Source organism: Neocloeon triangulifer, unplaced genomic scaffold (genome assembly GCF_031216515.1).
Source record: "Neocloeon triangulifer isolate White Clay Creek 2 clone unplaced genomic scaffold, ASM3121651v1 ptg000014l, whole genome shotgun sequence".
NCBI classification, from domain to species: Eukaryota; Metazoa; Arthropoda; class Insecta; order Ephemeroptera; family Baetidae; genus Neocloeon; species Neocloeon triangulifer.
The window spans coordinates 15,451,418-16,397,168 of record NW_026775556.1 but is presented as its reverse complement, the minus strand read 5'-3'; the positions used below and the strand labels follow the sequence as shown (position 1 = coordinate 16,397,168).

At 37.9% G+C, this 945,751-nt stretch overlaps 98 protein-coding genes and 3 long non-coding RNA genes across 175 annotated transcripts; 60 read left to right on the top strand and 41 right to left on the bottom strand.

The window, feature by feature from the left end:
* Positions 1–1,439: 1,439 nt before the first annotated feature.
* LOC132201796 (paired mesoderm homeobox protein 2) lies at positions 1,440–10,393 on the bottom strand. The gene is made up of 7 exons (XM_059628270.1): positions 10,304–10,393; positions 9,362–9,854; positions 7,229–7,398; positions 6,942–7,049; positions 6,455–6,640; positions 6,262–6,367; positions 1,440–2,240 (listed from the first exon to the last, which is right to left on the bottom strand). The coding sequence occupies exons 1-7, from the start codon at positions 10,391–10,393 to the stop codon at positions 2,134–2,136; spliced, it is 1,260 nt and encodes a 419-aa protein (XP_059484253.1). The 3' UTR covers positions 1,440–2,133.
* A 6,347-nt stretch (positions 10,394–16,740) lies between these two features.
* On the bottom strand, positions 16,741–19,874 carry LOC132199886 (ribosomal oxygenase 1). The gene is made up of 11 exons (XM_059624973.1): positions 19,670–19,874; positions 19,448–19,607; positions 18,992–19,202; positions 18,836–18,935; positions 18,488–18,708; positions 18,320–18,427; positions 18,048–18,261; positions 17,743–17,989; positions 17,541–17,658; positions 17,282–17,468; positions 16,741–16,961 (listed from the first exon to the last, which is right to left on the bottom strand). Exons 1-11 carry the CDS (start codon positions 19,748–19,750, stop codon positions 16,902–16,904), a joined length of 1,707 nt encoding a protein of 568 aa, XP_059480956.1. The 5' UTR covers positions 19,751–19,874; the 3' UTR covers positions 16,741–16,901.
* Positions 19,875–20,139: 265 nt separating this feature from the next.
* Positions 20,140–21,444, bottom strand: LOC132199972 (small ribosomal subunit protein uS8A). The gene is made up of 4 exons (XM_059625106.1): positions 21,343–21,444; positions 20,909–21,048; positions 20,683–20,848; positions 20,140–20,258 (listed from the first exon to the last, which is right to left on the bottom strand). The coding sequence occupies exons 2-4, from the start codon at positions 21,039–21,041 to the stop codon at positions 20,165–20,167; spliced, it is 393 nt and encodes a 130-aa protein (XP_059481089.1). The 5' UTR covers positions 21,042–21,048; positions 21,343–21,444; the 3' UTR covers positions 20,140–20,164.
* A 277-nt stretch (positions 21,445–21,721) lies between these two features.
* On the top strand, positions 21,722–26,168 carry LOC132199969 (protein PAT1 homolog 1). Of its 4 annotated transcripts, none has more exons than XM_059625098.1 (13): positions 21,722–21,832; positions 22,238–22,349; positions 22,473–22,545; positions 22,602–22,699; positions 22,754–22,989; positions 23,054–23,177; positions 23,233–23,395; positions 23,556–23,854; positions 23,908–24,234; positions 24,317–24,442; positions 24,496–24,666; positions 24,725–25,000; positions 25,055–26,168. In XM_059625098.1, the coding sequence occupies exons 2-13, from the start codon at positions 22,311–22,313 to the stop codon at positions 25,316–25,318; spliced, it is 2,196 nt and encodes a 731-aa protein (XP_059481081.1). In that variant the 5' UTR covers positions 21,722–21,832; positions 22,238–22,310; the 3' UTR covers positions 25,319–26,168. The 4 variants fall into 4 exon arrangements, with proteins under 4 accessions (XP_059481081.1, XP_059481082.1, XP_059481083.1 ...); XM_059625099.1 differs by lacking the exon at positions 21,722–21,832 and adding an exon at positions 21,929–22,086; XM_059625100.1 differs by lacking the exon at positions 21,722–21,832 and adding an exon at positions 22,020–22,178.
* On the bottom strand, positions 25,902–31,659 carry LOC132199971 (RING finger protein B-like). 3 transcript variants are annotated; one of them, XM_059625103.1, is made up of 7 exons: positions 31,205–31,659; positions 29,648–29,802; positions 29,286–29,600; positions 29,013–29,236; positions 28,115–28,658; positions 27,632–27,903; positions 25,902–27,571 (listed from the first exon to the last, which is right to left on the bottom strand). In XM_059625103.1, the coding sequence occupies exons 1-7, from the start codon at positions 31,348–31,350 to the stop codon at positions 27,308–27,310; spliced, it is 1,920 nt and encodes a 639-aa protein (XP_059481086.1). In that variant the 5' UTR covers positions 31,351–31,659; the 3' UTR covers positions 25,902–27,307. The 3 variants fall into 3 exon arrangements, with proteins under 3 accessions (XP_059481086.1, XP_059481087.1, XP_059481085.1); XM_059625104.1 differs by lacking the exon at positions 31,205–31,659 and adding an exon at positions 30,960–31,048 and having other exon boundaries at positions 27,632–27,921; XM_059625102.1 differs by having other exon boundaries at positions 25,903–27,571; positions 27,632–27,921; positions 31,205–31,658.
* Positions 31,660–33,459: 1,800 nt separating this feature from the next.
* On the top strand, positions 33,460–42,755 carry LOC132199656 (phosphatidate phosphatase LPIN3). 5 transcript variants are annotated; one of them, XR_009442119.1, is made up of 16 exons: positions 33,460–33,846; positions 35,843–36,149; positions 36,203–36,584; positions 36,643–36,852; positions 36,942–37,034; positions 37,246–37,472; positions 37,799–38,041; positions 38,273–38,408; positions 38,460–38,896; positions 38,984–39,225; positions 39,284–39,432; positions 39,493–39,847; positions 39,905–40,008; positions 40,121–40,189; positions 40,720–40,985; positions 41,821–42,755. XR_009442119.1 is itself a non-coding variant. In XM_059624547.1 (15 exons), exons 1-15 carry the CDS (start codon positions 33,667–33,669, stop codon positions 40,919–40,921), a joined length of 3,336 nt encoding a protein of 1,111 aa, XP_059480530.1. In that variant the 5' UTR covers positions 33,460–33,666; the 3' UTR covers positions 40,922–42,755. The 5 variants fall into 5 exon arrangements, 4 of the variants coding, with proteins under 4 accessions (XP_059480530.1, XP_059480533.1, XP_059480531.1 ...); XM_059624547.1 differs by having other exon boundaries at positions 40,720–42,755; XM_059624550.1 differs by lacking the exon at positions 37,799–38,041 and having other exon boundaries at positions 40,720–42,755.
* A 495-nt stretch (positions 42,756–43,250) lies between these two features.
* Positions 43,251–44,511, bottom strand: LOC132201795 (calaxin-like). Its single transcript, XM_059628268.1, has 5 exons — positions 44,391–44,511; positions 43,974–44,186; positions 43,829–43,923; positions 43,640–43,771; positions 43,251–43,584 (listed from the first exon to the last, which is right to left on the bottom strand). The coding sequence occupies exons 1-5, from the start codon at positions 44,509–44,511 to the stop codon at positions 43,297–43,299; spliced, it is 849 nt and encodes a 282-aa protein (XP_059484251.1). The 3' UTR covers positions 43,251–43,296.
* A 2,111-nt stretch (positions 44,512–46,622) lies between these two features.
* On the bottom strand, positions 46,623–53,089 carry LOC132200950 (alpha-(1,6)-fucosyltransferase). Of its 3 annotated transcripts, none has more exons than XM_059626763.1 (11): positions 52,760–53,089; positions 49,273–49,501; positions 49,112–49,218; positions 48,880–49,060; positions 48,659–48,824; positions 48,417–48,603; positions 48,126–48,363; positions 47,887–48,063; positions 47,681–47,831; positions 47,413–47,625; positions 46,623–47,354 (listed from the first exon to the last, which is right to left on the bottom strand). In XM_059626763.1, exons 2-11 carry the CDS (start codon positions 49,479–49,481, stop codon positions 47,211–47,213), a joined length of 1,773 nt encoding a protein of 590 aa, XP_059482746.1. In that variant the 5' UTR covers positions 49,482–49,501; positions 52,760–53,089; the 3' UTR covers positions 46,623–47,210. The 3 variants fall into 3 exon arrangements, with proteins under 3 accessions (XP_059482746.1, XP_059482747.1, XP_059482745.1); XM_059626764.1 differs by lacking the exon at positions 52,760–53,089 and adding an exon at positions 50,424–50,568; XM_059626762.1 differs by lacking the exon at positions 52,760–53,089 and adding an exon at positions 50,400–50,554.
* Positions 53,090–53,358: 269 nt separating this feature from the next.
* LOC132200956 (DNA replication complex GINS protein PSF2) lies at positions 53,359–54,397 on the top strand. The gene is made up of 4 exons (XM_059626781.1): positions 53,359–53,647; positions 53,702–53,810; positions 53,865–54,029; positions 54,087–54,397. The coding sequence occupies exons 1-4, from the start codon at positions 53,403–53,405 to the stop codon at positions 54,150–54,152; spliced, it is 585 nt and encodes a 194-aa protein (XP_059482764.1). The 5' UTR covers positions 53,359–53,402; the 3' UTR covers positions 54,153–54,397.
* LOC132200954 (sesquipedalian-1-like) lies at positions 54,352–56,854 on the bottom strand. 2 transcript variants are annotated; one of them, XM_059626780.1, is made up of 4 exons: positions 56,734–56,849; positions 55,373–55,621; positions 55,127–55,315; positions 54,352–54,841 (listed from the first exon to the last, which is right to left on the bottom strand). In XM_059626780.1, the coding sequence occupies exons 2-4, from the start codon at positions 55,575–55,577 to the stop codon at positions 54,564–54,566; spliced, it is 672 nt and encodes a 223-aa protein (XP_059482763.1). In that variant the 5' UTR covers positions 55,578–55,621; positions 56,734–56,849; the 3' UTR covers positions 54,352–54,563. The 2 variants fall into 2 exon arrangements, with proteins under 2 accessions (XP_059482763.1, XP_059482761.1); XM_059626778.1 differs by having other exon boundaries at positions 55,373–56,854.
* On the top strand, positions 56,437–61,560 carry LOC132200951 (protein kinase shaggy-like). 4 transcript variants are annotated; one of them, XM_059626766.1, is made up of 9 exons: positions 56,437–56,666; positions 58,206–58,396; positions 58,455–58,538; positions 58,704–58,777; positions 58,942–59,216; positions 59,271–59,464; positions 59,689–59,745; positions 60,457–60,643; positions 60,751–61,560. In XM_059626766.1, the coding sequence occupies exons 1-9, from the start codon at positions 56,627–56,629 to the stop codon at positions 60,921–60,923; spliced, it is 1,275 nt and encodes a 424-aa protein (XP_059482749.1). In that variant the 5' UTR covers positions 56,437–56,626; the 3' UTR covers positions 60,924–61,560. The 4 variants fall into 4 exon arrangements, with proteins under 4 accessions (XP_059482749.1, XP_059482748.1, XP_059482750.1 ...); XM_059626765.1 differs by having other exon boundaries at positions 56,437–56,714; XM_059626768.1 differs by lacking the exon at positions 56,437–56,666 and adding an exon at positions 57,112–58,090.
* Positions 61,543–64,498, bottom strand: LOC132200952 (leucine-rich repeat-containing protein 58). 3 transcript variants are annotated; one of them, XM_059626772.1, is made up of 6 exons: positions 64,340–64,498; positions 63,169–63,548; positions 63,047–63,109; positions 62,779–62,995; positions 62,132–62,315; positions 61,543–62,071 (listed from the first exon to the last, which is right to left on the bottom strand). In XM_059626772.1, the coding sequence occupies exons 2-6, from the start codon at positions 63,540–63,542 to the stop codon at positions 61,902–61,904; spliced, it is 1,008 nt and encodes a 335-aa protein (XP_059482755.1). In that variant the 5' UTR covers positions 63,543–63,548; positions 64,340–64,498; the 3' UTR covers positions 61,543–61,901. The 3 variants fall into 3 exon arrangements, with proteins under 3 accessions (XP_059482755.1, XP_059482753.1, XP_059482754.1); XM_059626770.1 differs by having other exon boundaries at positions 61,543–62,315; XM_059626771.1 differs by having other exon boundaries at positions 61,543–62,315; positions 64,295–64,482.
* A 723-nt stretch (positions 64,499–65,221) lies between these two features.
* LOC132200953 (guanylate kinase) lies at positions 65,222–68,703 on the bottom strand. 5 transcript variants are annotated; one of them, XM_059626776.1, is made up of 5 exons: positions 68,666–68,703; positions 68,354–68,515; positions 66,792–67,057; positions 65,619–65,953; positions 65,222–65,432 (listed from the first exon to the last, which is right to left on the bottom strand). In XM_059626776.1, exons 3-5 carry the CDS (start codon positions 67,040–67,042, stop codon positions 65,263–65,265), a joined length of 756 nt encoding a protein of 251 aa, XP_059482759.1. In that variant the 5' UTR covers positions 67,043–67,057; positions 68,354–68,515; positions 68,666–68,703; the 3' UTR covers positions 65,222–65,262. The 5 variants fall into 5 exon arrangements, with proteins under 5 accessions (XP_059482759.1, XP_059482758.1, XP_059482756.1 ...); XM_059626775.1 differs by having other exon boundaries at positions 66,792–67,080; positions 68,666–68,702; XM_059626773.1 differs by having other exon boundaries at positions 66,792–67,067; positions 68,666–68,697.
* On the top strand, positions 67,101–72,600 carry LOC132200948 (CCR4-NOT transcription complex subunit 3). 8 transcript variants are annotated; one of them, XM_059626754.1, is made up of 10 exons: positions 67,101–67,119; positions 68,861–68,960; positions 69,044–69,432; positions 69,489–69,668; positions 69,724–69,870; positions 70,318–70,687; positions 70,755–70,942; positions 71,379–71,795; positions 71,841–72,068; positions 72,131–72,600. In XM_059626754.1, exons 2-10 carry the CDS (start codon positions 68,936–68,938, stop codon positions 72,227–72,229), a joined length of 2,043 nt encoding a protein of 680 aa, XP_059482737.1. In that variant the 5' UTR covers positions 67,101–67,119; positions 68,861–68,935; the 3' UTR covers positions 72,230–72,600. The 8 variants fall into 8 exon arrangements, with proteins under 8 accessions (XP_059482737.1, XP_059482736.1, XP_059482741.1 ...); XM_059626753.1 differs by lacking the exon at positions 67,101–67,119 and adding an exon at positions 68,117–68,171; XM_059626758.1 differs by lacking the exon at positions 67,101–67,119 and having other exon boundaries at positions 68,773–68,960; positions 69,724–69,855; positions 70,321–70,687.
* A 395-nt stretch (positions 72,601–72,995) lies between these two features.
* LOC132199724 (lysosome-associated membrane glycoprotein 5) lies at positions 72,996–76,388 on the top strand. The gene is made up of 8 exons (XM_059624660.1): positions 72,996–73,141; positions 73,211–73,278; positions 73,615–73,675; positions 73,756–73,901; positions 73,958–74,074; positions 74,138–74,225; positions 74,336–74,521; positions 74,578–76,388. The coding sequence occupies exons 1-8, from the start codon at positions 73,096–73,098 to the stop codon at positions 74,733–74,735; spliced, it is 870 nt and encodes a 289-aa protein (XP_059480643.1). The 5' UTR covers positions 72,996–73,095; the 3' UTR covers positions 74,736–76,388.
* Positions 76,389–76,517: 129 nt separating this feature from the next.
* LOC132200458 (homeobox protein six1a) lies at positions 76,518–81,432 on the bottom strand. The gene is made up of 4 exons (XM_059625928.1): positions 81,209–81,432; positions 79,915–80,166; positions 78,480–78,769; positions 76,518–76,928 (listed from the first exon to the last, which is right to left on the bottom strand). Exons 1-4 carry the CDS (start codon positions 81,335–81,337, stop codon positions 76,739–76,741), a joined length of 861 nt encoding a protein of 286 aa, XP_059481911.1. The 5' UTR covers positions 81,338–81,432; the 3' UTR covers positions 76,518–76,738.
* A 3,284-nt stretch (positions 81,433–84,716) lies between these two features.
* LOC132199878 (mediator of RNA polymerase II transcription subunit 25-like) lies at positions 84,717–90,656 on the bottom strand. 2 transcript variants are annotated; one of them, XM_059624950.1, is made up of 14 exons: positions 89,947–90,656; positions 89,734–89,876; positions 89,627–89,672; positions 89,443–89,567; positions 89,168–89,387; positions 88,554–89,112; positions 87,804–88,251; positions 87,589–87,751; positions 86,868–87,374; positions 86,618–86,806; positions 86,440–86,562; positions 86,199–86,387; positions 85,978–86,131; positions 84,717–85,095 (listed from the first exon to the last, which is right to left on the bottom strand). In XM_059624950.1, exons 2-13 carry the CDS (start codon positions 89,856–89,858, stop codon positions 85,991–85,993), a joined length of 2,835 nt encoding a protein of 944 aa, XP_059480933.1. In that variant the 5' UTR covers positions 89,859–89,876; positions 89,947–90,656; the 3' UTR covers positions 84,717–85,095; positions 85,978–85,990. The 2 variants fall into 2 exon arrangements, with proteins under 2 accessions (XP_059480933.1, XP_059480934.1); XM_059624951.1 differs by having other exon boundaries at positions 86,440–86,553; positions 89,947–90,655.
* LOC132199879 (inositol-tetrakisphosphate 1-kinase-like) lies at positions 90,292–94,619 on the top strand. 2 transcript variants are annotated; one of them, XM_059624952.1, is made up of 10 exons: positions 90,292–90,809; positions 91,744–91,872; positions 92,229–92,253; positions 92,338–92,436; positions 92,495–92,639; positions 92,696–92,788; positions 92,848–92,891; positions 93,089–93,260; positions 93,317–93,553; positions 93,613–94,619. In XM_059624952.1, the coding sequence occupies exons 2-10, from the start codon at positions 91,772–91,774 to the stop codon at positions 93,843–93,845; spliced, it is 1,149 nt and encodes a 382-aa protein (XP_059480935.1). In that variant the 5' UTR covers positions 90,292–90,809; positions 91,744–91,771; the 3' UTR covers positions 93,846–94,619. The 2 variants fall into 2 exon arrangements, with proteins under 2 accessions (XP_059480935.1, XP_059480936.1); XM_059624953.1 differs by having other exon boundaries at positions 90,304–90,809; positions 93,101–93,260.
* Positions 94,620–95,121: 502 nt separating this feature from the next.
* On the top strand, positions 95,122–101,195 carry LOC132199568 (mitochondrial Rho GTPase). Of its 2 annotated transcripts, XM_059624388.1 has the most exons (13): positions 95,122–95,283; positions 96,166–96,362; positions 96,431–96,687; positions 96,778–96,879; positions 96,940–97,147; positions 97,208–97,328; positions 97,414–97,606; positions 97,665–97,800; positions 98,118–98,248; positions 98,528–98,740; positions 98,800–98,999; positions 99,060–99,098; positions 100,680–101,195. In XM_059624388.1, the coding sequence occupies exons 2-13, from the start codon at positions 96,170–96,172 to the stop codon at positions 100,804–100,806; spliced, it is 1,920 nt and encodes a 639-aa protein (XP_059480371.1). In that variant the 5' UTR covers positions 95,122–95,283; positions 96,166–96,169; the 3' UTR covers positions 100,807–101,195. The 2 variants fall into 2 exon arrangements, with proteins under 2 accessions (XP_059480371.1, XP_059480372.1); XM_059624389.1 differs by lacking the exon at positions 99,060–99,098.
* A 235-nt stretch (positions 101,196–101,430) lies between these two features.
* On the top strand, positions 101,431–129,162 carry LOC132201176 (dopamine D2-like receptor). Of its 4 annotated transcripts, none has more exons than XM_059627131.1 (9): positions 101,431–101,508; positions 108,448–108,835; positions 118,487–118,596; positions 119,459–119,711; positions 122,495–122,626; positions 123,962–124,089; positions 125,030–125,156; positions 125,649–125,937; positions 126,799–129,162. In XM_059627131.1, the coding sequence occupies exons 2-9, from the start codon at positions 108,494–108,496 to the stop codon at positions 127,011–127,013; spliced, it is 1,596 nt and encodes a 531-aa protein (XP_059483114.1). In that variant the 5' UTR covers positions 101,431–101,508; positions 108,448–108,493; the 3' UTR covers positions 127,014–129,162. The 4 variants fall into 4 exon arrangements, with proteins under 4 accessions (XP_059483114.1, XP_059483111.1, XP_059483113.1 ...); XM_059627128.1 differs by having other exon boundaries at positions 122,495–122,710; XM_059627130.1 differs by lacking the exon at positions 101,431–101,508 and adding an exon at positions 102,477–102,582 and having other exon boundaries at positions 122,495–122,710.
* An 823-nt stretch (positions 129,163–129,985) lies between these two features.
* On the bottom strand, positions 129,986–141,484 carry LOC132201177 (ras-related protein Rab-32B-like). 4 transcript variants are annotated; one of them, XM_059627132.1, is made up of 7 exons: positions 141,195–141,480; positions 138,340–138,372; positions 136,303–136,399; positions 135,498–135,554; positions 130,827–130,887; positions 130,460–130,643; positions 129,986–130,262 (listed from the first exon to the last, which is right to left on the bottom strand). In XM_059627132.1, exons 1-7 carry the CDS (start codon positions 141,328–141,330, stop codon positions 130,111–130,113), a joined length of 720 nt encoding a protein of 239 aa, XP_059483115.1. In that variant the 5' UTR covers positions 141,331–141,480; the 3' UTR covers positions 129,986–130,110. The 4 variants fall into 4 exon arrangements, with proteins under 4 accessions (XP_059483115.1, XP_059483117.1, XP_059483116.1 ...); XM_059627134.1 differs by lacking the exon at positions 141,195–141,480 and adding an exon at positions 139,583–139,748; XM_059627133.1 differs by lacking the exon at positions 138,340–138,372 and having other exon boundaries at positions 141,195–141,484.
* Positions 141,485–141,733: 249 nt separating this feature from the next.
* LOC132199544 (U4/U6 small nuclear ribonucleoprotein Prp31) lies at positions 141,734–144,119 on the bottom strand. The gene is made up of 9 exons (XM_059624349.1): positions 143,967–144,119; positions 143,566–143,761; positions 143,306–143,509; positions 143,048–143,252; positions 142,666–142,993; positions 142,472–142,612; positions 142,268–142,417; positions 141,985–142,209; positions 141,734–141,905 (listed from the first exon to the last, which is right to left on the bottom strand). The coding sequence occupies exons 2-9, from the start codon at positions 143,723–143,725 to the stop codon at positions 141,798–141,800; spliced, it is 1,521 nt and encodes a 506-aa protein (XP_059480332.1). The 5' UTR covers positions 143,726–143,761; positions 143,967–144,119; the 3' UTR covers positions 141,734–141,797.
* A 90-nt stretch (positions 144,120–144,209) lies between these two features.
* On the top strand, positions 144,210–145,231 carry LOC132199545 (PHD finger-like domain-containing protein 5A). Its single transcript, XM_059624350.1, has 3 exons — positions 144,210–144,440; positions 144,764–144,954; positions 145,016–145,231. Exons 1-3 carry the CDS (start codon positions 144,389–144,391, stop codon positions 145,103–145,105), a joined length of 333 nt encoding a protein of 110 aa, XP_059480333.1. The 5' UTR covers positions 144,210–144,388; the 3' UTR covers positions 145,106–145,231.
* Positions 145,232–145,680: 449 nt separating this feature from the next.
* Positions 145,681–157,939, bottom strand: LOC132199543 (myosin phosphatase Rho-interacting protein). Of its 2 annotated transcripts, XM_059624347.1 has the most exons (24): positions 157,488–157,939; positions 153,499–153,579; positions 152,907–152,972; positions 152,550–152,738; positions 152,036–152,261; positions 151,720–151,869; positions 151,444–151,664; positions 151,238–151,390; positions 151,017–151,178; positions 150,509–150,957; positions 150,170–150,425; positions 149,916–150,112; positions 149,542–149,862; positions 149,293–149,485; positions 148,860–149,237; positions 148,312–148,796; positions 148,165–148,255; positions 147,920–148,114; positions 147,718–147,865; positions 147,540–147,663; positions 147,330–147,482; positions 147,170–147,266; positions 146,792–146,891; positions 145,681–146,633 (listed from the first exon to the last, which is right to left on the bottom strand). In XM_059624347.1, exons 1-24 carry the CDS (start codon positions 157,602–157,604, stop codon positions 146,545–146,547), a joined length of 4,641 nt encoding a protein of 1,546 aa, XP_059480330.1. In that variant the 5' UTR covers positions 157,605–157,939; the 3' UTR covers positions 145,681–146,544. The 2 variants fall into 2 exon arrangements, with proteins under 2 accessions (XP_059480330.1, XP_059480331.1); XM_059624348.1 differs by lacking the exon at positions 146,792–146,891.
* Positions 157,940–158,513: 574 nt separating this feature from the next.
* LOC132199777 (dynein heavy chain-like protein 2) lies at positions 158,514–160,364 on the top strand. The gene is made up of 6 exons (XM_059624757.1): positions 158,514–158,731; positions 158,789–158,983; positions 159,040–159,119; positions 159,191–159,486; positions 159,546–159,717; positions 159,774–160,364. The coding sequence occupies exons 2-6, from the start codon at positions 158,855–158,857 to the stop codon at positions 160,105–160,107; spliced, it is 1,011 nt and encodes a 336-aa protein (XP_059480740.1). The 5' UTR covers positions 158,514–158,731; positions 158,789–158,854; the 3' UTR covers positions 160,108–160,364.
* Positions 160,365–160,659: 295 nt separating this feature from the next.
* On the top strand, positions 160,660–162,694 carry LOC132199778 (mediator of RNA polymerase II transcription subunit 15-like). Its single transcript, XM_059624758.1, has 7 exons — positions 160,660–160,814; positions 160,877–160,964; positions 161,029–161,082; positions 161,187–161,286; positions 161,532–161,633; positions 162,050–162,276; positions 162,416–162,694. The coding sequence occupies exons 1-6, from the start codon at positions 160,699–160,701 to the stop codon at positions 162,229–162,231; spliced, it is 642 nt and encodes a 213-aa protein (XP_059480741.1). The 5' UTR covers positions 160,660–160,698; the 3' UTR covers positions 162,232–162,276; positions 162,416–162,694.
* A 268-nt stretch (positions 162,695–162,962) lies between these two features.
* Positions 162,963–165,487, top strand: LOC132200284 (crossover junction endonuclease EME1-like). The gene is made up of 10 exons (XM_059625638.1): positions 162,963–163,240; positions 163,562–163,796; positions 163,890–163,941; positions 164,005–164,118; positions 164,172–164,327; positions 164,386–164,564; positions 164,636–164,794; positions 164,847–165,027; positions 165,084–165,140; positions 165,190–165,487. Exons 1-10 carry the CDS (start codon positions 163,171–163,173, stop codon positions 165,307–165,309), a joined length of 1,323 nt encoding a protein of 440 aa, XP_059481621.1. The 5' UTR covers positions 162,963–163,170; the 3' UTR covers positions 165,310–165,487.
* Positions 165,488–167,981: 2,494 nt separating this feature from the next.
* LOC132202000 (sex determination protein fruitless-like) lies at positions 167,982–204,950 on the bottom strand. Of its 5 annotated transcripts, none has more exons than XM_059628592.1 (6): positions 204,903–204,950; positions 171,719–172,090; positions 170,972–171,511; positions 170,638–170,718; positions 170,497–170,554; positions 167,982–170,271 (listed from the first exon to the last, which is right to left on the bottom strand). In XM_059628592.1, exons 1-6 carry the CDS (start codon positions 204,939–204,941, stop codon positions 169,583–169,585), a joined length of 1,779 nt encoding a protein of 592 aa, XP_059484575.1. In that variant the 5' UTR covers positions 204,942–204,950; the 3' UTR covers positions 167,982–169,582. The 5 variants fall into 5 exon arrangements, with proteins under 5 accessions (XP_059484575.1, XP_059484576.1, XP_059484578.1 ...); XM_059628593.1 differs by lacking the exon at positions 204,903–204,950 and adding an exon at positions 184,993–185,523; XM_059628595.1 differs by lacking the exon at positions 204,903–204,950 and adding an exon at positions 180,919–181,378.
* Positions 204,951–216,465: 11,515 nt separating this feature from the next.
* On the top strand, positions 216,466–217,665 carry LOC132200373 (large ribosomal subunit protein eL31). Its single transcript, XM_059625798.1, has 3 exons — positions 216,466–216,564; positions 217,193–217,420; positions 217,478–217,665. The coding sequence occupies exons 2-3, from the start codon at positions 217,200–217,202 to the stop codon at positions 217,626–217,628; spliced, it is 372 nt and encodes a 123-aa protein (XP_059481781.1). The 5' UTR covers positions 216,466–216,564; positions 217,193–217,199; the 3' UTR covers positions 217,629–217,665.
* Positions 217,666–218,043: 378 nt separating this feature from the next.
* On the top strand, positions 218,044–221,135 carry LOC132201944 (inosine triphosphate pyrophosphatase). Its single transcript, XM_059628517.1, has 4 exons — positions 218,044–218,280; positions 218,390–218,540; positions 218,601–218,737; positions 218,995–221,135. Exons 1-4 carry the CDS (start codon positions 218,191–218,193, stop codon positions 219,199–219,201), a joined length of 585 nt encoding a protein of 194 aa, XP_059484500.1. The 5' UTR covers positions 218,044–218,190; the 3' UTR covers positions 219,202–221,135.
* On the bottom strand, positions 219,364–232,339 carry LOC132201945 (protein stoned-B-like). The gene is given in 14 exon segments (XM_059628518.1): positions 219,364–222,684; positions 222,999–223,150; positions 223,256–223,422; positions 223,479–223,593; positions 223,646–223,814; positions 223,871–224,105; positions 224,165–224,391; positions 224,467–224,600; positions 225,207–225,390; positions 225,608–225,780; positions 225,935–227,682; positions 227,685–228,029; positions 228,425–230,433; positions 232,126–232,339. Coding segments are annotated over 13 exon segments (5,976 nt in total). The 5' UTR covers positions 230,414–230,433; positions 232,126–232,339; the 3' UTR covers positions 219,364–222,346.
* A 1,235-nt stretch (positions 232,340–233,574) lies between these two features.
* Positions 233,575–234,530, top strand: LOC132200408 (large ribosomal subunit protein mL41). The gene is made up of 3 exons (XM_059625851.1): positions 233,575–233,925; positions 233,989–234,086; positions 234,204–234,530. Exons 1-3 carry the CDS (start codon positions 233,733–233,735, stop codon positions 234,459–234,461), a joined length of 549 nt encoding a protein of 182 aa, XP_059481834.1. The 5' UTR covers positions 233,575–233,732; the 3' UTR covers positions 234,462–234,530.
* A 771-nt stretch (positions 234,531–235,301) lies between these two features.
* LOC132201943 (protein singed wings 2) lies at positions 235,302–244,484 on the top strand. The gene is made up of 8 exons (XM_059628516.1): positions 235,302–235,610; positions 239,249–239,484; positions 240,631–240,840; positions 241,662–241,999; positions 242,311–242,469; positions 242,665–242,775; positions 243,596–243,685; positions 243,984–244,484. Exons 1-8 carry the CDS (start codon positions 235,552–235,554, stop codon positions 244,161–244,163), a joined length of 1,383 nt encoding a protein of 460 aa, XP_059484499.1. The 5' UTR covers positions 235,302–235,551; the 3' UTR covers positions 244,164–244,484.
* Positions 244,485–246,348: 1,864 nt separating this feature from the next.
* On the top strand, positions 246,349–259,030 carry LOC132201076 (uncharacterized). Its single transcript, XM_059626967.1, has 8 exons — positions 246,349–246,479; positions 250,825–251,050; positions 251,226–251,362; positions 251,973–252,173; positions 253,469–253,968; positions 254,601–254,781; positions 255,163–255,546; positions 256,125–259,030. Exons 2-8 carry the CDS (start codon positions 250,831–250,833, stop codon positions 257,907–257,909), a joined length of 3,408 nt encoding a protein of 1,135 aa, XP_059482950.1. The 5' UTR covers positions 246,349–246,479; positions 250,825–250,830; the 3' UTR covers positions 257,910–259,030.
* Positions 259,031–259,685: 655 nt separating this feature from the next.
* LOC132199550 (NEDD4 family-interacting protein 2) lies at positions 259,686–262,362 on the top strand. 2 transcript variants are annotated; one of them, XM_059624359.1, is made up of 6 exons: positions 259,686–259,844; positions 260,349–260,471; positions 260,540–260,662; positions 260,906–261,038; positions 261,096–261,281; positions 261,551–262,362. In XM_059624359.1, the coding sequence occupies exons 1-6, from the start codon at positions 259,818–259,820 to the stop codon at positions 261,652–261,654; spliced, it is 696 nt and encodes a 231-aa protein (XP_059480342.1). In that variant the 5' UTR covers positions 259,686–259,817; the 3' UTR covers positions 261,655–262,362. The 2 variants fall into 2 exon arrangements, with proteins under 2 accessions (XP_059480342.1, XP_059480341.1); XM_059624358.1 differs by having other exon boundaries at positions 260,540–260,677.
* Positions 262,363–262,412: 50 nt separating this feature from the next.
* LOC132199549 (forkhead box protein N3-like) lies at positions 262,413–274,945 on the bottom strand. The gene is made up of 10 exons (XM_059624357.1): positions 274,919–274,945; positions 268,722–268,823; positions 268,163–268,274; positions 267,760–268,043; positions 267,406–267,618; positions 267,043–267,197; positions 266,742–266,983; positions 266,628–266,683; positions 266,246–266,376; positions 262,413–266,184 (listed from the first exon to the last, which is right to left on the bottom strand). Exons 2-10 carry the CDS (start codon positions 268,818–268,820, stop codon positions 265,932–265,934), a joined length of 1,545 nt encoding a protein of 514 aa, XP_059480340.1. The 5' UTR covers positions 268,821–268,823; positions 274,919–274,945; the 3' UTR covers positions 262,413–265,931.
* Positions 274,946–277,831: 2,886 nt separating this feature from the next.
* On the bottom strand, positions 277,832–290,118 carry LOC132201564 (mediator of RNA polymerase II transcription subunit 13-like). Of its 3 annotated transcripts, XM_059627800.1 has the most exons (24): positions 289,908–290,118; positions 287,116–287,530; positions 286,928–287,012; positions 286,774–286,857; positions 286,572–286,717; positions 286,050–286,376; positions 285,683–286,001; positions 284,793–284,996; positions 284,197–284,378; positions 283,725–284,112; positions 283,515–283,674; positions 283,253–283,408; positions 282,914–283,198; positions 282,297–282,859; positions 281,190–282,001; positions 280,856–281,079; positions 280,639–280,803; positions 280,337–280,529; positions 279,868–280,283; positions 279,587–279,807; positions 279,393–279,535; positions 278,794–279,338; positions 278,458–278,735; positions 277,832–278,401 (listed from the first exon to the last, which is right to left on the bottom strand). In XM_059627800.1, exons 1-24 carry the CDS (start codon positions 289,974–289,976, stop codon positions 278,269–278,271), a joined length of 6,513 nt encoding a protein of 2,170 aa, XP_059483783.1. In that variant the 5' UTR covers positions 289,977–290,118; the 3' UTR covers positions 277,832–278,268. The 3 variants fall into 3 exon arrangements, with proteins under 3 accessions (XP_059483783.1, XP_059483782.1, XP_059483784.1); XM_059627799.1 differs by having other exon boundaries at positions 285,683–286,376; XM_059627801.1 differs by lacking the exon at positions 284,793–284,996 and having other exon boundaries at positions 285,683–286,376.
* Positions 290,119–291,612: 1,494 nt separating this feature from the next.
* LOC132201566 (uncharacterized) lies at positions 291,613–292,695 on the top strand. The gene is made up of 4 exons (XM_059627805.1): positions 291,613–291,771; positions 291,933–292,269; positions 292,326–292,445; positions 292,505–292,695. Exons 1-4 carry the CDS (start codon positions 291,703–291,705, stop codon positions 292,612–292,614), a joined length of 636 nt encoding a protein of 211 aa, XP_059483788.1. The 5' UTR covers positions 291,613–291,702; the 3' UTR covers positions 292,615–292,695.
* LOC132201565 (fibronectin type-III domain-containing protein 3a) lies at positions 292,510–300,349 on the bottom strand. Of its 2 annotated transcripts, none has more exons than XM_059627803.1 (10): positions 300,196–300,349; positions 298,316–298,482; positions 297,240–297,423; positions 296,438–296,708; positions 295,456–296,282; positions 294,480–295,090; positions 294,086–294,417; positions 293,839–294,033; positions 293,504–293,783; positions 292,510–293,338 (listed from the first exon to the last, which is right to left on the bottom strand). In XM_059627803.1, exons 1-10 carry the CDS (start codon positions 300,332–300,334, stop codon positions 293,027–293,029), a joined length of 3,318 nt encoding a protein of 1,105 aa, XP_059483786.1. In that variant the 5' UTR covers positions 300,335–300,349; the 3' UTR covers positions 292,510–293,026. The 2 variants fall into 2 exon arrangements, with proteins under 2 accessions (XP_059483786.1, XP_059483787.1); XM_059627804.1 differs by lacking the exon at positions 300,196–300,349 and adding an exon at positions 298,581–298,740 and having other exon boundaries at positions 292,511–293,338.
* A 1,866-nt stretch (positions 300,350–302,215) lies between these two features.
* Positions 302,216–304,808, top strand: LOC132201749 (tubulin beta-1 chain). The gene is made up of 3 exons (XM_059628190.1): positions 302,216–302,377; positions 303,091–303,555; positions 303,666–304,808. The coding sequence occupies exons 1-3, from the start codon at positions 302,321–302,323 to the stop codon at positions 304,479–304,481; spliced, it is 1,338 nt and encodes a 445-aa protein (XP_059484173.1). The 5' UTR covers positions 302,216–302,320; the 3' UTR covers positions 304,482–304,808.
* A 1,293-nt stretch (positions 304,809–306,101) lies between these two features.
* LOC132201747 (RNA-binding protein 25-like) lies at positions 306,102–311,290 on the bottom strand. Of its 3 annotated transcripts, none has more exons than XM_059628187.1 (17): positions 310,989–311,290; positions 310,796–310,927; positions 310,600–310,628; positions 310,285–310,543; positions 310,092–310,229; positions 309,843–310,037; positions 309,679–309,785; positions 309,543–309,623; positions 308,084–308,394; positions 307,880–308,027; positions 307,657–307,823; positions 307,444–307,597; positions 307,122–307,385; positions 306,817–307,069; positions 306,597–306,760; positions 306,396–306,542; positions 306,102–306,340 (listed from the first exon to the last, which is right to left on the bottom strand). In XM_059628187.1, the coding sequence occupies exons 2-17, from the start codon at positions 310,881–310,883 to the stop codon at positions 306,248–306,250; spliced, it is 2,598 nt and encodes an 865-aa protein (XP_059484170.1). In that variant the 5' UTR covers positions 310,884–310,927; positions 310,989–311,290; the 3' UTR covers positions 306,102–306,247. The 3 variants fall into 3 exon arrangements, with proteins under 3 accessions (XP_059484170.1, XP_059484168.1, XP_059484169.1); XM_059628185.1 differs by having other exon boundaries at positions 308,084–308,397; positions 310,989–311,289; XM_059628186.1 differs by having other exon boundaries at positions 308,084–308,397; positions 310,796–310,908; positions 311,160–311,257.
* Positions 311,092–315,345, top strand: LOC132201748 (uncharacterized). Its single transcript, XM_059628188.1, has 6 exons — positions 311,092–311,580; positions 312,146–312,208; positions 312,446–312,608; positions 312,792–314,259; positions 314,695–314,827; positions 314,931–315,345. The coding sequence occupies exons 1-6, from the start codon at positions 311,504–311,506 to the stop codon at positions 315,124–315,126; spliced, it is 2,100 nt and encodes a 699-aa protein (XP_059484171.1). The 5' UTR covers positions 311,092–311,503; the 3' UTR covers positions 315,127–315,345.
* Positions 315,346–315,791: 446 nt separating this feature from the next.
* LOC132201691 (SAFB-like transcription modulator) lies at positions 315,792–321,743 on the top strand. Of its 2 annotated transcripts, none has more exons than XM_059628053.1 (17): positions 315,792–315,956; positions 316,252–316,372; positions 316,703–316,899; positions 316,961–317,059; positions 317,119–317,146; positions 317,593–317,914; positions 318,579–318,616; positions 318,676–318,776; positions 318,831–319,001; positions 319,053–319,445; positions 319,496–319,620; positions 319,672–319,812; positions 319,866–320,174; positions 320,232–320,471; positions 320,523–320,680; positions 320,791–320,893; positions 321,116–321,743. In XM_059628053.1, exons 1-17 carry the CDS (start codon positions 315,834–315,836, stop codon positions 321,294–321,296), a joined length of 2,850 nt encoding a protein of 949 aa, XP_059484036.1. In that variant the 5' UTR covers positions 315,792–315,833; the 3' UTR covers positions 321,297–321,743. The 2 variants fall into 2 exon arrangements, with proteins under 2 accessions (XP_059484036.1, XP_059484035.1); XM_059628052.1 differs by having other exon boundaries at positions 315,793–315,956; positions 320,523–320,689; positions 321,116–321,742.
* A 311-nt stretch (positions 321,744–322,054) lies between these two features.
* Positions 322,055–334,134, top strand: LOC132201692 (alpha-actinin, sarcomeric). 3 transcript variants are annotated; one of them, XM_059628056.1, is made up of 18 exons: positions 322,055–322,187; positions 322,240–322,398; positions 329,866–330,100; positions 330,161–330,335; positions 330,393–330,471; positions 330,534–330,615; positions 330,802–330,887; positions 331,306–331,398; positions 331,457–331,687; positions 331,796–332,094; positions 332,147–332,318; positions 332,376–332,612; positions 332,672–332,756; positions 332,813–333,044; positions 333,097–333,220; positions 333,279–333,404; positions 333,464–333,622; positions 333,682–334,134. In XM_059628056.1, the coding sequence occupies exons 2-18, from the start codon at positions 322,291–322,293 to the stop codon at positions 333,838–333,840; spliced, it is 2,682 nt and encodes an 893-aa protein (XP_059484039.1). In that variant the 5' UTR covers positions 322,055–322,187; positions 322,240–322,290; the 3' UTR covers positions 333,841–334,134. The 3 variants fall into 3 exon arrangements, with proteins under 3 accessions (XP_059484039.1, XP_059484038.1, XP_059484037.1); XM_059628055.1 differs by lacking the exon at positions 330,802–330,887 and adding an exon at positions 331,161–331,246 and having other exon boundaries at positions 322,127–322,398; XM_059628054.1 differs by having other exon boundaries at positions 322,127–322,398.
* Positions 334,135–334,299: 165 nt separating this feature from the next.
* Positions 334,300–340,711, bottom strand: LOC132201696 (aquaporin-10-like). Of its 5 annotated transcripts, XM_059628062.1 has the most exons (7): positions 338,519–338,722; positions 336,411–336,499; positions 335,868–336,132; positions 335,430–335,548; positions 335,137–335,354; positions 334,638–334,765; positions 334,300–334,492 (listed from the first exon to the last, which is right to left on the bottom strand). In XM_059628062.1, the coding sequence occupies exons 1-7, from the start codon at positions 338,574–338,576 to the stop codon at positions 334,479–334,481; spliced, it is 891 nt and encodes a 296-aa protein (XP_059484045.1). In that variant the 5' UTR covers positions 338,577–338,722; the 3' UTR covers positions 334,300–334,478. The 5 variants fall into 5 exon arrangements, with proteins under 5 accessions (XP_059484045.1, XP_059484047.1, XP_059484044.1 ...); XM_059628064.1 differs by lacking the exon at positions 338,519–338,722 and adding an exon at positions 340,409–340,711 and having other exon boundaries at positions 334,300–334,765; XM_059628061.1 differs by having other exon boundaries at positions 334,300–334,765.
* Positions 340,712–342,217: 1,506 nt separating this feature from the next.
* Positions 342,218–343,236, top strand: LOC132201697 (uncharacterized). The gene is made up of 2 exons (XM_059628067.1): positions 342,218–342,346; positions 342,693–343,236. The coding sequence occupies exons 1-2, from the start codon at positions 342,265–342,267 to the stop codon at positions 343,025–343,027; spliced, it is 417 nt and encodes a 138-aa protein (XP_059484050.1). The 5' UTR covers positions 342,218–342,264; the 3' UTR covers positions 343,028–343,236.
* A 962-nt stretch (positions 343,237–344,198) lies between these two features.
* On the top strand, positions 344,199–354,392 carry LOC132201690 (lutropin-choriogonadotropic hormone receptor-like). The gene is made up of 18 exons (XM_059628051.1): positions 344,199–344,271; positions 344,505–344,589; positions 344,750–345,327; positions 347,428–347,499; positions 347,567–347,638; positions 347,715–347,783; positions 347,839–347,982; positions 348,040–348,180; positions 348,232–348,297; positions 348,363–348,506; positions 348,564–348,635; positions 348,690–348,997; positions 349,056–349,217; positions 349,272–349,466; positions 349,523–349,959; positions 350,020–350,517; positions 350,632–350,868; positions 351,006–354,392. Exons 3-18 carry the CDS (start codon positions 345,116–345,118, stop codon positions 351,441–351,443), a joined length of 3,267 nt encoding a protein of 1,088 aa, XP_059484034.1. The 5' UTR covers positions 344,199–344,271; positions 344,505–344,589; positions 344,750–345,115; the 3' UTR covers positions 351,444–354,392.
* Positions 354,393–354,788: 396 nt separating this feature from the next.
* On the top strand, positions 354,789–363,511 carry LOC132201698 (uncharacterized). The gene is made up of 3 exons (XR_009442296.1): positions 354,789–354,884; positions 361,953–362,109; positions 363,369–363,511. It is a non-coding gene; the product is annotated as an uncharacterized LOC132201698 (long non-coding RNA).
* A 401-nt stretch (positions 363,512–363,912) lies between these two features.
* LOC132201695 (uncharacterized) lies at positions 363,913–378,823 on the top strand. Its single transcript, XM_059628060.1, has 14 exons — positions 363,913–364,075; positions 364,133–364,268; positions 364,526–364,726; positions 365,080–365,169; positions 365,334–365,372; positions 366,361–366,390; positions 366,596–366,823; positions 369,799–369,849; positions 369,988–370,032; positions 370,683–370,856; positions 371,531–371,664; positions 371,721–371,918; positions 373,069–373,383; positions 373,455–378,823. The coding sequence occupies exons 3-12, from the start codon at positions 364,553–364,555 to the stop codon at positions 371,911–371,913; spliced, it is 1,158 nt and encodes a 385-aa protein (XP_059484043.1). The 5' UTR covers positions 363,913–364,075; positions 364,133–364,268; positions 364,526–364,552; the 3' UTR covers positions 371,914–371,918; positions 373,069–373,383; positions 373,455–378,823.
* LOC132201693 (neutral and basic amino acid transport protein rBAT) lies at positions 375,110–378,544 on the bottom strand. The gene is made up of 10 exons (XM_059628058.1): positions 378,383–378,544; positions 377,799–378,225; positions 377,579–377,743; positions 377,374–377,522; positions 377,191–377,319; positions 376,819–377,060; positions 376,477–376,763; positions 376,317–376,425; positions 375,330–375,473; positions 375,110–375,275 (listed from the first exon to the last, which is right to left on the bottom strand). Exons 2-10 carry the CDS (start codon positions 378,199–378,201, stop codon positions 375,200–375,202), a joined length of 1,704 nt encoding a protein of 567 aa, XP_059484041.1. The 5' UTR covers positions 378,202–378,225; positions 378,383–378,544; the 3' UTR covers positions 375,110–375,199.
* Positions 378,638–387,375, top strand: LOC132201694 (nonsense-mediated mRNA decay factor SMG9-like). 2 transcript variants are annotated; one of them, XR_009442295.1, is made up of 10 exons: positions 378,638–378,823; positions 378,910–379,094; positions 379,186–379,292; positions 379,344–379,524; positions 379,580–379,876; positions 379,930–380,210; positions 380,263–380,377; positions 380,433–380,514; positions 386,540–386,619; positions 387,314–387,375. XR_009442295.1 is itself a non-coding variant. In XM_059628059.1 (9 exons), the coding sequence occupies exons 1-8, from the start codon at positions 378,773–378,775 to the stop codon at positions 380,509–380,511; spliced, it is 1,296 nt and encodes a 431-aa protein (XP_059484042.1). In that variant the 5' UTR covers positions 378,638–378,772; the 3' UTR covers positions 380,512–380,514; positions 386,540–386,864. The 2 variants fall into 2 exon arrangements, 1 of the variants encoding a protein (XP_059484042.1); XM_059628059.1 differs by lacking the exon at positions 387,314–387,375 and having other exon boundaries at positions 386,540–386,864.
* On the bottom strand, positions 380,851–383,954 carry LOC132201794 (putative uncharacterized protein ENSP00000383309). The gene is made up of 4 exons (XM_059628267.1): positions 383,813–383,954; positions 382,559–382,775; positions 382,181–382,500; positions 380,851–381,909 (listed from the first exon to the last, which is right to left on the bottom strand). The coding sequence occupies exons 1-4, from the start codon at positions 383,837–383,839 to the stop codon at positions 381,160–381,162; spliced, it is 1,314 nt and encodes a 437-aa protein (XP_059484250.1). The 5' UTR covers positions 383,840–383,954; the 3' UTR covers positions 380,851–381,159.
* Positions 387,376–388,612: 1,237 nt separating the features above from the next.
* Positions 388,613–390,669, bottom strand: LOC132199535 (intraflagellar transport protein 57 homolog). The gene is made up of 9 exons (XM_059624333.1): positions 390,530–390,669; positions 390,180–390,354; positions 389,968–390,130; positions 389,777–389,895; positions 389,562–389,724; positions 389,378–389,498; positions 389,131–389,327; positions 388,930–389,074; positions 388,613–388,870 (listed from the first exon to the last, which is right to left on the bottom strand). Exons 2-9 carry the CDS (start codon positions 390,338–390,340, stop codon positions 388,707–388,709), a joined length of 1,233 nt encoding a protein of 410 aa, XP_059480316.1. The 5' UTR covers positions 390,341–390,354; positions 390,530–390,669; the 3' UTR covers positions 388,613–388,706.
* Positions 390,670–390,700: 31 nt separating this feature from the next.
* LOC132199537 (uncharacterized) lies at positions 390,701–391,517 on the top strand. The gene is made up of 2 exons (XM_059624336.1): positions 390,701–390,851; positions 390,986–391,517. Exon 2 carries the CDS (start codon positions 391,045–391,047, stop codon positions 391,480–391,482), a length of 438 nt encoding a protein of 145 aa, XP_059480319.1. The 5' UTR covers positions 390,701–390,851; positions 390,986–391,044; the 3' UTR covers positions 391,483–391,517.
* A 78-nt stretch (positions 391,518–391,595) lies between these two features.
* On the bottom strand, positions 391,596–392,689 carry LOC132199536 (large ribosomal subunit protein bL17m). Its single transcript, XM_059624335.1, has 4 exons — positions 392,411–392,689; positions 392,210–392,325; positions 391,931–392,150; positions 391,596–391,871 (listed from the first exon to the last, which is right to left on the bottom strand). The coding sequence occupies exons 1-4, from the start codon at positions 392,490–392,492 to the stop codon at positions 391,678–391,680; spliced, it is 612 nt and encodes a 203-aa protein (XP_059480318.1). The 5' UTR covers positions 392,493–392,689; the 3' UTR covers positions 391,596–391,677.
* A 218-nt stretch (positions 392,690–392,907) lies between these two features.
* On the top strand, positions 392,908–397,134 carry LOC132200900 (nonsense-mediated mRNA decay factor SMG7-like). Its single transcript, XM_059626674.1, has 15 exons — positions 392,908–393,057; positions 393,477–393,525; positions 393,584–393,800; positions 393,864–393,985; positions 394,129–394,287; positions 394,348–394,530; positions 394,614–394,797; positions 394,853–395,009; positions 395,069–395,224; positions 395,281–395,356; positions 395,415–395,632; positions 395,682–395,797; positions 395,855–396,262; positions 396,323–396,463; positions 396,559–397,134. The coding sequence occupies exons 2-15, from the start codon at positions 393,494–393,496 to the stop codon at positions 396,631–396,633; spliced, it is 2,244 nt and encodes a 747-aa protein (XP_059482657.1). The 5' UTR covers positions 392,908–393,057; positions 393,477–393,493; the 3' UTR covers positions 396,634–397,134.
* Positions 396,740–398,390, bottom strand: LOC132200901 (uncharacterized). The gene is made up of 3 exons (XM_059626675.1): positions 397,966–398,390; positions 397,675–397,863; positions 396,740–397,581 (listed from the first exon to the last, which is right to left on the bottom strand). The coding sequence occupies exons 1-3, from the start codon at positions 398,122–398,124 to the stop codon at positions 397,153–397,155; spliced, it is 777 nt and encodes a 258-aa protein (XP_059482658.1). The 5' UTR covers positions 398,125–398,390; the 3' UTR covers positions 396,740–397,152.
* Positions 398,391–398,838: 448 nt separating this feature from the next.
* Positions 398,839–407,788, bottom strand: LOC132200470 (huntingtin-interacting protein 1). 4 transcript variants are annotated; one of them, XM_059625953.1, is made up of 19 exons: positions 407,566–407,698; positions 407,191–407,233; positions 404,149–404,212; positions 403,594–403,793; positions 403,373–403,530; positions 403,258–403,319; positions 402,929–403,203; positions 402,643–402,872; positions 402,444–402,582; positions 402,311–402,395; positions 401,951–402,246; positions 401,717–401,897; positions 401,367–401,654; positions 401,007–401,254; positions 400,688–400,941; positions 400,404–400,633; positions 400,151–400,323; positions 400,044–400,079; positions 398,839–399,825 (listed from the first exon to the last, which is right to left on the bottom strand). In XM_059625953.1, exons 2-19 carry the CDS (start codon positions 407,209–407,211, stop codon positions 399,811–399,813), a joined length of 2,955 nt encoding a protein of 984 aa, XP_059481936.1. In that variant the 5' UTR covers positions 407,212–407,233; positions 407,566–407,698; the 3' UTR covers positions 398,839–399,810. The 4 variants fall into 4 exon arrangements, with proteins under 4 accessions (XP_059481936.1, XP_059481933.1, XP_059481935.1 ...); XM_059625950.1 differs by lacking the exon at positions 407,191–407,233 and having other exon boundaries at positions 407,566–407,788; XM_059625952.1 differs by lacking the exons at positions 407,191–407,233; positions 407,566–407,698 and adding an exon at positions 405,485–405,988.
* Positions 407,789–408,250: 462 nt separating this feature from the next.
* On the bottom strand, positions 408,251–576,706 carry LOC132201320 (neuroligin-2-like). 4 transcript variants are annotated; one of them, XM_059627398.1, is made up of 16 exons: positions 576,581–576,706; positions 562,729–562,814; positions 520,586–520,627; positions 487,094–487,392; positions 470,282–470,607; positions 438,841–438,993; positions 418,991–419,179; positions 418,427–418,681; positions 417,921–418,033; positions 417,205–417,459; positions 413,767–413,924; positions 413,332–413,459; positions 412,922–413,068; positions 412,571–412,760; positions 410,080–410,226; positions 408,251–409,493 (listed from the first exon to the last, which is right to left on the bottom strand). In XM_059627398.1, exons 4-16 carry the CDS (start codon positions 487,189–487,191, stop codon positions 409,184–409,186), a joined length of 2,469 nt encoding a protein of 822 aa, XP_059483381.1. In that variant the 5' UTR covers positions 487,192–487,392; positions 520,586–520,627; positions 562,729–562,814; positions 576,581–576,706; the 3' UTR covers positions 408,251–409,183. The 4 variants fall into 4 exon arrangements, with proteins under 4 accessions (XP_059483381.1, XP_059483379.1, XP_059483380.1 ...); XM_059627396.1 differs by lacking the exons at positions 562,729–562,814; positions 576,581–576,706 and adding an exon at positions 551,728–551,908; XM_059627397.1 differs by lacking the exons at positions 562,729–562,814; positions 576,581–576,706 and adding an exon at positions 549,098–549,162.
* On the top strand, positions 571,522–575,174 carry LOC132199500 (phenoloxidase 1-like). Of its 2 annotated transcripts, XM_059624286.1 has the most exons (12): positions 571,522–571,666; positions 571,725–571,855; positions 571,913–572,111; positions 572,172–572,407; positions 572,469–572,822; positions 572,901–573,002; positions 573,066–573,359; positions 573,424–573,612; positions 573,667–573,802; positions 574,109–574,350; positions 574,420–574,696; positions 574,751–575,174. In XM_059624286.1, exons 1-12 carry the CDS (start codon positions 571,585–571,587, stop codon positions 575,029–575,031), a joined length of 2,523 nt encoding a protein of 840 aa, XP_059480269.1. In that variant the 5' UTR covers positions 571,522–571,584; the 3' UTR covers positions 575,032–575,174. The 2 variants fall into 2 exon arrangements, with proteins under 2 accessions (XP_059480269.1, XP_059480268.1); XM_059624285.1 differs by having other exon boundaries at positions 574,420–575,174.
* Positions 576,707–585,657: 8,951 nt separating the features above from the next.
* On the top strand, positions 585,658–587,248 carry LOC132201212 (uncharacterized). The gene is made up of 3 exons (XM_059627197.1): positions 585,658–585,764; positions 586,400–586,514; positions 586,613–587,248. The coding sequence occupies exons 2-3, from the start codon at positions 586,433–586,435 to the stop codon at positions 587,122–587,124; spliced, it is 594 nt and encodes a 197-aa protein (XP_059483180.1). The 5' UTR covers positions 585,658–585,764; positions 586,400–586,432; the 3' UTR covers positions 587,125–587,248.
* Positions 587,249–587,776: 528 nt separating this feature from the next.
* On the top strand, positions 587,777–589,968 carry LOC132200480 (inactive hydroxysteroid dehydrogenase-like protein 1). The gene is made up of 6 exons (XM_059625966.1): positions 587,777–588,044; positions 588,231–588,353; positions 588,411–588,521; positions 588,582–588,802; positions 589,320–589,547; positions 589,639–589,968. Exons 1-6 carry the CDS (start codon positions 587,825–587,827, stop codon positions 589,729–589,731), a joined length of 996 nt encoding a protein of 331 aa, XP_059481949.1. The 5' UTR covers positions 587,777–587,824; the 3' UTR covers positions 589,732–589,968.
* A 237-nt stretch (positions 589,969–590,205) lies between these two features.
* Positions 590,206–592,510, top strand: LOC132200287 (inactive hydroxysteroid dehydrogenase-like protein 1). The gene is made up of 6 exons (XM_059625643.1): positions 590,206–590,468; positions 591,135–591,257; positions 591,321–591,431; positions 591,518–591,738; positions 591,824–592,054; positions 592,115–592,510. The coding sequence occupies exons 1-6, from the start codon at positions 590,294–590,296 to the stop codon at positions 592,265–592,267; spliced, it is 1,014 nt and encodes a 337-aa protein (XP_059481626.1). The 5' UTR covers positions 590,206–590,293; the 3' UTR covers positions 592,268–592,510.
* A 398-nt stretch (positions 592,511–592,908) lies between these two features.
* Positions 592,909–596,138, top strand: LOC132199779 (protein deltex). Its single transcript, XM_059624760.1, has 11 exons — positions 592,909–593,065; positions 593,127–593,174; positions 593,228–593,476; positions 593,537–593,682; positions 593,746–593,923; positions 594,123–594,325; positions 594,391–594,760; positions 594,908–595,101; positions 595,154–595,299; positions 595,351–595,459; positions 595,521–596,138. The coding sequence occupies exons 3-11, from the start codon at positions 593,275–593,277 to the stop codon at positions 595,734–595,736; spliced, it is 1,764 nt and encodes a 587-aa protein (XP_059480743.1). The 5' UTR covers positions 592,909–593,065; positions 593,127–593,174; positions 593,228–593,274; the 3' UTR covers positions 595,737–596,138.
* Positions 596,139–596,523: 385 nt separating this feature from the next.
* Positions 596,524–598,997, top strand: LOC132201793 (gustatory receptor for bitter taste 66a-like). Its single transcript, XM_059628266.1, has 9 exons — positions 596,524–596,605; positions 596,663–596,854; positions 596,919–597,156; positions 597,210–597,574; positions 597,625–597,877; positions 597,940–598,158; positions 598,211–598,279; positions 598,327–598,416; positions 598,469–598,997. Exons 1-9 carry the CDS (start codon positions 596,535–596,537, stop codon positions 598,595–598,597), a joined length of 1,626 nt encoding a protein of 541 aa, XP_059484249.1. The 5' UTR covers positions 596,524–596,534; the 3' UTR covers positions 598,598–598,997.
* On the top strand, positions 598,759–601,724 carry LOC132199463 (beta-glucuronidase-like). 2 transcript variants are annotated; one of them, XM_059624185.1, is made up of 13 exons: positions 598,765–599,050; positions 599,103–599,279; positions 599,334–599,515; positions 599,565–599,719; positions 599,776–599,987; positions 600,040–600,198; positions 600,254–600,426; positions 600,477–600,620; positions 600,672–600,756; positions 600,817–600,993; positions 601,045–601,183; positions 601,239–601,367; positions 601,419–601,724. In XM_059624185.1, exons 1-13 carry the CDS (start codon positions 598,829–598,831, stop codon positions 601,487–601,489), a joined length of 2,025 nt encoding a protein of 674 aa, XP_059480168.1. In that variant the 5' UTR covers positions 598,765–598,828; the 3' UTR covers positions 601,490–601,724. The 2 variants fall into 2 exon arrangements, with proteins under 2 accessions (XP_059480169.1, XP_059480168.1); XM_059624186.1 differs by lacking the exon at positions 600,817–600,993 and having other exon boundaries at positions 598,759–599,050.
* LOC132199465 (alpha-ketoglutarate-dependent dioxygenase alkB homolog 7, mitochondrial) lies at positions 600,764–602,537 on the bottom strand. The gene is made up of 4 exons (XM_059624189.1): positions 602,126–602,537; positions 601,889–602,062; positions 601,708–601,832; positions 600,764–601,649 (listed from the first exon to the last, which is right to left on the bottom strand). The coding sequence occupies exons 1-4, from the start codon at positions 602,414–602,416 to the stop codon at positions 601,514–601,516; spliced, it is 726 nt and encodes a 241-aa protein (XP_059480172.1). The 5' UTR covers positions 602,417–602,537; the 3' UTR covers positions 600,764–601,513.
* A 131-nt stretch (positions 602,538–602,668) lies between these two features.
* LOC132199462 (sodium- and chloride-dependent GABA transporter ine) lies at positions 602,669–617,919 on the top strand. Its single transcript, XM_059624184.1, has 12 exons — positions 602,669–603,229; positions 609,341–609,534; positions 609,599–609,733; positions 609,825–610,044; positions 615,767–615,899; positions 615,953–616,087; positions 616,142–616,370; positions 616,426–616,538; positions 616,595–616,735; positions 616,797–616,997; positions 617,062–617,238; positions 617,316–617,919. Exons 1-12 carry the CDS (start codon positions 602,826–602,828, stop codon positions 617,490–617,492), a joined length of 2,259 nt encoding a protein of 752 aa, XP_059480167.1. The 5' UTR covers positions 602,669–602,825; the 3' UTR covers positions 617,493–617,919.
* Positions 617,920–618,213: 294 nt separating this feature from the next.
* Positions 618,214–621,170, top strand: LOC132199464 (transcriptional repressor CTCF-like). The gene is made up of 6 exons (XM_059624188.1): positions 618,214–618,309; positions 618,740–618,873; positions 618,928–619,354; positions 619,663–619,796; positions 619,850–620,035; positions 620,085–621,170. The coding sequence occupies exons 2-6, from the start codon at positions 618,752–618,754 to the stop codon at positions 620,632–620,634; spliced, it is 1,419 nt and encodes a 472-aa protein (XP_059480171.1). The 5' UTR covers positions 618,214–618,309; positions 618,740–618,751; the 3' UTR covers positions 620,635–621,170.
* Positions 621,171–622,006: 836 nt separating this feature from the next.
* Positions 622,007–624,588, top strand: LOC132199857 (F-box only protein 5-like). The gene is made up of 3 exons (XM_059624911.1): positions 622,007–622,143; positions 622,721–623,188; positions 623,532–624,588. The coding sequence occupies exons 1-3, from the start codon at positions 622,129–622,131 to the stop codon at positions 623,949–623,951; spliced, it is 903 nt and encodes a 300-aa protein (XP_059480894.1). The 5' UTR covers positions 622,007–622,128; the 3' UTR covers positions 623,952–624,588.
* A 470-nt stretch (positions 624,589–625,058) lies between these two features.
* LOC132199975 (protein FAM8A1) lies at positions 625,059–626,381 on the top strand. Its single transcript, XM_059625109.1, has 6 exons — positions 625,059–625,097; positions 625,158–625,456; positions 625,520–625,640; positions 625,704–625,842; positions 625,901–626,009; positions 626,061–626,381. Exons 2-6 carry the CDS (start codon positions 625,162–625,164, stop codon positions 626,270–626,272), a joined length of 876 nt encoding a protein of 291 aa, XP_059481092.1. The 5' UTR covers positions 625,059–625,097; positions 625,158–625,161; the 3' UTR covers positions 626,273–626,381.
* On the bottom strand, positions 626,378–628,093 carry LOC132199974 (proteasome inhibitor PI31 subunit). The gene is made up of 6 exons (XM_059625108.1): positions 627,742–628,093; positions 627,176–627,319; positions 627,004–627,119; positions 626,800–626,943; positions 626,598–626,750; positions 626,378–626,546 (listed from the first exon to the last, which is right to left on the bottom strand). The coding sequence occupies exons 1-6, from the start codon at positions 627,937–627,939 to the stop codon at positions 626,420–626,422; spliced, it is 882 nt and encodes a 293-aa protein (XP_059481091.1). The 5' UTR covers positions 627,940–628,093; the 3' UTR covers positions 626,378–626,419.
* A 486-nt stretch (positions 628,094–628,579) lies between these two features.
* LOC132199759 (transmembrane protein 214-B) lies at positions 628,580–632,688 on the top strand. Its single transcript, XM_059624716.1, has 12 exons — positions 628,580–628,837; positions 628,902–629,423; positions 629,531–629,719; positions 629,780–629,997; positions 630,051–630,152; positions 630,205–630,334; positions 630,387–630,547; positions 631,681–631,825; positions 631,890–631,986; positions 632,041–632,200; positions 632,255–632,394; positions 632,452–632,688. Exons 1-12 carry the CDS (start codon positions 628,708–628,710, stop codon positions 632,597–632,599), a joined length of 2,142 nt encoding a protein of 713 aa, XP_059480699.1. The 5' UTR covers positions 628,580–628,707; the 3' UTR covers positions 632,600–632,688.
* Positions 632,689–632,879: 191 nt separating this feature from the next.
* On the bottom strand, positions 632,880–633,764 carry LOC132199760 (eukaryotic translation elongation factor 1 epsilon-1). The gene is made up of 4 exons (XM_059624717.1): positions 633,513–633,764; positions 633,271–633,459; positions 633,118–633,213; positions 632,880–633,067 (listed from the first exon to the last, which is right to left on the bottom strand). Exons 1-4 carry the CDS (start codon positions 633,600–633,602, stop codon positions 632,915–632,917), a joined length of 528 nt encoding a protein of 175 aa, XP_059480700.1. The 5' UTR covers positions 633,603–633,764; the 3' UTR covers positions 632,880–632,914.
* Positions 633,765–634,150: 386 nt separating this feature from the next.
* Positions 634,151–713,483, top strand: LOC132199757 (zinc finger protein 423). Of its 2 annotated transcripts, XM_059624714.1 has the most exons (9): positions 634,151–634,423; positions 638,992–639,087; positions 640,913–641,077; positions 648,425–648,514; positions 687,124–687,416; positions 707,178–707,320; positions 707,901–708,237; positions 709,098–709,290; positions 710,594–713,483. In XM_059624714.1, the coding sequence occupies exons 1-9, from the start codon at positions 634,384–634,386 to the stop codon at positions 712,723–712,725; spliced, it is 3,489 nt and encodes a 1,162-aa protein (XP_059480697.1). In that variant the 5' UTR covers positions 634,151–634,383; the 3' UTR covers positions 712,726–713,483. The 2 variants fall into 2 exon arrangements, with proteins under 2 accessions (XP_059480697.1, XP_059480698.1); XM_059624715.1 differs by lacking the exons at positions 634,151–634,423; positions 638,992–639,087; positions 640,913–641,077; positions 648,425–648,514 and adding an exon at positions 682,051–682,369.
* Positions 713,484–713,736: 253 nt separating this feature from the next.
* Positions 713,737–715,748, bottom strand: LOC132201621 (golgin-45). The gene is made up of 5 exons (XM_059627922.1): positions 715,588–715,748; positions 714,626–715,394; positions 714,444–714,572; positions 714,118–714,361; positions 713,737–714,054 (listed from the first exon to the last, which is right to left on the bottom strand). The coding sequence occupies exons 2-5, from the start codon at positions 715,357–715,359 to the stop codon at positions 713,890–713,892; spliced, it is 1,272 nt and encodes a 423-aa protein (XP_059483905.1). The 5' UTR covers positions 715,360–715,394; positions 715,588–715,748; the 3' UTR covers positions 713,737–713,889.
* A 19-nt stretch (positions 715,749–715,767) lies between these two features.
* Positions 715,768–722,825, top strand: LOC132201620 (zinc finger protein DPF3-like). Of its 2 annotated transcripts, XM_059627920.1 has the most exons (9): positions 715,768–715,921; positions 716,487–716,596; positions 716,661–716,914; positions 717,013–717,156; positions 717,215–717,305; positions 717,671–717,943; positions 718,611–718,871; positions 720,753–720,865; positions 721,094–722,825. In XM_059627920.1, the coding sequence occupies exons 1-9, from the start codon at positions 715,827–715,829 to the stop codon at positions 721,220–721,222; spliced, it is 1,470 nt and encodes a 489-aa protein (XP_059483903.1). In that variant the 5' UTR covers positions 715,768–715,826; the 3' UTR covers positions 721,223–722,825. The 2 variants fall into 2 exon arrangements, with proteins under 2 accessions (XP_059483903.1, XP_059483904.1); XM_059627921.1 differs by lacking the exon at positions 717,671–717,943.
* Positions 722,826–723,888: 1,063 nt separating this feature from the next.
* On the top strand, positions 723,889–726,866 carry LOC132201619 (cholinesterase 1-like). Its single transcript, XM_059627918.1, has 12 exons — positions 723,889–724,050; positions 724,106–724,281; positions 724,338–724,526; positions 724,916–725,060; positions 725,121–725,306; positions 725,366–725,556; positions 725,611–725,788; positions 725,845–725,937; positions 725,995–726,098; positions 726,154–726,304; positions 726,370–726,490; positions 726,573–726,866. The coding sequence occupies exons 1-12, from the start codon at positions 724,011–724,013 to the stop codon at positions 726,745–726,747; spliced, it is 1,749 nt and encodes a 582-aa protein (XP_059483901.1). The 5' UTR covers positions 723,889–724,010; the 3' UTR covers positions 726,748–726,866.
* A 101-nt stretch (positions 726,867–726,967) lies between these two features.
* LOC132201785 (uncharacterized) lies at positions 726,968–732,631 on the top strand. Its single transcript, XM_059628255.1, has 23 exons — positions 726,968–727,086; positions 727,177–727,358; positions 727,416–727,592; positions 727,643–727,787; positions 727,845–728,030; positions 728,087–728,277; positions 728,329–728,506; positions 728,566–728,661; positions 728,724–728,827; positions 728,883–729,033; positions 729,119–729,239; positions 729,306–729,457; positions 730,241–730,428; positions 730,481–730,678; positions 730,736–730,880; positions 730,936–731,121; positions 731,174–731,364; positions 731,418–731,595; positions 731,653–731,745; positions 731,802–731,905; positions 731,969–732,119; positions 732,172–732,292; positions 732,406–732,631. Exons 1-23 carry the CDS (start codon positions 727,071–727,073, stop codon positions 732,575–732,577), a joined length of 3,426 nt encoding a protein of 1,141 aa, XP_059484238.1. The 5' UTR covers positions 726,968–727,070; the 3' UTR covers positions 732,578–732,631.
* LOC132201622 (YEATS domain-containing protein 4) lies at positions 732,617–733,596 on the bottom strand. Its single transcript, XM_059627923.1, has 3 exons — positions 733,480–733,596; positions 732,976–733,426; positions 732,617–732,924 (listed from the first exon to the last, which is right to left on the bottom strand). The coding sequence occupies exons 2-3, from the start codon at positions 733,417–733,419 to the stop codon at positions 732,670–732,672; spliced, it is 699 nt and encodes a 232-aa protein (XP_059483906.1). The 5' UTR covers positions 733,420–733,426; positions 733,480–733,596; the 3' UTR covers positions 732,617–732,669.
* Positions 733,597–733,782: 186 nt separating this feature from the next.
* LOC132201011 (replication protein A 32 kDa subunit-like) lies at positions 733,783–736,026 on the top strand. Its single transcript, XM_059626868.1, has 7 exons — positions 733,783–733,940; positions 734,262–734,332; positions 734,394–734,492; positions 734,595–734,702; positions 734,758–735,063; positions 735,121–735,206; positions 735,267–736,026. The coding sequence occupies exons 1-7, from the start codon at positions 733,925–733,927 to the stop codon at positions 735,343–735,345; spliced, it is 765 nt and encodes a 254-aa protein (XP_059482851.1). The 5' UTR covers positions 733,783–733,924; the 3' UTR covers positions 735,346–736,026.
* LOC132201012 (G-box-binding factor-like) lies at positions 735,518–738,153 on the bottom strand. Of its 2 annotated transcripts, none has more exons than XM_059626870.1 (4): positions 737,858–738,153; positions 737,383–737,684; positions 736,917–737,065; positions 735,518–735,850 (listed from the first exon to the last, which is right to left on the bottom strand). In XM_059626870.1, exons 1-4 carry the CDS (start codon positions 737,960–737,962, stop codon positions 735,696–735,698), a joined length of 711 nt encoding a protein of 236 aa, XP_059482853.1. In that variant the 5' UTR covers positions 737,963–738,153; the 3' UTR covers positions 735,518–735,695. The 2 variants fall into 2 exon arrangements, with proteins under 2 accessions (XP_059482853.1, XP_059482852.1); XM_059626869.1 differs by having other exon boundaries at positions 735,709–736,468; positions 737,858–738,152.
* Positions 738,154–739,379: 1,226 nt separating this feature from the next.
* Positions 739,380–745,301, top strand: LOC132200241 (cullin-associated NEDD8-dissociated protein 1). Of its 2 annotated transcripts, XM_059625566.1 has the most exons (17): positions 739,382–739,570; positions 739,679–739,848; positions 739,902–740,115; positions 740,178–740,326; positions 740,382–740,525; positions 740,582–740,744; positions 740,956–741,223; positions 741,305–741,444; positions 741,494–741,654; positions 741,745–742,180; positions 742,362–742,856; positions 742,914–743,074; positions 743,279–743,735; positions 744,024–744,212; positions 744,271–744,514; positions 744,575–744,721; positions 744,775–745,301. In XM_059625566.1, the coding sequence occupies exons 1-17, from the start codon at positions 739,529–739,531 to the stop codon at positions 744,912–744,914; spliced, it is 3,720 nt and encodes a 1,239-aa protein (XP_059481549.1). In that variant the 5' UTR covers positions 739,382–739,528; the 3' UTR covers positions 744,915–745,301. The 2 variants fall into 2 exon arrangements, with proteins under 2 accessions (XP_059481550.1, XP_059481549.1); XM_059625567.1 differs by lacking the exons at positions 744,575–744,721; positions 744,775–745,301 and having other exon boundaries at positions 739,380–739,570; positions 744,024–744,216; positions 744,275–744,411.
* Positions 745,129–747,637, bottom strand: LOC132200243 (transmembrane protein 205). Its single transcript, XM_059625568.1, has 4 exons — positions 747,282–747,637; positions 746,323–746,504; positions 746,096–746,259; positions 745,129–745,796 (listed from the first exon to the last, which is right to left on the bottom strand). The coding sequence occupies exons 1-4, from the start codon at positions 747,551–747,553 to the stop codon at positions 745,503–745,505; spliced, it is 912 nt and encodes a 303-aa protein (XP_059481551.1). The 5' UTR covers positions 747,554–747,637; the 3' UTR covers positions 745,129–745,502.
* A 6,534-nt stretch (positions 747,638–754,171) lies between these two features.
* Positions 754,172–756,484, top strand: LOC132200032 (activator of basal transcription 1-like). Its single transcript, XM_059625197.1, has 4 exons — positions 754,172–754,352; positions 754,502–754,762; positions 754,832–754,994; positions 755,170–756,484. Exons 2-4 carry the CDS (start codon positions 754,528–754,530, stop codon positions 755,456–755,458), a joined length of 687 nt encoding a protein of 228 aa, XP_059481180.1. The 5' UTR covers positions 754,172–754,352; positions 754,502–754,527; the 3' UTR covers positions 755,459–756,484.
* Positions 756,485–756,920: 436 nt separating this feature from the next.
* On the top strand, positions 756,921–774,226 carry LOC132199981 (chitin synthase chs-2-like). Its single transcript, XM_059625117.1, has 22 exons — positions 756,921–757,136; positions 759,407–759,508; positions 759,559–759,803; positions 760,665–760,958; positions 761,316–761,522; positions 761,620–761,819; positions 762,645–762,971; positions 763,418–763,606; positions 763,868–764,141; positions 764,576–764,844; positions 765,917–766,328; positions 767,043–767,269; positions 767,720–767,887; positions 769,696–769,863; positions 769,918–770,055; positions 770,625–770,866; positions 771,504–771,661; positions 771,717–771,877; positions 771,940–772,116; positions 772,299–772,466; positions 773,278–773,503; positions 773,894–774,226. Exons 2-22 carry the CDS (start codon positions 759,414–759,416, stop codon positions 774,088–774,090), a joined length of 4,542 nt encoding a protein of 1,513 aa, XP_059481100.1. The 5' UTR covers positions 756,921–757,136; positions 759,407–759,413; the 3' UTR covers positions 774,091–774,226.
* A 1,852-nt stretch (positions 774,227–776,078) lies between these two features.
* Positions 776,079–804,839, top strand: LOC132199817 (tyrosine-protein kinase receptor-like). Its single transcript, XM_059624848.1, has 27 exons — positions 776,079–776,664; positions 789,790–789,915; positions 793,759–793,923; positions 795,812–796,028; positions 796,165–796,295; positions 796,353–796,481; positions 796,601–796,756; positions 796,823–796,953; positions 797,375–797,544; positions 797,701–797,795; positions 798,008–798,061; positions 798,869–798,916; positions 798,971–799,130; positions 799,189–799,339; positions 799,391–799,537; positions 799,596–799,758; positions 799,816–799,992; positions 800,337–800,585; positions 800,652–800,756; positions 800,819–801,014; positions 801,255–801,345; positions 801,409–801,603; positions 801,662–801,852; positions 801,914–802,015; positions 802,074–802,299; positions 802,352–802,553; positions 802,966–804,839. Exons 1-27 carry the CDS (start codon positions 776,145–776,147, stop codon positions 803,517–803,519), a joined length of 4,851 nt encoding a protein of 1,616 aa, XP_059480831.1. The 5' UTR covers positions 776,079–776,144; the 3' UTR covers positions 803,520–804,839.
* LOC132200376 (uncharacterized) lies at positions 782,005–784,280 on the top strand. The gene is made up of 3 exons (XR_009442155.1): positions 782,005–782,721; positions 782,789–782,972; positions 783,029–784,280. It is a non-coding gene; the product is annotated as an uncharacterized LOC132200376 (long non-coding RNA).
* Positions 804,840–809,383: 4,544 nt separating the features above from the next.
* On the top strand, positions 809,384–821,968 carry LOC132201711 (sprouty-related, EVH1 domain-containing protein 2). 2 transcript variants are annotated; one of them, XM_059628089.1, is made up of 6 exons: positions 809,384–809,823; positions 814,229–814,445; positions 817,333–817,501; positions 818,042–818,109; positions 818,401–818,922; positions 819,115–821,968. In XM_059628089.1, the coding sequence occupies exons 1-6, from the start codon at positions 809,750–809,752 to the stop codon at positions 819,436–819,438; spliced, it is 1,374 nt and encodes a 457-aa protein (XP_059484072.1). In that variant the 5' UTR covers positions 809,384–809,749; the 3' UTR covers positions 819,439–821,968. The 2 variants fall into 2 exon arrangements, with proteins under 2 accessions (XP_059484072.1, XP_059484074.1); XM_059628091.1 differs by lacking the exon at positions 809,384–809,823 and adding an exon at positions 813,458–813,619.
* On the bottom strand, positions 821,544–824,976 carry LOC132201709 (replication protein A 70 kDa DNA-binding subunit). The gene is made up of 6 exons (XM_059628086.1): positions 824,608–824,976; positions 824,003–824,466; positions 823,386–823,865; positions 823,221–823,332; positions 822,930–823,090; positions 821,544–822,872 (listed from the first exon to the last, which is right to left on the bottom strand). The coding sequence occupies exons 1-6, from the start codon at positions 824,876–824,878 to the stop codon at positions 822,480–822,482; spliced, it is 1,881 nt and encodes a 626-aa protein (XP_059484069.1). The 5' UTR covers positions 824,879–824,976; the 3' UTR covers positions 821,544–822,479.
* Positions 824,977–825,692: 716 nt separating this feature from the next.
* On the bottom strand, positions 825,693–828,702 carry LOC132201708 (wee1-like protein kinase 2). Its single transcript, XM_059628085.1, has 7 exons — positions 827,999–828,702; positions 827,755–827,908; positions 827,546–827,673; positions 826,946–827,352; positions 826,762–826,887; positions 826,579–826,706; positions 825,693–826,467 (listed from the first exon to the last, which is right to left on the bottom strand). The coding sequence occupies exons 1-7, from the start codon at positions 828,634–828,636 to the stop codon at positions 826,102–826,104; spliced, it is 1,947 nt and encodes a 648-aa protein (XP_059484068.1). The 5' UTR covers positions 828,637–828,702; the 3' UTR covers positions 825,693–826,101.
* A 474-nt stretch (positions 828,703–829,176) lies between these two features.
* On the top strand, positions 829,177–832,490 carry LOC132201710 (zinc finger protein 1 homolog). 2 transcript variants are annotated; one of them, XM_059628088.1, is made up of 6 exons: positions 829,177–829,248; positions 829,421–829,708; positions 829,770–829,853; positions 829,911–830,024; positions 830,114–830,479; positions 830,729–832,490. In XM_059628088.1, the coding sequence occupies exons 2-6, from the start codon at positions 829,475–829,477 to the stop codon at positions 831,653–831,655; spliced, it is 1,725 nt and encodes a 574-aa protein (XP_059484071.1). In that variant the 5' UTR covers positions 829,177–829,248; positions 829,421–829,474; the 3' UTR covers positions 831,656–832,490. The 2 variants fall into 2 exon arrangements, with proteins under 2 accessions (XP_059484071.1, XP_059484070.1); XM_059628087.1 differs by having other exon boundaries at positions 829,230–829,362.
* LOC132201707 (mucin-2-like) lies at positions 832,490–835,791 on the bottom strand. Of its 2 annotated transcripts, XM_059628084.1 has the most exons (4): positions 835,216–835,791; positions 834,612–834,712; positions 834,315–834,500; positions 832,490–834,196 (listed from the first exon to the last, which is right to left on the bottom strand). In XM_059628084.1, the coding sequence occupies exons 1-4, from the start codon at positions 835,233–835,235 to the stop codon at positions 832,539–832,541; spliced, it is 1,965 nt and encodes a 654-aa protein (XP_059484067.1). In that variant the 5' UTR covers positions 835,236–835,791; the 3' UTR covers positions 832,490–832,538. The 2 variants fall into 2 exon arrangements, with proteins under 2 accessions (XP_059484067.1, XP_059484066.1); XM_059628083.1 differs by lacking the exon at positions 835,216–835,791 and having other exon boundaries at positions 834,612–834,931.
* Positions 835,792–837,790: 1,999 nt separating this feature from the next.
* On the top strand, positions 837,791–863,222 carry LOC132199397 (protein yippee-like 2). 2 transcript variants are annotated; one of them, XM_059624069.1, is made up of 6 exons: positions 837,791–837,988; positions 851,292–851,349; positions 851,656–851,924; positions 860,060–860,103; positions 860,294–860,402; positions 860,538–863,222. In XM_059624069.1, the coding sequence occupies exons 3-6, from the start codon at positions 851,820–851,822 to the stop codon at positions 860,625–860,627; spliced, it is 348 nt and encodes a 115-aa protein (XP_059480052.1). In that variant the 5' UTR covers positions 837,791–837,988; positions 851,292–851,349; positions 851,656–851,819; the 3' UTR covers positions 860,628–863,222. The 2 variants fall into 2 exon arrangements, with proteins under 2 accessions (XP_059480052.1, XP_059480053.1); XM_059624070.1 differs by lacking the exon at positions 837,791–837,988 and adding an exon at positions 839,924–839,980.
* LOC132199396 (uncharacterized) lies at positions 849,070–850,568 on the bottom strand. Its single transcript, XM_059624068.1, has 2 exons — positions 849,993–850,568; positions 849,070–849,690 (listed from the first exon to the last, which is right to left on the bottom strand). The coding sequence occupies exons 1-2, from the start codon at positions 850,140–850,142 to the stop codon at positions 849,268–849,270; spliced, it is 573 nt and encodes a 190-aa protein (XP_059480051.1). The 5' UTR covers positions 850,143–850,568; the 3' UTR covers positions 849,070–849,267.
* A 1,404-nt stretch (positions 863,223–864,626) lies between the features above and the next one.
* On the top strand, positions 864,627–876,136 carry LOC132199650 (solute carrier organic anion transporter family member 4A1). Its single transcript, XM_059624539.1, has 14 exons — positions 864,627–864,808; positions 865,279–865,426; positions 866,847–866,982; positions 872,484–872,688; positions 873,079–873,189; positions 873,254–873,441; positions 873,498–873,600; positions 873,661–873,782; positions 874,082–874,330; positions 874,384–874,582; positions 874,679–874,829; positions 874,891–875,066; positions 875,157–875,345; positions 875,508–876,136. Exons 2-14 carry the CDS (start codon positions 865,352–865,354, stop codon positions 875,725–875,727), a joined length of 2,124 nt encoding a protein of 707 aa, XP_059480522.1. The 5' UTR covers positions 864,627–864,808; positions 865,279–865,351; the 3' UTR covers positions 875,728–876,136.
* Positions 873,024–875,339, bottom strand: LOC132199652 (uncharacterized). Its single transcript, XR_009442118.1, has 3 exons — positions 874,369–875,339; positions 873,648–873,788; positions 873,024–873,593 (listed from the first exon to the last, which is right to left on the bottom strand). It is a non-coding gene; the product is annotated as an uncharacterized LOC132199652 (long non-coding RNA).
* A 1,694-nt stretch (positions 876,137–877,830) lies between the features above and the next one.
* On the top strand, positions 877,831–899,171 carry LOC132199649 (solute carrier organic anion transporter family member 3A1). The gene is made up of 14 exons (XM_059624538.1): positions 877,831–878,115; positions 893,517–893,724; positions 894,417–894,549; positions 895,377–895,593; positions 895,659–895,823; positions 896,083–896,400; positions 896,460–896,753; positions 896,960–897,124; positions 897,195–897,393; positions 897,507–897,679; positions 897,815–898,007; positions 898,310–898,498; positions 898,557–898,708; positions 898,769–899,171. The coding sequence occupies exons 2-14, from the start codon at positions 893,534–893,536 to the stop codon at positions 898,894–898,896; spliced, it is 2,517 nt and encodes an 838-aa protein (XP_059480521.1). The 5' UTR covers positions 877,831–878,115; positions 893,517–893,533; the 3' UTR covers positions 898,897–899,171.
* Positions 899,172–900,359: 1,188 nt separating this feature from the next.
* LOC132199651 (ATP synthase mitochondrial F1 complex assembly factor 1) lies at positions 900,360–901,957 on the bottom strand. 2 transcript variants are annotated; one of them, XM_059624542.1, is made up of 8 exons: positions 901,798–901,957; positions 901,531–901,710; positions 901,280–901,433; positions 901,160–901,222; positions 900,978–901,076; positions 900,815–900,916; positions 900,657–900,764; positions 900,360–900,601 (listed from the first exon to the last, which is right to left on the bottom strand). In XM_059624542.1, exons 2-8 carry the CDS (start codon positions 901,704–901,706, stop codon positions 900,440–900,442), a joined length of 864 nt encoding a protein of 287 aa, XP_059480525.1. In that variant the 5' UTR covers positions 901,707–901,710; positions 901,798–901,957; the 3' UTR covers positions 900,360–900,439. The 2 variants fall into 2 exon arrangements, with proteins under 2 accessions (XP_059480525.1, XP_059480524.1); XM_059624541.1 differs by having other exon boundaries at positions 900,821–900,916; positions 901,160–901,433.
* A 10,637-nt stretch (positions 901,958–912,594) lies between these two features.
* LOC132200685 (pro-resilin-like) lies at positions 912,595–915,313 on the top strand. The gene is made up of 3 exons (XM_059626344.1): positions 912,595–912,655; positions 913,288–913,953; positions 914,920–915,313. The coding sequence occupies exons 1-3, from the start codon at positions 912,650–912,652 to the stop codon at positions 915,133–915,135; spliced, it is 888 nt and encodes a 295-aa protein (XP_059482327.1). The 5' UTR covers positions 912,595–912,649; the 3' UTR covers positions 915,136–915,313.
* An 11,449-nt stretch (positions 915,314–926,762) lies between these two features.
* Positions 926,763–929,907, top strand: LOC132201345 (pro-resilin-like). 2 transcript variants are annotated; one of them, XM_059627446.1, is made up of 5 exons: positions 926,763–926,811; positions 927,500–927,729; positions 927,829–928,666; positions 929,137–929,313; positions 929,602–929,907. In XM_059627446.1, the coding sequence occupies exons 1-5, from the start codon at positions 926,806–926,808 to the stop codon at positions 929,638–929,640; spliced, it is 1,290 nt and encodes a 429-aa protein (XP_059483429.1). In that variant the 5' UTR covers positions 926,763–926,805; the 3' UTR covers positions 929,641–929,907. The 2 variants fall into 2 exon arrangements, with proteins under 2 accessions (XP_059483429.1, XP_059483428.1); XM_059627445.1 differs by having other exon boundaries at positions 927,500–928,666.
* The last annotated feature ends 15,844 nt before the right edge of the window (positions 929,908–945,751 follow it).

Here is a 945,751-nt window from a genome sequence, read left to right as displayed (position 1 = left end):
TTTATACCATCATTCAAAGAAGCTTCCACCTCGTTGATAGTGCAAAAGTTTTTAACTGCCTTAAAATGAAGCATATTTAAGGCAATTTTGCTCTTTCAAAATTGTGTTGCTGAGTCAGAGATGCCTGTTTGCTCCAGCATGTGGGCCTCTGCTCTGTGACAATAGCCCTGCATTACATATTTAACGGCTCTGTATTCCTTTTCAAATGTTGGGTTGACACGGAAAATTTGATAGAGCATTCATTCGGCGCTCCTTTGAGCCCGCAGCTATTTTTTAACAAGAGTTGTTTTAGATACACACAACGCCAGCATGGCAAGGTATACGTCAAATAATCTTCCACGATTTGCGCATAGACATTCACGGTTCCCCAATTTTTGGTGATAAATAAATCGCATTCTATTGAAAATCTGTTGGATCAGAATTTGAAATTATAATTGGAAAGCAAAGCAGGTTGCGCTTGTGTACGTGACACTGGAATTAATTGCAAAATACCTGCTGCTAATTTTCAGTTTGTAATCAACTTCCTGCTGTAATACTCACAAATACACAACCATACACCCTCTCTTTATTTATGGCTATTCCGCAACTTCGGCACCTTGTAATAATTAAACAGTGTGAAATTCTGTAACATGTTTTCTTCAAAATAATAAATTTGGATGTTAAATAAGAAGAAAAAATTTGTTTGATAACTGCAAAAATTCCTAAAAAAAAAAAAATATATATATAGATTGAAATAACAAAATAAAAGTGTTTTAAATCACTTCATGTTTTTTTTTATATATAATTTATATGAAATAAAAATAATTAATTTCCTGAATTCATTGATGTTGCTGTACTTGATACAAAGCTTGATGAACTCCCCAAAGTATATTAGTTGCCAGTTTGAAAGGGTTGGGAAGATTCGAAGGGCAGATAAATTTTTATCGCTTTTGATCAAGTTTTTCAATTGAAACGCATACCCGTGATAAGATCACGATCAAAGTTTTTGGATCAACGGAGCATCATTCGGCAAGCCACTGTGCGAGTGGCAGATGTTTTGGGCCTGGAGCAATAGATTATAATACGAAATAGCAGCAAGACCGCAGCTCCAATGAATTCTAAATTAGCGGCCGGAGGGGTGGGCAGGGGGTGACATATGGGCTTACAAGTATGCACTTCTTTCGACACCTAATGATACACAAATCGCTTTATGCGTCGTGCAAATGTTATGAATAGACCTCCCCCCGGGCTGGCTGGCCCGGGGCAGATTCGAGAGCGCTGTCGTGTAATTGAAATGGGAATATATCAATCGGCAGCAAATTAAGAGGAATATTGTCCGACTGGGGACCACTAGAGTAAAAGCCTCACATTTTCTGATATTTTTCACAGTGTATTTAATTGAAATCGTTATCATTGTCAAATTTGCACATTCATATTTTATTGAAACGACAAGTACCGTACATACTGCACAAATGCTTTAGACAAACACTCCAAATGCGCTGAAAGTAAAATGTTTAGAATTTTACAATGACTTGGGGGTTCAGGTTTTTCAAGGACATACCGATTGGAACAGGCATTTTCAAAAACAAAAATGACTAGAAATGAAATGACTAATTATTAAAAAAAATCAATAGCACATATTAATTAAAACCTTAATACGCTAAAAAAAATATTTTAATAGAATCATGACTAATATTTCGCAGTCTCTCCACTCCATCTTAAAATTTTCATAAAAAAAGTTGAAGAAGTGCTTGATCCAAAAAAAAGTTGTAATTATAAAGAATTACAATTAAAATTAAATTATAAATCTGATGAAAATAATTCTACTTTTCCTCTTCATCCTTCTCTTCCTCCTGAAGTGCGTGAACAAAATTACCGAGATATGATGCAAGCCCAATTATTAGACACAGATATGAAGAGTTTTCAAAATTGTCACCATCGTCAGGTTAATAGCAATAAGTGAATTTACACGTGCTTGTTAGTCACGGCCGAGTGCTTGCACGGTTGGTCCAACCATCTCAAGCGGATATTATTATCATACAAAATAATGTTTGTTCGTTGCTGCTTTATTTACAAGGGACTCTTGGATTCATCCTGCCTTCGCTTCACTTCTTAGCTCTCGATCGTTTCACTCAAATGCAGCGCCTCCGGCGTCTACGTCTGGTATTGCAGGATGGGTGTCGATAAATTGGGGTGGTGTGAGCTGTTCATCCGCAGCGCAGAAAGACTCTTGTTATACCACTCGTCCTCGCCGCTAATGCCTGAAATCAAATAGTTCTCTTTTTAAATTTACAGGGGCAAGTGCAATGAAGGCCGGATTTAAAAAAGGAAAATGATAACAAGCCGCCGATAAAACTAAAAATAAATTAACTAAATTTTTCATAAATAAATTTTATTCACACAGTTGCGTTAAATTTGAGATTTGAGATACTAAATTTTCAACTTTCCTTTTTAATTTGTCATTTAAAAGAACACAATAATAGTGATTAAAATTTTGGTATATATTTTTACGCTCTTTAGAGTTTTTGATAATCCATGAAAAGCCCTGAAAAATTAATTTTAATTGGGAACTTTAATATGTCAACCAAAACATCTGCTATAATATTTCACTAGTGAATTATATAGATAATTTTAAATTTAACTGTGCAGCCACACAGCTAAAATACATAAATGGAGTTGATTTTTTCCGGAATAAAAGCAGCTTTGCTGAAGCTTAAGTTTTCGCTTTAAATAGGACTCAGGATAGCTATAGATACGGTTACAAATAAATTTTTAGGTGTCTTAAAACACGATCAACACTAACTGAAAATTAGTTGCCCGTTATTTTGCTACGTTCTGTTGCAAAAATTCTTGGAAATGCAGCAGAAAAATGAGAATACGCCCGGGGGACGCCACGTATGCAACTCGCACGGAATACGCGACGCGCGGGCTGCATACTTCCGAGAGCTGCAGGCGCGTCGGAGCGAGTGGCAGCGAAACGTGCACGCGAGCAAGCGAGAGGGGAGGACTGCGGAAGTTTTTGCCTCGGTTCCATTGTTGATGTCACTCTGCAGAGAGTACTAGTCATGATGCAGAATAATGCATTTAGCATGGGAGGCAAAAGTAATCGAGTTTATAATTATACTTGAAAATTACACAGGTAAAGAGAATTCGAGGATTCATCTATATAAAAATTTCTTGTATCAATGAATATTATTTGAGTTATTGGTTTAAAAATATTTGATTAATTCATTCTAACTCAATTATCACTAACAACGAACTTCAAAGTAATCATGCATTTATAAAGATTTTCTTGATTTTTAGTTTTACAATATGATGTTTTAGGTAATAAATTGAATTATTTTTAAACTCAATTATTATGTATTTATTTGTATACGAAAAAATGCAGTAAAAATGACAATGAGCGAAGATTTTGGCCAATCATTGAAGTGCATTGCCTATTTTATTTTTAGTATCTTATGACAAAAAATTATAGATAGGAATGGAAAAATAATCGGAGTTCATTTCTCATTACTTTCCATCGCAAATCAATTCTGGTCAACTTCCTCAATTCACAGCAAAAAAATCAATCAATCAATTTTTCCCGAATGACAAAAGAATCACTTTTTATGAGTTGCGCCATAGCAAATAATTTTAAAAATAAATTGAGAAGCTGAACAAAAACTGAAAATTAGCAAAATGAATTTACAAAACTTTATAATAATTTAACTTCATCATATAATTTATGCACTCTAAATGGTAGTGTTTTGTGAAAATACAATTTAATGCGAATTTATCCCTTTTAAAGACCACATTATATTCCGGTGTGGCTCTTAAAGAAAAATTCACTTTTGCAACTTTTACTTCAAAGTAGTGCTTTTTTATTTACAACTCTGCCGCATAAACTATTCATTATCTTAAAAATCTGCTCTTTACAGGTTCAATGAACGCGTTAAATCGCACATTCCTGGACACAGTTGGTATAGGGAAACGCAATTTTCACGCACAACGCCCGTCGCTAATTCGGCTCGGAATCACGAGAGCCTGTGGGGCGATTTTTGTAACGAGGGCCACGCGCGTCATTGTGAAAGATGATAGGGGCAATCTAGTCGTTGGGCGATCAATGATTGCAGCAGCAGCAGCAACGGCGGCGGCGGCGGCGGCGGCTAGGGTAAAAGAGGACAGGGATGATGGGCTGGGCCGGAATGGCAAATTGAATTGTCGAATGCGTGCAGGCGAGAGCGAGCGAGCGAGCGAGATGCGTCTAAATAAGGATCGTCCTCCAAATAATGGCCTCACATTAATCGATAGCGTATACATTTTGAAGCCATAATAATTTGTACACAGAGTATCAAAAGTTGCGGCCCAGAATAAGCTGCAGTGAGCCGGGCGGGTCGCTCACTCGCTCGCTGCTGCTGCTGCTTTTTTCAATCCCCCATCTAGTTTATCGACTACCCTAACTCTTGACGTTGCCATGGCAACTCATTTGCAAGCTGCCTGGCTTGGGCGGGCGCTGCGAACAGACCAACCTGTGAGCCGCCGCCGCCGACACGACCGCCATCATGAAAAGCGCCGAGCCGAGCTCTCTGCCTGCCGAGCTCGCACACGCAGAGACACAAAAAAGTGCTTTTTGTCCTGCTGCCTGCTCTGGCGCTGCAACGAGCTGCGGAAATTCGCAAATTGCCCCTTTTGCCAGTTCCTTCGCCGTGATTAAGCACGCTCTTATTAAATGAATGAATGGAATCCTCGTGTCCTGACGCGCCATGGCCAACTTTAAACGAGTTTCAGTTCGTCGCCCGCCGCCCCTGAAACAAAACCGTTCCATCTCCACGAATTTCCGTCCAAATCATTGTCACTTAATTGTTGTCAATCGTCGTTTTGTTAGTGCCAAAACCAAACAATTAAAGTAAACTCTTTCAAAACGATTAAAATAATTTCAAAGTAAATTTGTTAAGACCATTAATCAAACATAATTATAATCTGATGTTAACAATAACTTGATTTTATTCTAGTAATTAACTCGCATTGAAGCATACACAAGTTAATTAATAATTATTATATGTTATTATATTGAAAAGAGGTTACAGTGAAATAGAAGATAACTTTTAAGAAGCACACAACATGTGCTTTAGTTTGCAATTTTATGGCTACATATTTTAAAAGTTTCTATATTAATTGTTTCTGAAGAAAAAAAAACTGAAAAAAATGCAATTCCGTTGAAAAAATTTATGAATGTATGATGGACGATGGTGTTTGATAAACTTTTACAGAAAATTAAATAGCTCGGTATTAAACTCAAACATCCACATAAAAATTATTCTATAGGCGTATTTCGTATGCATTTAGATTTTTCTGTGATTTTCAGGAAAGTGACGCCTAATCTTAATTGACAAAAATGTGGGTAGTTAAAGGGAGTTAAAGCTTATAAAGTAGTGCACAATTACGTTAGCTGTAATAATGAATTAACTTCATAAGGTACTGTTACGAATGGTTATGAATGAATTTTAATGGGATAAAGTTTTATAAGATTGTTTTACATAAAAATAATGAATGTTTAATGAATAACAGATTCAATATATTTTTTATACTTATTAATTTATGAACATTTTATCTTCATTTTTTCTGTTTTTGTTTTGGTCATCTTTTAATAGAAAGTCTCCAACGTTTAAGAATAAAACTTCATTTATTTTTTCATTGCACTTGTCATCAATGGCGTTAGAGATATTGAATAAGAAAATGAGAACGATGAAAAAAAAACATTTCGTAATATTTATTAAAAAATTAATACAAAAAGTAAAGCCATTATAGCATCTAAAAATATGTTCCACCCCAAATATTTAAGGTTCAGCAATAATTGCCAGTTTTTTTTTAAACTATTAACATTGTTTTGAAAAATTATAGTATCTTAAATTATGTTTTAATGGTTATTTTTAATATTACTAAATCCTACTGTTGTTCAAAACGATGTTAATTATTTAATAAATTTTCAAGTGGTTGCAAAAGAGAAAGTTACTTTAGAAAGCTCAGTATGAATCAATTTGCAATGAAGATTAGAGTTCCCTTTTACACTTTAAAACTTCTGCGGTATAGAAGTTTGAAATGCAATTTTCGTTCCCGTAGTAACAGTCTATGAGATCTACAAGAGCGCAAAATAAACCGCGCCGAGGACGCATAGTATTGCTGTGATATAACTTTGCGGCCAACTGCGGAACAGTGATGGGAAATTCAACCACGGAGCTTGCGACTTGTCCGCGCGCCTGACTGAATGGACGCACGCGAGAAGTAAGTGAATTAGTGACTCACCCATTGCATCCTGACGCATCCCGGCAGACATGGCGCTCATGTTGGCCGCCGAGTGCGACATCGAGAAGGGTTGCCCCATCGATGGGTATGAAGAGGACGAACTCATCTGTACAGAGAAGGGAAGAAAAGAAAAATTTATTATTGATCGCAAGATTTTTTTTGTCTTTTTTTAATATGGATTTTTTTTATTTACCTGCGAAAACCGGCTGTTCATACTGTTGATGGAGTTGGGATGTGGATAGGGCTGGTAAGCTCTGGTGGCCGTGGGGTAGATGTTTCTCATCATACCGTTGCAAGACGGTATCACTGATGGGGCCAGGGCTTTTTGCAGCTGCTTTTCCTGCTTTCGATATTTCGCCCGTCTATTTTGGAACCACACCTTTTGACGAAAGTTCAAAATCAAAAATAAATAAAAGCTTGTTTTCTTCTTTCTAATATTTGTATCTTTTTTAAATAATTGCATTGATGCATCTTGATTTGGACAGAGATTACACACTAATTTTTATTTTCAACAAAAAACATGATGTGATATTTTGAGAAGAATTGTTTTGTTTTTGGGAACGGGACTTTTTGGCTTCATAATTTATAAAAAAGTGATTATACATTGGCTTTAATCCGAAATATTTTCCCATAAAACTCCAAACTTCTACGTATAAATCTGAAAAATAAACTTTACATACCTGAATGCGAGCCTCGTTCAGTTTGGTGGTTCTAGCTAGTTCCTCTCTACAATAAATATCTGGATAATGTGACTTTGCAAATGCTGCTTCTAATTCTGCTAATTGCTCCTGAAACAATGTGAGAAACGTCTATGCAATAATGACCAAGGAAAATGTTTAATAAAATTCAGGATGCTTGTTAAACATAAAATGTATGGACAATTGAGTTAGGTAGGCAGGATTATAGACTATCCAGACGAAAAAAAAATGAATTTCAAATTTAAATTAAATGAAACAGCCTCACTCACCTGAGTAAAAGTTGTCCGATGTCTTCTCCTGGCCGGCGTTGGACAGGAGGATGTGGTTGGCGTGTGTCCAGCATGAATCGCGCTAAGAGATCCACCTCCAAGGCTGGCACCAGGATCCGGTTTCAGTTTTTTAAATGCCCCTTCGACGCCTTCAAGAAAAGTAAGGTTTCCTGCGTTATTCAACATTAAATTTTCCTTACATTATAACCTTATCAAGAATTTCATAGAAAGTTTTATTGTCACAAATTTAGGCGCATCAAAATTTAAAACAAAATTATTTAGCCAGAAAAATGAAAATTAAATACCTACGTCAGTGCCCAAACAAGGCAAACCCTTTCCAAGACTTCATAATGTATAATGAGGTTAGTACGTGGTTATAATATTTTTCCGTCAAATTCCATTGATAATAATTGAGTAGAGAAGATGAACGGCATAAAATGGAAAAAGTTATGCAAATAATTGGCAAATCTTAAATAAATGTAAAAATGAATTTTTTTACTTTATTTCCAGTCAACAGTGGGGCTGAAGGTTTGTTTCTTTCTTGTATTTGCTTTTAAATATCTAAATTTTGCAGCAGCAGTCAGATTACATAATAGTTTTCAGTTTGAAGAAGACAAGTTTTAAGAATAAGCAACAACTTTTATGCTATTGGCTTTCGCGCTGTTGATAAGGTTTAAAAAAATGTAAATTTAAAACGAAAGTCAAGTTTTCCAGCCAGTAAGAACAATTCAGGGACGACTTTAAAATTGTGCAGTAAAAAAATTTGAAAAATTCCAGTAAATTAATAAAAATATCAGGAGCATTGTTCTTAAACTAAGTTCAAAATCGGAACAATCAGTTTCGAGTTGATGATCGGAACGTACGTGGTGAGAGAAAAAAGTCTGTGTGGCGCGCGCCCATCCGCTTATCTTGGCAAGCGGTGTGCGGGAGCGAGCGAGAGGTGTTGTGGGCAAGGGAGCCGTGCGCCGACTGCTGCTGTGCGCGCGTGGCGCTGGCATTTGCATGGCGGGCATTTTCATCACCGATGCAAACGCAATTATGCAAATGATTTGTTTGCTTATCACGAGCAGGCGTGGAGCCAGCGAGTCTTGATTGGACTGCCCTAGGGCAAGATTAATTAGTTAAAAATGCATATCTCGTGCCAACAGCACAGTGCCCGCGCGCGTGGCTACATTTTTCGTTTACGCTTATTGCTTATATGGTTTTTGCTGCATGAAATTGGAATTGATTTTTTTTGTTATTTATTTTTACTTTCTTTGCCTCAATTGTACTTGCTGTAAAAAAATAAAGAGTATAATATAATATTTTTTTAAATTTTTCTTAAAAACGTGGCCATTATTGCATTACAATCGAGAGCTATTTGAAAATCATTCTAAAATTATACATGCAATAAAACCAATCTTGAGTCATGATTTTAAGGTTTAATGCTTTGCAAAGTTTTTAGTTATATTATAAAATAAAAAAAGGGAAAAAATTTAATAATTGAATTACTTTATTTTTTGAATTGATGTACCATTTAAATTTAAAACTACTCTTCAATCTCTATGTTAAGCTTGATAACAAATTTAGTTTATTAATTAAAAAATTAAATAAACGAGTTTTTAGAAATATATTCCATCGATCCTATACTTGGTGCTATTTCTGCATCCCCAAATATGAATTTATGGTTTTATCAATGAATGTTCCCTATAATGAGTTCAAATTCAAAGTAATTTTTATAACTCTAGTAAAGGAAGCCTGATTTATAATATGCACTTTGGCAACTAATTTGAAGAAATATTACAAAATTTTCAGCCTCTTGAGACAACATTTATTTTACCTACAATTCTATAAAATATTGACAGAAATTTAAAAAAAAACATTCATTATTAATTCTAAAATGACGAAAACCGAAATAATAATAAAAAATCAAATACGACAGTCAAGAATTGAGAGGGTTTTGTTCTTAGCAATCGCAAGAATTTTAATTTTGCAGAGTGTAAAAATTATGCGCCCCCTTAAAATAAAAATTCATCAGAGTATGTGTGTCTAGTGACGTCATAGGTCAAACAGGGATGCTTTGATAAATAAAATCTGACCGGAAAAGTGCTGAGATAGAATTGAAAAAGAAATCCAGGGTACGCGGAGACTTACCAACAGGGTCAGCGATGGCACGTGCGAGGGCGCCAGGTGGGGTGGCCGCCGAGATGGGCGTCTGCGAGCCAGAGCTGGGCAGGTCGTGCTGGTGCTGCTGGTGGAGGGCGTAGAGGGCCGAGAAGTCGTCGGCGCTGCACTTGGCACGCTTCAGGTCACCGCGCTCGTCCAGCGTCTGTCCGACGTCGACCAGCGAGGCGCCGCGCAGCTCGTCCAGCTTCTGCGACGACGTGAAGTTGAGCTGCCGCGAAAAGATGGCAGGGAAGATGTTGAACTGCGGCGGCGAGTGGTGCGGGTGGCCCGACGAGACGGCGGCGGCCGCCGCGGCGGCCGCCGCCGACACGGCCGACACCGTGACCTGGTGCGGCGCCGCCGCGGGCGCCGACGTGCTGCCCGGCGAGCTGCTGGTGTCGCCGCCGGCGCCGTCCAGCAGGCTGCCCGTGCCGCCCGAGTAGCAGGGACTGTTGTTCTGCTTGAACTCCAGCTTGGAAGACTCTCAGGCACCCAACTGATCGCGGCTGATGCACCTAACGAGGTTACCGACCATGTATACACAATTTGCCAAGTCGTTTTCTCGCAGCCTGTGCATGCAACTGCCGCCTCCGCCGCCGCTCTCGCGCGGCCCGCGCCGCCGACCCCGGCGCGCAGGTGCCCCTGCCCACGGCCAATGGGGGTGCGCCGTCGCCATTGTGGCCGTTGCCGCCAGCCGATTGGCCTCGGCGCCAGCCCCAGCCCTCCGCACACATCCATCCATCTTTTGTGTGTGTGACGCTCTCTCTCTTCTCTTCCTAGAGGAAAATACGCCGAATTTTCTTCCTCCGGCCAAGATGAAAGCCTACATGAAAGAGAAAGAGCAAAAATTAGATAATCGTACTTAGTCCTCCAACACTCACTTTAACCCAAGAGTTAAACGCGCTGGAGCTTACAAATGTGTATTATTACCTCTGCTATATTTACAGACGGACACGCAGCCTTGACCGTTTTTGCGCGATACTGCAGGTCAAACTGGCTCCTAACTAGGTTTGCTCTCATTACCAAGTTGGGAATCGCTGGAATTGTCGCGCCAAGCGAAACATTTGTGGATTTGCAAAATGAGATAGGGGTCGGTGGCAAAAGTTTCGCAAGAGGGGATCAATAGAGTGAACCAGCAAAACGAGTTACGGCGATGCTGTGGCACGCTCCGCACCAATGACATTATTTGTCGATTGAAAACTTCGCCAGTCTTTCCTCGACTGGCTTAACAGAATTCAATTTTTACTTTCACATCCGATGTAATTTGTCATAGTCCTACTTGATTCAAATTGTGCAACAATGTGCCAAAGTAAGTAAATATATTTCACATTATTTTTTTTCAGGAAATAATAATTTTCAGATTGTAAAATTTAATTACTTCATTCCATCAAAACTTGGGGTTACGGAAAAAGATTAAAATATGTAAAATACTATTAAAATCATTAAGTTCAAATATATTATGATACGTGATTGTTTAATAATAAAATTATAAAAGTGAATTGTTAAGTAATTCTGTAGTAGAATTTCAAGATCAACGGTTGATTCATGGTGATTTGAATTAAAGTCGGCTTTTCCTTAATGGATTTTGTGAAAGGTACCGCACAAACACACACTTTTTACTATTTGAAACAAAATTATTTTAAAAATTTGTTAATTTAATAGAAATTTTCAGATTAAATTGTCAAATTTTGTGAGAAAATATTACTTTCAATAATTTTTCACAAAAAATGGTAAATTAGAAAGAAAATATTAGTTTTAAAAATATTGATTTTTGTACTAATTCTAGTCAAAATGATTTCACAGCAGAATATTGTTTTTCCTTCTTAAACAATAAAAACAACTCGCAAAACCCATTGAGGCCAAACTGACTTTAAATTCAAATCACCTTGTTAGTAATTAATTTTTTTTTACGGAAATGTGTAAATCATTAAGGCTTTTATCGCGGAGAAATAACTTCCGACTCGCCATTTAACTTTTTGACGATTTTATTTATAAAGAGCGGTTGGTTCCATCAAACATTTCTCCCGAGAAACACTTACACACTTACACCTTCACTCTCGGCAAAGCACTGTCAAAGATAATTAAAAATTGCGGTGCCATTGCGCCCGGGGCGGTCGCCACCCCTGTCTCTTTTCTCCCTGTACCGACTTGAGAGTTGAATTTTGAGCAAGACATGCTCTCTGCTGCACTGCACTTCCAAACTTTTAAAACAATTTTTACATTTTTCTGTATAGAATGAGAAATAAATCAAACAAAGAATTAAAAAAAGAGGGAAAATGTATTATTTATGCTTAATTTGAAAATTATCGAAATTTTAAAAGTATATTTATAATCAAAGGCATATATTATATAATTAATTTTGTTCAAGAATTTCATCGCAGAGTTGAAGGATGATTTGAATAAATGAATTCATTAGGACCCAACGTATCCTCAACAGCTTGCAGGGGAAATTACACAAAACAATTTCCCGAATACAATCAGCTTTGTGGCAATCGATCAAGGAAATTAAATCCATCTATTTGAATTAAGCACATTTTCCCAATATTTGTTTGTAAAACAGGCTTTCAATATTCCATATTTTTTTCCTTTCAACAATTAAAAAAAAATAATTCATTGTTTATTTAAATACAAAATTGGGTTGCTGTATATTTTATAGTCAACCAAACTGAATTAATTAATCAAACTATGCAATTGAATTTTTATCTATTCAATTAATTGCTTCACAGCTATTAAGCTATATTAGATGATAAAATATACTTTAAGTCTAAAGTGCGCAGCGAATAAGTTTAGCGTTTAGTGTTAAAATGATTGCTTTAAATGGAAAATCGGTAATTTTGGTAAAACGCGGTTCAGACAAGCACGATGAATAGAAAAACTTTCACTTCCACCAGCAGTGGTCGCGGGACACCTGCGGGGCGCCAAACAATGCGGTGACAATCTGGCCCGTAAAAATAGCAGCGGCGCATAATGAGCGGGAGAGAGTGAGAGAAAATCGCGGATTAGTGCGCTGATCCGCTCGTGGACAAGTGAGGGCAGCTGCACAAAAAAGCAAAACAGATGCAGCCTGGCAACTTGTCATTCAATTCAAAGCGAATTTGTCACCTTGCACCGCACATATAAGAATTAAAGGGCTGCTCCGGACCGGCGGCAGATGCAGCCAGCGCCGAGCCAGCGGCGGCTCTTATTTCAAAAGCAGGGCACAGCCCTCCTTCTGTCGCCTTCTCTAAGTGCATGCCATTAGTAATACACGCCCCCTCGCCCCCCACTGATCCCTCTCTGCATGAAATGTTACATCACCGTCAATAAAATTCACTGAACAGCTAGATTGCACGCAGATATGCGCCCGGAGGGCCGCGGACGGGTGGGCGCGCAACGCACTCTTCCTCTCTCTCTGGCCGCCCCATCTGCGGACACGAATTCTTTTGAAGTGCTGTTTGCCGTTGAATAAAAAAAATTATAAAAGACGAGAGTTGTGGACCTTTTTTGCATGCCATTGTTTCCCAAAGAGAGCAGTGCATATGTTGCTACGCTCAATTTTTTTTCTATTCTTATTATAAAGAGATGAGTACAGTTTAAACTATTTAAAATTTACAGCGCTTTTCACAATCTAAAGATTATTTTAACACTTCTGAACTTTTTAACAAAAAGTAAATCTTTTGACAAAATCGAATGCTCTTCAAAATCAGTGAAATATTCGGAAATATTATTTTCATGTAATTTTTTTAATTACCCAATATAATGCAATAATTCAATTCTCTTCAATAAAATTATGAAATATTATGCAAATTTCTCAAAGCTGCTTCTGCTCCTCTTCCTCCAAATTTTGAAAGGATCTTAAATTATGCAACTGCTCTGTAAGTCGTGCCGTGCAGGTTGCCTACCTGAAAAAGTTGCAGGCGTTGGATGAACGTGTTTTTCAGTCACTTTTAATGGTTGCGGGAAATAATTTGCTCAGGACACAAGTTACAAGCCCTGGCGTGTAACTTGTGCCCTTTCTTACGGTAAGATGTGTCTGCGGAAACTTACTTCTGTATCACACTTTTAGCCCCTTAAATTATAAATAATTATTTTGCAGGTTAATAAAGGAATAATTATTTTCAGGTTGCTCATTTGAAAATATTTGCAGATTCAACTGCAACTTATTTTTTTTTTGGATTTTGAGAAAATAAAAAATAAACAAACAAAACTGCAAAAAACAAATGCTTTTTAGTTTTGTTGTCTTTTGATGAAAGGAGAAGATGAATTAAAAAAAGCCACATTAAATCACATAGAATTAAATAGTAGTAAAAAAACACTTCTTTCTCAAGCAGCGCTCTCTCATTCTATAATCCAATCAAGTGCCTATTTATTACACCACATCAATATTTGACTTGCATTGAAAAGTGCACGCGTCGGGTTTGCAGTTGGGAAAAGTATTAACTCCCCCTGTCACACACTCTCTGTTATTATGCTCTTTATCTAACACTCTTGATCCTGGCGCAGCAAAATGTCAAGTGGAACATTGGCGGCTCCGAACTGCAGTAGCGTGTCCGGGGGAGGCGCGGGGCGGCACGCTCAATCAATTAGGCCCGTTTTGTTTGGCGCGACTTGAATGAATGAGAAGTAAATGTAAATAGTGGCCTTGCTTGCGTTACAACAAACACACGCAGTATAAGCGCAATTTGCACAGCATTTGAGCAAACAATGGGGTGGCACGCGCCCACTCTAATAGTCCGCTGAAATTCCAAAGAGCGAGTTCAGCGAGGACAAAGCAATTAATTTTGCCGCTGATGGGATTCTTTTGTCAACTGGCAATGCCAGTAGCGTGCTTTATCTGACCACCGCTTTTGAACCAAATGACAAATTTTGAAGAAAAAAAGAAAAATATGCCAAACAATCAGAAATAGTTAAAAAAATTAAAGCGCAGAAGTGCACACGAATATTTGTTTCGCCGTTTTTCTCAATGCATTAAAATTTAAAATTTCATTCTTAAATTTTTAATAACTGCCATATAGTTTTATAAGATTTATTTATAATATAAAGCAATCGAGAGTACAAAGTTAATTGCAATTCCATGAATTTTATAACTTTTATAATTCACATTGGAAATAAAGGAGCAAAGGGCGGATTGCAGCTTTTAAAATTAGTTAAATATCGAATGCGAAGAAATTCTCCCAATGATGCTACACTTTTTAAGAGATAATGCGATGTCAATGTTTCCTTCGCTTGCCAAACAAATTTCTTTACTACTTTTTATCCTCAGAAGAAAACACTCCCGAGCTCACTCTCTCAAACTGACGAAACGAAGTTTAAGCTGCGTGTGTACGGTTTTGATACCAACGAAAGTTGGCTGAAGTTGTCATTCAAGCGCCAAATAGATTTACATTGAAGCATACACACATCCAATATGCAGCAGCAGAGAGCTCTCGTGTGTTGTGCCAAATTGAATACAAATGGGGTAAAATAAGACAGTTGTAATGATGTATCTTTGACAGAAGGGAAAACTCCTTTTTCGCTCCCCCCATGTATGTACGTACATCACTATAAAGAGAGTGAGTGTTCTGCGCTGCCAGAGAGAGACCCTGTGTGCTGGCGTAGTGTCTTTTAATGTGGCAGGTGCGCCTGTGATTACAACGAAAAGAAGACAAATTGCGCCCCCTCTCTCTGGCGAAACGCCACGCCCCCACCCCATGGGGTGGCTCCTAGCACATGTGTCTTTTCTACCCTTCAATTATCATCCCTTTCTTGATGGTGCATTGATAATGATGTTACCACAGTACTTTTGTCATTCTGCCCTGCAGACATGGTGAGACTGCTGGTATGGCTTTATGGCTCTCCTCTCGCTCTCTCTGCAACCTCCCTCGCTCGCTCCCTCGCCTCTCATGCACGGCATTGATTCATCTCTCTTGCTCGCTCGAAATTTATACATGCTGCGATGAGAGCATGCTGATTAATAGGGGGCTCTACATTTTGACTTTTTTTATCGCAGTGCTGAGTTGCACACAGCAAATCAGCATAAATTTCACAACCGTCTCAAACTGATCCACCCCCAATGAAATAAAAAGTATTGCAAAAATAAATTTAATTGTTATTTAATCATGCAAGCTATGGATCCGAAATTTGCATGCAATATATCATCAACACAAATAAATCATGCACGGAAAATAATTTGATAAATTGAATAAATTTTTAACTAGGGTATATAAAAATACATTTGAGGAGCGCGTGAAGCAATAAAAATGTACAATATATTTGCACAGAAAGAGCAGTTTTGAATATTTAAATTTTTACCAGTAGCTAGTAAGCTTTATTCAAACTAATAATAATAATTTTAAGGACGTTTTTAAACAGAAAAATTGATCAAAAGCATTTAGGATTTTCCATTGAAAAAATAAAAAGTAATTTTAACTGATTTTAATTAACAATTAAATTAAGGCAATGATGAATTAATATTAAATATGTAGTATAATACAGTGTGCTTGCGTTATGGCGGCTGCTTAATTTTTATGTCAGGCGTTTAGGCAGATTTCTGTTACTTGAGTTAATCTTTTTCTCACAGTTTAGCGATTTCAAAAGTACTTTTCCGGCTTGAGACAAATAAAGAAGAATTAAACAATAAAATGCATAAAAATATACATACAAAAAGGATATGGGAAAAAAAGACTAATTTTAATTTTTACACTGTCTTTCCCTGCAAGAAAAGTTGTAAGCTTTAAGACGACATAAGTAAAAATTTGATTTCTAATTTCCTGCTGATGTGTATTTCAACAGGAAAAAATGGCTGGAGCACCGAAAGCGCAGTGTTGGGGGTTTGATCGTCTGATGTGCACATTTTTTAAACGCCGCGGGAGCTATGGCAACGACGAGACAGGAAAAGCTTTTTAGCGAGAGTCAATATTCTGGATGAGAGGAAAAAGTAAGAATTGAGGCCTAAAAGCAAATAGGAAAATTTTAAGAACTTTTGCTGGAAACAGCTACAAAAAAGAATTTTCAACCGTAAGGAAAATGAATTTAAATTAATATTAATTTTCGAGTTGCATTTCAGGTCATAAAGTTATTTTTCAATATTTTTAAAGCTAATTGATACCGCCTTCTCTGTAAAGATAAAGCTTAGCAATGATGTAAACTTTAAAGCTTTAAAGGTGCATTTTAACAAGTTGTCGCAAATTATAATATTAATTACCGTCATAGCTAAATTTAGGATACTTCTGCTTTCCACATAACCCTTATTCTAATGTTTTTCTTTGTATTATTTGTTTTAAATTTAAATTTTTGAATAGAGCAGACATTTAGTCTTGTACTTTAAACTATAAATCGCTATATAAATTTAATTTACTATTTATCGCCAAAGCATGCAAGTAAAAATTTTGAATAAAAAGTCCATGATGTGAGATTTTTAAAATAAATTTTTTAATTGTTTGTAATAAGTTCATCAAATGATAAAAAAAATTAAATTTTTTTTTACAAATTTGCAATATATGATGCGGAACAAGTTGCCGTTTGAACATATGATTTTATATGATTTGGGTGCTTCTTTTGAGAAATTTCCTTACAGAGGCTTGTCTGCCATGACAAGTCCTTTCCTCCACAAGATATTTGCTAGACGCAACTGCAACGAAACAGGCATATAAGAGGGGACGAAATTTATTTGCAGGGAGGGTTTGGTTCCTGTTTGAAAGGCGTGTCAGAAAAATTGTGCAGTAAAGCTGCGCAGCATAATACATGGAAGACAAGAGAAGAATAATTTGAGAATAAATCTTGGAAATTCCATTAAAACTGCTTTGATAAAATATACGTAATATGTCAAAGAGGCAAATGATACTTTACGGTAATTTAAAAAGATTTTAATTTTTTAATTTAGAATTTAAAAGACTATTTCTCAAACTTGATACCACATGCAACCAAATTAACTAAAATATTCTGACTCACCTTCTCTGCATCGGTATCCAAAGGAAGGTCAGCTATGGCTGTGTAGGAAGGGTACTCATGCAAGAGGGTCTCAATGCCACCAGCTTCTTCGGCACTCACTTCAAAAAATTTTGATCCTTCTGCGTGGTACTCTAGCGAGTTTTCAGCCGCATGATAAACACGGACAGTTTCTTCTTCAGAAACAAGCCTATAAAGTATATTTATTTTTTAATTGTTAAAAAAGGAAGAAAATATGTAAAATAATAGGGTTTGGACTTACCTTACTATGTTTGCCCTGAGGTATTTGATTTTTGTTTTAACAGTTAAAAGCTTGGCTGGGATCAAAATACCATCTTCCATACGAACCGACGCATTGACAGACATTCTTTGAATTTCATCTACAAGATTATTACAAATTATTATGAAGTGCTTTTATTTTGCAAGCCATGGATTTCGAAAAAATTTTGGAATGTATGCAATACCTTCTCTAAGGTTAGGAGGCAGAATGTCAAGAAGGTAATCTTTTCCCATTTGGTCTGCGGCCGCATCAACTGGGGCGTAACTGAACAGTTTTTCAGTAAGCATCTTCAGTTTTGAGATAAACTCGGTTCTTTTGGAAGACTCCTGCTCGCAATGCGCAATTCCCATGTATTGCAGGTAGTCCAGGGGGAGGCCTCGGCGAAATTCTACATTCTCCTCAAGAGCCATTTCTAATGCAGCAGGAATCAACTGAAATTTTTTTATTGATGAATTTCTGCAAAATAATAGTCAAAATGCTCATTATTACCTTCAACAGAAAATCTCCCCACGAATTTTTCTGATAGCACGAGACTGTGATGTGGAAGGAGTGAGAGTCTGGCAAGGCATTGGCTTGGTGAATTGTGCCCCTTGGGAAATAAAGCATGTCTCCCGCTTCTAGCACCACATCCATAATTGGTTTGCCTATCTCTTTGTCCTTCAAGTTTGAACTTGAAAAGCGTGGCAACTCCTCGCTTGCATCTCTGAAGAACATTAATCAATTGCATTTCTAGAACAGTTAACAAAATATCTATAACAAACCTGGGTGTATAAAGACGCCAGTGCTTTTTTCCTTCCAGCTGGATCACAAACGCTTCAATGTCATCGTAATGTGGAGCAAATCCTTGAGTGCCAGGAGGAGTTAAATATCTGGCAGAAAATTTATGAGTCGAATAGGTTTGAATATTTATCTAAAAATTAAAAACTTACAAATTAGCTCCCACCATGGTTCCGAAGAATTCTTGAAGAACAACGTTTAGAGCAAAAACATGCTTGTTAAAGGTCTGTGGGTTCAACATGCGAATGCTGCACCCATTTTTGTAAGCCTCCCAAACTTGTGCGGGAAGTGCCCTTCCATCAGGATTGTGAGTTTCTCTTTTGCCATTTTTATAGCTTGTCACATCCAGGTTTTTGGTGAACTGTATGTTGTGCTGAGAGAGGAAAAGAATTTAATTATAAATAAAAATAATAGGGGAAATCCTATTCAGTAGTCTTCTGCAGATAACAAGATTGAAATCGATGATGTCTCAGGGGAGGGAACTTAAATTTAATACATACTTTTCTGAGCATGGTATCAAATTTTGACGTTGAGATGAGAGCTGAGTAATATGACGGATTTTCTCGGCCAATGTGTAGGGGTCTTTTCTCCCAAGACATACTAAAATAAATTGTGATTGCAGCGCCTTTCAATAGAGTGCATGAAGGAATTCTAACCTGAAGAACTCATCTATAGGGACAGGGTGTATAATCCATGCAAACGTTTCTCTGCCTTCCTCAATGCTGCTCTTTTCTTCTTGAGGAGAAGCTGGTTTCCCATTAAGAGGACTCCACTTTGACCCGGAAATGTCGTTTTTCTTACTTGAGAGAACTGTTTTCACCGTCGCCTGTAATTTTTTCTGATTCTTTTTTAGCTTCTTGACACGACCTGTAAAAAAAAAATAAGAAATTGTTTTAGCCAATAATACACATTGTAAGCAAATGTTATTGGCACATACAAAACTTGAGAAAAATAATAAGCTCTTTACAAAAATTTAAATAATTTGTGATTATTTCAATATATACATGTTTTATTAAATTGATACTAAAACTAAAAATATTTCCCAAATATAACATAATGTAAAGAAAAAGTTTAATTTTTACAAATAAAATAGCACTATTATTTTATTTTACCATTATTAGTTCTTGAAGAGATGGTTGTTGACGAGGCTGTGCTCGCAGACTCATCTTCAGAATTAACAAATGGCCCTGGGACGAAAGCGTTTTTCGCGTTTAAACCGGGCTCTTTCTTGATATTTGCCGGATGAATCAAAGGCATCATTACCGGAGGAGCCTGGAATTAAAAGCTCCTGATTCAACAACAAACCAGATACATAACCATTTAAGTCAAGCAACCTTAGATTGGTTTTGCTGGGAAATACTAAAACTGCCCTTCCTGGGAGAATTCTTAAAATAGTTTCTGTTTCCATGATCCATTTCTATTCAACGTGGAATCACCTAGACGGTGCCCTACTCTTTTAATTAATTGAAAACTTTTTGGACTGTTTCTTTGTTGTTTACAGAAGACGCACGAGCACAAACCGGCACATGTGACGAGACGGCATGCTCAGATTGACGCTTGTGCGCATGCGCCAGCTCCCATAAGCTTATCCACACAACGCTTGTGTAAATAGCAGTGCGAGGACCACTTTTTGAAATGCAAAATTTATAAAAATAAAATTATTTTAAAATCTATTTTTTATCTTTGAAATTTTATAATAAGTTGTAAAAAGACCTTAAACGCTTGCAACCATTTTGGTGCAGGCATTCATTTTTAATAATTTAGTGATATTAAAAAAAAAAATGGTAAATGAAGAAAACAAATCGATTTATATTCAGTAACTTTAATGCTTAGAAAAAGAAGCCAAGAATTTTTCCACCGAGGTGTTTCCTTCTCGCTTCTTCGTGGTCCATGATTCCTCCACTGGTGGTGAGAACAACATAACTGAAACAAGAATGATCAATGAAGAAAATCTTGCGCACACATTAAAATCCATGTATTTATAAAAACGTTTCTAGAATCTATTATAACTTCAAATTTAATTTTGAACAAGAATTACATGATCGTTGAAGAGTAGGCTAAAAATCAATACATAAAAATTTATCGAATCCAGAAAATATAAACATTTTTGATACTCAAATGAATGGAAACCTTTTATTCAGCAGTAAATTTTAAGTAACTCTGCAGTAACAGACGTAAAAAAGTAGTGTCATTCGTAGATGGAATAATAAATTGCTTCCTTGTTAACTGGAAACTTTTCTCACTAGTACGTAATTTGAATTATTCAGGCAACTTGATACTTTTTCACTTCAGGGTTAAATCACTTGCTCAAGACTTGCAAGGAATTTGAGAAACATCAGATAATTACCCAAACTGTCTGGAAGGGAGCAAGTTGTTTGTCCACGTTTCAATCTGCGTGATTGGAACGTCAAATCGTGGAGAAATGACGCCGCACTTGTTGAGGCGACCAGTCAGGTTGACAACGATCTTTCCTGCTCTGTGGTCATCGACAATCTCGAACTCACCGATGTAACCTGAAGAAGTCGGAATTTTATTTTTATTGTTGAAAATTGAATCAAGTTGACTATATTTACCGTGCTTCATCATCACTGTGAGGAATTTGACAATAACCTTAGACGAGGGCCTGATGAGGACCTGTCTTTTACCCCTCTTCTCAGCATTGTTGATGGATTTGAGAGCATCACTCAAAACATTCATTCGGACCATGTTGAGGCTGAAAATAAATTTTGCAATCAGCGAAATATTCACAAAGGAATATTTATATAATTTATGTTTTTTAATTTTCATAGTCATAGTTTGAATTTCGGGGCGTATAGTGTCAACAAATTATTTTCTGCCGACCTTTTAAGTCACAGTCAGATATAAACAAAGCATGAATTCGGCGCAAGAAATTTCTGCTAATGCGCCATCGGGATAATAAACTATGGTGCAAAACGTAAGAATGAAATATCTGATCTCGCAGTGGCAAGATTTATTCAATAAAAGGTCAGAATTTGGCAAGGATTACCTGTGATTTGAAACGAATCACTCTCAAAACCACGTTTCACACAATAGACGACATATGCAAGGCATTCGTAAAGGGTGGGAATTCGATTTTCTTTCCTTGAAACTACAAATACCGGTTAATTTTAATAACCGGTTAAACCAAGTTCTTTTGTATAATTTTTGCCAATACAGTAGAAATATTTAATTAAAAAAGAAACGAACCTGATTATTTTTAGTGGAAATTTCAATAAAAAGCATCTATATTAAATTTCATCAAAAATTTGAAGATAAAAAAATTGACTTCAAAACTGTATTTTAAACATAAAACACCGGAAAAAATTTGAGTAGCCAATTAGAGCTAAGCATTTCACGGTTCCAATCGCTGATTGGCGCGCTATCTGTTATCCCAAGGAGCTTTCATTCGTTTTGACATTCGCAAAATAACCGATTCAGAACACAAATTTTACAACATCATTTTAGAATTTCCCTCAAAATTACAGTGCTTTCGAAAGGTTTGTAAAGTATTTTTATATTAAATTTATGGATTCTTTTGCATCGTTAAAACGGGACGTATGTGCATAAGCTACATTCCAATGCACTATGCAGTGTGACCTCCACGATTCCGCACACGGGTCCACCTTGGACTCGATTTCTCGATAAAAGCAAAGCGGGCACTGCTGTTTTGCAGTCAGAGTTTGTTATTTTGCGACATTAGTGGATTTTCTCGCTATTACGCAGACTTAGCCCAATTCATTTTCCAAACAATGTAAGACTTTCTAGCTTCGGGGATTTGCTGGAATATAGAATAAGCAATGCTACTCTTTTTGTGCGCAACTTTCGCACTTTCCATCAACAGCAGTTAGTTGTTGTGTGTCAACCTCTTGTCCATCCCTGTATTAAATTTTTTTTTCTTGTAGCTGAGCAACCTTGAAGCGCCCAGACTGAGATCTGTCTCACCCTTTTCATGCTGGCGTTTAATGGAAATTCAGGATGACCGACTCATTTTTCGATTTTGACGCATCCTTGCCGGTATGTTATTTTTTTATCATTGGTTCTCAAATAGAAAACTCAACAAATTTACCTTTATAAAAATAAGATTTATCCATGCAAAATACATAAATCACATTTTAAAACTTTCTTCTCTTCTGTCAGCCTGAAGATGGACCAGGTATGGAAGAGGACGAGTATGATGCTCTCAACGACGAAACTTTTGGTGCTGATACAGGTCAGGAACTATTTGATGTTGGTGCTAAAATTTTATAACTTTGATTTAATTCTTAGAATGGCGTGAGGACGAGTGGGAAAAAAGCCACGAGCAACTTGCAGTGGAGACTGAAACAGCAAGGATAAAACAGACGAGGGCTCACCACCCAGTAGAAGTAACAGCATTATTTCATATTTGAGCACCTTAATTAATAAATTATTATTTCTAGGATGATGACGAGGATGGTCTTGTCTCTGGTTCTGCTGCAGCGCAACTCGAAGCGCGGCTTACAGAAATTATTTTGGATGAAGTTGAATCTCCAGTCAAGCAGAAACCTATGCTTTCTATACCTCCTGGATTTTGGCCGCCTATCCCTAGTTTACAACAACGCGCCCCACCAAAGCCAGGGGGCAGTTTTGAAAACACCCAACATCCTAGCATGCCCGTATTTAATCAGCTTGCTGCGTAAGTTATTCTATATTTTATAATGAAATACAATACTGGAGTTGTAATTTGTTGGTGCATGCAGGTTAGGTCATGGTCAGCCTCCACCACAGCAGGTGCCCAAACCTCCTAATATGGTAATGGTTAGAACAGTAGAGGACCTCGAAAGAGACCTTCGTGCAAAATCTCAAGCTCAAGTCCAACGAGCTGTAAGATATCCTCCGTGGAATTCAGGGGAACCATTTAAAAAATATTTTCTTGCAGCAAGCTCAGCCTGAAGGCAGTAATTTTGGAAGTCCAGTGAGGGAGGGATCAAAGCCAGGTGGTCCTGTGGACTCGAACCAGTTGCTAGAAATGCTCAGAGCAATGGGCTCAATGCCGGAACACAGACCTCAAGGACACCCTCCTTCGTCGCAGCCTGATATAGGTATAAATATTTTTTATAACTATCACTGTTTCATTGTGGTTAAATGATTTAAAAAAGGGTATAAAGATAAATAAGTTAACTTATCTCCTGTTGTATAATTTTAAAATTTCATCCGATGATGTTGGACGGTCAGAATTAATTTTAGGCAATTTATTTGCAGTTCTAAGACTGGCCCAGAACCAAGGAAAGCCATTCATGCACCAGCCCCCACCGCCACCCCATAACGGTGGAATCATGATGCCCCCAGGCCCTATGAGACATCCTCCGCCACCCGGAATGCATCGAATGCCCCCAAATATGTTTCCTCCCAACTTCCATCACATGCGCATGCGAGGTGAAATGCCATTCCCCTGGATGAACCAGCCGATGCCAGTGCCCATGATGCATAATCAGATGCATCCACCTGGAATGCATCATCCCCATCCTGCTCAAATGATGAACCAACAGCACCAAATGATGGTAAGCTAAGAAAATACCAATTTTTAATAACTACTAATAATAAAAAAAAATAGCTTCACCACCAGCAGCAGCAGCAGCAACAACAACAACAACACCAAATGCAGCAGCAGCAGTTGAGGCAAAATGGTTCTCATGACCCGTATGCAGGACTCATGACCCAGAAGGACAAGCAGTGGTTGATAAACATACAGATTCTCCAACTCAACACGCAAAAGCCTTATGTGGATGATTTTTACTACACCGCATTCCAATACAAGCTGCAGCGGGCCAGAGAACTGGCTGGGGAGCGTGGAGTGCGAGTGCAAAAAAGAGAGCAACGAACGCTGGAGCCGAGGACTTATACGCCTGCACAATTTGAAGGATCGTTAGGAAAGCTGCAGGTGTGTGATCCTATTGATCCCATATTTCTTAATTTTTTTCTTCAAAACTACCATTTTACTAAAAAGACTGCTTCAAATTTAGGTCGTCAGTGTGACGGCACCCAGGAAAATTATTGATATGGAAATCATGAATGCAGAGGGTCAGGACGCTCAGACTCCTGCAAGGGATACAAGAAAAGTGAAGCAAGCACTTCTCGAACTTGAAAGGGTAACTTTGCATCATTTTTTTTTTATAATACACTAATATACATTTTTTTACAGCTGTACATCCTGGTATTGCAATTAGAAGATTTAGAGCACCCCCTTTTAGAAGCCAAACAGTCAGTGCCCGAGAGTAAGGAAGAAATAGTGTGGAAAGTCTTGAATACCATCATACCTGCGCCTAATGCCGAAGACAAGTTACCCTTGCTCCTGTCTGTTCGGAAAGGCAAAGTATGTGACACTAACAAAATTATTTGTATAGATAATTACTTAAAATGCCTTTTTGCAGATTCTTCTTCAACGACTTTTCCCGCACTTGACCTATTCTCAGCAAACCCCAATCTGGCGCTCTCTGCTTCAAAACTTTTGGAGTATATCACGCAAGGATGCGCAAGAGCAAGTGCTGTGTGAACTGTTCCCTGCTTTCCGTGATTGGAGCGCCCAGGCAGTCCTGCCTAACATAGTTGAAGTGATCTCAGCGATGCTTCCACAAATATCCGAGCGTAACTCGTCTCCTAGCAATATCACTACACGATCGCCACTGCCGGCAGCCCTTTCTAACAAAGTGAGATTTGAATATTCGTTTGTAGATATTTTTTAAAATACGTCAAATTTACAGTTTGGCGTATCCATCATCACCTCGATCATTAACCGAGCTGGTGAGTTAGACGACAACAGCTGCCCTCCAAAAACGCACCCTGACTGGCAGGCTTGGTCTACTTTTGTTAGCACGATATCTGAAGTTTCATGTGAGCTTTCAATCGAGCCAACCACTCCGTTAGACCCATTGGCTAAACCAAACTCTTTGACAAGATTTGTAGACAACAAACAAAGTCAAACGCTTCAAAGGCTGCTGCAAATTGATAACAAGCATGCAGAGTAAGAAATTTAATTTAAATATCTTAAGATCAACAGAGCAGATTTACAATTGAATTGCTTCAAATAGCAATGTGAAGTTAAAGGAGATAAATTATGGCTCCTTCCAAATTGCCGGGAAACTTAATTGAAATTTATATAAAAAAGGCATATGAGCACTATCATGAGTTACAAGAATTTTTTATAATCTGATGTAAAAGTGTTAATCAAGCCATTTATTTTGTTCTTCATGACATCAGGATTGAAAGGTCCAGGCCGTTTTCAACAATTTGTTGATTAGTTTGTATAATACAAGTCATCCAGCGCTTGGAAATTTTTATCGAAATAACACTGACATGCGAAATGTCCTACTTTTATGTATAGGATGACATTTGTTTAAAATCCTATACAAAACTCGTGATCGTCTCCCAGATTTTGTCATTTTTAAACTTTTTAAAATTCTGCATACTTGACGTTCATCCATTGGGAGTTGTCGCCGCGCACTACAATAATTTATGTAAAAGAACCCAAACAGAAGAGACCTCAGCCTGTGGTGAATTAATTGTCGGAGCTGCTTGTTGCCATAACGAGATCTTGATTAAGCTGTCCAACTCAAAAATGGAAATTAATTAAACCAGCATAATATTGCGCTTATAAAGCAATATTCTTAAATACAAAAGCCTTTTCTGTATTGCCTCTGCAAAATTTCAAACAAGATTGAGCTTGTGTAGCACAAAACTAGAGCTGTATGAGCCAGGCAATGTAAAAAATCCTTAATGTGCAGTTGAGGTGACGATCCTGCCGTTGGAGACACAGCAGTTGGGGCCTCAATTTCTTGTTTTAGTTTAAATAAAATCAATTAATTAACGACCAAGCAATTTTGAATTTCAATTGTGGCATACTTTAAGGAGTTTTTGCGTATGTGAGAATTACGTTTCATCATATTTTTATTCAATTTATTGGCAAACACGTTTGGACACTAGGACTGGTCAATAACAAGTGACACGCAGACACAGGAAGCTTCACTCCTTGATTACTCACTCTACGAAGGTATCACAGTAACCAAAACGGATCTGGATTCCTTTTTCCACGTGAATCCACGCTCTAACCATCAACACAATTTTTTTTCTTAACATCACTTAATAAGCCACAGTAAACAAGTCAACTAAATTATCCGTATGAGGACTAACAACCGAATTTTTGGCAATAGTTAATAAGCAACAAAAGCTATAACTAAATTGTATCCATAATATTGTCTGCCTAAACAATAGGTTTATCTCTCGCCTGGCAGACTGACTAACACAATCAGTGTCAAATTGGTGCACATCCAATAAAATGAACACTGGAACATTAATTTTGTTGCAATGGATTCACAAAATGTCTGGTTCATGATGCTTTGCTTGCATTCAAAGTACTTTCATCTCTGTTGCTCTACTAAATGGTTTTATGCAAATATAATTCTTAAAAAGCGCTATAATATTTTGTTAAAACACGCAGACGCAGTTTTAATGAGAAAGCCGGACGGAAAATTCTATTTAGTCGTGTTTGATTTCTTCGAGTGAAATTTTTCACGCCTATTTACATATTATGTGTTGTGTTTATTATTCCAGATAAAAAATCTTTAAAAAAAAACTGCTTGCAGAGATGAAGTATTTTGTGGCAGGGTAGACAATTCGTACAAAGTGGACGCAGGTTGATTCATACATTATGCATAAATATCAATTTTTATCACAACAGATGTTTCCATGACTAAGGACACAAATAACTTTGGCAATTTTAAACCAGTTCTCCCTTTTTTCCAGAATGTATTCAAATAAACCATTTTTACATAAAACATGCAGCAATATCCGTCTTTTGGTGTATTCGGTTGAAAAGGATTATTCTTTTCAAGTAACGAGTTTTCTTTGTTAGACAAATATAGTTCGTGTCTCACTCAGCATATGGACGAAAGGTATAAAGACGCGATAATTGCTAAAAGAGAGGAGAGATCAGCGCGATTTTAAAATATTTGTACCACCTATCGACGAGTGAAAATGCTCGGGTGTAGACAGAGGCGCCACATGGAAATGGATCGCTTAAAAAGTACCACCTGACCCTTTTCCTTGCCACCAACCACGTACATGAAGAGCGGCGGTGTCTGCTCTTTTCGACGTTCAGCTCGGCCGGCGCTGAGAGCTCGGGCAAGGCGATGTTGACGTTCGCCGTTTCCTAAGGGCAGACTGGTTGGCGGCGCTTTTCGGCGCGGCGTGGGAGATGCTAATTGCTTCATCTCAATTTGATCCTGTGGAATGAAATTTATAGTACTCAGCTAACTTCTAAATTGTTAATTAAGTTAGCTGACCTGCGAGTGAAAACGGCCTGTTGGGTCCTGCAGGAGCGAGTCCGGGGGACTGTTGAGCAGTTGGCCAATTTCAGGGCCTAGATAGTTTGGATTGCTAAAGCTGAGGGGACCATCGTGGGGCGTTGTGCTGGCCACACTGGCGTAGTCTGAGTCAGGCTCTTCCAGGTTAAACCTGACTGAAGCCGACTTAGCGATTCGCCTGGTTGGTTGAAAGCGTTGGTGGAGGGATGGGAAGTCAAGCACACCGTCTGTCTCAGGCGTTGTAAAGCAATCTGGAGTCGAGTCAAGTTCTTGAGAAATATCAAAAATATATAAACTTCCGCACCAAAAGAATTATAAAAAAGACCCAGTAATTATAAAAAATCACCCTCAGAGCCAAAAAATATTAGATTTAATTATAACAATTAAAAAAATTATATAAATATATATATATTTTTTTTAATTTTAATCTTTTGAATTTTGTATAACATTGTTAGAACTAACCTGTCTCAGCCTCATCATCACTGCTGTCCACAAAGACCAGTCTTGCAGCTTCGACTGGCGTTAGAGGCGCTGAAGCAAAATTTGGCACAGAGACTCTATCTCGAGGGAGCCGGCGTTGGTGCTGCAGTAGTTGCACCGCAGCAACACCAGTATGCATGCTGGCCGACTTGCAGATAGACGTTGCCGATTCGGCGTCCGACTCTGCACTGTCGTTGCTCAGTACACTGTAGCTGCAGCGGGAAAGACGGGCGGTCAGGTTCACGGTCGAAAGACGATTGAAGAGCGAGGACGGCGCCTCGTTGCCCAGCGTTGACGTTGAGCGCTGCACGCGACGTTCGACGGAACGGGGACGCGGCGCCACCACTGGCGAGGAGGTCGGCGCCTCCGTTACAACCAGAACGGCGCTCTCTGCACGCGCTGATGGCTTCATGCCAAGGGGGGTTATTCGCTCCCAGCTCTCGGTGGCGAAATGGAAGCGCCAAAGGTCGGCACTCACGTTTCCATCGCCGCGCTCACCGCCAAATACAAGCATCGACGCCGCCACCTAAGAAAATTAAAATTTTAAAATATTTATTATGTAAATGGAAAACTCTGAAACAAATTCAATGAGAAATTTTATCTATTTTTAAAGCTTAACTTATTTTTAATAAATATTAATCTTTAAAAATAAACTGCAGAGAAACCAGTTATTATTGTCAAAATTATTAACAGCCCATTTCTGAGAAAAACAAGAATAAACCAGCCCGCTACTTATTCGAGCCACCCGTCAATTATTGACTGCCCTCCACCCTCACGCAACGTGTTTGAACCAAAAATCAAGTCCCCTTTTATTTTATTAAGGCTAGCGAGCTGGACAAAATCACGCAATTACAAAAGTTAATGATCATAATCTAATTACCTTGCATGCAGCGTGGCCATTCAATGGACCAGGCCCATGCTTGGCGCGAATGCTCGTCCAGATTTTTGTAAGGGCGTCCCAGCGCCAAAGGTCACAGCGCGTTTGTAGGTCGGTCATTCCTCCGTAGACCCACATCGCGCCGTCGTGCATCACTGCCGAGTGCTTGTGGCGCGCAGGAGGCTCGTCCCGACCTCTGCCCGATAAGAGATGCCACGACTCTGTGTCTAATTGTGGCGTGATATAAAATTTTTTTATTGAAATTTATAATCTTACTAAAGTCAAAGGCCCACAGCTCACTTGTGGAGCCCCTCAAGTCTTGGTATCCGCCGTAGATGATCATGGCGCCCTGGTAAATGAGGGCACTGTGACCTCTGCGTCCTCGAGGCACCTGCACTCCTTTCGGGGTTCGGACCTTTCGCCACGAATTTGACCGCACATGATAAACCCACAGGGGTGTCTCAGTGGCCGAGCTGAAACCCACCTCGCCACCGAACACAAACAAGCAGTCTTTGTAGGCGACGGCCGTGTGCTCTTGCAGACACGGAGGCGTTTCACCTCCAGGACGTAACTGCTCCCATTTCGTCTCACCTGAGAATTTCATTAATAAATAGCACCCTTTTTTTTATTTTTCATACTGATGTTGTAGCGCCAGAAGTCTTTGAGACCCACGTTGCCATTTCTGCCTCCTAAAAGGTACAAGTGGCCTCCGAGAAGGGTAGCACTGTGCTTAGTTCGGGATGAAGGGGCAGCCGCGTCCAACGGCTGTGGAGTCACTGCGTTCCACATAACTCTGAAATTATTATTATTATTTTTTAGTTTTAAAAAATTAGAGCATAAAATATTATGTTTTAAACACGCAATGCCTTTGGGAATGGTGGCGGCGGCGCCGAAGCCGCTGGAGCCTCGACATTTTTCCATTGAATGACGGGGAGGGCTTGCGAATATCGACAAGTTTAGGTGCTATATATGTGCGGGGTCTTTGTTAGTCGCATATGTGCTTCACCCACCTTTAATAAGAAATAAACAAAAGCGAACAGTATAGTGCCTGTCTAATCAGCTTATATAGACAAGAGGGAGGCCAAATAATTTCAAACGTGTGCCTTCTCGTGTCCATTCCTTTTTGGCACCACGGCAGAATTTATAAATCGTAAAAAAAAAATGGTTTGTAAGGGCAATGACCATGAAAAATATTTACACGTCTTTTAATCTGAGTTGGATGAATCTAAAGAATCATAAAGAAATATTATTGATTCGCTTTTTTATTTGTTATTATAATCAGATCGATATTGGATTGCTTTTCGTGCGTGCTTAGAACTACACGCTGCTTTCAATTCAATCAGCGATCAAATTCTAGAAGCAATAAAGAGTAAAATCGAGATCTATTTTTAGCTCTGTAAAGTGAGAGTGTTTTCACGCAAAGCTAGATCATGTTTTACTGTCGGTAAATTAATCCCTCTCCCGGTACTTCTTAAGTTAAGCGAAAAAAATTAAAATTTCATTTCCATAATAATAAAAAAATATTTCAAACCTATAATAAAATAATTGACAAGTGAGTGAACTTATTGGAACGCAATAAAATTATATATATTCTTGTTAAATGTTTAATAGTGAAAATATATGTTTTTTTTATCTTATCTTAAATTTTGTTCTTAATGCACTTATAAAAAATAGATTTTTAGTCTTTAGAATTTTACTTCTTATAATGCACTTCAAAATTTTCCTTTTGAATAATTCATATTAGGAAACATAAATCAAACTTGTTTAAAATTTCCTTTTTAAAGAAAAATTAAATGTGTCATAGCAAATAAATCTTGATGAATAATTATGAGATTTGTAAATTTGGATTTGATTAAATTTTTTATATTGGGTAGAGGCAATTATTTTACACCCTAATAATTTTGTGTTACCTTTTACTCGATTTCTTTTGCATAAATTATTAAATCTTACTTCATCGCGTGAAGCACGTGGAGAGCGCTGCGTGTGATCAATAGCAAGAAAACTGCTATTTATGCTGCACGAGATTTATCACTTATTTATAATGCAGTAATTGCTCCATCAATTTTTACGCAGCAATCGCGAAAATTACAGCAATCATAAGTTAATTCTGGGCGGGTTCGATTTTTATGTGAACGGAAGTAACAAGTTGGTGGCAAAATCCACCTCAGGATGACGTGAACCACAGGTCAACTTACCTTAGACCAGAGTTGACAGCAGGTAAACATGATCCGGACGCGACTGGCGGTGCAGTTTCTTCGGGACTCCTGCGGTCGGCGGTAACCGGTTTCCAAAAGTCAAAGACTGGCACTGAAATGACAGCAGGCGAAATTTTCACTGCCATTTTCACTTGATTTTCTTTTCAGTATTGATCAACAGATTTTTGGCCGGGGTCCTTCTAGTCCAACTCTTTCGCAGACAAAAGTGGCCAGAGCATGTTTTTCTCCAACCGGTAAGGAGAAAATGCAGACGACGAAACAAGATTAGCAACCGGCCGGCGCGAAGGGGGTGCCGCGAAGGGCGCAAGCCCTGTGGTATTGATCGCGGCCACCCCTGCTGCATGCTCTGAAGATGCTCACTTGGGTTTATGTATTATTGTAACAGGCGCCGAGCACCCCTCTCCAAATCACATGACCGGCATTGCCAGAGAACGTTGCGAACATTGGCGCTCTATGCACGTTCCAGACGACGACGGCTACAGCCCATAAAGATAGAGGACCTTGTGCAAAGTCTGAATTTAATATTTACTGCGTCATCTTGGGCAAACATCCACAAGAAAGATTTTTACGAACAAAATAACTATATCTAAAGAAATTTATTTTTATAAAAATTTTGATAATTTACCTGTTTTTCTTAATTACTCTATGAAATAATAGAGTTCAAAATATTTACAATTAATTATAATTATTTGTATGAAAATAAATTATTTAAATATAAGTTCATCGTTTATATAAATTTGTCTAAAAGAACAACTTTTTGTAAAATCATGATTTCGGCAGCAGAGACTGTATTAATTTTTTCCACAAACCCCTGCGCGCCTGCAGAATTGCGACGTATGCAGCCCGCGTGTCCCCTTCGCACAGCGGGTGTTGTGAATCTAAACGAGTTTGAACTTGCCTTTGAAACGCCTGCAGGGTTGATTGTTTTGGCAACCCGCTTGGCCGTCACGTCGAGCAAAAAGCCTACATCGCAAATCAGCAGGGGTTGAGTTTGACAAGGTTGCATAGCGGCAAATGAAAAGAAAATCGTCATCACACCATGGGTTTTATAGGTTTTATTTGAAAATAAATAAGATGTAATAAATTGAACACTTAATACAGACAATTATATATTAAATTATTTTATAGTTTTTAAATTTATAATTTTTTTTTCTAATTTGGAAATGTTGAAAATATTAATAATTAAAACCCAATTGAAATGATATACATTAATAATTAAAAGTGTGGGAAAATAACCAGCTACCACCACCAAGGTTTCTATGGTAGTTTAAAGTGTAGTGTGAACTTGAAATTATGTTGGTTTTTTTCCAATCGGTATTTTGTGTGGTGTGAGAGCAGGATATTTTCTTCCTGAAATACAGACGAAAAATACGCTCAAAACCCCCAGGGAAGTCCGGGTTCTAAATTACATACAAATAAGTGTAAGGATTTTAATAATGTTAATAATATAAACAAAAAATTACACAAAAAAAATATTTTAAATTTCATTAGTAATTTTTTTGCTCTAGCGCAAAATATGATTTTTTAAATAAATATCTTAATTTATTTAAAATTAATATTTTGGAAATCATAAACAAATAATTTAAGCATCATTTAATTTAATTCAAGTCTTTAACGTTATTCAGTTGACTTATAATGAATTGATATCTCTTTTAAAACCATGAACCAAATCACGCCACCATGCAGGAAGTGGGGATTGCTTTTCTTGATCGGCCTAGATTTTTCTTAAACAATAACAACTTAATATTCAGCTTTTTTTCTCTAAATAGGTATGTTTTGATTTTTATTTCCGCATAGAGGTCATTGATAGCAAAAAAAATCATCTCGAGGAAGTGAATTTTTACGGAAAGCAAACGACCTCCGCTTTAACCTCCAAACTGTGGGGGCTCGGCTCGCAGAAGGTTGCAAAACATCAAATTAGCCTAAAACATTTTTTATTTTTATAAAAGAAGTAAAAAAATTCCACTGCCGTTCTTTGCACAACAAATAAGTGGCGGCTGCCTCCTGAATCTGGTTAGAATGTACTTTTACCGACACAGTTTTGCGTTTTGCGTAATGCCTAACATATACACAGAAGAGAGCATGCAGCTCTAAGCTGACTCTAACTGTATTGGAACGAGATCCGTCACATCACGCCTCGCGACGGCGGCTCGCGATTGGTGGTCGCGATCTCGTGTTGCTCGCGACACCTGCGGGGGCAGAGCGCGTGCGCACGCCTCAGCTGGCGCAGTCCGACGAGACGAGACGGAGAAGCGAAAAGAAAGATTATTTCAAGGATAAACCATGGTGTGATCGGAAGGTGTCTGTCTGCTCGGTCAACCTACAGTTTCGAACAAGAGCCTTTTTATCGCAGTTTCGAAGAGTAAACAAAGCACTCGAGTGCGAGGGAGTCCAGCCGCACGTCCGCAGGTGTACAGCCCCCTCGGACGCAGCCATAGAAGATGAACTACATCGGCAAGGTGCTGAGCAACGTGCGCGAATTCTACAATGACATCAACACGGCCACCCTCACCGGCGCCATCGACGTCGTCGTCGTCGAGCACCCGGACGGCACCTTCACCTGCTCACCCTTCCACGTGCGCTTCGGCAAAATGGGTGTTCTCCGCAGCAGGGAAAAAGTGGTCAGTATAAATTTTCTTTTTGCGAAAATTCTTCCGCTTCCCCCTAATTGATTTTCAGGGTCGGTTGAAGGCCACTCGCGAACTATCTGCGCTTAATTTTAGCAAACGCTAGTCATTGATAGAAAAAGAGGGGGGTGTTTTGTATCGTTCGAGGTCACCCAGAGAGGCTCGTCGTTCGCCAATTTGCGTCTTTCCGGTCCTCGCGAATTTCGGCGACAACGCCCTTGGTCGCGGGCCACCCCCGACCGCCACCCCGTAACACTGCAGCAGCTAGAATATTTAATATATTTTGCTGAGATGAAATAAATTGCAAGCGAAGGCCGAACGATTGTACAATTTTGAATTCTAATTTTGGTTTCCGAGCTTGGCGCGGTTACGATTATGTAATCTGACAGAGCGTTGGTGTTAATTTGCGAAATCTAATTTGCTCACGACAATTATTCACTGGCCGGAGCCATATAAGGAATTTTACAATGCGCCCACTTCTTGAATGCCTTCCGCTGACTGTTCTATTGATTTATTCATTGTCGACTGCAGTAAGGATTCCCCACATTACTTTTTTATTGACATACTTTACTAGCAAGGCATCAACTTCTGCATATTAACATTCTAGATAATTATAATATTGAAATATGCTCAAATAAAAGTTTTATTTTTAATATGAAAAAATCATTTCAAAATTTTTTTCAGGAATTGATTAGATTTTTAGATTTTATTATTATTCACGTTAATTGAAAAAAAATATTTATAATGTTATTACATTTTTGAATGTAGGTGAATCCAGAAATGTACTTCATCTCAGTAATTTATTGACATTCTTTTTTCCTTTTATGGTAGTCGTGTGTGATAAAAAGACCAGTTTTCCAACAAGCATGACTCATTCATTGCAGTACTTGGCCAGGTTATTTCAGTTTCATGCTGAACGGCCGCGCTGGCTCAACGCGTTTTTTATTATAATATGCCGTTTCATTGCATTGCGTTAGCGGGTGCGAGTTCAAATGGGTTCATCTCAAGTAATTGTATTACGTTCATGTGATATTGTGACTAATGCGGATCATGCGGATGTTTGGCGCCCGCGCCATGGAAATTTCGCCATGGCGGCAGAAAAATATGTGATCGTCAGCTGACCGCGCGTGCAAATTTCGCGATAAAACTCGTTTTGCAACCTCCTCCTGCTTCCAATTAAATAACTTTTATTGTTTTTTTTTTAAATAACATCCTAATCTTGAACTTCGAGAAGCGGAAATTTTGATGAAAAATAAAATCATAAGATTAAATCAATTAATTGAAATTTAATTTTTAATAAAACTTTCAAAAATAATCACTTAGGCAGTACATTGCTTTAAATCCAAAATAAAGATATTTTGGTATTTTTTAATGTAAGAACTGTTTTGATATAATCTGGCTATAATTTTTTTTTAAAGCTTGATATGAAATAACGGAAATAACATCTGTTTTCACACTGGAATTTTAATTTACAGGCTTAATTATCATTTCTATTTATTATGAACTTGAATAACCAAATAAATTTATTTGTTCTATTACGACAATCCTACTTTAAGAAATAATGATTTCTGATTCCAAAGCTCAATTGTATTATATTATTCTCGGAATTTGTGATAAAGCAAGGCCGACCCCGATAACTGATTAGCATGATGTGGCCGTGCATGGTTTTTCTTGGATTACCCAACGAGTCTCATTGTCGCCAGCGATTTTCTCCTATTATTAAAAACAAGTTGCTTCAAACAGTTACACTGATGATGGTTATCTCAAAGAAAAAATAATAATACAATTAGACGCACTTGTGTGCTTTTTTGTTTTTAAATCATCCTTTAATAACAACTTAATGCGCACACGTGTTTTATAATCAATAGCCTTTCACGTCTCGTTTCGTAATCGCAATCGGCCGAGCTTGTTAAAGGAAACGACCATGCCCCTTCACTTCCTTTTATAATTTTATTTATTTTTATAGCTTTTGTTTCGCTTTTGATTTCAGGTGGACATTGAAGTTAATGGGGAACCGCTCGATATCCACATGAAGCTCGGAGAGTCGGGCGAGGCGTTTTTCGTCGAAGAACTGTCCAGCTCGGAGCTCGAGTCATTTCCTTCGTACCTGGCCTGCTCGCCCATTCCTCTTGAAGGCGAGCAGCTGATGATTGAGAATTTCCACAACAAGAGTCCGAAGCCAATATCACCCTTGGCAATTACTTTGCCGCCGTCTGCAGAGTTGAAAGATCGGTCCCCTGAGAGAAAATCCCTCATTCCTCCTCTGTCGCCACTGCACGAAGCCCATGAGGCAGCAGGTAGAAAAATTATATTTTAAATCTCGGCTTTATTAAAAATAAATCCAAAATAGGTGGTAATGCAGCATCATCAGGCCCAAAAACATTCCACGCTGAAAAAGTTGGAGACGAGAACTCGAAGGCTGGAACCGCCGAGTTCAGGCCGATCCACAAGCTCGGCGAGTCCGCTAGTCAGGAAGAGGAGCAGACGGCTAACGAGCCGAGCAATGGCCAGTCCAACGGTGGCAGCAAAAATTCGAGGCGAAAGAGAAGACGCAAGTCTCTTCTGAAGAAGAAGCAACAGCAGAACATGACAAGCACTGCATCAAATCAAGACGAAGGCGAGGTGGACGGCAGTCAGCTGAACCACAGCACCTTGGCACCCACATCTGCAGCCGAGCAGGCTGAGGATACGCAGTTTGAGCTTGAGGATGTCAACCTGCCGACTGAATCAGAGTAATTTTCTTCTTATTTTGTTAATTTGCATTTTTCATGTTTCTCATTTTGTCTCTAGACCTACAGTTTGCACGCAGCATCTGGGAGGTGTGATGCTTTCGGGATATGGCAACTCGGCCGAAGTGACCTACAGCTTGGAATGCAGCAAATGCGCTGAAACGTGCTCAAAACTTGCCGACAGTTCTCTATCCACAGATATTGCGGACGAGAAGCGAAAACCAGCCGATCTTCACTTCTTCAGTGATACAGAAGCCACTCCCTGTTGCAGGTAAAATAATTTACTAGCACCATAACCAAATCATTATATCACTTGCCAACCATGTGAAACGTGTGAAATTTTTGTGCGCTTTTGTGCAGTTTTACTCCAGCGGATCTAGCTGCTCTTCAGGGCTTAAATCTCATCTGCCAGCCTTTCTGGTCAGCTCACATCGGTCAAACTTCCCCTCAGATGTAACTAATTAACATCACTCTCTGTCACATTAACAATTTATTTGCTCAATTTAATTAGCATGCGCATATTTTTTTGTGAACCCTTCTTTTCATTACTAATTTAATTTTCAGTTTTTCAGATTCATTATTATAAAAGTTTATAATTTTTTCCATTAAATGCATGCACAAGTTGCTAAGAAAATAATATAAAAAATCCAAATTTTGTTTCCAGCAATCATGGGTCTAGAGCCGGATCACCTACGCCTCAGTCAGATTCAGAGCTGGAACTGCGACGTCAGTCGAGTGCCACAGAACCGACGCAGCTTGAAGCTGAACTCCAAGCTGAGCTTGGCGTAGGCGGCAAACAGAGCTGGAAGTGGGGTGAGCTGCCATCACCACCACTCCAACCACCGCGCATGCAGTTTGATGGATCTTCGGAAAGTCAGGAGTCCAGCCCAGGTAAAAAGCTTGACTGAAATTAGGTGGTTGCTTCTAACAGGTTTTGGGCTAGAGCTGATAGTTGAATGCACAAAATATAAAAACCTATATTCTAAGTCTTTGTCCTCCCTGCTAAATCGGGTTGTTTCGTTGAGTTGGGCTATTTTTAAATTGGTATTTCGGTTCCCGAAACACAACTCTGAAATCGTGGATAAATATTGTTCAAAACGGCCACTTATTTTTATAAGCAAATTAGCGAAGCCGTAGAATTCTCTGCTTTGTAGTTAGCTAGAAATCCGCGCACACTTTGAACATGATTATCAGAGAGGTTATGTGGTTTATAACAGTTGAGGAGCAAGGGACAGCCTTAGACAAAGAAAATCAGAGGCGCTCCTCAATGCTGAGTGGTGTGTGGAGTCTGATGAAGAACCAGAGTCGAAGGGCTTCGCAACAGCAGCAGGCCGATGGAATGTACCTTGAGCAGTTTGATGTCAACATGGATCCAGAAGTGGCAGCCCTTTACTTCCCAGCATCTTACAGACCTGCAGGGAGTGACGACGTCTCGTTGCCAAGTAGGCCTTCCTTGACAGGTACTTTATGCGGCCGAAATCAAAATCAACATTTAAAAAAAATCAACACAACTATTAATCTTTATCAGGCGCTTTGCATGCTCACCCCTATCTTAAAATTTATGCATTTAATACAAAAATAAAATGCTTCGCCCTTGACTTTAACCGCTTCAGCTTGGACTTGGATAACTACCATTATATCACATTTAATACTAATTTTTATTTCATTATTCATCTGTGGTGTGTTTTTAGAAGCCACCGTCAAAGAGGAGGACACTGAGTCGGGTAAGGGCCCATCAATTCCTCAGTCACCTCACAGCGTGGAAGGTGCCATTGGCGAGCCAAAGTTTTTGGATAGTGATCTAGAAGATGGAAAAAGTTCCGATAAGTGAGTAATTACCATTATGAAGAGAGAAAAAATTAAAAATTGCTTGTTAAGGCTATTTACTGATCTCGCCCTGTCGCTGTGCGGCCCCCTTGACCTGAGTAACCCACCAAGTGAAGAAGTGTTCTCCAAAGCAATCGTTAGTCACGAGGAATTCAAGCAAAACCCAGCCCTGCTAGAAAACCCTGCCCTTGTAGTTCGGTTGAACAACAAGCTGCAGACGTGGCGCGAGGCAGCTCCGGAAGTTATGTCCCTGCTGCTATTCCAGCAACCACTGGTCCCTAAGAAGGAGCAGACTCCAGATATTCCAGAAATGTTAGGACCTCTGTCCGTCGGTGATCAAGCAGAGACCTCCCCTATCGAAAGCAACTCTCAGTCGACTGCTGACCCAATTGTTGAAGAGACCCCACGGTATTCGTGGTTTTCTTGGAGACGCAGCGGAAGTGTGTCTAAGAAAAGTGACATCAGTCCTCAGCTTCACGATGTAGCCGGTAATTAATTTATTTTTCTTAAAATTGCGCATACAGTTGTGTTTGTTTTGCTGTTTCTGACGCTTTTGGTTGTTATTGTGGTTGCAGCTGGCCGGTTGCCAAGTTATCGTAGTTCAGACGAAGAAGAGCTAAATGAGATTGCCGCCAAGTCCGCGTTGAAAGAAGACACAATAACAAAAGAGGGTGAAGGTTACAGTGGCTCTAATTCTTCGGATGAGTCAGACGGCGCTTCGTCGGCCAACAGAATTGCTATTCCTGGTGCTAGGCTACGGCTAGACAAAGAAAACAAAGTTTATAGAAAAACGCTTCGTCTCTCATCAGATCAAATTGTATTAAATTGCAAATCGGAATAAAGAGCTGATTTCTAATACTTTGTGTTATATGCAGGCTAGTTTGCAGTTAAACGAAGGTGCTAACGAGGTGGTATTCAGTGTGACCACTGCCTACCAGGGCACAACCAGATGCAAGTGCCACGTCTACCGCTGGAGGTGGGACGACAAGATTGTAATCAGTGACATTGACGGAACAATCACAAAGTAAATAATTCAAAATAGTAAACTTATTTATTAAAGAACTTAATGTATTTGCTTTTACAGATCTGATGTTTTGGGTCACATTTTGCCCGTGTTGGGCAAAGACTGGGCGCAGTCTGGAGTTGCACAACTTTTCACCAAGATTAAAAACAACGGCTACAGGCTACTCTATCTGTCAGCAAGAGCCATCGGACAAGCCAGAACAACCAGGGACTACCTGAAGTCCATCAAGCAAGGAGATCTTTCTCTACCAGAGGGGCCCCTCCTACTCAACCCAACAAGCTTGATTAGCGCCCTGCATAGGGAGGTCATTGAGAAGAAGCCAGAGGAATTCAAAATTTCCTGTCTCAGGGATGTGCAGGCCTTGTTTCCCTATGACTGCAAGCCGTTTTACGCTGGATACGGAAACAAAATTAACGTGAGATTATCCCCACAAAAGAAAAATACGTCTATTAACTGTTAATTTTATTCCCAGGATGTATGGGCTTACCGTGCGGTCGGGATTCCCATATTCAGGATATTCACCATCAACCACAGAGGAGAGCTGAAGCACGAACTCACTCAGACTTTCCAAACTTCGTATGTTATTATTTTTCATTTTTCTTCTGTAGAGCAGCTTTATTCAAGAATATTATGTATTTTAGTTCTGTAGCTTATAAATTTTTGTTTTGTTTTGTTCTTCCACTTTCAGTTACATGGGCCAAAGTGATGCAGTAGATGATATTTTCCCTATTATTACTCACAAAGAACCAAGTTCTGAGTAAGCACTGCTTGCTTTGAAAATGCCTGCTCTCAGCACTTAAAATCTCACCCTCTCTAATTTTAATCTACAATTTAAGATGTCAATTTGAAAAAAAAAAAATACTTCACTAACACTTTCCAGACAAAAAATACTAAAAACAAAATAGAACAGGTTTTTGCTTGATTTTTTTTTAACTAAAACATTTGTTTGATAAGTTTGTTTTAAAACAAATTTATAACTAGTTATTTAAATTTATACTAAACAAATTTCATATTCTTTTGCTATTGTTTGCTCAGATTACCTTTTTTTGTGTTATTAAAAACATTTCTTTTTCAAATTTTTTGTTTTTAAAATAATTTGTTTTTCAAATCGGAGATGGCATGCACATTTATTGACTGAGGCTACATCATAAATTCTTTTATGAAAATCTTCCGATTCAGAAAAATAATAATCGGTCTTATGATATTTACTTGTGATTTTCAACTAAATAAATTATGACAGACAATACAAAAAAATAATAACATTTTGCAATTGTTTTATAATTGCAGGTACTCTAACATGAGCTACATTGTGGACCAAATGTTCCCGCCACCAGCGGAAAGTAAGTCGGCCACCGAGGACTTCAACAGCTTTAACTTCTGGCGCGACCCCATTCCTGAACTTGACCCGAGCATGATTCCTGAAACGCCAGTCTCTCCCAAGGGCAGCAAGACCCCTGTCAAGGAGTCCAAATCTGTTTTGACCAAATGAGCCAGGATGTTGTTTGTGCACTGTTGAATCTGCTGCATATTCTCACCCCTTTCGCTCCTTTTGTGTAAGTTGCAGTCATTTTTTTTTTATTTATCTTGCTCTTTAACCGCGTACACCTCTAACTGAGATGGCAATAATGTTGTGGCATCTTTTAACTGATTTAAAATGCATGGAATTATTAATTTGATCTGCAAAATGTGCAGCAAATGCCTTGGCAGTATTTCCTTAATTGCTACAATACATATTCATAAAAAAGGATTTCCCCACAGTAGCTCCGCTTATTTAAATTCTGAACTCAAAACTTGGATGTTTTCATTTCGATTTTGCTAAGCAAGCGTTGCTTGATGGGTTGCGTGAGTTGTAAATTAATTACGCTCATAAGCGCTCCGACCCTCCTGTTGTTATCCCAGAAAATATATATTCAAAGTTTCAGCTTGTTAATTTCACTGACACACAGAGAAACGCACGCTAGACAATTAAGGGTGCGATGTCACGTTGATCGATTTACCATCAAGGCTCTCAAGTTCTGCCTTGCATTATTTTCAAGTTGGTAAAAGTCAATTTCCTTTTATGGTAATTTTGTCAACTTGAGGCGGGTTTCTCTGTTTTATTGCATTTGTACTTTGCTCATAAAAAGTTAACGCGTTCATATTTTCCCGACGCCATAAAGCTGCCAAGAATAGTTGGAACGCGAATTTCACGAAAGCTGGTTGAAAAAAGAAGAGCTTCCCACCGAGGTTCTATCTTTGGCGTAATAGCGTTTTTAACCGCCGTTGAAAATTCGTGATTTACGTTTGCCAAGGTTGAGTCGGATTGTGAAATTTGCGGCATTTGCTGACATATTTCAGACATTTTTGTAAAATTCGCAGTTGCTAATTGTAATATTTATATTTTGGCAGGCAGTGACAGTCCTGTATCTGAGATAGAATATTGCCATCCAATGCTTGAGTAGGGTTGTAGCAGAGCAAGTCACACTAATGAAATATTGGCTTCCGTTAGTCATTTATTTTGCTTCCGATTTATTTTTGAGCCCACATTACGGTGGCTCTCACTTTTTTTGTCTTGAAATTTTATTTTTTTATCTTGTTCTCCTTTATAATGATTTATTATTTTCCTCTTTACAAAAGCCGCAATGTGAACAAGAAAATATTTTGGAAAGTTTCCATTTCAATTGTTTTTTTTTCAATAAGAAAATATTATATGTTGGAATGAGCTTAAGTTGGATCTCGATTGTTTGTCTTGTCTTGTAAGAAGGTCAGTCTTTTCATACTAATTGTAAGTAAGACTTGTGACCAACTCACTAACCAAGTTAGTTCCTGAATGCTCCGTGTTTGGGATCACCTAAAGCAACATGCCAATACAAAGTTCATTTACACTACTTAGTATTTATTATTTACTCTCAATAATTCATTAAAAAAAATGTGGCAAAAAGTTTCTTGAAACTTCTCGTGTGAAGTTAAAAGTTACGCAAAGACTATTGAGACTCCGTTATAATTAATTAAAACTTTATAGGGTTGTAAAATATTTTGCTCATTAAGTTCATATCCTTTATATCTATAATTAATTTTGTGAATTACTTGTTGTTGTTAGATTACGTTAAAAGTTAAAAAGGTTTAATTCCCTGTGATTTTTCTATCATAACTCGCGGCTTCAGCCCATTAGATGTGAAATTAAATATACCCTCAAATCACACAATAGTTATTAAACGCAAAGTTAGCACTAACTTGTGTGTATTCTATATACATAATTAAACGCTGCAGACGGCAGATGTATAAAAAGACTAACTATTTGTTCCCAAACTTGAATCGGTAAAAATGCGTGAAACAAAAAATTTTGAATTTGAAATAAAAAAAAAAAATAAAAAAACACCCAAAACCGATTCTGCCGACTGCAACACTGTATAACACAATGATGCTAAGTAAATAAGAAGTACGCACGCATATTAAATTGTATTCAAGCGGCGGCGAAAGCGCCAGAACTGTGAATTTATATTGCCTTAGGTTAATTTTATGGATTGAATGAAAGAATGGTCAGTATCAAAGAGGAATTGTGAGAAAGATTTTGATGTGAACGGAGTCGCAGAGAGAGCATGTTTTGACCGAGTTGGCAATTCGTTCCGGCAACTATTTGTCTCCTCTGTCAATGATTTGTGTATTGGATGTATCTGTTAAGTCTCAAAGTTTGGCTCCTTCTTACGAAGCTTTCTTCCGATACACACGCCTCGTCTTTTTTAAAACAATGGATTATTCTGCCTGTGATGTGTTGATTTTGCAAATATTGTAGCAGTAATGAAAAATACACCATTGCTTCATATACAACAAACTGATTTTTTATTTAACAATTTCTCCTCTCATTCATTAAACTATTTTGAATAATTAAGCCCTTAACAATGTGGCGAGGAAAGACTCGCAGGTCTGTTCCGAAGGCAAGCAAGGCCCGAACGCTTCTAAAAGCAGAGGCTCCTGCTTGTTTGCTTCAACATAGTCATTGAAAGACAATTTTCCGTCTCGGTCAACGTCCATTTTCCGAAGGGCGACGTCAGTCAGGTCTCGAACCCCCTCTTCCGGGTCTTCGTCCCCAGTCGCTGGGGTCGCCAAGCAGCCGGACAGGAGATGCAGAATTTCCTCTTTGCTGATGAATCCATCTCCATTCAAATCATAAACCTTTACATGCATAGAAAAAAATCTGTTAAAAAATAGTTGTTATTAATTTACTTACGTTGAAACAGTAGCTCTGCTTTTCGGCAAGTGATCCTTTAAGCAGGACTGACATCCCTAAAACCCAGCGCTCGCCGTCAATAACACCTTCACTGCGTTTGTCAAACGCGTGGAAAATACGCTCCATCAACTTCTGCTCAAAATATTTATTAATTTAATAAGATAAATTAAATTTTTGCTTTGTGTCAACCTCTTCAGTCAGATCTAGAGAATTGTGCAGAAGCTCTCGGAAACACTCTCGGTCCAAAACCGCTCGACCACCTTCTGATCCGGAGCCCATATTTGCTATTTTATATGTATTAATATTGATAAATTTTTTAAAACAAGTGTAAGACCTGGTTTAGGTCCCCTGGGCATTTGCCTCTTTTGAGCATTTGCAGCCAAAGACCGGTGCAGCTTGAGTAAAGCTTCAATCTCTCGTTTGTTGAAGTGCGTTCTTTTCTTCAACGACTCAATTAACTGGGCTGAGGAGCATTTTCCTTTCGTGTTGGACGCCGGCTGCATTTTCTTGTGAAAAGTTGTCTTTTTTTCTTGCAAAGTTCCACGACCTGGAAGCCAAAAAATTATCTCTATATTATAGAGAATTATATCAATAATGTTTAAGAAAGACCGAATAAAATAAATGTAATGATGGATGAAGACAGAAAATTTGCTCATGCGACCAAATCGATGGGCATTGTTATTTTTATTGATGGATATCGCCGAATTCTCCCATCCGAACAGGCTATAAAAAAGATGTTTCCTATACTCACGCTGGACCTGGTGGATCTGGTCGGCGGAGGCGGACGACTTGAGCTTGTTGGACTCGGTGGTACGACTGGCTCGGCGGCCCCGCACCAGGAACATAGACACGCTCCTCATGAACGCAGCCATCGTGTGTCCTGCGCATTTCCAAAGGAACAAAACGCAACTTTTTGTATATTTATACCAAAAGCATTTGCAGCACGAATGCCTCGACACGTGAAATTAAGTAATCTAATTTTTCTTCTTGCGCTCTCGGTCAAAATTACCGAAATTTCCTGCCCAACGTGTGCCAGCTAGGTGTGTAATGTAATGTCTGGTGATCATGAGATAAAAGAGCTGACAGACAAGCAGTTAAAAAAGGTGCTCCAATGATAAATTGTCCTCATCACGCTCGACCTCTGCAGAAAAAAAATTGGAGAGTGGTGCAAACTCTTGACGCCAGTTAAAATTTAATAGATTTTTCACTAAAACACTGCTGGCTCATTTTTATTACATCTGCAAATTTTTTTCATAATTATCATCAATTAAAAATGAAAACAAAAATAAAATAAATATTTTTTGTAAATAGTATACTGTAAAAAATTAAAAAAAAATGCGTTCACATCATCCCTTTGTATTGCAAATAAAAATACCAAATAATATCTGCTTAAATTTTGTGTTGGGAATGTTTCGGAATGTTTAGTGAAAAATTATACTTTTAACTTTTTCTTGTTTAATTATTTACTGGTTATGGTTATATTCGGGTTATACTAATAGCATGTGAACACTACACTGGGTGTGCTTCTTTTAATCTTTTTTTTACAATATAAATACAATTTTAAACCCTCGTGTTTCTCTTTAATAAACATCACAATGTGCTCTTTCCAAGTTTTACTAAAAAATTTGTTGGGAAAAAGTTTTAATTTATCTTAAGCCTAAAATTGAGTTTATGTGGATGGTTGTTTCAATACTTTAATATCACAGACTTTTTATTATCTCAGACTATTAGTCTATGTGATAATTATATCTTCACCGCGCTTTGATCGATTCACAATGAAATGACTAGAAATATTAATTAATAAATTATTGATTAATTTTAGTCTGCTTTTAGCATAATCTTGCGCCCCTATAAATGCGCACGGCAGTGCAAAGTAGTAGATGGCACGAAATGATACAACGCTCGGCTCATTAAGTAATTGTTTGTACGGCGAACAATTAAACCATGTCTCGCAGCTCCGACGACAAGCCGCTGTTCGTGTGCGCTGGGATCAAGTGAGAATTATTCTGTGTGGCTTACCTACGCTGGCCGATTTTTAGGGTTCCTGCTGCGTGACTTTCGATGGTGCTCAACTGCGTCACGTGGGTATTTTGCTAAACAAGAAGACGTTGCCTTGGGAACAATTCGAATGTATCTGTGCTCATCATTCGATTGGAACTATAATTAGATCGGATATACCAGGAAAATGTATACATTATCTTTTATCTTCTATATTGTAATGTAATAATATATAAATTAACTATGCATTTACGTGTAAAGCGCATTATAAGTTCATGAAAAGTTTGATATACGTATTTAACAGATGTCAATTAAATTATATTGACGAGTTATTCAAATTATAAAATGAAAATTTTTATCAATTTTATTTTGAAATAAATCTTGTGCGTTCTTTATATAAATATAAAAAATAGCAAATTTTAATGAAAGCGACGTCACCATGTTTTTATTTTTTCATTTTCAACTATCTATATATAAAAAGCAAATTTTGCTGCTGTGGTGCCGGTTTTTCCTGACACGCACTTGTAACAAAATAGTTTTCAACTAGCAAATTATGCAAGTTTGATCCCTCTACTTCAATCAACTTGAAGTTGGAACACAACCCCTTCTATCTAATACACAATGCCTTTGAATCGACAGTCCTCGCCTGACGATAGCAATCAAGAGCCGTTCATTATCCCTGTTTCCAAGGTGAGAAACTAATTTCTAAAACAAGTTTGAGACAGTTTATCCACTCGTCCATTCCAAATCAATATCATAGAGAAAATATTATTTAAATTACTAAGGAGAACTATTTTAATGCAATGAGACCAAATTTGCGAGTTGCAGTGACGTACAAAAAAACTATATTTCTGCAGTGAGCTCAAGAAATCATGCATACACAATTAACATACTCAAATTAGTCACAAGTTTAACATCTATTACTTGAGGTTTGCCTGAAGTAAACAGGTGCTTCCGACATAAATCCCAATCTTGATAACAACAATTTGCGCTCTCACACTATTTAATAAAAGATAACTTTTACATTGCACTCTTTGTCACAAAAAATCAAACAAAAATAATCTGTTGGCATAACAAACAAGGCAGGTAAACTTTGGAATAATCTTGCTAAAGACAAGAGAAGTTCCAAAATTAAATAAAAACTGCCGCTCCTTGATGAATGTGCTATTATTATGAATTGGTGTCGAATAAAATTCATTACTTAAATTTTTGGGGGTAAAATTTAGTAACTTATAGTCAGTGTGCACAAAGTTAATAACAAAATATAGTTTATGGATTATATCCAAATTTAGACTTACGTAAATTGTACATTCTAATTAAAAATAGTATTAAAATATTGTATTCATCAAGGAGGGATATTGACTTAATTCGGTAAGAAATTTCACAGGAGGTAAATAAAGTCAACAAATTGTATAAAATGATTAATTAAAGTTAAATATCATTTGAGCTTTAGAACGGAAATAGAAAAAGGCGTATTTTTTAAATCTGATAATACATCACAACCAAATTGAAACTATATCATCGTAGACCTAAAAAAGCGAATGTTGGGAAGTGAGTGAGTTTGAAGTTGCAGTTACACTTCATTAACTTGCGGAATATCATTTTCACTGGCTAGTTTATCTAGTTCTTTGTATGTTGGAAAGTCTACTAGCTCCAGTCTTTCAATCACTTTGTGGGATGGGTAAAGGCCAACTCGTCCTGTTCTGGTGTTCTTACCCTACAATTTGAAGAATTTTCATTTGGTTTTCTTTGCGATGTTTAATACTTGATATTACCTTTGAATACCCATCCCAGTGGTTGCCAGCCACACCAATGATGTCACCAACTTGAAGATCAATTTCTTCAGGTCGTGTTGCTTTGTGCTCCATGATTGCTTCTCTATTGTGTGACCCTTGACCTCCATAATAATATATGTCGTCTAGTGATCTAAAGCGATCTGCTGCGTCTGGATGCAAATTTTGCATGATTTCATATGCAATTCGGCACACCTACCAAACAAAAATGAATTTAATTTTTTTTTCGGCAAGCAAAAAATTCAATTACCTGTGATGAGAATGTGCAGACTAGGTAGTCAGATATGGCAAGGAAGTGAATGTCTATGATAATTCCGTTTAGAGAGTTGTCCGAGTAGCGAGTGGCAACAGCAGCAGTCTTTGCAATGTCTGCATCACCAAAGAATTTATATTTGGGGTATCTAGAGATTTAAAAATAAATTTAACTAATTTCAAAAAGAAAAACAAATGTTCTACTTTTCTTTGGCATCTTTGATTACTGTAGGGTCATCGGAGGCAAGGTACACTCGACGAACATCCACTGGCTTGCTCAATTCAATCTGTTTGAAATATTCTTCTACATGGGTCATGTACTCTTCTAAGGGGTGGAATGCAGCCTCAGTGCCAACTTTGTCTGTTCTTCTAATGTGAACACTGTTTGATTGAATTTTTGATTAATATCTTTGATTCCGATTCATAGCAATGTCGTTACGAACCCAACTACAGGTCTCTGGAAGCCCAATTTCTGTGAAGTTTCCTCAAGCATTTTGTAGGTGTTGCTCTGAGGACGTAAAAGATAACGCATAAACTGGCTGACCCACCAAACAACTGGGTCGCCGTGCAAACGGGAAAGGCGCGGGGCGAGGTCGCGAGGCACAGCCAGAGGAAGCCAAGGGGGTCGTGGGGAGAGCGAGTCCACTATTGGTAAATCTACCACTTGTGTGCCAGATTTTCCTATAAATTTGTAATTTTCATGAAAATGCATAATTATTTTATTCATATCATACCTGGCCAGTGACTGTGAGTGGCACCATCAGGGGAGGTGCATGTCTCACTGACGGGCATAAAGATTTCTTCAAAGCCACCTTTGTGGTACCTCCAACCTTTTGATTTCAAAATCATAGTCCTCTTGGAGCCGTAGGCCACTATGAAGCAGTAAACAGCGTGGTGGATTTGACATCCGTAACCACACCCCTGAAAAAAGGGTTATTTTTTTAATTGAACCAGGTTAAAATAAATAAAAACAAACTTTGTTTAAATTGCAGACTAGTTTTCGTGCATTAGCGCAGTCCGGAGGATTCTGCAATGCATGTAATCGCTTTTGAACCAAGTCGCTCAAATCTTGCGACTCCTTGATTCTCCAGTCAGCAAACCCGTCCTCTTCAGCCAGCTGATTTGCAGCATGGAGCATAGATCTAAAAAAAAATTTATTTGTATTATAATTTATTCTTGAAAAACAAAATCTTTCACCTTTTGTGCTCAATCCCTGCTTCTAAAATGTGGCTGATTTTTGTCAACATTGCAGGATTGTTTTGAGCCAACTTTTGCAGCTTTTTCATTTCGGCACTGAAAAAGTACCACATTTCCTTGGTGCCATCAATAATTCTCCTCCTCAGTAGCTCATACTCCAAACTTGGCTCTCCATTTGCGGCTGTTTTTTTTAATTAATCATATCAAAAAATTATTTGAACAAAAAAATTACTTATGGCCGTATCATATTCCTGGTGATTAAGGTCAGGGGCTGGCTGTAAGACGTCTTTGGCCCTAATAAGACGTTCCTGCAAGTCATTGGAAGATTCTTTCTTCAACCTGAACAAGCAAAGTCTTGAGAACACATCCAATTAAAAACAGCCCTTAACTTACTGGATATCAGTGAAAAGGTTTCTGAGCTCTGCGTTCTGCTTTTTGAGCAAGTCGAGGTCTCGGAAGGCATGCGCGAGTCTTTTGCTCAGGACCTTCTCCTCGGAAAGGTTTGAGGATGGCGTGGGCGACTGGAAGAAGGAGCAAGCAACCAGAATGAAGAGCAGCGCTAGCCACGCCGCCAGCAGCAACAGCAACAGCCGCATCCGCATCGCGCACCACGCTTTACATGCTGAAACATTTTATCAGGGGCGAATAGAAAAATGATCAAAAAAATTATGTTCTATTCGGTTGTACTAATACTGAACTTCAATTATATTCTCTGAAGCCCCTTAATAAACTTAATCAATTATAGTTATTTTACTTAGTTGAAAATAAATTGCTATAAGTTTTTAAATTTTTTATAATTATTCTTTGGTTGATAAAAAAATAAGGTATTGGTCATGGGGTTATGAAAATAAGGCTTATTTTCTATTGTCCAACTGAAAATTGCTGTAATTTTTTTTAGCTAGACGAAACTTTTTTAGTGTTTTGTTAAAAAATGCAATTTTATACTGCAAATTTATTAAATCTATGAACTCATTTTTGTCAAATACTTAACACAGCTCAAGAATAATTATGTCTGAAGTCGGAACAGGAAATTTTTCGCAGAGGGCAAAAGATAATAATAAAAAACAACTCACAAATTAAATTAAGGAAAAGTTCAACTTATCAAGTAAAAAATATCGCATTTGAATCTAAGTTGAATCAAATATAAATAAAATGAATGTTTTTTTTTTTTTAATTATTCCATGTCATAAAAACACAGATACAAGTTAATTTATTACAATGGGCGTTGAGACTCACTGAGAGATAAGCTGTAAAAAAAATATAGTTTTTATGGTTTGTTTGTTGGGAGTAGCAAAATTACCAAATTGCCTGCTCACTTAAATGTAAATAATGGTGCTCACGCATTTTTCAGACGGCCACAAACGTGAAAAAAATTGCTAGTGCAACACTTTCATATAATAATGACTCAGATTACTAACCAAAAGTGTCAAAATGAAAAACTACTGCTCTTCGTAATGACCTGGAGCAAAATCCAATAGTTCTATTTTTGCTCTAATATCAGTGCAATTATAAAGACATACCTGCACTCATGCGATTAAACATACTTAAAAAAGGGCATGCAGCCCTAAAATATTCGTAGTTTTATCGGCCGGTCATGGCAATATTGAACTACTCGTCGCGGCGATGGAACCGAGCGAGCGCGCTGGGCGGCAGTTGAGAGGGGCGACTTAAAAAGACGTGATTTTGGTGACAACTCATTCGTTCAAACAGCTGACTGAGTGGAAAGGGCCACATCCACAGCAGGCACTAATTTGTGTGTGTCTGATAACGAAAGAGCTTTGCGTTTTATTGCCCTGTGAATTAGGAGTGCACGCACGACTCATATACGGGCCGAGTTGTTGAGTGGAGCAATGTGAAAAATTAAAACTGCATAATTAGCTTGAAACTGCCATTGTCTGACAAATGAATGTATGTGTATGTGAAAACTGCCTTTCATTAAAGTGACAAAATTCAAGAGAGTAATAATAAGAAGGAGTAAAATTAGTCATAATTTGGAATATTAAAGTGTTTAATTATGTTTAAAATTATTGTTTAACGATTTTCAATTGTTAACGTTGAAAAATAAATGAAATGAATTGGGAATTCCCAGTATTCATTTACTTAAATTAAATTGTTTAAACTATTAAGTTTCATGCCATATTTAAATTGAAAATATATATTATTCAACATTTTGTTCATTAGACCGCATAACATTTGAAATTTTCAATGAGCAACTTTTTTTCTTGGTAAAGGAAGCTAATTTAAGCCAAACCACTTTCATCATTAGAACAATGAACTGAAAGAATGTGTTGCCTCTGTGAAGATATTTTGGCGATTGCTATTTTTGCTCTCTAAAAACGGCTTATTTAGTCTTCGGCCTCTTGGCGGGTTTCTTTTTGGCACGTTGATAAGTGTTGAGGGACAACGGACAAGAATTTCTCCAACGCCCGAACAGACTTTTCCTCTCGTTACACACTGTCTGTCTCGAAATAACTTTCTGAAACTTCATTCATCACCCCTTTGGTGATCGCCAACCAAAAATACACTCGCATTGTGCACAACGAACCTTGGTAGTAATGCGAGAGGAGACCGCGCAATTGAAGCGGTTGAAAAATATGAATAATGCTCTGGACATGAATTAATGCAGAGCATCTGCTGGGAAATAGCCATTTAAATAAAATTGAGACGTTTGCATTATTAAATGACGCACAGTACTAACAAGTACATTATATTTTAAGTACCAATGCTAAAATTTTGTCTGTGAAAGATTGTTTAATTTATTTTTTTTTTATAATTTATTTCAACTTTACTCAGTCTCCTCGACGATTTGACGATTTTCTAAATATTAACAAAATTTTAATAAAAATAAAAATTTTAGCTCACAAAATATTCTGCAACGAAATAATGTAGGGAAATGGTTATTTTTACTTAACTTGGATCACTTATTTGCAATGGTTTTTGATTAGATTAGGAAAAAATAAACAAGTTCATAGTTTAATAATTCCATTTGACCTGATTTTGAGCAAAGACAAAAAATAATAATAATTAAGTATGGCTTAATGTTTTTTTTTTGCTGTGGCAGAGCAAAATTTAAACCTGGTATTTTGTAACTTAAAAAAAATTAAAAATTATGACCCCAAAAGAAAGTTCTTGTGTTTGCTGTGCTGCCCATGCGAAATATAAGGGGAGGAATAATTTGGAAAAATCAATTAATAGCATTGAATTAGGATACACTAGATTTTTAAAGCACTAATAGACCAGTCGCCTTTCTGGGTCAGTTCGCCTTTACTTTTTTTTCACTTAATTCAACGAGCTAGCCCAGTTTCTATTTTTCATGAAATCCACTTCAAGTGGTAGCTTTAAATGATATAAATTATTTTTGTATGTGCAGTTAAAATTCTGAAATGTGATATTATTCATCAAAATTTGACATTTAATGTTTGCTTTCTTTGAAGTTTTTTTTTTTTTAAATAAGTTTAAGTAAAAAAAATATATATATATTTTCGCTTGTCTAGTATTAACCCTTTCATTTTTAATACTTAAAATACTTTAAGACTTCGTCCTCTCCCTGTAGAAACTTAACTCATGAAAATATTCCCAAAAGCCAATAGACAAAAGCTTTCAAAGAAGTGAGAAAATTGTAAAAAAAAAATAATAAAACAAATTATTTAAAAAATACATGAATACATTAAAATTTAAAACTAATATTGAATTTATAAAATTCTTCAGTACATAATGATCGACAGAATGCTTTAAACGCGAGTAATAATTCCAGGAACAATTTTCAAAGGTATGCGGGGGCTGTGGGCGGGCGAGAGATAATACCAAACAGATTTTTTTTTTTATAATTTTCCCGATTTGTATGAAAAAATATGTATGTACGTTACACAAATGAAATTACCTCATTGTCAGGTCACCGTTGTTTATCACCACCCATTGCACATTATTTGGTGATCGACCGCCGACGACGGATTCAATTTTGCTGCAGAGGATCAATTTCTTGCAGTCAGTTGGACATTTTCGATTGCCGATCTCTCCTTAGCCGATCAACGACCAACAAGACTGTGAATTGAACGCTTTTCACTCAAAAGATTTGCTTAAAACTGACCCTGGAACCGGAACTAATTTCAAAAAGTTCATATTGCGAATAAATCGCTATTTGTATTGTTATCAGTTTCACGTACACCAATGACGAAAAACAGTAAAGTCGATGGAACGGGGAAGTTCCGATGTGTACAATCGTGATTGCTATTTGCACGTTAGTAAAGTGGGGGCGGTGCAGGTGCACAATTATTATTTTATATTCACGACAAATCTGCGTGCTTAAAAATTTTTTATAAGAAAGTGTTGTTTAAATTTTCCAACTATACATAATCAAAAGTAAAATTTTGCAATTGAAAAGAATATTTTGACGTTTAAAATTTTTTTGCGAACGTGCAAATAGCAGTATTTGTTTCACTTCCTCGACTCCGGCGTTTGGAGACCTCCTTGCCCTCCTTGGACAAACTTGTGGCGCTAAAATCAGTGAGAAAAAATAAACAAACATGGAAACGTGTGAAGTAGAATTTCTCGCTGAGCGAGAATTAATCAGTATCACGCCGAATTTTGACCTCGGTGTCCTTCACCTGATCTCAGGTGACTTCGGCCCGTTTAAAGCAGGTCTTCCTGCTGAAGTTCCTTTATGGTTAGCCATCAATCTTCGACAAAGACGCAAGTGCCGGATTATGCCCCCCGAATGGCTCAATGTAAAGACTTTGGAACTTATCAAGGAACGAGAAACTCAGGAAAAGTAATGAGATATTTTGTTTTGGTTTAAATATAAATTAATTTGTTCTTATTCTAGGCTTTTTACCAAAATGCCGAGTGAGCATTTCATGGAAGTAGCACAACTAATATTATCAGCGGCCTCAGATGATGTACCAAAGGCTGGAGAATTGCGAGTTATTTTAAAAGTAGTTCTTAAAATGAAATTTAAAAAAGATCAATAAAACTTTCTTAAATTATAGGACATTTGGGATACAAGACATGCAAAATCAAGAGCCTCGTGCTCACTGTTGCTGCAAGAAGGAGGCAAACATGCTAGAGTTGACAACCTCACCCTTATGGAAATTAACAGCGTTCGTCCACTTTTACCGCACTCTATGGATATGATCCGTCGACTTCAGCAACTGGTGAGCTCAAATAATTTTATGTTGCAAACAAGTTATTATTTAATTTTTTTAATTCAGAGCAACTCTTTGGATACCCAAACAAGCCAGACACAGGGCAGCTCTTTTGCGTCTCCATCACAGTGATTCACTTGTCATCGGAACATAATTCACGTAAGCAACAGAACTCCTCTAGTGAAGTGCGTGAATTCCTCAAAGAATTTTAAGTGGTCGGCAAGCTCAAATAGAAAAATTAAGTAAGCAGTGGGTCGCAATAAGAAAAAATCAACCTCAAGAAATTGGGCTTGGATTGTCTATATTTTTGTATTTTTTACCATCGTGTAAATGTCAAGAGGTTTGCAGAATATAATTAATTATTTTTTCTAATACAATTTTAACTTTTAATGACAATGACAGGGGCAGCATCAGAGTGAACAAGTAGGTAAACTAGAATCTCTTTAGCAACAGGGTGATGATTTGAATCACAAAGAATTGATATTAATTCTGATCACATTAGAAAATAAATAATAGAAAGTAGAAACGATAACATTAAATAAATTAAACATCAACAAGAAGATCAGGCTCCTTTGTGGCTGGTTGAATTGGGCACAAGTCCAGGATAAGTTTTCCATATGTAACATGGAGCTCATTAAATGTGGAACTTCTCTGTCGAAACAGGTCTTCTGGCCTGTAACTGGAGCGAAGGTTTTGCGACCTTTGGTGGGCAAGAGAGACGGTCATGGCTGCTCCTTGCGGAGTTGCGTCTTCTTTTCTGTTAAAGGGGTTGTGCCGTTGCCGTGGTGGTGCATTAGGAAAATTATTACTGCTAGCACATTCTGAAAACACAACATTCATGGGCAAATTAATTTGCGGTGAAGCAGGAGCCAAAAAATTTAAATAAAAAATTGAAATACCGTACCATAATATTTAGTGCAAATTTTCAAAATTATTCAAACTTAAAAGCTAAGTTAGTAGATAACAATTTTCAGTTTTGATATCTTCCTTCTTGGCATCCTTTGCTATTAATTAAATAAACTTTCATTATCTACATGTAATCTTAAAATGATTGTATAATATTTTTCAATTCAGACAGGATTAAATAAAAAAGCAAACAATTGTACCATCAATATCATCCAGCTGTTTCTGCAACTCGGCAACCATTAGTTTCATAAAGTCGTAGCTGGCGCAAGAAAGAACTTTCATCCACCCTTCCATTGATTCTTGTGACTCAGCTGCGAGGTAGTAACTTCGATTCCCGGGTCCATGGAAAACGACTTTAAAACCAAAATTCTCCTCATCATCAGAGAGTTCTGCAATGTAAAAAATAATTTTCAAGGTATTCAACGAAGTAAAATCAAAGAACTTGCCTATTGTACAGCCCTCCAAAATAATAATTCCCACAGGTTCTCTATCAGTCTTCTTTTCAAAGTAGAAAAGCAGATTGCCTTTGAGGACGAACCATCGCTTCTGGTATCCCTTATTGGTCTCTCCTCTCTTGAGCAAGAAGCCATCGCGGTCGACTGGTGTCGAAGAAGTCGCAAAGGCGGCCAAATTTTTCTCGTTTATCTTCATAGTTGACTATCTTTGCCGTTTGTTTCTTGCCATCCAGTTGCCATCTGTCAAATAAAAAGGGCGGAGTAGCCGTACGCGCACGGAATCTCCGTGAAAGCTTCGGCAGCGCGAGTTTAGACCCACGGATCGCCTTTTTCGGCTCATGCGCAACATTTTATATTAATCGAGCCCTCGCGGTTCGTTCGTCCGCCGTGAGCAAACAGCTGCAACCGGCTTGCAGATAATTTTTATTGAATACGTTAATTAAATCAATTAATACTCTTTTTAACAACATTTATTGTTGAGGGATGTGAGGAAAATGTTTAGCCCAATTTGATTCAATTTCAATAAAATTTAGGGGCGGGGTATGCAACCTGCAGGATGGACTTGACAAGTGGGTTGCATAACTTGCATAAAGCAACTTATTTTTATTTTTTTTTGTTCGTGAACTTAATTATTATGACTATATTTTCAATGGAAAATCCAGGAAAAGTTACTACACCGTTGGAAAGCTCATGTCAATCTCGAATTAATCCCCTATAATAGTTTCAGGAAGTTCGCGCGTTCGTATTGCGGCGCTGCTAGATGTGACCAATCAGAAACCGTGATCTCAATGACGTGAGCGGCCGGTCTGGCGGGGAGGGGGTTGTGTGACGTCAAAAGCGGTTTAATCGTATCGCACTATTATCGATGCCAATTGAATTTAAATTATTGTCACAAAATTTGTGTATGAAATATTATTTATGCAAATTTTAAATTTCAAGGGGAGTTTAGCAACTTTTCCGTGCAGCAGTTACGGCGGACTGTGAATTAAAAATAAAAAATCCGTGTCAAATTGCAAGAGTCGTCTTCGAGCATCGGGCGATTCATGGTCTAGGTGGGGGTGTGACGTCACAATCGGGCGAGATCGGGCCGACGGCCATGTTGATCGGCGTTGAGGCGACCCAAGTAAGAGTGAAGTGTTTTCTGGTCGAATTCGGGCCGAATCCAATAAGTGTGGGGCCTTCGGTGGCGAAGCTGTGGAGTCGCGGACGATGTGACGTCACCCACGGCCTCTAGACAGCCGAGCAATGAGCGGCGGACGCCCCCGAACCACCTCCTTTGCTGAGGGTAACGCCAAACCTCCAAACCCTGCCCCCGGAGGCATGAAAATAAGTAGTAAGTGCCCCCGCTGTACCTTTGGCCCGTCGGCCCCTCTTCGTGGCCCAGAGCCCAGCAGCCTTCTGTCCGGATCGCACCCCTTCCGGGGGGCGCCGCCCCCGGGCCTCCACTCGCCCTTGGCGAAGCGTTCGCTCCAAGAAATGGGCCCTTGGTCGCTATCTATCGAGCTGCCTCGCTCGCAATTTTATGTCAGCCCGCAGATCAGCTGATTTTGACGCAGCAGCCGAATTCGGCCTGCAGTTCGGCCGACCCCTGTGAGAGCCACCCTCAGGTGCAACCCCCCGTTAGACCACCCTCGCCTCTGAGGCCCCTACTTCGACTCCGGAAGACGGGACTTTCCGTTCCGAGCACCTCCTCCTCTCCAGAACCCTTTTCGATTTTTTAATTTCTCTCCGATCCGATTGTCTTCCGCCTCGCACCCTCTCCATCCCCTCGTAAGACGGTTAGGGCACCGGGGTGGCATTATTTTTTCATCTTTTTTTTATTCGCACCTCCGCCCTTTTTCGTTGGATTGACTCAAGACTGACAATGGTTCTGTTCCACCGCGCCTCTCCACACCACTCGGTGCTGGTGGACGAACTTGACCTAGTTCAAATCAGAAAAGTGGATTGTGTGTGTAATACACTTATATTCCAAGACGAAAGCTGTTGCTCCGACTGACTCGAGTGAGCACTAAAAAATTATTCCGATTTCGCGCTGCCGCCAATTAATAGCTCGTCGCTAATTCCTTGTCAAATTTGCCCAAGAAATTGGCTTTTCGGTGCAATTTTTGGCGACCGATTGCCGAAAAAATCTTTACCAATTTACTTGTTAATCAATTCTACCGACATGCATAAATATTTCCTTTCTTTTATATTTTTTATTTTCTTTGTCTTCCCGCCTTATTAAATGTGCGTTTTCTTCATCCTTTCACTACTTTGCTTATCGAGCAAACTGCGCATTACTTGTTCTCGCGAACGCACGTTTCTCAGATATTTTATCCTTTAGTCAGAATTCTTCCCCATTTTATCACTATAACGCAATTAATTTTTTTTCTGCTAGAAGATTTTCCACTTTTTTAAGAGCTGTTGTTTTTCTCAGTTGAGCACGTGCTTTGAGGAGGAATTTAATTTGCTGCACAGCTGATCCATAATCTCAAATTTACACTGGCCCAACCTGCTGCACTCCCGATCGATCTAAATCACTTTCACAGTTTTTCGAACTTCACGTAGAATTTTCTGTTTCTTTTTACTTTCAACTCCGTTTCCTCTGCTGGCGCATCTGGGCTCGTCGAGGGGCTGGTTTTTTTAATATTTTAAGTCTAATTTTAAAGTCCCCTAAATCTCGAACCCTGATAGGTTTATTTGAATCTGGAATGACTGATTCGACAAAAGGTATGAATGACTTTTTCAAAATTCCGTCTTACCTAAAAAAAAAAAATAAGTGGCACATTTAGTAGATCTTTAAGTGACATCAGGCCATCTTTGCAAATAATTTTTTCCTTCTTAGGTAAGGACGGCAGCAAAGTGACGACGGTGGTGGCGACTCCTGGGCAGGGCCCTGACCGACCTCAGGAGGTGTCCTACACGGACACCAAAGTCATAGGCAATGGTAGCTTTGGCGTTGTGTATCAAGCAAAGCTCTGCGACTCAGGCGAGATGGTCGCCATTAAAAAAGTACTCCAGGACAAGAGATTTAAAGTGAGTGACCGATTATTTTGAAAAGCAAACTATTAATCATGCGCAAATTTGCCCACAGAATCGAGAACTGCAAATAATGCGACGGCTCGAGCACTGCAACATAGTCAAACTCAAATATTTCTTCTACTCAAGTGGAGATAAGGTAACGATTTTCACCCACATTTCTGTTATACTCTTTTTCATTAAAAATGCATTAAATTGCTGTGTCGTGCCCACACTGGGCCGATTGTGTCGTATTGACTTCAGAGGTAGAATTCGATTCTTAATTTATTCTGGTGTTAACATGCGACTCCATTCACTGTTCCAGAAAGATGAAGTGTACTTGAACCTGGTGCTTGAGTACATTCCTGAAACGGTCTACAAAGTGGCGCGCCACTACAGGTATGTCGAAGATTCATTTTTCTTACTCATTAAACCGGCTGAATCCAAATTTTCTGAAAATAATAAATATAAATAGTATAATAGGCAGATAACCAAATTACTTTTTTATGTGTCAAAAATTTATTAAAATGCATTTTTTTTAAATGTATTTTTATTATTTGCAGTAAATCGAAGCAGACGATCCCAATCAGCTTTATAAAGCTGTACATGTACCAGTTGTTCCGTAGCCTGGCATATATCCACTCACTTGGAATCTGCCACCGGGACATTAAACCACAGAACCTTCTTCTTGACCCTGAAACAGGGGTGCTCAAGCTCTGCGACTTTGGCTCAGCAAAGCACCTGGTCAAGGCCGAGCCCAATGTCTCCTACATCTGCTCCAGATACTACCGTGCCCCAGAGCTCATCTTTGGTGCTATCGATTACACCACCAAAATAGGTACGCAATATTTTTTCTTTTGAAATGCAAATAATTTCAACCTGAAATTCTAAGACGTGTGGAGCGCTGGGTGCGTGCTTGCGGAACTTCTATTGGGTCAGCCCATCTTCCCAGGCGACTCGGGGGTTGACCAGCTGGTGGAAATCATCAAGGTGCTGGGCACCCCGACCCGAGAGCAGATCCGAGAGATGAATCCCAACTACACTGAGTTTAAGTTCCCCCAGATAAAATCGCATCCCTGGCAGAAGGTGAGCAGCACATTAAATAGTAAAGACAAGAGCTGTGCACACTTAGTTGCTAAACACAGAGGTCAATCTTCTTCTTACAATAGTAGAACTTTCAATTGGGTTCGTGAGCTTGAACTTTTTGCTTTCCTCCGTGCATTGCTCTCAATTGTCATGAAAGCAAAGGGCGACAATCTGGGTTGTAGAAAGGGAAAGAGACACAACTGACCGTGTCTTTGGCCTTGCAGTTGATGCTCGAAAGAATGTCCATGCCTAAAAGTACCACCGAGCACCAGCGCATCAGAGTGAGTATCCACAATCAAGCACAGTCAAAAGTCTTTTTCTCCCTCAGTGCATCCAAGGTTTTTCTCAAACCTCGGACAGCCTTTTTACTTTCTGTAATTCTTGAATGGATTTCTTGTGAAGAGTCCTGCTTATTTGAGTGGCAACCGGTGACAATTGTGTGCCACCGGTCGATCACGTTTTTTTTTAATTTTTTTCTTTTTGGTAACAAAAGTACTTTTGATTTAAATCCTGACTCTTTGCTCAGAGATTAACCCCATTTTTTCTAATAACCGTTGTTGTCATGTGCTTGTTTGTGCTTCAACTTGCTCTGATGCACTTTCACTCGTGATTTTTTTAAGTTGTAACAGTCGGCTATCTGCTGGCCAAATTTGCACGGTGCGTGTGGCCTTACGGCCGTCAACTACTGTGGTGTTTGTGAATTCATGTGCGACAAACTTTTAATTATTTCCACAAAACCACGCCTATTCACAGTGTAGTGGATAAATAAATAACTAGCTCCTAGGCAGTTGGACGGTTTGTTTTGTACAAGTACAACTCATCCTAGCGTGGGGTAGGTAATTAGAAAATTTGCGTTGCACTCTCATAGGGAACCCAGCAGGGAATCCTTTTATAATAAAGCGGAGCGCAAATTAATTGTTGCTCATTTATGACGTATGGTTGTAATTGGCTTCCTATATTCATTTGAAGACACTTGTAAAATTTGTCTGCAGGTGTTTCGAACGCGGACACCACCAGAAGCAATTGACCTAGTGTCTCGGCTGCTGGAGTACACGCCTGGCTCTCGGATCTCGCCACTTCAGGCGTGCGCCCACAACTTTTTCAATGAGCTCAGGGAGCCTAATACACGTCTGCCCAACGGCAGGGAACTACCCCCTCTCTTTAATTTCACCGAACAGGGTAAGTTTTATTTTATTTATTATATCATAATGTTCCATATTTTGTGTCTAATTTAAGATTTTTTATCCTGTAGAAGTGCTAAATGTTTGTCTTTTTTATTCCTACAGAACTGGCAATCCAGCCTCAGCTTAATTCAGAGCTGATCCCCAACTACCAACAGGAGCGCACCGGAGGGGCTGCAGGACCAAGCGTTGCCCCTGTGGAAGCAGGCTCGTCGGTTGCGGCAGACGCAGTGCCCACGGGTGGCGAAGCCAGCCCAGCTGGTGGGGGCGTAGCCTAGCTCCCAGGCTGCGTGAGCCACCCCCGGCAGCCAGACCAGTGTATGCATTAATCTTCAGTGTCGCAACCTGTATTTGAAAAGAAAAGAAACTAGAGCAAAGTAGCCTCCTCCTCAATGACTTTCCTTGGAGGAATTAAAAAATGCGCGCACTCTTTCTCTTCGTAGGCGGTAGTGGAGGCAGCCTTTGAGGGTTCCCCAAATCCACGGGGGCCCGTGGGGGCTTTTTGATATACATAAATCTATATTATCTTGTTAGGGAGGCTGTCCGTTCTTGTTGATTGGTTGTTGAGTTGTTGAGCTGCTGCTGATCTTAACTTTCAGTTTCTCTTCTGATTTCAATATAATGCCCGTGCGTTGTCGTGTGTTTTAAATTGGTCGCTGTAAATAATGCTGCCCCCGATTCCCTTCCAACCCGGCCCCCCTCCAAGTTGTTTTTAGTCGCAAACAGCCACCCCTCCCTAAAAGCAAAAAAAAATCGCAAAAAACCTTCATACCTTCCCCTAAGAGCAAAAGATGTATCTAATCTGTTTCTGACGAAGCACCCTCACACGTTTAAAATTACAATTGCATTAATCAATTACGATTGACAGGTAATAAATATTACAAATAAAGATACCAATACATTGCTGTACAGAAATTCTGTTTTATTAATTTATCAGCACAAATTTGGCATTCTTTCCTTTTGATAGTAAACATAATATTATAATCTTGCACTGAAAAAATAAATGAAATTAGAGCGGAAATTGGCAGCTTTCGAGAGACTTGCTGTCGAAAAAATCAGTTGGGGTTATTCGCAGAGACGCCGCCCTTGTAAATAAGATTCTGCCCTGCTCAGTTTATTTGGCACACGAGTTAATATCATTTGTAAGTGCGTCGCAGTTGAGGAGATGTGCACCGTTTATATGTAACAAGATTTGCGTCTGTTAGTTGCGGGAGATAAATCAAGCAAAAGAGAAGAGAACGAAACGCAAGCCAGCTTCAACCAAGAAGAACCTTGCGCAGGAGGCGTTGGCCCGCCTCCGGAGGCAGGTCAGCGTCCGGACCGTCGGCGCATCGTTGTGAACACAAGTAGTGCAACAGAGGCACGCGGTACTTGCCGCAGAAGTCGACGAACTTGACGTGCTCCACGCGGCTGTCGAAGAAGACGCCTGCCAAGTACATGCAAGAGGATAAAAATAGAAATGCGCGGTTCAAATTCGATTTCTCACCCTGGCAGAGCGGGTTGACGCAGTGGTGGGCTGTGTCCAGGTACTTCTTCAGGGTCACGGGCAGCGTCGAGTATGAGAGGTGGTGCGTCGAGACGACGCGCGCAGCCAGCTCGAGCAGGGAGGGCACCTGCTGGGCCATGTCACGGACAAAACGCACCACAAGCGGGTTGTCACGTAGGCTCAACTGTGGGGAAAAAAGTGCACCGGTGTGAATGTTAAATTCGTGAGGCAAATAATACACCACGATCTGGCTAATGCGACTCTGATTTTGTGTAAACGTAGAGATAAAATAAAGTGAATTTATTAACCCAAAATACAGAATTTTTCCGTATGTCATTTACAAATCAAAATTCCCCCTTATGATTTGCATGGCAACGAGCCAGACTGAATGACTTTACAAAAGCTTATCAATGATATTCAAAATTGGATTTTTCTATAATATGAAACATGGCTGACAAATAACAATGAATACTTGAGATTTCCAATGAATTAAGCTAAGATAAAATTGTTGGATACTTAAAATTTTAAATTAAAATTCTTATCAAATAATATATGTCGTGAATTTCTTAAGTGAAAGCAGAATGAATAAGGTACTTCATGTGACACCAGACAGTAAGTCTATAAACTGTTAGATAAAAAAAATGCACCTCTCTGAGACCCCTGAGCCCAACGATCTCCTGGGGCAGTGTTCGAAGTTGATTTTTGTGTAGCAGGAGAGAGCGGAGGTTCTCAAGTTGAGCAATGGATGGGGGCAGCGCGCGGAGTTGGTTGTCGCACAAAACCAGGGCGGTCAGCGTGAGCATATTTCCTAAACTGGACGGTACCTCTGTCAATCTATTACCACCAAGGTACAAAATCTGCAAACTGCAAAAAAAATTTAATTATTTAGAATTTACATGATTCTCCTTAAAATACCTTTCCAATTTTTCTATGGCCGAAGGGAGTGATTCAAGACCATTGCTTCCCATATACAAGTATCTGTATGTGCAAAAATAATTTAAAACTTTTTGAATGTAAATTTTTTCATGTAAATCTACTTCAGATTTTTTAACTCCAGAACCGCCATGGGAAACTGTGCCAAAGAGTTGCCAGAGAGATTCAGTTGGCGCAGGTTTTGCAGACTGGTCAACCACTTTGGTAGCTCGGCCAGTCGGTTCGACCTGAGACTGAGTTTCTCGAGCCGGGCGCAGTGTCGAAGGGCGCCAGGCAATTCTGTCAACGTATTGCAACTAAGGTTGAGCGAGTGGAGGCGCCGAAAGCGGCCGACAGTTTTGGCGCTCTCGTTGTCTCCGTTGGCGGCCAGCACCAAACGCTCCAGAGCACCCGCCACAGCCTCCGCGTCGCCCATTTGAGATGCGTCAAGAACCCCTTCGGATCCGCTGTCGTCTGACCCCGATGATGACCACTCCATTTTTTACTGAAAATAAGATATATTATATTTGAGCTGTCCCCAAGGAGTGATATATGCGTTTAATTTTTAAATTAATTATTTCATATTTTTCTTAATTAAAGAATTAATTGGATGTAAATCTACTGCGCTTCAAAAGGCTCTTGCAAATAAAGCAATACAATTTTTTGCAAATCTCAGCAAATCATCAATATTGAGAAAATAAAATTATATTTGATTCGCTGATATATTGTAGTTCTTAGTAGGTCTCTGACGTAACTATAAATTGTAAGACAAAACCGGATTGATCGAATCTGACAATCTCGAATGTTTTTCGATTTTTGGTGGATTTATACATGGAATTGTGTAGAGTGCCCTCAGAGATGGGGCACTGGCCGATAAAAGAATCATTTTATATATAGGCGCGTGTTTGACTAACAGCGTGAAACTGTCCTTGAAAAGTGATCCAGCGGCGCGATGCAAATCTCGCGTCCTCAAATATCTAACAAATAAAATACACCTTTCATATATATACTAATGAAAAATTGATAGAAATTTACGAGCTAACCTTTCAGAATTTTCATTTGCATAATTGACATGCTAAGTAAAGAGAAGTTAAACTAGCCTGTGAACCCTTTCACAAAGAGGCGCTCCTTTCTGAATAGCAGAAAAAGAAAGGTTTTAGCATTCACCAAAGCAAGACGTAAAATGCCACATTATAATTTGTTAGCGCGGGCACCAATTTGCAGTTCAAGGGAAATGACACCAGAACCTACTGTAGAGATCGGTTGAATGCGAATAAGTAACACGGGGACGTATACCTTGAGTGGCGACTGCTGCAAACGAACTGGAATGAAATGCTGCCGTAAAGCTGTTGTTATCTGGCGAGGTTCTCCATTCCTTTTATTATTGCCCCAATCGGTTGCTACATTAAATGGCCGCTCTCCGAAGAGGGGACCAGAGTGGGGGCACCATCCACTGGACGCATGCTGACCTTTGTCACTTCCAAAACTCATTTATACTTTTGCAGCGCCTATTATATTATTATGTATTCTAGTGTTTCTCGTAGAGCGCAAAATGAACTTTTGTGAGGAAGAGTAAAAATCAGACGATAATTTGGGTTAAATTTGATTATATATCTCTTATCAGAACATGCCTAAAATATTTTTGAACATATATAGTTTCTAGAATTATCGGTGTCATTGCCATATTTTGAGATAAAATTAATTAATTGCAAAGGGTTGTAAGCTTAAAATTTGATAATAATTTTTAATGAAAATAATATGATGACATTTTTTAAATAGTTTCTGAAGAAATCAATTACTAGATTTTATTATTATTATTATTTATCTTTTCGGTCAGTACAAATATTTTAAATTGGGAAGAAAAGAGAAGAAAGGGTTTACAAAACGCCTGATATCAAAAGAGACTCGGCCGCCGCGGTAAGCCGACACTATCGTAAAGAAAGACAATTACTTATAAATGTACTCAAATAATAAATCAAACTAGCAAGATAACCTAAAAAATTCCTAGAATGGCACAAGCTTTATTATTTTTGTTCAAAGGGTTGGTTGATATAATATAGGAAAAGCAGAGTTTATTTTTGTCCAGTTTAGCAGCACACTCTATTTCCATTTATTGAAGAGTGACATGGTAACAAAGAAACACTGCATATATAAATAATACTTGCATCACTATTTCAGAAAAAAAAAATGAGTGAAAAGCAGCCAATTGAGAAAAATAATTACAACATTTTCTCGTCGAAGATGAAGTTGAACAGCATGAAAATGAGTACGTTCGAAATGCAACACAGCGAGGCGAAACTCAGCAGTCCTAGACATCCAGAGGGGGGCACATAGAAGCGGCGGACGCCCTGCTTCTTCATCAACGTCTCCAGGGTGGCCAGCAGCCCTTCTGTGAATCAACACTGGCTTGAGGCCCGCGGGCAAAGATGTGCACTCACTCAGAGAGGTATTTCATCGGCAGGCAGTGTTAGTATAACCAGCATTTGCTATTTTGTTTAGTCGAGGTCTAAAGGTTGTTGGATGGTTGGGGAACGAAGAAGGGTGCACACAGTAGCAGGCTATTTCTTGGCCTCACCTGATTGCAGGGCCTTCACGTGCGGCAGCAGGAAGGTGCGCAGCTTTTCGTACGACTTGTCCAGGTTGTCGTTGACCATGACCAGGTCAAAGTTACCTGTCGTCTCGCCGAAGACGAGTTCAGCCCTTGCGGCCTTCAACCGTCGGGCGAGACTTTCATCCGTCTCTGTGTTGCGGCCGCGCAGACGGGCTTCCAGCGCCTCCAGCGACGGCGGCTTCACAAAGACGTACAGGGCCCGGAAGTCGGGAACCTGTTTTATTTGCCGCACCCCCTGCACATCGATGTCCAGAATGCAGATTCGACCTCGCCTGATCACGTCTTCAACTGACCTCTTGCTGCAACAACAACAAAAAATAGCCAAACTTTACTAAAAGTGAAGAAAACTGGATTTGTCCTCGATAAAAAAAATTTTCTTTATTAGAACACAAACAGCGCTACCAGTTTCGGTCACGGTCTCTGATGGAAACTTTTAGAGCCGTTCGTTTTTTAGTAAAAAAATTATTCAATGAGGGCAAAACCGTTTTTTCTTCACTTCAATAATCGTCTCCTTGAGTTTCAATTTCTTCATTTAAGTAAAACTCCTAAAAAATATGGCTCCTTAAAAGGACAAAATTTATATAATAAACGCGAAGAAAATTGTGGCGGAGGAAAAATGCTCTTTTCTTGACTCTCTGAATGTTGCAAAATGTATAAATAGGCTATAGACTATACAGATGAATATTAAAAATGAATCAAAGTTAACAGAGAGATTCAATAGCCTAACCCGGTTGGAGCTATTGCCCTATGAAGGCTACGTTGACCCCTCAAGCCACAAATTATCTTATTTTATAAAAAAAGTTTGACCTTTATTCCATATTGTTGGAGAGCAGGAAGTAAAATCAAAGTTTAAATCGGTTTAAATATTAAATCTGATATTATTAAAGACAAAACGGAAGTTTTTAAATAATTTTAAATGCAAAATTTTTAGCTGTTGTTACAAACAATCTTGAATCTAGGTTAAGATTATGTTTTGGCCTTAATGATAATAGATGTGGAAAAGATAAAAAAATTCTATTATTTTCTTACTTTCTAGATAATTATGATTAATTATGTTAATAAAATAATAAATTTGTGCACTTTGAATAATTTGTTGTGATAAATTTAATTACTCTTCTTTTTTCTTCAAATACAGACCTTGTGCCATACATGTTGCCGGAAAAGGTGGCAGACTCGAGGAACTCGCCACGCTGGACGGCGGCCTGCATTTCCTCCAGGGAGACATAGTGGTAGTGCACGCCGTCCTTTTCGCCAGGTCTCGGCTTGCGTGTCGTGTGCGAAACGCTGAAACCAAACGCCTCGGTGAACTCGGACATGAGGCGGGTGACGAGCGTCGACTTGCCGGCGCCGGACGGGCCGCAGATTACCAGGACTCGGAAGCTACTCATGCTTTCTTACTGTGTCTGCAACAAACTGACGACTCTCGCTAGGAATTGAGATTGACGAGCGGCGCGGGATGAGAATGGTATTTATCATTTTTCCCGATTTTTTTCCTGCGCCGGTCAATTTTGAGATTTCTCTAGGGGGCATGACTGCGTGTCTGGAATTGGTAAAAATGATGCACTTTGGGGATTAGTTTTTTATTAATTTATGTAATATGTGAAGCAATTTTTATTGAAAATCAAGGAACTCATAAAAACTGTTGCGTAAAATATGTTGTTATTTAATACAAAACAGTTGTGCAATTATTTTTTATTTTCGTTACTTTGAACCCAATGTGTTTATTTACGTGTAGCTCAGAGATGAGACGTTTTTAAAAACAAAAATATTTGTAAAACATTTCAAAGGTAAGGAAATAAAAAAGCAGATATAGAGACCTAAATTATTATATTTTTTTCAAGATAAAATCAATCATTGACTATGATGATCAGGAGTGGCGATTGGCAACTTCAAGGAGATCAGTTTTTTTTCTGTGACAACAAACTTATTATTTTATTAAAATTATTTTGTCACTCCAAATTGACCCAAAATGAATTATTTAATCTTTTCCCGTTTTTGGCTGTCAAACAGTTTTATCTTTTGTACGTCAGTTTAAAAACTAAATATTTAGTCTCAACCGTAATTTTATCTTGGAATTTGTTTTGTTAAAAAATATTTATCAAGTGTATCAAAGTGTATAAATATAAATTAAGTTGTTAAATTATTTGGTAATATTTGGGCTTTCTTGATGTGTACGACGAATTGGACGAAAAGAGGACACGCGATGTCTCTATTGCAAACGTGCGCACCCGTGTGTGTCACCCCTATGAATGTGAAGCGTAATAAATTTAAATCACCAGATCCTTCTTCCGTCTTCGTCTGTACGAATCTAGAAGAAGCTGCCACGCACACGACTGCTGACAGTTGCAAATATCGAAAAATCGGTGCACTGACTCTGTTTTCCGTCCAATGAACTTTAGTCGAAAAACGTGCCGAGCACACGTACTGTCTGAAAAAACGTGCTCGTCTCGCGGACGAGTGCGAATTTGCCCACTGCTAAAATCGATCGCTTAACTCAATTAACGCGACAAATTTGTTGTAAGTGGATTTTCCCTGGTGTGACACTGCTTGCCTAACTCGAGGGCATTTAGAGAGGCAGAGAGGGCTGCAGCAGGGGCGGAAAGGAAATTGTCCCGTGGTTTTGTTGAGAAATAGGAAAAAACCGGCTGCGTGCAAAACACGAACGGCGAAATATTTGGAACTATCGATAAAATACTAACCAAAAGTTTCAGCGCGGCCTCTGGTGCGAAAACCGTGCCAAGTCCTTTTCGTGCCGACACTTTAATTAATGCCGTCCGATAGAAGGGTTTGTTGACAGTCGACGGCCACCATCCCACCATGTGGAATACGTCATTCCCAGCTTGCGAATTGCAGCCGACCTGCTATTTGCACGGAAAACTCGATTTTTTAATTTTTCTCAAAATTAAGATTTGGGATTTTCTAAATTATGAGTTTAAAAATGCTTTCTAGGAGAAATTCAGTTTGATAAAAATCAATCGATAAAAATAAATGAATATTAAAAATATTAGCACCTTTTTGCAAATCAGTGCAAATAAGTTTTCCCCTCATTCACCCTCTTTTTTACGCCGCTTGTAGGACGGTGCTGCCACCCGGCGGTGTAGTAAAGCGACATCTGCTCTAACCCCCATCGCCCTCCAACATCGCCATAATAATAGCGACTATTGAGTTGTCCCTTATCACTGTTTGGATGTTTCTGTGATTTTTAGCGCATTGTTTTGAGTTTGAGCTTGGGTCGAAATTAGCGAATCTGTTGAGACTATGCACAACCGGAAGGCGTAGCGATGGCGGCCACCAGAAAGCTACAAGGTGAGTCCGCGTGAGAGCAGTCCGCGGTGCTGTCTGGTTCCGGCCGAGAGTTTGACGTTGACCTCTATTGTTGTTATTCGCAGGGGAAATTGAACGCTGCCTGAAGAAGGTGTCCGAGGGGGTGGAGACGTTCGAAGACACCTGGCAGAAGGTGCACAATGCGACCAACAGCAACCAGAAGGAAAAGTATGAGGCTGACCTCAAGAAAGAGATCAAAAAGCTGCAACGGCTGCGCGACCAGATCAAGTCATGGATCGCCTCCGGAGAGATTAAGGACAAGACGGCCCTTCTCGAGCACCGGAAACTCATCGAGACGCAGATGGAGCGCTTCAAGGTGGTTGAGCGAGAGACCAAGACTAAGGCCTACTCTAAGGAGGGTCTGGGCGCAGCCCAGAAACTTGACCCTGCCCAGAAGGAGCGTGAAGAAATGTCTGTTTGGCTCGCCTCGGCCATCGACACTCTCAATCTCCAGGTTCGAGTCAATTTTAACCCCACAAAATTTTTCTCATCTTTCCTTCCTTTCCTCAGTTGGACACATTCGAGTCTGAAATTGAGTCAATGCAAGCGGGGAAAAAGAAAAGGCTGGACAAAGAGAAGCAAGATCGAATTGATGAATTAAAGTTCCGGTTAGACAAGCATCGAAATCATATTAGAAAGCTTGAGACGTTACTCAGAATGCTTGATAATATGTCTTTAGAAGGAGGACAGGTAGATCAAGCTATAGAGAGAAATTATTTAATCGTAATGTTTATTTTTTTCACAGCCTTTGCAGAATTCATTGGTTAGCCAGATCAAGAAGATCAAAGATGACATAGAGTATTACATCGATTCTGCGTCGGATCCTGACTTTGAGGACAACGAGTTCATTTACGATGATATCACTGGACTGGATGAGGTGGAGCTCTCGGGGGTCAGTCCCAAACAGGCTTTTTATCTTTTTTCCTTGCCTGTTTGTGCCCTTCCTCTTATCTTTGGGTTCTTCTTTCTTTACGGACTGAAATTCATTAGAGTCTCTTAGAGAGCATTTTTAAATGCTTGGTAGAAGCGAAACAAATCAATTGGTAGGAAATTATGGCAATTTAAGTTTTTGATATTAATATAGCATTTAAATTTTAATGTTATTTAAAAAAAAAAATAAGACCAAAAATTTTCAAATCTTTATTATGTTGATATCAAGAGAGTCGTATTTGTATTCAAAACTAAAATTTCGTATGATATCGGAAATATCAAAAATTTAAAAACCATAGTTTTCTGCCGAGGGGTGTGTTTAACGGCACAGCCTAATTGCTTTGTAGTCTATCAATGCCACAATATGAAGTCAGGCAGGACGTGGTTGTAACGACAAATTTTCGTTAAGCAGATTAACTTGCCTGGGACTGACAGCAATGACGGCGCCTCGCCCACCAGTATGGTCAGTGGAAGTTCGCCAGTGCCGCCTCCGGGATCGCCGCCCCCGCTCAGTGGGCGACCAGCTTCCAACTCGAACCATTCCAGCAGCGAGTCTGACGAGGGGCGCAAGAGGGTTCCTTCGGGGGGTGCTCCCAAGGTGGAGCCCCTCCGACCTACTGCCGTTCGCGCAGCCTCAGCTGCCACAACCAAACCGACCCCGAAGCCTCCTGCGCCTGGCGTTCTCCTCAATCACCTCAGTGCCGTCAGCAACTTTGCTGCCGTCGCAGGCGGTGGCCCGCCAGCGTCCACTACGCCCCAACCACCAAAGCAACCTGCTGGTATTAAATTTTTTTAAGCTTGCCTGCGTTGGTTTTAATTTTTGTTTGTTTCAATTGCCTTCCGAAGAAGAAACAAATTTTGTAGGGGCAGTTACGGAGAATGCGAGCAATCCAATGTGGAGTGTGCAGAGCAATGGTCCCTCGAACCCACCTTCTGCGCCTCCAGTTGCGCCTGTGGCTGTGCCTCTCCCTGCTGCACTAGTGGCTGTTCCCTCGCCTGTTGCTATTCCCCACCCTCCAGTTCCCACAAATACAGTAAGTTCAAAATGCACTATAAATTAATTTTTAAGTAAATGCACATAATTTTTTTTATTTTACTATATGACAACTGCGTTGTTTTTGTGCCCTATTATATACCAATATGATTTTGATATATTTAAATAATACAAATAATTCTACACATGCTAGTGGTCATTAAAGCATGGTTTATTTGAGTTAAAAATTCCAGACCTAGTGAGACTTTTTTGGTTAATTTCATGAGTATTTATTTAATTTCTTTATTTTAAATTTAACATATTATACAATTTTTTTCAATGTTTTAGAATAATTTTTTTTATTGGCACACGACACACGACACAATAAATTCAATCACTCGGATTAAATTTTTGATTATATAAATAATTACGAAAATAAATCTAATATCTAATTTTGTCAAATTATAATATTAAATTATTTTCCTTGAATTTTGCAGATGGTTTCGGGCAGCATTTCCACTGGCTCTGTGACGCCAGTGAGTTCGTCGCCCTTGCCTCCTCCTCCGTCAGGACCAGTGAGAGAAATTGGAGTCAGCAAAGCAGCCACCAATGGTCCCACGATTAAAGAGGCAGCGTCCTTGAAAAACATGGCACAACAAGCAGTGGCAGCACTAGAGGTGGCGCCCACGTTCGAGACAGGAATTGAAAGTCCGGCGCCGGCACCTTCGGAAGCACACATCCCTCCATTGCTCGGAGTAGCGCCGTTGGGTCCAGCGCCCCTTCAGCGCGAGCACCAGTTCCAGCTGCAAATGCTTGAGGCTGCCTACTTCCACCTGCCACATCCGTCGGACTCGGAAAAGCTTCGATCCTACCTCCCTAGGAACCCCTGTCCGCTTCCTCTTTATTATCCCCAGGCAAGTACTCTCACGTTTTCGATGTTAGATAAAATAAAAAAATAGGTGAAATTTCTTCAGCAGACTTTGCTGCTGCATTCGGACACCGTTGAGTTTTTCCAGCGGCTGGCCACCGAGTCTTTGTTCTTTGTGTTTTACTACATGGAAGGCACGAAAGCGCAATACCTGGCAGCTAAAGCGCTCAAGAAGCAGAGTTGGCGATTCCACACAAAGTACATGATGTGGTTCCAGCGCCACGAGGAGCCGAAGATCATCAATGAAGAGTACGAGCAGGTAATTGGATTTTTTATTCAATGTGAGGGTCAAATTAATGATAAAATCTCTTTGGTTCTCAGGGCACGTACATCTATTTTGACTATGAGAAGTGGGGTCAGCGAAAAAAGGAGGGCTTCACATTTGAGTACAAGTACTTAGAGGACAGGGAGCTCAACTGATCTCAAGTGCAGCTGACTGACTCATTCTGCCAGGGACCTCTCAAATGCGCCCTTTGGCGACCCGAACGCTAAATAGACGCGATCAGAAACGCATTGTCATATTTTCCGCTTCCGAGAGGCATCGGTCCAGCAACTCAATAAAATTTCAACAAATTTGAAATTTGTGGCTTCATCTTTTTCCAATGTAGTGCTTAGAAACTCTCAGTTTGTTAATTTTTTTACTTGCGCAAATTACAATTTAAGAAGCGTAGAGAAGTGGCCAAATTTTACTCTCAATTGTCTGTGCAACTTTTGGAACTCTTCACCCTAGCCGAATTGCAAGTTTTGATCAACAAATGTATATTTGTACAGAATACACCAGATTATATGAAAGAAAATAGATTTCTTTTCCTTTTCAACTCTTATTCATCCATTGTAGGGAAACGGATTTATTTTGATTCCTTTGGGCTACGTAAATGAAATTAAAAAATATAAATATAAACACTAATTGATATAGGCTTCAAGCGCTTTGGTCGTAACGATGCTGGAGAAAAAAAATTGCATAAAAAAGGTCAAGCACACCTTCGTCATTTCAAAGTAGGCTCTTGGGAATTTAATATTCTGCAGTAGCCACGTTAACTTTAGTGGAAAGTTGAAAGGTAGATTGAGAGGGTGGGTGTATTTAATTCCACTTTGACCTTTCCTCACTGCTGCGGTTTACGTAACACGACATATGCATCTGTCTGCAGCGCATTTGTGCGGGCGAATAAACGGTGCGCTGCCTCCACCCCCGCTCGGTCCACTTTAGTCAGGCGCGCGTGGGTTTGTCTGGAAAATCGATTTTCTCTTTCTGCCATTGACGACTCTTTCCCAGTCAGCAGCATAAGATGGAGCACACCGCGGCATGTTCGCTCCTGCTCCTGCTCGCCATAGGTAAGATTTGAGCCTCTTGAACCCCTTTTTTCTCTACGAGTATCGCCTGAACCTTGCTGACTATTGCAGGAGTCGCTGTGGCGCAACAGAAAGTCGCCCCGAGTCCGGCAGAACCAGTCACCACTGACAAACAACAGGTACAACCTACTTTAAAAAATATTAATTCCTTTTAATTGCAGCCTCTTATTTTGATTATATAAATTTTTAACAGCCAAAGTTGCAAATTTTTGCTCCAGTGTCAGAGATTTTTTGTTTTCTTGTAAATTTTATTGAGAGCAAGAATACTTTCAAGCACAACACATATGTTTCAAGCGCCTCATTTTATTGATCGCCCTTTAAATTACAATACAGATGAGCGTATACTCTTCTGTTTTATATATTTTCATTTAATTGTATACATTGAAAAAAAGAGGATTTATATAAATTATGAGGGTAAAATTACCAAAACTAATTTTTTACTCTTTCTTTTATAGTCTTCTGGGAGCGATAAGGTATCATTCTTCAGATCCCAAAACCAGAACCTCAAGACCTCAGGTAATTTTCTGAAAATAAACTACTAACATTTTAACATCACTTCAAAATTAATTGTTCTCATATATACTAATTATCTTCAGCCGTCACTGGCTCCACGCCGACTGCCGTGCCTGAGGGCGGCACAGCCATATACAGGCAGTATGCCAAAGACGGCACTGTATGCACCCTAATTAGAACTGACGGACTTCTCACCTTTACTTATGTTGATAAAATAAAAGAGAAAACGGTAATTTGGCAGTCTTTCTGCTGAAGTTCATAGATTTTTAATTGACCAACATTCAGGAAACTGACGTTTATCTTCCGAATGAAGTGACTGTGTCTGGGCATTGCCATTTAGAGGACTCATCCCTGCTCACCATGAGATGGAAGTCTTACATTCTGAATTGGTTCTTCATGAAGGTGATTATATTTATACAAATTACATGTATTTATTTAAAGTAAAAATATCATCAATTTCTATAGACACCTGGAGGTGAGAGATGGTATTTGGACAGGCTGGAAGTGAAGTTCAACACCTCTGAAAAGAAATTCGAGCATTACCCTAAGCCAGGTAAGGTTCATTCTTGCAATTTAGAATTAAAATATTGTATTGGCATAATTTATTTTACGTGCACCACTTTCAATTTTCTAACGACACTAATTATAAAATTATTCATTTAGGCCGAGCTGTGAGGTTGTCAACTCCGGCCAAGGTAGGACTTTTCCCAACCCCAGTTGGGAAGGCGTACGAGTGCAATGAGGAAGAGACCATCCAACTCGAGGGTGGCAAAGATATCTCCGCCTCGATTCTGCTGAGAGATCTGAAAATCCAGCCCTTCATTTTCAAAGGCGATGATTTTGGGCCAGGTATACATAATACATTCAGAATATATAAACGGGAAAAATATGAATTAAAATTTCAGAATTCATCTGTCAACCTGGTGCAAAATCATATCGAGACGAGCGGGCCCCTTTGGCGGTGGGTACAACCCTGGCAGTGGTGACCCTGCTGACGGTAGCAGGGTATGGTGTGTACCGCTATATTAAAATCAAGAAGGTTCAGTATGACAATGTTGAGTAAAAAAACACCACAAAGAGCTGTGTTTGCAATTTTCCATTTTTAAGCCTTTGCAGCAGAGCGGCCAATTTTAATTTAAACAATTTCTTTAACGTCCTTCTGCTGCTTTTGGGTAAGAACGAGGTTGAATTTCCAAAGAGGAGCTTGCTAATTAATATTTGATATGAGTGAGATTTATAGATTGTTAAATTTAATTAAAAAGCAAACAGCCAACCACCATTTAGCAAGTTCCTTGATTTGAGTGAGAAATTTAAGTGGTGCACGCAAGATTTTTTTAACGCGGATGATTTTTTCATATTAGAATCAGTGGAAGTGTGCACTATTTTATGTATATGTCGATCGTTTCTTTGCTAGATACAGCTTAGAGATTTGAGTTGCATTTTGAAGAGCGATGAGCAATACAGTCTATGCAGAAACGGCGGACTTAAAGAAAAGACGTTCGTGATTTAATAAGCGCCAGACTTGTGTACCAATCATGTGCGCTTTTGCCGAAAATAGTGCACTTGAGCGTCTTGAGAATGCCACAATGTTGACAATGTAATGTAATTTTTCTGTTGATCTCTAACAGCATTTTGAATTTTTTCAATCGTCAGAGTGTCGACTCTGTTCAATTACGATCCATATACAACTATAGGTACAATTAAATATAATTACTGTGAAAACATGATCGCGGAGCATCATAAGAATGCCGAGCAAAAAAAGTGTAAATAATAAAATGAAATTCCGTATTATATCACGAGTTATTGCTATACTCTTAAATCAATCGTCGATGTATAATACATACACTATTCCGTGCGATGTTGCAAAAACTTTTTTAACAAAGTTCCATCTCTATCACATTCCACACCGGCAAAAATAAAATTCGCACTTTTCGTCAGCACACTTGCTCTAACTTCGCGCACCATTTTTCTGGAGATTAAAATTCTCTATTAAAAATTATAAAATCAATGTACGAAGAAGTCTAACCAAAAGTGAATTGTGGTGCTTTTACTCCAAATCGGCGAGTTATGTGGCGTGCTCTGAAAAAAAGAGGAAATGGTACGCGGCGACAGATTATTCACCGTGCCAGGGAAACATTTAGGGAAAATGCTAGTCAACTTATATCTCGTGTTGTGTATTCGCTAGAAAAAAAACGCGTTTTGCGGTTCCAAAATGCGCAGCTCCGTGTTTGGTTCAACAAAACAGGTGGTTTCAAAGTCTTCCAAAGTATAGTTACATTTACGACGTGTTGACATGCATATAAATATATTTAACTGCGTGTATATTTACTCTGATTATATAAATAAACATTATCAATGAATACGATTGTTTCCGTAACTTTGCTGCTCCTTCATACGCACTCCTCGTTATTGAATAACGACTTTATGCATATCTGTTGGCAAAAATATGCCGTAATCCTGCAGCACATATGTACTTAATAAAAAAGGAATGAAATACAAATGCTGTTAAAAGAGGAAAAATTTTTCCAGATAAAATACGTTATGAAAGGATGCCGTTTTTCATCTCAGTGTGACTTCATAAATGTATTTCGGCACCATATGATTTGTTTTAAAATTTCTTTACTGTGAACGTGGCTAAATTGTATCCTTCTAAATCAGAGTTGAAATTGATGTAGTGTAAAAACGTTATGACACGAATAAAAACCAAAATATCGACTCCAACAAAACTCTTGAATCTTTAAATTAAAAGCTACAAACACAAATATTTCTAAAATAATTTTGTTTTTAATGTGCGATTTGATTTCTTTGTGTTTTCTTTAAGTAAATAAAAAGTTAATTTTTCTCTAAACAAGATAATCATTAAATTTATTTTGCAATATTAATCTCACAAATGATTACTTCAAAGATTGACGACAAATTTGAGAGCAATCAGAAGATAATTCCATTTTTCTTTTCATAATTTTCGTAGACATAATATTAAGTATAATAAATGCTGATATTTGAACCTATGCACTTTTTGCTGACTGTTGTGATTCCAAAGAGATTCAAGAAAAACTACTCACAGGGTCAGAGCGGCAGGTCGAAGTGGTGCGGAGGAAAGTGGGAAAGTGGAAAAGGCAAGTCAGGTTCGTTTTTCACTTCACTTTTCATGCGTTCGTACTCGTGGTGAAGGAAGTCGGCGGCGACGGCGGCCATCGTCGCCGCGACGCTTGAGTGCTGAACTAGGTGCGGCAAACCTTCACCAGGAAGAATATCACTGCAACATTCAAATTGGAAGTAAAGGTCAACTTGCGCCGCATAATGGAGATTCATTTTCAAAGTTAAATAAAGTACACATTCTTTTATTATAATATATCATTGAAAATGGAAATTAAGGTTTTTTTTTTCAAAAATTTTAAATTATTATCCAGCAGATTTAAAAAATTTAGAATTGAAGTTCACAATGATGAATTGTAAGATTTTGTTCATTTTGTCACTGTACTTGTGTGTATATCTAGTAATTTCTTTGTGCCATGATAAATTGAACGTGGTTTTAATTGAAAATGCGGGAAAAACTTTGATTTAAATGTGTTATAATATAAATTATTGCTTACAAAATTTAAAAATTTACATCCAAAGTGAAACTTCAAAAACGTATAAAATTTATTAAGTACATAATACATAAGTACTAAAGTTCATTCTTGAAAAGTATCTAAGAAATCGTGTGAAATTTTATCTACAAAAAAAACGAGCGTTTTTAAACACGAATATGCAAGAATGTATTATTGTTTACATTTTATAAGCATTTATTTTTATAAATAAATAAATTTTTACTGTAATTCTCAATGGTGAAAAATTAACGCCTGCAGAAACGATGATAAAAACACACGAGTGTTCTCGGAACATCTGCGCAGCTCGGAAAAAAAACTATGTGCTCATGTCGTCTTCTTACGATTTTCCTTTTCATATTTCACACTCAGCAAGTTTTTTTTAGAATTTGATAACTGCTGGGAGATGACGTATTTTCTGATTTGCTGGCGTGATTGTCAGAGGATGTCATAGTTGCTAAGCAACAACCTTTTTTATTATCCCCTCTACTCAACTTGATATCTTGTAACCCGACCCTGCAAAATGGCACCCCTCGCCTCCCTGGTTTTCTGCACCAACACGGAGCACAATCGGATGCGGCTATGCTCGTTTAATTCATTTGCACGCTTTTACAGCATTCGACGCGGTAAAATAATTAGCTTAAATAAGCACATTGCTGCCTGGTAATATTTTGATGAAAAAATGCAGTATTTTTATTTTTAATTCCAAATTTTTTTAAATATTGATTTAATTACGCTATGCGTAATTTTAATTTTGTCACGCATTTGAACTAATATCAAAAATAGTTTGCACTAAACTGAAATAGAAAAGAAATCGCCTGCAAAATTAAAGATAGGCAAAATATACTACATTCGTGTCGAGATTGTTGCATAACTTCATAGTTATATTCCACAATTGAGGCGCCCAATGAATATAAATAAATTTTGTAGTAGAAGTTCACGATCGAGGGTTGATTCATGGTGGATTGAATTTAAATTCGGCTTTCCTCGATGGGTTTTTTTGAGTTTTTATTGTTTAAGAAAAGAGCAGGATATTGTTTTTCTTAAACAATAAAAACTCAAAAAAACCCATCGAGGAAAGCCGAATTTAAATTCAATCCACCATAAATATAAATAAACTATAGTTTGAAGGAAATCATTAAATTAGTATATTTTTTTTAGTAATAACAAAAATAAATAATCTATCAAATCTATGGCAAGGTAAACATTATTTTCCTCACCCTCTGGAAGCAGGATGGTGGGACGGCGGCGTTTGGGGCGTCCGGTCGCGCTGCCGCCTGTTCTTAAACCAGTTGCTGACCTGCGTCAGGGTGAGTCCAGTCCTTCTGGCCAGGGCTCTCTTCTCGTCAGGTGTGGGGTACCTGTTCCCCATGTAACACTCCTTCAGGGCAGTCCTTGACCGTTCTTTGAAGCAGTAAACCGTTTCTTCACCATCCCAAATCGTCTTAGGAAGAGGGAATTTTTTACGCAGCCGATACTTGTCCACAGCACCGAGAGGCCGCCCTCGGATCTGGCAACAAACAAAGAACAATGTTTTTTATGTGTTTGATTGACAGTTAAAATAATAATGATTAGCAAAAAAATGTTTAATTTCTTATACAAGCTTGCAGCTTGCGTAAGAATTCCGACTTAATATTATTTAAAAAAGTATATATTACGTTTGCTAATAATGCATAGTAGAAAAAAGAAATCAAAAGTTTTAATATTTATAGAATAATTACATAAAAAAATTATAAATAGCAAATTTTGTATTCACATTGATGACTGGGTTTGAGCTGCTTAACCATTATCAATGGGGAAAAATGATTTTTTGCGGAATTTTGTATTTAGAAAATTTTCAATTCTTTGATCATAAAAGAACATAAAAAAATTAATTCTATTATTTTAATTTGTTAATGTTTCAGAATTTTTATCTAAGGAATAATATGCAGGAAGTTTTAACTTAAACTTTTCCCATAAAATCCAAATGTTTAAGGTTAAGTACCGTATGATTTTTAATTGTTGAGCGCTTTTATGTCTTGTGTTATTTTTTTAATGAAAGGTAAATTATTTATTTGGAATATTTAGCAAATCCGGCAAAATCGCAAGTTTAATGGAGTTATAGGTCTGCGCGAGCAAGGAACCCTAATTCTAACATAAAATTTTACATGGGAATTTATATACATAAATTTTTTACTCCTGCATTTTTGGCATTTTTTGTATATTTGTACTTTTTTATGTCGATGCATGATTCGCTTTTTATGTACAGTGTACTTTTTTTGCGTTGTATGTACCATGAATGGAGAATAAATAAATAAATAAATAGGTTATAAAATAGTGATTTATGAAAAAAATTAACTCTTTGCCCCGCGTATTTCGAGTAAAAAAATAAGTGTATATTTTTAGATAGTTTCCAAAAGGCGTAGATTCAATTTTTAATGTTATGAATATATTCTTCTTTTCAGAAATAAAATTCTTGTATGTATTCATATGTGGAATCTGACAATGTCCATATATTAAAAGGTAAATTCCAGATTTTTAGCCAACAAGATTTTTCAATTAATCAAATAATATTTATCTAAGTAAACCAACTGCATCAAAAATTAAATAATATTGCAAAGAACCGCAAATAGAAATAATGTATTTTACAAAATAAAAATCAAAATTTGGTCTTACCTTTTCCGCTTCTCTGTAGTGCGCCCTGAACCACAACTGCTGCAGCTCGCCATGGTATCTGGTGCTGAAGGAGAATGATTCAAGCACCGCGTAGAGCTCCTGGAAAGCCTCCCTGTGGAAGGCGACGCACGCCCTGGCTCGGAGCACTGCCTCGTGGCCGCGGAGGAGCTCGGTTGGAGGAAGTGACCACAGGAAACTGGTCAGTTTGCTTGTGTCGCCAGCTTGCTGAAGAGCCTCGCAAATACACGCGATCTGTTTTAGTACAAAAAAGACGTTTGTTATCATTTAGGAAAAAGCAATTTTTCAGAAATGATTCGGAATAGTAATTTGTTTCAAAATGTTAAGGATTTGATTTAATTCTGACCTTCAAACAGTCAGTTTTTGGAAAATCTTATGATGATTTTTAATTGCTTTGAAAAACGAATTAAATTTAATTTTGGTAACATAATGCAAAAGTATAAGATGAAGACGAAGCGCGTTCAAATTTAGCAATTTCTCCAAAATGGTTATAAAAACAAAGGAGAAAAATAGAGTTGGCTTCCGTTTGAATTGTTTTGGTACTTGAAAACAAAATATAAAATTACATTTAAAGCTTTATTTTCAATTAAAAAAATAAAAGAAAATTTGGCGGCAGTTTTGCTATCAAAAATCAATTTATATATAATTTTTAGTACAAAAACGAATTATCACTTGATTTGAAGTTGTGTGACGTTTGACTCAAAATTATTGCATGATTTTAATGCTTGCTGATGCTTGCAAAATACAATAATTATTTTAAGCTCGCGCATAAAAAAAAATTGAAAAGCTTTTATCCACGTCCCTGATTGTTTAAAAATATTGAGAAATCTAAATAAAGATTTAATTGAAGGTATAGGTTTGTAATTGATTTCTCTCAAAAAGGCATCCAACTGTAAATTCTAGTAATTTCTCGGTTTATCATCAAAAATTTTAAATCAGCACTTTCCTCGTTTGAGAAAAGTTTTGCACTTCTTACAGTATAACAAAAAATTTCGTTGTCAGCATTTTGCTCCTGCTCCTAGGAAATATTATAATCTCATATTTTGAGTGCCCTTTTACCAACGCAGCATAATAAAATTATACTTTGAGAAACAATCGACCGCAAGCACTAAAATTTTAAATCCGCATTCAGTAGAATTTGTGTAAAGTTTGTAAACAAAATATGTTATAAGTATGTCAACGTGTATAAAATTATTTCTTCCAGTTGTGCGTATTAAAAATCCAATAACATTGGAATTTAAGGAATTTCCTTATTATTTCAATAATTTTATTTTACCTGATCAGAAGAAAACTGGAGTTGGCTGTTGACGGTGAGGGCTATGGGCGATTTGGCCTCCCTTTTCGAGACCCTGCCGCCCTGGTAAGGGTCGGAGGGCGACGGGTCGTTCCTCAGTTCCAAATCCATGAGCCGCTGAAGAAAGACTGCCTTTTCCCTGCCAGCGCCGGTCGCGTGTTGGGGAGAAGAGCGACGGGCGCGCAGTGGAGCGCGATCTGATTGGCCGGCGCCGCCAAGAGGAGCATCTGAGCATCCCTCGCCACCGCGACCGTTTTGTACATAAATGAACTTGTATGACCGCAATTATATTTTGATTTTCTCAAAACTTGCGTGCAATTAAATTTTTGCTATACACGCTAAACTCTTAAAATTCTACTTTTATTTTTAAATTTTTTCCCAATATGATTTCAAGGGAGTTTTTTTTTACTATTTTGAACAAAATTTCCTTTTATCAATTAAATTTTAAAACAAGTGAAGAAATTAAAGATTCAATTATATAGCTTAATAAAGAATTAATTTTCAATTGAGTCAATGCTAGTATTATTTAATTTCAAATATTTCCACTGACTGAGAATAATAAATAGTCATATTATTAATCTAAACAAATAATTTATCTTGAAAATCTATGAATTTGAATACCCAAAGACATTATCCATAAATTCAATAACAAATTTGATTAATTAAAATAAATCAATAGGAACATAACAAAAAACAATCTTGAAATTTACATAAAATATACTTTTGAATTTTTATGGAATATTGAGGAATAGAAATAAAGTAGCACAGAAATAAATGATTAGTCTTGAGATATTGTCTTACTTCCTAAATGTATTTCTTTTGTTTATTTAAAATTTTACTTTCGCTTAACATTTATTTTAAAATTGTGTGCATGCATCCGTTTGGTGATTATTATAAATAAGACGAAGGGTGTGCCGCAAATATAAATCAAAATTTAAAGAAAAAAATCTCGGTTGACATTTACAAAGAGCAGAGAGGAACGTTCTTGCACGTGCATATCCTTTGCAAGACGAAAATCCGTCCCCCGCGCGACAACTGCAGTGTGTCGCGAACGTCAAGAGGCGCCTAAGTAGACAAAATAAATGCTCTGGAGGACCACAAATTTTGAAGTATCACTTTCCGTTGGTGCGGCTTTTTCATTTTTCATAACTGTATCTGATTACGAGCAAGCAGTGCAGTGCACACATTAGCCCACGGAGGTCGCAAATGAGACGAATCGGGGGGTGCACTATGCAGAGGGTGGCTCTCGGGGCGCCTTAATTGAGAGAAAATGCTAACAACGCAGATGGCACGCAGGCAGACCGCAAGTTAATTGCATCCTCGGATAAAATATAAAACCAGAGACAAGCTTGCGGGTAATAATAATTGGAAAATGCAATCAAGGTAATTGGCGTATGAAACCAAATCCTACATACTTGTTGCGACTCTGGCCGAGGATGGTGAAACATTGCAGAAGATATAGCAAATTACGGTGGTTTAAGCAAAAATATTGCTTAAAATTCAATGTGCAGCAAATAATAATATGGATCAGCTGTAGAAATAACAAATAAGAGAGAAATTTTGAATATATTTAGTTAAAAAGCAAATGAATGAATATTGTGAACTTTAATAGTAAAATAAATGCATTTTTAAATTAATAAATGAGTAAAAATAAATATTGTGCAGCCGCAAATAATGTTGTTAGAGGGATGATTTAATTAATATTTGAATTTCATTAATTTTACGTTGCTTCAACTCCAAGCTATTATTTTTGTTTCCAAAACAGATATAAAAAAAAAATCAAACACCGTTCGCTTTTGTTTTTGAAAAATAGCCAATTATTTATTTACAAATTTCTTTCAGGTATAGTCTTTGAAAAACTTTGAAAAATACCACAACTTTAGATGATTCTATATTGAATATAGTGTGAATTTGCTAGCAGAGTTTATGAACGCACCATCGGGGGTTCAACTTTATTCCTACATATTGTAACAACTCCTGTGCGCCCTCCTGTAATTACCTGTATTATTTCCGCACACGTGTAGTTGTTTTATTAATTACGGATAATTGGAGATCAGCCACTTGTTCCGCCAGGGGGGTGCGCCTTGTTAGCCGGGGCATTGTGCACGTGTTTTTATAATTTGGCGTGACTTGCCGCTGTCTAGATGCGATCTCGATAGGGGCTCTCGTAATTAATCGCTGTACATGCAAGTCCATAATACGGTGCAAGGGTTGAAGTAAATGAGCGTCATGCTGCGAAGCGACAAAACCAAATTTTGATTCATGAGTCATCTTCTTTTATTTTTTTTTTTTTTAAATTTTTCTGCGTAATTTCACAATGAAACCTATAAAACCATAAACAATAAGAAAATTGTAATTTAATAATATAACTTTCATGATTAAATAGGAATTTTGATAAAATTGCTGATGAAATACAAGTCAACAAAATCATTGATTCATTCGGTTTGAAGACTAAAATTTAGCTTGCAAAAATTTCCAAATTAGGGCATAATTATGTAGCGCCCCTAATCAACATTTCTATTATATAATTATAGGAAAATTCAAGGTATATTTGAAGATAATCATCAGCATGTGGAGGAACCGAAAGAACATCAATCTGCAAAACAAAGGCGGAGCTTGGCGTGCGTAACCAACCCCGGCCGAGCCGACAAAGGCCTCAGTAACCATGGTTACTTTTTGATGTTGCAGGGTGCTTCAGGAGTCAAATGTCAAACTCTGCGAGCCCGCCTCGAACCGAAATTTGACACTGATTCACCAGGGTGGCAAAACTGTTTCAGCATTTTAGCGCACACTCGGCTAAGCAAATTTGATAAAATGATACCGGACAAGACAAATTTTAAGATAAAATGCAAAGAAATCTATAAATGTTCTTTGTTATTTTTTAATTTGAAAATAAATTTGAATTTAATGAAAGAATGAAGAAGTCTTTGATTTTTTTTCTTACAAATTGATTTGCATTCATGCAGTTTTTGATGAACCATATTATGTGCCACCGCAGTTCAGTGATTAGCCCTGTGCAAACATGTCCAGTGAAGTATACAAGATGCTCCTTTTAGGGTGAAATCCGTTTTGAACGTATTTGAGGTAGGCAAGCAAGAGAAACCCTCTTTGCGTTAAGCCTCGGTGAGAAGGTGCGATCCCTTTTCACAGGTCAACAACTCCAGTGTTGACGGTGGGCCTGAAGCAGCCAAGGTAAACATGTTGTCGAAGTGACATAATGAGCAGGGTCTGTCGGGAGGACCAGATTACAATCTGTGTTGCGCGCATTGTGCTCGCCAAATAAAAATAACAATGCGCTTTGGTTGCGCTTTTCACGCCGAACTGGCGCATTTTGTGTCGCCGCGTTTTACATTATTTTGTCGCCTGCACCTTTCATGCCGGTCTTTCAGCTTGTATGTCTTTTGTACAATTGAGTGGGAAACATAATAAAATCGCCGGACAATTTATGGATTTTATGATTGTGAGTCTGAATAAATAGCAAACAAAACTATTAAATTATTTTATTATAATTTTATTTTTACGCATATATCAAATTTTTACATTATATTGGGGGCTTAAAAGAATTAAATTAAAAAAATTGAGACTTAATGGATCCTCATTTTTGAGCTTGGCCTTCATTTTTTCAAATCACTTTTGGTCTTGCATTACGATAAGTCAACAAATAAAATTTGGAGAAAAAATATCATTCAATTTGTCTGAGAAAATATTTTCAGTCATGCGGCGTAAACTACAAGAAGAAAATGTACATTTTCATTTTGAAAGCCGAGGCTAATTTTGAATGCAATACAAGAACGAGCTCCAGCAAATGTGTTTCAGATGACGATGGACCCAGACGGTTGAACTCGCAACTCGCAAGCGTTCTGTGGGATCTGCAATTCAGCGAATAAATTTGAGACTGCTATGCGCGCGCAATGAATCGCGACATTCGCGACATCAACAACTATTTTGTTATTTTCTGCTTTATGATGCAAAGAAAATACATGCAGTAAAAATTCAAAATAAACAAAACATAATTTAATGCGCAATGCAGAATACACATATTTTTCAAGTAAAGGAAGTTGGAGTAAAAAAAATCAGAGGACGAGGGAAACACGTTTTTGGGTTTTTATAACAATATTTCAAGACCTGGGACAAAAGAATGGGGCGCATGTGAGAGAAACGTGGTTGGATGTGCTGTAATAATGTGTGCCAGCCACGATTTACTTTTCTACGCTTGTTATTCTGAAGTGTGCATTATGAATTTGCTGGAATAGGTACTGCGCAGGCAGGGCTGGGGGATGCGTTTGGGAGATGTGCACGCAAGGGGAGGAATTAAAGCGGCTCGGATTACACTCTTGACTGGCTGCGTAGGGGTGACATAATCACCTTGCAACACCTCGCGCCGTGCAGCTCAGCGCCCTTAAATTCAACGCCCCGGGGACAATTCCAATAATAAAATAATAAAACATGCAATCTCTGTGTGAATACGAAGCTCAAAATAGGGTGGCGCATCAAGATTTATCATGGCCTTTTATTGCTTTTCAGAACCGCGATGGTTTGCTCGATGCTCAATCAAAAGTTTTAGCATGATTAATTGAATCATGTTTTGTAACAACTGATTTTTTTGTTAGTTCGAAATTAACTAGTAAAGCAGAGGGCTATTTTTTGAATTAAAAAAAAAAAAATAATAACAATACAAAAACTACAGGTTCCGTTTTAAAGCTCACAGTTATAATTTACAAAATCATTAATGAACAAATATTAGTACTCACATTAAGGTATCCCTTAGCCTAGAAAGTCGTAAGCATCCTCTGGAAATTGCTGGTTTGGTTGTTGCTGTTGTTGCTGCTGCTGAGGATTTATTTGCCGAGGCACTCCCATCGGGTTCATTCCCATGCCTTGTTGCTGTTGTCGGTATTGTGGTTGCTAAAAGTGCGCAACAAAAATATCCAATGAATGGATGAAACTCCTATCGACGGTGGATTTAAATTACCTGTTGGAGCAAGTGTCTCAGTCCAGGGTTGCTTGTCATTGCAGGAGTTCCGGGTCGAATCATCCTTTGCTGTTGTGGCTGCTGTGGCATGCCCTGGGGTTGCATGGGTTGGCCTTGGGTCATATTGATCTGTCTCTGTTGCATTTGCTGCAGTTGGGCTCGTAACTGCTTTTGCTGCTCCTCTTGTTGCTTTTGAGATCAAAATTAAATCTCAAGATACGCGGGAGTCAAATAAACTTACCTCCATCATCATTTGGCGGCTGTATTGCTGCTCTTGTTGCTGCGCTTGCTCCAGGGTGTGCCGCAATTGCTGAATCTTCCGTAAATTTTGCTGCCGAGCCTCTTCCAATTGTTGCTGATTATTCTTACGGGAATCATAAGATAAAATATGCAAAGTAAATAATAAAATTCATGTTTACAGCCTGCTGCGCTTGTTGCTGAAGCTGGGGTCTAATTTGCTGCTGCTGCGGACCAAGCATTCCTCTGATTTGCCCTTGGCCAGGTTGTGGCATTCCTTCGGCAACCATTCCGGGCTGCTGGCCCGGTTGACCCATCATACCCTGAGATCTAATCATTCCAGGTTGTTGACCTGCACCCATTTCACCGCCCTTCGAAATAAATTTCAATTCATGTTAAAATAATTATTTTAAGTAAAAAAATCCTATTTACCTCAAAACCTGGTTGGACACCCATCTGTGGTCTCTGCTGACCCATGGCAGCCATCTGTGGTTGCACCTGTCCAACCTGACCAGGAACATTATTCTGTGTCAGTTGGACACCTCCCATAACCATGGGATTGGTTTGCGAAGTCATCATCATGCCCTGCTGCTGCTGTTGTTGTTGCTGCTGCTGTTGTTGTTGTTGTTGTTGTTGCTGCTGCTGTTGTTGTTGTTGTTGCTGCTGCTGTTGCTGGACTGGATTCTGCATTTGTCCCATTCCTGGTCCTAGTCCTGGTGTTGGTCCAACTGGGCCAAGACCAGGCACTCCTTGACCCTGTCGGATGGCTTGTGTCGACTTTTGATGTTGTATCACTTTACGAAGACGATCTACAAATGCCGTTTGGTCGTTCGGAATGAAACCTAGGTATGCTCGTTTCTCAGCAGTATAGAGGAGAATGAGGACTTTGATATCACAGGCACTTGGAGTTGGAAGGCTTGTGAAATGTACGCAGCCTGCCTGTAAAATAAAAACATGCAATCTTTAGAATAAAAAATGATTGTTTTAAAAATTTAAGAGAAGGAATAAATTGAATCAGAAATGATTTTATTTCCATTAGTTAGCAAGGTGATCAACCAGCTAAAAACCGGGACCTCAAACCCACTTCAAATATCCGTTCAAACTCATCATTCGCAAAAATAAAATTATATCTCAGGATATAGGTTGTACTTACAAATCCAGAACTCATAACCCTAGTTAGAGCCTCTAGAGCGTCACAGGGCTGAGGGTGGAACAGCACGGACTTTGAGTTTTTCAAGTAAGTCCCTCCAATACTGCCAATAAGTTGCTTTGGCATTAACTGCATGAGCAGTTTTTGAGGCCAGCCGTCAGCTCGCCTAGACAAAAACTGTGAAGAAAATTTGTAGTAAAAATTTTACTCAAGCTTACAACTCTGGCTCTCCATCCTTGGTGTTGGCCGAGACTTGGCATGGTACGTTTCGTGTCATTTTCTGAGCGTCCGAATTTCTCGCCTTCTCTATCCACTCCAAAATTCCTGTCCAAATAGTTTGCCTTTCCCTTCCGCCGCCGGCTTGCTGCTGCATTCCTGGGGGCAGCACTTGCCCTGGCGCCTGCTGTCCAGGCATCTGCTGACCCTGCATAGTTTGCACGACTGCCATCTGTGGCTGTTGCTGGGCCATTTGTGGTGGCATGTTCTGGCCTTGAACCATAGGCTGGTTGGACATGCCAGGCATCTGTGGGGCCTGCTGATTTGGAGGTGCTTGTTGAGGTGGAATTTGGGCCACATTTTGCTGGGCTGCAACTACTGGGTTGTTGGGCATGCGGATGCCCTGGGCCTGAGCCATTTGTTGCTGCATGGGATTCATCATATTGCCACCTGTCAAAATTAAATAGGATAAAACAAAGAATTAATGACATGGTTACTGACAATGAGAGAGAAGAAATGTTGCAAGAAGAGAGAAGAGTCAACAAAAATTAAAAAAAAAAAATCGTTGAAAAATTATATTTTAAACATTTCTTTGAGTAAGATTTTAAAATAATCAAATTCATGAAAAAAATAGTAATTTTTATTGTTATTTTAAATTATAAAAAATATGATATTATCACGGGCCCTTCTGACCCTGCAATACTCTCCTCGGGTTGAGGGCCAGAGTGTACTAAAAATGTATTATTTCAAACCTTGTTGGAATTGTTGGTTCATTCCTTGCTGGCCCATCACATTTACCCCCGCAGGTGGCTGCTGGAGCTGGGCAATCAGAGTGCTGGCCTGGTTTGCTTGTTGTGGTTGATGAGGTTGCTGGGGAGGCATCGCTGGACGCATGGCCTGCGCCTGCATCATGTTGGGCTGTGGTTGGGGCCACCTACCACCCATTCCCGGTCTCATCTGTTGCTGTTCCATTCGGAACTGGGGCTGCTGTTGGTTTTGTGGGAAATTCATGGGGGGCCTATTGGGCATGGCTGGTCTAAAGGCGGGTTGAACATTAGCCTGAGGAGGATGGGGCGGCTGTGGAGCTGGACTTCCGATGTTAGCCGTTGGCATTACAGGTGCTTGAGGCTGAGTGGCAACAGGACTGACCGGTCTCTCCTTTAGGCTGAATCCTTTCAATAGAACAAGGTGGCGAGGATCCTTGGCGTAGTTTTTTGTTTGGGAAGCGGCCAGGTCTCCGCCACCCTTTTCAAAAAGCTTAAACAAGGCTGGGATTTTTCTAGGTGAGATGATTGATAAATTGACACCACTCTGTAAAAAGTTTGTTGAAAAATTAATCACATAATAGAAAATTGAAACGATTTACTTCTTGAAATAGCAAAGCTAGCTGCTCGGCAGTTTGTCCGGAATAATTGAGAGATTCGACAGTCGGAACACTGTAGGCTGGAGCATTGCTTATTAAAAGGCAGTGTTTTTGCGGAGAGGCATTGATATCTCTCTTCAACTGCAAATCATCAAAACATTGCATGGCCGTAGCCAGTCCTTCAGCAACGTGGGCATGCGATTCACCTCTTCCTCCAACCAATCTGAAATTTTATGCTATGAATATTTTTGAAATTATTTTCAAGTTCACGCTGTTACTCCAAAGACTCCAACATAGATATGAATTTGTGAGGTGTTGAAAAAGGTCCATAACATTCTGTACTCAAGTACGGAACACAGTCCGAGGCATAGAAAACAACCAGGGCATACAGGGTGCTTGAACTCTAGAAATGTAATCAAATTTTAATTATTTCTTTTGCTAGTATTTCATTTAAATTTTTACCTCTGGGATGTAATCTTTGTCCTCTATGGTGCCTTGATTGAAATACCTGAAGGAATATTTTTTAGCAAATAAAAGTTTTAAGATATATAAATAATATAATGACATACTCTAAAGTAGGAAGAATGTAATTCACTTTAAGGTCATTTATGTAAGCCCCATTGGAAGCTGTTCCCTCGATTACGAAGACAACGTCTGCCAGACCTTGTCCGAGTTCTGCATTGCCGACAACCATGTTTACAACTGATTAATCCTGGAAAGAAATTAAATGTTACTTCAAAGGTCCTGCCATCCTGCGAGCTCAAAAATAAAATTTAACGTGCCTTATAGAGTTAAAACGAATTTCCATCAAAATGTAAGCTAATGTTTAAATTAGTTACATTGGGAAAATCACTCTCGAAGTCTCCGCGGCAGGACCGCTTGTGTTGTTTTTGGTTGCGGTGATGCTTATTTTCACGTAAGACCCTGCTCGACCTTGTTTCCGTGTAAATAAAGTAATGTTACACTAAATGCACCAATTATTTTGCGCGCCTGATTTGAAAGTAAAAGTAATATTTTTGCTGGATGTTGCATTCTCGGACCAGAGAGTTCTCTTTGCTCATATGGTTATTACACAATTAAAAAAATTAATGCAATTCCGCTTTCTAAAAAAAGTCAACGACACCCAAACATGATAAGACGTAATTATTAGAGACTGGCGCGCGATTGCAAAACACATCGCCAAGGTGAGCATGCGAGCTAGACTGCGAGAGCGGAAATTCGAAAATGTAAACAAGTGGAGGGGGTAGAAGGGAGGCGAAGAAATCCTTTTCTTGTTCGCCGCTACACCAGAAGCTCGCACCAGTAGCCTGCTGAAAGAAAACAACAAAGGAGAATTCTACGGAATCACTGCCATGGTATGAGCGAAGTGTCAATTTAACTCGTTCAAAGACACAGGACTTCTCGGAATTCGCGACAGATACTCGTCGAGACGCACTCATCGAGGCTTGTCACCGAAGTTAAGCTTTGTTGACACACATATAATACACACCTCACTCACCTTACATACTGCGACGAATAAATGGCTTGACAATCTTGTCGTCACGAAAGAGATAATAACATTCGGCGGCCAGCAAGAGAAACTCCATGTTCGTATTATCTTGAGGACAGCCGCTGCCTTCAAAGCTGCGATTTTCCGGAATCTAAGGTAATATGAGCTGATCAAATTGAGGCATGTACTTTTTATCAAGATGAGCAATTCAGAATTTGGATTTTACTTGATTCCAAAATAATTCTCGTCTTATATAATTAGGCCTTTGTGTTATTTAGAAATATTGTGATTTTGGTTCCGTGTAAATTTTTATAAATTAATATCGCAATCAAATTATGCTGAGATGCTGATAGAAGCACAATTTAAATAACTTAAGCCTATACTGTCATTATGTTTTTACCTGTTACAAGTTACAATGCATACATAATTTATGACTAAAGATATATTTATCCCCATTTATCATAATTGTGGTGTACGGAGATTTTTTTTGTCAATTTGTGAAGCCTTAATTAATTTATCGCAAAAGCTTCAATTCTCATCGTTTATTTTTTTCAATCATTTTGTATTAATATCTTATTGCTTTATTTTTTATTCTTGAATTAATTAAAAATTTACTTACAGTGAAGAAAAAATATAGTACTTAAACAAGTTTAGTGTAAAAAAAAACGTTTGCATTAATATGTTGATTAAATAGCCAGTAATTTTTATTCAATTCACATTTAATTTAATTCTAAATAAATTTAAAAGAAATAGGGGTTTTTAATCTAGATTTTTTACCATTAAACCCCATTAAAATCGACCTCAAAATGTTTTTTTTTTATTATCTGGTTTTTATCGTCATCAGGTTTCCTGCACACTTAATTGCTGACATCATTCTCTGCACCCTTTTTTAATCTCTGGCACATAGTTATCTCCTTTTGCGTCCCTGCTTAAAATCGTGCGGTGTAGGGTCTATATTTTGTTACGCTCCTTTATCAAAAACTTTGCGCAGCAATATCTCTTATTGCACTCCATAAAAGCGTCACTTTATTATAAATGATCCAAATGCGATAGTTTTAAAATCGAATCATATTGCGGTGTTGTGTTTCAGTGTTAAAGGAGAAAAGAAGAGGTTTGCAATGCTGTCGACTAAAGAGCCGAGTCGGCAGGTCATCGGATACTGGATGTCTGAGAAAAAGAGCCAGAAACTCAACTGGAGCGAGTTCGCAAGTGTTTGCAAGTGAGTTTTGAAAATTTAAATTAAACGGTAACAATTTTTGGCAAATTACTGCGGCTGCGCCCTTTTGATTTGCTAAACCTGATCACGCTTCAAACGACACTTGTTGATTAAATTCTTTATCTAACTTCTACTTTTTTTGATCCATGAAAAACACGTGAATAACACGCAAGGTTAATTGTTTGATCCGATTTAATCTCGGACCTTGCGGCTCCTAGGGAATTTGTATATGTTGTCTCATTTTTTTTAAGTTTCTGATGAGGAAAAATTCTAAAAAAGTATACTAGAATCACATAAATAAATTTTCTTTCACATGAAATATAAAAATTTTTAGTAAAAAAATATCTTTCCTGTTGCAGAGAAAATGGACTTGAGCTTGTAAAGGTAAAAATAATTTTTATTTTTTAAATTTGCATTGTTATTGGAAAGTTGAGGATATAATTCTTATTATTAATTTCTTTATATAAGCTGGACCTGAACGAGCCTTTGGAAATGCAAGGCCCCTTCACCGCCATTCTCCACAAGCTGACGGATATAATTGCTTTGGCAATGCAGGGTGACGCCAAGGCAAGAAATAATAAATTTTGCCTTAGAAATTTAGCTAGCAATTTTTATTTTGCCACAGGCGACGCGGATGATGGAAAACATCGAGAGTTTTTTGGACGCCCACCCAGAAGTTGCAGTCATCGATCCTCTACCCAATGTGCGTCAGCTTCTTGACAGATCTCTTTCCTATTCGGTGATCCACTCCAGTGACTTAGGCACAATTGGTACCATTTGCGACTTCTAAAATTTTTATTCCTCTATACGGTTTCAAAATTTTCAGATGTGTTCACTCCCACCTATGTCGAATTGACATCCAGTGATGTGCAGGAGAATATTGCTACTCTCTCATCAGCTGGAGTCAAGTTCCCGTTCGGTAAATTAGTTTTTGGTAAAGTTTTGGTTGAAATTAACAGGTTCTTTTTACTATTGCAGTATGCAAACCTTTGGTGGCCCATGGCTCAAGCAATGCTCACAAGGTGATACTTATTATCTTTTTTGGTAGATTAACAGTGGCCCCTCTGTGCAAGCTCACTTGACGGGTATTTTACGACATTTTGTTATCAAGTTGGGAAATTTGGCACAGTAAATTTTTCGCAAAATAATATTGCCTAATAATTTGTTTTTCGCAATTTTTAAGCCCAGTCAAGGGGAGAGAAAATTTGTTAATTGTCAGTTTTGTTATCAGATGTCAATAATTTTCAACGAGGAAGGCGTTTCAGACTGCAAACCACCCTGTGTTGCCCAAACCTTCATCAACCACAACGCCGTACTATACAAAATATTTTCCGTTGGTGATGATCACTACGTTGTCGAAAGACCCTCATTGAAGAATTTCTACTCTTGTGGTAATGCCAAAAGTTCTTGAAATGATTCAAAAAATAAAATTATATTGTGTTTGTAGACCAAGAAACTATTCACTTTGACAGTCACGATGTTTCGAAGGCAGATTCAACTTCAGCACTGAGCATTTTGGATCCGGAAGATTCGATTGGCGACATCAACATGCCTGATCCAGAGAAATTTGCAAGGATAGCGGAGATTTTGAATAAGGAGCTAGGAATGGCCTTGTTGGGCATAGACGTTGTCCTCGAAAATGGAACAAATCGCTATGCCATTATCGATATCAATGCCTATCCAGGTTAAGAGAATTTTTATCTAATATTTTGGCGACAGCAAATTTAATTTAAATTTTGACAGGCTATGATGGCTACCCGAACTTTTTTGGAAGTCTATTGAGCTGTATACAAAAGACCATAGCAGATCACAGCTCTCACTTGGCGGAAGTGAGTCAAGAGGGAAACCCCGACGACTCTGGCTTTGACACAGGATATTCGAGTGACGAAAAGAAGAAAAACCTCTTACGTGGGCGTGTTCACAAGAAAACTATGTTGTATGGGCCAGGGAACACAAATTGCACCTCCGGTAGCTAGTCACGCTTTGCCGCAGAATATCACATGAGATGCCTTTTCGGTATTTTGCTGTCATAATTTCCAGTACAAAAGGAACTGTGGGACCGTTTTCTTCCATTACTTTTTCCACCTTTCTACATTTTATATAATTCTATTTAAAAAAAATTATGGATTAAATTGTTTGCCGACGGTGGCGTTAAAAAGTTGACTGGTCTTTTCCATTAATTGTAATGAAATATAATTATTATGCCAATCAAGTTTTTGTCGATTATAAAGATCGAGGCCTGTTAAATTTTTATAGATGAATTTAATGAAAGTGTCTGTTTGGGCTCATTCCATTTAATTTAGAACTATAATATTGTAGTTTCATAATATGTTTGCACCGTGCTGTACTGTCTGCCTGTTATAGTTCTGTAATGCAATATGTGCTTATTGTTAATTTAGTTGCAGATTTGCAAGGGAATATAAATTTATGCCGTCGACCGGTGCAAAAAGCTATGTGCTTAGATAGTGGAATATCAAGATATTTTACTCTGGGATTAATAATTATAAAATATGCAGTCCTATTCCAGTGATGACCTGTGAACTTTGGCGGCCAAGGAGATAGGGCATAAAATAAGCAAAATATAATGTTACTAATGATCAAAGAAGAACACAGTATGATATATGCAGGTCCATTAATGTATGGCAAAAATATATATTTTTATCGGCCATGCAGTGTTATTTGAGAAAATTTTTATCAGGAAAGGAATAAAAATTATATAAGACAATGTTGAATTATCATGATGCATTGTATTATACTTTTGCATAATCTGGTCTTAATATACCTGAGATAATCTTTTGATACTGAAAATTAACTGCATAAAATTAAAAGAAATTATAATAATTGAACAATATTCTCTTTGATCCAAATAAAATTATATCCTGTAACGGACCAACGCAGCAGGTATTTCAATAAACAAAATATTTATTTGAACAAGAGAAATTTAATTTATTATATTTATGGGATTACGAATTTTTTTTAAAATATATTTTTATAATTTCATTTTTCATTTGAACCTTTTTCTACTCACATATTTATGTTTTAATATGAAAAAAAAATTAATATTTATGATCTAATTCCATATATTGGAAAATCAATTACACAATAATAAATAAAATTTAATACTGCACTGAAATCATAAATAACGCGCGGTTTTTATATTGTCAATGGGGGATGAAAAGACTTTCGGGGGGTGGGAGGAGAAGGAAAGGTTTCGTTCTAAATGCACAAAATGTCCGTGAAACCGTGTCATTGTGTATTTAGCAGTAACCTTATTTTCTGCATGTTTATGTAAAAACTGATCTTGAACCAAATTGAAGAAGAAATGATGTGAAAAAGCAGCTAGTTTCACTAGTTAGGAGTCAAATAATTGGCAGTCCTTCATGAGATAGCAACGATTTAATCAAACAAGGACAGGTATGCATGAAAATTCAGTCTCACTTGAAAGTTTTTCATTAAGAGTTAATTAAATCTTGGATTTTGGCCTTTGTTGTGGTATGACCGTGATCTCTTTTCAATACTGAAAAAGTGTTCTCTCTTAACTCTTTGAAGCTCCAAACTAAATTATTATTTTTGACTGTAAATGAAGCAGTGTTTTCTGGTGTTTTTTTACTCGTATTTTGTGTGACAATATCTCAAAAATCAATATCAAAAGTGAAAGTGTAACCACACTGTTTTTGAAGCACCACTGCCCTCAAACTTTTAATGAACCTATTCAAATATTTAATCAACTCTCAAATCGTTTAAGATTTTTCCAAATCCCGATTACATATACGAGCTATGCTTGCTGCAAATATTCTGTGAATTTTTGAAAGTTCTTAACAATATCACAATAATGATCAAACCACACGAATTGCAAAAGTTCCATCTGGGGGGTCATCAGCCTTTCGTGTGAAAATTCTTGGTTAAAGTTTCTTGAAGAGGGGCTTACATAGCTAGGTTTGTGAACTGTAAATTACACACACATCATAATTTTTTTAGATGACTTGATAGAATTTTGAACATGTACTTAAATTGAATAATTTTTTAGTTCTCAATTTGTGTTTATTTTGCTTTAAATTTTTCCTTTTTTCAATTATTTTTTTTAACTGATAAAATTAAAAGTTTTCCTTCTCTCAAAGTCTCTTACGTAACAACACAGCCTTTTTACTATCTCAATTTTCAGAGACCTATTTTATATTTTTATATTACTATAAAACTACTATATTACTATATAAAAACCCTTTCTTCTCTTTTTTCCAATTTAAAATTTTTGTATTGACCGAGAAGAATAAATAATAATAATTCTTTTGTTTTCAGTACAATGGAAAAATATGGGCAGCGGCAGAATGTGCGAATATTGTTGTTAGGCGACCGTGGTGTTGGGAAAACCTCGCTAATTTTGTCGCTGGTCAGCGAAGAATTTGCTGAAGATGTGCCATACAAGGCGGAGGAGATCACCATTCCGCCTGACGTCACTCCAGAGCATATTCCCACAAACATTGTTGATTACTCAGGTATGAAACTGTTTACTCATTGCAAAATTGATTATTGATTTGCTCACTGCAACTTTCCCACTTGACAGCGGCCGAGCAGTCTGAGGAGCAACTGATCGAGGAGGTCAACAAGGCTGATGTGATTTGCGTCGTCTACTCGGTTGAAGATGACGAATCTCTGGAGCAGGTCAGGGTGCACTGGCTGCCGCTGCTTCGTCACTGCCAACCTAGAACAACCAGACCTGTCATCCTTGTTGGGAACAAAGCGGACCTGATTGAATACTCAACTCTGCAGACCTCCAGCCCGTTCATGGAGGATTTCCCTGAAATTGAGGCTTGGCTAGAGGTAATTTATAATGAGTATTAATAATTATTTATGATTTTATTTCTTTTAATAGTAAATCAAATAAAAATTAAATTTTTTTAATCTTTTCAGTGTTCCGCAAGGAGTTTATTCAACATTTCCGAAATGTTCTATCATGCTCAGAAAGCCGTACTTCATCCCGTAGGGCCCCTGTACTCGTTAGAGGACCAAGAGGTTTGTATCGGAACCAGATAATATATCAGATCATAGACTGATTTCAATTTGTAATTTCAGTTGACGTTTGCGTGTGAGGAGGCACTCATCAGAATATTCAAAATCTGTGACTTGGATAATGATGACCTTCTGAGTGATCGAGAGTTTAATGCATTCCAAATGCATTGCTTTAATGAACCCTTAGATCCCAACACCATAAATGGTCTGAAGTCTATTATTGACAGCTCCATTTCCAATGGACTGAAATATAATAGCATTACAAAATCAGGTTCGCATAGAAAGCTCAATAAATTGTAAATCATTAGTATTTTAACATTCTTGCTTGAAGGATTTCTTTTTTTGCACTGCACATTCATCAGACGAGGTCGTAGTGAAACGACATGGACAGTTTTGAGGAAATTTGGCTACGATGACTCGCTGGAGCTCAGTGACAACTATTTATTTCCAAAGTATGAATGCAAAATATTCATTTATCAGTTCTCCCTTATTATTTGTGCGTAACCAGATTATTAAATTGAATTACGGTATGTTTAGGATACGGATTTCAACAGGAGCATCAACAGAGCTCTCATTGAGAGGCCAGCATTTCCTTAGCACACTTTTCGTCAAGCACGACAAAGACCACGATGGTGCACTGAATCCTGATGAGCTACAAGATTTGTTTAGCACCTGCCCGCGGCAAGCATGGGATGGACTAGCTCAGCAGGGGGTCAAAAATACTCCTCAAGTAAGCAGTTGAACAAAAAATAAATTAAATCCCACTTCACAGTGATTCTAATTTTTAGGGGTGGATAACAATGCAAGGGTTTATGAGTCAGTGGGCACTAATCACCCTCCTCTCTGTGAACACCACCCTGGAATATTTGGCCTACTTTGGGTATCCTTACTTGGAGCAGGAGAGCCAGTCAAATGCAATTTCAGGTAAAAATTTGGTGTGTCTGACCCAGAGAAACTTTCTCTGAAAAAACTCATCCTTCACCCTCGCATGATGATATATCTCAATTTTTCCTTTTATGAGACTGCACCACCGTAGCAAGAGTAAAATGAAATATGTAGGCCCATAAAAGTAATCCTTTTTAATCCCTTGTTAATTACTGGATTAAGTATTTAACATGTGAAATCGTGCCCAGAAGCACAAAAACCACCAAGAGTAATAATTTTCTTTGACCAGGCTGTTTGACCTGCGCGTGTTGTGAATGAGAACGTTTCTCACTCTACGTGTTATTTTTTTTTTGCAGTCACAAGGGAGCGGCAGTTGGATTGGTTGAAAAAACAGTCTAGCAGAACGGTGTACGAGTGTGCAGTGATTGGACCCAAAGGCTGTGGAAAAACCGCGTTTTGTCGTTCAATGCTTGGTCATTCACTCTCGGTGAGTAAAGAATAAAGAATGAGTTAAAGTTTTCGCTTATTTTAAATTAAGTTCATTCATAATGGGAAAATTAAATTCCGTGTGCTCACTCATTATACAAAAGTTTTGCTCAAAGCAAGTTAATATAATGAGTTTGGGAAAAGAACAAAGTTAACGTTCACCTGCCAATTAATTAGTTCTTGCAAGTGTCGTAAAGACCGTCACCGACTGGGTGTCTGCTTCTTCAGTCTCGGCTGAGGTTGTTTGATTAAAGAAGATGAAAACTAATTACCATTTTAGGACACGAACCACCCGCCTTGTCTCTCAACTCCAAGTTGGTATGCATGCACACTTCAAGTGTACGGCCAAGACAAAGTGTTGGTGTTGAGAGACGTTGACCTCGAGAGCACTTCAACTCCTTTGACTGCCACAGATTTAAGAGGGGACGTTACTTGCTTAACGTACAACCACTCAGATCCATCCTCGTTTGAATATGTCGCTCGCATTTTCCTGGTAATTAATAAGCAAATGAGCTCGCCCAGAAGTTCATAAACCGGCTTTTCCATTTCTAGAAATATTTTGTTGACTGCAAGGAGCCAGTATTGATCGTGGCTTGTAAAAGCGACCTACCGAGGGCCAAACAGGACTACCTGCTGCAACCAGCTGCTTTCTGCCAAAAACACCGTCTCCCACCTCCACACCTCTTCACTGCCATGGACCACGATGTGGAAAAGGAGATCTACCTCAAGCTCGCAACGATGGCCGCTTTCCCGTAAGTATTCTTAATGTTGCCTGATTGATTTTAAGCTCATCAAAAATTTCATCTTTAAAGCCGGTTTCAAGCAGCTTGGGTACTTTTCTACAAAACCAGGTTAGAATCTCACAAGGTTGACTTTTTTGGTGTAGTCAGAGCACATAATTTTTGAATTTTTCACTTTTGTGGGGATTCATGATGGCTGCAAAACCATTTGCGTAATTTATAGTTTAGATTAGATCAGTTCAATTTGTGGTCGTACGCAAATAAAAGTTGGGATTGCCGCATTGGCAAATTGATAGGATCGGGATTGAATTTACGACCCGATCCGTTGGGAAAGTTTATTTGGCTACTCTTCAAATTGAAAAAGCATTAAGCCTGATGACGCTAGCAACAGGTCATGACTGCGGAACCGTAAAAGTAATATGCGGAGTTACAATAAATTTGCGCGAATTATTTCTATGGCACAATAGAGTGCGACTCACACAATGCGTTGGCGCAAACACGTAGATTTGTGGATTGCTATAAATAAGCCTGTTTGCCAGGCGTAATTAATGGCCACCATGGTCACGAAGTAGCGCACAGGGACAAGGAAAATTGTAAATTCAAGAAGCGTCCGCGTGCAAAATTTTCTATTAAATGCAGAATACTAAATAGGAGAGGAACTTGTATTTCTAGAACTAAAATAAAGATATAAATTCATAAACTTTCTTTGTTCTCCATTAATAAATCTATAAAATTTCATATACTATATGTATAAAAAGCTTTTCAAAAATTCTTTTAATTTTAACTTTCGTTAATACAAAAAAAATTATCAATTTACATTAAAATGTCTAGCTGAATATAAATAGTTTAAAGTTAACGTGATTAGTGCCAACGTGGAGAATTCCTAGAGGACTTAGCCAGGCTTAAATTTGACAGACATAGTGCTCCTCTTCACTGGAACTGACAGCACGCTTCAGTGAGTTCCTGAGGCGTGCTCTGAAACTTGCATGAAATTTTCCTTCCAACATTTTGCAGTCATCATGTGATTTTTGGTTTGTAACCTTACACGGCAGCATGCTCACAATGGTGGCGTTTATTGCACGACACGCAAGATTTATTATTACCTGTATATATTTTACCAACGTTTTACATTATTTGAAAAGAAATCCTCTTTATAACCTGCGCTATAAATAATGTTCACCAAATTCGCGCGGTGCGTGGAATAGCGCGCATATTTGCTAAGATGTTAACCAGGAGATAATGTATGCTATGAAGGGACGGAAATTGAGCATGACAGCACTTTGAAATAAATCAATAGAGATAGCTTCTCGTGTATTAGGTTTCCAACCAACGCATCTGACAAAACCATTTTGGTCTCGTGTATTCTCCGCACAAAGAGATCGTAATCTCTTTGGTGCCACCGCAGACTACTCATGGTGGTGATACCGAATCTTGCATTTTCCACGCTATTTAATTGTACAAAAAACAACATCACAGAGCTAATTACGCTTTTTAATTAGGCCAGCTTTGTGATGATTAATAAAGCGTGAAGCGCGGAATCTTCATTCGGAATCTGCCTTTTGCTACATCTTAATGATGGTGTTTGACACTGCAGTGTAGTCTGCAGACTAAAATAGTTTTGGCTGCGTTGGAAACAAACCTCGCGCGTATACAAACGTTAAATTTCAAAACACACATGTATGTTGATTTCAGGCATTTACGAGATCTGAAGTTACTTCGAGAAATTACAGCTTCGTGGTGGAAAACGAGCATCACACTCGCAATAGCTGCAGCTCTGGGTCTGTTTCTGATGCGATGTTTAAAACCTCACAACGGATAATGATGTCATTATTTGCCGGTTGGCATGAAAATGTTCTATTTTTTAATACCATTCTTTAGTCGTCAAGCATTTTGAATTCCAGATTGTGAAATTTTCCTTTTTTAACGTGGATCATAAATGATCTGCTTAATTTTGTTGTACACTGGACTACCAATTTCAAATGTTATTAAGCAATCGTCACTAGCATGTTTCCTTTTCAGTCCTAGTCAACTAAACTCCTAATTAGCTGGATTTGAATATGTATATTTTTGGCCCTCGACTCCATACATACAAAAAAGTTTTAAATGAAAAGTTTTTCCCATAACTGGGAACTTCAAAAAATTATTGAAAGGAGCGTATTTAATCAATTGTAACTCAGAATGAAAATATAAATGAACATATAAATATGACATGTTGCATTTTTAGCCATTTACTCCGTCCATATTTTGTGAATTGATGAATGAATTTGAGGGCGCCCAGACTTTTAATCGAAGCAGAGTTGACGAGCAGGAATTTCCGGCCCATCTGCACACGCTCGCTTCGACGAAATATTCATGAACTCTCATTTATGTTAATATCTGTCGGTTGAAGAAAACTTGAAATTTCTGAGAGTGGTGCACACTTCAGATACAGCCTGGCCGCAGAGGAAAGTTGACTGTATACATTTTGAAGTTTGTTCGACGCACTTTAGATGCAGATGAGACGTAAACGACCGTTGTAAAAGTTAGTTTGGAAACCACTCAAGACTGTCACCCGCTCCAGTCGCAAAGTTAAACTCTTTTTCCAGCTGCCTTTCGGTATGCATGTGGCTCATGGTTAGCGAGAGAAGCGGCGCCGAGTTGCGAAAAGCGGGGCGAATTTCACAGAATCGGTGGCGCCACTGATGGCCGCGCTTCGAGTCGGTCGCATCCATTGATTAAAGCCTCACAGGGTGTGGCGATAGCATTGTAGTGTATAAAATTTGCATGCCTTTGCGTTAAATTTTCTCTGTTCAAAGTTCAAACACAAATACGTAAAATCGAACAAAGCTTGGTTGCTTTCCCCCCATAACCTGTCATTCAATTGCAGGACAGGGAACTTCAACTGAATTAACTTTGCAAACTTTCCAACAATTAAATTTGTCTCTAATTAAATCGTGAACTAGCTGTGACCGAGTTTCTCGACCATTTGAATTTCAGATTTAGCGGTTAAGTTGTGTCATGTTGTGAATCTGAGCATGGTATGCACACTCTGAGCGATAAATACTGATTAGAGGCGGTTAAAACTTGAGCTCCAAGTTGCGGGATTTTATTTCACGTGAAGCCACAGTTGCCGTTAAAGCTGCTGCTATAAACAAGCGATAAAAAATTGAGACGGCAGTTAAGCATCTCTTGAAAAACTAACAGGATAAATATAAAAAAATCAAACTAATTTGAATGTTTTGTTTATGGATTAAATTAATCTGAAAATGGTAATTTATTTGAACGCAGCTCGTTAGCTGCCATTAGCGAAGCGCGACAAATTTACACCGGCCCTTTTGTTCCCTCGACAACATTCAGTATTTCACTGTTAATTGTCGGCGGTGGCGCGCGTGTGGCCCACACTTAACCGCCCCAACGAGCTATAAGATCCGACAAAAGGAATGCTTTAAAGTTAGAACAGGGCGGGTTAGCGATTCGCAGCTATATATGTGCTAAACGTATGTGTTCTCAAGGTATACGTTGCGGATTAAAGGCACTTGGCCGCGTCGCCGCCGCTCGCTCTCTAGGCTCTCACGCGCCGTAATAATCCTTCAATTATGCGCTCCAGACGTGCTAAGTATGTGCCTTTGAATCTTGTTAATGAAGCAGTTTCGACATGTACGCATTTTTCCAAAGCATTGGGAAGTGACTCGGCGTTACTGATTTATTCATAGCACAAAAAGATATGAAAGTGCTTGAGCTTTTTCGGTTGAAAAGAAGCGGTGGTTGCGGAAGAGGAATTCGAGTCAAAAGCGCGGTTTTGAAATAATCCGGCAGATTTTCCGGCAGATATGTGTGCCTGATTCCACCTCGAATGTATGACATTTGCTCATCCGTATCGAGAGCGCCCGATGACTCTGAACGCTTTGTGATGCGCCGCTGATGCGCATTGATTTCCTATTAGATGTACAGTACGTAATATCTGAATGGAAGACTGGCCGTATAAATAGATTTTATCTGCGCGGATCGACAATCAGTCAGAATCCTTTCGTTCGATAATAGATAGATGTTTTTCCAGTTTACAGAAAGAAGCTTATTTGACGGTGCATTGAAAAGAAAAAAAAGGGGGAAAGTATATTGGAAATCTTCCCTTGACAAAAGAACTCATTTCCGACTTTCGATCCAAGAGAGAGAGAGAGAGAAAAGCAAATTGTGGAAAATTTTGCATAATTCCGTGCTGGAAGATTAAATTTTATATTTTTATCTTCTTTTCCTCTCTCCTGCGGTTTCAGTTCCTCGCGAGAATCAAACTGCTCTGCGGCCGAGCAGCGAAATAAAATTCTATTCACTTCCAGGCAATTCGCAGCACGTTGACTGTCTGAGTGAGGGAATTGGAGCAAGAACGATGCGGGTTGCATATAGTCGCTGCGTGCCGAGAACAATATTTACTCACGTACGCGCGTGGATCTGTGCGAAGTCGCAAATTGAAAGGGCGAAAAGAGAAAAAAGAGAAAATTGGATATGCGCTCGCATTATTTTTCACGTTAGCCGCGGAATACCGAAGAAGGAGGAGAAACGTGAGCTGGAGACATTTGAAACTTTTCTTTACAAATTTGCAGGTCGAGTCCGGTGTCAGCGTTATAGAATTTTGCCGCCGTCAACGTCGATTGGGGAAATTGCGGAATCTACTTTGGAAATTAAAATATCCGGCTCGGCTTTCGTTGCCGTTCAAATGCGATTCGTTGATAAGCAAATTTCCTTTCTGCGATTATATAGAGGGAGCGACGCATCAGCAGGAAAATCGCAGGCGAAATCGATTAATAAGGAAAGTCGGTGGCTAATCAGACGGACGTGAGCACGCAAGATGTGGGCTTCAGATTTCGCGCACTGAAGCAAAAAAGGCCGCAATCAAATAATGGTCAAAAGAGCTAAGGATTCGATTAGTAGGGTTTTGGTTCGGTCGGGGCGTGTGCTCGCCTGTTTCATTGCGCCGCCAGGGGTAGTTTGGATTGGTCGGTGGCGCCGGCGCCCTTAATTTCTGCGAACGGAGGCTCCCGTAGATGCCACACTGTTGCGTTCCGACCGTCGGTCGATCCAGTTGCACGCTCACCTTCCCGAGCCGCATCTCTCTCTCTCTCTCTTCTCTCTTACTCTTCCTTGACACAACTCTGACTGCCTCTCCGGAGACCTCTGGGGATCTTTTTAATTCCTCTCTGCTAGGTAAGATTGATTTATTTATTTCTCTGCACGATACACCTCTTTGCACTGCTGCACTTCATTCCGCCTGTCTCGCGGGAACTTTGCTTTCCGCCGGAAGGCTTATTTTTAACGCTCTTTGCATGAATTTTTAATACACGCGAGATGGGAGTGCAGGTGGATGAAATTTAATTAAAATGTGATGGATTGCGCTTGGATTAAATTTGTAAAATGTCTCTGCTCTGCACAAAGTTATACATCGCCCTAATTGATTTTTAATCGCAATGTGGAGCGTGCATTCTCTCTATGAAAGGCCTGCGAGCCGGAACTTTGAAAGAGCCCTCTTGCTTTGCAGAGATGAAAGTTTATTTTTTTTAGAAGTGTGAAAGGCTGCGCATATAAAACTCGCTGAAAGTGCGAAATCATCAGGACGTCACTTGAAATGTATGAGAATTCAAATTATCAGCAGGAAGTGCCGCAGGAATTTGCATGAGAAGATCAGTAATTTTCTCAGCTGCCGCGCGTGCTAGAAAAATGCTGGCTGGAACATCAGCTGCCAATTGTATAAACACGTACAAAATTGAGATACTCTACGCGGTCGTAAAACTTGCAAACGGTGGTAAACAAACGCACGAACGAGGGTAGATGGGAGAAAGCGAGAGAAGTTCATTTCGACAGGGCGGCCTCTTAAACGGAGAAATAAAATCGCATCTCGGCGCGGGTGCGATTAATATTTAATGACGCCGCTCCCGAGAATGGCTCATACAATTTCAATGAATTGGACTAAAACACGGCTGTTAATAATAAACACAAAATAAACACACCGTCTCTCGGCTCCGTCGCCTCGACGAATGTTGAGGTTGGCGATAAAAAGAAGTGTCGACTTGGGAACAAGAGTCGAAATTATTGCTACCGTATTACACCCAGGGGCATTTGCTCAGAGGAATTTCCTCCTGCTCGACTGGATATTTTATACATTTGCGGATACGGTACTTTTCATGCACTCGCGACTGCCTATCTGCTCTCGCTGCGCACCCCTTTCCTTTATTTCCGTTAGAATTTCTCCTGTTTACCGAGGAGCAGTCGCTTTTTCCTCGTGTATGCTGAAATCGAGCTTTTCCGGCAGCAATAGTCCTCTCGGGGCACGTCGATCCACCTGTCGGGAGGCCCTCGCCCGCGGCTACCGTGCCATCAGATAGGTTTTAGGTGATTTGTTCCGGCGGGGAGTTGTTCCGAAGAAAAACGGTGAGTTGTTCCAGGCGGGAATAATTATATATGCATGCCAATAAGTAAAAGAACCTGGGCATATTGTACCGGTTCTTCCGGCTTCATCAAAACAAGGACATTTTGCAAAATAATAATTTCATGTAACGAGCACCATGAATAAAGTTGAACTTTTTCATGAAATAACTTTATGATGTAAAACGAACAACAATTTAACCATGAAATTCTAAAAATTCTTAAAAATCAACGTAGTTAGGAAATTGTAGTAAAAAATTTCGCTTTTTTAAAAAGGTAAATTACGAAAAAAATTGAAAAAAAACAATTCTGATCAAATTTAATCTACTGTATAGTAAATAGTAAACCTCGTACAAAAACTTGAAACGCTAAAATAATAATTATTTAACATTGTAGCTGCTCTAATATTTCATGAAATTAGAGACTGCAGTCAAAACGTTACAGAGATTATTATTTTTTTTTTATAATATATTGTACATGATATTAAATTATTTAAATGCTTTTTAAATTTTTTAATGGCTGCTGTTCAAACATTTTTATTACAACTAATTTTACAAAGTTTGAGAATTTTCATATTTATTTATTGATGTTTGATGTTTTTCTTTTATTACTTTAGATTTCCAAATCCATATTTTTTAATCACGTGACTTTTAAGACTCACGATCATCTCAGAGTTAAAAAAATAACTTTAATTAATTAATTAAATTAGATATTAATTGTATCAAAAATTTACCTGCAACGCCTAAATATAGCTTTGGAACAACTACTTTCTTTTGTGATTGGCTGGAATAACTCTCCGTTTTATATGGAACAACTCCCCGCTGGAACAACTCACCGTATACCGATATGGGGCGTCCGTTTCGGAAAAAGGGGATGTAAAAATTGTGGCCATAAATCGAAAGAGTTTGAGGCGCGCCTGCAATTTGGAATGCAAACCGCGTCCGTGTTGTGTTTGTGTTGACTCTTTCGAATCCGCAAGTGGTTCGTAATGTTGACGAAGGAAGGAAGAGCTGTGGACAAACGAACACGTCCGCTGCGAGGGTTGCAGCTGCGTCTCGGCTCGCCCACGATCAAAGTTGACTTTTGACTCGGCACTTTTGGTTAGCGCGCGCGGTGCAGATCAGGGGGACAGTAGCTGTCTGATTCGCTCCCCCGCGGCGAACGGGCTCATTCATAAAGTTTTTGACACGTTCCCGAGGGAAACAGGTGACGCGCCGAAACAATGCACCTGCGAAAATGAATGGGGGAAGGACACGGCGGATCAGCCCAAGTGTCACGCGATCCGAGAACCGTGGTCGATTGCGGAAAGTTTCGGGGCGGACGCGCGAGTAGAGAGATGCGATGGGCAAAAACTTGTATATCTCTCGCTTTCGGACGCACTAATAAATCACAGCTCGGCATTGTCAGTTTTCATTCGAACTGATCCTTTCAAGATGATGGAATTCCACGTCTGCCGGTTAAGTGTGCCGTTGTTGATTGACCTCACAAAGGAGGGCGAACGAGAGTAAAAAAGGGGCCGCCCGTCGGGCTTTCTTTCCTTTCTCGCAGCTGCCGCGAAATGCGTGTGGATTTGCGGCTCATACAAGATTCGCTCTCGGTGGATTTCAACTCAAATGCAACGATCGTCATTTTCAGTCTCGTCTCGCAAACACGGGCGCGAGTTGCTGAGACAAAGGAGCAACGCAAACTCACCTCAAAACGCAAAATGTGGTTGTGATTCAAGGCTTTTGGGCAGGTTCAAAAGAGACTTTTGAAGATTTCCTTGGGGCACAACGGGGGTCTTTCAAGTCGGCTTTACGCGCAATCTTTTCAGCTGGAAGCCTTATGCCAAAGGTCAACGCCGAAATTTTCATTAAAACTTACCTTGGCGAGTGCGTGCGCTCTTCAAGGGTGCGTTTGAAGCCGCTCACAGAAAGGCTATTTTGTAAATGTTATCTCAGAGTGTAGAATATTAAATTAATTATCCTCAAAAACCAAACACCAGGAAAAGGCGTGCAGCTATTAAAGTAAGATAGATTGAAACTCTTGGGCTTTAAAAGGATATTTGTTTTAAAATAAGTAGTGAGGGAAAAGATTCATAAAAAAAATTACTAGAAAATTCAAATAGCTTAAATCTTAGAAACTAAAAATAATCCGTTTAAAAAGGTTTGATTTTGAATCTCAGTATTTTCAATTAAAAAAAAATCATCATGGAAAACATTAGAAAAATGCAGAGGTGGGAGAAGACCAGCAATGAAAATCTAAAAGGTCCCTAAACACAAATGCCTTTTTTCTGATGAAAATTTCAAAACGTAAAGTTAAGTTAAATGATTTTAATATAAAAAACAAGTCAAAGCTAGAAAGATTAAAATCATTATTGTTGTTTATTTGTCCACATTGTGACAAATACATTGTTTACATTAAATTGTTGGAAGTAATTTATTTTAAAAAAAAGGAATTATTGGTTACATGGCACCACCACTAGCAAGAATTTTGCTAAAACTTCCGAGATCAAAAAGACCCCATCCGCCGCAGCGAGCCTCAGTTGACTAAGTTTTTGTTCTTATCACTTATCACAAATTTTGCAACAGGGAAACTGTTACCATTCAATAATATTGGGAAAAAATACAAAATTCTTTTACATGATTAAAGATTGCAAATTTATCTATTTTTTTCTTTTTCTTTTTCATTATTTGGTTGAAGTTAATTAAAGCTTAAACAGCTAATTTTCAGCAAGTTCATACTTTGTATTTTAAGTTTAGGCAGAGATATTTTTAAATTTTAATCCTTACCTTTTTATTATTGTTGTTTATTTTTTCACATTGTTACAAATACATAATACATTGAATTGCTGAAAACAATTTTTTAAAAAAAAGTATTGTTGGGCAAAACGGCACCACCACTAGCAAGAATTTTGCTAAAACTTCTAAGATAAAAAAGACTCCGTCCGCCGCAGTGAGCCTCGGTTGACTTGGTTTATCATTTAAAAATTCCAAATTTCAACTATATTTAATGCATGGTTATGCACAAAGCTAAATTAATAAAAATCACAATTCTTTCATCATTTCCCAAACCTCATTTTTTCCAGATTTGGAGACAAGATGTAATTGCGCGGCGAGTTCCGCCGCCTGGAAATGACCAACAACATCATGGCCGTGGGCCTGTGGACATCGAACGCGACCCAGCAGCTGTGGCTGAACGAGACCGACTGCACCAACGGGACGCTCGGGAACGCGACGCTGGGCAATGCGTCGGACACGGGGCTCTCGATGGGCGGCGTCCCTCCGGAGAAAAACTACTGGGCGTTGCTGCTGGTGCTGTTCCCCGTGTTCACGCTGTTTGGCAACGTGCTCGTGATCTTGGCCGTGCGGCGGGAACGCACCTTGCAGACCGTGACCAACTACTTCATTGTCAGCCTGGCGCTCGCCGACTTGCTGGTGGCCGTCGTGGTCATGCCTTTCGCCGTCTACGTCCTGGTGAGTTGCTCCCTTAAGCATATCGCTTTTCGCCCTCCGCCCAGTTAGTTCTTTATCTCTGAATGAAAAAGGAGAAGCCACAGAAGAATATAATATTGTCTTCTTCTGTCTCTTTTACCCGAGGGGATTGATCCGAGTACTTCAAAAAGAGCCGCACGATTGGGCTAGTTTGTTCTCGAGACTGTTGCTGGAAGATCCGGGAAGATCATTAAAAACGCTTTTGGCGGAGGGAAATTTTATTTTTTTCTCCCGTCGCCTTTTCCTTATTTCGCTTTGAGTCAATCAAATGTTAAGAACTACTGCTGGGCTTCTTCAGCGATAATAATACAAAGAAATAAATATAGTTGACGCTGAAGAGAGAGGCGTAGTTTGCCATAAGAAAAGGAGACGGAGATGAATAAGAAAGGGTTATTGTTAATAAAAATACATTTCGCTCGGCTGCATCAAAAGAGCTCAACAAAGACTAACAAGGGAAGCTCTGAAAGTTGCTACGGCCAAGTGTTTGCGGATTAAGCTGTCCGGCCCTGGAATGACAAACAAAATTTCGCCATTGGGAAAATGATAGACGCTGATTAATCTGAATCTCTTGGTGTCATATTTAGAGAATTTTGCTCGGCAGTTTTTAGTGCTTTTTGTTTGTGTTTATTAAGAAAACAAACGAAATAAGAGGATGCAATGTGTATCTTTAGCCTCCTATTTTTGTCTTATGTCAACAAGGATACAATATTGACAATGAACTAATTTCTCTTTATTTAATTATTACTATTATTTATTGTTCTCAGTTGATACAAAAAATTTGTAATTTGTTTATTTAAGTTTCGAATGAAGCCTACTCATCAATAAAGTGATGAGAAAAAGTTACAAAACTTTTAAAAGCATATAAAATAAATTGCTGAAAAAAGTGGACAATACACTAATTAATTAAATAATAACAAAAATAATTAGCAATTTAATATTTAAAATAATTTGAATATGAACTAATATAGTCTTGCTGCAGATTATTACTTAAGATTTTCATTCTTATATGCTAATTGGTGCTGTTCTTTTAAGCATATTTCCAAACTTTCCACCCAAAAGCTCAAAATTACAACACCGTTTTCTTCGATCGCGTGCGACGAAAAACGTAATTAAATGTCTGCCACAGAGAATATTTGAGCAAAGGGAAATTTCCCAAGACTTCACGCTAATAATTAAATTGCGAAACATGATCTTAGATTTCGAAACCGGCACGCAAGCGTCAAGGAAATCCCACAAAATTCATCTCCACATTCTCCGAACGTGCACGCAAATCCTAAGAAAACGACGGTCCGGCGCAGGAGAAGAGCAAGGATGGCTTCTTTGGAAACTTATTACCCGCCAAATTAGTCCCGGACGATCTTGGGAAGTGCCCCGTCGGGGCCCTAAATCAAGGGCGAGCGAGGCGTTGCTGAATGTCTCACACAGCTGAAGGGAATCACACTGGCTTGGCGCCAAGGTCGCAGGTTCCGATAACCTCAACGTCTGCTGTGTCGTCGTCTTTGGCAAGCGTAAGCTTTTCTGCCTTATCCGAGCGGCCGAAATCCAATTTCGGCGCGTATAGCACCAGCATGATCCTCCTGTTAAGCCCGCATAAGTGGAGCAGCAGCGAGCTGAATGCGACCGACACTTCTCAATCTGTACAAACGGCGCTCACTGAATGATCCGATTGAAAGTTTGCAAAGAGGCCTTTTCAGTGGCAACACACGGACAATTGGTGTTAAAACTCCCCAGCCATTGAGTGGCAACCTGTCGCCCGTTTGATCTGGCCGCGGCGGAACTTCGACGATCTTGTTTGAATTTCTCACCCCAGAGAGTATTCATGCACACAGGGCCTCTTTCTCTCTCTCTTCATTGGAATTGGCAGGCTCGCATCAACTGCGAGAACACTCGCTCGACGCGCACTCACTTTGCTCGGCGGTGTTATAACAAAAGTTTCGCAGCCGATCGGTGTCATTTGAGGCCCTGAAATGCCTTTTGACGTTCCCCTCAGAAGTCCACCCGCTAGACAGCATGAAAGCGGCAACCATCAACGCACTCGCATGGGATTTTCAAAGTTATGCAACACTCGCAACACGCGTGACGAGATGTTTGCCTAACTTGGCTTTGCCCGCTGCATGATGCTTTAAGCTGTTGCTTCGTTTCATGCTCAGCGAGCGGGAGATGACTTTGCAGACAATATAATGCGAGCTTGCAAATTTTAAACTTTGAAGTGGGGGATGCATCGTTGTTTCGGAAATTCAGACCGTTAGCTCCAAGATTTTATTAAACGAAGCACGCACAGCTTTTACACACTAATAAATTTAATTACCCCACAGTCTACAGCGGGGAAACGTTTAAACCTTACTCGAAGAGGAAAGATTAAGTTTTGTTTGCTCACTTAAAAGACGAGAACAATTGTAAATACGTTTTCCGAATACTTTATAATTTGATTATTTGTAGAGAAGAAAAGTCAGACAAAAGCCGAGATAATTTGAAAGTGTGGTTTTTCCTTTGGTTTCAGAAGGAATCTGTTACAAAATTTTGTGTACTTTTCAAACTTTTCCCATTTTCGTCTTTTTATCGTTGCTTTTTATGTTTAAAAACACCCTAAAGTTTGACTGGGTAACCCATAATAATTACACAAATGCCTGCCGGGCCAAAACAACTTTTAAGCGCTTTCTAGGAAGCTTCTCAAAACAAATTACAATTACAGTTTTAGCCCAAAAGCTCGATGCTGCAGGGAATAAAGCGGGTAAGCGACCGGCCCTGCTCGCCCTCGCCTCGGCACGTAGTAAACGAATTCCCCGAAACGACCACTATTGAAAAAACGCGAAAGGTGCGTGACATCGGACACTGTTGCCCACTTAAGCAAACCGAAAAGGCCCCTCGACACCTTTTGAGGCGAGTGGCCGGTCGGTTTACTCTCTCTGATGCCCAGTGAGAAGAACTCACGCTATATTTTTTAAGCGCCGCCTGCCGCCGCAATCACGCGTGCTTCGCCGACCGGCACGGGCGGCTTCCTCAATGGTCACGCAACGACCAACATTGGCACATTCACAACTCACAGCGGGGTGGAAGAGAACGTGGGGAATGCGGATTAAATCACAGCTATAGAGGGAGAGCACAAACCAACCGAGGCGTCCCAATACAAACACATAACACACTTGAAAGCAACAATCGAGCCAACTTTGCGGACGGCCTTATCGAAATCCCCCAATCGACGCAGGCAGCACCTTTCTCTTCATGTCCCGATAGAGAGCAGCTGCAAACCTCTAACCCTTTTCGAGAATCGCCTCGCTTCAAAGGCTTCGCCGAGAGCAAGGCTTTTTCTGACCACCACCGTCGGCAAAGGGGCAGAGGTCAAGGCTGCTGGGCGCATTATATTGATTGCTGGAGAGTTTAAATTTTAAATTAGATCGCGCTCACGACCCTCCTGGTCCAAAAAAAAAATGAAGAAAATTTTTCGCCTCTCGTAAAAGTAAAGCGTATCATTTCGTGGCTGTCGGGCGTCGAGAATTTATGCGATGTAATTTTCGGAAAGGCATACATAATTTTTCATATCCGCCGAGCAAATTGGGGGTGAAAATAATGCCCGTTCATGGATAGCTCGGAAACTGCGGCAAGCAGCTCTTTAAATATTCTGTATCCGAACGAGTTATTATCTGCGCTCGCGAGAGAGAATATTACTGGCCGCTTCAACTGCTCTGCACGCCCGCCCCACTAGCGCGCCGCGTCGTAATGGATTCATGATGATAACAAAACCACCCCTGTTATTTTATGAAATTTAATCTGCGAATAAATGCGCCGCTGAAAACAACCGTCCTCTTATAATCTGCATCCGAAGGAGGAACGCGCTAATTAAGTCGAATCGTTTTTAATCAGAGAGTGAGCGATAAAACGATTCGCCCTCATTCCGCGTCTCTCTGTGTGTACCGCGAGTACATAACTATTTTAAAACGGCGGCGCTGTTTAAATATTGACTCGCGAGTGTGAAAAGCCGAAAAAAGCGTTAGTTGGCACAAGAAAGAATGTGTGGGAAATAAAAAGAAAGCTCGGCTGCTTTGAGTCGGTTGTTGCAGACGCTGGTTTTTATTGCAATGGACCATCTTTGATCTTCCCTGCGAGCACAGAGCGAGCGAGAGGGCGAGGGAGAGCACGGCGGCGGCACACAGCGGAGCACGGCGCGCCCGCCGCCGCCACTCTGCTCGCTCGCGCTCACAATTACCTGATGTCGCATTAGGGGAAAACTCAAACATCTGCATAATATATGTGCTTCAGAGGTGGCGTGTGAAAGAGAAATATGAATAATCACGCCAGAGCCGGCGGAGAGCTGCGAAAAGTAAATTTATTTTTCATGAGCGCTTTTTCACATGCAAAATTTCATTTGGTCGCGCACAAAAGTAGAAACGGGCTGAAGGAAACTTTGGCGCAATTTAAAAATTCGGTGCGTGTGGCCGTCGGCAAAGGAATGCTGCCTCAAAGTAGTCATCACAGTCATAAATGCAGTGCTGCTCTCACGTTGACACAGACATAAAAAGGAGGAAAAACAGAAAAAAATAAAGTTAGAGCTCAGGCGTGAGTTATCTAAAATTGAAAGTGGGCCCCGTATGTATGTGTGTGTGTGGTGCTCACGCGCGCGCACTGAATACTCGATCACGTGCCCTTTCGCGGGTCGATATGCCAGATGCACATAGCACTATATACGCGCGGGCAACAATTGGCACTGGCGGAGGAGGCGAGAGAGGAGCCGCCGACCGGTACGCACACCCAAGGCATTATACTGTCTAATCATATTTTACGACTATTGTTTCGCACGAGTGAATTAAACTCCGGCGGGCCGCGCGCGTGCTTCCTGCCAGATATACACGAGTGTAGCATGAAAAGAGCTCGCCTGAGATTTGGAAATATGGTCATCCGAGAAGAGAAAATAATGAAAGCCGGCTGCGCTTCCCGTTCTCTCTCTCTTTTCTGCCAGAGCAAGCTGCCTTTTTATTACGTATATTTAATCTGTGCTTTACGAGCGACGTTAACAGAAAAAAAAGTATTAAATAGCTGTGGTTGGCTGCCGCCGTTTTCACGAGAAGAGCGCAGTAACAGCGAGATAATCAAAAAATACCTGACAGTCCGTACTTAAAGTGGATCCGAGCTGAAAAGAACAAGGAGGGGTCTAACCTCGCCGCTTTCGGGAACAAGAGAGATATTAGGATTTACGATTTCCCCCTGCGGTTTCTTTCTTCATACATATATACATTTTTTTTGTATTATTTTGGATTACAAATTGAGTATAATATTTTTCTTATAAAGATGAAAGTCCTTCTAAGAGATGGAGCTGTTAATTTAATTGTTCCATCAGCTGGCAGCCGACCGGGCGATTCTCACAGTATACCGAGATAAAAGGGCTTCTTGAACAAAAATAAACAGAGAGATAGGTGAGCTGTATAACATGTGGCGAGGTAGAAATTATTGATATAGCTGCTGACAAAGCCGTCAGTCGTGTGTAGCATGAAAGTCAAAGTAATTTTTGTTGGAATGTTTCTTTGAACAGTAATGGGACGAAACAGCAAGGTAATAACTAAATAAACATACAATTTTATTGTACAATTGTTCCAATTTAAATTTTTGTATTGACCGAGAAGAATAAATAATAATAATACACGTTTCCAAAGAAAATTATTACCATGTGAAACGGAAAACACAGCAAGTGGTAAAAGCTAAAAATAACACCTTATGGGAGTTGATCTGTTGTGTATCGCGGTTCGAAATTCAGACAAAACACAAGTCCATTAATTAATTAAAGGAACATTTCAGAAAAATTATCTAATTCTGATAAATAAATTTTATGGTCGGTTGAATAGAATAAACAAATTAGCTTTTAATACAGTACATGATATCAAAGTTGTGTTTAATCTTAACATTTAAAATACTCTTTAAATGTGTATTTTTGCCTGAAAAATGTAAAAAAAAATAATGAGTCTGCTTACAAAATACTTATTTTTAATTTCATTTTTTTTTTTTTTGCTAACCATCTTGAGTAGAATAATCAAAAGTAATAATAGAATAATTTTAATGATCATGAAATAGAAATTAAAAAAAATTACAAATAATAAGCTGAAATTAATTTCCAAATTTGTCAGCGAAAAGGCGGAGATTTCAGAAATTTTCAAGCTGGTTAATCCCTTTGTCTGGTCAGTAGCTTTGTTCGCATCCGCTTTAAGGGTGCGTTTTCGCTCTGCGGCGCTAATGTCGTAAGTCAGAAGTCACCAAGTATAATAAAGGGTGGCTTCCTGCCGGTCTCAATTGTCCCAAATTTAATCAGAGGAAAGAAGTAGAGGCCGAAAAGTCCGCTAATGTGGCCGAGCTGCGGCTCACCAGCGCACAGCAGGGCCCGGCCTGCACGTTCGCCGGTCGCAAATCCCAAAGTCCCCACTGCATCTTCAACCCGACGGTTGCATCCCTGAAGACACCTTTATGAGATTCGACACCCACTTCCATATTATCAGACCCGTGGAAATTCGGCCTTATCCGCAGCGGCGGATGGGCATTCAAGGCAAATATTGTTGTTTAAACTTTGATGCTCGTCTGGGGTGTTCAAACTTGCTAATTGCTATATATATTTCACTGTCTGATACGCGAGCGCCAATTGGCTAAACGTTGAAATCCTAATTGGACGAGTTGCCTAAACGACTACTTAGAGAAATACGCAGCAATTTTTAATGAGTCTGCGCGACGCTCTCTCGCGCGCACTCGAAGCGCGTTTGTCGCCCTCCACTCTCATTTACAAAGAGAACACACACACTTTCCCGCTGGAATTCTTAATTTGAAAATACGCTGGAGTGGAACAACGACCCGTTTCCTTGCTACTTTTAGTTTTATTCAGAGAAGGAAATTAGATCCCTAAATTTCAGCCGCCTCGGACTTTCAAATGTCTGTCGAGCTAAAAGAGATGGGGCAAGTTTGCAGAATTGAGATTTTATTAGCGTGCAAGGACTGCAAGGGCAACTTTGTTTGGAGATGATGGCTTCATTGCAATTTATATTCTGGCTCAGAGCATTTATTTTATTTCGAGTAAAAAAGAAAATGAAATTGAGCTCGCCTAAAATTAATTTATAAAACACCTCAAATAAAAAAAAGGTAAAAATTTCATTTCTTTATTGATTAAAATCTTTATAATTCAATTTACTTAGTGACATTTTTCCTTTGCAATTATCTTGAGCTTTATGGTAATTTTACTTAAATATATTAAAAGAAGCTTGTGGCAGACTTATCGTGCATGCATATAACACGCACGCTTAAAATTAAAGTTTGCCTTTCACGAGTTTAAAAAACCCATGCATAAATTATTATTATTACTACTTTACACAAGCGTTCATCAGTGGCCACTTATAATGACTAAATTAAATTAGCAACTCCGGTCGTAAAGTCTTAACAGCCCCATCTTAATCAACCACTCAATCTTTCAATCACGTTGAAGCGAGAGAGAGAAGCAAAAGAGAAAAGTGGCTCCAGCTTTTACACCTTTAACTGCGCCTGCCCATTAATTATTCAAACGAGCGTCGGCAAACTTTTTCCGCTGAAATCCACCTTGGCGACGTTTTGAGAGTGTATCACGGCCCAGAGGCCGTAAATTCGGTTATGAACGAGTCCATTAATAGCGGCAGTCGGCAAATCAAGTCGCAGGCCCGCGCCAAGAGCAGCAGTTTTTCCGCCCAACGACCCTCGCTGTGCGTTTCTTGAAAAGTTGCCCACTCAATACAGGCCGGGTCGGACCGACCGACACCTCGAGTGGAGCACATTCATCGTCGTTAAGTTCGGCTCACGGGCGGTGTGGTCGGTGATGCGGAGAAAAGTGCAGCAGCTGCGACGTCAGGGCCCGAGTAGGACATCTCGAATCGGCGAGGGGGCGCGCACCACCCACCCACTCGCCCCCGGCGAAGAGGGCCGCACCCTGTGTGCCGGCTGTGCGCATCTCGGAGCAATTGACGTCGTGCAACAAGAGATCTCATGAAAATTTTTGCGAGCGAGCGAGAGAGAGCAGCATTTGTGCTCGCTGCTTTTATGTCGTGCGTCACCTCGAATTTCCACCGGGCAGAGACAGACGGATGCGCAGTGTAAAATTTTACGAGAGGAAATTCAACCTTTTTGCTCGCGGCGGCCTATGCTTGTTAGTATGACTTAAAATTAGCGTCCCGCTGCCTCGTTTATACAAAAATGAAATTATTCTGGCAGCGCACTCTTTTTTTTATTCATTTTCTCCGGGTCGCTTTATGATGAGCTGCCCGAGTCTCCGCGGAATTAAAATTGTGCGTCACCGCACGATGCAGGTCTTTTTTGGCCGATTTAAAAAAATTAAGAGTTTGTTTGCGTGCCACTTTGCAGGTAAGCGAGAGATTTGTGGTCTTGTTTTTGCAGCCTTTGTCCATTTGCGAGGTAGGCAAATTTAATAACGCACGCACCACTGGCTTAACAAAAATGTGAAAATTGTGAATGCCGTGAATGGAGTGAACTCTCATTAAAAAGAATTTTATTTTTAATTTTATTTTTCATTATTTCTTTTCAAAGGATAAACTTCTCTTTGAGCGCTACGTCAACGTTAACAGAGTTATATTCAACCCTTGATATCATTTCTGCGTTAAACTCTAGCGCAACAAACATAAATGTATGTATTTTGAAAAACAAAAAAACACTGTCAAAAACTTTTAAAAATTTATCAGTTTATTTCAAGAATTGTAAATTGAAGCTTAAATGTAGGGAGAAAAAAAATTAATTATTAATGCATATCTTGAACACATTTATGTAAGTTATATGTAAAAAAAATTAGCCCTTCAAACAAAATAAACGCAATTTACATTGCCAAACAAACTGTAATGTAAGAAAAAGTATTTCTTTTCATAATTCTTTCCAATTAAAGCATAAATTTCTCTTAGAGTGCTACATCAACGGTGAAAGAATTAGAATTCTCTTGATATTTTTTTGCGTTTAAATCTAGCAGCAAACAGAATTAAGTAATTTGAATAAATTTTTGTTAACACAAAAACATTTTTATTGACCAAGAGGAATAAATCATAATCATAATAATAATTCAGATACTTGTGAGCCTTTCCCAGCGTATTTCGAGACTTGTAAATTGATTTTCTAATATAAGGAGTACTATAAACGGCTAAAAACAATTAATTAATTACTGTTTATTTAAAACCTATGTGAAAATAAAAAATATTCACCCTTGTTAACAAGAGATTTACATTGTCACACAAACTTTATTAAAACAATTAGCAGCTCTTTTTTTCTGCTCGAGAACCGCTGACGAACAGCAAAAAGCGGGACCCCATTTAAAAAAACTGGCTCCACAGAAAAATACTCGCAACCGTGCAAAAAATGAAAAGCGACTATATACCCTCGCTTTATTTACGCGGCGCATTTGTATCGTGTATAACGAACGAAGATTTGTCCCGCGCGCGTTTTGTCCGTGTTTTTTCAAGCGTGCCGCGGCGCTCGCGCTCCTTTTTTTTCTGGTAAAAGGCAAATGAAAAACGCTTACAAGCAACAATTTTTCACGCTGACCACGTCGGCTGACGTTTTTAAATGGTCCTCTTTCCCTACCCGCTCTCTCCCTTTCTTCCTTTCTTTTGTGCTGAAATCGCATTTTTGTGTTGACAGGTGAATGGGACTTGGGGCCTGCCTACGTTCGTGTGCGACTTGTACATCGCAATGGACGTCACGTGCAGCACTTCGTCCATTTTCAACTTGGTGTCCATTAGCATAGACAGGTACGTACCTACACGCACAAGTTTTGCTTTCATCCCGGCAACAACAACATAGAACGGGGTGGACACAAAGATTAATTTGATACACACTTCCGACGAGTTCGTCTTTTGTGTCGGGTAATGTGCTCGGAACTGTGTGCGTTTACCAACAACATTGCATTACACACACGCGCGCGTGGAACGACACAATAAACGTCATAATTAGTATTCAAACATTTGCGCCGCGTGTGCATGTGTGCGCGATGTAAACGCGTTTGAATGGCCCAACCCTCCGCAGAATTTCCTTCTTCAATCGCGCGGATTTGGTTCTCTCGGCAGAAAAGGTATTTGCCTCTTTCTCTTCTTTCTCTCCACAGCATGAAAAAGTTCTAGATGGGACAGGGGATTTGAGAGATACACACACACGCGGCACGCAAAAAATGGATTGACGTAAAAGCCTCGTTTCTCTCCCTGGCATCCGTTTGATAAAAGCAGAAAACTTTCGGGCAGCCCAGCCGACCGTGGAGGTAGGTGCGCGTCGCAGGGCCACTTTGGCGCGCGCAAAAAATCTCTGCGTAATTCATCCCCACACTTTTAATAAAACGCGGCATTTTTTCAATAAAGACCACACATCCTCACAAAGGACCCGTCCGACTTATTAAATTTCGCAATTAATGTGTACTAACGTCAGAGAAGCTTTCCCCCTGTCCCAGTTCTCTTTCTCTCTTTCGCTCGGGCTTTTATTAAAAAATTCACGATCCAATCTTTGCCACCCGGTCGCTCGTACATATATACGGTGCGAAACTTTGTGCGTTTGTTAGTAGCCGCTAACTTTCGGAAGCTCTGCGTTGAAAGATTAATTTGAGTTGGCGTGTCGCTTTTGCAGGTACATAGCAGTCACTCAGCCGATCAAATACGCCAAACACAAGAACGAGCGACGCGTGTGGCTGACCATCGGGCTGGTGTGGGTGATTTCAGCGGCCATTGGGTCGCCCATCGTGCTCGGACTGAACAACACGCCCGACCGACTGCCGGACCTGTGCGTCTTCTACAACAGCGACTTCATCATATACTCGTCGCTCAGCTCCTTCTACATCCCGTGCATCATAATGGTCTTCCTATACTACAACATTTTTAAGGTAGGGACAAAAACGGGCGAGAGCTAACCACTCTGCTGGTGAGTGTGACCACATATGTCAACGTCCGCGCCAGCCCAGAGTGAGATATTAAGCGAATTTGCGGGCGGGAGGGTGCGAAGATCTGGCCGCTCTCTCCACACGTTCGATTTAACCACGCGCACAGCTAGTGTGGAACAAACAAACGCTTTTGTCATTTCTAGCTGCAGAGAGAGCGGTGAAGGCCGGCAAAAGCTCGCTCGGTTTAATTGAGAGCAGATAGAGTGAGCGAGGGGACGTTCATCGCCGCCCACCAGCCGTCCACTTGTCCCTTGTAGGCTCGATATTTTGCGGATCCGCGATATTTATTGGCACTAAAATTGCCAGCTCGACGCAATAAAATCAATCTCAGCCACTCCACTTTCTTCCACTCTTTTTATTTTCGCTTCTTTGCTGCTCGTTCTTATGAAGTATCGCGGCAAAAGACTCGTAAAATGTACCCTTTGTTTGCTACAATATATGATCGCTCGCTTTGCTCGCTTGGCTGCGCTTTTCAGTACCCCCTGAACCCTTTCGAAGCTCCGCTCTCTGTGCCACAGCAGCACCGGCATGATCAAAAACAAAGCCGACAAAGATGGGTCGGCATTGATCGTTCGAAACAGCCCCCTCTCTTCTCGCTAGCACGCTCTCGCTGAAAAGCAATAAAATGAGCGAACTCAATCACCCGTGCATAGTAAATACGCATGCTGTGGAGAATTATGAGCTCCACATGCAGGCAGACAGACAGAGAGACTAGCTTTCATTCGCAATCTTTTTTTGCCTGCTGCGAACGTCAAATCAAATCAGGCCCTCGCTCTTTTTCCCCGGCCGTCCGATAAAAGGGTCACAAAAATCATATAAAAGTCTCAGCGAAAAATGTGGCGAAATATATATATCAGCACGTGAGCGCGGAGCAAAAAGCCCCGGCACACATATGCGACCTCTATGATTGCGCAAGCACTTCATGGGATTCGAAAGAGATCAAATAAAGCATCCGAGTTATTATGTACTTTGAAGCGGCGTTCGCCCCCAATCTGCACTGCAGCATTAGTCGTAGGTTGGACGGGGGTTTTTTCTCCATATATATACGCAGTGTGTCGGCGGGGTTAGCCGCGGTGCGGCCACAGCCTTCACGAGTCGCCAGCTTATTAGCCAACGTAGCAGTACCTTTTTTGTTGGGCGCGCAAATTGGGTGTAGCGAGCAGATGGTCCGGTCCGATTTTTGCATCGCTCTCTGTTCGAAACAAGGAGCAAGGGTCCGTCGGCCGTTCGTTTGAAGTGGCTGATCACCACTAAGCACACCAGACGGCTGGTGGTTAATTACCGTGCTGACCGTGTTAACTAGTTTTTGCAGCCATTATGCAAATGCCGTCTAAGTGTTGATGTTTGCACGCTAAACAGGAATTGAATGAAACGAGACGAAACACAACACACGCCAGAGCGAAATTCAGTTACACATCCATAGTACATGAAGTTGTCCGTCAAAAATAAACCGTGGGCGAAATTAATCGGATCAATCTGAAATATGATTATATGCACGGGACGTGGTGCGGTTGATTCAGCCCTATATTTCATTATGTCAGTTTTACCGTCAAGGCTATATCGGATTGAATTGAATAGAGCCCGTGTATCATTATAATGTACACGTATAAGGGCCTTTCATTTCCAACACACCATTAAGTAAGTCACGGAAGAACTTTTCCCACTATTAGTGAAATCCATCCATCTTAATTTTACATGGCGTTCTGCTTGTTACGAGTTTCCTTCCGTAGTACGAACGTGGATGTGATTTGCTTGAATGGCACGAAGAGAGAGGGCTGCATGTTGAGAGAAAAAGCAGTGCTCGCCGCTAACAAGTCAATTAGCAAATTAAACAAACACTTGTCTAGAATCGAGTTCGCCACGGCAAACATATTCAAAGATAATATTATGGTGTTTTCATCGCTCACGGTGCTCCACGAATGAATTTGACAATTAATTATTGAGTATTCGTTGTAATATCTCCAGGCTCTTTTGTATTAAAAAACTTATGCTTTTTTTATTAAAAGCTTTTAAAAATCTGGGACTTTTTGTAAAGATAAAGAGATAACTTTTGGTGACTTTCAGTTTTCAAGGCTAATTTAAACTGATTAAAACAAGTATGAGTGTATTTTTGTTCAAAATAAGACACATTTAAGATAATTAAATACTGATGGTTTTTTGTTTATTTAAAAGAGGTTAATTTATCAATCAAAGTTAGAAGTTCATAAATTATAATCTCCACAGCATAGTTATAACCTTCAATATAATAAAAATAAAAAAAATTCATCGTATTTTAAGTATTTCAAACCAGGTTAGTTGGAGCGCACATCAATCTAAAGAAATTTTTATTAAATTTTATAATATCAAAGCTAGATAAATTATCATATATTCTTTTACGGAACATCAAAGATATTTCATTTGAACCTAAAACATGCAAATAAATGTCAAAACACATATAATAATATTTAATACGGGCATATTGCACGGTATTGTTTTATGATTGCAAATAAACAGACAGATCAATACTTCGTAAGCTGCGGTTAAGCCAGCAACTGCGTTCCGAATCCACCAAATATCTGAATTAATTTCCAGTCGACTGGCCTTTGACATTTCAACTGAAAAGTTGAATGCACGCCATACCCCCTGCGGACAAAACTTTATCCGCGGGCAGTCGGCGCGGAATGAGCGAAATGAGTTGCCGCCGCCGCAAAAATAAAACATGCAAAAACAATCTGTGTGTGTTGCAGGCGTTGCGGAAGAGGGCCCAGAAGCAGCGAGCTGCCCGCAGGTCCAACCTGGCCGACAGCATGCCCGGCGCCGTGATCGAGAACTTGGCCCAGACGCGCCGACTGGCTGAGACGGCCCTCGTCGGCGCAGGGGTAAGTGCGGCCTTGCCGCTGCCCTCGACCACCTCACTCACCCTAGACGAGGACAAGCCGACAAACACCGGCAGCGGATCTCAGGTGCACTTCACCTCGCTCTAGCTGTGTCTTCACATCTCCGTGCACTCCTCTTTCTCTTCAGATAACTAAATAATGAACGAAATTGACAAGAAGGGATTAAAACGCTGCTGTCGTTTGCACCTGCCGCTGTGCATGCAATCCTCGTCTACTATAAAAATAATTTCATCACTCCTGTCCCTTTCCTCCAATAACATACTTCTATGTCTTAGACACATATTAATAAAACTTCAATTTTTAATTTCTCACTTTGCCTCGAATTTCATCCTAAAAAAAATAGCTAGTTTAAGAATTATAAAATAAAATACAATATTGAATTGTTAAAGTTTTACCATATTTAGGCCCTTCCTGCAAATCAGATAAACAATATTTTACCCACATCATAAATAAATTGGATAAATAATATCTCGTTAAAATAGTTTAAAATTTTGAAAAACGAGAATATAATTTGGTCAACAGAATTTCAAGAATTTTGTTTGAAGAAATTGACACTTGAGAAGATGATCATACGAGTGATGAACTTGGACTTTTTTCTCGCTGTAAAAAACTGTTTTTATTCAAAAACAAGAGTGCTCTACCAGTTTGCGACCCTATTTCACGCGATTTCATGAGCAAGAAAAATACAAAAAATAAAAGCAAATTGAAAAATCACATTTTTTAACAAAAATATTCAGTATCTTAAAACTATTAATCAATCTCTCTTTAGCTAGCTCATTCTTATAGTCAGAGAGCAGGGCATTTGCTTATGAAATAGGTCAAAATAGGTTGTATAATTGAATTTGTTAGTTTTAAGATTCTGAATTTGTTAAAAAAATCTGGTTTTTCAATTTGCTGATTAATTTTTTATTTTTCTTGCTCTTGAAATAGGGTTTCCGACCGAGAGTCGTCTTGTTTTTAAAGAAAAGAAAAAACAATTTTTCACAACGACGAAAAAGCCCCAGTTCTTCACTTTCATGGCCAACAGAACTTTAAATTTCTTCTTCTGGAAACTAATCAATTTATGTGGGAAAAAAAACTGTTGCAGATAAGAACTTTTTTTGTTAAAAAGTAAACGCAAATTTTCTCCATCTCAAAATCGATGAATGTTATTTTTACACTTTCTTCGTTTCCGTTTTCTTATTAAAAATTTTAAAAATTGAAGTTTTTCTTGATGTTCTATCGTCAGCTAAAGTAAAAAAATCTGTTTAGTCTAATAATTTGTCCTTAGTCGATCTGTTGTTTTGTCTTGTGCTCAATTTTCCGTGTAATTGTCAGGACGAGGACGAGGACGAGAAGGACGACGAGCAGGAGAACGAGCAGTCGATCGACGACTGCCACGTCATCGCCAACGACAAATCCATTGAATTCATCCTGGCCACTGTGGTCGAGGAGGAAGCGGCCAGGTACGTGTGTGTGCATTCATATTTTTGCCTGCGTATATCATTTCTATTATGCAGAGTGTGTATATGTTGCCGGGGTAATCCGTGTTCCGAGACGAAACTTGTTTCCCATGTCCTAAAAGCTTTCTGGCGCGCTGCCTTATGTAAATGGATTCTGATACCCGCACACACACCCTCCTTGCAAGGGTGTTTTGTGTTTGGTATTCTGCGCACACAGCTATCACTACACCACTCCACAAATGTCCACGGGAGGCAAAATAGATCGACTCACGTTTTTTTGCTAAGCTTGTGTCAAAAACACTTGAGTTTTTGCGCACAATAAGCTTCGTTTTTACAAGAAAAAGCTGCTGATAAAAAGAAAATACCGCGCCTTTTTGTGCGTGGCCGAGGTCGAGTTACTGCACTTTTTACGACACTCGGCTGTATCTAATTTGATTCTGTAACGACACAAACAAACACAAGGACCATTAACTTTGGCCAGAGGTGATCGGGAAATCGATACTTGTAATCAAAACTTTGTGCCTAACATACCAACAAGAGGTTCCCTTATTTCCGAGGGGGGATGGCATGGATGCATGGGGCTCCAATTTTCTGCTTGAACACCGAGTATACAGCAGCTTATTTGAATCAAATTAAAATTTTCTGTTTGCTTAACTTCACGAAAAGGGGGAACATCTTTAAATGAGTTTTTGCGGATATACCCTATTTATGATAAATTTTATACCCTTTTTGGTAAAGTTGTCATAATTATCTTTTTTTTAAACTGAAATTGAAATGATTTCAAAAGATCTACAACTAGCTGAACTAGCACAATTTTTATTAAAATTAATTTATCGCTTCAGGCACCATTTTAGTCTACTTCAATAAAAATTTGACGAAATTTCATTATACATATATTCTTGGTTTGCTCTAATTCTAGGACAAAATGCAATAATTTTCGCAGGAACCCTTTGCCAGCAAAACTGCGCGATGCCAACGGCAACAACGATTCCGGGTACGCGGCGTCCCACATCGAGGAGCCTGCCTGCGTCCAGCCAGCGGGCAGTCCGGCGGGCAGTCCGCGCGCAAAAGTAAGTACACTGCATTGCACTCTCTTTCAACAGCACTGTTGACTGACGGGGAGTACAAGAAAATTAAATAACAATTACGTCTGTTGGGGCTCGTTCATAATTGACGCGCCGGTAAAGCTCGGGTTGTCGCTTTCAAATTTAATACAAAGCGAAACCCTAAATTATTAAACGGCCAGACTTGTTGAATATTTCATTTTGGGCCTAATTAGAGTCTAGCGCGCAGCAATCGAATGACTATTTCAGGCGCCGCTTCCTTGCAATTTGTTGAATGATTCAGTCCGTAATTTGCATCATGAGATGCGTCATAAGCTAGGTGTCTATTTAACAGTTTATTCGACGTAACAACAAGAATTTGAGAAGAAAAAAAATATATAATGAGCTAAAAATTCAGTCAAATTTGTATTAATTTGAATTTTTATGTTAAAATAATTTCCAATTCAAATTATTTTTATTAGAAATGGTGCCAATGCTTGTGTTTTGTGAAATTTTTAGGGTTCGCGGAGAAACGGCAGCTTCAAATCGACGGCGGGTCACTCGCGCAGTATGGCAATGCCAGTGCCAACCCCAGGGCCGTGCGCTACGTCTGGGTTGGCGGTGATAACGGTGGGCACGGTGGCCGCCGTGTCAGCTGCCACCGTGGGCGCCGACACCAAGAAGGATCGCAAGTCCACCGGCAGCAGGTTCACCATTTACAAGGTCAACAAGGCCAGTAAAAAGAAACGCGAAAAGTCAACCGCTAAAAAGGAGCGCAAAGCCACGAAAACTCTCGCCATCGTGTTAGGTGAGCCGCTTTTTTTAACATCTCTTTTTTCTTCTCTCTAAAAATAAACTTATTAAACATGGATTGCTTGTGTATACGTGGGAATGAAATTTTAGTCGCTGCCGCACGTTGTTCCATGTCAGTCTGTCATGAACTGAGCTGGAAGGAATTGAATTACGTGATGAATTGAACTGAGAAAATGTATTTTATCGATTTTAGTCGGAGAGTGGATTAAGATGTACAGTACGAGGCAATCTCCAATAAGCAGTTTCCTTTTAAAACATTTTCTTTATCCAAAAGTAAAATATTTTATAGAATTTGTAAAACTTTTGGGGCAAACTTTGAATTCCATATTGCCGCTTCCTTAATTGACTTTCAGCAAAGTTTCCCAGAGCTTTTCTCTCATTATTCCTGTGGGATTTCTTATTCGATTACTTAAAATAAAATTATCGAAAAAAATTCTCGACAACTTTGGGCCTGAAGTAAATGGAATTTAATTTCATGAAAGTTATCAGCCCCTGGATCGAAAGTAAATTTACCGAAAAACTTCTTTAGCAAACCCAATTTAGCAGGAAACCAACGCACGTCCAGTTTGTTGCTGTTCGCATTTAATCAAGCAAAACTCGATAAAAAGCTTTTCAGCGGCTGTTCGTGGCCAATTTCCTTTAACTCGAGATTTGATCTTTGGAAGCCGGCGGTCTTTCTATCTGAGAGGGAACTTTACGACTGCCACCATTATTAAGGCGTGCTTGCGCTCTCTCTCCGCAGCAGTCCCACAGCACCCGAGCTCTCTAATTTAGGTCACGAACTTCAAAAACTGGCCCCTAATTAGTTTACAACCTCATTTTTACTGCTCCATAAAGAAATGGCCTGTGTTCGCAGGGGTGTTCCTGGTGTGCTGGGTGCCGTTTTTCACGTGCAACATCATGGACGCCATGTGCACCAAGCTGGGCGCCACCTGCCAGCCGGGGGTGGCCGCCTTCATCGTCACCACCTGGCTCGGCTACATGAACTCGTTCGTCAACCCGGTCATCTACACCATCTTCAATCCCGAGTTCCGAAAAGCGTTCAAAAAACTGTGCATCAGCGGCACTTAATGACGCGCTCAACCCTTACTGAGTCTTCGTACCTTGGAGTGAAAGGAGGAAAAAATCAAGAAAAAGAAGGTTTTGGGCCAACTTTTCAACCGCCCTGCTGAACATGTAAAAAAACGTGATATACGAGCTTCTGCGAGAGAATGACGGAAATGACACTCTTCTGTTGGACGCGCAAAATATGTTTCAAAGGCAAATATTTTCTTACACCAGCTCTAAAGTTTAAAGAAAAAATCGTTCGTCGCAAAGTACGGAGTGGCCCGGCCACCTAACTACGCTCTTTTTCTGCGTGGAATCGACGTAACCGCCTAAAATAGCCGTCGTCGATTCTGCCCGAAATCGACTTTCGGTGGCCGGGCTGTTGTCAAGCAAGGCGAAGGGTCGACTTTATTTAAAATAGACCTATCAAAACAATGTGAGAGTGCATTGGGCTCGGCCCTTCCGCCTTAATGTGCTTCATACGTGTGCAGGGAACAGTGTATAGCGCAGCTCTTTCAGAATACATGTAGCCTCTCTGCCACAAAACGGCAGGTACGGTTGTCAAAGATATTATGCGCATAATTTTCCTCTTTGTGATGTGTTTTTTAAGTAAGTAGCTGCGCGCCGAGCAAACGGAGCGGCAGATTTGTTTGGGGTGGTCGGCTCCGATCGATTACACACACATATACTTAATCATCCCCTCTGTGAGGCAACTCAAAAAAATTAGGACTACATTGTATGGAAAAAAACAATCACTGATTGTAAGAGAGAGTTTCTAATAGCAAACAAAACGCTCAATTTTTTCTTCTACTTTTTTGGAATTTTTTCATTAATAAGAGTCTCGTTTTACATTCGTTTTTGATCTGCAAAAATAATAATTTTCTTTCACTGGCGCTTCGCCGTGTGATCCATTCATAAAGCATATATAAATGGGCCGAAAGGACCAGAGAGAGCGGCTGGGGTCGTTAATTCAGGGTATTTGCTGGAAATGCATTGAAAACTCATACATATATTCATATTGATCCGCCGACGTTTTTCAGCTCTCTCATTTCACTACTCTACAAGGAAAGTGTGCTCAAAATTTCCAGCTTCCGCAACCCGACGCACTCGATCGGCCTTTGCCCACATTAAATGTCTCATTGAATCATGTATGATGAAACAGCTTACTTGATATATTGATATAATATAAAAAGCGGCCAAAACTTTTAGACGAGAGAAAAACATACACTTTGATGTTACTCGCATCTCCTAATTTTTTGTAATAATTAACTAGCAATTAGTATACATTCGTGTTGAAAGTGACTCGTAGAGTTGTGAGGGACGAAAATGTGAACGACGTCCTCTGATTGGTGCGCAAAATATCAGTCAGAGGAGGCCTCACGGAAAACCTGACCAAAGATATTGAAATTATATTGATAAATTTTGGAGAAGAGCGGAGAACCAGGGAGACGCAAGACAAATATGTATCCAGTTTTTGAATCTGTGCGTCGGCGTAGGTATAGAGTAAAAACTTGTGCAGTTTCAGCGTAATTGCCCAGCAAGCAATCTCAAACGTCCTCGGGCAAATTGCTCTCGCGCCTTGAGTACAGCAAAAGCAGATGCCAGGAGAGAAAAAAAGTAAGCGTCCCTTGGCTCCATTCTTCTCGTACGTTGGAGGTAGCGAAGCGAGATAATTGAATAAAATGGGCGAAAATAAGAAAATTGTTATGATTAGAGAAAAAAAAACTCTTCTTTTGAGTTGCCGGTGTTGCAAAAAAGATAAAGAAAAATATATCGTCGCAATAATAAAGCACACCAACTCGGTTTGTGCGCAAACTGAAGTGGTGTTGGGTCCATAAGTGTACTATTTGCCGTGTGCATATGATATGAGGTACTTGTTACAATATATTGTTGTAGACGGAGGCCGGTCAGCCTGCGTGGGTGTCGCGGGCTCGGCGGAGGGTGAGCGGCTCGGAGCTGAAACAGACTGTCCTGCAGCCCCATTCTGATTCAGCGACGGCACACCGGCTCCGCTAGCTGGGCACCCACGCACCCAAGGGCGACAGGCACCCGCTAATACTTACAATATGGAAGGGGAGAATGCTCTATATACATATTGTATGAATTTCCTCTTGTTCTGTTTGTGAAGACGAAGAAATTTTAAACACACAAATAAAGTTTATTTATTGCTTTATTGCTTCCGCGTGTTTTCATTCTCTTTTTTTGCCATAAAAATATAAAATAAGATTTTCATTTATTTTTTATTTTAATAATCAAGAAAGATTAAATAAACATCAATGCTGATAGACCTAAAAATTTTTATTTTACTGCTTCCAGTTTTGCTATAAACCTGCTTTTATAGCTTACATAGCTGACGTTGCACCTTTTAGCCGAAACTTTTTGCCACTGATTTCCCCTCTCATGACTTCTTTATTAGATTTTTTTTGTAGTCAATGAAGATAAATAGAGGCAGCCCTGTTTGGGCTGTAGAGAAAAATTTTCCCGGTTCACCTGTCTGTCACTCAAGAGCACCGTCAAGAAGGAGCAGAGAGGTAGCCGCATACATATTTACAGGTCTTTTCATAGGCGAATTTATGCCCAAAGGATTTGCATTTGCCAACGTGTCGATCGATATCAGCCATTTTTTACAGCTTATAAAGCTGCAAATGCGTTTACGAGAGAGCAGCCTCCTTTGCAGAGTGCTACAAACAGTGTGCAAAATATCGGAAAGCAGTTAAAGCGCGTAAAATAGCGACCGGGACGTTACATGCGCCGTTGCGAAAACTTCCGACTTGGAGCATAGCCGAGCTTGTAACCATTAGATTACCACAGCCTATCATCATTGTTGTGCTAAGCGGGGCTCTCCATCATTTATGGAACATAGTTGTTGCGCCAAGTTCTTGTTCAAGTAGAAGAAGAACATTATATAAATTTTAATTAATCTGGAGAGTTTGATGATCAGGGCTTGACCACTAGACGTAGGAAAATTAATTGAAATAATAGCAAAAAAGTTTTAACAAGAAAATATTTTAATTCACTTAAGTGGAGTTACAAATAAAATTATTCGTGTAATGAAAAAACAAAATTTTAATAATTATAATTAGACATATTTTTTTTTTATAATTTTCAAAATCAATTGCTTTTATCCGCAACCGCACGAAGATTTTTCACTGAGCATAAATTTGTTGAGGGATTTTGGGTCCAGAGCTGGATCCTGCAGCACAATCGAGTCTTTTGTTGCTTCGACTGCTTTCATCTCCAGCACCTGCTCCACCAAATAACCCATCGCCTCATCTGTAAAACCACGTTCGTGGAAACATCACGATTTTTAGTTTATTTTGCTTTACACAAATCCCCGCGGCACAGTATTCAATCCGTCCCCTGATATTTGTTTAGTAAAACATATAAAGTCCCATCTCATTTTCCTCTTTTTTAAATAAAAAAAAAAATGTAAATGCGTTTCGCAATCATTTCGAGCATCAATAACTCACCAATGTTTACGTTGTCCTTGGCAGACGTGATGAACCACGCACCGATGGCGTATTCCCTGCAATACCTGCTGATTACGTCAGTCTGGATTATCCCTTCGGTGAGATCACTTTTATTGGCCAGGAGCACTATGGGGATCGGTGAGCCGTCCGGCATGGTCACTTTTTCTCTGATGTCCTGTATCCACTGCAATGAATCAACGTGTGAGAAACTTGGTGGGAGCTTTGCGGTCCTAATCTGTTTACATTGTGCAAGTGGAATACATTTCACCGAAGCGCATTCAAAGGAATCCAATTTGAGGAATCGATTTATTTCGCGCTCGTTGGTGAAATGCGATAAACTGCAGAGATATATACAGAGAGAGCTCACCTTGTGCGCTAATTGAAATGTCTCCATTCTGGAAACATCAAAGACAACTGCCGCAGCGACTCTGGAATCATAAAATTAATGGGGGTTTGAATTAACCTTCACGTTCAGAGATGATAAGCCGCTCTTTCATGAGAACACAATACGAGCCAGGATAGTTGGTTTATTACTAAAATAATACTCCAATAATTACACTTCATCAGATATTATTAATATGGTTTATTTAAGGATTAAGGAATGCTGCCTGGGAACTCGATTAAATGAGGTTATTCAGGAATTTGATGGTCCTTACGCGACTTTAATTTGAATAATATTTGCTCAGCGTCGCCTTGGTAACCAAATTCACGTAAAATTTTCAGTTTCAAATTTTATATTTGACCTCACAATCAGTAGCTTAACTTTTTTAAGGGATTTTTTTTTTAAATTTAAAAGTGCATTTTCTGTCACTTGAAAATCTGTAACTATTACGATCTAAGTAAATTTTTTCAAAAATTGATTTCATTCCTATTCCTAGTGGAATTGAGACCTTCGGCTATTGAAAGGCTAGTTGGTTATTTTTTATAAATTAATTATTATTAAATTAAAATATTAAATATTTTTTTTTTAATAAATAAATAATAATAATTTATGCTAATTATAATAATAGAACGGTGAAAGCAAAGATCCCTAACTCTTCATGAGCAGGTACATTTTGATGATTAATATTGCCAAAATGCCAAAAAACCTTGCATTGCCAAAAGAAATATAATCCTTGCTATTCATTAATTGGCAAATAACAACTAAATGACGAAAAAATATCATATTTTTCTTATATTTATATAGAGCCATTTTCTTTACCATTCCCTTTTTTATGAATGACAAAAGAAATGAATTCCTTTCACTTTTTTAATTTGAAAAAATGAAACGTCTAAATGGGTAAATTTTCTTATTGTTGTTGAAACCTTTTGTCAGGAGGCGAGAGTGGTTTCCCCGTGTACGTGTGACTCAAGGGGTGTGATTATGAATGAAAATTGTTTGAACAAGCTCCTGTTGCGATATGCCCCGGCCACATTTTGCTCAAAAGCCTCTCCACGGCAGAATAATATTCTTTTGTTGATGCAATTCCGCCGGCACGTCGTTTATTTTTGCTCTCCTCCACCTTTGTACAATATTTATAAAAAGTATAAATTTACATTTGTGCGTAAATTAAGTGCTTCACGTGTTTTAAATGAATATCGCGCGCGTGTGTTTGCGTTGCTGTCAGTCAGAGGGAAGGTACACTCGTAACAAGCCGTCAGTCTGGCTGTGCGCTCAGATCGGCCCTCACGCGTCGTATGTGTCGTTTGCTGGAGAGGCTCCCGCCGCCGCATTGGGAAGAGTGCTTTCAAGCATAAGCGTCATAAACCTTTTTCTCCGCCTGACACTCGAGTGCCATTTCCAATCTCTAAAATCTGGAGCGCACTTCTTCTTTCTGGGACCGCGGAAGTGATTGTTCTTCTTTATAAACTTCAACTTTTCTCCGGCGGTGAATTATTCATCGCCGAGAGAGATGCAAAATTTCGACGATCCTCTTTGCCAGACCGTGTGGTGTGCGAGCGACGATTCCGAAAGAAAAGAGAATTCTTTATGTTCCTCGCCAGGCATATGTGTTTCCGTTTCGTCCCAAAAGACGATAAATTTCAACGCCGGGGATCAAAAACGCGTTAGTCTGAGAAGCGGAATAGTTTTTGAGGACTAGGAAAATGAAATTTTGTGTCTGCTGGAATATATTTCGAGCTAATTTCCAAGTCCGCGGAGAGATAAATCGTGGAAAGTTTCTCACAGAATCTTGAGAAGTCAGAAAAGAGAAATGCCTGTTAGTGAAGAAGGAAAAAGAAGGGGGAGAAAGTAGGGCCGGTTTGGAGAATTCCAAATTAGCGGCCTTTTGGCTCAAGCGGACAACAAAAAGCGGCCTTAATGTGTCAGCAATTTCGAGGAAAAAAACAAGGCGTAAATCTCATCCCCTTCAATTTCTCAGTTTTATCTGCCATAAACCGGGGGAACTTGTTTACGCCTCCCACAGCGGTCGCGCCCTAACCCCTGCACGTGATGAAAATAGGCAACCGGCACAACTCCCACGACAAACAAAAAGCCTAAATTTAATCTCAAGGAGTGAAAATAGTCTTGCACTGGGCATATAATATTTCGCAAGGCGAGCAGTTGACACTCGAGGCGCCGCCGCCGCCGCTTCTTCATAACGAGAGGAAATGAAATCCGGGCCTTATCTCGACGGGAAAAAACTGTTTTTACAACGGGGAGCAGCGGGGTGAGGCCCGGATTTCACTTTCATCACAATATATCTTGCTCGCTCTCTCTCTCTCGTTGGCGGAGGCGCTCTAGCTGCGCGATGGGACGTGTTTTAGGCAAACTGCTTCCGTGACAAAACCGCCCTCGTCACCCGGCCCATCTCTTCAAAGGGAGACAAAAAGGACGTGCGCAATTATCGCCCTATCACCGGCACATCATTAGTGGGCGAAACTACTATCTATATCGAGCCGGCTTTGTGACACAAGCGCAAAAATAAAACGGCAAAAGTTTTTCGATGGCAAAGAGCTGGGCCATGACTTTCGCCGGTTGGAATTATCGCGCCAATAAAGAGAGGAAGCGAAAAAAGCAAGCGGCTTAAATTTTCGGCCGTTTTGGCTTTGCGTCATCGCTTTGGTGGCATCACCCAGGGGTAAAGAGGGTCAGTGGGGTGTACGTGACATTGCCTTTGCTGTGCCACGGTCTGATTACACTGCAAATGAGTGTGAATGACTAAAAATATGCGAGTGTGTAAATAAACACACCGTTTGCATCGCGCTATCGTCCCACTGGGTGCAATTCGAGCGTCCAAATCAAAATTATTAGCATGATAAAAAATGAACACATACAACATCCATCTGCGGTGGACGTGCACGCCAAACAACTTTTTCCTCACTAAATGATACACATGCATTTCCCGGAAATACGGTGGAAAATTTCCAGATAATTAATTAATTAGTGCGCAATGGTTTATTCATTAGACGTGAGTTAATAATTTGTTGAAAGTTGAAATTGTGGAATAATAAAAAGTTACCTTTATTGCAGATTTTACTACCATGGAGCCCTTTTCCCCCGTCGATTTAACCGTGATTTTTTATTAACGTTCTAATTGTTTGATTGTTTGGAATTTATTGAATATTTTTTGTGGTTATCATAAGTTGGATTTTATTTTATTTCGTTAAAATTTTTAATTCATCAAGATGAATCTTGAAGTTTCAGACTAAAACCAAAAAGTAGCGTAAATTTAGTAATAAAAAGAAAAGAAATAGTGACTTATGTAATTTTTTTTTAAAGAAATTAGCCTGGTATTTACTTAAATTGTGCAATTCTTCCAACATTAAATATCACGACTTTTACCTTCATTTAAAAAAACCCTATTTAATCAATTTTTTAAATTAATATACCTTTTTTGTTTATACAAACATAAATTGATACTATGACGCCAGAATTTGAGACATCAAGGCCAGTTTTAGTAGACATAAAATTAAAATTGTAAGAAAATGTTAAAATCCATGTTCCAAAACATGAATTTTGTTTCACTCTGCTGAGTGAAAACTAATCAAATTTATTTTATTTTGAAACTTTATACTTTGACTAAACCAGCACTTAGGGATCAATTTACGCTAACTATGATCTTTTGAGAAGTTTTACTTCGCGCCATAAAGACTTAACAAGAGTAAGACTTTGTCGAGCTTCTGACGTGAAGAAGAAGAAGCCCGTATAAGGAAATCTATATTCCGCACGAACCTTGAAATCAATTTAAACCAATTCCGAGTTCTTTGGGGGATTGAACACGAAGTTCTGTTAAATCGATCCGGCGATAAATCAAGTTTAACCGGATCATTCTAATTATATAAAGAGACAAACAGCGCGACGAGAAAAGACTTGCCGAAGAGACGTGTTTGAAAAGAGCTTTCCTTCGGTTATAGTTTGCCCTCCTAAATCATCGACGGTGATTTGCAGCGCCAACCGAAAAAGCTGACAGGGCTGGCAAACTTTCGCCCACGGTTGAAATTGAATGTCCCGCCCGCGCATGGATAATTTATCCTGCTTCTTCTTTTCGCGGCTCCTTGAGATTGATTCGGCGCGAAATGAAGGAATAGAGCAGCGAACTTGGCGCTAACCCCTTCCTTCATCCGGCCGACAAGCACCATCAAACTTCATTAAAACACTCTGCCGGCAACCGTTTATTTTCACTAAGCCACCGCTGCCGGGGAGCGTTAGCCGTCGACGCGGAAAATCGTGCGGCTTTAGGGTTCGAGAGTCGCCGGCTGGGTCTATCGGTGCCAGTTTTTGGGTACACACTCGTACAAAGGGTGCCAGAGGGGGCGGGCGCGTGATTGTGCAACAGTTGATGTTTGTTTGGTGCGAGAATTTCCTGCGTTGCTTGTTTTGGAAATGTCCATTATTTTGAGGCAAAAACTGCGTCTGCATTGCGGGCCAAACGCTGGCATTTTCGGTGAGTGCGCAGGCAAGTTAATGAAATAGGCAAGTTTTGTTGGCGCGGGGATCGAAAATGGCTTTTGTGACTAGCTGTCCCCACACACACCGGTGACAAAATTCGAAAGGCTCATCTACTAAATGGTTCGGAGCCGAAATTAGAAAAAAGGAAAACGAGAGAGGGACACTCACGCGTATTTGTAGTAAACCCTCGTCATGTAGCCGTACCTCTCGTGACCGGCGATGTCCCTGGAAAATAAAACAAAAGAAATTCACCCCAGCTTTACTCTTTGCTCTGCGTGCTTTAAAAACAAGGAAATTAATCAAGCTGAAAAGGGGAGATACATGAGATCAGATTTTTGTTTGTTTTTCTACAATCAGATTAACCAGCTTTTAAAGGGTTTTCTTAAAATTAAAAGAAATTAAACAATTATTTCTTCAATTTGAAATCCGAAGGTTCATTTTTTATTTAAAAAAATATTATTGAACCTTTTCAAAAAGAACAAAAAAAAAAATTAAATATCCCAATAACTTTTTTTGAGAATTATATGTTTAAAAAAATAATCAATCATCAATTATTTCTTTAAATTAGTATTATTTTCCGTAAAATTACCGCTTTTGAACAAAGTATGGAAAAACAATGAAAGAAATGGGTTGAATTGAAAAAATTGATTATTCATTAATTCCGTTTAATTACTTTTGGTAGTAAATATCTGTTTCTGGCACTATTTAAATATGATATTCAATAAACACCAAGATTATTAATTTTCACTTAAAAAAGCAGGAAAAACGAAAAAAATTAAGACTAGTCTCGTAGAGCTATTTTGAGTTGCCTTTGAGGGGCAAGATCATTTAAACAGAAAGGAATTCAAGCGCAAGCAGAAGAAAAAAATTCAAAGCAAACTGCGTTTCCAGGCGTCAAATTAGCTTTCAGCAGAATACGAAGAAAGAGAATTTTGGAGAGTTCATTGAGTTGGACAGAGACAATCGCATTTACCATAACTGTAAGTTAATTTTGGTCGTTCTGTTCCACCTGAGCTGCTTCAAAGAGAAATCCGCGCCGATTGTGATTTTGTACGTCGGCGAAAACCTTCCTGCAACAAAACGATATAATATGTATTCAAACGTTTGAGCGGAAGGAAGGAAGCAAGGAAGGAACACGGCTGCTGTAAAATTCATGAAACAATAAATTTTGCATGTGATGTATGTGTGTGTATCGCTGGCTGACAGCAGCCATGCAGAGGAAGAAAGAAAATGCCAAGAATGGAAACGGTGCGAATGTGTCAAAAACAGCTGCGGCCGACGTGTCGTTTGACAAATTTCCCCCTCAGAGAGACCGCATCGGGCATTAGAGGCTCTCCGCTGGGAAAAATTTCTTCTTAATATACATTAAGCGCGTTTAATGTGACGTCACCGGTCGGCGAAAAAGAGCCTGGTGTAAACTGATCTTGATGAAGAAAAAGTGGGGCCCCGAGAGCGGCGACGAGTTTTTCATGTATACGCGCGGCGCGACTTAAGGCTGCTTAAAGAAAACAGTCTCCGTATCAAATTAAAGTGTCTTCGAGTGAAGGGAGCGCGCCGCAGTTTTCTTATCTCGCACAACACATACACGGCGGGATTGATTTATTGAGCAAATAATAAACTACAACGGCTCCTTTTCGGTAGGCGCACGGCAGAACAAGCGTACAAAATTTCGCAAAATATAATAAGGTACCAAAATATATTAGCTGACTTAGAGAGGCCAAAATTTGTTCTACGCAAAAGTTTTGTTTTAATAAAGTTGTGCATTTAAATTCTGTACAATTTTTAATACCTGAATCAAAACAGAAAAAATATATTCACTGAGGAATGAGTAAACATTTATTTGTCAAATACATAATGCTCTTTTAGGAAAATTAAATCTTATTGGGTGATTTTTCTTAAATTTTGAGTCAAAACTAGGATTTTTAGTTCGATTAGCTGCAAAATATAAATTTCTAATTTGCGATTGTTTTAAAAATATATCAGCAATTTTATTGAGGAAAAATTTCAAGTACACATTACATCATTAAATGCACGATGATTAATAAAAATGCACTCGACACGATTAGTCCTTACTCAATAGTCATTAGTGCTGATGCTAAGTTTTCTGCACTCAGCCAGGGTACATTTGTCAGTTCTCTCCACATAGCAAAAAATAATTAATCATTCTCATCTTCAAAAGTATGAAATATTTTTTTTTTTAAAAAAACAACCCAATTTTTACTCGCCAATATGATTTATTAATTCCAGAGATTGACACCGGAATAAAAAATAATAAATTCTGTACAGAAATTCAGGATCAGGAAGATTTTAATTACATGATAAATTCCACGATAAATTAAATTTCAGAATTAATTTATAAAGATGATAAATTTATCGAAAAATATTGGATATTAGCAGAAATTTTTTACTCACCATTAAATTTTTATTTTTTGCTAAACCATCTGCTATTTTTGCAAGCTTCTAATTAAACGCCTGTCGTTTTAAAGTCTGTTTCGCGCATTAGCGGCGAGTTTGCAGATCAAACCTTACGGGTTGAGATTGCGCTGAATTTGCATATCACCGCACATTTTGAGCACGGCACGAAGGCTTCCAACGTTACTTTCGCATGCTCCCGTTTTGTTGGAATTAAATTGCGTGCGAGTGATTTTCCAGCAGCTTCGTCTCGCCGCTAAGACGCGTCTTTGGTGGCTTAACTGCGCGCGGTAAAAGTAATTAACTCTGATTGCTATCGGGGTTGAGAGAGCAACTTGTCGAACGGAAGGGTTGTGCGACCCACTTTTTCTCTCCAAGCTTTTTCTCATCCTTTTTTTTTTATCATCAATTTAAGGTCAGTGGTGCTTGGCTAATTGAAAGTCGCGTCTGCCTTGCGACAGCCGCGCCGCGGCTGTAATTGCACGCGCCGTTTCACGTCTGCTCTCGTCTCGTAGGTAAAAAAGAAAAGTTGGAAATGAAAGTTCTTTTTTTTTGTATTTTTTTTATGAAACATAAATTAGCAAACAAATTAACTCACCCTCGGTGTATCTTTTCACAATGGCCGTTTTCCCTGCAAATTCACAAAACACCAGTCAGTTCTTTTATAAATTTTTTGCACAAATATATACGACTCTGCATTATCAGAGTGTCAGCTGGAAAATCCTCTCAATAAATCTCCTGCGCGCCGCGGATTATGTGTATAAAGTTGTGTGGTTTGCATTTTTATGCGGCCGGCATCAGATTGCTGACGGTTCAACTTTTTTATTTAAACTAATCAGGAGTAAATCACTGAATGAAAGCGAAACCAATTTGCGGCTCTGGATCGCGCAAAATTGCCAATCATCACTTCTGTCAGTTGTGTTGCAAAAAAAAAAAATAATAATAAAAATGCAAACGAGGGCAGGATTGCAAATGAGATTCGTGCAGAAAAAGCGACTCATGTGACACATGAATAAATCAAGTGTTGGTTTAAATGTTTTGATTATGCGCAGCCAATCGATTTGTTTTATTTGTGTGCCGCGCGCGCGACGTGCAGAGCGCGCAACACAATGTGTTTTGATGACTGCGGCATTATCTCCGCTGTCGCGCTTTCGGTTCAAAGAGAAGCCACAATAATAAAATTGCGCTCAATGGCATTAAATTATTTTGATCGTTTCACCTCCCCTCGGGCTTTTGTGCTTCAACAGTTGTTGAAATGAAGCGACCCGATGTACATATTTCGCGCAAGATAATTAACATAAAAGTCACCAGCAAAATGCACCGAGGAGCTACATTTTCATTTTACTTCTGCAATTTACACGGGCCATTATTTTTGATGCTCATTTTAACCCTGAAAAATCGGCGTTTTATGCAAATGTTATGGGGCCTTGTACGGCGCCAACCGCTTTTTGTCCCGCTTCAAAAAGCATCACGTGAAAAAACGGCTCTGCGGTTTGCTCTGCGTGAAAACAGGCCTTTTTGTCGGTTTTTGACGACTCTTGAAATAATATCATTTTCAACCTCAAAAGCTGCGATGCTCCGACTATTTTGAATGAAAACATACGCGCGGTAATTATTTCCAGAAAGAAAATTTATTCCCCTGGCTCTTTTATTTTGTAGGCCGCGCTGCGAGTTTGTGTTTGTCACAGTCGAATGAACGCTACTCACGTAATTGAGCTTGTCAGCCTGATTAAAACCTGTAATTTCGGGTTTGCGTCACCGTCGTCGAAATGCCTATCAGGTGAGTGCGCGACTTGCTGGCATCAAGATATATTCGCAAAAGTGAATAAATGGATTCAGACCTCCGCAAAGTGACCCTATCGATCTCTGTCCCATTTATATATTGATGGCAAAAGGCCAATGTTGTTTCTTTCACTTTTTTTCTCTGCCAAATGAATAATGACTTTTAAGTTTCATTTATCATCGATTAAGTCATTAAGCCTCACACTGAGATAAAGTCAATTTGCTTAATGATCCAAAAATAGAATTATCTCCAGCAGTCCATTTCAAGAGGGTGCAAATTAATGAAATAACACACACACACTGCTTGTAATTAATTATCCGTCTATTCAATTGGTGCAAAAATATTGGCAAAATTAGCATTTTTTTTTCACTTTCATAATTGGAAAAAAGCGATTCGCAAAAATTTATTGCCAAATTCTAGCATGATTATTTACCCGCCTTGGGCGCAGTGAAACTTGAGAATATTTTCACCCCTTAGAAACGGAAAGTTTTGTCATCAATTAGCTGGTTGTGGTGAAGCGAAGTAGAGCAGACCCATAGAGTATTAATTAATTGAGCCGAATTATAGCCGCGGGCACCCTCGGTCTATCTAACGCAATATAACCTCCAAGTATAATAATCTCTTCAACACTCGCTGATACGTGAGATCGTGTTTCCCCGTCCGTGGCTCAATGTGGAATACGAGGTGCAGAATTTTCGTTTCCGTGTCGAACACGGCTTTTCATGTTTTTAACGGGAGAAAAGTTTTATCCCGTTTCAGGCCGTCGCGTAATCGCGGAAAAAGCTGAGTGTGCAAGAGACTTTTGCTATAAAATTTCCATGCATAAAACGTTTTTCAGTCCGAACCACTCTGGAATCACGCCATTGACAAGGCCGCGATTTATTCATACCAGCCTCAGCAGCACGTGCACTTGTATTGAATGCAATGCATGGCGAGGGCATTGCTCCAATTCCGCGTTTGTTGTTGGCGCGCGAGGAGATAAAAGAGGTGCAAGGAAGTTACGGCTTCACCCCAGCTTGAATTAATTATCACTTAATAATCCAACAAAATTGTTTATCGTGTTGTTCTATCTTTTGCATGGTTGTAATAATTGTTTAACTTAATTGATAATCATAATACTTGTTTGATGTGCAATTATTTTATGACATTATTTATAACATTTTTACTTTTCAATTTTTATTCTTGAGAACTATAATTGGCCAATTTTCTAAATTTTGAGAAATTAAAAAAATAAGAATTTTAAATGGTTTTATCAACAAATTTGTAATCTAGTTATAACTAAAATTCAGAAATAAAGTCTTTTTTAATGTTATAATTTTAGTCAGAATTTTGGAGCATTAAGAATTGAGAAAATTATATTAAGATACGTGATAAAAGTATTTTGAATTATCAAATTTATTAATCGTTTTTTGTTTGTCATAGATTTTCTTTAGGTCTGGAAGTTTATATAGAGGGACCGGAAGATTATTTTTGTCACAAATTCAAGATAATTGAGCGCTATAGTTGGCAAAAGTCCACAAGATTACTGCATCCTTAATACATTTTTCTTATACAAAAAAAAAAAAATAATAATAATGCTTGGCTTCCGCTTGCCAGAAAGAATTATGCATTTTGCAGAATTAACGACTTAAAAATAGTAAACAAAGTAATGGAAATTATAAGAGTCGTACCAACGCCAAACTCGCCTACGATGAGGAATTTGAAGAGCAGCTCCCGACACAAAAGCGGGGGCGACTCGCAGCGTGTGAACTGCCAGCAAAGCTCGTCGCCAGGGTCCCCAAGGGGCCCGTCGAAAGACGTGTCCATGAGCGCCGCAATCCTTTCAGAAACAAGCAGCTCTGCTCATACAAAATTGCGGCGAGGGAAAATGAAATATGATATTGCATGTTGGAGTTCTCCTGCCTCTCTTATACAACTCCCACCGCCACTTGCCATCAATATGGGACGGCGTCTCTTCACTCACTTAACATTTATGATTGATTTTTTTCCTCCAATATTGTATTTTTCAATAATTTCTAATAAATAGCGTAATTCCAATACAAACAATGTTAATTGATATAGTTTGCCACTGGTTAATAAATAAAAAATAAAAAATTAGCCCATCTCAATGGGAATTAATACTAAAATGAATCTTCAATTTCCAAAAAAATTTGTCCTATTTTGGACATAAACATTATAAAAAATTTAAAGAAAAAAATTGTTTTGATTTTTTTTTTAAATCCCAAATGAAGTTTGTTTTGTTTATTATAGACAGTTTTTATTACAGAAGTACCTTAAGGTTTCTTGGGCGCTTGGTGGAATCCTGATGTGCTGGAGAAGTATTTTGCATTCTCCTCACCTCCAGTCCTTTCTGCAGCTTGTGGATTGACAATTTCAAGACCCTGGAGAGCAAAAAAATTAATAATTTATGAATACAATAAAAAATTAACCTGGGTAAAATTGATATAAAAATTTACCAACCTGCATGGGTGTGAAGGCGACACTGGACGCCGTTCCTGATACCTGTTTCCGTACTGTGGTGCTTCCACCCCATTGCTGCTGCTTTTGGAGGTTCTTTTGCAAAGTTTTAGAAATTCGCACTTTGGTCTTCTCGTCGACTTGGGGCATCCTGATGCGGCCTGTACTTGATTTACCAATTGTGCCTCTTGTGTAGCCAAGATCGTTTTGATAAGCGTCATCTTCGATCTGAAGAAGGCAAAAAGTGATTAATTATTTGTAAATACAAACAATTTGAAAAACCCACATCGCCAAAGTTCATTCTGTTCTGCTGCTTTCTCATTTCGGTAACAGCGTATCGCTCCTTCATTTTTCTCACCCGCTTGCCTCCTCGTCTCTTTTTTGTCGGGTCCACTGGCTTTGGAAGGGGTTTGATGAATTTGACAGGGGCAGGTTCCTGTGGATTAGACAATCAGTTAATCTGTTCATGTTTAAAATAAAACCGCTGTACTTGAAGCTTGTCCAGCTTTTTCTCAATTTCGTCTCTGAAATTCATTCCGATCGTTCCATCCTTGCTTTCTTGACCTGCATCGACTCTCGCCGCTAGAGCTGATTTTGCAGCCACCAGTCTCGCAGCTTTGATCCGCAAGTCCTAAAAATTCCACATGAATTTGCAAATAATTGTTAAGAATTATTCAAACTGACCGGTGCAGTGTCTTGTACAAGTTCGCAGTAGTAAACAAATCCTGTGTGTGGGAGTGCAGCAACCCTCGAGAAGCCGGAAAGGGTCTTCTTCTGGGCTCCAAGGACCTGAATGTTGCAAGAAGGCATGTTTGCCAGCCTCGTCAGACCACCAGCCAGACCCATCATTTTGGCGGCTGTCGAAGCTCCAACGATTGCTGACAAGTTGGGTGCAATGAAGGCCATCCTCGCTTCTACATATTCCAGAATTTTCTGCTTGAAGTTGTTGACTTCGATTGCCATGTCACACGCCTCTTGAATCGCATCCAACTCTGGCTCACTCAAATAATGGCTACAAAGAAAGAAGTTATTTTACTAGTAATATAAAAATTTCAACTGATTATACCCTTGGGTGGTTGACGCGGTGACAGATACAACCATGATTGTAGCTTGTGTGAGAACCTGAAGGAGAGCCTCGTTGTTCTTCACATTTTCCAGCTCGTTTCCTAACTCACGAACAGTCTTGATAAATTCCAGTGGTTGCACCACCAGCGAATCTAACTCTGGAAACCGTCTTGAGTAGCGCTCCTTCACAAACTGATAAATGGTTCCTGAGAAATTTTTTTTTTGAAAAAAATTAATTATTTTGTGAATATTATCATACCTATTTCATTCTCAATATCCACAGCAAGGTTATTAGCCTCCACAATGAGTTGGTACTCAGGGTCTGCCTCGCCTGCACCTGTCGACCTCATCTCGGCCAAAGTCCTTGGCTTTTTAGAAAAGCGTTCAATTTGCTCCATGATGCTGTTCAGTCTCTTTGAGTCCCTCAGTTTTGCTAACTGCCGGATAGAATCTGTTTTCAGAGCTGAAAATTTTTGAAGTCAAATTATGTGTGTTATAAAACCTTTGAAAGAACTTTACATATTTTTTGCTGATTTGTGGAGCTAAGATCTTCCATGAAAGAATCTCGATCGACTTCAGATTTGACTGCTGAGGCTGAAATCATATCCTTCAATTCCTCGTCCTCTTTCATATCCTGGTCCTCCTCCAGGTCAGCCAAAAGTTCTTCCGCCAAAGACATGTTTGCCTTATTTTATGCAAACGCTGAATTTTAAGCCTGCAGTACAACATAATCAATATTCCACGAAGTTTTTATGATATTATTTTATATTTCTGAGAGTTTAATTAAATTGAAAAAAAATTAGTGAATATTTTATCCATATTATGAAGCGATTACATATTATTGCGTGTGTGTGTGGTATACATATATGTATGATAATTGATAATACTAAACAAAAATACACGTTCCAAAATAAAATTACCTGAGTGTGAACTATTGCTGAGAATTTGATTGAAGTAAAATTTGAATCAACTTTCCGGCGTAGTTAATGTATAATAACTCGACAAGCACACCGCTTCTCCTTAGAATCAAAACACTGCTAAATACACGTCTTCGTGCTTTTTACGTGGCTTTAGCAGCTCCTATATGCACGATAAAAGCCGTAAAATCCGGTAAAATCCGTTCGTCCAATGGCCGCTCGGTATTTCGTCCACTGACGACCAATCACAGCAAAGAAAGTATTATTGTTGTTGTCTCCAAATTTTTGCCGGTCCACATGGTAAACAAAGAGCACAAAGTGCAAGAATATTTGTAATTTTACGTGAAACGAGGAGCAATTCGAACCAGACGTGCGGCACAGGCAGAGGATTTTGATCCTTCGCACGTGTTTTTTGCTAAAACACCATGGCTAAGCACCACCCTGATTTGATTTTCTGCCGCAAACAACCCGGCGTAGGTTAGTACACAGAGCCTTCCATAATTTTAACACATTCTTTTTAATCTCTGTTGACGTGTTGAAGTCTCATTAAATAATTTTGATGAAAATAAATTTTAGAAATAACAATAACCAGCTTTGTAAGAAATTCGTTGTTTTTTTTTTATGTTATTTTTGTGTGCAAAAGCACCTAAATATGTATGTACACTGTATACACAAATTAAAATCTGGTGTCTCTGCGGCAGAGTCTCTGCGAACTCTGTGTCTGCATTCCTTTTATTCTCAAATTATCCATTACTATATATAATGAATAATGTCTTAATAATTATATTAATCCGTTTTAGCTATCGGACGACTTTGTGAAAAATGCGACGGCAAATGCGTCATCTGCGACTCTTATGTGCGCCCCTGCACATTGGTGAGAATTTGCGATGAGTGCAACTACGGATCCTATCAAGGGCGTTGCGTTATTTGCGGAGGACCAGGTGTTTCAGACGCTTATTACTGCAAAGAGTGCACAATCCAGGAGAAAGATGTAATTATTTTTATTTAAAAACTCAACAAGGTTATAATAATGAATTAAAATCATATTTTAGAGAGATGGTTGTCCGAAAATTGTGAACTTGGGAAGTTCAAAGACAGATCTCTTCTACGAGCGGAAGAAGTATGGATTCAAGCGGAGATAGACTTTCAACTGTGCACTAATTTTAAGAGACATTTTGATTTTTGTAAGTACACTCCCGATTGATAACTTATAGTTTAAAGCAAAATTTATGATGGATCAATAAATTAAGCTCTATCTAAGTGTAAAATTAAGTGGTTTATTACAATTTCCATTGACCAGGTTGATTTTTTACAGCGCTTAGCAGCGTCGCAAGGCCTTTTAGAAAGTGATTAGCGAGCAGAAACGGAGCAGCACTATAATTACATTTTAAAGGATTTGACAAAATTAATTAATTTTTGTAAAAATTTCAAATTAAATTCAACAACAAAATTTGGAATCCGTGCGAAATGTGGAACATGCCAATCTTCTTTGAGGCCCTTGCATTCCTCCACGGCCCTAGACTGTCCGTGCGTCAATCACTTTCAGAGGCTGCGCAACGCTACTAATTGTAAGCGCTGTAAATCAACCTGGCCGCCTCACTCAGCCATCAAAGATTTCCAGCGATTTTCAAGCGTAGAAAAATATCTGTTCTCCTCTGTACATCATAAAACACTGACCATAAATTAAAGTAGGTGAATCTTAATTAAAACTTGGAAGTTCTCAACAAATATTAATTTTTATTTTTCATAGTACCACCGTTTATAATTTTAATGGTTAAAATTGGTCGAATATTAAGTAAGTGATAGCCATAGAATAAATTTACCTATGAAAATATGGGTCTAAAGTTTCAACAATAATTTTTCCAATTTCCTTTTTGAAACCTTTTTGCCTAGAGGAATTTTTTACCTCATAATTGTAATAAAAAGCAATGTATTTTTGGAATAAGCATTGCAAAAATCACCTGGTAACCCTATAGATCTTTGATTCTGTGCTTAAATGTTCGGATCAAGTCTCACAATCATATGTAGTTGACAAAATTTTGATACAATAATTTTGCACATTACTTACAATGAGCAGTTTTCTACACTTTGTTTCAACAATATAATTCTTACAAGTTCTATTTATTACTGTGCCTCTCTTAATTATTATATACCCGTTTGGGCACGACAAGAATGGTTAATGAACCCGATTACAGTATTATCTTAATGTTGATTAATATTTAATTGATATACTGTGTAATTGCTACTTGTAATTTATATATTTTTCTAATGTTACAAAATGTGAGCAAGTCCTTAAATTATAAAATCGATTAACAATCAATGAGCAATTTTTATTTAAAAAAAATGTGCTGTTATACGCTATAATATTTTAATTAAAATGTTGACTTGATAAATTAGGTGGGCTCCAAGCTGTTCAGGATAACATTTAGCAGTGCACAATAAACAAGTGCCGAATAAGAACTACTAAAAAAATTAACACTGTAAATGATCATGTTCAAAGCTTAATTTTAAAACAAAAAATACTGCAGTGGACGGTGAGGACCGGCGGAAAACCCATTACCAGGGTAAAGAATTAAGTCGTTCAGTTTTCAAACAGCTTCTTTCGTTGAGCAACCATGCCCTGTAATGATGCTTCCCTCAAAAAATGCTTGTCAAGGGCTCGGTTCAAAGCTAAAAAAGGTAATTTTTCAAATTAGAATAAATAAATTGAAAGTAAAAATGTCAAATCTGATGAATCATTAGAGGATGCAAAGCAAGAATGGGTGGGAAAACACACAATTAAAATGTGGGGTGTAAAAATAACCATCACCAAGCGTCACTCAACTTACTGTGTTGTGGATGGGGGGTTTTGGAGGCATGCATGCTCAGGGTGACCCCCGAGTCCCCCGACACGGGTGCTCCTTTCTTCACAGGACTACTAAGTGCTCGCTAAAAATCAAAATGCATCGGACATGCAAGTGAATAAATAAATTGTGCCGGGTGTGTGATTGGTTATTTATATTAAGATGAACTTGTGCTAAGCGTGAATCAAAATTACACTCGTCTTTTCTCAAAACTCCCTCAAACTGCCACCCCTGAGATCTAGTCACAAAATCTACAACTAATATAGAGAAGGATTCTAATCGACTGGTAAACAAACTCGAGCAAGGTCTATCATTCCGTTACATTGAAAAGTGAGAGGAAAGGCAAGAGCGCTAAATACTTACAGACTGGAGGAGATTCGAATCTGACACTGTGCTGCATGGGGTTTCTGCAGCCAAATCTTGAGATTCGGATAAAAACGCATGCCGTAGTTGCTTGTTTCTAAGATAAAAAAACCGTTTAGCACATTTTGTTGCAACAGGTTAGCGAAACATTAAAACTGACCTGTTTTCGGCGTAGGTAGTAATATGATGGCCATCTTGATAATGCCTCGAATTTACAGTCGTTTGGCCTTCTGGTCGAACAGTCTCTTTGTAAATTACCGTTGATGAAGACCTTTCCTGATACGGGTCACTCTGCTTTAACTTCACCTCCGGCCTAAATCAATTTTTAAAATAGATCTAAATATTTTGTAATTTAATTTTAAGCGCCTACTCATTTTCTTTCATAAGGAGTCTGACGTCTATGAATGATTTCATATTTTCCATGTACTGGGTCTTGAATTTTTCATTCTCCTTTCGAACTTCGGCTTCATGCGCTTTTCTCATTGCTTCGAGAGCTACAATTAAAGTTAATCAATCAAATATTTAAAAACTGGCAATGAGAAACAAACCTGTAAGCGTGGCGCGAGTTTCTTCAGCCAGAGCTTGCTCCTTTTCCTGCTTCAAAGTGAGAATCTTCTGTTCGTGCTGTTCTCTGAGCTCTGCAATGATCACATTATGGGATTTTTCCATTGCAACCAAGCCCTTCACACAGAGCTCCTGAAAAGTTGAACAATTTATAATTATACTATAAGCAAAGTTTTGATTTCCTACTAAAAGCTGTTGGACTTGTTTATGGTGCCTCTGATCTCCGTTCGCACCATCTTTGGCGCCTTCCTCCAAACCATGCTGATATGAGGCACGTAGACTGGCCATGTGCTGGGAATATTCACCAACGATTCCTAAACGTTCTTCGAGTCTGACAAGTACCTCCTGCAGCTGCCTTTCTTTTGCATTATGTTGAGAATCCTGATTGAATTTGGTCATTAAAATAGACATACACAGGCTAATTAACTTACAATGAATTGCCACTCATTCAGAAAAGCATCCTTTGCCTTTTCCAACTTCTCTTTCAGTTCAACAACATCGGATATTTGAACATCATTGATCCTAAATGATGTGAAATTTTCAATGATTTTAAAAAACTGACCAAGAGAATATTATACCTCAAATTCTTGAAAATATTAATCATTTTCTCGCTGCTATTCTCAGCTTCAGTCATCAAGCGTTGCCGAAGCAAAGACGTGAACGCTCCAATAGTGGCCATTTGCATAATCTCGCTTGGCTGGCTGGGCAACTGAAGTTTCTGATCCAGCAAATGATTAACCTCCATATCTTCAAGTCCCTCGACCCCCTCCAAAGTCACATTCAGTTCTGGACGCTTTGCAATGATGTCCCAGAACTGATTCACCAATTTCTGAGACGCCAGCATTGATTCCTTGGAAATATTTTCGGTGCTCTGGGAAGTAGACGCCGTGGAAGACGATGGTGTTTGGCTTCCATCCAAGTCAAACAGTTCCGGCACCACCATGTGGAGACCTTCGAGTTGAGGATTTTCTTCTAAGTGGGGAAACTTTGGTCCGATCATTTTTAACCTGAGTAGCAGTTCAAGACACGCGTTGTCTAATGATTTCCGTCGATGAGCTCTGGTCTAAAATAATTTTTTGTTCAGTTAGAATAATTCATTAAATAATAATAATGGCTAAATACATACCTTTTGAGGAGGTGGCGACTGTGGTAGATTATTGTGTAATAAAGGCCCCAAGTCTGATTTACGTCGTGAGCTTTTACGTGGTAACCGTGGGCTCATTTTGTTCTCCAGACACAGAGCTTCTAACTTCTTAGCATATCGAGAACCCTCCCCGATACCAGCTGTTGATATTTGGTCCGTCGAAGCAGATCTCTGCTGCATCAGACTAGCTTTGTCCTGGTCGGAGAACTTTTCCCTCATAGAGTCTCGACCTTTCAGAGAGAGCGAGCGCCTTTTTTCGGAAACTCGAGAAAACTTTGAGAGCTGAGGAGATCCAATGCTTGGTGGCAGCTGCCTTAGCTGGCGTTCAGCAGCCGAAAGTTTCATGGTCAAATCATCAACCTAACATATCAGAAGGAATTCAAATAATGACGAGTACATTATTTACGAAAATTACCCTTCTTGCAAGCAACGTTGCCCTGCATTGACCGTCATCAGTTTGTTGTTGAGCTGCTTGTCGAATCGCAACACATTGTATTTCCAATTTATCACACTCAGCCTGTGAATTTCTAAGCTCCTTTCTGGCTGCATGGATCTCATTCATAGCAAGCTGCAGCTTCCGTAATGTTTCCGAGTATTCTTCTTGCAGCCTTTTGGAATGCATAGAAAATCAGCATCAAATATTATACCAAAATTATGTGCCTACCTGTCTCTGTCCCACAATTCCATCTCTCCCAAGTCTGTCAAACTGGTACTGCATGCAAGGTCACTGATTGAGTTGACCTTTCTGAGAGACCTTTGGCTAAAACACCTACGCATGGGCGGTGTTGAAGTCGGACTGGCCTTGACTTCTCTCATTTTTGCATTCAGTCCGTTCTCTTCAATCTCTCTCTGGAGTTTGAGCTTGACGCACTCAAGCTCTTCCCTTAGAGATGAGATTTCTGCTTTCAGTCTTTTAACCTTTTTGTTGCTCTCCATTTCAAGCTTCTCCAGAGCCAACTGATGCTCCAGCCTTTCAGACACCAGGCTAAAGAAGAATATAGCAATTATAAAATCATACTCATAATCCAGGTAGCTCACCTGGCTTGTGATTGCTGGCAATTGTGGCGCCAACGCTCTTCTGAAACCTTTCTTTCTCTCCACTCTTTGCACAAAGACTGGTGCTCTTGTCGCAGCTTCTGGTATTTCTGAGAAATGTGCTGCAAGTCGTTAAGCTCAATGGTCTTCTGTCTCAATTCGTTTTCCTTGGTGTCAAGCAAAGTCATGGTGTCTTTGAGCTAAAGAGAGAAATATGAATGCCCACTTATTTACAAAAAAAGTGATTGATTTTATACCTGACTCTCAAGAGCCTTTAATCTGGTTTCAAAAATATTGTCATTTTGGTGAGATTTTGATTTGTAGCTGGAAAAACTAGGTGAAATGGGAGAAATTGGACTCATCAAAGACGGAGAATCTGACATTGGAGCGTTTGGTGAGAGGTCACGGTTATCATAAATATTAGATGACTCGAGGGGAAGAGTTCTCCTTCGTAGTTGTACTCTGGATCCCAGCAGTGGGGGTGAGGTTCTTGAGCGTCGTGCCACTCGGTTCCTTGATTTCAATGTATTTATTACACATGATATAAAAAGAATAGCACCAAATCATAAAAAAAAATTGTTCAAATAGGGGCGTACCTTGCTCTTTCTTTAACCTTGGATATTGGTGTTCTGTTAAGAGGAGGTGACGAAGATGGAAAGGGAATGGCTACATTTTCGTCTTCAGGGTCAGCCCACAAACTGATTACTTCAGCAGAAGTCTCTGAAGACGCAGTTCTGTACTCCTCGTCGGAGGACAGCAAACTCGACTCTGAGAGACGCGATTTTGGCACTGGGCATAACAAGATGGAACTGCTTGACGATTCCAGCTGCCGTTCAAGATTTGATCCAAGAACAACTCTTGGATTTGGCTGCTGCAGCAGTGTTGGTGGTTCCTCTCCAGTTGGTGTTCTGAATTCAGAATTGGTTGGACTTAGAATGGAAGCGTTTGATAAAGGAAGCCCAGCAGCTCGTCGAAGAGCTTGGAGCCAGTTGGCGCGTATATTGGCCGTCAGTGCAGAGAGAACAACTTCTTTATCATCCCAAAGCTGTATTAAAGATGCAAAAATCAGCATTTGAAATTGGCATAAAAACAAGAGAATCATACAACTATTTTGAAGCCATAATTTCTTGCTTCCTGAACTTCAGTCACACTTCGAACCATGCCCAGGTCAATAACTCCATCGAGTATGCCATTGTCTTCGGTACTGGGATCTCGGTAGTACATTAAAGCAGATCCTCGAAGAACAAACCAGTGCTTCCCCCAACCCTAAAAATAATTAAAAGTTACAAACAATTCAGTCAACATTTTTAAGTTTGAAAACATACTTTGTCGGGTCCTTGTTGCATGAGCCAGCCTTTCTTGAGGTGCAACAAATCTTCCGCAGGCAGCTCCACCCGTAATTCTGCAGACGAGTTTGCAGAATTTGGTGATGCATAGCTGCTCACTGAGTAGTCTAGCCCGTCCGGCTCACTGCGAACCTGTAATGAAAATTTTTGAAAACATGTCCAACAAGAATTTCACAAAATCCTACCGCAGTATCTGATGCGAAAGAAGTGTTGAGGATGCCCAGGTTCTCTTTGGTAACCATGTTATGATTGTCTCTAGTCGGTTCTATCACACTGGTCTTGGGCGTGATCTGCAAACTGGTTGGCCTTCTCGGCCATGTGATGCAGTCTGCGATGTCTTTCAGCTTCTCACCTCGTCTCGTTTCATCGTCCAGCAACAGGTGTCTTGCTGTGTGAGCGGCGGGTGCTGCAAGGTTATTTCTAAGCTATTTTTATGTTTCATAGAAAATTTGATCTCTTACAATCGTCTTCCTTGAGCGATGACTTGGCAAGCTCAGTCTTCCAAGCCCGCTTTTCTCTGGCCATAGCTCGACGGTAGCGTGTTTTACACTCTGTTTGCAACTTATCTCTAGTTGGAGGACTATCAGAAGACGCAGGCTGATCCTCGTAATCTAGGAACACAAAAAGTTATATCGATGATAAAACTAAGGTCTTGTAGATTCTATTGTGTTAAAAATTGGAACAAATCACATGTATTTTTATCAAATTGCTAGAAGGACAAATTTTTTTTTTATGAAATTTTAAAGAAAAAAAATACGAAAAGATGCAAGTGCAAACCTGGAGTGAGCAAAGTAGGTTGTGGTGTGAAGACTTCGGAGTTGAATGAAGGTATTGAGGTTTCAGCGCTCTCAGACACTCGGCATCCGATATCTGTATGGCAGCTATTGAAGCGAGGTCTGGCGGCCATGCGAGACTTCTCCGTGACGGACACAATGCGCGGTGGCTGGTGGATCATTGTGGTCGACTTGCCACAGGGGAAAGTGGCGTTCCTCTTGTGACGGGGCTGCAGACGGATGGCACCAGATTAAAAAAGTTTAAAAAGAAAATAGGTAATGGAAGAACTATCAAAAGGGAAAAGTAAGAATAAATTGCTCTCGTTTGTAGTCATCATGACTCACCAGTTGTTGCTTTCAATTTCTCTAAATTTAATTTTAAATACTGACAGAAAATTTAGCTGTATTTTTGTCACCAATTTTTTTTTAATTATTAGCACCAAAGTTTTGGAATAAATTATCATAAAAAAATATTTATATTTTGGCGTCAAATTAAAATGAAAACTTTGTTAATGTACCTTTGACCGGATGAAGACGGAAAGGACATCGCACCACAAACGCGACTCCTCCCGACCCATCCCTTTGACAAAGTGGACACCCTCTGGCGTTGTGAGGGCGATACTGTGTGGGTGCCCCGTGATGTCCTCGGCCGGGGTGACCTCCAGAACGCAATTCATGTCGATGATACATTGCGGGACCGTTTCCGGCTGCGAAATTATCATTAATCATTTGGCTGAATTGGAAAATTGCGGCCTTCAATTAAAAAGCTATAATTTTCCCAACTAGGCCATTATCTTATAGAGACGATGTTCTCAAATTTTAATTGTTATGAAGTAATAGGGTTGTTAACTAAGTGCATAAAATAAAATACATACATGTTCGTCCACAGAATAAGTAAACTCGCCGTCGTTGTAGAGGACAAACCACCTGCGCTGCCACCTCTGAGGACACATTTTCATCAAGTTACAAAAATACAATAAGTAAACAAATAAAATTGGGAGACCTAATTTTTATATTTTGAAAACATTTTTTAGGCAAAAATTTAAAATATGGGCCATTTTGACATGTTAATTAAGACCTTTAACTAGGCGAAACGAAAAGGCTGACAAATTTCCACTTCTTTTCAAGGAACTTATAAAATATTTTTGATCCAAGAAACTTAATTTATTTTAGATTTGCATTATAATTTGATTATAATTGTACTTTGAAGGTGCTCCGCTTGCAAATGAGTCAGTCGCCAAATTCATGCAAATTAAAAGCGCGCCGCCCAGAAGAAAGAAGCCTTGAATGGCAAGGCAGACTGCGAAGTTGGTTGCGCAACTAAATAACGAGCAGCACGTGTGCATCAATCAAGTCGGAATGACATGAAGAGGTGACGACTAATCCGCAAATCGCGACATCACCTTATCGCGCGGTGGATTGAATCAGAGGAGTATCACAAGAAGGGTAATAAATACACATTCTCACCTTGGTTCTGTTGATCGGGTCGGAGAAATCCCATCCAGGCGCCACAAACAAATAACCGCACTTGGAAACTTTCCTGCTCGCCTGCAACAAGCAACGTCGAAAAATTAAATCACATACTTCCGAAAGGCGGTCACGACAAAAATGCCGACAGGTGCCAAATAATATAATGTCCGCACACACAGGGCACGCTTGAAATGCTGCAAGTGCCTGCCAGATTAATAGTCCAACTATTTAATTGCCGCCGTGCCAAAGTGGAATGCGATATGAATGAAAATTTTGAGAAAAACGGTTTCAAATTCTCGGAAGCGACGCGAATCGCGAATGAAGCGAGACAAGTGAGAAACTCTGTGCTGTTTATTTTTTGCCTAACAGGCAATTAAAAGGTTAGAAAGGAATTCCTTGGCGGGAGAACAGAGTTTTTTTTATTGCAATTTAAGATGGCCATTTAACGTTGATGTGGTTAATTAATTAATTCTGCCAATTAATTTATGCCTGGAAAGGAGCAAAAGTTGATTTTATTAATTCGTATAAGTCCGGAGCTATTAAGTTTAAATTTTGCTATGTAAATAACGAGCTGATAAATCTTGCAGCCAATAACCATAAAATTTGAATACTTTCTGTAAATTTTCAAATTAGTGAGCCACCAACCAAAATAGCCATAATCTTATCTTATTTATTACGCAAATATTTCATGCACTTAAAATGCTTCCAGAACAACATTTTGCACTTTGCGATCGAAATGCTTCATATTGATATCTGTGATGTGAACATATTAGCTGAAGAGAAATCTCATTCACAACGGATATCATTTTGACACACTATAAAGAAAAGTGAAGTAAAAAAGCTTAATATTTTTTTATTCTTCAAATACAAATACATCAATATTCAATTATGCGCCAAAATAAAAAAGATATTTTGTCAACGATCATTCCAAGATATTGCCGATTCGCAAAATCTTCCTTCCGTTATAAGAATTTTATCCAATATTTTTTTCACCCAAAACTATTTTTAATTGCAATTTAAAAAAAATTTAGTCAAAACCTGAAACGAGAAAACAAGAAGAACTACAAATTCTGCTCTAATTTAACAAGAAAGAAAAACAAAATTGCATGCGCTTCCGAAATAAATGAAGAATTTGTTCTGAGGTCCATTTTCTTTTCATTTAAAATATTTCATTTCACCATAAGTCATCACAGCCTATTTTTCATCGTCTAATCATTACTTCAAAATTCTTTCATCACGATTAATGTTTATCTGCCCTGATTTCGGATTTACACAATTTTCTACGATAAAATATATCTCGATTCCTATGGTCTTTTGAGCAATAATAAATATTGAACAAGATTAATTTCTTTTGCGTTTTAAATTAATTATTAGTCTTAATAAAACAATAAAATAATTTTGTAATAAAATTAATCCGAGTCTCGACACACTTGCTTATTGTAAGAAATTATTGATGTGCACAGATTCGCGACGAAGCAAGGAGCGAAAACACGTTTTCCTTGGCTAGCTGTCATTGTGAGACGCACTAATCTAATCTAATTCCGTTTGAAACGGAGCCTCAAGTGCAATAATATTAACCAACAATAAAGGCACTTAATTGAATTATAACTGCTGGTCGGACGACAAAGAGCAGCCAGAGCGTTTCTTTCCTTTCCACTCGCTAACCGCCTTCTTCTATGGTTTCACAGATGTAAGGATTCTGTGCGGCTGCACTCGGTTTTCTATTACGCCTGCTTTTCCCTCACGCAGCCCGCTGCTTTTTATTGAATGCAGGCATAAAATTGCACATTTTTTTCCTTCTTTCAATTCTTATTTTTTTATTTTTCGAATGAACGTCACCTCCCTATAAATATAACCGAGCAAATTGACCCGGCCGAGAACGCGTTTAGAAAAAACGGCGTCTCTGTTCGCCAATTAGCAGTTGGAAATTTAACTCGGAGATAAGTTTGGCGAGAAATTTGCCCGCCCAGCTCGCGGTTCGGCCCATTTGCACGCCGGCTCCGTTATTTGCAATTTGAATTATGGCCCTTTCGGCAAACAGACTGTCCGAGTGTGCGAGCGAGTCTTACGCACGGCCGAGTGTGTTGCAACCTGCAAACGATCGCTTTTATTTCTTTGAACGCGGCCTTGGTTCGATTTTTTCATCTGCTAGGATTTCTTCGCCAAATTCAATTTGAATATTTTTCTGTTCGATCAGAAACGCGAGTTTTAAATGGCGCGGTGGCTCCTTTGTGTGCTGCACTTGAATGGGGTATTCAATGAAGAGCTTTTACTCAATGAATAAGTGAAAAGTAATCTGATTTCCATTGAAACCTGTTCGTCATTGGCAATAGTCAACAAAGAGGGACTTTCGAAAAACGCGCTAATTAAAATTCTCCACTCTCGCGAAGACTTTTTAATTTTAAACAGTGCAGCAGTGCACGATTTTCGATCACAATCGCGTGAGATTTTTGCATATGCAATTAAGGATGGATGAATTTTTTTAATTCATACAGCAGAAATAATAATTGAAAATTTAAAAAATTCACGATACGTGGGAAAAACTTATAACTACATCAAGTTTGAATAATTTTTTAGATTCATCTTCAGTATCTTGAAAAATATTGTTTGAAAAATCTACTCGAGAATCGAGAACCTTTCAAAGTAAGCAAAAGGATGTGTTCTACAAAAATTCATGTCAATTGAAAATTCTAAAAAAATTTCTAATTTTCTATCTGGGATTAGCAAGAATTGTAATCCAGAAGTAAAATTTGGATAACTTTTTTTTTTTTAAATCAAATTTCATCGATTATTTCCTTAAAATATAACTGTAATGAGAAAAAATTGCTGCATTCAAATAATTCTCTTTTCTATCAACAAAATTAACGCAAACAAAAACAACCTTTATAAGAACAACGAAAAATTTCCAGTTAGTTCTAAATCAATTTTAATGTCTGTTAACCCGCAAATTTAATTTTAAATTCATGAACTAAAATGTGGGAATTTTTTTGGAGGGAATTTAGTTTTGAATTATTTAAAAATAAATGAAAATTCCATTTTTTTTTTTTAAATTAAATTTCCCCTTTCATGATTAACCTTACCTATCACATGATAATTGTTTTTTTTTTCAATTTAACATTTCACAAAATTCAATTATCATTGCTGTTTATTCTACTCAACACAAACAATTATATACCAAAAGCTCTAAAAATTATTTACAACTGCAAACTTTTTACTAATTATAAAACGTTATGTAATTAATAATAAATGTCGAAAATTTCTATTTAGACGAGTGAAAAAAAAACTGCAGAAATGTTTTTCCCATCATTAGGTGCCTAGAAAATTTGATCGTAATCAAAAGGGGGGAAACTGCCAGCAGCGGTAGGCAATTCAAAACTTCTCCGAAATAATATAATTATCCAAAAATATTTGTAACCGCGGGTGACGTCACACAACTATGTGTGTGTGATCCCAAAATATCAATACAGGCGATGCCTTTCGCCTCTCGACCGAGCAAGCATACAAAGAATACAAATAAATTTCTTTCCACGACGGTCGTTCAACTCTCCACAATTTCTCCGATGAGAGCGAGAAAAACAAAACAAATTTATAAAAAAAAAAAAATCAAGACACGTATCCAATTTAAATGTACTTTCATCACTGTAAAAAAAAACGAAATAATTCTCGTCATTGTTTTCAGATTTAAATAGACACGACGAGAGCGATAACCTAATTAATCGGGCAGGGCCTCTTGAAAAAATTATTTATGTTTCTTTTCGTACACGTCTCTGTGGGGAAGAGCAAAAGTTTTTCTTCCTACTTGCGGCTCCCGAGAGCGATTCTCGGCAGCCCACGACAATTACGCGAGGTCGAGCGAATGAATGGTAATTGCCGATGGATCGGCACGCAACGGCCGTGTAGCCAGCCCAATGCTATGTTATTGCATTATGATGTGTGTGTTTCGGAATTATGAGGTCGCGTCCTACGTGTGCCTCTGCTTTGCTCACCCTGTTCGACTCCAAGGCTTCGGCGCTGTGCTCCTCGCGCTGCTTGAAGCAATTCGCGCACTTGCTCTTGTTGAAGATGTTCGGCGAGAACTTTCTGCACTCGGACGACCTGTACATCTTCTCGACAGGTGGATGGACACCTCCTCCTTCTTCGCTAGTCCGGACGCATGACACACACCTGTCTATCTCGTCCTGCCCTCGCGCTCCGTGTCCGTCTCTAGTTACCGATCCGCGTCGGCGCCGATTCGGAGTCGGCGGCCGATCACCATTTCGGCAGTCTCAGGCCCGCCGCCGACCGAATATTATTATTTCCGTCTTTCTACTCGCGCGCAGCTCTGCTCTCTCGCGACGAACGCAACTCTTTCTCTCTTGCTTGCTTGTTGGCACTGGAAGGCTAAAAAACGGGAGAGCAATGCAGGCAGCCGCAGAGAGCGCCCTCCCCTCTCGAGAGACGGCGGCTGCACGCGTTGGGTTCTTTTCTTTCGTTCGCCGCGAGACCAGTTTTTTTTTTAACTCCGCGGCCTCAAATGTGCCTCGTGAGAGTGCCGCTTGGCACCGCCATGGGCCGACGGGCGAACGTCATTAGTTGGTCATTAGGGCTAAAAATGTAAAATCCCACAATTAGTTCAAATGAAATATTATTTTAATTTTGAATTGAATAACCAAAAAGGTTTCAAAAAAGGATAACGAAATTAAAATTAACCTTAATTCTAAGATCAATTTTAAGTAACAATTTTTGTTTATTCGGTGAATGTGGAAAATTTTTTTTTTATAATTTTTAACGTTTACTTTTTTTTCAATAATTCTATAATTATTAAAAGATTATAAATTGTATTCATCTTTCTTTTTGCGTTGTTAATCGTTTATCATTTATGTACCTGTGCCCCTGTGCGCCTGTTGCGTTTACCTCACAGGGCGCAACCAACGGCGCATCAGATTTTTTGCTCGCTCTGCCATCTATCAGGCATAAAATAAACGAGAATTTAATCACGTGATCACAACCAACCAATAAGAATTGCATTTGCAGTTGATGTTTACCAAATCAAATACCAAATTCCTTCATCAGAGATCAGATCAGAGACATCAGAGTTAAAACAAAAAATAACGAAAAACATTTCTCGAGTCTTGACTTAGCATTTTGTATATTGCACACACACATTCGCCTGGTTTGGTTCTTTCCTCTTTCACATAATTCCGTTTGATTCCGTTTTGAGAAGTTTTGTCACTTTTGACACAGTCGACCGGTACCACTTTTATAGAGCCTTTTATTTTTTTCACTTTTAAGTTGGTTTCCTTTTTAGATCTCCACTCAGAATCCCATAAATTGAGACAAGATCCAGGCGAAGACTCATCTGTCACGTCACGAGATGATGCAGATGGAAGACTCGGCTGGTGATGAGAAAGTGGAGCCAGTCGAGGAGAAGCAGTCGATTCCATTCAAACGTGGACACATTGTTTTTGCCAGGCTGAAGGGGTTCCCTCCGTGGCCCTCGAGGGTAATAAAACGTGTGGAAATTGCTGCTAACGTTTTTGACCATTTCATATTTTTAAGGTGGAGGAAATAATTGAAGGCAAGAATGGACAATCTTCCAGCAGGCAGTACTCGGTGCTCTTCTTCGAAACACATGATACGTTAGTATAATTTGTTTGTGTGAAGTTTGAAATTACAATGCTTTGTTTGTATTTAAAAAAAAACATTGCAGGGCGAAACTAAAAGAACGCGACTTGAAAGATTTTTTATCTGAAAGAGAAACCTTCATTTCCAAATACCACAAATCCAAGAAACTGATGTCTGCGATTGAAGAGGCTGATAGATATATAAATATTCCTTTCGTGAAGACGGAGGTTGCTAAAAGTGAGGATGAACAAAGTGAAGATGAAAAAAGTGAAGATGAACAAAATGAAGATGAACAAAATGAAGATGAAAAAAGTGAAGATGAAAAAAGTGAAGATGAACAACATGAAGATGAAGAAAGTGAGGAAGAAGAGGAAGTACATGGTAAGATTAATAAAAATTGAAGTTTGCTTTAACTTGAAAAAATATTATATTTCAACTAGACTACACAGCGGATGAGTGGTGGGTTCCTTTTGGTTCCCTTTTTGGAGAGAACCTTGAAAGCTACGAAGATTTAGTGGAGACAGTTTTAACGTCCGAAGGTCAACGCCATCTGCAGCGTATGAAGAAGATGCATGAACAACCAGTATTCCATTCTGAGTACAATCCTCATCCGTAATGTTATCATTGTTAAAAAATCGAATTTTTCTAATCAATTTTCCCAACCACAGACAGAGAGGTGAGAAACGCCGGCTCGATTTTTTCGAAGGAGTCCGTCCCAAGGTCTCAAATTTACTCGAAAACGTCATGTTTTACGTTGACCTTGTGCGCAACTCGTGCGACAAAAAAGAACTCCAGCAAGAGCTTCGTAAAATCTGTTCTACCATTTCTGAGACTGTCATTGAAGCTGATATCAAGGACTGGACTGACAAAGACACTATGCAATTGCTGGAGATGACTGTGAAGTGCAAAAGGAAAAAGAGACATGATTTTCTTGAAACTGTTGGAAAAGACCTTGAAGGAGGGTTAGGGGGCAAAGAATTTGACCTTTCAAACTACGAGTAAAATTTTTCAAAAATGATTTGCTATCAAAAAAATTTCTTAACATGCTTATTTTTGTTGAAGCAAATGTTAAATTTAGGATATTTCAGAAATATATCTTGAACAATCCAAAACTTTATATTGTAATGATTTATGTGTTTAGTTTGCTGCGTTTGCTACTTCTTTTTGTTAAGCATGTTCCTTGCTCTTAAGCTCATATTTCAATTTCGAAATAATATATTTGACTAAAAAATAAAAATAAATTCATATTTTTGCTTAAATGCTAGCTTAATATAGTCCTTGTTGGTACAGGTAGGCAGCGATTTTGTTATAATCTACAATGGAAATGAAAAATGCTGGAAGTGTCCATCCTGTCCATTGTTGAACTCCTACCCTGAAGGTACAAAATCACAGAGTTGTATTATATACAGAGAGAGAGCATCCATGCTAAATCGCCCTTGTACCAGTTTAACATTGTGGGTTCTGTTAATTCAACTCTGTGGGTTACCTGTATGGAAATGAAAAAAATTTGATGGGCATGAGAAAGGAATGTAGTCAGTGTGCGCACGTGCAATGCGACGCCCACTTCTTTTCATAAATAATCAGCAGGTGGCAATGGCAGGTGGCGAAGTATTATTTATTAAATTTACAAAGCAAATTGGGGAAATGGCTGCAAACGAAGACAACTCGTGGAAAACTCCTGTTTTCCGGCAGATCGTTGTCACCAAAATGTACAAAAATCTGCAATATTATGTTTCAATTTTATGAAGACCTAATTTCTTGTAAATTGCAGTCAGACAGAAGTTCAAAACTGTGGAATGCCGATGAGTAGGTCCAGCATGGAGGTTGAGAGTCACATTTTCCAAAAAGCCAAAACTAAAGTGTGTGACAAAAAGCATTTCAAACATGAACGTTTTTCTAGCTACATTATGTACTAATTTGCAGGATGAATACCTGGGGTTTATTGCTCGATTGTTTCTTCATTTACGCAAGAACTACGTGAGTAAATTAGTTTTTTTAATCCGATTTGTTTACTGAAACGGATTTATTTCATTACATAATTATATGTCTATTATATGTCTTATCTTGCTTCCTTTAAACAGAGAAAAAAAGGGACTGGCACTGGTGGTGCTACCATCGGCCAGGGTGTGCGGCAACATATTGCAGACCAAATTAATGCTTTGCAGACTTTCGCTCGGCAGGGTGAGTACTAAAACACTCACCTCTGATATCTGCTTAACAAAACCCCTTCTTTTGCCCACCACGCATATCAATCAACCAGATAAAAGGAAGGTTAAATTTCAACGTGCGCCCAATCCAAATTTTTTATCTACCTCTCACAATCAGTAATTTTTGAGATGTAAAGTTTTTTATGTTTCCAGAGAGATGTTTCCTCTTTTTATTAAGTTCCACCTGGCAGTAAAATAATCTTGTTTTGGAAATTTCAGGAGCAAATCCAGACATGGTGGCTGGAATGTCTGCTGGCCCCGCAGCTCAGATGCAGAAAATGCAAGGTCAGGTTGTTCAGCAAGGACAGCAAATTCCTCCTGGTATGATGATGGGATGGGCCAAATCTTTTAAATATCCCGTACATTAGAGTCCTTCGCTTTGCTTTTCGGATCAAAGTCTGGAAATGCATCTTTTCCTACATAAAATTTCTTTTTACCTAAAATTTCAATTGCCAGGTAAAATTTATTTTGAATTTTTAACGGCTACTGTGACTCACATTTGGCCTAAAAACACTTGGCCCTTAGCAAACTCTTAGTAAATTGTACCTTTTTTAATAGACAACAAAAATCCAAGAAATACATGGGTTGGCTATAAGGGTGCCTAGCAGCGCCTTTGTAAATTTGATTTCATTTTTTTTAATGATTATGAATATCCTTTCATGAGTATTGATGACTTAGGTTTTTATTTTGTTTAAAAGAAGATTCCTTTCAAATTTATGTGTGTTTTTTTATTTCAGAAAAGTGTGAACCTGGCAGCTCAACTCCAAACAGTCCAAGAAAACAATATTCTGATGATGATGATAGTGATAGCAGTGATGACTGTTTGAAGGACTTGTGGGATGAAGCATTGAGAGAAGCTCGTCTTGCTTCAAATTTGTCGGATGATCTCTCAAAAAGTCAAGAATTCTCACAACGCTAAAAGACTCCGTCCACTCCCAGACAGTGATGTTGATGACTATCCAAAGTATGGTTCTTTTTATACTATTTCCTCCACCAATATTACCGATATTTTCCAATTTTTTATTATCAATTAATTAAATCAGAACTTTAAAATAAATTTTATATGATTATATTTTAACTGATTCGAATGTCAAATTTTTCAGGCTAGCCTTAGCTTGGTCTACTGCTGCATCGCAAGCCAATACAAAATCTCAATGTGCCTCTTGAGAGTACCGCTTGGGCAAAAAATCCAACAATCATGTGATCCATGTCATTCATGTGAAGTGAAATATTTATTTTTGTAGCGTATATGGTATACAAGGAAAAATAAATATATAATTAAAATCAACCATGTTAAAAAAAAAATATGTTTACAGCAGAATTTTGGAAAATTCAATTTACTTTTATTTTTTCCTTCAATAAATAGACTAGATATATTTTAATATTATTGTTTTTTATTGTTGATTTTATTCTTGCTTTAATTCGAATGAAATAAAATTTGTAAAAATTCGAAAGAAATCAATTGTGTATTTCTCTTTGCCAAGAATGCTGTGCGCCTGTCTGTTTGTTAACTGTGCATACATTTTGATGGAATATGAAAGGACTATAGTAAAATAATTATAATATAATATGTATTTTTTGTTGTTTGCGCACGTAAAATGCCACGCCCACTAACTTTTAATCCAATCAGCCATCAGCAGCAAGAAGTATCAGGCTATCAGCAGGTGGAAAACCGGCGCAGCAGCCAGCGGATCGCGGATCAACAAAGCACAACAACAAAAGCAGCGGAATGTTTTCGTTACATAAGAATAAGAATTCCTAGAAAGTTTTGACCCAAACCACGCGATTGTGGATCATTGCAGCTAAAGCGCGTTGAGCGCCAACTTTCGTGCCAAAATCAGCAACAATCTCATTCAGAATGATTGAAGAAGAAGATGATGTTGTTATTCTTTCCGACGACGACGACGCTCCTGGACCTTCTGGTGAAGGTAATGATATGATTGAAATTGATCAACCAAAGCCGATGTCATTGTTACTGTGTTTTTAATAGTCTCTATCTCTACTCTCTTCAAAATGATCTTTGGCGGAATTATGCAGACTTTGTAAATTGTCCCTTTTTTAATTGATAACAAATTTCCAAGAAAAACGTGGATTGGCTATAGCGCCCAAGTAAATTCGGTTTAATTTTTTTATTTAACAATCCGTGATTACTCTCATGACTTAAGTTTATATTTTTCTGATTTTTTCTAAAAGAAAACCAAGTTTTAATTCATATTAATTGTACAATTATGTGTGTATTTTTATTTCAGAAAACGGTAAACCTATCAGCTCGTCCCCAAACAGTCTAAGAAAACAGCATTCTGATGAAGATGAGGATGCTAGTGATAGCAGTGATGACTGTTTGAAAGACTTGTGGGAAGAAGCGTTGAGAGAAGCTGATGGTGCTTCAAATTTGTCGGATGATCTCTCAAAAAGTCAAGATATCTCACAAAACGCTAAAAAATTCCATCCACTCTCAGACAGTGATGATGATGATGACCCAAAGTATGATTATTTTTTTACTATTTTACATTTTACTCCAAAATTTAAAAAAAAAAATTATAAATATATAATATATTTTAATGTCAAATTTCCCAGGCCATCCTCGTCTCAGTCTACTGCTGCTACACAAGCCACCAAGAAACCTCAGGTGCCACATTGCTGTTTTTGTTTTATATTCAATTATGTATTCAATGCATCTAATTGATTTTAGAAACGAAGAGGAAAATACACTGATGAAGAAAAGGCTGCCATTGAAGCTGAAAAGAAAGCTAAGAAAAGGGAAAAAGAAGAACTGAGAAGGAAGAGGCCTGCGAATTGTTTAAAGGTGATTTTTTTTCTGTTTTTTATTGGTAATAATTAAATTCTTTTTATTTTTAGTTCATCATTCTGGAGGTTGATAAGGATTTGGTGGAAATCCCAACACTTAAAGATGTGTTGATCTACACTCCACTTGACCAAATTCGTAGTGAAGTGAAAAGTCGCAGCGTCCCGTTTTCAATATGCTGGCATAGAGAATTGATGCCTGATAAAAATGTAAAAATTTATTTAAAAAAAATAATGTTACAAATTTCATTTTCCTTCTTTATGTCAGGATCATTGTGCCCGAGAACCAACACCTTACATGCTTCAGTTGCTTGAGATGACCATGATGGAGACTCTTGTCCGGGACGGAGAACTCCTTAATCACCTGAAAAATATCCTCCGAACTAACAAGAGCATTGAAAGATTCAACGTGATTGTATATGGAAAAAAGCAGTATTTTGCAATACAGTGAGTATATTTTTGTTCATAATTATTAATAACTTCAATTTCAAAATATTTACTATTTTTTTATGCTGCAGGAAAAAAGGTGGTGGTCGAATCACAAAAACACAGCTGGAGGAAGCTACTGCAGAATGCCACCTTGAATTGGGAGTTTCTTTTACTCACGCAGAGACAGCGCAGGAAGTTAGCGAATGGATTTACAGATACACCAAAGCAGTTGCTAATGAACCTTTCAAGTAAAATCTATTTAAATGCGTCCCTAGCCAAACATAAACCAATTGTTTTTAGGAAAATCAAAAACAGCTGGCAGAACAACTTTCGGTTCCATTTGGCGTCTGAAAAGAGCAATGGAATTAGAGACGACTTCCCTAATATTTGGCTAAAGTCACTGAAAAAGTTTAAAAGAATGCCCTTGGAGACTTGCCAGGCTATTGCTGCTATCTATCCTACTCCAGCAGCTTTAATTGAAGTATAATAAGAAATTGAAATGAATTTTTTTTCTCATTTATGCATTAATATTATTAGGCCTATGAGCAGTGTGCTGATGGTACTGATCCAAAACTTCTTCTTGAAGATATCATGGTTAGTTCATTTTATTTGAATTGAATGCATTAAATAAACAAATTTGTAGGTGCGTAAAGGCGTTGGTCCAGTAGAGACAGAAAGAAGAGTTGGTCCCGCTCTGAGCCGCAGAATCCATGCAGTTTTGACTTCTTCTGATCCAGACCTGTTGATGAATGATGTAGACTGAATTTACTTATCCAGAAAGATTTTGAAATGATGCGTCAGAAAGCTACCTGTGCCTTATAAAGTTAATACAGAATATGTTGCCAAATTATTTCCTATGTGCAGTCGGAGACTGATTATTTAACAGCAACTATATAGTATTATGAAATGTATATTTCAAAATAATAAATATAATGCTCAAAATTTACAGTAACAGCTGTAGAATTTATTCTTCCCCAATGTAATTATTAAATCTAGGTAAGAAGATTTTAATTTTAAATAACTATGGCGCACTCAATTATTTTAGTTCTTGCGCTGGATGGAATAGAGATTTTATAATTACTTATTTACAAATTATTTCCCCAAATTCCCAAATCCATTGAGGAGCTGAAGTGCTGTTTTCCGTAATTCAAATTCCACCCTTAAGATAGGGCCCCATGAGGTCGGTGCACATTTTCTCAGCGCCAAGGAAGAAGCTCATTTTGTAGCCCCCATTTCCCTGATTGGTGCATCCTTTGAAATTTACTTTTAAATTCATTTTCTCATCTTCATTAATTTCTTCTTTTAACTCAATTTCAATGAGATTTTCTTGCAATTAGTCCAATAAGTTATAAATTTTTAACCTTTTTTCTTTTCTGGGATTCTGGGTTATAAGAAGTTTATTTGTTTGATAATGAAGGGTTGGCCAAGAGAAAGAAGAAACTTTTACTAAAGTAGCACATTTTCTTTATTTTACACTTTTTGATAATATAAAGCGCGCGCGCACAAATCTATTGACAATAAAAATAACATATGTCGTGAATGTGTTTATGTCAAGAGTGTTCGTTCGTGTATCTAGATGTGTGTGAGTGTGTACATCTACAGGATTGTTGGGAGTGACGATTGAACAATTTTCAAAGTTGTAATTTTAGTTTTAATTAAGCTATTATCGATTGGTCAAAATAAGGCATTGTTTCTCTCTGATTTTATACATGCCCTGCGGTAGTACACAATGTAATGATTTATTTCCAACGCAGTTTGTCTAAATTAATTAATGAGGTAGATCAACAATCACTTGAAGTTAAACATTTCAATATTTTCCACCTACATGAATGAAACAGAGTTGATATATATAAAAATATATAAAAGGAAAACAGATCACTACATGACACAATTTCCCCGATGACTTTGCCAAAATCAAAAGTTACTTAACGTACATATTATCTGTGTGTATAAATATCGTCTATGGCATGCGGCGCTTCGTATTGTGATCTCGTTAAGGCATCTGGAGTCGAAGCGCCACACAGGGTTGAATTAATGCCAATCAAACAAGAAAATACAAATATCAGAGGGAGAAAAATAATATGTTAAATATATTCCAATTAAATACATAATAATTATAGAGTTTATATCTATTTCCTATTGGGTTTGATTTTCCGGTTTTGATTGATAACAGTTCAGCTATTGTTACGGATGGAGTTGTCCAAGTTTGATTAGAGGAGTCTGCACGGTATAATATATATAATATTCTTGGTTGTTAGTTTCCAGAGTGTGAGTGTCTTCTTTGTGAAAAAGCAGCAGTTCTTTCGATACATTTAAAAATTGTTGTGTACACACTTCATGTGTCTCAGTCTTTGGAAAATAACTTAACACCTTCTTGAAAACTAATAATGAAGCCATGCGTCTTCTTCCGAAGTCTATCGTATTGCACAGAGTTGTTCAAATTTTAATTTGATAATTTTCAATATAATAGCATATGTAAAAAAAACAAGTAGTAATTTCGCCTGGTGCAACGTCAAGAAAGCATCAAACATGAGTGGTGCACACTTTTTTAATTTTATGTAATAGACTTAAGTCATAATTGTCTCACAATTAATTCAACTCCCCGGTGAGAATCTTTTACTTTTTTTGCTTGACGAGCTAATTTTTGCAGACGGTGGACGTTCGAACGCACTTCGGGATTGAAACCCTTTGGCGAACAAACTCATAGCAAAACGCGTGAATGTGGATAAGTTCTCATGCTCGTCCCGGCATTTCTTCAAGGCACAGTAAAAACCTACAGCACAACAAAGTAGTTTTTTTTTTGCCAATTCAATTTAACAAAACCTTTTACAATGGCATATAACACTAACACAGTCCAATTTTCTTTTTCGTCGTTTTTTTTACTTGGATTTTTCTTCCCCAACAAAAGCAAGGTATATCGAATTTGCTCCCTTGTCTAATCATGTGTGGTTTACATTATTTTATGATGCTCGCCTCATTTAACTGAGTTCCCCTTCCTTTAAACACGAAGCTATGCCATTCACCCAATCACAGGCGCACCAAATCTGTGCCCTTGGGGCACTGCTTGCTTACATATCGGTTTGTCAGCAATTAGCACATCTGAGAGGTTATCATTAGTACATATATAGTGATTATTGTAAATTTATCAAATTTTATCTCATCCACCATTAGCAAACTGTGCCTGTAATTTAATTAATTTAAAATTAACTCTCATTTCTGCTCCATCAAATATATAATGCGTGTGGTTCGTCTAAGGCATATTCTTTTCAAAAATTTACAATTTTAACAATTGTTGCTGTTGTAACCCTCGCTTAACACCACTAGATGTAGTTCAGTCTTTAGATCTAAATATAATCATATATGTATGTATACTTAAGAGCAAAAATATTTCTATACAACTGGTGCACTCCAAATTGGATGTTGAACGCAACAACGTGTCATTGTCAAGTTTTATTTTACTCATCTCTTGTCCAACAAAGCAACATGTGTGTGTATGATTGATTTTTCTTTCTTTCCCATTTGCTTGTATAATAAAGTAGAAAAAAGATTGGATTTTCCAGTTTCCCATTCAAGAAAAGCGCTACTTAAATATCAACATGAACACATTCTCATAGACAATTGTTAACGTGAAAAGCAAGCCCATGATAGAGTAGTAAGTGTCTCTTTTACAAAATCGTGAGTTGATCTCTGGCAGTGATAATTACTTGATATAATAAGCTTTCATTGACTAGCGCGTGTACACTCGAGGCGGCGCTGTTTTGATTCAAATTTCAGTCACCAGCGGCCGCCGTCCCTTCACGTGTGGTACACACTTTGTGAACTGAATCAGTCAATAAAAAGCAGCAAACTCGCTTATTTCGTTTTAAAATAAACAGAAAAAAATTGCAACTGAGCGATTGCAAAACATGGCGGATAAACTGTAAAATCCAACTTTTGAATCCAGTAATAATTATATGCTACAATTATGTGTTAAAAAAAACCTTCAAAAACGTTAGTTCAAAGAACTTCAAGATTAAATAATGTTTGATATACAATCTAAAATTATTAACGATTACAAGCCCCCCGAAATATTGTGTGTTACATATCAATGCAGTTCATGTGCAGTCAAAATATTAATTTTTGCTTTCATCGCCAACGCACTTGCTTGTCCAGCTCTATTGCAGAGCTCTCTACCTATATACATTTCCGTCTTAATTACTTCAAACTGTCCATTCAAATCTCCGTACCGGGCCAAACGTTGCATTTTTGTGTCTCAAGTGTGTATGTGTGTGTGTGTGATTTCTCAGTCTATTTAAGTTTAAGCTCCCAAAACAACAGTGTGTGAATTAGAAATTGAAGGATAAGATTAGCAATGTTATAATGAAAGTGATTCTCAGTCTTATGGTTGTTTGTGCCTCCCGTTCGGGAGGAAAAAAATAAGGAAATCATAGCAATGCATATTTTAAAGTCTTTTTCAATCACTGATGGAGCTTCTAAGTTCACTTCGATAAACTGGTCCCCGTGAATAGACAACTTGCAAAATTGCAAACAAGATAAGTGTGATTGTTGCCAAAGTTTAAAGTGTTTGCGTAATAACTTTTCTACCCAAAAATTGTTACTTGAATTTGCCCATTTTGCAAATTGTCCATGACCAAGGCAAAACTCTGGTGTGTCAGTTGTTGTTTTTGTGAACGAAATTAAACAATGCAGCAGAGACCTGGCGTGAGAGACGTTAAAAATATACCATATTACTCAGACCACCCGCGAAAACGTAACGATTAAATATTCATATAGTGTGTATCTCAACAATAATGACGCGCATTGTTTAAAAACTTGGTCTGTGTGAAATTCCACGAATGACATTGAGAGGCAGAGTGGTCCGTTCTTAATCAAAAGTGTGTCTGTGTGTTACATTTCAGCAAAATATCGATCAATAATATTTCTCGATCAATCAACGAACCAAACGACTGTGTAAATAATCAGTGGAAAATCATCTGGCAAGCAGTCTTAGGCAGCAAGGAGGAGAGGAGGAGGGAATGGTAGTCAACTAACAAGTTTCAGTCGTGCTCGGCGTCGCCTCCACCACCGACCGTCGTTGTCCGCACGGCCGATGAGTCGTCGATTGTGCTCTCTTTGAGGGACACTATGTGCGGGTGCAAGGGCGTGATGGGCACGGCGACCTGCGTCACCGCAGGTGGCAGTGGCGAAGATTTGCGTCCTCCAGACACAGACAGGTCCTCAACCTCGTCGTGGCTGTGGCCGCTGCTGGCCGTTGGGCTCGGACTACTGCTGGCCCGGAAGTGGCCGGAGGCCCCGCTCATGAAGTGGCCCTGAAGTCCCGGGGGGCTCGGACTTCGACACGGACTCGCCCTGATGAGGACGCTGGCGGCTGTCGCTTCATCCCGGCCGTCATCAGACTTGCCCATGATGTTGTCGGACGAAACTTGTTCCTCGGCGTCTGATTGGCTGCAGAAGTTTCCGCCAGAGTGGTTCAGGTTTTCCTGGCTGGCGCTGAGGCCGCCTCCAAACTGGAAGCTACCCCGCTTGAAAGGCCGGCTCGTGGTGATGCCCAGTTTCTTGACCTTGTCATACAGCGTGCGTGAAGGGACCCCAAATTTGCGCGCAGCCTGCAAGGCACTCATCCCGTTGCGGACGGCATCGATGGCGGACATGATGTCATTGCGTGTGTACTGCTTGTATCGTTTCCATTCAGGCTTCTGTGCTGGCACGTATGGCGCAATTCCTCCTGATAAAAACAAATATTTTTGCAAAATGAGAAATGTGTCTAGAGAGATTTATTAAAATTATCTTTAACTTTTTTTAATTCCTTTAAAGAAAATGTATTTTTACTAGTAAAAATTGAATACTAAAATAAGCATAAAATTAAAATGCAACGGAAGTATATGAAATATTTTACAATAAATACCGATTACAGACAAAAATTACTACGCTAAAATAGAATATTTCTTACCTTTCATGTCCCCAGAGTAAGTCGGGTGCGTTGATCCAGGCAACATCATTTTTCCCACCTGAAACAAATTAGCTTTCATAAGAACCTGTTTTTATGAGAAAAAATAATATTTTTGAATATTTAAAATAAGACAATACTTACAGACTCATTCATCTCTTCATCCACGTTTATGTCCGAGTACGAATGCTGGTCGTCATCCATTGAAGGCTCTCCTTTGTAACTCTGCAAAAATATTACAAACCCATTAGGAATTTGTATGCCCGAAGGTCAAATGCAAGCAAAACAGTTCTTTGGCACCAAACAGTTAACAGTTCCGAGAATAAATAGCATGTTTACCAATGACTAGGTCAACATGAATTAGTTTGTGCCTCAAGTGTGCAGAAATAATTTCAGCCAAGCCATAACAAAAACATAACTATATTTTCCTAATATCAATTGTCTTTTTTTTTTTAATAAAATTATTTGAAAAAATTACCCTGCTGTGAGCAGATCCATTAGACTGGGCTCGTTCGGGATGGCACACTAAAGAGACGGGTTGCTGAGAGGAGTCGGCGGCCGGGGACTGACTGCTGCCAGGTGGCGACGCCGAGGCAGAGCTGCCAGTGGCCGGCTGCTGCAGACTTTGTCCAAGGACGGTGCGCAGGATGGGCGTGTCCCTGTTGTTGAGGAGACTCTGCAGCTTCTTGCGTTTCAGCGGCGAGTCGTAGCTGCTGCTGAGAGAGTGGCTGGCCAGCGGGGGCATGCCCGGTGGAAGGCCCGGCATTGCCCACATGGGCAACGACCCCAGACGCGCCCTTTCAGCAGCCGCGGCCGCCGCCGCGCCTCCCAGTATTGACTTGCTGTACATGTAGTTCTTAGAGAACGGGTTCAGCAGGCCGGCTGAGTGCGGTGGCGACAGGTTCGGCGGCAGCGAGCTGATGTTCGCCGAAGTGCTGATTGTGGGTGGGGATGATGGGGCGGCAGGCTCTCCATTACTTGCTAAATTCTGGCTGTTGTCTTCAACCAAACCTTTCACCTGAAAATTTTTAATATTGCATGAAACAATCAGAAATATTTTTTAGTATAGTAAAAAAAGTAATACTGTTAAATTTAAATTAAATTTTATTTCAAAGTTTCCTCTAAAGAATATCATTTGAACTAACTTGTCTTTAAAAAGAAATAATTAATGTTAATTTTTTTCTTTTATTTCCCAATTAAATAATAAAAATGAATTATTGCAAACCTTGAGGGCTTCGGCAACCTTGAGAAGGCTGGCGAGCTGGTCCTGCGCAACGTTGACCTCGCCTCGGTACATGTACTCAAGGATGGCCTTCATGTCGGTGTATCGAATGTCCTTAAGGACAACGACCGGGTGCGAGCAGGCCACCTCGAGGAACAGCATCTGGAAATAGGTGGAGCAGGCGGCCAGCACCATCTTGTGGCACTTGATGGTCGCACCCTCACAGGCCAGGGTGCAGTCGGTGAAGGCCTCACTCTGCAGCAGCTGGTCGAAGACCGTCAGCAGGTTGGTGCGGTGGTTGTTCCAGCGCAGGCAGTATTGCTGCGACGCACTCCCCATCTCGCCGCCACCTCCTTCCTCGCCGCACAATCGAATCTGACAAACAAATAAAGACAAAATTATAGGGACCGTTCATGAATGATTTAAGATGAATTGGACAGATTTTTTTTGTTACGAGCACCACTCTGATTTTTAGATATGTTGTTAGGGTTGATGAGAAACTACTTTGACCAAATTTTGAGTCAAAAATTTTTAATACTTTTTGAAATATTCGGGTTTTTTGAAAAACTAAAAAATGCTTATATCTTTGCTCGTATTAATTTTGAAGTCATGAATTTTCACTCTAGTAGGTAACTTTTTGTTCTGAACAACTTTGCTGTTGACCAAAATGTCGTAGGTCAAAGGTCAAGGTCACTAAAATGCATTTTGAGTTTTTAAGGCCCATTTTCTCAAAAAAGTATATTTTTGATATTTTTTGTGTAAATGCAAAAAATGTAGGACGTTAAATTCTACATCTGGTCAGCAAAATTCGCGATGGCGTTATTTTTAGTTTTTAAGATATTTTCATGTAAAATTAAAAAGATGCGTTTTGCCGATATGCCGTATTTTGATATTTTTCTGTTTTTTCATTTCTAGGAGGACTAGAGCAATGCGGTTTTCACTGTTATACCCAATTTTTAATTTTGAACAACTTTTCTGTTGAATAAAAATACCTAGGTCAAAGGTTAAGGTCAGTAAAATGTATTTTTATTTTTCAAGGCCATTTTTCTTAAAGAAGAATACCTCGGATTTTTTCCGTGGTATAGGAAAAAATGTAGCCCATTAAATTCTACATCTGGTAAGTAAAATTCAGAATGGCGTTATTTTTAGTTCAAAAGATATTTCAATAAGTATTTAAAAAGTTCGTTTCCGTACATATTTTCCATAGTAAATTCTAACTTTTTTTTGCTCTTTTGAAAACTTATTAAAATATCTTTTGAACTAAAAATAACGCCATTCTAAATTTTACCTACCAGATGTAGAATTTAATGGGCTACATTTTTTCCTATACCACGGAAAAAATCCGAGGTATGCTTCTTTAAGAAAAATGGCCTTGAAAAATAAAAATACATTTTACTGACCTTAACCTTTGACCTAGGTATTCTTATTCAACAGAAAAGTTGTTCAGAATTAAAAATTGGGTATAACAGTGAAAACCGCATTGCTCTAGTCCTCCTAGAAATGAAAAAAACAGAAAAATATCAAAATACGGCATATCGGCAAAACGCATCTTTTTAATTTTACATGAAAATATCTTAAAAACTAAAAATAACGCCATCGCGAATTTTGCTGACCAGATGTAGAATTTAACGGCCTACATTTTTTGCATTTACACAAAAAATATCAAAAATATACTTTTTTGAGAAAATGGGCCTTAAAAACTCAAAATGCATTTTAGTGACCTTGACCTTTGACCTACGACATTTTGGTCAACAGCAAAGTTGTTCAGAACAAAAAGTTACCTACTAGAGTGAAAATTCATGACTTCAAAATTAATACGAGCAAAGATATAAGCATTTTTTAGTTTTTCAAAAAACCCGAATATTTCAAAAAGTATTAAAAATTTTTGTCCCAAAATTTGGTCAAAGTAGTTTCTCATCAACCCTAACAACATATCTAAAAATCAGAGTGGTGCTCGTAACAAAAAAAATCTGTCCAATTCATCTTAAATCATTCATGAACGGTCCCTATAAATGATTTTCTTCCAAAAAATAAATCAATTTTAGTCAGTAGAGTCGCAAAAATGAAAAGAGAGGGTGAAGAATTACGCGATAGGCCGGCCGGGTTCGAACCCACGACCTAGGTTATCAAGAGGGAGGAGCTCCATGCTGGCGAATTTTTTGCACTGCGGAGCCACGTGAGAGTGGCGTGTGCAGATTGTTGCGAAATTTTCCACATTTCGCGCACGAGATAAGAACAAAACACGTGGCAATAAGAAAATGCAAGAGAAGTTGGAATGGATTATTTTGTTAATTTCCTATTGGTTCGCTTACAATTTTTATTTGTTTACAGATTTATTCAACGTTGATCATTTTTTTCAAAAATTACACCAAGGGAATTTTTGCTTTTATAACAAACTAACTGCTGAGAGTTTGTAGAAAACATGCTAGAGAAAAATTTAAAATAATCAGATTTCGAGCCCTCGTTAAAAAAAGCAACTTAAAAACAACGGAAGTAGAGGTGCAGTAGGAAAAGCAGAGATAAAAAGTAAAAACGTTGGAAATTATAAGGTTGAAATGAATTTTGTGAGCGCGTGTTTGCCTTCCAAAATTCTGCGTCTTCTTTCGAGTGTTACAAACGTGTTTGTTTACTTGATGTGCGAATGTTTATTGACATTTAAATGCCCCGAGTGGCAAAATTTGTCAGAAAAACAAGCGTTTTTTAGGGCGACTTCTCGGTTGTTTGATAAAATTTATCAAAAATCGCTTTGGTTCTCGAGCGAGTTTTGTGCGTCGTTCGGAAGTGGCGAGTGCGGAAATGCGATTTTCGCACAGGGCGCATCGGCGGCGACGCAGAGCCACTTCTCGCGAGTCCGAACTTCTTGCTCTACGATTTTATTGATTTTTATTTTCGCGAAGTCGGCGGCGAGCATTTGGCGTTGCACGCACCGTTGGCCATGCTGGATGCACCCGCCCGACCGAGAATGGGGAGAGTGCATCGCCAAAATGGGCGGCCATGTTTGCAGCGAATGCGACCGGCGGAAAAATGCATCAAAATAAAATTCGAACCTCTTCCCTGGCCCGGTAGAAAAGCACTTTTGGCGAGCCGTCGTAGCTTTTGTAGTGCATCGCGCATCGCTGCAAGTTGTCCTGCTCGTCTTCCATCTTGGAATTAGTCACCCCCGTCCGCGAATGCACTTTTGGGCCGAAATTCAGAATTCGCCACCCGCACCCGATGCAGCCTCGCTTTCTCTCTCACCTCACAACATCCCTGCCTTGCCAACCGCACTCCCCGTGCCCAGCGAATTGATCAACATTTTGCCCAAGAGAGGCGCTGCCGATCGATACGAAGTGCATTCAAGGTCACGAGGGGTGTGTGCATTGCCAGGGCCATCTTTTGACAGGCCTCGCGGGCCGCGACGCGATCAAGGCGGGGTGCGTTCGCGACTTCCACGTCAAGGCGGCCCCGACTGCACTTTTTAAAAGCGCTCGCTCGAATTAAATTGTGAAAAGGAAGAGTTTTTTAATCTTTTAAAAGTGCATCACAATTATTATTTTGGATTATAAAATTTAGCTTTTAGCAAGAAATGGCCGATAAGAGAGGAGTATGAGTTTGACAATAAATTAAAAAATAAATTCATGTAAAAAAATTAAATATAAAAAAAGGGTTAATTTTTTCGTAAAATGCAGTTAAAATGAAAAATCAATATACTGTGGTTATTAGAATCTATTTAAAAGAGGATAATTATTCAGATCAGAACTAATTTAAGTTTTTTCTTTCATTAATTCTCTATTTTCAGACAAAACGTTTTGTGATTATTTTCTGTATTTAATAATAAGTAGATAATAAGCTTTTCTTTTGTTGCGCTTTTAGATTTCTAAAAATAGTAGTAAGTAATCAGTGAGATTTATTAAATAAAAAAAAAACTATGCTTACTTATTTTTTCAAATTATTATTATTATTTTATAAGTAAATTTCACGATCGAGGGTTGATTCATGGTGATTTGAATTTAAAGTCGGCTTTTCATGGGTGGGTTTTGTGAGTTGCTTATTGTTTAAGAAAAACAGTATCCCGCAAATTAATTTTTATAATAATTTTGGTCAGAATATTGAGACGAGGATTTTGAGCGTACCTTTCTTGGCAGTGGTCAAGAGAAGACTAAATTATTTTTCGGATTCCTATTTTTCACGGAAAATTGTTATACTTTGAAAGAAAAATATTTAATTAAAAACGATCGATTTTTGTACAAATTTTGTCAAAATGATTTCACAACTCATGAATTATGGCTGCAGACCGCAGCCGAAACATGTAGAACAGCCAGAACAGGATATTGTTTTTCTTAAACAATTTACAAAACCCATTGAGGAATAGCCGAATTTAAATTCAAATCACCATAGTTAATTTTTGTTAAATTCAGAGATTTCTATAGCAGCTTCAAAGTTGTTTGCAAATAAATAAATTTTTATCGAGCCACACCTATAAGTAGGATATAGAAATTACCAGCATCGTGTTTTTTTAAGCATAATAATAAAAATTTAACTACAGAAATAAATCAATTTCAAAACAAAACGAAGAATTATTTATTTAAAGAATAAATTATTCTAGTAAAATATCTAGTTCCTCACGGAAGTTACAAAGAATCTAGACGTCTTAAGTCTATATTTTTGATAAGTTTTATTTCAAAGTATAACTTTTAAAATTCAATCATGATCAAAAATTATAATTATGTACTATAATTATACGAATTGCATGAAGAGTCACTTTCACAAAGCAATAAAGAGAAGGCGCAAGGAAATCATTTTGAAAGTAATAAATTCGCCGCCTCTGAATACTTATTTTGCTCTTCATTTTCCTATAGACGGAACCGCGTGAAGGGAACCCCCAGTGACGCAAATTTTTTGTTCAATGATTCACACAAGCACGCTTTGGCAAGGCGAACATTGTTTAAAAATATCTGCTACTTTTGTGTCCTAAATATAAAAGTGCATTTCCGCCGTGTGCAATATTTTGGTGCGGAGGTCGAAAGTGAAATTGCACCTATCGGACGGAGAGAAATATATATAAAGGCACCGCCCAAAATCAGTCCGAGCTTGTGCGTCGCGGAAAAGCGGCGGAAAATGAATTGCGAAAGCCAGTGCGGAACGAGGGTTCTGGAATTGCACTTGAGGCAACGCCAGCAGTCCGCCAGCCAGACACTCCGAGGCACCAACCCACACACTTTATATACATATATATATATGCATTATCGACACGCGGGGCACTGAATTTTCCCCCGAAATTCGGTTGCCAAAATAAATTGCGGAGCGCGAGAAAGTTGTTTCGGGGGCGGCAGAAGTCGATGGACTCACCTTGCCTTCTTTCCACCGACGATTTTCCCGGAAAAGCTGGCGGCGGCGGTAGCCGAATTTTCACCACTGTTTTATATATACCAAGCGACGTCCTCCGCTTAGTTAGTCTCACTTATAACTGCGTGTGTGTCTGGCGCAGTTTTTTTGGCCCTCGGTTACCAAACCCCCCTCCGCCGCGCCGCGACCCGCGAGTGCATTTCGTTCGCACTGCGTGAGTGTGCTGCCCTCCCGAATTTCGGATGGACCTGCGTAGTGCATGCAATGCACTCGCACCACGCCAGCCAGCCAGCTCGGCCTGCCTTTCCGCCAAAGACAAAAGGGCTCCGACTGCTATTTGGATTTTGTATACACAGACCGACCGACGGATGCGTGGAGGAATAAAAAATATTAGAGAGGGCTCCGCTTGCATCGCACCCGCTCGCTCATTCGCTCGCCAAAAGTGGCAGAAAAAACGCACAGGGGAAGAAATAAGGGGTTGAAATGAGCTCTCCACCCTGTTCCGCCGACGGCTGGCTTGTGATTAATTTAGAAAAATGCATTGTTCGATTTTTTGATTGGGAATTCGAGTATATATGCAATGCAAGGAGTGCACTGCTTTCCCCTGGGCCTTTGTGTGTAATCTGCATTTTTTCTGCTGCTGCGTTTTGTGTGATTTCAATTTCCTGCTCTCCACCAATATACCAAAGTGATAGAGCTGCTCGCTGCTGATAAATCGGGGTTTGGCGATTGTATTTAAAAAAAATTGGCCACGTTTTCTTAAGAAAATTAAGGAATAAGGAAATAGAAATAGAACATTGTAAATTGTACTGAACGCTAACCAATTAACACATTAACAAAGAATTAATAACAATTTGGATAAATTATTCTTCACAAAATACTATATGTTATAAGTTAAAACCACAAAATAAAACGGACGGAGTATTAAAGATAAATTTAAAATTAGAAATAACCACAGTAAAATTAATTGAATTATAACCATGGCTATTGCAAATATTTAAATAAACAACATTACTGTGCACAATCATTATTAATATTTTGTTTTTAATTTAACTTGTTTTCAGTGTTTTAAAATTAAAAAACAAAAAAAAAATACCAGCTTATACTTATCTATGAATAAAACTTCTTCTAATTAAACCCCAAATTTTCTACGAATAATGCGTGAAAGCATAAAAAATGATAATGATAGGGAGCAATTATGGTAATTACCCCAATTGATATTCGCGAGCCAGCTTTAATTTAAATGCAAATTTCTTTTCCACGAAAGCATGTGTGCTGATTTCCGTTCGGCCGAGAGCCAATGCCGTTTTTTTTCGCTGGCCGCGCCGAGTGCCTCTGCGTGCATGAGAGTCGTCGCTTTTTTCGCAAACCGCACCTCTGCCGCATTACACACGCTCGCCTGTGCCCCGAAAAAAGTGTCGGTGCTGCGAAAAAAATCGCGTTCCAACGGAGCCAACTCTATCGTGGCTAGAAGGAAATGGTCGTTGCGAATTCTCGGTCGAAAATTCAGCTCGAGCGGCCGTTTTTCCTGGAACGGCTGGAAATAACGCGGCGCTGTAGCGAAAAGCAGGGGCAAGGTTGACGCACGGAGGGCCCTAATTCGTATGTATACGAAAAGAAAGATTCGCAGATCGTGATTCACGCGAGGAAAACGCCACTAAAATTGCACAAGTCACGCTCGGCCGGCGAGGATGCCGATTGGGTGTTGCAATAATATATATCTACACACATTTCGCTACACATTTATTATTTCGCCGGGCTGCTGGTGGTGCCGCCGCCACCACTACGCTGCCGACGACATTCCTACTTAATGTGTGTATGAATAATCAAGAATTTGAACTTAGCACGAGGCGGTTTCTCCGAATTTTTCGCCCCGAACATGCAATTTCAGTTCGCGGAGTTGCGTGAAATTCGATCTGCCGTGCGCTGGTTATAATAGCGCGGCTATTTCCATGCCACGAGTGGAATAATTTTCCGCAGCGGACTCATTTCGCAAATTGATATTGCGTGGAAATTCGTAATGATTCAGCTCGGGGAACTTCGATCGGTTTCACCCCTTCTTGGAGTTCAAATGTGCGACCAAAAGAGGAAATCAAAATGATAACTTTCAATGAAAATAAAAAAAAAAAATAATAAAATAATGACAAAATTAAAAAACAAACCAGAATTCACACATACTTTTTCTATAAAAATTAAAGCATATAAATAAGGACACAAAGCAGCAAATATTTATAGTTTGCTGGGTTTTTTGCTAATTATTTATAACTGATAAGTTTTTCTTAATTTCCTCAATAATTTTTTTTTGCAATTCCCTTCAGCTTCAAAATAATTTTTTTTAATCCTCACCAAAAAATAATTCATAACGACCATTTCCGGCAGCACATGGTTCGGCTTCATTTTCGCACGTGCGGCTTTTGACGACCGTGCCAAATACAATTTAATACTCGCGAGTTTATCCGGCACGCCATCCGACGCCGGGGTCACAGTTGTGCGTCTCGCGCTGCGGTATATATAAAATTAATATATACGTAATACAGCGAAATTTGCGGCAAATTTTTCCTCATCCTTTTCTTCTAACCGGCTAATAGCGCGACGAGCCCGCTCGCGAACCTCTGGGTAAAGTTTCCTGTCTGGCCCACATGCCAATTTCGCAGGCAGATAATTGCACACTCGGCGGGCAAGAGTCCCTAAGCCAGGCAGCAGGTTCGCCGCGTAGCGCGAAATGAGCTCTCTCGTGCCCAATATGAGAGACATTTCCTGTCGGTCTAAGTGCTCGTCGCAGCGAGGGTTAAAGGAAGAATCGACGTTAAATTTTTCGGCGGCGCGACGTGCCAGCGCATAAATGGTTTCAAACGGCTCGCGAATTTTATGCTGATTGCACGTGTGTGACTCGCTTGTGTGCCATCTGACTGGGTTGACTCACCGAATTCGTAATTTACGGCGCCGGCGATATGTGCGGCATTTAGATTAAGTTGCTGGCACTCAATATTTCTATAAAAGAAGTTGCCGATTAATTTTAGTTTATTAACCCCGTTTGTTTTTCAATATGTCTTAAAAAACAAAAAAATAAAATAGAATCCAACATTTTTATTAGTAATTTGCAAACTTTTTTAAAAACTGATATATGCAAGAGAAATTTCCTTTGTTTCCCATGTTGCAAATAATAAATTGTGGTATAAGAATTGTATGCTTTTCATTTTCTTAGAAGGTCGGCAGATATACATTTTTTTAATTAAACAACGAAGTTTTTAACTTTCCGTCACGCAAGTTTCGTTTTTGCACGTCATTGCTGGCCGCCAACCAGAAAAGGAAAAACGCACGTTGGAGGGAGCCGAAGAATATCACAAGTGCGTGCGTGGCCCTCTTCGGTCGACCGACCCGCCGCCTCTGACCGGCCAACCACTATCAAACAACAAATAATTTTCCGCGCCGTCATCCGCTAGGGCAAAATCGCTTTGCCATCCCTATTCGACTTCATCAAAACCGGTTGGTTAAACAAGTCCTACATTTCCTCTTGATTGCAAACAAACCCAATTACTTTTTACATCGACTAAAATATCAGAAGGTGGCGAAAATAAGGGTATGTAATTAACTCTCATAATTGTACATTTAAAATTCATCCACTTAAAAAAATGCTAGAACTCTCAGTTGTGTCATAAAAATGCATGATAAGAAATTTAAAAAATTTCAGTTTTATCTTATTTCGTTATAAAAGAAAATTTTAAAAATAAAAAAAAAATAATAATAGAAAAAACTCCTTTATAAAGATTGCAAATTATTTCCAGATTTGAAATAAACAAATAATGGTCACGCAAAATTTTGCATAATAAAGTTTTGCATAGAAATTGAAAGTGTGCAAATTCTGCAATGTTACTCACTGGCTGAATTCGGGAGCAAATTTTGGATAGTGTTTCTTTGCAGCTTGCTTGGTCGTCGGCACTTCTCCTTGTGGGTCAGTCCTGTCAAAAACACTGGCACTCCGACCGAACCAATCTGTGTCATGCGCACTTAATGTGCACAATAATTTCACGCACCGCCACAAGTTCCACCTCTCAACTCGCCATTCGTCGTCCGCCCGCGCGCTTAACTAATTTTCTGGAAGCGGCCAAAACTTTTCCGATACACGTCACCCGCCGGTCAGGCCATTTTCCGCGAGGAAAAGAGGTTTGCTTGCCTGCCAGATCAATTAATATTTACTGCCTTGGTCGATTTTCAGACATGCCGCCACAGTATAGTGTTTTCCAGAAAACAGTCACGTGGTTCGACGGCGGTGGTCACTTTATGAAGCACTGCTTGCCGCTGATAAACATTAAAGAAAGACGAGCTTTGAGACCATCCATTGTTATGACGTTATTTATATTTTTATTTATTTATTTTTTTTTTATTTTGCAAATAAATTGACAGGATTTTATTTTATTCCATAAAATTTATTAATTGTAAGCTTTTTAATATATAAATTTTTCAATTCAAATTAAACTTATTATTTTATCTTTGCAAACGAGAAAGTCATGTTTTTTTTTCAATTCGCACGCAAATTTAGGTGTGTAGTGTAATAGCGAGGGTGCAACACAATCAGCTTGTGTAGCGACAGCCGACGATTTCCTCTTCAATTGGAATGAGCAAAAGTAAACAGGCTGCGGATTTTGCTCTTATTGACCGACAGCGACAAATTGCACAATGTATTGGTGTCGATTTATATGATGACTTTTCAGACACCTTATTTGCCCCAGGCGCAAAGTCCTCCTACGCAGTCGCTGCGCGATAATATGCTGTTGTCCTCTCAGCAAACTTGCATCTAACGTTTTCTATTTTCTCATTTAATTGTGAAATGCATGAAAAATAATGGTTCTTTACGTGCAATTAAGACCGCAGCGGAATCTAATATTGCCGTGGAAATTTCCAAATTTTAACAACAATAAATTTGGAATAAAAATATAATTATTTTGTGTGTCTTTTATGAAGATAATACTATTATTTTCTTTTTTTTTAATATTGATCCTGGACTTTAAATCATTTTCAGTTATTTTTATAAATTTTATAATATTTCAGAACATAAAACTAAATTCGCACTAGGTAATCTTTTTCAAAACAAAAATAAAAAAAGCAAGTTTGAAGTAAAAATATAAGGTTAATTTTCCCAATGTTTTATAATCATCACATCACACATATATAAAAAAATCAATCTCCTTGGACTTAGATGCGTTCTCTTGATGAGGATTGCTTACTTTAATATGAACTAAATAAACTCTCTTTGAAGAAAATAATGGTATGGCTATAAATGAATTATATACTTTGAAACCATCTGGTTAGACTAGCAAACATCACACATTTGGTAAGCGGTGGAGTTCGTGGGTCCTTGTAGACTTTTTGCGGCTTCGGTTTAGGGGGTGGCTCTGTGGCTATCGTTTTTTGGATGTTAACATATGGCAAGTTTTTTCATTATTGCGAGTCTCAATGTACTATCACGCCTTTTGGAAATGCAAACTTTTATTTTCATATAAATTATTGTTATTAAAAAAAAAACGAAAGATTGGAAAAAAAAATTCTGTCCACTTTGGAAATTAATTAGCAATCAACCCCCGTGAAGAATGACACATTTTTAGCATATGCGTGCAAATGTGCAATGCATAAGCCAAATCATGCAAATACACGATCATTTATTCTCTCATATTTTAAAATACGGGAGCGCGATATGCATGTTAGCGAAGAAAGAGTGGTTAATTCAAGAGAATAAAAAGGTCAGTCGTCGCGAGAAGGGAGGAGATTGTGTCTCCGAACCGTATTCTTCCGTGACCGCTCAAAAAGTGGCAATGCTTACTCATTGAGTATTCCGCAGTGCCAAGTCGACGTCCACAGCGATAATTTAAAGCACCTCGTTATCTCTCCAAACGTTTAAGAACACCCGAATGATAATGAGCACCGGCGCGGCCGTTTTGCATTTTCAGGAATAGTAATTTTGGTATAAATCAGCATTTTCAGGGGACGAAATGAGACGAAGAAATAGCACTGAATTTATGCCGCACAAATTTGCATAACAATCTGATAACACCAAAGCGTATTTTTATAAAAATTGTCCATCAAAATTTTCTTTTGCACGTAGAACTTTAATATACTGTTCTCCCAAGGCTATAAATCTTTTTCCATTACTTTTAATTAAATTGCTTCTTATCTCCTGCAGAACAATTATGAAATTAATTATCTAGATTAATGAAGTTTTGGTATATCAACTCAAGATGCAAATTGGAGAAGTAGATCATCACCGTCATTGTGAAAATTTGGCTTTCTGTGTCATTAAATTAGATATGCGGTGAGCAGCTTCGAAATTCCTCAATCGATCTTGCATCGTTAACACGCGGTCGACGTTTTTTGGCAGGGTGTGCCGAACTGATAAAGGGGTTTGAAATGTCACGACGACGGGGGTCGTAATAGTTGCAAAGCCGCACGCGATGTGTCGACTTCCAATTTAATATTTATATTATTAAAAATGTCTCATGCGGCGCTAGAGTGAGATAACAGGGAATTATAATTCAGCACGGACTCAAGATTTATTCCAAAGTGGGTAATGGTATACGAAAAGAAACGGACCGGAAGAGAAAATGTGAATGATCGCGCAAATTGGTAGGATGGAATAAAATATTAAAGTTTATGGAAAGAAGTTTTGAGAGCTTATTTGCCTTCAAAAATAGCAATAAAATTTGGGTCAAGAACTTGTTGTTTTCGAAAAAATTAACGCAGCTTCTGCTTACAAAAAGCGCCGAAAATTTCCTTGCGTGGAAGCGCTGATAAAAAGCAGGCAATGTTTATTCATTGATAAAAATTATAAAACGCCTTCTAATGCGGTCGCTTTTGTTTATAACGCGCTATCAAGGCATTGCTCGATAGAAATTCTGCAATGACAACTTTCTAATTGCTTGTTTCTTTTTCAGACAGACTCATATAAGGTTTCAATTCAATTTGAAAGATTTTAGAATAATCGTTTTAGCTAATTTTAGTAATTTACAATTTTTTTTTGCAAAATACTTGAAAAGTTATGCGATTTTAAATTTTGCCTTTTTTTAAGTGTTAAAATTATCGGAATCTCACTGTCACACTTTTTTCAGTACGCATGAGACACTTGAAAAAATTCACGCTGGAAGCGAGCAAAGTGCAAAGTCGCAGGACAAGTTGGCGAAATAAAAAATGAGATCGCATTGCATTTCAATGCACGTATGTACAGACACATTATCTCGAATTGAGCACGAAGCGAAAAGCGTGATGTGTGCGACGGTGCTGCACTCGCGCAAAAAGGATGTGTTAAATCAGCCAACTAGTAGGTTCAGTGCATTTATCGCAGCAGGTCGTTGGCATAAATTTTAATTGCATCTTGCAGCCAGAGTATTGTGAAAGCAGAACACAGTGGCGGCAACTGTTATAGGCTCGCGGTGGAAGGGGTTTGCTCGATTCTTGACCTACGCCACCAGCAGTTGCAGTGTCTGATTTTACACGAGCAAAAACCGTGCGCACGAGAACATGATATTCGCCGCGCCGACGACTGGGCGAAAAATGCACTAGACAGGCAGGTCGTTATTCGATGCCTCCGCCGAGTTTATGAACTTTAAACTCCACCTTCAGTGTTAATAAAACGGACAAAATGCCAAGAATGAATATATATTACATACTCCATTAATTGTTTGCAAAATTTAATCAAAACGAAAACATCGCTAGAAGAATGAAACCTTTCTCAAAAAATTTGCAAAATAAAGAAAAACTCGGCTGATAAAAATAACAGCAGAACGAGTAAAAGAAGGCATTTTCGCTCCACTCTTATTGAACCCTCAAATTGACTACTTAATTTTTGCAAATTTGTGTTCGTGTGGTTAGAAAAGCATAGTTTGAAAGCAATTTCTTTGCGTACCGAAGTGGCAAATTAATGGCTAGTGCTAAGGAGGATTTAAACTTTTTAGGAGACTCACCAGAGAAAGATCACTCATGATGCAGATTTGCGAAGGGTTGCGAATTGTCCAGCAGACAGCGGTCGGTCGGGGGCGAGAGACAGACAACTACATGCGTTCGAGGGTCCCGAAGGTGGACGCACAGCGGTCGGTCACCGGAGGTGCGAATCGCCGCGAGTTGCAGACAGCAGACGGAAAGGTTGCACACGGCGGCTGCGGCGGCTCAGAGCGAATTATGTAAAGTCGCGTTGGCAAATAATCGGCGCGCGATTAAACAAGAGAGAGAGAGAAAGAGCAGCCGTTGCTCCCACTTTACCCCCTTGCACCCCACCCCAGCCAATTGAAAGGCAGTTCGCCAAAACGTCCTTGAGTACGAAAAGAAAAACTGCTAATGGCTGCTGCAGCTCTCGACGGCGGCGGCGGCGGTGGCGGAGAAAGAAGGGCCGTCGTGCAGTTATATTCGCTATGCCTTACTTACTTGAAAGCAGCCAGCACCGACCTACGATAACGAAGCGCCGGTTGTGAACACGGAGGAAGGGGCTCCCCGCTTTAGCAAGCGTCATGCTGAAATGACGTCACGTTGCAAGAGCACAAATCTGCCAACCAACGGCGGCGGCCGAGGATCTTTTTCTCGCGCGGCTCTGCTCAAAACGCTGACCTTGGCGCACTCGACTGTACCCGCAGCTGAATTCGCAATCCGCGCTCCCCGCGGTGGAGCCTCTCCCAAAGATATGCATCTCCGTCGCTGCTTCCCCTCCGAGAGAGACTTGGCAGACTTCCTGATGGACACCTTGTCATCTTGCCAGCTGCCCACCGGTCCTCTATCAACTGCTTTTTATCCCTTTTTCCTAATTTTAATAGAGGGTGTTGCGCCTCCGCTCGCCAACAGGTTTTGCGCAGTTTCTTGTTTTTTTTTCATCTTATAAAAAAGTATGCGAATTTAATTCGAAAGACCTTGAGTGCAGTTTAAAGAGATTTATTGCGGACCCGACGAGCTCTCGGCCTTATCGACACGCACAACGTGACTAGCGGCGCCGTCGCAATGTCCGACGAGTGTAGAAAGGTCTTGCAGCGATGCTTATTCGCAGCATTTTGCACGGTCGTTGACTGCATAACCAACCTTTGACCGATCGAGAGCAAAAAAGAGATATAAAACGTCTCTCATGCAGTTTTATAATTACATTTCAGGGGCACGCAAATATTGTCAGATTAAAGCTTTTTTTATTAATTTTTATAATATATATAAATGGGTGCTTAACAGGATTTTGCTGTGGTTTTTATTTCAAAGTTTTTGTTTTGCATTGGATCTGTGACCACAGTTTCCCGGACGAGAGGGTTTTTCGTGGTGTTTCAAAAGAACCAATGCTTTTCGGCAGGTCAGTGTGTCGAATTTTGCTGTTCAAACTTGGATTGTTTTCAAAGAAACTTTTACGCACACAGAGGAATGACGGTTTCAGCAGCTGCTGTTTCTAAATTTTGCACACTGCCTAAACAACGCTAGATTGTTTTTGTAAATAGCCACGCGCAATGTGCAAAAATATATGGTAACACGTGACTTCTTGCAAATACCAGAGCAATTATTTACCGCACCCACTAAAAGATTGTTGAACTATTTTTAGGAAAACAAAAACCAGAAATTGCAATGTTTTAATTTAGTTATAACTTTCAAAGGTAAATTTAAACTTTAATACAATTAATTGCGTTCCATCAATAAATTTAATACAGCGGAAAAATGTTTTTAGCAAAGTCCTCCAAGTGCACCAATATAGTTTTGCTTGAGCTGAGTATGGTTGTGTCACTTTATTTTGCAATGCAATGATAACGACAAACAAGGCCAGTACCAGATTTGAATAAATAATATGGCGAATTATGTTTATTCGATTCGGAAAGAGGCGGTGCGCGAGACAAGGGGAGGCCACGACGAGTAAAGAGAGATACCGACGGACCGCTTGAATAAATAATTAGCTATTTTTAAAGAGCGATCTGCTTTATCAGTGAGTATATTATATACCACACCGTTGTTCGTAATCAGTTCTTGCAATATTTACAGCAGGCACGGACCGGCGTAGCGATCCAAAAACACAAACGCTAAAAATAGAGTTTGCACAAAACAACCGAAAAGGTTAAAAAATATGTGCCTAAACTACCTTTGCAATTTTGAAAGTGGAGGGGGGTAGCACAGTCGCGTGCCAAAAATAAACGTTTGATTAATGGTACATTATAATATTATTTTTGTTTGATGAAAATGGAATTATTATAATTATTGTAACAAATATTTTTGAATAATTCAAAAGAAGGTCAGTCCGGTGCTGTTGCTTGTGCTGCGCAAAATTGACTTTTTGCATTTGTACTTTGCAACTTGGCATTATCGTCTGGCTCATATCGTGTCCTCGCCGCGTGATTTGATTTTTTCAGCATCATGTGATTTGTGTGCCCTTCATGAAATTATTTATGAATTGCATTTTATTTTCCTCCTTTACTGCTTTTCCTTTCGCTTTCGATGTGGCAAAAAACTATTACATAGAACAGTGCACGGTGGGGAAAATAATCGCCTGCTGTGCTGTGGAGAAAAACAGAGCCAGAGACCTATCTCTTATCTCAAACGCCTATATTTGCGGTAAGGGGAGATACTGGCCAAGCGCATTTAGACTGCACTTTTTGTGGAAAGTGTGGTATTGATAATTTGTTTGCTTTTCAACTCTACAATTTTTTTTATTTTTTTAAGAATATAACTTCACAATTAAAAAATATTGTAATTACACGAAATGTTTTTTAATGCCGAATATTAAATTTATATTTTTATGAAAAAATTTCTGTTCATTTAATGGCAGATTCCTCATTAAAGTGGCTTCAATATTAAAAAAAAAAAAACAGAATTTTTAGATAAAGAGAGAAACAACATCCTTTAGAAAACATTCAAGCATCTTTTCAGTGTGAGCTATAGTTATAAAAGAACTTGATTCCATTGTTGATTGTAAAAAATGCATTTTCTTCTCCATCCTTTTCGCCGGTAGCAAATCCATGTGCCGTTCATAAAGGGCGAACGCCTTCACACGAAATCTGTTTTACTTTTCAGGAAATTTATGGCGATGACTCAAAAATCTCCGAGAGTTATTAGGGGTAGTTTTATTGAAAAGGAAGCTGAGCAAGTCATATAATGCCCGCAGTTCTGTTCTGCCGCATTCTCAGACGCGAAAGGGTGCAGCTCGGGGCGAAATTTTGACCGCGCGGCAGCGCTTCAGAGGTGCAATTTCGTGTCGGGCACAAAAGAGAGCACATTATTTTTGTCAAGTGAAAAGGGGCGGCACAAAGGGCAAAACGCACCCGCAATAACCATCTGCCGGGTGCTGTTAAGTGCAGTCACCCTTTTGGGTCACTAACCTCTGCAGCGTATGACAACAAAAAACGAATAACCTGAGGTGGTTCATGCAACAACGTGCAAGGCATGCTTGGGATCAGGGCTGAGCGAGTTAAGTCAGAAACAACCCCGGAGACATATTTTTTTCATGATTTACAACCCGCAGAAAAATGCGGTATTTTCTTTCGTAAGGGTTTTTACAAGTATGCAAGTTTAGAAATCATAGAACGAACCTTGAAATTTAATAATAAGGAAATTATTTCAAGAAGTCAAATATTTTGTTGGCTGTATTAGAAAAACTCGCATTTTAAAAGCAATATTTTAGCTCTCAGAAACTTGGCAAATATTAAGTCCTATTAATTTATAGATATTAATTGTTTTTCATCTATCCACATTGCTATAAATACATTATTACAGATTAATTTTTATTTTGTGTAATGATATAAAATTCTGCGCAGAGTTGAGAAAATTATAACGTTTTAGTGAAAACATTTTAAAAAGGATTCTCCCCGCTTTAATGCTCATTTGGTAGAAGCGCAATCTTTGTTATTTAGACTACGTGATTTTTAGCACAACTCGTTGCTGAAGTGAACAGCAAAGGCTGCTGCTGTTTGGCGCCCACAATTTTTATCGCGTCGCCTCGCGCTAATTGGCTACTTCCGCACGGAAAACCTGGGAAACGCGCGATTCGCGGCTTTTGCAAGCGTGAATTTGTCCGCAAGTCGCAGGAAACCAACCGATTTTTGCTCAACTGACGGAAATGGGTAAATCAGATAAATAGTTCTCGCATTCAGTTTTTGCGGGCAGTGTGGTCGCAGATTACAAGAGCGGGGAATTTTGTGTGTTGATATGGAGGAAAAACGGCAAGATTGAGGAAAATCAGCGTTAACCTAATCTAAAATTGTAACTTTGCATATGCGACAAAACGCGACTTTAGCCACTTAAACTCGGTTAAAACAGATTTTTAACAACAACAACAAAATCTTTATTAAAATTTGCAGCAATTCATTATTTATTAATTTAATTTGTTTCATTATCAATATTAGTTTTTCATAACTTTCCACAAAATGTTTTGTGTGAAATCTCAAATCCGCAAACTTTGTTCAAAAATTTTAATTTAAACAGGACTATTTCAATTTTCCAAAGCGTTTTTTTTTTATTACAATGTCAATTTTTAGAATTTATAATTATATATTTAAGTTCTATGTATACGTCTATTTTAATTTCATAATAAAATATTTGTTTAAACCTACAAAACATGTCTTTAATTTACTATTTTTTAATTTAAAAAATACATTTTGTAGTAATTATTTTATTAACCTTGCAAAATTTTGGTTTTAATTATTTAAAATTAATTAACTTCTATCTTGGTTTTTTTATTTGCAAAAATTTGTTTAAAACAAAATTTTCGTCATGCTTTTCATAAATCTATAGTCAAATTTTAAATAAATTTGTCGGTATTATATGGATATTTTATATATAATTATTTAATTGAAAATTCCACATGCATTGCAAGTACAATACATATTTATCATGATTCATGATTGAATTTAATCAAATTTAACTAACGTTTCTTCATTTTTATTTTACTAATAATCTAAGTTTGTTGCAGGTCCAACGTTAAAAAGATGTAAGGTTTAACTCTCTGTTTATTGAGCACGGGATGTACAACTCAGCCGCAGCCGTCTTCTCCTCTATTATATACAGCCGAAAAAACCTCGCCGAAAGATAATTCCAAAGGGTTCGCCTTTATGGCGGCTAGTTTTATAGGCGTGGCCAGAGTCAAATCTCACGACCGCTAGCGACTGGAAAGAGGGACAAATTTGACGCCTGGCAAAGGGGTCAACCAGCCCACTCGTTTCTCCTCTATTTTTTTGCCCAGCGCTGCATACAAACCAGAAACCGAGCTGCATATGATGTATCAATTTCATCGCCTCTCCGATTATCTTTCTATAATTTCATTATACTGAAAGCAAACATTGGCGAAGTTTGCGAAAATTTTGCCGAGTGCGGAGGCAGAGACGGCTGGCGCGCGAGCAAAACTCATTGGAAAGGAAGTCGTGATTTTATATTGCGCCGGAAGTGCAGCTCTCTCATGCACCGCCTTCGTCTCTTGCATGGTTTTTCGAATTGACAACAAGCTGCAGCCCGATAGATAAAAAGCAAAAATCGGCGGCGGCGGCGGCGGAGGCAAGACGAGATGCGTCCACAATCACGTGACAATTTTGAAGGCAAAGCCAATAGGCATTCGGTTGATGTGTTCTTGGTGCGCGCGCGAGAGCGAGCGCTCTTCGCGAGGTTCATTGACCCAGTATGCACGCGGTCGAATGAAGGAGACTGGCTGCATCTACTAGAGTGTTGAGCAACACCAAAAAAAGCATCGAATGCAACTGCACTCTGGAGCAGTCGCTTGCACTAGGCGTAGGGACCCTCGAAAGCAGCCTCTCCATGCACGCACTCTAATGGCCGAAAGAATGCGTGTTGAGCTCCGTCCAATCGGTTAATTTAATCCCGCACTATATACAACATTCAAATAGTCGTGCGTTTCTCGGGTGCGTGCGTTTTCTCTATCCGCTTTCCTATTTTTGGCCGAAATGCATCTCGGGCGGTGGCCATGAGCACGAAATGGGCACTCTGCGCAGGAGCGAATGCACTTTCTAAGAGGACATCCGCTTTTTGACTACATCAAACTTGAGATTTTCATAATGAGATTCAGATTAAAAGCAAAAGATTTTAATTAGCGAATGTCATTAATTTTGATGGAAGTAGCAGTTTTTGGTGCTGAAAAATGGTTAATTTTTTTTTTTTTAAATTGGTATTGAAAAGCTCATTGAGCTCAAAACAAAAATGTGATTTTGAATTTGAGTTTTTTTCTTAATCTATTTTCTTTGCAAATACAATAATTTTAGGAAGGCGTAATATTAAGGTTTCAGTAATCTCTTGGCCTCGCGTGCTTCTGCATGCAATAATGTTCTCCAATATGTAATCAATCATAACACGTGAAAATTGCAACAGCTGCAGAACTGCAATCTTTTCCAGATTACATATCTTATGTATACCATAACGCAGTGATTTAAAATAAACTCGGCATTTTTGAAGTATAGAAACCGCAGAATTTTTCTGCTCTCTCGGTTTAAGCGTCTCATTGTAGGGGGAAAACGAGCTCTTGTATGTAGAATGCAAAAAGTGCACTTTATATTTAGACGCGGGCACTGCGCTATTTTTGTCGGCGGCTGGCGCGCGTTGACGCGAGCCGCAAAATTTCCCTTTGGTATATCGGTTCATTAGAATAAAATTTTTAATTAAACTCAAATAATATACGTACTTCTGAAAATGAAAGAATTAAATCATGGATTCTGGGAGCCTTAATTGAAATCATTAGATAATATAAATAAATGCCTCTAGGGAAATAAATGTGTGTAGAACATACGCAAATTCCTTCAAGAATAAAAAAGTTGATCTATATTTCTAATATTTGTATGCCAATATCAATATGCAAATTAGGAAACAGGAAACCATGGAATGATTATAAATAAATAGCGATGCGTCCTTAGCTTATAAAAATAAAAAATAAAAAGATCTTATCCGCAGCACATATCTGGCTGACATATCCAAATCAGCCACTTCCTCGAGCACGGAAGTCGTCAACCCTGCCTGCGATTGGCTTGTGCAGAAACCCCATGAAAATTCAAAGCAGCTAAAAGCCGTAGATTTGATCGGGAGAACGAAACGAAGAGACACTTTGATGAAGAGACGATACGTATAAAGAATTAATGGTGCATTTTGTCAGCCGGAACGCAAGGTGTATATATGTCCCCTTGAACAAAAACTGCCGGCCGCACGCGCAAAAGGGCAGAGGGAAAAATCAAAAGGCGAACGGGCACGCTCGACGTGCTGGGCAAAGTAAGCTGTTTTGCATAATTTATTTATGGCCGAATGAATAGTAGATTGGACGTAAAGACATGCAATGTGCAAATATAACGTGATTACGCGCGCCCCCGAGGTCACACTTCTTTAGGACTGGCGGCCGCACCCGCGAGCGATGTCCATTATTTTGTCCATCCCGAATCTCATTTTCATAAAATGTCGATAGCGCAGCTGGCCACCGAAATCTGGTGAAATATATTTGGCTTTTTATTCCAAGAATGACAATATCGCTTGTCACGAAACGCCGCCGCGCTTTGCAAGAGGGGCCGCGAACGCGGACACTCGCTTTATATGATAAAGGAATATATACCATTTTTTTAATGTTATGAAATTGCCATCCCAAGCCATCCTACGAGAATATGAGAGTCACGCGGGCTCAACGAGCAGATAGCCCGCACGAAATTTGAAAATTCTGTCGCGTTTTTCTGATTGACCGCTACCCCCGCTCTAGCGATCGTCTTTTCCCGTGTGCTGTATTTTTTCTGCCGGATTTCTTCACGGTAAGAAAGTGCCTTTTACACATAAATTGAATAACCTCGAAACGTAAAAATGTTTTTAGTGGAATATTCAAATAATAACTGTTAAATATCATGATTTATTATTACCTATTCCCGCCTCCAATCCAATAATTTTTATACTATCATTTCCTAGAAAAGAAAAATTGGATTAATTACATGGCAACGTCTTATAAAAAAAGTTGTTCTTTTCTCATTATATAACAATCTAGACCAGTGTCCAATATTATGTGCAATTTGAAGAGAACTAAAAACTTGTTGTAAAAAATGAGGCTAAATAAAACATAATTATATAGATTATGAACTATTTCAAAATTATTGCAAAAAAAATTTTAAATTTAATGGTAACATTTTTTTCTTTGCAACGAGATTCACCCGGTTTCAATTTTGCAAAAAAATCTTTATGTTATATATTTCAGCAAAGCAAAATTGAAGCGGAGAAGAAATTACAGTTCCATTTTGTCTTTTTATGTGGAACCAACCGTAAAAATTTTTGCGACGAATAAGGAGCAGCGCTGCGAGCAGAGTTTTGCAAGTTAGGCAACACGTCCACAGAGGTACCGCTCTGGTTGCATAAATTTTGAATTCGCACCAAATAGTGGGCTATGGTGTTTTCAGCGTCAAAAGATTTGTTTGTTTTGCTTTATAATTCTGCTATTGGTTACAAAAATAAATAAATTTAATATATGTTACCATTAATAAATTTATTTTTGAACTTTACTATAAGCACAATGAATTAAAAAAATTACATTTTCTTTAAATTAGCAAATTTTTGGGGCTATTTCAATGCACTTTTTTATATTTTAAAACGTAGTTTATTCAAATTATCACATTAGTTAGTAAATTCAGTGAATCATTTTTGCATTTTAAGTATATTTGCATCAGACCTTAACCCAAAAAAGCGTTTCCATTAGCCAACGATCAACAAGTTGCATCTGCGGAATCTGGAACGCAATTTTTAAATCAACAATGCAAGTTTTTTTACATCAAATTTTCATTTGCATCTAGGTCGATGGCTGTTTGTGTTTTTTAGAAACTTTTCACTGGTGCAGCGGAGATGCATCTCTTTTCTATCTGGCGAGGATGAATTTAGGCCGCGCGCTTGAGATTTGCTCAACTGAATGCAAACCGGCCAGAAATGAGACGCAATCGACGACCGCTGGGCGTGCAGTTGTCATGCAAGTCGGTGCAGCTTTCGAATTGCAAGCCAGAAATGCACATTTGTGCGCGCGATTTAGCCGTCGGCGGGATAGCAAGCGCGGTGCCGTTAGTCCGGCGAACTAAGCAACGACGAAATCTAGGTTAGGCTGCAGCGCAGAAGGAATTAAAGAACGGCGCGGCCGGGGAACAAACGTGGAGCACATGCATTCAATAATAACGCGCGGTGCATGTAACGATGGTATAATTAGGTGCAGCAATGAGTTTGCGCGTCTTGCGAAGTGCTGACCCGCTCAATGAGGCCGAGGTTGATGCATGAGATGCTGACTTGGAGTGCAGCTCAGGTTATCCGCCTGCCTTTATTGCAAAGCAGCAACTTTCGAATGCAATGCACTTGGTTTGGCTCGCCGCCGCCGACCTCAATGCAACTCGTAGTATCCGTGCCTGCTGCGCTGCCTCGCAATATGCACTCGCGCGGCGCGGTCACTGCGCTTTCCCACCAACGTGCATTCACTGCATTGTTCAAGGCTGCAGATTTCCCTTCAGCTTTCGACTTGTCAACTGCCAGCATGCACACACACGACCACGGTGAAATAAATCGACTTTTCGATTTTGAGACTCTTTTGCAACTCACTCCATTTGAATAATAATGCACCTACATCTATGTCGAAACAACCTGCAACTAGCTGCATTGCAAATAGAATCGAGCGTACGATGGTGAGAGATTCAAATTTAAAAAAAAAAAAAAATTGATTCCCTAAAATTTTGAAATTTTGCAGAAGTAATAAAAAAAAACGTAAAAATAATTTAACTTCAATTTTAGATTTTGTGTGAGTAAAATAAAAATTTTCTATGCCAGTTTTAGCAAAACAAAATTTTAGGGCTGAAGGAATTCAAAACTTATTGAAAAAACCTGCATTATAGCATCTCCAATAAGTTTTTGAAACTAGAATTTACAATGTTCGTATAATTACAATTCTAAAACAATAAATATGTTAAATTTGCATCCTCACTGAAATGCCTGCTGGTAATGATTATTTTTATAATTTAGAACCCGCGATGCAGTTAATGTTTCTGCGTTTCTTTAATGTTGTTGTTTTTTTATTACTTCAAGAGCATGATGATTTTTTTGTTCAGATTTCAATTATATACCTTTATTGCGACTCGTATAACAAAACAATACCCATACTTTTTTATAGCGTCTCAGTCAGTTGCGCGAATCCCGCAGCAAAGTTATAGAAAAAAACCTGGCAATCGCAATTCCAGCAGCGGTGCAGTTTCCCACGACTTTTCAAGGAAACGAATAAGGGACCATCTAATTATTATCTTGGAGCGGGGCTCTGCGCCACTTTATTCCGATCCACCCCTCAACCAGCCGGCGAATTTCGCCTACATATGCATTTACAGCCGACAGCTGCCGCGAAATCCGTCTGGCCGCGGGTTTAGCTAATCGCCGCCGCGTCGAACCCTCTTTAAAGGGAGGGAAGCAGGAAAAGGTGGTGGAAGGGACCAAAACCTTCGGGCTAGGAAGACACACGGCCGTCCAAATTCATTAATTATACCGCGGAATATTTTTATTTGCAGTGGCCCGTTTTTTCTATTGTAAAAAATTTATTGATTTTATTATTGTACAATATATCGACTGATTTGCAAAAATGTATTTATATTTTAAAGTAAAATAAAAAATTAAATTTACAAGAAATAATGTTGGTATTATTATCAGATTTACAGTAAAACTCAATTTATAAATCATTGAAGAAAACAATTTCAGTTGAATAACTTTTTGTAAAAAAAAATAAATTTTGAAATGCAAAAATTTAAGTTAATAAATCAGTAATTTGTTCAGCTTTTTATAACTCTCCATTATTTTTTACCCCTCTGATTAAAAATCGATTTTTGGAAATCGCGAGTGCATCGTCGGCCGTCATTGCTGATGCGTAAAATGCACAAGGGAGCGCACGCAGCTCGCCGCTTGATTGGTCGTAATTATGCGAGTCGCTTTCGTGCAGGTGTATTCGGTTCATTTTTTATTCCAGGTCTGCGTTTTCGACGCGGGCAGATGCTTCTGTGAAGATTGAAAAAAGCGAGGGTTGGCCATCGCTGCATTGCCGCCGCACTCTGAATGCATTATGCAATCCTGTACAGGTGCGACCATAAAAGATCGAAATTCTCTCCTTCAACAACACAATAACATCGCAACGCGAAGTGGGAAAGGAAAGGGTTCGGCCGCGTGCATTGTGCCTTAAAAAAATTCCACACGTCTTTATGTACACGCCGATGCGTTATTTTAAATTATGGAAATGGCGGCTGTGCGGACAGAAAAATGCATAATGATCCAGCAGAGACCTTTCGACCAATGCATGCATTCAAATTTAAATATACGCTCAGAAAAAAAATACCTAACTTTTGGTTAGAAAAATAAAAGTGGTTTTTTGTGTGAAATGTTCATTTTGCGTAATATTTTTTCCCTTCCCGTTGCCTGAGAAATTTTTCTTATCGGGGGTTGTGATCTTTTGTGTCGATCCACCTGCATTCTACGCGTAAAAAGGTCCGCGACGCGCCGAATGCATCTGCGTCTGTCTGGGGCCATTCTGGCTGTTCCGTCTGGGTTCCTTATCGCCAGCATTATTTTTGCCGGCGCGATGAACACAATGGTGGGCCTTTTATGGTAGTAGGTTTCGGCGGGGGTTGGAAATGTCCACCTTGAAATATTATCCCTGCCACTTAGCCTCGCCGACACCGTACGAAAAATGATAAAATCATGTTGCAGATCTTATAGAATGATGAGACTTCTTTTTTTTTCAATAATATATAATTATGGAATTAAAATTGCTTTCAATTTTCAAAGCTTTGGTTCCGTGCATATTAAATTGAATAAAATTGTTTGCTGGAATTATGAATAGTTACTAGGCAAGTGTAAATAATAAAACTGTTTAAACTTAATGCAACCGGACGAACCGTTGCTTTATCCAGTTTCAAGTTGATATTTCATCATTCGCAAACCACTCGGATCAAAGCGGTTTGGTAGGAGTAAAAGTTGCTGAAAACAAGTATTTTTCACTCCAAACACGCAATTGCATAAGACATGTGTGCGTTCATGCGTTGAAAGTTCCACCGGGGACCTTCTAAGTAGGCACAAACACCTTTTGTAAAAATGCATCTCGCATTTCAGCATCTAATTAATTTTGTTATACAGAGTTTCTAATAATAGATTTAAAAGACAAAATTTTTATTTGATTTTTTTCTATTGTTAAAAAAATGTAAATCGACTTTGTCGGATCCGCCGCTCTTTTTGCTCTCCGGAGACCATTTTCCAGGCGAGTGACGCAATCTGAGCGGAGCATCTTTGTGTTGAACCTTTTGAAAAGTGTAGCTGGCGGCTGTAAAGGGATATATCTTGCGCTGGAAAGCTTGGCAACAAAGTGAAAATTTATAAAGCTGGTGGGGAGGGTTGATAGACGCAGCCCAAGCTAGTCCGAAAGACAATCGAAAGCTAGAGAGGAAATTCGCCTGGGCGTTCAGAGCCTAAAAGCACACTCGGTGCATGCAGCACTGCAACAGGCGCGCCACATAAAAAGCCCACGCCTTCTGGCGAATGCAGTTGTTGCCACATGCACATTTTAATTTAGCATTCAGCGCGACCGCCTGCACGCATAGCTTCTGAGAAAAGTGGGCCACGTTTTGTAAAGTGCAATTTAGAACAACTTTGGCAACAACGTTCTAAATTAAATAATTTAATTTTAAAAAAAAAACTAGATCTTGCCTGCTTTTTAAAACTCGACAAAAATCCAATCTTTATTTTTTAAACTACTTTTTATTCAGTGTAAGACTTATTATTTTCATAAAATTTATTTATAAAATTATTTTTTAAATAAAATAAATTTGGTTCAGGTCATGGTGTCTCACATATCTTTTTACCCTAAAATATCGAGTTTTCTCTTCATGGTGCGTGGATATAGAATCGCCATAGCCCATCTCACGTTCCCACAGACACCCCCTTTGTGCCCGAATCACGCACAAAATTGCCTTATTCATCTGGGAGAAAATGAGCCAAGCCGTGGCAAATGAGCAGCAGTCGGCGAGCAGACAACAGTTGGATACATCAATAGGCACCCCTTTGAGCTCGGCTGGCGACTGAATCGCGGCGTCAGGCAAAAAACGCCTTTTCTCACCCCGCGTCTTGAGAGATGTCGCGCGAAAGAAAAAGGAAAAATGCATAGCGGTGGCGTAACAAGGACAAAAGGACCCTTTCACACTTTGCACGCCGATGGGGAAAGTTTCATACACGGCTTTTTCCAAGAAGCTCAGAAAGTCTCGCCGATGGGTTAAATTTGTTCAACTAACCCACATATTTTTTTTAGGTGCCTAAAAAATCCACGAAAAAAAATTACACATAAAGTAATTGGAATATTATATTTTGGGTTTAAAAATTGTATGCAAGTGTTGGATATTGAAAATGGCTTTCATTAAAAATTGTTTTTCACAATTTTATCCACAATTAATACAAATAAGTTCTTTAAAAGGTTATTTATGTTGTGAAATAATTCACGTTGACAGCAGAAAGTGGTGTGCATTTTATTTTGTAAATAAAAATATCATCTTTAAAGCTGTCCTGCTGTCTTTTGTTGCTTTTGGACAAAAACTTTTTGCATCACCAGCAGACATGTTAACTCCATCAAGTAGCTCTTTCTTTTCTTTCCGCAGCGAAAAATGCTCAAACGTGCAAGGGCAAAAGATTTAACAATAGCCAAAATCACCCCCATTATCTTCGGCAAGAGTTTGGGTGGCGTGAGGGGTGCAGCGCATAATGAAGGGTAACAATTAGGACATCTCAGAGCCAGGCTCCTGCACAACCGGGGGTTCACTGTTATGCTCGCAACACAAACATTGTGCGTGGAAAAGGAGTTCACGCACGGCCACTTGCTGCAAGCTGCGCTCAATGTCACCTTCTTTTATAATAATGGGAAAGAAAGAGGTTTATCCTTGAGCCGCAATTTTCAGGGAAGAAAAGGGACGTACGAAATTTGTGTATGCATACAAAGGCAAAGGCTTGCAGCACATGGAAAGCAGATGCACGCCAAAAAACGAAAAGAGAAATTCGTCGGCGATGAGAGAAAAAAAGCGACAAATTTCCAGACGAGATCTCAATGTGGGAGTCGGGGAGTGGTATGTAACAGGGCAAAAATTACACCAACAGGGGGACATATTGTGTGTGTGCGAGAGTGCAAGAAAACGTACGTATAAAAATAGATGCGCTTCGATGCAGCGCGGCGTCGCCAACCAACCGCGGGTACCACACTCCAGAAATAGTGAATGCGATGAACTTCGGCGCCGCATTTTCGTGAGCTCCCCTTTTTCACCACATCAATTTGGATGCGAAACCATTTTTAGAATTTGGAAACGATACCGGATCTAATAAAAACTAAAACATTTTTGGAGAAGAAAATATCCATTTAAAATTGAGAAAAAAATTAATAAAAATTTCAATCTTCAGCATGAAGTGTCCACTGGTAATAAAAAATTCTATTAATTGATTAAAATAATTTGAAATTCAGCATTTTACTCTATATTTTTTAAATAAGAAGTGTGGCAATTAATATTATTTTTTTCTATAAATCTGCGTGAAAATGGTCTAAGCCCATTAAGGGTCCATGACGCAGCAGCTGCGGCTCAGTTGTGGTTGCAACTTTGTAAAGCCGTGTCGCACATGTTTGCAAATTTGGCAGAGGCAGTACGAATTATTTGTTACCAGACGGCGTGCACACTTTCAAAACGCGCTAGTGTGAAATTAAATCCGACTGCAAACAACGCGCGCGTCCTGCGATTTATACAACGAAAGACCGGCTGCTCTCGCCTATGGTTTTTATTTTTCTCCCGGAGAGAAACTATCGAGGTGCATGCCCATTTTTATGCAAACGTGCATAACAAGTTTTTCAGCGGCGAGCAAAGCGGGCGAACCGTTAGATTATGCACTTCTGCGTGCGTGCAATTGTGCAAGGGGTTGCACATAAGTGCATACAATGTGCACAAAACGGGAGAGAGGGGGAGGGGGTATAGTTTTTGTCGCGGCTTTCGCATGCAGCCGGGCGACCCCCTTGAGTGCATCGGGGGTTAAATGCGTGCGAACGCGGATGCATAAATAAATTTCGTGGTGCATTGTGAAATGCATAATGTGAATCGCTGGCTGAGCAAAACTGGTTCGCACAAACACGCACGTCTCTTCTTTTCTCTTCGCGCGGCCGGCGCATCTCACTCATGAGAAAAGAAGGGTTTCGGATTATTTTTATGCATGTGGATCTGCGCGCTCAACTCGCCAAGCGTGTTTGTATGAAAACTTGCCAAAGATGCTGCCGCGATTCGGGTGGTTAATTTATGCGTCATTTCACGCGTGGACCGCACATACAAAAAAGAAACAAAAAACTTTGAATTTTATATCAATCGAATAGAAACACGTTAGTTTTTTTAAGATTTGAATTGATATCGTTTCATTTGATTGAAACCGCTTTTAATTTTGATCGGTAAATGAAAATTATATAGAATGAATGATTTATTTGTTGTATTTAAGGGTGTTTCTACGATAATGCGGCGCAGAAGAATTGTAAATATTTTTATTTTTTCTGAAAATATTATTATCGCGCCACACAACGTCGGTGATTTTAGGCCGGTTTTCTGAATAGTTAATTAAATACCGGTATGTAAAATATTTTTGAAAAATGCTTATAATTTTGGACTGAGGAGTGGTATTATTATAAATATCGTATTTTTCCATCATAAACTAATGCACAAACCTAAATTTATACAATATACATGTTTTTCGTCGCAAAAAGTCCAAATTTTGGTGAAATTAGAACTTGCATACCGGTTTTTATTACACAATAACCGGTATATCTCAATATCTGTCAGAAGAAACCGAATTTTTTTCATACCAACGTGAAGTTAGCCACTATAGCTTTCGAATGAGACCATAAAAACGATATGTTTCTTGCCTTTTTAAATTTTGGCTAATGGATATAAAACGGTTTTGTTAGTTTTCCTGCTTCCGAGATAGGGCTATTTTTGAAAATCGGCTGTAACTTTTTTTTGGGCAGATGAAATTTTCTGAAAATTTAGACACGTATTAAGGATGTGATAACGAATCGGCCAATGTGCCATATGACCACACTTTCTTGGCTTTCCCGCATTTTCCAACCCTATTTGACCCTTTTTGGGAAATTTTGGATTTTCTCAAAAATGGAAAATGCAAAAATAATTTCCTTTGGGGAAGTTTGTGCCTATGAGTGACGTCAAATTTTGGCTATCTCAGATTTAATTTTCCGGTTGCATACCTTCGGGGGCAGGCATTGAAGTATTTTTACCCTGATTTCAGGGTACTTAACCCTTTCATAGAAAATAATTGTTAATGTAAAAAATATTGGAAATTTTATCAGCATTCAGAATATATGCTTGTTTTTAACGTAGGACTTATACTTAATGAGATACAAGCGGAAAAGCAAACCCCTTTATAACTCAGCCATTTTCCGGAAAAGTCGGAAAATTTTTTCATAAAAGCTCTTATAATGGGCAAATAAAAGAGAAAAATTTGTTGTAAATATTTTGCAGTCATTTTTTCAAAATATTTGCAAATTCAGTGGGCGTACCCTACGATGATCGCCGAAACAGCCTTAACAGCCAACTATAGTGTATAGCACTGAAATTATCCTCAATTTTCTTAATAATTAGATTTTTCGTTGACACATTAGAGTAGAAATTTTTACTTTACAGAAGAGGGAGCAAAAACCAAGTACAGTAGTTAATTTATAATCTATATTTTTATCTGGAAATATTTCCGTCCAGATTAAATACTGTTTTATGAGTTCCATTTTTTAATCAAGTCAAAATACTTTCATTATATTTTCAAAATTTCCTCTAATTTTCACGATATATTTTTCTTTTGTTATAATTTTGAGCATGTTTTGAAAAAAAAAATCATATTTCTACCTGAATTCATTTGATAATCATTAATCTAAAAAACATTCTGAAAATATTGAAGAACGCATTCTAAAATAAGGGCATGTTATTTCATTAAATTATTTGTTTATAACTTGTTAAATTAATTGCAGTCGAATAAAATATTTATCATCAACAAGCAGCGTCTGGGTCGACTCTGGAAAGTTTAGTGAAACACACATTGTGCGTGCATAATTATATTGCAATAGAGCGAGTGGACAATTAATTCCGTTAAACGCGCCGTCACTCTATATACCTTTCTAATCGTCGAACAAAAATAACGCGGTATTTTCTACGAAATTGGCGCTTCAAAACAATTACATACAAAAATATCACACACATATTTATGCAACCCGCGCGCAAATGCGAGAGGCTGTTTTGATGGTGGGGCGCGCCGCGTGCACGCATAAGCGATCGGGAGCATAACAAGTCCAAATTCTAATTGGCATCACCCGCGCGCCCGCGATGACAAAACAAAGTCCGAAATGCAGCCGAACTCACGAAATACACTAATTACCGCGCGCTCGCCCGCAGCGGTGTTTTCAAAAGATGAAAATCGCGTCGCCGCATAATACGCGCGCAAGAGAGAGAAAGACGAGATTAAAAAGGGCCATTATTGCCTCACCAGCGCGACAACCCATTTTCATTTTCCCTCCTTTGCTGACTAATACTCCTTGAAATGTGTTTTGCCAGACGAAGTGTCCTCTGGGTATCATTGAAATTTGGAGATAACTCTTGTAAAACTGCGCAACAAAAGGAAAGAAAGGCCCGAGTAATTATATCCGTGTATAATGTGGTGGTTTGAGATAAAAAGAATTAAGCTAGGTGCCACATTTGGTATGTAATTGTTCGGTAAGGAATTTGGTTCCTCACTAATTGTAAATTAAAAGAATAATTTTAGTCCAGGAGCTCAAAATAACCAATAATTATTTCGATGGCAAGGTCCACTGCATTCAAATATGAATTTTGTGAAGCTTTAAAAATCAATTCTAGATAAGTTATTTTACACCTGAAAAATGTTTAAAAATAATTAAATTTTTAATTAATATAGCTTTTATCAGTTGTGATGTCCATAATAAGATCACAAAAATTATTCAGATTATTTAATTAAATTATTAATTTGAAATGGCACACCCAAAATAAATAATCAATAATAATAAGGATAAGATTTTTTAGTAATAGGATAGGAAGAAATCTATGAATCAAATTCGCTGCACTCAATTAATTAAAAAAGGGGTAGACGACACAATTGCTGCAGGAAGTGCAAAGATGCACAAGAGGCACATTATTTTTCATCAAAATTTCTGCCGCAGACAAAATAGAAGCAGGTTTTTTTTTAAAGAGGTGCAAAATGAATTCTTGAAAGTTGACATTATTTTTTGCACATGCTTCCTCGTGGTTTTCTTATTGTGTTGGCGTCTCCCTGCATATGTAAGAATTCACGTAACTGGCATTTAAAAGCTCTCAGCCAGCATAAATTTCGCAGACGCTGACGGCGGTGCTGAGAGTTGTAAAAAATTTGCTGGTTTCACAAGCGGCGCGGAAAATTAAATTATTTTTATAACTGCACATTGCAGAATGCGCCGTCTGGCTAGGATAAATTTCATTGATCTGTTTTATAATATATATGCCTATAGTGCCTACAGCTGACTTGCAAAGTTAAGTTAAAATAAAAAAAAATTCAAAGATAATGCTTAATTATTTGATCTTGAAGAATGGGAGTAAAATAATTTATAAAAGAAAATTTGATTTCCAAAAATTTTGAAATCGCTTGCAAAAGAATTTATTTCAAAGAATAATTGTGAAAAAAAAATAACTTTTTGCTTTCAAAACTCTGCCTCTTTAAAATTTAAACTATAAATCTATATATCAGTATTTCTATTGTATACGTTAGTAATGAGAACTGAAAATTCAACAACTTTCAAATTCTAGATTAATTAACTTTTGCAGTTGAGATTATTCCGGATCGGCGCGGCCATTCACTTCTTTATTTTTAATTGGAAGCCTCAGTGACCCATTAATCATTAAAATTGATCAGTGCATAAATAAGCAAGAAGCTTTGATGGGTACGATCAAACTAAAGTCTTGGAAGCAAAAAATAATATTGGCACGATAAAACGCTCGACGAAGGCTGCAGCTCTTGTGGTGAGCGAGCGGCGGATTTTAAACGAGATGCTGTTGGCACTACAGTGCAACGCCACCTGTTTGTTAGCTTTATGCAGTTTGAGGTTGTGAAACTGGCTGCTAATTGCATTTGAGGTCAACAGCCTCGCAGCCTGTATATTTGCAATGCTATTTACATGGCATATCGCTGTCAGCCAGCCAGCCTCTCGCTCTCTCTCTCCACCGCGTCCGAATGCATTTAGCGCGCGCAGGCTATGCAACCAACAGAGGTGCATGCGTGCTCGATTCATCACACCTCTGAAAAACTGTGACGCGACTTTTCTCGCAGGCCGATTGATATGCGTTATGATTCCGATACGAACAGTTCAAACAAAACCATCACACTCTCTTTTGTCTGTTTACTTTTTATCGATTATTCGTCTCATTATGCAATAAAAACACGCGGGATCACGATTTATTATCAGCGCGATTTCCAAATGACGTTGAATCACAAAAAATTTCACACTAATATTTGTCGATTATATTGACGATTATTAAATTTTTCAAAACTTTATGCACATCAGAAAAGTGTCAAACGATGTTTTTGGCGACGTGACCTCATTTTAGTTCAGCGAAATGCATCGGCGGCTGAGATAAAAGTGCGTTGGGACGAAAATGTTCGCGGTGACCCAAAAAGCAAAATGCAGTTTGGCTTCGAAAATTCCCAGTTGGAAACCAACCTCATATCTGCGCGCGCGAGTTGAAAAATGCATGCGAGAAATGCGCTGTGTAATAAATTTGTCACTTTGTCGTTGATGGTGAATTTCAAATGTTTTGCAGGGATTGTAAATTTTAAAATGTATATAAATTGTCTCTGAACTCACCGCAGTTTCTTGGTCGTTCCAGCATTCATTAATCTTCATTTAGTGAATCTGAAATCATAATTTAATAATTGTTATTAATTTTATATTACAAGAATTAAAATGTGATAAATTTCTTTAATGCAATAAAATTTACTTGCCAAAACTAGTGTTCAATATAATAAACAAGAAAGGATTTTATGAGTACATAATTCTTTTATATTCAGTAGCAAAAAAGTTAATTTAACACGTTATTCCTACATTTGAAATTAATTATGTTTAAATAGTCTTAAAATATAATTTACAATTAATTTCCTTAAAAATGAAAATTGAATTTTAATACATGCGAGTACACATACAAAATTTTTAGCCAGCATTTGCTATATTTTAAACCACTTTATCTATTTATAAAAAGTTTATAATTAAATTCTTAAATATGAAGTTTTAATTTTATTTTCAACGCAACTTTTTCCACAAAAACCCCAACAGATTGTTGAGATAGCGCCTATAGCTCTTTTACATATATGTGAGGAAAATTTTGTTGCATGGGCCTGCATATTAATTTTGGAAAGCCTTTCCGTGGTGCACTTGCAGCGATATCCCGACGTAGGAGATGATAAAAATTCTAAAGTAACGGTGCTCAATTTCGTAAGAAGTGCATAAGTCCCGTTAGTGCATCAAGCCAGCAAGTCTATGTAGTGCGCAACCTCGAAGAGCGTACGAGGATCTCTAGCTGCACAATGTGTCCTCCTTTAGCCCATGCCTTTCATATTTAAAGAGCCTTGCCCACTCCCAGTTTTGTTATTTTTTTTTATATTCCATTCGTTTTGATTCGCGTTGACTCTCTCGGAAATCAACCATCTGTTATTCTTTCTCTCTCTCTCTTTTTATCCTCTAATTGTACAAAGCTAGTTTCCTTCTCTCGGAGACGTCGGGTCAAAAAATTTAACCCATCCGCCCGCTCTGCAGCCGCACACACCACCTGCCCAATTCGAAAAAGAGAAATTTTATTGTGAAAATATAAATTCACATTCCTGAATCTTTTTTGAGATGTGTGATGCAGGAAGCTTTCAAAGGAGCAGGGACAAAGGGGCTCTGCTTGATATCAAAACACAATATCGCCAATACATGATTCTCGCACTCCTCTTTCCCACGGTGGAAAGGGAACTTACCTGCAAGGGTTGATATTGCGTCAGAGCGGCACAAGAGAGAGGAGAGACCGCCGCCGCGCAACAGGTTTTTTCCGCCCCCTCCCTCCCTCGATATCAGCATTTTTTTCCCGTCTGGCTAGTACATAAAAAAAGAAGAAGGCCAGACCAGACAGAAAGAGCAAGCAGAAAGAATTCTCCTCCCTCCCGACTGTCGTCTGCAGAATCATCCCCCCGCGCACCTTAACAATATCCAGCTTATCTTTCAGGCGCGTACAATATATAATGATACTCTCTCGCCGATGCACAAAAAGACACCCAAAACATTTCTAGTCATCGTGGGTCGAAACGGCGGACGCGAAAGCCACAAAATAATCCGATCGACGCCCAAAAGCTTTCGTTCCCTTTTTACACGTCAATTTTCAGGATTATTATGTTCTTCTTCACAATTTTTGTGCTTGTGTTTAAAAATACTGCACTAGAAAGTGGAAAAAAAATTTAAGAAAATATTAAAAATAAATTAAGTGTGCTCTTTTCAGTCATAAGTTGAAATTCAAAACTATGTAAGCGAAAATTTGAGTCAAAAATGATCCTCAATGTTAATTGATTCTGCTTGTCAAATTTGATACCAGCTGCTATATTTCCAGGTCTGAATTGATCAATAATCAAATAGATGCACGGGAAATTTGTGCAACATGAGCGTGCAACGTGGTTTTCGGATTGAGCAAGCGACGTTGCATCGCGGCTGCATAATTTTGATGCAGGGGCCGCTCGTTCGGAGATGCGGGCCGCGTGCATGTAACCCTTCGTCAATGCAGACGCGTCTCTCAATTGCGCGCAAGTGGCGGACGGGGAATATTGAAAAAATTTAATTTCATAATGACAAGTATTTGCCCTGGATTAAATATGGTGGAAGAGACTTAATTTTGAAAAAATTATATTAAAGTTAGAAACATTCAATTTAAAAATTTTACAGGCAGTGGATTAATAATTGGTTTTAAATATAACTAATAAAATTATATTTTTTAACCTTCTTATCATTGTGTAAGAACAAAAGCAGGAAATTTTGTTTGCGTGGATTTAATTGATTAAAAATAAAAAATAAATCAATTCCGGGTAATAAAATACATTTATGCTATGCTATATCAATTGAAATTTTTAATATTATTGCCTTAACGATTTCAGCAGTTCAACGCCATAATAATTAAATTCAAAATTCACATCGCTGTAATTTTCCTAGTAAGGAAAATGCAGTTAAAAAAATATTAAATTTTTGATTAATTTTTGATTGCGAAATGTGTGTAATTAGCACAAACAAGTTTTCCTCATACCCTCAAAAACTTTTCCATGACTTTCCGCCTCGCCCACATGAACTATAATAAAACGCTTGGCCCGCCACTGCGGCGTCAATATATTAGTGTAAGTCATATAATGTGGGTGTCCCGTCGCAACGATGCTTAATATTTTGCTTTTTCCAGTGCAACCATGCTGAGGGTGGCTTAATTAATTGTGTCATGAACTCTCCTTTTCCGCGACGAGAGAGACGACTGAATATCAACTTACGCTGAGGGCGCATGTGACTAAAAAAATTGTTTGATTTCGATTTTCGAACTGTTTAATCGGCTGGGCAAACAGTTATAGAAAATTGGTGCAGCGTAAAAATTCAAAAGGATTTATATATAGGGATTTGAAATACAATGAGTCTATAGCAAATATGGATAACCAAAGGGACATTGCATATCCTTTTCATGCCGCCTGAATGTTATAACACTGCATTTCCAGTCTGGTAGGTCGAAAGCAGATTGAGGCCCCCTGCCCGTTCTTATATACTTTCTCGCGTGGAACTAGTTTCTCGAATAAAAAGAAAACTAAAAAGAAAACGCGTTGTGCACCCATTCGACCCGTTAACAATTTTGATTGACACCTGTTTTCTTTCTATTTTTTCAAAAAATAATCATTAAAATGTAAAGTTTGAAATTACATTTATTTTATTAAAATTATTATCAAATAATTTAAAATAATAACAGTCTGGTTAGGTCTTGTTTGTTTTTTCCGTCCGCCAACGTTTTTAATTGTAAAAAATTAAGCTTAACTAGCTTGAGCGTGGGACTCATATTAAAATAATTGTCCCAGGCTAGGCGAGTGTGCGGTGCACGCGGTGTAAAATTTTGGATTGGTCTGGAGAGTTGGTGCACTCGAGAGGAGCCGCGCCGCAGCAACAATTATTGCAGGGCTGCAGCAGCGTCTGCTGTGTTCATTGCTCCCTCCTAGAGAGCCGCGAGCGCGACGCGGTTCTCAAATTTGGCCTCTCCGCGTGGTGGGGTACCAAATGCACATGCATCTCGCCCAGATTTTTTTCTCGACTTTGTGCGGCTTGTCCTTGTGTGACCTCCAAATGCAGGATTCATTGAACTGCAGCTGCACAAAAGATGCACCTCCCAATTTTTGGCTCTGCATTTTGTGGGATCGTCTGCGCGCCTCTCGAGAGCAGCCAGCCGTCCGAGCAGCGGACAAAAAAATAACACGATATGAAAAGTATAAAAAAAATTGTTTGGTTAAACTCCCTCTGGATGTTTCCACACGGCAAGCAGATCATTTGTAACCATTAAGAGCTAAATTCAGATTTTGAAACTCGGAAATTTAGCTTTTTCCGGAATGATAATTAAAAACGTTAGCATCAATTAGAGATTTTTATTTGCTTTTTGTATCACCTAAAACACGCCACTTTGGCTTACAATTAATGGCAGTGAATATAAATTTTTTTGTTTTAATCTCTTGCAAACTCAAAATAAAATTTGTTACAAACTGCGAGAGTTTTTACAGAATAATCGTGTCACGCGATTATGAAAATCATTACTTTTCTGCGCACGGCGCTGAAGAATTTTCCCGGCTTATACTTAGAAATGCAATCTGCCTGGCTCAATGTGCATGAAAATTTTATTAGATGGCGACACAGCACTCTGGATCAGTATAGAGTCCCTGACACACGCGAGATTGATTGATTTTATACAAACTTCCTCCTAGAAAAGAACAAGAAAAAATCGGCAGCCTTGATGCTGTTCTTTAAGTGGAAATATTCTGCCAAATTAATTTATTAAGAGTTTTTTTTTAAGATCTTATTTGGTGCAGTGTGCGTGGTTCAATTAGACGTTTCCCGTTTCCAGCCCCAATAATTTTGATATATAATTTAATAATCGTCAAGTTTGAGAATTTTATTACGCTAATGATTATATATTTTGTAACAATTAATTTGGACGGTAAAAAGATTTCATTGGGAATTTTTTTCAGTTTTTAAATATGCAGATTTTGAGGTGAACATACTTTGAAAATTTCCATGAGCACAGAGCAAGACATATCTTCACAATTTTCAGTTCTCCAGATTGGTCAAAGCCAATCAGAGCAATGGAAATGACCTCATCAACAAAAATTAAATTAAATGAGGAAATATTAACAAATTTTTTTAAATAAATCGGCAGATTTACAACTGAAGAGTCATCAACATTAAGATTAAAAATCAATTATTCATAGATTTTAATAAAACTGGAAGAAAATTAAGAAAGGATGATGCTAAAATTTGAATTTAATTTAAAAAAACTAATCCTTTACTGAAGTTAAAACCGCTTTTTATATCTCCGAAATGAATAATATTTTATAAAATTAAGTGGGTAACAAAGCGACGCATTATTATTATTATATGCGTGCATTTCAAATTGCGGTTCTTCTCTATTAATTAAAGATACCAAAATTTATATCAAGAACAAGAAGTGACAATTATATTTAAAAAAATATATCAATTTAAAAAAAAACTCAACAGGGAAAATAAGCGAGCATAGCATCTGTGCTCGTTTTGGGAGAACTGCACCTCTGGGGAGTCTCCTGAAACCTGAACGTCATCGCTTAAAAAACTTGGCAGCATCGCGCTTTTTACCCTTTCTCACAGAGTGGAGCGAATCCTCACTCTCTTGGAGATTTTTTGTCAAGAAAAATTTTGGTCTGGCAATTTGGTGGTGCAGCCAGCCGCCCGCCTTGTTAGCTTTCCTATCTTTCGCCTTGAGCCGGCTTGGACCCCCTTCCCCCTCGGACGGCTGCCGCCATCAAACTCGCCATATATACCGAAAATCAACTCCTCTATTTTCCCCTACCAACGACCTTTACTGTGAGCACCAAGGTTAAAGTGTTTACATCTTGGTATGTTGCGCGCAGACTATCAAAAAGGATGCAGTTGTATGCACTTTGTGTGCACGAAAAATTAAAAAATATCACCAAAACGCACGGCCGCGGTCTTTTTCCAGGAAATCGGGTTTTCCGCGCACGTATTATCTCTGCTGTGTATTTTTAATGCAACTGTACTTCCCTTCCTTTGTCTTTGTTATTTCTCTATTTCTCCACGTAATGCACTAACGACCGCGACCCAGCCTGAGTCTATGCACATCAGAAACTGAATTGAGGTCCATTTTTCTCGGCACAAAAATAGTTGCTGAGGTTTTACGGACTTAACAGAACTTAAAATAACAACCCTTTTTAATAAAAGATATTTAATAAAGGGAAGAGAGAAATTTGTTAATTAAATATCCAATTGATTTTCAAGCCACGATTGTTAAAACATTCCAGAAGGAATAAAAACACTTAAAATATTTAATTTTCTTATTTTTTAATGTATTATACTAGGATATGAAGTAAAATTAAAAATTCATTCCATATGGGTGGAGAATTGTTTACAATTTTAGTAATTTTATATATCAGACATTGAATGCTATTTCTCAATTTAGAAGTAGAGTAGAAGCAGCCGTGCATTATAATGCATTTTTAACTCTTTCTCAATTCCCGCGCCGCGAGAGGGTTTTTTGCTCAGATTTTTCCCGACAGCCGCGCGGCCCGAAATATAAACCATCTCCCACTAAACTCTTTGGCTCTTCCTCCCCCAAACCAGTTTGCGATCCCGAACTCTTTCCACGTTGCTTAGCATGGGTTCTGCTATCCTGTGCGTTCCCTTGAATTGCTTGGGACGCCTACGCGGTTATATGATCTAACAAAGATGATGAGACCATCCGCGGCCTAGACTTTGACTCGGCGTGAGCCTCAAATATTTTGATAGATTCTCTATGTTTTATCTCAAAACAAATTTTTAGAGAAAGATCTATAAAACTGCCAAAGTTTTTATTGAAACATTTATTTCCTATATTGAAGAAACGGAGCTTAAAAAAATCTCCCTGCTCAAAATGTTTTCATAGCTATTAAATGAAAATGAGTTTTACTTGCGCATTAAATGCCGGCTAGAAAAGGCAGGCAGCGAATTTTGTTTCTATTTTAATGAGGAAGCCATGTCGCGCCGCCGGCAATTTTTCCTGATTTTTCCCTCGCCACATAATCTTCCGCGCTTGCAACGTCAGCCGCCCACAAAAATATAGAAGAGATATAGAAAGAATAGGGGGAAATGTTCTCACTGCCCATTGTACGATAAGTTGCTATCAAAAACATTTAAAATTTTCCACGTTGCCGTCCGGCAAAGCAAAATTGCTATCAGGAAAAACAAACGCAGGAAAAGTGGCGTGTTTTAAGAGGTTTGACGCATTTCCGTGTGATAATGCATTTTTTCTATCTCTCTGAATGATGTACACAAATTATACAATTATTTCCACTACATGCTGCTATGAAGTTATAAAATAATAAATATGTTCAAAACGAGAAATAGAATATTTATAGGACAAATTCATAATAATTATTATAATATAATTTTTTTTACAAATTAAATATAAGTACTTAATTTCTTAATTTCTTTTTAACTTTTTATTTTATTTTTGCCACTAATATATTTTAATTGATTGCATTTTATTTCTTACTACATTTTGATAATCATTGTGCTTAATTGAACCTCAATATTTTTCAGTTTAAGTAAAGAATGCCGACTCAAAATTGACTCGATAAAATTAAGATTTAATTCAAATATAACAAAACGTTGAGGCATTTCAAGGTAAATTTCTAAGGGGGGATGATTTGCAAAAGCTAGACGCATCTTGAGTGGCGGTCGGAATTTATCCGAGTCAAAGGACGTTGAATCGCCTACAGACCCCAATTTATCTGATTCGTCTGCACCGAAAAATGCCACGTTGACAATCTCCCCGCTCACAATGCGTCAGGTGCATCATATTTTATTCGCCTTTGTGCGTATGTGTGTGTGAGAAAAGCCTCCCCTAACCTTTTGCTAGATAAATAATTACTGTAAGCATGTCAGAGCTCAACCCATTGCACCTTTTGAAACCCCCACCTGTGTTGCGCATCGATGTCTCGCCATCTCCTGAAAAAAAGTTGCCTTTCAGCTTTCGGCGCGGTCCCGTTAGGCATATAATGCACCTTGCACTCGGGAAATCTGGCTGATGGCAATCAATGATGGGCATTAATTTCTCAGCGAAATTTCAACCCTTCGTAAAGGCCTAACTGTAAAAGGCATCAGCAACCCTTCCTGTCAGCGGGAGCGACCGCCTGCAATCCGTGCGCACTTTTTTGGGGCGGCGCGGGAAAAAGATCCGAACTTGATGTACGATTTTCTAAGCGGGAGGTAGGAAATTAATGATAGGCTTATGAAAAAGTGCAGAACATCCCCCCGAAATCAAACCTTCAAAAGATGATATCGCGTGAATCCTCTCAAGAAAAAGCGCATGCTGGGGACGAAAAGTCATAAAATTTTTACGATTTTTTACTAGAAAAAAAAATGGAGTCTTGTTTCTTTGAATGAGACTGCAATTTTTGAAATTTCTTCTTTTAGCGATCAGATCATTTCTTTGCATTTAAATTTTCCAACCTTTCTGTTTTTATTTTTTTTTTTTTTACTGAAGCACTTTTTTTATCCTTTTCATTAATATGCTGGGATTTCTATTTGAAATCAAACATTTTGTATAATTATTTTCATTTTGATAGAGAAAATTTAAAAACTTCTGCAAAATCTGAACTAATGCGCATTTTCTTTTGCATCTTTTTGTATTTTAAGATCTTGAAACCTTATCTGCGAAATTTGTTGTCAAATAATAAAAAGACTTTGTTATCGCAAAGTATAAGGAAACAAAAATATTTATTTGCCTTGCAGAGCTTTGTTACAAAATTTCCAGTTTATACGCAAGGTCTCGTGTGATAATGTGCGGTCGCCCGAGTATAAAATGTCAAAACACACACAATATGTGCAAAATCGATGGAAAACTACGTCGTTTCCCCCGAAAAGTCCGATCATAGATTAAAATGAGCTAAAACCACCGCATAATTAACATAATGGCCAAAAGTTCGCGGCCGCGATAGTGCACTAAAAGCTGGCACTTTTGCTCTGGAAACAGCGCACCGCGATAGTAATTATACGCATTTTTTGTGTATGCTCCATGGAAACGCTAAATTGTGTTTTCACTTGTTTTGAAAATGCTTTTAGCATTGCGGGGAAGCATTCGGTGAAAATAAATGAAACAAACCTGTATCAACTGCGATTTATCTCGCCATCTGCGCTCGTTGGAAAATAATAATGCATGTGTGTGATTTGAAACACAAAAAGTTGGCGTGATCCGTGTAAATGCGCAAAAAAGGCGCCGCATGTGCGATTTTAAGGACAGATTTCCCTCGCTTTTAATGCCTCTGTGCGGCAGACATTGATGCTTATCTGCAATAGCCCGAATTGGCGATTTTTGGCTGATATAATTATTTTTCTCTCTTTCTCTGCGCGCTGCAATTGACGCAGATATGGTGTTTATTATAAGAAAAGTATAATATCGTGCACGAAAACTCTTGCGAATTTCAAACAGTTCCAGCACGAAAACTTTGATTTCTTTTGAATAAAGCAAGGTTGTATATGTATTTACTTGTATAATAGAGTTTTAATTGTCCTGATATTTTTACTGAGCTAATTCATATTAATAAAATTTAGGCCGTTATAGACCAGTTTTATAGCTTTATAAACAGATTCAGTTTTATGGTTAGAATCACCATAAATGTATAAATATTATTATTTTGTGAAATTTGTCCATGGAGATGCATCTTATAGGCGTCAATTAATTGTGTTGTGATTATTGTCATGTGTGCGGTATTTAATTAAATATCAAATCGCACCTAAGTTGATTTAAATGGGAATTATTATTAGCAAATTTTGCTCCAATAAGGCTCAATGAGCGAAAGTATAAACATTTATTGCAATAGAATATTTTGAGCGAAAAATGGTTACTTCCGGTACATTAAAAATAAATGACATTTTAAAGGCTCCTCAAAATAGCAAAATTGGGTCAAAATTTAAAAAAAAAATCATATATTTTGTTTCTCAATGAATTAATGTATGAATAGAATTAATTAAAAAAAAAGTGCTAAAACTCGAATTCACATTTTAAGAACAGAATTAAAATATTTAGACCCTTAAGTATTACAATTAGGCTCATTTTAACCGTATTTAGACCCTTAAGTATTATAATTACGCTCATTTAAACCGTATCGTATAACAAGATAAATATTAAATACTTAGTGTAATTTTAAATTTCACTATTCCATGAACACTTTGGGTCAGCAAGAATTGCATTTATTTTATTTAGCAATTTGGAAAATCTGAAACCTGACGTGATTTGGATGCAGATAAAGTTTTGGCCTTAAACTAATCACATTATAATAAAAAAAATGTCAAAGACCGTTTTTTATCGCATTTGAGATGGCCAAATTGTTTTTAAGGATGATTTTGTCAAGAATTGGTATATATTTTACATATTTTAGTCTAATATTTTAGGCGTTTCATACAATATCTTGATGAAAAATTTGACATCCTGAAATGTGCTCAAATACGCGGTCATTCCGTTAAATAAATTTAAAAGGACAGAGTGACAAAATAATAACATTCTCAAATTGATCTGCAGTTCACTGAACCGAAAAAATGCGAAGGTGTTTCACAAAAAGTCATTTTCAGTTCTGGGTAAATTTTTTGATGGAAAATAACGAGTCGGCTCATGCGATACACATTAAATTCAATATTCCATTCGGCCGTGAGTGACGCAAAAATCAGGCGGTTGCATGCCCAGTATCGTCGCACTGATCTACCCCTAAAAGCCGAGACAATTGGCAACTCGCCCCCTGCCCGCCCGCACACGCACGCAACGCACACACGACACCCCTGTGTTCCCACCGCGCACTTTTTCTTCCGAAAAATATGGGAAGAATTATTTCTGCTTGCATAATTTATTATTTCTCCATCAGCCGGCCAAGCACTTAATCAAGCGGGGGAGTATCACGTGAATCGGTGCAAATCACGGCATTTTTCATCCCGATTATCTCTTTCATTTTTCAACCCCTACTACTTGTCCACGAGAATGCGTGCGCCCCATTAGGCAAGTGGCCCGCGCGGCATTGTTTCGGTTTTGATTAAAACAAACGATCTGTTACAAAATTAAGTGATTCCTTCAAGTGACCAATCATATCTTAATTTTCAATGAAAAAGTTAGACAATAACAAACTACCCCAAAATAATTTATGTATTTAAAAAATAAAACAAATATATAAATAATTTCGCATTTTATATATAATTATGCAAAGTTTTTTCGTGAACTTTTGAGCAAAAGATGAGAGTATTTTTTTAGGTATATTTGTGTATTATTGGATTATTGCATACTTTTGTTGTGGCACATTTATTACGTGCGGCGCACATGTCGAGTTGCTGACTGACATGCATTTTTTCCGCCGTGACGATTGACGACCGATTTCAATCTTTCCCAAATTTCATCATTCCCGAACAATTAAATCGCATAGTAAGTTTATTTTCCAGTTATTTATGTTATTACCATTATAGATTCTCGTTCAACATCGCCGCCGCACGTCTCCATCACCTCGGCCGCCTCGTCGAATCTCACAAGAAATCTCGAGTTGATCTCGAGGAAAACACTGCACGTGGCGCCATCTAGTTTAAAAAGTCCAAACAATAAAGTATACGACCACGCCTATATACATTGTGGAGACAAAAAAAATTGACGAAAATTAACATAATTCATAAATCCCCTCAAAGATCGAAAACTATTTTTCTCAAACAAATTACAGAATTTCAAAGAAGCGTTAATTTCTACTTAGAATTTCAACTGATAATTTTGTATGCAATTTATGTTAATCTTAAAAATTAAATAAGAGCAAAAAAAAAATGAAATCAATCCATTGAAATATTATAATTTTAAAAATTAAAAGCAATAAAAAAATGTTGAATTTACTATCCTATGAAACAAACATGGGAGAGAATTCAACTGTGCAAAGGAAGGTCATTATTATTTGAATAAAAAAAATTAGCGAAAAGATTATTAATAAGTTACGACGCTAAATTTTACTTTTGAAAATACTTGAAATATTGATAGTTTTTTAAGGTTTAACAAATTTTAGATCAATCAAATTAAATAAATAATTATTATTAAACAAAAATTCATACATAATTGTTAGACTTCGCGCGTTCCTTTTCAAAGAGGTTTTCAGGCGAAATTCGCTCCTCAATTTCCCCCTCCCCGCCATCTGTTTCTTAATTGTTGTTGCCCGTCTGCATCGAACTTTTTGTGGTAAGCATGAAAATTTAATCGGCAAAATCCTCAATCATCTTTGCCGAAATCTTAAAGATTAAATCTCCATTCGCTTCTCAAACAAGCTATAAACCGTAATTCGCTTGTAATTATTCGACGGTCGCTGAATCTCGACTCGAATTTGGTGACCGAAGTTGTGACGATTCCAGCATGACCGTCTGCCTACCTTTACGTGTCAAAGCAGCGGCTTGTTGTTAATTTTTTTCTTCAAAATTTTAAGTAAACTTATCAATTATTGCCTAATTTAAGTGGCTTGAAAAGATCGGAGGCGCATTCTAAATATATTTTTAAATGTTTTCTCAATTTGATTTCCCTCGGATCAAAAGTTTGTAAACAAACGTCCGCTGCAAAATGTGTTTTCATGAAGCTAGAATCTATATTTTTTTCTGTTAATGGTGCAGTTTTGAAACTTCTTAATAGTGGAAAAGAAATTAACATTCCAGCGTTCTTTTTAATTATTATTATTTTTTTTTTTAATTTTTAAATGAGGCAATAATGATAAAACAATTTTTTTCATTGATTTTATATTGATTTGTATAAAATCAAAATTTTAATAAATTTTTTTCAATTATGATATTTAATTAACAAAAGAAAATTATTATTTTAGCAGCGCCATGGCGAAACAAAAGGGAGACCGCAAGAAGAGCGCGATGAATGATGTGGTGACCCGTGAATACACAATCAACCTGCACAAAAGGTTGCACGGAGTCGGCTTCAAGAAACGCGCCCCTCGTGCTGTGAAGGAGATCAGGAAGTTTGCGGAAAAACAGATGGGAACCCCTGATGTTCGCGTCGACACCAGGCTGAACAAGCAGATCTGGTCGAAAGGCATTAGGTAATTTCTCATCCTTAACAACCTTGCAATCCAGCTAATGAAAAATAACTTCTCCAGGAACGTTCCATTCCGCGTCAGAGTTCGTCTGTCGAGGAGAAGAAACGACGACGAGGATTCCCCACACAAATTGTACACCCTTGTCACCTACGTCGCTGTTGCCGGTTTCAAGGGACTGCAGACAGAGAATGTGGATGCCAACCAGGAATAAATTTTTAATTGTAATAAAATAATGATAAAACAAAAAAGACGTGGGTTTCTCTTATTGATTGAAACTAACCACAATGCTCATGGAATTTAAATTGTACTTTAAATAGGTAAACACTAAAACAGTTCACTCGTATAAGGTTACTAATTTAAGGGAGAAAATTTGAGATCGCTTAGAAAATTCATTGAATACATGGTAGCCAATTTTCATAAGAATTCCGTTAGAGTTTGCATCAATTATTATGATTATTATTTACTTTTATTTTGGAATACATTATATATATATGATTAAACCATATTTTTTAAACTTGCATGAATCTCATAATAAAATTTGATAAAATGATTATATAGAATTTAGTACGGAAATTGCCCACTAGTTGCCGCCAATGGCTGCTCTGACCCCCACCCTTGCACCGGCAGTGAGAAAATAACAAGTGGATTTTTTCTAAGAGCGTGTTTAATTTTGTGTAAAGTGAACGATTTTTGCTGGATTTACGTGTTTGACAGGCCACTTTGTACTGACAAGTACTTCAGAAACTCAAAATTGGCTCCTAAGCAACAGAAATATGTCTAAATCAACCATTGTCTTTGTCACCGGCAACGCCAAAAAGCTGGAAGAAGTTGTGGCCATCCTCGGCCGGAATTTTCCCCACGAGGTAAACAAATAATAAAAGTTACAAATTAAACACCAATTTTTAACGCTGATATTATTATAAAATTTTTCAATAAATGATCCGTTGAAAATGAATTATTGTGTAATTTCAGTTCACCAGCAAGAAGTTGGATTTGCCAGAATATCAGGGAGAAATTGATGATATTTGCAAAGCCAAATGTTTGGAGGCAGCAAGGTTGGTGCAAGGCCCTGTTGTGGTTGAGGACACAAGCCTGTGCTTTAATTCCTTAGGAGGCTTGCCAGGTAAATACATATTTTTCAATAGATATGTAGACTAATGAAAATAATTATTTTGTTTTGAAGGGCCATACATAAAGTGGTTTTTGGACAAACTTGGACCTGAAGGTCTGCATCGGATGTTGGCCGGCTGGGAGGACAAATCTGCAAAAGCCATCTGCACAATGGCCTACTGCAATGGACCGTCTGCAACCACTTCTCAGGTAGGAAGAATTTTCCTTTACATTCTTAACTGTTTTTTTTTTTTTTTTTTTTTTTTCGAAATGTGCTTTTTATTATTAGCTATTTTTCTTTTACATTTTTATTTGGTTAAATTAATATTATCATTATTCTTTGGTTTTTGTTTACTTTTGCTACAACACCTCACTGCACCTCACCTCAATTGTCACTTCGTCTGTCGTTTTTATTTTTTTAAAGCTATTTCCAATTGCGAGCTCTGAAATTTAACCTTTTTGCTCAGGTGCAACTTTTCCAAGGCATCGTGGATGGTGACATTGTGTCCCCTAGGGGCCCAAGGCTCTTTGGATGGGACCCTTGTTTTCAGCCCAAGGGATATGAGCAGACTTTTGCTGAAATGCCGAAAGAAAACAAAAATCAAATTTCGCACCGTGCGCTGGCCGTGATTAACATGAAAAACTTTTTCGAAAACCAAACTAGTGAAAAATAATGCAGAGGTGCTCCATAAAAATGACTAAGTGTTATAAAATAACTTCTTTAAAAATAAAAACTCCTCAATCTTAAGAAATTATTAATTTAATTAAATTTTTGATAATTAGAAACTTTCAATCCTTTTTTCATACAAAATTTCATAATTTTTTAACAGGCGATTTTGTAAATTAAAAACACTGCTCGTATGGATTCTTACTTTGCCCATGCTTTATATATTTATATCGTCTCCGTAGTACATAGTACATGATACTTTAACACTGATCACTAGCACAGTTAAATTGGATTTTCAGCGTAATTTTCTTTTTAAAGGTTACAATGGTATTTTTTTTTTCAAGTTAAGTACGACTTATTTTAAATGGAAACAATTCACATCAACTTCCAAAACAACTGTTTCAGAGAAGTATGTAATACATGTGGGTGAACTTTGTAAGTGTGACTAAATGGATTAAATGACAACAACTATTGTAGTTTTTTCCCATTCTCAAATACTTTCTTCAAAGTAATTGAGCTCTCGTTATTGTGCCACCTTTTATAATATCGTGCAGCTCTCGTAATATTCTCAACTACCCCTCACATAACCATGGTAATGCCTGCCCACCGTTTACTGAAAATCATGCTTATGGATATGCAAATTTACATCAATGATGATTTTTTTCCTTTAACGGCAAAGAGTCGCTTATATTCATATCTCGACTACACAACAGGTGCACTTGTTACATAATATTGAACAGAGGAAAGTGAATGCATGACCGGTAAAAATATACAAAGGCACTGAAATGAGTAATTTAAACATTTAACAGGGATATAAGTGAAACTTTTCTAATTTCTGTTGTGCTAAAAGTTACCACGCGAAAAATTTAAACACCGATCTTGCAAATCATGTAAAAAAGGGCAAATTATATAATCTTTCATACTTTTATATGAAGTAGGGAAAATTAAAGCTTCAAAAGCCAAACCAATTTGGTCTTTAAATCAATGAGTCAAACATTATTCATACATTTTCACTCAACAATCAGCAACAATCCTTATAACTAAGCCTCTTATAAATTAGTTATACACGTTGATAGCATTTGATGTGACTAGATCGGACTCAATTCCTTGGAGATGCCGGAGCTCTCTTGCAAGGATAGAATTCGTAACAGAAAAGTTTAAATCGGAAATTAATAGCACACTCTCAACATTTCTCGCTCACCTCACTTAAGATTAGGACTTTTTACATTAATTTTTATATCTTTGGTATATTGCTGACCTTCGCAAGGTGCGAGACCATTGCGAATGAGAATTTGAAATAAAAAGTAATAATAATACTTACAATTAGTAATTATTACCCATCACTTCAAGTATTCCAACATAAATTGCAATTATTTTAATATATATAGACTCTGTTAATATAGTTTTACTATTAATCCTAAGGGGGCTTCACTCAGTTAAGTCAGTGGCTCTTTTCTTGATCAATATTTCAAGTAACTGCAGATGTGGCATGGAGGTTGTACGCAATCCCACACATATGTATTATGAGGCTCTACAAGTGATGCGGGGCTAACATACGTTATTCCTCAGCAATTTACAAAGCTCAATTTATTTATGGATATAAACAACTTTTGCGTCGCCAAATAAGATTTTTACTAGGATCCCTCGAGAGTGCTGCTGGTGGTGCAGAAACAGGAGAAATAGTGGTTCCTGTTCGGGCATTGGGGACATCCAGGAACTTTAATCCTATGCTCTCAAGAATTTAATTTTTTCCCTTAAATGTTGCTACTGTCCAACATGAATTTTTTTATTCCTACAATTTTAATAATCTAAATTTTAATTTCTTCGATTATTGATTTTGAATAAATATCTCTAAACATTTTTTCGTTTCCGCAGTGGCCATTCAAACAAGCAGTCGAGTTGTATTCCATTGTAAAATTTTTAACCGAGACTTGAATTCAACTCAAAATTTCGTGCAACTACCTCAGAGAGCCTCATTAAATAAATCGGATTTACTTCTTCTGATGGATTATTTTGTTGACATTGAAACTGAAAGCCTAGGAAACCTATTACTAAAAACTCACTTTTTATCCTGCGTGGAGCTAATTATTGGCTTGCCTGAGAAACAATGCCCACATTACACTCTGTGCGCAGCTAAAAATATTACACAGAACTTTGTATTGTCGCACACTGGTTTCGAACTTCTTTCAAACTCCACTGTAACATTATATCCCACACTCGGTACGCCGCAAAAAGAGTGTGAACCATATTTTTCATATTATATATTAAATCAGCCTTACATCGATAACAGTAACAGTATTGATTCTGGTCCTGAAAACAGTTCGTATAGTTGTGAACCACACATAATTGGGAAAGTGTGAACAAATTTATAATAGCCATTCAACCCCTGACAAGCACACTAAGCTTGCATTTCAAAAATTGTGCTGATGTATTTCGATTAGTTAACAAGTCTAAATGGTCGCTATTTAATTCGATGACAATAACTTGTTAGGGGATTAATTGAAAGAAATATTTAAATGTACAAGTTAAAAAAAATCAATCGCTACATTTACAAACAAAGTCGAGTCAATGTCAACACAATCTACAATCGCAGTCAGTAAATTACAGACAAGACGACCAGTCCCGCATACTATTCAATTGCGCTGGCCACCTGTCTGCAATTCATTGACTTATATAATATTTTCTCTTAATCTTCACTGTCCACTGAACCAGACGTACATCTCACCTTGACATCTTATTTCATTATTAATCGGTTATTAACTAGACACAATAACAATATAAATTATATCGTGAGCTACAATTTACTCTCTTAATTATAAAATTAACGCACCTAGGCAGGTAATGAGCGATTAAATATTTGTATAATTTTTAATGACTGCATATCAGAGCATTGATGCGGTTCAGAACACTCCATTTATCACCAAACGTATCCTTCTCTCAAAGTCAACAATCATGAACTTTGGCCGAGTTACAATAATTTGCTTATTACGGGAACCTACAGAACTAACATGTTACACTTTGGTGCTTTTTTTATTTTAAATATAACGTGATTCAGTATATATGGCTCTGACAAGAGACTATGATAATGATCACCCTTTTCTACACTTAGCTGCCTTCAAGGGCAAAGTTAACCCGCGAGGGTTAACATCTCCTTAACTACTACTGTCGCTGTCCGATTCTTTCTCGGGGACTTCGGCGACGGGTTCCTCTTTCGGCTTCACTTTGGTGACAGCCAAGTACTCGTTGACACCGGCCGGCTGCACTTGTTCGATTTCGATGCGGTACTCGCAGCGCGCCAAGTGACGCACGCACTTCTCCGGCGGGTCCTCGTCGCGGTCGCCAAGCACCGACAGCGAACGCACTGTCGTGTGCGAGGCGTGCGTTGATGGCATTGTGAACTCCATGAAACAGTGCTTGGCCAGTTCCTCGGGAATCTGGTCGACCGAAGTTAACGTGAACTTGCAGACGAGTTCATGGTTTGTGTAAGCCCCTAGAAAAAAAAAGATAAAAATAGGGAAGATAAATACAAAAATAATTTGTGAATTTCAAGTTTCAAGCTTAATTTTCTAAGTTCAAAGTTGCGTCGACTGTTTTTATTAAAAAAATATTAATCTTGAAAAATAAATAATAATAAATTCCAAATGAAAATTTAAAATAAAATTTATTCTAATATTTGATTGTTGGTCTGACTGGCTTTTGATTTAAAGTTTTTTTTACAAACATGAAATCAATTGAAGATTTATTTATCATTGCTGGCAAATAATAATTTTATATAATTTATATTTTCTGTTATTTCTGACTGACCTTGGCCTTCTTTGGGCAGTCTCGAGATCCTCCACACAATGGCATGATGCTGGTGCTCGTATTTTGCACTGCCAGAAGTGACCTCTATCAAAGACGTTTCTAGAGTGTCCACAGCTCCCAAAATACGCTCCAGGCCTTTCACTTTTCCAGTACTGTAAAAATCCATTGATTTTTTTTTTTAAATATTTTCTCCATCATTCATTTGTGAAGAATAAACTAATAATGAACTAATCAGAATTTATTTTATGGGAACGAACCGTCTGTGCGCAGATTTTACTGAGCCGTATCGGAAATGCTTTTCAATCCTGAACAAATAAATCCAACTCTCGGGAATGGGGATTCGTAGCATTATATCCTCACAAGGTATTTGGCCGTGCTTTCGACTTGAGAAGCCAGGTACAAGAATGTCACATTTTATTTCCACCTAATATTTCATTAAATTTAAAATTGTGTTATAGCTATTGGTGAACTTTTAGTTACCCTGTTGCCGTTGATACAAATTGTACATTTTGTTTGAAGCGGTAACTCCCTTGTCTTTGGGGGCCGCACTCTAAATCTCAGCAATTCAATATAACTCGCGTCTGGTGGCTTGAATCTGTTTAAATTTATTGAAAATTAACAAAACCAAAATTATTTGTCATGCTTACTTGATGACTTTTTCTCCCTCGTAGTCACTGTTAAGGACACAACTGTGAAATTCGAGTGCTTCCAATCGAATCCACTCCTCGGTTTTGACCGGAATAATGTCATGCCGACCAACAACCTCTTTACCCTGCCTATTTATATCATTCACTCCCAATTCAAGATCCGGCATGCCTGTAGAATATTTTATTTTTTAATAATAAATTAACTTAATGCGATTTTTTTGGTACCATTAATAAAGCCGAGGAAGAAAATGCGAACTCTTGCGATTTGACGACCAACCCGACCATTTTTGTCCTGCTCGAGGTACAATTCATCAACTGCCGTGATCTGCACCTCTTCCATTTTATAAGTAAGTGCTCTGTCTCGGTGCGCAGGCATTTTGAAAAATGCCTCCTCCATCGTTACTGTAAACTGCTTCATTGTTTCGTAATCTTGCGAGCCGATTTTGAACAATTGGGAAATCTGCAAGTAATTTCAAATCTTTACAAGGGAAACATGTATTTAATTATTGGTAGGCTTACCTGGGGTGCATGTTCAACGGGAAGACCCAGTTTTCGCAGATCGCTTCCAAATTCTTTCACACCCTCATAATCCCCTTGTATCGCATAAGCCGCAAATTTCGTCAGCCTGTCTGTTATCCGCTCAGCTTTTTTCACTTGACCGGGGCGCACACCAGGCCGCTCTTTGTAAAACACGAATTGCAGCTTGACTGTGAAAATCTTTCCGTATTGATCAAATTGCTGAGCTCCTGAAAATCGGTTAAAAATTATTCGAATTCTCAAAATCGGATTGGAAAAAATTCACAATTAGGCGCAAAATTTACCTATGTCAGAAATAGAGTATGAGGCCTGCAGTGGTAGTTCCTGGAACGGATCTTTGTCGTCTTTTGTATTGTACAGTTGAACAACAGGATTGTCGCCTTGATACACCAACCTGACAAAGACTTTTTTCCAAAATCTGAAAGATAAATATTATTATTAACAATCTTAATTAAATGATTAATTTTTAAAGCCATATTGTGTACGGCCCAGACTATTTTACTATTGCCTTTTAGCAAGCAGCTTTTTCATTTAGAATAAAATAAAACAATCATCTGGCAGGATATAATTTTAAGTGTTATCAATAACATTTACCTTAAGGAAGTGTATTAATTAAGGGAAGTAAGCACATAAATATTCAAACACAAAAATAGCTTTTTTAGCAATGTAAAGGAAGTTTAAAACAGTGAGATGTTTTTATTCCCGAGTAGCGACAGTAAAGTGCACTTTATATTTAAAAATTTGCAGAAATATTTGGCAAGAAAGCAAGTCAAGGAAGTTCGTTCATTTTCAGCGCAGCTAGCACATACAATTGCGTACAATTGAAGTATAAATTATTGCAATCAAATCGCATAAATGTTACCTGCCACTAGTTGAAATTGAAAGGAGCACATTCAATGGCAAAAATTTATTTTATTACTTGGTTCTCAAAAATTATAAATAAAAAAATATAATTGAAAAACATTATTTTTAAAATTTTTATTTATTAAAAGAACTGATTAGTTTTATTGACTGAAGTAGATACCTTTGTCCTGTGATTTTTTTCTTGTTTGGCTGTCGCAGATGCATTTCCCAGCCTTCGCCAACGTAGTGCACTCGGGGAAATTCCTCCAGGGGCTGCGACATATCCTCGTCAAACAATGGCGTAGGTGGCGTTTCTTGGGAATCAGTCCGTTGATAAGATGTTGATATCGGAATATCTTGTGGTGCTAAAATCAAATTATTAGTACACGCAAAAACCTTTTACAAAAACTTAGTAATTAATTTAAATTTTGCACATTTAACAGATTAAAAAACAGCAGGCCAATCGCTCGTATATTTAATTTAATTTTCTCGAAATATTTTTTAATTGCATGAGGATAAAGATTTATTTGAATTACTTTAGAAAGTTAATTATATTCCATAATTTATTGCATCTGTACTTACGCTCCCGCGCTTGAGGAACAGCATCGCTTACTGCTCCAACTGACATTTCCTGGTTATCAAATGGATTTATTCGCATGGTATTGTCCGAGTAAGCTGCCTGCACGGGACTCTTTGGTGGAGGTGCTAAGGTCGGCACAGCGCCACCATATTGCAGGGACATATTGTCTTGTCCTCTGGAAATTAAATATTCATATTTTTCATTTGTAGAGTCTGCATTTTCTTTTTTAAAATAAAATAAAATTTTATTAACTGCTTTCATTTCATGAATGAATTAAAAAAAAAATCCTAAAATTCTACGTTAAACTGCTATTTTTTTCTTGAACTAACCTTATGACGACAGAAAAATCGTGAGGGGCGTCATCAGAATCGCCGGAATCTTGACGCCTAGGTCTAGTCGGAGGAGGCTGTGGCACCGGAGGAGCACTCATAGCCAAGAAAGAGTCAAATTGTTCGTCTTCTGCTCCGAATCCCATTTCACCAGCTCCTCCGTCCCAGGTGTCGTTTCCCCAGGCCGTGTCCACGCCATCATCTTTGACTACTGACGCTCCAAAAGCATTGTAGAACGCGTCACTTGACTTGTTCTCGCTTCCAGCACTCTCGAACTTTGCCGAGAATGCATCGTTAAATGAATCGAATTCGTCTGGTTCAGCAGCTGGAGCCGGCAGAACCTCTTGAGCGACAGGTTCTGGTCGTGGTGGTGAAAAAGGTGCCGGTATTGTGACCGGTGGTTGCGGTGGTGCGACCTCAATGGACGGCGAGATCATGGGTTGCGGGAAAGCTGATGGTGGTTGAGGAGCAGCCGGACTGATGGGACGTGGTGGAACTTTGGGTGGGGGCGGTCTCCTTGGCTCTGCGGCAAAGGCCACTGGGGGCTCAGAGGACTGAATGTGTGTTGAGTTTCCTGGAGATGAGAGATCACCAATGAGATTTGCGTCTTCAGGAGGTGTCAGCTGCATGACAACCGCAGGAGGCACTGGCCTTGGTGGAGGTGCATGATGTTCAGCTGGAGCCTCGCCAAATAGACCAAACACATCCGCTCTTGGTACAACTGGCTCAACGGTTTGAATTGTGTGAACCGACTCTTGCTGCATAGCTTCCATTTGCTGCATAGCTTCCATTTGCTGCATAGCTTCCACTTGTTTCATAGCTTCCATTTGTTTCATAGCTTCCATTTGTTTCATAGCTTCCATTTGTTTCATAACTTCCATTTGCTGCATAGCTTCCATTTGTTTCATAGCTTCCATTTGCTGCGCAGATTCCACATGCTGTGGTGCTTCTTCAGCAGCAACTGAGTCGCTGCCACCACCAAAGATGTCCATGAAGTTTGAAGCAGTCTGGGGCTGTTCAATACTAGTAGCACTTGGAGGTGGTGCTGCAGGACTTGTGTCCATCAGAAAGTCTGGTTCTTCAATGAGCATATCAGAAGTTGGACTTAGAGCATGAAGTTCTCGAATTGGTGTTGGACTAGGAGTTCTTGTTGCTGAGAGTCTGTCGAGTAAGTCACTTGAATTTGCTTCCATGGCTCCTGTTACTTTTTGTATAAGCTGAACTGTTTCGTTTGACGGAGGCACAAGACGCGGCGGAGGAGGCCTGCTTGGAACTGATGCCTCTTCTTGAGGTGGCTGTGAAAAAGGTTCTGGTTGGTATTCAATCGCAGCACCATTTAGATTCAACGAATTAGGCACCACAGCAGGAGGAGATGGTCTTGGTGGGGGAATTTCTGCACTGAACAAATTTTCTTGCATAGCAGCTGGTGGCTGAGTTGCATAATAATTTGTCTGCTGCGGAAGTTCACCCCCGAAGAAATCAGCGTCAGGTGCAGTGACTGCTGCTTGCGGTTGAGGTGGGTCTTCCTCAATTCCAAACATAGCAAAGGGGTTTGTGGCAGCATTTGCCTCTGCTGGCTGAAAATCGCCACCCATGAGGAAGGGATTCAACGCTGGATCAGCGGCGGGCATTGAGAAATCACCCGCTAAGAAAGGATTTGAGGCCATTGAATTGTCTGCAGGCATGGCGTAGTCCTCATCGGTCATAAGGAAGGGGTTACCCCCTTGAGCAAAGTCCATTTTTACTGTCCGATTATTTCTTCCTCAAGTAATTTTAATTCAGTTTTTCCCGGTAAAAGCGTACTGGCGAAAGAGGTGTCAAATGGATCAATCTCCTTTTCTATCGCTGCCGATGCCTCTTGAGGACTTAGTGGTCTGTGTGGAGCTTCAAGTTCTGCTTCACTTGTTAAAAAGTCTGGCTTTTCTTGCTCAATTGGTGCTACGAGTTCCTCGGGTACTTCTGGCACTTCAGCCTCTCGTGGATTGAAATCAGCGTCCAAATAGCTGCTTGTAACCACTGGGAGTGGTTCGTCTAATTTCAGTTCACTCTCAAGTTGTCGCAGTTCTGCAGGCCCAGGCACAAGAACCGTTGTTGCCTGAAACAAAAGTTAGATTTATGCTATTTGAAAAGTATATTTATGAAATACGTTGAACGCTAGGTTTGAAATTAAGTGCTCAAAATTTTCAGCTTAATCAGATCCATCAGTTCAATTTGACATAAATCAAGGATTTAAGAAGCACTTATCGTGTATTTACTTCAATGCTTGTAAAAAAATATTTTTTTATATTGTACCTGCGCATCTATTAATGTTAACTCTATAGGGCTTAAATATGCCAGTGATATATTGATGGCATATAATTATATTCTATTAGGACTTTATCGTTCATCGAAATTATAACAAGTTGCATATCTTGTATTTTTAATGTGCATAAAATATTGCTGCCAAATTTAATGTACTTAAAATAATTCTGTAAAACACAAACTTCCTACCTGAGTTGTGTCAAAGGGATCGTCAGTCAAAGCAAATGGTCGTGCAGCTGTTTCTAGGGCTGGGGTGAGCGGTTTGTGAGGGGCTTGGTCTTCGTCTTTAGCAACGTCCAAAATGTCAATTGGCCGTGGCTTCTCTCTTTGTATTGATGGAACTACTTGGGGTGTGAACTCAGCATTAGCAAGTTCACTTTCAATGTATTTAAGTTCAGCTTGTCCTGGGCCCAAGTTTTCTGCAATGCTTGTGTCGAACGGATCTTCAAAAGGAACCTCTTGCTCTGGTTGAGGTGTCAGAGGTTTGGCAATCACACCAAGATCTACCTCCAAGTTTTCCTCAACAATTAGATTAGTTCCCTCTGTTTCGGCTCTGGGGTCAAATTCTTTGTCTTCGTCGTTGTCTAGCAATTCTTGCTCAAGAATGTGAAGCTCAAGCTTTCCCGGAACAAGATCAGCAACGGTAGAGGTATCAAAAGGGTCAACTTCTAAATCCTCTTCTCCAGTCTTTGGTTCGATTGGGTCGTGCACCAAATTTGCAAGATCGGTGCTACTTCCACCAAGTAGATCTCTATGCTCTTGGCGCAATTGGAAACTTGCGTCGGTAGATGTGTCAGTTGGTTCAGAAATTGATATTGTTACTGTACTTTGTTTCTCGTCAGCTCTTGGGTCAAAATCGTCGTCATCGATTTCCTCAAGCTGAGCAGAAACCTCACCTAATATTTCACTTTCGATTATTTGCAGTTCAAGTTTTCCAGGAGCCAAATTTTCAGCATGAGATGTATCAAATGGATCCTCAGGACCAGCACTCAAAATAACGTCAACGTCTGGAGATAAAGGAGGTTTCTTTTCTTCTCCTAGTGCCTTTGTAGCAACGCTCGTGTCAAATGGATCGGCGTTTTTGATCAACGATTCTGCAGCTAGTGCTGCAAATTCGTCGTCCTCGTCTTCTTCTTCAAAAGCCTGTTCCTCTGCAGAAGAATTTCCAATAACGTCAAACTCTGCTACTAAATTCAAAAGCTCGCTTTTGTCCTCTTTTTGCTCTTTCTCAGGTTCTGGCTTTTTAGCTGGTGAGACTGGTGCTATCGCAATTGGAATAGGACTCGCTGGAAGATCCTCAGGTGCCTCGTCGTCGATTAGAGCACACTTTGTTGGCGACTCAACAACTAAATCGTCAGTTGGAACAAATCCCTCGCCTTCTAAAAGCAAGTCTCTTGGCTGGACGCGCCTTTTTTTAATGCTCCCGGTCTGCACAACACCTTTTGTAACGCTCTTATCAAGAATTCCAGTCAGAACATCAACTGCGCAACCAAGACTCACAAGAGTTTTCTTCTTGCCGTCTTTTGTTATTATTTCCTTCGGCTTGATTACTTGATCAACGATGGAAGTGTCAAATGGATCGTCCTCAGGCTCAGGAGGTGGACTGTCAGGGATGTATGCTAGTTTGATTTCTCCACTTGTTACTGCATCAATGTATGCAGTATCAAAAATGTCATCCTCTTCCTCCTCCTCTTCTTCAGGAGATTCTTCAAGCTCCGGTATTTGAAGTACCTCTGGTTCAGGTTGCTCAGGAAGAGCTGGGCGAGGTGGTCGTTTAGGTGCCTCTGGTCGTGGTGGCGGCCTTTTCTTGTCTGGCTCTGAAGGCCCAGGTGGCTTGCGTTGGTAGAAACTTTCCTTTTTTATTTCTTCTAATTTTCCCTTAGACGCAGATAGGATGTCATCTACTCCAGCTGTAAGTGCCTTAAACTTCTCCCATTCATCTTTGTTCTCGTGCTTTTCTGCTTCTGGCTTGTCTTCGACGGCTCTTGGGTCAAAAACGTCGTCAGGAATTTCCTCGGCGTCGTCGCCAGCGCTGGTACCTTGGGCAACAGCCTCCTCAAGCCGGGCCTTGTCCGCAAGCTTTTTCTTGTACTGTTCTAGTTCTTCCTGGGTGAAGAGTTCCTGATCCTTACCTTTCTTATGCTTCTTCTTTTTCAATTTCTTGTTTATTTTGAGCATATTCCGCCAGCTCTAAAAATCTGCAACAACCACCGCCCAAATTTTAAACCCTACAGAAATATATTTTGCATGGCAGCAATTGAATTGGGAAACTAACAACAATAATTATAAGCAGCAGTGCAATCAATTAAATTTCAGATTGTTTGAGACTTCTGTTAACTTTGAATTATTTGGTGATACCAATAGTTGTGTGAAGTTTAAGGTTCCAAAAATTAATTTTGTATAATATGAATTTCTTTATTAAGGAATTTCTCAACGACACACAAAATCTTCTTCCTGTGGCTACTATAGTGAAATAATATTAGTTTTTTTTATCATTATTAAATATTTAGTCTTATAAACATGTGTCCTTTTTTGAGCATTTATCTTTCAAACCTAGCAACATTGTCAAAATCTGCTAATCGCAAAAGCAATAATATATATTTTAACTAAACTTAGCGCATTACGAGTCAAACCTTGTTAGTATGAGGCCGATACTAAATATTTGTATAACTTTCCCTTCCCTTTACGTTCCATTATAGCTCATTTGGTGATTTGAAGCAAGAAACCGAACAAGTGTTATGCGGCAGATTTTTTTCTTTAGAATTCGTGTGGAAGATACTAAAATGCCGCTTCCTTAAAAGAAATCAAAGAATATCTCGTAAAAATTTGCCCTAATTATGAGTGATTCTAGAATACTTTTGCTGTCGAAATCCCAAAACTTAAGAATAGTAAAACATAAATTATGCTTCTATTCATCTGCTTGCATTCAACTAAATTCATTTTGTTTTTCTAATCGAAACAATAATATCAAATTTAAATATTTTCTATGCATCTTAAAATATTTATATCTCATGCGTATTTCAGTTAGATTTAAATACTTGTGCTCATCAGCATAATTTCCCTGTAGTGATAATTGTTTTTCGCAAATAAGAAAGATTACATAAGAAATTAATAAAAAAAAAAATATCTATAATTTAACACCAAATCAGCAAACTACTCTACCATAACCAATAAAATGTTTTATATTGATAAAGGGTGAGTCTATCCTCAAGTTTCTTAATTTCTATAAGTTGAAAAAGAAGCCTCAAAACCAAGTGCACATTTCATACAATATTAATTTTTTTAACGCAAATGCATCATTCTTTCAATTTCAAAAGAAAGCAAGCCACTGCTAAATTCTTAATCGACTCCAGAGAGGAAAATAATTTCAAGGTTGAAAATCAATGGCCGTGTCAAGAGGAGCATCAAATATTAAAACTTGCCCTTTGCCATCGTCATTTGCATTCGGCCAGCCACTCGGCACGGGAAAACCAATGAAACGCTACACTAAACTTTCTGCATATTATTTCTTAAAAGATTACAAAGTGTTTCATGCACTTCAAAACATAATTGCCAAATTAATATTCTAAACAAATCACTCAATTTTTAAATTATTTGGTATGCTTTTGTATTTTTCCCTTCTAGGCGTTTCTGCGCAAAAATCAATTACGATGCGGGCGTGGATGCAAAAAAAAGTAATATTTTCAACCTTGAAATATTTCCCCGCGAAACCAAAATCTAAGCGTACGAAATTTGACAGGCATTAAAAAAAAATTATGAGTACAGGCCCCCGCGCCGAGACCCTCCTGCCCCGATTTCGGAAAGGGAGCTTCTCGAGAATTTTTTCGGCTAAAAGTGGATTTTGGGCGAATTTTGCGGCATTTGAGAGCCCGGTTGCGGCCAATACTCACTGTGAGGGGCCATCGGCCAGTTGCATTACTCACTCGAGGGCCATCGGGATGAAATCTGGATTGTAGGTTACTGCCAGAGGTGACTGGCTCGCAGAGAACTGGGACGATACTCGGCCCGCATCGACTCTTTCGATCTCGCCGAGCTTTGAACGAGGGTGGTTTCCACCCCCTGCGCACGATATAATCGATGGTTGGCTGGCGGGGTCCCGTTTTTAGTTCGTATTACGCGCGGCTAGAGCAATGGCCGACTTGACAAAGTGCCGATCGATATCCTCCTCGCAAGACCATCGATCCGCCGACTACCCCCGCCTCACCCCCGACGTACACCCCTGCTTCCGTCAGAGGCGCGATTCGCGTATGAAGAGGCTGCGCGCGAAACTGACCTTACGATTTCATTCAAAGTTCCTGCAGGTAGTTGAAAAAGGGAAATTTCACTCTCAGGGGCTTGGGTATGCAACCCGCGTGACTTGAGTGTCGTGTGTGCTGCATACTCGGCCCAATGAAGGAGATGAAGCGTTCGTTCAAGATTGTAGCATGAAAATTGAAATTTCATTTCCCTTTTACTTCTAGGAATCAAATATCAAATTGCAACTGTGATCAAAATAGTGTTTAGGTTCATATTTTTACCATTAACTGACAATTTAATTAATGCGTTTGAGAGTTTTGAAAAGTTTGAAATTTTTAATGAACTCCGCCGCTTAAAATTTCTTATTTGTTACGGAATTAACCAATTTTATCTTTTTATATATCATGATATAATTCTTGACGTGACCTCTATAAGTTTTTATTTTTATTACATTTAAATAATAGATATTTTATTTAAAAATAAAGTTTAACAAATTAATAACATGTTCATCTAATATTTTTATTCGCTTTTTATTTATATTTTATCAGGATACAAATTTAACTGGATGAGAATAGCCTATTTATTTGAATCAAACATTTCAAGTGATTTAAAGATAAATAATTAATATAAGTTCAATTTTTTGAAGAATTTATCATGCTTCAACACGTAAAATTTATTTTAGAAAGGAGAAATTAAACCAATTTTAAAAATCATAAAAATATATTTTCATTTTCAATTTAAATCATGCCCATTGTAATGGTTCTGTATGGTTAAAAAATATTCTTTTTATTGGGATCATAAATTAAGTCAAATATATTTTTTCTAGTTTATCAAATTTTAAAGTTTTTAGTCGTTAAATGTTGCACGCAGTTCTGGCCATCATTATTCTTGTTTTATTTCATAGCGAAATTTATTATTTTGATGATAATTATAATTATTTTCGATTATTTCATTGCCGTGCGTGCTACCATGCAGAAAACAGCCTCATAAAGGTCATAGGTAGAGCGATCCCCACCACTTCCCCCCTCCCCTTCTATTCCACTTCACTTGAAGGTGCTGTCGCTGTGTGCGCACACAATTCCACCAAGGAGGATTTCGATTCCCTTCTCTCTTCCCCACTCCGCCTCTCGTGTTCTCTTCTTGAAAAACCAAAACATCACGTTTTGCTCAACGAGTTTATTATATTTTTTAAGATCTAATCACGAATCATTGCTGAAAAAAAATATTCGCTGACAGAGAAAAGTTTGTAAACGATTTCGCAATGTCTTTGTCGCTGTTAGCCGGTTTGCGGTCACGGACGTCAGTAACTTGCAAAAGTTGCCGGTCCATTTTCACCTCTGCGGTCCGTGATGGAAAAAGAAATTTCAGAAAGTTTGAATTGCAAAATAAGAGAGGGTCCAAGGAATTCCGGCTGAAACGAAACGCCGGAGAATATCCAGACATTCCGATTGAAAGTAAGCCAATAACAAATTAAATATTGGAATTAATGTAAAATTAATGTGGACTTTTTATCTCAGCTAAGGTTCGGCCCATTGGATACAAAATTGGAGACAAATTCGTCCAAGTGCCTGAAATGATGTCGGAGCTGGTTGTTCCTGACTTAGAAGGCTTCACGGTAACTAAAAAATTTAATCCTGAAATTTTTAATTATTCTTATTAAATTCAAAAAATTTACAGACAGATTTTTAGAAACTAAATTCTTAAAAATTATTTGAATTTTTATGCTCCTCAGTTGAAACCGTACGTCTCGTACCGTGTCCCAGATGTGATCCAGACAGAGTTCACTTCTCAGGATTTGTTCGACGCTGTGTATTCGAAGAAAATTGTTCAAGACTTCAAAGAGGGCAAGCTGACTGAAGACGGCCAGCCCCTGGAACCCAGTCCGGAGGAAAAACTTACTTCAGAAGAGGCTTTCCAGAGGGCAAGGAAAACTGGTAGTGATATCTTCATGCAGGAGTGGGACGACAACCCGAAGAAAAGTTTTATTTAGTCACAGATTTGGATAAAAAATATTATAAGAATTAAAAATTTGACAGTCTTAAAAATTAAATAAAAAAAATTTCTATTACCTTAAAATTCCCATAATTATAAAAAAATTGACGTTTTTATTTTTAAAGGTAAAGTTTAGGAAATGAAATTTGGAAAATTTTAAACATGCTGTGATTGAATTATGTTTACTATTTTAGTTAAATGAATGCAAGCATTGTATTAACCTGGTTGTGATAAACTGGATTAGGACATAGAAATTTGTTGTGAACATCCTATTCACCCACCGGAAAGTTGAATTTGGTTAACAACCTAATACGGTTTTTATAACTTTTTAAGAGGCATAAAATTAACTACTCTTTCCTTAAATAATGCAGAAATATTCTGATCAATTGAATTTGGAGGAAATTTTTTAATGTTCTTGGTGCTTGGTCAGTACATTTTCGTGCCACCAGAGTCGCACCAAGTATTTTAGCGGCAATTCTCAGATTCATCGATTTCGGTCCTAGTTCAGTTGATATGACGTAGAAGAATCCAATTATGTAACAATATAAAAATAGTAATTTATTGTTTCTTAATTTCTCTCAAGGGCAAATGCAGTGATTTATGATCTCTTTATTATTATTCGCATTAGCAACTGGTCAGAATGATATTCCAGATTGGCTCAAAATTCATGAATGGTCACACGAACCGTGGGCAGGGTAAATTTTTGGGGTGCGATCGGAGAGCCCAATTAGGCTCGATTCGGATCTTTTTGATTGTGCTCGCGTGCAGTACTCCTCTCTCCCGGCGCCGAGATTAACTAGGCTGTTGAGCGATCTGATATATTGCGAACAGTCTTCTTGCGGACATTTTAGTTCGAGTGGGGCGTTCGCGGCGGCGCGTGAGCGAGGGCACAACACACAGAGAGACAGAGAGGGACCGAACGAAAAGAGCCGCCTTTGTGTGTTGCGCGCTCAAGAAAGCAACGCAGCCGTCGACGGCTGAGCCGCAGACAGTCCAGCCACCAAAGTGATGACGTCGCCAAACCGGCCCCCGGCGGGCCCCGTCGAGCCGAGCCGCCCCTGAAAACCACCCCCACCCCCTCGAGGAAAATGGTCCAGCAGACGGCACCCCTCTGGCGCCAAAACGCACAACTTTTCTTCTTCGCCCTGTGAGTATAAAACTCGTGTTATAAGGAAGGCTATTTATGGACGCCGGTCGTGCATCAACTTAAATCGCCCGAGTTTGTCACTTGGACTTTTCCCGCACAAAAGAGCTCTGCACATGCATCATTCACCCCCGTCGTGATTTACTCGCTCGCGCCACTTTCGATTCCAATCCTTCTTTTCGATCTCTCTGTTTTTTTTTTCAAGAGTAAATGGTGAAATGTGGCGTTGACCCGGAGGGAGGAACCGGAGAACAATAGACTCTGATAAGAAGAGTGAATAGAAATAAATGAATGGATTCGACTTTTAGCCGGCGGCATTCGTATCAAGCAACAAGTGACGATCTTTTTTGTAAGCGACCTCGGTGCAGGGGCGAAAAACAATAGAGACCCCGATCTTGGTTAGTTTTCTTTATTTTCGGGTTGGCCTTTGCCGTTATTCAATTCCAGGGTTCTTGAAGCAAAATTATAAAAAGAATCGTGAAATATTATATAACGTTTAAATTCTTTAATAAAATCAACCTCATTTTATTTAATTTAACTCACCGTCAAATGCGTTGCGCTCTCAACGAAAGCAAACAATGAGTACCCTTGCACTGCTCTTCATATTTGGTGACGATTAAAATTAAGGTCATCTTTCTTCATGATGAAACAGCGTGTGTGTGCAGACAAACAAACAAAAGTTACATACATGAATATTTATTCATACACTTGAGAGATAATCAAATTGAAAGTCAAATACGGAGCTGCACCCACGTCGAGCCAATTTACGCCGGAATCAGTGTGACAGATAAAGAGTTATTCAGCTCGCGGGCCGTGAAATTTAATTTCCTCCCGCATTGGCGCGTGCACACACCTACACATGCACATAACATATACTTTGCGAATGAATAAATTATCGCAATTTTATTACTTGGCGTGCGAAGGCTCGCGACGCTAATTATATGCGGAGTGCACTTAAAAGACAAACACAAAATTATCTGCGCAACTGACGTCATTATGAAGCATATAAGCGCCGTTTCGACTCCCACTGTGTGTGCTCGGTCCCTTCTGGAGTTATTATACAATTTTTCCACACCCGCATTAACGCGCCGAAATTGGAATTTCAGCCTCGGAGGTCACGCGCATGAATATTCAACGGAGCCGTGTGTAATTTGATTTATTCCCCTGCCTCCGTGACCCAATTATGTGGAGGATGAACAGAGCGTTTTCGGAGAGAAAATTGCTCACTCGCTGCAGCCGTCGGCGATTTATGCAAAAAAAGAAATAATAATAATGTAATATACCGTCTCTCGATGAGGGAAAATCCACACGGGCGTGTGCATGTGAAAAAAATCATATATACCTCTCTATCATTACAAGCAGCGGCAGCAGCTTCTATGCCACCTGCGCAAAAACACGCTGCTGCATTGTGACCGTCCTTGTGTATCTACAGGATCAGTTGTTGCACCACTTTAAATGGAAAAGCTCAGTCCGCGAGGGCAACAGCAGGTTTCCAGCGTAGAAAATAAATGGATTTTACAGCAAAAACCTTTCATTGTTCGGCTCGCGCTTTTCAGGCGTAAACAAATTGCTTTAAATTTCGTGTCGCCGCTTGTATTTTTTTTTATGTACGCGCGCCGATCCGTCTTAATGATGTCAATTTTTCTCGGCCTGCGCACTTAAATCTCCGCAGATCGGCGATCAATCAAAGCCGCCTGCTTTTTCGCACCTCGAATTTTATATCCTTTTACGGTCGAGTCGATTTCATATTAATTGCGCCAAATCTTTCACTTTCAAATACACACACTCATGCGAGTAATAAAAGGGGCTCGCGCGGTGCCAATTTCGCGCATTAAAACCCTCGTTGAATTATTCATAAACAGCAATTAACGAGCACTTTTAATCTTTGTGTGCACAGCCCGCGCGCGCTCGCGCTCGTCGCAGACAACTCAATAAAATGCCGCAATCCAGCGAAAATCTGCACAATTACGCTGCGGATAGAGGTTATACGAACACGGGCGAGCCTGTTTTGCATGTGTATGACTCACAACTTGTTGTTGCTAGTGCAAATCTTTAATGTGTTGCCACGATCGTAATTCAGATTATTAATTACAGTTTCGCTGCGTAACGCAAATTTCGCCTCTTTCCCATTAAACAGACGCGGCCATGAAATTCAAATTTGCTAAAAGCTAAACTTCACTCGGGGACAAAGTCGTTAAGTACTTTGCTAGTTTTACTAAACAATTAAAATTTTTGCTAAGCTCTTCGTAATCCTTCAGCTTAAAATAGTCATGTAAACTTCGCACTCAAAACCTTCAAGATTTCTAATTTATGTGTGTTATTGAGCAAAAACAGATGTTTACATATTAGAGCGAGTTTTACATTCTAGAATTATTTAACTGCAAATATATGCAAAAACCTCTCAAGTACCTAATTGGCCTATGCACTACTTGTGCTGGGCATAACAAAAAACAAGTTAAATAAAGACAAAAAGCTGCTGGAGTAAATCTCGGACAAGAGAAAAGGAATGTGGTTTTCCATTTTGAGACAATGGGTAAGTTTTTAAACCAAAAAATCCATATGTAAAAGATTACAACAATTCTTAAATGGACTCCTTTTCATTGTAAACTCTAAAACCATGGATTAAATTGCTTCAAAAAAGATTTTTAAATAAATTACCTCCAAAAAAGTGGAATAAACGTTTAAATTTTAAAGCGCTCACAATATGATACCTTGAAATATGACGTGAGAAAATTCACCGTAAGAGAGGCTACAAAATCTGATAGATTTCATATTTAAGAATAATGTATTAAGAATTTTTGAAATGAGCTCCAAATTTAAAGTAAAAATGAACTGTAGACACCCTAGTATAGTGTACACATAGTAGTGTTCAATAAATACTGGAAATACATTTTAATTTATATTTATGTCTTATTGAGATTCGTTTTAAAAAAAATAACACATTTCAGAGCTATTTTTTTATAATTCAGTTTAAAATGTTAACCCCTTGAATGAGCAGAAAATTGAAGCCCAATAAGTTTATTTCACTCAAATTTGTTTTCGGCTCCAATTCTAAAGAAGATCCGTTTCCTTTTTTGGACGTTTTTCCTGAAAGAGAGTTTCAGCCCGGCGGGGAGAGAGTTTGCAAAGAAATTTTGCCTGGCCTCTGAACGCACATAACTCACGGAGTGGCGCTTGTTTAGTTGTAAACCTCCTTCAAGGTTGACAAACAAACATTCCTTTTGCGAAATGATCCGCCACAGCGAGAAGCGCACACTTTGTTTGCGATGAATACATTTCATCTTCCTCGCTATAGAAAGTTTTCATTAACGAATCTCATTAGCTCGTCTCGCAAGTAATAAGGCGGATTGTGACGTACGAATTGTTTGAGCTTCTCCCCCGCTAATTGCAAAAACAACGACTGCGAGGCGCACGTGACACGCGTCAAGTGCAAACCGAGGCATCACGCTGCGCTGTCAGTTTCTTTTCAAATTTCGTTTTCCAGCTTTTGCCAGCCCGTTCAACAATGCCGGATGTTTTTCTCCCTGTTTATTTATCAAATTTCCTTAACGTCTCCCATTGTTTGTTATCGGAGTATAAATTTTATGTAATAATAAATAATAATATGTGTATTATGAGAGACACGGAATGTTGTGTTGCAGGTTGTTGGCGCTCCAGGCGTCGAGCAGCAGGTTGGCGGAGGTGGCTGAAGAGGAGCAACATTGCGTTCAGGACGGCCCCCGGCTCACTTGTAATGGACTTTTGCCTGCCGCCCCCAACAATGAGGTGCTCGACGTGCGGGTCAACGACTGGCCAGAGATCATCTTCGATCCGAGGTCGTTGACACAAACATACAAGAATGTCAAGAACCTCACGATCCAAGGCGATCCAAACACAAGTAATTAATTATTAAAAAATATGTAAATTTTTCAGGCCAAATTTTTTTATTATTATAAAAATTTTAAGTTTTTTTAGCTCGATAAAAATTTTAAATATATTTAGTATTTAATTTAATCATTTGAATATTCACGTTATACGGAAATTTTTTATTTTTTTAAATGCTCCAATTTTATTAATTATAACCTAATGAACTTGATGAAGAAGACTTGAAAAGTTTGAGATGTTTAATTTTTTTACAATTGACTGATAAAAATTGCATTCTAATTAAAATAATTATTCTTAGCATTCGTATCTACTTCATCATTCTATTTTAATAAATTTGATCCACATAAAATATCTAAAATATAATAAACATTTTCCTCTTTTAAATAAAAAAAGCAGCAAAGAATCTTTAAATTATTAACAGCTCAAATTATAAATTATCTCATTGCAATTCAATTGTATTGAATTTTAAATTTTTTTTAAATAAAATCATTTCGGTTTTAAAATTTAAAAAATTTCTACAGCCACCAAAAGAAATTCGAGCACAAAAGTTGCAAATTGTAGAAATTCGGTTTCATCCGGTTACTTGTAAAATTTGCTTAATGAAATCTTTTTTGACCTATATTGATCGACCTAGGGCCCAATTAAATCGAAAGTTACCTTGCAAGAGGCAATTATCTCATCAGCACGCGACGCCGACTTCCTTTTGTTTCGTTTTTGCTGGCATTTTTTTCTCTCCAATACTCGCAATATATTTAATTTGACCTTTGAAGCAGATAAAAAATGTTGGACAAGACTTTCTGCAATTGGACAACGTGGAAGAATGCAATTAAAAATTAAAGCACGATTTTGCGCTTGCAACACGCGTGTCCGGTCAAGGTTTAGGGGCTCCTAGCTCGCGCATGCATGTGAACTTTAAATCACGTTGTTATATTTTAATTAAACGCAAACGCCCACGGCGTGAACGGGCGGCCTCGACGAGACGATCTGCGGTGCGCGCCCGAAAGCGCCCCGGGCCACCTTACTTAGTAGTTAGTTATAAATGGTGTACTATGGCGAGAGAGTTGTGTGTGCACAAGTCGGAGCGTGACTGTGTCGCCGAATCACGGCGGTTCGCCATTCTGTTTGACGAGCCTGTCTGAATCGAGCCCTTTTGATGCAGTGCGCCGCTTCACCCACGCGTTCCCCGCGGGCCTCGGGCTGCAGGTGTTGAATATTTCACGTCTCGGTCTGGTCGCTCTGGAGCCGCCGGGCCTGTTTGACAACCTGGCGAACACCCTCGTCGTGCTGGACGCGTCGCACAACCAGCTCCACCAACTCGCCGCCGCCACCCTGTCACAGTTGACCTACCTGAAGGCGGCGTACTTTGAAGGTGAGCATAATTATATTTACGCCGGTTTATTGCATTACCCACTCGGCTCTCTCGCGAAATGAGCGTTAAACTAGGCAAATGTGTAATCAGACCATTGGAAAGTGCAATTTTTATCGCTAGCAATTATTATGCAAAACGGATATATTGAATATTTTTATCGCAAGTCAATGCAGTTAATTGAAACTTCGTGTGAACTGTCATATTAATTTAAGAATTTATTTATGGATGCATAGAATCTTATGATGGATTTTAAATTTGATTGAAAAATTCCATTCATTTTTCTAAATATTTGCTCAAAAATTAAATATTCTTCTGAAATTAATTTTATTAGATACTCTGAAGATCTTGGAAATTTAGATTAGTGTCTTTAAAATTTGGAATTATTGTTTAAATTATTAACTTATTTCTTATATTTTTGTTCTTAATTTTCCTGATATCGCTAAAAAAATATAGTAATTTGTATTCTTTTAAAGAAATTTCAGTTGTCGGATTTAAATGGTAGATTTGCAAATTTTAACTGTTGGTTTCATCAGAAAAGTAACAACCAACATCAATAGCTATTTTTTTTTATCATTCTCCATTCAATATCAACATCTTTTTGCAAAATTTAACCACTCAAAGAAAATTAACCCATAAAATAATTATTTGCAAATTGTGTTTATTGATCTATCATGAAGGCAATTGCTGTCCTTAACGGGATACATAATTTATAATTAAATTTCCAATAATCTATAATGTCTGATAATAATATTTTCACAAATTCAAAAAGTAAATTTTAATAAATAAAATAATAATTTTTACTTTTATTTTACATTAAATAGGTAATCCGTGGAAATGTGGCGCTGAACTTTCATGGTTACTGAATGCATCTCTGACGTCGCGCCTGCTGGACCTGGCGTCGTGGGAGTGCGGCCCTGCGTATCAGGGCAAGTCGGTCCTGCCCGTGCTGCAGATGCAGCGCACCCTGCTGTCGCAGTGCCCCAGCAGGCCACCCTACAACTGCTCATGCATCCTCACCAACGTGGTTCCCGGCATGAGTGGGGTCGACCCTGGCTTCCTCATTCCAGTCATCACCGTCAACTGCACCGCCAGGGGTCTGTACAGGGCGCCGCCGTACCTCCCCGTCAACACCACCACGCTCATCCTCTCAAAGAATATGGTCAGTTTTTCAAAACTATATTTTTTCTTTGAAGTTAGCGTCGTTTATTATTCTTTGAATTTAACGGCCTCGTAACGTTTAAAGTTGTGTTTTTTTTTTATTATACCGAGAATGATTTTTTTAGACATCAAAGCTTTTCATTCAAAGATGCGGCCTTAAGTTTATGCAGCAACATTGAAAAGATTAATTTCTGGTTGTTCCGAGTAGTCTGCGCTCATTTAATTCAATTGTTATCCTTACGACCAGTTCAGATCAACCTTGATTGTTTCCCAGAATATATTGCAGCGGGGTCGTCTTGTTTTTGCTTGCAGATCTCGGACGTGCGGCCACTGGCCATGAACCCTCATTACCGGCAGGTGAAAGACATTTTCCTCGACAACAATCAAATCCGCAGCATAGCCACCCTCGAGGGCGCTGAGTGGCTCACCACCTGCCGAGTCTTCAGCCTGCGAAATAATTACCTTTCTCAGGTAAATTTATTTTCAGTTCAATATAATTTCTTGCCTAATCTAAATGATTTAAAATATTTTTATAAATAAATTGTGGCTAATTTATAAATGATTTGCCTGTTAATCAAATTTAATTTTAATAATCTAACGGTAATAAAAAATTTGTTCCTTTTTAATATTTTGATAATAATAATTTTTTGCTATTATTTTAAACAGATTCCTGTTTATGCGATTGACAATGGTCTGGGGAAAAATAAAAACCTTGCGCAACTCTATCTCGGCAACAATCCATGGGTGTGCGACTGCATGTTTACTCCAGGGTTTCAGGTGAGTGAAATTATTTTTAATAATTTTAAATTTTTCATTCCATACACCGAACTTTTTGCCCGCAACGTTCTGTGAGAACAAGAAAGTTGCTTAAAAAAATACATAGATAGAAAATAGTTATTTCAAAGTTTTCCCTCTTTGGGCCTGCAAGCTCCTTTCTCTTTATCATCCCAATCCCCAGCACCGTGTTATAGAAGTTTATTCCCAACTCGTAGTCTTTACGCACTCACAACGGGACCGGAAAAGCTCAAAATTTCCATTTTCGACACACTACAGGGAAGCAGTTAGCTTTTATGAGACCACTTTCCAACAATCGCCATATTTACTTGCGGAACGGTCTGTCTGGCGGCCGCATCTGAATCTCTTGCGCGATGCAAAAGGCACTTAGTAATTCTTTCTATTGTTTCCATAACATTCTAGTAGCCATTCTTCCGATGGATTCGTCCTAATCCACACGGCCCAGCCGGTTTGTGGCTTTGATATTCCCCGCACGACATGCCCTTTGCGTGTGCCGTCTTTATCCCTGATGGAAACAAACACACTGACTGAGACCCTTGCAAGTTTCCCAGTGCTAGGGAAGAGATGATGTTTCCTCCCACAAATTTAATTTCGCTGTTAATAAGCGGAAACGACAAAGTCTCTCTCGCAAACTTTTGCTCCCGAAAGCAGAGGGTTTTTCCGTGTCGACGAAATAAGTTCCCGCTCTCGCTAGCACGCACACTCCCTGGAGCAGTTTTTCTCTGAGAAAAAACTAAAAGACCACTCGGAGAAATGAACGAAAATTTTCAGGCAATGAGATTTATATTTATTCTTTTTCTAGGACCTGCTCGCGAAGTATCAGTCGGTCATAAAAGATGCCAATGATATTAGGTGCGCGCTCAGAGAAGCAGACGAGAATTCCTTCCAACCAGTAAGTACACTTTGTTTTTTGCCGAGGTTTTGCTGAGACACCTTCTTTTGACAAGCAGGAGGGAAAAGTTTTGCTCCCTCAAAGATTATTGATGAAGCTTCGAGAAAGACCTTTTGTCAATGTCAGTACCAATTTACTTGAATCATTTGAAAGCGCTCGGTAGAATAATTTTCGTTTGAATCAGCACTTATTAGATCTCTTTCTCTCTCCGTGCGCTCGCAAACTTTCAAAACATCTTTTAATGAGACGTCGTGGAGCTTTTTTTTTTTATTGATTTTCACTTCAAAAAATTTTTCAGATAAGGCACCTGTCCCGAAGTCTGCTGTGCCAGGAGCCGAAGGGCGGACTCTCCGGACTGGACATTCTCAACGTCTCGCTGGCCCTGTGCATTTTGTTGGTGTTGGGCAAGCTGGCTTACGACTACTGGTCATTCAAGACCTCTGGCAGGCTCCCCTGGTTGGTGGCCAAAATGCCGTGATTACTTAAAAAATAAAACTTTGAATAATAAACCGCGCTGTGCACGAATATATTATATAATTGTATATTACAAAACAATCTGTGTATAAAGTGATGTCCATAAATAATATTTGTAAATGTGTGTAAAGGCTTTAATTTTTTATTATGATCGAGTGTACGTACAGTCAAGTTATGTACTTGTTTCGAAGAAGGAGAAGTTGTGTTGTAATTGGAATTACACTCTTATTTATAAACTCGTTGTGATGATGTCGAAATGAAAAATTCTCAAAACAAACAAGCAGAGCGTATCAAAATATCACTCATCCTGGCCATTCGCCAAATAAAACTCCGTTTCGCGCGCTGAAAAACCTCAGTTGCGGTGATCAGTGCGCCGCAAGCGCCGATTTATAAATTTTTTTGTGTTTCCATTCCACGTCAATTTATTTGCTTTTGGCGTTTGCTCTCTCCATTGAAATGGTCAAATCTGGAAATTTTCCACCTGCCAAGTCGGCAAATGACCGCGATACAAAGAGAGTAAATTTTGTCAGCGCTCCGCCAGCTTCATCAAGGCACGGTTTCGTCATGCTGAATCTCGTCCAAACTCATTGATGCTTGCCAACCACTGGAGGGTAAAATATTGAAATGGCAAAAACATTCGTTCCCATGCGGATAAAAAGCAGCAACTGCACAGAGAGGGAATTGCAGCGCGCGAGTTCGTACATATGGCTGACTTTTGATCACTGGAGGGTTTGATTTGATACTTTTCAGCGAATGGCTGTGAGACTGAGCGACGCTGTTCTAAATAAAAAATAAAAACTTCGTCGCGAATCAACGAAACGGCACCAATTGGCGTCAAAAGGCTTATCAAAAACGCGGCCTCACCGAATTTGGCGCAAAACGAGGTGCGCTCTTTTTTACGAGGGCACATAGCCGACGGTGTCTGTGGAGCGTAAGCGCGCCGCTCGGGAATTTGTGTGATCTTAATGAGACGCGAGTGGAAAATTACTGTGACACAGGCAGGGGTGCGCGTATTCTTGTTTCGTGTACATGCATTCAAAAGAGCTTTGGCTGCAGAGACGCGAGCTTTATCAATTTAACTAAGCGGAATAAATTTGCAGCGAAATTGAATGAAAATGAACCAGAGGCGCAGGAGAGGAAAATCACAAAAGCAGTCTTTTCGCATTTATTATAATTTAAACGTGAAAGCTCAAGTAATTACGAAGTTTGAGTTATTGATTTTGGAACTTTCTTTTTCCTCGGCAGACACAAATTTAGAACTTTTGCAACCCCTGGGCCAATTAGGAACGTTATTCCTTTTGCTGTTTTTTCTTTTTTTATTGCGTGAAAAATTGAATCAGGACACCACAACCTAATTGGCGAGAATGGGGATACAGCCGGAGAGAAAAAGTTCATCAGCCAAGAAGGAAGACCTGAGTTAATTTTAACCTCTTCCATTAGCAGGGGCACGTCTCTATCAATTAGACGCGAGTTTCGTGTTTCCAGTGCCGTGAACCAAGCAGACAAAACTCACAATTAGTGAGAAACAAATGCTTTTAGTCGAAAAAGAGAACAAGGAAAAAACTCTTCTTGAACTACATACTTAAACGAGCCAATTTTTCAAAACGCAGTTTAATCTTCCTGTCGTGCGCGAATTCACGACCGAAATAAAAATAAAAATTGCTAGGTGAACAGAAAAAAAAATATATAAAAGAGGCAACTCGCGCGGCAGTAAGTTTCGCTAAAGGGCCGCACACGTCTACGGCCTGGGAACAACGTGTATAATAATAAAAAGGCGAAACTACTCTTCCGAACAACTAGAAACTTTAACAAAGCGCGAAAATAAAGATCTCGCTGTAGCGAGCGCAGGTAAATCGGCCTGCAGCGCTATAAATTGAGCAAAAATTTCGCCGAGAAGAAAGTAGTGGCGCGTTATTTTGCAACTTTTCAATCGGGAGCGAGGCGCGGCTCGCTTATTCGCATCCCCTCGGGGCGGCGAAGAACCCTGAAATTTCCTGTCGGGACGATTAGCCCCTTTTACGGAGGAAACGGGGCAGTGAGACTCGCCGTAACGAAGTGTGTATGTATCGAGTCGCAGCACTTGTGGCAGCAGTGGCGGCACCGGATCGATGAGGCGAGGCGCGCACCACCCCTGCCACCCCGCCGACCTGCAGTCTCGGAGGCTGTAGCAGCAGCAGCTCAGTCCGGAGGAGCTTTCCGCTGGCGAAGGAGTCGCGAATCCGCACGCCGACCATGAATTGCCGCTAACTGCCTCTCGCAGGCGGCCCCTGACGAGACACCCTGTACATGAGCATCCGTTCGACCAGCCCAGCGTCCACAGGTATAATATGCAGATGCAAATAATTCCGCTTTTGTTTTCGCTGGCGGAATCGTCCCTCTGCGTATAAATGTGAGCGGGTAGGCAGCAGGCAGGGGAAGCGGAGACTCACTCGATTATGGTCGGCGCTCGGTTGGAAATTATACTGCCAACAATCAAGTGTGTAGTGTATGCGGCCGAAATTTTAGCTTTATGGCGTGTTACCGCGCGTTTTAAGGGTCTGCCCGTGTAATTGCTATCGGCGCTAAAATGCGTACCCCGGCCGCTGCATCCGCAAGCAAGGACGAGGTGCGAAAACGCTGCCCCTACATCTCGTTTGATTTGAATCAGATAAATATAATAAAAACGACCAAAATTTATTATTAAATTAATCTGTCATTTTTAAATTGTCTAGACAAGTTTTATTTTTGCTGATATCTGATTGAAGAAATAATAATTTTAAAAATTAATTAGTTTTCATTAACTAATTTTATAATTTAATTTATCACCTTCAGCATACAAATTCAAATTAATATTGTCAAAGTTTATTTAAATTTGGTCAGGAATAATAAAATTCTTTAGTCGTGTTTAAAAGCCAAAGTTTTTGCAAAACAAATAACATGCAAATGCGTTGAATGAGAGCATTTACCAAGTCATAATAAAAAAGGACGAAAGAGCGCTGGGCAGCTTCACAAAAAAATCTAATTTGCATGGATGAACAAATTCAAAGCGCGTCCGCCGGAGAGAAAGTATTGACAGATTAATAAAATGTTTTTATTTCCCTTCAGATTTAATCCCTTTAATTGGAGCTACGCTGAATCACGACCGATTTCCTCTGCTTTCCCAAACAACTTTGCAGCATACTCATAAATCTGGGGTCTGTTTTTTAGCTGTTTTGCCCGCGAAAGTTGCTCGCCGGAGAAGTAAATCGCGCCGCTCCTCTCGTCCCTTTTTCGGCTTTGACAAAAAAAGTTTATTTGAGCGCTACAACTTCTTTGGAGGAATTTCCGATTCTCCTCCTCAAAAAGTAATCACGAGGAAAAAATGCGGCATAAGTGAAAAAGCCGAGCGGAAGAGGGAACTTCTGCCTTGTCATTTTTATCCCGCCATCATCCTAATCTATTGCAAAAGCGCGGAAAAGCAGGCAGGGGAGAGGAGATAGTTGGGAAAGTATGAGCATTAAAGTGCAATAATTAAACGGCCGGGCAATTCTGCGTGTCAAAACGAATAATCCCTCTCACCCCTTGGAAATTAACTGCTCATCTGCGGCGGCAGGAGAAATATTTGGATTTTGTTGATAAACTGAATGCGACGAGTGCTCTCGCTCTCTCTCTCTCCTCCCCTATGCTTTTCGCACTCTATCATTCTGCCCACATCCCAGAAGCTCCCTTTAGAGCTGATTGTGAGGGGTTCCGAGCCGGACCCTTTTTGCCATTGAACCTGCTGAGCGTAGCAGAAATCCTATTAAAGTCACGCAGCAGGATGATTGCAGTAGCGGCCGAAACTGCTCTGCTCGCCGCCGGATCCCATTTGCAAGATCAGAATCGAACAGAAAACCTGCAGTGCCAGCTTTTGAATATGCATGCTTTCTCTCCTCTAAGGTGCGACGCAATGGCTTATTTGCCTGAAAAGAGCCTTTCAGCGCTGCGTAACAATTTGCGACAAAAGGAAAAATATCCGGCATGCCCGGCGTTGGAAGCTGCTGGCTGGATGCAATCGATAAAAGCTGTGAGTGCCCCCTTTGGTATGCAACTTGCACACCGTCATGCGGGCTCCTTGAAAAAGTTTGGGAAATTTCGTGCTAACTCAAATAGAGAAGGACAGACACCCTACCTGCTGTGCCATTTGTTTTTACGAGGGGATTTCGAACTTGGGCAGCGCATCTCGTTTTCGGCTACCAACTGCCGCACTGGTTGCATCGACATTTTACTTTCAAAGTGCAGAGGCTTTAAATTTGGTGAGACAATTTCGGCGAGAACGTCCAATTTGCATTGCAGTGGAGTGAAAATCGATGCTCGGGCGCAGAAAAGTGCCGCTCTGCCTAGAGATTCTGGTAGATTCTAAACACCGCAGATTTAACAAGTAAAAAAGTTTTTGTAATGTAAAAAAAATGAGATGGTGAGACGTTTTTTTTATTCTCATAATAATTTTTCATTTTCTATTTTGAAACATATTACAGTAGCTAGATAATAGAGCAAAAAAAAAAAAAACACATATTAATGTTGTCTGTGGCTATTAATTAAAATAAAAAACTTTTCACTTAGTTTTCTCACCAATATATATTGCTGATAATGCTACTAATTTTAATAAATTTGGAAAAATTTTGAAATGCCGCCGAGTTGTGGAATAATTTAATTAAATATTTAATTCATAACACCTGATTAGCTTTTTCAACCACAACATCTAAATTCTAAACGTTCTTTCAACGGGAAAATTTCTGCCCAAAATTTCGCTCCGTTTTCGTTTCTCCGCGCAGGACAATTCGAGCACAATGCTTAATTAAACGAAACGCAGAGACACTTCTATACTGAAATGCACCGCCAGGTTAACATCGGATAATGCGGTTTGCAGATTTGCACACGGAGCACGTCCGTGGCAAAATAGTTTGCTAAAGCCGGAACAGATATCGCTTGTGTGTGTGTGTATGTGATGCACATGTCGGATCGGCTAAACCGCCCTCTTCAACTTTCGTTAAACAAGCTGGCAGTTGGGGCGCTTGGAGAATATAGCTTGCTTGCAGGAGCCCCCGAACGTTAATCCTGCATCCGAACTTAAGTTTGATTAAATCACATGTTTGCATAAACGCATTAGCCCCCATCCCTGTGCCGTGAAGAGCAGGAGAGTGAGTGAGTGAGTGAGGAGTACAACTTCAAACACACAGCCTACAGCAGCGCAAATAGCAATCAATAATCACGGGGAGCAAAACAATGTTCAGTTAGTTTGCTCTCGGGGTACATAAGAGCGCTCCGATGGCGAGAGAAGAGGCACCCAAGACGCACCAGCGTTTTTCCATACGAGAAGAAGCAGGGCCTCTGTTCGTGCCTTGGGTCGGCACTTCTGCTGCTGCAGGAATCGGTTTCTCGAGCAACGCGCACCCCCGAACTTTTCCGTGCAAATCCGATTAAGAAAACCGCGCGTATAAGCAGAAATGATAAATGACGCGCGACACGAGAACGTCTCCGGGATAAATCGTTGTTCTGGGAAAAGCGTCGCGAAACTCTACAGCGAGTGAACGCGTGGGCTGTTCTCACCCCGCAAACAAAACGAGCCGTTTCCGCAGAACTCGTGATGGCAATAATGAACCGCAAATCCGCAGGCACTCCACCGGTTGACCGGATCACCTGAATTATAAACCTGGAATAAAATGAAACGCAAACAAAATTATATACATAACAAAAAGGAAGAAAAAAAAAATCAAACAAACAGCAGATTACAGCGCTAAATGATAGTATTTTTCTATCTATAAAAATTAGTTTTACATTCGGCTTATGTTGAAAATTATTTTACATGCGGGTGATGTTGAAAAATAATTCTACATTCGGTTTATGTTGAAAAATAGTTCTACATTCGGCTCATGTTGAAAAATAATTCTACATTTGGCTGATGTTGAAAAATAGTTCTACATTCGGCTCATGTTGAAAAATAGTTCTACATTTGGCTGATGTTGAAAAATAGTTCTACATTCGGCTCATGTTGAAAAATAGTTCTACATTTGGCTGAATCTATTATTTCACCTTAAATCACTTATTTTGAGATTTTCCACCTAATATCATCTACTTCAACAAAAATAGCCTAATATCAAATAGTTCAGCTAAATACACCTTAAAAAACCTAATTTAAATGTTAAAAATATTTGCCGATTATTTTCCATTTTTTTTTTTTTTTTACTTTTTCACTTAAAATCACCTTAATCATAGTGCCTATTTTCACCCTTAAAAATCACCTATTTGCCCCCAAACCAAGCTTTGTTTAGTCAGTTCGTATATATTTATTATTTTCCTTTTCAATAGTCAAAATTTTCAAATAACTTTATTAGTCTGAAATAATTTTAACAAACATTCAATTTTCATAGTCTGGTCGATATATTAAATTTGCTTTTCGTAAATAAGAGTCAGTTTCAGCATGGCTTTGTATACAGTGCTTGAAATTTAAATGTTCCATGAATATTTCATGCAGCCTCGACGATCAAGCCCGCCGAGAAAAACAGTTGATTTAGTTGATTGCACTCGTGCCCCTAGGTACCGGTCGTGATAGAATTTTGATGAATCCGGCCGCCAGAAGTGCTCAGTCTCTATTTCCCGCGAAAAGGCAGGCCGGACCTCGCCGGGAACCACAAGTTAATTAATTAGATAATGCCGATTTGTTGCAGAGTGACATGTGGTGTGTTCTGTGGGCTGCGGCGTGGTTCGCTAGCGTGCTCGGGGCGACGCACACGACCTCCTCCTGGTCATCGTCGGCCCCGCCGCGGCCGCCCAAATGCAAACTCTCCCAGTTCACCTGCCACGCGTCGACGGCGCGGTGCGTCTCGCTCGACCGCTTCTGCGACGGAGTCGACGACTGCGGCGACAACTCTGACGAGCCGCGATTCTGCACACGTGAGTTGACAAATCACCCTTTCAACTTTTGCCAAGCATTCTATCGACTTTGCCGTTTGTTGGAGAAAATAATATTCATTGGCGAAGTTGCGAGAGGGATCGAGAGGGTCATTCGCTCGCTCTCGAGAGCCGGTCTAAAGTTACTAATGAGAGACGTCTTTTTTGTTCTCGCCAGCATGTAACAGAACGTACTTCGGCGAAGTGGGGCGCACTTACGAGATCGAGATCCGACGCCCGCACGAAGACCAACTGCCCTTCGCTTGCCACCTCAACTTTACGGCCGCAGGTGGACAGTGGGGAGATCTAGTCCAGGTAAGACTTCGAAAAACTTCTCTGACACTCAAATTAGATAAATTTACCGAGTTGATTTATTTCAAAACTTTTTAATCAAAAGTAATTGCAGACTTTCCAGTCCCGTAGTCAAATGTTTGAAATGATCAATTTTGGTGCGCATTTAATATTGAATCCAAATTCACATTTTAATTGATAGATCTGCAATTATTTTGTTTAATAAATTTCCATTTCTTGCATTTAAAAAGAAACGTTTATACAACACCTTTTTGATTCCTCAAATTCTGAAAAATTTAAGGACTCGCAAAATTTATAACTTTTACTAGTGAATTTCTGAAAATATCTGCTCACATTGAAACAAACATTCAGATTGGAAAACACGCAAATGGTGATAGGGCATGGTTCGTTTTTCTCTTATACGTGTAATGTAATGTGTAACATAAAGAGCGCTAAAGTTGAACCGATTTCGCCGTGGTTCGCTCGCATTGGGCGATCAGAGAGCGACTCGAATAAAGCACGTTTCGCTCTTATCATTATAGCTCTCCGCCTCTAATAACGGCCATTATTGTTCAAGAGTTGCATATAATATCGATGTAAATTTAACCTTCATTTCCGCTCGCTGTGCTTCCAGCTAACGTTTGACTCGTTCACCGTTGGCAAATTCATGTCCTTCGCTAAGGACGGCTGTCCACACGGCCACATGTCCATCACGGAGCTCGGACTGCCGGACACCGGTGGACAGTGGTGTGGCAGTGCCTGGGGCTACACCGTTTATTTCAGTGAGGTCAACTCCGTCAACGTCACCCTCGCGCTTTTGAGGCTGTCAGAGCAGGTAAGAAAAGTTTGGAAATATAAATGAATTTAGTTTTTCCCCTATTTAAACTTTCAGATTCATTAATTGCGCCTTATTAATAGGTTTAAAATGTTTTATTTGCCATGGCTCGGAGAAGTTTTGGGTTAATGTCGTTGATGACAATTGGCATGTCAAAACTCAACTATCGTATTGTCAGGGAAATATGATTGGTGCCACCGGGGGGGTTTGTTCACGACGGGTTGTTTTATTTAGAACTTAAGATGGAATGAGTAGAGGAGTTCAAATTATTTATACAAACTTAAAAAAAAATTAATAAAATGAGAACGTGTTTTCACAAGGTTATAATTTTTATATATTGATTTATCTCCACTCCAATTTTTGCACCTTTATTGCAGTTTTTTTTGCTAGGAAAAATAAGTTTGGATTCATGTTTCTAATGTTAGTCAGATTTAAAGCTGAATTTTTTCATCTTTTTGTTGCAACGCTTAAAGAAAAAACTAAGAATGTAAATTAATTAGATTTTTCTCTCTCCAAATTTTCCATTTTTATGAGTCAGATCTGCATTGTACAAAAAAAATTTCATCTAGTCTGTGTATTTTAAAAGTTATGAGACATTGTGTTAATTTTACTAATTTATTTTCACCTTTTCCAACAAAAACTTTTGTGAGGAAAGGGATGGAAATAAACATTTTCCACGTCCAAGAACACGAAATATTTTAAATATTATCCAAATCAGGACTATTTTATTCAATGCCATTGAATTTTATTCCGTAATTATGTTTTTCACTGGGTCTTCAAACAATTTCACTTAAAATAAAGTAATATCACAAGAATTAATTAGCTAAGTAGATACTAAAATCCCTAAAGTAATTAAACTTGGATATTTTAATATAATTATTTCTTTGAGGGCAAAAATCTTCTTAACGTAGTTGTTAGCTAGTCTCATAAGAAAGTAAAAACACGATCGGGTCGAAAGTTATGCAACCGGGAGCAACGCTAATGCCGAGTAATTGCCCAACTTTCAAATTACCTCCACTTGAAAACACATTCAAAGCGTTCCAAGAGGACGGGGTGAACATTTAAAAGTCCATTTACGGTTATTAGCCGAAAACATTTCGCTACGCTTCGTGAACATCCCTCTTCCAAGCGGAATCATGTCTGAATTTAAGAAGGGTTGCGCACGCGATGTGACTTTTAATATGAAAATGTCCGGAAAATGCTCGGCCTGTCAACGCCGTTGAGAAATGTCCTCCTCCTTTTTACGAGTCAAAACAAAATAAACGTGTGTATAATTAAAATAATGTCCTTTCCAGGGAATCGGCTACACTTTTGATTTTAAGCTCAACTACCGCTTTCTGCTGCGGTCCGAGGCGGCGCTGCGTTTCGGCGTCTCGGACGAGGTGGACCGCGGCATGTTGGTGCCCGGCACGTACTGCGACCGCATCTTCACCCGCTGCGACACCCGCAAGTGCAGACTGCAGTCGCCCAACTTCCCCGGAATTTACCCGAGGAACGTCACGTGTCGCTACGCCATCGTCCAGCTGAGGGTGCCGGACGGTTCGCACGCCACCATCACCGTCCGCCAGCCGGACAGCCGGAGGATGCACGTCAAGGACAGGATCGTGCAGTACGAACGGAGTCAACGGGTGTTGCGCGTCGGCGACCAGTGCAACGTCATCCGCGACCACCTCACCGTGTACGACGGATTCACGTCGGACTCGAAACGCACCGAGACGTTGATTGAATTGTTTTCCCAGCCGACACGCAACCGCCGGGCCACCAGCATTCGGCGAAAAATAGACGCACTCGCAAAGTAAGTTTCATCTTCTTTTTTTATGTTTGGAGGTAATAAAAAAGTAATAAAATGGAAGTCTAAATTAATTAATTCTAAATTTGGACTTTTGTATCAAATTTGTTAGTGGCAAATCTTACAATTAGCTTTGTTTCCGTAGTAAATTCAAGCTTTTCATAGTTACCCTAGAAAATTAAATTGCAATCTTTTTATTTGAAAGTGATAAAATTCTTGTAAATTTTTTTGTCTTATTTGTTATAATTAGAGATAACATGCAGAAAATCAAAAGATCTTGAAAACCTTGAAATGAAAATTCTTTTTCAATTTTTTAATTTCTCTATTAAAAAATCAACACGTTTCAATAAGGACTAAATCTTTTCAAGTTCGTGTTTATATACATATTTTTTTTTTAATTTGAGATTATTTCAGATAATGATTCTCAGCCAGCCAAAAACTAAAAATATTTACACTTTATTAATTAAATCAATAAAATATAAAAATTTTTAACCCACAATGTAAAGTATTAGCTAAAATATTTTTGCCCTTTAATCTTGATTGGAAATTGCATTTGCAATCACTTTAGATGTAATTTAGAGCTGTGATATGAATTTTCTGACGAGGGTGATTTGCAATTTTGCTTCTTGCTGTTGCAGCGGAACTCTGGAGGTGAGCAGCAGAGGTGCCGTAATAGCGCGTCTCTGCGGCGGTGACGCGGTTCCTGACATAGTCAGCTCCGGTCCCCGGATGCTTGTCGAGTTTTCCACTTCGCCTTTCGACAACCCCTTTCACCCCGCGCCAGTTAGCTACCTTCCTGGCTTCGAATTAGATATTGAGGTAAGTTTCTTTAAACTTTTTCTTCACCTCTGCTCTCGTCCTTTTTTGCATCATCAATTTCATAAACTTTCCTCGGAAGCAAAAAGCGGCTTGGATATTAGCACTAATGCAAAATACTTGCACCCGCAAGAAGAAACCCCGCTTAATTGAAGTATAATGCTTTAATGTACTTTAACCTGCGCCCAACAGTTTTTCTAAAGAAATACACAAGCCATTTATGGCATCGCTAGTTTTTGCTTTTTACTTTTCTGAGGCGCATTACAGCGCTTCTGGGAATAAAAGGCCATTTTTCGAAGCATATTAAACTTTACTATGTTATCTACTGAGAAGTGTTCGCGTTTTCCATTAAGCAAATTATATACATTCGTGATAATGTTACAGGTGAAAATGGTTCCGGCCGTGCAACCACGTTCCTACGCCCAGCAGGGCAAATGCGTCTTCACCGTGTCTAGCTTCGAGTCTAGACAGGGCCAGCTGGGCCCACCGCTGCACTCGCTGCCGGCCAACACAACCTGCAGATACGAGTTTGCCGGACGGCCCAACGAGAGGGTCTGGATCGCCTTCCTCAAGTATCACGTCGCTGAAAGGGTGCAGAGCAAGGGCGTTCCTAGTTTAGGCTCGGCGCGGGTGCCTCTGCCCGAAAGCGTTCCAGGGACGGAAGACTCAAAGAAGGCTGACGAGGCCAAGGAGGAAGAGGACAATGATTGTCCAGCTCGGCTCAGAATCTGGGACGGAGCCCCTTCAACTTTACCGCACATCCAACAGGTAAAATGTTTATTTTATCAAAAATAATCAAAAAGAGGGGAAAATCTTAATTTTTATAGTAAAATGTGTGATAAATATTTTAAACGAATTATTTGATTTAATATTTTTATTTATTATTTTAATTTAATAAATTGGCGATTAATAAAAAAATTAGCATTAGGCCCCTAACAATAATTATGATTTAAATCAAAATATTTAGTTAAGCTGAAATTGTATTTTTAAAAAGTTTTCATCTATATTATGGTGAAGGTAACAAATGTATTGTTTGAAGAAAAAAATTTAATACAATGGAAAGAATTTTAAATTGTATGAAGAGCTAAATCAATCAATCAATCTTTATAAAAGAATGAAAACAGAATATTATTGATTTTTTTTTTTATTTCATTAATTTATAGTACAGCATAATACAATTTTATTGCAGTGCTCTAGAGCTTTTGTTCATTCCGCGTCTTGCTTTATGTGCATGTAGCGCTTTGCAAGATGAAAAATAGAGTGAAAAGTTAATTTTAAAGCAGCTGGTCAAACATGTATGGTATATTTATGTTTGATATCAATCTAAATGTTGGCTCTGTTCCCAGGAGAACTCGACGAAGCTGCTGGGCGAGTTCTGTCGCGACGAGTCTCCGCGCCTCTGCGACCACAGCCTCTTGAGCAACAGCACTCGCTTCCCCCGCCCCTGCACCGCCGACGAGAGCTACCTCTCCACAGGTCCTAAGTTCACCCTGGAGCATTTTCTGCGCTACGGCACCGCTCTGCACCCTGTCAGCTTCGTCCTGCGCTACGAATTCGTCGACGTGTCTCAGGGTGGGGCGCCTGTGACCACCACGGCACCACCTTTTAGCCTGCCGGCAACCTCTCCCGGACCGTGGACCTGCGACCGCGAGTTCAAACACGATTTCCGCAAGTTGAGTGGCGGCGACTCGGGCACCTTCCGCTCGCCCAAAGCTGTTTTCTTCTACGGCCGCGGTGGAAACGCCAACCTTACGTGCATGTACTGGTTCTTAGTGGCCAGGGAACAGCAGCAGAGTGTCCGGTTGACGGTGAACAGGGCAAAATTCGGCGAACGCCGCTGCGTGACCCGGTTTGATCCGGACACCGGACGGAGGAGGTGCGAGTTTCGCGGCAAAAACGTCCCGACGGCGCAGCTGCGGTTTTTCGAAGCGCCGTGGCCGAATGTGATGGTGGCGCGCGACTGCGTTTGCGACAAGGTCACCGCGGCCAACAGCGTGGTGGTTGAGAGCGCTCCTGGTGCCTCTCTGGTGGTCAATTTCACTGTGGTGGGGATGAACGTGACGCAGGACGCCAGCGACTTCCTCTTCGAGGCGGATTACAAATTCAGTCTGCCGGACAAAACCTCGATGATAAACTCCATCGGCCCTTGTTCTTTCGGAGACGTGGACGATCAGCGGCTCCAGGGTATCAGCGGAGATCTGACCCTGAGGAGTCCTTCCAACGTTGACTCCAACGCTGGCCAAATTCCCGCTACCCAAGCCCTAAGGGGAGGTTACGGGGACGAGTGCCGTAACCACCCGTGGCTGATCGAGCTGCAAGAACCTTTCAACTACCTCTACGTCAGGGTCAGGGGGCTCGAGATCACCAACGGCAGGGGTGGAGACGAGTGTCGTACTCGTAACAGGGTGGTCGTCCACAGGGTGAACACCCTGATCGAGCCGACCGTCATCTGTCCGGATGAAAACGGCGGCGCCTCGGTTGGGATTTTCAGTCCTGGCTGGAAGAGCGTCCTGCCCATAACGTCCCGACCTCCTCCGGGCAGACACGAACGCAGTCTGGTGGTTGAATTCCTCGAAAGGGAACCTGGCGGGCCGTACGCCCTCAACTGGCTCGAAATCTTCCACCGACCTTCAGCAACCGTGCACCCTCCGAGGGATGGCAAGGTGCGGGGCGAGGCCCTTCTCTCGGCCGGTTTGCAGAGCCAGCCAGACCCTGTCCGCGACTGTCCGTGGCGGTGTCCCGAACTGGACGCGTGCATTTCGCCCGACTTGTGGTGCGACGGAGCAGCGCACTGTCCGTCTGGGTTTGACGAGCTGGACACCAACTGCCAGGCGCAGGCGCACAGCCCCATCCTGGACATGTTCGGCGGGTCCATGTTCGTGGTGTACCTGGCGGCAGGGGCGGCCGCCCTGCTGATCGCCGTCTCGCTCGTCACCTGCGTCATCGTCACAACGGTGCGGCTGAAAAGACGAGCGGCCGTCCGCGACCGAACGCACTCGTGGTGCCAGAACGGCGGCGCCGCCACCGGCCTCGGACCACCTCCGATGACCGCCACCCTGCGCCACAAGAACGGCACCCTGCGCTCAAACCGAGGGGTCGGCACCATCTACGGCAAGGACGATCTGTGTTGACAATAGCTGGCTGAGTTCGAATCGACCGTGTGAAAAAAATTCATTCATACTTTCGAAGACCGACTGATTGTTGTTTGACTGCGAAAAAAATATGTGCGGTGTTTCGTTGTGTGGGCCTAAAACACGAAATTGATTGCGGGTGGCTCTGAATATTTACTCGGAGCGGATTGTTAATATCGTGGTGTATACCAAAAGATGAAGTGTGCATGCGAGTTTAGCAATTTAGGACGAACGCATGTCTCAATTCAACGTAACTGATAAAAAAAGAAAGAAAAATGCGAATCGGACTTCCCTCTTGTAAAACTATAAGGTCTTATCCTTCGATTTCCACACTTTTCTATATAAATATTATGTACAGTAAATATGCAAATATATGACTCAAAAAGTTCTCCTTTGAACAAATTATGATAATTTCCCATAGCTTAAAACAATTTTTTCCTCCTTGCATAATTTATTATATTTGTTGTGAAATGCGCGAATTTTCTTTATTGGAAGCGAAATTTTGGGATAATGCTAGAGACTGCTGATTCTGATCGAGGCCCTTCCATGGGAGAGAGGAACATTGCCTGTGTTGAATTTTTTGCATATTCTATAAACGATTAAGAAGCAGGAGACCTCTCTCTGCGACACGATATTCATTTTTATACCACGTTTTTACTGATTTTAAACGATATAACTTAACGCAGCAGGAGAGTGTTTTAAATAAAACTCAAATGGAAACTTGGCACGTGGTATATTAAAATAGCTGAAATATTTTTTAATGCGTTTTGATTACTGCTCTTTTGTATATCGACAAAAAAAAATGATGGAATATACGGAAGGAGGATTTCGAGATACACATGCTTTATTTGAAACGACGACGCATTGTTATATCAATATTTTATATGATATGTCATGACAAAGGTGTATCCAGTATGATAAAGCGCACCATTATGTGAGCTGAACACACAAATTTTAAAAATGAAAAAAAAAATGAAAATGCCGCCGCGATTGGCACGCAAAATCCTCTGTCAGATTAGGCTTCATGTGCTTTCATCTCTTGCTCCAGAAAATTGAGAAGGTCAACAAAACTTTGATATGATAGAAATATATTGTTTAAAAATAAAGAAATGCGGAAAACGGTTAAATTTGCGTTTAAATGTAATTTAAAATTTCCATAATATAAAAATATTAAAAATCCTAATAAAAATTTAGTAGTGAAAATACAAGCTTGAAAAACAGAATTGAATAGTTTTCAACATAAAAATATATTCCAGATTTAACACATCTCATATTACAACTTTTACTACTTTTTTTATTAATATAAAATTCCTCTTAAACTCTTATCTTCATACTTAATTTATTTTATTTTTATAGAATTGAGATTGGCACTGCCAGCGTCGTGTGCGCTTCGGATAAATTTGATAACTGAATGTTGCGCAGCGGAGGAGAAAATTGAAAAAAACAGCGAGACACAACCCGGGCATTTGCGCGTGTTGTCTAATTTAAAGGAAAACTGCCGGGGCTCTGTGGGTCGTAAAATCCGCGAGTGTAAACCCAGAAGATTACACGCCGGCGCCTCCTCTTGTGATGCAGATTGCAAAATACGCGTAACACCACTCATACCTCGTAAAATGTGAATGAATTGCAGGGATAAGAGGACGAGAGAGAGACAGAGAGAAGAACAAAAGACTCTACTTTCGCAATTACGACAGACGAGTTCACTTCCCCTCTCGAGTCGTGCACCCAGTGTGGCGCTAGGTCGGTCGCTGCCGGGAGCGAGACTCCCCTCCTCTTGCCATATGAGAGTGACCGAGACCTCTGCGGCTCAGATTGATTTTCTTCTTTCTACTGAAACTTTGAGTCGCACTCTCTGATGAAGAGAGAGTGCAAAACAGTGGTTTAATTTGCGTCGAATATCCTGCCGAAATGGATAGGAACATCCGATACGAAATGGTGAGCCGCAAACCGCACTCGCAGCCGAGCAAAATCGGCCCTCGCCGAGCACCAACAACCTTGCGTCGCTGCAAAAAGTCCAATCGTTGGACGTTCCACTTCTTTTGCAAACAGCTTTTTTGTTTTAACATTCTCGACGAAGGACATTCTAATAATTTTTTAGCCTGCATTTCAGGACGCTTAATATTTGAAGGGCTGGAGACTAAAATTAATTAATAAAATTAGCCACAAAAAATATCAAAATTTTTTGCTTTTCCTTTGGTACTGAGTTTGTATGCATTGTGGCAAAACTCAATGAATGAATCACTGTAATAAACATGATTGCCCAATAAAAATAGGAAATGTCCAAATAATTTTATCTAATAATTTTAATAAAATGTCTTGTACAAAAACAAGCAAAATTTAATTTATTATTTTGAATTGATATTTTGAGGAAAATTAAAAGTTTGATTTCAGTTATGTCACTGCCCTACTTAATTTTAAATTTGTTTTGTATTTTGCCAGGTTGCTAGCCAAGACTTTGAGGATGAGCGTCGCAGTGGTGCTGCTCAGGCACCGACCACCTCTCACCTGGCAGTAGCACTTCCTCCAGACCTGGAGCAGGCAGCAGCCATGAGCCTGCCGATGGTCAGTTTTCATTTCATTATTTATTTGCCCCAATTTTGATGATTTATAAAAATAAATTATTTTCCCAGGGCATGGTCGACGACATTCCGCCGCCAAAGGCTGATTTTTCTGCGCCTCCACCCTACGAACTTGCCACCAAACTACCCTCCTATGAAGAGGCCCAACAGCAGAAGATGCAGGAGCAGTACGGGGTGCGACTTTTTCCAGTAATTTGGAAAAGCTTTTATTTTTAATTGGATTGCTTTTAAATTGTTCACATAATATAACATTTCTTTTAAATTTTTCAAAATTTATTATATTAATATGTGCTTCTCTTGAAATTTTTTAGTAAAAGCCACAATTAGGTCAAAATAAAACGGATCAGATAAAATATTTCATTTTAAAATTATCGGATTTTTTTGAAAAAGTTATATAATTTTAATTAAATTTTCCAGGAGAATTCCACTGGCCACCATCCAAATAATGCCCCGCCGCTGACATTTTTGACCATCGACAGCGACTTATCTGACTGCAGCACAGAAACCAGCCTTTTAGGCAGTGATTTCACATTCTTTAGTGCTTTTCTAGGTAAAAAAAAGTTAAGAATTTTGATGGAATTCAATTATAATTTGAAATTGCTTCTAGTGGCATTTCTGTTCAATTGGATTGGATTTTTGCTGCTGATGTGCTTCTGCCACACAATTGCCGCCCGATATGGCGCCCTGTCTGGCTTTGGTCTCTCGCTGGCCAAGTGGACCTTGATCGTGAAGCACTCAACAGATCTTGCCTCCAGGGAAAATATCTGGTTGTGGTGGCTCATAATGGCATTTGGTGAGTTTAGTAACCAAGAAAAAATAACGAAGTTAAAAATTAGAATGTTTTCATTTAATGTGTTTTGTTTTTATAAATTTTTATAACTTCTCACTTGATAAAAAAATTTAATAGAGAATTTTTCAAATTACTTAACTCTCAAAATACTTAACAAGTTATTCATTTTGTAATTTCTTTTCTTAATTGGAGATCCACCTGCTCCAAATTGGTCAGCTAGGCCAATCATTGAAATAAGAATTTTGTAACGAATTCCAAATTGATAATTTCAGGGCTTTTGATCTGCGCCCGTGCCATAATCCAGTACCTGCACATTAAGCGAGAGTGGAGTCTTCTTTCACGCAGCGCCCAAGAACGCCTTGTATTTTTCTACTAGCCAGCGTTCTAGCGTGATGGCTGTTGCTTTTTTCACCTTTCCTTTTCTCTTTTTATCAAGCACCACGCGTGTGATCTTCGTTTTTCTTTCCAGCATGCACTTCACTCATTTACTCAGCAAACTCCAAATCAGAAAGTGTGTCATGTGTATAAATAAATTTGAAAACTCTTGATGTCACCAATTTGAAAAAGGGCGCCTCCGAGTCTGAGGCGACCCCGAGCTAGGTCGTTGGCCCCAAGGCTAATTATGAAGAAGTCCCACGTTGAACCAAAGGACATGTCCAACTTTTAAATTTTCGGAACTTTTATTTTTATTGTTAGACGACGACTGACTGCAGCTGAGAAATCCTAAGTCAGCGCGTCCGACGGCCGCAGAAAAGTGTTAGGCGGCGGACCATGAGACCTCTTAATCAGAACATTCCCCGCGATGTATAAAATTATAGCAAGGAATGGTTTTCTTCGATGTGTTACTCTCAGTAGTCGTTTTTTTGTAGACTATTTGTCTGACTATTACATATATTATACAACATAGCTTAGGGCACTCTAAACTCTACTGTAATTAAAAAGAAGTCATAAAATGAAATGAGTATTATATGGGCAGCTTATAAATGAATTTTTATGTAAATTGATGGAATGCCATTGATGCAAATTTGTGTGCATCGTTAAGTGAGCAGTACCTTAATAAAATATTTAATTTTAAATCCGGAAACACTTTTTTTATTGTGTGAAATAAAACCTTGAATAATATTTAGGGGTGTTAAAATAAAATTCGATTTATTCGTCTATCCTAATTTCCTCCCAAGGTTTAATTTATTTCATTCAAGAGCGAAAGGCAGTCATTCAAAACTGTGGAAAAGAAGGGTGTGTATAATTGTGTAACAACTAAGAGTAGTTTCATCTGCAGTAGTCTGTTGAGCCAGATGGTTGAACCTCGCACTAGGAAGACACTATGTGGGCTTTCACGTTATTTTCGTCAATGTAATAACTCTTTCGTACACGCGCACAGACAGTACATAGGTCATAGACTATATCTTGAGTAAAAAATGGGTTTTTTTAAGTATTCTTCCTGCGTTTTCACAGTTGGTGTTTTTTTCTCTCTTTCATACACAGTGGGCCATTATAACTTGTCATTATTATTTACAACTCTCGTCGCATGTGTCGATATAATATAATAAATTATTCAAACGTTCAACAATATATAATATATTTTACTTGTAGGGTTCTTGCTTCGTTACATAACACTGCAAAATTGCTCTATACAAATCAAAATCAACAATAAAATCGGCTTCATCGCTGATGCATTTTAGCTCAACTCATCAACAAATCAATAAACCTCACTAAAATAAGGTTAAAATTAACAAATACACCCAAAGAGTTGTTTCTTTTGTTTCTGCGTGGCGCGTCAATGCACATCAATTTTCTTGTTTTCTAAAGCCACGCGTTATTCAACTTTGTTTATTGTTGAATTCTACAATTTAATCTTTGGTACCTGATTAGAATGTCTTTTTCCAACCTACGACGGATTTGCATTTCGTCAAGTTGAAAAAGTCAATCAATCACACGCAGGCGTATTAAATGAAGGAAGGCGCATTAAATCAATCATCTGAATTGTAGAGGTTGACAAAATTTTGCTCCGCTCCAGCAAATATCCACCATATTAAATTTCAACGACTTAATTCATAATTTAGAAGTAAAAGAGTGTTAAAATGATATAATATTTTCTCTTTCGGGACCAATAGTTATTTATATGGTATATGACTTTGCAAAAATTTTGCCTTCCTATTTATTAACCCTTCCACCATGGATCGCGACAAAATAGATTGGGTTCTAGATTAAAACATGTTACAGTAGCATCAATAGTAGCTTTTCTCTCTGCGTTACGCAGCATTTTTATTTTGTATTTTGGCACAACCTGTCTTAAAACGGTTTTGTTTTCGAAGCTTTTATACTCTCTTTTGTTGCATGTTGCTAAAAGTATTTAACCTTTTAATATGCACCCGGTTAACCACACGTAAATTTTAAAACAAATTCAATGCATTCAACACATTTAAATATTAAAGAAAACCGAGCGATGTTTCATTATGACTCGCACATGCAAATATGATCAATATAATTGTATTTATTGCTATCTTCGTAGGTTTTTCTTTTGGTCACATTAAGCAGTGGGTTCAACTGTGCAACAAACAAAGACTTTTAGCCAATTATCCAAAGAAAAGCAGTACGATTTTCTTTTTCTTAATGGCCCTGGTGGGAAACTTAGCTCTACCCTCATAAGGGAAATATGTATATGACCTTTCCCTTCGAACCAATCGGGTTGATATTTTTGGTCTCACGTGCTACTTTTCTTACTATATTAACAAATAAACTATCCGATTATTATTTAACGACATTCAATACTAACTCGCAAATTCAACAACTTATAACTTTTGCTCTAAAATGAAACGAGGGCGACTGGAAATCGGCACACAATATCTAGACTCTCGCCAAATTTACACATACAACTGATTTTGAGAGCGGAACAAACTGCTCGCATTTCTAGCGCGTGTCTAAACAAAACACTTTTTTTGCAGTGGTAGGGCGTTTGATTTTTGAATGATTGCAAAAGTTCCGTTTAAGCCCAATTGAATTTTGGTTTGGTTAAAAAAAAAATGCTTAAATTTGTGAATAAAATTATACAATTGAAGGTGACGTTGAAAAATAATGTGAAAATTAAAATCCCAAAAATAAAATAAAAATTTAAAATGATGAATAGTTAAATGCATTCTCGTGAAAATATTAAAAAAAAATACAGAATAATTCATGGCAATGAAATAGGCACCAGAAATGATTGTGCAACATTATTAGTGATAGAAACACAGTTTGGCCAAAAAACAACAAAACTCAAACGGAACGAATTTACCAAAATTACTTCTTACATTTGCAACTTTTCTGTTTATATTATCTTTAGGTAAAGTTTTTATGGCATTATATTATCTATGATCTACTTGGACATTTTTACAGACTCACTATTTGAATTTCTTACTTATTGTGGCCAAATATTGCTCTTCTTGTTTAAATATGCCCTAAATTGTTCTCAAAGTAAAATATTCTGGATCTATTCTTGTCTAAAATTGATGTTGGCACTCCATGGAAAGTGCAAACGATTCCTTTTTTATTATTTATCCCTTCCTCAGTTTGTAGTGAACATACATTGATAAAAGGCTAATTATTCTCCACTTTGGGCTATATTGTAAGTGTTTAATTAGATTTTGCAGCAGTTGTGTGCGACCCTTCAATGAAGTGTTTGTTTTTCAGCTGTTTTAACTCAACTGAATGAGCTTGAAAGAAGTAAAATGACAACAACGAATAATTCATTTTAGCTTTGAAAAAGGCATCTTGGAAGTAGTGTTACTTTCTTTCTGTCACATTTTGGTTGTTGGTGCGCAACTCAGAAACTCTTTTGGCCACCGTTATTCTAGCAGCATATTAAAAATTAAAGAGTCGAGGATACAAATATATGCATTCAACATATAACACAGCATATCTACTCACTTAATAATGGAGAGTTCGCTAGTTGTTTGATTATCGTTTTATTGTGTGCTGTTGAAATTAATGAGCACTTTCTTGAGTTTTGGCCTCTCTGATTATTTTAAAGTAGATTTTTGTGTTTTGCAAACGCGATACATCCTGAAATTGGCTCTGCGCATGCAACTTTTTGATTTTCCAAAAACTCAACAAGACCTTCAGTAGATTAATATCAGAGTGGATTGTTTTACACTTACTTCTTTCTAAACGCCGCAATATTTAGAGAAATCGGCTTAAGAGAAGCCCCTTCTTTGTATGCATGTGTGTGTGTGTGTGTTTCCAAAACAAGATTTTACTTCAGAAGTGAGAGCTACGACGTGGAAAAGCTCAGAACGGAGTGTGACATGTTAACATCAACAGCTTTTTGTAAAAAGGAAGTGAAAAGTCAGGCAATTTTGTGGACAGTGAAGCATTCACAGGCAAGGGTGTGTGTCAGGAAGACGTCGTCCGCAGTGAACTCTGGGACTATTTATTATTATAGGAAGCCTAATTTTTTTCCGATTCACGGCAGAGCACGGTGCCTAGCCACGATCGAGCAAAATTCTGCACTTCCCACTGCACAAAATCAAGCAATCCATAATATGTTTCAAATATTGCTCTCAAAGTTCTCAGCGCGTTTTAAATATGAATATAATATATAATATAAATCTATTTGTATCACTCTGGGGGCACTAGAGGTTGTGTTTGTTTACTAATTATTAGCCGAGTTGATTTCTACCGATTGTGGAAACGCTGCTCCCTGCGCCGGTGCTGCTCTTGCAGAGGGGCCCTGCGCCTGGGTAGAGTCATGGGCAGCAACCCCCGTCCCCTCTTGACTGAATAATCCGTCGGGTGGCTCGAGGAGCGCTTGAGTGGGTTATGCGAGGTGCAGATGCCGGCCAAGTTGAGCAGCGCGTCGGCGCCCTCTGCGATTTTGCGCTGCTCCTCAGCCTCGTCCTCCGAGTCGTTGCCAGACATTTCGTGTGAGCTACACACAGAAAAACAGAGCATTGAGAGCAACTTGTCGGAAGACCACATGGGTTTCCAACCTTTCGTTAGATGAAGTCGATGAACCCTCGCCATATGCCTCATCCGGGGAAAGGGTGGAGCGAGAACGGGGACCAGCGCTGTAGGTGTGGTCTGCGCTTGGAGAGGTTGTGATGATCAGATTTTGGGGAGCCTGGGAATAACAATTACAGGGTTAATTTAAAAATTTATTTAAAAATAAAAAATGTTTTTGTTTAAAAAAATTCTTTTTATTTTTGCAAATATTAAACACAAAAGATTTTTACCGTATTTTAAAAATACAAAAAAAAGATCTGAAAATTGATTTAAAAAAATTGATAGCCAGGACCATAATATAGGTAAAAATATACATAGTACTATAGGCTTAAGAACAATATTAAAGATTAAATATTAAAATTTACTGACCTCATGATGTGTGCGGTAGATTGGCCGGTGGGCATGGTCTCCTCGATCAGGCAAGCCTAAACTCCGAGAAAACATCAGTATAAAGAAACCCTGCTGCCCAAAAGTGGTGCCCACCTCTGACGCTGAGGATCCGAGGTCCGTGCTTGAGTGCAAGCATTGCAGTGGCCGCGTTCACATCCTCCTGCGACTCGATGTGCACCGGTGGCTGCTGCTGACTGGGGTAGGCGCATGGAACCTGAAGTCCTGCCGCCGCCAGGCGTCGACTCAGGAACGGGAACAGTGTGGGGTTGGGCAAATTGTTGCGACCCACTGATGTCACCAGAGGCGCCTCAATCTCCTTATTGCTTAATCGACAACTAAAAATAGTAAAGTTTAATTTTTTTTGAAATCATACAAAAAAAAACTTCTAATGAACCTTTGGCCACTGGGAATAGTATTATTATTGTTGTTGTTTAGAGCGTTGAACCTTTCCAGCTGCATGTAGGGATGGTACGGGACTTTTCTCAGGGCCTGCAGCAAATTGGGCCTGTAGCAATGGTCAACCATCCAAAGTGAACCTTTGCCGACGCTCTGAAATTTTAGGGAAGAGAGCAATTTAGTTGTCACATCTGGAGAGTAAATGAATGGATTAAATTTTTTTATTAATTAATTTTAAAAATAATTTTAGGTCTTTATTACAATTTTAATAGTACCCCACTAAAAAACCAGGGTAATCATTTAAGTAGAAAATTTTTGACAATTAAGTTTAAAGAAATTAATTTCTTAATAATTAACTCACGGGACTCTTGTCGACCTTCTTGAAACACTTGTTGAGGGACAGATTGTGGCGCACACTGTTTTTCCAGCCAGTAGGCGCCCCTTGGAAGTAGGGAAAGTGGTCCACAATCCAAGCGTAGATGTCTTTGACAGGTAATTTCTGGGTGGCGCTGTCCTCGATGGCCATGAAGATCAAGCACGAAAACGAGTACGGCGGTTTCAGATTTGTGTGCACCTGAAAAGAGAGAATTTTTGCATCACAATGGGGAGGTCACATCAATTTTTCGTTGTGCTTTGAAGTGGAAATTTAACAAGAGAGCCATGCAGCAGGCGGCTAACAAGGCGGAAATCGATAAAAAGAGCGCGGAAATTGTACCCTGGGGTCGTAGGACATGGTGTTGGTGTTTGCAGGCGGCGGCTGGACCACATCGTGGTCGTAGTGCTCAATGGGGCTGATGGGCATCGCCTGTTGGAGGGTGGTCGGGCTGGGCGGCGCGTCGCTGTTGGACGAGGAGTCGGCATGTTCGCTCGACTCCTCTGCGTAGTCGCTGGTTGGCGAGTCGGCTCGACTGCTCACGGACTCCTCGCGGATCTCGATTTGTACTTCCACCGGTTCGGTAGACCCTTCCGTGCAAATTGTCCCGCCTGATAAGGGAATATCTGCCAAAATTCACGCTCAGTCATTCTCAAGGATGAAATTTTTGCAATCGCTCGTCTCCGAGCGAAGGGTAGTTCGATTGATAAGAACTGAAAAAAATTATCTCTATATTTTTGTGTACCTCTCAGCAAATTTTTATCTTGGAGCCATGACAGAGGAGTCAAGTCGTCGTCCTCCTGCGTCGCGGAACCGACCCGCACATCCGCAAACACCTTAGCAGCACCATCTCCTTCCTGTTATGAATAATTTGAATATTCAGCGGTCTGCACTGTTGTTGAATGACGTCTTGATAAAATTATCATGCAAATCACTCCGCTTTGCAGATACAATTTTTCAATTCCCATTATATAATTTTTTATTCAATATCAATTTATAAAATTAATCAAATGTGTTTTTGTTTTTTTAGAACCTGTATTTTATAATTCTCACTATATTGGTAAAGACAATTATTATTATTTATGTTCATTTGTCAAATTTTATTATATAATTTTGGATGTGCAGTTTAATTAAAAAAATTTTAACATGAATTTAATCATAAAATTAGACAAAAAATTAATGTTAAACTGCATTCAATGCTGGAGTAATTAAGAAAAATCGACAAATAGACCAAAATTCTAATTTCTTTATCAATTGATGATTTCTATTTTAGGACTATTGGACAGAAAATGCACTATATTTACCTTAAGGATGTCTGCGTTGGGGGTCCCTGCCTGTGTTCTGAGGTGGACAGTGCCAACAGTGCATCGCTCGTCATCTGAACCAGGCCGCTCAGGCGCCATTACCTGCAACACAAAATACGCACCCCAATTAGTGGTACGGCTCGTGATCGCGCTAATCACAAAGTTAGGTCGTCCCGCGATGGCGAAAAGTTTGGAGTGGCATCTTGTTTGTGTTTCTTTGCTTTCGGGACCAAATGGATATGGGAACCGTATACCATTAGGCGATTTTGAAACTGCCGTTAAATTTTCTAAATGGTCTAGCGAAGAAGAAAAAAATGGGCAAAATGCAATAATTTAAAATATTTGTATAAATCGCAATTCAAATTTTTTAGCACGAAGAAAATCCGCAACCAAAACATTGTTTCAAATTAAGGTAATTTTTATTTCAATAAATTTTGATGAAGCGCAAAATTTAAATTAAAAAATATTCTTGGTAAATTTACTTCCTAATATTATTCTGCAAAACGACAAAGAAAATCAAATTCATTTTCGTTTCGTTGCGATCAGCGCGAAATCTTTCTAGCATCATTGCAACCAAAGGATTTTTTTAGTCGACAAAGAAAATTCACCAGAAAATCGCGTAAAAAAGCGATGTGAAACTCGATAGTGCGCGACTTTCAATTTCCAATCATGCTAATGCGCGTGAAAATTCTCTCCGATTGCCAATCGGGCACACGCACACACACGGTGTTTGTAATATATACCGAATGCATATGCATGTATATTTCTTTTGGAAAAGCAGCGGCATCAATACGGGCCACGTCTGCCGTGCAGATCGGTTGCCGTAGCAACCTGCGCTCCTCATCTTGGTGGCTGTAACACATCACATGACGCCGGCCGACTCGATAAATATACTAGGCAAAGTGTGACGTCACTGGCCTCTCTGCTCCTCCGTTGTCTGCCACCGCTGTCCTCCCATGACGCCGACAGCGTCACCAGAGAGTGAAAGCAGGGAGACGTCCCGACTCGGCAATCGGACACTTCCCGACGTGATCCGCTCCGGGACTCCTGCACCCTCCCTCGGCACGGGGAGCGTAAAAAATTCAAGCGAAATTCGTCTCCTCCACTCTCTGGGATGGCGAAACAATGAGCACCAGCAGAGAGACCTTTGGAAAACGAACCGATCGATGCTTTGGACTTATTTTAGACAAATATTCATAAAGAAAATCTATTTTTCAGATTGCCTATTTATTTTGGAGTAAAATATTACCACCGAACCATTAATTAAAAATTAAATAATTTTCCTTGATTTTTTTTCTAAAAAAATGAAAAATCTGCATCGTTCAGTGTTTCGTTTTTATATGGGCAATTTCTAAAGTGGTATGCAACCCGCTGCGCACCTGAGTCGTGCAGGTAGCCTATGACGTCAATAAAACTTCCCTCCTACGTTTAGCAGAGTGCAAAACCATGATAAATTTAAATTATATCACCTGAGAGGCAAAAAAAATATAATTATATACAATCTAAAATGTAATGAAAAGTTCGAGAAATGAAGAGCTGTTATATAAAAATTGGTTGAGATTTAAAAATAAAAAATGATCAGCTTATATAATTTTGTCAGTCCCATAGAGCAAGAAGCCACAAAACACAAAAGTTTCATTATTTTAACTTAACTTTCACATTTATTTCTTTGAATAAATATCGAGAATTTAAATATTGTCGAATATATTTTGAAGTGAATATAAAAAAATCTCTTCCCAAAGCTGGTGTTAACAAACTAGCATTATATGAACTTTGTGCTCCCCCTGCTTTTCCTTGCGAAATTTCATTATTCAAGAAACCCTACGACGACTCCAGAACTTAATCCCACCTAATGGAATCCAGATTAAAATTCAGTCCATGCTTGTTTACTACGGAGCGGCCGCAAACCAGCCCAATTAAAGAAGGCGCTTCAGAGCTATGCGTCTTTCTCTCTCTAGGGACGAGACCGAGGGCAAAATTGGATTCGGGCGACAGGGGGTGGTGGACGAGGAAAAAATTTGCACGGAAATTGATCGGAAAAGTTGTACCTGGGCTCAGAGTAAGACTGCAGCGGCAATTAGCGCACCTGCTCGGCTAACGAGTGTCCTGCGAGGGGCGCGGAGCTCTTGTGTGACGGATGTTTCGCAGGCTGCCTGGCAGAATGACACTCAAAAATTGGCCAGGTCCAGCATGGCAGAACCGTTGCTAGGCGATGGAGGCTGCGTGTATGGGCCGAACGGTCGTCATGACGACCGCAGCTCTCGCAGTTGCCAAGACGACGGCCAAAACGCCGATGCAGATTCTACCGTCACCGTTCTCTCTCTTTCTCTGATCCAAATCTCGCGGCCCTACAACTTTTTGCGCCCTGATTGGCCCACCAGGCCCTTTCATCCGTCTCGGGGGTGCCGAAATTGGAATGAGAGCACGAAGATTATCGGGGAAGCGGTCCTTTCACTCCTTTCCCAGCGGACTTGCAATCGCGGATTACGAGAAAAAAAGGCTTAATTAAAGAGCTCACAAAAGAGTTAAAATTTTGTCAAAATACTGAAAACATTAGAAAAAGTCTTTGATAAAAAAGACAAAATCAAAATCTTTGACAATCTGCAAACAAAGAAAGAACCTTTGAAAGTTGAACATGGCACTAGAGCTAATAATCCCTTGAGTCTAATGTGAAAAGTGTAAATTAGAACGTAATATTTAAAAAAAAAAAAGTTAAAAAAGTGGAAGCTTTCGATAAATAGGTTGGAATTCTTTAAAAGATAAAACGGAATTTTATAACTTACAAGTGAAATTGCGGACAGGTTTCGATCATGGATTTTTTTTGGCAAAATTCTAACTAAGGGTGCTTTCGTTTTGTCCATATATTTCCCTTCTTTTTCAACAATTAAATGTAAACAACGTGGAAAAATAAGCAATAATAATATGTAAAAAAAGTTGAAACATTTAAATAAAAAAAATTTATTAATGCGAATTTCTTTTTTGAAAAACTTGTTGCTTAGCATTAAAAATTGAAATTTAGAGCTCAACTAATCGACTCTAAAATACAAAAAATTAAAACGATATCATGTAAGTTATGCAACTCTGAAAACAAAAAAAAGAGTGCAAATTTCCCACTCGGTCGCGTTTTTGTTACCGACCTGAATAATTTCAGCAATATTTTGGGCGCTCAATCGTCGTTTCTCTGGCTGGTCCGCGCTTGTGACTTCACACGTGACCGTGCACACCTTTACGAGCAAATGCACAACACATGTTCGCCGTCGTTGGTCCCCCTCTGGCATACATACATATTTGTATCGACCAGCCGCGAGGGTTGCATACTCTGTGCGTGCATCCCCCAAAAGTAGGTCATGCAGCACTCGCGGTGTCGGCCTGGCTCAGCGGCGCAGCACCAGCGAAACCATTTAAACAAACACTCCCGCCGGCAGACGCTCGCTTGCTTTTTGTCCTACGTAAGGGACTTAAACACTTTTCCAGCAGCATTTATTTGCAGCAATCCGTCGCGGCGAGATAAGACGGGCGGAGAGCACGAAAGTGGAAATAACGAATGACCCGCTAGGAAAAGTGCACCGAGAGAGGCGCAAACAGTTGGTGGGCTTTGACCAAATTAGGGTCGCCAAATGGAACCTCTCAAATGGAAGGCAAAGTTTAGTTCTTATTTAAGAAATTAGCTGAACATTTAAAAATTCGAATTAAATCAGATGCTATAAACATTAATTATTCTCATTTTTACCTGATTTTTATTGTAACAAATTCAGTTTTTATTTTATTATTTTAAAAGTTTCAGATTTACTCTTAAATAAGTTAATTCAAAAGATGATTGATGTAAGTTAAAAAAAAACTAAATTATTTTCAATGAGGTAAATTAAAGTCAATTTTGGGGCGCAATAGAAAGTGAAGGCTCAAAAAATTAAACTGGAGGATTTTGCCGAAAACAAATTTGATGCAGACGTCTAATTTGATTAGCTGGTGCACCAAGGCCGCCCTCTCGCTCTGCCTGTGCGTCTCAAAGTAAGCAGCACCACGCGGAGCGACGCTTCGGTCCCAAGGCGTCAGCAGCTCGCGGCCAAAATTCGGAATGGTACGCGTCGTGCGGCGTTTAGTCATTGGCAGCGTGCTCGAGCCGATCGCCTTGTTGCCAGACTCCATTTTCCGATCGTTCCCCGACATTCAACTTATCAAAAGGTTGCATGAAATAAATCAGAACAATTAAAATATTCTAAGAAAATGTTGATTTTTTTTTCGTTAAAACTTAACGATTTGAAGATTTTAGAGAACATTTTTGCTCACTTTGACCACTTGAGAGGATCTGGGCTCTGACCTCGCGGGTCGAGCAAAATCCGGTCTTATCTGATCAGTTCAATTGAAGTGCAAGGACTTTATTATTTAAAAGAATTTTGATTAAGAAATTCAAATTGAATGCGTAAAGGCCCTGAAAGTTTTTTTAAATACTGACGGTGGATCTTATTTTAGCCCCATTGTTTTCTTTTCCACCTCAATTTAGACATTCCTTTTTTTGGCTCCCTACGCAAATTCTTTACTCTACTTTAGAGCATCATTTTTTTTTACTTTTTTCAGTAAAAATTGTAAAAAATTTCCAGTGATCCGAGATGATGATCTCGAGCTGGCGGCCAGAGTTTTCATCCGAGTGCATAGGAGGGCGCATTGTGGCTGCGGTGGCGGGTTGATTACCTATACCCTTTCATGGAGTGCCGAAAATAGCGTTGTGCGAGTGCAGGCACGTGGTTTGTGAGGTTGCTTTGCTTTGGCGTCGCAAGCTACTTTTGTGGATACCAAAACGACGGGCGGCGGCGGCCGACGCCGAGCGTTCCACCTGCTCTGCGCACCTCGCCACTCCTGGCTCGCCCCGTCTCGCTAATCCCACTGATTCCCATTCAAATAAATTTAACCTCCAATAAACATTTCGATCATTGAAATTCGCAAAGGGCATAACGACTTTTAAGCTAAAAGTTAAATAAATATTATATTAAAAAATAAATGAAAACATTAGAATATTTAGTTACTTATGATTTTAAGAATTTTGGGCTTGATATGAAATGATATGAAAAAGTTAATTAATCAAGTGGACAGAAGAGCAGAAATATTTCGTGTTTGGGATCGTGGTGTCGCCGTGATGAAGAGACCTTCTGCTTGATATCTCTCCTTATCTTTGTCCCTGCCGCGCCGACGTTGTTAGAGTGTGCAGGCGGCGGGATTGGTCGAGGGCCTCTGTGCCCAACAGAGCAAATTAAATTTTGCATGTTGGGAAATCACAAAGACTAATAATTGCTACGTCAACGCCACCGAGAGCAAGACCTAGCTCGACAGAGGCGTGCAGGTATTAATTCGGACTTTTTACGTCAGGAAATGACGCGGCGAAATAATTTGAATGAAAGTTATTCAATAAATTCAAAATTGAAAGGCAAAAAGTAGTGAGCAAAATTTATATTCAGAATTATTGAATTAACCAAACAATTCCATTTAATATTTTAAACAGAAGACCAGTTTACTATTTAATTTTATAATAAAAATTAAAACGAGTTAGGAGGAAGTGGAAAGAGGAAGAAATCTACATCCTGCGGTCACTAATGACCCCGGCCAGCTGGCAGGGCGCATCTTCTTTATGCACTTGCACCGGACACGAGTAATTAGGCGCTGATTGCCGAGCTTTACTACTCGAATCGCCGCCCCCGACCCAGATCTGGACGGCATTATCGTTTGCGTTAACTTTTTCAAAAAACTTCCAGTCTGTTATGTTTTTTCGATAAAAAAATCGATTTATCTTAAGATCACCAAAGCACACGAAATCTCGCTCTATAATTCTGATTTTTTTTCACAATTGAATTATCCGTGAGACTCATAATTTGTATAATTGTGTTATAATTGCTGGGAAGATACTTCTCAATATCTTTTATTTTATCTGATATCGATCTCTGACTGGTCAAAACACAGATAAAAATAAACAAAAAGGTGAAAAGGTGAAATTAATTAATCAATTATTACTAAATATGGTACTTATTAAAATAAAATCATTTTTAAGCAATTATGCGTTACGCGCAACTTTGAAGTGCCGCGTGTTGCCTACTTTACAATGCGTCGCCGAACGATACACCAGGATAATATAGTGCATCCGGCCGGGTACGCCCCCGGCGCTTTCTCAGGGGTGCTCGCAGGGTCAGAGCACCAACAAAAGAACATACCTGTAACGGCGTCCTTACGGAAAATTCTCAGGGGAAGACTCAAACTTAATTAAATATACTTGGAGAAACAGATAGAGGGGCAGTCGGCGTAGCGAGAAACGAAGATGGTTGAGCGTCGTGCTGGTGCGTACAGCTGATTCGCTCTTTTGTAAGAGAAAGAAGTTTATATTAATAAATCAATTTATTATACTTTATATAAAAAATAGAAAATATATAGGCAAATTTTAAGGGAAAATTAAATAGCAAGCCTGAGCGATCATTTACGTGCTTTGAAATGCATTTTGTCCGTAATTGACTGCGTTGAAAATGCAGTTCTATTGTTGTGGAGGCGCGCGTTTCTAATATGGGACACGACGAGAGCGAGTGGTCGGTGTGGAGAACGTTTGCAAAAAAATGGCTGAGAGACGCGATTCGTGGCGTGTTCTCCGTCGCGACTCGGTGCAGTTTTCCGGAAAGATCAGCGTGTCACCGTCCTTCAGGGGTGGCTGGGAGCGATTTAAAGGGCCATATTATTAAGTGGTACACAGCTGTTCGGGCAGCCCGCTGGAGCGTGCTTGAATGGAGATGACCACTTTAAGCTCGTTTTAGGTCGGACGCCACCCAACATCAGCAAATTTAATGTTTTGAATATTCCACAATATTCCTCCAGAATATTTGCAATATTCATCCAAAATGTTGTAGCTTATGGCAACAATTTTCACGAATAACAAATCATAATTGGGAATATATTCAAAAATTGTCCTTGCTGATTGGGCAAAGACGGAGACTCGAGAGGCAACCGAGTGGTTCTGTTTTCGGACACGTGAAAACTCACTTCTTACCTTGATACAGACGCGACTCCGGGACAAAATGGGGCAGTTCTTCGGGACACCGAGCCACGACGAACAAACTGCGCGAGGCAACAAGAGAAGTCGAAAGAGCGACTCCCCTCTTTCCGGTCTCGCACCTCTCCCACCGAAAGAAATACACACACACACACGCTAGAGGACAACTTACTCTTTTAATTTTTTCGCTTCGATAGGACCCTGCGCGCCCGATTCGCGGCCGTGCATTCCTTACGACAAGTAGGACGACTAGTATCGATAGGGTTCGATTTTACTGCTGCTGCTACCGTAGTCGAACGAAATTAAAGAGAAAATTTCTGAAGGAGAGAGAGAGGGAGGATGAAATATATTATAATGATGAGGAGATGCGGTCCCAATCTCTATGTATCGAGAGGAGACATTTTAGCATCTCGCAAGCATATCATCATCAATGCTTTGTGTGGCCGCTTATTAGAGTAGAGGTGCCACGCGGCTAAGACTCTTCGCTGCCTCTATTAAAGGGCTCCGTCATTTCCTTTTTATATTCATATGCGTTTTGCTTGCCGTCTCTAGTGTAGATAGTTCAATCACAAGTTGTTCTCCCATTGCTCCAATTATGGCCGATTTCATCAAACTATATTTTAATGAAAGAAATGCTAGTAGATAATAAAAAACTTTTTTACAATATGTTTAATGATTATAAAAATTATAATTTTTTAGCAGATGATCTTAATTCCATTTAGCTGATTCTCAAAAAAAGCAAACTGCAAAATATCTTTCGTAATAAAAAAAATATTCATAAACATTTATTATTCTATAAACAAAGGAAATCCGGCGACGCATCAAAAATTGTATTAATTAATTATGATATAGGATTTGGTTTTGCAGTGTTAAATACAGAAACACATAAAGTTTGATTTGTCAATGCTATATTGCTACATGGTAGAAATAACAATTAACACAATAACCATTTTGAGGGACAATTATATAATTTGCCTACACAGTGAAAAAGATTTCTGTAAATTATTAAAATAAGTTACTAATAGTCCATTTGGTGAAGTCTTGACCCCGAGAAAATAAACCCTTGTCAGCAGCAATAATGTCAGATTTTCAGATGAATTAAAAATTAGTGTAATGAGGCGGTGAGCATAAATAATGGTGTATTATAACATAAATTGAACATCCTCCCACACCAAAACAATTACAATTTAAAAACACTAATTATCAAGTTCTTTGGACAGAACAGAACCAGAGGCCCTAAAATTTATATCAAGAGTTTATTTAATCTCCATCAGAACCAAGCCGCAGCGATTGCCAGGCAATCCTGCAATCAGCTTTTTTCTAAGTTACTAGACCAAAAGGGAAACTTAATTTTCGTGCTGGACAGCACAGCTAAGTCACATGCGAGAGAGAAAAAGGCAAGGTTCCGACCCATAGCAAAAATTAACGAACGAAATTAAAATTTTTACAACTAAATGTCGTTTATTTCTAATAATTTGTTAAAATTCCACTGCAACTAAAGTACAGCAGTTTTAAACTCACTTTGTCGCTTACAATTGGGGAGGGACTCACTTTCATAGAAAATGATAATTTATAACAAGTTAAAGGAAGATAACCGCAGCATGGTAGCGCCACCGAAAGCTGCCAAACAAATCTCACCACCACTGTAACGACTACCACCTCTGGAAAACACACTTTGGCCGAAGGGCGCAAAGCTCGACTGCTATTGTTTATATTTATGTATAAATAACTAAAAGTTAACAATTCATAAATTTTTGTACCAATGCGGTGTATGCAACCAAGCTTCAGCCCACCTGAAACCAAGTGTGGTGCTGAAATCGGTTTTAGAGGAATTCGGTAGTGCCCCCATGCAAGTGAGAAAATTAAAAAATGAGACTGTACAAAATTTACATCAAATCAATTAAAAAAAATTATAATTAACAATGCAAGATGAGTGTTTCTCTTGTATAGATTTGACTTGCTCTTTTCCACTTCATTTGATGAGGCTGATCACCATCTTCATCAACAATAATAGCTTTTAATATGCAAATGGTATATACAGTAATCATTGTACATCTAGATTTAATGTCCCAGCACTTGTATGTGTTACCTTTAGGAATACTCAATTGGTCCGAGCTACTTCTTTTCAGAGGATCTTTTTTCCTTGATTTCTACAAAATTGATCTTATCCGATATACTTTTTTTTAGTAAAAATTGCTTACTAGCCCATTAAAAAGTGTGCAGCACATTCATACATTTCAATTTGTGTGACACAAGCTAGACGCCTGATAGTAAAATCATAATTAAGTGAAAAGGCGCGCACCACCCAACATCTCAAGTTTAAAAGGTGTGAGAGAATGTGTTTGTGTATTGACTGTTGACCTCTTTTTGCAAAGTGGTTGCTGCAGCTCTTCTCATATTCGATTCCTATTTGAGAAATAGCTTCTGCATCTTTTCTTTTTAGTCTCTATAATATAGTTTAATAATAATAATTATGTAACAAGTTCTTAATACGAAGAGTTGTTAAACAACACTCGCGCCCGATTTTCAGACGAGAGCAGAAAACATGTGGTACAACTGCATCAGCACTTGCACATGAACAGGCAGGCATGAAAGTCGGTCCTTGGCGGTGTGGTCTAGTGCAAGCCACGAGAGAGCATTGTAGCCTTCCATTACATATCTGACGGAGAAACATAATTAAAATCTTTCCACCGAAATTGCATTTAAAATTAATACCTCAACACATCAGTAGTGTAGATCGAGTCCAAGGGATGCTCGGAAACTGGTGCCTGCTGTTGCAGCAGGTCGTCAGAATTCTGGATTGAGGTACTGTGCAAGTGGAGGGCGTTCTTGAGGAAGGTTGGATTTGCGTCCTCCAGGTGAGGACATGAGGCCCAGAACCATCGGGGCATTTTGCCTGTTTTCGCTGTTGAGACAAAGTAGCCAAGGGCAAGTGGCTGCTGAAGCAACGTCCCAACCTCTTCTTGCACTTCCATGGCAAGGCCTCCAGAGCTCTGCACAGGGAAAGATAAAAATTTATATGTTTGAAAGTGGTTGTTCTAGGTAACTTACCATGCTGTTGGTGTTGCAGGGGTATGGGCTCTGCTGTCCGGGGCCTCCCATCACTCCTGGGCTGCCTGGCTGGGACATTGAGTCCCTTTTTGGACTACCAGTTGGACTTTGTGCACCTTGACCTGGCTCAGGCCAAGCGCTGAAGATGTCGCCAAAGTCTCCATCAATTCCATCCATGACATTGTCATCGTTCAGAGCGCTGAACAGCTCTTCGTCGCCCAGTTCTGGATCGTTGATGTGTTGTTCTTGGAATGCAGATTGCGATGACTGGGTAGTGGCTGATGTGGGGAAAACAAGGATGTGAGTAGCACTGACGTCTTGCGGCGTGGAAAGGCTGCACTTGACAGAAGCCTGGCTAAATCGCTCGTCAGGGGTGAACTGATCAGGCATGAGGCGAAGAGACGAGTCTGGCTCCATCGACACCAAGCAGGCACTGAGAATGCATGGGATGTCAGTTTGTGACTGCAATGAGCACTGGTTGCAAATCTCTTTCAGGTGTTTTGAAGCCTTCACTAAAGACTTTCTGCTTAGCAGCCAACTCCAGCCTAAGGAAGAAACTCGGTTTAAAATTTTAATTTCCAGGAGTAAAGAATATTTACCTTTCAATTCTCCGTGGCCTATCCTCCCCACACGTCCTACTACCAGCCTCCAGGGTTGGACAGTTCTGGACATGATTCCTAGAATAAAGTCCATCAGCTTTTGAAGTCCTACCCTTCTTGCAGAAGCCTTTTTTCTCCTAGTCCTGAAATTCACTGGATTAGTTGTGACCATTTTCATAGTGCAAAAAACAAACCTATGTGGAATTTCTATGTTGATGCAGACAGTCTCAAAAATTGCTCCTTTGTCGTCGGTGCAAGCGGCCATTAGGAACCTTTGGTCTTCAGATAAGCAGTAGTTGCAGTACATCACGGAAGTTTTCTCCTGCTGTCTATCACTATTTGACTCGGATTTATCCTTGGTTTGGCCTAATACGTATGGAGGTGTGAAAAGTCTGTAAGGAGCTCTGTTCTTTTCCTGCAAATCAAATTTCAAGTTGTATGATAACATAATTTCCAAGCACAAATTTTTCTTTACATCTTTGCTCTTTAAGAAGAGATCCGAATTTGCTGCTGGACCAAATCCGGTGAGAGACTTGACATTTGAGATGTGGCTCATAAGCCTGCGGCACTGAAGGTATACTGACAATGCCTGGGCTCTGACAGTGTCAATGTGCTTTTCTTTTTTCCCTTTGGTCAACTCCAGGATCGATTCTAGAGACACAATCTGGACATTCAGGTTGGCACGAATATGTTCTGGTACAGAGTTGAGTATTTCCACGTAGCACCGTAGCAAGCCTAAGCAAGCCAAGCGATCTTTGTCTTCCTCTTCCGAGCCGAAACTGAAGGGATCTACAAAATAAATGACGATGGCTGGAGGCTCTCTTTCCTCATCATCAGGGTGAATGTCCTGCAACCCACCAATGCTATCCCGATGGTGGCCATCTCCATCTCCTTTGAAAGATAAAATATTAGTGGCAGTTCTAATGATGTTTTTACGGTAGTACCATGATCAGTCTTTGGCGTTGAAGGCTGCCGGTCAGAGCTAGAGCCTTGACTTGCGCCTTCAGGTGTTGACGGAGGAGGCATAGGTGAGGGAGTGGGCATTTCTACGCTGGTTTTGGGCTGGGAGGCATCGTTAAATAGAGTTTTGTCCATGGGGATGGAATTCAAATGTGGAGTAAGATGATATCGGCAAACCTAAAGAAACATTTGGTTTAATTGATGATAAAATGATCTTACTTTATTCTTAAGCAAATCATCAAGAAGATAAAAAGCCATTTTGACACTTTTGAAAAGAAAAACTTACTTGAGCATATAGTTTGAGCAGGCAGCTTGTTTGGCTCTCTGAAAGGGTCGAGAACCATTCGTCAACGGGCTCCTTGGCAATTTTAGAATCTGACGATTTCCCCACCCTTAATATGCCATCACGAAGAACTTTGGTGATTGGACAATGTCTTCCAAGACGACACAACTAAAAATTAAAACATTAGAGAAATGTATACAAAACCTAGTTTTATTTCTACCTCATAGATTGCACTGAGCTCCTTGAAGAAAGATCGCACATGGCCTAAAACGTGCTCGTTGTCTGGGGCCACCACAATGTAGGCAACATCTCTGGTGTACGAGTATGGTTCCAGTAGCAGATTTTCCCAGTATTGAATAGCGTAAGGGGACAATGAGACCCAATCACTATCACGGCCAACTAATACCGAAGGTATCGGCTGCGGTTCACACCTATCCTCTGTGCCTGAATTCATATAAATGCGAATATAAGAATTGGTCAGTACAAACATGTTAATTTACAATGTGATTTCATAGAAACAAATTTTGTAACCTTGAAGTAACTCAATTTCTCACCTCGTCCAGCTAATCTGTGGAATTTTCTCCATGTGAGTGGCCCAGACACAGTGTAAGGCGCGTCCCAAAGTCGAGTTGTGCATTTCTGTTGAACAGCCTCTTGCAGCAAAGGTTGCAAATTACGCATGACCCTGATGATGTCTTGATTACAATTTGGACCGCCAGCTCTGAGGAACTGCCACCTGTGAAGAGGCGAGTTTCCTCGAATTCTCATGTCATCACTGTTAAGTTTGCACAAGTGCAAGGCATCTGCAGACTGCCTGCCTTGATCGAGGGCCATCAAAGTCACATCATTACCGTCACTAAACTCAAGTTTGTTTAACGTCCACAACAAGCTATCACTAGTTTTGCAATGCCTAAACGCAGTTCTGACCAAGGTATTAACTGAGCTTTTAACGAAGACACACTGATCTCTTATCAGCTCAAGAACTGACTGAGGTACAATCTCCAAAATGGAATTGCTTGGTTCGGTAGGAGGGGGAATCTGCTTGGCAGCAGCATTCATAGAAGCAGATGGAGCTTCGAGCTCGTTGCCTCTGCACTTTCCAGCAGAGCTGACTGCTGAAAGGCTGGGCCGTTTGCGATCAATGCATTCATCCACAAACAAGGGACCAGTTATCTCTATCTCATCCTCATAGAAGAGGCCGGCTCTATGAGACAGTTTACGATTAACCACAGCACTGAAGCCACAATTGCAGCGGATCTGGTCTTCGTCAGATGAAATGCCGCCTCCAGCCTCAGGTAGACATAAGTCGGCGCCACGAATGTTGCCAACAACTTTAGGACCAGCATTGCAGACGCACATTGTGCAACTGTAATTAAAAATGTTAAGAAATTTTAATTGTTATGAATAGTAAAATAATAACATTCAATAGATAATTATTTATGGGTAGAGCATGACTGAAAAAATACTTCAGATTTCCGGTTTGTGGGAAAATCAAAATCATTTAAATTAAATAATGTATTGAAATTTGCCATACACATTTGTTCAACGTTGGGAATAAATTTTTTTAAATAATTTTTTCATGTATTAATTTGATTTAATATGCATAATTTTCAATTTATCTGCATGGAGAATCATAGGTACTGTAATTTTTGTTTGCTTACCTATCAAAGTTGTGATCCCTGAATACGTGCAAGCTTGAGTCTGTCAGCAAAATGTTGACCACAAGAGAATTAGCCTCTGGAGCTCTAGCTGCGATCACAGCAGCCGAGAGAGGACCAGGCTCTACTGAGCTCACGCTCTTGTTCATGTACGGAGCGTTCGACGCTGGACTGGCCAGTTCGTAAGGGGGAGGCAGAGCTGGACGATGGTGAGGATGCATCACTCCTGGCGCCATTCCAATGGGACTTGCTTCCATCCGGCCGTACGGACCCATTGGAGACCTCATGGCTGCAGCTGGAGAGATGGGCGAGATGCCAGAGATGGGCCGTGAAGGTGGTCTGTGAGGAGCAGCAATCGGTCCAGGTATCATTGGTCCAGGAGGCATGTGATTTTGAGGTTGATTTGACTTCTCTTGCATCTGAAGCGGGTATTGCCAAGCAGGTTTGTACTTGGGGGTAGGTATCAATGCAGACAATTGCTGACTCGGCAGATTGGTAAGCGGTGCATATTTAGAAGATCCAACCATTTTGTACATAGCCACTGGCTTGTAAACATATGACCAGTCCTGCAAAGAAAAAATTAGATCATAAATACACTAAGTCTTAAATTTAAAAATTACATCAATATTCTCCTCGGTGGGACTTCCTAAATTTGCATAAATCTCTTGCTTGATTCTTGGAACATGTGCAGATTCAGAAGCATCAAGCATTGACACATCAGGCTGACCACAAGGTGAGGCAATTGGGTTGTGTTCAAGACTCGGTGGGGTTGGGTACATTTTTGTCAGCTCCTCAACCTTCAGAATTCCAGTACCTCCGCCGCTGCCTCGTGGTGGCTTTACTAGGGTGATGGTTTGCTCATCTCCTGGCGCCTTGTTTGAGCCGGGAGGCGTTGGCACTTGAGGCTTCAGGGGTAATCTAAGTTAGCCATTTTATTGAAATTTATAGTGAAAAAATACCGTCTCATCGCTTGAGGTGTCGTCAGAGTTGTCAAAAATTTGATCTAGATCTTTATAGGATGGCTCTAAACCGCGACTAGTGAATAAATCACTTGGGGTTTTGGTATTATCAGGGTCGTCATTGAACGGCGCCACTCCTCCTTTTTTATCATCATCCTAAAAAATTTGATGATAGACATTTATAATAATAATAATAAAAATGAATGAATGTTAGTAGCTACAAGACAAATTGAAAATTAAAAATGGAAAAAAAATCATTTACCCCAGTAATTGGCTCTTGTTTGACAGCAACTGGTAACACGCCTACTTCCAAATTTGCAGGTCCTACTTGAGTTGTAGGTGTTAAGTTTTCAGGGAATGGACGTGCTGTCTTCTCTTGCATCTTCTCAGCAGCCTTGTACCTCTTGACAGGGTGATTCAACCTAACAACGAATCTTAGTATGAACTGACACAAATTAGATTGATGTATTACCAAGCATTCATGGTGGAATAATCATACAACAAGTCAGACGGTTGATCCTCGTCCTGCATGATGGATTCGTAATCTTTAGAAGCCAGGATTGGTCTCTTGAGGAAGGAGCTGAGAGTGGATGATGCCGTGGGCATTGAGGGCACATGGCCGGAGCTTGCACTAGCTGGTCCCATACTATCGGCGGGTTTCGATGGCTCCACGCTAGAGTTGGTGGGATACGGAGAGAATACTTGGTTTGATATGGACGACACAGATTTGGGCCCATTAATATCTGAAGGTGTCGCAGCTGGGGTAACTTTGTCTTGAGATTCCAGAGGGGTTGTTGGCTGAGCGCCACTAGGCTGGTTGGATGAAGGTGGGTGCGGGCTCAATGTTGGCATGGTGGGATCTGCATAAGTTTTGTGATTAAAAAATAAAATGCTTATTTGTGAGAAACATTTTTTTTTTGTATGAAATGAAAAAATATACATACCCGTAGCTGTCACAGATGCTGGCTGAGAATGAGGATTGTGAAGAGGTGACGGGGCAGCTGATGGTGGTGACCCAACTGATGGAACAGGCAAGTCACCACCACTTTGCTGCATGCCAGGAGTCATTGCTTGGTTTACCCTGTAAGAAGGAGGTCCACCAGCTGGTGTGGTAGGTTCAGATACTCTGCAATGGCAATTTAAAGAGTTAAGAAAATGTTTCGATCATTTGAAAAATATTGATGCAGCAAAAATGATGGAATGCAGCTAATGCAAACATAAATGATAAATAATTTTAAATGGTTATCTTGCAATTTACGTAAAATTTAGTTAATAAATTCTAATTAAATCAAAATTAGAACAATGATTAATATTAAATAAGCATACAGACAAAGAACAGAAGTCTATCTAATCAAATGAATTGCATTCAGCAAGCAGGAGAACTACGTTTTCCAAATCAAACATGAAGCTAAAAAAAAAATCGATTAAAAAAGTTCAAATAAGTGACAAAACACCTCAGTTACAATGAATGAATGACGGCGACATCATGAGAATGTCGCAGTAGTATTAATGCAAAATAAAACTATGGGTGGCTACAAACCTGGTAGCGGGCGTTGGTTCGAGCTCCGCCAGCCAGTCATTTTCCCCAAAATTCGGGTTTCGATGGTGGTATGGAGTGATGCTTGAGCACCCACTTCTCCACCCCCGGTTTTTTTCGCTTTTCTCACCCTTCAGTTTCAAGCCTGAGTTACTAGTGCTCAATCCACCACTTTTATGGAGGTTTGATTGATTTACTTTTTTACACCTGCAAAGTGGCAAATAAAAGTATGCAGACACTTATTTGTGGCACGAGAAAGAGAAAAGACTAGTGGCCATACCTTGTTAGTGAAAACTTAACCATTAGAATTAATTTGAACTGCTTTTGCAGCACAGGTATTTGATTGTTATGCAACAGATTATGAATGGAAATTTGATGCATAGTGCTCTTAAGCGCAATTTAAAAATGTTGCAAGAGAGAAATACTGGTTTGCCACAATAATTAATGAAATGTTGCAGTTGTGAAGTGAAATGGTGCGCTTTAAAAAGATGTAATGTTGATTAGCTATATTGGCATTGAAATTAATAGTGTGGCAATATATTTTGGAGTGTAAGACAAGAAGATTTTAATATTATCTCACTCATAATACAATTTGAACTTAATGCCACTGAATCACCTCTTCTGTTATCTAATTAAAGAATAAAACCCCAAAAATAATTTTAAAAAAGGGATGTGTTTTAAAAAATAAATAATAAATACTAAGTTTAACTGAATTTGGAAACATGCCAGGCATTTTGTAATAAATAAAAAAAAACTTGTAACTACAATCTGTGCAATAAAAATAAAGTCCAATTTTAGTTGTTTTGCATGCACCAAGAGACCAACGTAAATAAGAATAATGTCGAGCCGTGACAGATTGGAGACAAAGAATGCATAAAAGGAAAATAACTCACTTTGAACAGGAACAAGAAACTTTCTTGGATGGATCTTGAAATTCCCAATGTCCAGCCGGTTCCTCACCTCCCATCAAGCTGTCCGAGTCAGAGGGCTGTTGCTGGCTCGAGAAGGGCGACTGCTGACTGTGGTTGAGCGAGTCATCCTGCCAGACACGCTCAGCCAAGTTCAGCGGTTGCTTGTTAGGGTTGGTCAGAGCTATGGCCGGGTCGGCCAGCAGCTGAAGAACAGGGCTCGAGTGCAGGGAGGCCGGTTTGAGCGGCGCTTCCTGGGACTGAGGCTCTGCAACAGCAGCTCCTACGGAGCAACAGGGCGTGTCTGATTTGAGACATTTAGCCGACTGCTGCACTGATTTGGGGATGTTACCAGGCGCTGCGCCGCGAATGATGGCTCCTCCCACGGCCGAAAGCTGGACGCCTTGCAGTATCGGTGCTGAGGCTGCAGCATTCAGGTTGGGGTCGTCCATGTCAGTGGCTAACACAAAGCATGTTGGGTAGCGCATTTTGGCGCCACTGACAATAACCTCGACGGCTAGGGGAAGCGGCAAGTTGTCGCCAGGCTCTCTATTGAGGTACTTTGAGTTGATAGGGTAGAACTGGCGCCACTCTTCGATCAGCTTCCGCGTGTAGCTGTCACTTGTTTTGAACGTCTGGCCCGTGAGGATACCAGACATACCAAAAGGTGCTAGAATAACTGCAAGGAGAACTTGTTTAGTGTCTTCATGGCTTTTTCATTTATAAAACCTCTAAAAATGAGATATTTCAATTTTTGGATTTGATAAAATTAAATTTATATAAATGAAAATTTAAAACTTTGGAGGATTTAAATAATATTAACAAAGAAATTGCTCTAGATGTAAACTGAATTAAAAAGAATGCAATTACAAACCTTGTGAACCAGTCGCTGATGCCTGGGCTGCCAAAATGTGCTGCCTAGTCAAGGATCTGACAGGCGGGTGTTGGCGCACATCGACACTCACACAGACAGTACTCTCACCATGAACAAAGAATTGGAAGGAGATGGAGAGATGGTCGCTGATTCATAAATAAATTTCAATGTTTTGCTATCATTAAAATAAATTAAAAGTTACCTTTTATCGCTGATCTTTTCATTGTCATGGTATGTCTGCACAAACCACTTGCCCAGACGGACAAAATCATGAGACAACAAGCATCTAAAATTAAATCAAAATATTATTTTTAATAACTACTTTTCAAAATAAAGAAATATGGCAACTCAAGTACCGTTCAATTAGGTTGTGCAGAGCCTTAAACAGCAGTGACCGACACTCGTAAGACAGACCACTTTCCCACGATCCTTGCTCATTATCTAAATTAAAATTGATAGGATGTAAGGTTATAATTTACACAGGCTGATTCAGTATAATATTGCAATAAAAATAATATGCATTTCAATATTTTTGAAGACTCACCTGACACAAGTTTGTCAAAGGCGACCAGATTGGAAAGGTCTGGCTCTTCACCATACCAAAAGATCCAGAGCTCTTTGCTCGAGTGCAGTGAAAGGGTGGTGTTGGGGTCGGCAGACTGCGAATTTGCCGTCTGAGGCATCATGGGCGCCACCGGCTGCCGCATTTGATGAAAGCCCCCGCCCATGGCGACCGCCTGCATTGGGTCCATCATGAAGGGATTGTTTGCGGAGGCCATAGACGCTGAGGGCTGAGGTTGCGGCATCTGCACACGCCGCCACACACAGAGAATGTCAGCGGCCAGGCATTTCGAGAAGGATGAGAGCACTGGGTCTTCCAGCGGGTCCGACGACGTCGAGGCATACTGGGTGCTCTCAGTGTACAACAGCTTACGCCATTTGATGCCACATAAATCGGTCTGAAATGAGTGAGTTGAAATTAATAAACAAAGTTCATTTATCGAAGCGCCGGAATAAAATAGACCTGATCCCTAAATATGTCATACTTTATTGTTGGAGCCTTGATCACATTCCAATCTGACTTTAATTGGAATGAATATATTTGAAAAATAAAATATTTTAATAAATTACAATTTTTAGATTAATTAATATATTACTGAGAATGCGTTTCCCAAAACACTAAAACACTTGCATTATTGATATAATTTTGCTTTCACTTCTACTGGGTTTTATGTCTACTTCAGTGTTTTTAGGTGGGCCTATCACAGTTAAGGTTGTTGACTGCACCAAATGTTTATGTTCAGTTCATGCTCTTTTACACTGCAATCCAAGAGTGGGGGAGACTCCGGAATTCATAGTCTTTAAGGGGAAATCATCTTCTAAAACAACGACAAAATCTACCTTGGAGGAAACATTGTTTGAATTTCTAATGCCAGATAAAATAAACAAACTTTTTCTGACTTGCACAGCATTTTTTTTTATGCGCCACAGCTCGACTTGAAATTTTATCGCGACTCAAGATCTAGACGGTCTGTGTTTTGGTGAATGGCCTAGCGGTTCCTCCTGGCTCATGAAGTGATTTACGTCGCGCAAGCATAGCTGTTTCTCTGTCTTTATTACGTGACACTAACGTCAGTATTATGAGCAAAGTGCATTTGAGAGAGCTTGAAAATTGAAAGCTAGAAAAAAATTCGGAAACCACGGCCACACCTGACCTGCTTGAAATCCAAATTCTACAAAAAGGCTGTATAAAAAAATATCCAATCGTTTTATCAACGAGGAAACGGCGTCGCTGTTGCATAATTGTGCAGCGGACACGTCGTAGTGTTTGTTGACCTTGAAAATAGCCTGAAAAAGGCACATATTGTGCGCTTACTAAGTGGGCAACAGGTATCAAAATCAACAGCAGAGCAATCACGGTTTTGAGCTGGCGATTCCACGCTTGGTAAAATTGGCGATATTTTGGCAAAGATGGTGTTGCACTGTCTTAAAAAAATAATAACCCACTCCCACCGCGAGAGCCTGACCTACATCGAAAAAAAAATAATATGAATAAACTGGAATTCTTCATGAAAGCAAACTCTCGTTATATATAATACAACAAAAAGCAATGATTTAATAATTTGTAATCGCGTTTTTTTTTTAAAAAACGATTGAAAATTATTTAAAAACTTATTATTATTTAATTAATTATTATTCACAAAAAATATCCCAAGTAGTACTAATAAATCCATCATTTCTTTCGTAATTTTTATTCTTTATTTCATATTAGCATCAATTTAAATTCATAGAAATATATTTTAATGATAACTGAAGAATATTAATTTCTTGGGCTTGAATATTGAAATTTTTTTAATTTACCTGCTTATCACTACTTTTAAGCCTCAATTAGTGATAGTGAACATTTTTAGCAAACAATTGTTGCAAAAATTGCTTTATTTATTTCGTCTGTACTACACAGCAATAACTCGGAAAACGTAACTGGCTTACTGAATCTATCAAGGTCTTTGACCTAGCAATAATTACATCAGCCGTGATGAGAGCGGTGCCAAGTAAACACACGAATTTTAAGCTCGGCCGCTACATTTTGCAAATACTGCGAAAATCTGCAACCGAAGTCACGATTCTAAGACCAGCTCGCTTCGAATCATCGGCGCAACAAGCAGCCGACAAGTGCATTGCGTCGTGTTGTGATTCCGACAACAAACTTTCGATTTTTCGTACTTGCGTAGAAAGACATGCCGAGGCAAATGAAAATAAAAACCGAGAATCACGGGGAATCGGGTTAAGTAAAATTTCAAAACCACACACAAGAGGACAAAAATAATATGCAACTGTCCGAGAGTTGATTAAGGCGCAAAAGTGCAAACAATACTATCTTGAGCATCTCTTGTGTGTGTCGGAATTATTGTGACACCGTCACGTCTATGCAAAACCAGCAGCTCAATCGAGCTCCCCGGACGGGACAGCAGACGATTTTGACAGATTTAACACGTGTAGGCAATGCCCTCACGGCGGGATTCGGCAGCGAGGTGTAATGTGCCAAAATTTCGGCGCGGTTGAGATCTAGGGCATCACCCTGAAACGAAATCGGTGCGTTTCTCGAGGCAAGGGCACTCGCACCAAACTGACAGCGGTGCAAACATTCGGCCTGTTTTGCCGCCCGAAGAGTGACAAGTGGCGGCCGTCGGGTCATGGGCCGGCTTTGAACGTATCCCGTCGGCGGCCGGGAGGCGGCCAAGCGTGAAAACTAGGGTCCCGACGGCCGCGGTAGGTTCTTTTTCCAGAAGTGTGTATGACATATTTAGGTGGCCGAGAGCGAGCGAATGCACTCACCAGTGCGAAGAAATTCGTGTGACAATCCTCCAAACTGGCCCCGTTTGTTTGATGATTGGGATGCGTCATTGTAAACCAGGCATCTTGCTACACTTTTATCCAACATCCACACGAAAAACGTGCCGAATTCACCCGAAAATACAGTGCAATCCCTTTACATTTAGCCGTGAGTTTCACTGAGTCAATGGCGACTGCAATATGGCGGCCAATGGCGGCTGGGAACAACAAGCGGTGATGGATCGGGCCTTGCCATTGGTCCGCCCCCGGTCACGTGACCTATCGAACTTGCGAGCTTTCAAAAGTTTCGAATTGGGATAGGAAAGGTTGTTTTTATTCCAGGCACCTTTTTCGGGACAAGCCTGCGGACGCGTAGGGGTACTTCAGAGTCGACCCTTAAGTCGGCCGAGTCATTTGGCCGCCGAACAATGGCCCTTTGCCGATTGTTGGGCATGACAGATCAGCGCGCAAGCGTAGGCAATCGACACGATCGCGAGCGAGCGATGCTCCCAGAGAAAGGGCAAGCTTGCGTGGAGAGAGGGGCATGGTCCTATTCTTCTCTACGGTCCCATCTCTTTCAATAGCGGTAGCGGCCGACCTGATCTGGGCCGATCGCGCTTTACCGAATGTAATGCAAAACATAGCGCTGGCTGATTCGGTCCTTAAGTGCCTGATGAAAGTTAGAACGTTTTATTTTAATTAAAATTACGTTTTTAAACTGGTTGAGAAAATAAATTGCATTTTTTTTATAGTTTTTGTTTTTATAAGAGTGATGTAGAGTTAAAAGAGAAATTTTACAGGTTTCACTTAACTAATTTTTATAAACAACATTACTATTTTTTTACTGTTCATTTGAAAAAATTAAGCTAAATTGATAATTTTCTATTATTATTTTACGTTTGAATATTAAAATCATAAATTAATATTACTATATTAAATTCCACAACGCATTCAATGTAAAGAAGTAGCGAAAATATAGATGCAATTTAGACAACTGCGCGTTATGCTGAAACATACAATAATTAATATAAATGCAATAGCCGATATATAAAGATTTTTTCTTTCGCACTTTTATATCTAATATTCATAATTGCTTTATGTAAATTGAATTAAAATTATTCATTTCACAAGCGAAACAAAAATTAATAACGCATTTTGTTTTATTATATAGCTATGTTCAGGCTATGCTGTGGATGGAATCTTCGTTGATCTCTGAAGTTTTAGCAAAATTCTTGCTAGGGGCGCGTCTTTTTTTTGCCAACAATTTCTTTGAAACAATTTTTCCATTGTTTTTTTTTATACATATTTGAACGTCAACAAAATTGGGTTATAAAATAGAAAAATTAAAAACAATCATAATTATTGTAATGATTACTATGATAACTATCATATTTATTTTATAAGTACTGTTATAATTATACTAAAATTCTGCTAAAATTGTGTTTTCACTTAATTATTAAATATAATAAAAGATCCTTTCATATGTATTACACAATTAATCATGAATTACGGTTCATTATTTTTACATCGAAACATTTTTTTAAAAATACATGAAGTTTTTAATGAGCAAAGTAAATGATTTTTAAAAATAGTTAAATAGTATGTAATCATTTAAAAATATCGGAGATGTATAAAAACCCGCTCGCTTTCCCCCCCTTGTCCCCTTCAATCAATGAACAGTAGAACTTTGCACGGCACTCTTGTGTAAATAGCACTATTGGATGAGACGTGAAAAGTGGGCAGGGCATTTTTGTCATTGCATATTGCATTTCAAATCGGCAAAATTAGAGGCAAAAGCATGGCAGCGTTTATGTTTAGAAGACAAATTATTTCCAAATTCACATCGCAAACGCTCAATCCCTTACGGGTATGTCTTGTTATGTCTGAATCTATTTTTTTTTACAGACTAAAATCTCACAGAAGTTTGTTTACACACAACTTTTTTAATCTTCAATCATACAGGATAAAACGATTTCAAAAAAATAGAATTCAAATTGAACTTATAATATAAGTTAAATTTTTCCACAGAATTACGGAAAAAAAATAAAGCTTGAACTCAGGGAGAAAAAGTCAGTCGCTCCTGTTTCAAAGGATTTTGTCTCCTACGACCAGTCGCGCAACCAGATTGATGCATTCAAAACATCCTTGCAGTCGAGAGGATTCCTCAGGAAACAAAAGGCATTTGTGCCACCTCCAGATGTTGTAGACAGGATAAAGAAAATTTCAGAGACGGTCTACCCAAAAAACTTTACTTGGAAGGACAAATTGGAAGACGTCGGCAATAAATACAAGTTTCTTTCTCTTTGCTGGAAAGAGTTTGATCACCAAGTACCAAATTCGATGCTGGCTCCCATGGACACAATCCGTACACTTACTCAAAGATGCCTAGTAGCTATTTATTACTAAAACTTTACTTTTTAGAGGACATTTGTGATTATTACCAAACTGAGGTGAAAACAACCACTCCACTTGACGCTTTGAAGGAAATGGATCTTCCTCAAAATTTAACTGTCCAATATGAATATCACAGATTTCATCCAGGTAAATGTTCATTAAATAGTAAATGATTAATTCTTGTAATTGTTTTTTATTCATTATAGAAACCGACACAATGTTTGGGGGTGTTTCTGCTTTTCCCGGTAGTTCTACAATTGTTACTGGACTGAAGTATAAGAAAAAATACAAAGGCTACATTGCTCCTAAGGATTAAAATTGTTGTTCTGGTAATTTCTTTGACTACCTTATTTGTCAGAAAAATAGTAGTAAAATAAAACAATTTAAAAAAAATTCATCTTAGTTGGTAAAATGCAAAAAAACCTCAGTATTTTTTATTTCAAATATATAATATATATTTTATATAATTTTCATATAATATGCTCTTAAATTTTTAGCTGTGTACAATTTAGCTTCTCATCATTCCCATATATGGTTTAGATTAGATGCGATAAAATTTTTGGAAGACACTTAGGCGATATATCAATACATCAACTTCATTAGTTTTAATTTATTCATTTATCAATCATGCGATGGAAATTAAAAGAAAAAAATCGAGAAACTTGCGCGCGCTGGAAGTAGAGCGGCGCGTCACAGACGGCTTTGGTAATAAATGCAGCAGGAGAAAATCACATGGTCACTGTGCGTGCCAGAAAAACAGCCAGCACCACCGACATCAACAGGAAGGCAATCAAGATTGCAGCCTTCTTCTGCTCTTCACTCAATGCCCGGGAGCGCGCCCGACGCTCAACAGCAGGAGCAGCAGCTGCCTGCGCCGGTCGCGTCAACGGCTCTGCCGCAACCTTGGCTGCAATGCATGAAACTGCGGGTGCTGTCCATGCCCCCTCCTCGCTACCAAGTGTCAGCGAGGCACGAACCCAGTACTCTGTGTTCACCGTCATGCTGGTTAACTCGTACTGACAATCCATGCCTTCATACACCTGTTAAAAAATTAAGTTATAATAATAATAATTCTGTTTTAATGATTCAGATAGATTTCAAACTAAATTTTTTTATTTAATTATAAAATATTTTTACTTAAATTAAAAGAAAAAAAAACATTTTAAAATTTGATGTGTTGGAAACGTTTGCACAACTTAACTTACCATAGTGAATGGGCCATGTCGACTGTTGCCAAGTTGGAGTCTGCTTTTGTGCTCAGGAGGCGCCTGCCAGGACACAAGGACACTGCTGCTTGACGTTTCCACAAATTTGAGGTTAGCAGGCAAGCAGATGGGCTCAGGTTTAGTTCGGAAAGTGAAAATTTCACTGGGCGCACTTTCGCCTCCCGGCCCAACAGCTTTTGTTTGGAATTGGTACTCGGTGTTCTTTTTCAGCTGAGTTACTTTGTGCCTTTTTTCGCAGCCTTCGTACACAATCTGGAATCTAATTACAAAAAAATTTAAGGAATTAAACCTTTTTGTGAAAATAATGAAATTACTTGTGCAATTCGGAACGCCTCATCTCTAATATTATACTGGTGTCTTTGTCCAACTCCCAACCAAGTCTCAGTGCCCTTGGCTGTGCAGCCAAAAGGGTAAGAGAAGGGGCAGGAGGAGGAGGAGGAGGCGTAGTTATTTTGAGTACCGGAGAATAAGGACCTGGACCTTTGGAATTCACAGCTCGGACTTTCAACCTGACCAATACAAATTAATCATAATTATGTCAATGAGGCAATGTGCTGTTACCTGTAGGTGCTTTCTAGTTGCAAGTCAAGCTTGACGGTTGTCTCTTCTGTTTTCATAGGGTTTTGTTCAGGATTGAAGGGGATTGTCTCCAACTGGAATGAGTGAGGGCCTTGGGAATCACCGCCCCAGTGGACAGGCTGTTCAAAGGTCACAACCAGTTGGGCTGAAGAGCCGTCTGACTTGAGAGATGCGCAGTGTGGCGCATGAGCCACTGCTCCAGGAATTGACACTGGTGTGCAAAATACCACTGGGGTAGAAAACGGGCCTGCTCCTGACGAATTGAGACCTTGCAGTCTCGCTAAGTAAGTTGATCCTGGAGCCAGGTTAACAACCTGTGTGATAAATTACAGTTGAAACTAAATTAAATAGTTTGTCAAAGTTTTTAGAAACTGACCTGGCAGCTGCTTTCTTGCCCCGAATACTCCTCCTTGTATTGAGGCTCCGATGATGGCTCTTCGAGAAGGGCAAGTTGGAGGCCGTAAGTGGCGGCCGTTGCCAGGGGCTGCCAGGAAAATTCTGCAGCTCTGTCCTCGGATACTTCCACAGAAGGAGGTTCAGGAACTGCTGGAGGGGCCACGGCCGTCTGCAAGGGCAACTCGACTGACCAAGGACCAAGGCCTGCTGCATTGGCCGCTCTTACGTAAAAGTGGTAAAGGTTGGCCGCCTGCAGACCTGCAGCGACGCAAAAGGGTTCTGTTCCTTTGTACGCTTGCCATCTGGAATGCTCGTCAGCAACTTCTACTTCATACTGGTGCACAGGGGCCCCTCCATCAAAGGCAGGGGGTTCCCAATGCAGAGTGACTGCGTGGGTTGAAGGTGGCTGCTGCTTGCGTGACCATATTGGGGGCTCGGGGGCAGCGGCTGCCGTCGTCAGATGTGCCACCTCGGAGTAATTGCTGATTCCTGCTGCGTTAATTGCAGCCACACGAACTTGGTACAAGTAGCCAGGGGCCAACTCATTAATTACCGCTTCACAACCTGGACCACTCCAAACGTCTTGGAAGCCTGCCCGATAAGAACATTGAAAAGATAATTACAAATGTATTGTAGTTTTCACTGATTAAATTTAATCTCTAGCAATTTGATCTAAAATTTTATGCTTTTCAATAAAATAAGTGAAAAGACTTTGGAAAATCTGTCGCACAAACTTAAAAAAAAAAAAACTGAATCTCCTTACATTAATCTATAAGATAAAAGTTATGCTCAGTTGAGCTTTCAATTATATAATTTAACACTTTGCAACGTTTTATAATTAACTCGATTGAATTTTGATTTTTCGATTTTTTTTTTCAATAATATTCAATTATCCTGATAGTTTCTAACTTTCTACTACAGTTCCATTTTGATGTTTATAAAATAATTAATCTCACCTTTTCCTTGATCAATCTGGAGTTTGTAGGCAAGAATTGGGGCACCACCAGTGTGCAAAGGAGGTACCCAAACGAGACGAAGACTAAATGGTTGGGAACGACCCTTTAGCTGGGGCCGTGCCGGAGGAAGAGGAGGCGCCGGCGCTGTGATGTGCCGCGCTGGAGGTGACGGCTGCGAGCACTGTCCGTTGGCCTCAACCTTCAAGCGGTAGAGGTAGGCGGAGGCAGGCTGCAGACTTTGACTTTCGAAGCGGCACTCGGGGCCATGGTAGACCAAGTAGAACGAGGGCGCAGGGCCGCTGGGCACTAGCTCTTCTGCCTGCTCCAATTTGTAAATGTCAGCCACCTCCGTGCGGTCCCACTCAAGCAACAACCTGTCTGGAAGGGCGGGCGCTGCAAGGCGTGGAGGATTCGGAGTGGGAGGCAGAGGCTCCTGAGTGTTGAAGGTCTGTGGGTCGCAGAAGGGGCTCTCGCCCAGAGCATTTGCTGCCGCCAGCCTGAAGCTGTATGGAGCTCCGGCCTGCAGCTTGGAAATGGTGAATTGCTTTTCCCGGCCTTTATAAATAGGTTGCCACTGTCCGTCAGCCACGTCGCACATTTCTAGAATGTATGCTGTCAAAGGGGCGCCACCGTTCGCACAGCTCGACCACTTAAGAGTTAGAGACGTTTTGGTTCGACCGGCTAGACGGGGTTGAGACGGTGTCGAGGGTGGTGCTGGCAGCGTCGAGAAGGACAAGTACTCTGTGCAGGATGCTGAGCCACCCTCTCCTGCCAACACTGCTGCTAATCGAATGCTATACTCTGTACCAGGATGTAGGTTGTCCAGTCTGTGGGGCAAATATATTATATGTAGTTTGAAAACTTTATTTAAATCAAAATGACTTCTGAAAAAAATTCAAATAAAAAAAAAAACGATAAAAATGATGAAGTTTCAGTTAGGAATTTTTAATTATATCTTATTTTAAGTAACTTTTAAACTTACTGGAAGCCAAGGTCAGTGCCAAAGTAGAGGATCTTGTGCTCTTTGCCTTTTTTGCCAATGCTTAGTTGGTACATGGTTGTGGAAGTTTCGGGTGGAGGTTCTGCTACTCCACTGTCTTCGCTGCCACTCACACTAGCTGTGTCCGCAGCCGCCCAGCTGAGGTTTGCAGAAGTCTGAGCCACATCACAGATGCTCAACTGCAAACCAGGGGAGGCTGGAGAGGCCGGGGGTGTTGACGACGGCATTTCTTTTGTTTTTCTCGGCAGAGTTTCTGCAAAAAAAATCAGCAGGTATTTTACAATTTATAAACTTAAAGTATTTATTTTTTATTTTAAATAATAAATTTTCCAATTTATTTCTTGTTTCTGAACCCTTTATGCAATGTTTTACTATTTTTGCTTTAAATTACTGTATCATCAATATCAATTGAATGGAGAATAAATAAATAAATATTTTCTTATCTGCACTACCTCGCCTAGTTCAGCGATGATCCTAAGTTCTGAGTGTGGTTGGAGAAATACATCATAAATATTGTTTTGGAAATAAACCAATTGATTAATAAGTAAAAAAAAATCTGAAGCTGTGTGAGAGAACAAAAGTAAACAATCATAAAAAATTTGATCTTTAAACATAAATCCCGAGGTTGAAATTATTCTTAAAAACACAAACACAAGATACGGCCAAATAAAAAATTTCAACAGCAAAAAAACACTTTCACACTTCGTATAAATTTAAATAGATATAAGATATGTCAGTTTTTTTTTTTTTAATACTATCAAAGCATCTGTGGGATATGACTCACTTTTTGTCGGCGACGTTGCAGGAGTGGTCGAACTACAGCCTTGCCTTTGCTCAAGCCGTCTTTTCATTTTGTCCCGCTGCACCCTGTACCGATCATCAGCAGCGCGTGGTGGGGGTGGTTGGGGGATCGACACATTAGGCGGAACCATTGTGTAATAGGCGTGGTAATATTCATTAGGCGCGGGCTGAAATTTGATAACAAAAATAATGCACATATTTTCACACTGTTTGACAGGAATCAATTTTCAAGAAGCCCAAAAAAAAAAGGTTCCGAGAGAACATGCTAGAAAATAAGAGGCGCTTAATTATTATACATATTGGTCGACTTTCCTTGTGTAGCCCCATTGAGTGAGAGTTTATACATTCTGAATGAGATCGCTGTTCACAGTTCATTATAATATTCAAGGTTGACTTGACTGATAAAATGTACACAAAATTGAGATAGAACTAACATATGCGTTATTAAATCTTTATAAAAAAGATTCATTGATAAAATTTTTAACAAGCAAAACAAGATAAGTTCGATAAGTTCAATGAATGTAATATAGAAAAGATTTTTTAAGCTGCAGTTGTTATTGAGAATTCATTTCATTATAATTTCCAATAATTGTTTATTTAAAAATTTTTATTTAATAAAAATAAATCCGATATAAGATATGAAATTTTCAAAAAGTTTTTTTCTGCGGAGTATGCACCTTTTACCAGTCGCGCGATAGGTCTCGAAATCTCAAAACATTGTTCATTGGGGTTAAAAAATCCCAAAGCGCATGTAAATAACATGCAAATCCGGTCAAATGGCAGGTTCAACGACCTCAAACCAAGTAGACAAAAAAATAATAATAATAAAGTTCATTAAAAATTTACGCCCTGAAAGCTTTGCAAATTTTACGTATCCTGACACAAAAACACTTCCGCTCAGACTTTCTCCGAACAAAATCCTTACGTATCTACCCCTTAGGAAGCAGGTGTATGAGAAACTGCCCTTGTTTCCACACCCTCGCAGTGCGGAAACGCTCAAACTGGGAAAACAAAGGCAAAGAGAGGGGCATCCGTGTGAAAAGTAAACACTTGTCAGACCTGTCGTTGTTCGGGGGCGCGTTGGGGGCTGAGGATGACGTGTCGAAGCTGTCCCGACTCATCCATTATCTGGTGTACGACGTGACCAACGGGCACCTGCACGGGCATCGGAATCGGGGGTTGCGAAGGCCGTCCTGCGGTCGGCACCATCGGGACAGTCATCGGCCCTGCAAAGACACGAAAGACAAAGCGTTACGCAAGTGGCGGCGAAAGACACAGAGGGCGTCTAGCGGGGTGACACGCCCCCGGGGGTAGTCAAGCCTACCAGGGTAGTAAAACTCGAGGGGTGGCTGCGGCCACTGGCCGCAAAACTCGTAAGAGGCCATCAAATCCGCCTCGTCTCCGTTGGCCATGGCATCGCGCGCTGACGTGTCCCTCTTTCTCACTCTGTCAGCGTGTCAGCCGAAGCAGTACACAAAGTGGGGTGTGGAGAAGGGAGTCGTGACCGACGCGTGATCAACACTAATATACTTCGCCTCGACCAATGAAAAACGAGCACCGGGGAATTTCCGTATGGTTGTTCGTGTGTCCGCCAGAGTAAAGAGAAAGAGAGATCGTGGAATTCACCAGTCGTGTTACGTGTTTCGGTACCTACTCGAAAAACTGCGCCAAATTCACGTTGCACGTTGTTTTCATTTAATTTTGACAGGTGAATGTGAACTGCGCGATAAGACAAGAGGAGACAAGAGCGTGCTGCGGGCCTGTTAAAATTTCTTTTTTAATCAAGGTACAATGAGATCAGTTTATGCTAAAAAGTGATAATGATAAAAACGAAAAAACACAAAACTGACAAAACATGTTCGTCTTAAAATTTCGCGTTCTGTTAATGTAGCAGCGGATGCTTTCAGGAAAATACAATTAATTTGATAAAATGTTCTACCAATCAATATAAAGTTAAGTTCACCTTTTTTTCAATGTTAGAAAAAAAAATTATTCAAAGGTGGTGAACATTTAAAACTGATAAATTGTTGGTTTTTTAGGAGTATTATATAATGTAACTAAAGAATTGAGATAAAATTAAAAATTTAAGCCTCTGGTTGTGTTACAATGCGTTTGAATTTGAAAAGATTTCCAAATTAATTTTGTACAATCATGTATTGTCTTAATATTTTTATATAAATGTTTACGATCTATTTTATCGACATTTTTTATGTTGGTTATTTCACAAACAGCAGAAATTAAATAAAGTGAATTGATTGAAGTAATTCTCAACGTAGAGCTCTCTGTGGGCCTCCGTTGCAATTTCTCCACTTTTTTTTTAAATAATATCTGGAAAGGTTTTTTGATGCTTATTTCTAAAGAATGCACAATAATACAAAAAGGAAAAAATGGAAAGAAAAAATTCGGAATTTGATCATTGTTGGAAAATAAAAATCCAGTCCACAATATTTAAGCCTTTTTGCAAAATAAGCAATTTAATTAAGAAAATATATTTTTCTTTTCAGGTTTGTAATAGAAGTTGGGACAATTTTCCAGAAAAAAATAATAGATATTAACCTAATTTATAAAGCACGCTGCTCCTGATGTGCAGACACGGAAACGTGAATTGAGGAAACGACCTGCCGGCCGCGCATCAATTTTATGGTTATGAACGAGTACCACAAAAGCGGGCGCAATGAAAAATTTCAATTTTTTCAAGGATAAATAATTTAAAATGAATAGCAAGTGGCGGAAAAAAAATCGTAATACATAATATATCAGATTCGATAATTAAAATTTTTGTGTTAACTGAACGGGATGAAGAGGAGCTGCGAAGCGTGAGAATTTGGCCGTGGCAGAAGCACGCACGCACGTGACGGATGCAAAATAATTATTATCAAGTACGTGGCCGCTGGAGCCGCGCGTACTGAAAAATCTGCAAGGGCCTTGGACGGACGTACCTTTGACGACGCGCACTGAATCGCCGACCTGCAGACTGACCGTGACGCCTGAATTGACATGGAACTGGACCACGTGGTCCTCCTGCTCCCTCGGAGGCGGACCGCCGCCGGGGGCCGAGGGTCGGCTCAGGTGGATCATATCTCGACGATCGCGACACGTAGCAATCACGCGACTATTGATTGCCATCCTTGGGCACGCGCCGAGAGGAAAAAGACACACGCGCAAAACGTCCTTCGTGTTTTCCCGGCACCGCTTTCCCTGTTGGCAGCGCCGCTGTATCATTAAACGAAAACAACCCCTTGTATAATTTTTTTGAATTTTTGCAAAATTATTTTTTAAATGTCAGAATATTTTAAAATAAAAGTTAAAAGCAAAATTTTTTCTTAATATAGTGTGGGATCTCCGCGGCGGCCGCATTGCTTTTGATGTTGGGCGTTTTAACAGACCTCAAGTTGTGATACCCTTCCTGCTCATTTTTCCAATTTCAGTTTTTTTATGACTTGAGTAGAATAAATAATAAATTAACGCTTAAATTTATTATTAGAATACTCGCGATGATTATTTGCTTGCATACTTAATTCTATTATTGGATTTATTTTTGAAAGCATTTTTTATGAAATTTGGTGACTATCTTGGTACAAAAACTTAAGATCCATCACTATTGATGTTGGTGAATATTTAAATAATGCCTTTTAGAATTATAAAATTTTTCCATTTAATTTTTCTCAACTTGAAGCTTTCTTTGATTGTGAACCATGCGCTTGAAATCAAAATCAGGCTATTTTACTCATTCAATTTAATTGTAATTCGATGGGTCGCCCGCGAGAACATTTTAGTGTGACGCTTGACGCTTTTACTTTTTTTAATATTTTGCATCGCACGTCTCGCTATATTGTGGAAGGACATGCATTAAAAAACTGCTCCGCGGCACAGATTCCAATTTGCAATATGTATAATTATTTTCTTTAAGCAATTCGTAAATTGACTATTTACAGCGGCCTTTGGTTTACCATTAATTACTGAGAGTGTGCTGTGCTTTAGCAAGTTGTTTCCATTCTCCACGTTTCCCCATCCAGCCTAAATAAAATATGGTTTTTTGTCCTCTTTCTTGTAATATTAAACAAGTTAAATATATCCTCCATGCCAAAAACTCCAAAACAAAAAAAGGATCTGCATAGTTGAAAATATATACAAAAATTCAAAAAATTAGTTCGTTTTTTTTAATTTTCAATAATGACAATTAACACAGTGAAGATCTATATTTTGTGAAAGTAAAGTAAAAAAACTGGTTTCATGTTTCTGAAGAGCTGCGATTTATGCAACCAAGCGGCAAGAAAAATTGATAGTTTTTCCGAAAATTCACAATCAGTAACTCTCATGATTCATCCTGATCCTGACTCCGTTATAGAGAGTTAGTTTTTAAATTCTTTATATGTTTTGACCGGTTATTTGAACAATGTAGCATACATTTTTTGTGTATTGAAAGAATATGAAATAAATGAAGCGGTGTTGTAATCATTTTCTTTAAATTTAATGAAATTAAAATTAATTTTCTTTTGTAAATATTTTCTATAATAATTAAAATACAATTTTTAGTTGAAAAAATGAAAGTGCATCTTCCAATACTTAATTGTTAAAAATGTGCTTGTCTGATCCCGATCATCCTGCAAGAATTTTTCAATTTTTACCTCCTGTTATTTTAAGATATCAATTTAGAATTAGAAAAAAATATTTAGAATCTTTTGTGCGCCAGAGGTTTAGCGGTGAAAATGAAGGTTGAAGCTATCGGCTTGAGATGGTGCCACATTATGGGAATGCCGATTGAATAACGCATGCGCACTTTAAGGAACGCCCTAACAAAAACCAATAATTTGTATAAAAGTCAAAACTACGCCATGTTTTACTCGCTTTGAAGCGCCAATATTTGAATTACCTATGCAACGCAAGCAATTTACGATTCAATATGGCGGCCGTTCTGATCTTGTTCAACAATATAATAATTTTGTCGGTTAGTGACCGTTGCCGTTGATCGCGCGCATTTCTGCTTAGAACCGCTTCCTTCTCGGCATCGTTGGGCAGGAAATTAGCTTTGCTCGCTTTGAAAATCAATATTCTGAAGTCAAAATGAGGGAAATCGTTCATATTCAGGCCGGCCAGTGCGGAAACCAAATTGGTGCTAAGGTGAGTGCGGAATTTTGCGCGATTTGGCCTTTTTTGGGGGATTTTGAAAAATTCTTCACGGCTGCCATTTTCGTGCCGGCTAGTGATGCGCCCGAATTCGTGATTCCGACTCCATCGCAACGATAAACCACCATCAAACGCTCTACTTCACAAAATTTTAACGATATACAGCTTGGAAACTCTAATATTCGTTCACGAAGGACCGCATTTTGGGGTTAATTAACCTTCTAGTGCCGTGCATGCGGTTGCAAAAAATTCGTTTTGACGCAATGCATCAAAAACATGGTGCTTATCCGGTCGGCGTAAGAATCCATACATGGTCGCCTCATTCGTGCGGAGCCAAATTTGGACATCAAACTGCTTTTTCTCTTTTAAAGCATGACTAAACCTGAAGAATTATTTTCCCCTAACAGAATTATAACGTTTAAACAAGATTAACGGCCTAAAGTTTTGGATTTTTATTGCCCTTGGTGGATCAATAAACGGTTGATTGCCGCACACAAAGCTAGACGCCCTTATCGACCCAAATGGGGAATTACGAATATCCTTTCATTGTTTTATCAACCGTCAATTTTTTGCCACGAAGAAATTTCTAGAAGGAAAATTAAAATTCATTCTTTCACAATTGGAGGCTTTTTAATTATTTCTAGAATTCGCTAGAATTATTAAAAATTTTGATTTTAAAAACTCAATTTTTCTGTTTTTCTCGACAGTTCTGGGAAATCATCTCAGACGAGCATGGTATTGACCCCACCGGCGCCTACCACGGCGACAGTGAGCTTCAGTTGGAGCGCATCAACGTGTACTACAACGAGGCGTCCGGCGGCAAGTATGTTCCTCGCGCCATCCTTGTCGACTTGGAGCCTGGCACCATGGACTCGGTTAGGTCAGGTCCCTTTGGACAGATCTTCCGGCCAGACAACTTCGTGTTTGGACAGAGCGGTGCCGGCAACAACTGGGCCAAGGGCCACTACACAGAGGGCGCCGAGTTGGTCGACTCGGTTTTGGATGTTGTGAGGAAAGAGGCCGAGGGCTGCGACTGCCTGCAAGGATTCCAATTGACGCACTCGCTTGGTGGCGGCACTGGCTCTGGAATGGGCACTCTGCTCATCTCTAAAATCAGAGAGGAATACCCTGACAGAATCATGAACACATACTCAGTTGTCCCTAGCCCCAAGGTAAACTAATAATAAATTTTAACATAATATGTAAACTTTTCTGAACTCACTGGAAAGATAAGTTTAAAAAAATAATTCTTTTTATTAATTTAAATTGTTTAACTTTATAGGTGTCTGACACCGTCGTCGAGCCGTACAACGCCACCCTCTCCGTTCACCAGCTGGTTGAAAACACTGACGAGACTTACTGCATTGACAATGAAGCTCTGTATGACATTTGCTTCAGAACGCTCAAGCTCTCCACTCCTACTTATGGCGACTTGAACCATCTTGTGTCCCTGACTATGTCTGGTGTGACTACTTGCCTCCGCTTCCCTGGCCAGCTGAATGCTGATTTGCGCAAACTTGCTGTCAACATGGTTCCATTCCCCCGTCTGCATTTCTTCATGCCTGGCTTTGCTCCCCTGACCTCAAGAGGCAGCCAGCAGTACCGCGCCCTCACGGTCCCTGAGCTGACTCAACAGATGTTTGATGCTAAGAACATGATGGCTGCTTGCGATCCACGTCACGGACGCTACCTCACTGTTGCCGCCATCTTCCGTGGCCGCATGTCAATGAAGGAGGTTGATGAGCAGATGCTCAACATTCAAAATAAGAACAGCAGCTACTTCGTTGAATGGATTCCTAACAACGTCAAGACCGCCGTCTGTGACATTCCTCCCAGAGGCCTCAAGATGTCAGCCACTTTCATTGGCAACTCCACCGCTATCCAGGAGCTGTTCAAGCGCATCTCCGAGCAGTTCACCGCTATGTTCCGCCGCAAGGCTTTCTTGCATTGGTACACTGGCGAGGGCATGGACGAGATGGAATTCACCGAGGCTGAGAGCAACATGAACGATCTCGTCTCTGAATACCAGCAGTACCAAGAGGCCACCGCTGATGAGGATGCCGAGTTTGACGAGGAGCCTGAGGCTGAAGAAAACTAATCACATTTTACTACTTAATTAATTTCTTGCTACTTCTCTCCCACTTGAGCAGTTGTATTTAAAAACAAGCAATGGACCATCGTATTTTGTTTTTCCAGTCATTTTAAGTTGATTGAATCTCTTTGCAGTATTATTAGTTTTGTTGCATTTAGAAATCAAAGTTGGGCTCCGGCCTCTCTGTGTAGCTAGAAATCAATCTGATTCAAAACATTCCTGATTTAAAGCCAACTGATTCAAGCAGCTACTGCAGTTTCAGCTCAAGCCTCTTTTGCAAATATGATTGAACAATATTTATTTTGAAATGCAAATAAATTCACATCAAATAAATATCCTGATGTTTAATTTAAAGAACTACACACCTACATGAAATAATAATAGAAAAGAAAAGCATTTGTGTATTTAATTGCTTATATTTTATTTCCACATCTTAACAAGTCAGTGAAAGTCGATGCAAAGTCTCGTTTTACATAATTTTGCTAGGACATTTCTTGGGCTAATATGCAAATATCTTCATTTAATCTCAAACGTTTCAAGAGTGAAAGATTATATTGTAAGAGATAATTCTGGCAGTGTTGTGATAAACGGTGCCTGGAATAATTAAGATAAAGAAATGATTCACCATGACACCCGATACGTGTTTTTCAAAATTGTACTTGTTACACTCGTATTATTGTACTGAAATATGACTGAACAGAAAAATTTCAGATCAAAAGAGGTAATTCTTTGTCAGATATTCGATAAGCCTGATGGCATCAGAAATATTTAAAGATAATATTTGTGCAAAAGGCACACTTATTTTAAACTCTTCATAGTTACATTAAATATAATTTAATTATGTAATTTAAATGTTTCACAAGCATCTTTGTCTCTGAATATCACTATACTAAATTTGAAATATTTCGATGAACGGGTACACAATAGCGTGAGATAACTTCATGAGGAAATGATGGTCGAAATGACATCTGGACTGCCAAGGTTAGAACCGTTCTTCTCCAATGGTAATAAGAAAGAGACGGTGCCCAAGAGGACAGAGTAGTTAAAATATGCCAGAATTAAAAACAGCATGAGGAAGAAGCAGTCTGATGATGCAGCAGAGTTAAGGAAACTATTGTGCACTGGATATGTGAAGGAGAAATAAAATTTTCATTATTTTTCAAAAAGGATACGGACAACAACTTGCTCCCATCTTTCAACCATGTACAGCTCAGTTACCATCGTGTATCGAAAATACCAATAGCATATGAAGTTCCACACGGACCGAAACATTTTAACCTGTAGACAAGAAACCATTTTAATTATTTAACTTCTTTAAAAAAATTACCGGCGTATACTTTCTCTCAAGTTAGCAGTCAATGACAATCTGCGGGTCTACAACTTTGTTGTTATCACAGTCATTCCCACTTCCTGTTTGCACGTTCATGCGCGCTTTCAACTTGCTGCGGATTATTTGTGTAAATAGCAAATAGCAATACGGATAGTATGAAGGTTGAAAAAAAAACAGCATAACTTTATGCATTATCGTGTTATTAATTTCTTCCTTAATTTCTATAAACGTTTGATAAGAAAAAAAAAAATTCTAAAAAATAATCCACAATATTAAAAACAAAAATGTTCTCTGAATATCTTACAATTTGAAATTTTTATTTTAATTACATAAACACATAACACAATGATGCTCAAAATGAAGCAGATGGATCAAAATCGAGTATCCTTCAACTCAATACCGCAAGATCGATACCACTAGAACAAAATGGTGTGCTCACTTATCACTTAACGAGACCAAGTTTCTTGGATTCTATTTCATAAATCAGTAGTCTCCACATTTTCACAACAAAAACCTCGGCCTCCTCATCTAGTACCTGAAAAAACAGACCAATATAAGAAATGCATGACCTTCTAGAGCTGTGTTCCTACCATTTGGACGTCGTCTAGGATGCCTTTGGGGTCACTGCCCAAAATAACTTTGGAGCAAATAAAATCGACAAGAGCGGGCTCTGGTTCTCCAATGTATTCTATAATTTTCTTGTTGATCCAGGGCCTGATTCTCTTTTCCATCAAGTTCTAATTTTAAGAAGATTAGTTACAAACAGCAATTGTTAATAATGAATAACTCACAGAATCTACAGCACCCCAATCAATTGAAAAAGCAAACAAAGCTTCCTTATCAGTTGGAATCTTGTCGATCAATGACTTGATGTGTTTCCTCTTCTCTTCCTGTGTGGCTTTAGAGTTGCCAGCTTCTGCATCCTTCTTTTTCAGCACCTTCTCTTCTCCGTAGTCTATAATAAAATCACGTGATAAATACACCGAGGGAGGAAAATCAAAAGATATGTACCTAGAGGAACTAAAGGTTTCCGTTTCCTTCCAGCACCAGTGCCTAGACTACTGTCATCATCATCCTCAGTGTTGAAGACTTCCTTGATTTCCAACTTTCGCTTTTTGCTGGGTACTGCAGCATTACTGTGACTTGGCGAGGAAGCTTTTGTGCCACTTTCTCTGCCAGAAGGAGACTTGTTCCAGTTTGAAAAGCCTCTGGAAGAGGAATCTCCACCACCCATTGGAGAGGAAACATCCATTCCCATAGATGTCTAAAATTGATGATATCAGATATTAGAGACCGTATAAGTTTTTTACAGTTACCTGAGAAACTGCCGAGAGCTGGCTATCCTCCTGATCTCCAATATTTTGCTGTCGGAATGTGGTGGGCTGTGGTGGAGACATCATGGCTGAAGTTGAAATGTCTTCTTGGGGTGGTCTCCAAGGAGAAACGTTCTTAGATGGCATTGAGGAAAGGGATCCTTCGTTTTCCAGGCTAGGGGAATTTGGCCGCACTGGTGCTGCCTGTTTACTTTCCACTTTAACCAGGATTTTAGGTTGATAGAGTGCATCATGGTCTTGTTTTATCTAACAAAGGAATGAATGTTAAAAAAATTGCTACAAAGCTAGAATTATTTTTAAGTACCTTCTCGAATTCTGCCAGAGGATTTGTACATTCTTTATCCGAGAATATTTGTGCTTTAATTTCCTCTAGCTCATCTCTCTCCTTAGCTCTGTCTCTTGCATCTGCTTCAATTTCTTGTTCGCGAAGGGCAAGTCGTCGACCGAGCTCTCGTCCCCTGTTGAAAAATATATGTGCTTTATCAGTAAGTTATGGTTGGATTTTAATATTGCTTACTTATAAAACTTGGGGTCATCTCTTTCGTCATCATAGTCTTCTAGAAACTCTTTAAGCCGCCGACCTTCCTTGGCCATTTCGTCAGACTGCTTTCTGTCTTTATCCTTCTCCTTATTATACTCCTTTGCTTTCCGTTTTTCCCTGCCCTCCCAATTTCTTAATCTCTCCTAAAAAGCAAGATTGATTAATATCTTGGAGGAACAGCTTGCTGTTTTGAGCAAACCTGGTAAGCAGCCTCCTTCTCCCTTGCTTTTCGCTCTGCCTTTTTCTTGTCCTTTGCCTCCTCCTCCATTTCTCTCTCCTTCTGAATGTCTTTTTCTGTTCGTTTGACATCAGGCTCTCTGTCTCGCTCCCGTTCTCTTTCTCGAGACCTAATTGATTTTTTTTTTTAATTGGAGCTATTTACGCATTTTAATCATAGACTTACCTAGACCGAGAACGTCTCCATTCTCGTTCGCCTCTGCCTTTAGATCTAAGTTTGTTTGAAAAAGAGCCTTCAGGAGATGGACTTCTTGAAGGTGGTTGAGGTCGAGATGACCTTGGCGGAGGCGGAGGAGAAACAGAGATCCGACGAGAACGGGTCGGGAGTGGTGGTGGTGACCTTGAGCTGCGGGGTGGCGAAGAGGGTGATGCTCTGTCCCTTCTGTAGTGAGGAGATTTGGGTCCGACATCTCGATCACGCCTCTCTTTATCTCGAGCCTCTCGTCGTCTTCGTTCCGCTTCTTTTTCTTCCTCCTGCTTCTGGAAATAAAAATTTAAACCACACTGATTAGCTGATGAGCATTTCTGTTTAATTAATAAAAAAAATGGGTTTCCTATAGAGTTGAATTTTAACAAAATTATTAGCCTCGGTCAAAGATAAAGACTTTCGCTAACCCCCTATTGCGTTCTATTGCAAATGTATGCACCCATAATTGATTTTAATTTTAATTCTTCCATTGGAGACAATAATATTGCATGCAAACGCATTGACTACAAATTTTTCAAGAGTTCTGTCTCAGAGTAGAGCAAACTTAACAATTTTTCTTAATATAGCCAATTTTTTAAGAAGAAGAGGTCTTTGATTTCCTTTGTTGACAAAAATAATTCCTGTGGCCATTAGGGATGACATGTCACAAGCACAGTTGCTGGCATCAAAATCGCAAATAAATTTATCTGGATGCCACCAACTGGCTTAAACATGAGGTATCTTCCAAAGAATTAAGCTGTGCAAAAGACTGATCATTGACACCACAAATAATTAGATATCCAAAAATCTAATTCAAAGTCACTTACCAGTCTGCATTTACAGGACAATATATTGTGATTTTGATTGCTGCTTGGGGAAGTTTTACTAGAAAATAATTGAGAAACATTTTACACCACACTTTCGTTTGATTCCTCGAATAGCCGAGGCCAAATTTTCCAATTCAGAGAAGAAAAGTGTCAAATAGAAATGAAAAATTAATTTGATATAGGAATACGGTTAAAATTTAAAATTGTTTTTTTTTCTAAAACTATTTCAGCTAACTTTTTCAACTTTTTAGAACGAGTGCAACTTGAGATTGTAAAGCAACAAATTAAAAATGATGTCAGCAGTATATACTCACCAATGACGATACACAAACATGTAGATGAGAGTTTCTCACTAGCTGTGCCAGGCGACCCCAAATAACCATCAGCATTATCCTATTAATGTATAAAGAATTCCAGCCGTCACCCCCACGTTTGTACGGGATACATTTTTCATAGTATTTGGGCGGGATTGGTATATTTGAAAAAACTTTTTGTTTAAAGTGGTCAAGCTAAGTGGCACATTTGGTTTGGTTGGAATTTTAGCTACTAAATGTTTACTTGACAAGCATCGAGGTTTCTCAGGTCAGCCTTTTGCGCTGACTTATGCTTACCTTCATAATTTCACGGAATTTTCCAATCTCTCGGGTGATCAAGTCCCTTTTGCCTTCCTCCATTTCTCCGTCATCAAAGTTCTAAAAATTTTGAATAAGTAAATTCTTACATTCATTACAATTTTTTTCCACTTACAGGTCCGCCATCAAGACCAGGACCAGACGCCATTGATCCCTGAGCTAATTTAAGGAAGTTTTCTTGTGGTTTTGTAGAATTTTTATCTTTACCTCCTGAGCGTTTCACTGAGAAAATTCAAGAATAATTAATAATTAAGAATAAATCAAAACTAGAAACTTTACCTGGTGGCGTGTAGTTCTCTATATCCTTGTTGTAATCATTTAATATTGATGAGATGCGACTCAACGCAGTTGCATCGACAGCTTTCATTTCATCGTCCATGTAGTCGTTACTTTCATCGTCAACTGCCGTTGGTGCTTCATCTTGCAAGGGAGAGGAGCCGCTGTTGTTTCGGCCCAGTTTTAATCTTTTCTCATCTGAAAATTATTAACTTTTAGAATGATAAATTGATAGGTACACCAATAAAGTACTTTTGTATTCGTCCAGCACTTCCTTGGTCTTGGTGTCTACTTTGACAACCAATTTCTTGCCGCCTATTTCAAAGTCGTGCATAAGTCGGACAGCTCTTAAACCACTGTCTGGAGAAGCGTACTCGCAAAACCCAAATGCTGAGAACGGACAGAAATTAACCTTAAATTAAATGCTAGATTTAAAATTATTTACCAGGAGCGCGACCAGTGGTTCCTTGAACTCTTTTCCAACTGTTGACAGTCCCACATGCAGAGAGAATGTGTCTAATCATTGCATCTGGAGCTCTTTCGGTTATATTGCCAACAAAGACTGTAACGGCTTGCATGGAGGAAGGCTCTGGTACCCTCTTGGCCATGAGAGGACGAGGCGCTTGGTTACTCATGTTTGGCCGAAACGGAGCCCTTATCACTGGGTTTGGTGGAGCACTTTGAGGCATTGGTGGAGGAATCAACTGACAAATAAAAATAAATAAATAATACATAGACGTTCAATTTGAATTCAACTTACATGGGTTGGCATCATCATAGGAGGGGGTCCTGAAATGAATATTTGATTTAATTAAGACTTTTATGTCAAACACATAAGGCTATAGACCTATAGTTTCATGACTTCAAAAACCACTTGATAAAAATTTTTAAATTTTATTTAAGGTATTTCATAAATAGTTAAATTTAGGATAAATATTTTTATAATGAAAACACACCACCCATGCCCATGTAGGGCAGTTGTGTAATTCCGGGAGGTGGAACTGGCATCCCTGGCACCATCGGGGGTCGTCCAGGGTACGACATCCTCAGACTTTTCCTATGGCAGCCGCTTTAAATGCATAAAAATCCTAAAAAGAATATTTCAGTGACGAAAACAATCCAGACTCAACTACAGAGACAAATATTTACCTTGAATAATTATCAAAATAGGTGAATACGGCAAATTTTGGCTGACTCGAGCTTTTCTATTGCACAAACAGAAAAGGACGAGAGCGCAAACAAGCTAGTGGAATTTTCAAATGCTGGACCTTCCAAAACGAAAACTTTAAAATTCCAGAATCATGTACGAGCCTTTCTTGCCTATGGAACGATAAGGGTGCGTTTCGGTTTGGCTGTAAACGGAAATTTTGATGAATTGTTGCAGAGACCGGTTGGGCTTTGTTTCCCTTGCTTGATTTTCAGCTTTCTGCTTCTCCTCCAGGGTTCACGGCGAGGGCAGCATCCATCTGTTCGCTCCTCATCTTTCGTCGCTAAACTTCCATGAAAAGTTTTAGTTCTTGGTTTCGCCGCTTGGCACACGGGGAAAACAATCCCTATAGCAACGGTCTTGTAAACAAAACAAAACAGTTTCATTCATTCATCATCTTCAGATAAAGACGTTTTGTTTTACTATGGCAAAAGTAGGAAACTCTTGAGACGCAAAAATGAGCAAAGAAAATTTTGACCAGCCTCTAAGTTTCTACCGAAAAATGGCTGAACTTCAAGAAAGATTACGTCAGCTGTAAGTGAAATTAATTTATTGTACTACAGAGGACGGAGGAGAATATAATTTTGAGTTTTGAGGCTTTAATTTTAAATATTAGGCCTATGCATTGCGCGTAAATGGGTAGGCTATTATACATTACAATATAGCTTGTAAATTTCAATTTTATTGCGTATGAACTTTACTTTTTATACTTTGTGTGAACGGTGAGATTTCAAAAATAATTTCCATAATTCGTATACATATGATAATTTCATTTCCATGAAAATATTATGAGAACATAATTTCAAATTGGTCCTAAATAAGAACTTTTACAACAATTTTTAGTTTCCCTGTAATTTGAGATAATTATTTATTTTTATATGTATATGTACATATCATACACACTAAAAAATTGTCATGCATTTGTTCAAATTGGCACCTACACTAATTCAATTTCTACATAACTAATCTAGTTAAAATGTAAAGTAAAATTTTGTAAAAAATGGATAATTATGAATGTATTCAATTAATCTATAAATTATTTTGACCAAGTTTGAATTTTAATTTTTTATTTCCTTAAAAAATTGTGATTTTGTTGTAGTGAGGAGGAGCGATCATTCATTGCAGAAAAATACACAAAGTTGGTGAAAAGCAGACGAAAAAGGTAAGATTGGTTCCTGTTCATTTGCATGGCTTCATTTTTTTCAGAAATTTAAATTTATCAGTACAGTTAAATTTTATAGGCACACAACTACCAGTGCTTGATTAATTTTTGCAAAATTTCATATGAAATACTAAATTTTTCGTCTATAAAAAATTCAGATTGCTATGTCTCTAGTTCTATCTGATAACATTTTGTAGAAATTTTGAATTTTTGCTGAGAATCTCCAAATCCTTTTAGGAACGGAGAAATGATAACGCAACTGAAAGAGGAATATGCTCGATTTTTGGAACATGATAGGCAGAGAAAAATGAGGACAGAAAATATTATGGCATCTCTCGAAAATATTGATCAACACACGGCCATAATTCATACCAAAACCGAGCATTTAAAAGAAATGAGGGTGAGCTTTTTTTCTTACGAACTCTGATTTAAGAGAATTATTCTGTTGTAGGAAATAATTTTTAAATGCGATATCTTGTTTTAAATAAAATATCATAAAATATTGTTGATATTTATTTTTAAAGAATCATTTTATAAAAATTTTCTTTAAAAAAATTTAATATTCATTTTGAATTTTATATAGCGACAGTACGATGCGTACATGACCAAGTTGCATCCAAAAGTAAATCTAAAACACAGCAGCACGAAGGAAAACTTTAGCACGCCAAACTTCAGCCGTTTCCAAAGCCGACCTCCGCCGCCTCCGCAGTGGCACACTCCCTTTGCAGGCAACTACAAATTAAGTGACACGCAATCCAGCTTCAAACCGCAATTAAATTCGTCAGCGGCACGATACACTGACCCATTTGCAACGAGCGCAAACTTTTACCCCAGCAGCAGTCGGGGCTACCCAGACCCTGCTTATCAGCAACCGAGCACGCAATCTCAAGATGACGACCTTTTGTGGAGGTACAACCCTCTGAGCAGGAGCCGAGAATACTCGGACAGGCTCGAGCCCGACGAGCAGTTCGAAAAACTCAGTTTGAACCTCGACAAGGTTCTGGATTTGTCGGAAAAACCAAAAGTTCCTGAATACAAAATGCCGGACGATTTTGGCTTTTTGGAAAGAAAAACCATCAAAGTGGAGAGTACAATAAAACAACCCGTCCTTTCTCCTTATGCCGAGGAGAAACTTGAAAATAATATTATTGTAGAAGAAACTGCTGATGTGTTTGTCGAAGAAGAGGACATTCGCGTTGCGACATCGATTTTCAATAAAGAGGACCCTGTTTTCAAACAAATCGAGGAGGCATCCGCATTGAGCGACGTCGCCGACACCGTCACGCAAGACGTCACGCTGACACCAACCCCATTGGACTATGTGGAGAGCGTCGGTGAAGCGCACGCAGAGTTGGAAGCCGAGTCGCTCGATTCAAAGAAAAATGAAATGCAAACAATCTTGCCGTCAGAAGTAGAACACAAAACGCCGTACCTTATCAATAGTGATCTGCACGAGCAGGCGTCGGAAAATCGCGAAAATTTTGAAAATTATAAGCCGATTGAAGCGGAACAAAAATTTGAACATTTTCCTGTCACTAACACAGGTAACCTTCAATACGAAAATGAAGCAATAAACTTAAATAACCAACCCGAAGAAATAATTCCTGCCGAGCAATACTATTCCGAAACTCCTGCACCAAATTTGACCAGCAATTTTACTCCGGAAGATGAGCTGCAAGTTCATTACCCCGCGGAGCCTCCTGTTCAGTACGAGCCACCCGTCCCTATTCAGTACGAAGTGCCTCAAAATGTGTATCAAGAGCCGTACCATGAAAACAGCGCTCAAATGTACGAGCCTGTGACGTCCAATCAGCAAAATTCTCACATGTACGGCAACTACGAAGAGAGCTCTGAAAGTTCGGCAGTGAAGAGTGAGCCACAGATGTATCAGCAGCAACAGTTCAATTCGCCAGTGCCATATAATGCGGACGGATTCAGGGAAATGGAGCTTGAGCCCCAGCCGGTGCCTTACACTTACGAGCAGACCCCTGATTATTCCATCCACGAGGCAAACTCAACTTCACTCTCACAGTCGTCCTCTCAGCGTGAAGGTAGCACAAAGTAGAAGTTGAACAGTAATTTAAAGATAGCACCAGTTTTTCTATATATTTGTGCACCATTTTGGCGTAGGCCTTAGGCATTGCCAAAAAATTGTCTGTGCTTATAAAAAATATGTTTTGTAAACTATTTATTAATTTGATGCATAGATTCCACTGAGTATTTTTGTGGCCTGCAGAATTTTACTTCACTCTAGTTCTAATTTTATCTTGTGTGTTTAAAAATTTTATTGATTCTTTACTTTGTGTAGCTGTTGCTTACTTTTTCTGCACCTTGAATTATATTATGCTCTATAATAATTTTTGTATTATTTAATCGTAATTGCTGCACCGTGTTTCTTCTATCATTTATTGTTATTTAAAAAATGACATTATTTTCAATTATTTGCTACATGAAAAGCAATCTTATTTAGCCATCTCTCAATTCAGTTTTAGATGAAAGAGTCAGTATCCAATCTGTGAGCCAGGCAAGCGCAAGTGATGAGGTTGAACAGCAAATGACAGATATTCTGAAGCACGCTCCTACCCCAAACCGTCCACCAGCACCACCAGGGAAAAAAGGGTATGTTTCTTATTTGTGCAAATGTTATCAACGAAAAAAAAATTGTAGTTTCCCATAACAAAACTTACAGTGTCTCTTATTCATGTAAAATATTTTTTCTCAGAATTTCACCGTCTTCGTCGTGGAGCAAACTGAAAAATTTGGGAGCCACAGGAGCTCTAAGAACTAGACCCGGAAGCCCGTCTTCAAATTCGTCGAAGTCCTCTTCAGGCTCAAAGAAAAGTTCTCCTAATAGGAGCCCCACCTCAAGTTCTACTAGTAGAAGTCCTAGTGCAAGGCGATCAAATGTAAATAAATAAGGAAGCAACAAACAATTTTGTTCACGTAATGACGTAATTGTCATCCTTATTCTTGTGCAAATCTTGATGGAGTAAGTTTTACATAAATTATTAATAATTTTTTTTGTTATTTAATGAAACTTATCTCCTTTATTACTTAAATGTTGTGCATTAAATTTATTAAATACATCATTCACGTTGAAGCAACTGGTAGTTAATAAATGTGTTAAAATAATTGGAGTTTTCTTGGTAATTTTATTTAAATTAATTGCATCCAAAATTATTTTTATTGGATAAACGTGCAAAAATTTGTTAGATGAAATATTCGAAATATTATTTTATTTTGCAGAAATAATTATTTCATTACTTTTGATATTGTTTTTTTTTTTAACATAAAATTACCTAGCCTAAGTTGTGTAAGGACTGAGGACCATAATCGGAATGGAAATTCATTTTTGAAATTTAAAAGTATCATTTTTTGTTTTTTTAGACCGATCCTTGGTTTTAATAATTGTTTCGCGCATGAAATACGCAAAATTTCAAGGAGGAATGTAAGCCCTATTCGCACGATGACCTTAGCCAATCGTAGTCGTGAACAGCCGCAAAGTCATATGTCGCGATTGGTTGATTTCCAAAGCCGTCACCTCCTAGAATTTAGAAAAGCTCCTCGGCCAGATCGGCCTTCTTCGCAAGTTTTTTTTTCGACAAACGAGCTGGGAATAGCCATCATGTCGGATGTCGAAAAGCGAAAATTGTCTCAGGCGCGAGTGGCCGACTTGCGTGCCGAGTTGGAAAAACGTGGCCTCGATAAGAGCGGAGTCAAGGCTGTGCTTGTTGAACGCCTGGTCGCTGTAAGTTTATCACCAATTAACCACTCTACACTTCCCTTTTTTCAGGCTGCATTTTTGCGTCCGTGGCCTGAATTATCAGAACATGCACACCGGCATAGTTCGTCAAAAAGATATCCGCAATTATAATTTGCAAAAAATTCAGCATAATATTATTACCATGCAGCTTAAACATAAGTTTTAAGTACATAACTTGCTACAATTTTGTGCAATTCAAGATCTTATAATGCCATGCTTTCTCATTTTGAATCATACTGAATTGAATATTAGTGTAAATTAAAATCATTCAAATTTTCAGTCTCTAGCGTCAGATGGTTTGAGCAGCTCTGAAATTGACGAGTACGTTGTCGAATCTGCACACGACGGCAGCTTTAAGAGGCAAACCAAACGGAGCAGTGTGACACCGTCTAAATCGAAAGGTATGTATGTTTTAAAAAATAATCTGTGTACAAGACAAACTACTCCATGGCCGATCGGACAACTATTCCAAATCCAATGAACGCCAACCCCCTACGATGGCCGCCAGCCCAGATCCAAGGGCAACCACCTTCGATCCAAGGGCCCCCAACTGAGATAAATGCCAAGGGACGCCACACCCCATATTTAGCCGCTTAGCACATCATATTTAATTTATTGCTGTGTTTGGAGTTTGGAATTGTTAGCCGATGGGGTGGGGAATACTTCATTGTAGAAAAATTTATTTAACAAAAAAATATTAAATTTCTTTTTCACCTCTTAAATTTGTTTAGATGAAGACGAAATAATGAACGAGTTGGACGATCGTCCTGAGGTTCTTGATTATGGAGAGAATGAAGATTTGGACAACAGCAATGCCAAAGATGATTCTGACGAGCAGGGAAAAGCATCTGAGAAGTATACTCCGTATTCTGCAAAAAGCGCTGAAGCTGACGATTTCAAAGTTTTGGACGAAGAAGCTTTTGATGATGTAAGGCTGCCATTGTGCTTTTTTATTAATTTAATTGTAATTTTTTACCATTTATATTAAGGATGATGCTGATGCTGATAAAGAAGAGCAACAGGAGAATTGCGTGGAGCATGACGATTCCATTGACCTTGGACTTAATGAAGACATGCTGATAGAAGAGGTTTGATATTAATTACTTCTATGAAACAAAATTTTAATTTGCAATCTTTCTGTTTTCAGGAAGTAAACAGTTTCGGCGCAGAGTCAGGTTTGTGCAAGCCGTGTTTTTTTTTTAATGGGTTATTAGGGGATATGTGTCAATTGTAATTATCACCGGGTCATCGTGAAGTTTTACACACCTGTCACCTTGGCCAAGCTGCAATCGGCCTTCGTCGAAGAAGACCTATACAGAGATCATCTGATGAGAACATCGTGACTGAAGAAACAACCGACCAGTGGAGTGGAGAAAATTTTTGTCCATCGCTCAGCATTGATGAATTTTACTGAGAAGAAGAGAACCATCATCATTTTTTTTATTGATTCATGAATTTTAATTTTTTTGGGGGGGTAGACGGGGAGAATTTTACATGGTATGGTAAGTATGGAGCGATATCGGCTGCTGCTTGAAAGAAGAAGATCCAACACATTTCTTTGTTACAATTTGTTGCAGCACATGACTTGTCATTCTGTTAAAGCAAAACATGCCACCCACAGATGTACCAGCCAGCAATCAAAACAGGAAGAGACATCAGCAGGAGAAAGGAAGAAAAAGTCAGTCTTCGTCGGAGGCCAAAGAAGAGGCTCCTCAAAAACCTGAGAGACACCAGGACTCGCACACTGGAGCTGGAGGCAGTAGCAACAGCAGCGGCGGTGGAGGTGACGCCAGTTCCAAGACAAGCGAGAAGAAAACAAGCAGTCCAAAGCAAGATGGCTCAAACGAGAGGAGCAGCAAAACTCTCGATGAAAAATCTTCGTCTGATTCAAACCAGCCACAGCAATCTGAGAAAGAAGCAGTAAATGGAGACAAATCCCGGAGGTTGGTGACCCACCATCTTTATTATAGAGAGCCTCTTCATTTGTATATCTGGAACAAAGGGCGGTAGGCGATGACTCGGGCAGACCACATCTTTCAACCTGTAATTTATGAGATCAAATTTGGAGTGCAATTTAAAAAAAAATGGCAGTAGATTTCAAATCTTAACCTGGAGATGCCTTGGGATCGATTTAAAAAATTTTATTTTTAAAAATTCCATTGCCGATTTGATTAATTATTGTCTTGGATTGTGCTGAATGGTATATTTTTTTGCTGTTTGACATTATTGCAGATAGTTTAAAGTACCATTTTTCTCTGCAATGCTGGGCAAACTGGGCAACAATTTTTCCATATGCCAAGCCAGACACATTTAGCTGAGTTGGATGTCCTCGACCGTGAATGCTTCAAGAATGCCTTAAAAATGTGTTTCGTCTCGAAAAGATACCTCTGCACACTTCATTACCGAATTCACGTCAAATATTGTGCGCTGAAAATGTGTCCCTTCCCCTTTAAAAGTCTCCCATTAGCAAAGATGCTATTTATTTCCCACTTCAATTAATGCGTCGAATGAACAAAAATCCCTCTTAAGAATAATAAGATATTTGCTGAAATTTTAAAGCAGAAACCTTATCTTTTCAACAACTTACTATTATTATTTTTCCTGCAGCTCCGGTTCTCCTAAAGATAAATCCAAGAGTACCAGTGGTAAGTTTCCCTTTTAAAAATATAAATTATAAGGGTGGAATAATTAAATAAAATTGTAGACGACAAGCGTGACTCTTCACCATCTGCTTCCAACAGTAGTGGCCGTAACTTGTGGGTGAGCGGCCTCTCTTCCTCCACTAGAGCTACTGATCTAAAACAAGTAAGAGATTTCAAATTGTAAATAATTCTACTAATTTTTTATTTTGACCTTCAGACTTTTTCTAAATATGGAAAAGTTTTGGGTGCCAAAGTTGTCACAAATGCCAAAACTCCTGGAGCTCGGTGCTACGGATTTGTCACTATGGCTAAAAAGGAGGATGCCCAGCGTTGCATCCAGCATCTGGATAGGACCGAGTTGCATGGTCGCATGATTTCTGTTGAGAGGGTAAACTGTCTTTGTTTTTGGTAATACATTGGCTAACTAAATAAATTGTAGGCTCGGGGAGAAGCGACTGGTCCAGGACGAGTGAAAACCCCTTCGCCTTCCAAGAAGGAAGGAAAGTTTGACGATAAGGACAGTGAGAAGAAGGAATCTTCTTCAAAGTCAAACAGTGAGTCAAGCAAAGATCAGAGGCGCGATAGCCGAGATAGTAAGGGCAATAAGCCTGTTCGTCAACGTATCACAGCACCCAGTCCTGGACCATCCACTGAGAGATCTGTGTCAAGAAGCGACAGCCGCTCTGATCAAGGCAAGAAGCGGCCAAGGAGCATCCCAAGGAGCATCTCACCTAAGCGACCTGCACCTCCAAGAAGAGTGAACCACTCGCCAGGCGGAGGACTGCACACCAGACGCAGCACCACTGCCGTGCTCACCTTTGCCAGCATTAAGGTAAACATTTGGACTTAGTTGAAACAATTTTAACACATTTGGCAATGCAGCAAGCCCGTGAGAGGCAGCGAATTCGAGATAGAGAACGCGAAGATAGGGAGCATGCCAGACGTCGAGAAGAGGAAGTGCGCAGATTGGAGAGGAGGCAGCGGGAGGAGCAGCAGAAACTCGAAAGGTATTTTCTTAACATGAATGTTTGTTTATTTCTAAAATATTGTATATACAGAGAGAAGGAGGAGTTGCGACTTGAAAGAGAGAGAATAGAAAAGGCTCGTAAGGATATATTACGGCTGGAGAGGGAAAAAGCCAAGCTCGAACGGGAAAGGTTGGAATGGGAACGAGAAGAGCTCAAGAGGCAACAGCAAAAGTGAGAACTTCTCCTTAACATGTTTTTTTTTATTTTAATTATTCCAAATCCAGGCTGCGTGAGCTTGCAGAGCGTCCTCCTCTCTTAACCTCTTCGCACACCCCTTCCGTGTCAGCTTCTAGGCCCTGGAGTTCTTACTCTTCCGTTGGCCAGTCTGATCAGAGATTTGATGACGTTCGTCGTAGTTCCAGTAACGTGACTGGGACCAAAAGGCAGGGCAGCCACCACAGTGCTGACTACTACGAGGAAAGGGCTGCCAAAAGACCTGTGCCCTCTAGCTCGGATGAACGTCGGGTGAACTATGACAGTGCCCAAGCGGTGCCTCCACCACCAAGATTCAGCTCCATACCAACGTCTTCATCGTAAGCTTTCATAAATATTTTAATTTCGCCTAAAACCTGAAATTCCAAAATAATCAGATCAATGAAGAGACCTGCTGACAGCCGCAGAGATCACAATTTTGCTAATCGCAATAGCAGCAGTGCTTTCGAGAGAACTTCAACCAGTGTCACTAGTGGCTCTGTTGGTTATGACCGCACAACAACTTCTTCGGGACGAAGGGAAGGCTTCTTTCCTAGCTCTTCGAGCAGCAGTGCTGGCAGGGTTGTTGAACCTTCCAGGCGCGAAGTAGAACCGACGGCTAGAGGAAAAGATGAAAGGTACAATTGTTTTGTTGTAGCCTAAAAAATTCTAACCAATTTTTTTTATAGATATAGAGACACAAGTAGGCCAACGGTCCGCAACAATGATCGCCAGCTTAGTGGAAGGGAACCTGGTAATATGTACATGAGGGGTCCACCACCTAGCGCCAGCATCTCTTCATCTTCCTCTCGTCCTAGGGAGCGCTATGGTGAAGGAGTGGGACGTGGTACGAGCCGTAAGCATTGAGTTTTTAGTTTATTTTGTCATTTTTTTTTTTTTTTTAATAATTGTGGATTTCCTCCTGGACTTTGTCTGAATTTGTGTCTCAATTTTCAGGCATAGCTGGCTCTAGTGCTGCAAGAGAGCCCTGGCTCGACAGAAAAAGTGACAATAGCACCAGTGATTGGCCAAGGAGCACTGATACATCCTCTGCAGACAGGTACGGCCTGGTTTTTTTTAACATGGAATTTATAACTGGAAATTTCAATCATCCTTTTTATTTTTCTCCTGTCCATTAAAGAATTAAATTATTATAGTAAAGAAAAGAAACTTAAAGGTGGTGATGCTTCAAACCCTCATTTCAAGGAGCTCAGTGTCAGTTAGATTTTGTTTTCCTTTTCAAACCCAAGCGTTCGTGTATTAAATCAGGTGTGTTTTGTAGGTGGTCTAGCAACAATGTCGGCAGTCGTGGTGGTGGAAATATTTACAACCCTGCAGTGTCCAACCTCGGAATAGGTTTGGGAGCTATGGGAGGAGCCCCTCAAACTACCACCTTGTATGGGTCTAGCGAAAGATTTGATGCATACAAGCAGCCCATGGGTGGTTCTCTAAGGAAATACTAATCGACGCAGAAAAAAATGTAACTTTCATTATGCCAATCATTTTTTTAATTTTGTTTTTACACAGCCTGGGAAAACTGGTTTTATTTTAAGCGTAGTGACTAAGTTTATGTTTGAACTAAGAACTGTTTGTGAAAAGTTCGTCCCAGGATGTGTCGAGTGCATTCTACGTAAAACCCAATACGTAAATTTACCACACATAACCTATTCAAATGTACATTTTGCATGGTATTGGGAGTTAAAATAATATCATAATTATACTGAGTTAGAGATCACTTTACAATGTACTATGTTTGAGAAATAATAAACGATGTCATTGGAATTTGACAGGATGAGAATCAATTGTTGCGCAGAATATTTGACTAAGCACAATGTACATCAATTGTTGAGTGCGACAAACTGTATCTAACCATGATAAAGAAATTATGGAAATTATTTCCAAAATTACATTACTTCTTTGCTTTCATGAACGATTGGAAAATATTTACATGAATACAAGAGTCTTAAATTAACTTTCACCATTAAATTTGGAGAAATAAAGTTCAATGATTTTAATCTCTATTTAGGAAATATATTAAGCCCACAAATTAATCAAGCTGTAGCAAAAAGTATTATTTTTGCTGAACAGTCGGTCAATTCTAATAAACAAATAATTTTGTCAATAAGAACATAATTGAAATTAGAGCAAAGCGTTTGGTGCGGCGTGTGGCATTTCATTATCTATGCGGCGCGCATCGATGTTGGGGTGGCGGCGGCGGCCAATGAGTGGCGACCGGTCGTCGCCCATCCTCTAGCTGGCCCATCCCACAGACTCTGGTTTTCTGTCTGGCAAATGCTGGCTGGTTTGTGTTCGGCGGTGAGGCTGCGAACTCACACCTCCGTCATCTGTGCTTCGTATGTATGTGTTTTTAGAAGAAGCAGCTAAAAGCAAAGTTTAGCTCGCTAGCCGTCTGATCGAACCGACGACCCGTCCAAGAAGGAATTCCTGGCCGCCGAAATGGCAGAAACGATGAATGGAGGCTACGCCGATGGCTACATGGAGCCGGAGGAAGAGTGGGAGCGTGAGGGCCTCCTCGACCCCGCTTGGGAGAAGCAGCAGAAGAAGGTACGAAACATCCCCTTGGCCCCTTCAAAAAGCCTCCTAAATCACTTTCTTCCGAGAACGTTAAATCGCAATTAAATTATGTATCAATCCTCAACGTCCGCAGCCGGCGAAAGAGATTTTTAATCAAATTAACGACTGTGTTGTTTTTGTTAGGTGCGCTCTAAAAATAACGATAAATTCATTGTGTACGTAATTCGGAAGTGACTAATTCGCTTTCAAAATTTATAACTGTGCGGTGTCCTAAATAATAATTAACTCGCAAAGGTCGTTTGCGGTTTCAGCGTCCTACGTACAATGACAACGAACTTTAAATTGTGCTCGAGAGTTATATTTTAAAAACCAGTTTCTAGTCATTTTTTTTCGCTTTCGTTCGTCTCACTTTACATGTATTAAAAACGACAGGAATGAACTGCATGCATAATAATTACGGTCAATCATTTTTTGTTCTCATTTTTATTTTCAACTCTGAAACTGTGCGTAAATTTGCCATAAATTGTGACTAAACACATTTTTTTTTATTCTTTAAACTCGAGTTTTGAATAGCTAAGTGATGAAATTTCCAAGAAGAAGAAATCACTGCAGTCGACAGCTTTGATTGTTTTGTTTACTTTGATCTCGTTTTTGATCTTTGATAAGGATTATTTATAACAAGTCCTTGTGTGACTCACGCTGAGAGAGAGGTTCATAGTTTTTAATTAGAACTAATGTCGCGATGAGTAAGAGTGTGAAGAAGAAGTGTTTTGCGAAACATTCAGAGAAGTCGGTGAAAATAAAGTGGGGCCAGAACAAAAATTACCAAAATAACATTCATGCAGGAACAAATTTAAAATTATTTCCAAACAAATTTGTGTTTTCAAATGACTTTAGCTCCTCTATCTGGACCGCAGTCTTACTTAATCGCCTTGTTTGTGCCAAAAGATTCGGCAGATGAATGAATTTAACTATCCTCGATGTTATATAACTTGCCTATTGTTTCCAAAAATAATTATTACAATATTTTAATCACAAGTATTATGCTAACCTGCAATTATAATTTGTTTAAAAAATAAATAATTTAAGTAAGAATTTTTATTAAATAATTCTCTGAACAATTTTTAATTCTATTTATTTGTTTAAAATTGTGTGAGAATGAAAATTAACATTTTTCTAAAAAGCAATTTTGTCTCACAATGTTTTAAGGCGGGAATTTATGATAAAACAGAATAAAAATTTAGCTAATGTCATTCTGAGTGAATATTTTTTTCAAATTAAATAATGATATAATTAAAATGCAGGTTTATAAATATAATAATCAGTGAGCCTTTGTATGTTCTATGAGCACTAGCAGCAAAAAAAAAGTCAATTCCATAACCAAGCAACAATTTTTTTACATTGTTTATATTGAATTTTGTTGAATTTTAAATGGAGAATAAAAATGATGGATAATAATTAATGATTTGACTCATAATTATTTTTGTGCATAAATTGAGTAAATTTCCATACTCAAAGTTAATCTCAAGCTCAGCCAGCGAAAGAAAGGAAGCCGTAAAAAAAAACAACACAAAAAAACAATTAGGAAATCCGAATAGAATGAAAAGCCGATTTTCCAGCCGCTTTGATTTTCCAACTTTCGCCTGGCGTGCAGCCGGAGAGCCTAAATATAGGCAATTTGACGGTACCGCCGAGCGCCATAAATCTGGATGGCCCTTATCAAAGAGCAAGCATGGTGGTGGGACACGCGGCGGCGGTGAACAAGACAGGAGCTTTAATTCAAGTAAATAAGTGCATTCGGAATGAGCATAGAGTTGTGTGTGTTGTGCAAACGAGTGGGCATGAACCGAGGCAACTTTTACGTCTGCGGCGCTAACAGTCTAAATTAAAACTATTAGGTCATCCTGCGACTTCACAAGCTCGCGCTCTGCTCGTCCGTCCGTCGATCTCGCTCGCTCTAGCTCCGATTTTCTGACACACTGCCTGCTATTTTTCTTTCTGCTCCGTCTTTGCCGTCTCTTCAAGAGAAATCGAAAATGTATTCTCGGGAAATCAGCCGCTCTTTCTTTAGAAATTGTGCAAATCAATGTGGAGATTTCAATTGAGACGTCAAGTAATGAGCGCACTCGAAGCGAGAAAAGTCATTGTCCGGAGCAACTTCTGGTTGGGTTTTTTGCAGGTGCAGATAAGAAAGTAAAACGAGCGTCACTGGAATTTTTAAACTTTTAACCCCGCGACCGCAAACTTCCGTCCGGAACTGTACTTTAAGAGATTATGTTAGAAAATATCAGTTTCAGCCTTAAAACGAAATCTTGTTTTTTTTTTATCATTGCTGGGGAAAAAATATTTTTTCCTTTACCATAAAAGCTTGTTCAGAGTGTAATTTTGAATTTGAAATAAATTTGGAGACATTTAATGAAGATAAAAAAGTAAAAAATCCCAGATTTTTCATGTTCGGTTTTGTTAATGAACAATTAAAATTGTAAAAAGGGAATAAATTTAATATTCTAGTTTTAATAAAAAGTTAAAATTTGCCGTCTTCAAAAGTGTGAATTCCATAAATGGCTTAGATTGTTTTCCTCTTAATTTTGTATGATTCGTTTTTAAGGAAAATTGCTACAAAAAATGATAAGAGGTCATTAAGAAATTATTGTCTTTCAGCTGAACTGAATGAAATCAGCTGAAGACCGAAACGATTAAAATTATTATTTTATGCCTTGACTGGTAGAATGGTGTTGAAAGGAAGGAAGTTGCACTTGTGGAATTCGCAGAATGCAAATATTGATAGAAAAGGATTGGCGCAAACAACAGTGACAGTGTCGTTTAGTAAGAGAGGAAATCACTGAATGACTCGCCTAGGGTGCAACCAACCAACACATGCGCGAGACGCACCAACTTGAAGGGAATTGACGTCAAAAGTTAGTGGTCCTAAAATTTCACTGCCAGTGTTTTCGGGAATCACTGAAACCAGCTTGACCAAACATAAATTTGTTAATAGTTTGTAAATTTGAATGATACTAAAAAAGTTATTTCTGTTAAAAAGGAAGGATAGCTTCTCAAAAAATTTACAATTTTTACCTGTAATGTGAGATGGGAAACCACTTGCAAAAACAAAATGCACACTTTGAGCCAGACGTGCTTTTTCTCAAAATTGGCAACGCGAAAGCAGCAGCTGACGTCGAAAATGATAACAAATTGAAGCACGTAGCGAAAAACAGGCCGCGCTGTTAATTTTTCGCCTGCTGCGAGATGCTCTGGATCAAAGCTGTCCTCTTGGTAAACAAAAAGCGGCCGCATTCTTTATTTCGCAACGGCGGGAGGCAAGGGGTGCTGCGGAATGTCATTTAGAGATTTTATTTTCAGTCTCTGCTCGCGGCTCTGATTCACACGCGCTCGCCTCTTTGGCAGAAGTGCATCCATCTCTCGCTTTCGTGGGGGCGACAAACTGCAATTTGTACTTACTTACGATTATGCAGTCCGGCCGACACGACGACTCGAGGGCGACGGACGAAAATAGGATTTACGAGTCTGCGTCACCCACTTGAAGGCAGTGCGATTTCGGAAGCGTGCGAAAACATTTTCACTGTCGCTTTCGTCAAATTTGTATTTTGACTAGATTAGCTTTGCGACATCACCCTCGCTCGCTTGAGCCCAGAGGAAAACTAATATTCGTAAGACTTGGCCTAGATCATCATATTTTCTCACTCGTCAATGGAATAAAAATTCAAAAGAAATACACTTTTAATTTTTATTTATAATAATTAAAAAGATGAATGTTGGACCACCAAAATTGAAATGATTAAAAATGAATTCATTTTTACCATAGCGTACATATATCAATATCATATTAAAAAAATTCGTTAGAGCTGCATCATTATTAAATGAACTAATTAAATTTTTTTTTTGTTTATTTGTGCAATTTTTTACATCTCTATACTAGTAAAATTACATTGATGAAAAGTTAATATAGAATAAAAATCAGGGAAGTTTTGAAACAATAATTTTGGCAAATTAATATTTATTAAATCTGTGCCAAGGAAGTTGTCAAAAGTTTATCAAACTATAATTCATTTGTTGATTTTACTTTGCACCAAATTTTAATAGAAAAAATATAAAAAAAAACGCCGCAAAATGCTCACATTTTTTGCCCCCTACAGTGGCTTAAATGGTTAAGGCCTCCTTGTTGCCTTATGTATCAAATCCAGTCAGTTTTTTGTTTTATAAATTATTGGATAACAATTGGAAATTTTAACCACCAATGTTGTAAAGATTTGATTTTACTTTTACTATGTCAATAAAGATTCCTTAAATTTACAGTATATTCATGCCTTTTAAAGGAACAAAAACAGAATGAATTAATTTTTATTTAAAAATTGCAAACTATTCAATACAGATTATTAATAGTTTTTTTTTGGAATATTTTTTAAAATATAATATGCTTCATTTTTTATATAACCAAATTCAAATTAATAGTAAAGTGTAAATGTTTTATCCACATTTCAAGTTTGGAAAAAATCAAGATAAATTCTGTCTATCTTAAAGTGAAAGGAATTGTGCCCTAACTTCAAATGCTCCATTGACCACTCATATATTTGCAAATAAATTTTAAATCTTATCACACAAAAAATGAAGCATGTTCTATTTTCTCACATTTATTATGTTTTATTGATAAAAATTTAATCTTGTATGAAAATCTGCATGGCTTAAAAATGAAGAAGGCAAAAACTTTTCAAATGCAGTAATATAAAAAATTTAATTTAATCTTATTGTTAGATCATTCATTTTTGCACTGAAGGGACCTCAAAATTAAGCGTTTTCTTCTCGAGCACCTCTTGAAATGGAACAGACAAAACAACTTCTGCACGTTCTATTTTTCATTTTTGCGGAACTTTTCGCTTTGAAACGTGAGATGATTGTTTGTTCAGAGGTGGTGGCGCGCGCGTGACTCACGCTGGATGCGTCTCATTAATTTCGGTCGTAATTGCGCAAAGTGGGCAGGGAAGAAAATCGGCTCGAAATTCATCTGATTGTCAGTTAAGTGTGTGTTGGGGCGGCCGGCGGTGGCGGTTGCGGCCGATCGGACGGACGGAGAGCCGGCCGGCCGGACGGCCCACTCGCTCGCTGGCTGCTCTCGTTCGAAGCGAGCAACCCCCTCCTATAATTCACCAGCACTCCCCTCGCTCTCGAAATAGACGGCAGAAAAAATGCATAGTCAAAAATAACTCTGGGAGCTACAAGCAATTGATAGTATAACCATACTTAGCCACAACATTTTCAAGGCGGAATGCCGAAAAAGCGTGCTTGCCGCTCCACCGAGGCCGAAATTCCGCTTCCGGGCCACCGGGGGTCGAGCACCGAGCCGCGATTTCGGCGACAGGGCGCTCGGGGTGCCGGCGAACGAGGGGATACATTTCGAGGCTAATTCGACTTGCCAAGCCCACCTGAAATATATGGGTCGTAACCCCACTCGCAGCGCCAACACATTCCCAGCAAATTAGTTTAAAACATTTTCCGATAAAAGAATTTAAAGATTTCCAAGGGCTTGTTTCACCTGCAAACTCCACACTAATTAAAACAAAAGCAAAATTGTAAATAAAATTCTTAATTTTTTTTTCTTTTTAAAATAACAAATTTTAAGTCTATTCTTGATAGCTGCATTGAGGAATTTTTGTATAATATCAGTTTTAATTCAGTTCAGTTTTTAATTTTTTTTATGAAATTATTAATTCTAACTTTAAATCTATATGTCAATCTATCTAAGATAGAAATATAGTTTCTTCCAAGTTCTTCTTTTTTATTTTTTTTTTTTTTACTGAATGTTTTTTTTTAATTATGTAAAAATCTAGAGTTAAACGATTTCCTGCCGAATTTTTTCCTTGTCTAGGCAGCTTGCTTGATTTTGCTCTCCAGCGGTTCTCGCTTCTATTTCCAGACGGCTAACCTATACTATACGTGATTGGTGTGTGTGAAACAAACAACCGAACACGCACCGCTTTTAAATAACAGATCCTGCGACCCATTGGAAAACTGAGGCATCGTCGACGAGATTGCTCAAAGATGAGAATTCTTCTAATTAGCCGCCAGCCACTTTTGTAATTGAGGCAGACGCAATTTCACGACTAGCGCATAATGATTCCAGAGAGACAATGGCCTCGATATATATTATACACGTTCACTTCAGTTATCATAAAAATCAAGGGATGTCACGATTATGAATGTTATCTCCATGCAAAGCGGAATAAATTGGTAAATGGCGTGACCAGGCGAGAAATCTAATTAATTTTTGTGTCAAAAGTAACTGGTATTTAAAAAAATGGGTCTGATGAAATTTATAAATAGAACATCATTTAAATAAAAATCAGTTGCTCGTTGAAATTAGTTTTCTAGCCGTTGAGAAAGGAAAGATATTTTGTTAGCCTCTTTTCAGTTCTATTTAAAAATGGTTACTTTTCAAGTTCAGTGGACTAAATGAAGAGATTAGGCTACAAACAGAGGTGAACGTATAGTTTTCGGCGGTGGCGTGAAGTAGGTGGACGTGCGCGTGGCCGCCGCGGCTGTACGCAATTATCGTCCGGAGAATCAGAAATAGCGCGATTTGAAAACGAAGCAGCGGCCGGAGGGAGCACTCAATATTCATGCTGACCATCCATCCACCTACCGGCCATGGTCTAACTTTGTCAACGCCTAATAATAACGGACGGCCGCACTGCCACCAAGAGAGCCACCCACATGAATTTTCTTTCCCGAGATCGTATTGCGGCCGAAAAGCAAAGCGCTGCGTCCGACCGACCGACTGATCTGACTGAGGGAAAACCATTCGGTAAATGGGTCAAAGTGCTCTTTTTCTGGCACTCACTCGCCGATCACTCCCTGGCACAAAAACGCGCCGTGAACGAGCTGTCGAACCGACTATTTAGTGTCCCATAATTGAAAATTTGGAGATAAATTTTGCGAAAATTGCTTTTGAAGATCGGGCCGATTTGTATGCTCGTGTGATGCGGGCCATTGTCTAATTCGATGCGCTCGGTCGTGACAGAAGAAACCAAATTTCTCTGCTCGCAGAGCCTGGCACTGCCTGTTTCGTTTGGCACGCTTGACATCGTTAATCTGATCCAATAGACCCACCCACAAAGATTTAAAACTATATAGACGCTGCTTAAATTTGTATTTGAAAACTCTATACCGAAAATCAGTGTTTTTCATTGATTTTTTAGAGCCAGCTGTGGAAAATATAAAAATGCAAAAATAATTTACAAGTGGAGGAAAATTGGAAGTCAAGTAAATCAGATTTTTTTAATTAATTTGTATTTTATTAAAAAAAATATAATTAAAATTGAGTTTAAAACTTCCTTAATTCATTTTTAATATTAATTTTGGCAGCAAAGCCATTAAATTTATTTTTAATACCTACATTCATCTGCGTTCATTTCTTCTCTTCTGAAATCCCATCAGAAATTATAATTTTAAAGAATTAAACTTTGATTTTGTATGTTGCAGACCTTCACCGCGTGGTGTAACTCGCATCTCCGCAAGGCAGGCACTGGAATCGAGTCGATCGAAGATGACTTCCGTAACGGCCTCAAGCTCATGCTCCTGCTCGAAGTCATATCTGGAGAGACCCTGCAGAAGCCTGACCGCGGCAAGATGCGCTTCCACAAGATCGCCAACGTCAACAAAGCTCTCGACTTCATCGCCAGCAAGGGTGTCAAACTTGTGTCCATCGGTGCTGAGGGTCAGTGGAGATTTTTTAATTCTGCTTGTAAAATTTATTGAACATGTAATTGTTCTGTAGAAATTGTTGATGGCAACCTCAAGATGACCCTTGGTATGATCTGGACCATCATCCTTCGTTTCGCCATTCAGGACATTTCCGTCGAGGAAATGACTGCCAAGGAGGGTTTGCTCCTCTGGTGCCAGAGGAAGACTGCTCCTTACAAGAACGTCAATGTGCAGAACTTCCATCTCAGGTTGGTTCAAAAATAACTTTGAAAAAAAATTGTATTTGATTTATTATTTGACTGCAGCTTCAAGGACGGTCTTGCCTTCTGCGCCCTCATCCACCGTCACCGACCAGATCTTATCGATTACCACAAGTTGTCAAAGGTAGAATTGAGAAAAATTTTAAATGAAAATTTTTTTTTTACTACTTTTAATTTCTTTTCTAGGACAACCCTCTGGAGAACTTGAACACCGCTTTCGACGTGGCTGAGAAGTATCTCGATATCCCACGCATGTTGGACCCTGATGGTAAGCGCTTTTTGTATATTTTTTAACTTAAAAAAAAAACTGCACCAGCACACAAATGAAAATATTGAATTTTAGGCCAAATTTGCATTTAGCATTGCGTTTGAAAATTTCATTCAGCTTTCAAAGTCGCTCACGGGCTGTGCTCAATTCTCCCTAGATTGGGTCACTCAAATTATCCCCTTGCAGATCTGATCAACACGCCCAAACCTGACGAGCGCGCCATTATGACCTACGTTTCTTGCTACTATCATGCTTTCCAGGGTGCTCAGCAGGTACTTTGGTGATTTTCACGCTTACAAGCAAGCGATTTCACTCTGAACGAAAAGCTTATCGACTAACCTAAAACGCTTGCATGGTTTTAGTGCTGAGCCAAAAACTAACATTTGAAAGTTACAAAAAAAAAATTAAAACCCTTGAGAGATAGATCAGAAGGTCTTGAATTGTGAATTGTTCTATTGATTTGATTTATTTTTATTTTCCTGTTGTTATAACATTTTGTCCTTGCGTGCTAACTGAGAAATGCATGGTTGTGCCACTTGTCACAGATCTGGTTAACACTGCAATGCCTGACGAACGAGCCATCATGACCTATGTTTCGTCTTACTACCATACTTTTTGTGGAGCGAAAAAGGTACTGTCGCTCTTTTCTTGTAACATTTTCCTCTTAATCACGGCAGCGTTGCATTTCAGGCTGAAACCGCTGCAAATCGTATTTGCAAAGTTCTGAAGGTGAACCAGGAGAACGAGCGCCTTATGGAGGAATATGAGCGCCTTGCCAGCGACGTAAGCCACTCGAAAATTAATTCATGAGTTTCTCGAGTTTTAATCTTATTAAAATCAGCTGCTGGAATGGATCCACCGCACAATGCCGTGGCTGCAGAGCCGCCAGACCGACAACAGCCTGGCCGGAGTGCAGAAGAAACTGGAGGAGTACCGCACGTACAGGCGCAAGCACAAGCCCCCACGTGTTGAGCAGAAGGCCAAGCTCGAGACCAACTTCAACACCCTGCAGACCAAGCTGCGTTTGTCCAACCGTCCTGCCTACATGCCAACTGAGGGCAAAATGGTTTCTGTAAGTATAATACTTTCATTAAAATAACATTGAAAATATTTTTCAATATTATAATAAATTTTATTTATCTGATTTTCTCGGTTCAGTCATTAATATTAACTATCGTAGGATATTGCCAACGCCTGGAAAAATCTGGAAGTCAACGAGAAAGCCTTTGAGGACTGGCTTCTGTCCGAGATGATGAGGCTTGAGCGTCTGGAGCATCTGGCCCAGAAGTTCAAGCACAAGGCCGACATCCACGAGGACTGGACCAAGGGCAAGGAGGAGATGCTCCAGAGTGGTGACTTCAGAAACTGCAAGCTTAACGATCTTAAGGCGCTTAAGAGGAAGCACGAAGCCTTCGAGAGTGACTTGGCCGCCCACCAAGACCGTGTCGAACAGATCGCTGCCATTGCCCAGGAGCTCAAGTAAGCACCTTAAAAATTATCCAAAAACAAGAATTTATTATTTTTCCCAAAGCACTCTTGAGTACCACGACAGCGCCTCTGTGAACGCTCGTTGCCAAAGAATCTGCGACCAGTGGGACCGCCTCGGCAGCCTCACTCAGCGCCGTCGCCAGGCTCTGGACGAAACTGAGCAAATCCTGGAGAAGATTGACACCCTTCATCTCGAGTTCGCCAAGAGGGCCGCTGTAAGTTTGCAATATTTATAATAGTTAAACATAGTTATTTACTGAAAAAATGCACAGCCTTTCAACAACTGGTTGGACGGAACCCGAGAGGACTTGGTCGACATGTTTATTGTTCACACCATGGATGAGATCCAAGGTCTTCTGGACGCTCACGGCCAGTTCAAGGCTACCCTTGGAGAAGCTGACAAGGAGCACAACTCCATCATTGCTCTTGTGCAAGAGGTCGTCAGCCTGACCTCCAAATACCAGATTCCCGGAGGTGTTGAGAACCCATACACCACTCTCACTTCTCAAGTGAGCTCAATTTGATTTCTTTCTTTTAATCTCTTATTTATTAATTTTTGAATTAAAAGGAGCTTACTCGCAAGTGGACCGAGGTGCGACAGCTTGTTCCTCAGCGTGATGGCACTCTGCAGGCCGAACTTCGTAAACAGCAGAGTGAGTGGAATCATTGTGATTTTTTTTTTCATATTGGTAACCGATTTTTTATTTAGACAACGAGATGCTGCGTCGTCAATTTGCTGAGAAGGCTAACAACGTTGGCCCATGGATTGAGCGGCAGATGGATGCCGTCACTGCCATCGGCATGGGCATCCAGGGCTCACTTGAGGATCAGCTTCTGCGCCTCAGGGAGTACGAACAGGCTGTCTTTGCCTACAAACCTAACATCGAGGAGCTTGAGAAGATCCACCAAGCTGTCCAGGAGAGCATGATCTTTGAGAATAGGTTTGATTAATTATGCTGCAAGAAACTGAATATCTCATTTATTAAAATTAAGGTACACTCAATTCACGATGGACTCTTTGCGAGTTGGCTGGGAACAGCTGCTCACTTCTATCAACCGCAACGTCAACGAGGTTGAAAACCAGATCCTTACCAGAGATTCAAAGGGTATCACCCAGGTAAATTAAATTTTGGCAGAGTAAAATTATTTTTCTAAATAAAACCAATTCAATTTAGGAACAACTCAATGAGTTCCGAGGCAGCTTTAACCACTTTGACAAGAACAGGATTGGCAGATTGGCTCCTGACGAGTTCAAGTCTTGTCTGGTCAGCCTTGGATACAGCATCGGCAAGGATAGACAGGTACTTCATCGCAAACTACCCCTACACTGTTGAAATTAATTTTTATATCTGCTCCCCAGGGTGAAATTGACTTCCAGCGTATTTTGGCTACTGTCGATCCTAACTCGACTGGCTTTGTGCACTTTGACGCCTTCCTTGACTTCATGACCCGCGAATCTACTGACGTCGACACTGCCGAACAAGTCATCGACTCCTTCAGAATTTTGGCCGCCGACAAGGTGAATTTTCAAACAACTGCTTTTTTAAATTGTGTCATCATCTAAATTTTGTGTTGCAGCCATTCATCATGCCCGAGGAGTTGAGGAGAGAACTGCCACCTGACCAGGCTGAGTACTGTATTCAGCGTATGCCACCTTTCAAGGGACCCAATGGTGTTCCCGGGGCCCTTGACTACATGTCCTTCTCTACAGCCCTTTATGGAGAGTCTGATCTCTAAAACTGTAAAAATACTAGAGTGCGTTTGTTGTATTGTGAAATATTGCCATCATGGTTGACAAACGAAACTGATCACCAAAACACAACATCAAAACTACTTTTGTTGCCATATCAGCTCTCAAAAACAATTTTAAAAAGCTACGAAACTTTTAATACTATCAGTACCATACTATATCTTACATCTGACATAGTATTGCTAACTTGGGATCCTAATACTCAAGGGATTTTGACATCTTTTTGACAAATATTGTCTGTAAAATTTGTGGACATAATAAAATCTCACGTGAGGTCTGTAGCATGTGGTTTTCGATGGCAAAATCCTTTGGACGTTGCGACCGTCGAGACCTCATTTATTTCTCAGCGACTTGCTGCAAGCAATTCATATCTTTTCTAAAGAGCGCAACAATTTTTAAGCTTAGTGCTAAGAAAATGAATTGGAAACCAAAGGCACTTCGTTTTTTATGAAGAAGTAAATAATTTATTATTTGTACGTAAAATATCAAAATTTTAAAACAAAACGCATGGTGATCTTAAACAGTTTTAAGAAAATTTTGCTTTTGCATAATGGACATGCTGAAGTCCTAGATTGTAGTGTTGAGTGGTGTTGACTTTTTAGACTCGAATTTATACATGCGCTTCCTATTCCTTGGTGTCTGGAAAAGAACACAACGCAAAAAACTGATGAGATCTGGCCTGAATAATAATTATTGTCGTGCTTTTAGATTATTTTTTCGTCGCACTTGAAAAATAAATGCAAGCACAACACATAATAACTGATTTAGAGATAAGATTTTTTACCATCTTCTATTACTTCAGGAAGTCCATCGTCAGGCCAGTGTGCCTCAATAAATAGCGTGTAAATGAGGGCGCCCAGAAGTCCTCCCAAATGGGGCCCAAGAATTGGTACCCAACACCACTGCTCAATGCTGCAAAAAATTGATGTCTGTCGGTTTTAAACATACTACGCTAATCAATTTCACTTGGCATTAATCAATAAATATAGTCATATAGAATAATCAAATTGCTCTCTCTGTAAATTGGTGCGATTCGGTGTCATACTATATTTATAAAAACCTAATTCATAAATTAAAAAACAAAATTGTGTCAGGTTCATCATGATGATCATCGCCATCATGTCCATCTGAAGTCTATGACACTAGCCATCATGTAGAACAATAAAAATTGTGTACCACAATACAAAAACTTACCGTTTTCATAACAAAACTAACACATATTTAAAGATAATACACTTAAAAATATATTTGAAAATAAAAGAAGTGGGTAAAAATTAACGTACTAAAATACGTCAAATGTCCATCCGGAAATAGCTGTGAAGAACCTCGGCGACAAATCTCTGGCAGGGTTGAGCGCATATCCGCAGTTAAAGCCCATGGACATTCCAATCGTCACCACAGTCAATCCGACAAACAACGGTATTAGGCCACGAGAGACGCCACAGTTTTTTGGGTCTGTTATTCCACAAACTACCATAAGCAGAATTGCGGTTCCAATCACCTTTTACAATATACAATTTATTTACAATTAATTTAAAAAATTAGATGAATAAATTGTTGAAATAATTTCTCTCACCTGGTCTGCAAATCCAACTTCAAGTGAAACAAATTCCTGAGGGTAGGTCGCAAAGATTCCAGCAGTGCCTTGCGGACCAATTATTTGCCGTATGCCGCCATCGAAGTTGAACAAAGCGTCTGATAAAAAAGGTTAAAATAGCTGTAGATTAAAACTTTAATTTTATATTTTATTATTCCGTGATTAAGATACATAGCAAGAGATGAAAATTTGCTGAGCTGAAATAATAAGAACAGTAAAGTTGCTCCGCAAATATCTATCAGGATTGTTGAAGTTATGCAGCAAATGCGTCACGCGTGTAAGGAAATTGCCTACCCTTCACTTCGCAGGGGTTTCTTTACATTTTTTTTTAACAAGAGGAGTTTATGATTTCAAAAATAGTTTTATAAATTAAAATCAATTAAATAATATTAAATATTTAAGTCTCATAGCACTTACCAATATAAACCACGTATGTGCAGGCGGCGGCGAGAAAAGCGCCTAAGTACTGCGCCAGCATATAGTGTATGATTTTGGCAAAGGGAAACTTTCCGACGAGAGCTAACGAGAGGGTGACTGCGGGGTTGAGGTGGCCTCCTGAGGCACCTCCGGCCACAAGCACGGCCATCATCACCGCAAAACCATACCCGAAGTTAATGGTGATGAACTGGCCATGGCTTTGGTTGCTCAAAACTGCCTGTGCTACAGAATTGTTTCCGATGAACTGAAACAACAGGGGTTTGAAAATTAATACTTAATTGCGGTTCACCCAAAATGAAGTTTAAATTCATTTGAAAAGGCTGAATAAGGCTAATTGTTAAATAATTAAATATGTATTAAAAATTTTCTCTCTTTGAATGAAATTCCAAAATTAAAATAAATATATTTAATTAAAATAAACAGGAATTACCGGTTCCCAGGTTTCACTGTTATACATTTACCATAAATATTGAAAATTAAAATTTTATTACAAAAGTAAATTAACATTAAAATTTAACTTACAACAAGGATGAATGTTCCGATGAACTCGGCGAGAAACTCACGCAGCCACACTCGATCTGTGTGGCATTTGGAGAAAACTCTCTGCATTTCTGCAAAAACAATATTTGGAAACTAAATAATTGTTAAAAGTCTCTTTTCAGTCAATAAGCTCTTCACCTAATGGCTAACGAGCGACAACTAGTGCAAACTTATTTTCCGCAACAACCGTTATTATAACTCCTCCACCGCAGGGGTTGCACTGCGTTTCCGATAACCTGTTTGCTTTTTATCGTTTTTTTTTCAGCAGCTATTCCGTTTGTTGAATGTATAACGACTGGCCTACTCAATTTGTCAGAAGAGATAAAAAGTGGCGTCCCCCTCCCGCTGAGAGTATAATGCATATTGTAAGGGGGTTTTATTTTGTTGGGGGTGAGAAAAAATTAATATTTCAGGGGGCAAAACGCTTCGTGTTCGCGCTGCATGGACTTTCGGAAAAATCGAGGCCGCGTGCGTTCCAACTAATGAGCCCTCCGCACGCTATGCACACACACACAAAGTTGCGTTTCAACCAGAATCACGCGCGCGAGCATATATGCATGTGTGACGCGATAACTTTTTCCTTATGCATCACCGCCCCCAACAGAAATTTATGCACGACAATATAACAAGCCACCCCATGAATTAATTATTTCAAAATTCCAGCGGGGATTTTTTGCACTCACGACACGCGCTTTCAACTTTCAAACTGCGCAGTACTTTTTTATTACCCTTTGGCCTGAAATGTGTGTTGCAGAGATTTATTTTCGAGATTTGTTAGCTTTGGCTTCAAGCAAAAAAATAGCTTTATAAATTGCACAGGTCTAGATTTGATTTAGGTTTTCAGGGCAAAAAGTGACTGGATTTTACAATTTACTAAGGATTTAAATAATTTATCAAATGCTATTGAAATATTCTAAATTAAATTTAAAAGGCACTTAAAATTTGACATTAATGAATTATTTCTAATTTAGATTCGACCTTATTGTCATTACCATAGCGGATAATTGCAATTCAATGGGTTTTAAATAATATGGTATTGATTCTGATTGTTCAGATTTGTTTGCTTGTTGAGTAGTGCGACAGAGAGCCCCGCAAATAAACTCACAGATTTAGATCGCCCTCATTCTCTCCCCACGCTAGGAAATTAAATAAAGGAGCTGCAGCAGGATTGTGTTAAAAAAAACTGTCGCAGCTCTTGGGTATTGTTGTTCTCAAATTAAAACACCCGGCTCTTAAAATAAACCCAATAAATCAATGCATGATCCTTCATTTAAACTAAAACACGGCGCAATCTATTTTCCCATTTGGTCCTCAATAAATTAGCTTTAAATTAAAAGACTATGCCTTTTTTTAAAACCATAAATAAAAAAAAAATCTGGTTAAAATATAACCAAGTTTTCTTGTGCAAAAAGAAAGTTCTCCTTGAGAACCAACTTTGAACAGTTGCACATTCAAAATAACAATCTGCAAGCCGTTAAGATCCACGGAGATCAGCAGCACTGCTACAGTTTCCGACCTTAAACCCAAGGACATTTCGTCCCCGAGATATTATCAAACCAATAATCGTCAATTCTAAGTAAGCTCTAGGCGCATTCGCCCTCGCAAACCTCTGATATCTGCAGGAAAGAGCCCAGAGAATTGCATCCTCCTTTGTTCGCTCCTCGAGAGATTTGCCCAACAGAGGCGGCGGCGGCGGGACCAACAAATTAATATCGAGAGGGAAATGATGACAGCATCGACATGCAAATATTTGCCACCCACCCACACGCACCACCGAGCAGCATCTATTATAATGCGTGGGTAAGACGGGGTATTAATTACGGTCGGACAGGGCCTTTAGTTTAATTGCAGCCACCGAGAGCTTAATTAAGCCTCCTGGGTCTCATTTATTCTGGAGCACGCCGACGGGCGGCTTGTTAAACAAACGAAACGCCGCGTTGAATAATGAAAGAACGGCAATTTTTGGCGAAATGACTTTTTCGATAAAAGAAGCAGAAAGTAAATTTGGAAAAAAAAATATATCAGGGACATTATTAAAAAAAAATCGCTCAAAAGGCGATAGTTTAAAGATTTATGTGAAAATAAAATACCTTGACTGTACCATGCAGAAAATAAAGAACTCGTGCAATGATTTTTTGGAGCACCCATGATGACAATTGATTTTTTCAAAAAAATATCACCACATAATATAAACAGAAAATCGCTCTCGGAATGTTGAAATTTGATTGAAAATGAGACTAGTGACGGGAGAGCACCGCATCTGGGCAGCTGTCAGCAAACACTTGTCTGCAAAAGTAATCTCAACTGATTTCAACCGCGTTCAAGGACTTTCTTATTAATTTGCATTATTTTATCTTTAAAGCAGTGATAAAATTCTGAATACTCATTATTGATATATACTATTTTTATCTGTGTACTTATCCACTTTTTGTTTCATTGTTTTGCAAAAGAAATTAAGATTAAGCGCACCTCTGAAATTATTTAAAATTTATTTTTTATATTATAATGTAACCTGATATAAACTAAATTAACTTAGATTATTAATATGATTTTATACAACTTATTGGCATTTTTTTATAGTTAATTTTTTACATACTGCACCGATTTTATCTAAAAATAAAGTTTCAGAAGTTTTTGCTCATTATTTATACCAATTATACTCACCAATAGCGGCAATAGCCTTAAATTATTTCCATTGCCTTGAATAAAATATATTTTTTTAAAGGAAATTTAAATATCGCATAAATAACTTACATTACTGCTCAATTTGCACAAAACTTAATAAAAAACTTACTCCGTTTTGCGCGTCAAGAGAATAAAAATAACAACACTTTTCCATATTCATGAGCAGGTCTGAATAAACATGACGTTGTCGAGGGAAAAACTCTCGTAAATATTTCACCTAAAAAACAGCAGAAGCAGGAAGTAGAAGTGTTTTTGGTGGAGGCGCGCGCGAGCCAGAGCGCTCTTTCTCTCTCTCTATGGTATTGATTTATGCTAATGAAAAAGCTAGCGTCGGGCGTATATATCGCTAGACACCCCAAGGACGCGCGTCGCCTCCAGAAAGCGAAACGCTGCTCTGGGAAAGCAGCCCGCGCCACTCTCGATCCCGGCCGTAATTTTATCACCCTGCGCTTTTCCCGATCCGAGCACTTTTCTCGCTCAACTGCACATACTCTCGCTGCAATTGCAAACTATATGTGTCACTCAAGTGCACATTTCATGCCGCGGCGAGAGAGATGGAACAGCAGCCCCGCGTGCAAGAAAAGAAGGGTTACTTTGTGTTTTTCATTCATGCACACACGCGCTCCTCACACGAAAGCGGCAGAGCTTTGCTCTCACACAGCCGGGCGACAGGGGTTGATGAACTTTCGGCCAAAACATGTGAATAAGAAATGGCCCTTGGGCTCCAAGTTCAAAACTTTTTCTTTGTGAAATATCCGAATGGTATAAATTTTATTAGCAAATTGGTACAAAATGATAAAATAATTGCATTTTCATTTTTTTTTTTTTAAATTTAAATTTCCAGAATGGAAAAAACAAAAATATTATGGCAAATTTTAAAAATCATTTACTGTTTCTTTTTTGATCAAACATGAATATATTGAGCTAAAAGATTCTGTTTATATATATTTAATTAAAGATTTAATAAAAAGCATATTTATTAAATTTTGGAGGGAGTTCATGCTGATTTTTTCTTTTGAATTTTCCAAAACCTTTCACATTTTTTTAATATGACACTTTTAAAAAAAGTTAATGCAATTACATTGCAAGGTAGATTTTTTGCACGTTCTTACTAAAAGATTAAAAAATTGATTGATTAAAAAAAAGTATCCAATTTTTTATCGACTCAGATTAATAAAAATGGTAACACAAAAATGTGAACAACAATATGTAATAAATAAATAAAAAATATCAAAATTTCGTTTTAAAGTGAAAGCGAATTTTTAGACTGCCAAGAGGAACATCTTGAAACTTACTTGTGTTTTGGTCTCCGGTCAACGGCAGCGACTAAGGGCGAGTGTGCAGCGAGGGTCAGCACACGGAACTTTGCGCGCTGAGAACTCGAGCAGCAGGTTCACGCCTTAATTGTATGCATATTGACTACACGAAAATAGCAGAGGGCACGCTCTCTCTCTCTCTGGCTTGACCATGCAATCGACGACGACTCGATATACACTTTGTTCTCCGCTTCTTTTTCGGGACGCACGCACCCCCTTGCTGCGAGAAAGTAGAATCGCAGAAGACTAATTTTCCAAAACGCAGAGCGAATTCCGTGCCGCTCGGCGCGACCTTTTATCAAGCAAAGAAAAGCAGAAGCGGCCCACAGATAAGATTTGTTTGACGGTGAATAGAGTGGTGGAGCGATTACCCGTGGCATGCAAATTAGATCGATCCGGGCCTATTATTTGGGTACCACTACGACACAGCTATGTTTGCACAGCAGGCACCATCAAGGGGGACGACCGACAAGCGATTATGCTGCAAAAGCGTTGACGACCACGGCGATCGTTATGTCCTTTTTTATAGGGATTAATTTCGCAGACAATAAATTACGTCTTCCTTATTCAACTTGCAATGTTGCAATTTGCTAAATATTGATATTTCCATTTATATATAAACAAATAACTGCTTGTAAATCATAAAAAGAGACAAGGGAAAAATTGGATTTTATTTTGTAATGATCAAATTAAAAATTTTATTATTATTTAAAATTTAAACAAATCTAAAGTAAATTTAAAATCAATTTGGTTATCATAATAGTAAAGAAAACTGAAGAGCTCAGTTACAATTAAAAAATACCTTTATTTTACTTCAGCATTGTAACTTTGTAACATTGAAAAGAAAATATAATGTACAATCTTTATCCTTTTCTCCTCAAATTTAAACACTGATCATCTTTAAACACTATGGAAAAGCGATTTTACACCAAACGCACCGACTGTGTTTGCTTAATATAGATCGATCTTCTCTATTTCTCGTGTTTTCCACATTTTCCATCAAATAATTAGGGAGGTCCCCTTTTATAATTTTCTTTGCCATAACAATAACGTTCAATTAAAATTTTTGTTCTATGTTCTATAATGAAAATGAGGAGCAACGAAACAATTATACGACAGCTACTTTGTGCTCCTTGACACTTTGTTTCTTAGTCTCCCAGGAAACATTTTTTTTTCTTTCCTGCAGCTTCTTTAACTGCAATTTTTTTCTTTAATCACAAATGAAACCGTGCTCATAAAATTTCATACAGTAACAATCATTACACCAAGTACCAAGTATTTGAACCATTTCCACCTGTTAAAGTACACGACTCTGTACTTCAATTGCATTATTTTCACTAATTGGCTTGATTGTGGTTATCTATAGACTTCGCAATAACCATGAATTTCGACTTGTCAATATTTAATTGAAACCAGCTTTATTTTCAGCCAAGCCGACAAAATTTTTGGCGCTTTTTATATAATTGCGGCAGCTTCTTTGTAAGTGTCCGCCGAGACTAAGAGCATTGCGTCATCCGCAAAAATTTTCATGCGTACACTCTTTAAGTAAGATCATCAATGTCCATTACAAAAAGTAGATGTTCAAGGATAGAACCCTGCGACACTCGCATTTCTTCTTCCTTATTGCCGTTTAATTATGATGCTTATATGTATTTTCGATACATAATCTTTTCATTACCTTGACATTTGCAAAAAAACAATATCTGTTAGGGCCTTTATTTTTATTTATAACGTATGTAAGAAATTAAAGCTGCGCATATAAAAGCATCACTGAAAAATTATCCTCAGTGAGATTTCTTCGGTGGCCAAGTCAGTTTACTCAAAACGGCTGAAACATGAAGATGCTTCTTTTTACTACTGCGCTCTTCCTGAGCATTGTGAGCTTCACACAGTTCCAGTCCATTCATGGTTTGGGACGTGAGTATAGTATGATTCTTCTATTTATTGTCGTTACTTGAAAGTTAAATGTGATTAATTATACATTTCCATGGAAGATAATCAGTAAATTTGTATTGTAAAGATTTTTTTTCTCTCTTAATGAGAATAAAATGTAATAACTTTGAAATTATGATCGATGTATCTCACAAATTCCTTTGTGAGATATATCAATAATTTGAATAATTTAATATTTTTAATAGAATTAATCGCCTGCTACTTTTTATACAAATTTTGATAAACAAAAAAATAATTGATTTTAAATAATGTCATTTTTGTCAAAAATTTAATAACTTAATTTTAAAATTTTATTTCTTTTCGGTTTCAGCATCTGAGGAAATCTGTCAAAAATTTATTCATTGCTACAGTGTTGAAAATGATGGTGCTTTTTCAATGGAACCATCTGGAAAAAAGTTTTATCGTGAAAACCAACTGAATGAAAGATCTGATTCACATTTGGCAAATAATGGATATTATGGCGATTCGTTTGGACAGCAATTCCCTGAGTCAAATAACAACAACCAGGGTTTTACCACTTCTACCGATTCTTCACTTCCAATTATTGGTTTGACTGGTGACTCTCTAGGTGACGCCCCACAACGATCAAATTGTGCTCCTGGAGAAACTGATAAACTTCCAGGAGGATGCAGAAAGAAGTTTTAAAAGGAAACCTAAGTGGGTCAAAATTCCTGTGCAGAGCCATGAAGAAAATTCAGCATTAGAAAAAATAATTGTGTACACAATTTTTTATAAAAATAATTTACAATGTGCAACTTTGTCAGAGAGTACAACAATTTGGAAATAAAGAGGATAATAACAAGTTTCTTTCAAAATCACAAACAATAAATAAAGAGCTTTATATTTTAACTGTCCATTGTAATGTTTTTATTATGCAGACTAATTCCTTGAATAAATTAAAGCTACGAAAATAAAAATCTAAGAAGTTCATTAACGGTAATGCTGTATGATTATTTGTTTACGGAAACTTGTGATATATTCTTCCGGAAATTAATCTCGAAAAGGTCAGTTGTGCAGTTTTCTTGGATGAGGAGTTATTGATCTGATGCGATCTGCTGGTCATACAATTTCATTGTTTACAAAATGTATTACTTTTTTCAAATGTTTACAGATTTGAAGGTCACAGACATATATTTTTATTGTAGATGTCTGAAAATAATTTATTTAATTGTTTTTTTTGGCGGTAAAAAATTGAGATTAAAGAAGAAAGGGTATAACAAGTAATGCAGCCAGATTCTGATATGACGTCTGACGTAAAAATAGCCTCTGCGCCGCTGCGGTGAACCCACGCAATAAGAATTCTTCTTTGCAAGTAAAAATAAAACATAAATTTCGCTACAAACAGAGAAATTGAGAAGACGCGACAACACAAATGACTGTTACAACTGAAGACCAAGTAAAATATATTTACAAAACCCTCAAATTTTTGTCGGTTTTTATTTTTCACGTTTTTTAAGACAAAATAGTCTTACCTCTCATACGCAGAGTTAAAAAATTAAGTAGATTTTTTACAATTTAAAAATCCAAGGTGAATATTTCCTGGTATATCTGAGAAAAATTTTATTTAGCGGTTGTTTAAAATAATTTACTGTGAAAAATCTATCACTCTGAAATTTAAATTTTTGCTTGCACCAAAGAAAAGGAAATTTAATTGTATTGATTTAATATTATATAACTTGTAAAATTTTAATAATGAATACACGGTATATAGTTCAACATACGACCACGTTAGAAAATTGAGCCGTTGATTAAAAAGGGCACTGCCTGGGGAGCGCCCCCGCCAAGTTCAAGATCCTGGTTATGGCGAGTGCACTCTCGGTGCAGTTCAATTCAAGACTTCAAAAGCACCTGCACGGAGAAACCGAGCGCGATGCAAGAGACTGCTCGAGGTCAGTGTATAAAATGATCTGAAAGATATTGAAGGGTTTTGATTTTTTTCTCAAAGAGCAAGGTTTAACAATATAATTGCAAAATATAATTATTCCATCATAGTTAAATCTAACTAAATATATGGCAAGAAGTGTGGCATAAATTAATTTTTTTGATAAATTCAGTGAAATCCAGATCTTCGTTTTGGAGAATTTTTAAAAACCAGAAAAAATTTAACATTTATATTTATCAGGAAAAATTAAGGTGCAGCAGGAAAGCCAAGAGTCGTGGAGTCGAGCTGCAGTTTTTCGATAACAGGAAATCATCGTTTAAAAAAGGTAAAGTATTCATTTATTATTATTCTTTTTATAAAAACATCTTGCGAAATAAAATAAAACTGAGCACAGCTTCGTCATTGTCGAAAAAAGGTGACAAAATCAATAGACGCGCAACAGTCGCCTCGAGATTGACCCTTATACAGAATAAATTTTCTTGCAGGCTCACTCGGAGGTGTACTCGAGGCAGCAGCGGGCAGAGCGCTGTGCTCGCGAAAATAATGTGATGTAATAAAATAACAGCGAGCGCAGAGCAGAGCAGACTTGGGAAAGAAAGTGCAGAGACGGCTGGTGCGAGGGCGCGACCACTTGCAGCGCGGTGCCACTCACTCGCGCTCGGTCTCTCACTTTGGCTCCGGGCGATACACCGCGATAGTGGGCTGGGAGTAGGAGAAGGAGCGAGAAGACAGAAGACAGCCATGACCCATTATTGGCAGCAGAGCCTCCTCCGATGAGCAGCGCCGACTCGGAGCTGCTGGACGCCGCCGACTGCATGGCCGAATAGACCCTCACTCGGGCCACTCACGGGATGGCGGCCAAATGGCCGACTGCTGTGCTGCTCGTGCTGGCGGTGGCCGCCTCCGCTGCCGCCGCCGCCGCCACCGACCGCCCCCTCGACTCGTCGCAGCCGTGCGACGGCCTCTGCAGGTGCCGACCGGACACCAAGCAGGTCACGTGCCGCATGGCCGGCCTCGACAGGGTGCCTTCGGTCACCAGCCGCGTGCCAGCCGTCCGAAAGCTGTGAGTTTGCCAATTTCATGAATGACACGGCGAGAGGAGGAGTGGGGGCGCGGGGGCTGCGATTTTTTTTCGCACCGTCGAGAGGCTCCGTCGTGTCTGTCCGTCTGCCCATTGATTTCGTTGCACGGGTGCATCTGTCTTGCATGCTTTGTTTTGTTGTGCCACAAACGAGGGCCTGCTGCTCGAGCACACGCACACATTGCTGCTGTTAAAGGGCGCCCCTCCGCTGCTCTTTTTTATATACGTGACATCCGAGTTTTTTATTCGGCTGCGCAGATTGCATGCCTCAAAAGTCACGGATATATAGCCGTGTCCAACGCACTCGATTTGATTTATTTTTTTCCTCTCGCTCCAGAGACGTTCGCTCTAAATTTTCCGCAGCTATTTTGGTATATCGCATCAACAGAAGTGTCAATGATACCAAATTTTTACGGTTTTTACGAAAGTTCGGACGCAACCTCTATAACGAACCTGTCAACTTTAATTTTTTTTTTCCAAATTGAAATAAAAATAATAAGCAATTATAAGTTTGTTACAAATTTTCACAATAAAACAAGAAATTACAAAATTAGATTAGATTTGTAGCAAAATAAATTAATTTTTTTTCTCTTTTGGAAAAATATATTTCTTTTTTTTTATAATTAAATTGCGTTTTTCAGTTTGAATCTTTTAATGTACTTTACAGAATTTTTTTATGAAAGATAAAACTATTAATTAAAATCCCATATAATATATTTTAAATTTTTTATCCAGAAAAAAATTGCCGAAGATAACAATTTATTGTTATGATTTCACTTGATTTCCAAGTGAAATTTTCACGCTGAAAATGTGACTCACGCGTGCAACTCGCTTATTGTGCGATTGACGTGCTGGTGACATTTAGCTACAAGTAGTAAATAATATATTATGATTCACTTGACCTAATGCCGCGCTCAAAACCCATATTAATTTTACTTGCGATTCGCGTCGTAATGAAACTTTATAATCTGCTTAAACGTGGTTTATAACCTGTCATTTTAATTTTTTGATATTTATCGCGCTATGATAATAAATAATCTCGTTGAACTAAGTTTTTTATTGCACGCTCGAGCTTAAATTAACCAGAACACCAGACGATGTAATCAACTGTAATGTCGTAATTACGCAGTAGAATTAAAAATTTGGATCAATAATATTACTCGTCATTATCAAGAAGTGATGAAAAACGTGCTTTGTCTTTGTTGAAATTTTTGTATATTTTTTTTTAACTTTCCGATTATTTTTGCGACCCTATTTGATAAAAAGTATAAAAACACATAAAATATCAACAAAATTTAAGAAAAAATTTTCTAGAGTTATAATTTGATAATTTATTTCAAAGTTGTTAAGTGTTGTTAAGTACATTATAGATATTTTGTACAAAATTAAATTTGAATTGAATCAAAATTAATTAAATTGAGCAGCTTATAAATAAATGGTTTTATTCTGTCGTTTTATAATGTTTGAAAATCAGGATGCTCAATTATTGACACAGTAATAAATGATAATAATCTTTATGGCCCCCTCTATGGTATAATTGAGTTCCGAATCAGAAATATTGTGACTTTCAAATCAAACTTTTGATTTATGTTACAAAGAAAGTTTGATACAAATATAAAATTTTCCCAAACAAATTTAAAATATGATCAAATCCGGATTGAGCTCTGACGTCAAATCTAATTAATATGCGGTCACAACATTTCGCAGCGACCCATTTCTCATTCGTTTATGGCACCTCTAACCTTAGAGATAAAACTCTGTATAATACCTTATCATTTATGTATTAAAAACTCATCATTTCCGTGACGTCAGTCATAAAAATGTTCCAACAAAATTAACCCAGTAAAAAAAAATAGTCGGCTACTTTGCGCCTAATTTACGAGCCAAAAGGTCACGTCGTGTGCAGTCTTAATAAAATAGAAAAATAAATAACGCCATTCTTTTCCTCAAGTTTGACTCTTATCACAAAGTATTCGGGTCAAGACATCATTTTGCATGCGCTAAATTCTCACTTGAGTAAATTACAATGTTTAATCTTATTCGAGTTTGTGTAAATTGACACGCGACATGCAAATGTTGCAGGGACTTGACTGGGAACAACGTCACCTTCGTGGCCAAGGGGGACATGGACGGCCTGGCTACCTTGGAAGAATTGTAAGTTAATTAATCCCGGCTGAGTGTTATCAAGTGCTGTGTACTTACGTGTTAATGCAATTTCCAGGAATCTCCGCAAAAACCACTTATGGGGAATTGAAGTGGGTGCTTTTGTTGGATTGGAGAACTTGAAAATTTTGTGAGTTTGCGCTTTTTGTCGGAATAAATAAATATTTGTTATTATTAATTATAAATTTTTCTTAAATAAATTTTAGAGATCTAGATGATAATTATTTGACGGAAATTCCTCAAGCCGTGGTGGAGCTTCCAGTGTTAAAGCATTTGTAAGTTCTGCATTAAAAAAAAAAACTTTAGCTTACGCACAAATATACTTTGCAGATCCCTGTCTAACAATAAGATAAAAGTAATCCAGCTCGGCACACTACAAAAAATACCTCGACTTCTAGTGCTTGAGCTCAGAGGCAATCCCATGAACTATCTTCACCCTGATGCATTTTCTGGACTTATGTTCATGAAAAAACTGTAGGTTGTTGTATGCCTGTTTGCACATAGTTTGAAACCAGTTTTATTTTATTTTAGAATACTGTCTGATGCACGAAATCTGACCACTTTTCCAAACTTGAACGGAACCAGCAGTTTAGAAACACTGACCATCGAGAGAGCATCTCTGCTAGACGTACCTTCTAACCTTTGTACCCTCGCTCCTAAGTTGAAAGCTTTGTGAGTGTTATTTTAAATCTGACCGAACCAAATTAAGTTTTTACTTCACAGGGATCTGAGTACAAATGATTTGACCCAAATTCCTCAACTCAGTGAGTGCAAAGAGCTCAGAATTTTGTAAGGATAATTAAACATTGCAATAAAATTTTTTATTCTCATTATATTTCTGGCAAAATTTTCAGAGAGCTCTCTAAGAATCAGATTGAAAGCGTGGAATCTCACCCATTTTCTGCTCTTGTGCAACTGCACGATTTACTCTTGGCTCACAACAAGATCAAATTTTTGCCCCAGGATGCATTTAAAGGACTATCAAAACTGCAAGTTTTGTGAGTGTTGATTCCGCATTGTTTCAGTCGCCCATAATAATGTTAATATTTGCACAGAGACCTTGAAGGAAACGGCATCGAGAGCATTCATCCCGAAACATTCATTCCATTATCCAATTTGGAGGATCTGTGAGCTTTTTTTAATTATAAATTTTAAAGTATTTTATTCATGAAAAATATTAGGAACTTGGGCATCAACAAATTTGCACATCTGCCCGAGCAAGGACTCAGCAACCTTCTGCACCTGAAAACCTTCAACAACCCGAATCTCAGGGAGTTCCCAGGTCCCCAGCATTTCCCACGCATCTTAACCTTGGTGCTCTCGTACGCTTACCACTGCTGTGCATTTCAACCCCCTGACGAAGAGGACCTCGACTCTCTGGACCAAAACAAAGTTGTTTTCGATGACACAGTCATCTTCCCTGGTTCCGGATCCAATTTTGACTTTGGCCTGTGGAATTCTAGTGACTCCGAGCTCTGGCCCAAACTCAGTGAGCTTTTTCCTTTCCTAAAAATTTGTAGATAATTAATCATTGAACTTCAATTTAGAAAATCTCACCGACAAATTCGGTCCTGATATTGCCAAAATACTCGAGTCATTTGGCCCCGATGTAACATACCCGAGCAACCTTCCAGCTTATATGGAAGAATACTATGAAGAGCATGTTGGTGCCAAGAAACACGGTCGAGTTCATTGTCTTCCATTACCAGGTAAATCTGCAAGGAATGAAGCATCAGACATTTGTAATTGAATTCTCCCTTTAGGGCCGTTTTTGCCCTGCCATGATTTATTCGACTGGTGGACGCTGAGATGCGGTGTGTGGATAGTCTTTTTGCTCGCAATGCTTGGCAACGGCACTGTAGTTTTTGTGCTCACATTCTCCCGAAGCAAAATGGACGTGCCAAGATTTCTGGTCTGCAACCTGGCCATGGCTGACTTTTTCATGGGCCTTTATCTTGGTGAGACGGACTGAAATTTGACGCTGAAAATGTAATCAACCTCTTCTCTTCACCAGGCTTTTTAGCAGTGGTAGATGCTTCGACCCTAGGCGAATTTCGCAAGTACGCAATTCCGTGGCAAATGTCTTTTGGGTGCCAACTGGCCGGCTTCCTTGGCGTGCTCAGCTGTGAGCTGTCAGTTTACACGCTAGCGGTGATAACTCTCGAACGGAACTACGCCATCACCCATGCCATGCACCTCAACAAAAGGCTTTCGTTGAAGCACGCTGGCTACATAATGCTGGCCGGCTGGACCTTTTCCCTCTCCATGGCCATTCTTCCTCTTGTCGGTGGCATCTCCGATTACCGCAAATTTGCAGTGTGTCTTCCCTTCGAGACCACTGGAACTGCTTCCTTGGCCTATGTCGTATTTTTGATGTTCATCAACGGAGTTGCTTTTCTCATCCTGATGGGCTGCTACCTGAAGATGTACTGTGCCATCCGTGGCTCTCAGGTTGGAATAAAAAAATAATAATAAAATTATTCTCATTAACAATTTATTATTTCCTTTCAGGCTTGGAACTCTAATGACTCACGCATTGCAAAAAGAATGGCCCTTCTCGTCTTCACTGACTTCATTTGCTGGTCACCCATTGCATTCTTTTCACTGACAGCAGCTTTTGGTCTTCAACTCATCTCTCTCGAGCAGGCCAAAGTCTTCACCGTGTTCATCCTTCCGCTGAACTCCTGCTGCAATCCCTTCCTCTATGCCATTCTAACAAAGCAATTCAAGAAGGACTGCGTCCTCATCTGCAAGGCCATTGAAGAATCTCGTGTGACCAGGGGCATTGGCCGCTGCCGCCACAGCTCCAACTTCAGCAACAGGCAGACTCCAGCCAACACCAACAGCCTTGTTGATCGCTCTTCTCGAGAACATGCTCCTTGCGCCTGCTCTGCCATGAACATTGCATCACCTACGGTCAAGCTGCTTGCACAAAATCCACGAATGCAGCGCATTGAACTGGCCTCACCGAACAGAAACTCGCCAACTAGGATATGGATCATGGACAAGGTGGGAAAATATTTTAACGTCCAACATTTTATGTGAAATAAAATAAGTGTTTTATTATTATTATTTTTTTTTTAATTATTTTTTTATTAAATTTTTCCTTTGTTTGATTTTCAGGTGTCTTGGCTGCTTTGCCACAAAGATGCTCCTTTGGAACGGAACGACCAATATGCATACCAGATAGCAGAAATTCAACAGAAGCAACACAAGCGTGCGTCCTCTGTCTCAAGCGAGAACTTCAGCTCGTCAAGGTCTGACTCTTGGAGAAACGCACACCACAGATGCGGCATTCCCTTGCGACTTCTAGATCCAAAGCGCAGATCATCATGGGCTGTCACAAGAAAAACATCACAAGTAAAACTAAAACTTAAAATTTAATAATGCAACTAATAATTTAAAAATTTTCATTTCAATATGAGTAATATTTTTGTTTAATTGCTCCTAAAAATTCTTAACAAAGCTAAAAAACAAAACAAAATGTTTTCCTTCAGGAGTCGAACCTGTCCAGCTCTCGAAATGATTCAGCCACATCAGCATCAACCTCAACGTGGCGCATGTCCCGCTCCTCTGCCTCAGGCAGCGAGTCGTATGTTGTGCCAAAAGCTCGCGCGTCAGTCCCAGCAGCTGCCCATCCGTCCCCACTGCAGCCGCTGCTGCCACCGTCGAGCGGCGCCGAGCCAGTGGTCGTGCCAGCCAAGACGAAGCCTCGACTCACAAGGCAAAGCGCCGTTTCACATTCAGAACTGTGCGACGAGACCGGCGGGTCCTCGAGGGGTCTCTTGGTGCGCCACTTGGCCACAATACCTTCAGCCGCCGAGAGCACGGAGATCGGTGTTGGCGCTGACCTTGTCAGTGGCGCCTCTACCTCAACAAACAGTCAGCTGGAGCCTAGTCACAAAGATTCAATTAACGACGACAGCATTGCTTAGGTTATTTATTTATGCCAAGCCAAGATTTGCTTGACAGCTGCAATTGTTGCTTTCACCTGGTTGATTGAAATGATAGAGGGGCGAGAAAGAACAAAATGTTTATCGGGAGGTTGAGGCAGATTAATTGTGTTACTACAATTGCGCACTTCATGTAATATCCATGGCACTTAGGAAGGTTGCTGTATGGCAAGACTACAATGCTGCGAGGTCGCTCTTTCATCCCTGGTAATGAAATGCCTGAAATGAAGTTCATTTGCTTTTTGACGGACCAGTTGGTCAAGCCATATTGATTTTTTATTACATACGTCTTTGCTTTAATAAGTGATAGTTTCAGCCAATATTTTTACTGATTGTTGAACAACTCACAGACTGCTGTATTTGCCATATTTTACTATTCCACTTGAATTTTGTTTAACAGAGCTCATTGATAACTGCGTGCATTATTTCTAATTAAAAACAGTTTTGGGCATTTTCAATCATCAGGGAGAGTTAATGTGGGTCACCAAAATGACATTTTTGGAATGTGATGTAAGGAATTAAACAATTATAAAAGGTGCCAATATGCTTAATGATAAAAAAAAACAGCTAGTTTGTATCAAGTGGTGGTTTCTATCTGTTCATCCTTGTGGCCATAGATATTATATGCTTGTATACAACTTATTTAACTTCATTTGTTCAGACTTGTATTATAATTTAAACAAATTTAATTTGGCTATTCAAATGAAAGGTTTCAAAGAAATCTTCAAAAATTTGCTTATTTTGTTTTGACCTTCTGTGAAGTGGTGTCCTAAATGACATTTCTAACTTATATTCCCTATTTATAAATCCCTTTTTAACCAATTTGTTAATACTTTTTTGTGCCGTGATGATAAATATGATGTAATTAATTATTACAAATGCCATTATATGTATTTAGAGAGAGAGAAAGCAAGCTTAAATGCTCTGCCTAACGGTTTTAACTGAAATGAACAGGATAACGTCCAAATTAGACAATGAAATTTTAGAGCAAATATTATACTGACGACACAATTAAGTGTGTGCTATTTTGGCGGTGAAGCGTAAAACCAGTGAATAAGTTATAGAAATCTGTAGCAGCTTTCAATCGTAGTTTGTCATAACAAATTTTAACCAAAATCTGTAAAAGGGGTGCAAAACGTTTTTTTGTAAGATTACTCTATTGTCTGGACCAGGGCAGCCGTTGTTGTATTATTGTTCCGTTAAAGCTCGTAGGGATTGGCTCAATTTTGACACTAGATGACAAGTTGAATACAAATAAAATCCCCTGGCTCATGAAATATTAAACAATATGTGGCGCAATAGGATAGGCGAACAGGTCCAGACTGATGATATAAATTGTTCGCCATACATGAGCTGAACATTTGGCAGCATTTGATGGCAGTGCTGGGCAGCATTTTGATCAAGTAGAAATTGGTGTTTGTGTATTTTGTTGCAAACATATAATGCTATTATTATATGCTTACAAATAACGAAATCACAAAAATATTGAATACCAAGCAAAAAAAATGACAAATCGCCCATTTAGCAATCAGTTTTTTGTGATCAATAATGTATATTGTGTCAAGATCATGTTCAGTTGCTTAAATATTGTGCTTTTTCATGTTTAGAAATTACTTAGTTTCAGTCTGGTCCTGTTCTTTTTGTGGGCAGAAACAAAATGTACAAGAAAAGTGTTAATCATGCGTCCTTCTTAACTAAGTAAGGCCTTATTTATTGCTGTTTTAACAATATATATTCTAATGTTATAAAGTATATATTATGAAATATGTGATGCTGACATCTAGCAAATTCTTTTCTGAAAGTTTACAAAACTTCTTACTTCTTAATCCACACTCAAAGCGCAACGGTCACAATTTTTTTTAAAATTTTTTGAAGATTGAATTTTGAATTTCTGGCAATGATCCCTTTATGAAAATGTGCAAAGGACGCTTTGCAGTCTTGTTATTTGATTGCAAGCGCGCATCCCCTAATAGCACAAAATACTAACTTAATTTGATGGTTTTTCAAGTTTGTGATAATTTTGTCGCACATCTTAAAATTCTATTGAGCATTCTTTACACTACTGATGTGCTTTGCAGTTTTCATTATATATATTAAAAAATACAATTACAATGTTCGGGATATTAAAATTTCATTACAAACGCTTCATACCATAATGCCGTTGATTTGGTCACGTGTCACACAATTCAATCGATGATAAACTTTTGCATTGAAATAGCTGGACTAGTTGAGATTAATTGCAGTAGGCTGTCATTGTCAGCAAGTAGGAAAAAATTTTGGGCCTATTCCCAAGGATATTAATTATACTATAAAAAAAATGTGTATGTTCATATATATACATAATATTTATTAATGTTCTATTTATGAAACTAGCAAGAGCAGGCCGTGACATGAATAAAAAAAAATGCCTAAATTTCTCTCTTGCCAATAAAGGCTGATAAAATATTGATTGAGAGCCACAATAATAATTTCGATTCGCACTTGTCTGCAATTTTTATGCTGTGTATGTGCATTTTGATGAAAATATATATAGAACGTACTACTACACAGGAGCGAAGAAATATTTAAGGGAGTTGCACTGCATTTAAAAGAAACCCAATTGGACGATTATTTTACTTTCCTGATGTGTTTGTAACTTTTTGATTCTCCCTTTTAGTGGTATTTTGTTTGTATCTTTTCACGTTCGGATTTATTTGAACTTATTGTAATCTTTATGACATTATTGATTATTTGTAAAATTACCACATTCTTGTATTGTCTGAATTATGTGAGGTAACGTTTAAAATTCACAAATGCCAATTACATACATGTTCCCATAACTATAGTGCTGCAGTGTTTTTAGCGTTTAGTTAAATTAAAAATGGATAAAATAGCAAGTAGCTGCGCTAAAATGTATTTATCTACTAAAATTATTAAAGTTTTGTTGCAGAATTTCGGATCCTTTTTCATTTTGAGATATACCCGAAAAAGGCATTAACAAAAGCGACTAGTGTTGTGTTGCAATGATTATTTATCTGTTTATTAGAAAGCTAGACTCGAAATTCAACTACAATGCAGTAGCCTCTCAACCATGGACCTAATAATTCAAATCAATTTTAAATCAATGCTCTCAACGCGTCTTTTATTTCTGATCATCACGCATTGCTTTACACCAAGGCCACCTTGAGTGCAAAGTGCAGCAAGAGGAGCAGACACATTAGCAAAAATAGAATTTATCAGAAATGCGGCTCCGAAATGCGAATGTACAAAAGAATTTTCTTAATGATCCTCCAAACCGCGCATTGCTTTACACCGAGGTCACCTTGAGTGCAAAGTGCAAAGTGCAGACGAGCATGAAAGTGGCGTGGCGCATTGGAGCCGGAGCCATTGGAGCGGTGTTACTCAAAGAAGGAAGACATGGTCGTTTTGATCGTCAAGAAGAAGGTAAGACTATTTATTGTTAAAAAAGTAATGATATGAACAATTTGATTTTATCGACGTGTTTTTTTTTTAATTATATTATTTTATCGTAAATTTTCCGCAGTTAAATTTTTTCTCCAATAATTGAACCTTGAACATTATTTTTTTTGTTCAAACATTTTTACAACAATGAACGCTCGCGACGATGACAAGCATACTTTTGCTGCAAGCGCGGGATTTGTGGCATCTTACATATATTTGAGCGTAAATTTAATTATTATTCCTAAATAAAAATGCGTTATTAAATCTCGCACATGTGCAGCATAATTGGGATTGATGCTGTAAGCCTAAAGCTATCAAAATTGGCGACAAAAAGCTTAATTTTTTTCAAGTGGCAAGTTAAAAAGAGCAAAGCAGGAGCACCAGAAAACGAAGTTTATTGAGCAATGTTTTTTAAAATTTAATTATTAATTTAAGAAATTTAAATTAGAATTCCCCTGTGATTGCGAGCCCAAGCACATCAAAATCTCCCTATAAGCACCTAGAAGAAGAGACCATTATTATGTATTATGTTAACTAAATTGATTCATTGAAAAAGGGCCTGGGCCGCAAACAACTCCACCCAAGCAACAAACTATAAATTCAATCTGGTCTTGCTTTGTAAGTTTTTAGTTAAAATAATCAAAAATTATTCATTCATTATTGGATCAAATTTTTTAATGAATGTCAATATAATTGTCATATATTTTAAAATAATAAATAATAATAATTTAAATATGATTAAGTATCACAATTATGCATTTCTATTAAAGGTTGTTGCCGAGATTATGAGATTGATATTTATACAGGGGCATTTGAAATGTGTTACCCCAGGGAAGTTTTTCATTTAACGTGCTAATTTTCAAATTATTTTTTTCTGAAGGCAGAAACCAAATTTGGACCATCTTTCGTACAGAAAATTGAGTAAATTATTGAGTATCTCACTTCAAATGAAATATTGACTTCAAAAATTTACCATTCTATATATTTTAACATTTTAAGAGAACAGGGTTTGAGCCACCATGTAAGAGTCGCAATATACAAGAGCATAAGATGTCTCTATAATCATAATCGAGTAAAGCATTCGCGAAGCGAGTTGCAAAACATGCATGGGAGTGCTAGAGCCTCTTCGTCGGCAAGGTGCACTTTGTGCGCCCCCGAACTGAATGAAGGAATCGAATTTTAACTATCGAATGCAAATTTCTCAAAAAGGCGCGCAGTTTTTTATTATCCGAACCTGCGCGGATAAAAATTCCAGATGCGTTTAATTAGGTATAGTTGAGGTTTACAGCCCTCTGGTATGCGAATCATTCATAAAATTTATTTTTGGATATGTGACACGTCAGGAATTAGGGAGGTTAGCAAAAGCTGCACCGACTCGCACTCACTCGCACTCGGTTTGCCACGTTTCCACCGAGCCACGAGCTGGAACTCGGCTTGTGTGGGGAATGCCTGCATTTCATTCTGTCCTTTTTGTGGCAAGGCCGCGCCTGCAAGAAATGAAACCAGTTGACCGAGTTTGTAACAAGTTTTTATCATGAGAAAAACTGGTATTTTTGAGACGAGCTTTGGAAAATTCGCATTCGTCAAAGAAATACCAGTTTTAAACAAGTTATTAACAGGTAAATTTTTACAAGTTAAAAAAAATTACATCGGTAAAAGAAAGATTTTTTTAATGTTGAAAAGATAAATGATTTGAATTTATAGCTTGCTTTTCTTTGATGGGTTTTGGAAGTTGTTTATTGTTTAGGTAAAATTCAATGTCCTGCTTTTCATGTTTCGGCTGCGGGCTGCAGCCATAATTCATGAGAGGTGGAATTATTTTGACAAAAATGAGTGTAAAAATTATTCATCTCAAAAATTCTTTTGAAGTTAAATTTTTTCACTAAATATTTTTATTTTATAAAAATTAGACGATTATTGTTCGAAATTTTTTTTCAACAAATTAGCCATAAATTAATTATATAAAATTGTTTCATAAAATTATCATTTTTTTTTAAATTTTTTTTTTCAATATTGCCACAATTTCTTTACAAAAATTTGGCAATTATTTTTGGAAATATTTTTACAAATTTAATTATAATAATAATTTTAGTCAGAATAGAGAAACATGTGTTTTGAGCGTACCTTTCTCAGTGAAGGTCGAGAAAGCTTTAATTATTTTTTGTTTGGTTTATCAGGTTTCGCATGTTTTTCTATTTTGACCAAAATTATTATTTAATTAAATTTGTAAAAATATTTCTAATAATAATTGTCCATTTAAAAAAAAATTCGGTGTAAATTTTTCAATTGATAAGAATTTTTGTGAAAATTGATTATTTGATGATTGAGTTTTAATAAAATCAATAAATATATTAATAAATTTTTTCGTCTCAATAATTTCACAGCTGTGAATTATGGCTGCAGCCCGCAGCCGAAACATTGTTTTTTCTTAAACATCAATAATTAAACAACTCACAAAACCCACCGAGGAAAGGACGACCTTAAATTCAAATCAACCCTTGATCGTGAAATTTTACTATAAATAATAGTAAAATTAATAATTATATTTTATAATTTATATTATTTTTTTTTTTTTGAATATTTGAGTCTTGAGCTTATGGAGTGTCACCGCGAATCGCGAGTTGCCACCCGATCGAGATGCACCCATTTGCAAGACGGTCAGTGTGTTTTGCCTCACCACCGAGGACTCGCAATTGAAATGCTGTGCATTCGCCACATACCAATTAATATGCCCGGCTGGAAAGGTGGAAACCAGCCGGCAGCGAGTCAATGCAGATTGCTCTGCATCTCCCGAATTCCACTGGATTTCAGCTGGCGAGTGTCCGGCTCACACACATCTTTTTGCTATCAATGCAAACAAATTGCAAGGCTCGAACACACGCCAGCCGAACTCAGAGTGATCAGAATGCAAGCACACTAACCACTCTGCCACTGGCCCGGTATTGTAAAATATGCCATAAGTGTCTGCAAATATAATTAAATAGTTTTTTATAAAAAAAGATCTGCATCTTTTTAATTATCATAAAACTTTTTAAGATTGGAGCGCGTTATGAGCGCTCGCGCAGTTGGAAAAATTTTGAAAATTTTTTGATAAAAATTTAGAGCACTTTACTGGAGCGAATCTAATCTCATATTGATATCTTCAATTTGGGGTGAAGTATCAGGTATGTGTAAACAGAAAGAATTGGGAACTCCCAAAATTTTCATTTTTCTATTAATTTTTAACAATCATATATTATATTTTTCATTAAATAATTCATCTACTTAAATTTTTTACATGTAAAATTTTGGAATTTGATATTTAACTTTTAACTATAAATTTATTATTTTTTAAATAAATTTTATTACACGGAATTTTTTTTGTCGAATTTTTATTCGATATTTATTTTAATAAAACGGTATTTATTTTTTATTTTTCATTGAAGTCACACAAGTGGCATTTTTTTTTGTAAATAAATTTTAAATTGCATTACATACTTTTACTACATCACTGCATCACTCGAATAAATTCTTAAACCCCTCAAACGTTCTTTCGTATTAGCATCTCGAATGGCGACGAAAAAAAATCAGATTTATTATGCAACAATATCTTACAAATCTATATCTCATGGTCTAATGGTAAAAGCTTTGTTTCAGATGCACAATTTCCCAAATTCCAGTCCAGTATCAGGCAGACTTTTCGCTTGTATCTACAAGTCCCCCCCCCACCTCCAAAGTGCAAACAAAACCTACAAATTCCGTGAAAAGATCAAAATAATTTTTCTTTTTGCGTAATTTTCTACATTTTTTGGCTTTATTTCCATAAATAAGCTTGTTATAAACTGGGATATTTCTGGTAACTTGTAAAAAAACCAGTTTTTTACCAATCATGGAACCTGTGCTAAACTGGTGGTAAAAAAACTAGTTATCTGGTTTTTAAAAAACAAGTTTAACTCGTGTTTTTCACGACTCAGTTCTTGCAGGGCGGGGCAAGGTCTCAAGACGGCCCATGCGAGCACCACCAAATCTGCTAGAAGCCCCCAACCAGGGGTCAGGTTGCCCAGGTTGGTTGGGAAGCACAAATGTGCTAAGGGTGCTCGACTTTGGCAAGAGACCAACCCAATAGCTCGCGTGTCCCATGAGCAAAAAAATCTTAATTATTTCATAGAACACAGTTAGAGTTTTTGTAAATCAAATTTTCATATTGACTAAAGCGCAGAAAAAATATTTTTTTTATTTTGTCCCTTTTGACACATTAAAAAATCATTAAATTAAATTTCAAATTCAAATTCGCCTTGGTAGCGACAGCGACCAGAGCGCGTAAGTACATTTTGGTATACGCAATCAACCACGCGCTGAAAAATAATGGATGAATTTTACAGGAGGGACAAAAAACTAATTTACTTCCATATAAATTGGACAGTTAAATTTTTTTCTTTGTAAACCAGGAAAACAAAAATAATGATGCGGTTTTATTTAAAAAAAAAATATTTATAACTATAGCTGTTGTCATTAAAAAGATGTTTAACTTTAAAAATGTATCGATATTCTCCAATATATTAATTAATTAAATTTTTAACATAATTTTTTAATGTTTTAGTACATATTGGAATTTTTTAAATTATCATTGAAGTTTAAAAAAATTAAAACTAATTTATTAGTCTTTTTGCACATTGGTATTATCATCAAGCCGTGCAATCACCGCGACAGTTCAGCCTGTGTCTCTGATATATCAGATTAGGTCTTTTAGCCGACCTCTCTTATAATATTTTCAATTACGGCAAACACCTTCCACCGGTGAAGGAGCAAAAAAATCATGCCCGTAGAAATGCAGCTCGTGTACACCGACCTTTTATTTTTTAAAAAAAGTGACCACTGCGTGACGGACTTTGACGCGAGCGCGCGCCTAACTACGGGGCCAAAGTTGCGAAGTGACGACAGCAATTATCCCCGTGCTCTGCAGCCAGACGCGAAAACAAAATTCGGACGTGAGGCGTTTTCTTACCGCGTCGTCAAACCGTGGAATGACACGCCACCCGCCTTGAAAGACTGTACGGCGGCACAGTTTCCAGCGCTGTGCAAGGCGTATCTGTGGCAAAAACCTAATTCGTGTAAGTCCCCCTGACCAATGGCTCTAGCGGCCGGTGTGCTCTTCTTCGAAGGAGAGTGCGCCGTGCTTTAGCAAGTTGTTTGCTAGCGAAGAGCCATTTCTCCATTCACCCCTCTAACCAACATTCTTAACTTATGTATTTTCAGTATTTTATATTTAATTTTTTGTGTATTGACTTGATGTAAGATGTTGTGTATTTCATGTATCTGAATGGAGAATAAATAAATAAATAAATAAATAATTAGTTTTATTTGTTTTAGGCGAGTAAAAAAAAATAACATTTGACATTATATATTTAATATTAAATTAAATTGGCAATCAATTGAATAATTCAATTAATCAATAAATTATTTGAATATAATTGCTGAATTTATTAAAAGTTAAATGTTCAATAGACAAAGTGGAAACGGTGTATTATTTTACTTTAAATATTTGTTTAAATCGAGAAATCTTCAAAAAACTAAAAAGAAAATTTAGCATGGAATCACCGCGGTTTTCTGTTGCTGGGCGTGTTAACAGAAATCTGCTACATACATACCTTTAAAACCCTCAATATGAGGTTTGACTTCTTTTGAACCGTATATCTTCTCTCTCTCTCTTCAATTTTTAAAATTTTGTCCCGACTCCCGACCAAAAAAGAATAAAATAGAATAATAAACCTAGAGACTAAATTATTTTAGCTGGCTCATCAATTATCTTTTGAAATACTGATATTAACACAGTTTTAAACTTTGGCATGAATGTTTATGAATTGAAAAAGGCAAGCAGAGAAAATGCATTCAGATTTATTAAGAGTGTCAACACACTAAATATTCCCAAAACTTATTCATGTGACCTTCAACGAAGGAAAAAATTTTACAATTAGTGCTGTGACAGCACTAAATAAGCTCGTTCTACACTATATTTACTTTATAGAAAAAAAAACATCTGAAAATTTAACATTTGCCTGAGAATTGTTTGCAAATCAAGATGGTAGAGTAAAATAATAAAAAAAGGAAGCAAAATGTGAATGAAAGGCAGCACCACTGGCCAGAAAAAACATTGTTCACTCGACCGAAACGTTTTTGGGCTCTAAACTTTCTCAACTGTTGCGTAGTGCGTAATAAACGGCCGCCAGCTCCACCACTTTTGTTTCCATATTATAAAAAAAAAATTCCGTTTTTTTTTCTCTCACTAATTTCTAAAACTTCAACCCGACTCTTCTTCTTCTATCATTGAAGAACTGTTTTCTTTTTATTCTTGCAAGTTCGTTTTAAGGTAAAAACACGCACCCATGAAGAATTGGTTTATGGAACACACGTTTTCTGCGTGCGATTCTTAGCAATTGGTTTTGGGCCACTTTGAAGATATATTTATTTCTATAACAAAAAATAAAACACAATACCTGCCAGAAAGGCACTTAAATGTGTCCATTTTCTATGATCAATTGAAACAAAATTTGAATAAGAAATGTGCAAAACTTCGGCCGCTGATCTTGTAAAAGGCCCAATTTGAAAGGCGTTTAGGCAAAAATGCTCTGGATTAAATCCAGTTTACAAGCACTAGCTGGCACTGCAAAAACGCGTATAAAATAATTTTTTTTATTTTGCTTCACAATTTTTAAAAAAAAAAATCTCAAATAAGTTTTAATTCTTTCTTGGCGCTAGATTGGAGTGGCATTTTTGCACTCCAATAATTTGTTCACTAGCTAGACACAAGTTCTTGTTCTCTATAGTTGACAAGACGACAAACTAATGTTTGCACATTTAGATTTATATAACTGAAAACAATTATAAAAATTTCTAATAAAAGAACCAAGAAATTGCAATTGAAATACTCGGACGAGTTGTGTTTTTGAAAACACAAAAGATGTGTCATTGAACTTTTATCTGCTATTTCTCAACGGCTGGGAATTTTTTGATGAAATTTGTCATTCTGGGGTGATCCTGTATTTTTAAAAATACATCATTATTTCTTTTCAGCAACAACTCAATGGCGTGTGAAGTCATTGATTTCACAAATCAATGTGATACTGCTTTACGGAGACTGAATCGTCGAATTACACCCAAGGACAAAGAGTGGATGAAGAAAGTTTGGACCAAATTTATCCAGCAGCATGCGCCTAGAGTGCAACCCAAAGTAAGGATTTTTAAAAGTTACGATTTTTAGATGGGGCACCACGATTTTGAAGAAGTTGGTATGCAACTTTCACTACCCTTGAGATGGTAGGGCTATAAATTTTGGCCCACTTTCAACTGGAATGCTAATTTACTTAAAAAAAAAATATATATGAAAATGTAGGCAACAAAATAAGTGTCCTGCGTGTTAAAATGTTGCCTACTTTCAACTTTCCAATATAAATTAAATTGCATAGGTTGTACTGGGGCAAAAATGGAAAGAAGAAAATGAAAATAATTACTTGCTATCCTGAAGTACCCCTAGAAATTTTCAGTTACTAAATTCATCAAAAAAAGTGGGTACACCACTCCAAAAAAATAACTGATTAACTTAAATCGATTGCAATCATGTTATTACAAAATACTGCATTTGAGATCCATAAGTTTTACCCTTAGATCTCAAAATATTTTATTTTTGCTTCACAATCATTTAGATTTTTGATGTGGCCTCTGTTCATAAGAGACTCAATCAGAAAGAAAACCAAACTAATTGTAAGAGCATTGTGGAAATAATTTTTTTATGGAAGCTAGAGCTTTTTAAAGAAAAAATTCATCAATTGTATTTTAGAATTAATTCTCTTCTAATCGCCATTTGTAAATACACTGGAGTCTAAGTTTAAAAAAGATCCATTTTCATAGAAAACATTCAAAATTTTAATTGTAGTTGCTCTGACTTGTAGCGTTTACTGAAAAGTGAGTTTGAAGCAGGAATATGATGCGATTCATTATTTTTATTATTCATACGCAGCCAAAATAATACTATCTGTTTATTACAATAGAACAGAAATGTTTTTTTTTCAAAACATAAAAAAAATACCTTGTATTTGGTTGTATGCTCTGATCATTTTATTAGCTTTCCGAAGTATACATATGTGCTACTTATTTGACATAGTCTGATTATTTTTCATTGCTATGCGGCATATAGCTTGCCAGCTCTTAAAAAAATGATATGCTTCTTGTTCTGTATAAAGCTGAGCGAAGATGATTCTATCACCACAGAGTGGTCAAAGTATTTGCAATTAATATGCGTATAGGATTTCATTGCAATGTCATTTAAAATTAATTAAAAAAATGTGAGCCCTCTATTATCAAAATAAGTCCGTGAGTCCGGTCATCAACAAATACAGTCTGTGTGAACTGCTCAATTACCATTTAAAATCAAACTTTGTTTTGAACTGTATCAAAATAAATTGAAGTAAATTTTATGTCTTATGATTTAAGGAAAATCTCAACACCAATGGCATGATCAGAGTGTGTGATGTGGACATCAACGCTGTTGAGCTGTCTTCACTGGACAATGAGATGTTACTAGACAGCATAATTATCTTCTCCTACTCACTTTTGATGATCCACATGTCTGTAGCAGCCAAACACAACACAGTGTTCCTTTTCTGCCCCAATGTCCTCTCAAGCATGCTGACCACAAATCAATTCAGCCCAGACATGTTAAAAAAAACCGGTGCTTTGAAGTTCAACACATGGATCCTGCCGTGCCACATACCGGAAAACAACCATTGGATTGTTTATTTCATTGATTGGCAGCGAAAAGCCATTTCTTGCCTGGATTCACTCAAGCTGCACACCCAATTAATTGGTCCTAAAAGCACAGATAGATGGAGAGCTCCCTCGCTCATACCGATTGACTGCTCACCTCCTGCAGTTGATGAACTGTGCATTAGCCACAGAAAAGCGTCCTCAAACCAACCCAGAGGAATGGAAAATATTTTTCCCGACCGACAACTTCTTGCAGCAGGGAGTTGATTGTGGTTGCCACATTCTATTATGGATTGAGATTTTGCTCCGAACGATGAGTCCACCCCGGTCTGACGAAATCGAGAATTTCATGAAAAGAATTTACCGACCAAAAATAAAGCGCCGTTTAATACGAGCGCATAATCAAAAATTCCGAAATTGGTCAGGACATTCAGGTTTGAAATTAATGATTTTGTGTGAGTTGTGAAAATTTATTATTTTCAATTATGTAGGGTTCACTCCAGTAGATGGACCAGTCATACCGGTTATTGAAGACTTTCCTACATCCTGTGAGAGCATTTGGGCTCCCCCATTAGGATACCAAACAACGGCTCATTACGTTCGTTCCATTTTAACATATCATACGAGGTATTTTGTTGTTTGTTAAAACTTTTTATTCAATGACAAATATACGAATGAAAATATTATACCCACCACTCACCAACTGCCTAAAATAATATTTTTAATAATCCTTTTTTGCTCATCATATTTAAAATACATTATTTACTTTAATTTACACTCACACACACACACACACATAAAGCATTGATTAAGTAACGTGACAGAGAATTTCAAAAAAACAACAAAATCTTTATGCTATAAAAATGTTTAAATTAATTTCACAGAGCAACGGAGTGATACTGGATGACTGCATGGTTGCTGCTAAGAGCAAACTCGGGGAAGAATCTATAGATTTGACTGAAATGCTTATGCAAGTTTTGGAGGACCGCGGTGCACTTAGAGACATTGGGTTATATAGCTTTGTTTATTCAGCAATGGAATCTTTCCTTAATGACATGTGCCCACTGGTCATCCGATCTGAAGAGGTAAAAGCACACTTATAGATATTAAAAGTTGCCCAGTGCTATTAAGATTTGAATCCAAAGCAATATAAATATCCTCCAACTCAAATTAACCGTCAGTCCACTCCTAATGTAACTTGATGAGGGGGATTGAATTTGATGCATTACACAGATTTCCTTTTAAGTTCTAAATAAATTTAAAGTTAAATCTTTGTTGTTTATTTGTACAAATTGTTACATCACATTGTTTATATTCAATTGTTGAAAAAACCTTGATTGTTTCAAAGTACAGTTTGAATAAATTATGTTCTTTTATAATTGTTGGATGATTCATTAATATGGATATTCATTAATAATTATTAATTGATTGTTTTTAGGCGCAAACACCTCTTGACTCTGTTGCCTCAGTTCCGACCACAATGGAGATTCCGTCCACTCCATCTGTATGTGCATTCGGGCAATGCCAGGTATTCATTAATTAAATATAATATCACACAGTATGGAATATATTTCAAACAGTCTAGATCGCCAGAGTCTGTAAAAGTGCATTGTAAATGAGCCTTGCCTTACCAAATTTTATTTTTCAGCATTCATGTTGATAATTATCTTTTATTCTTTTCCTCATTGTCAGACATCAACGGCTGTTCGCCCAACCCGCACGAATGATCTGGTATGTCCCATTTTTTATTTTGCATTATTTAAAAAGATTTATGATTTCAAAAGATTAAGTTATCATTACTATTTATTCATTTTAATTTTTTTATGTAATTTTTCTTTATTTAGAGAATCATTTGTTGAGTTGATGAAAAAAATATATAGAAGTCTCTCATCTAAAAGTAATTCGCTGTGTTTTGAGGTCTGTCAGTTTTATTCCACCGGCTCCGAGGCCAAGTATGAAATCCCGGATCCGATATCCGATTTTACCCCCAACAGCCTGAATTCTCTTTTCCAGTTTTGCAAAATGTTTGCACAGAGGACGGCTTCTGTTACGTATTTTACACTGTTGTGTTATTTAGATTTTAAATTTTTTTACAAAAAATTTATTTCATTTGTGTTTCAATGGATATATTTTATACATTTTATATATCGGGCAAATTTTGGTACATATCACCCAAGGGTAATAAAAAAGTTGCATTAACAAACACCTTTATTTTTAAATTTGGAACAACTTCTTTTATTATTGTTGTTATTATTATTATAATTTATTTTAGAATGAAAAGACATAGTGTGTTTAATTATACCTAGCAGAGTCGGCCTAATATCCAAAGAGAAAAAAAAATGTTGTCGTAAAGGCTTGATCCACAACGAGGCTCTCACTCAGTAGCTGGCGATAGCTGGCCGCAGGCACAATGTTATTCTTAAGAGCTATGGGCCCATTTCCGCCCGCGAGCGCTTGAGCGGTTTTGTGCACAGACCTTCACCATCTGCAAAATTTTGCAATATTCACAAGATATTAATCGCGGTATCAATCATTTTTGTGATATTTTTATCGAGTTATTCTCTAGACAATAATTAACACCTTTACTAATGTTTTTCGTGAATTTTTCCAATTTTTCCATCTCTTCTCAGACATTATTATCGTATCTAATTGAACCCAAATCATATATGTGTTTTCTTGAAAAGTCTTACAGAATCACAATATTTTGTTTTTGTTTTAGGCCAGCAACCAAGCTTTCTGGGAACAGCTGGTGAGTTTATTTTTATTGAAATATTTTTCTTCACAAATTCATAAAAAGAACTATTACAGAGTATTTAAAATAAGCCTTTCTATAAAGAAACTGTGTTAAATGTTTACTAAAATGCAAGCGATTAATGTTTGAAAAGATCGAAATTAAGTTGAATGTCATAACGTGAAACTTAATTTTTATTTTCCTTTTTGTGTGTGTAATTTAGTCGCCGATAGCACCAATCAGAAACCTGCAACAGCGTGACCAAGGCAAGGACTCGAAGCTTTCGTCCCCGCTTGAGATCCCACAACGCAGAGCGACAGTCCTTTCAACCTCTTGGCCACCCTTTGGACGACAGATGCAAACCCAGCGCCGCTTGCCTTTCTCACTTGAGAGGACACCACCATCAACAAGTCGACAATCATCAGAATTTGTGGGAGCAGCAGCGCTGTGGGTAAGTTGTATCGTCTCTTATTGCTTCACTGCAGGTTGAGCTTCTGCTCTGCTGCAGTTCAGACGGGGACGCGGTTGCGGCCCAAAGTTGGCAACAAAGTGGTTGGTGTCAAATGCATTATTGCTTGATATGCGCTCTCGGGTGTAGACCGAAAACGCGTGCCTCCCGCAGTTGTGCTTCTCGGACAGGAAAACCTCACAAAATCTGCCCAAGACAATAGTTCGCACCAAGTGTTCAATCACAGAGAGTTCAATTCACTAATCAAACAAAAAGTGACTGTGAAGTTGCTCGTTCAGCACGCAGCACCGAAGCTGTTCAATTTTTATTTCTCTTTTCCCCGCAGTCAAGGCGGTCCATATGAATTTTATTATTTTTTTTTGCTCGATTTATAAGCTTGTTTATCAGTGCACAATCCTGGGTTGCTCTTCATTATTAACTTAATATTATTTCATTGTATATCAAAGTAGCATAAACGATTAATTTATTTTAGGTTGATCAACTTGTTGATCTCAGGGGTTTTAATAGTATTTATATTTAAGATAAATAGGTAATGGGATATTACAATGAATTAATTTGATACCTATGACATCTTTTCCACAATGTTGGATTATGATTTAATTCGTAATTTGCTGAACACATATGTTTTATTGATAATCAATCCTTGAAGGTTTCTGTTATTTTTTCTAAAATTCAGAAAGCTGAATGTGGAATCATGATTATGAATTAGTTTTGTTGATTTGCTCATTCCTGGAAATTTAAATATTTTAGTTTATTTGCAAACCCTGTACAAGTTTTATTAGTTTTAATTGGGATCACACCTTGAAAAATAGCCCAAGTTTTTACTAGAAAAAAATGGAAATTTAATTTTCATAAAAAGCTATTGAAATTTTGATGAATTTTAGGAAGCTCATGGTTTGTGCGAGTCTAAATCTTTTGACGTTGCTGTTTTAAATGTGTATTTTGTATACGTCTCGGCAGCGGCATTAAGCGCGCCGGCTGGCTGGCCAAGCAGCGTTTTGCTAACGGTCGCGGCGGCAGATAAATTGAAATTTAATTTGCTCTCCCTGAAGCCAATTTCTTGCCGATTCTTTTGCATTTTGCGCGTATCTCATGATATTTACAGGGCTAATGCAATACTATCATAAGTCATTAAAAAGGCATTACATGAATGACAGATTAAAATTTGCGCCTTGAAAAAACGATTGCTTCAAAAACGTTGGCAATTGGTGCGTGCAGTGGAAATGTTCGCGAGATAGAATAGAATTTATTATGTAGCAATTGGATTAAATTAAAAAGCCCAGAAAACTGCAATTATCATTTTTAGTCTTGCACGATCGGAATTTTGGAAATTAAAAAGATAGAAGATTCCCAAAAATTTGTTGTAAAACGTTAAATCACTTTGGTTTATTGTAATTTTATAACATAATGACTGAATTTTGTTTGCGCTGAATCAAAACTCTCGGCTGCTCCTCGATGAGCTATATAAACCTCTGTTGTTTTTGTGCGCCTATGTTTAGTTGCAGATAAATCAGTATCTTTCTCTTAATGATCCGGCTGTGGGGGATCCCCTTCTCAACTTCTGTAGCTTAACACCAGCAAAATAATTCTTATGAAACTCACCGAGTTATGCAAGAATCCCACTTTGATTTTGAAGTTCTTCAAATTTTCACTCATCAAGAAGCAATTATAATCCAATAGTAATCTTTCGCGCACCAGCACTGAAAAATACTCTATTGAGATGGTATTTCCGGGCATTTCTCAATATAAATGCAAAACAAAAGTAAATATACAAATTTTGATAACAAACACTTTTTGAGTAAATTTTATCGGCAAAGTACTTTGTTCGTAATTATCATTTAACAAATCGTTTTATTTTTAGTCTTTTCCTTTTAAAATACCTGCGTCTCATCTTTTTTAGTGAATATAATAATAAAATTTTGCGTCTGGTCATGAATTTCTCTATTGATCACGCTCTGTCATTGATTTATTATCCATGCGCTCTGCAGTCTGCTCAAAAAGGAGGAAGAAATATTTTTGTCTTTGTTAACAAGCCATATGCTCGAGATAAGACATCACGATTTTATTGAAAATTGGTGTGCAACTTTTACCTCCCTTGGGTGCTTCTGAGCGGCCAATGCTTTTTGTTTAAATTTTCTAAAATTTTTACCTTATAATAGTCATACAATTTGACCTACATTGGAAAGTTAAAGGTATAGACAACATATTTACACTAAGGACGCTTTTTTACCTACATTTTAATAGTTTTTTTTATATAAATTATTAATATCCAGAGTCTCTAATGGGTATTGCAAGTTGCAAACAAACTCTCATCAAAATCAGACCCTGTAATCTCCAAAAAATTGCTTTAAAGCTCAAAGAAATTCACACACAAATTTACAAATCAAAAATTGAATCTAATTTTTGAGATAGCTCAAACCATCAATTGGCCATTTAAGTGAGTCTAAAAGGTTAAAAAATGTGAAAAGCAGGTAAAAAATAGAAATTTAATTTACGAATCGTAAAAAAGTAAAAGCAAAAATTGAATAAAGTCTGAATTTTTTGTCCAAAAATTTTTATTTTTTTATGGATTTGAAAATTGGAAAATAAACAGATTTAAAATTTTACCGGCGCCTGGCGACTGATTACTAACACTTTCAGTCACAATTAAAATTTCACAGTGTTGAGTCGCGTATTAATACAAATTAATGCATGTGTGGGAAAAGTGTGTGGCCGCACACTGGCTCGATCCGACGTAGCTTGGTCTTCTATGTGGAGGAGGCTATGCTCTTGTACTTCGCACTAGCTGAGCGGGCTACGCCGGTGGCCATGGGTTAGACTGAATGGTAGTGTATGTATGTGTTGTGTTGTGGAGTCGGCAGAGATCGCCACACATGCAACCCTAAAGAAAGTTTATGATAAATTTTTAGATGATTTTTTTCTTATTTTTATTTTATTAAATTTTTTTCTTGTTTTAGGATCCGTTCTTTAGCCAGCCCTGGGATTTGTCGCAGTGGGAACCTTCACAAGTATGGGTCAATTTTTCTTGATAATACAAATGTTTTGATATTAACTCAGGAAGCAAGTGCTTTCATTTCACAGTATCTGCTAGATCAGCTTAAAAATTTAATGACTCATGAATGAAATTTTTTGTCTTAAAATTGCAGCTACACTCAAGCGAGCCATCTTTATGTCGCAGGCAGGGAGTGGATGTGAGTATTTTTTTCTAAATTGATGTCACTCCTCTGAGAGATCATTCAGTCCATTACTTTTTGGTACACATGTTTAATTTTACCTTCAAGAAAATTTCTATTTTGCTTGCAATTCTCTACGCGAAATTCTGAATTTTTAATTAACGCTCCCGTCATAATTATTTATTTTGATTTCTTCCTATGATCAAATTGCATCATTACAACTTTAAATAACAGTTCTTTGAAATCGCGGGATATGAACGCTTAGTTTTTCAATTATTGCCCCTTTCTGTCCTCTATCATTGTTTATTTTTCCCTAAAAAGCGCAGTTAACACTTTGATTTATTATGATCCAGGGGAAGCAATGTCTCCTGCATAAAAAAAATCGTTTGATAACTTTAATCATTTTGGAAAAAAAGGAATGGTATTTGACTCAACTGCATTTGGAGAGCTCTTCAATTTACTTCTAAATAATTAATTTAAAGCGTTCCTGATTAACAAAATCTTTTAAATTTTCGTCCTAGGTTTTTGTTGCAAAACAATGTGTCAGATTTGTTCCTTTTTTAATTTTTCGAAAGAACAGAAACAATTTTTTAACATTTATCTTGTTCTCCACACTATCAATTTACAACATTTTTTAAATTAATCATTTAATTTATTATGCGCAACAGGTGTCGGCTGCACGACTCTCTGAACACCACATTGATAAGGTCGTCCCTCTCCCCGACCTTATAATCACTAGGGCTGCACTGCGGAAGTTTGGCCAGGATCAAATCCAGCAGCGCAACATTGAACAGGTGATGGATGAGCAAACCAAGGTCCAACAAGTTGATGCAGAGGACAAGGTATTATAGTTTTTATTTATTGCAATAGTGGTACTGCTGGCGGCACTTTGTTGTTCGGGACCTGTGTTTGAATTTGTGAATTATATCCAAAGGCTCCTATAGCCCCCCCCCCCTCCATGTCGAATATAATTTTTTTTTTATTATGTTTATTATTTATTATTTTTGTCTTAAACAAAATGATTTTAAAAATTCAATTTTTTAAATAAGAATTATTATACGGCTGTGAACTGTCAAAAATTAGTGAATTGAAAAGTTCACTAATTTATGTTCATGTCGTCCCTTAAATGGACATGAACTGTAAAAACCTGAATCATTTAAAATGTTGTATGAAAAATTTTGTATTTCATAGAAAAAAGTGAAAAAGAGAGAAAAATTTTTTGCTAAAAAAATTGTTTGACATATAGTCAGGTCCTGCGGGGGCCGTGGAATGGAAACCCCCGCCCTCAACACCTTTGTTGCCGCCACAGTGGTACTCTCAATTAAGTTGAGTGGGAGGCACTCGGTTCATATGATTTCTGAGCACGAATGCAATCTTCGTCTTTGACCGAAGCAATCCAAACCAGCTTTTAAATTGTCTTTTTTTTCAAATTGTAAATTTGAGCAAGTAAATTTTTTGTATGCATGGCCCTTATTCATTTTACCAAACCTTAATTAAGTAATTATTTTTCTCACAGGGCATCTGCCCAATATGTGGAATGGTGTACTATAATGTGGCCAGCCTTAAATCACATATGGGGCGTAGTCATCATGGGCTCAAATATGCATCGTGCCCTCTGATGCGGCAGTGCCGGAGAGTTTTCTGTGACAGGTAAAAATTTTTCAATGCAGTTAAAAAAATTTAAAGTGATTTAAATTTTTTTTCAGCCGAGCCTACTACACCCATGTAGTGGAGAGGTTGCTTGTCGAACACAACCTGGACACCATTTCCTGCAAATCGAGTGTATGTCCTCTGTGCAAGACTACGGGTTATATCTTAAAAGTGGACAATGTTGACATCCCGCACCACTTCCAAGAGCACCACCAGTATCTGCTGAGGGGATGGGACCAGGAGCAGTAGAAGAGGTATAAATCAAACTTCCCTTTATTTGTATATAAAGAGAGACTAAATATGGAAGTGAAGAAAAACAATCGTTTCCTTGTAAAATTTGTTTTTATTAAAAAAAAAACCGAAATGGCTCTACCAGTTTCGGTCACGGTTTGCAACCCTATTTCATGATCTAAGAGAGCAAAAGTTTTCTGACCAAAACTGGTAGAGCCGTTTTTTTTTTAATAATTACAATTTTCATATTGAGGTAGAGCCGTTTTTCTTCACTTCCAAGATCGCATCTCCTTGAGTGCTAATTTCTTCAAACAGAGTTGAATGTGTTTTGATAATAATGCAAGAACCCCCTATCTGCTGCCAAGGATGATCTATTATTTATACATTTATATTGTCAGTTTGCTGCACCTCTAGAATTTAGGGATGCTGTGGTCATGATTTTTTTTTTTACAAACAATATTGTCTCCACATTCCAGAACTCTTTGAGAACATTTTATCTCAACTGGATACTGGAATTAGTCAAATAGTTTTTTTCTTCTGGACGGAGCAAGATTTTGCCTTTCAAATAATATCTTAAATCTTACTTCCAATTTATACTTCTTACCATCATTTAAGATGTTATTTGAAAGTCAAAAATGTTGTTTATAGCAGAAATTTTTAAACTCCTCTAAATTGGCCGGACTTCAAAAATTTAATTTTCATCGTACCAAAAGTCAATAATACCTACAGGTAGCAAAATAAAATCAGTTGAGCGCCTATTCATAAAATGTAGTCTTCTGGTTGGAGCAAGATTTTGCCGTATAATATATCTTATAAATCTTACTTCCTATACTTCTTTTACCATCATTTGAGATATTATTTGAAAGGCAAAATCTTGCTCCAACCATAAGACTACATTTTATGATTAAGCGCTCAACTGATTTCATTTTGCTACCTGTGGGTATTATTGACTTCTGGTACAATGAAAATTAAGTTTTGAAGTCTGGCCAATTTAAAGGATCAGATTAAAAAATTCCTACTGTATACAAGCAGAAATTATCAATTTTTATAATCAAAGTGTTACAATATTTGTATAAAGAACAAGGTTATTTCCAGTAGTATCCAACAAAATTGTTGTTATAATCAAAAGTAATTTAATTTTTTGAGAAAATAATTGTGATGTGTGTTTTGTAGGATTTGCCTGAAGGGCTGCATGTGTCTACAAAGCTTGGTCCGAGGACGACAACTCCTGCAGGAACCGGCAACCGACCATCTCGAACATCCACATCGACAATGCCAGACTGACTTGGATGCCCAGCTTTTCCCTTCTGCAACCAACAGCAACACCCACAACCAAGGCTGAACAACTCCTCAACCCTTCACACACCTGCAACGCAAACCAACCTCACTCGGAGTGCTGCGCTGTCAGAATCGCTCCGGCCAGCACCTCTGATTTTGGCGACTTGTAGCCGAGCAGAAGTGTCCCTGCCTGCAACCTGGATGCCACAGGTAGGACACTCTGTTTCAACTATACAGTCACTTGCAGTAACTTCCTTAATCACAAGTTTTACTTTTCAAAGGCCACCTCTGCTGCCAGTGCACCGACGCACCCTTCTCGATCATCACTCTCGCACTCACCCTCCTCCACCAGGACGACTGACGTCCTCAGCACCGGCCGACCACTGTGCCGTGCCCAGCGCAGACTTTGCGCCACCTCCAGGTCCAGCATCAGCTGCCTGAAGGCAACATCTTGAACTTCATCGACAAGAACGACTTGTCCAGCACCGGCCAACCCACTGCGCCGTGTCCAGCGCAGCCATTGCGCCCCTTCAGGTCCAGCAACTCAGCGCTACCTGAAGACATCACTCTCTCACCTCAACTCCGCAAGACCGACTTGCCCAGTGACCACAGTCCGACTTGCTGTGCGTCACCACTTCCATCAACAAGTTCCAGACTTGGAAATCTTGCACCGCTGGCTCCCTCACACGCCGCAAGGACCGTCCCTTGCTTCTGCCTCCTAGATGCCCAAGGACACCTTGTTTGCCGACAGCAGTAACTCGCTGTGACGACTCCTCATCGTGCAAGCTGCCAACGACCGAACCATCCATCAAACTCATCACCATCGCAGGTCACCTTCAACCCCCACTTTGACACCTCCAGTGTCTGGGGAAGGCCCCTGTAGCAGCCGCCGCCTGGTGGCGCGCAGTGCTCCAAATTACCACCTGAACAAGCCCACATGGGCAGTGAAAGAAAGTTTCTGTGAGACTCTCAGGGGTGTGCTGGTCGCCCATGCGCTGCCCCTTGCGTCGCGTCGTTATCCTACCACCCGTCGCTCATCCACGAACTCTGCAAGCAAAATGATCCAGGTTTTGTACTCTATTAATTCTTCAGCACAAAATCCAGCTGAACTGTTACACACAAATAATTGCAGTGCATGCTCGTTTCCAGTGTTGTTTTCCGGCCGGTTGAGATATTTTTGCTTTTTATATGTTTCGAAGTTTTTCATGAGTGCTGAGTGTCCGCCCCCAGGCAAGTGTTTTTTATTTTTGCTCTGGGCAGAAGGTAGTTTATATTTAGTGTAATTTATAAATTTGTTGCGTCATTCTTTCGTAATCATCAGAAAATGAGTCTCTCTCTCTCTATGCATAAAGAATTAAACACAGACTTCACTTAATTCTCTCGACCATTTTAAATAGTTTTGATACAAAACCCCTAGCGGGGGTTTGTCATTGAAGCCCGCTGGCCGCTAATTAATAGATGCCTCTGTTGATTCGTTAACCTGTTTGTTTACGTGCCCGCAGCTGACTTAAGCTTTCTCCGTATAGACTCACACTAGCTTTTGGAAGAGAGAAGAGGTGGGACAGGCCACTTTGGTTGCATGAGAAACGCATAGAGTAAAAATAGGGATTGTGTAGTGTAAAAATCAGCGGAAACTAACTCTTAACTTTTGCATAAATATACTATATCTTTCTACTCCTTCTCCAATTCATGTACTAAAATATCATATTGCCTTAATTATATGTAAGATAACGTTAACAATTAAAAAAACTATGCCAATTACACATGTTATCCCACCTGCTTCCCACAAGTTGTACTGCAGTTTTGTTACAGTTTAGTTAATATAGCTGCGCTAAAATGTATTATGTATATATGTTTTATTATTTATAGTTTTGTTGCAGAATTTCCTTATTCATTTTGAGAAATATTCACCTAAATAGGCATTATTAACAAAATAAACGACTAGTGTTGCAAGGATTATTGATCTGTTTATTAGAGAGCTAGACTCGGAAGTCAACTACAATGCAGTAGCCTCTCAACGGATCTTTTATTTCTGAGGCACAAAGGTCAGCACAATGGCTTCCTTCACTGGCACTGGGATGTTGGCTGAATCAACTTTGCTCCTGGATAAACTTTGTGTTAATTTACGAGAACAATGAAATAGTTTTGCTAAATACTTGGGCGCTAATTCAGGATGCTCAGATGTGATAAACACAACTGAAAGCGTGCTTGGTATTCCTTCGAAGTCCTTGACGCTCACATTCTTTGCCTCGGCTCCAGGATTGAAGAGCACAATAAAACCTGGGTTACCAGTTTTTGTCCTAAATGAAAAAAAAAATAAAATTAAAACAAATTCAACTAAAATTTCAATTTTCAGGAATTGAAAAATAAATAATGAAGCAACAAAATTAAAACAAGAGAAACAGAATAAATTACTGTCAGTAAATTGTTCCACAACGAAATATTTGACGTCTGACCAGCTATCTATTTAAACTTTTAACTATTCCAAACATAACATGAAATACCATGTGCCGCAAAAGGCAAAATATTGCAGGTAATGGGGACGGCAATTGTTTTTTTTTAGCATTTTATTATTAGCCATGGGGCAAGACATGAAGCAGGCGATAGTGGCTGCAGGCAGGCGTCTCAAGGAGGTGGGTTGATGGTCCTCTGATGTGGGCAATTTTTTTAAATAATATAGCCATTTTGTTTTAATATAAATATTGAGCATTTTAGTACACCGCAAATATGCATATCCTATCGAGTCATGTGTGGTGCTTGGAATTTTTAGCCGATCAGCCATGGAACAGTTCATCGTGGAACAATTAACGTATGCAACGTACACCAAATAATATGTGCTATAATGATTCACAGATCTTGGAATTTTTCATGCAGCCGAAATGTATAGCAGGATATTGTAAATTCTTAGAAACTGTAAATCACTCAAAAAACCTTTAAGGTCAAGCGGACATGTAAATTATGTGTATTATAAAATGATAATAAATTAATGGTATAAAATAAAAATAAATCAATATGGAACGGATTTGTTTTAAAATCACACAACTTACTTGCTCATCCTAGCAAGCCACAATATCAAATTTGCATACATTAATATTATCTGGCAATTTTTTTTCCCAAAACCATTATGAAGAATGAAATATTACCTTGTGTAGGCTAAAACACTTCCATCGACAACACTTGCATTGAGCCCGCCATACATAATGGAAGGCGCCTCCCTTTCGGACTGGATCTTTTTCATGGCATCAAAAATAGCTGCAGAAAATAAACTCAGAATAAATGATATATTAAAAAAATTTAATTTACAAGAATTGAAGTTTTGTGTGTCATCTGGTTGATAAATGAAAGAGCCAGGTAGTAAAGCCAAGGTTGCGGCCAGTCCTGGATTTGCACTGTCGCTGGTCAGAAGCCAATTAGGCCAGTAGCCACTGCTGCTGTTGATGAGCTGCGAGATTGCTGAACGGAAGCTCTCTGCCGTTTGGAAAACTGGGGCAGCCAGACGGTTTAGGGGCAGCTCCACAACTGGCGGCTTCACATCGCCGTAGAACTTGGCCAATTCTTGAGGAGGTCCGTCAACTTCGGCTGCGAAAATGCTATATACAAAAATTAATTGATTTTATTTTTCAAAGCTCTGTATATATTTAGTACATTTTGTTGTTTGGCTCATCCATCTCAGTCAAAAGCTCATCCTTGAAAATTTTTAAGATTTCAACATTCTCAGGCAAATTCTTGGTGCGAGCATGGTCGTAGAAGTTGTAATCCTTGAAGGTTGCTTCCGACGGTTGTCTACCATCAATCTCGTTGGTAAAGCTTGGATCTTCAACCAGGTACGATGCCTCTTGGAACAGAAATCCGGCAATGCCGTTGCCCCTCCAAAAGCGAAGAATACTCTGGAAATTGTAAATTTTATGAAATAATACAATTGTTTTTAGTTTCAGTATAAGTGACACAAAAAAATTAGCATAATTATAACTCCAGATTAAAAGATAAATATCGGCTGATCATATGACACTTTCATACCTTGAGCTCTTTCTGCAGCTTAACATTTCCCAGGTTCAAATCAGGCTGATTAACACCAAACTGGTGGTAATAGAACTGTTTGCGAGTATTGTCATACTCCCAAGCGGACACACTCGAATTAACCGCAAGCTGTTGGGAAACATAATTAAGCACCAAAGACAGCTGTGAAAAAACAGAACTTACCCAGTTGTTGGGTGGTTTGGACTTTCCTTCGAGACCGTCCTTCCAGACAAAGTAGTCGGCAAAATCACCAGTTTGGTTTTTCGACTTGATGAACCAAGGATGCTTGATGCTGACGTGATTGATGTTAATGCCAAGAACAACTTTGATGCCTGGAAAAATAAAACTTTAGAATTCAATTGCAATTATACTTTGAAAAAATAAATACCGAGACTTGCTGCTTTAGCAGAGAAAGTTTTGTATTCGTCAAAAGTGCCATAGGTTGGGTTAATGGCCTGGTAATCAATGACACCGCTTGCATCAGACTTGAGCAAGTTCCTCACCAGCAGTCCTGCAGTCGAGCCCTTTAGATCATTAAGCTTCCCATTGAGTCCTGTCAAATAAATTAAATTAACTTCTGATAGGAAATTAAAATTCTCGTTTTAAACCTGAGATTCCTCCGTCAGCCTTGGCAACATCGACCACGGCAATTTGCCCTTTTTCCCACCAGAGACGGGGCTCTGGGGCAGGGCACTTGGGTGCCACCACGACGATGAAGATTGCCCCGGCCAGCATAGCCAGCCAGGTCAGCCAGAAAAGGATGAAGAGAATCCATCGGAGGCGCACCCAAAACGGATCGTTGGCGAATTTCAGCAGCTCCTCCTTCTTCAGACCTCCGGCCAGGGCGGCAGTGCCAAGCTCGATTTTCGCATCGCCGTTCGTGCAAGACTCGGCGCTCGGCTTGTAGATGGTCGCCTTGCAGGTCTTGGTCTCACCCTCGAGCAGCAGTTTTTCCTGCTCGGGCGACTGGGGCGTCGCCTCATCAGTGCCGCCGTTCTTCAGCTCCGCCATTTTACTCTGAATGGATCAGTAAATCTGCAAAATTTTCCTGGTTGTAATAATATGCAGTGTACACAATAATCTTCGTTTTTCAGGAAAAAACCCTGCTCGATTGGCTTAAATTTTTGATAGCTTCGGATTCGGAAAGTGTTTTTTGTCAGAGTAAAAATACGTAATGGGCAGTTTTGCTTACCACGAACTGTCCTTTCACGTACGCTCACTGTATCCAAGCGTGTATCCCAGATCTATCTGTTCACCAATGTGATCTTCTATAATACTCGATCCTTGCAAAAAAGGAAAGGGTTAATGCGCTAAATTGTCTTGTGACTCGCAGCGATTGGCTGGTTCATTAATTGAACGCACCGAAAATCCGGCAGAGGCGCTGGTATCAACCATCAACCAACCACAGCCCATGAACCCAACCCTATGTTATGTTGTAGTTGTTGCCGCTACGCGACGCCACCCTATTGTGTTTATCCAATACAGACACGATTCACGTGTAAAATTTTATCATGTTGTTTTGATTTTAAAATTTACGACTTTTGCCGGCTGAGGAGCTCGTTTTAATAATTATATTTTAACTATGGACAGTGAAAAGTATCGAGAGAAAAAATTTAAGAAAAGCTATTTTAAGGTTTGTCTACTTTTGTTTGTAGAATTTTTCTTAACTTGGAACTTAAATTAAAAATTTAGTAAAAAAAAAATCACCACATTTTGCAGAAACAACAGCAAAATAAAGATGTTGAAATGAAACAACCTACAATTCTGGTCCGTGAACATGCAGCCGAATCTTCAGAAGCAACACCGCAGCAGCAGTCAACTTCGGCGAGCAATAAAACAACAACCATAATCGTTAAGTCGAGAGATGTGCAGGAAATTAGAGCAGTGTCTCCAGTTGTTAACCAGTTCAGTAAAATAATAATCAATTCTTCCCCACAAGTTATTTTGAATTTTTTAAACATCTGGATAGCTAATTATTTTATTCATTTTTACCAGGATAAAAGATGTGAGCAGTAAACCAAACAGTTCATCTGCATGTTCGACTCAACCCATCTATCAACTTGCTGCAAAACCACCCCTTCCAACCACCACCAGTAATGAAGGTGAATTTTTCACTATCAATAATTAAATTTTAATTACCATTTCTAATCCAGCTCCCAGTCAACTTCAGTCTCCGCCTTTAATGCTTTCACCTGTAAAGCTTCTCGATGAATGTTTGCAAGTCTGCGACGGGCCTCTCGAATACTTGATGGACCAAAATGACTTCTTAGTTGTTGGAGTTATCGGACCGCAGGGCTGTGGGAAGTCTTTTATTTTATCGGAGCTGGCAGCAAGGTTTGCGTTTGAAAAAGTAATTGATAAATAATTTTCAACAATTCTTTGTAATCAGCCCAGGAATATTTCGTTCTGAGGCACCAGAAATACGAGCTGCTGGCGCACACTGCTCAGTTGGTGTAGACATGTATGTGACTCCAGCCAGAGTAATTTTCCTCGACACCCAGCCACTTTTTTCCGCATCTCTCATGGAATGCATGGCAGGTGTGAATGAAAAGAAATTTTCAACTGACGCATCAGTTGCCGAAAACAGTGCAGAAATCAGTGACCTGCATTTGATAGCATTTTTGCTATCTGTTTGTCATGTTGTGATCTATGTTGATGATTGGTTCCTCAACCTAGACGTTATCAGGTAAATTAATTGCTAATTTTTGCACAACAAATTATTTTATCCAACCTCTCTAGGTACATTCGAGATGCAGAAATGTTAAAATTATCAACCTCGTCAATGTTCATTAACGATGTTGTCACGGAATATTTTCCTACTTTGGTCATCGTGAAAAACAATGCTGCTGCTGATGACTTCAAGAAAGAGTCTCGAGCAAAAATGGAAAAACTTGTCCAGAGATGTTTCCAAGGGTCGAAATTGAAGATTGATAGCAGGTGTTGCTACAATTATGGAAAAGCAACATTGCCGGAGGAGAGACAAAGCTCTGTGTTTTTGCTGCCGTTTTACACCAACAAAGGTGTGATGTTCTGTACTTGCAATTCATTTGTCTCTAGTATTTTATTTTTCAGAATTAAATTTTTGTGGACATGTTAGTTACGAAAACCTGATAACATCCCTACGTCAGCAAATTCAGTCGACGCCAAAGCAAAATATCACTGCACTCCCCATCTCTGAAAGGCACTGGTGAGGAGAAATTTTATTTTTTGTTTGTTGTTTTGTATTAATTTTCATTTGCTAGGTATCACCATGCCTGTAAAGTTATGGAAAACATAAAAAAGGGCAATTTGTTCATGGAGTACAGCCGATTGCTGACTTGAATGGTAAGTGCAATATTTCTCTTTTTGCTACAATCAAATATTCTCTGGCATGCTTATTAGCATTGAATTTATTATGACGAAAACATAACTTTTTTTGGCTAAGTTTTTAACTTCTATGTTTATATTTTATTGATTTCTTAATCAATTCACAAATCACAGTACAGACATCGTAAATTACTAATTAATTGGTTAGCTATGACTGATTAAATTCAAAATCTCATTAAATAGAGATTCCTGCTGAGTTTAAATTAACACATCCACGTATAAATTATTAACAACAAAACGGGAACACCATGTAAATTTTTAAGCAGGTAATTATTAACTGATTCGTTAGCATTATAATATAAAAATTCATATTATTTATAACAAGTTAAATCCAATGAAGTTTAACTACAGAAGAAGGTAGTTAACAAGTAATTTTTTTTTTAAACTACACATTGGCAACTGAAAATCAACCTCCTTGGCTCATTTAAGAGTACTTATTTTGCTTAAATGTCTTGAAGAAATCGTTAGAAATTGAACTGGAGTTGTTACTCCATTGGCATCAACAGTTTAAAATATTATTCAATTCAATCTTTCAAAGGTAAAACAGTGGAATTTACAGAGGTTCTTAAATTTACCCTAGTTTATGTGCACAAGAGTAGAGCCTTATTGGAAAATACTAGCAAGAAGGGTCTTCTTCCTTAAGTGGACTGGCTTGTAAGAGTGCTGATAGACAGAGGCGAGCCTCCAGTGGTCAGGGTAGTCCTGTCTTTTAGTTCCGTCCGGCCAAAGAGAGAATGGCGGCGCTAAAGTGCCAATCGAGTAGCTCCGTTTGCTGAAGGGCATTTTAGGCTTGGGAACTGCGTTTTGAACTTTGCCCGGAGCGGCAGTGTGTGGCCGTTTGTTTTCGCATTTTTCCCCGTCGGGAAAACGTTTCATTTCAGACTTGGACGGCTTTGCCGCCAAATTCGAGGCGCTCTTCGACCTGTGCTTTGCCAACCCCGGGTTTTTTGCTTTCACTGGGGCTGGGGACGAAGTTTTTTGGAAGGCGCTTTCCAAGGCCAAGGGCGGAATCTCCTCGACGGGGGCAACTAAATTGAACACTGCGGGGGCAAATTTTGAGGGGTGTTGACTCAACAGTTTTTCTCCGCCGGGCAGGTCCCACCGAATCGCAAGGTCAATTTCGGTCACTTTTTGAAGCGGGTGGCAAGTGCTGGGGCGCTTTTTAGGGGTGCTCAGGGTACGAGGTGATGTTCCTTGCTCTTTTGTTGTGAGTTGATGTTTTTTATTGATAATTGGGGTGTGGAGCACAGGGTCGACTACTGCGTCGGCCAACGGCTGGTGCGTATGGCTCTCGCTGGCCAGAATTTTCGCCGCTTGCATAGTTGAATAGGCTTTTGCTAATGGAGGTGGACTCTAAAAAAGAATTAACCCTTTGATCAAGATTTATTCAACATAAATTTGTAACTATAATTTACCGTGCCTTACCTATTAAAATTCAGTTTTTTTAAACCAAATTGAAATGAAGGAAAAATATGCAAAAACTATTAAAAATTTAATCTCAAATCAGATTTCAACCAAATTATTAAAACTTCTAAGAAAAAAAATTTATTCAAATTGTTACGTGCAGGTGCATTTTATTGAAGTGCCATAATTGTGTGCAGAATCAAATTTTGTGTCAATTCACCTGCGAACTGTTGAGCGAATTAGCTGGAGGGGGTAGTTTGGTGGAGGAAGAGGTTTTGGTTGAGCCCACAGAGGCGCTTCGTTGGGACGCGACGGACGCCGTGCGAGGCCGGTTGGAAGTGCGAGTGCTGCTTTGAACGGAACGGACTTCACTCAGTTGTCCCACCGACGACGATCTGCTGCTTTTCGGGACGCTGTCCACGCGCGAATGAGCTGGAGGCAAAGGGGTCGGAGGCGCCTCTTGCTGCGGCAGGGGAATGTGGGCCGAGCGTTTGAGCCACGCCGAGAATCTTTTGTTGGCGGCCGTCTCCATTTGTTTTGCTGCAAAGAATAGAAAAAAATAATCCAAAGCTGAAACTATGAGATTTTTTATTATTACCGTAGGATCTCGTGATCTTCTTGGGATAGTCCCAGGCCGTGAACGGGCCGCAGTTCCAGGGTCTGGCAGTGCGTTTGCTGCACGCCACCTCGGGCAGCAGGTGACCCCTGTGGTCGGCAATGAATTCGGTGCGTCCAGTTCGAGTCTTTGGCCTCTCCGATTTTCGTACCGGCACTTGCCAATTTCCAAGGGCTTTTGGGTTGTAGGCCCGTTCAAACTGCAAATTTCAAGGTTAAAAGTAAATTGAAATAATTTTTATTTAAACAAAATCAAAAGGTGTGAAAAAAATGCAATACAAAAAGTTTTTCAGCGCTAAGAGCTTCTAACTTGAAGCAATTGATCTGACGAGAACGCCAGCCAATAATGGCGATTATATCTTTGGAAATTGGATGCACTTGTAATGAAATATAAAAATAAATAAAATCTTTTAAAGAAAAGAGGAAAAAATAGAAAATAAACAAACTTAGATTAAAACCTTGTATTCTCCAAAACTCAATTTTTGAATTTAAAGTTTCAGTGAATAAACTTTTACCATGACTAATTCACTACCATATTTAACGTATTAAATGGGATGAGCATGAAAAATGATTTTGTCATAGTCGTGGAACAAGAAGGGAGGGATTGCTGCTGTGGGGCATTACAAATAGAACGCCAAATTTTTTCTCCCCCATTGAAAGATCCGCCGCTTGTATCTAGTTGTTTATGCTTGCAGGTGTCAAAAGCTTAGCGGATGAGAGACAATTATTTTGCATATAAAGCGCGGTGGGGGCGCGAACGCGGTCGGAGGGGTGGTTTGATTACTTGCATGTGCTCATTGGGTGCGATCTTCACGTCAGAAGGGAGTAATCAATATTTTAATTTGTCAAAAGTCCCTGATTACAATTTGCGGCCTGCGAGTTTCCCACGCGTGAAATTGTAATTGAGATTGAGGGCTTTAAGAATTTTAATACAATTAATTTTAAGAATAGAAAGGCTTAAAATTTATTTCTTTTTTCCCAGGCGGTAAATGCAGGAATAATTATCCAGATAATCAAGTCTGATTTTCAAAATACAACTAAATATAGCGATAAACATATTCATTTCATAAAATTTGAATGAATCTTTTAGATCACCGAGACTTTAATTTTGGTAAGAATATTTAGTGTTGTTTTTTTAATAAATTTTCAAAGACTACACAACTGCAATTCCTTCACGCACAAACTTATCGAGAATCCAATGGAATTAAAATTCCGATTCGCACAATCAATAGAATACCTGGTTAGAATTAAAGTTGCACGCCATGAAGCTCCCGTGAATTTTGTCGTCTGACCAGAGAAGAAGTGTAGAAACGGAAATTTGACATGCTAACAAAACAAAAAGTATCCAACAATAGGATACAGCAACAACAATGCAACCAATCAACAATAATAAGCAACTAAAATGAGCAACTGAAAATCTGTCGGCAGATTAGGCTCTAGACATTAAATAAACAAGAAGCGCGGTTTCCAAGGCGATTGCCGGCGAAGGGTCGCTGCAAATCACGCACATGCATGTTTTCTCCTTCAAGGATATTGGAATCGGATAGTTTTTCAGAGCATTGAAACGTGATTTGCTTCTTACGTTTTCTTCACAACAATGTATGCTTTAATAATATAGTGAACAACTGAAGCTTGATTGCGTTTAATGTTCCAAAAAAAAATTTGCTTCAGAAAAAAACTTTAAAAAAAATAGGATGACGTATACTTATATTTTGATATATCAGTCGCGACTTATGTGTCATTTTATTAAATTTCTGTTGCTTTTCTTTAAAATAGTAACTCGGACCATAATGGGGTACATTTGTTATCTTGCAAGTTTGAGCAACATCTTTGCTGATTTTCCTTTTGGCTAACAAATCAATGCTGCTCTTTTTAATTGCAATTTTTGTCTGACAATTATAACAAATAAACAACGATAATATAATAAGTCAATTTCTCCTGTATTTTATGTTATTTTTGCGCACTCCGCTGCGAGTTTTCAACGCTTACATTTATAATAATGGCGCTGTCAGAAAATCATTAAATTTCAGCAAACGCCGTGTTTCTGGTTGTTTTTTGGGCATGCAACGCAAAATTCCCCAAACAATGATTGGGAAACTTTGCACCGCAGGAGGAGTCAATTCCAGAGCAGTGGCAAAATCTCTCGCTCCGTGCGCCTCCAATTGGTCAGGGGTGTGGCTCAAATGGTACAGGGATGCAACTTCAGCTCTTCGTCAGACAGATTCATTTCGCTCCGCGGCTTGTTTGACTGAACACACCGTGCAAATCTTAAGTTGTGAGTAATTTTGTGCTTAGTTTCATTTTGAGCGTTTTTTTTTTTTTTGTAATCTGCAATCATTGAAAAAATAGCTTTATTCAAATATCATTCAAAAAGTTTCTGATAGTTATTGTTTTAGTTAATCTGATCTGGTTGCGAGCTAGACAATTTAATTTTCAGGCTTGGAATATCATTGGTTCAAGCGGTCCGTAGCATTTTTTTTCTTAGTTCCCATTAATTTTATTTGGTAATATAATGGTTGGATTACTGCCCCCCCCCCCTCCAACAATAATTTTTTATTCGCATGAAAGCACCAAATTTAATAAAATTTTGGTAAGATTAAATTAAAATAAAAAATTTGGTAAATTTAAAATTAAACATTTTTAACTCCCTAAATTTGATCACTATTTATGCAACACGCGCAATTCGTATGTGGAGCGTTTTGCCTAACCACGGTTTTGCAGGCGTTATGCGTTGAACTGATTGAAGCTTTCTATTATTTCTTTCCCGTTTTCGTTTGGAACATCTGTAGATTCAAATCACATAATCTAAGTTAAATCAAAGTAATATTCGTAATATTGAACGAATTTAAACCAATGATGTATTCAGCAATGCGTATTAAAATTTACTCATTTTTACAGCTATATTATTACTGGAAGCTTCGCTTGTAAAAAAATCTTTGGGAAAATTTCCTCAGACAGAAGCCTTTATTGAAACTTGATACTTCTCTCATATTCGCATTTTTGTACGATTTTATTTAGTATAAAAAAATCATAGTGTCTCTATTTTTTCAATCTTATGATTTGATCCTTTCCAACTTATTTAAAAGCAAGAAAAGAAGAGTGTCAATTTTTTAAATTTAATTGGGGTTTTATTTTTTTTCGTAATTTTGTTCTCTTTGGTTGAGATGATCTTATTTTCAATGTGATTTAAATAAAATTAAGAATTTGTGTTCAAAAAAGCCAAAGCTATCTCACCCAATTTCTTAATATTTGATGGACACGGAAAGTGTAGAAGAAGAAGAGAATAAAACGGCCAGATTGGTCAGGAGGAGCATCTCATTGTAATAAAATTGCAAAAGCGCTCCATAAAAAGCACACACGCCTTAACATGCACATACATCAAGCAATCGAAGTATTGCCCGCGAGGTGTGTTTTGTGGCGAATTTACGATGCAAGTCCAATTTTTAAAAGCCATGAAATTTGCCGGCGCCGAGTGCATTTTTCATGCTCGGCTCCCCTGCAAGTCGTGCGGGGGGCAAAGCAGGGTAATTTTATGTGCTCTCTGCGCTGGCATTCTGTCCCCGGTCGCATTTCCCGCGAGCATTCGGAAAGCGTCATGTAAATACTGGAAATGGAGCAGCCAATATCTCGTTAGCCGCATTGATAGATGGCCCCCCGATTAGCGGGGCCCTGGGGGCCTCTGCCGCGCCCCCGACGAGACACGTGCAAGCGACTCCTCTTACAATCACCACTTGGCTAATCAATTAATCATGCTGGCGGCAGCAAGTGACAACAGCTTTTTCCTGCAATTTGATTACAATAATTGGCTTATATTTGTGTGCGGTGGCCAGATGCATTATTTGGATATCAGATTATTTTTATTGATGTTTTCGTGCCAAAAGGCCAGCTCCCATGTAGAGAAATATGCCGCGGAAAATATTACCAATAAAGAGACTCGCTAATTTCCTTTGATTTTCTGTTGCAGAAAATGTCTTCGCACGGTCTGTTTTCTGGCAGGGAAAACGACCCAAACACAATGATTGAGTGCACGATCACCAGGAAAAGGTCAGGCTTCGATTTTTATGAACATAATTTAAACATTCTATATATTTATATTTGATTTAAATGATTTTCTTATGTTTTTTAACTTGACATTTCGATTTTGTTTGCCTACAAATTTTTTTAAATTTAATAATTTTTATCAGACATTCATTATTTAAAATCAAAATTTGTTTGAAACTTTTTTTGGACATTTGTTTACTATTTGAAGCTGCAAAAAATAAATGTATTTTTTTATGCTTCCACGGTGATTTACATTATTTTTTAATTGATACATCCGCAAGAAATACAATGCATGAATTAAGTTAAAATACAAAAATTTTTCGTTAACCCTTTTGAAATTGAAGACCTAAAAATATGAAAGTTTTTTATGTAATAAAAGTAAAGCAACTCCTTCATTTGCATTCCCCTTTTTCAAATATAAATTTGCAACCGAAAAATTTACGAATTTTCTGAATTTTACTCATACTAATCTCCATTATGCTCTATCAAGCTCCTTTATTATCAGTCAATTTGGTACTATGCTATTTTTAATAATACTTATTTTGCTGAAAATCTATTCTTTTGTGGCGTGTGCTTACGTGTTTTAATTCGTTTTAATTTTTACATGTTTGGGAGCACTAGAATTTTGTGGGCACAATTTTCTTCCAATTTTAAGTAAGTTTTAAGTAACGAAAATATCTTGAATGCTTGGAAACAGAGAAACGACGACGCTAAGTCGGGAGGAGCGGCGGCGTCGGCGGCGGGCCACGCAGAAATACCGAATGGCGCACGCGACGCGCGAACGCATTCGCGTGGAAGCGTTCAACGTCGCGTTCACCGAGCTGCGAAAACTGCTGCCCACGCTTCCGCCGGACAAGAAGCTGTCCAAAATCGAGATCCTCCGGCTTGCCATTTGCTACATCGCCTACTTGAACCACGTCCTCGAAGCTTAAATTCTGAACTCTCTCGCGCACTAACTCTTGTGTTTTCGTGGCAAGTGATCTCACAAAAGGAACATCGGCATTGTGATAGAATGTAGTGTTTTTCCTTTAAACCCTTAAGTCCTGATTGTGTAAATACTTGGAATTCGCTGTTCATTCCACTCTTAGCGACGACACTGAGAAAATAAACTTAATTCCAACATTTGTTGTTTAACCAAACTTTTTTCTTCTTATTGTAACAAGGAAAAAACAAACACATAAATCTGACTTATTGTTAAAATGACTCGGCTTAAAAATTCCATAAAGCGCGTGTCACATTATTTACCCATAGATAAATTATTACCAGAACCAGATCGAGATTTAAACCCTCGTAACAGAGGCGGCGATCCGAATAATAGCAACTGGGTGTTGGGGAGGGACTGCGAAGGGAGTGATCGTGAGGGAGGGACAGAAGGCGGCCGCGCAAACACAAGTGAGGCTCCACTTAATCCTGTTAATCTCAATACACATCTGCCGGCGGGGATTATGCACCTGACCCGAGTGCCAATTAAAAGTGCATGACTGCGTGCATCTCAAAGGGTTGCATCAAATCAATACTTAGGGCCCATTATTTCTATAATTTGGCGCCGCACAAATATTATACACTAAAAATGTCAGATAGCAATATTTATAAAAAAAATCTTGTGTATGAAAAATGAAATTTTCAGTTTTTTCTATTTAATTCTTAGAGAAATTAATTTAAAGAATATTCAAATATTATTAAAAAGAAATTTAATTGATTTGAACTTTTTGATCTTATCAAAAACATTCTTACAAATTTAATTTTCTCTAATTTTTTTACTTTAATTTTTAGAGAAAAAAACCTTTACGCGAAGTGAGGGCATGTTGCATTTTACCAATTTATATCAAGCGAGGATCGATTTTCAGCAGCGGCCTCGGGGGACTCTCGGAGGTCCCATCTGCGACTCACCAGAGACTGTACTAACTCGCCAATCCCAACGCGCTACAGCAGAAGTGCACCCTCTCGGGCAATTACTTTTATTGAACCGTTTGCGCGCACAGGTGCAACTTGACACTCGGCTTTTCTTACTTGCATCTTTTATTTATTCAAATTGACCGGCACATAAAAATGATATGAATGACGATTTGGTTGCTTTTATGCAAATTTGATCAAGTTATTGCGATATCGGCGCCAAACTCCAGCTGCATCATCAGCGTCTTGTCGCGAACTTTGTTGTTGATGATGCTGTTGTCGTACTCGGCGATCGCGATGTTCATGATTGCAATTTCCGACTTCATTTTTGCCAAATTTTTTTTCAGCGCAACCAAAGGTGCTGTAAAAGATTAATTTAAATTTTTTGTTGAAACAAGAAGTGGGAAATTTTATACGAACTTCCATCCGTCATGCTAGCGCCTCTCTCTTGCATTTGATGTTTCAAAGTATCCAATTCGTCGGACAAATGATTTAAAATCCTCGTTTTTTCGGTAACGCCTTCGTTGAGCATCTTGAATTTTACCTTGGTCGTGTCTAAAGCATTCTATATTTTTTACACTTTTTTAGTTTAAGCTAAAAAATTAAGGCAAAAATTCAAACCATGGCTTTTCTGCATTCAGCTAAATGAGGTTCTAATTGGGTGTTGAGAAATTTCTCCCTGGCGTTGATCTTTTCCATGTTTTGACCTACGTGTTTGTGAAAAGATTCCAGCTGCCCTTGAATAGCTGTCGAGGCACTTGAAATTGTGTTTTTGAACTGTTTCATTTGCTCTACGTGCGATCGCCACTCCCGAGAATCTGTTAATGACATCATTTTTCACCATGATTTTTTCTACTTATTCACTCACCAGTTTTGACGACTACTTTGAGCTGAGACAAAACCCTTTCCAACTCCAATTTCCAGCTTTCTGTTGTGAAATTTGGTTTTATAGCATTTTCGTGGCTGTAAAAGCTTCCAACGCCTTTGGTCTATATTTTTTAGATTTTTCTTCTTGTTAGTAAATATTTAAAAAAATGCGAAATAAATGCTACGTTTAATTGTCTGCTCAAATCGTCAACTTTGATGAGCTCCTCGTCATTTTCGTCGTCACTCAAGTAATCAGCTATCATTTCATTCTCAACCTTTTCCAAAATAAGCTCAATGTCGCCTTCGTGTACTTCCTCTTCCACAACATCGTCCTCCACAACGTATGGCCTTATTATTGTAATAAAAATTAGTGAAAATATTTTTCAAGAAATAGCTTTACTTTTTGTATTCAAATCTTGAGACTTTTATGGCTTGGTCGCACAGGTTATTTAAAACGTACGTAGCTTGTTCTCCAACTCCTTGTTTCAGCTTGCTTGGTGGAAAATCAATAATAACGTTCTGAAATTTAAAAATTGGAGTCAGTAATTTTGTGTGTTGTCATTTGCATTTTTTTTTATTATAATATCTCACAATTGATCTTAGAAAGTCAAGTATTTTTGCAATTGATGCGTTTGGATCGTCGAATTCTTGCGGAGGGTCAAATTTTCCTCCGCACTTGCGAATCAGCCAGGCGCACAAAGAAGTGAAAACAAAAAACTGTTCTCCAGGATTTGCAACTATTGCAAAATAATGCCTGCGGAACATAAGTTAAGAAAAAGTTTCAATATAAACTTTGCTCTCACTTGTGTAAAGGCCGTATTTTTGACGCCAAGATGAAATCTTTGTCGTAGTCCAAAAGCTTGAGCTTCTCGGAAATTTTCTCCATTTCTAAACATAACAAGTATTCTACCCCAGCGTTGGTATCATAAGGCACAGAACTTGCGGCCGAACTTTTTCTATCCATTTTTCGTATGATATCTGTTTATTAAAAATATTATTAAATTTTAATAATAATAAGTAATTTAATAATTTTGGATAATAATTTGGAGTTTTAAAGAAATTAAAAAAAAATAATAATATGATATTTATGCAATACAACATTCATACCTCTTTATCACTCTTTATAAAGTTTTTTGAAATCTTTATTTCTTACCTTTTTAATTGTCAAAAAATTTCAATTTTTAGTGGATTTCTTTGAAAAATGGTTAAATATTTAGACTTAAAACGCTTGCAATTTTCACGCTTTGCAGCCAAAAGGAATTTACCGAATTTACTATTTTAGAAAACTCGCGCGTGGAGTTTTCCGCGAGACGGCAAAGTAACAAACCAAAAAGCCATCTGTTGTCGACGGAGAGAATGAAGGAATCAAAACAATGTAGGCACCACCAAAAATCCTAGCAAAATACAATACTTGAGCAAAAGGAAACAAATAATACATAATTTAGAATTTGTGCATTCGATTAAGACTGAAAAAGGTGTGTATGTGTAAACTCAAGCTATTAATATTTATTTTAACAGCAAATAAGACAGGAAATGAATCGACAATAATAAGTTTTGATTATATTATTATGTGTCACACCCCTAATTTTGTTTTTTACTATTTTTCCAGGGAAAATAAATAATACGAATAATTCAGTATCTGAATAAGCAAAGGTGGAGAAAAATATAATGGAGGAGGCCCCTCAGAGTGACGCAGAGGACGACCTCTTATTGCTGGTGCAGTTTTCTGGTGTCGGCATCGATGAAGTCATCAACAGCGAACCTCCTCCACCATTCAAAATTATCGGCTTAGAGAAAAATGAGCCCATCATTCAAATAGGACCGCAGTTTTATGCTGGGAAAGTGGAAAATTCTCCAGGGACTAATTTGTTCTTCAAGACTGCTCTGTTTGATCCTGAACATGAATATGAGGAGATTGACAAAGACTTGCAAGCAATCCCCGAGGTTTGGGCCAATTACGAAGGGAAAAGTTGCAAAGTGTTAAATGTGAAGAGAATTTACCCTAAGCAAAAAGTGATCACTGCAGAAGAAGTGACAACCGAAGTTGCAGGCGAAGAAGAATATTTAGAAGAGACCAATGAGCAAATTATGATTGGAACTCAATAAATGAGACACGTTGATAATCTTATTGAAAATTAAAATCAGAGCTTTCAATTAATAAATTTGCATTTTTTACCCTTGTGAAACAAAATAAATTTGAATCGCTGATTTTTTCGATTAAATTTTAATCTGTCAGTGTTTTGTATGAAGTAATTTATTTTTCTATTTAAACTATTATAAATTCTGGCTATGAACAAAGGATTATTCTTTGGGTTCTGTTCCCGATGATTCTTTGTCTTTAACAACCCAAGCGGATGCGTCCTCTTTTCCAATATTTTTTGCCGTTTCTAAATATTGTGTTTGTCGCATCTCCTTTCTTGCTTCCTCAAGTAGAATGTTATGGAGAAGATGGTGGTTTTGCGAATCTTTGGGCATCAGTGGTGGGTAAGGATTTCCTAAACAAGTGATTGAAATTAAATCTTGTTCGGACCAGACGAAGACAAAAATAACAAACCTCTCAACTCAAGCAAGGACTTTTCAAATTGATCAAAGCCTTTGGAAGGGTAGCTGGAGGCGAGTGGCACGCATCTTGTGTATGAAATGTTGTAACTTTCAAATCTGGGGACGAGCACTTTGAACAACTTATGGACCAGCTGCTTTTCAAGCAACCAAAAGTCTGCCATCTCCATGGTTGCATTGTGCCGGTCACCGTGCCTTATCGCTTCGGAAATTAACTAGAAAAACAAATTTGACTAAAAAAGGGTTCCGAAATTATTGCTGGAAAATTTCTCACCCTTTCAGCATAACCACGAGCTTCATCTGCTCTGTTTCGGTTCACTTCAATCCTTTCGTGTTTGAAGAGCGCGGTGACTGTTTTCTGTATTTTTAAAACTCTCCCTTTTGGTCCATCTGTAGAGGTACATATAATTTTTAGTATGGAAAGAAAAGTAATAAATTTAAATTAATTTGTATTACAATTAATACAAATGCTCACCTGGGTTACTTAGTCGCCGGTGTTTGGGCAGCACGTTGATTCTGAGTGCAGATACCAATTTTGTCACGTCTGCTTGATTCATGGTATGTAAAGCCAAATCTTGAGGCTGGTATTAGATTTTTTTAAGTTCAATAATCTTGAAATTTTTTATACAGGGCTTTAACTTAAAATATATCTATGTATTATCGTGTGGGCCACACAATTCACACAAATAATCCAAATTAATAATTATGGACATAAAAGCTGAAATTGGAAGGTGGGCGTGCGTGAAGGAGCACAATAATGAGATTTGCAAACTTGACAGAACTTAACAGTTATAAAAACTGGCTAATTTTAATCAGAAGAAGAATATTTTTTGGTTAAAAGTTAACAATAAAATATATTTTATACCATTAATTAGGTTGAAGCACGGATAATTTGCCTAAAATTACATTAAAAAAGAGTAATAAAACAATCGCTTAATTTTAAAAGGTTGGCAATATTGCCCATGGGTTCTGACCTCTTGCGTTGCATTCGCGCTGTCTGCGCCAATCTGCGGAGTGCGGAAAAAGAAAACAGGATCAACACCAGCTGGGGGACATGAAATCTTTGATAAGACGCTGATTTTGGATGTGGCCCGATTTTATGCAACTTCGCATGAAAAGAGGGTGAGTTTCATCACGTAGTGGACTTCAGGCATCAAAGTCGGTGGCACAGGAGAAATTTTAGCCGCGGCTGCAAATATGAGCGTTGAAGCAACTTGTGTAATTTCGTGACTCTGCTTATCGTAGTGACCTCGGGATGAAGGAAAGCTTGAATTCTTACATAATAAGAAGTCAAATCCCACGTTGTTCGCACAGGTGGTGTTAATTTTGCTGCGATTGCATCTCCAATCGATGACACAATTTTAAAAATCAAAATACATCTGCGAAACATTTGCATTTTTTTGGTGAAATTATTATTAAAAAATAATCCACGCATTTCATATTTTTTAATTTGGCCAGCAAACATTTAAAAATATTTGAATTTATAATCAAATTAAAAAAAAAATTGTTGTTTGTTTTAATTTATTTATTGTCAATTTCAGCAATCTCTCAAACATTGATGGTACTTGAGGCTGTCAACCATGCACTGAAGTGAGAATTTTAAATTTGATAAAAGAAACAGATTTTCTTACTAAATCGGATTGTGTAGGCGTGCAGAGCAGCTAAAAAAGCAGTTGCAGGATGTCGGAGACTTGCTGGTGGATGGTACAGTGTGGGATGCTCAGCAAAAAATTGCTGAGCTGTATCAGCAAGTTCTACTACTGGACCTGGAGTTTGCGTTAGACCAGAAAGCTGAGCAAGACCTGTGGAATTATGGCCATAAGAATTTCATATCATCGCTGCAAGCTCAGGCAAAAAACAAAGATGTAATAATTTTGTTTCCAGTGTCCAATTTTGTTGTGACTTAATATGCTTAATATTTTACTCAGAATCCAAAACGGAGTGAAGCCCAGAGCATGCTTAATTGGTTCCTGGACTCGGCCAGCGGATTTTACTTGTCCATGCTAGGAGAAATTTGTTCACAGTTCAACCTAGACCTTCCATTCAGAAGGTAAATGGAGAAGCTAAAAGGCTCAATTTCAATTTCAATTTGTTTTATTCTCTACATAACAAGTCAAAATAAAATACAAAAAAATTTTATTTTAATTAATTTTTATGGCTCCTGTTTGTCTCACATAATTTATTGAAAATCAGGAAAGATTCAACATTTGGATTGTCGTGGCCGGAAAAGAAATATCCTCCTGTCGAGCCACAGAAAAGCTCTTGCCTTTACTTTTGCCAACACTGCCTTGTCCACCTTGGCGACATTGCCAGATACCGTGTCCACCTGAAGCAGGCAGAGACTTACTACAAGTAATTAAATTTCAATTTCATTCTTTACTCCCTTAACATTTTTTTTCCAAAATTAATTAGGCATGCAGTGACGCTTTCACCAACAAGTGGCCAACCCTACAACCAACTAGCCCTTCTGGCTGCCAGCAAAGGTGATCAGCTTTGCACAGTTTTCCACTACGTACGCTCAGTTGCTGTTCGACACCCATTTACTGCAGCTGGGATAAATCTTGACAAGACACTTTTGCGCTGCTCTACAGCAAGGTATGTATCTCAAAATTTAAATATCACAAAATTCGTAAAAACATTATTGAAAAATCTGTGGTTATATTTCAAATTTATTCTAGAGTTCATGTGGAGGGAAAGCATTGCTTGACTGGACCTGAATTTGTCATGCTTTTCCTAAAGTTCCACGGCTTGTTGAAGTGTCACGGAAATATTGACCAGGCCAAGCCACTAGTGTCAACCTTGGGACAAACTTTAACAGCACTGGTTGCCACTCAGAACTTCAGTGGTTGGAAACTGGTTCAAGTAATTTTTAGCTAAATAATGCAGAAATTCTTAAAATTCATATTTGCATGCTCAGATGCTTCTTATCAACATCCATATGCATCAAGAGGCCCATGAGCAGCAAAAAGAGGTTATTCTGGACCTTGTTGTCACATTTCTATGTGCTTGTTTGTTGCCTGTGTACACTTTGACCAAAGAAGACTCGTTGCTTGGCTACGTAGCTTTACCATCTGGTAAATATACAAGGTCATTTTTGATTTCTATGAACTAATTGGTGTTTATGAATTTGCAGTTAAGTTGACACTGGAGTGGATTGCTTTGAATCCGTTGCTTTTGAATAGCCAGGGTTTGGTCGAGAAGAAGCAGATTTGGCCCAGTCTGTGCAACCTGCTGAACAGCATTGTCAAAATAAAGGATGGAGAGGAGAAAAGCGTTGCAGTAAGCAATGGTAACGTGGTCATAATTAATTAATTATTTTGCTCATATATGTTGTTTTTAACACAGACCCTGATCTACCTCTTCCTGAAGACAGAGATGTCCAAGGATTTCTACCACTGCAACCTTTCTTGTCATCTTTGAAGTATGACAGCTGGAAAAAATTTGCTGCAGATACATATAACGCGTTATAAATTTTTCAGATTTAACAGTGTCTCGGGCGAAGAAATCAACTTCAACATAATCAGGGCAGTGCGTTTGTTGAAACTTGGAAAGGCTTTGGCCAATACCAGCACGGGAGAAAATTTCTTGGCACTTGACGACACCGGAACTTTTATCGCTTTTGGACAACCTCAGCTGGAGCCCTCTGACATAATTAAAAAACTAGAAGAGCTTAATGTTGCTCAGGAAGCTCAGCCAGGTAAATTTTTTCCTGAATGAAGCTTCTTAAATCTTGATTGAAATTCCAGACGCCCTATCAATGAATCATGGATCCTCGGCTACCTCTCCTGTTCCCTCGGACGGCAGCTCTTGGGAAACTGGGAAATCTACACCTGATAGCTCAGGAGGCAGTGGAAGTATTCATGTAAGGTTTTTACTGTATTTATTGTGTAAATTAACTTACAATGTTATATTTCAATAGGGTATCATTGACATGCCAAGTGTAAAGCCGGAGGAGGATTTGTGGCGTCCACGTTTGCTGGAGAAGGAGAACATCGAGGAGCACAGACGCCCATTGCCTGGCCGAATGAACCAGAACGTGGCCTTGCAGGCCATTTTCAGGGTGAAGGAACAGGAGAAGCAGCCACTGACCAACGGCAATGGTCATTATGATGGGTGGAAATCACCCATCGGCTTCAACTCCCCCGAGAACAACTCGCTCTTCGGAAACGGAATGGACAGTGGACCTTGTTTTCAGCAGAACGCTCAGGAATTTAACATGTGGGATCCAAAGCCGGTAGAGCAGTCCATCTGGGGAAATACACCAACAAAGAGCTTTTCTTCTCCTGGTTTGCAAAATGAATTTGGACATCAACAAGTCTGCAAAGAGGTACTTTATAATTTTCTAAAAAAAAAGTGTAATGAAAATTAATTAACGGTAATCTGAAAGGTCCCACAAGAGATTGGAGGATACTCTTTGTTCAGCTCGACTCCTGCCTGGTGCATCACCAGTGGTCAGAAGAATCAATCTGCTGCGGCGCAAATGAACTGGAAGGCACCAGAACCTGTCCTTCATCAGCCTCCATTGCAGGTAGATTGAAACTTTTTAATTTTCTATAGTTAAAAAAGATGGAAGTGCTCTCAAATTTGTGTTCAAAATTTGACATTTTGCATTATTTCCTTCAGTCGCTGTGGCCTGGATCTTCAGCACTGGAACGACTCTTAGAGCAACAGAAGCAGCAGCGGGAGGGCGGAACTTGAACTCCAAACGCATTGGAAAGAAGATGGGATCCAATTTCGTTTTGATCGCTGCTGCAGACCTTACCTCCACCCAGGATTAACTAAATGCCTCGCCGGAGACAACAGAAAGCCTGATGGGAGGAAAAAAAAAGAAGCGCATGGGTAGTCTATCTGTCAATCTACCTTCTCAAGCATTAACATCCCTGGTTGCACGACCCAAAAAAATCTCGGCTTCTCTTAAATAACAATGGCTCACAGAAGTCGAATTAAATGCAACTTAGCTTATATTTTAGACACAAATAGTAACATGACACGAGGAGTTTGTGTAAAATGTAAGCAAAATGTTTATTTTAAGCCTCGTTTTGGTAGAATAATTAGCTTACTCGCAATTCTTGACCTTTGAACATCCAAGTAGGCTTTTCAAATTATTGCTGAAACAAAATATGAAGAGCTAACTGTTCGACAAATTCTTTCTTGTTTAGCACGCCATACTCTTGTAGCAAATAAAACCTTTTAATCCAACTCAAATATTTTTTTTTATTAAATCCTGACTCTCTGCTTCCGCTTCGGTAAAACTTTAGAACTGCTTTCTGCAACTGAAGTCATAATCTGTTCTTGCTTTTGAGCAGCAGCCTCGTCGTATCTCTTACGAGTGCGTCGTGTATCCCCTTCAGGTTCAGAGTTGACAGTAGAATTTTCCAATTTCACAAATTGTCTCTTCAGCGATTTACTGTACAATGGACCAGATTGTTCCAGCGCCTCATTTAAGGTGATATTAGGAACTCTCGTTGACTGCAGCTGCTCTTCGTTGAAAGGTTTCGTGTTTATAGATGCAAGTATTGAGGCACCGGAAGCTTTGAATTCTGCAATCGCTAAATCCTTTTCAGCAATCATTTCCATCAGTCTTTCCTCTCTAGCAGCAGCTACAGCTTGCATGTGTATCAAGGGAGCGACTAAGTGGTAGTGAATCTGTAAAAGATTTAAATTTGAAATTTGCCAAAAATCTAAGATAATTGAATACATAATTTTCAAATTTATGTACAACAACATTTTCCAACTAACCCCTTCAACACCCAGATTGTTAAAATGCTCCAGTCGGAAAGTGATGATTTCCACACTGCCCCTGATGCGACTAGAAATTTCAAGGATGAATTGTCCAGAACTAGGCGACTTGAAACTTGCTTTGGCGTTTGGATCCGCTATCTTGTCAAAAATGGTTTCCAAAATTGAGTCATCGCATCCTTCCAGCCCCTAAAATTTTTCAAGAATTTTTAACTTTTCAATTCATTCATGACAATATTATTTCAATTTTATTATAAAAGCCCAATCTGAATAAAATTTTATAAAACCTACAGCACAAGTTGAGGATAGAATTCCTTTTCGAACAGCGGTTGAGTAAACACACTTCAAGTCTGTGACGAAAAAAAGATGTTTTTCATCTATGCTGTATTTAAAACTGAAGCCTTGTAAATCCTTTGATTTAATTTGCAACCATTGGTCAATTAAAACCATTGTTACAATTTTTCTAGTAATATCCGTAATTACACCATAAATCGTCCAGCGTTGGATTGTGATTGTATGATAGCAGCAAGGGAACCAAGAAGTGATGGTACCAAAACATAAACAAACAACACATGGTTTGGGTTTGGAGGGGAGGATGCGAAAACTTGGCAGCGGGAAGGCAAGAAATTGGCCAGAAAAATAGCCTTTTAATTCCTAAACGTGTGCTGAACTCCAACAGATTTATAATATTATGTTAAAAGTAATATTATACTCAAATAGATAATTTTAATTTTTGTTCTTGATGCTTTTGTAATTATTTAGAGAGGCTTTGATAGTACATTATTATACGCAGGACCGCCAGTCAAGATTAAGACGTAGCCCTTCATTGAGTTTACATTAAGAGGCGGCTCCAATTTTTTTAATTAATATATTATCAATTTATAAAATACTGATAATGAATTAAAAGAAATAAAAATCACCGATAATCGCCAATAATAAAGATTACAAATTTCAATATTATGCAGAAATAAAAAAAAATCCAACAAAATCTCTAAAAATAAAATATTATTATGGAGTTTGCGTTACATGAAATTATTTTTATCTGGTGTCAAAAAAATTTATCTTTTTAAAATAACTATGTTGAGTAAGCAAAATTTAAATAAATTGTAGATTATGAATTATGAAGAGAAAAAAGGCATACAAAGAAAAAAAAATGAAAGAAAATCCATTTATTATGAACTTTATTAGTCGATATTACTTGACAATGCTTTATACAAAAATTTCTTCAGAGTGATTTATGCTCTTCATGAACTCTATCGTTTAATATGAAATCATATTTTTTTTCACAATTTGACATGCCAAAAATTGAAAAAAAAATTGAATGATGAATTTGCCAGAACAAAATTACATTTTTACCCTAATAAAACATGTTAAGTGATTCCAAATAATCGGCCTATTAAAGCACAATAAAACAATATTATGTTAACTTGAAAATAGTATTTTGCTACATAATTGAGGAATAAATTTTAAAACTAAACCTGCGTTTAAAGATTTTCAATGAAATAATATTTAAATTACAGAAAACCTGTCAAATTATCACTTACAACTGGTACAATAAATGAGAAATTAATAAAAAAGAGGAATTCATTCATAATCCTTTGGTTCAGCAATAAAATTTAAAAAGCTTTGCTTATAAATGCTTCAACAGAACAGCAAAGAGCTAATGTAACAGAATAATAAGTTCATTATTATTTCAAGTTCAATAATATTATCCAGCTTGGAAAAAATAAGATATAAAAAACCCCAAAGGAGTCTTCAACTAAGCTACATGAATTTACAAAACCCAATACAAAAGAGAGCAAATAAAATCTAAAAAGCCCCATATCAGTCAATTTTCTAATACATGATCACTTTTCTCCATACATTTTTAGTTTCATGGCACTTATTTAAGCTTCAATGATAATAATAATTGGTTAGTGATATTCCAGTGTAAACTTTCATCTATAGATAAAAAGTTACGTACATACGCTTAATACCTTGCATTTTGGTTTTAATAATGGAAACTGCATTATCTTGAATTGGCTGTTAGTGTTTGTAAACCTAATAAGGCTAACACTAAATATCCGAGATTGATGTCCTAATAGTTGCCGAAGATTGATAATTCTGGTGAATTTCCACTGAAGTTAAATGTCGTCTCTACTCTGGGATGTCCTGTACAAAAAAATCAAAAAAATAACTTCCGTCCTAATTGCAATTAAAAAGTAGCTTTAATACTTTATTTTCTCAAATCAAAACTTCCTAAAATTATTAAACATGAAAATAATAAAAGTTTAGCAAGTTTTACAGGCCTGAAAAGAGCCGCTTCATTGAGCATTTTGAAGCAGAATAATGCAAGCTTACAGAAAAGTCAAAATAATTGCCGTACTAACCATGGTCTGAAACCAATCATTGTTTAGATTAGGTACCTCCAGGTAGGCAATAAAGAATATTAACCACACTGTGCCCATGAAAAATCTAATTTGCAAAGAGAGCTTACCTTTTTCTCCCAACCCTCAGATTCCCCTGCTAGTTGGTAGTGGTGTCTCCTTAAGGCGGCAAGACGAAGGCGCTCTTGCTGAAGAGAAGATTCCAACTCCAAGACTCGGACTTGCGAATCCATCTCCAGCCTTTTGGCAGCGTGAAGTGTTATTCCCGACACGTCCAAGACATCTAGAAAAAATCAGTACTTTTTTAATTAAATAAATGCCTTAAAATTGTGACGACTAATTTTAAAATTTGTATTATAATACCTGCTGTCTCGACCATGTTTCGACAAGCTTTGGCAGCCGCAACAACTGCTCCTGTTGCAGTTGAAACACCTCGAGAAGCTGTCGAAAGCTTTTCCAAATTTCCACTTTTTCTGTCTGCCTTTACTCGGCTTGCTACAACCAGCTGGGCAGTGCCAGCGGCAATTTGTTGAGAGGCAACAACTAGAAGCTCAAGCTTGCCACCCTTAGTGACAGCCTCGTTGGCTGCTTCACTAAAATTTCAAAATAAATTTACATTGTTACAAGTTGAACAACTATAAACTTACACTAGGAAGTGTGCACCGATAGCAACAGTTTTTGCTGCAGAAATGAGACCCTCTGTCCACTGGCTGTTGCGTTTGTAGAATTCCTTCACCGAGGCAGATCCTTTACTCTGAGCAACAATTTCCTCTTGAAGAACTCTTGATTTTATCACTAGCTCCCTGATGGCGGCCATCAGAGAGGTGCAGGCATCCAAAATTTTGCTGTTTACTTCCAGTTTTATGCCAGAGTCAGCAGCTTTTGATTTGGTCAACATGTCCTGTAAGAGTTATTTTTTGTTGCTTTAATACAACCCGTAAATTTTAAATATCGCACTGAACTTACTTCAATCTTAGAGGCAGCCTCGTCAATGGCCTTCTCCATTGAAAGCAATTCGCTCTCCAGTAAATCACCAACAGTGTCAAGCGGTGTGCCTCTTCCCTCTAATCTCTCAGACAGAGTCCCAAGAGACTGCACCTGTGAACGCAGTGCAGACAAGGCCTCACTAACTCCACCCCAGCTCTCTTTGTTTTTCAATAGAGACATTAGCTGAATTGATCCTGTACCAATAAATCTGCATTGCTCCAACATACCTGGAAAATACAATTATGTGGTTCCATTTTTTATAAATATACATATTGAGTTTAGAAACAGTATTAAGTAAGAAATTTATAGATTTCAATGCATTCTGTAAACAAAACTTACTATCGCCAATTTCTATATCAGTGGCGGTTTGCGACAGAGCTTTTCCGTGCAAAAGAAGCCAACTTAAATTGTGTGCAGACTGAGTGATGGAATTGGCCAAATCGTCTATTCCTTCCTGATCAGCTCTGAATTTGTCAAGCATTGGTCCTAGTTGTTCTAGGATTTTGTCAGTAGGGCCACATAGACATTTGAAATAATCCGAAGAGCAAGTGACAGCAGCCAACGCAGGGTTGTCCATTTCGTTTACAGCGTTCTGCAGCATTTTTTCAGCTTGCTTGACTATGCCCTCTGAAATATATAGATATTTGTTTATTAAATGAAAATCATATTTGAAAAGTTTCAAGAACTACCCAAAAGAGCAAAAATCTTCTGATCAGATTCTGCTTTCAAGTTGCTTTGCATCAATTTCGAGGTCTGTTCAGACTCCTCGAGCTTTTCTTCTGCCTCTAATTTTTGCGCAAGCAAATCGTGCAGCTCAGCCTCAAGAGTGCTCTTTTCATTTAGCGCTCTTTCTAGCTTTGATTGAACAGCCTAGGGAATATTGATGATAAATTTTTAATACGAAATACGGGAAGAATTCTTACAGCAGTTTCGTTGACAGCCGTTTCCTTTGCTCTTTCCAACTCGGCGATTGCAGAATCTTTTTCCGTGGCAGTTTGCTGCAGTCCTTCCTCCAAAGTGCTCCGTTCACTCAAGACAGCTTGCAGTTTTTCCTCAGCAACAGTTTGACCTTTTTGGAAAGTTTCTGCTTTTTGCCTAGTTACGTTGAGCTGTTTTTCAACTTCAGCTTTTTGCCTGAGCAGATTGATGTGTTCTTTGCGTAAATTCCCATAGACGTCTTTCAGCTTTTGGAACTTTTCCTCTTTTTCTTTGGCTTTTTCTAGAAAAAAAAATAATAATTTTAAAATTAATACTTGCATAAAACCTACTACAATTCTACATACTTTCTATTTCCTCGGCAGTGGCAGCCGCTTCAGCTTTGACCAAAAGCTCCTCCTTAGTTTGACGTTCTTGAGCCAATTCGCTCTCCTGAAAAATACAGTTGACTCAACTAATCTGTAGAAATTAACAAGTTACCTTTTGAGCGAGCTTGGTTTCTAAGTCAATGATCTGGTCTTGCAACTGGGAGTACATTTCCTCGTACTGAGCCAGTAGTTTCTGGATTTCTCCTTTCAGCCTTAAAATTTCTGCTTGCAGTTGTTGAATAAGTAAATCCCTGGTTAAGATATCAAATAATTAAAACTAAAAACAAAATATATATAAATAAGAAATTTACCTCTGCGCCACTATGTCTGGGAGTGGAGGAATAGCAGGCGGGGAGGGCGAACGAGTCCTCCCGTTCTGAGGAGGCACTGGTGGCAGAGGCTGAATTGGTGTCAAGTCCACAAGATCTGCGGCTTCAGTAAAGCTAGCAGTCTCTAGAGAGTCATGATCATCTTCCGGCATCACAACAACTGGCGTCACATAAGATCGCAAGTCAGATTGAAGCAGAAAATTTGGGGGACTCTGTTTCAATGGTGAATTAATTCTCGTGAATGAAAATTTTTTGATTTAATCATTACGTCAGGTAGAAGGGGGATCTGGATCAGGTTTTTGAAGTACTGCAGGTTCGAAGCGTTGATATAAAATTGCTTCAAGTCTTTGAAGATTTTCAAAAAGCGCTCTCGATGACCACTGACAACATCTGGTGGGAGGCTGCCGTGCAGCTTGAACAACATTTTGACGCAGTAGTCATACAACTGAGAACTGTCCTGAATACAAGGGATGAGAGGAGCCAGTCGACATTGGCCAGAACTTGTCATCGAATTGGATCGTGACATATCCAGAGAGCCAAAAACTGGTAAAAATTCATATTTAAAATTGATCGAAACACTAAATTAATTTCACTCACTTGAATTCTGGAGGCTAACTATGTCATCCAGATACTCAAACATTTCAACGGCCATTTGAAAACTTAAAAGAAAATATAAAAAAAATTTAAAATGTGTTTTAACGGAATGTCTCACTAATTGTTTATGTCATTTTCTCCAATATTCATAAGCTCGTCTGGAGTGACCAATAAATTTCCTGGGAACTTTGGATTTTGCTGGTGGAATTTGAGTTTGGTGATCAGCAGGTGACAGTAGCGAGCGATAAGGATGCCATAGCCTTCTTTTAGGTGACCCTAGATGTAAATTTAATTAATATAACTCCATTGTTAGAGTTGGTAGTATAATTCAATGCATACCCATAGTTTGCCAAAGTCGGCAAGTTTTCCTTTGTGTTTCTGAGATTGGACAAGCACATTGGGATGACCCTCTCTCAAAACTTTGTGCAGCAGGTGGCAGAACTTCCAGGCAACAATAGGATTATCCTGGACTGGCATACGAAGACCCACGTTCCAAAAGTAGCCAGCCCCCTTCTCGTGGAATGTTCCAATGATGGTGCCTTACCAAGGTCAAGGAAATTAATTACTCGCGCACAAAGAGAAGCCTCCCAAGCGTAGGGGCCTTTGATCCAATATTATACGTTCAAGTGCATTACGAAATCCTTGGATTATTATCAAAATCTGCTTGTCTAAAATAAAAGATAGTAAAAGATCACTTTTTTCCAATTTATTAATTAAAAAAATTAAAAAAAGCTTTAAACTAAATAATATATATGAATTAAAAAAAATAATAGTTACGCATCTTGAATTTGGTTTTAAACTTTGAGACTAAACTTTCTTGAAATTAAACGCAATTAATTTTTCAGGATTAAGTGAATGCAGAAAAAATCAATTATTCCAGATTTGAAAGGATACTGCGCACATGCTTCTCCTTGATGGGTTGTTCGGTTTGGTTGACAGCTTTGCTGATGCTCAACGCCTGCAAAAAAAGCGAAATGCCGGTTAATATCAGCAAAGAACAAAGACCCGAGTGTTAAGATTGACGTAGCGAGGCCGGAAGTGTTCCCGCATATTTACTCTCTGCAAGCAGCGGTAGCCACCCATTCCAAATTAAAAAAGCGAGCGTCATAATTACAGCCTTCGGTGACCGCCTTAATGACAGAGCGGAAGAAAAAATATAAAATTTCATACATATTGCGTACAAATTGTACGGGCGACAACTGATAAAAACATTATTTGTGATGACAATGTGCATAAGATTGCTGCATAAAATTAAATTTATGATTTTAGATAAAAACGTAAATAGAATTGCATTCAACATTTACAAAAATGCAAACTGTAATCTAGCTACATATTTAATCAAACAATAATGATTAATGTTTCATTTAATTTTAAACAAAAATATTAAGGAAAACAATGATTAAAAAAAAATTTAAGAGTTAATGTAAAGTCTTGAAGGGGCAGATAAAAATTGGAGAAGAAATATCCAGAATAACTCATACAAATATTTGGTAAATATTAACTTGGATTTAAATTTGAACTGTTTATACTTGTGTATACCCAATAAGAAAGTTGTGTTTTAGTTTTATCAACAAATTGTTTAAAAAGCATCTCCAAGCTTAAAGTTTCAATATGTGTCGAAGATAATGAAAATGATTGTAAAAATATATAGATACGTCGAGTGAAGAACTCGGCAGAGTTAAAAAATAATACATTATTTATGATTTTTGAAGTTTCATTATTTGATTGTGGTTGTAAGGAATCCTACGTAAAATTTGTTTGCAAAGTGATGCATAACAGAGAATGAGTCTGTTAGTTATCGAAGCTTGTGTGTTTACAGCAGGAAGCAAGGTTCCTATTCCTAGCCTATTCCTAGCAAACCGACTTTTAAAAGACACAGTAAAAAATGCGCTAACCCAAAAAGTAGTAAAAAATATACAAGTATAATTCCTTACTGGCTTATTTTAATTTAGTAAATCTTTCAAAATCGGAAATTTTTAATTAAAATCTGATTTGTCATCAAAAACTGTACAGATGAGTCTGTATGAGTCTTATCATCAACAACATAACAGACGAAAACTTTAATTAAATATTAATGAATTAAAAATTACAAAATAATTGAAACATTGTTATTGTCTTCTTTCCACGCCCTCAATTTAAACTGATCGAAGCAATTGTAGAAATTTGCTTTTAAAAAAATGAATCAGCAAAATTGTAAAATCACAGATTTATTTAGATCAAAAAATTATACCTGCTGCTGATAAAGGTCGACACCAGAAGCCATCGCTGCAGGAAAAAGTGCCGAGCGACTCTGTGCGAAAAGCAAGTTGTTTTGCAACTGGCGGCGGCACCCAACCCAGCTGGCGAATTGCAGACAAGGAGCGAGAAGCCGTATTGGCTCGTGGTGCTCCAGGTGAGTGATAAGGCCACGTGACCTTAGATAATGCGATTATCTATCGGCCGCTAATTGCCGAAAGGGGTGGAGTGAAAGAGAGAGTGGACGCGTCTGGGACAGTCGATTGCAGGGCCATTGAGAGGCCAGAAGGGCCTTTCATTGCGAAAAACAGGTGAATGAATTATTCATTTTTCCGGGAAAGTTCGGAAAGCTGGTAAAAGGGTTTAGAAATACCTTAAAAAGTGATAAACGCTTATTTAATCTACGGTTCTAAGAAGTAAACATAGTTATTTTTCTTTTTCTGTAGAATATTTAGAGGCAAAAAGTAGCTCATCTCTTATTTTCTCTTAAAAGTTTATTAAAAATTTTATATATTAAATCAACAATAAAAATTTTAAAAAATTGGAAAATAACAAGCAATACCTTTTTTTTGTAAAATATTTATCTCTACGTTAGATTAAACAGAAATAACTCAATTAACTAATATCTACAAATGTCACTGGCTTTCAGTTAAAAACAATAATTTAAATTGAAATTAATTTATTTTCTCCTGAATTTTATTACAAATATTTTTTAATATATTTTTTAAATGTTTACTCTTTTACAATGGAGAATAAATAAACAAATAAATATAAATCATCCACTATTCCATTTGCTAGAAAGTGATTGCAGAATTTCATTTTTTTTGTTTTTTTGGCAAAAATATATAGCTTTGGAACATCAGGCAGTTTGAAACCATCATTTATTTCCTTTGTTTTTTACTCGGTCGCCTACTTTTCTTTCTCGTCGCGGAATTATTGACATAGTTATCTACGGCCGCGTATTTTTTTTTGTCACTTGTGCCGCCAGTGACACTAATGTTTATCGATCGTGAATCGTAGCCAAACCGTGCTCGCTGGGAAAATACGTGCGCCAATGGATAAAAAGAATAGTATCTGGAAAGGCAACAGGCCGAAATTGACTGATGTTCCTTTCATTTCACCGCAATGATCTGCTAATGGAAATGTGCTGCATCATGAACGGACTAATATCATCGCTCAAATAAGTTTATTTTTCATACATTATAATTAGTGAAATAAAAAAATTAATTTGTTAAAAAATCGATAAAATTATTAAGAATTTTGGATGAATTTTAGAGTGAAAAAAATGTAGCTGTCTCCGAAAGAAAATTTTCTGATTTAAAATGATAAAATAAAGTTGTATTTTTATTTGGTAAAAATTATTGCAATATAAATTAAAATCAAATTGTATTAGATTGATAAATGTATAAAATATTTTCATGAAATGTTTCTATAAAATAAGTGCACATATTTAAAAAAAAAAAAAAATACAACTTGTTCTTGAGATTTTATTGAGAAAAAAAATTGTGAAGAATTTGATTAAAAAGCATTCAATATTTTTTAATTATCTACAAAAATGATTTGAAAATGCGGCAACTTGATACAAAGCAATAAAAACGTACGTAGAAAAATACTGAGTAATCAGAACAACCACAGAGAATAGCAGAGCAGAAAAATGACCAATAAAATATACACGATAATTTTATTGATGAGTTTTTATACCTGTCGAGGTTTATCCGCCATTATTTTCAGTTAGTCAGAGTGCCTGAATGCAAAAGTTAATAATTATACATTATGCAAAAACCATAAACATTGATGACAAACACGAGGAACGTCACAAAAGGTCGCAAACAACGAGTGCAAGAGGTGGTTGTGATTGATTAATTGGCAATTATGCAACCCTCGGGCGTTCTTTTTTATGATTCATCGTTCTTGGAAAAACGCCCACGTTCCGGGTCGCTAAAATTTATCTGAATGGAAAAAATCCGTTTCAAAATGTAGAGTGGGTGTCCGAAAAAGTCACCCTTTGCTGATTCAGAGACCAAAATTGAACAGAAACCAAAAGTGCTTAGAGTGGGCGGACGGGTCAAAACAAACCTGGAATTTCTCAAAGTTCTCGCGCTCCAATTCGAGGCTGGTCTTGCGATTCTGCAGCACTTTGGGCAGCTGAATTGAAGACATGCCCCGGCTGCTCAGTCACCCCGACAAACTCGAATTCCGACTCAAAATCGACCGAAAACTCGGAGTCTGACAACAACAAACGGCGAGTTCTGTAAAGCCGACGTCGCCGACATCCGTTGCCTCCCCTCCAGCCAGACCGGTCCCCTCCATCCGCCGGCGCCACAAGCAGCATTCCTCCCTCCATCCGCACACACATGTCAACGCCAGCTGGCTCTTTTCGGTAGCGACACCGTCGGCCAATAGGGCAACTACGTTTTTTTCTTTCACGAGCACTGATGTGTGCGTTATTTTCAAAAGATTTTCATTGATTTTTCATTTTTCATTTTCAAATTCTTGAAAGTGGAATTTTAACGAAAAAAAAAAAAAAATTAAAATATAGAATAAGGTTTTTGAAGAAATGGCAGACTAATATTGTTCGTTTTTCTCAAAAACAGTGTAATGAAAAAAACTAGTATAAAAAGAATTAATAATTTAGCCTTTTATAATCTTAATGTCTTTTAATGTCTTTATAATTTTTTTAAATAATTAAGAATAAATACTTTTAGTTAATTTTTAAAATCAGATGTTTCAAAATAAATTAAAGCTACATTGTATTGAAAATTATATATTTTATTGTTTTGATTGCATTTGGCATACAAAAAACATCACAATGGTTTTCTCCTTACAGTTATTAATGTACAAACAGCGCAATTGAAACACTTTAATACACCCCAATAATCTACAAACTCAAATTGTTCAGAAATAATTTTTCCACTTCCCTTCTTGCTTGAATTATATTTTTTGGAATATGAAAATTTTTAGTTTTGCCCTCTTAGAAATTCACACAATAAATCATTGCACTGCATGTTCAATTTTCATAGACATAATGTGAGGTAAAATTTTGTTTATTTCTTTAACAAATTATTAGTATTCAACACTTATTAATATTTTCAATGTATTAATAATTTACATTTTTTGAGACTCAACTTGCAATTGATTTTGGATTTAATTATAACATCTCCCCGTAACGGAACGTAGATTTCAATCGTCTTTTATAGTTTATTTTACAGCAACACCTCTTCAGATATGTTTTATATAACTTGTTTTAATATTCACGCCATAGGCTGAAAGTCCAAATCCATAAATTATCAATTGTAGTTAATTCATTAATTATCTTATAAATTAAAATAATTCTGGATTTTAAAACAAAAAAATTGATTTTAATCAGCATGAAAAGTTTTGTCTTTAACAATAAATTCAAAGTTTAAATAAATTGTATTATGTTTCTAAAAAAATTTAAAAACCAACATACAACCTAAATAATTATGTTAAAATACCCAAAATTATTTCTTTATAACATCTTCATTTTCCCAATTTTACATATTTCCATTTTTAGTTCACACCTTTAAAAACAGTAAAAACAGCAGTGTATAGCAATCCATCCTCATGCACTCTCAATGTCAGCATTGTCTGCAGTTCATCTCATTAATTCGACTAACTTTGAAACATTTTTCTATGTACAAAACACGCAGCGCACAAAAGAGCCCCACAGGTGCTATACCGAGATTTCTTGAATTTGCACCCTTTTCTTGGCCGGCAGGGTGGCGTATTTAGGGTGCATGGAGGCAGGCGGCGGAGGTGGCTCAGGGATGGATGGGCTGAGCGGAGCAGGAATTCTTGCGTGGTGATGGTGGTGGTGGTGCAGGCCGCCCCTTTTGATGCCCGCGTGCGCCGGTGAGGCGGACGCACTTGGAAGAACTGTGGTCATGCTGGCGCACACCGAGGTCATTTCGATTGACTCCTCCGAGGTGCCTCCTCTGCTTGTGCCCTCGGCCACCGCCGATTCAGAAGCAGCTTCCTCTTTTCTAGAACAAAATAGTTTGAAACATTAGAATAAATTAAATGTAATAACATTTTTTAAATTGCATATTTTTTCTAATATAATGCTTCTTAATTTTTTTAAATTAATATATTGGTGTAAATTTTTTTTTATAAAAATACTTTCAGCTTTTCCTCGTTTCTAAAATGAAAAAGCTTGAAACCATGAAAGTTACTAGAGTCGCAATAATAAAAATGTAAATTTGATTTAAAAAAAAAAAATATGCAACTCAATCTCATTAGCAGGATGAATTGAAGCCTAAAATTATATTTATTTAGTGTTTTTATAGTGAAAATAAATAGTAATAACAAAATCTAAAACAAGACTTGCACAAATAATTTGCATTTTACCAGTTTAAAATTGTTTGAAGATCCGCTTTCTCATTAGTGCAAGTATTTAACCAAGAAAAGAGAATCTTGACTCTCGTTTTCGTTTATAACTGCTCTTGGCAAAAATTGAATTTCAAAGAAGCGCAAACAGTCGTTTCCATGATTACACAAAATGCAAAGAAAATGAGCTGGCTGGCGACGAGACTTTCCTACTAAAGACCTGAATGCCGTCTGTGTACTCACTTGGATTCATCTGCAGCTTTTCTCCGCTCTCTGTGGTACAAGATAGCGGCGAAAATGAGGATGTTGAGCAATAAAAGTAGGCAACCAGCACCAATTGTAGCAGCCAGCGCTGTGGTGAAGCTCGGGTACGACGACTTTGTGTTTTTGCTGAAACAATTCGCGTGACGGAATGTGTGCATTAGACGAGAGAGTACTAAAAAACTTTTCACTCAAATTAATTTCGTAAAGTTGGTCCGGCGCACTGGAATGGGAGGTGCGTTTTGGCGAAATTGCCAAGAACGGACGTCACGAGAAAAGTGATCAAGCGCTTTTCTTTCTTTTCGGCACTGCAAACTCAATTTGCATTTCGGCGATGAGAGGGACTTAATGAATTTTCGTTTAATTGTATCTCATTTCCATGGCAAAAGCTTACTTTTTATGGTAATAGATCCAACCCGCGTCGTTTCAGCGAAGCGATTATTTGAGCCCGATTCGCGTTCAAGTTGGAAACTTTCTTATTTCAATTAAATCTTCTGCTGGCTCAATAGCAGAAAAAATAATAAAAACAATCTCCCTCGCCTTTTCCCTTTCTTTCTTTTAATATTCCGCCGACACGGTCTTTGTGCGAAAGTTTCCGAGCATCGAGTCAGCAGTTTGGATGAGAGAAGGAGAGGCTATTTCACTTTCTTTACATTTATTTGATTAGAGTTTCGGCTGCCTTATACCGTGAGTAACGTTCTTACTTAACTTTCTTGACGGAACACACTTGGGAATGAGAAGATTTTGGGGAAAATCTTTCTTATTGTTAGACTGCTGATTTATGGGATAGAGGATAAAATTGTTAAAAGTTCAATTTTCATCGCCATTAGCACTTATAGAGTAAAAAATTATAGAACGAAAAACAATAAACCTGCTTTTATTTTTATTTATACTTAAAAATCTCAAGAGTGGAGTTTAAGATGTTTTCAAATGCACCACAAATTAAATAATTAATCACAACATTTCTCATCAAAACAGAGTTTCTTTACTCCTTCAGTCGGGATGAAATGCTTTACAAAGCAGCGACCAATGCCAAGCTAAATAAACTTCAAGCTCTTTTTACAAAAAGTTTTCTGCCAAGGCGCAGACAGAAATCACGTCTTGAAACTATTTAGCCCGGCGAATGGGTGCTTTCAACATTTCTCAGAATGCAAAAAGACGTCTTGCCGTCTCTGTTTGATCGTTGGCAAGTAATTTCAGCATTGCCGGTGGCACCACTCAATGGCGGATATCACATCGACGACTAGCTCGAGCAGCGGTGACGCAGAAGTCTGGGGTTCATGAGCACGCAATTGAGAAAGCCGGCGCAAGAGCCTCTTTATTATTTGAACGGGCGGCGGCTACATTTTTCATTGCCCAATTACTAGTGTTTTTCCCAGTGCGATTGTGCGCTCTCGCTCGGCGTATTGATACGGGGCTGAATTTACGGCACCAACTTTTATCCTTCGGTTCGCTCTGATTACAATATAATATAAAGCTTTTCTCGCAAAGGCTCTCACTTTTTCGCTCAACAAAAGTTGCTCTGTGGAGATAAAGATAAAGCCCGCCATTAAAGAGGTTTACAATTTAAACGCGGCACGAGAATAAATTTTCTTTCAAAAGAAGCGTTTATATAGATTTTTTGTTTGTTATTTGGTAAATATATAATGCTGGGTTCAAAAAAAGATCAGCCAGCTGCGGGGCAGAAGCAAAAAGACCCGTCGTGCTGGCGTCGCACCTTTTAGATGACACGCGCTTGAGAGCAAAAAGATAAAGAATTGCTGCCATCTCGCCCAGGAGAATCACCGGCGCGTGTTTGTATTAATGCTCTCCTGGCTTGTGTACAAAAATTAAAGCATCAGTCTTTTCACGCTGAACTCGGCAAAAGTGGAAAAGTTTTAGCGCGCGCTCGACGCATCAGCAAAGTTTCGACAATGGACGCGCTCTTGAAACTTCCAACCCCGCGATAAAAAATTATTAGCACACAGCCTCCCGCGACGTTTAAAGTTTGAAGTACAACGTATCTAGAATGTGAATTTTCTTTTGCACATGATAAAACAAGAAACAATGATTGAAGGATGGAATAAGTGGTTTCTCTTCCATTAAAAAATGTCTGCAGAATTATGTTGTAATTTTTTTAAAAAATAAAGTCACCATAAAATTCAAGTCACCAGTTTTAATTTATTATGCAAAATGAATAATTAAGAAGTTTAATAGTACTTATAATAATGTGTAATAATACCTAATTATCAATCAATTAAAAAAATTGACAAGAAATATAATTTAATTTTTAATCAATTTTTTGCAATTGAATTATTAATAAGCAAATATTTATCATAAATTAAACACATAACCGGACTTTTGTTATAATATTTTCAAGAAAAAATCTAATCTTTTTGTGAAGTTTGAAAGTAAGGTTGTTTCACACGGGCTTAACAGATTTGATTGATAGTATCGCATGTTTATGTGAAAAACTGGCGCTTCATGTACTTACGTAGTTCTGTCTAGTAGTTGGCTGGTTTCGTCGACGCCCTCGATAGGGTCAACGGGGTCAAGACTCATGGTGGAGACGGAGGAAAAAGCGGCGCTTGTGTTTACGTAGACGCACTCGATCATGCTGTAGTCGGATTCGCCGTCGTCGTCGCCCAGCGACCTGTGTACGAACGGCTCCTGCCGCACCTCGCCTGTTAATTATGAGAAAAAATACGTCAGCAACCATCCCAAGGCTCTTTTGTGCTATAGGAAATTATCAATTTGGGGTTGACGTGCCCTTTGAAAGGAAAAGCATTTTTTTTTTGCGGTTCTGAAGATCGATTTTTCGCTTGAAAAGCGGTGACAGTCTCACCTGCATAGAGCGGCAAGCCCATGTCTTTGAAGTGGTGGTGCCGTGGATTGACCTCGTCGCCCGTCGGCTGGTGTAATTGAGGCACCAGGTGTAACCACGTGGCCATGTGGTGCGCCCTGTAATGGTTCTTCATACGCAGCTTTGGCCCTGCGAACGATGCATAATTGAGTTTCGAGACCCGCGTCCGCATCTCTTTTGAAAAGTAGCGTGCTGAACTTTGATCGGTCAAGCGTGATTTTGCTTCAGTTTAACCTTTCCCGAGCACGTTCACGCTGACGGAAAGCGGTGCCGAGCTTGAGCAACTTTGCGAAATTAAATTCAATTGTGCCAAAAACTGCTTCAAAGCAAATTCGCAGCCCAGTGCAAAATTGGTCCGCGTTAAATTTTGTATATGTGTTAATATATTTTACCGATGCTGAGGTAGGCTTGGCTGTTGGAGTCGAAGGGCTCCCAGGTCACCGCCCGGTATTTGCTTTTGTCCTTGTCGGACGAAGAAAAGTCCTCCAGCGGCTGCGGCTTCTGGGGTTCGTTTGGGTTGCTGCAAGAAAAGACGGCAAACGAAGCACGTTCGCATGAAATTGCCGAGAATTTCCACACTAGGGCCAGCAGAAAAGCGGCGGCGACCGAGGTAGAAGCAAATCAGAGAGTCGGAAAAATTACATTTCGAATTCATATCAAAAGAGTCAATGGGTTCATGCTCCATTTGGCGCGTTTAAAACGGCACAGAATTCATCTTTCTCTCCGCTCTTTCTTATTCAGAGCGGCGCCCCTTTCTTTATATATAAATCTCCCTCTTCTGCTGGCGACGGCACGTGTGTGTGTGCCTATATAATTGACTGACTTACCCAGATTTAGCGAAGTTCGCGAGCAAGGTTAGCATTGTGTGAGACACTGCCTGATCCTGGCGCGTGAAATTGTGCGGGAAGATGATTGTGTTTCCACTGGCAGCGAGAGGTGCTCCGAAGATGTAGCCAACATCGTCCCCTCTGGCACTTCCAATCCTCTGGAAAATGTCACCAGCAGAAACCACAAGTGTGAAAACTCACTCGCTCCTACTTGAGTGTACTCGCTCAAAACACACAACATACTTAAATGGAAAGGTGCGGTTTGCGACCCTTTCCGTCCGAGACTTAAGTGGATATAAACAGCTTTGGCTAAAACTTTGGCTATAATATGTAAATCGTCGCCATTTCCCGTCTAAAGTTCAGTGAAATACTTTGCTAGATTGATTATAAAATATTACCGTCATAAAAATTTGAAACTTTATAAAACTTTTAAATTTCCATCACATTTCACGAAAGACGTAATTAGTCTTAGCGAGTTAAAAGTGACAAGTTGTTTTGCTACAAACGTATAATTAACTAGGCAATCAAACTTTCATCGAGCATATTCCTTAAGCATTGCACACCCCTCGTCATGAATTAGCAAACAAGATAATCCAATCAGCCAGAATACAAACTTGAACAGACGTTCATTCACGCGACGAGTGAGTAATTTGCATCTACTCACAAGGTGCTCGCACGACGTGTGAAGGTGAAGTTTACTTGCGATTTAAATCGAGCCACCGCCGCCGACACACGCACATCGCTCACGTCACGCCAATTTTGTTAGCGCAGAGGCCAAACTATGGTGTGTAACAGCAGCATATTGCCAATCTAATATCGCGTACGTATACGAGCGGCGAACGACGAGCGACGCTTTATTGAGTTTGCGATGCGCCGCAAATGAAATTATGTGAAAGCAAAATTGCCAAATCGAGTCAACTTTAGTCGATTTTTTATTTTTACTCCGACCCTGAACCGTACGGCAGTGAAGCAAACGCCTGTGAAATCTGCATTATGCAACCTGCACGGCTGGCGCGAGCAACATGTTGCATAAATTTATCATGAGGTAGGCAGTGACTTGCATGACGTACTAACGCCCGAATTTATCTTGACTCGTGAATTTTTCAGAGCGGGAAGAATTTCCACCGCCGCCATCCGAAACAAGCGGAGGGTGGCAGTCGAAAAAGAGCTGCTCTTTGAACTTTAAGAGGGCAAGGAAGCGCCGAGAATAATATTGCATCAACAATTTTGTTTACTGAGTCTCCTGTGTTATATTCTTTCAACCCTAGGGCTTCGTTATTCATATATTTCCATATAAAAAATTAATAACTACTAAATTTCTCAGAAAATTCATACTGCTTAGAAAAAAAAATGCTCTTAATAATTTTTTTGAGCAGCTAAAAATAAGGATTATAATTTTGCTATTACTCGTTTGCCTCAAAATTTCGACTAGATAATTTAAATTTCAATAGTGATAGAGATATAAAATTATCAAAGTTCTATTTAAGTTTAATCCAAATGTTCTCGTGAATATAACTTCTGTCTTAATATCTGGCGAATGAAAAATTTATTGATCGAGCCACTGCGAACCCTGAATTACGACCCGCTCTTACTTAGGCTCAAGATGCCGGCAGCCATTGACAAACACACCCGCATGAATAAAATTTTGAGGCGAAACGCTGCCAAAGCGATTCGCAGAAGGATTGCAACAAACTCTCGCGCTCCTCGAATGATGAATCACGACATGAATCTCGGTGGTGGCGCGGCCGAACAGTAAACAGCACACATCTCATGCATAATACGCGCCGCACGCAGTATAACGCGTGGAGTAGCATTCACTGTTTTCACTTCCAGCGCGCTGCCAATTTAAATGCAAATTTTATTTCTCTATTATTTGCAGACAGACGCACTTTGTAGCTGGCTCAGAGCGAACGTGTGTGTGTGTTTTGTGTGGGGGCGTTTATCCCGGCGGCGCGCAGTTAATCATTTAAATCCCGCTTTTATCGCCGGCTAATCCAGTTTTCGCCGTGTGCGTGAATTCGCCACACAATAAAAAAGACGCTCTCTTGAATAGATGTGATGAACATTGGCCCGGCTGAACAGCGGAAGTGGCAATTTACTTGCCCATTATCTTAAATGTAATAAACGGCCGCGCTGCCATTTGCCAAAATACATTCGTTTCACGTCGGCAGCAATTTTCAACGAGTTTTCCTCAAATGCGAAACGAACGCGAGGCACTCTAGCCCACGCGGCGCTAATGAATATTAATTTGCGCACACAGGAAAAAGCAGTGGGCTTGAAAAAGTGAAATACAAACAGAAGCTTTTTTTCAGTTTTGTTCAATGCTGCAAAACCTTTTCAAAATTCACTATCTGTCGGTGAAAGCGTGTCTTGCGTCCATAGCACTTGGATGTGTGCGGCATGAATAAAACATGATTGGATGGTTCCTAATTTCCAGCGCATTTACATGATAAATCTTGCACAAGGAGAGAGCAGGAAATTGTAAGTTGTCATTTTTTTAGCATTGGACATGGTTTTTACTCTCAGTTTTAAAATATCTTCAATATTAATAATAAAAAGCAGATAAAAAAAAAATATTATTAGATTCCAGTGGAATTAGAATATTAAAATATTTTTATTCAAATGGAAAGTACTTGGTATTTAAATTTTAATGGGATTTTGTAGCCTGGATGATGAGGCTGGGAAGAATTGACCCGGCGCTGACGGATATCTGATTACAAAGCATCACAGTGAGAAGCGGCGCATTCCGTTGGCCTCTCATGATATTTGCATAGGAAGCAATTACGGCGCACATTCCACGCCCACAGGTCTCGTTACAGGGCTATATCATTATCACAGTTTAATTAGAGTGTAATATAAGTGACGGAATAGTGTGTGCGCATGCAAATTGCACAGCGCCGCGATGCGAGAGGAATTTCAATATGGACTTGTGTCGGTTCGTGTCGGTGGCCGTTCATTCCGAGCGGATTTGAATGCAATATGTATGCGTGCTAAACGAGGGGAATAATCAATTTCCGTCAGTGCGAGTGTTATTTGGATTGGTGGTGGCGCCGCACGAGAAATATTATTTGTTTTGCAAGAGCGAGGTGTTTTTGATTATGAATTATTGTTTTTTGCGCTTTATTTATGACACCCTGATTTATACCGCGCGCGATCGGCGTTGTAAAAAGTAATCGCACCTGTGCCCAAATATATTGAATGACCCGCTCATTGATTTTTAATTTGCGACATCTGCGGGTTGTAATAAAATTGGAATTCGTTACGACCTGGCCTGTCTGACGCACCAGACACTTGCCATTCATCATGCTAATTTCACCGAGGACTGAAAATGCCAAAAATTTACAGCAAAACCAATAAAAGTGCCAAAGCTGCGTATTTATATTTTTAAAATTTTATTATAGTTAATAAATCAGATTTTTTTTTTATTATTTTCCATACCTGGGGAAAATCAGAGTCCTTAGCCTGGTACGCAAAGTGGTAAGCAAAAGTTGCTGCTCCGCGTCGCGCATGAAAGTTGGCTACTTGGAGGAGCGGGGCGACCGTGTGCCCGTCAGTTAAGGCCTCCAAAGTGTTGTCTCTCAAGCTAATAGGGTGCTGCACGATCTTGGTCCAGTCTGTGTATTCATTCAACACAGCAGCGAGAATTTCAATGACGTGCCATGTGAATGCGTTCCTGATGAATGTTCGTAACACCTGCAACGATTCCCATCACAGAATTTGAAGTTTGCAAAATATTTTGCATGAAAATAAGCGATTATTATCTTAAAAATTTTGCAGCTAGAAATAGTTAACTTAATGATATTAATTTTCTTTTAAAAGTAAACAAATCTAATCATATACAATAGTTTTCGTATGTTTTAACAATTAAGCAAAAAAAAAAACATCTTTAAATAATAAATATTAAATTTTATATTATAATTAAAAGTAAATTAAGTTAGTTTAAATGTGTATTCAGTTGATTTAATTTTATTGGTTATTCAAAATAAATTGAAGAAAATAAACATATTAGTAAATAACAAGTGATAACAACTTTTACAAAAAAAAAAAAAAAATAGTATTTTAAATTAAACATTGAATGAAGTAATTTATTATCAATGTTCCTAGTAACACAATTTTTAATTAACAACAAAGATTTATAAAATATTTTTTTTTACCTGTGATTGTCTGTCCTCTTCCATACCCCATTGCAGCTCATAGGCGTTTATTTCGTGGACGCTCTCTGTGGTTGTAAAGCCAATCATCAAGGGCACTGCCATGAACGCGCCCGCTACAATCACAAAATCAGAATGACGAGAGACGATTCCTTTTAATTGAATTAATTTCATTTGTATGCAACGCGCGCATTTCCATCCAACGCAGCTGTTCCGGTGTCCTTTTTAATTAAGACTTTAAATCTGTTCGTCTTAAAGCTGTGCCCCCTTTTCTGGCAATTTTCCCATAAAGTTTTCAGATTTATGTACCTCACAAAAAAGAAAAACGCAAATTGTGAAGTAAAAACATTAGGTTATGTACTAAATTATTTTCCTCCCGGACTAAGTCACAAAAGCAGGGGTTAAAAGTTAGGTTTGAGATGATCTAGTTTGAGACAGCCGCGCAGTCAGACGCAGCTTTTCAACGAAAAGAGAGAAGTTCGATGCGATAGACAAATTCGATTTCTCACCAGTCTTTTCCCTCATGGACCGCTCTGGGTCGGCGGCTGGAAGGGGTGGCCCTATTCTAGGCAGGTAGGCAGGTGTTGGCAGAGTAACAGACATCAATTTGGCCAGAGGAACACGCTGCAAACAACCTACGAAATCTCTTCTAAGCTCGCAGCCCACCTGGCGAGCCACTGAAGACGCAGCCCGGTCGGCGTCTAGTTGAACGGCCCATGGGCTCAACGCAGTGCCGCTCAACAGGGCAGCACCAGAAACTAAGCCTGGAATTAAGCAATGCATTCGGTAAAAGCTCATTAGGCATTAACACCATTCGCTTTAAAATTAAAGTCGCTAAGCCTATCAATTTGATCAAAAAGTGAACGATTCTGCTAATTAATAAAAAAAAAAATTAGATTCTATTCAATTGTTTTGCTTGTGGAGTATTTTTTGCATAATATAACAAAATAAATTGAAAGCCTTAGAACATGCTTTGAAAAAAATTAAATTGAGATAAATAAAAAGAACAATGCATTGCAAAAAGCACAGACATGATATTTCCTAAACACAATATAAAGTTATCGCATTTGTACCTTTTGAGTCTGGTGCTAGTAGAAAAAGGTTGACAAGGGTGGCTCCCGTGTGGTGCCCTACAATAAGAATTCTTTTCGGGTCGCCTCCAAACTCGCCAATGTTTTCCTTGACCCATCGGACAGCGGCCTCAATGTCCTTGACAGGCAGCAGACCCGACCCCTCCACACCAGGACCAGTTTTGAGGAAACCTGCGAAAAACAAACATGTCCAGAGTTATAAACAAGCAAAGGGATGGATAAAAAAAAATAAACACGAGGAAAACAGACGTGTTCTAAGTAAGAAGTTATAGCTCAGAAGAAATCTGATCCGCGCATGCTCATAAATTTGATTGGCCTGTGTACGTTGAGAAAAGTTCAATCAAACCGGAAAGGCCATATTTGCGCTGGCGAATAAAATATTAACAGCCCAATCTGCGAAACGCGTGTGCACCGAACGAGCCTAATCAATCGGGTTTTGTAGGGCACTAAAGGGTTATCCCCTCTCAACAGCCCTTTTTGCCGACTGCTTTAGCACATTGTAAAAAAAGACTCATTAAAGTCGGCGTGCCTGCTTTTACAGGCACTGCTGCTTTTTTGGCCAAAATCTCGGCCTCTCCAAAATAAAGAAAAGCTTAATCTAAAGCTGCCGCCGGTCGTCGATAAATTAAAAAGAGCAGCGTGTTGCTTTTTTTGTGAGAGTTCCGATTATGTGCTTTTTCTCGGCGAGCCATATGAAAATTTCGGAAGGAAAAAGGGACGCGAGATAAAATTATCAGCCAAACACATCTTAATGAAGGAGAGTGGAAAATTGTATAAATAAAGGGAGGCAACGCGACGGGGCGCTGTTGGAAAAAAGGCAAGCGCAGCACTTTGCGAATTTTCAGACCTGAGCCATTTGCGCCGCGTAAATTATTCAATACGCGCGGCGCACATTATTTTTCCGCCGCTCGCAGGTGGAATAATCTGCTACCTGCCTGGCAGCCAGAAGAGGAGTGAAATAAATTTAAATGGCCTCCCAGCTTCAAGGTGGAAGGATTGCTTGAGCAAGTAATTACGTAATTACTGGAGGCGCACTCAGTGAAGTTTGCGCAGATAATGATGACACAAACTAGCTGGTCTAATTTGGCGGAGATGCTGAATAGTTTTGTGTTTTGTTGGATCTATTCGCACTTTGCGATGAGTCTGAATGACTTATGTAATATTAAGTGAAAAATTGTCCTAAGTGACAAATTTCAAAAGAATTGTCAATGCGTTGATAATTTAACGGAATAAAAAAATCTATTCTAATTCTAATTCTAGTCCTTTGGGTGCTTCAGTGCTATTTAACAATGTGATTGTCTATAAAAATTTGGACAAACAAACAACAACAACAACAAAAATAAACATTTAATATTGATTAAATGCATTTTCCACATATAAAATAATAATGTTTGCGCTTCCAAGTTCAAAGTATTTTTTTTTCATATAATGAAATATTGTTACAGTATTTATAAGATACAATATTTAAATGGATATTTCAGGAACTTCAAAACCAAAATCAAGAATAGGAAATTGAAATACTCATTTCTTATTCAAAAATTAATTAAACTTTTTTATAGACTGTATTATTAATTTTTATTATACACTTTAATTATTATCATTTTGTTACACGCTTTCTTTCTTTTCGGTGAATTTCCAGTTCTTTCAATTTTTTCTTGGCCAATTTTAATTTCGAAGTAACTTGTAACTCTTAACGCCCATTATTAATTTCCCGCTGTGATATTGCCATTGAATCTTGTCTTGAGAGCGTTTCTGTTGCAGGGCCGGAATATATTGCGATTGCATGGGAGAGCGAGCACGCGATTACTGCGCGCCTTGCAGGCAGTGCGGCTCTGCGAATGGAAAAGTTGAAATGAGGTGACTGCAAAAGTAATCTCCGAAAACAGAACAAAATGCGAGACAGAGACTACAGGATGCGGGAGTGGGAAATTAAAACCGCGGCTGCTGGAAATGAGAGACCATGCTTTTTCTTCTTTACTCTCAACGGCGCGGGTGTAGAAACGTCACTTTTCCTTCTTTTTGCCGCGTCGGCGCGAGTGGATTTTCGGGTTGGTAATTGGGCGCGAAGCACCGCCGAGAATATGGATTTTATTTCGCCAGCGGTGCAAATTAAATAAAACGCTCAAGCGCCCCGTCACTCTCTTGCGCAGCTAGAGACGTGCAATTCTGCTGCTCTCTCATTAATTATAGAAGTTGGGCGGAAAAGGTGATACTCGGCCGAGCATCAGCGGCGCACAGCGCGGTCGCCCCCGAGGGGAAATGTGTCGCAATTACTGCCCGGCTCATTGTCGGTTCGACCGTTGCAATCTAATTGATTAATGGCGCAATTACTCCTCGGTATTAATTTGATCAGCCGCGCTTATTGATCAAACTGATTGCACGCTGCTTTACAAATACCTAATATTTTTTTAGACCAAATTACCCCGCAATAGGTGCGCTTTTTGGCTTCTCACTTTTTCATTGCCACGGGTTACACATCGAGGCTTTCGCAATCCGCTGCCAAAATTTGTCAGTTCGGAAGTGACAATTTTGGCATGCACATCACACACCCTGAAAAGAATTGGCAGTGTGGAAAAATTGCTATTGTGTCGCGTTTATTTCGTGGCCCTGCCGTTAATTCACCGCCCCCGTTTATTTAGTCGGACGCCAAACGGCCGTTTTTCTCTCTTTTTGCCTCGGTTTGAGGACGTTAATGACCGCGGCAGACGGCAATTATTGGCTGAGTTTTAAACACAAAACTGCTCTCGGCCAGCTAAGTGCATCACCGGAATAGTCGATTCCGGCGACACACACGGAGCATTCCGAATAAATAGGTGCTGTTACGGTCGGCTCGCATGATGCTAGTCGGCTGGAAAAAACAAAGAGTTGGAGAGTGCGTAAATGGTAATGGTACGGCGCAAGTAGCTGCTCTCAAGTCTGTTTTTACGCCAGTACTTTCTTTTAATTAAAACTGTTGCGTGCCCGGTGTGGTTCGGAGACGTTGCAAAATTGAATTTATTATACACGGCGCCAAAGCTGAAAGGAACCTGTGTGAAATTAGGCTGTCCGCCTTCTGCGGCTGTTTATTAGCTCGTAAAAAGTTCTTAGGGGATTTCTGGAAAAGCTTTATGGTAATACCGTTTTCTTAGGAAGAGAAAATTAGAAGTTGCGCTTTTAGCCTTTTACACCACTGTTAATAAAATCAAAGGGAGTGAAAAAAACACAATTCAGTAATGAGAACAAAAATTATTAAATTGTGGTTGTTGCAAGTACTTTTAAATCATAGATTTGATGTTTTTTATTCACCTTAAAAATATTCTATCTGCAAAAAATTATGTATTGATAAAAATGGTATTATAAAAATAGATAATCGTTGGGAAATATGTATATAGTCGTTCAATGTTACTTCATAATTGTAAGTTTGCACTCGGCCGATGTAAAGAAATAAGTTTACGCTCGATTAATGTAAGGAAATAAGTTTACTTTCGGCTGATGTGAAGAATTAAGTTTACAGTCGGTCGATGTGATTAAATAAGTTAACGCTCGGCCGATGTAAAATATTTGCTGTTCATAATAGGTATTTTATTTTTCTCTAAGCAAAGGAAACTTCAGAGCATGAGTTTTTGTAAGAGCCTCCATAATTTTAAATTTAAAATAAGAAATGAAATGTCAGTGCTTCTTAGTTTTAGCTCATCACGAAAAAAGAAAATATCTTGAATTTATAATGTATTTTACTGTGTTACTTTATTTATTCTATCTATGGATATAACCGTTATAAACTTTCCAGGTAGAACCAATTTCTTATTCAGATTTTCTGAGCCATTATTCCTATATTTTTAAGGGGCGGAATAAATCTGTTAGCAAGGAGGTAATTCGAGGCCCAGCTTCCTCTTTTTCATATATATTGATCATTGCGGATAAAAAGGGGACAGGTGTGACAGTCCCAGCTAAATTGACAGCTCACGTAAAGACCTCTCATCATTCAGTCCTTCCTGTGTCGCGCAACGTGCGTGTATTGAAGTTGCAGCGAGAGAGCCGCTGGCAAAAAAGCTGCGTCCTCTCTGGTTATTTGACGCAGCTTCCAACTTAACCCTCGCCGCTTCTACTTTTAACTTCACCAATGATTTTTTTTGCTCACTCAGATTTCCCCGCCAGCATTTGATATCATTTTCGCCTTTCAAAACTTTTTATCTGAGAACAAAATAATTAATGTCAAATAAATTCACCGATGGAACAGTAAAGTTGTCGAATTTAATGAGACGTAGAGAGGGAGGAAGTCCGTCTCTTGATAAAATTCAAAACACAGAGCTCAATAATATCTCTGAATTTTTTCCAACTCATTAAAAGAACTTTCCACAATCATCATCATTACTGGATTGTTCTAGTCGCAGTATCGTTAGTTGAATGCGCGGTTGGCCAGGCTAGATGGTGAAAAAATCTCATTTGTGATGAAATTGAATATTGGACTTATTCGGCATAAAACACGCGTCACACGTTCCGTTTTGCCACCAAGTCTAATTGCGTTCTCTCGTGCCGATGGTTTGTTGTCATTAAGGCGACAGGGAAAAAATTAAACGACACGCGAACGAGAATTAGCAAAACGAAAAAAACAAGGCAAGGAAATTAGCTTTCAGTTTCTTAATGGAACAAGAAAAGCTACTCAACGCCTGAGGTATGAATGAAAAATAAGCGGTAGCGTGCGAGAGTGAGTCCCGCATGGAAATGAGCTACTGCTTTGATTAGAATTTATGTGGTGGTTGCTGTTCGACCGCGTGCAACAAACTATATACAAACTTTTGGAATGGGGCCGCTCCTCAGAGGAATTATTCGGATTTAACGTGGCTGCTGATTGGCGAAAGGGACAACCGAGGCAATCCTCAGGGCGATCGCAGGCAAAACAAATCACTATCCAAAGCACACGGGAGAGATGATCAGAATTGGCACTCTGCTCTCGTCGGATCGGAATGAGTTTCAAACTAACACGCCGGGTATAGGCGAAATGCCAGCAGCACAGCGAGAACAAGTTGCGCATTCGAAAGGGAACCTTAATATTAATGGACCCTGAGGATTGCGAAACAAATAGATTAGAGCAAGTTATACGAAAGATTAACAACAGTTTGCAAAATAACTTTTCAAATAATTCATCGCTTTTTGTGTGATCTGCACCTCATATACAAGTGTTGTAGTTTTGAAAAGTTAAATTCATTTCTTTGCTTAAATTTCTGCGAAACTTTCAAATAATCTCTTTTTAAAATATTTTTTTATTTGTTGATCTAATTGACATTAATTTTTTTAAGAAAATACATGGAAAAGCATTTATTAATCTCTGAAAATAATTTTCAAATTTCTCCTTAGGTAATAAATTGATGAATAATTTTAATTTCATATCACCTTGTAGATAACTTCCAGGAATTGGAACGAATGCAAATTCTGTTCGTGTCACATTTTCGTACACAAGCCCAAATTAATGTTTTGAGGCGTCACGATTTTCACGCCAAACAAAAATGCGGTGGGCGTTTTTGCTTATGGAAATGAGGCCATCCATCTGTCGCACGAGTGGTCGCAGCTCCGTACTGTGGTCTAATGCAAGTTGGCAAGTATTATTTTTTGCTATCTCGATTTTGTTCAAACACGGAAGAAAGCACATGGCGACGCGTCGTTAATATCTAGATCGCCAGTGTCACGCCGTAAACAAGACTCGAAGCTAACAAGTATCCGAGCCGCTGAAAGAAAAAAGTAAAACACGAACCGAATCCATCTCGCCGTTGATGACGGTCATCCATCATGCACCGCGCGCAACAATCTCGCCATCTCCACTTGCATGACTGTGCTCTCTATTAGCGGGCGTGATGGAAAAGCGTCGAAACTTTTCCAGTTTGAGGGCAACTGGCGTGAAAAGACTTGCGGGCGAAGAAAAGAGAGGAAAAGAGAGCGAGGTGCGCTGCTCGCCTCGTGTGTGTTTCATTGAATAGTAAAAGGAAAGGAGCGCAGGCAAAAAAATAAAAGAAGAGAGAGGACTGCTTTTTATCTTCTGTCGCTTCGAGCTCTTTTGAGTTTGTTTTCCATATATGCAAAAGCATGCCTTTCGGCGTTTTTCGTGTGCAAAAGAAATGTTGCAATTTAAGTTTAACAGTATTCGACTATCAAAACTGGATCCGTAAAATGCATTCAAAATATTTTGTGAATTTCAAACAATTTAATTTTCTGGTATTTTATGCAATATCATTTTTTATAAATTTATTGGAAATTTTTCATGCATTAAGTATTACTCAATGTAATAAAAATAATCTTTTTCAGTCGTAAATTAAAAATATAAATTTTGTGTATAATATAATCAATTCCCATTTCAAAGACCATATTGAGAAATAATATCACATTTTGCATACATCTTGTGATTATGACTTTTAACTTAAGTGAGTAGGAAATTTGTATTGTTTGCATTTGCTCGGATTGTTCATTTCACCATCAAAATTAAAAACAGAGTGATTTGAATAAGTGGCTTAATTTATTATTATATTTAAAAATTTATCAATTTGACTCAGAAATGTATCTACAATTATCTAAATAAAACATTAGTGGATTTTAATTATTTGATGCGCTCAATAATTTGCTCACATCAAGCCCCAGGTTGTATGTGGTGAACCCGAAATTATGACTTTTGCAATCGCACTCGCATCATAAACGTTTGATTAATTCCCTCAAGGCATCGCCAGCACCGAATGAATTCTGCAGATTATACGAGACTGCCTAAAGCGTACTTCCAAGTACATACATACCGTGTCAAAATTCGCACGTCTTGCTCACCTGGGAAATTATTATTTCCCAACAGACGACTCGGCTGCAGAAAACGCGAGACGATGCGTGCTGAGAACGAGCCAGGAGGTTCCATTGTTTCAGTACGCGTAAGTACACGCCGAGTTGGAATTTTGCACGGTGCGCCGCAGAGTGAATAATTAATTGTCTACGGGCGAGATCAACCCCTGAGCATTGCGCCGAGTTTTGACGCACTCGCCGGGGCTTCGGTTTTCAAATTTTAATCATGCATGCTCGGCATTAATATTTATGGCGTCCGCGTCGATTCGTAAGGGACTAGTTTTTATTGTTCTACATTTCGCCGTTAAAATTTGACGCTTTTTTGTAGGAAAATTGAGGTTAAACAATGGTGGAAAATTAAATAAAAAATAAATGAATAAGATGAAATTTTATAACAAAAATTGAAATTGAGAGATTAAATTTTCAAATATATATATACCATAATTGTGTTGAAGATCACCTTTAAAGCTAGTTGGTTTAAAAATACACGTCGTTGCTAACAGAGAGGGAGGAAAACTGTAGTGAATATTATCTCCATTCATTGTATAATTTTTTGTTTTATAATATATAAAATTAAAAAATAATTTTTATTACACTATTAATTTTTAATAAAAAAATTAACTTTTTCGAACATAAATTAATTAAAATTTTTAAAGATAAAAACAAAAAAAACATATTTTTTTAAAGGAAATGGAAATCTTTACCATTGCATCTACTTTAATCCACTTTAATCCTAACATGAGTTGTTCATGCCTTCTTGTATTTGGGTCAATTGAAATCAATAGCAAGCCCTCTACCATGCGCCGGTGTGTTGTGTGCGTTGTTTCTTTTTGCACCGATACGTACACTTTAATGCGCGTTTGATACTTTACAATCGCGCTGGGACCATTTTATGGTGTTTCGCTATCAATTTTATTAAGTAATTTATTGAAATGACCAGAACTGTGCACATAGGCGGTGCACAATCGCGGCGGTTGCTGCTCATTACACGCTGCCAGCAGGCCCATTTATTTCGATTGCTTAACTTTGCAGCTAATCCTTGGTCGGTCGATTCATAATATTATAGTTGCTCGCCAATTTCAAACTCAATTTTAACTCGCCGTTTCATGCAAATCGCCACGGAATGGAGTTTTTTTTTCATTTGGTGAGCATACGTTGGAATTTTTCATTCCACGGCGCATTTAGGTGAAGAGCAGCGAGTTGCACTTTTAAATGCGGCGGAACGATCCCTGCATGCAACCGAGAGAATGCCGCGGTACTTGCAATTTTTGCTTGTATGCAACCGCACTCGTCGCGAGCAGCGATGTGAGTTTAATTTGCTACAAAGTGCTCCCACTGCGAGGCATGAGGAAATAATTTTCTGACAAACTGGAAAACTGAAGTGGAATGCAGCTCGTGGGCTGACGTTTTTAATTGGATTTCATTGAATTTCCCTTTTGACGCAGGTGTATTCAGAACTGCACTGGTTCATTACTGCTTTATTCACTGTTATATTAAAAAATAAGATTAAATTAAATTGATTATGTGACCGTCAAATTTGATAAAGTGAAATTTGTCAAATTATTCTGAATGCATAATATTACGCCATTCAAAATGCAGTATGCTAATCACGCACGATTGATCGTTTGTTGGGAAACAAAGTTTTCCAGGGCAAATTAGCAACGAGCCGGATTGACAGTGTTTGTATGCAAAACATGTCGCAAATGTTTTCCCATTGACTGCCAATATTCCAGCTGCATAATTAACTCATTTAAAATGATGATATCGTGTGCCGCAATTTTCAAATTGATTCGAGCAAATCCCGCGACGAATGCAAATAAATTGATGAGCAGCTGCAGCGACAGACATTCGCGATTTAATTAAACAGTCGGCTGCTCGTGGCGGCTGCTGCAATCAAATAAGACAGAAACCCCATAACTCTATCGTATTGCTGCACATTTATGCACTGGATCGCCGAGTTGCTGCACGCCCGGTGCATAATATCGCATATATTATTATCACTTTGGAACAGAGCGTCACGCTTGGCACGTCAACAGAGTCGCGAACTCTGCCACCACCATGAATCATAATTAATGCCCGGCAGAACTGGACTAATAGTGGCAATGCCCAGACTAAATTCATGAGCTCTCTTGTTAAAATTTACACGGAGGTTATTTGTTTCAATTTTGCTGGAAAATATATTTGTAGATCATGCTTTAGCTGGTTAAACTCGTAAAATGAATCAAAGTTAAAATTCGGCTTAAATTATAAAATTTGGCTACAAATTAAATCGCACCAATTCGTTGTATTTTTGAAACTGTCAAAATAAACAATACAATTGAAGGAACACAATTTTTACAAGAATAATAATAATAATGTGAGATAGAATTATTCAAGTATCAAAAATTTATCATTAAAACTTTGAATTTTTGACGCTTTAACTTGAAGTGAAAGAGGATGAAAGGAGATTGCCGTTGGTTTAAAAAAAAATCTGACAAGACCTTTATCAAAGTGTAATCACGACTTAAATTTTTACTCACTTGGCCCGGAGCACGCAGTCTGAAAATAATATCCACTCAGGCGCCTTAAATTTCATTAACAAAATGTGTTCTGGGCGGGCAGAATATACATAATATGTATTTAGCCGGGAAGCTGCTGCAGACATGTCTCGAAACTTGAAGCGACGCTCCGAATGACAATTTGCATTGCAAGAAGCTTAATTCGCAAATGAATCTCCAAGGAAGGCGGCCGGAATTCGCTCCGGCTGATATAATGGGCCCGCTCGGGTTATTATTATTATCATTATAATAATAATTATTGCACAGCATCCAAGAAGCTCCTAGGCCTCTGCTCTTGTCAGGTCTTTGGGGACTCGCCCGGCTAGGGCTACTCTTGAGTGTGCCTGTTGAACCGGCGTTGGCGTGGAATTTAATGCAAATTGCATTTCGGCTCTCGCAGGCTCTCGGCTTTACGAGGTGACTGCTGCTCGCAAAGCATTACGCAAATGTTGCCTTTTGAGTATAGTCGCTCCATTTGGCACCCAATCGCTCCACCACCAGAATTGATCAATCTTAAAGAGAATCAGGAGTGTCTTTACCGATAAAAAGTATGCGCTCTTCAATTTTTATTATATTGGGAGACTTGCAAAATATACCGAGTTGATTCATTTTTATAGAATCTTTATTTTATGTTTAAAATTAGAATAGATTTAGGTCCGTAAATGCATTATGAAACAAACAAACTTAATTTGAACTTTATAAATTAGGACTTAAAAGAGCTAAATTTTCAAAGACTGACAATTTAAAATTTTTTCTAAAAGGATATAATTAAAAAAAAAATATTACTATTTTTGATTGAGCTTATGATGTCCGTCATATACACTTGGCATCTGCTTGGCATTGAATCATCAAAAACTAAATTTCTGAGATATATATTGTTATTTCCTCTCAACAAAAAATATTCTGTGAAATTATATAATTTATTCTTTATGTTGAAAGTTCTTTCTCGTATAATCTTCTTTCTGTCAAGAATACAAACCAAACACGAATTTCATTCTTGAAATAAAGTGACCTGATGCGTCTTCGCGAAACGGAAGCAATTCACAGCAGGCCATTATGATGAGCTGATGCGGAAACTTTAGGTGTCCTCTTTTGGCCCGAATGGACAAACGGATGCGACGCACAGCAATATTACTGCGTAAAAGTTTGTCAGGAATTTTTTGCCGTTAATACCTCGTTCGGTTGGGCAAACAAACGGTGACAGGAAAAGAACAGCACACGCCACCATACATCATACATCAGCGGGGCATTTTTCCCTCCGCTCGCCTGCACGTCAGAAACATTGGGAATGCGCGTTTGTTGCAAGCTCATGAAAGGGTTGGGTGCAGGGGCGGATCCGCCGCAAAAAATGGCCCCGCTTCAAAGGTCTCTTTGAAAGGCGACGTGCAAGGAAATAGTTTGCAAGCTTCCTGCAAAGCAAGACGAGCTGCGGCGTCTTTTGGTGCATTTTCCCTGGTCGGAAAGGAAAATGCCTTACGAGTTTTTGTATATTTGAATGGGAGCTCCGCAGAGATGGATGTTTGCAGAGAGACGCATTCAAGACGTCAAAAGCGTGTCAAGCTCAATGGAAAGTAATTTCAAACAAACGGACAAGAAGTAAGAATCACAATTTTAATTGTATTTTCATGGCATATTTTTTTTCTATTAAAAATAAACTTTGTTTCAAAATTGGCCATTCTTGATAGAATTTTGGTTAAAGCTGTTCTGTCTTTTTTTTAAAGGTACCAAAGCTGGGTTTTGTGATCCCTACTCTCGTCGATCGCATTTTTCGTTTCTCCGACGTGCTCGGAGCGCCCTTTCGCCTTTTTTTCACGCAAGAGAGCTGCGGGAAATCGGCGCGCCTGGGCGAAAACTGAATTTGAATACCAAGTAGCTGCTCAGGTCCTATAAATCACTTAAGTGTTTTGGAACTTCTTTTGTAATATCGCACACGTTGAGAGCAAAAAGCGGCCACCGCGAACTGCGAATATTTATACAGTCCATGGCGCTCAATTTAAAATTCTTTTCGTGGAATGGTGGTGAATTGTTAGAAGGGTTGTCGCTTGTCGGAGATGTTCTTATAGTTGGCAACAAAATGAAGATTTTGCGAATGATTTCATTGTTTAATATTTTTTATAACAAATAAAATTTTTATCAAAGAGATTTACACTCGCATTCATAGAGTTAAAATTTTCATTTTTTTTTTTAAATAAATAACTTTAATAAATTTTTATTTATTAACATTTAGTTTATTGTCTTGGATTCGGAAAAAATAAGTAGTACAAATCTATTTTCCCCTTTTCAAGTTGTTTAAAAGAAGTATATTAAAACAAAATAAGGTTAAAATAGGTTTAATCTTCATAATTATATTATATTTATTATTGTTGGTGTCAAATCCGAAAAAGCAATAATGCTATACTGTTTTATAATGCAGTTTAATGAATTTTTTTGCTGAAAATAATTTGCTCAAACATCATAAAAACTTTTTATAGTATAATGAGTTGCGTTATTGCTCCGTATCTGAGTTGGCACCGAAAGTCCATGCAATTTTTCTCAGCTGAGCTCGTTTTTAGAGCTATTTTTGCGAATGACGAACGGCCACAAAACGCGAGCGACGCGCACTCACTTAAAACTTTTCATATTGTCAGTTGGTGCGCGAGCACGAATTTAGTGCTCTTTAAGAGTTTAATGCGCGGCGTACAGAGAAGGGGCGGCACTTTCGCACAAGCGGCGAAGATAAAAGCGGAAAAAAGTCAATGTTGCTTGCGAATTTCGCCTGGTTAAAAATTTGATTTGGTATGCGCACAAATTAATGGCTTTTCCTTTTGGCTCTCGAACGGCAAGCTCAGCGCAGAGAAAGCAAAAAGAAGAAAGTTCGGCTCCTTTGACAATGATTAAAAAACTTTTCTCTTGTTCCATTCTCATATTTTTCATACCGAAATATTTGTTTATGGACTTTGAGTTTGAGATTAAGCATAATCCTCTTATTTTTCTCTCGCGCACACGCGGCCCCTTTGCTCGTCGCAGTTTCCATTCTTCTCTGTACGCTGCTTGTCAAGGCTTATTTGGTCTCGTGTATAATGTATGTGTGCTCCACAAATATAAAAGAGCGGCAGAATTTATGAGCGAGCTTGCTGATAAATGACTGTCTCGTTCTTTTAGCGGTAGAGCTAAATTATTGTAATTTTGTTTACGCGAGACCGTGCTCTGCTTATAAACTTACTGTTCACATTTCTTTCCATTTTGCAAGAAGAAAAAAAAACGGGGAGTGAAATAAATTTTTAAAAGTATGCTTTTATTATTTTTTTTTTTAATTAGAAAATTTTAAATGCGGAAGAATTTTCAAATTTGTTGAATAAACTCCTTTCCATTAAATGAATTGATGGTAAAATCCAGGAAATTATTAAAATAATTTTCTGACGCTACAAACATGTAAAAAAAATTCATTCAAGAATAAGAAATAAATCTTGAGAGGCTTTAAGATTTTTCAACGTTAAGTGGCTCAATTCCTCCTTGAGTAAAAATTGAAAAAGCATCCAATTAGGCAAATTATTTAATGCCGGAGGTGAGCATTTGAAGTGGGGTTGGCGCCGGCGAAGTATTTATCCGCAAACACGCTTTGAAATGGAACACTTCGGCAAGCAGAGACCGAATTTGCGTACTTACAATTCGCCACTCTTTACGCGACACCGCCCGCGTCACACAAATAAGTACACACAACCCAGGTGTTATGGTACTTGTACCAATCATACCCTAACGAACACGCAAACATCATGCACGTGTATTTTGTATTTGTACATACAATGTGTGTGAGACTGCGGAGGTGGTTGATTTAATTAAAATAAATTGCGAGGGTCGCGGTTGCTGGTTGTCTTTATCATGCACGAGTCCTTCGAGACAGAGCGAGGGGCAGTGTAAAAACTTCAAAAATATTGTACTTAATAAAGGGTCAACAGTTGATAAAAATGTAATTTAGTAATTCAATATTTTAAAAATTTTATGTTTTTTACTAAATTTATTAATAATGAATAGATTGGTTAAACGGAGTTTAATAGATGGCAAAATTTACTGCCAAACAATTTTCAGCCGCCTTCAAACACTGCCACGAAGGGTGAACCGCACAATTTCGCGAGTGTGTTTGCAAGCGGTGCGTGTGCGCGAGATTGCATTATGCTGTCGGCGGTTCTGCGTGAGCAGGGCAAACATATCATGCAGTATGTATGTGTAATAATGACAATAGGACCGGCGGCAAAGCAACCCTCGGGGGTTGGAACTCATTAAATCAGAGAGTCGCAGCCAAAGTTAGAGCGCACACGCCGGTGATTATGGCCAGGTATAACAAATTGCCTTGGATAATTGGGACGGTGCGGGCCACGGATGTAATCAGATTATCAGTCAGCTTGCCCAAGGAAATCCAATTGAAATGACTGCAACAGAAGTCAATTTAAAGTCTACAGTGCTGCAGAAAATCCGGCAGGTTCAAAATATTAAAAAAGGTTGATTCAATTTAATTTTCAAATTAAAAAAAAGTTGAATTTAAATCCTGCCGAATGCTTTTTCACACATCTCCAGCTACAGGTCCTCTCTCTTTATTCGAAGGGAAAAAACTCAATTTCCCCTTATTCCTATAAAGGGCCCGAGTTTTTTTAGCTTCAGCAGCGGCTAAAAGAGTGGAACTAATTGAATGAAATAATTGAATTAGGATGCTGGTCCCCGGTCGCCAGGCATAACCATGGGTGCGGACTGGCCCGGGAAATTTGCCGCCTACCCAGTAAAAACACCCTGCGCGAGTCGGCAAACATATTTTCCGCTTCATTTGCCGTGTGCATCGAAACACAGAGTCGGAAGACAAAAAAAGCGACAGGGATATGGCTAGGGGGTGGGTCATTGCCAGGCTGTAAAAGGGCAAAGAGAAGTGGCGCATCAGCAGCCACCATAACCGTAAAAATTTGTTTGCGACGGACGGGGAATCAGCTTATTTGGCCGACTCTTATTTGCCTCTCGCCCAATCGTAAAAAATAAGCAAGTCTCGTAAAAATTGCAACCCTGGGGGGACTTAAGAGCTGGAGCAATCAATGAACGCGAGTGGCGGCTGCTTGTCATTTCATAAACGCCACGTTTTGTGGCCAATATATGACGAGACGCCTGGTCGACACTCTTGGAAATAATGAAAAAGGGTCGGCAAAAGTCGTAAATGAATTATTTGCCACCGTTGCTGGAGCTGCATTTCAAATGGGCACGGAATCATGGATGGTAGGGCAGAAAACCAATAAAAGTATGGCTTTCACACTTCACACAAATCATATTTTAATATTTGGTATTTTTAAAGAAATTTGTATGTCTGCCAAATAAAAATTGTGAAATACAAAAGTGAAGTTTTGTGTATTTTTTTTGCAGCATTTTTATTTTGATTTCTTGATCACTTATTGCCAAATTTCTTTTATTTTCCAAGTGAATCAAATGTTTCTAAAATAGTTTGTATTTGTAAAGTACTTTTTGTAAAGACAAATTTTTACATTTTATTCATTTGCATATTTAAAATCGTACATGAAAGTTCTTTACAAAAACTTCAGATTTATAAATCCTGTTGCTTACACGGAACATCCTTCCCCCCTGGGCTCAAAAGGCAATCTCTGACTAAATATACTCCGAATCGATAAACAAGATACCCTTTGCGATTTGATTTTTTTTTTACTTGTTGAGAGTTCCGATTTCAGTGGCCCAGAAAACGAAAGTATTCAAGCTGCAGCTGATTTTGGCAAGGATTCAGCCCCTGGCCAGGCTGTCGCACCCCGAATTCCGCCGCACACAAGCGGTCGTACAAAGCGAGGCTGATGCTCGATAACTGATCGAATCTGAGCCATTCTCTATGCCAAAAGCAGTACCGTGGACATCACGAAAAGAAGGAAACCCCGATCCGATTGGGCACTCTTTTTGTGCAGAAGGCGCCGGATATTTGCAGCAGCAACAAATACCAAGAGCAAAAGGTCCTTTGTGCGAGGAGACGAAATTTATCGATAAGTGTTTCACATGAACGCAACTCTCGATTGCCACCGACGTTGGTTCAATGGACGGACACTCGGCCGTTGATGAATTGCTTTCTTTCTCCGTGCAACTCTTTCGGAAGCTGGCCGACAAAACTCGGGCTTTTGTTGGGGAAAACACGACAGACAAAAAGGAGCGGACGATCTACGACTTATTGGAGTTTTTGCTAATGTTAGGCACTTCAGTGTTGTGTGGGAAGAGCAGGAAAGGCAGCAAGTTGCAAGTTTTTCTACAAATTTCTGAGCTGAATTACAAAATTCTCTACTATTTGATATGATGGAGACGATAATCATAAAAAGTTTATCACGAATACATATTGGCTTTTTTATTCCATCAAAATTGCTACTGCTTCAACATATTTCCGTGCACTAGATATGAAAAAAAATTGTCATTGAATGAAAAATTAATAATGAATGAGTTATGAATTTTGAATTACTTTGAGAGGACTTTTGTGTTTTAATAATATCCACGTCACCAGAAAGTGAATTTGCACCGTTGAAACATTTATCACCGAGATAGTCCACGCGGCGGCGTTGAAGCAAGAGAGCGATTGCTCTAATCTGGAAAGCAAATGACTCGTTGGTGCTCCTTCTCGGGGTGGCCACATGTCCACGCGTGATTAATGAATTAGCCTGACCGCCAAACGCACAGCCCTCTGGCCATCCGGTTTCTCTTCCAAATCGATTGTAGGACTTCGTGCAGAAGCAAAGCGCTCAAAAGGGCTCCTTGCCCGCCCAATTCAAATGATATATACGCACGGTCGGCCTGTTTACTTTACATATTATTATTCTCTGTGCCGCAGAATTAAATACGAGGTATACAAACTGGAAATAGAGAGAATTCGCTTGTTTCGGCCCGTAAAACGCGGTGCGGATTGGCAAACAGCGCGAAAGAGACGTGCTGGGCGGCTCTTGTTTGTTTGTCCGTGCTTCTCTATAGTATGTGCGTAGCTCTGCTGTTTCGGCCAGAATATTTGCATACTTGGCGTAATTATGGAAATGGAAGCGCCCGCCCAGCGCTTGTCGTTGTAAGCAGGTCGTCCGGAAAAAGGCAAACTCAAGAAATAGCGATGTTGCTGGCGGGGTTTAGGACGCTGCGCCGTCTGCCGTGGGTTCAAAGAAAAGGATAATAAAATCGTTGGAGGTGATAAATGTAATGCAAACCTGCATGAGTAAGCACATAAGCACCATTCAAAACTTTATCCTAGCAAAGCAAATTTTTTGAAGAAACTATTTTTTAAGAACACTATTTTTTACTAGGCACGTTTATTTCTTTGAAGGAAAGAGTAAACTGCATAATTTTTTATTGAAACTTCCATTGATTAGCAATTTATATATAGGGGACTCTGAAATTTCAAGAAATATGATAATAAAACAATGACCTTAAGTCATGCTGATTAAGTTTTCAAAAATTACATTTCACAAAGTAGAAAATTAAAAATTCAAAAATTATTACTTTAATAAAAAGATCTTGCATCAAAATAATTTGAACGATCATATTTTATTTCTAACTTTTAAAAATTATTAAAAATTAAATTTTAAATAATTTATAAAAAAAATTGAAAATTAAAACATTTAAGTCTTTGAAAAATCTCTAAATTTATATAAGTAAACCAAGCTATTATTAATTAATTTTTTTACTATAAATATAATTATTATTTATTTACTTTTTATCTTATCATATCTTTTAAGCAAAAAAAAAACTATTTTGGTACTTATATGTCTGGATTGTGAGTCGTGAGATTTTTGTTTCTCTCTCAATAGATTAATAATGGCTAAAAGTGAGCAGCTGAGCCATTTTTCATCCGTCTAGCAGAGATACCGGCCGGAAGGGTTCCTTTCATTTTCCCTCTCAGGCAGTCTGGCTGCTGGCTGGGGGTGACTGTTTAGGCTAATGCGAATTTTATAAGGCGCTGGGATTTCTCCCTTTTCCATTTGCACCTTGGGGGTGTGCGTGTTGATAATGGCAAAAACGGGCGCCGGCCAAATGGAGATTCTATCGACAGTTTTTGCCAGCAAAGAAAGACGCCGCGGACGTGAATGGAATAACGAATGGCGCTGCACAAAAAGCAGCAAGGGTTTGACGCTGCAAATGCGATTGTGAGCGCTCGGCGCGAAAGTAATGACTTCATTTTTGCGCGCGCTGTGTGGATGGATGCTGCTGAGAAATGTCTGCCGTCGTTATTCTGCAATCCGCCCAAAGACGACAAAGGGCCCAAGATTATTAATTTTTATGGCCTCGGGAAGGAGGAAACTCTCCTTTCCGCACCCAAAACTCATTATTCGCACCTTCTTTTGATCTTCGCGAGACGTGAAGAATCCGTTCCGACGTCTTTAGAGATCATTTCAAAAGACATCTCGTCACCGAGCTTCGCCTTATTAATCTTTATTAAAAGCAGAAGTTCCACTTTTAAAGAGTCCACAAGTCATTTAATTACACACGATCAAGTTGCATCTGTTGGAATCTCAGCAAAACTAAATTATAATAACAGTAAAACCGGACCAGAGCAGGACAGAAAGTTAAATTCCGCACAAGCAATCCGTTTTTCTCCAAAGTTCTCCCGCAGGGCGGCACGGACCAATCTCGTTAAGTACACATTCAGAGGGATCTCTCGGAAATTAATTATTTGATAAATTTCCCAGCGCGAGAGTCAAAAGCTTGGCGGGACGGCGTTTTAGATTCGGCAGAAATGAGTTATTTGTATTCGCGATAGCACTGGCGAAAAAGGAAAAAAAAGAAAGGCTTTTGGTAGATGTGTGCCATTTATCACGAGAGCGCTGGCACGACTTGAAAAGTAACGACCGCAAATATAATGATAAATAATGCATTAGTGCTGATACAGTTGTGCGGAGAGAGCTTGTTATTTTTTATGAAGGGGCGCGCGCGTGTGCCTTGGTGGGTTCATTTATAGTAATCGACGCCCACCGTGTTTTCGGACCCTGCCATTTTCAAAGCAAACGCGACCTGTCAATGAGTCAAAAGTGCTTTCGTATTGATTGACTGGAAATTCCACTTTAACTTTGACAACAGAAATTGGATACTTAGTTTTTTTAAGTTCAAATCCTTAAACTTTATTTTCAAGTAAAAAACTAACTTTTTCAAGTAAAAACTAAAAATGATTTGTGTGAACGCAAATTTCTTGCGTTTAAATTAAATGGCTTTTAATTGAAAATTTTTATGCTCAATATTTTATGATTTTTTTTTAACAAATTAAGGAAATAATTATTTCTATCATTCTGAGAAGGAAAAGTTTTGAGCAAATGTTTTTTTCTTCAGAGAAAGCAGCAGCCTGGATGACACAGCTCCGGCGTCTATTCCATCGCCTGGCTGGTTTTCTTTTGGACATTTCTCAGCGCACGTCCTTTGGCAGACTCGTCCTGCATGTTGACAAGGGTCGGCTGCTCTAGTCTTTTCTTTGCCTCGATCCCAGCGGCGACCAAATAGTTTGGACCGATTCTGAATTACATGACGAGCACGACTGCTTTTTCGCTGCTGTGTCTTCTCGGCGTGAATGTCGCCAATTAATCAAGCGACAAATTGAGCCTAAATAACCCGTCGGTTGGATGCTCTCTACGCAAAATTGTTTGCGCTACTCGAGTGACCTGATAAGATCGTATATATAATTAAACTTCTAGCATCTCGGGATTTTGCAACAAAGATCGGCGAACTTTGATCTTTGAGACAGGTATCAATTTTTCCTTATTTGCTTTTTGTTGGGTTAAAAAGAAAATAAAAAATAAAATTCTCGATACATCAATTTAGGAATTGTTAAAAAGAAGTCTTGAGGGAATAGCATTGTTTTCCCGGAAAAAGCAATGGCGGTTTCCTGTGAAGTAGGAAAAGCTGCTTTATAAATAAGAACTATTGAATTTGTGCGTTAGGGTAATCCAGGACTGTGATAACCGCTTCATATAATTTGCACTTAAAATTTCCTTTTTGGAAAAAAAACATTAAATTTCCTGCGAAGGAAGATATCAAAATATCATTTTTTTTTTTAAATTGAACCATTTTTATTGAATTATTAAATATTTGGCTCTTTTTTTAAACAAATTTCCAACTATATTTAATCAAGAAATTGATGAAGATTTTGCCATTCACAATAGTCAAAGTGTTTAATTAAAATTTACACGATTTTTATATATTATTTGTATTGCAAACTTGAAAGTATTTTTAATCTCTGCTATTTTCAAATCAATTCTCTTTTGGTGGTTTTGCACCTACAATTAATGAGATAATGCTAAAAAAGGGGTCAATATTTTCCAAGCTTACTTCTTACGCAAATAAATTCATACAACGAATCAAAGTAAAATAAACTTTGTGTTCTATTGAACGAGATAAATAAGTGTTCTGATATTAGTATGAATAAAATTTTGCTACTAAAGGCCAATAAGAAATTACTGGTGTTCCCTGTGGAGTTCGATTTGAGCTTATAGTGAGTGGGCCAGGGCGCACATGTGTACTTCCTTGACTTGTACTTACCGAGTATTCCGAGCCGATAGTTGAACGTGACGACGATCACTCTGCCGACGGCGGCCAAAATGGTGCCGTCGTAAGCACTGCCGGCGTTCCACTCGAAAGATTCGCCGTGCACCCAGACGAGCACCGCGTACGGCGCGTCTACGCCTTGCGACCCTGCAACAATCACACCGCCCTGCTTATTATCCATACTTATTATTGTGCCACCGACAGAGAGAGACGAATCGCGTGTGAATTATATAGAAAGGGGATGCAGAGAGAGAGCAACATCAGCCTCCCCTGTCATCAGTGTGTCTGTCTGTCTGTGTTCATTAGTTCTTTGCGGTCGCGACGCTAAATCCCCATTTCAGCCAGTCATCCGCCATCCATGCACATACGGGCGTTTTGCCGCCTAATTAATGGACTGTATAGGCATGGCTGTGTGTTTGCCCTTGATAGAGGCAATCATTTGGTGATGACACACGAGTCGATTTCGCAGGGTTGGAAAGCAAATGTCGATCAAACACACAAGAAGCACAATCAAAATCAGTGAAATTACAGCAGTTATATCTGCGTAGAAACGATTTCAAAGGACCACACAGTTACGTTTTTTTTAATCATACAATTTCATTTAAAGTTTCCAAATTTCACAAACGATGTCCAAGTTGCAAGCAAGAGATTTTCAGCCCTCACTCTTACCAAACCATGAAATCAGTATTAGCTTCTTAAATAGCAGTCAGCAATAATTTGCTCCTTTTTTTGAGAGCCAAAAAATTTATTTTGGTGGTATATCTTTTACTTTCGAAGCAAGCAATTTATCAAGCACAGAAGGGTGAAATTTTTTTCATAAAAAGTAAAGCATTTTAAATAAATTAAAACAGTAGCAACTCTCAATTAAATTTTTAATAATATTTACTCTTCTTGGCTGCTTCTCTGAAAAAAAAATTATAAATTAAAAAAAAGAGTTGAAAGGGTTTAAAACAATGTCTGCTGAAGCGCTCAATATCAAAAGAGACTCGGTAGCCGCGGAAAATCCACAATATTACTTAATATTTATATATTTAATTTATTTTTAGTCGCAAAGTGCCTTTATTTATTTTTATGTGAATAATTTAAGTCAATAGTTGTATTTAATGAAGGTAAATTAAAACGTGTACTCTTTTTTTAACAGTGGTGCAAAATTTAATCAGCTGAAGCAGAGCTCTTGAAAGTCGGACGCTAAAAGGAATGCGCCCTTCCACATTTCTCAGCTTTAATAGCTTTTCTGCAAGAGGCGTGGGAAGGAACGAAATGAATTCAGCCCCAAAGTAGCTCCTCCGGCAGCAAGAAACTTGTGCCATTCCAAGTAGAAAAGGGGTGTGCAATCAAATAAATTTCCTTCGAGAGGGCGGCAAGACAAGGGGCATCAAAATGTAATGCGCTCGCCGGCACCAGAGCTCGGACCCAGCGCGCAAATAAACATTCTTATGCCGCAGCTTCTTTTCCGATACACAGCACACAGAGCGGCCGGCAACGCATTCCCATGTCCGCATTCGTTAGATTTCGCATCGAGGACCAGCTGGGAGATGCTGCCTCTCCGGTATAAAAATTTCACGTGTAAAAAATTCAGACCTGCCGTCGCGCATAAAAATGCGGCTTTATGTACTACGTCTCTGCGCAGGTAATTTATGAATGCGTCGCTAATGTAAGTGAAGCAAATTTTTTATCCTTGCGAGCAATAGTTGCAGAAAAATTTCCATTAAAAAATTGGAATCTCGTTGCAATATAAGAGCAGGATTAAGGTCAATTAATTCTGAAAAATTATATCAAACAGAAGAATGTTCACGATCGAGAGTTATTTCGTTTTGTTTTAATTTATAAACGGCACTTCCTCAGTACGGGTTTTGTGATTCGCTTATTGTTTTTAGGAAATTTGTTTCCCATAAAACGACTCTCAAGACCCATCGAGAAATTTTCAATTACTAAGAGATATTAAATAAAAATATGAGCCCAACAATTCGTGAAACCTCATCTTTATACATTTTGCCTTATTCTTTTTTTTTTTTGGAAAATTTTAATAAACAAACTTTTTTTTTCATTCTTCTCTTTTGCCATCCCGGATTTCTTTCTGTAACGTAAATTAAGTAGCTGAGAGCGTGCATTAATGAAAGAAGTAAATTAGCCAGAACAAACAAGTTTTTCCTTCTTGCCTCCGCCTTCCTCGAGTAGGCGGTCATTTGAGCGCTAATTTTTCACCACTTCTTAGCTATACCACTTTTTTGCCTCTTTTTTTAAATTTAATTAATTCCAGAAAGGCATTGCGCCGGTGGCTCGCGTGTTTTGAAATAAATTTTGCAAGCTGTTGATTCTGCGAGAGGCAGCTCGCGCTTTGCACGTCTCTTATGTGCCAGCTCGCATGCGAACACTTTTAATTAAACTTTGAGAGGTGCTGTGTGTGTACGTGTTTCACCGCGCATTATTTATAAATAATTTTACCAACATGTACAAGCGGATGTTGTGTTTACGCGAAAAGTTCTCATTTGAGTTTGTTCGTTGATGGCTGCATCCTACTCTGGGCGCTCGATTCTTTGCAATCTCGACTGCTGCGCGACGAGACGCTCGGGTAATTAGCAAACTCTCAGCCTTGTGCAAACGCCCCACGGGCAAAAAGTGTGTGCAGCTCACCCGTCGATTTGCATTTGACATTAGCCGAGGTGAGTATGGAAATCTGCGCCGCTGGCACTCTATCCGTGTTTTTATTTGTGCTCTACCCAGCATGGTTGAGGATGAAGTTAAATAGAAGTTTGTCAACTGCAAATAATTAGAAATGGAATTAATGATTTTCTAGTTAGCACTGGTTTTCTATTCAAAATACCACACGAGTTAATTCCTTATTTCAAACAAGATGGTTTTAAAAAAAGATCTAAAAATCTTGTTTTTAAATTTACGTTTCTCTTCATTTATTTGAATGAGTTCATAAATGGGTCATGGTTGCCAACATTTTGAACCCAATAAACATTTCTTGAAAATACAATTGTTCCCTAACATTTAATTAGTGCAGTTCTTAAATTAAAAAAAAAATCAACTATTTGAGATTTTATTTTTAATATAAATATTTGGTTTCCTTATATTCTAAGAATGCTAAAAAGGAATACAATTAAATTTATATCACTCTTACTTTTATTTAATTGAGCTCTAGATTGCAGTTGCTATTTATAATGATATAATCAATCAGATATTTACATTTTCAGCATGTCAGATCGGAAATTACATTAATATATTTAATTAAATGAAAAAATCCATATTGCTTATTATAAATTTGCACCGGCATTTGATTGAAATGGATTGGAATAAATAAAGGAATTTGTTTGAATATTTTAATTGCAAACTAGAATTATAAGAAAATGCAAATTGACGCCGTTTGAATGGAAACGAGATGCGGTATAGTCGTTACAGAAACGAATAAGAGACTCATTCTAATGCATATTCATACAATCCAACCGTCTTTTCTGAACCGCGAGAGCTGCAATAAGTTTTTCTTGAACATTGACTGCCTCTCTTCTTATGCTTCATAGAAATCTGAGAGTAGAATCGAACGCATATTACATTCTTTATTTAATGTGCAGATGGTTGATTTTCCGATGCAGAAAATGAGTGGCACGGCGATTGGAATTGGATTCCTTCACGACGGCAAATCACTCCCACAATGCAAACGGCACGTACAGGTTAGTTGCAACCGTATTTTTCTAGACTGACGTAATTGCCTTCGCAGAATTGACTCTAATTTGGTCGCGATTCTCGCGCACGACTGACTTTCTTTCCATTCTTCGCGGCGAGGCATTCACCACGAATAAATTAAAATGCTCGGTGAATGTTTTAACTCGGCCTGTTATATATTTTACTGCTTTGCACTTCTCTCTCCGCGAGAAAATCCTTTTGACAGAGGAAACGCGAGGGGGAAGAAAATTGCTCGAAATTGTTTGACGTGAGGGTAATGGAAATTCATTTTTAACTTAAATTTCCAACCAGCCAACTGGAAAACGCGTCATTTTTCAACAATGAAATTCAATTTGCCTTTGACAAACTGACTAAAAAACACAACAGAGCAAAAATAGAGTTTTTAATCATGTTCTGTTCAACTTTCCGGTTAAATTTGGGAATCTTCTTTGTAAAAAAATAAAAAATTAAGGCAGTAAAAAGGCCACAAAATTCAATAATAAAACAGCCGCAATAAAAGCAATTTATGTGACTTTATGGTGATTGAATTTTGTGGAATTTTTATTCAGCAGTTAAACTGATATCATCTGTCCTGACTTGAAATTCATTTTGACAATAAAAACACGCAATTCATCTTTCATTACAATTCTTCTTGTCAGTATGGCATATTATTAAAAATTACGACTTCAACTGGAACTTTTTTATTATTATGGCCATTCATCAGCGAAATTTCGCGTAAATTAAATGCATCAGTGTGAGTTTGATGTCAAAAGCCTTCAAATTTTTGATGCAGTGCGATATTATCACCTCTTTTTGGAGACGAAATTTAATGTTTTTGTGGAGCAGACGCGTTTAATGAAAAACGGAGGCAGTCGGTTTTTTACATGCACATACAACATTAGCAGAACGCATTAAACCACAGTCACGACGAATTTAGCATTTCAAGCAATCAGCCGAGCGCACGCTGCTTCATAAATTAAATGTGTATGTATACTCGGGCAATAATTGAACTGCGGGCGCAAATGTGAACGCTTTTTGATGCGCCTGCGAAATAAATAAGCAGCAAATAGCGCGGAAAACGCGCGTTCCGCCGCAATAAATTTTCACACCATTGCCGAATACTGTGCGACAGCAGATACGTGCAAAATTAAAATGGAGCAGTGGAACATCAAGTGTTTAACGCGCATACCCATCATCACAGTGACGATCAACAACTGATCTCTACATTTGATAATGAATCTAACAAAGTATATTCCGTTATTCATCGTAAAAAAAATGCTGCAAAGCTGATAACTTTGATTTTTTTAAAGAAGGATAGCACAGCTTTAAAAACATTTAGTTCTAATTTGGTAAGGAGATGATTACAGGTAATTAAAATCTTAAATTTTTACAAATATAGTTTCATTTAGCTATACAATTATCAATTAAAATTCAGTTTCTTTAGTTAACTTTTACAGCACTTTACAGATTCATTCATGACAGGTTGCATTATTCCGTAATAATTCAACAAAGCAAAATTATTTTTCAATATTTGTAATTCAAATGTTGAAAAATCTATTATTCAGACTTCTATTAGAGGCTAAAATTGAGACAAAGCCTGGTTCGAAAATCTCTAGTCCCACCTTAAATTAGGTAATCTGATTAATCTTAAAACTATTTTGCTTGTTTTTGAAAATGAGTAAAATTTATAGTTTTAGAAAAAGTAAATAAACAATAATTTTGTAATGGTAACCATAAGAGAGCAATTAATTTATTTTAATTACTATTTTATTTTAGAATTTAAAATTTGAACATGATTACAGAAATATGATCATTAATGATTATTACAGAATGAGTTCGTTGATGGAAAAATAATTAAAAAATAAAAGGTTGCATAAAACCAGAATTCAATTATCTCAGAATAATGATTGGGCGGAGTAGAATGTTTGCTCCAGGCATGGCGCATCAGAAGCTCTTATGGAGGAAAATGAGCATTTCCTCTCGATCCGCTTATCGCGAGCATCGGCTTTAATTCCAGCCGCAAATAATTATTCAGTGGAGCGGCGACTCAGGCAGAGATGATTTTGCAGCGGCAATTCGCTGCCTGGCTCTACGAATGTGTTTGATGGGTGCGGTCGGTGCGGGGCTTTTCGTTCCGAGCTGCCGGTCTCGCAACAACTGCAGCTTTGCACATGCAAATAACTTGCATATTGCGCGTGCATGTGTTTTCAACGCTCCATGGGAATAAATGTAATTAACAAGGGCAGTGCAAGTGACGTGCAATTAAACCCGCGCTGTTGAATTGCAGTGAAAACAAAGAAGTTTAGAAATTTATAATTATCGGTATTCAATTAATGGAATGTTTTTACTTCAATAACTCGAGTTAAAGTTTAGAGAATGGCATTTGGCAATACTGAAAAATTAAATTAATTAATAAAATTAATTAATTTTATATTAAATACTTTGTTTAAAATTAATCCAATTTATTGCAGAAAATAAAATTTAAGGGCAAAACTTTGTTTAAGAAAAATCTATCCACTTTTCATACTCAAAACTGCATTTCATTCACTGCCCTTTCTGCCAGCACAAGCACATATTATAATTACAGCTCTCTACGAGTTCAGCGTGCGGATTTAAAATTGAGTTGCGTCTCGTCTCTATTCCTGGCTTAGTCCACGTTTGTAAATTTCGCTCGTAAAGTGCTGCGCGTTGGGCGAGAGAAGGAAGCAAGGGTTGCTTTATTTGCTTTCGAGGTCTCTCCGACTGTGAGGTAAACACGCAGGCAAATATTAAATCTAGATGAAGGAGTGCTGCTTTCGAGGGAATCGGGGCAAACTAGCAAAGCTCCACGCCGACCTGTTTGAGCGCAGACAAGGAAGCTATTTGCAGACATTTCATACATATTTCAAGATGGTTAGTAGGCGCAGGGAGGGACGAGTGAATTCAAGTCATTGTTCAAGTCAACGCACCAGTCAACCTCTTGATGGGTGGAGGAAGAGGCCCTATTAATTCTGTCTTCTCTCATGCAGGATAATTTCTGTATTAAAATGAGCGCCAATAACTTCTTCTTTAACATATTATAAAAGAAAATTATATCAAAAGTCGACTAATTTCAACTTAATGGTTTGCTTATATCCTACATTTTTGCAGAAAAAATCTGCAACATGTAAATTTTGATGTATAAAGTATTAAAATTCTCATTCTTCATAAGTTTTTCTTGTTAGACGAGCTGATTTTTTTTATATAAAAAGAAAAAGATTATAAACGCGGTTATAATTTAAATTTCTGAGGAATTTACGAGAATAAACGTGGTGAAGTTTAAATTTTGACTGATTTTTAATTTTTTGTTTTTACATCGTTTTCTATGACTGAATATTATGTATATTTAATTTTGACGTAATTTACATTAAATTCGCAAAAATTTAACAATTTGTATTTACAGCAGAGTGAAACATTTAATTAATGAGGCAAAATTTTAGAATTAAATAAAACAACGACCTTAACTGACAAATAGGGCTAATGATCCAACTGAATTTTAAAGTAAACAAAAATATATATATATTTTGTGAAAATGTAATTAAAAATATTTGCAGGTGTAGTAATAATTTAATGGGAATACAAAATCCGGCCTTGTGTTTATTTAACTAATCAAAAATTAACTAATCGCGTTAAATTTACTTCCAATATTTGCTAAATAAATGAATTCATATATTTATCTTTGTTTTTGATCAAATTTATTTTTTATTTCGTTCGGAATTTTGCCGCAACAGGAGGTGATATCGCTTGAAATAGATCGCCCTTGCGAATTTGAGCTTCAATATCGACGATTGCGTTTCAGCCTCCACCCAATCCATCTATCTGCCCATCAGGCGCAAAAAGCTGTATCAATATCAGACGACGCGCCGCCCGCAAACTCAAAAAGGGTACGTATAGAAGCAACCAATTTCTTCGGCCGCGCTTTTTGCTCGCTTTTTTGACGTGCACCGCCGGTTTTGTTTTTCTAGCACCAGACCGCGACCTTCGAAACAGATACACACACGCGAGAGAGGAATATAATCTCTAGTCTCCGGGGCCGGGCACGATCAATGATGGTGATGAGATAGCCGCACGACTGCTCTTCGCGCTCTATTCCTCCACGGTCCATTCCTTTGTTATTGCGCCCGGCTTGCCGAATCAATAAAAAGAAAGGAGCGCGGGTTTTCTGTACGTTTGCCTGTCGGAATGCTCGCCACCCGCAACCACCCAGAGCAATCTGCAGATGGATCCTGACGCGATTCCGGAATGCGTTTGCTCCTAATGGAAGCAGATGAGAGGTGTTAGGAAAGGGAGACAAAATCTCGCACGGTCCTACTTTTAGGGTCGCCCCACTTTCCTTTCTGGGAGATTTCTTGCTTTTATTGTCAGATTAGAGAAGGAGCGTCCTTTGTTTAATTGATACAATTTTGGTTTGTGCTCTGCTAATCGGATCAGTAAAGTGATAGTTTTTTTTTTTAACTGCATTGACAATTCAATCCGGACCAAAATCTCTGCACAGACATAAATGGAGGGGTTTATTTTTGGCTGGTTACTTTTTAATTGAAACTAAATAAAAATAAAGGGTAAAAGAGAGTATTAACCTCAACCTCATTATAACTTTAATTGAAAGGAATATAATTACAAACTTACTTCTTATTGTAGAATGGGAGGTGATTTTTTTCCAAGTTAAAAAAAGTATAATTTTAGAGTTCTATTTAATTATAAAATTTTTTTATTAAAAAGAAAATTTAAGTCTTGTAAAATTTACACTTAGGGTCTCTTAAATACTTCAATACCTAATGATCTAAAATTAATTTTTTTTTCCAAATTACTATACATCTATAAAAAAAACGGCATTTTGAAACTTAATGAGCTTCGGAAATGAAGTAATTGTGGCAAAGCTATTCATCTGAACTGAACTATGGATTAAATGTTTTGTGAAGTTGACTATAGTGTGGGAGGAAATGCCTTTGGAGTGAATATAGTGCTAATTTTCCTAGCACGCATGAAGCGAAGTGTGCGTGTTGCGTTTGGTTGTGGCCGAGAGTCGGCGCAGGCAGAGGCAAATAATGTTTCTTTCAGAGGCTGTTGTTTGGCCATTTGCGCTAAACGCGAGTGTGCTGTGTATTTCCTGCGGCAAACCCGAAACACGCCGACTGCTCATACTGGCTCTGGCACTTGACTTTTTATCTTCCGCAGCTCGCCCATCATCGGCCGGCCAGCCAACGTCAGCAGCAATTCTCTTGGGCGCGCAGCCGAGCAGTTTGCGAGGCATTGTTCGAGAGGCGAGAGCGAAACGAAATGACGAATAAATTTTCCCGATGCTTTATTTTCGCGGGCAAACTCGAGCACCAAATCACTTTGGCGAAAAAATAGCAGTGCCATTTTTCTACTCGCACACATCAGCTGCTCTCGTTGGCGATAAAACGTTAAAAGGAGAATTTGAAGAGGGATGATTTATTTCATCCCATTCCCCAAAGTGGGGGGTTGTAAATGTAAATATTCAAAAGCTCATCAAAGCTATCATTCAAAGCTTTTTTTTTTTAAACTTTAACATTTTGGTAGAATTCTAAATTTTAAGGTTACCTTTTAATTTGCATTTCAAACCTGATCCGGTAAAAAAGCAACTTTATTTTTTTATTTTGGATTTTTACCAATTACGAAAAGCTGGCAAAGTTTCGGCAACGACAAAACCGAGTTTGTTAAAAAGCAATTTCCCGTTTGACCAGCGTTGCGGACGAGATGGTTGGCCAGCGGGAAGCAGGATGTCTGGCCGATTCCACGCGTCCCTCCTCCACGTCTCGCACTTTTCCACCAGCCTTTTTGGCCACTGTATAAACAATCAACAGGCAATCGTTGGGACCTTTCCGCAATAAAACATGTGCAGATCAAAAACCGCCTGTGGCACCGGCTCCAGTGTTATTTTGTCCACCAGGGTTGTGCCAAAACGGGGCCGCCGAGAGAAAGAGAAAAGGCACTTCAAAAAGAAAGGAAATAAATTAAATTCGGTCCTCTTTGTGCTGCCGGGTCATTTGATCTTGTTTTATGATGGGCGCCGTCGTGCGGTCGACGCACCCAAGCACCGTTCGCCGGCTTCCATTTCAAGGGGCGTACGAATGGGTGGGTGGCGCAGGGGGGATGACTGAGACTTTTCCGGCTGATGGGCCAGGCCAAGTGACATGTTTTTTCAACATTCCTCCTGATTAGTTGGCCTCTTTTGAGGTCCTCGAGGCTCTCTTTTAGCCAAAATACAGGTTCGCATCAAATATATGCAGTTTAGCTCCACTTTCGATAATCTGAAGGAAATGATCTTTGAAGAAATAAATATATTCAATTTATTATTGCCAAAGTAATTTTTCAGTATATTCATAAATATTTTTTTTTAGTTATTTTGATAATTTATTTCTACTAGTTATTATTTTATTTAAATTTTCTTATATCCCCCTTTTCACTATCCATTATGAAGTATCAACTGTACGTCTTTGTAACATGATGAAATGAAAATCTTGCTTTGCAAGCATTTGCATGTGAACATGGCATAGATTTTCCCTAGCCATTAAGAGCTGCATTAATTAGAACGATGCATGCGCTGCAGAGTAAAGGGAACGAGTGAATAATGCACCTCTGCATTTGCCTCGTGTACATGCACATTCTCCAATATTCATGTCACAGGAGCACCCACTTTGCATCCCACTGGAATATGAGATATTTAATTTCACACGTGCATCTATTCTCATCAAAAAGTCGTTCGTCAATGCACTTTTGTTGCTAAACGAGATTAATATGCTACACGTATTTTAACGCGTGCATCTAGCCAGCTAACGAGAGGCATTATCTTCCAACTCTCTACATTTATAATGACGATGAAACACATTCCAGTTTTTGCTTCTATGAATTTAAATTCTGCTCATGCCGCAACATCGGCGCCTCGTTCATTAATTTTCGATTTGTAATTGGGTTAAATTAATTTGACGACGACGTTATCGGCCTCAGCTGTGGAATTAATTTTAAATTATACATGCACTGATTTTCCATTATTTTGAGCAGAACACGAGCCATTGGTTTTTGTTAGTTTTCGCTGTGTCCATCTAATTGAATTAGTTTTTGTTACCAAACACAACTAAAAAATCTGCACTAATTAATCACTGTTCTGCTTTCATTATTAAGAGTAAAAAGATTAATAGGCGAATAATCCAATAAATTTCAGCAACATGATATTAAATGAAAAAACAAATAATGTACGGGCAGGATATTATTTATCCAATATTGGATACCGTAAAAGCAAACTGAGAAACGGAGACGCAATTTGCACGACCTCCGTGTCACGCGAGTTGCCTAACTTTGAAAGTCCTTTGTCCATCAGCACTTTTGTGTGCATGCAAATACAGCAGAAATCGAATTAACTGTAACGAAATTTCACGTACATTCAATTAAGTTGTCGGTCCATTCTTTTCTCGAAAATTTCGTTTTTGAAAGAGAAAAAAAGGGGCGAGTGATGTTATGCAAATACAAATCCATTAATACGCACCCCGCGGCGATGCAAAAGAAGCGGCTTGCCCTGCCGTTAATAACATCAGAGCCTCTTTTTATCTCAGAGTCATCGTGCGAATTTCGCCGCTGTCGTTGCACAATTCTGCCGCTTCCTTTCCGGCTCACAGGGCGACGAGGCGCGGTCGCATTAGCATATTAACAGACTATTAATTAAATCTGCGCGAGGCAAAATTTTTCGTAATTAAAGACCTCGTTTGATGCGGTGGAGGAGAGGGTTTTAAGCCTGTCAGAAGACAGTTCGGAATTTACGTATTTCACCAACATTATTTGCTATATTCAGTGTTTACAGAAGGTAATTAAAAAACGTTCCAAATATTTACTTTATTTGAAAAAAAAAAATGAATGCAAACACCAGATAAAAATATCCACACAAGGAGACTGTTCAAAAATAAATTAATAAAATAAACGATGAATTGCGTAGCTGAAACGCAATTACCAACGGCGTAATTAGAGTTACCACGCAGCAGTTTTAATTAAACAAGAAATAAATAAATAAGCAAACATCAAGAGTTAACTGCACTGCTGCCAGTTTTAACACCCACAATATATCGCATGTCAAAGAGTCCACTTGCCTCATTATATTTGCAGATAAAATAACATCGTCATTTAGAAACGCCTCCGCCTTTTTGAAAGGTTGAACGGAGTCTTTTCTATAGACTCAAAATTTACCAGATTGTTGCAGGAGAAATATTTTTGATCATTCAATTCCACAACACCATTATATGCAGCAGGGAAAAGCACGCTTTTTTCCTTAAAAGTGCAAGAACAAAAATATAAAGTAATTGTGATTTGTAGAGAATGTAGAAAAGCAACTAAAAAAAATAATAATAATAAATGAATATAGAAATGGTTCTATCCTGGAAACTTATTATTCATTTGCGAGTGGGTGATTTTATCGTTATCAAAAATCGGCGCGCGTACGGAAACTAACTACCCTTAGCACAACACATAATAACAATTTGATCAAAACAAAACTGATAAAATTTTCAACAATTACAAATTACTCTAAAATAAAATTGGGAATATTTTTTAAACCATTAGTTGATAAAAATTTAATTTAAAAGTTATTTTTTTTTATTATTTAATTTTTATAAACTCATCACTCTCATCAGTTATTGCTATAGTTTAAACGAAGGATAAATAATACCTGGAAGATTATAGAAATATGCAAAGAATGGGTTCGGATAGTTCGGAAATACATAACTTGTTTGGGACGGATATTTTTTCATGGTTTAATTAATTTTTATTCTCACTCTGAAGCAAGAATGAAAAAAAAAATCAGAAAAAATCTTCTAAAGAACTCTATTTGTGACATGCATATTGTTTTAATTTCTTACAATATCAATAATAATAAAAAAAATAAATAAATAAATATGTGGTCTATAAACAAATTTTAATTTTGAAAGAAAGTCTAATTAAATGGAATTTACTAAGAATAAGGATAAGAATTCTTAGTATTCAATGGTATTCAACTATTTAATAATTTTTTTTTATCTAATGATTCAAGTTATTTGTGTTATATGCCCAGAACAAGTTTCCCATTTCCAGATTGTAGGAATATTGTCCAAACCCATTCTTTGTACTTCAAAAAAATTTTGCCCTGAATTCGTTTTGCTTTGTATAAACTAAAAATTGAAACATTTATAATTTAATCAAAAGTAATAAATAACCTTATGATTAATAAATAATTAAAATTTTAATTTTGTATTCAGGCGAGAGTAGACAATATCCGTACGCGCACCGATTTTCGATAACGATATATCGCCAAAAATTTAATAAAAAGTGAATTTAAAAAAAATGGATGAACAATTATGCTAATTATAGAATTAAAACAAATAAATATTTAAAAAAGCACAAAAAGACATTTTTACAACTTGGAATAAAAGTCTAATAATTTATTTTACCAATAATTAATTCTTGTTCAATCTAGCCCTTAGACAAATACGTATGCGCTCATAGTCAACATTAATTGGGTTAATTGAATCTGCACTTCTGCAGCAGGGTGGTTTTTTTAGTTGCATTTAATTGATTTTGAGCATGCAGACCAAATTAATTCAACAGGACTTTACATATTTGAGAAACGATGATATTAAAGAGGGCGGAAGATTTCTAAAAAAAATCGCTCCCCAACTGAGAGGCAGTATCACCCCATGGGGTTATTATAAATTAGGGGCGCTCTATGTTTTTCTGTTGACTCTTCTCCAACGACATAAACATTCTGCATAATAAAGTCATAAATAATGATATTTATGGATCAGATAAGAGGCCCTGGGCGAAGCGCATTCCCAACTTTACAATTCTGAGAGAGGCGGCGAGATCTCGTATTTTAATTGAACTGCATCTGCAGCGAGGATGCTGCGAAAATTTATGCGGATAAAAAAGGAAACTTTTCTCCCTTTTCCTGTGTTATGAATTCATATATATTTTCAATCTTCACAGCAGGAGGGTTGAAAGTTGGGGATTCAGCAAGCCCGCCGCGCATAAAAAACGTTTTCCATATCCCTCTGTTGCACTCCAGAGACAAATAAAGGGGTTTGCATTTTGCAGGTATGAAATATAAAAGGAATGCACAGGTAGAGTTGAATAAATTTGTACATACTCGCAAGCGGATGATATTTTAGATAATATATTTTGAATAAATTTGTACCAAGGCATTTCGTTTAAATTTTTACGAGGGTTATTGGGTTTCATAAGAAAAGATTAGATTATTTATAAATTTAGTATTTAAGTAATTAAATTTATATATGAAATAATGTACTTACTGCGAATTTTATGTTCAGAAGCGCGCATATCACTTTTCAACAGCACAAAACTGACACATGAAACTACTTCAAACAATCTCCTTAGCAAAATTTTGACTCAAATAAAGCACTTTAGCAAACTTAATTACACACTAGCACTCTGCACCAGTAAATCAAAAACTAAAGAAAAGCCATAGCAACATGTGATATAGAACAGCTGCGTGTGTTTCAACGCAACCACACCTACAAATCATGTGGTATTGCTCAGTGCCAGCTCTAACTTTGCCAAGTGAACTTCAAGTAGTTGAAAAGTGACGGTGTTGTGTAATTTGTCAATTTAAATGTGATACTTTTAAAATAATTGAATTATATTTAAATAAGTGTATTAGAAATTTATATTCTGATAGTGATGAGAGTGAGTTTGTGTGCCTTTAACCGAAAATTTGGATACTTAGGTGGCAGAAAATCGTAAGTATTAATTTAAAAAAATTATTAGAATTATTCAATATATTTTTTTTAAAGATAAAAATAAAATAGTAATTAAATTGCAACTTTTGTAATTTCAACCTTGGAAAGGGGAGTCGTTTCTCTCTCCCCTCTCTTGCCTGCGATAGAGATCTGCGCTCTGATTGGTCATCTCCCCCCTCTCCAGCGCTCCGTATAAAAGGTCGCGCTCTCCTCTCCCCTGCCATTTGAAGCGTAGCAGTCATGGAGTTTGTGTCGCGTCTCGTTTGTGCTTTCTTTAACATTTTCTTTGATGACCTGCCGTTCCCTTTGGACGAGCACATTCCTGTTCCTCAGGTGCCATTGCCAATTCCAAATTTTCCCCAAACTCCCAAATTTTCTCGAGTTGAAGAGTCATTTTTTGTGACTCCTAACTTTGAGAAAAGATGGAAACCCACCCATACTTCAACCCCAATTCGTAGGCTGGCTTGTGTACCTGAAATCAGGAATGTGGTTCCTCAGGTTGCGGCAGTTCCAATGCGACCTGAACCCTTTGTTAATGGGGCTCAGTTACCATTGGAGAGATATTTGCAGAATTGGAGGGTAAATGGCATGAAATGCCCTCCAAGTTCTGGTAGGGCGACGGTAAAAAGAATGGGTATTAGGATTTAGGTCTAAATCTTGGCATATGGTGGTGGTAAACGAAAAGTAAAGTATCTAAAAATATTAGTTCGTATAGCATGGTGGTGGTATAATTTTAATAATTTTAACTTGACGTTTCACAGGTGTGAAGTAAAATGGTTGTGGGATATAATAACAATAGTTAGGCATTAGCAAAGAAAAAAATCCAAAATTGTTATTTTGAATATCATATAATGGTGGTGGTGTAAAAAAATTATTTAGAAGTTTCAATTTGCTAATGTTATATAATTTTAACTTGACGGTTCATAGGTGTGAAGTAAAATGATTGCATGATGTTTGATAGCTAGGTGTTGGCAAAGAAAAAATAAGAAAATCCAAAAATTTTAGTTAGAATATCATTTTAACGTGGTGGAGAAAAAAAATGAAAATTTGGTGCTGGTTTTATATAAATTTTATAACTTGACAGATCACAGGTGTGAAGTAAATAGGTTGAAAAGGAAAAACAATTAAAAAATTGTGTGATAAGGAAACGGGTTGTATGATGTTTGATGGTGGCAAAAAAAAAATATTAGTTAGAATATCATTTTGTGGTGGTGAAAGAAGGTAATAATTATTAAGAAGTTTTAATTTGGTGCTGATGTTATTTAATTTGACAATTCACATGGGTGATGTAAAATGGTTGATAGAGAGGTGTTGGCTAAGAAAAAAAAATATAAAAACCAAAAATATTTAGTAAAAATATAATTTTATGGTGGTGGCGAAAAAAAATAATTGATTACCAGTTTTAATTTGGTGCTGATTTTATATAATTTTAACTTGACAATTCACAGGTGTGAAGGAAAATGATTATTTATTGTTTTTGGCAAAGAAAAAAATATTAATTAGATATCATTTTATGGTGGTGGTGAAAAAAATTTTTTAATTTGGTGCTGATTATTTTAACTTGACAATTCACAGATGTGAAGGTTGTTTGGTGGTGTTGGCAAAAAAAGGAAAAACCGAAAATATTAGAAATTTTGGTGCTGGTGTTATATAATTTTGATTGTAATGTTTATCTTGACGGTTCACAGGTGTGAACTATTATGGTGGTGGAAATTCTTAAAGGAACCTGATTTTTTGCATTGCGTTTTTTTAGCTGCGGCAAAGATTGGGTTCCTATATGAATTACTGCCAAAAATATTTCTTCTGAATTATCTTCAATTTTAATAATATGTAACTAAGTAGTAGGATTTCGATTGAGAATTATGACTTTAATAAGCAGAATTATGATAAGTTACATTTTTAATGCAATAAGTGTAAAATTTTCCTTATTAACAATAAGAGTAAAATTTCAATTTTACGAAAAGAGAAAAAAAAGAAATATTATTATATGTGTAATAAATGTTTTCTTAAAATAACTTCCTCCCGCTTCCGCTTTTTTTTTGAGAGCAAACTTATTCGTGGAGCGCATTTATGGAATTGAATATTCAAGGCACTATTTTAGGAAAAAGCAGGTGTTTTTAGGGCAGAGGGGAAAAAACATCGACAAGGAAAATTTTGATTGTGGCTCATCCTTTATTGGTCTCCTTTGAAAGCCCCTTCTTGTTCATATTACACTCGTTAACCTTAAAGCGTAGAGCTTAAATGTGCCGGACGTGTTTGGTTGGTTTGCACGGCTGTTTTGGACAGCCCCATGTACGTTGAGTTTAGGTCTGTAATGTGACTTTGCCACTTGATCCATTGTTGCGAATGCCATCATAATGACAAAGGGGCGCGAGCGATGATGTCTGCAGGGTAGGCGAGTGTCGAGTTGATGACGGCCTTTCAGTTTGCTAACCAACACACAAAACACAAGTTTCTGTTTGGGCCAAAAGGTAATGTATGTCTTGTTATTTGCAATTGGATATGACGTTTCCTTCAAGACCATAAATCTTACAAAATACCGTTGCAAAATTTAAATAGATAAGAAAAAACGCGACTCATTAGTCTTATAAATTATAAATACAACATTCGGTTATAAATTTTGTGTTGAAGAAGAACTGAAGGTTAATTGGGTTTATGTATTGTCAACAATGTATTTTATTTCAGTTTAAAGTAAATAGTTTTTGCGTATGTAAATTTCATTTTTTCCCTGCAGAAAATAACGAAGTTAGCGACCTTGGTGAATTCCACTGGGTCTTGCGATTTTATAACTCTCTTGTTTACAGTTTTTTGTAGATTAGTTTTAAGCTTTATTTTGGAGTAATTCAATTCATTCCGCGTATTTTTTAACTTGTTTTCCTCTCCTTAATTTCATTTTATCCTTAATAAAGCGTAATTTCCAAGAAAAGGGCGCACAAAAGATTTTATTGGTGCCCGAGAGATTTCTTTCCTTAATCCGTGCTCATTTTCTTCTCTCCCTCCGACGGGGGTTGACATGAAAGGGGCTTAAATGGCAGTTGAGAAGAATTCACCTTCAACTCTTTGTCGGCGGCGGCGGAAAGTAGAATAGGGGTTAGTTGCTGTTACATGCATCGGAATGTATTAGAAAGTTTTCCTCGATTTTTTTCCGTGCAATGTCGTCAGGCCGAGGGAAGTGCCAAAGCCATCCTTTAGCATGTCCCCGGGGGCGAACTTGCCTTATCAAGAAAGAATGCCTTCGGCCTTTAATAGAGTCATTAACTTGCTCTTTTTCTCTCTCGCTCCTCTTCGCGTGTATGCAACTTTTCTTCCTGCCAGCCAAGGTAGGAAAAGAGGGGCTGCTCTGGAAAGATCTCAGAAGTCGTGCCGTGTGTCAGTAAAACGTGGTGTTCGCCGTCGGGTTGAAGGATTTGGCAAATGGGGGGCTTTTGGTTCTGAAATTACCACCAGTGCTCAGAATAATTATTACCCTCAGCCTTTTCACGCTCTTAATTTTATGCATGAGAAGAAATTTCAGTCAAAGTTTCTCACAGAATTATTGCCTTTTCCTCTACACAATACAAGAATCAGCAGTCAGATTTTAGATTAGATTAATTTAAATAATATTTTAATATTTAAAATAATTAATACATGTGAGGATTTTTTTAAATTTTTATTAATTTTCTATTTCACACGCATTTATTTTCCACCCTCACATATTGCGTGTCCGCTATCGAGAGCCACAAAAGCCAAAGCTTTGCGAAATCCAGCGGGCAACGACAAATACAATCGAAAGAGAATCCTGTCCAACAAATATCCAATCCCGAGTCCGGCCCAATAAATTGGATTTAAAACGCATCCTCCAGCGATAGAGATGGGCGGCTGCTGCTCCAGGTTTTATTGCTTTCGCCCGTGCATTAGTCAGGTCTGCCCGTGGCGGGTACAAATTGCGAGGTGCGTGTAGTTGTTTTCGCCGTCGCAGGCGATGATTATTTTCCATTGTGACACGTCTGTCTGCCGCTAGTGTCAATTTGTCATAAATTAATCTACTTTGAGACACTTTGTAGGCCGCTGAAAAAGCAATCAAACACTTTTTATGCGGCAAAAATAGCGCTTTCCCTCTTTTGACTGCATCAGGGAGTGTAACAAGACCATTACTCAACATGCACTTGTCATCGATTAATTATATGGCCGGCCAGAGAGTCAGATTCACACATCCGCCCTCTTGTACGCGGGGTTAGTGGCGAGTCGGAACGGGGAGGAGTAAAGGAAACAGCGCACGCTAAATAAATAAAAGCTTTCTTTGTTTGTTTGGGGGGTAAAACGGAAAGTGCTTTTTTGTTTGGGGACAAACCCACAATCGGCCATAAACACAAAAATGTGAGAAAATTGTGCATAATGTCCATTTTAATCTTAGAAATAAAATAAATATTGTAAAATCTGACCTATTTTGTTTCTTAAAATTCCAAAAAATATTTTAATTAAATTTTTATGTTCATAAATTACAGTTTCTTTGAGGAAAGACATTAAGAAGACAAATTCATTACAAGCACGTTTCCTCCAATTAAAAGTTTCCTGCAAACGTTGCAAATATACAAAAGTTTTCATCAAACGGGGAAAGAGCAAATAGCTACTGGGACGCAAGTCACTCTCTCAAACTAACGGCTGTTTGCGTGTTTGCACAACTGAGGCAATTATTATTTGCTTTGCCGGCCAAAATAAATCCCTGTCTTGCGGGCCGAAAAAGCGTCGGCGGATAAAAATCGGCTGCGAGGTGCGTGGGAGGAAAATTATTTCCCAGGCCGAAGGTCGTCCCTTTTTTCGTGGGCAACAAATGGATGACGTCAACGATCCATCATCGGAGCGGTTTGCGGCCGATTTGGCGCAATCAGCTTCTTGGCCCACCAACGCACGCTTTGAAGGATTATGTTCCGGGGTGCAATTAACTGACCGGCACTCCTGCCAATGCGTTCGCCGCACTTATGATGCCCGAGACCATTCTGCCCGAGAGCGGCCCTAATAAAGGAGATTGCATCACGTACTGCTTGCTACTCTTTGGTCGGCTCTCGCTCCGAACTACAGGAGGGCCAGCGGATGGTGCCAGAGTTCACTTTGCAACCGGCCCTCGGGCTATTATTTCAACTGACACCTGCAATTTACCAAAATCAAGCCCGAATCCTAAGGAAGCGTGAGAGTAAAAAACCCCTGCAGGTCTTCGCCTCACAATCAGATAAAGGAAATTCGATAGCTGGAAAATTCCTTTATTACTTAGACAATTCTAACGATAAATGTGATCAATTTTTACTTTAATTATAGACCAATTAATTGAATTATTCAGTAGTCAAATTATTGGTGCATTAAAAGTTTTTATCCATACAAAAAGAAATTAATAGAGAAGAACAAACAAGATTTTTGCCTTTTGTCATTTTGCGGACAGTAGAAAAAACGATAAAGAATTTTAATGCACCAATAATTTTACCACTGAATGGTACAATTAAGTGGTCTGTAATTTAAGTAAAAAAATCATTTTTCTTTTTTGTATGGTAGCTTTTGTTTGATAACTTCGGCCTTCACTTTTCTTTAATTTTTTAGATGAAAAGTATAAATATTTATAATAAATATATATATTTTTTAGTTTGTTATCAGCGTTCGTTAACGTACCTTCAAAAAGATTCAGAGCTGTTGCACACGCGTTGGTGTAAAATTTCATTATGAAAAGCCGACAGATCGCATAGCTGAAGGGGATGGAGCGCCAAAGTGTGAAACTTCCATTTATTGTAATTAACCATGGTGGCTTAAATAAGCAGATATTTGTGGAAGAAAAACATAAATTTTGTCAAGTATTACAAGAACGGCTTTTGAATTTGTAGTTTCGCGCTTATGGCCATTAAACCTTGTTTTCCCACGTTGCGCTTAGCGGCTTATATTTCCGCAGATTTGGTGATTTAGCAGATCCCAACTACAAAGTTGTGTTGTTTGGAGCTAAAAGCTGCGAACTGCGTGAGAGGGAACAAGTGAAGGCTTTTCGTTCAAAATAGCTCTTTTCGAGGGGCTGAATTCGGCCCTGGAGGGCGCTCACCAAGCCAGAAAGTTGGTCTCTAAAGTGCATTTTCGTTCTCTCCTTTTGAAGATCCCACCAGCGTAGAATGGAATGTAAGAGGCGCACGTTTGTTTCGGAAAAGCGTTCGGTGGAAAACATAGGGGGCGGAACACTTACTTGAAGCTGTTTTTAAAACGAAAAAGGTCGATTGAAATAAAATTTCTTACCCAGTTAGCAACGGCGTTGGCGTACAATATCAAATATACCCCGCGTGATTAATTAGCTCTGCGGAAAAAGAGGAATTTTTCATTGGGCGTAATTCGCTCTTTTATTTCCTCTGAGGAAACGTGCCCGACTTTGCAATTCATTTATCATTTTAATTAACTCCGTCCAGGACAGGTGATGTGCTCGGGGAATAAATAGTGAGCTTTTTCCTCTCTCCCAACCTGCCGTTGGTGCCCTCGGAATGACACACACGTACGCCCGTTGCTAAAGTGAGATTTAATGACGATGCAGAAAGCTCTGGTGCATTTTACTGTGTAAATCATCCACGTTGAATGGATTTGAAAAGTTGGCTCGCAGACAGATTCCATTTTTCAAAATTTTAGACTTCGTGTCAGATTTCCAAGGAAGAGAGCAATTAATCAAAATTAATAATACAAAATGAATTCTCATTAAAGTCGGTTCAACCTAATTTTTATGAATCCCGTCTATAATTTTTAAATTCCAGTAATAGATCAAATTATAAAATGGTAATTTTGAAATAAATTCATTGATGAATAATTATAGGAAGAGCACAATTAAATTATAAAATTGCAGTATTGCATTATATTATATTTTTTACATACAAATCACTTGAGGCAACTCTTATCTACTATGCCGCAATTTTAATAAGTATGGTAGCAAACACGCCATTGAGATCATTAATCTCTCAGCTCACACATTTTCCCTTCACGGCGTAGCGCGTATCATGAAAATAATCGCACTTCTTGCAAAAGTGGATTACTGCGTAATGTAGGGTTGAAGTTTTTGAATAAAAGTCGGCGGAAAAATTTTAAAGAGGCATTCTTTACAGCTCTTTATTATTTCTTGAAGAAAACTACCCCCGGAGTGCTATTATCGTCATAATCATTTTCAGCAGCATTTTCCCGGCGCAAGTCGGCCTTATACTTTCTTCTATCTGGGTTAACTCTCAGACTGACTACAAACTCGCCACCGCGCGCGCGAATAGTTTTCAAACTCTGCAACAATGTTGCTTATTGATCCTCACAGCGGACCACGGAGAGAGTCTGCTGCACACAAGGTGCGGCAAATAAGAAACTCTAACTTTACGCGCGCGTATACCTAATAATCATACTTTAGTACCCGCACAAGTTTGGCCTCTCCTTTTGGAAGAAGAGCAAAAACCAGACTGATCTGGGCAGACCCGATCAAAAGTGTGGGTTTGCAACTTTGAAATAGGGAAACTTGATCAAAAGTTATGAACGTGAAGGAAGTCGAATAGAAAAATATAACTCGTCTTTTCAGGTACGTTTGCCACACTTTACTCGTTTTTTTCCCCAAGCAATTGGTATTTTTTCCGTAAAATATTTGCAGCAGAGCAAAATGAGACTTGGGTCACATTTTGACACTTTTGAAACTAATCCATTATCCGGCGCAAAACTTATCTAATTTCGCGCACATCCGCTGTATATATTTCTTTCCGGTCTGATCGCAAGTTTCGCCACGCTGGAGGAGCTCACGCGCGGCCAATCCCAAATTAAACGACGCCTCGTTCGCCTAATACGCGCTGAGAAATGTGAATATTCAGCAGCAGCCTCCACTTGGCGAAGTTGCGAAAATGAGGACAAAGTTGCGAGAACAAGAAGTTCCATTAAAATTTGCAGCCGCCTAATGCAATACAGCGCCACCCTCTGCGATCATTATCATGTGCAAAGTCTTGGAATTGAATTAAATCTTTCTTTGCCCTGAAGAAGCACGATTGTGGAAATATGTTTTTTTTATTTTGGTAGAAAAAGGAGAGGCGAGTTCGCGGCTTATTAAAAGCTAAGAGAGGTGTCCTCGTTAAACCCAACAAGCTGGAAAGAATGGCTAATCTTGGCGCTGATTTGCACTGGGAATTGCACCAAAGGAAAATCTAAATTTCCGGCAAAGATGGGGCAGCGTGTGTGCATTTTACGTTGAATGCAGTGGGATTTCATTTTGAAAATTACAAAAAAAAAAAGATACGAAACGCTGACGCTGCTCAATAAGATTATTTTGTGCCAGAGGGTATTTTATTTTCTGAAATGATATTTTTTGTTTGTATTTATTTTAATTCAAAATAATTTGACTTTAACTAGCGTTTATAAAAGGGAATGTCTTCATTTCACATAAATTTGAAAAGTTAATCTCGCGATTTGACGCGCAAAGCAGGCGTTACGACCTCTTTAGAGTTCAACTCTCGCCCTCCTTATTTGCAGCTCCGCATCGGCCTGACGTTCATTGTCTATTCTGCGCGAATATCCAACTTTTTCTCACAACCCGTCGCTATTCTTTTGCGTGTAAATTAAGATTTTTTAGTGACACACCACATGGCGGGGTGCGAGCGAGAAAAAATGAACACATTGTGAGCAGAAGCGACTTTTTACGGCGCGTTGCCTCGGCGTGCGTTTTTCTTTTTGCTCTTGCACCCGTCGCCGTTCCATATTTTCTCGTGCATTATTTCATGGTGTGTTAGGGCCTTAAAATGTTTTATCTTGCGCCACTTTTTATACAAAAAGGAAAAGAAAAGCAACAGCGTCTCTCTTCAGCTGCGAGCCGCTGGGAAAATTGCGCCCATGCAGTACGGTACGTACAATGACGGAGACCGATGTTCTTTCTCCGTCCGGACTGGCGAGCGAAGAGTGGCCGAGCACAACTTTCGAGAGTTTCTTGATGAGGAAGAGGAAATTTCCAGTTAAACTTGCGTGTGTGATCGTCGAGTGCTTTCTTTGGGCGAGTCCCTTTGCGACGGACAGAGAGCCGCCGGCCTTTCCACAAACTTTTCATATTAATGTTGGCCGGAAATTTTTGCACAAACGCAAATGCTCGTGTTTGCTTAAGGACTCGCCAATTATAAACCATCTCTATTCATGTCCACTTTGCAAACAATTTTCAGCTCTGCAAAACGAATCCGTCAATGAAAGGAACTGACATAGTTTTAAAGAGCAGATGCTGGTGATGCTTTTTTACATAAAAAATACATCCAAAAAGTGTAAAAATGTATTTTATCAAAAAATTCTGATAAGTGAGACTTCTTTATGACATTGCTTAAAAAATGATTTTTTTTCTCCAATTCAAAAATATAAATTCATCAACTATTGCACATAAACTTTTCTAACTTGCCTTTTAGGAATTAAAATAAAAATCGTATAAGGGGGATTATTGCAACTGAATTCAGCTAACGCTGCATCTATCTCATATGCCGCTGATCGAAGCTCTACTGACATCAAGTTTTATATTCCACATGATTAAATGAAAATTGTGAACTATTTCTTCTACTTCTAGCTTTAGATTATATTTAATACTGTGTGATTAAAGGGATAAATGAATTTATTCCTTTAAGGCCTGCTTATTGCCATCTACAACTCCTATTTGCGGCAAATCGGCCCGAAATTTTTGGACCCAGATTTTTTTATAGATTCCTACCTATCAGTAGAGTTGATTGCACAAAGAAAAATGGGGGGTAGCGCCGATTATTCTTGAAATATGATTTTTTGAATTTTTACATTGCATCTTATGGAAATTTTTGTTTTTGGTGATTAAAAAAAAACTGCCCGAAATTTTTTGCTCAAAATTTCACAAAATGATAAGCGAATGACCCTAAACAGATAAGCAGAAAAAAATTTGAGGGTTCATGGGGCAAAAAAATAACATTGGGCATATGTGCGATCAAAAAAAACCTCCTTGGTAATCTTAGCATTGCAATAAGGAGTCCTTAATGAATGAAATCAAGAAGGAAAATAGATTATTTTTTTTCTTTCAAAATAGCGGTTCAGTGCTTTTTACTGCTGTACCGCACAATTAATTAATTAGATCAAAAGTTGAAAATTAGTTTATTAATAAAACTAATAAAACTTTACAAGTTGATCATCAGAAAATCGGAGACCGATAGATTGGTAATATGGAACGAATAAACTAGAAGCTTGTCTAGTTTCTTTTTGTCGCGACTGACGATGTCTGATGATGTCCTACATATTTCCCGCGGCTCTGATTGCACCAGGGATGCTTTGATAATAACCAGCACGTCAATGTTCTTCCAATCAGTACACGCTTCTCTTTGCGTCCTGTTAATCAACTGCCGCCGAGTGTATTGATCTGGCCACATAATTTTCCTCTTTTGCAATATCTTGCTTCAAAGGTCTGGGAAAATCCAGGCTAGCAATTCTCCACATGTATGGATTTGTGAATAATGCAGTAATACTTCATTCTTTCGTCCCCGGGAGGAGAAACAGCTGCACAGATTTGCATCTCGAAAGTGGAACAAATCGGTGTGCATCAGGTGCTATAAGAGGGTGCCAGCGAGGCAAGGGAAAAATGAAAAATAATGGATTCATTGTAAAAGGAAATACACGACAGGAGGAGCAATGAAAAATGATATCATTACGGCATTCACTTTTTTACGAGAATTTTTCCCATCAACAATTTCACAGGTCTGAGAATGAATATCCTCTGAAAAGTCTGCTTCTCATTTCGAGATAAAAAAGGAAATATCGAGTTTTCACTGAATGCAAAACGCTTTTCCTTCAGAAGAAAAAAGAGGAAATTCTAAACACGTCCGAGTGTTATGCTCGAGCATTGTTTGCAACCGATATTTTATTGAAAACACAGCAGCGGCGGCGCGGCGGTAGAGTGAGTGAAAAAGCGTCCGATCTGATAAAATAAAACGCGGCGGGCCTGCCGAGGAATTTCAATTGAACACAGCAAATAACAGTGTGGTGTCGTGCGGGACGGTTGGAATTTTAAGTGGGCCAGCGCGCTGATTTTTGTGTGCGGCGGCACGAGCTGCAATGTTTAACACACGCATCTTTTGATCGGGGGATGAAATATTCACGCGGTTCGAAAAGTGCCAGACGCAGGCAAGCTCCGCTGTTTTTCATTATGCTCTCTTCCCACTGAAATGAAATTTTTATCTGACAGCAGGGAACGTGTTGGACCGGATGAATTAAATGCCCTCTGCTTTTGAACAGATTTCTCCCGAGAGAGAAGGGATAATCTGTTCTTTCTCTTCTAAAATTAATTTGGAAATAAATTCCACACTTGGATTATACAATTAGTTTTAAGTTCAAAAATACAGAAAAAAAGATACTAAAATTGCATGTGCTGACTTAAAAACTAAAAATTTTATCATTTCTCCCGAGAAAATATGCCTGCAAGAAAAAAAGTAGACGTCTCTGGCTCGGAAAATTTGCCAGCAACAAGCAGATATAGTTTGCCTTGAGCATCTCGAAGAAGAATGGCTCGGCGCTGATGTGTGTGTCTCTCTTTCTCTTAAATTCCATAAACAAACATGCAGGGCTTTTCATTACAAAAAAGGAGACGTCATCTCTTGGTCGTAGCACGCGCATGCATATAAAAATTTCACCCTCGGAAAAGACACACATAAATATAAAACTTTTTACTGTCGTGCCATATTCTTAAGTACACACGGCAGTCGTAGCACAAAACCCTCCTACATCATGATACACACACGTGAGCACTTGTGCTCTGAGAGCTGCAGATAGGAATGGGCATACCTTTATGCATGGGGGAGCGTGTACAAAAATGTTTCTAGATGACGCCAATGATAAAAGCATAAAAGCGAAGAAAACCTCTTTCCGCCGGAAAACTCTGAAATTAATTCACTTTGTATCTCGATTTTCTGTGTAAAGAAACACGTGTTTTCTCTTAAGTTAAGAGCGTGGGCGAAAGTAATGCGATTTCCCTGGCGAGATACGTAAGCGGAAGAATATGCGGGGTGGTAGAATTTCCAAGGAAACACCAGGTGTTCTAAAAGCAAAATCTCGTGCTTGAAACTCTGACACAAAATAAACGACGAGAGCTGAAGTGCATTTCGAAAGACTGATAATGTTTGGTGACGGCGCTTTTAATATGCTTCAGTGAGTTTTACAACCAGTTCAAATTTCATTAAGTTTGAATGCTCGTTGACGAGGAATTTAAGGGATAACTTAGAGCATATTGTGAACACGAAAGTATATAATTAATTTGAATAGTCAGAAAAATTAGTGTTGTTGTTGTTCAAACTCTATTGATAAATATAAAAATTAATGCCAGAAAAAGAAGGGTAGTAGAGGCGGTTATGACCATACAATTTTGGAACGATTTGCTTGCTATTTAATATATTTTAATGTATTAATATGCTAATTGTAAGTTTGAAAACGTTAAAAAACTGTGAGTGCATTAGCGAGTTTTTTTCCAATATATTAAATATTTAAAATTTTTTAAATTAACACAAAATACCCATATTTCAATATCCTGTAAAATATAAAATAACACCGATTTTTATTTAAAAAATTTAATTAGAGAAAAAATATAAACATATATGGCACATTTTTAAATTTTAAAATCAACTAAATATTGGGAATTGAATGGAGCTTCGAGAGGTTTCCTTTTAGTGTTTTAGTTTAAAGTTGAAACAAAGTAAGGGTTATTTAGCTAAAAGTTTTGACCGTTGGATGGAAACAGGAATTAAATTTATAAACACTATTTTATATTATATTTTTTATTTGCAAAATGAAAAGATGTATTTTAGCTTAATTAAATTCTGAGTGGTACTTGAGGCGAGCAAATGAGTGTCGCAAATTTTGCCCTCAGCTCCTTTACGACAGCAGAGCGTGCAAAAAAATCGCAGTCTAAAAAACCCTTTACGACCGGGAGTGCCACGTCTTGGCAATGAACAGCCGCCCTAAGCCTCAAGCCGGCCATACAATGGCGATATTCACCGAGACCGGCAGTGCACAAACAAAAACGAGCACACATGGCGCACGCAGGCAAGAGTGCGAAAGACGCACTCCGGCTGGCACTTTGCGCAATTCGAAACTTTTCCAATTTCGCTTAAAATTCGGTTGTCTCTTTAGTTCTGGAGCAGCTGCCGGCGTGAAATTTGCAGCCGATGCGAGAATGGCCCCTTTGTATCGGAAAGCTATGCAACCCGAGCAACAGATACGCTGAAGAGCACTTGCGTGTCCAAATTAGCGCGACCGGTTGCCGGTGAATTTGTGTTTGGCTCGTCGAGCCAACAAACAAACCAACACGACTGCACTCGATTACATGCAAAAGCAAAGCGGCTATTTGCTCAAACACAAGCTATGCCGTCGTGCGATCTCCCGGTGGGGAATTTTGGCTCGCAGAGGGAGCGAGGGTGGCATCCCAAGTTTGCTAATCCAGTTTTCGGAATCATTAGAGCCTCTTGAATTGCCCTCGGAAACTAATTAATGTGATTGTTTAAGCCAAACATTGGCTCAGTTCGGGGGGTGCTTGTGGCTTTTCAAGTCGCGATTTAAGAAAGACAAATTATTATAATTAACGCTTTAATGGTGTTTAGACACATCAAGTTACTATCTGAAATTTTAGAAACTAATATTTCATCCATTTTATCAAAGATATCAAACAAAAAGCAAGGAAATTAAATTTTTACATTCATTACTTTAAACGCAGAGATTTTTTTTAAGACCGACGAGAAATCGGCCTGCGCCCTTTTAATGAGCCAGCAGGTGGCAAGTTAAAATATTTTTAAATAATAAAATAATATTCACTAAAAATTATTTTGAGCTCAGAGAGTTCATGCTCAATTATGAGATGAAAAAAGTTTAAATACATTAAATTTATTTTATTTCTTTTAAATCAAATGAGATTTTAATTGAAAAATTTTATGTTCTTCTGTTCCAATATAGCATTTTAATTGAGGAAATTTTGAGGCATACGTTTTTGAATCGCTACTTTTCCTCAATTTCAGCTACTTAGAATTGCATGGGACGGTACGATTGAATGGAAATGAAAAGAGGGCTTATTGATGTGCATCAAATTGGGCTTAAAATGTACAGCCTTTGTCATTGGTAGTTTTTATTACATGGGAATAAAAACATTTGAGTTTTGAATTGAATTTTGTTTGAAAAAAAAAAATCAAGCGTTAAAAAGCGGGAAAAAGGAAAATAAAAACGTTTATAAATATTATTTATAGCTGATGTAGCTATACTTCCTCAATCAAAAAAATGCGTTAACAGGAGGAAATTGGTGTAAAAAATGGAAAAATTTAGCCCACGGTAATTTCCAAAATCAAATTTTTTTTTGTTGCGTGTTTATATTTGTGTTTATTATCAAGCCTTGCCAAACGTTGTTTGGAAACCGCAAAATAATATCAACATTTTTCCAGGAAGTTTTACCGTACCGAGCAAACAAAAATATGCCACGTCCAGAATAAGTTTTGCAAATGAGTCGTGGGTGCGTAAACGAGTTCACAGCTAACTCGGAGGGACGCAAATCTCATGAAAACATATTACATTTTGGGGTACATTTGCTCGCGCGTTTGACAGTCTGTGCACACGTCAGCCCTCTGCGCTATCTCCTTCAAATTACGCCCGACTAGTCTAAACATGTGCATGTACAGGGGTGCTTTTTCAGACACTTTTTTCGCCGGAATAAATTTAGCCCGCGTAGGCAGGCAGGTGTAATCGCGTACTGGGCGGAAAGTGGTGGTGCGCGCACCCCGCCCGAGATACAGCACAACAACCCTGCCTGCCCGACGTGCGCCCCGGCCAGGTGTGAGGTTTCTTTTTTCGCGAGGGTTCTACGTGAACAAGGCCGGACGTGTGCACCACGGTCTCGCGCTTCAAACTTCACACTCCTGGGGCTCGCAGCTGAAAGGTGCAGAAGCAGATTTCGCGGATCCGTGCACCCAGCGTGAGTTCTGAGAGAACAGGTTGACGTACTCGCGACTCACTCCTCCTAACCAAACACCAAAAATTTGGAGCTGCGTGTCATGAATATGTTATTCGCTGGAGTTAGTTGCGTATACAAACAATTTATTCAGTGACAGAAAAATATTATTTCGTGAAAAATAACATTTTATTTCGATACTTGTTATCAGCACACATTTTCTAGTGAGGATATTTATAATCTAGGAGACGATCATGGAAGAAAATGGGCTTCGTCCTTGTTGAAAAAGTGTTTAATGTTATTAAAAAAGAGCAATTTGTTATTGAATCATTTTTTTCAACCAGGGCAAAGCCTGTTTTCCTTACTTCCACTCGTTTTTATATGTTTGAGAAATTTGCGGGAAAGCTATTAAATTTAAAGGAGCTTTTATATAAAACCATCGAGACTTTCAAGTGCAGGAAATGTTCGAAGTAAAATTAATTTATGTAATTTTAATAAAATCACTTAAACTGGATGAACCAATTTTGGGATTAATGTTTTACATTAATGTTGCTTTTGATATAACACTTTTGAGGTAAGAAATATTTAATTGCTTAGATAAGAAAGTTTAAGTTATATTTATATTTTTTTCTTTAAACTCTGCATAGTAAAAAATCGGAACAAATTTAACATTTAAACTATTAATAAATTTGATAAATAATAAAAAAAATACTTTAAACACATTAAAGATCACATAAAATTTAAAAATAAAATTTTTTAAATTATAATGTAATTCTTTTTTATATAACATTTTTATATTAACTACAAATTTTATTATCACAATTAAAACGCAATAACATACATCATTCAATGTTAATTGCACAAAGCAATAATCAATTTTATCAAAAACACGTTAAAACTTGAAACTCCTTAGTTAAATATTGCGAAATTTTAAACAAGCAAAATTCTCTAATTGAAGAGAAGTATCTATTACTTGATTTGATATCTATTTAAAGAAGCCGTAGCTCTTGAGTATCAATTATTATTAATGTAGATTAAAAGAAAATATCATCGCATTCTCTCTAGAAAGCTTCATTTCATTCATTTTGCGAGTGAGCAGCTGCCAAAATTCCACAACCACGCGTCCTTTGCACTAAAAAGCAGGGAAGGGGTGTGCGCGTGTCTTTATTAAATTTAATCCCGAGTGCTAGAAAGTAGATGTCAGTTTTACAACTTCATAAAGCAGCGAGCATTCAAGATAATGAAGTGTGATGGATCAAATTATGCTCCCGCAGCAGTGGCGGCAGAAATTAAAAGCGCCGGCGAAAATTCTTGAGAGGGAGATGCACTGCGAGAGAGAAGACGAGGGCGGCGTCGAGTAATTCCCAAGGAATTATAAAACGCTTACCAGGGCGGCAGACAAACTTTTTGGATTAGTGTCGTGTCTCTAGTTGGATATTATAATAGCAAAGGGAAGAAGTGTAGCGTCGAGACATAATTTTCCTCAACAAGTTCTATTCCCTCTTAATTGAAGAAATAGTGCTGGAGCGAATAAGTTGAGGGACGAGGGAAGACAATGCAGTGCAGGATTTGAATTAGGAATTAAGAGAGGAGAGAACTAATAATTCTTATTATAACTTTGAGTTTTGAGTGCGCTGGTTGTCTTTTGCGACTAAAATGTTAATTTTGCAGGAAAACTTCATTGTTGGATATAAAAATTATTGCAGAATATTCATGCAAATATTTAAACTATATTATAAATAATTATTTAAAAATTTTAAATGATTTAAATTATTAATAAAATAATAAATTATTTTGTGATAGAGCATTAGTTATTTTTTTTTTAAACTAAGTAAGTAATTTAATATTAACTAATACTCAACATAAATTAATTAAATTCACTTACAAATGATCAAAATGAGGCTAACATAGAAATTGTGGAAAATTTCTGAACGAAATTATAAACTTTCCGCAAATCTGGGCAAGAGGAATAAATCCGTGTTGACGTCCGCCCACCTACAATTCTACTTGTTCAGGCAGTCGGGCCGGGAAAGCTCTCGGAGTTAGTTTTTTAGTTCTAATGGAAGTAAATAAGCCGAAATAAGCGGTGGGGCAAAAAACTCACCGGTGCCGGGCACATAGAGGTTGAGGTTGAGACAATCTTCGCTCTGGTTAGAGAGCAGGGGGGCCAGTCTTTTCACTTGGTTCAGCCTCCCGGGAGGCATCAGCTCCAAGGTCGCACTTTCATTAGCAAGGTCCGGCAGCCGCTGGGGGCACACGGCGCCGAACTTTTCTGCCGTCCACACGCCACTCCACTTGGCCGGCGCCTTCGGGAAACGAAAGCGGCCGCTGCCCGTCGGCGGCGAGGCGAACGGAATGCCCAGGAACGCGTCCACCGCCTCCATCTGCCGCGAGTTGGGCTGGATCTGCACACCCCGCACCTGCCCGTACCTGAAACAAGCAAAAAGGTCATTCAATGCCAGGAGACTAATTTTAATATAGGGTTTATTTGTAAAGGAGTTGCAAAATTGTTACATTTTTAATGCGTATGGAATTTGTTAATTTTGTATAATTTTTTTGCTACCAGATTTCGTGAATTTTTAAAAATTAATCCCGCATTCCTCTTTTGTTATTTATGCAGAGGAGATTTTTCGACAGTGCCTGTGGAGAGAGCGTGATTTTTTCCACGCCACTGATTGCGAAATTCGCTCTTTTATTTCCCAACTTTGCTGCTTTGATCTTTCACAGAAAAGCGGATTTCGCTGCTGCGAATAACGTATTTTTATTGCACGCCATCTCCCACTCCACATTAATACTTGATGATGGCGTATGAATTTTACATGCCAGTGCTTAAACATTTATAACTGTCTGCCGGCTATACAAAATTTTACCCTCCGTCAGTCAAACTGTGGAGTTTGTGCAACCTGAAACTCTAGTATTATTTATATAGAAGAACTTTTGACTATCGCTAAGGCTGAGCTTGGGATATTTTTCGCAACAAGTAAATTTAAACTATGAAAGCCGTTTTTACAATCTAGAGATTTTGTCATTGCTCATTATCATAATGCGTGGGGTATGCAACCTGCTTAACATAGAAACACAGAAAATTGATATCTAATCTTTAACTTTTTTAATTACAATTTACGAATGGCACGGTTTTATCCAGGTAAACTCAAATCCAAAATCTAAGTTCTTGGTTATTGTTAAATCAGTTAGATAATTCCCGGTGTGGTTTCGCATGTTGCATAAAATATCGTATCGACACCCAATTTTGTGTGATTTAAATCTTCATTATCTGTGTTGAACGTGCATCGTTGAAAACAGTAGTTAATAATATAAAATTTATTTTACTTAATTTAAATTCATCATTCTCTTTAATTAAAAATGGATAAGGCTATTCAGAATAAGTTGCTCTCTGATTTGAGCGTCCCTGATTTAAAAACTGCAACCAGCAAGGGCTCTAATTAGGAGTACTATCGTATTATGTGCAGACGGAGATTGTGCGCGCTGCTTATAATTAAAGCAAATTTGTCGCGTAATAATGTTTTGCCCCGGCAGTTCTGTCACACACTGTAGTCGCGAGTTTCGGCGTTGCAAACGCTCTCATCTGCCGAGTCGACTAATCTGGTTTGTCTTTTTGCTAGCCAGCAGACGAGCTCTAATTTCACAATTGAGTTAAGACAAAGGCGGACGCGCGTGTTCCCTCCTCCCTTATAAAAGCGGCGAGTATTTCTCCATTTGTTAGGCGCTGAGGGAAAAGAAGATCCTCGTCAGGCTGCCATTGTTTGCACCAGACACTGCACGTGCAAATTTCCTCAACAACTTTGCCTCCCTGTGTTTATTTATCATTTGGAGCACCATTCCAAATCAGTATAGAATTACAAATTAACACTATTTTTCAATTTATCAAATTAAAAAAACAAAAAAACAAAACAAAAGAACCGAAAAAAGAACATTTTTTAATAGAATAAGCGAGAATAAGTAAATAAATCATTATTTTGTTTTGTTTCATGAAAACTTAATTAATTTGGAAAGTGACACTATTATAGAAATCTTTTTCAAATTAAAATATCTATAAAACATTCATTATTGAACACAGTAATTGCACAAACATCTCTTTTTGAATTAATTATAAGCTAGATAGAATGTGCATTTTTCTTTAAAAATACAAGTATATTATGAAAATGTTTTACTTTGATTGGATAACAATTTACGTTTTACAATATTTTGCATGAAGAATCTTTAAATTTTTTGTTTTATAATTCATAATTTATTTAATTTTTTACTTTCTATATTTAAAAATTTAAGTTTTCAAAGTTTATCAATTATTAGGTAAATTCTTTTTGTAAAATCTATATTTGATTCTGTGATTTAAAAAAAAATATTTCATCAATTCACAGTGGCAGCTAAGCCTGCAAAACGTATTTAATATTATAATTCATTACCAGACATGTGCATAGTTAATGTAGATTTTCACAAAAGCTATCCAAGCTCTCCTTATAAAGTTAACTTCTCGTAAATATAGCGTTCCAGATCAAAGACTGAAAAGTCCACGATTTGATGAGAATAAATAAATAAACGCGCCGTCTCGTTGTGCACTTCAAAAGACACAACTCCATTCATCCTCCCCAGCAGTTACAGTCAAATCAGTTAAGTACACAGCAATTGAATAAACACACAGTTGCATTCCCGCCAGCAAGAAACAAAGCAACTTCTTCAAGCGACAAACTCTTTGTGTTTCCTTCTCCTTTTTTTTTAGCAAAACTAGTCAGGAAAGTTAAATTGGAAAGTGTCGCGCAGTCGGCCGACAAAATTGAGTCTGTCTTTGTTCTGCCACTTACGTTAATAAAGGCGGGGAAAAGATGCAGGGAGAGAAAACAGCCGCCACATTTGCACCTCGAGCCAATGATTAATGGCCCGTTGTAAATAAATTGCCGGATAATCATTTTTCCATCAAGGCCTGCCACTTTGTTTATCCCGGGGTAAAAAACTTTCCGCATACCGACTGCACAGCTCTTTCGAGATGTTAAGCCCGCTGAAATATGACTCGCTCTCGCGTCGATTTTGAAGGCGCAACCGAACTGACTGAATGATAAACAACCGCAGCCGGCTTCATTATTTTTGCATTAGTTGCGCGAGAGCGGCCAAAACTTTTTTCATTAATTCCCCAGAGGCGTCCGCCAGGTGTATCGGGACAGATTTCGAACCGGAAAATTCAGGCGAGTTAAAAGATTTTTCAGAGCTTAAGCTTACGTATAATTTGGAGAAAATTGAGTTGCCCGAGTCGGAAGAGTAGAAATTTAATACACATCTCGGTACTTTCACAGATGAGCGGGCGGAGAGAAACTAATCCCTGGTCTATGCGAGTTCAGTCTTGTGCTCTCTGCTCGGTCACTCGACCAAACAGTCATAATTTGCCAATAAAGTCGGCCGGCGAGCACCGAACGAGCGGGAAGGTTGAATCGGAAAATGGCTTTCCCATTACTCGAGCCGTTCTGATTGCCGACCTATCGGATTGGATTTGCAGTTAGGCATAATTTATATCTCGCGCCATTAACCTTGGTAATCCCTGCCGAGACTGCTGCAAATTTCAACCCGTCCACCGCATATTTTCGAGCGAAATTTGCGCGCACGCCCGCTAATAAGCGTAAAATTTAATGACACTGATTTGAATAATTATTGCTGCGTCGTGTAAATGGATTACGCGTTTGACGGTGCTGCAAGTTGGTCCGCGAAAAATCGATGCTTCGTCAACTAATTTGCTTGCCACTTTCGTACAGAACATTTAGGAAAGTAGGTAGCTCGATTAATTAAATGAATAATTTTATAATCAATAATCAATAAGTTTGGCTTTACGCAAGTTTCATTTAACATTATATAATAAACCTGAATGATTTACTGATTTTTCTTTACTGAATTGTTAGTGGATTAAAATTTGTAGATTATAATAATTAAAAGTAAAATTGGATTTTTTATTTTATTTTTATTCTTGTGATTCAACTAGCGATTAAAAGATAAAAGACAAAAACAAATTAAGTTAGTAAAATTATTATAGTAAAATAATTTAAAATTTAAGTAATAATTTTAAGAAAAAAAATGGTAACGGTAATAGTAAACAATGAATTATTATAAGTTATATAAGTAGTAAAAAAAAGACAATTTGTTTTAATATCTCTTGAATTTTTTAATCTTCTCATGACTGACTTTTCTAAGAAATAAGTGGGATTTGGCTTAACGTTTCATTAAATATTTAAGATTTGAACAGGCTTCAAGCGTTTCAAAAGAAGCACTTTGAAGGAGAGTCATGAACCAATTATTACAATCAGTGCCACTATTTAAACTCTTATGACTCAAAGACTTCTGAACTTATAACTTTGTCAGAACCAAAAGAGCGAATCTGCTTGGAAGTTTGCTGGTGGAAAACAAAGCGTGTCGCTATTTAGGGGCAGGAAAAGCAAATTTTGCGTGGTAGTCAGCAGAGGCGGCGTCGGTGCTAATTTTTTAATGCTTTGTTCTGCGAGCGGCCGGGCGAGCCTAGGAGGAGCCATAAATTAAGGAGTCATCATCCGAGCGTCGGCAGCGAGAAAGCACACGGCGGCAGTTTATAACTTGCGTCCCAGCAGCAGTCGGGACATAAAGTAGCTTACAGTGGTAGTTGACTGCTCGAATTTCTTACTTCTTCCTCGGCGCGCCACTCCACGTACACTAACGACAACGCGCGCAAGTTTATCCGGGAGCAAAGCGGCCCGGCCAAGAGAGAGAGAACTTTATTGCTCAGGCGTATTATTTGATAAAACTTGGGCAATAAATGTGGACCTTTTCCACGTTATTAAATTTGCGCTAACTGGGCTTTCCTGTTGTGCCAAATGCTGGAAAATGGCCGGCCACGCGGATGTTTTAGGGAAAATATGAAACATAAGCAGCATTATTTGGGCAAAGATTGGCAAAGGGATAATCCCGATATTTTTTCATACTATAGATTCGGGACTTAATTGGTACAGGTAGTATAAAACAATAATAAAAGTTAAATAGAGATGTGAATCTATATTGTTAGCTAATAACAGTAAAAATCCATTCGAAATTTTGAAATTAAAATGAAAAAACCCTGTGAGAATAGAAAAATAAATAAAATTTTGATCGTTTATAGACATTTCCTTTTATTTATTTATTTATATTTTTAAATGAAATTATTATTTCATGGAAAAATGCAAAAAAACTTTTGTTACATTTGAAAAATATTTAATAGATCATATTAATGAAATAACAAATAACTAAATAATCCCATTTTGATTTCAGCGTTCTACATTTTTTTTATTAATAATGAGCTTAGTGATTAAGAGACAAAAGTGTCGTACGAGAGATAAAAATTTCACTTCGGAGAACTCCTCCAGCAGTCATATAAAGTTCAAAAGTGACACTGCTCAAAATCCCGCAAAGCTCTTCCCTGCAGTTCCTTTGTCACGCGCGCGCTTCTCTCCTTTTAATTTGGCACAATTCATCTTTGTTAAGCTCGGCTGGAACATAATTTTCGCGTCCTTTGTGCTGACGTTTATCTCATAATATTTAGTCTCCGTGTGCACGCGCTGGCGCCCCTTTTCCTGCAGCTCTTCTTACTTTTTATTTAGCGCAAACAAGGAGACGGCAATTCTGAGAGAGGAGGAAAAGGCGACCTCGCTTGTAATGAAGAAGAATGCGAAGCCCGATATCACTGTTGCACCCTCGTCATTAAAAGTAGTGAGGAGCCGCGCCTCTCTCGGCTGCTTTGAATGCAGCGAAATGTGTTTTATGGCTCGCCAGACCTTGCTCTCGGGGCTGACTTTGCATGAGGTGCCTTGGGACTTATCCTCCCTGGGATTTCGGTTTAACAGATTTAAACGGGAGATGCGCGTTTTTTAACCCAGATTTATTATTACTTATTTTGATTTGAATACCAAATTAATTGAGAAAAGTATTCTGAAGATATTTTAAATTTAAAATGAGGTTTGGATGGATTTTTTTACCTGAAAAGCTCATTTAGTTGCAAAGGAGTTCAAAATTATGTTGATAGTAAAATTCCAATTCTCTCTCAATCTAGCATATCCTATAAAATTTACACTTATCATAGAAAACCGACATTTAAATTAATAAAATTCAGAATTTATCTGGAATTATGTGGAACGATAAGGGCAAATGAATAATTCTTGAAAAGAAATACCCGATTTGTACTGAAATAATCTCCGGTTCATAATGGCGTGTCTCTAAAAGTAGTTATCAGCTCTCTCGGCAGCTGTTAAGGAATAAAACTTTAATGGCCACACGGCGCCCAGATTCACTATAGACTGTGAATGAGAGCACGCAACAAAAAACGTGGATTCTGATTTATGAGCGCCGAGGAGTCATCAATGAGAGGGAAAGCGCTGCTTTATGCTCACTGGACTATATGTGCAGCTTTTGGATTTTTTTCCAACGGCCCATCTTCTCAATGACCACACCATATGTCATTTTGTGCTTTTAAAATTTATGGCGCGACGTAAATCACAATTACACGCGCATTATACTCCATTTAAATATTCAGAGAGCTGAAAAACGAGAGAGTGCTATTAATTTTTCACGGCTGTTTATTATTCCAATGGGCATTGGTGCGTTGCTTTATGGATTCCAGAGTCCAGTAGTGCTGCACCGAGGGATTATCATCGTAAAACTAGAAGTTTGAATATGGGTTATACATATAAGATTTTATTTTCAACCCCTTTGAGCACAACTTTCGACTTAATTTAAATTTTTCACAGAAAAAAATATTACTCGCGACAAGGATTTCAAAGTCTTTTCACTTATTTTAAGAATAGTCATTAAATTGTAATTTGTAAATTTAAAATAAAAAAATACGATTATTCATCATTTATGCACTTGTAATTGATAATTCAGCTAACTTTACTTATTGTTTAGTCGTTATTTTATTTTGGAGCCTTTTCAATTTAGATTGATTTTTCAAAAAAGACTACTATGCATCAAGATTGCACTTGTTTTTTATTGTTAAGCAACCTTTACTTTTAAATTATTTAGTCGTTTCATTTTGGTGGATTTCCGATTTAGGATGATACCTTAAAAAAATTCATCATTTATGCACTTACAGTTGAAAATTCAGCGTACTTTACTTGTTATTATTTAATCTTTTCTTTTTGGTGGTCAATTTGGAACCCAATTCTTGACAATAACTATATAATTTTACTTCTGTGGTTTATTCTGTTCCCTATAAATCTCTCTAGAAATTCGCTCCATAAGAATCTGCGCAAATAGATACTTTCTATAAAGGCAGAATTTCTCACTCAAACGAGCCGCAAATTTTTCCTCCGACCTCATCTCTTGCCCGCTGAGAAGCCCCACTGGACAATATTCTCATAGCCGCGCACACGTCTCCATGTGGGAATTTCCGAGCTGGCACACTTTCTTTTGCTTGCACTCAAGAGGAAAAAGAGTCTCTCGCGATAAATATTTTACCGACAACATATTGAGATGAGTTCGCGAGACTCGGGCGCTATCCTGGTATCAAAACACACTTTTCGCAGTATTCCGTGTGACGTGCATCATATTTATGTTCGGAGGCGCGCAATGTTTCGCAGCAGGCCTCGCTTTTTTATGCATATTGATGGAAACGAGCTCCCGGTGTCACACAACTCGCATCTGCATATAGATTTCATCTTTTTAGGCGGCGCCGCGTGTGTGAGTTGCGGGATTGAGAAAAATTCTGGTATTTTGTTATATATATTTATGCGTGGGAGCAGCAAAGAAGGTTTTTCACTTTGCAGAGGAATTGCGTTTCGACGCTGCAATCTCTGAATTCACAAAAGAGTCGGCAGAGTGCTGGAGAGCGAGGCCTTTCTTTCGCGCAGAAGGCGTCGTCTCTTTTTCAAGCATATGAAGTGTGTGACAGGCGAGGATTTTCAATTTTCCCTCAGCTTCTAAGGCTTCTTAATTGAATTCCTCTAACGGAGTTTTATTGGACAAGCCAGGAAATATGAGTAAAGAGAATAAAAATAAAACAGCTTAACGTTTACATCAGGTCTTCATGTTCCTTAATCCAGTTCAGTCTGCGTTATAAAATGAGCGTATTAAGACCAAGAAATGAAAAAGACTGTGCACAGAAAAATTTTATGAATAAAGCGTACTAAAATGTAGTTTTACTCCGGCGCTCTGTTTTGTTTTTATTTATATTATTATTGATTATCATTATTATAATTATTTTTTTAGAGAAAATTGGAATTTTGGTAAATTAATATAACGTTAACTTCAAATATGATTATAAAATTAAAGAATTATATAATGTAGTATTATGATTAATTTGCATGTAAATTTCTTATTTCATAATGCATTGTTTGAATTATTTTTAATCACCCTAGATAATATATTTAAAAAAAATATTTTCCTAAATCTAGAGTTAAAATCTTTAAAACAATAGACTGCCGACATTGGCACAAAATTTTAAATGGTACATTCTCATATACTTATATTAAAGAAAAAATATTCTTTACAGTCATTTTTATTTTAAATTAGAAAAACCTGAAAAGAGTGCAATTCATTTCGTTTGTATAATTTTTCTTAAAATTAAAAGATTAGCTTTTATTATATTTATATGTACCTAAAATTACAAAAAAACCCCGCGTTTTTCAACTTTTCTATGGAAATTTTTGACGCAGTACGCTTTTTTAGTCATATGGTTAAAGCTGTCACACCGAGAAGCAGTAAAACTGTCCCGTTCCAAATTAAACGTAGGTGAAACTGCGAACTAACTGGGCTCACCGCAAACGAGATAAAACACCTCTTTACCTGTTAGTGCAATTAGTTTGCGGTTCAGCCTGCCTTATTTATTACACGCGCCGACGAATAATACAAGGAGCAAGCAGCGTGACTCTATTAATTTCCCAGGCTGCACACATACACGTGCAAGTGCACTCACACGATCAAACTTATGCAGGGCGAAAATAAGGCGACGTGTTCGCGTGCCACGATAAATTTCCTTAATGCGAATGCATAAATACATTCGGTTGCACTACTCGCAGACCGTAATGTACGGACGCTCTCCGAAGGTGCCACTTGGCTAGGCGGCCGAGATTAGTGCACTTGCGGGTGCACGCTTAATTAAGTCGTGTTATTGCCAACGTTAATGCACAATACAGCCCCGCTTAATTAAGCTAATTTGCATTGTTTATGGCTAGGGGATGCGATTAGCACGCTGAGTGCTTAGGAAGCCACGTTGCAAGTCAAATGCACCAGAAATTTTCCATCAAAATGACAAATACTCTGATTTAACTTTAATTCAGTTTAGATAATTTGTATAAACTTTGATTGAAATTTGTTTGGTTAAATAATTTTTATCGTTTATGATTCAAGAGGATTCTTTGACAGGTATTATTTTTTTTTTTACATTAATGAAGACAAAAGTTCAAAATATAATAAAACGCCTTACAATTCATGAAAAATGAAATGTGAAGGACTTAATAATATAAAAAAATTGTCAATATTATTATTAATTTCTATTTTCTATTATCATACTTATCAAATACGATTTAATGCTCAAAGTACATTAAACAACACCAATTATAAACGTTAGAATTGGTTGTAAAAATAGCAGTTCAGAAATTAAATATTTAAATGGATAATACGCCTTTGAAATTATAAAAAAAATGAAATAACTAATGGGAAAATTTCAATAAAATATAAATTTATTATTATTAAAATTTTATTTATTATTTTTTTTAATTTTAATCTCCTTTGAAAATTGGTTTCATGTTTAAAAAATTTAATTTTGAGACTCAATTGCAAACGTTACTAAAATGTTTTGGGCACCTTGATGTAATTCAACAATACACTTCACGACTGTAAATCTCACTTTGCCAGCTGGCAGAATCGCAATCACAGCCGGCCGACAGACCCACCCTCAGCACATTTATCGTCCTGGCCATAGGTGTGTGTGTGCATTCGGAGTGGTGGTCATTTATTAAAAACGGCAGCGGCGAATGCGCGTGACAGCAGGTGAGCCCGGCGGCGTCCGCTGACTACGCCGATTCGCAGATTTGCCTTTCGATAGGCCAAGCTGTTTTTGCCCGATCCCAGGGGCTTTTCTTTTCAGTGCGAGCCCGTTAATGGCACAATTAAGGGCGACGCAGGCAGACAGGCGGACGTCTAATTGCTCCACGCGATGATTCGATACCACGATATCCGTTCTCGCCGATCAAGCAATGACGCGCATCAGCAGTTTTAATTAGTGACTCCGTGAGGCGGAAATTAATGAAGAGAATAATGAGTATTAAACGCATGATCTTATAAGTTGTCAATCTCTTAGGCCTAGAGAGGAATTCTAATTAATTTTTCAATGGCATAAGCTATAAAAGGCGATTTCATTCCGAAATATGAATATAAAAGATTATTTATGGTAAAACGTTTTTTTACAATAAGGAAATAATTTATTTGATTTAATTTATAAAACTCTTGGCCTAAAAATGATTTTCAGAGACATTGATAATTAAAAGTGATAAAGAAAATGTGCTATATTTATAAGACAGAAACGACATTTTTTGTTTGCTATCAATGTATAATACTACTTGTCATTTGAGTTACTCAAATTTGAATAAAATCAAAAGTTTTTATTAATTTTCATCTTTATTTAAGTCCCTGAAGAAATTAAAGTTTATAAATAAATTATTGTTAATTACAAAATTTTCTGTTTTTCTTTGTTAGAAAAAAAATGCATTAATATAGGTTCAGATTAAAAAATTTGCAAGTCTTGATGCGAGATATTCCGCAGAAGTGGATTAAATTAGGCTCAGGCGGGGTAAATAAAAGTGCAAATCCAGTTGTTTTTTCGTAATGCTCTCCCCTTTCCAGACGAATCCAGCGGGCTGTTTGTTAATGCAAATAAGGCGTCCAAATGGAAACTTGCAAAGGCGAATTTATACACAAAAAGCCGGCCAACGGTGGGAATAAAAAGCCGAAAGAGCGAGTGGACGGCCGAGAACACGCGCTTTGATGCGCCGAGAAAGAGAGCAAAAATTTCACATGTTTACTTTGGCGCCGAATTTGCACTCGCTTTTATTATTAATTCTTATGTCCTGTGGCGCAAATTCAGCGCCGGACTCCTTTCTCTCTCTCTACCCCGTAAATAAGGCCCTTGCCCTAATTTACATGTTTGAGGGTGAACACACGCTCGCATGCAAAATAAAGGTGCCTCTGCTTTCAAGAGAGAGACACGCGCGGCCGAGAGGGCGAAATACGCCTGCGGAGTTTGCCAGCCGCCTGCAAGTGCCCTTTTTTGTTTAACTGCCTGCTGAATTCCATATTTTGGAGCAAATTCAATTTGAAATTCAAATGAGCGTGCGCAAGTTTTTATTAATTTATGGCAAACAAAATCAACCGTTGGCTTTTGCAGACCTTTCGCTCGTCAGCCCACCCGCTGCCAAATTAATGAAATTTGCCGAATTTGCAGCAAGCCCGACGTGTGTATTTATGACGACTTGCAACCGTGTTTTGCTCTAAAAACGCTCCAATTTTTGCCGTCGACAGAACAAGCATGTTTTGTAAAATCCTCCTGCCACAAAAACACGCTGACGTGCAGAAATATGGTGTTAAAATCGAACCGGTGGTCTAGCTGCGAGATACGACCCGCACGTTGTTTATGTTCAAATGGTTGCCTAACTCTTCAAATTTCAGGCGTTTCCAAAATATAAGTTTATTTGAAGGCATTCAATTGTCAATTTAGTGTATTCAAGAGAGATAAATTATTTAATTTTTAAATCTAATTAAAAAAATTTAATTCCGCAGGAAAATGATAAAGGATTCCATTATTATTTTCCTCTTGCATTGAGACTGTCTGATACATCCAGCTGCGCATGATTAATTGCTATCATTGCTGGTAAATATCAAACTTTTAAACGTGTTATCTTTTCACAGTCAAATAAAATTGTGGAATTTTTTATCTTCAACATTACAGTTTATAAAGAAAATTTTACTTTTTCTTTGCAATTTTTTGCTAATCAAAATTTCCGTGCCTCTATTAAAATTGACGTACGAGACAGGAAGCTCTCTTTACTCTTTTACGTTTTCCCAGGCGCATGCACTGAACAGCACTTTTTAATAATGTGATAACAAATTTTCTGTATTATGAAAGGCCCATTATGCCGGCCGCTTGTAATATTCAAGATAAACACACCCGCGGCTACTGTAATAAATGCATAAAACGTTCGCTGTTTAGCAGGGCTTTAATAACGTGGCACGGATTTTTATTCTCGCCAACGTGCTGTAGTACGGCCCATGCCGCTCTAGACACACATTATGAAACCTCTCCAATGACCAACCAGCCGAGAGCGGCAGTCTGCTGAAAATCCCGTTTTTTGTTCACCATGTATGCGATAACCATAAAATTATTATTATTTCTCATCGTCAAGAACAAATAAAAAGTAGTTGAAAAATGAAAATAATCCTCGAAATTCATTCATTATTCAATGTGAAATCACAAGTTCCCAGAAAAATTATTATTTTAATAATAAATTACGGTTTTAAGAATTAGTTTAATTTTAAAATTAATTGATCATCTATTTTATCATCATTGCTCATTTAACAATATTTTTAAAAATTATTGGCATGAGATTTGAATGGACATTTTAGAAAATTAAAAAGATTTTTTATAATTTTTTTATTTTACCATAAAAGTGTTAAAATTTAAAATTTATTTGCAATTTAAAATCAATAAAAAACTTTTTAGTAACATTTACATACTTTAAAAATAATATTTAAAAACAGTTTGTCTTTCAACTACATTATTTTATCAAACACTTTTTGAAAAGTTGTAGAATTTTATTGAAAGTAAATTATTTATTATTATTGAAAATTATCATAATTGTTTTCGTAAAACCTTGTCCTAAATCATTCTATTGGTTTTCGCAGTTGAAAAATATAATTTGACGTTAGTCTAAATTTTACACTCTTTAAAAGTAGTCAAAATGAAGCTTAATTTATTGAATTATGTAGTTCTGAAGAATTTCTAAATCATTTTAATTTTTTTTTACCAGGGTACAATAAAGATAAAAGTAATATTAGGGTTCCAAAGAATGGAACAAGAATAACATTTTCAAAGAAAGCGGAAGCGCGGCATGCGAAAAGAAAATCCAGTAATACAACTGAAAGGATTATTCAATCAGAAGAGCAGATTGGGTCGCTTGCTTTTTGCTGCCTTGGTGGGCCGCCATTCAGCCTCTGTCGTCGTCGACGGCAGGCAGTCACGATAAATACTTTTTTGTGGTCAGAGAGAGCGACGACGACGCGAGGCATTGATTCCAGCCGCGAGCTAGCTCTGGCCGTATTGATTTCGAATAATATGCAACCCGCCATACATCACCGGCACCCCACGACATTTCCTCCTTTTAATTCATCTATCGGGCTGATTTTTTCCCTCGGAAGCGGACACGGCGCTGAGATAAACAACGCATTAATATGGATCGACTGCGCTCTCACCCGACGGCTAATCTGCTCTGTGTATTTATTTGCCCAGCAGGCCGGACGAGAGTCCTTCGTCGTATTCATTAGGTCGTGTATGAAAGTCACGTTTGAACGGAACAAAATTCGCTGCTTTTTCAAACGCAGCGATAAGAGAGAAGGAGAGCCGCGTTGAAATTTATGAAATATGCCATTAATCATGTATAAAGGGGCTCCCTTGATGCTTTTCAGAGCACACATAATCCAGCCCAGAGTCGCTGGAGAGGTCGTAAATAATGCAATTTGTAGATGTTTCACATTTTTCGATCCAATTTTTTTTAGAGATCAAGTTATCCTTTCTTCCAGCACACTGACGGATACACCACTGGAATTCCACCAGGGGGATCTTTTTTTAGTCTGGAATTTGGTGGAGGGAAGGATTCAGGTTGGTGACATTCCTGAGATACAAGATTTGCTCTCTAAATCTGCAAAGCCACTTCCGAAACAAAAATCTGTTCAGGAGAAATAAAAAGATTTTTCAAAAACATTTCCCGTTTGACAAAAGTGTTTGCTGAAATATAAAGTTCCTGCCAAAAAAGAGGAGAAAAAGTAAATAAAAATATAGACATGAAAACAAAAACTGGAAAAATTTCCATTTGATAATTTGCTGCAATGCAATGAAAATAAAAATATACAACAGGATATTTTGACAATCAAGTTTATCTTTAAATTTTTATTGTAATAGAATTTGCTTACTTTAATTTGATTTTTAAAATAGTTTGTTATAGGTTTCAAAATACTAAACATTTACGTGATGCTTTGGAATATCTATTTACAAAAATAAGAAAATAATAGCAAAGGCAGAGAAGGGCAAACTTTTTAATTTTAGAAATGTCGACTCCCAGGTTAATACATATTTCACCCAAAATGCAGCGTTCGCCGGAAGGAAAACAATTCCCGAGCCATTCGCAGCACTTTATGTGACATCAAAATTAATATTTCAGCTGCGAAATGAGAATGTGCGACGCTTTGGGGCCCCCTAGTCGCTGCAGAGCGCGTCGATGAGGATTTGGGAATGCAATTCACGTCCGGCTCGCCATCACGCCCGCAAACTGCTCGAGCACCAGAGCCGTGGAAACTCACATAAGTGGCACTTCTGCTCCGCTCGCCCTAGACACGCTGCAGTTTCTAAATCCTATATGGGTCATTGGGTGCACTTGTAACGGCGCGAGACAATAAAAGAGTAAACAGCTTATATCCACAGTAGCTCTTGAGCGCGACCACTGCTCGCGAATTTATACACACAGGTCTGGGCAAACGGCGTCGGAATCGTTTGTTTCCTCCGCTTTAATTTGATAAGCGCGCAATGCAACGGAACAAACTCGCAGCGAGAGGCCATTACTTCGATTGCAAATTGCGAAAAGAGCTGTTTGTGCAATTGCGCATCTTGTTGTGCCGCTTAATGCACTGGAACTGATGCAACCGACGTTTGTTCTGCGTTGTCAGAATCAAGAGACAGACGTATTGCACTGCTTTAATGTGATTACTTTTTTTCAAATTTATTTATGTAAACAAAATTTAATTGTAAATAGTGAATTTTATGTAAATGTATATCAAAATCATTTTATAAATGATACAAGCAATTTAACTTATTTTTTTTTACAATTTTTTAAATATAATTTAAATTTGCTAATTTTAATATTACTATTATAGCATTGCTATATTTTAATGAATTATTATTTTTTATAATATTTAGCTCTAAAATCCAATCATATCAGATAGTACAATTTTATAAAGTATAAAATTTGTTGTATCAACTTTATCAATATTCTGCTAAATATCGTTTAAAAAATGCTCAAATTTTTGGGTTGAAAGGATAAAAATTGTAATGGTTTGTTAATAATTAATATTTTTCTTACGTTAAATTTCTGTATTTTTTAATGTAAATTCCAAATTCTCTCTCTTGTAATCAATGTAATTTATAATATTAAATGTATGGATGATGTATTTGGGCAGAGAATGCCTGGTGATGCATTAATAAACTTGATTTGAAACTAAATCATCATTTCCATGGAAAGTCAAAATTATCCCCTATCCCCAGATCAATGGAGACGTTCCATGGATTAAAAATCTGACTGGTGTTTTTTTTTTCACCAACAGAATTCAAACCTCCAGAGTCTCACCCTGCATTATATTTCTACCACGTGTGTGGTGCGCCAGAAACGATTTATCTCGGCCCGCACGTTGGTTGTTGCTTTTCTTTCAGATTGCCATCAAACAGCGTGGCGGAGAGAAATAAATATTTCCTGGTGGCGGCTGCCGGTGCTGGGGGCGACCAATAATATGGCTGCGTCGCACACACTTCGTCAAGTGTCATATTATCAATTTCTCGGTGTTTGCCTGGCAAGTTATACCGCGCGCGCCGAGAGTGACACCGAACGTCAAGCGCCGCAAAAAATAAAGAAGAAAAGCACCAACGACAGAATGAAATTGCGACGCCTTTGGATACGCAGCGGCGGAGAGTGAGTACGTGTAGGCATCTTTCACTTGAGCCTTCGCAATGAATAAATCAAGGTGCTTGGGGAAATTTCCAATGTGTCAGGACGAGAGGTGTAAATATGGATCGAGTGGGAGCATCGAGAGCCTCTGTCGATATGGGAACGTTCGCTTCCAGGATTGACACGTGTGAGCTATTTTTATTTGAGAAAATATTTTTCTTTTGGATCTTTTCCAGTCAGATTTAATTATACGATTACCATAATATAACTAACTTCAAAAAATCTAACATAATTATAAAAAAAAAATATTAATTTTATTAGAGTTTACTTTTTGTAATTTTGAGAAAAAACATTTTAAACAGTTTTAGTCACAATCTACAACCCGAGTTCATGAGCCACATCAAGCAATATGGAAAAAAGATTATTGTTTTTAAATTAACGCTCGTTATTAAATTGTTTTATTTTCATCTGATTTATTCAAAAGTCACCATTAATTTGAAAAAGAAGAAAAATTGGTTTTTTGTAATAAAACTTTCTTAAATAAAATTTCTTTCCAAAAGTATCTTATTTTAAATTTTTTGCTCATCACTGACCGTGTACAAGCTGGAGCAGAGGTTTTTCATTTTAAAGAACAGTTTCTTCAAAGTGAAAAAGGAATTAATTTCTTTGAGTAACTTCTTTTACTCAAAATAATAAAAATATAATTATAAGCTCAGTTAATTAAAATATTAGATGATTTGGAGCTCCTCATAAATTTTTTGAAATCCTCTATAATGTTGTGTAAATTGAGCTATAATTACCATCTTGAATTAATCATAAGTTATAGTCTCCATGCAATGATATTATTGACCCCCCGGCTTAACCACACACTCTGGCCTATTCGATCATTGCGTCTAGAAATCCATCAGGGTATTTAATTAAGCATTAAGGGATGTCAGCCTACACACAGATCACCGAAGGGGTCAGCCGTCCGTAAAGGGGCTGTTTGTACTCACTTGGTTTTGACCACGCGGGCGCTGTACTGAACAGGTGGGGAGGCCGGGGCGGCGGCGCCCAGCACGCTGATGGTCAACAGCCAGAAGCAGACGTGCATGACTAGGCCCGGTCTGGGTCATCTGTCCGTGGGCAAACACTGCGGCGGCGGCGGTGGCTGTTGCGAACTCATGCCTCGCTGGTCGCTCGAGAGATGGTCGGTCAACGGCTCAAAAGGGGCTGCACTTCACTCCGGCGGCCACAAGTGTCGAGACGGCCTCTCCTCGCCGCCGCTCCGATCGCCATGCCCACATCAAACGCCCTGCAACAAGCCGATGCCGTGTGAATTAGATGCTCATTTGCAATTTGAGATAGTTGCCTCAAGAGTTTGTTTGATCTCGGCAGAACCAAGCAAAAGAAAATGTGTGCCTGGTTTTCAAATCGAGTGAATTGGAGGTTTGGTGTAAAAGCAATTTAAAATAGCTCACATTTGGGCGACTGGTCCTCTTAATTTGAAATGAAAACAGAAAATTTTTTTATGATATTTTAAGATATTTTCAAAATTAAAATGGTTTTTAAATTTATGTATCATAATTTTTACGCATTAAATTTTATTAATTTAAATTCATTATTGTTGCTTTAAGTTTTTGTGAATTTATTGTAATTAATTATTAATATTGATACAAAAAAGATGATGACAAGTCATGGTAAAATGTTTCTCAAATTATTGTTACAAATATGCTAAATAATTAACTATTTCCTACCACGTGTAAAAGCATCATCCCTATTACTAAATAAAATCTAAATACATGGAGGATCACTGTGTGGAATATATTTGTTTTCGTATTGCAGCATTTGTGAGAAGTTTTAATTGATTTACAAGTAATTATTAATTATTTTGATTCATTTAAAATAAAAAAATTATAATTAAAAGTTTAATTTAAAAATATTAAATAAATACTTTAAAATTGGGTCTTTATACTTGTCATAATAATCGCAAAGAATTTAAAAACGGTTATTAATTTTAATTTAATTTTTATTTTTGATACACTCAAAATTTGTATACTGTGCTACTATAAAATATAAAATTTAATCTATTTACGCAGCAATAGTTAAAAAATTTTTATTTAACCAAGATTGTATTATACTTGAACAACTTTGAGTATCACCACCGAGTTTTCTTTAACCCGGCCGTTTTAGTATAACCGCTGTGGTGAACGTGTGGCACACAAACTCTCGGCAAAGGTGGAGGGATCGATACACAGGAAGTTGTGTGCCGAGGAAAGTTTTGGCGAAAAAGTGTCAGGGACTGATTGTGAAGCAGAGATAAGCAGCCACTCTCTTTTTGGCCAGCAGAAGGAATGTGCCGTAGCGTCGAAGTTTTGATTAAAACATCAACTTTGTTTGAAAGAGGATGATGATATCTGGCCTAATCCTAGGCCTTGCCAACGGTATAAACGGCAGGGACAGTCGCAGACGCGCAATCCCGCCCAGCCAAAGTAAGCCAAACTTTCAATTAAGTATCAAAGTTGGTCAAAGACTGAGAGCTCACGGTAAACTTATCTCTTCATTAATTTGCAAAAGGGGATCAAAAGCGAAGTGACGTCAAGAATCGGTTTCTATTTTCAGACTTTTATAACTTGCTCAAATTCCGTAATATTATTTTATCCCGGAGCCTTTTATTGAATTATCCACAAGCTATCAGTCTTGCAGTTTATTGTCTTTCAGTTTTCTGCTTTTATTTCCTGCATGCAAATAACATTCTTTAACTCGGGGCGATCACGCCACTTGCTTTAGGGCATGAAAACAAACACAGGGAGCAATAAACTCGGGCGTTCGATCGCTGGCGTAGAATTTAAAGTTCTCCCTGTGGTCACCGTATATATTGAGAGTGCGTGACACCAAAATCACCGCGTGTGGCTGTTATTGTCTCTGTCAGCGACTGCATAAATTCCACTCAAACCGACTAACTATTGCGGCTGCGGGTGATTTTGCTCGGAAAACTAGCCATCGACCGGCCCACTAACCAAAAACCCTCTCCTATATCCATCAAATTGGTCTGGTAGCAGTGCACACCACACACACACGCAATGATCATAAATACATTCGTGACGTTGACAGATGCGGATTTCATTTAATTTTCCTGCATGATTGGAAAGCAATAATAATCTGCGTCTGCGGTGTAATGATTTCCACATGGGTTTTCATATGGCTCACTCAAAGCCACGAAATCACTCCATTCCTGAGTGGATGTGTGAATATTGGATTTTGTTGTAATTGTAACTCGAGTGAAATTGCTCTTGACAAGCAATTCAACCTGATTAGTTTTGGTGAAAATAGTCAACAGAACAAGAGGCGCTTCTCAGGAAAGCTTGTTAATTATTTAAGACGAAATAATTTGTCCACAAATAACAGCTTCATTAAATATGCTCGATCTGAAGTAAACACTTCTAGTGAGCGTCTTAAAGAATTGTAAGGAATTTTGATACACGAAATTTTTCAGTAGCTCAAATGTGGCACATAAGGAAGCAATTTATTTAAATAATAATAAGGAAAAATATTATTAATTATTAATGTAGTTCTATAGAAATTAGAAGCGTCTATCAAGAAAAATTTACAGAACTAAAAAAAATTATTTAATATTTTTATTATTGGCTCATATTTGTCTTTAGCTGATTTCAGAGGTTTCAGATTAAATGAGATTAAAGTGTACTACTTATTTTTGTCTCTCAATACAAGAGTGGAGAAATATGGCAGAAGAAATATTTTTATTGGAAGTATGTTCATAGCTTTTGACGTCGTTAAATATAATCGCTGAGGGTTTAATCCAGTTTAATACCAGCGATATGAAAGTGCGAGAGTTTTCACCCATTTCACCGATGACAAATGGCGACGAAGAATTTTTTATAAACGCAACCCTCGCTCAAATTCTGGCGGCCGCAGCGTCACGTCGGCAGCCGCCTACGCCGCGCCCGAGGAGAAAAAAAATGGCACAGGGAACACCTAATAAATTATGACGGGAATACTATTTTGATTACGGTGCGCGAGCGTGTTTGGGCGACGGAATGCCGCTGGTATTCCGCCAGATTCGGATCGGGTCCCTCGCAGCAATATTGAAATCGGATTGGGGCGCAAAAAGGAGTAAGTTTCGTCATCATCGCCGCATATGCTCTTCCAGCGTGAATAATTTTGAAAGGGGGAAATCAAGAAGGAGGAAAAGGTCTCCTTATTCCGGCGACAAATATGTGTGCAATATCAGATTTCCAGAGCAGAGCAGCTGAATGTATGAATAAATAAATTCCACGCGCCCGAGAATATTGTATTGCGGATTTGCAGCTCGGCGGAGTCTGGGGAAGCTTTAAGGTGCAATTCCACTCAGCGGACGGATCTGCGCCACTCACATCAGTGACGTTTGAATAAAATATGGAGAGTAAACTTTATTACACACACGGTATAGTGTTTGTGGCGAGAAAAAAGAGTTGCAACAGAGAAGAGGGCAAATTGAAAACAAACTAGCTGTTTTTTAATTCGCTTTGTCGAGTGCAATTTGTTCTGCTCTTTAGCGCCACTGGCCGTTTAATAAAATTTATTCGCAACAGCAAACCACAATCTGCATAAAAGCTGCAACTTTCCGCTGGCACAAAGGGTGGATGATATCGTGCTGTGCGGTAGCAAATTATTTTTATCCCATGCACGCGAGCAGCAAAGGGAAAGAAAGAGCGATCCGTCGGCGAACCGCAGAGGAGTTTTTAACTCAATAGTTGCACTTGAGAGCAAATAAAATATTACAAGTCTGCTTTTGCCTGGCCGGTCCACGGCGGATTCACCAACCGACCGCACTTTCCTTTTTTCCAAGACACAGCCGGTCCGAAAGTGCGGAGGGCAGCCTGGGCGGAAACCACACCGACTGCATTGACTTTCAGATCACGAAATAGTGGCTCGCCCCAAGGGTGTATCGGCGGGGTACAACCCTTTAAGCCCGCCGCCGCCACCGCCACTGCTGCTGCTGCACGAAATGACGCTTCTCTCCTGCCTGTCCCGTGTAATTTTGCAACCGCACACCCAGGAAGCGTCACACGGTGTGCACAAATTAAAAAAAATACGTTGTTCTGGGAACTTAAAAAGATATTTTATACGTGTATCGTTTTTTGATGAATTAAATTAAAATTTAATTATTCAGTTGTTTTTAAATAATTATAGATTTATTGATATTATATAAAATATGAGTTGTTTTGCTGTGCTGTGATTAACGAATAAATAATCAATTTGCTTTACTTTTGAAGAACATCATCCCATTTTTCTTTTAATTTTTGCATTCAATTGGGAGCATGCTATATTTATTATTATAAATTTTAATCAAATTAATAATAAAACTACATATTTATTGCTAAAAAAATTACCAAATAAGAAAAATAAAATCTTTATTTCTCTCTCTCCCTGCACAATATAAGTAAGTTAGAAATGTCAAAAATCACAAAGATAGGCACAAAAAAGTGCCCTTCAGTCCCTCGTGTGCTCTTTTTCATCCGTGCAAAAATAACAGCTTTGTGTTTTTTTCTTGTGCCTGGAAGCGCGAGCGAGAAACACGTACGCTCGTCGTGCCTTTCCCGAAGGCTGACCCGCGGCCCACCAGATGTGCAGGCGACGCTTTTGTGCGTCCTCTGTGATATTGTGTTGAGCAGGTTGGACCGAGAGTGTGCGAGCACTACTGCGATATGATATCGAGGAGCAAAGCCAGCCAGCCAGGCCGGCGGCGGCGAAAGAGCAGCGCCAGTGTAAATTGCAGCTCTGCCCAGATGAGCATTAGATGAGCTACCTACACACACACGCCGGCTCATTCCATTGTGCGGTGCCTATACCTGCAGCGTAAACAACACCGACCCGTTTATTACCTGTATGCCTTTCGTGCCCCAACAGATTTCAGACGAGAACATTGATTTTTAAACATACACGCACTTTGCGCAGAGAGAATCGGGCGCGCTTTATTCTTCTTTTTCAGGCTATTTGCTCCATCGATTGGATAAAATGTGTGTGTTATAAAATTCGTATTTGCGTGTCAAGCGGGATCAATTCTGACAGCGTATTTTTGCACGGCCTCCCTCTCACTTGGTATGCACGCGTAGGCCTCAAAACGGGCAATAACTTTGGCCTTAACCCTTGAAATCCAGGCCCGCTTGAATGGGGCGGAAACTTGTCACAGAGACAGCGTGCGAAGCATAATCGGCACGAGATAGGTGCATAATTTGGCCGAGAGACTTGGAGAGCAGCCAGAAACAAATGGGAAACTTAAATTGATAACTAAACGTTTGCATGCATTATTTCGTCTGGGAAATTCCAACCGTTTAAACAATAGTGCTCGTTATATTAGAAAAAAAATGTCTTCAAAATTATATGATCTCATACTATGCTTATTGTTAGATAATGTTAAAAATATTCATTTGATTAAAGCCAAAAAATATCGCATTTTATTTGTTTGTTTCTTTCAATTTTAGTTATAATAAATGTACTAAAAATTAATTATTATTTTTTTTAAACCCTTTAATAGCTTTAATATTTTTAAATTTTCATACAAAAGAAAAATGCCACGCGAAAATAACCTAAGGTATTATGTGTTATTTTTAATTAAATCTGATGTTAAAAATTTTTTTAACACGTTTAACTATTTGAAAAAATTGTATTTCATGAAAAATTTTAATATCTGGATACATAATAGGGGTTTTTCACCGGCAGAACTGAATCAGGATCAAATTATCTGGTTTGGAAGGAAGTCGTAAGAGTTTACAGGCAAATTAAACATCAAACAGGAAGGCTGACAGGCGTTAAAGGAGCTTCCCATTTTCGTTTGGAAGCCAATTTGTAGCTCGCGTGCTCTGATCTACACGAAAGCATTTTAACGTATTTGCACAGCTCGGATCCAATAAGTTTGCAGCAAATGGGACGCAAAAACGAGGCAGGCACAAACAGCAATATCTGTCAAGTGGCGTTTGTTCAGAGCCTATGTAAACAGCGCCAATAAACCAATAGCCGAATTCGACCAGTGCGATCCGCCGCCGCTCACGTCACCGTCGTCGGTGCTAAAAAAGGAACTGCTTTCGCAATCAAACGCACGCACGTCTCCAAGAGAGGCACAAGTGGAAGATTCAATTATTGCAGGTTGCATAGGTTTATTCTTCTGGCCGTCGATAAAGCGAAACGACCTCCAGACTCGAAAGGTCTCTTCTTTTCACTTTGTTTTGTTTGCGAACATCGATGGGCGATACGCATTCGCTTCAAATGGAGCGGAAAATGCATTGGCGGTAGCGAAACTAGAGCTCGCGATATATTTATTTCTGCACAGTGTGTAATGGCGCCATCACAATCAGTCGCTTCTCTCTGTTGGAAATTGATACATTTCCAATGGCAGGTGCAGATGGTGCTCTGTCGGCGCCGTCGGCACAATTTTGCCACCGCTCAATACCTTTAGCTTATGGTTGGCAAGCTAGAAAGTTTTGTTCTTTGAATAAATAATAATTTGCGCTCAAATCGCTTTAGTTCATCTCGCGGTGATCTGATATTTTAAAAAAATCTTATCATAAACATGGACTAATTAACCACTTGGTAACTTATAAATTATTTCAGATCGGTAAGTATTATATTTAAAATTTATTTGTGAAATTATCCCGTCCGCAAGTTTGTTTAAAGTTTTATTTTTCTATTCAGATTGAAAAGTAAACACTAAATAAATGTATTAAGAAGAAATAATAAAAATTCGTTAATGAATACAATCTTTTTATTGTAGAAAGTAAAGTAAATCTTTGATTTTTTTTTATAAAATTGTACAAAATTGTTTTTACTTAAAATAATTAAAATGCAATTTATTTTAACAACGATTTTAATTTATGATTTTAAGATCAAGTAGTCTAAATTTTGCTAAACAACCCAGAAGTAGAAAAATTAAAATGCATCATGATGATGAACAAATGAAAATAAAAATACTGTGACCTACATAAATACTTTCAATTCTCAATGATTGGCTTAATTAAGTGTTATAGACCAGCGATAAAGGCGGATGTTTTTAATTTTTATTTAAGAAAAAAAAACTTCACGTACCAAAAACTAGGCAAAAATTAAAAAGACAGAGTTTGGGTCGTTACAATGTCACACCATTAATTACCGCACGCATTTAAACCAGAACAATGTGCTATTTAATTATGCCACAACAAAGGGCAAAGAAGACGACACACATTAATTCGCATTTTCAGCGAGGCGCTGGCTGCAAAATTTACGAGGCAAGATTATCATCGTCGGTGTGCGAAAAGAGCACCAGCAGAGGTCGGGGCCAGAGAGAAAGTGTATTATTTGCTCTCGCCGACGGGGACCAAATTCAAGATGCGCCGCAATAATAAAGCTGCACAAACAGCACACGCGCCCGGGCGACTGGCAGGAATTAACACTCTCGAGGGACCCGTGCTGCTGGCAAAAATATTTGCACAAACGCGCCAGAGAAGGCGAGAGGGACAGTATTTTCGCCGGGGCCAGGAATTAACCGGGACATTTATTCCGGCATAAAGAAAGACGTCGACTCGTAAGGCCGAAATTTATGTTGCTACTTAGGACTTCCTCTGCTGCCCCCGCTTTTTAAGATCGCGCCGCGCCAGGAAGACGAATAAATAAAACATAAAAGCAGCCGGTTGGCATTTACAGAGACCCACTCGACACTTTTTCATTGTGCGCGCGCGGCAACTTTTCCCCCCTCGTAATTAAAGGGTGGAGATGTTCCATGTTCGAATTTGGGCGCCCCTCTTTCTACCGCACGCCTGCGGTCGCGAACCTCCTTGTTTGGCCCTTTGTTGCATTAATTATGTTATTGTGTTGAACATGTACAGATCACAAAGCCGCACTGCGATTTTTCGGAAAATATTGGGAAAAGGAGGGTGCATTTTTGAGGAGGTAAATTTTTTCCATAAAAATCCCTTGCGGTTATTTTTTAATGAATGCCTCCCTTTAATACCAGGGAGAAATTTAAAGAAGGAATCTTCTGCGAAAATATTTTTAAAATTAATTTCCGTCTATCGAATTTCTTTATAGTGATTTTTTTATAAATTTGTGCCTGCTAAAATAGTTTTTATTTTGCTCATGCTTCGGGAATCTTTATTAATTATAAGCTTTGATGCTTCTACAAAAATGGAGCCCGTCAGCAGAAAACGTAAGAGCTTAACCCCTTTTCCTCGAACCTCACTCCAAAGAAGAGGTAATTGATCTCGATTTATAAGATGGCGTAATTAAATTTTAATGGAGTTATCAGAGGTAAGAGTTCTCGGCAGCGACAGCACTCAGCGTGCCGACCCTGCATAATTACGGCCAAACACTTTTAATGAATACTGATGATGATGAGCGGCAGGCTGCCTCGTTGTGTTTCATCATTATTCAACCTGGGCAAGTGAGGGCGCGAGAATGTGTGGCGGTCGGGTCGGGGTTGGTGCGGAGAGGCCGCCGCTTCTTCTTCCGCCACTTGAGATATTATGCATTGATAAGCAGCGGCATTCCAGCCTGGATCTTGCTTTAACATGCAAATTATTGGGCGGAGCAACTTTCTCTCGCAGCTCAGCCGGGTCGAGCGACGTCGCTCATCTTCAAGTTCCTCCTGTCATTTTCGTTTCCAACTTTTACCCCTGAGTTGTGCTTTTCGCCTTGAGCGTTTAAGTTTTGAGCGTTTAGTGGTTGTTCGGCTGCCACTGCTTAATTTGCCAGTTTATTTCAAGCGAGCGAAATTTGTCAGTTCACTTCCTTATTGCGAAAATTGAAAATGAAGGCGTTAGGGGCTCAAGAGTTGTGCGACAAAGCATCAGCGGAAACTTTTGAAAAGTTTATATCTTGTATTAAATTTAAATTAGACTTATTTAACAGAGTTTGAAATTTGAAAACTTCTTATACCGTCAAAGGGTATAAATCAGTATAAATATTTATTCCAATAATAAATGAAAAGTTATATTCAAATAAAAATCATTGATTTTCTGAAATTTCCTCTTTTTTCTTCTCAACAACAAGTGTCTCGCCATATTATTTTTGTGAGAAGTTGCATAGCAACAAGGTTCAAGTTTCAAGCACTTCACCAACTACAAAAGCACTTTAATATTTTTTCACCTTTTCCTGTTCCTCTTTTCTCAGAACAAACGTGCGGCAAAAATGTTTGCAACAAGGTTAATGGGTTTTAATTGAACACGAGTTGCAAAAGAGGAAGCAAAATTAAATTCCCACTCGAGCCACCCGTTCGCCAAGAGCGCGCCAACTAAACGCCTCCTTAATGCCTCTCATCTCGGCAGAAGCACGTCGCATAAGTCCGTAATTAATCAAAAAATCTTCATCGCCAAATTTCTCTCTCAGAGAGCAAAATATTTACAACGCACAAAACTTGTATTCGTTCTCCACCCACGGCAGGTAAAATGTATCCCGTCATTAGAGAAATAATTTCAGCGCCTCCGTCGCCCGGGGCTCGTTTCTTCGCGTTCCATTAACTGATAATTATCGAGATTTGTCGCAAATTCCACGCGCTGCGGGCGAAACGAAATTGGAAGAGAAAGAGGGGCGTAGGCGGAGAACAAAGGCTTTCATTTATGACATCATTCGACGCTCGCCGCATTTCACCCAATGACAAAATGTAATTTCGCGCCCTCCAAGTGCATGATGAATGGATCGTATATCGAGTCACGTTAATAATTAGCCGGCTTAAACGCGTCGGTCTGTTTATTGTTCTGCCTCTCGTGGCCCGTGCCAATGATTAAGTGGCCGTTCGCCACCGGCTCAAAGTGGCTTTCTCGGGGCGTGTGCGTTTTCGTTTAACTCTTCCCTGCCGCGGTGGCGAGACTGCTGCTTTTAATAATGTACACGGCCGAGGCGGACTAATGCGGACGAGGCAACGTACGTGAGAGTTGGTCCAAGATTTATGAAGATAAATGCGGATAAATGCGAGCGGGGACATTACTGCTGTCGACGAGGCCTGCGACAACCGGTATGCTACGTGAGGCTCGCACGAGTGTTATAGTTAAATGTGAGTTTGGTACATATAGTGGTGGAAATTGGGCGCCTCTGAGAGTTTGTAACAAGTCTGCTTGTTGAGGTTGTTTGTTGTTTGTGCCAAAAGAGGAAAACATAATGCAAACAAAGCTTCAAAGTGATTTTTTTATTTATAGAGAATATAATGGAGTGTAGTCAGAGTCTAGTAGAGAGTATGGGTTAATTTTTTTACGAAATTAGAAGTTCCTATTTTGAACTTCAAAACTAAAAGAATTAGGTTACTTACTGTTCGTTTTCTTATTAAAAATACACTCAGAGAGAATTTATTGGAAATATAAAAAACCGTTATTTAAGAAGGGAAAAGTTATTTTTTTTTTTTAATTTTAAAAGCTTTTACTTAAAACTTGTAATTTAAATTTTTTTGTCCTTTATTTTTATATTTCATTCAAAGGATTATTTTGCTCAATTCTTTTTAAATTAATTTGGTGATATTTATTTTATACAAAAATGGTTAATTGCATCTGGATGTGCATTTGATAAACCAATTCTCTTGAAAATAAATTAGATTAAACATTTTTTAAAGTTCAATGTCCAATTATATTTCACTTAAGTGATTAAAAAATCCCTTTACTACAAATAAGCAGTTTTTGATACTATTAAAATATCAAAGAGTATGGAAATCAAAATTTTAAAAATTCAACCACTTAGAGAATTTTAATTTTTAATAACATATTAGAAATCATACGAAAATAATTTTTGTAATTATCTTTCCCTTCTTAAACCTGATCATTGCATAAAAATAATGCCGAAAATCAGCATTATGATTATGATTTATGATTAAAACGCAAATTGCTTCTTGAGCACAAACCTACCATTCTCCCCTCTGAAGCCTAACAACAAGTGATTTTATCAAAAGATTTCGCAGCGCCTAAAAGCGAAGTTAAATTTTGCGTAACACGAAAAGAAACCCTTGAAGAGCAGCCGATTTACCGCCTCGTCGGACGCATTGAATATAACCGACTTGCGTTTTGCTACATTTAACAAAAGCCCCGCTGCAACCAAACTAACCGCCATTATCGCAAATACACGAGAGAGGAGGTCGTTAATTTTTAACTCTCCTTGGCAAAGGCGCTCCCATTCCTTTTGCTTTCTTTCGCCGCTCCGCACGTTGTGCGCAATTCGATCGCTTTGAAGTTGCGCCAGCAGACTGCGCCTATATGAAGCCAGAAAATACATATACATCCGCACACATTTCGCCATCACGTCTGAGAAGAGAAAAAAAAATAAAAAACTAAAAATAGCGCACCGCACTTAATTACAGATTGGTTTCAGCAGCAGCATTTGCCGGCACCCTCGCTGCTTTTGTGCAAAAAAGAAAAGCGAGGCGAGCGAACAACTTTTTGCCGCTCACTCTCTCATCCAACATCTCGAATTACAACCCATTTACACACTGCAACCCTATACACATCCTTACACATAGAGTGAGAGAGCGAGAGAAAGAACGGAAGGAAGGAAGGACTGCCTCTCCTCGGGCTCTAATGCTTTCATCTCATTTTCTTTGAGCACTTTTCGAACAATGCGCAGCATCCAAAATCCTATATATCTGATGGCGAGAGAGAGGGTAGAAAAATACTGCTTTTCTTCCTGACAAAAATTGCTTCACTTTGTTTTTTTATAGTCATAATTTTTTCTCTCCAACTGCAGGGGGAATGAGGAGCTTTTGTGTTCCAGGAAGATCGCGTGAGTGTCCTGCAGTAATGAAGATCGCCTTATTGATTTGAAAATTCTGCAGGTTCGTTTCCAGAGATTTTGCCTACAGGCAATTTGTGCATTGTTCGTATTTTCCGAGAGGGGAGTGTCTGTGTGTTTATTTTGATAAAGAGCTTCGATGTTATCAGAACGCGCGGTCAGCTTCCATTTTGGACGCGAAAACAACATACTCTCACTTTTACTGCCGGGGCGAAGCTTTTGTTCGCGGCGCTACTTTAATGCCAAAGAAATGCTAGTTTAACGGACAAACAGACAATGCGTTTCGATGCGCGAAAAAAGAGCCGAGCGCGTGCCTCCAGTCGTAAAACTAAATGCCCTTGCATTTACATCCGCATGTGTGCGGCGGGTTGTAGACTTTTATATTCATATCTCGATGCCGGTCGGCATTGCTTTTTAGGCGATATAAAGCCTGGGCGCATAAAAGTAAAATAAATCCCTCTTTGGGAAGATTGAAACTTTTGACACACTCAAGTTTTGTTTGGTACTTTTGTGTTATTATCGGCTTACATACAAAGAAAAGAACATAGAAAAAAACTATGTCATTAATTTAAATATTCCAAAAATAAAATTAAAAAACGAGCGATTCTAAATATTCTGCTGCACAGGCATATTTATACTAATGATTGAGCATTGATGACAAAATTATTATTATAGAAAGAATAAAGTTTAATCTCAAATCGCCATATAAAAATTATAATAATAATACTTCATTTTCCACCAACTTTGAGCAAGAGAATTTATGATTAGATTTTTTCACATAAAATTAAGATGCATCAATCGACTTCATTAATTATTTTTTGGTTGCAAAAAAAGTATATTTATTCGAATTGATTTAATGCTGACCAGTATGACAAGTTACTGCAAATATATCAGTATTTTAAATTTTCATTTAAAAATAATAATTAAATTATTAAATTAATTAATAAATTGGTCAAATATAATATATAATATTATTCTTGAGTAAATTTGCATAGGTTTTTAATTAATCAATTTTTTATATATTTTTTAACATATTTAATCAAATTTCGTATGAGCCAAATTTTGATGCTAATAATTTTAGCCTTTATATCCTTATATTCTGTTTGGACTCATTATTACAGAATATTCAAAGGCGCCTCAGGCTCTTTTAAACAGCCTGCCAGAGAAAGAGAGAGATATGAATGGGATAATATAACAACGCCGGAGAGCGATTTGCAATTTCGGCTCTTGTGCTGACACGAGACGGAAAGATGCTCGTCTCAGCAAAAATGAAAACTTCCTCCGCCAACTTTAATGAGAAACTTCATCGGCACCTCGGCAAACAGGCCGTTTCCTCATCAACACGCGTGTTTGCATAGCAGATATGGCACGACTCGTATAAAACGTACGTTTCTGCCCACACATGCTGCAGGCCAGCGGGCCATTCGTCGGCAGGAAACCCGCAAAGCGGCTTTATTCCGGCGAAAGTGCGTGTGTACTTAAAGATTACACTGCGCTGGGCTGGTGAGTTTGGAAAAAAGCGGCCCTCGGAGATGAGAGGTGATAGCGAGAGAAATCATGATGCGCCTCAAAAGGGAGATTTGGCCGAGGAAATTGAAAAATGTCATCCTCGAGTAACCTTTGCGGGGAACGCGAGCAAAGCTGCGGATCACTCCTTTCCTCAGGCCGCAGCTTCCGCTCCCAGATCAAACCCTCTGATGAATAGAAAACCCGCCCAAGAGAGTATCACTGGCGCGAAATCAGCCGCCTGTGCCATTGACGTCGGCAGGCGTTAACTTAAATAACTAACCACGGTGTGAAAAGAAAATTGAAGGATTATGAGGCTTTTGCTAGAAATGTCACCAAACTTACGATTGAAAAAATAAAATAAATGGAGGGTAATTTTTTAAATTTAAATTTACCAATAAAAATTTCTGATCTTAATTATTTTCCAAAAGAAATTAAAATTGAAGAAAATTAAAACAAATCTTAACTTTCAGATTAAATATTTTTTACTTTTAAACACATTTTATTTTATTTTACATTTTTTACACATGCTAACAAAACAGTACGAGCTAAATGCTTCAGAAGTTCAAGAACTTGAGTTCAGCAGAAAAACATCCTTGACATCATTTTACTTTTGAAGCATGCACGGAGCGAAACGGTGCATTATTTGTTTCAATGCATCTGAGGCCATGTAAAATATAATAAAACGCTGAAAGAACGTATTTTTATGCAACTTCAGCAAAACAAAAGACGCTGGATTAAATCTAAGCCCGGGAAAGTTGCAAAACAGCCGCGTCTTCGGAGAAAAAGCGCAGCTCGGGTTCCGTCTCGCGGGACAAAGTTATTTTATATATGCCGTCATCATTTCCGTGCATCGACGTTGATGATATTTCCAGTTGTGTACCGCCGCCTTCCTACATTAATCCGTCGAAACGATGCAAGTTTCAAAACTCTTTGACATGCAAGTGGACTGTTGCTCCAGTTTTTCCGAGAGACACAAATCCGGCAGGCAACTTTTCCACGAGGGAGGGCTTTTCTCTTTCACGGTATATTTCACATAAGCGAGGGCTGCGCATGAAAGAATTTCATTATTGAAAGACGGCTGAATACAGTTATCCATCTTTTAATTTAATCCTTGGGGCCGGGGCTCTTAATCCTCTCCTCGGCGGAGGCAAAGGGCGGAATTCCACACTCACTCGCCCGGCAAAGGATGCCTGAGAAATGAATGGGGAAGCGACGACGCCCAAATGAAAATATGGCCGAGGATTACGAGGGCGATGAGAAGAGAGGCGAGGAATAAAATTTAATTTAGCAATTTATTAGGTAAAAATTTCTCCTCCTCCCTCGCGTCTGGCAAATATATCGCACGCCCTGGAATTTCCAACGCGCGTAACCTTGTTAAAACTTTTCTTTCGCCCCGCACACATTGGACGAAAATATCGCAAGGAATGCGGCGGCGCCTGCGGATTTTCCCATATATTTCATCACGGCCGAGGGAAAAATGTTCACCTGCGGGCATAAATTTTTGTGTGAAGCCAAGCGCAATCTTTGCCCTTCTCGTCTTTTTCTCCCACGACCGGGAAAATTGAATTGTTTTTCAATCTAGGGCATAGAACCGGCGGCGGAAGGCTGCCGTTGGATGGCTCTATGATGCAGATTATTGCTCGTCAATTTATTGAATCAATTTATAGCCGTATATTGCGCTCCATCGGTGCAACGGACGTGCTGTTGTTATTGTGCATTACACGACCATGCCTTTGTTTACTACATTGCCCTCTGCGTCCGAGATAATGGGTTTATTGTATGACTTTACTGCTACAGTTTCTTGTTGCATGCCGCAAAAATTGTTGTGTGAATTATAGCGAAACTAATATAAGTCCTAATAATCCTCCATGCACCAAGTTATTTATGCTCTTTAAATACCACAAGCCATACACTGCAATAGAAATTACTAAAAGTAGGGTAAAAATAAAAATAAATAGTTCAATAATAAGTTAATGTCTGCAAATTTATTTCAAATCGTTAGGAGAACCGCAATAAACAATAAACATATTTGTAAATTGATTTTATTCATTTTTTCTCTATTAATTTTATTTTTTACAATTTCTCAAATATAATAAATACATTTTTAAACGTAACTTATTATATTTATCTTTACAATTTTATAACGGTAATTATATTTTCAAAATGCCGGCAAATATTAATTTCTTGATTTTTGTTTTGTTTCTATGTCAATAATGTAAAAAATACTATTTTTAGGTTGTAGTTTTTTTATTATTATAACTTCAATTTAAAAAAATGATATATTGCTGCAATCCCAATCCTAATACCTATTCTTTACTAATTTAAAAATTCCATTATACATAAAATAGAAGTACCGCCACATCCGTCTGTGGATAAGCGAAATTAGCTAAAAGCATCTCAGCTTATTTCCTTCTTTAATCTGGCGGAGAGTGCTTTCCGTTGGATTGATAAAAGAAAATAGGGAAACCAACATTGTGTCTGTTTGTTACTTGGGCGTGCGCGTCTCGGCGGCAAAAAAATTCAGTTTTCAAATAGCACGGATAATAGAAAGCGAAAGATATGATCTTGCAGTCGAGATGAGAATGTATTTCGCGTCTCTGTGTGAAAGGAGGCGTGCGTATGGATCGCATTCAGCGTCTGATATATCCAATCGGAAAGAAAGAAAAGCCGCCGCGCATTGCAAAAAGTATAAGGCCCTTCTATTCCGAGGGAATTTTCTGCCTGATTCCTTTCTTCGATGGAGTTCTCCACGCGTGTTATTTTTCTCACACGATTCCTTGCGCGGTTGATGGAAAAATGTCTGAAAAGAGTTTTGCCAAAAATAAGCAGATGGAAGTGAAAAATAAGCTCAAAAAACGCAAAAAGTTTTAAAGAGAAAATTACATACTCGAGCTACTTTTGTATTTATTTGTAATTTTGAGGGGATCGTTGGTTTTGAGGAAATTCACAACTCTGTGGGCGGTTCAAATTTTGCGAGCGAGAAATTACCATGGGCAAGAGATCGTCTTTCATACTCGTTGGCAACATAATTTCACCCTGGAGATGAATAAAGACAGGCGAGTGGGCGTCTGAATTGGCGGTGCTCGGTCTCGCCGTAATGTATATTAATGTGCAGCAACTTGCGACTGCGAACGATATAAATTATCGATTATCTATAATTTAAATCAATTACGCCTTGTTCGCTTGTATTGAACAAGCATTAATTTACGGCGCGCGCTCTGTAATTCAATTTGGCGCCGCCAAGAGCAGAATTGCACGTAAGATTCCAGTCTGGCTGATAGAGAACGCGAGATAAATAAATTTTGGCCAATGAATTCGCGCCAAGCTTTGTTTGGCGTTCTAAGGGAAAGCGAACATGACGTTTTTGGAGATATTGAAAGCGGCGCTACTCAAGGAAATTTAATTAATATCAAATTGCATGGGAGCGGAAAAGTGAGAGCCGAGATACGGGGTTGAATTGCGGCACAAGGAAATTTTAGAATGTCTATACTTGAAATATGATTGGTTGGTTTTTGAAACTTCCGAGAAAGGGAATATGTGTGCTTATACATCCGGGCTTGCTTGCAATGGCGAAAGTTGAGTAAAGAGAAGATCTTCTTTCATTAATTAAATTTTCACGTTGACTTTGGAAAATAATGTGACCCGCAATGTTATTCAAACACCACAAAGGGAAATTATAAGATCTTAAAAGGAATCAAAATTTTAATTAATTCAATCCAATCTAATTAATTAAATTTTATCGATTTAATCACTTTTAATGTGCATTATTTCAAAAATAAAAACAATATAAATGAAAATTATTTTTTTACATGTGTTCTTTTAGTTGTTGTTGTGGAACCTTTTGGCAGTCGAGGTGTTCATTTTTTGATTAATTAAAATCCAGCTTCCTTGGTGAAGATGAGCAACTGTATTGTTTCTGCATGATACATGGATTTTCTGTATTATGCAGAAAAAATGAAGTTTCTCATCTTCACTGAGGAAGCCGGATTTTATTTCATCTGAAAATTATTTGTTTTTCATTCAAAATTTCAAACAGAAAGTTTGGATTTTTTAATTTTAATTACAAATTATATAACGTTATTTTGTTAATAATATTCATGATATACTTTGCAAAACAAATTTACTTTTTCAATATTAATGTTTTCAAAAATGAATAATATTAATTCATATTACACAAAAGTGTTCTGCTGTTTTTTTTATATAGTGATTACATTATTTATTCAATTTATATTTAATTGTTATAGAATTGGCCACATAGTTAATATATTAATTTTGCATTTTTAACGGACTGTGAAGAATTATTTAAATATGAAACTTTAAAAGCGACTGAACTACAATTGGGTCCAGAAAGTAGGAAAACGCAATACGCTCGGCTTTGGTGCTCGGCAAATTGCCTACCTCAGCCTTACCAGCTCACGTGTGCTTGGTCTATTTGCCGACACGTTACTTACGCTCAAACACAAATAACCAACTCGGCGCGGTGAAAACTCGCGCCCATTTAAACTTGGCTGCCGGGCTGATCGCATAAATAAGGCAGCGTCTGCAAACATAAATTAATTTGGCGCCCCGCACCTCGCTCGCCCTCTCCCCGAAACACGAAATGAGCTGCGAAGCCCCCCTGCACATTTCTCAAGGCGCTTTCCGTTCTACTTTCACGACCGGAATCGTACGCGTGTGTTCTCCGTCCGCCTTTTTTTTTCTTCGCTCCCCCCGGGTGAAATAATTTCCTTTGGGCATCTCTCCACCTGCACATTATTACGGAATTTACGCCGCTATAAGCTGGCGGTGCGCGTTTTCAATTTTAACCACGGTTTGCAGGCGAGAGAATTTGTTGTTATTTGCGGAGCGCCCAATCCTATCAGTGCGGGGCCAACTCCTTGTGGTGAACAAGCACGGGTGCGATGAAAGGCGTCCTTCAGTTTGCTCTTGATCAAATATCGACCCCTTGCTCTTTTACTAACCTGATGAAAAAAAAATTTTTTGATTGAAATTTTAATACGATTAGAAAAGGTGAGAATTTTGTTCCTTTTCATCACTCTGAAGAAAATTATAAAAAAAATTCCTTGCACGGAACTTTTAAATCTCCTTCTAAAGACGGTATATAATTTAAATTAACCTCCCCTCGTGAAAAGAAGTCGTTGAGTAATTAAATTATTTTTAATATTCCACCCAGCTCGTTTTAATTAGTTAGTCGTTCTTATGAGCAGCCTCCTTTCATGGCAATAATTCTTTTTTCTCTTCGCCAAAATATCCCCCCGCTGAAAGAAGTAAGTTGCAATAATTAGTGCGCGCTCGGGTGTTAATTTACAAGAGCAGCTGCTCGAGTGTTCTCTACAATATGGCCGCTGCTGCTGTTTATAATTAATATTAACGTCAAGATCCACGCGAGCCGAACGCAGTGCTCGGCAAAAAGCGCACACACCAGCAGACATCACTAAATTAAAGAGGCAGAGCGAGTCAAGTACATGCAGCGGCACTCGGGTACACATGACGCGCTCCATAAAATCGAGAGCGACGCTCCCAGAGGAAACTCTCGAAAGGGATTTGTCTCAGCGTGACGTCTTTCTCTGGCCGAAAAAAGTAACGCGCCCGGCCGAATTACGATTGGGATTTGCAGTCACTTTTTATTTTTTTACAGCTTTCAAGAGGCGCCGCAGATTTTGAGATTGCCAAATGACATTAAAGCTGGAGTGATTGAACTTTGTTTTTTCTTCTTTTAGTTACAAACAAAAAGTGCCTCTGGTTGATTTTGATAAATCTCATAAATCTCTTCTCCGTTTTACAAAAATTTAAAGACTTAATAATTGTTTTTTTTTTATCGTTAATTTATTAACTTATTTTTTACTGCATCTATCTGCTAAAACAATAAAAGACTCAAAGTCTCAGTGAGGAAAAGCAAACTTTTGATTACAATTTATGATGATTCATCCCTCTATCAGGAATTTTTTACTTATAAATTAATTGGATTGGCTGGGAATAGAAAAAAATTAAAGCCAACCAATTACATTTCCTCCAACATTAAAAAGAAATAAAATGAGATGAGAAAAATTTCCAAGCAGAGTTGTTAAAAGAAAATGTGGAAATCTTATTTGATATAAAAGTTAGTATTCCATTAGGATTACTGCGGGAGTTTTCTCGTATTACACGTTCCTTATTTTGCAACGGAAAAAGTTGGAGAAACAGATTGGTTTCAATGCTCTTGAATGGGCTATTAAATTTCCACAACACAGCGAGTGCACGGAGCAAACCATCTGGAAACTGCTTAGCACGCAATAAGCGCAGGAATCGAGAGGAAAAAACTCGCACACAGAGGCTATCGTTTTCTCGTAAGTCGCAGTTTGCGTCGCCATTACACGCTCATGATTGCTTGTATTACACCACAATTACACGCAACTCTTCTTCTAGAGCAGCACAAATCCATATCTCACTGGAGTAGCTCCTCCGCAAACTTTTGGCACCGAGAAGAATCTAATTAGCATACATGCAACACAACGAGAGGCTACACTTCGCGAGCGGCTGCCAAGGAATCCCAAACACATCGTGCGATAATTATTCTCTCTCGTAAAATAATATGCTTCCTCTCTCGAGAAGCGAACTCTGGTGGAGAGAGTGCTTAAAATTAACTGCTGCCAAGAATAAGCAGCCGAACAAAGCGCGAATTAATGAAATAGCCCGGCGAGAAAAGAGGGATGAGGGAAGATTCCAAGAGTTATTATTTCGTTGTTTACTTTCTCGCGCGCGAGTTCGCAGAGTGTGGCACAGCCAGGCGAAAACAAAAGCCTTTTTGTTGCAGCAGTCGAGGCGCCGGCACCATTGTTACCCTATTTATTAAGTAGAAAATTACAATATGATCTCTGGAGGCGGAGAGCAGAGCGAGCGGGCTGCGGAATTATTAAAACTCGCACGCATTCATAAACAGGCGAGAGAGGAGCTTTGCCTGCTGCATTCTCAGCCCAATTTATATGTACACCAGTGCCTGCGATCTACTGCACTTGGAGCGACTTAGGATTATGGCATTAAGTACTTTGGAAGCCAAAGTTTATACCGGCGCAAACAATTAGAAAGCAATGCCGTGCCGCAATTGGCCAAGTTCTCACCGACTTGGGAACATTGGGTGTTAAGACACCTTTTCCTTGTAAGAGGTAGGACTTTTATAAAAAAAATCGGTTAATTGTGTTTACAAAATATTTATGCTGCATCCTGCTTTATTTATTAAAATGGAATTAAGAAAAGGGTTATTTTATTTCACTCTTTATGTATGAAGTTTGCAGCTGAATTATATATAATGTCAAATTATGTAAAAGAACATTATATTCGTAATATTTCAAAGAATTATTTACAATATAATAATATTTTATTAAATTTTTATCTTTTTTTAAATTAGAAACATTGATTTAATTTCAATTTTACGTAAGGAAATTTAATTAGATAAGGGAATGAGAAATTATAAATTTTGTGAGACATAAAATACAAATATATTAATTGGCGAGTATAATGATAATCTGAAATTGGTAGATTCAAAATGATAAAGTCATATCATTGAAAGACAATAGGTTGATAATTGATTCTTACAAATCCATTTATTTAAAACTAGTTCATCTATTCCCATTTCCATATTTTCCATCAACCAAATTCAATTGTGCAGTTGGAATTAAAATGCAAATTGATGCAGATAATGGGCTTTAAACCACTTTTACAGAGCTTAAAAAATATAACGAAAATTTCAAAATTTAAATTGTATGCAAATTTTCACCCCAGAGGAAACTCACTCGACGCCACTCAACATCAAATATTCGCTGCGCCTATTGCAGCTGCTGAATGCAACTAGACGCCTATTCGAGAGAGTCATTATGTTATTCGCAACGACCGAATTGATAGGGAGCCGCTCAACGAGTCCCTACTGGCGGCTCCTCTTGCTGCGGCTCGAACGAGTTGGTGTGTCTTGCGAGAGAAACTCGAGCCCGACTCATATATTGGCGCTTGAATTGCCTGCTCCAGTTCTCCTATTGCATTCCTGAGAGGTTGTCACATCCATTTGTACTCTGCTGCCTCGGAGACATATCTCTCAATGTTTTCTTTGAGCAGCCAGAAATGATAGTGAGACGTACTTGCTGGCAGGCAAAAAAAATTGTCAATGGTACTCAATGACAAAGAATTGTTCTAGGCGGGATATTATTTTGCTCCATAAAAACAGTGATACGGAAATATAAAATAAATGTGATCCCTATTGTAAGATCTGACAATTTTAGTTCTTAAAAAACATTTTTGCAAAGGTTATTATTATTATTTTATTTTCTCATTGTCAGTCGATAAAAATTTGAAATAGAAAAAGCAGTCAGGGTTTAATTAGCAGATAAGGTTTTATTTAAGAATTTTTAGAAACCAGCAAAAACAGTGAAATTTAATTAAAACTCAATTCAGCTCATGGTCACTTTTATGCTGCAAAAGTGGCTAAAAATGTAAATTAATTTTTTTTAAACATTTAAAATTATATTTTTATTAACAATTTTTGATGTTAGTTGAAGCTGGATAATTTATAAATCTAAAAAACAAAGTAAAGAGAAAATGGGAACTAAAATTGTATTGTCACAAATATTTTTGTTTACTTTTTTTATAAAAAAAAAATATGAACAGAATGAAAAAATATAATTATACGTAAAACGGAGAGTGAAAACACGTTATTGTTGAATGCAAAAAAATCTCATTGTCTCTGGCGTGGCGCAGCTTTTATGCCTGACGAAATTTGCGGTTCCAAAGTCCACACACACGTCTCCCATCTCTACGGCTTGACCAGCAAAAGCGACGCGGATTCTCATCATCGCGCGTGCTATTCAATTTTTTACAAAGCCGAACAAAGTCGGTCCTTTGTGGACGGAGGCGCTTAAATAAAATATTCGCCGGTGCTGGTGGCCGAGAGACAATATTGGCAGCGGCCGGAAAAAGCTGGCGAGTTAGTTTTTCTCGGCAAAAGTGCGTCGAGTTTTGGAGCGCGCCCATCCAGACTGTCGTCGCACTCGGGGGTTTTATTTTACACTGGGACCCATGATTGAACGGGCCAACCAACTTCTTCGCAAACTGGCACCGGCCCAATTCCTGCAATAAAATTACCGCCGTCCAAAATGACAGCTGCCATAATAAAGTGTGTAGGATTCCTGCTGATAAAAGGCGACGAACTCTCAAGTAAAGACGCCTCATATTGCCCGAAAAAGGACATGGAAATTTTCACATCAAAAGTCCAATGGTGCAAAAAATGCTTTTTATTGTTTCACTTTGTCAGTTTGTTTGAAGAGAAGGTTGGCTTGACATCGGGCTAAATAAAAATGATGGTTGCAGTAGTTATAAAATTTATTTAAAACACTAAATATTGAAAATATTTTTTTTAAGAAAATGTTCCAACCCCATAAATGGGATAACGGACAATATCTTGAAAGAACCCCTACATTGTTACTCGCTCCATCTATAAACTTGTGATTCATTTATTGATAGAAATTTAAAATATTATCTCATGACTCATTCCGGAAACATTTTTTCAAATAATTTTATATTGAGAGAAATAGCTGGAATAAGAAAATGTGAAGACCCTTTTAAGCTTTTTTCGGGAATATTTACACAAATCAAAACAAACCTGTGAATTTTTTGTTTGCAGGAATTATAATAATTTTTTTTCTCCAAACGCTTCAATGCGATAAAAAAAATTTCCTTCTTCTGATTCAAATTTCATTCACCTTTATTCATTTAATTCTAATGTATTTTTTATATTTAAAATTAAAAATACTTTCTAATTCTGAAAGTTCACTTAGTAAGAACTAAAACTTCTCTAGCTCGTTGTTTTTGTAAGCCAAGAAAATCACTTCAGAGAGATATCAAGCGGCAAGTTTTTGCGCTGCTCTTGAAGCGAAACTTTGTGATTCGCGAAGGAGATCCATCTATCCGCCCAGCCAACTTTGCAGACAAAATTGGCCGAGCACCCCTGTGTCTGTGCTCCAGGGAAGAATAATTTGGGCAGAGATCATAGGGCGTCTTCGTGTGAGCAAATTTCCAAGGATCTATGGTCGGACCATTTCTCAAGGGCCACCATAATTCGGCCCGGCACAAAAAGACCCCGAGCGGCAGCGCAGTGAGCGAGTGCGGATTTATCCAACCCTTTCAAATATAAAAGTGTCGTCTTTACGACGCTCCTAACTCTTTCTACTCGTTTGCAGCGCTGCAGAGCTGCGCCGCTAGCCGGGGGTGACGATGCTCTGTCCGCCCCTGGGAAGTCGTATAATCCGACGCCCCCGACGCTAACAGAAATATTAAAATGTTTTAAGTGCCCTTGCGCTCATATTTTACACCAGCAGGGCAGTGTTTCACTAGAAGATTCTTTACTTGTTTCATTTTTGAACGAATAAATAGTTTTTCAAATTTAAAAACAATAATATTTTTCCCAGCATAAATAAAAGGATCAATGTTATAATATAACTTCTAGACAAAATCTATGTAATAATACCATTTTTCTCACGTCCCTTTGTTCAATGCAGCAAGGGGGAATCGTGGTCCCTTGTAGGAATAATTCACGGTCGTTACGACCTCATGAAAGATTTTGTCATTTTTCTCTCTCGGAGCGGCGCGGCTGGTGCTCTCCCTTGAATTAAGGCAGCAGGTAACGCTGCCCGAGGCACAATTGGGGTCAATATCGCATGTGGGAGAATTTCCAACATAAATTTCTCCCCACGGCAGGAACACGGCCAAATCGTGTGTGTGCACGCGGCCTGCTTTTCCCCCTTCGGATTCTTTCTCTTGGCAGATTCAGAGTTTTCCGGTGCGAGAAAGGGAGGACTACACGCGTAGCACAATGTAATTTTTCCGAATGTTCTCCGAATTAACATGAGATACCCTTTCCCTGCACTCTTTATGGTCATTATGTGCCTCCTCTTTTACTTCCATGAATACCCTTTTTTTTGCACCTAGAATTGAAAGTTTGAATACTCGGGCTCAGTTTATAAATTTTTTAATTTTTAAAAAAAACTTTTTCATGTCCCAAAGATAGATTTTTTGCTGAAAAAAGGAAAAATGAGATCTGAAGCACATTTTGTGAGAACACTTTTTCCTTTCAAGATAACTCTAATAAATTTCTTTGTGGTTTAAAATTACTGCAATACAGTCACAAATTATATGTTTGAAAACAGACAAACCGTTACAAAACCAAACATAAATGAGCAAGGACGCAGAAATATCAACAAGAAGGGAACAAAAAAACTTGGGTAGAGCAAGGGAATTTTATAATAATTTGTGAAATGGAAATTTGAAACAGCAAAGAGGAAAATGACTAAAGCCAAAAGGGAATTGATAATCGTTCCGCTTTTCCTTCTTTGGAAAGGCTCATGTGCTGCTAAAAACGTTCTGCGTTTGTCCACGCACGTACGCAGCTGTGGGTTTTCATTAGAGCGTTAAGCAGATCGGCGCAGCAAAACAAGGCATTCCCATCACGCTTTCAAACGGATTCCAGGCTCTATTTGATTTTCCTCTCTGGATTTGAATAAAATAAAAAATGGTGAAATCCAGTCTGATTTTGTTCGCAGCGTCCGCCACAGTCGCAATTAATTATCTCCTGTCGTTCCACTTTTGCCTAGGGAGATAAATTCTCATTAAAACTGTCTCTTTGACAGATGTAGGCGACGCAAAACCAATTCTTCGGAACGACCGTGCGCTTCAAAGCAGGTGTGTATTTGCAAATCATAAATAATTTCCCGCAGGCCAACGGGAGAGAGGAATAAATTGCGCAGAAAATTCTGTGCCACCCTTTCACGTAATATTATACATTCCAGGATGAAAAATACACCCTTTTCAGATGATTAAATTTACTGAAAATAATATTCGTCCTACATCGTCAACCGTTTTAGTTACATTAATAAAATTAAAAATGGAATGTGTTTTCAAAGTATTAAAAAATTACTATATTTGGATTAATTGAAGAAATGGCACGGCCCTTGTACAAAATGTTATGAAACGTATTTGCTGGAATAATTTATTCATAATTTGATCCTTAATTTAAATCTAAATGCTAACACACTCAGATTTAATAAATTTAAATTATATGGCGCTGTGCAACGATTAAAAGTGCACTTACATTAAAAAAAAATATGTGTGTGGTATTAAAAAAGGCGCCAATTAATGGTCTTGTTTTGCGCAAAACAAATTAATTGAAGCACACAGCAAAGTTGTGAGCCTGGAACGAGTTGTTCAAGCGCAGAATATAATTAGAGAAAAAACTTGAAGAAGCCAAACAATTTACATTGTATAATTGGAAAAGTTGTGAATAAACTGCCGGCCACTTCGGTACCTCTTTTCCTTTCACACTCTTCGTGTCTGTCTCGCGGCCATGTCCGCTTGTGTGACATCATTAGACACATGCATGCTTTACTGTCCTCTCGCGTCTCTCAGGCGGCCGCGTTAAAAAACGCCGTCATTAATTTTCGCGCACAAAATCTGCGCTGCCTGCGAGTGTCACTTTGTCATTTTGCGCCGGATAAGCGACGTGTAATCATTAATGTTTCCATTCTGCTTTAATTGCTGGCAAAACGCGCGAGCACGACCATTATTACTTTCAGCCAACCTGACAAAAGAGTTCTCCGCTGGGCAGCTGCGTCACGGTTGTTGCTCGTCGGGAATAAAACAGTGGAACCCACTCAGAAACGAGATTTTTTGGCCAACAGTGCAGAATCGAATGCGTGTAACATCAAACTTTACAGTGCCACTTATTTACTGATTAAATATTTGCGCGTGATTAAATTAAAGCACTGGCCTCAAGCTCTTTTGGAAGCATGTGTGCCAGATGAGCCAAAACATTGCCATGGAATTCAGTCATTTGTGGCGGGTTAATTGCTAATTTCCAACTCACTGCGCTGCAAAGCATTTGAATAAAACAAAACAGCTCTTGTTGGTGTGGAATTCAACGTTAGCCCAAATTTTGCGTTAAAATGTTTTGTTAATTCCAAGTTCCGAAAAAGCGCGCCAAAAAATCAAGATAATTTTTGAATTGACATTAAAAATGCTCATAAATGTTATCAAAAATGACTCTGGTAATATTTATTGTTAAGGTTTTTTTAAATGAGATATCAACATTTCAATTCATATTGGCAGAATAATAATACCCTTGAGAACACCCCAGAGCTGCCAAACACATTTTCTCGATTTTCCTGGTTAAATTTTTGAAATTTAATTATATTTTGCGGGGGGAATGGCAAGTCTACAAATTCTCTTCAAAGAGGAATCTTTTTTACCAACTTTCCATTAATTTCTACATGACGTCGGCTTTTACCGGAAGCTACCACTCGCTTGTGATGTTGAGCAAACATGCCAAATCTGTTTACAGACTTTTTTGTGAAACTGAATTTTCAATAAGTCCTTAGCATTTGCTCTTCTTTTTTACAATAGCAGGAAAGTCAATTTACATACAAATTTTAATCAATAAGTACTAAATTATTATTAACTTTTCTAAAAAAAAGATGTTCGACTCATTTTGAAATTTTTAAACCTACTTTTTTATTGTAACTTTTGAACTTCAATTCGATCTTTAAATAATTTAAACCCATCAATTATTTCCTTTCATTTGGTTATCAAAAGCCCCTTTCAATTCAAACGGTGGGAGTCAAAAGCGGATTCTGGCGTTTGAAATTGGAATAATCACTAATTAACAGAGGATTCGTTTTAAAGCGCACCACCATTTCGCTGTGCCGCTATAATGAATTGTATACATTTATTTTGCTGCGATAATCAAAATTCATCAGAACTTACACGGTCGCCCATTGTTTTGCAAAGCACATAATCATAACGAGGCGCAAACCAATGTACACAAATTACAAAAACAAAATTCACACACACACCACATTATTATATAATGATATAAAGTTTTCTATGAGAGAGTGCGGCGCGTTACGCCCTTGGGTATGCGCCAAAACATGCAAATTGATTCCATTTTCGTTCGTGAATAAATTCGCATGCAGGCGGGATGATTTGGCGCGCTGTTTGCTCGCCGGTATAGGCGCGAGAGCGCTTTTGATTTCGCGCAGCTGACATTGCTAACGACCTGGAATCCACATGCATCAATCACGCTGTTTGCAAAAAGTGACCGGAAAACTCACGGCTCTTTTGAATTTTGGGACGGACACGTACGCACGCATAATTGATTATCACTGCACGAGTGACTTCCATAGCTCTGTGTGAACAAACCCTTCTGTTTGCCGGTCACTCTGTATATTTGAATAAGTTCGGACCGTTTAATTCAGAAGATTAATTAGTCACAATGTCAGAGGATGAGTAAATATCAAGGATTGTCGATCGTGTCTGGTTAAAAAATCACCTTGTTGAATATTGAAAATAATTTCTGGAGTGTAATTATTAGGCTTTTTCACGTCAAAAGCTAACGTCAAATTAAGCACGTCTACCAAATATCAATTTTGGTTGAGGAATATTCAGGAATAGAAGGTACAGGTCAAAATTTTGGAACAATTCGCTGGAGATGAAGAGTTTAAGTGGCATTTCCATGAATGTTCAATTAGCGATCCAACAAGCGCGCTTCTGTATAATTATCAAGCACAATTAATTAAGCAGGCATTTTTCAGATAAAATTCTGATAGATATGGACGATCAATTTAAGCGTACTGTTCCAGCTGCGAAAGTAATTTTGTAGAATAATAGATTTTGTTTGTAAAAACCAAATCGCATTTTAAATTAAAATTCAATTCGCTCCACTAAACATTTTCCATTAATTGTAAGTGCATAAATTGCAATTATTTATTAAAAATAAGAAATTTTGAACAAATTTTTTATAAATTATTAAATTATTCTACTGGCAAATAATTTATTATCTAATATTTTTATAAAACCATAGTTTGTTTGCAAGATTATGTAGAATATTCTATAGTTCTCATAGATAAAAAAAAAAAACATAAAATATTAATTTATAGTGATTTTTTGTTTCTCTCTGTGAATAGATTGCAGTCTAATAGAGAAACACAAGCCGTCATACTAATTAAAAAACAGCGCCTCTCATCAATAGCAATCAAAAGCACGTTTGAATTCAAATATCCAGCACAGTGTGGATCGACGCGTGTCTATATATTACCTTTTCCCTGCAAAGAGAAAGCGATTCAACCCGCAGAGAGTATTTGCTTAACTTCAATCCAACCGGATTTTGCTGCATTGCGCGTTTCATAATGTCGACGCCACAGACACTCTCAGCATTGATTTTGATACACCTGTGTGCTTAGTCTGAATAAAAAATGAGATGAGAGGGACCGTGAGATGAAATTTTGCGAGGGAGAGAGAGCGAGTATTTTTTCATTTGCCAGCTTGCTGTCGAGACTCGTCGGTGTTTCGCAAAAGTTGGCAGGGAGAAAAGCCACAGAGCTCTCTGGTTTTAGCAAATGAAAAGAATGAAAAGTGGACAGCGCTCGTGTTCTCCGACGGGCTGCGTGTGCCGCGTGCCCAATTACATTTTAATGTTTGCGGTTTCGCAAATGAGAAACCGACCTCCCGCGACGCTACGAAAACAAATATTTATAAAAAAAACTCGTCAGATTATTTTTTGCTGAAAATAAAATGACGCAATTTATTGAAGGACCCTCTCTTTTGCATTGAAGGATAATGAAGAGCAAAAGCTTCCCATGGGCCATTTCGGAAGAGGCTCTTGACAGTTTCGCGTCCGCCAGCAGCTTCTCATTTGATGGAAAAAGAGTTGTTGCTGGAAAGTGGAGGGCGATCGAGCCCTCGACTCGATAAGTAGAGGCCGCTTTCGCAGTGCAAATTGAGGGCAATGAATCAAACAGCTCGCGGCATCCGATCCACACCCTCGCCTTTATTTTTATGGTGCAATAAATGTTTATTCCTTTATGATGTCATTTAGGGGTCGGGGATTGATTGAAATTGCGTCGCCACCCTGAACGAAGGCAGAGCAATCACTCGCAGGCGACCGTCGGATTTGCAAATGTGTAGGTAGCGGAAATAAATTTTCTGTGCTAGACATTTGATTTGCCTCATTTAATCCAACGAAATAAGCAGCTTAACTCTGCGCCTGGACAGGGAAAAACGTTCATTATAAGGTACAACGGCGATTCTCAAAGAGATATAATGAATTCTGTGCTTGTCACTTCGCTAATCTAGTTTTCAGTTGTTTAGTCTAATATTTTAACATTAATTAAAGTCGTCAAATCAAGTTTCTTTTTAAATCACGTTTTCTAAAATCTTTCTAATTCCGTTTTTTTTTTGAGTGTATAAATCACGTTTTTCAAAAATTGTAAATAACCTTTTTTTACGATTCGTGAAATCAGGTTTTTTAACTTGAAATCAAGTTTTCTTTATAAACATAGCAGTTGAATTCGTCCACATCAAATGCTAAAATAAAAAAAAAATTGCAAAGTATTTAATTCCGTATCTACTTATCGGACCACGCTGGTTTTGAGCGGAACAGCTCTGTTCTCTGTTGCAAAAAGGGCCGTAGAAAAGATTCCGATATTGTGAATTTTGCTTCAATCGCCGACTTGTGACTTCCAATACCCGTCTGACCTCATTATCGACTTTGCGAGGGAGCTAATAAAGAGCCAAGTTTCATTTTCCTCCCAATCTTCACAAAAGAAGCTGAGAGCTGCGGGAAATATCTTTTGTACAATTTCCCAGCACGGCCGTTTTCGGCTGAAAATGAGCCCTGCCTCTGCTTTTCGGCTCCCCTCAATCAAAAGTAAATCCCTCGGCGTAATCCGAAATCAAACCCTGATGCTCGGCGATAAGAAATATCCTGCAGCTCTTGCTGACCACCCCACCTACAGCATTTCAACGATAATCCCCTGCAACTAGGTAGGGATAATTAATCGTTCCTAACCGGGCTGGAACTGCACCGCTCTCTAATTATCGCGTGGCCAATTACGGTGACATATTTCTGAACAAAAACTGCGTTGCAAAATAAGACGAATAAGACGCCCGAGCTATATACATGCGATCATAATTGACAGCGGCGGGTAATTGAAGCTGCGCCGCAGACGTGCTTATTAACGAGCTGAATAAATAATCAGTCTCTCCGCGAACGAATGCGGAGGGAAACAAAACGAGCAAGGCAAACTGGGAATGAAAAAGCACTTGTCGACTGGCTGGCTGGCTTGCTGCGAAATTTATGAACCATTCCTACTTCCGACTTGCCCGCGCAGTGGATATGAAATTAAATTTTTCGCACTTGCGAGCTGGAGAAAATTATGTAAGAAGTTTTGCGCCCGCAAACCGCCGAAAGAAAGAATAATAAATTCGGCTTCTGCCACTGGAGAAAAAGTTGTTACGCCCAAGAGCGAAATGACTGCGCGCGATATAATAAAACTTAATGAACTTGAACAAGACAAACAAAACTGCGGCCAGCGTTTATGCAAATCTTGGTCTCTCTGCTTGAAGGGAGGTTTGCTCGATTCACAAACAGAGAAAACTGGCCTAATTAGCAGATGGTTCTCGTTACTTTTTATAAGAGGAAAAGCACAATTATGCCTAATTTGGCGTTTTAACATTCAATCTGAGAAAGACATTTGCTATTGAATTATTGCTCAGTGAAAATAAATAAAAAAAAAAGCAAAAATATTATAAAAAAATAATTAAAAAAAATTTATCCTTAGATAAATCAAATAAAAACCTCAATTAGGTGTTTTTACACCCGAAGAGTTGATGACAAATTCTTTCTGGCTCCATTACTTCTACTTAAATGCCCGCGAGAGTTCATACGTGGGTCTCGTTAAAATTTAAAGTCCTGGTAAATGATGCAGGAGCGACGGTATTGGGTTGTCCTTTAGGGGATTATGTCCGTCGTGATGCCTAAAGACGGGTCTTTTGCTCGAATGTGGCCATCCACGCCCAATCCTATTAGCGCTGCGAATTCTAATTTCTCCTTCACAGCGTCCAACTCATTGCGTACGAGCCGCCCACTCGTTCTCCCTCTTGCTGCTGGGCTCTAATTTTCTAGCAAATTAATTTTTAATCTTTAATGAAGTGCGGGATTAGCTCGCTGGTGGAAATGCCTGTGCTTCAAGTGTGAATCCAGAGTTCAGATTCAGACCCAGCTGCTGCTCTTTGTGCTTTAGGGTTGTAACTAAGCAGGGTGGAAGAGGAACGTTCCCGGCAAATTTTCCATTACAAGAGAGAGTAATTATTTAATTAGGTTTAAAAACCACAACCGTTAGTTAGTTTTGCGTATTTCACAGAGAAGAAGCTTGTTTTAAAGATGAAAATTAACATTCTACCTAGAGTTTCCAAGATAGAGAAACAAATTATATTACTAATATCAATATTGAATTGTTTTCCCTATAGATTGTAAATCTACTCCTTTTTATTCGATAAATTTGAAATTAGGAATGCAGAATTTATGTATATCAAGTGAATAATTCAAGCTGGCAATATTTTTACCAAAATTGATGAAACAGCGTTTTTAAATCAGAGAAATGCATCCAGTTTCGATTTTCAATTTAGCTTTCGACGAGTGTGCAAAAAATGGTTGTTAAATAAATCCCACTTGACAATTCGTTCGACGTGTGATATCTGTCAGCAAATCGACGGTTAAAAGCGCCGGTTTCAATTGACGGAAAAAAGCGTTGACTCGCTGTGTTTAATCTGTACATTAAATTCACTATGGAACGAATTGCCTCGCATGCACAATTGCTCGCAATTCAATAAACCGGGCGAGGCCGCGTGTAAAACAAAAATGAATAAAAAGCAGTGCATGCCTCTCACCCTCACCAACCCCGCCGATTGTGGCGAGGTCAACTTTTTGCATTGTGAGAGATGCTCGGGCCTGTCACTGCCTCAGAAGTGAGGTGCTCTAGAGGCAGAATAAGAATCTCGTCCGCCGCTATTGTGCCGTAAAGGGTGTGTAAAGGGGTGGACGGGACGGATGGGTATTCTATCAGTGCTCCCAGGAGTCAGTCGATGAAGCTCTCCCGCCGAACACGTCACAAGAATGCCTCTCCATCATATTCCCTCGCAGGCTGCGGCGCGGCTGGGCATATCAGCGGCGCGCGCTATATTGCAAAAAGAAAAAGGAGAATAACCCTTTTCCATTGTGCTCGGCAGCCACTTTATAATACATAATAATACTTTAGTGCCGTGCATGGTCGCGAGCACAAAGCCGCCAGTTTTTCTTCGCAAAAAAACCGCCGCTCGCTTCTTAATTTTATTACCTAAAAATATATATAGAGAGATGATGGTCTTCTCTCTCACTCTTTTCTCTCTGCGGTGTTTGTCAAGAAATACGACGCTTGGGGCTTTGCCGTGTAATGCGCCGAGAAATGTAGACTTTGCAGATGGGTTTGCAGATAGTTTCGTCAAGCACGAACGAATTTATATGCCGTTTTTCTGCCGCGAAACACTCACTTGCCTCGCCCGGGCGTTTACTGCAAACGATCGGTATGAAATTTCATGACGCATCTCGCCAACTTTACGTGCGAACGCGAGATTTTCAATCAGAAAAAGACGCAGCCCCTGGGCAAATATTAAAACTTTCCCTCTCGCGAAAGTGGCCGGAAACTTTCTCAACTTTGGCCTTCTCTCCCGCATTGAGAGAGATAAAAGGCAAAAATCGCCGGCAACAAACTAACTCTCTCTTGGTTGGGGCCGACCGGCCACTGCTCTGCTGTTGACAAAACCACTGACTCTGTGTGAAGGGTTCATCAATTTATGGGCACGAGAAATGTAATTAAATAAGAGGCCCTCCGAATACAAACTGGAAATTACCCCGGTTCACGCTGCCGGACTCGCTTAATTGCCCCCAAACAACAGGCTGGCCAACCACCCTAAATCTCTTACCAAATCACCCTCCGCCTTATCTCTTTTTCAATAAAAGCGGAAAGGAAATCTTAGCAATGTACTTTTGCCAGTTTTGTTTGAGCCTGGCTTGAGATAGAAAAATTCTATTCTTGGAGAATCGGGCTGCCGAGGAAAAAAGGGGCAGGCACTTTGAGCCTCTTCTTATTTGCGTTAATGCCGAAAGTTTGCCAGCCGTTTTCTTTGTTGGGCCTTATTTGTTTCATTTTTTCCTTGCTTAACTAGAAAAGTTTTGCGTATTATACGCGGAGGCGGAGAAGTCACGACCGAGAAAAGTGTCATTTTGGAAAATTAACGCAATTTCCGTCCGACGCTCGCAATCTCGACTGTCGAGTATCATTTTTTATTTCGCCCTTCGTTGCAAAGAAAAGATGAATAATCGAGGGAACGCGCTGTGAAATTCAAATGGAATGTAATACCAAGTTATCCATACTCACCTCGGTCGTGTTCTCTGCAAAAAGCTGCCACGCGTTGATAGTCTGGAACAAAGAGAATTCTTCTGTTATAAAAGGAAGAAGGAAATTTCTATTCCAACGCTGTTGGTAATCCCAACCTAATTTTCTCCCTCTTACTTTTTTTAAATTTTTTAATAGTTTTGCCGTTTGATCTTTGAAATTTCACTCGCTATTTTCGTGCAAAAATCCAAGTCATGCATTATATTTTTATAAAATTGTTTTTCATTTCAGCGTTCATTTTTCCCGGTGATGTGTTTTGGTTTACGCTCACCCGGCGAGCAAAAAATGGAACCATAAATTTGGACTAAATTAAGTCGCAGCGCTAAAAATTTACGAGCCGCTTTTAATGAGATTTTTATTTGGTTTGCATTTTCCGGCGGAATGGATCTAGTCCGTTTTTTTTTTTATCACGGAGCGCCGTAATAACTCGCACGTCGCTATTGAACAGCAAAAAAATTTGCAGCTCACTCGCACACACGCCGAAAGGACCTAGAGTTAGTTATTTTTCGATTCGCAAAAGGAAAACAGACAGTGTTGCGGATTTGATTTTCAATTTGTGTGCGCCGAGCAGCATGGTGCGGTAGCATCCACTAACAATGATTTATGCACGGTGGGTGCGTCTAATTTGATATGCAAATCCGCGTTTTCGGCTCAATGGCTGCTGATGTGCGAGGATAAAGCTCGCCGGGTTGCCGCGCGCACCAGACGAGAGTGCATCCATCCCTGGCGCCGCGTAAACATACACAAAATAATAGCAAAAGCAGTCTTTCCGCTGGGAGCAGCAACCCATCGAACAAGAAGTCTCACGAATAATTCCTGCCGAGTCGGAGAAGTGGAGTTCATTAATGACTGTGCGTGCGAGCTATGAAAGTGCAAAAATATAGAGCTCTGAATGTTGTTTCAAGCCCTCTTTTACCTCTTTTTCTCCACAAAAGGTCTGCAAAAGTATTTTTAGATTCGTAATTAAATACCTGCCGAGTTGTTCTGACAATCAGGATTCATTAATAAATTCTTATTGCTACTAGATCTGACTGTCCATGAGTCTTTGAGTAATTATTAAGGATTAAAATTTAAAATAATCATCAAAAGTGTTATCATTAATCATTTAGAATAAATCAAAACATATATGCAAAAAATGGGAGAAAAGCATAAAGTCATGAGGATTAGTATTAAGATCTTGCTCAATGGATGTTGATCTATAATTTATTGTTACCAAAACTTTATAATTTATATAATCTTGCAACTATTTAATCTAGAATTGCTTATAAATTTACATAATAACCATATAAACCTAATTTAAAAATAGTTAAATTTTAATAAATTTGTAAAATAGAAACAAATGATTAAAAGCTCGTAATTTAATATAATTAATGGAATGGTTTAACAGTTAAAATTTTTAAATTTTATTTAATGTGGTAGTATGAAAAAATTTGCTTCTTAACATAAATTCTGTACCATTCAATTGCCAGCCTAACTATTCCACACAAACAACCGCAACGTTTTCTTCTATTTGAAAGATTGTCAACTCGAATTTGAACCACCGAGAGAGTTTGCGGTACTAGTTGAAGAGGAAAAACGCGGCAAAGCAGCCAATTTTTCACGTGTTCTGCCTGTCGTGGGAGCGGCGTTTGGCAAAACGAGGCAGCTCCATTTGGGACGCTCGCTCGCGCGCCTGCCTATGTACTTTTAATATCGCTTTCTTTTGTTGGCGCCTGCATCCCCTGGGTAATAAGTGGAAAATGAAGACGCAGGGCTGCGTATGTTAATTCCGCGAGCGCGCGCGCGTCGTCGCTCGTATTTGCATGTTCAAGGAACGCAAGCTCGGCATCAGTTATGCGCGCACCCACGGATGGCTGACGCCGTAATATAGTGCGTGTGGGCTTTGAATATACGCGCCTGCACAAAATCCCCTGCCAGTTCGCAACCAACAATGCGTGCTAATGCAAACTTACGTCTCCGCCGACGCCCTTGTTGCAAATAATATCCCGGCCTGTTTGCACCAAACAAAGTTTTATGGCGGCTGCCAATACTTCTCTTGCGGCCAACGCAGCAATTCCCAGCTCCGCATTTTCAAATGTTCCACGCCAGTAATGGTCATAATTCAAATTTGTGGTTTGCTTGTGTATTCCGTTAATATTCAGTTGTAGTAAAATAATCTGTAAGAAAATGGCATTCGAAGCACATAAAAACCACTTTTTTATTGAAATTTATTTTTAATCACTAATTCTTTGAATATTGAATATATTTTTCCATCATTTTTACCCTCAAATTGCCCGTTTTATAAGAACACAAAGCCACTTATAAATTAAAATATCAATAATTTAACATTGAACAGCGCAAGGTCAATTTTGAAGATTATCTTATTTTAAATTAGAAAAAAAACAATTCATTTATATGGATATAATTACACTAAATGTTGATATAGTTCGTATTAATTTCTATAACTGTAAATAAAATATTTTCAATCCAAGATAATTTTTGCAAAAAAGAAAGCAATACTTTCGCATTTGTTTTCGGCAACACGTCTTACAAACAGCTCCAAACCAGAACAAATCGGTTGGAATGGTTTACTCTTACGGATTGAATAAATCATAAAACTCGAGAGCCTTGCTCAGTCAGATCTGTGTGGGAGATAAGGGATGAAATAAATTTCACTTCTAACGTTACCAAAAGTGCACTGCGCGACCCTTTCGCTGGAGGTTGCTGGTGCTCACTTGAGCGGATCTTCTATAAATGTTCCTGAATTTGCCCAGCCGGCACTTAACCTGCGAGTGAATCTCAGACTAATTCGAGTATGAAAGCATTATTATTTTTTGCTTCCAGTGCGCTGCACCAAAAGCGAGCCCAGCCTCTGCTTTATTACTCTGCAGAAGACTTTATTACCGCACACATCAAATAATTTGTATGTTATTTGTTCCGCTCAAGCGAACTCCAAACTCGGAACCTTATTTTCTTTACGGTACGAGTTTGGCCAAGAAAACTGCTCGGCAGAGCCTATTACCAAGAGAAAGGGGTAAAGGAGCCACCAAAGCTCTGGCAGAGCCAAAAGAACTCTTAAGTGGGAGGTACAGAATATACGAAAGATTTCAAAAGGGGGTTTCTCTGACCACAGGCTTGTTACTGCTGGCAAGAGGACTGGACATTTTTAATCATTTGAAGACGTTCAAGCAGAGATTTAGTGATTTGCTTTGATCGTTATAATATTTCTTTAAAATTACAACCTAATTTTTTAATAGAAGTAACAAAATTATCGCTTTTTTAACATGGAATTTAGAACCTCCCATTTTTTGTATAAAACATAAATTGAAATGGTATATAAAAAAAAAAATAAAAAATAAAAAACATTAAAGTTATAATAATTTCCCAAGCAAAGCTCGTAAATTATAAAAATTAAAGGAGAATAATTTTATTTTATTTTTAAAATAGTAAAAAAAATCATTTAATTATCTTTGGTTGTATGAAATATGGTTGGAACTCAAATTTGGCAAGCAAATTGCTGCTTTGAAACCCTTAACTCATTTATCTCTCCCCTGAAGGAGAATACATTATCTTTTTCGACTTGGGAACATTTCTTGCTCTCGCTCATTTTGTTATGCTAATCCTTTCCAGTTTCTCTCTCTCTGCGCAGAGAATCTCTCTGGTTTAGCATAAGCAAACAAATAAAGAAGCAGCTGCACACAATACCCTGCAGCCACGGTTCACGGCTTGATTGTTATCACCTCATTGGTGCTGAGCAAAAATGTGGCACCATCAGGGCTGCAGGATTACTTTCGAATGCGAGAGCATGGCAGGATCCCTGGGATTATGCGGTTTGTGCATTGCTTTTTGCACCTCCGGCGTCGCTTCAAACTCTAATTATTTTGGCCTGTTTGCAAATGTTTGCGGATTAATAATTGAGCGAGAAACAAAGCCAACGTTTGTTTTGGTGTTTGAAAATTTTAATTCGCTTGAAGCCTTGTGTAGCGATGAGATCCTGACGAGAGCACGTCCAATTAGGACGATTAGTCAATTTGTAAATTTTCGTAGGTTCCCTAAAATAATATGGGGAGTACTAATAAATAATTGTTCTGCTTATTTTCCTAAAATAATTTATTAAATGAAAATGTGGATTGGAATATAGTAAATTTACGTGCTCTCTAATTGTAAGTAATTAAAAAAGGAAAAAAAATGAATTTAAAAAGTTCTTAAATGATGAAAATATCCAATAAAAACGATCAAATGATGCAAAATTGAAAATTATCAAGGCTGAATGAGCAAAAAAATCAAATATTAAAATCTGATTAATAGGAGACAGTTTGATTTTATTGTGATTCCTGACATTATTATGAACACAAGATCTAATCAGAAGTTTCAGTGGATTAAAAACTCAGACATTACTGCACCATTTTCTAAATTCGTTAAGGCTCAAATTGATTTTCCGCATCGGAAAACAAACAAATTATCAAGATTTATGCAGCATATTTCTGCATGATTTCCAACTTGGACTATATTTTTGGGTTAACGTCTTCAACCGATTGGCAACACATGCACACACGCTCGTCGGAAAGGAATTTTGGCGAATGGAAATGGTGTTACGCGCCAGCTTTATGGGCGTATAAATATTGTCGGCATGGCCACTAAAAAGTACGCACGACGCATCATCTATAGCTTTTCATGCGGAGCTCGGAAAGTTATTTTCTCTGCGTTTTGTTTTGTGGGGTGGGTGTTTGCACGGCGAAATTGCAAACTCGCCCGCCGGCAGACTGGCTTTTTATTGAAATAAATAAATAAAAAATAGGCGGTGTGTTTTATAAACAAACGCGACATTTGTGGAAGGATAAATAAATGAGAGAAAGAGAGTGACCATTCCCCCAAACACACGCTAAAGCAAAGAGAGAAAAAAAAATTAAATTAAAATTTCGTTTTAAACGCATTATTTCATTAAAAATGTTAGTAAAAAGACAACAACATTTCCCATGAAAAAGTTTGTTTGAATCCATTATTATTGCTTGTATTAATACTTGATAAATTTAAGACATATAAGAGTGTAAGCCTCGAAGGAATTAAAAAATTTTTTGTAAATGCATTTTGTTTTTAATTTATACTTTATTAATTGAAAAAGGAATAAGGAAGAATTCGTGTATGTCCGAGCAAATTGTTACTTTCAATAATATATTGATTTCCAGTAAAATTGTTGATTTTTGGCAATTAGTAAAAATGTCCTAAATGAGGATTGGCTTTGGCCTGTGTTATACAAATTGATAAGGAATATAATCATTAATTATTTTACTGTTCAAAAAAGTTATATGATTGCTGAAAATTTAGTTTTAAAATTGGAAACCGTGAAGTTTTGCCTTATATAATTATAATAAAAGTTGTGCTCTCAATTTTCACCGTTTTTGTATGTGATACCAGATTTTATGTCCCCACGGAAGCACATTACAAACAGACGTTTCAAGAGAGAGGATTGGCCGAGTTGTGCATTACGCGCGTCTCTTGCATTATTAACGCGAGGCCGAATAAACACCAGCTAGATTAACCCGCCCTACTTTGTGTGGACAGAGAGCGCAAAAAGCATCTCTGCGAATGCCACCGGCTTAAATGATTGATCAAAACGCCGAGTTAATGAACAATGAATGAGCTGCGAAGGTAGCGAGCCGGACGGTCTCTGTTGGGGCAAAAACGGCTCGCAATTAGCACCGGCCGAGAGTGCACTGCAGCCGGAGACTCTCCAACTCTCAGCCGGTCACTAATCCCGCCTGATTCTAAATTGAACAAAACAGTCAACTTTGCGCCACGAATCTCTTTTCCTTCCATAGGTAATTTGAAAATTTAATTGTTGGAAAATAATAATTATGTAGATGATTGCAAGTTTTAATTCAACGGGTACAAGTAGAGCAAGCAATAATGATAATCAAAGTCATAATTAACTTGAAGTACTTATTTTTTTTAAAATTAAAATACAGCTGTTTTAAAAACAAACCAATAATCATAATAACAAAAATATTTTGCACTTGCATCAATAAATCTGGTGACATGAAATCAAAATGATAAGTAAAAGTTTCCAAGCAAGACAGGCAGAACATGTGAGAACCAAAATAAACTTTTCAAACGTTTGATATGTAATTTTAAAATTGTCTATATTTGTATGATTATTTTGAAAACAATACAATATATTACAAAATACAGGTAATTTTTTAGCAACGCATTTTGATTGAAATTTTGTAATAATATGATAAAATGAGCATTAATTAATTTCTCTAGGTTATTCAAAGCAACAAGATGTTAAAATGCATTTTTTTTTCTAATTTTATAAGTGAATAAAATTTTATTTTCAAAAAACGAGGTGATTGTTGACTGATTTTCTGTTTGAAAAGCTGGTTGAAATCGGCGAAAGTGGTGGCACCGCAGCATTATAGACAGGATGCAAGGGATAACCTGCGGCAGAATCTGTAATGCGGCGTGTGTTTGGCGAAGCAACCAACATTTCGCGTCAGATAGATTTACGAGGAGAGAGCCAGTGTGGCTGAGGTTAGATGGCTGCGAGGCGCGCAACTCGAAATTTCCAACGCCCGCCGGCTTTGCGGCTCAATCATTCGCACTTCTCGTGCAAAGAATTCCGCAGCCGACGAGACCGCAAATTTCGTTCGTCGCCCTTGCGAACTTGGTCGTGCGTGGGTTTTGCGAACTCGGAACGTGTCTTTTGGTGTGCAAGTTCCAGTGTTCAAGTTCACTCGTCTGTCTCTCTTTCTTGTTTTGCTTTGCACCCCTGCTTGTGATTCCGCAAAAGGCCATCCAGAGGAAGAGAATGTGTGCGCGTCTAGCTGCAATAAAAGAGACCTGCAACTTTGCTGATTCAGCTGGGACAGAAGGAGAAAGCAGTTGGGCGAAAAACGAGAAACTTTACTTAAACGGACCACGTTATTGATTGCAGCGTAATGCACGTATTTGCGCTGTACTTGCACAAGCCCGCCCAAAACTTTGCCGTCCAGATAAGAAGTTCTTAACTTCAAGAAGGGTTACTTGGCTAAATAACTTGGGACGTAGGATCACCTGGCGAGACAGGTCAATCCTTAAAAAACTTTATTCTCAGTGGACTTGTGGTGAAGTAGGGATTTCATATTTTGTTCGGCAATCGTAAATGTTTCTTTAAAAAAAAGGAGATCAAAGTTTTGATTTTGATTGAAGAAGTTGACTGCTGTCAAGGAAACATTCATGGATTGAAGAAACTGGCTTATTCACCACCGTTGAAAAAATATCATAATTCAAAAAGCCATACTTTTTTTAAAAATATTAAGGACGTCTATTCCTCTTTGTGACTTTTATTAAAGAAATAAATAAATATAAGCTATATCAGAATAATAAATTAATAAACTTTACCCTCAAAATCTAAATAATATCAATTCCACCAACTCAATGAAACAGTTTAATTATTGTAAATAAGAGATAATCTATTTTTAATTTTGTTACAAGTATGCAGGTTTTTTTGAGAAAATGTAGAATCACAATTATCATAAATCTGTATTGAAATTTTCCTCGTATATTTGATTTTGTTTGATATGATGTTTTTGATGCAGAAATTAATCAACCATCTCAATTACTATTTGCCTCACACACACGAGAGACAACAAAGCTAGCAGCTATTAATGCAACCAGCACATATGTTGGTTGAAATTGCACACGCAGCAGCCCTTTGGCGTGTTAGAAACAAAAGGCCCCTTTTATCGCATCGTAAACACGTTTGCAGGTAATTTTCCGTCCCACTTGTAGCATTATTTATTGCAAGCGGCGTCAATAATGCTATCACTCATTGCATATTACTGCAGGTGCTCTCGATTCGAGAGCGATTGAGCATTTTGCCGGCGGCTGTTCGCTGGTATCGCACCGACGCAGCCCACACATACACCAAAGGTGAAATGCCGCCCGCTTCGCACAAAGCCATTGTGGGTTGCATAAACTCGCGGAGGCGTCGCTGCCTTTCTTCGCAAGACGCCGAAATTACATTTTCAAATTCCATTTCCTGCGACAACAACAGAAAGTGCGCCCCAGTCGCTGTCTGTCTTCTTGTCCTCGCCACCGCCGCCGCTGCTGCTTTGCAATGCAAACAAATTATTTGGCAAAGCGGCTTATTTGAGACAACGCGTCGCGCGGCACTTCAGGTGTAGCGTTTCGGTTTACGACCAGCTATAATAAGCATAGCAGTGAGAATGTCTCTGACAATGAGAGCCAGATATGACTCAAGAAATTCATTAAATAATGGAAAAAAAATCTATATAATTGAAAATTTTTCAATATTTTTTGTAGTTTTAGTTTCAAAACAATAACATTCTCAAAATACAACTTATTTTAATTTGAATCCGGTGTATGGCCCGACATCAAGAAGAAAACCCACGCAACAATGAAAGGTTATCTCTCAAAATCAATCTTTATTATTTAGTCTGCTCATCTGCTCATTCTTATACTAGTCTGCGAGCTGTTCGTTTTTGCTAATTTTTTTCATGTAATAGGTGTAATAGGTTGTTACTTTCATATGCTAATTATGTGGATAAGTTTTCCAGTTTGAAGTAAATATGTATTTAAATTTTCGCAACTAATTGGAAAATATGTTGATCATGTAATATGGTTTCAGACCAACGACTGACTAGTAAGAGCTGTTTTTAGTAAGACTAAAAAAACATTTATTCAACGATAGAGGAAGATGACTTCAAAATAGTAAATAATATCAAGTTAATGAGATATTAAACAAATTTTCTCTCAATTATAATAACCTGTATATTTCTTGAATGCATAAATCAAATGAGAAACACTGATAATCAGAGTATCTACCCACAAAAAGAGGCGAAAAAAGTCTTTTGAAAAATTTTATCAATGAAAGTATAAACGATTGAAAACTATTTTAAATTTTTATTTTAAAAAATTAAGTAATAATTACAATATAATATAAATTAAAGATGAAAAAATGTTATCAAAATTAAAACTGACATATTATATTATTATTAAACTTAAACATTATAATTTTATAGCCGCATTTTATTTTGAACAAAAAAACAAAAAAACAATAAAATATTGAATATCATAAAAAAATTAAAGAAGAAAATTTCTTTTAGTTAGTTAAAATTACTATTGTAATTAAAATTATAACAAAAAATGTTGTGCTTCAATATTTTCTGCGTTAACTACCAGAATTTTTTTCTGTTTGTAAGTGAAGTAAAACATCTATGAATGTAGATCTCAACTCTCAATAAGATATTTACTATTTTGAAAAGCTATAATTACATAGACTGAAATGTCTATTCACGAGCGGCTTGCCGGGTAAATAAAGAGCGACACAAAGCCTTAATATTCAATTAAGCGTGGCAACCATTCGTCGATGCAGCCTGCTTGCGTGTTTGAACTGCGGAATTCGCATTGAATGGGAAATAATCCGGCGACAATGTCTAGGTGCGCGCCGGTAATTAACTGTTTCGCGCGATAAAACAGCCGGCAAATGCCTTCACCTGGCGTGCGCTGCTCTGGCAAAGTGTCTGTCGGTGCCATTCATTGCGCTTATATTGTTATTGCCAGCGCCACCATAAGCAGATTACTCGCCCGTCCGCCCGCCCACCTTAATTCTGCGTGCCGTGCCCCGCCATTGTGTTTAGGTGTGCGAATGCCGTGACAAAAGACAGTGGCAGAAATTCTGAGAGAGATGCGAGCGCGATTGTGTTTGCTGTGGCGCCGCTCCTGGGATTACAATGATAAGGACCCCATTCGCACTTCAAATATGTACACGCGTCCCTCGTATTTATGCGCTCTCCGACTTTAATTGCAGCTGAGTTATTCCGCCAATATGGTTATTGCCGCCGGGAATAGCGCCGCGCTTTCGGCTTATGCAATTATTATTTGTGCGCACTGCTGCGGTTTTCACGATGAAAAATTGAACGCTGTGTGTTAATTTCCAGCAGTCCTGTGTGTGCAAGCGTGACGTGTGCGTTGGCGGATTTTCAATTTGATATGGACACATATGTTTACAGTGATGTTCACGTCGAGTTTGTCAAGTGTAAAAAACATAATCCTCTGGGAGCGAATTTAATTGAAAATTCAAAGCACCAGCTGACAAAATTAATACATTTTTTGCCTCCATAAAACCATTGCTCAATGAATATCATTAACTATAGTAAATAAAAAAGATAATTGAGCTCTAAAAGAAAAATGTGAAAAAAGTCAATGTCGGTGTTGAAGTATGTGTGAAATTTTTTTTAAGTACTCAGTATGATGCAAGCTAAACATTCTAAAAAATAAATTGCTTGAATATATTAGTTGAAAGGCAGTTAACCAGTGATGAACTTTGAGCAGTTAATTTACAAAATAGAATACATAAAATTTTTAAGATTATTGTCAATAAGTAAATTAAGCTTTTGCTTTATAAATACTTAAAAAAGCAATATAAATAATTATGAAAATTAAAATAATAATCAAGATGAAAGAATTTTGAAAAATCAAATACAGGTTTAGATGAACTTCATAGTATTACTAGAAAAGTAAAGCTGAAATTTAGGTTACTTTTTTATGTGAGCTCGTAGTCAAATTATTTTTATAATTTTTTATCTAACGATAGAATTTAATATTTAATTATATGTATACTGTAAATTTTAATATGTGCATTAAGTTAAACACATGTAAAAAATAAATAGATATAATAAATAAAATAAAAATAATAAAAAAATAACGAAACCTATCAAACTGCGCTAAAAAAAAACATGAAAACGAGATAATACAAATTTTAAATTTAAAAAATTAATTTTGCCAAAGATGAAGCTGAGTGAAATTTCTATATTTTTCCTAATTCCTAACCTTTAATTTGTGTTTTTTTTTCTCCTTTCAAGATCTGAAGACTGAACATTTACCTTATTTAAACTCCATTTATTCATAATATTTTGAAGATCAATATCAATCTGAAAGTACTGGATTATTTCTATCAATTAAAATAGAAAAAAGGAAAATCATAGACTTTTCTGGTACCTTTTTACAAAAAAATCTAATGCAATTTTGGTGAGTTATTTGATGACCAAGGGTCCAAGAGATGTGAAATAATGACAGATTTAATCTGCCCCTCTAGAGAAGATTAAAACAACGGCTGCGGGTGCTCGTTTAATGGCATCGAAAGAACCCCGGTGCGCACGGATGGATACACACGTTGCTCTCCCTCATATAATACACGCGCGGGTGTAATTAAAAATAATGTGCTTAATCAAGCCAAACAAATTGCGCCTGCTCGACATTACGCCTGCTAGCACCACTTGCCATTGTGCGCGAAGAAAAGTGGGCATTGAATTATCGGAAGTGGAGAGAGAATGAGGCAGCCGGGGAAAATTCGCAGCCATTGTTCGCGTGCGGCTGTGAAAGAGAGAAAGCGAGAGTGCTGCGATGGATGGAGAATTATTATTATTTGCGCCGTCGGATTTTGCAAGTGCCTGCAACACGCATTGTGTGATTCAAATTTTGTGTGTGTTGAATCATGACCATGAGGCTTTCCTACAAAAGAAGAAAAACGTGGCTTATGGTTAGGTGGAAAAGGCACTGTTAACAAAAAAGGTTTGCTTATTGCGAATAAATATTTCAAAAGTCAAGTTGGTTATTTTTTTAAGCGTAAATTGAATGGAATTTTCTGCGTAAACAACGCATTTTAAAACAAACAGTGGTCATTTTTGTTTTGCAGAAAATAATGCGCGTTTTCAAAATAAAGGTCAGAGTGCGTGCATTAAACAAACAGGCTTTTAAAATACATTTTATGCGTAAAATTTTCAGGGCTCTGGTGGAGCGTTCGTCAATACTCTCTGCAGCATCCAGGCTGATTTTCCGCCACATTTTTCACAAATGGCGCAGCGAAAAAAGGTGGAAAGAGCGAGTGACGCAATAAATTGTGACGCTAAACTGGTGTATGGATGTTATCCGAAGTGTTATCATGTGTAAAAGTCTCTACTGGCAGTAATTTTTGAGGTTTTACGATAATTTATAGTAGCTTTTGCTATTGCACCAGCCGCTTTGCAATAAAAGAGAGGATAAACAGAGTAATGCTATTGTAATTTTCATAATTTGCTTACTGCAGATGACTTCATATATTAAACATAAATATTAGGAGAAGAATAGATATTTTGAAAATCAATTTTCCAGATTAATTGTCATTGATGAATCTTATTTTCTTTAAAGTACAGTTGAGATCATTCAACATTTTGAAGAAATGAACAGTCACTTTATGATTTCTTTATGAAATATTAAATTATGATTATTTTTTTTTTAGAGAAATGCTTAACTTATTTCATAAAAACCTTCAACATGTCAGTTTTTAAAAAATTGAGGTGGGGAAAATCAATATTTCGCCATTCGCAATCAATTAAGGGCGTCAACGCATTTTTTTTTTTATTATTTTTTTTATAACCTCTAAAAAAAACTTGTTGATTCTCAGCAAATCTTCAATTAAGATAAGTTTTAATTAACGTTTCAGTACAAAAAAATTGTATTTCCTAAAATTCAATGCACAAATTCACATCTGTTAGACACATGAAATTCATAGTTCATAATTATCATAGAAAACTTAAAAACATTTTTTGTAAAAATCGATGAAAAAAAACTAGCTTGATTAAAAGCTTTTCTCGGTTTTGGGTTGGTTAGCCATTTATTTGAACCGCGAGCTGATGGATATCGCACAACAACTTAATCACCGGTGCTGCTTTGACACGCACAAGGATACAAAATACATCCAAAGCATTCGGATCCATTAATCTCGCTTGTGGACAACTCATTGGGCAAACAAATGAGCGTCACGAAATGAGCGTGTGAGCGCCAAACTCTTCGTGACACCTCGTTTCACTTGATCGTTGTCGCTTGATTCCTGATTAATTCTATCCCGATCAAACCCACAGCCGCTCACCCTAATGAGTTTGGACCAGGCGGCACCGGTCGTTTCGCCCACACTGGGTTAATGCACGGGAGCAGCGAAATTTGATTAAGATCGCTTCCGATTAGATTAGCCCCAAATTGTCTTTCTTTTCGCTCCGGCGGGTTTAATTAGCGTTTGATTTTCGAGTAGCCCTTTGATTGGATTTGACGTTCTATTCTTAATCCGCGCTGCTGCTGCTGAAAAGGGATATAAATTAAGAGTGAGAGGGAAAGCAAATCAGTACGGCAGATATTATTAATCTGATCCCTGCTGATCACCTGCCATATAATTTTAAAAGAATCTATCCTTTTAGATTGTACAAAATAATTTAAAACCACCATTTAATTCAAAGTTGATCTTATTTTTTTAAATAGATAAATTTTTAAATATCAATATGAAAAAATAAGGAGAAAAATAAACTCTATACTCAACAATTAATTTGTAATTAATATTGATCTAAATTTTTAAATAAATATTAGAATTGTAATGATTTCCAATTATTTAATCTAAATTAATTATGGCTTCACAATTGATCGGAGGTTTAATAGTTGTAATGAATTTTATTACCCCACAAAAAGACATCTTTGGGCCTTTTCTGAACGCAGTTTCGTCCTTGCGATTCGCAGCAGGCGCACGGTTACAGGGAAAAGTAATAATGGTCCTTCCATCACAAACACATAACCGCGTGTCGCTTTTTGAAGAGCATCGGGGAAAGCGCGGCGAGTTCTGCTTGGCAGGCGCTTTTATGGCTTGGTTGTGGCAAAAGTTGCAGCGCACTATTTTTTATGATCGTTCGCGTCGAGCATGTGTGTGCACTTTTCTCGTAAAACACGCCGAAATAATTTCATCTCTTTCTCTGGCTGCCGCATTTCTGTGCGAAACACTGACGGAAAGCGGCCAACTTTTATTTTATTATCATTTTCCTTTTGTTTCGCAGTCATGCGGCCCCCCTATCTCGGCACCGGCCTTTTTGCTTCATTTTATTTTACGTGCGGAGAGATAAATTATTATTTCCCACGAAAATTCACAATCGCGCTGATATACTCACGCCGTAAATCTTCATGAAAGGACTTGCGGGACACATATAGTTTTTGACTGCGTCTAGCCAGCTCTTACACAAATAGGGAGCAGTGTTTGTTTGTTTTGTGCAAACACAAGCCACAATATTTCAAGCGGATTTCGTAGAACCCAAAAAACGGTTATTTTTTTTTTTGTACTGCACCATATAAATTTACAACTTGGTAAATTCGCGTGTGGCTCGATAATGAAAATAAAAAAATTGAAATTCAAAATTTATATATTTCAATTGAGATTCAATGACGGCGAATCGTGGAGGTATAAATGAAAATGTTAATTCCATATTTAACGTAATCTATTTTAATTTCAGGTGGGCTTATCTAAACGTCATTGTTCCACGCAGGGACGACTGTCTATCTCACTCTGGTATTTCTCGGTACTGCAGCCAGCAATATATTTTTTATCCACCGAACCGAATCAAAAGGACAAAGAAATTTATTAGAATATAAATTACGTTTTGGCAGCAATAAAAATAATATTTATCCATGAATAATCAATGGGGCACGGCATGCCGGTGTGTCGCCGCCGCCGCCGCCGCGGGGAAAAAAGTATAAAAATTCACTCATGCCGAAAAAGGGCGACCGAGACGATATTGGTCAAAGAAAAAGGGCAAAGCGGCGACATGCTTGCACGTATAGCGATTGCAAGCGAGCGACCATTAAAAGTAGATTTCCATAAGAAAAACGATCAGCCTGCACGTATTTGGCCCGAATGCTTGCGAAGAAGGTACTTTTATACATATATATGCGCCCCCGGAGGAGAAAAATCTCCAGTCACCCGCGCACAGGTACATAAGAGAGAAAATTCGCCTCGAAACACGCACGTGCTCTTCCGCTTTTGCTTCTTCCCCTTTCCCATCTGATACACACATCTACTCTCGGAAAAGGGTTTGAGGTATATCGAGCCCGGGTTACGCAGGGGTATGGATCTGCCTGTGTAAGTGTCAGGCAGGGTGTAACCGCTAACACACATAGCCCGTAAGCCAGACATTTTAGCGTATAAGTCGTTTGTCTTCCTCAAGCGTGCGCATGTTAAAAGGGATGCCGCGAGAGCACCGCCGCATCTCTCTCTTCTCTTCGCTCCACTTTTTTTTTCAATTGAGACGCTGGCGAAATGGCGCATGAATCGCTGATAGCCTCGTCGTCGACACACAAAAGGTGCGTCGCGAGCTCATTAGGACAGCCGCGCGCGAGTCGCTTCTGCTAAATCTAACACGAATGCACTTTACTTGAATGGTATGGTCGTCGATAACAATGCGAGAGAGAAAGAGAGAGATGCGCTGCAAATTCCACGAACCAGTCAAGCTCAAAGTTGGGATGAGGTGGAGAAATGTTTTCTTTTATGTGAAAGGGATAATGCTCAGAAAATGGTAAGATAATGAAAGAAAATAATTAAATTAAAATTCGAAGTTATTATTAAAGTATATTAAATATGACTTTTATAATTTTCATCTCCGTACAATCACACAGGTTTCAAGTATGTATATTACAGGTAGCAACTATGCATTATGTGTACCTGGATTTAAATCAATATTATTTTATTATGGAACAAGTCCAAAATGATCACATAATTTAATTCATTACACATTGTTAAAAATTTCTTGTAAATTATCAATAAAATGTAAAAATTATAGTTATAAAAATAAAGAAATAAACAGTAAATTCAACGAAAACAATGTTTAAATTTATAATAATTTTTTTATTGTTGCTGAGAATTTTTTAAAATAGATATTACTATTAAATTAAATTTTTATTACACTCATTTCAGAATTAATATTTTTTACCCAAACGGGAAGAATCATGATGCAAATAAATTACGAAATTCTAGCACTCAAGACTATTTTCATCATGAAAATTGCGTTTTAAGTAACCTTCATTTGGGTTAAAAGTAGGAAGCTAATTTTCCAACTTTAGAGCTCATTTCTGCTTCTTTGTGCGAAAATGTTCCACATTTGTTATCCTTTCGCGAGGAATTTGTGAGCGGATGGAGTTGTAAAAAATCTCGTCGGTGGTGCTGACACAGTTTCCATGAATTATTAACTCGGCTCTTTTTTGCGAAACATCAAAAAGATGTGCGCCAAAACGCACTTCCAGAAATCCGCCGTTTCCGGGCTAATAACTGTCAACGTTTCACCAAAAAACGCGGCCCGATTCCACGTCGAAAGCTGCTCATAGCTAGAGCAGATCAGCTTGTGAAAAATTAGAAGCTTATCTCGGCAGAATTGCCGCAAATGCGTGCGGGCAAAAAATCTTGCGCTCGGCATATAAATTGCGCCGAAAAAGCCGGAAGAGATAACACGAGATAATAAGCACAGCGGCTGATGGAGCCGAAGAGGACGCTACGGGCTAAATAGGATGAGGCGGAGGGAGGCGCAATTTATGAAGCCGCCACACTCGAATCTGACGTTTGCATCGTATAAATTCAAATATTTCGCAGAGGTGTAGTGCGAGTGAGGTCTCGGCATGTTTGGCCCGGAAGTGTATGGAGGAAAGTGAACGCCAGTGCAGCGTGGGTTGGCCTAGAAATAAGAAAACGCAAGTTGGTGCTGGGATTTGTCATTAATCTTGCGAAAGGTGGCTTTAAGGAGATGCTCAGATGTTGTCAGCCTAAAGCGCTCCATTATTTATGTCGTTGGATAAACAAATAAATATATTAAAAAAAAAAATTAATTACAAAACTCATGATAAAATTAAATAATTCTGTTTTCCTCATTTTTTTATATAAATTAGAAGAACGAAAAATGTTTCTATTCCTCAACTATTTTCAATTTAAAAAAAAAAGGTGAATTACATTTCGGTGAAAATATTCAACAACAGAAAATTAAATATAGCACATTCTCAGTTTTATTGATCCCCGAATCAATGCTATAGGCTGTGAAATTACATCTTTTGACAACATCTTCAATAAGAAATTTTATACTTCTCTTTAGACTCATAAAAAAAGTAGATACAAATCCTGCAAAATCTTCCAAGCTCATCTTTCTTCTAATGCTTTTTATAATTCTTTTCCTAAGCTTATAAAACTTGTATACGCCAGAAAAAAAGCATGAAGCTCCATATTCAAAGCAGCGTTCGTCTTGAGCACAACAAAAATCTAGCCATATTACAAGGGGCGGCAAGAAGAAAAGATGAGCCCTCCACGTAGCAGGAAGGAACGCACTTGCTCTCTCTTGACGCTCTCTGAGCGCAGCACTGCCTTATAAATAACACTACATGGCGCGGCGAGGTTACAAATTACAAGATAAACTCCAGAGCAGCAGCGTCTCGCAAGGCATAATAGGGAGAGCTCGTCTAATTGCTGCCTCTTGCCAAAAAGTTAAAGCCTCATTCCGCACGACGCCGAGCGTATTTATGAAAGAGCTTATTATATTGATTTCGTTTGTATGTGAAAGAAAAAAGTGACGAGTTTAATTAAAAATTCTGCCACTTTTCTCGAAGGCGGATTACAAGTTATTGGAACTTTGCGGCGGCACCGCCTCTCGCGCCCAAATTGACGCTGAATTATGAGACGGAGAGAGAGAGAGAGAGACACGCGTCGAGCGATATAATAGAGTTATGGCTGCGAGTGTCTTACAGGTGGGCCTAATATTGATCAGATAGCAGAACTTTGTGTGACAAGTGGGGAGGCGGAAAATTATACGAGCAAATTGCTCACAGTATAATGGAAGCACTGATGGTGTCGCTAATTATTAATAGTCTCTCACAAACGCACCCCTTTCTCAATTCGGTTCCAATTTTTTGCAAAAGATTTGCATCTCGTATATACTCTTGGGGAAAAGTAATAACGTTTCGCAAATCTAAATTGCAAACGCGATCGTGTTACACAGCTGCTCTCTGTGAATCCGAGAAACCGCGCTCGTCTTCATTAAAAATTCGTTTCTTCGCACTGTGCGGTCTGCCCAGACAATTTAATTAACCCTCTTCTGTTGTTGTCGTTGGCCGTGCTAGCAAATTTCTCAAGAGCCGGCAGCCTCTCTTTGAAATGACTTTTTGTTGGGGAAATATTTTTAATTAGCGTGCGCCACTTTTTTCCCACCCTTAAGTGAAATTATACTTGGTTTCCAGAGGAGAACTTTAAATGAAGCTGCTCGTTGCAAATAAAAAGAAGAAGACCGAGCTGTTATGATTTTCATTTATACTTTATAAAAAGATGCATGATTATAGTTCTGGTTTCATAAGATTTATGAATTTTTAGATAACTTCCGCCACCATAAATCTCTTCATCCGCTCATAATTCACCTCATTTACATATATTAGAAGCAACGAACGTCAATTCAGAGTGAAGTTGATGAATTTCCTGTAAGAGAGCAAACACTGCTGCAAGTGGAGCAAACTCTCATCCCTTCAATGGCGTGCCAGACAAAGTAATCCCGCCGAGTAAAGGCGAAAAGTTTCTCCTTGCGGCGCACGGTCCATTATTCGCAGCAGCATCTATGTCATCTCATTATCCCACGTGGCTCATTGGAATTTAAGGCGTGTGCTGTTCAATAAATTTGGACACGACAAGGGCGAACGAGAGCCCGGCTTGGAAATCAATACTGCCCAATTCCTAGTGGCGCAGAAATTCAATTCGGGCGCTCTGTGCACTCACTGACCCAGAAGCACCAGATTATTTAATTCCGATTTCGCACAAAGTCGCACAGCTGCACCCGATGTAGAACCGCCGTTCGTTGAAATTATGTAATCCGCAGGGCGCAGCAGGGGACTTACCAAATATTAGAAATTCGTTAATATATACTTTCCCGGCTCGCGCCACGAATGGGAAGAACGATTGGAAAAGCGGAAAAGTTAGTCTTGCCCTCTACGCCAGTAACGCCACTATGAAAACTTTTCGGGAATTCAGCGCAGTCTATTTAAGGAATTTGAGAAAAGCAGTGAAGGAATAATTTTGCAATACTTGTGTAAAATAACAAACTTTGAGAGATCGACAAAGTAAGATAACAAGGAAAAAACATTTAAATTTCATGTTCAAAAACAAAATAAGTTTCTCTCTCAAATTAATTAATGTATATGTATTCAACAGAGCAACTGTACTCCTCAAACTTTTCACCACAATATAGAAACAAAAACAAGTCATAAAAATATGATTTTTTTTTTTTTGCCTCTGTTAAATAATGGTGAGTTCTATAATTTGAAAGCATCTATAAAAAAATTGTTTGCTTCCATTTTTAATTTACGCTCTTTCATCTTATTTTACAGGATTTTGTTAGTTACCATCAATTATATCAGTAAATTGATTTAATTGTATAAAAAAATTAGTACTCCAATTTAATTAGTTTTTTTTTTAAATGCAACTTCAGAATCTGATCAGAATATAAATTAAATAATTTGGAATAATTTTCTCAGCAAAATTAGCAATACTTAAAATTTATAAAATATAATTTATTACATTTAATATTTTTTCCCTGAACGTAAGTTACTGGTAAAAAGCTTAATTAACATTTTCTTCAAATCAGAGCAATAAGAAAATAAATCTGAAGCACCTTTAAAACTGCAAACGAGAATTTTACAGCGAATCATTTTCCTAAACGCCAAATGAATGTTAGATTGAAAGAAAATGGCATCAATCTGCCCTTGCCTCCATCCATTAACGTTCATCGCTCCATACCGATTTCAATCAATTTGGCGCCAGTGAGTGTGTTATTAAAGAGATTCTCATTCGATCGCAGTTCAATATCAAGTCTCACTGCGCCTTTGTTTAGACAGCTTAAACTGACACGGATCCATTAATCACGACCCTCGGCAGAATAATTCCCGGCGCCCTCGCGACGCGTAAAACGTGCGCTCAAAAAGCGGCGACCTCAAAAACTGCACATTAGGGCGCGGAAGGAATTTTGCGCGGCGCGATCTGGCCGGGCGTGAAGCAAATTCGACGCCGCTCTTTGGAATTTATGGCGATCCGCGATAACGACTGACACGATTTTGACGCTGGCAATATCGGCTGGAAGAGGCGGATCAAGAGGGCGCGTCGTCGGTGCTGCGGTATAATATGGCCGATAAGAGATCTGACAAAGTCTTCAGCCTGATGTTTCGCATTATAAATCACGAAAATAATTGGACGCGACGCGTTCTGAGGTTGCAGCAGCCGCTTTCAAGTAAAAATCTGCGTCGCTTCCCACGGGAGATGAAGAACTTTTTCAGATAGAGAAAGAGAGAGAAAGAATAAAAAAAATCCAAGAGTAGCTCGCGTGGTGGTTTTTGAAAGCGCGTCCTTTATGCGCAGGGACAAAATCTTTAGCGAAAATACTTACAAAGGAAATCTCATGTGCGCATGGAAAGAGGTTCTTGTGTCATACAAGGCAAATAATGAAATATGGGATGGAGGGGATTTCAAAAGTGCCCTGTGATGGGATGAAATGAAAAAGGAAAGGTTGGAATTTAGAGTCCTTGAGACTCAGCCTTTTATTGGAAAATAGGTGAAAAAAAATTGTAATATCAAAAGCAAAAAAGTTGTCTCTTTCGCATAAAAATTATCTTAACAAATCAGAATATTTAATCAAAGTATTTCATTTTTAATATGTTTCTTTAAAAAAATCAGAAAAAAATCATGTTTAGTAAATTTTATTTTATTTCATATAAAATCAAGAGCACTATTAAAATGATGCAATGCAAAAAGTATACTAATTTTTATTATTTTTAAATTTAAATAAAAATCCAAAGAATGAAATCTTAATGTTATTTTTATAAGCTCCCTATATTATCTAATTTTGCAGCTCACTCATTCAATAGTTAATAAAAAACTAATGACCATCATACATTATTTATCAAAATGTATAAACGCCCCTAATCAAGTTTCACCCCATTTGAATCCTTTATATAGACATTAAATAAATTTCCATTAGCAAAAGCCACAGTTTGGGGAGCTTCGGCTTTTTTGTATAACACGCTGGAAGATTGGCGGAGCACAAATTAAATAAATTGAAATCGACCAGTGTCTATTTGCGCAATTACGCATGCTAAACCCCTCAGCGTCATGCAGCTTTTCCAACATCATTGAATTATTCATGGCCATGCGATTTGGGATGGAACGTCGAGAGGGATTAAAACTAAAACAAGGCAGCAAAAATGTAGGAAAAACAATTAAAATTCGCAACCAAATAAAAACAACTTTGGCGCCAGATGACGGGAAACCGCGAACTTGCATTAATAATTCATGGAGACACTCGAGCGGCAGACTCGGTGGCGCGGCAGTGGTGCCAACATTAAAACGCCATTATATCAGGACGACTTGCTCAGTTATTTATTAGGCCCGAGTCAAACTTTCCGTGCACTTTGTCCGGCAGCCGGGCGGACACAATGAATTTCGCGCAGGAGTTATTGCAGCGCCGTAATTCATTTTCAAACACTCGCCGGCAACGAAATTTTGCGAACGTGCGCGGGAAATCCTTTCTCGCTCCATATTTATTCAACATGAAAAATTGCTTTTAATTGGGCCGCTTTTGTTGGGAATTAGATGAGTGTGTTTCCCTGGTTTTGGGCGCGGCTGCCGGTGTCACAACAATCATCAAAAACTCGAAATAACGACGCCAAACAAAGGGTTGTGCTCGCGGAGAGCGCCCTGCTGATCAACACACTCTTTGTTTGACGCCGGAACAAAAAGCAGCGCGAGAATTATTCATCCCATCTCTCTCTCGCTGCTTTTTGCCAGGGTCACTCACTACTGCTCTATCCAGCATTGGACTCTCATTTACTCTGTCGGACGGACGTGAGTGCTTTTTTTCCGCCAATTTTTTCGCGGACAAGTGGGAAAATTACTCGCGTGTGCTTGATTTTCAATTTTTTTACAACTTTTGCAATGTTCAATTTGGCAACAAGCCGCTGTCAAACGCAACCAGTCGCCGGATGAAATATTTAATTTCATTATTGTCGTCACCACGGCCATAATTGCGCGAGAGCAAAAACCGTGCGTTCCACTCCATTTCACCCCGTGTTTGCTCTCTCGCTGTCAAAACGGTGAATTTTCGTCCATTGCGCCAAATCGAGAAGAGTATGTGTGGTTTGTGTTTGCCTACGGCTCTTCTGTTTTGGTACTTTCACAAACGATTTTTGGTCGATTTGTGTTTACGCCGCAACTGAAATAATAATCAGCCCGACGGGCTACTCTGCTGTCTCTTGATGCCGTTTTGAAAGGTGCGGAGCCTAATTAAATGCGACGTTGCTAATTGAATCGGTTTGATTAGTTGGTGCCCTCCGAGAGTGAAACCTTGTAATGAGGAAAGCCTCGTTCAATTGTATAAAAACATGATTAAAGTGCATCCCAATATAGATTTTCCGAGTCATCCAATTAAAAACTAACAGTGGAAGCCAATAATATGCGCGTCCAATGAAGCGGGAAAATGCTCTGCTGCGGAAAAAGCACAGGTTTGTTGAGCAATTATTCATTATGCAGTGCAAATAGGAGAAATTTGAGAATCATCGTTTTCCAGCTCACATCAGCATTTTTTTTCTAAAATAAAATATACCTGATTAATTGCTTGATTAATTAAATTATATTAGCTTAGGTTTCATTTCATCATTAATATGCCCAATTTCCAGCTGATTTGGTTACCAAAAATTATTATCCTCATGCTCAGGTCTACTTGAAAGTTGTGTTAAAAAAAATTAATTTTTCAAGGTTTAAGAACATTCTGAATTTTCAGTGCCGAGATAATTTTACCAACATTTGGAAATTTGAAGAAAAAATTTAAGCAATTCAAAATAACTTGAATGAAGAATTAAAATTAAAATTTCCGAGTAACTCAGGAGACAAAGTTTTTCTTTCAGAATCGCGAATCAGTGGAATTCCTTGCCGGCTTTTTTCAAATTTTCTTTTTTCAAATAAATTGTTTTAAACAAATGAATGTACACAATGTTTTGTAACAATGAGGTCAAATAAACAACAACAATAATATTTTTCTCCTAATTACGAAAGGCAACTTGAGAGATTTAGGTCTCTCTAGTGGAAAAGACTATTTCTGAATCATGCAGTGCGCGGCTTTTGCAGCCGCTTCTCTCATTAGCATTCAATTTCGGAACGACAGCGTTACCGGCTCTGCCGCAGGCAAGAGTCACTCTCTGGCGGTTCAACTTTGACATTTCTCGCGGATGCACCCTATTGCTTGGTTGGGTGCGAGAAACGCCGGTGATTTTTCCGGTCGTCCGCCCCGCACCAAATTACGTTCGCTGTAAAAGCAGCGGCAGTCGGCCAGATTTGCCATTTAGAGTGAGAGGGTAATGGAATCAGTGCCGTTAAAAGTCTTTGCTTTATGGCAGCGTCCGTCCGAGCATGTGAGAGCAGTTTGAGCTCCGCGAATGCACACCAGCTGACTGCAGGGAAAAATAAAGAAGAGAATCTCATTCCCCGCGTGCTTTAATGCCGGTCGCATGCGAATCGACAATTCTGCTTTACTCGCTCGTTTCTCTTAGAAACAGACTTTATGAACGTCGTAGAGACGAGTTTTTTCTTTGCCAGGCACGAACCACCCTTTCCGCAATTTATTTTACCTTCGGAAAATTGAATTCTTTTCCTTACACCGTGCCCACATTTAATATCGTAAATTTTGCATTTACGACTGAATTCTTTTATGATTTTCTTATATAATATTTTTGTACATGGATAGTTAATATTTTCAATGAATTATTTAGGAGAATTCCAGAAAGTCTATTGATTGATGCTAATGTTTAGATCAAAGCAACGCAACGGGGCTGGTCTTTAATTAACCCCCCGGGGAAAGCTCACCAACTTTCCGTCAAAACTTTTCAAGCCTCATTAACGAAAACTTTTCCAGTTTGCAATTAATGATTTGTAATGTTTATAGAGAAAATTGTCGATTTAGAGAGATAACATTTATTTGCAAATAATCGACCGATCAATTCTCAATTGTAAAATACATGCAAAAAAATAGCAATTGCAGGTGCGCGATACCTGCTCATAAAACACTAAGAACAAATTTATTTTATTTACATTTGTTTCCTATATTTATTGTAAAAAAGAAAAAAACTTTTTTAAAAAGTGTATAAAGAGTTTTCACCCAGTTCACTAATGTGGAAGACTTTTATCAATTAATTAATTCGGCGTTTGTCTTAAATCTGTCTTAAAAATCATCCATTTTATAAAATTAGAAACTGATTTTTTACCTATATGATAGAATCTGAATAGAATACCAATGATAGTTAAAGCTTTTAAAAGAGTATGCAAAATGAAATTCAATTTTCATTGCGTTGACTGTTGACCAGCATGGCATAATTATTTTATTATAAAATTTTTCGTTTAATACCCAAAAACGGTTTGTTTTCCTTGATCTTTTCAAATTACTGAAAGTAGACAATTGAAGTAAATGAGACAACCGGCAAGAGCGAAACCCTTTGCTTTGAATACGGAAAATAAAATTATACTCTGTGCTACTTTTCAATTGACTAATTTCAGTGTTTGAAGCTTTGTGAATGTGTTTAATCATGCTTTCATGTAACTAGGCGGAAAGGCAGAATTGCGAATTTTATTTCGTAACACATGGAAGTGAGTAAATTCCCAGTTTAATTAACCGTGCTCAACTTTCCTGGAAACGACTCGACCATCCTTTGAGCAGATTCTGTTCGAATAACACATCGCCACTGCCAACTTAAACCTGGGCGCGCGTGTGGATGACTGGAGATATTCATACTTGGATCGACCCGCAAATCCTCGCTTTGCCAAATACGTGCAGACGTAATTAGGTTACAAATAATGTCGCATCTCGGCTAATGCACTTCAGAGTCGCGCTTGGCGAGTGCAGTGTGTTGTAATTTAATTCCGGGGACCCACTTATGCTGCGACGAGGCCCTAATGAGTGAGAGTGTGTTTCGCGTGTTGTCCTCTTGCTCCATATTTTAATAATACACAAGCACTTAGCCCTGCCTTGGACCCGCCGCTTTGCTTGATAATTTCGCCGTAAAGCGAGCCTCATTATGCCTCTAGGTGCAGCGCAACACTGTATTATTTTTGCTCCTCGCAGGGAAGGCCATCCCTCTTTTGCCGCAGTCTGCTGCTCTCTCTTTAACAGCGTATTTGCATTTTCCATTCTGCACAGTGCGCGAAATGTGTCTCTTCTCTGCCTGCTTTTGTCTCGCTTGCCTGCCCTGCCGGCCGGCCGGCGAGAGAGCTCAATTACGAAATCAGAAAAAGAAAAAATGTTATACAAGAGAAAATATTCACGTGAGTACGTTTGTGTGCGAGAGTAATAAGGCTCCGCTGAAATGAAACTAGCTCATGCATTTGTAATTTTGATGTAACTTTGAAGAGCGTTCTTGAGAAGAAAGTGCGTAGCCGTGTTCAACACACAAAAACATTTTACGTACTCTGCTCATTCACGCAAGCACTTCTGTGTTTGCTCAAATGAATTAATTTCGGCCGGTTTCCACGAATGGCGTTGGTGACGTTTAGGAACTTAATCAAAAATTTAGGCTAGCTTCTTGGGAATTTTGAATGCGGAAACTAAAAATAGCTTCCTGATTGAAGCCGAAACCGCTAATCAGAAGGAAATCTAAAATTAAACCGAACCACCATTGAAGTTATCACAGGGCTATTCTGCACGTTAGATATTTGATACTCAAATTTAAAGATCCACTCTAAAATTGAAATTCCTCAAAGATTGGTGTGCATATTTTTTATTCCACCGTATTGAAACAGAAAAAAAAACCATTGAAGAAAAATGGTAATTACAAAAGTATTTTATAAAAATGTTGCGAAAAGAAAATTTATAATTTATTTGAATTAATGTTTGATTTTCATAATTTATGGTTACTTTTCTTGTAACGATAATAAATGTTAGTATCTTTTTAGCTCATTTAATTTCTCAACATTATTTTGTGTACTTCAATATTTTCATTAATTTATCACATTGAAATTTGCCATTTTAATAATTTCAGCGGAAGCATTTTTAATAATGAGAAGGGTATGCTGGCGCAGTACGCATAATGAATTTGAAATTCAACCATACGTGTTGGTCCCCTAGAGTCGGCTTAATATGAAACCCATTTGCAGGACCAAGCTTGGTGTTTTGCTGTGAATATGTTTTGCTCGCATACATTTTAACCGAATTTCGGCAAAAACGCAGCCAGCGTAATCAAATTGCAGTGCCGAGTTCCACTACATGTTTAGACAGACCGTGGCGAGCAGAGCAGCAGTCTCCAGCGAATTAAAATTAGCCAACAACGCAGAAGGGAGAAGAGGGAAGAGAGTTACAAAAAATGTAATTAGCTTCCTCAGTTGTGTCCACTTGTTGTTTTTCCCCGAAAATTCCAAACAAGACGGTGGTACTTTTTGCGGGTCACTCGGTTCCGCTGTGCCGTCGAAGCGACTGATAATTTAATTCTGCCGCCATGCTAATTATTTAATTCCCCCCTTCACAGGGCGAGTAATTCCATTGTTATAATATATTATATTCCCCGGCGGTGGAAGCTCCGCAATACGCGTGCGGACCCATTTTGTGCCGGCGTCATCTTTAATAATCTCGCCTGCGTCTCTCCCGGAAAATTATTCACAAAGCGCGTGTATGTGAATTGTGCTGAAAGGCCACGTGCTGAATTCTGAGAACGGAAGAGACTAGTGCTAAATGGGACAGATCCATTCATAATGCGGCTTGGATAGCACATTTACATGACTGACACGTTGTAATAATTATCATTATGAAATATGCAATTTTGCAAATTACATCATATTTACGTTAAAATTCTCCAATAATTGTAAAATCACCAACTCTTGGAAAAAAGTCAATTATTTCAATATTATTTATGCGCCTGGTTCACATATTGGAAGGCAAAATCAATAACAACTATTTAATCAGAAACAAAAGTTTCATTTGAAATTAAATTTTAGTTAATAAAACAATTCAAAAAGCTTATATTGCAAATTTGAAACTGGATTTTTTTCATTTTCTCTTTGCAACGAGAAGCTCGGTATAAATTTTTCATGAAATCCACTTAAGACATAAATTGATAAAAGAATTTTCCCTGCTAAAAAAGGTTCATTTTCTTGAGCTTTTTTCAACAGCAACAAAATAGCCGGTTAAGTTTATGAAACCTTATTAAAAAGTTAGCCTCCAATTATTCAAAAACAATTTTTCATAAATTTTATTATGTTCAATTTTAAAAAAAAAATCTGTTAGTTATAAAATTGAAGTTGGTGGAACATGTTTTCGTTCAACTCGCCAAGAATGGCTTTCTTCTGGCTCTGCAGAGGATTGCGACCATTATTTCAACTCGCACAGATCGCACGCGCCGTCATAAAGTACCAAAATAAACGTATTTTTACACAACTTTTTACACGCCGCACATTTTCTGCCCGCTCTCGCATGCACTGCCTAGTAAAGTTGCTTACGACCCACGAAATAAATAAACCAGCGAATTTACGGCTTTCATAAAAGTCACTACAATTCAATTTGAATAATCTGCTCGCCAGCTTGGCTTTGATGCATTATTCAACCCAAAAAAGCGTCTCAATCGGACGGTTTACACGCTTTTTCTGTCGAAAATCTCCGGTGTTTGTAAATTTTATGATCGAATTTCATCTTTGGGAAAAGACGGACAAGTGATTTGAAAAGTCTTCCGTTGCTTTTTCAATTAGCTTTGGCGCTCGCCTGGAGACTATCTGACGCACGAACGACCAACTTTTATCGCGGATTTAAGCAATTCCGGCGAGATGAAGACTTCACTTGCAGATTCGCGCTAGGTGATAAAGCTTTAAAAGTGTGCCTTATGAATAATCAACACCGAGACGAGAGCGAGCAGAGGCGCGAGTTCAGATAATTAGCGTCGTCGGCGAGGCCAGCGTTTTTTGCCACGGCGAAAAAAAATCACCCTCCTGTGAAAATCCGAACGACCTCTTCCGACACACACTAGGAGGAAAATAAAGTTAAAAATCATTAATCATGTCTCGAGCAAGAAGTTTTCGCCTCTCGCAGAGTAAACTGTCGTTGCTTTTTTGCGCGCGCGAAAGACGAGTTAAAAATTGATTCTGGACGATAATACGGGGTGCATGCAAAAGCAGCAGTCGGTGCACATTGTTGGCTCGCACTCAGAATGGGCCGAGGAATGTCATTGAATATCCATTACCCAGAGTGGATATTAATGCGACTTTTTCGCGTCGACACAGCAGCATTGTACTCGGAAAGGTCCAACACGCGGAAGTGTTTTTTGCCTCCTTTATTATTATTTTATTGCAACATGTTGGAAAATGGGTCTGCAGAGTGTGATTTTTTTCTTAAGTGCGATCGTGAGTCGGTAGACAAAAAGTCGTTTGATCAATTTCTCGTTAGGTTGTTTCCATTTGTTCGTTATGTTTTGCAACACTTAAAAAATATTTCAACCCCAATCAAAGTATTATTATCGATATGTAAGTGATTGCACTGATTGCATTCCAGGAAATGAGTAGAAAATATTGTTTTTCTTTAAAAATCAAAGCAAATTTTTAATTATTTGATTTAACTGTGTAAATGCCTGAAATTATAACGTGCGATTTATTTTTATTCAAGAATTGTGAAAGTTAAATCATCAAAAATAACCTACCTAAATCTATCCCGGCTTTGGTCACGGCTTGAAAAAGTCTGACTGGTAAGTTCACAAGACTTGATGAAATCATAGGAGGTGCATTGATCACTGCGACAGGCAGATTCGGGAGGAATTGCAGGCATTTCGTCTGCAATTTAGACTGTGCAGTCTGGTATTTTCTGCGGTTTCCATCAGACATTCCCGACGAATGCCGGCATGTTTCGCATTCATAGGCGCAGCAAACATGAAAAACATGAATACATTTCCAGGCAAACAGTGATATTTGAAGGACAGCAGCTATATTTTAGTCGTTTTTTTTCTAATTTTTAAATCAACAGAATAATAGTAATAATTTAAATAATTAAACTGAAGCTTGCAATCGTGTATTAATTTTTACTTAAAACCGTTAATCAAGGGAAAAATAAATTGAATTTTAAAAAGTTTAACAAAAAAATAAATATAATTAACTAAAATTTTATTATAAATTAATATATGAGCAACTGAATTAAAAAAATTGTATGCGTATATCTTGCTTCTATATGTTGTTTATAAATATTATGTGGTAAAATTTAGCACACTTAAGTGATTCAAACCAGCAGATAAAGCAAACGTTAATCTTCCTAAAAATAGGTTATATTTGATGATTTCCATTTTTTTTTGTACTAATGAAACAAAATTGCTTTTGTCCCTTTTTAAAACACACCAATTAATTTGTATCATTATTTCAATTCCCGATTTTCATCATTACAATTAATTTAAGTTAAGTAGACGGTCCAATATTTGTAATGAGCCTGGCTGTTCTCTATATTCTCTATATTTATAAAACACTCCAAGCGGATTGTTTTCCTGCACGAAATAAACTCCTTATCGACGAAAGTATCACTGAGAGCGTTTCATCTCTTGGGCAAACAAAACCGATTCCGAAATGTTGTACGAAAACGCAAGCGGCGCGTATAATATGGTGAGAGCGTTCGTCAACTTGAGCCACTATTTGTGTTGGAAAACACAGCAATTTAATTAGCTGCTGCCTCTGCGCGAAAACTCTTTTTGCATCCGATCGCGACGAAGAAAAGTGCTTTCGCCGCGAAAAAGATGCCTTTCACTTTTTCCGCAGCACTTTTGAGCTCCTCGCAAAAAGCATAAAGAATAAGAAAAGACGTGGAGGGTTGAAACAAAAAGAGACGTGGGTCCGAAACAAAAACTTGCGGAGCCCTCTTGTCTCTCTCTTTGGCGTGGCTGACCTTTAAGCCCTTTAAAGAGGACTCTCAACGGTTTTTGCCGCCGAAATTCGCAGCCCTCGAAACAGTCAAATCTCTCACGGATTTTACGCGTATCATACAATAATGGCCGGTGAGGTGAGACAACGCACGTCGCGCGTGTGCGTTTTAATAAATTGGCCCCTTTGGGAAGGCAGCAACGAGAGCTCTCGCTTTGATATTAGTGTCAGTCCGGCGTTGTGGAAAAATGAGGATTTGCCTGGCTTTGCCGGTCGAGGTGCAATCTGGCTTTTCGCTGCAGATTATGTTTCATTTTCACCGCGTGAAATTTTACCCCACCCCTGGTGATTTATGATTTCGAGTTCGCGTTCAAAACAAGTGGTGCGCAACACAAAACAAAAAATTTGTGGTGTGGGAAAAGTTTTTTTTTTTTACCATTGTGATCGAACTTTCTGCTGAAAATTTTAGGCTTGTTGGGATGCAACAATATGGAAATAAATAATAGTATGATTGTTCCTGACAGTTGAATTCCTCTCCACTTCATGTGAGATATTTGAAATCCTTTAAGTTCAATCTAAGCAAAGAGAATTAAACAGGATTTTTTTTTACCGATAAAAAATTTTTAAATTGGATTTAATTTTAAACAAGCAATTTTTTGTTTTTAACGGTACTGTTCATTTATTTGAAACTTTAGTGTTATTTCAACATCGAGCATAAAAAATTGAAGCAATTTCTGGCCACATTTTTCATTTGATAAAAGGCTAAAGAGACATGGTTGCTCTGGAAAAATGGTACTAATTGAAGGCGAGTTCTAAATGTGGAACAGGATTATGGAATAATACCATTAAATTCATTACATCAGTTTGCAGAATAAGCCCTCAATCCGCCTCGCGATAAGGCAGAGCTGATATGTTTAAGCTGATGAAAAGCTCCTCTTGAATGCAATTAGCACTGAAACTGCATAATTGGATGAGAAAAGTAATATGGTCGCCATTCGACTTGGAACATATCTTGAAAAGCCGTTTCATATCAACATGTAAGACAAACTTTCAAAGGAACGATGTGATGTTTAATGATCTATAAATACATATTTCTTTTTCGCAGCAAGAACGTGAAAATAAATAAGTAAATAAAACCTCTGAATCCTGCAAGTTTAATGATATTAACTGTCTACATAGTTCTAAAAATCTGGAAATATTTCAAAATTTAAAAAAATACACTTCATTTGAAATCCGTTGCTTTTTTACTCTCTATAATCTAAATGTTAAATATTAACACAAAATTTTTTATTCGGATTTTTGAAATATTATTTTAATGATATTTTATTCCTTTCTTATTTGAATTATCGTAGCGTTTAATACTTTTAAACAGATTTGCAGGTATTTTATAATTCAAGATATTTATAATTTACAAAAAAAATTATCTACTTACCTAGTTTAGAAAAAAGTAGACAACCTAGCAATTTGGAGAAAGAGACAAAGTCTGACGCGTGATTGTCGTGGACGTAAGTCACTGAGATAGGGGTAAAAGTAGCGCGGCTGGCACAGCGGTCTCTTTCTCCTCTGAGCAGACGGAGAACGAGGACTGACGCGAACCACACTGACAGCACCAAGGGTTGGGCCCAACTGCCGCTCACTCGCACTCGCCGACGCCGGCCCGGTCCTTTGCCAGCAGCCAGCGACTGCGCCCGCCGCGCGCCACCCCTGCTCTGCAAACTACACAAGCAGCCTAACCAAATCTAACAAAACTGCGCTGGAATAGCCTTTGATTGCCCTTATTCGAAAAACAGGACAATTCCTTCCATTCGATTTAGCCAATGCATTTTCTATTGCATAATAAACTTTCTTTATGGATTGGATCATTTTTTAAAAGTATTGCCAATCATAAATTATGAGAACAATGAACGTTAATTTAGCGTACTCAATTTTTTATCAACATTTTTTTAGGGAATTGTGAATATTAAATTTATATGTTTGTGAAGAAAAATAATTAAGCTACAAAACTGAGACATGAGAGTCAAATGAGAAGCATAATAATTTTTGTTTTATTTGCTTTAAATTTATTTATTTATTCTCCATTCATGTTACATACAACACAAAAAATTAATTATTAAACAAGACACAACTCGGTCAAACGTTCGAGGTGGTGAAATTTATCAGCATTATTAAAATTATACATAAATAAAATTATTATAGATTTAAAGGATTAGATCATTACCTCTGCTAATACTTCTAAATATTCAAATTTTAAATTATTAGATGCCACAATACTGTATTGTTGATAACATTATTCAGGCTGTTCAGCAAAATAAAATTATAAAACCACAATCAAAATGGTATTTTATTTAATAGAATTTATAAAATAAATGGAGTAATAGTAAAATTCAAGTTAATTTGTAAAATTCATGCTAGCTTTAGAAAATATTAGAAGAAAGTATTAATGTGTGGTTATTAATGTTATCAATTATTTGAAAATTGAAACCGTCAGAAATATTTTCAACAGAACTAATCAGATCGTAAGGCAGAAGCCTCTCTTAAAATGTAATTTCTCTAATTCTTTCGATGAAAAAAAAAATAATCAATGCAATCATTTGCTTTAAACAGCATAAATTATCTATTAATTGTGTAAGTTTTCACCTTATTTTGTGTAGACTATGTTTGTATCTTATAATGACGTATTTCGGTAGGAAATGCCCGGTGATATTATATCAATAGCTCGAAACTAAATTATAATTGCAGTTCAAATAATTAATACGGGTACAACCGAGTGCTATGAGAGGAATTAGAGATATCTGATTGGAATCATTAGATCAGTAGTCGAGGCTCATTTGCATGATTTGCATGGGGGTGCGCACCTCGTGAGCTCTCCGCCGGCCGGTCAGCAAATATTTAAACGCAGGGCGTTGATTGCCGGCGTTATTAGCAAGTCGAGGACGGTCGCTCGCTCGCTCTGCTGATGGCATTTCCGCGTGTGTACGGCACGCAGGTGCACAATGCAATCAAAGGAGCGCATAATTGAAATTACGCCTGGTTACGGGGGCGGGTCGGGAATTATTTCCTGATTATTCTCGTCGGCGCGTCGCCGCCTGGGGCACAACAGCCGGTCCGCCGGATTCTTCGCTGGAATTGGCACGCGCTAATTAAATTCGATTTGACGGATCACTGCTGAAAAGCCGCCCCCGTGGCACTTGCGTATTCTCTCACAACGCCGTCCGTCGATGTGAATATTAAGCATGTTATTTGCGGCACTCTTTTTGTGCCCTTCCATTTCGCTCCGAACTTAACAAATTTATGCTGAATGTCAATCAGGAGGAATATTTCCTGCAGATTTCTGAAATTGCGATCATCTATATATCCACAAATAAATTTATTATATTATGAAATTTTACGTTTGTTTCAATGGCAACAGCGTGTTTTCCAAAAAGTTGGGCTTCATAGTTTTTAAATTACAACTCAAGTTTTTCTAAATTGCTCTTTCATATTCTTGGTAATTAAAAATATTCTTGTCCCACCGTGCAAAGAACACATGCTTAGTCATTTTTTTTTCGGCGTTTAAAGAGCCACATGAGAGCTTAAATCTACACAGAAGGCGGTTTTTTTATTGTCTAAAAGGGGTCGAGCCGTAAAATTCAGGTCTGGCCCGGCCAGATGCAAAATGCATGCATAGAGAAAGAGAAAGAGTTGAGCGCCCTCGGCACTTTTTTGATCCCGGGAGTCTTTTTTGCCTCTCTCACGGACACTCTCTTTCGCTGCAAGTTGGCCGAGCAAGCTTAATAAAATTCATTATTTATCTTTCCATCATAGTTGGAAGTGGCGCGCTTGCTTTTGCATGGACAGTCAAGAAGCGAAGAGCTGCAGAGCAAAAATACTTTTTCACAGAGAGAAAGAGAGAAAAGGTATGGGAAAGAAAGAAAGAAAGGAAGGTCGAGTCATCGCCCGAAAAAAAGGGTCAAATGGAAGTTAAAAGTAATAAAAGGGGTTGAGCTGCGGTGGCACGTGAAAGGTGGCAGCGGCTAGAGCCAAAAGTTAAAGTGCTCACTCACGATGGCCAATTCAATTGGGCCAGAGAATAAAATGAGAAAGGGGGAGACACAATAAAGGCGGCCAGCAAGTCGCAGAACACAATAGTTGTAATGATAATAATAACTTTTACGACTTTCAGCAATTCAACATGAGATTCAATTTTACACTGAAATAGAAACAATCAAAATGTGAAAATTCGTGGAATAATCATGACACATGGGCTTAGCTCAAGAGGTCGTAGAAAAAAGGGAAAAAATGAAAATGAGCTATATTTTCTAATATCACATGAATTTGAAACATAATGGAGAATGAAAAACGCGACGTGTAACTCATTTAAACAAAGGGCAAAAGAAAGAAAAAAATTTATCAATAAACCAGTTTTTTAAAAATGTTTTAAATTGTATTTTTAATGAAGAATCATAACACAAACTCGTGAAAATATAAGATGCAACAAGAAAATGCTAAAAATAAAGAAATTTATTCTAAACTGCAGAGAATTAATTCTGCCTATTTTACAAAACTTTAACTGAAAAATGGTTCGTAGACGTCAAATGGCGTTACAATTATACATTAACACCATTTTCCAGTCAAGTATTCGCCATCAAAGGGACACATGGATGTAATATTGTAGTTTAAAATCTCCTACGCTCTTATTTTTCTAGTGCAGCTGCCAGTTCTAGCCAAATTGAATGAAAAACGCGATGTGCAACTAATTTTATCAGAGGGATAAAATAACGTAAAATATCAATATCATTAAACCTGTTTTTTTAAAAATTATTGAATTTGCATTATTTAAGAAGAATCATAACAGAAAATTTGAGAAGCACCAAAGGTACGCGAAAAATAAAGAAATTTATCCTAAACTGCAGGAAAATTAATTCTGCCTATTTTACAAAACTTAAACTGAAAAATGACTCGTAGACGTCAAATGGCGTTACAATTATACATTATCATAATCATGTAGATGTAATACTGTATGTTGAGAATTAAGAATTAGTATTGCAATCTATAGAAGGGAACATAATAAAAAATTTAAAAAACGTTTAATCTACATAAAATGCTTCTTTTAAATTTAAAAAGATAAAAAAAATTTAAACAGATTTAAAAATTAATTCACCAAACAGTACTTTCTTCGAAGACGTTGGAGTATTTTCAAAAAATTATTTTGGTCATCGATAAGTTATCAAAAATTTTAACTTAAAGAAGCATTTTAGATAGATAGAGTATCAATAAATACTCTATCTATCTAAAATGCTTCTTTAAGTTAAAATTTTTGATAACTTATCGATGACCAAAATAATTTTTTGAAAATATCTCAAACGTCTTCGAAGAAAGTACTGTTTGGTGAATTAATTTTTAAATCTGTTGACATGACTAGATCAACAAAAGACGTATTATTTTGCTGTTAATTTATACTACGCTGTAATCTATCATTCTTGTTTTTGTCGATTGTCGCAGCCGGATATTGCATCTCCGCAACTCATTGGGACGAATCAAGCAATTTGAATCGACCGCTGTTTATTTAGGATGGTGGATTAGTTGTGTGTGTTTGCGCAGTCAGTCGACGGGACCAAGTCCTCGTGCAAATGGGCATCTGGGTCAATGCACGCGCGTTATTGTTGTGCATTCTCATCAGCCAGCTACCGAGTGGAAAATGAGATGCCGAGTCTCTTCCCAGCAAGGCCGGAATATACATATTTGAGTTGAATTAATTTCGTTAAGTGTTGTAAAGAAATTGAGAGGTGCAATTAGTTAATGCGAAAGTAGCGTGTGAAGCATCCAAATTCAATATGCAGTGACAGCCTGCAGTGAGGCAATAAATTTCCAGTATGTACCAATATAGAATTAATATTGAGGCATGTTGTTTATGATTGCGAGCATACACATGCGATGGATGCTACACAAACTTCAATCATCCCGGTCAGATCACATGTCTAATAAATAGGACGAAAATTGTCAACTCTACTGTATGTCTATCTATGAAACATGGACGAACACTAATTTTCGAGTCAATTTCCGTCCTGTCCTTAAAATGAACAACGTATCAGTGACTCATATTAACAATGAACATCTGATTCATCAGGAACACGAGATTTCAATAACGTACGAAAGTAATCTTTTATAAATTTGGAAGTTTTTTTTTAATTACACTGCTATAAAAAGCACAAAAATGTCAAAATTATAAAGTTTACAAATCTTGTTAATTCAATTGAAAAATTGATGACGCAATTTTTAAAATGTGATCAACAGAAACAAAGGAAAAATTTCAATCCTTTGACTGTTGAAATAAGCGAAAAAATTAAAAGGTCTTTTATTCCAGCACGTTCCATCATTTCAACAATTTAGTGTGTACCGCGCCGCTCTGCAGCCATCAAAGAGAACTAATTTCCGTCCTATTTCAGTCTTCAAAGAGAAAAACTACTCTCGAACTATTCCAGGCGCGTACGTTTGGAATCCGCCGGTTCTCTGGTGCCGCGGGCCAGTCTCGTCTTTTCCTCTATCTGTCGGCGAACGTCGTTTTGGCTGCTGCCAACTTTGCTAATAACCGCGGCTCGATGCGTGTCACACCCGCTCGCTTGTTCTGCCATGTTTGCTCACGCCACAATAAATAGAGTTAATTAATACGCATACGCCACTTGATTACATTCGACAGATTTGCTGAATTCCACAGTCAATGCTTGAGAATGAGAATAGAATTTATTATCAAGTATCACTCATTGCCAGGTAATGCCTGGTTCAGGTTAAATCAATTTAACTAGTCTGTACTGGAATTGCAGTTTTTCTATTATTATTTGATAGCCCGACTTGTTCTGAATGCAAATTTTTTAATAATTTTTGGCCACTGAAGATTATTAAAAATTTAACTCAATTTTTTCATCAATTTGTTATTTTATGGAAATGAAATTACCTTCAAATGAGGTTTTACACAAAACAAACATATTTTATATATACATTACTTTTTAGTTGAAAAATTTAAAGCTAACTCTGCAATTTTTGTTTTTATTTGAAGAAATTCCTAATTTCATTTTTATTTATTTCATAATTATCCCCCTTTTAACTATATCATGGACGCTAGAAACAATAAAATGTTATTGTTAATAACCTTTTCTCTTTTCATTTTGTCTTTCCAACAAGGACACCCGGTTTTAATTTTGTATTGATATTGATTTTAATAAAAAGATTGGTGTAAAATTTGTAAGCACAGATAAATGTCGGTTGGCAATTTGCCGCACAGAGCTGTTGTACAGGTTGCCTATAGTTTTTTTTTCTTGCTTTAATTTTACGGTCCACATGAGCGGACGGTTGTGGATATAGAGAGAATTTGGATTATTTTTCGTGTGTGAATCGCTGACGGCCGTTTTTGAGAACACATCGCAATTATTTTTTACGCGTCGGCTCCGTCGAATAAAGTCGTGTTCGCAGAATTGTTTGTGCCGTTGGCCTGCAGCACAGATAGCACGGTGCGCCGAGCATTTTTAATGATTCTCACGGCCAACATGGCGATACAAAAGGCAGACAGACCGTGATCTCGCCTTTCTTCCAGCATAAAAAAATAATAACCAGCAACGCAGGCGAGCAAGGAAGAAAGCTACACCCGAAAATCAATTTTTTAAAGATAAAAACGTGGATCCTCCAAATTTCTTCGAACGTGTTTTATTTCTAACAAATTAAATTTGCGACTCGTGACGGGCGGAACACAACGAGGCATAAATCAAATTCGAGTTAAACAAATTGCCCCGATACGGAGGAGTGATGCCGAGCTGCAGATAGATGAATTTTTATGGTTCTCGCCGGCGGATCTAATATTTTCTCTCGTCGATGTGCTTCTGATGATTGACATATTTACAAGGAGAAGCATGTGCAATTTTTATCCAATAGAGATTTATGGCCACGCATTGGGTCTGGAATACACATTCGGGCATGAGCAAAATGGATATTGAACGCTCCACAAACTGACAGGATCTTTCAGCATCTCAGTGGAGTATGTGTATTGTGCTGGGCATCAACATGATTAAATTAACACTGAATGTGTCTACAGTACAAAAAATAATAATAAAAAAGGCACATCAGGAACAATAATAATAGTTTTCAATAATGAGGGAATAAAAAAAATCCGAATAAAAAGTTGATAGTGATTGATCACAAAGAAGTATTTTTAAACAAATGAGACATTATTTTTTCATAAATGCAGCAGGAATGCAGGTGGAGTCATAATTTTAAAGTTAGTGATATCCAGTGCCCCAAGAAAGTGTATGCGAAAGAGTGCTGTAAAATGAACCCTTGTTTCCATTGAATCGATTTCAATGATGGGTATTAGTTGAGAGCAAGATGTAATGAAAAAAATTCAATGTTCATTGTGCTTGAATTGAAATTTGGCTTCTTCCTCAATAGGTTGGTTGGGTCCCTTATTTTTTCGCAGAAAAAAACAATGCCCCACTCTACAAGTTTTGGCTGCAGGAATAATTCATTTTCTTTATTGTCGGAAGAGACTTTGGAAGAGATATATGTAGTGTAAGATTTAAGCAACGCAAGCTGAGTTTTCATGTTTTGCACTTATTATCCGCAGATTATTGTTTTTGTCAAAAATTGAAGGAGACACAGAGCATTACTTGAAGAGCTTTAAAATCTAGAAAAAGAGCTTTAAAAGTAAGTGTAAATGCAGTTTCAACACTGCATATTAAGCGCCGCAAGCTGAGTTTTTATGCTTTGCTCTTATTTTCCGCAGATTATTGTTTTTATTAAAAATTTAACATTATTTATAATTAACTCTTTTGATATATTATCAGCAGTCTAAAATAATTTTTAAAATGAACGAGGGATTTTTCGTTTCTATCGGAAATAAATGTGAATTATTATTAATTACTCTTCTCGGTCAAGACAAAAGAAAAAATTAAATTGGAAAAAGAGGAGAAAGAGTTTAAAACCTAGCAGATGTCTGCTAAAACGCCCGACATCAAAAGAGACTCGGCCGCCGCGGTTAACCCACATGATTATATTATCGCATTTTGAGTCTCTGTGGCCAAAAGTCACTGGAGAAAAACAAGCAGTTTTAATCATGTTTTCACCAATTTTAATTTAATTACTTTGCTACCGACGAAGCTGCCTCTTAAATTCTGGATCTCATTAATCCACGCGCTGATGACTAACTCCTCTTGCCGACGATTAATTGCAATTGCCTGTTATCGACCAAGCCGAAGAATCGCACCGCGAAGGAAGAATTGATTACCGGCGGCGGGAGGGAGCGACGACAATACCGTTCATCTCACTCTTGCTCGGCCGAGTGGCGACGACGTCTTTCATAGCAACACCAATCAGTCAGTGGCAAAACTTGGCTCACACTCGAGTTGCAACGCTGAATGAGACGAGTGTGATTTGAGTGCGGACGAGAAGAGTTGGCCGCCCCCCAGCCTCCTCCGAGAAGTGCGAATTCGGCCGAGGGCGCCAAAACGGATTCGCGCGAAGAAAACACCCGTAAATAAATATAGCGAGTAGCACTCTGCTGAGAATCAACGCAATTGTGCAGCAGAGCAGTTCTCAAGAATTAATTCGCCGCTCACACACACACACACATTCTGCCCCCGAGCCTAACGAGATTTAATTAAACCGTTGAAATTCGAGAGCAGCCGGCTCAGTGATTAATAAGCTGCTGATTAATTGCCAGCTGAATTCGAGCCGCGGCCTGCATTCATAATTACAGCTGCTGGAAGTATAATGAGGGATCATCAAGAAAAAAGTTTAACTCTAAAAATGGAGAGGCTCAAAACTGAGATGCTAAATAATAAGTAACTCTTAATTGTAATTAAAAAAAATATCAATAAAGCGCAATTTTATTTTAAAGAAAATGGTTGACCATTCATTATATTCATTTCCATTCATTTCATTGTAAACTTTATTTTCAATAAACAAATAAACAACAACGTTTCTTAATAATATATTATGGATTTTCATAATGAATATGATCATGACTCTATGCAGATAACAGGGACCTTTGTTAGTTTTGATACGTTACTAATAACAATTTTCCTATTTTTTACCTTTTTTCATGAATAGAATCTTCAATAGAATAAACAGTTTTAAATTTTTTAAATGATTTTTCATCAACTTAGCTCATATTCTGAAAAAAAATTATAATAATAATAATAACAACACCATAACATTTACATTCCATGTTTATACTAAGATTACTCAATTATATCTGAGCAATTTCTTTTGAGTACAATAAAATATGTAATTTTCTTGCCAGTCTAAGTATGGCTGCTGAGGCCTGGAAATTAATAATAAAATTAATTCTATTGGCACACGTTTGACATTTTTCACATAATAGCAAAAAGCGTCTCTGAAACAAATTTACCATTCGTTGACATTCCGTTGCGATACATTTGAAGACGCGCAAGCAGAGTTTACTTGTGTGCGAGTGAGAAGGTGGCAAGTGCGCGTAAGTTTCGATTGGGCAAATATTATCCCAAGAGAAGTCAGCAGCGGAAACCCATCAGTGTGCGTGTGATAGAAAATCGAAGCGGTGCGAAGTGATAAAGAGTGATTGGTCCAATACTCAGCTCGTTCCATTGAATTGTTGGGCAAAGCGAGGAAGAAAAAATAAAACAGTTTTTCCGGTAAAACACTAGGCGGTATTCGTGAACACATCTTGGGCTCATTTTTCGTTCTATTTTAGTTAGTAGATTTACTTGAGGATGGAAAGCACTTAAAACAAGGACATTTTATTGGGCAACAGAAGCTACTTTTTTTAGCAAAAAAGAGTAACAATCAAAAAAGCTTTTATGCTTACTCAAGGCTTAAGTTTGAAAAGTAGAGCGGAGAGACTGCTATTTTTATTGTGATATAGTAAGAAATTCTCCTGTCTTTGTATATTTTTCTCATTAATAATCACTGTGTTTGTATTGAAAGTAGAATTCACAACATTTTGTTAACTTTTTCGCCTACTTATTTTTGAAGCAGTATAATTAATTTGATTCTTTACGAACCCTAACCGGAAGGTTAAGACACATTTATTATCATTATTACATAAATTCATAAAATCTACTTTATTTAAATTAATTTTTTAGATCAATTAAGATTTTACGTGTCATGTATACCAGATGTATACATTAAAAATTTATATAAATTTTTAATAAAATTATTTGTATAATGGAAAATAAAACTAAAGCTTACAAAATATAGAAATAAAATAATTCAATTTATGCGTTTTTTTAAGTAATTTACATTTGTCAGATTGCAAGGTTTCTTAATAATTATAGTTTTAATTATGGTATAATTTTGAATAAACCGATTAATTATGATATAACATATTTATATGCGATAACGTAATTAAAATGTATTTATAATTTTTTCCTGCAACGCGAAATCTACCCTTAGTAAAAAGTTTCTTTTTAACAAGGAAAGCCCTCAGATTTGCAACTCAAGATGAGCTCTCGGTGCCGTGCGCAAAAGAAAGGGCTCGCTGAGTATATAAATATTTCGCAAACTCGTCTCAACGAATTCCAGGTCACCAGCTTCACATACAATAAATATGTAAATCGCGGCGCGGATTTCAACCGAGTTTCGCTGGCAGAGGGGTGGAATTCCTTTAAATTTGTCTTGGTTACTAAATTCAGGCTCGGCAAACTTTGCCACTTCAAACAAATTCAACCGAGATGAGTTTCTTCTAACTTGCAGGAGGAGCAGTTTTCAACCAGAAAATTATTCGTTCAGTTCGAAATTAAAAATCTTCTCGGCGATGGTGAAAAGGAGAAGACGAAATTAATTAGCACCTGCAAAGTGGGTGCTGAATTTTCCAAGGGGGGTGTTAATTAATTAGATTCCGAGCCCAAGACGTGCAAACTGGGCCATAGAAATTCAAAGCGTTGCGGCGGCGATAAGGGTCTTGCCGCGCGTTTGGACTGATTTGGCCATTGCATTGCAATAATGTGCGAGAGAGAGCGCGTGTGGCACGGATAGAAAAGTTGGTCCAACTTTGAGGACGTGGTTGGCATGGCGAAGGACGGCCGCCCTCAACCAACGAGGCCCATTCTGTGTAATCAAATAAAAACACGACGAGACGAGAGTTTTTGCACCAACAACGAGCAGCAATATAAAAAAAAACGACGCCGAGAATTTCAGCAGGAATGCCAGAATGAAACGGGAGCACACTAAACTTCTCGTCTGAGATTTTTGAGACAACTTCTGAAGTGGTCTTGTCTTATATTTTTCATTATTTATATTTAATGTCAAGGCACACGGAAGGTACAAATTATAAAGGCAGATTTAATTTAATTTGTTGCACTTGAAAGGCTTGTTGGTGTTAAAAATAAGTGAATCAAAAATAAAAATTTAACTGAATTTTCTGGCAACAAATCTATAAATAATTGCAAACTTCTGAGGGAGGCATTTTTTATATTGTTGTTTGGCCTACCTTTTTCGCTGGATGATCCACGTGCGCTCGCTGTTGGCAGTTGTCGTTTTTGTCCATATTCTTCGGGGGACCGGACGATATTTTTCCTGTGAACATAATACAAACACGGTAAATTCTGGTGATACGTAATGCGATTGTTTTATTTTTGATCAAACTGGGGAATCAAATGGATGAATGTGCACTTCAGCTCCAAGAAGATGACAGGCGCTGTAAGGCACCACCAAATCTCTTTCAGATGCATTTTATAATTCATTTAAAGACGGCTTTCCTATTTTGAAAATAAAAATTTTCATGAATAATTTTTTAATATAATTAATTCACGTCCTTTAAAACATTAAGCAAAATACTTTTTTCTGCGAATCTGGAAAATTATTTCAAATAAATTTGATAGAGTTTGAAAAAATTAGATCCAATATATAGACAAAAATTAGTTTCATGATGAAATCGACAAATTTTCGGTACATTATTTTTACTCCTTCCATGTATAAGCTAAAAGTTGAACAACTTTGAAAACATACCGCTGCAAAAATAATATCTCGCCATCTCGTTTGAGCATCCAGACTCCTGATGGAATCTCATCCAACTTGGGCTCAAACAAATTTTTTTTCGCCTTTTTTAGTCCGATTGTTTAATTTTTATGCAGATTCCATTGGTATCAATAAAATAAACCCAATAAACATCATCACAAATTCAAGAACATCTGTATAAAGTTAGATTTCATCAAATTTTCAGAATTTTGTTCCAAACACATTTTTTGATTTTTTTAATAAAAAAATCTTATTAAATAAAGTAACTTACACTTGAGACATTTTTAAAAGAATCTGGTGCAGAGAAAGGCAATTGGATCACAAAATTTATTTTCACTCACAATCAGGAGCATTCAGGGGAAAAAGGAACGGCGGCGTACGTTTTCGAATGAATTCCGCGCCACCGGTGTAGCACGGCGAGTGCAAATCACCTGATTGCGTTGATTGCAAAGCTGTCTGTCTCATTCACTCACGTCAGTCGAGAGCCAATTTCAGCTCAAATGCAACTCAATGGCAGCTGCGCTCGGTAAATATGATTAAAAATTTCTGCGAGCGCGATTTTCACGGGCGCGCGCGCAATTTCATTATTTTTATTGTGAGCCGTGCGGATGCGAGGGTGAAAAGTAGCAAAAGCTTAGCTCGCGGCGACGGCCAAGACAAAAGTCTTCATCTGCTGATCGGAGTGAGAGGAACGACTTGGCGACGATGGAAAAGAGAAAATTCAGAGCACTTGCTGCTGCAGCTTTATCTCCGCGCAGAGAAAAGAGGATTTGCTACTTCACGGATTGCTCTCGCGTCACTCACTCGCCCGCTCTACCTGATGATTTCAGGGAGCGGACGCAAATAATGGTAAAATAAATTCTTTTCGCGATATGAACCAACGCCGCTCTTCTCTCCGGAGATTATCTTCGCCGGGCTTAAGTGTCTCTTTGGAGTGCAAAAAAAGGAAGAATGTATATCCAGCTGTATTAAATGCAGACTATGGCCTTTAAAAAATCAATTCAAAAAGTTTAATAAATATTTTGTCAGAAATTCATTAATTATAAAATTGAAATTTTTCAAAAATGAATGAAAGGGAAATGATAATTAATTAAATGAGATGTTGGTGACCATTTTTCTAACTTAAATAAATATGGAATATGAAATTAAATAAATGAATGAAAAATGAATTAGGTAAATGTATGTGATCAAATTCATTTTCAAATCACATCTGTCAGTCACATGTGTGTTCATAAACAGAAATGCTTTTACTTGATATGAAATGAACGTGCTTCATTTCATTACACTTAATTTGGAAAAATAAAAGTTTCATTCTACATCAAGCGTCGAATGCGAGTGCAAGTCATGTGATAAAAAGTGCTCCAAATACTATTGCGTTCTGTGGAAATATATTTCGTTCTCTGAAATTTTACGGCAAAATGAAAAAAAAATTAGGATTGAGCAATTTGTATTGTCTACTTGATATTAATATGCTGTATCAAAGAAATACAATTACCAGAAGTTGAATCAAGATGGGTTTGATGGGTTTAAAAATTAACTTCATGTTTTTTTTAAATGAATAATAAATTTGGTTTGTCAGAAAATTTATTTAAAGTTTTCCAGATATTAAAAAAAAATATGATATAGATTCTTTTGGAATTAGTTTTTTCCTTCTTATAAATCTGTTTTTACCGAGGTTGAAATAATAACTAATAATTAAATTTTAATATTTTTTAATTACTTCATCATCACCCTGTGCATTTAAGCTTTTTTTCTCTTCCTGCTGGTAATGCAAGTGCCACAGAAATGCGCCGTGGAAATTTTACTCTCGCCAAAAACACTTCTGTTTTGCATTTGTCACACATTCACAGTGGAATTTTATTCACAGGTGCAAATGAGGGCGTTGGTGAAAACCGCCTCTGGCATTCCGCTGGCACGTTCGCCACTATCCCATTTGCAGTAATGCTCTCCCTCTCTGGTCCCAAGTTTGTCGAGATTGTGTGTGGACAAGGCGACTTTTATTGCACTTTATTCAAACAAAGTGTACATGCACGCGCGTCTGGTCGGCTCAAGAGTAGAAAAGAGCTGGACAATAAAAGACACTAGCGCGCTTTGCATTATCTGGGTCAGCGGACTCTGGACGCGCAAACCCACACACGCTTTGCAATACTGCTCTAATGGAAACATGGACATCCTACCTCTCAACGTCGATGGACCTCGGCCAAAGAGTAAAGCGAGTGCACTAAAATCGCAACAAGGCGCTTGATGCATCAGTAAAATTTCAACTTGATTGCAAAACCACTTTGATCGCAAGTTGCAAGAGATTAAAATTGTGTACAAAGTTGTTTCTTTAAGGGAAAAAAATTGATTATACCTTGATTCACAGAACAATTCAATTATCACGGGTTAATTCAATCAAGGTAATTTTTCATTACTGGTTTTTTTACTCGTTTATTGTTTCATAAAAAGGAAATGGAATATTACATTTTATAAAAATTAGATGAAACAATAAACGTCTTAAAAACCCATTAAGCAAAAGCTAATCTCATATATTTAATTCCCCTCAAAGTTTGTTATTCAACAAATAAAATTAAATTTGATATAATTGGTTTTGGTCTCTTAAGACTCTCATTCTATTCACTAATGTGAATAGAATGAGAGTAATAATTTACTGTTCATGAATATGAATATTAGAAAAACTTTTCCTATATGTAAATTAAAGAACGCCATTTAATTAGTTTAATTTTAATATGTAATTTATTGAAATGAACGCCGTAGGCATGCCACAAATTAACTCTAACAATATAACCTCCCAATTCACTTGGCTTTACAGTTTGCTGCTTCACGCAGACTCATTTTCTCTTTTACACAATCTATTATATGATACTGTGAACAAACTCCACCACAAAATTTACAGATACAATTTTCCAATGCTTCGCAGTGATATGTACTGTTTGTACAAAACAAAAAGTGAAAACCATGACACGCGTATCTGGTGAAAACATGTCTATCCTTAAATTGCGCCGCCTTCCAGTTTTCTTTAATCATCGTCTCCGTACCATAAAATTCATCACAAATATTTAATTTCTTCAGCAATTGTTCATAACAAAAAGTTTCAAATGCATTGTTCACTGGAAGGACAAATTTTTCTTTTAAATCAGAAATAAATAAATCGGTATCGACAAGCTCATACACAAAGCGAGATCTCGTGTATTTTGACATACCTAGTACTTTTTTCAAGTACCTACTCTTTAATTTTAATATGAGAGTTTTTACCAATTTAATTCTAAGCGAAAACCAATTTGTAAATGCAAACCCTCCCCGTTGCAACAATTGACACCCGTGTGACCATCGGTCACAGACAAAGTTTTAATCCGTCGCGCAGCCAACGCATTTCAATCTGACTTTCAAATCTGCGGTCGGATGTGATTGTGCGACCTCGGCCGACCGTCGATTCCATCCATCCGTACGCACACGTGATTATTTGCACGGTATGTACAAATTTGAGTAAAGGCCCACAAAGTACGCGTGTTTGTGCAAACTCTCTTCGGTACACACGTTGTGCAGGCTTGGTGTGGGCCTTTTATCAGAGCAGGCGAGTCGCCGCTTATATGTAAATTTGCCAGCAGACCCGGAGAGACCGATTCGAATTCGTGTGCAGTGTGTGTTTGCGTTGCGAGTCACACACCTCACTCACTCGAGCCAAATGCTGGCGCAGATAGATGGATGAATTAAGCCGATGGAGGCGCCCCCATTAATATCTTGGAAACGGCACTCGCATTAAAGGTCAAATGCTGTTAATGGCTCATTCAAGTGCTGGGCGGAGGAAATGAATGGGCCAGGTTTCGCAACTTATGGTGAATTTCGGCTTACAATTGTGGTTCCGCCATTTCAGCAAAGTTTCCAATGGCTTTTGGCTTTAGAACGGTGCATTGCAACATAATCAAATTTGGACGAATTGTTATTTCATAATGTATTATTTATCATGGTGTGAGCTATTAAAGCAAAATTATGCTAGCAATCAAGTAAAAATAAAGTTGAAATAAAAGTGCTAAAAAAATTGATTATATAACTCACTAAATTAGCTACAGTTTGGTTTTAATTTTTGTAGTAATCATTACTACTCATTTTTAATAATATTTTTAAATAATTTTTTTAATTTCATTTCAAATTTTCCCACTATGCCTTAAATATTATACATTACAGTGGACACAAAAATGTGGATTGAATGAACAATAATTAATAATAAATCCGAGTAACTCAGTCGATAACGATCTTTTGATAAGTCAATTTCCAATGAATTTTTAAAATGCTTAAGATCACTCTAAATTTAAAATTGATGTGAAATAAATTTTTTTTTTAATCTATCATTTTATTTAACTTGTAAAAAATATCTAATAATAAAAAAAAAAATTAGCAACATAAATTAAACTAAATTTGCTTTGGGAGCTTTGAAAATAGCATATTATAGCGAATTGAAAGCAACAAATTAAAAATGATTTATTAATCTAAACCAATTAAAACTGCTTTATTTAATGTAATGGATTCTCGCCACAATTTTCTGGAAAATTTTATTATTATTTATTATTTTTTTTTAATTAATAATTTTGAAAAAATGCACGAGTCACGTACGTCACTTTGATTAAGAGCGCGATGTCACCGTGTCAAAATAATGATTGTGATGGCAGCTGCGAAAGAAGCACACACATTTTTCTGGTCGCGGGAGTGGTTTTTCAGGCTCTTTAGTGCCGCGCCGAACATTGCCACCCGTCCATACAGCAGCGAGTGGATAGACGTGGTGGTGGCGCGGTGTGTGTCGCCATTGATTTGTATGTCAGCAGTGCGGTGGGAATTCGCCCATCTGCTTTTTTTATCAAGTTTTCCCGAACACCACACTAGCAATTTTCCAGCAGCGCTGCAACAAATGTCTGCCCATACGTGCGCCGGGTACGATTTTTTTCATTCGTCTCTATGTTGGTGCGTCACCCACCCTCGAATATCAATACGCCGCGTACTATTTGCGAGTGCAGCAGCCAACTTTATGTGTTTGCTACGTGCAAATTGAATCACGTCGCTGGCCACATTTTATGAATACATATTTGAGTGTGATAATAAGACAGTCCTGTGGTTCACATTTGCGGAAAATTGGTCTGGCGAACTAGCACGTGCGATATTTATATCTTTTCTATTGGTCAATTAAAATTCTTCTGCGAAATATAATTCATAAAAATTAAAACTGAAATGAGAACACAGATGAAGTCGTTTTTTGATCTTAAATATTTGTCAAAATTGTGTCACTTCGATTGAAATTTTGTGACTGTATGCATATTATGACCTACTCACTAAACTGGCTTTAATAATCTAAATTTTAAAATACTTGACTGAACCCCCGACACTTATAATCATAGAATGTATAACACTTTATTTTGTGATCATCAATCATAGTTTACTGGATTAGCTTCAAAACGGCCAAATTATTTTATTTATTTAAAAAACTGTAGTGGATCAAGAATAATTTTATATAGCCAAGTGTCAGGCCAACAAAAATAATTCATCTGAACTTACTATGATACGATCAAGACCAATTGGTTAACAACATTTTATTATTGTTGTTTATTTGAACACATTATTACAAAGACATTTTTTACATTCAATTATTGGAAACATTTTATTTAAAAAAAAAAAAACGAATTGTTGGACAAAACGGCACCAGCAATTAAGAATTGCTGAAACTTTCAAGATCAAAAAATCCGCCACGTATATAAAAATTAAATTTTAGGATTGTGCACTTCATTTTGGTAAAGTTTTCCATTACCAAACTTGCCTAACAACGTCTGTTTGGAAATTACATGCAGATGCATGGGTGCACATTTATTACCTCCACAAAAAGTGCATCTTCTTGCATGCAACGCCGTGATAAAGGCACACAACTCAGTCTGCAAAACATCATAACAGCCGCCGAGAGCTGCAACATTACTTTTTATTGTGAATCTCCCGCATATGGACAACATTAACCTATTTTACCTGCGCACCAAATGTACTTGTCCATTTGCAAGCAAATGCGTTCGTAACTTCAACTCTCTTTCCCTCGACGGCGGCCCTCGTGTCGCGAAATTCACGTGACCTGGCCGCCGACACGACATTACACTTTGCCGAATGCAAATATTCATTTTGCCATTTTCCCTCGTGTCATTTTGTTTGCGCGAGAGAGCCAGACGTGTTTGCATGAAATATTTATTGTCTCTGACGCGCATCATTCTCATTGTGAAATAGTGCGAATTAATGTCTGAATATCAGTCTGAATATTCATATTTTGCAACTTGCTCGGCAACATAAAGCTGCATTTTTATTGGCACTGAATAAATTACAACGAGTGGTAATAATGGTTTAATGGTGTGTTCAAATGGCATGTATGAGAGGTAATGCCACTCGTATAATGTCGCATGATAGTGGGACGGGAAAATGTGATTGTGGCGAGTGATAAGAGGAGTGAGTGATGCACCATCATTTTTAACATTTTTGTCCTTAAAAATGTACAATTCTGCTGTGGAGCTGATTATTTAGCATGAAAATCGCTAAACAAAGGAGTCGTTTCAGAAAAAAAATAGAAGCGCAATTATTAAATTTATAACAAAAAAAAATTTGTTTTTTTGTAAAAAAAAAATGAGAAAAAAATCCAAACTTATTCAGTTTTAAAAACGCAATTGAATTTAAAAGGAGACAAAATGAATCAAAATAATTTTTTTATATAATTAAAAAAACATACGTCAATAAAATTAAAAATTAATTGGCTGCATGTTTATTAGCAAGTTCAATCTGTAATCTTTGATTATTATTCTAATTTTAATAAACAATATTTTACATAAAATCTAATTTAGCATATACGACCTATTATAAAGTGCATTACCGTCTTGTGAGTAGATGCTTGGCTTTTGCGGAGTTTGTCTTGAAGCTTCCCATACTTCCCAAGTAGATCAAGGGAGCAAAAGCCATTACAGAGCTACGAACTCAACTATGGAATGTAGATCGAGTTTGAGCGATAGGGGAAATCTCAATTTGCTCTTGCACCAGACATTTGCTCCGCAGACAGGCAAATAAATGCTCTCCCGCTCGTTCGCTTTTCCACGTGTTTTTCCGCCCACACACGACTTGGGTTAATAGGATGGATGGCTTCTTGTCTGATGCACCTGTAAGGCTGGCAGGTATTTCGCTTGCCTGCTGTTCGTTTGTATCTTTGTTCGCGTATGTAGTTTTTGATGCGCGGTGCGTCAGGAGGACACAAGGAGCCGTATAGGTTTCCATCTCGTTTTTCCGATCTGTTTCACTCTAAAGGGAAAGCTTTGCGAGCTTGACAGACGTGCCGTAATGATAAAATCAAACAGCGCCTTGACAGCTTTCGCAGTCTAATGAGCCACGAAGGAGCAGCAAACAGTCTATGAATTCGATTTTCCATTTGGCTGTTGTTACTTCTGGGTCAATCTATAAACCTATCGAATTCCCCAATAAAACAATTGACAAAAATCAAATGCATTCCGGCGCAAAGAAAAACAAAATAGGAATAGGAGAGGAATATTTAAAGCCGAAATAAGGTAGAAAATGAGATTTATCCAGACTTAACAAAAAAAAATTCTGATACACAATATCATTGCTTTATGGGCAAATTCATTTTAAAATCTTAAAATGTGCGAAATATATTATATTAAAATTAAATTATAAATAAATAATAAATAGGAATTTAAAATAACAGATCATAACAGACGAAGAACACAACGGAAACGAATTTAAATTTAAGGAATTTAGATTTAAAATAGGAATAATCATAGTACTAATACATTTATATTTAATGTAATAAATACGCGCGATATAAAAGAAAATTAATTGCTAATACATCTATCTATTGATATTTAGACTTTCAACTTAATTTAACCAGAGAGCATTAAAAAATATAATTTTCAAATTATGGTTAAAATTTTTTTGTAGAAAAATCATTTCAGATAATTTTTCTTAATTCAGCTGCGGACGTGACTTCTGACTTAATTATTTTGTTGTGATGTTAGATAAAACTGTATAAATTATGCGATATATCCGTTAAAATTTTTATATGTGTAAACAGAGTACCAGTTTTTATCTCTGAAATAGCCGCATCCTATTGAGGAGGAGATGAGTTGAAACGCTTTCATAACCTTGCCACCATTTGGTTAGGAAAACCGCCAGGAAAATATTTTTATGCTCTCAACCTCAAGACATACATTTTATCGAGCCGCAAACTTCATCCTGTTGTCATCAGACTATTAAAGCAGCAGCCCACTGACCAGAAGAATCAGTTTTGAGGACCTTCGAAAGAGACCTCATGCGCTTTTCGTCTTTTGGTTTCTTCGTGGGACGAGAAACCATGGCGTCAATAAATCTCATTTTACTGCTGCCATTACTTGGTATTGTTTCCAAAATATTTAGATAAACTCTTGGGCTTAATTTAATTTTTGATCGCAGCTGCTATTGTCCATGGCCAGCGGTTCAACTCTCAAGATGCGTGCCTCGCCATGCTGGAACGAGTGAACGAACCTCTTTTCATGCCAAAATGTGAAAAGGGAATAGTGTTCGATATGCCCGCTGAATACATGGTAAATTTTAATTTTTAAAGCATGCGACTTTTAATTGAAATTATTTCTTTCATGCAGTCTCCTCGCTACCAAAAGGCGGGCACTGTGTTGTCAAACCGATTTGGCGAGGGGAATAGAGTGGGTGTAAGAATTCCGATCAAAAAAATCCAAATGCCAAATTTCGACGAATTTATGAAATTCCCTAGACTGGCACAATTTTCGAATTTCATTCCAATGCATCGAAATTTGGGCGCAAAGCTCATTGCCATCTTCATGGGTATGTTTAACATCTAATCAATATTTCATCATATTAAATTTATGAAATGATTTAAAACAGAAATGAGAACCGTGGAAGATTTCTTTGCTGTGGCCACGTATTTGAGAGACAGAATTAACCCCAATTTATTCGTGTACGCTTTTTCCGTGGCTATTATGCATCGCTCAGACACCAGAAATGTCCGATTGCCGCCTGTTACTGAAACTTTCCCTGGTAAGTTTGTGGACGGTTCCGTTTTCATGAGAGCCAGAGAGGAGTCGAGCGTGCTCAGCGACGCCAGTACGGTGAACATGAGGGTCAGTAATTCAATATAAATGTGTGTTTACAAAATTTTTGCATTAATAAATATTTATACAGGCTACAATTGAAATTCCACCTGATTACACTGCCACTCTATTGGAACCTGAGCACCGACTGGCCTATTTCCGCGAGGATTTGGGCATCAATCTGCACCACTGGCACTGGCACTTGGTCAATCCGTTCTCCGGACCCAGAGATTTGGTTCAAAAGAACAGGCGAGGCGAACTTTTCTACTATGCACATCAGCAAATCATCGGCAGGTACGACTTTGAACGTCTCTGCAATCGCCTGCCGAGGGCTGCCCGTCTGCAGAATTTTAACGAACCTATTCCCGAGGCCTATTTCCCCAAACTGTCTACTCAAATTGCCAGCCGAAATTGGGCATCGCGACCTGGTGGATTGATTATGAGAGTAAGTTTCAGTTCCAATTTTAAAGTTTTACAATTATTCTAAATTCATATTAAATAATAATTTTTTAATTATCTATAGGATGTGAACAGAGAGGCTGACCAATTAAGAGTGGACTTAGCCGACCTTGACAGATGGAGGTCTCGATTTTTGGAGGCAGTTCAGAAAGGAAGAGTTGAAGCGGTGAGTGCACTTATAATTGAATGATGAGCGATTTTCATTTTTTTTCCTTTCCTTATTCTCTAGGCAAATGGAACAACTATTAACATAATTAACGATATTGGTATCGACATATTGGGTGACATGATGGAGCCCAGCGATTATAGTATCAATAGGCCATTGTATGGTGACTTCCACAACCTGCTCCACGTAGCAATTTCTCTCATCCACGACCCTGACCTGAGGCATCTTGAGACGTTCAGCGTGGTCGGCGAAGCTGCTACTGCTATGCGCGACCCCGTTTTCTACAGGATCCACTCTCTTGTGCAAGAAATGTTCAACCAGCACAAACTTACCCTGCCCAGATACACTGTTGAGCAGGTAAATATAAAAATAATATTTAATATTAAATTTGAAATATGTTAATTGAACTCGTTAATTCCAGCTCGATTTCCAAGGAGTAACAGTTCAGAGGGTTGAGTTGAGCACGCCAAACGTGCCTGTCAACACGTTCCAAACCTTCTGGCAAAAAAGCACCGTCGATCTGAGCAGAGGAATGGACTTTTTCCCTCGCGGCCCAGTTTTTGCTCGATTCCAACACCTTCAGCACACAGACTTCTCTCTGAACATCGACGTAAGAAAAGTTTTGAGATTAACAATAATTAATTAATTATTTGGCGCAAACAAGGTCAACAATGCTGGTGCACGACGTCAAGGTCTTGTTCGCGTTTATCTTGCTCCCAAAAATGACGAGCGCAACCGGGACATGGCATTTGTTGAGCAGCGCAACATGTTCATTGAAATTGATAAATTCCTTGTTGACTGTAAGTCTTCTTAATTATCAATTAATTTATAGTGGAAAATGAAATGCTTCGATTAAAAATCGGCCTGTTTCATATAGTCTTGTTAATTCAAGAAACATTTCTTGGAATTTTTTTCAAGTTTATTCTATTATAAATTGTAATATGTAAATTCGAATACTTTATATTTGAAATTAATAGAATTTTTTTCTTAAAATATCGTAAATAACAATTAAAATATTTAAAGAACTTTTGTAAAATTTTGCCTTCACAATATAATAGGAATTATTTTTATGCAAAATCAAATTTTTATTTTCAATTTGTTTGCAGTGCAACCTGGCCCTAATAAGATTGTGCGTGCATCACGCCAATCAACCGTGAGCATACCATTCGATCAGTCTTTCCGCAACCTTGAAGTAGGAAGACCCGCGGACAACGCCTCGGCGAACGCACAGGACAACTTCAACTTCTGCGGTTGCGGTTGGCCTCACCACATGCTCATCCCGAAAGGAACTCCCGAGGGTTTCCCCAGCGTCCTGTTCGTCATGGTTTCCAACGCCGAAACCGACTGGGTAAACAAAATTCCTCTCACCGCAGAATCAAAAAGATAAACTTGACCCAACTTATCCTCTTGTTGACAGAATCCACGTCGCAACCCCGGAAGCAGTCAGTGCGCGGAAGCCTCCGCCTATTGCGGTCTCAGGGGCGAGTTGTACCCTGACCGCCGTCCGATGGGCTACCCCTTCGACCGGCTGCCCCGCAACGGCGCCGTCACCTTGCAGACCTTCCTCACTGGCAACATGCGCGCCCAGGACGTGACCATCCGGTTCAATGATCGCATCGTCGACAACACGCCCAACAATGGAGAACGACCTCGCACGACGGACGTCTTGTTCCCTCCACTTCAGCCAGCCAGGGGTCAAACGCAACCCCAGCCAGCCAGAGGTCAAACTCAACCCCAGCCAGTCAGAGGTCAACCAGCAAGGGTCCAAACTCAGCCAGGCGGAGGTCAAACTTGGCCACAAGGAGGTCAGCCCCAGCCAAACTGGGGTCGTCCTCAGCAACCACCTCCCAGGAATCAAAATCAAAACTTCCCTTGGGGTGGACAGTCCAGTGGTGGAAGGCCACCCACGGACTTCAATAATCTTTTCGGCGGGGACAGAAACAACCGAGGACCAAACCCTGGCAATGGCCGTGGAAACAGCAACCCCATCTGGTTCCCTGGCCAAGGTGGGAACAGAAGATGGTTTTAAAGTATTAGTTTAAGAATGAGAAATTTTGGGAAATAAAATTTAGGATTCAAAATTATGTTTTGGTTTTTTTCCCGTTCTATTAAAAATTAATCTTTGTTACTTTGACTTTTGATTCATGTGAATAAAAATATATTTAAAAAAAATTCAAGCGTTATAATTTTTTTATTTAACCAATTTTATGAATTTTTATAATACTTAACAAATATATTGCATTGCTCACATGTTCACAATGATCATATTTATATTAAATTCTCCCAAAATCGCTTTTTTAATTATATTCAATAATTTCAATAAATTATAAGGAGTCAAAGAAGCATAAAATGATTAACAATATTAGAAATAGATTCATAATTTAAAAATATATATCTTTTATTCATTTATTTATTTGTGTTTGTCAAATTGAAAATGTTACGCATTTTCAGTAGAACGAAAGCTGACAAATACGCGCAGTTTGTCCAGAAAACAAGACCATATCAACACACTCTTTATGCAGGGAAAGTAAAAAAAGTCCACTTTTCTGTTAAAAATTGCCATCGGAAGTGGGGCTGCTGGTTTGCATGTTCGAAAACGAGTGTGCTCGTCTTGATAAATTCGTCGATGCAGCGGAATTCATAGATCGTGTATTGAAAAAGCGGCTGCAACAATTTATCTGCCGTCGGTGGAAAAGCAAGCATAAGAGCGCCGAGAGCGCGAGGAAAAACGCACGCCGCCTCCACCGCCGCGGCCATAAATCACAAAATGTAATTGGCTGCTCGTGGATGCTGCTTTTTTCACTCACTCTCCGCAATAAAAATGATGTATAAAGTCGAAAATTTTTATTTTCCAATTCCGCACGCCACGAAATTCCGATGGAAAAACAAAACAAGGCTTTTGTTTTATTTATATCAGTCGGGGGTGGCCGCGCTCACTTTTATAAATTTATCACTTTAACACCCATACCGATCGAGATGGAAAAAACGCGAGCAAAACCAATAAAAATCCAGGTCGTATTTCAAGGGGCCTAATAATTTGTCTCTCTGGCAGATTTGCCTTCGCATTCCGTCGCAGAAAGAGAGAGAGAGGAGTGCATGGAGGCCGCCCTTGTTACATTTCCAAACAAAAAGAAAAAGCGGATCACGAGAGGCGGCGCAGGAAAGGGAGGCGTGTGTCTATTATCGGAAAACAAAAGGAGCCTTAATGGAGGAAAGAGAGTGATATGAAAAATTGTTTCCCATCAATTGCCATCCTGCACTGTCTTGCCTCAAATTGCTCAGCTTTGTTTCTCATACATAGGCTTGGGAAGGGTTTGATCTCTGGCGAACGTAATTGCTTTTTCGCCATTGCAGTGTTTTTCTTTAAAAAAAAAAAAAAATTCCAATCACACTCCACAATTTTTATTAGCTGCTGTTTCAAAACATCATTAATCACGTGATCTTTGTTTTGAGCTTAATAAAAATTATTTAATATAATGCCAGAAGTGCACTTTTGCCTTATTGTTAGTTGGAGCTAATCAATTATGCCAAAATGGCGAAAGAAACGAAAAACGCGCAAACTGTTCAATTATACACACCTGGCGTCGGCAACGCGTCGAATCGTGGCCTCGCTGACCAGCCGGCGGTGTCCTCTCTCGCGGTGGTTGTCGCTTTCGGCCATGATTTTCGACAAAAATCAGTATGCAAAACAAAAAAGGCACCATGCATGATGAAACTCCCGGAAACACTCCAGCTGGTACTGATCATATGATCTGAATAATATGGCGCAATTATCAATTGTTTTTCATGAAAAGGGCGGTAACAAGAGATCCATCATCCAACTCGACAAAGTTCCAATATTGAAAATAATAATAACTTTTTTTTTAGTTTTAGATTTTACGGAGTGATGCAGTGAACTTGAGAAGAATAATTAAGGTATGGAGAAGCTCGTGGAGTTATTTATTTTGTGATCCGAGCATGCGTTGTTGCGTAATAAGCATAAATACACGCACACCTATTATGCATGACGCTTCGCTCTGTTTCTCTCGCACTCGACTGATGCACGATTCACTCACGGCTCGATTCATTGGCGAATTAATTTTTCGCGAATTAATTTTTTTATTAGTTAGCATTGTATAAAAAAATTGCAGCACTGATGGATAAATATTTTTTTTTTTTTACTTTTTACTATTTCATTCTTAAAAGTATCTTCACTTGAACCAGATCGAGTTATTAATGTTTCTGGAAGAATTTGGTTATCTGAATTTTGAAAATAGAGAAAAAAATTTAAAAATGCAAACTTGTAGTGAAAAATTTTGCTAATTCCAAAATTTCTTTCATAGGCTTGATATGGTAAAAAAAATGTTCCTACCAAACAATTAAAGTAAAAATATCATTTTTTTCACATGTTGAACGAAAATTTTCCTCAGATAGCCTAATTGATGAAGGTAAAAATTAAATTTCCAGTTGAAAGGCTATCTCAGAAAATATAAAACATTTTGCTCAAAATAATAAAAATTGATTTTTTGACATATAGATATCATAAATGAAAAAGATATTTCCCAGATATTATATTTGGATTTTTATTTTTGCGTCAGGGAGGCCATTCAACTTTAAGGTGCAATCTCTTGAAGTCAATGTGGAGCACTCAAAGATTCTGCATGCACAACGAAATGAATTTGCATTTCACTCGCAAGTACGTACTTCATGGCCGCCGCTTTTGAATCTGCTCGCATGCAAAGAGATCTCAACGACAACTCCAGACGAGCACCCGTGAATATACATTACAAATCTTTCTTTGACCTGGATTGCAGAGTCAGCAAAACGCATTATATCACTTTGCTTAAAATTAAATTTTTAGAATTGAATTAAGCAAACAATCTCGGTATTAACAAAGTCGGATTTTTGCTTTTTTTGCAAATCTGCCGTTTAATAGAACGTGCTTACACGCGGTGCTCATACAAAATTCCCCATGGCATTTTCAGCGCCACCAAGGGAAAAACACCGGGGCACAAAGTTTGCGAAAAAGCTAATCTCTGGCTGGCGAGGTACGTGCCAAAACATTATTTCCCGCCGCATTGCCAACTGCGTGAAGTACATAAATTCATTTTCGCCCGGTGATAAAAAGCTGAGCCGGCGGAGCACATAAAGGCTTGATAAAGGATCCAGTTTTCGCGTCAATCACTCGATAATTAGAAAGAATTTCCGCTAACGAGCAAATGAAACTTTGCGTCTTAATTATACGAGAAGAAAAAACGCAGCCGCTGTCAACGAAAAAATGAGGAGAGGAAGTTTGATTGAGGGCAAGTAACGCGCTCATTTGAATGGAAAACAGAGAAGTTGTTTGATTGGTAGACGTCAGTCAATCCTTTGACGATTGCCCTGCCTCGCATTGTGATGCCAAATGAGGCTTTTTGAAGTTGACGAGGGCACCGTTTTTAGCCTTGCTGCTCTGTTTGCCTCCCACTCAACGCAACTGCGGTCCAACCGCTTTTCAAATTTCTCTGCATTCGACCGGCGTGCGCTGCTTTTCCACTGATTTATTGCTCACGGACGGAATCGTGATGAATGTTTGCCAAATTTTTCATAGCGTTTTTTATTATCGAAATTATATCGTCAATGGTCCAAGTTTTTGCCAAGCAAGATTCAACGCATTTAGGCAACGACATTTTCAGCCAGCTTTTTCGTGATTCAAGTATGTCGCCTGTTATTGATCGCGCACTGGATTTTTCTACTTTTAAAAGACGTGCTTAAGCTGTATTTTCGCTCCAATAATTCTTCTCCCGCGGTATTTCGTCCCTAATCCGCGGAGAACATTTTCAACTCGTTGAAAACGTGGAATTAAAAAGCAATAACTCCCTCGTAGGCCGACGCAAGCATTATTGTTTCGCATTTCACTGAGAGAAAAACTTTTATTGTTAATACTAAGCCTTTTCAAAAGTGCCTGTGCTATTTTAACGTCCTGTTGCGCGGACCCTTTTTTATCCTTTTGATTTTGCTTTATTGCACAGCGACCAGATGGATCGTGATGTTTTCTATTGTGAGACTCTTGGCTTTTGTTTTGCCGGGGAGACGTCGCCGAGATAAAAAGCGGCAACCATAAATTTATGGCTCTGCTGGGATTAAAGTGTAGCGCATTTTTATCTCCAGTGTAAAAAGTTTAAGGCGAACAAGGGAAAAAACAATTCATTAAGTTGCCGCCGGCTATAATTAAGAACGCAATGGAACGAGATAATGTCTGCAAATTCAATGAGCAATTTAATTATCTTTTACAAACTCATTTTTTCATAAAACTCAAATCATAGATAATAAAAATTTAAACCTAATAAATAGTTCACTTTATTTGAAATATAAAACCTCAAAAAAATAACTTTTAAAAAAAATTTCATAAATAAAAATATGAATGACAAACAGAGAAAAAGCTATTACATAATATAGATTTTTCTGCTTGGATTATTCTAGCCTTCAGAGTGTCCAATGAAATCTTAATCCGTCTATGAGGAAAAACAGTGGGTGGCACGTTCTAGGGAGAATCTGGCTGGCCGTCTGAAGTGAAACAAATTTGCCATCTGCTCGCGACACATTTTCGGAGACAAGCAAAGCAGGCAACTTTGTCTACTGCTGCTGCTGCTGCTCCTCCGACTGTGACCAAATTTATTTTACAATATAAAGAATATTGTTCCAAGAGAAAGGGCCGGAAAAGTTCTGTTCCTCTCAACAATCTCTCTGCGTCTCTCTTTGCAAGCTACTCGTGAGCTCACCAAACGTGGCTGGAAAGAAAGTGTAGAGGTTATTTCTCAACATCATGTTGCTGCCTTTTTATTGCCTTGTTTCTTGCCTGAGCCGCGCGTGCTTATTAAAAGATACGACGAGGGACACACTGCTTTTCTCGAGTATGTAATTTATCGCACTTCGGGGACAGTGATGGAAATGAAATTGCTCATTCTCTCTCTCTCTGGATAACACGATTATAACTTTTCCTCATCTGAATGATAAAACGTCCTCCATATTTCTCTCGCCAATTTTATGCTCCCTATCCAGCGTCTTTTTATGTTTCAAATAAATGTGTTGTTACACGAGAATAGCAGCCACGATACTCTTTTTATTTCCTCGTTTAAGAATAAAAAAAACAAGAAACTTAAAGCTTTCATGTATGAGGGTGAAGAAATTGCTGTTAAAAATGCAAGTTTCAATTATTAACAATTTGGAGATGCTATTAACATTACAGAGAAAATAAAAAATTGCATATTCAAAATACATTTCATTGAAATCGGACGATTTTCCCCCCATTTTAATAAACTTGCCGTTAAACAAGGTGTAAAATTAATTGAAATTTTAGCAAAATACACGTTACGTGAATTTTTTTCAAGCCTTCTTGGTTTTTATCAACAAATTCAGGAGAGAAAATTGACGTCACTTTTTAAAGGGGTAAAAATGAGAATTTGCTCAACGCGCAAGCAACAGGTAAGAGTGATTTTTCGCTTGCCCGGTCCGCACGGAAATTCGACCGATCGATTCGATTTTCACCAGCAGCTTGATTTCCCTAGAGTGCGAGTCACGGGCGTTGAGTCGAACACGCCAAATGCGCCAAGAAACAGTTCCAAACCTCCGGTGAAAAAGTCCTGTCGCGGAATGGATTTTCTCCCTTGTGGCCAGTTTTCAACAAATTCGCTCAAACTTGCTCAGGGTATGTATTTACCTAAAATCTAAAACACATTAATTCAAATCTCATTATAAATGTTTGGGATTAATTCAAATATTTACTTCGCACCACCTAAACTCCAAATTTGAACGAATACTTCTGTTTGTTAAGTTGTAGCATATATGGCAGTAAGTTATTTTTTTTTTTTCAAATTTCAATCAACTGAAACAAAATATAAGCTTTCTTTAGAAAAATTCAAAATTATTATTTTAATTTATGGCATTATATAAGATCATTTGAAGATCACATACAGTGATCTCCACAATCAATAAAAACTACGAATACTGTTTTTAAAATAAAAATCTGTCTTTTTGGATCAAAGGAAGTAGTGAAGAAAGAGGTCACTAAAATATTTAAAAACAATGTTTGTGGTTTTGGTCAGATAAACCGCATGGCGCACACTTAAAAGAAATTATCACTTCTATGGCAAAAATTAATGTTGCTTTGTTACAAGTACAAATTTTGAGCAATTTTGATTTGATTGATGAAAAAAAAATTCCAAAACCATAAAAACATTTGTTGAAAAAATATATGTTAAGATTTCATTTTGAAATTGGAATTCAATTGTTATATAGAACCAAAAATGAAAAATGAGACGGTTGAAACAATATTTATTATTTTCTTCTATTATTTAACGGCAATTTCCCACCACATATGAAAAATTACTACGAGCGGTGCATTGCGGAATTCATTTAGACTTATTGTGAGACCTCTCAAAACTAAAGCGTTTTCACCCATGGGAGTTGGCAACGGATGACATTTTCCAAAAATAATTAATTAGTAATTTCCACTTTTATATATTGAAAAATAGTGCAAGTTAACATCCTTTCCCAGTTAAAAACGAAACATCTTGATGTTATGAGTTATGAATTCTCACTTTTACATGTCTAGGGCCCAAGTAAGTATTTTTGTTTCACCGAAGAAGAGATAAAGTGCGGCTGCGGTTTTTCTCTGTACTCTTGTTTCCTGGAGCAATTTTTAAACCCTAAGAATAAATGCATTTGCCATGTAGCGGAAACTGTGAGGACAAGATAAAGCGACACTCACTCTGCGTTGCCCAAGCAAAAAATGGTAGCTTGAGTTGGCCATAAGTATATGAAGACGATGGTAGAGATTAAAGTGGAAATCTTGGAAAATCCAGACAAATATTTTTTCTGAAGTTTTGAGAGTGTAATAAACCATCTAAATTTCATTTCTCACTGACATTGTATACTTTTGTGAGATAAAATTGATAAATAAAACACAAAAGCAAAACGCAATTCAACATTTGATAAAAAGAGCAAAATAATTTTTCTGCGCCAACACTGTTTGTAAGTATTAATTTGATACAATTTAATACTTGAGCAAGCGGGTTACAGTAATTTTTCCAGTGGCCCCATCACAATTGTGCCACGTACTCACTAGTTTCGAACGATTAAATTCGCTGGCTGGCACACGCTGAGAAAGGACGTCTGTCCAAATTAGACGCAGGCCGCTAGCTTTGCTCGAGTCTCGTAATGACAGGCCGCCCGCTCGCCGGTCTTTCTTTATTTCGTACTTGGGCAACTTCTTTTCACTTCCCCGAGGACTGGGTGCGCCAGCTTTTTTCTACTCTGGTTGCTGCGAAATGAGTAAAAAAAATATCGGGAGCTACATAAAATTGAAAGTTTAGGCTGTTTTCAACGAATTTCCACATTAATCTGCCGCCTGTCAGTTGCACATGTAAAAAGGCGGGGTGAAATTTATTGGAGAGAACCAGCAAGAAAGCATTAAAATGGAGGCGTTAAATCATTCATAATTGGTTGCGTCTCAATATTAATCTGCAAAAATATCGCATTTGAATGAATAACTGGGCAATTTAGAAAAATATTTAGAGCCAACTTTAATATTCATAAATATATTTTGAATAAGAAAAAATGAAAGATTTCACATTAAAAAGTCCTGAGGCTATATTAATTTAATTAGAAAGATAATTCCAATTACCAAGTGCAAAAGTGAACTTATTTTAAACATTGATGTTTATTTAAATTTATTTAAATAAACTTAAACTGATTTTTAAACTTTTACAACAATTTGTAAATAGTAAATAAGCCTAACATATAAAATAATAATAATTTGAACTATCCTTTTTTCATTATTATTTTTCTACCTGTCGCTAAAAGTCTGCTGATTGCAAAGAAATTGTTATTTATATTCATTAGCCCCAGAGGAATGTTAACCTGCGAGCAATTTCAGCAGACATGTGGAAAACTGCACCATGTACCTCCGAGACGAGAAGATCCGCTGGCGTTTTTGTTGCTCAGGTCACGCGGGGCGTCTCTCGAGACAACAATAATAAAGACGGGGAGGCTTAATGGTTGCTTTTAGGAAGGAAGAAAGTAGTTTGGGTGCGAGGCGGGTGGCCCAGCGGCGAGCAGGCAGGCGCAATTACAATGCGATGCAAGCAAGTGACTAACTGCCCTTGGCTCTGGGCATCTTGTGTTTCGCAGGGCGACAAAGCCTGACGACGATTTATCGCCTTTTTCGCCGGCAACCTCTAGATTAACACCGTGCAAAACCTTCTTTCTGCAATACGCATTCCCTAGCGAGCGAGCAATGTAAATTTCAAACAAAGTTGATTAACTAAAGGTACATGTGTGCAGATATGCCGGAAATGGAATTTTTAATCTGATTGACAGAAAATTTAATTTGCTGTTTCTTTTTAAATTTAAGACTTTAATTTCAAGGGTTAAAAGTTTTAGAAGCATCTTGTTCATTTCATTAAATATTTTAGTCCATTTTTTGTGTGTAAAATAATAAATAATGCTTCAATTGTTTGTCAAATCCACCGCGATTTTTAGCATTAAAAAAATTACTCCCACATTTTAGCAAATTTTGTGATGTTAAAACGTAAAGTAGCATACATATATTTAATATAAATGCGCCTCTCCTGAAGCAGTTGCCGCAACTTTTATGAGCACCATTCTCCAACTGATGTAATAAACTCGTCCATCAGGCGGCGGTTTCAACTCCCGGTAGAATTGACGGAGTGTAATTTCTGTCTGATAACACAATAATATTATACAGAGGAGAACAAACACAGAGTGAATCATTTCTGACGTCCTCTCTAGAGCAAAAGCGGCAGTAAAAAATTTATACCAAGCACGTTGCCAACAAGAAAAGAAAAATGAGAAAGTTGAAAAGTCCCAAGACACATAGCAAAGTGCATCCTTACATTCTAATATGTTTGGAATTCTGCTGTAAAATTCTGCCGCGAAACGGGTGCGAGATGCAGAATGCAAATGAGCAGGAGAGATTTCTTCGCCGCGTCTCTCCGGCGCGTTTATTGTGCGCTGACATTTATTTCTGTCCCTCTTTTCGCCTGCTGGTGTGATGAAAAAATTCGCGCTGCTTTCATTCTCTTCTTCATGCACTCAACTGCTCATGAATATGTCCTCGACCTTTTTCTTTTCCGGCAAGGCGTAATCTCAAGAAGAGACAAGTCTTGTGAGCTACACGGAGAAGAGGTAAGAAAAACAAAAACACTCCTTAGCCAGAAAAGAAAAAAAAAACATATTCAGATGAAACGTTGCATCGCACAGAGGGAGGTACTTCTTGTGCATTTCTTGCGTGCTTGAGGCAGCGCTGCAGGGAGGTAATAAAATGCACACCAGTGGTGCATTACTGACTTCAGAAAGGAATAAATTTTGCGATGAAAAGCATAATTAGGTAAGAAGTTTTTTGTTTGAAAATCTCATAAGAAATAACGCGCGCCAGGCAGTAATGAATGTGCCTGCGGACTAAAAAACAACGTCTATGATCTGAGATGAGAATTTCATATTTAGGGTCAATATGGCCACATATTTTAATAATTTTTTTTTAAATATCGCACGCCACACAGGTTTTAATGTATTTGTCTGGGATAGAAATCAACGTCTATTGGAGAGGAGCCTTTTAAATGTCAGGGCAATTTATTAAACTTTGATTCCGTCTCTACGCACGTTTTGAAAAATATTAATTCCTTTTGAGATAAGATTCCTACAATTGTAAATAATTTCCATTTTTATAATTTAATATTCATCTCCAAACCTTGCTATTTTTTATCATCCAAGGCACCACAGAATTGACCCAATTCAGAGTATGTAATTTATCGCAGTTATCGTATAGAGTGGCTGATAAATTGTTTCCCCTGGACATTGCAACAGGAGCTGCTTCTGGCTCATAATTTGATACATGAGTAAGAAATATATGCATATTCTGCATGAAGCCGTGTGTGGAGCTCACAACCCAACGGCTACCCGTGGGACATTATAGCTTTCCCTACAAAAGTGGCGCATATCATTCTAATTTTCTTTCAAAGCAATTATTATTTGATTGCTAAAATGCATTGCTTACAGCTATGCTTTTTCTGATTGTAATAATATGTAAATCTAATGAAAATTATGAAAGCTAATTTTGTCATAATATTTATGTAAATTTAAGACCTTGATGGACTTTCCACTGAAGGCACACATTTTATTTCAAGAAATATAGCCAATGAAAATTTTTATAAACAAGACGCAGTATAAATATATCGGGTCTGTGGTCTATAAAAAAACAGCGGTCCAAAACTACAATTTTGACGAGAGCACAATACAATCGACTGAAATGGGTTCCAACATTTTTTTTCTTCATATTTTTGATCGGAAAACATCCAATGGACAACAAAGCTCAGGCGCATGTTTTTGAACTTTAGAGTACGTGTGAAATGTGGATGGCGACGGTAAACGTGAAAAATGACACCAGGGTCATTAATAATAAGAAAGCTCCGAGCAAGCCAAAAGTGATCATGAACTAGTCGGAAAGCGCACTTTGTAAAGATGAAAAATCACCTCTGGACGCGCGACGAACAATGAGAGCCAGCGTGTTTGCCGAGTGTTTGCGGTCTCTGAGAGGGTTGACTATAAATGCTGCTGACCACCTTCCACCCCCTCCATGGGCGCCCAGCATCCAGGTTGCAGCGTCGCGCAAAGGTGGCCAGCCGCTCAGTACAAACCTGAATCAGGCAGAACGTGAAAGTGTTAACTTGTGCTTTTAGGTCTTTGTGTACCAACGGAAGTTTACAATTTTGTGGTCTTTTTGAGGTGAGAAGAAAACATTTTCATGATTAAAAAAATTTCATTTTCAAGTTTAAAAAAAAAAATCAAGTTTCCAATTATGCGTGCGTATACTGATGCAAAAAAAGAAAGCTATTTATTTTGGGTTTTTTATTAATTGAAAGAACAGTTTTTTACTTTTTTTAATATATTTTTTTAATTGGCAGTTTGGATTTTCATTTATAGTTTATAGTTTTACTAAAGTTTTCGATATTGACTATGGTCAAAATTTTATCTTGAAATTTATATTATTTTGTTCACAACATCAATTCCTCAATTAAATGTCTTTTATGTACATATTTCAAGACGTTTAAAATCTTTTCTTACAATAATAAAAAATGTAAATGCCAATTTTAGCTTTCTTTAAAATTCTTTTTGATGCATCAAAAATATTTAATATTATTTTTTCAAATATAACTAGAATAAAAAATTCGGAAAAGAAAATGAAGCAAGTGTAAAAATGATAGCATGTTTTTCTTTTTAATTTATCTTAAAAGTTTTCTCTCTGCGTGAATTCATTTTAATTTATTAGGTTATTTTAAATTTAATAATAAAATATTAATTTTTTAACTCTAATAAATTATAGATGACGAATTTACAAAATTTAAACTTTTTAATTTAAGGACACACTAATTAATTCATCCTAGTCACAAAAAATGGATGGCCTAAAAAGTGATTTTCCTGAGCAACTGCCTGATCTTTCGCTGTGGGAAGGACTCCAAGACGCTCTACGCTTAAGTAAGGCAACATTCTTTGCACTTCGCCAGCTACTATTGTTCAACCCCTTGTATTGAATAGAAGCTTCATTCATTGCCCTCTATCTGGTTCTCTTGCAGGTCCGAAAAGTCGCAGGAAAAAGAAAAGAGAGAACCCGAGCCAAGAATCGCAAGAATCGGCCGATGCAAAAAACACCGAGTCAACCCCTAGCGGATCAGGCACAATTAAATTGGGCAGCCGAGGGGAACACCCGGACGCCTCGAGTAAATTCCGGTGCGAAAGTTGCGGCAAGTCGTGGAACAGGTACGGCTTTTTCATCCGACACGTCAAAAGGCAGCACGACATGGACGAGTTCATCGCAAAAGTGCAGAAAGGCGCCGAGAGCGGGGCGCAGGCAAAAGTCAAATGCAATTTCTGCCGCGGCCAAGTGGCCAAAGCAGACTATCTGGACCACTTCTGGCGCCGTCACGTGGACCACACACAACCCAATGGCGCGAAACCATGTCTGTTCTGCAAAAGGACGCTGGACGGTGTTGAAAAACTCGAGTGTCACTTGCGAGTTTTTCATTTTACAGAACTCCACGTTGAGCCCACTCAATTTGGAATAAACGTGAACAAAGCGCTTTTGTAAAAGTTATTTAAATAAAAATAATATTAATTGAAAGCTTAACACTCAAGGCGAATTTCATGTAAATTTTAACCAGACTCTTCGTTAAAAGGGGAAAAATAAAATGACATCCCTAAAGGTAACCTGTGGTCTACTGTACCTTTAAAAACCTTAGATAGGGGTCTTTCATGTCACAATTAAAATTAACGAGGGGGTAACTTATGAAAAATTTTAATTCCAAATATTCCAATCCCTCTTAGTTTTACTTTGGACACAACAAATGTCTACATTTCTATCAGCAGACCGCAGGTTAAACTTTTGAGGCCAGTTTCCTTTAATTTTTATTAATTTTTTTCCCAATTTTTTCTTGCTTGAGGAGCCTGGTTTAAATTTTCATCAATGATATAATATTTTGTAAAATATTTAATTTAAAAAGATATATAATCATATGTTGAGGATATATATTTTTTTTTCGCCCCAAAAAATGATTTTATTTGCGTTAATTATTTTGCTTGCTTTGTCGATATATGCCAAACATAAATAATATATTCTGTCATGTGTATTTGCCGCGTACACTTGGACTTCCATCCAGGCGCGTTATCTGACAAGGTCGCTTGTAGAGGGTGCTAACACCACGAAATTGATAGCAGCGCGCCTTGATGCAAGCCTTGATGCTTGTACCGTAATCCCATTATCGGCCGTTGAATGCACTCTCTCCCCCAAAATGCACTCGCGGCCAGCTGCATTCATGTTATTTTCAACAACAGCGAATATGGACGCCCTCAGCCTTGTCATCGCGCTTTACCACATTTTGGCACTGTTTTTGGTGGCCAAACACTTGTCTAGTTTCCTCTTCAATTTTCTCGGCGCGCTCTACGTGCACTTCATCGCCAAACTCATTTGCAAACCTGTTGATCTGACCACGCGCTACGGGAAATGGGCAGGTAAAATTAAATTCCGCTCGCTTCAGTGCGCCCCTAATTATAATAATAATATGTAAACAATATTATTATATTCGTGTAAAATGTTTTGAATCTCATTGAAGAGAACGTTAAATAATAAAAAAGCTCTCTAATTATATGACCACGGGTGTTTTGGCAAGATATTTAGATTTTTTTTTTTATTCTCAGTCATCACCGGAGCCAGCAGTGGAATTGGCAAATACTACGCTTTGGAGCTGGCAAAAAAGGGGATGAATGTTGTGCTCATCAGCAAAAATTTGGAAAAGCTTAAAAAAGTTGAAGAAGAAATAAGTACATAATAAATTCAAAATGTTTATAATTCTAAAAATTTAAAAAAAAAAAAAATAGAACAAGAATGTGAAGTGGCTACAATCGTGATTGTGGCTGATTTCACAGGCGGACAAGAAGTTTATAAGAAAATCTGGGAAGATATCTTAGATCTGGAAATTGGAATACTAGGTGAGCAGATTTAAAAATTAAATTAGTTGAAATGAGATCAATTATTAATCATTTTAATAGTAAATAACGTGGGCGCATTGCCGCGTCGGGCGATGCGACTCGAGGAAGCGCCTGTCCAGCAACTTTGGGACATGGTAATGGTCAATGTGGGCACCGCGACGGCGATGACGCATCTTATCTTGCCTGGCATGAAGTACCGCGGAAGGGGCATGATTGTGAACCTATCGTCTGCTGTACATTCAGGACCTTGTCCATACTTCTCCATCTATGCAGCTGCTAAGGTAAATTTAATTTTTTTTTAATTTTTAACGGTTTTTATAGCAAAATAAAAATAATTTTATTTTACTACTAATTTAATGAAATGAAATAATTTATTAAATTACTTAAATTAAAAAACAACATATAATACTGTACAATTTTAGTTATTAATAAATATTATGCTGTTATTTTAACAACTTTTTAAATTAATTTTTTTTTAACTATTTTAACAATTTATCAACATTATTATTTTGTTTCTATCAATTTTATTAAAAAAGTAGTTGCTTTTAATTTTAAATATTTTTTTAAATTAAATTTTGTTTATTTATATACACAAACACCAACCAAATACACTTGAATATAAAATAAATTCAATTTTTTTTATTTTGGTGGTTGAATCCTTTTGAATCATGTTTAATAGTATATTGAATTAAATGATTTCATAATAATAAAATATGATAAAGCATGGAAATTAATTTGATTCTTGATCTTTATTATTACAAATTTTACAAATTTTTAGTAATCTTTTTTTATTTGCAGGCTTACATTACAAGTTTTACAGATGCAATCAGGTTGGAGTGCGAAGGATCAGGCGTTGAGATACAAACTCTGCATCCGTGGTACGTACGAAAGGACGCCAAGTCGGAGGTGACTACTAGTGAGGGCGGAACAATTTGTGTGCCGACGGCCAAACTGTACGCCAAGCACGCAGTGGCCACCCTTGGGGTCGCCCACAAAACCGCAGGATACTGGCCACACGGGGTGCAGGTGACACTCGGTTTTTCCTCACTCTTTTTTTTTTGCCCTCACTGCAAAATTCCTTTGGGTGTAACATGAGCTCTTTTCCGCCACTTTTCAGGACTGGATTTGGAAAATGATGGGAGACTTCATGTGGGCCAAGTGTGTGCAGAAGACTGGCGAGCCATACATGACGAAGACAAAAGCTGAATAAATGGGATCAATCTCGTTTTCGCAATTAAATTTTTTAATCCAAACGCATTACAGTTTTCAACTCGGTTAATTTGAATTCAAATTTTGTGTAAATTAAATATAATTCAGAATGCAGAAATCTTTTACTTTTCAACATAATTAATTTAATTTAAAAATGATTTGCCATAAATAATGATTCATTGTACTGACAGCATATATAGAATAAAATAAATTAATTCTATGGGTTCTACTTGATGAAAAATATTTTCTTTTATTTTCTGAACCATCGACCTTTTAGTATGTTCAATGTGCACTTTGAGCAAGCGTAATTAATTGACCCAAACTGCAAAACTGGCCAAAGTCCACTCTTGTTAATTGTTTGGTTAGGCTGTCGACGAGATGATTAATCAAAAGGATCGCCATGTTGCTATTCCCTTTCACAGGCCTACTCATATACCCATCGAAAATGCAGCTAGTGGAAGGCGCCTCAAAAGCATTCTGCTCATTCTTGCAGTGCAAAGAGTGCCGTCGTGGGGTGCACAAAGCGCCGCTCTTGTATAGCAACCAGAGCACGCCAACTCAAAATGCCAGGCTTTTGGGACACAGTGTTCCTCGTCTACGAAATTTTGGCAATTTATTTAGTGGTGAGATTCCTGGCTGCCCTAATTTTCAGTCTAGTTGCCACCATTTACATCCACTGGCTGTACAAGAAGCTTTTCCAGCCAGTCAACTTAACCTCACGCTATGGAAAGTGGGCAGGTCAGTATAAATATAGGAATATGTATTACACTTGGAGGTAATGAACTAAATTTAGGAAAAAGAAATTTGATCTTGACAAGCCGAGGATTAAAAATTTAAACAATTTTATCATAGGCATGTTACAAGAAGCGGCATAATATAAGTGGAAAAAATTCCTTTTTTTTATCTTAATCATTTCAATTAAAAGTATAACTCCTAGATGCCGACAAAGTGCAAAAGTAGCTAAATTAATAATAAATCACGATGAAATCTCAGTAAAAGTGTTTGCTAGTTAACTGAAAAAAAACGACTTGAATTTATTTTGTAATAAGTCTTAATTCTAACTTTTTAGCTGCAGAAAAGTTTTGAAAAAAGAGCGAAAAATGAAGAGCATTTTATCCCTTGCTGATATTCTATTCTTTGTAGCGCCTAACAATATGGAGTAACGTCTACTTTACATCTCTCCTATTCTAACAAAGATAAATTACCATTTCTAGTTTTTTTTGTACGGCTCGACATACATTTGTCATCCCGCAAACATGCTCCCTGATATCAAATAAAGGAACATTATTGATCAAATTATGAAGCTCAAATGAGGTCAAAGGTTGAGAATTTCCGCAAGACTTCCAGAAAGAATAATATTCAACATTATTCAGTGTAAAAACAATCTGACAAATTTTTATTCAGTTGTGACAGGATGCACTGATGGAATCGGCAAGAACTACGCCAAAGAACTCGCGGCCAGGAAATTGAACTTGGTGCTCATCAGTAGAAATGCCGAGAAGCTCGGCGCGCTTGCCAAAGAAATCGGTAAGATTTCTTGAATTCCAATAATTCATTAAATTTGTATACCTCATAAAAATCTCTCTGCAGAATCGGAATTCGGAGTCGCCATCGTGAAGATTGTTGCAGATTTTACTGGCGGACAAGATATTTACAAGAAAATTGAAGATGACATCAAAGACCTGGATATTGGAGTTTTAGGTACATTAAATTTATATCTAAAATTAAACAATAAAGAAAAAGTTTAAAATCAAATTTTGTTAATGAGATTTTGTTTAAATTCAAAGTTAACAATGTGGGCATCACCAACCCGAAGCCAATTTACCTTGAGGAAATGAGTGCTCGCGAGATGTGGGACCTGGTGTTGGTGAACGTGGGCGCCTCCACGGCGATGACACACTTGGTGCTGCCGGGGATGAAGCGGCGCCGCCGAGGCATTATTGTTAACATCTCTGCCTTCTTAGAACGCGGCCCTATCCCCTATTTCAGCCTCTATGCAGCCACCAAGGTAAAGTTTTTTTTAAATTAAAAAAAATATTTATTAAATTTGCATTTTAATTATAATAAAGACTTGATTTTTTTTTTAATTTAAGGCGTACATGAAAAGCTTTTCGGACGCTCTGCGTTTTGAGTGTCAGGGCACTGGAGTAGAAGTGCAGACCCTTTCGCCCTCTTTCGTCAACACTCAGCAGTCGGCCGCGTGGGGAGTGACCAGCGACCAGGAGGGACTTTTTGTGCCATCCCCAAGCATTTTTGCTAAACACGCCGTGGCCACATTGGGAATAGCGCAGAATACGTCTGGATATTGGCCTCACGAGCTACAGGTAGAAATTTTGAATTATTAAATCTAAATTATTTTATGTTCAAATTCTGATAAATTTCAGTACGAGTTCTTCAAATTGGGAAATGACTGGGTGTGGATGTCTGGTGCAACAAAAAGATTTCCTACCCCAAGTAGGGTTACCATAACTGAGGTGCCAGCTGATGAACCTGAGAAAACTGAGGAGCAGTCTGAGGAAAAATCACACAATGAATGATTGCATTATAATATAAACCCATAGATTCATTTGAAAGATAAAATTTTTTTGTAATAATTTTCTAATAAAGAATGCAATAAAAGCTTAAAACAAAATAGCCTCAACTGATTCATATGATAATAAACTTAATCATTTTATCATCTTTATATTTGAAAATGTATTGTCTTTGAAAGATTTTTTCTAACTATTCAAAAAGCATAAAATAATACATATACTTTAAATGCACGAGCTAAAATGTTTGTAGCAGGTTTGTAGATGATTCTTTGTGGATTTTTGGCTCATCATTATTTTTTTGCTAATAAAAACCGTTAAAAAGTATAAAAAAAATTCCTCTTAGCCTTTTCCATTTAAAAGGCAACAATCAAACAACTATTATTTGCAACTTTTATGAAAAATTAGAAAAACTATAGCATTGTAATATTAGAAATATTTGTATTTTCAGCTAAAAATAAAAAAAAAAACTCAATGAATTATGAAAAAATCTGTCCGGAGTGGGAATTGAACCCACATCTCCAGGATGGAGGGCATGCTTTGAAAAACGGCCACGTTCTTTTCGCGCGCTTATTTGTGCTAATCATCCGAACTACTCCGTTCGTGAGCGGCAACGCCCGAAATTTCCCCCTGCTTGTTTTTTACTTTTTTGTTTTCTTTTGTTTAATTTGTTTGAAGTTTGATTTTTCATCGTCCTCTCCCTTCAATACAAAATCCCTAACAACAAAACGACGCCTTTAAATGACAGAGTGACAGAATTCTTTTCGCTCTGTTGCCATTGCAACTGATAATTTTCTCAATCGAATGGTAAAAAAAGTGAAATTTTTAAAAGCGATCGTTTAACTTTTTTTTAAACACGTTTTCGCAGATGATTCGTGGCCTATGACTCTTCTTACATCAGACGCGAAGGGAGTTTGTGCGTTATTTTGAGTTAAAACTTTAGACTTTTTAAATACTGGTCTCACCTAGATGGTTTTCGTTAAATAACGCAAGTCGGCAAACTAGAGAAGATCGCTATGTCTCAAAATCCTGTCGTTGTCGTTTGGGAGTGGGAAAACAGGCATGGGCAATGGAGACCCTACAGCCCTGAGGTCACACAACACCTGGAGAGAGCAAACAGCAAGAATCTGACCAGGGTCATCCTCAAAGATGCAGACCCCATGCTGGACAAGTTCTACGTGAATTTAAGCCAGATGCTCCAGTGTTCTGATGCTCACAGTATGATTAATTTCATGTTTTCTCAACAAATACAAATGATAATATTTTTTTAAAATACAGGTATGCCTCATAGGGTGCGTCGAAGCCTCTTCCTTGGCAATTCTTTGGCAGGAAAAGGCGCAAAATGGGAATGGGAGGGAGATGGGACTGATTGGCACACTTACGACATGGATGTGCAGACTTCAATCGAGGAAGCTTGGTCTAAGGTTTCTGCTTTAGCTATTGAAATTTTTAAATAGCTTTTACTAAATGTTTCTTTACTCTGCCAGGGGATTATGCAAATCAACATTGGCAACATCTTTCCCTATTATCCTTACACTATTGACTTCAGGAACTTCACACAAATCAGGAATGGCTCCGGCTTTGTGAGAAAGGTCAAGAGGGTGCAACAACCTGCCTACCCGATGACCAAGGTCACTCCTGAAGAGATGAAGCAGATTGTTTCCAGTGAGTTTATCTTGTGCTTCCATAAAATTTCCCATTAGGCGGGCCACACAATAGTGTAATATTATTCAAAAAAGTTATTTTTTTATTGATTTTGTTGATTAATTATGTTCAAACTCTTAAAACGGTTTTTTCAGTGCACAACATTTATTAGAAAATCTTAAATAAATTACGCCAAATTTTTAATTATCTATTATTACAGACCACAATCGCATCACTACTGGATCCAAGTATGCAACAAGATCCCAGACTAGCAAAGGTAGTTCCAGCAATGGAAGTGCTATTGGTGCAAGCTCAAGCCGTGCAAGTGGCTCTGCCTCTACAGGTGCGACCAAGAAGTCAACCACTAAGAGCAACAAGTCTGCCAAGAAGAGTGGAAAATCTGATGGAAATGAGAAACCCACTGTAATGATATTAAATTAATTGAACACACTATTATTTAAATTCATTAATTTTTATTGTTGAATCAGGTTGTTCAGAGAGTGACTAGTCTATTCAGTGGAAGCAAGAACTCAAGTTCCAGCAGCTCCTCGGCTGCAGCCACTGCATCTTCCTCTGCTTTACCCTCTGCGGCACCACCATTGCCTTCCAGGGTCAGAGTCCTCACTTCCTGCGTGTCTGCTGGAGATACAAGTATGGACTATGTTTTGGATGCTGATTCAAGCAGCACCAAAAGTGGCAGGCGCCACAGTATTGACACAGTGTCCACCTACCTCAGCCAAGACTCTGGAGAGCCCTCTGCTAGCTCAAGAAGGCCCATTGATAGTGACGATGAAGTCTTCGGAGCATCCCCACACTACAATAACTCCAAGAGACACAAGAATTTGGCTGAGATATTTGGTAATAGAAATGGTTGAAATGAAAATTTAAATTTTTTCGACTCCGAAATTATGTATCTATTTTATATATTTCTTTTTAAATCACTAAAAAGTTTATCAAAAATGATTGCTTTATGCTTATTTCATATCTAAGAATAATAATTAATAGGAGTTGATGAGGCAGTGAGCCAAAACCTGAAGTGCACCTACAGTGCTGTCGACGGCCAGTGTCCCGTGTGCTTGATGGAGCTGAGCGACGATTCAGATGATTCTGACGGAGTAGTCATTCTATGTCTCTGCCAACATGCTCTCCACGTCCCTTGCCTGCAGGCGTTGATTCAAAACCAAAGCTCTCAAGCCAAGGTAGGAAGATGAGTTGAAATTTGTTATATATGATTTATTCTATTTGTTTTAGGGCAAGTACTTGCAGTGCCCCTTGTGTATGATGATATATGGCCAGAAAACAGGCAACCAACCCAATGGAGGTAATATGACTTGGAAGCAAATTTCTTACTCTCTGCCAGGTCATGCTGATGTTGGAACAATTCAGATTACCTACAAGTATGATTTTGATTTCTTCTATTAAAATTAAATCATTTAAATTTTTCATAGTTTCCAAGGTGGCATTCAAGGACCTGAACACCCTTCCGAGGGAAAACCTTATTATGCTGTTGGTTTCCCTCGAGTCTGCTACATTCCTGCCTCTGAACTTGGATTTAAGGTGAGCTTCGTACATCAAAATTTGAATCATGTCAATAAATTATTTTTGTATGCCTACATAGGTTTTGGGCTTGCTAAAAGTTGCCTTTGATCGTCGCTTGATTTTCACTATTGGACGATCTACTACAACAGGTATTGAGGATGTCATTGTTTGGAACGACATTCACCACAAGACTGAGCTACGACAGCAAGTCCATGGCTACCCTGATCCGCACTACCTGGAAAATACTCTCCTTGAGCTGGCAGCTCACGGGGTCTTTGAAACTGATAAATCCTAAGGTGTAGCTTTGCTAACAGCATCAAATATTGTGCCATTGGTCTACTTGTAGTGCACAAAATGAAATTAACTTTGTTTTTTTTGGTCACAATTAACTTAGCTGTGCTATATTTCTTGTGAAGATTTTCTTTCCAAATTATAGATTTCGTTGTTTCAGAATTAATTTCATTAAAATGGATCATGGACCTGTAATATCGAATAGGAGAGTACATATTGATTCAAATGTTTGATAACTGATATTTTCTTTAAAGAGATTTGCTGATGCTAAAAGCTTGCCATATAATCTATGAAAATCTAAAAGTATAGAGATTTATATAAAGTATTTTAATTTTTATTACAAAATACAAAATAAAATTTTATGATCACAAAAGAGTTTGTCAAAGAATTAAAGAATAAATAAATATTTTATGAATTATTTTTGATTTTTTATTGATTTTTATTTTTCAAGAAAACTTGTTATGAAAATAATTTAAGTTTCTTCCACTTCGTTGTATTATTGTTATACATCTATAAGCTAGGGGCCTGCTAAGGGGAGAAGGAAATGAGAACTATATTGAATTTTTCATTAACTCTTTAGAGCAGTCAAGTGGTTTCAACGCAGCGAATGGAATTGCTCACTGGGATGAATCGAGTGCTTTTCACAAATGCCACTCACCTGTCCCCTAATTGTGCCTTTTGTCAGAGCCCTTACAATTAGATCGATCGCAGAGCAATTCATATAAAAGCCAGCAACAATGAACGCGTGTCTGCATACCTGGCCGTCCATTCGTTCAGATCACTAGAGAATTTGAAGACGGATATGCATATCAAGGGTCTTTACAGTCACAAGGACAGCCTTGATTCTGATACCGTTTCAACTGCTAGTTCTGAGTGAGAGAGATTTTTTTATAAAATTATTTTCTAAAACTCAACGCCACACTTCTACAGGATCACTACCAATGATGATGCAAATAACTGGAGTGGCGTTTTTGGAGCCTCGAGTCTACTCTTTCAGGTTTCAAGAGCTATTGGGATTTTGCCGGCAGAAGCGGTCAAAAACAAACCAAGCCACACAACTGTTAGCAAGGAAAAAGAGCCAACGCAGGTGTATAAGCCAAACGGCGGCACTAGAATATACAGGTGCAATAGCATAATTTAACCCTTTTTAGTAGGGAATATTTTTTTCTTTAAAATCGTAAATCAGTTTTCTGCTCTATCTTGCTGGGATTGGGCTTGGTTGCGTTTCGATATATTACCGGACCATGGCAATGCTCATGCTAATCGAGTCAAAGCAGGAGGACAAAAACAAGGATGTGGATAGCGTTAATCTGTATTTCAAACTGGCCTACACACTGTTCACTCTGCTCTTTTGCTTGATTTACGCTATCTTTTCTCGTTTCTCAAGTGAGTCGTTCGGCACAATTTTTACTTGCCTCGATCAGGTAAAATCAAAGAGAATGGAGCGCGCGTTATATATTTTTAAATTCATAAAAAGGTTGACGAATCATTCCATTACTCGGACCACACTCCAGCTACAAAGAGGGCCCTCTACCAACTCTTGTTCAGCGCCCTGGTCCTTCCTCTTGCCGTGTCCGACTGCTACTCGATGACCATCGAGTTTAATTTAACAGAAGGGCCGTTGTACGCGCACGTGGGTTTTGCAATGCATTTCCTCGCTTTGGTAGCCAACGTAATTGTGGAGCAGCAGTTTATTGCCCTGTGCCTGGCGCTGAAGGAGCGGTTTGAGTTCCTCAACCTGAATTTGATTTCACTGCAACCACTGGTGTTTCCTGAATATGAACACGCCGACGTCAAGTTCAAAACCAATGACCTCAATGAGCAACTTTTTGCCATTGCAAGGTAAGTAAATTGCAAAGATTTTAATCAAAAGTGTTTATTTCTGGGAATAGGTCAGAGTTTGCAGGCGCCCTCAAGTACAATAAGCAGAAATTCAACGAGCAGGGATTAAGCTCAACCCAGAGGTCTGGTCTTGTTACCCCGTCAGGCCCCTACGTCCGTTCAGCTTGGGGAAAAGAAACCACCACAACACCACTCAACCCTATCAACACCGGTTCAATCTTTGAGAGCCCTCCAGTTTCTCTTAAGGCCAGACTTGCACTTTTGAGGCGCGTCCATGACAGTTTAAGTGACATAATGGGTCAGGTATGATTAAAAAAATAAAAATAAATAAATAACAAATATGAGAGTAAAATAATCCTTTAAAGGTGAATGGTTTGTACGGAGGATGTCTCTTGGCCAGCATAAGTTTTATATTTTGTGGCGTTCTTTCACTATCTTATTACGTGGTCAATAATGCCCTGTACCCCAAACCCGGAGGAGGAAACAGCGTGGTGATCAGTTTGGTTCAGTCAATTTTGTGGCTCCTTTATTTGAGCGCCCGCCTGATCGCGCTTGCTTGGGCTTGTGCTAGTACAACTAAAGAGGTGATTTCCTGTAATTAAATTCTAAAATTAAAATACATATTATAATTTTAAGGCCCAACGAGCTGGACCTTTACATCAGAAGCTCACCCGAAGAACTTTAGATTCGAGCACCAAAGAGGAAGTAATATTGAATGTTAATATTTATATAATCTATATTTGTAAAAATAGCTTCACCTCTTTTCAACCCAACTTCTGCAAAGAGACATTGGATTTTCTGTCTGTGGACTTTTCCCTCTTGACTTCACTTTACTTTACACGGTAAAATTTAAATTGACGAATCAGTTATATTCTTAATTTGAGCGATCATCAGGTTGCTGGCGCCGTTACAACTTATCTCGTCATTTTAATTCAATTCCAATCAGTCCAGCCCAACACCAAATCTTCAAACGCAACCTCCACCACGATGTCGCCGTTTAGCACGACGAAAAAAAGCAATTAGCATAATTGATCAAAATTTCACTGCACAAAAAATTTATCAATTTGTTTGCACCGCGCCTTGGGGCTTTTTGTCATATATGTGATGTTTGCATTAGCCACACACTATTCATTGACCCTGCGAGGTCACCCCACTTATCAACTCTATTCACCCAGAACAAAGGTCGTTGAGAGCAGCACCCGAGAACTTCACATATATATTCAATTTTCTAATGTGTTGTGTCAGCCGCCTGTCATGACTCGCAATATAATAATGTGGCCACCGTGTTTATTATTGATTCTATCGATTTGCTGCTTTATATTCTCTACCGCTAATTGTTTTCTTCGACCGCGCGTAACTGAATCAAGGGATATTTTTTCGTTTGACGGAATATGGGACTTCAAATTGGCACCCAGGACGGACCCCGATATTGGAATGAGAGAAAAGTGGTGGAAAAAACCTAGACTTGGTGGAGGAGTGAGATTATATTTTACAAAGGATTTACACAATAATTTCCATGTTAACTTAGGAAGTGATTCTGATGCCTGTACCAAGCAGTTACAACGATATTACGCAAGACGCGATAATTCGCGACCAAATCGGAGTGGTTTGGTATCAAAAGTGCGAATTTTTGCCTCGGCGATTCACCGACTCCTCTAGGAGGGTCGTCCTCCACTTCGGGAGCGTCAATTTCCGCGCCGCTGTAGTAAGTTTTGAATGTATAATCAGGGCTAATTTAATTTAAATTTAACTTCATAAGTGGGTTGATGATTTAAAAGTAATGGAACACGTCGGAGGTCATCTTCCATTTGAGAAGGAAGTAACTTTGCAACTAACTAAAGCCGAAAAGCGCAAGGTGTGCGTTACAGTGGCTGTGAATAACACGCTCACCCCAAATACGATTCCGCAAGGCAGGGTGGTTCAGTACAAGGACAAAGAAAAGTATTAATATAATTTTGTATAATTAAATTTACTGCACTTTAAAAATCAGATATCCCAAAGGATTTGTAACACAAAAATTAAATTTTGACTTTTTCAACTACGCCGGCATTCATCGGCCAGTGATTTTGTACACAACACCCTTTGCACACATAAAAGATGTTACTATTTTAACTGACGTTGATTTTGGTTCAGATGTCCCTATTGGTATAAAAAACCTACCCAATTTAATAAAATCAATTTGATTTTTTATTCCCTCGCAGGAATTATAAACTATGAACTGGAATTTAGTGGACCAGGCGTAGGCGACAAATGCAGCTTTAATTTGATTGTTTACGATGAAAATCACGACGAAGTGGCTAAAGTCGAATCACAGACCGAGTTAAATGGCGAAATAAAAATTAAAAATCCCAACTTATGGTGGCCCTACTTATCAAATTCGGAGGACCGCTTTGCATATCTTTACACTATTGAGGTAATTTTGAATTAAATAATATATTAAAATAATTTTAAAAATCTCTAAATAGATTCAACTAACAGATGGAAATAATGTGTTCCCAAAAGACGTGTATCAATTAAAAGTCGGCATTAGATCTCTGGGCTGGGACCAGTCGATGCAAAATAGCATCCTGATAAACAATAAGCCGCTGTATATTAGAGGTTTTGGGCGCCACGAAGACGCAGATGTATCTTGTTTATAATTTCACTTTTACAAAGCAGTTTATTTATATACTATGTCAGATCAGGGGTCGGGGCTGGGATTTGGCGATTGCTTTGCGAGACGCATATTTGATGCAGTGGATTGGCGCAAATGGATACAGAACGTCCCACTACCCCTACAGTGAAGAGAGTCTCGACATTGCAGATAAATTTGGCTTCGTGGTAATTGCCGAGACTCCTGCGATTGGCCTCTCGTAATAAATAAAATCGTGTATGGATTAATTTTAATTAAATTGAACTTCAGAAATTTTACCGCCCGTTTGCAAAAGAAACACCTTGAAATTACTAAGGAACTTATTGACAGAGACAAGAACAGGCCAAGTGTGATTATGTGGTCACTCTCGAATGAGCCGTTGACGCAACTTCCTGCCGCTGACAACTATTTTAAGTATAAAATTGTGATAAAAAAAATTATGATGAATAAAAATTATTTTCACAGAGAAATGGTTCAAAACGTAACAATGCTTGATGCCACCAGGCCAGTGACTTTTGTAACAAGCCAACAATGGAACAACGATGTTGCGGTATTAATTTTTAGTTTTTTTTTTTATTAAAAGATATCCCATTGAAAATTTTAAATAAAGGTTCAGCACATGGACGTGGTGTGTGTAAATAGATATGCTGGCTGGTATGGGGACGAGGGCCACCTTGAGTTAATCGAACGACAGACCATTTCAGAAATTAAAAACTGGCATATTAAATTCGGAAAGCCGGTCATTTTGACTGAGTACGGTGCGGGTGCTCTGTCGGGATTTCATTCAGTGAAAGAAAATAAAAGTTCAAAAATCTAAATCATTACTTTAAATTCTTAGCTTCCAAGCGCAATGTGGACGGAAGATTTTGAGGCACAAGCTTTGTACCAGCATTTTGGTGCTTTTGATAAATTGTACAAGTGGGACATGTTGATGGGGGAAATGGTCTGGAATTTTGCTGACTTTCTTACACCTCAAGGTAGAAAAAATTAATTATTAAATAGATAATATTAAAATTAAATTCTCAATTTCAGAGATAATACGGCCGACTGGCTGCATGAAGGGCGTCTTTACGAGGAACCGTCAGCCAAAAATGGCAGCCTACGTTTTGAGAAAGAGATATTGGCAATTGGCACATGACCACTGCAATGTTAATTTTAAAGGTGATCATGAAATTTAATTTAATGCGATTAACACTGAAGTTTTAATTGCAGGAAAAAACCGTCATGACTTTTGTCGCGTTAGGCATCGCGAGTTTAATAATTTATTTGAGCAGACAAATTAAAGGACTAGAAGACTATTGCTCTTACTATGATTCATGTTCTGCTGATGGCTCATTCCTACATATCACAGATATCCGTCTTGTTCGAGGGATCTTCTCTCCTTTGAAAATAGAATCCTGTTCACCCAAAATTTCATGTGTGTAGTCGTAACGCGAGTCGTTTCTAAAATAAAAGAAAAACATTGAGTGTCAAAATATAAAAGTGGTTGGCAAACACTCACTTCATAATATAGAGTGAACGTTGTTTCAAGAAAATATCCACGACCTGGTCTTTTCTCTTGTCGTTCACAAGCCTCATCACAGAACTAGAAAGCAAACTTATGCCCGCAATGGTGCTTCCGCAAAACTGCACAGATTAATTATCGAGATCATTTTGTATCTTATTTTTTTTTATCAACATACTCGGACGCTATCAATATGAGGTTTTATTACACCTTTGGCGTCCAAGTCTAAAACGTGGACGTGAGCTAGTTGTGCTGTTCCAGGCGGAAAGGCGATTTTTCGAAGGCGCTCGATTATTTTAGAATTTGACTCATTCCAGTTTAGCTTTTCCGTTTCTCGATAGCCGTGGATTGCCTGGAGAAGAAATTAAATCAATCAATATTTTTCAAGTTAAAAATAAATTAAATTTAAACTAACATCATCCCAGTGGTCAAATTCGTATCGAAGTCTCTTCAAGTACGGCTGAATTTCAGCGTAAATCGTCTCTTCCTCTAATTGTGTGATAAAATCTGGATAAATTAGCATTGATTCCACAATTTTTCTTTGCAGTTCTTGGTCAAAATTTGCGTGGAAATGGAAGCATCCTGGAATCTCTAGCACTTTTTCAGTGTTGCTTTTCTCCAAGGCAGACCTTTGATTGCAGAAGAATCTTGTCCTGAGCACTCGTCTTGTCGGAATTTTAGCAAATCTGGTTATAAAAATACTCATTCTGTAGGATGAGCGTTTGATCTCACACAAACGACCTCTGCCAAAATGATATTTTCACAAAAATTGCCTCAACATTGTGAGACTTAGAGTTCGCCAAATTTATCAAAACAAAGATTTAAAATATGCTCGACGGTGGCGCCAAAGGGCTGAGACGAAGAGAATCGACCAATCAGCGTGCAGATGGCGCCAGTTTATTTTCCGAGAGCGCTAAAACGGCGCGAGTTGAGGTGTGGGCGGTTCCGATGGAGTTTTGATTTGATTAGCGAAATGTGACAAACAGTGGATGCGCCTCGGCCGAACAAGAAACAAGACACTTGTTGCTGAGCAGCCAGAGCGATCGTGTCCTCCCTCCGTCTGACCCAATGTAACCACACCCGCTCATGGACCGCCGCTGCTGAAAGACGGACTCATGGAGAACGGGACACTGCAGCCTTGCGTGCCCAAGTCGGCGCCTATCCCGATTGTGGTCAACGCCGAGAACCGCAAGGAACAGCGCAGAATTTTCTTCGAAGCCACCAATGGCCATTCGCAGAACGGGTCGGACGGCGGCGCCGCGTCGTCGGTCACCGGCGCCAGCGGCACCCAGTTCACGGTGACCACCGTTCGGACACCTGAGGAGGTGCACGCCAAAGAACCTCTGCTGACACCGCACGCCGGCCTCTGGAATGCGTTCAACTTTTCCGACCCAGCCACCCAGCTCACTGTCCAGTCGATCGCATCCATGGGCATGGGCTGCACGGACGGAAAAAAGCTGTACCTCCGAAGGGTGCCCACCACCGCCTCTGAACTCATCAGCATGGTCAACCCTATTGCGTGAGCATATTTTTATTTATTTATTTGGTTCATTTGTCTCATTATTAACAATTTGAAATTAAATGATTGCTGAAGTGCAAAAAAATTAAATATTTTATTTTGAATTTAGCAAAAAAAAAATTGGTTATATAAAATATATTATGGTGCAAATGAAAAAAAAATATATTAATTAATACCAGACTACCAACACCGACTAAGATCAAAGATGTCATTAATAACCGAAAAATTATATTTAATTAAATTTTGTCAAAAAAGTTGAATTATGATTGGGAAAAAATAATTGGTATAGTAAAAAAGAAATTTTTTTAAATTTAACTTAGAATAAAATAAAATTAACTAATATTATTTTTTCGCTCTTATTAATTAGTTAAAAATGTTTCTTCATTAAATCCATCGTTAACAAAAATGTATTCCCATTTTTGTCTATGAAAAAAACAAAATTAAAAAAAAATCCCGCAGAGGGAAACCTGTGCAAAATCTTGCAAATAAACGGCACAATAACTTGCAAAAATTTTAATTATAAATCTTAATGATAAAAAAACTGTCTGCTTTACAATTTTATTTTAATCCTTCACAACTTTATAATTATATCTTTTTTCTGTTGGTTTTTATCCTTTGCAAAAATTTATAATTAAAGAGACCAACACTTCTTGTTGTGCAAGTTTTAATTTTATCGGCGGGTTGCAATTTAAGGCTTGCTTATAAACGTAATCTTTCTAAAGTGAAAAAACGGGCACTCTTTTTATCAACACAATCTTTATTATATTTTAAACACTTTGCGATTCAAAGGCCATTCCGCCGCGTGTTTATTTTGTGCTGCACATTTTGCTGCGTCGGGTGTTCGGGTCATGTTAAACGACCGCTGCGTCTATTAATAATTGGGGAATGGCAGCGAGTCGTTGTCATTTGACAGTTGTGCTGTTTAAGTGAACATCGCAGGCTCACACTTATGTTGTTATGTTCATGTTAATATTGTATGGTATCAGTGAGCCCCATGCAACTGACATTCAAGAGCATGGAACTGCCTTTATCCCAGCCAGGAAGCTCAATCGAGACCATATCACTTTTATAATTGTAGGCACTGATTAGCACAAAATTTGTGCTGATTAAAGGAAAAAAAATAATAGAGGCAAAAACAGTCGCTGACGTTTCAACCTTGTTTTGGGTAATAAAAGTTTTAAATTGGCTTTATTTGATGTTGAATTATTCTGTAAAAATTGGCACAAATGAAGATGGATTGAGGCTGCAAAGGCTCAAAAAGATCATTGATTATGATTGATTGACGCCCGCCAAGACCAAACAAGCTCCTTTTTGCAACAAAACTTGAGATCACTTGAGATTAAGACTATTCAATTTTTGATAAGACGCTCGCTACCGATAGAAAAGCGACTATTGGCGTGACTAAATTCAGATTTCAAAGCATCAATTTTTCTCGGAATGACTTTCTCAGTCGCTGGAACGCTGCTGATTCAACAGGTGCCAATCTGTGCGCTCTTTTATTCGAGTGCCAGCAGCAGACGTGATTTTTTTTTCCTCCAAGGGTGACGCCGATTTGTCCAAAGCAGTTTATTGCTTTGTTGCATCGATAAACATAAAGTCGAGCAGGTTTTGATTTATTATTATTGCGAGCCGTGACTGCGTTATATAATAATTCAGAGTTCGTCGACAGACAATTCGTACAACGCGGTTTGTTGTCCCTGCGGCGGGCTGATCTCTTCGCAGAATTTTCTCCATATTAGGAATCGGCTCATTAGCATTGAATTAATGTTTCCATAGCTTGGAATATTTAGCATCCTTCTTTTACCAGCATGAGTGACCGCAAAATTATATTTCCATATCATTGCATCACAAATGGGGATTTCTAGTCGGACGAAATGTTACAGGAATGAGGAAAGACTGGACCGAACTTTTGATTTTATAAAGTTTAGAATTCAACTACAAAATACCCGAAATAATATTAAAAATCTATTAAAAAATCTTTATTTAAATCATTTAAAAAATATTACTATTCATTCATTATTTATACTAGCAAATTCAAAAAAATTGATGTTTTTTACGAATTTTTATTTAAAATATAAATATTTTATTTTATTAATTTATTTTACCTTCAAATAGTTCATTGCACTCTAAACCTTTTGAGATTTATAATATTTTTTATAACGCTCAATGAATTAAAAATAAGTTGTAACACAGGAAACGCTGAAAAAGAACCTTCTAGTATTTCCCGAACCGCAGAAAACGGTACGCGAATGAATTTTACTCGCACCACGACCTCGCTAGGCTCTAAAGCAACAAAGTGAACGACATAAATTAAAGAGATGCGTGTTTGCCGTCAGCCTGCGCGTATCTAACTCATCATTCCTGGTCAAACAAGACAATAGCCGGGGCTTTTGCTAATGCACAGGCAAAATAGAGTTGAGCCGTGGCCAAACACGCCGCGCTGGCCAAACACGAAAGAGGGAGGTGTAGCAAAATTAAGAGACATTATTTACACGCGTAGGATATGACAATCAAAATCGTCACTCTCTCGCGTGTGCACCAGATTTTGACGGGCACGTTTCGCATTTCGCAATTAATTCAAATGCAACCGACTGAGTTGACGCGCACAGGAAAGAATAAATTTGAATCCAACAACAAGCGGCCTTGATTTTCATGTAACAGAGATTGCTTTTGCTGACACTTTTGATTCTACAAGTCTGTAAAATTCAGTTTTTATAATTAATTAATAAAACCACACATCCCTGCAGGAAAAGGAAATGATTGCAACTTTAATGATACATTTCAATAAATTAAATTTTCCTTGAAGTTTGGCCAAAGTGCATGAATTTTTAATTATGTTTAAACAATTCAATTTGAAAACTTTATAATTGTTGAATTTTATTTTTTACCTAACTGTATCTAAATTTAAGCCACGGAAAAGTACGAAAAACGAAAGTTATGGGGAAAAAATTGTTTTAAAAAAATAGTAAATAAAATGTATAAAAACCGTTATCAGAGGTTTGCTAAACCGCGCTGAACCTAACGCTGAATTAAAGATTATGAAATGCAAAAAAAATTTAAAACCCCTGTCAAAAATTGCTTTCAGAGTCCAAAGTTTTGAATGCAATTTTTCGAGTCCGTCTTCAAAACTAGATTTATAATATTAATTGAACCATTTTATGAAATTATTAAGGAACCCTCCAATTTTTAATTATTTTGGGAATGTCTTGATAAATTTTTTTCTACAAACTACAATGCAATTTAAAAGGACGTGCGATACACTCTTCTTAATTACAAAATATAAACCAGCATGCTAAGTGCAAAACGTAGTTTCCTCGCGATTTTCACAAATAAGGCTTTTACTTGTTGTCTTGTATGTTGACACCGCTAATTTTACATGAGGCATAATCAAATTATCACATAACGTTGTCGGCGCCGCTGTAGAAAACCTACTTCAAACGTGCTTCTGATTTTTGATTTTACACTAAAATTACTGAATTAACATTTTAAAGGTTATTGACGCACTGAAGCGTCTGTTGAAAACAAGGCGGTCCGACTTGCCAGTCAAATTATTAATTAGCAATTGCGATGAGCGTGTTGGGCTGTCGGTCAGCAACGTCACAAAAGCAAACATTAAGTAACTCTTCCTCTTCTTCGGTGTCGCGCGAAACCAACGAGTTGGTGTCAAAACAAGCGAGTATTAGTTAAAGGAGCACTCTCGGTGAAATATTGTGCTTATATTAGGCCGTTTTACATCAATGAGGTAAGTGCGCGTGACGTCAAATCGGTCTGAACAAAGAAAACGAGTCGCCTGATTGTTTGCTCTGATTCGTCTAGGCAGCGAAACCCCTTTGCAGACGCGACAGATGTTATGTAATTCACACCCAATTTCCTCCTTATCTCAAAGATGGCCGGGAAACAATCTTTCAATAGGGAATTGCAGCTCTTTTTTTATTTTGATGCACTCCAAAATTATCTAAACCGCAACATTGATGATATCGATAATAAAATATGATGTGCTTATTATAATTAAACAATTAATTATTATTTAATTATCATTTTTGTTTATTTGTCCTACAATAAGAATAACAATATAGAATTAATATTTATTAGTACCAATTCGAATTTCAATGAATTCTGTTAAAAAAATCATATTATATTTTTTTTTAATTTTCTAGTTTATGATAGTTTATGAAATCAAACTGTAACGTTTCGATCAATATTCTTTACGTATATATGGAAAGAAACTTATAAAATCATAATTAAACATTTTTTTTTAAATTTCCATTTACAAACAAAAATAGAAGCGTGTTATCATTATTAACTGTTTTTTTTTTCAATGATAACAGCTCTATAGTAATAAAATCATCCAATAAGAATGAATTACGCAAATATCTATAATAATATCCAATTTTAAATTAACTGAAACAGACTAACTGACTCTTTCTTTCAATTAGAAGCAACCCACAAAATAAACGAAATTTAATATTTAAAAAAAATGTGCATTATAAATACAAGTAAACATATTTTGTAATTTCTGTAATTTATTGTTAAATTTTAAACAAGTCAAATAATGTTTTATTTGTGGTTAATTGATCAATAGATGAATAATTTGGTGGCAATCAAAATGACTAAAACTTGCAAGAATTGCTTAAAGAACTCTTATTTGAAGTCAGATTTTTTTAATTACTGCAATTCCTTGAAGTTTTGTTTATGATAGAGAGATAAGGAGCTACACAGCAGAATCTGGAGGTATTTTGGAATTCATGAAGCAATCAATTGTCAACATATGACGAAACGCTATTTGCAAAACCAGGAGCATAGTGAAATGAAATGCTCTCGCTTTTTAATCACCTCGTCGCGTGTCTGAACGTTGTGCAAAAAACTGCGAATAAATTAAATTTCCGCAGACACGGAAAGCGTGCGTGTAATTTTTCATCAGTCGATCGCATTGTGCGAATGAAAAATTGCGTCGTTTTTTTTGCAGAATGCAAACACGCGTCGGTCAGAGCATTGTGTGCAAATTAATTTAAAGCCACATACCTGGAGTTTTGCAATTGCATCCGACCCTGCGAGGGTGGCCTCCTTCGGCCGCCATCGTCTCGAAGGAGTAATAAAAAATACCAAAGAAGAAGATTGTCAGATTGTCATTGTTGTGGCACAGAAAGGAACCACGCAGACATTGGCAATCGAATTTACATCTCTCAAGTGGCGAACAATGCGCGCGAACGCCTCAGAGTAAATCAGATTGACCCGCAGCCATCTTTGACCCCTTAACGTTATTAACCCCTGGCGCGTTCGCGTTTGGAATTTGTGCCGACAGTCAATTTGTCTTGACGGCTACGTTTGAATTGAGATGAATCGATCTTTCCTCCACGCAGTTCGACCAAAATGAGAGAATACTGATCATCACAATGCAATTTTCCATGTTGATTAAAAGTGATTAGAATTTTAAAATAATTGTTAAATTCATTTTCCATAATTATTTGTTCTTGCTTGAAGATTTTATATAATTTTGAAAATACTCTTAAATTGAACTAGGTGAAATCAGCCGTTGTGTTCACTTCTTTCCCGAGCATGATTTTACAGACAGCGAAGGTGCAAATTCCACCCTGGCCTGCAGCTTCAACGTTCTCGCTGTCTGATCGCAATTACTGTAGACGTTGATCGCCCCAGAGGCTCACGCGTCAATCGCTCAAGTCGTGACCGGCACGACGTGTCCGTCAAGTTGAAAGCATAACCAAATGTGATTATCATGACTCCGGGGGCTGCCATGTAAGGCGTTAATGCATATGCTAATGTGCGCACGTTGATATGCCGAATTATATTTCCAGTCCTCCACCCTCCCTGTTTCGTCACTCGGCAGGTCGTAAAAATGAGTTATCGCCAACTGAGTATTGACACTCCGACACTTGCTTGCTTGCTCTGCCAAAATTCGTCTCTTGCTCGCCGCCCCAAGTGTCATTACAGAGCTCAAACTTCATGTCAAATATTTTCCAAATGAAAAAATTCGACTGTAAAAAAGACAGTTTTTTTGTTATTCAGTTCTGATCTTTCAAATTTAGTTGTCTAATGAAATAATTAAAAAGCTTTCGATTCTCTGACGCCATGCTTTTTTTTTAAATGTTGCAGGAGGGTACCAGCAGATGACGATTCCTCGTGCAGTAGCTACTCGGACAGCGTCGGACCCCATGGGGGCACGTATCGACTGCCCCGGAGACAGCACTGGGCCAGCAAAGTGGAATTTGTGCTCGCCTGCGTTGGATACAGCGTTGGTCTCGGAAATGTCTGGCGATTTCCGTATCTCTGTTACAAAAGTGGAGGAGGTAAAATGAAAAAGAGAGCAAAAAAATAAGATTTTTTTACATTTTTTTTTTTTTTAATTTCTAGGAGTCTTTCTAGTGCCTTATTTTCTAATTTTGGTGATATGTGGCATACCCATGCTTTACATGGAGCTTGCCGTTGGGCAGTACACAAGAAGAGGACCGATCGGTGCCATTGGCAAGCTTTGCCCGCTCTTGAAAGGTAAATTAATAATAGTTCATATTTATTTTTTATTTTTCATTTAAACTTCAGTAATTTTTATTCAAGCATTGAATTTCCTTAAAATTTTCAGGAGCTGGACTCTCATCAGTCATAGTATCATTTATCATGTCCACTTACTACAATGTAGTCATAGCTTGGGCACTCTATTACTTTTTCACTGCCTTTAAATGGGACCAGCCGTGGAAAGAGTGCGGCCACCGCTGGAATTCGGATTCCTGCTGGTTGCCTTCGCCTCACGCCAACACCTCCAAACCCAACGACTCGCACACGCCATCGCAGGAGTTTTTCGAGTGAGTATTTTCTCTCTCTTTACATTCATCGTGATAACGAACATTACTGGTCGAAAAAAACACTTGATTGCTTATACAGCCTTTATCTCACTTAAGTATGAGGGTGCTGGTTATAGAATGATATGCTTGAGAGAACACCTAGCGGCTATAATATTTGCTTACAAAAGCTAATTGTGGTCTTTAATTCAAACAGCCGGCAGGCAAAGCGGCTGAAAGATATATAAGTGGTTTTTAATTGATTGATTTTATCAGTTGACTGCACGACTTTCAATTCTGCGTTAATATTATTTCTATAAACATGACGGACTGGTGCAGAAAGTTTGCAATGAGCATAAGCAACGCTTGTGATAAGAGATTGCCAGACTGATTCGGATTTATTGTTATTTTGCAATGCTTAAGTTTTGTGGTGGTTATATAAAAAAAAACTCGGACCTCTTGAAATTCTGCAGGCGTGTTTTGTGCATAAAGAATTTTCTGCAGCCTGTGAGAAAACCCGCTTTCCGAGTTGGAATGCGTGAATCGCCTTTTTAAAGAGAAGTAGCACAATGGTGTTCTTGTTAAGGAGCGATTTCTGTTTGCAGAAGCAACTGATAGTGTGTCTTGATAAGCCTATATTTGACTTCTCTGCGCAGACACAGATCCCAATAATTGCTTGTAAGGAGCAACAAGACTTATTTAGATATTGAATCATCAGTTTAAAGTTACAGAACTCCAAATGCAGGAAGCGTACGTTAGAAAAATACCAACACAATGTAGTGCAGTGTGTTGATTAGCCTCGAGATGCAAATTAATGCTTTTTCCGCGCGCACTTTTTTTCTTTCTGCGGATTTCTCAAAGTCGTTTGTGCGTGTGTCACTTGTGTAATTACATTAATTCAGTTACGGCCGCAGCTCTCACTAGTCAGGCAACGCTCAAGAATGCAGGTCGTCTCTTTACCTCACAATCACAATAATAATCATAACTCTTGACGCTTGTGTCACTTTAATAGCTGAATTTCCAACTGCTGCTTCTTCCCTGGCATGACAGGAAAGCATAAAAGCAGGCGTTAATTGATGTAACGAGTGGTGCGAATGAACAGTCAGTAATAATTATTTATTTATTTTGCTTGCCAGGTAGCCAGTCGTATTATGATGCTTTCATTAATCATTCAAACTCTGAGAACTAATCAATTTATCTTAATTGCGCCAATCGCAGGACACACTTATAAATAATTAATTTTAAAACCATTCATATTCAATATTAAAACAAATAATAATAATTTTGACAGTATAAAACGATTTATTGGAGAGGTTTCCATCTTTTTTAATTATGTTCCTAGCATTTTACTTTTTATAAGGCAGTAAAAGTTGCACTGATAAGTGATAAGAAAGCGTTACTTTGAAGTTTGGTGCTGATTCCGAAAAACTGCCACGAGCCAGTAGCTGTCGCGTCTCCAGAACAAGCCATGCGACTCGACTTAAGTGAGTCTGCATCAGACGTACCTAATATATCGTTAAGCATACCTTCGGCCGCGAATTACGATACACTTGGTGACAGCCACTGTATAAGTGTATATTTGTTCACTTTTATTGCACTCGGTTGCGGTAAATCTGTGTCTCCATCAACCGACCTTGATGGCTTCATATGAAAATAACTCTGTTTTCTCGTTTACTCCCTTTTTTTGCTATGTGTCTTGGCGTGCAATTTTGGCAGCGGGCGCCAGGCGCGACCACTTTTACCTGAGACGCCGGCCACGCACCGATTTTCAAAAAAATATAATTCTCCTCACGAGTCAAACGTGACAATCAAATGCTTTTAGCCACACCACTCTAAAAATGGCTTTGTGCCATGCATATTATTTACTTACAATATTGTTGGCCATTGGCACTGAAAAAATAATCGCAGGCTGTCGCCGGCGCCTCCAATTCGGGGAATTTTATCTTGTCTTGTCGCGACTTGAATTAAAATTTTGGTCAGACCATTTACTGTTTTATGTATTGCAGATTAAAGTGATTCTAATTCCACGCACGTTTTTACACTTAAGGCTGTTTCGGCGATCATCGTAGGGTACGCCCACTGAATTTGCAAATATTTTGAAAAAATGACTGCAAAATATTTCCAACAAATTTTTCTCTTTTATTTGCCCATTATAAGAGCTTTTATGAAAAAATTTTCCGACTTTTCCGGAAAATGGCTGAGTTATAAAGGGGTTTGCTTTTCCGCTTGTATCTCATTAAGTATAAGTCCTACGTTAAAAACGAGCATATATTCTGAATGCTGATAAAATTTCCAATATTTTTTACATTAACAATTATTTTCTATGAAAGGGTTAAGTACCCTGAAATCAGGGTCAAAAAATTTAGATGCCTGCCCCTGAAGGTATGCAACCGGAAAATTAAATCTGAGATAGCCAAAATTTGACGTCACTCATAGGCACAAACTTCCCCAAAGGAAATTATTTTTGCATTTTCCATTTTTGAGAAAATCCAAAATTTCCCAAAAAGGGTCAAATAGGGTTGGAAAATGCGGGAAAGCCAAGAAAGTGTGGTCATATGGCACATTGGCCGATTCGTTATCACATCCTTAATACGTGTCTAAATTTTCAGAAAATTTCATCTGCCCAAAAAAAAGTTACAGCCGATTTTCAAAAATAGCCCTATCTCGGAAGCAGGAAAACTAACAAAACCGTTTTATATCCATCAGCCAAAATTTAAAAAGGCAAGAAACATATCGTTTTTATGGTCTCATTCGAAAGCTATAGTGGCTAACTTCACGTTGGTACGAAAAAATTTCGGTTTCTTCTGACAGATATTGAGATATACCGGTTATTGTGTAATAAAAACCGGTATGGAAGTTCTAATTTCACCAAAATTCGGACTTTTTGCGACGAAAAACATGTATATTGTATAAATTTAGGTTTGTGCATTAGTTTATGATGGAAAAATACGATATTTATAATAATACCACTCCTCAGTCCAAAATTATAAGCATTTTTCAAAAATATTTTACATACCGGTATTTAATTAACTATTCAGAAAACCGGCCTAAAATCACCGACGTTGTGCGGCGCGATAATAATATTTTCAGAAAAAATAAAAATATATACAATTCTTCTGCGCCGCATTATCGTAGAAACACCCTTAAGCCTTGTTCCTTGATCGTATTTTTGCTCATTGCTGCAGGGTTTTTTTTTAAGAGTTTTTTTACATTAAATTTGTGTTTATTTAAAGCAAATTATATAATATACTATGTAATGCAGAAAAAGTATTACAAGGAAACTAAATCTACTCTCTATTCAGATAATTAAATAATTGTATTGATTTAATCCTTGCCAACAGATAAATCGCTCTAAAATTATTAAATATATGGTTTTCTAAAAATATTTTGATGTAAAAAAATTTAAAATTTTTAATAAGATAAAAATTTAATGCAAACATAATATTTTATGTAATAAACTATAAACTGCATTGGATAGTTAATTACAAATAATTTATATACCACTTCTAAGTAAAATCTCCATTATCATTACAATTATGTATGTATTTTCATTAAGTCAAGTTTAAACAAATTTTCCCCACACACAAAATAAAGAAAAATCTTCATGCAGTAACAATAAGGTGCGGTGACATGTGTTGGGACGTTTTGATTGTCTGAGTCGAGTGGAGGAGTCTCACTTTCAACAATAACTATAATTGTGTGTTTGTACCACACGATGCTCCTGTCCACATAACAAGACACTCTTGACAAGAAGATGAATCTTTCTCAGGCAGACACTTTACTCCTCCTCCTGTTTCGCCAGCAGCTCTATAACTAGATGCAAAGTGCACGGCGCGAATTGCAGCATCCGCGCTTCAACGATGGCACTCGACTCTTTCATGCATTATTATTTGCGGTGTGCGCGACGATTACGGCTCAATGAAAGAGATAATTACGATTGTCACTTGGGGCGTCGCGCGTGGTTGGCCATTATTCTTTGCCTGCTGCAGACAAGGCCGGTTGTCATTCTTTCCTAGCATGACAAGTATCAAAATGAATTTTCAAAACTCGATGAATATCACTTTGATGTTTTGTTATCATCAGCAGAGAAAAGTTGCACAAATGTAAAACAATTAAACTTGTTAATAATAATTTTGCTCTAAAATTATATTATAGTTTGAGATTCAAAACCAAACCTAATTGATAAATTATAAAACTAGGCGCCTAATGCTGGTGAGGCCGTTGCAAATTTTGAACCGAGGCGTGTGTGGTCCGCGTTTCATAATTGAGCTCTTTTATAATTTATTAGTTTTAATTCAGCGGGCCTACCCAAATCAAATTTGTCTTAATAAAACAACAATTAGGCCTTTCAAGATCAATTGCGACTGCGTAACAAATTGCGAGTAGAGGAATTCTTCACTGCCGATTTAATTCACCGCCTGGCTTTGTGCATGCGCGGTAATGGATTTTTTATTAATTGGACTGACCTTCCAAAACGAAATTCATCCTCAATTGAAAAACTATTTCTCAACCTTTCCCTAATTCAACTGACGTGTTCCTTCATCACTCTTCATTGTACGTGTCAAACTCCTGACTTTTTGCATCTTGTTTTTAAATTTAATTAAAGGAGGTCTGAACACGCATCCTTAAAAATTGGTATACCAAACTATCCTCAAACCACGGTTGAGGATAGTAATTTAACAAGGATAAAAAATTCCTCTCAATAATTTTTTGTAGTTGTTAAAATTAAAATAAAACTGTCGTTTCAAGATTGATAGTTATCACAACAGTTTACAGCTCTGCAATTTTCGTGGCCCACGCTTGAGCCTAAATATGCTAAACAGCATTTAAGTACGTCTCTTAACTGCATATTTTTTAGCCGAATCAAAGCAATTTTCCACTCGAGCAAAAACGGCAGCGCCCACGTCCCAATTAAACTAAAAAAAGAGTGAACGCAGAATGATAATTTCGCCAGTCAAGGCTACATAGGCAGGGGTTGGTCTCATCAATGAGTTAATCGGTTTCACGAGGTGACAATGCTGGTCATTTTACTTTGACCCGCTTACAAATTGAACGAGAGGCTTCACGCTCTGTACGTTTGCTCTGCGACAACCGAGCAACGCGATCCAAAGAGGAAACCGACCATTTACCATTTGAATGAGGAAACAGTGGGCGCCTCGCTCAACCAACGAATCATTCTCCTCGCGTGCATTACATTATGCAAAACAAGTTGTCGTTTGAAAAAGCCGGCTCAATTGTGCATTGCACTCTCGGTACACACTGCATGACTGATTCAAATGAAAAAATTTTATTGCAAATAAGGAATTAAATTTATGGATTTTCTTTTAATCTCATCAAATTTTGTCAGTTTTTTTTTTAAATTAATTTATTTGTTTCGTCATAAATTATTTGGATCAACATAATCCATCAGACAGCGTCTTTCACAAGCGTGTAATTAAACGTATTATTTACTTTCGAGTCAAGATTTATCTCTCTCGTTGTCAGTGACACTCAAGCGGCGTGCTCAAATCACTAGCTTAACACTGTGGTAACCAGCACGTGTGCTCTTGTCGGCTTAATGTCCCTTTGATTAAGTGTAACAATTTGTTTTGCATGCTTGCACAGACAAAAAGAAAGCGTTTGAATATTTAAAAGTTGGAGTGCAATTTTCCGCCTACAATATTTTATTAATTTGCTATTAGTTAAGTTGTAACAGTAAATTATATCAAAACAAAATGCATTTATTATGTTTTAACGAAAATTTCAGTCGAAAAGTCCTTCGGATGACCGCTGGAATAGGTGACTCAGGAGCCATTCGCTGGGAACTAGTTGCTTGCCTGGTTGTTGCCTGGTTGCTCGTCTACTTCTCGCTATGGAAAAGTGTCAAGTCTTCTGGAAAAGTAAACTTATTTTTTAGAAAGTTACCCTGTACTACTTTAAAAATTATTTTTAGGTGTTTTACATGACAGCCACTTTCCCTTACCTGATGATTTTTGCATTTCTCGCCCGAGCCTTGACGTTGGATGGGGCCATTGACGGGCTTCGGTACTTGTTTCAACCCAAATGGGAACTTTTGGCTGAAGCAGAGGTTTGTGATTTAAAATATGAATTTGACTGGAAATTTAAAAATTCAAATATGTAGGTCTGGATTAACGCTGCCGCTCAGATTTTTAACTCAATGGGCATTGCTTTTGGTTCTGTGATATCGTTCGCCAGTTATAATCGATTCAATAATCAAATTGTATTTGACACTTTTGCTGTGTCTCTGGTCAATGCAATGACAAGCCTCCTGGTTGGCATCTTTGCCTTTGCAACCATTGGCAACATCGCCTGGGAGCAAAACACCAGCGTGGATAATGTAGTCACTGATGGTGAAAATTAATCTGTGCCAAAGTGATCGTTTTATTTTAATGAAATTGTTTATAGGGCCTGGGCTTATATTTGTGGTGTACCCGCAAGCACTGGCTCAAATGCCGCTGTCACAACTCTGGTCAGTGCTCTTCTTTTTCATGCTGCTGTGCCTTGGACTTGATAGCCAAGTGAGTATTTAAAATTTTCAAATCAAAAGTTTTTTCACTAATGAATTCTCCGGCAGTTTGCTATTGTTGAGGTGGTAGTGACTTCTATTAAGGACGGATTTCCCAATTGGATTAAGCGCCACCTTAAAAGCCATGAAGTGGTCGTTTTTGTGGTCTGTGTGGTTTCTCTGCTCTTTGGACTACCTAATGTTACACAGGTTCATAATATATTTATTTAAATAGGGTAATTTGACAATAATAATAATTTTAATTTTTTAGGGGGGAATCTACTTTTTCCAACTGATTGATCACTATGCTGCCTCAATATCAATCATGTATGTTGCCTTTTTCGAAATAATTGCGATCTCTTGGTTTTACGGTGCTGGCCGTTTGGCTCGTAACGTTCAAGAAATGACAGGCAGACTTCCATCCCTCTACTTCCGATTCTGTTGGTGGGTTGCGTCACCTGTTCTCCTCATTGTAAGTGAAATTGGACTATGCTAAAAAGAGTGTTTTCTAATTTTTTAATCAATATGCCTACCAGGCCGTTTGGGTGTTCAGCTTAATTGATTACAGTAGACCAACCTTCAATAATGGCCTCTATGTGTACCCTGCGTGGGCGGAAGGAATTGGCTGGACCATTGCCTCCCTCTCACTAATCTCCATTCCTCTAATGGCAATAATTGTGCTGGTCAGGATGCCAGGAACATCATTTTGGGAGGTAAAAAATTGTTTTATTTTTTCTTGTGTTCTTTTTGTAATTTATTTAACCTTAACTTTTAAATTAAACATTTTTAGAAACTTCGCAACTCTGTAAAATCTCACATTTACGAATGCCCAATCTGCGAGTCTTCTGATTACTGTGAGCATATGCCAGGGGATGAGAGACTGACCGACCCCTTGGCAATGGAGCTGACTGAGAAAGCAGCCCCTGCAGTGCCAGCATCTATGACGAATGGACTTCCTAAAGTTTGACCAGGACAACATTTTTTAGCTAAAAAATATTTTGCTAATGATCGCATTAAGATTATTGATTGATTCATCACAAGTAGTTTTACTCATTGTAGACTGATTCAAATTTAAAAAGTTGCAATATATTATATTAATAAATTACTGTCATTCATCATTCTTTAGTGTGTAAGGCTAATTTTACATAAATTTTGTTTCTATTGCCCACGTTGATTTAAAGTCAAAAACCAAATTTTTATTTTGAAATAAAAATTACACAACGCGTAATGACGTTTCTGATAAAAATTTCAGAAGAAATTTGAAACAATTTAGTTTGTGAATATATTAATTAGAAACATTATTTTTATGAACATAATCTTGTAGGATCTATAGTGTATAGTGAGAATGCTTTTGAGCAAAGAAAGGCAATAAAATATTGTTGTACTCTCTTGAAAGAATAAGTTGTTTTGTTTTTGTATTTTCCCTTGTTTTCTATAACAAAATAATAAAAGTGTAAATTAGGGTGTATAAGAAATTGACGAAAACTAATTAATTTTTTTTTTTTTGTTATAAATATAATGTAACTTCAATTATTATTTTTAACACTGTTGCATTTTTTTCGGGACCCGCGTCGTGAAAAAAATTATATATTAATGAACCATTAAATCGCGCGTCTAAGACTCGCAGAAGGTCCACTTTTGCATTTTGCGATGGTGGGGAGAGGGGTTGAATATTTTCTTTCCCTTGCCAGTAGATGGCGCGAAATCTGTAGGGGATTGAAATGGCGTCGAGGTAGAAACACTTCACGAATTTTATGGATTTTTACATTCTCTTAGAGTGGCAGGTAATTCCCATCACATTTCTTCCATCTACACATAACTGCTTAATAGTCTGTTTAAAATTCGCGGAAAATCACAAAGATCGTCGTTTGCTAAATGTGTGAAGAGAACCGGTCGAGAAATTTTTCATTATCTTGAGCCGCATTTGAATTAATTTTACAATGCTTCCTCGTCTCTTTGGTCCTTAATTAGCACGTCTATTATACGAATTAATTCGCCTTACATCGTTCTTGCTTGCAATTTAATCTCTAAAGCCTATTTAGCGTAAAATTCCGGTCTTTTCAGCTCACGTGCACGTCTTGTGTTTACACCAAAAGTATGCAACCTGAGACACACAGCTACGTTGGGGTTGCATATATTTACGATAATTAAATTTGATTTTTGTACAACTTTTGCAATTATGATTAATAATTTTTTTCCCTTATATTCCGACAGAATTAATTAAAAATGAAGAAGGCAATAGGCACAGTAGCCAATGGGATGGACAACGCTGCAGACAAAACAAAACACACCTGCGTTCTTTGCAACACAGTTCTTCCGACAAAAGAGGAACTCCAGGTCCACTTCAGGTAGGCTATTTTTATCTCGTTAATTTCAAAGTTTCATCGATTTTTTTTCTCTAGAAAACACGCCAATAAAGAAATCGACTATCGAGGACAGCCGATGAACAAAAGGTTCATCGTGAAGCCAAATCCTGAAATTAAACCAAGCAAACTTCCTGCACTCCCTAAACCTGCACCTTCTGCAATTCCAGTCAAAAATGATCCACCTAAAAAGACTCCAGTAATCATAAAGTCATCTACTGTTTATGGTACCAAGCTGAAGCAAGTGAGGTTGATCCATCAACCTGAAGTCAATCTAAAGGATCCTTTGGCTGACAAGGAACCTCCAGTTCCTGTTGATAAAAAAGTGCCGAAGGCTATAGAATGTGATGTGTGTCACATGCAGTTTGACACGGTTACTGTTGCCATCCAGCACAAGTTCCGCAAACACCCGAACTCCAGCCTAAAGTATTACTGCAAATTTTGTGGGATGCAATTTCCATTAAAAGTAATTTGAATTATATAATTTCATAATCTATACTGTCTTAATTAAAATTTATAGCACAGTTAAATGAATTTTAAATATTTTAATTCACAATATATAAAGGAAAAGGAATTTTATTTTCTCAAATTCCTTTTCCACGTCATATATTGCAAATCGAATTAGAATTAAAGATGTATTAGAGTAATATAATTAAAAGGTGTCATTTTTTACTTTAAATTTGAATAATTGATATAATTTATGATTACATAATAGAAAAAAATTAGTATCTAAACATTTGAAAAGATAAATTTAATAAATATTCCAATTTTCAGTACAACCAAGAAGCCCACCTTGAGAAAGAGCATATTGGAGCCATTGATAAAGGAGAATACCCATGTGATGATTGCAAAGTTACCTTCAAAACTCCTGAAGCCCATGCTTATCATATTAAATCAACACATAAAAGGTTATTTTTTGTGAAATTAATTTCATTCTTCCTTAATTTTCTTAAACTTTTAGGATTGTGGCATTTTTCAAGCCAATAGTAACCCCACCGCCAAGTAAGAAAATCAAAGTGAACAATGCCAGGGAGGCTCAAAGTGTCTACTATTGTCATCTCTGTGGCTTTGAATATATTGTCAAATTCAACCTTCAAAAACACCTGGAGCGTCAACACACTGCCGAGGAACGAGACAGCATGCCAACGTATGTAGAAAATGCTCTATTTATTATTATTTTAAAAAAAACCTTTCAGATCCATGATGAAGTGCACAACGTGTGATGCGTTGTTCTACAACAAGAAAGCTTATGATAACCATAACATGTACCACCGTCCAGATGACCTCTATGTCACAAGTGAAGAACAACGACTGCAGACAGTATCTAGAGTTGACCAAGACTTTGACATCCGCCGAGTAATCCAGCCTGTCGACAAGTACATGGCTAAAGTTCGAGCATTCAAGAGGTCGGGAAGACCCCGAGAAGTCAGAAAGCAGCCCTCATTTTCAAGTCTCAGCGATTCAGAGCTTTCTCCAGCCTCAACCCCACCAACTTCTGATTCCGAGGATGAACCGGAGTTGGGAAAGTCCAACAGTAGGAGTTCCGAAGCAACAGACGAGCAGAGGAGTGCAGAAATTGCTCTTCCTGAAAATGGAGTGATTGAAATTAAAGAAAAAGATCTTGAGCTGCCGAAAAGCAAAAGCCCTTCTCCACAACCAGTCACTAAAAAGGCCAAGCTGAAATCACAGGCTGAACCTATACATCAGAACACTGTGCGAGTAACTAGAAGCAAAACCAGGAGTTAAAATTTGTGAATTATTTGCCTCGGTGTTTTAAATGCGATAATGTTACAAAATTATAGAATTGTGTGCCATTGCAATTAACCAAACAGAAACTACTGGTGCCACTATAAATTTAAGTGCTGTTAAAAAAATTATAAACTTGAAATGTTTTCCCGTTTCAACCTCTTTCCAACGTTCCTTAATTCATTGCACTTTGTAGAATACTCGGACCTTATTCCATTGATGTGCTTGAGTCGCCCCATATGCGTGCATACATAATATGAATAAGTAAAGTACTAAGTACTAGTGTTTGAAAAATTATCCACTTAATAATAGAGTGATAGAATATAGATGTCATTTAAAATATCAGTCAGTTTCAAACCAGTCATGCATTTAAATATGGGGAAGAGTTTTACACAATGAAAAATCCAAAAATCAATAGAAAATGTATGATGTAGAAAATGTATTATTGTGTATTGCCCTTTGTGAGGGTTTCCCTTTTGACCCTGTGTATAATGAGATGAATAAATTCGAGATTGCAAACACTAAATTACCGAATTATTAAATTTTTTCCAATGACATACTCAGACATACTTTTGTAGCTGATTATGAAACTGAAAATATTTTTCTTTTCATTTTTTGTCACATATAGAAGAAAGGAATAATAGAAAAATGATTAAATGATGCAATTTATTTTAAACAATGAAAGATTTCCTATTATTATTTATTTTTAAATTAATTGCACCATTTAATCATTATTTCTATTATTCACTACACAATAATGTATATGATATTTTGGATAATACTATTTTTATTTTGTTAAATCTATATTTCGTACTTTTATTTTAGTAGCCTCTATATTGAAATTTGGTACAAAATAAAATTAATAAACGCATTACAAGAGATAACATTTTTTATGCTATTATATTATGAATTTTGCAAATAATTTCTTTATAATTAAATTATAATTTCTTTTGTTCGACATTATTTTTTATTATATAATTTAAACAATAATTTTTTTTTGTGTAGACAAGGAAGAAAACATTAACAAACAGCAAGGGTTTGCTCTTTTGCAGAATTTATTCGATTAATTTTGTTACCTTAACAGGGATTTTGTAAGGATATATTACATAGATGTATATGACTAGAACTATCGCAAAAATTGAAATATTCTTGAAAAGCAAGTTTTCTTTCTTTCTTTCGCCGTGTTTGAGACGGAACCGCGGTGCCCGCGGTGATTGTCTTTTTCTTGCCGGCGCTCTTTTCCCCATGCTGTACTCAACCAATGAGATCTTATAATTCAAAAAATCTTTTTGTTGAAACAACGAATCATCGCGTGGTTCCAAGAGGGGGCGCGGTGAATGCACCAATGGCATGCCTCGAATTTTGACAACACTAGCGCTCCTGTTTTCAAATCTTCAACGATCTCATCTCGTCGCGTTGTTTACGTTCCGCGAATTTGAAGGAGCGGAGAATGTTGAGGTGACAAAAGTGGAATCACGGTCCAAATTTTCGGAAATGGACACGATGATGGTATGTTTTCAATTTAAATAACGTCTCTGTATTATTTCATTTGCATCAAATGCTGTGTTCCTTTCAAAAAACTGAGTTTTATGCTGAAATTCCAAGTTAAAAACATGCTTGACGCTGGACCAATTTTTATGACGGATTTTTACTTTCAATGAGATTGAATCAGTTGCAAAAGCTCGTACAAAACTTTAAAAATGTTTTATTTTTGAACCAATAAGCACGAACTTTCTTTTTTTTCCAATTCTCTGTTTAAAAAAAAATCGTGCTCAATTACATTATGCTTCTTGTATTTATACTGCATGGACTTGATTTATTCTCAATTTAATGCATTTATGATGGCCTGCTTCCTGCAAGTTAATTTACTTTACTTTACACACATTCCATTTCACAGCTGCAGTTAAATTGATTTGAGATCGTTTAACAGTCTTTCAATTCAATCAAAGTGCTCTCTTGCTGTGCAGCATTAAAAGTCAATTTATTTAAAGCCCGCAGGCTATGTACATATATTCTTTAAGCTAACAGGCGTTCAAAGATCGCCACTTATTTTACTATTAGAATGAAAATTACTTTGCCTTTTCAGAACCTGTGGAAGGATGGGCTTGCGCCGCTCAGCACTCACTCGCCTTTGTTTCGGGGCTTCGGACAAACCACAGACTTCAAGTCTCCCGAGAACAGTTCGATGGAGGACAGCGGCTATTCAACGTGCACGTCGACCCTGTCTGTCGACAGCTGCAATGCTGTGATAACAAGTCAATTCAAGACGCCCTGCTGCTACACCGAGCGCAAATCAAGCAAGAGGATCATCTCCGACATTCCTGCCAGTAAACAAAGCATAGACGGCAAGCAACATGTCAACTTCCTCGAGGCGCTAAGCCAGCGGGACATATTGGACGAGGTGCTGCGCTTTTTGTCACCCGATGATCTCATACGCTGCTCTCTTGTGTCCAAGTCGTGGAAAGGCATTTTGGAGGAGAGCAGAATATCAAGGACCAAGAGAAGTGTATACTTGTCTACGAGAACATTCAATAACAAGGAAAACTTAACGAGGGTAATTATTAACAAAATTTAAAAATAAATTCAAATACTTATTTACAACAGTGCTTTGAAAATTCGTTCATTAACCACCTTTGGTACCATTAAAATGCAAAGTAGTATAAGAATTTATTTTAATTAATCAGATTTTAAAGCAATAAATTTTTTAACTCCCAATTGTAACATCAAATTAATAATAAAAAAAAAATTAAATTTCCGGCAAGAAACCCCACTGAGTTTTTTTTCTAATTTTAAATTCTATTTAATTTTAGAATTATTGATACGGACCATGAAATTAAATTTTCTATTTAATACTTTTAGAAACTTTCTAACATAAATTATTGTTGCTTGTTTTGCAGCCTGGAGAGTTAACAACTAGAAAAGGCCAAAAGCGATTATGGGAACGTTCGACATCATCTACTCCGTTGGCTACGATCACTTCCTCTAGACAGCTCAACTTCAGCACGCCTGTGTCTTTGCCTGTCTCACCCTCCAAGGTGCCACGAATCGACCGATTTGAAGTTTTCCGTGAGGCAGGCAATTCGCTACGCAGTGGAGAATCGCAAGTCTCATGTCCACGGTGCTCCTTCCCGGCCAGAAATAAGACCAACTTGAATCTCGGCGTGTGCACCAATGGCAAATGCCGGTTTCAGTTCTGTCTGAGCTGCCGATGCGAGCAACACACCGATTCAACTTGTATACTGCTCCGGTCACCTGAGAAACTTCGACACCGAAAAATCACCAAGCAAAGTTATCGGCGGAACATGAGGCGACTGTGAAATTGCCGTACCCTCGCTCAACTACTTACTTATGTCTGAGGTTCTCGTGGAGAACCATTTTTTGGCCCTGTCGAGAGAGGAGCTCTGAGTTTTGTACCTGACTGTGATTGGCCTGCAGAATTAATCCCGTTGCTTAATTGTCCGTAAACTCAGACCGTCTTCGACGAATTTTGTAAAATGTTGTAAGATATTTCTGCAGAATGCTCTCTTCTTACTTAACTGTCCACAACTGGATTTAATCCATGACGAGTCTCGTTATGGCCCTGCAAATGCAGTCACTGCACTCTTGCCGCCAAATTTGCCCACTTAATAAGCATCACTACTTCATCCTGCATGGCTTGCCTTGCTCAGTATATTTGTGGGGCCAAGAGATCAGTATCAATTATTGTTTTATTTTGTTTATTTTCTGAACAACTTTTGCATTTATAAAATGCTCAACGAATCTCATATTTGCCAGAATTGCATTTCTTATCTGTAGGATTTTATTGAAAAACTGATTGTGTTAGTATTATATGTTCTCTTGTATTAGGGAATCAGTATTTTAAATGATGTATTAAATTATATAATATGATCCATGTCAATTGTGAGAGCGTTTGTATCAATTTGGAGTTTAAAGACTCTTGCTTTTTTTTAATTTTATACAAATCTCAACTGCTATGAAACTTATAAATGTCAACACCTACACCCTTTTAATAATCTAGTTATGCCTTTTTGCATTTTGAGGTTTAAATATTCTGAAGACTGTAAATAGTTTATTGTACATTTTTTGTAAAAAGATTTGTAGTTTCAAGACACGAACAACGAAACAGGTTGCGAGGCACTCCTCTAGAGTGTAAAGAATAAAATAATATATTTGAAATACAATTAAATATTTTATTTTATTTTAGTTAACAAGATTTGCCATGAAAAATTCCAGGTCATTTCAGAAATGGATAAATAATTTAATTGGTTATTATATTTTCGAATTTAATTTAATTATTTTCGGTTGTCAACATCAACACTAAAAAGAAGTATGATTGTAATATACATAATTTAATACTATGCCTTCCCGCTCTTGTAGGGAGATAGGAAAGGGGTGTGACGTTAACATACACAAGTGGGCGGGCAGGGCAAGGGCATAATATCCGAAGAAAACAACAACTGCTGGTGCTGCACACAATTATTTAAAAATTATTGACAAGGCTATTAATTTGCAATAATTTTCAGCATAATGGAGCAGGAAAAAAGCTGCGAAGAGGCTAAGCCCAAAATGACACGCGATGAGTATTTTGCGGCCCTGGAAAAGTGGCTGCAGGACGCTTATATGTGGCAATGTATGAACGCCTGGTTCCCTTACATGTTGATGAACCAACAAGTCAACCAGCCGCAGAGCAGGACAGCTCCAACTGCACCTGCACCACCTGGGGCGATGCCCTTTCCGTGGCAAGCAGGTGCCCAGGGATTTCCTAATGCCAATGTTCCTCCGACAGTCATTGGTGGTCAGAGTGTACCTCAGCAGCCTCAAGGTTGAAAACATTTCCCGCAATTGTTTTAAAGGATGAGATGATAAATATAAAATTTAATTCCAGGAATCGAGTGCCAAATTCCTCCAATGTGGAAAAGATTTTTTGCCGAATTCCTTGACTTCCTCATCTTATTCTCCTTGAAGATGATTGTAACCTTAGTCGCAGTTGATTTATTCGAGCTCATGTATGTACCACCATTGTCCACACACACACAAAATTCATTAATTAAAGTTGAAATTTTTTGCAGAGATATTGAGCAATATGATTTTATGCGACTCCTGACAATGGACACGCAAAATAAAATGGACTACAACATGGCCCTGAAGATGACAACTGAAATTCTAGTGCTTGAAACCATTCACAGAATTGTTGTTTGCATTTATGAGGTAAATATATAATTGATATTGTATCTCAAAAGCATGAATATCCATGTCATCTTTAAAGGGGTTTTGGCTTGCACAAGGAGGAGTTGGTCTTGGAAGAATTGGAGGAGCCACTCCAGGAAAGAGCATAATGGGACTATGTGTTGTTAACTGCTCCTCTGTAGCCAGTGGTAGTAAAAATTTAGTCATAAAAATATTAATTTTTAGCCTTTAAAAATTAGTTCCAGGGCGTACAACCGTTCTAGTTAACCCAGCTACAAGACTGAACCTCGGAGTAGCCATTGCACGATCGATCATCAAAAACTTTGTCCTTGCGTTCTTCTTTCCCATCTGCTTTACGTCCCTCATCTTTCAACACAATAGAGCTATTCATGACACATTATGCAAAACAATTGTTATAGAGGACCCAGCTCCTCGTCGTAGATTTGTGTGAAACGTATTAATTAGTCCTATCTCCGTCATTATTGTATCCATCATTAAGTTTTTGTGATATATATTATGTATCTTTAAATTATTAAAATTAATCGACTTAAGATCATTTATGAAAATTAAGCCGTTTTATTAGAATTTCATCAGAAACCTACATGAACATATTATCAAAGTTCGGGGCACCAGGCATTCGCATGTGGTCAGGGTCTGGTCCTGATCTCCTTCCAGGCATTCCAGGCAAAATAGGGTCAAATCTGGCACCAGGCGGAACAGCTCCTCTATAAAATTGCAAATAAGTAAATTATAGAAACAATTTGCTTTTTTTAAACCTTGGAAGCATTCCTGGACCAGGGAAGTCTCTGTCGGGAAGAGGAATTCTACCTCGAGGTGGTTCCATCAGCATTCCACCACCAGGGGCGCCAAAAGGAGCAAATGGGTTCAAGTCTCTGTCTCCAACTCTGAGAGGATCTGGTATGGTAGGTCTACAAGAAAGTTTTAAATACCTAAAGGCTACTTAATTAAAATGCATACTCTCGATAAAAGATTTCAGGTCTCCCAGGGTGCATGAATGGTATGTTGGGCTCAAATCTTTCCCTCTGTGGCTGTGGCTGGGCATCTGTTTGTACTTGCATGTCACGCTGGCCTTCACTCTTGGCTGGCTTTACCATTTCAGTCCTGCGAGGAAAAAAATTATAAATAAATACAGCAATTGAAAATTAAAACTGTCATAAGTACCAGATTTTGCAAAAGATGTCTTTCTCATTTGGAATTATTGTTGAAAGGGATCCACTGATTTCCTTAACCTCGGACACAGGAATCACTATAGACTGTGTTTTCTGAGAATCCATGTTCTAAAATCATTATGGAAAATTATTTTCACAATTCTTATTCTGTTTGGAATGCTTGCCAAGAGGTTGATGGAAAGAACATCAACAATCAAATTGGAACTAAGATGATATTTTGCGTTGTTGCAATAATATCGGATCCTGTGGTTTTCAGACTCTTTGTTCCAGCCTGGGGTGAGCAGTTCAGATGTTTTTGTTGGTGAATACTGTAAAAAAAATTATGATTAGTTAATTATTACAAAAATATAAGCTTAATTAATTTTGTTATAAGCAGGTCATTGCAGGTCATAAGCAAATAATATTTATTTAAAAATTAACTATTATATGTACCTACATATTTGCAGATTTTGAAAAATTAATCAGCTAGAATAGAATAAAATTCCAAGTAAACTGTTTAATGTTTAAGATCTCACAATAACATAATAATGGAAAAAATGCATTATGTATGTAACTATGTGTAATGTATGAAAATGCATGTAATGTGTTTCATTGCTCTTTAAATTTATCCAAAATTTTAAATAATTTATGTGCGGTGAAACAACTAATACATAAATTTCACCCTGCCTGCAAAGTGAATTAATTTTTTGTGCAAAATACATCGCGACTGCGCAAAAAAATGTTGTTAAACCTGAGCATCCTCTTCATGAATGCAGAGAAAGTCATTTTTGATGAGGATCAAGTGAACCATCAGCATCAAAATGTCCTGTTTTGTTTTCACGTTATCTTTTTCAATGTGGAAAAGCAACTCCCAGCAAGATCCAAGCGATAATATTTTCGACATAGCCTGCTGAGTATCGGGGTCGAGTTTTTCCACGATCTTTTCCATTGTTAGCTGCAAAGTGCCACTTGCTGATTGTTGTCAGGCGGTATAGATGCTGGCAACACAAAAAATTCGCTGCAAAAGCCAAAAATGCAAAATTTCTGCCGAATCAGTCAGACGAGAAAGTTCGTGATGCGCTGCAACAAAACAAAACTATTTGTGGGCGTTGCTAACATTAAGTACAATGAACGATCGAACGGTGGCGCCCAAGGATCTTTAAAGAAGATGTTCGAAGATGTTTTTTCTAAAAGATCCGTTTTATTAAATTGCTGATTGCTCTTATGATCTCTCATCAGCTCATGAACCTTATAGTAAATCAATGCAACAGTTTCAAGTTTTAATTCTTAATTAATTTTCTGTAATAATTTTTCTAATTTTTTTTAAACATTGTATTCTTTAACGTCAATAAACTTTTAAATTAATGGTATTTTTTAGAAACTGAATTTTTTGAAAAATTCCCAAACTACCGTCTAAAAATTCTTGAAGGATTTAGACCGATACATATTTCGCTATATAATATTATCTTATTATTTATTTTATTTTTATTATAATAATTAAGATATCATGCTGCTTTGGCGCTAAAAATATTTAAAAAAAAATATATCGTCGCGTTGGCCGAGAAGTGGGCGTGGTGAACCACTTTTGGCACATCTACGTCAACAGAAAAGAAAGGACCGATCGCGAACAGATACCCGAGCAAGTTTTGGCTTTAGAAATCGAACGGAGCTGTTCTTTTATTAAACGTGTCACTCTTGGCAAGTAGACAAAATCGCTATGTCCTATCAGTGGGAAGTTGTCGGAGGAGGTAAAAAGGCCAAGGCGGTGAACGGTCAACAGAACAATAAATTGACGAAGAGCGAGAAGAAAAAATTTGTCGAGAATGCCCCAAAGGCCGAAGACATACGTGAGTGACAATTGTCTCAATTTTGAAATTATTGCAGTCTTTTCACTTATGCACTTGTTTTCAGTGCCCTTGGTCGAGGTGCAAACTCTATACTCCAAATTGGACAGGAAGAAGAAGCCCAGCCGTGATGATTCCTCAGAGAGCAAGCAGAATAATCAGACCGGCAATGGTAAATCAGCAGGAAAGGCGCAGCCTGAGGCGACCAAGCCACCGGCTGCAAAGTCCAAGAAGCAGACTCCTTCTCCTGCAAAATCTGTCAAGGAAGAGTCTCCTGAACAAAAAGCTAGGAAAGCTCTTAAAAGTGTGGACGTGTCGGAAATCAGTGCCTTGGTTGAGTCGGGCAAGCAGCAATACGAAGAGGAACCTTCAGTTTGGCTTCGGTTTTTGGCCTCTAGCCTGACCTCAAAACTTACTCCTGTGGTTTGGAGCTACTTGAACATCGAAGATTTAAAATCGTCCATTCTGGAGCTCTGTCCAGGAGAACTGAAAAAAATGCTCACTTCGATTGTCAAAGAGCTGGATCCTTTGATTCAACAAGCCTTTTACGAGAACTGTCTCAGTGCCATCGCAAATGACATAAGCAAAGGTAAAATTTAAAAAGGAGCTATGCATAAATTATTAAAACTGTTTAAAACATTTGTTTTACTTGCCCATTGAATAAATAAAATTAACAGTGCTCCTATAATTTTTCAGAGCTGAAAGTGGATGGCTGGTTGCTCTTAATTGAAACATTGTCCCATGTGTCTCCAGACTTGGCTGTGAACAACCTTGCTCGATATGAATCTATCATGGTTTCATATCAAAACAGACCAGTGGTAGGTAAAACATTGCTTTGGGCTCTTGGCCAAGCTGGAATGAGAAATCTGGCCATCGGAGTCAAAGGTAGAGCAATATTTAAATTAAAGCGATTTGGCCAGTGAATTAACTTTGATTTTTTTTCAGTTTGGCATGCGATTTATTGCCCCAGGTCTGAGACAAAAAACTACTCAAAAATTGTTATTGGCCACTTTTGCACTATGATCCAAGTAGCATCAACGAAAAGCAAGAACGTCGCTGACAACACCATTAATATTGAGAAATACCGAAACTTCCTTCAGCAGCTCACTTCAAAACCACTCATTGACCACCCTCTGACTGATCCAGCCTTCAAGTCCTTACAAGCAAATTTAATTGATTATTTATAACACTTTTTTTATAAACGATATTATTTTAGCTGCTTGCTGTAAAGACAATCAGCCTGTCTGTTATTTTTGAGGAGCTCTTCAACCAGTTTGAGGGAAGTCACTTTGTTGATGGTGACAAAGCTATGAAGCAGGTAGATAAAATTATTCATTGATCATTGAGGATAAATACATGTTTTTTAATAGGTTATGGAAGGATTGACATGGTGCCTTAAAAAAGACGCAAAGGAGGCTGGTCTCGCGTGGAATACTATTTTGGGCAACAAAAGTTACTCAAAAGCCTTTGAAACAACGTATCAGCTCTTAAAGCATATCCGTGAGTTTTTTTATTGTTGCGCAAAGATAAATAATTAGTTTTTGGGTGCCAGAATCGTCCTGGAACAAGAATAACAAAGACCTGGAGAACTTGGCTTCTGACGGAAGCTTCAGAGAGGGATTTGAGTCTGCCCTGAAAAGTGTCCAGAAAAAGTGTGAACCCCTGCAAGATAACACCAAGGTGCCTGCTAAACAATGCATCCAGATTTCTCAGGTAAAATTTTACTTTTTGCTTTAAACTTTCCCATTATAGTTTCTTAAAACAACATTGTTTTAAAATAACTAATCTTAAAGACTTCTAAATTTTATCGGTTTTTCTCCACGACATAACTAGAGATTTTTTTAAGTGTTTTATTACATTTTAATAAAACTGCTTTTTTTTGAAAAAGTTTCAAGTTAATGAAATAATCAAAATGGTATATTTATAGGAGCTCTTGTCACTCAATATAAGTTTGAAGTACATAGTGATGACAGAAAAATTAAAATATATATATTAAAATAGAAAGTGTTTTACACAGCAGTAGGTCATGACAATTACATAACGCTCTGATCACAGATGAACTGTTATTCTGTGGCTCTAACTTATGATGGATTTGATTTGAGCCAACAAAATCTAGTTCTAGTTCCGAGGGTTGTTTCGAGCGCGCGCATTTGGCAGAGAATTTAAAACATATTTATAAGATCTACCAACATGACAAAAGGCTATCTGATATTGCAGTTTCATTTTGCTTTTTATATAAACTGTAAAAAGCATAATTAAAAATTGAAGAAAATATTGCGGCGTTCAAACGTTATTTTAAAATAAAATTGTTTTGAATTTTTTTTAGTAATATTTAATAATTGAGATTTTGGCGCCAATATTTTTATTTAGTTGGTAAAGTAACTCTCTGTAGCGTCTCGCTTTACAGTACACACGAGTTTTATTGTTATTGATTTCTTGGCGAAAGGCAATGTTTTTCTAAAAGAAATGCTCTTTTAATTTTAACTGACTAAACAAAAAGATTACTTCAGAAGTTCTTTGACTGCGCTTTCAGACAGTGTACGATCAAGCGAGGTAACTTTGGATATTGTGGAGAGAAACATAAAATTTTGGAACTCTTGAAGAGCCTATTTTTGTTACACTTTGTTGCCCCAGGCCGGTTCCTGTAAATTGCTTTTACAGGTTCCTCATTATCTTGTTCCACGTATTAATATCAGTTGGATTCTAGGCCAAAATTAATATATAGCTGGTATTTTCTTTATTTCAATTCAGGCTACTCCCCTCTTAAAAGCAATACACAATTTTATTCCAAAATAAGTTGGTGTTTTAATTTTTAAATTTTGGATAATTTTTGTACATACTTGCAGAGCCTCGTCAATCGCCTTAAGAAGATTCAAATTGAAAGCTCCAGCAAAATGAGTGGATTCCCTTGGAAGACTGCAAATCTGATTCTCATCATAGCCATTTCCTCAATTGTGGCGTATGATGTCAAGATTCATGATGGATTTGAACGTAAACAATTAGTTGCAATGATTTTCAGAGGGGATTTTTTAAAAAAAATTATTTCAAATTTTAGAGTCCAGTACAGGAATTTTCCTAAAAAATATTGGTGCTCTTCACTATGGAGAAATTGCGTTGAACAAAACCAGAGAATATTACCAAGTCGCCTACAAGTGAGTTTATAATTTTTATGATTTCAAACATCTATTAACTCATAAATAATGAAGATGGAGCGAAAAGGAGATTCCTCCTGTTTGGAACAAGTATGGAGCTCCAACTTGGCAGGTTGCAAGAGAGCAGAGCCTCAAACTTTTTGAAGCTTCTAAAACTTTAGCTCTTAACATTTCCAACTGGGCTTCGGAAACATGGCCAAAAGTGGTATCAACGGTATGTTATAAAATAATTTGATATTGCTTTCATCACTCTTTAATTTGTTATTAGATTGACGAGTACGCCCCTGGTCTGACAGACAAGGTTGCCGAGTTTGGCAAGATAGGCTGGCAATACACAAAAGAGTTTGGTCAGATTGGATATGCATACACCTTGGATGGAGTTTCGTGGGTCAACAAGAATGCTTTTGGGTAAGTTTTTTTTTTAAATTTTTCATTTGCAGGATTTATAAAACGCGATTATTTCAGTGGCCAACTTTCTGCCGAGTACTTTTCTCAAATGTCTAGTGCCGCCTACAACGCTTCGCACGCATTAGCAGTGGAAACATACCAGTGGATCTCGCAGATGGTCTTGCCTCTGAAATCAAATGCTGTCCCACCAGTAAAGAGTTCATAATCGAACACATTCCCTGGTTTGAGACCCACCTTTTGAAATTCAAATTCAATCTCGCCTATATTGCCATTGGTTTTTTTTTATTATTTTTTTAAGATTTAAGATAATATTCAAGTTCAAATTTTAAAATCAGTTTTCATCATATTACATACTTTGTAATCAAGACTGTCCCATCTAACTTCTGTATATGCAAACATTTAACAATGAAGCACAATAACTACTGAAATGCGAGGGTGTTACTTAGAGGAATGTGAAATTTTTAATTAAAGAAAATGGATGGAGATCGTATTAAAAAATTGACTTTTAATGAGAATGCAATCAATGTTTAGATACGTTTCCGTACAAAATGTTCCGGCTGAACGAAATAAGTTTGTATTCATCTGAAGAACGAATTTTTGGATGTTGCTGAACAGTAGAAAACCACCTGGAGATGTGGCAGAGTTGCTCCTTTTCGTGCATGGTTGATTTTGTCTAGAAAAAAGGTTTTCAGCTTCTAATTTATTTCCTTATTCAATGCTAACCAAAATTGGATGGACAATGAAGTAAAGAATTGCATCGGCTACTGAGATCTGGTTTCCCACTAAGTAATTTACAGTCGAAAGATGGTCATTCAATTCCTGTAAATAAATCAATTATATTTTTGCCTGCGCACTGTTAATAAACAAGATCCATACCTTGAGGGATGCTGCTTGCTTATCAGCATAATTAACCACGCAAATGCAAAATTCAAGCCACTGTCGAAGTTGGGCCATCTCTTCAGCACCACAAGGGGTAAACTCATTTGGTCTCTGGCTTCTGATGATTGATTCCAGTATCGTGGCAAAACCTTTCAAGACGCTTCCGTCCTTCGACTTCAAGGTAGTCTGCAGATTAGTAAAAATTATGCATTTAGATTTAATTCCATTTAACAACAAACCTGCTCTGCCGAGCTTGACAAATTGCCAACGTTGCTAGCATTTAGAAATTTGCACGTATTTTCTATCACCGATGAATTGCAAAGAACCATTTCGCCAAAAAATTATCTTTTTCTGAAAATCAAAAATTAATTTTGGAAAATTTGATGTCTAAAAAAACTCGAAATCTCGAAATTGTTTGTGTTTCAGTTGTTCTTTTAGTGGCCTAAGGCTGAATTCTTGTTGGCTGAATCCGCTGAATTATTTTCTTTTTTTGCAGAGTAGAAATACCAACATGAAAAAATAATTATTTCTGCACGTCGGTAAATATTTCCTCTCATTTTTACGTGCCAAAAATTGTAAATAATATACTTAACGATAGTTTATTTTTAAATTGCAAAAATATTAGGAATTCTGGTTCAAAGAAATAGCCGATTTTGGAAAATAAATTCCGAAGATTGGTAGTTTAAGCTTCGCTAAACAAGCCTCGAGATGGCTCTGAGGGGGTTGTAGGCGGGAGAACTTGAGAGTGAGGCAGGCGATTTGCCCGCTCCTTATTCCCAGGCGATTTGGAATGCATGCGCGAGTGTGCTCTTCCTTTGGGAATAAAGAGCTGCTAGAACCGCTGGCTATGTTGGCGGATCCACCTCAGTTTGGCAGGAAAACTGGCACCGGCAGCAAACTCGAGCCTCCACCTCGGCACCGGCGCACGTGCACATTTCCCTTCAGCTTTCCTGTCCGTTTTCTGCAAAACCACCGCAGACACGCGACAACACGCACCGCGGCGCTTGAACACCACCTCTGCGCGTTGTAATCTCTACCTCTGTTTGTTCATTCCGATTTCATTTGAATGATGAAGTGGCAGCGGCAGCTTTGATTACTATCAGAGCAGGAATGTCCAGGAGGAAACAAGCAAAACCACGATCATTGAAAAGTAAGTTCTTTTTATAATTAATTAATTAATTTGCTTTCCTGAAATGTGCTAGTTTTATTCATGTGTACATAGTCTGGCAAAAGTGAAGAATGAAAAGTAACAATTATGTAAATTTTGAGTTTTTCTTCATACAATCAGAGGTTTCTCATTAAATTTCACCATGCATGATCAATTTCAAAAAACTAATTTGATTTGACTTTTATCCGTTCTGTTAATTGTCAGAAAACATAATTAATTTAAACAGCTCAGTGTATTCATATAAATATTATAAATAAATCAAATAAACTATGAATAATTTGATATTTATATCAAATCATTCATTTCTTTAGAAATGAAAACTGTTTTCTCAAGACTCTAAAAACGCTTTGTAAAAACAGAATCTAGGGAAAAGTTTAATCGTGATTGGAGAACTTGCCATTTTATTCACAAATATTATTGTACGTCATGTTATTGAAGAAGCGAATTTTCATATGCATGTTGTTAATTTTTATGTATTATTTAAAAATTTTATGTCCCTTTGACCAGCATGCTTGCGTATAAACTTAAAATATTTCTTATTAATCCAATATGTTATTGATTTCTATTTAAAAATTTGAATTATTAAATATAATAGCTAAAAAAAATACGAATTGAATGACAGATAGTTTCTTACTCATAATTATAAATCGTATTGAATAATTATAATAAAAGGAATTTATTCTTATTCAAAGTTCAAAATATTTGAATGGCAATTATTATTATTAATAAAATCCATTTCAATGAAACTATGATTGATAAAAATCTTGTTTTTGGTGATCTGTTGACATAAATTAAAATTACACACCTTGGGTATATCAATATTTAACTAAGAAAATTGAATAAATGTAAGTGATTTAAGGAAAATCACATAACATCAAACCTTTTTTGACGTTTCCAACTGAAGATGAAGCGTGAAATTATTTTTTCGCACTATGTACCATCTCGGAATGCGAAACTGAAACGTGTGTATACATGCCTGTCATTGGAATTGTTTTGAGAGGGTGGTTGGGAGAGAACGGGTGTGGGTGGCGCGGTGCAGATATGAGGGGATTGCAGCGAGCGATGAGGGATATTTCTTGTATTGTTATTGCTCCCAAGTCGTCCATTGAATGGCGGCGACCGCCGTGCAAAACACCATCGCCAGAAAAAGGACGTTGGACGCGCTCGCTATATGCAACCCGCGGCGCCGTCCCTGCTCTTTCGCTTTTATTTTGTTTCCGCTTTTGAAGCGCAGGAATCTGGAATAAGTGCCCTTCTGCTGATGCTTTATTTCCCTCGTTTGCGGTCAAATCATTTTTGTCCCTCTCCGCGTGCGAATTCCTCTCCCTCGCTCAATTACCGAGACGTAAAGCGCATCCTCAATCGTCCACAAAAACACGCCGATTGATTCGATTTCCGCGTTTATTTATAACGGCGGAGCATGAATCGCACGGTGTGAAATATTCACGCCTGTTGGGACTTGAACGCGTCAGCCAGTGCAAAATTTGCGCGAACCACTGGTAAATACTTTTTCACTTCAAAGCAAAATCAAAAGCTATTTTAAAATCTTTTAATACAATATTAATTTTGTCTCTTAAGAAAATTAATTTGATAATTTAAATTATCTTCTTTATTATAAAAAAATAGACTTTTTTACTTGCAATTTTTTTCTGAATTCATGAAAAAAAATTAATAGACATTACATTCAATGTTGCGACACTTCAAGGTCCTTTATTTAATTCTTATGATTACTTTCTAAATAGAAAATAAATTAAAAGTTATATTAAATAAGCGCGTTTAGAGCAAATTACGAATTTGATTTTGAAATGTAAAAATTTAAAGATTCTCTAATTACAAGTTTTTCTTCTATACCCAAAAAATAATATGGTCAGCGTTCAGCAAGAAGAAACTCGCCCAATAAAATGATCATTTACCAATCAATTACTAAATTCTTTGCCAAGTCGGCGGTTCAGTGTCGTAGTGTAAGCGTCGGGGCGTGCATACAAATAACACACATCGGGTCATGTAGCAGCGACGGTGGAGTGAGTGCCCGTAAAAGGGTTTGGCCGGCTCTCCTCCGCCTCACATACAAACGTACACATTTACCACTGTGTGTAATGCGAATGTGTCCATACCTCTCTCTCGCTCTCTCTGGTCGCTCGTCCTCCCCTAAAGCATAAATACGGTGGTCTGTGTGAGCTATATAGTTGTAGCGGCGGCCCCGGGAGGATTGTGAAATGATGTCCCTAGGTTCATGGATGCGTCTCCGGGGACATGCATGCGCCAGAAAAGGGTCGAATGTCCTCTTCGTCTTGCCACGCCAGCCGCCCAGCAGTGCGAGTTCAGCCCAACGGCGGAACGTGGTCAATAAAGTTTGTGCAATTATCGAACTCATGGCCGGGAAGATTTGCCGCAAATACAAATGGCACAATTAGGCATGATCAGTTGGTTCAAGTGCCCTCTGTTCTCGATATTTTTAATTTCATTGGAAGGTGAAACTAATTAAATGAAATTTTTATACATGAAATTGCTATTAAAATAATTCACACAAAATAGATCAATGATTTTAAATTTTAAGCAATTTCACATATTTTTATTTAAATTAAAATAAGAGCCAATATTTGTGATTTCCATTGTTTTTAAATTTTTGCGTAACATTGTTGCAACCAAGTTTAAAAAAGGTTTTTCTGAGATAAAGTAATGAAAAGAAAGAAAAACAATAATAATTAATTTGATATTTGCTTATTAATTGTAATAAATTAAACTAATTTTTTACAATACAACGAAGTCATAATTTTACAATTTTCATAAACATAATATATACTATTTGACAGTGATTGACAATTTTATTTATTTTGTTAACCAAAAAATGGGAAAAAATTCAAATAATAATAATCGCACAAGTATAAAAATTTGATCAATTTTAATTATGGCACCTTTCACACAGACTAGAATTCTGTAAATTTCCACTCTGGCCAGCTCATCATTCGAGTGTCAGTGAGGGCGCCGGGGGTGCAAATAAAGTGTCAAAGCGAGCGGTCAAAAATTGAAATAGCACAAAATAGTGACGGATAGGAAATCGATGGTGCAGCAACTAGCTCTAGCTGGCTGCTGTCGCGCATTTGCATCGCACGTACATTCCTGATGAGGACGATACGAGCAGCATGTGCTACAACAATAATACACACACAATATCACAGAGGTATTGTGTGGCCGCGCGCGAGTGAGCGAGCGAGCGACAGAGAGAGTCCATAATATAATAGTACAGCATGTAGACCGATGGGATTATGATTTATATCGAGCACACGCCAGCCCCCGGGGACACGGAGCGAACATCACATAATGCCGCTGGCTGGCCGCTCGCTCGCTCTCCACCGGCCTATCCATATTGTCTGTCCGCCGTGATGGCCTGCACTGTTGAATATGTGACGTTTTACTAATAGCGCCTCATCACTTAACTCGCGCTGCTGCTTTACTAATTGCACCTATCTATGCGCTGCTGCAACACACACGGTGCGTCCGTCCATATGCCCCGGTGCTATCTGTCGCTTTGCGGTCGGCCGCCCTTCGGTGAAAAATTGCACACGCCGAGAGGTGTTGCGAATCTGTGCCAGCCCGCCGTGATCACACATATGCCCGCTGATCGCAGTGGTGCGGTCACGCTGGTGGATGCTGCGAGAGTGGTACTGGCCATTTCGACGGAAAATGGCCAAAGGGTCCTCATCAATTCAAAATAAATAGGCCTTGAACACTCGTATTTGTTGTATTTGATGTTTTCCTGCTATATCATATTAGTCTCATGGATGGGCTACAGGTTTCTTTATACCTGCTATCAAGGGTGCATTATTTAAATTTTACAAAATGTCCAGGCCAGAAGACTTGGGTTAAAAATAAATTACAGTGGTAATTATGTGAAACATATTTACTGATTACTCCTCTAAATAGTTATATAGATATAAATTAATAAAATTGTTAGTTCAGTTCTTGTGCAATTTAAATTAATAAATTGAGATTGTAAATAATAATCTATTATAACTTAATTTTTAAAGAAGAGAAATATTTTTTAGTTTTTCAATCATTAACTAAATTATTTAAATTTTTTGGATTGTTTCTATTTTACAAATAATATATGATTTCTACCATTACTTCTTCTTTCTTGGTGATTTGAATTTAAAGTTGGCTTTTCCAAGAATAAACATCTCACCACACCCAGCATTGAGGAGAAGCCGAATTTAAATTAAAATCACCATGAATCGACCCTCGGTTGTGAAATTCTACTACAAAATTATTCTGATCCTTTTATTTTATTTCTTATTTTTTTATTTTAATAATCAACATGCGTGGTGATGTTTTCTAATGATTAAAAAGTGTTAATACGATTCTTATATGTGTATCCTCTGTTTATCAATCTGATATAAGTGTGAATGAGGGTACAAATTAGCAAGTGCGTGGTGCGGGTTAAGTGATTTTGATGCACTCGCTTTCTTGGTGGCAGACGTTGCCGCCGAGATAGCGTAGGGCCAGGTCGCAGGTCAAGTGATGTTTACTCCTAGTGTTTGATTGGTTTGCAGGAGACGAGGAAGAGGATGAAACGGAGCAAGGCGTGGTGGTGCACGCAGACGACAAAGACGGCTTCCGGCAGTCGCAACCTCCGCAAACACCCACTGGTGAGTGAATTTATTTACTTTTGGATTTAAATGCTCGTTTGAACGAGCTGAATTATTTTAAGCGATAAAATTGTCTCTATATAAAAAAATTCATGTATAAGGTACTTCTTTAAATTCAAAGTTGGCGTAGATGTAAATTAGATATAGCGGTGGTGAATGGAGCTTTTTCTTATACAGGCTAACTGAACCTTTTGCCCTTTCCACTAAAACATCTAGCCATGAGTTTTGCACCATTCGTGCATAATTGAACAAGCTCTTAGTTAGCTGGGCATCTTGAAAAGTGTCTGATAGCTGGGTAAACATCTATGTACAAGCTAATAGGGGATCACGGCAAGTACTAGGCCTCGCCACTTGTGCGTAAGAAGCCGTGGACCGCTAATACAAAGTGGGTGCACATCGGCGCAAGCTCCTTAATGCAAAATCTTTCTAAAAGTTAATATCCTTCTTAGCGTCCATTATACAAAGAAAGGGCCCGTCGTCTCCTCTGAGACGTCTTGCGCTTAAACTCACAGGCGCACACTTTCGCCAAGAAATGGACGGTGCGGCGCTGTGGCGGACAGGTTTCAAGTTTGCTGTAAGCCTCTCACGGTGATGGCAAAATAGAATTTTGATAAAAAGGGGAATGTAAAATATTTTTATATAACATAAGGTAAATATGAATATAAAATGAGAATACAAAAAGCATTGAAAAGAAATGAAAATAAGTACCGTGTTAATTTTTAGCATAATTAACGTATCTTTGAAAAAAATACAGTTGCCCATTATTTAATTAAATAAAACTGGTAATTTAGTTTCAGTTTCAATATGCCGTTGGGTATTTTCAACAAAAGACCCAAGTACAATATTATTCAAAATAAATTTGATCAAAACAAAGGGAGCAAAAAAATAAACGCCTCTATAAAAATTTGTATTTGAAAGAAGAGCAAAAAAATCACCCTAAATTAATTAAATAAATTACAATTCATTTGACATTATTGCAATTTTCTGTGGTAATTGAAGCACGTGTGTTTTGAAACACGGCTGATCCAGAAATACTCAAAGGGCAGGGCACCTAGATCACCAACAAAATAAGTTATGAGGCAACACTAGCTAAACAGGGAGTGCCTCTCAATTAATTGACCCTGAAAGGTTAACCAAGGAGGTCAATTGGGGTGCAACCTGATTGCGTGAATTGCTGAGGCACGGATAAATTTTTTATTCCCGAGTTGATGCGGCGGCGGCGGTCGCCGACGCAAAACACACTCTGGCACACTCGTTGGCTCCTGGGGTGACCAAAGAGGTGGCCCAGAATCATTAGTCAGGGTGGCAGTCGCAGCTTTATCACCTCCGCAGACGCCATTAGTTAGTGCCCGCTCTCCATTATTCGCGCATTTGTATCTCGGCCGGGCGCGGTCCGCCGAGGGAAATAGATTTGTTCATCTTTAATGACAACCGCACGCCGCAAACTGGTCATATTGCACGGCAGAAACTTTGCTGTGCAGTTGACCTGAGCCATTTGCAATTCAACTCTATACGTCTACATTGGAAATGAGGAAGCCAGTTTGACCCATAAATTAAATTTTAAAGGAAATTTTGAATTAATTATTTATTATTCCTGGATAGGGTATATATATATATATTTTAAATCTAAAATTAGCTTAGCAGTGCAATTATTTTTTTTGTTTGCGTGTGTCAGGTTGTGGGGTCACTAACCCTAAAGCACCCCATAGTGTGGTGACACGGATCCCACAATATCAGTTTACCGTGTCTATCTGTCCGCTGTGAGCACAATGGTGGACACATAATTAGGGGCTAACAATGCGGTTTCTGATCCCTGTGTTCTCAGGCCACGGAGACGGCGACGACGACTCTCCTGCCACTGCGTCAACAATAAACAACACGCTGAATTGTCATCAACACCACGAATGGCAGTCAAGAACAGCAGAGGATGATCCTGGCGAAGAGCTTGATGACGAGAATGCAGCTTCAAATTCGATTCTTGCAAATGAGGGTAAGGCTTGATTTCCTATAAAAACTTAATTACCGCACAGAAATTTTTTCCACAAAAAAGAAAGAACGAAAGCCTCAGAGAAAAGCGGCGTCATTTGCTGTAAAAAATTAAATTTGTTGACACTCCCGTGCAAATGAAGTTGGGACTCTTTGCAAAATGTTGTGCGACCGCAAGGTGAAATTACACTGGGATTAATAGTTGAAATTTTTATTATTCAGTTCTCGCGACGCGGGAGCGACGAGGATTGTATTATAACCTCATTAAAAATGCATCCGCTTTGCACGCCCACGGAATTAAACAACTCGTTTCAGTTAACTTAATTTTTTAGCCGGGGCCAGTGCGCGAATTTTTACCAAGAGCAAATCTGTTTCCTTCATTTCCCAGGTCTCTCGCTTTGCCGGGGCGCTCCCTCAAGCGCGCCGAATTTATAAACAGCAACCCTTTGGCCCGCAAATTTCATTAGAATTTTTTAGTTTCGGCGCCCGTCCGTCCGCCTACCCACCCGCCTGTGCGGCTGGGAATAAATATTTACGCACGCTAAGGCTGAAAAAAGAAGAGACCTTATCGAGTTTACTTGGGCCGATAAGCCTGGCTGATGCTCTCCGGAGACCTAATAGGATATCTCATCTGCTCGCCTCCCAATTTTCCGTGTGTGACCATCCACCCCCTGCTACTGCCTGCGCCTCCATTCGGAGAGGTAAACGTGCGTTTCTTCGCAGCATTAACTTTATTCTGACTCTCTCGGAAAAGAGGCCTGCCGTTTCAGCCAGGCAAATATATGCCATAATGCCGCAATGAGATGCCACTAATGGCAGACTTTTATGCGTCCCCGTGTAATTGAGGACGCTCTGCGGCCCGCCTTTTTTTCTTTAATTGGAATTTTTAACTTGCAAGTCCACCGCAGAGAGCGAAAGGAAACCTCTGATGTTTCCAGAAGGGAATAAGGAGAAGTTAAAATAGTAAAGTACTTTTGGAAATGTTTAAGTTTAAAGCTAGAGCTTGAAAACGTGGAAATTATTTGCATTGTTTTTATTATTCAGAACTACTTTGAAGCAAGAAATAATAATAAATAAAAAAAATATTAAAATTTGCCTCATAATACATGCAAATTTCACCAATACAAAAATAGAGTTTACAAGGTAAATTAGCGTCATCAGCTGATTTGGATTTGTTCATTGGTGTCAGCAGTTGAGAACTATATCAACTATATAAATGAAAATTATTTTATCCCATTTTCTGGCTAGAATTTGCACTTCATTAATGTAGGCAATGCAAGAGTTTGGCAATAAATTTAATATTTTTGCGTGCTACAATAAATAATCAACTTATGAGATTTTGCCAGTAACGTTCCGCGGTCCCTGAAGGTGGAAAGTTGAAGCGCTCTCTCTCACTCTGTCAGTTTCAGAGCAGCGAGCGGCGCGGAACAGCGCCGGGAGAGAAAGTGGAGAACGCGCGCGCGGTGTTTCATCTTTATTTTTATGCCTGGCAACTCTCGAGGGCCATCCACGGACAAAACAAATTAGAGTAATAACGTGTAAGAGAGCCGGGAACAGTGCAACTTATTAACTGACGAATTACTAATGTCTATCCGCCGAGGATTTGCTGTTGGGGCATTAAGCGGGAGGAAAGGGATTCCATTTTTGACGACGCCACTCTCAGCTTTGTTTCACCCTTCCGCTTTTTACCACATACATACATGCTCACAACATTCAAATATGCAAAAACTAACGCAATATAAATTTTTAAAAGAAAAACATGCTTTCTAAGAATTCCTTGATTTAAACAAACATCTGCATCTCACTGTGGGCTACTTATTGCTAGTTTTACATTAGGCTTCAAAAAAATGTTTTAAAATAAAAATTTTATAATGTTTTTTAATACTTCACTTTTTGTATATCGTTTCAATTTTGAATTAATTTAATTATTTGTACTCTGCAATATTAAAATTCATCTTTTATGTCTTAATCAGTCAAATTTTTTTATCTGAAAAGTCAATTTTTGCTAGCTATATCTCTATTTGTCAAAGAACTGCCTTCGAATCCAAGTTCCAAATTGGTTTTCATTTTTTCATTCCAAATGGGAATTAGCAAAAACGCACGTACTCGAACAGAGGAAGCCACTGAGCAGCACTCGAGCAGGCGGGAATCAGCAATTTATATTCCTGCTGAGCGTTGTGATTTTGTTTTGTTTGATAGCAGGCCAGCGGCACGCTCATTAGCCCTCTCTCGCAGCGACGCTGCTGATACCTGTGTGTAACACGTACAGTGAGCGAGCAATGCAAAATCTACATATACGTCATGGTAGAGCACGGGGCGATCCTGTACCGTTTTTCTCTGTGCCAGAGAGAGTGAGAGTGTATTTCATGCTGAGCGTACTGCAGGGAATAAGTGCGGCATTAATCACACGCCACTTTAAAACCAACCGAGCACCTCGGGCAAGTGCGGGACGCGCAGATAAAAATTAACTCGGTTACTTGAAGACAAATTTTGTCATTCTCATACCAACTAGCTAGTTTTTTGTGTCCCTCGAGACACAGGACGGACGGATTGGCCTCTTTTGTGGCGTTGCCAAATGGCTGGTTACGCCATCAAGATAAAAGCAGCGTTACTAAATATAATTGAGATTTTCAAATGAGCCTGACCTGACTCCGCTGGTGGCTACAAGAGTCCAGAATCACGAGTCGGTCTTACTTAATTTAATTGAAAAAAAAATGGAGATCGTCAGATCGTAAATAAAATGGTACAATAAAAGATGAAGTCACTATTTTCAGAATCATCAACACATTTTCCCCCACAATGAATTAAAAGTAGCAATATAATATTTATAATTTTTTTAACGTCACACCTAACTGTTATAAGATAAATAATAAATTTGTCAATAGATTTTAAAATAAATTTCATCTGATTCTATTGTGTAATTTTCAATTGTAATTTTTTATAATTAATTAGGAAAGTAGCGGAAAGTAGAATATTATAGATGTATGATACCTGTATGATACAGGTTGACATTTAGAGTGGATTAATAGAATTTCTCGTATTATGAGCTATTTTTTATTTTAAACAACTTTTATAAAAAAAAGATGTTAGCCACTATTAGTTATTTGCTCTGTATTATATCTTCATTTGCATCCAGTTTCATATTTTTTATTAATGTGAAAGTACAGTGATAAATTTAATGTTAGTGTATGTAAGGCAAATAAACAATAGATCACTGCCATTAGCGTGCCCTGCCGCGCGCTCACTAATAAATCAGCTGGCGCAAAGTGCCATGACAAAACTAACGCCAGTGCGCTTGGCCGCCTAGGTAATTGAAAGGTTGTAAATTAAATATAGTAATAATAAACGCGTGTGCGGCGCATGCAGTCGTGTCCGTGAATCGATTTGCAATATAATTGAGGAGGAGCGCCGCCGCCGCCGCGTGCAGGAATCGACATTATTCGGAGGCCACACAGCACCAGAGCGTGCCGAGAGAGAGAGAGAGAGGCTGTTCTGCCACACTGCAGCCAGGCAGGCAGCCGCCAGAGCGGGCGAGCCAGCCAGCACAGGCAGCATTAGCAAGGGAGGAGGGCTGCGATGGTGCCGGTCCTTTGGGACTCGGTCGCTCCCCAACCCACACCGCCAGCCCATTCAACTCCCGCGAGACTGCCTCCGCATTATTTCTCTTGCTCTCGCAGTATAGCACCTTCCCAGGGGATAAAAGTATACCTAAATTCATGCCGTGCACCAGTGACGTCAGATGAGACATAAATACGCCACTGGTGTGCCACTCGGTCGGTTTGTTCTCTACCTGTGCGATTGGACCCTGCCCCCGTCCTCCCCCTCGACTCGACGCTCGGATTATTTATTCAATATTTTCCCTATTCGACACGCGATTATCCTTCCACGAGCAGATAAAACGTGTCAACATATTTTTTTGGCGAGGGTTGATATAGATTGAATCCATTGACTCGGAAAGGTCATATAAGATCTAAAAACTCAAGAAATCTAAAAGGCCAAAAAATATGAGAAGTTATCTCGATTATGATTTTTATTTAAATAGTTTGTCGCTTTCAAGTCTTCCAGGTTTCTTCGATTAATTGTAAAGAAAACAAATTCAATATTAACTCATTATTTTAACTATACGTTCCAGTATTATTGTATTGATACTTCTTGCCAGTGAAAATATTATTTTTTAAATTATGAAACTATATTAATAAAAGTTTACAAAAAGCAAAATTCCACGCAAAATTTTTGAAAACAATATAAGCGAGTTGCAAACTAAAAAAAGTTTCGCCTTAGAAATTGTCTGCTCCCGTTCTTCTTTTTCTTCTCATCTCAAGGAGAGGAATAACCGAAAAAAAATTACCCTCAAAATGACAGGCCGCTGGTCATTTAGCCAAAAGCTAGACGTCTGCTCACACTTATCAGGGAAGGATGGTTGGATTTTAAAGGGCGGCAGACAGAAAAAACTTATTTTTCCAAAAAAGAAAGAAAAGCAGGAAAGAAAGGGATGCACAGAGAAGAAACAGCGGAGGAGCGCTGGAGGAGGAAGGCGTTTGCAAATGAGATGACTGTAGAGAGAGAGAAGAGAGAGAGAGAGAGAGAGAGACGTACTGCTGGCTGCATATTTCCCAAGAGATTCCCGGGGCGCCTCTTTCCACTCAACTCCTCGCGCTCTTTTCTCCCTCACTTACACCCTTGGGAATTCCCTTGGCGTTCTGATTAGTTCGGCTCCCAAAGGTACGCCCCCACTCCCGTTACCTTATTCTGCTGTGTGCGATGTTAATTCCAGCACACGCTCTCTCTCTCTCTTGCTTGCTCCTCGATGTAATCATGTTGCTGCCGCCGGATGGCTAATATAATTCGCCCTGCGCCCCGTAATGAGCTCTATTTATAAATGGAGAACACGGGGCGTAAAAATGAATAAAGAACTTTATTCCTTCCTAATCCCGACTTGAATATCAAATGAGCTCAGCTGGCCACCCTTCCTTCTCTACATCATTTAGGTGTTTCATTGAAAACCAGCAAATTGGAAATTTTCAATTTTAGATATCCGCATTTCAGAATTATAATTAAAAAAATCGGGCTTTATCATTTACTGGTTTTTGTTTCTTCAACTAATAAGAGATTAAGGTAACATTAACTCTCAAGCATATGAACATAATTTAATTATTTTTGTGGTAGAATTTCAATATCGAGGGTTGATTCATGGTGATATGAATTTAAAGTCGGCTTTTTTGCCGATGTTTTTTTTTTCAAATTCATATTGTAAAATTTTTGTGTTAAAAATTGTTTTGTGTAAAAATGTAACGTATGAATAATTTTTCACGAAAAAATGTTAATTTGAGAGGAAAATATTAAAAAAAAAATTAGTTTTTTTTTCTAATTCTTGTTAAAATGCTTTCACAGCTCATGAATTATGGCTGAAGCCCACAGCCAAAACATGTAGAACATGATTTTTTTTTTCTTAAACAATAAACCCAATAAAAAACTCACAAAACCCTTCGAAGAAAAGCAAACTTTAAATTCAAATCACCTTTAATTATTTTATTCCAAAACTCTCCATTCTGCAAATTTAAGTCAAGTTTCCTTATTTTTTTTTTTTTTTTTAAATTAATGATTACGTATTTTTCTTTTTCTTTTAACATTAACTTATACATGTCATGCAAGTGCAAAATTCCCTCTTCAAACCATGCTTGTTTTTATTTTTTAGACTTCTCGCTGTGCGTCGATGCGTCGCAGGTTGCCTAACCCGTCCCCTTTATTCTCATCCACGCTCTTCGGTGATTTCATTCTTGCTCTGCGTCGTGGTGCGTGCGGAGACCACTCTCACCGGATCAAATCTTAAAACGGGCGTTTAATTTGGGAATTCATCAAAGGTGCCGCCACTCCCGCGAGTGCGGCGGCTGATTTGCATGGTTGTGTGTGCAGCCCTTTCATCTCTCGGCGAGGCGGACGCTTCGTTTCGCGCCGTACAATAAAGCATTTCTATCTCTCAGCCTCGCTCCCCTGCCGATTGAGATGAAAATATCACGCGCTCTCCTCCTCAGGAGTTAACTAATTCTATCAATAGGAAAGGTGAGAGTGGCTCATTCCCTCGCAGGAGCCAGCCTGGCGGTTCGGCGTGTTTTTGGAGAAACAAGCAGCCGCTCTCGCCGCGTCCCTCGAGGTTCGCAGTTTTTGTTTCAACTTTTTATTACGTGTGATGCCGTGTCCACTGAGGAATGGCGCCGAATACATACTTTAGCACCGGCGATAAAGCAGCTCTCTCTCAGGTCACAATTTGCCACTGCCTGCTTTTGACGAGTTCTCTCACTCACTGCGGCTTAATTAAAAATGAAATCAACATTTTTTTCTGTTTTAGCTGGAGTTTTATTTTGAAACATTCTGAAAATCTTGTAAATATTGATAAAAAGCGTTGAAAATAAAAGTCGATTCTTAGGCTCAGACCTCATTTTGAGTTGGCGCGTGTTTTCTCCTCAAGAAGCGGAGAATGTAAAATTTATGGGTGCCTGCAGGAGGCCAACTTTGTCCCTGAAGTCATTAGCAGTTTGGTCCCAGCAGCCAGTGTGTCATAGCTCATGCACTTGAAGGTGGATGAGGTGAAAGACGACGACGAGAGCGGGGCCTCTTTCCCTCAAGACGCCGGCATCCGCCGAGAGAAAGAAGACTCGCCCTCTCCGCCCTGTCGTCTTTCTGCAAAAATTTCTCCGCGCTCTGACTCGAGGTCCCGAGGGAGCTCGAGCAAGTTGGCACAAAATTAATGTCTCGAGGTGAAACATTTTCTATATCGCTTGCAAAATTTATACACGCTGCTCTCTTACACTCTCGCGGCAAGGCAATGGCGGCGCTGGGTAATAAAACTTGAAATAATAAGCGTCGTCGCAGTAATTTCTCGTCAGAATATTTTTCCCAGAGCTGGCGTTCTAATGACACCCGCAACGCAATCATAATGAAACATTAAGAAAATTATAAATACAAATAAATAGAAAGTGATAAGCAATACCTTTTTTACTGTTGAAAATTTAGTTTTTATTACAAAACAAATGGCTTACGTATATGAATTTGCAGTTTTGAGATTTCATTGTTTATTATTATTATTATTTTTTTTTTTGCTCATGATTCAACTGGTAGAGCCATTTATTTTTGAATAAAATAAAATTTTCTACTTGGATAAATGCCTGTTTTACTTCACTTCCATGAATGGCTACTCAAGTGCCAACATATCTTCAAAATATAAATTTATTATGTACACAAATTTGAATTATTTAATGGCAAAAAAATGTAGTTGTGAATAGTTATTAAATTGGATTTTAAATTAAAAACAAATGCGTTAAGATTTAAGATCTTATTTTCAAAATTGTTGCAGATGCTGATGAGTTTTACCGGAGGCGCGTAGGCGGCGGCTCGTCTGGCGGCCCAGCCCTCGACGACCTGGATCACAACAGTCTCGACTCTGGTGAGTACAGAACTGTCACCCTTTCCCTTTGCTCGGTCCGTGAGGATTGGCTTAAAAATTCGTCCTTAATGGCCAAGTTGGGCCAGGCGTTAATTTTAAATGGGCTTTGTTAAGTTTCGACTGTCCGGCTAGTGGAAGGGTGCTGCCAAAAATTAGCACTCGGACATCGCTTTTCACTTTATCCAATTTGGCGCTCAGAGCTGGATGTGTCAGGGGAGGGTGACGAGAGAATAAAGGTATTTCGGCGAGAATAATTAAGACAGACCCTGCTCCTGTGACAGAGAACCCGGGTGGCATCAGGCGGGCGAAAAGTCGCTCCTTGAGAGACAGCGCAAGCAGCAGAAGGGTCAAACATGAAATATTCACCGCATGGCTTGCTTACTTGTCTCCGGCCATAATAATTCAGGCCAACCCTCGCGGGGAAGTGGCCAAGGCGCCGGGGACCGCCTGACGAGCGTAATTGAAATTTATCACTTCGGACTGCTGACTGACTGTTTCGTGCGTGTCCTCTCTAAGTGAAAATCACTCGCCCCCGTCACAGTCTCTCTCTTCTTCCGTTTAACCAAATGCCCTAGCTGTTTATTTCCCGACACTTTCCCTGTCTCTCACCGAGCCCGTTTGTTTTTTGCACCCTTGCGGGCTGAAAAAGTGAAACACTTGGACTGTCCGTTTTGCCGCCATGGGAGTTCATCTGCCCTCCTTTCATACTTTTGAGCGACCAGCGGCTCGAAAAACGCAACGCTTTTAAATAATTCAAACTACTTCATCCTCAAATCTTCAAAATATGGTTTGTAACGCGTTTGAATGAATCTAAATTGTTTAAAGTTTTATAGAGATCACGTTATATTCCGTTGAAATTTCGAATTGCTTCTCCATAATTTAAATTTTGCATTAAAATGATATTAAAAACAAATATTATGTACCAAATTGAGCAGAAGTAGTATATATCACATTTTTGATGCGTAATAAAACTTTTATAAAGAATAAAAAATATTTTTTTCATGCTGCCAGCTAGCACTGATAATGATAATAGACCTGTTATTTGCTGCATAAAGGTATTTTAAACATCATATAGAAAAGATTATTTGCAAACTTCTAAAGCGCTATTTGTTCAAAGTGTGAATTTTCAATTTCTTTCTGAAGAACTTTCAAATATCTCATTGTCATTCCATTTTAATCTTTACATAAATAAAATTAAAATAATTATTCAGATGATCACCGTCTACAATTTATATTTCCATATGAAAATTTTACAAATATAGCATGTATGCCACAGTGGTTTAAAATAAAATCAAATTATAAATTTCTAATTTTATAAATTTTAAAATTTTCCTGTCAAGATCTCATTTTTTTTATTTAATCTAATTTTATTGTGATTAAAAGTAAAAATAAATAATAATTATTTATATAAACTTCAGCTAAACAAGAAAAAAAAAATTCCAACATAATTTTGTGTTGAAAAGTTTAATTTTTTGTAACTTATAATTTTTATGTAACTTTTACGTAACCCCACACTAAGTAAGAAGAAATTAGAAATTATTGATCTTCTCATGTTATTTGTCGTTTAAAATACAAATAATTTGAACGATAATTTTACAAAAATTATTAAAATAGCTTTTGTTAAAATGTGATCAGTTTACATCTTTGGTTGCTTTGCAAAAATAAAGTTTGATTTAAGACTGTATGTTGTACGTTGACGCCGTCCATGTTAACCAGTTGATTAATTCAAGAGGAAGAAAACAAATCAAGTTTTGCTCCAAAGCCAGTTTGTTCCTTAAGGGGGATTTCTTAACAAAAAGTTTCACAGTCGAGTGGTCAAGCCTACTTAACAACCGCAAGGCCGCTCCCTTGAAAGCGCTAACCCTTCCTCCTCACTCATCACTTTGCGGTGAGATGGATTGGCTGCTCTCTTGGATGCATTTTTTCGCGCTACCGCTGCTCAAGACGTGTCGATTTATAATTCATGGGCCAAGACGCTCAAACTACAATTTATAAGCCGTGGTGCGCGGCGGCGGCTGCTGTCTCTCCATTATGTATTATTATTAGCTCAAGTATTAAGAACCGCGAAGAGGCTGCAGCGCCGCCAGCTTTTGATAAATATACACAGCTTGGAGTGGGGTGGGTGCATGAGTGTAATCAGCTCTCGAGCTTGTCTTTATGAATTTATCATGCCGCTCGCAGTTACGCCTCGGCTCAACGTCGTCTTCTTGTAAACGCTGATGGACTAAACTTTATGCTGGGCCTCGCTATGTACACGTTCACTTGCTTTTGTTACATAATGTACATAATGCGGCTAAAACATGTCTCGCATCTCGTCACACTTGGTTGGCAAATTTGCTGGTGACAAGGGGTGCTCTGTCATCAAGGTAGTGCACGGTCACTCAATCCATAAATTATTTGTTAAAACAATGTTCATAATAAGTAGTCAAAAGAAGCATTAAATTGGCAAATAAAGATATTTTTAACCTCCAATTATTTAATTTAATAGAATAAATAACAATCTTCTGTACTTTTAAAATTTTAAAAATAGTAGACATTAAAATATATTACAGAAAAAGATAATCTCTTCAGCAAAGTAAGCAACTATTTTGGTAATTATTTTAAATTAAAAATTGGTGAAGGAAGTTCAAATATTTGTACTTAATAATTTTGGGTGAATACTGTTTGAAAAGGTAGTTTCTGACAAAGTAGCTGTTTTATTGCGAAATCAGGTGCATATCACAATTTTTAAAGCAATCTGATTCCGCATGAAAACTAATTTACATACAACCGTAGATTCATACTTTGTTTAGCTGTATAGCTTTATCGTTTGCTCCTAACCACTCCTAACCATAGCCTATTTTTGATATCAAAATTTAGATAGTTAAATAGTTATTTATTAATAAACTTCTTTCAAAAATCATTTAATTATTTAAACTTCTTTATCAATCAAAAATAAACTAAATAAATATTCTCTACCTCTCTATGCAACTGGATCATCTCCTGAGCTGAGCGGGTTGCATATCACTTTGTTTGCCTCGCGAGTTCCTCCGCCGAGACCGCGTCTGCTGCAATCGTCTTGCTCGCAGACTCGCAGTAAGACACAAATTACTGAGTTATCAGGCGCGCACGACAGGTAATTAAGGGATTAGATCGGGCCTGAAAACAATAGTGCGTTCATATAGTTTGTGCGAGACAACTGGCAAGGTGCGTTTTGAGTGACGGGGCGAGGGAAGAGAAAGACGGGCGGGCGGGCGGGGGCGCACATTATGTGTCGCATTACTAACAAGTGTTTGCTAGATTTATTACGCTGTTGTGACACACCGCCGAGCGCGCGAGTTCAACTTCTTGTCATGTTCTTAATAAGAAAGGAGCATCGTGAACTTCTTGTTTTGCGGAGACCTTGGTACTGTACTGTTGTAAGCTAGCGACGAGCCAACGTAGCGGAGCAGCGTTCCTCTAATTAGCCTTAATGGAGATGTTTTGGTTGTATTGCCGCCGCTTCTGTCTTTCTCTACTTACTCGAACAATAAGCCTAAGTTTGCTCCGACACACTCATTTTCTCCATTATATTCAGAATTAAAAGAATGTCATTAGTTTTCTTATTCAGATAAGTGCTCAAGAATTAAACACTATTGTTCGTTTAATCATTTTCTTTATTTAATGTGTTTGCTCGCATTATTTATTATGAAAAAAATATTCTTCATTGTTCTCTGTCATAATTCTTAAAGAAATCGCTGATAAAAGATTACACTTTTATATTCAAAGTTGTTGAAGAAATTATTTAATTAAATGGAATAAATGAAAATATGAAATTTTATTTAAACAAATCTCTATAAACACTTTTTTAAATAAACGGATATATTTAATTTTATAAATATTTTAAAGCTTATTAAAATAAGATTTAATAAAATTAGCTTGCTATGGAATGAAATAATTATTATTTAACCAAATGATAAATAATGTTGCTATGTAAATGCTTATTCATTAAATTTGTATATTAATATTTTTTATTGCCAAATTTTAATACAAGTTGAGGGTTTTTCTGATTTCCACACAAGGTTTTCAAAGCACCCATTGCTTTTGGAAATTAGCCATAAGCTGAAAGGGACTTTTGTTCGCCGCAGCAAATTTATTGAATTAGTTTTAAAAGAGACCGAAAGTATTCTCATTAAGTGCAGCAGAAGGCAAAAAATTATGAGGGGCATTTTATTCACTCTCGGGGCGCCGGAGAAAAGGAGAAACCGAGGTATTATGCGTGAGAGAAAGAGAACTGCAGGCGAACTTTCGTCCCCGGGCTGTTTAAAGTTTTGGCTGTTTTTATTAGTCTAATTACGGGCGCTATTCATCAAATTGGCAAAACGAGCGCGCGCGGCCGCTTTTATTCGCGGCGTGCATGAATTAGCGCCGAGTTCTGGCGCTGCGAGTTAGATGGCAGGCCCAGTGTTTATAGAGCCCACCGGGGACTGCTGATCAAATATCTACCCAAATGAGCCGCTATTAACCCTACAGGGATGCAGCGCATGGGGGCCAAAATATGTGCAGCCAAGGCAAACCCCTAAACCCCCGCTATAGTTCTGCTCCCTCTGCTTCACGATATTATGAATAGGCAATATTAAGAATTATTAAAAAAGCACCTTTCTATATTATGCTCTCATTGTCAATCAAAAGAGTGGAAAAATTAATATAATTGAATTAAATGTTTCTCCTAATTCAAAATGTATAATAATATATGTGCAATAATTAGTTGAACTAAAGATTAAAATTATTAATTTGGTTGGAGTTTTATCTTTTTTCCAATCAAATTTTGTGTGTAAGTATAAGGAATTTAAAATAAATGTTGGCTTGTAACACCGTAGATTCTGTTATGTAAGATTTTTTCAAGATTTTTTTAAACCTATTATCCGTTATTTTCCATAATTTGTTCTGAAATGAAATAACAAATCAATAATTATTTACTTCATTGAATTTGTTTTCAGAACGTTTAGTTGATTTGATGGTGATGGATTAAAAAAAGTTAAATTAAATAAATTAATTTTAATTTTGAGCATTGGAAGAACTACATTTTGTATATTTTTGTAAATTTACAAAATTTTAAAAGATAATTTTTAAGGAAAAGATTCATTTTTTTTTTTTTAGAAAGAAAGATTTGTTTTTATATTTCATGATGCTGAAATTTTTAGGTTTAAAAATATCATATCAACCTTGATTATCAGCTACGGTGAATAAAACCAGTGTACTTCTATATCTTCTAGCATATAGGGATGCTGATTATAGATCTTTACACAGTTGGCCTGTTAACAAGGATGAGTAGCCGGCAGGTAATAGGCCCTGTCTAAACCTAATCAACAGAGTCTAATTGCAGTGGGAATTCTCCTCGGCCGCCGCACTCTCTGTTCTTTTTTATCCGTTTCTTTCACTCGCCCGGCTGGAGCGCAGACTTTTCTCGCCACTTTTATTTGCATTATTTACCGGCGCTCAGCGTAACACACTCTCGGTATCTTCGCAGCTATATATACTGAAAATAAACTCGTACGGCTTAATCATTTTGTAGAAACTGCAGCCGCCGCGCCTAATTATCATTGAAAATGCGCAGCAGAGTGCAGCAAAACTTTTTATTTTCAGCTCCTCTCTTTCGATCTCTCCTCGGAACGTAGGTAGGCACATTTAGTAGACCTGATTTTAAGGTGGAGCTGTTGCGATTTATTTCCTCTCTTGACCGAGGCAAAGAACTGCTTATATTCAAAACGCGCTCATTACTCGGCACACACTCCGCGCATATAATTCAAGTCGTACATATACACACGCGCTTATACAACTTTATATGTTATAATTGATGCTGATATTGTTATTAATTACACACGCGTGAAGAGCAATGGTCATTTGCATTAGGCGCACGCTGGCACGCCGTCAAGGATTCCATCCGCGTCTATTAACTTGTTAGCAAAACCAGAGCATTTTTCTCGCGGTTAGGTGTGAGTTACGCGCGAAATTGCCTGTAAATGGCTCGGCCACGGAAAATTATTTACAGCTCGTCAGCCGTTTTCACGATCCTAAGTGCTAGCAGCCATTAAAACCATTTTTTCTGTGCAATCACATTTAAATAGGAAAAAACCACGGCTTTTCCGCTCATGCTGGGTTATATATGCATGGTCATATATTGAAACAGTCAGTCGCACGTACTTAAACTAAGTGACGCGTGCAACAGAAAAAATGCCAACTGCATGTCGAGGAATGTATTACAATCTAACATGATGGTAAAATCGTCAAGAGAACAGTCATATATCATCTATTTCTCTCATTAAATAATTTAATTTATGTGAATATTCCCCTCTTGCTTCATGGCCTCTCTGTAACGTGCGTAAAAGAAAAATTAAGAAATAAGAAACTTAAATTAAGTGAAAAATTAATTTATGGTATATAGGCTATGGCTGTGAGATTTACTAAATTTTTAGAATCCTATAATCACTATAATATTCTACACTTTGTTAACTATATTTTGTAAAATCATTGCCTGGTTCAACTAATAATTGGCAAAATGAAAGTATACCTAAAAATCACCCTATTTATTTAAATAATTAAATTTTTAAGTGAAAAGTCCACCCAAAAATCCTATCGTAAAACGCTGAACTGTTTCACCCATTTTTTTTAAAACAAATTATTTTTACAACCTTTTTCCAGGAATTTAAATTTGCCTAAATTTATAGTCAAAAACTTAGACGTAAAATTTTTATTATATACTACAGCTTTTTTAATCGAAGGGTCATAATGTATAGACCTAAAAATTTGTTTAATTAAAAATACTTGATATATCGCTTCATTTCTGAAGTGGTGATTCTTTATACCTTTTAATTCGCTGCTTTTTTTTTTAATTATGCGCATGAAATTGCTCTTTTTTTTCAAGATTTTCCCATCAATTTACAGATTGAAGTTAGAAACGGTATTGTTATGTCAACCATCAAGAAGCTTTGGTTCCATTTCAAAGACATCAAAGGTCAAGTCACAAACATGCGTGCAGATCGCCGTTTCGTATAATTTCAAAGTCGCGCCGTGCACATATTAGAGTCACAAAAATCCAGTTTTCCGTCGAGAGCTAACAGGATTCCTTTTTGCCGCACAACACCGAAACCCGTCGGTTTCCCAGTAGCCGCTGCTGGCTGCTGCATCAGTCACCGGCCGTCTCGATTGTCTCCTTGAGAAATCTTTCTCCGCGCGCAATGCATTTGCCCGCGAGAGAGAAAGAAAGAAAGAAAGAAAGATTGTGCCGCGCATATCAATATCTCATAAATAAAACGGCGACTTTTCCAGTTAGTGCAGCCGCCGAAAACAGCTATCTAACGACGACGAGTCTGCAAGAAGTACTCGAAAAGAAGTTGCTTTTCTGATAGACTGCCGAGGGTATTGGCTGAAAAATAGCAAGAAGGCGGCGGCGGCGACGCTCAAGAGAGAAAGAGTCAGTCAGTCAGGGTATTGTATGTCATTACCCTCGCGAGATTAGCCGCTCAGAGTTGTTGCTGATGGTTGACTAGGGAGCCCTATAGGCCACTGCAGCATCCAGAAACTAGTGCACATAATACATTGAATTAGAGGTAATATTCCGGTCCGACAATCACCCCCTCGGGAGGCCAAACAAGCGCCACCCCGCGCCACCCCCTTCTCTTATATTCCGCGCGACCGAAGGTGGCGCCGGTTCGGAATTATCCTGCCAACCGGCCTGGTAATGTCTCTCTCGCACCGTTTTTAGATCCTCGCGCATAAATGTATGGATGGATGAGAGAGCTGTTTGGAGCACCTTTGGGGTTAATTAATCCCCCGCCTCGGGATTAAAAAGCCGCCAAACCGGCCATGCGTATGTGCGCTCTGCAGTTTCGCCTCCCGAATTCGGCAAGCAATTTATATACATGCACGTGCGGCAACGCGTACCGAGGATGGATTTTTAATTAGCCAGACTGCACATATATTGTGCCGTAAAATTGTTTTACGACCGCATAGACAAGTTGCTACGCCGGTTGCATAACTTCAAGGGGAGGTTGGAGCTGTAGCTAAAGTGCAGACAGAGCGCCTTGTGCACTTTACTGCAAGTTTTTTTTTACAGCGCAGTACAATAAAGATAAGAATTTTGCCTGCATTTTTTAACAATTAATAATTGATTTGTTACTTTTCATGGACACATAAAACAATTATAAAAAAAAATTAAATTGACTTGATGATTATTATATAAAAGAAAACCAAAGGAAAGAGCAGAAAAACAAATGCAGTCCAAATATTTGACTAAAATTTTGTACCATGATAATATTTTATTTATAAATTTTGGATATTTAATATATTTTTTTATTGTATTACATAATTTTCGTTCAAATTGCTTCAAAAATGTGCTTCTTGTAAAAATAAAACAATTTGTCGGTGGGTAAGATCCACTGTTTGGAGAAAATGTCACCTACTCTTAAAAAATTTAGTCACTATATAGAAAAACAAAAACAAAACACAACTAATTTTTTGCTGCTGTAAAATAAGAAGAAAGACAAAAAAAAATCATGAATGGCACTCCCAAAACAAATCCAGCTGGTTTTTTTTATTATTATTAAGTTATAATAACAATAAGGTAGCATTGAATGAATTAAATTTTAATTCTTTGAACTACTTTGATAATAGTGAAAAATTCTCAAGTTTAAACTTCCTTATTCATATTTAATTAAGAGAACTAGTTATTGCAACAATTGAAAATTCTGAAGATAAAAAAATACTACAATAAGAAGATTTCTCATTTATGTAATCGGCGCTTTTCTCAGTTATTTATTTTAAAAATTTTAATTTTCTATAGTCTTCAACTATGATGTTAAAAAGTAAGTCCTCGTTAATGAATAAAATTTTTATACATTTTACTAAAAATAAGTTTTCGTAACTCAATACGCGCAGGAACAGACCAGAAAGCATCGTCAAACCTTCAGGAGCAAATCAAAGCGGCGAAATGAAGGAATCCGTCGTGTGAAAGAGTTTGTGATTGCTCCCGAGCTCCCCTGTTTTTACCTTGAACATGTCAAGTTGTCGTTTTATTTCCAGAATTTAATTTCATTTTCTCGATCTGCTTGGCGCTCAGGGCTTTTCATTATGTGCGCAGGTTTTGTGTGCCAAGAAGAAAAATAAAAACGTGCAAGCAAACCCCTTTTCCTCGACACAGGGAGTTATTATTTAATAATAGCAGTCGGGTCTTTGTAGGAGAGCATTGTTGGCCGGGCACATTTATCAAAAAATATTGGAACTGCGCGCGAGGAGAGCGAGCAAGGCATTGTATCGCATCCGCATCAGCGCGCACAAACCGCTGCGATTACATGAAACAAACAATAGTCATGTGTGTCCCCAGGTTGAAAAGTGGTATTGTCTTGGTCGCGCCGTGATGGACATTTAAAAGACGACATCATCACTGCTGCTGCACACATAAAAAACACATTATTTCCCTATTTGCGCGCTTAGCTTAGTGTGGGAGCGAAAATCCCAGGCGCTGCACGGCAAGGAGACAAAAAGCCTCCCCCTGGTCGTTTCTCGGAAACTCCCCTGTCTGCGCGCAATAATCAAAATTATCCTATAATTTGATCCTCCTCGTCTTCTCCAAATAATTTTCCCTTTCTTTCTCTCCGCTTTTTTTATTTCATCGCCGCGCAATGCATCCTTTTCCTTTTGAAAGTGAAAATCACTCGCTCGTGGAGGACGTGGAGAAAAACTCGGTGCGGAGCTGCCACGCGTTTTGTGGTTTTAGATGTACGATGATAATTTGTGCGGTTATTATGAAATTTGATCCTCCTCTTGTGCAGTATGCGAGCCAACGAGTGAGTGAGGAGCCCTTGTGTGTATGTTGTTTTGTGTTGGCTGCGTTTAGCATTATATGGTGAATTTATATCACTGCATCAGGTGGAATTGCATTACAGCTAGACGCTGCCTCGTAAATAATGGCCGCTTATTGAATTTTAATCGGAGTCTGTCCATCTAGGAGTTGTAAAGAGAGTTTTCAAAAACAAGTTTTTACTTTCGCGTAATAAAAGTCCATACAAAATATTTAATTAAAAGAAAAAAAATTATTTAAAAATATATAAAAGCATAGTATGCAGTTTTTTCTAAATTTTCCTAAGAATTTAGTGTCGCTTAATTTATTCATGTTACTTTAACTTCCATTATATTTTGTGATTCATTCGTATGGTTTAAGAAACGTTTTAAATTGGTTAAATTGCTGATGATTGCAAACGATATATAATGCTCATTTTAACTTATGACTTCATCAATTTATTTATTCCTAAATACGTCTAGTATGTATAGAAATTATGCAACTTTAAAATATATTTTTTTTTTCTAAATGTTCATCAATTATAAACAGTCTCAAAACAAAATATAATAACTTTTAACAATGGAATTAAAATTTAATTAAAATACAAAAATCAATACCATAATAATAAAAATAATAATAATAAAATAATATATAGTACAAAAATTTTATTATCAATTTACAATATAATTATTCTAATGTGATAATAATTTTTACAACTTTAATTAAAATAACAATCAATACGATATTAAAACTCAATTATTTCTGAAAAATAAATCTGAGAAATTTCTTTTCTTCTGCCCGTCTCCCTCTTCATTGGGCCCGCGATGCGGATAAACGGCACATAGCGAGCATAGAGGGCCATAGCCGCCGCGGACAAACTCGCACACATGGTGTGGCTTTCGAGCAACATACATTTATATAGCCGGCGAGTGAGTACTTCACAGAGTACACCTTTCCTTGTTCCTTTTGTGAATGAGGCGATGGCTCTCAGCGGTGTAGTTGGGTTGCAGTTGCATCATTCGAACCCCCTGGACGCCGATACTCTCGATATTATGACTGCGCGCGCGACCATCACACCCAGGCCAACCCCAGCGCAGCACTCTCTCATGGCCCCAGCCGACACATTTCCAATCAAAACGGCAAAAAAGCGAGCACGTCAGCTAATTCAAACTTTTAGTTAGCTCATATTTTTTATGAAATATAATGCGCGCTTGATTTTATTTGTGTCATGTTAAAATACTAATATTGAAGTTTTTTTTTTCAAATAATCTTCTAATGCTAAATATTTTTTTTATTTTTACTGTACATGTACATTCAAAGTAACAAATAATATCAAACAATTTGAAATATTTCAGACAAATTCTAATACAAACCTATTATCAAAACACTTATTTTTATTTGACACAAGACATGGTGTTAAATAATTATTATGTTTTATTTGCTTCAGATTTGTAAAAATCTTTCTTTGAATAATCCAATTTTTAAATAACTAATGAAAAAAAGAAGTTCCTGTTTTTATTTATTTAATTATTTATTTTGATTGCAACACAAAATCTGAGGCGAGATTTTAATTATTCTTTATTCTCTCCCTCTAACTTTCTAATATTTTAAATAAAGAGAGATAATCTAAAAACATTTTTTTCAGTAAAAAACCTTCATTCAGAATGGTCAATAGAGTTTCTATGAAGTCGATCACAAAAAATGTATTGGTCACATAATTGATTTTATGGAGCGGTGCGTCTCTCTTTGAGAAGGCGCAGATTTAAGTAATGGGGCCTGCTTTATAAATGCCCAGTCACCCTATTATTAAACAGGATCGGCGGCACCTTGTGTGTGTTATGCATTATTCGAAACGTGCGCCTTTCGGTCGGGTAAAAAATAAATTAGGTATGTTTTTTCATATCATTTTTTTGTATGGCAAAAGTAGCCGGGCACAGTATAACACAAATAGGAGATAGAGAAGATGCCGCGCGATCTGATTAAACACGCGTTTGGTAAATTTGTTCTCGTCAAAGTGTGAAGCAGCTCCAAGGTGAGGTGTGTGTGTGTGTTTGGATAAAAAGTGAGAGCAGCTTTGTTGGGCGCGACACAAAGTCTCTGTAGGGTACAATTTTGGCTGCAATCGAGGCAGGGGGTTAGTCATGGACCACCAAGCTGTGCTCGCGGCCCGACAGAGCCAACGAAGGCTCTCTCGCACACACAGGTGTTTCTTTTGACTTTTTATCAGAGAAAACGGCCGCGCGGCTGCCATTTTCTCGGTCTATTATTGTGCCCACGCTGACTAATTAATGCATCACTAGATTTCAAGCGAGCTGAATATTCACAATGAGAAGGAGCTCTGCGGATGTTTCCGGTTTTTTGTGTTCTAAAAAAATATTGTTAAATTTCTTTAGAGGCAATAGGGACTTTTCACAAATTATTTTTAATTGGAGTCTTCCATATTAACATATCCAAGAATCCATTTAGAAGTATTCCATAGGAACAAAATTTTAAATTATTGTGGTTTTAAAGTGGTGAATTACTCATCTTAAAGTTTTTTTTATTATTAGAGTTCATTTTAACAATATATAAATAAATGCAAACCTTCAGTAAAAAACCTTTTTATTGCATTTGATTATTTAATAATTATCAAATTTTGTAATTTTCAAAAGTTTATTGTTATTGTAATAGATATAATTTTTCTCTCTTAATGTGAATAAAATGTAATAACTTTGAATTTAAGATCGACGTATCCCGATATATAGGCAGTAAATGCCTCTGTGATATATCAATAAACATCATTTGCAACTAAATTAGCAAATAATAATAGCTTTTTTCAAAATTTTGAGCATATCCGGTATAAATGTTATTTAGTCTTAAATGATGTGAGTAAAAAATATAAATTGTGCATTAATTATTTAATGGTAAAGATATTTTTTTATTATTAGATTTCTTATTATTTTCTAATAATTGAATATATACATTATTTAAATATATACAATTCATATGAACAGATCTAATAATTTTGTTGTTTGTTGTGAAACGACTCGTTGTATATGTTTTGTGTTATGGAACAAAAATATTTATTTGAAACCTTTATTACCTTGAAGATTACGCACAAATCTAACTGCATTTCCGACAAATTGCTCTTTAAACCTCACAGATGGGAGTCTCATATAAAATTACCTGAGAAATATCATTTTTTATTTTTATAATTGAAACACTGAGCTGTAATTTCAATTGTTGCGGCGGCGAGCAGCAGCATTATTAAGAATAATTACACAACCTGATGGCCTTTCTCGCCCGAGCAACAACAAAAGCGTTTTGCTCCTAATAAATCTCCCGGCACTTTCTTGATTCACAACAAATAACAAACGCTGTGATGGAATGGATGTATAAAGAAAGATTGAGCCGGTTTGTCATTTATTTTGGCTCCTTTGTGTAACGTCTCACCGGGGTGCGCGCACAAAGGCCCAATTCTCGGCTGTTGGAACCAATGTCTTAATCCGAAATAGGCGGCCCCCCGCGGTCCTCATCACATAAAAACAGCAGTCATCTCCACCACTGAATTACACTCTCGCGCTCAATAATAAACAGCGCCGCCGCGTGCATGTCTAATTCTCGTAGCCACGGGCAGTGGCTAAAAACTTTATTTCAATTCGATTCTATGTGTGTGCTGAATATAATCAGCACTCTGCTGCGTCCTTTTCACTGCAGCCCGGCTCTTTTCCCCAAAAGATGCTGCTCGCCGATCATGACAACTCATTTTCAATTGTTCATGACCACCTTGCGAGTCAAAGGCGGCTCATGGCGATGTATTCGTCGCCGTCACGGCCGCCCTTTTTCATCAGTTTTCCACCTAAAACCCATTTCTAGATTCTTTATATTAACGAAAATAAAATTAAATATATTAAGAGGAGAAGAGAATTTCATGTTCAGTCTTTTCATTCAGTTTTAATTTTTTTTTTCATGGTTAATATAAAATTAAATATGTGAGAGTTCCTCAATACACATAGCTGAGTACAATCATTGGAAATTGTATTCATACATAATATAGCAAATCAGCTAGAATGTAAAGTTTATATTAATTTTATCTAATGTACTGAATATGTGATGCAAAATGTTATGTTATTTCAAATTATCAAAGAGAAAATAAATAAAAATAAAAATAAAAATTTTATTATATATTAATTAAAAATAAAATTGATTTTAAATAATTTAGTAATATTAAAAAATATTTAAAATCTATTTTAAAAAGAAAACTGCAGGCTGCATATAAATAGTTAATTATTATTATTATTAAATTAAGATATGCGCTTATAGTTATCTCCTTTCAAAATCTAATAAAATTTTTTCGACAGAGTTCCCTGACGGGATAAAGTACTTTGTATTAAAGGAACTAAGGGATATATGAGCGGTCTATATTGATGGGGGTCAAAGTAAAAGCCAAGTGAAATTCGTCATGCATGTTACTCGCACTTTTCCAATCTCTCAAAGGGCGGAATTGTGCAAATAGGAGAGGTCAAAAGGAATTTAAGCAGTTCCGTTTGAAAACTTGCTTGAAACGCATACTGACTCTGTTTCTCACTCGCCGCGTTTCGCAATATATTAGTCCAAGTTGAGAGAGAAACTATGCAGCAAGAAGGGGGTGGCGTGCCGGAGCGCTTTGTCTTGAAAGGGTGGGTGGTTTTGGATGCGAATAAGAGTTCGACATGCACAAAGAGCGAAACTCATCGTCGGCCGCTGCTGACCGCAGAGACAAAAGACCGCCCTTATATTAGCCGCGGCCACACTTACTTTATTATGGACACTTTCGGACCGGCCACAAATTTGAGGAAGGAAGCAAGTTTTGACTAAGAGAATTATAAATCATCTGGTAATGGACATTTGGGAGAGCCTGCAGCTCCTTATTACAATATCCTTTGTCTCTACGCCTTTGGCTCGCCGTCCGTCCGTCCCGTCCGGCCGCCCTTTCATCTCTCAAACTTCTTGGCCAACAATGCTTACCAATTCTCTCTATGCGACGCGCGGAAATTATTCAGTTTGCGGCCGAGGAGTAAGTTTGTAGCTTTGTTTATTCTGCAGCTCCTGCAGAAGTGAATAATAAAATATTATTTGCACCGCCACCAAGCCGCCCTCTTTCACTCTAATGTGTTTATTGTTCACTCTCGCAACCACATTGAAGGGTGCCTGTGCGGCATACAATACGGAGCAAAAATATTAAGACAATACCAAAGAGGGTCTTATGCAGGTATTAAAAAATGTTGATTAAAAATTCAATTACATTTTTTGAATCTTTAAAATAAACAAAATTATATTATATTAATTTGAAACATGTTTTTTTAACTTTTGTTTTGTTAATTTTTGATAAAAAATTCCTTCAAGCATTGTTCCTTATCAAATTTCAAAATCTTTCATCAACCTTTTTTGACTCTAGTAAAATTTCTCTTTTTGCTGTAGTTAGTATTCCTGATTTCACTGACATGTTGTATCACTCAATTGTTTTCTACTTGAATAGCCGCGGCTCGAGTTGCTCTCAGCAGCGCCTCCGTCGACTCTTCTCGGCGAGCGAAACACCCCAGGGGAGACACAAATTATAAAATATACGCGACCCAGAGCGCTCTTGCCAATCTACATAAAGTATGGAGTAGCACCCTTCACTTTAAATTCACCCTTTAAACCAAGATTGCCGGAATTTCTCTAGAGTCCCACCCTCCAGCCTGCTTTTATGCGCGAGGCCTCCGCCTTGCATGCTTTCGCTTTCTCTCCGCTCCCGCAAAGAAACTCCCTCACGTTGTTAAGTAAACAAGCCGCTTTTTACTTTTTGACTTAATGCATTTCAAATTAGATTTTGAAAGCGCGAGTCAGGCGATGAAATTTTGAATTTCTTTCAAGAGTGATTCAAAAACGTTTTCATAATAAAATTTTTAACTGATTGAGTTTGAAATGAATAATTTATTTAGAATTAAATTGATATCAATGAGTTAAAATTTTAAAAAAAAATGCTCAATCGCCATATTTTAATGATTTCTAAAGTGTCCATTTTAAATTGTTAATTTTTTGTTTTCTATTTTTGTTTCCGCATTTACATTGCTATGCTGCGCAGGTTGCATAAAGTTTCCAACTTGGACTAGCTCTATTGAACCAAGGGGTGAGTTTATGGAACATTTGTCATCGTCCTTTTTTGTGCTCATTTCAAAACATTTTTCTATTCATATATTTCACACTTCTTACTTAACTTATAAGTATAAATACTAAAAACTGACGTCATGCTTATGTTAATGTTTGTTTGCAAAATGTTTACTTAAGAAAGTCGCATTTCTTTTCTTTTTAATGAAAAATTCTGAAGATCAAATTAATTATTATGGCATCAGATAAAGATTACTCCAATTTAAAATTTTAATTTGCAGCTTTAATCGATTTAGCTTGTTAGAATGGGGCACTGGCGGATTTTCGACTCCTGCGTCATACCTCCGAGCAAAAATGCGTCGTCGGCCGTGGTGGCTCCCCGGGGGCGCAAACCCTTTCGCCGTCCGGCTAAACCCAATCATAATTTAAATCGCATAATGCAAAAGCGTCGCCGTGGGACGGCCAGGTGCGGAGCGAGGGCGGGTGCGCTCTGATCGGCGCGTCCATACGTGTCCATTTACAATTTCTGGGCAGTTGTTGGAACGTCCATAACAAAGTCTAATATCTATTGGTCTCGTGGCGAACGCGTTATGACAACCAGGGGGGCGGGTTAATTGGTCCTGATTCACACGGTATCATCATTAAGTCAATTGCTTTACAGGGCCCAGCGGTCTCCTGTAAAACAACACGTAACTGTAATGATATCGTGCGCCGCCGTGTCCGTCTCTCTCCAAACTGCAGCTCTGGCGCTCTCTCACCAACCGGCCGGACTTACAGCCTGCCTGGGTATTCATCATGCACTCGGTGGACATTAGCCGCCCCGTGTATATCATTATACTATAATACAACAACATATAATACGGCGGCTCTATGGCGCGCTACATCGCCAGTTCGTCCTTGTTTAACATAATTTTGAATTAATTTACAAATTTGTGCTCGTCATACGTTAAAGTTTTGTCTAAGGATTGCAATAATATTTATAAAAATTTTGAAAAAAAAAACTAGCTATTTTTACAAAATAAAACATTGTAATGAGTCAAAGTAATTAAATTAGTTAATCTTATTTTTATATTAATTTGACAAAAATTAAAGTAATTCTTACATTTCGTGTTTATGTAAAGCATAGATAATTTAGAAAAATCAGAGCGATTATTGATATTATTTTAATAAATTTTTATTTATCTACAATCAAGTTCAATCCGAATCATATAATAATATAAATTAATCAAAAGTTTTACCAATGAATTCACTTTATTTGTTTAATGAAGCCGGTAATTAAATTTAATTTTAAAATCGTATAAATGTAGTTATAAAAATAATGGAAATGCTAATATTATTTAGTTCAATACTTGATCTATAACCAGAGAGAAAACGTAGGTGTATCAGACATTTAAATCTTTTTGTCCTTATGTGTGCTGAAAATGAAAAGTCTTGTGCGAATCTCATAAACATTAAACGGTATAAATATCGCGCTGCATATGACACACACAGGGCTATGTAACGGCGCCAGAAGAGCGTTAGTTTGACACGTTCCAGGCAGTTTATACACCCATGTGCTGCTGGTGAGATACACACACTCGCACGCCGAGGGGGTTAATTTAAAGTGTATATAAGGAATTTATTCTTAATACATTGGCAAGGTGCGGGAATATCAAACTGGAGAGTCGCATTAAGGTTAACAAGGTTGAGAGCTGCAGCACACACACATGTACCGAGAATAAGAAGAGCTGGCTGGTTGGTTGGCGCGCACCAAGCTAGTGAGCGAGCGAGAGAGAGAGATAAGGATGGATACGATGGAGCTACAAGTCAGCCTCCCTGGAGACCTCGGAAGCAATCTCAGCCGCGCTACATCCCCAGACAGTTGAGACTCAATTAAACTTTAAGATGATATGCACGAACAGCAGCGGCACATATACGTACCCGCTCGCACACACATATACACACTCTCACCCGCCGAGAGATTGCAGCAAATTTTGTCGCGGGGCGCCAATTACCCGCGCCTCGGTCCACTTTTTGGCTCTGATTAGTTCCCAGAACAGAGCCGCCGACGCTGATCAAAGTCGATTCGTAGGAGACTAGCGTTGTACACCTTGAATTTTTCATATCTAATAGAAAACTGTATTAAATTACGTTATTTGTTATTAATTTAATTATAATTTTTTAAGAGCTTTAAAAAAATGCAATTTAAAGTATTATCAAATATTTTATTTAAATTATTTTTTCACTTTTTTAAAAGTTAAATATTTTTGTATATATTTAGTACTTATTATGCTTAATATGTGTTGAAAAATTATTATCATATCACCTTTCTTATTGATCCAATTCACTATAAAAAATGTATTTATTAAGCTGCTCACCAATGTTATTGATATTCACATGTTATGTTTAATACTACATTTTCTGCTCTTAAGATATATAGTATGTACAGATCTCTTTATGTAGAAAATAATTACTTACCAAATACCAGTGATGCAATAAGTTAAAGAAAATAAATTAAATCAGCAAGTTTCCATCATAAAATTTAAAAAAGGACCATTCAAAATAAAACAGCTACAAAAACAATTAAAACCCTTAAAGCATTGATCATTATTGATGGGTTTGATATCCTTAAGGATTGTTGGGCAAAAAAGCGTCGTGGTCCCTAAAGTCACACTTCCAAATAAATTAATTCGCGTGGGAACTACTGGTGGTGTGACAGTCGGTCGCTCTCTCGGAATCAGCGCAAATCACATCATCAATCTGTCGCGCCCCGGCTCTCTTTCTCTCCAGTCGGCCAGCGGCTGTGCAAAAAACCGGCCTGTGGGTTTTTGTGATGGGCATCAATAATTCGACGAGTCTCCCTCGCACGCCGCGTGAAAAGTGCGGCTCGATATAAAAAATAAAATGCTCAAGCAGAGGAGTCGGTCGGCGTTTGTAATCACTTGCCTGCACCGTCAATAGAAGCGCGTCTTCAATTCGTGGCCGCAATTAATCGAACGTGACCTGAAGCAAAGCGTAAAAACGCCCATTTTCTACACCCGCCAATTTACCTTTGCGGTCTGATCCAATTGATTCATTCATTGAGGGCGAAAATTAGTCTTTTAAAGGTCTATTAATTTATCAAGATGCTTTGCTATAATGAAGCTTTAACTAAATTAATTTAATTTGTAAGAAAAAAGTAATTATTTTATCCATTTCGCTTTTAAACTTAATGAAATATTGATCAATATAATTTATCAAAATGAAAAATATTGGAAAAATTAAATATGGTTACAATATTATTAATCCGCTTGATAGAGTTTAGATTGGTCCGAAATACCTATTCAATTTTTAATTCTATAATAATTTATTATGTAATATATAACAATGAACTTCTTTAAGTTGCAAATCTAAGTAAGAATAAATTAGTTGTTAATGAATACGAATAGTAATTTTTTTAAGGAAATTTTGGAATTTGAATTAGTTTCAAAACATATCTATTATCTGGATTTTATATTCCTTTCAGGGAAAAAAACAGGAACTAAATGTTGAATGCGCATTTTAATTATGAGAACTAAATGGTTTTTTTTTACATTAATGCTATTTGTGTTCACCTTCAAAAATCTTAATTTGGCTAGTAAAACTATTAAAGAAAAGACATTATTTTTTTAAATTTGAAAACCTTTAATTTTTTTCCTTAATTTTTTATTTTTAGAAATCATGCATTTGTTTCTAAATGATGCCTTAGTGTGAACATAACATAATTATATTATTCTAGTTGACAATATATTGAAATCGCTTAAATTTATTATAATAGACTGCAATGCATTAACAAAGTTAAGAAGTGAAAAAGTATAATTATATTCTTATTGCTTGAATTGTTTATTTATTTATTCATTCTCCATTCAGATTTGTCTATTTTTTAATGAATGCATGGTGTTATGCATTCTTTCAAAATCTATTAGTGAATTTTTTTCCCAAACAAATCTTTCTCTTGTGCAAGCACCTCAAATATTCTTGATAAAATTGGATACTTTGGCAAAACCAATTTTTGCGAAGCAAGTCTGGCGGGACACGTAGCTCACTTGCGCGCGGGTGCCGCCCGCGTGCTCTCGGCGTTTCATTTTCAACGCGCGGGCCAAAAATATGATTATACAGCGCGAGAGCCCATTTCTTGAACAAGAAGTCTCCCGCCGCACAGCAATTCCAAGTTGCGCTCCCCGGAGAGTCATCGAGAGCTCGAGCCAGCCAGGCCAAAAGCGCGCGTTATACGAACAGGTCTCTTGCAACCCCCACCTTGTATTAGAACACCACCCTTTATCCTATGGCCCCGTTTTTTTAATTCCTCCTGCACGCCATTATGCCGGCAGTCGGGCCCCAGAGGAGAAATGCTGTTGTGCAAGCACCATGTCTTCTTCCACTTCTTCTGCACCCGGAATTACACCCTCAGCGCACCCTCGACGAAAACGCGGCTCCAAACGTGTAAAGGGACCTCTCGCCCCACCTCATTTCGCGTCCCAATCTCAAGATTTGACGTGAATACAAAATTTCACTTCATTGAATCTTTTAAACACGAAAAAGCATTTTTGTTTATTTTAATCTTCCTAATAATTTTAATAAATCTTATCTCTACCGTTTTAAATTTTCAAATTTGAATAATGGCCAATAATAAAATTATAACAAAGTTGATTTCTATTCAAAAAATTAATTATTGAATTACCTTTGAATAAAAGTTTGCATTAAAATTCCTTTTCATTTGATGATGATTTTCTTTCAGATCGTGTCAGACTGATTCCCCACCAGATAATTGGCCAATTAAATTTCGCATCTCGGAAATAGCAAAGGCCGCCGACAATGAGCTCTCGGCTCTCGCGATTATTAAATTACTCTAATGCCATGCAGCCGCGGCATAATGGAGTTGTATTGTGTGCGGCTTAATAAGCGGCCTCGCTATGGTTCTTGGTAATAACAGGTCGGATTGTTTGGGTCCATTGGGATGCTGCGGCTGCCCCGGGAGGCACCCCATCTCTCGCTGCGGCACCCCCGCCGTGAAGGCACCTTCGCTGCCCCCCGCCAGGCACCTTTGGTCTCACTCAGGGCGGCTTTGTTGTCAGAAGAGTGACTCTCTTTCTTTGTTGTGTCTCCCTGTGACATGCACCACATAGCTTTACAACTTATTCTTCCACGCACCTACGGCTCAATTTCCAAAGGCAGCCAGATCCTCCATGACCTGCCGTAGTGTGGGGTATCCACACCTGTAACAGCAGAGGAAAATAGATAGATGACTTAATCGCAATTAAGAATTATTTTCCAACAGTGGAGCACTAATTTGAATTAATTTATATTGAATTATTTTGAAATATATGAAAATTTGTCAAATGTCAGAAATCAGGTGCCGTGAGTAAGCTGTATTACTAATTAGTTATTTTCTGAGAAATGTTTACAGGTTGAGTTTATATTTATTTTATAAAATAATAACAAACTTGTAAACTAATTTTTAAAATTATATACTGCAAATATGTATTGAAAATAATTTAAAATTTGAAATAATAAATATAAACGTAAAATATGTAATAAAAATTTTTAAACATTTATTATTTAAATCACAAATAAAGATTCAATTTATAATTTTATTTTAATGCTTTGTTAATTACAATTTACTACTATTTGTCACTTTAATAAATTAGCATTTCATTATACCTCAAAGTACGGTAGTCTAGAGTCAAAATTCAACATAACTTCATTGCATCATTTGGAAGAATGGATGGGAAAGAAGAGATGCGATCCCGAGATACGCTCAGAGAAATAAAGGATCGTCGCTGCTTGTCGTGCAAGCAGCGGGCACAGCAATTTATTTCATTTCGCGGCTCTCCATAAACATTGATGCTGCATTTTTGGACGACACCTAACGCTATATACGAGGGGGACAGAAAAGCCGAGGGTGAGTTAAGAAGCTATACCTTGGAGTCAGGGTCGTTTTGCACCTGCGGGAGGTGCGCGTCTTTATTCTTCTCTCTCTTGGGACCTCCTGATTTTTCTTTTCAAAAACTCGTCTGGGGCGCAGATATTAGAAAAGGCTCGCAAGCATGGATGGGAATTTCACCGGAGTGGAAAGAATCAAAGAAATCGTTAAAACGAACAACATTCTTATTCTGCCTTTGGTGCAGCGGTTTTGATGGTCTGACCGTCAGAAAAAAAATACAATAGTTCAATTATCTATAAGGTTGCAGTTTGTGTAAATTTTATTCTTCAAATGTTGTGTGAAACCTAAAATAAAAATTCACAACTAGTATGAATTTTAAATTTTTAATTATTATTTAACTGCTTTTCATTATGACTCAAAGAAATTTCATTAGAGCATTAAAGCTGTGATTAAAAGGCGTTTAATAAGCGTTTAAATGTTGAATGACGTGCATATTTCACAATACATACTTGAATATGAAAAATTGTGAGCAGCTCGCGGTTGCCGCGACGTCGGCACATGTGAAGGAATGAGAGGCAGCAGCAGCATCATTAACTGATAGTTTGTCATATTAAAACAGACGTTATTCTTCAGCCTGTTGTGCGAGAATTGCGTTACGAGCTCGCAATTAGACGGAATGAGAGAAGGGCACACATCAAAAAGCATCTCTCATTTCAGCGCACGTGAATGTTATTGATGAGTTTCGCGGCGCAAATTGAATAAAAGCGACGATTTATTGCATTGGCATCAAAGTTCCCAACACCCATTAGCACCTATATTAAAGCTTTATTGACGTGATGGATAAAAAATTCTTAATAATAATCCAAATAAAATTACAGAAAATTTAATACATTTAGGTAAACACAATTATCTGAAGATTTTTGCTTTAAAGATACAAAAGCATCCTCCTTGTTGAAAATTCAATGAATTTTGAAGTAGTTTTTAGCAAGTTTTTACAGAGGTTCATGTACAGTGTTGTTGTGGAACCTTTTGATATTTGAGTTTTTATTTTGATTAATTATTCATTATTTATTAATTTGAATGGTAACACCCGAGGTGGATTTTATTAATCATCTTTTATATTGTTGTTGTTTAACTGTTGATTGTTCTATAACATAATATGACATCAAACTTTAAAAAAAAAGTGTTTTTTTTTTAATCAAAAGATTTTTGTTTATATTTTTTGTAGTCTTTAAGGTCTGATGTCGCAGGTGGGAAAACAGAAAGCGTTTGGCTATTTCGCGCACCCATTAGTATTTTTATTTCGAGATTCGTGGTGCGTCTCTGGAAAAAAATGACAAATTTCGTCGTTTGAAAAACACGACACTTAACACGGCGAGAGGAAAAACCTGTGCACAGTATTGTGCCTACACTCGCTAGGAATGCAGCGGGCCAAAGTGAAATAATGGAGATAGAGCGCGAGACAAGAGCGATATGTTCACGTCAGGGCGAGCAAGACGGTCCCTCGCGCCGGACAGACATCTCAATCTTCGCGGGCGCCCCATCGCATTGTGCCCAAGAGTGCATTGTGGGGGCCCCGGGGGGCCGCTGACCTCTGCCTCTCGCATCCAGCGGGCGGCTTTTTCTCGCCAACCAAGAGGTGTACTTCGCCTCTATGGCCATTTTTCATGCGCTCATATTTTCTTGTATTCACGAACGCACGCGGCCGATTATTAATTTAATTGTCACGCGGCCTGGGAGACAAACTGGCCCTGCTTTTGCGTGGAAAAACGCGCTCGGATGCTTATCGGCCGGTTATTAATGCCGCGATCATTTGTTTGATTCCCCACCCCGAGCCAAAACAGCCAAGGATGACGCGAGAGTGGAGTTGGTGGATATATTTTTGGGCGTGATTTCTGCTTGTGAGAATTGAGAATAGAATTATGCTCAGTGCGTCAGTCCATTCTCGTTTTGCAAAACTTGTTTCATTTCTGGACAAACATTCGTTTTTTTTTTACTTTGGACTCAACTGCAATTGATTGCCCACATGTTGGATTATCGCGCAGTAAAGATTTTTAGTTGGAATCTAATTTATGAAAATTTATTGGATTGAAAGTTTATTTTCATACTATAATTTTTATTTTTCAATAATTATAAATTATTAGATTACGAAGAGAAACCAAGACAGGAGCAGAGCATTTTCTCCAATTTTTAATAATGGACAGTGTGGGATTGAACTTATTATTTTTGTTAAAGTAGTCATAAGAGTGTAATTGAATTTTTTTATCTATTATCATTAAATCCATTTAATAACATAATAAATAATAAAAAATACAAAATAAAATAATAATTTAATATTACATAAAAAAATAAAATCAATTTGATTGATTAATATAATTCATATAATTGACCATTAGTAAAATGTAAATAATTTGTTTAAGTTAACTTTTATTTTATGTAATATTATTTTTTTTTCTTTCTAAATAAACCTTAAAGACGGAGTTTATTTAACGGAAACGGCAAATCGGAAGCTGCATTACGCCCTTCTCTCTGCGCTGTCACTGCGGCGTGCACTCACGTGAGCGCGAACAAAAGAGCCCTTTTGCGAGGGTGAATGATGACCCCCTTTCGCTTTTATTTATTTCGCCAAACAGGAAAGGGAAAATCGCGACGCGCTCACAACATGCTCCTTGTTTGTTCTTCGCTATTTCCTCCGATTTTCAGTTTAGTTGTTCTACAAAAGGGTGCGTGCAGGGTTCTCGTAATTAATTACCTCTAGTCATGCTCCTTTTTCTACAAGAAAAATCTCCGCTCCGGCAAAAATGGCGAATTTTTTTGCAAGGCAGCTGGACTTAAAGGATGTTGCTTTATGCACGGCCCATCACTCGACACGCGTACAATATTGAATTAGGCAACACAATATAGAAGCAGTGGCCAATTTTAGCAACTACCTTGGCGGTAAATTATTTTCTTTAAAAATGAGGAAGCTTTTTTTATGCCTCTGAAAATCAATTTTCCATCAAATTTATTCAAGAAACATTTACATTTTTATTTTAAAAAATGCGCAGTTTTCTGAAAATGGCAATGTTTGAACAGGATTTCATAATCAAGATGGAGTAAATTTTGAAGCGGTTGTGTCTGATTTATTTTTGTACATAAAAGCTCGTCCACGATGTGCAGCGACACGATCATGAGAAACAGGTGGTTCACATTGTGCCGAACATGCAGCGCAGCAACGACGGATGCTGCGCGCTACAGCGTCTTCGTCGCCGCTGCCACTTTGGTGCTCTTTTTTTCGCCGAGGCGCTTTTTTACACCGCATCGTCTCTCCAACTCTCTCACTCGTAAAGCATTCTCAGCGGCGATCAAATCTAGCTCCGGCACAAAAACCAAAGCGCGCTTCAACATTTTAAATGGATGCGCCGAGTGCATTATATTATACAAAAGTTGCTGCTTTTTTCCGACCAACGATGAAAGGCTCGGAGTTTGCGCGGCTTGTCGTTTGCGAATAATACAAATGGCTCTATAACTGAAGATGAGTAGCGGAGGGTTATTAATTTATCTTAGAAGCAAGAGAGAGGAAAGACTTAATGAGCTCGTTTATCTCCGCCGACTCTCTCTGCCAAAGATCATGCCAAGAAAAACCATGAGCATGCAACATAAAAACGATTTGCAAAGAGAATCTTGTAAAATTGAATTATTTAAGAAATTTTTAAGGAACCAAAATACGCGAAAAAACCATCTTCTCTTTAAATTAGAAAATCTAACTTTCCGTCTGTAAAAAAAATTCACTTTCATTTTACTCATTTAAACACCGGTCAACAAATTATTATGCTTTTTTTTTTATAAAAGTAATTATTGAGGTGTTTTAGTAAGCTGTGATATTTCAGACCGTTGCATTCCCATAGATTTTCAATTTATTAAATAATAAATATTAATAATTTATTCAAGAGATTTGAAACAGAGGTTAGATTGATCCATTTTACAATGTTTCATAATGAATTATAGTTCATTTATGAAGTTTGTTTATATACAATAAAGTTTATATATTTTAATAACAATTAATTGTCATTTTGCGTGTACCAAAAGTCATCTGTTTATGTATCAAAACTTTCTCAATAATAACATTGAAATTAATAAAATTTAAAGCATTATTGAAGATAAATAATATTAAAGCTAATAAAATTTTAAGAAAATATAAATTTAAAAAATATAAATATTAGCTGCTACTTTAAACTTGCAATCAATATAAATTATTAATATTCATATCCCTACTTAAAGATTATATTGAATAATAATTTCGCAGTTGGATACACTCTTTCCTTTTGCTAAAAAAATTTCTGCAATTTTTGTTCATCAAAAAAATTAATTAATTAATTTTTTTCATTTTTTTTTTTTAATGAATTCCTCACACTTCGTTTTAGTTTGGACATGACAAAACCCTAGGTTTTTAAAGTACCAGCAGACCGCAGGTCGCCTTTTGGGGGTCAGTTGGCCTTTATTTTATTTTATTTTATTTTAATATTTATTTCTTTTCATTTTTTCTTTGCAGCGAGGTTCGCCCGGTTTTAATTTTTCACTCTTTAAACGCGTTTGGTACACCTCTCGCATCTGCCCACCTATATATCTGAAACATAAGGAGCGGGAAACAAAAACTTCAGCTGTGTGTGTTTGCCGGCACGCCGAACAACAAAGAAACAAAAACTGCAAAGGAGTCGTGCAAAATTTCCGCAAAGCTAACTCCGCTGAACACCTCTAGCACCTGAGCGCAAAATAAAATGCACCTGCGGAAAAATTAGTCACCCCGGCCGGAGAAAAGCAGCGTGAGACGCCGAATTAGTACAGAGTGTCCTCATTGAAAGCTAAGTGTACAAAAGCCAGGCATATACAAAGCACGAAAAAATGAGGCATGGCGAACGCTGGCCGGCCGGCCGGCTTTTGATACAAAAAGTCGATTTTTCGTCGCTCACGGTGGTGCGCGCGGCATAAACGCTCCAGGGCTTTGTGCTGCACCGGCTAAATAAATACATACGTATGGATGTTTGTTGTGGCAACAAGTAGCAGAGTAGTGTTGATCTTGTTTTTTTTTATCCGACCAGAGTTTAGTTCCGCCGCATTTGACCGTGCCTGCCTGCATCTCGTCACCCATTAGACACGAATGCTCTTTTGTTGTGCTCGCTCGATGACCGCCCGAGAGATGATGCACTTTCCCAGGCGACGATTTAACACCCTTTCTGTCTACAGAAATTACCACGGCTCATCACGCCGATGCCCGCGATTTGCTATTGTTGATTCTCGTGGCCAAACATAAGACTTAACTCCGCACCATGAGAGAGATATTTGCTCACTCTTTTTTTCTTGCCAAATTACCTCACAAACCTTTCTTTTAGGAAAAATTTATTTTGGTTCCTCTCAAGCACTCAAGCAAGTAAATGTTTATAAAAAAATTTAAAATAAAAATTATTTTTACTCTATTTGTAATTAATTGCAAAGTTTTTCATCTTATTCATTTTTTAATATTTAAGTACTATTTTTAAGTATCAAATTATTTTTAAATTTAATAAAACTTGAAGACTTTTTGAAGAGAAAATAATTATATATGTTTAATGTATCGCCTCTTCTAATTTGAACGTAACATTTTGTCTGTTTTTGTATTAAAAATATTTAACTGCAGATTCTATGCATTAAAAAGTGTAAAATTTTTTTTTCATTGTACAGCTCAACTCACAGGTTTTAATGATGTATGGAATATTCATAAATTGATAGCTATATTAGTAAATAGATGGAATAAAATTTTCAACCTTCAAAAAGCTTGAAAGTCAAGCGTGCAATTTTATATTAAAAATTTATATATGATCACGAAAAAGTTTTTAATAAAAAAAATTAATATAAAAAATGTACATAATTATAAAGTTTAGTCAACTTTGAAAAGCAGAGTATTCTTCTTTTGATTTATTTTATCATCAATTTTTTTGCTAGTAGTGCCGTTATTTTTGTCCATGGACCCCCCCCCCCCCCAAGTTGGGAATTTTCTATTTTTCTGTGATTTTTTTTCCTGACTACAAATTAAGTAAATTTCTATGAAAATCCATTTTTAAAAAATAATACAATAGTTATTAGAGCTTATTAGTGGATTTATTATCATCTGTTGGCCTATATGTAAACAAATTTTAAGCATGATCGTTTATATTATATGGAAGAAGAAGAAGTAATTTCAAAGAAGATAAATCAAATCTAACAGTAAGCTAGGATCTTTTTTTGTTTCTTCAGATAAAACAAAAATTCTAAATTTTCTCCAAACAAAATTTGAATTTGTTTCATATTAAAATTAGAATAAGTTTTCTCTAATCTCTTGCATTTCTCTTGTCACTGTTCACTGTAAACACGTGAGTGCACCCCAGCAGGGACGCAATATGAATATTATTGGTGCGCATTATAACAACAAACATAGCACCACCGTTCTCGCGCGCACATGTGGTGCTGCGAGTCAGATCGGCTCAGCGATTTTGAGAGAATCGTTGCTGGGGGTGCGTGGCTTGTTCGCAGCTAATGAGATCACATCGCGCGCATCACAAAACGTATATAGACCCACACATTGACTCATCACTCGGGATTTTATATACACGCGTATAAATACACAGCGGATGACACGTTTTTTTGTCTCATCACACAGAGCGACTCGCTCTCTGGCCTCGTCGTCGAGAGAGTGAAAAACAAGAGAGAGAGAAAAAGAGAAAGAAAGAAACAGAAAGAAAGAGCCGCTTGAGAAAACGCTCGGCAATCTCTGTCATCTGGGCCGGCTGCACCATAGCGAAATTAAAACATTACGAGAGCGGGATAACAAAACTGCTGGGGAAATGTTTTGGCTGGCCTTGACCTGTTGGCCTCTCCGGAAAGAGAAACAACACATGCCAGAAAATCCAGTTGGGACCATTAGTTATATCAAAAATAAATCTCTGAATTCAAAATTTGCGTATTATTTTATTTGGCACCAGTGTTAATATTCATTTTAATTGGGATTGTGGATTACATTTTTTTTCCTGCAGAAGCGTCTAAATATTTTGTTTCCATATCTTTTTTAAAACATTTAAATACTTTCAAAAAAAAAAACATTAAATTACCTCAACATTGAGACTTTATAAAATATAAAAAAGCATGCATTTTCTTTAGTATACCAAATAAAAGTAAGTACGCACATTATAATTATTTAATCTAATATGGTTTTCGCCAAAATTTTGATTGATAGAACATTTTAAATAATGTGATATTGCTGATAATTTACATACTAATTTATACATTCTCTAATCACGCTTGTATTTATATTTATAAATATTTTATTTTTAATTGCCAAGAACTTTATTTTCTTACCGTGTCATTTTTAGAATTCAGATGTATATTAATTGTAAATTTATTCAAAATTAAATATAAACAGAAATCATTCACGCATACTCAACTCATAGAGATTCATCAAACGACAATATGTATAATTGCATGAGTACAAAGAATAAATATATATTAATAGATTAGTTACTACTAAATAAAATTGATTTTTAGCGCCATCGAGAAGTTTTAAACAAAACAAAAGCAGCAAATATTTTAATGTTTATGTAATGTAAATATTTAAATAACATAGTATTAAAACAATATTAGTAAAATATTTATTTTTTTAAAGTAAGTAAAATAATTTAAAGATAGTTATTTAAATGTAAACTATAACATGCTATATTGTCAACGAAAACGATCAAAAAATTAGTGCACAACTGGTGCACAATATTATACAGTTTTTGCACAAATGTGATTCTTTAAGATTCTTTTAATTTTAAATAATATGAAGTTGGCCAGAAAGTTGTTAATTGGTGATTGATTGAAGTTTAAAAGTAAGTAAATATTATCTTTTATTATTATTTTTGTTTATTAAATGTAAAATATGAAATGCACAAAATATAGCGTGCTATAAAAAAAATGCATATATTTGATCTTAAAAAAACGCTTGAATTTTCTTTTCAATTCCGTTAATTCAGTTTGAATCTACATGGTGGCGGATCGAAACTGTTCCCTCGTATTTCACACCCTCTCGTGTTTTAATTGCGTGTGTGGTGCTTGGCGTCTGATGCGAGCGAGAGAGCACCAAGGGGACCACATGCTGAGGAGCGACGACGAGAGACGCGGCTCGGCCACCTCGGAGAAAAAGCGGCTTTGACGAGCCGTGGGAGACCTTGTGGCTGCTGCATGCGCGATCGAAAAAAGTGCAGGCTGCGCGACGCCCATACATTGCCAGATGAAAACACTGCAGCTGTCGCGCGCGTTATTTTAATAAATATCAGCAACGGCACGGATTAAAAGCAAAAAATACACACACGAAGAAGGGCGGCCGATGCGTGCAGACTATTTTATTCTCCGCGCTCAAATGTGATCCACACACACCGCATATTTATGGGGCGAGCGCATACTTATTGACACTTATTGCACTCTTACGCCGTGTTTAATGCGCGCGCTATCAATTTATACTCATCTGTCGCCCCCTTCCGAGATTTTCTGCTCCTTCCTCCAAGCGGACACTCTTGACCTCTAAGTGACGTCCCGTGTACCTGAAGCAGGGCCATCAATTCGCGTTGCAATTTATGATTTCCTCTCAGCGTCAATCGTCCTGCGACGTTAAACGTGCAATTTCAACACACGTTTGCTGCAAGTCGAACTGATGGAATTCGTTGCTAGTTCACCAAGAATTGGCAGAAAAATAGTGATTGTGACGATGGATCTAAAAATATTTTACTTTATTTTTGACATTAAAATTTTTTATAAATTCTCTACTAAAAATCTTTTTCTGTTTGGAGGTTTAATAAAGTCTTTGAACAAAAAAGTAGCACACAATTATATTTATGTTATAAAACATGTCATATATATTTGATAAAAAAAAATAAACAACACACCGAAAAATTTTGGACCATCTAACAAATATTTATATTCAAAACTGTATGTTTTTTGCAAACCTTCATTACAAAATTATATCTAAAAGTATTAAAAAAAAGTGGCAATGAAAAGTGCTTTTTAAATTTCAAATCTTTAAAATCTTCAAATGTAATACACAGTTCTTGAAGATGAGGTGTATCTGAAATCTGATGCAACGGAATATTTTGAATAATCAATTTTAAATTTTTAGTTACATGGATTATTTCAAATTAAAATTCACTTTAAAATCAACAAAAGTTAAATTTATCCAAACATTGTAAGTTTTATATTTTCTTTGTGTACAATTACTTAGATATAATAAATTTAAAATCTATTTATGCTCGACATTTTGACAAACCACAAATATTTTATTTTATAGAATCCATGTCTCGGTCATGTCGTCTCCAGTTTAATTATACAATGTAGTTTTTTTAAATTATTGTATTGGTTAGATTTCCGACATTTTCATGCGTTTTTTTTAGTAATTGAACAGGTTATAAAATAAAATAATTTTAAAGTAATAGTAATGAACTTAAATTGAATGAATAAAAAACAATGAACGGTAAAATATAAAAGAGTTAAATTTGAAGTTTAATTTAAATACATGTCATCTTTTAGAAGTTTTATTTTTTATTGAAAATTCATCTTTTCCATTTCATCTTTTTCTTAAATAATTGTTTTTCAAAAATTGAATGTAAACAATGTATTTGTAACAATGTGGACAAATAAACAACAATAATAATCTTTTCTAGCTGCAACTTGAAATATGTAATACAGCCAACATAAAATGTAAGTTAAAAAAATACCGGAACCGTCATTGAATTGTAAAGTAATGAAGTAAAGTATTATAATTTTCTTGAATTTATTTTTTCAAGCAATTTCAGTAAAAAAAACCTAAAATAAATAATAATTAATTAATTCAATATTTCAATATTTCAAACTATAAATATCAAGAGCAGAGCAATTTCTAAAGTTTCCTATACTCGGACACTGCCAAGCAATAACACATTATACAAAATATGCAATAAAATTAATTTCAGCTGCCCTTTTCCGCTGTGCGCAACACATTATCACAGCCCACAATCTCGACAGCGACAGAGCACACAGCTCTCGATTGGCCAACGATAATTTTGAATCCGATCCAAGAGTATGCAAATGCAACACCAAGAAATATCGCGTACCAGCAACATAATATCAACAATTTATCAGCGTGAGCCTCCGAGTCGCGCAATTGTGTGTCACTCTCTCGAATATATAATATAAAGGAGCGGAGATCATTCTCTTGACGCAAATCGCCTGTTTACAATTTTACACTCATTCCGTCGGACGTGCGCGCATCACTCGCTCTCTCGTCATTTCATATAAATGAAATATACGTCGAAAGAACATCCGGAAGTTGGACGGGTCAATCTTACTTAGGGCAGCGGATTTACGTCTCTGGTCATTAATTTTGCTCGCTTCTGTTATATTCACAGCAGCCGTGAAGGCACGCAAGCACACACACTTGTTGCGGCACGCGGGGTCAGGGGTCGTCGGGCCGCGCTTTGTGTCGATGCAAATGATGCGAGCCTGCACGGAGACAAAATTAACGCACTCTCGGTATATTTTACGTTCGTGTCATTACAAGCCTCATTACGGCGCCGCAAAATGGATAATTAATTGATCGCGGACAAGCGTTTTTGTTGGTGAGTTTATTTAGAAGCGACGACTTTTCTGCCGGGCATTAAGGTCGGCCAGCGCAGACGAGGAAGTGGCTATTAATTTGAACATTGTCGCGTCAGGTGTGCACGCAGGTGTGCTAATTCGTCTCATTAGGCGTTGGGGAAAAGCTGAGAAATTAGGCTGGAGACTTCAATGCTCAAATTTGCGCCTAGTTTCAATGCGTATGCCAAAGTCATCAGAAAATTTTGTTAATAAAAAGCTGTTTAAATGCTCCATTGATAATTTCATTAATATCCCAATTTTTTGGGGAAATAATTTAAAATGAAATTTTTATTTAATTTGTATTATTCGTTTCCGCTATGCAAAATTACAGATATCAAAAATCGAATAATTACGAATGGACAAGAAATAACTGTTGAGTGTTGTGTTATATTTCAAGTCAAGTGCAAGTCCCAATTCAAATAATTTATTTAACTTAAAAAAAATTGATTGTTTTTATTCTGTCGTTTGCTGATGACTAAAAATTCTGACGGTTAACTAATGCACAGACTACAATGCATAGATTTCATTAAAATAAATATTAGTTTAACTATCGTAAATATGATTAAAATTTTAATTATTTAAATATAACGTTTAATAATTAAAAAGCTATCTTTATTACACTAAAATTAAAACTTTGTTCTTGTCAGATTCTCGTAATCTTAGGTTCATAATGTAACCAAAAATTCAAACTTTTTAACTAGTTTTAATTTTAGCTGGAGTTAGAATCATTTTGTTGAATTTAATTGAGTAATATTTTATTGCTTTTTATTTGGTACATTTTCATCACCCGCGTCGCCCCCTCTCACTTTTAACAAACACATTAGAAAGAACCCAGGGTAGATTCACGGAAAGGAGAAGTTAAGAGGCTCTCATGCTGACTAACTAGCGCGGAGTCAGAAAACTATAATAAATCTCTTTGGGTTGCGCCGCAAAACAAGCCACTCGATCATTCGGGGGGTTGAAAGGCCGCAGCAGGGCGACGCACGCAGCAGCAGCATCCCCCGGAATCAACAACGGGAGCAGAAAAAGGCAGCCAGGGGTCGCGTGACTTTGGGCCTTTGGTGGCGATCAAACAAACGCGCGGCGAGGCAGCGAGCGATCATGTGAACCGCCTGCTCCGGCGCGAGGCTCCTCCCATTTATCCCATCGAGGCTCTCTCGAGATAGCGAGAGCACCATCCGAGAGGCACCCCCTCTTGGAGTCGACGTCCCACCCAATGAGAGGTGGTCGCCGAGGGAGCACACCAAGGGTGAACCCTGGAGACAAACAATGCGCTCGCCGCACTAGCTCACTTGCTCCGCACTCGCAAACGCTGCTCGCTGCTCCGTAGCATGTGCTCGCGGTGCTGCAATGTTATTTAAGGGCAACAGCAGCAAACTCGAACTTCTCATCGAGAAAATTCAGTCCAACAAAGAGAACACTACGCATGATCTGAGAGGTAAGCGTCTCGACTTAAATCTCCTTTTGCGGCTTTTTTGGCCAAGGTTCACCAAGGGTTGTTGACCGCGGCAATCAACCCACGTTTGAACCAAACGTAGGGGAGCAGAATCGGCTTAAACGGTTTTAATTTAATAACTTTAGTGATTAACATTTAAATTACGCAGTCCTTTAAAGTTTCCGGAAGCTTCCAAAACATAAATATTTTGATGGCGGTTTTATATTGGTCGTCATTGAATTCAGATCTATTATCTTGACCATCTATGTGAACACATACGACACTTCTTGAATTAAATTGATTTTTTTTTAACTACAAACAAAAAGCAAATAAGACAAAATTATTTAACTTTATATTTGTAGTTTATATTATAATTTAATATTTTATCACTATTTTCAAATTTTTAATACTAATGTATGTGTTTTGTTTCTATAAACAATAAAAAACAAAAAAAATTGAATGGATTAGAATTTTATTGCAATCTTCATTTACTTTTTTTCTTTCATTCAATTTAATTTTATGCATGTTCTACAACAATGCATTAATTATGGGAAAGTACTGCTTCAACAAATAATTTTATAAGTCAAGGAGCAAAGAATTGCTTTATAATTATTACATTGAAAATTAAGATATTTTGAGATTCACACTGACAAAGAGATGAGTTAAACTAACTTGATCGCTTTTTCACAACCATAGGATAAAAACATTTCCCATCGCATCATTTAGTTTGTTTCTCCCTCTCATGCAGTTGTAAATAAGTCCAACACGTTCGCAACTTAAAGCAATCGGCTGTAATTGCCCGTTTTGTAAATTACCAAGCAAGTCCGGCACTTGGAAAAGAAGTGCCTCTCGGTTGGAGGAGTGAATTTTTGGCATAGCAGTGCGTACAAACAGCGATGCAAACCAGTTTGCAACAGATGCCTGTGCTCACCAAACGTGCTCTCCAGAGGGAACAAAAATGCACTTTGAGAGATAAAATTGCAAACACTTGTTGCCGTTTAAATTATAATGCTCACAGGAATATAATCTCGGCGTCACAGCACGCGGATTTGCCAGAGAAATATGAAATTATTTTATTGAAAAAAAGAGAGAAAGAGTCGAAATACGTATATACTTTGCAATTAAACACACTCGATTGGCGCGCGGGAATAAATGCTGCTAAGGAGGAATAAGAAAAATAAACATTAATCATTGATTACACGACACTCTCGACACCTATAATATCGAATTGCATCACTCTGTCTGCTGCTCCGGCGCGTAAATGCATATAATTTTCCCAGCCGTTCATTTCAAGTGCGTGTTGCTGCAAGTACTTTTCACTTCATTTAACGCCAAGAATGCCGCTTAAATGTCCAGGAAAATCGACAAATTCTCACATTATACCGTCTCCTGAAAATTCTACCTTTTCTAAATTAAAAAATTCTGATTTTGAATCTGTCATATCATATTAAAATATTTTACTGCCATCGCAATTCCTTAAAAATTTATACAAAAATCATTAATTCAACTTTTTCATGTTTTACTCGGTTGTTTATCATAAAACTTGCTTCAAAATGCAAAATTGAAATATGACTTGTGAGAAAAAAATGAAAATATTATAAATTTATTTTTCTAAAGGTGTCTTTGTTTGACAATGTAAACAATATAGTAAAAGTATGTAGTACGTCAAGTAGAAAACAAGGATGAATGACTTTTTATTATGCGATATTATCTGACACGCGGACTATTTTTAGCTCTCGCCGCAGCATATACAAGCTCAATTAAAGCTCTTTATCATAGTCTAGCGCCATTAAACTTGATTATATTGTCTGCAAAGATCTCTAGACGAGCATTACGCGCCCTTTCAGATACACATTACTCTCCAAATTGCGCCGTTGTAAAATTCGTGATGACCCTGATTAATTAACCCCGCCGAGCAGAAAAAATAAATAGTCTTTCTTAACTTTGGCCGAGACGGGAAATGACTTGTTGGTGCTCCCGGCCAGCGCCAAATGTAAATTAATTTACACCACTTACGCGCCAACTTATCATCATCTTCCGCCTGTAAGTCCCTAAGTAAGTGGTATTTATTTTAATTTCAAGTATATCACATTCAAAAACTACTATAATTTGTTTTTTTGATAGACAGAAAAAATTAATTAAAATATACAAACGCAAATTTCAGTTAATTATTAATTTTTCCATTCAAATTAAAATTATGTTTTGGTAAAGGAAATGGTCTAATTTCTTCTACTCTATACACAAATCAATAAAAATAATAGACTAGAGACTGAATCCCATAAAAATCGTGTTTGAATTAGACATAGACATAATTGTAGCTACTGACCATCTTATTTAAGTGAGCAGTTTGCTTGATTTATAAAGAGGAGGGTTTTCTTGTAAATTTATAATTTTGTGCACATATTTTTTTAATCCAAACTGCCCTTGTCCGTAATTAGGGAATGGAAGCTAATAGCAATTCTAGAAAAATACAAAGAATTAAAAATAAAATTGAGTTAAAAACAATAATTATTACTGTTTTAATATTTAAAAAAAATAAAATAAATTAATATCTTTGTTCTAAAATGACATATAATTGAGATTATAAAAAATAAGTGTTCTTAAATAAATAAATTATTGGTCATTGCTTTTGACAGTAATTAGACCTGTTGTTAAGGCTGGGTGGCTGGAACAAATATATTTATTAATTTGTCCTTGCAAGGATAAGTTGCCCTCAGCAAGACTCGCCCAAGTCACCACTGCTTATTTGATTAGTCTCGGGGATGCGCGACAAGAAACAAACAAGGAGATAAAAGCGCGCAGGGCAATAAAATTTGACGATCGTTTTCGTATCGAACGTAAAATTGCGATGGTGTAAAATAAAGTCGCGGCGGACAAAGGAGCGAGAGATGCCGGCCGGCCGGCCGCTCTTGACTGGGCGTCAGAGATGCCGAGTTGATATTCCAGTTTCGAATGCACATGCGGCGCGCCATTAATTATTTGAAAATGCACATACATACAAGGAGCCGCCTCGCGTATCCTTCTTTCTTTCTCCCCGCTGATGATGGAAGTGCAGCATTTTTAGCTTTGAGGAAAAAAAATTAATAAACATACCGCCGTCGCTCGGTGGCTGTGAGATGCGTACGTATGAATTATTTAAATGCCGCTCTCGGCTACTTAATGACACCGCCGGCAGAATGGAAAATACTAATTAATAAAAGGCGCTATTAGTCGGCGGCGTGTTCACTTGCAAAACTAATGAAATAAACTTGTAAGTCGGCACAGGACTGATGACTCGTAAAATCGTTCTCAGCCTTTTTGCGTCCGTCCGTCGGCAGGCAGGCGATTATTTATTTTGTTTTTATCGTCCCGCGAATCGGTCGCGCGGTGACGAAACAACTGGAAATGCATTTTGAGCGGAGGCGAAGGTGCAGCCTCTCATTCCTCGCGCTCCCAACAGTGATTTGCCTAGACCAAAAGTCTCCTAGTTGTTAGGCAATGCTTTTCACCCGCGTGCACGGCACGTTGCATAACTCGTAATGCCTATCAAACATTTTTGTTTTTCAAAAAAATATTGATGCAACACAATTTTTGAATGAACTTAATATTTTCTTTTCTTACGATTTGTAATTTGGAATTAAACTGGTCAAACAACAGTGACAACCACTCTCGGTTAGCCTCACTTATTTATTATTTCCTTGATTCTATTTTCTATTAGTTGGATTATTTAAATTGATCAAAATTTCATCTCTTTTTAGTTTCATTCATTTCATACAAAGTCAACAAAATTTATTATTGATTAATTTCTATATTTTTTTCTCAATATTTACAACAATACATTAATGTTGTAGATACATGAAAGATTCTAAGTACATGATAATATTTTACTTTGCAATCTTTACAATTTGTGGTTATATATTTATTAAATTTTTTAAAACTATGATATTAACTCTGAACTTCTTTATTCTTTGGTTTTTCCATCCACGGTATAAAATGGCATCTAATTTAAAATATGGTACAAATACTAAAATAGTATTTTATTTTTTTAATAAATATTGTAAAAAGTAAAATTTTTTAATTTATATTTTAAATAACGGTCAAATTAAATTGAGTATATTTGATGTTTTAACATAAACGTTGAATTTAAATAAGGAATAAGAAACCAGGATATCACGTTAATAATTAAATTCAGTCAAAAATGAAACTACATTCACAGATGCGCTGAAACTTATAATTTTTTATTCTCTATAATTTCCTGTTAAGTAATTTGCAACCCAAAATCACAAGTCGCGTGGGTGCTGGTAAGTAGCGAAAATCACAATTCAATTTTCACTGTTTTTATAAAAAAAAATTTAATTGTCTTCCAATTGATTTTATATCTCGGCAACAATTCCCAACCTTCCTTCAGTCTTTAATAAAGGTTGTCATTAAAAACGAGCGGCTCTTCAGATGTTGAGAGGCATGCATATGAATACACACTGTACTTATGCACATGATGTTGCCAATGGTCGGGGTCGATTCAGCTGTCATCGGGATAATGATTGATCGGCGAATAAACGCATTATGATGCAGCGCTTCTTGCCGGGTTTATGGCCAATTAATTGGCATTATCGTGTTTTTTGACGGTAAAAGCGCCGTTCCTGCGGCGTCAAATTGATTTTAATGAAATTACATTGAAGCATTCAATTATATGGTCGTTTCCAATTAATGATACACCTCTCGTGAAATTACACGTCTTTAGCATGCAAATTACCGCGTTTCGGTTGTGATTGTTGCAGAGGCACTCGGTTCGGAGCCAGGAAGCACCAGCAGCTGGAGGTCGGACAGCAGCAGCAGCAGCACCATCGAGGAAGCGCCCGTTGAGGGCCCGAGCGCCGTGGCGGCCACCAAGGCGGCCGTCCCTGCTGGCCGCGCGTCCAGCGCCTCGTCCAGCTGCAGTTCCTCGGCCAGCAGCCAACCGCCGGACAGCGAACTCGGCTTCACGCTGGGGGTCACCGAGGCCACCCCCTACCCCTGCCAATTCTGCGCCAAGGCGTTCCCGAGGCTCAACTACCTCAAAAAACATGAGCAGGTAGGACTTTTTTATATTTATCATTGTTGGTTGAATTGCGATAGCATTAACAGCCCATTAGAACGATAAAGGAGAGTTTTTAGAATGACGTAGGAATAAACCATAATATTATCAAGATACGACGACAGAGGAGAATTATTATATAATTTGCATACAGGTGATCTAATAGGTCATAAACATTTATTTATATTTACAAATATTAATATTGAAACGAATAAATAATTATTAACTCTGCTTTGCAGGATTTTTTTAACAAAATATTGATTTATTTAAATATAATATTTTAAAATTAGAATTATTTACTAAAATAGCATATTGAAAATAACTTTATATAATATTATAATAAATCTAAATTATTAAAACTTATTTTATGCATAGTGTTTATTATCAAAGATTTTTTTAAACACTATTTTTTTGCACTAATTCAATAAACCTTTTTTAAATATCACAAATGTATTTGGCAATGATTAAATCAGAGGAAATATGAGAGTTGAAAGTTTTTTAAAACATACATTTACCAATAGTCTCGGGGTTTTAGAATTGTATTGTTTAAAGTAGGAGTTTCAAATAAAAAGTTTTGATTTAAACTATCTCAGCTCAAAAAGAAGTGATGTGAAGCGATTAGGTCAAATTAATATGCATCAACTGCGTCAGTGGCAACGTTTACAAATGAGCACAGGAGGTGTCTGTCAGTCGAGTGGCTTCTTCATTTCTGCAACGCTCACGCATCACGTGTGTGAGGGAAATATGAATAATCGCCACTTGAGCGCGCGGCACATTAACGAGTTTAAACAAATACGAAAGAGAGTTGCGCGCTGAAAAATGGCTGTCAACAAATTAATTAGCGTCCTGCCACAAAGGCATTGTGCGCCAAATGAGCCGCAAGATAAATTATCTCCTTTCTCACACAAGAGAAGCATCTCTCATACATTTTTGCATGTGCTGTGCACGATTAAATAGTTCGTGAAACATAAAGAGATAAAATTGGTTTCTCAGTCCGAGTATCTCTTCATTAGCCGAACGGCGGCAGACGTTTGCCAATTAAAATATCTCTTGATTGAATTCACTCGGCAAGAACGTTTCAATTAAATTGATACATTAGAGAAATTTTACAATTCCCCCGAGGACGGAATTTAAATTGCAAACGATTACAAAATTCCTCCGATGTTTCACCGATTGAAATTATTATATTATATCTGGAAAGATTTCAATTTGATTGATGTTCAGACTGCGAGGTAATAAATACATCCGAAATAATTGCGTGCAATTATGAGTTGTGCAATTATATTCCGGACTGATGCGGGCGAGTTTGAAAACAAAAAGGACTGAAAGCAGAAAGAACCCTTTCATTATTTTAATCCTCGCGCGCCGCTTTTCCAGCAGCACAAAGCGAGCAGCGCGCGATTGTCCGGCCGTGTACAAATATGATTTACAGTCTCCGTGAATTCATCTTGTACGTTTAAGTAAACATAAATAACTACATGCACATACGCAGCGAGAGCAGAGCGAGCAAGAGAGCGTGGATAAATAAAAAGAGAAAAGTACAAACAAACGACAGAAACAACAACAACGCTTGTACCGGAGCAAAAATTGCCCCGCTCGAGCTGCACGAAAAGCCAAAGATAGAAATTCGTTCAAAAGCAAATTCGCGCTTGGCTGCTGCTCGGATTTCACAAAAAGATGGACGGAAAAGAAGGAATTTGCATGAGTTATTTTTATCAAAACAATTAAGTGAACAAGCGTTGAAAAACTCGCGGTTTTCGAATTTTTTCCTTCAAGCGTGGGCGTGTGTTTTGTTTTTTCTTCTTTATTCTTTGAGCTGAAATCAAAAAGCCGCCGAACCTGCCCGTTTTTATTTTGCTCTCGTCGCCGCCGCTTTATGGAATAATAATGATCCGGCTGGCTAATTGTCTCGCCGCATTCTCCGCGCGAACAATTTTCTTTCCATTACCTGCCGCTCTTTCTTTCTTTCTCTTTCTCTCGCGCGCCGACTAATTATCTGCATCTTGTTTTATGTGGAAAATGTTTATTACGGGAGAGAGAAGATCGGGCTTTTTACTGCTCGGCTCCTATCGCAATAATTGATTCGGTACGCCTCAAACTTGATCCACGGTGCACTCAACTTTAGGAATGCACTTTCAGGTCTTGGCTGGATTTAAGTGAATTTTGCTTCAATCTTTGATGGGAGCGGCATCGAGATCGTATCTGAGATTCATATTTATTGCTAAGGTTGCAGCCTTTTTAATTGATCAAGAAATTGCTAACTGCTTTTATAAAAATGAATGATTTTGAATTTGTTTTGAAACTACAATTATGGATATTACTTTTGCTGGTAAATTTTGCTTACATTATCATAAGTTTGTAGATATGAATTCCAAGGATTCATCATCAGAAAAATTGAATTTATTGGGAGAACTGAATTTTTTAAATTTTATATTCTTTATGAAGGGAATTTTCTTAACTAATTTATTTATTCTAAAAAATTTCCTGACTAAAAATTGATAAAAATAAAATGATCAAATCTCGTTCATACCTCCCCGATCAAGTTGGAAAAATAAATTTAATATTTAGCATCAAAATTTAAGTTGATCTTGAGTGAAAATGTTCAGTAATTTTATTTTCAGTGAAGATACCATAAGCTCTGAACAAAAACATCTTTTTAATCAATTCCTTAAAAGAAAAGTTGAATATTTTCAGGTATTTTCAATTTAAATAATAAAATGTGTGAGTTAAACGTATGATCTGTATTCCTACATTACTTCAATAATTGCAAAGCTAGTACGGCTATTTAATTTTCTAGTGCACAGTTTTGAAACCCCCCGTTTTTTTTATCAACTGCTGGGGGAAGGACGGAGAGGCGCCAGAGTGGAAGTAAAATACTCTCAGCACGCACACCCCTATTAATTAACTTTGCTTCTAATTATCCCCTTTCAGCGGCGAATAATTAGACTGTCGGAATCACGCGGCCGCGAGTGCATGCACGACTGCGAGAGCGTGCAGAAAAACGTCGCGCCGAAATGACACTGCACAAAAGTATGGTCTCCCCTCGGGCGGCGGATATAAAAGTGTCTGGCTTTGATTTTCCCTCAGAAGTTTTCACACCTCGCCTTTCTCACCATCGCGGCGCTTTTTTGTCTTTTACTCCTTTTTCGCATTCAAAACGCTCTAATTAAATTATGAACGCCCCCGCCTGTGTCTCATGCTTTGGGTGTCTGCTTTCTCACCCAAGCACAATTTGCGCCAAATTGGAGGAGGCAGGAGTGCGCGAAAATCTCACACTCCCCCAGCCCGCTTCGCTCGGTTGTGTTCGCTTTGTCTGGTCGCGCGGGTGTCATTGATGCCGATTACGGACAGGTGGTTTCTTTCGCTCTCGCGGCGCAGAAATAATTTTTTACGCCTCGGGTGTGTGAGAAAGCCGCTGAAAAGGAATCTCGGCCGAAAGGATGTGGAATTATTTTCCGCTCCGCGCCGACCGCGGGCAAAACAATTAGTCGGACGGAGTTGATTTGCGCCGCGCCATGACGAGGCACATTCAAATTCTCGCACAAATACGGCGCGCTCCGCCCGCCGTTTTTGATCTTTATGTTCGCTTTTGGTTTTCCCTCTGATGCCTCGCCACAATTGGCCCGGTGGTCCAAATTGAATCATCCACGCCGTCGTGCCTCCGAATGGGGACTCGCTCTTAATTAGGCCCAACTTGCAGACTTCTTGTTTTTTCCTCTTGACAAAACGTGTCGCTTAAGAATTATATTGCAGGGTTTCTATTAATTTCGGGATATCTGTAAATTTCAGTGATTATTTATTTAATTTCAATTATTTTTCACTATCCATGAAATATTGACATGCAAGTCTTTTCAATATAATTATCCTGAATCAAGTGTTCTTTAAATTTTATTATTTTATTATTATTTTTTTTCTTTCTAATTTTTAAACTTAATTTAAATGAAATACATGCAACACACGACTTGTGAAAACGTGTTTAATGTTGTATTAAAGATTAAATTACATTATATTATTGTTTAAGTTTTAACTTTTTTATAATATGAAACTAAACAAAATAAAGAAATTTCAAAATATTATTGCTATTAAAATTATCTTTAAGTTTCAAAAATCTGTACTTTAAAACAAAAATTTGTTACTAAAAAAGCAAGTTGTCTGCCATTTTAATTGCATCTTCATTCCTAACAATTTGTTCAATTTGTAAAATTAATATTTATTGCATCTTTTTCTTAAATTTAACCAATCTTTCAAGGAAGACTTATTATCATGGATGGACAATGGCTGTAATCCCAATTTGCACGGCGTTCACCGAGAGCAGTCAGTTATTGTGGGGATTGAGCAAAAGATCGGCTTTGTCATTATCAAAATACGAGATCGATCAACGTGTGTGCCAAGGAGCAGTAATAATTGCAAGTCAGCTGTCACTCGCGGGATAAAATCTGTCGAGCGGTTAAGGAGAGGAAAGAAAGAAAGAAACACATAAAATAAGGAATGAGAAGAACGTTTATTTAGAAACTTCTGGCAAGCAAAGTGACACACACCGAGAAACGTCAACAGGAAAAGAGTGGAAAATATGCATTTTGCCGGTGCAATGATTATGACGGACGGTTATTAGAGAGTTTTTTACACTCTCTCGCGGCGGCACTGCAGACGAGCAGCAGCGAGAGAGACGCTCGGCGCAGGCGAGAACGGTCCATTGAACTCGTTTAAAAACCAGTTGATGGTCATTTGTTAGTGCTTTGGTAAGAAATAAAATGCACCTCTTCTTATTTAGAAGAGTCTTTTCTCGAGAAAAAGTAGCAGGGGCAGGCGGCGCATATAAAATAAATGCACTGACAACTGGTTGGTTTAGTGCTTTCCATAATATCAGCCGCACAAAGACACACACACACACTGTGTGTGCACACACGCGCGCTTAATATTTACAGCAGCACACAAATGCGACCGAAAAACTAGCTTGAAATGCAACTCTCGCGCGCGCGTTTATATTTATTATTTCGATTGTGCGCTGGGAGCCGCGGCTGCACATTATTTTCCGCGCGTCTCGCTCTCCGCGCTGCTGTCTGTCAAATGCACTCGCTAATAATGGCCTGCTGCATTTTAATCCAATCGACCACTTGCGCGCGGCCGGCACAACCAGCATTTAGTCAGTAATTTTATTCAGCAGCCGCCGCGCCGGCAAAACGAAAAGTAAAAACCGCCTGCCTGCTTGACGCAGATCGAGAGCTCCTTTTTGTTCTCATCCCTCGCATCAGGGCAATAAAAGAAAAAGAAACTCGTGCTGAGATCCAGAGCATAAAAACTCTGACCTATGTGCTAGTGATGGACAAGGTGAACTTTGCAATTAAAACAATCAAGTGTGGAATTATTTCAGATATTTTTTTTAACAATAAACAGCGCCATTCATGTCAGCTTGTTAGTTTTTAAATATAAAACTAATCTTGAGGCTTGGTTTGTAGATTGGAAGTAATGCTAGATATAATTATATTTTATTTAAAACTTTTTTTAGTGTAAAATCTATTTTAATTTTATTTATTAAACTTTATTTTTATTTCATTTCAACATTTTTATTTCAAATTATAAAGATAAATATATATTTTTTTATGTGTTATTTTAAGTAGCTTTGGTTTTGGGGAAGAAGCAATCATGTCTGCAAATGGCTCCTACATAATATATATCTTAATATTTTTAATTAAAAATTGTTAATTTATATTAACGCCGAAAAATAATGTGATTGTTGATGAAAACAAAGGCAGCTTTAATATTGTGGATCTAATAAACCATGCGTCTAATTGTAAGAATAATTTTAAATTACTTAAAAAGAATTGTTTTCTTTTGATGAATTAAATGAATTAAGTGAGCTACTGAAATTAGTTGCACTTATTGTTACGTCTAGTATTATTTAAGTAATACTGTAGTACATACATTATTGATTGGTTGGCAATCGCAGCTATAATGAATATAAATTTGGCCAACACAAATATAATGAAAGATGTAAAAATTTTCACAATTTTTAGAAAATTAATTATATAAAATTTACAAATAAAATCAATCATTCAATACAAAACTCTACAGGCTACAGTGCCACGACCTAAGGCGCTCATTTCATTTACAAAAAAAGTAAAGATTTCCAATGACGTCTTTCTAATTGCAAGTCAATTGTTTTCAATTCGCTTCACGCCCAGCGATCGCTTTCTTTAGTTTGGCCTCCAGATCGATCAGACAGTCGCTCGAGGAGCCGCAGCAAAACACACAGCCTTAATTGGACAAATTTAGAAATTGAGAAAGAGCAGCAGACGGGTTAGTTCCCCGTGCTTGTCGTTAGCACAGATGCAGAGGAGGCTGGGAGACTCCGAGGTACAGAGAGAAAGAGGTGATGCCATCGCCGTGATAATGTTGTTGCATAAAAATCTCGGCAGCAAATCTCAGCCCCGCGAAGAAGTGTAACACGGCCGCGCGGTCAATAATTAAATGCCTCATCAATGCCACCAGGTATACGCATAAATAAATAAATATATAACAAACACCTACGTGCAGAATAACCCACGGATCTCTCTCAATAAGTTGTATAATAACTCGGAATAACAAACGATAATTTCCTCTTCTTCCAGATTTGCATAATAAATGCGCAGAATTCAAATTCGCGTCAGTTGGAAACGCGTTAATTAGCTTTGGGGATCGCTGGGTGCCTCTCTCACGATGCTCTCTCGGGATAAATGCAAATTATCTGTGCTGGCTGCTGGGAGTCGGCCCCAGTGCTGGACGCACGGCCGGCCGTTTTCTTGCTCTCTCGCGCTGATCTTGAATGATAAATCTTGAGAGCAACAAGCCGGGTCAGTAATTAATGGCAGGGTGAGGTTAGATAAATATTCTCTCGCTCGCATGCTGCATCTTTATACAAACACATTCACAAGACGCGCAGCACTCAACTCGCTGCTTCGTGCAGATTATCTTGCGAGAGCCACAAGAACTGACTGAGCGGGACTCCCTGCGATCCGCGATCCGACTCTGCCAGCAAAGCTCGAGATTCTCACGAGATTTAACTGCAAATAATATTCCTTTTATTATAATTATATATTTCCTTTATTTTATTTAAATTCATTTTTGTATAAATGAATGATATTATTTTTAGATATAACTTGTATTGGCTATTTTTTCATAAATTAAATTGAATCAGAACTATTTACAAATTAAAGCGTGTTTTTTCAAGGTTAATTTTATTTTCAGATTATTAGACATTACAATTCATTTTCCATTTTAACTTGTAAGTTTCATCATGTATGTATATTTTCCTTTACTTTTCTGATCGACTTACATTTTCATAAGAATATTCATATGTAAATGCAAATAAATTTATATATGTTTGTTGAATAAATTCATCAGAAAAGATCGTGCAATGAAAAGAACATGAAGAATCCCTGCAATTTCTTTCCTCCCACTGCGACACGGCGGCAAATTTACGAACCGGTCGCAATTACGCTCTCGTTTTTTATTTGCATAATAATTGAGAGCGACGAATAGGTAAAATCTCACTTCTGCCATTTGTCAGCTGGCTAACGAGTCCCGTAGATAAAAGCAAAGTGTCGCTTTGAGACAGAAATTGAGCGTCCTAGTCGCCTCTATCAAAATTCAATCTACGCCTCATTAGCGGGCGAAATGCACACAACTCTTTCTCTTCTTCCAACAACAAACAACAACAAGAAGAATAATTGAGTTACAAATAAGCGACACGCACACAGCCGGGCCGTAAAAATTAATGGCAACAATAAATATCAATAAAATAATCGGCGAGATGCAGAGGCGTAAATATTTGCCTTCCGATGAGCGCTCAACTCGATATGCTCTTTACGATGGGCGCTCGCTCCAGCGACTGCACCTCACTCTCTCCTGCAGTCACAATTTATTGCACATTTCATTACATACGTAGGTACACCTGCTGAACACTCTCGGTTCTCACGCGTTGCCGCCCGCAAGCAAAAACAATGAAACGCGCACGTTTCATCGTTGTTAGTATTCCAACGTTGAAATAAAATTTTAATTCATGAAAGACACTTCTATATTATATAGATGGTTCTTCTGATGGTCATTTGCATATAGAAATTCAAATGAAAAATTTTTTTACTGGTAAGATAATAAATATAATAAATTGTTTGTAGAATTTTTCAATCCAATTGTTACTTATACTCCATGAAAAGTGCTTTTAAAGATTAATTATTGCCACAACGAATTTTCTTTAAGTTTAAAAATGACAACCCTCATAAAAACGTTTTCTTTTTAAAATTTAAATGAGGCAATAAGATCTTAAAGTAGCACTACTGACATGAAAATTGTTTTCTAAATATGCAAACAGTGCCCTTTAAATCTATCTAACTTTTTGGAAATTATGATTTATATTTATTTTATAATAGCTAAAATGCTTCTAACCTGCTGCAAAAAACAGAGGAGAAAAGCTTCATCAGAATGATCAGTAATGTTTATAAAATAAAATTCAACAACTTTTAATTTAATGTTTATTTGATTTGAAACTGTTCTATTATTTCAAATTAAAGATCAAAATCTAGCGTAAATTATTGTGCAACTCTAATATTAATATTTTTCTTACACACCAAATTTATTAAAAAAAAATTTGAATTCAAAACCAATATTAAGTGATTCAATATTCTGTTCCGTGTTATATTCTGGGTGAAAATTGAAATCGCTTGTGCATTGCAACGCTGGGCGCACTTATGCATGAGAAGCAAGCGTGTCTGCTCACTACTCACACAAGTCATGCGGCGTGAGTGACGATGATTGCAATTGGCTTGTTTATGAATGCAATAGGCACACGCCGCCGCGTTGGGTGCGTGCGCGGGCATTGATTGCCCACGTTAGCAGCGGCACTTATCACCATCGCCTCTAATCACCATCAGTGCCACCGACAATGCGGTTGTAAAAAGTGCACACCAGTCGACGCAGATAATGGCCTCAGGGGCCGTTCAATATAACAACAGAGTAATGTGAAGCTAATATAATATTTATCTCTCTCAAGAGCGCGCCCATCAGTGTTGTTTTTTTTTTATCTCCATTTCGTTTTCATCGTATCGCCTTTTGAATCTCGCCGCATGAATAATTAATATTTGTGCGTTGGTCGACCTATCAAGAAATTGAAATTTTACGACTCGTTTCAAATCTATATAGATCAAAATCGGAAAAGAACGTTGAAAATCGTTTGCATTAATATTACGTATGCGTGTAATGATGCGCGCAAGAAGTGGAAAAGCAGCAGAATTAATGTGGTCATTAAAAGGGGCGTTGAAGTCATTTCGAACGCGGGCTGAAAAATCTGCCGGCCGCTGCATCTCCGCGTCTCGCTGAATTATGGGCAACCACATAAATATTCCCGCATTGCCCATAAGGGGAAAAGAGCGCTGCTGGACTGAATTTGCATAATGAAATATTATAATTCCAGCTTTGTTAAAACATGTCCCTTTATATAAATCAGCAGCAGCCGCGCACCACAATGACTGAAATTTATTTCTCCTTATTTAATAATAAAATACATAAACGCAGTGGCTGCCTGCACTCGCGGCCAAACGATACAAAAAAAAAGAGGAAAGAAAAAGCGGCACGAATAAAAAAGAGCAGTGATTTGTGCAGCACGACGACGCGATGGGGTTGTTGATGTGAAAGTTCTCAGTGGGTCCATCAGTTTCTTCTATAGAAAGAGACATTGTGGAATGCGCTGGAGAAACTTGAAAAAAGTAGAAGAACCTCTAAATTCTCTTGTGGAAATTCATATAATCTGAAACTGCTAATTGAAAGATAAGATTTCGACCTCTAATTAATTTGTCAAATTTTTACAATCAAAATTAATTTCATTAAAACTATCAATTTTTTTCCCAATATATCTGAAATAGTTTACATGAAAATTATTTTATATTAGTTAAATATTTAGAACGTTTAATTTTATTAAAAAACGTTTTTAAACACTAAATTGAATTCATTTATTTATTAATTAATGATATATTAATATTTAATATATTTCTATATTTTAATTAATAAATGTCTTGTACTTCAGTATACATCAAACTTTTGGTTTGGCAACAGAATTAGGTTGGTTTGTCTTGTTGGTCATTATTAGTAAACGTCATTCAGTTTATTTTTCATTCATTTTCATTGATAAACTTTCACAAATTAAATACTTGGCAAACGTCTATGACAATTTAATATCTAAAATATTTATCAAACATAAATTTATTTTTCCAATTAATTTGAGATAAAAATTTGAGTTGTCCTGGCACCTCTGCGGTCTCATCGTCAGTTTTCAAAGTTATGTGGCCAACCGGCCACTTTGTAATTGATCCGATCGTGCGGCCGTGCCAACGGTGCAAACGGAACGAGGCAGACCTCCGCGCTCCTCCTGTCACTCCGCCTCCTTCTCTCTTTCCCGGACGAAAATCATGACGGACCAATTTATCGCACGAGCCGATTAGCGCACTCGTTCCTTCTCTTTCTCATTACACGACAAGTGCATTTCAAAGTTGCGCCGGCCAATGAGCAGATCGATGTCACCTGACCGGAGGAAGGAAGGGTTCTTGACCTTGCAAGGGCAGTGCATGCGTGAAAAGTCCCTCCTAATAGCTCTGGTCTGACGAGATTAGCGGCAAAATATTTCTCGGCAGTCCAAGCCGGTCATCGAGATCTCCGCAACTGGCAGTTCATACTATTGGCCTCTCCCGCTCTTTTGCAATCGGCCGCGCTTACTTCCTGATGCCGACCGGCCGTGGCACTTTGTGTCAAATAAATACAAGTCCGAGGAATATTATCGCGATGAGCAGCGGTGCAGTCACTTTGGCTCATACTTGCACTTTTCTCTTCCACTTTAGTACTTAATCGTCTTCTGTGGAATGCCTGGGAGATGTCAATGCAGGGATTATCATAAAAAAAATAAGCACTGCACATAAAACATAAACATTGCATTTTATACCAATTTCGTTGATTTTTAAATTAATTATTTAATATAAAAAATTAAATCCCTACGTACAAGTTTGCAATTGATTTGAATAGCAAAATATGAGACTCAATTAGGATGTTCAGATTTGGAGTTTTTTCCAACTGCTTATTACATTCTACAGAATTGGCTGAAATTAAATTTATTTATTCACAATTAGAGCATGATTAGCATTAGCTTTTCTTACAACTTACAATCAAAGGTGTATTGTGCTCAGCCCATTTTATCAAAAGTGATCATGCAAATGAGATCGGTGCCAACTTTTGATTTCACAGAACTAAAAGCAGTAGCCACTACTGCTATTTACCGAGAATGATGCTGATTTATTGTCATCCAATGTGCTCTAATGGCATTATATATCGCCGCTCATTATCCCGGCCGGTCCAGCTTTTAATGCACTCTGCAATATCTGCACACACGCATAATTTTCTTAATTGGAAAACGAGGACCTTCTTTATTAGGCCAGAACCTATTATTAATATTAAAGTATTTTTTTTATCCAATATAAAATTGCTTTAAAAAATAAAGAAAATATTATCAAATCAGCATTCATATTGTTAGTTATGCAACCCCTGCAACGCAGATGTTGACAGGGCTTGCCTAACCAAGATAATTTACCCTTTTTTTGATTGACAATTTTATTATTTTTTATTATTTTTCTTTGGAATTTTGAACTCTGCAAAACCTTTATGATGAATCAAGTTTTAAATTAAAACTGAAGCCGGTAAGAAAGAAGGCTCTGGGGCCACCTATAAGTGCTTGAGTCGGACAATCAGCTCATTTCGATCGGGCGCGAAGTCGAGATAACGAAACGAGAAGCGACTTTACTCCTTTTTTCCGAATGCATCTCTCTGCTGCGTGTGTGTGCAATATATTTTATCCCGTAATGAAATTTTCAGACCGTGCACGGCGCAGTGCGGTGTGTGACCAAGTGGATGTAAAATGCATGGTGCATGCGTTGAAAATGTTAATGCCCCGTAATTTATGTCCGCATATTTCAAGTTCATGACCACTAGCAATATCCAGGAACCGGCTGCCGCCGCGCGGCGTATGAAATAATAATTTTTTCTCTCTCTCTTCCACTCTCCGGCTGGAAGAAAAGTGGTTGGTAATCTTGTTTCTCGCCGCTAATTCCGCTCACAGGAAAACAACTAACTGGCCGCCATTAATTCACTGGAAGTGGGGATGCGTTTGAAAATTAACAGTTAAAAGCCCTGGACGCACTCTGGCCGGCCATTTTGATGCAACGGGTTCGATGATCCTATTATTAAAGAACCGGCCTCGTGAGCATCATAATAGTTGAAGTAAATTGCTGCTGAAACATGGAAAATTTTCCTTACCTTATTTGAACTTGCCTTAATAAGCAAAAAACGTTTGCGGGCATTTGTTGTCCTAATTTGAGTGGTTTAAAAGAATTCTCGTATTTCTTGTTAATAATTATTTCCAATTCAGATAACTATCAAAAGGTGCAGAAAAATGTTCATTTTTAAGTAGAATTCTATTTGTTGCATTTTTTTTAAACAACCACCAAAAAAAATTAAAACTTGAAGAAAGTTAGTCGGAAAGCTAAATCGCTAAATCCTGTTCATACCATCTGTAAATATGCAACTTTGGACATTTACGTTGACTCTTCTTTGAAATTTCAGTTTTACCAAGAAAAGGTCGTTTTCAGTTCAAATTTGAACATGAAAATAAAATAAAAATTTCAAAAGATTTTTTTTTTTTAATAATTTAACTTTGGAATTACCGTTTTGTGAGGAAAAAAGAAACGAATTTCCACGAAGTTGGCGCAATAATAATAGTAGATCGCCCTCGATAGTAACCGGTACTTTATCTCGGAAGGGCCCAATTAAGTGTGGCACAAACTGAATATGTCTGGAGGGCGCGAGAACTTGTTGCGGTTAATAGTTATCAAAATAAAGTGCCGGTTCGCTGGTGAGGATGAGAGTTGGTGCGAGCGCAGAAGTAAAGAGTTGAAATATTGCTAGTGATGATGATGGGCTACCGAGGAGCAACTTGTCTTAGGTCAGGTCTGCCGCCGCCTGCTGACGGTGCCGCGGCCGGTTCTGCCTCGATCTCTGCTCGCCGCGCAGCATCAAAAAGCACTCTTCTATCAACTTCATTATGCGGCCTTACGTGCACGGAAATTTATATGCGTACTCGGCTTATTTGTATTGTGTGGTACACGACGTTGGCAAAAGAGCAGCCGCGCACTGTGCGATAAAATCGCTCCAGCCACAATCGGATTGACCTTCTAATCTTGCAGCTTCAGAAAAACAACGCCGAGAGAAGCTTCGAACAAACTCTCTAGACCGCTCAGAACATTTAAAAAGGGATAAAAACCAGGAGGTGGTGTTAACACTGGACACCTTGTCCAATTTGTTTTTCAACTTTCACAGTTTTTTTTTAACTTATGGATCATAAAAGTAGAATTCTTGAAATTTGTTTCAATTTATTGATCTAGTAATTTTTTATCCTGTTTATAAAAATTATTTATAGTATTAAATTGTCATCACTCTCATATTTAAGGAACAGTCGAATTTTAAATTTACCTTCTAAATACTAATTATTACCTGGAAATTAACACCAATATAACTTGAAATTTGAACTTAGAAAAATGCACAATTTGAGATGTTTTTCAATCATATTTTTAACAAAAGAAAAGAAAAAACATTTTGAAAATTTATTCAAATCATCTTTATTTTTTTAACAAGTCAGAACACTCAATGAGAAAAAAAATTGTCGGAACAAAAATAAGCACACAATGCAATGAACAACTTACTGAAGCTCATAGCTGAGTGCAGAGTTTTTCCCAATTTAAATCATTTGCCATAATTTTTTGAAAGTTTGCAAAACATTGAAAATTATTCATATATTATTTTTATTACATTAATTAATATTAAATCATAAATTAGTATTTTTATGGGCAAACTGAATGCAATAAAATTTAAAATAGATGCGATATCCTCCTTAGAACACATGAAAATCATTGAAATAATTTATTCCCGCTGTTATAAGTGGCCATTTAATCTTCAAGTTCGTAAAATGCTGAGAAATCCAGCAGCACCAAAAGCTTCAGCGACGCCTGATTTACGCCTTGCATTAAAACGTTCTCCGTATTGGCCGTAAATAATTTTACTGCATGAAATAATGAGGAGCAAAGCATTGACCCTTGGACTGCCCTCGGAGCATCGGCGATTTTCCAGCACCTGAGAGAGTTAAAAAAGTGAAATAACAATTTCCACTTTTACGTAAGCGAGCACGACGTGTGCTCGGCGGCGTTACACATCCAATTTTATTATCTTGTTTATAGAGAGGCGCTCTCTCCGCTCGTCTCGTCGTTTCTTAATATTAAATTAATTCGCCAGCACCACCTCGGACTAAAATAACTCTTGCCGCGATGCGATGATTATCTTCTACTTCTCATGTAATGGAAATTTCCCTCTCGGCGGCAATTTTATAAATTCATGCAAAATATTTTGTTTCTCGTCGCACACGTTCGAGACGAAAATTTACGACGACCAGGCAACACCTCTACTCGGCATGGGTGCCGCCGCGCTGTAATTCATGCATTGACATGTTTACAGCCGCGCAGGATTATTTTACACGACATTTAGCGCCCGATTAATATATTATTGGTCGCGGCTGGGAGATGATCTGCCTCGCTAAAGAGACGCTTTTCGCCTTGTAAGGGTATCGGGTATCACCACGAGATGCTTCATTGTTTCCATTGATCGTAGCTGAAGATACCATAATATTTTACAACACGACATGACTTTCGAATTCATTAAACTAAAATAAATAAAAAAATATAGCTCTTTTCCTGGTTTTGAGATTCTACATTTGCTTCTAAAAAAGTTCCATTGTTTGTAAAAATTTTAATCATAAAATATTTCCAAGTCAAATAGCTTCTTCTATAGTCAGATTGCGAGTTAATTACTCATTATTGAATGATCAATGGCAAATGCAGCACCCAAATAAATTTATAATATATAGTTATTAAGAAATATTTTTTTTTAACTTTTGTATAATGTACAGCATTCAATTTTTAATAAACAAAATACTTGAATAAAATAATTTATTAAAAACTAAATATTAAATATTTTATAATTAAGGAACTTTTACTTAAATATATTAAAAAATTCTCTTAAATTGGTGCCATTAAAATATAATTACATTTTTAACTTTAACACTCTAAATTAGTTAATTGCTGATACTTAAAAGAAATGCTGCGGTTTTTTATAACGATCCGAGATATAAAAATGTGCAATGGAGCAGCTGCCGGCAAAAAGCGGTGCGGATTGAAGCAGAGGCGCAAAAGATGAGTTATGAAGATTTTTTTTTTGCCCGAAGAGAGGCAGAGTGGTCGCGAGAGAGCGAGTGTATGAAATTAATAACACCAAGCACTCTAATTATCAGCAATATAAATCTATTCAAATTTATCATTTATGCATGATGTGGTCTCTCGATGTTAGATAAAAAGTGCAGCCACCTGTATTTATTATTATTATTTTTCGCTTATCTCTCTCCCCGCAAATGAAATTTATTGCCTCCGCCTGTCCATATTTGGCGGCAAAAAGACACATTGCTCTTCATTAATTTCTCTCGATTGCGCGATCTGCTAATTATTAATTACTCCTTCGGAGAGCAACGGACGACCTGCTGGAACACGCAGACAGCGTCATATCGTGTCACGCTCAATATGTATCGCCCGTTGACATCGCGAGACTCGCGCTGAATTCATATATGAAAAGGCTGAGTTCAATTTTGTTTTATTGTGCGCAGCCAGAACTGGTTTCAAATAAAATGTTTCAGATAAAAATTATTAGAGAAAAAGCCGCTCCATGCCGGGAGTGGAATAAATTCATCGTTTCGTTTGATGCGACGTCAACAAGGCAGCAGCAGTTAGACAACCTGATGCACTTTTTCTGCTGCACGCCGCGCGGCGAAATGCACTCGCAATAAATTATTTCCAAGTCGAGCTGAAAACGGAGCTTGCAGGTTGTTTTTGTCCCAGGCAAGGGGCAATTCGGGACGTTGACATTTGCGCGGCTCTTCATTGTTCCCTTTGTCTAGAGCCAATAATTAGAGTTGTTATTCTTCTCCAGTCTGATGGTATCACAAAGTAATATTTAACCTGGTAACTTGTAAATAATTATTTAGATGATTTATGTAAGGTTCAATAATTTAAGTTTGTTTTATTAAAGGCAAATGTTTTAAGATTCAAAATGGAAGCTATGCGTTTAAATTATGTTCTAGCAAAAATATCTAATCATATTTGACAGTTAATCATGAATTTATTCTAATATGTTTCATTATTTAATTAATTTTCTTACATAATAATAATTAATTCAAAAACCAATCTCACGTGTCTTATGCGTCATCATTTATTCTTTGTTCTTCATTCGCGTCCGGTCAAAATAAAAACAAACTTATAGCCTAGCTTACATAAATTTTTAAACAAATAAAAAATAATCCAATAATATTTTTATTAAAAGTGAAACAATGCTTTGCAAACTGTTTAAATTAATTTACAAATGAGTTTGAATTTGAATCAGAATTGAGTGGTCATAATAATTTCTCTGCGTAGTATCAATACAATTAATGGGAAAAATGATTTTTCTTTTTAATTTAAATGAATGAAATTAAAATTTTATTTAAATTAGACTATTCACAAGAACGTTGGATCGAGAGACTAAAATTCGATTAAATTTAAGACAAAAGTCAAGTCTGATGAACAGAAATTTTAAGTCCGATCTGCGGCATTTGGCAGGAATAAGAACAAACGCAAAAATATGATAGGCGTCGTCGGAAGTTTCTGACTTACCATAATTTACAATGCAAGCCTTTGGCCAAAATCTCTATTTTTTTTTTAATTTTATAATTTTAAATTTAGTAATGTAAATTTATTCGTCGAAAAAGAGACTATAATATAATTGATCCTACAAATAACATAATGTTGTCTCCAATTAGAATGCCTGGACTAATATAAACACTCAAAATATATGATTATTTATTAAAAATTATCTAAAATTATATGCAAGCAATTATTAAAATAGCAGAAAAAATTTAAATTTTAAACTCAAATAATTTTAAATAAAAGTTCACGAATATTCTTTATGTTATATACAGAAATATTGAAGTTAAAAATATAATAAAATTAACATTGTTAAATAATACATTTAATAGTAAAACTGCTAACTAAGTCCTTTTTAAAAATAAAATCTATTTAATTGATTAAAAAGAAAACTTTCATCAAATTGCGTGAGAAAAGCTGGTAAACTAGTAACAATTGTTTGATGAAGAAATTAACGTGCGCACCCGAACACACTCGCCGCAACGCAGAAAGTAGTGTGTCATCTTTTCTCCGCGGTCGGTCAACCTGCTACTTTCTTAAATTTCTCGGTAAAGCGCGCAAAAGTAGGGTGAAATGCGACTGGAATCGGTGACAAATCTACTTTCAGGTCGCCAACCGATTCTCACGCGCGCGTTCTCCTCTGGCGAACGAAATTTCTATCCTCTGACTGAAAGTCTGAAAACAAAGAAAGAGTTTCTTTTCTCGCGCAACCTGTGCTGACCGCTCGAATTATTTACAGTTTTTCAAGAGGAGCGCACACGCATTATTTTTCATGAATTAATTCCGCGGCGGCGGCGCGGCCGCGGTCTCTGCTCGCGTAAGTGGTTGACCTTGATATTCATTGGAAAAATAAAAAGAGCGCACAGGTTCATTATCTTGGCTTGGGGCAGGTCAATTACGGAGGACTCGCGAGAGAGCGAGCTGCATAAAATGTTTCACAGCAACACATTTAACAAGCGACAAAAACTTTCCTTTGCTGGGCAGCGGCGAAGGGTTTTGACCGCTGGCTGCATCGAACAGGTGTTCGCGACGAGAATTTATTATTTGTTGCAGTTTGATTTTGAAATCTAAATAATAACAATAATCGTAGCTCCTTATCAATTTTTTTGACTTTCAATTTGCAGGAAATATTTTTTTATATAAATTGGAATAAACTAAAAGTGTCAAAGGTAAAAAAGTACACCAATGTTTGGCTTGTGTTGCTAAAAAAATTAATTTTTTAGTACAAGTTCCAATTTAATAAACACAAAAATATTGAATTTATTCCATTTTGCTCTCAACTCAAATTTAAGAATAATATATGTTCTTTCTGTTTATTATTATTATCATCTTTCTGATTTTTAATTTTTCATCTTATTCCTATCATCTATTATTATTCTTTTTTTTTAATTTTTTTAGTTTGATTGTAGAACTTTCAGATCAATTATTAATTCAAAACTTTTGTAATTTATTTTTATTGCTGATGCTGATGATTCAAAAGTTTTCGGTTGGATTGTGATAGGAGAGTCCTAAATGATTTCTGAAAAGACATTACATTTGAACTGGGATTGCACTTTGACATTCCACAGAACTGGCTGCACTCGTCGGGAGAGGAAAACTCCCGCTGACAATCTCAATAATTCAGCAGCCCCCATGATCGTCGCCTCTCGTTGGTCTCCGAGATGCTGGGCTGACCATCTCGTTGCACAAACTGCGGCATTACTCAATAAACAAGCAACGTATATATTCAAAGGAGCAGACGAGAAGGAGGTTGCAGGAATTTTGATGGCTTTGCTGCCGAGCAATTTACAACATCCGAGCACAAAATAAATTCCCTTTAATTGGTCTTATAACACGATAGGCAATAACCGTTTTTTATATTCGTTATATATCTCGGATGTACCCGCACATTATCCAGCCTGAATTATCGCGAGTACGTGCGTGTGCGATACATTATCAGCTGCAATTATTCATCCGCGTATGACTGGATAAATATTGAATTACGAGACGGAGAGTCCCTTTAATTGGACGGCTGGACGCGGAAACCGCCGAGAGATTAATGAAGCATTAGGAGCGTCAAAAGCGAAAGACCAAATTTGCATTCCAGAAAGAAATTCTCAGAATTGAAATATAAAGTACTGTAAAATGAAATTCTCCTGTAATTATGGGAAATTTCACTGAACTGAAAATTTTATTTCTAGTGTAAATCTTTTTAACGACGTTTTTGAACTTGATGGAAAAGTCGTAATGCAACGGCGATCGTAAAATCAAAAGTAATAATCATCAGAAGCAAGAAAATATTTTATAATATGTCACGGGTTTTCAAGCTTTTATTTTTTCAAATGCTCCAATTTAATCGCATATCTTGCACATTTCTCATAAACACAGTAATTTAATTAGAACTTAAATAATATAATTTCTAATACATTTTACTACCGCACGCTTCCAATAACTCAATTACTGCGAACGATCATAAATCAATTGGCGATAAATTGAAATTTCCAACATAATATGTTGACACGTGGCACAGTAATTAAGTGATCGGCCCAATACATAATTTAACACTTGACGCACCTCAAGGCTGAATGGAATTATCGGAATAAACACAGTCATTCGCACCAACCGAAATTACACGCTTCTTGCAAACCGATTGGACAAAAACTATACTGATTGCGCAAAGAAACTCTTCTTCGCCTCAGGAGGTCTGATTTCTGCCGATTTTACAGCCGCCGAGCACAATTTGCAGTAAATGAAGCAATAAATAACGCAAGTCGTTGTTTGTTATTATTTGCTGCTGGTCATTTGAATGGGCACGTAATACGCGGCCAATAATATGTTTAAAGCTCTCACGTGTCGTAAATTATACCCTCGCCGACAGTTTTGTAATGAGCAGTCGATTGAAATAATTAAGCCGATTTCGTTTTTCCAATTGCAGAGCCACGCCGAACACATGCCGTTCAGGTGCGAATTCTGCTCGCGCCTCTTCAAGCACAAGCGGAGCAGGGACCGCCACGTCAAGCTGCACACCGGAGACCGCAAGTATCGGTGCAACCAGTGCGAGGCCGCATTTTCCAGAAGGTAAAAAAAAGTTTGTTGTTGAATAGAAAATTTAATTAATAACATCAGTTTTTAACTTTTTTAATGAAATTTATTTAGTTTTGAAATAATACTTAATTTAATATTATTTACTTAAAAACAAATTTATGACAATAAATAATTTACAAAAAATATTTTCTGAATCAATTCGTAAATAATAATTAATTTTTGTTATTATTCATATAGAAAATATTTATAAAATACAAAATTTTAATTTAGTATGTTTTACAATTTTCTTTAATAAAAGACCTAATGAAATACTAATTTTGTGTAAATTAATACATTTTTATAAATTATTTAAATGACTCTTTGAAATATAACTCGTTTTTTTATTAAATATTTGTTTATTAGCAAATAAAATAATCTAATTAACGTTAGAGTTCATTATTAAAAATAGCAAGTTCTAATTAAAATTTTCCTTTCTGTGTTTCTAGACAGTTGAATTATAATAAATAAAAACTGCTAAAATTAGTAGCAAATGTATCATCAAAATAATAACATTTTTCTGTAAAAAAAAATACCTCCAATTTTAACTATTTTGCTTGCCGTTCTTAATCTTCAGTGATCATCTGAAGATCCACATGAAGACGCACGACACGCAAAAGCCGTTCCAGTGCTCGGCGTGCAACCGCGGCTACAACACGGCGGCCGCGCTCACGTCGCACTCGCAGACGCACAAGCGGCCGCCGTCGCTGCCCGCCTCGCTGCCTCCTCGCAACAGCCCAAGGCAGAGTCCGCCCTCGGCGCCCCCTCGAAGGGTCACTCCGGCCCCAAGTCCGGCCGCCCCCGCGTTTCCGCGCAACCTCACGCCCACCCACCACCCGCACGACCTGCTCAGGGCCGCGCACCCTGCGGCCGCAGCTGCGGCCGCCGTGCTCTTCAACAGGGAGCTGCAGCAGGTGAGAACGGAATTTATTTTAAAAAATATATAATTTTCATTCGCAAGTCATGAGCCAAGCAAAGCTATGCAACCTGCGCGTCTTCTAGGAATAGATGTTGCCTATTTGCTATCATTAAGGCGCTAAGATTGACTTGTCAATGTGAGATTTAATTTCCAAAAAAAATTGAATGAAAAATTCCGGTTGTTAGTTGAAAAAAATTAATGTTATTTTATTGGGTAATGTGAGAATACGTGTACAAAGTTAATTTTTTTATAATTATTCGTTACAATTGTTAAAATTATAAAATATTAATAATTTTTCTTCTGAAGAGGAAATTTTTTATAATCATAATTTGAATTTCCGTAATGGTTTTTATTTGATTAGCCATTATTTAATAAATTTACTCGCTTTAAAATATTGATCGTACATTTTTTATTTTATAAAAAGTCTTTGAAAAGCAAGATTAACAAATGCCAAACATTGCAACAATATAATGAAACATTAATAAGTAACAAAATTCAAAAAACCACCAAAATATCTCTTCTGTTATTTAAATCACAATGTTAATTTAAAGAAATCAAATAATATTTTCATCCATTGGGATTCAAATTTTCTTTTTCTTTTTTTATCCCTCATTGACAGTGATAAATGAGACTTTCATAGAATATAATTTATAATCTTTCAAGTATCACATTATACCTGGTTGCGGCTCTGGAATCGCACAGCCTTGTAAATTCCGTCGCTACAAATTGCGACACGAAATTCCTCGGTCGGCCCTTTTGAGCGTCCGCCGAGACAATAACGCCATTGATGCATTTCTGCCGGGCTGGGCGACTGTGTGTGCCGTGTAATCTCACGACGACAATGGCATGTTGCAGGTGTTGCAGCACGAGGCCAGCTCGCCGCCGGGAAGCGCCAGGAGCGCCCTGAACGCGGCGGCCATGGCCGCGGCCGCGCTGGCCCACTCGGCGGGCCTCCAGTTCCCGACGCCCACCCTCGCTTGTATTTACTGCACCAAGGACGGCTTCACCAGCATGGAACAACTGCAGCTCCACGTCCAGGCCATGCATGGTAAGAATAATTAAAATAAATTCTGATCCGAGCAGACTTTGCTTTTAGCCAAGTTCAATCCATTTGACTTGCTACATAAATTTCAAAAAATTTATTTTTAAAAACTTTTAGGGTTTAATTAAATATTTTTCCATTTTTTTTTTATGCACGCATATAATTAGAAACAAAACTTCTTTTGTTATTTATTTTTCTTATTTTTTTTAGCAAGGTGATTTTTTCCATTGATCTTCTTTGGCTCACAGCCATGTTCGATGGAAGGAGTTGAAAATCAAAGTTGGAAATATCACTCGTTGCAATCTTGTTTCCGATGCATGCGATAAACACCAACCAGTTCGCGCATATTATTTGTTTGTTCCTGCGGCCGATCGCTACTTTATCTCGACGACGCGCGATAAACTGGAGCAATAAAGCTCGGATCGAGTGTTTACTGGAAATGAGAAGTCAATAATAATTCCGGCCGCGGCGGCAAAGAGCCTCGCGGAAAGAAGCGCTCTGCGTGTCACGGGCGTTTATTATGCCATCAACAGGCAATTCATTTCCATAAACACAGCGGCATCTCCGCGAGAGAAGTCGCTCATTCATAAATAATACACACGCTCGTAAAATAGGCAGTCAGCAGATTTACACTGGTTGCTTTTTATTGCTTCATCAGCGGCAGCCGCTTTGAGAGGAATATTATTTCCATTTTTACGGCCCTGATTAATATTAATTAGGACAAATTGACCACAGTCGCGGATATTGGAGTGTGTCGAGCAAAAACAAAATTCAGTCTAATTTGGAATTCATTATTGATTATAAAATTGATTAGATTTAAAATTAATGAATAGTTGTTTACATCAATTTCCATTAAGTAATCTATAATGCTAGAAAAAAACCTCTACCAATCTGCTACTTTAAAGTGAAATTAGGTATTTAAATTAAATAATGACCACCACCATTTTCACAAAATATTTCCTATTTTTCGCTTTTTAAAAATCATTATGAGAAAAATTAATTTTATTATCTTTAATCATGTCTTCAGGAAATAAAATGATTTTATATCTTGTCAAAAGTCAGATATTGACTAGAAAATTAATTACAATATACAATTAACACATGCAACATGATTATGTACATATTTGAATTTTTTAACTAAAATCGACTGTATTTATTTAATTTCCAATTACGCCTAAATTTAATGTTTATCTTTTCCAAACACAACTATAATATATGCCCGAAGAAGAAAATCTGATTACAGTATATTATTAATTTATATGTTTAATTGAATCAGACATTAATAATAAATTTTTGTTTTCATTTCTAGGTTCAATTCTGAACGGCGAACGCGAATATCAGCCGCCGTCCCCAGGGCATCACCTGAGCAGCGCCCGGCAGCCGCCCGTGAGTCCCAGCCAGCCATACACGTGCGACTTCTGCACGATGAAGTTCGACCACGTGCAGAGCCTGCACAAGCACACCCTGGCCGTTCATGCTATGTCCCCTGCCACCGCTTTTGGCGCCGACGTCGCCGAGCAGCTCAAGCCGACCGACCTGAGCATCAACGGAAAAAGCAACGGCAAGTCGCCGGCGCGCCCCAACGACACCCTGTCGCAGAGCACGTACCTCTGCAACCAGTGCAACGCCCACTGTCCGGACTTTGAGTCCTTCCGGTCGCACCAACGGACGCACCTGGACGCCGAGCACGGCAAGAGCAGCCCGCCCAAAGCGCCGCGGCAGCCGAACCACGCGGCGCCGCCGACGCCGCTTTTCCAGTGTCCGGAATGCTCCGAAGGCTTCCCCAATGAGAATCTGCTCGAGGTGCACTGCCTGGGCCACTTCCTCACCACCACCACCGAGTTCTCCTGCCAGAGCTGCCTCAAGTCCTTCCAACGACCCGACGAGCTGCAGAAGCACCTGATGGACTCGCACTCGCATCAACTGTTCCGGTGCGCCCTGTGCCGCGAAATCTTCGACTCGCGCGTCGCCGCCCAGGTGCACTTCGCCGTCAAGCACAGCACCGAGAGTCGCGTCCTGCGCTGCGTCGCCTGCGGAGAAAACTCGGCCAAGTTCCGTTCGGAGATCGAGTTCAGCCTGCACGTCAAGATCCACCACCTGTCGCTGATGGAGAAGCAGCAGACGCCGTTGCGCTGTTTGTACTGCAACGAGTTCTTCAAGTCGGAGGCCGAGCTGCAGTACCACGCGGCCAACTTCCACCAGAAGCTGTACCGGTGCAAGTTCTGCGACGACGCGTTCCACGTCGAGTTCCAGCTGGACAAGCACCTGGAGCACAAGCACAAGGAGGAGACGGGCAAGAAGTCGCCGCCGAAGCAGCAGCTCAAGTCGCCGGTGCAGGTCAGCCTGGTGTGCGCGTATTGCCAGGAGTCGTGCAAGTCGCGCGCCGACCTCGAGGCGCACATGAAGACGCACCACCAGACGCGGCCCTCGACCAACGGAACCAACGGCGTGCCCTTGGGACGCCACAAGTGCAACATTTGCGACATGGTGTGCGTGACCCCGGCGCTGCTGGCCGAACACAAACTGGCCACGCACTGCAAGGTGCTGCACGGCGACACGTGCAGCGTGTGCAAGGCCAGCATCGGCGGCGAGGAACACTTCCTCAGCCACATGCAGAAGCACTGTCCGGGCAGCGGCTCGGCCGACATCGGCTTGCCCACGGCCTGCATCATCTGCAGACAGACCGTCACCTCGGAGCACGAGGTGCAGCTGCACGCCAAGTTCCACCTGCAGCAGAAGCAGCAGCAGAACAACCACCCCTCCGCAGGTGGGGTGTATCCGAAGGAGCAGCTCGAGTGCAAGGAGTGCTCCGGACGCTTCGACTCGGTCAACGAACTCGAGTCGCACTTTTCCAAGTACCACCTGCGCAAGAACTCGTTCGAGTGCATCTCGTGTCAGCTCAGCTTCCACACAGAGGCCGAGGTGCGCAACCACGTGGAGGTGGCGCACGCGCCCGACAGTGGGCAGCGGTGCCGGCTGTGCCAGGAGTCGTTCGACACGCCCCTGCGGCTGCAGGTGCACCTGATCGAGCACACCTTTGTCGGGTGTCCGACCTTTGCGTGCTACCTGTGCGGCGCCGTGTTCACGGCCGCCACCGGGCTGCAGCGCCACATGAACAGCCACGGCGCCAGCAACAAGCCGTACGACTGCTCCAAGTGCCACCTGCGCTTCTTCTTCCGCGCCGAGCTGGAGAATCACCAATTCGTGCACGTCGGCGAGGAGATGATGCTGGACAAGAAGCAGTTGAAGGAGGAGGAGGACGATCACCGCTCGGAGGACGAGCAGAACGAGGCCATCTCGCTGACCCTGCGCAAACGCAAGGGCGAAATCAACGGCAACGAAATCAGCAACGGCGGCGCCATCGTGGACCCCGGCGCCGCCGAACTGGAGCTCAAGAAGTTGAAACTCGAGGCGCCCGAAGAGACGCAGGCCGCCTCGTAATTTGTGCTCAAAATTCGTATTATGTACTTGTGGAAAAAATATATAAATAATTGTGTCCCTCCTCTTGTTGTTTTACAGCTAGAAGTCCAATTAGACAGGCGTTTTGTATAGATTTTAATCAAGAAATAGAAGACGAGCAATAATTATTGCATCCTCTGATGTAAGCAGAAAAATAAATTGTACTCTCGCTCATAGATGCATAATCAATTATTATGATAAAGCGTTTAATTTTTCATTTGCTGGAAATATCCACTTTGATGATTTTTATTTACGGGGACCAAGTTTGTTGTTGTAACGAAAGAAGAAAGCTTTTTCAAAATCCAATTTCCGCATAATGTGCGCTGAAATTTTTTTAAAGAAAAGCAATATAAATTTTTACTTTGCTCTTCTTTTGTACATACAATGTTGCGCAGTGACTTTATCCCAATTTTCTGGTGCTTTTAATTTATTCTTAAGTGATAGGTGGCAAAGTCTCCGCAGTTGTTTCATATTCAGTAGATTTAAGTCCATATGTGTAAAATTTGCATCATTCTCTTAATCAAAATCTCGTTTTTTCAACAAAATGTAATTTTTTTTAGAAAGGGAATCGCTGAAAGTCTTGGACGTGTTGTAATAATCGGTTATTTAATTGTTATGTTTGGGAATGTGGTACTTTTGAAACTTCTCTGCCTCTTTCAGTATTATAATAAAAAATTTCCAGAGCAATATTGCAAATTATTTAACATGTTATCATACTCGAATACATAATAAATTCTTCAACAAATTATAAAAAAAAAAATTGTTTTATTACCATTTGTTCTCTATATTATAATGCAAATTCAAGATTTAATGATATTACATTAAAAATTATCATCAAGAATTAACTGGAAAAAATTAAGATATGCAACATGCTTTTCTCTTGGGTAAAGCAGGTTGCATACTTTTTTTCTAATAATATTGTTCCTCTTTAAATCCAGATATAATGAAATATAAGGAAACGTGATATTTTAATCAATACAAAACTCAAAATGCTTTGAGAATATAATAAATATTTATTTTTATGAACAGTAAAGTTCAGCTTGTATCAACAAGTGCGGATAAAAAAATTACAGATGCATTGATATCCCTGATGGATTATTTTAGCTTGGTCAAAATTTCTTTTGCCGGATTTTGGAATAAAATAATTCACAGTTGGTGTATTTCTCCCTGACATTGACCACAGCAGGCCGTGGGTGTGCAACTCACATGTGGAAACAACTGGCTACCGGCCGCTGCGGCTGCCCCAACAACAGCACTGCATGCCTCATCCGGACCCAGCCCAAATTTGTTGGCAGCGCAGTTTTGAAGAAGCTGGAATTGGAAATTAAAAATAAAATTTTTACATTTCGGAATCAGGTTCAATTCCTATCACACCTTTATTGCTCTCAGCTCTGCCGAGGAGAAGCTTTGAAGACCGTCCCATTTGCAGTCGTGCGGCTGATTGGGAATGTAGCCGAGAAGTCGGTGGCCGAGGGTTTCGCTGAGTTTTTGGTTGGCAGTAGCGATGTCCGTCAGACTGCAGGTACTTGGCAAGTGGGAGGTGCTCATCTTTCGGTTCGGAGAGCCCATTCGAATTCCTGAAGCTGGGTCAAAGTTTTCCCTTAAGAGCTGTAAATTTCTGCAAATGTAGAATAAAATCAATAAGAGAAAAAATTATATTTTTTTTATATAAAATTAACATATTATTTAAAACAGCAAACCTGCAGGTGACCTTCATTGCTTCTTTGGCACTTCCATTCTCCTTCAAAATTACACCAAGGGTGTCCTTCAGTTGCTCAGTAAAATTTACCATTTCCGTTTTCCACCTGGCCAACTCGTCCACCATCAGACTAAAATAAATTTTATTTAATTTTAATTAAAAATACAAAATTTTTAGGCTAACCTGCTTGCCAAAAACTTGCTCCTCCAAACCTCGCACTGGCCAGTCACGTACTCAAGTTTCTCTTGGTGGGAAGAAATACTCTCGGAATTATTAACTAAGGCTCTGGCCAGGTGCAGTTTGTCCTCAGTAAGGTGTTGCACTTTGACCTCGACGTCCTCGCCCACGGCAGCGACCAACATTCTTTTCAGTTCCGAGTTGACCTGCTCCTGGAATCGCAGCTGCGCTTCCAGACTTTGGATCTCGTCCCCCGCCCTGGCCAACTGGGCCCTGAGCTCAGTCTCGCCTCTGCTCAATACAATCGGAGATTCTTGGGGGAAATTTTCCTTCGGGTCCAGACTTGTCGTGGTGCTCACACTCTCGGTGCTGGCTTGTCGCTTGAGCTTCTTCTGCGACTTCCGCATCACCATCGGATGGACAGCGCCCTTGTACGGCTCGTACGGAACAAACTTTGGTTCTCGGCCCTGCAGACTCTTGAACGAAGCGTCCGAGTTTTGCCGAGCAGGCACTCGAGCCAGGTGAGGCGTCAGGTGGACGATTTCGCCGACAGGTTTGACGGGGGAGAAGGACAGTTTCGAGAGGTCTTCCGGAGGAGGAAGCAAAGGCTTGATACACACGGCGCTCAGTCTTTTCGCCAACATCACAGGGTCTTCGGCACCGTCGGGGTTCTCCCTGCCGTCACCCGTGGTCCTGACAGGGCCGCCAGGAAAGTGGAACGTCGAGGACAGTTGCTCCATAACTCTTCGTCAAGTCAATATCAAAGCAGAAAACACTGAGAAATTTAATTGAAAATTATTTAATCAATGTTTTAAATTTTCAAAGCATTATACAATTATTTTTTGTGTGCAAAAATGAAATTTAGAATCTGCACAGGAAAAAAAATTTTAAAATATATATACTTGTAAAAATTCTTAAATTTGCATGTAACACAGGATTTAAAAAAAAAAAATAGGAAAAGTACAAACCTATTAAAACATTTTCAAAAGTCCACTCTACATCAAAGCGGGTAAAAAAATTTAATTCGGTTAAAAAAAAATCAAGTATTTCGGTGCAGTCTCTTATTTTTGCTTTTGTTGATGTGTCCAGTGTCCAGCCCAGGTGTTACCAATGTTGCCAACAGAAACGAGTCAAATGACTAATTATTTTTTACTTGCTCATGCTGGCCAAGATGCTGGCAACAATGATTTCGACCATTTAATTGAGCATGCGCAGTAGCAAAATTCGCGCAGGAGCCGCTACAACAATGGCGTCTATTGACGCTCTCCAAATAAATCCTGAAGCTGTCAGCAAATTAGAGAGGTAATCTCGATTGTATATGCGAAAATTTTAGTGAAACTCTTTTCTTCAATTATCATTTCTTGTTTATTTTAGAAAAATTCGCGCTTTCCGTCAGGTTTTCTCGCAGTAAAGTAGCATCAAAAATCTTTTATTCTCTCCCATTCGCTGCATTACGGTGCTTGTGCCAGCGAAAAGCGATGCTGAGCGAGGCGCTCCCTAAAATTCAATAATATCGCAGTCGTGAAAGGACGGCGCAGTCGCTGCCAGCCAACTCTACATTTTCTTGCTTTTTTAATTAATATTGTGATACAAAGCTTCAGTATTTACATATGAAAATAATTTACTGTCTACATAAAAATATTTCCATAATTCTTACATGACAATCGATTAATTTTGAAAAGTAAAATCACACAGAAAAATAATTAAATAATATTGTTGTCTTTTTAAGCTTTACAGCTTTACTATCTATTGGTTAGATACTTTTTGATTTGTTTGAAATTGCTCTTAATTCTCTAAATACACAATTAATTTTAATTTAAGCCATATTTTTTCAACAATAAATAATAAATTATGTATAATTTTGCAGCTTCCTGAAAGACCCGGCTTACAAAGAAGCCATTGAGAACTCGGCAACTTATAACACGCGACTATGTATCGAACGGCGCCTACGGATGCCCTTTTTGGACTCTCAAACTGGTAATTTCTCATGAAATTTTGTTTAAGTATATTATTTTCTAATTTCCGTGAATTTTTTTATCAGGAGTTGCACAGAATCACTCAAACCTCTTCATGAGTTCAAGACAAAGACTGCCGGGGGTATGCGAGGGTCAAATATACTCGTACCCTTCCAAGAGGTGGCGAAAGAAACGTAGGCAGTACTTGATGAACTGGATGCAGCCGCGCAGAAAGGAAATTGAAAACGAAATTGACCTGCACACAATAAGTACTGTTGAAAATCCAGCGGCCATCAACGAAGACAGCAAGGACAGCATGCTGAAAGATGAGGCTACCAAGGTGGTTCATTTGGTCTTTCTATAACCGATTTAATCTCTAAATTTTTCCACCAAAATTGTGTTATGTGGCTTATTTGATTTAATTGTAATTTCTTGCAGCTTTCACAAGATGCCTGGTTCTATGATGATCTAGATATAAATGACATAGACAACTTTGATGAGCCGGATGCAGATTCTGATTATGACTACGAAGAGTCTTATAAGAGAAATAAGAGGAGGAGAAATGCAAAAACGCCTACGAGGGTAAGAATTCACTGCCCATAATTAAGTATTAACCTTTATTTATGGATTTTCATTTTAGAATTCGCAGCCTGCAGGTCGAGGGCGGAGAAAAATCACTCCGAACTACGACGCTGTGACAGGAGACGCGGACAAACCATTCTCGTGCGAACGTGAGTGCTGCCGTAATCTGTATAGTGCATGTGTTGCCTCTCCCTCCCTCAGCTGCACAGCGAATGATCTTGTCTGGCACCACATTAATCATTTATTCGCAAATGAGTACAATCATTTATGCCTGAAAGAGTATAAAAGTAAAGAATTTCCTGTGCATGAGAGGGACGCATGCCTTTGAGTTTTCACTCCAAGAGAGAGGCTCTTGTGCCACTGTACTTTCCATTGTTCCACCTGGGTGAACTGGTCATCTCTCCTTTCACTCTTCCTCTTGTCTGTTACGTGTGGTCCATGAGAGAGCTAGAGGGGCTGTTGCCTGGGTGGGTGGGAGACACTCAAACTGGAGGCCTCTGTCTGTCTGTTGCAGTGTGTGGCGCCCGCTATAAGACCCGGCCAGGCCTGACCTACCACTACACCCACTCGCACAAGGACAAGGAGGAAGATGACGACGACAGCGGTTCGGCCTCCCTGCCCGCCACCTCTGGGGGCGGCAGTGCGGCCTCGCCAAAGCCGACGCCACCCGCGGCCTCTGCTCCGCCTGGAGGCGCGGCCAGCGGTGCGCCCGGAACTCCGGGTCCGCCAACCGCGGCGCCTCCGTCGGTGCCGGCGCCAGAAACGGCCGGTCCGAACGCCTCACCAGGTTGGAAAAATCCTTACGCCTTGATTTTGCATGAGGCGAAGCACAGACCGATACGAACAAAACCCCCACTCATTAGTGATTCAAATTTCGGACCACGTCTTTAAGTTTTTGTGTGCTCTTTGTTATTTTTTTTTAATTTTCTGGAACCACCTTTGGTCCATTGGGAGCTTTTGACTTGCAAGAGCCTCTCCGACAGAGATTCCTTCCAATTTCACACAAGTTGCTGCTTTTTTGTGTTGTTTGTATGATATGCATTCGGTTATCGTTTGTTATTTTCATCCTATTTTTCGTTCTTGATCAGCATGGGATTTAATTTTTCACATTGATTTGATTTGACATCACTTTGTAGATAAACACACTACACTACTTTTTATCTAGATTTCAGGATTGGAGGACTCACAAAACTGCAACAATTGGTCACTGAACTACATGATATGATGATTTGCATTGTGATGCCAAATATAAGCATTTTTAGTCATTCTTCACTAACAAGAAATCTTTTAGTCACTTAAGATTTTTTTGAAGCATGAAAGATTATTTGCATTAAATCTTTAATTCATTTTTCTGCCATTAAAATTTGGCAGCACAAACTTTTTATTGAGATCCATGTGGTTCAGATGCCGATTGCTGCTTAAACGCCGTCCTATATTTGATATTCATCTTTCAGGAACTCCTAGGCGCGGTCGTCAAAATCTGAGTGCTTCCGGCATGCCGAATCTCATTCCTGAAGAGCCGCTGACACCAACCGTGGTCAACGAGAGGCGCAAACCTCCTAACCTGACCCCTGCCGAAGGGGGCGTGGTCAAGGATGAGCACAACCGGGCCAATCCGTCGCCGTATTGCGACTTCTGCCTGGGTGACGCCAACGAGAACAAGAAGACGGGCACCTCGGAAGAGCTGGTTTCGTGCTCCGACTGCGGCCGCTCAGGTAAGAATGGCCGAGGCCGCCCCAAGAAGATCCGCAAAAAAGCGGCTGACGACGACGACGACGAAACTTGGAGCCCTTCGAGTAGCAGACGAAAGAACTAGTCATTGGAATAGAGCACAATCAAAATTCTGGTTGGAAATTTTTTACAAAACGGGGGCTATAGCTGCGAATCTTTTGTCAAAATCTTTTAAAAAAAATTATCAAACTCTTTTTACCATGCCACTTTGTAATTTTGGACGCGTAGTGTGCGTTCCTTCCCTTGAAGGAGCAAACTAATTAAAGATAAATAGAGTCTTCTCAAAGATTAGGACAGGTGCTCTTGTTAGGACCAATTGAAATTGGTAGAGTAAAACTTCAATTCACAGGAAGCTGTTTTAGCTCTTTGTGACTAAAGTAGCAGTTTTTCTAATCAACAACAACTATTTGTTGTATGTGAAATAATAGAGATGGGATCTACAATTCTGATGTGATTGCAGCAATGCCTATATTTAAAAATTCAAGTCCTAACTGAAATCTGATGGGGCAAAGTAACGGAATTTTGAAAAATTGTGCGCTGGGTTTATAAGTTTCCAATGTTAGTTTTCTTTTCAATTCCTATTATATCACTAGTTAAGTCGAACGTGTGATTACTTTTTGTTTATTCGGGATTTTTATTTGTGAACGAAGAAATCACTCACCTTTTGTCTGCAACTTATAATCATTCCTTTAGCTTATTTCTCTTTTTATGTGTTTGTTTGAAACTCTTCGGTTTGCTTTAGCCTTTATTTGTGAACATTCCCAGCACATTATTAGTGTGATTAATCATGGTTTAAAAAAAATATTCTAAAACTTTGAAACTAGAATTACTGGGACGCAAGGACCGTATGTATGTTATTCCTGCCCAGTCTAGAGTTAACAGAGGTTAAAAAAACTAGTCTTGTTATGTTTCATGAAGATGCTTGCGTAGGATGACTAACAAAAGAAAGTAAGAGAAGTAAAAGAAAAAAAACTACACGACATTATTTGTTGTTAACTCGGTTGTTGCAAAGTAAAACATTTGTGACCCGAAGCCAAGGAAAGTGATCACCAGTGATGATAAACTGACCGAACGAAAGCGTTTTTAAGTGAGCTGGATACAAAAATAATAAATGAACTCCTAATGTCGCGTGCCTTTTCTCTATTCACCCCCAATAGTTGGAAGGGACATGTCTTTCTCTCCCTGCTGCTCCACCACACTACTTCCTGTCTCTTTTTACTCCGTTCGTTGCCCTCATGTTGTAAATAACATGGCTAATGATGTGAACAATACACACATGCAGTGCTTGAGACATATCCATCAGTTATTATGATTATAATAATTATCTACCAACATGATGTATCTCTCTTATCTGATGAAAATTAAATCGAGAGCAGCCCTTGCTGACAACAGGTGGCATTTTTTATTTCACGCGCGGCGGCTGAGGAGCAGTGAAAGCTAAGCTCTGTTAGTGCGGTGGGCTGCAGGACATGTCACAACACACTCTCTTTCTTGAACCAAAGGCACGCGATATTTTGGCTAACACACTGGCTCACTGGTCCTCGGCCCTGCATTCAAAACCCTTTTTACTTACTAGAAATTCATGCATTCACTATCGAGAAGCTTTTGTTTAGAAGCAAATTAGCTTTTCTTTATAAATACTTCATTTTTATTTTATGAATCGAATCTAATATGCTTTTTTTTTTTGCAAATTGTTAGGTATTTCTTGGAAGCATCTTTTAACGCAGACTAGAGCTTACAATTAGTTTCAAGTTTTTTGATAAGTTTGGAGAAGTTACTATGTTCTGCTGGGAATATTGCACTAAGAGGAAAAGTCTACAGCTGAAGAGGCCCATGTCACACATTCTAAAAAGGTACATTTTCAGGACATCCGTCGTGTCTCCAGTTCACTGCAAACATGATCATATCGGTTCGGAAGTACCGATGGCAGTGCATCGAGTGCAAGTGCTGCTCTGTCTGCGGAACCTCTGATAATGATGTAATTACTGTTTTTTTTTCTCTAATGATCAGTCCTACTTAAGTTGATTTCTGACAAGAACAATTTTGGTCACATTAAATAAAAGGGGTTTTTTCACTCTAATTTAATTAAAAATTCTTAACCACAAAATTTTATTTAAAGTAATTTATCCCTCCGAGAGCAAAACTCTTTAAATTTTGGTGGTTAACTTGACAGAAAATTAAGATGAGAATTGTGCACTGCTTGCAGGATCAACTGTTGTTTTGCGACGACTGCGACCGAGGGTACCACATGTACTGTTTGAATCCACCGCTGACGTCTCCTCCAGAAGGGACGTGGAGCTGTACTTTGTGCATGGATGAGTTTCACAAGAAATGAGATAGTTGCAGAGATGGCTGGTTTGAGTGCAGGAGTGCATTGTTTAATTAGCAATTAATTATTGTATACGTCTTAATTGGATACTTAATTAATAAGTGGATTTAGCTCAAAAATTCCAATTTCTATACTTGATCTGCTCTCTTGTTTTCTATATAGTTGCAGGCGAACAAATTAAAATAATTTTAAATATTTGTACTTTTAAAATGTCTCCTTTTGGGGATTTTATTTTCAATGATAAATTTTAATTTTTTTTTCAACAATTCCCAAACTCTTGTTTCTTCTTTGTTCAGTATTTTGTGTATTATTGAATTTTCTGTGTCAGACTTTGCCGCGATCATCATTGCAAGTGCTTTGGCTTGCCGCCGGTGGTGGCAATAAGGGTGTTCAGGGGAAGGATCCACGGACCCTAGCTACGTCAGGGGTTTGTTTAACATGCAAAAACGGTCCCCTAATTCTGAAATGCCGCTGCTGCAGTCTTTATCTACCTCTGCTTGTGGAAAAAAATTTCGAGAGCATGGAAAGACAAAAAATTAATGTTGCTACTTAAGATTAGAAAGCGCAATTGGTTTGTGCGCTTGTAAGTATTTGTCAGAAAAAAAATGTGTCCATTCAACCTAACAGTATTTGTAAATTATGAAAGGAGGAAAAATAAACTGTATTCTAGAAAAGTGCAATTTTCGCCTTTGGAACTTTATTATTTTATGTTTCGCAACGCTTGTCGTGTTTTTATCACTTGCCTTAACTTTTTAAGGCCTAAATTACTCGTCAACTTTATTTCTAAGAAGTTATTGCACTCACAACTGCACATGGGGTATAAAAAGCAGATAAGTAGCGTGCACGTGATAATTCAATTGAAGGTGACTGGCATGACGTGCTGCGCCAATTTTAGAGAGATCGGCAGTGCCAAACTTCATGGAAATGAGAGAGTTGCAGAGATTGCTGGTTCGAGTGCAGGAGTGCATTGTTTAATTAGCAATTAATTATTGTATACGTCTTCATTGGATACTTAATTAATAAGTGGATTTAGCTCAAAAATTCCAATTTCTATACTTGATCTGCTCTCTTGTTTTCTATATAGTTGCAGGCGAACAAATTAAAATAATTTTAAATATTTGTACTTTTAAAATGTCTCCTTTTGGGGATTTTATTTTCAATGATAAATTTTAATTTTTTTTTTCAACAATTCCCAAACTCGTCTTGTTTCTTCTTTGTTCAGTATTTTGTGTATTATTGAATTTTCTGTGTCAGACTTTGCCGCGATCATCATTGCAAGTGCTTTGGCTTACCGCCGGTGGTGGCAATAAGGGTGTTCAGGGGAAGGATCCACGGACCCTAGCTATGTCAGGAGTTAACATGCAAAAATGGTCCCCTAACTCTGAAATGCCACTGCTGCTGTCTTTATCTACCTCTGCTTGTGGAAAAAAAATTTCGAGAGCATGGAAAGACAAAAAATAATGTTGCTACTTAAGATTAGAAAGCGCAATTGGTTTGTGCGCTTGTAAGTATTTAAGTATTTGTCAGAAAAAAAATGTGTCCATTCAACCTAACAGTATTTGTAAATTATGAGAGGAGGAAAAATAAACTGTATTCTAGAAAAGTGCAATTTTCGCCTTTGGAACTTTATTATTTTATGTTTCGCAACGCTTGTCGTGTTTTTATCACCTGCCTTAACTTTTTAAGGCCTAGATTACTCGTCAACTTTATTTTTAAGAAGTTATTGCACTCATAACTGCACATGGGGTATAAAAAGCAGATAAGTAGCGTGCACGTGATAATTGAATTGAAGGTGACTGGCAAGACGTGCTGCGCCAATTTTAAAGAGATCGGCAGTGCCAAACTTCATGGAAATGAGAGAGTTGCAGAGATGGCTGGTTCGAGTGCAGGAGTGCATTGTTTAATTAGCAATTAATTATTGTATACGTCTTAATTGGATACTTAATTAATAAGTGGATTTAGCTCAAAAATTCCAATTTCTATACTTGATCTGCTCTCTTGTTTTCTATATAGTTGCAGGCGAACAAATTAAAATAATTTTAAATATTTGTACTTTTAAAATGTCTCCTTTTGGGGATTTTATTTTCAATGATAAATTTTTTTTTTTTTTTCAACAATTCCCAAACTCGTCTTGTTTCTTCTTTGTTCAGTATTTTGTGTATTATTGAATTTTCCGAATTTTCTGTGTCAGACTTTGCCGCGATCATCATTGCAAGTGCTTTGGCTTACCGCCGGTGGTGGCAATAAGGGTGTTCAGGGGAAGGATCCACGGACCCTAGTTACGTCAGGGGTTTGTTTAACATGCAAAAACGGTCCCCTAACTTTGAAATGCCACTGCTGCAGTCTTTATCTACCTCTGCTTGTGGAAAAAAAAACTTTCGAGAGCATGGAAAGACAAAAAATAATGTTGCTACTTAAGATTAGAAAGCGCAATTGGTTTGTGCGCTTGTAAGTATTTCTCAGAAAAAAAATGTGTCCATTCAACCTAACAGTATTTGTAAATTATGAAAGGAGGAAAAATAAACTGTATTCTAGAAAAGTGCAATTTTCGCCTTTGGAATTTTATTATTTTATGTTTCGCAACGCTTAGTCGTGTTTTTCGGTGTTTTTATCACTTGCCTTAACTTTTTAAAGCCTAAATTACTCGTCAACTTTATTTCTAAGAAGTTATTGCACTCACAACTGCACATGGGGTATTAAAAGCAGATAAGTAGCGTGCACGTGATAATTGAATTGAAGGTGACTGGCGAGACGTGCTGCGCCAATTTTAGAGTGATCGGCAGTGCCAAACTTCATGGACTGCAAGCGCTGCACGTACGAAATGCAATGCACAGGTCAGTTTGCACAGCACTTTTGGACGCTCTCAAGGCTAAAAAGATTTTATTTCAGTATATTCCATACTTCTTCTGGTCAATTTGGCCTGTGGTCAGATTCCGCAAGTGACTTTGCCCTGTTTGGGCACAATGGAGGGCTACACAGAAAATTCGTACATTAACCAGCGGCTTTTTTATCACTTCAGAGGAGTGCCGTTTGCACAGCCTCCCATTGGTGACTTGAGATTCCAGGTTAAATCTTATAAGGGTATTCATTGTTACTTAAAAAAAAAACCTATTGAATCAAGGCGCCACAAACTGTTCAGCCCTGGGTCGGAATCCTCGATGCACAAACCAGTTTCGGGAGCAGATGTTCGCAATTCAGACCTCTGGGCAGAGATGAATCCACGCCGAATTTTGATTTGGAGGGCATAACTTCGCAACCGGTTGAGGATGATTCTGAAGACTGTCTTTTTCTCCAAGTTTACACACCAACGGTATGAACAACACAGTTCGCTCTTTGATTTCTGCTTGAACATAGAATAAGCAAGTGTTCTTCGAATTCTTTTTTTGTAAGAGCGGTAAATAAAATAATCTCTTTTTTTTAGGGAAAAAAATAGTAATTTAATAATAATTCTCATTTTAATGTATTTTTAAATTTTCTTTTTTACCGACAAGAATAAATAATATTTAATTATTTACAATTTTTTGTATCTCAAAATTTAGCATTTTTTTTAAATGGTTTTTTTATTTAAAAATTCCACGTTAATGGAAATTATTTTATTAGCAAGCCTAAGGTATTTAAACATAGTGAAATTTGAGTAACAATTAGCACTATTTGCAATGTTTTTATAGCATAAGTAAAAAAAATTAAATTAATTTGTAGCTCGAAACAACTGCAAATCTGCCCGTAATTGTTTTCATTCACGGTGGTGGATTCACGACCGGCTCTTCTCGTCTTTACGGAGGCGACAAATTCATGGACCATGACGTCGTGCTTGTTGTTCCACATTACAGACTCGGACCGCTTGGTAAAGTATAAAAAGTCTTAAATATCATTTCCATAAAAAACATTTCTTTTGATAATTAAGGATTCCTTTCGCTTCAAACTGACGAAATTCCGGGAAATGCGGGACTGCTGGATCAAGTCGAGGCTTTGAAATGGGTGCAGAGATATATCAGATTTTTCGGCGGCAACCCTAGCCAAGTCACAGTCATGGGTGAAAGCGCTGGAGCTGTCAGCACCACCTTTTTGAACCTAAGTCCTTTGTCGTCAAGTATAAATAAACAAAATTATTTAAATTTTATTCGTGATATTTTAAAATTATTTTTTAAGATCTGTTCAACCAGTTCATCTCTCAGAGTGGCTCGGCGCTGGCATACTGGGCCACCGATCTAGACCCAGTCCGGTCCGCTTTTCAAATTGGCGCTTTTGCTGGGTGCAATGACACGGAAATTAATGCGTTCACCGAGTGCTTGAAAACCGTCGACGCGCAGACTTTGAGCCTGGCGTATTTGGCGCATGCAGTAATTAAAACCCTCCGTAAAAAGAGTTATAAAATTTAGTCCGTTTCTTTTAAGGCGATTGAGCTAAAGGAAGGACGATCGGGCTTGGGTGGAATCACACCGGTGGTGCAAAAAGCTGGAGCTGTTCGATTTATAGAGAAATTTCCGGCTGAAATTTACAAATCTGGAGAGTATAATGCCAAGCCAGCCATAATCGGAGCAAACAAGCACGAGGGCACAATTTTCTACAATCGTAAATAATCTTATTCAATTTTAAAAGAAATAATAATTGAATAAAAATTTTCCCAGTCATATACAAGACCCACTTGGAGAATAATGGTTTACTGAATGACACGGAATATTTTAAGCGAGGCTTAACAAGACATGTCTTGAGTTATTTTGGTATTTTTCCAAGAAAAAGTATTGCTTAATGGAAATTAAAATTAATTTTAACAACAGACATCCAAGACCAAGGCGACACTCTCGCAATTGCTGTTGAGAAAACGTATTTTGGAGCTGAAAACATGGGCAACCTTACTGCCATGACACCCAGACTCATTGATGTAAATTATTATATTTTAAATGGCATAATTAAGAGAAATTGTTAAAATCTTTCAGTATCTATCTAATATGTACATGAAAGGCCCTGCCTTTGGAACTGCTGAATTCAATGCTGCCAAGGGCGCTCCAACCTATTTATACTCTTTTCATTATCAAGGCTCGAACACGATGTATCCCGTTTTTGCACCAAACTCTCCCATACCTGGAGGTAATTAAAATATTACCTCAATGTGAAAAGCAATGTGAAAATTTTTTCTTCTAATTTAATTCCAGGCGTTTGCCATGCTGACGAGTTGATTCTTCAATTTTCTTTCCCTAATTTGACAACCAATGTTCTGGACGATACAGTGGCAAATAAAATTGTGAGCCTCTGGGCTAACTTTGCTACTTATGGGTGAGCACAATTTTTTTTTTAAATGAATTGTGTAATTATTAACCGACAAAATAAAAAAATTTCAAATTTCATTGATTTTCAGAGACCCCACAGCGGTGGGATCAACGCCAATCGAGGGAATTCCTTCTTGGCCAGCTTGGACCAACATTGATGGGTCGTACTTAATCATCAATGCAACAAGCACCGTAGCTCAAGATTTCACTGCTTCTGATTATTTCGTCTCTATAAATGAAAACTTTCCTTTGAGTTTCGTTTGATTTGATTAACCAGCAAAAAAAAGCAACTTTGGATTTCTTATTCTGTTATTTTAATTGGGGTGTTATTTTTTGTAATCCTGTTGATTTTTTTAAGCAATAAAAAAAAAAGTGAAAATATCCGTCTTTTGTGATCTTATCAAATCAGCGATAGGTAATGATAAGTCAGAATCAAAATAATCCTTATTATTTGTTATTAATTTGAAGTGATAAATACGATAAGCTGACAATATCTTTAAGAGAGGATTTGTAACGAAGTTTCAATCGACTTTCAATCTCAATATACTTTACATGTTCTTAGACTATTTTAAAGGATTATCAAAATCATGACAGAATTATTATGTGAGTAAAATTGGCATTCCTACATTGACTATCAACTTATATTATTATTACTGCTACTTTTATTTGGAAGTAAAATATTTATTTAAATAGGTTGGTTGTTGCTTGTTTTGGTGATGACCCCTGTGACAATGGGTCAAAACCCGCAGGTAACATTGCCTGGCTTGGGCACCATTGAGGGTTATACCGGTAGTTCTTTCATCAATGGAAGGCTTTTCAATCGCTTCCGAGGAGTTCCTTTTGCCAAACCTCCGCTTGGTGATCTCAGGTTTAAGGTACAAATAATTTATCACCTCTTCGATTTCAAACCTAATCTATTAATTTTTACAAAGGCCCCGGAGCCAGTTGAGCCTTGGACGGGAATATTAGACGCGCACACTAGCTTTGGCTTCAGGTGTCCCCAATTAGGAGATTTGGGCTTGTTCGTTTCAAAAGAAACGACTTCTTCGATTAAAGCAGAAAACGACACAAGCGAAAATTGCCTCTTTCTCCAACTTTATACGCCAACAGTAATACAAAGAAAATATTTGTTTATCTTTTAAACAACTTGTTTTTTAAGCTCGACCCATCGGCCAAATTGCCAGTTATCGTTTTCATCCACGGCGGAAGTTTTGCGTCAGGATCGTCGCGAACGTTTGCTGGTGACAAATTCATGGATCATGATGTCATTTTAGTTATCCCTCATTATCGGGTGGGGCCAATTGGTAACGCTATAACAGCTCCAACTTTTTATGAAAAATAATAAATATTAATTTTGTTAGGTTTTCTCAACTTGCAAACTGACGATATTCCTGGCAACGCCGGTTTATTGGACCAAGTCGAGGCGTTAAAATGGGTTCAAAATTATATCACCTTCTTTGGAGGCGACCCGAAAAGAGTGACTGTTATGGGGGAGAGTGCAGGCTCGGTGAGCACCACCCTGCTCAACCTCAGCCCTCTCTCAACGAGTTAGATTTTTTTTTCATATCTTTTATTTTCATAATTTTTTTATTGCTTATGACAGATCTGTTTAATCAAATGATTGGTCAGAGTGGGGCTGCAGCGTCGCCGTGGATGATAGAAAACGATCCTGCTAGAGCTGCTCAAGTAATCGGAGTCATTGCTGGTTGCACTGACACGGAAATTAACGCGCAAACCCAGTGTCTAAAAACCGTCGATCCTATAGTGCTGTCGTTGGCAGCTGTAATTTTCTTGGTGGTTATAATTTTTAACCAATAATTTGGAATTTTAATTGAACAAATTAAGCTTCAAGAACAACAAGCGGGTCGAACGGGATTGGGAGGAATGGCCCCATCGCTGCAAATGGCAGGAGCGGTTCGCTTTTTGGAAAAAGCGCCGGTGGAAATTTACAAATCAGGCGAATATAATGCAAAGCCTTCGATTTTTGGGGCTAACAAGCACGAGGGAACTCTTTTATATCAATGTATTTTTTTAATGCTATTCAAAATTCAGTTTCGTTAATGTTTATATTTTTTTCTTCAGCATATTACAATAATATTTTGTTACCCAATGGTTTTGTGAACAACACGGACTTTCTCAAAAATGATTTCACAAAATTTCTCCTTGTTGACTACTTGGGTGAGAATTAAAAAAGGAACAATTAATAAATATAATTGATTGCAATAAATTTGCAAGCGCAGGCATTCAAGATCAAGGAAACACTCTAGGCATAGCAGTCGAAAACACTTATCTAGGAAAGGAAAATATGGGTGATTTGAGAGCCATGACGCCGGGATTAATCGATGTGGGCAAATCAAAAAATTATTCAAATGAGAAATATTTTGGAAATAAAATTTTAGCTTCTGGCTGGCTTGCTTATGAAAGGACCCACGCACGCCACCGTTGAGTACAACGCTGCCAAGGGCGCCCCTTCTTATCTGTACTCATTTCATTTCAACGGATCCAATACCCTTTTCAATAACTTTGCACCTTCTTCGCCAATCCCCGGAGGTAATATTTAAAATTCTCTAGATTATCCTATTTAAAAAATTTTTGTTTTATTTTATAAAGATTTTTACGCAATTTTCAATTTTAGGAATTTCTCACGGTGACGAGATGATTTTGCAATTTGCACCATCAGACTTTCCTCTAGACGAGAGGGACAAAATAATGTCCAACAAATTCCTGAATCTGTGGGTTAACTTTGTCAAATATGGGTAATTACTTTGGGCGCTAAATCTTCTAATTTATGATATTTTTTGTAAATTTCGATGTAAAATTAGAAATCCAACTCCTCCTGAAAACCCGATTGAAGGTGTTCCTACTTGGCCTACTTGGGCGGGAAGCGATCAACACTACATGGTCATTGACGAGACGTCTAAAATCATGCAAGACTATCCCCAAAACGATTATTTTGTCTCGATTAATGAGAATTTTCCTCTAAATCTATAACTAGCATTGCATGTAAAATTAAATTTCACATTTGAAATGACGAGATTTAAATAAAAATTTAACTAATTTTTCTATTTATCTGATAATTATTTTGACGTGTACAAAAAAAAAATGAGTGTTTCAGTTAAATTTAAGTATCGTTCTGGCTGGTTTGATCTGAATTTTTTTATCATCTTTCATTTACTATGAAAATTATTTAATTTTTCATTTATTATTTTTTTTTTTTGCAATCTGGGCATATATTGTTTAACAAGAGATTACATTATTATGACAATCACGGCCTCCTTTGTTAAAGTGTTGTTGTTTAATAAATAATTTTTATCTAATTGAAAACTTTGATAACATAGTGGTGATGATGTTAAATAATGATATAACTTGACAGGTGAAAAATAACTTCACCTCAGCAACAATAATTAGAGATAAAAGTCAAAGAGCAAAAAATCTCGATTTACAATTTGGTACAATAGGATAATCTTTGGTAAAGTTGTCCTTGTAAAAACTCATCGATGATAAATGATAACTGCACAGGTGGCACAAATAGGGGCAAACGACTGTGTCCACCTCACTCTAAACCAGGCAATCAATCAGCTCGGTCAACATGAGAGACTTGAGTAAGCCAACTTTGGTCTATTTTATATTTTTCAATTATCTCTGTCGTTTGATGAAAATAGTTATGAAATCGTCAAAAGTATGATCGGCCCAGAATTAGATTCTCTGCTATTGTGTCTCAGACTACGGAAACTTTTCAAATATCTTTTCGTTTTAGTTTTCGCCGTGTTGATTTTGATCCTGGTCAATGTCAATGTGTCCCAAGGCCAGAACCCGCAGGTCACCCTGCCTGGTCTGGGCACACTCGAGGGCTACACGGGCAAAGCTTACATTAGCGATCGACCTTATTTCCACTTCCGAGGAGTTCCCTTCGCACAACCGCCAGTCGACGCATTGAGATTCAAAGTAGGATAACGCGTCGTGAAAAATAATCGTTTTTAACTGAAATTTTGCTCAGGCCCCCCAGCCAGTCCAATCGTGGGATGGAATTTTGGACGCGCACAGCAGTTTTGGTGGCCGTTGTCCGCAGATTGGCGTTGCTGGTAGAGACGCAATGTGGGACTCGTGGATGACCAAAGTGGAGGATAACATTTTTGGCAGGGCTGAAAACGAAACCAAGGAGGATTGCCTCTTCCTGCAAGTTTACTCGCCCAATGTAAAATTAAAATTTTTAAAAAATTAATTGAAAATTGGAAAATTTTCTTAATTTAAGTTGGATCCGTCTGCAAATTTGCCCGTTTTGGTTTTCTTCCACGGCGGAGCTTTCGCAACAGGATCGTCCCGACTTTACGGCGGAAGCAAATTTTTGGATCACGACGTTGTCCTTGTTGTCCCTCATTACCGACTTGGCCCTCTTGGTAAATTTTTATTCTTTGCAATCAAAAATTTAAAAGCCAAAATTTTTTAATTCAGGCTTCCTTTCCCTTCACACGGACGAGATCCCCGGAAACGCTGGAATGTTGGATCAAGTTGAAGCTTTGAAATGGGTCCAGAATTACATTTCTTACTTTGGAGGAAATCCCAATAAAGTTACCGTGATGGGAGAGAGCGCAGGAGGTGTCAGCTCGTCGATGCTGAACCTCAGTCCCCTTTCGACCAGTATTTTTTTTCAAAATTAAATTATTTTCAGAATAAAAAAAATTCTTTTTAGATTTGTTCCAACAGTACATTTCTCAAAGCGGTTCAGCGATCGCCAATTGGGGCCTTGATTTGGACCCGATCCGCGCCGCCTCTGAAATAGGAACGATCGCGGGCTGCCCCAGCACTGAAATCAACGCACTGACGGCTTGTCTTCAAACAATTGACGTCACCACTCTCAACGAGGCCCACGCAACTTTTGCAGTATTGTTTTTTTTTTTTAGACGAAAAAACTTCTTTTAATATTTCGATATAAGGCTATGGAACAAAGTGTGGGTCGTTCCGGGTTCGCAGGCTGTTCTCCAGTAGTGCAAAAAGCAGGAGCTGTGAGGTTTTTGGAGAGGTCTCCGACTGCCATTGTCAACTCTGGTGAATACAATGCTAAGCCAGGCATGTTTGGCGCAACAAAACATGAGGGAACTTTGGTTTATCACTGTAAGACTGGAATTTGAATGTTAAAATTCTAGTTTTGAAACTTTTACGTTTTTCCAGTCTTATACAAAGGTTTTTTGGAACCTAACGGACTAGTAAATGACACCGAGTACATGAAACGCGGAATCACTAGAACTTTTCTTAACTTCTTTGGTAAAAAAACTTATACTATTAAAACTTTTTCAAACTCAGTTTTCTCTCAAAAACAGATGTTATGGACCAGGGCGATACTTTGGCCATTTCTGTAGAAAAAACTTTCTATGGCGCACAAAATATGGGAGATTTTGCAGCTATGACTCCTGGCGTTGTGGACGTAATTGATTTTATATTTAAAGAAATTAATAATAATCAATTGATTGATTTCAATTACTTTTAGTTTACCTCAAACATGTTTATCAAAGGGCCCGTTTATGGAAACGCTCTATACAACACAGCTAAGGGCGCGCCAAGTTATTTGTACGCCTTCCACTTTGACGGATCGAGGACTTTGTTCCCCTTTTACGCTCCTAACTCGCCCATTCGAGGAGGTAAATTTATTGGCTTTAATCCTCAAATTTAAGTTAAAACATCCAAAAATAGGTGTGTGCCATGCAAACGAGCTCATTTTGCAGTTCGCGATGCCTACATTTACGATGAATGCTGAGGACAAAATTATTTCAAACCAAATTGTCAGCCTCTGGGCCAATTTCGTTGCCTTTGGGTACGTTGTTTGACCACTTAAGATAAATTTTTATTGATATCACTTGCATTGTGATTTTCCAAAGGTGTTATTGATCTCATCACACGGTTCAAAAACATCTCTGTCATTTGCAGAAACCCCACTCCCTCCTCCAACCCAGTTGAGGGAATTCCCACTTGGCCTGCGTGGACGCCAAGCAATGACGTTTACTTGGTTATCAACTCAACGTCCTCCATTGCCCAAGATTACACAAATACGGAATATTTTGTGGCGATCAACGAGAATTTCCCTTACAACTTGCAGTAGAAAATGTTATTTGATATTTTCATAAATAAAACTTGCATATTTATATAAAAAGTCCTTAATTTTGAGATTATTTTAAGCATACAAATAAACACTCACATTGCTAGTGTCGACGACGACGGTGATTGCTGGAAATTAGCAACTTCTGTTTTGTACTTGGCAATCACGTCTTTGTAGATTTTAACCTTCTCCTTCATACTGTTGATTTCTTTTTTAATTTCAGCCTTTGCTTTAATAATATTCTGCAGAGCTCTCTCCTTTTTCTCTTCAAAGTCTGTGTCATGTTTCCACGCTCCCATGGTCAATTGGTGGGGTGTGCTCAGCAAGGTCTGCATCAGGGCAGTTGGATCCTTTTAAAGAAAAGTTTATATTACTAAAATAGCAACTAAAAGATGTCTCACTTGAAAAACTATTTCTTCGTAAAATTCGGAAACCAAAGTCTTTTTGGCCACCAAGGACTCGGGTCCTGATTGGAATAGTTTCAATATGTGGTAGAGTGTGACAGGCCTTTCGTTAGGGTCATGGAAGTGTATCTTGATGGTGATCTCGAACTCTCCCCAACCCGTCTCAGTGACCTCGTACGGTGGCCTCACGACCACTCGACTTGGGTTTGGGTAGCTCTCGTGCAGTTTGAAGTGAACCTTTTTGATGAACTTGGACATGTCCTCGTTCGTGAATGGCTTAACATAGACCGTCCACTGATGCGTATGACCATCCTCTTCACGCTTTTTACCGAACCATCGTGCAAAATTTCCGTACACGATCGGTTTCACAATGGTCACCCCTTTGATGCGACCTCCAGAGTCGGGACCAAATTCGTTCACAGTGGCGGCGGTGGCGGCCATTTTACTACTATAATTACGAAATTTCAGAGATTAAAATAAATATTTTATTTATTTTGTTACCTTTCGCAACAGATTTTCAAGAAAATTTTAACAATTAACTTTTGCCATAGAGTTTTTCAATTTATTTAGCATTGCCGGAGCCAGCGATGGCAGCGAACAACAACAAACAAAACAAAGAATTACCAACAAAATAAATTTTATTTACTCAGGTTCTTCAAGCTGAGAGTTTCTCAAATCTATAACAGATGTTATTTTAGAGGATATTTTTTAAATTGTAAATTATATAATAATTTTTTTCTTGGAAAAATCAATTTAAACTATTAAATAGCGACATGGCTACAGGTATTTTTCTCCGTTTTGTTGTCGCACTCATTCTGGCCTTGAGAATCCATTGTACCTTTCCCGCCGATTCGACTGCCGGCACTGCAATTTCATTTTTTCCAGACAAAATAGCGTATAAAAATTTGTGAGTTTAACCTTTCCTGCAGTCTTAGAAGAATTCGCAATGTTTAATCAACCAGGTAATTTATTATTCATCAAAGAAAACCGTGCAACGTTTTCAAAATCGAGGCACACAATATGTACATAACAATGCAGTTCACATCATACATACGTGTACCCCTCTGGAAATTCACTTGTTCGAATCATTTCGAATAATTTTGTTGATGAATTTTTAATTTCGTATTTTATAATAAATCATATGTGCTTAATTAATATATCGTAATTTTTGTAACAGTGATTTTTTACAAGAGGACACATAACTCTAAACTCTATTAATTGATTTCTCCCCATTCGCCCACTTTGTTGTCGAATTCATTTTTGATACATTCATATTTTTGCAGACAGCCAAAATGCTGAGGGAGGATTTTTCAATGATTCCACGTTTTCTCCCAACGTTGACAAAAAGAGAGATGTGAGGATTTTCGGTTTTAGTTTCATTTGACAGTCTTCTTGAAAATGGTTATTAATTTTAGGCGCCTCGAAAGCAGCAGACGATTGGCAATGTCACTATCAAGCAAATCGTTGAGTGTGCTGGAGATACTATCGTTTTTGCTGGAAGTGAAATCAATTTGGTGAGTTTTGATATAAACTTCAAAATTATCCAATCAATCTTTATTTATCCAACTTTTATGATTTTATTCAAATCATCAGAGCTAATAATGCTTTGCCGACAGGTCAAAGTTTTTGCCAGAGTGAAGGGCATAAATGACACTTCTGTGAAAACTGAATATCTGCTGGAGGATGACACCGGAACGATCCTTGGAGTATCCTGGAGAGATGGGGTACTTTATTAGATTTTCAATGGATGAATTTAAATTGAACTTATTGATTTTGCAGGATGCTGGTGATGATAGATCCAAGAAGCTAAATGTGGTTGAAAACACCCTTTGTGCAATTGTTGGTACAATTCGCACTGTGGAAGAAAGAAAAAATCTGCTTGTTTTGCACATAGACGTGGTGGAGAATGCCAATGAGCTTACGACACACCTCCTTTCAATAGCTCACATGAAGCTGAAGGCACAGATAAGGAGTTCGAAGGAGCATCAGCCGAACGGAGCTCCTGCAGCCTCTAATGTGGTGAATGGTGTTGGCAATGGCAATGCCGGGGGAAGTCCCAACAGAGTTGTCCACCAATTTGTTACTGTACAAGTTTAACACCTATTTTAATAAATGAAACATTTAATATGAACAACATTTCAGGAGATGGGTGCTAATGAGGATGCTGGAGTTGGCAAGGATCTCATTGTGCGCCACTTCGCAGGACAGTTTTCTGCGAGGCAGATTGAGTAAGGATATATTGAATGTCATTTCAGTCTTTATATATTACTGCTTTTGCTCTTTATTAGGGAAATAATCATGGACCTCTGTAACGAGGGTCAGCTGTACACAACAATCGATGATGACCACTACAAGTCAACGGAATAAGTTCGCCAGTTAAATCAACACTCATCCTTAACCTTATAATCTTAAAATTTAATTTAAATATTTCAGTTCCAAGCAGTTTTAAGTGCATTTTTTTATTCAAAATAATCATTTATCTACTTTAAAATACAAACACTTTCTCAATTAATCAGGAATGTAAATGATTAAACATCCATTTTTCGTAACAAAACAATTTTTATTTCCTTGATAATATCATTTATACAAATCATGAAACTTCCTCAACGCACAAATTGGAATGTAAATCGTGTCATTTTATTTAAAAACAAAAAGCCCAGTAATACTATAAGGGGAAATTGGGAAGCTCTCAATTTTTATATTGTACAAGATGAGCTTTATGCATTTGCATCTAAACTTCTTGTGTATTCGGCATAGGTCAGGTAGCCATCATCATCCTTGTCTGAACGTGTCAGCATTAAATCTAGTGCTTCAACTAGCTCCTGGTCTGTGAAGCTTGTCCTTGCATTTACATGTTCATCCGCGTGATCAACTGAAACCGCCAAGTTGCGATGCACATTTTTAGTCTATATTTGTATATAATGAGAATAAATGCGTACACGATCTTTTCTAATGAGATTTTCTGTGAACATTCAACAAAAAGGTAAAAGTGGGAAAGATTCAATCTGAGACATTTCAACTATAAAACAGCACAATTATTCATACATACAATGATCAGAGCCCCAAATTTTTGCCAAATTAAAGGTCAGTCTCAACATTGTGCTGGACTTAAACCATCATAATATTAACTAAACCGCTACCCTCAATCTATCTTCGTAACAAAGTTTTAAAAATCTCATGCTTCAACATCCTTACACAAAACAAGAGAGTTGTTTGCAGACAAATAAGTACGCTAAAACGTTCACAATGTACAACAAAGTCCTTGCGTTCGAAAAACACAGTATTTAAGCCTTGACTTGAGGTGTGGCAGATGCCTTATGCTGTGCCTGCACAAACTCGGGATAATCAATATATCCGTCACGGTTGACATCGTCCATGGACAAGATTGGGTCTATCAAGTTCACTAGTTCTTGGTCATCGAAAATCTTCTGCTGTTGCTCAGTTGGAGGTGGTGGAGGTGCTCCTGGAGTATCATGGTGATGGCCTTGCTCTGCAGGACAAAACGAGACGTCACAAAAAGCAAACGCAGTCAAACAAAAATTTAAAAAAAAAATCCAAACACTTAATTAATCTTTGTAAAAAGTCAAACCTGAAATTTAAAAAAAAATCAAACACTAAACTTAATTAATCATTGTACAAAAAAAACCCAGAATCAATCTAGGAAAACAAAAGAAAAAAGGACTACCTAATCATAAGATTAGAAAAATGTCTTTACCTTCCTTGTTCACTAAACTCATAGGGGTGTTACCTGATCAATTGTTTAACAGTTAGTAAAATGATTAAACTCCTAAATTTTTTTTGCATGCTTTTGATTTCAGATTATGAAATTTGGAATATCAAGTAGAAAACGTAAGTAGAGGTAGAAAACACTTAAAACATTTAAGCAGACACTCAGGAACTTGAAGCACAAAAAAGTGAATTTTTATGAAAAACTTTACCATGCCAATGAATCAAAGACTTGATGAGCTCAGAACCGTCGAGCTTGTTATTGTTGTCAGCGTCATGCATCTTGAAATAGTGGAACTGTAGCTCCTGGTCACTCATGGAGCTCGTGTCTACAGGAACATGCAAATGCTCTTTCAGGTGGCTGTAAAAAATTATCAATCAGTTTTTCATTATAGTCATTAACAAAAATTGTAAACGAAAATGAGAGAATTGAAATATTTAATCGTTTGGAGAAAATTTGAAATTTTAATCATAACAGTAAAAGTTGTTTGTTTCTCTTGCTCATAATTCATAAAAAGTCTTATCTAATCTAACAAAAGCACCTTATAGAATTGGAATATTGTTAAACAGTGACGTGATAAAAATTATTAATTAAAATTTTAACATTATTAAGATTTCAGAAAAAAAAATTAAAAATATAAATTTATACGTTATTTGTTAATTCTAAAAATAAATTACTCTTTTTCCTGCGCCATGTTTGCTACGTTGAGGATTTGTTGGGGTGGAGCCGCGTGATGGACTGGCACCTGGGGCTGTCCATATTGGTGCTGCTGTTGAGGAACTTGGTGTTGCACTGGCACCTGCGGCACTGGAACTTGCTGGTGTTGCTGGACAGGTACTTGTTGGTGGTGCTGTTGGTGATGTTGCACCGGAACTTGTTGGTGATGTTGCACCGGAACTTGTTGTTGATGTTGCACAGGTACTTGCTGGTGATGCTGCATGGGCACCTGCTGTTGATGATTGTTCATGTGCTGGTGGTGCTGAAATTAAAAAATAAATTATTTAAACAATCCAAATCAATCATAACAAACAGAAAGAAAACAGATGGAAGTTCCCTGAAATTTCTAGCTCATATTTCTACAATAAAAATACACGGAACGAGCGTTGGTTTTGCTATAAAAAGTAGGACGGACTTCTTCATTTATTTTTTTACCTGTGGGTTATATTGTTGAGGAGGAACCCCTGGGGCCACTCGGCCCTGCTGGCTGGACAGGCCAACCAAACCCATAATTAGCAGCAACACACCGGTTCGTTTCATTTTAAAGTTCCAACTTTGACGACGCTTTCCAAAGGTTTTGAGGCCGCTGGAGACCGAATGGCGAATGGCGAGTATTAAACCCAAGACCCAAGACTGGATTTTCGAGTCTCCAATTCCAAGGCTGTTTACAAGTAGAGAGCGTCCAGAAGAACGATTAGGCCACGTGAATACGCCCTCATTGGACGAAAAATTTGCACACAAAACTGAACAGCTGGGTGGGATATCGACCCTCCCCACCACCTCTATGTATTTTGAGAGCATTATTATTATGAAACGATGAGCGGCGTTATGATTGTTATAAAAAAATAATTTAAATAATATAATTATTAAATAATCATTTAATATTTTGAGTTCAGTTTTTTTCATTTTTCATATTTTAATATTTGGTTATTTTTAATTTTTAAATTTTATGCCTTTCATCAAAATTTACTGGATTATTTCTAATTCTTTAATAGAGAAATTGATGAGATATTTTTATAAACATGATGCGCGCGGGCTTACTTTATATTGATGCATAAATGTTAATATAAATTAAAAAATCCTTTTTTTCTTTTTTTGTATGATATTATATAAAAATAAATTAATATCAGTGCCCACCAGAGCACTTTTCACTGAAATAATGATTCATAGGTTTTAGCTCTAATCTCTAGTTTTTATTTCTCGCTTTCAAGTGAGTGCGTTATTATAATATGTTTTTTTTAAATAATACATAATGCTCTGTAAAATTTCTCTCAATTAAAATCTTTTTTAAAACAAAATTTTAAAGAAATTCAAATAGATTAATAGAATTAATAATGATAATAATAATTTTATTATTGAATGGTATATTAAACCTATTAAACTATTTTTTAGTGCCAATTATACATTTTTCGTCATATCTAAAAAAATTTAAATTTTAACATGCATCGATGTGAATCAATAAAATTATATGAAATTAATTCAATGAAATTGAATACTTATATATGTTCCTCACATCCTCACATTTAACAATCAGTACAATCACATCATGGAACATGGATGAAGTGACGACCACAAGACCTTTTGTGAGTTCCGAATTTCTGGCCTGCTTCACACTTTTGGCTAAGTTTAGTCTCATTTAATTTTACCATAATAATTAATAATTATAACATTATTAGTATTCCAAAAGCACAAATTTATTTTCTTTTTAAATTTTATTTTATACCGTTTTATATGCTAGCGCATTTTTTTGAAATAATACTACTTACAATAAAATTAACAAATGCCTTAATTTTCCTAATAATTCTGTCCATTTAACTTTTTAATTAACAAAAATTTTCACTCCAAAATTTACAAAATTTTATGAATTTTATAAGGCCGAGCTCCAATTCCATTTTTTCCCGCCAGTGAAAGTTCAAACTCGCCGCAAAATAATGTCGCTTTGTTTCAGACATGCGCAGTAAGTGGCGCAGCCTGCTTGTGCATTGTCAAGTTGATTTCCCAAACACAATCGGCTGGACTGCATTTGATTAGATTTTCCACTCATTTCCCGAGGAGCAAGACTCTTGCCCGGCTTCTTGAAGTTAACCGAGATCGGTCTGCGCAAAAATGGCGAGCGTCTCGTACCAGATCTCCAATCTTTTGGAGAAGGTGAGTCTTTTCTTTTCTCCTCGAGAGCATGATGCCGGCTTTCGCCCGCCGCACACTCTCTCGCCAAATGCATTTAAAACGCGCTCACGTTGAATTTCGGCTTTGCAGATGATGTCCAGCGACAAGGACTTCCGCTTCATGGCCACCAATGACCTGATGACCGAGCTGCAGAAGGACAGCATCAAGTTGGACGACGACTCTGAGCGGAAAGTTGTCAAGATGCTGCTCCGCCTCCTTGAAGATAAGAACGGAGAAGTCCAGAATCTGGCGGTCAAATGGTTTGTCCAATTGTAAATTTTGAAAATTTACTAATTGTTACTTTGAAATATAGCTTAGGGCCGCTGGTCAATAAAGTGAAAGAGTATCAAGTGGAGACAATTGTGGACAGTCTTTGCACCAACATGGTGTCGGATAAGGAGCAGCTCAGGGATATTTCTAGCATTGGCCTTAAGACTGTCATCAGTGAACTGCCACTCGCCTCAAGTCAACTCGCTGGAAATGTCTGCAAAAGAATCACAGGCAGACTTAGCACAGCCATTGCCAAAGTAAAGTGTTTTTTAAGTTTATTTTGGTCAAATAATAAATGTATTTTTCTCCGTTACTACAGCAAGAGGATGTTTCTGTCCAGTTAGAGGCCCTAGACATTTTGGCTGATCTACTGTCAAGGTTTGGAGCTCTTCTAGTGAACTTCCACTCCACAATTTTGGAAAATCTACTTCCTCAGTTGGCTTCTCCTAGACAAGCCGTTCGCAAAAGGTTTGTTAGCTTGTGTAAAGGTTATACTATAGCTCATTATAATGGAAATTTTTAGAACAATTGTGGCTCTGGGCCTGCTAGTTATGTCATGCCACCCTACACTGTATACAAAACTGATGATGGTGATGCAAGAGGAGTTGGACAAAAACACTTCAATCAGCACCACTAGAACATACATCCAGTGTGTGGCCGCCATCTGGTTAGTCTTCAATATACTTTTTTTGCCATTACTAATTTTATAAAAAAAATTATTAGTCGACAAGCTGGACACCGATTTGGAGAATACGTAGAGCAAATGGTGCCCTTGATTGTGAAATATAGCAGAGAGGATGACGACGAGTTGCGCGAGTACTGTCTGCAGGCATTTGAAGCCTTTGTCCAGAGGTGTCCGAAGGAAGTCAGCCCTCACATCCCAACGGTAATACCCCTAACCTGGAGCATTATAATTAAACCAAATTAAACAATGAAAATTCTATTTAATTGATATTATGCATCTAATCTTGAAAATCTTGTATTTAAATTCAAAATGACTTGATTAAGTTTTTCATGGAGAAAAACTTCAAAATCATTTAAATTTAACTTAGATTTTTATTGAACTCTTTTTATTTATTACATTTTTAAATTTCCAGATTGTAACCTTGTGTTTGGAGTACATCACATATGATCCAAATTACAATTATGAGGAAGAGCCAGATTATGATGACAGTGCGATGGAGACTGAAGACGAAGATGGTGGAGACGAGGATGGAGAGGAGGAATACTCGGACGACGACGACATGAGCTGGAAGGTTCGCCGTGCTGCTGCCAAGTGCTTGGAAGCGGTCATCAGCACCAAAAGAGAATTGTTGCCTGATTTATACACAGACGTGTCACCTGCTCTAATTAGCCGATTCAAAGGTGACTTCAACTATTTTATTTTCCATTGTTGAAACCTTATTCTCTTTTGGATTTTTTTTAATACTTATTTGGCATTTTTAGAGAGGGAAGAAAATGTCAAGTCCGACATTTTCCATGCTTACATGGCACTTCTTCGCCAGACCCGAAGAATTCAGAGTGTCACCGTTGAACCAGACGGCATGGATGCCGAGGAAGGCCCTATCACTCTGCTCCAAAATCAAGTTTGTTACTGGAATTCTGAATCAAAGCATAATTAAATTTTAAAATTAGGTACCAACCATTGTGAAAGCTGTTCACAAGCAAATGAGAGAAAAGAGCATCAAGACGAGACAGGACTGTCTGACCTTGCTTAGAGAATTGGTAGTCGTTTTGCCTGGTTGTCTTGCTTCTCACATCCCTGCCCTTGTTCCTGGAATTTTATTTTCTTTGGGGTGTGTATTAAACTTTAAAAAACTGTTTAGTTTACAAATAAGTTATCTCAAAGTGCATTGGGCTTACTTGCTAATTAATTCTATTTGCAGTGACAAGAACTCAAGCAGCAACATGAAAATCGACACTCTATCCTTCATCAGCTGCCTGGTGGCCTCGCACGAGCCAACCGTGTTCCACCAGCACATTCCTGCCTTGCTGCCCCCAGTGATTGCTGCCGTGCGAGATGGGTTTTACAAAATCACCGCCGAGGCTCTGCTAGTGCTGCAGCAGTTGGTGCAGGTGGTTCGACCAATGGACCGTCACTGCAACTTCGACTTCAAGCCATTTACTGCTGAACTCTATGAGTGCACCTTGCAACGCCTACGAGCTGCTGACATAGATCAGGAGGTGAAGGAACGAGCCATCTCTTGCATGGGCCAGATTATTTGCAACTTGGGCGACTACCTGCAAGCTGAGCTGCCCACTTGCTTGCCTATTATCTTGGACAGACTGCGCAACGAAATTACACGACTCACCACTGTGAAGGTAATTATTCAATAAATAAGGAAATCAATCATGATTGGAAAGCTATGGACTAAACAATAAGCATTGTTAAGAGTTTAAATTTCAACCGAGCATAATTATGAAAATTTTCGTTAATTGTTTCTATCTGGATTGATTTTAATAATTTCTTGTGTGTAATCAGAAATTTTCTTTTCATTTTCAGGCTTTGACAAAAGTTGCTGGTTCTCCTCTGCACATTAACCTGCAGCCTGTGCTCGTTGATGCCATGCCTATTCTCGGCTCATTCCTTCGCAAAAATCAGCGCGCCCTTAAATTGGCCACCCTAACCCTGTTGGACGTTCTCGTCCGAAGCTACAACAAAGTCATGCACCAGAGTCAACTGACCGCTGTGATTGTTGAACTGCCTCCACTTCTCAGCGAGTCTGATCTGCACATTGCCCAGCTGACTTTGACCCTGTTGACCTCTGTGGCACAGACCCTGCCTCTGGCACTTGGCAACATAGGCAGCGAAATTCTGCCTGAAATTTTGGTCTTGGTCAAGAGTCCTCTTCTGCAAGGCGCTGCCCTCGCTTCCATGCTTGACTTCTTCCAGGCCTTGGTCCAGGCTAACCTGCCCGGCTTAGGATTCTGCGAGCTGGTCATGCTGCTCAGGCAGCCTGTCTTGACTGATCAGATGGCATCCTCCCTTCACAAACAGGTTTGATAATTTTAAAATGCTTTGATACATTTTTTATTCGAAAATTTGCATTACCAGGCATTGCATTCTCTTGCAAAGTGTGTTGCGGCCATAGCTTTGATTGTACCTGGTGAAGCTCAGAATGTCCCGATGCAGTTGGCCTCCGACACGAAATTGGGTGGCACCAACCAAGAGAGGATTTTCAACATGTATACCATTGGAGAAATTGGAAGACACAAGTAAGGACTTTTTTAAATTAATTTCTGGTAATTGCAACCCATTTTTAGATTTTTTAATGCAGTTATTCTTTTTTAACTTGAACAGAGCAAAAGAGAGTTTGAATTTTTGTAAGAAATTATTGTTAAATCTTCTAAAATTAATTTTTGAACTTAAAAAGTCAATTGCAATAGATGGAATTAAAAACCATTTATAATTTTCCTTAGGGACTTGAGTGGCATTCCACAGGTGTCAGAAGCACTCCTTTCTGCCTTTTCGTCAGTTACGGAAGAAGTAAAGTCGGTGGCTGCTTACTCTCTGGGCAGTGTGGCCTCGGGCAACTTGAATCACTATTTGGGCACAATCATGAACGAAATGAAAGCCAAGCCTAGGAAGGAGTACCTGCTTCTGCACTCTCTCAAGGAGATGATCAGCTACCAGGCAAGCACAGCGGCTGGCCGACTGGCCCTGCAGCCTCATGTGCCCACCATCTGGCAGTATCTCTACGAATACAGAGAGTGCGCAGAGGAGGGAACCAGGAACGTGGTGGCCGAGTGTCTTGGCAAACTCACGCTCATAGATCCCGACACGCTGATGCCACATCTGAGGGAGTCGTTGGCCTCCGAATCTGCTCACATGAGAACCATTGCCGTCACAGCTATCAAGTTCACCATTTCTGACCAGGTTAGCAAAATATTTGCAATTTAACCAGTAAATAGTATCTTTTTTTTCATTATATTAAAATAATTATTAAATATCTATTTTTGATTTGAAGAATATTGAAAAGTTTTAATGCAATAATTTTTTTTTTTAAATAAATTTTGTTATTTAATTTTTTTTTTGTCAGATGAAAGAAAATTTTAATTAAGTTTAGATTTTATTGTCCTTGGTATCGCCCGACATTACGTAACATGAACCAAGGCATCCAAGGCTCGCAAATTGTTGCTAATTTATCTTTGTATGCCTCTCCAGCCTCAAGCCATTGACCCTCTTTTGCGTCAACACATGGGCCAATTTCTGGCTGCGCTCAAGGACCTGGACCCGAATGTGAGAAGAGTGGCTCTTGTAGCTTTTAACTCTGCCGCACACAATAAACCTTCACTTGTAAGAGATCTGCTTGACGAGACCCTCCCTCAACTTTATGAAGAAACCAAAGTCAAGGCATGTTCGGTCGAAAATTTAAAATTAAAAAAATTAAATCATGCTCTTTATTCTGCAGAAAGAGCTCATTCGTGAGGTTGAGATGGGTCCTTTTAAACACACTGTCGACGATGGGCTGGACATACGCAAAGCTGCCTTTGAGTGCATGTACACGCTGCTGGACTCGTGCATGGACAGACTGGACGTTTTTGCCTTCCTCGACCATGTGCAGAACGGACTCAAAGATCATTATGACATCAAAATGCTGACCTACCTCATGGTCGCCAGGTTGTCTCAGCTCTGCCCCTCGGCTGTTCTTCAACGTAAGCTCCATCCTTTCCATTTCAAATGATTCAAATTTTACCAAATTTATTGTTTATAAGGACTTGTGCACTTGGTCGAGCCCCTAAAAAAGACTTGCACAACCAAAGTGAAGGCCAATTCGGTGAAACAGGAATTCGAAAAGCAGGATGAGCTCAAGAGGTCTGCCATGAGAGCCGTTGCAGCCTTGTTGTCAATTCCCACAGCAGGTACATTTATTTTGAAAGTGCGTTGGCATGAATCTAATTTTCTTTTGCTTCAGACAAAAATCCTCATCTCGCAGAATTTGTGACTATTATAAAGACAACTCCTGAACTGCTAACAATCTTCGAGTCAATTCAGAAAGACTCCTCCATGGCCTCCGGAGGCCAGGACTCGCCAACCATGATGGATCTGAGCTGAAAAACCCACCACCTCACCATCCAGCGTGGAGTGCATTAGTGCTGAAGTGATGATTTAACATCAATCAGACTTTCGTGCTTAATCAAGGTAAAATTGCAAAATTGAAACCGCCACTCATTTCTACCTAATCGACTGCTACAACCGTGGGATACTTCTTAACGTGTAATTATATTTTCGAGAGAAGGAGTGTAGGCGATGATTTGTTGTAAATTAAAACTGCAAGTCTTTTTTTCCTTATGTTTTCGGTAGAACGAAAACCTGTTTAATAAATACTTAGTGTAATAATCAATCGACTACAATTTAAGTAACACAGAGTAGCGCAGAGTTGGAATAATTACTGAACAATAAAAACAAACTCCTTTTTTCATCCAAGCAAACCACACGTTCATCAATTGCTTGCATCACCTGACCTAAGAAAGTAAGAAAACCTTAGCGGTTACAGGTATAATCTTGCTTATCAGTCCCTGAGGGCAGAGAACTATGAATCAGACTCTTCATATCCAGACTTGTGGCAACAAATCAAAGATCAAACACAAATCTTTGGCCAAGCAAATGCAGGTTCATTTTTTAACTAGGGGTTGTTGGGTGTCACGAAACGGCTGCGGCCAATTGCTGAGCAATGAAGTGCAAGTGGAAGGCAGAAGAGGCTAGGCAGGCCATGTTGGCAATCGCAATGGTGCAGTGCACCTTGCGGAAACTCTTGTGCAGGCGGATGTAGTGCGGGCAATGCACCAGACCGCCCATTGCTTGGTGGCCAACTTCTGAACCAAGGCCGGCTCGGCTTTCGATCTCCTCTTTTGCAGAAATGAGAGAGACGAGCGGCCCCGTCAGGTACAGGCGCACTGCCAGCTCACCCAGAAAGCAGGCTGAAAGCACAACTCCCTGAAATTAATAAACTTATTTTAGAATATATCGTCATATTTTGATGCAAGTGGATTTTTTTTTTTAAATTTTCACAAATTATAAATATGAAGTTTTTAAAGCTCAGAATGATTAATATAAATTTAACAGACAGGCGCAGAGATGTTAAGTTTTTTTTTTTGTAGAATTTTCAAATTTCCTCATAATGTGTAAATTGAAATTTATGAAAAGCAATGAAAATGAAATTGTTGTAATTTTAATCTTTTCCATCAAGAAATTTTCCGACATGCTTCCGCCAATTTACTTTTTACTGAACTTACCTGTATGCTATGGACGGTGCTCCAACTGCTGGATGGGTGTTGACGGACAAACCCGAGCAGGGTGCCCATGCTGAGCACGGCGTTGAGGGAGAAGTATCGGGGGAAAAGAACGCGCTGCACGGCGCCAAAATTGTGCCTGGGCAGCGAGAAGTAGAGAGAAAGACCTGCGAATGTGGCAACGCATATGATAAGTGTGCCGTTAGCGATAATAGCGCGGAAGAAATCACCAGAGACAAAGGTCATCCAGAGCTGCGCTCCAAAGTGAGCAGCGAAGCACGCTAAGTAGAGAAGGGCTGATGAGGTTGACTTAGAGGAAGTGCCCTGATGACTGGGCGCGAGACTCGAGGCCACCAGTAGCACTGCGGAGAACAGGATAGCGTGTGCTGGTTGCGTGGTGCGAGTTAAAACTCTGTAATCAGACACATGGATATTTATTAACCTTACCCAGACCAATTAAACGAGATTTTCTCTTAAGATTGAAAACGTGATTGGCGCTCGGTTGGATCTGAATAAAATAAAAATCAGCACAAATTTGGAATGCACAAACAAATTATTATATTTTTTGGATCAAATAAAATTATTATTTTAATTAACTAGTTTTTCTTCAGAATTTTCACATTTAAATATTCTAGCAAAAGCTAAGCTATTTTTTTTTAATAGCAGGGAAAACGTTTAATAACCAAAATGCAGTAATCCGACAGATTTATTGTAGGATTAAAAGACGCTGCCGGCATTATTTGTCGGACCTTAGCTACTTCTCGATTGCCTCATTCTTTGCATTCCGCTATTGTTGCTAAGGGACGAGAAAAGTATGTCTCATGATTATAGGCACAGTACATTCTGAGTGGATGAGACTAATTTTTCAAATTGATAGTAGTCTGATCATTTAATCATTTGCAAATTAAATTAAGTTATTTTGTAAAATATAAAAAGTAAGTGCTTTAGTTTTTCCTAGTTTATTTTTGCCTTTTTAAAAGCACAATTTTGAATACAATCAAAATATAAGACAAAATAATTCAGAATAATTATATGAGGATGGAATACACTTTTTTTAAATAAATAAACTATTAATTTTTTTCATCGCCAGCCATAAATTAATCTAAAAATTTATATTTTTTTTTTAATTTTTACTGAAAGTAAATACTTAGGAATAATATAAAGGTCAATTAATAAAGGTTATGCTCACACATAGAAATTTGACTTCTGAGCTTTGGCGGCCAAGGTGTAGGCGACGTCGACGCACTTCTTCGTGTAGGCCGTCATCTGGGCAATGGAGTCGGGTGGCAGGTTGGTGTCCCGTGGCACGGAGGCCATCACCTTGGCGATGTCCAGGGTTCGCTTGGGACGTTTCCCCGGCGGCGGCAACTGCGGCGCCGGGGTGGTCAGCTCAGGTGGCACTTGCGTCAGCTCGGCCACCTTGTCCTCGGACAGTTTCTCTAGCATGGTGCGGGCGCACATTTTGTATTGCAATAAAAATTAGTAATTGCGGGCAACGTTCGCAGAAGTGGAGGACCACTCGCTGAATACTGTTCCTGCAGAGCGCGAGGACACTTACTTTTATAAGCGCCCCCTCTCTCGTCCGACGTGCCACGGCCCGCCCGACTACTCCTCACAATGCAGACTGCTTTTTTGTGCGCCTTGTCCTTAAAGTTCGTTTTTTTTGTACACGCGAGATCGATCGGCAAGTGCTTTTACTAATTAGCCATTTTCACAGCCGACTGACCCAATTTCTGACCTGAACTTGTAATGGATATTATAGTCTTGCTCTTCGAATGAAGAAATCAAACGAGGAACTTAATCGCCGGCGCTTATTGTTAAAGCACCACGTACACGCTGAGGTTTTGAAATCACTCTTGCTCAGAGGGACAATGACTAGAAAGCACGTTTCGGTGTTACTTTTTTCGGATACCGAGTCGGGATTCCCCAATAATCAATTCTTTTAACTCATCCCAATGAGGGATTAAAAAAATCCTTCAGACCCTTTTTCACACATAATAATGATTTTAATCATAAGCAGAAAAAATAAGTGCATTCAATTTTAAATTATAAAGCCATGATGAATTTGTTAAATTAAGATAGTGTGAAGCCCAAGAAAAATTGAAGCGTGCTGGCAAAATAATTTTGCATTCGTAATAAAATATTTCCTAATTTTACTCCGTTTTTCTAAAGTAAGAAAATTAATAAATCGTTTGAGAGGTAAAAATAAGAAATTGCATAAAGCACTTTCTCTATAAATCAAAGCGCCAACAAGTAAATGGAATGGAAGATACAAAAAGGTTACAACACAACATGCTGATTATTATAATGAGAGGGATAGCGCATGTGGAAATTTTCAGTGATTATTTTAATGAAATGCAAACAAAAAGCACCATTTTTTAATCAAGTGTCTGATACGTGCAAGTGCCTGTTGAATATTAATAATTAATAAATCAAACTGTATATAACGAATTATCGCTGTCGAGATGTGATTTTACGCGCATTTTACACTCGGTGCGTCTCTGATAGCTTAATTGATAAGTAGTCGCTCGCTCCACCATGAAACTCACGCCGGGGTCTCGTTGGTTTTTATTGAAGGGTCTCTGCTCTTAGCTGACAATCAATCAAGAAAAATGTTTCGGCAACAGTAACTATGTTAACACGAGGGGACTCTTTTTGCGCAACACAATCTCACAGACCTTTTTACGAGTTAAGATGTTCACGGACAATACTGGGAATCGAGGGACCAGTAAAATGGCACTTCACCCTGAAAAATAATGATTCAAACCACTTTGGCAATTATGTGTGTCATACAAAATTTTTATTTACAATCATCTTTTAATTTTGTGATCTTCTCTTCCAAATGCAATTAATTTGAAGTTAGCTTCAAGGTACCTGTGAGCCACATGAAAAAATATTAGATCGCTTGGGTTGATAATTTTTTTCTTTCCATTTTTTTTTTTTTTGCTCATCCTCTTAGTTCGCAAAAAGGCGCTCTCGATCTCAATGCGTGTGCTGAGTGTGCTCGTAAAGCTCTTATCTAATTTGTACAATGGTCGTGTCTTCTTCAACCTACATTAATTCAAATCGCTTTTGATGCACGCACGTACTTCTCACACACATTCATGCAGATAATTCTCGTAGCCGCGTCTATCTCGCATCAAGGGAGCAAGGGCTGCCTGGTCTACGTGATCGGCCGGATTGCAGGAGAGGCGCCAACCAAAAATTCCACTTTAAAAAAATGCCTTCTCGGCTGCTTGTTGTTCTCGGCCGATTATATTAAAGCTAAATCCTTGAGATACATCAAAGTTTTAATTGTAATTTCATACTTTCAATTAATATTATTTTATTTAATTAAAATAACGAAAAAAATTATTGTTAGGCACTAATTGTAAGTGTGTCATGAACAGTTGGAATAGCCTAGATTTAAATAATATTACTATAGAGAAATCTACTTCACTGGTGATTTTTTTCTAGCAAAATGAATTGAAATGCAAAACATATACAATCCTCCTTTGACAGGAAAGATGATATACAAGTGCATATATGACACCAATGCAATTGATTCTAAATGATTTTCTTTGAACCGTTTGCATTGTTCATACTAGAGGCAGTGCATACAAATCGATTAATTGTAATTCGAGATGCAAGGAACGAAATTCCCAGAAGCGGTCGCAATTATCGCAGGACTTTCCTTGTCGCTGAACTTGCACGACAGGACAGCACGAGGCTATGGGGAAATTTAAAAGGTGTGTACGTGCTGAAATTAATCACAAAATTTAAACAAGAAGACGCGCATATCTAAAGACGTCAACGAAGAAAACGTGAAAAGTCGCAGGGCAAAACCAAAGGAAAACGGAGGCAACTTTTTACCGATCACTTCAATGTGCGCCTCTCTACATCACTAATCCACTTCGCTGCAAACTGAGTAAACTGACCCACCCAAATGGACATTATTGTTATCGCTGTTAATTACTGTCGCTCTCCAGACGTGCTTAAACAGCAAAGTAAGTCAACGACCTAAATGCATTTTACTGTCTGGCTTCGAGTTTGAAAGAAAAATAAATGGATCGCTATGTCTGTATAGCCGAAACACACAAAACCTGCAGAATCATCATTCAGACACATTTTTACCCGCAAGTAGACTTCTTACAATATATTTTTCCTCTGGCGAATCTAAAGACTAAAATTTGTACAATTAAAAATAAAAAAATTATAATAATGTAGGCAAAAAACGTGCAAGTATTAAAAAGTCGCAGGGGAAAAAGATTCCAACAAGAAAAATATCTTTCGGTAATGTTCGGTAAGATCAATAAATATTATAAATTAAGAATTATAAAATTTCAAACTAACGGACATTTACTAGAAAACAAGGTGTTTAAAATCAAGTCTAGGTTGGAGTGTCTGCAGGTGTATTTTCGTCCAGTGAAGAAAAGACTAATTTTGTTCTGGCCATATTGGTCCCTTAATTAATTTACTCATTATTTTAAAAATTGTTTAAATATCACAATCTCGTCGTTCCATGCACTACACACGTGCTCGTAAATTTTCCAAGGTTCGAAAGTTTATTACCAAGGAAAGGCCTGCCTTCTGCACTTCTATTGCATATATGATTGGAAAGAGAAATTCTAATTTAAGTATCGTAAACTACACAATTGATTCCTTTTTTGATCAGATCGCGTTTCGAAATGCGCACCACCTGTTAGAATGAGTGAATCCTTATTAAGGCGAGATACCATAGGGGTGTTTCCAAAACTAAATTGAGGCTGCATGCGATGATGTGTGAGAGGAACGCAAGCACATGACCGAGCGTTATATAAACGGAGAGCCCTAGCGCGTGATTCGAGCAGTTGGACACTGTCCAGGTGGTTCGGTTTGTCCACGAGTCTTGAAGATGATAAATACAATTTTTTGACGGCATTTGAAAAATGAGTCATGGTGAAGATTCTTTTAGAAAGAATAATTTACATTTAAATTATTATGATGAATTATTACTTTTAGTTTCAAATTTATTCTCGAGATAATTGAAGTACTCAAATTAAATTATATTTATTTAAATTTATAAAGCACATTTTTAATCTACGTACAAAAAACCTTTTTGACATGTAAACACAGTTAATATCTGATAAATATATAAATTTAAAGTTTTTTTATAAATTTCATTTTTTATAATTTTTATTCAAATATTTTATCACTTTTATTTTTTATAAAAATTAAATTTTTATAATGTTTTTATCAACAGTTTTATAACGTATGTTAAAAATTTATTCTTTCCACACATCATTATATTATATTTATATAATTATATTTTTTTACTTTCGTTTTTTATATTTTAAATTTTCAAATTCTATATTATTATGTTTAATGAAACTGCCACAATACTATCTGCCAATTTTGTTGTCTCATATTATGTTAAAATTTATTTAAATAAATCTTCCTGTTAGCAATCTTAAAGCAGATGACTCATTTGCCTGATATGAACCTCCCTATTATTTGCAATGGTCAAGAGCGAGGGAGCGCGAATTTAGTTGCAAATCAGGACAATGACGCGGTGGGGCAGCGACGACGGGGCAAGATGAATGACGGATGGCAATTAGTCGCCTCTTTCTTCTCGCGGACGCGGTTACACGAGCCGCTTCTCGTGGTTTCATTCTGGGAAACGATGGTGCAAGTCTAGTGAGCTCACGTGGGGAGTCCTCGGCCCGCAACCGAGACAGACGTGCCTTCAGTCACGTGTTCACACCTTTCACGCTGCATCGTGGTGTGGATGCACACGGGGCTAATAAAAAAGCAGCTCAGCGGACTTGACAGTAAAAATGTTGAGAGTTACGTCAGCCAACGGCCGCGGCGAACGAGCCTCTCGGCGGCCGGAAACTTACAGTGGGGATAAGTGCGGTGCCGCAGCCGCCACGTGACAATGCAGCACGCTGGAAAGAGATCAAGAGACTCCCCATTCATTGTTCTCGCTCCTTATAAGGAAGCATGGTGATGCACCGTCAGCTGATCAAATTTACAAAATCAGACAAGAAGTTTTACTACAAAAGAAGTTTTATTAATAAAAATAAGCCCTCTCCAATTAGTATAAGCCAATTGTAGTAACATTGGAGAAAGCTAATTTTTTAGAAATATTGACAAAGACCAATTTTAATAAAATTGGGAATAAATAAAAAAAAATAAAATTTTGAATTTCACAAAGATTCCAGATTTCGTTTTTGTCTCGGTTTGGCGAGCGCGTTAGATTAAAGTCGGAACAATAAAATTAAGTAAAAAAAATTAAATATATATGATATATATGTACTTGATTTTAACCAAGATTCCAGTAATAAGTCTAATTGTAACTGCTCAGACATGAGAGCAGAGAGTATAAATTGAGTTAACATTTGTGCCTGATTGTGAGTGGGGAGTTTTCTAGCCTTGAACCTAACGCTATTTTATTTTCATTTATTTTCCATTAAATTCAAATTCCATACAAATGGTGAAAATTATTAAGTCCAAAAATTTCTGGAATTTCAAGAAATGAAATAAAAAGAATGAAGCTTTTGGCACGTGTAATTTTTGTAGCATGCATATAATATTAAATATTACATTGATAAAAAAACGGTCTAGTGAGTTGGACTGGGTGCGCCTCAACTATCTTTCAATTTGACTATTTGATCTACGATGAGCATGGAGCCGATTTGAGCAGAATTTCTCTTTGATCTGCACGCTGCTGACGCATGGTGTGTGGCGAGGAGCGAGATGCTGATTAAAAAAAGCGATGCCGAGTGTATCAATTTGACCTTCTCTCGCTTTCTGGAGTGCGAAATTATCCTTCAAACAATTTGTTGACCCTCCCGAGCTTATCTTTTACACTTCGATCGAAGGTGTGTCCACGTACGCCACCTGCAAATATAGTGCATCGCTGTTTTTTTTAGCTACCTCCAATTTACAGTCCCCGCAAAATAATTTAATCGTTTTAATTGAGCGCATGCGATGTTTTTGCTTCCTTCCTTCTTTGCATGCTCGCAAAGGTCGTTCAGGGAGTGTCAAAAACTGCTTTTTGATATGGTGCCAAGTGAATAAAATTATTCAAATTAATTAAATACGAAATCTTTTCTTCTGATTTAAATTGAACATAAAGGATAACATCTCATAAAATTTACTTAAATTAGCAATGATAAAAAGAATGGAGACGGTATTCTTAATTTTAATTAAAAATTTCGTTATCTGAAAGAAATATAACTATACATAATAAAATAATAATTTAATAATTCTTTTTTCATTATATTGCAAACGGCCACCTCTTTTTAGTTTTCAAATGTGGTGATTGTGGTATTTCCTTAATATATGGTAGTAATAATCGTAAATAATTACATCATTAAAAGGCGAAAACAGAGTCTGCTCTGACACCTAACAAGAGAGCTGCAGTTTTCCAGGAATAAGAGCAAAAAAAGAAAAACGGGGTGTTGGGATTATCAGGACGTCTAAATTTTTAATCGGTTGTTTTGCAAGTATAGTTACAATTTTGTAATTTCCCTACATTTGCCTAGCACCGTTTTATTGTAATAATCTGTAATTTTCTTTTTTCCCTCTCCATGAAATTAAATTGTATTCACATTGAAATTCTTTCAGATATATCTCTTAAGAGGCAGTGATTGCCTCTGCAAATGTTATTACAAAAAATATTATTTGCAACGGATTCAAAATGATTTCTTGAAAATTTGTCACTACATAAAATCATATTTATTCAGTCAACATCAACCTTTGACTAATCAGAAAACAAATTTTATTTTTAAGATCTCAATAATGCAAATAACTGATGTCAGTTAATGTTAAATATACAATTTAAATTTATTTGCAAAAAAAAAATTAAATTAAAAAATTATACTAAAAAATATAAACAAATTTATTATTCTTCAATTATTTTAAAAAAAATCTCTAGTATTATTTGAAATTAAACGTGAAATTTTAAAAAAGAATTAAAAATCATTTTCTAAGAAAAATTATAAAATCCGACAGCCGCACACAGGCCGCACACTTTGCTAACTGGCCAATAATGCGTACAATGTATTGTGCTGCCACCTGCAGTGTTTTGCTAAAACTGCCAGCAAAAAAAAAGAGGCGAGCAAAGAGAAAATCAAAACAAAGTCACATGGAGTTTTAAAAGTTTTGTTCTGCTGGAATTTTATTGCGAATACAGAACAGTGTGATTAATTTCTTTTTGATCGGGCTTTAAATTTTGTGTTATATAATATTGTGAGCTACGTAACAATTTAAGAAAAGTTATTACTTAAATTAAGAGGTAAAAATAGTTAAATTATTCCCTGACCTGTTTTTATAAATAAATGAATGAATTCCGTTTGTTTCTCTCAAATTTAGCAAAAATTCATTTTGAGAAAATATTTTACCATTTACACTGAGATTGATTATAAATCAATTTTTCTCTTCTAGAAAAAAAACCACAACAATAATTTAAAATGAGCCCATTGGAGGAAGGCACTGCGCTCGAAGGAACCTCTAAAGAGGAAGACATCGAGGACCAGGAAATGGAAGATTCTGAAGAAACCGAAGAAGCCACGGAGAAGAAGAATAAAACGGGGATCCTCTTCATGCCCACCATTCCTCCGTACATGACCGTCACAATCCTTAGAGAAATGCTTGGCCAGTTTGGAGAAATTGGCAGGGTGTACCTGCAGGAAGACGAGCGAGCAGGTATTTTACATATTTTTTGATAATTTATATTAAATTGAACCAATGCATAATCACTTGTGTGTCTTTCAGTTGCAAGATTTAAAAAAGTTCGGCGTTTTTCCGAAGGCTGGGTCGAGTTCAAAAGCAAACGGAAAGCAAAAATGACAGCAGAGATGCTCAACAACCAAAGAATGTGTGACAGAAAGAAAAGCAAATTTTATGACTACATGTGGAGTCTTAAGTACCTTCCAAGGTTCGAAATTGCTATTTAGATAAAAAAAGAAATGCCGAAAACTTTTAAAATTAAAAGAAACAAAATTTCTGGGCATGTTTGCAAATTAACCTACAATAAATGTAAATTTATTCACAATTTTGAGCCTGTGAGTAACAGTTTTTAACTTTATTTTAATAGTAAATTTTTTTTACAGGTTTAAATGGGCGCATCTGAGTGAACGATTGGCATACGAGAGGGCAGTGCATCGACAGAGAGTGAGGACAGAAATTTCGCAGGCCAAGAAGGAGGCGACACACTTCCAGTTGAGTCTCGAAAGAAGCGAAAAACTTCATAAACTGGAGAAAAAGCAAAAAATAGAACCGAGAGAAGGCTTCGAGGTGCCTCAGAGGAAGCTTGATTCCGAGCACAAGAAGAAGAAGAAAAAGAAGAAAGGCAAGGTTGAGGAAAACAGGACTGAAGTGATTAGCTCGCTCTTTGGATGATGCAAAAATAAATGAAAAATTAAACATGCACAATTAAGTTTAAATTTAATTTTCTTTCAATCACATAGTTATAACATAATGGGGACAATTCTATTCAGTATTCCTCCCAGGAGCCATATTAAAAAAAACCATATTCTGGGAGGACTACTGGATAGAATAGCCCCTAATATATTATTTGAAAATCTTGCTATGACGTAATTTGAAAAAAGTTAGGTATCAGGTGCCTTGATCTGATTCAAATTTAATTAACTTTAATAGCAAGAAGTAATTTTATTAAGAAATCACCTGGGAAACCAATGATATGTTCCATTCCAGATCACTCGCAATCAATATAATATCAATTCTATCCAAAGCTCCTTCAAGGAAAAAGATAAAGAAATGTATTGTGCAGTCTTTTGTCATTAAAAGTGATTATTATTATTTATACAGTGTCAAGGTATACAAAAAATGTCTGTATTGTATAGATTATTATGTTTTTTGCAACAAATAAAAACTATAATTTTTATATGGAACTCAAGCACTGGGGAAAAAGAAGTACGGAAAATAAAAACTTTTTTATGAATGATGAAAATATTGTTTCTAAATTAAAACGAAACATTGTGCTGTTTTATAATCTTTAAAATAACGATTATACTGCGATTATATGGGAAATAATAGCAGATAACTTTTAACAATAATGTTATTAAAATAAATAATATATATAAATTGGTGAAATTTTTCTACTGTGATATAATTTTATTTTTACCCTAAAGAGGATTATAAAATAAAATAGTATCTTCAGTGCTTTTTCCTGTTCTATTATATTTAAGTTAAATTACTCGTAATCAGGCACCTAAAATCACCAATGATTCATAGACCATCGTAGAACATAAAATATATGATAGGGAGTTAACAAGATCGAACAAGATAATAAATTATGCATTATCTCAAAAAATGTATAGAGGCATTTGATGTTATATAATTTTATATTAATTGAAATTTATATAACTCTATGATTTAAAAATTTTAATTTCCCTAAACAAAATAAAATCGCAACATGTGCTATTCTGAGCGTTTTGAAAAATGTAGCTCTTTTATTCAATGATATATTCCACCAGATTCAACACTTCTCTAACATTATTTGTTATAACAAGATTTTTAATTTAATGGAGAGAGTAATAAAATAGCACTTCTCTTTAAAGTAGTCAGAAAGCAATTAATTGCTGATTAAAGTGAGGCAATTCGCAGAGCAAAGAAGAAAAAATTATTATTTAATCTTTTTATTGTGATATTAATTCGGTCGCAAACAATGTCAAACGGGACAGGCGGGTATTTATTAAGCTGTTTTTAGATAAAGCGCTCAAAATCTACCGGATGATGCACATTGCGTTGTTGGGCAATCCTGCGATTTGCGGAACACGTATAGACGTAAATGTTGAGCGAGATAAGGCATTGGGAATTGTGTAGGGCCGAGTGTCGTCAGTCAGCTTGTCATCACTTTATCACTCGCCACTCGGCCGCCATCCAGATTTGACCGTCAGCCTGTCCACCTGCCCCAAATCTGAGGCGACGGCCACTTTTTTCCTCCGAGAGAGGATAAGCAAGACAGGTGACTGTAATTTTCCGAGCGCCTGATTTAGACTCCTGCCACTCAGCTGGGCTTTTTCCACCCTTAAAAGGCGGCTGCCTTCTTTATAAGGTAACATGTTGCGCTGATATTTTTATTTTTTGGAGTGGAATCGTTGTCATCGTCTAAAAATAGTGACTCTCTATTTTTTTGCTATACTTCATTTTTAGCACAAATATTTTTAAGGAAGGTGTTGTGCAGAAATCTGAAAGTCAAAGAGTTAAAAATAATTATTTTTGCTCTTTTCATGCTATTCCTTTTTGGTTTTGGCAGACTTCAAAAGAAATAAGCATCATTTGTGTTTCTAATTGTCAGTGGATAAAATTAAAAATGTTTAGCTCTGACATTTTTCTATACCGATAAGTATCAATCAAGTATAAATAATAATAGCAGAGAATAATACATAAGCTGCTCAGAGCTTTTTGTTTGATTGTAAAAATTGTTAGAAAGAAACCCGGTCGTCTTTTGTAAACGCTTACGAGAATTGGAAGACTTTTTGCTCATTAATTTAAGCTTTTTGAGGTGGACATGAAAAATCAATACAAAAATATTGAATATTGATACATACAAAATTTATTTCGGATTTTACAAACAAGACAACTCTTAAAAAATAATTAAGCCAGGATGAATAGATAAATTCTGGTTTCATTTAGAAACAAAAAGGTTGGAAAAATACTGGAGGGTGGTTCAATCCTCCCATAGCAGATTATGAAGGATCTATCAATTTTATTTTAAAGGCTGTTATTTCTGAAAATTATTTTATTTCCATCCATCCAGCATGTAATATCTCAGAATTTTTTGTGTCAGAAATAGTTCCAATGTATATTCAGCCTGTTAGTAAAAATGTTTTACTAGTTTTACAGGGCCTTATGCATCGTAAACGAACAAGCGATAAAAATGATATCACACTTCAAACTCCAATTACAGGAATTGTTTAGGCCAATTATGATGGGATGGACGCACCCACATATTTTTGAGTGTGTGTTGCAAAAACGTTTGTGACGGACGCGTGTAACAAATAAAATTATTTGCTGCCATTTGCTGCTGTCAAAATCACACCTTTGCAGTCAATGAAGAAGGAAAAAGTGACAAATTTGTGAAAGGTTATTCTGACAGCGACACAAAAATTTTCAATTGAGTTATTTTGACGTCAAACAACAGGCTGAAAGCTTCTACTTGATATGGTTTTTGTGCATTATTTCAAGCGATAACGACATAATTCCACTCTCAAATGAGCAAATGCGCGCTGATAACGCTGAAAGCGGGCCGATAAAGAGCAGCCAATTTGCGCTTAAATGGAATGAGTTTGAATTCGACTGTGCCTTGGGCTTTTTAGGCTCATCGGAAATGCATTAAAAACACGGAAAATTGAGAGGTTAATTAAAAACGGCATTTCACCTTTTTTCAATAAACTTTCCTCTGGTTGAAACCCAACCCTTTTCCCTTTTCAGTACCAATGCAATGAACAGTTCTGATTAATTATTTCTGATTTCAATGAATTTGCAATCACGAATCCAATAACGATCACATAAAGCTCTACTTAAATAATTGTGCGATTCAATCATGCATGTTTGATCAATTTAAATTCCGCAATACATCATTATGCATTATAAATTATTAAACATTAAACTTTCTCGCAAAAAAAAGAAAAAAAAAAACATTATCCAAATTTTGTTGTAAAAAATAAACAGTTTCCAACATTTATATTAATTAATTTTTTATTTTAATTGAAATGAAAAAAATATATATTATACAACAATTTAGGTCAGAAAGAAAATACGTCTCGCATGTTTTTGAACGTTCCTTAATCCATTCTTGGCGGAAATTGACAGAAGTCTAAATTATTTTTCTCTTTTGTTTCGTATTTCAGCCGAAAAAGCGAAATTTGAATTCAAACACAATCAATAAACCCTTGATCGAAGAGCAAAAATAAATAAATAAATAAAATAAATAATTATAATAATGTTTACCGATCTATCACAGAGGCAATCACTGTCCATAATGAGATACATCAAACTAAATTGAATAATATTTGATTCGCTATACTAATTATATTATATTATATTATGTCAGTATGTGCGTGCAAATTTGCTTAAAATCGGTGGCTGAAGGTTTCTTGTATGTTTATTTTTATCAAATGGTTAGATTGATTTAGCCTTTAATTAAAAACAAATAGAAATAATAAAAAAAAAATGTCAGTAAGCTTTCATGTTTGCAAAACTACTATTTAAAAATTCATTCAATGTTTAATCATTCAAAAATTTACTTTACACAAAATAAATCATTAAATGGAGAGGATTGTTTTTTTTTTCAATTAAACTTGATTATTTTGATAACGATAGGCGTGAAATGGCTGCAATGATGGCCCCCGTTGAGTCTGACGATGAGCACAACAATTACTCGGACGAGGAGACCGATTCACTAAACGGTCATACAGCCAATTCGTGAGTTTTACTAAATCGCTCATTAATTTTTTAATAAATATTTTGGTCAGGCCGACGCCGGAGTTGAAAGCATGGGACCTGTTCCGCGTGTTGCCGCCTCAGAAAGACCTGAGCGCGGCCGAAAGCGAGGCCACGATGAACCTCATCCTTCGCTGGGTCAAACTGCTTATCTGCATAATTGTGTTTTTGGTGGTGCTCGGATGCGGTGTCCTTGCCAAAGGGACCATCCTTTTCATGGCGGCGCAAACCAGCGGAACGCAGCAGGTCGATTTTTGCTACAAGCAGATTAGCAACAGTGAGTAAATAACAAATTGCTTGCACTTTCTCCCATCTGTGGCGCACGCTAGAGAGCTTTCAATAATATATCCCCGCTCGTTTGAGGCATCCGCTAAAAAATTTGCATATTATAAAGGTGAAAAAGCCGGGAGCTGCCAAGCTAAATTAAGTTGCCACGACCAAGAATAAAAATCCTCCCTCGGCTGGGGCGCTGCATTAACTTGGTAAACCAAGCGTGAAATGCAAAGCTCCGGTAAAATTGAGATTGAACTTTTGCGACTCTATATTTTACGTCTCCAAGTTTTCACTCATTTTATTTTTTTGATTGTGGCCACAAAAAATGGGGGATTTAGTATGGTAGAGTAGTTCCATTTTTTTATTTTTTTTTTATTTTACAAATAAATGTTTTTTAATAATGAAAAAATTGAAACCGGGTTTCTCGTAGCAAGTGAAAAATGTAATGAAATTTGTTATTATAGCTTTAAATCTGGGCTATCATTTCCTCTGTGATTTCTTTTATTCAATTAATAATAATGTTCCAATTTAATAGTCAATTTAATGGCTAAATAGCAAATTTCCGGGTGTAAAATTCCAAATTTTCAATAGAAAAAAATTTAAATAATATTTACATTTTCAATTTCCTAGGATTTATAAACTTTTTATGATAAAAAATAAAATGACGATTCATAAATGCTATTTTTTTATTAAATTTTCTTCAATTTATTCCTTGTCTAGAACATAATATATAACTCTGTAATTTAAAATACAAAAGCAGGTGATAACTTCATTTGCATTATTTGTCACTTGAATTTAATGTTATAAAATAATCAAATTATTATTTTTCCTCATTTTGTATGAAAAATAAATTTCTCATTTTCAGCTGCGGAAAAAAGATATGTGGCGAAATTACCCCTGGTAGAGAGAGTAGGATGGACTTGGGCGCTCTTTTTCGCCCTAATTGTTCCTGAGGTGCTGTCGCTTATGCGATCAATTCGCATGTGCGTCTTCAAGAGTTTCAAAAAACCACCCCTGGGCGATTTTCTACTTGTGATGTCTGCAGAAACTCTTCATGCGATCGGCATAGGCATCCTTGCGTTTGTTGTTTTCCCAGAACTTGATATCTTGAAAGCGGCCATGCTGACGAACTGCGTGTGTGTAGTGCCAGGCATCCTAGGTATGCAAACACTACAAGCTCCCAGTTGTGGCAGAATTTTCCCTTTTGCCTTTGTTTTGATTTCCGCTCTCAGGAACACGTTCCCATGCATAACATTATTATGCAAAAATGAAGATAAGAGAGCCTTCCTAATTTTTCAAAGCAACCTGTGCAGCATTCATGCCGCACAGGTTGCATAAATGTAAAATCTTTCTCTCTTTGGATTTTTTCTAACTTTTGAATAATTATAAGAACCCGTTAAAATAATTGTTATTATCATAAAGACTTTGATTAGAATTTACCTTTGAATTTGAATAATCAAAAATTATAAAGCCAATATTGTTGGTGTTGCTAAAAATTTTGCTTCCAAATTTCTAGGTTTGTTATCAGAGCACGGTTCAGTGAACAGAACCATGATCAGGGTGGCCATCGACATCGTGGCATTGGCAGCTCAGGTCACTGGTTTCATAATTTGGCCCCTGGTCGAAAACGAAAAAAGAGGCTCGCTATGGTTCATTCCATTGGCGCTGTTTTTAGTCTCGTTCGGCTGGTGGGAAAACTTTGTCAGCCAGAACTCTGCCTTGGGTAAGCTCAAGTTTGCACTGCTTCTACTGAATTCTAAAAGAAGCCACTGTGTTACCAAGAAGTTTAAGTTTAGTTGACAATCCTTTGATCATTATAGGTTTCGTCCGCTATATTGCCGAAATAAAAGAACGTGCTAAAAAGTGGCGCTACTTTACGTACTTGTTCGCCTCCGCGTGGAAAATGATCGTCCTCTTTGTGACAATGATAGTGGTTTGGGCCGTTAAGGAGGCGTCTGCTAATGATCTCTTCTCCTATTTTGGACCTGCCTTCTACGAGCACAAAATACAAGTCATGGAGGTAGGATTTGTTCAAATTATCATTTTTATTATATTTTCTCCGTCTTAAGTAATTTCATAAGGTAAGGGCTGATTCATTAAAAAATATCATTAATGACTCGAAAAACATTTAGTAGGATTTTTTTAATTTATCACGTGAAATTTATCGTTTTGTATATTTATTTGCCTTTTTATACATTTTAAAGAATTTGAGTGCATCATTTTTTATAGGAAAGATTCATTATTATTGATATTTGGAAAATATTGCGCTTTTCACTTTAAGTTACAATTTGATGTTTGGCAACCAAGCAAAGTATCACTAATACCTCTAACAGATCAACTTGTGCGTTCCTTTCTGTGACTTACAACTTACAAAACTAATGACGAGTTCAAAGATACTTGCATTGCAAGAGAGTAGGAAAATTTCAATAATGAAGACTTTGGAAAGCATTATTAAATCAATTTCTCAGGAAGTTCTTTTAAGTTTATGTCAAACAATATAATGAATGAAAAAAGTAAAAAAAGTCAGGCTTCGGTTTATGGCTTTACTTTTTTTTCCGTCATTTAAATTTTTTTATACTAACTTCAATTCTTAATGCATCTTAAAATCATTGCTTTGTTGTAATAAGAACAATGAAATTCATATATTTTAGTAGGGGGGTTTATTTAATTTAATGTCCATAACAAAAATATATTTGGTGACTTTGGTGTAAAGTGAGATTATTAAATAATAACATAAATGACATAAATATTTTTTTAAATAAATACTTAATCCTATCCTGTATTTTGGCCAAGTCTCACGTAATTGATAAAAAGTAGGGACATAAAACTTATCTTTTTGCCGCAGGTTCGTAACTTAACAGAGCAGCCGCAGCCCAACATTGAGTTTTTTGAGGTGGACTCAACTTACGTCTCGCCTTTGTGGCTTCTGCTGATCCAGGCCCTTTCCGCACACATTTGCTACATTTCGGCCAAGTACGCGTGCCGCATCATGATTCAGGGTTTCAGTTTTGCACTGGCCGTGTCCATCACTGTGCCCATGACCCTATCAGTGGCCGTTGTGCTCTGCGGACTGAAAACCATCGACCCGTGCTATTTCCACAATGTTATCCCCGACTACCTGTTCTTCCGACTGCCACCGGTGTACTATCTTGGAGAATTTCTTTCTAACCAGGTTTGAATAAATTGACTGATTAATTAATTTTAGAATTTCTGGCTTCTGACCAATCAACATTTTAAAAGTAATTTGCTTTCCATGAATTTGAGCTACAACCAATTAGCTTTAATTTTATATTATTTTGCTCTATATTTATTTTTTATGTGAACGATAAAAAAAATTGAAAATTAATAAATAATGGGCTGAAAAATTTAACATTGAATTTTTACTGTAAAATGGTGAAGAATGATAAAAAAAAATTAAAACTAAATGGACTTAATAAAGCAGTTGTTTTTTATGCGTTTTTTCTCCTTAATTAAATCACTAATGCTGCCAATCTTTTTGTGAAATGAAAAGAACGAGACTTAATAAATCTATGCTCAGACACGCAACGCATGCAAGTTAATGGACGCAGTATCTGCGTTTAATCGCTTTTGAAATTAATGGACAATTAATTGTTGCAGCACGCTTGGATTTGGTTAATCTGGCTCGCATCGCAAGCGTGGTTCACCGCACACATATGGTGGCCAAAATGCGAAAGGTTGGCCCGCACCGAGAAGTTGTTCGTCACTCCGATGTACAGTGCTCTCCTTATTGACCAGTCTTTAGCCCTCAACAGGAGGATCGACGACTCTGAAGAGGCGCTCACCAAGGTAACGGGCATTCATGCGGAGGCCAATTATATCTCTTTGAAATAATTTTCACGATATATCGTTCTTCTAGGATGTTATTAAGGTCAAAATCATTCCAGACATTTTTGAAACACAATAAATTTTGGCAAACAAATAATATACCTTTTGAGAGGCAAAAATTTAATATCTTCTGATTTAATAAAATAATTATATTAACACTTTCTTTCCATACTGACTAAAAATTAAACTCCTAAATTAACCGTAATTTTAATAAATTACCAGCACATTATACCAGAAAAAAGCAAGAAGCCGCCTATTGAAGAATTCGCAGATAATGGATCTGTCTCGTCCAACGCGTCGGACATCTTTGCCCACGGATCGCCTTCGAATGACCACGTCACTCGAATTTATGCTTGCGCCACCATGTGGCACGAGACCAAAGAAGAGATGATGGAGATACTCAAGTCCATCTTCCGCATGGACGAAGACCAGTCAGCGAGAAGGATGGCTCAACAGTGGTTACAGATTGTTGATCCCGACTATTACGAATTTGAAAGTGAGTACCACACTTAAGTCGGTCTCAACATTTTTCTCATATTCAATCATCCAGTTAATAATAATATAACATTTTGCAAATGCATAAGCCGAGGGCAAACTTGCAGCACAAGTGCAGAACACAAAGGAAAGACGTCTCTTATAAATTCTTAAATTATCTTGTGCATTTTATAGTTTGCAAATGCACCAAAAAGGATGATGCACCTTGCACATAAAAAAATTCTTGCACTTATCGTTAAGCTTAATTTGAGAAAAGCTGAAATTTATAGACAGACTAAGTGCCACGTGTAATTCGTGTTGTAAAAGGTGGAATGCAGCTAATATGGAGCTCTGAGCAATTTACAATAATTTGATTTGATTTTCCTGCAAGGAAAAACTTGAGTCAGAAATGCCAATTTTCCATGAGGACAATAATAACGCAAGGGCGATTTTCAGCGCACATATTTTTTGACGACGCCTTCCTACCGGAATACGAGTATGCAAACAGAGAGGGCCCTTTGGTCAACGCGTGGGTCAAAACCCTGGTGAGCACTATTGACGAAGCAGCCAGTCACGTGCACAACACACATGTCCGCCTGCGGGCGCCCAAAAAAGTGCCCACCCCATATGGCGGCAAATTGATTTGGACGCTGCCTGGAAAAACGAAGCTCATCACCCACCTGAAGGATAAAAATAAAATCAGACACAAGAAGCGATGGAGTCAGGTATGTCCGGGCCACTTTCATTAATGGATTTATTAATTTTCCATTTCTCTCAATTATGAACCTCCCTTCAAACGATGATAAAAAATTTTACTCAGGTCTTGATTTGTTGTTGTTGACAAGAATTTTGCTCTGGTGGTAATTGATTATGCTTTTTTCTTCAGAAGAAAATAAATAATTGGAAGGAAAACATTATTCATCATCTCTCCCTGAAAATAATGTAAGAAACGGAATTAAAAGAACACTGTGGGGGTAGCGCAATCTCAAAGTGGAAGAACTTTGTTAAGTTTTTTGTACAAGCTTTGAAATTATTTTTAATTGGATTAAAAAACATTATTACACGATTAAGTTGCTACTAGATTAGGAAACTTCTTGTTGGACATTCAATCTACTTTTATGTACATTATCTCATTAAAGCATTTTAAATAATTTTAAAAGCAGAGTTGCATCGAGTTTCAGAAAAGAACTTTTCTTTAACAGAAAACAGCTCTGAATGCATGTTGCAAATTACAAAAATCAGTGGAAAATTTCTTCAACTTGAAAACTGAGAATTTAAAAATTTATTTTTTGGTTGATTTTGTTAAAGAAAAAAACTACATAAATATACTGTCGAAAATCTCTAAAAATAGCTGACGATTTCGCTTTTCAAAACTTCATCTCGCAGCCATTTTTTTATGATCTAAATTGTGGACTTGCAGAGAAGGTCAATAATCGCATGGCTTGCACAATTCTATGATTACTGCACAATACCAATTTTTGTTCTCAAGGGATTCTCAGAAACACTCACGCAACATTTTTATACTGATCAAACGCTAACCCTGCACCAAATGCCGACGTTCTTTATCTTTACCAGGTATAGTTTAGTTCTGGGGTTTCCCTGAATTTTTTTACCTCAAAATAATTGAATGATTTGATTTTTAATAATAAAATATAAAAAAAACTGAATCAATTGTATATTCTTTTTTCTTTTTATTTATGACATCAACGCTTTACTTTGCCAAAATAATATCAATCACGCAACAAAATTAAAAAAAATTGCTTAATTGTATAATTATTTGATTCAACGTTATTTAAGGTCATGTACATGTACTACTTGTTGGGTCACCGGTTGATGGAGAAGAGAATTCCTGCCGAACGCAAAGAGGTGATTGCCGAAAACACATACCTGCTTGCCTTGGACGGCGACATCGACTTCCAGCCCAATTCTGTTCAACTGCTGGTCGACCTGATGAAGAAGAACAAACAGTTGGGCGCCGCCTGCGGAAGAATTCACCCCATCGGCTCCGGCGCGATGGTCTGGTACCAGAAGTTTGAGTACGCCGTCGGACATTGGCTGCAAAAGGCCACGGAACACATGATCGGCTGCGTGCTCTGTTCACCGGGTTGCTTCTCGCTCTTCAGGGGAAAGGCGCTCATGGACGACAACGTGATGCGGAAATATACCACCCGCTCCGACGAGGCCAGGCATTATGTTCAGTACGATCAAGGTGAGTTGTGGGAATAAACTTTCAAAATGCAAAATTTTGGAGAATTTTTTTCTCAAGCCGTTTAAGGATGTTTGAACTGATAAAATGCTGCTTAGGGTGAGATAGACAAAATTTATTAAATTTTAATAAAATTAAATTTAAAATACGACTTTTAAGTAGCATTGATTGTCTTTTAAGTGGGTTTAAAATTAATTAACATTTTAATTTGCAAATATTAACTCTAACAAATCAAATAAATTAAATAAATTAATAATAACTTGAAACAAATATTATTAATGAATATCGATTTTGAAATAATTTAATGTTTTATATTGTGCAAAGCTACATTTTTAATTGTTGTTGAATCACATACAATAAAAAATAAAAATGATGAAAAAGTCAGCAACAAATATTGCCTAGAATAACTTAGCGTAAATTATTAATTCAATAATAAAGGATTAAATATAAATCTAATAAGCTTGAAAATGAAAAAAAAAAAATCTTTAGCGCGCTAGTAATATCACAGTTGAAAATTTACCAACAAGGACACATTTTCTTTTTGCATAACGCCAAAACTGCGCACACTGTTTAAATGCGTCATGTTGAGTTGCAAACACCACAAGTTTTGACAAAATGTGTCAACATCATGTTATGAACAAAAACCGATGAGCTCGGAGTTTCAAGTAAAACCAATCGTAAATAAGAGTTAACGCGTGTTTTACTTTTTGCTCACAGGTGAAGATCGATGGCTGTGCACCCTGCTGCTGCAGCGCGGTTACAGGGTGGAGTACTCGGCGGCGAGTGACGCCTTCACACACTGTCCTGAAGGGTTCAACGAATTTTACAACCAGAGACGCCGATGGGTGCCCTCGACCATGGCCAATATCATGGATCTGCTCGGAGACTACAAACGCACCGTCAAAATGAACGACAACCTCTCCTTCCTCTACATGATTTACCAGGTAATATAATATATTTATCAACTAGAAAAAATCAATTAACAAGCCGTTCGTTTATGAGTCAAAAACATTATAAACATTTCCATGCAGCTTATTCATAAGTTACTTTCAAACATTTAAAATACTTTTAGACTGTTACTTTTCAAACAGATAAAATGATATTTATAATTGTTATTTCATTAAAGAAAAAAAATCTTCCAAATTTTATGATAAATCGATTTTTTACATAGTGAAATATCAGTGTAGAAATTCACTTTTAGTATTTTGCATACACCAACTAAAAAGTAAATGGTAAAAATAATAATAAATAGATTTCTTAATAAAACTCGATTTTGTTTTTTAATTTTATAAATATTCCAAATATTCAAACTTTATGTTAAGGGTTAAACAAAACCATTTTCTTCTTATGCCTTTTTGCTTGTTTAAATAATATCATTATTTGCATTCCCGCAGGGTTTCCTCTTGGTCGGCTCAGTTTTGGGCCCCGGAACCATATTCCTCATGCTGGTGGGTGCTTTTGTGGCTGCTTTTCAAATAAATCAATGGTTGAGTTTCTCCTACAACCTCATCCCAGTGACGATATTCATGGTTATTTGCTATTTTGCAAAAGAGAAAACGCAGGTAAGCTTTATGCTCTCTGTATTATTTTCCAGTTGTTTTGGCGTTTGACCGTACTTTTGGTGGAATAAATGTTGGAACAGAGGTTGGAAAATTCAGAGTGGAACATTAAAAGTAGAGTATTTTGGAGAGAGGAAGCGTTTGAATAAATTATGAAGGAATACGAATTATACCCCTTGCCTAAGATATACAAATTTTATGCGCCCGGAAAGCTCGTCCCTAAAAATATTTCTCGGGAGCAATGACAGCATTGTTCCATCGCATGATGAACAACATATAAACGTGATATGACGATTTGATTTTATTTGTTTCTTTTTTTTTTAAATTATAGCTAAATATTTTACCCATGTTGTAGACATTTTTCAATTGTTCAAGATTTAAATAATGTGCTTTTACATAATTATACATTTCAATGTTTATTTATTTTTCCAAGCAAATTCCAACTTGATATATGCTGTACCAAGAACAAACAGTATAAATTCAAACGCTTTGTGGTGCACCCTTTTTAGAGACGATTTTCATCATTTCAAAGTTTAATTCAAATAAGGAAAACAGTTGGAAATTGGGTTGACATGATTTTCATAAAGGGCTTAATTAAGATACTGTTTGAAGTTTGCCAACATTTCATGTTTGACTGTACTCCTCTTTTTTTTAAATTAACCTGGTTGTTAAATATTATATAATTTATAATGATGGCGTGGATTTATGTTTATTCTTTCACCTCAATGAACACCAAGCTCTTTTTTTTAATTCTGTGCAGCGATAATAGCTTATTATAGCTAAAATCTACAACGGGCGTTAAAAATTTTGATAAATACCTTCTAGTGCTTGTCAGCCACGTTTAAATTACATTATTTCAATTGAAAACAAATTACAAAGCAAATATTCAAATTTAGTTGCAAATTAATGAATTTAAATTCATTAACATACATTATTTTCATTTTTATGTTACTTAAAAAATATGACAAGGCGTCCGAGTTGTCAACATTAATAAATAATGCAATTGCGATGTTATTCACTTTCATGATGAATTATTTTAATTTTACATCTGACGTAGATATTTTCCATTAATTAAACACAAAAAGCAAATCATCAGAGTCAATTATTTCTTAAAAACAATCTTCAAATCACTTGCATACCACTAGCGCGCTTTTTAAAAAAACATTTATTTATTTATTTTATTTATTATGTTTTCTATTCTATTTTGTGTATTGACTTGATGTAATTAAGATGTTGTGTTTTTACATATATTCTATCTGAATGGAGAATAAATAAATAAATAAATTAATAAACACCAGACAGTTAAATTGAAGTGAGAATCCATCATAATATTTATTTTTAATAGAGTGTTTTGCATAGGTTCAATTTTGTTGTTGTTGAAATTAGTTTGAAACTCTCCATCAAGTAATTGATTTCCTCTTTCCTCATAATATGGGCATTTATCGCTTTTATCAATCACTGTCAGATTTGAGATTTAGCTCTACATTTTATTTTTAAATTTTAGACATCAAACAATGTTTAAAATTCAACCATTTCCGTTCCCCCATTTTTAGTTCTTCTAAAAAATTTTGATTTCTGCATCCCCCTGCTGCACCTAGTAAATTAAAATTTGGCAAGATAATTAAGTGCAGAATACATTACTGCCTCATTATTTAGATCAAAGTAGAAGTATTTTTTTTTAAGTCAATTAAAGTGTTATTGTTGTGTGGGTTGCGGATAGCTGCGCAATTCCCCTATTGGAATTAATTAATGACAATTCTTATAAAATAATAAAAAAAACTATTAATTATTAATTTATCAAAAAATTTCAGTTGACAGCGGCAATGATAATAAGTACATTATACGCCATGGTGATGATTGCGGTTTTGGTCGGCATCATGATGCAGATTTCCGAGGACGGGCCTTTGGCGCCATCGTCGCTCTTTTTCTTCGTTGTGTCAGGGCAATTAATTGTGACTGGGCTTTTACACCCTCGAGAGGTGAGAGCGAACCCCTTTTCCATTTCAGCACCGAATTTGCTTTGATGTTAACAGGTGGGCTGCCTGCCGTTCGGGGTCGTTTACTACATAACCGTACCCAGCATGTACATGCTGCTAATCATCTACTCGCTATTCAACCTGAACAATGTCAGCTGGGGAACTCGAGAGGTGGCCGTGCCCCTCAGCCAGCAGGTTCGTTCACACTAATGAAACACATACCCCCGAAACTCGAAACGCCCTAAGACAAAGTGCGCACCATTAATTGAAACGAAAGTGCGTCGCGACAAAATCAATCAAGGGAAAGAGTGACACCTTTTTCCGCATACTCTTTTTGCTTTTTGCACTCAAGTTGAACTCAAATATAATTTGTTTCGTTAAAGGGTAGCCTTGCAACAATAAATTTCCAGGTTCCTTAAAATGATGGAATTGTTTACATAAGTGCGCAAGATATCAAAATGAAGGCCTTACAATAAAATTAAAAAAAATCTGAGCATAATTACAGAACTGATTTTTTGAAGTAAATTTTTTGAAGTAAGACATGGCTGCAAACCTGCCAGTTGCAAAATGAATTTTTATACAAAATTTGAATTCCTTGAGAACAAAAGGTTGCCGTGTTGCGCAATTATAAAAAAAAACTGTCCTGTTACACAAAACAGTTATCTTGATGTTTCGTGAATTTTATTTACTTCATTTATCATTTCATGAAGAAAAAGAAACGTTAAAAATATGTCATTGTGAATATGATTGCTCATTAATTATAGGCTATGGCGGCGGAAGAAGCAAAAAAAGGTCAGAAAAAGGGAGCATTTTCTGGATTACTGGACAGCTTCAGGTCAAAACCGGACTCCAGCGAGCCAGAGGACGGCGCGATCGAATTCTCCCTCACGGGCCTGTTCAAATGCATGCTGTGTACTTATCCAAAAGTGGTTGATGAAAAGCAGCAACTGATGAGGATCGCCGATTCACTTGAAGCTCTCAACCGTAGAATGGACTCCATTGAAAGGTTCGTCGTTTCTATATATAATGCCATTCAAAACTGTGAAGCAGCTGTAAATTTCCTCAATGTTTAAGTTAAATATTTACAGATATTCTTAAACATTACCATTTATTTGGTTTAGATATGTGCATTTTATTATAGTTATAATTATTTGCTACCTGGAAAACAAAACAAAAAATTAAATAAAAACGGAATATTCTGTTGGGAGATTAAAATGATCATATTATATCGATGAAAAAGGTCTAACCTTAAGGTTTATAAGAAAAACAATGACGCATTAAAATAAAAAAAAGGGGACAATGGAAATTGCTTTGAGAAATAAAATGCATTGAAAAAAAATTAAATATTAAAGATGTGTAAAACGGCTTGTTCTTGTTGAAACAATTAATTTATAACTATTACAAAAATGACTTTCGTACCGCGTTTGCGGGTTTATTTTTGTGTCTGAAAGAAGTGTATATTCTCTGTTCCTGTAATTAAAAAAACCGTCATTGCAACGAGTTACTGCTTGGACATTAAGCCAAAATAGCATTTCAACCCATGCAGTGCCCACTGAAGAACAGCGGCCACCATTAATGTTGCCTGTGCTTTATATATAATTTTGATGCCTCTGTAAATGTCTTATTGAATTGAACCCTCGCAGGTCGATTGACGGTCCAGCACCAGCACTGGGCAGCCGTAGGCGTTCTTTCGCCCTGCTTCGAAGCGCAGCAAACAACGAAACTTTGGGAACGCTTGCAGAGGCGGCAGAGACCGACGAGCAAATGAGCGATGACAGCGAGGGACGCTACGCCACCGAAGGCACCGATTTCAAAAATGATAGAAATAATTTCCTCTAATTGGCCCTTTTCAACAGTTCCTATTATCAAGCGAGACGACCTGACCAACCCTTTCTGGATGGAGGACGCGGAACTGAAAAAGGGCGACGTTGATTTTTTGTCTGGAGAGGAGGAGCATTTCTGGAGGGACCTGATCGATAAGTACTTGTACCCCCTTGAAGAGAACAAAAAGCAGAAGGTGGGTTCGAATAAAAAAAGGAGTCGAGTGAACGGCTCTAATTCTGTGTAACCAATCGGCAGGAAAAAATCGCAAGCGATCTGAAAATGCTGAGGGATAAGATGGTGTTTGGCTTTTTCATGCTCAACGCCATGTTCGTCATGATCCTTTTCCTAATTCAACTGAATAAGGATTTGCTCCACTTCAACTGGCCTCTTGGAGTGAAAACCAATATCACATTCGATTACAATTCAAAGGAGGTAAAATTGAAGCGTCTTTCAAGCGCCTTATTATAGGGCATTTAAAAGTAGAAGCGCTTTTCATGTCAAGAATAAATTGCCTTAATGTTATCAGTAATTTATCGGTGGAAAAATCAGCGCTCACAAAAGCTCATTTCATTTTCAAAAATTTTTGGCATGTATTTTAAATGTTTCTTGCTCAGATTTGGATCAACAACGAATACCTGGAGCTGGAGCCGATTGGCATCGTCTTTTTGTTCTCTTTCGCGGCGCTGCTTTTCATTCAGTTCTTCGCCATGCTCTTCCACCGCTTCGGCACCCTGTCGCACATTTTGGCTTCGACCGAACTGGAGTGGTATTGCACGAAAAAGGTTCGTATGGTTAAGGTTCGTATTAGAGCGCTTGTTAATAGCTTTACGGTAACTATTACCACTTTTTTCTTCTAACTTTGACACATAAAAAGCTCATCAAATTGTACATAAGAAATCATACACTCACAAAAGAAAAACAATTTCTTCAGTTCCACGAGGGGTTTACGCGAGACAGAAAACAAGTAATGAATTGAGGTATGGGAAAAATCTCGATTGGTTATCTGTGAGCTCGAAATGAATAAGATGAGCTTACTCTTTGAAGTGTATCTGATACACCTAGTGTATAGGCTGAGGCGATGTTTTTGTTTAATCAGGGATTCCCGTAACATCAACTTCCATCTCAGATTGCTTGATAAATTCATCTGATCCACTTATGGATGGAACTTTTATTTCCAAGCTTACAAATGAAAGTTCCACCCTTCAGCGGAAAATCCTTCTTTTTTTACCAAAATTAAAAAGCTCTCCGCTTTTGCCAAAATCAATTTGGAGAGGGCGGTACTTTTTCCGTTCTCGCTTTATCCCTCTGGAACATTTCCACATTTGTAGATATACATCATGCGCTTTCATAGGATTTTTATTTGGAAAAATCGTGTTGTGTTAAATACAGTCTTTACAGGTGGATTTGTAAATATTGTATATAAAATTTTAAATTGTGTGTTATTTTATTCTTCTGAATCTTTTCTTCGTCTCATGTCGTCTCAGATTACTACTTGTAACACAAGAAACGTCTTTTTCATTTTCCACCACTCGTTTCGAACCTTCTCCATTTGTAAAATTCCTCATACTTTTATTCCCCTCGGAATCGGAACAGGTCGAGGACATAACGGAAGACGCTTTGATGGCCAAATACGGCATAGAGTTTGCTAAGGATTTGTCGCGACTCACGGGCAGTAGCGAAAATGACACGAAGAAGGAACAGAAGGAACGGCTTTTCTCCATCGTAAACTTGGAGCACGAAAGTAAGAAGAAGCAGCAGGAAGGCTCGCTTCCCACGAATTTCGAAACGAGATTCACGTCCATGGACTTTGGTTCTCAAGGCAAGTTTATACATTTTACTATGAAAAAATGGATTCGTTTGGTGTAGCTCCACATTTAATGTTGATGGAGCAAACTAATCCTGGCAGCGGATAATAAAAACGCAACGGAAAACATCGGAAAACACGTTTTTCGATTTGTTTGGAAATTGAGAAATATCAGAAGTAAACAAACATTTTGGTGATCGTCAAAAATTTCGCCGGCGTTCTTTTAAACTTATTTTTCATTTATATAGTTATTAACAGTTTTTGTTATTAAATTTTGGTCAAGTTGTTTACTGATTTCATTGGAATTGTAATAAGTTTACATCCCCCCCCCCCACCCAAAAATGCAATTTATTAGTTATTTGCAAAAAATCCGAGGGAAAATGTTTTTATGTCAATTTTTTTCAGCAAATCCCATATTGAGGCGCATTTCAGCAAGGAGAGGCACAATGGAAGCTTTTACTCACAGGCGAAGCTCCGTGCTGGCCGAGAGACGCAAGTCCCTGCGAATGGGGAGCATGGACATGGGCAGAGATTCTATACCCGAGGTGGGTCTCAACCGACGCATCGACTCGGTTGTGAGCTGGAGGGATACCGACGCATGATTTATTTCCCGTAACACTTTTCCACTCCAAATTCGATTGTGATAGTAAAATAAAATTTAATTTATATATATATATGAATTTTTTTGTAATAAGTAAAAATTCGTTTAAATAATAAAACGTTAATTTTTTTTGCTTATTCCACGCACGTTTGATAGGATGAATTGATGGCAAGAAGAAAATTTGATTGCAGGCATAAAAAAATTGCTATTGGAATTCGCACGTGATGCGATTTGCTTTTGCAGCTGCGGTTAAAAAGTGGCTTCGGGTGCCCTTTTACTTGAGCACTCGCCAACCCAAGTAAATAAGAGGAGTTGCGAGCGGCATCTATTTTAAAAATCAAAGTGCTCATCGAACGATGGTGCATCACGTTGGCTCGTCTCACTTGATAAGCTTAGTATGTCTTTGCATGCGTGTAGTTTTGCCAAGAGAGCACATGACGTGTGAGCGCAATCAATTTACTCACTGGATTTCATAATTAGTCTGCGCGCAAGTTCATCTCTTCACAACTCGCTGGAGTCTTGATTTTCCACAGTTAGATTATTGTTTTTGATAACTCAGATGCATTTCAAAATTAGAACTTTGCGTAAACAGAATGTGATTAGAAACTTTGGAATTTCCAGAAGGAAAATGTTTTCTATAAATTTGCTCCACTTAAATCAGGTCATGGAAAATAACAAAATAAGCCATTCCTGCACTGTTAAAAAACTTTTGTTTGTTTGTTGGTCTCTCATGTTGCGAAAAGACTTGTAATTTATTGAAGTAATAATGTAAATTACTTTTCCTCGATGAGTTTTTTTTTTATTTACAATTGTCATTTTCAGAAATATAGTTTCAAAAAATTCTGTTTTTAGATGCATCGAATAGACAAAAAATAAAGTAGATATTAATAAAAAAAAATTGTAAGAAGAGAATTACAATATTTACATATTTTTAAAAGAATTAAAAATGGATTTACATAATAAATTTAAAAAAAAAAATGCGAGCGTCAAAATGCACTTTATTGGAGATATTTATAAAAGAAAATCAAAACAGGCAACTACAACGCCAACAAAGGATTTTCTCTGTATTAAATCCAGTCATATTTAAAGGGCTTAAAAACATCAACCAAAAATAGTTTCAAGCTATTCCCTTTTTTAATACTTTTTTAAATCGCTGATTGCGTACGGCTTGAATATTTTTCTATCTAGAAAAATCGTCGTTAATTATTTGTTAATGGTAAAATCTGGCAATTAAGTTATTTAAGATGCAGAATTTAATTCCTTTGGTATATTAGAGTATTTTTCTTTTTTCCTTTTTAAGTTTTAATCAGCTCCAGATACGATAGATAAAAATGCTATTTTTTTTTTTTTTTTTATAATCTGAAATCTTTACTTCAAGAATTATGAAAAAAAATTGCGATAGAAGAACCTCAAATTTATTTTTGAGCGAGACGAAACGTGTGGGTTGCGGATTAATAAAATGAATTCTTATTTTTCGTTGGAATTTTTTTCCAATACCATCAAGAAAATAAATACCAAAATAAAATCCACCCACGTTTCAATACACGTCGCCCACTGCAGATGATCTAAAATTAGCTCTGAAATTTTATGAAAGCAAAAGGTAACAAAGAAGACGGTATTATTCTTTCATTTGCAAAAGAAAATTAATTAACCCTGAATAAATAACACAAATATTTGCAAATAAATAGACCCTCCTAAACAAAACACACTCAGCATCTCATTATAGATGCTGCACCAAGAAAAAAAAAATGCAGCCCTGTTTGGGTACGGAAGGAAGACAATAGGAAGCGGCCGACCGTGTTCCGAAAAAAAAATAATAAAGGCGGCATTCACGAAAAGGGAGCACTCGTTGGCTGATAAAGCGCGAGCGAGCGAGCGAAGCGACCTTCCATCAGATGCAGCTTATCAGCGGCGAGCGAAACGCGGCGGCGTGCGCGCCGCTGCTGTTGGCTTCCGTCGCCGTCATCGCCGCGGCCGAGTTCCACCTCAGTGGTCGGTGCTCGTTCGCACCGGCAGCACGCGCGCGTCCCGGCCGCCCGTTCTCCGCCGGCCGCGATGACACGTCGGACGCTTGTGTGGCAGGTCGTGGTCTTGTTTACACTTTTGGCGGCCGTCAAAAGGTCAACACCACACTTGTTGGCCACGCTCGTCTCCGATCAGCACTTTCTCTTCGTCAACGGCACCGATGACATCCACGTGCGCCCCCACGACTTTACCCACGTGCTGGTGGCCCGGCTGCCGGTGCCGTACGAACTCGTGTCCGACGACGTCCGAGTTTCCGAAGCTCTTCTAGTGGGGGGAGCCGAGGTGAAGTTCGCGGCTTGGATCGAGGCCGAGCAGTTGCAGCAGATTTCTTCAGCCAACGGCACCAGCAAGCGGTGGCTCTTGGAAGACTTGGTGCGACTCGTCAAACCTAAGAATGCGTTCGCCGACCTCACGCTCATGCTCCGCCACTGGATGCTGCAGCACCTGCCCTGGTTCAGGGCCAGGACATCCTTGGTGGCCGTTCTCGCGTTTCGCCAACCTCAACAGGTGGTGCAGCCGCCGCAGATTGTTGTTCAGTATGAGATGGATGGTGAGTTGATCACCTAAACTGATAATGAATGTGGAAAGTTTCAAATTTTCCTCATTTAGTTTAATTAAAAAATGAAGTTTTTGTATACTTGAATTTTCTAAATTTTTATCAATACAATAAATTTAACCAATTTTGATTTGCTGGCGGCAAAATATATGTATTTAAAATTGTTAATTAATTACATTCTCTTCAACTATTGCGTACATAAAAAAATTTTTGGTAATCATTAATAAGTTATATGCGTAAGTAAAGTTTCGTTTTATTAATTTATTAATTGCTTCACCGCTGAAAATTTCAGCAGCAGAAATTATCTAAACAATGGTGACTTATTATCTTTGGAAATTCTATTTATATGGCGGATTTGAATTGCAAACAGGATTTCACGTTAATTGCTTCGTGAGAAATTTGTCCGTACCAGTAAAAAATCTTTGAATCTGCAAGGCTTAAAAATATAATGGTTCAATCTGTTTGTTAGAAAAGAAGACAAAGAAATAGAAGAGTATTATTTTTTGCATACATTTCCATTCTCTACTTAGCACGCTCAAAACATTTAAAATATCAAGGTTTTTCAAATCTTTACTCCTCCATAATGGCAATTACGCCACTCAACAGCAAAGCAATTATTATTCGCTCCATAAATTTTGCCCGCCCCTTTTTTCTCACGTAGATGCAGCAGGGGAGATGATTACAGGGTAATTTGATAGTTCGTACGAGTGATTTTGACAGTGCATAGCAATTTTTGGCTCTGTTGGTCTCTGTAATTGATAACCATGCTCAAGTTGTGGAAGGATTAGTGAATTTGCGAGACATCTCAACTCCTTTTTTTCTGCTAGCCGACTGAAAATGAAAAGCGCGAGCGGCGCCCGCTGCTGAATATAATCGGGCAGTCAATCTTCACGATTCGTTAAAAGCGTTGAAACTATCGCGCTGCATTGAGGGTCTCAAATTCACAATCAAAATAACAAAGAAGGCATTGTTTTGCTTTTATTGCACCCAAAAACAATTATTTGTAAAAAAAAGAAATAGAGCAAAATAGAGTAAGTGCAAATCTTTGAGAAATATCATCAAAAAATGTCAGAATTTCAAGGTAGGGGTAATTTGCTACTATTGTATGCAAAAAAATATTATGTCATTTAAAATAATTAATAACGCAAACTGAAAACATGCAATGCAGTGAACTATTGTTTTATGCTATTGTTTTGAAAATTTAAGTAACATATTATAGCTTGAACGAATTTAATGTATGTATCAGTTTTAATAATTGATTCTGAAGTATAGAAATTTTTATTTCAATTTTTGCAATACTGCTAGTCTAATAATTCGGCGATGCCTCCTAATTAAAGGCTACCAGCAGCATTTTATTTCCAAGCTCGTAAAATTTTCTTGCTTACTGGCCGATCAAATTTTTCTCTCTCTTTTTGTTTGGCTCACTGCCCTCAGTATTATAAAAAGAGAAAAATTTAACTTTCCAAATTTCAGTGTAATTTTGCGGTTTTCTATAATTTATTGTGGTTTATTGCTATATACCATTTTAAATTACTCTTGTTTGCAATTCCAGTAAAAAATTTAATTTTTTGATACAGTTATTGACTCCACCTGTATACCTCATATCCTTCTTAAAAGCTATCGTTAAAAAACACATGATTAAATAACCATCATGATAATTTACATAATCGAATACACAATAATGTGCTAATAAATTTTTCTGGAAGCTTTTACCTGCCTGTATCGTTATTATTATTTTTGCAAACTCTATGTTATTTTTTCAACTCACGATTTTTATTCACCAAAGAAGTCAAACAAAGGTCCATTCTGTATTGCTAAATAATCGCGATAGCATCTCATGACGAGGGGATTGTCACGACCACGCTTCATTTGAATTTTAAAGCGTCCTCCGTTTACAAAGTCACCAACAATATAGAAAGGATTGGAAACATTTCCGTTACAAAAGAGATGCGGCCATTGCATCGAATGCCGATTTTCGGCGCGACCGTGTGCCAAAAGTATGCGCATAATAAATTGCGTGCTGACGTTGGCGTGGCGCGCTACACGCTTGGCTCCGATCCTGCTGCGTTTGCCTTTGTCCAAAACAACCAGGCAGTTTCAACGAGGGAACAATTTGCCCAGCACGCGGGGATAAAAAACGATGATATGAATAAAGAGGACCCGCTGAGCCGCTTTACCAAAATCCGCCGTTTTTGCATAAAATGGCAATAATCTTGCAAGTGTTATCTTTGGAGTGGCGAAAACTTCGACAAAATAAAAAGAGTGCCGGTCATTTAGCTGACAGGCCCAGAGGCCTCGATTGTAATCGTTTACTCGCCCGCATGGCTTGATAGCCGCGAGGGAACGCTCGCCGATAAATTCAGCTGAAAGACCGCCGGCATGAAACTTTCTGCTCGCAGCAACAGTGCAGAATAAACTGCAAGTGGCTACCGCGTTGATTTATTCTTATTTCCATCTCGCCAAAATCAACGGGTCACGCGCATCAATAAAACATGAACACGCCAAACTCCACCGCACTCGGCCTCTTTTGTTTCCATCTTAAATCACGCTTCAGACGAAATCAATTAATTAGAAGATTGCAATTGTCAATAAATCACAACAACATATTCAACCATTACATTTTATTATGATTGTGATCAGTTAACTATATAAATTTACAAACGGCCTATTGTTTTATGTTGCAAAGAGCAAAGAGCTAAAAACATGTCTGGCACTCTTATGCCACTGTATCTTACATTATGTAATTAAGTTTAAGAATTTAAAACTGATTAACAGGTTTGCGCCAATTATGAATTCAGCTTCTTGACTTCTTTAAACAACAAGAACAATAAACAATTTGATTTTATTTTTCCAAAGTAATTCGGGTATTAATAAAACTGAAATTTCCTTGAAAATTCTTTTTGAATGAGAACTTTTTGCTTTAATGCCATGGTTATTATTATAAAACAAAACACGCTGGATTAATTGCCAGGACAATTTCCCAAAATGCTCTTAGAGCTTCAACATTGTTATGTATATATTTTTTTTGTACAGAAAGCAAAAGGAAAAGATTTTATTCTACTGGCATCAGGCAATTTAATTTTTCCAGCGTTTATTTTGCTTTCCGAATACAATTCAACGGTCAACTATGCTACTGGGATGGGGAGTTATAGAGGAAAGGCGAAATGAGGGGGGGGGGGGGTTGTGAATATATTATGAAAATAATCTGAGTTACTCGAGCACGGAAAATGATTTTCGAACTTACGATATTTATGTGCAGCGTATCTCGATGTTAAGCCGTATTTGTATCGCTAATCATGGAAAAGAAAGAAAAATGGCACATGAAATTTATCATCGAAGCAATACATGTACTACATTTACAAATTGTAAAAGTAACTAGTGGAGACCAAAAGTTGGAGCGCGCAGCGGTGCCCATTTGATTAGACCGGAAATATGCGAGTCGTAGTGTGTGGTTGCGGAAGCGTGTTCCAAATTTGTTGGAGTAAAATAAATATGATTTTGCCTCAGGGGTCAATTTTCATAAAACAAATAAAATAAAGTATGCATTATAATATATAATTATATTTATCAAATTGTTATTTACTTGTCCACTTTGTTTATGTTTACATTAAATTAATGAAAAGCAATTTGTTTTGAAAATAGAAAGAAAGTTGTTGTAAAAAACGGCAATACCGCTGAAAAGACTTTTGCTATAACTTTCAAATCTGTAGCAGTGAGCCTAGATTGATGGACTGTTACGTTTTCTTGTAAAATTGGTACCACAGAATTGATTCCCCTTGTAGAGGGCTGAGAAGTATTTTGAGCATCAATTAGCATCAGATAGGCAAATGTAAATTCAATTTAGTTGCAAATTGTGTTTATTAATGTCTCACCAGGCATTCTCTGCCCAATTAACATGTCAAGTTACAATTAATATAATAAAAACAAGCGAGGGTTATTTTTGGAACTCAAATTAATTACTATATAGGCAACCAAGTTTAATAACATTCACTTCAGTTAACATTATAAAGAATAAACATAAAAAAATCAACAGAGTTATATATTTTACATTACAAATTGTTCCAATTAGTTTCAGACATAATTGTTTTTCAATAATTATTGTAAACAATATGTGTAGAAATGAAAAAAAAAACAATAAAAAAAAAGTGCTGAAAAGGCACAATATTTGAACCTGACACACTATGCTTATGTGTTTTGTTGTGATATCTAAAGAAAATTGCCAATATAACAATTTTATCTTTGCTTCGATCAGTTTTTCAATAAACATCTGAAGTAATTCGAAGCAACAAAAATCGTCGGAGTGTGAGGAGGAAATGTTTTAAGAGCGTTCAAAGGCGTGTGTGATAATCAGGTTTTACAAGATTGGCAGGCCGAATCTTATTTCAGAGCTGGAAAATGAGATTTTCTCTGCAATCTCCGTCACCCCATTCCGATTTGGAAAAAAGGCAGTCAACAGTCAACCCCTGTTTACCACTGCTGTGTTCGTCAATAGAGTTTGCCGATTAGTTTAACTGCGTGGAGTGGAGGCAACAGGGAAGTTCGGCAGGTTTTTTTTTATCGTCACACAATAGCTGCAAAGGGCTTTTTGATCCCAGAGATTGTAAGCTCTGTTGATTCGCGTCGCGAGCAAAGAGCGGGACAAATTCAACAAGCGCCGTGTGTCAAAAAGCATTTTAGCTTGTCGGCGTTGAAAATTTATTCTGCACACAACAGAAACCTTTTACATCAAATCTGCAGTAAAGAGCAGTTGACGATCACGTACATGCAAAATGGGATTAAGAAAAGGAAAAGCGACAAAATAACGGAAAACGAGATTAAATTTTTGTACGTTTATTTACTTATTTTATTTATTTAAAAATATTTTACGAAAAACAATTCATTGTTGGCAATGAAACTGAATACTTGAACAAAACAAAAAACGAAGAAAAATTCTCGGTCGCGAAAATTAAAATAAATAAATTTTAATTTGAGGGAAAAAAACTCTCTAATCAAACTCTTTTGTTCTCTCACATCAAGCTAACAAAAATATAGAGTTTACCACACAATGAGAGAAAAAAATTATGCTCATTCAATATGATTAACAAAACATTAATTAAATGCTTCTGCAGTGTGTCGAGATTGATTTTTAAATAATTATTTCGTTAAAATTCGTAACAATTTTTTTTAAGTCTGAAAACTTGATCCATATTCTAAAGTAGTTTGAGTGAGATTCTGATACTTCTTTGAGTGACATTTAAAGCAAATTTTAGGAAAGTACGAAATTAATAATTTTCAGTCAAATAAGTGGCAACCATAGGACTAAGGTTCTTTCAAGGGTGAACCCCAAATGGCCCGAAAAGAAATTGCCCGAACGTTTTTGCTCGGAAATTGCCCGAATCGGAATTCACCCGAATGTCTGCAGAACGGAATCTGCCCGAATTCTCGAGAGCAATATGCCCGAATCTGCGCAGAAATTGCCCGAATCGGAAGGTACCCGAATTCGATCGGAAATTCTCATTTTTCGAATTCCTCCAAATTCTTCCGAGGCACACACTCTCTCTCTCTGTCTCTAATTTTTCGGTTGGCATTTCTCATTTTTCGAATTCCTGTAAATTCTTCGGAGGCACACACTCTCTATCTCTCTCTCTACTTTTTCGGTTGGCGTTTCTCATTTTTCGAATTCCTCCAAATTCTTCGGAGTCACACTCTTCTCTCTACTTTTTCTATCATCAGCATTCAGTCCGGCCTGTCGAGGCGATTGAGAAACATGAGTGCGATTCCCGGGAAGCATTTCAAGTCGCGAGTTCTCATTTATAATAATTATGTGTTCCATCGTAACAAAGAAGTGCAAAAAACTGGAACAGTGTATTATACGTGTCGCTTGAAGAATTGCCATGCCACGGGAGTCAAGAAAGCTGGAGGAGATTTTCGACAAACCCAAGCCCACAATGGACACCAGCCTTGCGCCGAAGAAGAGTTGAAAAGCCTTTTTGTGGAGCGTTTGAAGGAGTGTGCCATGAACAGCACAATGTCTTTGAAAGACATTTACAACGAAGTGTCCCAGAGTGCTGAGTAAGTTAATATATTTTTTGTTAATTCACTTATCATTATTTAATGACGGTTTTTCTATATATTATAGTTTTCGAGTCGTAGCGCCACTAGTTGTACTTGTAACCCCATTAGATACTGGTTGCGCGAAGAGGGTCCTGAAAACTTCTCAGTTCATGATCGTCGTCACAGGACTAATAATTCAATTGAATCCTTTCACTCTGCTCTCATGAGATATATCCAATGTTCCCATCCAAATATATTTGTCTTTATAGGTAAAATTTCATTTTTCCCCTTGTATTTCCAATTAAGTTCGCTGTTGCTTTCACAGAGAAGCTCAAGCTGCTCTCAGCCGCGTCTGCAACAGATCTCGCTACTGTTAGGATGGGAAACAAAACCACCCGGAGCAGAAAGTTAAAATACTTGATAATGGACGCGAGGATCCACAGGGCTACCAGTAGACTGGAGAACAAAACGATCTCTATTGGAGAATTTCTTCTTATAGCTTGCAACATGTCTTACAACCCTCAGCGACATGTTGCATCAGCAACAGCACCTGCTGTTCAGCGCCCAACAATGACTGCAAGGAGGCGTAGAGGAGCACCCCAACCACGCGCTCAGCAGATAGATTCAGACTCTGTTTAAATCCTAATCCCAACTCCCAACTATGTACTCATTTGCTACTTGTTCATTAAAGAACCAATTTTTGTTCACGCATTGAAAAGCTAAGTCTAGTTTCAGTCTCATTTCGGGCTATTTCCGCAAAAAATTCGGGCATTTTCCTTCCTGCTTTCAAAGTCTTCGGGCAACTTCCTTCGGGGAAGTTCTTTCGGGCTATTTCCGGTTCGGGCAATTTCCGCGAGATGCGTTCGGGCAATTTCTTTTCGGGCCATTTGAGGCGACCCCTTTCAAGAACCTTTGGAAATAAATTATACTTTTATCTAATCTCAGCAAACCTCTATGAGGATCTTCAATAAATCGTTGTTTCACTTCGAGGTTTTTTTTTACCAGGTTTTAAATTAACTTGACGTACATAAATTAAGAATGTGTATCAAAGCCAAAAAATGGTATCAGCAGGAAATTGATTTCAATGCGGTCTGACGTGCTGTATTGCAATTGAATCCTGAAATTGCGAAGTAGTTCTTTGGTAATTATTTTCTTTTAGAATTATAAAAACCTCTCACAAAAACTCGTCATGGTGAGGCCGTTTGCAATTCGAATTCTAAATAAAAATTAATCCTCTTTAAACCATACTTCGTCAGTTTTTGATTGCTTGATATTCTCGGAATATTGAATTAAAAAAAAAAAGAAGAATGTGGAAGGTTTTGTAAAAATAAAAAATATTTTTTCAAATTGAATCTGGCTGGGTAATTATTTCTTATGCGCTTGTGAAGAGGAAATTCAAATAGAAAATTTTTTTGAACATGAAAGCAAATCCAATGCTACTTCAAAAATTGTCGTTATTGAATTGCGATATTAAAAAGTTTTTGAATGTTGGTGATTTTTTGAACACTTATTTAAAAATATGACAAAATCAATATTATGAGGTTTTCTCAAAAAAGGAATTTTTTTTTTAAACAAAATTAATTGTTTGGGTTTAACATGTGCTGCCTGCCGGTGAAGATAATTTATAAATGCGTTTTGAACTAGAAAAAACTGTTTGAAATACCAATTTTTAATAAAAATCCTCTGTTTCGCAACACTTTTTCCTCATTTTTTAACCTTGCCCAGGGGGTAGGAAGGGCTGAAATTAATTAGCAGGTTCTGCTGAAACCAGGAAACCCAATAAAACTGGCAAACGAATAGTATGGGTGCACCAGCGCCCCATCGGAGCCCAGCTTTGACAATGAGAGCCACGTTCGCCTCCTCACCAAGGAATTTTTTTATTCATCTGGATTATCCTGCCAAGCCCCATTTGCAAAATTAGCCAGGTGCCAGCTGGGCTTCATGAAATGCCCCCATTTGGTGCAGGAATTCCAAAAACTCGAGAAAACGGCACCAAGCACATAAATTCGCGCTTGCGGCACCTCCTGCATAACGAAAAAATATATACAGAGCACTTTTTGACGTGCCAACAACATCAAAGCATTTTGAACCCTGCCTGTATCTTCGTATTGGTAGACGTAACCAGTGCGTCACTGCGCCCATAGCTATTGAAATCATCATGTTTAGGCATTTGCCCTAAAGCCCATCAATTCACACATTCAGGGAAGGTGGACCTGCAAGTAGCGAGTTACACACAATGGTCTTTGAGCAATTCAAGTACTGAGACTATACTCAATGTTAGAACCGGTGTGTCTTACGTGACAAGATCGAATATTGAAATTTTTTCGTTGCTGGTGATTTTAGGAATTTAGAAAATGACAATTGCATGTGCATGCAAATAGTGGCAATAGTAATTTTTTGAAGTGACTTAAGTGGGATTATTATCACTTTACTTGTTGCACACCGAAGAAGAACAAATTATTATAAAAAAATGTTTTTCCTCATATTATGGCCATATTTTATTAATTTGAGTGGAATCCAGCCCAGTTATTAGTTGCAAATAATACTAAATTTTATTGATATATCACAGAAAGGCAATTATTTTCAGTTTACTGATGAAGACTGTAATAAATATATATTCTACTTTGCTCTTGTAAGGATATTTATAAGCACCTCTGTAAACCTCTTGGGCTGAACATGAATCGTCTGAATCTTTGAATCTGAAACTGGATAATACACATACAAAAAGAAACAATAGCTCTCAAACAAGAAAATTAAATGTTAGCTTGTTTCTGTGTTTTGTTACATACAGAAGGGAATAAAAGTGCCGTTTTTAATTTGAGCAACCACACAGTAACAAATTTTAAATTTGTGCTTCACAATCAGAGATTCGAAAAAGTTTTTGTTTGGTTGCGTCTTCTGCTAAACCTAGCTTCTAGCCCTGAAACTATTTTTAGTTAATTTAAGTTAAAATGAATCACCATGAATCAATCGTCGATTGCCAATTTCCAAAATAAACAAAATTACTTTCAAGAAATGTTTATTGGGCAACTATGCCCCATACATGAACTCATCGAAATAAATGAAATTATCACTTCAAAATTATAAAAATTATTTTAAATGTAGAGAGGAAAAAAAGAGGGAAAATAATCTTCAATGAAAAAGGTGTAATGCTAACCTTTAAAGCTTCAACCAGCAAGTGACACGCGAGATCCAAGAAAATGTCCTGGCAATAAATTTCACATGCTTTGCGACGCAACGCCCAGACTTGCGTTTTACGGCTACCTATTTTACTACTTGGTTATAAACAGGCAGGAGTCGCATTTATAACTTTATGCTTTGGATCGAAGCAGCAGCAAAAAGTCTTCACCTAAAAGATGCATTATTCTAATTTCGGGCTTTTGTTTCTCACTTGCCAAATCCCCTTGAAATTCCTGTTTAGATATCCTGATGCAATTTTGTGTAACAATTTATTTAAGGTTTTAAATTTTTTTATGCTTATAATATAAAAAAAAGTTATTAGATCCAAATTTTCCGAAGTTAAAGTTCGTTTTGCTCTATGCAATCATTTGCTTCTAGTAGGTAAAATGTTTGCGCTGTCCCGGAAATTTATGAACTACTGCTTTGGTATGCGACAATTTTTATCAAATATTTTTGAGACATCTTAGTTTATCTTTCTTTAAATTTAATTTTTAATTTTAATCATAAAAACCACTCAATGAAAACCCATAGCATCAAATTTAACTAGAATTGCCCATCTTTAGCTCAAAGCTTAAATGTATTGCAAATTTTAAACACCACTTTCTTGCTGGTTTTAGTAAAAACGCTCAAATGTAAGTACAAATATGCATGAGTATTTCTCATTTATTTATGTGTACGACGCTGGCAAATTATAACTTTCAATGTATGAATGTTATGAAATTTTTGCGTTTCATAAATATTAAAATTAGCAAAGTTCTTTGGGACTATGCCACATCAGATAAGCTTCAGCCTATCAACTTTGAATAATGCAAATCTCTTTGTATTGGATGATGACAAAGTAAAAATGACAACAAAACAAGCACTTGATCGCTGTTACAAGTGCCAGCCATATTTACGATTTGAATGAAACCTGTTACAATTAATTATAATTATTAACGGAATTTTATTTAAAATATCTGCTTGGTTGGATTGGAAGCAACGAACAACACTATTTATTTATGTACTTCTGTATTATGCATGAGTAAACTGTATATAAACGCGCATTCGGCTACATCACTTTGCCGAGCGCAGTTTGAGATAGAAAGGTCTTGCATGTTTGTTTTTCTCGCTCGCGTACAAGGTCGAAACACTCGTCACATTTGATTTACACGATGGTGTAATTGAATGCAAGAGCCCGTTTAGTCTGAACGGCCGTAATTATTTTTTCACATTGGGGAATCTAATCAGATTTTTTCAATCATTTACCAACCGTGCGTAGTTGTAATGAAAAGAAAACGATTGATTTTTGTGGTGAACGAGACAGAGCACGCCAATATTTGCCTGTTCCGTTTTTTGGCTCTGCTGAACGACGTTATTGAAATCCTGGCCATATCGGCGTACGAAATAAAATGTGCTATTTTGAGGGAAGCCAGGACTACATAATTGAAAGCCGGCTCGTCGGCCGATACACAATGTAGCGCCAAGAGGGTTCTAAACTTCTGCATAATTAAAATCTCCGCAGCTCCACTTTATCTTGAACCAGCTCATAAAAGAGCAAAACTAGTGCTAAGAAAAAAGAAAACGAGAGCGAAGGAGCAAACAAATTGAGACAGGATGAGACTTTCGCAGTCTTCCTTCCTCATTTCGCTCTCGCGGGCGACGCAAAAAGGAAAAGGCACGTGATGTAGATGCATCAGCAACCGGGAAAAGTACAGCATTCTTCAGCTTTGTGTTGCGAATAAAGAAAAGGAAGAGCCAGAAGACATTCACTGCCACCGTGGCCCCCTGCTTCGTTGTATTTTCGCAAGACGTGAGATTGATTCTGCAAACCCTTGGAGCTTGGATGCAAATATATGGACAGAAAACACGACAAGCAATTTAAAGATTGACGTCGGGAGCGAAAGGAGGTTTTTGTTTGCACTTGAGCTTTCCTCTGGATACCTCATTTTGTATTTATATTTCTTGTAAGACGAAAATTAAACAAACATTTTTATTAATCAGTTTCATGTGTCTGCGTGAGATGAGTTGAAATATTAAATTTCAAATTAATAAAAATTAAATTCTTAATATGCAAACGAAGATAAAAATTTAAAGCTTAAACCTATTGTGGATTTCACGAGAGATGAAAAATTGAATCCTGGCCCACTCATTGCAAAGTGAAAAATTAAAACAATACTAATATTTATAATAAAGGACAACTGACACCAAATAGGACCTCTGGTATTTTAGCATGGACATTAGAAACCCTAGGTTATTTAAATGACCACCTTTTGGGGTCAGTTCTTCTTTATTATTATTATTTTTTTCATTTTTCTCTATTGAGGCAGGTTGCCGCAACTGCTTTACTGTCCATAAGCAGCAGCACGGTAAAATCAAGTGCGGCGATCAGCCCCTTTGAAACGAGGAATCCCGGTTTCAATTTTTCAGGATAAGAATATGTAAATATACCAGACCACCTGAATCTAACCGGCATCCAACTTTTCCATTGAGCTTCTAAAGTGACATTTAAGAAAAGCTTTATGTAAAAAATTTCACGATCAAGGGTTGTGTCATGATGTATAAATTTATTCGGCTTTTCCTTGATGGGTAATTTTTTAAATCCTTTATTGTTTTATAGAAAAAAAAATAAATATTGCGCGCTCTGTCAACACCACAGACGAGAAAGCTCCTGAATTATGACTGCAACCGAAACGTGAAAAATAAGCGATTAAAAAAAAAACACAGTTAAGCCGACATAAATTATTATAGCTATAATATAATTACATATTATTCATTTCAAGCTACATACACAGTGACAGCAGAGAAAATAGTTGACGCGTACTATGTACATTGATTTAGCTAAGTATATACAAACAGTAAAAGGTAACAAACTCTTCTAGAAGCAAAACATTCCTCTGAAACTGCCTCTAGGGCTGATTAATTAATGAGGGAAACTGGGACATAAATTCTCTTCACCGACTCTGACGGGACAACCAAGCAATGCCTCCATTAATAGCATATAAGATTTCAATCCCTCTAAAAATTTCAAGTATAGCAAGAAGATTTTGTCAAATGCTTTGGATTTTGGCTATGCTCGTCGTTGCAATGTTGATGGAAATATGAAAAGTTCAAAAATTCCAATTTTCCAAAAGTTTTTCGTGACAGTAATTTTTGTTAAACAATTGAGTGATTTTGAAAGGAAGCTATACAATTGAATCAACACTCAATGATTGAAAATTAAATAGATTAATCGAAGAAACAAATTTCCAAGAAAAATTGCGATAAAACTTTCATTATAATTATTGTTTGTTTCAAATTAATTTTGGTCCTCCATTTTTTTTTTAAATTAATCCCTCCAGTCAGTAAAATTTATTTTTGTTCATGCAATATTTTTGATTAACCACACAGGTCAAATATAGGATCCAAATATGTTTCTATTTTAAGCAAGTCAGGACAGAGGATAGTGCTGATTTGAGTACTACGTATACCTATTTTTGGACGAGATTTTCTGTTCAGATATTAATTTCCGCAGTTGATTGAATTCTAATTTTAAAGTACAGAATGGAATGAGATCGACGGCAAGCAATCTCCGCTGAGGGGATATTAACCGTGTTGCGTGGAGAATAGAAATGCCATTTTCTACCTGATTTTCTAAGTAATGCAATTCAGTTAAAAGGCGCGCGCGCATTGCAATTGCATTTACGATGTACTGAAAATAACTAATTCATAATATTTTTATAAAAAAAACTGAAGTAGAAAAAGAAGCAATCACATTTATACGCTCCATTGACAACTTTGAGCTGCCGAGTGTGTCGAGATGTAGAGGAAGCTTGATTAAAATTTGAGCAGTAGTTTTGCTAATGTACAAAAATACAATTTGAAAATAAACTTTTCTATATAAGAAAAAAAATACTGCTGCTAACACAGCTCACAAAATATATATTTCAGAGCGATGCACCCTAAGTGGGAAGGAAGAAGCTGCGTTTTATGGCTCGCCTCTCTGCAACGATTGCGACGATTTCGTTATTTGCAGGTTCCGGCAATTGCCCGAGTGCGAGGGAAGACCTCCTTGCAGTGAGTATGCCCTTTTTTAATTTGACAAGCTGAGGTTCGAGCTTGCAGAGAGTCGGAAATTGGCTTCAGACGAAATGACGCCTCACGCCTTGCAACCGAGTTAGAGAGGAAAATACGAAACACTCCTGTTTTTGCCAGTTTGCCAGCGACGGCAGGCGAGAGAGAATCCAATTATGCTTACTGGAGAAATGAGCAAAATTTATTCAAGGCAACGACAGAAATTTCTCTCCCTTCTGACGATGAAAAATTGAGTAGAAAGTCTTTTAGCTGCTATTTATGTCATTTTTTTAAACGTGACAAAAATTCTCCAAAGAGCAGAGATGAATAATGCGTTTGTGTTGTTAAAAGGTATTACAAAAATTAATAATGCGGATTAAGCCCGACTTTTGAACTTTGGTTCGATGAATTTTTTGTATATTTATAAAATGCAAGTCAGAACAATTTGCATAAAAAAATAACATTGATTTGTTTGCAAGGTTTGCTGACAAAAATTGGCTCGCGTGAGGAGGTAGCAAGCATGAGTTTTTTTTATCTCCAGCCTCGCCACACTGGTGAATGATGTAACAGATTTAGTTTTTAAATTATTTTATTAGAAACAAACATTTGCTTGCTCTACTCACAGAAAATATATTATATTAATTTAGTAATAATTTTAAATGCTTGCTTGCGACAAATTTAAACAACATGAAAACATTGCAAAAAACGTGAATTCTCTTTAAATCTCCATGAGTTACATTAGTTTTACAATTTCATCCTGTTTCATCCCACAATATGAATGCCAAGCCAAAAACACATCAGTAATGTTTAAGTTTGCCGATGATATGGCATGTTAAATATAAAATTTTTCCTTTTTCCTCAATGTAAATGGAAAATTTAACTTTCCTTGCGCATGAAGCTCAAGGGACTTTAGCTAATCAGTTAAACTTTCAAAAGTCTAAACGGACTCTTTCCTCATTATTCACTGCGGCATCATTTTTTTGATTTTTATCAACGATCAAACAGCCAAACAAACTCCTCTCTGAGAGAATTTTTTTATGTAATTTTTTACTCGCGATTAATATTTAAATTTTAAGGAAAAATTTTAATAACATTGTCCGTTCTCTCTTTTATCATAACAACTCTTCTGTTTAATTAATATATCAGACCATTTGTGCATTTGTTAGCCCTTCCCACGCGGGTTTAATACTTACAAATGGAACGTGAAGCAACCAAGCGGGGACGTGCCCGGCAAAGCGGGATAATGAGTGCGCTTCGTAACAATTTCTCATCAGCCTAACATAATTCCGCGCGTCTTTCCCGTGGCGAGAATAGGAATATTAGCCAACAGCAAAAGCAGCGACCGTACGTCCACGCGCAGATTATGAGAGCAAGAGTAAAAAAACACATTCAGCGCATGTGTTTTTATTATTGTTTGCGTTATACCGACGGCACTTTTCCGTCTGCATGGAAAATTTACGGTTTTACGGGCTGGTTGAGCCAAGCTTTGTGCTGGAGAGCTTGATTAAATTTAATTTTGGCTCCAGCAGACCTTGACATTCCGGTCACGTTTTCATTTGGAGCAGTACAATCTAATTGTGTCCCGACATTTGGTTGATATGTTTACAAAGTTTAGCAGGCAAGAAATGCATAATGGACTGGAATACGCTTTAACGAATAAATCATAATTAATCGTGACGGCAAAAAACAAACCCCCTCCCGCGCTGTCTAAAACATGCAAAATATTTTGAATTTATGGAGATTTAATGCTTTGCAATGGAGAGAGGAAGAAAAATGCAATTGGTCTCAATCTGAGCATAATAATATGATATAACGAAAAAATTATCATTATATAATTTTTTCTCTATTTCTGCAATAAAATAAAAATTTTTAACTGATATCCTACATTTTATTATAAAATTGAGAAAAGAGAAGCAAAAATGTCACAATTAGCAGCTAAAAATTCTGGCATCAAATAAAATATGACCGCCGCAAAAAAAAAATCACAACACTAAAATTGCTGCTTGCGGAGATGGAGGAAATTTTTTGGCAAGGCAGTATTGGAGGGTCAGTGGCATGTTGTTCCAGGCCTTGATCAAGCAGAATGAAAATATGAAATCACCAACTTGGGCCGGGGCTGGAGGCGGGTGTGTTGCCGCCTCGCAGCACGTGATCATAGATGATGTGGGCGCGCACGTTAATATACTGAGTTTTCAGCAAGCTTTTCCTCATAAATTTTCTTTTGCGATTTTGGTTTTCATTGTTTAAAAAAACTGAAGCTTAATTGTCCCTGCGGCCCGAAGGGTAAAATCACAGCTGGTCATTGTTTTTCCATAAAACAATAAATACTAATCCATCGCGGAATACCTTTTATTAAATTAATACCATGTGATACTAATGAAAGCAATTCTTCCATAATATCAACCAATTTTAGTAAAATCATAAATTCTTATTATTCTTGCTAAAATATTGGATACCATTTACCCTTTCCAATTTTCCCGTTCTGTAAACTAATGATAGAATCATTTTTTTATAAAATCTAATCCTGACTTAATAATAAATTCGATTAGATTCAAAGTTTAATAAAGTTTCCAGATTGAAACGAAAATGCAATCACGAAGAGAGAAATAAAATCAAGCTGAATATTTGTCATTCATAAGAGTAACTTCACGGACCAAGAATTATTTGCTCAGAAAGTCGGAGAAAAGAAAAATACGCTTTTTTCAAATGAAAAGGTATCCAGAATTGATTAATCAATTTTCCTCAACGTGAGGTGCATGCCAAATGATCTCAATTACGCGACCGGGGTTGCATGTGGATGTTGGTGGCATCTGGTGCTCGTCTGGGGTGACGATTGGCGCCCACTGAGCTGGAGCGCCACTCCGAGCCGCGACCGAAACTCGGTGCTCGCGGTGGCGCGCAGCATCTACGCTCTGGAGCCGCTCAAATCAATACTCTCAGCCTCCACCCACGTCTTTTGATCATTCAATTTTTCGCCCCTGCAGAAATTCAGCGGGCGCACCTTTGCCAGCGACCAAATTGCGATGCGTGCGTTGATCGATTTAATTGAGGCTAATAATAGAAAAAGGGAAATTATTGCAATCTACACAATAGTTTAGACGAAAAACAAAAATCACTGATTATACAATAAACGAAATTTGCGCATTTAAATTTTATTAAAATTTAAAAATAAATTTAAAAACATAAATTTAAATATGTCTCTCTTGTAATATACGCAAAAGACTAATTTAGAAATAATTACTTCGTGATCTAAAAATTTTGGAAATTGGTGAGGGGGAGTGGATTGCGGGGGCACGGAGTCGGTTGGGTCGGGGCGGGAGGGCGGTGTGTGTCATACGAGGAAAGAGCGTCGCATGAATCGGGCCCGTAAAGCAGAGCGAACGCGTAGAACGGCGCACGGGCAAGTTCTGCAGCCTCCCGCCAGACCTCTCTAGTGCTGCATCTCTGTGCTCTGCTCTCTGCTCGGTCGTGTGTAAGAGCGATAGAGCTGGAGTGTGTGTAGCAAGTTGGCATTTTGACAGGCCGAACGCGGCCCCGACTCGCCGAAAAGTCGCTCAGAACGGTCCGCGAGCCGCGGCGGCGGCGCCAAACTCGTCTCTCGCGTTCGATGGCGCCGACTTGGGCGTCCGGTGCGTGGCCAGCGGTGCGTGCCGCGACTCCTCTACCCGGGCCGAACCTCAGCTAGGCGACCGAAAATGCGCCGATACCAGTTGACGTCGGTGCTGGCGATTCTGTTGGCGGCGGCCGGGGCCTCGCTGGCCGCCGTCGGCGGGCCGCAGCACCGCAACGCGGCCGGCAGCGTCGCCCTCAGGACGGCGCCGCAGGCTCAACCTTCCTCCAACTCAGGTACCTCGTGCGACTTCGAGCGATCCTGTTCGTGGCAGTGGAAGAACAACACCACCCCGCCAGGATTCAACGTCGTCTCGGGCAAGCTGGTCAACAACTCGCTCCTCAGCGCGCCCGTGGGCAACTTCACGGGGCCCCTCAAAGATTCCGCCAACAGTTCCGAAGGTGAGTGATCATTTATTTTATTTTTACTTCTTTAAATTCATGCACTTTTGCAGATAATACAATTTAATCCCGAATTAATAGTTTTTCAAAATTAAATAAACCATTTTATAAACGTTTTTCACTTGAATTCCGTCACTTTTTGCTTTTTGCGCAGCCGCTTTTTCCACCCGTAATGAGGAAAAGCCATTTGAATGGCATCCATTTTCGCATCCCTTCGCGACCTGGCACCTTTCGAATGACCTTTGACATATTCACGACATGCCAGGTCACACCTCGCCGGAGGAAAGTGGTGCTGGCCGCGTAGCTCGCCCGCTTTGGCCTTGGCGTAATTCTGTCCGACTGGCACACAAATCTCGGTGCAGAGTGCGTCATGAGAAAGATGTCACGCCAATATTTTATCTCTGCTGGACGCACGTTTGCAATTATAGATGAATTTAGGACGACGACGGCTTGACCTGCGCGCTCTTTGATAAAAATTTATTTTCGGCCCGGGTTGGCCGAGCGGGGGAGCCAGCAAGGAAGATCGTTTTTCATACACACGCAACCGGAAGGATTTGAAAGATTTTTTTGCTGAGAACAAATTAATTTAAGAAATTTCGCGGCTAGAAGAGTCCATCGTCTTTCGGGGATCACGAAACGATCCTCTTTGATCGCAAATTCGCGTGTCCCTCATTTTGTAATTCTTAAATTGGACCATTGTGCTTTCTCATCTCGTCTGCGTCGCTCCATCGGTGGCGAGTATTTTGCCATTAAGCCCATTCTTTCTTTGTTGTAATTCGGCACAAACATATTGCCCGAGCGGTGCGTGCATGGCGCTTACCCGCCCGTCGCGACCCAGAGATATTGATCCCGGCGAGCGCACCCTCTTCCCGCATCCCACGCTCTCCTCGGCACTATTGCGCCCCCGTATCTCTTACCCTTGCTACAAGTGGCCATTATTATCTAATTCGACCTTGAGTACAAAAAAATGCGTAGCAATCGAATCTGGGATTATTTAAATTCATAAAAATTGGCTAGACAAAAAAATCAGACGCGTTAGCTGCAAAATTCTTTATCCACGAATGAAATTCAAGAGAAATGCCAGAGTTCGCGCAACCGGCGAACGCACACAGCTTCCATTTTATCAGGTGCATGGAGTCAAACGTGCGATGGACGCGACCGTTTTTACTCGCAAAAGCGAGTTAAAACTTTAAATATAAAAAAACCAAAAATAATTTTTTTCATTATTTAATAATAAAAAAAAAATATACTTCATTATTTATTGCAATTTTTAAAAAGAATATTTTCGTGCAAAATGACAGTGAAAAATTAAAAATTTCAATTTTTGGTAGAACTATTTGAAAAATTAATTATTCATCTCATTAATAAATGAAGTTGTGGCATGAATTATTTGATAAAGATAGGCAACCTGCGTAGCACAAAAGTGCAGCAGGTAGTAGGCCGCTTATCCTTTCTCCTTTCGATTAAGGCTCTTAAATCAATGTTTCTTTTTTCTTTTATCGAAAGGTTTAAAAAGTAGATAAGCAGTTTTTAATAATGTGGAGAAAACTGTCAAGCAAATTACTAAAACTCTGCAAAAATTATTTGAAAAAAAAAATTGCCAATATTTGGTTGCGGGACTAGCTTATCAACTGCGAAAAATCCAAGCATAAATACTAGTCTGGATAAAAATTATGATTTAAAATTTATTTTCCATGCCCCTGTTTTTAAGTTGAAAGCTTGTAATTATCGCTAACAATGAGACGAGAATCAAGCACACGTTTTTGTACCTGCTGACGTACATTTTAAGATAAAATTTTTCAAAACGGAAATGGAAAAATAAAAAAAACGGCCCAGTTCTTTAATGGCAGATTTGAAAAATAATAATTGTTGTGTGATTGTGTTCCAGGGCACTTCCTGTTCGTGCTGATAACGGAAGCGCATCCTGCAAGCCAACGAGAAGTGCACCTCATGAGTCCAAAGTTCTTTGGATCAGGCGACCAGTGCAAACTCGAGTTCGACGCCTCGATGGCTCGAATGTTGGGCGGCAACCTCAAAGTCGTGGTCGAGACGGTCAACCGCACTTCATGGGTCGTTTCCGAAAAGCAGTGCGACGATTTGAACTTGTGAGTTCAAATAAATTCCAAATCGCCTACCTTTCTGCTTAATTAAAAAAAAGATATAATTATAATTTGGTTTCATTAATAGAAAATTAAAATACTTAGTGTGTGCGGAATTAAATTTTGAAAATTTGGGTTGTAGGTGGAAGCATTTTAGTATCAACCTTGGCCGCATCAGCCAGGAATTTCACGTTCTTATCGAAGTGACGCCAGGCAAGAAGACACCCGCATACTTTGCAATCGACAACCTGAAGTTTGTGGATTGTTTTAGAAGTAAGTGATATTCAGCAAAATTTTATTTAGCTAAAATAATACAATTTATTTTTTCAGCATTTGGCGAGCGAAAAGAGTGCACGGGGATGGAGTTCAGATGCTCCAATGAGGCGTGCATTGATCGAAGCCGCATCTGTGACCTTGTCAAGGACTGCTTGGAGGGCGAGGACGAAGAATTTGAATGTGGTGAGAATTTGACTCTAATTGAAAAACATTGAAATTTTATTTATATTTTTTATCATTTTTACTGCTAATTTTGTATTATCATTTTTTTTTTTTTTTTAATTGAAAATCTTTTGTTCCAGACAAGTTACCTGTAAACAGCCGTTGCAACTTTGAAAGCGGCTTGTGCGGATGGCGGAACGTGGGCAACAAAGAGCTCAACTGGACCAGACACAGCGGCAAAACGCCGACCAATTTGACTGGGCCAAGTGTCGACCACACGTACAACAACTCGTCAGGTAATCTTGGAATAATTTCGAATCAATTTCTTAATAACTGACGATCTTTCAAAATTTTGATTACAGGAAACTACCTTTTCGTGGACATGTCCAAGGTAAAGCACCTGGGCGCAACAGCCATCCTGGAGAGCGACGTTTTCCGCGCACCGCCCAAGTACCACTCCAACATTCACTCTCCGTACTTCAACTCGTGTCAGGTGAGCTGCTCTTTTGATCTGGCCGCTTTCAGTCGCGGACGCGATCACACGAAATACACTTCTTGCAAGCGAAGGCACTCGAGCCAGATTAGCTTAGATAGATATTTGCACCTGTTGTGTCCACATGTTCATCGTCTTTCATTTATTGGATACTTTAAACCCTTCTTATACATTAAATTCTTCTATTCTTAAATATAATTCCCAAAATAGTCGTTATTTAATCAGTAATTAACAGGAAGAAGTATCAAATCATATCAAATAAAACTTTTTCTCAGAGTTCAATGTCAATCAAACTAAAATAAGATTTCATTAAAATGGAGGCTTAAATTTGGATGAAAATATTTTAATAATTATGTAATGCTTGCTGTGCTAGTCTAGTTTGAATAACCCATGCAATGAGCACCACCCCTGCAAATTGCAGATCCGATTCCACTTCCACATGTACGGTCCGCACAGTGGCGCATTAGCCTTGTTTTTGGTTGACGTGCAAAGTGGCCAAAGAATCCACGAAGCAAGATGGTATTCGTACGGAGACCGCGGCGACAAGTGGGTGCGGGCCATCTACAACCTCAGCCTCAACGTGGAGAAAAGGTGAGAAAATCACACGTGTGCGGCCAAAATCACACACGCAATACCAAACTAATCAAATAAATGCAACTAAATGTATCACAGTACAAACACACACACTAAAATTGGAATCCTCAAAGGCTCAAAAACAAAATCCCGCATAAAATATTATAATTTCAGATATGCGATTCAGTTTGAAGCGAGGAGGGGCTACTCTTCAAAAGGTGATATTGCCATTGACGACATTTCAATGAGCCCAGAATGCTTCGGTCTAGGTGAGTACAATTATAATCAATGTAAAAACTTCCACAATTATCTTGGTCATTTATTTTTTAATTTGGAACTTGGAACTGATAAAATAAATAGTTTGGATAGTTTAAGTTCTTTTAATCCATAATATTTGTATAATATTCTGTAATATTTTAGCTTTTAAAAAGCAATTAAAATTATGCATTCTTTTAGTAAAAAATATTATTTTTCAAAACAGGTGTTCCGCCAAACGAGACAGAAAACTACAATTATTGGGATGAAAACTACTTGGGTGAGTAGACAAATTAACTTTCGCCGCTGGAATTTGCAAGCAACAAAAAGCAATGAGCTTAATTGCCTCGGAAAAGATTTAAGCTGGCCTGCTCGAGAACGGACTGTTACGAATTGAGCATCAGAAAGAAGAAATCCGAGTCGTCCGAAAATGAAGCATTATAGCCGACGGAGGCTCGCGGCGCACGCGATAAATCTGGCGCTATTAAATCACACCAATTGAAGCGCGTGGCCAAAAAAGTAGCACAGTACAAAGCATGTGCGCGCGACAGCGTCTCTTCCATTCTCTGTTAACCGGGCCGCGCGCGCGGCGAATCTATAAATAAATTTACACTCGTCTCATGACGGCGCGCGTTTAATAAGTCGGCGGAGAGAGAACACGCGCCGGCCGGCCGGCCTAACCTGCTGTTTGTGCGCACTTAATGACGCAAAGAGCAAATTCATTGTCAAGGAACACACATCGCGAGGCCTCTCTTTTTTTCGCGCGTTTGTTTCATTTTATAATATTCTCAGATTTTGGCACCACTCGACGGAGCGGCGAATCCGTGCCGAACAAAAATATAATTAGGCTGTGTGCCGCGGCGATAAAATAAGCCACACCAGACCGCTGGTTTTGTACAATCGGCAGCGACATTTATACACTCTGTTTTTCTTCATTAACTTGGCCGGCCAGTCGAAAGATAAATTTGAGCAAAATAAGAAACTATATGCGCCTGAAAGTAAAAAGAAATAATAAATTATTTGATTCTGAACCAAGATTATTTCTGATTTTCATCATTTATTCAGGAAATTTGTTATTTTTTTCCAGAACCAACACAACCTACAACTGAGCATGAAGACTTTTCAAACCAAACTTGTAAGTCTCAGAAAAATCGCGAAATTTTAAAAAATTAAATTAAAAATTTTCCAGACTATCATTTTGGTTCATGTGGCAGTTCAGGCCGCTTAGGCCCTTCTCCCGAGCAATGTACACTCGCCTATAATGGCTCAAGCACCAACATCACGGTGCTCACAGAACCTCCCCTATCAGGAGTGCAGAAGTGGATTGCACCTCACGAGGGATTTTACACGTAAACCCGCTTTGAAATGGAATTGAGTTTTAATTTTGATTTTGGGAAAAAATTTTAGAATAATTGCCAAAGGAGCAAGTGGAGGACGTGGAAGCTCAGGCCAAGGGATCAGCAGGGGTGCTGTCGTTCGGGCCGTTGTTGAGCTTCGAAAGGGAGAACCTTTGTACATTTTAGTGGGCCAGCAAGGAAGCAGAGCAACTTGCAAAGATGTGAGAAAATTTATAAATTCGTTAATCCTTCATTTAAAAATTTAAAATTAGGGCCGTCCCGCACACGGTGGAAGTTGTGCCCCACCACGGCTCCCATCAAAAACCACAGGGATAGCAAGAGATGCGGTGAGAGAAGTCAGAAATATGACCGTCATTGGGGGTGGTGGAGGAGGCGGAGGAGCTACATATATTTTTACAGTAACCTAATTTTCCTTAATTAAAAAGTTTTGGAAAATAAATCAAAATAAATAATCAGATTGGCCGGAAGAACAGGCAGAAAATGCCTCTCATTGTGGCCGGGGGCGGAGGTGGCATTAGCCACGGTCAAGACCTGATGACCGCCCAGCTGCAGCATGGTCAGGGTTTTAACCTTTCTATGGGTAACTCGAGCGGCATGGAGTATGGATTGCATCCTGCGGGTTAGTGATTATATTTGGAAAAATTTGCATTATTACTAAAATAAAATAATCAAACAGGAGCTGGAGGCGGGTGGCAAAGTCATTCTGACAGCCACTCTGTGGTCAGGGGCGCTGCTTTCTTGGACGGTGCCTTTGGAGGCGACCCTTGCTCGAGTACAATGCCTGTTGGCGCCGGAGGATTTGGTGGCGGCGGAGGCGGATGCACTGCTGGAGGCGGTGGAGGTGGATTCGCAGGTAAATTTAATATTGAATCTAAATTTAATTTAAATAATTTGCATTTTTGTATGAGATTTACCCACTTTCAATATAAATTTCATGGACTTAAAATTTAATTTAATTTTTTTATCGTGATGTAAAAATAATTTATAATTTTCCTGGAAAATTCGATTTGATTGCATAAAGCCTGATGTGAATAAAAAATTAAAATAAATTCCTGACTGTTGCATTTTGTCACATGACGATTAACGAAATTTATTTAACAAAAATTGTCTAATAATTCGTTAAGAAATAACACGCAAAATACATACATATAAAACTTCAGTGAGCAAAATTTTAAATATTTAATTAAATATTTACAGGCGGAGATACTTGGTCTGATAGACGTCGCAGTGGAAGGGGCGGCAGCTCGATGGTTCGTCAGGGTTTGCTCCTGGCCAGGGCTGGAATTACGACTTCAGATGGCGACGGGTCTGTCATCATAATTCCTTCCCTGTCCAACGCGTGCCACTGCGACTACAGATGCGTTGCCATGGACGAGTTTCGCCACGAGACGAAATGTCTCTGCCCCTCAAACTGGTTCTTGGGCAACGACAGCTTTTCTTGCTTTCGTAAGGAGCAAAATTTTTTATAGCCATTATCGTCAATAGGTAATTCTTTCTTTTTCCATTGAGAAGCTATGAACGAAGCTCAGAGCTATCTTTCAACAAGCTACTTGGCAACTTTTCTCGTCGTGGCCTGCGGGATATTGCTGTTCGTTGGTGTAGGCTGCATGATCATGTGTAAGTTGAGAGCAATTAGTTTGTCAGAGGAACGCCGGTTAATTGATTTTGCACGGCGGCAGATGCACGGTACCAGAAGAAAAAGACCGCCATGAGAAGGAGGAAATTGCTCAGCGGACCAGACTTCCAATTAAACCGGCTTAGGGCAGCCTCGGGCGGCATGATGACCGAGTACAACCCGAATTACGAGTTTGGTGGCGGCACCTACACCATCCAGGATCTCAAGGAAATCCCTCGGGAACATCTGCGACTGGTCACGTGAGTGAAATTCAAATTTATTATCTTTTCAAATAAAATTATCAAAAATTTAAAAACAATTTTAATTAACATTCAATATAAAGAAAGAAAAAGAGAAAAAAAATTCTTTTTTGCAATGCAATGAAAATTTTTATAAATTCCCAGTATTGATTTTATTTCTCTGGCTGGCCTGACAATACGCTTTGGGTCAACCAATATTTTGTTTTTATCAATAATAAATGTATGCTTTTCGATCCAAAGGCCTCTCGGTCAGGGAGCTTTTGGCGAGGTGTACAAAGGCTTCTACAAAACCAGAGCCAACGACGCAGTGGAAATGCCTGTGGCCGTGAAAGTGAGTGCAGCTTTATTTGCCTCACAGCTCTCGTATATAATAACTCTGATATTTTGCACACAGACTCTGCCGGAGCTGTCAACAAGTCAATCGGAAATGGATTTCCTGATGGAGGCTTTGATCATGAGCAAATTCAATCACCCCAATATCGTGCATTTCATCGGCGTCTGCTTCGACAGCCACCCTCGTTTCATCATTCTCGAACTGCTGGCGGGCGGCGACCTAAAAAATTTCCTGCGGGAGTCGCGACCCAAACCGGTAATGATGAAAATTCAATTAGGAAACAGATTTCTAATTGGCTTCGTCTCGTCTTTAGGAACGCCCCAGCATACTAACCATGAAAGACCTTTTAATGTGCGCGATTGACGTAGCAAAAGGTTGCAAGTACATGGAGGACAACCACTTTATCCACCGAGACATTGCTTCCCGGAATTGCTTGCTGACTTCCAAAGGCCCTGGTCGTGTTGTGAAAATTGCAGATTTCGGCATGGCGCGTGATATTTACAGGCAAATAAATAAGAAAAAATATTTTCTCAAAAATGGAAATTAATTTATTTTTATCTTTCAGGGCTGATTACTATAGAAAAGGCGGCAAGGCGATGCTGCCTGTGAAGTGGATGCCTCCGGAAGCATTCCTCGATGGTATTTTCACCTCGAAAACAGACGTTTGGTGAGAAATTTAATTAACTGTGAAATGTTTTAAATCGACGTTCTAATTTAAAATCCAGGTCTTTTGGGGTGCTGCTGTGGGAAGTGATGTCCCTCGGATACATGCCATACACAGGCCGAGGAAACCAGGAGGTCATGCAGCTAGTGACTGATGGTGGACGTCTCGAGCCACCCAACGGGTGCCCAGCCCCTGTTTATGGTCTGATGACCCAGTGCTGGCACCCCATTCCTGACGACAGGCCTAATTTCTCAACAATCCTTGAAAGGATTGGTTATTGCATACAGGTACGGCTACAATTTACTTGATTAATTATTTTTATCTCTATTTCATCTTCAGGACCCAGACGTGGTGAATGCGCCACTGCCCGTGTTCCACAGACCACCGTCCACCGAAAGGGACACGACGGTGATGCGACCACCTGCGCATGACGCCACATTACTTCACCTCCAGAAAGGACCTGGCGGTGAATTCTTGTTGCCATCGGACTCTGTTGAGATGCACGCATCTCCCTCTGGAGGCAGTGCCGAGCACTTACTTGGTGAGTACATGAGCCTGAGTGAGATTAAAAAGGGGGATTTGTTTTTTTTAGTTTGAAATGATGAAAAATTTGCAGGAAATAGAAACCGTCTACAAGTGACTAGAATTCACAATGATCTTTAAAAGTGTATAGTGTACGTTTTATTTAAGGTGCCAAAGAATTTGATCGTTTACAAAATGATATTGTAATTTAAAAATCTTTATCTTTTGTAAAATTGTATTAAAATGCATGCATTTGATAAGTGTAAGTTTCTCTTTTATTTTTAATAATTTTAAGTAAAATCTTACTTTAAAATGTAAAAATAAAAACATTTAATTAAATATTATTTGTATAATTTGATTTATATTTCTAATTATTTTGGAGGATAATTTTGGGGAAAAAACAGTTGCTGACTGGCGTGGTTTTGCCGCAGGATCAGGCGCCTATGGCCTCACAAACAGCAACAGCTTCGAGACGAGCTTTTCGCGGGACGCGACAAACTACAGCGAGGACGAGGGCGAGATGGACTACGAGGAGGCCATCAAGTCAAGCAACCGCAGCCTGCTGTCGTCGCGGCACCACATCCACAATGAGCTGCCGCCCCTTTCGGCGGCGCCGCCGCCGCCCTCGTCGGACGCCGAGGTGCCCGTCGGAATCCCGTCCATGTCCAGCAGTCTGGACAGCCTGGACAACGCGCAGAACAACAACCTGTCGTCGTGCGGCTCGATGCACGAGGCCGCCATGGACCTGTACGTCAAGTCCAAACTGCCTCTGCAGGGTTCCCTGTCGCTGGACCCGTCGACGCTGTCGCGGACGCACAGCCACATAGTATTACCGCCGCCCATCCAGTACGCCAACGTGTCCCCCAACAGCGGCGGCAGCAGCTCCGAGCAGCTGCAGGTCACCCCCGAGCACCGGAAACCTTACTCGGTGCAAACCACCCCCAAACCGAGAAGGCTGCTTAAGGATAATGAAATCAGCTGCTAATCCGGCTCGAAGAAGGTGACGAGACACGCGCGCGAGAGCGAGGTTGATTTAAAAATATGAATTTTCTTGTACTGTGAGTGCAGGCACTGAGACTGGTATTGTATACATATATATTTAAAAAGAGAGCAAAACAGTTATTTAACTATATTAAGTAAGGGCTTACCTGAATGAATGGCTCACACGTGAACACACAAAAAACACACTAACATATACAATCCCCCTAACAAAAAAATATTTAATTTACATTTGAACAGTTCAAAACAAAATTAATTCAAGCCAAATAAACTTTAGGAAAGCTCGCGGATTTTTTCAATTGATTTCTAATTCAGTTCAGACACCAATGAGATGCCTGAATCAATATACAGAAACATGATTTTGATTTGTGCTTAACTTCTAAGAAATTACCCGAGTTTGTATATTTACAAAGTTTTCTTGGTTAATTACTTTCACAACTGAGATTATTATTATTTTAATAACAGATTCGCCAACTTTTTTATGTTAAATGCTATTCAACGAGCCAAACCTCGTTGGAGCACAATTTATAACACATTATTTGAAACGGATTTTGCATTTTGTTTGTTTTGAATATTTACAATGTTTTGCCAGAGATGTAATGGAAAATGTACAGGGAAAGTTTGATGGCTGCTATGACTTGGAAATTATCACGAATCACCACCGCCAGTACATTTTCTAGTCACCCGCGACTTTGTAAAACTTTTAAGCTGTATAAAAACGAGCAAGGCCACGGCTAGTTATATCAATTGAAAACCACTCTAGTTGGATGAAAACCAGTGCAACTAATGATCTCATGTATAACTTTAATTTTATTCCTCCCACCCGCAGTCAAGTGTGCATCTCTAGTGAATCAACAATTGTCTCCACTGGTGCACAAACAAACAAAAAACCACCACACGAACAAACATAAACAGACACACACGATGAATTGTATTGAAATATGTGCGCAGATCGAAGCCCCTTGCCGGACTACAAGGGGCTCCTCGCTCTGCCCCCTTATCTGTGTTGCATAATAACTTTAAGTAACGGTGATATCGCACCTGTTGACAACACCTGAGGAGGGGCAATAAAATCTCATCCAAAGAAAACGAAAATACGAACGAGCAGCTCAAGCGACACAAAATATGAAAAAGTGCGTTTTGTCAACAAGTGCCATAGCGCTAAGACGATAATAATGCTATTCTTTGGTGAATGGTTTAGAGGTAGATCGTAAAAAGCCACCGACCGACTCTAAAACGAACCGTTTTGTGGGTAAAAATGTTGTAAACAAACTCAAATTTTTAAAACTATGTTTGCGGGGTAATTTATGTAAAAACAATGAGGACGGTTAGACTTGTGGGAGCGACGAATTTCCTCACTGCGGCGAGTTCGAGAGTGTGTGCTGATAATCCAAGGGGGTGTGTTTGGAAAAAAACACAGATCTATTTATTTTCTGATGAGGCTGTTTTAGAAATGTAAGAAAAAAATACGCTGCTGAGGAACTGCCCATTGATAATTCGCGTTCCGTAAATCTAACCGAACTGCAGTCGCGATCATTTTTGTTAGATTTTTCTTCCATCACTTGACAAAAATCGTTTGATCTTTATTATTTTATTTAACTCAAATTTCGGAATTCCAAATCACATCACACCCTCACACTCAATGATAAGTATATCCAATTACGTGGTTGATGCATTTGCTCATTTGATTCAAGAATATTAACTACAAGTAACGATTGATGGGCTGTGGGCTATACAATATTATGTCCTACACACGCACACGAACACAAATGTATGAGACGCAACACATAAACTTGTAAACACATATTTCAGTTGATTGCCAAAATCATATGAGACCAATTTCAGTTACCATTGAAATTGATACAGTACAAAATTATCATAGCGTATCTCGCTATATTTTATCCCTCAATCACTAACACATATTAAAGGCTTTTCAAAATTTAGAATGAAACTGGTGATTTAAAAGCAAAATAAATTCAATTAAGTGCAGATATTTCAACCAAAATAGACGTTTGTAAAACTTTGATTAAACATATATTATGATTAAAATGATAAATACAATCAATAACCATACAATTTTTGTTACCAAATTGATATTTGAAGCGTAAAAATGTGATTTCTTCCGTTTGATAATAAATCGTGAAATAAATCAAAACGATACACATACTAAGTTTTGGAAAACCTTTAAAATTCATAACTCCTAAACATCAGCATTCATGAAGCTTATTTTTGAACGAGCCTCTAATTCTCTTGTTCTCCCTTCCATAAAAAAGTACACTTACTTCGGCAAACACTCTTATGAATGATTTCACGCATCAGAGCTCGCATGTATTTAACGCGGAAAATGAATGATTGCAGTTTCAGCGACAAAACGTTACAAAAATGCAACACAAAGGTTTTTTTGTTCCTCAGGTCAATAAATCTGAATAATTTTCTCTGCTATGTATAATCTTAGCATTTGGTTTGCTCAAAAGAATACAAGAAGAGATTCAACGTAGATACAAGGATAATTTACTTATTGAAGTATAGTTTCTTAAGAATTGAATGTTGTCTGTATAAAACATGATGAAATTTTAAAAAACTTAAAAATGAAAATTGATGGGTGGATATAAGAAAATAATTATTATATTAACCTGCATATATTTAAAGAGGTGTAGGCGTTGGTCACACAGGTTGTGAGCACACAGGCCGCTATCACTTTTTGTTCAGATTGGCGGATGAACCTGTCATTTTTTTGCCATAGGACTATTTTGGGCTAAGAGAATTTTAAAATATATACATAAAAAATCGTGTATATCAAAATCACTGAAGATAAAAAAAATATTTATTATGCGTTGATGTTTTTCTCAAAAGGACAAATATATAATATTTCATTTTGCATTGAGAGAACAATTTTGTAACCCTTGATTACTTTTGTCAGCATTTCTGTTTGATGTTACATAAAAATACATGTCATTATTTCGTAGTCATAGGTGATTTTTTTTAATGACTTGTGCAGCTTTGTCTTAAATTATATTTGAAAATAAATCAATAAATGTGTATGAAAAACATAAATTTATCAGGCGTTTCATTTATACGTAACAAAATTGACATTTATCGAACATAACATACACAAAGAAATTCCATCATGTATATTAAAATTTAATTAATGCAAATTTTACGATGTGACTGAATGATGGATAATTAATTGGCTCGGGCAGTTAGGCTGAAAATCAATATATTTTATATTTCTAATCTGTTTCTACTCTAAAATATCACCAAAAAAGTCGTAAGTGGGAGTGGATATAATTGGATTATAATAAGCCCCTTATTTATTTCAAGTATGCAACCTGCACGACACTACTGTAGCTTGTGCTGCATAGCATAAATAACTATCTATTAAAGGTCCCGTAATTTTTATAAGTTATAGAAAATAAAATTCAATATATTGTTTTATCATTATTATGACCTTTTTATATCGCATTATTACACACATCAAAATTTCTGGCATTGCGACTAATTATTATACTCGCGCAGAGCTAGTGAAATAAAATATTAGTTACTTAAATTTTATGATCTATACTAACAACTTGGAATTCCCATTCGATTGTTGAGTTATTTAGGATTAACAAAATCCGCAAAAATCATTGTTAAAATAGATTGCTCATTAATAGAAAATCTAATTATAATATCTTTCCTTCCTTCGCTTTCAATTTTATAAAATCCACGCATCATCAAGTACGTATATTTGCATTTAACATTTTGGTCTGAACTTTCCTTTTAGCTAGGTATTTCTATTTGATGCTTGGGAAACTTTCCCCTTGGCACTTCCCCATTAACAAAACAAACAATCGCAGCACTCGAGCAGCAGCAGCAACAGCGCGAGAACGGGAAAAACTATGTAAAGAATTCCAATCTATGAAGGGTCGCTCTCCAAGTTCTGAAGCTCGCGTTAAAATGCATGGCCCATCGAGTTGTGACGTCATTTGATCAACCCTATGACGTCACTGTTGGAACAATCGATCTTGTTTGGCCTAGAGGCGCCGTTCCGAACGCCTTTGCTCCCCGGCCCCACAAAATAAACGCCCGGCACCCTAGCAGCGGCCGATCGGGGTGCAAATTGGGGGCGGGGGGCACCGCGAGACGCTCGAGAAAAACGGGGTGCGAACAGACGCAAAGCAAACCCATTTCATTCATCCACTCTTCACGGCGCGCCTCCCTTGCTCTCTTTCTCTCTCTCTCACTCAGGCAGGGGCTAAAAATAGCCTCCAACTAAAACTGGACAATGTTTATTTTAGTTTTAGCTCGTGCCGCGGGTTATATATCTGTGTGCTCGGCTCATTTGGGGCCCGGGGTGGTTAGTTGGTGCACCCAAGTCGGTGCAGCCGCGGCCCGGCGGCGGTGCTGCAAAAAAGCGGCGAAAGTCGTGTGTCGGATAAAAGGCTGGCGATGACGTCAATGGAGACGTCAGCGATGCAGGATCCTGCCCAGTATGCAGAGGGGGCAAGACCTCCATTCAAGAGTGGCTGCCGAGCACCGATCGATAGCAACCCTCCGCCTCCCCTGCCCGCCGCGCCACAGCTCCTCTGCTCTTCACCAGTCGGCTGTGCAGTTTCATGAATGACGCGCCGCGCTCCTATGCCATATCCACCGCCTGCTTTTGCATGCATAATCAAAATAAATAAATCGCTTTGCACATCCACCAGTGCCTCTAGCTGAGCAAGAGAAATCCGGGGGTGCCCGATATCGCTCCTAAAACACCCCCTCCCTATGCCACTTATTTGTCCCCCAACTATATAAGTTATTTTTGAATTTATTTCTAACAAAAATTGTGTACTTGATTTAATCATGCAAGTACTGTAGCTTTTTCCTTGATTAATTCTATAAAACTAAAACTCGTAGGAACCACTAATAATTTTTTCTCCTTGAAAGATAGGCGAGCCTGAACTTAATAGAGGATGAATATGATGCGCATTATTCGTTTTTTTTTTTGCACTTTTTATTTTTGCTTAAGAAGCGATTATTTCTTTTAAGTTCGTGGTTATAAACATCGTAAGGTGGTTGTTAACAGTGAGCTGCTTTTGCAAAACGGTGTGTTTGTGTACTCACATTTTGATGATTCCCATGAGCGCAGGCGGAATTTCCCAGCTCGAAGTAGGTCAACGGGACCGCCGAATCTCTGAAACCATATCAATGTACCGGTAAGTGTAAGGTCTGGGAATCCAGGATGCGACAGCAGGATTCAGGCATTTTAAATAATTTCTCTCAAATTGTGCCATCGAAAACTTAAATTTTCTTTCTTGATAATAGGATATTTATTCAAATCTGATATTGAATTAAAAATTATACAATATAAAAATTAGTTATTTGTATCTATTTCGATATATATAGTGATATATTTTTTCATAGAAATTTAGAATTTCATTTCACAAAATTGTTACTTTTTTCTATGAAACAATTTAAGTACCAGCTGACCGCGCAAATCACCTTTTGAGTAAAACTGTCTTTCATTTTTTCCATTTTCAAATACATAATCCATTTTTTTCTTGGTTTATTGTTTTTCTTGAACAATAAACAACTCACAAATCCCATCAAGGTAAAGCCGACTTAAAATTAAAATCACCATGAATCAACCCTCGATCGTGAAATTCTACTACATTTTTTTTACTTGTAAAATTCGTGTAAAAATTTTGATGTATTCTTAAAAACATTGTATTATTATTTAACTGGTTGAAAGGAATGTATGACATAGAATAATAAAATGAGAATTTCAAATCCATTATGTAAATCTAAATTTTGCAAGTTTTTGCTCTTTTATACATTTATAGCATTTTTTTGTTGAGCGCGTGCGGAAATATTGTTGCAACTTCAGTGTGAGCTGAAGTGGCCTTGCCGAGCGCGATTCACAGGAATTATTTTGAGTTTCGACAGAAAGCCGTAGCCCGTGGCTGGAAATCGGCCCCGATTGCACAAAGCCCGTCCTTGGCCGGAGAAGGAACGAACGAGAGAGAGCACCGAATAATTGCAGCGGTCGGGGGTCGAGGGGAAATGGGGAGCGAGCAGACTCTCTGGGCGTCCAACATGCATGCAGCCGCGGAGGGCGCGAAACAGAAACAGTCAGTGGCGATGATCCAGCGCACGAGGTCGCCGCGGCGCCTCCGCTGACAACCCCCTAGCCGATGCCGCTTCTTCTGCACCGACAGCGCCGGCACCTTCGCAAATGGGTGCTCCACAGCCATGAAGATTTACTTTGTAAAGATGCAAGATGAAGAGAAAAATAACGAAGCTTACGGAGACGTCGAAGAAGACACGTAAGTGCAGATTTAATTTATATTGTTTTTTTTATTTAAAAAAAAATCACCGACTGAAAAGCCTCCGACGAAAGACTTCCACTTGTCCCACTTTTTGTCCCAGTTTAATTGAAAATAATCACTCAAACAAATTATGCAACTTTACCATTGATCACAAATATTTATTTAGCATTCAAAATTATTATTTTCGAATTTTTTTATTTTATAATTAAAATCAAATAAATCTTTTTGGTTGAATCACAAATTGTTTAATTCAATAACGTGCGTTTTGTTTGCGAAAAACCGACGCAGGTGGGGAAAAGACGGATTTGCCTGGCTCTCTCGATCTCGTTGGGTGTTTGTGTTGGTGTGTGTGCGTGTGCATTATATTCCATCGCCGTTTTGGGCGCCGCGCTCTCGCACATTGGCAATGTTGTGGGCGTGTCTTTGCCCAACTTAGGGTAGGACCTTTGCGAAACCGCGCCCCTAGGACAGTGTGCAAAATGCATCGAATTTTTACCAAATATAATTTGGTGACATTTAACGCATAATATTTATTGGTGTTTTTTTAAAGCACATTTATTTACTATGGGAAAATCGTATTAAATTGAAATTGGCATAATATTGTGCTGAAGCTGGAATAGGCAAATAAAATTAAATTATTTAACTATTTAAAATCCACACTCAAATCTAGATATCTTATCTCGATCTATAAATCTTTTTTTTAGATAAAAGCAAAGCTAAAAAGCATAGCACTAATCTTAAAATTATTAAAATTAAAAATAAATTTTTAGTAATTATTAAATTTCTTAAGAAACCTGTTAATTGGTATACTTATTATACTAATTTAATAGCTTCCCATGCCTCACATCGGTTTTTTTTATATTTTTAAAATTTTTCAAATACTTGTCAAGTATTTATTTCAAAATCTTTAGAAAATGCTTCCAAAAATCTGAAAGGATTCTGGCTTATCAAAATCATCACCGATCTTTAAATAACCTAAAAAATGGCAAATCTAAAAGCATCCACACATTTACTTTAAGTATATTATAACTTTTAATCATATGCACACATATAAGTTGATTTTGTGGAGTTTTCCTATTCATCTTTAGTCTTGTTCTGTATGTATTTGTCAAAACAGTAATTTTCATTGTTAGACGAATTTTTGAACTTAGCAATATTCCTTGAAAAAAATTGCTTGACGGTAAAAAGTTTATTTTTAACATTTTTGTCCTGCAATATTGTTCACAAAAAAAACGTTGGTTATGATTTTGCACAGCAGCAATAATGATAAAAATATAACTATAATTTTTTGGCAGAATTATCATTTGGATAATTTCTAGAAATTTGCACAAAAAACTTGCAATAAAAGAATTTTCTTTAATTTATAAATGGTGCATTAATAATTCAGTGCTTATAAGAGCATGATCATAAACTGTATCTGGAATAATATATTTAAAATGCCTTTTTTAAATTTTTAACTCACATGCAGAGCTTTTATGATGATAAATAAACTTGATGGCAAATCAGGATGGTTTTTAGGTTATTTAAAGATTGGTGATGATTTTGATAAACCAGATTTCTGGATTCTGGAAAGGTTGTATAAAGTTTTTAAAATAAATGCTTGACAAGCATTTGTAAAATTAGAAGGAAGAAAACTGGTGTGAGGCATGGGCGGGGGGATTTTTTTTTTGCTTTTTAGAAAATTAAGAAAGAAGCTTCAAAAGTACAAATCAGTGCATATAACGTGACATTAATACAAAATTTTACTTTTTGTTGCTATATTATTCCAATAAGAAGAAAGTAGGAGTAGAATATGAAATGAAACTCAATTCTTTATAAATTTCTTTTATGCATAAGGAAATGAAAGTCACGAAACCTGTCAGTTAGACCAAAATTTAATCAAAAATCAAAATATATCTATGTGTCGTACAGTGTAGCATAAATAAAATATACAACTTATTTTCAGATTAAATCTTATGATAAAATCAATTTAATTTCATTTATAATCATACTAATTTTAGTAATTTTGTAAGATTTATAAGAAAAGACAAAAGTTTTATAATTGAAAAAAATAAGCCTTTGTATGAGGGCTAAACAAAGAACGGGACAAATGTTAGTATAATAATGTGGTATAAGCATTTTTCCAGATTTCCCCCAATTTATTAAATGTGAGAAATGTACACGAACAAAACATGTTGACTTCTTATTGTTAGTTAGAGAATAAGTGTAGCTCTTGAGATTTTCATGGTAAAAAACGGTGGGGTTTGTCCTCGTTGTCAAAAATTTGTTGATTATTTTCAAAAACCAATGTCAGCTGGATTGAAAAACAGTTTATGTGCCTGTCAGCTTTATTGGACTTTGTTCGTTTAGAATAATTAAATTATTTTTCTTGCTTTCTTCATTGGTTTCAGTAATCTATGTAAAAATCGGTCAGTTAATAAGTTAGCTTAAAGCCCATAGGCCTTGTTCCTTTTGGCCCTATCCTTTTCAACCTTGTTTCGCTCGACCGTTTTTGTCTTTGTTGTTTTCGGCTCTACTTCGGAATTTCTATAAAAATGATCAAATCAGCTAAAGGTTTTTAAGTTATAAGTATATAATAATTAATATTGCAATTTTAGCAGAAGATACTAAATCGCATTGTGTACAAATGCATCTAACACATCGTAAATTCAAGATGTGCAAGACAGGGCACATCTTTTTAACTGTGCCGTCCTCTTAAACCAAATTGACCCCCTGCAAAATCTGAGCAGAACAGAAACTGAATCCCAACTCTATTGGAGTACTCGAAAAATGAATAGCTGAAAAGCTCAAACATTAATGCCAAATTTGGCATAAAAAAATGTGCAGATTACATAAATTTACATAATAATTCCATAATAACTAAGAAGGCATTTGTATTCACGTGCGATTAATATGTAATCAATTAAATTAAGCAAATAGCATGAATTTTGGATAATATTTATGTGAAAAATTTTATCAGCAAGGTACTGCGATTTGAAACCTGTATTTTTATGAAATATATTTTCTGAATTAAATTTAGTGATACAAAAATTAAAATGTATTAATTTTAATCATGATCTATAATAATTATCTCATTATCTATTATACATACCTTGATTGCTGAACCTCGTACCGCTCTTGCACAAAAGTCACAATCAGAGAGAGAGACAAACATACTCTCTGTTCAGTCCGTTCTGTTCACTAGCTCAAGTAAAACTGTAGGTGACTAGCAGCAACAGCTAAAAATCCTCTCCTATTTTACGTATTTACTGCATACTTTTGTAATAAGATCGGTGATATATTATGTACATTATGTATTTAGTGCGATGCTGCAACAATTCGTCATTCAATACATAGGCTCTCCTCTCCTATGTAAAATACCGAGCCACAAAATCCTCCGAGCGACCTGACATCTGTTGGCGGGTGCAAGAATCGTGTGCGAAATAGATCGCGCACCAAATTCCTCCGCTATTTTCTTCTGCTCCTTGCCCAGGGATGCAAGTTAAATTTTTTAAATGCGTTGGAAGCTGCTTACAAATCGTTTTCAAAAACAATAAAACAAGAAAATTAGTCGAAATATTTGCAATTTTAGCTGCTAACCGCTTTAAAAATTGAGAAATTCGCTCACTTAAAGGGGAACTATTTTACATTGAGTCGCAATTTCAGAGATTTCCATGAATGTTTCTTCCGACTTCCTGTCTTGCTAGGATAGGGCTGATGAGGCTAACACACCCTGAAGATGTGGAAAACGGGGCGGAAATGTGGGAAAAGTAATCCTTTTTTCATTGCGAGTCATGAAAGAAGGCCATGAAGAGTAAGTAGAATGTTCCTGCTTTATTTTCTCGCCCGGGTAGGCCTTTCGCGAGGGGCGTAAATACGAATCGCACCCCAGTTTTCTCGGCGCGCCTCCATTTTCCCTGTCATTTGTTTCGGTCTCTGCACGTCGAATTTGGGCACCTCCGTCCGAAACGGGCCTCGTTTCTGACGCAATCTTACCAGACACTGCGTTGGGCTGCTCGGGGCAACCCTGGAATTCCTTGCAAGTGCAAAATAGAGAGCTGAATTTGCGACCCCGGATCCTTCCCCATCAACTCAATGGAACTCCTATGTCCATTCATAAACAGCAATTTATATTTTTATCTCTAACCAATACACACAATAGATGTGATCAGCAAATATTATTTTTACTCTACAGGGTTATTTTTATTTTAGGTGAATTATACCATTATAATTTTGAGAAAAGGACCATTTTTTAACTAAATTTTTTTAATATTATTTAAATTTTATAAATGTGTATGTACCCATGTTAAAAAATCCCCCCAGCTAAATTTTGTTATAACAAATAACAAATATTTATATTGGTTAAAAAAATCAAATATAAATATTAAAATAAAATAGTGACAATGTATTTATTTTTTTCCAGAGACAAACATTTGGTCCGCGTGCGTGCTCAGGTGATGACTCGTGATGACAGCACAGGGGGTTGGGTGCCAATGGGAGTTGGAGGACTCTCAGATGTCTCGGTGCACAAACGAACCCTGCTGGCCATGCAGCTGCCCTCGTGCAGCAGCAACGCATCAGAACGCGGCAAGAGTGCCCACGAGTACCTTATCTTTGCCAGGAGAATATCGGATGACGTGGTAAGTTTTAAAAACCTATTTTTCCAAAAAGATTACAAAAAAATTTTAAACCAATTTTTTTCAAACATAAAAAATTATTTGGCATAAATAAAATTGAGAATCGCTTTACTTTGAGCTATTCTTCCTTTTAGACGTAAACCAATCAGTTTGATTGAATGATATCTTGTACACATTATAATGAAATAATTATTCAAATTTTTAATACTCAAAGCATAAAAAGTCATTTCTCTGAACAATTAAATATTATACCCCCTCTGCAATGCTCCATGCAACTTAATTTGGAAAAATTCCTTTTGGAATAAAGTATAAAAATATATTTTGTAAATAACATAAGTTAACCTTTCGTGGAATTCCCAAAGGGCAGCCTAATAAATAAGAGACCCACTCCTGCCACAAGCACGAATAAGAGGGGTATTTTTAGCATGCCCAAATTGAAACAATCTATTTATAATCAAGGCCAAGTATAGTCAGACAAAATCAGTTCTTCAATATTTTAAAAGCAGAAAATAAGATTGTGTAATTTATTAATATTTTCATCTGGTTGTTGTTGCTGTGTATGTGTATAAAAATAGTGACAAAAGAGATTTTAACTTATGATATTAAATCCATTAAATCTAATTTTCCTTATTCCAATCGCAGTATCCTGGCAACAGATTGATGTTCCTAAAACGTTGATTAGAATTTATGCCATTGCCTTGTATTATATTTGGCTCTTTCGACAAAATACAGGATGCACAGCAAATTAAATCATTCAATCTTCCTTTCCTTGTTGTAATGAGGAGCTTGTTGTAAATTGAGTGGAATGTAAAATGTTTACCGAAATCCTTCCAATTAGCTTAATCTAAATTTTGTTTTGTTTATTGTTTTTACTGATGTATTGTTGATTTTAATCCAAACAATTTAAGGTTGGGCAGGGTGGATATTTTTTGAAATTTCCGCAATTTTCCGACGTTAACTATCAAAAATTTAAGAGTTAACAATTTATATAATTATTGATAATTTTCAAGTGATTGATAATTATTTTGTATAATTATGAAAATCATCAAAATTTATCTGGCTGATTCACACTTTTTTATAAAATTTAATTATCTTCCTTTTACCAGTAAATATTTTATTGCTGTACTACGTTGTTAAAATGTCATTCTAAATTGGCACTCTTTTTCTCTTTTTACCCCAGTTTATTCTCTATTTATCTCTCTGCTGATCCAAATTAGAGCAAAATCGACAAAAAACAATATGACGCGACTCAACTTTGACAAACTTATTAATTGAAGCAGAATAAATTTTACTCAGTGTCTGAATTTTAAGTAACAAAAAAATTTATCAAACATTGATAATATACAGATGTTAAAATTACCTTTCGTATTCTTCATCATACTAGAGCAAATTGGTTAATTCTGCGGTAATTTTAAGAAGTTTATGATTTTAACTGAGAATTAAAATTTTTCAGAGAAGGAAATTTTTAAGATAAATTTAATTTTTTCTGAGCCAAATAATTGATTCATTTATGAAATGGAGACTTTTTGTCCATGTGAAAGACAAAGCGAGGGAAGTGTGTGCGTGTCAATGGCACGGCGAGAATAATAGTCGAATCGAATCATATTGATCGCGTGTGCGGCGGCGGTCGGCGGTGGTGCATTATTTTTTCTCAGCGGCCGGATGGATCCATTCAGGCCGGGCCCATGAACGAAGAAGGAAGCCTGTTTGCACCCTGCTCAAAATTCATTCACCAGGGGTGACCCACTTCCCCGCCGCCACACGTGTATGGCCTGAGTGCAGCGCGAGCGAGGCCAGCGGAGGGGAGGGCCCGACACGTGTCGGCGCCAACATCGATCGGCGCCCCTCCGAGCCAGAGGGGTCTCTCGGTGTTTTCATGAAAGAACCATTCACTCGCTCTGCACCCCATTATGCGCTGCCCCTGCCTCTTCCTTCATTAAAGCTGCGCCAATTTCGCCCTCGCTTTTCGCACGGCGGCACCCCCGCTGAAATTTCGACCTGGAGAGAGCCGACGCTGCCTGCCGCCTTCTGCGCCAGCTTATCGATCACGGCCGAACCAAGCAGAATGAACGCGCGCGTTTGTTGCATTTCCCGCCACCTCTGGCGCCTTTAAGACCTGAACTTTTTTTTATCAAATTCTTACGCATAAATATATTTGAAATTTTTACTTGCAAGTTATTAGCTTATATCAATCATCTATATGGACTTTAAGTCAAAATGATGAGAAAAATACATCAAATTTAATGCATCCTCAAAGAATTCATTGAGCTAAAGCGCAAAAACGACAGTTCAAACCACACAACTCTTCAAATTTTCTCTCTTTTTGTATAACATGAGAACCGCTGAACTCAGAAATAAATTGTGGGTTTGAAAATAATTTAAAGCAGCAAATCTTTGCCATTAAGTTATGTATTTCTATTTTTAATTTTCTGTCTCTTTAAAATAATTTTTTTTTCATATTCATCTGCACATAAAATTCAGAAATTTCTTCAATACCCCTCGAGTGTTTATTTACTTGGAGAAAACGAACATTGAAAAATATATTTTGTCTTAAAAATAATTTATTTCAATATGAACTTATGAGAGATGTATGTGCCTATTTATTTAATATTATATATTAATTTTCTATTATTTATTTAATTATATATTATTATATTCTCTAAATAGCTAATAAAGTGGGATTTTTTATACCCAATAACTTACTGGTAATGCTGATTCTGGCACTAACAGCTATACGCCTGGGTGAAATAAAATTCAGGTTTAAAGAATTGGCTAGGATTCTGTTCCTAACCAGTGTAATCCTGAACACATATTTGTTTATTTTCACAAAATGATGTTTTTTTTTTAATTATTAACTCAAATTTCAACCATTTTTTGTTTAATGTTACAGGTTGTACTAAGTTGTTCCATCAACAAGGACTTCGAGTACAACCGCGTCATGCCCACGTTTCATCACTGGCGCACGCGAGACTCCAAATTTGGCCTGACCTTCCAGACTGCTGCGGACGCCCGCGCCTTTGACAAAGGCGTCTGCACTGCTGTGGAAGAGCTCCTTGAAGGTGAGCTTCAACAATTTACTTACAGATCCAATAGTTTGCGAGTTTTGGTGTTCAAAACTAAGGTTTTCATTAAAATCCAGTTTATAAACCTTTTATGTGCATTTTGCGTTATTTTATTTTTTTAATTGAAAAAGGCGGTTTTTGTTAAAAAACTTATCGCCTTGCTGTCTTTTTGCTGATCCCTCTGGGACTTGATTTCCTTGCTGGTAAGTGCAACCTCTATATATGATACCAATTCTTGTGTATGGCTGCTATGTTCTCATCCATTTCTCATTACTCTGTGTTGCCCCAGTCGTTTGTTTTGCCCTTATCATCAAAGTATGCTATACTTTACTTAGTCCGCGACTTCAGCTTTGCTGATTTAATTCAAACCCTCTTGATCTGCACAGTGCTGAGACGATCATAAACTGGATTTCTATAAAAACCTGCTGAATGAATGACTATTTGTTGCCTTTCATATATTCCGCTTAATCATTCTTGTTTCTCGTCTACTGTGTTTTGTGGGCAAGTGAAAAAAATGAAATTCTGAATTTGTTGCAGGCTTGCCTACTTCATCGCCTCCTTTTCAATCCTACAACCAAGATGCCGGAGAAGATGATGTCTTTATGGTAAGCCTTTGTATTATTTCAATTAAACCCTATGGCTCCAGGGACATTCTAGTTTAAAATCCTATTCGTTTATTTTGAATATGGAATTAAAGTCAAAACTAAAACTACCGTTCAAAGTCCAAATGATCGCTGCGTTGTAAATTTGCATGCAAACTATTTATTTTCTTTGAATAATTAATTTGCCAATTATATTTTATGCTATAATGAAGGAGTTCCCCCAAATAGTTTTTGTAGAATTCATTTAATCCTGATTCACACTAAATTTTCATAAATTCTGTTTACTTCTTGCAGACGCTTAATTTGCCGGTGGAGAGAGGAGACTCGCGCTCCTCATCGGACTCATCGACACGCGGCGGGCTCAACAACCGACATGACTCGCTGATGGAACAAAAACACCGGCTCAACTACCTCGCCCGCCAAACAGAGAGCAGCATAGAGGGCGACAGCAAAATCAGCACCGTGGCCAAGAGTTCGGACCCCTGGCTGCGGGCAGCCGTGGCGGCGGCTACTTCCGAGGGGAAAATCCCCAGCCCGTCGAAAGATTATTTGGATATGGCCCACATCGACAATTACTCGTATGTGCAGCTCTCTGCGATGCATGAGTACAACTACCCCATGCTTGGCGGCCTTGGCTGTGACTCCGAGACAAAGAAAGACTTGGAGTCCGGCTTGTTGCGCCAAACGTCAAACAGCCCAAAGAAGCAACCTAGCTGCTCGCAAGAAATCTCAGGACAGGGTCCCACCGCCCCAGAGAAAGTGCGCAAGAGGAGTGGTGGTGCTGTTTTGAAAATTCGATGTCGCTTTTGTCAAGAGGTAAGAAAGCTAGATTTCTTTATGATATTTATCAACTTTTAAGTTGCTTTAAAAATGTAGATAATAAATTATTTTAGTAACAAACTTTGTGTATTGTTGGAATCTGAAATTAAAACTTTTCTATGCTTGCACTTGTACTGAAAATGAATTAAATGATACCTAAAATTTAAGAAAACTTTTTTCTATTTTCAGTATTTCTCAGAGGATCAAAATAAGCGCGGAGCTTGTGAGCTCGCACCCGACCAGGTGCAGGGCTGCATTGATTCAGTGTCCTGCATGTCGGGCGCTCAGTGCATGATGTACCACTGCATGTCTGACCAGGAGGGCGAATTTGCGCAGCGACCATGTGAGTGCACTGGTGTGGGTCAAGGTTGCGGCCGGCGTTGGATGGGTCTGGGGCTTCTGTCAATCCTGGTGCCCTGCCTGTGTCTCTATCCGCCGCTCAACTGCTGCCACTGGTGTGGGGTCAAGTGTGGCCTCTGCGGCGGTCGGCACGCGCCCTACCAGGCCAACTAGCGCAGTTGGTTTTTAGTCACTCCTCTCTATAACACACAGACTTTTACCGGAAGAGGGAAGCAGATTTTCTGTTTAATGTAATAAGAAGAAACGCCGGTTTATGTTTCAGAAAAAATTCTGTTGATTACGACGGAGGCAAAGTGGCGAGCTGCCAGTGGGCCACTAGAACTGCTTAAATTAATTCGCAAATGTTCTGTGCCAAATTAAGTTCGGAGAAGTGAAATCAAAAAGTAGTTTGATTATTAAGTTGCTGTTATTTTTGTTAACAAGTGCATTTAAATTGAAGCTAACATGTTCCCAAATGCCCACTGGAGCCTTGCTAAAGGGCCTCCGTACTCTTGAGCATGTGTACAAATCAGTAACCAGCAATGCTGAAAAAGAATAAGAGGTGATAAATGTTACAAGGACTATGGTGATTGTTTCAAGTCAATGATTAATTAAAAGATCTCTGCAATTCAGTAATATACTTTTCTAAGGGCTCAGAGAAAAGTATATAATTGATGATCTTGCAAATACAAAATAATAATTATTTTCTGGTTTAAAGAGAAAATATTGCACAATTTTGTGACAGATTATAATGTTAAATATTTTATGATTTTAGTTTTTAAATTTCTGAATAGTTTCTAGTCAGTATTCTGGCCATTTACGGTCATGTTTACTGTGATCATACAAATATTTATTTTTATTTGTTTTTCCTAAGTTGATTTTATTGTTCTGCAGGTTAGAGAAGTGTTAAAAAAAGTAAGTGGCGGGTGGACCATCAAACTATTTATTGTCTCATTAATCTCGCTCGCCACTTGACTTTAAAAAAAACCCAACAAAATGACCAAGAACTTCTTTGTTGGAGGAAGAATATTTATTTGTTTGCCAAATAAGCGCACATAAGAGTATGATTAAACAAGACAAGAAGAACCCAAAAGATTGTCTTCTTGAAATTATAATGAGCGGGAGAGCACTGAAATGCATTTAATTCTCAACACAGAAAATAATAACATTCAGTAGAGACACACAAAATGTTGTTCTTTATATATTTCAGTGTTGTCTTTATGAAGACGGAAAGAAAATTTATAAGAGAAATGCAACTTAAAAAAAGTTCAATTTTCTTTGTTGCCAGGGGATAAGGTTGCTTTTACAAGCATTTGCTATAAAAAGAAACTATTTGAAGGAAATACTTAAAATTTATTGATAAATGATGTATGTGGAAATATGAGTGGATCCACTCAAGAAAACCACAATGAAAGTCTATAGGATAATTATGTTGGAATTGCGTTCACAAATTAACTCAAGCAGTTGCAAATTTTAAAAATGACCGTGTTTTAATTTACAAGCGAATCAAAAGATCCACCATGACATACACACACACAACACAAAAACCGAGAGAGAAGAACCCAATTAAATAAAAGAAAACGCAGAAAAAATAAACACGAGACCCCTGTAAGTGTTAACTGTAGTCAAAGAGGAGAATGTAAAGCTGCAGCTTCCATTTTTGATTATTACTATTACTCTGGGGTCAGCGACATTGGCCGGGGCGGTCCGGGAGCTCTCTCCAGGCGCCCACCTTAGGCTCAGGGCTTGAGTGACGTCTCTGGCTTCACTCAAGCTAAAGGTGCCGCCCGCCCGCCTGCCGTTGTTGCAGGACGCCGGACCGTCCCGTCCTAGACGCGCTCGTCACCCCAAATACTTGTATTCAGAATAAAGCCGCGTGCAGTTTTTGAACACATATCTGTTGGTATAATTGTTCAAAACAGGCAGCATTTCGATGAGTATAGAAAAAGGATGTTCCGTGGTCGTCGCAGAGGAAAAGATATGTTTGACTCGAAAAGGCGTGATCACGTGCGTTCTTTGGTTCTAATTTTTCTGCAAGGTTGTACCTTAACGTTTGAAAAATTTAGATCTTTATCTCATTGTTGTTGTTATTATTTCAATTTCTCAAAAATTAAATGAATCGTACAAGGCGCAGTGGAAATATTATTGATTCAAGATTTTTATATAAATTGTTTATCACATGATTACAAAGGCGGTGAAAATTATGCAAAATGTGTGCTGGCATTCATTTTTCTGTCAGTTTCTTGATTAAACACTGTTTCTTGAGTCTCATGTATAAATTTACAGGCCGAATTTGGACTTTGAAAACTTAATTATGAGCAGCAGTTATCTTGAGCATAGGAATAAAAAGTATAAATTCATTGACAGCTGCCGTTGACAATATATTGTAATCTTTTTGTATTTAAGAGTAATCGTGGTTTTTTAACACCCTTGGCCACTACTAAAAATGAAAATAATACTTTTTGTATGTCAAATAAAAATGGTGTAAATCAAGAATATCACTGAGGTTTTAATAATTCTTGGCACCAAGTCCCACTTTGTGAAATTTGGAACAAAAATTGTTTTGTGCAGTTTATAAGACTGGGTATGTCTGAACAGTGAAAATTAAGTTATTCCAATCTTTTTTTTCTATAAACGTGATAAAAATGTAATAATAGAATGAGGAAAAATTAAAGGAAACGAAGTTTTCCAATCTTATTTGAAATTATTTAATTTTTTATTTTTATATAGTGTACAGAAAAAAAAGTAAAAATGGTTTTGCTTAGAATACAGGAAAAATACGCAGAAATCAATTCTATTCACCTGGCCAGAAATCTCAACCTTTTAAATTTTGGCATTAAGATTATTTGCCTGTTCACATTCACACAGTCGGTTTTGCATTATCTATATTTTCTGAAGCACTTATTAAGGTATTAATAATTAATATGCATCTCATTTAAACACTTTATAACTTAATTCAACTTAATAATATTTAATTGTTGAAACAAAAAGGTTTACCGAGAAAATTTTAAGAGGTTTTGCTTCACTTTGTATTCCACTTTGAATATGAATAATTAGTGACAAAAAAGCATTTAAATACAATATCAAATAAGGACTGATGAGAGTTAAATCTACTAATTTTAAATAGTATAATTCAAATTTTAAACCAGAATCTTCATTGTTTCAAGTGCATTTTGATAAACACCAAAATATAGGATGATTACGGACACCCCATTTTAAACTCCCAACTGGGCTCTCATCTCTTCGATTTCCTTCACAAGCCTCTTGTTGTATTCAACCAAGTTGAGCTCTTCCATCTTCACAACTGAGGTTTTTATACGGTTTTCATCATTGTACTTCTCCATTTTAACTCGCAACTTAAACTGCATCGGTTTGAATCGGGCTGCGTCGAAGTATGCATTGTATTCTTCTGGTTCTTCATCCTTGAGCCTTGACAGTTCTCGGCTCTCGACCTTCAGCAGTCTTTTTGCCTCATCATCAAACAGAGTAACCCAAGCATTGCCAGACCAGTCAGCAATGTTCGCATTCAAAATGTAGCGAGTGTTGAAATCCTGGTAGTCTTTGTCACATTTCTCACAACGGAAAATTCCATTGCCGTTGTCCATAATCTGAAATTTTAAATACGCTGTAATGCTGGAAATATTCTAATAAAGGGAATGTTTTACCTTTTTCTTGCATTCATCGTTAGGACAAGACATGTAAAAGAAATTGTCACGCTTCATGGACAGGACAGTGGCCACCACTCCAATGTAGTCTGGCTTATCTTTCTGTCCAAGCTGCTCGTCTTTAACTGCTCCCAAGTATGTCCATGAATCAAATCCTCCGACTGCAACACAAAACTTACGTCAGGAAATATATTCCAAAAACATAAATCCGAATTTCAAAAACAGCTTTAAATTTAAGGCAATGAGTGACTATTGCGTTCTCATAATTTAAAATGAAAATTAAAAACTCACCGCCTGCAGAGGGCTGTCCAGAGGAAGATATTCCCTGGAATTGTGCTTGATTCCCTTCATTTTCATACCAGGATTTCAATTCATGAGCAGCTGGCAAATCACCAGGATTATACTGTAAATAAATATGTTAAAATCTGCCAAAGAAGATGCTTCAAAAATGCTAACCTCGATACTAGAATTCGAAGTGGTGCCGAGATTCTTATTGTTCTGATACTCGTTGACCCTGGCATTGCGAATGGCAATGATTGGGTTGCTGCTGATGTCAAACTTCTCAGCCTCTTCTCCCCACAAAGTGAGAGTGATGGAGTGCATGGTTTTGTCAACCAAAACGACGTCCCTCTTTTTCAACTCCCTGCTTGTAGCTCTGGAGACCAAATGTTGGACATCACTGCAAGAGTGGCAGACAGCAACAATGTCAACAAAGGCATCAACAGCAACTTCTTTGATGCTTTCAATGGGAGTGATTTCGTAATTAATTGTAGGGACACTAGCATCGTCATCGGCTTCATTGACAAACGTTTCTCGGTTAAAGGAGAGCTCGTAGTCGTGGTTCAGGGAGCTGTACTTCTTGTTGGCTGGTTTCACAGTACAGTTGCCAATCAAGTAGACATGTCCTTGTTTAATATCATCGAAAAATTTATCCACCTAAAAGAAAATGTAACTATTAGCAAACGCTTAGAAACACTAAGAAAAAATTATCATTCGCCCCATTTTTTTATAATCAAATAAAAAAAATGGCACATTGAAAATTTATTTTTAGAAAAATTTGTAGAAAAATATACTTCATCATTGAAAGCAGCAGCTCTAATTTCTCCGGAGCCGTCCTTCAGATCCATGTTGAAAAGCTTGCCCTCTCCCCTCGCATTCTTCCATTCCCTTGTTGCTCCTTTATTAGTAACCCTGGCCTTGATGACCCACTTGTTCTGGAACGGATTGATGCTGCTGATGGGACGAACGTTTGCATCACTGCTCGAATCCATCCTTGGTCTTTTAGGGGGCTGATGTCCATTCAGAGGCGACACAGCAGGAGGTGCTGGCCTTTCCATGGCTACTGGAGGGTTGTGGCGAGCAACGCCGTTCTCCCTGACAGGAGCTGTAGGGGCTGGAGCTGCAGCAGGAGCCGCCGAAGACTCGTCTTGGGTGTTTTCTTCGAGGACTAAAAGCTCAGGATTTCCAATCTTTACGTTGACTTCTGAACCAGGAACCAAAAGCTCGCAATCCAATATTATGATCACCTTCCGATCACCTAAAAAATTTTGTAAGGCATTTGAGCACCTGCATGGTAACAGTGTCAGAAATGCAAGGGGCGTACTGAGTGCAGGGTAACTTTTGTACAGCCTTGTACAAACAAGCAACAACAATAGCGCAGAGAAAAGAATTTATTTACCTCCACCAGACTTGATCTTGCTCGTAATGGTGTGCTTCAGAGCGATGATGGAGTATTCGACGAGGTCTCCAGACTCGACCTTAGGGTTCAACTGGGTGCCCAGCATGACGAAGTTAATGCTGTTCACACCGTCCGAAATGTGCATGCGATATCTGTCGGTCGTGCCCTTTTGGTTCATCTTTCGAATGTTCACGATCTGGACAGCCGGGTTTTCCATCGGGTTTCCTTCCATTAACTTCTTCAAGCTACCTGCTGTGAGGTTGATGGACATTTTGGTGCTGTTAAAGTCTGCAAATTCTCAAATATTTCAACTCAAACTGCAACAATGCAGCAACCAACACACGAGAATCGAGAATGAGCGGGAGCAGCCGGGAATTTAGCGCGAAATATTCAATGTAGCCAACACAAGAAAATTAACAAATCAAAGAAATATTTTATAGGGATTGTTAATTGCCTTTCATAAATTCCAATTTGTAATTAATATTGCTTTATTCAAATTCAAGGAGATACATACACAAACTTGGCATTAAATTCAAAGAATACAATACAATAATACAACTCCACTTTGTTTCTGCCAACTTGACGATAAAACATTTAATTTATTAATCATTTCGACTATTTTTGGTAAACAAAATCAGAGTTCAGAAAATTGACTTCATATTAAGAGTTATAATAAATAAATGGTTAGAATTTAGAATTAATAAAATAATTTTGAAAAAGATTTTACTTCCTTGTGGATTTGCTTGATTTTGGTTAATCCTATTTTACGAAAAATTAAAATTATTAAGCAGACGGGATCACTGCACTTGCATTATTTTAATGACGTTAAATTCTTGTCAGTAAAAAAACCGCATTACAAAGCTGCAAGATGCCACTGAAGATAATAAAATTGTGATTTTGATTTATCACATATCTGTCAAAATATTTAATTTTCATCTTTTATATTCAACAGTTAGGCAATCTTATGTTGATAGCCTCAGGAGAAAGATTTAGTTAATTTTCTTTGCTAAAAAAAGAAAAAAAAAAGGAATTAAAATTTTTGGTAATAAATAATGGAGTTCATGGCTCCCAGGCCATTTACACCTGCACATCCACAAATAAGGAGAAAGACAAATTAATTGGCCTCCTGTATAAATTATTTTTTGTATCATCTGTTTAATAAATTTATTTCATAAAGAATGCGTATATCAAAACGAAATGCATTAATAACTATGAGAAGAGATAAGATACAAAATAAATTTCGTGTCTCCAGCAATTATAAATTTCCCTTACTTTGCATATTATCCACCTAAAACAATTTGACACAGGCAGGTAATTCTGGAGATTCGTAATAAGCAGGGACAGTGTAACACAACTGGACCTTGCAGGGACAACGTATAAAAATTGTAAAGCACAAGGAAGAAACAATGAATTGTTTTCAGCTACGACAGGTCCAGACACAAGCCAAGCGAAACAACTATAATAAATTCTTAAACTGGACACATCACAAATATCTCAAAAGTTTGTGGCACTCATGCTCCTCTTCGTGCGGCACCCTACCAGTCGACTCTTGGCTCGGTCGACAGGCAGTCTTAGATTGCAGTTGCTGTCAAGGCTGGACTTAAACTCCTCGTGGCCAGCTTTCAGAATGCGCTTTGTTTCGTGCAGGGTTTTAGCTTTTTCCTGCGACATCTTGAGCAAACGGTTAGCATCCTGCAGCTGGCGCTCCAATATCTCAGACTTCAGTCTCTGCACATTGACCTCTCTTTGAAGCTCCACCTCTCGGGCAGTGAGGCCTCGGGGTGGTGCGTCCGACAGTAGTGGGTGGCTAGCAATTTGTGAAGCTGATGGTCGCTCAGCAGGATTGGAGTGCACCATTGACTGCAATTAAATAGAAATCATAAAATTTTGAATACAACAAACTGATATTTGTCTACTATTTATTAATCTTTGAAGTTGATTAAAAAAAATTATATGAACTGTAAATTTTACCTTTATAAGTTCATTCAAAGATGAGCTTAAATATGGCAGTTCTGGAAGATTTCCATCTCTGTAAGCATGCCATAAATCACCATTTTTAGGAAGGGGTCCAGCTCCAGCAGCTTCGTAAATTGTTAAACCTTAAAATGAAAATAATTAGAATCAATGGCAAAATAAGTATTTAATTTGAATTACCTAATGAAAAAATGTCTGCCTTTGTCAGGTGTGAAAAATCATCCTGGAGCAGTTCCCTAGGCAGATATCGACAGTCTCCTTCTTCAACTTTAGGCATGTCGCTACTTGTGACATGACCCAGATCACCTTTTTATAAAGTTTTATTTAATTAATAGTTCATAATTTAATTTTGATGACTATATACCAATTTTGTAAACATTCTCCTCTCGCTCCGGCTCAGCGACAGCCTCCTCTTCTTCCATGCTAAGCTCTCCAGAAGAGTTGAGGGCAGAGACCGGCACAACCCTTGCTTCATGAGCAATGAAAATGTTGCCAGGCTTGATGTCGAGGTGGACAAGGCCAGCCTGGTGAATGAAGTGGAGGCCTCGACTGATGTGTAGCAAAATACGCCGCAATTCCTTTTCAGGCAGACCAGGGGGCTTCTCATTAGCCTCTCGCAGCTTCTTCAGCTGGTCGGCTAAACTGCCTCCACCACAGAACTCATTCTGTATGATCATGTGGTTTTCTTCTGCCCAAGCGGAGTAGTAACGAACTACATGTGGATGGCTTCCAAGGACAGCGTGAGCATAAACCTCGTTCAGCGCTCTTTGCCTGAAATTAATAATTAAAATAAGTATGGGTCTCCTGCCAGCATAAGTTAAGGTTTAACAACATACATCATTAAACCATATTTTATGAGTTTATCAAGTTAAAGATTCAAGATTTTTCATTTAAATAAAGAAATTAGGTTTGTTATCTGGATTTTAGGGGGAAAAGGGGAACATTTATTTTAAAATTCACTTACTCATCTGCAGATCCTGCAATTGGCTGAATACTTCTTTTTATGGCATAGATGCACCCATCTAAACGATTGATGCATTTGTGAACACTTCCAAATTCACCAGCCCCTATAAGAGCAACTTCATGGAATTCCTAGAATATAAAATTAAGAATTATATTTTTAAATAATTCATCAGAGCCACAAATATTAGTATAACAGTAAAAACTACAAACCTTGTGGTATCTGGTGATATTTGACTCATTGATGGCTATCCTCTTTCTAGGCTGTCTAACTTCGTCTTCATCATCCTCTAGCATAGAGCCTTGCTGCATTGCAGTTTGGGAGTCTTCGATTGACTGCATGGACGAATTTACAGAGTTTGGTGACCTAAAGATTTAGAGGGAAATATTAAATAAAATTTTAACACAGTTACATTAATTGATTTGAATGAATCTTAAAATAAAAAATTATCCTCACGAGTGCAAAGAATTGAGATTCCTCAATGACCTAGTTCTTTTCCTGAACCTGAGCAAAATGTCTGGAGTAAAGGGATTTGTGTTGGCAACAGGCTTTTCCACAGTTGGCTTGAAGGACGAAGGAATGGGTCTTGGGAAGTCTTCTGGTAAATTGACTCCGCTCAAAAGACCAGGGTTAGATTTCTCAATAATGGTTTTTGGAGTAATTGGAGTGTCGAAGAGCCTCAGAGCTCGCACCCTCTTGTAAGGCGGTGAGTAGGTCAATGGCGGTTTGTCCAGCAGACCTGGCTGGGGCCCCTTCTCATGGTCTAGGTAGTTCTGCGAAACAGGGGACGGAGGAAGCATAGGGTGCACAAATTCTTCGTCGTCTTTCCATTCTTGAAAACGCGTGTGCATGTGGCGTTTTATCTTTCGAGGGCTCTGCAACTGCAGCCTGCGTGAAAGTGGACTGCTGGTGATGCCGATGTCGTCCTCAGGGAAACAGAACTTGTTGTCAATAAATTTGAGATGATCCTCGTAAGATTCGTCGTGACTGTCGAAGTCCAGTTTCTTCTGAGCCGACTCCATCGCGGATGAGTGCACAGTTTCGAGCGACGACGTATTATTTTCACATAATATTTTGACAGTTTCGTTTATCATACACCCACGTTTCACAACAAATACCTTTAAAACAAACGGACGAAAGACGAAAAATGGCTAGTACCACTTCCGGTTGTTCAAAATGGTGCCTTTCAGAGACGTTATTTACGAATCTGGTCCTACTTAGAGTAAAAACCCAATTTATATCAACTTATTATATTTAAATTAAAATTTTAATGTCCCTTAAATAAAAATATGAGGTCTAAAATTGCAAATAAGAGTCAAAATACGGATGTTGTCAACCGTTTTTGGCGGTAACGCTCCAAGCAAGAGCGCGGCAAAATTTAAAATCATAAAAAAGTTTTTCAAAAAATGAAATTAAACTGAAATGACAGTAATGATTTAAATGTTCAAATGAAAAATTGAATTTATAATCAAAAAATCTTTGATGGCAACGCGTTTTGAATTGGTTTACATAAATTTTCAATACTTTTGCTAGGTTTTATTCCGGATATTTCCATGGCTGTTGCTTGTTGATTTGCGTCAAGATTTGCGATGGACCGGATGGACGACGACGACGGTAGCGCTTCTCGTGGTCCAAGCACAGAACTACTTGTTTAGATAAGCCACACCCCCTTTGCGTTGGATTCGAGGCCAAAACAAACACACACTGTGCGTATCACATATGTGTAGGCTTGAGGAGTGCGTCAAGTCGCACTTTCGATAATTTTTTATTTTCTTGAATTGCTGCTTGTCAATTTTTTACTAGATTCTGGCAATAAGATAGTATAGAGACGCAACTTTTGGTACCCAATTTATTGACCTTTTCGCTTCTCTATTGCAGCATCACCGTGAATGGCATGTCGTCGTTCGTGGGCGGCCAAGGGAGGAAAGTATTATGAGCTCAGGCTCTAAAAGCGATCCCTGGTTGAGTGAAGGCTGGCCTGCCAACGAAATCAACTTTGCAGACTTCTTTCCCAAATCCGAATATCCCCCGCATGCTGCGCCCAGCGGCCCGACCGAAGAGCTGAAGGACTGTAAACCGTGTGCCCCACCAAAACTAGGCGACTTAGGAAATCATGCTCTTAAGCAGGCCCCGCACAACAGTGAATATTTCTTTGATTCATTTAAGGTTTCTTATAAACCTTCCACTAATATTAAGTTTTTACATATTTTTTCCCTACAAATTTCAGGTGATTCCTGAGCTTTTAGTAGAGAGATTGCACCAAGAGTATTCAGTTAATTCAGCCAACAGTGGACAGCATCATAATTATAAGGTTCGTTCTAACAGACTTAAGTGATATAAATTATTCTGAACAAGTTATCAATTACAGTTCTTGGAGACAGTTGATAAAAAATTTTTTGAGTGGAAACCAAATACCAGCAACCTTTTGAGCAATCAAGATCTAGGCTGTTATTCTAATTTCCAAAAACCAGCCAGTAACCAGGTAAAAATATTAGTTTGATGCAAATTAAAATTGGAAAAATTACCTTCAATTTATTGTGATTTTTAATTTTGAATTTAAACTATTTTAAGGCCCCGAGAGAAACTGAGCCAGAAAGTTTCAACAAGCAGATGAACATGAGTTTGGGCGGTCTCAGCGGACCCTTTGTGTACCAGCCATTCATTTTGGCAACCGCTCCTGGATTCAAATGTGGATGTGACCCAAAGGGCAGCCACCACTTCTTGTGCCCCAACAACTCCAGGGTTGATACAATGAACGACTCCTCCAAGTTGAGCGACTCTGGCAGTTCAGTAGGCTCAATAGACAGGTCGATCGAACGAGCCATAGAGAAATCTATGAGGCCACAGAACATTCGAAGTAACAAAGAGAGACCATTTTCTTGTGATGAGTGTGGGAAGTCATTTTTGCTGAAACACCACCTGGTTACTCATGCTAAAGTAAGTGTTCGGAAAATTCGGGTGTAAATAAATCAGACTAATTGTTATTTGAATTTAAAGGAATAAAATTTGATACCACCACATAAAAAATTAATCCTAATAAGACTTAAAAAAATAGATATTGTCTGCTATATTTTTTTCATAAATAATAAATTCAGATCACTTTTAATTAATTTTTAAATCTGTTTTTGATTAAAGTAAATGAATTTTTTTATATGTATTTTAAATTAAATCATTCAATTTTTCAAGGTTCATACTGGCATTAGACCATACGGCTGCATGGACTGTGGCAAAACTTTCACTCACAAGCACTGCCTGACGACACACCAGAGACTGCACTCGGGTCTTCGACCATACCATTGTGAGGAGTGCAAGAAGTCGTTCACCTTGAAACACCACTTGGTTACCCACCAACGGACGCATTCCAAAGAACGGCCATACCGATGTGAGAGCTGCGGAAAACATTTTGGCCAGCGGCGGACGCTGAACATGCACATGAAACTGCACAGTGGCGAGCGGCCCTTTCAGTGCCCCGTCTGTGACGAGTGCTTCGCCCAAGAGGAGCAGCTGGTGGCCCACTCAAGATTCCACGGTGGCAACAACGCTTTTGCCTGCTCCGACTGCGGACAGGCTTTTGCCCGGAAGTTTGAGCTGGTTGATCACAGACGCACACACGGCCACTCTCCCTATGCCTGCACCATTTGTGGCAAGGAGTTTCTACAGAAGCGCACCCTGCAGCAGCACAGCAAGCTGCACGACGGCACCAAGCCGTACATCTGCAAATACTGCAACGAGTGCTTCGCACAGATGGGCGACTTGATCGCTCACGCCAAGATCCACACTTGCTACACATGCAAAGAGTGTGGTTGCGGCTTTCCCTCGCACGAGCTGCTCATTGTCCACCTGCAGCAGCACGGCCGCGTTGTCCTGCCGCAGCCTCCACCCCCCAAACCTGTTCCCCCTAAAAAGTTTGTGTGTCCTGAATGCGGCACAGGATTTGCCCAGAAGCATGGTCTCTCCCAGCATGTGAATCGGAAGCACAAAAGCAAAGACATCTCGATGGTCAGCCAGATGCCGGATGAGTCGGTTCTGCTTCCCGGACCTAGTGCAAGTGGCATCATGGAACAGATTAAAAACCAAGTGCTCAGCGAGCAGCTCAGAGCCAAAATGCTGTAAAACATCTCAAATTTGACTTAATGGTATGAAAAGATCTGATTAATTTTTAGTTGCAATTGGCTAAGTATTTCCTGATATTTGTTTGTTTGTTAACATAAATTATTTTAAATTTTATGAATTTCGGTTCATCCGTCATAATAATGAGACTTGCTATAAAATTTAACAATAAATTTTTGATTGAAGTATTAAAATTGAAAGTAAATAGGGTTCAGAAAATGGATTATTAATTTATTATTATCTCTAATAGTTAATCGCAAAATTGTTAATTTTATTTGGGATTTAAACTTGCAAAAACAAAGCTAAAATTACCATATATATTTTTTTCCTTTAAAACATTAAATTACTTAAAAAATATTTGAAATCCAAATTACTGAGACCTTAATTTAATTTCTGCATTCCCTGAATTTATTAGATTGCATCTTTTACTTTTGTCTAAATGTAATGCAATCTATTATTCTCTGCTACAGTCCAATGTTTGCTAGAACAATAATGAAAAATATCAAAAATATTCAGTTTCGTAAACTGTTTGCTCCATGAGTGAATAAGAAAAATCACAGCCCCTAGCACTGATGACTCATATGATTGTATGACTTGCAATGTAAATAACCTTAATGGCAGCGTTTCCTCTCTTTAACTTTCGTAATTCTGCTGAAAGTAGTAGGAAGTCTCTAGTCGGTGTTTGATAGACCAACTATGAAGATTTTAATATATTGTCACCCTAATTTGAAACTTAATTTTTCTTATTCTGGTGCAAATCTATATTGTCTGTGTTCCATGAGTATATCAATTAATAAATTTTAGAACTTTCGTATTAAAACTAATATTATATAATATTTTATTGAAATTTGTGAATCACAGGCTATATTGCGGAGATTAAATTTATTTAAATTACAGCTGGTGCTCCTGATACAACATGGTGGCGATGAGGATGAGTGTTATGGACGTTATGGTTCATTGCAGAGTGGGGCACAAATAGAGTAGGTCTCTTTTCGAAGCCTCTGTACCTTTGGAAGATGGGCTTCACAGTTGTCGTCTCTGACACAACAACTCTTGGGTCAACATTTTGCACACCAGTGACCATTATCGGCGCCGGACTAACTACTAAATCTTGAATCTGCTTCATGGAAATAATTTTGGGAACAGGGGTTGTGGTTGTCGAGGTAGTAGTGCTGGATGTTGTAGTGCTAGTGGTGGTTGTTCTTCTGCGGTGAGCAAGCCTCTGGGCGATAGACCTCATTGCTGATTCGGTGGTGGTTGAGGGAGCAGCACTGGTTTGTCGGTTTGTCAGGTTAGGACGCCGGCTTCTGATTTTATTTCTGATGGTGTTTGTGGTGTCTGAGACGGCCGTCTGCGTTTGAGTCAACGTGGAAACTGTGCTATTCTTGATCATATCCTGGATGGAGGCCATCAAGGCTTCCGCGTCCTGGGGAGATACACAGCCTGCTGGATTGGCGCATGCCTTTCGACTATTTCGCTCCGACATCTGGGCGGTTGAAACTCTGGGAAGTGGGATGGACGGAACAAAGCCGGACAGCAGGCTGGACGCAGAGGAGTAAAATCTGGCTTTGCGCATCTCCAGGGCGGTTTCTGGTGGGGCGATGGTCACTTCCTCCAGTTCGCTGGCCGATCGGTCCAACATTTTGGGTTTATTTCTTGCGCCAAAAAGAAGGTTATTTCTGCGAGGTTTGGTTGTTGTTTCTGGAGTTTTTGTGGTTGTGGTAGTGGTAGTAGACGCAGATGGAGAGGAAGTGGGCTCAGAGGTTGTTTCCGTGTGCAAATTAAATCTTTTAGGAGCACCGCCGGGCCTATTTTTCAAAAATTCAACAAGACGCGCCGAGGGTCGTGGAGCGGGTCGAAGAACTGTCTCTTTTTTGGCCACCTCAAAGTGAGGAACTTTGTGGGTGGTGGATTCTGTTTCCTGCTCATCATTTTCGTCACTTTCCTGAGATTCCGATGAATCATTTTCTTTGGTAGTTGATTTTGTTAAGTTGTTCGTGGTTTCTTCTGTAGTTGATGAAGTTGTTGGAATTTCTGTTGTGGAAGTAGTAGAGACGATTGTGGTCTTTTTTGTAGCTCGCGGCGTACCCCGATAACCCCTCCTAGTTGTTGATGGGGCAACAGTGGTTGTGGATGGCGCAAGTGTTGACTCTTCAGTGGTTTTAGTGGTCACGGTTGTTGTTTCGGTAGTAACGGTGGTGGAAGCAGTTGTAGTAGATGGCTCCTCAGTGGTGGTAGTACTAGTGGATGTGGAACTGATCTCGGCTAAGCTATTGTCTTCGGGGAAGATAATTTTCGCTTCACTTTGCTTCTCTATATTCAATGTATCGTTGTGCACCTCGCCGTGCCTCAAAGCCAATAAACCGTTTCCCAACGTCTCTGTGACGACCTCCTCCTGCTCCTCATCATTTTGTTCACCATTTTCAGTCTGAGGGGCAACTGTCGTAAAGGAGGGCTCAGCTTGAGTGCTAGAAGTAGGTGCTTCAGGAAAAACTAGGAAAACGCGCTCTTCTCTTAGAGTGGACAGCGACGGATTTCTTTCAACTGAAATAAAAAGGGCATATTAATTTTTTTTAATATTCTTCATTTAAATAACTAATAAACTTTAATTTGATGATTAAAATATTGCTAAATTAAATAATAAAAGATATGGGATTCAAACCTGGAATGAGAATTTGAGAGGATTTAGTCTGAATAAGCACACTTGTCTCCACGTTAGGTGAATTATCCACTGTTTGGGGCTCTACTGGGGTAAGCACCACTTCAGTTGCGGTTACTGTTTCACTACCTCCAGATGATGTAAGGAGGGTTGTAACGCCATCGATCTCAGAGACACTTGAACTAGTATCTAAAAATAAATTTGTTGCTAATTATAGTATCTAAAAATAAATTTGTTGCTAAATAATCTTATTACAATTTTACGTTCTTTTTTTTTGAATTATTATAAAATAAAAAATACCTAGTGCAGGTAACTCTATTTGCCTTCTGTGGACGTTGTGCTTTGGTACCCATGCAGACGACGCAGTTCCTGAGAAAGCAAGAACTGCTGTAAGCACGAGCCTGAAAATTAATGGAAATTTATTTCTCAATAACCAATCTCGCTTCATTTGCAGCGGCCTATCCAGCCCAAGTGTATTTTTTTTTGTGGCGCGCGCCAGTGTTTTAGTCGAATTGCATTAAGGCTGAGAGAGCGCGCCGGATATGAGAATATAAATTTGAACACCCATACTCAAAGCGCTGATCGAATTCATTTTCTCTTGAACCAAATGATATACATGCACCAAAAAATTCCGATGAACTTCTAACGTGGATTGGATTAATATCAGGGCGGGCGCAGAATAAAAAGCTTGGATATTAAGACCACTACTGCAAAGTCGTGCATGAACATTTTCGTGCTGTAGAACATTAAACAGCGGCAAAAGAATGTATGGCATTGCACGGAGCAATATTTGTCCTGGCACAGCAGCGAAGGACGAAAAAATGAGTTTCAGTCTCTACTCTTTAAGCACGAGCGACTTGTCTAATCAAAATTTACAAGGTTGAAAATAAAATAAATCACTCACCACGCGATCGACGAGGACATGTTGGGTGTGAGTCCTCAGCGTCGGGCTGAAGAGAAATGAATTAGGAAAAGTAAATCGACGGCTATTATAAGTACCTTCGCTTTTCACTAAATCCAGAAATTACCGTTTTAATTACTTTCTCCCCTTAATTGTGCGGCGCACACGAAAATAGATGAATCGGCCGGCGCCCCCTATTGATTTACTTTCATTTTATTTCAAGGTTGAGAATTATTCATAGATATCTGAGAAATAAAAATAAGCAATATTAAATATCTTTGATTTTTGTTAACTGCAGAATAGTCTTCCAAAGTGCTGATGTAGTAAGCTTCTAGATTGGAAAATGAAGAAAAGGTTTTACGAAGGTTAAATTTTACTTGCAAAACTTTTAACGAAGATATAGATCCTTCTCTCTTGATTTGGAAAAGAGTGAGTGTGATTTAGAATATTCATTTCGCTTCGAGAAAGAACATGTATATATAATGTTAATATCACTGCATTGCTGTAAAATATCTCATGGCTAGAGAGCTGCTTGAAAGACCATCGTCGTATCGTCAACTCCAATTTAGCGAGTTTTATTTTTACAACTCCCTCTTTCCAGTTAAAAGCACCACGGCGTACACCTAATCCAATTATAATGAACTCCCTATCTGCACCGGCCCGTTCATAATGTGCTTAAGTTCCGAGAGTTGATGCATGTAAAATGAACCCTCAGCCGCAAGAACAATTTATAACTCATAGCGCAATGCAAATGCTCCTCACTGCTCATTTATAGATCCAATTTATATCCCGGCGTCCTATTTAGAGCCCTTAAGAACAGGGCCTCCTACTTATGGAGGTCGGAGATAAATCTGAATGTCGCGCAGAAAATGTCTGAATTCAGTGAATTCACAGGATCGTGAAAATTCCGCAGCAAAAATAACACTACGCTCTCTGGGTAATAATACTTTTTAAGCGCCTGGAGCTTATGCAGCGAGTTGGACGTTGGTATTGCGCGGGGCTGTATACGTGTCAGGCGCTTTACTGCCGATGGTGAGAAAGTGCGTCATTCACTTTTTCCCGAGCTGCTGGACTGTGGCAAGAAAAACGTAATTTCTTTGAAACAGCTTTTCGTTGACACGGCAAAGAAAATAAAAAAACGAAACTTGGAAAATTCAAAGAGCAGCTTTATTTGCATAAATGCATACCACCGCGCAATGCCGTAAGTTTTTATTATACGCGCTCGTCACTCGGAGAGCGCACACTTATCCCATAGATAAACACGCGACTGTCTTCGTCTTTCATCGAGTTTCGCAAGCGCGAGAGAGCGCGCGCTGAGTGAAGTCCTTAAAAATAAATGAAGCGTATAAAAAAGTATAGAGATTCTCTAACTGATTTCTTTTCATTTATAATTGTGTACTTCAACCTTGGACTATAAGAAGCAGTCTGGTTTGCTTTTTAATCAAAGGAGGAGACTTCTGAAGCTGCGAGTGGTCATTTATCGTAATTTATATAATCACGATATAGCAAAGATGAAAACTTTCAAAGGATCGATGCTATTTATATAAAGGGGAGTGCGCACGGTTGCGTTTGTGCTCACTTAGCCGCATGTCATGAGCACTAGTTCAGCTGCATTTTATAATTACTTTATTTGCTCGTCTGTAATTAAACGTGCATAAATTAGAGCCAGTTATATGCAGCATTTTTACCAGGAGAAAACCAGGCTAGGGGTCAGTGCAGTAACACAAAGTAAAAATTAAAAAAAAAAATAATAAATAAAACAAGTTCACACAGCTCCATGCTGTAAAATTATCATAAATCATTGGCTGTTGAGCGCTTTTTCTTATGACCACTAATAACTAACTTGACACCAAAAGGAAGGTCGGGAAGGTCTGTAGACTTGGCACAACAAAGATTTTCATACATATCTGTAATATTAAAAATAAAACGAATTTAAAAAAAATATATTTACAGAAAATTCCAATAGTAAAATGATAGTTTATTACGGTTTATTATTTATACTCTATCAAACTAGACCATTATTTTATAATTCCTATGAAAAATATCAATGAATTTTTATATAAATTTTAAAATATTTTATAAATAAGATGGTCAAATTATAAAATTTATTTAAAATAATTCTATTTTATTTTTATTTTTTAAATTTATATATTTTCAAATAATAACAATTATTTATTTTATAAATTAAATTTTGGTTTAATATTATTTAAAAAAAATATTATTTACACCAATTTTGGCAATTTTGATGATTGTAATATTTTTATTATTAATAAATTTTAGAATTTAATTTTATTCTGACATAAATAAATGATTAAATTCTAGCTAGAGAAATTGTTGTGCTTGTCCTCTAATATCACGGTTTTATTTTATTATAACGATTATAATAATACGAATAATATAAATAATTATTATTGGCCTGTGAAGGCTTAGTGCGTTTCAAGTCAAGTGAGACGCACTGGTGATCAGCTGGCCAGGTTCTGGGTCGCCCCGCGCCTAGATCCTGTGTGCACAGATGGGCCGCGGTGTCGGCGTCTGCGCAGGCGAGCAGCATTCAACAACACACGGGCTGCCAATGCAAAATAAATCGAAGGCAGGCGGCAGGCAGAGGCCCTACTGCGTGTTACTCTGTGAACGTCGCCGCCGTCAGTCGAAGCTCAGCCTAGCATTGTTTTGGTCGCGAAGCAGCGCCGTCGCGGGGCCCTGGTTCGGTCTCGACGCGCCCTGGACACTTGTCAGCCACACCGGACGGTCGATGTACCTCTTCGGCAGGAGAGAGGTGAGTGCTAAGCCCGTACGGCGCCACTGACGGCGCCGAAAGTCGTCGACTGCTCGCACCGAAGGCAGAAACCTGCCTGCCATCTTGTGTATGAATTCCCTAGGCCCGCTTTTGCTGCCTCGGACACCGGTCGGACGCTCTCGTAGGTCGGATCGTGACCTCTGGCTAATCGGCACTCGGCCAGCCCGCTGACATTTGGCAGCCGTCGCGTTTGTTTTTGTTGTGATTGCTGCTGCCGCTGCTGCTGTGCTTTCTAGGTCATTCACCCGACCCCGCAGCTCTCGGACAACCTGGATCCTCCGTCTCTGGCGCGCCCGCGGGTCTGTTCGAGGTGGATTTGCGACTGGGGGCCGCGGGGTTATCGGACGATTGCAAGTTTTATCTTAAAGTGGGCCTTAATAGAACGTCTCGGAGATTTTGATGCGCTTTGTTTGTTTCGTTACTACGGCAAGTCCTAGTTCTGGTGTGTCTTTGACGAGACCTGACAACCTTAAAAGATGCAGAGGGATTTGTCGATTGCATGTGAATGACGCGATGGGGTTATATAGAAATTATTTTCCAAAATTACTGAATTACTTAAATATAGTAAATTAAATTAAATATAGTAACATTAAATTGGTAAAAGGAACTCTAAACTTGAGACTCAAGATTGTAATGATTATAAATTGTTTTTATATTTAATGTTAAATTTTTGTGTACGTTATATAATACAAGACAGTACATAATCAAATAAATTATAATAATTACCAATTAAAAATACATATTTAATGCACAGAAATGGCTAGTTGTAATTAGTTAATTCAGGTGTTGAAACTTTCAGTTGCAAGCAGATTGCTAAAAATTAATTTTTCAATTGTGAGCCGTTCTTTTTTTTTTTTTAGTAAATTGTTGATAAAAAAAACACGGCTTATTTTTATTTTCCGCCATTTTTCACACTTATAAAATGAACTTCCTAGTAATAAAAGATAACGCAATTGATAAAAATTGTAAAGGCTGACTTTGTCAAGCTCGCCCTTCACCTGCTGTTAAAAGCAAAATAAACATATTTCAGTGTCGTTCTATAGCACTCTGGAAAGATTACTCCTTAGTAAATTTAAATATTTTTCAATTAAGTTCAAAATTATCCTTTTTTTTTTTTTTTTTTTAATTTTTCTGATCAAAAAAAAGTTATTTAAAAAAAGAAACGTCCATATACATAATTTTAATATTTTTTACTAAACATTTTATGATAAATAAGAATTAATAGCAAAAATATTTAAAAAAATTATAAACATTTTGAAAAACGAAGTTGCTAAATGATTGTGTGAATTCAACTGGAAATGAGAAAGCCACTCTGGCAATCAATACTTAGTGTTAAGGCTGCGTGCAGAAAAAGTGCACAAGTCGCAGGGCGCGACGCAGGACGGGCGGCGTGGGCGATTCGCGGAAGAGAAATGAACGGACGCGTTCGCGGAAACCCCATTATAGATTTTTCACCACTCGGGGTTCATGCAAAATGAAATATTGATCTTGTTCAGCTGCAAGACTACTTGAAACTCTAAGTGAGATGCACAATTCGAGTGTCAACAAAACGATTCATTTGCCAAGCGACTGAAAGTAATTTTGTATAAGAAAAGGAGTTGCATTTTTAATGGGCTTTTTCTTTACGACCATCGAGTGGCCCACTTCTTTGTCTCTATGCACCGCGAGCCGACCGTTAGCTGAATTGCTTTATTATTATTATTGCTGCCATTTCTTGTGTGGGTCGTGTTATCAGACGTGGCCGATAAACGGACGAAAGTCGCTGGCTCGCGCGCGCGGATGCTGAGCTGCGAATTGCGCAGTTAGCTTTTGTCACGTTGTGCGGCGATCGCGGTGAACGGCTGCTTTCCAGGTGCCCCCGGTTTCCGATTCACGTAATTGTTGCTGAGAGGATTAACTAGGCAGACGTCGAGTCTGCAAGAGAATTTACAAAAGGCGCAGCTGTTCTCCACCTGCTTGCAAGTCTTAAATGTTAGCAAAAAACAAACACGTTACTTCAAAACACAAATGAACAAACTGTGCTTAATTTTATTTTCAAGTTAAAATTGTTATGAATGGTATAGGAATTAGTCACTCGGACTCTCCTGCAAGAGAGGATCAATCAAGACTATTTTTTAATTTCACAGAAACATATTTAGGCCCTTTCAATTTCTGGAAAAAATCGCAGTTTCTTTCATTTTTTTTTTTAAATTAAGTTAAGCCTGGTTTCAATTCGTCAATAAATTTAAATATATTGTTTTTCATTTTAACATTTTTTATAGGTTCATTTAAATATTAAATTTAATAAAAAAAAAATTTATGGCTATAAAATTGATCAGTTTTCGCAACTACCATTATTATTATTATTATGGAAAAACATATAATTGAATTGCAATTTGACAAAATCGAGTACATATATTTTGGCTCTACTGGTGTTGGTTCACACGTTAATGAAATTCTAACTTCACTTTGATCGCTATTTAAACTTGGAAGGCAACTCATCAGCTACCCTTTTGCAGTGGAATTCCACAAACACGTGCGCAAAAACAGCCCTTAATTTCGCATTTCGTAACAATCACCCCATGAGAGACGTGTAAATTGTAATTAGTCTCAGAATCGCTCTCTTGCGAACGTGCATACTGAAAGGCGGCTAATTACGTTTTCAAACAAAATTGAATCAGGGACGCTGCTCGCGAGACGAGAGCGCGCGCATTAAGCAAATGAAAAGACGCCCGGATGGCTGGCTCACGGTGCATGCATGTGTCTCTCTTCTTCGGCTCAATTTCTCGGCATAATCCAGTTTTCTGCTGGTGAGCGAGACGATAAATCTCGGTGTCTCTGCAGTCTTCCCTACACACACAGTGAATAATTAGCCGCTGGAGCTGGATTGCAGAACAAGTAGTGGCGAGGATAAAAAAACGACGCTGCCATGCCGGCGGAACAGCATCCACCAGACTGTATAGGACTTCAATGCGGAATGTTTCATTTATGAACAGTCTGTCGAGCATTTAACGATTTTGCAGACAAATTAATTAATGGAATCCGTTATAAAAATTCCTGTTGAATACTTCAGCTTGCGCAATAAAAAATTCATGTATGCACGTTCTTTTTTAAAGGATCCGTCACACTTGATTATGATCTATCTATAATTTATTTAGAAATCAAAATTGGTTCAGAACTAACGAGGTAGACGCCATTTATATTTGATTATGTAACCTGTTCATGCAAAATCATTAAAGCCTTTGGGAATTTGGAACTAAAGCTGCAGAAGGGAAATAATTTTGTATTAATTAATTATTATTATTTTTTAGAAAGACACAGAAGAGGTTGTTTACATTAATTCAATTTTTCCTGGTGCATATTAAAAAATATATATTTATAAAAACAAGGAAGTAATAAAACAAATTATTTATTAAGTTTGTTTTTAAATAAAGAAAATTGATTAATTAGAATTCAAATTATGGTTTTAAATGCGTAGAAAAGGCCTCTGAAAGAAGCCATAAAAATTTTGCAGATTTCTATCGTAAAAATCATTATTTTTCCATTGGAATTCTTCAAGAAATTCAGTCATTGTTTAACATTAGCAAAAAATAAACAGTGACTTTGAATTTAGAATGAAACAAGCAAATAGTAGTACATGTGGTCACCCTCAACAAAGAGGCAAATTTCAAAGTCGTGTTTTTCTTGTAAAGTGTGTAAGTGAGTCATAGCGCTCAGCTTTGGCGCAAGCAACCTCTTCAGCCGACGACCTTACTTAGCAAGTTGGTGCGAAAAATTACAAGTGCACGTGTTCAAAGTCTGTTCCGAATCGGCGGAGTATTCTGGAGTTCTAAATCGGGAGACGCAAACCAAAATATACACTCGCGGTTGTGATATCTCTTCTAATGAAACCGCGTTCGCTCGGCCTTTGTTTACCCACTTTCGGCCGCCAATTATTTCGGGATCCTCACGTGCAATTACAGGCGAAAACAAACACACGCTCACGCGCCAGCACAAGACGTAATTCGCAGCCCACCGCGTTTTATCTTTGCACACTGCTCGCGCGAAAAAAGATGAAAAGTAAAACGGGGCTTAAATTTTGCGCCCGCTCTTTTTTTGCCGTTGATCGTTAATTAAAAATTCCGCAAAGCTAATTGGTCGGCGCGCCGCACGCGTGACGAATGTGGCCGAAATTTGCGCCGAGTGGAATTTATCGATCTCTTTAATGGTGGAAATTTTGACTGTACAGTTGATTTTTTATTTGTTGCACCGAAATTCATAAACGGACCTTTTACATAATTCCTAAACTGCATCATTTTTTTTCTACTATTTTTGGGTTATATTATTTTAATGCTTTAATACAATTTTTGTTCTTGTAAGCAACGTTCAAAATATTTTTCTTAAAAAAAGTTAATTCAAATTTCCATAATTAGCGTAAACATTTATTTAATAAAAAAAAATATTTAAAAACAATTAAAATTCTAAGCGTCAAGCGGGATAATATTCCTAGGATATGATAATTGTTCAATCAATAAATTAATCTAAAATACAGAAATGAATAAAGTATTAAATTTTGGGTAAATATTTAGCATAAAAAGTAATAATTCTTGATAAATTAGCTAATTTATTGGTAACGTTAAAATAAAGATAAACACGTTTAATAAATTAATATAATTTTAGTAAAAATATTAACAGTCAAATGCCGAGAGGAAATAATATCATGCTTATTAATAAGAAATTTACTTCGGTTCCCACCTAATTTTCACATCCCTAAATAATTGCCACTGTTCAAAATTTATTTGCTCAAATCAAACAAGAACTGACTAGATGGCTAAAGCGTGTATATGTTCCCAATTTGCTTTTGACGAATGCAGAGACACGTGCTAAGCAAGAAAGATCAATGAACATGTGAACCGCACGGATTAATAATTTAATTAGCACCGCTATCCAAACAAATGCACACCGGGCGGTGGTAATGCCCGAAATGCGTGATTCACCAGTGCAAATAATAACACACAGTAAATCCCCATGACACGCAGCTGGCGAAAAAGATTCCGTACCACATTATAACTGTCGGCATTATTTAGGAGGAAGAGGTGCACGTGCAGCTCGGGCAAAATAATGACGATGCGGCGCGGTGATAAGCGCGGGTGTTTGCCTCCGTTCGCCTCCAGAATAAATTACATTAGCAAAATGATGCCTAGCTATCTCTTGTGATAAGACGAAAGAGAGGCTTTGTCTCTCCGACCAAGTCGCGTGCTCTCGCCAAATTTTTCCTCCCTTATCGCCCAATTTCGTTTTGTTTTGATGCGCCTTCTCTCGAGTTTATTGTTCCTTCTTATCAGCGATTGTCTGCAAATTTCGCGCCGTCCTACTCAGCGGAAAATTAATATTTTGCGTCGCAGACAGGAAGCGACTCCAGCACAAAATAATAACCTGCGCACCAAGTAGTTTTTTCAAACAACGAAATTAAATAATTCATATAATCTCTGCAGCTTTTTTTATTTGTGAGAACATCTCGAATAACGGGGAAGTAGTTTGGTGGTTTAATGTTAAAAAATTATAACTGAAACAACAAACATGCCGTTTGCAATGCTAATCCACTTTAAGGATACATCCGTTTTTATTAGTGTGGCTTAATTTAACTTTTGTACCGGGAGAGTTAAAGTTTTTGTTTTGCTTACATAGTCTAGCCGCTTTCTGCAGCTCGGAAGTAGGAAGTAATCTGAATTTAATCTCCTGCTTGGATAAAAAAATTAGTTGTTTTAAATATTGCAATCTTCTCTTTCTTGCTAACATGGAAATTATAAAAACCTTTTTGTTTGTTATTTAACTCATGATAAAATCCGTGAGCAATACAATTAAAACCAAATAGTAAATTAGTCAACTCTACTTGATTTTAGTTGCAAATTAAGTTTATTAATGTACCACAAGGCAATCTTTACCTATGAAGAGACAAAATACATCATCCAAATATTCAAAATTATAAATAAAAGCAACAAACAAAATTTGAGTTAGAAAAAAATACACAGTACATTTTCTTGAAAATCTTTTCAGGAAAAATTAATGCATGTAAAATTTACAAATTTTTGTGTTTTTAGTAAATTATTAAAAATTTGAAATCTAAATTTGATTAATTTTTAAAAGAAAACATATTTTTATGAACGCTGAAAAAACACTAAATTCTCTTCTTTTGTCTTTATCCTCTTAAGGTATAGTATTGAAACATTGTTATTAATAAAAAAAAAAAATGTACACCAAATAATCCCAAGACGTGCACACATACTTTTTTACTGAAATAACTGAGACGAATTCGACATACAATTTTTCACACGAAATAAATCAATGAACAAAAAGGGCAGGGTGAATAACAAGTTTTTGCTTCTGCCTCTCTAATGCTTTCATCACTTAAACAAAAAATGCAAACTACGCTCAAACGAACCGCACTCGCATAATATACAAACATGTACATGTACAATTTCGCCAGCTTTTGTGTGCTTATATTAATACGAGGAGATTCCTTTGTTCTCGCTGCATATATTTTCCCCGAAAATATGCGTAAATCATGTCGCTTCCTGCCGACAAAGTATTATGTATACTGCGCAGCAAAAAGCCGCCGCCTGACCGGTGGATAGATAGGCAACCGGCGAAGCACGGCGCAGTCTGTTGTGTCTGTGTGTGTTACTTCCTTGCAGAGGACGGCGGCGGCCTTCGGATATATTCAAATGCATCCAGCGTGGTGTGACTCGATTATTCCTTTTTATCACAATGCCGCATGCATAATTAATGGTCGCCTAGCTGCGTAGTTGTTTTGATCAAGTGCGCCGCTGGACACGGGCGCGTGCTAATGTGCACCGACAGCTGCGATGTCAGTGTTTAAGATGCTTAATTGCGCACTATGTGCAAACTTTGTTATGATGACGGTGCTCCACACGACACCAGACCATCATCAAACCAAGATTGTGCAATGTTAATGAGGGGGTAACATTTTCTTCAACAACTAATACAGGCCATAAGGAAAATTTACATTCCAAAGAGATTAAATTGTTGATGCAATATTTGGGTGTACTTATTGCGAGATAGCTTCATTGAATTCAAATGAAGCAGATATCAATGGAAAAATATTTCAAGGGAAAATGGAGTGTTTAACATAAAAAGCTCAACACTCAATACTAGTCTGAAAATGGGTTATTTTTCTTTATGAAATATTTAATAATATAAACAGTCTAGAAAACGATTAATTTGTTGAAAAAAATAATAGGCCCTAATTTACTTTATTTTATTTAAATTAAATTTACGAACTGCAAAACAATTTAAATCTTGAATCTGGTTGCTTGTTCATAAAAATAAAGGAAAAGTAGAAAAATTATACGTAGAACCAGATAAATCATCAATTGAGGAATAAATAGAACGGTGTAAAGTTTCCTACGCCATTATATCAACAGGACTGGATGCAGTTTTGTTGCCCTTTTGTTCATTTTTTGTTGCCCAAACTGACCGAGTGAAGCTCAAATTTCAATGCCAAGCACTATAGCAAGGAATCAATCGTCCTTCAAAAAGCGTATTTGATTTCCCGCACTCAATTGTCAGCAGCAGTCCGTGCGTCTGCTGCTCACGAGAGCATTTTACATTGTCTAGCCGACGAGTAATTGCTCCTCTGCTGCGATAAAAAGCGTCGTATGTGTGATGTACCCTCCGTATGTACATTTGTATAATCATGGAGAGCGCACCCATCATAGTGTGTTTAACATTTTAATTGCGTTGCCTGCTGGCAGCGGAAATTTTACTGCGACGTATCCAGTTTTGTTTCAATAAACATCGCAAATTTAAACGTGTGGAACGCAAAACAGTGCAAAAAACTGGTTTTGCGCGTCAACTTTATGAGGCTGCATTAAACTTGTGCTATATCAGCTGGCGTTTTTGCCCGAGGCGTATTTTTTGCTATCATTGACAATACTTGATGATCAACTCGCGAGTGTCTATTATCAGCGAGTTCGTTTCACAATCGAGCGGCTCACAGTTGACAACAAGCGGCGGGCAGCAGTTTTTATTTTACTTTTGTTTGTTTTTACCTAAACAAACTTCCAAGGTCTTTTTCATACAGATCGGTTTATTGATGTTATGAATAATTTTACGTTATACATTGAAACAAAAATATCAACATACAAAAAGTGTACATATTTTTACTCATTTGTTTTTTATTTGTTCACTGTTGCAATTTAGATAACATTAAAACTGTATATAATAATCTCCCTTAAAATTTACACAATTGAATAGGGGGTGAAAATTATTCCAGTCTAGAATTCTGGAAAGTATCTAAAGTTTTACAAACCAGTTAATATTTAAATTCCACAATTAATTAATCTGAATATAGCAATCATCTCAGGTCACAAAATAATGCTCATTTATCATGGTCATTGTTGACACACAACCAATTTTCACAAGTTTAGTAAATAGAGTTAACAGAATAAATAGAAAAAATTTGGAAAATAAATCGGACAATAAAAGTTTATAAGTGAACCGTCGCAAGAGAGAAATCCAAGGCACAGCACACGTGTATGTGAGACAAAAATCAGCTGCCTTGAACTTTAACCTTCGTTACTCATTGTTAGCTATGGCTTTTTGCGTCGGAACAAAAAGTCCGGCGCTGCACCACCGAACGATCCGCTGAAAATAAACAGAAATATAGTGCTTGTACATACTCAGTTTCACGTTTCGTGTGTGTGATACACCTCTCTGACTTTGGGCTATTTACAATGGCACGGCATTCATTTTCTTTCTCCCAATTAAACTGTAAATGCACGAAGCACGCGACGGTGCTTTACAGCAAGAGAGAAACCATACTGTGTGTGTACATTCTGCTGTACACAGCACGTAAATTTTTGTCCGCCGCCGCGAGAGCAATCTGGCCGATCTCACTCGCGGGATTAACTTTTCCGGCCGCGCAGCTTTTAATGCGCGTCTAATCGCTAACGTCGTCTGGCCGTTGAACTTCAAAATTTTGGCATGCGTGCTGTCCGAGCCGAAAAGTGGCGAGACTGAATTTCTGCCAAGGTAGTTCGGCGAGCAAATGGCGCACTTAGGAATTATTATTATACGCCCTATTATTGCAGCCATTGTCCGAATTCACCAACAAAAATTTATACAACGCACGTTTTAATGGTGTTTGGCTTATTTCTGCTATTCCTCTCGCTTTTATTACCCAGACGCGAAAATGTCAAATTTCGTCAGTTTGGCGAAACTTACTTTTCCCGCTCTGCAATTATGCAGAGTTTAATGACCTCTTCTAGTGCAGCCGTAAAAGTGACGAGACGCCACATATTGCGAAATTGCGTCTTCTCTGCAATACAAATATTCTTTTTTCTCTCATTCAGAATTTCCCGTTGCACACTTTTTAGACTGGTATGCGAGTTTAATAAAATGCGACGATGAGTTTTCTGGGAAGCTTTTTCAGAACTCGACTCGCAAGCACCAGATGCTGCGAACGAGCTAGTGTAATGCATATCTGGTGTGAATAATGCAACTGTCTGCGATGAAACGTACGTGTGCTGCAAATGTGCAACCTACTTGGAATTTATAGTGCTCGTTAAATATGGAGCACTCGTGACACTGTTTGGTGACAGGATTAGGGTTAATATTTAGCAAGTTTATATCTCGAGTGCAATAAATATGAAACAAAAGCAAGCACAAACTGTTTAATCGCCAATTGATTAATTGATCATAAAAAATCATCATTTTGAAAAGTATAATTTTTACTTCAGCCACCTTTACAATTATGCTGTTGAACAAAAGAAATTAACGATGCTTAGTTTTGCGTTATTTAAAAATTTGTTTGATTTTTTTTACAGAATAAAATATAATAATATGTAATGGTGAATTTAAATTTGACTCTTCCTCGAAGGGTTTTTAAGTCGTTTATCCTGTTTAAATAATTATATTAAATTTCCTTGTTGTTTTTGGCAGCGAGAAAAGTAAAGCATATTACATTATGGTACAACGTCCTATTTCGCAAAAATAACTGGAGGAAAGTTGTTATAAACGTCACTTGTGCGCGTGGCATAGCAACAGGACGGACGGGCCGTCAACTCTGGAAATGAGTTAAGTTGCCGTCACTTGCAGAGCGCACCTTTCTTTCTTTCCTTCTTCCCGCATTGCATCGGCGCTTACAGAAGCGAAGAAGCAGAATGCAAAATCATCGACTGGGGACGGAAAGTAAAAGTCTAAACTGGGGCGTCGTCTTGTTAGGCTTTGCTGCAGTCAATCTCGTCCTGGAATCGTCCCCGTTTGCAAAATAATTACATCTCCGTCGCTCTGTGCAGCTCCAGCTCATGATCGAGGGGTGGCTTTTCACTCTCAGGTCGTTGCAGCTCGGCCCAGAATGTCCTCATTACATGAGCGCGCTATTGCAGCCGCTGTGTGTTTGTTTGGCTTTAGAATAAGTAGGTTGCAACACGAGCAAGCAGCGAGCGGTGCTCTTTCGTTCGCCGTTCACTCGCGCACAGATATCGAGTGTAATTTTTCATTTGGCCTAGGTTAATGCGATTCTTCGCAAGCAGGCCGGAATATCCTTTTACCAGAGCTAATTTTCTTCCTTGCTGCAAGTAATGGGACCCAGAATTTGAAACTGACGTAACGAGGCTCGCCTCGATAATCATTACGCTCGTTGAGAAGAAAGACGGATCGCTCGTCGTGTGCCGAGAAGCAGAGACAGGCGGTTAGTTTTCCTTTTTCGCGACCGCTGAGATTGCAGAATTTTCCGCGGTTGAGTTTCTCACTGCTGTATAAAGAAAAAGAAAATTACTTAGAATTAATTAAAATTATGCTACATTCATATTACTCATTAAATTATCATTAATAAAATTAAATAAATTCAATTTTTTTATAATTTTAATATCATTTAATAATGCTTTCAATAATTAGTTTATATTTTGTATCAAAAAATTTTGCATTTGAATAATTCACAATTTATTTTAATACTTTCAATATTTAAACTTAATTTTATTCTGCAATAAGCGCATAAGATAATTAGTTCTTAAAAGGATATCACACCACCTGTCAATTATGTCTCTGGCCATAAAGTAATATAGATTTTTATACTGATTTCTAGTCTTGAATAAAGACAAAAATTGAAGTACTTAAAAAAGAATTAAAATATTATCCATAGTTAAATCAAGTTTTTTCAAGCCATATTATAGTCATTTGCATAAGTTATAAATTGAACGAATTTTCTTTCATTCGTCTTGTATCAGCTCTGCAGCCGCTTTAATGTTCATCTTCAGAAGGCGGTTTTCCTCGTGCAGCTATCGCACAAAGTCGGAGACGCCCTTTGTTTCGTCCTCCGGCAGGTCGCCCCTGACGCTGCCTCGGACCGACGACCTGCTTCGGAATCGGACGCTGGTGGCGTTGACCTGCTGCATGTTGAAGACCTTCTTGAGCTCGTCGTAGCGGCGCTGCAGCAGGGCCAAGTCCCTCCTGAGCTCCACCTCGGTCATCGGACAGTCGTGGCAACTCCCTGCAGAGCGGATTTTATATGCGTTGACCTGTTCTTTCGTCGCGGTCAGTTGTCGGTTCAGCGAGTTGAGTTCTTTCGAGTACTGGCCCTGGAGATTTTGCATCTGCAACTGCAGGTTCTGCTGGGAAACGTTGAGCGCTTGGATTTTGTCCTGGAGTATGTTTTTTTCGTGGCGAACGCGACTCGTTTCTTGGTTGGCCCACTCCAAATTCTACAAAAAAGAACTTAATCAATTATAATTCAAATATATAAGCAATATAAATAATTTAAATCGATCACTAAAATTAAAAAAAAGTAAAATTTAAGGTTATATGCAAATAATAGATTCAATAATAATAAATGCTTTCTTCTCCTGAAATTTTACAGTTGGTTTCCTTCAAAATTATAATTAAAACATTGAAATCTGAACTAACGCATTTTTAGTTTCTTTCATTTTTAAATAAAATATAAAATATTTAAATTAATCAAATCCAAAATAAAATTTAGTCTTTAAATTAGATAATTTGAATCCACCGTTTTCAACTGCTCGTTTTCTTTGGCCAGGAGCGCTTTCTCGTCGTTCAGGGTGCAAATCTTATTGGCTGCCATTACCAACCGGTTCCTGGCCTCTCGCAGGTCATTTTTCACCCTGGCGCAGACCTCCTTGTAGCTCTTCAACTCCATCTCGGCGCTAGAAAGGTCACCCTTCAAAAATTCGACCTCTCGCTCGAGTCGCCGGTTTTCCTTCTTGACCTGGGTCACCGCCTCTTCGGTGCAACTCGACCTGGCCCTTTCCACGGCCAGCTTCTGTTGGGCTACGTTTGCCAGGGCGTCAGACTGTTCAACTTTCTGCCGAAAAGCATCCAACTCGCTTTTAAACTCAAGTTGCTGCGTTTGAAATTGAGCAATCGTATCCTGCGCCTCGGACACACCGTCGGCGAGTTGGGCCTTTTCCGTCTTCAGCTGCTGGATTTCGTCTTTCAGTCTGTTGATCTCTTGCGTTTTCACCGCCTCCCAGTTCTTTTGGTAGTGGGGGGTCAAGTCCGGCCTGGAATTTTTAAATTTAGTTCGAAAATGCGGCAGTGGCAAAACTTTTTCACATTTGCAGAGGAAAAGTTCCCATCGGCATTTTATAAATTAATAACGAGGCCGTTAATATAAATTTTGGGGCTGAAAATTAGCAGGGGAGTCGTAAAATTATCGAAGTTTTGAGGCAACATTTATGCGTCGCACCGACTGACCAGCTGAATTGCGCTTCGGAACCCTTATCGAATAACTCGGCCGCGGCGTCCTCGTTCGCCATCAAGCTGCCCTCGAGGGACCCCAGAGACACATTTCCTTCCTCCCTGACGGGTTGATAGCGATAATGGGCCAGCTCGCAGGCGAAATTCTCTTTGCCGTCTCGGAGGACGCAACCCGCCGGCCTTTTTGTCTCTTCGTCCTCGTCGTTGCTGCTCATCTCGCCGTCCGACGATGGCACTGAAATGGTGACCTTGGTGCGGAATAAATAGCCGTCGGTGCCGTCGCTGGACTCGGGGTAGATTCGATTCGTTTCTTCGATTTCGGTCACACCTTTTTGCAGTTGAAAGAAATCCGGGGTTTGATTAGGGCTGGATTTGTCCATGTAGAGAGAAAATTTTAACACGCGATCCAAGTTTGTGTCGTTACGTTTCGAAATCTCATGATTGTGCAACAACAATCGACCAATGCAATAATCTTGATCATTCAAATCACTACCAAAACACGCCAACAATGAAATTTGAAATAAATTGCATTGTTGAAACTTTTGATACGCCATAATTATTTTTTTAATAATTAATTTTTTTGTTACAGGTTGAGTCAGCCTTGCTTGACGCCCTTTAACTGGCTTTAAAATTTGTAGTTGTTAAAAGTAAGTGTACTTAAAATGAATTAATTTTAATTTTTTTTCATTATTTAAGATTATTTAAGATTTTTTTTTCTAATTATTTGTTTTAACTTATTTCTACAAATAGAGAAATACTTACCAATAGATTTTCAATAAATTTTTTTGCACTATAAAATTTATTCCACTAAATATATTATGCTCTGTATAATGTGATAGTGAACAGTATTGACAGGTATTTATTTGAATCATTGATTTAGAAATGATTTTAATATTTTATTATTTGTATGAAAGTCTCCTTTCCTGGCAAATATAAAGTATAAAAATTTTCAGGTCTCCCCAAGCCAGTCGTGGCCGACGGAGTTGGGTAGCCGGGGTGCTGCACCACCCTGGCCTGCTGGTGCTGCTGCAGCCGCCCCCCTCCAGAGCGGCCATCATCCCCTCCGCAGCAGCCTCCGCTGCAGCAGCCGCAGCAACAGACGCAGCAGCCGACCCGCATGATGGTCAAGACCTTCCAGGCGTACTTACCCTCGTGTCACCGCACGTACTCGTGCGTACACTGCCGGGCGCACCTCGCCAACCACGATGAACTCATCTCGAAGGTAGGTCAGACTCGCCAGAGTCCCACTTTGCTGTTGGCGGGGCTGCTCATTGCCGCGCGCCGACACTCGCCCCATTTGTGCACTCGTGCACGTGCACACCCCATTTGGTGCGGAAACGAGCGGTTAAAACACGTTGCCTGAATGGCCTTTTCGCCAATTGTGAATAATGAATTGGGCGCGTGACCAGACAATCAAATTGTAGTGCTCGCTTCTAATAGTCCTCATTGAACTATTTAATCAGATATTTTCTCTCTTATATTTTAGTACTATTATTTGAGACGAAATTTGGAATCTATAGTTTCTAATTTTGTATTCTTTTATTTGAGCACTTAATAATTGAAAATTTTTCATAATTGTGAAACGTCATGAGACATCAAAAGAGTAACAGCCACTTGATAATAGCCTTGCAAATTCTAGTTCTCTTTTTAAATGCATTTTTTTTTTAAGTTTAGTAACGCAAATGAATGAAAAACCTTTCAGATATATTGCTCAAGCAAAAATCTGTTTAACTGGGTACACACTCAAAATCATTTAAATTTTCTCATTATTTATTACCATCATTTTTTACTTACCTCAACATCATCAATAAAAATTCTCTAAGATGTATGGTTTATTTTGAACGCAATAAACAAACTTCTGAAACTAATTATTCTAGATTTTAAAATAAGGATATTTTTATTCAGTTGATAAAGCAGTTGATGAGGACGTCTCTCTGAAAATGTTGTCAATTGTCTTTCAATGTTAGGCGCGCGGATAGGAAAAACACGGAGCAACCCCTTATGGGCCACCTGTTATGTACTTTGGCGCAAATTACATTAAAGCAAGCGCAGATTTGGCCCCTCTGCGCACATATTGCGTGTGGCAGCGTAAATTTGAAAATCTTATCTGCCGCTCACCAGCTCGCGGTAGGGCGTTTGCAAAAATAAGGGCCCGTGCTTATCATTAGGCGCAATTTCTTTGCCCTCCCTACGCGATAATTACCTTTGTTAATGGCCCGCAAACGTATATAGTTGCTGCTGCTGTGTCTCGCCAGTCAAAATAAGTTGACATCGAGGTATTAACTTTCAAAATGTTCCCCGTCACATGATACTGTTTACACAAGTTGCTTCTTTGATGTGTTGCGTGTGGAAAAAGCTGATTTCGCTCCTTCTTAAACCACAGCGGTCAGTGACGCAAATCCAAATGTAATCTGATTTGATTGTGGCTAGAAATCAAAATCGTAGGTGAAATAAATATAGCGTTATTAAAAAATTAAAAAAAAAATACTGCTAAATGGGATGCATAAAAATTAATAATTTGATAAAATACTGCAAAATTATAAATGCCCCCAAAATAAGCAAAATTTGTTATATTTTTTCCTACAGCAAACAAAAAGTACGGTTTTTTCCTGATACATATTATATCTTAAAAAATAATCATTTTTGTGTTCTGCAAAAATCCCAGCAAATGTGTCACGAGACTTTTTACATCTCGTTCTCTTTTCGCTCCGCAGACGACACATGTCACACCAGAACGTCTCCCCGGAGAGAGTTTTTCCGTTGCTTCTTTCTTTGTTGTTCCGCGTTCTTGGCATTCCGGCCTGAAAAGGAGCCACATCGTTCTGGCTGCATGGCATCAAGTCATGCGTCCAGTGACACCTGTATGTGTTTCGGCTGCGTGTACATGGCTCGGTGTCAGTGAACGGGAGTCGAACGGACACCGAGAGAGAGTGGTTGGATGGTTGGTGCTCTCTCTCACAATCAATACCTCGGCTGGCTCTCTCTCTCTCTCTCTCTCTCTCGTCTCTCTCGCTCATTCTCTCTCTTGGCAACACGAGGCACCAATCGCAAAGCGGGTTAAGTCTGCTCTCTCGGTCACGTGACAACAACACGCAGGTTTGTTTTGGACTCGCGGATTAAATGCTCTCATGCGGATGGACGAGCGCTATAATTTCATTTGGAATTGCGCAGGTTCCAAAGTAACTGCGTCGCACTTTGGCTAAATCAGCTCACTCGTTTTATTGGAAAGGAAGCGGCCTATGTGGTCTCGTGAACGGTCGCGGTTTTGCAAAAACCAGAGACGAGATATAGCGTAATCTTATCGTCCTCCCGACGAGGCAGCTGCTGAAAGGCTAAAATCACGTGTCTGCGTGCAGCTTGTTTCTCTCTTGGAGGAAATGACAACAACCGTACACTGTAAAAACTTTGGCTTTCTGCCATTTCACCACACAGCAGTGAATTGCTTCTAATTTCATCTTCTCTTTTGCGCTCATATCGAATTAACTGGAATGTTTTTACTTAGTTGGTTAAGTAAAATTTACTTTTACTTTTATTAGGTTTAACAAAACAGTCGCATTGTCATCGCTTTAATTTTTTTATCCTCGCAAAGTCACTCCAATTTATTTTTTGTCAATTGCGCTTTCCTGCAGAAAATTAATAACAATTTTATAAAATATGTTACAAAGGCAAATATATGTTTTTCAATTTATTAAAATAATTTAATGGTTCTGAAAACGTTTTTTTATTTTTAAATTTATCTACCAATTTTTATTGTTATAGAATAGCTTACTGTATGTTCATTCCTACAAGCCTAAAATCCAAACTCTTTCTTTGTGCATTGTTTTTCTCTGAACCATGACCAGGAACAAAACGAAATTTGTCAAATTATTGACGCGCCATTCATTTCTTTCATATGCCGGTCCTTTGTAAAAAAAAAGCAACGCAGTCGGGCGGAAAAACAATCGCTGCGTACGTCGGCGGCGCTTATTGTTTTCAGTCTGAAAGTTATGGTGGTGCTTAATGAAGAAAAAATTATAACGATAATTGCACCCTGGCCATATACCCGCACAAACACAAACGAAAATAATAATGCAGCCTTGTAGAGAGTCCAAAATTATAGCGCGTGAGCAGCAGATTTATTAATTTGCCGGCAGCAGGCGCACTTGCTCAAGTACATTAGTGTACATGCCGTTCTAATTAAAGCTTGCCAACAATTAGCCTGGCTGCAGTATATAAATCCAAAAGCAGTACGGAGGTTTCGCCAGAGAAATAGAAAACGAGAAGGAGTTATGCTTGGTCTGCTTGGATAAGTAATAAACACACTCGCTTGCGGATGCAAACATAACGTTTCGCACCAAACCGACGGAAATCGCACTCCCTTTATTCATATCGCCTGTGAAGCCTCGTGGGAAAACTCGCGCGACGAGCTTTCTTTCTTTTAGTTTCATTTCCCGGCGCCTGCAGATTTTTCAGGCGCCTTTCAAGCTGAAACTTTTGCGTCGCGTCTGCTGTTGTGAGGATGAATGGATTTTGGGCGTTCTTAAAATATAATTTGTAAATTTGGTTTTTAGATTTAAAAATCACTATTGCCGATTTGAGATTATTGTTCTATCTGTTAAATATGTTTAAATGGTAAAATTTTATTCACCAAAATGTCATTTTTTGCGTGCTATTTTTATTATTTATTATTCCAATTTTACTTTTTTTTAAATTTTCATTGATTTTTGCTATTTTTGTATATTATATAAGTGGCATTATATATTATATAATTATATTAGTGAAATTATATTTTAGTATATCTTTATGTAAAGTAAAGTATATAAATATAGGAATTTGACATTTTGATTCATTAATTTCATGATTCTGTTTGGCCTGACAATTATAAAAAATGTGAAAATTGAGAACGGAGTGATTGAAAATCAATAACATTTCATTATTTTTTTGTTTTTTTCGTTAACTTTTTTACTATTAATTTGCTTTTAATTTTTCATAGCACGTCGTTATTGATATTTCAGAATTTACCACGCATTAAGAGTTGCTAGAACGTTCAACCCCTTGTTTTGCTTGAGGAAACACGTACTGCGGCCAATAATAATACTCGGTATAACGATCGCGCGAGTTGCACCTTCTTAGAAGACACGGCCGAGGCACGTAATCCTCGGCGTAGGACGAGACGATTTAGGTGTCAGTGAACTCAAGTAGGAAGTACCCATTAAATCCTCCCGAGAAGACCCCGCCGTTCGTTTGCTCGCTTCGATGATTGTACGCATTATACGAGTAAAACCGAAATTTCGGCGCAGTTCCACGAAAGCAGCGCATTAACAATTTCACGGCGCCCGCAACCTTCTGTGTGCAGTCAAGGTTGCGATTTTTTTGCGCTTTGTTTGGTCGCCTGGCCGCACGTACGGAGCGAAATTACGCCGGCTTCGTTCGGCACATGGTATCAGTTAGCAACAGCTCGCGCCCAAGTATAAATATATCTGGTGTGAGAGACTGACTCGGGCGGGAGTCGAGCGACCGACAGGCACGTGTGCACGCCGCCACAAACACACCGAGCTGCTCGGCCAATCAATATTTCTGTTTGTCATCTGTATAGTGTATAGAGGCGCGAGCTTCTTTAATTAGGCGACGTGCGCGCCCTTAATGCAGGTCAAGCACTCGCCCCCGATCGCTCCAAGATAAAATAACCCAAGGTGGAAGGAGAGAAGTTCGCCCCGCACGAGTTAATCAAAAGGGTGGTCACGTCCGCCGTCGTGCATGATGTTGGGCGGAAAAAAAGTGGCCTGTGTTGTCTGCGAAGACTTTGGAAAATTGCTTCTTTAAGCCCAGTTTTACTGCCGGCACTTTCAATCTTGCCACGGAGTGCCGAGCTGAAAAATTGATCCGTAATTGAAAATAAAATAGAGCTATGCAGGGGTCTCTGATCGTCGGTGCTCTCACTTTTCTTCTAACCAAAACTAGTAGCTATTTGGTTACAAGTTTGTTGGTGTATCAGTTTACCTTCTTGAGAACATATAAAAATTGTATGCTGTGCTAGAAATAATTATTACTGCTTGATCAAACAATTGCGTAAGAAGCGTAAAGCGTAAAGGCCAATGAAACAATCAAAGCAAGTTGTGAACAATTCTATTAGGTTCTTCTTAAGAAACTGACCAGTGGTAAACCTGTTTGCAGATCTATTAAATATATTTCAATATCTCTTAGAATATATTATTGACTTTTATTGGAAAAGAAATTATATTTATATTCTAAGGTCAAGGACATTGCAATATAATTTCTAACTGTAACTGTTATAATGAAGGATAATTTAAATGATTTTTAATTTTTAATTATTTATGGGTTTATAGTTTTGAAGAAAATTTTAAGCACTGTTAGAATGGAGAAATAATTCTTTTAAATTTTAGTAAATGCTATAAATTGAAAAAAACTTACTTTATTTAACTCTGTTAACAGTGCTCGAAAAAAAGGTTACATTTTACTGTTATTACGAGAGCCAAATAAAGATAGAGGGTAGTTAAGTTTTAAAAAAATGTAATCATTCAGCTTAAAGGAAACAAGGCAGTAGTGACATTTTTGTGTGCGACTATTTTTTTTTAAAGTTTCAAGAATTTATAAGCCATTTTCAAATTTTGTAGCAGGCAAAAAATTGCCAATTTGTATTTTTTTTCAACCAACAGGAAGCATCGAGGCCACGGAACTACGTCGTAACAACCCCGTCGCGCACAATAAAAATTGCAAAATGAGATTTCCTCGAAATATTATCCATTCATACCACAGGAGTCGCAGCGCGCACAAACAGCACGGATCTAATCACTAGGGACGCCGCTCGCGCCCCAAACAGAGCAATCCGGGGAAAATTGCGTTCTCTCTTTCTCTTGCAAATTAATACAAGCTTGCTTTCCCGCTGCTGAGCAAACCACGCGCACACACAATCACAAAAGCAGCAGGCGATTTTCCTGCCGACTGCTTGGAAAAGATGATTGGGGCGGCCTCATTTGGGTTTTCGCAATTACACTACGCAAATATAGGCAACCTGCGCAGCTTTTCCGGCATTTTTGACTCCATGGTAACGGGGCGAATGGCCCGCTCGACCGCGCCGGAATTCTTTTTATTCAATAAAATCGCCGAATAAGCCGCCATCACTTTCCGGCTACACACTCTCTTGCATTGTTTTTGTGCGGCAGTAAATTTCGCGCGCCGTCTTCTTTATACTGCCGTGCTCCCTTTTGCCGTCGCGGCGTGACAGCGGATGATTTTGATTTTACGAGCGCACTTTTATGCGTGTCGCACGCTTTGGACATTCAACTGCCTATTCCGATGGACGGCTTTAATGTATGCGAACGGCGCCGAAAAACAGAAGAGTCGGTCGTGTTGTTGGGATGAGTTGTCAGAAATAGGATAGGCGGATTTCCAAGGCTGCAGCTGTGGAATTGATAGTTGTAGAAAAGCGAGTGCCGCCGGTGCGGATGCAAACGATTCGGCCTTGATTTTTGTGTGCACCGGCTCGGTCGGGTGGCACGAACGCCGCTTTAGAAAGAAAAAGTTTTAAGTTAATTGGCATGAAATTGAAACAATTAAAATTCTGGCAGTACTTTTTTAAACATTACAATTTCATAATTCATAAATTTAATGTTTGCATAATTCAGTGCTTATTTTTGTTGCTGTAAAATTTAAACTTTATAACTCTCAGCAAAATTGTGGAAAGTCTGTTTGCTAATCGTTATTCAAAACTAAGAAATTTGAATTTTATATCAACAAATCAAATTAATGTATAATTTTTTTTTTTGAATAGAGCTTTTTACAGAGAAAATTTACTAAATGATTTTATTTCTTATTTTTGTAGCTGAATTAATTTTGATATTATTTGTGTAGTATGTAGATAATAATTTAGTAATTTTTTAAAATTAAAAATCTTGACTTTTTCTATTGTGAAATAAATATGTGCATATTATGCTTTGCTGATTTACATGAAACCGTTTTGCATTTTATAAATATTCAGACAGTCTCTAACTCAAACCTTCACCTTTAAGGCTACTGGTTTCCTCACCGATTCAGCGTTTTTCTCGTTCGATCGGGATGCAAAGTAGCAATTTGGCAGAAACAAAGGCGCTCACCCTCGGCGGGCTATAAAAGCGAGAATCGGTCGGTCCGTGCGGGGCGACGGGCTGGAAATGCAATTACCTCTCTCTCGTCGCGTCCCAGTTAGGCCACCCGCAGAGCAACAGTGCAAATAGCAGTGTGTTGCAACCCCTGATGCGATTGTTGTCGCAGCTGGGCAGGTCAAAGGGCGGCGTGACTGCCACCGCGGCAATTTGCATTAGCGAGACCGATGAACCAAAAGGAGGCCATGTCGATGCATCTCGCTCCGCACGCGGCGTAATCGCCACGCTGCTCCGGATTCGAAACGAGTGCAATTTGTCGTGAGAGATGCAGTTGTTGTTTGAGAGAGTTGCCCCATAATAAGCTCCGACATAAATTCAACTTCTTACTTAATGCCAGAGTTCAGACTCGCTTGCACACAAGAAGGGTCGCCATAAACGCCGGGAAATTTCGTTTTTCCAAACGTTTCAAAAGAGAAAGCAATTAGAACGTGTATTCCGATCGATGCGCGATAAAACGAAGCCACTCACTGCAACAATGGGAATTAACATTCAATTACGGCGGCTTCTCGGAATTGCCCAACTCAAAACTGTCGCTGTTGATGAGAGGGCGGTTGGAATCGATGCGAATAAATAGCCGTTTTGCAATGGGGACGCGGTAGTGTATTACGGTCAGTCTCATTGCTTCATTTCACTGCGGTGCTTTCAAATGACATATGAGTACAAATAATAGGATTTTCACTTCCTGGAAAGTCTTTTTTATCGAGTTTTTAAATCTTTTCAACGCATTGAAAAATTAAATATTTATTGTGTCAACGATTTAAATCTCAAGTCGATTTTCAACTTGGATTGTTCCTCTCAAAATATTTTTTTTGTCCCAGGAAAAGTGACATTTTTTCATGCTAAATAAATATAGGAGACAATGAAAAGAAATATTTCATTACTCATTACAAATGATTTGATTTTTACCGCAAAAAACTAAAAAAATTATTGATAAAATATTGTACTTAAAAGCAAAAATAAGTTTATATAACATTGAAATACATATCTCAAATATTTTTATAATAATTTAATTTAACTTATTAAATAAATAACATTTATTATGAAATTGGGAGTTTAATAAAAATAAAAATTGATAAAATTTATTTTTTATGCTCGGCTTTTTTCGGATTTAAGGAGAGCTAATATTTTAGTTTCAGTACTTAATATAGATATATTACATTACTTTCTGGATATTTTGCAAAACAAGTTCTTTAATTCTCAATTTCCCTTGTTCCAGTCATTCCAAGGCAGTCAAGGACGCGCATACCTCTTCAATTCAGTGTAAGCATTTCCCCTTTTATTACTGTAGTTAGGGCTGCACCGCCAAATCCCCTTCGCAGCCAGACAGACAGGCTGCCAGCCAGTCGGACGGACGGCTTTTTCCCCATTCAGAATTCATAAAAATCGATTACATTATCCACTCAGGAGGTAGAAAGGAAGACACGTCGCTAATAAATAAAACATCTTTCAGGGTGAACGTCGGTTGCGGTCCTGCTGAAGAGAGAGTTTTGCTGACTGGTCTCCACGCTGTGGCCGATATTTATTGTGAATGCTGCAAAACAACCCTCGGCTGGAAATATGTAAGTAATTTGACCCTTCATAAAAAACCCTCAAATGAACAAAAAATAAATCCCCTCTGCAGCAGCAGAGAGTGACCGCGCGCAAAAAGCGCCGAATCAGCACAAGTGCTCACCCATGTTTTGTCTTTCTTGCAGGAGCATGCATTTGAACTAAGCCAGAAGTACAAGGAGGGAAAATACATAATCGAATTAGCCCACATGATCAAAGAAAATGGCTGGGATTAACGGCACTGCTAAGCTATCGGACGCCTCGAGAAGAAGGAAAATTATCTGCGCGGCGCCGAGCAGCTGACTGCCGTTGAGAAGAAGAAGAAAAGCTGAAATGGGAAGAAAGGAAGGAAGCCAGCCTGCGTCGTGGGGGCTATTTTTGGAAAATTCGGTTGCTACTTGGCGGACGGGTGACAAAGAAGGCATGACCGCCGCCGCTGGAGCAACCCTTCGACATGATAGTGAACTTGGACTGCTGTGTTTTTTTATTTCATCGAGAGTGGGTGGGAGACTGCTTGCTATGCGTTGCCCTGGTAAAACTAAACGGGAAAGAATGATTTTTGGTTCTGACTGAGTACGACTTACTGATGATTTCATTAAACTTAAGTTTCTCCTTCGTCGTAAAATGTATAAATTAAGAAGCGCGCGCGATAAAATGGATCACAGAAAAAAAAACTCATACAAAACACATAAATGACGTCGCCAATATTTTCAAGTCCGTCCTATTTGTAAGTAAAACGAGGAAAATGCACTTAAGCATCCGTGGCGTTCTATTCTCACAAGCCACTGAATTTTTTGGTTGTCGAAAGCCACTAAATTTTACGCATTAGTATTACCAGGGCTGTTTTTTTTTTTTTTAAATTTTCCTTCATCTCTACTTTTTTATTGTTTATGATTTATCTTACTTATGAATTTGCGATTGTAGCAAAGTTCATAACATATATTTTAAGGCACTTTGACTGAATGTAATATGATGAACAATGAAGATGCGTAGTACTTCCTTCTGCTGGAAAAAGAGAGAGAATCTTTGTAGAAAGGATCGTGCAAAGGTCAACTCTTTCATTTAATGATGAATGTTTCTCATTGTTATATGAACGGAAGCATGGAAAAGATTTTAAATTAAAATTGCGATATTGTACTATTTACAAGTTGAAATATTAATTGGATTGGATCGATGTCAGATCTGTGTAACCTGCATGTCAAGAAAGATTTTTTATGTCAGTTCCGATTTTTCTAGGAAATGCGTAAAATCGACGAAGATCGCTGCAAAGTATTTCAAAAGAAAAATTTCTTTTCTTTTGCAAGTTGAGGAAACACTCCGTGAAAACCTATGTGATACACCTCTTAAATGTATAAATATGTCAGCTCTATGTAGATCGTGGCAAGTAATAGCAAATCACAGAATTACACACATACACACACACACATGGTTGATAATTGGAGCTCTGTGTAATTTGGCCATCATCTAATGCTAGTTTGACTGTCAACTTTAGAAATTTAGACACAATCATATGTAAAAAAAGAAAGTGCTTGCTCCCGAGTAACGCATTCGGCTTTTTCAATTGATTCTTTTGTCAACCCAATCAAATCTTGATGTGAATTACTATAATTTAATCTGAGAAAATGTGATGTTGATTTGATTAGAAATTTGATTTCTTGTCTCTTCTTTTGTGAATAATATGATTTTATTTATTGAAGCATAAATTTTAGTTTATTTTTACTATGTGAAACAAAATTGACGATAAAAAAAAAAACAAACCTTGTACAAATCTGAAACAATTCACGCTTCTTGTAATTTTAATCGGAATAAGAAAGATTAACGAAGAAATAGTAATATTATTGCTGTAATCCGAATTTGGTAGATAAGAGATGCGCAACATAAATAACAAGAAGGCTTTCCTCTTTCCGCGATCGGTTTTTGACTAATGTAGAGAGAGTTTATATATACAAAATAAGGCTAGAACTGATTCTTTAGAGGTTAAAAATATGTATTTTCTGAGTAATATTTTCTTGTTTGAACTTTCCTGTCAGCCCCACATTGTAATTTATCATTTTCGGAGAGGGTAGCGCACCTGACCACGCCGCAATTAATCATTTGACTTGATTGTTAATTTATTTTTGATAGGTTTTTCTGGCACGAGAGCGCGGTCTATAAAGTGAATGATTAACGGAGCGATTATACTGCCTTTGCACATTTTCTCGAACAGTCACTGTCAATCATTCTGCTGTATTCATGGATCACTGACCTGTGGTTGTTGCAGACAACTCTTATAAAATAAAACAGTTTCAACTTTTAATTATATAAAAAGAAGCGTAACTTTCAAAAAAGATATAAAATTTTTCATTTGGTTTGGCTAATGTCAGCACTTGCAGAGAAAAAACAAAGAAAAATAAATGAAATACATTTTTTGTACACTTATTAAATTTTAGAAGTTCATTCTGCCCAAAAAATACTCTTCGTCTCTATCATCAGTATAAATTTTCAACTTGCACGCATGGAGAAAAGCAACCGTGTATTTCTTAACTGAATGGTAAAAAAATAATCAGAAAAAACAGGAAAAAAAATAATTGGTGTAGAGATTATAGGATGATGTAATTACATACACGGATGTAAATTTCTTACCAATTTAGCTTTAAATGGGAGTGAATTTGATAATTATACAAGCTTCATCAATCACTAATGATATAATTGAACGATAATATACATACCATATTTTAAATACATACTTCTGTATAGCTCAAAGAATAATTAGTTGACTCCATATGGCGTAATAGGTGGATAGAGAATCAAAATTTATTAAGAATTGTGTAGTTTTCAGTGGCTAAAAAGTACGCGCAAAATTCGTTAAGGAAAATATTATACTTCTTGAACTCTGTTGGCTTCTTTTATTTCAATTTAATATTATTTGGAACAGAAAAAAGAAATGTTAAAAAAAATGAAAAAAAATATATTAATTTTTTTATTTATCAACAACTCACATCTTTGATTATAAGTTAATTGCAATGCAGCAGCAAATAAATAACCATTGGAATTTTCCCACTCAAAACGCGTTAGCCTATAGATACAAGAAATTACTATACATGTTTTTAATAATGAAATTTTACAATGGAAAAATGTGCATAGCATTTTAAAGAAACAAAATAAAAAAAAGAGGAAAGAGAAAAAAGAATGTTGTAGCTCTGTGTACCTCTCATATTCTATTTTTGTCAAAAAGCTGAAAAATAACCTTGTTCGTTTGGTTGATGTACAAAAAAAATCTAGAATGGCGGAATTAATTATTGTCTCCAAATTTCTGTTCTTATTGCTACTTGGAGGAGTACGAGTAAAATATAATGCCAGCTCTCTTAGAAAAATAAATTAACTGTGTTTTCTTTCTTTTACGTCTTCCCAATATATCGTATAACATTTTAATTATCATTATTATTTATTCTTCTTGGTCAATACAAAATAATTAAATGAATTGGAAAAAGAGAAGGAAGGATTCACAACTAGTTGATGTCTGCTATAACGTCCAAAATCAAAAGGGACTTGGTCGCCGCAGAGACTCGGCCGCCGTCTAAAATATAGACATCCGTATAATAAAGGTAATTTTAAATATTTTAATTTCAGATTTATATAAATTAAAATCCGTACAGAATTTTGTTGTAATACTTAACAAACAACATTTTAAATGTTACATTTATTTTGAAATTATAAAAACAGTATTTAAATTGTCAAATTTAATCAAAATGGAAACGAATAAGAAACATATGAAATTTTGGTAAAACGAAATTTTTTCAAAATTATTCGTTTAGAAAATAATTTGCAAGTTGAAAGTAAAAGATAATAATTTGAAATAATATTACTTTTTTAATATTTAAAAAATTTATAAAAAAAATTATTTCATAATTAGATTCAGCATGTTTAATTAAACATTAAATTTACAATATCACACTTGAATGACATTGCAATGTGTGTCCCCTGAAATTTCACAGTACAACCAACACCCCTGCGGAAACGCGAGACGGGAGAGTAAAATTTCAATGCTAGACAGGGCGCCGCCACGCCGACTTTGAGCGAGTCACACATTTTTTATCCATTGTGTGTTAGTGGAGCAAAAAGTGATCACACACAAAGGCCCTGCTATACAGGTTTTCTTCAGGCCGCTCTCTATCGCTAAACGCTCTCTCACATGTGGGGAAGGGACGGCCCATGAAAAGAATAAATTACACGGGGAGGGGAGAGGAGCAGAAAGATCAGCCGCGGCGGTTGTTGTTTTGCCGAATTCCTCAGTGCCTCTTACGTTGGCGAATAAATATAAAGTGGTCAACGCGCACTCCAGTCTTACGATTGAATTCGCGGATTCTTCGGCGGTGCACAGACCGCACAGTTCGCGGGATGCATTGACGTCAGCTGGACACAAAAGAAGCGCCCACCGGTAAGTCGTGTGAGAATATCAAATTCGGGAGGGAAAAGACCGTTGAAATTATTATCACGATGCGAAATGCGTGGGCAAGGCCGGGCCCGTGAAAATATACAAAAAGAATCAATGATTTTCACAGAAATTAATTGAAATATTGGAAACCCTTTTAGAGTTGCCGGCACAGATGATTTAATATTTATTTATTTTTACACAAAAAATTAAAATAATTTGTTTGTATGTAGTCAAATATTTAAGCTATTCTTAAAGATTCTTTGAAAATGTTTTACATTTTAACGCAGCAGAAATTTACAGTTTTATGCGCTGCGGAAAAAAATCTGAATAGAAACAGTAAACGCATGACGCGGCATATTAATATTTTTTTCTGGAGAGCTGCGGCATTTGTACCTAATCCGAAACCCCATGGCGTCGTGCTCCACCCTCCCACGCACACATCTTTTACTAAAACCTCCCTCTGTCTCCGACAGCATAAATGACGTCACAGCCGGCTAGAGAAGGAAAATCCGTCTGATAGCAGATAAAAACGTTCATTCAGAGAAGATGCAGCAAAACGGCGACTTTGACCGTCAGGAGGAGGACGAGGATCGCTACAGTCCCAGGGCTTCCGACGCCGGCGTGAGTACCAATTTTTGCTCTCGTTTGTATGGAAAATGCAAAACCACCCCTGCTTGCTAAATTTAATTAAATCCATATTATAATGCATATTTGGGCCTGCACGTGCGGCGCCTTTCGTCGGAATAATTTCTAAAGACCTGTGTCAATATTCAACAAGCTCTCCCACGGCACACGTTTTATCAGTGGTTGTGAGTCAGCAGGGGTGCACGTAGCGAGCAGGGGATGCTCTCGGAGGGGGTGGAAGCGAAACAACAAGTAGATCTGCCCCCTGGCGAGGTGAGGGCCAAGTTCAAGGCGCGAATCTGGCTGCCGGTCGGCGGCTGTCGGCGGGCGCGTGTTCAGTCTTGGGTTCCGCTCCACTTAGTCTGGTGGTCGGTCTTGCTTTTTGGAGCCGAAATGAAAGAACGGGTCGGAGGTCAGCAGCTGCCCAAAAAGGTTCTATTGAGTGCTTTGTTTGATTTTGCCACAAATTATAATGGCTATTAGATCAGGAAATTGAGACTCTGGTTTAGAGAAATTTTTAATTCAGTTGGAATTTTATTGCTATAAGTCAAAATTTATCCATTACTTAATTCGCTCTAATGTATTTTATAGTTGCAACAGAATTCTTGTGAACGTGAATCTTTTATCACTAACAAAATTTGTATTAGTTTTAATCTTGATTGTAATTTGCACAGCTTTAAAATCAAAGAAAACCAGATATAAAAATTAAATTTTTATCATTACTTGATGCCATATAAATTTATGTTATTTAATTTAATCTACAATTTTAAATAATATCAAAGTAAATATGTGTACATATTCGAATTAGAAAAAAATTGAAGTTTTACAAATTAAACTTATTAACAAATATCAGAATCAAAAAATGAAATTTATTGTGATTATCATTTTGTTTAGTAAATAAATTATTTCGATTTAAACAAAGCATAAATACAAATTTTATTTTTTGAAGCGTTTATAAATTTTGGTTGCATAGTTCTTTATTAAGATAAAATTGTATCAGTAAGTTTCTATAATTTCATCAAGTGATTTCATGCAACATAAATTGTTCAGTGATTTGAAAATAAAGTTTTATTATCAAACTACGTTGTCGTTGTCAGTTTGTGTCTTGAAAACTGTAAAAATTATTAAATATTAATTAAATTAAACCAGGGAGATAAATAACCAAAGGGCTTCTTGACGGATTTTTTCCCCAAATAAGTAGAGTTTTGCAAGTCCGTCATTCAGGCCGATTCAACATAACTCAATTTCTATGGAGAAAATCTTCTGTATATTGTTTTTGTTATTACTATTATTTTATTTTTTAAATCAATAACCATTTCATCATAATCAAATATAATTAAAGAATTTTAAATTATTACCAGACATTGTACTAACTCTTCAATTATATTTTAAAGCTGCCCTAAATTTGTTGTGTTAGTCTGTGCAGGGATCAGTTTTGGAAGATGACGACGGTGGTCCTTGCGGCTGGTGGACCATCAGACCGAGACTTCTACAGAAGTTCCGAACACCAAAATGGGCGCTGTTCTGGCTCTGTTGGGCTGGTGCTCTGCAAGGTAAGTTCCATAAAATCTTAATCCCTCCTCCTCCTGTAAAACAACCGCTATACATTGCACGTCCAGCAGCAAGACGTGACTACGGACGATAAATCTCACTTTGCCGTGCATGCAAACGGTGCAGCAGAGGCTCTGCGTAAATGTTTGAAAGCGCGCACCGACCACAGCACTAACTTTGATTACTTGACGGTGAAAATTGCACCTGTTCAACTGGTGTGCGTTTAATTGCGATGGCCACCACATGTTTTGAGAGCTAAATTGGGGGTACATAGAAGACAAAGGGTATTGCAAAATTAAAACAAACCACCATTTAATATTACAAGATAAAATAGCAAAATAAGTGATTGAAAATTGAAACGAAAATGTTAATCCAGTTCTAATAAAAGCTCTGAAATTTGTTTTATTATAAAATTTAAAATCAGGAGGCTAATAAGTGTTTTAGTTAAATTTTTAATGCTCTAGAATTGAACAATTAAATAAAATTGATTGCCTGAAGATTTTTGTAAAAATATAATCATATTTTCAAACAGAAAACTATTTCATCTTGTGTTGACTGCAGCCGTTTTTATAATTTACATCTTGCACTTGACTTGGTTTGAAAAATCAAGAAAATAGAGTTCTCAAATTTTAAATATAATGCATAATCTTAAGCTACTTTTGTGACACAAATTTTTATTTAATAATGCAAACTATTTTATTTTAATAAAACTATTTTTGATTCCAAATTACTAAACATAATGAGTCAACACCTGAAAATTTTGATTTTAATTACTATGCAATAAAATTTAAACATAAATTAATATATCCTTTCATAGCTAAAAATTTAAAACAAACAAAAATTATTCATGATTTACATAACATTCAAATTTAATTTTTAAATAGAGTGTTGTCATTATATAGTGTGTTAGTTATCTTGCACAGTTTCAATTATCTAGAATAATTATTCTTTAAAATAAAATACTCTCACTGTTATCATTTGAAGTTTACTTTTCATGTGCTTTCATGTTCTCAATTTGTAGTCCAGTGAATTTTTTTATTTGAAATGCTACAAATACACTCGGATTACCAAGTTAGTGAAGAGGCGAGATACAATCAGAGACCACTGAAGAGTTTGTGTATAGAGAGAGAGAGAGAGAGTGTGCGTCATTGAAATTTGTTTCAATGAGGGCTATGCCGGCGATGAATACAAATGGACCGGCGCGCGGGCTCATTCTTTGTGGCGTCTCAAGTGCAGCCGTAGCGCGGCAGACACTTTTGATTGTCACACAATTATCTCGCATAATGAATTACCCCGCGAGAAGAAGCGGCGGCGTCGCTCCACCATCTGAATAAACAGCTCACATAATATCTCAATGTATCTTTTCATTCAAGTATATGTGCCGAGCGCTGAATGAATGAGGTGCACGCTAGGTTTTTGCATAATTGCATAAATTAATTTTGTATGCGCAGTGTCTTCCCAGGATCGCGGGGTCGAGATTTGCTCGCCTGCACGTGGCTTGTAAATTGAAATTTTAAAAATTCACCACACTTTCTAGAGTTTTGTTTCACGCCCATAGTTGTTTTCCACCGCTAGAAGTTGGGAAAACTTTTATGGACCCTCTTTCTTCTCATGAATGAGGAAGAAGACAAAATTTTTCAATATTTAAGTTTGTTATTTGAGTCTACACGTCTAAAATATTAGTTAAAAAACCAATTCAAAACGGAAGAAAATTATGGGCACAGTTAAATAAAATCAAGAATTGCCTCTTGTGAAAAATATTCTTGGAAAAATTAACAATTATTGATGTAATATTTCTCCGTTTTGAAAAAGAGCATTTTAGCAGCTCACCCTATGTGGGATTTTTTTCAAGAACCGTAATCGGTGCCCTCAATCATTTTCAGAGAGACTCTTTTCCAGTTAGATAGCAAATCTCAAAACAAGCACGCTTTAATGGAATCACAAACGGAGCAGAGTGTCCTCTCCAGAAGTTCCAAACAAACAAAAGTCTCCACAGATACTTTTCCTTTTCCCTTTGCAAAGCAAACATTCAAGCACTTGAAATAAATCTGCATCAGACACGTCAAAAGGAATCGCGAAAAACGCACCGTCGACAAGCACATTGAAATGTTCATTCAAACAGTTTTATTTGCTCAAGCGGCGGCAATGAGTCAGTCATGATATTGGACTGACTGAAGGAGCGAGACACACACAAAAGGCCGCCGGGCTCGAATTGAAAAACGTCCCTGATTGTGATACACGAGCCTCTCGAGAGCCAACGCGCGCGATATTGGGCCGATCTTCGGCAACGACACGCGTTTCCCATCACAAGTTTCCATAGTAACGCCAGAGCTGGAGAGAGTATCGCAAGAGCCCGGCAAAATTCCGCACCCGCCACTTTGATATAATAATGCACCCTCTCATCTTATTGCTCTCAAAATTTCATCGACTTTTGCCGGCGTGAGGTGCGCAACTCAATTAAGCCACCCGATTTTTTCCTTCTCCGGCTCCCGGGGGCTGAAAAACATCCCCTTGTCGACAGCGAGAGGCTCCCTTGCTCTCTCAAACGTCGGTTTGATTTGGCGGCGAGCGGGCAACTGTTGCTGGAAAAGATGAGCTCGGTGCTTCATCGCCGCAATTCATGAATTTTAATCAACAAGTCATTTTCGTCAACCAAGATGCATTGCCTTTTTTGATTGGACGCGCTTTTCCGATTTTCCACTTCGGTTCTATAATTTTCTTGCAAAACTTTCCACAAGATTCTTTCTTACAGTTTTTTATTTAATAAATATTTATCAATGCGGCCTGCGGCTGTGAATAAATTTTTACATGAAATATATGAAGTACTAGGTTTTTTTTATCTGATGATGGAATTCTTTAAATTCAATTAATAATTCAGCCAAGCTTATACGGAGCAAGAACTGCTGCTAAATTCTGGCAAAATCCAATTACCAAAATCAACACACCAGTGTGCGTGCATGTGACAGAATCGCCGCGGCTACTCAATCTGTTAGGAGTGGCAAGCCGATGACAGCGAGGGGATGGGAAGTCTATTACGAGGCCATCAATCACACAATTAAATTTGAATAATAAAAGTGTCTCTCTCGACGGAGGACTCCTCATAAATAATCCCGAGCTCTCAATGCGCTCAGCGGCCGCCGAGACACGAAATAAAATAATGGGAGCAGACAAACGAAAATTGGGCTCAAGTGTGGCTCAGCCAGAATTAGAAGTCTGTATCTCTCCCCGCCGAGCCACGAGTCGAGCCGGAAAATAATGCAATCACGGCTGTGGGAAATCAGAGTCCCAGACCAATCATGCGGCGATCTTAACTGACACATTATATCCTGCCGGAAATTTATGCACTCTGTTTTACGCTGCCGGCAGGCAGGTAGATTGCGCACCCCTGCTTATCGCAACGCCGGGGGCTGCTGCGAGAACTCGTTGCCATGACGCAATTGTAATTTATTGCTCCCGCGAAATCACTCCCTCAACTGCAGATTAAAACTTAATTGCGCATCCGAGGTTCTTGGCAACATGAATCCATTTCATTTTGACAATTAGTAAAGTCAGTTGGTAGGATAATTTCTAAAATTTTCTGATTACAAATAATTGAAAAATTGTCAAATATTTTAAACCAATTATATAAGTGAGCGGGAAAAACTGTGTCAGTGTCTTAAATACTTCATAAATTTTACATTTTGTAGATTTATTTCTTTTAAATTCATATTTCATCGTATTCATCAAAGCCTTTCACATTTGACAGCAAAGCTTTAGTTGTTTTTGTTTGACATTATCAGTTTTTTAATTAAATTATTAGTTTAAAAAATATATCTGAATATAATAATATGAAACAATACTCTATATTTAATTTTTACAATTTTTAGTAAAATAATTATTTTTTCGATTTATAAATTTTTTAATGGAGATATTAATAACAATTATTGAGTTATTGCTTGATTGGTTTAAGCGTAAAATATATATGTATTAAAGCATTAAAAATTAAAATTTATGTCATGCTTGAAATGAAGAGCAATTTTAGAATCACTAGGTAAACACTAATTTAGTATGTGAGAATTGAGTCTCTTGTAATGTAAAATAACAAAATATGGTTAAAATGAGGTTACTAAATTAATTGAAAATCATTTATCAAGCAAAAGAAAGAATACGTTAGAAATTTATAATCTTTAACTTAATAAATTTAATTTGTAATATTATAATTGTCTGTTTTGGGAGAATCGTGTAAATAGATTTATCGTTAAATACAAGAATGGTCAAACACACAATTCAGAATCAAGATGATGCTCGTGATTTTCTCTTAGGCGGTAATTTCTGATCGCTTGAAAGTTGTGAGCAAGCTAATAAGTCCTATAATTAGGGCACACATAATAAGGCCTGCTCGCATTTAACTTTGATTTACGGCCAGACACTGAAGTGTGGCAGAATGAATGGAACGAATGTTTTCCGCCTTTCGCATTTGTTTATCCTTCATCAAATCGATATTTGAGGGCGTCGAGAGAGCGATGATATGTTGGGCACACGAGAGGAATATCATGTGCCCTGCTGCGCGGCTCCTCGTTATTTATTGTTCTGGGCAGAGCGCCGCGGTAGCCGGAGAGACAGAGAGAGCGGGTCAAATTATCAGCGGAATGATTTGTACGTGGTTGAAATGGAGATGGGACGTCAATGTCTCGCGAATTGAGAATCAAGCCTTTGCAATGATGGATGGCATTGATGAATCAATATTCATATGGACAGCATCATCATGTTTGCAGTTTGCACTTGAGCTAAAACTATTTCATTGCCAAGTTTATTTGTGGTTTTTATCACACATTTTATTTATACAAAAATATTATTTTTCGCAGATTAGATAATTGAGGGGGGCAAAATTGCAAAAAAAACTTAATTATGCAAATTAAAATTACAAAATAAAAAGAAGGACTTTGAATTTCTTGGTACGAAATTATGAATATGTTCGTAAACTGACCTTCAAATTAAATAGCACTAAATTCGCCAATGAATTCATGTTTTCGCGACTAAAAATTATATTTATCTTTTAATTTAAATTAAATTTTATTGGCCTTTTAATTTATTCCATTATAAAGCAGGACAATAATAAAATTTCCCTAGGAGCGAGTTGCGTCATCTACTTTCAATAAAAATATTTAATTACACAACAAATTATTTTCAAAGTTAGCTGAAAGTGAGTTGAACTTCAACATCGGGTTTTGCCCACGTTTGTGTAAACGCTTTGTGCTAACATTTCACGGGATATTTGCAGAGAGTTCATATAAAATAAACAAACCTGCAAAACATGAGCACCTCTCGTCCCTTCCGAAAATAATTTCCGGACGGTTGGAGTTTGATCGATCAAAACGCGGTGCCAAAAACAGACTCTCTCGCTCCCGGGGTCCAATTATTCACCACACGAGGCAAACGCCGGTTTTGGGGTTGAAATTTAATAGACGTACACCTACCCTGTGTCACAAAATGCCAATCAAGTTTTGTTCTGTGTGTGTCGCAGGAATGGTGGTGAATGGCTTCATCAACGTGGTCATCACGACCATCGAGCGGCGCTTTGGCCTGCGGTCCAGAGAGACGGGGATGATCGCCGGTGGTTACGACGTGGCCAGCTTTCTGTGTCTCGTCCCGGTGTCTTACCTCGGCGGACGGCCTGGGGCTTCAAAACCGCGGTGGCTTGGATGGGGCATTGTTATCATGGGGATAGGGTAAGTGCACAAAACCCCAGTAGGGTATTTAATTTTCTATATTTAGAATATTTTGAAAAATATATTTTTTAATACTCTCTGAACAAAATTTATAAATTATATTGCTTAAGAAGCTTTTCTTTACAACAATTTTATTTCACTCAATATAATTATTTCTTTTATTTCTTCAAAATTTATAGTTACTCTGGAAAATCCACTTGAAACTTGTCTTATGAAAAATATTATAATTTTCATTTTTTGTTTTGTTATCGAATTTGATTTTTTTTTTTGAGAATTGTTTTTAAGAAAAGAATACAAATTTTATTTAAAAATATCACGATTGAATTGCTATTAACTAGTGATATAAACTTTTTTCCAATTATCTACAATAAATTTGAAATTAAATTTCAGCTCCTTCATTTTTGGTCTTCCACACTTTGTCGCCGGCCCATTGAGAGAGCTCGGAACGGAGAAAATAGGCACCTGCTTCCTACCAGACCCACTTGGAAATTCAAGTTTAAGGTATGCCAAAATTTAAACGGCAAATATAATTCGAGGAAATTTATGCGCAAGTTCTTTTGTTCAGTGGATCGGACGAGTGCGACGCGGACTCTGGCGAAAAGTCGTTTGGCCAGTCGGGCTTCTACGTGAAAGCATTCTGGTTCTTCTTCATTGGGCAGCTGCTGCACGGTGCAGGTGCGTCGCCCCTCTACACCCTCGGGGTCACTTACATAGATGAGAACGTCTCCAAGAAGATGTCGTCCGTTTATATTGGTAGCAATTCCATCTCTTGCCGCGCGCTGAATCAACTCACTTGAATTGGTTTTTAGGCATTTTCTACACCATGGCGATTCTTGGCCCGGCAATTGGGTTTGTTTTAGGCGGCCAGTTGCTCAGCATCTACACAGACGTTTTTACTGCTGACCCTTCCGAGTAAGAATTTGATTACTTTTGCGTCTCAGATATTTGATTGAACCAACTTTTCCAATTCAGACTGGGACTCACGCCAGACAGCAATTTGTGGATTGGAGCCTGGTGGATTGGTTTTGTGACCTCGGCAGCAGTCTGTGCTCTTCTTGCCATTCCTCTTCTTGCTTTTCCAGCTGAGCTCCCAGGTAAAACTAAATCAAAAGAGTTTAATTAAGTAGTAAAAGATAATAATTTTAAATTAATTTGATAAAATTTGTTAACGAAGTTATTGAAATTTTGATATTAAATATATTTAATTATCAAATAATAAAGTAAATTAAATAATTTAAATATCAGTTTTAAACAATTTATTATTATTTATAGCTAAGAAAATATAATACTAAAGCATGAAGAGAAATTTTACAATCAATCTTTTTTTGTCAACTTTCATCTGTGTGCTGGGGCATTACTGGAATCATAACATGCAAACGCTATTGATTTATAGGCGCCAAAGCAATAAAAGCAGAGAGGGTGTCTGAGGCGCATCACACAAGCGACAGCAAAGAGGAAATGAGCAGCAAAATAAAGGAGCTGCCGAGGAACCTGGCTTCCCTACTTTCCAACCCAACGTTCTTCTTCCTCAATTTAGCAGGATCAACCGAGGGTCTTTTGATCGCAGGATTTGCTGCGTTTCTTCCCAAACTGATCGAAAGCCAATTCAGTGTCAATGCTAGTCTGGCCGCACTTCTCATGGGTAAAAAATAGTTAAATGTGATTTGCATTTTATTAAACCTTTGAACTTATTAGGTGCAGTGACAGTTCCTGCTGGTGGTGGCGGCACCTTTTTAGGAGGGTATCTGGTCAAAAAACTAAATTTGTCATGTGCCGGGATCATCAAACTCTGCATGACTACAGCCTCAATTGCTGCTTGTTTCACCCTGACCTTTTTCTTGCACTGTCCAAATGTGTCAATGGCAGGAATCACTGTTGGTTACGAAAATATCAGGTGTGTGATTTTAACAAAAAAAAGTTATAAAAACATTAAAAAAGCCTTACGATTTTATAAATTTATTTAATAAAAATAATGGTTTTAATTTTGTAGCTCTCCCAATATGTCTCTCTATGCACCTTGTAATGAGGATTGCCACTGTTCACCAAATGTGTTCGACCCAGTTTGTGGCGCTGACAAGATTCTTTACTATTCCCCCTGTTTTGCTGGCTGCTCGAATGAGTCCAGGCTTGGAGATGTCAAGGTAAATGTGCAGCCAATATCCGGCACTACTCTTTTTACTAACTTGATGCAATTATGTGAAGGTTTACTCAGACTGCAAGTGCATCCCACAGAACTTCACTGACAATGGAGCAGTGGAGGCGACCAACCAGATGTGCCCGTCCTCATGCTCGCTCTTAATTCCCTTCATTTGTCTCGCCTTTCTGGTCATGCTGTGCACTTTTATGGGGACAACCCCTGCACTTACAGCCACGCTAAGGTCCTTAAATTTATACACAAACTTAATTTAATTTTGTAAATCTGTAATTGGAGATAACGGCGTAGTTTTAATTAATTGTTTAATTTGTAGATGTGTTCAAGACAGTCAGCGTTCATTTGCTCTGGGCATTCAGTGGATAAAAGTTAGACTTTTAGGCACGGCTCCAGCACCATTGCTCTTTGGAATCTTCATCGACCAAAGTTGCATTCTTTGGGAATCTGCTTCTTGTGGCACAGAAAGAGGCTCTTGCAGATTGTACAACAATTATCTAATGAGCAGGTTAGTTTTTTTGTCAATAGAGAGGAAGTAAAAAAAAAAAAAAAAAAAAAAAAAATAAGGGGAAAAAATATAAAAAAATCCGAAAAAATCTTACAGAATTTAAAATTGAGTGAAGTTCTTTTTTATTCGGTATTTAAAATTTAATTTAATTTTTATTCTTAGGTACATGGCAATATTGGCAATGATTTTCAAAATGTGCTCAGTTATCTTCTACACTTCTGCCTGGTGGTTCTACAAACCACCTCCACCTAAGGAGAGGGAGCCAGAGCCTGAAAATGAAATGCAACCTGCGTCTACAGAAATCAGTTTAGTGCAGAGTCCATCTGTGGAGGCTGTTCCGAACAACGGTGAAGTGACTGCTAGGACGGAGGACAGTGTTTAGAGACTGGTCGAGGAGATTATTAGTGTTTTTATAGATGTCACCTTGCATTCCAATTGCGTCACAGGCGGACGCATTATTTAAAGCTGTTACACTCAAGCTGTATCCTTCTTTATCTCTTCTGTACGTAATTACTATTGTATGGAGGCTCACTTTTCTATATGTATTTATATTTTAGAATATTAAATCTTTAAATGTTTCAAAGCAAGATCATTAATTTATTAGTCGTCTACTATGCGCTCATATTGTAGTACGTTTTCACTCCTTGCAGGATGAATAATAGACTGATTATTATTTTACACCTCTCCGATTTTTATAACATATACTTTTACAAACGACACGACCAGTATTCATATACAAAAAAATATGGATGTATTTTTTGTGTAATAAAAAAAAATACTGTAGCTTTACAACTGCGTAGAAAGTTGCTTATCATTTAATAACTTCCTGCTTAATCATCATCTGGTGGACAAACTTTTTACAGCACTCCAAATTCAATCTCCGCCTGCTGGTGTGGTTGGGTGTTAATGTATGCGCAGTAAAAAGTGGCATGAAAACAGCTAATTTTACAGTGGAGTGAGAGAAGAGCAGTCGTATATAAAAAGGCAGAATCAAATAAAGCAGCCTAAATGTTTAATTGCGTCGCATGCTGTGCCGCAGCGCGCGCGAACTCATTGAATTAACCATTTTTCAATTGCGGCCCTTTCAGCGTGCACCATTAAAAGAATTCTGTTGAGAGCGCTTTTCACATGATTTGCTCGCGTTGCTGAATAATTAAAAAAGAGCTGCATTTTTCCCCCAGTTGGCCAGTTTCCGCCGTCGACATGCAGTGTTATTTGTGGGTGCCGTGTGCCGCATCTCCATTTAATTACGCGCTGACGATTAATATTAATGATCGTGCGCGCGAATAGGACCCATACATATATAGTCGGTGGTGCTCCCAGCGGTGAACGTCAGATTTTTGTCCCACCGCCAGCAAACACACGTGCGCATGTCCTTTGCTGTGGAGTGTTGGCGAAACGGTGCTCATTCAATATCCAATATAAAAATGCAGCCGTACAAGAGATTTTACTATTATATTTTAATTTAAATTTCATATAATATCAGATTTTTTACGATTTATCATGCAATGAAGGAATAGGAGCGCAACACCGCCAGTTCTAAGAAAATTTTATAAATTGTTTTATTTTGTCACTTGGCCTCGCTCATTGGGATCAGCCCAAAATGTTCATGAATTATGGCTGCAGCTAGCAACCAAAACGTGTATACCAGGTGTATGAAAAGCAAAATTGTTTTTTCTTAGAACACAGTAGATGATTCTGATCTTGAGATGGTTGTTCGCTCGCACGGTTTTAAAATTACCCGCTTATAAGCTAATAATAAATGATTATAATTTTATTTAAATAATATGATTCAATTTTATTCATGATTTTTAGTTGTGTGCCAATGATAATAAAAACCTTAGTGACTTAAAGATTTTATATAAAATAAACTGCAACCTATAAAAATTAAATCATTAGAAAAATCCGTTGTCAAGTTTTCATGCAATTAATAGAAATTTTTTTTAGTAATTTTATTAAAATAAATAAAATAAATATTAATTTTGTACACTGCATGATAATTAATTTTTTATTTGATTAAATTTATTTTAAGACTTTTTACGAATATTAATCATTTTTTAATGATATAATGTTTTCATGTTGTATTTAACTATCAAACATAACATAAGTGCAACACTCTTAACATCAATAATTTCAAATACTTATATAATTTTAATTTAATTATATACCCCAGAATTTAAACAATGAATATCAAGCTACTCAAATCAAGTAATTCTTTTGTGAAGTGAATATAGAGGTTCTTCTTATAGTAATTATTACACTATATAAAATTAAAAAAAAAATAATTATCAACCAATTATTGCACATTTGAATTGTAAGCCTAATAGTTTATTTTTAATAGAAAATTTTCAGCTATGTAAACTGAATCATCTATTATGTATTTATTAGTAAAAATAGCTCTTCTTTACACAGTGGTAGATAAGTCACGAGCGTTTGCGCGTCAGCCTGGTGCTCGTGGAGGGGTCTTTGGTCCACCATATCGCTCGGCCGAGCCAGCTGGGAGCTCAGCAACTCATGGAGCTGGCGGCGTCGACGGCACCAGCTCGCTGTTAGGAACAATAAGGATTGCACCGTGTTTACCCTAGATAACGTCGCCATGCTGAGCTGAGAGGCTGATTTATCTTTTATCTACCACGCGCACCGAGATCAGCCCACTCTGGACCAGCAACGCAGCAGCGACTTCAGATGGCAAATTGATGCTGCGCTGCCTCCCCGTCGTCACCCGGAAATCGTCACCCCCGTGTGTTTGCAACCCTCTCGTCGAAAAGTGGTGAGACAAAAATTTTAATTTCTGAATTTTTCTAATCGCCGGATTAAAATTAACCCCCTGGCGCCGGCCGGGGACGAACAACGAGCCATTGAGGCGCGTGCCGATTTATTTTTAAGTATCTAGGTGCTAAATGCTAATGCTCTACGAATATTGCGCATAAATTTAAACTGCTAAGCCGTGCCAAAGCACACACTTTGGTTGTACAATGCAGAGCGCAAAAAGTAAAACGGCACCAACGAGTGTGTGTGTCGTCGCCGTTGTTGTGATAGATGTGAACGTGTAGCTTGCAATTACGCACACAAGCGACCAGCAGCGAAATTGAATCGCAGGATGAGGTCTTTGTAACAATGATACTAATGGCAACGAGAGAGAAAACCATGGGGGAACCTGAACCTAGCACAACTCTATGTCGCGCTATTTGTGACATGGGAGAACTGATTGCGAAAATGACGCGAATGAAAGCCGTAAAAAACTAGGGAAATTTTTAGAGGAAATATGAAATATTCATGTGAACAAAAATGGAACAGGATAATATGGGAATATATAAAATTTGATGTGCATATTATTTCATCCAAATCATGGCCAAAAATTTGTCTTATTTAATTAACAAAAATTTTTATTTCCTCACAACAATCTTTTAAAATAAATAAAAAATCTCTAATTGGCCTTTGGTGTAAAATATTAACTTAGTAGTTGCGAGATAACTATAAAATATATTAGTTGCCCTCAATTCGAACACAATATTTTCTTGAAACTAAATTATGGAGAAAGAAAGTCAAGTCCTAATAAGTCAGCTTTCCTGATATTTAATTAAAAGGTAGAAAAACACTACATTCATATTAAAAATGATGAAATTCAAAATTTACCTTTTATTTTGAATTTTTTAAAGCTAAATTATCAAAATTAACAATTTGTTGCTAACTTTAAGAAAGAAAAACAAACTGAGATTTTTACGTTAATTATTATCTATCCTTTTACAAACTTTCACATTAAAAACTAATTTTATGATATAGATTGTGAAATTATCTCCATTACGTCACACAAAAGCTTCATTTTATTAACCTGCGAAATTATGGATTATTATAATTTTTTTATATTCAATCAACTCTAGATAGAGTTAAAAATGTTAAATGGGAAATAAAAATAAAGATTCAATTTCCAGATGATCCAGGAAAATAAAAAGATAAATAAATGATTTCCTCCACCGCAGCACCTACTGAAGTTCACCGCATTAGATGTCAGTTTAGTGCTATCTCGAGAACAAATCCAATGCACCACAGCGTTCCAAAACCATTATAGCCTTGAATTTCGGTGACCCCCTTTTTGCGGTAAGAAAGCTAAGCTGCCCTTTCTGATAATATCGCTCACCCTTATATTCTGTAAAGCGGTCTTTACATGTCTAGTCGTTGATTTGTTTTTGCCGTAATGCGCACTCACTCTGCTAAATGTGTGCGCCAAAAATAAATAAATAAAATGAAGAGAGCTCGCTCAATACACACTTTATAAGAGGGAGCTTTTACAAGTGCTTGAACTTGGGCCTCTTTCCGAACGGATCAATGGCAAGACCTGAATTACCGGCCATCGATCGAAACTCCTCTCGAATTAAAAGCATCCCGCCTTGTTGTTTTGAACGTGCACGCAATTGACATTAATTACAAGTTTGCGTAATTTCGGCATTAATCACCGGTCGCAAAATTCACCGCACACAAAATTGGAAAATTGCACGCAGCCGGACGCTGTTTGGTATCACTTGATATGCAAATTCGATGAGAGTTCAATGGTCGACCGTTAATCCCCTTTGATGCTCTAACTCTGACGACATACATATATAATAAACGTACATCCATAATATGATATTCAATATCCAGCGATCGCTCTTGATCAAATAATGAGCATCGGGAACGTGTTCAATCTTCTGTGAACCACCCGTTGGGCTTGATTATGCCTTTCATATGATTCATTTTTGTTTTTCAGTGCACAACGTATTGAATTATTGCTCTTGATTATCTAAAAAGTAGTAATGAGGAAAAAATTTAATTCATACACCTTTAAAAATATTATATTATTTTTAAGGATAAATTTCAAAGTAAAAAAGATTACAGGGGAGGTATTTCAAATTAATTTACAAATTTTATTGAGAAAGTTCAATCTTGTGTTCAATTTCATTGAAAATGAGATTTTTTTCTTCAATTATATTTTGTACCAGAAAGCGTCAAATTTCAACATAAATTTTTTTCACATATATCTCGATTCAGGCGACCATTATATTATTGCCAAAAAAAAAAAAAAATACAAAAATTTAGAATTATATATTTCTGTCTTTTTTATTTTCCACTCAATAATATAAAATAATATCTGTGAGAATTTAAAGTTTTGAATTAACATTTTTTTTTACGCAAAATTTTTGGGAGTTGAGAGTTTGAAAAGAAAAAAAATCAAAATAATTAAATGCAAGTTGAAATATAAGGATAAATTAAAAAATTTATATAAGTAGTCTGTTGTGTAAAACAAGGATCAATAACTCTGAAAAAAGGATGGCGTTGGAGAGCATACTTGAATAAATAAATATACAACTCTACCCGGCCCCCTTTGACAGCCTTTTATAACTCTGCTGTTGTCGAGTGTCGCTTTTACATTTAAATATGCCTAACATTATGCCACATTATTTCTCGTTTGGCCAAAAAGCTGCAACACAGTTGGCGTTGTTTGCCAAAACACGAGCCAAGCAGAAAAATCGGTCAGATTTCCTCCACTGCGACAGCGTGGGTATCACCTCTGGAGTGGCGTCGAGCGCCCTATGCTTGTACGTAAATGTAGCACTGACAGCGCGAGGAGTGAGTATTGATTAGGAAGTCGGCCCACTAAAAGGAACAGATGTGATGCGGAGGACGAGAGCGAGCGGCGGCGGCGGCACCACCGCACAAACAGGCTTCTCGCTTTTTCGCCGGTCCGCGCTGCTCGAAATCCCAAGAATTAACCTCGCTGGCTTTGTTCGTCTGCGAGATGATTTGCATAGCGAGTGTGTATCTGTGGCGCAACCGCAGCACAGAATAATATTTTTGTAATCCTCGCAGGAGACATTCGCGGTTGAAAATGCAAATTTTATGCGCTGCTGTTTTGCTGTGATGTAATTATATTGCTGCATTATTTTGCGCTGGCTTTGGCTACTTTTGGCAGGATTATTCTGCCCTTATTTTATAATCTCTATTGCCTCAAATTATTTCTTATTTTATTATTCATTAAAAAATGTAAGCGTTGCTCAGAGCAAAAAATTTAAATTTTTTAAATAGGTAACTAAATTTTACGAGTTTTTTGTTCAATGAGTACAAAAGTTTGCAAAATATTATGCATTTTTAATGATTAAATTTCCCTTTACGCTGCCAGCGTTGCAACCAAATCCTTATTTATGATACATTCTGCACTTTTCTGCAAAACAATTAGATAACAAAATATTCACAAGCGTCAATATGATCGGGATAACTTTTATAAAAATATGTTGAAGCCTATTTTAATAATTTTTTTTCTCATAACAAATAAAATCTTTTATTAACTAGATTGGAAATTATTTAAAGCACCTCACTCACCCAGCCCATAGATATATTTTTCTATACCATGTTAAAATTTTGATTATGGATATAATCTTATTCTTTGAGTTTGAAATTTTAATAATTTAAGAATAGAAAATCGTCAAAATATGTTATAAAATTTCAGGTATATTTAAATTTACCTTTCAGAGATTGAAATTTGACTTTGGTTAAGTGGCTCAGTTAATTTTTTAAACAGATATACATTTAAATATATATTTATGTTTATTAAATACTAACTGTATGTTTCTCACATGACCAATCTTCACTGCATTCATAGGTTAATTAAATTTTTCATTCAATCCCGTAGAAGACGTGTTTAATCTAAAAGATTACAACGTTTTTGAAAAAAAAACCTCCGTTGAACTGAAAAGAAAAATTTGACGGTATAAAATACAAAGTTGCGACATAACTTTTGATAATTCCCACAATTTCCACTAAAACTTGGAATATGCTAAACACATGCGGACACGCCGGCAAAATTATACTTTCACGCGCCAGTGTTGAAAGTTGGTTTTCAACGCTGTTACTTAAAATACCACCATGCGCAACATTAAACCAAAAAGCAGAGTTTTATCGGCGAAAAATGTACATATACGTAGAAGAATGTAGAACATGCAGAGAGCTGCTAGTAATAATAGAAAACCACGCGACCGAGCGACCGAGCGCGCGACGTCAAATGCAAAAAGCGTTTTATTTTCGCTGAGACCGTTGTCGGGACATTTTCTCTCGTGGCTCTCATTAAGGCGCGGCAAACAACCAGCGTTATTTGCAGGTTGAAAATGGCGTATTATGCACACATTTTGGCACAGCTTGAGTGTCGCTAATGGACCCCGGAGTGGAGCAAAATGAGGAGAAAAGAAAAGAAAAGAAAAAGCGCCGGCGTGTGTTCCTTGTTTTTATATTTTCCGAGCGGGTCGCATGCGGAGACCCTTTCTTTCTTTCTTTCTCCATTCTCTCTTGCACACACACACACCCTCCGCAGCACTCAATCGATTTAAATAAAGAACACAAACACACACAAACTATTAAGGTGGGCGACCTTGGGAGGACACACGAGGCACCTAAATAAAAATTGGCGTCTGTTTATTTCGCTCAATGCTCTCGGTGCGCTGCATGACGTGAAATGACATGCAGCCCCAATTTCTTTTGTGTGCTCTTGGGCCAATCAAGGGCAGTCTTGGGACGGTGCATGGCTGAGCTATTATACAACCCTCTCTGTACAGAAGTTGGATTGAGCTCACAATCGGTTTCAGCGGTGCTCTCTCCTTTTTCTTATTAAATAATTCAACTGTTTCATTTTTGTTTTCATTAATAAAAATGAATGATTCATAAAATATATAATTAATAAAATAAAGGACCACATCAATGATTTGCTAAAAATAGTACAATGACTAAATGACTGTAGATTTTTGCAAATTAAAATTTATTTGTTACTTAAAAATACAATTTTGGAATCCATAACTTTGTTTCGTTCTTAATATTAAAAATTTTTAATAAAAAAAAAAAAATCAATTATAATTTTAATATAATAATTTAAATTTTATTTTAAATGTTAAATTAGTATTGGTAAATAAGAATTTGTTAAATGTTTGAAAAAAAATGTATATAAAATAAAATATAATTTAATAATATCTAATAGCATTATTTTGCACATAATTAATAGATTTCTCTCTTATGTCCGTGAATTGAACATTGAACATTAACGAATAAAGGTATCCAGGGATCCGCGATCGATTGTCGACGCCAAGGGAGGGGTCATGTGCCATATTGTTTCTGGTAAAAAAGTTTTTCTTGGCCGCGCGCGTGACTTCTTAGTCAATGATATACTGCTGAATTACCTTTAATGTGAACGGTTAGCGAGTCTGCGGAGGCTGAAAAAATCCACCACTCGCAGGGGGTATGTGAAGTAATTCTCAATATTTACGGCCATGGCGAAGAAGCACTGCATGGTACTGCTCTCTTGTGTTTGTACCAACGCGATGTATATGCGGCAAAATTATTATTGTGTTCAGAATTCCACGCCACTACTCATTTTGTTTTTTATCTTTTGCTTGTGAAATATTTTCCGCCGGTCTCGCTGGTACTGCAGATGTATTTCCCATTCTGCTCGAGTGGCGGAAAAGTGACCGGTTCCCCTTACTTAGCTACGTTGCTACACAGACAATGTTTTGTTGTGACAAAGGAATAATTCGCACAAACAAGCAATTTTGAACTAGGATGAAAAATTTGAATTTTTAAAAAAAATTTATAGTAAATTTAAGTATAAATTTAAGAAAAGAGTAGGGAACATGATTTTCCTCTTATTTTTTTTATATTTATTTACATTATCCCAACCGAATGAATTTTTCCATCAAATTATTACGTTTTCTCATAAAAGATCCTAAACTGCAAAATTTTGCGACATATTTGTCACTTTTTCGGCACTTAAAATAATTTGTTCAAGAAAATAGATTATAATATTCCTGTAGGACAGAGGATGGTTTTGCTCCTTATTATTTGAAAATAAAAACTTCCCGATCAATAAAGCAGGATTGGCCAACATCAATCACCCAACCCAAGGGGCCAATCTTTCTCGAATTATATCCGAGGTGGAAGAAAGACGTCGAGAAATTTCCGCACCCGCCCTTTCATGCGGCAGTGGGAAAATCTGGCCTTCCTCACTTCGGCAATCCATTCAGATTTCATGAGCGGCGAGTGAGCAGAGAAAAATGGCAATCAATAGGTGGCTGCGCCAACCAGGGTCATCAATATGCCACAGTGGCGGCCTTGAAAAGTGGCCAAATTTCCGCAGCTGCCGCGGGATGATGCCGATGTTTGTGCAAGGTGCTGGCAGATTTATGGAAAAGCTGGTGTGCGGGAAAAAGCTAGTCTCGAAGTGCACCCGCAGCATCCATTGTGCTGCGTGTGCGCGCGCCCAACGCGTTTATACAGTCACGCAGCCATGAATCCCAAACATTTTTCCAGCACTGTTTTTATTTATCATGCGGACGAGAGTGCCTGCCAGAGTGTGGGATGAGAGCACATGTCTTTTCTCTCGCCTCCGCATTATAATTGTTCAGCGCCGTGACGCATTTTTAAAGGCGGAGTAGCGGATAAGTCGAAATGCCCTCACTGGGAAGAAAAAAGGTCATCAGTCGCGTTGGAAAACAACATTTATAAAAAATTTTTAATTTAATAAAACAATAATAATTTTAAAGCATTTTGCTTGAACTACTATTAAACTTATGTTATTATTATTTTAGAAATTTTTTAGTATTAAATATATTATTTCAAAATTTAATCATATTGTGTTACATAGTAAAATAACAAGCGCTCACAATTTCTAAATTAATCTTTACTTCCATTGACATTTGTACTTATATATATTCAACGTTAAATTTTGTTAATAAATATGTACATGCTGATGCATGTGTGGCAAAGATTTTTACAAAAATTCAAATGTGTATGCCGGAAAACTGGTTTATTAATATCATAATATAATTAAAAATCAATTAGGTCGCATATATAAGCAATTAACAATCAACTCCATTACATTATGGTTTGTTGAAGAACATGACAACCAAAGATATGACTGCAGCAAACAAATTTTCTTTTGCATATCTGGTGTAAAAAATACATTACGTATTTTCAACACTAAATTTTGAAATTATTTATGTTTATATCTTTTCACAAATAAAATTTAAGAGTTCTCTCATGAATATTTTACATTATTTCATTTCAAACATACTCAATAATAAATGAAATTTTATCTTTGTAATATTGAAGTACATACAACGTGTATCAGATTAATCAATTATTATATATTTCAAATTTCACAGACTTAAATTTGTTCATATTGATTGAAAAAAAAAACCAGAGGAGATTTTAAAATCTTGACTTTTTTGAGAGGTCACTAAATTTTTTCCATTTTTTGTTTAATTCTTAGCAGAACCTTATTTTAATATGAATATAGTGAAGCCACCAGGCCAAAGAGAAGTGCGGTGAAAAATTTTGGCATCTCTATAAAAGAGAGTGCGCGCGTTATTACACGGCACTGAGGCTGCAGGGCAAAGAGGCGGCGTGGAAATTAGAAGGTCCTGGCGTAATAATGTGAGGCGCACGGAGCCGCGTGATAATGACCTAGACGATAACGAGAGCCGCCGGAGTTCAAAGTTTGGTTGCACTCGCGAGAGAGGCAATCAAGTAAGAAGAAGTCTTGCTGCCGTGGATGGATGATAAATACATGGGAACGGTCGGTCTGATGAAATGACACGACCCGCAGAGTGAGCCGCTGTTGCACCGCAAACGGAACAGGCAAATGTGTGTCGGAAAATTGCCCATTCCGCCAGCTTATGGCGGAAATGAAGCGCTCTCTCGTCATATTGGCCGTTTCGAGGCTTGTCGCCAAGCACGGCCTGCGTTATTAAGCTGACAAGCTTTTTTTATGCTTGCTATTTTTTCCAGAACAAAATGCTAAAAGCTAAAATTATATGAAATTTGTTTTAGAAAGAAGTAAACATAATCTTTAATAAATTATTAACATCAAATGTTTGTTTTTTAAATTCTGTTGCTATCAAATAATATTATTTGGATTGATAATTTTTGAATGTATAATGTAAGATTATTTGGATTATTTTGAATATTTATATATATATTGAATATTATATTATATTGAATACTGAAGTAATGCTAATCTATGCTTGTACTTGTTTTGGTAGCAAACTATGCTTATTGTTGTATGGATGGGCAAACTCTGCCCATCATGCATGCATAATTTATAAGCATTTATTAGAAAAAAAGTATTAAAGAAACTACATTTATTGTACTAAAAATATAATATAAATTTATTAAGCAAAAAACTTTTTAATAATCGTTTAAATCTGTTAACGTTTGTTTATAAACATATATTTATTTATTTCTTCAAATTTTGTTGTTATTTTTTTATTATTATTTTTTTTTTAAATTTCTACTTTAATGCAACTTTTGTTTGATACATTTTCAATATACATAAAATCATATTGTTTAAAATTTAATATAAAAATTATGGTATTGCATACTGGTTAAATTGTAGAACAGAAATACACTTGATCTTGTCACATCACAATCCACAGAGTTTCATGTTTGATTGTCTTGTTTAACAAAATGAAGAATGATGAATTATAATTTTTCCATGAATTTAGTGAATAATAATTTAAATTATAGGCTATTCCACATATTTTTCCTTTTATTTGTCATGCACTAATAATTTATAAATGATTTAATAATTCGAAAGCACAACTTGTGAATAAATAAGCGTGCATTCAATCAATCACGTTTGGCTCTTATGCATCAATATCGACGCGGACATTAGACCGGTGGCGGCTGACAAGTAATTTGGACTTGCAGAAGCCGCTGATTAATGCCGCCTGTTCTGAAAGAGGCGTCAATTTTGAGTCTCTTGAATGGTTCAGTTAGTTACGCTAGTGCAGCGCAGAAGTCTCGATTAATCACAATTTAACCAGGCTGCTGCTTTTTGTCAAAGTTTTGACTTGATGGGAGCTGAAATTTTAGGCTTGGCGAAAACTTTGTTAAAAAAAAAGAAGAGATATGGAGCTGGGGTATAATAAAAGTTTATTGCTCGCAGAAAAAGGCTTTCCCCGGCTGATAAAAATTATCTGGCGGCTCTAATGGCATCACTTTAGGGCGTGACGGAAAAAAATAAACCCCTGAAAAATGTTTTTATTTGGTTTCGCAATATTTGTGTGTGTCCTTGCTAAAAGCTCTTCCGAATTCGTCGAGGGAAGTGACGCGTTGCCAGCGCTTCCATAACATCGTCACGCTGCCGGACTAGTTTTTCTCTCTCTCTTGCCGTGCCACATGTGCAATAAGCCAATTTGAGCGTCCCATAATGATATCAGGGCTGCGGTCGAAATTAATTTTGCCGCCGTGCCAACGCCAAATATTTATTCAGCCTGGCACAACGGCCGTATTTCTTCGCCAGCACGAAACAAAGAGGACGGCCTACCACGCTCACTGCGCTCGCATTGCCCAACTCTCCGGCGGAAAAAGACTTCGGCATTTGGCTCGGAGGGGTTCATCGGTCGAAATCAAGGGGTTGTTGCCGAGGCGATTTCTTAAAGCGGTGCAGGCGAGCAAATTACTTAAGCCGATGAATAATTTAGCAGGCAATGGGCAGGTGCAGGCAGGTGCAGGCAGGCAACTCTTTCTGAACTTCTGCAATCAGGTCAATGTTTTATAAAATTAAAAATTAAAATTCATGCAATATGCATCTTTATATGCAATTACGTAAAGACATACTTGTAAATTAATTTTTTATTCTGAAAAAGTAAAATTAACATTCATGCAATATGCATCTTTATTTGCAATTACGTAAAGACAAACTTGTAAATTAATTTTTTATTCTGAAAAAGTAAAATAATAATAATAATAAAGAAAAGATTTTGATGAAATTTGTAAATTTTTACGGACTCTTCATGTTAAATACGTAATTAGATCAGATAGAATATTTTTAATGCTATAGTTTTATAAAAAATTTTATTACAAACTGTCTCTCCCAATACAAAATAATTTAGAATCTAAAAGAGATAATTAGACTTAAGTGAAAGATAAGAATCTCATGTTAGACGCAAAATAAAAAAAAGCACTTTCTCCTCTATAATTCACAGATTTTCCAAAGCAAGCTCGAAGGTTGTATAAACTTCAATTTTGATTATCTCAACGTAATCCACTTGCAAAGTACAAGAAGAATTAAGGAACCATTAAGCCATTTAATCGTGCAGTCGCTTGTGGATCGCAGCAGCCGCGGGATATTATGCAACTACATAAATGCGATTTACGGCCAATTACGGAGAACAATTACGAGTGCCGCGTCGCTTGGGTTCACCGAGCGTATGATGTTTCTGCAATTTCAGAAGCGAAAAGCCTCGGGGCCAAAAGTTAAGTACGCCTTTAATTGCTCCAAAACTGTCGTCGGCGCGCTTTAACAAGAAAAAAATAATTCCTTCTTCTTATCGACGTAAAAGAGCTTTATGACGCTGGCGCAATTATGTGCTATTTGCTATCGCGTCCAATGCTGATGCATGTGCGATATGAGCAGTGAACTTGAAGTGAATAAGGTCATGTGCAACTAGTGCAGGTTTTTCATCTCGCGGCGAGCCTGCTGCTCTCTGAGAAACGACGTTCGGTCGGCTGGTTGAGATGGAGAGTGAGAGAGAAGATGAGAGAGGCCAATGCTCTGCTCAACCACATGCAAAACATAAAATTTTAGAGTGGTGGTGGTGAAGATTACTCATCCAAAAGCTGCCTGCGAATGTAAACGAAGCACTAACACGCCCAACTAAACAAACGGGTTAAAATATCATACAAACCCAGACTGGTAGAAGATTTGTTTATGAATAATATAAAAAGGTGCTTATTAGTAATTGTTTTTCATTAAGTATTATCAAACTTTACGAAAGTAACTGCGGTCTAAAAGGAATGGAAAAATATAGTTATTCACCTACGCTACACTTTCATAAGATTTGTCCAAATTTTTACTGAAAATAAACTAAAAGTTCTTGGAAATCTATTTATTTAAAACTTAAATATGGACATAACTTACATAAGGTTGAAAAAAAATATTAATTTTCTTTCAGCTTTTATTGTTTCACTTAATTTTAATTAATTTAATTTGAGCTTCAAATCTTTGGGAAAATAAAATTGCGCCTAAACAGGTGATACTTTTGACGACAAGATCAGATATTAATTAATAATGATTAAATAAAAATAATAAACAGCTAAAACAGCTTGCGTAAAAATAAATTTATATCCTTATAGCTTACTATTGATAGTCTGTAGCTAATTCACTAGCTTGTGAAATTAACTTTACATTGGAGTCGGTCACCTTACTATTCCCGGAAAAATTCAAACATGGGAACCGCACCACAAAGACAAACATCAATTTCAAGAGTGAATCTAACCTGAAGATTTTTATGCATTAAAAATTTTCAACTCTCTTGTCATAATTAATTAATTAATAAAACGGTTCTTATAATGTTGTTGTAAAATGTCATGAAAATATTACAATTCACTTAAAATGTTTTATTTTTGCTCATTTGTGCAAGCCCTTGACACTTCATAAGTATGTCGTTAAATACTTAATGAGCGTAATTGTTTACAAATTACAAAACTGGTGTAGTTAATCTTATCATTTCAACAAATCTAGTATCCAAAATAAACATTATAAACACTGAACACGTTAATAAAAAAGCCGCATTGGAAATTTTCACGCAGCGGAAGGGTGTTTTTGCCGATAGAGCGATTTCGCCTGCGATTAGAATGCGTGATACATTATTCAGAATCGTTTTTGGCCGACCCGGCCAATTATTTATGCGTAACCCCGCACCCCGTTTGGTTTTTAACCCGCATACAAATTCACAAGTTGGTGCACGCGATTCGGCAATCAAAAACGAATCTGCGCTGCACAAAAGCGAAAATTTATTTCGCCGGCAGTATTAATTTCACAAAACGCCGCGTAAGGAATAAATTCGCGCAGTGTTCTCTTCGGGAAAATATTATATGGCGCAGTGGGTAATGCATTAAAAATTCCGCCTGAGCCCCGACGCGACTCTCGCTCGCGTACACTGCAGGCCACTTTTTTCGCCAAGAGCAGGAGAAATAAAAATTCCCCGCAGAAGAAGACAAAGTGTCGCAAGGGATTTGGCGCGCGCGCTTTTGAGAAATTACTTTTTATTTATATTTCCATGTTGCGGCAGGTGCGGCATTTTTATTGGACAGCCGAGTCTCTCGTCCGCGTTTTGGTTTCTCGCCACGCAAAGGCTCTTTCTCTCGAGGAAAATGATTCATGTTATTTCACTCGACAATTGCGTGCAGTGCCATGATTTTAATTGTGCAATCCGTCATAGAGCTGCTCTCACCCAGCGCGAAATTAAATCACGACAATGTCTTCTACGCACGCTGCTCTTGAAATCGCGAATTGCCCTAGAAAAAAATCAGTCTTGCTTTTACATAGCAGAAAACCAGAGAGCTTAGCCTGACGTTGGACAAAAAAATTATCCAACTTATGTTTTTCACAGTATAATTACTGGCGAAGGACTAAATGTTGCCAAATCCTAGATCTGAAAACAGGATTTTCAAATATGACGTAATTTGCAGGTTGAATTTTGGTATAAAATGTTGCGTGCAAAACCCAAATCAAAATTTTAAACAAAAAAACTCCATGTAAACTAAACAAACAATTTAAATTTGATTGCCACGTTTAAATTGTTAATGAACTGAAATCTACCAAATAAAATTTATCTAGCTTCTTGCTTAAGTTAATTAAGGTTTGGATTATTTATATTAATTAACTATTAATTTGGCCAAAGTGAAAATGAAAAAAAAATTCATATTTTTTGTATCTTTATTGCAAAACATTGTATTTGTATTTGAAACTAGAATATAGAAGATACCGTTCAAATGAGAATCTATTTTACAAGTTAAAGGACTTTGATCCCAGCTTTGTTGTACCTCTTTTCCTGTTTTGAAATCATATTTATCGCCCTCTGTTTACAAACAATACAAATTCAATTATTAAAACAGTATTCTTTCTATATTGTTTCAATCCAAGTTCACCTTCCATTATGTGTCTCCTTCATATCCGTACTTTGACCTTGAGGGACGACAAAATCAGACAAAACATATCACGCAATGTACATTATTAAAAAAAATATTACTGCCTCCACATATCGTGAACTCGTCGGCAACTCCTCTGACTCACAAGACATGTAGCGGTTAAACGCAAACTCTTGCGCCGAGCAGAATTTGTATACAGAGGATGCTCGTGTGTGAGAATTGCGTCTCAAAAACGGCGAGCAAAAATTAGTCGGCGTGTGTTGGTGAGCAGGATAAATAATTGAAACGAAAGCGTAGGACGATATAAGGAAGCGAGGAGAAATTGACGAGACGCGCGTGTTCGCAAAAGTGTTCCATTTACTTTTACCAGACTGTCGCTTTTGCTTATACTTGTGTGATTTGCAACTCCCACGCGGCGTCGCCAGGGAGCTGCTCCGCGTTATGTCAGAGCAGTTTTAGAAAATATGAATTGACATTATCGACACGTTCGCAGTGAAAGTAATTATTTGGCACTGGTTCGCCGTGTTATGTGATGTCAGTTGAGAAAGTGACAACAACACAAATGTATCTAAGAAAAAAAAAAGATCGAACCTGAATTATTTGATAAATAAAAATTGAGGGCTGATTTATGGTGAAATTTGTGAAATGAATTTTTAAGTCGGCTTTCATCGATGATTTTATTTTGGTTGATTATTATTTTATAAGAAAGCAATAACCTAATCTATTTTTTACATGCAGCAACCATAATTAACATAAATAATTACATAAAAAGGTGTGTATTTAAATTTGTAAATTTTGGTTTCTTTCATTTATTAATTATTTTCAAACCAAATACGTATTTTTTTAAATTAATATTTTCTTTGTTGACTTAATTATGATGTAATTATTATCAAATAAATTTAACTTAACTTCCTTGCCTCTTGAAATGTTAGATACAATTTATTATTCTTTTTTTTAAACTTTCACAAAAATTTTGATTCTAAATTTGAAAGTTAAAAAAAATTACTTCAATTCAAATGGTGCACTGTGAATTGTTAATGTAAGAAAGCATTTGTAATTTTAAAATTTTTGCACAATTTTGCGTGCATGGGATTTTTCTCTGCTTGGCGTAAAGATAGGAGAATTTTGCCAGGCGCAAAAGTGGATTATTATCTGTGTGCAGTCGACCTTATGCAAGACTTAAGTCGCGATGTCGATGCCAGGGCAAACAGGAAGACCGCATAAGCGCAGGTGCAGTACTGCTGATTAGAGCCTCACTGCGTAAATACAAATTGCCTAGGCGTGCATTATTAGTTCCATAAAGCCGCATGCATGTCCGCAACATGCTCCATAATCGTATCTGGAGACGGAGAGACGCGCCTGTTGACACACGGCCAGCCGAATCTTATCGTTTTACAAATGTTTGGATAGAAATTTCTCTTTTGGAAGCACGCTTGAATTGTTATTTTATATCGCTGCTTTACACTTTTAAACGAACACAAAACGTGAGAGGTGCGAAGATTGTGTGAGCAGCAGTTTCACGTGCTTCTGCAGAGCAGTAATAAAACCGAAAATTCACGTCTCTCCGAGCGATTCGTGCAGTCACGAAAGCGCGGCGAAAATGGAATATAAAATTAAATTGAACCTTTTCGTGTAATCCATTATGGTAAAGTAACTTCTCCTTCCTAGTATATTCCTGGTCGCATGAATATTATTATAATAAAATATAAAATATTTTAGTAAAATATAATTCGCTTTTTGACAGAGGCAGAATTGTGTTGACGACAAATGAAAATTTGTCTTGTTTCTCGTTGTCTCACTCCAAAATCTTGAAATTAATGAAAAAAAATTTTAAGTATAATATGCAAGTTGTAGTGGAAATGAACTGGCTCTTCGTTCAATTATTTTTTTACTCATGTTTTGGCCAAAAATAGTTTAGCTATTTTTTAACAATTGTTTTTTTTAACACATCAGAGCCACTTAATAAATGTCCACTATTTTAAATTTGGTAATTTACAAATCTAGTTTTTCCCACAAAAAAACGGAGTTGTGTAGACGATGAATAATCTTGCTTGTCACTCGGCGCCTCTCTCCAACTCGCGTTCTCAATGATATCAAGCCACGCGTATGCGGAGAGTCGGGGGATAGTTGATGGCCAAGTCAGTCAGTCGGCTTGCGATCTTGCTAGACACTGAACCATAATGAACTTCGTCGTCAGTGATTTGTGGTGTGGTGTTTTTGCAGACTGACCGAGGGCCGCCATGAGCACCAAGGGCCACTCCAGAGGCCACGGCCATCGGCGGCAGGAGTCAAATGTGTCCATGTACGCCATGACTGGTCTGTACTCGGCCAGCGATGACGACGACCATTTGGACAGAAAGAAGCCCAGCCAAAGCCTCGGTGACCTCACGTGGCTCCCACCTGCCTCGCCCCCGGTTCACACAGTGGAAAAGTAAGTTTTTAAGTTATACTCGTTTCAATACGACCTCAATTTAAGATTAATAAGGAGTTAATTTTAGTGTAAATTTTTTTTCAATATATATTAAATTTTTACTTTTCGGCAAAATAATTTAACAAAATGCAATATATATTAATTTAGAAACGGCATACAAACCTCATACAAACTAATTTTTTTTATAAACATAAAATTTTGATGCAATTAATATGTATTTACTTCATCTAATTTATCTTCCAACTTTTTTAAATAAAAATATTTAATTATTCAAAACTTTGTATTTGAAAATTTAAATTTTGCAGGTAAATTTTATATGAAAAAATTTTTATGTTATATTAGCTTTTATTTCTATAATAAACTGAAATTTTATAATCTGCGGTTTTGCTCTGATTTTAGAGTAAAAGAAAAGATTTCATTAATTAATTGGAATTTGCAATTTATTTATTTGAAACATCATCCCTGTGCTATAAGTTTTAACAGCAACTTCAATTCATATTAAACAAATTTTATACAACGTGAATCTATAGTGAAGTGAACACTGCTGAGAAGGAATGTGTTTTTAATGTCCTCTCACACAATTATCACATGAGAAAATCTCCATTTCACGCATTATCATGTGCAACACTATGAACATTTTTGATATTCTGAAACGCAAACTAACAGTACACCTCTGATTATCACGTTTCCAGAGAGAGGCACTTGCCCGCGAGTCCACCAGTTCCTGCCATTGTGGTGCCACCCCTTCCGCCTCCCACTGAGTTCAAAGACTGCGGCCTTTTGTCCTGCCGACCATCAGGCCTTCAGCGTTTTGCGAATATCAAGGTAAATTTTTTTATTAGGCAGTCAGTCACGCGATTGATTCCAATTTTCCGCTTTTAATTCCACTCATTAACATAGTCACAATCGAGTGGCCGCATCAAAGTGGCAAACCGAGTGGAAATAAATTCACCCATTGGGGACGATTAGCCAGAAGCCGAATTGGTTCCATTTGACAAGAGCGGTAGTTGAGTCGGCAATAATTTAACGCCTCGTCAATGAAATCGATGCCGATCAATTGGAAATTTCGATTCAAGCGCATTCCACGACGGTTGATATGCAACCGCGCGTATCTGAGTGACGGCCAGGTTGCCTACTGTATTTTTTAGCAGGCGCTTGTTACGATAACGAGTTGAAAGTAGCGATGGCCCGTGCGATCGATTTTGTTTTCAATTTTCTCTGCACCGTTATCTTGAGATAGAGACGCAAATGGCCAATGGTTTATTTATGAACTTGCATGAAGAGCCCGGCCTTTCACAGACAGAATACAGTATGTGAAAATGGCATGCTATTTTTCCTTTTTCTTATCCGTACATCAAAATACACGCTGGGCTACGGTGGCTTCAAAAATGTGGGCGAAAATTTATAAAGGAAATTTGACACGTGGAGCGCTGCAATTCATATTTTTTTAAAGTTACCTTAATTTTGTTTTATAAATATGAATGAGACTATAAGAATCTCCAGCACTGTTTCCTAATTTATTGTTTTCAAATTTAATGAGTGAGTTAATTAATTTAAATTTGATTCAAAGTGCAATCTTCAATATTTATAATAATTAGACCTTATTAAAAAAAAATAAACACCAAGCAATGAAAATAAAATTTACTTTCTAGGTTTTTGTCCTTCTGCTGTCCGTGCTTGTGACCCTCCAGCAGGCGTTGGCCTCAGGCTACATAAGCTCCGTGATCACCACAATTGAGAAGCGATTTGAAATCCCATCCAGCCACTCGGGCCTGGTTGCCTCCTCCTATGAAATAGGCAACGTCTTCACAGTGATTTTTGTTAGCTATCTGGGCAGTCGAAAGCACATCCCGATCTGGATCGCCATAGGTATAAAAAGCGCGGCGAGGAATTGCTATCACGTATCTTATTTTGCCATTATACATTTTTATTAGGCTCTCTGGTCATGGGGGTTGGCTCCATGGTATTCATGGTGCCACACTTTTACGCTGAACCGCATCTAAACGACGCAGGCATGGGGTCAAGCAACTCGTCGGAAAACATCTGCCAAAGGGTGTCTGTCCGCGAGCAAGACATGGGACTTGGAGTCCTTTCCTCAGGTAAGTCAAACTTTTAGTTATCGTTAAAATAATAAAATAGCAGTGATGATGACATAGATTTAAAATTATTTAAATAGCAAAAGATAAGTGAACAAGTTATTTTTTTCTTCAAATAAATAAATCAAATAAAAGACGTTCTCAATTAAATTGTTTTTTTATTTATTATGATTTTTTTTTTGAAATGTCGTAAATGAAATTATAAAAAATATTATATTTAAATGTTAAATATTTTTAAGTATATTTTATATATTTTTTGCAGCGGGTTTGTCATCTCCTCCTTTGTCCCCTGGCAACAACCTGCGCTCCAGAGCAGACAACTGCATCATGTCCACCCCCTCAACCACTGGACCTGTTTTACTTTTCCTCTTGGCCCAGTTTCTGCTCGGCTGCGGTGGCTCACCCTTATTCACTTTGGGTACAACCTATATCGATGACCACGTCCATCCTGAGAGTTCCGCCATCTATATTGGAATAATGTACAGCATGGCCGCATTCGGACCTGTCTGTGGCTTCCTCCTAGGGGCCTATCTCCTCTCCTTTCACATGGACTCGCTGTCCAGCGTACCAGTGCTCATAGGTACTTTTCACGGAGAACAAAATTTTTAAAAGAAATTATTATTATTTTTTAATTTGCAGATCCCGGGGACAGACGATTTGTGGGAATGTGGTGGGGTGGATTTTTCTTGTGTGGCGTCATGTTGCTGGCGCTCTCATTCCCTTTCTTGCTTTTCCCCAAAACCTTGCAGCGTGAAAAGGAAAGGGTCAGACTTCAGCGCAAAACTGAGGCAGCCATCACGGCTGGCGAGGAAAAAGTCAACTTGGTCAGCAATGGGGACATTGGAGCTGGGCCTCGAAATAGTATTTGTGCTGCTGTTGAGCCAATGGATAAAAAGAAGGCTAAGGAATCGGCTTGCTGCTTTAAAGCAATGGGTAAGTTAAAATTTAACCAGGAAATTTAATATAAAATTATGAAAATTTATTATTTCTTATTAAAATTTGGCAAAATCTGGGTTTTTTCGGTAATTTTTTTTTTCATATAAAAAAACTTGCATTTTATGATATTTTATTTACCTGTTGTACATATATTATATCACTTGCTTGTGACTGTGAAATCAATAATTAATTTGTGTTCGCAGAATTTGTGCTAGCGGTGAAGAGATTGCTGTGTAACCCGATCTACATAGTAACATGCTTAGGCGCATGCATGGAGCTGGCCATTGTGTCTGGATTTGTGGTTTACCTTCCCAAATACCTCGAGACCCAATTCAGCTTGGGCAAGAGCCAAGCCAGCGTATTCACAGGTATGCAAACGGTTTGCTTGCGCGTTTTGTGGCATTAATGCGTGATTATATTATTCTCTGCCGGATTTAGGGGGCATTGCGGTACCAGGCGCCTGCATTGGCATCTTCATGGGTGGTTGTGTGCTGAAGAGGCTGCAGCTCAAGCCCAAGGGACTGGTCCAATTTGTGTTGTGCTCGAACATTGTGTGCTTGTCGCTTTACGCCCTGCTTTTCTTCTTAGGCTGTGATAATGTGAAAATGGCCGGCACAACAATGCCTTATTTTAACAGGTAATAAAATAATCTGAAAATTATCAAAAATTTAACATTTATTTAAAATAAATTAAATTGTATTTTTTGTTTTTTAATAAAATGCAATATTTAATTGGGAAAAATAATTGCAGCTCTAAAACGGAGCCCTTCCAAGTGAATCTGACCGCGTCTTGCAACTTTGGCTGCGAGTGTCCGACTTCGGACGTGGAACCAGTGTGCGGCAACAATGGACTCACTTACTTCAGCCCCTGTCACGCAGGCTGTACAGCTTTCTCGTCGCGCTCAAATTACACAAACTGCGCCTGTGAGTAGATTTTTATACTTTTGCCCCAGCTGTGATATAAAAGATTTTTTCGCCAATCATAAAAAGCTCTCAAGCTACAAAGCACCATTAGTGCTGTTAACGAGCATGAAACTCATACAAGCATCTGTGTCGCAGGCATCTTGGGAAACATGAGCGGCATCATTACGTCCAACTCTGCCCAATTTGCCGAGGTCACCATGGTGCCAGTGGCCACCGCAGGGCCGTGCAATTCGCCCTGCCAAACCATCTTTCCCTTTTTGATTCTGCTGTTCTTCATGACCTTCCTTGTTGCACTCACGCAAATGCCATTGCTCATGATTGTGCTCAGGTTTGAATTGTTTCTTTTTCAAACTATTATTAAATGGAAAAGTTTGAAATATACAACTCGCTAACACAGAAAGAAAATATAATCTTTATTTATTCCTATTACGCCAGACAAGGGAACATTCAGGTCAACTATATTCATAATAATTATGAGCAAATATTATTTACTGTATTATTTTTGGATGACAGTCGACCTGAATTCTGAATTTATTATTTAATTTATTTAGTTTTACTATTGAATTTTCTGTGATGAGCAAATTTGACTTTTCTAAAAATAAATTTGTTACATAAATATTTTCAATTTAGGTCAGTTAAAGAAGAAGAAAGAGCCTTCGCTCTTGGCGTCCAGTTTGTAATCTTCCGAATATTTGGCTACATCCCGGCGCCCATCCTATTTGGCAACCTGATTGACTCCACTTGCCTCCTGTGGAAGAACACTTGTGGAGAAAAGGGTGGTCGATGCCTGTTGTACGACATTGAAATGTTTAGATTCAAGTAAGTCATCCAAGAATATTTTTTATCGATGCTTTGATAAATTTGTTTCCTCGTAAAGGTATGTTGGAATTTGCGCAATCATCAAGGTAGCAGCCCTGGTCCTTTTCCTCATTGACTGGCATCTGGTCAGAAAGAAGCAATCCCTGGACAAACAAGGTGCACCGATTGGAATTGGGGAGATCATTGGATCTATTGTCAGCATTGATAAGTGTTAGTGCATTCTTTGAATATGTTTTAGTTTTTTTTTTAATTGTTAAATTTAATTTTCAGTGTTCGATGAGAGGAGGGGCAGCACAATTAACGGAGAGGCTCCAATGCTGCAGCGGCCGCGCAGCCCATCGTCTGTTCGTGAGCTCCGAGTGGACCCTGAAGAGGTGGAGCCCTGCTTGAAACAGTAAAACTCAAAATGGAACTGAATAAGGAGAAAGCGGGTCGAAGAAAATAATTTAAATTGAAAATGTCTTTAAATGGGTTACATACGACGCTACAATCAATCAATAATCCAAATTCAACAGGGTAGACAACACAAAACGGTCAATTTCAGTGTGTCTATGCAAAGGACATATGATCAAGTGAGAAAATTTTGAATCAATTCCGAGTCGATGCAGGTAATCCAGAAAAGTGAGAGTTAAATTAAAACTTCTACTGCTGTCAACCACCCACGGTTACAGTCCAGACCAATTTAATTAAGCGAGAAGAAACGCAAATGTTTAACGCCCAATTGAATACCAATGAAATTTGTAAAAATCCATTTTTGAGAAAAGCTTGATCTGGACTGAATTGACAAATCCAACAATAATTTACACGTAGAAACGCTTTGGAAAATGTAGCGGTTTGAACAAAAGCAAAAAATGTATAAACAAATGTACTGCAAGTTATTTGTGCAAAATAGCGGCTAAGTCCTAAATTTGCTGAATGCAGGCCTTTTTAATTTTGATGCTCTGTGATATTAGACTTTCTTTGGTCGGCTTTTAGTTTTAGCAACTTATGTAATGGAAGTTTTATCCTGGAAATTCCATTTTGTCACCACACTCGGAAATCTCAAGCGTTTGGGGATTTTTTCCTTGGATTTATTTTTGTAAATCGCAACCATTCTGAACAAACACGCAGAAAGCAAACTTAAGTGTCCGCCTTACAGAAGAACAAATAACAAAAACAAAAGGGTTGAAAACTGCTGTCTTTCACCACAAACTTCATTTCCTTTAACAGACCTTTCCTTTCAGAGTCTTTTGATCTCCCTTTTCATTTCAACTAACGGTTTTTGTGATCGATTTTACTGGAATCGTTTAAAGACGAGTATGCATTTTGGGCTTTGTGCAATGCAATATAATGTAACCGTTGTTTGATTAATTTATTGCCAAAACTCCCCTGAACTAGTGATTCCCAGCGTAGAGTTAAGATCCATCTCATTACGACGTATTGTATTATTCTAGTGTAGCGCATTCTCATTATTCCTTGTATTATTGCCACTACTCTTGTAAATCTCGTGTTAGTGAAAGCGAATCTTGCAGCTTATTGGTTTTCTCTTTAAATCTCTAACTTGCTATACTGTGTATATTTCGTAAATTCTTGAGTCGAGCCAATCAGTAGTCTTTAAAGAAGTGATGCAAGAGTTAAACCTTAGTGTCTAGATGTACCGACTACTTCAAAGTTAAAAGATTTAAAATCAGATTTTACGATGAACCGCTATTGATAGTGATGTATGATGAAATTGGGAAATTTAGCTGTGATAGACAAAATTACTTTGAAATTTGAGAGGACGCATACATCCATTTAAAATTGTAATGACCTTGTTATTGCCAGTCATAATTTTATCATTATTACCAACATTAATGAGAGTAAAATAAAGAGCATATCACTATTCAGTAAATTTTCATGTTTAATTTCTCAACCTCTGAATTATATAATAACTCATTAATTTGTAACGTATATTCTGACTATTTATCCTACAAGGGACAGACTTTCCAGTTCGGTCACCAGGTCCATGTGTCTGAATGCCGTAGGGTTGTTCGTGAAGGTCTCAAGCAATTTCTTTTTGCTCTCGGAAGGCTGCCCATAGTAAAGTTGAACTTGGTTGGCCAAACATTGAGCTTCCGATGCATTCTGATTATAATTAAAGGATCAAAAATAGTTCCAATAAATAAGACAAAACTCATACCAGAATATTATTGTCGTACTCGCCACGCATCAAGACAATTCCTTTTGATTCCATCAAGTCTGTGTAATGAATCAGCGTCAAGCACTCAGGCGAGTTTTCTTTGTGAGTCTGTAATTTTTTCATTTAAAATATCTTAACAGCAGGAGAAAAATATATACTCTTGCCTGGTAGTTAATAAGGGTAGTGAAGTGAATTTCGTTTCCGGAAAACTGCGTAACGATGAACTCGTAACCATTACTTCTGGGCAGAGGAAATAAAAACTATAAGTAAGAATTCTCCAGTTAGAATTATTATAAGGTTTTTAGGTAAAAAAATACTAACCAAAGGATGCTTCTTGCCGTTTTCTAAAATTTCTTTGAAGCTTGCTGGTGGTATGACTGCAGCTACTGCATCTTTTATGCCGTAGTACTGTTGCCAGATCTATAAAACAACAAATAATTATAAAATAAAACTGATTTTCTCACAAATTATTGTTCAATAAAAAAAGGTTTTCTGAGGTGTACCTTTTTTATTTCATCCGCGCTCTTTCCTTCAATCAGTTCAGTCTTCATGACTTCGGACAGCGCCTTGCAATTAAATAGAACGTTAGAAATAATTATTTTGCTCCAATGAAATAAAACTACTTTTGGTTTAGACTGCAGGAGAGTGTCTGTTTGCAGCTTTGAACCCGAGCTGGCTGCAGTTGAGCATTTCCTTGATTCCTCTTCCTCCTTCTTTTTCTTCATCTTTTCCAAAGCAGTTTCTTCTAGCCTTGCGACAAATTCCTCAGGCGAAGTTCTATTAAATTAAAATCAAAATCAGAAACAATTTATTAAGTGTTTTCCGTAATTTTCAAGATAACCAACAGTAATGAAAATACAAATACTCGACTTACTCTTGAAGAACGGCGATTTTCTTGGCGTACTTATCAAAGTACGGATTTGTTTGCAAATTTTCCAAAGCCTTCTCGGCTAGCCTTGAAGTGGACATGATGTTGCGACTCAAAATTAGGTTGTTTTGGTAGAAAATTGCCTTCCCAACTGGCAAAAGAACTCGCCGTAAGCAGTTCATCAAACTAGAATTTGAATTTTTTTAATATTATATTTAGACAATCGACGGAATTTATGTCAAAGTTTATAGAGAAAATATTAATTTGGATTACCTTTAAATAATATGCCTGCAATTGTGGCCCCAAACCGAAAATATTTAGGTTTTTCGGCAATTCTGCCCACAGAGCGAAAATCAGATGGCCAAAACGTAAACACATGGAAAGAGCTCAGCTGCGATTGGCTACTGTGCAGACGATCCACCAATGAGAAGAAGGAGAGCAAATGCATGTGAAATACTTGATCCCACGTTATTCCCGCAGCAGCCGCGAAGATCACACATAATTAATGAAAAAAGTAAGTATGATATTATGCTTATTAATTGTCGGAGACAAGGAATAGTTCAGGCTTTAGGAAATAAAGTTTACATGGATCTCATTTGCATCGGAAAATAATTAAACTGTTAAACGATCAGATTAATTTTTTAATTTTGGAATTTAAAAAGATACATTATTCATATTTCATGCATTTCCCAAGGTTTGCGTATGATTATTTAAGAGCTGGAATGATCATACAATATTCGAACATTTAAAAAAAAAAAAAAACATTTTTAATTTAAATCATTTTCTGTTATTTACAAAAAAAAATATGATAGTTATGTATCTCAATAAAATGACAAAGAATCAACATTTATAAAAATTGCCTCAATAAAATATTATTTTTGCCGATTTTTGCAACAAGACATCCATTCAAAGTTCAAAGTGTAAAAAAGTCAAAGTGCGAGTAAAAAACTTTGAAATTTTTTTGATTCAGAAATCAGTTTTATTTCATTAACAGCGGACGTTTCAGAAGAAACCCTTCGCGCGAGGAGTCGAGGATGCCGCATCCCCGCAAAACGTCTGCTGTCGCTTCGGGATTCTGCAAACGCGCGTCCAGCAGCATTTTGGATAATCTTCCATCAGAACTGGCCGTTCTTTATATGAATCCTCATCATTTTCCTCGTTAGCAATGTCAGTTGCGTTACCTCCTTTTTATTGTGTACACCATAACCTCTAGAGATGTGGGATGTTCCACATTTACGTATTCGCTAAATTAAATAATATAGATTATATTCATTTGGGGAAATTAACCAATTATTTTGAGGATGATTAATTTTGAAAACTTGAAAAATATAGCATTGAGAAACAAAATCTGCCGTAGGATAAAAAAGTGCCTTTTCTAACTAACTCCATAAATCTATTTTTGACAAGATCTAGCCTAAAACGGTGCGTGAAAATTATGTGTAATTTCCAGTTTTGAGGCAGTCGATAAACATTTCAGCCGGCCGAGAGGCTATGCAATAATTGGATGTGAAAAAAAAATGCGAACTAAGTTCTGGAATTTTGATCCACGGCAACCTTGCGATATGAATTAAAGAACCTTGCCACGGTTAAATGGACGAGCGATGAATAAGTTTCGTCATTTTAATTCTTTGATGGCGATGTTACGATCCGCGTCCGCCTCCTCTGCTCTAATCAAACAGCATCTCTTCTTGCTTTTAGCACACCACTTTCTCTGCTGCACGCCGCGGCCGACCGCGAATCTATTATAAAAATGAAATTGCTCTCGTCATTGGCAAAGCGGCGGCCGCATTTTCTCTCTCTCGCTCTCAGTCAGTGTTGTATTATTTGTCTACAGTGAGATGCGCTTCAATTACGCCCGATTGTTGTCAGACTGCGGCAGCCGTCACGACCCTGACGTGCCATAAAGTGCCCAAACAACAGTTTTTCAAAGCAAAGCCGAAAGCGCAATATGTTATTAAGCGGCTCTGCGTTTTGTTCGTGTAGCATTTAACACAAACCGACATACAATTAGATTTTTTTACAAATAATATGAAATATTGCAGTTCTATACTATATATTAAATATTTTGCAAAATTTGCAAAAGCCACTTCCTGTAACTTTAATTACTTTTAGAAAAATAAATGTAATTCTTTAATTTCTTTAAGTTTATAAAAATTTATAAAAAAAGTAATTATTTAGGTTTCGTCTCTATTTTAGTGCGTTCACTTATGACTTTAATTAGTAAAGTGTGATTTAGAGGCTAAATAGGCTTAATTATTTCAGAATAAATGAACAATTTAAATTTATTCAAGATGTATTGTGTTAATTAATATATCATAAAATTCATGTACAATCCAAAAAGGCAATATAAAATAGGAGCTATTAAATCACTTTTCGGCCCATGTTCATCAAAAGTTAATTTGTAATCTAAAAAAGTTAATTCAATTATATATTAAATTTAATACATCATTGTAAAACCATAATAAAATTTAAACCTTTAATTTCAAGTCAGAGATCGATTTTTTAAAACAGATTTCTCTGCAGATGTATTCTTTTGCAAATGTTCAAATGCAATTTGTTTTCACTTGATGCAAATCGTTCGTGTTCAATTTGCTAGCCACAAACTTGCATAGAATTCGCAACTGATTTAGCAGCAGCTCAATCATCTTATATGATGAATCAGCAAAGAGCTGAGGCGTGACCTGGCCGTCGAAAACGCCGGCGTCTTCAATTATTTTCTTTCTCCGTTCTGATATGAATAAACTCCCGCGCACATGCATGTATTTCATGCATGAGTAATGAGCAAAAAATAATAATAATACACACACCGCACTCGCTGATCATGCCGCCGTTTTTCATGTGCGTAATTGATTAAGATCGGTCGATCGTTATCTTGGCGTCAATATAGATCAAAGTGATTACGAAATCTGCGGCTGATGAAACTTTTTAACTATGTGCCAATGAGGTGAAATAAATTCTGAATAAGTGACGGGGATGCCCTGCTTGCTGTGCATCAGCGCGTTGAATAATTGGTTATTGATTTCCTTGTTGTATAATCACCATGAAATTATTCTGATCTATGACTATCATTTGAAATTAATTAAATAGTAAACGCTCCATACAATTTATTGCTGAAGTGTAGCTCGTAGCTCGCTTACTCAAACCTACTTAATTTAACGACTATTTTGTTCACGACGCGCAATTAATTTAATAGCGCATTCAATCTGCTTATTTCTATAATTAATTGAATGCACTTTGTAACATCAAAATTAACGTTTAAAATAAAAAAATAAAATAAAAATGACATCCTAGTCCCTGCTGACCGTAACAGTTAAAAATGTTAAAATTGAATCTAAAAAACTTGAAGTTAATATGAGGTAACATAAAAATATTCGATTTTTAACTCTTCCATTCACCAAATTGTAAATTAAAATCATTTTTTTTACATTTAATAATTAATAATGATCTTACATTGCTTCTTGAAGATATGTAGTAAAAATTTTTAGTTAAATATTAATGTTTTTGTGCTTATTGTTAAAGGCGATGTATTCAAGTTAGTGACTGGACTTTAAAATTATGGATTTAATTTGAACATGAATATTAGACTCCATCATTTAATAAATGGATCAAAGGGGCATTTTCAACAAAAATAATTCTCAAATATTTTTTTTATAGCTTCATTTCACCACAGATATTATGGCCTATTTTGTCCTTCAAAAAATTATCCTCGCCAATCTCGTGTGTGTCTCACATGAGGAAAAATTAAATGCATTGTGTCCGTGACCCATGTGGTCGCACACAATAGTTTTGCAAATAGCTTGTTTGTCTAGGCGAATGCATGAAATTGTGAACAATGCATCAATTCGCTTTTGCATCCATCTCCTGTCTTCTCACACAAAACTATAGCTTGTTTTGTAATTGAGAGATAAAAGTAAAAACTATAATAATGAGTCGTTGATGATCCATCCGTTGCGATCCCTTTTAACCTTAAACTTTTTTGGGCTCGGCAAGTTTTGCTCAAGGAAAAATTCCAAACCTCAATTAGGAGAGAGGAAAAGTGCTCGCGCCAAGATATGAAGAAAGATGTCGGCAGATTTATAAACAGCTCATCGTACTTTTTGCTCTACTTTAAATGGCTCCTCTGGCTTTTCATACCGCATCGTGCACCTTTTAATCTCGGTCTTTTATCAGGCTCACGTCATGCGCAATTAGTTAATTTCGCACCATCAGTTGCATAATGCATGACATGGTCAAGCTGCAAAGTCCATTGAATTCTGCACTCGCGCCGCGTTGCTCAAAGGCAAAATCATCTCTCTCTGCATTTGCTCCATATTTTTTCCAAACCAAGGAAGGTTGGATGCGCACCTTACGAAATATATACTTGAAAGGGTCAAAGGAGCCGCTTTCCTCCTTTAAAGTAAACAGCATCTTCATATAATTGGTTCTGCTCTGCTAGCCTTGAAATAATTTATTAGATTAGAAAATTTTATTAAACACAACATGTGTACGACTTAACAGGAGAATAATACATTTTATACAATACAATAAATATTACTTATCTATTATCTATCTTGCGAGCAGTTTCAGACAAACTTAATACATTTTTACGGCATTCACTAAAATGATACAATCCGATTTTTATTCCACATTTTTCACATTCACAGTCACTGTTTATAGTTGTGTGATAATTTTTATTTTTACAAAATATAAAGTGAAACCCATGTACTGCATATCTAGTCATTAAATGTCTATTGTCAAAACACGGTTTTTTCCAGCTTGGATTTGTCATTGCAGGAGTGTCGTAAAATGTAGGATCAATTTCAGAAATTTTGTATAGCTGGTTTTCAATGAATTTAAAGTAACTTTCAGTCTCAGCGAGCTCAAATTTCTTTATTAAATCAGAAACCAAAAAAGTTGAATCCGCCAATTCGTATACCAATCTCGACTTAGTGTATTTCGATACCTGCAAGGCTCTCTTCAGGAACCGAGACTTGGCCGTTTCGAGTTTATTCAAGTCATTTAACGTTAAGTATGGCCAAATTGCCTCGATTCCATAAGTTGCGATTGGTTCAATTGCAAGTTCAAAGAGTTTAAGTGCCGTGGCGAGTGAGGACTTAGGCAGTGCGGAGAAGGCGGCCGAGGCGCAAATTGAAGCCTTTACTCTTTTATTAATATGCTTTGCAAATGAGATACCAGATGATTGAAATGTCACGCCTAGATAACAAAATTCAGGGACAAATTCAATTTCTTGATTTAAAACAACCAGCGAGTCAGATTTTCTTAGCCTACCTTTTCCTTTATTCCGAAATTTGAGAATTTTGCTTTTAGATAAATTCAGTGTCAAATTTTTTAGCTTTAAGCACTCAATTAAATCAAGTAAGGCCAGCTTCAGCTCCTCCAGACTTACAGAGACCATAACTACATCGTCAGCATAGTAAATAATTTTTATATTTGGGTACTTTTTCAATATCTGGTCCATGTCTGCAATTGCAAAAATAAAGAGGAACGGAGAGAGGCTCCCACCTTGCTTGACACCATTTGATTGAGTGATTGGATCAGAGCAAGAGATTCCGTCAAAGATTGTAACAAAATTTAAATCAAGCATTTCCGCTAATAAATTAAGCTCTTCTTTTGAAAATTTCTCACATGAAATTAATTTTTTAAAAATTACTTCTCTGTCAATAGAATCAAATGCCTTCCGGACATCTAGAAACATGGAATATAGAGGTGTTTTACTTTCATAAACAGTTTCGTTAATTTCATTGATTAAGATTTTTAGTGCATGGATTGTAGACTTTCCTCTAACAAAGCCAAACTGGTTATCTGGAATTTCTCCAATAAGTTGTGAATAAACTCGGTTTTTCATTACTTTGTCTAAAAGGTTATACAGGGAGCAAGTAAGGCTAATGCCCCTGTAGTTGTTTACGTCGGAGATATTACCTCTGCCCTTAAATAGCAGTTTCAGGTTTGAGTCTTTCCATGCTTGTGGCACTTGTCCTTTTTTCAGACATAAATTGAAAAATGCAGTAATTTCAGAAGCAAGAGGGAGCCATAGATTTTTAAGCGTTTCATTTTTAAGTGCGTCTGGGCCAGGCGCTTTTCGATTCTTTAGACTTTTAATTACCAGTTCCACTTCGCCTTGCATAATATTTTTTAGTGGTTCAGGACTTTCATAATTTACGAGAAATTCTTTAAACCCAAGTGACTGATCGGCTCTGAACTTGCGTTCGTTAAGTAGGGAGTCAAAGTGTTTCTCCCACGCCTTTAGCTCAATATCATTCGGCACTTGTTTTAAACTTTTGTTTTTAAATTTAAGAAATTTATGGCACTTTTCTTCTGCCTCTTTAATAATTTTACAATCAGATCTTTCTTGGTGCCCTGCTTTTTTCATTTTGCATAGATTTCTATACTTTCTCTTGGCCATTGAGTAGGTTTCCAAGATTTCGACTTGCTCATAGACACATCCGTTTAAAAATTCAACCGAATCAATGAAATTTTTCAAAAAGTTTAATTCTTGTTTGAGAAGAAAACACTCTGAGTCAAACCACTCCTGGCTGTCTCTTTGACTGCTCTTAACTTGCACCTTTGACTCGTTAACTAAACTCAAAATGTTTTGATAAAAATGTTCAAAGTCCTCGCTCTTAATGTTTTCTTGTAACTGATATTTATACTGGGTTACTTTAGAGTTTAACAAGTCTACTTTGATATAGGTTTTATCACAAAAACTTTGATTTTTGGCAATAATTTTATTTGTTATCTGCAAGGTAGTTTCAATTCGTCTGTGTTTTCTCAAAAATGAGTCAGAAATGTTAAATTTTTTGATCTTAATCTTGGGGCCCAAAAGAACAAGGTCAATCACACTTTTGCCTTTCTCCGACACATAGGTGCTCTGATACGGATGTGGGTTTGCAAGATAAAAATTATTGAAGTCTAAGAAATCCAAAATTAATTCACCTTTAAAACACTTTTTATCCATTCTTGCATTATAATCGCCAGCCATAATTACTTGATCCATGTATTTAATATTATTTTGAATATCGATCAGTTCGTCCCAAAACTGATCAGCAGTCATCTTTGGTTCAAAATAGGACGCCACAATTGACAGTCCAGCAAAATTTAGCACAAGACTATTTTTTAACATTTTAAAGGTTTCTAGCTCTCCGAGTTTGGCATTGTAATAGACTGACACACCGCGCATTGGCCGTCCAAGCTGTTTTTGTGTACCGAAGATGTTTTTGTTATAAAATCCCGGAATGGAAAAACTATCTGTTAGGAATGTTTCAGTTAATATAATTAGGTCAAATTTTTGAAAATAATTTTCTTCAATTAAATTAGCGATATTTTTTAAACCTTCAACGTTCCATGATAATAGTGAAATATTTTCTCTTACATTGTTTTTCCCGGGGGAGCATTATTTATTCTTTTTGTACTTTTTCTTCTCTTGCTTGGAGGAACGGAGACTCTCCCTTCTGTCCTTGACCCCCGTGGTGACTGGTTCCCTGCGGCATTCCTTCGGCTGCTTTTCACCCGTCACACTCTCCAGGCCATCGTCTTCGACTCTCTCCTCCGAGGCAGCACTCTGCGAGACTTGCATGATGGGCGCCTCGGGTGGGACGACTCGAGAGTCCGCTCTCCGGCCGACCCCAGCGGGGCGAGCTCTCGGAGGCAAGTGGTAGACGTGGGCTTGGATTTTTTCACCTTCGGACAGGTGCGGTAGGTTTGTGAACCGTTTCTGAATTGCGTCCTTGACCCAAACCCACGCCATACCATCGAGGCCGGCACAAATTCGTGGCATGGCAAATTTGGTGATTTTGTTCGCCACGACATACTCAACGAAATTGTCGAGTGCGGACTCGACCGTGGGGATGAAAACTTCGGGTCGCTTCTTCAGCTTGTGCCAGGCCTTCTCTTTAGTGACGAGATTGAGAAGGACACCCAGCTCGCCAGCGTCCTGGACGATAATGTCACCGACCTTAGCACCTTCGGCAGGGGCTGTTGGTTTGCCGAAGCGTTGGGTGCACTGTCCTGCCACTCCGAGCTCGCAGCGAATGTCCGCCGAGATGGCGTGCACGAGGATTCCTTCCTCGGCGGAGAACAGATTGGCCTCTTTCTCGATAAACTCCAGTTGGCTGTCGGAGTTTTGGACGTTTCCTTTCTCAAGATCATCCGTCCTGTCCAGGTAAGCATTTGTTATGGGGGTATTGGGGAGCCTGGTGGGCTCAGGGTAAACTCGCCTCTGTCGGGGCTGCTGATGGCGCCATTGCTGTCTCTGCCCTTGGTGAGTGTTGTGTCTCTCCAGTTGAGTGAGACGCTCGAGAACCTGCTTCAGCATCTCCGCAGTACTCGCAGCCCTGGCCTCCGCCCCACGCTCTCGCTCCACCGCTCTGTCCAGCATGATCTGGTAATGCAGGACAGTCCTTTCAAGGAACGCCAGACGGGCTTCCACGCCGGTTGTTCCCGGAAATGGCGGCTGCACATGGCCGGGGGGTGGCCGGTCAAGTTTGAAGGCCAATGGTGGTGTCCTGGCCGCCGTGGCGAAGGACTTCATGGGCGGAAATTGTTGGCCGCCGTCCTTTGAAGGTCCACTTGGTATCCATTGTGGATTCTCCATTCAAGAAAGGGTTGATTTTTACCAAAACACTTGGTTTGTTTACGCCGTAACTAAAAACGCGTCTGCTTGGTTGCAGTGGTGCCAACCAAAATAATTTATTGAATTCACATTATTTTCCTACTGACATTCCGCCAATCAAAGGTGAATAATAGGAGATAATTTTGTGCTCACCATATAAAAATAGATGAGCAGGCAATAAAATTTGCGTGCCTTGTGTAACTTTGCTATTATTCTGCGTGAGATAACTAGCTGTGTAGTATTAAGTTCAAGCTTGGATGACTTGTGCAAATTAGATTCAAATGAACGTTGAAAATATTCAAATAATTGGTGTTAGCTAGTATATTCTGTAGTATTATTTACTGAATGCATTTGGAATGTTAGTGAGAACTAAAGGATTTTTTTGCTCAATTGCGCATTCAAATTTCATGCAAATTTAATACGAGCTATAAAGCAATCAATGCTAGTCTGACAATTAGTAAAAAACACTATAAATTTTCAAAACAAATTATTTAAAATAGCGTATATAGGTTATATAATACACAAAAATACCAAAATTACCGAAAAAAAGATACATGACCTTTTTGCATCATCTTTTTGCTCAGTAAAGCCCAATTTTGCGCAAACATACACAATTTGCCATAAAATCCCAATCACAAAAACGGAGTATTGCACAATCACGACTAAATGAGAGATATGAATTCTCAAAATAGTTTGAACAAAGAAGCGCATCCTCTTCTGACGATTTGCCACTTCAAGTATTATAGTGATATTACTTTGTGGAGCAATTTTATTTCTTTCAGAGAGCAGTGAGTGCATTTTGTATAATGGTTTAATAGCTCGGGCACGTCTTTAGCTCGCAAGAAATAGTTTATTATTTCCCAAGGCTCAATCTGTGCCGAAACTCCGCACCCACTCATTGTCGGTATGACGCGTCTGCAGCGGGCGACAGCAGAGTAATGAGACCTTAAAGCGATCAAAAGCTATTAGCGCAAGGTTGAGAGGCTAATTTGGTTCGCACCTTTTGAAACATCTTAAGTAGTTTTATCTTAAATCATGTCACTAGAAATAATTGCCAAAATTTTTCTCTTATAAACTAATTAATTAATAGTTAAAAAAACTCAAATTATCGCAAATTCCATTATTAATTGTGAATTGTAATTGTTTTTTTTCCGATACTGTGGATTTAACTCGGCCGCTTTAGCAGACATCTGCTATTTGTAAAACCTTATTTCTGATTTTCAAATTTCAATTTTTTTCCATCCACCGAGAGGAATAATTTAAAAACATTAACGGCAATAGTTAATAATCTAATTAATTCAACTTTAGGACACACTTCCATTACGTGCTATTTTAGTTTACTAAGAAAATTGCATTTTAATAGTGGAATTACCTGGAATGATATATTAAAAATTAAAATATTTTGTGCAGTATTTGCTGAGTTAAATGATATTACTCATTATCTCATATTTAAAAAAAAAGTCCCTGTCATTAATAGAAAGAAAAAATAAATAAATAGATAATAATAATAAAAATAATAATGTTTAACTTTTTATCAGAAAAAGTCTTTAAGGGAATTTATAATATTAAAATAAGAATTTTAATTTACAACTAAATATTATTAATTTTATAATAATCTAATATTATAAGATCAGTTCTTCTAATTTTTACTGTTATTATTTAAAATGAACTCCTTATTTTTATGTTTTTGCTTCAAATTCAATAGCATAGCATTTTATTCCGCTCACCAAAATTTGCAAGTGTAATGCTGTTGAGCTGGATATTTTTACACTGAAGTTGCAAAAGAAAGTGCAAAATATTGTTTGAAAAACATATTTCAAATAATTTAACGCTTGTCTGAATAAATCCTGGGCGTATCATTAAATTTTCTTCTCAACTGCAATTCACGCCAAATTAACGGATTAAATGCGCAATTAATTTAGAAATTTGGACAATTTTTTTTCATATGTGTACACAATCGTAAAAAGAAACATCAGAGCACGAACTATTTCAATTAATCAAGCAAAATTAAACAGTGTGCCGTGATGAACTCGCGGTTTTCAATTTCGCAAGCAGGAAAGCGCTAGACTGGAGCAGACAAACAAGCACCACTATGCGAAACAATGAGGAGTAACGAGATGCATAATATACAGAAACATCATATTCATGACATGCCAAAGATGAAAAGCGGTGTGTTGTTTTTGAGTGATGCGCCGCATGGACCACCCATCCCCGGCCACGCAGTAATTACAAAATCGGCGCTACGTGCAAACGCCACAAAAGGCAAAGCCGAGTGGGTTAATCATTCACGTGTGTTAGTTAATAAAGCGAACGCATAACATAGTTAGGGGGAGAGATGAGCTGCCGTGAAAAAGATGCTCTGCTACACTTTACTCCCCACTAACTGATCCATTAGGATCTCTAGCCCATGGCAGGTTCACCTGGCTTCTGCTCCAGTATTTAAAGGACGCGTGTCGACTGCAGCATCATCACTCGCATCATCTGCTCTTGCTAATTCACATCTCGATCGGCGCCATCATGAAGGTGAGTGCCCAAAACGGAGATTACGAAAATCAACCACACGACTCGCTCAAATTGCATTTCAGTTATTTTTAATTGCTTTATTAAATTTTCAAACATTACGTTTAAAATTTTAGACATCATTACTTTTGTTTGTGGTTTCTTGGTTTTTAGTAAATTATCGCCTTTATTTTTTGTAATTTTGTTTTAGAAAGGCACAAGGGCACCACAGAGATAACAAAAACATTTTTTATTCTATTTTTAAAATTTTTTAAAATTAATTTTAATATTTACTTTATAAAATTATAATAAAATTAAATAATTTTTTTTTAATATTGTTTTTTTCCATTATATTTTATTTAAAAAAATTTATTATGAAAAATTAAGACTTCATGTTACATAAATCAAATTTAAGATATTTTTATACAAATATTATTATGTAAAATGATTATATAAACAAGTTTCATGCATAAATTTTTAAAAATTGTAAGATTAATTTTTGTGCTTCTGGAAATTTTGTGTAATGCGAAAAGATTAAATGATTTAATTGTTATATATTTTAAATTTGAATTTAGTATCTAATTATTATCTAATGCTCCTTAAACAAATAGTATAAATAAATATCATAATCTACAGTAAAATATTATAATTTTCAGATCTTTGTCATCGTATCCGCCTTGTGCGCATCTGTACTTGCCGAAGCCCCTCTAGATAATTATGGGATGCGCCCTCCGTCCTCCAACGCACCCTCGTCACACTATGGCGCCCCTAGTAGAGGCCTGACCGACGCCAGGTTCCAGGAATTTGGCGCCCGCACCTCTTCGTACGACCACCACCACTCGGACCATCATCAGGGCTACTCGCAGGCGCGCACCCCTTCCTCCGAGTACGGCGCCCCTCGCCAGGACGACTACTCCTATGACGCACCTTCCACCTCCTACGGTGCCCCTTCCAGGTCCTACGGCCCTCCTTCTACTGAATACGGAGCCCCGGCCCCTTCTGCCAAGTACGGACCTCCCTCGACGCAGTACGGCGCCCCCAACCCCTCCAAACAGTACCTGCCACCCTCGCAGAAATATGGCCCTCCGTCGCAGAAATATGGTCCTCCGTCCCAGAAGTACGGGGCTCCCAAAACTCAGAATGCTGCCCCTAGAGTCCAGTTTGGCACCCCCATCAAGTCCAACAACTACCAGTCTCGCGCCACCCCCGCACCCAGATACAACGCTCCCACCCCCGCCCCCTACTCAGACAGCTACAGCCGTCGCACCGAAGAGTCTGCTGATGGACCCTACCCTGGTGCCCGCAACAACGATGACATGTCTGTAAGTAAAACTTCACTAATAATTAGACGGAACGAAATAGTTATGATTTAAAAAAAAAATTAAAATATGAAATTCTAATTTAAAAAAAAATCAAATTCAGGTTTGCTCATGTTTTGAAAAATTTAAATATTAAATTAGAGTGAATGTAGAATTAAATTAAAATATAATTTGACAATAAAACACAATGTACTGTAGTAATGGTAATTTGATGAAAATTAGAATAGATATTTGTGGCAATTTTATAATGAAATTTTAACAATCCATTTTTTTTTGATCTGAATTCTCAAAACTAGAAATTAAAATGCGTGTTTTCAAATAAGGGAATTGAAAACTTTGAAATTTTCATAAAATATGAACGTCGTTTCGATTTCATCAATAACTGTAATTATACATTTATATTAATTAATTTTAATATGTTATCTCATGCTTGGCTTATAATATTTTTTTTTCGAGTTTGTATAGCAAAGTAGTAACAAAAGGCTCAGAAGTAAAAGCAAATTTTAAGAAATTTTTAACTATTTTATAATAATGTTTTTATTTATTAATTATTTTTTTTTTTAAATCTGGGGAAACTAATACGTTGATGAGATTCTAATGTGTAACAAAATTAGTTAAACTGCTAACGTAAGTAGTTATCGCAGAAGGCCATGTTTGGCCTGCTTTTGTAAATTTGATTCGTCCCATCTCATCTCGCATTACCAACTCAAATCAGTATTAAAAGCGACGCAGCGCCATAAAAGACAACAATGTGGCCATCAGAACGAGTGCAAGTGATTTTAACGCACGACTCTTTGCGTCACGCTGAAATTAAATGGGTCAGAAACACAAATCACGCCGAGATGCGCGAGCGCGCGCGTCTTTCGTTGATGAAACTCGTTTCCATCTCTCGCTCCGCTGATAATGAAAACAACAACCTCTTTTGAAATTGCATATTATTTTTCAACTTGCGAAAAAAATTCGTTCCAGGAACCGGCCAGCTACGAGTTCAAATACGAAGTGAACGACGCCGCTTCCGGCCAGGAGTTCGGACACATGGAGAGTCGCGAGGATGACGTCGTGACCGGCGAGTATCGCGTCCTGCTGCCCGACGGCCGCACTCAGGTCGTCAAGTACGTGGCCGACAAGAACGGCTACCGCCCAACCATCGAGTACCTCGAACCCAACCAGGGTGGACCGTACTAAGCGCCTGGAAATTTGCACAATTCCTAGCACATTGAATGCGCACGTGTAAATAGTAGAACGTCGCGGTTAATTTATGTTTGCTGTACAAAATGTTTTGTAAAAATGTGTAATTATTGTAATGATGCGTTCAGCTCTTAAATCGCCATTTCATGTTGGGTTGTGACAAATAAATAAGTTATTTACCACGAAAATGGAATGTTTTCAATAATGAAATGAAAGCTACTAAGTCACTATAAATATATAAAAAATCATAGAAAAAGCAAAAGTAGAATATTGAGGAGTATTTAATGAAAGTCGATTTAATTTGAAAACTAATTTACATTCATTTTATAGAAATTTCAAAACACTTATCTGAATAACTAAAAAAAAGGATGCATCATTTACCTCTAAAATATAAAATCTTTCTGAAGTAATCGCTTAAATTACATATTTTAAATAATATTATTCATATTTTGCAGGAGAGTTGAAGTTGCAGATGATATTTTCATGTAAAAGCTTAGAAATTTGATGCACTAGCTGTAAGATTTTAGATTTATTCTGATCTTTTTGTTGTTTTACAAAAAAAAAGTAAAAAAAAGGAGTAAAAAATGCAAATTCGAATGAATGAGAGAAACAAGTCAAGGTCGGCGCTACCGGGCTTTCCATTGCTCCTCGACGCGGCGTGGGCTGAAAATATTTAAGTATTCAGCACGGCACGCATCGCAGGCATCCCCACGTGTAATACTCTCTATTACAATCACACACTCCTTATTACAATGGCCACGCTGTGCACATTTATTATTTCGTAGATTTAGTAACTTGAATAACGAAAGCGAGGCGCAAATTGAGTCTGACTCGTCAGAAACAATGCAACAAGAGTCGAAATTGTGAATGCTTGCAGGTCAATGAGGCGCTCCGATTAGTTGCCTGCGATGACGAGTGCATTGCTCATCTGCGAAAAATAAACAACAGTGTTATAGTTGCTTCATTGGTGTGTTGCTCAAATTTTGTGCTAAATTTTTATTGAGCATGAGCTAAATAAATATATACAACAAATATCAAATATCAACACAACATTGTGGAGTTAATTGAGAAATAAGAGAATTATTCATTCTGTTTGAGGACTTACATTTTTTATGGGATAATAATAGGATTTTCTCAAAAAGTAATTTGCTTGTATTTTGTTGCATTTGTGTATGATTTAGTGCACATTAGAAGGATGACTATGATTAAACTATAATCTTCAATGAGAAAACTCTTTAATTTGGATTACTTCAATGAATGTATGTATTATTGTTTGCCGTCTTTAATTTAGTATAATAATATAGTTTCCTCAATCAATTTTAAATGGATGCCCACCTTAAAAAAACATGTGGAATATATTTAATTGGCTTTGATTGCATAAAAAGTTTTAGATTTTGTTGGATTTTGATTATAACTTTTATATATTTAATGGTTTCCAAGGATTTTTATTATATTATAGTTGCAAATTGCGTTTATTGATCTATCACAAAGGCAATAATTATACTCTACTTGGTTTGATTCATGGTTTCTTTAATTTGTCAATGATTAAAGTTCAATTTACAAAAAATTTCAAAAAGTACCATCACATGTGAAATTTCTGGTGGGGAAGAAGTTCCCTAAGTGGAAGTTGGCGAAAGTGGAAGTTCCCAAAAAACATGGAGGCAAAAGGTGGGGCCAGGGTAGCATGGGGAGGAAATGGGCAGCATCGACACATGATTTGAAAGACTCTGAAGCCAATGAGTGAATGGAGTTCCACATAAGTGTAAATGCAGGTCGAAATTGCGAATTTTTGCATTGAAATTAAAAATCGCATTTATATTGAGCGTGTATTGAACTCCCTAAAGTAGAAACTCCCTAGAAAGCTACTCAATTTCCACTTTTGGGAGTTTCTAGTTTCTACTCTTCGAGATTTATGATTATTTTTTTTTTGAGCTGTTTAAAATTTCATTGAGTGGAAGTTCCCAAGTGGAAACTTCCTAGTGACTTCAAGTATTGTCCAAGCTGGAAGGCAGGTGGCGCACTAGTGACGTACTATTTTTGAACCAGGTCTGAACTAATTCCAAATTTAAAAAAACTTTTTTAAGCAAAACTTTTAAAAAAATTAAAAATTTATTTCTATATATTCATGAAAACGAAACATAAATGAAAATGGCACCATTCTATATGACAGAAATTGACCCTTGGTTCAAATCTGGTTTGGATTTGGTTCAAAACTGGTGTAGAACTGATGCCAGAACAGCTGAACCGGTTCTGCACTAGTTACGTACTATTTTTGAACCAGGTCTGAACTAATTCCAAATTTTGAAAAACTTATGTGCGAAAAAAAAATTAAAAATTCATTTCTATATATTCATGAAAACGAAACATAAATGAAAATGGCACCATTATATATGACAGAAATTAACCCTTGGTTCAAATCAGGTTTAGATCTGGTTCAAAACTGGTGTAGAACTGATGCCAGAACAGCTGAACCGGTTCTGCACTAGTTACGTACTATTTTTGAACCAGGGGTCTAATTCTGTAAGAGAGAATCGTTCCATTTCCATTTCTATTTCATTTTCCATTTGCTCACCCATTCTATTTCGTCGCCTTTTTCGATTACGACTTCTATTTCGCAGCCTATCCATTTCCATTTCTATTTCGTCGTCAATTTTAATAGTTGAGCCATTTATTTATTTATATTTAATTTAATTATTCCCTATGCTTACAGTGCTCTTCGAATGGTTTTTAATATTCAGGTTGATAAAATTATATGAATTATTTAATTTTTAATGAAAAATGAATATTTATAATTCTTATATGTCTCTCGCACCCCCTTTTAATCAAATCTTTTTATGGCTCATAATTAGGGGGGATCAAGATAATTTTTCCTTTCACAAAGTTAATTAAATCAATTTCTTAAAAATTGGTTGAATTCAAATACAATTATAATATTTTTTTTTAGCAAATTAGCAACCATGTATTTTATATTATTTAATTCATCGCGTGCGCTGTTTGGTACCACAATTTGCTCCCACACTGTGGTACCACAATTTGCGCCCACACTGTGGTACCACAATTTGCTCCCACACTGTGGTACCACAATTTGCGCCCACACTGTGGTACCACAATTTTCGCCCACACTGTGGTACCACAATTTTCGCCCACACTGTGGTACCACAATTTGCTCCCACACTGTGGTACCACAATTTGCGCCCACACTGTGGTACCACAATTTGCGCCCACACTGTGGTACCACAATTTGCTCCCACACTGTGGTACCACAATTTGCGCCCACACTGTGGTACCACAATTTTCGCCCACACTGTGGTACCACAATTTGCGCCCACACTGTGGTACCACAATTTGCTTCCACAATGTGATACCACAATTTGCTCCCACACTGAGGTACTTTTGACTAAACGCCTTATTCAAATAATTTTTTATACATTTTATTGACTTGAGTATATTAAAAATCATTTGAAAATTAATGTAAGTGCATATGCAATAATTAAATTAAATATAAATAAATATATATATTTATTTTATATTTATATAAATATGGCTCAACTTTTAAAATTGACGACGAAATAGAAATGGAAATGGATAGGCTGCGAAATAGAAGTCGTAATCGAAAAAGGCGACGAAATAGAATGGGTAAGCAAATGGAAAATGAATATAGAAATGGAAATAGAAACGAAAAAGCTTACAGAATTAGATCTCAGGTCTGAACTAATTCCAAATTTTGAAAAACTTTAGTACGAAAAAAATTAAAAAAAAATTAAAAATTCATTTCTATATATTCAAGAAAACGAAACATAAATGAAAATGGCACCATTATATATGACAGAAATTAACCCTCGGTTCAAATCAGGTTTAGATCTGGTTTAAAACTGGTGTAGAACTGATGCCAGAACAGCTGAACCGGTTCTGCACTAGTTACGTACTATTTTTGAACCAGGTCTGAACTAATTCCAAATTTTGAAAAACTTATGTGCGAAAAAAAAATTAAAAATTCATTTCTATATATTCATGAAAACGAAACATAAATGAAAATGGCACCATTCTACATGACAGAAATTGACCCTTGGTTCAAATCTGGTGTAGAACTGATGCCAGACTATTTTAATGGCAAACTTTAAACCTTCTTTTGGGGGTGAAAAATGCATTTCAGCAGCTAATAATTTAATTCTGGCCTCTACTTCAGGATACTAATTGACATGCCAAATTTGATCAAAATCTCAGTCAGGCACCTAAAAATGTTACCTTGTCGGAAAAATAATTCTTTAGCCACCACACTTTGAAATATTCTTCTTGAGCCAAATAAAAAAATTCTTTAATTCTCTGAAGTGTAATAATTAAATTTGAAATATCATCGCTTACCCTCTTTAGTATGAAATAATTAAAACAAATTATGTTTTATTTTTCAAAATATTTTTTTCCCTCTTTGCATTTTCATACTTAAAAAACAAATTTAAGTTGTTTTTATTTGAAAGGCAATATATTATTATACATTTTTCTCCACGGTGAAGAGGTGCCTTCACGCAGATTCGACAGCGCCACCTGCCTTCCAGCTTGGACAATACTTGAAGCCACTAGGGAGTTTCCACTAGGGAACTTCCACTCAATGAAATTTTGAATAGCTCAAAAAATATAAATCATAAATCTCCAAGAGTGGAAGCTCCCAAAAGTGGAAATTGAGTAGCTTTCTAGGGAGTTTCTACTTTAGGGAGTTCAATACACGCTCAATATAAATGCGATTTTTAATTTCAATGCAAAAATCGATGTCGATGCTGCCCATTTCCTCCCCATGCTACCCTGGCCCCACCTTTTGCCTCCATGTTTTTTGGGAACTTCCACTTTCGCCAACTTCCACTTAGGGAACTTCATGCCACTCGAAATTTCTTCAAGAAGCATTTTTATATTTGGAGAGAAATTGTATAAATAAAATTTTTTATTGTATAAAATAAAGAGCAAAGATTTTAATGTAAAATGAAATCAAATAAAAACAAAACTGATTTTTTTGTTAAAAATTAAATATAATGTTAAAAATAAATTGTAAATAATTTTATAAATTTCTCAAAAGCAATGAAATATAATAATAATAATAATTAAAATAAAAATACTTTATTATGTTTTATTATATTGCACTACAATTAATGTTTAATTTGTGCACATTCGTGCATAACCTTAATGCTGGGCGCGATTCACAAAAATTTACGACAGATCTGCCCTTTTTCATAATTCATGGGCTAATTAGCATAGGAGAGGTACTGCGTGCCGCGGAATACATTTTGACAGCAGCATCATGCATGATAATAAAGCTGCAGCGAGGGGGAGAGATGGCAGGGATTTATTAAAAAATAAGGACCGCACATCACGAGCGGCCTCTCTTTTTTCTGCCGGCGGCGCTGACGCAATAATAATAATAGATTCCCAGATTGCACGACACATCTGAGAGATTTATTATCATCGCAGAATAATCCAGCGTAAGTCCGTTTAAGGAGATGGATTAGATTCTAACACGCCGCGTCAAACTTGAAAAAGTGGTTTTGTTTTAGCATAGATGAGAAAATAATGCACTCTCGGCTTTGTTTTGACGTCTCGTTTTCCACTCGTCGTCAATGTGAAACAATGCAAGCGCCTAGCGCGAGTGTGCTTATGCAACCGTCTACGCGTCATGAATCAATAATTAGATAATTGCCACCTTTGTTTGTTCCACGTTGAGGCTTTTGATTGAAATTTGGCACAGATTCTATGATTTATTGTCTTGAATTAATTACAAAGATTTTTTTTCGAGCTATTGACCTTTGACCAAGGCGCCAAATTAATTTAGGAAATTTACATGGTCAAGTTTAATTAACGCTGGAAATAAATTTAATATTATTGAAATGATATTTTTTTTATATATAATTTATGATAAAAATACCATTTATTATTCCAACATGATTGCAATTAGCATTTTGATTTAATTCTTGGCAGCTACAACTTAGTGATGACACAATCACATGATATCTCACAGAAATCTCAAGGAGCCCACAATGCATTATTTTGCAGTCTGTGCTGAGGTGCACCTACTTGTCTGCTATTGGAGAGAAAACCACTCTTTCATAATATTGCCGATCAAATGCAGGGATATACTAAGCTCGAAGGCGTCACAATGCAGACTTGATTGATCGAAAATATGGTCACGGCTGCTCACGTCGGCCGCTCGCGATGGGCGCGTTGGCCAACTCGGAGACAATAATGGTGACATGTTTCGGGCCAATGTCAAGGGATGTGACGCCCAGTATAAAAAGCGGTCGCCAGCCCTCAGGCTGTCAGTCAATCAATCAGCTCTGAACAACTAGCACCAGCATGAAGGTAAAGGAAAATCAACAAAAATTAACATCCCTTCATACATTAGGTTTCAAAAAGTTGAATTTAATTTTAAATTATATAAACTGACTACAGGTTTTAGTTCCAAATTAAAAATGTGATAATTATAAATAAGTTTATGAGCTCTTAATTCTCAAAATTAAATAATCAATAAAATTTTGATTCTTTTTCTTTAATTTTGTCATAATTTTGTTATGTAACTATTTTAATATTAATTTTTATAAATGAAAACACCCCCAACATTTTAAAATTTTTCAGAGCAGATGCTATTTTTTATTTTTGCTATAATTATGAAACAAAAAATATTATATTAAAATTTCAAGGAAAATATTGTGTACAAAATTGTAAAATTAATAGTTTGGTTTTTATCTTCCATAGTTATTAACATTAAAAATATTTTATACCTTACAAAACTTTACCCACAGGCCTTCCTATTTGTATTGGCCGCCTTTGTGGCCGCCGCCTACGCTGAGGCCCCTTATCCTCCTTCAGGCTGGCGTCCAGCAAAGGCCTTCCTCCTGCCGCTGCAATTTAGGCAGCGCTACGAGGCTTACGGTCCGCCAACCCCTGCTCCCTCCTACGGTCCTCCGACTCCTGCACCCTCTTATGGCCCTCCACCTGCGGCAACTGAGGCTCCTGAAGAGCCGGAAGAAACCACCACTGAGGCTGCAGAAGTGCCCACCGAGGCCCCCGAAGAGGAAACCGAAGCTCCGGAGGAGGAAGAAACTACCGAGGAAGTGAGTTATAAATTTTAATATTAATTTTTACATTATAAATTAATTCCATCTTCAAACTGACTCATCGGTATAGAGTTGCATAATTAATTTCAATGCGTGAGAATATAAATTATTGCCCCATGCAAAGTCCGCCAAAATAATTTATTTGCCTATTAATCTTGTAACGCGTATGGATTTCAAATTTATACCGTCTGACGTTCACTTTGCATTGGTAATTACACAATTAGAGTGGTCTGCTTGCCCAGATCTAATTAGGCATTCAAATTGTGCCCGCGGCTCCTCCAAAAGGACGGACGAACCATCAGCGTGCTCAACAACTTTCACATTGGTGCCGAGTTGTATTTGATCGAGACAAATTAATTGCACGCTTGCTGGTTCGATTTATATTCCTGCTGCTGGCAGATGGTATTAAATTATTAAACTTTAGCGCGAACGTCCCAATTGATATTTTTTCACCGACCCTTCATTAAAATTTATATCAAAGAAGACGCGGATTATTAAGTGTATTCATAGCGGCTCGTTTCGTAACTTGCTCCACTAAGGAGGCTACTGGATCAGTTAAAAGTGAGATGAAAGTTATGTGAGCGCCAAATTCCTGACGCCCACACAAAAATAAAAGCTCAGTATGGAATTGAGAAACAATGCAAACTTTATTACATTAAAGATACATTTCTTGGAAAGTAGATAAAAAAAAATTAAGACCATAATTTAAGGCTCCATTTTTTTTACACGATTCGGCTAGACACGTTGACTTTCTGAACTGAACCTTGGCCTTACTTAATAGAGACAGACAGCGTGCGTTGCCAAAAAGATAAATTGACTCTAAATCAAAAAGAAATGAAACGCGCCAAGGATGCGCTCAGCCTTCATTGTTATTAAGCGCGCGCGGCAAAAGTGTGGCGTGGCATGAGCAAACATACTTGAACTTAATCATATTCACACACGATCGACTTTGAATACCAACAAGTTGGCGTGTCGATCCGCGGTTGCGCGCTCCGTCATTAAAAACGACTTTTATTCAAATCAGCCGAGAGAGTGAAAAATTACAATTATTTAGGCTGCGGGCTAATTAAGAGAAGGATGGACGTGCTAGTGAACGCCCCTGCGCTCGCTCAACCTCACGACTCGTCTGTCAAAGTGCGTGGACGTGCGAATAATTAGCTCATATTTTTTAAGTTATCATTTATTAGGAAAGTAGTGTTTTCGCGGGCGATTTGCATAAAATTATAAAGAAAATATCGTAACTTTCTGCACACGCAAGTCTAGATTGAAATTTTTAACGTTAGGCAATCGTTGGAATGCACATAAAACTCGTGCGAAAAAGAGAAAAATAGATCTCTGCAGCCGCGGGTGAGTTCGGATAAGAAACGCCTTTTCTGGTTTTCATCATCAGGGGAATCGCCTATTGTTGGCGAAATTTTGCTATTCATGACGATAAAAGCTCTCTCTGTCTCTTTTAAATATTTATTTTCATTTGTTTGTTTTTTTCTATTTCAATAGAGGAGCTTTTGTATGGGCAAAGCTGACCTGATATGATACATTAAACACAATAATAAAAAATAAACACTATTTTAAAAATGTAGAGAACATTGTTTTTGTCTGGTATAGTTACTTCGATATTTTATCAGATATATTACTTCAATAAATTTCATTAATATTTGAATTTTTTATAATTTCCTTGTACACAGATTGAAAATATTTAATACACAACGGAATTAAATACATAAAATATATAAAAAACTGCCAACAGCCAACCACTGAAGCCCCTGCTGAAGGTCGCGCCTCCGAGGACAACGAGGTCGCTGCCCAGCCGACCGGTCTGTACTATGTCCTGCTGCCCGACGGCCGCCTCCAGCGCGTTCTCTACACCCCCGGCTCCCCCGAAGTGGGCTACAATGCCCAGCTTCGCATCGCCGATGTCGAACCTGTGCCCCCCGCACCCGTCTACGCCTACGCCGGCCCCCTCACCAGGATCCTTAGGAGTGCCCAGCAGTAATTCCGATTGACAAAAAAATCTCCAAGCCGAAAAACTGACGACGACTCTAGTTTTGTACATTCAATAGTTATATTGTGATCTCTCTTTAGCTTCCTTCCATATGCTTTTCCACCCTTTCTCTTGCTTTTGTTTTGTAAAGAATTATTTTTTTGTATACATTGTAATTGTTTCTCTTTAGTCGTGTTTATTTATTTATGTTACATTGCAATTACTGTGAGAATAAATAAATGCCTGAACTTCAAAACAAAAAACTACGCCTTTATTCTTTATGTTAAGATGAAAGATTGCCAAAGTATATCTTGAATAACAAACGGATACGTCTGCTTCTGTCTCAATTAGCGGCCGCTGTGGATCACGATCGCGGTGGCCGTCAATAAACGCAAATTTGGCATTCGAATATTTGCCAAAAGATTCAAATGATTGTTCGCTTTGACTAATGAGTTTTTGCTCGAGACTAATTGGGCTGCGAAACAGGAGATTTCAACGTGCGACCTTCCCAAGACGCGGTTACTTAATTATGCACCTTGGTGACAATGTGGCTGAGATTCCGCAAATTCGCAAAGAAAAATTGCATGGATAGCATTTTTTTTAGAAAGAGTCTCGTTTAGGTGTCAACAGTCTCTCCACGACGATCTTATCTCATTTGCATTGGGTATGATTAATTGCAGCTTTTACGACGCGTAATGCATATAATTACTTAACTTTCAGCCTTTTGAGCATCTTTTTCTTTTATTTTGAACACGGAAATATTTTTCACTAATTAGTATTTAATTTCCTTATCGTGCAAAATTAGGAAGATTTTTCCAGTGTCTTCCACGTCCTCTTCAAATTTGTGAAGTTCCGGGTATTCCCTCTTGCACTTTACGAATCGATAATGAAGCCGTCAAGGAAAGCAAAAAGAATGATCAAGATAAAAAAATTAATAAGCTCCTTCAAAGCTTAATTAGACGTGCAATGTAAATATGCAACCAAATTAGTGCCAAGCACCTGCTCACATGATTTCTGCTGACTGTTGTTATTTATTATTTACATCTCAAGCGGTCACGAATTTATAATATAACAGGCGTAGATCATGCACGCGGAGAGAAAAAAGTGACTTAAAATGTGCAATATACGCAAAGGAAAAATAATGTCCCTGAAAATTTGACTATAGCGCAATAATCATTATTGCTTCATCAAAAGGAAATAGATGGAGGTTAACCCAAAACTTTACTCTTCTTTGAAGCGAAACTTATTTCCTGCTCTACGCTACATCTGAGGGCTAAAAAATAATTTATTAGTCAAACACAATTGCAACTAAATCTAAAAACCAAACCACTCAATTAATTTTTTAACAAAATTTGAAAATTAATGGCACTTAATCAAACTCAAAATTCTAATTTATAAATCAATTGTCTTTCAAGAAAATTTTTTCAAAATAGGGGATAATAATTCATTTCATGTATTATGGCCGCTCGTCGTTAGAGGATTATGAAGATGGAAGTCAATGATGAAAAGTAAAATTATAACTGCCTTTAAAAAACAAAATCCTTCCTTGTTGCTTTTAAATGCCTAAACTAACTTTAAAGAATCTATTTTATTGTTTTAATTAATTTATACAATTTGATTTATTGAATATTTTTTATTGGTCATTTTTGCAAAAGCCAATTCAAGCAATTTTCTCAAGTTTTATAACGAACAGAAGAGACATAATGAAAACATCCCGTATAGTTGATGTGCCAAGAGAAGAAAATAATTTGCAACAATTTTCACTTCCTCGAACCGAAAGTAGGATGCACTGCATAATATCAGGTAATAGTTCAGTACTTAATTTTCTCACATTGCAAACAACAAACAATTGCGGCATGTTGGATTCGCGGTATGAAATAATACGCGAGAGCAATAACGACAGTCTAATAGCTGAGTAATGACGGGCAATAAAGCAGCAGCTTTGATGGATGGTCGGCGTGCCCCAACCCCGATGCACGCACGTCACTCTCGAGCCGTAAGGTAAGGTGCACCTAGCTTTTGCATCAAGGGATTGCAAAAAGCATCATTGCCACGGAATGATAATCAACGCGTCACTCGGATCAGCACGCGCACCGAGCGAAGGAAAAAGATCGAAGCGATTCGGCGAAGACGTTATATAATGAGGACTAGGGATAACGACGCGCATAAATTATCGAGAGACGCGTTTATTGTATTATGCATGAATATCATAAGAGATGTTTTATAACACTTTCTTTCCCAAGACACGCGCACCCATCAAAGGTCAGGCCGGCATGTGAACCGGGGCACCCATGTCTTTCCTCCACGTTTTAATGCGGCCGCACGGATGGTAAGATGCCCCGCACGTCACACTGCTCTCAAGGGCCCCTGGGCCCCCACCCACCCACACCGCCCAAAAACGACTCCTCCCACCGAGGCGAGCGTTTTTCCTGCAACCCGAGATGGTTTTCACGCGAAAAAATGAAGCCTTTGGACAGGGAAAGTAGTGGATGGCGCTTTGTTTTGGGTATAAATAGGTGGTGTCCGGCAGGGTGAGGCAGATCGAGTGCGTCCGTCTCTCGAGAACAACCAAATTCTGGATTATACAATATGAGGGTGAGTAAATATTTTTTAAATTTACTTTTAAAAACCAATACAATTTAAATAAATAAAATTTTTATTTGTTTAATATTTAAATTTAGTTTTAAGTTATTATAAGTTCATTTCATTTTTTAATATTAAAAAAAAAATTTTAATTGACGTTATTATTTTAAAATTTTTAAAAGTTTATATAATATTGTATTCAATCCACTGCAAAATTCATTTTGATTATAAAAGATTATTAAAAGAATTTATTAATAAATCCTATTTTGACCTCATTAGTATTAATTGAAAGTGACAAATTAAATTATTTTTCCATGTACATAGTTATTGAATAAGTATTAAATTATATTCGTATTATTCAGTCCTTATGCACATATTGAGCGTCCTTTGAATTTTATAAGCTAGCATCACACATTAAATTTTTTAACTGATTTTTAAAAAAAAATTTTATTAACTGATTGATTATAAAATTGACTATTCAAATTTTAATAGCTCTATAAACTCATCACATTGTTAACCATTTAAAGTTCGGTGATACAAAATGTTTAAGTTTTTCTTACATCACAACAGCATGGCAGATCGATACTAAAATTTGCATTTGATCAAATCACGCATTTCTTAATTCTCAAATTTTGTTTTCCTTTTTCTCTTTTAATGTTTATCAAAACTGTTAAACTTAAACTTTTGTTTAATTTTTCAGTTGATTTTGATTTGTTTGGTGGCGACGGTTGGAGTGGCCCTAGCCAAGCCGCAGGGCTACGACTTCCCGAGCCGCAACTCTGGCTACGACAGCAACGACCGCCAGGGTTACGGTGGGGGCAACAATGACCGCCAGGGCTATGGCGGTGGCAGCAACGATCGTCCAGGCTACGGTGGTGGCAACAATGATCGTCAGGGTTACGGCGGTGGTAGCGGCGGCTACCCTGACAGGCAAGTAGCGCCGAACCAGCGGCCGCAGTACACTGTCGGCAGCGTGCTCGATAATGAAATGTACAGTAATAACGGTGGTGGCTACTCCTCCTTCAACAGGACCGACTTTTACCCCAACAATGCTGCTGTAAATAGAGTGCAAAACTTTTACCCCTCCTCCTCACCCGCCTCAATCGGCACCACAACCACCCAGTCTAACCGTTTCGGCAGCACCGCTTTCGACCGCAACTTCCAGCAGGGGAGCAGCACCGCCAGACCCACCGGCCAGGGTAACTTCCGCCCGACCGGAAACGCCGGGTTTGGGGCGACCAACAATCAGTTCGGCAACCGTCCCCAGTTCGGCAGCTCTGGCGCCGGAATCGGTGGTTTCACCACCACCAACCGTCCCGGCGTCCAGCAGCAGCAGCAGCAGCAGTTTGCCGGCAACTTTGACGGAAACTCAGGTTTTGGTGCCACCGGTGTTTCCGGTTTTGCCGGAAACAACCCCAACAACAACTTCGTGAGCACCACCAGTCAGCGCCCCTTCCCGGACAGTATCAACAGCCAGCTGCCGGACTCGCCGGTTGTAAATGCTAACTTTCCAGGCAACGCTGGTTTTGTAAATAGCGCTGTAAATAGCGGCCGTCCGACCACCACCAACGCTCCGTTTGCCATCAATAATGGTGGTGCTCCCTTTAGCCGTCCTAACAACAACAACGGCTTTGGCGGTTCTGGCAGCGGCAACACCAGGCCCTTCACCGGAAGCAACACCAGGCCCTTCAACGGAGGCAACACCAGACCGTTCGCTGGCAATAACGACCGATTTGGTAACAACAACAACAACAACAGGCCCCCCTTCAGCGCTGGCAGCGGTGGAAACAGCGGCTTTGGAAACAACGGAGGCAACAACGGTGGATTCCCCGTGAACAGCAACAACCTCAACAACGACGACCTCTCGGTGAGAAACACAACTTACTAAATAAGGAATTTAAAATTTCAATGCTAAAATTTATAATTTTTTTTTATTATTAATTTCCTTAAAATCTACTTGTGCTTGGTTTTAATTTTGGTCAAGTAACTTACTGATTTATTTATTTATTCTCCATTCAATATATCAAAAATTTATATAAATATATATTTAAATTTTGCTTCCTGCCATTGCTTTTATTAAATATTTTTTTGTTTATATTTGATAAAATTTGTTACATTTTTAACTTATATCATATACATATAATTAACTGAGGTCAAGTTGAGCCTCTTATTATAAGAAATTGAAATGAATTAAAGTATGAATTGTATTTTAAAATTTTAAAAGCAGTAGAATTTGTTTGAATTTAAAATAATCGTTCTGTTCTTTCCTTTTTTTTTAAATTTTATATTGTAACAAAAAAGAAATAAATATAAAATTTTATTTTCATTTGTCGACAGGAGCCTGCCAACTACGAGTTCTCCTATGAAGTGAACGATCCTCCGAGTGGCCAGAACTTCGGACACACCGAGAGGCGCCAGGGAGATGACACTTCTGGTTCCTACTTCGTCCTTCTGCCCGACGGCCGCCTCCAGAGAGTCGATTACACCGCTGGAGTTGGCGGTTACCGCGCCAGAGTAAGTTTTCTTTCGAGAATATAATTTTCAAATTAAAGTAAAAAGTCAAACTTTAGTCTGCCGCGACCTTGGCAATAAAAAATAATTGTGTGTTTATCTCAATAGCGTCGTGTGAATTTGCACAAGTGGCTGGTTAATTACTCGCGCAGCAATTATATGGCCACTTGTGTCAACGGTTTTTCCCACATTAAGTCCCACGCGGCATTGTCACTTTTTGTGTTGCGACATTTCGCGACTATTAGATAGGCACACATACAACTTAATTGACGGCATAATGAATATTTGCAGGTAACCTACGAGGACCAAGGAGGCCAATTCAGGAAATAGACGTCTCCCGATGGAAATCTCTACGCATTATATTTTAACTTTTTAATTTTACGTATTTGACCTCTGCGTTTTTTGTCGTTTCCTCCTAATTAGCAACGAGTTGGCCTCACGAAGACACACGTCATGGGCACTGCCGAATGGAGAAGTAGTCTGGCCGTCGTTTATTTCAAAAGCTTTTACTGCGTTTATTGTACCACATTTTACTAGATATATTTATTTACATGTATTCATTTGTCAAAATAAATATATTAATCTCCAATTACTGTGCCATTAATCCACGTTTCTCATTTTTACAACCAAAACCATGTAGAAATTTTAAAGCATTTTTGTTAAAATTTATAAGTATGAGAAAATAATAATTTAGAAATACTTAAACAGCCCTGTAAACTTTGGTTACTTTGATAAATTTTGCTTAAAAAAATAATTTTCAAAAGTAAAATAAAATCTTAGTACTATTAATTTAAAAAAAATTTTTTGGAAAATTTTGCACCCTCACTGCAGTTGGTACGGGCCTCTAGCTCTGAACAGCTCAACTACACGCTTCTGCCAATCTCTGAGCGGCTGCGCCGGGGTGTGGAATCCGCAGCGCTTTCCCACGATGCTCGAGATTGTTAGATAATGCAGGATAATTCCATAAACCGTTTCGCAAAGCCACAGAAAGCGATGTTATAGATTGCAATGCCAAAATTAAATTGCATAATTAATCATCATTTTCACCATTTTCCACAAATCAATGAAATATTTCTTTGAATTGCAATTAATAATTTTAGTTTTGCAAATATTTAGCTAATAACTAATAATTTAAAATATTACGGAACAATCAATTAATTCCTTATAAAACCACTGTAAAGGCATTAGTGACATTGGCTGTTGGATTAGTACTAATGTAGTGCGGTATTGGTAATATTTATTTCATTCTTAAAAGTATATTAAAATAAAATTAAAAATTATGTTATAAATAAAAAAAAAATAAATAAATTGTATACACAAAAAATAAAAAAGATGTTTATTAAAAAATAAAATTTTTAATAAAAATTATTTTATTATTTTTTGTTGAAAGCATATTAAACTTTTACTCATTTTTCTAATTTTTTTTTTGCATATTTAATAAAGCTTTTTTAATCAATGTAGATTTAATTAAGTTATTCTATTATTGACTTGAAATGAAAAGCAGGTCATTAAATAATTTAGCATCGTTTCAAAATGGTTTGGCAAAGAGCGCAATGAATGTCTGCGTTTTCCGGCACAGGAAAGGCGAATTGAATTACTTGGAAATGACCGACCGCCTCTCGCGTAATCAGATTAGTACAAATGAGCTAACTAGCAAACAATATCAACCATAGCAGATATAGACGCCGTCTGCTCGCAGCTGGTCTAATTTCGTCTGCTGCGTGTTCATAAAGCGGGGTAGTCAATAATTCGCGTGGGCGGCATCTGAATCGGGCCTGCCAGCTTATTTCGGAGAGATGGACCGTAAGTTTAGCGCGCCGAGACCGCGTGACATCATCAACGCAGAGTGAACCCTTTACGTCACCATTCTGACGTGGGGCGCGCCCCGACGGCCCACACGACCTGCTGCAGAGGGTTTCCTAGCAACTAAATTTGTTTTACGTTCACTTTTGCGTCGGAGGGAGGCAGGAAGGTGCTGATTTGGTTTCGCCTCCGCCCCGGCCAACTTCATTGAAAGAAAACGACCCCCGCCAGACACGAGAGGAAAATCAATTAATCACTTGTGTAACACTTATGCCTCCCGGTTTCTTGCGCCGCAAAAGGTTTCTCCACAAAGACACAGTACAGGAGCAAATAATTCACTGCGAAAAGGAGTAGCACAATAAATTATCTTTTAGTTGCAAATTGTGTTTATTGATATATCACAAAGGCAATTGCTGCCCATAACGGGATACATCATTCATACATTCAAAATTATACAAATTCAATACAATTGAGAGAAAAGATGAGAGTTTTACAAACAAAGTTTTACATGCAAAATTTCACAAACAAAATTTTCCAATTACAAAATATAAACAAAAGAAAAATAACAATAGTCAAGTTCTTTGGACATTTTTTTTTTTCATTTAATTTCTTTTAATGCATTCACAGGCTGATTATTTAAGGAAAATATGATTTTCAAACTAATCATGGGTATCCATAAACAAAGAGGATGAAGATAAAGGGTTGTTTTTAATAAAATGTTTTATCATAAAATTTATTTACATTACTCAGTGTATAAAACGAGAATTATAAAATTATTATTGTATAATCCGCATATCATGGTCTTCAAGTTGAAGTTTCGTTTTATTTGAAACACTCAAATTTGTCAAAATTATAATCAAAATTTACAAGAATGTAGAATTACTATGCAATTTTGTTTTAAATTAAATAATAGATTTTTAAAGTAATAAGTATTAAATTTAAAAATTTTTAAATAATTTAATTTAAAAATAATTTTATAAAAAAATTGATAATTTTAATACTAATTACGTAGAATATTTATTAATCTTTTTTAACAACTTCTTAAAATTCTTGTATTAAAAAAATTAATTTAATTTAGAAGTTCAAAGAAATATTAATTATAAAATATAATTTAATTCTGCATACATGTTGTTCAAAATAACTTTAGAGACAATTTCTGCTTGTATATCTCTAAAAAAAGTTTAACAAGCAAAACTCAATTTTTTTAATTGGTGATTTTCAATAAAAATAATTATATTTCTATGTAGTTATTTTCATTGAAAGGCAAGAAATAGCTTATTCAATAATTTGTATACCAAGATTCTTAAAAATGCGAGGAAAAATTAATTGTAAATTAAATATTAAATAAAAAAAAAGAAGGCTTCAACTAAAAAAAAAAAACGTAAATTTTTGACGCAGAATGGATATGGAGTTTGTAGTTTATTATCAAAAGTTGCTAACGCAGCTTATTGAGAGGACTGAGAGGAGCGGATTTGGACCTTTCCACAACCCAAGACGTTCTTTCCTTGCAATCCGTTAGATTCCGCGCGAAAGTTTCGCGTCCTTTGATTCTCAAAGCCCCTAACTCGGACGGATGAGCGGCACTGTGTGGCAAACTCGGCGAGCGCCACTTAATTCCCGGCGTATTGTGCCAAAGTTGGGCAGGAAGGCAGCAATGTTGACGCTCGCCGAGTAATCCCAAAAGGTCTGCGACCCTCGCTCATCCCGGTAATGGGTCAGTGATCATGCAAATTAGCACGAGACCGCCCGCCGGATCCGCGCGCTGCCTCTTTCCTCCGCACATAATTGATGCTGTTCAGCTTAATTAGAATCATAAAAACGTCATTAAAACGGACCGCCATAAATAAGCAGCCTCTTGTGCGGCTGTAAACCCGACATCTTTGTCCTCTTTCTTTGCTCACTCACTCTGGCGGCGGCGACGGCTCGACTCGTGTTATGCAACCCGTCTGTAGTGTTTACCCTACCGGTTGCATAGCCTGCACAGCGGCAGGCGCTCGCTCCCCTACCAACCAACCACCCACCCGACGGACCCACCGACCGCCCGACTTGCCAGCTTGATGCGTGTTTTTGTTGTCGTCTGGAGTGATTTCTTTCTTGCTTCTTCTTTTCCGCGACCTTCTTTCTCTTCCATCTCTCGACTGCTTCTCCACCCGGAAACAATGACGCTCCGCTTGTTTGTGTTGCTTTTTATAGCGGACCTTTATCAAAATTGAAACGAAAGCCGCAGATGTCAATTTGTTTTTTGACGACACATGTTGTAAAACTGAACATTAATCGTGAAGAAATACTATGATTTTTTTCATATAAATTTTTTTGTTTATTCTTTTTAGTAAGAGGTACATTTTATCAATTTATTATCAGTCAACTGCAGCCCGCACAACAATACAATACTGAAATTGTTGGCAAAAATTAATATTCCAGAATCTTGAATCACGGCACGACAACAATTTTTGTATTTTAAGCCAATATTAGAATTTTAAAAATAGGGTTCAGCCGTATGTATGAAGTGCATTGTTATTTTTTCTTTCTCATTTAAAAAAAAGTTTGACGTCCCTTCCTGAGAAAAAACTTCCTGTAAACTTCCTAAAACTGTTCAGGAAATACAAAATTTATATTATCTGAATCTCAATGACATAAATTGCAGTTGAAATTTTGAAAATCTTATCAAACTCGCTTCGTTTTGTTCAAATTAAAAAATACAATAATGAATTTTATTTGCAATACAAAATTTACATCAGACAAAAAGTACCTCACTAATTGCAAGATAATTGTGTCAATTAATTTATTATACCGTACAAAAATTACAACAAGAATTTAAAACATCTAGTCATTGGGGATCTTGCTGACAAAATGTTGCAAAAAATTTACATTTACAATAAAAAATATATATTAAATTACTTTTGTAATAAATATATAAAATTTTTTAAACAGAAGATTTATTTATATATTAAAAAATTATAAATTAAGTATTTAAAATTTTTTGCATTCAAGAAATTTTTTGTATAAAATGAATCCAATAATTGCCAATAATATGCTCAAATAATTCATTATTGACTAATGAAAAATTTACGTATTTAGAAAATATAAATAAACGAGTTGAGGATCACTGTAGTTAATAAATAAATTTTAAAAATTAATAAGTACAACATTCGAATTTATGCCTAATAATTCAACAATAAGGTATTGGAATTTAATTTCTTTTCTTCACCCATGCTTTATTTGAGTCCTTGATTGATAAAAATATTGTTATTGAATAATTGGGCCATCATATTGCCTAATATAAAGACCAGAACTGACTCCTCAATAAAATTTAGTTGTAATACATTTACACGATTCTTCTTACTAGTAAATTTTAAATTCATGAATGATGAAATATATATTAAAAATAAATTTAAGATAAAATGAGAAATGTTATAAAGGACACAAAGAAAATTGAAAAGTAAAAACAACCGATGGTTTTCATTATTTAAAATAAGTAAGTAGCCCTTTCCCAACTGATTCGCAAGTCGCACCACGTCTTTTCATTTTGGATGTGACACCGGTGCTCCTTTCCTTCATCGTTCTCCGCAGAAGGAGCTGCGCGTCGCTCGAATAAATCATTATGCCAGTGCGGAGCGTAATAAAAGTTTTGCCACCACGGTGCTGTACTCTGTACATAAAGTGGAGATAATGATGATAATATAGCCCGCCAGCCAGTCTCTAGGTGACAATACAACCGCTAGATTACACACGCGCGGATATGTGCCGCCGACATGCACACGCCCACCAGATGCAGCCAAGGGTGCTCCCATCCGCACCATCGGCGCCTGCAGAGGCAGTTTTGGGTCACGGCGGAAAATTGACGCTGAATGTACAACAAATTGTTTTTTATTTTAATTAATTCATACTTCATTCCTTTATTTTTCTCAATATGGATATTTGAAAAATATTTTTTGTGTTTGATACCTTCAAAACAAAAGTTAACGTCATCTAGAAAAATGAAAAATAGATATTTCTTTGCGATTTTTATGAATTTGTAATATCTAATTTTATTTGGGCAAATGATGAGGTTCAAAATAATTTTAATGCATCTAAAATATCAATTAGTCTGATAAGTTATCAAATCATCAACCCTGTTAGTATTTTATTGAGCTGTCTAACATCATTGTAAATTTTGTAATGTAAAACTGAATTAATTTAAAACAGTATCACAAGATTCCCAGATTTCATCTTCATGCTGTAATAATTTTCAAGCTCTGGTTACTTCAATTTAAATAATTATATATAAAATAAATATAATAATTATTTTAAAAATTATAAGATTAAAATGAAAAATTAAATACATAAAATTTTTTAATAAAACAAAATCAAATTTAAGTAAATTTAATGTATAAATATTTGATCTGTAATAGTAACTAATTATTTGAATTTTAAATAAAAACAAATATAATTTTATAATTATAACTACTTATTTACTTTTTTAATAAGCAAAACCGTGTTGCCTTTTGTTTTGTGAACGCGCCCATTCGCACCAATTCAGTGCGTAGCGAGAGAGAAACCTCTGCAATTAAACGAGGCCCGGCGCACTAAGTGGCGTCCGCACGTACACCCCGGCTCGATCTTTTGTTCGACTTCTGCACTGAATGGCGAGTTATTTGTCATCACCAGCAGCATTATTCCAGAGCGAAAAGCAAACTGATTTAAGCAGAAGGGGCGCGGGTAATTGATATTAATTCGCGCCCCACCCCGATTTAAAAGTGAGGACTTTATATATTTGAGCGGTGGCGAAAAAAGGATAAATTTTTCGTGCCATAAGTTTGTGACACACTCGCTCTTTCTCTCTCTCTTGCCATTGATTTTTGCCGCCCCTCTTTTCAATAAAATGATCGCTGCTCGCTCGCTCGTTCACTCGCGCCAACCCTTGAGCGATTTCGCTCGCTCGTCATAACTTTGCCCTCTATGAGGAAGAGAGAGAGAGAGAGAATAATAATAGCAAAGGGGGAAATAATTCATTTCTCACGGCGCACACATACGTCTGTTTGGTTTGTTGGCTGCAGATTCATTAACTAATGAGTCTGCACGGAGGCAGCCAGCCATAACAGCCAGCCAGCCAGACACATATCCAAAGTGTCGCCGCTTTATCGCGCGCAGAATTTATTCAAACACGCTCTCTCGTTCACCTTTGCTCGCTCAATGTGTATTGCATAGGGTTGTTATTTGTGCGCGCTTTTGTTGTCCGCCCGAGAATTGTGTATATTTCGTGTGTCTGGAAACTTATCGTGATTTAATAGGCTTTGCGGTCGCCGCTGCTCTCATGATAACTTGCACTAATGGCCCTTGGTCAGCACAACTGGCTCGGAATAACCTACGGAGTAAAGATTTATGTTACCTTTTAAATTAATTTCTGCCTATTTTGCGTTTCTTCGACAAAAAATTTTAACATTAACATTGTAAAATTTGGCATTATTTATGTATGAACTTGATATTTTAATTATGGTAAATATTAATGGAAAGGCATGTTCCATTTTTTTTTTATAAATTAAGACGATAGGAAGGCACTGAAAAATTTTAAAATCATTAAACGCATTATTGGCCTTTTCACCACATTGATTCTCAAACCACTCGTATAACTCGACCCCACAGGTGAAGAAATAAAATTAGAAATTCAATCATCTGGAGTGATTGTTCAATTAATTTAGAGTAATAGGCATGGATCAAAAAATAAAAATTATAATTTTGTCAATTAACTACAAAAACAAATAACAACAAATTACCAAGATTTCTACGTTGCGTATTTTGCTGACAAAGTGATACAAAAAATTTACATTTATTTTAATAAAAATTATATTTACTAACTTTTAATATAAAATTTTTCTGATGTAGATATATATTTTTATATTAAAATATATAAGTTAATTTATTTTATATTTATGAGTTAATTTTTTAATAAATAAATCGTATAATATGCCCAAGCAACTAGTATTGACCATTGTTCAATCTATCGATCTGCAAATTTTAATTTTAAGAGTTGAAGTTCAAGGGTACACTGAGGTGGTGAAAATCAAATACATTTTACGTCATCGGAGTAAATTTTTTTTAATAAGAATTTCAATCTGATAATCCAATTTTATTGTGCTTGAATATTAATGATTGCTAATTTTCCTCAAAGGTTTATTTTATTCCTAGTTTCATAAAAATATCCTTCTCTATACATAACGGTGGAGAGGATATCGTTTTTTCTAATTTCTACGAAACAATTAACAACTTAAATACCCATCGAGGAAATGCTGATTATATATTCAATCCCCATGAATTAACCCTCTATTGTGGAAGTCATCAAAATTTAAATTTAGCTGAATTACAAAATTCATCATAAAAACCTGATAAAAACATATTCTATTTATTCTCTTTTTGTTAAATATTTTGAAAAATAATATTGCGTTTTCAAGAAAGAAATCTTCTTTTCAGCCATTGCCATGCAAAAATACCTGAGAAAAATTGTCACCCAATTCAAACACCGTCCCTTTCCAAGAGTATTCGAAAAGCTGTAATCTTTGGATGGCCTGAAGGGCGAGAAAAGTCACATGGGGTAGCGAGCCAGGGCGGCGCCGCCGAGATTATCTAATACACAAAAGTGTGTACGTGCATGTGTGTATACATGTGTACGTGTATTTAGCTGTTGCTTACAGACAATTTGGACGAGAGAGAGGAGATTTTCGCCGAGACACGGGGCCTCGGCAGCATCAAGGACCGACTGAGTGAATAGAGGGCCACAACAGCAGGGACGCCTATTTACTTCAAACGACTCATACATACATACCTATGGGTGTACTTTGTACATGCTCACACAACCGACCGCCCGACGAGGGCCGAAGCGCAGAGCGTGCGGGGAAGCAGCAAAAAGCTTATCGACCCATAGGGCAAACGGAACATACACAAGCAAATATACGCGCACCCGCCGCTCGAGAATTTCAACAGCGCGCTCTGCTTCTGCTTGCCTTCCTTCCTTCCTCTCGCGGTTTTCTTTTTGTTTCACGGTCCGTTTGTCAAATAAATGAGTCTTCGTCGCGCGATCGAATCGCGTTTGCCGCATCGGGTCGGATCGGAAAAACGATTTGCTTCGCGCTCAGTAAGAGGCTTGTTTCGGTGTGGTTAACAGATTGTCGCAAAGTAAGTGGATTTCGCCTCGGCCGGATGAAGACGTACCGAAAGAGAGAACGGCGCGGAAAACACATGCACGGATTTTACGCAAAATAAGCCTCGTGACTCAAAACGTTTTCTTTCAATTTCTTTTATCCTGTGATTTTGTGAAAATTGTTATGAAGGCGTTGATTTTATGAAGGCATACCATTTCCTGTAGAGGAAAATTTTTGAAGATTGGTAACAAAGATGGAATCATTTTATGAAAAAGGCAGCAAAATAGAATGTGTATGCATAGAAATTGAAATATAAATGGAAATGGAACCATTATGCTATCTTTGCGAATTAGACCCCTGGTTCAGTTCTAGTGCAGAACTGATAAAGAATGGGTGAACCGGATCTGTACCATTTTTGAACCGGGTAAACACTTATTCAAAATTTTAAAATTTTGTTACAAACGTAAAAAAAATTATTAAATCGTGTTACAAAAGTTTTAAAAATATTTATATATGAATGCATAAAAATCAAATATAAATGGAAATGGAACCATTCTATCTAATAGAACTAGATCCATGGTTCAGAACTGGTGCAGAATTGGTTTAGAAATGATGCAGAACAGCTGAATGCGATATTCCGAACCCCACATCAATTGGGCGCATTGTGTTGACTTCGCGCTTAAAGCTCAAATTCAAATCTTCCATAGTGTGATCATGAAAAACTAGTCAAGAAAGCAATAGAATTGAAATGCAAATATCTTTTTGAGCTAATATTGAAACTGAGTAAATTATTTCATTGAAAATTAATAAAAAACATTTTAGTACAAAAACTATCCATATAAAGCGTTCTTAGCTAAAATTTAAAAGATATTCAATTGTAATATAGTTCTACATTTGACTTGATGTCGAAATATAGTTCTACATTTGACTTGATGTCGAAATATAGTTCTACATTTGACTTGATGTCGAAATATAGTTCTACATTGAATGGATGTCGAAATATAGTTCTACATTTGACTTGATGTCGAAATATAGTTCTACATTTGACTTGATGTCGAAATATAGTTCTACATTGACTTGATGTCGAAATATATTTCTACATTGACTTGATGTCGAAATATAGTTCTACATTTGACTTAATGTCAAAATATAGTTCTACATTCACTTGATGTCGAAATATATTTCTACATTTGACTTGATGTCGAAATATATTTCTACATTGACTTGATGTCGAAATATAGTTCTACATTTGACTTGATGTCGAAATATAGTTCTACATTTGACTTGATGTCGAAATATAGTTCAACATTGACTTGATGTCGAAATATATTTCTAAATTGACTTGATGTCGAAATATATTTCTACATTTGACTTGATGTCGAAATATATTTCTACATTTGACTTGATGTCGAAATATATTTCTACATTGACTTGATGTCGAAATATAGTTCTACATTTGACTTGATGTCAAAATATAGTTCTACATTTGACTTGATGTCGAAATATAGTTCTACATTTGACTTGATGTCGAAATATAGTTCTACATTTGACTTGATGTCGAAATATAGTTCTACATTTGACTCCATGTCGAAATATAGTTCTACATTGACTTGATGTCGAAATATATTTCTACATTTGACTTGATGTCGAAATATAGTTCTACATTTGAATTGATGTCGAAATATAGTTCTACATTTGACTTCATGTCGAAATATAGTTCTACATTTGACATGATGTCGAAATATAGTTCTACATTGACTTGATGTCGAAAAATAATTCTACATTTGACTTCATGTCGCAATATAGTTCTACATTTGACATGATGTCGAAATATAGTTCTACATTTGACTTGATGTCGAAATATAGTTCTACATTTGACTTGATGTCGAAATATATTTCTACATTGACTTGATGTCGAAATATATTTCTACATTGACTTGATGTCGAAATATATTTCTACATTTGACTTGATGTCGAAATATATTTCTACATTGACTTGATGTCGAAATATAGTTCTTCATTTGACTTGATGTCAAAATATAGTTCTACATTTGACTTGATGTCGAAATATAGTTCTACATTTGACTTGATGTCGAAATATAGTTCTACATTTGACATGATGTCGAAATATAGTTCTACATTGACTTGATGTCGAAAAATAATTCTACATTTGACTTGATGTGAAAATTTTCGATGCATGTCTAGATATGCATCATCAGAAAAATTAATAATTTACGGTAATTTAATCAAAGAAAATTATTGAAAATAATAAATTTGAATAGTTTTAATCACAGTTTTGCTTCAACGTGCAAGTGGCGCACTTGCAGTTTTCTTTTTGTAAAAATGGTGCAGTCCCAGATACCTGCATAGGAGAGCTTCTGATTGGGGAAAATTTGAATTTGAGCGCAAATTCGACAAAATGCGCCCAATTGATGTGGGGTTTGGATTATCGCGTGCCGGCACTGCTGGTAGTGCCGTCACAGCTGGTAGTGCAGGCACAGCTGGTAGTGCTGGCACAGCTGGTAGTGCCGGCACTGCTGGTAGTGCCGGTGCAAAACTGTTGTATCCAATTTGATCCAACAGTTTTGCACCGGCGAAAGAGTTGGATCCAATTGGATCCAACAGTTTTGCACCGGCGAAAGAGTTGGATCCAATTGGATCCAACAGTTTTGCACCGGCGAAAGAGTTGGTTCCAACAGTTTTGCACCGGTGAAAGAGTTGGATCCAATTGTCATTTATAACTATTAAAAAGTTACTTAAATCAATTATTTATTTTAACCTCGGCAACTCAAGGTGCAGGTAGACCTTTTTTAAACTTTTGAGAGAGGGTTGAGACACACAAATAAAATGCAAAATAATTTAATTTTAGGAAAATTCAAATTGAAACTTATTATTTTTTGGATAAAATTATAATGAAAGTATTGATTAATTTTTAATAGAAAAATGTAATATTCAAATTTATTATTTTTTGGATTAAATTTTAATGAAAGTATTGATTATACTGTAGTGCCGGCACTGCTGGTAGTGCCGGCACAGCTGGTAGTGCCGGCACTGCTGGTAGTGCCGTCACAGCTGGTAGTGCCGGCACAGCTGGTAGTGCCGGCACAGCTGGTAGTGCCGGCACTGCTGGTAGTGCCGGCACTGCTGGTAGTTCCGGCACTGCTGGAAGTGCCGGCACAGCTGGTAGTGCCGGCACTGCTGGTAGTGCCGGCACTGCTGGTAGTGCCGGCACTGCTGGTAGTGCCGGCACTGCTTGTAGTGCCGGCACTGCTGGTAGTGTCGGCACTGCTGGTAGTGCCGGCACTGCTGGTAGTGCCGGCACTGCTGGTAGTGCCGTCACAGCTGGTAGTGCTGGCACAGCTGGTAGTGCCGGCACTGCTGGTAGTGCCGGTGCAAAACTGTTGTATCCAATTGGATCCAACAGTTTTGCACCGGCGAAAGAGTTGGATCCAATTGGATCCAACAGTTTTGCACCGGCGAAAGAGTTGGATCCAATTGGATCCAACAGTTTTGCACCGGCGAAAGAGTTGGATCCAATTGTCATTTATAACTATTAAAAAGTTACTTAAATCAATTATTTATTTTAACCTCGGCAACTCAAGGTGCAGGTAGACCTTTTTTAAACTTTTGAGAGAGGGTTGAGACACACAAATAAAATGCAAAATAATTTAATTTTAGGAAAATTCAAATTGAAACTTATTATTTTTTGGATAAATTATAATGAAAGTATTGATTAATTTTTAAATAGAAAAATGTAATATTCAAATTTATTATTTTTTGGATTAAATTTTAATGAAAGTATTGATTATACTGTAGTGCCGGCACTGCTGGTAGTGCCGGCACAGCTGGTAGTGCCGGCACTGCTGGTAGTGCCGGCACTGCTGGTAGTGCCGGCACTGCTGGTAGTGCCGGCACTGCTGGTAGTGCCGGCACTGCTGGTAGTGCCGGTGCAAAACTGTTGTATCCAATTTGATCCAACAGTTTTGCACCGGCGAAAGAGTTGGATCCAATTGGATCCAACAGTTTTGCACCGGCGAAAGAGTTGGATCCAATTGGATCCAACAGTTTTGCACCGGCGAAAGAGTTGGATCCAACAGTTTTGCACCGGCGAAAGAGTTGGATCCAACAGTTTTGCACCGGCGAAAGAGTTGGATCCAATTGTCATTTATAACTATTAAAAAGTTACTTAAATCAATTATTTATTTTAACCTCGGCAACTCAAGGTGCAGGTAGACCTTTTTTAAACTTTTGAGAGAGGGTTGAGACACACAAATAAAATGCAAAATAATTTAATTTTAGGAAAATTCAAATTGAAACTTATTATTTTTTGGATAAAATTATAATGAAAGTATTGATTAATTTTTAATAGAAAAATGTAATATTCAAATTTATTATTTTTTGGATTAAATTTTAATGAAAGTATTGATTATACTGTAGTGCCGGCACTGCTGGTAGTGCCGGCACAGCTGGTAGTGCCGGCACTGCTGGTAGTGCCGTCACAGCTGGTAGTGCCGGCACAGCTGGTAGTGCCGGCACAGCTGGTAGTGCCGGCACTGCTGGTAGTGCCGGCACTGCTGGTAGTGCCGGCACTGCTGGAAGTGCCGGCACTGCTGGAAGTGCCGGCACAGCTGGTAGTGCCGGCACAGCTGGTAGTGCCGGCACTGCTGGTAGTGCCGGCACTGCTTGTAGTGCCGGCACTGCTGGTAGTGCCGGTGCAAAACTGTTGTATCCAATTTGATCCAACAGTTTTGCACCGCTGAAAGAGTTGGATCCAATTGGATCCAACAGTTTTGCACCGGCGAAAGAGTTGGATCCAATTGGATCCAACAGTTTTGCACCGGCGAAAGAGTTGGATCCAATTGGATCCAACAGTTTTGCACCGGCGAAAGAGTTGGATCCAATTGTCATTTATAACTATTAAAAAGTTACTTGAATCAATTATTTATTTTAACCTCGGCAACTCAAGGTGCAGGTAGACCTTTTTTAAACTTTTGAGAGAGGGTTGAGACACACAAATAAAATGCAAAATAATTTAATTTTAGGAAAATTCAAATTGAAACTTATTATTTTTTGGATAAATTATAATGAAAGTATTGATTAATTTTTAAATAGAAAAATGTAATATTCAAATTTATTATTTTTTGGATTAAATTTTAATGAAAGTATTGATTATACTGTAGTGCCGGCACTGCTGGTAGTGCCGGCACTGCTGGTAGTGCCGGCAATGCTGGTAGTGCCGGCAATGCTGGTAGTGCCGGCACTGCTGGTAGTGCCGTCACAGCTGGTAGTGCCGGCACTGCTGGTAGTGCCGGCACAGCTGGTAGTGCCGGCACTGCTGGTAGTGCCGGCACTGCTGGTAGTGCCGGTGCAAAACTGTTGTATCCAATTTGATCCAACAGTTTTGCACCGCTGAAAGAGTTGGATCCAATTGGATCCAACAGTTTTGCACCGGCGAAAGAGTTGGATCCAATTGGATCCAACAGTTTTGCACCGGCGAAAGAGTTGGATCCAATTGGATCCAACAGTTTTGCACCGGCGAAAGAGTTGGATCCAATTGGATCCAACAGTTTTGCACCGGCGAAAGAGTTGGATCCAACAGTTTTGCACCGGCGAAAGAGTTGGATCCAATTGTCATTTATAACTATTAAAAAGTTACTTAAATCAATTATTTATTTTAACCTCGGCAACTCAAGGTGCAGGTAGACCTTTTTTAAACTTTTGAGAGAGGGTTGAGACACACAAATAAAATGCATAATAATTTAATTTTAGGAAAATTCAAATTGAAACTTATTATTTTTTGGATAAAATTATAATGAGAGTATTGATTAATTTTAAATAGAAAAATGTAATATTCAAATTTATTATTTTTTGGATTAAATTTTAATGAAAGTATTGATTATACTGTAGTGCCGGCACTGCTGGTAGTGCCGGCACAGCTGGTAGTGCCGGCACTGCTGGTAGTGCCGTCACAGCTGGTAGTGCCGGCACTGCTGGTAGTGCCGGCACAGCTGGTAGTGCCGGCACTGCTGGTAGTGCCGGCACTGCTGGTAGTGCCGGCACTGCTGGTAGTGCCGGCACTGCTGGTAGTGCCGGCACTGCTGGTAGTGCCGGTGCAAAACTGTTGTATCCAATTTGATCCAACAGTTTTGCACCGCTGAAAGAGTTGGATCCAATTGGATCCAACAGTTTTGCACCGGCGAAAGAGTTGGATCCAATTGGATCCAACAGTTTTGCACCGGCGAAAGAGTTGGATCCAATTGGATCCAACAGTTTTGCACCGGCGAAAGAGTTGGATCCAATTGGATCCAACAGTTTTGCACCGGCGAAAGAGTTGGATCCAATTGGATCCAACAGTTTTGCACCGGCGAAAGAGTTGGATCCAATTGTCATTTATAACTATTAAAAAGTTACTTGAATCAATTATTTATTTTAACCTCGGCAACTCAAGGTGCAGGTAGACCTTTTTTAAACTTTTGAGAGAGGGTTGAGACACACAAATAAAATGCAAAATAATTTAATTTTAGGAAAATTCAAATTGAAACTTATTATTTTTTGGATAAATTATAATGAAAGTATTGATTAATTTTTAAATAGAAAAATGTAATATTCAAATTTATTATTTTTTGGATTAAATTTTAATGAAAGTATTGATTATACTGTAGTGCCGGCACTGCTGGTAGTGCCGGCACTGCTGGTAGTGCCGGCAATGCTGGTAGTGCCGGCACTGCTGGTAGTGCCGTCACAGCTGGTAGTGCCGGCACTGCTGGTAGTGCCGGCACAGCTGGTAGTGCCGGCACTGCTGGTTGTGCCGGCACTGCTGGTAGTGCCGGTGCAAAACTGTTGTATCCAATTTGATCCAACAGTTTTGCACCGCTGAAAGAGTTGGATCCAATTGGATCCAACAGTTTTGCACCGGCGAAAGAGTTGGATCCAATTGGATCCAACAGTTTTGCACCGGCGAAAGAGTTGGATCCAATTGGATCCAACAGTTTTGCACCGGCGAAAGAGTTGGATCCAATTGGATCCAACAGTTTTGCACCGGCGAAAGAGTTGGATCCAATTGGATCCAACAGTTTTGCACCGGCGAAAGAGTTGGATCCAACAGTTTTGCACCGGCGAAAGAGTTGGATCCAATTGTCATTTATAACTATTAAAAAGTTACTTAAATCAATTATTTATTTTAACCTCGGCAACTCAAGGTGCAGGTAGACCTTTTTTAAACTTTTGAGAGAGGGTTGAGACACACAAATAAAATGCATAATAATTTAATTTTAGGAAAATTCAAATTGAAACTTATTATTTTTTGGATAAAATTATAATGAGAGTATTGATTAATTTTAAATAGAAAAATGTAATATTCAAATTTATTATTTTTTGGATTAAATTTTAATGAAAGTATTGATTATACTGTAGTGCCGGCACTGCTGGTAGTGCCGGCACAGCTGGTAGTGCCGGCACTGCTGGTAGTGCCGTCACAGCTGGTAGTGCCGGCACTGCTGGTAGTGCCGGCACAGCTGGTAGTG

Excerpts from the sequence above, each read along its gene's own strand:
- LOC132200480 (XM_059625966.1), top strand. The coding sequence starts at position 587,825 with ATGCACTCGCGGCCAGCTGCATTCATGTTATTTTCAACAACAGCGAAT. Across the intron at positions 588,522-588,581 it reads TCTGGAAATTGGAATACTAG|TAAATAACGTGGGCGCATTG; the intron begins GTGAGCAGATTT and ends TCATTTTAATAG. Across the intron at positions 588,803-589,319 it reads CCATCTATGCAGCTGCTAAG|GCTTACATTACAAGTTTTAC; the intron begins GTAAATTTAATT and ends TTTTATTTGCAG.
- LOC132200953 (XM_059626776.1), bottom strand. The coding sequence starts at position 67,042 with ATGAGTAGCTTCCGAGTCCTGGTAATCTGCGGCCCGTCCGGCGCCGGC. Across the intron at positions 65,954-66,791 it reads GGCAACATGTATGGCACAAG|CAAGAGGTCAGTTGAAGACG; the intron begins GTCTGTATTTGA and ends TTGTTGTTGCAG. Across the intron at positions 65,433-65,618 it reads CGTGAAGGCCCTGCAATCAG|AAGGGCTGCTGGCCACCCTG; the intron begins GTGAGGCCAAGA and ends GTTGATTCACAG.
- LOC132201565 (XM_059627803.1), bottom strand. The coding sequence starts at position 300,334 with ATGATCCACCTGAGCCGACCCTCGGCCCCCGGCGGCGGTCCGCCTCCG. Across the intron at positions 294,034-294,085 it reads CAACTAGAAAGCACCTACAG|GTTGAAAGTCCGAGCTGTGA; the intron begins GTAACAGCACAT and ends TGTATTGGTCAG. Across the intron at positions 293,339-293,503 it reads GACATGGCCCATTCACTATG|GTGTATGAAGGCATGGATTG; the intron begins GTAAGTTAAGTT and ends ATTTTTTAACAG.
- LOC132199857 (XM_059624911.1), top strand. Across the intron at positions 623,189-623,531 it reads ACAAGGAAAACTTAACGAGG|CCTGGAGAGTTAACAACTAG; the intron begins GTAATTATTAAC and ends CTTGTTTTGCAG.
- LOC132200287 (XM_059625643.1), top strand. The coding sequence starts at position 590,294 with ATGCCAGGCTTTTGGGACACAGTGTTCCTCGTCTACGAAATTTTGGCA. Across the intron at positions 591,258-591,320 it reads CGCGCTTGCCAAAGAAATCG|AATCGGAATTCGGAGTCGCC; the intron begins GTAAGATTTCTT and ends ATCTCTCTGCAG. Across the intron at positions 591,432-591,517 it reads CCTGGATATTGGAGTTTTAG|TTAACAATGTGGGCATCACC; the intron begins GTACATTAAATT and ends TTAAATTCAAAG.
- LOC132200952 (XM_059626770.1), bottom strand. The coding sequence starts at position 63,542 with ATGGAGTGGTCATCATCGGGGTCAGACGACAGCGGATCCGAAGGGGTT. Across the intron at positions 62,996-63,046 it reads GCCATAGAAAAATTGGAAAG|TTTGCAGATTTTGTACCTTG; the intron begins GTATTTTAAGGA and ends TTTTTTTTGCAG. Across the intron at positions 62,316-62,778 it reads GGCTCAGGGGTCTCAGAGAG|TTGAGCCTACGTGACAACCC; the intron begins GTGCATTTTTTT and ends TTTTCCCCACAG.
- LOC132199549 (XM_059624357.1), bottom strand. The coding sequence starts at position 268,820 with ATGGCGCCTGAGCGGCCTGGTTCAGATGACGAGCGATGCACTGTTGGC. Across the intron at positions 267,619-267,759 it reads CCATGTCCTACGACCCCAGG|GTGCACACAAATCTGAAACC; the intron begins GTACAATTTCCG and ends CTCTCTTTTCAG. Across the intron at positions 266,684-266,741 it reads TCGGATCCTCAGCGTCAGAG|GCTTGCCTGATCGAGGAGAC; the intron begins GTGGGCACCACT and ends CTCGGAGTTTAG.
- LOC132201749 (XM_059628190.1), top strand. The coding sequence starts at position 302,321 with ATGAGGGAAATCGTTCATATTCAGGCCGGCCAGTGCGGAAACCAAATT. Across the intron at positions 302,378-303,090 it reads GAAACCAAATTGGTGCTAAG|TTCTGGGAAATCATCTCAGA; the intron begins GTGAGTGCGGAA and ends TTTTCTCGACAG. Across the intron at positions 303,556-303,665 it reads CAGTTGTCCCTAGCCCCAAG|GTGTCTGACACCGTCGTCGA; the intron begins GTAAACTAATAA and ends TTAACTTTATAG.
- LOC132201320 (XM_059627398.1), bottom strand. The coding sequence starts at position 487,191 with ATGCACGTCTGCTTCTGGCTGTTGACCATCAGCGTGCTGGGCGCCGCC. Across the intron at positions 413,925-417,204 it reads AGGACTCTGATTTTCCCCAG|AGGATTGGAAGTGCCAGAGG; the intron begins GTATGGAAAATA and ends GACATTTTCCAG. Across the intron at positions 413,069-413,331 it reads CCAAGCCTACCTCAGCATCG|GGCCAAAGCTGCGTATGAAG; the intron begins GTAAAATATATT and ends CATCGTTCGCAG.
- LOC132200408 (XM_059625851.1), top strand. The coding sequence starts at position 233,733 with ATGTCTTTGTCGCTGTTAGCCGGTTTGCGGTCACGGACGTCAGTAACT. Across the intron at positions 233,926-233,988 it reads TCCAGACATTCCGATTGAAA|CTAAGGTTCGGCCCATTGGA; the intron begins GTAAGCCAATAA and ends TTTTTATCTCAG. Across the intron at positions 234,087-234,203 it reads CTGACTTAGAAGGCTTCACG|TTGAAACCGTACGTCTCGTA; the intron begins GTAACTAAAAAA and ends TATGCTCCTCAG.
- LOC132201944 (XM_059628517.1), top strand. The coding sequence starts at position 218,191 with ATGTCTAAATCAACCATTGTCTTTGTCACCGGCAACGCCAAAAAGCTG. Across the intron at positions 218,281-218,389 it reads GCCGGAATTTTCCCCACGAG|TTCACCAGCAAGAAGTTGGA; the intron begins GTAAACAAATAA and ends GTGTAATTTCAG. Across the intron at positions 218,541-218,600 it reads TTCCTTAGGAGGCTTGCCAG|GGCCATACATAAAGTGGTTT; the intron begins GTAAATACATAT and ends TTTGTTTTGAAG.
- LOC132200954 (XM_059626778.1), bottom strand. The coding sequence starts at position 55,577 with ATGAAGATAAACGAGAAAAATTTGGCCGCCTTTGCGACTTCTTCGACA. Across the intron at positions 55,316-55,372 it reads TTTGGAGGGCTGTACAATAG|AACTCTCTGATGATGAGGAG; the intron begins GCAAGTTCTTTG and ends TTTACATTGCAG. Across the intron at positions 54,842-55,126 it reads ACAGCTGGATGATATTGATG|AATGTGCTAGCAGTAATAAT; the intron begins GTACAATTGTTT and ends TTGTGTTTTCAG.
- LOC132199536 (XM_059624335.1), bottom strand. The coding sequence starts at position 392,492 with ATGAATCAAGCAGACGTGACAAAATTGGTATCTGCACTCAGAATCAAC. Across the intron at positions 392,151-392,209 it reads CTCGTGGTTATGCTGAAAGG|TTAATTTCCGAAGCGATAAG; the intron begins GTGAGAAATTTT and ends TTGTTTTTCTAG. Across the intron at positions 391,872-391,930 it reads GTCCTTGCTTGAGTTGAGAG|GAAATCCTTACCCACCACTG; the intron begins GTTTGTTATTTT and ends TCACTTGTTTAG.
- LOC132199757 (XM_059624714.1), top strand. The coding sequence starts at position 634,384 with ATGTCCAGGAGGAAACAAGCAAAACCACGATCATTGAAAA. Across the intron at positions 687,417-707,177 it reads ACCTCAAAAAACATGAGCAG|AGCCACGCCGAACACATGCC; the intron begins GTAGGACTTTTT and ends TTCCAATTGCAG. Across the intron at positions 707,321-707,900 it reads GAGGCCGCATTTTCCAGAAG|TGATCATCTGAAGATCCACA; the intron begins GTAAAAAAAAGT and ends CTTAATCTTCAG.
- LOC132200241 (XM_059625566.1), top strand. The coding sequence starts at position 739,529 with ATGGCGAGCGTCTCGTACCAGATCTCCAATCTTTTGGAGAAG. Across the intron at positions 741,224-741,304 it reads TCTAATTAGCCGATTCAAAG|AGAGGGAAGAAAATGTCAAG; the intron begins GTGACTTCAACT and ends TGGCATTTTTAG. Across the intron at positions 742,857-742,913 it reads CATCCTCCCTTCACAAACAG|GCATTGCATTCTCTTGCAAA; the intron begins GTTTGATAATTT and ends TTGCATTACCAG.
- LOC132200950 (XM_059626762.1), bottom strand. The coding sequence starts at position 50,421 with ATGTTTAATCGCATGAGTGCAG. Across the intron at positions 47,626-47,680 it reads TCTGCACATTCTCATCACAG|GTGTGCCGAATTGCATATGA; the intron begins GTAATTGAATTT and ends TTTGTTTGGTAG. Across the intron at positions 47,355-47,412 it reads ACTGGGATGGGTATTCAAAG|GGTAAGAACACCAGAACAGG; the intron begins GTAATATCAAGT and ends TTCAAATTGTAG.
- LOC132201564 (XM_059627799.1), bottom strand. The coding sequence starts at position 289,976 with ATGACGCATCCCAATCATCAAACAAACGGGGCCAGTTTGGAGGATTGT. Across the intron at positions 284,379-284,792 it reads GAACCAACGCCCGCTACCAG|AGTATCTGAACCTACCACAC; the intron begins GTTTGTAGCCAC and ends TTGCCATTGCAG. Across the intron at positions 282,860-282,913 it reads CCACCGAGGAGAATATTGAT|GACTGGTCATATGTTTACAA; the intron begins GTAATTTTTAAA and ends TTTTCTTTGCAG.
- LOC132199463 (XM_059624185.1), top strand. The coding sequence starts at position 598,829 with ATGACTCGCAATATAATAATGTGGCCACCGTGTTTATTATTGATTCTA. Across the intron at positions 599,051-599,102 it reads AACCTAGACTTGGTGGAGGA|GAAGTGATTCTGATGCCTGT; the intron begins GTGAGATTATAT and ends ATGTTAACTTAG. Across the intron at positions 599,988-600,039 it reads CATATCTTTACACTATTGAG|ATTCAACTAACAGATGGAAA; the intron begins GTAATTTTGAAT and ends ATCTCTAAATAG.
- LOC132199544 (XM_059624349.1), bottom strand. The coding sequence starts at position 143,725 with ATGTCTTTGGCGGAAGAACTTTTGGCTGACCTGGAGGAGGACCAGGAT. Across the intron at positions 143,253-143,305 it reads GGATATTGAGAATGAAATAG|GAACCATTTATCAGTTTGTG; the intron begins GTATGATAATAT and ends AAAATTTCTCAG. Across the intron at positions 142,418-142,471 it reads AAAAGCTGGACAAGCTTCAA|GAACCTGCCCCTGTCAAATT; the intron begins GTACAGCGGTTT and ends TCTAATCCACAG.
- LOC132201691 (XM_059628052.1), top strand. The coding sequence starts at position 315,834 with ATGTCGGATGTCGAAAAGCGAAAATTGTCTCAGGCGCGAGTGGCCGAC. Across the intron at positions 319,446-319,495 it reads TCACCTTTGCCAGCATTAAG|CAAGCCCGTGAGAGGCAGCG; the intron begins GTAAACATTTGG and ends TTGGCAATGCAG. Across the intron at positions 320,175-320,231 it reads TCCATACCAACGTCTTCATC|ATCAATGAAGAGACCTGCTG; the intron begins GTAAGCTTTCAT and ends CAAAATAATCAG.
- LOC132199878 (XM_059624950.1), bottom strand. The coding sequence starts at position 89,858 with ATGGTTGTCGGCAATGCAGAACTCGGACAAGGTCTGGCAGACGTTGTC. Across the intron at positions 87,752-87,803 it reads AAGGATGGAGAGCCAGAGTT|GCGAGCTGACGGCTGGCCTC; the intron begins GTAAGCTTGAGT and ends GTTTTTGTCTAG. Across the intron at positions 86,807-86,867 it reads GTGTCCAACCAGGTTTTGAG|GGCGGTGAAATGGGTGCAGG; the intron begins GTAAATAGGATT and ends TTTATTTCGAAG.
- LOC132199981 (XM_059625117.1), top strand. The coding sequence starts at position 759,414 with ATGGCTGCAATGATGGCCCCCGTTGAGTCTGACGATGAGCACAACAAT. Across the intron at positions 764,845-765,916 it reads ACAAGAAGCGATGGAGTCAG|GTCATGTACATGTACTACTT; the intron begins GTATGTCCGGGC and ends ACGTTATTTAAG. Across the intron at positions 772,117-772,298 it reads TCGATTACAATTCAAAGGAG|ATTTGGATCAACAACGAATA; the intron begins GTAAAATTGAAG and ends TTTCTTGCTCAG.
- LOC132200685 (XM_059626344.1), top strand. Across the intron at positions 913,954-914,919 it reads GCAACAACGATGACATGTCT|GAACCGGCCAGCTACGAGTT; the intron begins GTAAGTAAAACT and ends AATTCGTTCCAG.
- LOC132201708 (XM_059628085.1), bottom strand. The coding sequence starts at position 828,636 with ATGATAAACGAAACTGTCAAAATATTATGTGAAAATAATACGTCGTCG. Across the intron at positions 827,909-827,998 it reads AATCTCAATTCTTTGCACTC|GTCACCAAACTCTGTAAATT; the intron begins GTGAGGATAATT and ends CTAAATCTTTAG. Across the intron at positions 826,707-826,761 it reads GGCAGACATTTTTTCATTAG|GTTTAACAATTTACGAAGCT; the intron begins GTAATTCAAATT and ends TTTCATTTTAAG.
- LOC132201795 (XM_059628268.1), bottom strand. The coding sequence starts at position 44,511 with ATGGCTGCGTTCATGAGGAGCGTGTCTATGTTCCTGGTGCGGGGCCGC. Across the intron at positions 44,187-44,390 it reads CCAGATCCACCAGGTCCAGC|GTCGTGGAACTTTGCAAGAA; the intron begins GTGAGTATAGGA and ends TTTGGCTTCCAG. Across the intron at positions 43,772-43,828 it reads CTCTAGATCTGACTGAAGAG|AAGTTGATGGAGCGTATTTT; the intron begins GTTGACACAAAG and ends TATTTTGAGCAG.
- LOC132199759 (XM_059624716.1), top strand. The coding sequence starts at position 628,708 with ATGTCCTATCAGTGGGAAGTTGTCGGAGGAGGTAAAAAGGCCAAGGCG. Across the intron at positions 630,548-631,680 it reads AATGCATCCAGATTTCTCAG|AGCCTCGTCAATCGCCTTAA; the intron begins GTAAAATTTTAC and ends ACATACTTGCAG. Across the intron at positions 631,826-631,889 it reads GATTCATGATGGATTTGAAC|AGTCCAGTACAGGAATTTTC; the intron begins GTAAACAATTAG and ends TTCAAATTTTAG.
- LOC132201176 (XM_059627128.1), top strand. The coding sequence starts at position 108,494 with ATGACCAACAACATCATGGCCGTGGGCCTGTGGACATCGAACGCGACC. Across the intron at positions 108,836-118,486 it reads CTTTCGCCGTCTACGTCCTG|GTGAATGGGACTTGGGGCCT; the intron begins GTGAGTTGCTCC and ends TTGTGTTGACAG. Across the intron at positions 124,090-125,029 it reads GTCGAGGAGGAAGCGGCCAG|GAACCCTTTGCCAGCAAAAC; the intron begins GTACGTGTGTGT and ends TAATTTTCGCAG.
- LOC132201620 (XM_059627920.1), top strand. The coding sequence starts at position 715,827 with ATGCGCAGTAGCAAAATTCGCGCAGGAGCCGCTACAACAATGGCGTCT. Across the intron at positions 716,597-716,660 it reads CTTTTTGGACTCTCAAACTG|GAGTTGCACAGAATCACTCA; the intron begins GTAATTTCTCAT and ends TTTTTTTATCAG. Across the intron at positions 720,866-721,093 it reads GCGGAACCTCTGATAATGAT|GATCAACTGTTGTTTTGCGA; the intron begins GTAATTACTGTT and ends CACTGCTTGCAG.
- LOC132199972 (XM_059625106.1), bottom strand. The coding sequence starts at position 21,041 with ATGGTCCGAATGAATGTTTTGAGTGATGCTCTCAAATCCATCAACAAT. Across the intron at positions 20,849-20,908 it reads CACAGTGATGATGAAGCACG|GTTACATCGGTGAGTTCGAG; the intron begins GTAAATATAGTC and ends CGACTTCTTCAG. Across the intron at positions 20,259-20,682 it reads CTCCCTTCCAGACAGTTTGG|TTATGTTGTTCTCACCACCA; the intron begins GTAATTATCTGA and ends TTCTTGTTTCAG.
- LOC132199778 (XM_059624758.1), top strand. The coding sequence starts at position 160,699 with ATGGCAGGTGGCGAAGTATTATTTATTAAATTTACAAAGCAAATTGGG. Across the intron at positions 160,965-161,028 it reads TCCAAAAAGCCAAAACTAAA|GATGAATACCTGGGGTTTAT; the intron begins GTGTGTGACAAA and ends ACTAATTTGCAG. Across the intron at positions 161,083-161,186 it reads TTCATTTACGCAAGAACTAC|AGAAAAAAAGGGACTGGCAC; the intron begins GTGAGTAAATTA and ends TCCTTTAAACAG.
- LOC132200284 (XM_059625638.1), top strand. The coding sequence starts at position 163,171 with ATGATTGAAGAAGAAGATGATGTTGTTATTCTTTCCGACGACGACGAC. Across the intron at positions 163,942-164,004 it reads AAGCCACCAAGAAACCTCAG|AAACGAAGAGGAAAATACAC; the intron begins GTGCCACATTGC and ends AATTGATTTTAG. Across the intron at positions 164,565-164,635 it reads AAGCAGTATTTTGCAATACA|GAAAAAAGGTGGTGGTCGAA; the intron begins GTGAGTATATTT and ends TTTATGCTGCAG.
- LOC132199724 (XM_059624660.1), top strand. The coding sequence starts at position 73,096 with ATGGAGCACACCGCGGCATGTTCGCTCCTGCTCCTGCTCGCCATAG. Across the intron at positions 73,142-73,210 it reads CCTGCTCCTGCTCGCCATAG|GAGTCGCTGTGGCGCAACAG; the intron begins GTAAGATTTGAG and ends TGACTATTGCAG. Across the intron at positions 73,902-73,957 it reads ATAAAATAAAAGAGAAAACG|GAAACTGACGTTTATCTTCC; the intron begins GTAATTTGGCAG and ends ACCAACATTCAG.
- LOC132199396 (XM_059624068.1), bottom strand. The coding sequence starts at position 850,142 with ATGGAGTTGAAGAGCTACAAGGAGGTCTGCGCCAGGGTGAAAAATGAC. Across the intron at positions 849,691-849,992 it reads AAAACGAGCAGTTGAAAACG|AATTTGGAGTGGGCCAACCA; the intron begins GTGGATTCAAAT and ends TCTTTTTTGTAG.
- LOC132200901 (XM_059626675.1), bottom strand. The coding sequence starts at position 398,124 with ATGGTTTTAATTGACCAATGGTTGCAAATTAAATCAAAGGATTTACAA. Across the intron at positions 397,864-397,965 it reads TTCTATCCTCAACTTGTGCT|GGGCTGGAAGGATGCGATGA; the intron begins GTAGGTTTTATA and ends GAAAAATTTTAG. Across the intron at positions 397,582-397,674 it reads ACAATCTGGGTGTTGAAGGG|ATTCACTACCACTTAGTCGC; the intron begins GTTAGTTGGAAA and ends AATCTTTTACAG.
- LOC132201697 (XM_059628067.1), top strand. The coding sequence starts at position 342,265 with ATGAAGATGCTTCTTTTTACTACTGCGCTCTTCCTGAGCATTGTGAGC. Across the intron at positions 342,347-342,692 it reads GTCCATTCATGGTTTGGGAC|CATCTGAGGAAATCTGTCAA; the intron begins GTGAGTATAGTA and ends TTTCGGTTTCAG.
- LOC132199969 (XM_059625098.1), top strand. The coding sequence starts at position 22,311 with ATGACCGACTCATTTTTCGATTTTGACGCATCCTTGCCG. Across the intron at positions 22,350-22,472 it reads ATTTTGACGCATCCTTGCCG|CCTGAAGATGGACCAGGTAT; the intron begins GTATGTTATTTT and ends CTCTTCTGTCAG. Across the intron at positions 23,855-23,907 it reads ACCAACAGCACCAAATGATG|CTTCACCACCAGCAGCAGCA; the intron begins GTAAGCTAAGAA and ends AAAAAAAAATAG.
- LOC132199537 (XM_059624336.1), top strand. The coding sequence starts at position 391,045 with ATGGAGGAGGCCCCTCAGAGTGACGCAGAGGACGACCTCTTATTGCTG.
- LOC132201690 (XM_059628051.1), top strand. The coding sequence starts at position 345,116 with ATGGCGGCCAAATGGCCGACTGCTGTGCTGCTCGTGCTGGCGGTGGCC. Across the intron at positions 347,639-347,714 it reads TTGGAGAACTTGAAAATTTT|AGATCTAGATGATAATTATT; the intron begins GTGAGTTTGCGC and ends AATAAATTTTAG. Across the intron at positions 348,507-348,563 it reads CTATCAAAACTGCAAGTTTT|AGACCTTGAAGGAAACGGCA; the intron begins GTGAGTGTTGAT and ends ATATTTGCACAG.
- LOC132200956 (XM_059626781.1), top strand. The coding sequence starts at position 53,403 with ATGGAAACGTGTGAAGTAGAATTTCTCGCTGAGCGAGAATTAATCAGT. Across the intron at positions 53,648-53,701 it reads GAACGAGAAACTCAGGAAAA|GCTTTTTACCAAAATGCCGA; the intron begins GTAATGAGATAT and ends TTCTTATTCTAG. Across the intron at positions 54,030-54,086 it reads TCCGTCGACTTCAGCAACTG|AGCAACTCTTTGGATACCCA; the intron begins GTGAGCTCAAAT and ends TTTTTAATTCAG.
- LOC132201345 (XM_059627445.1), top strand. Across the intron at positions 928,667-929,136 it reads TCAACAACGACGACCTCTCG|GAGCCTGCCAACTACGAGTT; the intron begins GTGAGAAACACA and ends ATTTGTCGACAG. Across the intron at positions 929,314-929,601 it reads TTGGCGGTTACCGCGCCAGA|GTAACCTACGAGGACCAAGG; the intron begins GTAAGTTTTCTT and ends GAATATTTGCAG.
- LOC132200900 (XM_059626674.1), top strand. The coding sequence starts at position 393,494 with ATGGTACTTGAGGCTGTCAACCATGCACTGAA. Across the intron at positions 393,526-393,583 it reads GCTGTCAACCATGCACTGAA|GCGTGCAGAGCAGCTAAAAA; the intron begins GTGAGAATTTTA and ends CGGATTGTGTAG. Across the intron at positions 394,531-394,613 it reads TTGCGCTGCTCTACAGCAAG|AGTTCATGTGGAGGGAAAGC; the intron begins GTATGTATCTCA and ends AATTTATTCTAG.
- LOC132199545 (XM_059624350.1), top strand. The coding sequence starts at position 144,389 with ATGGCTAAGCACCACCCTGATTTGATTTTCTGCCGCAAACAACCCGGC. Across the intron at positions 144,441-144,763 it reads CCGCAAACAACCCGGCGTAG|CTATCGGACGACTTTGTGAA; the intron begins GTTAGTACACAG and ends AATCCGTTTTAG. Across the intron at positions 144,955-145,015 it reads GCACAATCCAGGAGAAAGAT|AGAGATGGTTGTCCGAAAAT; the intron begins GTAATTATTTTT and ends ATCATATTTTAG.
- LOC132200243 (XM_059625568.1), bottom strand. The coding sequence starts at position 747,553 with ATGTGCGCCCGCACCATGCTAGAGAAACTGTCCGAGGACAAGGTGGCC. Across the intron at positions 746,260-746,322 it reads CTGGATGACCTTTGTCTCTG|GTCTTTCTCTCTACTTCTCG; the intron begins GTGATTTCTTCC and ends CCACATTCGCAG. Across the intron at positions 745,797-746,095 it reads GCACCGTCCATAGCATACAG|GGAGTTGTGCTTTCAGCCTG; the intron begins GTAAGTTCAGTA and ends TATTAATTTCAG.
- LOC132199971 (XM_059625102.1), bottom strand. The coding sequence starts at position 31,350 with ATGGCAGTGAAAATTTCGCCTGCTGTCATTTCAGTGCCAGTCTTTGAC. Across the intron at positions 29,601-29,647 it reads CTTCTGGCGCTACAACATCA|GTGAGACGAAATGGGAGCAG; the intron begins GTATGAAAAATA and ends TGAAATTCTCAG. Across the intron at positions 27,922-28,114 it reads TGATGATGAGGCTGAGACAG|AACTTGACTCGACTCCAGAT; the intron begins GTTAGTTCTAAC and ends ATATTTCTCAAG.
- LOC132199550 (XM_059624358.1), top strand. The coding sequence starts at position 259,818 with ATGGATAGGAACATCCGATACGAAATG. Across the intron at positions 261,039-261,095 it reads ATTCTTTAGTGCTTTTCTAG|TGGCATTTCTGTTCAATTGG; the intron begins GTAAAAAAAAGT and ends AATTGCTTCTAG. Across the intron at positions 261,282-261,550 it reads GTGGCTCATAATGGCATTTG|GGCTTTTGATCTGCGCCCGT; the intron begins GTGAGTTTAGTA and ends TGATAATTTCAG.
- LOC132200951 (XM_059626765.1), top strand. The coding sequence starts at position 56,627 with ATGAGCGGCGGACGCCCCCGAACCACCTCCTTTGCTGAGGGTAACGCC. Across the intron at positions 58,397-58,454 it reads TCCAGGACAAGAGATTTAAA|AATCGAGAACTGCAAATAAT; the intron begins GTGAGTGACCGA and ends ATTTGCCCACAG. Across the intron at positions 58,539-58,703 it reads TCTACTCAAGTGGAGATAAG|AAAGATGAAGTGTACTTGAA; the intron begins GTAACGATTTTC and ends TCACTGTTCCAG.
- LOC132201695 (XM_059628060.1), top strand. The coding sequence starts at position 364,553 with ATGGTTGCTGCTAAGAGCAAACTCGGGGAAGAATCTATAGATTTGACT. Across the intron at positions 365,170-365,333 it reads GTGCATTCGGGCAATGCCAG|ACATCAACGGCTGTTCGCCC; the intron begins GTATTCATTAAT and ends CCTCATTGTCAG. Across the intron at positions 370,033-370,682 it reads GTCGCAGGCAGGGAGTGGAT|GTGTCGGCTGCACGACTCTC; the intron begins GTGAGTATTTTT and ends TATGCGCAACAG.
- LOC132199464 (XM_059624188.1), top strand. The coding sequence starts at position 618,752 with ATGAAGAAGGCAATAGGCACAGTAGCCAATGGGATGGACAACGCTGCA. Across the intron at positions 618,874-618,927 it reads GAACTCCAGGTCCACTTCAG|AAAACACGCCAATAAAGAAA; the intron begins GTAGGCTATTTT and ends TTTTTTCTCTAG. Across the intron at positions 620,036-620,084 it reads GAACGAGACAGCATGCCAAC|ATCCATGATGAAGTGCACAA; the intron begins GTATGTAGAAAA and ends AAAACCTTTCAG.
- LOC132201696 (XM_059628061.1), bottom strand. The coding sequence starts at position 338,576 with ATGGGTGCTCCAAAAAATCATTGCACGAGTTCTTTATTTTCTGCATGG. Across the intron at positions 336,500-338,518 it reads TTCTGCATGGTACAGTCAAG|AAATGCAGAGAGTTTTCTCC; the intron begins GTATTTTATTTT and ends TTGTTTTTGCAG. Across the intron at positions 336,133-336,410 it reads TCGGAACATTCATCCTTGTT|TTCATCGGAAACAATTCTGT; the intron begins GTAAGTTAAATT and ends CTGTTGTTTCAG.
- LOC132199879 (XM_059624952.1), top strand. The coding sequence starts at position 91,772 with ATGCTGTCGACTAAAGAGCCGAGTCGGCAGGTCATCGGATACTGGATG. Across the intron at positions 91,873-92,228 it reads GAGTTCGCAAGTGTTTGCAA|AGAAAATGGACTTGAGCTTG; the intron begins GTGAGTTTTGAA and ends TTCCTGTTGCAG. Across the intron at positions 92,437-92,494 it reads CAATGCAGGGTGACGCCAAG|GCGACGCGGATGATGGAAAA; the intron begins GCAAGAAATAAT and ends ATTTTGCCACAG.
- LOC132201747 (XM_059628185.1), bottom strand. The coding sequence starts at position 310,883 with ATGTCGTACCCTGGACGACCCCCGATGGTGCCAGGGATGCCAGTTCCA. Across the intron at positions 310,230-310,284 it reads AACCACTGGTCGCGCTCCTG|CATTTGGGTTTTGCGAGTAC; the intron begins GTAAATAATTTT and ends GTCCGTTCTCAG. Across the intron at positions 306,761-306,816 it reads GAAACCTTTAGTTCCTCTAG|ACTACGGAGAAGAGAAGGTG; the intron begins GTACATATCTTT and ends ATTTTATTATAG.
- LOC132201794 (XM_059628267.1), bottom strand. The coding sequence starts at position 383,839 with ATGGCGTGCAACTTTAATTCTAACCAG. Across the intron at positions 382,776-383,812 it reads GCAACTTTAATTCTAACCAG|TTTGAACGGGCCTACAACCC; the intron begins GTATTCTATTGA and ends TGAAATTTGCAG. Across the intron at positions 382,501-382,558 it reads GAAGATCACGAGATCCTACG|CAAAACAAATGGAGACGGCC; the intron begins GTAATAATAAAA and ends TATTCTTTGCAG.
- LOC132201748 (XM_059628188.1), top strand. The coding sequence starts at position 311,504 with ATGAGCAAAGAAAATTTTGACCAGCCTCTAAGTTTCTACCGAAAAATG. Across the intron at positions 312,209-312,445 it reads GTGAAAAGCAGACGAAAAAG|GAACGGAGAAATGATAACGC; the intron begins GTAAGATTGGTT and ends AAATCCTTTTAG. Across the intron at positions 314,260-314,694 it reads GTCGTCCTCTCAGCGTGAAG|TTTTAGATGAAAGAGTCAGT; the intron begins GTAGCACAAAGT and ends CTCTCAATTCAG.
- LOC132199974 (XM_059625108.1), bottom strand. The coding sequence starts at position 627,939 with ATGGAAAAGATCGTGGAAAAACTCGACCCCGATACTCAGCAGGCTATG. Across the intron at positions 626,944-627,003 it reads GACATCTTTTGCAAAATCTG|GACTGAAATGGTAAAGCCAG; the intron begins GTACTTATGACA and ends TTTTCCTCGCAG. Across the intron at positions 626,751-626,799 it reads CCTGAAATCTTTTATCGAGA|ACCTACCATACCAGATCCTC; the intron begins GTATGCATTTTA and ends ACTTTCTTGTAG.
- LOC132200458 (XM_059625928.1), bottom strand. The coding sequence starts at position 81,337 with ATGGATTTGGAACTGAGGAACGACCCGTCGCCCTCCGACCCTTACCAG. Across the intron at positions 80,167-81,208 it reads TCCAGTTTTCTTCTGATCAG|ATCGCGTGTATTTGCGAGGC; the intron begins GTAAAATAAAAT and ends GTACTAAAACAG. Across the intron at positions 78,770-79,914 it reads ACTACAGAGAAGCGGAAAAG|ATCCGAGGGCGGCCTCTCGG; the intron begins GTAAGACCAAAT and ends GTTTGTTGCCAG.
- LOC132201710 (XM_059628088.1), top strand. The coding sequence starts at position 829,475 with ATGAGCTCAGGCTCTAAAAGCGATCCCTGGTTGAGTGAAGGCTGGCCT. Across the intron at positions 830,025-830,113 it reads AAAAACCAGCCAGTAACCAG|GCCCCGAGAGAAACTGAGCC; the intron begins GTAAAAATATTA and ends AACTATTTTAAG. Across the intron at positions 830,480-830,728 it reads ACCTGGTTACTCATGCTAAA|GTTCATACTGGCATTAGACC; the intron begins GTAAGTGTTCGG and ends CAATTTTTCAAG.
- LOC132201785 (XM_059628255.1), top strand. Across the intron at positions 727,359-727,415 it reads TTGGTGATCTCAGGTTTAAG|GCCCCGGAGCCAGTTGAGCC; the intron begins GTACAAATAATT and ends ATTTTTACAAAG. Across the intron at positions 730,881-730,935 it reads TTACCGACTTGGCCCTCTTG|GCTTCCTTTCCCTTCACACG; the intron begins GTAAATTTTTAT and ends TTTTTAATTCAG.
- LOC132199649 (XM_059624538.1), top strand. The coding sequence starts at position 893,534 with ATGAGCACCAAGGGCCACTCCAGAGGCCACGGCCATCGGCGGCAGGAG. Across the intron at positions 897,394-897,506 it reads ACAATGCCTTATTTTAACAG|CTCTAAAACGGAGCCCTTCC; the intron begins GTAATAAAATAA and ends AAATAATTGCAG. Across the intron at positions 898,499-898,556 it reads ATTGAAATGTTTAGATTCAA|GTATGTTGGAATTTGCGCAA; the intron begins GTAAGTCATCCA and ends TTCCTCGTAAAG.
- LOC132201621 (XM_059627922.1), bottom strand. The coding sequence starts at position 715,359 with ATGGAGCAACTGTCCTCGACGTTCCACTTTCCTGGCGGCCCTGTCAGG. Across the intron at positions 714,573-714,625 it reads AGCAAGTTTTTGGCAAGCAG|TCTGATGGTGGACGAGTTGG; the intron begins GTTAGCCTAAAA and ends AATTTATTTTAG. Across the intron at positions 714,055-714,117 it reads CAGAGCTGAGAGCAATAAAG|CTTCTTCAAAACTGCGCTGC; the intron begins GTGTGATAGGAA and ends TTCCAATTCCAG.
- LOC132201711 (XM_059628089.1), top strand. The coding sequence starts at position 809,750 with ATGAAGATTTACTTTGTAAAGATGCAAGATGAAGAGAAAAATAACGAA. Across the intron at positions 814,446-817,332 it reads GGAGAATATCGGATGACGTG|GTTGTACTAAGTTGTTCCAT; the intron begins GTAAGTTTTAAA and ends TTAATGTTACAG. Across the intron at positions 818,110-818,400 it reads GAGAAGATGATGTCTTTATG|ACGCTTAATTTGCCGGTGGA; the intron begins GTAAGCCTTTGT and ends TACTTCTTGCAG.
- LOC132199760 (XM_059624717.1), bottom strand. The coding sequence starts at position 633,602 with ATGGTTCTTTGCAATTCATCGGTGATAGAAAATACGTGCAAATTTCTA. Across the intron at positions 633,460-633,512 it reads TGTCAAGCTCGGCAGAGCAG|ACTACCTTGAAGTCGAAGGA; the intron begins GTTTGTTGTTAA and ends ACTAATCTGCAG. Across the intron at positions 633,068-633,117 it reads TCATTGTCCATCCAATTTTG|ACAAAATCAACCATGCACGA; the intron begins GTTAGCATTGAA and ends CCTTTTTTCTAG.
- LOC132199397 (XM_059624069.1), top strand. The coding sequence starts at position 851,820 with ATGATGGTCAAGACCTTCCAGGCGTACTTACCCTCGTGTCACCGCACG. Across the intron at positions 860,104-860,293 it reads GCATACCTCTTCAATTCAGT|GGTGAACGTCGGTTGCGGTC; the intron begins GTAAGCATTTCC and ends AACATCTTTCAG. Across the intron at positions 860,403-860,537 it reads CAACCCTCGGCTGGAAATAT|GAGCATGCATTTGAACTAAG; the intron begins GTAAGTAATTTG and ends TCTTTCTTGCAG.
- LOC132201943 (XM_059628516.1), top strand. The coding sequence starts at position 235,552 with ATGGTCCAGCAGACGGCACCCCTCTGGCGCCAAAACGCACAACTTTTC. Across the intron at positions 235,611-239,248 it reads CAACTTTTCTTCTTCGCCCT|GTTGTTGGCGCTCCAGGCGT; the intron begins GTGAGTATAAAA and ends GTTGTGTTGCAG. Across the intron at positions 243,686-243,983 it reads ACGAGAATTCCTTCCAACCA|ATAAGGCACCTGTCCCGAAG; the intron begins GTAAGTACACTT and ends AAAATTTTTCAG.
- LOC132199779 (XM_059624760.1), top strand. The coding sequence starts at position 593,275 with ATGTCTCAAAATCCTGTCGTTGTCGTTTGGGAGTGGGAAAACAGGCAT. Across the intron at positions 593,924-594,122 it reads GATGAAGCAGATTGTTTCCA|ACCACAATCGCATCACTACT; the intron begins GTGAGTTTATCT and ends CTATTATTACAG. Across the intron at positions 594,761-594,907 it reads GAATTTGGCTGAGATATTTG|GAGTTGATGAGGCAGTGAGC; the intron begins GTAATAGAAATG and ends AATAATTAATAG.
- LOC132199500 (XM_059624285.1), top strand. The coding sequence starts at position 571,585 with ATGCGCTTTTCGTCTTTTGGTTTCTTCGTGGGACGAGAAACCATGGCG. Across the intron at positions 572,112-572,171 it reads GCTCATTGCCATCTTCATGG|AAATGAGAACCGTGGAAGAT; the intron begins GTATGTTTAACA and ends GATTTAAAACAG. Across the intron at positions 572,823-572,900 it reads CTGGTGGATTGATTATGAGA|GATGTGAACAGAGAGGCTGA; the intron begins GTAAGTTTCAGT and ends AATTATCTATAG.
- LOC132199568 (XM_059624388.1), top strand. The coding sequence starts at position 96,170 with ATGGAAAAATATGGGCAGCGGCAGAATGTGCGAATATTGTTGTTAGGC. Across the intron at positions 96,363-96,430 it reads AAACATTGTTGATTACTCAG|CGGCCGAGCAGTCTGAGGAG; the intron begins GTATGAAACTGT and ends CCCACTTGACAG. Across the intron at positions 97,801-98,117 it reads CCAGTCAAATGCAATTTCAG|TCACAAGGGAGCGGCAGTTG; the intron begins GTAAAAATTTGG and ends TTTTTTTTGCAG.
- LOC132200948 (XM_059626754.1), top strand. The coding sequence starts at position 68,936 with ATGGCGGCCACCAGAAAGCTACAAG. Across the intron at positions 70,688-70,754 it reads ACCACCAAAGCAACCTGCTG|AAGAAACAAATTTTGTAGGG; the intron begins GTATTAAATTTT and ends TGCCTTCCGAAG. Across the intron at positions 70,943-71,378 it reads CTCCAGTTCCCACAAATACA|ATGGTTTCGGGCAGCATTTC; the intron begins GTAAGTTCAAAA and ends TGAATTTTGCAG.
- LOC132199975 (XM_059625109.1), top strand. The coding sequence starts at position 625,162 with ATGGAGCAGGAAAAAAGCTGCGAAGAGGCTAAGCCCAAAATGACACGC. Across the intron at positions 625,457-625,519 it reads TGTACCTCAGCAGCCTCAAG|GAATCGAGTGCCAAATTCCT; the intron begins GTTGAAAACATT and ends ATTTAATTCCAG. Across the intron at positions 625,843-625,900 it reads TTGTTGTTTGCATTTATGAG|GGGTTTTGGCTTGCACAAGG; the intron begins GTAAATATATAA and ends TCATCTTTAAAG.
- LOC132201692 (XM_059628056.1), top strand. The coding sequence starts at position 322,291 with ATGGCAGAAACGATGAATGGAGGCTACGCCGATGGCTACATGGAGCCG. Across the intron at positions 330,888-331,305 it reads CTTTCCAGGGTGCTCAGCAG|GCTGAAACCGCTGCAAATCG; the intron begins GTACTTTGGTGA and ends GTTGCATTTCAG. Across the intron at positions 333,405-333,463 it reads GCATCGGCAAGGATAGACAG|GGTGAAATTGACTTCCAGCG; the intron begins GTACTTCATCGC and ends TCTGCTCCCCAG.
- LOC132201076 (XM_059626967.1), top strand. The coding sequence starts at position 250,831 with ATGTGGTGTGTTCTGTGGGCTGCGGCGTGGTTCGCTAGCGTGCTCGGG. Across the intron at positions 251,051-251,225 it reads CGAGCCGCGATTCTGCACAC|CATGTAACAGAACGTACTTC; the intron begins GTGAGTTGACAA and ends TGTTCTCGCCAG. Across the intron at positions 253,969-254,600 it reads AAAATAGACGCACTCGCAAA|CGGAACTCTGGAGGTGAGCA; the intron begins GTAAGTTTCATC and ends TTGCTGTTGCAG.
- LOC132201693 (XM_059628058.1), bottom strand. The coding sequence starts at position 378,201 with ATGGCGGAGCTGAAGAACGGCGGCACTGATGAGGCGACGCCCCAGTCG. Across the intron at positions 377,061-377,190 it reads AGCTGCAGAAAGAGCTCAAG|AGTATTCTTCGCTTTTGGAG; the intron begins GTATGAAAGTGT and ends TACAATTTCCAG. Across the intron at positions 376,426-376,476 it reads CACACAAAACTTCAATTCTT|CTATTTTTGATGCCATGAAA; the intron begins GTAAATTAAATT and ends TATTTTCTGCAG.
- LOC132200032 (XM_059625197.1), top strand. The coding sequence starts at position 754,528 with ATGAGCCCATTGGAGGAAGGCACTGCGCTCGAAGGAACCTCTAAAGAG. Across the intron at positions 754,763-754,831 it reads GCAGGAAGACGAGCGAGCAG|TTGCAAGATTTAAAAAAGTT; the intron begins GTATTTTACATA and ends TGTGTCTTTCAG. Across the intron at positions 754,995-755,169 it reads AGTCTTAAGTACCTTCCAAG|GTTTAAATGGGCGCATCTGA; the intron begins GTTCGAAATTGC and ends TTTTTTTTACAG.
- LOC132201694 (XM_059628059.1), top strand. The coding sequence starts at position 378,773 with ATGGACAGTGAAAAGTATCGAGAGAAAAAATTTAAGAAAAGCTATTTT. Across the intron at positions 378,824-378,909 it reads TTAAGAAAAGCTATTTTAAG|AAACAACAGCAAAATAAAGA; the intron begins GTTTGTCTACTT and ends CACATTTTGCAG. Across the intron at positions 380,378-380,432 it reads CCCATCTCTGAAAGGCACTG|GTATCACCATGCCTGTAAAG; the intron begins GTGAGGAGAAAT and ends TTCATTTGCTAG.
- LOC132201212 (XM_059627197.1), top strand. The coding sequence starts at position 586,433 with ATGGATGGCCTAAAAAGTGATTTTCCTGAGCAACTGCCTGATCTTTCG. Across the intron at positions 586,515-586,612 it reads CCAAGACGCTCTACGCTTAA|GTCCGAAAAGTCGCAGGAAA; the intron begins GTAAGGCAACAT and ends GTTCTCTTGCAG.
- LOC132201566 (XM_059627805.1), top strand. The coding sequence starts at position 291,703 with ATGGCAGCGTTTATGTTTAGAAGACAAATTATTTCCAAATTCACATCG. Across the intron at positions 291,772-291,932 it reads AAACGCTCAATCCCTTACGG|AATTACGGAAAAAAAATAAA; the intron begins GTATGTCTTGTT and ends ATTTTTCCACAG. Across the intron at positions 292,446-292,504 it reads ATATCACAGATTTCATCCAG|AAACCGACACAATGTTTGGG; the intron begins GTAAATGTTCAT and ends TATTCATTATAG.
- LOC132202000 (XM_059628591.1), bottom strand. The coding sequence starts at position 174,858 with ATGGAAGACGAGCAGGACAACTTGCAGCGATGCGCGATGCACTACAAA. Across the intron at positions 172,091-174,762 it reads TCTACCGGGCCAGGGAAGAG|ATTCGATTGTGCGGCGAGGA; the intron begins GTTCGAATTTTA and ends TTTGTTTGTCAG. Across the intron at positions 170,272-170,496 it reads TTACTCTGGGGACATGAAAG|GAGGAATTGCGCCATACGTG; the intron begins GTAAGAAATATT and ends TGTTTTTATCAG.
- LOC132201622 (XM_059627923.1), bottom strand. The coding sequence starts at position 733,419 with ATGGCCGCCACCGCCGCCACTGTGAACGAATTTGGTCCCGACTCTGGA. Across the intron at positions 732,925-732,975 it reads ACGAAGAAATAGTTTTTCAA|GATCCAACTGCCCTGATGCA; the intron begins GTGAGACATCTT and ends TTTCTTTAAAAG.
- LOC132199777 (XM_059624757.1), top strand. The coding sequence starts at position 158,855 with ATGATGCAGATGGAAGACTCGGCTGGTGATGAGAAAGTGGAGCCAGTC. Across the intron at positions 159,120-159,190 it reads TTCTTCGAAACACATGATAC|GGCGAAACTAAAAGAACGCG; the intron begins GTTAGTATAATT and ends AAAACATTGCAG. Across the intron at positions 159,718-159,773 it reads TCTGAGTACAATCCTCATCC|ACAGAGAGGTGAGAAACGCC; the intron begins GTAATGTTATCA and ends TCCCAACCACAG.
- LOC132201709 (XM_059628086.1), bottom strand. The coding sequence starts at position 824,878 with ATGTCCATCAACCTCACAGCAGGTAGCTTGAAGAAGTTAATGGAAGGA. Across the intron at positions 824,467-824,607 it reads CAAGATCAAGTCTGGTGGAG|GTGATCGGAAGGTGATCATA; the intron begins GTAAATAAATTC and ends AAAATTTTTTAG. Across the intron at positions 823,866-824,002 it reads CTGCTGCTTTCAATGATGAA|GTGGATAAATTTTTCGATGA; the intron begins GTATATTTTTCT and ends ATTTTCTTTTAG.
- LOC132200373 (XM_059625798.1), top strand. The coding sequence starts at position 217,200 with ATGGCGAAACAAAAGGGAGACCGCAAGAAGAGCGCGATGAATGATGTG. Across the intron at positions 217,421-217,477 it reads ATCTGGTCGAAAGGCATTAG|GAACGTTCCATTCCGCGTCA; the intron begins GTAATTTCTCAT and ends TAACTTCTCCAG.
- LOC132199817 (XM_059624848.1), top strand. The coding sequence starts at position 776,145 with ATGACACGTCGGACGCTTGTGTGGCAGGTCGTGGTCTTGTTTACACTT. Across the intron at positions 793,924-795,811 it reads TTCCGCCAACAGTTCCGAAG|GGCACTTCCTGTTCGTGCTG; the intron begins GTGAGTGATCAT and ends ATTGTGTTCCAG. Across the intron at positions 802,016-802,073 it reads ACCTCGAAAACAGACGTTTG|GTCTTTTGGGGTGCTGCTGT; the intron begins GTGAGAAATTTA and ends TTTAAAATCCAG.
- LOC132199535 (XM_059624333.1), bottom strand. The coding sequence starts at position 390,340 with ATGGATAGAAAAAGTTCGGCCGCAAGTTCTGTGCCTTATGATACCAAC. Across the intron at positions 389,725-389,776 it reads TCAAGATTTGAATACAAAAA|GCCATACGTTGTGGAGGACG; the intron begins GTAAAGCTATTT and ends TACAATAATAAG. Across the intron at positions 389,075-389,130 it reads CTGAATGCAGAAAAGCCATG|AATGCTTTAGACACGACCAA; the intron begins GTTTGAATTTTT and ends TAAAAAATATAG.
- LOC132199543 (XM_059624347.1), bottom strand. The coding sequence starts at position 157,604 with ATGTACAGGTCGTCCGAGTGCAGAAAGTTCTCGCCGAACATCTTCAAC. Across the intron at positions 152,739-152,906 it reads CTTATTCTGTGGACGAACAT|CCGGAAACGGTCCCGCAATG; the intron begins GTATGTATTTTA and ends ATAATTTCGCAG. Across the intron at positions 146,634-146,791 it reads AACCCCCCATCCACAACACA|CTTTGAACCGAGCCCTTGAC; the intron begins GTAAGTTGAGTG and ends TACCTTTTTTAG.
- LOC132199650 (XM_059624539.1), top strand. The coding sequence starts at position 865,352 with ATGCAGCAAAACGGCGACTTTGACCGTCAGGAGGAGGACGAGGATCGC. Across the intron at positions 874,331-874,383 it reads TCTGGCCGCACTTCTCATGG|GTGCAGTGACAGTTCCTGCT; the intron begins GTAAAAAATAGT and ends TGAACTTATTAG. Across the intron at positions 874,830-874,890 it reads CCAGGCTTGGAGATGTCAAG|GTTTACTCAGACTGCAAGTG; the intron begins GTAAATGTGCAG and ends AATTATGTGAAG.
- LOC132199886 (XM_059624973.1), bottom strand. The coding sequence starts at position 19,750 with ATGGATCATGGAAACAGAAACTATTTTAAGAATTCTCCCAGGAAGGGC. Across the intron at positions 18,428-18,487 it reads ACCATGGTGGGAGCTAATTT|ATATTTAACTCCTCCTGGCA; the intron begins GTAAGTTTTTAA and ends ATTTTCTGCCAG. Across the intron at positions 16,962-17,281 it reads TGGATACCGATGCAGAGAAG|TTGCGTCTAGCAAATATCTT; the intron begins GTGAGTCAGAAT and ends GTTTCGTTGCAG.
- LOC132201011 (XM_059626868.1), top strand. Across the intron at positions 734,333-734,393 it reads ACGTTGACAAAAAGAGAGAT|GCGCCTCGAAAGCAGCAGAC; the intron begins GTGAGGATTTTC and ends TATTAATTTTAG. Across the intron at positions 735,064-735,120 it reads TTGTCCACCAATTTGTTACT|GAGATGGGTGCTAATGAGGA; the intron begins GTACAAGTTTAA and ends ACAACATTTCAG.
- LOC132201619 (XM_059627918.1), top strand. The coding sequence starts at position 724,011 with ATGGACTGCAAGCGCTGCACGTACGAAATGCAATGCACAG. Across the intron at positions 724,527-724,915 it reads TCCAAGTTTACACACCAACG|CTCGAAACAACTGCAAATCT; the intron begins GTATGAACAACA and ends ATTAATTTGTAG. Across the intron at positions 725,557-725,610 it reads TGGCGTATTTGGCGCATGCA|GCGATTGAGCTAAAGGAAGG; the intron begins GTAATTAAAACC and ends GTTTCTTTTAAG.
- LOC132201177 (XM_059627132.1), bottom strand. The coding sequence starts at position 141,330 with ATGGACACGTCTTTCGACGGGCCCCTTGGGGACCCTGGCGACGAGCTT. Across the intron at positions 136,400-138,339 it reads TGTGAAAAGATACACCGAGG|GAAGGTTTTCGCCGACGTAC; the intron begins GTGAGTTAATTT and ends GTTTTGTTGCAG. Across the intron at positions 130,644-130,826 it reads CATTTCAATTAGCGCACAAG|TGGATACAGGACATCAGAGA; the intron begins GTGAGCTCTCTC and ends GATTCATTGCAG.
- LOC132201796 (XM_059628270.1), bottom strand. The coding sequence starts at position 10,393 with ATGAGAGCAAACCTAGTTAGGAGCCAGTTTGACCTGCAGTATCGCGCA. Across the intron at positions 7,399-9,361 it reads TGCCATCGCTGACCCTGTTG|GAAACCTTACTTTTCTTGAA; the intron begins GTAAGTCTCCGC and ends TGAATAACGCAG. Across the intron at positions 6,641-6,941 it reads TGAACGAGGCTCGCATTCAG|GTGTGGTTCCAAAATAGACG; the intron begins GTATGTAAAGTT and ends TTTCGTCAAAAG.
- LOC132199462 (XM_059624184.1), top strand. The coding sequence starts at position 602,826 with ATGGAGAACGGGACACTGCAGCCTTGCGTGCCCAAGTCGGCGCCTATC. Across the intron at positions 616,088-616,141 it reads AACTTTTGGCTGAAGCAGAG|GTCTGGATTAACGCTGCCGC; the intron begins GTTTGTGATTTA and ends TCAAATATGTAG. Across the intron at positions 616,998-617,061 it reads CGTCACCTGTTCTCCTCATT|GCCGTTTGGGTGTTCAGCTT; the intron begins GTAAGTGAAATT and ends TATGCCTACCAG.
- LOC132199465 (XM_059624189.1), bottom strand. The coding sequence starts at position 602,416 with ATGAGTATTTTTATAACCAGATTTGCTAAAATTCCGACAAGACGAGTG. Across the intron at positions 602,063-602,125 it reads AATTTGACCACTGGGATGAT|GCAATCCACGGCTATCGAGA; the intron begins GTTAGTTTAAAT and ends TTTCTTCTCCAG. Across the intron at positions 601,650-601,707 it reads CGTTCACTCTATATTATGAA|AAACGACTCGCGTTACGACT; the intron begins GTGAGTGTTTGC and ends CTTTTATTTTAG.
- LOC132201707 (XM_059628083.1), bottom strand. The coding sequence starts at position 834,759 with ATGAAGCGAGATTGGTTATTGAGAAATAAATTTCCATTAATTTTCAGG. Across the intron at positions 834,501-834,611 it reads AATAGAGTTACCTGCACTAG|ATACTAGTTCAAGTGTCTCT; the intron begins GTATTTTTTATT and ends ATTTATTTTTAG. Across the intron at positions 834,197-834,314 it reads CTCTCAAATTCTCATTCCAG|TTGAAAGAAATCCGTCGCTG; the intron begins GTTTGAATCCCA and ends TTTTTATTTCAG.
- LOC132201012 (XM_059626869.1), bottom strand. The coding sequence starts at position 737,962 with ATGAAACGAACCGGTGTGTTGCTGCTAATTATGGGTTTGGTTGGCCTG. Across the intron at positions 737,685-737,857 it reads CTCAACAATATAACCCACAG|CACCACCAGCACATGAACAA; the intron begins GTAAAAAAATAA and ends TTTTAATTTCAG. Across the intron at positions 736,469-736,916 it reads GTCTTTGATTCATTGGCATG|AGCAAGGCCATCACCATGAT; the intron begins GTAAAGTTTTTC and ends TTTGTCCTGCAG.
- LOC132199656 (XM_059624547.1), top strand. The coding sequence starts at position 33,667 with ATGAACTACATCGGCAAGGTGCTGAGCAACGTGCGCGAATTCTACAAT. Across the intron at positions 36,853-36,941 it reads GAAGCCACTCCCTGTTGCAG|TTTTACTCCAGCGGATCTAG; the intron begins GTAAAATAATTT and ends GCTTTTGTGCAG. Across the intron at positions 40,190-40,719 it reads CACAAAGAACCAAGTTCTGA|GTACTCTAACATGAGCTACA; the intron begins GTAAGCACTGCT and ends TTATAATTGCAG.
- LOC132200470 (XM_059625950.1), bottom strand. The coding sequence starts at position 407,649 with ATGTCTTCAATTCAGCTGCCCAAAGTGCTGCAGAATCGCAAGACCAGC. Across the intron at positions 403,531-403,593 it reads CCGACTTTGGCAAACTATGG|GGTCACCTAAAAGAAGGCTA; the intron begins GTATGCATTGAA and ends ATTTACATCTAG. Across the intron at positions 400,324-400,403 it reads AAACATGGTCGAGACAGCAG|ATGTCTTGGACGTGTCGGGA; the intron begins GTATTATAATAC and ends GATTTTTTCTAG.
- LOC132199651 (XM_059624541.1), bottom strand. The coding sequence starts at position 901,706 with ATGAACTGCTTACGGCGAGTTCTTTTGCCAGTTGGGAAGGCAATTTTC. Across the intron at positions 900,765-900,820 it reads CTACCCTTATTAACTACCAG|ACTCACAAAGAAAACTCGCC; the intron begins GCAAGAGTATAT and ends AAAAAATTACAG. Across the intron at positions 900,602-900,656 it reads AGTACGACAATAATATTCTG|AATGCATCGGAAGCTCAATG; the intron begins GTATGAGTTTTG and ends AATTATAATCAG.
- LOC132201793 (XM_059628266.1), top strand. The coding sequence starts at position 596,535 with ATGCATATCAAGGGTCTTTACAGTCACAAGGACAGCCTTGATTCTGAT. Across the intron at positions 597,157-597,209 it reads TTTTTACTTGCCTCGATCAG|GTTGACGAATCATTCCATTA; the intron begins GTAAAATCAAAG and ends ATTCATAAAAAG. Across the intron at positions 597,878-597,939 it reads TAAGTGACATAATGGGTCAG|GTGAATGGTTTGTACGGAGG; the intron begins GTATGATTAAAA and ends AATCCTTTAAAG.